The 917079-nt window shown below is 45.7% G+C and overlaps 1 protein-coding gene, 1 long non-coding RNA gene and 1 pseudogene across 7 annotated transcripts; 2 read left to right on the forward strand and 1 right to left on the reverse strand.

The window, feature by feature from the left end:
• Positions 1-118381: 118381 nt before the first annotated feature.
• EXOC3L2 (exocyst complex component 3 like 2) lies at positions 118382-738145 on the reverse strand. 5 transcript variants are annotated; one of them, XM_085625593.1, is made up of 12 exons: positions 737924-738145; positions 353744-354444; positions 322557-323199; positions 285727-285841; positions 284370-284480; positions 273367-273467; positions 225056-225166; positions 209666-209801; positions 207900-208022; positions 198638-198793; positions 168064-168185; positions 118382-120743 (listed from the first exon to the last, which is right to left on the reverse strand). In XM_085625593.1, exons 2-12 carry the CDS (start codon positions 354420-354422, stop codon positions 120443-120445), a joined length of 2598 nt encoding a protein of 865 aa, XP_085481719.1. In that variant the 5' UTR covers positions 354423-354444; positions 737924-738145; the 3' UTR covers positions 118382-120442. The 5 variants fall into 5 exon arrangements, with proteins under 5 accessions (XP_085481719.1, XP_085481715.1, XP_085481718.1 ...); XM_085625589.1 differs by lacking the exon at positions 737924-738145 and adding an exon at positions 599754-599922; XM_085625592.1 differs by lacking the exon at positions 737924-738145 and adding an exon at positions 599661-599874.
• Positions 552264-552886, forward strand: LOC146798331 (high mobility group protein B3 pseudogene; annotated as a pseudogene).
• On the forward strand, positions 599570-609925 carry LOC146798332 (uncharacterized). 2 transcript variants are annotated; one of them, XR_014968667.1, is made up of 4 exons: positions 599570-599963; positions 603993-604255; positions 609140-609402; positions 609737-609925. It is a non-coding gene; the product is annotated as an uncharacterized LOC146798332 (long non-coding RNA). The 2 variants fall into 2 exon arrangements; XR_014968666.1 differs by lacking the exon at positions 599570-599963 and adding an exon at positions 600072-600188 and having other exon boundaries at positions 609737-609924.
• Positions 738146-917079: the final 178934 nt, after the last annotated feature.

The raw sequence follows: 917079 nt of genomic DNA on the forward strand, positions 1-917079 counted from the left end.
CTTTGATGAGTAGTTTTTGGTCAACCGTGTTGGAGGCTGCTGATAGATCCAGGAGTATGCGTAGTCAGCATTGGCCTGTATCAAGAGATTTGTGCATCTCGTCCATTACATTTAGGATCAATGTCTCTGTACTGCAACCTTTTCTGAACCCCGATTGATGAGGGTCAAGAAGGTTGGTGCTGTCTAGGTTTTGAGTGAGTTGGAGAAGAACACCTCTTTCCAGCATTTTCGCTAGGAAAGGGACGTTAGAAACATGTCTGAAGTTATTGAGATCATTTGTGTCAGAGCCAGGTTTTTTCAGTAGAGGTGTGACATGGCCAATTTTGAGACAGCCAGGCATGACTCCAATACTCAAGAAGCTGTTTATAATCTTGGTCTAGTGTGGGGCTAGGGAGAGTTTGAGCTTTTTGGCTAGTTGGGCAGGTAAGGGATCTACAACGTGTGCTGAGGGTTTGGAGTTGGAGATCATTTTGATGACCTCTGCTTCGGAGATGGAGTTAAAAGTTTTCCATGAGATAGGACGGTGCTTGGTTGTAATATCTTCTGACTCAGTGGGTGTTTTACTGTCATGGGGACTGCTTTGTACGTCCAAGGAGAGTCCTATCTTGGAGATTTTGTCATTGAAGAAATTGGCAAAATTGTCACACAAGTCTTTGGAGGACACAACTTGTGTCAAAGGGGGCTTGGAGGTTTGTTGCCTGATGAGACTGAATAGTTCTTTAGGTCTGTTCTTTGCATTGTCAAGGGCATTGCAAAAGAAGGACGTTTTTCCATTTTTTATGTTTTTTTGTATCTCCCTCTTACTGCTTTGAGTCTAGCTCGTAGGATTGTGTACGGGTTGTTTTCCCACAGTCTTTCTGCAGCTCCTAGTTTTCTTCTTTCTCAGTTTAAATCTGTATTGAACCATGATCTAGAAGGTATATTCCTGCCTCTTTTTAGTTTCAGGGGGGCTATTTGGTCCATAATGGAGGTCATGGTATTGTAATGTGAGGTGAGTTCTGTTGCTGAGAGCTCACCCATGTGGCTGGGGAGGAGGGAGCTTACCCTTTCCTCCAGGGCTGCAAGGGGAATCTGACCTAGATTTCTCACACAGCGTGGGGGGTCCTGCGTGTGGGGTTGGTCTTGGATCTTTTGGTTCAGGTGGAACAGAATGATATGGTGATCTGACCAGTCCACAGGCAAGGTGTGGTCGATGGAGACTGTATCTACATGAGCGATAATGGCATTGAGAATTGAGCCTCTGTTGTGGGTTTTCTCTATGCAGTGTTGGGTGAGATTGTGGTTGCTGAGGAGATCGTTCAGGGTTTTGATTAGCACGTTGTTTTCCTCGTTCCAGTGTAAATTGAGGTCACCTAGAATTATGTTGTTTGAGTCATGGAGTGACCATTGAGTTAACAGGTCGGATAGGTATTCTCCGAAAGAGGAGGTGTTTCTTGGTGGATGGTAGAGGAGATGACAAAGTAGTGTTCTGTTGTCACTCAACTTAATGGTTGTAGTAAGACATTCAAAAGAGTTAAATTTGAGGGCGTCGGTTTCCGTCACGGAGATGTTGTTCTTATGTATGATTGCTATACCTCCCCCTCTCTGTTTTTTTCTGTCTTTGTGAATGATAGCGAAGCCCGGGGGCACAAGCATGTCCATAATTGGGGGAGAGAACTTGTTTATCCAAGTTTCGTTGATGAACGTGATGTCTATGTCATGTGTAAGGATGGTCTCTGTCAGTTCTGTTGCATGTTTGGAGGTCTCTGAGCCTGGTTTGGGAGGGGGCTTGTGTTCTATCTGAGCCATTGGGTCTTGTTAGGCCTTGAGTGATTAGTGTTGGCGAAGTGGGGTTTCGGATTTGGGTGTTTGTAGGGCTTTTTGGGTGTAGTGAGGTTCCGTAATATTTTGGTGAGGCCCAGTATTACCGTTTCTAGCTGGTTTTCCAGCAGGGCCACTCGCTGGTTTGTCTTTATGGAGGAAAGGGTAGGGGCATCCCGGGAGGGCATTGTGGCTCTTTTTCTTCTGGGTCTCTGTGGCTGAGTTGTGGTGGAGGTCGTGGTTGAGCTATGCCGTTGGATCTTGGATGGCCTTGCGTGAGTGGTACCGGTAAATGTGGGTATCAGGTATGTGTGTGGGCTGGGCTCTGGGAGTTGGCTTTTAGTGTTGCCCCTTCTATCACTCTGGGTAGTCCTGGGTATTGGGGGTGGGCGATCTCGGCGTGATTCCCGCTGCCATCTCTTGATTGTTGGTGGAGGGAGAGAGATAGGAACCATTGGTTGCAGCTTATGGTCGCAGGTTGTATGTTGGGAGTGGCGGATTAAGGAAGAAGAGATGGGTGTTGGTCGGTCGGGTTTTGAAGAGCCTCATCTGTGTCGGGGCTCTGATTAAATTTGGATATTTATTTGGATAAATATGGATTAAGTATTTTCAGAAGTACCAATTGTAAGGGAACTAAACAAAGTAGAAAGTGGTAAAAAGGCACGTTATATGGGTAAATATTTCCATATTACTAAACCTGTAGATCTAGAGCACACTTATAAAATAATTTGACTTGCGGATTGCATTTAGAAGAAAGACTATTTTCGGATATTGTAGAAAATAAAAGAGAGAGCTTCCTGAAGAAAGCTGTTGAATAAAAATCACAAGCACCACCTTGGGCATTTAGAGAGGGAAATTATGAGAATGGTGAAACTTATGCTGCGATATACCTGTATTGGTCACAGAAGGGGAAGTTATGTTTGTTAAGAGCAAAGACTAACTACAACGATTATTTTATTGGCACTAGTGAATGTGAGCACACTTTCCAGATTACTGGAGGTTGGGGATTAAAGGGTAGAGCTGATCCTGTTTTCCCAGGGATATACTATGTATGTGGTAAGAAAGTTCCAAAGGTCTATCACGTAGACCGAAAAGATCATAGTGTCAATTGGATAAAGCAAGGATTAACACGTAGCAAGAGAGCAAGTTTTTCTGAAATAGTAGATGATATTTTCAGTGCACCGATACCCTCAGTTTGAGTTTTTTTAAATAGACATAAACTTCAAAAATTGTCTACAGTGGTTGATCAATTATCAACAGATACTCCTGGTGGATTTTTGATGATTGATACCGAAATGGCGGCAATCAGTTCAATGGTTTTACAAAATCGACTTGCCCTTGATATTATCTTGGCAAAAGAGGGTGAAGTCTGTGGCATGTTGAAAATTCAACACTGCTGTACCTATAAAAGTAAAGGGATAGAAGGATATATTAGAAATATTACAAAGTTACATAAGGACCTAACCCAACTGGAGGTTGACGGTGTTTGGGAGAAAATTGGTAAGAGTATCTCCGCTGTGAGTAAATGTTTTTCAATTTTTAGAGAAAGTCTGGTAGGAAAATGAGTAATTCCAGTACTTTCAGTAGCAATAATCATTTTAGTTATATTAACAGTGTATAAGTGTTGTAAGTGCATGAAAGGGAGAAAAGATATATCAGATAAAAAGAATAGAAAGAAAGGATTAAAAAGAAATAGAGGTGAAAAAGAGTTGGAGGAAATAAATGAAGAATATTATGACAGGATGAAGAAGCTGGATGAGAGTGCCATAAAAGAAGAGAGGGATACTAAGCTTTAAATAAAATAAAGGGTGGCACTCTGTATGGTGAGGTATGGTGAGTATTTATGATGGCTTCAAAAGCCATCAGAGGGAGGAATTGATGGAGCAGGATTTCACGTAAAGACAACTGCTTGTAGTGAGTACCCCTGCAACATGTACTAACTAAGTAGTGAATATATACTAACGTGCACCCTCACATCACACATGGGAGATTTGCTTTGCAATATGCATGAATTAATCCTAACATGTATGTAAATAACCGGAAATGTGATAATATATGTGTATAGAATGAGATACAAAGGCTCGCATGGCAAGGCCGCATGAATAAGTAAAAAGCATGACGTGTGTTGCTTTATTCAAATAATTAATGCCGCTTTTCTGCTATGCTAGGTTAACTATTAATATGGAGCAGGAATAAGGTGGGTGGTTAACAGAGAAGATTACATTATCACTTAATTAATAAATGTCTGTTTTCCCATTTTTTAAGTAATGAGCGAATGCCCCATTTTGTATTAACTTGACACAACTATGGAGGGAGGAATGGAAAGTACGCATAAAGCATGTGACCAAGTGGCTGGACTGCTAAACAAGCGTAAAGAGCGTGACTCGGTGGACGACAATATGCTTGACATGAGGCCATCTCCAGTGTCTTCATGCGAAAATTCTGTAGTTGTTGAATGTATTAATTTTTGTTTCTTATTGTTACACATATACTCAACTCATGAGAGAGAAGGGATGGAAAATGAATATGTGGGAATGGAAGTTTAACAATGGGGTAGTCAAAGAATTGTGATCTAATGGTAGGGTGACCATCCACCCCTAGATTTCAGCCAATCCCGTAGCTGGGACAGGCGATTTTAGCACCTTTAGTTGGATGGACATGTGAATCAAAGGTATAAAGCATAGGTGATTTAGGGGTGGAGTCTGTGCGAGTTTCGGAAGGAACGGGAAGAGAGAGAGGGATGCACCGCTGATCATCAGGTTGGAGAGAGGTTTAGCTGTTCCTGTCCTATCACTGTCCTGATACTTGAGTCTTTGATCCCTGACTCTCTGTCGGGGTCCCCTACTACTACCTAGGCCTGGGTGGTGGTCTTCCTACTTTCAAATTATTTGGGTTGATATTTCTGATAACTCTAATTTCTTTGCACCTTTTGTCTCTTCATCTATCCCTCCGAATTGATGAATTTTGATTAATGCATATGTCTGATGTCTCTTTATCTATCCACTCTATGCAATGTATGTTTTAGAGATCGTTTATTTGCTGGATGATTTGATTAGATTGTACTCTCTCTCATGAGCTTGCCAAGATTAACGCATTTGAGTTAGATAAAATGTAATATTTTGCAAACCAAGAGTCTGTGGGTATTGTCTATGATTAGAAACTTCATATAGAATTTCCTTTGCCTTCAATTCTTTAACTAATTGGTCCCTCAACCAAGTAGATGGGAAATTGAATAACATGTTTATTGTGTAAACTGTGGACTGTCTAAATATACATAAACAAGGTAAAGATTTTGAAAGAAATTTGAAATCTTGACACCAGCGCAACAGGGATTTGGGTGTATGTGTATGGGCCAAAGTACGTGATTGTATTGAATGTTCATCGCTGATCAAAATACTGCGTTTGCGCTGGATAATAGGCTTGTTAGTCCCTCCTTATGATGGCCATGTCATCATTTGTGTCCTTCCATGGCTAATGGCCCCTTTACTGCACAGACTAAGCACGAGCTCCGTTCTTCACGCTTTCCGTGCAATGTGGCACACACATGAAGTATCCTATGTTGCTGGCGCTGGCTGACCATGTATGTACGCATATGTGTTGCAGTTACTGACAGGCACAGCTGAAGGGCAACTGCGGGTTCAGGAGCCACTTGGGGACCTGCCGCCGGGGCAAGCTAAGCAAGAGGATGAGAAGGAAGAAGTGGATGTCCCTGTCCCTGTCCGGAGTAAACACAAGAAGGGCAAGAAACCTCTGCAAGAGATAGGAGTCACCAACCTGTTTGAGCTGGTGAGAATGTCCAGCACATTCACGGGTTGAAATGGTGCTACTGAGTGGAAAAAGGCTCTGTCCCAGTCCACGTGGGGCTGATCATGACCGGGGATAATGGGGACGTATACTGTATGCTTGTAAGCGGAGTTAGCACATTACGTGAAGGGGCAACAAAGTAATACGTGCCTAAAGGTATCGATAGCACTCTGAGCAGGGAAACTGGTGGTAATCGGAGAACTAAAGTTGTCATTAAACTCCGACAATACTTCAGAAGGAGCACCAATATGACAAAAGTTGGGACACCCTTGAGTTACCTTATGTCAAGCCAGAGTAGCTTATCCAGGTCTTGTTCAAACTTTGCATTGTGATATTCACATTTTAAAAGGGAATGCCAAACTACAGGGACCAAAATGCAAAGTAAAACCCAGGACTGGATGACTTGATCATGCCATCATGGTGTTATGGGAGAGTTCTGTAGCAGCTTTTAGGCTGTGACAATACTGACTGGAGAAGGTGTACAGATGAGATGAAAAACACATTGTGATCACATAGAGATCTATTGTAGAATTATTGAGCTTCTCACCATTGACAAGGCCACAGAACAGTCCTATTCCATCTGCTTCTGAGGCACCTTTAAGTAATTGCTAGAGTGCTGCACAGTGAGGTGCAATATGGAAGGTGTTGGGTGAAGTGCCTCCAGTTTGTAAATATGCTCCGAGGGTCGTGCGTGAGGTGTTGACAGTTGAAGAAAAGTATGAGAAGAGTATACACTGTTGTTTATGCGGATACTGCCATTTTATTAGGTTTTAACTACATGCAACTTTAATTTTCTGATGTCGAAGATCTTTTGTGAACAATACCAATACTGAAAGTGGTCTTGTGGCTGGCCCATTGATTACTTTTTTTTGTTGCTTTCTTGTCAGTCTCATTTGTTGGCTTCCCGTTCAATGGCTTTCCTTCCACTTCTTACCTTTGTACCTCCCCGGGAGAATAGCTTCTTTACCATCCATTTTGATTGGATGACTTGTACCTTTCCACTACTCACATTGCGGGAACTACTTGTTTCTGTTTCTTTGATTACTTCATGGGAGTGGATGGGTTTTCTTGCTCTCTCATCATGTGTCGCCTCTTGGGTTTTCTTGCTCTCTCATCATGTGTTGCCTCTCCCCTCCAGTACCCATTCCTCTACATGCTCCAAGGTGCTCCTTTTCTCAGCAAACAATAAATATATAGCATGTCAGCTGCGTCATGCCATTAGTGTGTGCATGCGTGGTGACACAGGGGAGCAAATACATAATCATGCTGAGCCACCGTAGTGTTATGATGAATAAATGTACATGCGTAATGCCACAAATAGCTACATTTGCAGCATCTGGTTTGATAAATTCAGGTATGGCCATAATGAGCTATAGTTCATAAATCCAAATATAACCTTGATATGTGAAAGTAGTTTCCTTTCACTTGTAAACAAAAGAATACTATATTGAAATGAATAATGCGGAGGGGTATAGTAGCCGGCAAAGATGAGAGGAAATATGGGAGGTAGAGAGAGAGAAATGGCTTGAAGAACTGTTGGCCTATCCTGGTTTGTGTGGTGCAGATGACTGACAGTTAAGTCTGCACGTCACTTTAGAGTGACAGCTGCAATATATCAAGTAAGTTGTAAAGAATTCTTTTGCAAAGGGCTTGCTTTTGGCTGGTGAATGCTGAGGTTTGTCTTGGGGTTCAGAATTCCATTTTACGAGTTGCTTGGTTGCTGCTGTCTACACTATGCCTTTTATTTGCTCATGGGTAATACCATAGAAAACAAAGCTAGCCAGATTTGTGCCACTAGTTCCGTTTTTGACATTTCTGTACAAATGGCAGTTCTCTCAAAGTCTTCTGTCATCTAACATGACTTTTCTTTATTTGCTGTCACTTTGCCCATCATTAATTTATAAAGCTTGAACACATGCACCTCTGAGCAGATTTTGACACCATAATTGTTTATGCAGATCACAGATGTGGACGGAGACCCAGAAGAGCACCCCCCCCCCTTCCAATGCTGTGGTTGCAGATTCCAGACTGAAGGAATGTGATACAACTAAGACAATCCAGGACCCTCAATCAGGAGAGTTAACCAGTAACGGGTTCAGAGAAGGGGATAATGAAGCAGAGGAAGAGGGAACATCTGAAAGCCATCATCAGACACCAGCTAGTATGCAGGTACTTTATGACCTCTGTTGAATTCTGCAACTCATTGTATAGTAATAGATCTAATGGTAATGTTAGGCAAACGTCATAGAGCAATTTGTGGCATTGAAACTTTCCATTCTTTACCTCAATTCCAGGCATATGTTTTATTTTGTTCACCAATGTGGAGAGCTCAGGGTGCCATGTTACTGATTATAGTAATAGAATTTGACAGAATGTATGTATATTGTATTTTTTGTGTGCAAACTTAGTCAATAGGCTGGAGTGCTGTACATGGTCTAAGACAAGCAGAAAGTCAACGAATAAGAGAAAATGGTGCTGGGTTGAGGGTGCTTAATGCATTGCGATGTAGTTGATTTTAAAGAGGTGAGTCTTCAATTCTTTCTGAAATAGTAGCAGCATTGTGGCAGTCCCGACGGATACAGGAATGTAGTTCGAGATCCTGGGTGCATAAAAATAGGCCTGCTGTCTTGCTTTTTTCTTTTTTACGCTCCTTGGTCTGCTGTCTGATGGTGTCCTGGCTGTACGTGTGCCGAGATTCACTAGAGATGTTGAGCTTGTCTACAAGAGAAGCACGGGTGCTGGTCCTGATCACTTTGTAAATGATTCAGCTGGTTTTGAAGATGGTGCGATCCAGCCAGGGAAGCCAATGAAGTTCCTTCAGGATAGGGGTGATGTGTTCATATTTCTTCAAGCCATGGATGAGAAGTGCTGCGGTGTGTAGGATGTCCCTAAAGGGTGACAGTGTGGTGTCTGGGAGGCCATAAGGTAGGGCATTACCACCATCAAGAGGCATGAATAAAAGGACTTTTTCAGCAGTTCTGAAGTCGCCTTTTGGAAGAAATGGTTTGATTTTCATCAGAAGGCAGAGCTGGTAACAGGCTGTCTTTGTATTTTTTTGGCAATGTGTTTCTTGAGGGAGAGGTTGGTGTTCAGGATGAATGCTATTGATTTGGCACTCGGTGAGAGTTGGAGTTCGAAGAAGTCATGGTTCAGGTAATTGAGCTAGGTTTGTACTGTATCTTGTTTCTTGTTCTTGGCAAAAAATAGAAATTCTGTCTTGGTTGGGTTAAGCTTCAGGTAGGCACTAGGCATCCTGGTCTGGATTATGTGCAGGCAATGTTGAGGCGTTGAATGACTGAAGCAGAGGAGACTTTCAAGTGGAGTCGTGCATTGTTGGGATATTGGTGAATCTTGATGCTGTTATTTGTGAGTAGAGCACCAAACGGGTCCATGAATTGGTTGAAATTTGGAGACTTTGCAGGTGATAAGGATCGTTTGCAAGCTGGGTAGAATGGTTTGCCATATTAAGCAACTTTGTTCAGAGATAAAATAGATTGGTCACCGCAATCAATTCTTTTTTTATTAGTTTATTTTAAATGAAACTGAAGTACAAATGCCATTTGATGTGTATGCAGCAAAAGGAACAATCATTCTTCTGATTATATGATTCAAGATTGAATAATATTGCAGTAGTAATAGGCGGTTGTTACCATCTAAAGCAGTCTTTTTAATATAGGGGCACTCTTCCATAAACAAATGACTGTACTCCACCACATCACAACATAGTGCTCCACATCATAACAGGTACTCGCACCTAACTCCATAGTATCCAACACTTCGCACCATACACCACCACTCCGCAATACAAGACAACATTAATAAATACATACAACAATAGTTTACTAAGACATATTAATACATGAAACCATACTCAGTACATAATACTCTTTAAAACATCCCAAAGCTGGTGCATACTCTTTATTCCACATTTCTGTTATAAAATCCAAAGCTTCTGCCTGGGTCTTGCCACACAATTTATAATACAAAGGAACAGGTTATTGAGCTCTGAGATGAAGGACTTTTAAGCAAAGCAAAAAAAGAATAACCAAAAGGGTTGGAGATTCTTTGCGACATGTCCAACTTTTTAAGGTTGAGCTTAGCAGCAGCACATTCGCTGCTCGCTCTGTGAGGCACGCTGTATTTGGGTATGCACAAGAAGACCCGCCCAATCTTCGCCTACATTTGTCATTGGCTTGTGTCATTATCCTTGATAAATACAGGATTCTCATTGGTAAATAGGCTTGTTAGTCCCTCCTTGGTAACGCCTTATCTCCATTTGTTACCTCCCATAAGGACTGGACCTTTGACTTCATTGTTACACAGTGTGTGTTATATAGACTGGAACCACTAGTTTCTTTAATTAGTTTCTCTTACTGGAACCATGACATGCGCTGCTTCATCTGGTTTTTAATGATGTTCCACAACATTGCAGCGTGCCGCACGCTTTTAGTAATGTTTTTATGTATTTTAATTACAGCGCGGTCCGCTTTAACTATAGCGGCCGCACGTTTTCACAATGAAGCCGCACCAACACATGAACACAGAAAAGAGATAAACAAGTCGGAAGAAGAGGCGAGCATCACAGAAGTTGCGGGAGACGCGTGTCCGCTGTGATTTCATGTAAATCTTTTTTTTTTTAAACGCGTCTTGTCCTGCGTTTGAAAACAGATGGGTGAGGCGCTGGCTCCCGCCCCCCCCCCCCCGCCACTGCCGCCCAAGCCAAACATTCAGGGCACCGATTCCTGCCTCAAGAATTCACACATGTACTCTCCCCCGTGCCGCCTCCCACCCTCACTCATATGTACACGCCCGATCGATGCACAACCAACATATAGTTCAGACACTGATGATACGTGTTATTACCTAATTCAATAGTACCCATTTTAGACATTAGAAGAACGAACTGCTGACTTGCATGCTGGATGGGACCCTGTGATACCCAGCTTACGCAGCCGGCACCAGCCCCCTAAGCAGCACTTCATCTCTGTGATACTACAGACCCCCCTTGCACAGCCCATTCCCTTCGCCAGGAAACACAATGTTCTACTCCATCATCTGCCAAATCATGTTAGATCAAAATTCCCCTAACGTGAGCACACACCAGTTCTTGCTTCCCAACAATTCCACTGCCTCTGCACCGCTACAGGTGACCTCTGTACGGCATTTCCGCTCGGGGTGCCTAAAAGCGCATACATACTAAATCCATACATAAAAAACTAAATCTGTGCGTGCTGCCTATATGTGAGGGGAAGTGGTCCATTTTCTACATATAGGATTATTTGGTTTTGTTACTTTGTCAGAAGTCCTTCCTACAAAAACAGACAACAAAAAAGAAAAAAGAATTTGCAATGCAATAGGTATTGAGCTATTAGCATTGTAAATGACAACGCCTTTTATTTATGTTTTCGTTTTTAAAACATAAATAAAAGGCTTTGCCATTTACAATGCTAATAGCTTAAACTCTCACAAATGCGAGACCTATTGCATTGCAAATGCTTGTTTATGGAACTGAGCCCTAAAAATATCATGAACTAATGCTCCTATCAGACATATCGTAATTTGTCTGGTGGGCAACTAAGGGCTCAAGATGGGCAGTCCCCACAAATCAATCTCACCATATTCATATGTGCAAAAATATATAATTTTTTATAATTTATTCAACTTTTTCTCTTTTTAAAAAAAATTGATGTTCATTGTAGCGGATACATTGATGCAAATATCAGCACAAACATGTTAAACAGTTCATCCGTTATCATATTTAGTGAGCATCTACAGATAGTGGAATTAACACATAAATCTACTCCTCATAATACAATCTCACAGGGGAACAAAGAAACCCCCATCAGCTGTCCTCACATACCACACTCTCTCAACTGACAAACTGTCTCATCCATCTCAAGATTCACACCAACCAAAACAACAAAATGACAAATGGGAACCCAAATATTTTTCTAACATCCACCAATAACAAAGAGGTAACGGGCTGAATAAATCACAGTGTGCAACCGCTTTGGTGTTATCTTCTCAGATTTCCTGGCAGGTTGGTCAATGCACGTTTCGGTGGAATTAAATTGCTGCCACCTTCATCAGGACCACTCTTTTAAGCTAATTTGCAGGTGAGTGGAATAGGGAGAATCTTGTCAAAATCCCATAATATTCATGGCAAGAAACTCAGTTCTATCACGAGGTAAAGATTATTTGTGTCTTATGGTGCAGTAACAAAATTCCTTCACGCCTACTGGTAATAGTACGGTCCCTTTACAGGTTCATCAATGGCGCTCACTAATGGGTATCTGTGGACCGTCTCCTCGTATATCGGACCTGGGCTTGTTCTTTAAAGGGAATCTGCAATAGTGGTCTTCTATTTAATCATTAGATCCTCCATTGCAAAGTTGGGTGCAGGCTTCGCATGCCCACGTTTGTGTCCTCCGTCTCCAGCCGGTCGCAAGTGGCATGGAATTTAGCCCACCAGGAAAAGGGTGGTGGAAAGGCAACAAAGGATGCCCTAACAGGGCCTCCTGCTGCTCCTGGGCCTGGGGATGCATGCGGGGAGGCACATGTAGCACCACCCTGGTTTTGCACCCATAACATGTATGCCACACTGTGCAGGAAGGTACAAGAAGGTGCAGTCAGCACTCTGAGAACAGCGGTCTTCATGTCAGGCTCTTTAATGACCCTAACAGACTACTGCCTCCGACCACTGCAGCACCGCCTGCAAGATCAGGATTTAACTCCTAATCTGGTGGGCGTCAGCACCGCAACTTTGGGGATCCTAAGTATAGGAAAACATATGGTAAACAATATTCTTGATAGTTATTTGTTTCTTTCCATATTTTTCTTCAAGGAGGGTCTGGGGGCAGCCAACTACTGGTAGCTCTGCCCTCTTGGCAGATTTGGAGGGTGGTGCAGTCCTAGGGCTGCCATTTTGTATTGGGCTTAATATGTAGCTGGATATAGCCCAATAGTATATAGGGGCTGCATTGGGTGCCCTGCCACTATTTTAGGTTCAGGTGACCTGATGGCTGGTGGCAGGGAGATTTTGCCAGCAGTTTTCTGCTCTTAGGTGTTTTCACTTAAAGGGAGAGTTTGCATTCATATTGGTATCACCTTACTGATATAGAAGCAATGTCATCAAATGCCCGATTTAAAGAAGTGATGCAGCTTCTTCAGGAGGCCTGGCCTTGTGGCAGCGGGGAGGCAATAGTGTTGGTGGCCCACCCAGTACGGCAGGCGGCGTGGTTGTGGCTGCGGCGGTGGTGGTATATTGACTGCTGCGAAAGTGGCTGGCAGCAGTGTCAGTGGCTGGCAGCAGTGTCTGTGGAAGCAGGGGTAAGTGAGAGGTGCCGCTCTATGTCCAGGGAAGTGGATCCTTGAAGTTCAGCTAAGACAGGAACTGGCCGTCTAGCTTGAGCCAGGCCCCGGCTCCGGTGGGCACGCCTGTATCTGGCGCATTTGGTGGGCGCTGTAGTAGTAGGGCCGCTAAGGGCAAGAAAGGGCAGAAGCGGGCGGCGACAGCTGAACCATCCCCTGGCTCCAACATGGGAGTGGGCAACATAAGTCTAAGCAACCTGACCTGCTCATGTTTAGAATGGATTCAGCAGGCCTGAGGCAGTGGGATGAGGGGTTGGCATGGAGCCATGAGGGCACTATATCATCTGAAATAGACCCCTTCAGTAAATAGCAGGTTTGTGCCGCCTGCTGAAATACAACATTTTTCTGATGAGTGTGGCCAGGATGATAGTGAGGTGCCAACGAGCCCTGGTCCACACAGGGACAGAGCAGATTGGGGTGGCCTAGACATATTTAGTCACTAAGAGGAGAAAGTGTGGGGAGGGGGTAGGGACATGGTGCGCAGCTGGATGCATGTTTGGGGAAGGGTGGGTAACTACAGTGGAACAATGAGGGGTCTCTGGCCTGTGTGCTGCAGGGAGGGTTGGGAGGGTAGGGGAGACGGACCCAGCGAGAGGGGATACCTTAGGGTCAGGGAAGGACCTTGCTAGAATGGAGCGGGGAAGAGGATGATGGGGGCGACAAGCTCATGACAGGTGAGGATTTTGTGGATGCGGCCATACATCGGACCTGGAGGAGGGCGGGAGCGCAGACATCCTTGTGCGGGAGAGAGGTCACTATGACTGGTTGGAGGGTATGGGGAGTTAAACTGATATATCGGGACAGGCCAGAAAGGGACCTAGTAGATTGGGGTGGCCTAGACATATTTAGTCACTAGGAGGAGAAAGTGAGGGGAAGGGGTAGACTATGAGGAGGATAGCCTTGAAGAAGGCGAAGTGCGGGACAAGAAGCCTAGGAGTGTTGGGGGGGCTCAACTAATCAAATGCTGTTGCCTAGGGTGTCGGAAGTGGAGCGGGCCATGGCGACGAGGACTGCAACAGTACGGGCACTGATCTTTGTGCCAGGTAAGGCCAAAGGCGTAGCATAGCAGAGGTTACCAAAGATGATATCCACAGGCGTGGATATGAGTGGCATGCTGGGAGGGGGGAGAGAAAGTTTGCATAAGGGGAAGTACGTGATGGATATGGGTGTGGGCACCGACAAACAAGACAGAGCCGATGGTAAGCAAAGCAGAGCGATCAAGACAGAGGTTAGTACAGTCACAGGGGCAGGAGGAGAGGGGGCAGAAGAGAGAGGGGCAAAGAAAGAAGGGCCAGAAAGCAAAGTGCTCAAGATGAAGAGGTTACCCTACATGGGCGTGACTAAGCTGTTGGGGGCTCATCTCATGCTAACCATGAAAGAGCGAAAATATCCTGAGTGCTGCCTGGCCATTTGTAAGTACATAGATGTCATTTGGATGGCCCAAATCACAGGGGAGGCTATGTCTGAGCCAAATACGATGAAGAATTTAGTGTGCGCTTGGCCTGGGACCTTGAGGCTAAATGGGGGGAACTAGATTCCGATCTCTGGCAGAACACCTTGGGGGGGTTGCAAAACTGGGCAAGACCATTTTTACAGCAAGCGGCCTGCCAATAGTATATCGCCCCTTTCAGGCACAGCCAGGGACAGGGGGCACCTGTTGGGATTTTATCAAGGGAATGTGCACTCAGGAATACTTTTAATTCTGACACGAGTGCTCAACATCTGCAGGCCGACATCCCCTCTTCAACTGCTTCGGAGCAGGTAGTGGTTGCCAGGGGCAGGGCGGTTGCAACAGCATGGGGGTGGTCAATGGGTGCAAAAGTAGCAGCAATTTTCAGGTTTCAAAGGCAGGAGGGGAGCTCTGGGATCTGAGGCAAAAGGCTCGTATTCCGGTTAATTTCAACAGACTGGAATATTGGCTGGGGTTTTACGGGCGTTTGGAATAGGCAAAAATGTTACAGTAAGGGTTTTGTTGGGGCTTCCGTTTGGGGTACGAGGGTCCTCGGGTGTGGCACTGGGAAGATAATTTGCCAAATCAGCCAAAGAGTATACACAGGTGGTGCAGGAAAAAATTAGAAAAAGAGGTCTCTGAGGGCAGGATGGGTTGGACCCTTTCAAGATTGGCCGATAGAGGACCTGATCATTTCACCAATTTGAGTGGTGCCCAAAAAAGAGAAGTGCCAATTTTGTTTGACACAGCATTTGTCCTGGCCAGAAGGATGTTCGGTGAATGATTTCATTGGAGAGGAAGTGGCATTAGTGTCATATTCCTCGACTGACATGGCCATTTCACTAGTAATGATGGGAGGCCTTGGGCATCAATGGCAAAATGTGATATGAAGCCAGCTTTTCTGCTGCTTCCAGTGCACCATGATGATTTTTAGGTCTTGGGCATACAATTTGAAGGCAAGTGGTATGCGGACAAAGCATAACCAATGGGATGCTTCATATCATGCACCATGATTGAATGCTCGAGCTCGTTTTTGTAGGGGCTGTTTACATAGCAGACGGGCCATCAGCTGGTAACCCACTACTCAGATGACTTTTTTTTCGTGGGTACACCTGATTCGATGGACTGCCAGGCTCTCCTGGTAAAGTTCCAAGAGCTCATGGGTGACCGGAGGGTGCCTTTGGCATCCGAGAAAAAACAGAAGATGCTGACTGGCATGCTAGCAAGGAAGAAGGTGAGGGAGGTACAGGTACTGTTGGGTTACCTAAACTTTGCGTGCAGGTTGGTAAGTGCAGGAAGGGCTTTCCACAGGGGGCTGTGGTGTGCGCTTTCTGGCTTTTACGTACCTCATAACCATGTTCAGCTTTTTGGAATGGACCTTTGAATGCTGTGTGTTTTTCTTGCAGTCATTCAATGGCATTCCTTTGGCACAGAAGGATGACTTGGATTGGGAGGTCCACATTTTTTTGGATGCAGCTGGGAGGGGGGGGGGGGGTAGGTTTCAGTCTGTATTGGCTGTGAAGAAGGTGTGCAGAGCCCTGGCCTGCGCAATGGTACAATAGGGGCAGAAGTATAGCCTTCTTGGAATTGTTTCCTTTTGTGATAGCAGTGATGCTATGGGGCGAAGAGTTTGCACTCAGGAGAGTGCTCTTTTGGGTCGATAATATGTCTGTGGTGGAAGTCGTGAATCGACAGTCTGCCAGGGACATGCAGGTACAGAAGCTGCTGCAGGTTTTTATTTTGGGCTGCTTGTGTTATGAAATTTCTTTCAAATCACAGCATGTGCCCGTGTGAACAATGACATTGCGGATGCTTTGTCTCATTCACAGCGGGGGAGATTCTGTGGGTTGGCCAAGGACACTGAACGAGACCCGACGGCCATGCAGGAGAAGTTGTGGTCCGTACACAACGCCGGATGGTAAACTGATGGTAGGGTCCCTCACTGAGTCCAAACGGATAGCATATACGTTCAGACATGGAAGACGTTTCTAGGATCAGAGACGCAGCATCAGGAGGAGGCATGGTTGAGGGCAGAAGACATAATTCAGTATATTCTAGAACAAATAGAAAGGGGTCTCTTCTGGGTTACTAGTACAGGAAAACAGTCTGGAATTGCTTTTACTGAAAATTGTAATGGGTTTAGCACCGCATCTTGGGCCGCAGGATGCTGGAGCGCTAGTTGCAGGAGCAAGGGCAGCTGGTGCGGGCTCGCAAGCCGATATCTTGGAACTTACACCGCAGTGTTTTGTGCCAGTTGTCCGGAGGTGTATGGGGTTGTATCAGCGTCCTGCTTGTTTTCCACCCTTACGTTGTGGATGTTTTTTGGTGCTTTCCCAGTGTCAGAGTTGCTGGGGGGAGGGGTTCAAGTGGAGTCACATGGGAAGATGTTTCCAGGAGGGATGGTAGATTGGAGCTATGTCTTAGCTGCTCCAAAACGGACCAAGGAACGCAGGGGAAGCATGTCATATTGCACGCAGTAGGTTCGCCAGGAGCCCGCCCTGTGTTGGCTGAGCGCTGGGTGAGTTGTTGTGGGATGGACTCAGGGTTAGTTTTTAGCCACAGGTCTGGGGATAAAGCGACAGCCTCTCAGCTGCTATTGTTGCTATGGAAGTCTTTGGTTCGGCTGGGAGTTCCTGCTGCAGATTATGGCACACATTGTTTTCGCGTTGGCACATCATCGGAAGCAGGAAATAGAGGTTGGGTGCGCAAGGATACCATGCAGTTGGGGCAATGGTCATCTCAGTGTTACAGGCTCTACATGCCGGCATTGGGGGATGAGGGATGCGTGGTGGGTGAAACCCAGTGAAATTCTTACTGCTTGTTTGTTTCTTTCCAAGTTCTGTGGTGGGACCATGGGCAGAGGAGGTGGCCATTTGGGTGGAGGATTTAAATTTGTCAGTCCTGAAGAAGGTGGTTTTTATCACTATAAACTACCGAAACGCGTCGACGCATAGATTGTTGCGTGGAATTTGTTGCGGAACAGAACCCCAAGTTATTAGGGTGCATTGTCACCAGATTGTCTCTGTTTACTGTAATCACAAATCCACACATCCAAGACATAACTCTGATGTCTGTCAGTGTTCCTCCCATTACATAATTGTATGCATGTCCTATTGTCTTTTTTAATTTGTATTGAAAGTTATTCTTTATAACTGTGTGTGTCTTTTTATAACGTACATATATATTTTTACCTTATGGTCACGATTGAGGTTTAATCTTTAGTCACCTGTTTTTGACTATTTTATTTGTTGTAATATGATCATGTGAAACCTCTTCTTAATTTGTCAATAAATTTCAATCAATGCTTTTTATTAATGAAAGAGTTTCTCAACTGATAATTTTCCAACATTATACGCTAAGCAGTTACAACCTTGTCTGAAAGTGTGTAAGTGGGTGAATGACATTAGGTCTGTTGATGTAACATAAGTTTCTATTTTTAGCACAAAGAGAAAATTCTTCTTAACCTAATAGTATGTAAGTGTGCCAGGGGCGGATCACAGTGGGTGAATATAATCTTTGATGGTGCCCTTAAAATTATCCATGACGATGTACCAAGCCTGGGATCTGAAAATATTTTCTCAGGCCTGCCTGTTCCTCGCTATGTAAGTGTGTTTGCCATCTGTTGTCACCCAAAGTTGGGCTTGTGTTGATCTATAGTTATCCCTGAGGGATAGGTAAAAGAATGTTATGCAATCTGCTCTGACTTCAGCTCCTATGTCAAATTCTGTCAGTTGCCCTGGGCTTCAACCAGTGAGAAAATTATGATTCTGAAATCCTGGTGAGAAATCTGGCTTGCAAGATAATGGAATTGATGAAGAGGGGACAATTATTGCAGTTTTACTTTGTGTGAGGCATTTCCAGTGGTTCAACAGGGTTCTGTGGCATGAAGCATGTCTACAGCTAACCGTCTATGATGCATATGAAGACATAGCAAATGATGCAGAGGGAATTTGAAACAGCACTCCTCAACAAGCAGCCTTGGCTTAATTGTGCTCATGCCTAATGCCAGGAAGTCCCAAACTCTTATATTTTGTTGATTTTGCTATCCTTGAGTATTTGTTGGCTTATACAAAGCAGAGCAGAAATGTATGGCTATCTTTCAAAGTTTGTGTTGGAAATTTAAAGTGGTAAGGTCTCAGTACAGTATGAAATTCTAGGCAAGAATTGAATTTTGGGGGGGCGCTAGAGGGCGCGCACGCAGTATGGCCGCACTCATGTGAGGCTCCTGCTGCCTGGGCTAACTATCCTGCAATTATCCTGGGTATTTGATCGCCTGCCGGACCGCGACCAGGTGTACCTGTGGCTGCTGTTCCCCTGCGGCTCTGACTGAAGTTTGGGAGCTGGGAGACTCTCAGGGACGGAGTGCGAGGCGCCGCAAGTTGCGCCGGTCCGGTGGCTGCTGCGTGGTGGTGGCGGCGGCCGGGAGCTGGAGCTACGCGAACCCGGTGCTGGCCGCGAGGCGGGTAGGCCCCGGCCTGTCCATTGGTGCCGCGGAGACCTCCGGAGCGGGGATCGAGGAGGCTGCTCGAGAGAGTGAGGCGGCGGGCAACGGGAGGGCTCCTGACTCGTCCTGTGCCTGGCTTGCCCCCCCCCCGCCGCGCGACTTGCCTGTGATAAGCTGCAGAGCGGCGTGACCTGTGCTCCACTGTCGGATTGTGCTGGTGGCCTGAAGGGACTCTCTGCGCTGCACGGGGGGTGAGCCGCCGCCCCCCTCCCATCCTGGACTGATCACGCTGTTTGGGGTGGTATTGGATGGTTGCCCCCTCCCCCGGCACTCTACCTGTGCCTTTGTGCTCTGGCTGATTTCCCGCCGAATGTGCTCCGGACCCCCCCCGGCTGCCCGTGAGTCTATGCCCCCTGGCAGGTGGGTGGCCCTCCTGCTTCGCTCGCTGTGATGAGGCTTTGAGGCCTGTCGGAGGTGGCGCTGTGCCGCAGCTTCGGCGGGGCTCGGGTCGGAGATCTGGGATGAGGTGCGTCGAAGAGGCCGAGTGCTGCACTGACCTGGACTCTACCGCTGCTGGGGCCCCCGTGGGGCTTGCTCCTGACCTCCCCCCTTGCATCTCCTTGCTCTTGCCTGGGGGCCCCCCCCCTGATGTTTGTCTGCTGGTGTCCCTGCTGTGGGGGTGCCTCGTCGTGGGATTGCCTCCTTCCCGTGTATGGGCGGCCGAGGTTCGGAGCGGTGTGCTGGCTGATCTGCCCTGGTGGGGGTGTGGACTGCCGAGAGGTGCCCTTCCTGGATTTCTCCTGTGCTGCCGGGTGGGTCCGTCGTCTGCTCTGGCTCCGGCGTGGGCTGAACTGCCCTTTGTGAGCCCCTGTTCTTGACCTGCCTGTGGTGGGGGCGACCTTGGCTCCTCTGGGGTGGGAGGCGACCCCCTTCCACAAGCCCAAGATGGGCAAGCATGACAACAAGCAGTCGAAATTGTCATTTACTGCCCCAGTTGCGAAAGCCGGGCTGCGGAGTGCGCATGATGCCGGAGGCGCACAGGGCCCCCCGGCGCCCGACGCGGACGCGGCCTCACCACCAATGGATCTTCAACAGATGATGCGGGAGATGCGCCAGGGCTTTGCCACCGTTGTGGACAAGGTGGACCGACTTTCTTCACGTATGGATGCGTTCGCACAGAAAATCGATGCCCATGAGGAACGCCTCACTGAGGTCGAACGGCGGATCTCGGAGAATGATGACACGACTGCTTCCCACTCTACGCAGCTAACGAAAATGGACAGTGTTCTGCGGATCATAGCTGCTAAGAATGAGGAGTTAGAAGCCCGCAGCCGGCGTAATAATATTCGCGTGGTAGGTGTGCCGGAGTCCACTAATACAGGACGCATGGAGGAATATGTGGAGAGGATCCTCATTGCCTCTATTGGCTCGGAAACCTTCTCTAAACAGTTCATCGTGGAGAGAGCGCACCGCTCCCTCGGACCGCGACCGCGTCTGGGTGCTCCACCTAGGCCCATCATCGCGCGACTCCTAAACTACCGCGACCGAGATGCTGCGCTGCGGGCTGCGCGTATGAACCAGAACCTGTCATGCGAAGGTGTCAACTTCACCATTTTCCCAGACTTCACGCCTGTTGTTCAGGAACAGCGTCGCAAATTTGTTGATGTTAAGAAAAAGCTGCGAGCTCTCCAAATCGACTACGCGTTGCTCTACCCGGCGAGGCTGCGGGTCACCCATCAAGCGCAGCAACATTTCTTCACGAACCCGCAGCAGGTGGAGGACTTTTTGAAATCCCTGCGGAGGATGCGAAACGAACGGCCTGATGAGGAGGATGTGGCCCAGGGGAACGAACATTGACTGCTAGCCTGTGGGTCACCGGGATCATTCCCTTACACCAGTGTGCGGCTCCTCTGCATTTTCCTGGTGGCCGGCCCCTGCAGGCCCTCTTGATGGGCGGCGTCAAGACTGAGCAAGACTGTCCTGGTCGTGTGCTGGTCGGGGATCGGTAATGTATGCCAGGCACCACCCTTCTCCCTCCCTCTGTGACTTTGGTGGGAAATGGGCAGTAAGGGGTGGATCTGTGTGCCCTCTGGATGACCCCCGTAGGGTGTACCCCATTGACTCTAATGACTGAGTTGCTCCTGTTGAGCTTTCTGATGGCACTGATGGGTGGGGGGTGGGTAGATATTTCTGGCGAGTTGGGGTTGCTTCAGTGGGTGGGGGGTGGGGTGGTGGGACTCGGGGCTCTGTTGCATTCCTTATTTCTTTGGCGTTGCGGGACTGGTTCTGGGGCGGCAGGGTGGGGTCCCAGTTCAAGGCTCTGTGGGATTGGGTGCTTCACTTCTCCCCATGGATCGGCAATTGAGCTTGGTGCGGGGTGCATGCTGGTACAGACAGCTGGGTTGGGTGGGAGATCAGGGATGTTTTTTAATGTTGTTGCAATGTTTGATACAGCTGTGTTCAGGACGTTGCCGTCCGTGGAATTGTCTCAAGCTCTGGCTATGCGTTTGCGGAAAGGTCCCCAGGTGGGACTTGGAGTGTACGCACTTGTTGGAGGTGGATATGGCCTTGGCTTGACTGATGTTCTAGACTGCGGAACGATGGTGGTTTGGCGCGGGGTGTGTAGAGTAGATGGCGTGCACGGCAGATGGGGGATGACTGAGAGAGGCCCCTTTACCGATGCACTTCATGCCCGTTTTGTGTTGACCTGGCTATGGGGGACACTGACCTGAACATACTCACATGGAATGTCAGAGGACTGGGGGACCCTAGAAAGCGGAGACATATCCTGTCCTACCTAGATCGCCACGCCATACACATTGCGTTTCTTCAGGAGACCCACTTCCGGGCGCGGGCTACCCCTACCTTTGCTAATAGATGGGCGAAGTACTCTACCTTTTCTTCCTACTCATCATACTCTCGAGGCGTAGCCATATTGGTTAAACCGAACACCCACTTCGTTCTAGCGGGCACGAAAAGCGATGCTCAGGGCTGATACTGCCTGATGTGGGGTAGACTAGGACATAGAATGGTTACTCTGGCCTGCTGCTATGGTCCCAACGTGGACGACCCGGCCTCCTTTGTTGACCTCGGTGCGGATATAGTCGGTGTGGGTACACAACACCTCATATGGGGGGGAGATTTCAATGTCACGCTTGCCCCGACGTTGGACAGGTCCCACCCGGCCTCACATCATTATACGCGGTCCCGGGAGGCGGTTTTGGAGATCATAACGGAGCACAGACTGATTGACGCATGGAGACACCTCCGCGCGGATGGCCGTGAGGGCACTCACTTCACGGCACAGGCGCGCTCCTGGGCCAGGCTCGACTACGTCTTCCTGGCCCCACAATTTCATGTGGCGCTGGTTGGGGCACGACACCTTCCGAGAACCTTCTCGGACCATGCGCCAGTACGAGTCACACTGAGGGCGGCAGAGCTCGGCCCCCCTCTGGCGGCCTGGCGTCTGCAGCCCCTGATGCTCCTCGATGCCCCCTTTCGAGAGGAGCTACGGGAGGAATGCTTGGCTTTCTTTGAGCGCAACAAGGACTCCGTGCAGGACGTTGAGACTATTTGGGATGCATTCAAAGTGACCTTGCGGGGTCTGTGCATTGCCAAGGGGTCGGGTGTTCTGAAGAGTATTACGGCGCGCCTGAACACCTTGGAGACTGAACTTCGGACGCTGGAGACGTCGCTGGCGGACAGCCCAGATGATGCCACGTTGGCGAGTATTCGGGACAAAATTTCGGAATATACTGCTGAGGCCGTCCGTGAGGCAAACTTTAGAGGCAAATACTGGGTCGCCCAGAGTTACGGTGAGGGTGAGAGGCCGGGGAAGGCCCTGGCTGCGACGATTAGGCTAGCGCGACCGTCGAATACGATCATGGAGATTGGCGGGGCGGACGGCACACTGTACAGAGATACCGCACATATTCTTAACGCGTTTGTGGCCCACTATAGTGTGCTTTATGCGTCAACTAGGGTTGGGGAGCTCCAACGGCATGATTACCTTGAAGATGTGTCCCTGGGGTGGCTCGGTGATGCGCAAAGAGAGTTTCTGAGCTCCCCCTTTGAGCTCGACGAGGTGAGGGAGGCCATCATGCAGATGAGGTCGGGCAAGACCGCCGGACTAGACGGGATACCCATTGAATTTTACAAAACTTATATTGACTTTATGGCCCCGGTGTTGAGAGAAGTCTATGAGGATGCGTTGGAGGTGGGTCATCTCCCCCCCTCGATGCGCATGGCCCTCATCACGTCGCTCCTTAAACCGGGGAAGGAGGCTAGTGACTGCGACTCCTACCGGCCTCTCTCTCTACTGAAAATTTTAGCCAAACTCATCGCCAACCGTATTAATCTGTTACTCCCTAACCTGATACTGCCCGACCAGGCCGGATTTGTGCCAGGTAGGGCTACGTCCCATAATTTGCGCACTTTCTTCTCGATCCTTAACTCTGTACATGAGGATTTGCCCATGGCCGCCGTGTTCCTGGACGCCATGAAAGCTTTTGACTCCCTTGAATGGGACTATCTGTTCCAGGTTTTGGGGCGCATGGGATTCCCGACCGTATTTATCTCATGGATTAAGTTATTATATACTGCTCCCCAGGCCAAAGTATTGGTGAATGGTCGCCTATCCTCTGCCTTTCCTATTACCAGAAGCACCAGACAGGGTTGCCCCCTTTCGCCCCTGTTGTTTGCTTTGACCATGGAGCCTCTGGCGGCCAAATTGCGGCAACACCATCGTGACAAAGCGTTGCGGTGCTTCCAGAGGCAGATACTAATATCCATGTATGCCGACGATATCACCCTCTACGTGCGGGATCCGAAGGAAAATCTTAACCCGATCCTCCGGGAATTTATTCGGTTTGGCATGATTTCTGGTATCCAGATCAACTGGAGCAAGTCTTGCTTGTTTAACCTGACGGCCTCCACTGGGCGATTTGCGCCTGACTTCCCCCTTGCCTGGTATGAGGGGGACTTTAAATATCTGGGCATCCGTATTGAAAGAAACAGAGATGAACTCATGCGGGCAAACTATGGGACGGCGCTGTCCCGCATTACGGATTCCATTACACGATGGATCGCTTTGCCCCTTTCAATGGCTGACAGGTCCTCATTGATTAAGATGGTAATCTTGCCGCAGCTGTTATACCTCTTTTTGAATATTCCCTTTTACCCCGGTGCCTTTTTTTTTCGACAACTCCGCTCGGAACTTATCAGATTGGTTTGGGGCGGTAAGTCACCTCGGCTCCAGTGGGAGATCCTTATTAAGCCCTTTGATCAGGGAGGATTCGGCATTCCCAACTTCGAGCTCTATTATCAGGCAGCCCAGGCGCATTACGCTTACTTTTGGATTCGGCAGCCTCGATATATGCCGCAACTTGCGGCTGAACACTTGCTGGCGCACCCCATTCCCATAGAGGGCGCGTTGTACATCCCAGTGACAGGCGGAGATAAGACGCCCACGACATTGATTAGTACGGTGACTGCATGGAACCGGTTGGCTGCCACTCTAGGGCTTGACATGGTGTACGCACCACTCCTGCCTCTTGTTTACCACCCAAGCATGCCCCTGCTGCAGGAGGCGGGTTTCCGGAATCTACTTCACGCTATACACGTGAAGACGTGGGGTGATCTGTACCACAATGGCAGGTTCCGGTCCATGGAGCACATGTACGCCAACATTCAGCCTACTCCCCTCAATGTTTTTCTGTACCTCCGCCTCCGGCAGGGGTTGAGAGCCCTCATGCCCTGCTTCCCCCAGGAACCCCCACATTTGACTCCGCTGCATCGTATATTGAGTGATGACACTCCGGCTAAGCTTGTTTCCAAAATATACCGATCGGTACACTCCTCCACACAGGCGCCGCAGTTGGCAGCCAGGGAGAAATGGGACCGAGAACTGCAGGCCCCGTTGACGGATAAACAGTGGCAGTTCTGCCTAATGCAGACGGACCGCGTCTCCTCCAGCAGCCGACTCAGGAATATCCATTACAAATACCTTCATAGGCTTTACTACACGCCGGCCAGACTTCACAGATATCAGCTTCGTGAGGATGATAGATGCGACAGATGCCGGGCTCCAGGTGCGGACTTTCTTCACCTGGCGTGGACGTGTGATGCAGTTCATCGCTACTGGTGCCAGGTGTTTGAAGCGCTCTCAAAAATGATCAATACAGTATTGATGCCCTCCCCCCTCCTGGCCCTTCTGGGCTATGTAGAGCCTATACAGGTGACGCACCGCAAATTCATTGCGCTTGCCTTTCTGCTTGCTAAACGGAGAGTGGCGTGTCGCTGGGGCAGGGGCAGGGCCCCGAAATTCAAGGACTGGGTGCGAGATCTTGTGTACTGTCAAGACCAGATCCGTACGTACTCTGAGCTTATGCCGCCCACGTCGCGGCCCGCTGACATATGGGCCCCTCTGCAATGTTATCTCCTGGCTGGGACGGCGGCCCCGGATGGCAGTCAGGCTGCTGAGTGAGCTCGCACTGGGGAACTAGGGCGACTGAGGGTAGCTGCCCGAGGGTGCTGCCGGGATGGGCTGGTGCTGTTTGCGCTGAGGTTGTGGGTCTCCATCTGGACTGATGTGGGAATGTGTTGGTGTGTGGAGTGTGGAGTGGGAGCCCCCCCTACACCCCCCAGGGGTCGGTGCCCCATGCAATGGCCTCTTTGGTTTAGGTATATGGTTGCTATTTTACACTAGGTTTGCAGTGCTGTTCAAGCCACCCCTGCAAGTAATGTATTATTTATGCCTCCTTCAAGCCTTCTCCGTATCGCCCATGTTGATATGTATACGCAATGTCGCTCCTTGGAATACAGCTGTATGTTTTTTTTTTTTGTCTTAAAGTTTCAAAATAAAATTACAAAAAAAAAAAAGAATTGAATTTTGATAGAGTTGATCCTACTAGCCCAAATTAGCCCCAAGCACACCCTAATGTATAAATCTTAATAGAGAACAATAAGTAACATTGATTTTTGCATCTTAAGAGAATCTCATAGGTCTTGGAAATGTAAACTCCCAAAGAGTAAAGCGAATTGTGGGCCTCTTGAAACCTGTGATTGCGAATTTGTTGAGTAAGTGAATGTAGTGGGTGAACTACTGTTTTACAAAAAAACTTTGTGTAATTGATTTTAAATCCAGACACCTTAGAAAACTTCTCCAGCTCTTTTACAAGTGGTGGCATGATGGTAGATGAATCCATAAAAAAACATATAATATCATCTGCAGTTAAGGCCAAATTATACATCCCACTTTTGTGGCTAACCCCTTTATTGACTGATTGTTATTTATCTTTCCAATTAACAGCACGTTAATGAGAGCAAATATCAAGGGAGAAAGAGGGACACTAGCCTGGTGCATCTCTATAATCTAATTTGCTGGGAACTTTTGTTATTGAATGTTATGCTGGGAACTGGGTTTACATAATTCACCAAAAGGTATGGTAATGTCTGATAACACAAATTGTTCTCTCCATCCAATCCAATGTTGAGGAGGTTGCTAGGAGATTCAATAACTGTATGTCGCAATAGTCAACTGGATGGACAACCATTGCTTAGAGTTAAATTTTGACAAGACGGAAGTACTCCTTTTTGGCTCAAACCCATCTTTATGGAATCCCTCCTGGTGGACTTCTAAGCTAGCCCGTAGCCATTGCCGGTCCCCAAAGTTAAAAACCTTGGTGTGATCTTTGACACATATCTCACATTCAAAGATCAGATAAATCATCTGATCTCATCCTGTTTTTTCTTGTTAAAAACTTTAAGAAAATGTTTACCTTTCATCCTAAACGAACTGCAAGTTACGTGGTAGTCTCCATGGTGCAATCGAGTTTGGATTATTGCAATGCCATCTACTTAGCTGCCTAACAAGGTGTATTAAAAAAGCTCCAGAGTCTTCAATTTGCTGCTGCTCAGCTCTTGAGAAAACAGAAAAAACATAAATCTGCAAGACATGGGTTCAAAGAGCTTCATTGGCTGCCAGTTAAGTGCAGAATCATCTTGGAATCACTTTGTGTGGCACATAATGCCTTTCACAGGACCGGCCTGAGAACTTGCAAAACAAAACAAGATCGTATTCTCCCTATAGGTACCTACGTTCAGCTTCATCTAATACCATGGTATTGCCCAGGATTCATAAAGCTTCCTGTGGTGGCAGAAGCCTTTTACATGTCACAGCCAAGCTTTTGAACCAAATGCCACATCACCTAGGATTTCAGGAAAACTTGCCCACTTTTAGGAAACCGTTTAAAACCTGGCTTTTTTCTCATCTTTACTAGTTGTGGTTTCTTACTCTTTCCTCTTTTCTCTGTTTCTAACCACTGCAGTTCTTGCCATCAGTGCCAAGAGGACCTTCTGGGCAATCATTTGCGCTTTACAAATTTTATCTTATTTTATAATCTGAGGGACCAAGGGTTGTTTTGTTCAAAAGTGCCTTCAGAAAATTCCAGTCAATTCTGTCAAAAGCCTTCACTGCATCTAACAAAAGAAGGACCATCAATGTTTGTTTTCTAATGGCAATGCTTATGAAATTCATAGCCAATCTTATATTATTGTTTGTTTGTTCCCTTTGACATAACCCAACTGGCAAAGATAGATAATACCTGGCCAAAGTGGGTGTAGCTGGCCACAATCTTTTTGCATATCTTAGTATCTTGGTTGATGAGATCTATTGGCTAGTAAGATGTGCATTGATTAGGATCCTTACTGGGTTTGGGGAGTACAATTAAAATAGACTCTGTTGGAGTGTTTGTAACTGTTCCAGGAGCTCATATATAGTTATATAGTGTAGATAAGAGGTCACCTCAGAGGATGAGAACTCACCTAGACCAAGAGCTTTATTACAGGGCGGCTCTTGGATTACCGGCTGAACCTCTTGGGGTGCTATGGGAGCCTTGAGTTTCTCTTGGTACTTTTATGGCATCAGCAGAGGAAAATAGCTAGCAAGATATAAATCTTGAAGAATGTCAAACAGAGGTTATATAAAAGAATACAGCAAGAATGTTTTTAGTGGAGATATGTGAGCTCCTAACTCAACACAGGTTTCCCTTATGTGGTTATGTGTTTGTGTGGCTTGTAATTTATAAGTCAAAATACAATTTGCTTTGCACCCTTTCTCATAGTATTTTTGTTTTGCAAAAAGCATCCTCCTCACTGTCTCTCTGTTTAGGATGTGTTGGAGCTCACTTCTCACTTTGTGCAATGCACAATATTTAATCTAGAGTTGACTTTACTTTAGTACAGGAAGTCTAGTTTTTGAATTGTAAACTCAAGTTCTAGCTTCCTATCAGTAATCCTCCTCTTATAGGCAGAGGTACGCTATAGCAACTCCTCTCTCACCACAGGTTTTGCTACAGTCCAGTAATTCGCCAGTCTCATTCTCTCCAAAAAAGTGATTGATGCCCTCTACAATAGCTTCTCTTAGTGTTGTATCCCTAAATGCTATCTCCTTAAGGGCCCACTGTTTTTACAAGAGGTTTTTGGTTGCCTGCATGGCTAGCATGGTAGTGATTGGGGAGTGGTCTGAGAGGGCCGCCTCACTGATTTTGCTATCCTGGACAACTAAGAGAATTTCACAGGATGCCAGGAAAAAGTAGTCTGTCAAATGTGATCTATTAACCTTCACAAAGAATGTGTAACCCCTCTCGGAATGTTGTGCACACTAAACCTCACATAACCTCAGGTCTGCCATACCCGCATCAGTGAATCCGGAGAATATGGAGTACCAAAATTGCCAATTGATCTATCCAGGTTGTTATTTAAAGCTATAATGAAATCTCCTCCTACCATTACTGAGCCTCTTATAAAGTCTGCAATCTTGGAGAATAGAGGTGCATAGAATAAATGTATGTCTTTGTTAGGACAATAAATAGAAATATCATAATCATATGGTCCCTCAGTTGGCCTGCTGTTCCCATCCCCCTCTCTTTCATCTCTAAAAGTTGAATCGTGGTTAAATGCACTCTCCTTTCCAAAAGGAATGAAACCCCCTGTTTTTGGAGGCAGTGGGGAATTAAATTGTCTGGGGTACCAGTATGACAAAGTGGCAACCAATGTTTATTCAAATAAGGAAGATTCTTGCAAGAGGGCTACATCAATCTTTTTATAATGGAGAATTTTTAGTATCACTAGCCTCTTTACTGGGTGGTTCAAGCCTTGTACATTCAAAGAAACCATGATGAGGTTAGCCTTAGCCATTGTGAAAACTTTAAGAGTGCCTATTGGAAACTGTTTGTGAAACATACATGGTTCTCCACCATACCTCTACTAATATTGGGTTACTCCATACATTTAGGGATGGTCTGCCCCTCCCCTCTGATAATTCATAAAAAACAACACTCTGAGTAACTAACACAATGTTAACCAAGCGACCAACATGCTTTACAACATGACCAACATGAAATAACAAAGAACATATTTAATTAAAATGTGTAAATATCTCACTCATGTGCGGATCCATATACACACATTCTCCCACATGCCAAGTTTCAGTGGGGAACTACTGCCTAGTTCATTAAGCGCACCCCAGATAGAGCCTACAGTGAGATCAGACCATCCAGTAACAAGGGAGTTACATACAGGAAAATGTCTGTTGCGAGTCTCTTACAATAATATTTATGCATATTGTCCTACAGATCTCGTAAGGCAACAGGAGCACATCATCTGTTTGGCAAAATTAAACTACTAAGTTCTGTGGCAGTCTACCAAGAAAACCCAAGGGATACAGTAATAAATCAATCTTTAGCCAATGAGCCATAACGTAGTTCTATTTCCACTCTTCGGTGTCTTAGTCTCTCCTCCCTGTACTCTCTTTTGTCCAGGCACATCATTGCTCAATCCCAACTCCTTCAGTTTGAGTAACTTTCTGGCCTCATTAAAGTTGTGTATCATGTGGGCCGCCCTACGCCCCATCCCTCTCAGGGAAAGAAAGGCAAACTGATAACATTATTTGTTATGAATGTTCTTGTGGTGAAGTGTAGAGGTGGCATCTCAGAACTCTTTTCTTCGCAGTAGAATTGTTGCGGAAACATCTTGAAAAAGCATGACCTCATCTCTACTGAAAGGTATGGTTTCCATTAATAGTGCTTTAGCCATACGTTTATATTCGAACTTTAAAAAGTGGATGCTGGTATTGATGCCTAGAGGCAATTTTTGTCGAATAATACCCAGTGGGTCCAGTCAAGTTCAATTTGGAAGTACTCACCTTCTGACACACATGTTGGAAAGGCTTTGTACAGGTTCCTCGAGCTCAGCCTTAGGCATATCAAGTTCGATACCCCTTATGCAAATGTTATCCAGTCGTGAGCTGTTTTTGCTGTCCTCCTGTGTTTCCCCTAGGGTAGCATAGTATTTCTCACACTCCATCACTATCTTATCCAGTGTATCCTGATCATGTGTGTGTTCCACAATCAAAGTTTCTACTTGCTCCAATTGGGTCTAGGTCTTTTGAAGATTATGGCCAAAGCTGAGTTGGTTCTACTGAAACCCTCTCTCAGGGAGATCATTTCTGACTTATATTATTTCATTACTAAAAGGATGTCACCCATTATTGCAGGAATCTGGGCCTCAGCTGTCTCTCAGTCAGTTTATGAGAGCCACGTTTGCCTGTGTGGTCTCCCATCCCATTTTGTTTGAAGCTCAAGAGTTCCTTGATAACGGGAGCTTTTGGTTGTTTGACCATCATAGAGGCCATCTTGGGCAGAAGGGTTTACACTAGCTGTGTTGGATGCACTTCACCCTGAAAGAGCTGCGGAATACAGTCAAAGGGAAAGATTTAGCATGGAAGGCCAGTGCTCAAAGGTCTGCAGCATCTTACCATCCGTTCAAGGAGATTGATCCAGCGCAAAAACCCTAGCAACAGGAAAACAACCTGTACCGATATCCTCCCTGCGTCACAGACCTGACGTCACTCTAACTCATTCACACATGCAGTCATTGGTGGGGCCCATAACACCAACACTCACACGTTACTTCCACACCGGTCTGCACACACAGGAGGGATGAGTGATTCAAGCGCCGGACATGTGGGGGAAACACCTTTTAACCTATAGGGAACGAAAATTCATTTACAAAATATACATTAACACCCTTTCGCCTACAGATCCTTAATCCTAAAACATCAAGGCACTCCTCCCACTTCGGTCAATGGACCAAATTAGTTGGATTGGTTGATGGTGATTTAGAACCAGCTAAAACACATTTTAAGACTTCAGAATCTATCTCTTAAATAAACTCACAACTCATGAATTCTCGTTAATCCATAATTGTTTATCTAAAATTTCTAAATTCGCATTTGTCTTGTCAAAGTTTTAGAAAGTTTTATATCAAATTTTTAGTAAATCGCAGAACATCATATTTACCTAATCTGGCTATTTGGAGTCCTCTAATTCATTGGCTCTGCATAATTTTGTCATGAATCGTCCGAAAGCAAGCCAAAGCGCAAAGTACTTTGCTAAGCACGCTACAGTCCCAAAGATCGGCAAAGGACCAGAGACGTGCAAGCATCTATCATTACCCGTAGATTTAGGAAAAGTTCGCAGTCATCAGATAATCGGGCAGCATCCGGACCTTCAAGAATTCAGGAGAACGCACAAAACAAAGCAAGGCAACGTAAGCGACGTGACCCAAAGGTAAGAGCGACAAGAACGAACCCTCTCTATTCTACTACCCCTTTTATAATACAAAGAAGCAAAGATGATACAATTTAATAATTTAGGACAGTCGTGATTGGCTGGTTGAGATCGTCCGATGTCAGTTTTAAGTTTTCAGTTCAGTTCGAGGGGTGAGGTCATGAGTTATTCCAAAAGTCGGCTTGTTCCGGTTTATTGTAAGCTTGATTGTTCTCGGGTTTTGGCTGATGTCCCACTCTGTCCTTGTTCGGGTACATGGTGAACAAAGGTCGTGACAAGGTTTAGGAGAATTCTTGCGCATTTGCAGCTCACTCCGCGCCTTGTGGGACCTTGGCCACTTCGTTGTGTGGTGTCAGCAGCCATCTTAGATTTAGGCCCAAATGCTAATTTAAGCGAAACAAACACAAAAGTGTAATTAATACATAGACATAATTAATCTGATGTTAACCCCTTACTAATCCCTCTATGTGCTTGTATTTAACTAGCGTATAGCAACATTTAAAGCCAATATATTCACCTTTCGGTCCTCCTCTTGGGCAACATACACTTGCTCACGTTGCCACTGGATTCAAGATAGCCTGGCTGACGAGGGTTATGAACCCGAAACCGGTCCCAGGATGCTTGTTTCCGGTCCAGGGAAGACATGGCTGGGTAGTTCGGGCTGGACTGTTCCCATGAGGCACAGGGTCAGACTGATTTGCATATGGCCATGTCTGAACTGGGGTGGTGGAGTGAGCTAAAGAATGATGATGGATTAAACCCAGATCAGTTGACTGGGGGTGAGTGTTTGATTTGCTCAAACGGTCCGTCCATCATCCCCTTTGGTACAACATACAAAAGCAACATATATCATGCAGTATGCTATTTACCACATATAATACTGTTAATATGCGTACAGATTTTAGTTATACAGGTTATTTAGCCATGCAAATGCAAATCCCACGTGTAATTCAAATGTTAATAATGTTGGTTAATAAACATGCAAACTCGTTTAATAATATTATGGTTAATAGATTATTTAATTAATATTTTCATGCAGAATAGAGGAGGTATACACATTTTGCACTACCCGCTCCATCAATATCAATGCACATGATTCAGGGAGAATGAAGCAGAGTGTACTACCACCACCTTTGGAGGGACTGTCCCCTATGGACCATGTTTGAATTAGATCCATGTCATCATTTGTTGAAATAGGCGAAGAGACTTGGAGTGGGGAAGCCACAGCGAGACCAATGGGCCATGTAAGCCCTCCCACTTTTTACTGTTCATGAAATGTGCACAGTACCGCCCATCTGGCCCTGGCACTGCCACTTTGATGACAAGACCCCTTCCTTTGAAAAATAAGGAGGGGGACAGGCGGGAGACTGCTCCTCTTGCTGATGCTTTTCCATGTGTAAGCAACCCCCTGATATCCCAGTTAGCCGCCTTCCTCACAGTGTTCCTCTTTTCTGTCCCAATGCACTCTGGGCCTTGGCGATATCAGAGACTGTAACAATCCCCTCAAAATGTCCTCTAAGCCACTGCCTCCCCCCCCATCCTCAGCATTGCCTTCTCTGATCCTCAGCTCGCCTCACCGCACCAAGTCTGCTGTGGACCTCCGTTGAAAGTCTTAGTCTCCCGAAGACTCCTTGTATCAATTCAGTGAGCGACAGTGAGAGTCGCTATCCTGCCCTCACTGGAACAGCTCCTGTCACTGCAGCCAAAAAGAAATTGTTTTAATGCCCGCAGGTGCCATTCCTGGGGCCTCCCAGTGTCTTCGCCACCTTTTAAATCCCAGGCCAGCTTCTCTGGCCAGTTTTAAGCAGTCCCGCTTGCTCCCGGAAGGCCCGTCCACAACCCTAAGTGGAAGCTCAGCTGAGGCATGTCATGCTGGGTCCTTTTCCTGGCCACTCCCCAAACAATAGAAACTTGATTATCCTATTGGAATGCAAAAGATATGGTTGTGTCAGAGTCCGGACCCCGAAAACCCTAATCAGCCCCTACCTTATGCAGCCGCCCCTCTCTCTTCTCTTCAGCCACCGGGCTCAGACATCTCCCTTGGTGAACAATGGTATCCCTCTATCCCGCATAGTTGGCCCTTTAAGAGTGACGAACCAGAAGATCCCTGTTCCACCCTTTGGGGGTGGAGCCAACGTGCATCATCAGCGAATAAAGAACCACCAGCCGATAACGCGGTTGACGATGACTGGAAAGAGGAAGGCAGCTTCCGAAGAGAATCTGGAAGCCGGGAGCAGTCGGGAGAGTCGAAACTGCCCGAGCCCATCCCAGCCAGCGACGGAGAGAAGCCAGGAGGCCAACGTTTCCTCGAATCGCCCTGCCACGCTCCTGGAGGAACGTGGCTTGAACAGGTGCGTCAACGCTTGCGGGGAGTTGGGAAGAGGGCTGATTTAGTGTCCTTGGGAGGATCTGGGCAGCCTGATGGAAAGCCTAAATAGCGGTTGGTAACCTCAGTCCCGCGTGTCCCTGCGCTACTACTGGTGACGGATCCCTTTCCTGCACTGTCTGTTCCTAGGACAGGGTGCTAACTTCTCGCACACCCTTCCCCTTATACCATTTCATACTAAGCCCTAATTAGTGCTGTCTTTTTGTTTGTTTCCTCCTATCTGGTTCGGTTCCACCCGACCTCGATGTGAGCAAAACGCCGAGCGACGCCAAAGTGGAGAAGTGTATCCCCTGCAGAAGACATCGGAGAAACTGTTAATTCCCCCCTCAGTATATTGAATAAAGAATCTGCAACGTTACTGCCCGTTCACAGGTGGCCCTGAGACACCAAATCTAAACAGCAGTAATGACACAGGATACTGCCCAGTAACAAATGATAACAAAAGGGACCCCAAAAAGACATCACCGCATATCTAGTGATAGTGAGTATGCTTTGCAGCTGACATGAGCGTACATGAGGTAATGAGCACTGTATCAGGCATAGATGAGTGGCAAGCCATATCTGGGGAATATCAGTGTTATACAGAAGTTTTTCATATTTACAATCATTTTCCTTAGACAGAAGCATTGTCAGGGAATTCCTGTGTTGTTTTTATCATGGAAGTTATTAACCTTGGCAAGCTACCATAACTTGAGCCTATAGAGGTTCCATTAGTAAATATAGAGCCTTTTTAAAACTTAATTTCAGTGTGGGTCTATCACAGGCTTTGAAAAACCATATTTTTCTTCGCCACAAAGTGGCTCGATATAAAAGAAAGTACTTAGGGGTCAAATTACTTCCAAGCTTAAATGTATCTATAACCAAATTATCCTAGACTGAGTGTCTCCCTCACTAGCAATTTACACATATGGCAACATCTTTTCATATCTTGGTTGGGGAGGGGTGCAGGCGAGAAATTGAGTGGATTACCTATGCAACTATATCTCTTCCAGGATCTTCCAGTGACGTTGCTAGAAAAAGACATGGAAGCCCTCCGGATGGCAACTGACACTTTTCTTTGGGTGACAAAACATGCGCGAGTGGTAGGGAAAGTCTAAATGTGTAGGAGGAGATTTGGAAGGCTAGGATTACTGGATATTAAATGCTCCTGTTAAGCAGCCCAGTATCAAACTATTTTTCAATGATCCCTATATGAATCTGAAAGATATAGGGTCCCCGATTTTCAAAGATTTGGATCGTATTAGCATCACTTTTTACGCAGACCATGCTTTACAAAGCAAGACAAAATGTCAATTGCATTACTTTGTAAAAATAATAATGCAAGGCAGCACATTGCTCTGTGTTGCATTACTTTGCATCACAGAGGCATGCCATTGGTGGTGCATGGGCCTTCAAAAAGCATCCTCTCATGGATTTTTATGCAAATCCATATTTACAAATTGCTGTGACATCTGTTGGCCGTAAAATGGTGCACATGCCAGATGCTGGTGTAAAAAGTAAAAATAGCTTTATTTCTCTTCATTACTTTCTCTTTGCATGTGTACTGCATTCTTCAGTCCACCTACAAAGGTGAAAAAGCCTCCAAAGACAGTTATTGTTGAGGAAGGTACCATTTCCAGCACAAAAAAACGATATGGACCACAACACGGGCACCCCTGATAGAAGCGTAAGTGCGCCTGCAGACCAAAACTGCATAATTTCTTTGGAAAAAGGCTGTAGTCCTACTCGCTTCCTTTTCACTCAACGCAGTGCAGCAACTTCACTTGCTGCACTGCGTTGCGTGAAATGTTTGCAAATCCAGTCCTGTATACAGATACATATGAATGCAGTCATAATGAACTATTCCCTGTGGAATGTCCTGTTGCTCCCCAAATCCTCTAGGCACCTGATATGTTATTACTCAGAAATAGTACGCCCTACAATGGAGGTGTGGGACTCAGTGACCAACGGTCAGAGGCTTACTTCTCTCCCGTCTAACTATACTGCTCCCCTGTGCAACCCAGATTTTATGCCAGGGGCTGGTGAGGTTGGGTTTGGTTGGTGGTTTTGAAGGGAGCTGTAGAATGTTGTGGGATATGTTCCATGGTGGGGAGGTCTAAGCATTTAAAAATGTAAAAAGGAATTTCAGAGAAGGGAATCAGAGGGCATGTAATACTTTAATTTGAGACATTGGTTACAGCACTGGGGAATAAAACAGAAGCTCAGGGTCAAACTGGTCCTGGGTTGCTTGTGCTCTGGTTCAGGGAGGACCTGGCCTGGCAGTTGCGGTTAAGTGTTCCTATTGGAGCAGGGTCAAGACTGATTTGCATATGGCTGGGTCCAAACTGATGTGTAAGGGTGGACAAAAGAACGATGGGGTGTAATGCTACCCCAAGTGATTGTCAGTGGTTTGACTTATTGCCAGCATTCATCCCATCACATTTTGTGTGTTTGTTACATGAAAAGAAGACAACGTACTGGGTAAAGACATTTTGCTTCCTTGATGTCAGAAATTGTGTTCTGATATCCCCTCTTTATAAGAAGTGTTCAGAACAGTGAATCAATGTATAAAAATATGAGGCCACATGTATGACCGTTAAGATTTGCGACTCACAAATTGCAATTTTTAGAGACTTGCAATTTGCGAGTCGCAAAAGCTGATGTACAACAGTGTCTCAGACACTTTGTGATTCACAAAGGGGTCGCAAATGACCTGCCTCATCAATGTTTGTTTTCTTTTCATTTTTTTAGAGTGGGCAGTGGTCCCTGGGACCACTCACTGCTCTGAAAAAATGTTTGTGCCCCAATTCAGAAAGAGGAAGGTGTCCTGTGGGGACTCCTTCCCATTTGCGAATGGCTTACCACCAATTCAAAATTGTTGGTAATCTGCGTATGTTTTGAGACCATATTCCCGGTCGCAAAACATTCATACATACCAGTGTAACTCGCTATTAGGAAGGGACGCCCTTTACAAGTCCCTTCCTAAAATAGCGACTCGCAAACCCTATATTGTGAGTTAATAATTGGTTACTGACTCGCAAAATAGGTTTGGTAAAGAGGAAAATGCATTTAACAGGTTGCAAACGCCCCGACGTGCCATTTTTGACCTGCAACATGTGTCATACATCTGGCCCATAGTTTTGTGGCACATCACCCCTATGAAACTGAAGTATATGTATGGCATCCAGAACAGAAACTTTGGTAGGAATGCAGTCAGGACAGGGATGATTTGCATATATGGTGGTTGTGCTTCTTCCTACTTACCTGCTGGAGGGAGATATTGATCCATATCAGGAGTATGGTGGGATACCGATAGAGCCCTAATCCAGCAACAATTTTACTGGGTCGAAAGCAGCCTGAAATCACAGGCTTGACTGTTGAGGGCCGGAGACTGGTTATGAACATGATTTAACATCTAACCAATTGAGTGGTCAAAAGTGTAAAACTTGATAGATACCGAATATCCAGTAATGGTCTGAAAATTATGGTCATTTGTGTCAATGGAAAAGCTGACTTGTTATTTAAATGACATGGGGGGTAGAGTTGAAAGTACATAGGAGATTCTGCTTGATTTTGTTGGGAGAGGTCCAACGTTCACTTGTCCAAGATCATTGAGAATGTTGAGAATAGTATAATTGAAGACGCTATTAGACTTGGATTGGTGAAATTATATATGGAAACATATGATGACATCCTATTGAAATGGTATTCTCATTACATATGCACTCTGTGAATTTTAATACATGCAATCCTAGTTGCGGAGGATGGGAAAAAGTGAGGGAAGTCATGTAAAGTCGTAGAATGTGATACTCCTATTCCAATGATAAGTTGAGCTTTCTTTGGTGTTTGGTTGGTGAAATAACAAAACAACTAAACACTATTGAAAATATGTTACGATCCAAAACTAACATTATTGTGCGCAGAACCCCAGCACTGGTTTTCATTAGGGGGCATATTTATGAGAGACTTGCTCTGGCATTGTGTCACTTTTAGTGATGCAATGGTGGTGCAAACATTCCAACCAGATCTATGAGGCCACGACTGGCCTAATAGTTATGGATAAGGCAAGGCAGCACAAATCAATGCTTTGCCATACTCTGCATTAGGGTGAGGCGTTCCATGGGCATTGGGGCCAATGTTCCCACGCAACACCCCTGGATTTTGACACACCACCAGATTTACAAGGGCATGTAAACTTGGGGATACGCTAAAACCTTATGCCTACCCAGCGGGAGCGCAACAAGGAGAAATATTGTTATTTCTTTTTTCCTCTACAGCTCACATAAGAGGAAAAAGCCTCCCAGGATGGTTTTTGTGCAGGAAAGTGCTCCTTTCTTAACAAAAAAATACTGCCTACAACACAGATACCCCTGCATTGGTACTAGGCAGTCAAAACGGCGCCAGCACAGTGGGAAAGGACAGGAATGTGCTGTATTGCATAGATACAGCACATTCCTGCTCTTTCCTTTTGATACAGGGCAGCACATCAAGGTGGCTTGCTGCCCAGTGCCAAAAGCACATAAATCTGAGCCTTTGTGACTATGGGCCTTATGTAGGTAAATTACATTTACCGATTCTTAAATACCGAATTTTACCGATTCGTTATTTATGAATCGGTAAATGTAATGTAGGTAAAAATATACCGATTCGGTAAGTGTCGGTATTTTAGAATCGGTATTTACCGATTCGGTAATGGTAACCTGTATCTTATTGATTCCTATGGGCCAGGAGGCCCATAGGAATCAATGGGAAGCCAGTTACCATTACCGAATCGGTAAATACCAAATCGGTAATGGGGGGAGCTCAATCAAGGGTGGTAGGGTGTCACATTGACACCCTGTTGCACCCCTGATTCCTGCATGTGTGCACATGTGGCACACATACATGCCCTGAGGGCATGTGTGTCTGCCACATTGCACACATCTAAGGGCCAATAATGCATTAACAGAGACATTCGTCATTTACCACCAACTTTCAGTTGGTGGTAAATAACGAATCCCCACACCCACCACACACTCCCCCTACATCTCATTTCTGTATTCGGTATTTACCGAATCGGTAAAATTACCGATTCGGTAATTTTACCGATTCGGTAAATTACCGAATACAGAAATGATCCCCCTACATCTCAAAAGCCTAAATACCGGTCGGTAACGGTATATTTACCGAAAATCGGCCGTTACCGACCGATATTGGGCTGCCTACATATGGCCCTATATGTCATGCAGATGAAATGCTACTGCTGCTAGACTCTGATGCAATTGTATCTTCACAAGGTTTTGGGAAACAAGGGTACCCCAATATGTGAACCGGGGCCATATGGAATATTTAAAGAACAGAGTTTCAAGCGTGGCCGAAAAGGTCCAAAAAGCAAGAGGGGTGACCCAGAGAGGCACACTATTTGTTTTAAAAGATGAAATCAATTCAGTAGGGAGCAAAAGACAGCGTCTGAAGAGGGTCATGTAGGTAAAAAAATGACAGATATTTATTTAAACAAAATCAATTTTAGAGTGCTCACATAATAAAAAGTGTGGTGTGAAATAGTGATAATTCTTCTATCAGCAAACTGATGTCTATGATGTCATCGGTGGATTAAGATAGCATACTTGAGTGTGCTAAATGAAGTTCGAAACTTGATGAGGTAAATAATGGGCAGGGAAGAAATCCTACATCTGAAAGGAAAGTGCTCAAGGAGTGGGGATCCATTGCTGATCCCTTTACTCATATAATGAAATATTTACCTGCATTGTCAGTGAATAAGGAGACACAGTGGGGGGAGGCGGTAGATTTATACAAACTGTAAAATATCTCGGATTTAGACAGAGTAAAAATCAGAGACTCGAGTACAGAGGTGATTGCAATAACCTCCTCAGCAATAGTAGTTAATCACAATGATATATCTGTGAAGTATATTAGAAAAACTTCAACAGAAATATGTAAAACCACATTAGCTGGAATGTCAGAGACGTTCGACTTTGTGAACACGGATAATTATAATCTTGCTAGCTTCCTGGCATAAATACAGGATGGCCCCCTGGGAGGAAGTACTGACGCTGAACTCATCTCAAGTTCAGGTTATCTTGACATTCTGAGAACCCCATCCAACACAGCCAAAACTAAGTTGAACGAAAACTCATTCCATAAACTTGACACAACAGTGAGGCATTGCTGTCATAATCGACTAAACTTGAGACGCAGATCTACATTTTACAAAAAGTGGTTAAGCAAGTCTCCTCAAAAGATGGTAAATGGCCAATTTTGTTGGGCGTGGGCCTGCCACTCATTAGTAGAAACTGTGTATTTGAGTGCCCTCCAGGGACAAATTGAGAACTTTGCAGGAAATTCCCCTAGTAATGATTAGGACATGGAAAGAAAGGGACTTTCAATTTCAAAGGAGAAATGTTGGGCCAACGAACCCTCAAGAATGCTTCACCGAGCACTGAAGTTCAAAATGTTTTAGCTATGATTTCAAATTCCTAGTTAAATCTGGGCTATGTTAAATTTCAACTCAAATCTAAAATTCCACAGTGGGAATACAACGCACAGAGTCGCATGCATTTTTACCGGACTATTGCCTTCCTGTAAATTATAATATGTTTAGAAATAAATTTACATTACACAGGATGAACATGGAGGCTTCGATAGATCTCGCCCATGTCATAAATGACAAAAGTGCAACGAATATTACAGTTCAGATGCTGTCCTGGAAATATGTACTCTAAGATCTTGCAAATTGGGGGTACAGGAGGTGGCAGCAGAAAGCGGGAGTCAGGAGACGCCTAATCTGACAGTCAATTGGTACTTTTTTTTCCCAAGTCTATCACAGAGAAATTGTCAACAATGACAAATGTAATTTCATTTTCCCACCTCATGGCCACTCCCTATACGGGAATGGTTCAACCACTTAAATGCCCTCAATTGCAGACAGGTCATCATAGAATCAGCAAAGTCAATCCGGATAACCCTTGATAAGAACCTCAGCATGAGAGCACACATCAGCGTAGCCACACGCAGTGTGTCTCCACATCAATGTCCTCAAGAACGTGAAACCGTTCATCCTGCCTCCAGACTTCAATACTGTTGTACAGTCACTAGAATATTGTTTGGGAGATTATTCAGGACTGGATTATGGTAGTGCGACCCTAATGGGACTACCAAAATCTCAAACTACTCCACCCAGGGTGCCTCAAAGCAGCAGCTATACTGATAACTGAAACAAGATAGTTAAACCACATTACACCTACCCTCGATTTTCTCTAGTGGCTCCCAATAGAACCCATGATTGAGGTGAAAATAGTGTGTTTGACGCACAAAGTCATGCACCAGGATGAACCTAGGTACCTTGCAAAAAAACCTCAAGATTTCAGGAGACAACCACTCCCTACAGAGTATCAGCTACCTCTGGCTGGAACCTCTGAGATTCAAAAAATGAAAACCTTCTCAGGCGCTTTCACCGGATCTGCCTTAAGGATTTGAACTCTCTCAGCAGAGATTCTAACCCATCGACCACCACTTTCAGGTACACGGTCAAAAGAATTCTACTAAACAGATTCCTGACATGATCATGTGGATTGCAACACCCAAATCACACCAATAAATTCAGTAACACATTCACACACTCATTCATACACACCCTGACACATCCTAGGACTAAATGATACATGCCCTTCCACAATCATGCACACGCTAAAGCATTCACTCACTCACTGACGTTCATAGTTGCTCCTGATGTGCTTCCACGTCGATAATGTACCTTAACTGTACTTTTTATAGTACCTCTAGAAGCTTGCTTCCCACAACGCTTACATTCAACATACCTATGAGTGTTTATTTCTCTGCAGAAGGTAGACCAGACCAAAAACACTTCTGCAGATCACTGCATATATAAGTATATTCACTGAAAAACCATAGGTTTTAGGGAAAGTTATAGTTAGTTGGACATTTCACTCGTACAAAACCATTGAAATTCCTCCGTTATAGTTAGTTCAGCTAACTATAACTCGCGCCCCCGCAATGCACTGCTGATGACGTCACATATTACATCACTCATGAGATGGGCAGTGACATCACTGATGACATCACTGATGACATCATCCAGTGACAGTGTGTTTCTGTAAAGTTTAAATATGTTTAATATATATAGGGAAAGGCGTTTTGAAGAATGAGTGGGTGTATAAGTGTCTGAATGGATGATTTAGTAGATGCGTGACTGACTCTATAAGTGAGTGATTAAATGTATCTTACTGAATGCATGGGTTAGTGACTAAACTGTGTGAACGTCTGTATCCGTCTGTCTGTTGGTGTGTAAGCGGCTGCATGGATTTGCGAATAGCTACATGAGTGTCTATATGGGTTATTGATTTGTTGTCTGAGTATCTGTATGGGTGCCTGAGTGTTTGTGTGGGTGGGGTGTGTGTGACTCTGTGCATAGATGTGTGAGTGGGTGATTCACTGGGTGCATGTTTCAAGAGGGCATGTATATCTCAGTGGTTCATGTGTGAGTAACTACATATGTGAAAAGCAGTATATATGTGTTTTGGAGTACATAAATGGCTATAAGTGAGAGTGTGTGATTGTGAGAGTGGCTGTATGGATGAGTGTGTGCTTGTATCATTGATTGTATAAGAGCGTAAGAATGTGCTAGTATTTGTATGAGTAATTGACTGGTGTGTGCATAACTGTATAGGTGAGTAAATGGCAGTGTGATTAATTATTTGCATGACTGACTAGGTGTGTGAGTACCTCTATGGATGAGTGGCAGTGTGTGAGTGTCTATATAGGTGTATAAGTGCATAAGATAGTCCTGTACTGAGTGACCATAAGTATGAGTGACTGTACAGGTGAGTGAGTGGATGTGTGTGTGTAAACCTAAGAATCAGTGAGTGGGTATGGGCCCCTTCTTAATATGGATTCCCTTAATCTAATTCTAACAAAAATAAAATCAGGTTCACCCAACGACCCTTTAGCGCCCTCTATCCTTAAACAGTTAGAGTCCCCCCACATGCATATTGTCCTAAATGCTCTTAATGCATCTCTCAGCGAATCCGTAGTTCCTACTCTCTGGAAGCATGCTATGGTGACTCCTTTATTGAAAAAGTCATCTGCTGACCCACTCATTTTGTCCAACTACCGTCCGATTTCACTTTTACCTATTTTCTCCAAGATTTTAGAGAAACACATTCATTCTCACTTCACCCATTTCGTCGAACAGAATAACATCTTTCACTCTTCACAATCTGGCTTTAGGCCCAATTTCTCCACGGAAACCACTCTCCTAGGCGTCACAGAGAAGATCCGCCATCATCTTGACTGTGGAGAAACTGTGGCGCTTGTTTTGCTCGACCACAGCGCAGCGTTCGACACCATACTCCATTCTACTCTCATTAAAACCTTAAGATCCCTGGGCCTAGTGGGCTCTGCTCTTGATTGGATTGTCTCTTTTCTGAGTGGTCGCACTTTCCAAATTTTCTCAGCCACTCACAAGTCCAACATTCACTCCTCCCCTCATGGAGTGCCTCAAGGTTCAATACTCAGTCCCCTGCTTTTTAATCTGTATGTAAGACCTCTTGCTGGTATAGCCGATCAAGCTGGCCTCACTCTTTTTTCCTATGCTGACGACTCACAAATCATTTATTCCCTCTCTTCTTCTGATTCTCACTCAACATCTAACCTCCAACTTGGCCTGACAAATATCGCTGCATGGATGGCCAAGCATCACCTTAAACTTAATGGTGACAAAACAGAGGTTCTAATACTTGGTAAGGAGAAAGATCTTTGGGGTCCCTCTCATTGGCCTACTGAGATGGGCATCCCACCGATACCCTCTAGTCATGTGCGTAACCTAGGCGTCTATATTGATGACGCTCTGTCTTGGCACCAACAGGTCGTCAGGGTCGCAGCAACATGCTTTGCCATCTTGAAACGGCTGCGCAAAATCATCTGGATGCTACCCCCCACTACCCAAAAAAACGTGATCCATGCCCTCATAACCTCAAGGCTGGACTACGGCAACATCCTACTACTTGGTTCAAATAAGACTGTCATTCGCAGGTTGCAGCTTGTGCAGAATGCTGCAGTCAGACTTCTATGCAAAATTCCCAAAAATTCTCACATTTCTGGCTACATTCGTGATCTGCACTGGCTCAGAGTGACTAATCGCATAAAATTTAAAGCATTAAGTTTTATGTTTAAGATAAGACAGGGCTTGGCGCCTCCCTATCTGCGCTCTCTTGTCAGCCCTTACATTCCAACACGCCACCTTCGCTCCTCTACGCAAGAGAATTTCACGATCCCTCGCTTTCGTCTTGCCAGAATGGGTGGTAGATCCTTTTCCTACCTAGGTCCTTCCCTCTGGAACTCATTGCCACTCACTATTCGCTCAGAAACCAACTACTCCTGTTTTCGAAGATCTATAAAGACTTGGCTATTTAACCAATAATCTCCCCCTTATATCTCATCAGTCTGTTTCGCAGTTGTCCTGGTGCCGGGAAACCCTTGTTGTGTAGCTGTCGCACCTTATAAATTTAATTTAATAATAATAATAATATGTAGTTATTGGTATTGGAGTGTCTATGGTTTTGAGAATGGCAGTCTGTAATATAGAGTGGGTGTATGAAAGGTTATATTAGGTTGTGAGAAGATGCATCAAATTATCACATGGATGATGTCATCAGTGATGTCAGTTATGTCACTGACCATGTCATGAGTGATGTAATATGTGACGTCATCAGAAGTGCATTGCGGAGGCGCAAGTTACAGTTAGCTGAACTTAATATAACGGGGGAATTTCAATGGTTTTGTACGAGTGAAATGTCCAACTAACTATAACTTTCCCTAAAACCTATGTTTTTTTTCAGTGAATTTCTAAGGTTTTTTAAATGCTAATTTCTAACTATAATGTGCCTGAAACCTATGGTTTTTTCAGTGAATTTCAAAGGTTTTTAAATGCTAATTTCTAACAATAACGTGCAGAAACCTATGTTTTTTATGTGAATTTTAAAGGTTTTTTAAATGCTAGTTTCTAACTATACTAAAGAGGTAGGACATGTGAAGAAAGACAAAAGAAATGCAGAAAGAAGCAACAGAAGTCCACAAAGACGAAGAAAAGTGCAGGAAGAAGCAAGACATGTGCAGAAAGAACCGACAGAGGAGCAGAAAGAGGCCTTGCTGCAAAATCATCCTGTGCCCACAACTATTTCAGACGGGTACTGGTATTAACTGACTCTGACTAACCAGGCCTAGAGCCAGTGCTATGCTAAAAGACACTTAGAATACAGTGAAAACACCTACATACACTAGGGAACACTATGCGTTGGGTACCACTGTGATTAGCATGACTTCCTCTGTAAGGCCCTAGTACATAATAGGGCAGGGGGATTAAAACTACATCTTAAAATGCGCTACGGGGTGCGTTTGCACAGTGGTGAAGGGAAGGGGGGGCCTGAGGTGACGTGTGCAAACACGCCCTGTGGCCGTTTTAAGTTGGGAGATTAAGTCCCCTTGAATGCAGATGGTTCCTGGGGTCCAACTAGCCCACCAGGTACCTCCAGTAAGCGCCACAGAGCTGCGTTGCAGAGAAGTGTAAAAAGGGGCATGGTCCTGGCCCACCTCTCTGCAACGCAGCGCAGTGGCACTTACTGGAGGTACCTGGTGGGCTAGTTGGCCCCCAGGGACCCTCAGGATTGAAGAGGATTGAAAGACGTCACATATTACATCACTCATGACATGGTCAGTAACATCACTCATGACATCACTGATGACATCTCAAATGACATCACTGATGACATCACTGATGACATCATCCAGTGAATGTGTGCTTTTCTGAAAATTACATATGTTTTATATATGTATATCTCAAGGTCAATGGAAGAATAAATGGGTATATAAGTGTCTAAATGGATGATTTGTTTTTGAAAAATTGATTGTATAACTGACTGATTAAGTGTATCTTAGTGAATACATGGCTTAGTGAGTAATGTTTAAATATGAAAATATCTGTATCAGTCTCTCACTTTGTGTATAAGTGGCTGCATGGGTTGGTGAGTAGCTACACGAGTGTCTATATAGGTTATTAGTTTTTTTTTGAGTATCAGTATAAGTGTCTGATGTCTCTATGGTTCGGTGGGGGGTATTACGTAGTGCATAGGTGCATGAATGAGTGACTCACTGTTTGTATGTGTTGAAGACAGCATGTGTGCAGGACTGTATGGGTGGATGAGTGTGTGCATGGGTGTGTTAGTGAGTGAATGACTGTCTCAATAGTGTCTCTATGAGTAACTACATATGTTTTAAACTAGTATATGTGACTATTGGTGTATATAAGTGAGTATATGTGAGAGTGAGAGATTGAAAGAGTTCCTGTATGAATAAGTATGTGTTTCTAGAAGTGATTGTTAAAAAGACTAAGTATGTGTAAGTTTCTGTAGAAGTAAGTGTGGTGGTGTGTGTATAACTGTATATGCAGGTAAACGGATGTTTGATTCTTTATTAGCATGAGTGACTATGTGTGTGAGTAACTTTATGGATGAGTGGCGTTGTGTAACAGGATGTATAGGTGTATGAGTACATATGAATAGTGAGTACATGTATGAGTGACTGTATAGGACTGTTGGTGAATGAGTGGATGTGGATGTGGATCTTACAATTACTGAATAGGTTGTTGTAACTGGTATTGGTATGTCCATTGTTTTGAAAATTTTAATTTCTATTTTTGACTGTGTGTATCAAAGGTTATATTAAGGGGAGAGGAGGTCTGCCACTCTATCACAAGGATGATGTCATCTGTGATGTCATCAGTGATGTCATGAGTGAAGTCACTGACCATGTCATGAGTGATGTAATATGTGACGTCATCAGCAGTGCATTGCGGGCGCGCGAGTTATAGTTAGCTGAACTAACTATAACGGGCGAATTTCTATGGTTTTGTACGAGTGAAAAGTCCAGCTAACTATAACGCCCCTGAAACCTATGGTTTTTTCAGTGAATTTCTAAGGTTTTTTAAATGCTAATTCCTAGCTATAACGTGCCTGAAACCTATGTTTTTTTCAGTGAATTTCTAAGGTTTTTTAAATGCTAATTTCTAGCTATGCCTACAGAGATAGGACATGTGAAGAAAGAAGGAAAAACGCACAGAAAGAAAAAAAAGAAATGCAGAAAGAAGCAACAGAAGTCCTCAAAGACGAAGAAAAGTGCAGGAAGAAGTATAACGTGCAGAAAGAACAAACAGAGGAGTAGAAACAAGCCTTGTTGCAAAATCATCCTGTACCCTCAACTTTTTCAGACGGATACTGGTGGTAACTGAGTCTGACTAACCAGTCCTAGAGCCAGTGCTATGTTAAAAGACACTCAGAATACAGTGAAAACACCTACATATACTAGGGCACACTATGTGTTGGGGTCCCCCTGTGATTAGCATGACCTCCTCTGTAAGCCCCTAGTATATAATAGGGCAGGGGATTAGAACTACCTCTTAAAACGCACCACAGGGTGTGTTTGAACACGTCACCTCATGCCCCGTCCCCTCCCTTCCCCAGTGTGTAAACACGCCCAGTATCCGTTTTAAGTTGGGAGATTAAGTCTCCTTGAATCCTGAGGGTCCCTAGGGTCCAACTAGACCACTAGGTACCTCCAGTAAGCGCCACAGAGCTGCGTTGCAGAGAGGTGTAAAAAGTGCCACGGCCTGCACCACCTCTCTGCAACGCAGAGCAGTGGTGCTTGCTGGAAGCACCTGGTGAGCTGGTTGGACCCCAGGGTCCCTCAGGATTGAAAGGGAATTATTTCCCCAACTTAAAAACGCGCCAAAGGGCCTGTGGGCGTTCTGAGTTGAGAGATTAAGTCCCCTTGAATCCTAAGGGATCCTAGGGTCAAACTAGCCCACTAGGTACCTCCAGTAAGTGCCACAGAGCTGCGTTGCATGGAGGTGTAAAAAGGGGCGTGGCCTCAGAACACCTGTCTGCAACGCAGCTCCCTGGTGCATACTGGAGATACCTGTTGGGCTAGTTGGCCCTCAGGGACCCTCAGTATTGAAGGGGAATTAATTCCTCAACTTACAACTGGCCAGGGGGCGCGTTTGCAGAGTGCTGCAAGGAGGGGGCGTGGCCTCCGGCGCGATGCTGGTCTTTTATTTATTTATTTTTAAGAAGGAGGGCTGTGTGGCCCCCTTTCTTTTTCTAATTTATTAGCCCTGGGGACCCCATCCCCCAGGGCCTGCACCCTAATTTTTTTTGTTGAAAAAAATTAATTTGGCCCTCCCAAGGCCTTAATCGGCCCCGGGGACCCCAACCCCCAGGTCATGGCCTTTTTAAAAAAAAATTATTCTTTAGGAGGGGGGCTGTGTTGCCCCCCTCCTCAGGCCACTTATGGCCCGGGGACCCCATCCCCCGGGGCCGGCCTTTGTTTTGGTTTTTTTTTTAAATATATATTTATAGAAACACCTAGGACATGCTGGACAAACCGTATGTACCTATCACCATGACGATTTGCGTGATATTCATTAAACGGCGACTATGCATACAATGAATCCACGTAGAATGTATTCACACCGCTAGTGAAGCTCGGACATGTCTGACACCCTACCGTGCCTAATCCCGGCGCCCCCGCTGGTGGGTACTCTCCAAGTAGACACCCTTGTCGTTTATTTATACAAACATGGGTAGCTATTGACGGGCACATTTAATACACATGCACACCAAGCCATTCAAAGGGGATTCGACAAAAATTCGACCAAACTATGCATGAAACCCCCTCACGGTTAATCAAACACACATCCACCGCCGGATGTGTAATACTTTTTATTTTACTCTCTGGAAAGGAGACAGACCTCACTTGAGAGTCACAGCGTGCTCCTGGCTGAGCCCAATGCTGTGTTACACCCACCAGTGCCCGCCGAGTGCCACACACTCTGTGTTGTATTCCACCAGCTAGTGCGTATGCTATGACACTCTCTAGCCCATGTGCACTGTAACACCACCCCGTGAATATGTCATGCCACACTTGCCTTCGCACGGGTTATATTGCCCCATCTAACGTGCCTTCCTCGATGCCTATGTTATAAAGCACAGCGCTATGCCATACATATTACAATCTGGGATCCATATCTTTGTCACAGTGCATATGCAATGTTACACTACCCAGCACATATTTTATATTACAACTTTAGAGACTACTTAGGTTACACAACACTGCCCTGTGCATATTACACTCCAAGGCGCATATCACATAGCAAGCGCTAGTGCCTGTGCTATATCGCGCTCTCCAATGAATCTGTCATTGCGCACAATGTATTGCATATTATATTTCACGCCCCGGTTCATCTTATATCACACTTTTTGGTGCATAGTTTATACCATATACTATATCTAGTTTTCATTTTCAATCGTGCTCTCAGGACTATGTTCTATATAACACTGCGTCCACCTACCCTTTTCACGGGCATTACATTTTGCGATGGGGGGTGGAGGGTCAGGGGATGTTTCTGCCAAGTGAGCCCGGAGTCACAGTCCCAAACGTCCTCTTCTTCATGAATAAAAGTGAGATTATGCTGCATACTTGTTCATATTTTAAGTAGTTCGCACAGACACACATTTTAAAAACAATAAAGTTCCTAATACCTACCTTCTATGAACAGTTAGCTTGCTGCCCCATCCACCTCCTCCCTATCCTCTGTTGTCTGAATCCATGGACTAGCCTCCTCCCTCCTGCCATGCATGGTCTGATGTGCTGCCACTGCCCTGCATTTAGCATGATGTACCAGTCCACTCATCCTGCCCTCCATTGCCCAATTCTATGGCCCATCATTGACCTCCTGCTTAGCCTCTGTGCTTTGCTTGCTGCCCCTATTCTCCTTCCCCCTGCCCTCCGATGTCTTTGTGCATGCCCCTGCTCCATCCTTTTTGACCACCATGTTCTATGGACCTGCCACTCCTATCTACTCTGAGTGTTCTGTTGAGCTGCCACTCCCCTACCACCTGCCTAGCATTGTCAGATGACTGTAACCTGTCCCTGCCACCTCCACCCTGCCTGTCCACATGCCATGCCCCTATCCCCTTTCTCCTGTCCTCCATGGTCCATTTTACTGCCACACCCTTCTGCCCTCCCTGGCCTGTTGTGCTGCAACTGCTCCTCCTGCCTGCCCCGCGCGGTCTGTTGTGAGGCCCCTTCCCCTGAACTCTCGTCTGTGCCCAGGTCCTGACCCTCCCTTCTATCCTCCATGGTCCTTTGTGCATGCCCCCGCACCCTCCTTCTTGCCCATCATAGCCATTGTGCTGCCACTAACCCTCCCGCTTGCCATGCATGGTCTTCTGTGCTGCCATGGCCCCTCCCACCTTCCCTGTGTGGTCAGCTAGCTGCTCCTGACCCCCTCCCCCCTTCCCTCCATGGTCTGTGTGTATGCCATCATAGTCTCACTGTTGCTCTCCATGGTGTATCTTGTTTCTAGTGCCCATCTTGCCTGACCTCCATGGTCATCTTGCTGCTCCTGCCCTGCCCCCTTGCCCCCAGCCCTCTGTTTCCATGTGCAGATCCCTATTCCCTCCCTCCTGGCTTGTCGGTTCCATTGTAATGCCCCTGATCCGTCCCTCCTGCCCTTTATGGTCTGTTATGCTGCAGCTTTCTCTCCTGTCGGTCCATTATGGTCAGCTAGCTACCATTGCCTCTTCCCCTCTGTTGTCTGTTGTCCATGTGCATGGTCCTGTCCCCTCCCTATTGCTTTCTATGGATTGTTGTGCTGCACTCCCGTCCCGCATGCCCTGTGTGGTGTATTGTGCTGCTGCAAACCCTGATGCCTGCCCTGTAGGGTCAGTTTGGTGCACCTCTCAATGTCCCTCCTGTCCTCTGTTATCCGAGTCCATGTCCCTACCCCAATTCCTCCTGCCTACCATGATCCACTGTACCATACTTGTGAACATTTTGAACTTGGTAAGAGGGAGATTTTGAAATAAAACTGGGGTATTGATTTTCCCCTCTGAGTTACATTGAAAAAGAGAAGATTGTAGACAGGAAACAGATCAAGTAAAGCCCATTTGAGCTTAAAAACATTGGACGTTTCCAGGCTGAAACGGGTCTGTTGGCATGTATGGTTGTATGACCACTGCCTCTTCCTTCTGCCCACAATGGTCTATTATATTGCCACAGCCTCTCTTGCCAGTCCTGTATTGTTGGTTTGTTGTCCCTGCCCCCCTTTCCACTGCCCTCCATAGTCTGTTGTGCTGCCACTGCCCTTCCTGCCTGCCTAGTGTGGTCAAATTGTTGCCTCTGCACTCTCCTACCTGCCTTAAATTTTCAGAGTCCGTGCCCCTGGCCTCTGCCTCTCAACAGTATCCCAATGAACAACTAGATTGCTAACATTCTATATTTATTACAAAAGTGTGGAATGCCTGACGTCATCTTGATGTAATCAAAACTGTAATGCCTAGAGCATTTCCTTTAGAAATTACATATATGAGAGGGTCTTATTTGCATCAAAATTATGGTTAGTGCTCTAAAAAACTAAAATGAGGACATATTTTCTGAGTTTTCAAATAGCGACAAAGAACTTTTAAATTATTTGTAATCTTAGTTTTTTTATCCAGTTGACCACTTGATTAAATGTTGCATCCAAGGGGAGAGGGTGTGGTGTTACTTCCAGAGCTGCAGACTTTGCAACTGGGGAACCAGGTCGGAGTTTCTGCTTCAGCTCAACATTCTGTGATTCTGGTCAAATCACTTAATCTCCCCATGTCTACAACCAAAATGAATTTGATCTTGTGTGATGTAACCAATGTTCATGTAAAGCACTCCAATACCTGACAAGTCTGCACTATATAAAACTGCAAATACACAAAAAATAAGTGTTTTGCACACTTCTGTCATTGGGCTACATTTGGGCTACATCTGGGTGATATTTGGGCTACATTTGGGCTCTTTTGTCTCTGGTGGCCATTTTAGGAGATTTATTTGTTATGAAGTTTCCTAATTTCCTCATTTACTGCAGTCTCTCAGTAGGAAATGCTTTCAGTTTTTTACTTTGATTCCATCAAGAAGGTATTCAGATATGTCACACATTTGCCATAAATTCTGAATGTTAGCACTCTAGTTGCTCATTAGATCACTGTAGTAAAGCTACTGCTCACCACGGAAGTCTGCTGCTAGTATTAGAAGTGCATGTTTCAGTCTGCATATCAGAATTTTTTAATGAAATAGAAGAGGATTTGAGAAGTCACTCAAAATGTGCCCTAATTTTTCTTTCTTCAGCACTAATCATAATTTCTATGGCAAAATGAACCCCCTCATTGTGTTCCTTTTTAAATTAAATGTTTTAAGTGTTACCAGTTTATTCCAATCAAGATGGCTTCAGGTGTGCCATACTTTTGTCATAAGTAAGACAGTAAGCGCTCTAGTTGTTCTTAAGAACACTCTGGGACATTCTGTTATTGGGCTATACTTGGGCTACATCTGGGTGATATTTGGGCTACATTTGGGCTCTTTTGTCTCTGGTGGCCATCTTGGGAGATTTATTTGTTATGCAGTTTCCTAATTTCCTCATTTACTGCAGTCTCCTCAGTAGGAAATACTTTCAGTTTTTTACTTTGATTCCATCAAGAAGACATTCAGATGTGTCACGCATTTTCCATAAATTCTGAATGTTAGCACTCTAGTTGCTCATTAGATCACTGTAGTAAAGCTACTGCTCACCAGGCAAGTCAGCTGCTGGTATTCAAAGTGCATGTTTCAGTCTGCATGTCAGAATGTTTTTATGAAATAAAAGAGGATTTCAGAAGTCAAAATGTGCCCTAGTTTTTCTTTCTGCAGCACTAATCATAATTTATATGGCAAAATGAACCCCCTCATTTTGTTCCTTTGTAAATTAAATGTTTTAAGTGTTACCACTTTATTCCAATCAAGATGGCTTCAGGTGTGCCATACTTTTGTCATAAGTAAGACTGTTAGCGCTCTAGTTGTTCTTTAGAGCACTCTGGGAAGCTGCAGTAGAACACAAAGGAATCAACTGACAGTCTCTGCCCTTGTTGGATGTACATGTTTTACTGAGAATGTCAGACTTCATTCTTACATGACTGAGAAAGATAATGTGAATTTACAGAAAATATGCTCTCAGTTTAGCTTATAGATCACCTTCCAAACCTCTGCAGGGGTGTGGAATTTTCCAAATAATCTAGTTGTCAAAGGGACAAAATGCCACTGAGATCTACATGTCCTGTAAAATCCACTTGTCCCACCTACCCCCGTTCCACATCAAACCTAAGGGCTCCGGCTGACAGAGAAACATTAATATATTTTTGCTTTATTAAAATCAGTAAACCATTGAATGCTGTGCAATAATAATGCTAAAGGAAAACTTGTCAAGCGATATTATCGCGTCCCTGCGCCCCCTCCCCTTAACCCTGACGACAATTCTTTTATTTCTATTCCCCTTTTTTTCAATTTTTTTTGGCTGTGTATTTATTCCCACAAAATACGTACATTTCAAACCATACGTAATGTACTAATTTACCGTCACCCTTGGCTGTGTATTTATTCCCACAAAATACGTACATTTCAAACCATACGTAATGTACTAATTTACCGTCACCCTTGTAAAAACGTATGGGATATAAAAGGTGTCAGCCATTTCCCCCTCACTTTTGCAGCTGGCCAGACGTGAGCCCTACGTTCCTTGCGAATCGGTAAGTTGTATCGAAAAAGAAACAGCAAAGTTGGGAGCTTCCTTTAATAATAAGAATCGTTTTTTCGCCAAATGTACCCTCTTTGCAGCATTAATCAATTTTGTAATGTATATTTGTCGGTGTGTTTACGCAGTTCTGGGCTGAAAGTTAATAGCTCACTATTCTATATTAGGACTTTAAGTTATAAATTGCAAGTCACCAACGGATGTCTCTTTTGAAAGCATTAATCTGCAGATCTGTTTCCATCCTATGCACTCTGTAATCGACTTCGTACATGTTCTTTGCAGCAGGCATATTAACCCTCTGCACTAACTTCACAGAGGTCACAACCTCAACTATACAAAACACGGATCTCTTTCCAGGATGATAATTCATCACACGAGTTTTCTACACATTTCTGTGCGGCCTGGTAATTGCCGGCGGAAAGAAACGCTGCAGCAGGTGCTTCGAAAGCTTTTAGTGCTGGCTACGCCATGTGCGACAATGTTTTTTTGCCCATAAGCCAAAGGAGTGAAAGTGTATGAGTCACATGTCACCCATACTGGTAGGCAGTAGTTTAAGAGTGCTTGGTGTGGAGAAGCACCAACGCAGAGTCGAAAAAGAAACAGCAAAGTTGGGAGCTTCCTTTAATAATAAGAATCGTTTTTTTTCGCCAAATGTACCCTCTTTGCAACATTAATCAATTTTGTAATGTATATTTGTCGGTGTGTTTATGCAGTTCTGGGCTGAAAGTTAATAGTTCACTATTCTATATTAGGACTTTAAGTTATAAATTGCAAGTCACCAACGGATGTCTCTTTTGAAAGCATTAATCTGCAGATCTGTTTCCATCTGCGGTATGAAGGCTCCGGACCTGCGATGTTAAACCCGCGTTGCGATGGCAGCGCGTGAATCTGAATTCGTTGTAATGGGTGTTTCCCCCTTGAAGCGGTGGTAGCGCAGCGCGCCTGCTTGCGATACGCTTTTTTGACGTCCTCATCTGAGGCGCCGAGGCGGGCCAGGCCTAGGCTTTTGTACTAATTAATCTACCCACGCACGGTTGCTAAAAATATAAATAAAAGAAAATCGCAGCACCTCCGTCACAATATCACACAATTCAAGCGGGCAAAACTGCTTATTTTACCTGAATGCTTATTGCAAGCCTCGTGGCGGCCACGGACTACTGCTTGCAGAGGCTGAGTGACGTTTCACTCCCCCAGCCAATCACTGGCTAGAGCCCAGTCATGGGCTGCTAGCCAATCAGATGCCGTCAAAGGCTCTCTGCAAGCTTCGGATTGGCTGTGAGCCCCAGAGTGCCCACAGCCTGTTGTTTTATGTTTAAAACGTTTTTATTGAAACAAAACAAACCATGGGGGAGGGGGATAGGAGGTTAGGGTACATATAATACAATAAACGAAAAAGGTGCAACTCAAGAGGGTTGGCGAAGGATAGCTCGGTGGTCCAGAGGAAAAGCACAGTAAATGAAAGGCAAGAAATGCAATCTGTGGGATCCCTGCGTGCATATCCAACACCCCAAATCTGAGCAATGAAAGCCAGCAGCAACTCAACAAAGCACAATCCATCCCCCCCATCCCTCATCCCCCCAGTAAAAAAAGGAGGGAAAAAAAACAATACCACAACCCCCCCGTCCTATGGTCCCGCGCCAGATTTATCCGCCCCAAAAAGCCCCGCACCCCCCCCCCCGAGGACCCCGTCTCACATGTGATCTAGTCCGCCGGGATCACCGGCGGCGTCAGCCTAAGACGCCTAAGGTACCTCGGACAGGTGAGCTCCCGGAATTCGGTGGACAGCAGCGCTAGAAAGGGTTGCCACAGCTCTTCATATTGGTCTATCTCCCCCGCCACCGTAAGCGACAACTTCTCCATTCCCAGCACATGCCAGAGCCTATGCAACCAACCCGTAATGGAGGGGACAGTGGTGGTGCGCCAGTGGATAAGGATGTTCTGGACCGCAGACCCCAGCGCAATTGCGATCTGCCTACCCCTGCGGGACTTCAGTGGGTACATTAGGTCATTGGGGAGGCCCAGCAGGACATACGCCGGGAAGCGCGGCAGCTCTATCCCAAAGTGCTTATCCACCTCGTCCAAAACTTCCTTCCAGTAAGCGGTCAGCACGGGGCAATCCCAAAGAATGTGTGAGAGGGTACCCTCCTGCCCGCAGCCCCGCCAGCACCCCTTGTCAGTGTGTTTATGCATTTCATACAGTCTCTCCGGGGTGTAGTACCAATAAGTGGACACCTTAGTAAAGGTCTCCGTAAGGCCCGTATGATATGCAGAGTGCCGCGCCCGATACGCAATTTTGTCCCATTCCTTGTGGCTGAGCGTCCTACCCAGTTCTCTGTGCCAGCGCTCCCTCCCCGGGTTATAATAGTGAAACGGCGGGGGTTGTAGGTACTTGTACAGATCGGTGATTAGCTTAGCGTCGGAGGTCCGGGTAGCCAGCCACCTCTCATACGGTGTAATTTGACGAGCAGCGGTGTCACGCACCTGGGGCTGGAGGGCCCAATGCCGAACCTGCATGTAGCGCAATCTGTCCAGCTCCATCAGGTCGAATTCCTGGCGAAGTTGCTGAAAAGGAATCACGCCCTCCGGTCCATAGATCTGGAAGAGCGCCCTGCAGCCCGCATGCACCCAATGGGTAAAAGCTCCCGACTCCACCCCTGGGGAGAAGTCCGGGTTGCCCACTATGGGTGTGAACGGCGAAGGGAAGGTGGTGAGGCCCCGAGCCTCACAGACTGCATCCCATACCCTCAGGGGGACCCGCGTAACAAAAGAGGCGTAAAGGTTAGGGGGGCGATGCGCGCGGCGCAAGAATGGAACCTCTTGTAAGGTGCGGCCCGCCACTGCCTGGTCTTGAAAGAGCCAGTGTTTGTCGGACTCCCACCTGCTCCACTCCACCAAATATCGCAGCTGTGCCGCCTGAAAGTACTTACGGAGGTCCGGAATACCGAGACCCCCCGCCTCCGGAGCAAGCGTGGAGAGGACCCTCTTCATCCGTGGCTTGCGGCCCTGCCAGACAAAGTGGGAGATGTCCGCCTGCATTTGTCGTATCCAGCCCACCGGGGGCTGGAGAGGTAGGGCCCGAAAAAGATACAGTATCTGGGGCAACACCGTCATCTTAACCGCCGCGATGCGCCCCAGCCAGGACAGTAGGCCCTTGCTCCAGCGGCCAAGCTCCTCCTTGATCTTCCTGCTGAGGGAGGTATAATTGGCCGTAACCATCTCCGGCAATGTGGGCGCCAGCAGAATCCCCAGGTATGGCACCGTGGACGAGGACCACTGCATGGGGAAGAGTCGCTGAAGGTCCCTCCTGGTATCCGCAGCCAGGGACACGTCTAACGCCACCGACTTGCTCATATTCATTTTGAAGCCGGCCACACGTGCAAAGGCGTCCAGTTCCTGGAGGCAAGCCGGCAGTGACCTCCTAGGGTCGTCCAAGGTCAACAGGACATCGTCCGCATAGAGACTAACCGTGTGGACATACTGGCCCATCTGGATCCCAATAGCATCCGGGTTGTTGCGAATCCTCTGAGCAAACGGCTCCATGTAGAGGACAAACAAAAGCGGCGAGAGGGGGCAGCCCTGCCTCGTGCCGCGTTCGATAGCAAATCCACCTGAGCTACACCCGTTGACCCGCACTGACGCTGAAGGATGCTTGTAACAGTTGAATACCATGGTGCGGAACTTATCACCGATTCCCAATTTCTTGAGAACCAGCTCGAGATACGGCCAGTGAACTCTGTCGAAGGCCTTCTCCGCATCAACGGACAGCAACATCCGCTCCCCCGGGATCCGCGAGGCCTTCTCCAGAACATGCGTCACCCGCTTGGTATTGTCAACCGTCTGTCTGCCGGGTACAAAGCCAGCCTGGTCCGCCTCCACCAATCCGGGGAGGCGTGGACCCAGCCTGGACGCTAGAATCCCCGTATACAACTTGAGGTCGACATTTAAAAGCGAGATGGGTCGATACGAACCGCAGAAGGCCCGGTCCTTCCCAGGTTTCGGGATTACCGAGACCGTCGCCCTCAGGAGATCCGGTGGGATGGCTCCCGGTTCGGAGAAGGAATTAAATAGGCGAGTAAGGACAGGGGCCACAGCCGTGCAAAAAGTCTTGTAAAACAGAGACGTGTACCCTTCCGGGCCCGGGGCCTTACCATGTTTCAGCCGCGCGATAGCGGAAATCACTTCCTCAACATGGATATCTCGCTCCAGGTGGTCCGCCTGAGCAGGATCCAGCACCGGAAGGGTCACTGACTCCAAATAGCCTTCGGCATCCCGCGGCGAGGAGGGCTCCTCAGCATACAGCGCCTCGTAGAAGCCGCGGAAAGATTCCGCTACCTCTGCATCCCCGGAGACGACCACCCCGTCCGTACCCACCAGTTCCCTCACGACTCTACGCTGCTGCGTGACCCGGAGCCGGTGTGCTAGGAGCTTACCACATTTGTCCCCCCCAGTGTAGAAGGCATGCTTCAAGCGCAAGGCGGCATACTCCGCCCTATCAAGATCCAGTGCCGACAGGAGCTTCCTCGCAGCCTTCAACTGCCGCCACACCCTTGGCGCCCCCGTGCGGCGGTGGACCTGCTCAAGCTCCCGGACCTGAACGGTCAGCTCGTCCCTTTTCCGTTGCCGCTCCCTATTTTCGGCTGAGGAGATGGAAATAAATTCCCCCCGGAAGACTGCCTTCAATGCCGCCCACTGTGTCGCTTGTGAAGTGTCGGTGTTGCTATTGTGAGTTAGGTAATCCTGTATGACCTCCCCAATGCGCTTCACTACAGACTTTTTGTGTAAAAGGGTATCCCGAAGGCGCCACACCCCCCTAGAGGGGGAGGCCGCCGGCCACTTGAAAACGCCGGCGACTGGTGAATGGTCAGACAGGGTCAGGACTCCAATGTCCGCCGCCGTGGCGGCAGCGCGCATCGGTCCACTCACCAGAAGGTAGTCCAGCCATGAGTAGGTTCGGTGTGCGTGTGAAAAGTAAGAGTAGTCCCTATCAGTGGGGTGCATGGAGCGCCAAAGGTCGTGTAAGTCCATTTCCGCAATCCGGGCCTTCACAGCCTGGGACAGTTCCCCCGTCTGCGGGGAGCGTTGCGCCGATCTGTCCATCACAGAATCGAAGACAATATTAAGGTCTCCCCCCAAAATGACGTGGCGGTCGGGAGAAGCAGTGACATCCACTAACACGGAGTCCAGGAAACGCTCTTGGTGGTCATTTGGGCTATAAACGGAACCGACTGTAAACGCTATGCCTCCTAAGCGCATGCGATACGCAAGAAGCCTCCCCTTCTGTTCAGCACACTTGTACAAAACCACCCCCCTAAAGGAGCTCGCTAGAAGGATGGCTACCCCCGCCGTCTTGTTCGCTGCCGAGGAGAAGAACTGGGTAGGGAACCTAGCAGAGCGCAGCCTATGGCAATCCCGGGACAATAAGTGGGTCTCCTGCAAGAGGCAAATGTCCGCCTGCGTCCCCTCCAGCAAAGATAAGATCGCTCTGCGCTTCACAGGGTTATTCAGACCCTGAACATTAAGGGTCACTACCTTTAGGGCCGACATTCCTCCCGGGGATCAGGAACGCCGTGCAATGGGCAGGGGATCAGCGGGTGGGGCGCGCGGGGCAATCGCGCGGGACAAGCCAAAACAGACCAAGCGTGGGCACGGACAACATCGGACGGAACCTCCCTAACCCCAGAACAACCCCTACACCCACCCAAAACACAACCCTGGCAACTAGCCAAATGCAAACCTAAACACCCCATTGTCCCAGTCAAGCCCCAAAACGGGCAAGTCCGTAGAAAAGGAACGAAGTGGACGTCCAGCCACTCACCGCCATCCGCTCCCCCCCGACCCCCCCGCCCCATACCCAGCATTTAAAGAAGCTAGAGGCATCTCCCCCCGGAGTGAGTGTTAGGCCGTCAAGGCCACGCCGGTGGAGCCGGCCGAGTCCCTGGCCGCCGCCCTCAATGCGTCGGCCATGTCCGCCCTGATGATAGGGGAATCAGGACGCCCTGCGCTGGCCGCCGATCGTCGCCTCGCCGACCTCCGCCGGCTCCGTCTCTCCGAGGGCCTCCATGACGGTGTAGCCCCTTCCTCCTCTGCCGCCGTAAGCCCCAGGACCCCACAAATGTCCTGCAAGGAGCGTAGCTGATGTAGCACCCCATTCCACCGGAAGATCAGGCGGAAGGGATGTCCCCAAGAGTACGGCGTCTCGTGTTCGCGCAAAAAGTCAGTGGCAATCCTGAAGGACCTGCGTTTCTGCAGCGTGATGGCGGAGAGGTCCTGATAAAGCGCCACAGGCCGCTCCCGGAAAGTCAGGGGCTGTGTCCTGCGGGCCTCAGTCATGATGCGTTCCTTCAGCGGGAAGTCGGGCAGGAAAGCCAAAATATCCGGTGGAGGTGCCGATGACTGGCGCTGCCGGCCAACCCTATGTGCCCTATCAATGCGAATAGGGAAGTCCGCAGCTTCCCCCAGGATCTCTCGGAACAGGTCCTGCAGGTAGCCCCCCAGATCGGACCCCTCGTCCGCGGACGGCACACCACGCACTTGAATGTTGTTCCTCCGTGACCTGTTCTCAAGGTCCTCAGAGTGGGCCTGGAGCTCAACACACTGCTCCCGGAGGCGGAGAACGTCCTGTTGAAGATGGACTATCTCCTCATCCCGGCGTTGGGCCTCCGTCTCCACCGTTTCAACGCGCTCGCCAAGGCCCTCCACTTCCCTACGCACTTCCCGGACCTCGCTGGCCACTTCCCGCTTCAGTGTCTGGAAGTCCTCTTTGAGGGAGCTAAACAGTTCTTCCATAAAGGACCTTGTGACCGGTGGCTCCCCCCCAGTCACATCCGCCGAGGCCCGGGAAGACCCCAGCAAGGGCTGTGTTCTGTCCCGCAGTTGCTGGGCCCTGCCAAGCATGTCCGGCAGGGTGCGGTCCCCCTTCTTCGAGCCGCCTCTTCCAGTCATCGCAAACACTGCGGGTGGGCACAGGTCCAGCCGCCCCAGGGATGCCCAGCCGCTGGCAAGCGCCCGACGTGGGGGTCCCCCCGCAAGCAGAATCGCTGCGTCACAGGCGACAAGATGGCGGTTCAGTCCGGTCACCGCCAGCCGCGGGTGCCCATCCGAGACAGCAATGGAAGCTACAGTGGGGGGCTCCTCATCAGCACGTCCCTCAGAGAGTCAGCCCGGCAGCAGTGACGGTCACATACATGCACCAGCAAGGGCTCCGGTGAAGGCCAACACCACTGATCCCTCGGGGACAAAATGGCGGCAGGGCGGGGCAGGGCAGAACGACCAGGCCCGGCGACACCACTGGGGCCCCCTAAACGCACGGCAATCAGATAAGTTCCACCGCCGGTTTCAGTCTGTCACACGCAAGGGCCCAGATGGTCCGACCCCAACAGAGAGTCCGCCGTACTTCGGCCAAGGGACAGGGGCCCACACAGTGCGAAGTGTCGCCGACACAAGTCTGAGTGCCAAAGCACCCGTCCTAAGTCTTCCGCACCGCCGGTTCCCAGCCCGCAGAGCTTCTTCACCCTCCGTCGAGCGACGGGTCAGACTTCCTCCAGATCGCAGCTTTCAGCACCAGGCCCAGCCGAGGCGCCCGGACAGCACTCCGATGCGCTCCGCCTCCCAGGCCCTCCGTCGCTCCTCGAGCTCGATCGGACTTTTGGGGACTTCCCTCGAGGCGATCCGAACCAAAGCGACAACAACGTGCGCGCCAGGTGCTCCGCCGCACTCCTCTCACACGCTGAGCCTCAGCGGGGGGAGAAAAGCGTAAGAAAAGGGCTCAAGCTTGGCCGGGCCGGAGGAGCTACGGGAGGAAGCGTCCGCTCACCCCGCCATCTTGGCCACGCCCCCAGCCTGTTGTTTTAACGTGATTAAAACGTGATTAATGTCTACATGTCCTTCGGACATAAATAGACAATAAATCTTCTTGCCCGTCAATATAAACAACATGGTTCGGGCGTTGGGCGATATGATTCCCCCGACCCTGCCTCTGTGGGAAAAGTATGAGAAAATAGTTTTCTCTCAAACATGGTTCGTGATATCACAGCAGAAGGCTTTTTCACATGGTAAAATCACCTTAGAACACACCACAATTCCTAAAATGAGTATGGTACCATCAACAAATGATTTATAATGTAACTAAAGTCTTAAAACCTTCTATTAACTGCAATGCTTTTTAATGAGGTGCTATCATGTATATTGGTCCCAAGATGGCTGCCAACACTTCTTGGATGAAGTGCTGACAGCCAATCAGATCTCACGATGAGATGTGTGGTTAGGCTCCGCCCAGATATGTATATAATTTTACTTTTGATTTTCTCAGGAACTACTGAACGGATTTACAACATATATGCAAAAGGAACATGCCTGACCTGAGGACTACCTCTTTGCCAAATTTCAAGTAATTCTGTTCAGTCGTTCGGGCTGTACCTTGGACTAAAGGTCCCTATGGAAAATTGCATAGGGAAAACGCGTGTTGGGACCCCCCTTTTTTCTCAGCCCCCGCTTGACGAATCCCCCCGAGACTTTCAGGGTAGGAGCGGAGCGGAGCGCCCCACCTATTTTGAAAATTTCGCGAGGATTCGTCAATCGGCGCCAAAGTTATTCCAAATAGAATGTTGCGGATTTCCTATGGAAACACGGTCCTAACTATAACTATCTACTGGCGACCGCCAGTAGATAATATGTATATATATATGTATATATATGCCAGGAACTTCGTCTTCAAATTCCAATCCACAGGGAAAGACGACCACGGACCAAACGGGATAAAGTGCAAGGTGTAATTTTATTTCATTTGTGCACCTCGTACCACCATGACGCGTTTCGGCCTCAACACGGAGGCCTTGATCACATGACGCTTAGGGCGGAAGCCAGCAAATTTAAAGTGCAAGTGCAAACAACATGTGACAAACAGGCCAATAGACATAGAAAAAATATATGTGTTGTCACAAATGCAATTATACATATTGTTAAGCGTCAAGACAGTCAATACATTAACCTGAACTCAGGCTGTTATCAATCTAAGTATTCCAGATTAATAGTGTAGTTTGTTCAATTTATGCATAGAAACAAATCATGTCAAACATTGCAAAATGTTAAAAATTCAAAATGACTGTTGGTACCATGCCACCTATGTTAGAGTAGATGAAATAGCAAACTTGCCTTTAGCGCTTTGGATTTGATTATATCACCGCATCTATATAGATGAGGTGACTGTGCAAATAGCTGCACAATGCAATTTTATACAAGTGCAAAAGATACTGGGATTTTACAGAACATTAATGGAATAAATATCCATTATTAATGTATTGTCCGCATTCAAGTCTAAAATGTTAAATAATTTCAGTAAACAGTGCGCTGATCATATCATACTATCTGCATAGCTGAAAATTACTGTGCAAACCAAGGCAATGTGCAAAATATAGCATGTACAAAACTTGGGCATTTGCAAGAAGTATACTCCTCATAGTGAGGTGACGTCATTAGATGATTATCATATTAAAGTGCAAATGCAAACAAGAAATGTGCAACATATGCAATATTACACCATCTGCGACTATCACGCTTAAAAGGCCACATAGTATGGAAAATGCATTATATAGGTTCCCGAGCCCGGAAACCCTTCCATTATTAATGTCTAATCTGCCTGAAAGAGAGTCACGTGATGAGTAAATCGATTGTGCAAAAGAGGAGTGAAAAATCTATACAAAAGTAGCTAAACATATATATATTTATATCAACGAACAAATCCAGCACTCCTACTCCTGCACCGGAATGACAATACAGCTATCCCCAACTTAAGGTATAGAAACCTTTATTCTCTTTTGCTTGGGGCTATGACCGTTTCGGCAGGATCTCCTGCCTTGATCACATAAGGAGCTATTTTTACAAAAACGCTTTTAAAGTAAAAGTGCATAACATCACATGACCCAATGGACATAGACGACATACTCCACTGGTTCCCAAAATCGCACCATTCACAAGATACATTTTAAATTCCACAGAGTTTGTTACATATCATTTTATCTTTCTCTTTTCTATTATTCCATTTTTTTTATTCTGTTATTCTGTTTTTGTATTTCTTAGTGCAATGATGTCTTATTTTATCATTTCCTTTGAGCTAAACTTTATTGTACCGCTTACTGACACATCCACGAGCCCGTGAGTGCCAGCGATGTGTTTTTTGGTGCGTTATTTGCAGTGGTTGTTGTTAACTACGTTGTCTCATGTGTGGCATAGAGTTAGCAAAAAACTGAGGTATCGTTGCGGATTTGATTTGTATGTGTCAATTTTTTCAAGTCATTATTTCTCATCTTAGTTCTGCCGGTTTTTACAATGTATACAATGTATTGTAATTCAATTTCTTTGTACGGAAATGAACGTACAAATACATAATGGAAGTGTGCAAATATGCAATAGCAGCTTCTGAATTCGTGCAAAGTTTGCAATAGCAGCACATCTGTTATATTAGGAGATTAATGTTTCTTACGGCTTATAGGTATTTACTGGTGCAAGTGCTTTCCTATAAGTGTGCAAATGTGCAATAGCAGCCTATGTAGAAGTGCAAAGTTGCAGAAATAGTCAAAGTATGTGCAGAGTTGCGGTAGCGGCTATTATGGCCAACACAGTACAAGTGATTTCCTAAACTTGTGCAAATGTACAATAGCAGCCTATATAAAAAGTGCATAGTTGCAGAAACAGTCCAAATATGTGCAAAATTGCAATTGCAGCTCTTATCATCCTCGCAGGGCACGTGCAACAATTACTTCCATTAAAAACAATTTTTGAATTGATCTAAGACCGGCTAAAACATAATAGACATACATGATTAATACTTGGATTCTTCATCTAAGTGATCTTTTGCCACAATTAGTCTCTCCTTATGTCCCTTCCCCTGATGTGGGAGCAATGATGGAACATCACTCTGATAGGTTGACCACCTCAGCACAAATTCATATGCTTATTGGTACAAATAAATATCTAATTACACCACTTAAAAATTTATTCTAGTCATCAAAAGATATAACACATGCAAATCTCTCCAAATTGGCATCTACATTATGGTTTTAAATTTGACTCATAAGGTGTGCAGACCTTAGTTCGCTTTACGTTTCTCTTGTTCTCTCTGTCCTTTCTCTAATCTTGTCATTATTCTGCTCTTTTTCTATTGTTCCTCATCCCAAAAGTACAAATAAGTCCTCATCAGAATTTAAGCCATTGGGGGACTTGGAGTCAACAATTAAAATGTATCGGGACTCTAGTTGTCTTAATTTTCCTTCCCGGTTTCCTTCTCTCCTCGTCCTTGGAACCGAATCAATTCCAAAATAGGTTAGTTCCTCATTTCTGCCGCCATGTATTTCATTAATGTGGCGAGCAACCGGATAAGCTTGACCCTTGTTGCTGATTGCTCTGAGGTGTTGGAGGATCGTAACGTGAGCCATGTGTATAGAGCTGCCGACATATATAAACAGGCATGTGCATTGCAGCACATATACCACATGATCACTTCTGCAGTTGAAAAACCGAGGAATCCTCCCCAGTTTGTGCATTAGAGGCAACTGTGTTTATTTTGTGTTTATGCAATGCTTACAGGCCTTGCACTTGGGGCACTTGTTGAAACCTGGATTGTTTTTAAGCCAGTTTATGGACTCGATTATTTCAGGGCTGCTATTGACCAACTCTCTCATAGATTTTGCTCTCCTGAAAGAGATCAGGGGTTTTCTGGAGAGAATTCCCAAGTGTAGGATCTCCTTTAACCAGGTACCAATGTCTATTCATGCAGTCTCTCACACTAGCATGGTAGGTATTGTGCCCGGTTATCATCGTTACATCTTGTAGCAAGTCTTTGGCACTTTTCTTCTTTCTTCTAGTGCCCAATAGAATCTCCTCCCTAGACAATTTGTCAACCTTACTCATTGCTTGGTCTAGCACTGCCTGACTGTATCCCCTCTCTAACTGAATCTATCTTTTAGGTTCCTCTGAGCTACTTGTAGTGAGCCAGTATCATTGCAGTTTCTTTTCATACGTAATTGTTCGGCATAGGGAATACTGTACTTCAGTTTCTGTGGATGAAAGCTGTTCCAGTGCAAAATAGAATTCCCAGTTGTGGGTTTTCTGAAAGTACGCGTATGTACTTTACCATTTCTAACAAAATCTTCCAAATCTCAGAAATGTACATTTGACTCACTGATGGAACTTATAAATTTGAGGTAAAGGGTGTTGAATTTAGAAACTCAATGAAAATAGAGGCACTTCATGATGATCCGTTCTATATAATAAAAAGATCATCTATATATCTGACCCAGAACCTGATGTTTTCTTCCCATTCTCTTCCAAATAGTTCTCTGAGCACCTGCTCCTCCAACCAGCCCATGTGTAGATTTGCATAGCTGGGGGCAAAGCAGGTGCCCATTGCAGTCCCCCTGAGTTGCCTGTAGGTGTCATTCCCAAAAAGAAAGAGATTATTGTCCAAACATAGTTCAGCCATTTTCAGCAGCATCTCGGAATGTTGATACATCTGTAATGGTCTGCTCCTCAAATAATGCCTGAGAGCTTTTAGTCCATCTTTGTGGGCGATACTCCTGTACAACGAGGCTACGTCAAGGGTAATTAGCAAGTTGTGATTCTCCCATCGTATATTTTACAGCTTTTTTAGAAAATCCCCAGTGTCCTGGATATGTGATGGCAATTGTTTCACAAAGTCTTGTAAAAAATGGTCCAAATATCTTGATGATGTTTCAAATAAGCTGCCACTTGCAGAAATGACTGGCCTGCCAGGAGGGGACATTTTGTCTTTGTGAATTTTAGATATTAGATATAAGATGGGCATTACTGGTTTATCCACCTTCAGATATTGACATTAGGCATCCGATAACAGACCCATAGCTCTCCACCTTGCTAGCTCCTAGTGGTATTTATTTTTTTATCTCCAAAATGTTGCTGTGTGGCACTCTTTGGTAGCATTCTGTGTCTTTCAATTGGAGTTTTGCCTCTTCATTATATTTGCTTACACAAGACTACATTCCCGCCTTTGTCAGATTGCCTCACTACAATGTCAGTTCTTGCTTTGATCTTTTCCATGACTTATAGATAGTTTCATTCATCTTTGTTATCTTGCTGCTGAATATATATATATTTATATATATATACACATTATATATATATATATATTTACATGTTTCCTCCAATTGCCGTAGTTGCCGCTCTCATGCGTGCCATGTGCCGCTACTGTCGGGGGTGAACCGCATCTATTTCCCAAAAACACTCCTTCTAAGGAAGAATGTAGTGCACTTCAGGATGCAATTTAAAAGTACTTATTCCACCACCGTAAACTGACAAATACGTTTTGGCCTGAATTGGCCTTTTTCAATGTCAGTATTCCAACCAGTTAGTCCCCATCTTATCACACATCACTTCCAGCATTTCACAATCATCACAGAAGGACTATATTGTTCGAATGCAACCAATACATGATAAAAGTAGCATGGCCATCTTTGAATATGCAACTTAAACAACATTAGAAATGTCAAAACTCCTTTTAAAATCTCTTTAATAAAGGCTGATAATGTCCTGTATGGGTTTTTGTTAATTAGCATTTTGTTTTGGATTCAACATCTTTACATTAATACGTGCTGTTAAGAGGTATAATTACCAATGTGACTAACATCTAAAGAGCTCATGACATCAAACTTATATGCCCTGTAAGGACTCCTAATGATCTATGTACAATTTTACTTTATTTAGAGCCATGTTTTCACATATCTAAAATGTAATTGTCATAAATGATCTTATAAATACTAACCCCGAGCGGAGCTTGTGTAGTGGCACTACGCGGAGGTCCACGGAGTTGGGGAAAAACTCTGTGGAACTCTGCTCCTCTCCGCCACTGCCTCCACCTCCCCTCTAATAAAAAATACTTAAAAAGTCATTTAAAAAGAAATAAAGTCACTTACCTGTACTGCGGCATTCACGGGCTGTCCTCTTCCTCCTTGCCATACATCTTGAGCGAACTGCGCATGTGCAGTTCTCGCAAGATGTACACCGAGGAGGGCAGCCTGGGGATGCCGCAGTACAGGTAAGTGACTTAGTTTCTTTCTAAATTACTTTTAAAGTATTTTTTATTTGGGGGTTTGGAGGCTGGGAGCCAATTTAGCTGGGGGGGGGCTGACTAACTGCACTCTGCTGCGGAGTCAGAGTTTTGCCCTATACCCAGCGTTCTCAGTGGAGCAGGCAAATATCCGCACACTCCTCTGGCGGAGCGGGGTTCTCTACCCCCCCTTAATAAATACCTTCAACCACTTCCATGTAGGATTGCAAATGGAATAGTAAATCTCTAGTCATTATATTACTTATTCATCTACTAATTTTATTCCTTCTGAGAATCAGTCATATTATCACAATGATGTTGCTATGAATTACCTAATAAAGTGGCTACGTGTCTTTCATTATTTCCCCAAATTAAAGTAACTATGTGGTTAAGTGTTGTCTGATTTAAAGGCAGCAGTGCATTTCAAAAGGCGCCGCAACGGAAACGCCAAAAGGGTTGCAGCACAGCATGAACTCAAAAGTCCATGCCGTGCAGTAATACGGTTGAATGCACAGGGGGGGCACATGTTGTGCCCCCCTGTATGCATCCCCATGTAGGGAGGCACATGGGGGCCTTGTAGGGACAATAAGACCACTGCTGGTGAGGAAACACATAAAATGCTTTGCGGGAAACAGCGTTCCTGCCAAGAATATTGCGGCTTCCGGACAGCCGAGCTAACGCCAGGGAATGGCAGATCCATGGTGGCATTGGCGCTCCAATTACGATCTGACTGCCCATATTGTAATAGGGTGGTCGGACAGTCGGTGCAGTGGTGGCTGGACTGCCACAGCACCATGATTCTGGCGGTCAGAGGACCACCAGACTCCTAATCAGGCCCTAAGACACTCAAGCACACTGTTATGCATTCATTCACTCATATTGGAACTGACTCATATATACACTTAGGCACCCCACGAGACACCCCTGCACACACTTGTGCATGAACAGAGTCCCTCAGTCATTCAATCATGCATAAACTGAAACATACTGTGAGACTTTGATACATACACTTTCATACCCATTGACACACTGATGCATACACTGATACAGTCATGTACACAGTGATGCATACACTAACTTACATAGGCATACACTATGACATACACTGACACACCCATGGAGACATTAAGACATACACTGACACATCCAGGCATACACTCCTTGAGACAAGCAGGTACACACTTATGCAAACACTGATACAGCTAGGGACACGGTCATACATAGACTGAGTGACATCTATGAACACACTTATTGATAGACTGACATAGGCAGGCACACACATTTACACAGTCAATGACACACCCAGACAGACACTAATACATAAACTAACACACCCATACACACACTTATTCATTCAGAGAGACACCCAAGCACAAACTGAAACATACACTGTGACACTGATGAATACACTGACAAATAAACTAACACGCATATACACGTTTTTACTACTGCACTGACACATCCACACACAAAGTAAGACATACACGGACACATCTACACACACTTATTTAAACATTGACATGCCCATTCACACACACTGACACACCAGGGGACACACTTACTCATGCAGTGACACACCTATGCACACACTGATGTATGTACTTATACACATAGCGACACAGTGAGATATACACTGACACACCCATGCAGACATTTATTCATACACTAACATACTCAGACAGTAAAGCATACAGTTACACCCTCACAAGCAGTTATCAAAACAGTGATACAGCCATACAATAATGAGAACATTGACACAGCTCTTTTATGGAAAATGTGGTGTTTTATTATTTTTTTTGTGCAAATAAATGCACTATTTATTGTAGTAAATGTGCGATAAAGTCAAATTATATGGAAAGTGTTGCATATAATTTCTTTTACTGTTTGAAAACAGGAAAAAAAGGAAAAGAATAACAAAGAAGAGTCCCTTCTTTCTACAACATTAAAATAATGTCCTTATAGTTTGAAATGATGTCTTTCAACAACCACTAGTGAAAGTTTATAGACGGTTGACTGGTGGTATTTCTTTCTGGTTCTGCGTCACTTGAGGAACTTTTAATGTCTTCAGCAACTGTAACATTAGCACATGTCCTTGTCCTTTCAGAACTAAAGAGAATGAAGAAAAAAAGTCAACAATGGTGTGCCTTCACCTTTTCAAAGATGGTTATAATGTCATCATTTTCCTTCAGATCAAATTCTTGACATTTAGAACAATGCACAACCATATCCTTAAATTCTGTGCAAGTCGGTGGAATGCTATTTGCAGCAGGTTGGCTGCATGTTGATGGTCCTCCATCAGTTGAGTATGTTGCTCTCTCCTTCAGCTTCCTAAGATATGCACGTTAATGGTTGCTTTTGATATGCTTCCACATCGATGGTGTACCATAACTGTGCTTTTTCATAGTACCTCTTAAAAGCAGCTTCCCACACAACTTACATTTGACAAGCCTGGCAGTGGCCTTCTTTTCTACAGATAGCACAGTGAACCAGTACCAGACATCACTCTCCTTTCGGCTGGAAGTAACTTCTTCTTCCACTGCTTGTACATTCTCACATTCTCTTGTGCAGGTAAAACAGCTGATAGATTTCATTCCACCATAATGGAAGGATGACATTTCTTTGCAGCACTCTCACCAACTGCCAGGATCAAAGTGACTACTTTGGGTGTGGTTCAAGAGGAACCAATAGAAATAAAGCTTTAGTGTTCATTATAGAGCGACTCTGATGATTCTGAGATAAATCCTCGGATTTGCGTAGTAATAACAGCTTATTTACAAAAAGAAATTTAAAAGAAAACATTGAGGTATGTTTAAAATATGTTCACTATAATACGATAATGTAATTATAAAGGTCGTATGCCTGTAAAATAACTGTATAGTATTTCGCCGAGTCCGCGGATCGGATACACAAGTTCGGGAGCTATCACATGATCAGAACAAAAACCATACAGCTGAAACCGGACAAACCATGAGGTTCCATGGGAAATCCACCGATTCCAATTTTTTTCTTTTATATACAGTTATAATATACATATAAAAAAAATTAACACTGCTTATTTGTTTCTCGAAAATAAATTGCTATTATTCATTACATTTTACTATCATTGATAATCGTCTGACATGTAGTTTTGAACTTGATATACTATAATAATTCCTTCTTTTTTGCATCGTCACTGCTTCCTTGTTACTGTTTTTCAGTTAGTTACAGTAATTTCTCATTCTACTTTTCTACCAATTTAATGCTATCACTTTGTTTTCTCATATTTTGTATCTAATTATAGAATAATTTTTCACTGTTGTGGAAAGTAATCATAATCCAGGATACTGAGTAGTGACTCTCATTGTAGCAGACCTTGTATTATCAATCTACTATATAACTAAAAAAGACTTAAAAAAATTTGAGATGTTATACTTAGTAAACCTAATTTTAAAAAATATAGTAATTTAGTAAAAAAAAAATCAAAGCTTATAAAAATAATATGCTAATAAAATTCTAATTTTAAAAACCACAGAAATTCAATGAAAAAAACAAAGGTTACAGGGACATTATAGTTAGGAAATTGAATTAAAAAAAACCTTAGAAATTCATTGAAAAAGAACAAAAGTTACAGAGACTTATAGTTTGGCTGACATTTCACTCATACAAAACAATAGAAATTCAGCCGTTATAGTTAGTTGAGCTATCTATAACTTATGCCCCCACAATGCACTGCTTATGACCCCACATATTACATCACTCATGACAAGGTCACTGACATCATTCATGACATCACTGATGCCATCTCAAATGACATCACTGATGACATCACAGATGCCATCTCAAATGACAACACGGATGACCTCATCCACAGAACCACTCACACACCCACTTACACCCCAATACAACATGTATACCCACTCAACCCACTGACATACCCATTCACAGACCCATACAGTCACACACCTACTCACTGATCCATAAAGCCACTCACACATCAACTTACCCATACAGCCACTAACACAATCACTAACACATATGCAGCCACTCATGCACCTACTCACTCACCAATACAGCCATTCACACATCCAGTCATGCAAACATATAGACTTACACACTCACTCATGCACAAATACAGTCACTCACACACAATGTTTCACCCATATAGCTACTCACATACCTCCTCATTCACCCATACTCACACAGCAACTCACTCACACATACATAAACTAACACAAGTATTCACTCAACTCTACAGTCACTGACACAAGAACATACTCCCTCATACAATGTCTTTCACACTCACTTAGTCACCAATACAGGCATTCACACACTCATTCAGTCACCCATACAACCAGTACACAGTAACACACTCACCTATACACACACTTGTACACACATTCATGCAACCATACAGTCACTCATGTACCCTCTCACTTAGCCATACAGACACTGATGTACCTGCTCAGTCATCCATACAGCCATTCATTCTCCCTCTCATTCACCATTACACTCACTTACACAGGCACTTACTCACCTATACAAATACTCACACAGCCACTCCCTTACTCATACACACACTAACACACACCTACTCGCTCACCCATACAAAAGACACACACACCCACTCACTCATATATACAGCCTTTCGCATACCCAGTCAGTCTGTTATACACCACTTACACACCCATTCACTTAACCATACAAGTTCTCCCACAGCCACTTATCTTAGTATATATGTTTAACTTTCAGTAACTTTTAGAAAATACACTCAGTCACTGGATGGTGTCATCAGTAATGTCATGAGTGATGTCACTGAGCATGTCATTAGTGATGTAATATGTGAGGTCATAAGCAGTGCATTGCAGGGGTGTAAGTTATAGTTAGCTCTGCTAACTATAACTGCTGAATATCTATGGTTTTGTACAAAAGAAATGTCAGCCTAACTGTATTGTCTCTGTAAACTTTGTTTTCTTCAGTAAAAAAAATATATATATATATTATCTACTGGCGGTCGCCAGTAGATAGTTATAGTTAGGACCTATTTTCCATAGGAAATTCACAACATTCTATTCCCAATAACTTTGGCGCCGGTTGACGAATCTTCGCGAAATTGTCAAAACCTGTGCGGCGCTCCGGTCCGCTCTTATCTTGAAAATTTCGTGGTTATTCGTCAAGTGGGTGCAGAGAAAAAAGGGGGTCCCATGCAATTTCTCATAGGAAACTTTAGCCGGGGCTACAGCCCAAACTGCTGAACGGAATTACACCAAATTTGGCAAAGAGGTAGTTCTTGGTTCAGAAAGAACCCTTTTTTTTAAATGGTGTAAATCCGTTCAGTAGTTGCTGAGAAAATGAAAAGTAAAAACACATATATCTCTTGGACCGCAGATCCTCCCGAGCACGAGCTTTATGCTAATTGGCTGTCAACACTCCAAACCAGGATGTGTTGACAACAGAAAAAGTAATGCGCAAAACGCAAAAAGGGGGAAGGGTAGAAACACCCTGACCCACTAGGTCTGCTCAGGGGGTCACACAAGGACCCCCAGGGCACAAAAAAGCATTTTTTAGAGAAAAAAATCGCCGAGATTCGTGAACCCAGCTCGAATTTCGGCCGAAATTTTTAAAAAACGAAGCGCGGACTCCCGCGCTTCGCTAATATTTAGCCCTGGGTGGGCCAAGTTCCTGGGGCAATATCGTTATGTAATGGGGGGCCCAGAGGGGCCCCCCAGCCCCGGGGACCGCCAGCCCCCGGGGCTTTTTGCAAATATGTGGGGGGGCTCTTAGTCCCCCAGCCCCGGGAACCATCACCCCCCAGGGCTTTATAACAGTATATGCTGGGGGGCTCATGGCCCCCCGCAGCCCCGGGGACCGCCACCCCTGGGGCTTAAAAGTTTAATGTGGGGGGCATCCAAGCCCCCCCCCCAAGACCGCCTGCCCCCACCTGCCACCAGGGCTTAAAATAAATTATTGTGTAGCGGGGGGCACCCGGCCCCCCGCTGCCCCGGGGACTGCCACCCCCGGGGCTTTTTTTTAATTAAATAAACCTGTGTGGGGGGGCCGCCACCTTCCCGGGGCACTTTCTCTTTAAATTTGGCGGTCCCTGGGGGCCAACTAGCCCATCAGGTACCTCCAGTAAGCTCCACGGAGCTGCGTTGCTGAGTGTTGTAAAAAGGGGCGTGACCTCTGAACACCTCTTTGCAACGCAGCTCTCTGGCGCATACTGGAGGTACCTGGTGGGTTAGTTGGCACCCAGGGACCCTCAGGATTGAAGAGGAATTAAATCCCCAACTTAAAATGCGCCACAGGGCGTGTTTGCACACATGTCACCTCAGGCCCCGCCCCCTTCCTTCACCATTGTGCAAACGCACCCCCTGGCGAGTTGTAAGTTGGGGAATGAATTCCCCTTCAATACTGAGGGTCACAGAGGGCCAACTAGCCCACCAGGCATCTTCAGTATGCGCCAGGGAGCTGTGTTGCAGACAGGTGTTCAGAGACCACGCCCCTTTTTACACCTCTCTGCAACGCAGCTTTGTGGCACTTACTGGAGGTACCTAGTGGGCTAGTTTGACCCTAGGACCCTTAGGATTCAAGGGGACTTAATTTCCCAACTTAGAACGGACACAGGCGCGTTTACACAGCGGTGAAGGGAGGGGACGGGGCCTGAGGTGACGTGTTCAAACACGCCCTCTGGCGTGTTTTAAGTTAGGGAAATAATTCCCCTTCAATCCTGAGGGTCCCTGGGGGCTAACTAGCCCACCAGGTGCTTCCAGTAAGTGACACTGTGCTGTGTTGCAGAGAGGTGGTGCAGGCCGTGCCCCTTTTTACACCTCTCTGCAACGGCGTTTACTGGAGGTACCTAGTGGACTACTTGGACCCTAGGGACCCTCAGGATTCAAAGGGACTTAATCTCACAAATTAAAATGGCCACAGGGCGCGTTTACACAGTGGTGAAGGGAGGGGATGGGGCCTGAGGTGACGTGTTCAAACATGCCCTGTGGCGCGTTTTAAGATGGGGAAATAATTTACCTTCAATCCTGAGGGCCCCTGGGGGCCAACTAGTCCACCAGGTGCTTCCAGTAAGCACCACTGTGCTGCATTGCAGAGAGGTGGTCCAGGCCGTGCCACTTTTTACACCTCTCTGCAACGCAGCTCTGTGGCGCTAACTGGAGATACCTGGTGGGCTAGTTGGACCCAAGGGACACTCAAGATTCAAGGGGACTTTATCCCCCAAATTAAAACGGCCACAGGGCATGTTTGCACACGTCAGCTTAGCCCCCACCTCCCTTTACCAGTGTGCAAACACGCCCTGTGGTGTATTTTAAGAGTTAGTTTTAATCCCCCTGCCCAATTATGTACTAGGGGCTTACAGAGGAGGTCATTCTAATCACTGGGGTACCCCAACGCATAGTGTTCCCTAGTGTATGTAGGTGTTTTAACTGTATTCTAAGTGTCTTTTAGCATAGCACTGGCTCTAGGACTCACTCCCCTTGCACTCCTCTAGTGACCCATTCAGCATCATGTACTAATCCATTCCCTGCGCCAAAACCCAAACACTAATAAATTCACCCAGGCACTCTCCTTGCAGTACTCTAATCATTCAGTCAGTACACAAGTACTCATGCAGTGAGCCAGGCCTTAGCACATGGACAGCTTCAAACCCCTATCCACTATGCATGAAGTCTTCTAACCACCTACACACTTGTCTTTCACACCTTCAATTCTCCAGTCAGTATCCATACACTTCCAGCAAACACCCTGTCACTCCCCTTGCACTCCTCTTTTGACCCATTCAGCACCATGTACTAATCCCTTCACTACGCCAAAACCCAAACACTTATAAATTCACCCAGGCACTCTCCTTGCAGTACTCTAATCATTCAGTCAGTACACAAGTACTCATGCAGTGAGCCTGGCCTTAGCACATGGACAGCTTCAAACCCCTATCCACTATGCATGAAGTCTTCTAACCACCTACACACTTGTCTTTCACACCTTCAATTCTCCAGTCAGTATCCATACACTTCCAGCAAACACCCTGTCACTCCCCTTGCACTCCTCTTTTGACCCATTCAGCACCATGTACTAATCCCTTCACTACGCCAAAACCCAAACACTTATAAATTCACCCAGGCACTCTCCTTGCAGTACTCTAATCATTCAGTCAGTACACAAGTACTCATGCAGTGAGCCAGGCCTTAGCACATGGACAGCTTCAAACCCCTATCCACTATGCATGAAGTCTTCTAACCACCTACACACTTGTCTTTCACACCTTCAATTCTCCAGTCAGTATCCATACACTTCCAGCAAACACCCTGTCACTCCCCTTGCACTCCTCTTTTGACCCATTCAGCACCATGTACTAATCCCTTCACTGTGCCAAAACCCAAACACTTATAAATTCACCCAGGCACTCTCCTTGCAGTACTCTAATCATTCAGTCAGTACACAAGTACTCATGCAGTGAGCCAGGCCTTAGCACATGGACAGCTTCAAACCCCTATCCACTATGCATGAAGTCTTCTAACCACCTACACACTTGTCTTTCACACCTTCAATTCTCCAGTCCGTATCCATACACTTCCAGCAAACACCCTGTCACTCCCCTTGCACTCCTCTTTTGACCCATTCAGCACCATGTACTAATCCCTTCACTACGCCAAAACCCAAACACTTATAAATTCACCCAGGCACTCTCCTTGCAGTACTCTAATCATTCAGTCAGTACACAAGTACTCATGCAGTGAGCCAGGCCTTAGCACATGGACAGCTTCAAACCCCTATCCACTATGCATGAAGTCTTCTAACCACCTACACACTTGTCTTTCACACCTTCAATTCTCCAGTCAGTATCCATACACTTCCAGCAAACACCCTGTCACTCCCCTTGCACTCCTCTTTTGACCCATTCAGCACCATGTACTAATCCCTTCACTGTGCCAAAACCCAAACACTTATAAATTCACCCAGGCACTCTCCTTGCAGTACTCTAATCATTCAGTCAGTACACAAGTACTCATGCAGTGAGCCAGGCCTTAGCACATGGACTGCTTCAAACCCCTATCCACTATGCATGCAGTCCCCTAACTAACCAACACACTTCTGGTTCTGCACTTATACATTCACCATACACTACTAAAGCATTCTTTCAGTCAATTAAGCTATACACATACATTCAAACAAACTTTCACACATTAACATACAAATATAGTTCTTTCTTTAACCAGAGGTTAGTTCTGAGACGATTTTTTTTTTCTTTTTTTCTTTTATATTGTTTTGTATTTTTATGAACGATTTTTTTTTTTTGGAAAAAAAAATGAAAAAAAGAACAAAAAAAACAGGAAACTTCAGGAATTAATAGCCATTCCCAACAAAGAAAAAGCAAACAAAAGTCTAACAACGATGATTTCGTTGCGCCGCACACACTGCTTTAACAGACTGCTCTCCATAGGAAATTAGGGGCATATTATCAAGGACAGCGTTAACATTATCACCGGTTTAGCGGCAGAAAACTGCAGCTAAAGCGGCAATAATGGGCTTGATAATATGCCCTGGAGAATTCCAATAGAAGCCCATGTTCACACCAGAACATGGACTTCTATTGGAATTCTCAAGGTCATATTATCAAGCCCATTATCAACGCTTCAGCGGCATTTTTCTGCCGCTAAACCGGCGATAATTTTTAACACCGTCCTTGATAACATGCCCCTGGTTTGTTGCACTTTACGCAGTGCTGCTTCAGTAGAGCAAATTCAGGACGTATGTCCGGTGGTAATGGTGATGTAGAACTGCCAGAGGTACCAGGCACTGCAGGTGGAAGGTTCTGTTGTGCTCTCCTGCACTACTCCCCAGCCAGATTCACTGGATGCAGAGTGTTCAGGTTCCTTTACATCAAGGCAGTACCGCAAGAGTATTTTTTCTCAGCACTACCTCGGGACAAGACACGCTCACAGATCTTGCAGGTTACTTTGGTGGCGTTCACTTTCTTCTGCCCCTCCGGAAAGGTGAAAAACTTTCACACCACCGATACTGGCCTTTGTGGGGGTGGAGCTTCCGGTAAAAATTCTTCCTCTCAAGAATGTTCCTCCTGGTCCTGTGGCTGTTGTCCTGAAGCCATGATGTTGGTTTTATTCTCAAAAACACCCAAAAAAAAGTAATGGGAATAGGTTCTTCCAAGCTCAGAGATCACTCTCCAAAGAAGCTCAAGGAAGAATGATGGAAATGGGTGGGGTCCTCCAATAGTTAGAATGGGAAATGTTATGAACCAATCACATTTTTTTTTTCAGGACACATAGGGTCCGCGCACCCTGTGCATAGGCAGCACACACAACGCGACTTCGCGAAATTGCATTTAAAAGTAATATAAGCTTATTACAAGTAAAAAAACATTATTTTTATGAATAGCTTAAATAATGCCTTGCCCTAATATGTATATTAAAGACATATATATATCATTTTAGACAAAAAGTTTGCGGGAGTCGCGCACCCACCACGTCGAACAAGTATATGATGTCACGCGGAAGCGCGCGAGCGTCGCGTACAGTAATGCACATGTGTTGCGAATGCGCGGGAGCTGGTGTCGCATACCGATCGCATAGCGATTGTGCACATCTCAGAAAATACGCACCCGTCGCACACCCTACGCAGATCCTTCACAACATTTCTAAAATGGTGGCTAGGTTCCTCATAGTGATCAAGAAAGGAACGTTTTGGGGCGCGACTCAAAAAAAAATTGGAAAAAAAACCAATAAAGAAAATAATATAAATATATTAAAATAAAAATATAAAACAAAAAAACAATATTTCAGTTTCAATATTTAAAAAAACATTTTTATTTCCATTTATATTACAAATATATAATGTAAATTAAAAAATAAAATATGTAAAAAAATCAGTTAAAAAACTGTAGAAAATCAGTATCAAAACAAAACATATAACTATTATTACATTTAAAAATTATCATTTAAAAAACCTTTGAAATGCACTGAAAAAACCATAGGTTTTAGATATGTTATAGTTAGGAATTAGCATTTAAAAAACCTTAGAAATTCACTGAAAAAGCCATAGGTTTCAGAGCTGTTATAGTTAGCTGGAAATTTCACTCGTACAAAACCATTGAAATTCCACCCTTATAATTAGTTCTGCTAACTATAACTCACGCGCCCACAACCCACTGCTGATGATGTCACATATTACATCATCAAACAAAGGGAAACAAAGGAACAACATAAAAGAGCACATGTGAAACAAAGCACGTAGCTCAAGAAGCAAGAAATAATGGATCCGGACATGGTAAACAAAACGATTATTATTTTAAGTGAAAGACAGTTAACATTTTCTGAAAAAAGTACACGGTGCCTTGGCCTGACCTTTTGTCCAACAGAAATCTTTAATTACGCAGACACGCGTATCGATTTGTATAAATTCATTAGGAAAGCTAAACTTAAGAATAGGCATTTTTTGTACAAGAAATCAAGACAGTAAATTATTTGGAAATGAAAATATCGACCGTCCTTTCGCTAATTTGAACATTGCAGATGCAGAGACATTGCATGATTTGCATGACCTAGCTATGGGGTATGACCCTACAATGCTTAAACAGTGGGAGCTCGATATACCTACGGACTCCATAGCTTCTACTAAATTCAAACCCCGATCTGTATTCTATCCTAACCTTCCCCATGATAACATCGATACCTTTCAAGAGGTTGTCACGCAAGCTTTGTTGAAACTCAAACATAGAACAAACAACAATATCCAGTTTAATCTTTCTAACAAACAAAAAGAATTTTTAAAAGTATTGGCAAGTGACACCAATATTATTATTCGTCCGGCAGACAAAGGAGGTAACATCGTCCTTTGGGACAAACACAAGTACATTACGGAAGCACAAAGGCAATTAGATGACTCTAAATTCTATATGAAAGTCAACATAGACATATATAATGCCAGCATTTTTGACATTTGGGATAAACTCAAAGAATGGGAGCAAAAAGGTTTTCTAACATGGGAAGAATACTGTTATTTAAAATGCGATTGCCCCAAATTGTCGATTTTATATCTCTTACCTAAGATACATAAGAATCCCAGTATACCACCAGGTAGACCTCTTGTATCATCTATAGGCAGTGCCCTAGAAAATGTGTCTAAATACATAGACCATTTTCTCCGATAATATGTAACTAAACTTCCATCCCACGTGAAGGATAGTAAATATTTTCTAACCAAGTTAAAGGACATTAAATGGGGACCCAAAGATTTGATGATAACCCTTGATGTCAATTCCCTCTACACGATTATTGATCATGTACAGGGCATTGAAGCATGTCATTACTATTTAAAAACAAGACCTATAGAATATTTGGAACACACTAACATGCTCTTAGAAATGATGTCCTTGTGTCTTAGGAATAATATCTTTATGTTTAATGGTACCATCCATAAACAAATCCTCGGTACAGCTATGGGCACTTGTTTTGCCCCTAGTTTTGCCAACCTTTTCTTGGGCAAATGGGAGGAAGACATCAGAAGCAACAGATCACTATCTTCATCCTTTGGCAAAGTCAAACTTTGGCTTCGCTATATAGATGATCTGTTTTTGATCTGGACTGATACGGAAGAACATCAATACATGCAACATTACTCTTACAAGCAATATGAGTAGACATTCTATTGAATTTTTAGACCTACTTATTACACCTCAAGACGATATTCTCCAAACTAGTTTATTCCAGAAAACAACAGCTGGTAACATTCTCCTTCATGCTCTTAGCAGTCACCCAGATACCCTTCAATGGAGTATCCCCTACGGGGAGCTGCTGAGAGCTAGAAGGAATTGCAGCACCACCGCAGCATTCCAGCTGGAACAAGAAATCATGATCAAAAGGTTTCGAGAAAGAGGTTATCCTAAGTGGGTTCTCCAAAGAGCTATGAATAGAGTAAGCCAAATCGATCATGCCCAAACACTAATCACGAAAGATGAGGAAAGCATTGAGAATACTAATACTTCGGAAGAGGTCAACAGAGTCATTCTTACGTACAGTGGCAACTCTGGACAAATACAAAAAATACTTGCTGAAAAATGGGACATATTGACTAGTGATCCCATTATTGGCCAAAGTTTCCAGCATAGACCTAAAATAACATAGAAAAGGCCGCAGTATTCGAGACATCCTTATCCACAATGACATAACATCCAGAAAATCCACAAGTGAACATAATCTTAAAGGTTTTTATCCGTGCGGTCATTGTAAAGCTTGCCGCAATAGCTACATGACTAAATCAGTTGCTATTCCAGGTTATAATTCACCCAAAATTATCAATCAATGTCTAACATGTAGCACGACTTACTGTGTGTATGTTCTAGAATGTCCATGCAAAATGTGGTATGTAGGGAGTACAACATTAATGGCTAAGAAGAGAGTGCTTGAACACATGCGCGCCATAAACAAAAAAGATATTCACTACCCTATTGCCAGACATTTTGATCATTTTCATTTGTCTAATAGCTCTTTGTTGAGCTATTTTGCGTTGGAGCAAGTCCACATTGGCCCAAGAGGGGGCAACAGAACCCTACTTCTTCGGAAACGTGAATCCAGGTGGATAATTGAACTTGAAACCAAGTACCCGAAGGGTCATAATCTGGACGAAGAATTAAGCTCACATTTACGCTATGATTAACTGATGTTCTTATACAATGTCCTACCTGTTCTGACTTTAGTACTGTATACTTTGTTGACTATGTTTTAACCCATTTTGTATTTACTATAAGGTAATGAACTGTTTAGATTTTAATATAATTTTTTCTTTTTCTTTACACAGAAGGAAAGGAAGGGTCGCAACTGCTGCGGATTGTTCCATCCGTTTCGTACCCTACCCTTTTCTTCATCGTCTTGTGGGTTCATTCTCAGATAAGATTTATTATTCTATTTTTCATATTATGATTTTGGGCACTTTCTTTCTTTCTTTTTCTTCAGGAAGCCTTCATAGGAGGATTTCTTATTAGAGACGTAATTTTGTTTGTTGTAGAAATGATATCGTATCTCTGCATATGGTTAATTTATACATTGACACTATGTCGAGTTGTATGCTCATCGTTCACCTGAAAGATATTAGATTCCATGTATACACATAATTATTGGCACTATGCCATGTTTAGAATACTTTAAATATCGTCCACTTAGGGAATTATTAGACCCGATGTGTACATGGAATTAACGGCACTGTGCCGCATTCATATTATCTGAATACATTATGTGATAGTATTAATGTACTTATATTATGCACGTTTAAACTTACAAAATTCACTAAGGAAATATATGACATGTATAAATCTAATGTTCCTTTCCAGAGTGAATTACGTGCATATACACAGATGGTTTATCTATTTTTGTAGCAATTATTCCATTGCATATTCAAATGTAAAACACCGGGTTATGTACATATACCAGGCACCTCTGTATCCCGCTCTGACAGCCTTGCATTTTCTTGGCAGCTATATACTTACACAATGAGTTCCGCGTTGTCTCTATGGCCAATTCAGAGTGAAACCCGGGTTACATGACAGCGTATTGTTGCTGGCAGTATAATTGGGCAAAAAAAATTGAAAGTAAATCAAATAATGTAACGTATTGCTTAGAATCATAAGATCATGTATAGATTGAGCAGAATGTAACTATTTGTGTTATTTTGCACACTTAGTAATGGCCGCCGTGGTTTTTACCACTATATGTCAATTAAGAGTCTTTTCTCTCTTTTTTACCAGTACCTATGTATTGTCTTCCTGACTCTATGGTAATTTGTGTGATCAAGACAGTTTTCTGTCGAAACGCGTAACCATCCTTTGATAAAATGTTTAATATCTTCCGAACGCGAGTTCTTCTTTGAAGAAGCTTTTTGTGTGGATTATATATTGCCGGGAGACCTGCTCGGCGTAACTCGCCACCTGTTAATGGGCCACGAACTTCGGTAACCTGGGTCGCTGGGTCGTGTATAAAGAAATATATATATATATATATATATATATATATATATATATATATATATATATATATATATTATATATTATCTACTGGCGGTCGCCGGTAGATAGTTATAGTTAGGACCGTGTTTTCATAGGAAATCTGAAAATTCTATTTTGAATAACTTTGGCGCCGGTTGACGAATCCTCGCGAAATTTTCAAAACTAATGGGGCGCTCCGTTCAGCTCCTACCCTGAAAGTCTCGGGGTGATTCGTCAAGCGGGGGCCGAGAAAAAAGGGGGGTCCCAAAACACATTTTCCCCATGCATTTTCCCATAGGACCTTTAGTCGAAGGTACAGCCCGAACGGCTGAACAGAATTACTTGTAATTTGGCAGAGAGGTAGTCCTCAGGTCAGGGATGTGCCTTTTGCATATATGGAGTCAATCTGTTCAGTAGTTCCTGAGAAAATTGCAGTTAAAGCACATAAATATTTATAGCCGCGTAGCGTGCGCGCACGGTGCGCGCACCCTAACGTGCGCGAGCGTAATTCTGATTGGTGGTTACATGTCAGTCAACGTTCGAATCGGTCGAAATCAGGAAGTGTCGGCCGCCAGTTTTTTGTTGTGGGTGCGAGAGTGAAAAAGAGAGGTGGCGAACGTGAAAAGGGGGCAGGGTAGAGAGTTCCTGACCCCTTAGCCTTTGTCAGGGGTCCCTAAAGGATTTTTTAAATCACGGGATGCGCGCACGGTGAAAAGCCATAAAAAAAAAAAAATTAGCATTTTAAAAAACCGTACAAATTCACTTAAAAAACCATAGGTTTCACACACGTTATAGTTAGGAATTAGCATTTAAAAAACCTTGCAAATTCACTTAAAAAAACCATAGGTTTCACACATGTTATAGTTAAGTGGACATTTCACTCGTAAAAAACCAATGAAATTCCACCGTTATAGTTAGTTCAGATAACTATAACTCGCGCTACCACCACTCTATCACAAGGATGATGTCATCAGTGATGTCATGAGTGATGCCACAGACCATGTCATGAGTGTCATATGTGACGTCATGAGCACTGGATTGCGGGCGCGCGAGTTATAGTTATCTGAACTAACTATAACGGTGGAATTTCATTGGTTTTTTACGAGTGAAATGTCCACCTAACTATAACATGTGTGAAACCTATGGTTTTTTTAAGTGAGTGAATATATATATATATATATATATATATGTCGCTCCAAGTACACCAAAATACGAGTCACTCGTTGCGGGCGGGTGCCGAGTGCGGTGGTGTACCGCACACAATATAGGCTCCAAAGATTCCTCCGTTTTCTAGAAGGGAAGAACGGCACTCACGGGGCTTCGTTTCAGCAGGATTTAATGGTTTAAACCGAATGCAAACAGACGCGTTTCAGAATAGATCCTTCTTCAGTGTTTCACTGAAGAAGGATCTATTCTGAAACGCGTCTGTTTGCATTCGGTTTAAACCATTAAATCCTGCTGAAACGAAGCCCCGTGAGTGCCGTTCTTTCCTTCTAGAAAACGGAGGAATCTTTGGAGCCTATATATATATATATATATTTTTTTTTTTTTCACTGAAAAAACCTAAGGTTTCAGGGGCGTTATAGTTAGCTGGACATTTCCCTCGTACAAAACCCTAGAAATTCCCCTGTTATAGTTAGTTCAGCTAACTATATCTCGCGCCCCCGCAATGCAATGCTGATGACGTCACATATTACATCACTCATGACATGGTCAGTGACATCACTGATGAGATCACTTGATGACATCTCAAATTACATCACTGATGACATCACTGATGACATCATCCAGTGAATGTGTGCTTTTCTGAAAATTAAATATGTTTAATATATATAGGGAAAGGCCTGTTGAAGAATGAGTGGGAGTACAAGTGTGAGAATGGATGATTTTCTAGGTGCGTAACTGACTCTATAAGTGAGTCATTAAATGTATCTTACTGCAGACTAGTGATTAAACTGTGTGAATGTCTGTATGTGGCTGTGTGTTGGTGTATAAGTGGCTGCATGGTTTTGTGAATAGCTATATGAGTGTCTATATGGGTTATTGATTGGTTGTTTGAGTATCTCTATGGGTGCCTGAGTGTTTGTGTGGGTAGGGTGTGTGTGACTCTGTGCATAGATGTGTGAGTGGGTGATTCTATGGGTGCATGGTTTTAAGAGTGCAACTGTGTTGGACTGTATGGTTGGGTGAGTGTATGTATGGGTGTGTTAGTGATTGAATGTATATCTCAGTTGTACATGTGTCAATAACTACATATGTGAAACGCAGTGTATAGGTGTGTAAGAGTATATAACTATCTATATGGGAGAGTGTGTGATTGCGGGAGTGGCTGTATGGATGAGTGAGTGCTTGTATCAGTAACTGTATAAGAGCGTCAGAATTTGTTAGTATTTTTATGAGTAAGTGAACTTGAGTGTGTTTAACTGTATAGGTGAGTAAATTGGACTGTGATGAATTATTTGCATGACTGACTAGGTGTGTCAGTACCTCAATGGATGATTGGCGGTGCGTGAGTGTCTATATAGGTGTATAAATGCATATTATAGTCCTGTACGGAGTGCCTGTAAGTATGAGTGACTGTACAAGTGAGTGGAGATGTATGTAGACCTAAGAGTCAATGAGTGGGTATGTAGTTATTGGTATTGGAGTATCTACAGTTTTCAAAATGGCCGTCTGAAATTTTGAGCTGGTGTATCAAAGGTTATATTAGGGTGTGAGAAGATGCACTAATTTATCACATGGATGGCGTCATCAGTGATGTCATCAGTGATGTCATTTGAGATGTCATCAGTGATGTCACTGACCATGTCATGAGTGATGTAATATGTGACGTCATCAGCAGTGCATTGTGGGGGCACGAGTTATAGTTAGCTGAACTAACTATAACAGGGGAATTTCTAGGGTTTTGTACGAGGGAAATGTCCAGCTAACTATAACGCCCCTGAAACCTATGGTTTTTTCAGTGAATTTCAAAGGTTTTTTAAATGCTAATTCCTATCTATAACTTATCTCTAAAGATATCATGTTAATGATTTTCATTGGATTTCTATATTTTTCAAATTCAGTGTGTCAATTTCATTAATTATGTCTTTTAGAAATTCTTTTTTATCACCATTTTTTAAACTTATTTTTTCAATTAATTCTTTTAAAAATTAAAAAATATTTTTTTTATTTGGTTTTTCAAAAAAAAAATTATATTTTTAAAAATATTTTTTTAACTAGTTGTTCAAAACTTTATTTTATATATATTTTTTCCATGTTTTTGGATCCGCGCACCCTATGCGCACCATTCTCGTTCCCTACGCGTTAGCATCCGCGCATGGTATGCATTGGGTACGTGTTTACTGCGCGATCGCAATGCGACCGGTACGCGACTCCCAGCCTATACGCGACACGTTTGATGTACGTAACGCAACGTTTACGCGCTTCCGCGATGCGTCATCTGCGTCTATGACGCGGTAGGTGCGCGAATTACACAAAATATTTAACATTTAAAAAAACATATATGTATTTCATGTGAATATTAATTGAAGACAAACTCTAAACTAGTCTTAAAAGTAATATATTTTTACATCTAATCCTATATTTTTTTTTAATTCAATTTCGCGGATGCGCGCAGGGTGCACGGATCCCATGTGACCTGCAAAAAAAGAGATTTGATTGGTTCATTACACTTCCTGTTCTAACTATTGAAAGACCCCACCCAATTCAATCATTCTTCTTTCACCTTCTTTGGAGGAGCATCTCTTTACAGAGAAGAAGATTTTTTAGACTAAGTTAACACTTAGCTCTAACTTTTTTCAACTAAAAATGGCTTCAGGGCAGCAGGCATCACCTGCATCTCCTCATTCATCTGAGGATGAATTTTTGGAGGAGGCACCAAGCCCACAACGTTTTTCTTCAGTGGTGTCAAAAAATTTTACTTTTCCCGAGGGGCAAACAAAGACCAATGCCACCTTGGTCACGTGCAAGATTTGCAAAAGAGTGCTGTCGCGAGGGGATCCTAACAAGAAATACTCGTGCGGCATGGCAAGTATGATGAAGCACCTAAGGACCCTTCAGCTGAACAGTCTTGCATGAGAAGAGTGCAAATGGATGAGAAATACTCCTGCTCCTGCGCCTTCTACCTCATCGCAGCCGAGCACTTCAAGAGTGCATCGATCAGCCCAAAACTTGGACATCCGTCCTCAATTTCAATTTTTAAAAGTGCTCTGCACAAAGTGCAATGCGACTTTGTGCTACGGTGAGCAGTCGATCGATCTGATGCCGGCAGGAAAGTCACAATTGCTAGTTTTTTTTGTTTTCTGAAGTTCATTGTTTGGTTCCTCCTGTTTTTTTGGGTTTTTTTTACAGAAAAACCAAAAAAATCACAAAATTGGTAGAAAAACCAAAGAAAATATATAAAAGAAAGAAGAAAAAAAAAAAGTTCTTTTAAGAACTAACTTTCCTGGTTTCAAAAAAGAGCTAAATTTCTTTGTTAGTGTGTGAAAGTTTAGATGAATGTATGTGTAGTACGTAATTGACTGAATGAATGCATAAGTAGCGTATGGTGAATGTATAAGTGCAGAACTATGAGGAAGTGCTGCAGCATCACACAGTAACCTCTTTAACTGCAGTGTGCTGTAGTACTTCCGAAGCACAGGGATGCAACATATGTACATAAATATGTTGCACATCTATGCTTCTCTCTGCACGGCTGCTTAAACTGCAGCCATGTGGTGACACAGGCACCCTTGCACCATAGTGCAAGGATATCTGTGTCATGTGCTGTTTGTTTTTCTGCAAGTAGACACACCTTCCTGCACAAAAACAATGAGAAAATGCATTTTTCTCCTTCAATGTATGTTGAACATTTCAGCATGCATTGAAGATATAAAAATGTGGAGAAATGAAAACAATTCTCCTTGTTGTGCTTTCCTACACCAATTTTAGAATGGTGCAGCATTCACATACATATCGAGATTTCGGATTTCTGATAAATCTAGACATGTGTCTTTTTCTATGAGTATTCAGTGCAATCATGCACAACAACACTTATAGAACACCCTTTCAACGGAAAGTGGTGTGCATAATGAGGTTGTATTTACATGGAGTATAAAAAGTGCACAGAGTGCCTTTTCCTCTCTTTGTAAATATGAAAGAGTGTCTTGTGCAATAACTATGTTACAAAAAGTGACATATTTCCGGTTTTAAAATTCCTTGTGAATGATAGAAGGTAAGCACAGAGTTATGTCTGCAAAGATGTTCAAAGAAGAATGATTGAAATGATTGCGGTCCTTCAATAGGTACAATGGGAAATATTATGAACCCCTCAAATCTCTTTTTTTGCAGGTCACATGATATCTGATTATGGTCAGATTTCAAAACTACATAGGTATAAACAGAGTGTTTTTAGAAACATGTTTCAACTTCGTAGCTTCTTGCAGACCTCCTCATTCTGCATATTGAGACTTATTTAAACTTACCTTCACAGTAATAGGAATAAAAAATGGTATAAATTTTTTTCAGATTTTCATTGCAATCTAAATTCATATAAATTGTTTATTTTAAAATTTGTATCTGTGAAAGAAAAGAAAAAAAAATTATAACATGCAATAATACATTTTTTACAACACAGCATAATTTCCACAAAGTAATTTGTTTGCCTTTTTTGCTGTTCTCAGAATATATTGAATTTCACTAGAAATAGTGATTTCAATCTTACTCATCACTTAACAGCGGGCAAAAAAAAAACAATCAGAAAGATTGTTAAAAAAAAAACAACATACTATTCTCAGTAAAATACAAATCACACATATATGAAATGCTTACAGCTTACAAAATTTTATAACTTTAACTTAAAAAACTGTAATTATTGCCGCATTAAAATATTCACCGAATCAATGACCACCAAAAAGTCCATAATTCAAAAATATACCTTTGCTTGAGGCCAAATGGTATTTTTGCACTCCTTCTTTATGTAAATTGTCCAATGGTAGTCCTATTAAATTATAATAATAAATTCCTCAGAGAGTGAATTATCTTCCTAAAACTTTGACTTTAAAAATATTAGGTAGGAAGTTTGTAATTCCCTAGGCAAACGTTGTTTAAAAACCAACTGGGAATCATTACAAAGTGTCCAGCCTTTCTCACATTTTAGATAGGCAGTATAATGTCCAGATGAGGTGGAAGGACCATCATGGAAAATTATTGCAATTGCTACAAAAGTCCTTCCTGATATTGATAGTTGTGCTGCTACAAATTGCTTTATTAAAGTATCCAATGTTCTTCTGTCAGCTGTACAACGTTGCATCATTAAAATGATGTATTTTCCATATTTTGTTAAGAATTATGTGGATAACTTTTCTGATTTACATTGGCTACACTCCATGTTTTGAATTGCACCTTTAACTAATTTATTGAAAGACACTGATTTACAGTCTGGTAATGTTAAATACAGAAATCTCTCAGTGTCTACATTGGTGCTACATGTGTACATGCAATTTTCACAATGACGTTCCCATTTGTAAGAAAGGCCAAAAATAGTTTCTATTTCTACACCTTCATTTTCAAAAATGGTAAGCATATACATTAAAAATTCCTGAGCATCTTGTTAGATATTTTGTGTAAAATGTGTAGAACCAGAACACACATCCAAAAGACTATGAACATCTGAAACAGATTGTATTTTACTTCTATCTGTTATCAATTTTTCATAAACAGAATGCAACAGAGAACAAAATCTTTTTTCCCGATTCTGCATAATTTGTTCTTGCAAACCTTCCAGATAAAAAACATTGACCACTACATAAGCATAGCATGACACCAGAACTATTTTCAAACTGATAACCAACAATCTCTTCAACAGTGTCCAATTTCTTTTTACCTGCAATCACATTATCTTGTTCTTTTCCCTTCTTGACACCTTCAGAACAGACATTCTCTAACCTTCTTTATCGACCAACCACACGCTTTTCAAATACAGGATATTGACCTAAATTTGGAGCATACACCCTTCTTAACCTAGTATACTCTTTTACACAGTTTGCATCTGCAGTAACCTTTGTCTCATCAAAATCAATCAAAAACAAACCAGATAATGTTCTGACTCGCGACAAAGCAACATATGCCATACCCTCTTTAAATACAGTAGATCCAATGTTCACCAATGCACTGTCTACACTTAATCCTTGAGATTTATGAATAGTCACTGCATATGCCAGAGAAAATGGAAATTGTTTCCTACGGACATATAAATCTTTAACAAGCAAAAAACGAACTGAACGACGACCAATTTCTTTAACTTCATCAATCTGATCAAATGTAATGTTTAAAAATTAAATTCCTTCTTTTTTCTGATAATTCACAAAATCCACCACTTTACCCATTGCACCATTAACTAAACCTTTCTCTACATCCAAATTACGCCTTAAAATTACCCAACAGTTTACACACGCATATAGTGTCTTTTCTAAACCAGCAGTTTTAAATATTTTTTTTCTAAACAATCCAGTTTTGATCTCAACTTTCCTGTCAAAATAATAGTGATTCCTTCATGCAGTATTTTATCGATGGCTTCCATTTTTACAATTTCTTCATTTTCCAGTTTCAATAATTCTTTGTTGAATATGGAACACTCGTGCAGTGTTGGCATTAAGCAAACCACTGACTTATTTTTAGCAATTTCTACGTACACTTTTGCAGGAACTGCATTTTCATTTCGAAAGACATTGCAAAGTAATCGACTCTCCAAAGCTTGTTTGCCTTGTTTTGAAAGAATTCCAATTCTTATATCTTGAAGAATACTTCCATATTCAGCATCATTTGCCTGTCGCATATTTGTTGTCAGTTCTTTGTATTCACAATTACTCCAAATGTTCACATTACCAACACTGCCAAGAGACTTTCTGGTATCTTCATGGGCAAGTGTTTTAAATACAGGTTGTCCTTTTACCGGAGTCAGTTGCAGTAGATCTCCAAAAACTATGACGTGTTTTCCTCCAAATAACACGTCATACTCTGTTTTAAGAATTTGCTGCATTCTTAAATGCACAAAGGCAAGCATCAAGTTTGAGACCATACTCACCTCATCAATAATGAGAAGTTTCATTTTCTTCAGGACTCTTGAAACTTCACAACAAGCTTCTCCAGATAGCTTGTGGTATTCCAATGTGTTCTCATGCTCTACTGGAAGCATTAGTAAACGATGTAAAGTAATTCCTTTATTGTTATGTGCTGCCAACCCAGTTGGAGCAGTGACAACACAAGACAAATGCAAATCAGTTGTTTTCTGCAGATAACTTGTAATTACTTTAATTAAGAAATGTTTTCCTGTTCCAGCTTGACCACTTGCATACATTCAGATAGGTTGAAATGATGTACATGAGCACCCTCTCTTTTCATGAAGTAATCCATGGTCAATCTGCTCTTTCACTTGCTGATATATTTGTTTCTGTTCAACATTTAGTTGTTCTTCCAAGTTTCCTAACTGTATTGCATCTTCTTGAGCTTGATACATTGCTGTTTCCACCTCATTAATTGCAATCGCTGCTTCATTTTCAACAATTGGTTGTCCTAGTGGATCTTGACTCAGTGCAGCAGAACTTTGACTGTCTTGAGAAGTGTCTCTAGCAATCTCAGCTGCAATTGTAGCTTCTTGATCAATTTCATCACTCAACATTTTGACATATTTTGCAAAAGCACTGCATTGTATGCTATCTTTAGAAGCATTAAATGAATCTTCATAGCTGGAAAAATCTCCAAGTAATTCCAGTTCTGAACGCCATGGTTTGAACATTTGCAAAAGGGCTAAATTCCCTTTTGTCAGCAGTGTTGCAACTCAGTTTCTTGTGATTAATTAAATTTCCTTTCCTTTGTTTCACCAGACATCCTTCGGAACCAATCACTCCATATTTTCCATCGTTGATGTTCTCTGTAGTATACCGTTTAAAAGTGTAGTTTTGCAGCACTTCATAGAGACACATGTTCTCAAGATGATGACTTCTATTTGGGTAGTATGTGTCCAACATATTCGTTTTCAAAATATCTGTACTTTCTGGTTCATTTTCTGCTAAATATTCAATTTCTTGAACAGATTTCAGTACCCGATTTTGCATTCCTGCAAGACCTAGACTCACCAAAATGATTCTTCTACTTTTGGAATATAGACTTGCAGATGATAACCGATCTGAACATTCATATGCTCCAATTTCACGATGCGATAACATCTTCAAACTGAAACTGTATAATTTCTTACTTAGAGTCTTCTCGTGAGAAATCTCTTCCCACATTTCTTTCAATTCAGTCTTTTCTGATTTAGTAATGTAAGACGTTACATATCGAGCAACAGCAATGGAATTGTCCGCAACATACTGAATATCCATGTTAGCGTTCCACATGTATAAAATAACTGGATTGTAGTCATTTATGTATTTCGATTCTTTGCTTCTTCTTAAGTTGTAGGTGTTTTTCGGAGACTTTCTTGTGATGGTATGTCGCATAGCTGACATAAAACTGTTCACTCTTCCTTTGGACGTGGAAATCCAAAACGACATTTGGTATAGAACTTATCCTTTGACTTGTACTTTCGTCGACAGTATTTTCCACACCTGTGGCTTTGAAATTGTAAGACTTGTTGTTTTAAGTTTTTATATTCTCTGCTATTGGGAAGAGCACATGTAGCATAATCTTCAATGAAAGACAAAACAGTTTCATCTGAATCTGTTCCAAATTTGGGGGCGTCCTTGATCCATAACAACATATGTATGTGAGGAGCACCTCTTGCTTGATACTCTTTTCTTCAAAAGAAATCCACAACTTCTCCAAGAGGAGGATTCTTTTTATTGCAGATGAAAGACATCATAGCTTCAAATCTATGATTGAAATATCTGCATACATTGACAGGATCCAAAGAGCACAATTCTCTAGGTGTCTTGTATTCAATATTTTTTATATTGGAATTTGCCTCTCGAAGAAATTCAAGTAAATCATCCCAAGCATACTCAGCACAGCTTAGTGTAACAAACCATATAGGAGTTCCCAAGTTCCGTAGCATACATTTCAGTTCTCCATGTCGACTGTACCAATATTCATTAGTCCCACGCTGACATGCCATCAGATTAATCAACTGAGATTCTAAATGATCATCTCTCTGATGCACTTTATACATAAAATCCTTTGCAGTTACATTTTGAAGATGCATTCCAGTTTTTAAAATGTGATTTACTGCATATGAAAGTCCAGACAAGTCCCTTTCAAACAGAAGATGAAACATATAAGGGATACATTGTCGAAATCTTGGATCTTCTGCATATAATCTTGTTGTCCGATATTCAGATGCAGGAATCTGCACAGGACGTTCATCATATCGTCCACCTTTTCCTGTTGGAAACAACTGCGGGAAACAACGAGCTTCCAAGCTCTCTTCCCATACACTCATGGGACTTCCTGTTGCTTTTTTCATTTGAAACAACTCAATTGTATTCCCCATCACCTCTTTGGAATGAAGTGGATGTACACTGTAATGTTCATAGATTTCTTCACATCTGGACATGTCCACTTTTTCTATTTGTCCACTTAATGTTTCAGTATCTTCCGCTAAATCTATTTCTTCTTCTCCTAAAAACACATTTCTATAGTACTCATTATTTTTTAACAGATACAATGATGCCTTTTGAACTTTTCTAACATCCACTAACTCTTGCCAAATTTTCTTATTCTTAGTAGGAACCCCATTAACTAGAATGACTAGTGGCTAATTTTCTGCATGGTCTACACCAATAGTTTCAATATTTTTCCTTAAATCTAACGGTAAATACACAACTCTTCCTTTTAATCCTCTTTGCAACTCTGATGGAGGTAATTTACTTGTTTTTGGCTCCATACGAACAATAGCCTGAAACGGGTGAACACATTGTATAAGAATAGACTCATACGTATTTAAATCTATCAGCTCTGGAGGAATAGCAACCAAATCTAGATTATTATGAACAGTTCTAGCAGGCATTTTATTCTCATCTAATTTGTTATAACAATATTTGCAAATACGCTGCTCACATCCCTAATCAAAACAATCCTCTACCAGCAAATAAGTTGCAAATTCCATCCACTTATCATTATCTTCTATTTCACTTTTTAAATACAGATTGACACCCCTAGTCTGATTTTTATAGTGACTTCGCCGACAACAAATACAAGAAACATTTGGTCTTTCACCTGAAATTACCTTAAACTTTGTGATTTCATCCTCAAAGTTTTCTGTAATTACGAGTTGTACATTGTCTTCAACATTTTGTTCTACTAATGTGTCAGTTTCTTCACTCTCTTGCTGAGGACCAAAGTAACAAAACTCAGTATCATCACAGACCTGCTTCACATCTGATACTGACCCACGCAAAAGAGCACTGTTCAACTCACTTAACTTTAGTGCTGGACTTTTTGCATAATACAACCTTCTCACTAACTTCCGCATTTGAGTATGATGTACTGCCAGCATTCTGAAATGGTGAAAAACACTTTGACAAACTTTCCTAGAAAGACAAGCCAGAGAATGACCTTGCAAACCAGTATGTTTTCTCACTCTGCAAGGGTCTAGTCCTTGCAACAGCTTAATCTTTTGTTTTACACTTTTTTTAGTATAGGCTCGTAAAAAACTACATAATTTTTCAATAGATTCCTGTCGTACACTGCAAACACTACTGCAATCCCAAGTGTACACAGGGTTTTTAGCACGTCTCCCTAAAACTTCATCAGCTATCAATTCAATTCAATTCATGAAGCTTTATTCAGTACATGAAAAATGACCATTAAAGCACAATCAAAGAATAAAACATGCATTTAAAATCTTAAACGGCAATTAACAGTCCAAGCCTAAAAATACAGATAAAATGGGTTAGAAACACATACTTTTCCTAGCCTTAATAGAATGGATTAAAAACATGGCAGTAAAAAAACAGATATCGACGTGTTGTAAGTTAAAAATTAAGCACATGGCCTGATTAACTGTGTGTACACCATATTTAAGAAATATAGGTTTTAAATAGGCAATACGAAAATTCATATACAGTTTGCAAATAAAGACAAAGTGCTTAGTGCTCGGTTTGGAGACGCCATCACACATACAAGGCCCCTGCGGATATTTCTTAATTACTGGCAGTGCCACTGAATAATGAACTATACCAAACCTCAGTCTGGTCAGCACAAACTTGTGGGATGGCCTAGTCACCCATACCAGATAAATCGGTAAACCTTCAACATTGTTATATTTATTATAAAACCTAACTGTAAATAGAGAGCCATTAGCAATAGCCCGTTTCCTTGCAGCAAATGCGAGAAAATTAATTTTCAACTCTTGTTTCGATATTAAAGATGCTGCATTAGGGTCCACCAAAATGTTTAAATTAAAGATGTCTGAAAAACATTTAACCAGGGTATATGTGAGAATGTATCCAGCGTGAGACAATCCTCGATGACCAATCTATTAAAAGATTTATCTTCCTGAAGCCAAATAGAGCGCCAAATCATGAGTGGCCTCAAAGAAAGTAGGTCAGTAAGGAAGTTAACATCCAACTCGCGATGGGTAAGCTCAGTACAAGCAGTAGATGGTAGTGACAGGAGTTTTTAAAAAAGAGCATTTTCCTCGGTCTGCAAAGTATGAGCATGACAGTGACCCCAAACACCCGCCCCATACAGTGCAATACTAACACACCTAGCTTGATAGATCTTAAGCATATCCCTGGTGCGACGGTCCCCAATCTTTGCAGCAAATCTAAAAACACCATGGGCATTTTTTGCCATTTTAATACGAATATTTTTAAATTAATTGTGCCACTTTCTATCATTAGAGAAGGTTATACCAAGATAACAAAAAGTGTCTACTTGAAGCACCTTGTCTTTATCTATAAGAAAGGAATTTAAAACTTTACTTTTCTTTTTGCATCTAGCCCCACATGTCATGATATACGTTTTCTTCTTATTGATAGTCAATTTCCTATCCTTTATAAAGGAAGAAAATCTATCAATCAGACGCTGCAATCCTAATGGAGTTCTGGAGATCAAAACAGCGTCATCAGCATATAATAAAACAGGCACAGGAGAGCCTTTGATCTGAGGGGCATCAGCTTTAATTGTTTTTAAAGTTGCGTCGATTCCATTAATAAATAAAATAAAAAGGAGGGGGGCCAGTACGCAGCCCTAATACCTCTCTTAACGCTAAATTTCGGGGTGCATTCTCCTTTAGTCCCAAAACGCAGTTTTTAAATTCCCATACAATCTAGCGAGGAAATAAATAATACCTTCTGGGGCACCTAACTGTAACAGGGTTGGCCATAAAATCGAATGGTCTACCATGTCAAAAGCACTACTAAGGTCTGCAAAGCAGAGGTAAAGTGAGCCCGGTTTAGCTTCTGTGTATTTCCCGATCAATAAATCAAGATTTAGACACTGATCGAGTGTGCCCCTGCCCTTTCTGAAACCAAACTGACTATCTGCTAAAATACCCTCTTGGTCGGCCCATTCCTCTAACCTCACTAACAAAATTCTGCTCATAATTTTGACAGATGAGTCAAGAAGAGAATTCGGTCTATAGTTTTTAACATCCGACCTGCTGCCTTTCTTATGTATTGGAATAATAATAGATTCCCCCCAAGTTTCGGGGGAGTCTGTACATATAGTTTTTACTATAGCCAACAGCGGGCTCCACATCTCGGGGGCTTTTTTATACACATCTATGGGCACCCCGTCCAGGCCCTGGGCTTTCCCCCCCTTTCTGGCGCGGATGCCAGATTCAACCTCACTAACTGTGATGCTCAAGGGTAGAACAGGCCAACTATTCTGGCATGCGCCCATACAACTATTAGAGTAAAAAATGTTTGAAAAATGGGCGATCCAGCCCTCACTCGGGACGTTAGAAGTTATCATTGGAGTATTCTCAACTTTGAGAACGGGGGAGTTAACAGTGGCCCAGAACAAGGTACCATTAGATAATTCAGCTGCTTGGTTCAAAGAGTCCCATGCCAACTGCTGTAGCTCACTCTTCCTCCGCTTTAGAGCAAGCTTGTATTCTGTCCTTAATTTAATTACAGAATTAGTATCCCTAGGCCTTTTAGCAAGAGCAAGTTTTAATTCAGTTAGTGAACGGGTACACAGATTATCAAACCATATTGGTACATTACTACGCTGGCCACCCCTTAATTTAGTGAATCTAACCTCAATAATTTTGTTAATATCCTTAAAAACATTTAAAACCTGTAATTCATCAGTACTATTATCAAAAATAAAACTGATATTTGGCAAACAGTCCCTCACAATTAAGCCAATTAAATCACTAGCTTTGTCCCCTACCCATCTCAAACGGACCCCATTTGATCTACACAGTTCTATATTGGAAACCGAGGCGCCCGTTATAACACGGCTATCACCCCAGAGAGTTGTTTCCAGAATGATACAATTATGATCGCTTAAGGCGGTAACTTCTATCCTGGGAGGAGCACAGCAGGAAATAATATTAGAAGAGACAATCACATGATCAATAACTGAGCAAGAATGGTGGCCCTTAAAGGTAGGGATCATGTGACCAGATTCCTCTTTAGGGAGACCTAAAATCTCTAAGTCATAACAACCCATAAAATAATTTAATACATCTCCATAGTTGGTGTGACAGAAATGCAGGTCATCCACTCCCGTGTCGTTGGTAAATCCACAAACCTTTTCAGTTGACAGTTCACATAATGGGATGTTAAAGTCCCCAACCCAAACAAAATCAAAAGAAACATTGACTTCTAGATGTAGATTTCCAATGGCGATTGCCAGGTCACGGACGACTACATCCCTAGAACCGTCAAAAATATTATTATAATAGTTTAACAATAAAATGTTATGGGTTTGTTCCTCTACCAACCAGAGAATCAGGACAAATTCACCTACTGTTAAATACCTTTTTACTATAATTGGGCGATGGATTGAAACTAATGTCAACAAACCCCCTTTAGCTCTGCCCAACCCAGTTCCCTTTGCCACCAAATTATATGAGGCGAACCCCTCGTTATTAATTTCTTCCCTACACCACGTCTCCTGGAGACAAACAATATCATAGGAATTAATAAAAGTTTGCCATCCCGGGACCTTCCCCTTGGATTTCAATCCTGCAACGTTCCAGCTGGCTAAAGATATTCCTTTACCCCCTATGATAGTCCTAGCTGGAGTAGTAATTACGCCAAAATTATTTTCGTCCCTTTGATTTCCACTGGGTGGCCCCCTATAATCATTATTAAGAGGGCCCTCGACCCTAGTTAGCTCCGGAACCAAAGTAACAATAGTGATTTCAATAACCCGATTTTTAATAGCCTTATCCGAGGATTTGGGGCTCTCCGGGCTAAATCAGTCGTTAGAATCCAGACTGTTCAGGGCATGGAAACGATTGTACAGTGGGATAGCTAAACCCCGCCGCGGGATCGGCGGAGGTGGCTGTAAATGGTCATCATCATTAGGGGGCATATTAATAAGATGGCTATAAAAATAGCCAAGCGGGCGTGCACATACACCATTGTCAGTAGACGGTAGGGAAGCTGCTCTCAGTAGAACTGTGGCAACATGTTGAGGATGTCTAAAATTAATAATAATACAATCACCCCTACAGTTCTTTCTAGAATTACCAATCCAATTAACCCTTCTTGTAGTTAGTATATCATTGGAAAGGACCGATGGGAACCCACATTGCTTATGCAGCCAAAATATGGTTTTATTTTTCAAAGAATCATGTGATTCAAACTGGGGCTGAGCCATAAGTGAGTCAGCCCGTGGTACGTTAGTTAGAACCACCACATAGGGAGCACAATCTGGCGGCAGGTTAATAGAACCCTTTCTCCTCACCTCAGTCCATCCCGCATTACTATCAACTGCTATAGTAGCCTGGTTCTCTTTGCTCGCAGTATGCCGTTGTGCTGGTGTAACAATTTGGTTTACCTTAATCCCCTCATCTGGTCGGATTACAACATCTTTCCTTACAGTGTTACCTAAATCTGTAGCCAAAGGGGGACTAGGTTGAGTGGTGTGGGTATCCAAAAGGTGACCTAATCTAGTAACTTCTTTCGAAATCTCGTCTAATTTGGCCACCAACGGTAGGATAATCTTATCAAGTTTGGCGTCAATGATGCTAACCAACAAGTTGAATTGCTCAGTATTCAATTGGGCTGGGGTGTCCTTTGCTTGGCCCTCCTCCCCCCTGCCTGAACATTTGGGGGATATTTGAATTCGCTTGACCTTTTTAGCCCCCCCTCGTTCATAGGTATTTTCCGGCAGGCCCTAACAGCTCTACATACCGGGGTGTGCTCTCCAGGGTTATCAGGAATATTATTAGACACGACCTTATTAATAGTCAGAGGCGCTAAGTCATCACTGTTAGTTAGCACCTGTAAACCATAGTCAAAGCTGGCTTCCAGGTCTGGTACACCTGGAGCAGTAGACAAAATAGGTGAAGAAGCGGGAGGACTACCCCTACTTAGGGAGAGTCGACGTTCGCTATTAATTTTATTAACAACTTTGACTAAGTAATTGTCTAATGTGGCTGGAGCTACAGAGGATTTAGAGGCTTTTTGTTTGGACATAATTAAAACCACAAACACAACCTGCTACGCAAAATTTGAATAGACAGGCCCAAGCTATCATGAATTTCACAAACATATAATTTAAAAATATGATATCTTAAATACTAAGCAGGATACCTGAACTGCAAATGTCAAAGTCCGTGGCCCTGCCCTGCCAAGTCCTGCCCCGGACGGCCACAGACGGCCCGCCCTTTGCCCGGGCTTCGCACGACGCGCACCCGCGCGGTTCCCGCAAAGCGGGAGCTGCGGTTGATTTTATGCGCCTCCGTTTGCGGTTCTGGTGACGTGGGCCGCAACAGGGCCAAAGCGTTGTGGGAGATCGAGTCCCTCTGGCAGGTAATCAGCAGCAGAAGTCCCAACGATAGCGGTTCCCGCGAAGCGGGAGTCGCGGTTGATTTTATGCGCCTCCGTGCACGGTTCTGGTGACGTGGGCCGCAACAGGGCCAAAGCATTGTGGGAGATCGAGTCCCTCTGGCAGGTAATCAGCAGCTGAAGTCCCAACGATAGCGGTTCCCGCGAAGCGGTAGCCGCGGTTGATTTTATGCGCCTCCGTGCGCGGTTCTGGTGACGTGGGCCGCAACAGGGCCAAAGCGCTGTGGGAGATCGAGTCCCTCTGGCAGGTAATCAGCAGCAGAAGTCCCAACTTCTTCTGCATTTCTTTCAACCATTTTCTCTTTCTCAATTGGACAACCGTCGCTAACCTCATAACCTCTACCACTGGTGTCAACTGCATACAATAATTTTTCGATTAGTGAATAACTCTCTTTGTTAAAAAAAGGCTCTGAACTGGAACTGTGTTTCCATTCTCCCAAAAAAACATCACAATTTTTTTTTTTTATTAATAACTCTTTTCCTCCCAGTTTTAGCCTTCATTACATGGATTGGTTTATCTAGTGATCGAATTCTGTTTAATACTAAAATAAATAGTTTCCACAATGTTTTCAATATGCTTCTTCTTTTTATAAAATAAAGCTCTCTTTTTATATTTCTTCACATCTTTCAGCAAATTATGCACTACTCTCTTGTAAAATATTTGTTTGCGTAATTCCTTATACTGATTTTGCCTTCTTTTACCATACTTTATCTCCTTTGACTGACCATTTGCTTTTTTACTTTTCCTCTTATTTTGAATTTTTTTCTTACTTGAAGAATTCTCAGTAGTTCCAGCATTATCTACATTCTGTTTGCTCCTACAAACATTTTTAATAAATTGCTTCGTGATCTTACCAGAAGATGTTTTCCTTTTAGCCACATTATCTTGTACATTCAATACTTGTGGTTGATGTTTCTTCAAATAATCCTCCGGTCTCTGTTATTTTCTTTTTCTTTTTTGTTCTGGCATGATTTTTCTATTTTAACGTTGAAAAACAGTATCTGTAAAAAAGAATCACAAATAAATGTATATTAATAACTTTCAAATTTATACTATTCCATTACTGTACAAACACATTTTATATAAAAACTGACTAAGAAACAATAGCCCTGAACCACAAGTGTGACGATGGTGAAAACACTACATGCATAGTGCATACTACTTTGAAGCAGTTCATGCCCTAATGCCTACCTCACTAAAAGACTACATGCTAACTGACTGAATGATTATAGTACTATAAGGAGACACAATGGGTGAGTAACAGGGTGTTTGCTAGAAGTGTATGAATACTGACTGGGGAATTGAAGGTGTGAAAGACAACTGTGTAGGTGGTTAGAGGACTGCATGCATACTGGTTAGGCCTCTCTCTTACTGACACGGATAACATCGTGATTAAACTTGAGTCAGCTAATGACTCTTTGGTCTGTGTCCCATTATACAGACCACCTAAGCCGATGCCTTTCTTCCCACTGGCTCTTAGTGAACAGATAGCCACTTTAGTGACGGAACATGCTAGGGTTCTTCTGGCAGGAGACTTCAATTACTGGTATGACGATCCTAATGAAGGGCCTCCATCTGCAGAAATGCCTGACTTACTCAGAAACCTAAATCTATCTCAACTTGTCCCTTTCCCAACTCATTCTAAGGGTCGGATCCTGGACCAAATTTGGGTTACCGATCTGAATACTACTATCCCTACTGTGTCACCTGGTCCGATCACCACTTACTGAAATTTCAAATCACGAGATCTGTCCCTCCGAAAATTAAAGCACGGGAAGGAGGCCTGGCCAGGAAATGGAATCTTATCAACAAAGAAGACTTCTTTAACACACTAGCTGACACCACTCCAGCATTACATCATGATGTTAACATCCTGGAAAATAAGGTATCCAGGTGGCTTCTCGAGGCTAGTGATAAACACGCTCCTTCCAAAAGAATACAATTATTGCGTAGGACTGAGCCGAACAGATGGTTTTCAGATGATCTTAAGGCACAGAAATTGACTGTACGTCAACTGGAGAGACAATGGCGTCAACAATACTCTCCAGAAAAAAGATCTCAGTACATCACTGCGCACAAAGGTTATAAGAAAAACATTTTGACAGCTAAAACAGCTTTTTTCTCTGATCGTATCCTGAATTCCAACCACAGCTCCAAAGTAATATTTTCAGTAATAGATGAACTTTCCAACCCTGAACACACCCTACGAAAGGCCGCCCCTTCCCAGGAATTATGTGACTCCCTGAACGACTATTTCATTGACAAGATCTCTTTAATAAAAACCAGTATACCATCCCATCCCTCTCAGCAGGTTTCTCCGGTCCATCACTGTAACAACAGTACCCTTAGCAGTTTCCCTTCTATTAGTGAAGAGACCTTCCAGTCTCTTTTAGTGGAAATTAAATCAGGTGCACCCTCGGACTGTTGCCCCCCCATATTCTTAAAGAGTGCCTTGCTATCCACCCTGGCCCGGCCCTTGCCCTATTGAACAAATCTATTATATCTGGCATAGTTCCTCTAGCCTTTAAAAAAGCCACAGTTCTCCCCCTCCTGAAAAAGTTGGGAGCAGATCCGGCACTTCTCGCCAATTACCATCCCATATCCCTGCTACCTTTCCTGGCCAAAGTTTTGGAGGGCTATGTAGCTAAATACCTCTCCAATTTCTTGGAGTTGTGCAAACATCTGGACTCCCATCAGGCCGGTTTTCGTCACACGCATTCCACTGAAGCCGTGATTCTGTCAGCAATGGACAGCTTACGTGATTTTGCTGATAAAGGTTGTCCCCGAGTTCTGGTTTTATTGCATCTGTCTGCGGCCTTCGACACGGTCGACCATAACATCTTGGTCGACCGTGTTAGGGGGGCCGGAGTCTTAGGAACTGCGGCACGCTGGATCTCCTCTTTTTTGGAGGACCGCTCTCAAGCGGTGCGCCTTGGCCAATTTTCATCTAACCCTCACACTACCACTTGTGGGGTGCCCCAGGGCTCGGCCCTCTCCCCGCACCTATTTAACATCTATATGGCCCCTCTGAATAAATCACTCAAAAAGAGAAATGTATTGGTCCTCAACTATGCTGATGATCTGCAGCTCCTTCTCAGGGTGGATAGCTCCAACAACTCCATCATGGAATTCCAGGATACTATGCTATTTATCCAAACTTGGATGGATCTCAACCATCTCAAACTAAATCCTGGGAAAACGGAAATAGTTCTTACTGGGGACAGCCTTAAGCATTGGGGCCCCCAATATTGGCCTCCTGCACTCGGTCCACCTCCCATTCCCTCTAGCTCTGCTAAGACTTTGCGGGTACTTCTGGATAGTGGGCTATCCTAAAAAACTCAGGTTGGAGCTATGGTGTCCAAATGCTTTTACCAACTGCGAAAAATCAGGAAAATTCACCGTTTTCTTACTCACGAAGCTCTGGTCCAGGCCAGGATTTCTACAGTATTATCTCATCTAGACTACTCCAACTCGGTCTACTTGGGAATGCCCCATTATTTGTTTAAATGGGGAATTGAAGGTGTGAAAAACAACTGTGTAGGTGGTTAGAGGACTGCATGCATAGTGAATAGGCGTTTGAAGCAGTCTATGTGCTAAGGCCTGGCTCACTGCATGAGTACTTGGGTACTGACTGAATGATTAGAGTACAGCAAGGAGAGTGCCTGGGTGAATTTATAAGTGGTTGGCTTTTGGCACAGTGAATGGATTAGTACTTGGTACTGAATGGGTCACTAGAGGAGTGCAAAGGGAGTGACAGGATGTTTGCTGGACTGTATGGATACTGACTAGGGAATTGAAGGTGTGAAAGACAAGTGTATAATATGTTAGGAGACTGCATGCATACTGCATAGACATTTGAAGCAGTCTATGTGGTAATGTATGGTTCACAACATGAGTACTTGGAAACTGACTACTGCTAGGACAGTGCCTGGGTAAAACTTTTACATTTTCAGTTCTGGCGCAGTGAAGAGAATAGTACATGGTACTGCACTTTAGTGTCAAACCCTGACTCATGTTTTCAATGCATAAGCAAAGACTAGCTTCTATTGCTACTAAAACTTGACAACATGACCGGTTTTAAAACAGTTATCTGTCAGCAAATACACGATGTTACCAAATGCTTCTCTCACAATCCTTACCCAAATGCACACAGACTCACAGTGTGATTTTAGACAAGCAACACTATCCTAGGAGTTTACCAAAACTCATTCACTAGTCTAGAAGAGGTAAGGGTACTGCACACAATCTACATATTTAAGTACTGCACTTTAGTGTCAAAGCCTGACTCATTTTATCAATGCATAAGCAAAGACTGGCTTCTAATGCTACTAAAACTTGACAACATGACAGGTTTTAAAAGAGTATCTGTCAGAAAATACATGATGTTACCAAATGCTTCTCTCACAGTGGTTCCCAAAAGCACACACACTCACAGTGTGATTCTAGACAAGCAACACTATCCCTAGCAGCTTACCAAAACTCATTCACTACTGTGCCAGGGGTAAGGAGACTACACACAATTTACATTTTAAAGTACAGCATATTAGTGTCAAAGCATGACTCATTTTATCAATGCATAAGCAAAGACTGGCATCTAATGCTACTAAAACTAGACAACATGACAGGTTTTAAAACAGTTATCTGTCAACAAATACACAATGTTACCAAGTGATTCTCTCACAGTGGTTCCCAAATGCACACAGACTCACAGTGTGATTCTAGACAACAACCACTATCCCTAGGAGTTTAGAAAAACTCATTCACTACTGTGGAAGTGGTAAGGGAACTGCACACAATCTACATATTTCAGGACTGCACTTTTGTGTCAAAGCCTAACTCATTTAATCAAAGCATAAGCAAAAACTGCCTTCTAATGCTACTAAAACTTGACAACAAGAAAGGTTTTAAAACAGTTATCTGTCAGCAAATACACGATGTTACCAAATGCTTCTCTCTCAGTGGTTCCCAAATGTACACAGACTCACTGTGTGATTCTAGACAAACACTATCCCTTGCACTATACCAAAACACATTTCTTCATCTAGAAGGAGTACTACATTTTAGTGTAGAAACATAACTCAGTTCACAAATTCATAAACAATGACTGGTTTCTAATTCTACCAAAATATAAAAACAGCAGAGTTATCTGTCTGCAAACATATGAAAAATACAAATGCTTATCACAGAATGGTTTCTACATGCACACACACTGTCAATAAGATTGTAGAGAAAAAAAGTACTCCATACACTTTAGCAGGAGAAATACATTAGTCTGATTAAAATCAAAATAGTCTACATACATTCCCTCACAATTAAATAACTCACCTTTCAAGTTGTTTTGTAGATTAAGAAGTATATCAGTCACACACCAGATATCAGTCACACACCAGATTTTCTCATACAGAACCTCTGCACTGTGCACCTGTCAGCAGAACCAAAGAATGGCAAAGTGTCCCTCTCATTTTCCACACATATACATGTAAACATCAAATCACATTCCTTCCCACATAAATTCAAAAGCAAACACACATTTCTATTGGTTAAACATTTCAACCCTTTCCAAATGACATAAATTTGAACCCTTCCCCCAATCTGCCTTCTGCCCGTTACCATAGAAACAGGTCATGGAACACTGTACTGAGCACACAGGTCACAAGTTCAGCACACAATGTTGCTAATCAAGACAGCAAGTGTGCTTGACTTTTCAACATATCAGCTTATCATATATAATGTTCCTTACAATCAGTTTTTGTTAACCAATAAGAATCATGCGTTTAAAAAACAGAAATATACACCCTACCTTTCAGTGTAGAAGGTTATCAAACAACCAATGACTTCTTGTCTTTTTTCAAAACTGCATCTTAGCCACCATTTTAGAAACATCTTACTTTCCAAACTGCCATTTCATTTACAGAGACCATCTGAGTGCATCCAGACCTCCTTTCAAGATGCTTTGAGTGTGGATTGTGGGACACAGCTATATTTTCTGGAGCCAAAAGTATGCAGAAAACAAAGGCATTCACAAAGATCGAGGTTTGCCAAATGTATACATTAAATGGATTGGACAGAGAGGGTTAAAGTGGCACCAATTGATGCCATTGGTGAAGTCCTTCATGCATATCCAACGCCCTGACCTCATAATAATGCACTGTGGTGGCAATGACCTAGGCACTTTCACTGGGGTAGGTCTGGAAATCCTTATGAAGGACACCTTTGCAGAACTGATTTCACTTTCCCCAAAACAGCCTTTGTGTATTCTAACATATGCCAAAGGCAGAAATGGAACTGGTCCGATCATTTTTGTCCACAAAGTGAGAAAGCTAGGAAACATGTGAATAAATCTGTTTCTGCTTTTCTCCGAGACTATAGAATGGGGTCCATTTACAATAACAATCTGCGCTTTCATATGCAAGAGATGTATAGGAGAGATGGAGTACACTTTAAAGTTGTTGAGGAAGACTCTGTTTCCTTCATCAGTAGACTCTGTATAGGTACTTACTTATAAGTACCAAAAATTCTCAATGAACACAACGGCTCTTTTTAGAGCCACTCAAGAACAAAACACTTAAGCTTGATCTTTAGCTCCTAATAGATATCACTAACTTTTTACCCAAATTTTCTCAGGAACTACTGAACAGATTCTCACCATTTATGCAAAAGGCACCAGTCTGAACTGAGGACTACTTCTTTGACAAATTTGGTGTCATTCCGTTCAGCGGTTCAGGCTGTAGCTGCGAAAACAGATCCTATGGGAAATTGAATGGGGAAAACGCGTTTTGGGACCCCCCCTTTTTTCTTGGCCCCCGCTTGACGAATCACCACGAAACTTTCAGGGTCGGAGCGGAGTTGACCAAAAGTTTGGAAAATTTTGCTAAGATTCATCAACCGGCGCCAGACTTATTGGGAATAGAATGTTATTATGCAAGAAGGGTATACCGTTCCTCTTAGTGGGGAGTAGTGTGGAGAGTACACTTATCCCTAAGATTGAGACAAAGTGGGGGATAATGTCTAGATAGCCTGGGAGCTAATAGCATGTGATGGGTGGGGGAACCCACACTGGTGGAACTAAAACCCTCACACACCCAGCAAGCTAGGTGTCATGCTTCATCATCTGGGTTTTGCTCCTCGTCGGGTCGGCGCTGCAATTCCCAACGGGCACCCAAAGATGGGGCTCTTTAGCAGAGATCTTTTGTTCCTTGCCGAAGGTGAGTGCAAATGAGGGCCAGGTAGGTGTAGACGTTGGTGAGTGTGTTTTAAAACAGGGTTGGTTAGTCTGAATAATAAATTTTATTCGGTCAGTAAACCACCCTATTAAAAACGAGGTGAGTGGCGGTGGTCTGGACACAATGGGTCAAGGACTACCCTGCTCTACTCAGATGGTCAACATGTTTCTTGCCTCAAGGTCAGGGGGATCCAGCGGCAATTCATCAGGACCAGTGAAAGGTGAACTATCTACAAATTGTGAGGGTGTAAAAAAGAATATTAAGTTGTTGTGGTAGTGCCTGGATAAAACTACCCTAGGGAAGTGTATGGAAAACTTAACACTTCCGTATTGGAATGGCCTAACGTTATAGAAGGTGCCGCTCCAATCGGTACATGGCGAGCCTCTTGGGATGGCGTGTTAGCCTAAGTTCTGTCGCCCAAGGGTGGTCTGCAAACCTACCCTTGAAGTCACTTCCCGGTTTCGGCGGAGCGGGGTAGGTTTGCAGACCACCCTTGGGCGACAGAACTTAGGCTAACACGCCATCCCAAGAGGCTCGCCATGTACCGATTGGAGCGGCACCTTCTATAACGTTAGGCCATTCCAATACGGAAGTGTTAAGTTTTCCATACACTTCCCTAGGATAGTTTTATCCAGGCACTACCACAACAACTTAATATTCTTTTTTACACCCTCACAATTTGTAGAACGGTATACCCTTCTCGCATAACTACTTCAGGGCTTGTATACTGGACCTCGTTAAACATAGCCCACCCGGTTTTATTTTCCTTCGCTTGATTGTGAATAGAATGTTATTGTCAGCGTGTAACTCCCTTGCCCTGACTAGAGTGGTGGCTTAGGCGCATGCCCTGGCCAACCAGAAATCCCATTTCTAACAGTAGCATTAAACATGAGTAATTCAGCGCCAAGATACCCTTCTGGGTGAACGTGCACTTTACAAATACACGTTATGTTACCAAAAGAACAAAACTTTAAAGATGAACTGTCCATAACTCAGGAAGGATTTATACTACGGGGGTCGAGAATCCTGATGCCAGAAAGCCTGCAACAGAAAATAAGTGAAGTAGCTCACAAAGGACATAGTTGTTGCCACCTTAGGACCTCTCCGAGACTCAGTTTAGGTTCCATATTTTGGATGAGAGGGTTGAAAAGGAACTCAAGGCCTGTTATTTATGCAACTGCATTTCTTCAAATATTACTCAACATTCTCTTAACATGTCAGAACTCCCTAAACTTGCTCTGGAGAGAATAGCCATTAATTTCTTAGGTCCACTCGATAATCTACATCATCTGATGGTAAATGTGGACGAGTAGTCACGTTTTCCATTAATAGAAGATCTCTCATCCACAACTCACGAGCGTGTCATTAAGAGACTAGATGGCATCTTTGCAACATGGGGTATTTCAGCCATTTTGAAGTCTGCGAATGACCTGCCTTTTAACAGTTAAGAATACAAGGATTTCCCAGAGCATCTGAACATAAAGCATCAGAATTGTACACCTTTATGGCAACAGACAAACGGACTTGTAGATTGTTTTATTAGTACGCTAAAGAAAGCAATACAGCATGCACCCCTTAGGAGTCCCCCCTTAAAAACCTGTATTAAATTGCACCCTACAAGCCTATTGTTGAACACCTATCTCTACCACAGGCGAAAGTCCTGTGACTTTGATGTTCCTGCGAGGCTCCGTCTCCGTTGAACAGACACATGGGGCTCTCCTCCACCTTTCGGGGAGCCCCGCCCACAGCCAGGCAACTGCTGCCTGGCTTCCTCCTCTAGCGCTGCTTCCACCGCCCAGCCCCGCCCAAGGTCAGGTGCTCCTCGCCTGACTTCCAGTTTTCGGGCACAGGTACGGAGCAAAGTCTCCGTCGGCTTTGGGCTCTCCTCTGCACAACCATCAGCAGAAAAAACTGTAGAGTGCCACACACGCTTCTGGGGTGCAATCACCACACCTTGCAGCACACCAAGAAATCGGAGCGCTCCTAGCGCAGTGCTGACAGACACCTCCTCACGAGGAGGGGGAAACACAGCACTCAGCCAGTCTCCCACTTTCCAGATACAACCTGGGAGCAGGCCTCGCTCCTCCCCAGTAATTGGCAAAAGCAGAGGACAGGGCCCAGGCTGTCCAGCATGCAGGGTCCCCTAGCAGAGTGGCAGTCCTCTCAGCTACCCAGCAGGCAGCAGGCAGTCCCCGGCGACGGTACCTCCAGGCATCCAGCAGTCCTCTGGCAGTACTTCAGCTTCAGCCCACCGTGAGCACAAAAAGCACAACACCTTCATGGGATCACTGCCCCAATACCTATACCACATGTCTTGTTTGTTCTGGCCTGGTACAGGACTTGGGACCCAGTCCAATCCAGTTCTGGGGGGCACTTAACAAGTGCACAACAGTCCCCATTGATAGTGTAGGTCCTGGCCACAGACACACCACAGGGGGCGGAGCCAGCATTGTGTAAGGTAGGCACAGACCTATTCAGGGTCAGTGGCTACTCTTCCCCCTACTCCAAATGCAGATCAGGCCTATTCAGCCTAGCGCTGACTCACCCAGCCCCTCTGGAACCACTGCACCTCCCCAGTCTCTGTCACTCCAGAGCCAGACATGCAATACACTACAGGCAGGCACAAAGACACATAGCACACAGAAATGGCCACTTCTAAAAGTGACATTTCTAAAATAGTGATAATAAATCTGTGCACAACACCACACAGCAGTTATCACCAGTATTGCAAACATACCAAACTTGATCACACTACTCCTCTCAGATCAGGAATTACCACTGAAACACTCATCGGGGAATCCTCAATGCATTCCTATGAGAGGGCAGCCTCACAGTAGTGAGAAACTAAAATGGCTGTCTGTCACTACAAGGACATACCACACAGTCACGGCACTGCCTTTTAGCTACAGCGCACCCTGCCCATAGGGCTAGCTAGGGCCTACCTTAGGGGTGACTGATATGCAGTAAAAGGGGAGGCACAGGCGTGGCACCCACTTTATGTACCATGTCACAGCAGCAGTATACTGCGAGACAGGTTTGAAAGGCTACTTTGGTGAGTAGCGCAAGCACCGCTGCAGGCCTTCCAGTAGCATTTAATTTACTGGTCCTCGGTATAGGAGATACCACTTTACAAGGGACTGATAGGTAAATTAAATACGCCAAACCGGTGTAGACCAATCTTACCACATTTACCATAGAGAGCACATGCACTTTAACACTGAACAGCAGTGATCAAGTGCCCAGAGTCCTAAAACCCCCAACACCAGGTCAGAAACAATACCAAGACAAAGGCAAAAAGTTCAGGGATGACCCTGCAAAAAGGGCCAAGTCCAACAGTTACCCAACTCAATGGTACTCATTTTATCGACCTCCGGTGCATGAAAGGCTGAATGGACCTACTGGGATTTGAACCTGTGACCATTAGGTCAATCCCAGGCCCCTGTGGTGGACTCAGTCCACTGAGCCACCAGACTCGGCATTAAACATCACTGGTGAGAGGTCAAGTGTGTTGGTTCAATGACTCATGTCTAATTATATCTTTCAACTTCAACATGTCACTGTCATGGCTCATGGCAGTGGTGATCTGGGCTAAAGATATAGCAGTTGGCGTATTTGACTTCACAATTAAATTAATGTAGGCTTCAGTCATCTGGATGGAGTACCTTGACCTTGCAGAGGCATTCCGCTTGAACTACCAAGCCCCCACAGGATGGCCACCGTCCGGGAGGGAGGGTGGGGCGAGGACAACGGGACCCAGAGTAATGAAGATTACTGGCAAGTAATAGAGCATTACCCCCAGGTCCCTTATGTCCTCGTCCCTTTCATTAAAAAAGTGGAGAATACCAAAGCTGAAAACCCGGCCTTCCAAACCTACAAGTACACGCAGTAAACCACCCCAAAGGCAGCAACCCAAGGGAAGCCAAAGGGGAGAACCGCAGGAAACAACAGGCAGGGCACCCAGACAGGAAAGCACCCAACCAAAGCAGGAACGCACCCACCAAGCAAACGGGAGACGACCAAGCTAAAGAAGAAGACAACCCACAGAGGGCAGCCAGCACACACCAGAAGCTCCCCCCCCCCGAGCAAACAAGGAAGGGGGAGAAAACACCAAACAGAAACAACAAAAAAACAGGCCGCCCACAACAAAAGGACAGCAAGGAGGCCACAGAAGAAGAAGAACCCCAGTGGCCCAACAGGCCAGCAAGCCAGAACAGGCTAGCAGGGACACAACCAAGGACCAGAAACAAGGACCAAGGAAAACAGAAGGTGACAGCCACAACAAGGAGGCAGCCAACCAGAGAAACCGAAAATAGAGCACCCAGGCCAACCAAAGGGAAACCCCAACCCGCCAAATGGAGGAAAGCATGCCAAAAAGGTGACAAGGCCAAAAAAGGAAGCCGAAAAGGAGGCACCCCAAGGAGACCCCAGAGGAAAAGCCCCAGAAGGGAAACAGGAGCCAAAGCAACCGACAACCAGGACCGCAGCGGACCAGAGAAGATGAAGCCCCAACAGGACACCGCCAAGAGAACCCACCAGACAGAGGCTGACAACCCCAGCACCAACAGGGAGGCACAGAGGACCGGCGGCAGCACCGACACAGACCAAGCCCCAACCACACTTGAACAAGAAAAAGGAAAGAAACCAGGGCCTGCCCACAAGGCGCAGGCACAACCCAAAGGAATACACAAGGGCAGGACCACCCAGACCAAACCAGGAAGGAGGAAAGCACCACCAAGGCACCAGCACCCCCCTCAACCAGAACGAACCGGCCTCCAGAGAGCTCAGAGGACAAAACACCCAAAAAACCCTCAGCGGAGGACCAGGACCCAGAAAATAACAGCCAGCACCAACCACCAGAGCCGCCAGACGACAACCACAGGCACCCAGCCCTGGAGGAGGAGCCACACAGAGAGCCCAGGAGCAGGCCAACAGCCGGCATAGGCCAAGGCACACACCAGAAAGCCGGGGAAACAGGAATACAACCCCAGCAACGGTGCCCCACAAGGCCCACAGAGCCAGCAGGCGGAGGACAGGACAGCCAGACTGCAACCAAACAGAAAAGGACAGGGAAAGAGCTAGAGACCAGAACCCCAGGAGGCCAAACACCCCACAGGGAACCAGGCGGCAACCGAACTAGGGCCTGACAATGGCAGAAGAACAAGCCAACCAGAGACGCCCCCTGAGACACCAGGCAGACAGCCGACCAAAAAACAGAGGGGCCAGCAAAGATCAGGGATCAACACCTCGGAACCGCTCAGGCCCGGAAGGGGCAGGACAGTACCAATGGCCACAACCCAGAAACCCCCAGCCCCAAGGGGAGGGAAAACGAACCCCCAAAAAACAGCAAAGCCAGAGAGGCAACAGAAGCCAGGACAGAAACCAAACAGACCACACAGGCACACAAACACCACGGCCCAGCACGCACCAAGGGTGGGCAGCAGCAGGGGAAAAACACCAGGGCAGAGGACAATAAAACAGACCCAACCAGCGGCAACAGATGCAAAAAGGAACCAGGAAGCCAGGGCCGAAGCAAAGTGACTCCCCCAGGCAAGAGGACCCTGCGGCCCACCCTGCACCCGGGAGAATCCCACGCAGCGCACAGGCCAAAGCAAAGGGCAGGGAGGCCAACAGAGACCCACGGCACAGAACCACCAGGCCACGCAGCAGGCCGGACGAAAACAAAAGAGAGGCAAAAGCCAAAGAAAAACAGAGCCCTGGCAGAGAAACAACAGACCGGGAACCGGAGGAAGCAGAGAAGCCAGAGGCACAAGCAGCACCAGGCCCCGGACAACCAGCAGCAAGGAGGGTAGACCTGAAAAGTGACAAGAAAAACACCACAGGACCGCACCCCGACAGGGGAGGGCTGGGGGCATGCCGACCGACAGACTCACACCGGACAGGCCCAGACAGAACCACGAAGCTGAAACAGCAGGAACACCCCAAGCTCGCCAGCACCGGGACCCGATAGAAGAGGGACCAGCCAACCAACAGGCAGGGAGCACACAAGTCAGGACACCAGCACCAGGAAACGGGACCGGGAACGCCAGGCAAAACACACCGCAGAGCCAGCACAAAAGCCACAGCACAGTCAGCGAAACCAAGGAGGCACAGCCGAACCAGCTGCCAGCTGGCAGACCGGGAGCGACAGGAGACAACCCCGGACACGCCAACCCAAAAGCATAGAACACCAGGACCCCACACAGACACGAACAAGGCCAGACACAGCCCATGGGTAGACAGGGCGGAAAGACCGCCGGCCAGAAGAAGGGCCAATGAAGGAGGAGTGCCAGGGCAACCGGGGAAGACAACAAAAACCCGGAGCCCAACACCAGCCAAAGAAAATCCAGCAGAACCAAGCAGGAAAAGCGGGCACCCAACCAGGGGAGAACCAAGCCTGCGAATAGCAGGCAACAGCAGGCCTAGGAGTGCATGCAAGGGAGGATGAGACCACCCCAGGAGCAAGAACAGGCAAGCAACGACAAGCCGAGCAGGCCCAGCACAGAAAGGAACCAGCGGCCACCAGACACGAGCAAGCAAAGCAGCAGCCAAAAACCACCGGTGAGCCATGCCATGAAACCCAGAGAGCGCACAGGCAAGAACCCAGGGCCGAGGAAGGTGACCAACTGGTGTAGAGACACACAGGAGCAGGAAAGCCCAGGCAGACTCCCCCCCCCCACCCAGGCACCAACTAGGCCCAACCCCGCCAAATGACTGAGACCAGACGAGACCAGGAGCCTCCAGGAAGGAAAGGCCGGAAAACAGGCACGAGGCCAAGCAACCGTACCAGGCTCCCAGGCGGATCCCTGATAGGGAGAACCATGGAAAAGAGAGACCAGGCGCCAACAACCAGGACACAGCACCAGTAAAAAACAGCCTGGCCCATACAGAAGGGGCATGAACCCCAGACTCCCAGGGACTACCGGAAAGATGAAGCAAAACAGGCGAACCTCCACACGGAACACACCCGGGAGACATGAACAACTCCCCAGCCCAAGGCGCACCACCAGCCACCATGCCAGGGCAGGAGGAGCAACCAGCCCGGCCACCACACACACCGGGGGCAGCAAATACCAACCCTCAGGCAATAGCCAGGCGGTGAGGGGGCCGGGACACCATAGCCCCCAACAGACAATCAGAGGCAGAACCCCAGATGCCCCGCACACTAAAGAACACAGAAGAGCAGGAGCGCAATGTACATAAGCCACAAATACTGCACCAAATCACAGGAAAGACGTGCACAGGCCATAACAAGTACCTGAGACACAAACCTCCCAAGGGAAAAAGCGCAAACAGGACCTGAAGGGACCAGGGGCAGCACACCAGCACCAGCCACGTCACACCAGCCACATTTAACTGGCAGAAGCAGGCAACAGAAAGGTAGATGCAGCCGGAGTAACCCCGACCACGTAGCACTGCATACGGAACCAGAGTACAGGTGAAGCCAGCCCCAACGACAATGGCACAACCAGCACCCACCAGAGCAATCCAGGCCAAACACTCCGTCCTCTGAAACATGCACGCGCCAGCAAAGTCACGTCCAAAATAATAGCCAGGGCAGTCCCAGAGAAGCAAGGGGAGCGCACCCATGCATGGTAGAGAATGCAGTAGGGGCACACATGGACCCTGCCAATGAACCCACCGTAACTAGGAACAGGGAGACGCAGTGAACCGTGCGAAAGGCAAGGAGAACACAACACAACAGAGGCATACAGCATGGAAGAGGCAAGCTGCCCGACACTGCACCAGTCAGCCAACCTGTCTCTCAGCAGCCCAGAGGCCAGGACAAACACCAGCACCCCCAGGCGCCATAGCCAGATGGACTGCCTTGCACGCAACCCCACCGACTCGCAGCCAGTGCTCAAACACACTCCCCTGTACAGATGAGGCAATTCCCCCAGCAAAAGAAGGGGAAAAACAGCCACCACTGTGCGGTACTCACCCGGGAAGGGGGCCAGGTGACCGGGAGACAGGAACAAGGCCCCCCAACCCCAAGGCATACCACCAGGAACGACGCCAGGGCCGGGCGGACACATCCAGGGAAGCAACTCCAGCGTGTCTTCTACCCGGCCTGAACGCAGGAAGACGTGGCCCTTGACCCGGAAGAGAGCTGAGGCCGGCGCACCAGCCGCAAAAGGCCGGCTGGCATACAAGAGCTGGCAGTGAAGATCTCAGCCTCCCAGCAAGCCCATCAGGCCAGGAGGAAGGACAGCAGACACCCCGACCGAACAGCCAGGCAGCCAGACGGGGACTTCCAAGGAGAAAAGCCGCCCAAGCCCAGCAGGAGCATCACCAGCATCCACATCACACTTCTGTCGACAGACAGAAGAAAAGAATAGGCGGAATGCTGGGTAAGTGATGGTTATGTACTCCCAGTGGGAGGGGCGGGATTAGGGTCCCAGCATTCCTCTGGTCTTTTTTTCTGTCTGGAGATGGTTATCTCCACTTTGTTAATGAATGGGACGAGGATATAAGGGACCTGGGGGTAATGTTTCATAGAAACATCCTGGGATGAGCATTTGGCAGTGCTTGTACTGTTGCAGAATCAGGTGTCATACCCCCATCTGAAATGTTATGGCCAAAGAACTTGTCTACATTCAAAGTCATACCTGCATCAGTAACTAAACAACAGATTTGTGTGACAGATTCATCGTCCTCCCTCTGTGTAGCTCAGAAAATCAATGTCATCGCTATAATTGAATGCATTCACAACAGACTATATGACATGTTGAATGATGTCTTGGATACGTTCTGCAGGCAATAACACACCAAAACTGAGTCTCTTGTATCAAAAAAACAGATCAAAATGTGTAGAAATCATTGTAACGTACCTGCAATCTCGTATGAATTCCAACTGATGATAACCTTTATTTAAATCAAGGTGAGAGAAGACCTTTGCACCATCTTATTGCATTATCAAATCAGCAATGAGTTGACCTAGATGTCATTCTCATTCAATTGCCTTGTTTGCTTCATAGATGTCAACGCATATGTGAACAATTCCTTCACTGTCCTTTTTGGGCACTACTACTATGGGAAAAACCCATGGAGTCGGCCCAGCTGAATAATGTCATGCTTAAGTAATGATTCAAGTTCTTTTTCATCAGCTTCTTGGAATGAAAAGCAATTTGTCTATGTCTCTGAGCAACAAGGCTAACATCTTCATTAATTTGCAACTTTACCTTCATAGTCTTAAGCTTTCCTAAACCATGAAATAATGGAGATTGGCTTACTATTTTGTGGTGATCAATCATGTTGCAATTCAGAGGAATCGGTCCCATATTAGCAGCTGCACTGAAACTGAACAGAAAGGCACTTGACTGGACGCTGTACCGTGAAGCACATGGATGGGTGCTTACACCTTAGTTTTCTGGTCTTTCATTGTCACTGCAAATGAGCCTTGACTTTTTATCAACGTCGAGGCATCCCTTGTGTACGCCGTGGATTTCAATGGCATAAGTTGTGGCAATGGAAATAATTCATGGTATTTCTCTTCAGGCATTATGTTTATCGGTGCACTACTTTTGATGATGAAAGGTATCGAGCAAACATTTATTGTCAATGTAATCTTCAGACAATGTTTGTATGACTTTGGGGCTTTGGTATGTCGACTTTTCTTTGACTGACATTTTTCCTCACATGCAGCTAGTCTGACATGCACAAATTTCTCTGACATAAACATAGACATGGCACAACCATCATCCTCACTTTCACTTGATATTGAGGCAGAAGAGCTGTTTGACAATGATTTAGATGTTGATTTGCCTCTATTGATATGTTCACTTGGCCTTGTGGGTGTGCGTCGAAGGTTGCTTATGGAATGTTCTGGTGGCCATGTTGTCTTCATGCCATGACGTACTTGCTGGTTCCTTCACTTTACAAACCGTCACATAATGTTTCTCTTTCCCACAGCCTTTACATATCTGTCAAATGGCGGAACATTTACCTTCATGTGGAAACAAATCTCCACATCTAAAACATAACTTCTTTTTATGTGTAGACATCACTTTGTGTTCTTTAGTCTTTTGTTTTGGCTTACTTTTTACACTCATGACTGATTCCCTCTAGGCACTTCTGGCGGCCATGTCAGCAGTTTGTCTTTCAGCGTGCTCATCAGCTTTGGCATCCATCAACACTCACTGCAGACTAAGAGTTTCTCTCAGCAAACGTCGTCTGAATCAATCTGAAAAGCATCCATCAATAACTCTAAGATGCATGGCTTCTTCATCATTAAATTAATTGTACTTACATTGTCTGATGAGTGTATCGAGTCTCTCTACAAATTCATATATGGTTTCACCAATTTTTTGGCCTTCTTCACAGAAAATGCATCTTTCAACGTTTGGTACTGGATTGAATTTGAGATTCAGTGTTTCTTTAATCTGAGAGCATGTGATGTCTTCCTCAGTTTACAGCATTTTCTTTATGATTTCTTTCACACCATCACCAGCAACTTTTGTAAGACATTTGATAATCTTTTTGTCATCAGTCTCTTCAAGTGCATCAATGAAAACATCAAATGTCTCTATCCAAGCAGTCCATCTATTGCCAATATTTTGCATTTTGGTGGAATCAAAAGGTAGTGGTGGTTTCAGGAAGGCGGAGGCATGGTAACTAGTTATGGGAGTTGTTGACATTAAGGGTGTAGCTCTGTTGGCTGTCCATTTAAACCCAAGTCATTTTCTCTGTTTCTGAGGCTTTGCATTGGACCGGTTCAGAGTAGTCATGGACAATCAATGGAATGGTGACCTCCTTGGTCTCCATCGGAACCTCCTCACTTGTTGAAGATCTCTGGAGTTGTGATGAGCCGTCACCTGGCAGATTTGGTTGTGTTCCAGGCATCAGACAGCCCATTAAGCACAACCCTCGTGCTTCTTCTTGAGTCTCCTTCCCTGACGCTGAGGTTGTTTCTTCTTTCTTACTTATTGTGTCAGCCAGCGCTTCTACATATTTTGTTAGTATTTGACTACTGTAGATTTGTGTGCTGTTTCCTGTATCAATACGTAACTGCCTTTTGCAGCATAGCTCCGTATAATGTACAACTTTATCTTGCATGGCAGCACAATACCTTTATGTATGGCCTGACCAGCAGGTTCTCGACCATCGATATGTAGATTATTTGCAATGCTTCCATTATCTTCACCTGCGTTACGTCAGCTGGAGCTGCACCTTGACTTCACATGCATGAAGCGTCGATTCTGTATTTCGACAACACGTTGCATGAAGAGCAGTTTGCTTGAAAACATGGCATTCTTTCTGGGAGAGTACGGTTGTTCTTGGCAGGTTGTAATGTCCTCCCCAGAATGGGTACCTGCCAATGACTATGCCACACACAGGGCTTAATTTTACATGTCTTTACTCGTCTATGTGGAATTGCAAACTCAACATTCTAAAACAAACTTTCCTTGCATTCTGCTCTAAAACCTACCTTACAGTTCTATGGAGTCTGTTAGGAGCCAAAAGTGTTCCATCATAAAATTCGCAAGACACTACAGTGTTTAATTGCAGAATCAACCTAGGATTCTTAAAGTCTAGTGTGCTGTTATTCAGCAGCAAAACCACCCACAGGAGCATAATATGGAGAAAGAATAGAGGACAAAGGAGAACTAGAAATCAATGACGAGAACTTGCTTTAAATTAACATCTTTAATTATGGTGACATTGTTACTCACATAAAACATACACATGGGTTATGGTTACTGTGTCTAAAATTGCGTTCATAAAAACTTGTGGGAATTCAAAAGAGTTGAACCAAGCTGTTAAGAATTTACATCCCATGATTTTATTCTGTCTCTCAACACTGGTTCAGAGGTTTCAGGGTCCTGCCCTGGCTCTGCTTGCTGAAATGTTGATCTAAAAACAGACAAGTAGAAAGTGTGTCTAATCTAGGAGCAGGATATGTGACGATCTTGTAGTACATGTTCATGCCAGATGACCAAGTTCTATGTCAGCCAGCACAGTGAACATTGCTTTATTACTGAAATGTAAGCATAGAGAGAATTGGACATAGCTTCTGGAGAGCGGAAATAGGAGAACCGATCTGGTGGTGCGCAGGAACAATGTCACACTATGGTCATGTGGATAAGCGTGTTCGTTTGTGATAACCAGCTTTTTCATCCCATTCCTCTTGTCTTCATACATTTGTAAAGTAGGCATCCCAATAAGTAATACCATGAGCCAAATGTAACCTTTAAGGTGGGGTGGTAGGAGCCTAAACCAGATCTATAAACTCATTCAAAGTCCCTTCTTCTGGGAAAAGAAGTATAGACAACCCTTGTTTGAGACAGAGAGGATGGTGTTAATCAGAAAGATCAGATGCACAGGACTGAGGTTTTTGCTGAACAAATCATGAATACCTATGGTACAGTGATGGTGAGTGGATGGCATGTCGCTGTGGCCAGCAGCCTCTGGAGAATAGAAGCAGCTGGTTTGTGTCGTTGATATTGTAATCTTCAGGGTGTTCCACAAAAGACCTCGATTTGAAGAATACATGTAAGGGACTTTTGCATGAGGTGGGAAGATACTTCGGTAAAACATGGTTGTGTCCTAACACTCACGCAGAAAGAATAGCAGATGCTTCATTGTCTAGCCTAGCCATTAGCATGCTTCTCGAGGGGTGGGGAAAACCCCTCACTCAGATAGAGACATATTTGCCTTCAGAACAGAAGGGGGTATTCTTTCAATCAAATCATACCTATCCCCTCTGACTGACTGTCCGTTCGCTTTTCTATCTAGAACAGCATTCGCCCCTTGCTCCAATGAGGAGACCAGTCTCTGTCTCCAGAGGGAATACCCACATCATAATCCAGTTGGAACATCCTTCTTCTGCCTGGAGTCCAGCGACAACCACCTGTGGAGAGGCTGTCTCCTCCCAAAATAAGTTTCTACTCTTGCTGGTATATGCCTTCCTCCAGCAGTCTTTTGCCATCTTGCGGTAGGATGCAAGCTTCTTTCTACATGGACAACATACGTTTTGCAGGGAAACCCATTTCCTACATGAAATAGTCCTCTTTACCTTCAGAGTGAATCCTGTTGCTCTAGAGGTGAGGTGCCAGCATATACATAGCTCAAAATATTACGACTTCCTCCCTTTAATCATGCTGTCGAAATGCAACTCCAGAATATCCTTCCACCTCCAAATAAACCCTAACTATTCATTTCTGCTTACCAGTATCAGGAAGTGTTTGCTTTTACTACCCATACCTTCCACTGACAATTGCACAGGAAGATGCCTAAAATACACTAAATAATGTAGAAAATTAAAAGTCATTTATTCTGCTTCACAGGTGATTTGGTGAAAAGCTTTAAGCTGCCTTGGGAGCACTGCAGGCACTGCAACATTTTCAAAAGTCCGTTAAAAGATTGCCACATGTTCTCTGCTGCATGGCAGTGCTTCTGTACAAGTTCAAGCAGCATTCATTATGTTTAAAAAAAATTAAATTAACTTCCTATTGGGAAACATTTGCCGCTAGCTATTGTGAATGATAAAGTTAATGACAATAAAGTGTACTCTTCGGCCTTAACCTTGAGTCATTACTTTCTTGACTGGACACACCTTTTGCTTTAATTAGAGGGTATAGACCATTCAAAATTGAGGCAGTGGAAAGGCTAATTTTTGTCACTTTCTGCTATGGATTTTTGCTGCATGCTTGCCACAGGGTCTTCACTATCAAAGAGTCCTCCAGGCTTCCTTCACATCTGCGATTCTGCTTGGTCTTGGTATTGCACTTGCTGCCGCGTCCGTGGGGGGTGCTGTGGCCCACGGCGCAGACTGGAGAGGAAAGTCATGCTAACACGGGAGGCACGATTCAGGCTGACGTGGACGCATCGGGCCTCCTTTGTGACAACAATCTCTGAGAACAAGGCCTGGCCGCGGGGAAGCTGGATCATGCTGTCGCTGTTCTCAAAGTCCTTCACAATAGTCAGAATCTCCTGACGCACTGCTTGGTTCCAGGTGCCGCGTACATCCAAAATGGCGGACACATGTCGCTTCCTTTGAAATAAAAACAGAGTGTAAGACTGGATGAACAGAGCAGTTCATTCATTCATTTCTCTCTCTCCCTAGCTCAAACCCAAGTAGTCACTTAATTCATGTGCTCATATTCTTTAGAGATTAGTGTAACTCCCATGATTACAAGCCTCCTACTTGAGTTGGCTGTACACTACAATTCTTTATTTCATTGCCTCTCTGGTCCACAATATCCTCCTCATATGCATCCTACCTTCAATTTCCATCCATTGTGTACCTGTCAGTTAACCTCCTCTGTATACCACCTGCAGCAGTTCTTACTTTAAAGTACCTCACATACATACTAAAATACAAAGTTAAATGGTTGCCACTCTTCTTAAATGACAAACTAAACCTGCCCTGATACCTCTTAGAGTTCTTGAGCAATGTTGAGTCTTTCTGGAGAAACTCTAGGTGTGGGAAAGCTCGATGCCAAGCTTTCCTTGTGCTTTTGGAGTTTGGGGAAAGTGTTCCTCAAACCCTAGCACACATTTATTATCCTATCCCTGGACCAGTCTCTGATGTAAATATTGTGGTCAAATGAATATACTTCTACACAGTTTAGCTCCTATGGACAATCCAAACCTATGTATACATACTGTTCATAAATAATTTAATGGTGTTGCAATGCAAGTAATCACATTCTAAGTACAGGACCTCAGAAAGAAATATACATATATGGGACCATCTCTGAACATTCATACACATTTTAGAACATTTTCTAAGTGAAACACTTGGCATCTATGGGAATCATCCTCAGAGCACCTGCTTCTATACACTTAAATTTGTTAAATCAAATCACACTTTCGTTTGATTGTTAGATAGCATCATAAAAACACCTTTACATCTACAGAGCAAGTGCTCTAAATAAGCGACAAGACAAAATTCATACAACATTGCTGTTTCAAGTGATAAATTGACTGATGAAACCTGGACATCCTTAATCAACACACAGTTAATTGTCTACCTACAGGAGACTTGGTCATGGACAAATATACATGTCAATGGATTTTACTGAGTGTTCACCCCTGGGTTCCCATCTCCCTCTGGGCATAAAAGAGGTGGACTCTTAACTTTGATTAGTACTACAATGGGAGCCAAAATTATGAGATCTTTTGTGGAATCTGCCTACTTTCAGATTACCTGTCTGTCCATGGCAGGGGTACCTTTAGTAGGCCTTGACCTCGGTCACAGGCCTGCACTCTCTCCGGCAGCTCCCACGCTCCGACGTCGCCGCTGAGCCCCCTGTCTTGGTGTTTGAGGCTGCTGTCCTTGATTGGGTAAATTGTGTAGTTGTGCCCCGATTCTTGCTGTATAATTGTGCCCCGTTTTTTGCTGCTTAATTGTGCCCCTATTCTTGTTGTACATCTGTGGCCCGATTTTTGTTGTTTAACTTCTGTCCCGGTTCTTGTTGTTTAACAGTGCACGGTCTGTTTTCACTGTCCCTGCCCCTCTCTCTTCCCCTTGTCATTCTCACCGCTGCTGACCCACGGACCCTCCCCCCTGCCCTTGCCCGCTTCCCGCCTCCCAGCTGAGTGTCCCTCCCCTACATAATGATGATGCGCCAAAGGTAAGCCCGTCTGTGCCCATCCGTGACCCGACGAGGCCAGTGCCAGGAACCCTGGATTCCCAGGGCCCGCCGATATGACGCCGCCACCCTCCTCGCTATCAACCCCGGAAGACACCCTGACTGCCAGAGCTCCTCTCCAAACACCACTCACGGACCTTTTTCCTGCAGACACTGTCAACGCTCTTGCACCACCTACAGCGGCCCCCACGTTCGCTGCAGGCTCACGGGACGCCCACGCCACCGAATCCCTGACATGCATCCTCCTCAACATGCGCTCTCTCCACAGGCACGCCGTAGAGATTTGGGACCTGATCGACACCCTTGCGCCCGACGTGCCTTCTTCACGGAAACCTGGACTACCGCCTCCTCCGACCCTGTCATCGCCACCGCAATCCCCGAAGGCTACCAAATTCAGAGGAAGGACCGCCCAGGAGGAGGACTCACCATCGCACACAAGCCCTGCCTCTGACTCTCCACTCCAACAAAGAACACCTCCACTTCCAGATCCAGACCTCCCCCAGGACCACGCTATGCGGCACCCTCGTCTACAGACGCCCGGGACCCTGCTCCCCGACAACAACAGCTATCACGACCTCGTCGAACCCCATGCCATGACCTCCACTGACTACATACTACTCTGTGACCTGAATTTCCACCTCAACAACGTCAGCGACCCTGACTCCACTACCCTCCTCGACAATCTCTCCAAGCTCATCAACACCTCCACATACAGAGCAGGACATACCCTCGACCCCATCTTCGCAGGAGGATCAAACATCCACTTCAGCCACACCACGCAGCCTCCCTGGACCAACCACCACTGCGTGCATTTCACCTTCAACACCACCACCGCACCCAGACACCTGGTGCGGATCCTGCAGTGTTAAAGAACTACAGGCCTATTTCCCAGCTGCCTTTCCTCTCAAAAATACTGGAACAGCATGTATTAAAGTCCCTGTCCCTGTATCTGGAGTCTCACCATCTACTCCATGAGCGACAGGCAGGGTTCCGAGCTCATCACAGCACCGAGTTGGTGATGCTCTCGGTGCTGGATGAATTAAGAGGCATGGCTGACTGTAAGGAACCGAGCGCCCTGATTTTGTTAGATCTATCAGCGGCGTTCGATACGGTCAGTCATGCCTTACTCTTGGATAGACTGAATGACTTTGGGATCAAAGGCCTGGCCTTTAAATGGTTGCAATCCTTCCTTTTGGGAAGGACACAAAGGATACAACTGGGGGATTAAACATCTGAGGTGGGGACTTTGGAATGTGGGGTGCCACAGGGCTCTGCCTCATCCCCACTTCTATTCAATCTCTACCTACAACCTCTGATTGCATCATTGGCCAGCAGGGGCTGTAGAGTCTTTAATTATGCGGACGACACGCAGCTGTTGCTGAGTGTCGACAATACAAGGACCGCACAACTCAAAGCCCAGAACATCTTGAGGTACACTGTACAATGGATGACCGAAAATCTGTTGAAGATCAATCCAGATAAGACTGAGGTATTGGTAATTCCATCCACCGCCTCACCTTGGAGTGACCTCTATTGGCCGGCGGAGTTAGGCCTTGCTCCAAAACCAAGTCTGACTGTAAAGAGCTTGGGGATCAAGCTGGATTGTGACCTGTCAATGGCCAGTCAAATTTCTTCCGTGGTGGGAAGCTGTACAAATATCATCCGACAGCTGCGGAAGTTAGCCCCTGTCCTCTCTCAATCGATGATGCGCTCAATCGTAGCAGCAACTGTCATTTCAAGGATAGATTACGGAAACGCCCACTATCTCGGCCTACCTAAAACTCTGACTAACAGATTACAGGTCGTGATGAATGACGCTGCACGACTTATTTTTAGACTCCCAAGGAGAACTAAGGCCTTCCCCCTGCTACATAGCCTGCATTGGCTCCCCATTAAAGAGCGAGTGGAATTTAAGAACTTATGCACGGCTCATAAGGCAATTTACGGTCAGGCACCTGCCTACATTACAGATTGTTTGGAGGTGTACAGCCCAATGAGAACACTTAGATCTTCAGATTCTCAGCTATTGGTCTGTCCCCTTTACAAACTTGTAACTAAGGGAGGAAGAGCCTTCTCTGTGTTAGTTCCTCAGCTCTGGAACACGCTGCCTGAGGTGCTGCGCAGGGAGGGGAACCTCCTGCGGTTTAGAAAGATGTTAAAAACATTGTTGTTTAGAAGAATCCTGAGTGTAATCTAGACCAGGGAGTGTCTTTTACTCTGTGTTCCTTTGCCAAGTTTAGTGTTGTTACCATCGATTTCCGAGCGCCTAGAGACCTGCAGGTGATTGGGCGCGATATAAATCCAATATAACAATAACAATAACAATAACAAAGGAACTGGAGCAAAATCACAGAAGAACTCCTCATCGCCACCCTCCTCCTAGACCCCCCCATCACTGTGACCAACACTAACTCCGCAGCCACGGAACTCCACAGTTGGATCTCCAGATGTGCCGGCAAGATCGCCCCCCCTCTGCCATCTGGCCAAACCACGCCCCCCCAAAGGCCGCCTGGTTCACCACCGAACTCCAAGTCGCCAGGCGCACCTGTAGACGCCGCGAGAAAGCCTGGCGAAGCGGGAAAACCACAGAAGACCTTAACAACCACAGAAGCGCCCTGAAGAAGTACCACCAGTTCATAAAGGACACCAAACGGACCTTCATCAAGAGCAAAATCGATGCCAATGCAACCAACGCCAAGTAACTCTTAAACATCATACAGCAATTCACCAAACCCCCCTGCGAGGCCACAGACGTCACACCATCCCAGGAACTCTGCAACATACTCAGCTGCTACTTCCATCAAAAAATCAAGGCCATCTACAACCACTTCAGCGACCAGACCCCGTTCACCACCCCTACCCCCTCCGTAAGAGATATGCCGGTGACCATGCCGTTTTCGGAACTCTTCGCGTCGTATAGACCGTATAACATGAACCATTCATCATAAAGCTCTTGGAATAAGGAGCCACTTATGGACTCATGTGGTTTTTACGTATGCTTGAGATAATGAACCGTGTACTCCCTTAATTGTGAGATCATACTATATGTGCCTACTTCCGTTTTGATGCTTATCGCGATTTGGAATGACATATTTTACGTTATAACCTACATACTGAGTTTGAAGCCAGATATTTCAGATCCCTGACGAAGTTCTCTCTGGCAACCGGGAATGAAACACGTTGGCTGTGTGCCAGTTTTTAAGATTAACTTAAAAAAAGAAGCAATTTCGGATAAATTGGCCCGACTGATTGACTTCGCATTGTGTGCACCTTCCTTATTCCTGAACAGTTTGCCATTTTCTGCATCCTTGGATGCTGGAAGCGATTGCACCACCTTTAAATAGAATTTATATATGGATTTGATGTACTTAACCTTGGTCAGCCGTTTGTTCTTTTGTTATATTAGCATATGCTGATGACATTGCGATAGTCTTGCCGGATCCAGCTAAGGTCTTGGCAGAGATTGTGCAATTAACATCCCTATTCGGCAAAAGCTCGGAATACAAGCTAAGCATAGCTAAGACACAAGTAGTCTGTACAGATCAAGCATCCTTCAGTGATTCTTGGGTCACGGAAGAGGCATCATATTTAGGGGTACATATCAATGCATGCTTGGACAAAATGATATTGTCTAATTGGGATCCGATGGTGTATAAAATCAAAAGGGATCTACACAGAATGGAAGGCTTACATTTGTCAATGGTGGGAAGATGTAACATCTTAAAGATGAATATCCTACCAAAAGTCTGGTATTATTTCAGATCAGTCTCCCTGGAACTCACAGGGAAGCAACTCCAGAAACTTCAATCTATATGCAGCAGTTTCTTATGGGTTTAAGGCAAACCCCGTTGTGCAATGAAATATATGACCCTACGCCGATCTCAAGGGGCTGGGCCGTGCCTAATTTTCTGTTTCATTATTTGGCCTGCCTTCTGCAACATATGGGCATTTTGTTGGTTGGGGAAGGAGAGGTTAAGTTAGAGGAGTCCCGTATATTTTCCAAATGTTGTTAGGCTCTAAAGCAGAGAGGAGTTTTTTTCAAAATCTTGAGCCCAGCTATTATAATAAAAAACGTTTTAAAGTGGTTCAAGCTGCTTATAAGGCATGGCTCCAGGTACGGAGGCACCTACAGATTGGTAGGCTTAATTTTGATACGCCCACCTCTTCTTCAGCACTCTCTCTCTCTATTTTTTCTGATACTACGATGGCCAGATGGAGACGGAAGGGTGTCCTGACCGAGGGAGATTTGGTGGATAACAGCGGTGTTGGGGCCTACTCGTCACTGGTGTCTGAATATGATCTCCCTAAAACAGACTTTTTTAAATATCTCTAGGTCAGGGATTATTTGCTTAAAAAATCGAATGTAGCATGTTTGGCCCAAAACAGTAATCTATTAGAGATAGTTAGGAGGTGTGGAAGGATTGGGGTGTTATATCAAAGCCTTATCGAAACACAAAGTGATGACCTGGAGGTACAAAATCTAAAATGGAATATTAGGTTATCCCAGGGAGGGAATATTCTACAAGATTCCATTGCACTGGCTGACAAGCTTTTAACTTTGTCTAGCCTTAAAGCACAACAATATAAAACAATGTTTAACTTATATTATGCTCCTGCTGAAATTGCACAATGGGGTGGGTCAATTAAGGGCAAATGTACACATTGTGGGTTGGATTAGGCTGATAGTCTGCATATGTTCTACGCATGACCAGGGCTGAGACAGTTGATAATGGATGGAGGCTTTCTTGACAGAGGTTACAGGGGTACAGATTGCAATTACTCATATAGTCATGTTGTTGGGAGTTCTGGAGGATGCAATGACAACTCAGGAGATGTTTGCACTTAGGTATTTAATATTTATTGCTGTGGCCGTGGCTAGATTGTGTATAGCATCACTTTGGTGGCAAAAAGAACCCCCAACCTTCGAAATGTGGAGAGGAAGGCTATATGCTATGTGTAATCTGGAACATAGTTTATATGCCCCTAAAGGGCAACAGAATAAGAGATTGGGTATCACGATCTGGGGGTCCTAGTGGATCACTTAGCATCTACGACGGTCTAAAACATGTTTTTTTCCTCTCTTTGCTACCGTTGTACTTTCTTCTTTATGTTTTTGGCATATAAGAAGCAATTTATATGTAATCATGGTATGAAAAGACATGATAATGTAATTGATTACTACAGCAGTATAGTCATACAGAAGCATTATATGTATGTATTTTCTTTTTGTTGTTCTTGTTTCTTCTTGTTTTCTTTTTCTTTTCTCCCGTCTCTCCTTTTTGTTGGAACTTAAGGCTGACCAAATATTATGGTTGGTTTTTTTTTATCGCTTTGTCCTCGTCTCTGTTATTATAGATGATTGCCTATTGGCTTAACAAAAATAATTTTAAAAAATAATTTACAAAATAATATTCTTATACTTAATGTCCAGGCTATAGAATCATTAGCTCATGCTCTGGATACCTTGTTACTTGAACTCCCAGAAGACTTTGTTATACTGTAGGGGGTTGATTTTAATTGAAGACTGTGCCCTATTGCTGAAGAACGGGTCGGTGGCGAGGGAATAATGATTTTGGCGATCCCTCACACTTTGCTCATAACCCTAGTGGTGCTACACTGAATAGCTTGCTGAAGATCTATGATCTAATCCTTAGAATTGACTTTGCACTGAATGTCATGCTCAATCAGGCAACGTACACGGGTTGAGGGAATGGGTTCATGAGTTCCAGATTTTGAATCTACCCGTGCATTTTGGGCTCCAGTCATGAAAATTTGTGCTGTGTAGTGCGGGATGTCTAGGTCCCCTAAATCTTGGTCCAGGATAAATATTGTACCAATTTTTAGAACGGGAGACAGAAGTGACCCATTGCTCCCGGACAAAATCTTTTATTGACTCAAAGGCCAAATTGTTGGGTAGAGTGTTGTTGGACCAACTTGAAATCTGGGCTAATGAGAAGGGTATTCTAATACAGGCACAGTATGTCTTTAGACAGGATATATCGACAGTGACATGAGCAAATACGTCACTGTAAAAAAGGCTGTCTCTACCTTGCATTTATGGACCTCAGTGCAGCATTTGACCATGTAATATGGTCAAATATGTGGCACATGTTAACACAAAAAGGTGCTAACCCAAAAATTGTCCACTTACTCACTCAGCTGCACGCGGACGTGGAGGGTTGTATTATATTCAGGCCAGGAGGAGAATGCACTCCCTACATAAAGATCAGAAAAGGGGTAAGGCAGGGGTAAGTGTTGGCACCGTTTCTCTTTAGTCTTTAAATTAATTATCTTGATGAACACCTGCTAAATGTCACAGCTGATCTCCCTAATGTAGATTATCGTCTGCTGCATGTACTCACGTATGTGAACGAGTGTGTGTGGATGGCCAGAACGGGACAGGGATTGCAGAAACTTCTGGATACCTTTGTGACTAATATGTCCGATCTAGGCCTAGTAACAAATAAAACTAAACCTTTTGCTATGGTCTGTGGTTGCCCCCGGAGTCGCCTAACACCATTTCATATGAACGGGTATGTACTCACTTGTGTGCCCATGTTTACCTATTAAGGGCTCCAGACTGATAATAGAAACACCTGGAAGCATCTGAGGCACATTAGAATTAACCACTTTGATCAAGCCATAGCTTCCCTGTTTAAGTTTGTCGCCAAACTAGGGGCCATGCCCCTGGATATGGCACTGCAATATACAAAATCAAACTGATTCCTATTGTTTCTTATGGAGCAAGGGTATGGGGGCACATAGACTTTTCTGATCTTCAAACGAGTGAGAACACGTTCTTGCGTAGATCGCTGTCACTTCCCAATTGTGTTCCAGCTGGAATTGTTAATGAAGAATAAGGTCTCCGACATTTGGGAGATACATTGAAACTGGCTCTCACCATGCTATAGCTGTCGGTCTGGTCCAGACCAGAAGCAGCCCTGACCTAGGCAGTGATCTCTGATTGCCTTAGGCTCGCAGTGGCCAACAAAATTAAATGGCTCACATACGTTAGAGAGGACTTCCAAGCAATTATTAGAATGGACATTTTGAAAACCCATTGTGTACCAAGTGTTCGGACAAAGCCAAAGCAAAAGGCCAAGTAATAAAGCTTTTTGTTGAGAGATGGGCGGCTGACCTGAATAAGAGGTCACTCGAGGCATATCTTTACCTGAGCACTAAGCCAGGTACTGACCCTATCTGCTCAAGATACCACGAAAACAAATGTGTTACTTGGTGAGATTTAGGCTTGGTCTGGCATATTTCCTGGTGTCCTATCCCTCCAATGCGTTCATAAACAAGGATTTGTTGCTGTGTCCCTGCAATAATACAGTGTCTCAATCACAGCTCCGTCTGTTTTTCTTTTGTGAGTTGTATAAAGAGCCGCTTAATCGCTTATCAACACCGCTACTGCAACTTTTAAACATTCAGAAGTGCAAAGAAGCATTGGAGTTTTTGCAGTTACTCCAGAAAGATGAAGTATGCCGCACTATTTATAGATTCATAGATGCTGTAATTAAGAGTAGGATAATTATTGGGAAATAATGACATTATTTTATTCCGAGTACTTCTTTTAATAAACTAGACTAGGTTGCTTTTTCAATCATTAACACCCAACAATACTGTGTTTTTTATGTCATGTATTTTAAACAAACTTTTAAAATGCAATGTGTCACTTTAACCCTTGACTAAACAAAGGACTGGGACATACTGTATGACTGCTGCTATTTAAATGTTGTAAATGTCTGCTCTTTTGACCTTTCACTGTTTATATTTCAAAGTTGCTTATACGGTTTGTTTTAAACTGAATACAATCTTTTGACCTCATACAAGATTTTGAAAATCATAATAAGATTTGGTCAAACTCACCAATAAAAATCCATACATAATAAAGTATGTTCTTCAGAGCAATATACTCTTCTTGAATATGAAGGGACCTTATTCCTCCAGTCTACCGGGACTTCTATGGGCAGCACCTACCTTTGCCCCTAGCGTGGCTGGGTTGTAGGTCCATGATTTTGAACACAGGTTCATACAAGATGCCAGCAATCCTTTTATCTCCTCCATAGGCTTATGGAGGCGATACATTGACGATATCTTTATGATATCGAAAGGAACTGGAGAATGTCTGCAGGATTTCTTATCCTGGATTAATACCCTTGACCCTAATCTAAAGTTCACACATACAGTGGACAGACAGGAAGTTATCTTCTTGGATGTGGTGATTTTGAAACAAAATGGGCATTTCTCCACTAAAACACATTACAAAAATACGGCTAAGAATAACCTTTTGGAATTCACAAGCTTTCACCCTAGACCCTTACGGGAAAATCTTCCTTATGGTCAATACCTGAGGCTAAGGAGAAATTGTAGCCAATTGGAAGATTTCCGCATACAATCATCAGATTTGACCACCAAACTTAAGAATCGAGGTTACCCTACCTCTATTCTTAATAAAGGTTATAAAAGAGCAAGAAATCAGCCTAGAGAAGCTCTTCTTGAAGAACACCCTAAAGAGCCTAATGTCATTCCTTTGACATGTGTCACCACTTTCAGCTTAGCGTCTGACACATTCAAGAAGACCATTAACAAACATTGGCGCATTGTCAATAGCAACAATAGAGAATGGGCAAAAACCCTTTTCTCCTTCAAGAAAGGACGTAGTCTTCGTGACTCCTTGGTTAACACCCGCCCAATAGAGGCACCTACTATGGGGCCTCCATCCATTACTGATGCCTGGGGCCTACCCAAAATCGCAGGGCATTTTCCCTGTTTTAATTGTAGCATCTGTCATCATACGTCCCATACAAAAACCTTGACTCTTGAAATTGGCAAAGTATGGACACAGAGGGTCCATACTAACTGCAACTCTACTAATGTGGTGTATATGATAACCTGCCCCTGTGATCTACGATACGTGGGGATGACCACTCGTAAAGTCAAATTACGTATATGCGAACACCGAAGTAACATCAGGTGTGGTCGGGCCACCACTAAATTGAGTGAACACTTTTTACAATCCAATCACACGACCAACGACATGAGATGGACAGTAATTGAACAGGTTCCCACTCGCAAAAACACCCAGAAAATACTCTATGAAAAAGAACAGAGATGGGTGTACCGTCTCGGGACACATCACAATGGACTGAATGATAACATTCCCTGGGCCACCATTCTAAAGGCTGTCAATCCACCATTGCCATAACATGCATCAGTATGGTGACTGGCTTATTATAAATATAAACAAAAAGTTTTTGCTGCTAAAAAAATTGTTGCTGCTTAAAAAATGTGTTGCTGCTTAAACATGATTATTTGGCTATTTCTATTATTATCCAGTCTTTTCTCAGCTGTATTGTGGCGCTGTATTTGCCACACTGTTTTGAGCTTTATATTGTGGCTACCCCATCTTTTCCATGTAGTAATACTGACCATCCAGTCAATTTCTGTTAACCACTATTTATGTGTCCTGTGTCGCTCCTCCCTTTTTTTCCCTTTGTGTTGGATCTATCTTCTTTGGATCTGACTTAATCGTTGCAGGGATTTTTTTGGCACTCTAAATTAAATGAGATGCTACTCCTGAGTACGAGTTTGTGTTTTCTGTTATGCACGTACAGTTTCCGTGTTTCCTTATTATTCGGGAATCTAACCCGTTCATGTTTTGTTTGGGTATTTCCCCTTAGCAACTAGTTAGGCCGTTCTCGGCCAATGTTGAAACCCGCTATTGGCTCAGCCCTCCAGCGTCATTCTGACGTGTCTTCAAACACCACTTGTCTATTGGCTCAGCAAGAGTACTGGCCTGCGCTACCGGGTCAATAGGACGCTACGTGACGTTCAGCGTGACCGCGTCTTCGTCTTCTCCTGGCCTTATATTCCATCACCGGACAGCCGATTCACTATCGTCGGGGTCCGGTGTGACGAGGGCGTGCATAGGTCCAAAACGGGTGCCTGGCGCTGTAGGCGTGAGTCTTATTCTTCTATCAGCAGCTAAGTACTTATCTTTGCCACAATGAGCCTTGATACTCACTTTCTCTTTTCTCGTTATTTTTTTGCATCTTCCCTAGGGTGTGCCATTTCGCCACCACCCCTCACGTGACCCATGGTGCATTGAACCTTTGCACCTTTTGTAAGAATATTACGTTTCCTATTGTACATATGTTTTGCCCAGCAGCACTTTGACGTTTGGTCGCTTATTTGTTGGCCTAATTCACTTGCTAGTAAATAACGTTACTTGGGTATCTCGTTTTCCCTTGTTGTACAACTAGCTTATGAATGAGAGAGGAAACTTTTGCTCCTTGTTCTCTCACAAGGACTCCATTGGCAATCCTTTTTATTTGCACGAGTTCACGGATAGCAACACCTGAGATCCTATTACTGCTATCATAAGTGCACCTTGAAGAGCACGTTTGCATGTCTTTCAATTGTGAAATTTTTAAGAAGCATACTGACACAAATTGGTTTGACTTTTGTGTTTTTCTATGTTGTAGGTTTCTGTTTGTCACAACCAACTCCTTTTTGCTAGAATAAACTCTGCTCCTCTCTACACATGACGGAATCTATTCTGAGTGTTTTCTGAGATTTTTAACACTTGCAAACCCTTGGTCAGGGTGGTCCTTAGCGCGCCCATACCAACCGGGTCTTCACTATCATTCCTTTGGTCCTGATGAAAGCCTGATTAACACTCATTAAGGCAGAAACATGTTGACCGCACCTTCAGGGATAAAAAATGAACTTCTAATTCCAGTTCTTTATCCCACACGTTTTTTGACCCATGTCTGATTGGCAAAATTAATAAAGTGTTTTTTGACACAATTTGGACATTTTTAAATTTCACTAAATTCACCTTTCACTAAACACCTTTTTTACCAGCTCCGCAGTAAACCGGCGTCGCAGCACACTAGGGTGGCACTCGGCCACTCCTGGTGGGGCCCAATGATGAAGCATGTCACCAAACAGGTTGGTGAGTGAGGGCTTTTAAAAAAAAAAAAAGTTATTTTTTTCAACAGTGATAACTTACTGCGACTATCTACATGCTTGCTCTTCTCTCTTGCTACTATCTTGATACACTCCTCTGTTGATTGTTTGACTTATTTTGAGGGGAGTAGGAGTGTTCCTATTTTGTTCCCTTCCTCTCCTGATGAATCCCGTATACCCACTCTAAAACATAGAGGAATTGATAAATCATGAGGTGTTGGGGAGACTAAATTAATATTATTATGTCGGTGCCAGGGGCTTTGCAGTGATGGCTTTTATGTATTATCCACGCAGAGGTATTCCACTTTGACAACACATTTTTTTACATTATTTTTGGCAACAGAGCCTGATGCACTAAGGTGATTATTGCTGGTGATCTTGCATTTGGTGGCCACTAAAGTAACCTTGTGTGATTTGGTCACTAAAGCAACCCTAATAATGTTAGTAGCTTTTGATGATTGTTATTGGACATAAGTAGCTCTTATTACTGAAAAGGTTGGCGATTACTCTAAGCCTAAGGACTTGACTAGCAGGAATGGTTTCGGTCACCTGAATGGTCTCCACTCATATAAAGCTAGTTCTGACAGTCAGATGGCAACAAGAGGCACTAGTGTTGCAATATTTGAAGATGTCAGGGCATTTTAAGTGCTTCATCCAAGACAAATATAACACCAAAGATCTGGAAAAGACCTGGCAATTGGGGGCAGAATAGGGGCTTGGTCTGGGCCTCCTTAAGCCCTTGGTTATGCTTCTAGGATCGTGACTTGCCTTTCACTGCCCTGCAATACACACACCCCTCTCCAAACTCGGAGTTATTTCCGTAAAGCATCTATTTGTTCTGTGTCTGTCATTACATTCGGCACTCGAAGCTGTGAATTGTCTCTCGGATGTCTGTAAGGGACTGAAGTGCTGTTTTAGGGTACCTGTGAATCTTTTATGTGAGGTAGAACTGTCTTGACTTTTAGAACCCAGGCTGTGGTGTAGTCTGGTCTGCTGGCACTGCCAGACCTCGGGCCTTTACCATTATACTCAGTCTCTGGGTTCGTCAAGGGGTCCATCCGGAGTTTGGGAGGGACTGGGATCAGTCCACTTCATGTTCATGCACTGACGGATGCTCTGTTTTGAAACATAATGGCATGGTAGCAATTATTTTATCTTTTAAAATCAGTGTACCTAATATAACATGTTACTCATGTTACTCAATGTGCTTTTTCTTCTCCTGCAAGTTGACATGTTATAAACATCTGACCACAGCCTATATACGTGTGCCATGTTTATCGTTATGCCCATCATGGTGTCGTGTGACAGCTATGATTCTGATGTGACTGAACAGATTTCGCCTTCAAGTTATTCATTCAGATCTCAGCTGCAGCGTTATAGATACACCTCACTGCTCTCTTTCGGTCTTGTTGCTCTAACCTCATTTGTATATCAACGACTGCACACCCTCTCCACTGTTTTTTTGTACAGGAAATCCCATCGATAAAAAAGGTGTGCAATTTAGCCCAGAAAACCCGCAAACGAAATGAGTCAATAAAATCTTCAGTGAATGTAACACCTCCGCCCTTTCCTGCTGTCTCACACTGAGAACTCTTCCAAGTGTCACATCCTATTTCGTAAGTGGAGGGAGCGGGGTGGGGGCAGGCAGTTAAAAATACTCCTCGGTTCGTGCCCACGAGGAGATGTTTTGCCACTCATCGCCTGCGTCACTCGGAGAGGGCAGGCTGCGTCTTATCGAGAGGTTTGTTTGTTTTCCTCTTTTCCTCTTCCTGCTGGCCCTTGCGTCCCGATGCTGACCTGTTCACAGACAGATGATGGGAGCTTATGGCCAACTGGAGCTGACAGGGAGTTTCCTGCTTGACCTGAACCTCTGATTGATTGGATTTTTGTAGGAATGCCTGCAATGTTAGTAAGGAATAGGGTGGGATAATAAGAGCATGCACCAGCTCGGGGTCCCCCCGCACCTCGGCGGCTGCAGGGGCCTGTGTTACGCCCCTGGCATGCACGTTATGATCACATACAATAAGTCTATTAGGTTTCATATTCGTCTCTCCTGTAGGCCATTTTAAGAGAAGGTAAGAACATTGCACGCCATTCCCACGTTATTCTCAGTTTATGGTATGCACATTTTTGACCTTTATCTGGTGGGAAATATAAAATGTGCATCCGAATGCCTTTAATTCCGCCCATCAACACAACTTGCTTTCTGCAGCAATAGTAGTTGGGAGGGACTGTAACTGGCCTTTTGAAGCTATACGATCCGATCACACATTTCTGAGAGGGGGAGGGATCATTCGTTAGAAAGGAGTGACAGAACCTCCCAATGTCTACACGGTAGTGCTCGTTGTCAAAATCTGGAAAATGACTCCCTGCAATAGGGAGATTTTACTGGCATCTGGCTCTGCTGCAGTCACTTTTCAAATGTGTTCTCTATTGGTTCTGGCACACAAAAAAGCGTTTTACGGTTATAGTTAAAATAAGTGTGGTTTTTGTGTTGTAAATGAGGCAACCACCACATGTCTGCGTCTAGCAGCCTTTAATTCGAGTTCCAATGGCATTCCTACCTAATACATAGTTCTCCAACTCAGGAAGCGGATGTATGACGTTACAATGCAAACTATTACCACGCTCAGGTTTACAGCGCAGTTTTTACAACGCAACTTCCATTACAACGCATGCGATTACAACGCAAGCCATTACAACGTACACTACAATTCTATCACCGCTGAGTGCTTCCCTCAAGGAAGATGCAGGTCAGTGAGGCATATGCGTTTTGGTGGCATGCGTTGTAACAGCATGCGTTGTAATAAACGTGGTTTGTATTGGCTGCATTGTAAAGGCACTGCTTTGTAATGCCTGCATTGTAATGGATGTTTCCCGAGGAAGCTGACCTCCACCCATGTGTGTCTTTGCTTGTCCTGAATCCAACAGACCCCTTTGTCTTCCCCCACTTCCTGTCTTCTCCCATCCTGCAGGAAGTGGTGTCCACTGTCCATTTGTTCACTGCCTCTCCCCATGATCGTAATATCCCTGTCCCCGAATGGCACTGTTACTTGACATCACATCTTCCTCTGCTGGGAGGCTTCTAAAGATATCTCTGGTGTGTTATATTTCTTCTATGAGCTATACTGGTTTTTAGTAGGAGCGGGTGGAGCATCTGAGCTGCAGAGTGTCTGGTTGTATCTGCTTCTCCATGGCATGATCATCTTCTTCATTGCTTCATCTCGTTGTGTCACAGTCACTAGTGCTGGTCGGCAACTGTCAAATATGTAGTTTTTCCCAAAGTATAGTATACAAAAAGTGATGGAGGGAATGCTTGAATTGATCTCAGCTACTAGTAATTACTTGGGACTCAGACCGGTCCATCGTTATTTTGCACACCATGCTGCTTCAGTTTGGACCCAACCATATGCAAATCATAGGAAAAGTTCAGCCTGAATTGCCAAACCAGATCCTCCCTGAACCAGATCACAAGTAAGCCAGGGCAATTGCTCTTGTTATGGGCTCATCAGCTGGGCACAACTTTGTTCCAGTGGCACAGTTTTCACAGGACCCACATTTGAGCATACCTGTGCCACTTAGGACGACACACTAAAGTATACAAAAAGTGATGAATGAAATGCTTGAATTAAACTCAGCCTCTAGTAACTGAGGTGGCATGGTGTGTAAAATAATCATACACTAGGATGCGGCAGAGTAATTACCAGTGGCTGAGATTAATTTAAGCATTCCATCCATCACTTTTTATATACTTTGGTATTTTTCAGTGGAATAATATGTGAGTCAGTTGTTTGTCGGTTGCACTTGCAGCCGTCATTGTTAATCTTCAGATGGCCAATACAATACTGCAAATTCCACAAATTTACCAGTCCGGATGCAAATCACCTCCGAATCATCAAGGTATGTCAACTGGAGTTCCCTCGCAGACAGCTGCTACGCAAACTGTTACCCACTAAATCTATCACAAGGACATGATTACTTGGTGGCTTTTGTCAGCTCTTCATTGCTTCCCCTTAAAATACCAAAACCAGTTCAATTTGGGTTGCTTTATTGGTCTCTCTCTCTCTCACTCTTTCACTGCAAGCCTACACCAGTTTTTCTCTATGTAAGCCTTGATACTTTTCAGGGGTACTTCACCCTCATTTCTATTGCCTAACTCTACAGAAACCAACTTGATGGCTCTCAAGAACTCTCCTTATCACTATTGTCTGCATCTTGCCTCATCTTCTCCTATTTGCCTAAAGCTAGCGGCCTTGGCTATTATGCTCTTTTGCTCTGCCGGCTGGTATGCTACTTGTATCTTAGAAAGCTCTTTCTCTCTTCAAGATTCATTCTGCATGCCCTCTCCACTGACCACTCCCTTCCTCTTCTCCAACATGGTATGAGGTGGCCTTTCAACAGCAGTACATACTTTCCAAGCAATAAAACAACAGCATAATATCATGCTGCAGAACTAGTGTGAGACCACAACAAACTGAGTAAAAGACCTTTTATAGCTGGATGTATCCAAAGTTAGAAAAGTGATGTGTTTTTCTGGGTCATTTTTTGCTGTTGCTCCTAAATTATGCAACTTGTTAGAGCCTTATGGCTGGGACTTCCATGATTTTTCCCCCCAAAAATGAGTTACTAGAATTTCTGTTTCAATTATCCCTTGGAGTTACTTCTCATTTTCATTGCTGTTCAGACAGTGGGTGACGTGTTTCCTTGGGAATATTTTAGTTACACTACATGGTTTTAATGCATTGGGAACAGAATTTGCATAATCAGAAGTCATACTATTTTGGGTGTGCGAGTTCTTGTAATGTGTGTGTGGTATCTGTCAGTTCGTATCAAGAAGGATCCCTTGCTAGTGAAGAAGGGTTACGGGGGGACACGGAGCCTGATTATGAGGCCGAGAAGCCCGTGCTCCTACATATAATTCAAATTACAAAATGGGGTTAATGTTCCTTGTAAGGATAGAGTGGGAGGCACAGTCTCTCAGAGGGTGGAGAGTGCCTAGACCAGAGTACAGAATAAGGGCTGTCAGTGAGACTGTTTATGGGGCCCTAACACATCCCCTAGGGAATGTCATGCTTCATCATAGGGCAGCGCTCCTAGTTGGGCTGGCGCTGCAATGCCCTACAGGTCCCCCAAAGGATTCACTTTGGCTGAGATCTTTTAAGAGGCTGCTGTATGATGAGTGCAGGTGAAGTGGTATATAACGTGAAGTGGTGGGGTGTGAAATGAAGGATTAAAACTGATAAGGGAGATCCTGCACTATACTTTAATGAGGGGATTGCCCTTCCAGGGATAAAATCCTATGGCAGGTCGGTGCAACCTTAGGGTTTGAAAGGAACCCTGGTAGTCAGGGTGCTGAGACTGGACAGGGGAAGTATCCTACTGTCTCAGGGGAGGGACCGAACTGTGGTCACTCCTTCAAAAAAAGAGGCAACATGTTTCTAGCCCAAACTGGTGATAGGGATCTGTGGTGCTTCATCAGGACAAGAAACACACTGTGTTGGTGGCCCTGGGTGCTACCTACTGTGTGTGTGTCATTTTGGATCCGACCTAAGCTTGGACAAAAGTTTGTATCATCAGGTGACGCGGAGGAGCCGTGTTGAAGTGTGCTGCGGTTTCATAGTGCGGACTTCGTTTCAGCACCTACCCCTCTCCGCATCCCCGGGATAATGTACATTACTCATGTCGCTTGCACTGTATGTATGAACTACAAGAATATTGTAGGATAAACTAGAACAGTAGAACCTTGCGGTCACGAAGTTCTAGAATGTAGAGTGAGGAGCCTGCATACTCTAGAATTGGCAGCTGCTATTCTGTGGATGAGCTGTGTGGAATAAACCTGATGCTTCTCTTCACACTCTGGTCTGCTTATTGATAACCCTCTTATCTTGCATTGGGCACTGGTGACGAGGACTAGATACGTCCAGGTACACCTCAACACACAGTAGATACAGCAGGAAAATGGAATATGGCCACTCAGGAACTGAAGGGTATTCAGGGTACTGGTCACAAGACTGAGACTAAGATCGTTGAGTCAAACTGACTCTTGTGCAGAGTGAGTACATTTGCGGAAGGTCGCTGGCTGTAAGCCTGAGCAGTGAGAAAGTGGCTACTGTTGGTGGTCACTGTAGTGACTTGACAGTCGTATCGACGAGACCCCTGTTCACCGTTTGAGTTATTGACGTGGTAAAAAAATGTGTGCCAGAGGAAAGTGATGATTTTAACTTCCATAGAGCGTGTTGGACTTTTGAGAAAAAGATAACTGTCTGACGCCACTCTCCGCTCCTGAAGTCATCATGAAGTGGGTTGCAGCTTTCTGATGAGGGTGCACACTGTACATAAGGAATCCCTTCCCATTGTACCTCTGACCTTAAATGGCTATGAACTTTTGAGAGCATGTTTGATACAGCGTTCATGCAGCAACACTTTTGTGAGTGCAAGGGGTGCGCATAGAGCACGCAAATTCACCACTGTTGACATTCCTCACCCGCTGGAGATGCATGCTGAACATGAGAATCAGTCACATAAGAGGCTAGGAACTGATGGGGGCAGACTGATGCCAAGTACAAGCAGCTATGGACTGGAGTGAGTGAGACGGGTACACCTCCGTTAACTTGTTTCAATCGCTGCACAATGAGGAGAATTCGGTGCCCAAGAACCCAAAGTAGGGTCTCACTCCAGTAGGACCATTCACCTTCCTTAAATCTTCCTTCTTGGGTGCAAACGGCATCCTTGTTTCTGTGGGGTTCTGCAGGAGTCTGAATGGAGGAGCATCTGTGAGGAAGGTTTCTGTGGTACGCCACCTACAGCCCAGCAATTGCTACATTTTGTCCTAAGCCTGTAAGGAGCACTCGCCTCATTGATTCTGGGCTTCAGAGCCCTCTCCTGTCTAAACAGAGCCACCACTTCCTGGAAGCAATTGAGAAACACAACACTGATGTTGGGAGTGACAAAAAGAGAACAGTAACTCAGTGTGTGAAGTGCTTTGCCATAAACTGCGAGACCTTAGTCCCTACTTGGTTGTGAAGGTAGAGTGGTTGGGAAAAGTGGGGTGGGGTGGGGATATTTTATGTAACGCAAGAAATGAGTATACAGAGGGTTACTACCTCCCCATTCTTTTTAACAGCCCCTGGGGAACCACCAATGAAGTGAAACAAATTGAAAAAAAGTATTTCAAAGTTATTCCATTGTTTTGTGGCCCAATTTGGGTCTAGAGAGGAAGACTGCACTATTGCAACATTGTCTAGGAGCAGAGGGACAAGGAATCCTAGAGCAGCACCCTGATCGGACTGCTGATGAATCAATTGGTTAAATGAATACAAAATCAGCATTAGGAATTAGATAACCATCTACTTCCTAGGATCAGTACAATCATGAAGCGTTATCATTTTGGGAAGCGCTCACAAAAGGAAGGAGAAACAATAGAGAAATTTGTGTCTGTGTTGCATAAATGGACAGCCTCACGTAAGTTTGAAGCAACAAATGATGAACGCATCAGGGAACAATTTTTGTTGAATTACAAAATTGAAAGGATATAGGAGGAACTTTGGCTGAAAGTTGTGTTTATTGTGGCAAAACAAGTAAGGCACATGATGAGATGTGTGAAAGAAATTAAGCAAAACACGAATAGTAAGGAAAATGTACAAATGTTTGAGGATGAGAAAAATGAGGTACACATAAGTATGGGCACTCCTATGACAAAAGGCACTGTCTGCGCCTTCAAGGGGCATTGCTACAGATGTGGGAAGTTTGACCACATAGCGAACAGTAAAGAATGACCAGCATGAAAGCTGTGTGTAAAAAGTGTAGGAGGAAAGGACATTTTATGCCATGCTGTAGAAGTAGCTCTGTTAGCAGGAAATCTGAGAACCAAGGTGTGTCTGAGGTGTGCAAAGAAATTGTATAGCAGATGACTGATGGAGGGTCTAGCAACATCAAAGTTGTGGTAAGAATTTAAGACGTTGAGGTTGAGGTCATGTTTGATTCATGCTCTAGACTAACAATAATATTGGAGGAGGTATTTAATAGACTGTTCAAGAAATATATTGCAGCTACACAAAATGGATATACACCCGGGATGGTATGGTGGACAACCAATAAAGAGGATAGGATATTTTGTGGTAAAGATCAGGCACAAAAGCAGATATACAGTATACAAAGTTCAGGAGATAACATTTTTAGATGGCCAGCACAAAAAGACATGAGTTTATCTCAATCTCATTGCTGAACCTGAAATACTGATCCAAAATGTTAACAAGGATGTAGAGGTGGGATCTGATTTTGAGTACGAACATGCTGAAGTATTCACAGAAAAGTTAGGATGCCTCAAGCAATATGTGCACAAGATAAAATTGAAAGAGAAAGCAGTTCCGGTGTCAGCTAAAGTACACAGACTTTACTCAAACATACAGAACGCAGTGAGAGAAGAACTGGGAAAACTATGCAAGCTGGATGTAATTGAAGCTGTGGAAGCAACAGAAAGGTTGGCACCAATTGTAGTGGTGAGAAAAGCAGATGACAAGATTGATAAGATTCGCCTTTGTGTTGACTGGAGGGTCCTCTACAAAGAGGTAGTTGTTGACAAATTCCCTTGGCCAGACATAACAACGATGGTCCGAACTGTAGCTAGATCTAAACTCTTTTCAACATTAGATCTTACGTTCGCCTATTACCAGATCCACCTACATACCAACTCTCATGAACTCACTGCTTTCATCATGCTCATTGGGGCATATATATTTAAATGTATGCTATTCAGTCTGGTAACTGTGGTGGCGGTCTTTCAGAGAGCCATGTCTAATATACTGTCTGGAATCCCAGGGTGTTCTGTTATCAGGAGGATGTGCTGATATTTGGGAACTCTCAGGCACAACATAATGAAAGATTTTGGATGAATTTAAAGATTATGGTCTTATTGTAAGGAAAGACATTTTGAGCTTCAATGCACTGAAATAAACTATCTTGGTCATAAATTCACTTCTGAAGGTGTACAACCCATAGAAGATCTGGTGAACAGTGATAATGAGTGAACTTCTCCTTCCTGCTGACACCATGATACAGAGGCTGTGGCTGGATCAGGCTAGGAGGAATTCACAAAAACCAGGAGCAGCCTGAAATAGGCCGGAGAGTTGGACCACAGGAATCCACAAACTCTGTCTGTGAATTGGGTATGAATGTGGGGCTGAAACCACCAGTCAGAGTGCCAGGATTTCTCATCAACCAACCATAAGGGCCCAGCATCAGTGGAGACCAGAAAAAACCGCAGTGCACCAGGGCTGGAGTTACTGATTGCCAACTCTCTTTTCCAGGTTTGGGACCAGAAACTTGAGAAACCCTGCATCTTGCCAGGAACTTCTGCTTGCAACTATCTTGAAAAATGTGGCCACTGACTGCTGGAAAGGGATGCTGGAAGTGCCCCCGCACAAAAAAAAGGCTGCTAAACAACTGAATGAGGAATGTAGATTAGTTTGTTGTGAACCAGCACTTATGGCAGGCTCAGTGCTGTGCGAGGATCACATCTGCAACCGACGGATACTTCGACTTTTGCCTGGATCGCCACTGCAATCCTTGAGTGAGTTCCCTGCATTGTTGGGTGGTGGGTTGGGGACTGGGACTCACTTTCTCTAGTTACTGGGGGAGTGGCATGTCCAGGCAAGCCACCTAATCTCTCCTGCCCGAAGAGCACATACCTGCACACTAGCGAATAGAGCTGGAAGACAGCGAATAGAGGAAAATTCAGGATGAAGTAAACACAGCCTGCTCCTGCAGCCTGACGCTGGCAAGATGAAGCAGTGTAGCTCCTGCTTCAGCGGTGAGAGCAGTCCTTGCCACAGGAACATCAAAACACTTACTGAGCATGGATTGTGTACATGGAAAAGGTCAACTAGTGGATAACCGGGACACTGCACATTGGACATGGCATCGACCCTAAAAGGGAGGTAGAATCACCTGAAAGCAAATTGAGCATTATCTGCTTTTCTCATCTCCTAAGGGCAACTTACATTTTACAAACTGTCTAATACGAACAGAAAATGCTTGGGCAATACTGGTTGGTTCACCAATACAGTGATTATTTCCCATATATAACTGTGTACATTCCAATGGCCTTCTCAACTTTCATGTACTTTATTGAATTGTGAGTGTGTATAAATAAATTAGTTATTCTTTTTAAGTAAAAGCAGTGGTCGCACAATTATTTATTGGATAAGGCTATCCACTTTACTTGGGCCCTAATTACGATTCTGGCAGTCCTCAGACTGCCAGACTTGCTGGGGCACGGTGGTGGTAGTCTTCGGACCACCTGATTCCAACTCAGATGGTCGGACCGCCATGGGACTGCCGCCACCACCAAAGAACCGCAGTTCCCAAGAAGTGGTGCTGCGGTACAGAGGCCACAATATGCTTGGTGGGGCCGCCGTGGTCCCACCAAGCATATTACGAGTTTGCTGTCAGACAGGATTTTCATGACACTTCCTCCTCCATGAAAACCCTGGCTGAGAGGAAACAAAGGGGCCCTAGAGGGTCTCCTGTGCCAAAGCTCCCTATGGATGCATACAGCGGGGCACAACACGTGCCCCATGTGTGCATGCACACCAGTCCATGCCGTACAGGAACTGTTTTTAGGTCTCGCCTACGCAGCGCACATGCGCTGCGTAGGAAAGAGACCTTTAGTAATCGGCACAGCTTTCCCGGCAAAAACGTGCACGCGTTGCATTGCTTCCAATGGCAACGCGTGCACATCTGGCGATTCACTTGCAGGAGCAAGCAGCTGGCACCATATTTCATCAATTATCACGCCTTGCTGCTCGCTCCCGCAAGGGAATCACGCAGGCCCCCTCCTCTCTCCCCTCCCCCTGCAGCCACGTGAGGCACGCGCGCTTGTGCTTGTTTTTTTATGTCAACGTCAAACAGTGGAAAAATAATGTCTTCCTTTTTTGCTGTAAAATATATATCCCTTATGGGTTGCAACATAATACATTTGCTTCACTCTTTTACGAAAACAGTTAGAAAGGATGCTTAATGGGTTTGCTGGTTCTAGCAAACAAATATGAACCTACATCTTTGTCAGATTAGAAAGCTAAAGTTTGCTGCTGCTTCAGTTTACATGGAACCTGAGTGTTGCACTATAAACATTAAACTCGGGCTCATTTGCGGTTTCCTTTATTAAGCAGATCTGAGAATGTAGCACTGCTACTTCCAAATAAAGAACTTTTATTAACTCCCACACGTCTGGGTCCAGGGAGATGCAAGCCAGAGAGACAGCATGTATTAAAGCCAAACCAGCGGCATGCTGTTAGAGGACGGATGGGCGCCGTTGGTCGAAGGCTTCGCTGGACACAAACAGTGGGACAATGGAGGGATGCCCCCTATGCATTCAGTCACTCATAAGGGATTGGCGTATAGAGTATGCTGTGTGTTTATCTATGTCATAGCCTATTGAGTGAAGGTTTTAAAGGCATGAATGCCTTCTGCTGATGCAGAGCAAGCCAGGCTGGGATCAAAACAAAAGCAAAAAGTTGGCAAAATGGTACAGCCTTTGTGAACTCTTTCTTTGCCAAACACATGCACGCAGCCAGTAATGTGCTGTGTGCATTCATACATGGGCCTCACGCACATTGGGGTTACACCAGGCATTGTTGACCTAAAGTAGGCCTCATTAACCCTTGGGTGAGAGAATCCACTTCGTGTGAGCTGTCCACGGAGGTGAGAACACCGGCAGAGGCCTGGCTACAGGGGGGTCGGGCTTTTGGTCCCGGCCAGCTAGAACTGACCGGCGCCCAGTTTTCCGCGCCATGCCTTTCCCATCCTCTGGGTTCTTCTGCGACCGTGTGATCCAGGAGCGCGAGAGGAGAAACGGAGAGGGCTCGCTGGCCAAGCCGCAGAAGTTTGAGGGGCAGGACTTCGCCGCCCTCAGGAAGGAAGTTCTGGCAAAGAAGAAGTTGTATGAGGACGACGTCTTCCCCCCTGGGTGCAGTCTTTGGGCTTCAAGGAACTGGGCCAGAAATTAAGCAATGTGAAGCACATTGCTTGGAAGCGTCCCAAGGTAGTTTGTGTCTCTTTTCACCGTCACGTGCAATGCCGTGATGACGCACAGGCAGGGCTTTAAGTGGGCCGGGTCTCACCAGGTCAAGCACTGGCAGGTTTTTAAAGGGGGGCTCGAAACGGGGCGCTGTTTTGTTCCCTGGCACGGGCTGTCCGTCTTTTTTCCAGACTGCAGTGACAGCGGGCACATCGATGTGCGCATGTGCTCACAGTGCACACTTCTCTCTAGTGAGAAGTTACGGTATGACGTCATGCCAGGTGAGCGTTGTGAGTGGAAGGGAAATCCTTGAAACAGAGTCATTTTCTCTCTGGATTTCCCTTCTCTTTTATTTATTTATTTTATTTCACTTGTAAAGCGCACTATCACCTAGCAGGCATCCTGGCGCTGACAAACAGGAGTACACAGACCCAGGAGCAGGAACATTGTCGTGGTGTCACCAGGGCTTTAAGTGGAAGCTTTTTCAATATTATATACAAGCCATAGTTGCTGCTTATTTATCTTAAGCAACTAACAACCATTGACAAAACCAATAATCCTGGCTTGTACGTATGATGTTACTTATTGTATCAAATATCTGGATGCAATGACAGAAATAGCAAAATACAAGTCGGGGGTCACACTATGCTAATCACAGATTTTTGTCTTATGTGTTTCTAAGCCACGCCCTTATTTACATTGGCCACGTCCCTTGGAGAGGATCCCCAGGTTTTTTTATCCCACTTAAAGTCCTTCGCACAGGCCTGAACTCAAGCATCATAGCACGTGACGCTGTGTGATAATGCACGGCAACGTGCAACTCATGCACAGTATACACGACAGAGAGAACTGATAGCGGGGACTAGGTTTACTTTTCACATTAACTAGTACAAACTCTTACTAAGTAATACTTTGGACAAACCAGAATTAACTAGCCAAGCACAAATGGTCGAAAAAAAATCCCCAAAGTGCATGTTAAGAGCGCCCGGACTTAAGAAGCGCTACAGTGGCCCACGAGTGGTTAAAGTCAGAAAGTGCACTGTACAGCTGCTGACAACATGACACAGCGCCATGATATTGCACCAGGCATGTCCACTACAGAGTAGCACGGAGCGCCACTATAACATGAGTAGGCGTTTGATTGAAGAAATGCTTGGTTGCCTCCTTTAAGAAGGGTTTCTGGCGTTCTTATGAGGTTAGAGATCAGGCTCATGTGTACTAGAGGGCCCCTTTACTGCTGGACCTATGTGTACTAGAGGGCCCCTTCGCTACTGGACCTATGTGCACTAGAGGGCCCCTTCACTGCTGGACCTATGTGCTCTAGAGGGCCCCTTTGCTGCTGGACCTATGTGTACTAGAGGGCCCCTTTGCTGCGGGACCTATGTGCACTAGAGGGCCCCTTCGCTGCTGGACCTATGTGTACTAGAGGGCCTCTTCACTGCTGGACCTATGTGTACTAGAGGGCCCCTTCACTGCTGGACTTATGTGTACTAGAGGGCCCCTTCACTACTGGACATATGTGTACTAGAGAGCCCCTTCACTGCTGGACCTATGTGTACTAGAGGGCCCCTTCGCTGCTGGACCTATGTGTACTAGAGGGCCCTTTTGCTGCTGGACCTATGTGTACTAGAGGGCCCCTTCACTACTGGACGTATGTGTACTAGAGGGCCCCTTCTCTGCTGCACATATGTGTACTAGAGGGCCCCTTCATTGCTGGACCTATGTGTACTAGAGGGCCCCTTCACTGCTGGACCTATGTGTACTAGAGGGACCCTTTACTGCTGGACCTATGTGCATTAGAGGGCCCCTTCGCTACTAGAACTGATTTGAGTAGAGAAATTATAAGGTGTAACATACATACTTATGTGATATTCTAGTTTCTGACCACCTTTGCTTTCTACGACCACACATGCCGGGTGAATTACACACTTTTTCAATTGCAAAACTACAACATTTTCATCTGATCGTGTTTGTAGCAGGCAGATTCAAAAACATCCACTCCTCACAGCAGTAGGAGCTTATTTGCAAAAGCATGTTGGGGGACGCTTTTATATAGTCTTATCTATAGTACTCGTAAATGCTTTGTGAATTGGTTCCCTGACTCCAATATGTTTTTATGGAGGGGGTAGTTAAGATAACCATTTAAAATTGATTCCTTTACTCACTCGATTGTGATCTCAACACTATTCCTTTGTGACCGAGCATGTAGACCATGTGACCATAAACAGATTTTGCCTGCTGTTTGGAAACCGATGTTTCACTTGTCTACAGTGTTCCCAGCTTCCACTGAATTTTTGCATCTAAGTAAATAAATATGCAGGGTTTACACAGCTGTAAATATTGGCGTTTAACCTGTTCACAAGCCTTCACAGTTTAGTGAATACAATGACAGACGTTTGCCTATTTTATTTTTCTTATTTTTATATAGCACGAACCATGGCAAGTGGTGAGAGAGTGCTGATTTTTAGGTCTCGCCTGAGCCAGCGTATGCGCTGGTCTGGTGAGACATTTAGTGAGTGGGCTTTAGAAATCTGACCACAAGCTTTTGCTGGCCTAAAGCGTGCTGTTACGCGCACAGTAACACGTATTTCTCGCATCGCTCGATCAGGCACCATCTGGCTCTCCTCTGGCTTGCTTTCTCAAGAGCACGCTTCAACGCTCCCCCCTCCCCCACCACAGAGCGTGTCCCGCTCCTCCCGCTGCTCCCGGCACCATCTGTTGATCGCGATCACTTTCACGGCCGCATCACTTTCACCGCCACGCGGCCAATGCTTGTGATATATTTCATGCGCTGCAGCGTACCATCACCGTCTACCATATCGCGTGCTGCATAGACTTTTATCTATGTATGGAACGTCTAGTTTATACAGCAGCCCATTCCTCCTATGCTTGTGATATATTTCATGCACTGCAGTGTACCACCACTGTCTGCCATATCGCATGCCGCATAGACTTTTATCTATGTATGGAACGTCTAGTTTATACGGCAGCCCATTCCTCCTTATCAGGTTTCATCTAAATGTGGCAAACTAATTTTGCGTTTTATATAATGACGCGACATGCGGGCTGTAGCGCGCCTTCATTGTTTGCCATACACGCGCGCTGCATTTATTACTTTCTATGGACAGAACGTTCAGTATTGAAGGCGGCTCATTTCTCTTTATTAGGCTTTCACTTAAACACGGATAACTACTTATGGACTTAATAATGATGTGACATGTGCGTCAAGATAATTATTTGGCTTCTTCCACCAGGGCAATGGATTGCTATGCCCCGACCCTACGAGCAGTATAACAAGGGGGAACTGGTAGCAGTTAGTTTCCATTCCATTAGGAGTGTCTTGAGACAGAGAGTTGAAATGCCTTGGAGACTTCTGGGGACTGACATAATGTCTGGTATGCATCTTTTCCATAGCGGCTATAGTGAGACTACATGCTCACAATGTATTATCAAAACCAATTTTTCTTCCTTTCAGGACGCAATTTCGAGACCTACCTCTCTACCTCTCCCTCTACCTCTCTACTTCTCTACCTCTCTCTACCTCTCTCTCTCTACCTCTCTCTCTCCCTCTCTCTCTCTACCTCTCTACCTCTCTCTCTACCTCTCTCTCTCTACTGCTCTCTACCTCTCTACACCTCTCTCTCTACCCCTTTCTCTACCCACCTCTCTCTACCCACCTCTCTCTACCCACCTCTCTCTACCCACCTCTCTCTACCCACCTCTCTCTACCCACCTCTCTCTACCCACCTCTCTCTACCCACCTCTCTACACATCTCTCTCTACACATCTCTCTACACACCTCTCTCTCTCTACCTCTAAGTGGCAGCCGGAGCCTGATAGCACTGCTTGTCCTTTAAAAAAAAAAAAAAAAAACAATGGCATAGCCAATAGGTCTCGCCTTTGGGGCCTTATAAGTGTTTAACCATGCAACAGTTAATGTTGTTGCACCAAGGATACTGTGCTGCATAACTAAATACTTATAGGGTCCCAAAAGCGAGACCTATTGGCTATGCCAATGCTTGTTGGAGTTCCCATTGCGGTGCCTGCTTTTAAAGACACCACCGTGGGACCGCCAGACACAAGTTACACTAATAATCTGACGAGTGGCCTCACCTCGGGTTTGGTGGTGCAGCGGCGGGGTGGACCCGGTGCTGAAACGCCAAAATCGTAATTGGGCCTTAAGGGTCTACTCCATAGCACCGGGAAACAGCATTTACAACACTGTCAATACCACGCGTGTAGGTTTACAACACGGATGTTACATCGTCCGCGTTGTTACCACGCATGGCATTACATCGCAAGTCATTTCTACGACTTGCGCTAGATGGCGAGCAACACCAGGGAATGTGTTGGATTTTAAAACCAACACATTCCCTGCTGTTGCGCTAACTGGAGTAGGAATAGTAATTTATACAGCGCGCCATCTAGTGCAAGTCGTAGAAACGACTTGCGATGTAAAGCCATGGGTGGTAACGCGGATGATGTAACATCCGCGTTGTACCCTACTGCGTGGTAATGGATGGCGTAGTAACGACATACATTCCATAGCATCTCCCTGAATAAGCTTTGGACTGCTCTACTCAGAGTACCAAATACTAAATTGGAGTACTTGGTGCCCACTTTTGGGCTCTATAATAACCAAAGGCCCAAGCTTGCTGGTGGTAAAAGGCTCTGATTGGCGCCTAGTAACCACTGGCTGCCCAAGGACTCCAGAATATGTTCCCATTGACACAATCAAAGAAGGAGATCTGAACAGGAAAGAACAAGAAGCATGCATAATTCCAGCATCTTGCATTCCCCGACATTTTGTACCCAGACAGTAGAAAGTATTTATCAATTTCCTAAAGAATGGTAAACAAATTCCAAGCTTATTTCTTTCGAGGATTTCCGGAAATAAATGCAACCACCTAAAAAAGGAAGGCAAAAAGTATAACAATAGCATTGAAAAATAGAACCGGGAAATGGAGGCTAATTCAGGACCTCGAGTAAAACAGATATTTAATATGGCCATCTAACTGAATGTCATGCCAGTGTAGAAGGAGCTCTAGTTTCTTGGTGCTCTACATATATTTTCATATTCCAATGCGCAAGAAACAAAGGAGAATATCCCGATTTGCAGATGATGCCTGACAGAATTCCCAGTGCTCATTTTCAAGCTAAGGTGGTCCCCCATGATTTCACCGCGGGGCACATTCAAGAATTTTCTGAAAGCTAGAAAACTGCACACCCTGGTATTCCTCCTAAGAATAATGTAGAATCCAGATTTCAGCAAATGTACATATATCCCTGGAGTAAGAATGGAAATATATGCAAATTGTAGATGCTCTTTCAAACAGGACTAGGCTTATTCCTGAGGAGTGCCCGCAAGTCCTCTACTGTCTCATAAAGCATGGGGTTGTTATATATATAGTTTTCCAGCCTGGAAATACCTTCTTTCAACCTTTACCAGGAATAAAGCTATGTATGCTTCTAGGGTGGGAATTCCCTTGAAATTGTTGATTAATAGCTGCATTCTTCTTACCTTGGTGTTCCATATACCTTGCACAGCCACACTGAGCATTGACCCCCCCCCCCCCCTTAGACTCCCCTACCCTCTCTTTTATCACATCTCTAATCTCAGGTGTAGGACTGCAGAAAAATTACCATGCTTGGTAATTTTACAAGATTCAATGTGAAATTTGCAAATGAATACACTGCAAATCACTATTTTATGAATAAGAATTGTGTTTTCCGAAAATCGACTGTGGGGGGCATGAAACAGACGACTAGGTACACAAAACGGTTTGTAAATTGAGGCTGTTGACAAACACCTGGTGATGACACAATTGTAGATGGACGAGGTGCACACCGACCACCACCTAGACGACTGATTGGTACAAACCATCTTTTCTTTAGCTATGACCAGGTCTCCAAAAGTCTAAAGCCAGTAAGATGCGTTGGTGATTTCAATGCTTGCGGCTGATACCTGGTGAGATCTGCAGGTTATAAGTTGAATTCACAGCAAGACAAACTCAACTATCCCTTATTTTGTGGTTTGAAAATTGAATATCATTAAGTTGGCTAACAGAAACGCTTCTTATTTACTTCATTTAGAAATGGAAAAATTGAGATACCACGTACTATGTAAATAATGTAAATAATACCACTGGATATCACTGGACCTGTCAAATAATGCAGAAAAGCTCCATATCTGTGTTGAATTCAAAGCAGTAAGGCAAGGTCTCCAGGCCTTCCAGCACTACATACAGAGTAGAGTGGTGAATATCTTCAGTGATCATACAAGCAGCATGTTCTGTATTAGACAAGACCGGAGGGAAGTTATGTATACAGTCACCCCAATAGGACATGTACATCCCAGCTTAACATCTCTCAGAGGTAAACGTGGCCTTGCAGAATGACTCAGCCATAAAACACAATCTTGTGAGAAATAGAGGAAAAATATATGGACAAGCTGCACAGTTATTACAAGTGAAATCAGCTAAGTGAGCCTAAGAGACTTTCGAACTAAGTGTTTTTAATTTCCTAGTGAGGCAAATTTATTTGTGCTTCAACTAACACCCAACTATTAGTGCTGCAAGAGAATACTTCTGCCTAATTAGGTGTTTGACAACTATGGTATGCTCCGATATCATCTAATTGGTGGTTCAAGGTTCAATAAACTTGAGGAAATATCCTTATTTTCTCATGAGGCGAAACTACTGTTCCTCCACCCACAATCCAACCTTTTGGAACCAGGGAAGGACTGGGCCAGAAGTGTATCATATACGTATAAAAAGTGTACCACATTTGCAAATGCGGCAGTTTACAACTTGTAAAGGCAAGCTGTATAGGTTATTTTACAAGGTGTGGGAAACTTCATGCATTTGCGCTTGCTAAGTGCAAGGTTTATGGTAGTATTAGAGAAGTAAACACCGGCCCAGCCACCAGATCTTAAAACTGGCCCACATATAGCCAAAAAAAACACAGCCATATACTGATCTGTCAAACCAGCCCATCTAGCACTACCAGATTGCCCTATAGACCAGTCTGGCCATCCTTGTAACCTCACAATTTGGTTTCTGAAGACGTAAATTGGAACCACTTGAATATACCCCAGACACCTTTCAGATTTTTTGGAAACCCTGAGTTGTTTCTACAAGATGTTATTTAGAAAAGTAAAATGGTTTGGCATAATGTGCAGCGAAAAAGACCTTAATATAATCAGCAAATCTGGAATGCGACACTAATTTGGGTCTTCTCGCAAACTGCACTTTGTAGTACGTTTTATAGTACTGGCAACATACTACAAAATGCTATTCACAAACTAAGGAGATCATTACGATGGCGGTCGATCCGACCGCCATCGTTGCGGGGCTTGGGACCGGCCGCCTGCAAGGCGGTGGTCCCGCACATGAGATTACGATGCAATGCCCGCCACTTAGTGCTGGGACAGGTAGGGGGGTACTATGGTACCCCCAGTTCACCCCCACAGGCCCCCCCACCCCAGGAAGGCCCGCAACAGGCACCCAAACACAATCCTCGCCAGCCTGTGAATGGCGGTTTCACCACCATACACCGGCTAGCGGGGATGCAGCATTGTATCTTCCCAATTGGACTACGGCAATGTGCTATATTTATGTGCCACTATAAAAGGGCAATCAAAATTACAGACGGTGCAAAATGCGGCGGCTCGCTTACTAGTGGAGAAGAGAATCGTGTTCAAAGCAATGTGCCACTGTATTCTATCAAAAAAAGGCGCACGGTACCTACAACCACTTTTATCACAGTATACACCATGCCGAAACCTACGTTCCAAGGATAGGGCATTGGTGACTGTACCAAGAATATCTTAAGCCAGAATGGGGACACGCTCCGTCAGATACCTTGCGGCAAAAGCGTGGAACTCCCTACCTATGGCCCTAAGAATAGAACCATGCAAAACTAAATTTCGCCAACAACTGAAGACATGGTTATTCCTAACAGCATGCTAAATTTAGCATGCAGACCAGAGTGAATGACCAGCTATGATATGCAAATATTATTGTTCCGTACCCTTTCAGAGTGCCTATTCCAGCGTGGGGACACACCGGTGGTGTAACCATGCGCTCTATAAATGGCTAAACTAAAGTAAACTAATTTAGCGGACGGTGCCTGCTAGGCACCGCCACCATTTTACGGATGCTGACCGCTCTGCCAGGCAATCGGACCGATTGCCTGGGGGGGGGGGGGTCGGTGGTGGACGGTCTTGGCGCCCTCCACAGTCGAGGTCAGATTCCCTTCCCCCCATCCTAATTTGGCAGGGGACAATTGTAGTCCGATGGCGGAAGGACCGCCACCACACAGCTGGCGGTGGCGGACCTTCTGCCATCATAATGACCCCCTAAGTGCAGAGGTCTACACCTCCACCGATCCTATCTTCATCTGTGCGGAGATCTTCACCAGACTGCGGAGTAGCACTACTATAGTTACTACTGCCAACAAGCATTGGCAAAGCCTATAGATCTCACCTATGGAAAAGCTATGAATGTTTTCAATCTGGTTTAGTCATATTGTTTACCAGAATAGCTGCTGTTCAGCATGGCTAATAGTTAGTGGTGTAGAGGAGAGTGAAGTGACATACAGTAGAGTGGTGTAGAGTGGAGAGGCGTAGAGTGAAGTGTTGTGGAGTGTCATGGAGTGGTGTAGAGTGTCATGAAGGTTTGTAGAGTGTTGTTGAGTGACAAAGTGTTGTGGAGTTGTGTACAGCGGATTGGAGTGCCGTAGATTGTCATGGGGTGGTGTGGAGGGAGTAGAGTAGAGTCAAAGGGTGCAGAATGGAGGGTCACAGAGTAGAGTGGAGTGTTGTAAAGTAGAGTGAAGTCGAGTGGCGAAGTGAGGAATAGAGTGGAGTAGAGTGTCAAAGTGGAGTGTTGCAAAGTGGAGTGGCGTAGAGTGAAGTAAAGTGGCATGAAGTGGTATAGAGGGAGCTGCACACAGTGGAGTAGAGTGTTCTGGATCAGAGTGGAGTAGATTGTCATGGAGTGGCATAGAGTGGACTAGGGTGTCAAAGAATGGAGTGTCAAAGAATGGAGTGGCATAGAGTGTCGTGGAGGGAGAACAGTGTCGTAGAGTGGAAAGGTGTAGAGTGGAAGGGCATAATGTGGAGGGGCGTAGAGTGGAGAAGAGTGTTGTAAAGTGGAGTGGCATAGAGTGGAGTAGAATGTCGTAGAGTGGCATGCCATAAAGTGTTGAAGAGTGGAGTGGAATATGCCACGTTAGTCTGCATGCATTAACAAATTAACAACGCATGCCATTACAACACAGTTGTGTTGTTACATTGCATACCTTTACAACGCAGGTCGGAACAACGACTTGTTTTAGGGGGTGCTGGATGTTGGAATAGTATAATTTACTATTCCAACTCCAGTCTGTGCAACAGTAGAGAAGGTGTTGGATTTTAAATCCAACACCTTCTGCCCCCCCTAACCCAAGTCGTTGATCCGACTTGTGTTGTAGAGGTATGCGATGAAACAACGCGGTTGTTGTAATGACCGCGTTGTAATGGCATGCCTTGTCTCGCATGCGTGGGAAACGCTGTTTGCCAGTGGAGTGGTGTAGAGTGGAGTGTGGAGTAGTGTGTCAGAGTAGAGTGGAGTGGTGTACACGGAGTTGCTTAGAGTGTTGTGCAGTGTTGCAGAGTGACTTTGAGTAGAGTGTTGAACAGTGCAGTGGCATTGAGTGGAGTAGATTGTTCAAGAGTGGAGGGGCATGGAGTGTCATAGGATATCGTAGAGTGGGGTAAAGTGTTGTAGAGTGGAGTACAGTAGATTCAAATGGAGTGGCATAGAATATATTGACATGCCATAGAGTGAGGTTGAGTAGAGTGAAGTGTCGTAGAGTGAAGTGGTGCAGAGTGGAGTAGAGTGTTGTTGAGTTTTGAGTCATAGAGTGTTGTGGTTTAGATTGGAGAGGCATAGAGTGGAGTAGCACAGAGTGGAGTGGCACAGAGTGGAGCAGCGTGTCAGATTAGAGTGGAGTGGCATGTCGTAGAGACGAGTGGAGTGGTGTGTTGTAGAGTGGCATGTATTAGAGTGGAGGGGAGTAGAGTGGACTGGTTGCAGAGTGGAGTGGCATGTCGTTGAGTAGAGTGTAGTGGTCTGTCGAGTGGTGTTGAGTGCAGTAGTGTAGAGTAGAGTGGAGTGGCGCAGTGAGGAGTATGCATGGTGTAGTAGTGCACCGCCATTATGGACAACACGTTTTCAAAAGAAATGACATTACATTTGCACAGACATACAGGTTTACTGATGAAAGTATACAGAGCACAAACAATAGTGTGTGGAAATGGCATCAGCTAGTGTATTGATTTGTTATGTTTGTTAAAATACTTTAAAAAAAATATTTTTATTTATTTTAACATTACTTCAAATGCGGTTTTATGTTATGTCCATGCCTCTTATTTTTTATGGGATGGTGTTGCAGTATCAGTGGTTAGCCATGTGTGCTGCTTGACTTACTCCTGCTTCTTTCTGGTAGTAGTAACATTACACTTATAAATTTGGCTCCACACCAGTTTTCAGTGGGCGGAGATTTGTAAGTCTATACTTCTGTGTAACGTTACACTATGATTTTGTAAATAGACTAAAGTATTAAAGTTACACAGAAGTGTAACAGTAGAGTTACTACTGGTAAATGCACACATCTAGATTTACCATTGTGAATAGGCTCCAATATGTTGTGATCTTTTGCTGGCAACCTCTTGCAATATGGCACAATTAAGTCACTCTGTATGGCTGGCAAATAAAATCATTTGTAAGTGACCTGTTTATAAGCAAATCATTCGCCAAAAAGTTGCACCTGGTTTGGAGGCCGAATATAGAATTTGTAAAACGAATGGATCAATTCCAGTTCCAAAGTTGAAATACAGTTCCTTTACTGGAAGACAGATTTATATTGAGGCCCGGACATCAGCTAGACCTGTCAGTTATGTTCAATATATTTCCATCAAGAAACTGGTAACAAAATTGTTTATTGATGGCACACCTTAAAAATCCATTCATAACTCACAGAAAGCCTACTTTTGGCCTTTTATAGAAACCAGGGTTGGATTGGTATCAAAAATCAGCCCAAGAACACCAAAACAAGTGGCCCACATTTGTGTATTGCCTTTCTGCAAAACACTGCTTCAGCAAAGTTGAGAGAAAAGAAAGGGGGTGGGGGGCATGTTTTATTAACTTCACTTAAATAAAAGAAATGCACAGATTAGTTCACACTTCTTAGCCACAAATGAATGCAAGTGAGACCACTTCTGCTCAGGCCCCCTACCCCTGCTCAATCAGCATAAGTCAATGGGCCGGCCCAGCGAGAGAAAGGGAGTGTTACCTCTGCCCATCTGCCTCTAGAAAGGCCACTTACGCATCCACTGGGCCGCTGGCGGCATCCTAACAGCACAGACAGCCCCGGGGTTGCCCAAAAAAGCAGCCCACAGCTAGAACTCGGCTACCGGCCCTTCAGCCATTTCCTGAGTGCCTGTGTTACCAATCCGACCTTGATATAAACCAATCTGTATCCTTTGCAGTGATTTTCCAGAACCATTCTATGCATGCTGACAGAGCCTTAGAATCTTATTCTACTACGACATGGAAAAGACTAACGACTATTTTATGAAGACAGATGTAGTTTGTTGCATTCGGAGCATACAAAGTCCAGCCCTGTCAAAAGGTAGCTATCACAAGGGATCACAATCTGCATCTCATTTTGCTACACCGAAAGACACATAGGGCCTGATTACGAGTTTGGTGGGCGGGCACTCCATCACAAACATGACGTGCATCCTGTCCGCCATATTGCGAGTTCCATTATATTCCACTGAATATAATAGAACTCATAATATGGTGAACGGGATATCCTTCACGTTTGTGATGGAGCAACCCATCTGCCAAACTCATAATCAGGCCCAAATTTTGTTAAGGAAGAATTTAGACTCAGATTAGTTACAGTGATTTTGCATGCTGGAAATGACCACTTGCAAGATACAGCCTGGTGTACGCAACTGTAAATGCCAACGGCACTACTGCTTGGACTTTGATTCGAAGGTAGTAGCTTCAGTGCTTTGCTTGACAACTTGTTTCATTGAAGATAAATCTTTCATCCCACCTAGCCGTGTCGGCAAAAATAAGTAATAGCTTTAAAATATATTAGGAGCTTGTGAACCTATGAAGGATCCAAGTAAGATTTCCTCACATTTTCATACAGTGGAAGAGAGTTGGAACCTGTCTTAGGTGCAAAGGCAATACTCTTTTGTTGCCCCATGAGTCTCTTAAGTATATACACAACACTGTGCTGCAGAATGTTAAATAGGCTTCTGGCGTTGAAAGTTACAACTTATCTTCTTATTGGCTTCTACTGAAAGGCCAATATTATGTAGATTGGATAGTGCATTTAATAACTGAAAATACTGCTTGGCTAACTCAAAGCATATGAACCTCTGAAAGACAAAAAAACTGGACAAACTTAGTTAACAGTAACTTTCTTCCCTCATACTTATGAATGCCACACACCACAACTAGATGCCCAAATCATCCCTCATCCACTATTGCTCAGACCTTACCTTGCACACTGGTGATTATGGCAGCTACTTTGGTTGAGCAATATGGCGGACCCAATGTATTCCAATAGTCTGATAGTAAGTTAGATAGTGCCACTTCGGACCGAGGGCACCAACTCTACTAATACCAGGTCATGCATAAGTGTTGATATAAAACTGACTCACATCCAACTTGATTGGCTCAGTACAGAAAAGACTCTAAACCTGTGCAAGCTAGGTCATCCTCAAGTTACTCCAAAGAAAAGTCAAACTGGCTCGTAAGATTATTAGAAAGGCCACCATCAAGGCGCAAGGACAGATTCTCTGAAACAGCCGTCCATGGCTCCTCACAGGAATAACCAGCAAATAACTTCGTGCTCTTTTTCATTTTTATGTGCCAGTCATTATTGTCCTTTACTAAGCTTCGAGGGCTTAAAAGAAGACTCATGTCTCAATCACTGGCGCCGACAGGGGATGATGACATTGAGAAACTAGTAAACAAGTTACAGGATGTAAATGCTGCAAAGATTAAGAAAGGCAGACACTTTAAAGTGTTGCCATGGGCAGCTGGTGACCCCAGAGGCACATCCTGCCAACATCCTGGAGGTCTGTAAAATGTTCCTGCGGAACCACCCCCACTATGACCACTCTCCCCTGGGCCAGACGGTACGAGGCATTGAAGCACAAGGCATGCAGGAATAGAAAGAGAGGAATGGTAAGCATCTGTCTAGAAATCCAAGCTTTTCTGAACCGTGGGAACTTAGGTTAGGTTGTGTCAACGTGCTTGAGTCAAAGTTCACGCTGGCGAAAGCTCTGCAGAATGGAAATGCTGTGCTTAATCCACTCGGCTTGGACACATGTAACACATATGTATGATTGTTCAGGGGCAAAAATACATAAAGGTGGGTCTCTTCAGTGTTTCAATACGCAGAATGGAGGGTCTCTTCTGCCCCTACCAAGCCATGCCTTCCTAGTCACTTACGGAGGTGTCCTTGAATCTATTGGGGTCATAACATCGACTATAAGAATAAAACCCTACAAAATTTCAGATCCAGAGGATTAACTAACATAAAATCGTGAAGGTAAGTATATATAGATAGTACGTGTACATTTACTGTTATTAGCTCGACATTAAGGCTGGTAAGATTATTAGAAAGTTATAAATATCATCAAGGGTCATATATATGGAGTAAACTAAAGCATAGTAAATCTATATTAATTTATTTATTTCGCAGTTTTATGTAGTGCGACAACAGGTGTCAACTATTAGTATAAGAACAGTTAGGTACTGTCTAAAAGCATTTTACATAAGAACAGTTTGACAAAAGAACAGAGTACATAAACAATGCAAACACGTCTAAGCACTTGAAGCATATAAACACTTTAATTAACCTTTGAGATTGAGTGGTGCTTTGCATGCCCAGTAAACCTTTTATAATTTCGGGTTATGTTTTTTTAATGAAAGACCAGGCTTGATTGTTCATACTGTGTGTCCGTAGCGTGGATTACCTGGATTATTTTGAGAGACACTTTCAAAATGGGCACAGTGAAAATCATTCACAATGTATCAACAACCAGTAAATGGTAAATAGAGAAAAGAATATGACAACACCAAGACAATTTAAATCATACAATGAATGATTGGAGATTGAATTAGTGATTGTCAATAGATCAATAATTCACAGGATAAACTATATTATGCGTTCTACAGTTTTAAGAAGGCAGGTACAAATAAGGTGGGGTGACAAGTGGTGAAAATACGATCAGTGCAAGTAGTTGTGCAGTGGGAAGGTGGTGCATGTACATACATATACAATGGTACGGAACCTAACCAGCCAGATATCTTTGCATAAACAATAAATGCAAAATCATAGGTGGCTGATGCAGTTAACAATTCACTGTCATGAATTGTTAACTGCATCAGCCGCCTATGATTTTGCATGTATTGTTTATGCCAAGATAAGCTGATGTAACTGGACTGCACTCCGGTGGTGTAACCTAAAATGATGGAGCTTCCTGCAGACTATGGACATATCTGACAACCATTCATTGTCTTTGAAGTGGAGGTTGCCCCATTGAGGGATTTGGGGGCCACTGAAGGGCTGTAGGAACGCCTGCTCCGCAGCATTTCTTGAGTGGTGTAGCTATGAGCTCAGTACCTCCTCCTAATGTAGCGGATGCCAGTGAAGCAATGTGCTCACAGCCCCCAAAAAGGGCTCAGCCCTTGGACATTGTGGCCTCGCACATCCGGTCCTCCTGTGTCTCCATCTGCCACCTGATCATGGCTTTCTCGCCCATCTACCTTCCAGACCTCCGTCTGTCAGAAACGTATACTTACTTGTGTCTACTTACGCTAACTATATTGTGGTAGTCAATATTCTGGCTATGATATTTTGTAGGTCTTTATTTAAAACATGAAATTCTGGTACAATACCTCTAATTATTGATAAAGAAAGTCTCATCAGTAACCCAATATACTGAGAGAAGAGAAGCCAAGGACAGAAGAGCAGGTCCCTTAAGTCTCTTCAAGGGAGATGCATCTTGAGAAGGTCCCGCCAGGGAGACGACGGACTGAGAACTGATTCAGAAGTCTCATAAAGCGATCCTACCTGATAAGTGAGGGATTGACGGTGTTTTCTATAGATGATTATTATAGAAAGGTGAGAGATGGACTCATCCCTGGTTCATAGCTCACACCTAAAGGTGATCACTCTGGAGAGGAGAGAGTAGATCAGGCCCTGAATGATTTCGATCTCAGCCATAGTGAGTATTCTTTCTGAGAAGGGATTGACAAACTCAGCACAATTCTTAACTCTTCAGAGAGATCTCTCTACGATTACAGGACTATAGAAGCTTGCCTTCTTCCTCCACATTGAGGCTTCGCCGAGAGCGGGACTGCATACTCTGACACGCGTTCACTATTTGAAACCCTCTCCCCATCATACTTATTTTAAGTATCCTGATAATTGTGTGGTAGTAAACAGATGCAGTAATAATAAATATTCCTTTTATTATTTTCATATAGCAGAGATAACAAGCATTTAAAGGTATGTACAAATAAAGAGCCTCACTACATGGCCATTTAACATAAGTGATTCCCAATGGCAATGCATTAGAAGAACAAAAAAAAGGGGAAGCAAAAAATGGGTAGCATGTCAGTGGGGCTCAGGCAGTATGCACAGTAGAGTCATCTTGAGCAACAAAGGTCAAGACCACCAGCCATGGGCCTCTATCGAAGTAGGCTCATCAGTGATCCAGCAGTTGTCAAGGGACTCAACAGAAGATGGCCTTCAGTGAGTCTCAGATATCATGCGGGCATGACTGACGTGGTTGCAGCACTGCATACTTTTCTCCTGACAGAGGGCCACGTCTGTCAGTTAATCCTTGACCCTAGGTGGTGGGTCATGCACCCAGCAATGTACCAGTCATTTTTAGCCAGAAGAAACAAAACTCCAGTCAGCCTTCTCTGGTCGACTGCAGGAGGGGTTTTGTGTAACCCAAAAGTACAATTAAGGGTGTATTTTCCACAGGAGATTTAACTATGGTGCCATATTAGGATTTTTGGCAGTCCTGGCGAGCGGGCTGGTGGCGTGGCAGTCCCACGGCGGTGCTATTCAGAGGCTCATAGTGAGCCTTAAACAGCACTGTCGCGGGACCGCCAGTGCATGTTCCTGCATGAGAAGGGATGCACCATGTTGTGCATTGCTTCCCGTGCAGGAACTAGGGGGGCACAAAACGTGCCCGCCTACATGCATACCCGTACACAGATGCACAAGTGGGCGCTGTAGGGCCCCCTTTGTTGTCTCACCTGATAAGGGTGGCGATGAGGCACCTGAAAATATGCTCAGCAGTACAGCTGTGGCACTGCCAGCATATTTTGGCCTCGAACCACTGCCAGACCACCGCAGGATTCTTGATTGGTGGCGATAGACGCGATTCAGTGGTGGTCCGACTACCACACTTATAATACTGCAGGCGGTCCTTCAGTGTGGCAGTGGTCGGACCGCCACCACAACTAAGACAGTCCCATGGACCGCCGTAGTTGTAATAAGGCCCTATGTCTTCAATGATGCGAAAGACATCTTCCTAGTAAGTCCTAGGTGGAGGGCACTCCCTGGCCAGATGAAAACAAAACGGCACGGTCACATGGACATCTAGTGCATTTTGTGGATTTTCCTGGGTCTAACCTGTGTAAGTAGTGCAGGGCACAGTATAATCCATAGAGAAATTTGAAGTGGAGGATCTTGTGTTTATAATTGATGAATATCAGTTTACCTTGGCAACAGCAATATTTCCGGGTCCCCAGGGTAATATTGTAGACAATATCCAGCTGTCATTTTTCTAGGACTCTATGATCAGTGAACGTACATACAGATACAGTAATAATGTTCCCGTGCTCTGAGCATTTAGTGATAGTGCCGGATAAGCTGTTCAACGCATAAGTCTTCCACATTTATTTGTTTATAGTTATTGCAACAGTAAAGTTAGTGCAAAATGCACGCTTTTTTGTGTGTTTAGAGGCTGTACCCCCCAAAATCAGTAGATTGATTTAATTATGCTGTAATCTGATTCCCGAAATGTGGTCTCAAGGATGAAAACCTTGTAAAGGTTTACTAAATGAAGTAATATACCATTTGATTACTCCCAATCAGAAGTCTTAGATGAAGGGTATCTTTCAGATTAGAACATGTCAAGAGGAAGGTCAGTTACCATAGCAAATTTGCATGGCTGGGTATCGGCAATGTTTTCCAAAGAGAAATGTTGTACATATTTTTCAGAATGGCATAACTCGAGAGTGGCATATTCTGTAAGGGGTGCATACAAAAATGTTTAGTAGGCCACATAGAGGAACACTGATTCTGGCCTTTAAATGAAATTGAGGGATTCTCCCATAGGCCATTTTGCCTGAGGCAGGGTCTGGAACATGCTAGCTAGCTCGTATATCTAACCTACTCTAGCCTCAACCTATTCTGATTTCAAAATGCATAGGCCTTGTCAGACACCTCTAAATTTCCCACTTTTTGACTGATTCTGCCCCAGCCCCCACCACACACTGAGAGGCTTGTCTGAAAAACCTATTGATCTTACATGTGATAACCATCCTTGAGAGGTACTGGACTTGCAAACACGTCATGAGTATCCTAAATTCCTGTCAGCCACTAGCAGCTCATGGCATACTGTGAAAACTGGAGCACTTGCATAAGGTTTTGTACTTCCATAGCACTGAAGGCAAGTAGAATATTATATCTCAGTGGAATGCTGATGATCTTGTTGGGTCACAGAAACCTGCTATACTGTGATCTAACTCAGGAGTCCACTGTATGGTTCTTAAGTTTGCTTGTTCTCCCTACAAGCGGCCATCAAGCAGAGAGCACCTGAACAGCCTCAAATAGATAAAAGGTCCCATACACTGACACAACATCCAACAACATCATCCTTTACTTATTTTCCAACCAAGCGTCTTGACATCAGGTCAAGTTATGAGGTAGAGAAAGGTTTTTACATTACAAGTGCTGTTCATTGTTCCCATTGGAACACAGTTAATATGGTGCATTTGACATTAGCATAGCCTCACACCTACCAATTATTTGTATTGTGTCAGACACTGGGTCTCAAGGTTATTGGTCTATGGTTGAGGTAATTTGCAACTGGTATTCTGGAGTCTTATCTACTGTAGCTCTGCAAATCTGGAACTTGACTCAGAGTAGAGTGGGTGAGCTCTCAAAGGGTTCGTAGGGAGCTAGTGTTGGCAGACAAGTGCTCAGAAGTCAACAGTCAACCAACAGACACAGTAACGTATTGTCAAGCCCAGTGCTCATCTTATAAATTAAAAGGCAGTAATTTAACCACATAGCGTAATGCAATAGTAACAGCTCAGTTAGAGTACTTTATCACAGGGCTGTAATCCTGAGTGCAATCTTTCTTTAGGTGCTACACCCTGTAGAACCCCCACACCACTAAAAGAGTTCCCCAGTATCTATAATCCTTGGCAAGCAATTTGGGACATGACACTGATTAAGCATAGGTGCAGTTTACACAAATCATCCCCAAGGTGTAGATGCGTTTAACAGTTTTTTCTTTCTTCTACCTCTGTGCGATTACTCTGTAAAAGTCTTATAGCTAATACTGCACACCTTGGTCTTCTACTCAGTGTTTCATTCCACTCACAATATTTAGCCCCATGGTTACCAGCATTCTGTTGTTGCAGTTTTGGGTGGTCTAGGACAGATGCAGCCTGCGTTCCTGGTCCTCCTCCTGGACAAACACACTATGCTTGGTACTTGTAGAAGTCTTGATGCAGTTCACGATGAGTACCATTCAGGGACACCATATGGCCTCTTCCATATGGGTCGATCCTGGCTTCACCCTCTTGTAGTTGCCGCTTTTTCTGGTATTCCCACACCCTGGAAACACACTTGGCTCCTTCTCCTTGACAGTCTATCAACTACAAGGCCAACACACATCTTCACTCTCTCCTCAGACAGGTAGGCTTCTAGGCAATAGGAATACCCTTGTTGGACCGGACATCCTTGATTGGTTTTCTCCAAACGTTTTGCCTTTCAGTCTCTGGGTTTTGCTGACTTTGTTTTTGCTGGCCTCCGTACTCTGCGCACTTTACCACTGCTAATTAGTGCTAAAGTGCATGCGCTCTCTCGTTTGGCACTTACTTTTATGTCCCTAGTAAAGTGGCAATACATGTAGCCAGGGCATGCAAACTAAATGCTACTTGTGGCCCTGCATCCCTCATTGTGCCACCAACTACAATTGCCCTTTAAACATGTATTTGGCCTGCTACTGCAGACTGTGTGTGCTGTTTTAAACTGCCATTTCAACCTGGCAAGATAAACCTCTTACCAGGCCCAAACTTCCCTTTTTTAGAACATATAAGCTATCCTTAGGGTAGGCCCTAAATATCCTAGAGGGCAGTGTGCAGTGTATCTAAAACATTGGACATGTACTTTTAATGTTTGCATGTCCTGGTAGTGAAAACTCTTGCATTTGTTTTTTACTACTGTGAGGTCTACCTCTCCCATACGATAACATTGGGTTAACTTATTACCTTTAATAAGGGATAACGTTCAATTGGGAGCAGATAGGAATATCAAGTTTGATGTCTAAAGAATTGTAATTTAAAACCTTCTTTAACTGTAAATTTGGATTTTAAGTCACACTTCTGAAAATGCCACTGTCTAATGAGGGGCAATACCCTGAAATTAGTCCCTCGATGCTTGTTTCTGGTCCAGGGAGGACCTGGCTTGGAAGTTCGGGCTGGACTGTTCCCACGAGGAGCATGGTCAAAACTGATTTGCATATGGCTGGGTTAAAACTGGAGTGGCAACAATGAATTAAACCCAGATCTTTGTTACTGGGGGCGACTGTTTGCATTGTCCATCATTTGTTCTTTTAGAAAGTTGGCATTTTCTTGTCCTAACCATTTAGTGCCTGCAATTTGTGACTGGGTCACGTGACGAGGTGTATATGGCAGTGTGTATTGCTCCCAGACAGTGACACAAAGGGCCATAGATGTTAGCAGGATAGGCCATCTCTGACTTGAGGGTAGAAGCTGTCACCTACCACATTTGTACTTCACAGAGGCTCTGCCTGAGCACACTCACAAATGGTGTAACACTAATCTATTATGAGCCTAGACAATCTGGGACCAGGGCAAGGAGGCAGGCAATTCCAAGCACCTCTGGGGTGAACACCTCCAGAACCTTATCCTGCTTCAAAGTGGGCACCAGGTATAAACATTGGACTCTTAGATCCACCTCTTCAGTACACATCTGGACTTGTGGAAGACTCAGAAGAAGAACTGCTGTGTTGCTCTGCCAGAAGGACTGCTACCCTGCTACCTAAGTGGAAGGACTGGGCCTGCATCCTGAACCCAGGACCACCATAGTGATTCCCAGGGCTAGTTGGCTGGCCTTCTAACCACAGCTTCAGGGACAGAAGGCTTCAATGATCTTGGACCCAGCACCTGGAATCTGTCTGCTGTGAGGCACCACCTTTCCAAGTGATGCCACCCCAGTCCTGGACCCTTGGAAGTGGGCCTGAAGGTGCTCTGCCAACCAGGCTGTGTTTCCAGCGCAGAACCAATGCAGTGCAACGCATTGCCTCACAAAACTCTGCATTGGAACTGCTGCCTCAAGGGCAGGACTTCGTATCACAGCCTGCAGCCTCATCAGAACCGCCGCTATGTGATGCATCCTTGATGCAGACCTTTGCAATGCATGCCCCTCATTGGCAACATCCTCGACAATGACCCCGGATTCTGTATTGCAAGCCCTGCAACTTCTTCGGAAGTTCCTGCTTCGCAAATCCCTCGACAATGCTGGATCTCCCATCACAGCCTCTAATTTTGCCGAAACACTGCGGCTCTATTTTTCTACATTAGTGTGGGGATTTTCTTGTATTGTGTACTCCCTTTATTAATGTTTGAAGTGCTGCTTAAATAGTTTACACATAGCCTCTAAGTGACGACTGAATGCTATTGTGCTAAGCTACCAGAGGGTAAGCACAGGCTTGGGGTTTGCTTGTGTTTCACCCTGACAGAGATTGTGGTTCCTGCTTGAGTAGGGGTCCCCCCCCCCTTCAACCAGTAACACAATTTCCAGCAACCCTCAGGTACACTAGAAGAATTCCCAGACTTTAGTTGATATTTCCTCACCTCTGGGGGACTGAATATCATGCAAACACCAGCCCTGGTCGCAAAGTAGTCCTTTGAGTACTCTGTGGAACACTCCCGTCCTTGCTCATGAAGAACTTGGAATGGGAACATAGTGGGGTGATTTAGATCACACTTTTATATACTTTTTCCAGACTAGGGATGAGGATCCACTAATTAAGGTTCAGAACCGGTTAGGGGTAGGTCTCTTTCAAATGTCATTTGCAGGTAGTTTCTCAGGCACAGTATTTGTACTAGGCAATAGCTCTAACAGGAGGTAGCTGATTTCAAGAAAGAGTCAACCAAACAAAGGCACAGCAAAGTGTGAGATCTCTGTATCCAGCTATCTTTATGCTTCAGAAGCAGTAATCAGGGACAGTCAAATCAACAGGACCGGACTTGAAACATACTCACCTTGAGTAACAAAAACTGCAGTCCATCCTTCACCCCAACCATTCACCAGTGTTCAGGAAAAACTAATCTGCATCCTTTTTTTTTTGTAAAAAAGTCTTTATTGAATTTCTAAAGTGAGCCCCGCCTCCTTCCTCCTTCAGTGTTTGGGTCTCCACCCCCCGCTACAGGAAAACAGGCATTCACTCTCTGTGTGAGCTGCTTTTGTCTTTTCCCTTGCTAAACCAGGGAACATCAAAAATAGAAACCAATGGTCCCAATACTCAGATTTTCACCACACACAGAATCCTACCATACAAGTGTTACAACATATTGTACTTACACACAAACTTGACACGGAAAGGAATGTCAGCTCAAGGGTTCAGATTTCACATAAAGGCGGATCTTTACAAGAGAGGGTATAGTAAACTACCCTTTCCTGGACACACAGATAAAGATCTGGTCACAATATTGACCGGTATACTGCTACTGTCACTTAATATGAGTTACACAGGGCATGGACGGTAGTCCTATGATATCTATGAGAACATGATTGCTGCCATTGCATCCATGTCACATAACAGGTCTTGGACCTCGCAGTACTAGGGACAGGCCTATGCCTATGCGCACATGCTGGATTAGCATGATGCCAGGGCCACACAAAAAGTTAGGATCAAAAGCAGTTGAGCGTTCAGGAAAAGGGGTCAGGCCTATCCACTATGCAGGGGATACTTCCACCACGACATTCTGTTAATACATAAAGTATTCATTCAGCACCTCAAGGCTCTAAACTCCAGCACAGGAAGGAGACTGGTCTGAGATGACCTTTACAAAATGTTATCCGACAGGGGATATCTAAGCTGTGCTTTGACCATTAATAGAAAGCTAAAAAGTCACATCTTCAGGTTTTGAATGGGTATTTTAGGGAGACTACTTTTCATGATAAGATATATTGGAGAAGTGGGATTTCAAATGCCATTTCAAGTTATTTCTTGTCATAGACAGCATACAATACCAGCACCCTTAAAATACATTTCTTTATGTATTATAGCCCTTCATCAAAGAAAAAGATAAAAGAAACATCTCGCCACATATTAGCCTCATTGTGCAGGTTGTTTTGTGAATACTGACCGTATGTCAGGGAAGTCAGACATTAGCATTCCCACTTCCATCTGAATGGATGGGGTGTCCTCCAGCACAATGATCTCAGCAAGGTGAGGGACTGCCACATCTAGCCATGAGCAGGTAGAGTCCTAAAGCAGACAACAAAGGAAGGGGACAGATTATTAAAACCAGTTCTCAATCTCACCTAAAAACAAAAGAGCGGACTCAGATGATCTGGATTAAAAAAAAACTATAAGTAAATCTAAAGGCAAGCAATCACTCGAAAGAGGACACCGTGTGAACAGAATACAGTGACCAAACATTATGTACCTACAGCTGGTTTCCTGATAGAGACATCTCCCATTGTTACATGTGAACCTTATAGTACTAATTGAAAAGCACTAAAGAGTGACTGTAACGTGTGTGGATATTGACCAGGCATCAGGAGTTGCTTTGTTTGGTAGAATGCACTCACACTGTTTTGAACATGATGTTTGGAATTCATATTTTTCCTTTTTAGAACGAATTTTTTCATATTTTTCAGACAGATAAGTACTATATAGTTGTTCAAAGAGTGCAAAGCGGATCATTCACCAACTTATGCCTCTCTGATTCTCCAAAGTTCAATTTGAGCGAGTGTAAAAAGAGCATCATTTGCACAAGGTAGGCAACAAAGGAGACCGAATAGTCGACCAACCTCATTTGCACATTCAAAATGATAGTGGAAAGGAAGGAAATGCAGGTCATGTGAAGGGATCATACATCAAGGGAGCAAGACAGACAGAATGTTTATCCATGTATGTGCTGATTTCTACAAATCCATATATCACCACTGGTTACAGCAGGGCCTCAGGAGGAGCAACATAGTAGATGTTGAAGAAAGGTAATGTTTGTAGTAAATTAGAATACAGCTGTTCCAATACATTGCATATAACACCTCAATTTCTCTGTTTCCCTTGACAAGAGCTCAGTGACAGTACATCGGAATACCAATGGAGGTAAAGATTTACAATTATTTTCTCTAATGGTCATCTGTTTTATGATACCAAAGAGGAAAGAAATGTGTACTCTTTCTTTGTTAATTACAGTATTCAGATTAAATTAAACTAGTGCCATGCAGGAGGACAAGTGAGATGACTGAAAATACATTTACGCAAAATTAAAGCAAACAAGTATTGACCTACTTTTATATACATATAAGCAAGTATAGTGTCCATAGTACAACCGTATTCACCAGACTGAAAATCTCTTCCCCAGAAGGTATTAGGTCCCTCAATATAACTCTACTCAAAACTGGCTAACCCACAACCACCTCAAACTTAATGTCATGAAAACAGAATTCCTCCTAATCGTCGCACCTAATCACTTGCCCCAGATCCATCTATGGATGACTCATCTGTCTGCTCTTAACTGCTCGCCATGCATTATCAGCTGCACGAGATCTCTGGGAGTAACTCTGGACAAGAACCTAAACATGTAAGAGCACATCAGTACCACTGTCAAAAGGAGCGAACTACCAAATGAACATTTTAAGGAAACCAAAACCCTTCTTGAGTGAGGATGACTTCAAATCAGCGGTTCAGGCCTTATTTATTCCCAGGCTGGACTATGGAAGTGCTAACCGGTGTGGCCTTCCTAGATCCAAGCTGGCACCTCTAATGGCTTCCCTCAATGCTGCCGCCAGGCTCATCACAGGATCAAAAAGAACAATCACATCTCCCCGGATCTTAAAGTCCTTAACTGGCTCCCTTATGAGGCAAGGATACAGTTAAAATTTGCTTGCATGACCCATAAGGCTCTTCATTACAACACCCCAAGGTACTTGCAACAAAAACTAGAATTATCTGGTGGATGCAGATCCTTTAGAAGCACCAGCACCTTGGTACTGAAACCACAGAAATTCCATAAAAACAAAACTCCCTGCTGATTCTTCTCAGGTATTGCCCCGAGAATTTGAAACTCCGTATTACCTGAAATAAGACTGATTCTCTCAACTACTTAATTAAAGAAAGAAGGTAAATTACTACTTATGAACAAATTTCTGTCCTAGATCATACAATTCTTCTTAAGATCGGCACCCATGGTTATTGCTAGACTGTGGGTCCATCTCTATTGTTTCACTGACTTATCCTGCAGATACTGCAGCCTCTATTTGTGAACTTATTTTATCTTATTTACACAGTGTGTACCTCTCTTGATTATGTTTTTGTTTGCTTTCTTGTTTTCTTATTTCCAACCATTTGTAAAGTGCTCTGATACCCTCACAGGTCATGTTCGCGCTACATAAAACTTTATATGTTTGCAGATGATACCCTAATTGTTTCCAAGACCCCGAGTGGGTTACAGAGAGCACTAGTTATTTTTGAAGAATTCTGTACCACACGAGGCCTCGAGGTAAATGTGCTAAAATTAAAATGTATGTCTTTTAATCAGCACAAAACCTTCAAGGGCAAACTTTTATGAACAACTCACCGCTTGACCAAGTGAGGGCATTTAGCTATCTGGGTATAAATGTCCAACTTGCTTTACATTGGAAACAACAGACAGAGTTGGCAACGCTTAAACATCGCCAACTGACTGGAGCCCTATGTTCTGAGTTTGTTAAATCATTTACTAAGCCAATTGCTCCAGTCCTTCGAGTCTATGACGCGAAGGTGGTTAGTTCTGCCCTCTATGGTGCCGAGATCTGGGGTTTTGAGAACTTAACAAAAATGTCTGTATCCGAGAATAAGTTCCTACGTAATCTTATTAATTTACCTCAGAGTACTCCTATATGCCCTCTTTTTTATGATTTAGGAATGAAGCCAATTAATTATATCGCAAAACTGCGTCCGGTGTTATATTGGAGGCGCCTGTGGTCAACCCCTGAATTAAGAACATATGCCACAGGTATTATGGATATCATAAAACATGATACCTTTCACAAAATCAAATGGCTAGTTGGCATCAGGGGTATTCTTGGAGAACTGGGAATGGAAACATTATGGGAGGATCCTCTTAACGATAGTTTTCCATCTAAGAAATCCATTAAGGATAAATACTGGGAGATGGTAGCATCTAAGACTTTTAGGACAAGTGCTCCACTCTCGCTTACAGGGACTTTCCCAGATTTTAAAGATGAAATTGGCCTTGAAACATACTGGGATGATATAACTAAGCCACTTGACAGAAAGCTCCATTTCCAACTTAGAATTGGAAGTTTGCCAATTAGAGCATTTACATCAAGATGGTCCCAAGGCGGTATGGCTACCTGTCCTAGTTGCCTAGCATCTATGGAATCAGTTACTCACATTCTATTTGAGTGCCCGGCGTACTCTGCTCCGCGCAGGGTTTGGCTGAAACCCATGTGTAAGCTACTTGGCACTAGGAGTGGTGTGTTAGCAACTAGAATTATTTGCACTTGTACCATTCCTTTTGTATATATATCAGTGGCAAAGTTTCTTGAGTGGTCTTGGGCACTAAGGAGAAAAATTATTGGTGGTTGATCCTCCCAAATATTTTATACCGTATTATATTTATTATGAAAATATTCCATCTGCATTTTAAGATTATGAAGTTTTTTTACTGTGTGAAATCTCTTTTAAAGCTTTTTCTTTTAAAGCAAGGGTATGAATTTTTTATGATTAATGTATATATTGTGCTTTTATGACAATTGTCGAATAAAGCTTGTTTGAATTGAATTGAAATTAATTAATTAATAAACACAATTATTCAAAGGAGCATGTAAATTCAATCCTTGGATGCATTTCTTTCCTAAAACAATTAATGATCATATACGTATCTGAAATATACTGATATGTGAATGTTAATTTTTTACTCCATGCCGTGTTACAAAAACAAATTGAAGATGCACATCACCGAGTCAGTCAATGGGAAGGCTTGGCAATGTGCTTAATATCACACCACTGAAATAATATATAGAATTATGGTTTGGTAATAGTCAATACCATGATGTTTTTCACCTTTATTCACTTTTTTACAATTCTATAATATTATGTTATTTATGGTCTCAAAATCCACGGCTCCTGCTTTCAGTTTCTATGCAGGGGCAGAGGAATAAAAGGGAAGCTCCAGATAACATGGCCTCTCCTCACTGTCCCAAATGCTACAAAACATACCTGGCCGCCTCCCACCCACCCCTCTGTGCCTTCCCTCTCATGCTCCACCCTTTGTGAAGCTGTGCTGTCTAGCACTGTGCTAGCAGGCTGCCAGAGAGCTATTTCAGAGCAGGCTGGAATTCTTTTATTACATATCAACAGTGGAAATCAACATTTTTTATAGGTCTCAACTAGACAACTCATATGCTGCCTTGAAGAGACATGTTGCATTCAATACGTGGGCTTCAGCCCATCCATAGGCTTCCCATTTGCTTCCTCCATCAACACTCTTATATTCTTTCTCCCCGTTAGTATATGCCATGCATGCATCATGCCTCTTCCTGTGTTTAGCCTTCTCTGAGAGCATGGAGGAATTACTACTAACCATCCTCTGCTTCCATTTTAGGAACTACTTTTGTCTTTGCTTAAGAGCACTTCATACAAGCACTCGTGTTTTTTCTCATTCCAAGCTTCGTTTTTGTAAAAAGACCTGTAAATCTTGTCCTTATCTTGTCAAATTTAAGTCAATGCCTCGGTATACCTTGCCTGTTTCCCAAACCCCTCCCACTTCGCTACTTGACCTATCGCCCCACCCCCTTCCTCACTGCTGCTTTTTGACGCTTCCAAAGCACAGCACTCCTATTTTATACTCAGGAACACGGATGCTATCTGAGGAATGTTGCCTTTTGAACTACAGAGCCTGGGCCTTTCATTGCCCTCTGATGAAAATGTGCTGGCACCCAGAGAGTTTTCTGTACCTGCTTCTCGGCAGGCACTAACGAGGGCTTTCACTGCGATAAAGTAAAAGCAGCTCATATCGTAGAGTACCATTTCTTTTTCATTCAATAATTTAATGAACCTGAGACTGATCTGACACTGCCAAGGACTGTTGTTCAATCACAATTAGCTACAGTGCATGGATGTAATGAAAATACAATGTGCATGCATGTAGGGTGTGTTTTCAAGGGCTCCTATGGCCATTCCTGCCTGCATGTGAGCCGCTTGCTGGTTCTTAAGCAAACCTACCTTTCTGGATATCCGTTCATGATTATTCATGTATCCGCTGCCCCTTCTCTAACTGCCAGAGTCGAGACTCTGTACACAGTACAATAAAACAAGCATTGCCAAAGCCAATATGTCTGGGTTGACCCCTGCATAGTGTATTTATCAATATTTGTTTCATTGTGGGTTTTGTAAAATATTGTTGGAGTAGTTGATGGACCCTTGCCAATAATAAAAAATAAATTGGCGCAAAGAAAAAGGTTTTCGGTCTCAAAAGGCATCATTGCTGTAGTACTCCCTAGCACTGATGTAAACTATTTTGTGCGATGATGTGCAGCATATGAAAGGCTGGGATGCCATCACTCACAGTGATTTAAGCCATTGGTTGGAGCGGGCTGACCACCTGCCCCATGGTGTACACTGTAGTGTGTGGAAATAAAATATAAATAACACAACAGATCAATTAGTAACGTGAGATGGCTGAAAGCCCCTGTAAATAAGTATATGATATACATAATTTTAGTGAAAACAAAAGATCTTGGATAACACCAAGCCGAATAATAATAATATTGATCCTCCTGCTTCAACATTCTTCACACCGTCTTCTAAAATAATGATCACCTCAGACCTGCAAAAGGATTACATTCAAATGAGCATTCGAAAGAAACTATGGGCCCGATTTAGATCTCGGCTGACAGGTTACTCCATCACAACTTGGACTGATATCTCGTCCGCGGAAATGTAAATCCTATGGGATACATATTTCGGCAGACAGGATATCCGTCACTGTTGTGATGGAGTAACCCGTCCGCTGTGATCTAAATCAGGCCCTAGGTTCTTTGCACCTAAGCCAATCAAATGTCAGCCTGCACTTTACAATTCATGCACTCTCACTACAGAGGTGCAAAAAATATACTTTTCTGCAGCTTCAAAAAACCGAATTGTATGTGGTATTATATGAATCTTGTATGAACCACTGCATCTTCAATTTCAGTTGATTACCATGCCAGCCCTTCCTGTCATATGATTTTATATGCCTGACTTTAAAATGCTGGAAGAATGCAAAAGAGTGTGAGCATACACACTATCCCCATTGATCGCAAAATGCTTTTCTTGAAATGATGGCATCTTTAATTTTTTATAATTGAATTCTTTTGGGAATTTTACCTCTATAATTGCAATAAAAACAACGTTATCAGCTAGTCAGCGCATGCGCTGTCTCAAAGAGACTGTTGTATTCAATATGTGGTCTCAGCCCATCCATAGGCTTCCCATTTGCTGGCTCATTCATTGCTCTCCTATTCTTTCTCCCGATTTGTCCATAGCATGCATGCATCATGCCTCTTCTTGTGTTTAGCCCTCCCCGAGAGCACGGACCAATTACTACTATCCATCCACTGCTCCCATTTCAGGAACTGTTTTAGGAACAGCTTTTTTCTTTGTTTAAGAGCATTTCACATGAGCACACATGTTTTCACTCGCACTGAGCTCCGTTTCTGTAAACAGGCCTATAAATCTTGTTCTTATCTCGTCACATTTGCTGTGCATTCAAAGACTGAGGTCAAATTTCATCCACTGTTTCAGAGAGCGCCTGCTCTGTCTTCAAAGTGATGGGCTTTATTTAAATGAATGTTCTGGTGTCACTTGCCCGTCCTCCAACCCCCTCCCGCTTTGCTGCTCGACCTGTCCCCCCACCTACTCCCTTATACCTGTGCGTCGAGGCTGTATGCGTCTTGGCGCCTATTTTAACTAAGCACAATTTCCCAATCTACAATGGCCGCGATGTGTGCATCATAAGCAGGGTTGTAACGTTGAATACTCATTCAGTCTGTCTTCAGTTTCCATGGGCAAAGGAGCCTCCAGTCTGTGCCTCAACAAGGTGCATTCCAGCTCCCTGCTTCTATACAGCCCGGCTATGCCCCTCCAGTTGCTTCTTGCATCACTTCTTTGCCAGCAGCTCCCCTCCCCTCTTGTGTTGCACTCCAAGGCAGCGGCTGCCTACTGGTAAGTGACATGGCGTGTCAAGGGTATGTGTCCACGTGTTGTCATCTGCACTTGTGTGAGTATGCCTCCGACTTATGTAAGATCAGGAGGTGACGCAGAGGTGACCTAATGCAGACGTTTCTTATCAACTCCAAGGTTCTAACATAGCACTCAAGTCACATGTCAGCCTCGTTGTCTTTGTCTTTACCATCGCAAAAAGAAAAAAAATGCTCCCCAGAGTGTTGAATGGGATCATCTGCCCTGAAAACCATCATCACTCTCCAATTTTTGAAAAAATCTTTATCGATTTTATTGGGCACACTCTCCAAAACCAATCTCACACTCATTTGTATACTTCAAAGGTACAATTAGCCACTGTTTCCCTGCACTCCCCCATTAAGAGATATGACTGCGTTTCACTTCCTTCAATTGTACCTTTATTTTTCTTTGCTATGATACGGTGTCAAAGTTCTGGTAATTATCTTTTTGCCTTTTTTGCAATTATCTTTGGAGCTGGTTAAACATTTCACTTGATGACTTGAAAGTTATATAAACTATAATATATTTTTACACCTTCTGGCATCCTTTTTAGGCCCAGACAGGTTTTATGTACAAGAAAATCAATTTTGCACCATACTAAAGACTCACCTACACACTTAGATCGTGTGCTCTTGGCTAAAAGACATTAACATTGACAAAGCCTATATCTCTCGCATCACTGAGACCTATTGACTTTGCCAATGCTTGTTCCTACTGCTGCTACATCAGAGCAGTGAATAACCAGATGTAGAATATGGTATTCATGATAGTAGCAGTCAGTAAGTGCCATATATAACATATAGAATTATAGATGGGTACAGTGAATTAAGGGGATGTTTTCCACCGAGGAGTTCTAAGTAATATCAACAGACAACAAGAGCGAAGCTCGAGTTGGCTTTGATGTCACCCAGAACCCCGAGGGGAAAAGCCTCCCTGTAAATCACTTTTCACCCATCTATAATGTTGTGGTATGTTTGGTCCCCAAAATCATCTGCCCCTGTTTTCAACTGCTACACAGGGGCAGACGAGTAATGTGGGAGCCATATAGAACATGATGTCTCCTCCTTTTTCTCAAATAAAAAATACGTCTGTGCGTAGCCACCTGCGACCAGTGCTTAATTGTGAGCTAGTGATGTCCAGTGGGGGCCACTGGCAATCATTCACTATTGGGGACTGGCACTTATCTTTCCTCATTAGACATTTACTGAGAGCAAGTGCGGGAAAAACACACAAAGCAGAAAGACAAAGGAAGAGAAAGACATAAAAATCGTAGCAAAGGGAGAAGGCAAGCCCCCATCAAGACAGATTGGTTTGGGTGGTGGATTAAAGAGGTATGAGGTGTATTTAAGACTACTGGGTAGTGGATTAAAGAGGTATGAGGTGTATTTAAGACTACTGGGTAGTGGATTAAAGAGGTATGAGGTGTATTTAAGACTACAAAGCCTTGGCATTTGGCATGCTGGCATTTATTTGCTCCGGCCACGGGCCTTTGAGCAGAGCTTTGTGCACCGGCACTCATTCTTTTGCAAATTAAGGACTGCCTGCCGCCCATCCTCACCAATCTTTGTGCCTTGCCTCTACTCCAGAAGCCGCGCTCCCTGCTTTCCAGAACTTCTCTGACAGACTCTCCGAGAGCCCAGACAGAGAAGCCTGGAATCCCTTTATGACGTGGCAACAGTAGTTAACAAGTTCTGCTACGTACAGTTGCTACATATTGACTGGATTTAGAATCCAGTCATTCATGCTAATGCCGCTCTATGAGAGCCGTGCATAGAATTATAGCTGGGTTACAGTGAATAACACAAATGTTTTTCTCTGATGGGTTCTGAGTGACAACAAATAATTGTGGTTCATGCCTACTTTTCCTCCTTGATCTCTCAGTGACCTTAGACACTGTTAACTATGAAATTGTTAAAAAAAATGCTACATGACCACATGTGTCATGATTTGTCCTTCCTAAGCTAAAGCACACAAGTCATCAAAATAGATCATGAAGTCTCAAATCCTATCACTTTCCCCCAGGATGACCCTCAAGGCTCTATTCTAGCTCTGACCTTGTTCAATATTAAACTGAAACCTTATATGATGTCATTAAGGACTCCAGATTATTTTACCTTAATTCGTGGATGACACGCAGCTCTACCTTAAAGTCTCATTCCCAGCTAGCATCTGCTGACTGACTTCCATTCTTGGCACAATTCAAACATGGATGACATTCCACCATCTCATATTCCCAAAAGACTGAGTTCCCTTTCATCACACTTAAATCTTCCTCAATACCCGTCCACGAATAGTTTTGTTCCATAAAGATGCTCAACGGCAATCCTATTCTCTTGGAGAAGTCTAAATCCTTACTTTCATCCTTAACAGTAACTTCAACTTCCTCAACTACATCAACACCTCAGCCAGGAATGCAAACTACCAACTCAAACTTATGAGGGGTGTCAATTCCTACCCCCTCCCCATGACATCAGAAAGGTTATCCATGCACTGATCTTTTCCAGGCTGAATTACGACAACGCCATCTTGTTCGCTTTCCCAAGAGCCACCAGCGGCTCCCTTCATGCCACCAGTTTTATTACCACTTTGTTGGCTGCCGGTCGAAGCTGGCCTGCTCAGCATACAAAATCACCCAGATTGAACAGATGAAATATCTGACAATGAGGCTGAAACTCTGAGGTAGCTCTAGGCAACTGCCAAGCCCAGACAATTGACTACTTGAAATCCCTGCCCTTAAAAAGTGCATCTTAAACCAGTCTTTCTCAGGAAGTGCTCTAAGAATTAGCTCTGCTTCCTCCTTGGCCACAGAGACTGCAACGACAAATTGGCAAAGCCAATAGGTCTTGTCTATGTGAGATCTATAGGCTTTGTCAATGTGTGCTTTACCCATGTTGGACAGCAGCAAGACTGCTGCGCAACATGGCTGAAAGCAAAGAAAAAACCTGCTATGACATGGCCAGCACTAGCAGCATCATATCGCTTTTAAAAAATATATATATAATATATACGGTACAACTGGTGGGTTCAGGTAGGCAGAAATCGGGTGTTTGGGAGCAAAATACCTTCAGCATATTAATTATATTAAACAAAAATATAAACACAAAAATGTGTCAATTGACAATATGAAATTAAAACAAAAATGTAACAAAGTTGTTATGTCACTTCGGAGTACATTGATGAGTTTTTAAAATGTCCAGTCAGTTCGAAAAATATAATAATCATATGTAGGACGCAACTACAGAGGAAGCAGTCTGGAGTGGTTGTGAGATGTATTGTGGTTTCGGTGTCAATGCTATTTGGCCTTCTGTTTTCGTGGTTGGGAGGTCCGGCGCTGTACACTTGGAAACAAAAAAGCGGCACAATTCAGAAAATAAAAATACTGGTAACCGAAACACAAGTGATTAAAATGTGATTTTCCCAAGCGTCTTCCTTCTCTAGGTGTGAGGGTGTATACTGAGGGGGCTCGATGGGGGTGGGGAGAATAACCATTCCCTTGTGTTGGGTTCGGCACATTAGGGAGGGAGATGATGGTGGTGGAGGCATGGGAGTGCATAGATTTCTTCACCCATAAAGGAAAGTCCTGGGATAAAAGTTTTGTCAGACACGCAAAACACAAAAGGGTCGCACTCGGCAAATGTGTGGCTCCTTGGCAACCAAATGGGTTAATTGTTTGTGCTTATGATATGGAATGATAAGACAGAAGTGACTGCAACATTTTTGTTATTATTATTTGAGAATGTGGAATAGTGCTCGTTACTGGAGGGAAGCCAGACTGCTTAGCGCTGCGTGGTGTGTTATATTACAGTAATTCACTGACCTGCACATTCTGTGCACCCACAAGGGCGTTGGTGCCCATATCGGTGCGCGCTAGGAGATCAGATTACGTTGCGCAGATTCATGAATAATGTCAAACTTCACCGCTTTTTAACAGGTCACCAGAACTTCTAGAATTCATTCTTACTCAGAACCCTCAGAGAAACTCTGCTGTGTAGGTGTTACATTTCAATCTGCGCTGATGCCCAGTCTGGCGCATTGAGTATTTTGGGCAGTCGCTCTGTGGTTGTTCTGCAGATCACTGGTTCAAAACGTCTATTTTGCACACCTGTCAATAGAATAACTAGGTGGGTTTAAAGGCCCGTAGTAGAGATCTGTGTGGGAGCTGCATCGACTCTGCCTATTATCCGTCATCAAGGCAATATTGTCGAATGGCAATTAAAGTGCTGGACTGATTCCCAATTCCAAAATGCAGTTTCAAACAGCATTGTATATTTACACTCTGTTGGGGCGAAAAGTCCCTCTGAATGGTAAAGGACGTGTATCGTGCCCCAAGTGCCCAGTTGTACTGTTGTCCAGATCCCTAATGCTGATTTTTGTTGTCATGGGCAAGCGTGAGTGTGCGCCATGACATAGTCCTATCTCACAGATTGCAGTCTTGTTGGACCAGGATGGGTGCCCAAAGCGCTACCCTCATAGGAGTGGAAGACTAACACCAGGCTTCACCTGGAGCTAAGCAGCATGAGTGCGGGGTGGTGGCAGCATATCGTATACTGATCCGTAGGAGTGAACAAGCACTTTTTACCCTGTGTCACTGGAGTGAGGCCTACAGGCTCACTCACCTTTTAAAAACGTTCAGCTGCTGCGTGCTTATCTCACCCTTGGCTTAAATCAGTTAGATGTAAAGTGCTGCGCAGCACAGGAGTGTGACTCTAGTGCTGGTTGTACAGTACAGGGACAGAGCAGGCTGTGCATGACATGCATGGTGGGTGCCTGTACTGAGTGTATGTGTACCTGCGAGGAATAAATTACGTCAGAGATGTAGTTCTACGCAAGGAGTGCGCAGTGAAAGCAAGTGCTGGGTGTGTATGCTTGCAAAAAGAACAAAACATGAAAGGGTAAGTGTTGTGCAGGGTGCGCATGATGAATGTGTGCACTGGCAATATGTGTGTTTGCAAGTAGCACACCATGGCACAAAACAGAAAGGCTACAGTACTAAACAGTGTGCAGAGCAAATGTGTATGCCAGTGGCAGCTGGAATTTGAAGGCGGTAGGGGTAGCGAGTCACAGGCGGTGGGAGGAGGAAATGAAATTTAAAAAAAAAACAGATTTACCTGTCTGCCTCTGCCGCCCGCCATAGCAGCCGCCTCCTCTCGGTCCTCTTCACCGCTTCCAGGACAGGAAACAGGGAGCAGAATGTACCTGGCTCCCAGACTTCCGATAGCCAAACACAATGCTGCAAAGCAGCGTTGTGATTGGTCTGAGTGGTGTGGATCGTCACTCAGCCAGAGAATGGGAGGCTGGGCATGAGCTCCATGCAGGCTGTAATGCAGCCTGCATGGAGAACATGCAAAGTCGTATGAATGTCTGGCCGGCCCCAGAGGGTTGGCCGAACATTCATGCGCACTTTAGGAAATGCAAAGCACTCCTCCCCTCCCCTGCTTTGTTAGCAGAGCAACCCTACCCCGTCCTGCCCGCAAAGCTGCAGCAACAAGGAAAACATAAAATGATACTAACTTAAAGAGTTAATATCATTTTATCTTTCCTTTAGTGAAACTGCATAAAAGCAGTGGGGCGACGCTCCTCTGCATTAGCCGAAGAGCCGCCATTGGTGTGTGCTGAATGTATGTGTGTCTGTAAAGGCACAATTAATGAAGGTAACAGAACTGAATAGAGTGTGTGCTGTGTCCATTCACGTAGTGAAAGTATACCTGCAATGGAACTTTACATGGATGATGCTGGGTTCCGTTTTGGGAAGCCTAGGCCTGCATGGTGAAGACATGAGCTGTAGAGGAATATCCCCAACAGGTTTGTCTATTACTGCATTACTGTGAGCTGGGTGGGACAAAATGAAGAAGGGGAGAGTCTCCCTCTGCACACTTTAAGATGAGCTCTTTGATTCGGTGATAGATCACAAGGAAAGGGCCTGGATAGATCTCAGAAACGGAGATGGGGCTGATAAGGGAATCTAAAGAGTACGGCTGGGAGCCTGGGAACTTTTCGATGCACATATCACTGTGGCTGACATCCAGGTGTGAACTCTAGTTACTCCTATGGCCTGTGTTGTGGGACTTTCAGCTTCAGAGTCTTTCCTGCTGTGATTTCCAGCATTTCAAGAGGAACGAGAGAGAAAAGTGTACACTTCAAAAGACTGACACCTCAGTATGCCAGGAGGGGCTGCCAGTCCGAGTACTGCAAAGTTCGGACTGTGGCCCATGAAAACTAAAGCTGCGACCTCCGGGTCCTAAATAAGCGCCGATACGTGCCCGCTGACCCTGCCCCGTCGACTCCAGAGGAGGTCGAGAGGACTTCTTTCTTTCGCTGGGACTTGGTCGGAAGCATGATCGGAAGCTGGCCTTGTGTGGGGGAAAAGCTGAACGGAAGCCAGGAACACCTTTGATCGGCGTTGAAGCCAGCTGCGCCACTCAGAAGTCAGTCTGCGCCTGCCGGGTGCTGGCATGATTCCCGTTGAAGACCGACTCAACTGAGCAGAATTGGAGTACTGCAAGATGAGGCACCCACTGAAACGCTGAAATTTTCCTTGCTGCTGGAGCGGGGGTGATTTAATACAGGACTGTTGGCCCCCGGAAACTCACTGCTAAAGGTGCTGCAGCACCATAGAACCTTTTTACTGTTTCCTAAGTGTTAGAGTGGAATCAAGTAAGGTCTAATCGTAAGCATTCCCTGTATGTGGCCACACATGAATGGGGAATACCTCCAACCATATTACAAGGAAGAGGGTAGGACAAAGATTTGCCAGTTAAACACTATAGCCCCAACATCAAGAGGATTGTCTTATTGGTTCCGCATGTCACAAATATTTCTTTGAATGTGTAGAGTTGGAAACAAAATGTTTCAATTTATTATAAGAACAAGTGTTGGACTGGACATTGAATGAATGAATGAGGGCTTTGTGAAGCACAGGACTCCCCCTATAGGGGTATCGCCGCGCTAGCAGCGAAACATGAAAACAAGGAGGTGAATAGCTAACACGATTAAAAGAGATCGGTTTTCAGTAGTTTTCTGAATTCAAGCAGGTCAGGGCACACACGTAACGCATTGAGCAGTGAGCTCCAAAGGCGCAGGGCTACATAGGCAAAATATTTGCCTCCCGCACAAAGTTTTTTGACCCGGGGTACTACAAGCAGAGCCTTTCCACTAGAACGTAGAGATCTGTTGGGATGATAGGGGACAAGACAATCAGTCATATACCTGGGTCCACTATCATTAAGAGTTTTGTGAATCAAACAGCAAATTTTAAACTTGATTGGATTTCGAATAGGAAGCCAGTGTAGGCTTTTTAGTAATGGCCGGGAAGGAGTCCAGGGTGATTGATTTAAAGCCAATCAAGCTGCAGTGTTCTGCACTACCTGGAGCCTAATAATTTAGTTTTACTGACATTGGTGAGTGCACTTTGAGTCATGAGTCATGTTCACTAACCTGTATCTACACTTGAGGGAGCCTTTGACTTCTCGTCCACAGTTGCCACCGAGTCATTTGCAGAAGGGGTACTTGGCCCAAGTGCTTAGAATCCATAATAGAAATAACATACCTCAATCACCACGGTTTGGTCCAGAAGCCCCTGAGTGTCCCGTGGCCTGCTGAAAAGGGTTCTGACACACATCTTTTACAGAATTAGCATTTCTGCTTCTAAATGCTGCACACAAGAAGCAGACTCAACCTTTCATCTTCCAGAAGAACATGAAATAAGCCTAATGCAAAAAACAATTCCAGAATCTAGGTTTGCATAGTATGGAAAAGGACAGCACCTCAAGAAGTTTTATAATGAACAGTAAATCTCAGGCTTGAAGCTGCCATGTATGTGTCTGTGTGTGTTGAATCTTAATAGGTGAAACCAAAATCCTCCCAAAGCCATTTCGGCAGTCTAGAACGACCAGCAAAATTAAACCAGTTGCCGTTGCTGATGAAGGAAATCCAAAGAGGTGAGGCTGACAAGGAAACCAACCAATGGTGAGAAAATGGGTGGGTACTAAGCCCTTTTAGATGTTTTTTAAAGAGCAAAACACCTTGCAGTGACAGCGCATGCACAGTCACAGGCAAGACCTAAAAGTTACTTACTACTATGTGTTCTCTTACACTGTAGAAGGAAGTCTTACCACAGTAGCAATTGTAGTTTTTTTGTGCTTCCACAATGGCAACAGTGAAAAGACCGTGTAGAACTAGGGCGTTTACCCACAAGTACCTTTAAGATTATTCCTGTACATCAGTAATAAGAATAACCGGTATATAAATCATTTATGATGATAATGGTAACTTGCTACTCAGTTGAGAAGAAATCTTCTCCCTATGGTTTATAAGTTTGAAACACTGAAAGCTCCCCATGCATTCCTTTCCATCCCATATCATTATATAATATATTTATTTCAGGGACTCATTAGTATGCAAAGTAGACTTGTTTGAGACAATGTGGCTTTTGTGTAACCATTAGTGCCTTTTCCATTAGCACTTTGCAAGAGGGATACATGTATAGTGCATATATTATAACGAATAATGGGCCTCCTTGCATATTTACCCAGTTTCTGTATGCATTAATAGGTCTTATCTTCATTGTCAAGGTTACACTCAAAGTACAAAGTTGCTCTTGAGTTAATTGTTCATCTGAATTATCTTAGTGGCTCTGAAGAACAGATGTGTTCCAAACTTTATTGTTTGTGCTTTAGCCAATGGGACTTAATGAATATTCCATAAATAAATATGGGCTGAATGTATTAAGTACCTCGCTGTAGAAGCCAGTGAGCTGAGAAGTCTGTCTTATTAGAAGGGTGATTGGCATCTATTTTTAACCTACATCCAATTACAACAGTTTAATTCTTTGCAACAATGAGGATTGTTAAACTCTAATTTAGAAGAATATACTAAAAATAGATACCGTTGGTCTCACTTTTCAACATTTGAGAGCCTGCCATTCTCCCTAATCCTACCGCCTCGCGCCCTTATATCAAATAACTTCACATCAAAATCGAGGAGGTGCAAGCAGTAAGAACAGCTATGCAGCCTTCCAGTGAGGAAGCCGGTGAGGTCTGGTCTTCAGGTTGAGTGGCAGTAAATGGTTATTGTCAGGCATCTGATATTCGTAGTGGATTGTGCTGTTTACCAATGATGCCCCTGTGCCTAGATCACAGGTGCTCCAATTGGATAACCAATGTATCTTCTTTGGCCCCGATTTTGATTCCCTGCTCCGAAGTGAAGTTGAGGAGTCAAGGCTTACTCTGGGAGGTGGTAGGGAATATGTGTAACTTAGAACCACATGCAGGGTGAATGGCATCCTAGTGAGTATTTTCGTGTTTTTTTATTGCCTACTGCCAGGGGCGGCTGGTGACATTTGAAAGTGGCGGGGCGTAAAATGATTGCAAAGGAAGCAAATAAACAAAAGGACCGGTTTTTACTACATGAGCGGTCGCGGGGGGGAGGGGGGGGGTCACGTGCGGGGGGGGTCGCACGGGAGAATACATTTAAAATTAAGAGGAAAACTTACCTGACCGCCTCTGCTCCTGGTCCGCGTTGGCGCCTCTGCCCTCTTCAAACTGGAACAGCATGTCAGCACTGCAGTGGCAACCCCTCAGCCAATCCTGGCGCTGCTCCAGCGCCAGGATTGGCTGAGGGCACAGCCTACTCTTCGCCCGCCGCCTGCCCATTAGGAGACCGAGGGGCTCCTAATGGGCATGCGCAAGTCCGTGAAAACACAAGTGCACATGACTGGGCAGGGGCTAAAAATTAGCTCACCATGCTCACTCATGCGCACTTGTGCTGCAGTGCTGCCTGGTCTGACAATGCATGTCAGTCAACATGATGCCGGATCGCCCACTGTCCGACGTCATGCTGACTGACATGCATTGTCAGTTCTCCCCACCCTCAGCGTCTCTGAACTTAAGTAAACTAAGTTCAGAGACACCGAGGGAGCTGCGGGCGCGGGCGGGTGCAAGGGCGGGGGGGCAACGCCCCAACGCCCCAATGGACGCACCGCACCTGCCTACTGCATGTGTCAGGTTTGCTGACCTGAACACCAACCGGAATGCTGTTGTTCCAGGTGCTCTGCATTTCAGACCCTGTATGTGACTCTGCCAGTTGGGTGCTCCCCTTACCACACTACTCACAGCGTGTGTCTGACCACCTGTCACTAAGCTCACCCTTTTAGTGTGATGTCAGGTCGCTATGGCAACTAAATGTCTGCAAACTCCCAGGCTCTAATACACATTATTGGGCCATATGATTGCTGTATACCCTCCCCCTCCATCAGAGCCATCTTTTGCAGGGCACTTGGACTTGGGGCCCAGCAATATTTCAGCAAGGGCAAAACTTGTGAATCTCATGGCACCACACCTGCTTCACACTCATTTCATAAATGTGCCATAAGGTAGGCACTTGAAAACACTTCAAGCGCACCAAAGTCCTGTTAGTTAAACATACTAGTCAAACGGCCTACCCTACCCGGCACTATCGCTGGAAGTGAAAGGTGGAATTGGAATTTTAGAAGACTAATCACTTTAGGACAGAAGAGAAATGTGTCTCTATAGAGTGAAGTGAAGCAATGATGGTGAGGGCCTCTCTTCAGGGCTGGTGCACGGTATTGTCTGTGAAGAACTGTTCAATGAGGAAAGGTATGAAGTGGAGCAAAGGAAACCGAGGGAATAGAGTATTTACATAAGGGGCACAGAGCAGAAAGGGCAGTGACTATTCAGAGTGCATGGTTCCTCTTGCAATTATTTCTAACTTATATTCAAAATTGGGCCATACAACCTGGGTAAAAGCAACAGCTATGTGAACGTGGCTCCCATATCCCTCTCTCTCTTTCCCTCAGTCCTGCGAGACTAGAAGCGGGTGGATATATCTTTTTGACAATCGCTACGTCCTGGTTGCTTGGGACTTTCAGATTTCAAAGCAGGCATCAATTTGATTTGCCCTGCCTTTCCACAAGAGCTAATCAAGTTTTGATAAATATTGCCCAGCATTTCGCATTTTATCTGGACTTCTTTACCCTTTCGTTGCTAAGCCTTTCCCTCTCCTATGCTAAGCCTTTTTTTTGGCTATTTGGTGTAGCTCCCGCTTAGGCTCCCATAACTTTTTGTCCACATAAGGTATTTATGCCAAATTTGCGTCCTTTTCATCCAACATCCTGGGGATTATAGGAGCATCCAGGGTTTGTGGATTCCCCTGGATGGTACAAAGAAATTTGTTTTTTAGGGAAAAATGGGGGAAACAAGTGCTTCTGAAAAAAGCGTTTGGTATTTTTGCTGCAAATGATATCATCAAAGTGTTTATGGTGCTAAAATCACTATCTTCTTAGCTTTCAGGAACAAACAACATTTTGTCAGAAAACCAAAATTGTCTACACAGTTTTGGCATTTTACTGGGACACTGCCTATTTTTCCAATTTGTTGTGCTTTCAAAATCCTCCCAGTTAGTGGTAGAAGAAATAGGTGTGAAAGCAATAAGAGGTCCCAGAACGCTATTCATTTATGAAAAGTAGACAAAAGTCTGAATTCAGTCAGGGGTCATTTGTGCAGATCCTTTAACGTTTTTCTACAGAAACTAATAATTGAAATAAACAAATTCTGAACTTGAGTTGAAAAAACAGCCAATTGAGACAATATTTTCACCTGTAACTTCTTGTATGTATGGCAGATTTTTTAAACTAATATACGATTACATCTGCTAGACCCTTCTGATTGCAGGGATATATAGGACTTGTAAGTTCAACAAGAACTCGATTTACCCAGAGCAAATAACGGAGCTGTGCCTTACAATGATTTTTCATTGTTTACCGGGTATATAGCAGTTCATTTGGTAAAATATAAAGAGTGAAAAATAGGTATCAAGGAAACCTGTGTATTTCCTAATGGGCACAAAATATAGAGTATAAAAGCAGTGGTTACTTGCACATCTTTGAAATTGTGGGTACCCGTACTAGCATATGAATTAGAGGACATTTTTCCAAATGACTTCTTTTTCACACATTGTCTTACATTTGAAAGGCAGAAATGCATACAAAGTCAATGGGTATTAACCCACAGGTCTCCCAATAAAAATGGTACCTCGCGTGTGCGGTAGGCCTAGTGCTCTCTATGCCACTGGAGTCAAGCTAGCCTGGCTGATGAGAGGTCCCAGTGCAAAGCTTTCATGTGCAATTTGGCATAATTGGTGAGCAGAATGCGCAAACCTAATATTCCCAGAAGCTTGAGCTATCCTCTCGGCGACCCAGGACGGAATTTGAAACATTGGGTTCATAGCCTAAATGTCCTTGACTCACTGGTCCAGGGGAATAGCTCAAAAGCACACCGTATCCAGTTCTGAGAAAAGGGAACCGCTGTGAAGAAATCAGTTGTGACTTCACCAGGATGATCTAGATCTCTAATGATGTGAAGGGGTTCACTGTCATCTGGAGGTGTTGCGCGATCAACTGTGGTGGGCCCGTCTTCAAGAGCCATTTGTCAAGGTAAGGGGGAAAGACTGGTACCCTTGACCTCCTCAGAATGGCAGCAACCGCTGCCATCACTTTGCGAACACCTAAAGGGCACAGATTAGGCCGATAGAGAGAACAGCAAACTGAAAGTACTTGTGATCCACTGTGAAAAGAAGATAGCACATGTGGGCCTGCAGGGCAGGGATGTTTAAATAAGTATCCTGTAGGTCCAACATCACAGTTCAACCTCCAGGGGCTAGGGTAGAAAGATTTGGGCCAAAGTGAGCATCTTGAATTTGTCTTTGTGAAGGAATGTATGGAGAGGTCGAAGCCCTCGATTGGGATGGAAGACACCACCCTTCTTTGGCACCAGAAAGTAATAAGAACAACAACCAGTCCCTACTTCTGATGATGGAAACATCTCTACAGATTCTTTGGCCAAAAGAGTCTGCACTTAAGCTGGACAGATGATCCTCTGACAGGCTTTCCACCATAGGTGGCAGGTGTGGTGGGTTGAGAAGGAATGGCAGGGCTAACACAGATGGAAAATCTAAAGGACCAATTTGTCAGTTGTGATGCTTTGCCACCCCTGCTTGAAGGTGATGATCCTGCAGCCCACCTGGTGGCTGGGTGCAGCTAAGGGTGCACTAAAGAGGTTTTACAGTTGTTGTAAGAGTGGCAAAAAGGTGGGAGGAAAGTTGGGCATGTTGGCCAGACCGTTGTCAGCCGGACCTATGGCATGACCTACAAAGGGCTGGAAAATCTGTGGAGCAGGTGGTGGGGGCTGGTGGTGTCTATACACCAGGCCTCTGGTATATATCCCCTAAAAGGGCAAGATTGCTTTGGGGATTGTCAAACTGGATCAGAGAGACCCAGAGAATGTGCAGTCGCTCTGCATTTTTTAAAATTATTCTAGGGCCGAGTCAGCTTCCATCTATTTGGTGAAAAAGCGATCAAAAGGCATGCAGATTAAAGACACATGGATGTCCCCGGAGTAGCCTGTGGACCTCATTCATGGGTGGTGTTGAAGCACCACTCTAGTTCCCATAGCCCGGTCTAGACAATCTGCACTGTCCAGGCCTTAGCGGATGATGAATTTGACTGCATCCTAACCATATTGAATGGTTTGGTTTAAGCAAACCCAAAGGTCTTCTAGAACTGCATGTAAGACCTCTCCCACCATGAACCAAAGTGCATGGCTAGGCAAACAGCCTTAACAACGCGGTTGTTACATTGAGTTACCTTTACAACGCGGTCGTTACAACAACCTCGTTGTAATAGAACGTGATGTAATAGCATGCGTAGTGACATGCTATATTTGCATGGCTATAACGTTCAAGGATGCAGCTTGTCTTAACTGACTGCAAGGCAAGACAGGCTGAAGAGAACATAAGCTTTCCAAATGGATCCACTGGTTTTGACTCTCTATTGGGGGAGTGTTTGGAAAAGAGTTAAGGATCACTCTGCTGGTGGACGTCTGTACCACCAAACTTTCTGGGGTCAGATGTTGAGTCAAAAAATGTGGGTCACTTGAGGCAGGTCTATGGCAAGGGGTGACTTGTGGGTTGACTGGGGGGCCATAGCATGGTTTAGCTCAAGTGCCTCACTGTGTGTCAGTCATAGCATCATTGAAGAGCAAAAGAGGTTCAGTTGGAACCTGGCCAGGTTGTAGGATCTCAAAAACACAAAAGGTGATGGGAGGAATGCTTGCAATACGTCTAACCACTGGCAATTACTCAGGGTAGCTGTCAGGTACCTGGTTTCTCCACAGAAGCAAAACTGATGCAAACTCCCAATGCCCTCCTATTGGTAATATCTGCCTAAGAGTCCGGCCAGATTTCACCAACAAGGGAGAAAGGGAATTGGGATAGAGAAAAGACAACTCCTGGGCTGCTAGTATACTCTTGTGACTGGCTCTCCACAGACTACTCTTACTGTTTCTGCTCAGTGCTCTAGTGGTGCATGGTTTCAGGTGGAAGGGGAGTACCCAATGCACAAAAAGAATGAAACAACATTCAATGTAATCACTCTAACACAATAACTGCTCTATGGAGACTCTATGATGATTCCATTAAGTACTTTTCACATATGTAACAGCATGGAGTTATTTGCCCCTCTTCTATGTATATAAATCATTTATGTGGAAGAAAAATAAATTATACATATATACGCAGATATGTTACAGCTGCTTAACCAGTCAAATAGTCTCCATAGATTTAGCTTTTGAATAGTTCTGGTGAGGAGAGATAGTACAATATCTTTACTCGTTGCAATTAAGGCAAATTTAGTCAGAAGAGTAATTGATGCAATAGTTAAAATGTATCAAGTCCCAGTAAATCCATTCTGTAGCTTGCCGGCGAAAGCAAGGGGACAGGGGAGAAAGGAAAGGTGAGGGAAAGCATCCCAAAGACGACGAAACAATGGAATAGCAACTCAAATCTACAGAACCTTACCGACTTCCTCTGAGACAGTTTCTTGACTGGACTCGCTACTCCTTAGAGTTCTGACAGACGACAGCTGGAACATTGGAGCACACGCCTGATTCAGTCAGGAGGCGCCGCACTTGACTGGAACACTATGCGCTTTCAAAGTGTTGACGGAGACACTGCTCTAAGTAAGTCTCCTGTGAGCAGACTCATGCAGGAACAGCAGGTAGATGTCACACTTGCTCACAGCCAATAACAAAAAGCTTCTTGTTCTCACCAAGAACAGACTTTGAACGGAGACAAACTGAGAAACTAGTCTCTTCAGGATACAAAATGAAGTGCGCTGAGAGGTGCTCGCATACCCACGAACTCAGGGGAAATCTCACGAGGGTAGTTAAAGAGCACTGGACTGCATCCTAAAACAGTGACCATCTTAGAGTGCACCTCAACTCCTTTAAATCATACAGTTCCTAAATGATTAATCATTGGAAGTCTGGTGCACACTCTAATTCTTGCCCCATGACTAATTAGAGAGACGCTAGCCTGATTCCTGACAGTAGCATTCCAATGCATCATACTTTTGCACACCAAGCCACGTCAGTTTGGACCCAGACAAATCAGTCTTGACCCTACTATAATAGGAACAGTGCAACCAGAACTGTCAGACCAGGTTCTCCCTGAACCAGAATGCAAGCAACCCAAGACCAGTTTCGACCTGTTTGGGTCTCTTCAGTCAGGTCGACCTTGGTTCCAGTGGCACAATGAGCACGGGACCCATATCTGGGCATACCCTTGCCACTTAGGGCAGTACATCAAACAGGAAAGGTGAAGGGAGGATTGCTTGCAATAAGTCAACCCACTAGCAATCACTCAGAGTAGCATTTCAACCCATCATTCAGACTATAGTACCTCCATGCATTTGTTATTTTAGCCACCTTAGTAGGCAGGTGGAAATCAAGTACCTTCTGATAACAGTCACAAAACAAGCATTTTCTTATGTTGCTGGAAGAGGGGGGGAAACAAGCTCAGTGTCTCAGGAGGTGTCCATCCCACTGGCCTTCTGTAACTCCATGTACCAGTTGTCTCCATCATAAAGTGTGGCAAATCTGGCTCTGATCAGAGTCAGAACCAAAAAAAGTGAAGAAAAAAAAGAGGAGCAGGGTTTGAGATCTGCATCTTAGGTACTGAATGAAGGTACTCAAATCAGCGTGCATGGGGGGGGGGGGTATATGCGACTCTGTTCATCACTTCCAGAGCAAATCAAGCTTGATGCGGAGAACCAAGGTGTCACCTGCCAACGTGCAGCAGCACTGCTTTGAATTTTTGAGATCCAGTCAGGCTCCTGTAGATATTCACAAGTTGAGGAATTTGCGGTTAGATGTACCCATCAGAACTGGTATTATTTTGTGTGTGCTTTATTCATACACAATATATTAAAACAAAACGCTGTGGCTATCACCAGTTCTTCACAATATAACCTGAATAATACATTGTAACTCAAAGTATTTCACGATATAACATACATGAGAGGGATGCACTTAATATTTCAAATCATAAAATCACTTAGTTTTATAATAAACATTAGAATGTCATGATAATTGATAATTATAGTAGTAGTTTAGTTTTTGATCATGAAATTAAGCCATCACAGCTAGTCATGGCAGAAACAGTGGGTAAAAACCACTTGCAGATGCATTAACTATTGTTACCTGCCCACTCTGCAATTATGCTTATAAGCCAAAGGCAAGGGCTTATATTGAAGAGAAGGGCAATTGTTATCTGATAACACCACTGTATGTGGACAATAAGGCTATTAGTACCTGTTGTCGTCCTAATCACACCTAACATTAGCAACAGCCCAGCTGTCTATGCCTAGTCTATACCTCTGCTTCACCTTCTCACTAATCAGGAGGTCAAGCAACATTTGCTAGTACCAACATTCTAAGCATTTTAATGGCTGACAAATAGGTACTCCATTCAGTGTAGTCTGTTGTAGGCATCTTATGTGGTGTACCTTTAACCCCTTCAGCGCTGCGCGGATTTCCGCGCAGTGCTGAAGGTTCTGAGCGCGGGCGGGGCCATGACGGAACGGTTCCGTCATAAGCACAGCCCAACCGACGTGCATGACGGAACCGTTCCGTCATAAGCGTCGAAGGGGTTAAACCGGTCATGATGTCTTATGATGTCTTAGGCTCTAGAATGTAGGTCTCCTGACAACTGTATAAACTGATATACATTCCCCTTGGAGCTGTTGGCATAGCTGGTCCTTCTGGCTCTGCAACCCATGTAGCCAATAAATAACCAGCCTTCTACTTGCCGTGTCCGCCTGGTTACTACAACATTTTAGCGACGATTCCTGGCTACACGGAAGGACCCACACAGCTGACTACTTGACTCTTCACTGTATTGGCACACCGACTATCAACACATGCTGAATTTCACAAGGTTTCTTCACCACTGCACTCACACTAACAAGCAACTGCCCTGTTGCCTCGCGCAGGCTCCTCATGCTTTACTCCTGCTCACGCCATCAACCTCGCTCCAGTCTTCCGCCAGCGACTTTCTGCTGCTGTCCCACGCTTCCATTGTTCTAAGCCAGCATCCAGTTTGCTTCAGCGTTGCCTCCTCATCACGTCTGATCATGTTCTGGTCTCAACACGTCACACCACGCAACGTGAGGGTGGCCATTTTTAAAGGTTGGGAAGCGTAGTTTCGGGAAGCACGCAACGTCACGGCCATCTTTGTTAATTCATCAGTCCCTCTCCAGCCTTTCTGGAAGGTTGAAGGTGAGCTCTCCATTGAAGATGGTTTGCTGCTCAGGGATGACAAGTTTGTACCCCCTGAGGTTTCCCGCAAGATCATCATTGAAAGGGCTCACAAAGGTCATCTTGGTTCCAAACTCACCAAGCGGCACATCCGGGACACCTATTGGTGGCCAGGGATGGATGCTGAAATTGATCTTGTGATTACCAATTGTTGTGTCTGCGGTGTAGCTGATAAAAGTCTGAAAGTGTCTGTTCCTTCTTTGATCCCCATTGAGTGCCCCAAAGGTCCCTGTTTGAAACTAGGTATTGACGTCATGGGGCTCGTATGAAATTCTTCCAGGTGGTTCTCACTTCATTTTGGTCCTCATGGACTATGCCTCCAAATGGCCAGAGGTCAAAATGGTGAAAGAGGCCAACACGAAAACCATTGTGCAGTTTCTCAAAAATGTGTGGCTGAGAGAGGGCTTTCCTGAGACTTTGGTCTCGGACAATGGAAAGCAGTTCATCAGCACGGAATTCGAGTATTTTCTGGTTGAGTCTGGTGTTAAACACCACAAGAGCTCCCTCTATCACCCTCAAACTAATGGTTTAGTTGAGCAGATGAATCAGGTGGTGGGGGAGTGTATTAAGTGGGCCAGAGCTAGTGGTCATGACATTTACAAAGCATTGGATGCAATGGTGTGGTTTTATAGGACTACGCCCCACTCTACCACTAAGATTTCTCCCTTTGAACTCTTGCGGGGACGCAAGCCAAACACTAGTTTCAGGCCTGCATTGATGAGCAAGTGGGTCAGGTCTGACGTTGCCCAGCTAATGTCACTGGCGAGGGAAAATATGTCTCTCACACAAGATAAACAGAAGCAGTGGTTCGAATACCGCAGGTGTGCTAAAGTAGTTTCGCTTAATGTAGGAGACACGATCAAGATCAAAACTGCTGTTCATACTAAAAAGGGTGACAGCAAATTCAGTCAACCAGTCAAAGTTCTAAAGATTCTTTGAAATGCTGTAAAGGTTGTAGGTGGTAATTGGTGGAACCTTAACAGGGTAGCGAAGGTTCGGGTAAGAGATGCCAGCTAAGGTTCGGAGAAGTTTGTTTCTTCTTGTTGTGACCAAACCTGTTCCAGAAAAAGTTCTAGAAACATTGTTAAGCCTGCTAGGTACAGGTCATGATTTGTTTATCTATTTTTTTTTCTTGTTTTTTTGTTTGTTTTGTTTTTTGTTGTTGTTGTTTTTGGAGGAAGAGAAGACATGTTGTAGGCACCTTATGTGGTATACCTTTAAACCTGTCATGATGTCTTATGATGTCTTAGGCTCTAGAATGTATGTCTCCTGGCAACCGTATGAACTGATATACATTCCTCTTGGAGCTGCTGGCAGAGCTGGTCCTCCTAGCTCTGCTACCCATGTAGCCAATAAATAACCAGCCTTCTACTTGCTGTGTCTGCCTGGTTACTACATAGTCCTTAATCTTATATCACAATCAATCATCTCTTATGTGTTTATCTTTGAAGAAATAAACAATGCAACCAATATGAAAATAGTGAAAGCAGTTTTGATGACAAGCCATGTAAACCAGCAGACAAAATGGTGAAAAAGGGAAACATTATCATGGACACAGTAGTCAACCACTTGGTATTTGGCAAGAAGCTTACCCTTAATCAGAAAGAGGGAGTGAGAAGAATTCAAGGGGGTCACCCCGACTTCCTAAATTCATAATTGCAGTTCATCAACAAAGAGGGGGCTCACTGCCAACAAGTCATTTTTCTCCCACTCCCTAACCTACAGGGGCATCCTAGGTGATTTTAAAAGGACTCTTACTCACTAGAATTTCTAGTAGCGTGCTTCATCCAGACAGCTTCTGTATCTGGATGGGTTTGATCTTGAAACTCAACAGAGCTCTTTGTTATGTTTTTCTTTTTATTTCTTTTTTCTTTTTATTTAACTCTTTGTTATTCTTTAGGGATCCAGTGATAAAATTGTCCATGGTGACCTAATACTGATTTATTAGAAGGGCCCCCTGACATTATTCAAAACAAGCGGTAATGCTTTTCAAGACTGTTAGCATCTGCAGCATCTTTACCTTGCCTTTAAAAGTAAATTGGCTTTCTTCAGGATCACATATGGATCCCTAGGTTTATCTAATCAAATATCTCACTTCACTATTTGTGGGTATTTGGTATATTGCTCATGCAACTCCCTCATTCATCCATGCCATATATACAAACTCACTGGTCAAAATCGGCTTTCACTTCCTAAAGAGCTCACACCACGGTTCTTCTCACTGTATGTGTGGCCATGCATGTAGCAAAAGAGTAATTTGTTAGGGTCTACAGGAGTGGAAAGGACCATTGCTGACACATTTTGGCTCTTCATTCCCCCTCTCGGCAAATTGTAGAATGCTCACAGATGCGCCCAATTACACCACTTATAGTGCTTAGCTTAGAATTATTTTGTGTTTTGTGTCTTAGTCTGACCCAGTCTCTTTCCTTCCTGTGCTTCTCTCATCGACATTAATAAGACTCTTACAGCCTCGAACACCGTCCCTAGCTCTTTGTTGGTACATATGTTAGGGCTTGACCACACTCTGTTGCAATCTTTTGTAACTAGATATGGCTTTGTCTATTTGGGAGGCAAGCATGATAAATCAGCATCATCCCCCCCACCTCCAGATGAAAGACTAATGCTTGTTTGATACACAGAAGAAAGGATGAGCACTGATGAAATGACATACTTCACTAGGACTGATCTCACAAACATAATTTTTATGTGTCAGTTTGTTTCTTTTTATTTTACATGTGTGTTAACCAAAGATGGATATCTCTCAAAGATATTATACAATCACAGCGGGAAAATGAAGGAGGGTAACTAACAAATACATTTTCTTTATTAAGAAGCTGGTATGTGCTTGAGTCCTTTATTAAGTTGTGTACATAATCATTCTTTATGATACAAAATTGAAACCTAGTAATTGATCATAGTAACAAAAGATAAATAAAATCATTTAATATTGGATTTTAATGACTGTATCTTGAATTTTCTTTTAATGAAATCTTCGACAGAATAAATCAATGAAATGGGGAAACACCATAGAACAGCGATTGGCCCCATTATATTTATGACAGAAAGCCATTTAAATATATGCTTTGCAATAATGTGTACAGGGATACTTAACTTATACCGCTCACAGTATTTCATAATAGATTCATATATGTAAAAAATAGAAGAAAAAAAAAAGACTCCTTTTTTAGGTCTTTTTTGTTGTTCGTTCTATTTTTTAATTGTATCCAAATTAAGGTTTCTACTTTCGGTTTTAGGTATATTCACAACCAATCAATTGCCATTATTTGTCTTGTCTTACATTAGTATTTCATTAATCAATAAAATCATACCCAGATCCAATCAATTAGCCTAATACTTGCACACATGCACTTTGTGACTCGTTTTATCGAGACACTGTCAAGGAATCTTTTTATGAAAATAAATTAACTTATTATGAAATCTAGTAACTGATACAAATTAAGTAACAGAGGCGCTCCAAGGCACATCTTTATAGTTAATATTAACAGTCTGGCACTATTAGGGTAGATGGGCAATCAAAAGTGTACTAGCGCTTATCTCATACTAAGATTACCCATATCTTTAAGTCAATATATGTGGATGAATTGCACATATGGCGCACTTTCCGTCATTATGCAGGGCGCACCTTTAAAAAGGTGCGCCCGGCGCAATGAAGTAAAGTACGCCACATTATGGGTAATGCGCTTCCCCTAGGACAGCCACAAACTCGTGCTGCCCTGGGGGAAGCGCTTTCTCATGAAAAATGGGACAGCTACTTTACAGCTGCTCCCTGTTTCACTGTGCAGGCGGCAACCCACCTGCACCTTTAAAGGGAAATAGAGATCCCCTTGCAGGTGGGTGCAGTCAGTGACTGCAACCATCTGTAAGGGGATGCCTGGGGGGCCATGGAACCTCCTTTACCCTTGCAGAGGGCTGCCTCAGGAGGCGCACTGTGAGGTCGATTTCTGATGGCTTCTTTGCCTCTGAGCCTGTGTTTGTAATACGGCGTGGGCGCAGAGGCAAAGGGATTCCCTCATTTACATGAGGCATGCCCCATGCAAATTAGGGAATACCCCTTGAAGATAGCGCTGGTGCTTTATGTGCGTCAGTTGTATTGGTATTACAGAAGGGGCCGCACAAGCATCTGCGGCCCCTTCTGTAATACCAAAGTGCCCCGGGGAGCGCAAAGTGGGCACAAATGCCTATTGCGCCCCCCAGGGCACTTTATGTAATACAGCCCATGGTTTATAAACTATTAAAATATGTCATTTTACAGTCCACAGTGCCAAACAGTGCATGACTATTTTTAGTGTGAGGGTAGAATATAGGAATGCTGTAAATGTGCAGTTAAGAAGAGCATCTCAGAAACAATGTGGGGGTAAAACCACCCGGGAATCTGGGAACTCCCATTGAGTCATTACTGGAAGCTGGGACCCCAGACCAAGAATGTTCAAAGATTTGAACCACAAAACAATACACAAAAATATAGAAACAAGGATTCATCAAACAATATCTAAATGATGAAATAATGTACTTAATTTACAAACAATTATTAAAAAAAAAATCAAAATGTTAATTTTAATAGGAATATTGGAGATTTTCTTAAATTCTAATTTCAATTGTGACCACTCATCGTCTATACTATATTCTGTTTGATGCACTTACACCACTCCCAGCAATCAATATGAAGATACTAAGTTCATTTTTATCCTCCAATTTCCGATTACCTAAAGTTAACAAATGTTCAATTTTCAATTGTACTTATTTATTTATATACATTTGATTAATCTTGCAATAATATTTCATTTTCTAAGCAGTAGGCTGTGTGGCCCCCAAGGGGTCCTTGAATCACAGGTTTAAGACCCACTGTTCTACTCTAACCAGGACCTTCACACAAGTCAACAAAAGAGCTCTGAATATGGAGCATTTGCCCTAAAAGAGAAACACTCCGTTAACACCATGTATCACTGATTCTATGTCATAAAGTAACAAGAAAGAGTGCAATATTTAGAGAAGTTAAGGTAGTAATATCCAATTGGAATACAGCTAAGAAAAAAATATAGCTTTCCTAGAAACAAAGCAATTCAAGGTTTTACTTCATGGGAACTGGGATATAAGTAGCACCATTAACAATCAGAATCTTATTTGCTTTGAGTGTGGCTATTAATACAGGATGCACAAGCCCAAAAAGGCAGTGGAGACCGGTATGTAGCAAGAGAGAATATGTAGCCAACATGTGCACATATGGATATACTTACAATATAAACTCGGGGTAATAAAAAATATGCTCAAATCAAGGGAATCAGAAATATGCCATCACAGAGGTGTGAGGCGAAGGTGAGGCAATGGATATGGTCGAAGACAGAAGAATGATAGTGAAGATGTGGATATTGTAATCTTTCCTGAATTGCAGAAATAAAAGAGCAAGTCTAAGATGCAGAGGAAATTGGAATCGCAACACCTCACACTAGAGACTAAGCCTGTGAGCCATCTGAATCTCCACAACACTTAAAACCACACCATACATCTAAAATGGTATATTCTAAGGGTTCAAAGTGGATGAACCTACCTCTGGAAGACCAAAACAGATTACCTCGTGGGGAGGTTTAAAGTTGCTATTAGTAGCAATGTTAATAACCAAACAGGGGGCTTGCTCATCTGCAGAGCTTCTGGATCTCTATCCATTTGCTATTCTCCTCTCACCCCTAATGACCACATCCCACACTGTACCAGTTATACCACTGAAATAGAATAATATTTCACTATTATAAAGGCCCAACCAACACAAAAAACCTGGGCATTAAACACAACCCTCACCAGTTCCTGGAACAGATGCTTCAGCTGCTGGGCCTCTTCCTGTAGTTTGGCGGCCACCTTGTTCCGGGCTTTCGTAGAGTTGCAGACCATCTTCACCTGCATCAGGGGTTGAATGTACTCTATCAGCACCTTTCGGTGCATTTCATTGACCAGCATCTGCATCCAAAGAGAACAGAATCCCATTGTTAGCCGAGTGGCAAACATTAATTCAACAGTGTTGATAAGTAAAATATGTTGACCTACAGCTCACATCTCCCTACATATGGCTGATCGGGAAATACTTGAATGCACATGGGAGTATGGCTGTTTAAGTTCTGTGCATATGTTATAAAGATTATGAATTCAGGTGTAACCATCCACAAACCCCTTGCCTTGCCCAGGCTAGGATACCAAAAAATTACTTAGAGTGGGTGAGTGAAGAGGAAAATCAGGGGGTAAGTGAAGCATGTCTCTCTAGATATTCAAATTGGCTCCAGCTCACATTCTTTCTCAGGGCCATATGAAATGGTTAGAAATATAAAAAGTTTATTAGAGTTCACAAAGATCATTTAAGGAAGTAGTTTATGCATCGTTAGAATAGTGTTGATAATCCTGGTGCTATCCTATTTCAAATGGGCTTGCTTCCAGACATTTTCACCCAATCAAAGACACAAATTTGAAATTTAGAGTGAGACAAAGTTGAATATGCAGCCAATATAATTGGCAATTAGGGCAAAGATTAACAATGTGTTTTTCCAATATTAAATTTTGTTTTTACAGGTACCAGCCACGCTATAAAATACTCTCACCCAACACCTTAACCACTAATCTTAATCCTACCCCCATCATTTACCCAGTTCGATCATAGACGCTAAGCAATAACTCCTAAACGCATCTGTAATCCCATGACTTACTGCATCCTCGATCAGCTAAAGCCAGCACTAAACATTCCCAAATCCATTTGGCCTCACAGCATTTGTAATCTTAACACCGCTGATAACCCTATGCTATCTCCCACCCCTACTGTAAAATGAATACTAGGCTTATCATTAACACTCACCAAATTAAAAGAATGTAACTGAAATTGCATATGATAAGGCTTCACACAGGATGAGATGCAGAAGAGTGTTATAGGATGGTTATCATATTTTTTCAGAATTGCTGATTTTTTTCAAACTTCCCAATTGCAAACGTTGGCTTTTCTGTGTTTACTATTAGAAGATTTGGAATTTCAGACTATATAATTCGAAGTTTGTAACTAAAATTGTTAAACTTCTGTACACATGTATTTTTCTTCCTGACCTTGTGGTAGCCTACACCGTGGAACACTTGGGGTCAGATTTATCAATGAGTTGCGTCGCCCTTGCAACCCAACTACTAATTCCGATTTATCAAGTCATGCAATGCCACCTTGGATAGCCCTGCGTGGCTTGATAAATCTAGAGTAATGCAAAGCAGTGCAAATCTAATACAGAATGCTACAGTAGACGAATATGCCCATACCCCCATTGACCAGTAATACATTTATTTGTGTCAATGTGTGCCCCCCATTGCATCAACCATAGGCTCCCATTGTTGAAGGTTTGTGAGTTATGACAACCAGGGCTCAATGCTTTGCAGCCCACAGTGACAGACAGGGGCTACTTGTGTTAGTGTGTGGGCGTCAGTGGGGAGTGAGATAAATGTGCAGGATAGGAAGTAAATCTAAGACTACACTGGAAGAGTAAGCACCCTATAAGATCTGATTGTGTTAAAGTGAACAAATGCTTCATCTTAAACAAGTTATACACAGGGGCACCTCCTAAGCAATGGCGGAGGAGTGTCGCCCCCTCTGCCAGCAGCACAAAAAATAACAATACCACACATTTATTATCATTATATTTACAGGAGTCTTGGGGGTGAGGCAAGGGGGATAACAGGCACCCACGGGGAGTGGTATGCATGGCTGTTTGGCCTGCCGTCTCAGGCCAGCCAAACCGTCATGCCCATTGATGCTCTCTCCAACCCAGATGCATTGCTGCGTTTGAGACAACAATTCACACGCCCAGTCTCCCTGGTAGTGCAAATCATTGGAGCTCAAGCCAATCCTGAAGCTGCTCTCATGCATGAGAGCAGTTTCAGGATTGGCCGCAGGGGAGTCTGGGAGTTTCTGCCTGCAGTGGAACCACAAGAGGAATAGAAGACGGCGATGCGGCGGCTGCAGGTAAATTCTTTTTTTTAATCCTCGCCCCCGCCCTCCTCTCTCACCTGACACCGGCTGCTACTAGTTATACATTATATTGAACAAAGTGTCAGATCAAGATCTCTACCCACCTCAGACAGAACAGCAACTGGAAAAGGAGTACATACAAAAATTATTATTATTAATCGGACTTATAAAGCGCCTGGTTACACTAAACAGTGTGTCCCCGCGCTACGGTGCGAGCCGCTATGGCAATCTACAGGAACCTATCCAGGAGGAAGTAGATGAGTCTTCAGTTTCTTCCTAAACATGCCCTCTGAGGGCTCCAGACGAAGACTCACTGGAAGTTTGTTCCAGAGTTGGGCCGCCAAAAAGTGGAAGGAGCGTCCACCCATCCTGGCTCTCTTTACAGCCGGGACACAGACCAACCCCCTCCCCTCAGACCTCAAGCGACGAGTTGGGACATAAGGGGTAAGGAGGTTCAACAAGTAGACAGACGAGGTCCCATGAATAATGCGGTGGCACACACACAGAGCCTTGAACCGGACTCGTTCCCGAATTGGTAACCAGTGGAGGGAGGCAAGAGCCGGTTTGGAGGGAGCTCTCCTAGGACGCATCATAAATAAACATATTTGAAATAATCTCAGTCGTTGCTAGTCTATCCATGTGGGACACAAGGAACCAATTATTTTATGCAATATATTGGCAAAGTTGTGTGTGGAACATGTTCTTTAGGAGTTTGGTGCTGGCTCTCTCCAATTATAACTGGCAGGTACACCAACTGGAACTGGGGGCTGAGCTAAGAAATATCCTGCTGTCAAGTTCAGCTTAGATACTGCATAGCCTGGATTCTGTACAGATTACCCATTGCACTGGCTAGGCTCAGTGTGGCAGCGGGCATTGATGTATTTCTCAGGGATGCTTGAAGCTCCCCAATATGAGACACCTTCACTACTGTAATGAGTATCAGGTAGAGGGGCTTTAAACCAGGAAGAGCTGGGGTTGTCTGAAAATTACTATTGTCAGTAGCTATTCTTTAGTTATGCTCTTGGATTGGAATTACAGTGACATTCTGCTGGCAGCGGACGGCTGGCAATAATATTTTTGTCAAGTTCAAGGAAAGCTGGAACAACATATATTTACAAAAGAATATTAATGAACAGGGTTATAGGGACCTATTTACTGTTGGGTGATAATTTAAAACTGTCCTATCTCTAGAGGAAGCACAACATCTGGAGGAGAATCCAACGGAGGGCCAAGTTTAGGGTAGATTGGTGAAGGAAAATTCCATAGCTGGAATCTCCTCCAGATATGGCATGTCTTCTGGAAATCAAAGGATTTCCAGAAGCCATGTCAAAGCAGCCCTTATATCTTTAGGAAATTTGTCAAGTATTAGCATCAGTTTTATAGGTCCACATTATGAGTGGCCCAGAATAATCCCCGTTAGTTCTCTGCCTCCAAATTACCATTACCAGAGGTCCTGGCAATTCAAAGGTTGGAGAAAGAACATGGATTACAAGACTTTGGGGATTAACATATAGGAATCGATGTTTTCCCACCGATTCCCTGCCTGTTTTTCCATTTATTTCAAACTGGGATTTTGGCTGCTTTCAGTAGCTGAAATCTCCACGTTGAACACCACAATTCATTCATTCTTTATTCGATCAGTTTAAAAAGATCATAAAAGCACAGAATAAATACAAAGTAACAATTTCATGTCCATAAAATACTTCATGTCTCTTGTATAAGAACAAAAAAATAAGAGGATAATAATATAATATAGGTACCCGTTTAACCACGACCTTATGTGAGCCACTCTCTAAATGCAGTAGTGGATAACTTTTGCTTGGCCCTTAGATACAAGCCATCCCCCTCTTCCTTTTTCTCATACAGGCCCAAAGAAAAGACGTTAGTGAAAAACATGTTAAAAAGTCGGGTAATGATTTTAAAAAGAAGAGTGCAACTCGACACTGCCCAATGTTCTTCTTCTTTAAAAGGTGCTTATGAAAGTGATACCTCTCTTTCTTGTAGAGCCTACAAAATAAAACCAGATGCAGTTCAGTTTGTCTTAAGAGGGAGTCACATGGACATAAGTTGAGCTCCGCATGGTTATACTTTTTATCAGGGTATCCTTACATTAATGGAATCGCATTCATACGGAACCTCAACAGTATAAATCTGTGCTGAGGAATGGTGACATCTGCTAGATAGTAAAACCCTCTCTCTGACAATGACGGGTTCAGGTGGTAGGTGACGACTGCAGCTTTTCCTTTGTAGTGCTTCTTCCTCTTATGCCTGTGCAATAAAGATACGGGAGACCTTTCTCTTTGAGACCCTTCTGCACGTTAAGGGTTCCTTAAATAGACCATGGAGGCCAAGCTCCTTCAAGACTGATTCCACATAGCCGAGCTACTGCGAATTTCAGCTTTTTTCCATGCTCAGACAATCCCTTAGTATAAGTTGTGTGAGTGGCACTGTTTCCCTGTGCCAAATTGAGTGCCACAAAAGGATTGAGGCCAATTGGATTGCATCTTGTATATACGGGAGGCCCAATTCCTGATGTAAGGTATAGTTTGATGAAGAGGAGGGAAGGCCTACCAGGGACTTGAAATAATTATTTTCAGTAGTTTGGAGGATATTTGTTGTTACCCGGCCCCATACTCCCACCCCATAGGTTGCCGTCGCCTTAACCTTGGCTTGATAAATGTTTTTTAGGGGAATCAGTGGTCTTACACCCATTTTCTGTGCAAGGGTTTATATTGCTGAGAGGCTTCTCTCCATTGCCCTCTTCCTACCTTCCATCAGTTTTAGCCAGGATGAGTCTTTATCAAAAAGGACCCCCAAAACCACCTCCATTTTCTCTCCATCAACATGTAAGTAGGGGGTTTTATCGCTTTTCCTGGCCCCGGCTGTGATGGCAAAGGACTTGGTGTGGTTGACCCTTAAACACCACAATTCATAAATCCGACGAAGTAACTGGTTCATTCAAAATGAATGCGTTCCTCATATTGGTTATCATCTTTTTTATTTGACCGCAAACAACAGGTCCGGACCCACCCTTTGATTTCCCCTGTCAAACCCCTTAAGTGGGGCGTGCCTCAGGGCTCGGCCCTGAGCCCGCTTCTTTTCAATGTTTACTTGACCCCTCTGGCAGAACTCATCTCTAAAAGTGGGATCAAAATAATATCTCATGCAGATGATACCCAGTTATTGTTCACCTTTCGGGATGTGCCCGCCTCCACTTTTGAGCCGCTTAAAGAGTGCCTTAAGAATACAGCGGCCTGGATGGACCGTAACTTCTTAAAACTCAACGCGGATAAGACTGAGATCTTATTTTTTAACCAATCGTCCCCCCTTTCTTCGAATCTGTGGTGGCCTGCTGAATTAGGCACTGCACCCCTACCTAAGGACTGGATTAGGAATCTAGGCGTTAGATGGGACAAACATTTGTCCCTGTCTATGCAGGTCCAAACAGTTTTGGCCACCTGCTTTGGTAAAATTAAAACCATCAGAAAATTAATTAATTATCTGCCCAATGCAACCCGTAAAACCATGGTCCATGCGCTGATAACCTCCCATCTGGATTATGCAAATGGATTATATTTGGGTCTTTCATTAGGCCTGCTCCGTAGACTCCAGACTGTACAAAATGCTGCGGCACGCCTGATCTGCGGGGTCCCGCATCACCACATCTCTCCCTACTTAAGACAACTTCACTGATTGCCCATTGCTAAGCGAATAGAATTTAAGGCTTTGACCTTAGCCTTTCAGGCATATCATGGAAAAGGGCCCTTCTATCTAAGGAGGAGACTCCACCCCTATCATCAAGCCAGACTCTTACGGTCTAATAATAAACACCTTCTTGTCGCCCCTTGGTTCTTAAAAGCTAGAATGGGAGGCAAATCCTTTGAGGTGGGCGCCACTCAATGTTGGAATAAATTTACCTTTTCACCTACGCCTGATTCAGTCAGATCTTGAGTTCCGCAAGTCCCTTAAAACCTGGCTATTCAGCCGAATCGAATAATCTTGCATTTCATTTGCCCTGATCAGTCTGCTCCAGTGCCGGGACACCCCGTTGGGGGTAGCTGTGCGCTTAATAAAATTCTTTATTTATTTATTTTAGTGTGTAAACAACATGGGTAAACCAAGTAAGAATGAATATTTTAGGTTTTGGTTGTAAAAATATGGGCAAACACCCTAAACAGGTCCATCTTGGGAATTAAAATCTCACCATTGAGCTTCAGTTACTGTGTTTAGATGATGAACACAATTAACGTAGCATACCCACACCTAGGCATGTAACAAATGACTGCAGCATGGAACTATCACATCCAACATACAACAGCCCACATCAATGTTGCTCAGGCAAGTGAGGGACCTCAGTCATGTGGGACTAAGTGGAATTTTCCATAAGGAAGTCAGTATACATTCTCTCTGAGGAGTAGGTAAAATGGCTGGTGCAATACACTTCACAGTCAGCTGTCACCAACTATCATTCTCCCCGTTACCTAGAGATGGGGCAGTAGTCACCATCCCCACAGATGTAGGGACTGCAAAATGCAATCAGCTTGCTCTGTCTAGACAAATTTAGTTTGAATCAGCTGGGATTCTTGAATCCTTTTCAAGGAAAACCCTATTTTTGAGATTAAGCTGAGACTATCAGCCTACCCTGAAAATGAAATTGCTCTTTAGATAAACATTTTACTCAAGCACACCTCTTGGACTCAGTTCACAACTGATTGGAGGGTACGATATACAACCTTTACATTATTTGAGTTGGGACTAAAGTGGACAACCTAGTAGGCTCTTCTGATTACAATCTGTTTTTCTTTGGTTATTTCTTGAGGGATATACATCTTTAGAATATTAGATCACTGCACAAAAGATGAAATCTCTGACAAACCCAAATACTTCATTTATGCCGCACAGAGGAGGTTAAAATTGTATCTGCCGACAATAACTAGCCTGCGTTTATAGTTAGAAACATTATTGCCATTCTTTTGCAAGCAGTAAAAACAAGTGAATAGATTGAAAGGTAGGTGGAGCATAACATCCAGTCAAAAAATGTGTGTAGGTTCTTCATTTAGCAGAAGCTTTGAGAGAAGGACTTCCTATTTACACAAAATCCTGTCACTATCTGGTGTTCTTGTTACAACATAATGCTGCATTGACTTTGGTGTCTGCAAATTTGGCAAATTCAAGGGATCCACCAAAAAGCAGCAGATGCCCCTTCTACTCGATTTAGAGTACATACAGGCCCTGTTCACTCTAGAGTGGATGGAAAACCCACTCTTATCTGGCCATTGTCTTGCATCGGCCAAATGTTTTTAAAGTGGTTTTTTTTTTGCACAACTTATCACTTCATGTCTGAGCCCAAGAGGACTCCTCCCCTTTTCTGCCAATGTGAGCTGCCAGTATACATTCACCAGTGTATTAGAAATGTTCTCTTTCAGCGTTCTTCCCCATGCTTCTTTTCATACATTTGTTTGTCTGAAGAAATTTCCTTTCTTTCATTTGCCACCGCCTGTCTCTCTGTCTGGTGTGTGTCTCCTTGTTCTCCTTTCATTCTTTGCCATAATTCTTGACTTGTCTAAACAAGGCCCTTCTTCTGTCCTTCAAGACCTTTCTACCTAGACCAGCGCGTCTCAATTTGGCTACCCTAGTTTTCCATGCTTTTTCCTACCTAGAATATCGCACCACACTTTAGCATACTTATCCTTGCTTTCTCTGTGATAACTCCCCTCCTTTTATCCAACAAAACTCTCCTCTCTTTGATGAACTTATTCTACTCCCGTTGACTGCATCTTTTGGGCTCCTATTTTCTAATCTGTCTTTTTACTTATTTACAGCACCTCTCCAAATACTTCATGCTCGAATCTCTTTCTTTGTCCATTGCAAGTTTTTTTCCTTCCCCATAATGTCTCTTTTGCATGCCCTACCCCTTGTCTGTTTGTTTACACAAGCTCCACTCAATTAATTTTCCTTAACTCTACTGCCTTTTCCTGCTACAGTTTTCCTCTAGTGTGTCGGATTTGGTTCTTCTCCTTATTGGGTGTTCTTTGTCAGCATCCTCTGTGAGGCTCATCTTTCCTCCTGCTACCTGATACAGCTCTTCTCATATTGTAAGTCAGACCTTGAATTCCTTTTCAGGCCAACCGTAATAGCGCATGCTGTCGGTTGCGAAGTACTGTGGGCTCATCAAAAACAGAGGGGCTTGACTCTCGCCCATTGCTTATCATTGGTTGCCTTTCCTTGTCACTCTCATTTACTTACTTACTATTCATTCACCAGTTTATCCATCTTTTGTCCCTCCCATGGAACATTGCCTCTTTACCATTGCTTTGATTGGCTGGCATCTCTGCTTCTATTGCTTGCTTTTCAAGCACTACCCTTTCTTTTGTGTTGAGCACACCATGATAGTGCAAGTGTTTTCAAGCTCTCTCCCTCATGTTCTTCTATTCCCTTGTGCTGCTCGGTCGCCTTACCCTCTCTCGGTTGCATTTGCCTATGTGCTTCTCCCCACTGGCTACCTTCTCCTGCGTTCTCTGTGTTACTTCTCTGAACCGTGTTCCTTACCTGTACCTTCCACCACTCAGTGTTGCTTTTGTGCCCATTCCCCTACCCTCCCCATGTTGCTTTTGTAATTGTCCCTATATCTTCCACCACGTTGTTTCTCCGTAGCCCCGTATTGCTTCAGACCCCCCCCATTGCTTCAGTTCGCACCCAACCCTGTTGACATTTTCTTTTTAACTTTAGGCATACTGCATAGCTTTGGGGATACTGTAATGTGTGGTTAAAAAACATTGTCAAAGCCAATAGGGCACAATGATAAGACCTATTTCCTTTGCCTGTTCTGTATAAGTTATCAGTCTGCTAGCACCACTATCAATTTATACTAGTGGTGTCCACGACTGATGTGCATTTGAATTCATAAGTAATCCTCCACATAAGTTTAATATTTTGAGGTTAATTTCCATCTCCTCTGCTAAATAACACAGTGTCAGCTTTACCAGGCATTTTCTCCACCTTTCTGATATTAATCTGGATAAGACCTTTTTCAGCACTGTCTTATGTCACTTAACATACAAAAGTTAGCTTTACCTGGTATGGTTGTGCACTCATTCGGCGCAGTTTATTTGAGTACTCTGTGAGGATGGATAGGATGCTGTTGAATGCATCGGAGTTGCTGAGCCATTTCTTTCTCATCAGCTTCTGAAAGTACGGCTGAAAAAAGAAAAAGAGCAAGCTGAAGGAAGGAGCTAATGGTAGAGCAGAACTACTACAGCGAGCTGCCGAGTGAACAATAATATTAAGAGAAAATGTTGGGCAAATAACTCCCAAAAACATTTTAAATAAAGAATGGCTAGAAGGTAGGCTAACTGGTCAAATGAAGTCCCTCCCCTTCTGGGTGTAGGTGGTTATTTGAGAGTTCATTCATATGGTCCATGGAGGAGGACCACCCCAGTCTCACCAGCATCTCCACATTATGATTTGTGTCAGTGCTCTTCAAAGGATAAGTACTCTTTGAGCATGACATTTCTTTTCAGATCCATCAAGGTAGCGACATCAACATCATAAACGTTTAATCAAAGCTTGAATTTCACAAACATACATTAGATAACACAATCATTGCTAACAAAGAAAAACACATGCAGGACAACAATGCAAAGAACTTCATAAAATACCTTCCTTTAAAAATAGAAACTAACTACAGAGTGCTAAAAATTAAAATGCTAAAATAAGTCATGAGATTATCTGTTCCCTTGACATAAGCGAGGAGCCCTCTCCCAGAGTCACCACATCAGCTAAGACCTTTCCGTCACTGCTACTCTTCGCTAAGCTATTGTGGACTGCTGTGACTTTTAAACTGCTGTTATCTGGTACCCTCCCCCTGTTGCATTTCCCTCATCACCATCACCACCAGCACCCACCTTACTTTGTGGACCACAGTATATTCAGTCTACGGTAAGGAGGACAGAAACAGATGAAGTGAACCAGTGGGTTTACGAAAGGGTTTATTTGTACCCACCTGCACACCCTTACTTTACAGTAAGTACATTGTAACTTTGTATACCGTTTTCACACCTCAGCTGGGACAATTCAGGTAGACACATACTCGGAAAGACAATATGTGCAGCCATGTTTAGAAACAGATAACTAAACATGATCAAAATAGCCATTGTAGAGGGAATGCACACCACTAACCCGATGCTAACCATATAATTAGTGTCAATAAGTAAATTATAAAAACAGTGCTGTATGTTGTGAGCTCTGTGTCGTCGAGGACTGATGAAATTTAAGGCCATGCCCACTAATTAGAAAGTTCAGGTAGGGAACCTACAGAAGAAATAATATCAGAGTGAGGAAGATTCTAGGAAAGTCACAATTACTTCTCAGAAAGTAATGTTGCTGAGGAGAGGCGGGAGGTAGGGGGATTGAGGCTCCATGCCTAACTCAAGGGGAAAGTAAATAAGGACTACTTTACCTTTTTAAGACATAAAAATAGTTCCCAGTTAGAAGTATAGCCTAGGACTACCAGCTGAAAAAGTGTGCCTTTACTAGGCCACAATTGGTGAGGCTTCAGCTACTATCTGAAGACATTTATTGTCTTCCAGTTTGACAGAAATCCAAGTAGAACATTAGTGAACATATATAGAAGAGCAAACAATCCAAATTGCTACACTGCACATGTAGGTGCTAATGTAATCCTCATTTAAAAGCCCCCAATCAAACAATGAAGCTGATGAAGAGCACCTCAACACCCTAATTAACTATTTGGTGATTTGCATGAGAGCAAGTTGAGTCAGAAGCCACAAAGAGAAAGAAAGGCACACGTGCTGTTTACTGTGTCAACCCCCTCCTCCAACCTTGAGGTCCTCAAAGAGGAGATCTGCCAGGACTCTGTTGCACCCATTAGTCACTGCATCCAGGGTGGCGGCAGCCCGTTTACCGACCTCCTCGTTCTCTTCAGGGTCAAACTGCACCAGTCGTTCTACATACTCCCTGCATTCAAAAAGAGAGAAATGATCAGTCATGGAGTATTTTGATGGATAAATGCATTTTTAACAGGATATTCGTCCACAGCAGAGGCCATCATGATTCTAGAGAAACAGAGGTGTAGTCTACTCGCTCAATTAATCTTGGCTTCTCCACTTTCCCAAAAGTATGTCACCCAGAGCAAATCAGTGTGTGTGTGTGTGTGTGTGTGTGTGTGTGTGTGTGTGTGTGTACACACACACACACGCACGCACGCACACACACACACACACACTTTTGAGCATGTCTAGTAACCTAGATAACACAGTAGATATTGGAAAAGACCATAAGTCTCATCCCTTATACACCAGCCACCTATCTAAGAAAGGGACTATTAACAATACCTGCAGCCCGCCATCAGAAACAAAGCAGAATCTGGCTTGTGATATACAGTAGTGCTGGAACAATTTTCATAGCGGGGGTACTGCCATTAATGTTACGTCACTGATATCATAGGGATTGTGAAAAATCAGTGTAGCAAATGAGCCAAGCCCATGCACCAGGAGACTGGTAAGGGTGTGGTATATAGCCGCTGGTGCATTTTGGAGTACACTGTTGCACATATATTACTAAAGTTTGGTGTGGTAGCCCACTGCCATGTATAGACAGCACCCTTTTCATTGAAATGGCCACTGCATCCGCACAGACAGGCAGTTTTATGCATTAAACTATGAAGAACACAAGCAATAATGTGTGGAAATCGGGTTTCACAAATATTTAGCATTTGCACATCACCAGGTAAATGGCCTTGATTTGTTTTGCTAGTTTTAAAATCTTTGTTTCCATCATACTTCTGAACTACAAAAATGTGCTTCATTTGTGCTTTCATAACTGCTGATATATTTTGAAAACTATGTATATTTCATTTAAAGGTATTTATATTTTGTTACCTTATATATAACCAAGAAGACATTATGTACAACTGAACGACCTTATTAAAAAAAGAATTAACATAAAAAATATCTTCTAGTTTTTTTTATGTCCTTGCAATGCTGGCAGTTTCTTACTGTCTGTTCTAATGCTGGTTTGTTAAAGTTTTTGCTGTTTTTATGGGGGGGACATAAACAGCAGGAGGGTGGAGATTGGGAAATAGTACCTGAATTACAACACTAGCAGCAGACAGACACTGGGGAGAAGCAACAGATACCAGATTCTGAAGGCAGACCGAGGTGGTACTGAGGTGGTGTTATTGGGGTGCGAAGGTGATGCTTAGTGATACTGAGGTGATGCCGAGTTATACTGTGCTGCACAGTCAAGCTGAGGTGATGCTCAGGTGAGGCAGAGCTGGTACTCAGGTGGTGCTGAATGATACTCAGGTGGTGCTGAGTGATGCTGAGGTGGTAGTGGTGTGCTGGTGCAGAGGTGATGCTGAGTGATGCAGAGGTGATGCTGAGTGATACCGAGGTGATGCTGAGTTATACTGTGCTGCTCAGTCAAGCTGAGGTGGTGATCAGGTGATGCAGATTTGGGGCTCAGGAGGTGCAGAGTGATGCTGAGGTGGTGCTGCACTGATACTTAAGTGGTGCTGCATTGGTGCTGAACTTCTGCTGAGGTGGGGCTGCGCAGGTGCTGAGGTGGGGCTGCGCTGGTGATGGTGCACTAATGCGGCAGTTTTACTGTGCTGATGCTGAGATGGTGCTGTGTTCATGTTGAGGTGGTGCTAAAAGGGTGCACTAAAGAAGAGGTAGTGCTGTGCTGATGTTGACATGGTGCTGTGCTGAGGTGGTACTGTGCTGATGGTGAGGTGAGCTGAATAATGCTGTAGTGGTGCGGAGTCATGCTGAGTTTGTGCTGGTGACGTGGTGCCTAGGTGATGCTGAGCTGGTGCTCACATGGTGCTGTGCTGATGCTGCGCTGATGCTGAAGTGGTGCTGTGTTGAGGCTGAGTTGCTGATGAGGTGGAGCTGCGCTAATGTTGAGGTGGGGCTGAGCTAGTGGTGGTGCACCGATCTGGAGGTGGTGCTGCGCTGATTTTGAGGTGGTTCTGTGCTGATGTTGAGGTAGTGCTGCACTGGTGCTGAGGTGGTGCTCTGATCAAGGGATGGTGCTGTTCTTATGCTGAGGTGGTGCTGAGTCATGCTGTGGTGGTGCAGAGTCATCCTGTGGGGCTGCGCTGGTGCTCAGGTGGGGCTGAGTGATACTGAGTTGGGGATGTGCTGATGTGGAGGAGGTACTGTGCTGATGCTGAAGTGGTGTGGCATTGGTGCCGAGTTACTGGTGAGGTGGGGCTGTGCTGGTGCTGCGCTGGTGGCAGTGCACTTATGCGGAGGTGGTGCTGTCCTGATGGTAAGACGGTGCTTTGCTGATGTTGAGGTGGTGCTGCGCTGGTGCTGCACTGGTGTTGGTGCACTGATGAGGTGATGCTTTGCTGATGATGAGATGGTGCTATGCTGAGGTGGTGTTGTGCTGATGCTGAGTGCACTAAAAGAGATATAAAGTGCTCTGATCGTTTTGGCTTTGCAAGTGTATCCACATTTGCAGGTATTTACAAACATGTAAACGTAAGTGGGGAACAGCTATATTTGTCTAAATAGCAATACAATGTGTATTTGCACTTTATCCAATTTAAAACAAAATCCATTCTCTGACACCCGCAGTGATTTTGACAGTGTTGCCGCCCCATTTCCAGATTAAAAATCATGGTTACTGCCGAGTTACATCGCAGCCCATGACAACGCAAGTCATTACAACGACTTGCTCTAGGTGTGGGGGGGCGCTGAATGTTGAAATAGTATAATTTACTATTCCAACTCCAGTCTGTGCAGCAGTAGGAAGGTGTTGGATTTAAAATCCAACACCTTCTGCCTCCTACAGCAAGTCGTTGTAACGGCTTGAGATGTAATAGCATGCGATGTAACAACACCGTCGTTGTAATGACCGCGTTGTAATGGCATGCGAGGTGTAAACATCTTTGTAAATGATGTTTACCGTGGTTTTCACTCCCTAAGGGCACATGAATGTTTGGCCTGCCCCTCTCAAGCCAGCCAAACATTCATGCGCACTTAGCATGTTCTCCACCCAGGCTGCATTACAGCCTGCATGGGGAACATGCCCAGGCTCCCTGTCCCCATCTTAGCGCCGAGCCACGGTGCTCATACCAATCACAACATTGCATGGCAGCGTCGTGATTGGCTCAGGGGAGCCTCTGCCTGTGTGCTTTCTGTTCAGTGTTCCAGCCAGAGGAGAGACACGATGAGAACGCGGTGAGGGAGGGCACGTCAAGTAGGTACGTTTAATTATACTTTTTATTTACCCCTCGTCACGCCTCCCCGCCCTTCACCGCCACCACCGATTCATGCCGGCCACCACAGGCTTTCTTTGTACCCTAGAAATGCAAGTATGAAATTGCTTTTAGCTGAAAAGCCAAAACTAGGTAGAAGTGTCCCACATGCGTTATAGCGCTCAATGTGCTTACTAAATGACAATTTAGGAAGCTATATTCAATTTAGGCAGCTATTTTCAATGTTAGCCGAAAAGTGCCTTTTTAAGTTGCAGAATGCATAGTAATGCGTTTGCCTCATGTAGAACAGTAATGGGGTCGAAGCTTTATGAGAAGAACTGGAAGGCAATTGGCTGTACAGTCTTTAGTTTTCCAGCAGGTAGGGAATAGTTAGGGACAAGGATCTCATATGGAAAGCCCAGTAAAGCTATCTGTAAAAGTCCCCTCTGTCAGCTGTCGAGGCTCATTATGCAGCTTAATTTGTAAAAGAAATAAGTGCCAGGGCTCTCGTCAGGAGGCCCCTGCAACTTGTACCAGACACTGCCCCTGCTGCTATGCTGCCAATGATAGTAACAACACAACTACTAATCATCACACTCTTACAAGTGTGACAATTCACGCCCAAAAGCTTTGAGAATGCCTTGGGTGGCAGGAAATAGTCCGTTTTTTAATGGCCATTAAAGTAATTATTAACTGTTGTTGTGGTCATCTCTAAATTAGCTGAACAGGGCCACCTTATGGCAGACTGTCACAAGCTCCGGTGTTGACAATTAAGTGCTGGTGCCCAGCACCGGAAACCACCGGCTCAAATTAAGCACTGAATTAGCTGCAGGTTCCAGTGCAGCGACTATCAAAACTTTAGATGTGATGCCCTGATTACCACTAGCCATGGTTGCTGACCAGGAATCTGGGGAGGCCAACAACAGATGCACCTCCATCAAGTGACACCTCAGCTCTGGACCAAACTTGCTTTGTGATTGCAGCAGCCTCCATTGTGCACAAGCCCATTCTGGGCACTGGATCTACCAGCAGCACGTACAATGCATGCACACAGCAAACACTCCACGCCAGCCACTTCTAGGCCAGTGGCAGGAGGCACATTTATGCAAGCTGGGGAAAGAATAATACAAGGAAGCCGATGTTGCATTATTTGATAGCTGGACTTTAGCAGGCTGAAATGCCTCGTTTGTCTTTTTCCAGGATAGAGCAGACGCCTCAGTTTGAGAAAACAGCGACAAAGGAGTATCTCGGATGACTTGACTGGGGAATAAGTAAAAACATAAGGGCTGTACGGACATCTGTGTGACTTCTGTGTAAAAGCAGCTTGGGATTCTAAGTATCTGCCCCACCCATGCTCTAGCTGGTAAAGCAGGGTGTTTACGGCGGCAGTGTTGAAATATCAAAGAACTCAACAGAACTCGGCAGGAAAAACCGCCCAACCAAACCATAAAGAGGCCTACAAACAGCCAATAAAGCAAGCATTTGCAATGCAATACGTCTTGCATTTACGAGAGTTTGAGCCATTGGCATTCTAAATGCCAACGGCTTAAACTCTAACAAAAAGGGAAACCATGGCATGGGTGCTTTTACAAAAAACAAAGCATCTGTTTGTCAACGAAAAGCCTTTTTTTTGTAAAAGCCCCCATGCCGCAGTTTCACTGTAATAGCGGCCGCGCACCTTTCCTTAGACACAGCTCACTACAGAAAGGGGCACAGCCTTTATGCACGTGAACATGCGGCATGGGGGCTTTGACAACATAACATTTTTTGCAATGCAATAGTTCTTACATTTGCAAGAGTTTAAGCTATCATCATTTACAATGCCAATAGCTCAAACTCTCCTAAATGTGTGACCTATGGCATTGCAAAGAAGCCGCCACCAATGTCCTGGCTGCTTGGAAAGTGAAAGCGTGCATGCTGCGCTGAATGTAAGGAAAGCAGGTTGTGCTTGCAGTAGGACAAAACCCATTAAAGAAAATAGTGCTTACAGACAAAATAAAACATACCATGCAGCAACAGAAGTAAAAAGGCCAGTCTCATGGGAGGTTCCAACCGAAGACAAGGCCGTACTAAGGAAGGCTAACAAGGCAATTGAGGAATCAGAAGCCAGCATTAACAAAGGACAGCAACACAAGCCAATGAAACACATGGGTGGAGTGTGGGCGGATGTTCAATTCACTAACTCATTACATCATGCCTCGCAGAGCAGGGCATGACCTGCCCAGGCTCGACCTAAAAATCCCACACACTGACCTGTCAGACTAGCTTCGTGCACTACACAAATGCAAATAACAAAAGATAAATCAATGTCCTCCAAAAGGCACAAAACATTCAATGATAAAACTAGACACTAATTTTTTCAAGGATCAGCTTGTTTAAATTATGGGCTACGCTGTGATATAACCAGGGCCACTGGAATGATGTGGCAGGGGAAGGCTAAATTATGTTGCAGGGTTGATTAAATTATGAGTCAATCAAAGGCAAATAATGTGGCTCAATGCTGCCCTTTTTCTGACAGTATTGTTCCCATATTAGGTCATTTTCAGGTTGAGCATTCTAGACCACTTGTATATACTCTAGTATATACTTTTTATATACTTATATGTGTATGTACTTTGTGGGCTCTGGAGATCAGCCCTAGGACTTGTCTGCTTCCACTTAGGGACTTTTTTTCTCTTCAACTGCCTCTATTTAACTGTCTTGATAGAAAACGACCAGCAGAAGTCAGTAAGATACATACCAGAATCACTTTAGCATTCTCTAGATTCCAGTCCATAGAAATGGTCTTCCACTAGCACCCTTAGACAATAATATTTTTTTCCAAATCTTGTATTTCAGTGATATGACCACCGAAGGCCCTGATTTTATATTAAAAACAGAGCTTTGGTCCATACCATTTCCCACTGAAAGGCAATATTTCTCTCCATGTGTTCCCATACCTGGCGTCTCATGCAGTTTGGTGCTCTTACGTTCCTCCCATGTTTAAGAACAGTAGATGTTTTAGCACCCAGGCTAATGTGCTGCTTAGCTAAATACATATAAGGTCCCAAAGGCAAGACCGATTGCATTGCAAATGCTTGTTTCGCATGTGAACACTGGGCATAGTTTGCTTCTAATTAGTACCAGTTTAACAGCTAAACATAGCAATAAGCAACAGAAAGATGACCAGTCAACATCTGCAAAGGGATTTCCACTGTGCTGCAACGTGTTGCTGCGTTTTAGTAACGTTTGAAATGTTTACGTTTGTAACGAAAACTGTTTTGTTAAAATCTGCAGATTATGTAGCAGATGATGGATTACCGAAGCAGATCCTTAATTATGTGAAAAAAGCAGCGGCAACACTATCCCTTTATTCCAGTGGCCCTGGGTATTACTTCCAAGCACTATGTGCAGATTAGGGCCGTCATTTATAACTAGTTGAAGGGATAGATAGCAACTGCATCTTTAGCTATCTCTAAATGACATCCCTAGTCTTTGTAAGTAGTTAAAAATAGTAATACAAGGATATAACATTTCAATATTTCCGCTTTATGGGCAGAAAGAGGCAAATTTGCATCCTGGCATGTTATTCCTGAAGGTGCTCCAGGTTTAAGCCTGGATTCTGGCACTGGCTGGCCTGTGCTTGGAGTAAACCCCTTGGGAAGCAGAAACCAGAGTTGTCAGTTGACCAATTGTAATGTAGACACATTTTTTTTAAACTGTATTTTTATTGATTTCAGGCAAATTAGAAAGAACAAAAGACCATACAGTGCAAGAACTGCGGAGCCGTACATAGTCTCACAATGGATACATAGAAAAAGTGGCACAAACATAAGCATTATACAGTAATCATGTGCAGGGATACTTGTCAGTCCATATGGATCAATACAGTCTGTGTAGAAAGATGTTAAGGAAAATCATTGATATAATCCCGGAGCACCTACGGAAAATGGTGATACAATCCCTCCTCATTTCGCGTTTGGACTATGGAAATTTCCTCTATTTGGGTTCACCTAAGTATATTACTAGGAGGCTGCAAGTGGTACAGAATGCGGACACTAGGCTTCTGTTGAAGATCCCCATCCACATCTCCGCTAATGAAGCACTTAAACAGCTCTACTGGCAGGCTATCCAGGCTAGAGTAAAGTTTAACACTCTTTGCATAGCTTATAAAGCTATTAACAACTCTGGACCTGAAAAACTGAGGAATCTGATATCCAGGTATATCCCTGCCAGGCATCTTAGATCTGCCCACCAACAGCTCCTCAAGACTACTAGAGTTAAAAGAGCCAGATGGGGTGGCAGATCCTTCGCTCATCTGATACCTAGGCCGTGGAATGCCATTCCGCTGGAAATACGAGACACCCCTCACGAATTGACCTTTAGGAAAAATCTGAAAACTTGGATTTTTCCACACTACTTAGGTGTCAGCTCAGCTTGTCACTGTCGGTATTCCTGCAAGCGCTGGGAAGCCCTCTGGTAGCCATGCGCTCTACAAATCCATTAAATAGAAATAAATAGCAATAGAAAGCCAAGACCACGAGTCGGTCAGTATACACGAAAGCACAATTACACACTTGGTCATCATAAAATTAGCCAGAGTGACATTCATTAATACAATCAACCCTCTGTATCATAACTGCTCTCAGAGCTTGAATCTCTGTCATCCTGGAACATACCCAGCAATTGAACTCATAAGATTATCTCATCAGCTGCCCCATTATCAGTACCGGACAGTCTCACGAGGTGCTCTTCTGCCAACCCTTTTCCAGTAGGTCTCGAAGCCAATGATCCAGTAGCAGGACTCTAGTACCCACCCCCCCCCAATGGTCACTTGCCGCTTTGCCAATAACAGGACCAATTGGGAAAGCCTGTAAGGAATTTGACAGCTCTTGGGTCAAGCCACCACACCCAATAAGCAGATTAGATGCTACAAGGGGATCCTAATCCCCGTGGCCGTCTATATGCGTAGCACTACGTGTCCCTAATAATCCTGTACCTGTTCACATTACCACACCCAGCGGCGTCATATCTCCCCACAGTGCACACACTTAGCTCCTTTAGTGAGATCTATTTTATTCAGGCTATAGGGTGTAACTTAGGTGCAATGCAGAAAATGAAAGTGATGTGGCTTGAATCTGTTATACAGTACACAGTATGCACCAGGCCTGATGCCCTCACCCAATCCAGATCTGAGATGCGCCGTTCCAAATGTCTGTCCCAAGCCCCACATGCTGTAAATTATCGATGTAGCATGTCGTTCCTAAGGGCCTTGTAGACGGGAGTAATTAAGTGGCATCCCTTACCCCACCCAATAAGACCATCAAGCAGCCCTGAGGGCCTCGGTGCCGCAGGGAAATCCATCCAGAGTTAAATCACTACACTCTCCACCTTAGCATAATGAACAAAATAAGCAGGACCAATCTCAAGAGTCCTGACCTGCCTGGAAAGTATGAAAGGTATTGCCTGGGTATTTATCACCCGCTACCAGACACAGACCCTCTCTCCATTGTTCATAGACATGTTTATGTCTATGTTCCTAAAGGAAGCAAAATCCTACAACCGTAACTCCCTGCTGATGGGAGCTCTACGGAGAGCACTATGGACTGCCCATTCCCAGAGCTCCGCCGTGGTTTTAATCAGAAACGAAACTGAATGTTCTGCCCTGCCCCCCACATCAACAACTGTGGCAAGTTGTCGCCTCCTATCTCAGTTTCAGCTGCCGTTTCTCCCAATTATCAGACCACGTAGGCCATCTGGCGGCATGCTGCAGATGTGCAGCATAGTAGTAGAACAGTATATCTGGGACAGCTAATCCACTATCTTCGAAGTCCCTCTTGAGAGTTGCAAGCACCACATTGCTGCGCTTACCCACCCACCATGCTGCGCTTACCCACCCACAGGAGAGTAACTAGCAGGCTATACAGTTTGTGAAAGAACCGGTACCTCAGTGGGAAAAGAGAATTTCGAACACGGTACAAACAGTTTGCAAGGAAAACCATTTTTGCCATAACCGTTCTTCCCATCATGAAGAGAGGGAGCCTTTTCCAAAGTGTAATGGAGTTTGAGACCCGTCAGAACCCTATCCACATTTTTACATTGGTGCTGTGCCTCAGTGTGGGTGACCCAAATCCCCAAATACCAAAACCCCTCCAATTCCCACCGGAGACCCACGTCCGGCAACTGGCCAAATTGCTAATCAATCCGCCTAAGGGGAACAGAAGCGATTTGCGGGCAACATCCTATGGGTCAAAACCGCACCGAACGAACCCAGCAGTAGTAGCAAAACAGACTCCCAGGGTGACTGCACATACACCATTGGTCATCTGCATATAATGAGATAATGTGAGTGGCGTCTCCCACCCTTATCCCCCAAAGTTCCAGCTCCTTCGGTAACAGCAGCGTGAGGGGCTCGATTGCTAACGCAAACAGAAGGGGCAAAAGGGGGCACCCCTAGCAAGTACCCCTACCCACTGAACAGGCATCAGAGAGTTCACTACCCAATCTGATACACATAGAAGGCTCAATGTACCCGATTGGTATCCAGGCACAGAAACTATGGCTAAACCCTATATCCTGCAATACAGCCATCAAATAAGCTCATTTCATCATGTCAAACGCCTTTTCTAGATCAAGGGAAACTAAAGTCATCTCCCTCTCTCCATCCAAGGTTTCAAGCAGCACATGGGCCAATCTATGGAGGTTATGAGTAGCGCTACATGCTGGCAGAAAGCTGCATTGATCATCGTGGACCAGCTCAGAGACCACCTCCCATATCCTGGTAGCTAATATCTTGTACAATATTTTATGATCTCTATTGAGCATAGTGAGGGACCTGTAAGCAGAGAGTCAGCAGGGTCTTCTCTGTGCTTCAACATCAGACACACTATCCCCTCACCCATTGGTCTGCAGGAGGAGCAGTTTCTCCCTCACCTCCATATTGACCTCCAGTAGTTTCTCCTTGAGGATGGAAAAAAAGCATGATAGAATTCCATCGGGAACCCATCTCTGCCCGGGTTCTTGGATCTTTTAAGTGCCTTCATGGCGGTAACCACCTTCTCCAAGGGAAGATTCTCCTCCAACTCCTGCATGACCTCCCTACGCAACTGGTGGAGCCCCCCCCTGGCCAAGAACCTATCCATCCCTCTCTCAGAGTCCGGTGGGCCAGCCCTGTCCACCAACTTAAAGTGGTCCAGCAGGGCCAAAAGTATATCTTGTCTCTGAGTTTGTAACTGACAATGCATCCAGTATAGGTAAGATAGGGGGTATCTCCGTTTTTACACTTTTACAACAGGGATCCCAAATTATAAACAACATAGATTTCCTAAGGAAAAACGTTTACACACTCAACAGATGCTTTTGAAAATATTATTTACCAAGAATTCATGATTTGTCTTCCATGACAAAGGTCTAAGCTACTGCCATAGGTCGGGCTGAACTCCAGTCTATCTTTTTTAGTGCCTTATTCTACTCTAGACAGATACCTGTAATTTGCAAATTAGTGTTGGTCCTGGTCTAAAAAAAACAGTTGACCTTGAACTGCCAAGCCAGATCCTCTCCAGATGGAGACACAAGCACACCAAGACTGGTTTTGGCCTACTTAGGCCATGTCAGGGGGATAACCTAAAGCCTGTCGCACAGCTAGCAGATGATCTAGGTCTGGGCATAGCCGCAAAACTTAAGAGGGTCAACTGCACAAACAACTAAAGGATGAATAGAATACTTCAATAAATGTAAGCCATTGGCGATCCCTTGCCCTGCATTCCAGTCCGTCTCTTTCCACACAATATACCACTGTAGATAAAGAGCTACTATATGCAAATTAGTCCTGGTCCTGCTCCTTTAGGAAAAGTCCACACTGAACTGCCAGGTCAGTACCTCCCCAGACAGAAACACAGGCAACCCTAGTCCTACTTATGCCTTGTCAGTGAGGTATAGTACATGGAATGAAGGCGCACCTTTTATTCTGTGCCTCTCAAATATGTTTTGTGTTTATCCTATGCTCACATTATGGTGCTTGTGAGGGCCCTTCTTTACATTAAGAAACTGAACAACAAAATTGCAAATTATATATTTTTATGAACATGTCTAACCAGCACAAACGTTAAGATTCAATAGGTTACATTTTTGTCATACTTCTTAACCTTCCCCGCCTTTTTTAAATGGACACTATCTGTGAAATACCAGCACCTGTGAAATGGTGTTGTACTTAATTGGAAGAAAAAGATAGTATTCGAGGAAGGAAGAGGCAGACATCAGATGGTCATAAGGTTTAGGCACATATATGGCACAGCATGTTGCTAATGTACCGCCAACATTTACTTGCAATGGTAAGTTAAATAAACACTCTCTGTGTTTTTTGCAGTCAGTATTGGAAGCTTGGATAATTCAGGGCATGGGCCTACAACAGATTCTCTCAGGTGGTGGATCAGAAAATGAATGTCCTAGGCAGGAAGAATAGCCGAGTAGGCGGGGTGCCTCAGACATCCAAGAGGAAGCAGCCTAAAAGCACACCAGCCCTTGTAGAGTGCACTTCTAAGTAGAGAAAGAGAGAGCAGTAGGCCTAAACTGTTGTCTAGCAAGTTCAGCGTTGATGTCAAGTGAAGGTAGCTCACTCACAGCTGAGGGCAATCCCATCATGAAGTGACACCAGTCCCTGGTACTTCATCACCACAGGAAGCACTTATGGTCGATGGAAGGCTATAGAAAACCTCAGAATATTGCCTTATCCAGCATGGAAGGGAAGAAAACATCCAGGACCCAATGTCGTGAATAAGGGTGAAGGTAAGCCTTACCATGTATTTTGCTGACAATCAGATTTTTGTGAAGGGCCTTATCAACAGGTGGGGTTATATTGCCATGGGATACACAATTAAATAAACAATCTGTTAAGTCAAATACAATGTTCAAACCAATTGTTTACAAGTGCACCTAATAGACAAGTCTCAAAGTCTAAGACGTTGACAATACAAAATTATATTGCCAAGTCAATCCAACAAGTGTTCATGTGTTGTGGACGTGGGCACATGTAGCTTAACGTTTGTCAGCTCAGGAGGCCTGCATGTTAATCTTACTGAATTTTGAGAGTGAATGTACCACAGCCCACTTGTGCAAATATTGTGCATATGCTTTCATTTACCACATCAGTAATTGGCCACATCATCAATGGACATTTGGTGTTGGTTTTAGGAAGCATGCCCTGGCTGGCAATGGAGGTAAAGTAATAGAGAACGGTGCCTGTCTGTAATGTTTGAACCTTTAGGAGTGCACGGATTTGCATTTAAACCATAAATACAAATAAGCCAAATGAATTCACTAGCAAATTCCCTGGGATTGATGGTGACTGGCACACAATGTAAGAGCTGAACGATGTAAACCACCATCTTCCATGCTGAAAATCCTGATATCAACAGACAACATATGCAACCTAGGACAGGCAAAAACTAATTTCTGAGACCAGAACGTGCTTCGTTACAAGGATCCCATGATTTAGGCAGTCAGAAATGTAGGAATCTGATGGAGATAAATACTAAAGCACTGATACTTCAATAGTATCACCACTGGTAGATGAGGATTGCTGTTACTGGATTAAAAGGCCATGTTCATGCCTTTTTTGCTATTAAGTACTACCTAGAAGTGGCACACTAACGTTGATTCCTGGTTTGGTACCAGAATATTATTGTAAATATATTATCTAACATAAATATTGTGCCTTAAATATGGTTTACAAAAATATCGATCCAGTAGAGCAAATCTGCACATAAAGGAATATTTTCATAAATGATATTATGGACACATTATTTATGCCCAATGTTTTTTCCGTATATGATATTCTGACATACAACCCTGCTGCCTTACTCTGCCCCGTGAAAGGGCTGGGTAACCAATTGCTGTTACCAATCACCAGTCAGAACATATCATCTGCTTTAACAGTTCCCTAAAAATAGACAAGGGCTTCCACCTGCTATTATCTAACTTCTTCTGCCTGTTGACTTCCTACATTACACTGACTGTTGGCTGATTAGGGTTGATACACTTGTCAGATTTGTGACCTAAGAGCATTATGTTCTATGGGCGAAGTTCACCGATCGCCACTGATTTGCTCTCCTAACTGCAACTGGTCCCACACATAGACCCTAAGAGGGTCTGCAGCTCCAAGATCCTTCACCTGCCATTGTCTAAAGTTCCCTTAGTTGAAAGTTCACCACTTCCTCTTCCTCTCAGAACTGCTGTCCACCTCCAGGCTCAAACTGAACAGGCGTTCACATTCAACCTACTGGTATCTGAACATTCCTCATCCAAATGAAACTGCACTTTTGAATCCTGCTTTTGAGGATCTACAGATACATTTCATGTTTAACCTGAAGTGTAATCTCAGCTGGCCTCCAACGAAAGGCATTCGACAATAGTTAAACAACGATGATACAGAAGGCACACTTAGAAATACTTTGGTAACTACCTTCAAGTAACCATCATTTATTTATATCTCACTCACACTCTTCTCATCCCAGTTATATGTGATTTCATAGAACAATGATATAATGGAATACCATTACAGAGAAACCATTTCATCTAAACTGTATAATGGAAATTTGCAGTGAGAATGGCATTTACCATTTCATAGAAACTAATTGATAGAATGTCTTTTTAAAACAAAATTGTCTTCTGCATATATTTTTTGAACATTTAAACAAAATGATTGCAGGTCTTACTTTCAGAAACATATTTTTCGATATTTATTTCAATACTTTATGTAAAGGGATATTATTTCAGATTTACATACTTAACATTCTCAAACAATTACTTTGGTGGCTTTAAATTTGATTAACCCTCACCAGCCCTAAGCACCACCCATCTCGGACCCCTGAAAAGGCTTTCCCATGCATAAACTACACCCATCCCTGACACCTGCAGTCCACCAATCCCTGAACCTTAAAAGTCCTTTCTAACTCTAAACTACAAAAATCACCGAACCATACAAACCCCTCATTACAACTATGCTCCACCTGACTCTAACCTGCAAACTTAACTCATCTCTGAACACTTAAATCCCTTTGAACTCCTAAACTCTACCAATCGACTAACATTAAAATGCCACCACTACCCCTGAACTCCTGCATCCCTGAGCTCTAAAAACCCTTTCTATATATAAACTCTACCAGTCCCTGAACCCTTAAAACTCGACACCACCTCCTCTTGAACACTAAAAACCCTTCACCACCCCAAAACTCTACCCATGACTGAACCTTAATATCACTCATTGGCCCAAAACTCAACCCAACCCTAAAACCTAAACAACGTCAACATCCCTACATGCCACCCATCCCCGAACCCTAAAAACCTCTGACCACACATAATCTCCACTCATTTATGAGCCCTACAAACCCTCTAACAGTCCCTGAACCCTTAAAACTCGACACCACCCACCCCTGAACACTAAAAACCCTTCACCACCCCAAAACTCTACCCATGACTGAACCTTAATATCACTCATCAGCCCAAAACTCTACCTAACCATAAAACCTAAACAACGTCAACATCCCTACATGCCACCCATCCCCGAACCCTAAAAACCGCTGACCACACATAATCTGCACTCATTTATGAGCCCTACAAACCCTTCTCCACCCTAAACTACCCCATCCCTGACCCCAAAAACACTCATTGTGCCTAAGCATCACCCATCCCCGAGCCAAAACATCTGTCACTACTACTAATCTTCTCCAAAGTGTGTGATGTTTGATGCTTAGTTCTAATTAGCTTTCCTTCAAAATGTTTCAGATTTATTTGCATTTCCTTAAAATTGTCTTTTGCTAAAATTGGTTTTGCATAGTTTGGTTTCCTCCAATGTAATTTCTTAGTTTCGTTTTTCATGTGCAAAAATACTCTCCGCATGGATTGGGGTAATCAGTCTGGTAAAGTAAAAGCTTTGCGAAACCACATGGTGCATGAACTCTACAACACAGGAATAACTTTCATCAGGTTTTCAAAGCACTTCCAGCAAATGGTACTAAGTCCTCACCTGAATGGGGGGCAGCAGTTGCCTATGGCAATAGTTCTGGATATGTAGGTGTCCTTCGATATATTGTTCTCAATCCAACACTCGTGAAATCGTTCCACTTTCTTCTGGAAGCTGAGGAGTGAGTGAGACAGAGAACATAATTTAAGTACAGGGAGGTGAGCTTGAGTGCATACTTTTGGGATGATATATATAGCTGGAGTTCGCTTTAACATTGAGATCATCTCCTAGTGTATAACAAGCATTGGCATAACCAATAGGTCTAGCCTATAGTACCTTCTAAGTGTTTAGCCATGCAGCACATTATTCTGGGGGCTGTGCCGCCAGGGATTGGATAGCTATACAATTACTACACATTGGGACTTGCAGTCTGATTCAAGAATACACGCTTGACTCTCCCGCACGCTTCATCCTGGGCGGCATTTTGGAATTAAAAGCAACAACAGGAGGGTGGGAGAGAACTGAAAGCAACTACAGGAGAAGATTAGGAAATGAGAGCAGCGATATATTACTAAAACAATGATGGGAGGCTTGGAAGGTTTGAAAACATGGTTCCCAAAACCAATGGTTCCAGCCAGCAGCAGATAACACGCGCATGAGGGCAATTTAGTGATTCAGGGATTCTGTGTTACCAATTAGGGCGGGGTATATATTATCAAAGATGACACTCTCTTCTGTTCTACTGCCTCGGGCCACTGGGCTTGTGGTGTAATAGAAAACGTGTCTTAGCAACTTTAACCACGTACAACTGCCCTGTAGGGGAAACCTAACAAAGTGCTTTTTTTACGTGGATGTGCGTGGGAAAACTGCTGCCATTCACTGTGCAAGTGAGACAATACCTGAAGTGGGCTCATGTATTGCCTTATGTTATATGCAGTGAGCAGAACCAACATGTAAATGACAGATAAACAAACATAGATGAAGACGGCTGACACGAAGCCTATCAATGTATGAATATGTCAATTATTTACTTTAAAAAAAAGTTATTATTCTTAAATAAGGCTAGCAAAAATGAAACACTCTGAAGTGCCTCAACTGTTAAAGATGAAAATGTGATTGCTATGCTGGAATTAATCTTAAACAGTGGCGATGGCTCGGTGTTCATTCTGCTTTTCCTTGCTGCATCTTTACAGATGTTACCAAAAATAATCAGGCTCAAAACAACCAAAAGAAACCATCTTGCCAAAACCTCAGCCATATCCCTCCTAAAAATGAACAAAAGCATCTCAGACTCACAAGCAGCACTATTCGGCCCTAATTGAGATGCTTAGCAACTATGTACATCAAAACAAGCTTGGAAAGGCCATGCATGGCTAAGGAGTGGGGACTGAAAACCAGAGGGACCGAGAGCAAGACATCTGCCTCATGAGGTGTGAGTTCCTCAGGAATAAAGAAATCCACTTACCTGCACCCGAGGCTGCTGAGCACAAAATGTGAAATATATGACGCATACAGAGCACTGGCACTGATTCGGTAGAAAGAATGCGGCTGTCCGCAGCCCCCGCAGGGGGCCATACCAACCGGCGGCCCTTTAGTGCCATTTGGGCACAAACGCCACCCTACTGGCCAAGGGTTGGACTCAGGAAGGAGTCCTTTGCCTTGGCGCGTCACTTCCGGAGGACGCTAACCACTTAAAACTCAATCCAGATAAAACAGAACTAATCCTATTCTCTCCAAAAAGCAACCATCGTCCAATCAAAGAGTGGCTCAAGAATCTGGTCGCCCTAAACTGCCCCATTGTCCTATCCGACTCAGTTAAGTCTCTAGGCATCACACTTGACAAGAACTTATCTTTGGAGGCCCACATCAAAAACTCTGCAAAAAGTGCTCTTTTCTCTCTAAAACACCTCAAGAAATTGAAACCTTTTCTTCCCCATGATGACCTCAAGACAGTAGTCCAATCCCTAGTTCTCTCTAAAATCGACCACGGGAACGCCATCCTAACAGGGACTCCAAAAGCTCACCTAGCCCCTCTAAAGGCAGTGTTGAACATGGCCGCTCGACTCGTATCTGGAGTAAAAAGATTTGATCACATCACTCCAGCTCTCAACTCCCTCAACTGGATTCCCATGGAAGGGAGGTACATTTACAAACTGGTCTGCATCCCACACAAACCCTTCCCTCTCCGGCCCCTAACTACCTGAACAACAAACTGGTAAGAGCAGGTCAATCCAGATCGCTGAGAAGCTCCAACTCACTCCTTCTTATTCATCCGAAACTGAAAAAGAAAACCACACAATACCGATCGTTCTCTGGCAACGCTCCCAGGATGTGGAATGCGCTCCCTATAGTCCTCAGATGCAACCCCTCCTTCTCCTGTTTCAAAAGGGACCTGAAAATCCATCTCCTTAACAAATACTTTCCTGACCAACGTCAACTAACCTAGACTTTAATATCCGAGTTTACACCTCTCTCTTGACATTCAAGGATAGTTGGCTACCGGACTGTGTTAACTACCTTATCTTCCATGCTGTATTTTTTTATCCCTGGTTTTTGCTTCCTTACTACCTACTATGTAATGCAGTTTCCATCTGTTTTTCTGTACAGTATGTATGTAAAGCGCTCTGATACCTACGGGTCAAGCTAGCGCTATATAAAACTCTTAAAATAAATAAATGAAATAAATAAAAGAGGTTGGGGAAGAGTACTTATACCTCCCCTCCACCTCTCTGGCGTCCTCTTTGCGCCAGACACGCTGTCGAGTCCCTACTCGGGTCGAGTTATCGGTTGGAGCTGGAAGTGAGGTTAGTTGTGAACCAAATCCCAGTGCCTATTCGTAATCGTAATCAGGGTGAAGGATTGGGACAGGGGGCAGGCAAAGGGGTGGTTCCATTTTCTCCTCCCCTTTTCAGTCGCGCTGACCGGTTGTTCAGGCCAGCGATGTAGTGCTGTTAGCCGCTTAATAGCACAGAGGGTTTACCAAAGCGGGTGTATTCTTCCAACATCGTAGGTTCGAATCCTTTGTTTCCTTTCAGCTCAGCCACGACACCTGGGCTCCCCCCTCACACATGCGGTAGTCAAAGCGATGCAATGCTGGCCCGAGGGCGAGGCAGGGGCCTTTGAATTATGATTTGGCAGCCAACAATTGCCTCAGGGCACTAGTTCTCCCCCGCCCAAGCTCGTAATAGGGGCTGGAGTTTGCTGTGGCTGGTTTGGGTACGTGGGCCATAATTGCCGGTGAGTTGGCCCCCCCTTCTCCCCGTCTACAACACAGTTGTGGTGGAGAGCTCCCCCCCACGCATGCGGTAGTGAAAGCGACACAATGCCGGCCCGATGGCGAGGCAGGGGCCTTTGAATTATGATTTGGCAACCAACAATTGCCTCAGGGCACTAGCCCTCCCCCGCCCAAGCTTGTAATAGGGGCCGGAGTTTGCCAGGACTGGTTCGGGTACGTGGGCTATAATTACCGGTGAGTTGCCCCCCCCCCCCCCTTATCCCCATCTACAACACAGTTATGACGGAGAGGTAGCGAGGTAGAAGAGAGCATGCCTCGAGTCTTGACTCGTCATCTCTGCTGTGCGTGTTTGAGGACATGCCACCCCCGTGGTTACAAGTGGCACTGGTGCACGAGGCTGCCCTGGGGGCACGGGATCTGGTATGCCGGCCAGCTAGCTAGGTAGCTGCGGCCTGGCACCTGAGCTGGGGGGCTGTGGGCGTTTCCTATTCTTAGCCCTCGTCTCCGGCACTCCAGTCCCCGCAAGGGTCATTCTATGCACCACGCCGCGGCGCTGCTCCCCTGGTCCGGCACAGAGCGAAGGCTCCACAGGCTTCGGGCGTGCTGACGCCGGGGCTCGGTCAAGGGCCATAGTGCCAATATCGGCAACAGTTATCACAAAGCACATAAGACATAAGTGCATAAATAAAAACACACGACACTGTAATGTAAGTGGAGAAATATTGCTGCAGGTTTATTAGCATAACCAATATGCAAACAAGGTGGGTTATCTTACGGGCGATCCCAGGGCAGGCCAGCCCTATGCCGCCTGCCCGTCTGATAAGCCTAGAGTCACCATGGCAACGCCAACTGGTGTATACCAAATATTGGGAGGGTCCACCCCTCCCATCCGTGGACCACCAGTCCACATGCTTCACACGCCCCCCCGTGATGGGTGGGCGGAGCATAAATGGCAGCCCCCGGTTGCTCAGACCCACAACCGCCTTTCGGTTAACGGGGCACCGTCGTTCTTCCAGGGGACCCGCTAAACATCCCTGGGTATCCTGGCTTAGCACCCCATGGTGCTGCTGCATGCTGTACCCCTTGGTAAGTGCAGACCCTGGATCGCCCTGTAACTCCTCCTGCAACACAAAGTAACATTGTTAGAAAAAACCTGCCCCCCCCCTTTTGTCCCTCCGGACGCCGGGTAAGCGGAGGGGCGGGCAAGGCGAACGAGCGGACAAGAGGACGAGGAGGGGACGGAGACAGTATAAGTACCCCTGTCTCCTGCCCGCCCTCGCCGGAAACAGCTATCTGTTGGGGTCTCCCCCGGACTAGCCCAGGGACTCGACCTCCCACCCCTGTGCCTTCCTGTGGCACTAAGGCGGCCGCCCTCCAAGGGGCGGGCCGCTGCGCGACCCCCCCCCCGGGCAGCCTTACATAGTGCCAATATCGGCAACAGTTATCACAAAGCACATAAGACATAAGTGCATAAATAAAAACACACGACACTGTAATGTAAGTGGAGAAATATTGCTGCAGGTTTATTAGCATAACCAATATGCAAACAAGGTGGGTTATCTTACGGGCGATCCCAGGGCAGGCCAGCCCTATGCCGCCTGCCCGTCTGATAAGCCTAGAGTCACCATGGCAACGCCAACTGGTGTATACCAAATATTGGGAGGGTCCACCCCTCCCATCCGTGGACCACCAGTCCACATGCTTCACACGCCCCCCCGTGATGGGTGGGCGGAGCATAAATGGCAGCCCCCGGTTGCTCAGACCCACAACCGCCTTTCGGTTAATGGGGCGCCGTCGTTCTTCCAGGGGACCCGCTAAACATCCCTGGGTATCCTGGCTTAGCACCCCATGGTGCTGCTGCATGCTGTACCCCTTGGTAAGTGCAGACCCTGGATCGCCCTGTAACTCCTCCACAGCCTTGGGAGTGGCCACCGTCACTACCAGGGCCCCCCACCAAGGTAGACCTATTTCCCTACAACCAGCTGCAGCCAACGCTTCCCCTAGGTCCAGTAGGAAAAGATCCATGCCTAAACTAGGACTTCTCCCAGGTCCAGCCAAAACAAGTCTCCGCCCAACCGGGCCGACGGCCAGCATGTACCATCAGGACAGGTTCCCCCAACCATTCTAAAATCCCCCGTGGAATTGACTGAAATGACCTTAAACCTTGAATAGGCGATGGTCCAAAGTTGCCTTTGCCTGGCTAAAGAACAATCCCTTTGACAAGACACTCCTGCCTGGCAGTGCCAATGCAGGAGGAGGTAAGCGTTGCACGCGCCCTTACTTCCTCTTCCACTCAGCTGGAGTACGCCCATCATATTCCATCAGTCACCACCAACTGTAAACCCTTGCCCTCCCAAGATTCTGCTAGTATACCAGGGAGAGACAGGACAGGGTGCCCACAGAGGAGAACCAACGTGTAAAATTCTTCTCTATTTTGGATACTGGGAAAGCCAATTAGTCTCCTGCTAAATTGTGGCTATCAGAGTGTTACCCCGGTGATTCCCTTAATCATATGGACCATAAGCCCCTGTTGGAAGGCCAATCCACAACCTGCATAGCTGCCAGCCAGTGCTGGAGGGCGGGAGAAGTTACCCGGTACCGATGCTCGCATCAAAGGTACCTGTTTCGTCGAACTCACGGGCGGGCTACTAAGTGAGCGACCAGGCTCCGCCCTAGTATCCCGAGGTCAAACCCAAGCCCCTCCAAGTTCTGCTGCTTCACCTGCCTGTTAACACGAATCCCAGGGCAGACCACCGGCCTATAACCCATGCTTGGCCATGGCTGAGCTAAAATACCTCTGAACAGCCAACAGGCTAACCACCAGCATTGCGTCCTGTATGTTTCTGACACTGCCAAGAAACATGCGCATAACTAAAGCAACTGGTACCATGCCATAAGTAACAATATGGCCTTCTATGAAACAAAACGTGCCCTTGTGGCGATCCGAGTAGTGCTCCCTCCAAGCCAGCAGCCCTACCCAGGCAACCCGCACCCTCTTGGCACTGGCACACCCCCGCCCCAGCTGCCCTCGAGTGCCTGGCGTGTGTCGCCACAACCTATGTTTCATCACTGCGTCATAGCGGGGTATGATGACACATCTAACTCTACTCTGAGGGCCCGTTGCACCACCGCAAGTGTGCCTTTGCCTGCTCAGAGTCTGGCTGCAAAGTTGGATGACATGGACACCCCAGCCCAGGGCGAAAATGGCAGCATTACAGTATCTGGTGCTATAGACGGTCCCCGTACCCTGATGGAACAGAATGCAATACCCTTGCTCCTGTTGAGCACGAACCCAAAACCAATTGCTCACCATGCTTCAATACCTTCCTGCTGCTAATCATTTCCTTGCTGAATGTTGGCAAATCCATGTTCTGTAATGGCACTACTTCGCAGCCTGCACCATTTTGCCCGTGCCGAAAAGACCTTTGTCATGCTGCCTGGCCTGATCAATCTTGCCCTGTTCTAGAAGCGCCCGCTTCAGCCGTAGAGCAAACAACTCGCCAGTAGCCCCAAACTGGCCCTGATGCGAGACAAACCGAGCCAAGGCACAGTGAGTGTACTAACTAATAGCAGGTCTAACCGCGTCAACAGGCATCATCAGCTTGCGATAGGCGTGATGGAGTGAGGGTATCCAGTGAGAATCAAGATGACAGCTTCCCATCTGACCGACCGTGGTGGGACCACTCCTGTATATACTAGTACACATGGTCCCCGTTCACCTGTCACTGCCTGATGTACGTGACCTAGGTACATGGTCCCCTTGCATGGCGGCATGCCATTGAGACCAACATCCAGTCCCCGATAAGTACCACTATCTGCCTACGCTACAATCTTTCCTGGCGTTCCTTCATGGCCAGATATACCATGCGATTATTGCTCTCCGTCATTTGACGCGACCACATCTAGAAGAACAAACACAGCGAGAGGAAGCGGCCTGTGACCTGCCCCAAGACTCTATGAAATCCTCCTACCGAATGATGTGGGAGCTCGCCACCAACCTCTGTCCAAACCTGCCAGCCCCACAGTATTTGGACCCCTATTGCTCAAGAATTGGGGGGTGGGGGGGGGGGAGGGGCAGTCCTGACTGGAGATGTGTTTAAAGGAGGACATGCGTCCTATAGTACCCACTGTTTGTGTGCAAATAACAGTACTACACGTACCTGATGTGTTTAAACTAATACAGTAGTAACAACTCAATCAGCACAGGGCTAGTTGCCCCCCGTCTTATAACCATGTGCGACCAGCAGGGAGATTAAACGAAGGCTAACCTCAGTCTGACACAGAAAGAACCACCACGTGGCTGTGCCCAAAAACCACCATCCTGCATCAACCAACCCGATGAAAGACAACAAGAGCCGAACGCTCTACACCCGCGGATGACCCAGAAAATAACCAACCGTTTAACAATCCAGTAAAAAACAACGGACATCCTAAAGCATCTGAAGGCCTAGCCATTTCAGAAGTAACCTGGGAACCCAATGCCAGGCATCAGAACCGGCCTCGGCACCTGTGATGTGTGATCTTTGCCCACTGCCGTGTGAGCCAGGGCCCGCGATGCAACTTTCTCCCGATTGCTGGAGCACACGTGAACCACCCTAGCTGTTCCTTGCCGCTAGGTCCTCCTACCCTAAGGAGCCCCAATGAACGACCAGGTTACATTAACACTCACTCAACACTAGGCGTAACTCTTAGCTTAGCCTAGGTGCTGGGTGCAAAGTGACAGCTCCCCCTGCTCCCGACCATATTGGTGAAGCGTCCCAGGAGAGCCCTAGGTAGCTGCGGCCTGGCACCTGAGCTGGGGGGCTGTGGGCGTTTCCTATTCTTAGCCCTCGTCTCCGGCACTCCAGTCCCCGCAAGGGTCATTCTATGCACCACGCCGCGGCGCTGCTCCCCTGGTCCGGCACAGAGCGAAGGCTCCACAGGCTTCGGGCGTGCTGACGCCGGGGCTCGGTCAAGGGCCATTGCGCATAGACCTCTGCGCTCAGAGTTGCTGGGCAGCAGCTCAGTAGCCATCTGCGGCGGGATGGGCACAATTCGCATAGACAGCCAATTTTTTGTATGGTACATCAAGGAGCCCGTCATGGCTCGGGCAAATTGGGGGAGGGAGCGCTTCATCGGGCGTGCTTGTGCGGGATAAGAGGGCGGCAGCCTGTGCAGTCATGTCTTGTTTATTGCTCTGCCTAGGGCAGCGCGTGCGCTGGTGGGGGATGTCTGCATCCTCTGAGAGTGGGGCACTCATCGCTTTCTACTTCCTGGGTGCACATGAAATAGGGGACACGCACCACCTTTCATCATTCCCTCGACCCCCGGGCTGCAAAGCAGATAATTTCCCTAGATTTCCCATGCCAATGTTCTCCCCTGCAGGCCTTCTTTGTTTCTCTGACTCTCGTTTTGAAACAAGATTACCGATTGTATGAAATCAGAATGTAGGCATCGCAGGGGCGAGGCTAGCTTCACGGTTTGGGAGGACGACTTGGGAGCCAGGTAACCTGTGATTTTGTGCAAACCACTTAATTTCTAGCTTCGTTATGTGTAGCTAGTTCTTTGGAAAGACAAATTCCGTAGTATCATTTCATGGAAAGGAGATCCATTAGGTAACTTTTGAGCGAAAGTTATATGAACGTGTAGTTTCAGGGCGTGCCAAAATGCATTTCCCGTGTTCCCCCCCGCCCTGCCCATTGTTGCGTGCATGAGGGAGGGAATGCCGACCTGCTAGCGAGCTGCAGCTTGGCTGGGGGGGGGGGGGGGGGGGGGGTGGGCTTTTGCGATTTAAAACCCCGTCACCCCCCCCCCCCCCTTAGTTACCCCAAGTCCAGCATGGAGCGAAAGTTCACAGGCTCCTGACGCCAGGGCCCATGCAAGGACCATTGCTCATAGACATCTGCGAGCAGAGTTGCTGGACACCAGATTAGTAAACAATTTGTGGCCAAACTGGCATAACTCCCTGGAACTGCTTTTTGTCCGGGCGAGTTGCGCCGCTATGGGGGCGCTTAGTCGGGCCAGTCTACCGTTGATCAGTTGGTACATCGGAGGACAGCAGTCCAATAACAGGCGTTCTTGGGGAGCAGGTTAAAGTCCGTCTCTGTGTTTTTGCCTCGAGGTGCATGAGCAGGGAGCATTGGCAGGGAGGGAGGGGTCGACCGCTCTGCACTCTGACCCTTGGAGGGACACCTACCTCCCCTTGCCCTGCGCTTTTCCTGTGTGGGGGGGGATGTCCTCGGTGGACTCAGTTGGAATGCAGACATCGTGGTTCCCGTCCGTCCGTCCCTCCCCCCTCTCGCCTCTTCCCCATCGTGCCGTGCGGACTGCTGTGCGGTGCCCTCGGCTGCACGGGCATATGGCTTGGTGGGGGGGCCCCGGATCAGCCCGCTGTGTCTCCGGGCACGTCTTCTGGATAAGCGAGTTGGGGGGGCGTGCGCTCCTCCTGCCTTGCTTGCTCGGTGGGCAGAGTGCCGCGTCACTGGCCCAGGTATCCCCGGGCTCGGGGTTGCGGGGGGTGGCGAGGTCCTCAGGTGCTGCCCAAGGGGCTAGTTCCATTGGCGCTGCTGCCTCCGCTTGGCTCGGGCACACGGGCCTGGTGCAACAGGGGCTCTTGCAGGGAGGTGCCGCACTTCATCGCCCCCGCAACTTTCTGGTGTTTGCGCCATGCTGAGTGTCGTGCGGTGCTGGGGAAAGGGGTGCTGGGCTGGGGCAGGGCGGTTGACCCTCGAGGACCTGTAATACTATGGCATGGTTTGCTTCCACTCTGGAAGGGACTTAACTGGTGTTCACCAGGTGTCTGGCTCCTGCTGTGTACCTGGAGTGTGTGCTGAACCAGGCGCATGGAGTGGGTTGTATTTTTGTGACGAGGAGCAAACCTGCCGACAGTATTGATCTTGGGGGCACGCTGTGGAATACAGGGGGACTGTGTGGTCTTGCGTCAACGGGTTGACTATTGACCTTTGGATGTAGTTTTGTTGTTTCTCCCTTCTCGCTAGAGTATTGGTAAATTGACCAAATTAAAGGGGTTTCTCCTGCAATTCATTAAAAAGCGCAGCTCGGGCCTCGCTCTTAGTACCATGTATAGCAATCTGAAACCTTGGCAGCTATGGGTGGGGGTGACTAGCTTTCAGTTGGCTATGCAACCGAGCTATAATTGTGGCTTATTGATTTTATGCAAATAGAAGCATTGATTAAGCCAATAGACAGGCTTGTTGCAGGTGTAGTGCTCCTTTTGTAGTAAATATAGGGATGCTATGACATAGCAGCAAAAATACTAGGCAACGGTAAAGCATAACCACTCAAGCTTTCTTCACCCGTCCCTGTGGGGGCATGCTCCTGGGCATGGGCACCGTAGGAACTGTGCCTGCTGCCACAAAACAGCCTGGGCAGCGTGCTGCTTGCGTGTTCGCGAGGTGTCTGGCTCGAACAGGTTTCGTTTTGCTTTTCCCATCAGCCTGTTTCACGTTATGCTCTGGTGTCTGAGGCAGCTATGGTTTGCGAGGCGAGCTTGGGCTCGAGGCGGTTGGCACACACCTCCTGGTGTGTGCCACTGGTTTGGGCTTGAAATCTTCTTGGAAGCATTTCAATTTTTCCCCAACTAAACCATATTTCTTACTTACGCATGTAACCAACAACCATTGACAATGTCAATAGCTCCGGCTTGCTGTAGGGGTAATGTTACGGGTGCGAAAGTGTGGCTATGGGCTACTAATGCTAAATTGCAGCATCAAGTTTACCTGTGTAATTTGACCGGGCGGTTTCTTGTGCGCTGCACATCACTTAATTGTCACACCGGCGCTTGTGACAGTCTGCCACGAGTTGTCACTGTTTGTCTATTTTAGAGATGACCACAACAGGCATTGATTAATTCAATTTACATTAAAATCACTATTGCCTGCTGCCCAAGCCATTCTTATAACTTTGAGGGCTTGGAATAGGCGGAATTGTCATGCTTGCACGAGTGTCAGGGTTATTAGTTGTGGTGTTACTAGGATTGGCAGCACGCAGGAGCAAGGTGTGGTGCAAAAGGAAGTGTCCGCCTGACGTGAGTCCTGGCATATAGTGGCTCAAGTGTCAGGTTTTCTGTAGAACTGCTTTGCTGTAGTGTAGCGCGGGCGAATGCTGATTCTAGTTTTGCACAACATTGGGAATCTCTATGTATGTGTCGCCGTGAACAGCTCTAGGTCAGAACTTGTGTTACTCCGCCTTCAGTTGGCGTTGCGGGGCGCCTGCCTTGGCAGTAACCGGACAGGTGCCCTGAGTGGGGCAAAACAGTATATCAGTTTGGGGTTGATTATTGGTGCGTTAAACCAATTTGTACGGCCAGGGTGCCATAAAGTGGGAAGGCCACTTGGGGGCAGTGTTTCTCACTTTGGCTGCACATGAATGAATAATGTCTTCATTCACTAATACCAATAATGGGCATTGCTCCATCCTTCTCAGCAAGGTAGACCAAAGCGGTTTGATATATCCTTTGACTGTGATGAGCGATTCATTCAATGCTTATCTTTCAAAGAACTATTCTCGCCAAATTTTTTATTCAATAGTTTTTGATGGTGCCTATGTCTCAAATCCATCAATATTTCTTTCATGTTGATGTTTGGTAGCACCGGGTAATAGGGGCAGATGGTACTAAGTTTCTCTTGTATGGACGATAGGAAGGGTAGTTAAAATAAACTGGTATGGAGTCTCTTCTGTAGTGTGCCACTGTGGGAGTGCGGTTGGTACATTAAATTTACACTGCCTCTGGGATAAGCCAAAGTCTCTGCCTAGCCACCTCGGGGGTGGGCAGGTATCAGCCTAAGTGTGCATACCCTAGCCAACAAGAAACTCCATTTACAACATTGGTAGAGAATGCCTAGGAGTGGTTTGCAGTCCATTCGCAACCGCCCAACAGGGTGAATGTTTTAGGCCACAAGGTTTGTGGAGGGCTCTTGTGTGGGAGCCTGGTGAAGAGCTAAGGTCAGGCTAGGATGTCTCGCGCTTACACTGCACTGTTGAGTCCCAGTCACAAGCAGATTCTATCAGGGTGAGCTGGCTGTGGGTCAGGAAGCACCAAGGCATCAGTAGCACTGAGCGGCTTACAGTCAGAGGCGGTATCCGATGCAAGGGGCAGCTTTTAGATTAGAGCCCTACTCAGAGGTACCACCTTAAGTGCTTGGAGGTCTGTTGGCACCACCTTTCAATGGAAGCCATTGTCTAGTGGGCTGCTCTGAGCAGACCATTAGCAGGCGTAACAGTATCAGCTTCCAGTTCAAACGTGCAACTTTCACTAATATACTCAGAAAACTGGGACAGGAAGTAAGGCGGGCTGGATAACTGTTGCTTCTACCTGCATTGGCACATCTTGTCAGAGGGTGATTGTCAAACGGATTGCACTTGAGCCAGGTAATGTTAGCACCCATCCACACCAAGCCGATTGTTTAAGGTCACCCTGGGCCGCATTTACACAGCCCAGCAGTAGGCCCTTGTGGTTGTCAGTGCCATGAATTATTAAGTTGAACTGAACAGGAGGCGTGTCCATGGGCTACACCAGCAGAAGTTTGGGGAGAGCTAGACTCCACCCATGGTCAAGGTGTAGGTTTAAGTAGTTGGAGTGGCACTCTTAGTTGAACAGGGGTTCGATGCTACACGAGGGCATCGCCACGTGGCGGCCAGAGCACGGGCATTGGGTGTTTCCCAGGGGGCAGCAGGTGGAGGCAAGACTCTTTCCAAATCTGGCACCTGAACACAAGGTAGTCAGGGCCAACTTGTCTGTTGGGTGACTGACTTGTGTAGGCACCGTGTAGCTGTCACTCCACGAAGGGGTGAGTTGTCTCCAATAGTGGGCACATTACATATATGTGTGTCTCTGGCCTTACAGCTGTGTGGAGCCTGGCTCATTTAGAGGTACGCCCAGGTGAAATTGTGTATTTAAGGTTTGCATGACCAATGCGGTTTGTGGTATCTCCTAGCGGACCCACTGAAGGTGTACTGCAGCAAAACAGGGAACTGGGAATCTTGGTTTCCATCACTTTGGCTGGTTTAAAGCATCCAGGGTCGGAGATGGACAGTAGGTACTGTGCATCTGTGATCTGACGGCAGTTAGGCAAGCGGGGTGCGCTGCGTAAGTTGTAATTGCACAAAAGGTTGAGGTGTCTCCAATAGTGGGCACAAGACATATATTGTTTCAAACCAGCCTTGATACCATTAAGGTGTTCACCAGTGTTTAGCAATCAAAGGGGTTTGTGCAACCGCCTGGTCAACGGGGGGAGTAAGTGCACCCCAGAACCAAGGGTAGGTGACATGTTTCTGCAGTTGAACTCAAAGGCCCGCCCGGATAGCTATGGTAGCCTCGCTGGGTGGTGATGCTGTCAGCCAACATAGTGTGCTGCCGTCCCAAGAAATGGGGAAACAAGGTGTCAAGCACAAAAGGCTACTATGTAAAGAACATTTGGCACGTCCAGTGATCAACAATGATTACAATTTAACGGAGCAGGTAATTTTCACCCTGTGGTGTTGCCCAAGGGTGGGCAGTGTGAACGCCCCTGCCCCCCTTTTCGGGAATATTCTAGGATGGGGTTTAGGTAGGACTTAGTCAATCCTTAATGTTAGGCACCATATTGCTCAGTGCGCACTGTATTAAATCAGACAGATTCTCTTAGCTGATATGCCTAGGGGGTTTCACCACAGAGGGAGCTGAGCTGGCGGAATTCCCATGAGGAATAAAGGATGCAAGGCAAGGGCAGGAGGGCACCCTTGCTCGTTGTCACATACTTCTAGTTATGAACATTCCTGTGCGTCATGATTTAGGAAGCAAAGGGACTGTGCAAATGTTAAGTATAATCCTTCTCGCCCTAATAGCCAAAGTAGGCAGGCGGGGGTGGGAGCAGTTAGCTAACAAGTGGGCTGCTGTCCCATAGATGGGGGACACAGGGGTTCAGGCACACACAGTGCTAGTAGGACGGCAGCTAGGTGAGATCAGCAAATAGATGGGGCAATGTGAGCCTTGGTGTCTGAATTCGTCCCGCCCAGAGTCGACATGGGGCTAGGTCATGTGAGGCAGTGGAACTTTCCCGCAGGAGAGTGAATAGTTCTTGGCACAGGTTCACAGGCCAGAAGGTTCTTTGGTTTCACCAGATACTAGCTGATCCAGGCTAACGTCAAGGACTATTGTGATATAGATGGGGTTCATCTATCACCAGTTGGGAGGGATCTCTTCCCTTAGATTTGCAGGAGGCCTGGAAATGAGCGGTCGCATGTGTGAAATGTGCTGTTTTGGTGAGATCAGCAACTACATGGGTCAATGTGAGCTCTGGTGGTCTGAGATGATCCGCCCACAGAGGTGGCACAGAGCTAAGTCAGAGGAGGCTGTTGAACATCCCTGTAAGAGGGAACTGTTCATGGCGTAAGTTCGCAGACCAGAGGGGTCTGGGTTTCATCAGAAACGAGCTGATTCAGGCTAATGTTAAAAGCTACTTTGCTAAAGATGGGGTCCATTGTCACCATTGCCATCCAGGTGTATGCCTAGGTTAGGTTGACATAACATGGGTGCATTTGTCACAGGCAGGCATGGACACTTTCCACTGGACATGCATGAGGCCCTAGAAAGCAGGTTGCAGGTCAGAAATGAGCTGTTTTGGTGGGGGGGCTCTGGCGGCAACGGGGGCCACATCCAGAGCTGTGGCGGAGTTACAGGGCGATCTGGAAGCAGACGGGTACAGTAAGGGTACCTCTGCGGGAGACGGGTACAGTAAGGGTACCACTGCGCGGCACAGTAGGGGTGCCAGAGCCAAAGACCAGGAGCCTCAGGTCAGGTTCCTGGAAGTAATAAGAGACCAACGTGTCATGTGATCCGGAGGCAGGGCCGGACTAGGAACAGAAACCAGCCCTGGCAAACTGCTCAGCTGCCCCCCCTGGGGTGAAGGGGAGTGCAGCTGAGGAGTTTGCGAGGGCCGGTCACGGCCGATTTTTGTTACAGACGGCCGATATTGCCGACCCCCGGGAACAAAAACGGCCCCCCAGGGACCCAAAACCGGCCCCCCAGCCTAGCGACCTACCGGGGAAACGCTCGGTGCCCGCTATGGCCAGTCCAGCCCTGTCCGGAGGAGGAGGATCACAAAAAGGTGTAGCACTGATTGGGTGTCCCACAGTGCTGGCTCATCAGGCGGGCGGGGCAGCATAGGTTGGTGCCTGCGCTTGGATCGCCCGTAAGATAACCCACCATATTGCATACTTTTATGTGGAATAAACCTGCAGCAATATTTCCCATAACAAAAGTGGTCTTGTGTATTTATTTATTCATGCATGCTCAGACTGTGGGTGGATGCATGTTGCCCATAATGGCGCTATGCGGCTGTCCGCGGCCCTTGCAGGGGGCCATTCCAACGGGTGACCCTTGAGTGCCATTTGGGCACAAACACCACCCTACTGGCCAAGGGCTGGACTCAGGAAGGAGTCCTTCTCCTTGGTGCATCACTTCCCGCAGACAGAGGTCTGGGGAGGGTACTTATACCTCCCCCCACCTCTCTGGTGTCCTCTTTGCGCCAGACATGCCGTCTCCCACCCTATTGTTACCCGGCGTGGGCTTGGCAGGTAATGTATGTAGAACAATATAACGTTTTCTTTTTTAATTGCAGGCGGAGTTACAGGGCGATCTGGAAGCAGACGGGTACAGTAAGGGTACCTCTGTGGCAGACAGGTACAGTAAGGGTACCTCTGCACGGTACAGTAGGGGTGCCAGAGCCAAAGACCAGGAGCCTCAGGGCAGGTTCCTTGAAAACCGCGACAGCGTCCCGTTAGTCCTTCAGGCAGTTGGGGGCCCGACCAACCAGGGGTTTGCCCTGCTACGCTTTGCCCTGAGAAGGGCGTGAGTAATAAGAGACCAACGTGTCACTTGAGCCGGAGGAGGAGGATCACAAAAAGGTGTAGCACTGATTGGGTATCCCACAGTGCTGGCTCATCAGGCGGGCGGAGCAGCATAGGTTGGTACAGCTGCCTGCCCTTGGATCGCCCATAAGATAACCCACCAAATTGCATACTTTGTATGGAATAAACCTGCAGCAATATTTCTCATAACAAAAGTGGTCTTTTGTATTTATTTATTCATGCATGCTCAGACTGTGGGTGGGGGCAAGTTGCCGATAATGGCACTAAGTGGCTGAGTGATGCAGTCCTTTTAAGTTTGTATAGACAGTGGCAAAAGACGTAATAGACCATGTTTCCCACAGTGCACTTGGCACAAAATCACCACCAATGGCTGAAAATGACTTTCCGCTGCTATAAATGCTGTGGCTTTTGGGACTGTTAGTTTTGCAGCGTGTGTTGAGCTTTGTAATTCAACAGTGGATGAACTTTATTTCCCAGAAGGAAGTGACACACTATAACCATCTGTGGGAGTTCGTAACTCTTTAATGTTAAGGCAAAGTGGCAGCTGGGGTTTATACGTTATTGGTGTATGTGTAAAGCGCAAACAGCTTTTGGAGCCACAGTTATTCTGACCGAAGCAAGACAGCAGTTGGTGCGAAAATCTATGGACGCAGTAAACACAGCAAAAGAAAGATGGAAAGAAATGTAGCCCATTGGTCAGATAACATTTTTGGATAGTTGTAAGCAGGACTTTATGTGGGTGGGCCCATCCTAGTCTCATACCCGATAGAAATTAAAAAAAACAAGCAACAGCAAAAGAAACGAGGCAGCCTCATCATGACATTAATTACGTCATTACGCATGACGTGTGGCCACCATCTTAAATTGGGGCAATATACATTACAGATCGCAACGGTAGGGATTTTCTCTGTGGGTCGGCATCACATAACTGGATGTACATATAGCTGTGTGTTCATGATTCTCTTTGCATGGCATGGGGCATAAACAGGCTCCCTTGGAAAACAGCCTTTAACATGTGACCTCAGTCTTTGAATGCACAACAAAGAACATGATTCACAGCCCTGTTTACAGAAACAGACATGGAGTGAATGAAAACATTCAGCGCTCTGGTCAAATGCTCTTAGAGAAAGGGAAAAGTAGTCCCTAAACAGATGCTACAATGGGGCAAGTGGAAGGGTAATGCGGCACTGCTCTGTGGGAGTGAACAACTGATGAAAGAGAGGGACGAAGAGGAAGGATTGACCACTAGCAAGCAAGGATTTTGTAAGGACACTGCAATAAACAAATGAAAAGCAGAGAGCCCACAAAGAAGTGTATAGTAAAGTATGAGACTCGCCCTATTCTGCTCATGCCGGTCCGGATACGGTCGTGGGACGGGAAGGGTTAATCACAGTGCCTTCCTCCTCCCTGCAGGAAGAAGGAGCCAGTGGAGGAAAGGCCAGCGAATGGGTGATGAGGGCCGAACCGGAAGAGAAGGGGCAACCAGCCTTAAGGAGGACGACGCGGGAGGAAGAGGGTGCGTGGAGACGGAACCCGGAAGCAGCTGAGCCAAGTAGGGAAGCAATGGATCAACGCGTGGAGGAGGAACCGCCGGAGGACCGGGACATCGAGGAGACAGCTTCAGGAGCCAAAGACATTGAGGAGGACGTGGAGAGCTGGTCCAAAGACTGGTGGACACGCCCGGAGGACGCTGTGAAGCCGCCACAACTCAGGAGAGTTGCAGCAGACGTGGTGAGTGACACAGAAAGGAAAGGGGCTGTGTTCAAATTGGAGAGAGCACCTAACTGAAGCCTGCGCTACAAACCCTTTTTCTGCCAGTAACGCACCATGGGTCTTTGGTAGTTGTTATCTTATACTTCCCGGTATTTAAGAGGTGTTGACCTCGCGCTGCTGCTCCTGTAAAGACCGTGGAGCTATTTTCATGTCTCTTGAGAGAAAGTCCCTTCATCCCTCACACCTTTTGAACGTTTCCTTTTATTTTCCTTTCCTTTCAGTCTTCACTTACCCTGGGTTTTGGCTTCCAGGCGGCTGGTTTGAATAGGGGAGAAGATATCCCCTAACCCAGACCATTTCCAGACTATGTATAGAAAGCCCATGGTATCCTGGCGTTGACTCGGAGGAGTAGTCTAGAAGCCGGATTGCTATTCTTTTCCTTTTGTGTTCCTTTAAAGTGCTTCACTTTGGGTGTGGTGAAGTAGAGATAGGCCAGTCAACTGACCGCTCTTTTCTTCTTTTGGAGAGACTCCGGAGAGACGTCATCCAAGCCTTGACCTACAAAGATCCCCAGAAGAAGACGAGAAGCCAGAAGACTTAACAGGAGAACGTCAATTGAACCACCCATACCACCTATAATTGGAAGCCCATCATTACCACTTGGCTTATTCAATAAAAATCCGAACATTCAACCACCAATCAGGCCTGCTAGATTCTGTTTCCGCCCATCCCTCCGACAAAGAGGTCTTGAGGGCTCGACATAAAAAGAGGATAAAAAGATTGCTTTTGCCTGTGTGCATGGCAGAACACAGCACTGATGCTTTCTAAAGTTAAACCGTAATACCGTGGGTATTAGGGATGATGCTAGTAAAGAATCATCACCCAGCCCTGAAGATGGTTAATCAATAACTGCGCCAACAGTGGCATTTTCTGAATAATGCTGGGGCAGTGATGAAGCAACAGCATCAATCAACCGGTCTTACAAAAACACCTTAGGGCTGGAAATTGACTTGAAATTCAAGCATCTGAAGTGTATCTCAAAGCATATGAAGTATATTTATATTCTTTTATTTAATAACAAATACTGTTTAGCAGTCTACATGCCATATCAACTGAAACAATGCACCATTATATAAAATGTAGCGACAGATTTAAAGAATCCATTGGCCAGCTTGTGTATGTTTTGTAAATGTATATACAATAATCCATTGGTGGCTCCTCTGTAATGGCGGAGCGTCGCCCCACTGGTCAAAGTCATGCATGGAGAAATAAAATGATATTAAAACAATAATGGAAACAACAATATTTTATTTTTCTGTGACAGGCTCTGGCTGATGGTGCCTGCATGCGGGGCCAGGCCATGACAAGCAGAAGTGATGGGCACATAGATGTGCACATGTAAGTTTGGCCAGCCATCTTAGGCCAGCCAAACAGTCATGCAAATTTCTATTCTCCATCCCAGCTGCATTGGAGAAAACCCACAGGCTCCCAGGCAGTGCCTGAGCAGCAGACCAGGCGGCTCAGACCAATCCTGGTGCTGCTCTCATAGCATGGGGGCCTTCCCAGTGAAGCAACGAGACAGCCATCGGCATTTGGCAGCAAGGGGTATTTTTAAAAAAATATTAATTTTACCCTCAATTCCCCGTCCAGTTCTCCCAACCCGCTACTCCCCACTTTCATTGTGAAGCGTTCGCCACTGCAATAACAGATAAACAGTGTCAACAGCCTCTGCTCCCATTCAGCCCTATCCATTTGTCGTATATTAGCAAATTTGGCCAATGAAGTTGTTGTACAATATTTTGTGCATTAGCCCTTTCCTTGGCTTGAAAAAGGGCAGGTCAGCAACACCCGTATGGTAGATTTTTCAACCTCTTTTCCACAAAATCAAAACTTTCCTTCACATGAGTACACCCAAACATGATACCCTATTCACAGCTCCTATTTTTCTTTGTGTAAATCTCAGCTTTGAAAAAAAGGATCCATATTCCATATACAAAATATTGTTAACTGACAGAACACTGCGTAAAGTGCACCTGAGCAGTAGAGAGTTTGCATAGAGATAAAGGTTCCTGGCTCTTATCGCTCTTCCTAAATTGTAGCTTTACCATATCAAGCACTGAGAGAAGAATTTTAAAACTCGAATTCCCTACAACGCAGCTAAACATACTTACATCGTTGAAATCTTCACTTGAAGATGAGACCATTCTTCTTAAAATACAATATCATATTGTTTAAGATATTTCCATAATTCTAATGGGCATTCTATTAATATCTGGTAGATGAGCATTTATGCAACTGGTTTTCAGAATAAGGCTCCAAATTATTTATCCTGCCTCATTTTTTTAAAATTCTGTAACTAGAGGTCAGGAGGCGTGACCAATAATAAGCATGGAAATGAAGGTGATGTGGAAGCCAACCAATGGTGAGTATAAGTAAGTATTGGGCAAGCTCTACAACTTAACAACTCTAGGAGAAGCTCTAGCCCCTCAGGCCCTTCGCTGCTCAAATCTCACCATCCTGGGCGATTTAAACCTCCATCTTGAGAGTAGCAACAACTCGGAGGTAGCTAAATTTACGGATACTCTAAGTACCTTTATGCTTCATCAATTAGTGACACTACCCACAAACTCTGGAGGGCATACCCTAAATGGTATCTGCTGCAATCTCTTAAGTCTTGCAGTTGGATCTCCCACCCGACAGATGAGGTCCGACTACATTGTCTTCCCATTTAGTATTCTCATTTAGACAACCAGTTGTCCCCACCCGTCTTCAGTTCTGGCCTCTCAAAATGTACATAAATTGACTAAGCTGTTGGCTGATCCTGAGCTGGCTAGACTCGCATTTGCCTCTACCCACTCTTTGTTGGGAAACAAAACAGCTGATGCCATAGATTTTAAGACCTAGATTTTGCCGATCATCGATAAAATAGCTCCGGAAATCCTAGACTATTACTTTTCTTGTAAATCATGTTCCCTGTTTGACCCCTAGCCTCCTTCTGTCCTCCATAAAATTGTGGACATAGTGAGCCCATTAATAAATTAGATTGTAAATACCTCATTGACCACTGCAGAAGTCCCAATTGACTGGAAATCTACAGCTGTTAATCGTTACAGAACAAACATCTTTCGGATCCCTCAGCCCTTTCAAATCTGCGCCCTATCGCCTTACTTCCTGCTCTGGGGAAAATCATGGAAAAGCTGGTAAACAGTCAATGGATGACATTCTTAGAAGAGGTGAACATTTTCCATCCTCGACAGTCTGGCTTCCGTCCTGAACACTCAACGGAGTCAGCTCTGTTGGAAGTGGCAAACACTCTCAAGCTACCATTGGATATAGGTAAGAATGCAGTGCTGATTTTTTAGATCTATCAACCACATTTGATACCATTTCCCACAACATTTTACTGCAGTGTATCGGAAATTTTGGTATTTCCCATCTTGCCTTAGCCTTCAAATGTAAGGCACTTATGTTGGTTTTAGGAAGACGGAGCTAATAGAATTGTATAAAATTTTATAACAATATGTATGTGTAAGAGCCAACAATGTGCCTAATGATAAACAAATAAGGCAGCAAAGTGGCATTTGGGGGTAAAAATCATACCGTGCACATGTCGAGCACTCTCATAATGTTGCAATGAGGTTATGCTGAAACTCCTCTATTGACCGTCTGATTAATGATCTATAAATGCATACAGTCGAAGTGCTGGAAAGGAAACTAGTGGCAAATACGACAGCCAGAAAAGAGTGAAACTGAATAAAGATTTTTGGATTGCTTGCCTTCTACTCTTTCAATTGCGCTTTCTAAATCTGTGAAATACCTTTGGTATGGGGAAAACCGTATTTCATGAAAATGTTAAACAAAAAAATATTGTGATACCAGAATATAATGTACAACATATTGTCAACTCAAATTTATCGCTGGACAGAATATAAAAGATAAGAATATCGGTTTTGTTTACTAATATAATATTGTTTTAAAAGAAAAAAAATGTAACATAGTTGTTTTCAATATAATTTTTTTAATTCATTTAATACATAACGTACTTAGGGTGCTGGAAATTCACATTGATGCAATCGCCACACAGGTTTTTATTTGAGGAACACAACCAGCCAACCCTTCTGGTCATTAGATTCTGATTACAGCTGACTGTACTGAGCCCTCCATTCCGGAATACCCAGTGGTTTAAATTATTAAAAAGTTGATCCCAATTCCGTCTGGCTACACCTGAATGCAGGTCTCCTGCCAGGACCTAAACTATTGGATATGTGGGCGATTAGGGTGGGAAGTTATTTTGATTATAAATGAGTTTTTTTCATTTTAATACATTTTGTGTGTTATTTAAAAGATAAATTGATAATGAAAATTATACATTATTTAATTAATTCACTGTTGTTTTCATTATTTGTTGGTTTAAATCTAGCCCCTCCAAAGTCCAACGCTTACTCTGCTGTTGTTCAGATTGGAGTGGGAATAGTGCCTCTAAAGAACAATACTTTCCTAATTGCTTTTTATGTTGGAGTGGGAATAGTGAATTGAACCCTTCCAAAGTAAAACACTTCCTGTGTTGTTGCTTACATTGGAGTAGGAATAGCAAATCTAACCCCTCCAAAGTCCAAAACGTTCTATACCATTCCTCAGATTGGAGTGGGAATAGCAAGATTAACCCCTGTAAAGTCCAGCACTTTTCATGTTTTTGCTTATTCTAGAGGAGGGATTGTAAATGTAACCCCTTTAAAGTCCAACACTTTTTCTACTGTTCCGTAGATCATAGTGGGGATAGTATGACTAAATGTGAGAAATTTGTTTGTTGGTTGAGGGAGGTGAAATCCTACTCAAGCAACAGCCACACTCCTTGTCAGGGTGAACCACAAAATGTCACTAAATTAAGTTGTCCTTAACCCTCTGGTAGTGTGGCACAAAAGTAATCAGGCTTAATTTAGAGGCAATGTTTAAAGCAATTATGCAGCATTTAAACAGTAATAAAGTAAAAACAGAATCCTAGAAAAATCCCACAACAATTTAGGAAAATAGAGAAAGATTTAACACATTATTTGACATCAAAACAATAAAAATCCAATTAGTAGAACTGGAGATATGCAATTTTAAAGGTTTAGATAAAAAATAGTGTAAAAAAGGCGAAAAGAGCCAACTGCGAGTATCAGGGTTCCTGGACCGGGACAAAGTCACAAGTTCCCGCTGACCTCGAAGGAATGCAGGCCAGGCACAGGATCAAAATTGGGAAGCTGAGGATTCTACCTTATGTCCTTGGCAAGTGGTCTGTGTGCGTTGCTTTGCCAGGCTTTGCATTGTCCAGCGTAGTTCTGATGAAGCTATGCGGTGAGGCTTTGCAGTGCTTTGCATCACTCTGCGTTATTACCAATGAGCTGTGCAACGAGGCTTTGCATCACTCTTCATCAATTTCGATGAGGCTGGCAGCTGTGCAGTGCGGCTTTGCATCACTCAGGTTCCGTTCCAAAGAAGCTTGCAGCTGTGCGCCGAGGCTTTGTTAGCTACACCTTGCTTCACACCGGATTTGGTGGAACCTTTAGTTAGGGCAGGAGAAACTCTCTCTGACGCCAGCCAAGACTTCAGTACCAGGGGAGGTATCAGTTGATGATCAGGAATTCACTCGTACAGAGGCCAGCAGGGCTTAGGCTGGTCCAGTTGCAGGTCCAGGCAGGTCCAGTGCAGCAGGTCAGTTGCAGGAAGGCCTCTGGAGCTTTTTAGGTCCCTGTACCTCAGAACAGGAGGCTAGTTAGCGGATCTTTGGAGTCACTCAGGTAGAGCCAGGGAAGCATGTCCAGTCTTCCTTCTCAGACAGCAGGGCAGTACTGAGTCAACAGGGTAGCCCAACTTCTGTTGAATCCACAGTCCAGGAGTATATTGAACAGTTGGTCTAAGGGTCTGATTTTTATACCTGATGCCAGCTTTGAAGGAGAAGAAACTACTAAAGTTTTCCTCCCACAGAAGTGTCAGATATTTCCTGTCTCCCTGCCATGGTCTAGGTCTATCTGGTGGCACAATAGGCTAGTGTGAAGTTCTTTGTGTGTGAGCTAAGGCAAGGTCTTTCAATTGCCAGTAGGGCTGTGTACAGTTCTTCCCCCATCCTGCTTGGATGGCTCATCCAGTCAAATTCCAGTCCTTTTATTGTGTGGGTGATTGGGAGGAATACATAAAGGTCAGCTACCAACTACACTTGGGGCCTTATTACGACTATGGCCTTGCTACAGCCGATGCTGCGCAAAGCCGTTGTATGACCACCCGCCAGATTAGGAGTTAAATCCTGGTCTGGTGGGCAGTCCTGTGACTAGAGTCCAGAACAGTCTAAATATGAGTTAAGGGCTGTGCTTAATTTATGAATGAAAAAGCGCCGGTGCCCGAAGCTCATATTAGAAGCCCACGGCCGGTACAATTAAATGTAGGTGTGCCCAATACCACAGCAGCTTGTCTTAAATCCACCTCATGCCTCTTTAATCCACTACCAGATGCACCCTGCACCTTTATCTCACTCTGATCTCATAGGTTCCTGCTTGCTCTTTGTGAGATCCAGATCCAGACCAGCCCCTGAACCACTCTCTGCAGCACCCTCGCCTATAGACCCCCAAACCCCGCACCTCGTTCGCCACTACCATTGCTGACCTCATCGCACCCCACGCCATTGCCTCCTTGGACTACGTACTCATCTGAGACCTGAACTTCCACCTCGAAAAACTCAGCGACCCCAACTCCACCACCCTCCTGGACAACCTCGCCAACATTGGACGGAAACAGCTCATCAGCACCCCTACACACAAGGCAGGACACACCCTCGACCCCATCTTTGCAGGTGGGAACAACATCCGCTTCAGCCACACCACGCAGCCCCTCTAGACAGACCACCACTGCGTACACTTCTCTTTCAACATCGCCACCACTCTCAAACTAACTCCTCGCCCTCCGCAATGGAACTGGAGCAAGGTCACAGAAGAGCACCTCAACTCCACCCTCAGCCGCGACCCCCCGCCTTGACCGACGCCAACTCTGCAGCTAAGAAAGTACACCACTGGGTCACCAACTGCGCAGACTAGCTCACCCCCCTCCGCACCACTGACAGACAACGCCCCCTGTATGCCACCTGGGTTCACCAAGGACCTCCAAGAAGCCAGACACTCCTGCAAACGTCTCGAAAAACAATGGAGAAACAGCAAAACCACGGAAAACCTGACCACCTACAAGAACGCCTGACAGACCACCACCAACGCATAAGATCCACAAAGAAGACCTTCCTCCGGAACAAAATCCTCACCAACTCCAGCAACTCAAAGGAACTCTTCAACATCATCGAGCATTTCACCAAGCCCCGCAGCGAAGCCACAGACATCGCTCCCTCCCAAGACCCCTGCAACAAGCTCGGCTCCTACTTCCACCTGAAAATCAAAGCCCTCTACAACAACTTCAGCAAGTAGGCTCCAGAAACTACCCTTCCCTCCAACGACAACAGCCAGCCCACATTCACCACTTGTACCCTGATCACCACTGAAGATACCACCACGACCATGAAGAGCACCCACTCAGGAGCCCCCATGGAACCATGCCCTCACACATCTTCCACAGAGCCGCCATAGCACCCCAGCTACGACGCACTATCAATGCCACCTTCGAATCCAGCACCTTCCCAGATGACTGGAAACAGGCAGAGGTCAAGCCCCTCCTCAAGAATCCCTCTGCAGACCCGACGAACCTGAAGAACTATTAACCCATCTCGCTCCTTCCCTTCACAGTCAAAGTCACAGAGAAGATCGTCAATACCCAGCTGACAAACTTCATTTCAGAGAACTCCATTCTCATCCCCTCCAATTCGGGATTCAGCAGCAACCACAGCACCAAGACTGCACTCCTCACGGCCACAGACGACATCCGCACGCTTCTCGAACAAGGCTACACCGCAGCCCTCATCCTACTTGACCTTTCTGTAGCCTTTGACACCGTCTCCCACAGCACCCTTACAGCCAGATTCCACGACACAGGAATACAGGGAACCGCCCTCCACTGGCTCTGCTCCTTCCTCGCCATCAGAACCCAAAGGATTTGACTCCCGCCCTTCCTCTCCAAACCCACAGAGATCAACTATGGAGTACCACAAGGATCATAGCTCAGTCCCACGCTCTTCAACATCTACATAGCCCCCCTCGCCGCCATCGTCAGACAGCATGGATTCATCATTATATCCTACACTGACAACACCCAGCTCTCCCTCACGAAGGACACCGAAACCACCAAAATCAGCTTCCAAGAAGGAATGAAAGACGTCACAGCCTGGATGAGCAGCAACTGTCTGAAACTCAACTCGGAGAAGACAGAAGTCCTAGTGCTCGGATGCTTCCCCTCGGCGTGTGACAACTCCTGGTGGCCCCCTGCCCTCGGCACCCCTCCACCCCCCCCAGACCATGCCCGGAAGCTCTGCATCATACTCGACTACTCCCTCACCATGACCCAACAGATCAACACCGTCGCCTCCACCTGATTCAACACCCTCCGCAAGACCTTCAAGTGGATCCCACCCGAAGCCAGAAAGACCATCACCCACGCACTCATAACAAGCAGACTGGACTACGGAAATGCCCTCTACACTGGAATCAACACATCCCTGCTGCATAAACTCCAGACCATCCAGAACACTGTGGCCAGACTTGTCCTCGGCATCCCACAACATGAGCACATCACCCAACGCCTGCAAGACCTCCACTGGCTTCCCATCAAGAAGACCAACAACACTGGACCAAAATACCTCAACGAGAGAGTCTCTTTCCACATACCCAAAAGGAACCTTCGCTCCGCCAACCTGACCCTGGCAGAAACCCTGCGCATCCGCAGAACCAGAACAGGCTGAAGATCCTGCTCCTACATCGTGGCCGAAGCCTGGAAACGAGCTCCCAGTCAACATCAGATGCTCCCTTACTCTGCACACCTTTAGGAAGAGCCTCAAGACCTGGCTCTACAACTAATTGGAGCTGGACCCTACCCCGAGCCTTGAGACCCTCATGGGTGAGTAGCATGCTTTAAACCCCCTTATTGATTGATTGATTGTGATGGGTCTTCCGTCTTGCGCTTCCTCTGTCTTAGTTTTCCTTCTCTCGCTCTAGGGAGATGTCTAATGTGGAAAAATAGGTCTTGCCCCCAAAAATAAGCGCTGGTGGACGCCATCGGCTCAAATTAGCCATTGGTTAAGGGTCATTGGCTATGTTGCCCGTGTTCTGTGATGGTTAGGCAATAAGATCAAGGCCAGGTCAAGTGTCCCTCTGCAATGTGTGGCATCTTCCGGCAGTTCTGACTTTTGCACTGTATGCAAAGCTCTGATATCTAAAAAGTCAACACTGACTCAAGATGTCACTATGAAATGTTAGAAGTGTCTTCAACGTTTTTAATATTATAAATTTGTGCTTGGAAATTACAGCATGCAAAGTACTGTTTGCTAAAATGCCTCTCTGGGTCCACTTTCAAACTCAGGTGCAAAATTAGGCAATATTGTTTTGCTAAAAAGGTGGTAAATGTATGAAGATAGGCTTTAGAAAGGATGATTACAACAAACAAATTTAAATAAGGAGGTGGTGTCAAGTGGAGAGATTAGTATGGTATCTCGCCATATGAAATGAAATTAGTGGTTTATAGGTAGAGCTGTGCTACTTGAAAGACGGAAACACCACAGGAGTCAGGACACCCTACATTCCCTTAGCATGACAATATGCTATTGAGAAGATCGATAATAAGGGAATAATACCATTTACACATTTTAAAGAGGGGCCTGAAACCACACTGGTGATTCAACGAGAAGTACAGATGTATAATCTCTGTATCTCCACGTAAATGTTTTTTGAGAATTACATTTTTATTTCTTACAACAAATAAAACATACTGAAAATATCCGATTAGTGGGGGCAAATCCAAGTGTGATGATCACCAGTTTTCCCACTTTTTTCATCAACCAAATTGAACATTTTATTACAGATTTGATTTGAAGATCGGAATGTAAAAGTAGTGTCTGCCCTCGATACCTGTACGTTGCGCTAGTGATTCTTTGTTGTCGAATCTATTTTCTCTGAGTGGAGGACACCAGTATAAGATTCCCCTCGTGCCTTACTATATTGAATGCTTTCTAGGTGAGTGTACCATTAGTATACGGCTACAGACCAACTGATCGAAAGGTGTATACTCCATGTTAGTGATAGAAGTGTTACCATAATCACATTTTTGGCCTGTGATATAATTGGTCTGTGGAAACGATAAAGTGAACAAAAAAGACTACATCAAATGAGTTATTGTAGGGTTCAACATCCCTTTTGCAGTGGCCTTGTGATAGCCTACTCATCATTTTTTTTTATTTCGACTGATCCGGTATGTTTTTTTGTGCAGTTGACGGGTGTCAGTAATCATCTAGCTAGTATTCAAAATGATTTACTCTGTTGCTCACCAACATAGTACTAGACTCCTTTGGGTGACTGGGGTATGCCCACAATGGTACTCCGTTTAACATAGGTGACTACTGACCCTGTGATCAGTCTGTGACAAACTAATAATTGGTTGCAGCTCATTGATTGGAATGGGGTTCTGGTCTTGTGACCAGTAGAGAAGCATATTAAGACTAACGTCTAGCTCTCCCAGGGTAAATCAATGTAGAATGTTTTGATCGAGTTCCTGGCTCCCCAATTGCGTGTTGTGTACATGTGAGGGATAAGGTACATACAAGGTGGGGTAAACGTATTTCGGTCCTTGGTTGTTTGTAACCACCAGGACCTTAAGGTGTTTCATATGTTGGGGTGCCTGGCTATATATATCAAATAGGAATGCAGTGTTTTGGGATCCCTGATTGTATGGATCAACTACAACTGTACTATAGACTTTAGTGATAGTCAGTGCTGCTGTCTCCCATGTTCCCCGACTATTCCATTGCACTGCTCTCCTTTAATTCCCCCTGTAGAAACCATTGTAAAGCTATGTAGATACAGCTGGTGTGAATGCCCAACAAATGAATGGAGCAGAATGGATCTTGGTGCTTACCTGACTAGGAAATTGTCACAATTGATTTGCTTTCAAATTTTGAGCAACTTTGAACGTGCGTGATCAGTTGGCTGAAGTCCAAATGTTACTGTGTAGATTGAGACTGACCCATTCTCAAGGTTTACCTTTTACTTGAAGTAGATCTGCACTTGTGTGGAGGATGAGTAAGGTCAGAGGCACGGCCTTAGCCTGGCTCTCCTGGATAGGGCAGGGTCTATGCCCCAAGTCTGACGAAGATCACCTGAAGGAGCTGCCCCTCCAAAAAAGGAGGAACAAGATGGTCTGGTGTGGGGAGTCCCAAGCTCAGTTGACATTCTGCTGCAGTGAGGATCTTCAGTTCAAGAAAACTTCTGAGAATGGGGACGATTGTCGGCTGCCCAAACCGGCTCGAAGATTTCCCTGAGCACAGAGCCCTCTTTACAACAACCCTCTGCCAACTATAGACAAGAGAGGTAGGGTGGGGGATGAGCATCACTCAACCGTACACTCCTCACTTTACACTTCACTTGATACTGCAGAGCAGTGTTCTGAGATGAAGCCAAAAAAGCGACCGTGGTCCCCGTAATTCCAATACTGTTCATGACACTATGACTTCCTCTGTGCTGTGCACAGTTAATATTCATTAAGTGTCGTACGCTGCATTGCACCCACGTCGCAAGTCCTAAAAGAAAAAGTGGGGGCACTAACCAAATTAGGCAGTATGCAAGTGATATTAAGGTGCGTGCCATCACAGCGCATGATGTGACAGAGCGTGACATCGCATGTGGCAACACAGGAAGTGATCTCAGTGGAAATGACTTCACAAGAAGTGACATCAGATGTTAAGGCCTCATACATATGTTTATCAGGTATATCATGAGTACACTTAAGCACAATACATGATAAAAAAAAAAATGATTTGCGTCAGGGTTGTACCAAAACAGTGGCACAATCCCAACGTAAACTCTGGGTCTCAACTAATACATTTTTTTTTAACCCTGGTCACAAAGAAACTGGCAACAAGGAAAACCATGGTAGTAGATCTGTTCTGCTTAATTGGCTGTTAAGTCTGCATTTTAACATATCTTATGGGGTTAAGGCACCTGTTGCAGAGATATCAGAGAAAAGTAATAATGGTAAGATAACTCTGGAGGTTAATGCTTTTGGTAGAGAGATCTGTATTTTGTGTAGTCACAGATTTGAATCAAAGTAGTATAGAAGGTTAATGTGTCTCCTGCAAAGCGCATCATGTGATATGCAGATGACAGATTTTTATTTTATGTAGATAGGTTAGTGGGTTACTGCTTTCAACAGAGACTCTTTTGTTGCTTGCAGTTCATAAACTGTAAACTTTCTAAAATAGCACAGTGAGATATGAAGGACACGTGACTCCTACACATTGTAACCTCACAGTCTTATGTAACAGATCTTGTACATTGATTTACACACTTACATTCTTGTCAATGTTTAAAGTGTATGTCACGTAAAGTGCTCTGACACCCTCCATTGTGATGAGTAGCGCTATAAAAGACATAAAATAGTGCTTTTTAAGTTATTTGTGTAAATACTGTGACAGAATCACCACATCTGACATTTTTACAGTGCATGCACTTACATACAGGGACTCTTAAGTACCTGTGAAGTGATAACAAGCTGTGTGCTTTTATTTCCCCTCCATCGCATTTGGATTTAAGTGTGAGGCTCCAGACCACATCTAGTCAGGATGCTAGATCAAAAGGAAGCTTGACGGCCCCTTAACTTCGGCCTCTGTCTCTGACTGAAGCTAACCGAAGCTGGGGGTGACAACTATAAATCCCGTCTCGCTGCCTGCACTTTTCTGCGGGGAATGAAAAGTACAGGCGCAGCACGTGTCTGGTGTCTGAAAATTACACCGGGACAAGTTCAGCATATTTCTGTGGAGCCAAACTTCTTAGCAGGGTGGACGGCATCTACCCTGTGAAAATAGAGTGGGGATGCAGTCTACCCATGTGTACCCCTGACTTGTGCGACGATTGCACACTGCATGCAGAATAAAATAGTATATTGTGATCTAGATGAGGTGGAAACAAAAACATTGTCACAATCTGCAAATTATGCAGCAGATGAACTAAGCAGCGAGTGCAATAAGTTAATACTTAGTGGGGAAATGCAGTACCTGCACAGACGAGTTTTCTAATGCCCTAACCAGTACACTTTGGATTAAATATGCATACAGTGAAGCCTTTAGTGATTTTAACAGATGCTACTTCTGGATACCGCGAGAAGTCGTCCTCCACCACCGGCAGCATGTACTTTCCACCAGGCAGATTGCCGAAGTCAGCACTTGCTCTTTCCCACGGTGCACTCGGAGCAGCTTCTGTGATGACTGGAGCGGGCTTGCTTGGCAGACTGGTGGCCAGACAAACAGGGCAGCGCTGAACTACCGACTCAATCCATTGGTCCAGGCGGGGAAACCAGACTTTGCTCCTGAGGCGGTTTTTCAATTTGACTATCCCTTGGTGGGCTCCATGCTCTAGGAGGGCTGCTTGCCGAGTCAGACTCTTTGGTAGGACGAGGCATGGGCCTCTCAGGAGGCAGCCGTCGGCTGATACAGACAGTTTGTGATGAACTTGGTATAAGGCTTTCAGGATGGCTTGGGCTGTCGTGGTGTGGAGCGGTCTTGTGCTTTGCAGGGGCTTCCAGTCTCCTGAGGCAATCGTCGTCTCTTGTGGCTTCTACAACCTCTTGCAGAGATATTGGGAGAGGTCTGGACCGTTCTACCACCATCCTTATGTAGTCTTCTGTGGCCGCTGCTTCGGCGCCTTCTGGAAGGGTGAATGGGCGGGCGTGTCTTGACAGGAAATCCGCTGGGTTCCGGGTGCCTGGCTTGTACTCCTGTGAACTGGAACTCTTGCAGCTGCAGAACCCATTTTTCAATCCGTGGGGGATAGCGAGACGATGAGACCTGAAACAGCGGGATCAGAGGCTTGTGTTCAGTGACGACCGTAAAAGGGTGGCCATACAGATAGATGTGGAAATGGCGAAACCCCAACAGGATCGCAATGGCTTCTTTCTCGACTTGAGAATATCGTTGTTCTGTGGGCGTAAGTGTCCTGCTAGCGTAGGCAACTGGGGCCCATTCCCCGCATTCCTGTTGTTGCACTAGGACGGCGCCTAGGCCCATGGGGCTGGCATCAACCACCAGTTGGGATTCATGCCGGGGGTCGAAGTACACTAGCGTAGTATCAGCAGATAGTGCAGCTTTTGTGTGTAGAAACGCCTCCTCCTGTTCCTGTCCCCACGTCCAGTGGCTGTTGGATTTGGTGAGGTCTCTGAGGGGGGCGGTCAAGTCGGAGAGGTTTTTGTTTACACGTCCACAGTAGGTGACCATGCCCAAGAAGCTGCAGACCCCCGAAACCGATCTTGGGGTGGGCGCCTCCTGAATATCCTTCACCTTGTCTGGATCCGGTCTGATGCCTTTGTCAGAGAACCGATATCCCAAAAAACTGATGTCCTTTCATAGGAACTCGCACTTTTCTTTGTGTAGGGTCAGGCCACTGTCTCTGAGGCGAGCGAACACAGCTTGAAGGCGAAGAAGGTTTTCTTCCAATGTGGGAGCGTGCACCAATATGTCGTTGCTCACATTGAGCACTCCCTCCAGCCCCTGGAGGACGTTCTTGACGATGTTCTGGAACACTTCAGCTGCGCTTGAGATTCCAAAGTTGAGGTGGGTGTAGCGGCAGAGCCCTGCATGAGTGGAGAATGTAGTGATGGGGCGAGAGTCAGAGTGCAGAGGGACCTGGTGGTACCCGGAGCGAAGGTCCATTTTTGAGAACCACTTGGACCCAGCGAGTTCTCCGATAATGTCGTCCACCGTTGGCGTTAGGTGGCGTTCTCGTTTGATGGCAAGGTTTGGGACCGTCGTGTCCACGCAGATGCGGACTGCAACTGGCTGCTTCGGTTATTTCGCAATGACGATGGGGGACACCCACGGAGTGGGGCCTCGCACCCGTTCAATGATTCCAGCACTCTCCAAGAGACGGAGTATTGCCTCTACTTTCGGACGGAGGTGGAAGGCGATCCTCCTGTGCCTGAGGGCTATTGGGGCCACAGACTTATCTATGTGCAGCTGTACGGCCGGGCCTTTTAGGCATCCGATCCCCTCATGGAGGGGCGTGAAATCGTGCAGCAGGCGGTCCAGATCATGGGCGTGCACAGTGAAGGCGAATTGGATGAGGTTGAGGTCTTGCGCGGTGCGACAGCTGAGCAGGAAGCCCGACCCCTCTTGCGACACGTAGGCTTTGGCTCGCTGGCGCGTGTCGTCGTGGGAGAGCTCTGCCTGGAAGACACCGCACAGCTGGAGCAGAGAGTGGGTGCTGAACGCGTACACCTATACTGGCGGGCAAGACATGGAACTCCCTCCCCACCCACCTACGACTGACCCAGAACCATCTCTCCTTCAGGAAACAGCTCAAGACCTGGCTCTTCGAGCAGTAGCGGATCCCCCTACCCCCAGCACCTTGAGACCCTACGGGTGAGTAGCGCGCTTTACAAATTCATTGATTGATTGGTGTTGCGGAGCGCTGGTGGGTTGTGTAGGCTCCGATAGAAGCTGGCGGCCATGAGGTTGATGGTGGCACCGGTGTCGATGAGTGCAGCTGAACCCCTATCTTGCACATGGGTGCAGCATGCTGGGTGGCTGTAAGGTCATTCAGCGTTCATACCACATGGACAGTGTCAGCTTCGTCTTCGTCCATGTCACTGTTCGAGGAGCTGTCGGGGAGTGGCTCGAGGGCTCTAATTTGCCGTTGCTGGCCTTTCAGCCTTCTTCTTGGTGTTGAGCGGTATACCTTGGAGAAATGGTTTAATTTTCCGCAGGTGCTGCAGGACTTGCCATTGGCGGGGCAGATGCCTTCGAAGGGGTATGGGCCGCCGCACCACCCACATGGGCGACTCCTTGAACCTTGTTTGGAGGAGTGTGTGGGCTTGACTTGACAGTCTTGTGCTGAGCTTCCCGGGCATCGGTGCGAATGGCGCAGATGGGTTCTTCTTTGATCGCCACGGCGGGCTTGAGATCCATGTGGGCCACCCTGGCTTTGGACAGTTCTTTGAACCGCCCTAACGTCAAAATGTCTCTCATCGACATGTTATGCTCCTGCAGGATATGTTCGCGCAGTTTGGATGAGGCGCATCCTTGAATGAACTGGGCCCGGAATTCATCATCATCATCAGGGAGGGCGCAGGTGCTCGCTAGCTCCTTCAGTCTCTCAAAGAAAACATCCACCGACTCACCCAGCTCTTGGCGCACTTGCCAGCGAAGGAAGCGCTCGTAGTCTGGGTTGGCGTAGGTTTCGAAATGGGCCGCAATGGCGTCACACATCGTGGCGTAGTTCCTTGGGGGTCCAGCCTCGCGCACTGTTTTTGAAATTTTATGGATGTCCGCTCCACCCAGGTGGAGGAGCATGGGCCTCCTTCACTGGGCTGGGATGTCCGCTGCATCAAAGTAGGTTTCCAGGCGTTCCACTCACACTTTCCAGCGTGCTGCCTGGGAGGGCGGTGGGCCTGTGACGGTGAACGGCTCCAGTGGTGGAACAGACGCCATGTGGGAGAGGAGTTTGGTGCAGCTGTGATCTGGGCTTTACCCACGCAGGCTGAGGGTGGAAATGGGCTCGGACACCCGTGGGCAGCAGGCCAGGAGGTGTGCTGTGCAGATGGCGGTCACCTTCCAAGACAGTGCAGGCATGTTGGTGAGGGGCCCTGGAGGGCTGGTGGCTGGGGCACTGGTCACTAAGGAGGGCGGACAGTCGCATGCTGCGGAGGGTGGGAGCCACAGGCAGGGTGGGCTCCGGAAGCATCGGTCTGGCTTGGGCCTTTGGCGCAGGTACTGGCAGCAGGGGTGTGAGGCAGAGACACCACGTGGTCTGGGAAGGCGGCTGGTGGCTAGGCCTCGTAGGCGCATTAGCGTGGCCTGTTCTGCCCTCTCTGTGGGGCAAACATCTGCTGGTGGGCTTGTGGCGAGGTGGTGGGGGCAGCTCAATCTCCTTACCGGGTACACTACCGGTGGTGCGCGGTGCCTACGAGCGCACACAGCATACAAAACGCCACCGCGCCACGTGAGGTCGAGTGCGAGACCGCACGTGCGCGTTTGATGGTTGGAGTGTCGGGGACTGCCCCGGCCAGGGAGGAGGTGGGCTGATGTGTACGGCGGGCGGAGGCGGGCACTGTTCTCCAATGCAGGGGGATCACCAGACACGCGGCTGGGGCGCGCCGTGCAGAGATCACCAGACACGCAGCTGGGGCTCGCCTGGAAGGGAGGTGACTGCTGCAAACACGGTGGGTGTGAGGCAGTGCAGCTGGGTTATTTAACCACCTCCTCGCCAGTGTAGCATCCTGGCCCAAGGCCCAGAACTGCCAGTAATAATGACCGGGAGGCACGTGTGTGTTGGTAGCCAGAACGTAACTGAAAACCACACCCAGAGCCCTGGGCTATTTAATAGCTTACATTACGCTGGTGAGGCGTGCGCCGGGCCAGCCCATTATGTCGTACGCTTGAAGGGGTTCCGCCTGCGTCACCCCTTGCCTACAGGGAGGCGTGGTGCCTCCTAATAACTCACAACATTACAGACCTAAGAGAGCTAGATCGAGGCAGACACAAATCTAGTCATTTGTAATTACGTTTAAAAAAAATCTAGAGTTCCCAAGTACATAAATTAAACATTTCTGAAATCTTGGAGCAGTGGTCTTCAAACTGGGGGGAATGACCTTGGGGGGGGGGGGCAGAGGCCTTAGAAGGGGGGGGGGTGCAAGCCCACAGACCCCCAATGTCGTGCTAGTTCAACAATTAAACAGGCAGGTTTCCTCATGGATTTTGTGTACCATATTATTGTCATAGTGTGTTTTTTGGTTTATTTTTGAAGGGCTGTTGTGCTTCTATAGTAGTTTGCCCGTTCTTGATGTGTGCAGTACCCATTGGAACAATCATTGGCAAAGTCACTAGGTTTCGGTAACCCGAGAGCTATGGGTGTTGGCAATGTAAATGCATTTGTGTACGGCTCAGGGGCCGCTTATATTGATATACACAAGGGCATTATCATTTCCAACGTCTATAGTTGTTAGCCAATGCTTGTTTCATTACTGATGGCAACCCTGCCTGATGCATTAAGGTCATCACCGTTGGTAATCGTGCATATGGTGGCCTGGATTAAACTGCTATTGGCAAACGCTTTGCATAATTAAGGCATGCTTATTTGTATGCTTTCAGGTAGCCCTCCTTTTATAAATTGAAAAATCAAGGAAACATGTTGCCCGGCTGAAGTGTGCTTATGTAATAATTAACTGTATAGTAAGGAGAATATATAGACAGTGTTAGGGGAATTGCACGCACATTAAGGCTTATCCACAAATGTGCGTACTGCTGCTCAGATAAAAAAAAACGAATTGGCAAACATTTCTGAGAGATTTTAGATATTTAGGAATCCAGCACAATGAGAAATCACAGAGAGGAGGCAGTAGAGAGTTAAAACTGAAAAAAGCTGCCTCAAGGATGATCATGGTAATGGGCACAGAGGAACCTTGGGGCCACAGTAAGGATGCAGGATTATTCGTACACCTATGGAACATTCCAAAGGACTCAGAGGTTCCTTTATCCAAAGAATCGAAAAAGGCCCCTGGTTTTTAGTATAATATCACAAGCATACACATACATAAACAAGCACATATAACGTACTCAGTGACGAAAGCAATCGTTTGCACACACACTCTTATTCACTGAAACACTCTTTACAATCACAAAATAAGGAACAAAAATGCTGATTGACCAAACACTATCGACGTTTACACATCACTCCCAGTCGCATAAAAGAACATACACATTTACTGACGTACCAATAAAAACACTCTCTGACACGTGCACATTGACAAACACTGCCTGATACTCACACTCTCTAGTTGAAAAACACTTCCAGACAAGCACTTTTTTTACATTCCCAAAGACACAAACATTCGCCCACACAAACTCACTGAAACCAACAATTACACCAGAACTGACAAACGCACACAATTACGCACAAACACATGTCAAACACTTAATGAAACTCAGCGCCACAGACTGAAATAAACCCTCACTGAAGCGGAGGAAGGTCGTCCCACTGCCAGGAAACAGCAAAAGAAAGGAGAAAATAAAATGATAATAAGTAATGTAATTATCAATGTATTTGGTCCTCCTGCTGGAGTGGAAAAGCAAGCCTCCAACACTCGGCTGGAGACTGTGCAAGGAGCGCATGTCTGGGAAAGACGCAGTCATATATCATGCTGAAAACCCTGAAAAGAAGGCTGGCACTCACTGTGCGACAAACCAGCAGCACTGCGTTAGCACAGCATTGGCAATGTAGCACTTTATAAATCTCTGTTAACAAATGGCACCCTAAACTGCGGAGGCATAATGTTAGCATTTGTCAGAGTAGAGCTTGGAGGATGTAAAGATGAAATCCGGAAACAGGTATGGTAGAATAAATGAAGTTTAATCCGGTAAAGCCCTGACACCAAGAGGCGTCTAACTATCTACCTGGCAAGCTGTCAACTGTCCTTCCAACCGTCACCCTCGCCCAAGGTTCCAGAATAGAACGGGGAAACGTCATGGAACCTTGGGCGAAGGCTCGAGGCAGAAGGTAGCGCGAGGCAAGTCGCGAGGACAGATAGAAGTAAACACAACACATCTCCTCATTTACAGAAAATTAAAACAGGATGAGTGGAACTACAAAGTAGTGTGAGCAACTGTAAGGAAAATAAGATTACAGGAATACCAAAAGTGAAAGGATACAAAACAAAATATAATTAATCACATACAAAATCTTGTAACTTTTTAGGAGGAATTATCTCTCTCCCATGTCTACTAATGGTGGACTCTTTAACATTGGAAGCACCAACGTCAAGCTCATGAGGAGGGAAACCATCTTGTGGCGTGTCTGGAATTCCAACTTGGGGAGTATCGTCAGCACTACGAGTAGTGGAGTCAAATGACGTGCGAACAATGGTCTCCCCAGCGGAACTCTCAGGAATAGGTTGATCATTGAAAACAACACTAGAGTCACTAAGACTGGTGGAATTCTCCCTCAAGACAGGACAACCACTGGTGCCCTCCCCAGGATCGTTTAAGGGTGGAACCTCACTACCTACATGGGAATATCCCTGGTGGATGTCGTCGTCAAGAATCCAATCATATCTAGAAGAGGTGCAAACACTCCTCCACCCTGGATCAGAGTACTGTGGGGGCAAGGTACCATCTCCCCGGCACAATGACAGAGACGACAAATGCCACACCTTTCCATCACTCAAGAGTGCAGAATTGCAAAAGATTTCCTTGTGCTTTGCACGCGTGGGTTCGAATCCCATCCTCGTCGCCAATTTGTAAAGATGAAATCCGGAAACAGGTAAGGTAGAATAAATGAAGTTTAATCCGGTAAAGCCCTGACACCAAGAGGCGTCTAACAATCTACCTGGCAAGCTGTCAACTGTCCTTCCAACCGTCACCCTCGCCCAAGGTTCCAGAATAGAACGGGGAAACGTCATGGAACCTTGGGCGAAGGCTCGAGGCAGAAGGTAGCGCGAGGCAAGTCACGAGGACAGATAGAAGTAAACACAACAGAGGAGATGAGGTTGCGCTCGCAGAGTGAAGGGGGTGGTGGTTCAGTGTGTAGTAGACAGAATCTGCATTCGGATCTTCAGCGGTGACGTCCTTGTAGAGCAGAACAAGGAGAGAGTGTGTGTTTATTCGCATCGATGTCTACCCAAAACATTGCACCCATAAAAAATGGTGGCGTACCTGCAGCAGCACGGTACTTTTATAAATAAAATAGACCCTCTTCGCTAATTTAAAAACACAGCACTCCAAACACGTGGCGGGACCGGTCACCCATTTCCAAAAATAAACAAGCATTGGCATAGCCAATAGGTCTCGCCTTTGGTACCTTATAAGTGTTTAGCCATGCAACGGTTGATGTAGCACCAAGGTTATTGTGCTGCATAACTAAATAGTTATAAGGTCCCAAAAGCTAGACCTATTGGCTATGCCAATGCTTGTTAATCTATTCTTGGCAGGCCTCTCCTCATTCTTTGCATTGGTTAAGTCTCACGCCCCGAAACTATGCACTATTCCTCTTTCGAACTTGCTGTATGCTGATGACTGGTTAATGTTCAGCCATACCAAGGTGGAGATGCAACGCCTTCTGAACACCACTCACCACTACTTGTTATAAAAAAGGCCTATCAATTAACACCAAGAAAAACAAATTCATTAATCTCTGCAGAAGAACAGGTGGAAATTCAGCTGGTTCCTCGACTCGACAAAGGTCGAAGTAGTTACCGAATATAAATAGTTTGGTTTAAAATTTGACAATAAAGAAACTTCAAACCATACAGGGAGGAAATAAAGAGGAAAGGGCTTGCCCTGACGGCGGACTTAAGGGTACTTTTCAGGAACCTAAATGGGCTATTGTACAGCCCCATTTTGGAAGAAGCTAGGGTGAAGAAAGTTTCAACTCTGGCATACGGATGCAAAGCTGTTCTAGGGAGGGCCACAATTACCCTGGACAATAAAATCTACAAATGATAGCCAGAGGCGCAGCATTTGTCAACATGTGCTATAAGATCCAGTCGGCGAAATTGGAACACCATAAATCCACAACATCTAAGAGGAAATCAATAAACCCCACTCAGCAGCTGGAAAATATCTCAAAGATTCTACTGATCAGCTAAGGCTAGCTCAGCTATGGTCGGCAACGCCCACCACTGAGTTGTTTCGAAGGACAACCAGCAAAATGTCGAAACAAATTTCATCCCTAGAGGACAAGGTTTCTCTGGAGATCCGTGCCCATGCATGGAGGTTACTAAATAGTTACACGCCGCTCAAACCACAACCATATTTGGGCGAAGGCTTCAGTAGCAGGCTCAAGGGAACCATCCTAAAACATTGCCTTGGCGTCTACCCTACCAAAGCGCATGCAGCACTCTGGCCAGGGACAGCAGAAGAAGCTGCCTGTAGGCTGTGTGGCCTACCAAAGGAAGACACGATCCACACTTTCTGACTCTGCAAATCTATATTAAATTTGTGCTGCCGCTGGCTCAGGGCCACCTGGAAACAGGCTGGGGTCAACCCCTACAGACAAGCAATAATAGCATGTTTAAACTCTGGGGACCCTCAAACAATCTCCCCAACAGTAAAATACCTACAGAGAGTTGAACAGGCCTTAAAGAAAGTACTTTACTAGTCTGCACTGCTCACTCAGCAGTTACCTCTGGTCTCCAATAGGGAGAGGGCTAAAGCACCCAGCTCATTAAACTCTGCACTGGACTTGAATCTCCGGCTTACTCACAGCACTCGTACTCCAGTCACCATTTGAACAGGTCTCCCCCTTGAACTACTCGTTTTTCCACCTGGACAACATGAATCCTAATTGTCTTAGGTACAGCGAATTGTCAAATTTTTTCTTACGTGTTATGCCACCTCTTGTATACTTGCATAAAACAGGACTTAATTTTACAGGTGGGATGCTGATTTATGAGCTCTGAGACCCTACTGCCGCCATACCTCAAGAAGTTCTTAGCTTTTATTGTTGTAATTGACTCCATTTATCACTGTATTTCATATTGTAATGATTTTAATTAATCTAACAATAACATTTTTACTTAATTACTTACTGGTTCCTAGCGAAAGTTCAAAGTAAGTTCATAATGATGATCTCATGTTATCGCACTAGTTGCATCCTTCACAGGAGGTCTCTCCTGGAAACTGGTGTCCAGACCCAACCGTAAGCCACATTGGGCCAGGAGATTTTCCATGCTAGCTCCCACATTGTGGAACTCACACTCTCTTCATCTAGGAACAGTTTCTTTACTAATAGTCTGTTGGAAAAAACTGAAATGGTAACACCTACTTGGCAGTCAGAGTAAAGGGAACATAGGGGTGCAGGTAGGGAGAACATAAAACCTGCAGAACAGAATGGCTGTGTAACTACTCTCAATGTGTGCACATCACAAGTTAAGTTTGATCTGGAATAGTGGGTACCATTCTGTTGGATTTGTCTTGAATTGTGTGCCTCAATCTTAGGTGCTGTGCTGCAGTATTATTACTTCCTATGAAGCACACCTTAAGCATTTTATACATCTATCCTGGTGGCCTTCTTAGGGGTGTGAAGCCTAGATCTATAGGGTTCATCTGGGGTATAATATCCAGTTCTCAAAACCTCACCTATGGTATGGATCTTACAATCAAAGGTCTCTTTACCATTTTATTCTGTCCCAATATAGTGGCAACATTTATCTGCTGAATCTGGTACTGGATGTCTCACTAGGAGTGTGTTTTATATTGGCGAGACTGCCTTTGGCATAATTTGTCCTGTTCCGGAGCACTCTAAAGAGTTATGTGCACCATTCTAAAGTTCTCCCTTATCATATTGTGTTCAGTTCTGAATGGGTTATCAGAAGTATTTTGTCATGTTACTGAAGCCATGTTTGGGAGTAATGGATTGCTGGTCAATGATGAATGAATGCCGAATGGATGTATGGTCAACGGATGGTGAATTGGTTGATATAGAGAGTACATTTTGATGAATAGTGAGTGAATGCGGAATGTGTGGTGGACTGATTACAAAATAGGTGGTGGATCGTCAATGGTAGATGTTGAAACTATGGCAAATTAATAATAAATTCATGGTTAAAGAAAGATAAATAGTTTTGGTGGATGAAAGGTGAACAGATGGTGAATGACTGATCAATGGTGAATGACTGATCAATGGTGAATGACTGATCAATGGTGAATGACTGATCAATGATGAATGACTGATCAATGATGAATGACTGATCAATGATGAATGACTGGTTCTTTGTGTCTGGTACAGGAGGCTTTACCTAGAATGTTGTGCCACATTTATGAGGCCTCCAGGGATACATTTTGTGCAGCCCTGGTGACCACAGCTGGAATGTTGTGCCCATTTCAGTAGGGCACCTCATTTGTATTTTAAACAGCTCTGGAGTGTACGTCAAAGGGGATCACCTGGAGTACTGGATCACTTGACTGAAGCTGGGGTTGAATTGGTGATAGGACGGATGTTGAATATTGATGGTGGATCCACAAATAATGGTTTGTGAATGTCAGGTGGATGTTGACTGTAACAACGATTCAGCCTGCATTGTGGATTTGCTTTTTATTTTTAAATAGCAGCTACAATATATTAGTGATTTTGTACAACAAAAGCTCTTTGGGCACAAGTATGGGAGGTGATGTGCACAGAAGCAGAATATTTGTGTGCAAGGAGGCAGTGAACAGTAACACTGCCACTTTCAGCAGGCTCGGGAGTGTAGGGTGTCTGTAGGCACTGACAGTGCACCGTGCACACGAAGTGAGCATGGAGCCCAGTCATGTCATTTTACAGATGGGACTGCACTGTGACAGTGGATGGCGCTGGTAATAAATGCACTGACTCACTGGAGCAGCCCTGCAAGCTCTCTAAGAGGCTGTGCTGGGGTGCAACCTTCGATTCCAGGTTAGATGCTTGGAGTTGCCAGCTCTGTAAACAGGTCGTAAACCAAGCACTGAATACCACTTCTGTCTCTGCTGGGTCTGACTATCCTAGAGAGACCTTCATGCATACAGGCGTGTCCCTCCAAAAAAGGAAAGACTGAACTGGTCCACAGTCATTGGTTAGTAGACGCACGTGAACTGGGAGAGGGAACGGCTTATTCTTGAATGGAGGAACACAAATGAAATGCCATCTTTGTATATATGAAGTACCAGTGTCTGTGCTTCTGGGACATGGTTAGTGCTGTGGGGGCACTGCAGATTTGAAGCAAGCGCCGGTTACCAGGCAGCTGTGGGCTTTGATCGGGCTGTAATTAAAAGGCAGCTGAGCAGGGACTGGAGTGATAAAGAGCACACCCGTCTGTCTGAGTTGATTTTCTGTCACTCGATACAATAGATCTGAGACGCTAACACTGGCCAGTCAAGCAGACAATCCCAGGCGATCACACGCGCGTGCACACGTGCACATTGAGCTGCCATGTTGCCTCTGGCCGCGTGGCCGTGAAAGCGAATATAATGAGGAAGAGAGTTGTAGCAGGGGGAGGGGGCCTGCGCGATTCCCTTGCGGGAGCGAGCAGCAAGGCGCGATAATTGTGACCATATGGCACCACGATATGGCGCCACTCGCTCCTGCAAGTGAATCTCCAGACGTGCACGCGTTGCCATTGGAAGCAATGCAACGCGTGCACGTTTTTGCCCCCATAGCTGTGCTGATGGCTAAAGGTCTCTTTCCTATGCAACGCATGCACGCTGCGTAGGCGAGACCTAAAATGCAGTACTGAATAAATGCTTCAAAATGGCTGCTCTGCATGTTTACCAGTATTTGACCAGTGAGCTAGGGGAGAGCTCAACACTGGAAGAGGTATGAGATATGCATGCCATTGACAAATAGAATACAAAATGGAGCAACAATGGTGCCAGCAAATGGGAAGCCTATGTGCGAACTGCAAGCCCACAAAGTAGATAGTGTGCGTCTCTTTGAGACAGTGCATGTACGCCGTCTACAGCTGAAACCTAACGGCAAAGGCAAGGTAGGTAAATGCACTGTGCCAAGGTAAAATACCAGCCGTATGATCACATTTTAGGATTCTGGACATGATGCTTCAAAAGAATTATACATCAAATAACCTGTATTTATTTTCATTATGACTTTCCTTCCATACTTTATTTGTCAGGTATCATTAAGGGACCTCTAGGACACATTTTAAAGCACTTTCCTCTTATATTTACTAATTCAAGTGTGTACTGATAATGGGAAAACAATACCCACTTTTGACAATTTTGCTAATTTTTGTACTGGCCAGGACATTAAAATACTGTTCCCAACAGTAAAAAAAACATATCCAGGTGGCAACCCTGGATGTGGGTTGTTTTTACTGGGGCTCTGGGTAGCCTTGAAGAGAAGGGAATGGACTGGATAGGACTTTTGGGAGGGGGGAACTGCTGGGTCGGAATTTCAAGAATGGGATTTTAGTACTGGCAGTGATTGAATTGGAAATATAGCAGTGCAGGTATGCACTATCCCAGAGTAACTGTTCACTACTTAGCAGTCTTGGTACTCTCCTGTTAGAAGTTTTGCACTACTGTTGGGAAGAGTTTGCATTTTTCCCTTGAAATTAAAGTTGTTTATCTAGTCAATCTCGGATAGTCTGAAGATAGGAGCTGGTTATGACTCCAAAGAAGACACCTCAGTGGGGAGGTTTATTTTGAGCTTTTCAGGGAGATGTGGATCTGGGTTTTGAAGATGGGCCCTAAACTGTGTGTGGTAGAGTGGTGAATGAATGTGCTTTGTAGAATATGGCCTGGGAAGGGATTTGCAGGTGGAGTCTGGCTGGTGCTTAGGAAGTCGATATCTGTGTGGTGCTTTGAAAGCTGATACAGGGCTTTGTCTAAGTGAGAGCTTTGTAGATTGAGTGGCATATTTATGACCCAGTTTGAGTCGTGTTTGCACCACACAATGTGTTACATGTTCAACGCAAACCTTAAGTGAGGTTTATGAAGCCACGCAAGGCCACTTTGCATGGCCATTTTACAGCGCACATAGTAAGAGGAATATACCTTTCAGAAATGTTTTTTGCAGGAAGGTGCCCCTTCCGGCACAAAAACAATCCTGCATGCAAAAGAGGCACTCTTGCACCATGGTGCAAGGGTGCCTGCATGTTATGTTGTATTAAAAAATGTATAAAGCGCATGTCTACCCTGAGGTGTCTTGGCGCGAACACAGGTGAGCACAAGTGGAAGAACTATCAATAAGATTTAATTATTAAAAAGCCAAGATTTTAGGAGCTTTCTGAAGGCAAGCAGAGAGGGGGCATCCCTGATAGAAGAGTGAAGGAGATTCCAATGCTTAACCCTTTCGCTGCGGCGGGAATTCCGCCGCAGCGCTGGGGGGGTTTGGGGGCAGCGCGGTGCTCATGACGGAGCCACTCCGTCATGAGCCACGGTTGAGCTGTGCTCATGACGGAGTGGTTCCGTCATGACTCCGCTCACTGCGCTAATCGCCCGCACAGGCGGGGAATTAGCGCCGCGTGGGCGGCGGGGCCGCCAACGGCCGCAGCATGACGGAACCACTCTGTCATGAGCACACGGCGACCGTGGCTCATGACGGAGTGGTTCCGTCATGAGTGGGGAAGGGGTTAATAGCTCCTGTAACAAAGCTACTTCCTCCCCAGTTCACTTTATTAAATCTAGAAGGCAAAACTTTCTTCGCTCCTTTGGATCTCGGATTTCTGCAGGGCTCATACCATGCAAGTGCTTCTTTCAAGTAGTCAGGGCTAGTGTCATGCAAGGCCTTGAGGGTTAGGCACACCTCCTCAAATTTGATGCGGTTTCTGATAGTCAGCCTGTGAAGCCTTTAATTTATTTAGTGAGTGATTGAAATTTTGGAAAATCTAGGAGTAATCTGGCTGCTGAATTTTGCAAAGTCTGCTGTTTATTGAGGTATTGACCTTGTAGATTCAAGTACAGACCATTACAGTAATCAATTTGTGCTAATACAACTGATGTGATTACTATTTTCTTGGTGCTAAGTGGGATAAATTGGTGATTCTTGATTACGCTCAAGGTGTTGAAGGACGAAGAGGCTACAAACTGCATTGGTGCTAGGCTGCCAAAACGGCGCCAGCGCAGAGGAAAAGGCAGGAATGAGCCCTATTGATTTAAGTATGGTGCCTTCCTGCCCTTTCCCTGTCACGCAGTGCAGCGCAGCAAGGTGATCTGCCGTGCTGCACTGCGGGACAAGTTTGTAAATCTACCCCAGAGTTTGCATAGAAATTTACAGTGTGTTCAGGATACCACTTTGTAGAAAAAGGTCAGGCTAATGATTTTCAAAGGAATTCTAGATGTGGCTTAGTGGACCTAATTATGACTTTTGGCCCACTGGAATTCCCAATGTGATGATGATTTAGTAATTTTTGCCCCCTGGCTCCACCCTCTCCCTTCAAAAGTTTGAGGGGGGGGCCTGACTCCAAAACATTGTGCTCAGGGGGATCAGTATAAAAAAATGTTGGAAGACCAATATCTTAGAGGCCTACAGACGCCAGCTTTATTTGTAAATAAAGGCTTCTCCCACTCAAGATATATTCTCCTTGCCAATATATTCCCTAGAGTCATCTAAACAGATTAGCTAGCGCTTAGAGGTACTGCGCTAACATCCCGAAATCCTCAACCAGTCTGAGAAGGGGACCGTTTTATACCCAGCTACGTCAGCAATGAGAATATGTGATATCTCGCTGTCCGTTTAGCAGACATATGCGATATTATAAGACTGTTTTACTACACTAGACTGTGTCCCTTTACGGTCCACCCTTAACTGCAATCTTCCGGAAACCTCCCCAACCCTTCTCCAGGAAAACCCACGCTCTCCCCATATCGTACGTCAGAATACAAACGCTATTTCTAAAAATAGCGCCGTATCAAGAGCAGAGGCCGGCCCATCCGCCCTGCAGATCCTCTGAAGTATCGGTTCTGTGCTCTGGAGATGCGCAGGTATTCCTAGAGGTCTATTTTTGCAGCTCTATTGAAGGCCCCGCGCTGTCACGTTTCCAGCACTTCCCTACGCATCGAACATAATGGTCATTCCGCTTGTCCCTGGAGGCAGAGCGAAGGCCTCCGTGTTTTCCTCTGAAAGGAAACCCTTGTGTTTATTTGTGATTGTTCGGTCTCGGCACACGGCAGATAAAGCAGTGCCAAAAGAGATTATAGCGCCTCAGTCATCAGAGGCTGGGAGGGCGAGACCGGCACTGGGCGCAGCAGCCTCAGCTTAACTAAAGCTAAACCATGCGGGGAGCTGCACTGTGCTGTTGTCTTTACCGCACAGCAGTTAGAATGAAGTGCTTTTCTGCTGCCTCTGCCTCCATCTAGCGCTATCTGTGTATCTTAGAACAAGACCTGGCCTACAGCCCAATGCGCAGAACCCTGAGGTGGCGTTTTATAGTCAATTAACTGGAGGAGGACATCATCTGTCTTCCAATATATTCTACGTGGTCCACTCTGTAGGTCCACTTGACATCGAGGATAGATACAGACAAAGATCAGTGAAAGCTCAGCTGTTGCGTTATCCCAAAGTTAATATATTCACATTCTTACCTGTCTGCACTAGCCCTGCATGATCATCCACTCAGTGTTTTGCCACTTTTTGATGTGCTAGGGACTAGTGTAAGGAATGTGCAAGCCTTACCCAAGCTAGGTTTAGAGAGTATGAAGACCGCTGCAAGGATGGAACCCGCACAAAGGCTATTTTAAACTCTTCTCGCCAATCAGGATAAAAGTGATGCCTCCAGGAAAAAAAAGAAGCAACCTCCTGCCATGCAGATCCTATGGGGACTTCTGAAGTTCTGGCAGCACGGTCTCCCCACACAATCTCTGACAAGACCCCTATAATGAACTGAAATCCACCTCAACCAGGACTTTGAGCAGTCTTCTCAGCTATAGCTGCCATTTCAGCGGATACATAATGCATCTGATTCTGGCAACGTCCGCTCATCACAGGATATCGCTTCACTATCGGATCCAACTTTTCACTAATATCTGAATCCAGAAGCCTGGTGATGTATCTGATTCAGGGGAATGGGCATCTTTCGGCCAAGTTGGAAAACCCAACATCAACTACGAATCCCATCCACAGCTACAGCTCGCCTAATAGATTGACTGGCGATTCACACATCCCATTCTTGATATGGTATTTCAGACAACAAGCAATTATTTTCTTATTTTCTCGTCGTTATGGCCTTGGCCTACGTGAAAACAAATGGGATTCTCCCCTCCCATCCTTTATTGCTGCAGGGGATGAAATCTCGGTTTCCTGGCCCGGCCTTCTAGCCAACTAACATCAAAATCATGCATCTGAGCTCACTTCTGCTCCTCTTCCAAGCATAATATTTATGCTGTGAAGAGTGCAGTACAATAATACAGACGCTGATGGTCTATATACCTGCTCTGGCCAGGATCATGAACGTGAACAATCAATGCTTCCCAGCATGGACCTGTGAGTGGGGTCAGCCCATGCCCCTTGGGCGCTACCATAGCATTGGCCCAGGGTCTGCTTCTCCATAGGCACTTGCTTATCTTTAACAATCAAGCGATCGGTGGCCATTGGTTTCTGATCCTGGTGATCCATCCCACACCATGTTTCACCATCATGAAGAATAACAGGATGTCGCTTCTGGCTCCTCTTTTCCATTTCTCCGGCACCACTCAGCAGTCTGAGACGGCCTCAGGGTGGTATTGAGAACAATACAAATAATAAACAAACACCTTCTGAGATGCACCAACAAAGCTGTGGGCACTAAATGAACGAAGATTATCACCAAAGGATTAAACGTCCTTTCTTGTATTTTAACTTTCCCAATACAAAAGGACAATATTGAATAATTATGAATTACTCAGAAATCCCATTCTCTGACAGAGCTACCACAACCACACAAAGAAATAAGTGGAAAGCAGATAATAATATTTTCTTTGCGCATGTACCAGCCACAACTTACAAATTAAGGGCACAAGCATACACCTTACCTTTTTAAGAAGTCAGTCAAAATGTTCAGGCAGCAATCCGCTATCCGAGCCCCAAATTCTGATGTGATCGTGGGAGCTCGATCAACGTGAACTCTGAGTGCCTGCCAAGGAAGGGAAAGGAAGATACTTCAATGAGATGGGTTTTTTCTCCTCCAGTGCTCATGGGGACATGTTGCATCTTCGGTACACTTTTTTAAAATCCTCAGCCTCCAGATACTACCAGCAATTGTCGCCAAGCTGCTCTGCTATTAAGGCATTTACCTTGTCAGATCAGCAGGTTTCATTATAATGTCCCTACCCCAACCCTTCTAATGTCTTCTAAAAAATACCCATCATTCAAACAATATCGAACGGTTAGTAGGAGGTGAGCTAATGAAGGGAGTCTTGTGACTGTATTCATCCAAAGCATCTTTTAACGACAAACAGCAATGATAATGTAATTTTGGGAAATTGTGACCTTCGGAATAATGTGTTAGACTTTCGACCATTGGATTAATTCTCATTACGTATATGTAACGTGTACAGTTTAAGAGAGGTCTTAAGGGTCCTTGAGGGTGCTGTCATTTCTTAAGGGACATCCCTAGCCCACACATAGCTCCCTTAAACTGCACCTCTCCCTGCTGCTCATGGCTAGACTAGGAATCCCGCAGTATGCAGGCCATCCAGAGAGCGGTCTCAAGCCTCACCGTGGCAGAGGATGGAGCCTCAGTAGATATCTACTCCTCCTTTTCATGGGCACGGTCGAGAACCCCACCCGCTCCAATCTACCCCAGTATAATCTGCCTCAATCTACTCCTGTCTACCCTACTCCAATCTACCCCAATCCACCCCACTCCAATGTACCCCAATCCAACCCACTCTACTCCAATCTACCCGACTCCACTTCAATCTACCCCACTCCACTCAATCTACTCCAATCCAACCTATCCCACTCGATTCAATCTAACTCCATCAACCCCACCCCTGCTCCAATCTACCCAAGTTTACACCTCTCCACGCCACTCTACCCTAATTTGCCACACTCCAATGTACCCCAATCCAACTCACTTCACTCCAATCTACCCCCTCCACTCCTATCTATCAGAGTCCAATTTACCCCACTCCACTCCACACTACTCCACTCCACCACAATCTACCTCACTCCAATCTACCAGACTCCAATCTACTCAAATCTACCCTACTTCACTTCAATCTACCACACTCCAGTCCACCCTATCTACCCCACTGCACTCCAATCTACCCCACTTCACTCGACCGCACTGCACTCCATGCTACCCAAATCTACCCTATTCCACTTCACTCCAATCTACCCCACTCCACTCAAATCTACCTCACTCCACTCAAATCTAACCCACTCCACCCCAATCCACCCCACTCCAATCTACCCCACCCCAATCAACCTTACTATAATCTACCCCTCCCCAATTTTTCCCCACTCCAATCTACCCTAGTTCACCCCACTGTAACGTAACCCAATCCAACCCACTCCACTCCAATCTCCCAAGTCCAATTTACCCCATTCCAATTTACCCCACTTCAAACTCTAGTGCAATATATTCAACTCCCCTCCACTCTAATGTACCCAACTCCACCACAATCTACCCCACTCCAATCTAGAACAATCTAACTCACTCCAGTCTGCCGCAATCTGCCCGCTTCAATCTACCACAGACCAATCGACCATATCTACTCCACTCCAATCTACCCCATATTAATCTCCCACACTGCACTCCACTCTACTCTACCCAAATCTACCCCACCCCACTTCACTCCAATCTACCACACTGCACTCAAATCTACCCCACTCCAGTATAACCCAATTCACTCCACCCCACCCCATCCACTCCAATCTTTCATACTAAAATCATCTATCCCTCCCCAATCTACCCCACCCCAATATACCCCACTCCAATAGACCCCACTCCAATAGACCCCACTTCAAACCACTTCACTGCAATCTACCCCACTCCAAATCATCCTTCTTCATTTTTCTCTACTCCAATCTACCCCACTACATTCCAATCTGCCCTACTCTAATCCAAACAATCTGCACCACTTCACTCCAAACTAGACTCCACTCCAATCTACCCAACCTACTTCCACCCTACCCCAGCCCACTCTACCCCACCCCACTATACCCACTCTAATCAACCCAATCTACCCACTCTACCCCAATCTTCCACACTCCATTCTACTCTACCCAATCTACTCTACTACACTTCACTCCATACTAACACTCAAATCTACCCACTCCAATCCAATCTAACCCACTCCATCCCACTCCAATCTATCCTACATCACTCCGCCCCAAACGACCTTACTACAATCTACCCTATTGAATCCACCCACTCCAATCTAGCCCACTCTAATCTACCCCAATCTACTCCATATCAATCTACTCAACCCTAACCCAATTTACCCCTCTCCAATCAAACCCACCCAATCTACACCCCTACCACTCTATTCAACTCCACTCCACTCCAATCTACCCCACTCCACTTGAATCTACCCCAAAGTACCCCACTCCTCTCCAATCTACCCCACTACAAACCACCCCACTCCTATCTATCTCACTCCAATCTAGCCCCTTCACGCCAATCTACCCTACCATAATACACACAATCTATCCCACTCTACCCTAATCTAACTCGCTCTACTTTACCCCCTTTCCACTACAATCTACCCCGCTTCAATGTACCCGACTCAATCCAATAAAACTGCACCCCACTCTACCCCAATATATCCCACTCCACTCTACCCCACTCAAACCCATTCTACCCCACCCCCCACTCCAACCTACTCCACTCCAATCTATCCCAATCTACTCTACTCTGCTCCTGTCTACCCTACTCTGTCCCAGTCTACCTCAATCCAATCTACCCCATCCTATCTACCCCACGACACTCCAGTCTACCCCACTCCACACTAATCTACCCCAATTCACCCCAGTCTAGTCTTCCTCAATCTACCCCACTAAACTCCAATCTACCACAATATATCACACTCCAATCTACCCCACCCTACCCCAATTTACCCAAATTCAATCTACACAACTCCAATCTACCACGCTAATCTACCCATCTCTCCCCACTCCAATCTACCCCAATCCACTCTACTCCATTCTACCCCACTCTACCCCCACTCCACTCTACACCAATCTACCACACTCCACTCTAACCCAATCCAATCTGCCCCATCCCAACCCACTCCACACCACTTTTAGCCATGCTGAACAGCAGCTACACTGGTACACAACTTGGCTAATAAATGTAAAGAGAAGGGCCCCCTACTTTGAGGATATGGTTCCTAAATGTAGGGAATTCACAATAATTGTACAGAATTAAGGAAACCAAACAACAAGAGAACAATGCAAAAATGATAATACATACTGGCAATGAGAACTCAGACCCGATAATAATTATAGCAAAAGTACAAAACAGTTTTTAATATACATCAAAAATATATAAAAACAATATAATCATTCTTGCAAGGGCTAACGTATCAAACATGCACACTGTCAATCATACGCTCAAAAGTATACAGACATATAAAGGTTTGTGAACAATAATATATAAATAATAATTAATGTTACACAGATTACATAAAAATAGTGTGGCACAGATTTTTGGTTGACTGGAATGGATTCTACACGCGTTTCGGCACACACAGGTGCCTTCGTCAGGAAAAATATGCCACTGAGAAAGGGACAATGATAATTCTTGAATATTTTTCTAATCAAGTACCAGTTTCTTATAATAGGATATACACAATAGAGTTGCTTTCACAAAGGCGGATGAACTTAAAAATTGGAGACACAGGTGTTCCAATAATATTCCTAACTTTAGCCGCGGAAATGATTATAATATCTTGAAGTGCATTGATAAGAGTTGGCTGAAGACCTCTGATATGAAGATCAACCACATTCGTAAAGATGCAAGATAGCGCAAAATATATGAAAGTCACAATTTTAGTTTGTTCATAAGCTTCTAGGTCCGCAGTGATATGTTGGATCCATTAAAGTTTTTCATTTGATACTGTCCAAGCTTACGGGGCGGCGCTTCCGGGAATGCGCGTGTCTTTTCCTACCTCTTTGAGCCATGCTGAACAGCAGCTACACGGGTGCACAACTTGGCTAAAACACATTGCCAAAGCCAATAGCTTTCACATAGGCGAGACCTATTGGCTTTGGCAAGGCATGCTGAGGGCAGTGATCGAGACCTCCTTCAGTATGTTTTCCTTTCCATCAAACGCATAGTCTGCTATATGTTAAATAGTGGACATTTAAAATATTTGTGCTCTCAAACCCTAGTATGCAGAAATGCAAACAAGCACACGAAACAATAAATATTTATTTTGTATTATGGCTCTTCATTTTTTGTCATAAAGTGTACACAATCTCTCCCTGTGTCAGTGCTTCTCCCACAATGACTGTGGATGCCTTAAGAGCTTGACTTGACATTCTGAAAGGAATGTACAAGAAAATCAGCATAAATAAACTGTATATCTATTTCTAAAGGTTATGCACCACTACCATGATGTGGATCATGTCTGAATGTGTTACAAATCAGCACGAACGTCCACCAATCAGGCAAATGCATTCAATGTGAAAGGTAAGGAAAGCACAGGAGAATGAAGTCTTTCCCAAGAACGTGTACAAGAGAAATGCATGCGTTTTATAGAAACATAACATGTGAAGAAAAAACGTGGGTAAAAAGAACCAAGCCTGGTTAAGCCGTGCGGAACTAGCGAGAGGTGTGTGGATTGTTTTGTCAACTACTGAAGTGCTATAATTCAATGCACTGCAGTTTTAGTAACATAAGTAGATGGAAAGTGTGCGGCAAAAGTAGCATTTTGAAGCAGAGTTATTAAACTACAACTAGCAACGAAATGTAAGCAAGATTTTTTAACATGCAAGGCAACCTAGGACGTGGAGATTGTTAAATAATAGAGCTATAACATCACTGAGAATTCAATGTCAGTACAAAGTGGGAAAAAAATCTCATGCTTACATTAAAAAAAGTTAATATTACTAGACAACAATTTCTCAAATAGTGGATATTTCTGCAATTCTAAAACATATTTGTGAGGTTAATAGTCTGCAATCTTGTTGGCTGGATACGTTTTCATCAGGTATATTTCCTCATAAATGTTTAGATGTGCCTAAAAAAGTAAGCAGGAAAAAAAGTGATTCTCATCAACCTTGAGGAAATCTGAGAAAGGCAGAATGCGCACAGCCTGGCCTTTTTAGGTCTGCGAGACTGCTGCAGTAGAGTATGGGAGAGAAGCCATGCCCACTATGCCATATTTTTGATTGGCTTGTGTCATTGTCTTTCGTAGATGCTGCCTTCAGATTCGTTAATAGGCTTGTTAGTCCCTCCTTAGTACGGCCTTGTCTTCATGTGTAACCTCCCAATGCGACTGGCCCTTTTACTTCGGTTGTTACACGGGATCTGTTATTTAGTCTGTAAGCACTATTTACTTTATTGAGTTTCTCTTACTGCAGGCCAGAGATGCGCTGCTTCAGCTAAAACCGCTTGTGTGTTTTTTAAGCACCACGGCTGCCCCCATAACATGGTGCCGCTTTCAATCACTTTAACCCGGCATTATCTCATGTCTGTTTCAACCCCCCAAATAAAATGGGTTTAGAAACGATTAGCAAATTAAGTCATGTGAATTCTAGGTAGCACATAATCGTGTGCTTATGGGTTGAAGCTGACAACAGCACATCTGTGTTACATGTCATCTACACTAAAGCCACCTGATCAGTTGTTTTCAAAATGTCTCTTTTATTAACACCAACACCACCACCACCAATACCACCACCACCTCCAATACCACCTCCACCACCACCAACAATACCATCACCAATACCACCACTACCAATACAACCAATGCCACCAATACCACCACCAATACCATCACCACCACCAATACCACCACCAACAACAATACCACCACCACCACCAATGCCACCACCACCAATACCACCACCACCAATGCCACCACTACCACCAATACCACCACCATCAATACCACCACCTCTACCACCACCATGGCCACCATCACCACCACCAATACCACCACCAATACCACCAGTACCACCACCAATGCCACCATCACCACAAATACCACCACCATCAAGACCACCACCACCAATACCACCACAACCAAAAACACCACCACCAATAGCACCACCACCACCAATACCACCACCAATACCACCAACACCATTACTGCCACCACCAATACCACCCCCCAATCCAATACCACCACCACCAATACCACCACCAACAATACCATCACCGCCAATACCACCACCACCAATACCACCACCACCAATATCACTATCATAAATACCACCACCACCAATACCATAAATACCACCACCACCAATACCACTACCACCACCAATACCACTACCAATACCACCACTAATACCACCACCACCACCAATACCACTACCGATACCACCACCAATACCATCACCAATACCCCACCACCAATAGCACCACCACCACTATAATACCACCAATACCAGCAATACCACAATACCACCACCAATACCACAATACCAACACCAATACCAATACCACCACCAATACCACCAATACGCCACTAATACCACCACCAATACCAATACCACCAATACCACCACCATAACACCAATACCAACACCAATACCAATGCCACCACCACCACTACTACCACCAATACCACCACCACCAATACCAATACCACCACCACCAATAACAATACCACCACCTTAGCACCTCTCGCTCACTAGTAATAGCAGGGACACTGTACGGGTCTGGAGCTGCAGCCAAGACCATCCCTCCCTCCCTCCCTCCATGCCTGCCATAAAGCACAGACCGCCCTGCACCAGGAGGTGAAGCCAGAGCCCTACTACAGCTGGAGTGTTTTTATTAGGCCAAAGATAGCAATGACATAACGCAATGCCACACTGCACACTCCACCATCAATACGACCACCTCTACCACCACCAATACCACCACCACGGCCACCATCAACACCACCAATACCACCACCACCAATACCACCAATACCACCTCCAATGCCACCATCACCACAAATACCACCACCACCAATACCATCACCACCAATACCACCACCACCAATACCACAACCACCAATTCCACCACCATCAAGACTACCGCCTCCACCAATACCACCATCACGACACCAATACCACCACCAATACCACCACCACCAATACCACCACCAACACCAATACCATCACCACCAATACCACCACCATTACCACCACCACCAATACCACCAAAACCAAAACCACCACCAATACCATCACCACCACCAATGCCACCCCCATCACCACCACCAATACCACCACCACCAATACCACCAACACCATTACCGCCACCACCAATACCACCACCCACAATCCATTACAACCACCACCAATACCACCGCCAATATCACCACCACCAATACCACTGCCAATACCACCACCACCACCAATACCACCACCACCAATACCACCACCAATACCACTACCAACACCATAAATACCACCACCACCACCAATACCACTACCACCACCAATACCACATCACCACCAATACCACCACCAATAATACCACCACCAATACCACCATCAATACCACCACCAATACCACCACTAATACCATCACCAATAGCACCACCACCACTAATACCACCAATACCAACAATACCACCAATACCAACAATACCACAATACCACCAATACCACAATACCACCACCAATACCAATACCACCACCAATATGCCACTAATACCACCACCAATACCAATACCACCACCACCACCACACCAATACCACCACCACCACCACTACCACTACTACCACCAATACCACCACCACCAATACCAATAGCACCATCAATAACAATACCACCACCTTATCACCTCTCGCTCACTAGTAATAGCAGGGGTACTGTACGGGTCCGGAGCTGCAGCCGAGACCATCCCACCCTCCCTCCATGCCTGCCATAAAGCACAGACCGCCCTGCACCAGGAGGTGAAGCCAGAGCTTTACTACAGCTGGAGTGTTTTTATTAGGCCAAAGATAGCAATGACATTACGCAATGCCACACTGCACACTCCACCATCAATACCACCACCACCATCACCACCTCCAATGCCAACATAAACCACAAATACCACCACCAATACCATCACCACCAATTCCACCACCACCACCACCAATACCACCACCACCAATACCACCACCACCACTACCAATACCATAAATACCACCACCACCAATACCACCATTACCACCAATACCACCAATACCACCACCACCAATACCACTACCAATACCACCACCAATACCACCACTAATACCACCACCAATAGCACCACCACCAATAGCACCACCACCACTAATACCACCAATACCAACAATACCACAATACCACCACCAATACCAATAACACCACTGATACCACCACCACCACCAATACGCCACTAATACCACCACCAATACCAATACCACCAACACCAATACCACCACCAATACCAATACCACCAACACCAATACCACCACCAATACCACCACCACAACACCAATACCACCACCAATACAAATGCCACCACCACCACTACTACCACCACCAATACCAATACCACCACCACCAATAACAATACCAACACCTTAGCACCTCTCGCTCACTAGTAATCGAAGGGGCACTGTACAGGTCCGGAGTTGCAGCCGAGACCATCCCTCCCTCCCTCCATGCCTGTCATAAAGCACAGACCGCCCTGCACCAAGAGGTGAAGCCAGAGCCCTACTACAGCTGGAGTCTTTTTATTAGGCCAAAGATAGCAATGACATTACGCAATGCCACACTGCACACTCAAATCATGGAGAGGGAAGGAAATAGCCCCCCCGCTCCTCCTACTGAGCCACAACAGTATAATCACAGAGCGAAAGGTGTTGGAGCGCTTTGTTATTATTTATAGCTCAGATCATATTTAACTCTCACTTCACACTTTGGGCCTCATGTAGGTAGCCAAATACCGGTCGGTAACGGCCGATTTTCGGTAATTATACCGTTACCGACCGGTATTTTGGCTTTTGGTATGTAGGGGGAGAATTTCTGTATTCGGAATTTACCGATTCGGTAAAATTACCGATTCGGTAAAATTACCGATTCGGTAATTTTACCGCTTCGGTAAATTCCGAATACAGAAATCAGATGTAGGGGGACTGTGTGGTGTGTGTGGGGATTCGTTATTTACCACCAACTAATAGTTGGTGGTAAATGACGAATATGTGTGTAAATGCATTATTTTGCCCGTAGATGTGTGCAATGTGGCAGACACACATGCCCTCAGGGCATGTATGTGTGCCACATGTGCACACATGGCCGAATCAGGGGTGCAACAGGGTGTCAATGTGACACCCTGCCACCCTTGCATGTGCTCCCCCATTACCGAATCGGTATTTACCGATTCGGTAATGAGGCATACCTTCCCATCAATGGGAAGGTATGCCTCATTACCGATTCGGTAAATACCGATTCGGTAATTACCGAATTACTCCGAATCGGTAATATTTACCGACCAATTACCTACATAGCATTTACCACTTCATAAATACCGAATCGGTATGATTCGGTATTTATGAAGTGGTAAATGCAAGCCCACCTACATAAGGCCCTTTGTGTCTGTGTAATTTACAACACTTACACATTTTCTTCACTCCACTATTTATCACTACTTTGAAGACGTAGCATGCCCGTCTCTACCTCTGATATTTACAATCTAACAAGCGGTCGAGAAGGCCCTTTATTGCAATGCAATAGGTCTCGCATTTGCGAGAGTTTAAGCCATTAGTATTGTAAATGACAATGCCTTTTATTTATGTTTTAAAACCCAAAACATAAATAAAAGGCATTGTCATTTACAATGCCAATAGCTCAAACACACGTTTGCCAACCCTTAGCACCGCCAACAGGTCTGGTTTTAATGCACTAAACAACATTTCTGAATGCCTGTGTTTCCATGTCTTACATGCTAAAGCCAGACATGTGGGCCTTACCAGTGCGTGTTTACTATAAGATTCATGGCGACAAGTAATGTTGCCGAAGAATGCATTTCGGGAGGGGTGAAATGTGCATATTGCACTGCAGATTCTTAATTCAATAACAACGAACCATAGTGAACATATATGCAGGCATAGAGAAATGTTATTTTAAAGTCGATTGTAAGCTTGTTCTGCCTTGCCCAAAAAGAAAAACTTTTGCTCTTCAGTTCGTTTTTAGTTGTGAAAAAATGCTAATATTGAGGGTAAAGACAAAGGTGTTAGAAACCCAAAGTACTTCTAAAAAATACCACTTAATCCTAAAAGTGAATTTAAAAGACGAAAAACTACTTTGCAAAAACCTTAACAGAATAAAAATGTTTTTCCTTTTAGCTGCGTTTTTTTTTTTTTACTTTTATGACTTCAACATTTTGCTTGTGGTTTATCTGTGTTCCATCTACTACTTTTTGAGATGCCGTCATTTTTTTTTTTACAAAATGTATTATTTTATTTCTTCCTCACTGGACCCCGAAGTTTTTATTTAGTGGCTTTGGCACTGAGTGATTACAATCTGTTAATTTTTTTCATTTCTGCATTTTTTAAGTAAAAAAGTGAGATTCTATGGGGTCCCCTAGCCCAAATTCATTCACTTTTACTATGACGTTGGTTGTCAATGTATAAGAAGTCTCTTAAGGTAATTCTATTTTTCGCGTTTTTTTATTTGAATTCTTATTTTACCGTCATGATTTGAATAATCAATACGCACCATGGTATCATTACATTTGTCAGAATGAATTTGCAGGCAAATGTATCAAATTATTTTGCAGTAATAACATAAACCTGATTTCAAGGCATATTTTTTGTTTATTCATTGTGTTAGTAATATTCCAGGACTCCAATTTTTGAAATGGCTTGACATTCTTTGATCAGTGGCGTTCTTGTGCGTTTCACTCACCGAGATCACTTTGTGAGAAAGGCTGCTGTAGTATTCCTCAAGTTTTGTCTCTTGCCGCCACTTCTCCTCCTCAGCTTGGAGATCTTTAGTTACAGAGCTAGTGACCTTTGCCTGGAGCAAAAAAGCAGAGATAGATGAACTGCAAAGGATCAGTGAACACTGCATGGGTTTGTCCCACTATGAATGGAAATACTTTGATCAGGAATTGTCTAAATGAAAGAGGTGCTTGCGTCACTGCTACACTTTGTCCATGAAAGATTTTATTTGATTTGTTTGGCTAAAATATACATGTTTATGGACAGTAATTACAGAAACCAATAGAAAAAACAGCCATTTGTTTGTCACTCACTTTATATCACTTACCTGTTACACTCTTTACTTTAAAAGTTACTGCAGCGAATCCCCTATGCTCTTTAAACTAACTATTTTATGCACGTATGGTACTGGTATTACACAATGCTCACCTTGGATATAGCTCTTGTAATTGCTAGAGTTTGTAACAATTTGAAATCGTTGTGTTTAGAGGACAATCTGAGGATGTGAATTATCAGCTTTCTGGTAGCAAGGCATTTCAGCTTTGTAGTAATGTCTCTATCGCAACTACATTTATAAACATTACATTACTGAAGTCAATACTGGATAGAATATATACAATTACAGATGGGTATCTGTTAATAACAGGAATGTTTTTCAACAAGGGGTTCTGAGTTACAAGAAATGTACAACGAGAGAAAAATTTGAGTTGCCTTTGCTATCACTCAGAACCCTTCGATACAATTTTATGTTATGCATGGCCAGCCCAAACTATCTATCCCTGCCATTCAAAAGCTATGCAGGAGAAAACGAGTCAAGGGAAAGTCGTACATAACATGGCCTCACCTGCCTCAGTATATCGACAACACGTCTCCACCAGTTTCTGGACATCACTTTCCCTGCCTCTCATTAAAAGGAATACCCAGTACCCTATCACCCTCTCACACCAGCCACAGCAGTATCTCTCTCTCAAAACATTATAAAAATACTTAGTACCCTGCTACCCACCCTCACCACCTGCTCTATTTATCATTCACTCCCACCAATTTGCTTATAAAAAGGTGGTGTCCTGCCACCCACTTACACCACCCTCTTTTAAATCCACCCTCCAATAATTGTTTCCTACTGATAATATGTTGTAGCAGGGAATTACTAGATTTAGAATCTGGTATTTACGCTACAGGCTCTAATCAGATTCATAAATTGCATAAATTATCTTCCATCAAGAATTTGAGAGTAGTTTAATGCTGTTGTATAAGGTTGCAGAAAAACAATAGAAACAGTTCAGGACAGACACTCTCTGCTCATAGAAGAAGGCCCTTACCTGGACTGCACTGACACACTTATCCTCCAAGTCCATCCGGGTCTCTGGGGCCAGCAGAGGACCCATCTGATGAAGACTAGCCAAAGACGCAATCTCTGGACGTCCGAGCACTTCCCTGTGGAACAGAACAAAACATAAATCAGGAAGGACACACACAGACACCAACATAGCACCATTAGACCAGTGAACATACCATTGGCAATAATGTCTAGTGCATTGGTACTGCAAAATGAAATCACAGCATTTCACAGCAAATGAGAATAATCCACAGGTGTAACGAAACTTGAGGGGGCCCCCTGAAAGGCACGTGCAGGGCCCCCCTCTGGACTCCTTAAGGAGATTTCTGGAAAGAGTACTGTGCTGAGGGGGCCCCTGGAACTTGGGGGCCCCCCGCACTGTGTGGGCTGAGGGGGCCTGTGTTACGCAAACCAACCGGAACACATCCTCACTCCCTAATCCCTGTATTGGGGCTTAATTTCTAAAATAATAAGAGCTGGAGCTCAAAGGTTTTTCTGAAGCCAACAGCTGGCACAGCCAAACACCAGGGCTTCCGAATACCAAGGCTTCTTTGTCTTGAATCCACCTCTTGCCTTTTTCAACCACCACCATACACTCCTTGGCCTTTTATCTCACTCTTGCAGGTTCTGTTTCTTTCTTGCTTTCTTCCTTTGTCACTGTTTTTTTGTTTTTCACCTCCTTTTTTCTCCTTTTACTCTTCCCTGCTATGAGTGAAAGTCTTATGAGAAAAAATATGTCCTAGTCCCCAGTAAATAGCACATTCTCCCCACCTGCAACCAACAGCACACATTCAGCACTGGCCTGCCTACGAAAGACACTACTTAATCTTAAAGCTTCTCACTTCCTGTCCAATTTACTACTATTGCTGTCCAACGGCTGATCCAGGGCCATTAGAACTAATTTAAAGATTGTGTCTCCACTGCTTCTGATAGTAAGCTCTTCCATCATCTCCTGGTCACATAAGCAAAACAAATGCTTACTTATGTGACCGCGAGTTTCTTCATTCCTGTACCATATCATAGTCACGGTTTTTAGGATTACTATCCTGTTGAACAATGCAGCTCTGCCTATATTAATGGCGGACATGAGGTAAGAAAGCACAACATAAAAACAAGCTATTATCATTAGTTTTACACAAAATGAAGTCATCTCTGGGAAGTCAAACTTCCTGTTGAATTTGTTTCTGAAAATATTAAATATTCCAAACTTAATCTGGTAACTGGGAGCACTCTGGATGGGATATTGAGTTGCTTCTATTGGAGTAGTAGCGGAATTTTATCCTAGATCTGCAACCTGCCCATATAGGAGGCGGTACTTTACAAAATGGAAATTGTGGCGCTATGTCTGCAAGGTTAATTTCATCTATAGGAAGGGAGTTCCTTCATTTAGAAGGGGGGGGAACTTTGTTTACAGGAGGGGTGGTAGGTCTATGGGAGGGAAGGTTCGTTTGCTGGTGTTTCGTTAATGGGATGGGACCTTTGCACATTGGAGGGGATCTTCGTCTATAATAGCTATGCCTTGTGTGGGTCGCGCCTTTTGCTGTGGAAGCAGACTTTAGGTCAGTGGATCTTATGGGAAGGGAGCCAATGGGAGTGGAGCTTTGTCCATTGGAGGAAACCTTGGTACTTTGGGTTGTTGACAGAAGAGAAGCCTCCTCTACAGTGGGGAAGACTCCTCGCCTGGTGAAAGGCTTTATGAGTGAATGGGAAGCTTGATTAGTTTGAGGATAACTACGTCCATGGGAGAGTAGGAATCATTGTCAATGGGATCTAAGTCTGTGACAGGGGACCATGTATAATGGAAAGAAAGCTCTGTTTAGTGAAATGGAGCTTTGTCTTTTGAACTGGAATTTCAACATACTAATAGTTTCCTCAATGGGAGACAAGTTTGTCTATGGCGGGAGAGCCAAGAGTTTGGCAGGGGATCTTCAACCTGGGGAGTGAGCATCATCTACTCACTGACAGTTTGGTCCACTTCGGAAGATTATGTGTCTTCAAGAGAGAAACTAAGTTTAAAAGAGAAGACTTTCATTACAGGATGAGAGTATTTTTCTAGTAAGAATTTTGTCCACTAAACAGGAGTTTTATCTACAGGCACAAACTTTATTGGTGGTAAGAATCTTCATCTGGGTAGGTGCATAATCAATGCTGATATTTTATTCATTGGCAAGCTTTATGAGCGTTTTTTTTGTGTTGAGCGTTATTGACAGTTTGCATTTCTATTAGGCATGTTGGGCCAGATGTACGACCTGCAAAATAGGCCTCGCAAATTACGACTCATTTGCGACTCTCAATTTGCAAGGTGCTTTTTGGCATTTACGACAGTATGTTTAACACTGTTTGCGATTCCAAATGGGGTCACAAATTGCGAGGCTCATGAATATTAATGAACCTCTCGCAATTTGCGAGCCCATTGGGAATGACAGGCCCTCCCACGGATGGTGGCCTGCTGGGCTCAGCAGACCACCATGTCTGGGACTGCTTTTAAATAAAGCATTTATTTTTTTTAAATGCAGTCCGTTTTCCTTAACCCCTTCAGTGCCCATGACGAGCTGGACTCGTCATGGGCCGCGGTGGCGCTGTGCCCATGACGAGTCCAGCTCGTCATAGACCCCGCCCGCTAATGCAACGGCCGGCACTGGGCGGGGAAAGGGGCGGGCACTGAAGGGGTTAAAGGAAAATGGGATGCATTTAAAAAAAAAAAAATGAAACGTTTTGGTTTAATATTTTAAGGGCAGGTACTGGTCCCTGGGACCACTGCCTGCCCTTAAAAAATTTTTTGGGAGACAGTCACAAAGTGCAAGGGGTCCCCTGGAGACCCCTTCCAAATTGCGACTGCATTACCACTCTCTTGAAGACGGTGGTAATTTGCGAGTGTTTTGCGACCACAATTGCGGTCACAAAACATTCATACATTGCTTTGACTCCTTCCTAATAGCGATTAGCAATTCATGCAAAGCGAGTCGCAAATAAATTGTGACTCGCTATTTAGGAACTGTACATGGCCCTGGACCATTTTGCATGCGCAAACTGGTCGCAAACCCATTTGTGCATGCAATTTAAGGCGTCCATCTGGCCCTTGATCTATGTAATGCATTGTATAAAGAGACATTTAATCTATGCAGTTTTATCTATGGGATTTTAATGTAAACAAATAATCTTTTGGGGATATTTTTGAAAGGATTTATGATTATTTATAAAGCCTTATCTCTGAAACTGTCTCTGGCAATACAGTCTACGGTGAGGTTTAATCTATGATGACAACTTGTCTGTGATTTGTTTGAGGCACTTTATCTGTCATGTTCTTCATTTACGTTTGCTCTTCATTTATCAATTTATCAAGGTTCCTCAAAGACAACATGTACATTTCGGACAAACAGACTAATGGTGAATGACTGTATGTCAGAATGTTGGCTTCAGAAATATCCCACTACAAGAAAATTATAACAAAATCTTTAAAAACCCAAATATTGTGCAGGTAGATATAGATTGGTAAGTATAGATTTGAGGGCCTAATTAGGAGGTTTTTTGTGTTGCTCTTTCACCACAAAACATGGGGCAAGAAGGACGCAAACCGTAAGACACATTTTTGAAGCCATGCAAAGCCACTTTGCATTGCTCTGAGTGACTTTAAAAATCTGGAGTAACTCAATACAGTGCAAATTGTTGTGTTGCATTACTATGTCATGGGTAGGCATTTTGTGAGTGTTCCCACACAACTCCCATGAATTTTGACGCATCCCCAGATTGTAAACCTAAATGTACACCTTCCCAGGGGAGGCGGGTATGAGGCAAAATATCTCTATTTCTCCTGGTTTCTTTCTCTTTCCATGTTTCCTGCATTCTGCAGCTTACATAGAAAGAGGAATATGCCTCCTAGGATTGGTTTTGTGCAGGAAGGTGCCCCTTCCTGCATAAAAACACTCCTGCACGCAACAAGCACCCTTGCACCATGGTGCAAGCGTGCCGGCGTTAGCGCTAGGCTACCAAAAGGGCACCAGTGCAAGGGAAAGGACAGGGATGCACCGTATTGATTTAAGTATGGCACATTCCTGCCCTTCCCCTGCCCCACATTGTGGCAGTGCATGTTGACTTGCTGTGCTGCACTGTGTGACTTCCTCATAAATTAGGCCCTTGGTATTCTTAACTCTACATATGCGTAACTTACATCATATATATATATATATATATATATATATGGTTCCAAGTTTGCTTCTGCAACCCACCACCTCCTGAGCGAAAGGCGCGTCGGCGTTAACGGACCGCCGAAACCCGGTCCAACAATATGCTTCAAATTCCAAAAAACGGAATGTCGACGCCGCGTCGTTTGGAAAGTTACTTTAATGTCAGCTGAAAAGAGTCACAGCGTTTCGCCTGCCCAGCAGGCTTGCTCACTAACAACTCCAATAAAGTTTTACCACCATTTAAACTTGTGCATATGTTCCGTGTCACGTGATAAACTACAACCATAAAAAGCGAAGACATACTCGTAGTTCTTTGGTCATTACATGCATCGATTTCATATGAGGTTTTAAATTGTGTACCTATTATTGGACAATTGAATATATATAATTACCAGCGACATAGTGACCCATGTAATTGAAAAATAGCCCGATTTGCTGGACATACATATAATTGATAGTTCTTTGTTATCATCATTGGTATCTCTAGTGAGATTAATCGCTGTACTTATATCACAATCGAATTGGTCACTGATCTCGTTCCGATTATATCAACATTTCTGACGGAATAAGTCAGAAATGTTGATATAATCTGAACGAGATCGGTGACCAATTATATGTATGTCCAGCAAATCGGGCTATTTTTCAATTACATGGGTCACTATGTCGCTGGTAATTATATATATTCAATTGTCCAATAATGGGTACACAATTTAAAACCTCATATGAAATAGTGGAATGAGATCGATGCATGTAATGACCAAAGAACTACGAATATGTCTTCGCTTTTTATGGTTGTAGTTTATCACGTGACACGGAACATATGCACAAGTTTAAATGGTGGTAAAACTTTATTGGAGTTGTTAGTGAGCAAGCCTGCTGGGCAGGCGAAACGCGTCTGACTCTTTTCAGCTGACATTAAAGTAACTTTCCAAATGACGCGCGTCGACATTCAGTTTTTTCGGTATTGGAAGCATATTGTTGGACTGGGTTTCGGAGGTCCGTTAACGCCGACGCGCCTTGCGCTCAGGAGGTGGTGGGTTGCAGAAGCAAACTTGGAACCGATTTGGATTTTTACGGGATAAAATTGATTACGACAGGGGTCAAATGTATACCTTTGCCAGGAAATTCGACAACATGATACGACAAAGGATGAATGCAAGTGGTCCAAACATGCAAGTACAACAATCGGATTTGAGCAGTGTACCAAGTTCAGAGCCTGATACTGACCTGGAAGAAGGACCATCCAATGCCAGAATGACATCAGTCCCTTCGGTAATTGATGAGTTTGATTTTTTAAGGGAGGGAAGACGTTTCAATCTAAGACCGAGACCCCAAACAGATCTCAAACCACCAAGAGGAAGAGGCAGAGGAGGATGAGGCACAAAGGCGCCAAGCTATACACCAGGAAACGGGAAATCGAAGTCCAAAAACAACAAATGAATGATGACAATAATGATACAATTATCAACCTCCCTTCCACTAAACTCACAGATGCTGAAAGCAAAATCCTGAAACTGGGTCTTTCGTTTTGTCCAAGAATGGACATGGACTATACAGCCACCAGAGTAGACCTGTTTAAATTTGCTAGGACATTAAAGTTGAAGAAGTTCTTTGCAATGGCCCCCACTAAACCAGTCAAATCTGATGTTAATCAAGAAGTTCATAATGGGGGGGAGTTGGTGGTGAGTGACATTAATCTGATGGTCGACATACGGGAACTACAAACTGAAGACATTGTATTCAGTAATGAGTTGGCCGTGCAAGATCTGCCCAGTACATCAAACAAGGCAATTCAGTTGGCCCAGGAAGAGCAACTTGAAATTGGGGGAAGTGAGACAACAAATTTCAAATTGCCTTCGAAATGTATGCCAATAACATCAAGGGACTCTGTAGACGTTTTCAGTGACTTAGTTGTGAATGAGGTGAAAGAATTGTATACCCGAATAAATTCTAAGAAAAAACCCTCTACCCAGCAAACAAAAGAGTATTATGCACTAGTTGAGAAACTCGCCAATGATAAAGAATGTATTGTCTGCAATGCGGACAAAGGTGGAAATTTAGTGCTATGGGGTAAAGACAAATATCTGATGGAGGCCAATAAGCAATTGGGCAATAGAGGAAATTATGCTAAAACCCAAAATGCTTGTATGCAGGATAGTTTTAACACCTATAATACCCAGTTGCTTGAGTGGCACAGGCAGTGTTTAATTAGTAAGGATTAATGGGCGTATTTGAAAATATCCAATCCTACCATACCAGTGTTTTATCTAATCCCCAAAGTGCATAAAGATCTAACAAATCCTCCAGGCCGACCTATTATTTCAGCCATTAATAGTGCTTTTGAACACACATCCAAATTTGTTGATTCTTTTCTAAATCCTTTAGTCACTAGGCTCCCTTCTTTTATCCAAGATACAGGAGATTTTTTCCGAAGGATATATGATGTACCATGGGAACCTGACTTTCTTTTAATGACAATAGATGTGACGACTTTATATACCAGCATACGTCACAAGGATGGGTTAAATGCAGTTTGACATTTCCTAGGAGAGAGACCTGCCAAACTTTGGCACCACACACAGATGCTACTATCCATGATCGCTACATGCCTAGAAAACAACTTTTTTCTTTTTGGTGAAGATCTTTATCATCAAAAGTGTGGTACAGCGATGGGCACCGGCTTCGCCCCCAGTTATGCTAATTTGCATATGGGCTGGTGGGAGGAGCAGGTGGTCCAGCCGCAGTTCCCACGAGAATGGCAAGACAATGTGATTCAGTGGAGTCGCTATATTGATGATTTATTTATTTTATGGAAGGGAGATGTTACCAGTGCCCAAGAGTTGGTAAGGAAACTACAAATCAATCAATTAAATCTAAAATTCACTAGTACTATTAGTAGTGTAGAAGTAAATTTTCTAGACCTGACAGTTTACATCCATCAAGAGAGACTACACACTAAACTATTTCGTAAACCCACTGATGGAAACACGTTACTGCATGCAACGAGTTTCCACCCGGCTAATCTGGTGAGAAGCATTCCCTATGGAGAGTGTATTCGAGCATTAAGAAATTGTAGCACCAAGGAAGATCTGGAGGTAGAAATTAAGTGTCTCAAGAGTAGATTTACTGCAAGAGGATACTCAGAGGAATGTATTGCAGCATCTGTGCATAGAGCAACAAAACAGTCAAGAGAAGAAATACTCTTCAATTCCAGCAAGAAGGAGAGTAGCAGTAAAACAGGGAATTCCCAATGTAGAATGATTACTACGTTCAATAATCAACATAAAGATCTACGTTTCATTCTACAGAAACACTGGCACATCATTTGGAATGATCCAATTTTGAAACAATGTGTTCAGAGAAAACCTCTTATCACCTTTAGAAGGGCACGATCGTTAAAACAAGCATTAGTAAGTAACATGCTACCAATTGACAGAATATCCAAGGTTAATAGAACATGGTTAACCAGGAAAGATGGGTTCATTAAGTGCACGAAATGCAAGGCCTGTACTTTTAACAAAAATACCATCAGTTATTTACCTGGATTTACAAAGAAGGAACAGAAAATCAAAGCACAATTTTCGTGTAAAACAGAGTTTGCTGTCAATGTGCTTCAGTGCCCTTGTGGCCTGAGGTACGTAGGCAGCACAAATCTTCAAGTACATAAACGGGTGCTACAACATTTGCGAGCCATAAAGAATGCAGAACAATCATACTCGGTTGCCCGTCATTTTAATCAATTCCACAACAGAGATGTGAATGGTTTGACATACTTTGTTATAGATGCTGTGCCAGTCAACATTAGAGGGGTGATCGACAGAGAACCCTACGTAGGCTGGAATCGAGTTACATTATCAGACTCAATACAAAAACCCCTATGGGGTTAAATATGGAAGAAGATTTTTATACATATTTATGAATTATCCTTATGATCCTGTATTTTTCAATTATTTCTATTTTTGTGTCCTTTTCACTTGTATGTAAAACGGAGAAGACAACTCGGTGTGATGGAACATGCTATATAACATCGCATATCTAAGATAAAAAGTATATCAGAGAGGTTTGCGCACAGGCGCTGTATTATACAGTTTGTAATGAAATTGATAAAAATAGCGACGAATTTGGACAAACTATAAGGAGGCCCACTGGGGCGGAATATGTCAGAAATGTTGATATAATCGGAACGAGATCAGTGACCAGTTCGATTGTGATATAAGTACAGCGATTAATCTCACTAGAGATACCAATGATGATAACAAAGAACTATCAATTATATTTATGTCCAGCAAATCGGGCTATTTTTCAATTACATGGGTCACTATGTCGCTGGTAATTATATATATTCAATTGTCCAATAATGGGTACACAATTTAGAACCTCATATGAAATAATGGAATGAGATCGATGCATGTAATGACCAAAGAACTATGAGTATGTCTTCGCTTTTTATGGTTATAGTTTATCACGTGACACGGAACATATGCACAAGTTTAAATGGTGGTAAAACTTTATTGGAGTTGTTAGTGAGCAAGCCTGCTGGGCAGGCGAAACGCGTCTGACTCTTTTCAGCTGACATTAAAGTAACTTTCCAAACGACGCGGCGTCGACATTCCGTTTTTTGGAATTTGAAGCATATATTACCTACTGGCGGTCGCCAGTAGGTAGTTATAGTTAGGATCTATTTTCCATAGGAAATCCGCAACATTCTATTCCCAATCAGTCTGGTGCCGGTTGATGAATCCTCGCGAAATTTTCCAAACTTTTGGCCAGCTCCGCTCCGCTCCTACCCTGAAAGTTTCGTGGTCATTCATCAAGCGGGGGCTGACAAAAAAAGGGGGGTCCCAAAACGCGTTTTCCCCATGCAATTTCCCATAGGATTTGTTGTTGCAGCTACAGCCCGAACCGCTGAATGGAATGACACCAAATTTGGCAAAGAGGTAGTTCTCAGTTCGGACTCGTGCCTTTTGCATATATGGTGTGAATCCGTTCAGTAGTTCCTGAGAAAATTAGAGTTAAAAGTACATAAATATCTATGGCCGCGGAGGATCCGCGCACCCTACACACACCGTAAGCTCACCCTCCCCAAACCAAGCGCGCACCCTCCCGATCGCGCGCTGAATGCTAATTGGCTGTCGAGTGTCTCTCTACATTCGAAACCAGGAACTGTTGGCAGCCATTTTCTGCCTCGGTAGAAGCGAGGCTGAAGAAGCAAGGGGAATAAGTGTGTAAAACATATAAAGGGGGCAGAGTGGAAATACTCTGACCCTCTAGAGGTGCTTAGGGGGTCCCAGAAGGACCCCCTGGGGCCCCCTTTTTTAAAAAAAAAAACGGCAAAATGCGCGCACGGTGCGCGCATCCTATCGCGTTGGGTGCACGGATTCTCACGCGTTGGGTGCGTGGATCCACGGCAATGTTTTTTTTAAAAAGACAAGAAATCATTGGTTGTATGACTACTTTCTACACTGAAAGGTAGGGTGTATATTTCTGTTTTTTAAAGGTATGATTCTTATTGGTTAACAAAAACAGATTGTAAGGAACATTATATATGATAAGCTGATATGTTGAAAAGTCAAGCACACTTCCTGCCTTGTTTAGTAACATTGTGTGCTGAACTTGTGACCTGTGAGCTCAGTGCAGTGTTCCATGAGCTGTTTCTATGGTAACAGGCAGAAGGCAGATTGGGGGGAGGGTTAAAATGTATTTCAGTTGGAAAGGGTTGAAATGTTTAACCAATAGAAATGTGTGTTTGCTTTTGAGTTTATGTGTGAAGGATTGTGATTTGATGTTTGCATATATATGTGTGGAAAATGAAAGGGAAACTTTTCCATTCTTTGCTTTTGCTGAGAGGTGCACAGTGCAGAGATTCTGTAAAAGAAAATATGGTGAGTGACTGATATACTTCTTAATCTACAAAAGAACTTGAAAGATGAGTTATTTAATTGTGAGGGGATGTATGTAGACTATTTTGATTTTAATCAGACTAATGTATTTCTCCTGCTAAAGTGTAGCGAGTACTTTTTTTCTCTACAATCTTATTGACAGTGTGTGTGCATGTAGAAACCATTTTGTGATAAGCATTTGTGCTTTTCATGTGTTTGCAGACAGATAACTGTGTTGTTATTATATTTTGGTAGAATTAGAAACCAGTCATTGTTTATGAATTTGTGAAATTAGTTAGTTATGTTATGTTTCTATACTAAAATGTAGTACTACTTCTAGATGAAGAAATGTGTTTTGGTATAGTGCAAGGGATAGTGTTGTTTGTCTAGAATCACGCAGCGAGTCTGTGTGCATTTGGCAACCACTGTGAGAGAAGCATTTCATAACATTGTGTATTTGCTGACAGATAACTGTTTTAACTTGTCATGTTGTGAAGTTTTAGTAGCATTAGAAGACAGTTATGGCTTATGATTTGATTAAATGAGTCAGGCTTTGACAGAAAAGTGCAGTCCTGAAATATGTAGATTGTGTGCAGTTCCGTTACCAGTTGCACTGTAGTGAATGAGTTTTGGTAAACTCCTAGGGATAGTGGTGCTTGTCTAGAATCACACTGTGAGTCTGTGTGCATTTGGGTAAGGATTGTGAGAGAAGCATTTGGTAACATTGTGTATTTGCTGACAGATAACTGTTTTAAAACCGGTCATTTTGTCAAGTTTTAGTAGCATTAGAAGCCAGTCTTTGCTTATGCTTTGATTAAATGAGTCAGGCTTTGACATAAAAGTGCAGTCCTGAAATATGAAGATTGTGTGCAGTTCCCTTACCACTTCCACAGTAGTGAATGATTTTTGGTAAACTCCTAGGTATGGTGGTTGTTGTCTAGAATCACACTGTGAGTCTGTGTGCATTTGAGAACCACTGTGAGAGAAGGATTTGGTAACATTGTGTATTTTTGAGCAGATAACTCTTTTAAAACCTGTCATGTTGTCAAGTTTTAGTAGCATTAGAAGGTAGTCTTTGCTTATGCATTGATAAAATGAGTCAGGGTTTGACACTAAGGTGCAGTACCATGTACTACTCTGTTCACTGTGGCAGAACTGAAAATGTAAAAGTTTTACCTAAGCACTGTCCTAGAAGTAGTGTGATTATTTAGTCAGTTTCTAAGTACCAAATAGATTGCTTCACAAGTCTATGCAGTATGCATGTAGTGTTCTAACATACTATATACTTGTCTTTTACACCTTCTCCCTAGTCAGTATCCATACACTTCCAGGAAACACCCTGTCACTTCCTTTGCAGTCCTCTAGAGACCCATTCAACAGCATGTACTAATCCATTCACTGTACCAAAACCCAAACACTTATACATTCACAAAGACACTCTCTTTCCAGTACTCTAATGATTCAGTCACTGCCTAAGTATTCATGCACTGAGCCAGGTCTTAGCATATGGACTTCTTCAAACCCCTATCCACTATGCATGCAGTCCTCTAACCACCTACACACTTGTCTTTCACACCTTCAATTCCCCAGTCAGTATCCATTCACTTCCAGCAAACACCCTGTCACTCCTGTTGCACTCCTCTAGTGACCCATTCAGCATCATGTACTAATCCATTCACTGCGCCAAAACCCAACCACTTATAAATTCACCCAGGCACACTCCATGCAGTACTCTAATCATTCAGTCAGTACCCAAGTACTGATCCAGTGACCCAGGCCTTAGTATATGGACTGCTTCAAACCCCTATCCACTATGCATGCAGTCGTCTAACCACCTACACACTTGCCTTTCACACCTTCAATTCCCCAGTCAGTATCCATACACTTCCAGGAAACACCCTGTCACTCCCTTTGCAGTCCTCTAGTGACCCATTCAGCACCATGTACTAATCCATTCACTGTGCCAAAACCCAAACACTTATAAATTCACAAAGACACTCTCTTTCCAGTACTCTAATAATTCAGTCACTGCCTAAGTATTCATGCAGTGAGCCAGGCCTTAGCATATGGACTGCTTCAAACCCCTATGCACTATGCATGCAGTCTTCTAACCACCTAGACACTTGTCTTTCACATTTTCAATTTCCTTGTCAGTATCCATACAGTTCAGCACTTGTCACTGCCTTTGTACTCCTCTAGTGACCCATTCAGTACCAAGTACTAATCCATTCCCTGTGCGAAAAGCCTAGCACTTATAAATTCTCCTAGGCACTCTCCTTGTTGTACTCTAATCATTCAGTCAGTACCCAAGTAGTCATGCAGTGAGCCAGGCCTTAGCACATGGACTGCTTTAAATGCCTATGCAGTATGGATGCAGTCCTCTAATCACCTACACAGTTGTGTTTCACACCTTCAATTCCCTAGTTAGTATTCATACTCTTCTAGCAAACAACCTGTCACTCACCCAGTGTGTCTCCTAATAGTACTGTAATCATTTAGTCAGTTAGCATGTAGAGTTTTAGTGAGGTAGGCTTTAGGGCATGAACTGCTTCAAAGTAGTATGCACTATGCATGTAGTGTTTTAACCATCGTCACACTTGTGGTTCAGGGAAATAGTTTCTTAGTCAGTATTTATATAAAATGTGTTTGTACAGTAATGGAATAGTATAATTTTGAAAGTTATTAATATACATTTATTTGTGATTCTTTTTTACAGATACAGAATAGGAGTGTTTCTCGTCTGTTTGCACTCTTCTCGTGCAAGATTGTTCGGATGAAGGGTCCTTAGGTGTTTCATCATACTTGCCGTGCCGCATGAGTATTTTTTGTTAGGATACCCTCGTAACAGAACTCTTTTGAAAATCTTGTGCATGATCAAGGTGGCATTGGTCTTTGTTTGCCCCTTGGGAAAAGTAAAAAATGTCCTCACCACTGAAGAAAAACGTTGTGGGCGTGGTTCCTTCTGCAAAAATGTTTCCTCATTTTCGGTAAATATTTTAAAGCGGCAACATTTACAGTTGTGGTATTTTGTTGAGAATACCATGTTGGTTTTTTTTTAACAATCTTTCTGATTTTCCAAGTCGGTCGTCGACATCCATGGTGTCTACAGGAGTGTTCCGCCTTGTTTTTTTGTATAGTTGTTGTTACATTTTGTTTATTAGTTTATCGTTCATATATATGTTAATAAAAAAATAAAGTTTGAAAATAGTTTATTGTTTATTTATTTATGATTATAAAAAAGAAAGTTTGAAAAAAAGAAAAAAACGTTTTTGGTTGTTCTCTTAACTGCTGTGTGACTCTTTCTTGTTCTTATTACTGTTATTTGATGGGAGTCCACCATGGTGTTAATTTTTGGGGCACTTATCGCTGGAATACTGGTGATATCTGCAGTTTGCACCAACTTCTGAATAGTGTGTTAGATTTATCTCAACTTTACTTCCGTTAAAGTGCTGATAATGAAATGGAGACTAGCCGTTCTCGTGCAAAAAGACACGAGGTGCACCTTTCCAATTTATTCTAAATACTAAAATCCTGTATTGAATTGCACAGAGGTATTGGCTGTACTTACAGTGTACACACAAAATCTATTAAGAAATCTCATTGTATTTATATTGATTGGGAGTAGTGCGTCAGGTGCTGGATCTTGACGAGATACACTGCTCAGTTCGTATATTGTTCTGCACACAAAAAAAATCACATCACAACTTTCACACCAATTGCAATGTGAAACAAATTGCGGTGATAAGACACGTTAGCACCAGGTATTTTACACCTGTTTTCTGCTGGTGTTAAGCAAGACAACTACCTGAACCATGAAAGGGAACACAGCCAAGAGCCACACCAGAACACCCACAGGTGCCATAGAGTCAATGAGCATGATACAGGGATACTTATGAGGGCCAGATGACTCATCTCAACAACACCAGGACCGCCAATGCCCCCCAAACCCACATCTTAGTAAGTGTGTCCCTGTGGTCATTGTCTTAGCATGATAGGCACGAGCCCTGCAACATCACAGCGTGCTGTCACCTCAGCGTTGGCAGTGAGCCTGGACGTGTAGCTACGCACGCATTCTCCTGCATGCACAACTGGCGTGTGCTGGTCTGGGGTTCACAGGTCAGTGCAGGGGTGTGCCTATCCGGCAAGGGGAACGGGGTGTCTCGGACATGTCCGTGTACAGGAAGTGCGGTAAGTGTGTCTCTGTGTTCTGGTGTGGCCTGCTACAAGAGCCGCAGCAGTCGATGTTGTAAAGTGGCATGCACCACCTCCAAACGGCACTGAGATGGTGTAGTTGGAATGTAGCAGGACATGCGCAAATAGGCATTACAATGATGTGCTGTACGAGTGCATGAGATACAACAGCGCACTGCACAAAAGTGTGGGGGCTCGTGGGAGGGAGGAGCAGCCGTTTGGCAATATAACACACAGTGAGCTCGACCATGTGCCACATGCTGGGCATCTCATCCATGATTACCACGGTCGCAGACATCCAACAACACCAACGACTGGCCTTTCTACACATCCTGTATGAATGCAGCGTGGTTTTCACTTCTATGCTCGTTTAGTGGTGTGATGTTGGTGGGTTGTGTGACTTGTGCTCCTTGTTGGTGTGTTTCATTTTGGCCATTGTTAGTCTATATGTGTGTTGTACTTAATTGTGCATGTGTGTCATTCTGCCCATCTCCCCCTCCCCCCACTTCCTGCTTCTTCCTCTTCCTAGTGCTGTTGTGTCTATAATTTTGTTACTGCACACATAAATACATGTAAAGAATAAATTAGAATAGTTCCTTGATTCTTTTAGGTTTCAAAACTTCTCTATTGGTTTCTTTTTAATTTTCCATATGAACCGTTTTTTTAATATTCAACAACACATATAAGTCAGAAGTGCAACGTATTCTATCAACACACTTTCTAGAACATTCTACAACACGTGCAGGTTAAAAGTTCATCATTTTTTTAAAAATTAACGATTTTTTTTGCAACATTTTCTTGAACATTCAACGACATGTGCAGGTTAAAAGTTCACAATTGTTTTAAGTTCGAACAGTGCCTTCCAAAAGCAAGTAGCAGGTGTGGTCAAGCTGAGCAAATTTTATCCTATGATATGTACTCCACGTTGAAACTGCTTTTTTTTAACCAATCACAAAGATGCTTTTCCACAAAACTAATGTGCACCCTACTTTTAAAAAAGAATGCTTTTCATGATATCTTTAGAAATAAGTTATAGATAGGAATTAGCATTTAAAAAACCTTTGAAATTCACTGAAAAAACCATAGGTTTCAGGGGCGTTATAGTTAGCTGGACATTTCCCTCGTACAAACCACTAGAAATTCCCCTGTTATAGTTAGTTCAGCTAACTATAACTCGCGCCCCCGCAATGCACTGCTGATGACGTCACATATTACATCACTCATGACATGGTCAGTGACATCACTGATGACGACATCACTGATGACATCTCAAATGACATCACTGATGTACAGAAGGAGACTGGAGATTGAGTTTAATATAAATATACTTATATATACATATACACACACATATATACACACATATATATACACACACACACACACACATATACCTAACATCTGAACATCCGCATTTCAGGCTTTTTCAGGGTTGTGATCGCTTAACTGTAACATACGTTTAACTGTTTTTAACATTTTCTTACTGAATTTCTGGATATTCTTATGAGATACTGCATTTACCCTCTATTGACACATTACATATTGGATACACAGCAGTTGATCCTGCAGCCAAGTCCTCCATTCACCCTCTGTGATCTATTATATACAATATATATATATATATATATATACATATATATATATATATATATATATATATATATATATGAACACAAAGTTTGTAGCTGTTCCCAAGCCTCTGGTTCGGCGGGCTCATGGCTGGGGTAGCCACCCCCAAAATTCTCACACGTACAGTCCGGCGCAATCCTTCCCAAGTAGATCAAAGGAATCACACAGGAGCCGTGGCCTCTATTTCAGTGCAGATTTATTGCAGACACAAACGTCCTACGCGTTTCGGAGTGGAACACTCCTTCGTCACGGGCCTATATATATATATATATATATACACACATAATATATATATATATATATATATATATTTTTTTTTTTTATTTGAGGCAGCGGACTCGGTCTTTACAGTAGGAATCGATGAAGGAATCAAAGAAAAGAATAAACAAGGAGACAGCACGCCCCCAATTCCTTAAAGGGACTCTTTCAGCTACTTGAAAAAACGTACGAGAAAGAAGTACGTAAATGGTGGGAGTCAGCATCCCTGAAACGGTATTTTGAGGCTGATCGCATTCCTCGGGGGCTAAGGATATACACAGTGCCATCATACGAAAATCCGGACCCAAATTTGCTGTTGGAGTGGTCAGAACATACCACTAGATCAGCAAAGGGGATGGTGGAAATTTTGATAAAGTACGCCATCAGTGATAGAACAAAATGCTGGAGGAAATAAGAAAATTAGAGGAGTTGATCGCCAAGGACTCTGCAAAAGAAACAGCGGAAAATCTAAGACCGCAAATGAAACAACGGCTGATGAAATATGAAGAGAATATCAGGAGACGCAAACATGAAAAGTTTGCTAGAGACCAGTATGATTATGAATCAGGTAGGGTCCTGACATTCGCAAAGAAATTTGACCTCCCCAGAAAATCAATTCAGGAGGCAAAAAAGACCAAAGTTGTAATAACAAAAGACACATCAGAATCGGATGTTGAAAATGAGCAATTTGGACCAGAAAGGGCACCGAATGTGATGGAAATGAGAGGCGGAGGAGTAAATTTTCCACAGGAATACGAGATCATCCAACAGTCATGGTGCCAACTACCACAAAGAACGAGACCCCCAGAATCAGAGAAAGGAAAACAAGAAGGGACAAAAAAGGTAAATGTGCAATACACCCCCAGAGTGACATGGAGCAAAAGGGGTGCCAACAAGAAGTGAATCAAGAGGATTTAACCATAGTTAACCTGTCGAAACCAGAATTACCAACAGTGGAGGAGCAGGTACTCCGTAAAGGACTCTCCTTCTGTCCGACAAACAAGTGGGACTATGTCCAAGCACGAATAGATCTTTATCTTTTTATACATACATTGAAACTAAAAAAGATGTTTGAAGGAAAACCATCTAAATCCTCTATAGACCCAGACCGGACAATTGACCCGGCGGATCTATTAACTGGAAACAAGATACAAGCACTGAGAGCACTTCATGGCTTAAGGGAAGAATTGGAAGGGGAAAACACGGTGCAAACAATGAGTGACATTGAATTCCTAGAACAAAGTAACATAGCCCAAACTGGTATTGTCAGCCATCTTAAGCAGAAATCGAGATTTGTACCAAGAACTGCATTTGGTATGATTAATAGCTTCCATGAAATGGTGATAAAGGATCTGGATAAACTGAGATCTAATCCAAAAGAAACAAAGGGATATCATCAAAATATTTCTTTGGAAGAACGTAAAGCAATTAAAACTTTACAAGAAGATTTATCAATTGTCATAAAGCCTTCAGACAAAGGCGGGAACATTGTTATTCAGGACAGTGTTTCGTATGAAATGGAAGCTTTGCAACAGCTCAATGATCATGTATGCTATGAAAAAATCTCTAGTAAAGAATATTAACAAAGTATACTTGAATTTTATGGGATGATTGACTTTTGAAAATGTAAAGGAATTATGAGTCAGAATGAATATAGTTGTATTAAAACAGATCACCCAGTAACCCCAACCTTCTATCATATACCAAAATTGCATAAGAACAACAAAAGGACGCCTGGGAGACCAATAGTCTCCTCGATGGGTAGTCTTTTAGAGAACTCCTCAATCTTGGTAAATAATGCACTCTGTCCATTTGTCTTTGATTTAGTATCATACATCAAAGACAGTACCGATTTTATTAAACAGATTGCAAATATAGGCTGGGAACAAACGCATCTACTTGTCACTTTTGACATCACCAGCCTGTATACAAGCATTAATCATGTTTAGGGTGAGGCGGCTGTCAAATCCTTTTTAAAAACTAGACCACTTAGATACACAGAGCATAATCAAATGATTTTACAATTCCTATCATTCTGTTTGAATAACAAAATGTTTTTCTTTGGTGAACAATTGTATATCCAGAGGCAGGGTACCGCGATGGGCACGTGCTTCGCCCCCAGCTACACAAATTTATTCGTGGGCTGGTGGGAGAAGCACGTGGCCTGGGCGGGCACCAATGAGGCGTGGTTTCGAGAAATACCATATTTAGATTTGCTAGTATATGCTGATGGAGGCACTTTAAAGACAAGACTGTTCCGTAAACCAAAAGCGGGGAATGCAACTTTGCATTTCTCTAGTCAACATCCTCGCTGTCTAGTGAACAGTATCCCTTATGGTGAGTGTCTTTGCCTAAAGAGGAATAGTACCACCAATAAAGATTATGAAAAAGCCCCAAAAGAAGCTATGACCCGTTTCAAACAAAAAGGGTACCCAGAGCAAATTCTAAAAACAGCAATGACTAGGGCAGAACAATGTAAGAGCGAAGAACTTTTGAACAAATCTCCAAAAGAGGAAACAGAAGGTATAACCAGATTAGATCTAACCTTCTCCTCAGACTCAGGATATATATGAGAGATTTTAAATAACCACTGGAAAATACTCCAGACCGATGTAACCATAGGTAAGAAAATGACTAACCAACCAAGTATTACCTATAGGAAAAATGTCTCACTGAAAGATTTGCTAGTGCACAGTCATGTCATCAAACGGGATGCCAATCAACATGACATTTAAGGCTCCTATCCTTGTTTAAAATGCAAGGCATGTAAAAATAGTGCAACAGTAAAGACCTATGCAATTCCAGGCAGCGAATGCGTTAGAACTGTCACTAAGTTACTTAATTGTAATTCAGACTTCACAGTCTACTGTCTGGTGTGTCCGTGTAACCTATGATATAAAAAAGAGGATTGTAGAGCACATGCGTGCAATAACAAAGAAAGATAGCAATTATCCCGTAGCCAGGCACTTTGCCAAAATGCATAAAAGTAACAGCAACCTACTTAGATTCTTCTACCTGGATCGAGTTTCACCGCTGAGAAGAGGGGGGGGATCGGATAAGAACTCTCAGACAATTAGAATCTAAGTATATAATAGAACTCCGTACTTTGACTCCAAATGGCCTGAACTGTGAGGAAGAAATGTGGGTACATGTGGGCTAGAATCATCATAAATAAGAAATGAGAAGAAGGAATGAAATATTGATCAAGAGGACATTTGGTGTATAGGATGGGAATTCATGAAAAGGTGTGTCTTTTAGTGGTAAAGTTTAAATATAAATCTTAAATCTGCATTTTCTAAAATGATGAATTGAGAAAGAAGGCACTTGATTAGTAATTTCATAATCAATAGGCCGGTGGGTATATCTGTATTTTTGTATATCTGCATTTGTGTATATTATGAATTATGTTATAATGAAATCATTGTCATTGATTAGTATGAGAACTATCCATGTATCTAGGCTCATAACTGGATAGATGTCATTTACTCCTCAGGAATTGTTAGTTTTTATTGAGAAATTTTTGAGAAATACATAGATGGATTTTTTTTAAATAACATCGAAAAAATCCTCGGTAGAAGGAGAATTGAAAGTTGGGATGTTGTGACAGAATTTGCCCATTCAGGGCTGAATGCGATACAATGTCTAACAAAATTAATCAACATTGGGAGGTTTGATAAGCATCTAAATGTATATATAAAAATTGCCCATTTGGGGGCTGGATTTAAGAAGGCGAAATAAGGGAAGCCCTCTAATCAATATAGAATAATAACGTATATGGTTATCTTGACTAGCCCAAGATGGCTGCTAGAAAAACCTAGTGAACTAAGGGGGAAATCTTCAACGTAGTCCTCTTTCTGTCACAATGGAGAAACCATGCGGAGGAAATGATGTGTATAAAAAATTAAAAGAACATTGTTTGCTTTGACATTGATGAAGGCCAGTGTGCTGAAACTAGTTTTGTCTGCCAAGGGAGCGGAATAGAGCAACTTTGAAAATTTGGAGCAGTGTGCACCACGCTTTTTTGTAAAAAGTGCATTTGGAGGAATATATATATATATATATATATATATTCTCTCAACAATGGTAGCTCACTGCAAAACGCACTCGAGCCTTCACGGGGTTACCAGCCTTTATTAACAACCAGGTATGGACGTGTGACACCAGCAGGTGAGTTATGCAGCTTCCCCCAGTTCCGACGCGTTTCGAGTTTCCTCTTCTTCATGGGTTAGGGAGGAAGTATGTGCGTGCTGCGGGCCAACCCCCTAATGTCAAAAGTCCCGCCCTCAATAAGGCTTGACTGGGGCTTGTGGGAGTTGAAGTGCCAAAATGTCCGCAGACTCTGCCATATTTCCCGCACTTATTTCTGCAATTTTGAGTCCTGGGTGGACCCCCGCTTGTTTCCACGTCCTCAATCCTGCGTGTCGGCCCCACAATTGGAACGATGTATTCGTGCCTGTGGCTCCCTTCTGTATCTGGGATGGTGCAGTTTCTGGCGGATGAGCGTCCGCCTCGATATTCTCTCAACAATGGTAGCTCACTGCAAAACGCACTCGAGCCTTCACGGGGTTACCAGCCTTTATTAACAACCAGGTATGGACGTGTGACACCAGCAGGTGAGTTATGCAGCTTCCCCCAGTTCCGACGCGTTTCGAGTTTCCTCTTCTTCATGGGTTAGGGAGGAAGTATGTGCGTGCTGCGGGCCAACCCCCTAATGTCAAAAGTCCCGCCCTCAATAAGGCTTGACTGGGGCTTGTGGGAGTTGAAGTGCCAAAATGTCCGCAGACTCTGCCATATTTCCCGCACTTATTTCTGCAATTTTGAGTCCTGGGTGGACCCCCGCTTGTTTCCACGTCCTCAATCCTGCGTGTCGGCCCCACAATTGGAACGATGTATTCGTGCCTGTGGCTCCCTTCTGTATCTGGGATGGTGCAGTTTCTGGCGGATGAGCGTCCGCCTCGATATTCTCTCAACAATGGTAGCTCACTGCAAAACGCACTCGAGCCTTCACGGGGTTACCAGCCTTTATTAACAACCAGGTATGGACGTGTGACACCAGCAGGTGAGTTATGCAGCTTCCCCCAGTTCCGACGCGTTTCGAGTTTCCTCTTCTTCATGGGTTAGGGAGGAAGTATGTGCGTGCTGCGGGCCAACCCCCTAATGTCAAAAGTCCCGCCCTCAATAAGGCTTGACTGGGGCTTGTGGGAGTTGAAGTGCCAAAATGTCCGCAGACTCTGCCATATTTCCCGCACTTATTTCTGCAATTTTGAGTCCTGGGTGGACCCCCGCTTGTTTCCACGTCCTCAATCCTGCGTGTCGGCCCCACAATTGGAACGATGTATTCGTGCCTGTGGCTCCCTTCTGTATCTGGGATGGTGCAGTTTCTGGCGGATGAGCGTCCGCCTCGATATTCTCTCAACAATGGTAGCTCACTGCAAAACGCACTCGAGCCTTCACGGGGTTACCAGCCTTTATTAACAACCAGGTATGGACGTCTCACACCAGCAGGTGAGTTATGCAGCTTCCCCCAGTTCCGACGCGTTTCGAGTTTCCTCTTCTTCATGGGTTAGGGAGGAAGTATGTGCGTGCTGCGGGCCAACCCCCTAATGTCAAAAGTCCCGCCCTCAATAAGGCTTGACTGGGGCTTGTGGGAGTTGAAGTGCCAAAATGTCCGCAGACTCTGCCATATTTCCCGCACTTATTTCTGCAATTTTGAGTCCTGGGTGGACCCCCGCTTGTTTCCACGTCCTCAATCCTGCGTGTCGGCCCCACAATTGGAACGATGTATTCGTGCCTGTGGCTCCCTTCTGTATCTGGGATGGTGCAGTTTCTGGCGGATGAGCGTCCGCCTCGATATTCTCTCAACAATGGTAGCTCACTGCAAAACGCACTCGAGCCTTCACGGGGTTACCAGCCTTTATTAACAACCAGGTATGGACGTGTGACACCAGCAGGTGAGTTATGCAGCTTCCCCCAGTTCCGACGCGTTTCGAGTTTCCTCTTCTTCATGGGTTAGGGAGGAAGTATGTGCGTGCTGCGGGCCAACCCCCTAATGTCAAAAGTCCCGCCCTCAATAAGGCTTGACTGGGGCTAGTGGGAGTTGAAGTGCCAAAATGTCCGCAGACTCTGCCATATTTCCCGCACTTATTTCTGCAATTTTGAGTCCTGGGTGGACCCCCGCTTGTTTCCACGTCCTCAATCCTGCGTGTCGGCCCCACAATTGGAACGATGTATTCGTGCCTGTGGCTCCCTTCTGTATCTGGGATGGTGCAGTTTCTGGCGGATGAGCGTCCGCCTCGATATTCTCTCAACAATGGTAGCTCACTGCAAAACGCACTCGAGCCTTCACGGGGTTACCAGCCTTTATTAACAACCAGGTATGGACGTGTGACACCAGCAGGTGAGTTATGCAGCTTCCCCCAGTTCCGACGCGTTTCGAGTTTCCTCTTCTTCATGGGTTAGGGAGGAAGTATGTGCGTGCTGCGGGCCAACCCCCTAATGTCAAAAGTCCCGCCCTCAATAAGGCTTGACTGGGGCTTGTGGGAGTTGAAGTGCCAAAATGTCCGCAGACTCTGCCATATTTCCCGCACTTATTTCTGCAATTTTGAGTCCTGGGTGGACCCCCGCTTGTTTCCACGTCCTCAATCCTGCGTGTCGGCCCCACAATTGGAACGATGTATTCGTGCCTGTGGCTCCCTTCTGTATCTGGGATGGTGCAGTTTCTGGCGGATGAGCGTCCGCCTCGATATTCTCTCAACAATGGTAGCTCACTGCAAAACGCACTCGAGCCTTCACGGGGTTACCAGCCTTTATTAACAACCAGGTATGGACGTGTGACACCAGCAGGTGAGTTATGCAGCTTCCCCCAGTTCCGACGCGTTTCGAGTTTCCTCTTCTTCATGGGTTAGGGAGGAAGTATGTGCGTGCTGCGGGCCAACCCCCTAATGTCAAAAGTCCCGCCCTCAATAAGGCTTGACTGGGGCTTGTGGGAGTTGAAGTGCCAAAATGTCCGCAGACTCTGCCATATTTCCCGCACTTATTTCTGCAATTTTGAGTCCTGGGTGGACCCCCGCTTGTTTCCACGTCCTCAATCCTGCGTGTCGGCCCCACAATTGGAACGATGTATTCGTGCCTGTGGCTCCCTCCTGTATCTGGGATGGTGCAGTTTCTGGCGGATGAGCGTCCGCCTCGATATTCTCTCAACAATGGTAGCTCACTGCAAAACGCACTCGAGCCTTCACGGGGTTACCAGCCTTTATTAACAACCAGGTATGGACGTGTGACACCAGCAGGTGAGTTATGCAGCTTCCCCCAGTTCCGACGCGTTTCGAGTTTACTCCCTAACCCATGAAGAAGAGGAAACTCGAAACGCGTCGGAACTGGGGGAAGCTGCATAACTCACCTGCTGGTGTCACACGTCCATACCTGGTTGTTAATTAAGGCTGGTAACCCCGTGAAGGCTCGAGTGCGTTTTGCAGTGAGCTACCATTGTTGAGAGAATATCGAGGCGGACGCTCATCCGCCAGAAACTGCACCATCCCAGATACAGAAGGGAGCCACAGGCACGAATACATCGTTCCAATTGTGGGGCCGACACGCAGGATTGAGGACGTGGAAACAAGCGGGGGTCCACCCAGGACTCAAAATTGCAGAAATAAGTGCGGGAAATATGGCAGAGTCTGCGGACATTTTGGCACTTCAACTCCCACAAGCCCCAGTCAAGCCTTATTGAGGGCGGGACTTTTGACATTAGGGGGTTGGCCCGCAGCACGCACATACTTCCTCCCTAACCCATGAAGAAGAGGAAACTCGAAACGCGTCGGAACTGGGGGAAGCTGCATAACTCACCTGCTGGTGTCACACGTCCATACCTGGTTGTTAATAAAGGCTGGTAACCCCGTGAAGGCTCGAGTGCGTTTTGCAGTGAGCTACCATTGTTGAGAGAATATCGAGGCGGACGCTCATCCGCCAGAAACTGCACCATCCCAGATACAGAAGGGAGCCACAGGCACGAATACATCGTTCCAATTGTGGGGCCGACACGCAGGATTGAGGACGTGGAAACAAGCGGGGGTCCACCCAGGACTCAAAATTGCAGAAATAAGTGCGGGAAATATGGCAGAGTCTGCGGACATTTTGGCACTTCAACTCCCACAAGCCCCAGTCAAGCCTTATTGAGGGCGGGACTTTTGACATTAGGGGGTTGGCCCGCAGCACGCACATACTTCCTCCCTAACCCATGAAGAAGAGGAAACTCGAAACGCGTCGGAACTGGGGGAAGCTGCATAACTCACCTGCTGGTGTCACACGTCCATACCTGGTTGTTAATAAAGGCTGGTAACCCCGTGAAGGCTCGAGTGCGTTTTGCAGTGAGCTACCATTGTTGAGAGAATATCGAGGCGGACGCTCATCCGCCAGAAACTGCACCATCCCAGATACAGAAGGGAGCCACAGGCACGAATACATCGTTCCAATTGTGGGGCCGACACGCAGGATTGAGGACGTGGAAACAAGCGGGGGTCCACCCAGGACACAAAATTGCAGAAATAAGTGCGGGAAATATGGCAGAGTCTGCGGACATTTTGGCACTTCAACTCCCACAAGCCCCAGTCAAGCCTTATTGAGGGCGGGACTTTTGACATTAGGGGGTTGGCCCGCAGCACGCACATACTTCCTCCCTAACCCATGAAGAAGAGGAAACTCGAAACGCGTCGGAACTGGGGGAAGCTGCATAACTCACCTGCTGGTGTCACACGTCCATACCTGGTTGTTAATAAAGGCTGGTAACCCCGTGAAGGCTCGAGTGCGTTTTGCAGTGAGCTACCATTGTTGAGAGAATATCGAGGCGGACGCTCATCCGCCAGAAACTGCACCATCCCAGATACAGAAGGGAGCCACAGGCACGAATACATCGTTCCAATTGTGGGGCCGACACGCAGGATTGAGGACGTGGAAACAAGCGGGGGTCCACCCAGGACTCAAAATTGCAGAAATAAGTGCGGGAAATATGGCAGAGTCTGCGAACATTTTGGCACTTCAACTCCCACAAGCCCCAGTCAAGCCTTATTGAGGGCGGGACTTTTGACATTAGGGGGTTGGCCCGCAGCACGCACATACTTCCTCCCTAACCCATGAAGAAGAGGAAACTCGAAACGCGTCGGAACTGGGGGAAGCTGCATAACTCACCTGCTGGTATCACACGTCCATACCTGGTTGTTAATAAAGGCTGGTAACCCCGTGAAGGCTCGAGTGCGTTTTGCAGTGAGCTACCATTGTTGAGAGAATATATATATATATATATATATATATATATATATATATCTGCCTCCGTTTGGTATCAATTCTTGTATATATTCCATGTAATTGATATGCATTTTTTCACATGCCCCTCTTCATTATTTGCACTTTAACGGTATACATTGACCTACACAGCACTTTTGCACTTTTTCTTGGCACCTTAGATCTTCTATATCGCAAATACTTTGGGAGTGATTGGTTGTCTGGCTAACTGGTAGAAAAATGGAGATTATCTCATTTAATAAATTCCAGGCACACAACCAAATATCAAATTGGGACCACATTAATGTGCTAATTATTCCCTTAGCTATCGGCTATTATATTGCAGCTGATAAGATTTGATAAGGAATCTTTTTCCCGGAGACATTTTGTATATATTTTTTTAACTAGGTGCATTTATCAGGCATTTTATTTAGGTACATGGTAGCACACAAAAAGAATTTTTCTTTTTATATTTACACAAAAAAACTTTATTATAAAAAAACACGTTCTTTTATAACACATATCTATTGTTGCGCTCATGGTTTCATTGGTCAAACAGGTGCCTCAATTTTCCATGTATTATACAATTGAAATTGTTATTTCTAATGCTTTGAACTGTGGAATATTGAAATTACCAATGCCACATGATTAGCAAATATTAGGTATTATACCGAGATTTATTATGTTTTTGTTTAAATGTTTAAAACAACAAATGAAAGTTTTACCAATATTAGTACCAAACTAATTTAGGCTGTTTTCTATGTCCATGAACTCAAAATTGTGTGTTGTTTTCAAGCACTAGCACTTTAAATATCTGTAAAAAAATCTGAGCAGTGTCATGTGATCAAGGCCGCTTGGACGGCTGAAACGCATAATGGCAGGCGAGGAGGAATAAAAATATCCTAATTCCCCTAATGAGGTCTACGTTCGTTCTTTTTTCCTGGAGAAACTTGTGAGCGAAAAGTGGATATATATATATATATATATATATATATATATATTCTACTGGCGGTCGCCAGTAGATAGTTATAGTTAGGACCGTGTTTCCATAGGAAATCTCAAAATTCTATTTTGAATAACTTTGGCGCCGGTTGACGAATCCTCGCGAAATTTTCAAAACTAATGGCCCGCTCCGCTCAGCTCCTACCCTGAAAGTCTCGGTGGGATTCGTCAAGCGGGGGCGAGAAAAATGGGGGGGTCCCAAAACGCGTTTTCCCCATAGGACCTTTAGTCGAAGTTAAAGCCCGAACGGCTTAACAGAATTACTTGAAATTTGGCAGAGAGGTAGTCCTCAGGTCAGGGAAGTGCCTTTTGCATATCTGGAGTCAATCTGTTTAGTATTTCCTGAGCAAATTGCAGTTAAAAGCATATAAATATCTATAGCCGCGCACCGTGCGCGCACCGTGCGCGCACCCTGATGTGCGCGAGCGTAACTCTGATTGGTGGTTACATGTCAGTCAACGTTCGAATCCGTCGAAATCAGGAAGTGTCGGCCACCATTTTGTTTGTTTTCGATGCGAGAGAGAAAAAAGTGGTGGCGAACGTGAAAAGGGGCCAGGGTAGAGAGTCCCTGACCCCCTAGCCTTTGTCAGGGGGTCCCTGAAGGACCCCGAAGGGCAAAAAAACCTTTTTTTTTTTCGAAAAATTGCGGGGTGCGCGCACCGCGCACGGTGAAATAAAAAAAAAAAGGTTTTTAATACGTAGTTTATTGTAAAGTAAATATATTAAAAACATAATAATACATACATAACTTAGCATTTAAAAAACTGTACAAATTCACTTAAAAAAACCATAGGTTTCACACATGTTATAGTTAGCTGGACATTTCACTCGTAAAAAACCAATGAAATTCCCCCGTTATAGTTAGTTCAGATAACTATAACTCGCGCGACCGCCACTCTATCACAAGGATGATGTCATCAGTGATGTAATGAGTGATGCCACTGACCATGTCATAAGTGATGTAATATGTGACGTCATGAGCAGTGGATTGCGGGTGCGGCAGCCGAGTTATAGTTCTCTGAACTAACTATAACGGGGGAATTTCATTGCTTTTTTACGAGTGAAATGTCCACCTAACTATAACATGTGTGAAACCTATGGTTTTTTAAGTGAATATATATATATATATATCCAAAAGTAGATTCACTCCACCGCGGAAAGAACCAGGGGGACACAAACGGGGAGCCCGATGAAAATCTTTAATGCAGCACAAGAGGCATGACACTTTTCGGGTAAACTCCCTTTTTCAAATGCCAAACACTGATTGCTGACACCTGTGGCTTTTCAGTGATCCATCTCGCTGCCATTGGTGGCAGCCCAGCTACGCCGATTGGTCTCCTGAACGCATAGATGCAGCCTCATTCCCAAGACTTCATTTCGCAGCATGCACCATCTTGGCTGCCAGGTAAGCGTTTTACTGTCGCCTCATTTACACTTTGAATAGTGTGCTGGCGATCGCGACAAAGCTTGTGTAGGTACAGTTCACAATTAACAGTGTCTTTGTTGCACCAAGGTTTCTCCCGGGCCCCCTTGACGTCTCACCGCAAAATTTCAAAGTCCCATAGCGGTTAGGAGACTTCACTGCAATGAGTTCGTCCCTCCGTGAAGTCACGGGCTGCGCTGGCAGTAACAATTCTATGTCCTTTGATTTGCGGGGGCTTGAGCTTTCCAATACCTTGGACACGAAAAGAAAGCTGCAAAGCTGTTGCCCTAAAGCTCTGGCCACAAACGAGACGGGTCCCCCAATCACGCCCAGGGCTGGTGCGAAAATAACCAAAAGAAGATTCACTCCACCGCGGAAAGAACCAGGGGGACACAAACGGGGAGCCAGAGGAAAATCTTTAATGCAGCACAAGAGGCATGACGCATTTCGGGTAAACTCCCTTTTTCAAATGCCAAACACTGATTGCTGACACCTGTGGCTTTTCAGTGATCCATCTCGCTGCCATTGGTGGCAGCCCAGCTACGCCGATTGGTCTCCTGAACGCATAGATGCAGCCTCATTCCCAAGACTTCATTTCCTAGCATGCACCATCTTGGCTGCCAGGTAAGCGTTTTACTGTCGCCTCATTTACACTTTGAATAGTGTGCTGGCGATCGCGACAAAGCTTGTGTAGGTACAGTTCACAATTAACAGTGTCTTTGTTGCACCAAGGTTTCTCCCGGGTCCCCTTGACGTCTCACCGCAAAATTTCAAAGTCCCATAGCGGTTAGGAGACTTCACTGCAATGAGTTCGTCCCTCCGTGAAGTCACGGGCTGCGCTGGCAGTAACAATTCTATGTCCTTTGATTTACGGGGGCTTGAGCTTTCCAATACCTTGGACACGAAAAGAAAGCTGCGAAGCTGTTGCCCTAAAGCTCTGGCCACAAACGAGACGGGTCCCCCAAACACGCCCAGGGCTGGCGCGAAAATATATATAGTAAATCAAAGAAAAAAGGTTTCAAGCACGTTATAGTTAGGCTCAGACTTCACTTGTAGAAAACCAGTGAAATTTAGCAGTTATAATCACCTGAGCCAACTATAACTTCAGAACCCCTCAATGTACTGCTTATGACCTCACATATTACATCACTCATGACATGGTCAGTAATATCATTCATGACATCATAGATGACATCTCAAATCACCTCACTGATGATATCATCCAGTAAGTATTTTGTAAAAGTGTCTGAGTTAAAGATACATCCTAAGCTACTGCATAAGTTAAATGACTATTCATTTTGTACTGCTAATGAGAGATACTGTTTCTAATACATGTCATTTGAGTGGCACTGTGGCTGTATCAGTGTGAGAATGGGGTCTGAGTGTGTGAGTGAGTGTGTGAGTGGCTGTATGGGTAGGTGAATGTGTGTGAGTGAGTGGCTGTATTGTGATTGTGGTGGCTGTGTGAGTAGCTCTATGGGTGGATGAGTGTGTGTAAGTAGCTGTATGGGTGACAGGGAGGCTGTGTGAATTTCTCTAAGGGAGAGTGATTGGGTGTGTAAGTGGATGTATGGGTAAATGAGTAGCTGTCTGAGTGTATGGGTTAGTGAGTGGGTCTGTGAGTAGCTGTTTTTTACAGTAGGTATTTGTGTGAGTGGCTGCATGGATGAGTGAGTGGGCATGTGAGTGAGTGTATTGATATGTGCATGGGTATATAAATGGTTTAGTGGAGGTGTGAATGGATGTGAGAGAGTGACTGTATGGGTCTGTGAGTGGGTGTGTGAGTGGCTGTATGGGTCAGTGAGTGATTGTGTGAGTGGCTGTATGGGTGAGGAAGTGGTTGTGGGAGTGGCTGTATGACTGATTGTGTAAGTAGTTGTATGGGTCAGTGAAGAATTTGTGAGTGGTTGGATGGATATGTGAGTGGGTGTATGAGAAGTTACAAGAGGGTGTGAGTGGGTTTGTGAGTGCTTCTGTGGATGCTGTCCTCAGTGATATCATTTGAGATGTCATCGACCAGGTCATGAGGGATGTAATATATGAGGTCATAAGCAGTGCAATGTGGGGGCGTAAGTTATAGTTTGCTCAGGTAACTATAACTGCTGAATTTCACTGGTTGTGTAAGAGTAAAATCTGACCCCAACTATAATGTCCCTGTAACCTTAGTTTTTTTGAGTGAATCACAACATTTATTTTTATTCTTTTCCTAACTATTATTGTCCCTGTAACCTGTTTTTTTTTCAGTGATTTTCTATGTTTTAAATTTTATTTACTAATTGTAACCTTTTAGAGTAGATGAGTGAGTGGCTGTAATGGTAGTCAAGTGCGTGTGCGTGTGTGTGTGTGCGTGTGTGTGTGTGCGTGTGGGTGTGTGTGAATGACTGTATGCATCTCTGAGTGGCTGTGTGAGTGGGTTTGTGGGTGTGAGTGGCTCTATAGGTCTGTAAGTGGGCTTGTGAGTGACTATGGGTGGGTACATGGCTATGTAAGTATGTTTAGGAGTGCCTGTGTGGATCTGTGAGTGGGAGCATGAGTCCCTCAGTGGGTGTGTGAGTGCTTAAGCGAGTCTGTGAGTTGGTGAGTGAGTTGGTATTTGAGTCTCTGTGTGGATATGTGAGTGGATGCACAAGTCTATGAGTGGGTGCATTAGTTGATTGGGTTCAGGGGGTGTGAGCGGTTGTGTGAGTCTCTGAGTTGGTCTGTGAGTGGGCAAGTGAGTGTCTGAGTGAGTCAGTGGGTAAGTGGGTGTCTGTGTGGATCTGTGAGAGGGTGCATAAGTCTATGAGTGGGTCTGTGAGTGGGTGCATTAGTTTCTGTGTGGGTTTAAGAGTATCTGAGTGGGTGCATGAGTCTGAGTGGGTCTGTGAGTGGGTGCACGAGCCCCTGCGTGGGTCTGTGAGTGGGTGTATGACTGAGTGGGACTGTGACTGGGTATATGAGTGTCTGAGTGGAGTCAGTGAGTGGCTGCGTGAGTGTCTGAATGGGTCTGTAAGTGGAAGTGTGGCACTATGAGTGAGTGCATGAGCCTCCGAGTGGGTCTCACTCCCAACCTTTATTCCGCCTCTTACTGCTTGTTTCTGACCTCTATTTTGCCTCTTGCTGCTCATTTCTGACCTTTATTTTGCCTCTTTCTGCTCATTGCTGACCTTTATTCTGTCTCTTTCTGGCCTTTACTTTGCATCTTTCTGCTTGTTTGTCTCCTTTATATTGCCTCTTTCTGCTCGCTGCGGACCTTGAATTTGCCTTTCTGCTACTTGCTGACCTTTATTCTGCCTCTGTATGCTCGTTTCCCACCTTTATCTTTCTGGTTGTTTCTGACCTTAATTCTGTCTCTTTATGCTCCTTTCTGTCCATTCTCCCAGAACCACAGTGGGAGCCTTAATGTTCCCGTGGTCCCAGCTGGTTCCCCACCTCCTGCGGGAGCTGGCATTGCTGCACGCAGGGCGCGGTCGGATATACAGCTCCCTGTGTGAACGAGCAATACTTTCATCTCTTTCCCTGCCCACATGTGTGCGGGCAGGGAAAGAAATTAAACCCCCACTTCTAGAGGGTGGGAGCACTTTGACAGCTCCCGCTTGCTTGAACCGGAGTGTATGCTTTTTCTTAGCTGAAGTTGTCAGCTCTCGCCAAGCAAACACAAACGGCTATGTCCTGGGGTGGCCAGGACATAGCAGGGACTGGCCATGGGTGGATGGCAGTCCACAGGGCCATTAATGCAGGAGACCGCACTTGTTTTAAAAATAAATTGCCACAAATTTGCGGCAAATGTTTTCTAATAAAATGCTCTTTGCCATGCCAGGATTCCTCTACCCTGACAACTTTTTTTCTTTTTTTACAAATTTTGGTGGCAGTCTGCAGAAGCGGAGTCCCAAGATGGCTGCCACCACTTCCTAGTTGAAGTGTTGGCTGCCAATCGGAGCTCGACTGATGTCTGCATTAGCTTGTAGTTATTCGCAAATTAGCCATGATTTCAGATATACATTTCCTTAAATTTCTCAACAACTACTGAACGGATTTATACCAAATAACAATAATCACAATCAGCAGACCAAAAGCTAGCTTTCTGCCACATTTGGTGTAATTCTGTCTAGTGGTTCAGGCTGTAGTCGAGTTTAAAGCTCCTATAGGAATTAACATAGGCAACTCACTTGTTTTGACCCCCTTGTTTTTCTCGGCCCACACTTGACGTATCACCCCCAAAGTTTCAATGTGCAACAAGAATCACGGGTTCACTTTTGTTTTTGAAAATTTTGTGAAGATTCATAAAACGACGCCATTTAGAAAGGCAAGTCAAAAAATGCTTTTCCTATGGAAACACGGTCCTAACTATAAGATAGATAGATAGATAGATAGATAGATAGATAGATAGATAGATAGATAGATAGATAGATAGATAGATAGATAGATAGATAGATAGATAGATAGATAGATAGATAGATAGATAGATAGATAGATAGATAGATAGATAGATAGATAGATAGATAGATAGATAGATAGATAGATAGATGAATGAATGAATGAATGAAGATGTTCTTGTATAGCGCATGGCTACCCGGAAGCATCCCAGCGCTGCGGAGAGGGCCAAGGAGAAGATGGAATTTAAGGGAATAGCCAGGTCTTAAGTTGTTTCCTAAATGACAGATGGTTGGCTTCCTTACGGATGGCAAGAGGAAGGGTGTTCCAGAGTTTGGGGGCATTATAGGATAGCAGGCGACCTCCTGATCGAGCCTTTCTGATTCTGGGGACTGCTGCCAGATGAAGTTGATCTGAGCGGAGGATTCTTGTGGGTTTGTAAGGTTTGAGGAGGTTTTTGATAGCAGGGGGGCCTCTGTTGTGAAGTATTTTATGTGCAATACAAAGGGTCTTGAAATGGATTCTTTCCTGTATGGGTAGCCAATGGAGTGTGTGCAGGGCGGGCTTGGCTGAGCTACGGCTGTTAGTTTCAGTGAGAAGCCTGGCTGCAGAATTCTGGACAGTCTGTAGTTTGGCAATCACTGCTTTTGGTGCCCCCAGATAGAGGGCATTGCCATAGTCCAGCCTGGAGAGGACAAGTGCCTGGACCACAAGCCTTCTTGAGTGGGTGGGTAGAAGGGGGAGTACTTTCCGTAGCGTACGGAGTATACCATAGCAAGTGGCCGCCGTTTTCCTTGCTTGAGTTCTTAGGGTAAGCTCATGGTCTAACCATACGCCCAGACTTTTTATTTCTTGTTTGGGTGATGGTGCAGGTCCCATGCATAGTGGCCAGGATATGTTCGGATTGAAGGCAGCTTGATTACCCAGTAGCATAATCTCTGTTTTATCGCCGTTGAGCTTAAGATGGGAAAGGCTCATCCAGTTGTTGATTTCTTTGAGGCATAAACAGAGATTGCTATGGGATTGATCTTCCTGATTCAGAGCCACGATGAGCTGAGTATCATCTGCGTAGGTGACCAGCTGGATGCCAAACGGGGAGACTATCTGAGCTAGTGGGGACATGTATACGTTAAAAAGGGTAGGGCTCAGGGAGGAGCCCTGCGGTACTCCGCACTGTAGGGGAACAGGTTGGGACTGGGTGTTCTCGTCAAACACCTGGAAGGATCTATCTTCCAGAAATGATTCCAGCCAGGATAGCGCTTTGCTTGTCACTCCTACATTTCTGAGACGGTGAATAAGAATGTGGTGATTCACCGTATCAAACGCAGCGCTGAGGTCTAAAAGGATGATAGCTGCGGAGCCTCCCATATCCAGAATCTTTCGAGATTCTTCTACCACCGCAATAAGCGCCGTCTCGGTGCCCTGCCCGGGGCGAAAGCCTGTTTGCGAGGAGTGAAGCATGTTCGAAGTTTCCAGGTGGGTCGAGAGTATTCGATTGACATGTTTTTCTGCGACCTTGCTAATGCCAGGGAGCAGCGAGATGGGCCGGTAGTTGCCCAGATCCGAGGGATCCAGGTGAGGTTTTTTTAAAAGTGCCCTAACCATGGCCTTTTTCCAGTCCTGTGGGACTGAGCCTGTAGCTAAGGAGGCATTGATTAAGTTGGCAATGGGGGGGATGATGATGGGCGAGGCCTGTTTGAGTATTTTAAAGGGCGCTGGATCGTTGGGGGAGCCACTTTTTATTGTCTCAATGATGTGGCAGAGGTGTTCCTCAGCGATAGGGGGGAAGGAATCAAGCTGTCTCTTGTTTTCCAAGGGTTCTGGATTCAGAGCATGGTTCACCGTAGTGGGTGGTAGAAGATTAAGGATTTTTTTGATTTTAGTAGAGAAGAAGTCTGCCAGGTCCTCACAGTGATTGCCAGTGGGATCAATTGTCTGGGGGGGATCTGGGATAAGTGTAAGTTTTTTTATGATGCAAAAGATTTCTTTGGCAGAGTTGGAGGAGGCTTGAATTGTTTCCTCGAAGTAAGCCGCCTGTGTTGCTCTGATTTCTGCTTTATAGGAGGCAATCGATGATCTATAGGCAGCTTTTTTTTCACTTGAGTAGTCTTTCCTCCAAGCTCGTTCTAGTCTTTTACATTGTTGTTTTTGATTACGGAGGTTCGCAGTGAACCAGGGGCATTTATTAGGGCCGCTTTTTTGTAGACTGTTTTTATAGGGTAGTAAGGTATTGAGCGAGTTTTCAATCCATGAATGAAACTTTCTGTTTGCCACTATTGGGTTCGGGTCGGGACTAGGAATGGTCCGTTCCAGTTCATCGGTCCAGTTCTTGATATTGAGTCTGGACCAGTGTCGTGCCCAGGTTCGTGACGACCTCAGGGGAATATGTATATGGGGAGGGTGCCATTTAAAAGGGATCAGATAGTGATCTGACCAAGGAAGGGGGATGGGGTCTAGTCCCTCTAGTTCCTTGATATTGGAAAAGATGGGATCAAGGAGGTGGCCCTTCAAGTGTGTAGCTTGATGGTTTTTCAGATGGAGCTGATAGGCTGCGAGGTCGTGCATAAGGTCAGATGTCACTTTATTGGAGAGCTCATCCAGATGTAGGTTGAGGTCTCCAAGCACGGTGAAATTGGACGAAGTGCTGGCAAGATTTAATGTAGTTTCAAGTAGCGAGCTACAGAATTTTCCCGGGGTTCCTGGGGGCCGATATACAAGGATCCCGGAGAAGGTGACTAAGGGGGTCACTTGTATAGAGAATTGGACATTTTCGCAGTCCAGCATAGGGCTGTCTAAGAGACGGCAGACTAGGATAGATAGATAGATAGATAGATAGATAGATAGATAGATAGATAGATAGATAGATAGATAGATAGATAGATAGATAGATAGATAGATAGATAGATAGATAGATAGATAGATAGATAGATAGATAGATAGATAGATAGATAGATAGATAGATAGATAGATAGATAGATAGATAGATAGATAGATAGATAGATAGATAGATAGATAGATAGATAGATAGATAGATAGATAGATAGATAGATAGATAGATAGATAGATAGATAGATAGATAGATAGATAGATAGATTACCCAGTGGCAATGGTACTTTTAGTTAGGATCGTGTTTCCATAGGAAATTAATTTTTTTAAGTTGCTAATAACTCTGGCGCCCTTTGACGAATATCCATGAAACTTTCCCCACTCATTTTCACATAGGTAATTTAGACACAGCTACAATCTAAACCGCTGAACAGATTACACTAGATTTGGTGGAAAGCTAGAGCCTGTTCCAGAAAGAGTGCCTTTTGTTTTGTGTTTTGGTGTAAATCCGTTCAGTAGTGTTTGAGCAATTAATAATCACAAGCTTTGTATATATAGGGACACAGCCTCTGTGGATCCCGACAAATTTTAAGCTGCAATCAGATTGGCTGCCGCCACCTCAACCAGGAAGTGGTGGAACCCATCCTAGTCCCAAGTCCTAAAAAAAGTTTTAAAAATATATATAAGCGGGCAGGGTAGGGATACCCTGCCACTTAGGTGTGGTGGTGTGGTCCTAGAGCAACCCCGTCTGGGCCAAAGATGAAGAACACTGCCTGGGGAAAAAGGAATATTTGTAAGGTGAGGGGGTGACATGCCTCCACCATCTCTGAGCCTCTATAGGCTCCGGGGACCCCATCCCCAAGGCCTGCTAAACTTTTGAAAAGCAAAGGGTTCCTATTCCCCAGGGTCGGCTCACTAGCTGCATCCTGCAGAGCGCACCCCCGGGACATAGCAGTTTGCGCGCAGGGAAACGTATGTTTGCTTCCGTTTGGTGGGAATGTTTTCAAAACTTCTGCCATGCGGGAGCAAACACAAAGTCTGCTTCCAGCTGGCAGGAGCTTTGAAACTGCTACCGCGGGCTGGGAGCAGACTATTGATCTGTTTCCCTGTCAGCACTGTCGTGGGTAGGGAAACAGATCAAAATATAGCTCCCAACTGGAAGGAGCAGCATTAGTAGCTGCTTTCTCTGGGTGAGAACAATGCCAACTCCTGCAGCATGCCTTGGAGGGTCCCCGGCAGCCCCTAATGGTGGGTGCCCCCTCACCATGCACTGAATTACCCCACATATTACTTCACTCATGACATCTGTGTTTCATTAATAATATCACTGCAACATATGCAATAAAATTATTGAAAACTGTGCATGGCGGGGGCAAGAGGTATAGCTACCTTAGGGCACGAGTTATAGTTGCTTGAGATAACTATAACTGGTGAGTTTCAGAGGTTTTTAGAGTTCAAGATGTTACATTGTTACTGAACATTTCACCTAAATATAACGTTACTTTAATCTTTGTGTGTTTTTTAGTGACTATAGATAAAGATATATATACAGTGGGATGTGACTGGTGCTCCTGATGAATAATATGGTGTATTGACAGAATTGTATTGGTCCTCAGTTAGGGCTGATCAAGGTAGTGACATATTGACATTTCATATGAGTTTCTGAGTGCTTTCTCCTTAAAAACATACAACACTCAAAATGCCTCAACAGTGACAATAAGATTAGAAAGGGTCCTCTATTAGTTGTTGGTTTTAGATTCTTGCCACTCCCAAGTCATCCTTAGAGCCTTACCTGTTATAGATGTTACTGTTCCAGTCGAGAACAACATAGAGATCATTGATGTCCTCCAGGTTCCTCTGAACTACCTCAGCAAGCCAGCTGGCAATGCCATCATGGCAGCTCTTCAAGTAGACTTTGAAGACCTCATATTCCTTGGGATACATACAGATAAGGTGGTTTTTCACAGCATAAAGGTCCTCCACAGCACACTTCTTTAGTTTGTCCATCTGTGCTGAGATTGAAACCCCCTTACCCTCGGTGCACTGGCAGAGTCTCTTGGTCATGGACATCTTGACTGCTTCAGCCCATCTCCTTTTCATCTCTCTTGGCCTGGTACCTGTCACAGTGGAGTCACCCCTTGCTTCAAATATCTTCTTGTCCGTGGCCTCCTCTTGGTCGATTACTCGAATCACATCCTCCAGGGGCTCATAGATTCTCCTGACTGTCAGAGACTCATCCACCACACCCCACAGCTGCTCCATGAGGGCCTGGTACAATAGGGCAACGTCCTTGGCTTTCCGGTTACTGTCCTTGCTCACTTCTATGCTCTCAGAGCCCCTTTGGTTTTCCAAGTCACATTCAGCCTCCAGGTCAATGATATGCATGTCGGCTACCTGCAGATCCCGCTTTTGTATCAGTTGATGGATTTCCAAAACTAGAAAGACAGAAGAAACAATCAATTGTCACATAACACATCAATCAAAAGAATAACCGTATTGCTACACATTGGCCGAATTTGGAAGGGTACACACAACCAATGATGGGAGTTTACTCAAGTGCCTCATTGGCAGGCTGCACATAAGAGCACTCATCCCACCATCCACCCATGAGGTCACTTGCAACGAGCCACTGAAAGTCATACACAATGCCAATTTTGGAAGCTAACATACATGCAGCTTCTCAATCTAACAATGCTGCAACACTAGAATATGTCAGACAGGCAGTATTTAAAGGTCATACCACAGGTATTGAAAGAACACACCTGTTGCAATGAAAGCGCACAATTACAACTTGGGAGGTCAACACAAGGGTAGCATTGAAGAGTGAAATGCAAGCAGCACTGAAAAGTCACACACACTGTTTAGTCTCATGCAGGGGGCAACAGTAGAAGGTTATAGAAAGAAGGTATTGGATACGTTATTCACATGCTGTAATGGTGGAAGATCGTGCTCTCTCTCTCTCACACACACACGCACACACACATGCACACTCTTGGTTGGTCATATACAGAAATAATTCCAAAGTCACAAATGACAGCACTGAAAGATTAAAAATATACTTTCATGACTTCACAAGAACAAATTGCAGATGGGTTGCAATGGGTACCATCATTTGAACCATGCAGGAACACATACATGGTGAAGTCTCTGGCTGATCTCTAACACTCACATCTGAGCATCTAGAAAATGCCTCCAGGGAGCATTTTTAATCCCTGAGGTGTGGGTAACTCCTGCATGAGGGGCTAGAAGGGCCAGTGCATAGCTCCTAAAATGTTATTTTAATTTTGCAAATTATTGGGTCTATAAATGAGATGCTGAAGTGAAGAATTTGTTTAGAAATACCTACATTTGGTAGCAGAAGATTACCAAACAAAATAAAAGAAATCTCCAAAATCCCACAGGTTCCTAAACACCGGTACAGAGTTGGACATACCTTATTGATGGTTTACTCAGAGGACTGTGGATCATGCCACAGGTTTGTTAGGCCAGTCTTTTTCCCTGGCATAGTTCAGCTTTGCAAACATTTGAAAAGAGATTAATTAAAGCCCTCACTCTGCACACACAAATGGACTCTCCTGCTGATTGACAGAAATATTCAACTGGTTCATAATAATGTGCATTTCATTAATAAAGGCGTGGAGTAATGCCTGTGGTCTAATAGATGTGATAAAGCCAATGGTTGAGAAAAAGTCAATGAGAAGAAATGAGTAAACTCTTGGTATGTAAGAAAGGTGTGCGTGGAGTTCGAGGCCAGACGCCAGAAACGTATCGGTTGACATACAGCAACCGCACTAACATGTGTGGGTGGTGTGGACGTATACACATCCCCAAGGAAGGGGGTTGCCGGTATGCACGGTGGGGGCTACCACTTGGTATATTTCTGGTATATTTCTGACCTGACAGTGTGGCGAGGACTGACCCATAGTTCTGACTAAATTGCCGGAAAGTTTGAATGGCAAAGAAAAATGTTGGCTTTCCATAAAAATTGATGGAGTGTGACAGTAGGTCTTGGTTTTACATTGAGCAGACGCACAGCAGTGATTAAAATTGATAGTTGGCCAGTGGTCGTTTAGCTCGTTTTTAGTTTAGTTTGGTGAAGCGAAAAGCAGTGAACTTTTTTGCTTCTATTGAAGGGGTTCAGAATAGGGTTGCACACGGAAGTCTTTGCGAGTGCGTGTTTTACCTTTTTCACACATTTAAATTATGCACTTTTTCACACTATTCCTTTGTGGTTTTAGGATCTGCCAATGATTAGAACCGGGGCACACTGGTGAGAACCTACCAGCAGCTCCCATGGTGGTGTTTCCGTGAGGCACTTCCAAACTTTTGCACAATTTTTTGTTATGACATGGGCATTGCTTTTGTTGTGAAATGCAAATGTTTCGTTTTTTACTGGGGAATGACACTGAACAACTTTTAAATAATAGGGACAGGAGCACCTAGATTGGACAGCATTTTGAAAGCTGTTACTAAACATTAGAGCCAAGATATGGCGTGTGGTATGCTCACAAGGATTGTCCTATATTAGATCAGGTCCTTTTTTGATTGAATGTAAATATGGTGTCCCAATTAACAACCAAGTTCTTTCATAGGGTGGGGAACATGAACTTGTAGTGGTGGATAGGGTGGGCGAAGGTCGTGGGAATGACTGTTGGGTAAGATACAATAAATGTATGTAGAGTGTAAAATGTAATGCTAGAAAATAGAGTTGAATACATAATGAAATCTGAAGGAACTATCTACATCATCTCTCAAATCATCTCTGGACCAACCCACATACCGGTCTACACAATGAACATTTTTGTCTGCAAACTAGAGCTAGTGAACATCACTAGAATCGATCTAGTCCAATTCCCTCATCTTGATGAATTCCTACAACTAAAAAATAAAACTTTTAATAAAAACCAACTCTCTGTCTTGCTCAACAACCTACAGACAATGGAAAAAGTCTCTAGGAAGAACATTGAGGCAACCGTAAAAAAAACATATAGATGAACTAAAAAAATCAACATAGAAGTTATATGACTGGAGACAATTTGCCTACAACCAAGATTTCAAGACAAAAAGGGAAGCTGAAGAATCCTTGGATGAATGATGATTTTAAAAAAATGAAAGGACAAATATGTACCCTTGAAGAATCATGGTAAAAAATGAACTGTTTTCTGCACAAACCATGCAGATAAAGACACAAAAGGATATTGAATCATACATCAAAAAAGCAAAAATAGATCTATTACCACAGCCAAATGTATCTTAAAGGAAATACAGAAGATTCCATCACAATTTCACAATCCATATAGTACAACAACATCAACTGCTGAATTCAGAGCAGTTCTGCAACTGAATAGCTCATCACTGCTTCTCTAAAGCTGAAGCACTAGTTGCATATCTACTTAAAGGAAAAGGATGTGGGTTGAACAGCACACAAATAAAAATACACCCTCTCTGTCTTCCTTCCAACAACTATATCTTACACAATTCTATGACTTTGTGAGATCAAGTGGTCCAACAGGCACAACCTCAGGCCCATGCTTTCCAATAATATTTAAAAAACTCCTACTATAAACCTCAATAGCAATCTCAACACTGAACGTCATTGAGTCCCTAACCAGACTCACATTTACTTCAGATCTCATAAAATGATACAAGCAATGGCTAATTAAAAAGAATAACTCAAATCTAACTGACCCCAACACATAAAAACCCATTTCCAGTGGGCCCTTCTTCCAGATCTCAAAGCACCCGGTGAAAAGCTCCTTACTATCGGACGACCAAAAATACCTTCTGGGTGGGAAGAGCCCTTGATTCTGGCTGCCCTGCATTTGGGATGACCTGAAAACTACAGTGGATAAAGAGGAAGTGGCAGCACTCATTTTTTGGGGAAATTTGTTTGACTGAATTATCTCCTACCTTACAGACTATTTCATTTCTAACCCCTTGTTATCGTCAGACCTGCAGCATTGTTAAACGAGCTCTGCAAGGAACAATTATCTCACTACTTTTCGTCATTGTCTACATTAGACTACTCCTAGAATTATTTGTTCTTTCAACCATCCATGCTACACTAATGCAGACATTGCCCAGATAATCCTCAAACCAAAACACCTTGCGTTCTCAGAATTATATTATTACTTCCTTACATCTATAGTCAAATGGATGATAGAGAGTCACTTCTAACTCAACGTCTCAAATATAGAAATCCTGACCTGCAGGAAATGGAAAGGCTATATTCCATTTGCAAGGTGCCATATAGAACTATGAACATTACCACCAACCTCGTCCGAGCTATAAAATTATCATGGATGTATCACTCTACAAAATATCGCAAGCCAACCAATTGACCAAATTCAGATTATGCACCACAATGATATTCAGATGCATCATCCTTCATCTTGAGTTCCATCAAAAGGACCAGTCAACCACCTCACCCATTTTATCATGTCCATGCTATATCAATAAATTATACAACAGAGTATCAAAATCCACTATGAAACAGCTCCAAGTAATCCCAAACACAGCAGTATAACAATTTATGCACCCCTGAATTCTTGACTACTTCTTACTGGCTCTGGAGGATCTGCACTTGTTGCCTGTTGGCATAAGATCTACATTCAAACTGCTGTGCATAACGCACAAGGCAATAACAGAATTGGATCTTTTACACATGAAGCTTAAAATTACTGACAGAAAATGATGCTTTGGCCAGGATTGGCTCCACAACTAATTGTCCACCATAAAAGAAGAAAACTATGCGTGGCACATCCATCTTTGTCCAAATGGCTTAACTACTGAATTTACTCCCAGCAAAGATATGGGCTACAATAAATCACCTATAGTTTAGAAGGATGCTGAAAATGCGTTGCTTCCCTACTTGAATCTCAAGGTACAGACTTGAGTATGGCTCTTTCTAGCAATAAGAAGTGAGGACTAAGTGTAACACAGAAAAACTAACATTCCAACAGTACTCACATGATTTGGAGGATATAACTATGTGATTACAAATTTTGAAAAGACAGCAATAAAGATGTCTTCTTGTACCTTTTGGCATGACATTGCATGTGAACTGTCACCAAAATGTGCATGACTTGCATAACTGACTTATTCCATACCTTATAATAAAATCTATGTCAACCCATGACTACTTCTGTCTTATACTACTTGACCTTCCAATTAAACCCTACTGAGTTCTTTCTCCCCCAAACTCACTGACCGAGCCTCCATAAGCATGACTCAAAATACAAATAACTCTATATCTAACAACACTAGATCTGTCTGATAGTCGAGTGTACTCCGGCAATTCACACTGAATGTCCTCCATTCCCTTTCATCACAGATACACAATTAGCAAAGCAAATTGGTGCAAAACTAAAGAATCTGCATCGATAAAAACATTTAACAATTAACTGTCCTCTAGACTAGTGACACTGCCTGCAACTCATCAATATACTAACTTTAATATTGTGGAATAATATATAACTTACTGCAACTTACAACTAGCACTAGAAACTAACTGGACACCACAGAGTAGCGTGCTACCTTTCCGCAAAGTGCCTTTATACCTCGTCAGGGGTAGGAAGTGCTTTGTAATATATAATACAATACAGCTGCATCAGCAATCAGAGTGCCCGTGGCCATTCAATTCACAGCCTCTCTGCAGAGGGTTTACATTTGGACAAGAGATGGAAGTTACAGGCCCTTTCTATTCAATTGTTTGTCTTTACAAAGGGATAAAGTCATTGCTGAGAAAAGAGTTCAACTATCAATGACTGATCAGTCCTTTGAAGCTCTGTAAACCTGTAACCTCGAGGGGTAAAACTGCGTCCTAGCCTCCATTCCCAAACAATCAAGCTCCTGTCATGTTCTGTTCACATCTTGACTGGCCTCACCGTTGAAATCACAGAAAAAAGATTATGAAATTTGTATGTAGGATAGGCTGGTGGATCAGAGTGTTTTTCAGATTTTGATATTCAGCTTTATGAGACCTACCTTGTCAAGAATCCATCAGTGGTTGCTATCTGTACACAGATATTTTCATCTATTTGCAATGAAACACGTTTCATACCCACCTCATCTTTAGCATGCCATCTGCCCATCCATGAATGCAATCAGTAGGCTGCTGTTTCCTCTAATACCTGCTTGTAACATGGCTAGCTGTAGACTTGTAGGTTATTTATCAATGTAGTCACCTCAAGTGCATATTTTTGCAACCCAGTTCCCTTAGTCACTTCATTTAGGTGCTATACTGGTGCTACCTGTATGGATGCTAGTGAGCATACTAAGAACCTTTCTCTTTTTATTTATTAGAGCTGTATGCTTACATCATCATCATCAAGATTTGTAAGGCTCCAAAATCCGAAGGCAACAAACTTTTGTTTCAAAAAGAACAAGATACAATCATCTGAATACAGGGGTCTTTAGTGCTATTCAAAATGGTAATACTGGTTTATCTGTCTCAGTTCCTCAAATGTAAACAAGACATAGAGCTTCACTCTTCCAAAAATGTGTTTGAGGCTAAGCAGACCGGAAAGCTGATTGCTTTAACTAAATGCCTACTTCCCATTGACAAAGGAGGCCTTGAAGCACATGAATTATGTGCCTACTACTATGCTGCCCAACTATAAAGGCCTGCCTACTCACTGGCGGGATACCACCACATGGCAGATGCAGACCTCACAGCAGACCAATTTAAAGCTGGTATGCCACATGGCACTCTCTTTCGTCAAGCCAGATGACCCGCTCGATGTATCTTATTGCTTGAAGTGGAGCATATGTGCCTACACAACTCTTTAAAGTATACTAAGACCACACCTGTATAAGCTCTGGTGATTCCATTATTGGGCCTCTCAGCTCTTCTGGGCATGTTCTTCTCTAGGATCTGACTTACTGGGAGCACACTGAATTGATCTTTGTTGGACAACTGTTTGAAGAGGACTCTCACATAGATGTCTTGGCCTTGTCTCATCATTTTGGACTGCCAGCGGGTGAATTCCTCACCCATAGGAGGTTACAGCATGCAATCCATCGGATCTGGCAGGCTCCACAAACAGAACCACCTATGCATGCTGCATCACAAATGCTCCATACAATAGGGGAGGGTATGAAACTGATCAGTTGACTATATAATGGGCTCTGAGAACATGCAGGAGGATCACTACAGGCCCATAAACCTACCTGGGAGACGGAACACCACACCCTCTTTAATAACATTAATGGCAGGTCATGCTGCAATACCACTCACGGAATACTCGGTTTAAATTTTGTACAAACCTGCATTCTGCATAGGTCATAACTTACTGCCTGTCCAGCACACCTTTCAAGTCATTCATCTGAGAGGATATCCCTTGTAGCAGCCCCTCCCTCCCCCCCTTCCCCCCCCCAAGTCTGGAACACACAAATGACTACGCCACACACAGAGCTCCTTAACGCACATCTTTATTCTTTGGCATGCAGTTGTTAACTGAATGCACTGCGTCATAGACTTTATTGAAAAACACCCAGACACACCTAAATACCTCCCAACTGATTACGTAAATTTGTAAAGAGTCTGTCTAGGACCACAAGGGCCCTACTGCACATGTCCACACAACACTACATCTACCCTTTTGTTAAATAAAATATACGGAAGACATATCTAAATTAGAGTTCCTCAATGAGTCATTGAGGGGCTCGCACTAATCTTCCAGATTGAGTAGTATGAGGTGAAGGAGTTGCACTGTCATCTGGCATCACAGATGTAGGCTCAGATGCTTTACTTAGGCACTCAGTAGGACTTGTCTCACTCGTAAGGTCTGGAGCCAACACACGTTGAGGCAGATACTTGAAATGTAATGAGTCACTTGTAATGGACTTTCTGGGTTGTTGAGCGGTCACCATATATTCTTTACTTGTCATGGCTTTCAAAGATTCAGCATCAAATGGAGAGTCAGTCTTGTATTTCTGTTTTTGTTTGACTAAGACCCGGTCTCCATCCTCGACAACCTTGTCTCAAGTGCATCAGCGCTTATATGCATAGACCTTCATCTTACTTTTGTGAGAAGTGTCCGTGATACGAATCTAGTCATCGTCTATTACTTTGCTCATGGTACATTGTAATAGCTTGGTCTCAATGGTTCTCCCAAACAGCAAGGTGGCAGGGCGTTCACTTGTTGTAGAATGGAGAGTTGACCGAAAGGCATGAAGGGCTGGACATAAGACTGACTCGAGATCCATTTCTTCAAGCATAGCACGCTGAACCACTTTCTTCAGGGTGCCCATAAATCATTCAACAATGGCATTTGTCTGTGGCCAAAGAGACATGCTTTTCTGATGCCTAATGTTCAAACAATGAAGAAAGTAATGACATTCTCTGCTAATGAATGGTGGACCATTGTCAGATTTGAGGATGGAGGAAACACTCCACACTGCAAAAGTATCCAGCCTCTCGATGACTTTGTTATGGGTGGTCGATGATAAATCTTTCACTAAGGGAAATTGTGATCACTCATCAATAACTACCATGAGATGATGGCCATTGTTTAAACGTCAAAATCATCAAGTGCAATTTTCTCACAAGCTTGTTTAGAAAGGTCAGACATATTTAGTGGATGCTGTGTTGTCTTGGGAGACAAGCAGTTGCACAGGTGACATACTTTCAGTTCCTTCTTGACTCCTTCGTCAAGGCACACTGAGCCTTCAAGGCAGGCAAAGCCACCTTGTAATAATGTCCTGCTCTCACCACGAGATCATCAGTGGACCTACCTAACCGCTGCCAGTAGGGTTTCCTCTCACTACTCAGATTTGGACAAAGCAGCAGGGTTTCCTATAATGGAGCCTCAGCATTCTTTGCGTTTGGAAATTTTTTAACTAATGTCCTGTATGCCACAGCGGCATCAGGTCACAATGATGGTCGCCCTCACCCTATTTATGGAGGGGTTACTGTCATTTGTTCTGTCAATGAACACCATTAAAAACAAGGTAGTTCTGAGTAAAGGAATCACACAGTGGCCCACAAATCTAGGGAGAAAGTGCCTTGTATGCTAGATCACTCTTATTTTCTTGTGCAGAACAAAATGCAGTCCCAAATTGGTGCATCAAATAAGAACCCACATGGCAAATGATCCATACCTTTGGTGGAGCTGCTGTAACAATGGTTCCAACCAAGGCACTAGAGACCGCTGGGCAAATGGGGGTCTCCACGTCTGTCAGGGGGGCTCAGTCAGGGGAGCAGAGGTCCTAAGTATTTTGTCTAATATGAAGCATACCACCTTTGCTGATTCTATATTCTGAGGCTGAAAGCCAGCAGCCTGTATCTCATTATGCCAGTCCTCTTTCATTTGGAATGTATTGTTTGGTGAGGGAAGAAGGTATTTAGTCTGCTATGGCCATGCCGCGGTGAGTCTGGTAGTCCGTGGACCGCCAGACTCATAATCAGACCCTCTCTTACCACCGTCACCAAATTTCTATGAGGGCCCGACAGAGTAAGGGCCATCAGAGAATTGACTATATGTTCATGCACCCCATTAGGGTGGATGGAAGTACAGAGGTTATTTACTGTCCATCACCACCATACAAACGTGGGCGGTAAGGGAGAGTAAGAAAAAATGCCCCCTTTCCCATAGCGAGGGGGCATTATCTTTTGTTATTTTCAAAAGAAAATACTGGTTTGAGATCTTCTTTTTGAAATTAAATAGGAAATCTGTTTGTTGGACGACTCCATCATGTTGATGGAGCTCTGCACCAAACAGTGAAAAGCATTGACAGGAGTCACCGTGAGGTAGTTTCCTACCAATGCTTTTGAAAAGACCATCCCATTATGGCCATTTCTAAATTCAGTAGGCATCATCTTCGTTAAGAAGATAGAGTAATTCATTTTGTCACCCTGGCAGAGAAACTGGCCTCCTGCCAATACCTAAATCGACCCCACAATCCTAAAAAAGGATTTCATTTAAAAAAAGCAAAAACTAATGACCCCCCCCACACAAAAGGAGTTGTCTCGTGGTGTGGGGGTCCTTTTGCTTGTACTGTCTCTCCCTCCTATGTTTTACCTGCAGGTGACGAACAGCAAAAAAAACAACAGCATCTACTCTAAATCGGGCAGACAGTGTTATATGTGAACCTCTGATGGCTCGGACTCCGTCAGGCGTTGAGGGAGTATGCCAGCGATGGACCAGGAGTAGGCTCCATCAATGACATATTTAAGATCAACACCTTTGTAAATCAGGAGGGCGGGAGGAGGGTTTGCCAGAGAGTATACTCTTTTGCAGTTGCAATAGAGGACCCTCTCCACCAAACTCTAAATTAGGCCCCTATTGTGCATTGGTTAGGCAGCAGGATAAGATTTTTTGGTTGTAGTCTGATGAAGTCACTTTGATGTATAATTGGATATTATCTGCATGGAAATGATATTGAATTCCTAATTGAAGAAGAAGGGACTCAGGTGATTCAATAAAAATATTAAACCATACAAGTGCCAATATTGACCCTTGGAGTATATGGCAGGTTACAGGAATGGGTTTAGAGAGGGCTCTTACAATGCTTACAAGTTGTAAACCTCTTTGAGAGATAGGATTCGAGCTAGCATTGTAACTTTGTTAATTACGCGCCTTTGTTTAAAGGTTTCAAGGTTTACTGCCACTAAGGCAGAAGATAAGTCTAAATGAGTTATGAGGCAACTGTCATTATCATCACTACTTTTTAAGGTCACTGTGGATGCTTTAGTACTGTATCTGGAGCAGAAACAGAATGAAAGTCTGGATGAAGGTTGTTAACCTTTAAATAAACCTTGAGTTGTAAGGAAACACAGTTTTCCATGACTTCCATAACATATGGCAAATGAGGCAAATGGGTTTCGCCCATTTAGTCCACCAGGATTTTTTGCTTTTAATTATCTGTTGTTTGGATATTTACTCTGGGTGAGTCTCACTACCAAAGTCCCACTCACAGTAATTTCAAGGTAATTGTACTGAGTGTGTTTACTGCCTGCGTCTGTGTTTTAAAGATAAGGCTGCTGTGGAGCACCTATGGTAACGGGCACTGAGCTGGTTACATGTGTACATATATGTGAATGTGTGTGGGCTGCATATGTTAGACTATGGTCATGTGCAGCGCAGTAATTGCGCACAGGTAGCCCGGCGCAGATTAGACTCTGCAAGAATAGGTGCTGACCTAAGGTAGGCCTCATCATTTTATTTGGTATTCATAGATACGTCAGCAGAGTTTACTGGCAAATCTGTAGTGCTTTCACTGTATTATATATATATATATATATAGGTGAAATCTGCCCTAAAGTGCAGTATCGCTCCAATTAGGCCTTAATAGTACAGCAAGATCTCAAACTGGGGTAAAAAAAGCGCACAAAGTTTGAAATTGCAGTTCCCAACAACTTACAGCCACACCTTATGGGACTTAAAGAATGGTAATGTGTCTGTAGCCCAGCTGATTTAAAGCCTTTGTCCCACTAATGGTCCAGTTAATTACTCTGCAGCAAAGAAATAAGGCCTCCTCACACAAAAGTAGCAATTATCAGTGAATGATCCAGTTCCTGGGAGAGGAAGGGGAAGTGAGGAAAATGTGCATCTGATAATTAGGCTGTCACACTGCACCTGGGCTTGGACAACCCGCCCCACTGAACAAAGGAGGGAGCCTAGACATCTGGAGACGATACAGTGGGGCTCTTCTTTGATGTTTTGGTTGGAAGGGATCTGTCAATAGTGTCTGGAGGCTCTCAGAAGAGTTCTGTTTGGAGAAAACTTGACAGCTCCATCTGCATTGTCCCAAAATGCTGTGTAGGAGGTTTGGGACATGAGTGGAGTGTTGATGCGGCATCCTAGGATTGGCGAGCGTGCCCTGAATCTAGAACCTACCAACCCCACTTAAAAACCCCATCGCAAGGAAAAGACAGACAAGAAGGCCTCAGGATTTGAAAGGCGACGAAATTGGAAGAATGATGAGCTGAAAAGAGAAGCTATCTGATGCTCTGCCAAGATGGACTAAGGATGTAAAATCCAGCTGACCATTGGACTGGGATGGGTCCTTCCAGGACCAGGACCAGTGGTGCTGGCCACCTTATGCCCCTTGAGAACCTATTTGGGTAAATACCTGGAATCTATTACCATCCCAGGTGCTCTGCAAGACTGCCAGGAGGCTATGGGTATTGGGAGTGAATGCTGGAGGGTGCTCTTGTGATGAGCAGTGAAGGGCTTGCCATAAGCCCCCTCTAGCAGGAGAGGAGCACTTGGAGTTAGCTAAAGCAGAAGGCTGGCACAGGGAGCCAGTAACCCAGATCACTGCAAAGTGCGCCCTTTCGAGGTAAAGAGGCCTGTTGTAAATACTCCTGGTGGCCAGGGCTGGCCGCCAGCAGTAATACAAGCCATAAATGAAGAAACCTGATCCAGATATGCCGCCTTCAAGAACTGCCATAAAACCAAAGAAAAAGGGTGCTAAGTTCTCTGCTGTATTTTTTATAATTATGCTGGGCTGGTGGCTTAGTGGGCTAATGCATTTGCTGCAGGGGCCTGTGTTTGACCTCATGATCACAGGTTCAAATCCTGGCAGGTCCCCTCAACCTTTCATCTTTCTAAGGTTAATAAAATGAGTGACATTGAGTTGAGACACAATAAACCTCAGTTATTCATTACCAAGATACCCTTCTGGGTGAATGTGTGCTTTACAAATACATGTGTTATGTTATTCCTGGGGTGGAGCATGGTCTAGAAGATGGTGCAACCTGGATTTTATTATTAAACATCACCTACTGTTGAGGGGTGTCATACATAGGGCCCCCTTCCAGGGCAGGACTCGGGCCCTGGCATGAGTCCCAGAAGACCCCATCCCTCAGAGACAGAAGACCAGAAAAAAGAAGTGGGTGCTGCTGTGCCACCCCATATTGCGGTGTGCAGCCCCTGCCTCCCATACCCATGACTGGGGTGACTGGGGCCACACACCAACCTATCGCTGCCTGGTTCCCAAAGGGGTGTTGGCCAAGCAGGGAGCAAGCGTGGGATTGGGCTCCCGGCACTGCCACAACTACAGTGACTAGTGTGTGCCCCAAGTGGGACTGGAACACTCACAAGAAGATTGTGAAATGCAACACAAGGCTGCTAAACAAAAGAAAAGGATGCAGCAAGGTTGCACTGTCATTTATTATGCCTTCTTGCCACGGAGGACCCCGACGCAATGCCCCACAAGGGTCTTAATTTGCATATTTCTCTCTCCGTGTGGTGCCCCAAACTGGGCAAGTCCTCCACCAACATTATGTGCGAGTGTTTTCAGGGCTGCCTGAAGTGCAGCAGGCTCCCTCAAACGGTTTACAAAAATGTATCCAAAGTTTCAGGGTAGATTTTATTTATGACCTAAAGAGAGTTATTCATTCATTTCAAGCACTGCCAGAGCTGGACCCTTAGCTCTTGGCTTTGTGGAATGCAGGGACCCTGTAGTAGTTGGCAATAGGCCGGAAGAAGTAAAAGACTCCTACATGATTTAAGATGGTTTATTGATAACGATTATTAATGAACATTGCAATGCTTGTGCTAAAATTAATCATGAATGTATTAGGTTATGTTTATTGATTGTGTTGGTTTGAATAATAAATCAGGACTTGTGGCTGATTTACTAATGTGGTGAATCTGACAAAGCCAGTTGTCCTGTCTTTTGTACCGATGTGGGGATCCCTTTAGAAAGCAAATAGGGCTGCTTCATATATTAATTTAGTGACCCCTTGACAAAGCCAGTGGGCCTGCCTCATATATAATGACACATCTTTAAAGAGTGGTGTTCCTTCTTGTTCAGGTGGGGGGCAGTGTGATTATATGGTTCAACACATACTGTGAAATGAGTGTCAGAAAATGTACTTCTATCAACCTGATATACATATTTGAAATATAATGTGTAGTATTTAGTAGTGTTTGTGTGGGTAATAAAAATACTTTTTCATTTTTAAAAGTCAAAGCATTGATTGGACAATAATGTATTGAGTGTTGTTGTGTGCTAGCGAATCAGTTTTGCTATTCCTCACTACCTCCCCTGAGTAGGCCTTGGACTGCACTGCTCCGCTATCCTGAGAGGGTCAAGTGCTGCAATAGAGCACTGTGCTCCAAGTAGGGGGACAATTGTGGACCTATTACTTCTGAAGGAGCCACATCCGTCGCAATTAAAGACCCAATGTTGTATGGCACTCCTGTGATAAGATGCACATTCTCAAGGCCGTCATGGTAATCTAATTTCTTTAACCTGGTTTGCAGTATTGGATCTCTGTCATAGCTGGAGGGTTTCATGTGATCACACATTCTATAAGTTGGTCCTATGCAATTTGTTAGAAATGAGTCCATGATATGTTTCTTTTCTTACTTATTGTGATGTTGGAGGAATTATGTTGTAGGGAGACACAACATCTGGGTAGTTTTCGTGTCAGACTGAACTTAATTTCTTGTGAAAAATGTCAGCAATCTCATCCTGTTTGCTTGCTCTGGTTCTATGTTCCCTCACTTCAGTGCTAGATTCTTTCAGCATTTGAAAAAAACTTACTATGTCTGTTTTTGCCTCATTCAGTTGATCACTACAAAAAAAAAAAAAAAAACATAACTGAATGCGATGGATGAGGAGGCAGAACCTTGCAGCACACTCTGCTAAGCAATGTTCCTGGCGATTTGTTTTGACCCAAGGCCGAAGCGGGAGCCTCTAGTGCAGGGCCAGAATCATTTGGCCAGGCAGCATGACAAAGGTCTTTTAGGCACTGGTAGAATGGGGCATGCTAAGTAGTTCTGAAGGCCCATCCCCCCTGGCCAAGTTGGCAAGCAGGGGTCACACGGGGGACGGAGCTATCAGCTGCCAATCTGTTGAGCATATAACCAGCATGAAAGTCGGAGGGAGGCTGCTGAGTTGCCCTAGCATTGTTTGTCTCGCTTCAGGGCCAGTTGGGGTTACTGTTCATGGTATGGTTAGACTTTTTTTTGCGTTTGGATACTTTGACAGGTTGCCCTTGCTCAGGCAACACGGCGATAAGTGGTAATTTTGTGGGTGTGAACTAGGTGACCTTCAAGAAACTCATTAGATCTTGCAGTCCCGCCATTGCAGAACATAGATTTGTCAACATTCTTCAAGGAAACCATTATTAGCAGGAAGGTATTGAGCCATGGAGAGCCAATGGTTTTGGGTTCGGGTACAACAGTAGTTGCTTCAGTTATGCACATTTTCCCTGGCAGTTGTCAGCGAACATTCAGAATGCAATGTTGGTGGTTAGCCTGTTGTCATGCCTTTCAGAAGTGTTTTGCTCAGGCATGGCCAAGCATGGGTTAGATGCCTGTGGTCTGCCCTGGGATTCGTGTTCACAGGCAGGTGGAGCGGCAGAACTTAGAGGGGCTTGTGGGTGTGACCTCTGGTTACAGGTGCAGATCCTGGTAGGTTCACTTAGTATCCCGTCCTTGAAACGGGTACCATTGATTTGAGTAACGGTAGCGTGTAATTTCTCCCGCCCTTCAGCATTGGCTGGCAGCTATGCAGGTTGTGGAAGCTGTCATCCAACTAGGGCGATATGGTCCATATGATTGGGGGGAAACCCCTGGGTTAAACTCAATTGGGCTACAAAGTATTAGGAGAACACTTGGCATTCCCAGTATTCAAAATAGAGAGGTATTTATACTTTGGTTCCCCTCTGGGTCACTCTGTCCTGTCTGCTCCCTGGTATACTAGCAGAAGATTGGGAGGGCAAGGCTTCACACAGGGTGGTGACTGACGGAATGCGATGGACATACTCCGACCAGTGCTAGACTCAGATAACTGAGTGAAAGAGGAAGTAAGGCGGGCTTGTCTACTCTTACCTCCTCCCGCATTGGCACTTCCTGGTAGGAGTGGCTTGTCAAAGGTATTGCTCTTCAGCCAGGCTATGGTAACATTGGACCAACGCCTAATTATTGGTTTTAGGTCATATCAGTCAAAAATCCACGGGGAGTTTAGAAAGGATGGGGGCACCTGTCCTGAAAGGGCATGCTGGCCTCCGGTCCTGTATGGGCTTGTTTTGGCTGGACCTGGGAGAAGCCCAGTAATCACCATGTTGTAAGTAAAAAGGCCTACCTTGGTGGGGGAGCCCTGGTTGTGACGATGGCCACCCCCAGAGCTGTGGAGGAGTTACAGGGCGATCCAGAGTCTGCAAGTTACCAAGGGGTACTTCATGCAGCAGCACAGTATGGTGCTAAGCCAAGGATACCCAGGGATGTCTTAGCGTTGTCCCCTGGAAGAACTACGGCGCCCCGTTAGTCATACGGCCGGTTGTGGGTCTGAGCAACCGGGGCCTGCCTGGAACGCTCCGCCCACCTTTTTGGGGGGCGTGAGTAAGGGAGTGGACTGGTGGTCCACTGATGGGAGGAGTGGCCCCTCCCAAGTATTGGTAAACACCGATTGCCGACAGCCACGGTGTAATTTGGCTCATCAGACAGGCAGGCGGCATAAGGGTTGGCCTGCCCTGGGATCGCCCGTAAGATAACCCACCATGTTGGCATATTTGTTATGCAAATAAACCTGCAGCAATTTTCTCCACTAACAAGGTGTTGTGTGGTGTATTGATGTATTGTGCTGCATGTAAACTGACTACTGTTGCCGATATTGGCACTAAACGGTGTATACATAAGGGAGGGGACTGAAACAGCAGTTAGGGTACCTCATACCACCAATCAAATAAACAGACATAGATGGATCATTGGACTTGAGGGTTGCATGGTATGCCCATACACACCCTGCCATCTAGAAAGTAGCATCCTAAATCTGCGGTGGACTTTTAACACTCAGCGAAAGTAAAGCTTGTTTCGGACACGAACAGCACAAAGTGCTCTGCCCGAGAAGGGCAGTTTCTATCAGAGCCTGTCACACGGGTCGTTTACCTCCGAGGGGAGGGTGGGCTCTGCCTGGCATAGCTCATTTCTCCCTGAGATAGGAAGGCCTGTTCCTGAGAAGAACACAAGGGCCGTGTTAGTTTATCTCCCCAGGATCATTTGGATCCCACCTCCTGTGCGCCTTCCCCGTAAACAGGACATCTTCGGGCAGCGCGGCGCACTATTATTTCCATTTCTTAACATACACAAACAGAGCAGCTCGGGGAAGTAATAAGTTAAACAGAACAGTTGTTCCCTGCGTGTGACAAACTGTGTCTTGGCACTGGGTCCTGACTGCTTATTTTCTTTACCACCCAGAGGATAGTCGGCAGCCAGAGGGCGAGCGCCAGGAAGCCGGCGGAAAATAATTCAGAACATAAACTACATCCTGCCATCAGCAGCTTCGCCGAGCGGTGATGTAGAGCCGGACAAGGACAGAAAAGAATGTGAGACACTCGAGGACAAAAGCCTCTAAAGACACCCTCTGCAGCCTGGAAACTGCACCGGGAACCCTCGAATTCGGAAATCGGGTGTTCCAGCAGAAATGGGTCAGGCCGTGAGGCTCTGTTCAATGACAGTTCAGCCTATGGCTTAAGCAAACTTTACTTTAAAGACATTCTAAACATTGAGCAAAGTGAGGCCATTCAGCCTTACTTAATCGGTCACACACAATTAGACTGACTTTTAGGATAGCTTAGGGAGTTTGTGCCCCTGCAGCAGAGATCTATGTTGCCAAGTACAGAACCTCAGGCGGTTAATGCACTTGCTTGAGAGATCTCTCTGTAACCTCTGGACATAAATCTGAATCATTTACCAGCTCAAAGACTTGAAGTTGCTCTGACAGAGAATGACATGTAATGTTTAGGTTGACAGATCTGTATTTGATGTAAAATGATACGGTGCAGAGATGACCTTTAGCATGGAACAGCTGGGCCCAGGATCAAGGCACTGACATACAGAGAGGTGCATGGAGCTGTTCTTATTCATTTCATGCATGTCTCCCTCCGATCTGAATCCAAACAAAAGCGTCCCCAAACACGACTACTTTAGGCTATAAGGAGGCCTTCTATTGCGTCTACACATGCACTACCCCTATGGACTTAGCAAGAATCTCAAAGTTCTATACCATAATAAGAGAGAAACTGGGGGCATCACATACAGCCTCGAACAAGTCCATCCAGGAGGCCAGGCAACAGACGAAGCAGCCAACATCTCCTGAGCTACAAGACAACATGCTAAAAACGCTCACTAACATCTTCAGATACAAGTTGTTTAATCCTCCTTTAGAATATGTTAGCCCGTGTGGTTCCAATGAGTTAAATATTGCAAAATTGCATTAGCGATCCCAGGACACAGATGCTGCTGCTAAAAGTGCCACAAGCGCGATTGCACATATAGCCCCCTATCCCTTCGAATGCACTTTAGGCCGCATGCTTTTAATACGTTAAATAATGTTAAACTATACCAGTGATACCAGTCGTAAGACTGGCTGAAACCCCCCTCCTTATTAGAACTGCACACATAGCCTATTATCCTTCGGCTGCACTTTGAAATAGACCTGGGCGGTAAATTCCGTTCCGCTCGCGTAATTTGCATAATTTCTCGTTACGCGGAGAACGCGAAATTGCTCAAAAGTCGGCTTTCTGCGATTTCGCGAAATTTTTTCCTTGTTCGCGTTCTCAAAATGCGTGTTTGCGAGATATTTCTCCTCGAGCACACAAACAGCGATTGTGAACAGGAAAAAAGCATCACGAACAAGCAAATCCACGTGTTCGCGGAATTTCTGCGTGTTCGCGGAGATTTTTTACCGTTTCGCGGAGATTTGCGTAACACAATTACGCAAATTCCGCCCACCCCTACTTTGAAAGCACTTTAATCTGTATGAAGTTAATGAGTTGGAATAATGCTAAATAGCAGCTGCTGAGCCTGCCAGTGGCAGGGTCACATATATAGCTCAAACCCTTACGTCGAACGCTCCTTGTATTATTTGCATCAAATAGTACCTGCGAGGCCAATGCACAGGTGACGCAGCAAAGATAACCAGCAGCAGGAGGTTTAACTAAAAGATGCTGCTGCTAAAAGCTGCCTTCATCCTGCTTGCACACAGTTTTTTATGCCCTTGAATGCACGTCAGCCCACATGTTTTTTTTTTTTTAGTTTAGAAAGCTTTATTGAATATAATAGACAAAGTAGAACATCAATACAGATAATAAGTCCCAAAAAGGGATATAAAAGCTATACCAATTACAAAAAGCTTTTGCTGATTTTCTTTTTAAGAAGGAAAATGAAAAAGAGAAAGGAAGAAAGAGAAGAAAAAGGAAAAAAAAAAAAAAGAGAGAGAAGAGGAGAGGGAGAAGAAAAAGAGCAACAAATCATAAACATTCACTATATAGTAGTCAAGTAACATGTCTAGAAAGAAAATCAGTAAGTGGTAACCATAACCCATGGTTTTAATGTGCTAACAATGCTCACTTGCACTTATGACCCCGGGGTCAAAAGATAAAGCTGTTGATATCGCCTCCACCATGGGATTCGATTTCCTTGATATTAACTTGCACCTCTGAGGCCAGGACCAAGAAGATATAAAATGACGATGCTAAAAATACCATCAACATGTTTATTCACGTTTCTTAAAAATATTTTTAAATGCATTTTAGGCTGCATGATTTTAGTGTGCATAATAATGTTAATAGGGTCAAGACAAAGTTGCTTATATCGCCCGCACCTTATTTGCTCCTATGTTTTAATTCCTTTTGAACGCATTTTTGCCTGAACGGTCATAGGGAGTTTGTCAGGTCTGAACAAACAAAATCACCAGAATGTTATAATCATTTTAACAAGATGGTTCATGAGATATTTTTATCGACATTTGCTGTGAATATATTGTGTAGATTTTAATTCATCAGACAATAAACTTTTGATTGATTGATTCCTTTAGGCTGTCAGTGCCATATTCATCCTCCATCTCTGCACTAACGTCTCAGGAAATAAGAAAATTCCATGACATTTTAACCCTCAAAAAGGCAAAGGGTATGGGGAGTATTTTTCAATGAATGGCAGGTGGAAAAGGGGCATTACACTATCTGAGCAAAGGCAAGCCCTGCTCATGTGCATAATCCACTTGTTCCAGAGAGCCTCCTTAAGCCTACAGGACACGAGTTACTATCTGATAAAATGGCTCAGTGAGTTGTTCACCCTCTGCAGACATCTTCATGTAACCTACAAAGCATAATTTTGAGCCCTTGCAAATTTTAATTCAATATTTGGTTATTTAAGGTTGAGAGAAGGTGTATGGTTGGGTAGCAAAATATTATTATGTGTGGGAAATACTCATTTTTTATCGTGTGCTAAATAAATAACTGCACAAACATACCCGACATGCCTACAAATCACGCGTTCATACAAATAAAGACACCTCGAGTCAAAAATCACGTTTAAATCTTACTTGACATCCTTGTAAGTTGTGTCGTAACAACCCTGTGTACTATTGTTTGTTGTTGACTCTGGAGGCAATGTTTCAGCTGCGGTGCTCTATTTGACCTCACCCAGTCCAAGCAGGACGCTCAATTCAGACACAGAGGAAGTAGGAATTGTCACAAAAGAGCTACTTACTGGAGAGCCTGAGAAAGTTGCCTTGAATTATTCTGTGTGGGTTTTTAATCTCCACCTTATTTATTTATTTAGTAGTGCTAGTGCTGGCTTGACCCAGAGGTATCAGAGCGCTTTACATGAGTAAGAGGATGGTAAAGGTATAAAACAAACATACAACAACATGGAGTACCAACAAATCAACAAAACGAAACAGCTTGGATTTACGCATGTCAAATAAAATAGATAGCTAGAGCAAGAGCTATATACATGTATGACATGGAGAAGGGGGATCAGATTTAGTATAAGGGTATGTATGGGAAGGTGAAACGCATAAGGGCAGCAGGTAGTAGGAATTTGGACGTGAAAAAGGGGGAGAGTAGCAGATGAGGAGAATTTGGTAGGAGGGGGAGTGGGAGGGAATGGGAAGCACTAGGAACGGGAGCGGATGAGAGTAGTGGAGGGGGAGAGAGCAGAGCCAGTGTGATGTGGAGGGAGTCGGGGGGAGGGAGACAGTAAGAGTGGGGGGACCAGAAAAAATGGAAGGGGGAGGGTGAATTCAGGGTGCTGGTTAAGACCCCCAGTATTTATTGAGGAGGTGCTTTTTGAGGTCTTTTTTAAAGCTGATGTAGGGAGGGTTGCATCACAAGTCTTTGGGGAGGGCATTCCAGATATTTGGGACATTATGGGAGAAGGAGCGAGATTGTGTGGATTTCTTCTTTAGCAGGGTTGGGACTAGGAGGAGAGCGTTGGAGCTTCTCATAGGTCGTGTGCTGTCCACTTTGCAGAGTTTATTGGCGAGGTATGGCGGTGTATTTTGGTGGAGGACTTTGTGTGAAATGCAAGCAGTTTTGTAGGCAGATCTTCCTTCGATGGGGAGCCATTTAAGGGTTTTGAGGGCTGGGGAGATGTGGTTGTAGTGTTTGCAGTCGGTGATGAGCCTGGCTGCAAGGTTGCGCACCTTCGCACACAATCATGCATGTGTGCTGAGACCTCTTCCTGATGTGGAATGAGACCTCAAGCAGCCCTGCATGGTCCATAGGGTACATTAAGCACAACTCCCATTCTTAGGAGAGTGACTACTGTCCTCTTATCCGGCTGCAAATGACTCTCAGTGGTGGCAGCAAAGTGAATGTAGAGCAGGTTAGGCCTTTTTCTGCGTTGCCTGCTTTGGGAGAGCACCCTACCTCCATCTCTTGCATCTGAAATTATTCTGCGAGTGCCCTATAACCGGATCCATTGCCCACCCACTAGAGTAATGAATTTGCTTGTGCGTGTACTACAGACGTGTAGATGTTGCATGTGCATGCATTCCCCACGTATGAAGAATGGCATCATTTTGTACCAGGCTTTGACTGTATGGTACCTAAGATGGAGGGTTTAAGGGAGAGCCCCGACAGCAAATGTTTATTTCAGGACTTCCACACGAGAAACAACCGTTACAACGCATGCATTACAACGCATGCTTTTACCCCGCATGCCATTACAACAAAATGGCTTACTGTAGGAGGTATAAGGTGTTGGATTTAACTCCAACACCTTCCCTACTGTTGCACAGACTGGAGTTGGAATAGTAAATTATACTATACCAAACTCCAGCGCACCCCCGACAGCAAGTCGTGGTAAAAAATTGAGTTGTAGTGGCATGCGGGGTAAAAGCACGCGTTGTAATGTCATTCAACCCTTCCATACACCACACCCGCCCAGAACATTCCAGGGATCTCTATCAGTAGGTCAGATAGTAGAGTTCTGGTGAAATTAAGAAAGGAAACAAAGGCTCCCTTTCAAGCTAGGGAGTTCGCCCATGCCCCTTCCAGGCCCATAGCTCTACCACAGGTACACAGATAGTTAAGTGGGCAGCCTCCCTTGTCTTTGTGTTCTTGTTTTGGGTGGTTCCGTAGAGGAGACTCTCAGTTCTGTTCTCTCTTCCTTTCCTGCTCACATTTTACATAAAACTCATAGCTGGAACGGTATGCATTGAATGGTAAAAGTGAAAAATTGCCCAAATCATGCCACAGAATTGAACTGCTGGAATACACAAATACTGCCTACAACGTGGGTATAAAGATAAGATAGGAACATCCAGTCAGTATGTCAAGATTTCCTGGCAAGAAGCCTGGGGTCCCACAACAGTGGCGACCCAGGTATTTCTTTGAGCTCCAGGGTTGGGGTACTGTCTGTCTTCTCCCCTGTGAATTACATTGGGAGGATAGTGAGGAAAATAATGGGGCACCGTCCACCCATCTAATAAATATTCAATGTGAAACCCTATTCTTGTACAATTGATGTATGGTAATCAATGGTTGGAACCACCTCTCAGTCTTATGTGTAGGTGTAAACTCTAAACTATTATAAAGATTTCGACGCCAACCCAGGATTAGGAACGTTTTTTTTCCATAATCAAGTTCTTCTTATGTAAAATAAAAAAGGAGCCACCTCATGGAAGCAACCAAAGTGTATTACTGCTAGATGCATTCAGTGTCTTGGGCTTGTCAGGATAGGCATACTCCTGTTTGTCGTAGTGAGCAAGGGGGGAGAGAACCAGATAATACACCAGCTATGGGGGTTCCTATCTTAACCTCAGAGTCTGTTTGTAGAGTGACTGTAGAGTACTTTACTTTATGTTGCTGACTTCTACCTCATCACTCCTTTTTGTCTGATTTGTTCAATGATAGTCTCCTTGTCTAATCGGTCCTTTCACCTGAAAGGTAGTAACCTAAGTGCTATAGGAACGGTTTTAAAATGTGTTACATGTAGTCAGTGCTCCTTTATTACATATCCCTCCTGGCAGAGTTAAAAACACAGCATCATAAGTTTGACCTAGAGGTTATGGCTGGCCAACATGTTTCAATGCTGTGGTGGAAAGGCATCCTCATCAGGGCCTGAGGACAAATAGTGGAATTGTGTCTCCTCTCTCTGGTCTTCAGTTTGAACTATGCAGATTGAAGAGTATAGCCTGGCCAGGATTTGTGAAGTAGTGTATTCTGCAAGGAATATGTTACTTACCTTACAAGCAACTGTTTGTAGTTGAGGCTTTGCATACTCCTGCCACCGAGTGTTGGGATTAGAGGTTGCAAATTGTTTTTGTTCAAAGAGGTGTCTTCAAATCACAAGGTCTGCTGTGACTCCTCTCTTTTCAGAGAATGCTCATGATCACTGACGCCTTGTTAGATGTTTTCTGCACATCAGGTGAGTGTAAGTATGGCGTGGTTAACAGTGAGAATGTGGTGACCATGTAAATGGCATATGCAAGTAAAGTAAATATTTAATGTTATTGAGATGTGCAAACAAGACCTCCGGAGAGGAGCATGAATGCCTGTGACTCTACATTATGAACAGATGCTTACAGAGTAAGTAATAACATATTCAGTTTGTAGCATCTTTGGCTGTAGATCCACAAGATTGTAAAGCGGTAGTGGATAGTCAGTGGATTAAGCATAAGCATATGTCTAAAACAGAGTTCTCAATACTGTTTGGCCAACTCTAGCCTGTTAATGGGAATGGATATCCACATAGTTAGTAATGCTTGCTAAAAGTGTTTGGAGTTGTCCATGTGGCTCTTTTGCAAAAATTTGATAGAGAATACTTTAGAGAAGTGTAAAGGATGTCCCATTCTTCCTAGTTGAATACAGCCCAGGCAGAATGATGGAGAACCCTTTGGTGTAAGATAACATGTTTGGATTCCTTTAACAATCCATCTAGCTATGCCAGCTTTGGAAATTAAGTGTTCTTTACGAGGTTCAAGAAAGCAACAAAAAGCTGTTGAGTTTTCTGAAAAGGTTTGGTTCAGCCAATGTAGTACATTGAGCCTCTTTGGATGTCTCTGGACTGTGAAGAGCTCTTTCAGCTACAGAGTCTGGGTCAGTGAAAAAGACTGGTAGGTTTAATTGTTTGATTAAGGAAGAAATTAGAGACCACCTTGGGAAGGAACTGAGTGTCAATTCTGAGGACAATCCTTTAAACATGAAACTGGATAAAATGTTCTTTTAACTTATGTGCCCTAGTGCTGTAATGGCTTTAAGGATAACTAATTTCCAGGAAAGAAACTTCAAAGGCCAGGAATGCAATGGCTTGAATGTGGGTGTCATGAGTCATGTGAGAAGATGTGGATGGAACTTGCGAAATTTAACTCCCAGTGATTCCACAGAGATACATTAAAACTCTGCGAGATTCCACGGAGTTCCACCAACTTCTTGCTCATGCTGCAGGTTAGCACCAATAGCATGGTCCACACTAAATAATCAGTGTGAATGGCAACACCCATAAGAGCATGTGGCCCTTCAAGTTGATTTTACTGCCACTTGAGTAGAAAATCTACTTAAGAAGCAGCCCTCTGACCATGCCCGCTATTGTTACAAAATCACGCCAGAAAGTTTCGTAGATACCTGAAATCGCGCTTGGAGATGCCAAATATTGCTCGCAATCACTAGCCCGCTTGCTGAAGTATTGCGTTGTTCCCGTTGTCATCACGTTACTCAAACATGAAAAAAATTCCACTGTGCAGCAACAGGCGGAATTTGGCCAGAACTCCACATTAAAACAGTAACATGGAGTCAACAAATCCCTCAAATTCTGTGAGCAGAATTCACAATTCCACCCGGGCATAATTGTGAGCACTATATTGAGGTTTCACAGAGGAGCAGGTGGCATCCTAGGTGTAATTACTCTTTAAAGCCCTTATATAAAGGCTTTAATGACATGAGTTCTGAAGAGGGAAGAGTGCTCTCTATGTTGCATGTATGTAGCAATGGCTGCATGATATAGACGCATGAAAGTATTTGCTAACCCTGATTTTTGTAGGTGAAGCAAATAACAATGTCTTGTACTCCAAGTTTGCGAGTGTCTGACCTGCCTTGTGATAGGCCCATTCCTCCCTCCTCCATGTCTAGGTCTAAGCCATAATACTCTATCCATGGCGTCCAAATTTTTCGGAATTTCTGTGGGAGGGTCTACATTCTCACAAGAAATGTGCATGCACGGGCATCCGCGCATGCTCATTTGTGTGAAGAAGTTGCCGGCAAGCAGGAAGAGGGAGCCCCAGGACGCCGCACTGCAGGTAAGGTAATTTATTTACTTTTTACATTCTTTAAATTATTTTAAAATGAGGGCGGGCGGGAGGCGGGCGGCGCGTAGTGGCGCTACGCGGAGCGCAAAGTGTGCATAGATTTTGCCACACTACGCGCTGCTCCACGTAGCCCCACTACGCCCACTGCGCCCAGGGTTAGTGGGAATAGTACATTTTACATCTCTGAAATCAAATGCTTTCCCTATCAGTCATGGCCGACATTAATCACGGGTGGGGGGCGCGCGGGGAGGGGGGGGAAATACATTTTAAAAAGTACCTGTTGAGCGGCCATTTTCTCCATGTGGGCTGCATGCAGCCTACATAGTGAAAAGGCAGAGTGCGCATGACTGGGTTGGTCGGCCCCAGAGGGCCGACCAAACAGTCAGCACCCTCACCAGTGGGCAAGCCACTCCTCCCCTGCCCTAGAGAAGACCCGCCCACACACCTGCCCCCAACCAAACCCTTCTGCTTTCTTGCAGTGCGAGCAGCAGAAACATAAAATGGTAGTTTAACCATTTTATGTTTCTGCTTCTCGCACTGCGAGAAAGCAGTGGGGTGATGCTCCTCCGCCCTAATGGAGGAGCCGCCCCTGTTCCCTACTGTTGCACAGACTGAAAAAAATATTTGTATAACTTTTTTTGTTTTTTAAATCTAATTAATTTGGTAATTTAATGTTTTGCATTTTATTTGTTATTTATTTTAATGTTTTTTTATATATTTATATATAAACAAATATATAAATAAATATATATATATTAATACATTTATATAATGCATTTTATTGTAGCATTGTCTTTTAATGAAACAATATAGATATTTTAATAACATTATGTTATATATATGTATATATAAACAAAAAAAACAATCCTGCTCCAACAAAGAAGAGGCACGTACTCGAGGTATGTATGGATAAGGCTTCTTTATTGTTTGTCAGGTCTCTCACGGCCCCGCTTTGAAAGAGATGTGTTTCGCCTGCGCAGCAGGCTTTGTCAATCTAATTGGTGCCATAGAATTTTAAGACTATATAGCCCTCATCCCTCCTTCAGGCACAAATGGACATAGTTGATAGACTGTTTGGTCGACAATATAGCTGGTAAAACATACTAGTCTTTAACATATACATACATTGAAAAGTGCAAGAAATTAATTGAAGGTTATAAATAACCGCATACTGCACAATAAGCAATTAATGTCAATAATTGAACATGATCTAATTCATGATATGTACACAGAAAAAATATATAAAATAAAATATATACATGTGTCTGATCATCCTGAGATATAAACAAGTCGTGATGACATGCCGAGGTGCTTTCATGATACATATCATATAAACATATATATATTTATGTGTGTATGTAGTGTGAAACAATATATTTTTTAAATCTTTTGGTACCTACCTTTAAAGTATAGGAAAACAATTTTGTATTCAATATTTTTGACACAATATTTCTGTATCACAATATTGTTGCGCTTGATATTATGTTACTGATCCACCTCCCTTAGGACCATAGGTATATGTTGTGCTGTAAATGGTCATTTGTAGCATTCCGTATAATGTCTATGTCGTCTTAGTGTGGTGTCTTCAAATGGCTAATGCAGCAAATGGAAATGTGAAAGCCATCTATATTTCTATTTGGCAATGTATTTGGGTGGTCATTTATGGCTAGAGATGTTGGGCACAAAGCCGAATTCTGCAATATTCTTTGTATAAGTTCCTTTGCATGTTTGTGAGTTGCATTTCTTGGTATGGGTTGTGGCTGGGGGACAGTGATAACCATAAGGCATATTTGTACTGTATTTAATGAAAGGTGTTCTATTTCAAGCTGGGGTACAGCATGCCTTATGGCAATTACATAGAGGAAGCCAGTGAGCCAATTTGAAGGCAGATTTGTGCAGTGTGGGATATGAGGTGTTCTGTCTAATGAGTTCTGTTTTATGCTTGGTATAACATGTCTATGTTGCAAGTGCTTTTAGGGCGTATGTGATAGCCCACTATAGGGCATGGCTGTTCTGTGTGTGATTTGAATAAAAGTGAGTGTCTAATATTTTGTGGTATTGGATATATCTGTAAGACCAATGTAGGTATAATTGAAAGGTTGGAGTAGACTGCAGTTTCACCGAGTACAGAATTCGAGAGTTCACACAATTCGGTGGAACAACTTTTTACATAGAGATTCAAGCTGTAGTTAATGCAATCTCTAATCACTGTAAATAGTAACACGTACCTCTTACCTAATATAAAAGGACTCAATTTACCAACCTTGGATGAAAGGAAGGTGGGCAGGTTTGCAAAACGTTCAAACCCTGAAAAACGCAAAATGGTAGTCAGGATGTTCACTGGCTCCTAAAACAGCCTTTAGTTTTTCCTGTTTGTGGTAATAGTAAATGCATACTCTTATTTTCAATGTAAAGTCAAACATTATTTAAAACTCTAATAAACTCTCCAATGCTTGGTTAAAGCAAGGAGAAGCAATAAATGTAATCTTTATCTGGTGTTTTTGAAATTTTTAAATAGACTAAAGATGTAATCAGGCAAAGCGAAGGGACAAGGGCCGACTTCACTGCTTTGGGATTAGTGGCATTGAAGAAGTAAAAATCCCCTTATGGAGCTTTTTACGAGGCCAGATAATCTGGTAGAGAGTCCAACAAGGATGTGCCTGTATCGTTGTTGATTTTGTGATCTTGTGCATGTTCGGAAGGAAAAGGCTGGAAGTTTCACCTACTGAACAATGAGATTCTCGTGGCCTTAATCTCTTGGCGAATATAAGCGACTCATTGAAAAAAGTCAACATCTGGACTAAGGACACGACAACGCTTTATACTTTCTTGGTGCTGTGCCCCAAAACAACCATCATGTAAGTTCTCCTCTCTCTGTGGAATCCTGCAGTGCAGGGTGAAGCACAGGAGGAGGCTGCTGAGCTCCACCAATCACCCAGAAAGCAGATCCCTCACCCAGGCTCTCAATCCTGTTTATACAAGAGGCAGCAGAGCTCAACTGCCACAACATCTGAGCCACATGAGACCTTCATCTGGACCTTCACTGTAGACAAAGAAGAACCTTTGCTCATGAATTACCTTCCTGTCTCCAGGAATGGACAAACAGCAGGGCAGGCATGTTCTCAGATGCCAGGCTTTTTCCTGATTTATTGCAATGATGGCAATAACAATATCAAAGGTGAGATTGCATGTTTTCTTTCAATTATCATGGCATGAAGTGCTTTAATCTAAAGACAGTCTACTGGAAGTAACTTATAAGGTGTAAGACGGAACCTCTCAAAGGAAAATATTTGTGAATTAGGCCCCGAATGTCTGCTTTAAACGTCGGTCACTATCCAAAACTTAAATACTGTTATGGATCGTTGTGGGTACTGGAGAGGCAAAGGTAGTTGAACAATTTGGGGGTTTATAGAGAGCAAATGGTGCTTGTTTATTGACGAGGGGGGGGGGGGTCTTTATCAGGGTGCACTGCAGCTGGATGCTTATTGTTTTTCCCTTTTCTCATAGCATATAAGTAAAGAAGTGCCTTATATTTTTTTTAAGGTTGATGACCCGGTCATGTAGACGTTTGCTGATATCACAGACTGATTGGCTGTGCACAGGGCAACTTGGGGGGGTGCAGAAGACTGTTAAAGCGTGTGAAGAAAATCCTGCCGTGCCAAATTGTTTGTCTTCGAGGGTGTGATCGATGTGGCAAAATCTGAAGTTTCATTTAAATCGTGTTTAGTGTTCTCAGGACACCTATTAACAAGGTCAATTCGAATGTTTTATTTTTACCTTAGCCAGAGCAGCCACTAGTACTCATTTACAGAGGCGGCCCCACGAGAGAACTACTACCTTCCATACAACAGAAGAGCATACATGATCTTGCCAATTTCCCTTCAGCTGCAGGCAGAGGCATGACTAGCTCATTGGATTCAATAATAAATAAAACACGTAAGAACTTATTGCCAATACAAGTTGCTCAGGATTTACCCAATGGGGTGGGCCGCCCGTAGAGAGTTGGTTGCAGCGCTTGCAGCCAACACCCCCCTGCGCATGAAAGAAGGCCTGAGCAACAGGGGTTGTATACCTATGGTCGGATGTGTGGAATGGGCCAAGTCCTGCACCCAACTTCACCGTGCACTGCTGGAGGACTGCAGAGTGGAAGGAGCTGCTTGTGGACAGGTGGGTACAGGACCTTGCGCAATTCATGCTCCATTGTAATAATTCTGAATCCAAATACAGCAAATAAAACAAGATGATGGACCGAGTGTTGAAACTTTTCAGCCACTCACCCCCAGTCAAGTCATCTGGTTTGAATCCAATTTTCTTTTCCTCACTATGCCACCCCAGTTTGGACCCAGCCATATGCAAATCAGTCTACCCTGCTCCTCATGGGAACAGTCCAGCTCGAACTGCCAAGCCAGGTCCTCCCTGGACTGGAGACAAGCATCCTAGCGCTGGGATGCTTCCGGGTAGCCATGCACTCTACAAATGTCCTCCAATCCAATCCTGGGACCAATTTTGGGCTATCGCTCATCATCACCCAGGCTAGCTTGAATCCAGTGGAATAGTGAGTGAGGGACCCACATCCAGACATACCATTCGCCACTTAGGACGAACATATCAAACACGACAAGAAAATACAAATACAGCAGAAGGCCTTTTAAGAGAAGTCACTGGAGTGAGTACACATGGTACCCTTCATATATCCTTAGCATCTGACCACAGATTACCAAGAGAATAATGTCGTCCGACATCTTCATAGCAGCAAGCCAAACTGACAGCATCAATTGTCTCTGTTCCACTACCAATCCATGGACACTACCTACGAATCGCAGGCCCCAGAGGATCACATGCAATGCTGTCAAATCCTCCCTATAGATCACCAACATGTGCTCATGCCTACTAGCCTCACCTCCCAGCACTGACTCATTTCTTCTCTCATCCCACCCCAGTAACATTGCCTATCTGATGCATAATTTAGGACAAATAAGCAGTTTTTTAGCTTATCATGGTCTCCCTGGTGAGACAAGCCAATCATGAAACAAATTAGAGATTGTAGGGTTGTGAAAAGAAAAACCTAACAGAGAATAAACTGTTGCAGAGACAGGATCCAACGCAGATTTCTTTAAGAAATGTCAGCCTGATTGCCCAGGTGGCAGGACATAAGGGGAAGGAAGTAAATATATAAATGTAGTGGAAGGGGTAAAAGTCACAAGGAGGAAAGTACTTGGCCTTTGGTATGGTTTCAAGACATACCATGTGCCTCACCCTACTGAGGGTTGTTTCCATTGCAAGCTACCGGTTGTCTTATATATATTTTTTCGAAATAGGATCACGTAATCTCGAATAAACAGTATTATTCTCATGCCCCTTGGACAGCTACTTTGCATACTGCCAAGTATTCTCTTTGTTTGCTAAACAAATTTTCATTTTTTGCTCACTGTATTTTTTATACACCACGCAATAGATATGATTCAAAGAGCAAAATGGCACACTAACCTGAGAGGGGTTCTTTGGGTTTCTCAACATCCTCCACCTCTTCCATCAATTGTACATGCTCAATTGACCCTGGTTGGAGCAGCTTGTCAACCATTGATACCCTACGCGGTTTCCCTACACGTCCCAATTTAAGGAAGCTCAAGCGTTTCAGAGTGTCGCTGCCACCGTTTGGCCCTTCAGTGGGGCTCAAATCCAAGCTGGACAGGCTCTCCCTCCGCCTGCCATTGAGCATCTGAAGGATGTTGAAGTCCTCCGAGCTTCTTCGCATCTTTTTTTTCTCAGGTGTGGTCTTCAGGCTGTGATCCTCATTCAAAGAGTCCATTATCTTGCCCAGGAAGGACCGCCTGTCACCATTCACTTGCTTCTCTTTGTTGGGCACTTTCTTGGCCTTAACCATCTTAAAAGGTGACAGGCCAACTATCTTTTCAAGAGTTCCACGCCTCCTGGCAGTCCCTGGCAGGCTGCCATTGAGCAGCTCAGTGTTAAGCTCGATTTCATCTTCATCAAAGGGGTTGCTTCCTGCAGGGGAGACATTGCCCAAGGAGTCATGCTCATTCTCCTCCAAGCCTTCATCAAAGGGATTGTTACTTTCACTACTGTCTTCCAGGATTAGATCTCCATTAGAACTGCCACTGACTTGTGCCATTTTGATTTGGTAGGAGTTCTTAAAGACAGGCATCTTGACGGCCTAAAAAAAGAACCTGAAAGAATAGATTAAATGTTAAAATCAGGTGCATTGTGATGGAAAATGTACATGTTGTGGGTCTTGGATTCTCCAGTGACACTGGTATACCAGAATCTAACAAGATAGAAGAGGTAAATAATAACACAGGTGCTAACTGCCTAGGAGAGGCCAAACCTATTTAGTACCACTGTAACAGGAAGCAGAATACATCTCAACTGTTCTGGAAACAAAAGGTTATAGTATATGACTAAGGAAGGGACGCATAGAGGGACCAATGATCTAAACACAAGTACACATATATGGATAAGGTTAAAGGAAATATGTGTTGGTAATAAGATATCTAGGGACAGATGCAAAAGTATTTTTCCAGTCGCAAATGGCCCAATTCAAGAAATTGGGCCATGTGCAACCCGAAAAAATGCCTTTTCCAATGTAAGAAATGAGAAAAGCGATTCCATAACTTGTTAACGAATTGCAATTTGCTTTTGCGATTCAGTATTTGGAAGGACTGTTTTGGGCATCGTCCCTTCTAAATACTGGTATGGTATGTATTACTGTTTTTTTGACAGAATTCCTGTCGCAAAACAGTAATACTGTACAACATGTAAAAAGTGGTGGTAACCCATTCCCATATGGTATGGAATGCCTTTGGGACCTATTCCCCTTTGAGAATGTTGAGAAAATATTTTTAAGAGCAGGCAGTGGTCCAACGGACGACTGCCTGCTCTTAAAAATAGAAACTTAAATATTTCATTTTTTTCTTTGTATACGCTACCTGTTTTCCTTTAAAGAAAATGGGCTGCATTTAAAAAAATTTAAATAAGATTGCTTTATTTAAAAACAATCACAGAAATGGTAATCTGCTGACCCCAGCAGACCACCATCCTGTGATGGCTGCAAATCCAAGTGGGTCGCAAATTGCGGCCAACCTCATTAAAATGCATGAGGTAGGTGTGTTTGCGACCCAATAGGAATCACTAATGAAACTCAAAATGGTTTCATACATTAGAAATAGCGATTTCCTAATTGTGATTCACAGAAAATAGCGATTAGGAAATTACTATTCCTCATCTTCGTACATCTAGCCCCTAGTTCTTCCCCATTTTACAACATTGTGGAACACTATATACTCTACGGGAGTTAAAGTCCTATCCGTGTCCGTTCAGTTATTTCACTCCCCACTTTTGTTCTATAGCACTCTGAATTTTATATTTCTTTTTCAATCAGACTTGCAGCCATGGTGTTTCAACCCTCATGCCCAACAAATACTTCCAGTTCAATTTATGAGGTCTTCCAAATAACATGTTGAAACACAATTATCAACACAGACAGTCTCTTGTTTTAATAATGAAGAACATATGGAAACAGATCAGATAACTGAATATCCTCTTTCGCCAAGATGGCCTAGAAAGAGAGCCCCCAGTACCTTCTCCCCCAGAGGAAATCGTATCCCCATAAGATGGTGAAAATGTCATATCCTGTTATGTTGTACCATATTGCACTGAAGGACTGTCCAGGGGTCTGTGGCTGAACACTAACTCTAATGACTTGAAACTGTGAAGTGACCAAAATGTTGACTTCTGTTAATAAAAAGAGTTTACAAAAAAAAAAAAAAAAAAAAAAAAGGATGGCCTAGAAAATTATAGTCATCTTCAAACAAACTGCTACTTGGGATTGAAGAAGAAATCTCTGACCATGAACTTTATAATTTTGCATGAAAACGGATCTATGATCTGTTGCAATATGTTTGTGAATCAAATACTCCCAAGGTATGAAGAAGCTTCGGGTTGTGTAAAAAGGCATCCGAGAAATATGAGAAACAACATTTACATGTATTCAGTATTCCCTCACACTCCAACTCAGAAAAAACAATCAAAAAGAAACATTTTAGAATAAATGATATGTAAACAATGCCTCCCTGAATATGCAGCTGTCTCATAAAACTGTGAAAAGTTATTATAACTTTCATTCATATTGAACATCAAACAGGGAACATATTATGTCTCTGTCTCTCATATGGAAGTGTATTTTCATTGCAGTCCTGTGAATACTGACACTTTTCAGAGATTCCTTCTAGCAGAAAGTTAGCAGAAATATATTCCACATTCCAAATCAGAACAACGCTTTCGATTACAAGTGTATTTATTTTGGATTCCATTTAAATTTAAGAAGCATGTGGGGGTTACAAGAAAGAAGGTCATGCAATATTTCAGCACAAATAATATGAGTAATTTGTAAATCAATATTGAAAGTGGTAAAGGTAGGGTCGAGCTGCAGAGGATAACTCAAACAGTATTCATAAAAAGACGCCAGGAGCAACGCTTTATTCTTTTGAAGTGTCTGACGTAAACTTACTTCTACATTTAAGCCTTACTTCCTATTGAGATGCATGGTCACCCCTATAGAAGGCTGGTGGCATAGAGATGGACGAGATTCACTGGTGAGGAATCTTTCCTACATAACTTGAGAAATCACTTTCAAATGCGATTCCCTGCCCATTTCTTGTGGAAGGTACACCAATGTTTTAAAGACAATAATGTAACATACAACATCAAAGAAGGCAGATCATAATTGGATGAACATATAGTGAGATGAGCTGGTTTTCAGATTGTTGTTGAATTGTACTTCTTGCTATTAAATGTCTTCTTTCTATAGTTTAACTAAGGCATTTTGTATACATCAATAGATATAACTTAAAAGAGCGTCTACGATAATCACTTGTACATATTCATTTAGGAAACCAAAATAATCAATATCAATATTGAATATGTTCAAGGAACTCATAACTTGAATGCAATATCCAGCTGTGTGAATAGGAGTAGTTCCTTTCTGAATACTTTATCATTGAGTTACAAAAATTAAAACAGTGACCTTTCCATATTTGTTCAAAACGTTGTGTCACAGCTAGGCAACAATTGCGGTTGGTCGATAGCAAGACAATATTTTGTGCAGCACATGATAATAACTTAAACATAGAAAGGGGAAGATACATTTGGAAGAAGGTAAATTGAAAAAATGTAAACACACTGATTAACTTAAGCAGCAAATATAACATTGTATTCTAATGTAGTTACTTTTATACATAGTTGTATACGTCTGTTGAGGTGTGCAAGAGCATTTAGGAAGGTTGCATGCTACTCCATGGGAGTGCCTGGCTTGGAGAATATGTGTTGGTCTTGGGGACAATACGGGTAGGGTTTCAATGTCATACATGAGGACCATAGCTGTGTTCTTATTGTGTTTTTGTTACTAAGCCTTTACATGAATTGCAGAGAAAAAGAGTGTGAGGTAGGACATTTACCCATACAACAATATAGTATGGATAAATAGAAGGTGTGTGCATGCAGCGTGGTCTACCTGGGAACAGTCTAGTGTCATGCATGCACTGCAGAGACTGATCATACCATGTGTCAGTGAGCATATAACTCTGCATGAGCATGGATGTAGATGAAACAGAGTGAACAGTGTGCCAGTAATGCATTTGGATAGCTACTATATTTGCAGTGGTCAGTGTCATGCACGTTGTACTTTCCAAGAGAAGGACCCTTCCATTCTGGGAAATTTTCCTTTGCTAAGAGAATGTGGTATAATTTTCCATCAACCTTAGGTTAGAGTCCATGGAGCTCAACCACGAGAGGCAGAGGATTAACTCATAGGAATGGGCATTACACAACCAGCCATGGCATTAGCCAAAGTGGGCAACCAAGAATCTAGAGTGAAAAAAACAGAGGAATGGACAATGATGCAATTAGCCATGGTATATACTCTTGTGGCCCACCCAGGAGTAGAAGAGAGCTACCCATTGGAATGGACAGTATACGAGTGACAGAGAGCAACCTGCAGGAATGGGCACCATGAAACTAGTCATGGTATATGCAATGAGGAGTGCCCTTTGGAGCGGCAAAGGAGCTACTGTTAAGCAATCATCCAGAGTAAATCTTCAAAGGAGTCCCAGGAGAAGCAGGAATCAAGCAATGGGAATGGGCAGGATACTGCCTGCCATATTATATGCTATGAGGAGTCCATCCATGAGCACCCATAGCAATTGATATTATACAACCAGTCGCTGTGTATGCTCCGAGTCTACCCAGGAGCAAATAGAGGAGCATACAAAGGGGGCACAGCTTTGAAACTTGCAGAGTGTAATATTTGAGAAGTCCTGGATGACAGGGGTGTAATGCTGAATGAGTACCTGGTATACTGGTTTGGACCTAGTTTGGTAAGAAGGATGAGAAAAAGTGATAAAAGGAGAGGATCAAAGTGAGGCTAAGAAGAGAACAGAATAGGGATCCTGACCAAAATACCTACACAGCCCCAGCAGGCCCTGCAGGCAAAGCATCACGTAAAATACCTTTAACCTCTTTCTTCTTTCCCTATACACCCTAAGAGAAGAGGTTAAAAATGGGTAGAGTTGACATGGAGGAGACCGCAGATCACATGATGAGCCAGAGACCGAAGATCAAGCCTGAAGACAGGGAGAGGGATTAAAAGTCTCCTCTTAATCACAGCACATTTAGAGTGCAAACAAAAACCTCAAACCAAGCATATTGAAAGTGTGAGCTCACAAACTCAAGGACCCAGACAGAATACGATAACTGTCAACCTCAGATCCAGTTGCATAAGGCACAGGGAAGTAGTGATGATGTTGCCGGGAAGAATGAGGGCTTTAATGTGATTGGCTCTGCTGCAAATTTAAAAGGGTGATGCTAACCAATTGCTAATTGGGCCAACAGATAATATTGATATTGGCATAAAGAGATGCAATAGTAAGGGTTGTGGATTGATTTACAACAAAGCATAATTATTGGTCTGTTTTTAAGTTGCTATTAACTATTGTGACCAAGGTAGTATTATCAAAAAAGAAACACTTTCATGGACGTCAAGAATTAATTTTTACAGAGGTGTGCTGCGGGTAGGTATGAAGATGTCAAAACCTCCTAGAAATGGAATGGCATATGTGTATTACGAGGGCACAAGAGTTATGCCAACTTTTTAGGAGCAGTGTATCTTCTTTCATCTTCTGGATAGCCCAAATAAAGTGGCAGTTCATGTGGAACATATATTGTACAGACATTGCAGAGCAAACTGAAAACAAGGCAAGACGTCCAGACGGTTTTTGCAACAAATATCAAGATTTCTGCATCACCACTCAAAGTTGTTGGACTAAAAGGAGTACCAAAGGATAGATTTAGTTGAGTCAGGAGAAGAATCAATAGGTCCCTAGGTGATCTGTTCTGCAATTATCTAATTGAAGTGTCCATTCAAGAAATGTCATGTTTGATAATATTGTTACAATTTTTGATATATAAAAAAGATATAGTATAGCAACTCTGTTTTTGTAAACACTGCAATTTTACATATTTTTTTTAGGTTTGGTTCAGAGCCCATGTTAATGGAAGTTCTTCAAATGCGAGTAAACATTTTGGACTATAGTCACAAAAACTTGTATAAGTATGAGAGACGAATTGCATCTCTGCTTGAGTGTACTTTTCACAAACAGTCCCTCAACATGTCTGAAAAGCTTCCTCAGCCTCATGGTGTACTTCTGGCAGTGACTATTCCTAAAGGGTCAAATCCCTAAAAGTCTAGAATTCTTCATTGGGGAGAACTCCACACAGAATAACTGTTTCAGTGCAAATGCACTTTTTATCTCCTACCCCCTCGTAAAACTTGGAATGATCTATTCCCTTTCCATCCTGGAAGTGGATTTACTACAGTACTTGGAATGGATTAAAAACGCTGACCATTTCCAGTGTTTAAAGGGCTTAGAGGGGAGTTTAGCAATGCCCACAAATGTATAAGTTTGCTGGCATTCCAAAATTTCAATGGCACATCACGCTTTGGAAACGCCCCCTTCCCACTCGTTGACTCGGATTTACTACTTCAGATTTATTTGCAGAGGAATCGTGTGTTTTCTTGCAGTGCCACACTCCATATAATTGTTCTATGATTTGTATACACTGCTAGGTGTTGGTGTGCTTCCTCTGTTTTGAAACACTTCCAGTTTTGATAGAAAACTGCGTGAATACACAAGGTATTAAAATATCATCCTATTTTCAGTTACTGAAGGTGGTTTGATAATGACATGTGCAAGTTGAGAGTGGAACGAAGAAGCTGAAAAGGTGGCTTATGGGAGTTGTATTTTTTTGAATATCATGTAGATGTGAACGGTCACGTAAGGGCAATTATGTTGGTGTGGTTAAGGAGTTTAAAACCATGAGTTTAAGTGGGAGAATGAAAGGAACAACATTTTGGAAGGGAAGTTGAGAACGTTATGTTTGTAGTTGACCAGTGAATAAAGGTACGATAAAATATTTTATACGCGATAGTTAAGAACCATAGTTAAATGTATACAAAGCCCAGAGCTTTAGTTTAATGAAGATTATTAATGGAGAAATTGCAGATTGTTATTACAACCGTAATAAGTAAGAATGATATAATGGGTTAAACCCATTCGGTAGCATATTTTGATAGTGTTTTTGTACGCTTATAGAGGGAAAGCGTTGTTTACGGGAGGGCTAGCTTGGTGGACAATGGAGCGTTGTAAATAACTCAGTGATTTATATTGACGTGTGTAGAGAAGCACATTATGTTAATGGCAATTTTTTTGATATTAACTTCACAGAATAGAACCCCTGACGAAGGGCCGTAGTGGCTTGAAAAGCATTGGGTTAAACATTTGCATTTACTCTTGAAACACGGGATTTTAACATGCTGTATTAAAGGCGATTGGGCATTATACATGCACTTGAAAATTGAAATCACCTTGTTTCGGAAAATTCAACAAACGAACAATAAAATGAAAACATGAATTTAAAGTGGTGAACAGTGGATTAAATTTGGTTTACGATGATGTTATCATCTCATATGGCATGACGCATCCTGGGTCTGATATTATTTGCATATCAGAGTTTACAAACCCCCACCCTGCCCCTCAACCGCCCGCCCCACTCACCACCCTGCAGCACTCCCTCAGCGAGCCGCCACTGGATGCGTTATGCAGTGCCCACAGGTCATGTGAAAGCAGCGGCTCGATGACAGCATCAGGCGGTGGCGTGGGTGAGACCAGGGTTGCATTGGGAATCGGGGCTATGCTTCGTGATGTGATGTCAGGTCATTGGGGATGGCGTCGGTGTTACCTTTTTCTTCTGTTGCAGCACGAACATGCAGTTCCCAGTGCTGGTAAGCAGATGACGTTGACGTTTTTGATGTGCCTGAGATTTCCAACAGGAGGCAGGCTCTACCTCAAGCCCTTGCAGAAACTTAAACAGCAGGATCAAGAAAGTTCAGCCAAGTCCTTTCACAGCCCAAGACAGAAGCAGCATACAGCAGGACAACATAGCAAAGCACGAAGCGAAGAGGTAGTCTCTCCTGACAGTGTTTTCCGCTCTTCTTCTTGGCATAGTCCTTAAGCCAGAGTATTCTAAACGTCTATGGTTTTAGGTCCAATGCTTATACCCCTTTTGGCCTTTGAAGTATGCATTCTTCAAATGATTGTCTTTCTAGTGCAAAAGTTTGTGTTCTGCTGGTCCTGGCTCCAGACACACTCCAGGGGGTGGCGACAGCTTTGTGAGAGGCCAGGCACAGCCCTATCCAGGTGTATGTGACATCTCCTCCCACCAGTCTTGCTCAGGAAGGCCCATGAGTCTGGTGATGGGCCGTCAGGATATGCAGGGCACACCTCAATTCCCTTTGTGTGACTGTCTAGAGTGAATACACAAACAACCCAACTGTCAGTCTCAACAAGATGTTGATTCCACAGGCAGGCAGAGGTACAGGATGGGAAAGTAATAAAATGTCCACTTTCGAAAACTGACATTTTCAGTCACAATTTAAAACCCATCTTCGCTAAAAGATGTAGTTTAAAATTGTGAGTTCAGACAATCCAAACTCTAACTTCCTCTCATCTTCCAATGGGAATCTGCACTGGAAATGTGTTTTCAGGAAGACCCTATGTAAACCTATGGAAGAGATAGCCTTGTAATAGTGAAAATCGACATGCACAGTATTTCACTATTAGGACATGTAAAAACACACCACTACATGTACTACCTTCTAAGTAGACTGCACCCTGCCCATTGTGGCTAACTTGGGCCTATCTTATGGGTTCCTTTCATGAATTAAAAGGGAAGGTATAGGCCTGGCAAGTGGGTGAACTTGCCAAGTCGACATGGCATTTTAAAAGTACATGCACAGACACTGCAGTGGCAGGTCCTAAAGCCAACAAAAACAGGTCAAAAAAAATGAGAGGAAGGAAGCAAAATATTTGGGGATAACCCTGCAAAAATGACAGGTCTAACAAGAATCAACAGAGTTTAAGATTGGGTTAATGAATTAATGATATGGCTTTGGCAGATGATAGTCTAGGGTGTGCAATTACATCAGTCAAATGGTTGAGAAATAAATATACTGGGACTCACAATGTTTGATAGTAGAAGTAGGAATGTAAGCTGGTCATCGACAAATCAGCCGCTCCGGGAATACCTCTTAATTAAAGTTTAAATTACATTGGTGGTATAACAACGTTCTTACAAATGGCACAACTAAATCTATATGCTAACTGTTCCTTGCCTAATCCATGCTAAGCACTTTGCCCGCCTTGATCTATGTCTCTTCACCGTTGCTATTGAAACGTTTCTCACTGAAATGCAGTGTTTAATTTGAGACGGTGGTTTCTGGTGCTCAGCACTGGCACTTAATCAACACCGGTGCTTTTCATGACCACAAGTTAAGGACACATTAATTTGCGGGGACATTAAGTGATTTGCCCAGATTCACAGGATGTTAAGCCGACACCAAGACTTGAATCTTGGTCCCCAGCTCTGAAGTCTGACCAATACCGCACATCTTCTCCCCACTTTCATAGTGAGTAGGTGGCTTTGTTTTAGCAGGCGCTAACAGGAGAAATGGGCCTCCTGACGAAAGCCCCGGCACTTACGTTTTTTAGGTCGAGCATTCAAGACGTCTTGTATATACTTTAGTATATACTTATATATGTATGTACTTTGTGGGCTCTGGAGATCAGCCCTAGGACTTGTATGCTTCCACTTAGGGACTTTGTTTCTGTTTAACTGCCTCTATTTAACTGTCTTGATAGAAAACGACCAGCAGAAGTCAGTAAAGTACCAGAATCATTTTAGCATTCTCTAAGTTCCAGTCCATAGAAATTGTCTTCCACTAGCACCCGTAGACAATACTATTTTTTTCAAATCTTGTATTTTCAGTGCTATGAAGGTCCTGATTTTATATTAAAAACAGAGCTTTGGACCATACCGTTTCCCCCTGAAAGGCAACATTTCTCTACATGTGTTCCCATACCTGGTGTGTCACCCAGTTTGGAGCTTACTTTCCCTCCATGTTAAAGAACAGTAGATGTTTCAGCACCCATAGGCTAATGTGCTGCATAGCTAAATAAATATGAGGTCCCAAAGGCGAGACTGATTACATTGCAAATGCTTGTTTACAAATTAACCACTGCTGAAATGTTATTGCACCAAACATATGGCAAGCCACTGTTCAACCTTCATTGTAAGATCAGCTGGGCTGGAACTTGCAGGTGCATCAAGTAAAGCAGAAAAAAAAGTTTAACAATACATTTCCAGAACAGGAAGCCAGCTACATTGGTTGGCGCCATATTTAGAAATGTTATAATCCATGGGTAGATGAGTTCAGATAATCTTTTTCATCGCTCGATGCCGCATACTTCGATGCTCTCCAGCGCTGCAAGCCACCCATGACTGCCATTGCTTCAAATGTACCTTATAGAAACAGAGGTATCAACCTACTGTGGCTTTGGCACAAAACCCAAAAGATAAGAGGTTTGCTGTGCCCCTATCATCAATGCCACGAGCATGCTCCGGAGTGCCCTCCAAATTAAACCCAGCTCATTCATTTGTCAGACATGTTTGTTTCTCCCAGTCTGTGACCTGTTGATCCATTGCCGGAAAACACATCTGGCACACACCCTCATTGGAACAGAAGACACAGTTTGGTCAACAACTCTCAGGGAGTTAATCACACTACATTGTGTCTCTTAGCACTCCTGCAATCACACCTCTGAATCAAACAATTGACAGACATGGGATATGCCTGGCATGCTCTCTTTCTGCAACAAGCATTGGCAACGTCGTTTTTGGACCTATAGCATAATGATTTTTGTTGAGGCTGCACAGCATATGCAAAAAAATAAACCAAACAAAAAAAACAGCACGATGACGTGGCCTCTGCTGCCAGTGTCACATCATTCTGTAGGCACCGGTCCAGGATGGCGGATGGTACTTTAATTTGTAAAGAAATATATATTTTGCATGGAAAAGTTGATAATAAAATCAGACTAGGGGTACGGGGGAGCAATGGAGTGTGTGGATGAGTATTGGAAAAGCAGCACGAGTGATAGAGCAATGAATGTGTAGGGAGAAACACATGGTGCAGTGAACAACACAGAGTGTGGGCAGTGGGGACAAGCGCATGAGAAAGAGAGAAAAAGAGTGCGGGCAGGAGAGTTTGGGGAGAAGCACACAAAAGTGAGAGAGCAGCACACATGGCAGAGAGCAACATGAGGCAGAGGGAAAGAACATGAGGAAGACATCTGGAAAACACATGCATTCTCATTGAGTGCTTAACCAACATGCAAAAAAGTAGTTCGCGTAAAGAGAGCAGTGGGAGGATAGAATTCAGTCAGTGAAACGGATAGTAGAATTATCATGCTCTAGGTGATGGACAAACACAAGAAAAGCAAGGAAAGTAATTGAATGAGAAGCAAGCAAATGAGAGTGACAATAAAGCCAACAAACTGAGTTCTTCGTAAGCCCATAATAGGTATTTCGCAACCAGGTAGGCAAGATCTAAGAGTAAAGGACACCAGTCAGCCAATAAAAAAAATGTAAAGAGGATATGTTCAAGGGGAGAGACAAACACAAGAAGAGCAAGGCAAGTCATTAAATAAGAAGCAAGCAAATGAGAGTGACAATAAAGCCTACAAAAAAAATTCTTGGTAAATCCAAAATAGATCTTTCCCAACCACACAGCATGTCAATGCTTGATTAGTCAAAATCGCCAGGCCCTTCTAGACTGGCCCCTGCAGTTTGCACCACCCATTGCCCCTGCAGTGCTGCCAGTGTTAGTAACAACATAACTAACAACTATCTCACGTCTACAAGCGTGACAATTCTGAGTACTCCAGGCCACCCGAGGCTATAAGAATGGCATTGTTGGCAGATATTATTCAGTTTTAATGTCTATTTAATTATTAAACAGTCTTTCTGCTCATCTCAAAATTTAATAGACCGCGCCACCCTGAGGTAGACTGTCATTAGATCCGGTATTCAGAATGATGGGCCTGATTATGCCTACGGCAATCCACTAGACTGACGAAGTTGTGGCGTATATCCGTGGACGGCCAGACTGGCAGTCCACTCGCTGTTTTACAACTTTGTTGGTTGGACCGCCATTGGACCATTGCAACCGCCGGGTTTCCTTGATCCTGCTGCAGGGGCGCAGCAATCAGAGGCTGCAATATGCTGGAGGGGCCTCTCCAGCACCGGCAAGCATATTACCAGTTGCCTCATCGCCATCATTTCCATGGCGGTGAGCCCATAATGGAATGGATGGCAGTGAGGCCTCTGTGCATGGGGGTGCATACAGGGAGCCACATGATATTTCTGCACCCCCTGTTCCTGCAAGTGAAAAATGCACGGCATGAGGCGCTACTTGCCGTGCAGTAATGTGCTTCGGCACTACCACAGTGGTGCCTTTCTAAGGCTCTCCTTTGAATCTTGGAAAGGCACAGTCATGTGGCTGCCGCGGCATTGTCCCCCTGCCAAGATTAAACTCGTAATCCGGCGGGTGGTCTGACCACGGGTTTAGTTGTCTTCCTGTGGGGCGCTGGCTTGGAGGCCCACAGGAAGACAGCCAAACTCATAATCAAACCCTAAGTGCAGTGCCGAGCACTGGAACCTAGCGGCTCAAGTTAAGCACTACAGCTTGCACTATCTGGTAGGTGAGACGTAGAAAGCTCATTGAGTCTGGAGGACCAAGCCTTTCTTTAAGACTTATCATACAAGTTAACAAGAAACATCTTTCACAATTCATTTTGTTGAAAAAGGGTTGCTTACGTCTAGCTAACGGACTGGGGAAAAAAAACATTTTTTCCACACTCTTCAAAAGTACAATTTTGTATGAATCACCACAACTCAGACCCTATGTACGCAAAGTGTTACCATTAGAGAAGACATTGCTGTATGTCTTGACTATGGACCCTTTAGCCAATGAGGTGTAAAGCTCTTGTGGAGGTGTACATGTGACACCAGTTATTCCATATTCGACATGCTCGCTGGTGAACGGATTCAAGCTCGCCACAACCTCATTGCAGCCACCAAGCCCATCCTCTTTTGCAATACAAATAATTACATTTCTGTATCGTAAACGCGACAGAATTGGTCTTTTAACACTGTAGATAAATACAAGCTTAAATGTAAGTATTGCCGCATTCAGTACATCATTTTACCATAATAGGCGGAGTAGGCATGAAGGACTCAAGCTGTGCTTTGCACACCAGTTGCGCACTCACCTTAACAACAGGACAGTCTGTGCTAAATTTCTAGCTCCTGTAACAGTTCCCAACAGTGGCAGAGTAAGGGCTCCCTGGGCCCTAATAAAAGGAAGAAAACTGCCCCACCCCCTACTTTTATAGTACAAAGCCTCTAATTGTGGTGAAGTGGGAAAGAGCGTAGGAGACATTATATGTTGGGAGGGACACAAACTGTCTTGTGGAAACCCAAACCCGGCGCTTACCAGGGTCCACCAACACTCATTTTTGGTGATCTAGGCTTATTTTTCCTGAACAGACCTTGATCCAAAGAAAGAAAAACAAAAACACAACAAGTGGGAGAGAAGGAGAGAGACGGGAAAACAGTGCCAAAGGCAGAAAAAAGTCTTTAAAAAAATACCCAGCAAGAGCGAGATAAAAAGGTAGGCAATATCGAGATGTAGATTTAAGAGGCATCATGGCATCAAGGCTAGGCAGACATGGCTTTGGCATGTGGAGATTCAATTGCGATGGCTGCGGGCTTCCGGACTATCTTGTATGTTAATTTCACTGCTTGACAATAGAATGAGTTTCGTCCCCTCAATGACAAGGACAGCAATTCAATAAATAGCAAAACAAAGAAGTCATGGATTCCCCGGCCCTCCCCCCTAATCAAGAGTTTGCTCCTCAGGTTACAGTGTTTCAAGAAGAATTATGCCATGTGCAGCATGCCTTCGGATACATATGGTCGCCACTGTTTTATCCTCGGTTTTCCCTCCAAAATTTGACTGAGGGTATTGTTCCTTGCATCCCAACAGTCCAAAATCAGGGAGAGATAAATGTTCCCCACTCATCCAATTCCCACGCTTAGGAAAGTGGGCTTCTTGCTAACCTGGGGCCCCTGTGCCACTGCACCTGCTGCACTATAGCTCGCTAAGCCCCTGGCTCCCAAAGCAATTTACACAAAAATATAGAGAACAGCTCAGCAAAAATAGAACATGGGTCTGGAATAGACTTACTGGATTGGCTGAGCGCTGTCTTCGTGGAGGTAACAAAATAAACGGTTGGAGGGTTTCTATTGTATTGAACCATATTGTATCGTGTGTACAGCACGTACAGCGCCTATGGGGGCGCTAAGGAGCTTACCCACACTGATAGCAAGCTACACTTTGTATGGTGTGCGGTTACTGTTTGTCCCAAGCCCCCTATCCACTTCCCCGGATAAGTACCCATACCCTCACCAGTAAAAATGACAGCAAATGCTATCATTCAAGAACTAGCTAAAACACAAAAGCCCCCCCCCCCCCCCGCCCCCTCCCCTCAACTCATTGGTCTTACATCTCCTGTTCGCTTAACATCCTTGCCTACTAGGCCCTTCAACACCACCAATCTGGTGCCAATAGCCTTCGCCTTCCAACGCAGTGACACCGCTAATCACACCCCTCATTCCGCACCCAAACCCAGCAGCCAGAGCCCGAGTGCACGTGACCGTCGCGAAGACGATAATGATTGCTGAGTACCTCTTAACTACACTCCGTGGCAGAGTATACGCACCCCTCGCGCGCTCGTTGTTTCTACTGCAAACGTATGAATTCAAACATGACAGTGCCACATTGATAAAGGCCGTCAACTATATATACAATTCATACATACATATATACTATCACGTCTGAGACGTTCGCTTAAATTACCGCTGCACGCACGTTCATCAAACATGTTCCTTTCAAGGAGACTCGCATTGAATAACGCTGACTCTGTACCTCTTGAAAGGTTCAACCGTGTCAAAAACATACATTTTTTGCCCCTTCGACCCCCTCCCCCCCCCCCCCCCCCCTCCTCTTGAACGACTCTGCATAGTCTGGGCAGAGCTATGGGATTGGACATCTGTAATGTCGCGATACCAGGCCCTGACGTGACACGCGATGGTGTGCGCGTCAGGGCACGTTGTTGTACGTACTACAATAAATGTGACGTCACGCGGATGCGGCGGCAGTCAAGCCCCGTGCTGCGGAGACGGCAGCATAACCAGCACCAGTGTCCCAGAGTCTTTGTGCGCCACGCGCGTTGCAGGCCCCACGCGCATCGCCTGACACGAGCACAGGGACACTACAAATTGGCGACGAGGGTGCGATCGTGCCCCTGCGCAGCCTCGGCGCGTCCGGTTGGAGTGGCGGCCGCTAACGGTCCTCGTTGCGGTGCTCGTGCCCCGCCGGAGCGCGCTGGAGGCCCCCATACTGTGAACACACACAGAAAGCATCTCGGTGTGCCTGCCTGTTTGCGCTGGGGCCGGCTCTGCTATCGGCGCCCAGCGCGCTTCAACAACGTCACGTGCCCTGACCTCCTGACCCGGAGAGCACGCCGCGGCCTCGGTGCCCCGCCTCTTTGCCACGCGATCACCCAGGGAAGGCACACGGTGTCACCGGGACCATCGGAGGCCTGTGAAGGTAGGGTCAAGCATCCCCTGGACTCCCGTAGACTCTCCAAAATCAGACGGCATAAGGGAGGGGCTGGCCCACTCACACACACGGATCCCTGGGGACCCTGGGAACGAAGGACAGGCCAAGGGAGAAGAGGTCTCGCCTAAAGTTAGCCTAACACAGGCCAAAAGGTCTCGCCCAGGGGAGCCTGAACGGCCCAAGGGAAGCAAGGTCTCGCATCGCGCCGCACACACACGTGCGTCAGAAGGTCTCGCCCAGCGGGCCGGCGCCTGAAAGAAGGAGGTTCAAGCCCGCGCAAGCCACGTGCGCGCACCATGGCGACAATCCCGCCAATAGAGCCATTCTCCGTCGAGGGGGCCCCATCGACGGTAGCGGCCCGGTGGAGAGACTGGGAGGACCGGGTGCGCATTTTCTTCGAGGCCACGAAGGTCCACAGAGATCAAAAGCGCGCCATGATAATTCACCTAGGTGGGAAAGAAATTCACAACATAGTGAAGACTCTCACGGAGGTCACCCCCAAGACGCACACGACGCTCATAGCCGCTCTCAACGAGCACTTTGAACCGATGGCAAATCGGGACTATGAACGGTTCATATTTCGCCAGGCGCGCCAGGCGCCGGAGGAGTCGCTCGACAAGTTCCACGCTCGTCTCAAGAACTTAGCGGCCACCTGTGGGTTTCGAGACGAGGCGGAAGAGATACGAGGCCAGATAATTCAAGGATGTGCGTCCGCCAAGCTTAGGGAGAGGATCTTGGAGGAATCCGGGAAGTCTCTAGCGGACATCCTGACGATGGGCCGAACGAAAGAGCTATCCAAGGCGCGCGCCGCGCACATGGAGGCGGCACTGCAAGTGCCAGTGAAGGCCGAGCCGGTCAATGCCGTGGCGGTCAAGCCGAAACAGAGGTGGCCCCGACGAAAGCAAGCCCCGGCTGTTCCAGAACAACAGAAGTCCTGTGGGTACTGTGGTGGCTCACCCCACGCCCCGGCAGAGTGCCCAGCGAGAGGGACCAAATGCAGAGGGTGTGGACGCTTCAATCACTTTGAGAAAGTGTGCCGTTCGAAGGGTTTTCGTAAGCCCCGCCAGGCTGTGCACACGGTCGAGGAAGGAGGCCCAGGGGCCAGCGACATGGATGACGACGAAGAGGAGGAAAAGGTCATACACCGGGTGCACATGATAGGCACGGCAGCCCGCCGAACCAGGAGGCTACCGCAGTGCAGCATCCGGATAGGGTCAGAAGAAGTCACAACAGTGGTAGACACAGGAGCCAGCATCAACATCATGGCCGCTGCCATGCACAAGACCATGTGCCCTCAGCCCCCATTACAGCCCTCGACCATCACAGTATTCGCCTATGGACAGGAAGAACCGTTGAAGGTGCGGGGAAAGTTTAGAACGGTGATATCCCATGGGACCCGATCTATCACATCGAACGTCTATGTCACCGAAGACGGACAAGGCATGCTCCTGGGCTGTCGAGCGGCGGAAGACCTGGGAGTGGTGACCTTCGCGTTCGGGGTACACCAGGAGTCAGTACAGCGCACTCTGGAGGAATTTGAGGACATCTTTCAGGGAATAGGCAAGTTCCGGGGGAAAGAAGTCCACCTACACATCGATCCCACGGTCCAGCCGATAGCCCTCCGACATCGCCGCATAGCCTTCCACCTCAGGCCACTCGTGGAAGCGGAACTGAAGAAGCTGGAAGCGGCGGGGATCATCGAGAAGGTGTCCGGACCGACCCCGTGGGTGTCACCGATTGTGGTGGCGAAGAAACCCAAGCAGCCAGGCGCTGTCCGGATATGTGTGGACATGAGACTCCCGAACGTGGCCATCAAAAGGGAGCGACATATCACCCCCACGATCGATGATATCGTTGGTGAAATGGCCGGCGCCAAGTGGTTCTCAAAGTTGGACCTCCGCTCAGGGTATCATCAACTAGTCCTGGATGAGGCGTCACGGAACATAACGACATTCTCCACGCACGTAGGTCTGAGGCGGTACACGAGGCTGAGCTTCGGAGTCTCGAGCGCTGCGGAGGTGTTCCAGAATGTGATCCAGGAACTGATCGCGGGGATCCCCGGGGCGCTCAATGTCAGCGATGACATCATGATACACGCCACGACGATAGCGGAACACAACGAGAGACTGGTGCAAGTGCTACGACGCATACGAGACGCAGGCCTCACGCTGCACCGGGAGAAGTGTGAGTTCTTATGCCGAAAGATCCAGTTCTTCGGCTACACATTCTCAGCTGATGGGGTAAACCCCGATCCGGACAAGGTCAGAGACATCAAGGAAGCAGCTGCTCCCGCCAATGTCACAGAGGTGAGAAGTTTTCTAGGCATGGTGAATTACTGTGGCAGGTTCATCAAGGATCTAGCAAACCTCACAGCGCCGCTGAGAGAGCTCACGAAAGACTCAACCCCGTGGACGTGGAACATGGACCAGAGCAGAGCATTTGAGGAAGTCAAACATGCACTCTCAGAAGCTACGACGCTGGCCTTCTTCGACCCGGCCAAGCTGACACAAATTGCCGTGGATGCTGGTCCGGTTGGGCTAGGAGCAGTCCTGCTGCAGAGGAAGACGGACGCTGAGGAGTGGGCCCCGGTGGCCTTCGCAAGCCGATCACTCACTGAGACGGAGCAGAGGTATTCTCAAATAGAAAAGGAGGCGATCGCCATTCACTGGGGGTGTCGCCACTTCCACTTGTATGTCTATGGCAAACCATTCGTCGTGACCACCGACCATAAGCCACTGGTATCCCTGTTTGCAGGAACCTCGACGAAGCCGCCACCACGGATAGAAAAGTGGATGTTGCAACTGCAGGACTACAACTGCAAGATTGAGTATCAGCCGGGGGCGCGCAACCCGGCAGACTACCTCTCTCGTCACCCCCGAACAGCCACTCCAAGAGAAGCACAAGAGGCGGCAGAAACGGAGGAGTATGTCCGGTGCGTCACGGCGCGGTCGTGCCCCCGGCCAGTGTCCATGACAAGCCTGTCCCAGGCCACCCGCGAAGACGAGTGCCTGCAGAGGGCGAGAATGGCGGTCCGGGACAACAGCTGGACCCGCGCCCGAGAGGAGTGGAAGAGTCTGACGCCTCAGGCCAAGCAGATCATGGAAAGCCTATACCACGTGAGGACAGAATTAACGGAAGACGAGACTGGTTGCCTGCTGAGAGGCCACCGGCTGGTAATCCCGACGTCCCTCACTCAGAGAGTGGTGGATCTCGCCCACATCGGTCACCAAGGCATGGTCAAGACCAAGTCACGGCTCCGAACCAAAGTATGGTTCCCTCTCATGGACGACCTCGTGGAGGCGACAGTTCGCGAGTGCCAGGCGTGTCAACTGTCTGGTGAAGTGCCACGGCCTGCCCCGGTAGTGATGGAGCCTCGCCCCAGGAAGCCCTGGTCGAAGATAAGCGTTGACTTCGGCAGCCTGCCTGACGGAAGGCACACCTTGGTGGCCATAGACGATCACTCCAAGTATCCGGAGGTTGAGATACTGACCGCTCTGAGTGCCCAGGAAGTAATCCCGAAGCTCGAGAAGATCATGGCCACACATGGCATTGTCAAGGAAATCAGGACCGACAATGGGTCACCATTTCAGAGTCAAGACTTCGCGGCATACCTCCAAGCGCTCGGAATTCACCATCGGCGGATCACTCCACGATGGCCTCAAGCGAATGGAGAAGCAGAACGCTTCATGAGGACTCTCAACAAAGTCATTCGAATAGCCCACGAAAAGGGCCAGTCTGTAGAGCTTGCCATTTTCACGTTCCTCCGGAGCTATCGTCAGACGCCCCACTCCATCACGGGAGTGGCTCCCGCGCACTTGCTAATGGGGCGGGTGGTCACCGATTCCATACCGCATCACCCAGATTGGCAGCCCGAAACTCCCAATGACAGTGCCATTGATGCGCATCGACGCGGAGCGTTTGCCCAAACCGATGCCCGGAGGAGGGCTGTGTCCTCACCGATAGCCCCAGGTGACTATGTACTGATCCGGAACAGAGTGCCAGGGGGCAAGTTTCGTTTGAACTTTGAACGTCAGCCCTGGAGGGTGGAGAAAGTGAGAGGCACGTGTGTGACGGCCCGGAAGGGCGCTGAAAAGATAACGCGGAACGTCTCTTTCTTCAAGCGGATTCCTGTGCCCTCCGGAGGGGAGGAACAACGACAGGACAGGGAGATGCAACGACAAGGCAGAGATTTAAGAGACATGCCGCGAGAAGAAGGGTTTTCAGGACCCGAGAGCCCCGTGAGTGACAGGGTAGAGCTCACCAGTTCAGGGCATGTCACCATGCCGCCCCGGCCAGAGACCCTGCCGCCTGGAGTCGCAGGCGTACCTGAGGCCGGAGAGACCGGAGCTGAGAGTGACTTTGTGAGTGGAGATCAAGACGCTGCCGGTGAGCGTGGTGGAATGCGATATGACCTGAGGCCGCACCCAGCGCCTTCCTGCCGGCTGCGAGACTACGTAAAGTAAGACTGTTCATGTTTATATATGAGCCTGTTTGAACTGCCAAAAGGTGGACAATGCGTGACCTGCCGTCCGTGTTGAATAGTGTGATTACGGACTGTTCTGGGGAATATTGTAATTTTGTTTTGTGTGTTGGGGAGGAATGTAATGTCGCGATACCAGGCCCTGACGTGACACGCGATGGTGTGCGCGTCAGGGCACGTTGTTGTACGTACTACAATAAATGTGACGTCACGCGGATGCGGCGGCAGTCAAGCCCCGTGCTGCGGAGACGGCAGCATAACCAGCACCAGTGTCCCAGAGTCTTTGTGCGCCACGCGCGTTGCAGGCCCCACGCGCATCGCCTGACACGAGCACAGGGACACTACAGACATCTTGAGGACACCTCTTATCTGTTCTGGTAAATTCTGAAGGCGCTGAAATACAGAACGGCGCTCCTCTCTGCAAATGACAGCTCAGAAGATGGGTCCGTATATTCGGAGCACTACACGGCAAAGGAGCCAAGCACTGGGAAACAAGTGCCAGAAAACCACCCAACATAATATGAATACGTTTTATTTTACAAAGCGCTTGCTGCCAGTTTTGCAGTGCCCCAATAATGTAGGATACCTACAACGTCGGGATAAACTTCCCAGTGACAGTGCGCTTTACAAATATATCATTGCGTAACATAGCATAGTATAACTGTAGAGGTCATGTTGCTATCATTTTCCATCTCCATGGGCCTATTGTATCCGCCATTGAATGAGAATTATTGTCTATCCCGAATAAATTCCGCACGGTCTATGAAGCAGGAGCCATAACCCACTCGGCTATCTTACCCGCCTGCACGCAGCGCGTCCTCGCGTTGGCCGAACTGTTACTTCATCTATGGAGACGCCAGTGCCCGGCTACATGTCCGCAGCGCGTCCCTCCGCGGCGGCAGGCTGAAGGGGAGTGAGGAGGCAGCCGCGTTCTCCTCCTCTCCCCAGCGCCTGATAAACATCAGAAGTGAGTCTTTTTCCTCTGAATGCGAACACACGGCGTGACATGGGTTTCCTGAAAGTCTCGCTGCTCTCGGCTTGTCCGTCCATCCTGTTTGGCGGCTGGACAGGTTCCAGCAAGAAGGCGACAAATATATCTTCCTCGGAAGGGTGGGCCTCTGCGGTGCCCTTCCTGGCCCGATGGGTCAAGAGGAGAGCCCACTGACCCCGGACACAGGCCAGGTACCACCCAATGACTAGGATGGGCTGAACCCGTGCACGAACAAAAAACACAGACCGGTTATCTTCGGTTAACCTAGTACACAGTACACACGTGTCACTGACTGATACAACCCGACGGCCAGCAGCAGTGAACCGAAACATGATGCGAGTACCGAGCACCCAACAGCTGATTCAGGTACAGCACAGATAATGTTCACTGACCCAGGATACTGATTGAGGTACAGCACAACACAGATAATGTTCACTGACCCAGGATACTGATTCAGGTACAGTACAGCACAGATAATGTTCACTGACCCAGGATAGTGATTCAGGTACAGTACAACACAGATAATGTTCACTGACACAGGATACTGATTCAGGTACAGTACAGCACAGATAATGTTCGCTGACCCAGGATAGTGATTCAGGTACAGTACAACACAGATAATGTTCACTGACCCAGGATACTGATTCAGGTACAGCACAGCACAGATAATGTTCGCTGACCCAGGATAGTGATTCAGGTACAGTACAACACAGATAATGTTCACTGACCCAGGATAGTGATTCAGGTACAGTACAGCACAGATAATGTTCACTGACCCAAGATACTGATTCAGGTACAGTACAGCACAGATAATGTTCACTGACCCAGGATAGTGATTCAGGTACAGTACAGCACAGATAATGTTCACTGACCCAGGATAGTGATTCAGGTACAGTACAGCACAGATAATGTTCACTGACCCAAGATACTGATTCAGGTACAGCACAGCACAGATAATGTTCACTGACCCAGGATACTGATTCAGGTACAGCACAGCACAGATAATGTTCACTGACCCAGGATACTGATTCAGGTTCAGTACAACACAGATAATGTTCACTGACCTATGATAGTGATTCAGGTACAGTACAACACAGATAATGTTCACTGACCCAGGATACTGATTCAGGTACAGCACAGCACAGATAATGTTCACTGACCCAGGATATTGATTCAGGTACAGTACAACACAGATAATGTTCACTGACCCAGGATACTGATTCAGGTACAGTACAACACAGATAATGTTCACTGACCCAGCATAGTGATTCAGGTACAGTACAGCACAGATAATGTTCACTGACCCAGGATACTGATTCAGGTACAGTACAACACAGATAATGTTCACTGACACAGGATACTGATTCAGGTACAGTACAGCATAGATAATGTTCACTGACCCAGGATAGTGATTCAGGTACAGTACAGCACAGATAATGTTCACTGACTCAGGATACTGATTCAGGTACAGCACAGCACAGATAATGTTCACTGACGCCGGGTCTGGTGGCTCAGTGGACTAATGCATCCACTGTAGGGGCCTGTGTTCGACCTCATGGTCACAGGTTCAAATGCCGGCAGGTCCACTCAGCCTTTCATCCATTTGTGGTCGATAAAATGAGTACCATTGAGTTGGGTAACAATATACATCTGTTATTCGGCGCCAAGATGCCCCGTTGCTGGGGTGAACGTGCGCTTTACAAATACACATGTTATGTTATGTTATGTTATGTTATAGTGATTCAGGTACAGTACAACACAGATAATGTTCACTGACCCAGGATACTGATTCAGGTACAGCACAGATAATGTTCACTGACCCAGGATACTGATTCAGGTACAGTACAACATAGATAATGTTCACTGACCCAGGATAGCGATTCAGGTACAGCACAGCACAGATAATGTTCACTGACCCAGGATAGTGATTCAGGTACAGTACAGCACAGATAATGTTCACTGACCCAGGATACTGATTCAGGTACAGTACAGCACAGATAATGTTCACTGACCCAGGATACTGATTCAGGTACAGCACAGCACAGATATGTTCACTAACCCAGGATAGTGATTCAGGTACAGTACAGCACAGATAATGTTCACTGACCCAGGATACTGATTCAGGTACAGTACAGCACAGATAATGTTCACTGACCCAGGATACTGATTCAGGTACAGCACAGCAAAGATATGTTCACTAACCCAGGATACTGATTCAGGTAAAGTACAACACAGATAATGTTTACTGACCCAGGATAGTGATTCAGGTACAGTACAGCACAGATAATGTTCACTGACCCAGGATACTGATTCAGGTACAGTACAGCACAGATCATGTTCACTGACCCAGGATACTGATTCAGGTACAGCACAGCACAGATATGTTCACTAACCCAGGATACTGATTCAGGTAAAGTACAACACAGATAATGTTCACTGACCCAGGATACTGATTCAGGTACAGTACAGCACAGATAATGTTCACTGACCCAAGATACTGATTCAGGTACAGTACAGCACAGATAATGTTCACTGACTCAGGATACTGATTCAGGTACAGTACAGCACAGATAATGTTCACTGACTCAGGATACTGATTCAGGTACAGTACAGCACAGATAATGTTCACTGACCCAGGATACTGATTCAGGTACAGTACAGCACAGATAATGTTCACTGACTCAGGATACTGATTCAGGTACAGTACAACACAGATAATGTTCACTAACCCAGGATACTGGTACAGTACAGCACAGATAATGTTCGCTGACTCAGGATACTGATTCAGGTACAGTACAACACAGATAATGTTCACTGACCTAGGATGCTGGTCAAGTACCGCACAAGGACTCAGGATTGGGCACCGCCTGCGCAGGTTCTCGTGACCCATGACAAAACCCTACCACTAGTGAGTAAAGACAATTTTTATTTTTTGCAGAGTTTTATACAGCACGAACTTGACCCGAATCCAATCAGAGCGCTTTACATAGCATCAGTTACGTTACATGAGGACACACATTCATTCTTTGTTACGCACAGGAAGATTAAGTGATTTGCCCAGAATCACAGGAAGTTCAGCGTCATTACCAAGACTAGAACCCAGTTCCCCAGGTCTGAGGTCGAGCGCCCTAGCCGTTAGGCCAACTCCTCTCCTCTCCTCTCCCAAATGAACCAGGGTAGGGGCTGCAAAACAAGGACAAGGAAGACAAGGCACAAACTGGGCACCTCTCAGAGAACCAGAAGAACACAGGGGTAGATCACAACGGATGTATCGCAGATCAATCATCCAGGACGGAGGCCACAATTTGGGCATCAACTTGTGACTTACAACGGAATCTGGCGCCTTTAATGGTAATGTGGCACAAGCTGTGATACCGCCGCATGGCCTACAGCTCAGAAGGGTTGACAAAACTCGGCTCAGCCAAGCGACACGAGACTGAGTGAGCCGAAAGCAAGTATAATTCAGCAACCACAGAAAACAAGGTACTGCCTACGGACCAATGGTTAATATTATTATTATGAAAATAAACTCGGCACTGGCTAGACCAAAACAAAATGCCTGTAAATAGCGTTGTGTGCATTATTTAACCTGGGCTCATGGTGCATGGCAGAACACAGACACCAATCAGTGACCTCGGATACAACTCTGGAACCATCAGAGAGACAGCCAAACCACAGAGCGCAAAACTGTTAATGATGTGACCTGGAACCCATCTAAGCTTCAGAACCGCTCAGAGAAGAAGCAAAGAAAAGGCAGCACACTGCCTAGCGCCCCAGCTCATGGAGGGAACAACAAATCCCAGGATAGACCAATTGGTGGCCTAAAACACAATCCATGCACTTCTTAGAAAACCTGGAGACAGTAGGTACAACATACATACCCAAGTCAAGTCAAATATCTTTATTCGATCGTTGGATAAAAATCATGAAAGAGCAAAATACAATTAAAACATTAATACAAATAGAATAAAAACATAATTTCAGTGCAATATAAACAACTAAAACAAAGTGTGTTAGCTTAGCAATGTGCTACTTCTACGCCCGTTACCCCTCCATCAACTTCCTGCAGCATCTGAGGCAAAGTAAGAGATACAATTAATTGAAAATACACAATAACAGATCATAATAAGCATTTGCAATGCAATAGGTCTCGCATTTACGAGCGTTTGAGCTAGTGGCATTGTACATTACAATGCCTTTTATTTATGTGTTGTTTTTAAAACAGATAAACAAAAGGCATTGTCATTTACAATGTGCGAATAAAACAAGGACCCCCTGATAGGTCCAATTCCTAGGACAGGGTAAAATATATTTGAAAAATAACAACCTAGGCAATCATAAAAGATAAAGCTAAATGCGTGTCACAGGGTCAATAAGAGAAAACTAAAAACAACAATGACCATAAAAATATATATGTGTTTATTTTGTTAATTAAAATCATTCATAGAAAGTGGCATACAAACATCATAGTATTCTACAAATGTCTAAACTAAAATCATAACATTCATAGGAATGATAATATACATAAAAAAGTAAACAATGTTGTGACGTGACTATGTGCTATTCGACGCGCGTTTCGGCGTGAGGTATGCCTTCGTCAGGAGAAAGTCACAATTCCTGTGCTCCAGAGTAGAGCTACTGGAGATCAGAAGACTGTAGGTGTCCTCAAGGGATAAATGCCTAGACGGTGTTGTTTTGATCTTTATCTTGCCATCAAGGGCTATCCTGCCATGGAATTCATATGAGATTGCCATTGCACAAAGAGCATTTCTACTGAGGTTATATCGATTTTTGTAGAAACTCATAAATCGTATGAGACAAGTTCGCCATTCAAGCGACTGCAAATAGTTGTCTATTAGATAGGATCTCTCATCCCATGAGATTTGACAGTCTTCCAACTCATCAATAAGCCCCGTTTATGAAGCATTGTTACGTATCAACTCACATGTTGCAGTACTTACGGTTGGATCAACACAACACCGTCTAGGCATTTATCCCTTGAGGACACCTACAGTCTTCTGATTTCCAGTAGCTCTACTCTGGAGCACAGGAATTGTGAGTTTCTCCTGACGAAGGCGTACCTCACGCCGAAACGCGCGTCGAATAGCACATAGTCACGTCACAACATTGTTTACTTTTTTATGTATATTATCATTCCTATGAATGTTATGATTTTAGTTTATACAACATGTATTTTACCTCTGACACCATTGATCACACGATTTGTCTTGTCAGCTAGTCTATTTAATGACTGCGATTTAGAATCAATTTTTTCATTTACTTATCAATTTTTAACTGGACGAACACGACTCATTTTTGATACACTTATTGTATACATAAAACAGTGACATATATTTACATTTATACAGTGACTTCATAACATGTCAAAATAACACTGCAAAGAGTTTGAAAGCAATCAAAAAACTATTTTGGCATAACAGTAATCAATTGTCCGATACTATTTGATTTTAGGAACTTGAGCCAATCGGCTCCTGTAGTTCTAGCTGCTATTGCGGTCCTGGGCAGAGTCGGGTATTTGTAACTGAAAAGGGTTCAACCAAACAAAGACGATCAGAGAACCAACAATCCAAAAGGTACGAAATGGCAAGCCCACACGAGCCCCTAGAAAGAAATACGCGCTACGAAAAAATTGCCTTAGCGTATGGTCAGGAATCTTACCTTGCACGCGCCATTAAACTATGCTCAAGCAGTCAATCTAGGCATTTTCAGCCCAATTATTATCAATATTATTAAAGCCATCCAAGCGCAATTTTAGAAAACCGTTTCACGCATGAGCCCCAAACACTGACCAAGAGGTGAAGTCACTCTCGGAAAGCTCAAGCACAGCATTTACAGCCCCTCGAATCGACTTAAGCCACGAGTGACCGAAATGACGAAAGAAGCTTAATGAAAGTGCACCAGCTGTTATACCTTGTACCTGTTCACAAAAAACTATCACAAGCTAAAGTTTATGCAGTGATTCATGATGCCCATGATTCAATAGCACCAGCGCCAATAGTAGGGTGGAGATACCAACCTTGTTTCACTTTTTGTCCCCCAAAAAAGAAACCAGCCAGACTTACACAAGACAAGCCATCTCCTGAGAGCCGGCATACTACACAAAACGGCAAGACAAAGAAGACAAGCTACTTCTTCACAGAGCGAGCGTAAGTTGACACATGACTTGTTGCTTGCACAATCACCCAAATTTAGCACCAAAACTAAATAGATACTCTTGTAATTACAGGAATAGAAGTCCGATTTCAACCCCACATCAGCCCTGAAGACGACCTCACAAACACAACACAGGTCCCCAGTTACACAGGTCGAAATGCGTTGGCGAATAAGCAGAGATCGTGAACACCTTTGTGAGAGACTAACTAAGACACAAGTTTTTCCATACAAGCAAACATATAGAATGAATACAATCTGGTTGCTTGGTTGAACCCTTTTCAGTTACAAATACCCGACTCTGCCCAGGACCGCAATAGCAACTAGAACTACAGGAGCCGATTGGCTCAAGTTCCTAAAATCAAATAGTATCGGACAATTGATTACTGTTATGCCAAAATAGTTTTTTGATTGCTTTCAAACTCTTTGCAGTGTTATATTGACATGTTATGAAGTCACTGTATAAATGTAAATATATGTCACTGTTTTATGTATACAATAAGTGTATCAAAAATGAGTCGTGTTCGTCCAGTTAAAAATTGATAAGTAAATGAAAAAATTGATTCTAAATCGCAGTCATTAAATAGACTAGCTGACAAGACAAATCGTGTGATCAATGGTGTCAGAGGTAAAATACATGTTGTAAAAAGTTTGTCCAGATTCCAGCCTCTGCTACACCATATTGAATCTTCCCCCAATTTCATATCTATGATTTTAGTTTAGACATTTGTAGAATACTATGATGTTTGTATGCCACTTTCTATGAATGATTTTGATTAACAAAATAAATTAACTGCATGGTTCTTGAAGTCACTGACTGTATTCAAACGATTTCCAAATAATGTCTAAACGGGAACACTGCAGTGAAGTTCTGCCTGCTCTGAGCTCATTTGCATAATAAACATCAGGGCTTTCAGTTCTTTTTTTAAACGAGAGCATGCATATGTTAAACTCTAACCCTGTCAACAGCCTTACCCCCTTAGTATTGCTGTTTCGTGGCAGATAATGTCTAAAACACGAAATCGACAATTTCCAGTATAATTGCACCATGAACCAAAGGCTGTGACTGAAAGCCTGCTGACTGGTCTACATATCAATTTTTAATACCAACTTTATGGGGGGGGGAGACAGGCGATGCACAAAGAAAGAGGCGAGCATCTGAAGTGAGAGCGAGAGACGGAGACAGACAAGGGAGAGATATAGAACGAGAAAGATGGTCACAGAGGCAGAGAAAAAAGTCAAATAGCAGACAACAATAAAAACAAATGCGTGAAAGAGAATTGAAATTAGAGAATCGTGAGCCGACAGGTCAGAGAAACAGAGGCAAACAGAGGAGAAACGGGTAAAGGGGACGAGAAAACATCTTGCTGATGTACAAGGGAAGACCTATTAGCTATGCCAATGCTTGTTTTTTTTAAAAGGCCAAGCAGTGCTATCAGGCTACGGCTGCCACTTAGTCCACCGCATCGCATGTAGACGCTGCAGCCATCTTTGAGAGAGGTAGAGAGAGGTAGAGAGAGGTAGAGAGGTAGAGAGGTAGAGAGAGAGGTAGAGAGAGAGGTGTAGAGAGGTGTAGAAAGGTAGAGAGAGGTAGAGAGGCGTAGAGAGGTGTAGAAAGGTAGAGAGGTGTAGAAAGGTAGAGAGAGGTGTAGAAAGGTAGAGAGTTAGAGAGAGGTAGAGAGGTAGAGAGGTAGAGAGGTAGAGAGGTAGAGAGGTAGAGGTAGAGAGGTGTAGAAAGGTAGAGAGGTGTAGAAAGGTAGAGAGAGGTGTAGAAAGGTAGAGAGAGGTAGAGAGAGGTAGAGGTAGAGAGGTAGAGGTAGAGAGGAAGAGAGAGGTAGAGAGGCAGCAAGAGGTAGAGAGAGAGGTAGAGAGGTAGCGAGAGGTAGAGAGAGAGGTAGAGACAGGTGCAGAGAGGTGTAGAGGTAGAAAGGTGTAGAGAGAGAGGTAGGTAGAGGTAGAGAGAGTTAGAGAGATTTAGAGAGAGAGAGGTAGAGGTAGAGAGAGGTAGAGAGAGGTAGAGAGGTGTAGAGACGTAGAGAGAGAGAGAGAGAGAGAGGTAGAGAGAGAGAGAGAGAGAGGTAGAGAGAGAGGTAGAGAGAGAGAGAGAGGTAGAGAGAGGTAGAGAGAGGTAGAGAGAGGTAGAGAGAGGTAGAGAGGTAGAAAAAAGTAGAGAGGTAGAGGAGAGGTAGAGAGAGGTAGAGAGAGCGGTAGAGGTAGAGAGGTAGAGGTAGAGAGGTGGAGATGTGTAGAGAGGTGTACAGAGATGTAGAGAGGTGTACAGAGAGGTAGAGAGAGAGGTAGAGGTAGAGAGAGGTAGAGAGGTATAGAGATGTGTAGAGAGGTGTAGAGAGAGAGGTAGAGAGAGAGGTAGAGGTAGAGAGAGAGAGGTAGAGAGATCGAGGTAGAGAGAGGTAGAGAGATCGAGGTAGAGAGAGAGAGAGGTAGAGAGAGAGAGGTAGAGAGAGGTAGACAGGTAGAGAGAGAGGTAGAGAGAGGTAGAGAGATAGGTAGAGAGAGAGGTAGAGAGAGGTAGAGAGAGAGAGGTAGAGAGGTAGAGGTAGAGAGGTAGAGAGAGAGAGGTAGAGAGAGAGAGGGAGATAGAGAGAGAGGTAGAGAGAGAGAAAGGTAGAGAGAGGTAGAGAGGTGTAGAGAGGTGTAGAGAGGTGTAGAGAGGTAGAGAGAGGTAGAGAGAGGTAGAGCTAGAGAGGTAGAGGTAGAGAGGTAGAGGTAGAGAGGTGTTGAGAGGTAGAGAGAGGTAGAGGTAGAGAGGTGTTGAGAGGTAGAGGTAGAGGTAGAGAGAGGTAGAGAGAGGTAGAGGTAGAGAGAGGTAGAGAGAGAGTTAGAGAGAGAGTTAGAGAGAGAGTTAGAGAGAGAGGTAGAGAGAGAGGTAGAGAGAGAGGTAGAGAGAGAGGTAGAGAGAGAGGTAGAGAGAGAGGTAGAGAGAGAGAGAGAGAGAGAGAGAGAGGTAGAGAGAGAGGTAGAGAGAGGTAGAGAGAGAGAGAGAGGTAGAGAGGTAGAGAGAGAGAGGTAGAGAGAGAGAGAGGGAGAGAGAGGTAGAGAGAGAGAGGGAGAGAGGTAGAGAGGGAGAGAGGTAGAGAGAGAGAGAGAGGTGGAGAGAGAGGTGGAGAGAGAGAGAGAGAGGTAGAAAGAGAGAGAGAGAGGGAGATAAGTAGAGAGAGAGGTAGAGAAAGAGAGGTAGAGAGATAGGTAGAGAGAGAGGTAGAGAGAGAGAGGTGGAGAGAGCGGTAGAGAGAGAGAGGTAGAGAGAGCGGTAGAGAGAGCGAGAGAGAACAAGAGAGAGCGAGAGAGAGGTAGAGAGAGAGAGGTAGAGAGAGGTAGCGAGGTAGAGAGGGGTAGACAGGTAGAGAGGTAGACAAGTAGAGGGAGGTAGAGAGAGGTAGAAAAAGGTAGAGAGAGGTAGAGAGGTAGAGGTAGAGAGGTGTTGAGAGGTAGAGAGAGGTAGAGGTCGAGAGGTGTTGAGAGGTAGAGAGAGGTAGAGGTAGAGAGGTGTTGAGAGGTAGAGAGAGGTAGAGGTAGAGAGGTGTTGAGAGGTAGAGAGAGGTAGAGGTAGAGAGGTGTTGAGAGGTAGAGGTAGAGAGAGGTAGAGGTAGAGAGAGGTAGAGAGAGAGTTAGAGAGAGAGTTAGAGAGAGAGTTAGAGAGAGAGTTAGAGAGAGAGTTAGAGAGAAAGTTAGAGAGAAAGTTAGAGAGAGGTAGAGAGAGCGGTAGAGAGAGAGATTTAGAGGTAGAGAGAGGTAGAGAGAGAGGTAGAGAGAGCGGTAGAGAGAGAGATGTTGAGGTAGAGAGAGAGGTAGAGGTAGAGAGGTAGAGGTAGTGGGAGAGGTAGAGAGAGGTAGAGAGAGAGGTAGAGAAGTAGAGAGGTAGAGAGGTGTAGAGAGGTAGAGAGAGGTAGAAAGGTAGAGAGAGAGGTAGAGGTAGAGAGAGAGAGAGAGAGAGAGATAGAGAGAGGTAGAGGGAGAGGTAGAGAGGTAGAGAGAGAGGTAGAGAGGTAGAAAGGTAGAGAGAGAGGGAGAGAGGAGCGGGCCCGAGAGTCACAATTTCTGAGAACAGCACAGAAGGAGGCAATCTGTTTCTAAAAGCTTCAACCCTCCGGTAAAAAAAAAACAGACCTAAAGCTTAAAGAGGAATTTAAGAAGGATTGGACTGCTTGTTTTTCTTGGCAAAGACTTAAAAGGTGTGGTCAGAAAAATATAACAAATGAAAAACTTCACTGTTTAATCGGTTTCAAGTTTAAAGAACGCGGAAGATAATGTGAGGGAAACAGGGAGTCTGTGAAAGATTAAGAGGTGAAAAGAAAAAAGAAATTATTTATATTTAAATCATTTCGACATTAGAATGCGCTGGCTCAGGCGAGACCTAAAAAGGAGATTTAAAACATCAATGCAAAATCGGTCAGGTGTAATGTGAACTGCTACATAAAGTACATTTACTGAGCAATAAGCTACCTCCACTGCCATTACCCGTTAATCGATTTCCTACTTTGTATACACATTTTAAGGAAGCAACTAAAGCTGAAACAGATGTCAGGGGTGCCTAACATCTGAAGGTATGATACGCCTCCCTACATTCTTTAAAGCAAATAATTTCAGGTTGTTCTTAAGAAAGAGTCAACGGTAAAACTTACAAAAATCAAAATGCTACAAGGATTGCTCAGCTGTCCCACCCATTCACCCCATCAGAAAATCACAGCAGACGCCACATGGTGCCTGCCCAGAATCTAAAACTTAGGGACCTCTCTCACTGTGAGAGCTCCAAAGTTAGGTAGGATGCCATATCTCCAGTAGCTAGTGTAATCAAATAATTAAACCTCCACCATTCTTTGGGAGAGGCTGAACTTTGCATGGTGAGACTTTGCCTGCCTCTTATCATTTTGACTTAATGTATCAGGGGAATAAACATTTCGGGGTGACCAATCTCAGTGAAGCACTTACTAACGTACTTCAACCAAGGAATGGAGAGACCCTTGTCTAGACTAAGACAATCTAAATTAACTTCACTGTTAAAACTAGCTTTAGTATTTGCACACACACTCAGCCAGAGCAGGAGCGGGGCCAATTTAGTTCTGTCGGAGGCGTATTCTAAATTAAGTTCAGAGAGTAGGATAAAGTGGGGGCTGGTTGTCGGGAGATTCAGTAACCACCTTAGGATCCTATTTTCCTTCATCTGCATGGGAAAAACATTAAAGTATCCCCAAAACTCCAGCTCCATATGTAGCTGTAGGGACACAATGCAAGTTAAAAATCTTAATGTAGGGGAAAATCGTGTCCCTGCCATACCTCCGTACTAGATTAAATAAGTCCCGACCACCCTGCCCAATTCCATATGCGCTACATTCACTTGGGGTTGCCAGGTATTTGAAAAATCAAAGGTGACACCCAAATAGCAAAAGTTCTGTACAGAGTACAGGGAATGATATTGTAACTTTAGGGGCGACACAATTCTCCTACCTGGTCCACAGGCCATTAAGTGTGATTTTCCATAGTTGGTTAACATATCTAAATTTCCCATAAATGAGACAAAAGATTCTATCAAGGTGCTCAGGGTACGAGGTGTCCTGGTTGTTAAAACAGCTATGTCTGCATAGAATAATCCCGGGATGAATATATGATCAATTTTCAATACATCCCTGGCAGAAATGCACAAGTGGGTGCTTAATTCATACCTGTTTGATGATACATCAATGGTCATTCTTCATGACCAAAAAGAGGACAGTAGAATGACCCTACAACCCAAAACACGATGTGTGGCATGCATTTGGAATACAGTGTCACTGGATGGTATAGATCCTGAGCTCAACCTGGACACAATCCACGTACTACTTAGTGACCAAGATTACCACCACAGTACACCTTAGTGGCCAAACGTTAAACCTGGTCCATGAATTTTAATGCATACTACATCTTTTTTCTAATACAAAGTTAAGCAATTCCGGGGATACAATGCAGTAGTGTTCGTAGCCAATATATATAAAAGCGATTAATAACACATTTCTGATGATCGGTGTGGGCCACACTATAGACATGCTGGATGTACACACATTCATAGCTTTAATTAAAAGAGAGGAGGTGTAGGCAGTGATTTAGTGCTTCATACATGATGCAAACATATGCACATAACCAATTGAATGAGCAACATGCGCAAATTCTGAACAACGCTTGGCTGATCATTGTCTGCTGTGCATTGACAAGGATGGTTGCCCCGCGCCCTTCATCTGAAAATGGATTCCCTAGGCACGAATATACATCGGCACTCCATTCGGGGAATCTCTCTTTGGGTAAGTAGATCAAGCAGCAAAGGCTTACATCGAGAGATGGTAGGTCTGGTAGTCAGATACAGGTTGACACAGTAATACCGACAATAAACATGATGTCCAGGCACAGGTATAGCCCCTTCTGTGGCAAATCTGCGAAACCAAAAGTAATTTAGCACATACACAGTAAAGTTCTTCAACAATAAAACCATGAGCGTTCATGCACTATGGGCCTGAGCCACGGATAGCTATTCAGCTGTAACCTCTTTAAAAACTTTTGGTCTCATTTGGTCACTATGAGCAAAGTTTCTCAAGGACTATGGGTGTTATGGTATGGCTCTGTCAACTAGTTGTTTATGGTCCCTACGTGCAAGTCTTGGCATGCCAGTTGACTTTATCTCTCTGATGAGAGGTTGACTAACAGTCTCCAAAAATTCAACTCCTAAAGGGAACTGGGATTTTCAAAAGTTAAAATGATGATTTCTAGGTTGCAAAAGTAACTAGACCCAAAGTCACAGTGTCCTGTTTACGTTACTACTGGTGAAGTCTTTGGTAGCTGATGGGGCCACAGGTCAATAATTCTACTGGGCATTAGGCATCCATAAAGAGTACCCCACGAGTATTAAACTTTGCAGGTACACATTTAGAAAAATATCTAGTTTCAGCAGGAATTTTTCGGTGGATGGCGGGCCCCACTGTATCTGATGTTTTCGACAGATTAAACAGATTCAACTGGAATTTAGGGAAAAGGGTTTTTAGGGACAGTTTAATTCATTTTGAGAGTGGGATATTTCGATAGATGTGTAATACTAGAATCAAAGGGACATGCTACAACCAATCGGACAAAGCCCCAGGAAAAAATTGAAGCATCATTTTGTCTCACTTGTGGTGCAGACAGGGGATACTGGCTCAAGCAACGTTAGGGGTTTCAAGGGTAGTGCAAGCTTACCAATGGATACGATAGTTCAATGGTTTCACCATGTCCACCACCCTTAGCAAAAGCAAAGGCTTTGAGTTTGGGTCTGGCCACCTGGAAGCAAGTCCTAGAGGATTCAAGGCCAATGTAGAATCCAAAAACATCCACTAGGCAGATCCAGATATTTGGCCTCACTCCAGTCCTTAGGGTAAGGCATCAAGACTCTTCTTTAGGTCAGTAAAGATCCAGTCTTGCCCCAGGTACAGCTCTGCAGGGACTCACCAGTGGCTGAAAATGTTTGATAGATTTTTAGAAGAAACAGTCAATTCAAATTTCTCTAGAAGTCCAAACGAAGTTCTTATCCAGGCCAGAAGAGCACTAGTGGGAAGTAAGGCTAATCAAAGGTCGTACCATTTTCAAAATGCATAATTTTGTTTAGTTAATGCGAGGCACATGTTTCTTTGCATTTCCACAAAAGAGGGCAGGCAACAAATGATCAATGGAAAGTGGACTCCAATGGAGGCAGTTCAAATATCCTAAGTAGGGTCCCTCCAAATTCCAGTAAGTCTTTCTTCGGCTGAGGATAAAATACTGAGGCACATATGTACCCAATAATAAACATTCAGGAAGTTACTGGAGTGACTGTGCAGGGGTAGCTCGGTGATTGAAATATGTGGGGCAGGGCAGCCCCCACAGATACATTAATTCTCGTCAGCCCTATGTATTCTCTGCATTGTGGCATGTGAGGATGCCTATGTCAGTACCGTAATCGTTTCCAGTTGGACAACTGGTCATGAAAGGCAAACCTATACGAATGTTGTCACATCACAACTTCAGCATGGGAGACCTTCTTGTGTTCCACTCTCAGCACTAAGGTGGGGTGGAAACTCTGTCTATACCTACAAAGGAATAAGGTAACGACATGGGCCAGATGTAGCAAGCCAAATTGTGATCGCAAACGCTGAAATTCGCAACATTTCAGCGTTGGCGATCGCAATTCAGCTCTATGCAATGCAGGAAGGCAAATACCTACTCGCAAGCATAGAGAATCGCAGTTTGCAATTTCCTAAATGCTATGCTAGTAGGCATCACAAATTGCGATATTGCCTTAAGGAATCGCAAATTACCACCAACTTTAAGTTGGTGGTAATTTGTGATTTCCTTTAAAAAAGCACTGTTTTGCTTTTTTCAAAGTGCTATGTGGCACACATATATTCCCTTAGGGCATGTATGTGCACCACATGTGCACACATGCACATTTCAGGGGTGCAACCGGGTGTCCTTTTGGAACCCTTGCACCCTTAAAATTGCGCAAGCAATTTGCGAGTACCCATTAGGTACTCGCAAATTGCGTGCGCAATTCCCATTCATTCCTATGGGCCTCTAGCCCCCTATGAATGAATGGGAAGGTATTCCTTGATCGCGAATCACAATTTGCAATTCGTAGTTAAGGAATATTAAGGAATCGCAATTATTATTGCGATTCCTACACACATTCCATTTTGCGAGTCCTTAATAGCGATTCGCTAAGAATCGCTATTAAGGACTCGCAAAACTGATTTTACCTACATCTGGCTCATAGTCATTTACATAGTGAAATAACTGTTATGCAGGGCATTGTACAGTCCAGCGATAACTTGTGGAAAAGCATATCTTATCCTTAAGATATATGCCTGTCCTATTTATAGGGATGACACACTGTCCTAAATCCAGTCTGGACTGATAATTTCCCTAACCTCCTAACCCCCTAAAAAGCATCTGAGTAAAATATCCCAACCAGCTATATATAAAAGGAGAAGTTTGAGTAACTTTTATGTTAACACACAGTCAGCCCCCAAAACCAAAGAGACTGGTGGATCTTTGGATCTTTTAGGGGGGTGAAAGTGGAAACAGCCACACAAGCTTCTTTTAGGCCTGGAGGGACAACGCAGCTATCAAAAAACCTTATGTGATCCACAAAAAAACCATTCAGAGTACTACAGAGAGGGGCTTAGGCTCCTCCCACATATAGGTTTCCCTGAATACAGAATTTGTTTGGGCTAAAGTTGTGTGCTTCTTCTGAAAAGAGTACATGTTTTGCACTTTTTGGCTTGTGGCAAAGTTAATACTTAATACAGCAGGAATGAGTTGGTTATGGTGGTAAGCTAATGAATGTGGATATAGGTCTGATCTATTCTATTGTGAAATGGTATGATGAAGGTAGTAAGCCTGACATATTTATTATGAAAAGTGTATGTTAACACATCAATCATTTCTGTTATTACTCAGTATGAAATCCTGCAGAGAAAGATTTTGTTGAATAGAATCTCACAAGTTGCTAAAGTAGGCAAGAGTTTTGCTGTTGGGTACCAACTGTGACAAACCATGGATATAGATTTGCTCTGTGACAATCCTTGTTAGGCCCTCTTAAAAGGAATAGTATTTTGCTTAGCCTCCCATAATTTGACATACTTAATTTTATGATTGTGTGCCGGATGGTAGCCTTGTGGAACTGTGGAAACGTGTAATATTTTCATTAGCATAAGTAACAACCATTTTGGCTGTGGCATCCATTTTGTTTCCTTCGTAATTCTTTCGTCCTCTGCTGTTCGCCTTTTCACGCTGCTTGTGTCATCTATTTTAGTTGACCTCCTGACATGGATAAGCAATGTCCGTGCTGGGGGTTTGTAGCTGCCAGTGCACCTGGTCTTAGATGTTATCTGTTGACTGTTTACTGCTGCCATAAGCATTCCTGATCCCCCCTCCCTATTTGCGGACCACGTAGTCATCTATCTGCCCTTGTTTGCTGATAGCTATTTCTAAACTTGTCCTTTCCATTTCTGTCCACATGCCTACATTGCAACAAAACTGTATAAAAGGACGATGGTTTGTGAATCCAGTGTAATTCCTCCTACAACACTTGAGAGTGTTGTGTGGACGTGGTCCCGCTCAAGAGTAAATAATAAACTTGCTATTTTATTTCAACTCCAGTGCCAATCTCTTTTTGTTAGTCTTTGGAACCCGTGGACAAGAGGGTGCCCCTGCACCAGTGTGCTCACTTTTGGGTGCATTTCCACAGAACAGCATACGTCCATTACAGTAGGCCTGAGATGGTTATGATGGCAAGTTATATATACACCTGACTGGTGCACTGGGAAAAGTTATATTCAATACCATAGGTCTGATCTGCATATTATGAAAAGTTACAGGCTCTAGACAGTTATTTTGTTAAATGTAATCTCACAGATTACTGTAGTAGGCAAGGGTTTTGGTATTCACCACCTACTCTGAAAAGTCCTGACTGTTTTCAGTGCAATGATTCCTGTTTGGCCCTATTGAGATTAGTTGTATACTGTTTTCTAAACTGTATTTTCTACATGTTTGAATTGTATAATTGTATGCACGATGGTTGCCAGTTTATGTGCACTTGAATAGGCTTGTCTTGGTTATGGTGTTCAGTCTTATCAGTTCAATCTCATGCCAGATTCCATGGGTTTGATCCATTTACTTCGAAACATGATGAAAAAGCCAGTAGGCCTTGTGAAAAGCTTGTGTTAAAGACAATAGCGGATAGCGGTAAGACCGGAGTGTCGTGCCAGACGTTTTAAGCACATATTAGAGCTGAATTTTTAAAGATTGTAATTTTAACTCACTTTTATTCATTGGCTGCTAATCCGTTTCTTTTGTTGCACTGAGCCTGCTGTTTGCTTCGTTTGCACATTCTTGTGACATCTAAGATTGATTATGTCAACTGTCTGTACCTTCGTATCCCTAAATCTCTGACCCAGTGTCTGCAAGTGATCCAAAATGCGTCTACCAGAGCCATCACGCGATCTATTCTTAGAACATGTATGACCCCGGTTCTTAAATCATTGCACTGGCACCGCATTAGAGCGGATTGACTTCAAAGCCTTGACTATCTTTTTTAAAGCTTTTCACAAGGTTGGTGCAGTATATCTTAATAAATGTGTCAACCGGTATATAACGTCCAGACCCTTAAGGTCCTCCGATACTAATTTGGCTATTATGCCCAAAATATGTCTCACTCGTACAGGCGGCAGATCCTTTGGTTTCCTGTGTGAAAAGCTATGGAACAACCTGCCAGAATCCTTGAGGCTTGACCCTAACATACTTTCTTTTATAAAGAGCCTTAAGACATGGTTGTTTCAATAAAACAACTGGCCTTTCTACTCCTCTCTTATCGCTGCATAAGCGCCAGGACACTCTTGTTTGAGTAGCTCGGCGCGCTACTAAATACCCGTTTTCATTTAATTTCATTTCAATAGCCTTTGAAGGATAGATTGTTATTACACTGCACTAAAGTTTGTAGGCAGGTATTTTGTTACATGAAATCTCACAGATTACGGGGGGCGTGGCCAACGGGGCAGCATGGCGGACGCGTTCTGAGAACGCTCCGTCTTTGTCCCCGTAATCCGGTACATATATCCGATACAGCTGGCACCCACAACCACAGGACAGTGACTCGGCGCCGGGGGGGTCCCAGAGGGGAGAGTGGAGACAGTGAAATGCTCCCGGGAGCGTGAGACACAGCTTGCAATGGAGTTCGGGAGGGCCTTGCGGTGCCCGAGGCCATTTTCAGAGGGGCGGAGCATTGGTGGCTGGGCCTAGTTCTCGGCCTCGCGCAAAGACGGTGGGGTGCGGCGCGGACCGAAGATGGACAAAGCTGCCCATCGGGGCATGGGAGGAGCTCCGTAGCCAGCGTTGAGGAAGTCAAACTGTGAGGCACTTTCCACTGCGGCGCATCGGAAAGCTTGGTGGTGATTGCGGGCGTCTCCCTGAGGGGCGGAGCATTGGTGGCTGGGCCCGGTTCTCGGCCCGTGAAAGGATGGTGTGGCACCCCTGTCAGGGTGTTGCGTGAGCTGGAGAGGGACCGTACCGCCCATTGGGGCATGAGAGGAGCTTCACAGTGGGCGCAGAGGCAACCAGAGGTCTGAGAGCGGCCAGCCAGGGGGACACCGGTGAGCAGGAAGAAGGGACCGCATTACTCAGCTCGCATCCCGCGTCTAGGGGAATCCCACTCTGACCTGTGCTGCTGGTGTGTACTGAGACCCCATGAGTCTGGGGGTGCGACAACGCAGGTGCTAAGCCACTCGGTCCCTGACCATGGAATGCAGAGTAAGGGCCTGGCATGTTGAGACAGTGCTCGCTCTAGAGCTGTGGCTGCCGGAGGAAGGGCGTTGGCTTCCTTACAATAGCTGGTGTGGAGATGCCTGCAGCTGGATCACAGGCAGCACTGAAGGTGTGCAACCCCTGCAGTAGAGGAAGGGGGGACCTTCCAATTAGATGGTAAGGAGGCATTGGTGGTTGCCCTGAGGAGGCCTCCGCAGAGGGAGAACTGAGCTGCGGCAGCACAATATAGAGGGAGAGTGGACCTCTGACGAGCACTCGTGTGGGCCATCCTAGGGGATTGTACAGGAAGCAATTCAACTGGAAGCGGTGACGCCACCGAGGAAGGAGCTAATTGAGGTACCGTACGTACGACGCAGTGGGCTGTGGTCAATGTCTATAATCGCCGTAGCCTGGCACTGCTCTGGGAGACGCTGTGCGGTGCCTGGAGGGATAATCTTACGACATAGTGGACTGAGCCCGGACTATACACGCTGATGGGGTGCACCAGAGGAACTGGGTCGAGGGCCTCCTCGCAGGCACCAAGCGCTAGTGATGCTGACCTGCAGCAGGCGGGGAGTGAGCACACGGCTTCTGATGATCACTTTGACGCTATTTTACAGGCCATTGAATGTACCAGCGCACCCAAGGAAGCTAAGTTGGATAAGGTGGCGCTTGACCTTAATTTGCTACACGCAGATCATAGAAATCTGAAAGATCGGGTTATTACTGTGGAACAAGAGATCGCTGAATTGAAGCCAGCCACAGAGTTCCAGAAGCAGCAGAATGCCCACGAAGTTCGGCTTCGCTATCTAGAGGAATGAGTGGAGGATGCGGAAGGCTGCTTGCAATGGAACAATGTCCGCTTGATTGGGCTGCCGGAAGGTGCGGAGGGCCAGGATGCAGCTACATTTCTGGAAACATGGCTTCAGACTATTCTGCCACGCTCTGTACTCTCCCCATTCTTTACCATAAAGCAGGCCCACAGGGTCCCAGGCAGGAGGCCGGTTCCTGGTGACAGAGCGCATCCGCTCAACTTCAGACTTCTACATTTCAGGGATCGGGACCTGATCCTTCGGTGAGACCAGGAAACTAGATAATATTCAATATGAGAATGCTAAGGTGCTGTTCTTCCCAGACTGTACTATGAAGGTGCAACGCCAGTGGGGATCATTCTTGCCAGTCATGAGATAGCTCAGGCAGCTTGATCTATCTTATTCTCTGATATGTCCTGCCCGGCTTTGAGTGGTTTCGGATGGGAAATCTAGATTCTTCGATACGCCCCAGGATGTTTGGGACTGGTTGGAGACGTCGGGCCGGTATTCCGGTCCAAGACCTGCGGGCACTGCTGCGACATGGACTGGCAACGCTGATGGAAAGGGACCTCAACGACGGCAGACTGGTAGGCGGTTCTTGGGCTCAGTGACAATGCCAGAACCGGATCGGATCCATAAGGAGCGGCAGGAGGTGGTCCTCATCGTGGAACAAATGGTGGAGATAGCGACACCGGAGGATAAAGCGGACACTTCCTTTCATTCATCGGGAGAGGGGAATTCCTCTAAAGTAGACTCATCTGATAAGGCGTCTGTGAGAATGCCGGACGTTACACCGCAGACGGCGGATGGTATTGTATGAGCATGCTGGATATAGCAATAGTTCCTTGAATACTGTGTTCCTAATGCTGTATGGGTTTCTGGGAATTCCTATTGTAGATGTCCTATTATGTCTCTGGCTGGAGGGTGTAGCTCTGCCGCAGATGTCTTCACTTCCCGGGGGGGGGGGTCATTTCCTAGATTTTTTTAGCATTGGCAAGGCCTTGTTAGCAGCGTAAGGGGGACTAAGTGGGTATGCCCTGTATGGTTACACAACCCCCTGTTTTGCCCACACTTTCGGGGCTGGTAGGACGTGCTGCTGAGTTGCTGTATGGTATGTCTGGATGACACCCCTCTGTTTTGGGGGTTGTCCTTATATGGTTCTTTCTTTCCCTAGTTAGCTTTTCCCATCTCCCTTTGGCTGCAGGAGTGTGTGTGGAAGTATTTGAAACTGTTGAGATGCATATCTGACAACCTATTATTGAGGGTTTGTCTTCTTTTACTTGGTTATGGGCCAATGTATTACTTACCTGGAATGTTAATGGTCTCCGTACACCTTTCCGTAGATACGCAGTGTATTCTTATTTAAAGCATCATAAACTGCAAGTAGTGATGCTGCAGGAGACGCACCTTAATGCGTTAGAGGTTTCCGGGCTGCAGCATAGATGAAGAGGTAAAATATATGCAACGGATTATTCCCAGTATGCTAGGGTGCGGCCTGGGATGCCATTTGCTCTGGAGGAGGTTCTTACGGATCGAGAGGGCAGATATGTGTTGGCAAAAGGTACATTGGATGGACGTCATGTATTACTGGGTAATGTGTATGCACCGAATGTGGTAAATTCTTCGGACAGTCGTCGGACAGTTGTCTCTTGTTTTGGGAAGGTGGTGCAGGATCCCGTGGCTGCTGGGGGGTTATTTTAACAGTGTTTTAGATGTGGGGACCGATAGATCCTTTCCCCCACTTTGGGGTACGGCTGCCTCGGCCAATTCTGCGGTACTGAACGGATGGGCACAGGGCTGGGGATTGGTAGATGTTTGGAGACGACTTCACCCAGGGGAGAGAGTGTACTCGCTCTTCTCTGTACCTCATAATCTACATGTTAGGCTCGATAGGTCCACCAGCCTTCTTCCGTACCTCTCGAATTCGTATTATTGGGGATGTACACACTCCGACCATAATCCTCACTGTGTGATGTTGGGCTGGGAGGGTGGGATCCCGGGAATCCCCACTTGGAGACTGCAGCTGGCTTTGCTCGAAGACGAGGTGTCTCGGGAATCAATTGGAGAGGCTATAGGGGAATACTTTACACTTAATGGGGGCACTGCCTCCACCGCAATGGTGGAATGGGCAGCCATGAAAATCACTCTGCGAGGGAAGTGTTTGGGGCTGGGCTGCGGGCTGTGACACCAGGTGGCATCGGAACTGCTGGAAGTAGAGCGACGCCCGATGCCGTTGGAAAACAGGGCTGTGGTGGATACTGGGGGACTGGCTGAATTGGAGGAAGCGCACAAGAAACATATGGCGCTCCTGGACCGACAACGCTCTCTCAATTTTGCTGCACACGGCGCGTCGGCACATGCTAAAGTGGACCGCTCGGGACTCCTTCTTGCGTGGTTAATCAGACAGGAACAAACAGGGGGTTTAATCACTGCTCTGCGCTCCACGGATAGTGAGCTCTGGTACACACAGCGGGAAAAACATTGTGAACTGTTGGCAAACTATGCACAATTGTATAAAGCGGCCCCACAGGCCTCGTAGGGGTGATTAATCCATTCTTAGACGGTCTTTCATTTCCAGCTTTGTCGGGTGAACGGCGCATGACGCTAGAGGCTCCGCTCACATTAGAAGAGGTTCGAGGTACGATCAGAGCGCTGCCGTCAGGGAAGATACCTGGCCCCGACAGCTTTCCGCCTGAATTTTACAAGTCGTACGCAGACTCTCTCAGCCCACAGCTGCTTAAAGTTTATACAGAGGTCCTTGCCCTCCCGACTTAAATGACGGAAACTACGTTGATTACACTCCCTAAGATGGGCAGAGACCCCACCTCCATAAGGGCTTACAGGCCCTTGGCACTTCTGAATGAGGATTATAAGGTCTTAGCGGGCGTTCTGGCTAATAGATTAGCACCATTGATCCCTCCTTTAGTTCATCAAGACCAAAATGGGTTTGTTCCAGCCTGTAACACCTCCCTTAATATACGACGGCTGTTTAGGATAATGCGCTGTTCCACCAAGGATTGGCCAAGGGCCAGATGTGTTGTACTGGACCTGGAGAAGGCCTTCGACACGGTCGAGTGGTCTTTCGTGTTTGCTGTGTTCCGTCGTTTTGGGTTTGGTACCTACTTTCTGAGTCTTATCAAGTTGTTATACTGGGCTCCCACAGTTCGACTGCGATCTGGCACTCTCGTCTCTGATCCTATCCCGATGGAGCGGGTGACTCGTCAGGGATACTCCCTCTCCTCTCTAATTTTCATTCTGGTAATTGAGCCGCTAGCAATGGCGCTACGCGCCTCAGTGTCAGAATGGGGGATTGGTCTTGGAGACGGTATTCATGCAATCTCGCTTTATGCAGATGACATTCTGTTATATGTCAAAGACATTCTTGCAATCCCCAAAGTCATTCCCACATCTTTGCGGTCTTTTGCGTCATTATCTGGGCTGAGGGTGCATTGGGGTAAATCATGTTTGTGTCCTTTTCAGCCTTCTACAGGAGACCCGAACTGGGAGGCTGATGGGACGATAGTACAATGGCATCCTCTGGTGTTTAGATATCTGGGGATTTGTATCTACTATAGTGATCAAGCTCGTTTAGACAGCAACATCACGAGGGTGGTCACAGTGTTAAAATCCCAGATCGAATTCTGGAAAATGCTTAATCTTTCGGTCACCGGTAGAGTGGAGTTAATAAAAATAGTCATGTTGCCACGTCTCCTATATTATTTTGCTAATTTGCCACTCCACCTACCTGCTTCCTTTTTCCGCTCTTTGGAGAAGACTGTCTGGGATTTTGTTTGGAATAATTCCCGGTGCAGGGGGCATTGGTAAAGTTGCACCTACCTCACTCAGGGGAGGGGGGCTGGCTTTACCCAATTTTGAACATTATTTTCTGACGTCGCAAATCCTGTGGGTGGCGAAATGGGTGGGGGAATTACATCTATCGGACTCTGCGGAGCATGACCCTCCGTATTCTTTGGATCGGATTTTTCCCATATTTCATCCCTGTAATAGGTGGACAGCCTCTCTCGTTGCTGGTCTCAACGGCACTGAACTGCTTTCGGAAGGCACTGCGTTTTACTAGACGCGTTATACCGTATGCACCTGTAGGAATCTTTATATCCTTGAGATCAGACAGGAGGACTCTGCAAGATGGTACAGCAGCTTCTTTGGTGGCTAGGCACCATATTTCTAAGCTGTGTGGGGGATCTCCCTCTTTGACAATGTTGTACACTGGTGAATGCAGGCTTAACCCTCAGTCTATGAGGGGCAGGGTTGTCCCCGAAAGTGAGACTGGATATGGAGTGCCTGGTTGGAGTCTCGAGGGTGCTCTTGAGGGCCACATATATGGCTGGGACTTCTTAGATCTCCAGGGGAAGTCACTGTCTGAGTCTCCAGTTGGGGCTTGCAAGACCAGGTGATGTCTGGGCTCATTAAGCTACTGTTATGTGGGTTGGGTGGAGAGGGCAGGGGGTTTCGAATGCACACCGACTATAAGTATCTTCTGAATGCCTTACGTCAAGCACTGTCTCAGGTTTGTTATGAAAATATAAAAAGTTTTATTAAAAAAGTAGTAGGGCTGGGTTGATTATGATGACAAGCTAATGAAAACAGCTCTAGGCTTGACTGGTTCACTAGGAAAAGATATTTCAGACACCTTGGGTCTGAAAAGTTACAACAAAGTCAGTAGGTCCTGATTTATTTACTATGTAACACGTACATTAAAGCCCATAGGTCTTTAGGGTGAATTGCTTTTGCACTGTGCTAAAGCCTGTAGTAGTCTATGTTGTTACATGAAATCTTACAGATTACCTTTGGAAGGAAGGACTTTGGTGTTAGCTACTCCCTTTGACAAACCAGAGGGTAGAACATTTGCAATGGAATTTTATTAAAATCTCTTCGGAAGCCTGACAGGCTTAACTGTCTTCCAGAATCTTGCAATAAAAAAACATTAAATCGTCCATAGATCTATATATACACAAGTATATATCCAAATAGATGCATAGCGGGTCTTTGGGTCAACAAACACTCTTCTGCCATTGTTATGTCTTGAAGCCTGCACCTGGACTCAGCCTGCAGGGAGTCCTAACCCCCCCAAGCGGTGGCCCTCCAGGCCTGTACCGTTGCAATTGGGGTTAAATGTGCACTGGCAGCCCGACCTGGTCTCATCAGTACTGATGCAGCACGGCGCAAACCCCACACATCTCTTTGCAGCACCTCATCGGAACCAACACAGCACGATACAGCCTCGATGCAAGCCCACATCGTAGCCTGCACAGCTCATTAGAACCGACAAGGCGCAATGCATCCTCAATGTGGATCTCGCAGCCTTTCCTCAGAAGAGATGCAGCGCAACACAGCCTCAACACAAGCCTGCATTGCAGCCCATGCAACTCACCGGAACCGACGCTGTGCTATGCATCCTAGACACGGATTAGGCAACGCTTCTTGGGACAGTTGCTGCACAGCGCAAAGCTCCACAAGTAGGATTTAAGGCATTTGTCACCGGGACTAGCTGTGTCCCTGTATCCGGCTCACGTTCCATCACGGACGGCCTGGACTTGTGACTTTGTCTCGGTCTGATGCAACCATGACCACAGTTGGAGCTTTGTGCTTTTTAGTACTATTCTTACCTAAACCTTTAAAATTACATTTCTCCGGTTCTGCTGATTGAATTCTTGTCATTTTGGTGTCAAATAATATATTACATTTTACTTATTTTCCCAAAAAATTCTTGTGTTGTGTTTTAACTTTGTTACTGTTTGACTGCTGCATAAAACTCTACAAATTACCTCTAAGTTAAGCCTGGCTGCTTTTGTGCCAAGCTACCAGAGGGTTGAGCACAGGTTAATCTGGGGTTTGCTTGTGTTTCACCTTGACAAGAATTGCAGCTGCTGCTTGAGTATGGTTTCACCATCCGCAGCGAGTAAACCAATTTCTTACAGATGGGCTTTTGCTCTGCCGTGTTCAAGTGTAAATCACATTTTGCTTGTGCTCAGCGCAGCATCTAGAATGGAGCAATGGGTCAGCCATCTTCAGCCATTGAACTGTTAGTCATGACGTTTAGCCAAATTACACGTACGCATCCTTCTGAAAAGGACTGCACTTCAGAGCCAAGGCTAGTATAACTAGGCTGCTGGACCAGTCTTTTATTTTCATATTTTTTTATTACTATGTGTGCCAAGCTTTCTTTAGTCCATATGTTTGAAACAAATACATTTTTTTAAAGTGCATGCTTGCAAAGGCCAGACCTATTTGTTTTGCCAATGCTTGTTTACTACATTAGATTGGCAAACCAGCTAAAATCATCACTAGACCAGCCATCAAAAAGAGCCTGTGGGCGTAAGGAGCATGAGGGTTCAGCAATGATCAAAATGTGTGGGAACAGGGAGTTGATAGAAGAAGGATGGACAGTCCTTTAAGGAGCACCTTCAAAGTCACAGCTCTGCAATGAATAAAGGCTCAAATAACAGAGCTAGCATCACAGGAGGCAATCAACCATGTCCCTTTGATATGGAGGACGAAATACTGTACCCGAGCTGCCAGTGAATACGATTGTTTTGGTCTTTCGAGGGGAAGCCTGTGTGGATGTTGGCACCTGAAGTAAGGGCTGTGTATTCCCCTGAGCGCAGTTGCCCATCTAACAGTGTGCTGTCCAGGGTGGAAATGTACTAGCACACCCTGTGCTTGCGTGCCTGGAGCTGATTGCTGCTAAGTAGTGTGGAACTGAGCCTGACGTGAGTTTCCTCTTCTTGATCAGTGTCTAGTGTCTTGGACCACAGACACACGTGTGCAAGCATCAGAAGAGATTAATGTGGAGAAATGACCTCTTGAAGAGCAGGACACGCTGTAATTAATGAAGAGCTCGGCCTGGAGGGATCTTTAACCCTCCACGCGGCAGTCACTACGCCAAGATGAAAACGGACATCAATGGCTGAAGAGTTCCTCCTACAAAAGATCAAAACCCACGCCTCTTGTTTAGAACTAAAATCGACTTAGATTATATTTACTTACCGATGTATTTATATATTTAATAATGCCGTTTATTATGTGCAACTCTAATCCCGACACGCCTAGTTTCTAGATGCAAGGAAAGGGAAGCGAGACGGCCGAGGAGAAAGAGAGAAAACGAAATAATTATAGTGAAGAACAGACAATGTTCAACATTTTCATTTAACACAAATAATAAGCTAAAAGCAGAACTGGGGTCGCCTAGGATCAAATCTAACGAAGATATAAAAATTGGCTCCCGAGCAAAGTTATACATCAGGAGGGATTTCAACTGGTTTTAAAACATTTTTTTTTTATAGTTGGCTTGATGCATCTTTAGAGGAGAGGAGAGAGTTCCATAATTCAGTGCCTTGCTGTGGCAAGTTGATTTCTTCCTTAGTTCACCTGTAACATCCTCAGGAACACTATTTTGCTTTCCAAATAAATCAGCCTGGAACGAGATCACACTAGAGCCTATGAAAGAAATATAGCCATACTTTTCTAAGGCATCAGTCCTTTCAATGCCCTCCTCCCTGCTGATAACGCTTCCACAGCAGCACGTAACTACTGTGCACTGCATCCTTATCGACAACCCCGTGGGAGGAAACCCATCACCCAAGGAGCACATGTCAGAGAGATTTACTGCCTATGGCAAGTGGTGCCTGAGTGCCGCCTCCTAGAGCCAGCGGCAACATTCAACAGAACACAGGAAACCACAGAATACCCCACACCTATGAACACTCCAAAGCTGACCATCTCCCCAAGTCACAGCTCAGACACACAGTCTTGGTCGAGTATCCGGCCAGATCAGAGCATCGTCTGAAAGCGTGTGGTCATGCCTAGTCAGAACACCATTGGTTACTGTTCACATCGTTTTCCTGAAAATACTAGCCAAAGGCAACAAAAAGTTGCCAAACTTTCCACCCGGAGTTCACCCCAACAGATAGAGAAACGACTCCATACTTAACACAGGCTACAAATTCACAACAAATCTACCTGAAATATAACCAAATTCAACGTGATTGTAATCATCACAAGTACAAAATCAGCATAAGGATCACTTAAAAGCAGGAAACAAACCAAACAGCTATCTAGTACCCTGATGTGGTATATCCAGACAGATTAAAATAGAGTATTGTGATGGGTGAGAGGCTTGCAAAGAGCTCAGCCCAGTGCTTAATTTTAGCCAGTGTTTTTGCTGGTGAATGTTTTTGGGGACCGCCACTTATTTTTACACTTCATACATTTCTCGAGAGCAAGAGAGGAGACATAAAATCCGTCTGAAAGGGAGATAGCAGAAACCTACAAGAGTGAGATAAAGATGCATCGAGTGTCTGGCACAGCGATCAGATCAATCACAATGCAGTGCAGTGTTGTGATTGGCTATGGTGAGGCTGGGAGGGCGGGTGCTTCCTGCCGCTGGTCTGGAGTGCAGGAAGATGTCGGAGGGACGGAGGACGAAGGAGAGGCATCGGCCGTTTCAGGTAAGTGTTTTTTTTTTAAATTGTTTGTTTTCTTTTTTGTCCCCTGCCCCACCACCGGATCCAGTAGCAGCCGCTACTGGTTATCAGGTGCACTTGTCTATTTGCTTTAATGCAAACAAACCAAGGCTACAACACACAGAATGTGTTTGGTTGTCAAATGAAAGTCCAGGAAGGAAACCAACGACCCTATAGTAGGAAGCAAGGGTGAACCAATATTGAGTGTTTGAGCAGGGATATCTTAACACTTTTAGGGGCCCTGGGCCAACATATTTTGGCGCCTCCTGTCTGGAACAAATTTGACTTTATTATCCATTGTAGCTCATTCATGTCCACTTGTCAGATCACATGCAGCGAGCACCGTTTTAAGGATTATTGAGATCTTAGGCACAAGCATATTTTGGGGACCCTCCTACTTGTACAATGTACATCTGACTACACGTCTCCATGATGCAATTCCCTGGATCAATTCCTTTTTAAGCAAGAAGGGCTACAATGTGCAAAAGTCATCAACTTCTAAGAACTACAATCACAGTTCATCAAACATAAGAAAGAGACTTAATATTCAGTGAACTTAAAAAACAGTATGGTTATTAGGATTTCTTGAATGTAATTTGTTTTAAGATTTTAGGCTAACGGCACACATTTCTTAAGCATCCAAATATTCTACAACTTTTTGAGTTATCACCTGTTGAGATCAGCATGGATGTCGCAGATTCGGATTTTAGTAAACTGAGCCTTGCTCATAATAGACAAATCAATGCCTCCACTTACACGGGTCTTAATGCACACTCAGGCTGTAGTCAGCAAAGCTGCCCCAATGTTATATCTGTTTTAAAGGACCAGGTGGCAACTTCTAAGGTTGAAGTGATCTAAACTCAAGCCTTTAAGCCACCGGTCTTGGTTACACAGAATGTACAATCTCAGCCCCGAGACAGTAACACTATTGGACGTTGTGCTGATCCTACAGACTCTAGCTTGGGCAGCAGTTCTATCCCTTAGACCAAAACTATCTTTCAAGTTCAGCAATCTCACAGCATCAGCATTCCTCAAAATGAACAGATCCTACACACTCGGGCTTTTAATAGCAGGACTGTTCTCAGGTTATGAAGCTCATATATGTGATATCATTTGAAAGCAAAATTATCCCTCAGGTGACACCGAATTTGTAGGCTCAGTCCTGTAACTCTATGTTAGCCCTTTTGTTAGGAAAATGGTATAGGCTCAGACTTCAGGCACCTAATTGATCCCCCAGTTTACATACATGTTACCAAGGAAGGTCTCATCACAGAAGTACATTGTGCTACATAATCTCAGTCTCAGGCTTTGCACATCAACCTTAGGAACTCTAGATACTATACCTTTTTATAAAGGAGACAAACAATGTTAGCAACTTTGTAAACTTCCTTCCCAAACTGTGCAGGAAGCGTACAAGCAACAGCAAAGCAAACATCACTCGCCAGCTCACACAAGAGTGTAGCAGACATCACTCATACAAAACAGAACAGGCAGTAACAGTGAGTGCTTCCTTCTGACACAGAGGAGCCACCAGCAGTGAAGGCTTCTCACAGATACATACTTGGTGGAACACAGTAAAGATCATGTTTGCAATGTCCTGGAAGCATTCCTCACACTTATAAGATGTACCAAGAGTTTCAGCGTTCTCACACATTGTAGGCAGCCGCAGCAGCAAAAGCAGAATTTATGTCGTTACTACGCATTCCGTTGCAACGCATGCCTTTACCACGCATGCGTTACAACGGAATGTGTTTTCCACGCTTTGCCGTTACCTCGATTTTACCTTTACTCCGCTTTTTCTTTTTTGGGGGGGGGGGGGGAGACCCCCCCAAGCCCCCTTACTTCTTTTTTTTTCCTTTTTCCGCAGGTCTCCGCCGACACTGAAAACGGACTGATGCTTTTTTTCGGATTAGGATGATGTTGTTCCGTGATGACGTTGCTTGCGTGGTGAAGATGGTCGTTGAAGCATTACGCGTTGGGAAGACGTTTACGAGGTAAGTGTATCGTTGTAAACGTAATGCGTAGAAAATGCTTCATGGTAAAGGCTGTTTCCCGCAAAAGCAAACCTCACTCACACGGATGATATACATCACAGCATGAAGTATTCCAAGCTACCTTCATAGGCAGAGCTAGTTCTGTACATCGACAGACACCAAGCAAGATTTCTCCACATAATGTGACGACGTCAGAGCACATAGAGCATAACAGCTATGCATCCCGCTTGCAAGCCGAAGGGAGGCTGAAAATGTGTTTCTTTCCTTGAAGGACTATGCTATCCAAAAATGTAACTTATAGAGAAAGGTGCTTTCTGAAATAAATTTTGATACGAGGCTCTTCTGGCATTAGACACCTTGTGCCGCTTTATACATGTTTAAATACGCTGAAGCATGACGTACATAGTAAATAAGTAAACAAAAACAGCATGTAAAAATGTGCCACCCACTAGCTTGTGTGTCAAACATTTTTACGTCTAATATTCAGATTCCATGTACCAGAAGGCAACATTCATTTGCCCCCCACCCCCCCCCGCACTCGCCGTAGATGCCCCACAGTCGTGGCGGAGTCTCCAGTGCCGGAGCAAGGTCAGGTGTACCCGGTGCGGAAAATTTCTTGTCACCCCCGGCTTGACAAAATGGCAAAAATATGTGTTAAACACATATTTTTAACATTTTGTCACCCGCGGAGGCCCGCACCCCCATTCCTGCGCCACTGGGAGTTTTCGCACTCGGCGCGAAATCCGCGTAGGGATTCTCGGCTCCCTCACCACTTTTATTTGCTTTAATGCAAACAAACCAAGGCTACAACACACAGAATGTGTTTGGTTGTCAAATGAAAGTCCAGGAAGGAAACCAACGACCCTATAGTAGGAAGCAAGGGTGAACCAATATTGAGTGTTTGAGCAGGGATATCTTAACACTTTTAGGGGCCCTGGGCCAACATATTTTGGCGCCTCCTGTCTGGAACAAATTTGACTTTATTATCCATTGTAGCTCATTCATGTCCACTTAAGTCAGATCACATGCAGCGAGCACCGTTTTAAGGATTATTGAGATCTTAGGCACAAGCATATTTTGGGGACCCTCCTACTTGTACAATGTACATCTGACTACACGTCTCCATGATGCAATTCCCTGGATCAATTCCTTTTTAAGCAAGAAGGGCTACAATGTGCAAAAGTCATCAACTTCTAAGAACTACAATCACAGTTCATCAAACATAAGAAAGAGACTTAATATTCAGTGAACTTAAAAAACAGTATGGTTATTAGGATTTCTTGAATGTAATTTGTTTTAAGATTTTAGGCTAACGGCACACATTTCTTAAGCATCCAAATATTCTACAACTTTTTGAGTTATCACCTGTTGAGATCAGCATGGATGTCGCAGATTCGGATTTTAGTAAACTGAGCCTTGCTCATAATAGACAAATCAATGCCTCCACTTACACGGGTCTTAATGCACACTCAGGCTGTAGTCAGCAAAGCTGCCCCAATGTTATATCTGTTTTAAAGGACCAGGTGGCAACTTCTAAGGTTGAAGTGATCTAAACTCAAGCCTTTAAGCCACCGGTCTTGGTTACACAGAATGTACAATCTCAGCCCCGAGACAGTAACACTATTGGACGTTGTGCTGATCCTACAGACTCTAGCTTGGGCAGCAGTTCTATCCCTTAGACCAAAACTATCTTTCAAGTTCAGCAATCTCACAGCATCAGCATTCCTCAAAATGAACAGATCCTACACACTCGGGCTTTTAATAGCAGGACTGTTCTCAGGTTATGAAGCTCATATATGTGATATCATTTGAAAGCAAAATTATCCCTCAGGTGACACCGAATTTGTAGGCTCAGTCCTGTAACTCTATGTTAGCCCTTTTGTTAGGAAAATGGTATAGGCTCAGACTTCAGGCACCTAATTGATCCCCCAGTTTACATACATGTTACCAAGGAAGGTCTCATCACAGAAGTACATTGTGCTACATAATCTCAGTCTCAGGCTTTGCACATCAACCTTAGGAACTCTAGATACTATACCTTTTTATAAAGGAGACAAACAATGTTAGCAACTTTGTAAACTTCCTTCCCAAACTGTGCAGGAAGCGTACAAGCAACAGCAAAGCAAACATCACTCGCCAGCTCACACAAGAGTGTAGCAGACATCACTCATACAAAACAGAACAGGCAGTAACAGTGAGTGCTTCCTTCTGACACAGAGGAGCCACCAGCAGTGAAGGCTTCTCACAGATACATACTTGGTGGAACACAGTAAAGATCATGTTTGCAATGTCCTGGAAGCATTCCTCACACTTATAAGATGTACCAAGAGTTTCAGCGTTCTCACACATTGTAGGCAGCCGCAGCAGCAAAAGCAGAATATATGTCGTTACTACGCATTCCGTTGCAACGCATGCCTTTACCACGCATGCGTTACAACGGAATGTGTTTTCCACGCTTTGCCGTTACCTCGATTTTACCTTTACTCCGCTTTTTCTTTTTTTTGGGGGGGGGAGACCCCCCCAAGCCCCCTTACTTCTTTTTTTTTCCTTTTTCCGCAGGTCTCCGCCGACGCTGAAAACGGACTGATGCTTTTTTTCGGATTAGGATGATGTTGTTCCGTGATGACGTTGCTTGCGTGGTGAAGATGGTCGTTGAAGCATTACGCGTTGGGAAAACGTTTACGAGGTAAGTGTATCGTTGTAAACGTAATGCGTAGAAAATGCTTCATGGTAAAGGCTGTTTCCCGCAAAAGCAAACCTCACTCACACGGATGATATACATCACAGCATGAAGTATTCCAAGCTACCTTCATAGGCAGAGCTAGTTCTGTACATCGACAGACACCAAGCAAGATTTCTCCACATAATGTGACGACGTCAGAGCACATAGAGCATAACAGCTATGCATCCCGCTTGCAAGCCGAAGGGAGGCTGAAAATGTGTTTCTTTCCTTGAAGGACTATGCTATCCAAAAATGTAACTTATAGAGAAAGGTGCTTTCTGAAATAAATTTTGATACGAGGCTCTTCTGGCATTAGACACCTTGTGCCGCTTTATATATGTTTAAATACGCTGAAGCATGACGTACATAGTAAATAAGTAAACAAAAACAGCATGTAAAAATGTGCCACCCGCTAGCTTGTGTGTCAAACATTTTTACGTCTAATATTCAGATTCCATGTACCAGAAGGCAACATTCATTTGCCCCCCCCCCCCACCCCCCCCCCGCACTCGCCGTAGATGCCCCACAGTCGTGGCGGAGTCTCCAGTGCCGGAGCAAGGTCAGGTGTACCCGGTGCGGAAAATTTCTTGTCACCCCCGGCTTGACAAAATGGCAAAAATATGTGTTAAACACATATTTTTAACATTTTGTCACCCGCGGAGGCCCGCACCCCCATTCCTGCGCCACTGGGAGTTTTCGCACTCGGCGCGAAATCCGCGTAGGGATTCTCGGCTCCCTCACCACTTTGGCGGAGGTCTTTTGTGAATCAGGCCCCCAGTCTCCCCCTCAACTAAAAAATAAATTAAAAAAAAGAAATTGCACTGAAAGCAATCCATTTCAGGCAGCATTCTCGGTTAACAGGGCAGAACTGCTGGAATAAGACAGATGACTCTGGCCATTCAGGCAACTAGAGCCAAATTTCGGGGGGGGCTGAAAAAGATTTCGGGGGGGGGGCTAAGTCTTCCAGCCATAGGCAGAGCGGCTGTAAGAAGGGGTGAAAACACAACAAAAGCCTCATTAACGAGTAAATGGTCTTTTAAAGACCCGTGAAGTACTCTGGTGCGGCTGCAATTAGACGGACGCCAGCCCGGTGGGCACAATGGGTGTTGCGCGCCTGACTCTGGCCGACAATTGAGAAGTAAAGGGACGTCCTGGAAGGTGGGGGCCCTGGCCAGAGCCCACTTTGCCCATGCCATGTGTTCGAGTCTTCAAACAGAACATTTCGCTGGATAAAAGAGCAAGGTCATGGATTCGCCCTGAATCGTGTTCAGCTGGCCTGGTGTGCGAGATGGTTTCTGTTGATTTGATGGCCCTGAGATAGGGAGAACTGAGATGGTGGCTGCAGGCGGAGGTTTACATTCTCCAGTACAGGTAGCAAGCATCATCGTTGCAGCAGAGCGATCTTGTGTACTTTTGCCCGATAAGGTTTTCCGCAGCCCAAGCAGTTTTCTGGCAGCGGAAAAATAAAGTGCTGTGGCAATTTTCTCCTCATATCATCAGCACTTTCATACTTGATAACATTTTAAAAACAACACTCGATACCATGTTTTTTATGGTGATGAACTGGTAGTGTGCCTAGCGTAGCACAAAAGAAGAGAAGGAGAAAATAGAGAAAGGCAAAAAGAGGACAGGTAACAGTGCCTCTTTTTTTAGCTGAATCGAGAAATCTGCGTACAGTAACAAAGAGAGAAAGTGGGGATGAAAAAGACTCTGCAAGAGTGAGATAAAGAGACAGGGGGGCATATTTACAAGGGAAGTGGCGGAGTGAGGCGTTAGCCTTACCGGCCTAACACCTCACTCAGCTACTTCAGAAACGCAGGACTGCACCATATTTACAAGAATATGGTGCATTCCTGCGTTTCCCCCTGTGCTGGCGCTGCACATAACAGCCTAGTGCCAACGCAGGCGCCCTCGCACTACGTGCAGGGGAAGATTGTTTATGCACAGGAAGGTCCCCTTCCTGCATATAAACAATCTTGAAAAGCCGTTTTGTAACTTCTATGTGTTCTGCTTAATGCAGCACACATAGAAGTTGCAAAACGGCATTAAAAAAAATGATTGTTTATGGGCAGGAAGAGGGACCTTCCTGTACATAAACAATCATTGGCCTTTTGCTGTTTTCATGTGTGCTGTACAACGCAGCACACATGAAAACAGCAAAAACGAGGAGAAATTAAACATTTCTCCTTGTTGCGCATGGTTAAGACCAGGTTTTTCCCGGTCTTAGTTGTGGCACTGCCTCCTATTTACGCCTCCCTTGTAAATAGGAGGGAGCGTCAGAATCAATGGGTGCTGTGGTGGAACGCCCACTGCAACACCCATTGCTCTCCCCTTTCACGTTAAGCATAGCGTGAAAGGGGGCCTTATTTACAAGGCAGCGTTAAGCCGTTTAACGCTGTCTTGTAAATAAGGTGAAGCCCCTATCGCCACAGAAACGTCGTAAAAAGTGACGTACCCGTGGTGATAGAAGCTTGTAAATATATATGCCCCAGGGAGTGTTAGGTGGTGGAAGATAAGATATTGGATGGCAGAAATGGTTTTCGGAAGGCATGGCATTCTGCTGCACCCACAACAGACTTCTATTAAAGACTTTGGGCCACTGCATTTATTCTACAAACAAAACCCTGGATAGAAGGGTGCAAGCTCTAACTGTAACACAAATGCAAGTATAATGAAGTAAGATTATATAATTATTTAAAGAACATCTTCAATAAAGAGTTTGAATTGTGTATATCTTAGTGGGGTAAAGAATACACTGGAGCTGGAAACACTAATAAGGACGTACACAACCACAAGGAGTTAGACCGTTATGATTTGAGTCCACAGCTCTAGGACCCTCTCGCCCACTCGCTGCGATCAGACACTGCTTGCATAGATTAGTGAAAGATACTTTCAAATCGCCACTAATTCTACTTATCTCAACTTGCAGACAACAGATCATAGGAAAATGGAGCCCACAGGAATCGACGGCAAGAGGGCATGTGCACTAAGGCAGGATAAAACTCATGTGACACTTGGAATGCAACTACATGGTAATGGAGACAGAAGTACACTGTTAACTAGGACTGAAGTACTCAGAAACGATAGCCACAAACACAATGGACACACGTACATGGGTTGGTGCAAGAGGGAGAACAACCTTTACTATGCAACTTTTACAACGCTGTACTTTACAACATGGTTATTATAACAACTGCGTTGTTACCATGTGTGTTATTACAACGCAAGTTGTTTCAACGACTTGCTCTAGGGGGCGTGCAACACCTGGGAATATGTTGGATTTTAAATCCAACACCTTCCCTGCTGTTGCGCAAAGTGGAGTAGGAATAGTAATTAATTCTATTCCTAAGTCCAACGCGCCCCTAGAGCAAGTCGTTGAAACAACTTGCATTGTAATGACACGCGTGGTAACAACGTGGTCGTTGTAATGACCACGTTGTAAAGTACCGCGTTGTAAAAGCACGCATTGTAACGTGTTATATTTGCGCAAGAACACCAGGCAGTATCCCCCCCCCCTTTGGATTCCCTCTGTTGCAATAACCATCAACCAAAAGATTACAGCTCTTTCCCAAGTCAACTATCAATGCCAAGAGGCCACAGAAATTGCAACACTTGCATACTATGAAAAGTTTTTACACGAAATAGCCTGATGGTTTGAATTCTACAGTATACAGTATGGGCTGTCTCTAGTTTATTGTTTTGGGGTCTGCTCTGAAGAACAAGCATTTGCAATGCAATAGGTCTCGCATTTATGCGAGTTTGAGCTATTGACATTGCAAATAGCAATGCCTTTTATTTTTGTTTTTAAAACAAATAAAAGGCATTGCCATTTATAATGCCATTAGCTTAAACTCGGGTAACTGCGAGACCTATTGAATTGCAAAAGCTTGTTTTTGCTGGTGCTGCCATTGATGCGGCCTTGGGGGGCTGTGCGCTTGGTCTTCCGGATTTGCTGCTGGTCGCATCTTAGTGTGGATTTGAACATCTTTGTCTGCAGATTTTGGCTCACTCTCCGTGTGTGCTCCAGTTGCATCCAGTGTCGTTTCGTCAGCCTGAGTAGGCGACAGTCATATAAACTTTCACTGGAGCACAAGCTACAGAATGCAAATGTTGCTTTGAAAGGCTGTGCACTTCAGCTGGCACTCGGTGTGTTAGCATCAGTGATGGTGAAAAACAATTTAAATCTGTTCTTTCCCATGTTGTCCAAGTACCTCTCACTGTAAATCAGTGACTAAAGAAATACATGAGTCTGTAACGGACAGTGTTTTGTGAATGCGATTACTATAACTTTGTATGTGCGTGAGTACAGATGTGTGTACACATACACACACACACGTGCACAAACACCCTTCACGATTGCCCATTATAGATGGCTCCACCAATTATATTTGTGGCCAGTTGCATCTCCTTCCCCTGTCCTCAAGCCCATAGAAATCACTTCAAGAGATACCACTGTGGCTGTCAACATCTGCGCTGTTTCAGGTCCAAATCCCACTGAGGTCTACTCTGCCTTTCATCCTTCGGAGGTCCATAAAACGAGTGCTCTGTCTTTTATGCGAGCGTAGCTCTGCAGCACCGTTTGTAAAGCGCCTAGGCAATTTGGAAAGAGTGTTTCGTGGCCCGTGGGAGTTTCGAGTATTAATAAAATGCCCGTGGGTATTGAAAAGTAGTATGGTGACTCGCACGTGCAGGTTCCTAGATTCCTTCCCACTGGCCTTTATCTTAGCATGACATAAGTCGCCTAGGAGCTTCGTACAATACAGGGCACGGTTCCTAATGTTGGCAGGGCTGTTACAGCCTTTCATCCTTCCACTGTCATGTGGTTGCCATTTCGTTACGGAACAGCCTACCTATTGTCTAAGTGTGCAACCACATTCCGGTTTGGCGATTACTCCTCTGCTATCAGAGACGCACAGAGGAGCTGCCACATTCCGGACCCTAATGAGTCACTCAGGAAGAAGAGGGGGAGAAGTGAGAGCCCCCCGCGAGGAGACGCAAGCAGGGTTACTGTACACCCTGGCGGGGGCTGAAACCACTCACTTTTGTGACGGGCCGGTGCGTGTGTATTGTGGGGGGTAGGGAGGTGGGGGCATTGGGGGATTACACAGCAGGTGTTGACTCCCCAAAAGAAGATAATATGTAAAGAATAGGCTTTCTTTACTTTGAATAATATAACAACCCCCCCGCCACCAAACCCCCCGACACCCCCCCCCCCCGACTCCTTTCACCCCAAATCTTTTATGTAGCGCTTAGAGCAGGGCTGAGCGCTAGTTAGATGCCAGGGCCTTAGAGGAGGCCCAGCTGGGTTGGGAGGAGAGTGGCGGGGTTAGGGGGGCAGTGGACTGTACTCCAACCGTTGCTGCTAGATGAAAACCTTTGTTGTTTGATGGTCTGAAGTCAGTCAGGGACAGCAGAGCTTGTATAATCTTAAACCGAGGCGGTCTTTCCACTTTGTGTTCACCGCGGTTAAAAGCTCCCTGCTGACCCGGCTCATAACAGACTGTGGGACCCTGGCACGGAGGCTGCATGAGGGTCTCTTCCCATGTCACCGTCTGACAGCAGCTCCAGGCCTTGTAAATGTGCAAGGCCACTCCATCTCCCAGGTTACCCATCACAATTGACAACAAGCCCTTGTGACATAGCACGTAAGGATCAAGTGCGCCCGCCGTAAGGCGTGCCTTGCTCTGCGCATGGAGCATGTGTGGTATGGGTGTTTGTTACTCATCACAATTGACAACAAGCCCTTGTGATGTAGCACGTAAGGATCAAGTAAGGCGTGCCTTGCTCTGCGCATGGCGCATGTGTGGTATGGGTGTTTGAGTACACAGCTGACAGTTGGGGCAGGTTCAGAGACCCGACTATAGCGGACCTAACACTAGGAGCAGTGGAGAGGGCTTGAGAGCAGTACCGGGGCAAGTCAGATCACTGTATTGGATCGAAGGAGGTAACACCTGGGAAGCCTTCACAGCAACGAGAAAAAGACACTACTGCCGCCATGTACGGGCACTTGGACCCGCAGCGCTCCCCGTCCCGGGGTTTTAACTGCATCGTCCAGATCTGCAGCGCCAATGTACAGGAGCCGGTAAGTGGGGCATGCTGTACGTGTAAAGCGCGCCGAGCTTGGAGCGTGCGTGCGCATTAAAAAAAAAATTGCATGAGGCTTGCGAAGAAGGAAGGGGGACAGGAGATGTGCACATCACGTGTCTGAACATGCGCGTTCACAACCTCCAGTCAGCCCTGCACATGCCCATCTCCTGTCTCCCTTCCGAAGCAAGTCAGTACGAGGTATGTGTGCGCGCGTTAGGCAGCCGCGGATGCGGTCAGGGGGGGTCGGCAGCGGCGGGGTGTGTGCGCGCGTGTGTGTCTGTGTGTGTGCGTGTGCGTCTGCGCAAGCGCGTCTCAGAAGCGCATCCACAGACCCCGACCCCAATTGCTGCGCGTGCCCCGGTCTGTCTCCCTTGAGAGGCATCTCGGCGTGGCCTTTGGCCAAACAAACATCTAGGCTATGGACATAATTTAGAATTGAGTGGTAATGGAAAATTCTTGAATTTTTGTAGGATGTGCTAAATCCGTAGGATAATACACCTGTTGAATTTCCACGGTCTATGGGCAGAGTGACCAAGCAACTAAGCGAAAAAGGTCATTATCACAGCATGCCGACATGCGCCCCACGCTGCAGACCTATAATTAACTCAGCAGGTCTTCCGGAGAGGAGCACTCAACGCGCAAATGCTGTTCATGTGAAGCGCGTTCACAGACAGCAATCACAAATCACAACACTCTGCGCGTGCCAGCAGGTCTTCCGGAGAGGAGCACTCAACGCGCAAATGCTGTTCATGTGAAGCGCGTTCACAGACAGCAATCACCACAACCACAACACTGCGCTCGTGCCCCAGTCTGTCTCCCTTGAGAGGCATCTAGGCGACAATAGGTCTCGAGAGCGAGACCTAAAAAGGTATCCATAGAAGACATGAACACTAGCTACATACCCATAGTAGATTCTGGTTTAATAAAGGGTGATGCAACAGCTCAACTAAATGGGTCTCAAAGGAAGGATGAAAGATTGGCTGTAACCTGCAGATTACATGCAAGCGAGTCACCCACAGCATTTTCCGTCTCTTAATTATTTTGTGCAGAACAACAGATGGTGTCTGATGAAAATCACCCATCATAGGGCTATTATTAGCGCATTTCACAGATGAAAACACCTTCTCAATACAACCCTCCCTGTGAAATTACAACAGCATGACAACAGAGGTGTTTTATGCTGGATATAGCAGTCTTTAGGGGCTAGACCTCAGTCAAAGGTGCTCTTCCCTCTGTGATTCTGGGGTTTTGGTAGTGCAAGGGTATCCTAAATACTTCATATATTAGTCATTTCCAACCAAGGTTGCTTGGTGAATGAGCATGAATAACAAGCCTCAATGGTGCAAATCTTGCTGTGTAAGCAATTGTGACAAGTGACGGACATCCATCAAAATGCACATCTTCTCATACCTTATCTAAACCAGGGAGAACTTTGTGCTAGGTGACGGTGGCACACCAGAAAATATATATCTGATATTGTCTAGGGAAGGTTGCACCTCAGTATAACGGATGGGCACCAGGCATATAAGAGGTTATGAACGAAACAGATACCAGTCTGAAAAAAGTGCCTCATTCAATACTTTATAGATGAATAAGTCATTTTAGCGTGTGCATCACAATTGTAAATGTCATATTATGGAAATACCTTTCACCTAAAAAGTAACTATCACTGTAAAACCCCTCAGTCTTCGATTTAGTCTAATCATAAAATTGTAAATTGAACCATTTTCTCAATATCTAACCAACGATAAAGCCACTTATGAAGAATCCTTATGTACTCTTTCTAAAAATAAATATATATATATATATATCTCTAATGATAGGTGAGGTTTACTAAGTGCCCAGCTAGCTACGAAGAAAAGTGTCTAAAACCATCTCTGTGATGATATCCTGAACCATTTCACGGGTGGTGCTATCAGGAGCAGAAAAAGTCCTTTCCCAATTAAATTAAATTAAAAAAATGGAAGAAAACATCAGCCAGTTACTTCATGGAAACCTCGCATCAATTACAAGATTCTTTAAAAAGCTGGAAACCAGATGAAAAAAGATAAAACAAGTCAAATAGATCAGTCTTTAAATAACGCCACACCAACACAGTTTTAACACAAATAAACAATATTTCTCTCACGGAAAATACACTATTCAAAGACGTAAATAAATACTTCTGTTATCCTCAAAAGTCAACGAGTTTACCAATCTACGTTAAAAACCTTTGATCCCATGATAGATGTGAAATTATAGCACATTTCTAAAAAAAGGTTTAACCAGAAACTATTTTTAGCAACTAGAAAATCTGCAGCCCCTTCTGACTATAAGCAAAGACTCGGACTCGGGTATTGAGTGTCACCATCGAAAGACCACTCTCCCAGTTCACCGACAGTGAGCACCAAGTGGGTCTTTCTCATTCTAGCTTAACATTAATCTTCTCCAGTTACTCTATTTACCAAACATGCAACCAAATTCCCTTCAACGAGCTAATAATCCACCAGTAAATCAATTTACGATGAGCGAATTTGACTAGAGAAGCAACTGACAATGTAATGATTTTGTGCAACTGTCAGACACTAGGATTAAATCAACAAAGTTCAGAAACTGGAACTACGCGCTTGTTTGTCTATGCCGACCACCTTCAACCAATTGCCTGGAGAGATTAGCACCCTTTTGCTCCTTCAAATTGAATAAACTGAAACCATGTGAACTCCTTCTGCATCTTGAAAGTCAGTCTGTTGGATCCTGAATTAGATCCAATTGAACCTCAAGCACCTCTACATTACAGACAAGGGGTCAGATGTACGACCCTTTTACTGTGCGCGTCGCAAATTGCATCATTTTGTGACTCGGAAATTGGAATTTACAGCATTGTCTCAGACACTGTTTGCGATTCCTAATGGGGTCGCAAATTGCCTGCCTCAATAATATTCACGAGGCAGGTGCAATTTGCAACCCCATTAGGAATGGCTAGCACTCCCAGGGATGGTGGCCTGCTGAGGTCAGCAGACTACCATGTTTGTGACTGCTTATTAAATAAAGCAGTTAAAAAAAAAAATGCAGCCCGTTTTCCTTAAAGAAAAAGTGGATGCATTTAAAAAAAGAGAAATGAAACACTACTGTTTAATTTTTTAAGAGTATTCTGCTCTTAAATCTTTTTTTTGCTGCCATTCACAAAGGCGTAGGGGTCCCCTGGAGACTCCTTCCCATTTGCCAGTGGCTTACCACTTACTTGAAGTAGGTGATAAACTGCAAGTGTTTTGCGACCGCAATTGCGGCTGCAAAACAATCGTACATTGAAGTGCAACTCGCTATTAGGAAGGGACGCCCTAGGCATTCCCCTTCCTAATAGCAAGTCGCAAACCCAATTTTGTGAGTCGTTAATAGGTTACCGTCTCGCAATATAGGGTTTGTACATGGGGCAGACCAATTTTGCCATCACAAACCGTCCGATTTCCTGTTTGAGACCACAAAAAACCATGTACATCTGGCCAAAGTGTCTTTACCGCTTGACCAAAGCATACCTCTCACATACACAATAAAAATGAACAAAATACTTTCTGGGAGCTATGCATCTCCTCTAGGTTGCTAGGCTGTATTACCTGAATTCATCTTGCATTCAAATGAGGTTAGTGAAGCCCTGTAATTTTCTCTGTATTACAGAAATCACCTCCATCTCATGTTAAGCAAAGTCAAAACTATCACTACATGTTCAGCGAGATTTGTATTTTGATAATGCTTCTTATATATAGATGCAACTTCAAAGTACTTACAAGTTATTTATCAATGCTGAGAAATAAAAACACTAAATACTCAAAGAAAAGTAAGTTTTGGGATTTCTTTTTATCAGCAGGTGATGACCAAGGGTGGGCAGAACTCCGTGGATTTACATAAAAACTCAGTGAGACATGGGGAGTTCCGTGAGTGTGCAGAATCGGCACAATAGCGCTAATTTTTAGAACTGGTAGCTTATTCCACACCACAAAATCAGCGCAAATGTCACCAAGTGGTGCACCAGAGGATGCTGCTGCTTTGCTGTCGCGTGAAAAGATTTTCTACTCAAGCTGCAGCTTTCTCACCATGAACGGTTGCAACTGCCCGCATTGAGAACATTTCGCAGGGTGCTATCTTAGTACCCAAAAATCATGCTGGGGGTTGGCAATTCTCGATTGCCAACTTATCATTGGTGAGCTGAACGTGAGAAAATACTCTACCACGTGGTGATTAGGGAAGTTTTGCCCAAATGCTGCATTACAAGCGTAACATGGAGTGGGTAAAACTCCGCAAACTCTGTTTGCGGAGCAGAATTTATCTCCCACCTCTAGTTATGAAAAGGGATATATTTCTGCGATATTCATTTTGGAAAGTGTCAACATTTGAACAGATTCTCGTATGAATGCATGTAATAATAGAAGGATATTGCCACACCCAAGGTATTTTAAACATGGAACATAGGAACAATGCAGTGTAAAATTATTAATGAAAAATGCACACCTTAAATGAGAGAATGCACAACTAAAACTGAGAAACCACACAACTTGCGACAAAAATGCACATTTAAGATATACAAATAGAAGCAATAAAATAAATAATTAAAATGAAATAATTACAATTGATAAAATGCACAAAAATGAGCAGAATAAAAATGCAACATTAAACCTGAAATAGACTATTAGCTTTTAAAGAATAACATCAAAAATTAAAAAATGCACAATTCTGAAAGAAGCATATGCAGTGCAGTAAGCACGAAAATGCACAATATAATGTGTTCAATCTGAAAAGATAAGTTGCACTATTAAAAAATAAAAAAAAAGCACAATCTCAAATAAAAAATATCACAAATCCTAAAATGTGTATAAAAAACAAACAAATAAAAACAAAAAATAAGCATAGAAGTAAATAAAAAACTAGAAGTTATGAACACAGAAAAAGTAGTAAAACCCCGAAAGGAAAAATAAAATTCAAGATTATGTAACATAAAAGTGTGCTATAAAAATACGTAATTAGAAATTACACAAATCCATGAGCATATAGTCTACCCAATCAAAAAATCACTATGACATGGAAGCTAAATGTAATTTCAAGACCATGCAGCATAACATTTTCATACACCTCAATAACTTTAATTACCCAATTTAGGCTGTAATTACAAAGTGTCCTGGAGGTGTATGTGGTATTTTTTACACTAGATAAAATGTAATATCCCAGGGTTCGGAATTTATCCGGTGCCATAAATCTCACCTACCATTGGTTTCACCCTAAACACCCTGAAGAAAATGCTTTGCAGATATAGGCAATAATGAATAACCTGTTTCATAATGGAACTTTCCTGTTGCAGTTTCCGAGTAAACCGATCCAGCAATATTATCAACTGCAGCATCAGCATGCGGGCAGACATCGCACTCTGGCCTGATTGTTTATCACCTATACATGTACTGGGCTGTCGCTGCTTTTATAGGCCAAGCCGTTGTTCACTGTCGAGGAAGTAATAGACTGTGGGCACCTCTTCAGGCCACAGCTCGCTCCTTCACTGACAAGATAATTGTCTTTTTAATAGACCAGCACTGGGCTTTTAAGGAAAATATTTTTAATGAGATAATACCAAGACTTATCAGCATGACATCCTTGTTTTAATAGAGCTAGACAGGCACTTTTCCATATGACGGTTACATTTTTAGCAGACACTTCTCGATAGGACTCCTAGATTTTCATTAGAAGAGTGCCAATACTTCTAAGCCAGACTATTATATTTTATAGGGAATTAGAGCATTGGAATTTTGGGAGCTCCATTGAAAACAATGGAGCGCTCCGGGCTTATAATGGCTGGTATAAGCCCGGAGCACCAACATTCCAATGTGTCTTTGTTCACAGCTCTGGCTGTGAACAAAAACTTCAGGGAGCCTGAGGGGATTTGAATCCCCTCGCGCTCCCTGAAGGCTTTGTTTTGTTAGAACATTCTGCCCTCTAGTGGCAGAATGTTCTAATAGCCTTATAGCCCTTCGTAGCAGGGCTATACCGGCTTTTAAAGTCCCTCTGCTTTGTTAAAGTCCCTCTCCTTCGGCTCGGGCCTTTAACGCTGCAGCGGACCTTTAACAGCCGCTATAGCCCGCTACGGCGGGCTATAAGGCTATATTAAAATCACTTCTGAAAACCTCTGCTGTGAGGACAGTACCGGCACAGATTAAACTCCTGCATTTGTCCATAGTACCGTTCATGCAATTCTGAGGAGCACTGTTATATTTTTTAACCCCTTCAGCGCTGCGCGGATTCCCGCGCAGTGCTGAAGGATCTGAGCGCGGGCGGGGCCATGACGGAACGGTTCCGTCATAAGCACAGCCCAACCGACGTGCATGACGGAACCGTTCCGTCACAAGCGTCGAAGGGGTTAATAGGACTGTAGTGACACTTCTGAGCAGGATTGTCGTATTTTTACCAGGGTAGTGCTGCCAACACTTAGAAGGATTATTATATTACTAATAGGCACTTCTCAGCCAAACCTCTATTTTTTTTAAATAGAATTATACTGCTATTTGGTAGCAGAACTGCTATATATATATATATATATATATATATATATATATATATATATATATATATATTCACTGAAAAAAACATAGGTTTCAGGTGCGTTATAGTTAGTTGGACATTTCTCTCGTACAAAACCATTGAAATTCCCCCGTTATAGTTAGTTCAGCTAACTATAACTCGCGCGCCCGCAATGCACTGCTGATGACGTCACATATTACATCACTCATGACATGGTCAGCGATATCACTGATGACATCACTGATGACATCTCAATTGACATCACTGATGACATCACTGATGACATCTCAAATGACATCATTGATGACATCATCCACTGAATGTGCGTTTTTCTGAAAATCAAATATGTTTTATATATGTATATCTCAAGGTCGATGGAAGAATAAATGGGTATATAAGTGTCTAAATGGATGCATTTTTTGGGGGGAAATTGATTTAATAACTCACTGATTAAGTGTATCTTAGTGAATACATGGGTTAGTAAGTAATCTTTAAATATGTAAATATCTGTATCAGTCTCTCACTTTGTGCGTAAGTGGCTGCATGGGTTGTTGAGTAGCTACATGAGTGTCTATCTAGGTTATTAGTTGGTTTTTTGAGTATCAGTATGAGTGTCTGTATGGTTCGGTGGGGGGTATTACATAGTGCATAGATGCATGAATGAGTGACTCTCTGTTTGTATGTGTTGAAGACAGCATGTGTGCAGCACTGTATGGGTGGATGAGTGTGTGTATGGGTGTGTAGTGAGTGAATGACTGTCTCCATAGTGTCTTTATGAGTAACTACATATGTTTTAAACTAGTATCTGTGAGTATTGGTGTATATAAGTGAGTATATGTGAGAATGAGAGATTGGAAGAGTTCCTGTATAAATTAGTCTGTGTTTCTATAACTGATTGTTTAAGAGAGTAAGTATGTGTAAGTTTCTGAAGCAGTAAGTGTGGTGGTGTGTGGATAACTGTATATATGCAATTTAATGGATGTTGATATTTTGTTTGCATGTGTGACTATGTGTGAGTAACTATGGATGAGTGTCACTGTGTAACAGGATGTATAGGTGTATAAGTACATATGATGAGTGAGTACATGTATGAGTGACTGTATAGGACTGCTGGTGAATGAGTGTTACCCGTCACGCTTCCTGTCTCTGTTCTGTCTTCCCGCTCCCCACACTACATCTCCCATAAATCCCTGTGTCTGGGGGTGGAGTTGTGCACCTTCCCATGCTGCCCTGCGTTGCCTGTTTAAACGGAGCGTTTCCCTCGGTTCGATGCTTGGCTTTCCTCAGCTGTGCTGGACCACGCCCTGTGTTGATTTCCTGCTACCTGGGACTCGTCTTACGGACCTTGGGGAATACGCTTGTGACCGTTCGCCCCTCCACCGAGAATCCTGCCTGAACGGATCCGAGGATTCTACAACCTAGTACCGAAACCTGATACGGCTGTCTACCTCCCCCCTCCTTTCCTGAAACCTCGCAGCCTCGTTACCCAGCTGTTTCGTAACCTAACTACAGAAGAGGAAACCTTCGGAGAGCTCCGCACACATTTCCGAGAAAAGCCGTCTAGGATTCCCCGAATCGCATCTGACCCGTGAGTCAACGGGGTTTACCCTACCACGTCTTCCTCACCGTACTTCCCGGCTTGCTTCCTGGCCCCGAAACCTTCAAAACTGGACGGTAGGAAGAAATACCCATATCGTTTGTTTGGTGCTGTTTGTTTTTCTTTTACTGTACAAACACTGACTTTGGCTGGAACATTGATACAGTAGCGCTTGTTTGATTTATGACAGCTCCACGACTTCGTCTCTGTTGCAATTGCAGTAAGGTGAATATTGCTTTGAACATTGAGCTTTGGAGATCTTGAGTGGTTAACAACTCTGGGTCTGTGGAACGCTGTCCTTTGTTTTACGGTACACAATTAATAGGAGTCATAGCAGACTGGCGCTTGTCGCAAGTGCGACTATACCTGACTCTTACCTCTAAGGACTCCACATATTAATGTGGTGAGCACAACCCCGGATCGGAGTATCTCTTTCTATGACGGAGTTCTTCCAGGGATACTTTGAGAAGACTTGCATCCCTGTTTATATGCGCGCTATGTGAGTATGTGAATGTGCACAACTGTCCTGATCCTTTCATTTTCATAGTCCTGTCTCTCTACGACATTAACCAGTATCTCCTCTTTGTCTCTCCAGTTTGTTATTTTCTGTGCTACAGCATTGTCCCTCCAGCCCACTGCTGTCATCCTGGTTACGTGGTCCTATGCCATCTCCTCCCTCCCTAGAGGTATCTGTCTCTGGTCGCGGCTCTTACTAGTAACGACCAGACGATCTACCTTACGGGAGAGTTGAGAAATTATCCTCGCTTCTGTGGCCCTGGTTCTTCTCCGGATCTCATTCCAGACCCGACAATGAGTGTATGTGTATGTGGATCTTAGAATTACTGAATAGGTTGTTGTAACTGGTATTGCTATGTCCATTCATTTGAAAATGTTAGTTTCTATTTTTGAGTGTGTGTATCAAAGGTTCTATTATGGTGAGAGGAGGTCTGCCACTCTATGACAAGGATGATGTCATCAGTGATGCCATGAGTGATGTCACTGACCATGTCATGAGTGATGTAATAGGTGACGTCATCAGCAGTGCATTGGGGGCACGCGAGTTATAGTTAGCTGAACTAATTATAACGGGGGAATTTCAATGGTTTTGTACGAGAGAAATGTCCAACTAACTATAAAGTGCCTGAAACCTATGTTTTTTTTAGTGAATTTCAAAGGTTTTGTAAATGACAATTTTTAAATGTATTAATTGTTATATTGATTTTATTTATACTGATTTCCAACATTTTTTTAAACTGTTTATTTTTAGATATTTTATTTTTTAAATTACATTATAATTACATTATACATTACATTACAAAATATACTTTCTCAGAATGAATTAATTTAGTTTAAATACTTTGCAAATAGGCAATAGACTTTTAAGTACAGTAGTTACAGTTGTTGCAATGAGCAACACAATTTCAAACACAATGCACCATTGAGCTCAATGTGAATTTCTAGTTAAATGCAATTAGTTACTTTATAGATTACTTTTCTAACCACAGGACGGGATCCTAGATTCAGTCCTTGAGCTTCTCCTGTAAACAGTTGAGTAAAAGCGTTTTGGTTACAGTAGTGATTTTTAAGGAATATTACTGTATTTTAAAAGTTGACACTTAGAAATTTTTTCACATAGAATCACCAATGTTATCCTACGGCAGGAAATTGACTTAGCAGGTAAGTAGTGCTATCGTCACTTTTTCTTAACAGTGGTGGATCCTGGATCCAGCACTGGTGCATCGCCTGTAAACAGTTGAAAGAACGCGTTTAAGTCATACAGGCGATTTTTAAGTAATATTTTTAGCTTGTGAAAATAGACAGAAACTTTTCTGCTGAAAACCAGACAATGGATTCCTATAGAAGGAAATACAAGTTACTGGCAAGTACGGTTAGAATTACTTTTCAGGGTCAGTGCTGGGCTAAAAGATGCAGCACTGAGGTCTCTCCTGATAACAGGTGAGTAAATCGGAATTCGTAGTTCTGCTGATTTTATAGGAATATTTTAAAGTTCCAAAACTCCACACTTAGTGAAACCAGTCAATGTTACCCTATAAAAGGAAATTCACTTAGCAGGTAAGTAGTGTGATCGTCACTTTTTCTTACTCAGTGGTGGATCCTGGATCCAGCACTGGTGCATCTCCTGTAAACAGTTGAAAGAATGCGTTTAATTCATACATGCGATTTTTAAGGAATATTTTTAGTTTGTGAAAATAGACAGAAACTTTTCTGCTGAAAACCAGACAATGGATTCCTATGGAAGTAAATACAAGTTAATGGTAAGTACGGTTAGAATTACTTTTCAGGGTCAGTGCTGGGCTAAAAGATGCAGCACTGGGTTCTCTCCTGATAACAGGTGAGTAAATCGGAATTCGTTCTTCGGATGATATTAGGTGAATATTTTAAAGTTCCAAAACTCCACACTTAGAAGAATTTCCAAGTGAAACCAGTCAATGTTAGTCTATGGAAGGAAATTCAAGTTACTGGTAAGTACGGTTAGAATTACTTTCCAGGGTCAGTACTGGGCTCAAAGATGCAGCACTGAGGTCTCCTGATAACAGGTGAGTAAATCGGAATCCGTACTACATCCAGTAAGCGCCACAGAGCTGCGTAGCAGAGAGATGTCAAAAGGGGCACGTCCTGCACCACCTCTCTGCAACGCAGCACAGTGGCGCTTCCTGGAAGCACCTGGTGGGCTACTTGGCCCCCATGGTCCCTCAGGTTTAAAGTTGAATTTTTTCTCCAACTTAAAACGCGTCACAGGGCGTGTTTGCACACATGATGTCAGGCCCCGTCCCCTCCCTTCACCACTGTGTAAACGCGCCCTGTCACCGTTCTGAGTTGAGAGATTAAGTCCCCTTCAATCCTAAGGGTCCCTAGGGTCAAACTAGCCCACTAGGTACCTCCAGTAAGCGCCACAGAGCTGCGTTGCAGAGAGGTGTAAAAAGGGGCATGGCCTCTAAACACCTGTCTGCAACGCAGCTCCCTGGCGCATACTGGTGATACCTGTTGGGCTATTTGGCCATCAGGGACCCTCAGTATTGAAAGAGAATTAATTCCCAAACTTAAAACGTGCCACAGGGCGCGTTTGCACAGTGGTGAAGGAAGGGGGCGTGGCCTGAGGTGAAATGTCTGCAAACACACCCTTTGGCGCGTTTTAAGTTAGAGAATTAATTCCTCCTCAATCCTGTGGGTCCCTGGGGGCCAACTAGCCCACCAGGTACCTCCAGTATGCACCAGGAGGCTGCATTGCAGAGAGGTGCTTGGAGGCCGCGCCCCTTTTTACAACACTTTGCAACGCAGCTCCGTGGCGCTTACTGGAGGTACCTGGTGGGCTAGTTGGCCCCCAGGGACCCTCAGTATTGACAAGGAATTAATTCCCCAACTTAAACCGGGCCACAGGGCGTGTTTGCACACATGTGAACTCAGGCCACGCCCCCTCCCTTCACCACTGTGCAAATGTGCCCCGTGGTGCGTTTTAAGTTGGGGGATTAACTCCCCTTGAATACTGAGGGTCCCTGGGGTGCAACTAGCCCACCAGCTACCTCCAGTAAGCGCCACAGAGCTGCGTTGCAGAGAGGTGTAAAAAGGGGCGTGGCTTCAGAACACCTCTCTGCAACGCAGCTCCCTGGCGCATACTGGAGGGTACCTGGTGGGCTAGTTGGCCCCCAGGGAACCCCAGTATTCAAGGAGAGTTTCTTCCCCCTCTGCAAATGCGCCAGGAGGCGCGTTTGAAGAGTGGTGCAAGGAGGGGGCGTGGCCTCCAGCCTGACTTTTTTTTTTTTTTTTTTTTTTTTTTTTTTTAAGAAGGGGGGCTGTGTAGCCCCCCTTCTTTTTCAAATTTATTGGCCCTGGGGACCCCATCCCCCAGGGCATGCCCCCAATATGTTTTTTAATAAAAATATTAAAATCGGGAAGGGGACCGCGCGGCCCCCCTCCCGAGGCCATAATTTGCCCTGAGGACCCCATCCCCCCGGGCATGGCCCTTTTTAAAAAAAAAAATATTTTGGAGGGGGGCTACACTGCCCCCCTCCTGTGGTCACTTATGGCCCCGGGGCCGGCCCTTTTTTATTTAAAAAAAAACAAAAAAACATTTTGGGGAGGTGGGCCGCGTGGCCCTCCCTCCCGGGCCACTAATAGCCCCGGGAACCCCATCCCCCGGGCCTGGCCCACTCCATTGGGGACCGTGGGGGGTCCCCAATCCCCCCACGGTCCCAGCCGGCTCCCCGCATCCTGCGGGAGCCGGCATTGCTTTTCCACATGGGGAGCAGCTAACATGCTGCTCCCCATGTGGAAAAGCAATCTGCTTTGCTATTTGGAAGAGAGAGCAGGTTTCCTGCTCTCTCTTCCAAACAGCAAAGCAGTTTGCAATGACAGGGTGGGAGCCCAGAGGCTCCCGCCCATTCATTGCAAACGGCAGTATCCCGGGGGTGGGCACCCCAGGACACTGCAGGAGCTGGCCCTGGGGGGTGGCGGTCCCCAGGGCCATCCAGGGCTCCAGGACGGGGACCGCGCAGTCCCCCTCCCACCTGTTCCAAAGCCCCGGGGGGTGGTGGTCCCCACACAGGGTATATTTAAAAAAAATAAAGCCCGGGGGGTGGCGGTCCCCGGGGCCGCGGGGGGGCCATGAGACCCCCGCCATTCATTTTTTAAGCCCTGGGGTGGTGGTCCCCGGGGCTGGGGGGGGCCTGAGAGCCCCCACAACAAAGAACTTGAAGCCCCGAGGGGTGGCAGTCCCCGGGGCTGGGGGGGGCCTGAGAGCCCCCCAACGAATATAAATAAGCCCCGGGGGGTGGCGGTCCCCGGGACTGGGGGGGCCTGAGAGCCCCCAACGAATAGTAAGAAGCCCCAGGGGGTGACGGTCCCTGGGACTGGGGGGGCCTGGGAGCCCCCCAACGAATATTAAGAAGCCCCAGGGGGTGGCAGTCCCCAGGGCTGGGGGGGCCTGAGAGCCCCCCACACAATTGAAATAAGCCCCGGGGGTGGTGGTTCCCGGGGCTGGGGGGGCCTGAGATCCCCCGCACATAATTAAATGAAGCCCCGGGGGTGGCGGTCCCCTCTGGGCCCCCTTTACATAACTATTGCCCCCAGGATTTGGCCCCGGGGGGCAATTACCAAAGAAGCGCGGCAGCCCGCACTTCATTTTTAAAAAACAATTCAGCCGAAATTCGCGCTGGGTGCGCGAATCTCGCCGATTTTTGTTTTTTTTTTTAAAAAAAGGGGTTTTTTGGCCCTGTGGGTCCTTGTCGGACCCCCTGAGCAGGCCTAGGGGGTCAGGGTGTTTCTACCCTGCCCCCTTTTTGCGTTTTTCGCGTTTGTTTTTTAGGTTTTTTGTGCCTCGGTTCTACCGAGGCACAAGATGGCTGCCAACACTTCCTGATTTGGAGTGTTGACAGCCAATTAGAATACAGCTCGTGCACTTTTAAATGTCATTTTCTCAGGAACTACTGAATGAATTTACACCATTTAAGTAAAAGGCATGAGTCTTAACTAAGGACTACCTCTTTGCCAAATTTGGTGTAATTCCGTTCAGCAGTTCGGGCTGTAGCTGCAGCTAAAGGTCCTATGGGAAATTGCATGGGGAAAACGCGCTTTGGGACCCCGCCTTTTTTCTCAGCCCACGCTAGACGAATCACCGTGAAACTCTCAGGAAAGGAGCGGACCGGACCTGGCCAAACGTTGTTAAAATTTCGGGAAGATTCGTCAATCGGCGCCAAAGTTATTCCAAATAGAATGTTGCAGATTTCCTATGAAGAATAGGTCCTAACTATAACTATCTACTGGCGACCGCCAGTAGATAATATACACATATATATATATATTCACTGAAAAAACCATAGATTTCAGGGACGTTATAGTTAGTTGGACATTTGACTCGTATAAAACCAGAGAAATTTGCCTGTTATAGTTAGTTGAGCTAACTATAACTCGCGTGCCTGTAATGCACTGCTGATGACGTCACATATTACATCACTCATGACATGGTCAGTGACATCACTCATGACATCTCAAATGACATCACTGATGACATCATCCAGTGAATGTGTGTATCTGTAAAGTTTAAATATTTTTCATATATATCTATGCCAAGGTCTATTCAAGAATAAGTCGATGTAAAAGTGCCTGAATACATTATTTAGTAGATGCATGAATGACTCTATAAGTCACTGATTGAATGTATGTTACTGAATGCATAGATTAGTGACTAGACTGTGTGAATGTCTCTCTTAGTCTCTCACTTGGTGTGTAAGCAGGTGCATGGCTTGGTGAGTAGCTACATCAGTGTGTATATGTGTTTTTCATTGATTGTATGAGTATCTGTATGGGGGTCTGACTGTCTATGTGGGTGGTGTCTGACTCTGTGCATACATGTCTGAATGGCCGATTCACTAGTTCTATAGATTCAAAAGTGCATCTCAGAAGGGCTGTATAGATAGCGGACTGTGTGAACAGGTGTGTTGATTAGTGAATTGATGTCTCAGTTGTATATATGTGAGTAACTATATATGTTTTTACACACTATATGTGAGTGTTGGGGTGTATAATTGACTACGTGAAAGACAGTGATTACAAGAGTGTCTTCATACACAAATGTGTACATGTATTAGTGATTGTATAAGAGAGTAAGTATGTGATAGTATCTATATAAATAAGGAAAGTGATGTGTGTATAAATAAGGCAGGTGTTGTGTATATATCTGCATAGGTGAGTACATGGGTGTATGATTGATTTTTGTCATGACTGAATAGATGTGTGAGTAACTCTATGGATCAGTAGCACTGTGTAAATGTATATATACGTGTATGAGTGGATATTATACTGATGTAATGATGAGTGACACCATGTATGAGTGTCTGTATCAGTGTATATCTGGCTCACAATATGTAGATAGGAATCAGTGGATGGATATCTAGAATCTGGTATTGGTGTGTCTATGCTTTTCAAAACGGTAGTCTGTATTTTAGAGTGCGTCTATCAAGCAGCGCATTACGTCATGTACGTATAGGGTCGCGCCCGCTGCTTGTTGCGTATGCGACGAGTGCACACTGCCAAGCCCTGTGTTACGTCATAGACGTACGATGTCGCACCGCATACACCATACCCTAATTTTTTTTGTCTCAAAACTATATCTAAAAAACTTTAAAGTGTATATGAGAGCAAGTGATAATTAAAAATATTTTAAACAGTTATATATTTCTAACTCCAATAAACTTATAATAAATATATTTTCTCAAAATCACATTGGGTGCGGTCTCATTGCACACTGGCTGTGCGATTGCCATGTAACCATAAAAAAAAGCATTTCATTAGTTCATAACATTTCCCATTGTAACAGTTCAAAAAAGCCACCCATTTTAGTCAATATCTGTACTGCATTTCATGAGACACACCTCTTCTGCTTAGCGAGCTTTGTTCAAAACTTTTTGCAATATACACATCTTACACTACACACAACATGCAACCATCATTTTCATCAATATTCATGCTCTGTAAAGTAGCCTTCCACCTATCATACCCATACACCTAAAAGTTACATTACCGAAATTTTCTCCAATACCACAGGAAACATGGTTCAATACGCTGTCCACAACACAACGTAATATAGTACGGCCTAGAGACAGTATCATGCATAGATAATGAACACACTGACACAGATAGATAGTGGAAGTGGATACGGGCACGTACGCTCGACTCCTTTTTATTACCATGGTGACATATCCAGTGACGTCTGTGCTGGATGTGTGTGCGGTAAGTCTAAACTAGCCTTCAGACAATGGTTGCTGCTAGCATCAACTATAACAGTAATCATTGGATCATACACAGAGATTCAATATTAAAAGAATCAATAATTTATGCCACAGTAAGGTAGGGACATTAGATGTGAAATAATTCCATCGTAAAAGAACAACAACTTGTGGTATACTGACACACAATCAATAGATCTGAAGTAATACACAAAAAGATTATATCAGTTCTAGTGCACACACATAACCACATTAAAAGCATTCAGCATGTGCACAGCCACCAATAATGCGTGCTGTAGACAGCCCGTACTAGGAGCAATATCTGTTGCCATCAACACTGCATCATCTGCAATACCGACTCAATCTGAATTATGAACACTGCTGTCTGCAGTGTAGGCCATAGAGAGCAGTCACAAAGGACCCACAGATACGTAAAGTGACTTCACCTACCCAGTTTGTCGTCAGCGAAGCAACAAAAAAGTGTGTGCAAAGCCTGCAATGATAGATATGCATGGTGCGGACAGTACACACTGGAGCAATGTCTTTTCCTACAGGACTACCTCATCTACAATAGCGACTCAATCTCAATTGTGAACACTGCTGTCTGCAGTGTAGGCCAGAGTGAGCGGTCACAAGGGCCCACAGCAACATGGCATTCACTTGAGCTCTACAGTTTGCAATACACAAACTAAACAAAAAGTGTGCAGAGTCTGCAATGATGCATATGAGTGGTGCAGACAGAGCACACTGGAGCAATATCTTTTCCTACAAGACTGCATCATCTCAAATACTGACTCAATATCAAATGTGGACACAGAAGTCTGCAGTATAAGCCAGAGAGAGTGTTCAGCAAGGGCCCAAAGCCACCTGGCATTGACTTGACCTCTACAGTTTGCAATACACGAAGCAAAAAAAACATGTACAGAGCCTACAATGATGCGTATGAGTGCTGCAGACAGAGCGCACTGGAGCAATGTATTTTCCTACAGAACTACCTAATCTACAATAGCGACTCCATCTGAATTCTGAACACTGCTGTCTGCAGTGTAGGCCAGAGAGAGCAGTCAGCAAGAGCCCACAGCCACCTGGCATTCACTTGAGCTCTACAGTTTGCAATACACGAAGAATAAAAATGTGTGCAGATCCGGCAATGATGCATATCAGTGGTGCAGACAGAGCGCACTGGAGCAATGTCTTTTCCTACAGGACTGCATCATCTATAATACCGACTCAATGTCAAATGTGGACACTGAAGTCTGCATTATAGGCCAGAGAGAGAGTTCAGCAAGGGCCCACACCCACGTGGCATTGACTTGACCTCTACAGTTTACAATACACAAAGCAAAAAAACATGTGTGCGGAGCCTGCAATGATGCATATCAGTGGTGCAGACAGAGCGCACTGGAGCAATGTCTTTTCCTACTGGACTGCATCATCTATAATACCGACTCAATGTCAAATGTGGACACTGAAGTCTGCAGTATAGGCCAGAGAGAGCGTTCAGCAAGGGCCCACACCCACGTGGCATTGACTTGAGCTCTACGGTTTGCAATACACGAAGCTTAAAAAACGTGTGCAGAGCCCGCAATGATGCCTATGAGTACTGCAGACAGAGCACACTGGAGCAATGTCTTTATCTACAGGACTGCATCATCTATAATACCGACTCAATGTCAAATGTGGACACTGAAGTCTGCAGAATAGGCCAGAGAGAGAGTTCAGCAAGGGCCCACAGCCACGTGGCATTGACTTGACCACTACAGTTTACAATTCACGAAGCAACAAAAATGTGTGCAGAGCCCGCAATGATGCGTACGAGTAGTGCAGACAGAGCACACTGGAGCAATGTCTTTTCCTACAGGACTGCATCATCTACAATACAAACTCAATGTCAAATGTGAACACTGCAGTATAGGCTAGAGAGAGCGTTCAGCAAGGGCCCACAGTCACGTAGCATTGACTTGAGCTCTACATTTTGCAATACACGAAGCAAAGAAAACCAGGGGCGGCTGGTGGAATTTGAAACTGGTGAGGCGTATGCAGAGCGAATCAACGTATGCGAGCGAGCGCAGCGAGCGAGGCCTAAGGCAATAAGGGGGGTTCGGGGGGGCATATTTTTGGTGCGATTTTCAGCACTATATCTGTGATAAATGGACAAAAAAATTCAGTAGTTCTAGGCATTCATAAAGGAAAACTCAAACATTATTTCTGAGAATTTCTGGGTTGCCAAGCAAGTCTAACTTCTGAAGAGGGTTAGGCTACTAAGCAAGACTGCTTTAGCTCTACCCTTTCCAATAGAAAACACTAGTTAGCGATGTGAACAAGTTCAATGGACAAACCTGGGGTCTAGGGAGAGTCCCTCTCCTGAGAAAGAAATTTAAAAAAAGATTGGCAAATGGTGCATTTTAAAGCAAATGAATGCAGCGAAAAAGCAAGGCTTATTAAGCAGTGGGAACGTATAGTCATTGTTAGACGGCGACCTCAGAGGAGCCCGGAAGGGGGTCCTGACTTCCCTGAGTCCCACCCGTGTAGTATTGTAGCCGGGCACTGGCGAGAGATTCCCCAGGGGGAGGAATCTCGCAACTAGGATCGTACTTCTGGCACCACACGACACAGAGAGACCACACTGGGTATTCTCAGAAACAAGCTTTATCAAATAGGTATCACTGCAAATATGTACACGGCGAGCACGGGCTCAAGAGTCTCGGAAAGGTAGGGGGTAGCGGGACTGTCTCTGGTAACGGTTCAAAGCAGGGACGTATCCGGCGCACAGCTCACAATCCTCGAGCTGGGGGATACGTGGTCGGAGTCGGGGTCCGGCGGGACCGTGAGAGTCTGGGGGAGCCGCGAGTCACTCAGCGGGCGCAGGTACAGGTTCGGAGGTCTTACGATCTTCAAGGAGCCGCGAGTCACTCAGCAGGGCTCAGGTACAAGTTCGGAGGTCTTACGATCTTCAGGGAGCCGCGAGTCACTCAGCAGGGCTCAGGTACAAGTTCGGAGGTCTTACGATCTTCAGGGAGCCGCGAGTCACTCAGCAGGGCTCAGGTGGGTTCAAGTTCCAGGAGCCGCGACCACGTCAGCAGGCTCTCGTTGTTCCAGCGTCGAATCTCCGGACAGTCTCAGAGCACCCCTTGTTATAGGTCGACCCCGCTTTGATGTCCGGAGTCTGCGCAGGCAGGGGTCTTGTCACCTGGGGGCCGCTGGTCGGGGTTTCCTGCTATTGTCTTTTGATCCTTTCAGGGCCGGGTCGGGAGGAGTCCCAGACACCCAGCAGGCACGGAGCCAGCCCGCAGGGAGGCCGGAGGGCCGATCGAAACCCATCGTCCCAGGGGAGTTCAGAGGTGCGATAGAAACTGCTCCTCCCTCTCTCATCCCCTGGAAGCGTGATGTCCTCCAGCCGGAGTGGCGCCTCGAGGCCCGGGTCGCGCTGGAGCCGGGTGGCCATCTTGTTGCATGGAGTGGGCACGCGGGCCCGGGGTGGCCGAAAGGAGAGAGGCCATGGACGGGGATGTCCGGGGTTGGTGCAGGTGTCCTGGTGGGAAAGGTCGGCTGGGCCGCGTGCTTGGGCTGCAGGCACCAGGTTTCGGTGGTGCGGGGGCACGGAGGGCCATTCTACGAGGCCGGGTCCAACACGCGTCCCCCCCAGCTGAAAGCCGGAGAGAACTGCCCATCACCTTGGGGGGTTCTCTTCGCTGAGGCGGAAGAACCGGGAGAGGCCGTCAGCGTTGGCGTGGTCCGTACCAGGGCGGTGTTCTACGGTGAAGTCCATTCCCTGGAGGGAGATTGACCACCGCAGTAGCTTGGGGTTTTCTCCTCGCATCTGCATGAGCCATCGCAAGGGCCGATGGTCAGTTTGGACCCTGAAATGAGTGCCGAACAGGTAGGGTCGTAGTTTTTTGAGTGCCCAGACCACGGCAAAGGCTTTGCGCTCTATGGTGCTCCACTTCTGTTCTCGGGGTAGCAGCCGCCGACTGAGGAAGGCGACGGGCTGGTCTAGGCCTTGATCATTCACTTGGGACAGGACGGCCCCAATGCCATGCTCGGAGGCATCGGTCTGGACTATGAACTCCTTGGTGTAGTCGGGAGCCTGGAGGACGGGGGCAGTGCACATGGCCTTTTTTAGAGCATCGAAAGCTTCCTGGCAGGCAGCCGTCCATTGCACCTTCTTTGGCTGTTTTTTAGACGTGAGTTCAGTGAGAGGGCTGACCAGGCTGCCATACCCCCGAATGAATCGGCGGTAGTAGCCCGTGAGTCCCAGAAAGGCTCGGACTTCCGTTTGGGTGATGGGTGGGTCCCAGGCCAGGATGGCGTCGATCTTTGGCTGTAGAGGAGCGACCTGGCCACTCCCGACTTGGTGCCCCAGGTAGACTACGGATCCTTGCCCGATCTGGCACTTGCTGGCTTTTACGGTGAGGCCTGCCTGGCGCAGGGCGGTTAGCACTCTCCGGAGGTGCTGGAGGTGCTCACTCCACTCTGAACTGAAGACAGCGATGTCGTCCAGATAGGCCGCGCTGAACTGTTCTAGCCCGGCCAGGACCCTATTTACCAGTCTCTGGAAAGTGGCCGGGGCATTTTTCATCCCGAAGGGCATCACGCGGAAGCGGTAGTGCCCATCGGGGGTGGAGAAAGCAGACCGCTCCTTGGCCCCTTCGGTGAGCGCAATCTGCCAGTAGCCGCAGGTGAGGTCGAAAGTGCTGAGGAACCGGGCGGCCCCTAGTCGGTCAATGAGCTCGTCGGCTCGTGGAATGGGGTGGGCATCGGCTCGGGTAACGTCATTGAGCCCCCGGTAATCCACGCAGAACCGGAGCTCGGGGGCGACACCGGGGGCTGCTGCCTTCGGAACCAGGACCACGGGGCTGGCCCAGGGACTGTCAGAGGGCTCGATCACCCCCAGGGTCAACATCTTCGAGACTTCAGCTTGAATGCAGGACCGGACCCGGTCAGGAACCCGGTAGGCTCGGTGTCTCACCGGCGGGCTGTCCCCGGTGTCCACATCGTGAACACACCAGTTGGTGACCCGGGGGGTCAGGGAGAAGAGGTCGGAAAATTGTCTGAGGAGCTGGCGGCAGTCCGCTTGTTGCTGGGCAGTGAGGGCTGGGGAGAGGTTCACTCCCTCCACGGAGCCATCCTGCTCCTTGACACACAGGAGGTCCGGGAGGGGATCCGACTCATCTTCGGCCCCGTCATCGGTGGCCAGCAGGAGGCTCAGTTCTGTCCGCACGAAGTGAGGCTTGAGGCGGTTCACGTGCAGGACCCGGAGGGGATCCCGAGGCGACTGGACGTCCACCAAGTAGGTGACTTGACTCTTCCTCTCAACCACTTTGTAGGGCCCAGTCCATCGGTCCTGGAGAGCGCCAGGCTTCACGGGGGTCATGACCCACACCTGCTGGCCCGGCTGGAACTCGACCAGAGTAGCATTCTGGTCGTACCAGCGCTTCATTTCTTCTTGACTCGCCTCCAGGTTGGCCTCGGCCAGTTCTCGGAACCTCCTGGTCTGGTTCCGGAGGGCCAGGACATATTGGAACACATCTCGGGGGGTGGTCTGGGGTGCTGCCTCCCACCCTTCCTTAACCAAACTGAGGGGACCTCGGACGGGGTGCCCATAGAGTAATTCAAACGGGCTGAACCCTAAGGACTTCTGGGGGACCTCCCGGTAAGCGAACAAGAGGCAGGGGAGCAGGACGTCCCACTTACGCCGGAGGGGCTCTTCTAGGCCAGCGATCATCCCTTTCAAAGTCCTATTAAACCTCTCTACTAGGCCGTTCCCTTGGGGATGGTACGGGGTGGTGAACTTATAGGACACCCCACATTGTTGCCACAGGGACGTCATATACCTTGATATAAAATTAGTGCCGCGATCGCTCACGACCTCGCGGGGGAAACCCACCCTGGAAAAGATCCCCATCAGGGCCCGGCCCACCACGGGGGCCGTAATGGTGCGCAGGGGAATAGCCTCTGGATAGCGGGTGGCGTGGTCTACTAGGACCAAGATGAAACGGTGACCTTGGGAGGTGGGGGGGTCCAGTGGCCCCACAATGTCGATTCCGACTCGTTCGAAGGGGGTACTGACGACCGGGAAGGGTTGGAGGGGAGCCTTGCGCTTCCCCCCACTCTTCCCACTGGCTTGGCACGTGGGGCAGGACTTGCAGTGTGCCTCTACCGCTGCTTTCATCTTAGGCCAATAAAAATGGGTCACGAGACGGCTGTAGGTCTTGTCCTGACCCAGGTGACCGGCGAGGGGGACATCGTGGGCTAAGCCCAGGAGGAAATCCCGGAAGCGGAGGGGTACCACCAGTACCCGTCCGGATCCCAGCTCCACTGATTTCTGTTCACTATACAGGATGTTATTCTCCCAATAGATTCGGTGCGTTCCGGTCTGGTCACCTGCGGCTTGGCCCTCGGCCTGGCGCCACAGCCCGACCAGGGAAGGACAGGTGGCTTGCTCCCGGCAAAATTCTTCCCGGGTGGGCCCGCCCTCGTGGCGCCAATGGGCCAACTCGGGTAGATCCCCCAACTCGGGGACCGGGGCGGGGTCGGATGGTGCGGGTTCGTCGCTGGCGACGGACCCTTCCGATGGGGGAACGGGAGGACCCTCGGCGGGGACGGTACGGGCTTCTTCGACCGGGGTGCCCTCGACTTCTCTCCGGGGAGTGAGTCGGGCTGTCATAGATCGGGTGGTGGCACACACCCACTCGGGGAGTCCCATCATTCCTAGGTGGGCTTTGCGCTCTACGTGCTTCCAGGAAGAACTCTCCAGGTCGTTCCCTAAGAGGCAGTCGACCGGCTGGGAGGTTCTTACGGCCACCTTGAGTTTACCTATCACCCCTCCCCACTCAAATGGCACCAGGGCTACCTGACACATACTTTCCCTATTGTCTGCGGATATTACGGGGCAAAAGACATTGGGGAGGATCTGCTCCTCGGGAACTAGGTGCCTGAAGACACCGGTGATACTGGCCCCGGTGTCCCGCAGGGCCTCTACCTGGTGGCCATTGATCTTGACGAGCTGCCCATATTTCTGTGTGTTGGACGGTAGGAGGCTACCAGGGATCATTTCCCTATCTCCCAGGGATACTAGGGCCATAGCGGCGGGTTCCCACTCCTCGGCTTCCTCAACCTCCTCCCCCAGGGCTACGTTTGCTATCTGTCTTGCAGGGGTGACTTGGGTGGCCATGGGGCACTCTGGGTCATTGGCGTAGTGCCCGGGTTTCTGGCAACGAAAACATGTGACGGTCACCCGGTGTCCTCGCCTCCCAGGGGGCCCGGTTACTGGTGGGGGGGGCGCCGGGAAAGGTGGAGGTGGTGTCTTCGGGGGGCTAGGCTGGTACTCTCTCGGCCCTCCCTGGTTCCCTCCCCCTCTCTGGCGGGGTGGTCCCTGACTGGTTCGGGGGTACTCTCCTACCATGCCCCGGGAGACCCGGGTGTTGGTCCAGCGGTCGGCCTCCACAGCCAGCTTCCGGGGATCTGTGAGCTTGCTATCCAGCAGATGTTGACGTAGCTCTACGAAGCAGTTCGCAGCCAGATGTTCCCATAACATGAGATCAGTGAGTTCGGCAAGGGTGGTGACCTTGCTGCCCTTGACCCACCCATCGAAGGCCCGACTAAAAAAGTTTACATACTCCACCCAGGTGGTGCCCGGGATCTTCCTGCAGTCCGGGAACCGTTGGCGGTACATTTCTGGGGTGAGGCCGTATCTTGTGAGGAGAGCCTCTTTCATGTGGCTGTAGGAGGTCTGCAGGGAGAGGGGTAGGTCGAGCAGGGTGTCCCTTCCTTCGCTCAGAAACCGCCCCCACAACCCCGCCCCCCAGTCCTTCTGTGGAATCCGATGGGAGGTCATGGCGACCTCGTAGGCCCAAAACCATTGCTGAATGTCATCGTTTTTATAATATTCCTTGACCACATCCTTGGGGATGTGGACCTTCTGTTCCGCTGGGGGGGCCGTCTCTCGGTTCCCCGAGGGCCTCCCGTCCTCATTTCGGGCCTTGAGCTCGAGTTCTTTTAAGCTGCGTTCGTGCTCTAGTTGGAGCTTTCTTCCTTCGTGCTCCCGTTGGAGCTTCTTTTCTTCCAGTTCGCCTTGTACGCGCATTTGCTCTACCGCTAGCTTTTTCTCCGCTAACTTCAATTCGCCCTCGATTTTGAGTTTGGCTAACTCGAGTTCATGACTGCAGCTTCTCTCTCTGTCCGCGAGTTCTTCCGGGGATAGGCCCCCGTCTGGTACAATGCCTCGCACCTGATTGTCGCTGCTTTCACTTGGAGGAGGTTCGGCTTCGTCGGGGCGCTCCCCCGTGCCTTCCGGGCGGGATGCCCCGGTCTCCACCCAAGTTTTTAGTGCTTTTTGCAAGTCTTCCTTAGTGTTGAGGCCAGTGGTAGCGATTTTAAGTTCTTTGCAAAATTGTTTTAGCTCTTTGTGTGTGTATTCTTCCAGATGCTCCACCTGGAACACTCTGTTGGCGTTGGTTTCTGCGGAGCTCATGGCGCTTCCTTCTGCCATCTTTGTTGGTCGTGCGTCCGTTGTTCACTGTACGATCTCTAGGTGATGGGCCCGAATCCCGTCGCTTGCCACCAATGTTAGACGGCGACCTCAGAGGAGCCCGGAAGGGGGTCCTGACTTCCCTGAGTCCCACCCGTGTAGTATTGTAGCCGGGCACTGGCGAGAGATTCCCCAGGGGGAGGAATCTCGCAACTAGGATCGTACTTCTGGCACCACACGACACAGAGAGACCACACTGGGTATTCTCAGAAACAAGCTTTATCAAATAGGTATCACTGCAAATATGTACACGGCGAGCACGGGCTCAAGAGTCTCGGAAAGGTAGGGGGTAGCGGGACTATCTCTGGTAACGGTTCAAAGCAGGGACGTATCCGGCGCACAGCTCACAATCCTCGAGCTGGGGGATACGTGGTCGGAGTCGGGGTCCGGCGGGACCGTGAGAGTCTGGGGGAGCCGCGAGTCACTCAGCGGGCGCCGGTACAGGTTCGGAGGTCTTACGATCTTCAAGGAGCCGCGAGTCACTCAGCAGGGCTCAGGTACAAGTTCGGAGGTCTTACGATCTTCAGGGAGCCGCGAGTCACTCAGCAGGGCTCAGGTACAAGTTCGGAGGTCTTACGATCTTCAGGGAGCCGCGAGTCACTCAGCAGGGCTCAGGTGGGTTCAAGTTCCAGGAGCCGCGACCACGTCAGCAGGCTCTCGTTGTTCCAGCGTCGAATCTCCGGACAGTCTCAGAGCACCCCTTGTTATAGGTCGACCCCGCTTTGATGTCCGGAGTCTGCGCAGGCAGGGGTCTTGTCACCTGGGGGCCGCTTGTCGGGGTTTCCTGCTATTGTCTTTTGATCCTTTCAGGGCCGGGTCGGGAGGAGTCCCAGACACCCAGCAGGCACGGAGCCAGCCCGCAGGGAGGCCGGAGGGCCGATCGAAACCCATCGTCCCAGGGGAGTTCAGAGGTGCGATAGAAACTGCTCCTCCCTCTCTCATCCCCTGGAAGCGTGATGTCCTCCAGCCGGAGTGGCGCCTCGAGGCCCGGGTCGCGCTGGAGCCGGGCGGCCATCTTGTTGCATGGAGTGGGCATGCGGGCCCGGGGTGGCCGAAAGGAGAGAGGCCATGGACGGGGATGTCCGGGGTTGGTGCAGGTGTCCTGGTGGGAAAGGTCGGCTGGGCCGCGTGCTTGGGCTGCAGGCACCAGGTTTCGGTGGTGCGGGGGCACGGAGGGCCATTCTACGAGGCCGGGTCCAACAGTCATGAAATATTAAAACATTAAAAACTGCCCTGTATCTTCTTGCATTAATTTGTTCAACAGTTACTGTAATATGTAAATTGTACTGCATGACAACTTTAGCCCTTTAAAATGTATGCTTAGCTTGCCCAGTGTCTTGCTCTGCATGCAGCATTATATTTGGAAAGTGCTTGCTCAGATCCACCACTCCACAGAGCCAGAGCAAACGGCTGCAGCTTCTCCCACCTCACACACAGGACTGGAACAAGCTTCCAATGCACAGCACAGCCACCTCCTCAGTCACTGAATTCCACAAGAAACTGAAGACACGGTTCTTTACTAGACCTCAGACTCAATTAGCTCAGCTCCCTTCTTAGCTAGCACCTAGATACCCTTAAGGGTGAGGTGTGCGCTCTACAAATAGTCGTAACAACATAGCAAAGGAGTCTGAGAAGGACGCTTCCGGTGGAGCACCGCTAGTCATAGTGAGGGAAAAGTGTCTTCGTGCACAGGCTTTGCTACGGACAGTTTTTAGCTTAGCTGCTAATAGGCCTCAAGCGTTTCCCCATCGGACGTCCATAACACTGTCTGATATGAGGCTAGGTTTTTTTTGCTGCATTCTTGTAAAGTACTGCTCAATTTATAAAGGTATGAGCCCTTGGCGGTAGGCCCATATGTAACCTGTAATGTCACATTCAGCCATCTGTTGATCTGCTCGCGCATGATCAGCTTATTCAGCGTGAACTACCACTTTACAAGGCAGAACACAGGCATGCAGCTGAAATTACCTACTGAATCAGCCATACATGTGTGGGCTGCCTCACTGATAAAATGTTGTGCCTAAGGAGCCGGTAAAAACGTCAGCTGTGTCCACGCTCTGTGAGAACCTTTGAAGAGCTGCAAAAGCAGACACGTGCTGTATTCAGATTTGTGACCATCCTCTGTAGCTGCAAAAAGGTGATGTGTAGTACATTCCACCCCGGGTGTAAATTAGACAGCCATCTAACCTAGATTGCACAGACTGCACCGACTTTTATCTACAGCGCTTTCTCCTGTGATCCTTCATTCTTCCCGCAAAACAGTACACACGCCATTTCCGGAGTGGAGCACGCGCACAGTGTAATGGACCAGCACAATGTCCAATTGAAGATCCAGAATGCTGACAACGCTGAATGGGCCATCCTGTGTGGTGATATGCAGCTCTACAAAGCAGAAGTTCATTTTACCCGCAGTGGCACCGAGCCGCATGTGCTTCTGAAGCCTATCTGGCATGTTTTCACTCCTTAATTAGACATCGACAAAACAGGAAATGTTTCCAAGTCTCAGTTGAAGGTAACTTGCAGTGCTGTTTCTTGGTGACCTCTTAGACTTTCACTTTTTACTGTGTTCTCGTACACTTCACAAGTTGCCTGCTCACTCCCTCCTCTTCCCCGCACTCACCTTGCCTGCTCACTCACTCCTCTACCCCGCACGCACCTTGCCTGCTCACTCCCTCCTGTCCCCTCACCTTACCTGCTCAGTTCTCTGAACGATGACCACGCCCCTCCTGAAACACGCTCCAATACCTCGGGAAACAACACAATTCACTCCTTTTCTCCCGTCACTTTGGTAGTCTCATGGCCCAATAATTTCCTCACTCCGTCTACGAAGGGCCCTCCTGGGCACACAAGAAGTTGTCTGAGGGGCCTGCTTAGGGTGAGGGGGCTGGAGGGAATCCTGGACGTCCAGGATCACAGCAGTGTCACAAACCCATCACGAGTCACCCCAACCCAACAAGAACCTTCTTCAGCACATCGCTGTCGTACCCCAGCACTAAAATAAGCCCACACCAGCTGGCCACTGGTAATATCGGAGCCCATACACAGAATAGCAGGGCACCTCAGCAGTTACAAGATATCGCCATGCTGCAGCCCTCCATACTGCGCACTATACAGTACACTTATATAGGCTATAAAAGAGAAACATGGGGACCAATAAAATGTTTTTATATAGAACAAGTGTACTAAGGAACATAAAGTCCACAATGTACTGCTACAATACAAAGGTCACAATCTTTGTTACTGCCAGGGTACCATCCCGGTAATGTGAAAAACATTATTTATTAGACTGCACATTGCAACTATTATTTTACTATGTGGAGCTAACTGTGCTCCGGTGGTAGTTAGATATTACAAGGTACACGAAAAAAACTGTAGCATATAACCTTTATGCACATCGCTGAGACAGTGATATTTATTGCGGTTGGTGAGGGAAGGGGGGGGCCAACATGATGACCCAATCAAGGCACTGCCTTTTGTGAGGCACGGCGCCTCCACTCACTATATAATGGCAAAAAATAGCATATTACAAACATACAATCACGCACAGTGTAATTGTACTGCACATTAAGGTTTGTGTATACAACAAATGCATCTTACACATAGCACAATATGTAACACGAGCGGTACATGAGAACGTTACAATTCACGATACTCTGAACATTAGCTAGTCGCAGCTCGCGGGGGGGGGGGGTAGGGGGTCACGTGGGGTGTTAAATAAAATAAAAAACATCTTACCTGGTCTGCACCGCCTCGGGTCCGTTGACGCCACCTCGGGTCCGTTGGCGCCTTCAACAGCTGCATCACTGTGCAGTGCTGGCAAGTGAGTGGCAACCCCTCAGCCAATTCTGGCGCTGGAGCAGCGCCTGGATTGACTTAGGGCACGGTAACTCTCCACCCGCCAACCCATTAGGAGACCGAAGTTTAAGCCTTTACTCAACCCTCGCTCTCCTAATGGGCATGCGCCAGCCTGAGCAGGCACCAGTGCGCATGACTGGGCACGGGTGAAAAATTTGCAGTCCGGACCCACTCATGCGCTCTTGTGCTGCTGCCTGCCTGTCAGTCAACATGATGCCGGACCGCCCACCCCTTCAGACTCTGAAGGGGGTGGGCGGTCAACCGTCATGCTGACTGACATGCATTGTCAGTTCTCCCTCAGCGTCTCTGAACGTAAGTAAAGAGTTTACTTAAGTTCAGAGATGCCGAGGGAGCTGCGGGCGTGGGCGGGCGTGGGCGGCTGGTGGAGCAATGCCCCAGCGCCCTAATGGACGCACTGCCCCTGAAGAAAACGTGTTCGGAGCCTGCTATTATGCGTATGAGTGGTGCAGACAGAGCACACTACAGCAATCTCTTCTCTTACAGGACTGCATCATGTACAATAGCAACTCAATCTGAATTGTGAACACTACTGTCTGCATTGTTAATTTAAAGCAGTACTCACACACAGCCATCAATACTTTTTCTCACTCCCTCTTTACAAAATAAAACAACAAAAATTACAGAGAACTCTACAATGAATAACAAAAGAATTCGAATTGGGATTTCATCTCTCCACAGTCTACACTATTCACTGTTCCTTTGGACTTCCAAGATAAATTTGGTAATTTCACTAAACCTATAACTGATATAAAAAAAACTTCTAGAAGCAAGTATACTAAAACAATATTGTGTATGTTTCAATAGACATTCTAATTACTTAACTACAGGATTCTGTAATTAAACAATCACCACGCAATCTAAATTGTGAACCCTGCGAACTGCAGTCTATACCAAATCCAGTGGTCATTCACAACTCACAGCCACATACCGTTGAATTCGGACGCACGGAGTTGGTTGCACCTGATCAGAGGGGGTACCTTCAAATCATCACAGACTTATGACATCCTCAATCATAGAATCAAGACCCCATTTCACTGTTTGGACATGCTCTACCGCGGTGTATTCCAGCAATACCAGTCAACTAAGTCCAATAACCATGTGCAGCACTTAACTACAGAAGCACAGAATCTGATGCACCTCAACAGACGGAGTTGCGTGAAAAACCAGCAAGAGGTAATATTGGACATTGGTCATTGTGTGATCAAGAAACCATTCCACTGTTGGTACCTAGAGTTGGTTGCGCCTCATCAGAAGCTATACACAAAAATCATCACACACTTTAATTTCTGACATCCTCAATCATAGAATTCAGACCTTGTTTCACTGTTCAAACATACTGTACCGCTGTGTACTCCAGCAACTGCAATAAACCATGCCTAATAATCATGTGCAGCAGTTAACTACAGAAGCACAGAGTCTAATCCACCTCAACGGAGGAAGTTCTGTAAAAATTAGGCAAAATGTAATATCGGACATCTTCCATTGTGGAATCAAGACAACATTCCACTGTTGCAGTCTAGAGTTGGTTCCACCTGGTTAAAGGGAGTACCTTCATCTCCACTCTCAGATGCAGTTCTAACATAATCCATTATGGCATCAAGACACTGTTCCACTGTTGGGACCCAGAGTTGGTTGTAGCTGGTCAAAGGGAGTACCTCCATCTCCACTCGCAGATGCAGTTCTAACATCGTCCATTGTGGGATCAAGACACCGTTCCACTGTTCGGACCTAGAGTTGGTTGCACCTGATCAGAGGGGGTACCTTCATCTCCACCCTCAGATGCAGTTCTAACATCATCCATTGTGATATCTAGACACCATTCCATTGTTCGGACCTGCTGTACCACGTGTACTCCACCGACTGCAGTCAGCCAACCCCTATAATCATGTGCAGCAGTTAGCTACGGAAGCACAGAGTCTGATGCACCTCAACGGAGGTAGTTCACTGAAAACTCAGTAGCAGGTAATATCGGACATTGTCCATTCTGGGATCAAGACACGGTTCCACTGTTGGGACCCAGAGTTGATTGCACCTGATCGGAGGGGGTACACCGAAATCATCACAGATTTTAACTTCTGACATCCTCAATCATAGAATCAAGACCCCGTTTAATTGTTCGGACCTGCTGTACCGCGGTGTACTCCACCGACTGCAGTCAACAAAGCCCAATAATCCTGTACAGCAGTTAGCTACGGAAGCACAGAGTGTGATGCACCTCAACGGAGGGAGTTCTCTGAAAACTCAGCAGGAGGTAATATCAGACATCGTCCATTATGGGATCAAGACACCGTTCCACTGTTGGGACCTACAGTTGGTTGCAGCTGGTCGAAGGGAGTACCTTCATCTCCACTCTCAGATACAGTTATAACATCGTCCAATATGGTATCAAAACACCGTTCCACTGTTGGTACCTCTTCGACTACTGTGTTAGTAGTATACAGAGCACTCCACGCTCCTGGGCCTCAGGCTGGGCTCTGTGTGCCTGTGTCGCGGTAGCCAGCGTTAATCTCAGGAGCCTTCCGAGCTCGCAGACCTTGGCCCAGGACCTTCCGCTGGCACGTGTTCGGCCCTCTTTCACAAACAGCGGTGTCGAAAGGTGAATTGTGGGACATATATGCGTCACACCGGCCATGACGGTTTCTGAGTACCAGCAGGCTGACAGCATCATTCACGCACCCACCTTCGCACACAGCGTCATCCTCGTGGCGGTGTAAGCTGCGCAGACCTGGCAGACACACTTACCAATCCGGGAGAGAACCACACCCAAAGAAACGTGCCTTTTATTCATACCCCTACGCAAGCCTTGCGTACGGCGAGCCAGCCCGCTTCCCTAAACATTTGGGGGGGGAAGGAGGCACGTACGCGCTACCATTCCGTAATCTTCCCTACTGACTGTACTATCATGGTTGCGTCCACAGTCCATTTCACTCAATAGACCATCAATGTATGTTGACATGTACATGTCTGTGCTCTGCATACTCAAGTCTGTCCGGCACATCCTCTCAAGAGTTTGCATTGAATACTTTTATAATCGAGAATTACTTGCCACCTTCGCACATACTTTGCTCCCATCTCTCCCCGCATTCTGCATTGTGTGGCAGAGGTGCCATGCCATGTTTGCTTTGTGTACATGGATAGCCATGGTTCCCACAGTACGTAGTGTTGTTGTGTCTGCTAGGTGTACATGTTGTATCTGATAATATGAAGAAGCGCGTTTATTCACAAGCAGTGGTTTCTCCCATTTGCATATCGCTGTTTTAAAGAGCATACAGACGTTTTTCTCACAGGTGAAAAGTGCGACCACAATAGCAGTCATTTATTACTATTCAAGAATGTCCAACTACACGGCGCTTCTAAGCTTACAGCCCCCAATCTTGCGTCCTTTCTTAAAAGGACGCCAACTCCCACAATCAGACCAACATTCACACAGCTTTCTAACAGCAGGTATCTGCTTCTCAATAACATGCATTCCTACGGAATGTGAGCTGGCATACCATATGTCCTTACTGTTTCAAACCGAGTAACTTCCTGTGGCAATGTCTATTCCCACCCACACAAACTAACTCCCAAACTTCAACTTGGCCTTCAATCCCTACTTTGAAAACAGATTTCATTAAACAAACCAAATTGAAAGAGCTTTTGTTCACAACAGAAGTGTCCCTCACTTCTGCAAAAGATATTTATCGACTGCAGATACCACGAACTTCAAGTACAATACAGTCCCTTTTAAATACGAACCTCCCATTACACTTTGTGAATTGTTACACAATTTTCAACACGTTACACTCAAGGTCTGGCACACTTTTTTAACACGGTCTCCTACAGCCTTCTAACACGCTTTCAAACTGTTCTTCTTTTAATAAAAGACTAAATTCAGACATTCTTTCGATCATCTCTGGAATAACAGGAACAGTGCCCATAATTCTCACCCTCTTTGAGGCCATCCTACTACTAATTCTACTTCTAGAAATGGCTACGCTCTCTAGGGTAACAACTAAGTCCGACAGAATACGCCTCTACGCCAAGCTACATCAATACTGTAAAAAACGGAAAAACTTTTCGGCTGCCTGCCTCTATCTATTATCGGAGCTAGCTACAACATAACATTTATCTACACTTATGCAATATGCGTACAACCATCGTTTGATTGCAAAACATGCCCATTCAAATTACCGCTCCAACATTCAAGGAACATTACTGTCCCTTCGAGGATATGAATTGGATTGCTTCGCTTTTCTCACACGATGGCAACAATAGCCTCTTGGAACATTACGCATCTCAAACAGCAGAAGAACGTCTGGACTGGAATCTCCAAGACTTGTAAGAAACTCCCATTATTCTTGAATGGATTTTTTCCATCTTTTTTAACTTTTTCCTTTAAAGTTTTTATAATACACTTCAATCCTACTACTTTGATATATTAACTTTCTAAGTATACTCAGACATTTGAACTCTATCCTCATTATTCCCCCTTATGTCTCTAGTCTAACCAGGAATCGGTGATGTATGGCCTATGCAAATACGCTAATTACTTCCAAAATTAACCTAAACCCGACACCCATTTAGAAATCACGTCTATTCTTTGTGCACACACCTCTCTGCCTGCCTGTTATTCACAAAGTCCTTTCACACAATTTTACTCAAAGTCAGCCTCTGCTCAGAACCTCACGATAAAAATGTAAAAAGACGACTTTGTTTAGGAACTGGTTGGCACAATGTGGTAATCAAAAACGACCTTTATTTTCATCATACAATGTATTTAGTCATGTCTAACAGCTATTCTGTAGGTCACATAGAACTGTAACATATAATGTGCAATTCACCGATGCAGGAGCTTCGATTTGACTACAGCAGAAGCAATTGGAGTTTGTCTAAGCTCGATGCCTTAGCTCTCTACACAAGAATGTTTTTTTGAAACAACTGAAGACAATAATGTACGGTTTGACTACAAAGGTTCCGAATGTGCTTCTCAGAAGTGAAATGTTTGTATTCATCCTCAAAGTTACATTGTGGGTAGAACTAGTACCAATTCTGACCTGCACCACATTGAATCTACTGTACAACAGATTGCTAACTATTCTACTGTTGTTAATTTTCTGTTGCAAAAAAGCACTGCAAAGGTACATAAAAAGTTTGATGACTACATTTTTTTTTAAATTTATTTATTTCTTTTCTTAAATGATACATGTACTAATCGTATCCTACCTTTATTTTCTTCATAGAATGTGGAGTCATTCAAGTGTAATAGCTATTGTTTATTTCACATGCAACTGTAACATGTAATATACAATTCACCGATGTCGGAGCTTACGTTTGAATACAGCAGAAGTGGTTCAACTTTGCATCAGCTGGATACCCTAGCTCTTGCACCAGTGGATCCAATTATGGCACTGAAATAAAGACACTTTCTATATAATTTTCAAACTCTATCCCTTTATTACACAAAACCACTTTCTTAGACACAACTCATTTGACCATTTTCCTTCTCTGGCATTGCAACATTCTGAATTATATTCTTCGCGATTATTCCTTTATTCCTGCTTCCTAAAACACTACATTCCACTCTTCAGACCAATAGGGATGAGTAGTTCGTTTCACATTCCCTGTATAGAATAAATGCCCACAAACACTACTTACACAGGTATGCTACAGCGGCCAGTATCCTACAGCACCCACAGCACATCACTTTGCAGCAATAAACTCACGACTTACACTCACAGTTTCATCCCCGAGTCTTCATACCAATACCAATAAGTACTTTGCTTCCCACTCCCGCTATACTCTAAACGCATACAGCGCCCACAATGCTACAGCGCCCAGAGCACATCACTTTACAGCACTCAGCTCACAGTTTAGACGCACGGTTTCATCCCAGACTGTACCAGCACCTCACCTCAGCACCATCTCACAGTGGGCAAAACAGCACTTTCACACCAGTAGGGATAAATAATTTGCTTCACACTCCCTCTATAGCACACCATACCCACCCTACAAACCTCACAGTGCTCCTACCCTCCTCTTTCCCACTTTTTTCCCCTTACTCGCTTCAACGGAATCACAAAATGGCAGCCAACACTTCCTAGTTGCAACTGCTCACACCTCTCGCAGCCAATCACCAGCAAGCTCGTGCTCGTAACGCCTCAGCCAATCAGATAGCAGAATTCCCAAATATCGATATCTGTAAATTTTGATATTTCTCAAAAACTACTGAAGGGATTTATACCAAATAAACAAAAGCGTGCTTTCTAGACCAAGACCCTTCTCCCTTCAAAATTTGGGGTAATTCCGGTCACCGTTCGACCTGTAGCCTTGTCTAAAGTTTCCTATGGAAATTAACATAGAAAAAACAGGTTTTGGGACCCCCCTTTTTCTCGGCCCCCCCTTCACGAATCACCCCCAAACTTTAAACATAGGAGCTGATCTCAACAAAGAATTAGTTTTGACAATTTCGCAAAGATTCGTCAATCGGTGCCAAAGTTATTGCGAATAGAATGTTGCCATTTTCCAATAGTAACTATGTGTAACTATAACTACCTACTGGCAACCGCCAGTAGGTAATATATATATATATATATATATATATATATATATATATATATACACATATACACATACACATACATACATTTGTATCACCTACTGGCGGTTGCCAGTAAGTAGTTTTAGTGACAACCTATTTCCATTAAAAAAAAGTGTTTTTTTCTGACTGACTTGAAACTTTGGCGTCGTTTGTCAAATCTTCACAAACATTTACAAAAAAAGTGCTCACTTTGTCTAGTTCCACGTGGAAAGTTTCAGGGTGATCCATCAAGCGCGGGTCGAGAAAAAGAAGGGGGAGTGAGGGGTTAAAAAAAGTGTTATTTCCATATTAATTCCCAACGAGATTTTAGACACAACTATAGCCCGAACTCTTAAACGGAATTACACCAAATTTAGCAGAAAGCTAAATCTTGGTCAAGAAAGTGAACTTTTTGTGATTTGGTGCTAATCCATTCAGTAGTTTTTGAGATTAACGATGTAGGAAAGTACCCCTTTTTGCATGATTACCCCCCACATGTTGCCTGCCATCTGATGCAACTTGACTTGATGTGCCCTGGGTCCCTGCCAATCAGGTTTCTAGGGCCTGTGTTCTTTCCCAAAATTGTACCTTTGTACCCACAATTGGCACATCTCTGGCCACAGGAAAGCCTCTTGTAAAAGCTACAATGGATACCAAGGGTACTGTGACCAGGGAAGGCCTCTAAGGTCTGCAGCACCTATTGTGACACCCTTAGAGACCCTGTACCTTAACACCCACACACTGCCATTGCAGGCTTTGTGTTTTGGGCAGAGAAAATTGAAGATTCGATATAGCACATATCCCTGTGTGCTATCCCTGCAACCCACTGCATGAGGCCTAGGTAAGTCACCCCCCTCTAGCGGGGTGCACTAGCCCTCTGGTGAGGATACAGTGGCAATAGCATTGTGCCCCTACAGTGTCTAAGTCCATTCTTAGAAATTGTAAGTGTACGAAAGCCATAAAAACTATACGGGCAGGAGAATCAGCGGAAAAACCAAGCTAGGAGGAGAGGTGTGGCCACCTTTGCCAACGCCACCCCTCAGGTAGGGGAGGAGAGGTGAAGCACACATCTCGTCCCTTCACACATCTCCATCTTGAAGTTGAGGGGATCCAGCCAATTAGGGAGAGGCTCATGCCCCCTCCCACTGTGGGCTGGCATAATAGGGGGTGTACCCACACCAAGGAAGGGACCCATTGTTCCCGACCTGCACACCCGTTTAACTCCCCTAAATTTAGTATTTAGGGACATCCCTGAACCTTGACTCCTTGGATTTGAGGAAGAAATAAGAAGGACCGAAGAGCCGTGCTGACCCAGGAAGAAGAGGACACCACCTGCTTTGGCTCTAGCCATACTGGCCTGTCCCAACTCCAACCTGACTATAGCAAAATCCCAGGGTGTCCAGCAGTCAGCAGCCCCCCAGAGCCCGTAGGACCTGCACTGCAACCGTCTTTAAGACTCTGTCTCCCGTGAGCACTGGATTTGCTCAACCAAAGACTCAACCACAGAATCCAGATGGCTTTGAGATTTTGCACCACTCTGTACCCAATGCCCATGGCCTCAGTTCGAGTGGCCTAACATCAAGAGGAGGTCTCCCCCAGCAATCCCGGCCTGGGATCTGGTGATCTCTGACGTCCCTCAAGCTTCAAGCTGATGCCTTCAGCCTCACCCTGAAGGGTCCCCCCGACCGCGACTAAAGCTAGTAGGAAGAACCCGACGCTAAAGGACACGCCTGCACACAATGCCCCACTGCCTTTAGTAGTCCAAGCAGTGGTGTCCAAACAACACTGAAGAATCCAACTTACCTCTCCAGCCGGCGGTCTCCTTCAGGACGTCTCCCTGCCCCAAGCCTGCAGGATCTTTACAGAACTGGAGGTCTCCATTGGAATCCACAGGGTCCCCGAAGTCTCCATGGCACACTGCACCCAACCGCCCCTGTGCCACTGGTGGTGCAGCTCCTGTGCTGATTGTTGGAACCTGCAGTGCTGACCTTAACCACAGGAGCTATGCTCCCACACCCGAGTGGCTTGCTCTTAAGCAGCCCCTGACGGAAGGCTCCCTTAGCCCCATTGGCTAGCATTGGGCCCCTGCACTCTGCACCCAGCCGCCCCAGTGCCGCAGGTGGTGCAACTTGAGTGCCTACCTACACCTTGGGGAATCTTGGTCCTAAACCAGAAAATTCCCACTCGTAAGTCTTTTACTTACCTGAGAACCGTTAATACTTTTTCTCCTATAGGAACCAAAATTATGAATTCTATTCCTAAAAATGTTGTTGAGTTGAACGTTGTATGAAAGAAAAAGTAACTTAACTGCAAACCTTAAAAAGTCTTACTTACCTTGTTTTGGAAGATCCCTGGTGTGGTATCTAGGCACACCACCAGAGTAGTTGATGTAATCTAAAACAAATCTAGAAATATTCCAAAAGCAATTACTGTGTAATTTAACATGTTATAAAACCCAATACAAACCTGTAACAATTGCAATTTAATCCACAACTGCTTTCCTTGTAAAGTTTTGCATTTGAGAATATTTTTGACTTACCTATGCCAAGCCCTGCTTGGTTCTAGAAATTAAACATAAGTATATATTTTTTATGCTCACCTAATTAGTTAGGATTCTGTCTGAGTGTGTGTAATCAGTCCTTGATTGAGGGAATACAATACATTCTTAATGCACCCTCCTGATAGGCCTAACTGCTCACCCATACTACCACAAACAGAGCTGTTGGTACTTATCTAATTTAGCCTCTGCTATGCCTCTGGGGACTCCCTGGACTCTGTGCACACTATACCTTACTTTGGTATAGTATATACAAAGCCAGTGTCCTACAAAAGACAAAAGAAATATAGTTATCTAGGGATGCGGAGCAACCGCGGATCCCTAGCGGGGGATCTGCGAAGCCACGTGCCACCAGCAACACTATGATTGGCTGGTTGCAGCCTGTGTAGAAAGTTGGTGCTGCCATTTTAGATATCGGGGAACAGCCCCCAGTTGCAAAAATTCAGATGTAATGCAGTGCAAGGGGTCAGGTAAAGGTACCCTGACCCCAAACAAGTCCCAGAGATTACCAACTCACACCCGCAAGACCTCATAAGCCCTGGATTTTTGTATGACAGCCCACTGACGGAGATGATCCAGCACCACAATTTGGCAATCCACTCCTATATTAGGTTACTGTGCATATTATTATTAAGGAGTTTGTAGAGCACACAGGTGTGTCCGGGCGCTGAGGCAGACGGCAGATGACAGGCGCGGAGAAGAAAAACTAGATGCTGGTGAGGAACCAGGTTTTCAGGGCACGCCGAAAAGTTAGTTCTGACTCCGATGAGCGGACGGAGAGTGGTAGGGCATTCCAAAGTTTAGAGATTCTAACCCCGAAGGCTCTGACACCCGTCCTGGCCTTACGAAATCAGGGAATAGCAAGGAGACACTGGTGGTTAGATCTCAGGGTCCGATTGTAGGAAGGTGGATTCTGACTGCATGGTTACCCCCACTTTTTGCCAGGTGTTTTGCTGGTTTTCAACTTAGTTTGACTGGGATCCTGCTAATCAGGACCCCAGTCTATCTGTTTTCTCCCTAAATTGATTGCATGTACTTTAAGTACACTCCAGATTGGATTCTGGAGTACCCTTATAAGTCCCTAGTATATGGTATACTATGTACCCAGGGCATAGATACCCCTGAGGCCTCTCAGGGGCTGCAGCATGTATTATGCCACCCCTGGGAGACCATTCAAAATGACTACAGCAGGCTGTGCAAGGTGGTGCTTGCACCCCTTACTTAGATATTGGTTCACTATATCTATCCATATCACTGCACATATAAACCTATAAGTCACCCCTATGGCAGGCCTTATCAATCCTGAAGGCAGGGTGCTGGGTTTTATGTGAGAGGGTTGCCCATGCATGAGCAGAGCCCCTCTGCAGCTTTCGGAACCTTTATTCCGGGGTTTTTTGTGATGCAGCCAAACCATATACTCTTAAGTGCATTATAACCTCGCGTTAAATGCTAACTTTAAAACGGCTGCATGGAAACATGTCATGTTTGGTGTCAAACACCTTGGAATCATACCTCCACACCAGTAACTGGTGTGAGAGGTATGATTCCACCCTACTAGAGGGAGAATTATGACTTCACCGGTACACCCGGTACCAGCTTCACAGAACCCTAGCATCACAAAATGGATGATGCCAGCCAAAGACACGAGTCTGCCCTCCTGCTTCTGGACGAAACTCCGGCAGGGAAGGCTGTACAATACCACCTCCCAGACAGGCTTTAGTGTATTGGGGCTGGGTGGGTGCACTCTGAGAGTGCTTTGATGTCTGCACTGGTGGCACATTTGGTGTCCCTGTGCATAGTCCAGCTCAAACCGGTTGCAAGGGCTATCAGCCCCTGCTCTGGTGCGAAGCTGGACAAAGGACATGGGTGTAGCCACCCCTCTGACCTCACCCTCCCCTAGGTGGGTCCCCAGAGATTTTCCCACCCCTTCCTAGGGCATAAAGTAGGAACCCCTGGCTACAGGACTTTAGATTTACCTGGACGAAACTCTGCTACAGAATCCCAGAATTTTACCTATCTACACGACGTTGGATGACCGAAGAAACTCCCTTGGAGTAAAGGACTTACTCCCCTGCAAGGCAGGCACCAAAGACACATCTGTCCGGTTTGCAACTACACAGCTCCTGAAGGACTCCGAAGATTTTGCAACACAAGAGGTGGGTTTCCAAGCTCCCCCGATGCCGATCTGTGCTCTCCTGCGATCCAAAGCCCTCGCGGGGACCGTGCAACCTGATCCGCTGGACACCGTGCACATTTGCAGCAGCATATGCTTTTTGGCGATCCCTGAGGCTACTTGTAGTCCAGACTCCGAGCAGTGATTCCACCGAAGATTACTGGCCTTCACTCCACGAGTGTCCCGTGGGCTGGTATTTAGTGATTCCTCTCGAGGTCCCTTCGCGATCCCTTGTCCGTCGACTTGTGGGTCCCTGAGAAGGGTACTTTAACTTTCAGTGGGCGTACCTGGTTGCTCCACATGTGCCCTGACTCTCCATTGCTTGTGGAGTCCACAGGACATTGCTGGTCCACACCGAAGCCTTTTTACTCTCACCACGTGGGTTGCCATTGCCAAGGCTTGTTGGTCTCCAATCCGGAGACCGACCCCCAGCGCTTGACATCCTTCGTGGGATAGCTCGCCTCCAGACTTTGGTCATCATCGAGGTCTCCTGGTCCCCGTAGCAGCAGACTGAAACTTCACCTCTTCGCACCTGAAACACCCGACATTGGTCAACCGTGCCCTTGGCCACCCTGAAGTGACCCAGACTCTGTCTCCTCTGCTTTCAGGTTCTTCTCAGCTCCGATCCAGGCTTGGATCACACAGGACACTTTTCCTCTTCACGACAGCAGCACGTTGCAGCATCTCGCCATAGAAAATGACGAAGATTCCCGACACCATTTGACACCTATGCACCCGGCTTCCCTGGGTTAGGTAACACAAGTACTCCGGTGCTCACATGGGTGCTGGCCTTAGAACCTTCTAAGTTTGAAAGGGTTTGCTTAAAGTTCTCTCCTAAGTGTTCTTAATCTTTAAAATTTCAACCGCGACTTTCGCATAGGATTGTACGGAGCTCGCGGCTGTGTTCTCACACTGCACGCGTCCCCCGTTGGTCCCCTGTGTCACTACCTTGGGTGGTTCCTTGGGGTCCGAGCGATTCTACGTGCTCTAGGCACTGTGTCTAGTCAAATCATGGTTCTTATACCACTTTCTTAATATATGGTTTGGTCTCCCCCTGTATATTGTGCTATTTACTGTTGTTTTAGTGCTTTAATATTGTGTATCTTGTTCTCTAATTTCATAAAGAGATTAATAGAGAACGTTTAGAAATAAATACATATATTTTATATTTACCTTGTGTGGTTCTCCTTTCATTTGGTCATTCAAGAGGTTATAATCTGGTAAACCAAGCTGCTTTACACTCCTTCAAGACTTAGACTGAAGGCTGCTCTCCATAGCTACCACTAGGATAGCTTTCAATAAAGGTTGTCTTTAACCTAATCATCAATAAGGGTTGTTTGGACTGGTGCAAGGTGCCCACTATAACTGCGCAGGAGGCTCGGCCAAACTCCTGAAATGACTACAACGCATACAGAACACCTTGATCCTCGACATCCCTCGCCACAGCCACATCACACCCCACCTTAGAGACCTGCACTGGCTTCCCGTCAACAAGAGGATCACCTTCAAGCTCCTCACCCACGCACACAAGGCACTCCACAACACCGGACCGGCATACCTCAACAGACGACTCACCTTCTACACCCCGATCCGCCAGCTCCGCTCCGCCAACCTCGCCCTCGCCACCGTCCCCTGCATCTGAAGAGCGGCCCCCGGCGGCAGATCGTTCTCCCACCTCGCCGCCAAAACATGGAACACCATCCCCATCCTCCTACGGCAGACCCAGGACCTACTAACCTTCAGGAGGCTACTCAAGACCTGGCTATTCGAGCAGTAGCAGCACCCCTCCCCCCCCCCAGCGCCTTGAGACCTTCACGGGTGAGTAGTGCACTTTACAAATGTTCGGATTGATTGATTGATTGATACCTAGTGGAGAGCATATACCTGGTCAACTTCTCACACCAATCATGATGGTAGTGCTGGAGTCTAGCTCTCAGGTACGCCAGGCCTAGTCCCCGGAATGCTTCTAAATGCCAGGGTAAGGGCCTTCAATTCAATACATTTGATCACAGGTAACCAGTGAAGATTCCTCAGGTGGAGGGTAATTGAGTGGCAGAAAGGTATTTTACAGATCAATCTGGCAGCAGCGTTTTGTATTATCTGAAGACGCCGAGTCAGATAGGCGGGAACACCCGGAACCAGACCGTTGGCGTAGTACAGATGGGATTTGATTAGAGCCTGGATTACTGTTCGACGGCACTCCAGGGAAATGAAGTACAGGAATCTCCGCAACGTGCGAAGCTTCCCAAAGCATGAGGAGAAGACTTGCCTGATTTGGGTTTTACAGGAGAGTTCATTGTCGAGTCTGAAACCGAGATTTCTCACTGAGACAACAGGCTCAGGAGGAAGATTCATCTCCAGTTGCCACCTCAGCACAAGGGCGGGGGGGGGTGTTGGGGGGATTTTGGTTAAAAAAAGAGTACCTCATGACAGGCCTTCTGTCATTTTCTGACTTCCGTAGGGATCACGACCTCCGGGAGACGAAACACTACCATTATTTACAGATCCGACACTGTGTGATGCACCCAGAGGTGGAGAAAGGTGCAGAAAGATGCCTCACACCTTTCGAAAAATGGCTACTCACGAGGCATACAGATGCACACCTGACTTCAGACTTGTATAAATTCATCAAGTGTGTCCCTGATATTGGGAAATTTCCTGGTCAATTGCGTTGGGAAGTGGAACTTGGAGAACACTGATACAGAAAGAATGGTCAGATATATACTACAGAGCTCGGCTCACAGCGTGAAACAAGGCAAGCATTGAAACGGACACGAAAATTTACACCTATTGGTATCTAACTCCCCCCAGCTCCACAAGGGCAACTCATCACAAAGCCCTCAATGTTGGAGAGCATGTGGTTCTCTGACTCATCTGTTATGGGACTGCCCTCATTTGGTGGATTACTGGAGGCAGATAATAGATGACATTGATTCACATTTTGATACCCAACTCCCCCGTTTTCCTGCCTACACTCTTTCCGGTCTCCATAATCCGATCACCTTCCCACTTAGGGCACGAAGAGGCAGACAAATGGCATCAGTACTGGGGGCAGCCCTACATAACATCCCCTCCCACTGGGGCACTACAACAACCCCAACTCGTCTGGGATGGCTCCACAGGCTGTGGGGCATACTTTGGATGGAGAAAATCTCATTAATACTTACGAATCCAGGCGCCTCCTTCCACGACCTGTGGGAACCCTTCTTAAAACTGTTGACTCCTGAGTTTACAGAACTTACCTGCCCCAAATACTTGAGACTATTATGTTTGGCAGATCCACCTCTTGAGGCAAAGTTGGACCAACATGCACAACACTAAGCTCAACCCGCTCGGGATGTTTGACCATTGGAGAGTCTGGTAGAATATTGAACCGGCATAAGGCTCAGACAGGAGGAGGGGGAGGTGGTGACGGTGGGAGGGGGGTTATCTTTTTGTTCATTGTTTTTATCTCTCATTTATGGCAGTCCCTCTAGTTTGCTGTACAACGATATGTACAGCACAATTGTTCTTTGTTTGCCATTTCATTGACTTGAAATCAATAAAAGAAATGTAAACATAAACAAGAGTACCTCAGTTTTGTCTGAATTAAGATTGAGACAGTTCAATGACATCCGGGCTGAGATGTTACTCAGGCAATTTCTAAAATTGGCAAAGCAGCTTCCAAATGCTCCTCGAAGGAGAACACCAGTTGGGTGTCATCCGCGTAGGAGACCACCCTCACCCCCCAAGTTCTACCAATGCCGCAAGAGGTGAGAGGTAGGCATTAAAAAGGAGAGGACTCAAGGCACAATCCTGTGGAATCCCGCAGAGCAAGGGTTTCTCGTCAGAGATGAAAGGACGAAGAAAGACTTGTTGAGACCGGTTTCCCAAAAAGGACTGGATCCAGGACAGGGCCGTACCCTGAATACCCAAGTCTCTTAACCCATCCATAAGAATGGGGTGGGCAACCGCATCGAAAGCCACGGACAAATCGAGTGGCACAAGCATAGCTGCTTTGCCCAAATAGATACTCTCGCGGATATTCTCAAAAACTTTAAGGAGGCCAGTCTCTGTTTTGTAGCCTCCTCTGAAGCCGGATTGAGAGTCATGAAAGTGATTTCTAGATTCCAGATGATTGGAGAGTTGCTCTTGGACTATTTGTTCGAGAATGTTTGCTGGTGCTGGTGAAAGGGAAATAGGTCTAAAAACTTTTAAAGTGCCAGGGTCAGTATCCTTTTTTTAGAGGATCGGCAGAAGATAAGCCTGCTTCACACAGTGCAGGGAAAGTTCCAGCGCACAACGAGGAATTCCATATCTGATTCAGTAAGGCATTGATGCAAGGTGCCAGAAGTTAAAAAAACTGAGCCGGGCAGGGGTCGCCAGGTGACCCAGATTTGCAAGTTAAAAGTTTTTGCAGCGAAACATCAAGAGAGAGAGGACGGAATGTGCCCATTGCATCATTGCTGACCGACACAGCCGTAGGCTCTGAGGTGGACTGTGGGGGCAAAGGTGGTATATATAGCTTGGATTTTATCCTGCAAGAAATCTGACAGTTGTGTGCATAGGGAAGCGGTAGGGAGAACTGCACTGGCAGTGGCGGCTGGCTTGGTGAACACTTGCACAATTTTAAAAAGAGTTTTAGCGGAGTTCCCCGCTAAGCGGATCTTATTGGTGAAATAGTCTCTCATAGTGGTGCGCTTGAGTTTGTGAAAATCTTTTAGGGCTTTTTTATATGCCATTTTAGCAGCGGGCCATAGGATAATCTCCAGAAGTGCTCCAGTTTTTTGCAGTGGCTTTTCTCAACACAGCTCAGGGGAGAACCAGGGGGCTGATGGTCTCTGCCTAGAAGAGGAGACAGGTCTAAGGGGGGGCAACAATGTCTAAGGCTGAAGATAACCAGCTATTAAAGCTTACTGAGTCTATGTCAGGGTTTCCTGACAATTGGAGGGGTGTTGTGAAGAGTGCAGGTGTCATACTATTTCTGGTAACGTTATGCCAAATCCTTCTTTTTCTAAGATTTGATGAGGTCTGGAAATACAGGAGTTCAGTTCCAGGCTGAAAGGTAAAAAAAAATTATCAGACCAGGTGAGTGGTAAGGGATGCGCTACTTTCAGATTAGGGTTATTAGTAAAAATAAGGTCCAGCATATGGCCAGCAGAATGCGTAGGACCATTACCCAGCTGTGTCAAGTAAAGGCCATCAAATGTATTAGCCAATTGACTAGCTTTGGTGCAGTTATCATCATCCATATGGACGATAAAATCCCCTAGAATCGTAAATTTGCAAGCTTGAGCGAAAGGTCAGCTGCTGCATCATAAAGTTCTAACCGGTGACCGGCTGGGGAGTTAGGGGGTCTGTAGACTAAGATCGCGGCCATCGTAAGGTCTGGGGCAATCTTGACACAGAAGAAGATGGCTTCTAGGGGCCCCATATTCTCGATCTTCCTATGTGACATTTCCCAGCCCACACGGAAGATCACCGCCACACCGCCCCCGGTTTTGCTACCAACCCTGTTGACCCCTAGAAGCCGGTATCCAGCCAGGATGGCTAGTGTGAGGTCAGGGTTAGAGCGGTCTTTGATCCAGGTTTCGGTGAGGAACATTAAATCCCATGAGTGTGCCTCCAGAGAGAGCTAAATTTCATCCGTGTGTCTAGGGAGGGATCTGCAGCTAATCAAGCAGGCCCTCATTGGGGAGGGAGTGAGTCGGAGTCCGGTCAGTGGAGGCAGGGTTTAGAGATAGAACGGAGATGTGTTGCAGGGAATGTTACACAGGAGAGTATTGGCAGATGTGAAAGTCTGTTAGTGGGAGAGACCCCATGCAGTCAAGTTTGATGGTATGCTCACAGGCCCTGATTTTCATATTCAATAATTGTGCGCTGGACCAGTGGATGCATCCACTGGGAGAGCCATGGGCAGCATGGCTGGTGCTGACTGCGGTCCGGAAGCGGACGGGCGCAGACGGGCTTGCCTTAGGCACGACCACGCTGGGGCCCGGTTTAAATGTATCACCACGAGCAGGAAAAAGCTAGTGCGCTGCCCCACAATGCGCCTGCTTCTACCTACACAGTGATTTCCGGAATGGGAAGGTCAGGAGGGAGAACCTGCCCCCGATTGGGTGGAAAATGTCCCAGAGAAATGCCCAATACAGATTCAAATTCAATCACAGTGAGTAGCCATGTGCATAAAACAAATTTACATACAGTTTAAAATTCACAGTATTTAAAGAGTTTAAAAGGTTTAAAAGAATGTGCCTGCACCTACGGCAGTTAGCAGCCTCGAGCGTACAGCGCTGCGGCCCCGTTTAAATGTAACACCATGAGCGGGAAAAAGTTAGTGCACTGCCCCACAATGCGCCTGCTTCCGCCTACACAGTGATTTCCGGAATGGGCGGGTCAGGCGGGAGAACCTGCCCCCGATCGGGTGGAAAATGTCCCAGAGAAATGCCCAATACAGATTCACATTGAGTGGCGATGAGCATAAAACAAATTTACATACAGCTTAAAAGTCACTGTATAAGACACTATGTTACCTTAGAACTTTGTTCTGGAAAAAAAAGCTTTGCAGATATAAGCAATAATGAATAACCTGTTTCATAATGGAACTTTTCTATTGCAGTTTCCAACGAAACCAATCCAGCAATATTATCAACTGCAGCATCAGCATGCGGGCAGACATCGCACTCTGGCCTGAACACTTATCACCTGTAATTGTGCTGGGCTGTTGCTGCTTTTATCGGCCAAGCCTTGGTTCACTGACGAAGAAGTAATCGACTGTGGGCACCTCTTCAGGCCAGTGCTCGCTCCTTCACTGAGAAGATAATCTTTTTCTTAATTGAACAGCACTGGGCTTTTAAGGAACATTGCTATATTTTTAATGAGACAATACCAGGACTTCTCGGTATGAAATCCTTGTTTTACTAGGGCTATACAGGCACTTTTCCATATTACGGTTACATTTTTAGTAGGCACCTCTCAATAGGGCTCCCGATGAGTGCCAATACTTCTCAGCCAGACTGCTATATTTTAGGGAACTAAAAGCACTTCTGAAAACCTCTGCTGTGTTTTTAAGAGGACAGTGCCGGTACAGATTAAACACCTACATTTTTCCATAGCACAGTTCATGCAATTCTCAGAAGCACTGTTATATTTTTTGTATAGGACTGTAGTGCCACTTCTGAGCAGGACTATCGTATTTTTACAAAGGCAGTGCTGCCAACATTCAGAAGGATTAATATATTACTAATAGGCACCACTTCTCAGCAAGACCTCTGTTTTTATTAATACAGCAATATTGCTATTTCGCAGCAGAACTACTATACTTTTAGATGCTCAGTACTGAAACTTTTCACCAGGGTTGTAATTTATATATATATATAATTGTAGCCGAAATGCATCATGCCATACAAGCTGTAATAAAGGAACTCTCGTCATGCTCCCCGCTGTGTCTTCTAGCTTCTTTGAATGAGGGGCTTTCGGTGGATATTTTACGTGCTTGCCAGTGCGCGTTTAGAGGACCCGTTCTCAAGTTTCCTGCATTTTTTCTGGCATTGTGGCAAGTTTTTTCCGAGGTATCGGCTAAATGCAGGAACGCCCCAGGTCCAGGCCAGGCAAGTGGCCGCTGTGAGCAACAGTCCGTGACTTCATGGAGAAGAGGGATCATTGAATCACCGCTTCACGGCCCGGCTCGACTCTGCATATTGGGGTGGAACGTTAGGGACTAAAGGGAGTCCTGGACTTCATTTACGGGGTATCGCCACATCATTAAACCCTTACCCTTACCTGGTATTACAGCGTCCATTGAAGGACATTATTCAGGCTCCACACCGGAATATGGTATTCTGGGAACTGCAGTCTATGACACCAGACTGCAGCCACAATCACGCAAAGTGGAGCCAGCTGACCTTCCGGCATTGGGAGGACCATAGAAATTTAAGGGAGGAGTTTGGAGCTACCTCGGCGTACGGCGGCATCTGAGGAAGGCTAATTGTAGCCGAAATGCATCATGCCATACAAGCTGTAATAAAGGAACTCTCGTCATGCTCCCCGCTGTGTCTTCTAGCTTCTTTGAATGAGGGGCTTTCGGTGGATATTTTACGCGCTTGCCAGTGCGCGTTTAGAGGACCCGTTCTCAAGTTTCCTGCATTTTTTCTGGCATTGTGGCAAGTTTTTTCCGAGGTATCGGCTAAATGCAGGAACGCCCCAGGTCCAGGCCAGGCAAGTGGCCGCTGTGAGCAACAGTCCGTGACTTCATGGAGAAGAGGGATCATTGAATCACCGCTTCACGGCCCGGCTCGACTCTGCATATTGGGGTGGAACGTTGGGGACTAAAGGGAGTCCTGGACTTCATTTACGGGGTATCGCCACATCATTAAACCCTTACCCTTACCTGGTATTACAGCGTCCATTGAAGGACATTATTCAGGCTCCACACCGGAATATGGTATTCTGGGAACTGCAGTCTATGACACCAGACTGCAGCCACAATCACGCAAAGTGGAGCCAGCTGACCTTCCGGCATTGGGAGGACCATAGAAATTTAAGGGAGGAGTTTGGAGCTACCTCGGCGTACGGCGGCATCTGAGGAAGGCTAATTGTAGCCGAAATGCATCATGCCATACAAGCTGTAATAAAGGAACTCTCGTCATGCTCCCCGCTGTGCCTTCTAGCTTCTTTGAATGAGGGGCTTTCGGGGGATATATATATATATATATATTATATCAATCACCTGCTGGCGGTTGCCAGTAGGTAGTTGTAGTTACAACCTATTTTCCATAGTCTGACTGACTTGAAACTTTGGTGCCGTTTGTCAAATCTTCACAAAAGTTTTCCAGAAAAGTGCCCACTTTGTCTAGTTGCGCATGGAAAGTTTCAGCGTGATCCATCAAGTGTGAGTAGAGAGAAAGAATTCCCATAGCGATTTTAGACACAACTACAGTCCGAACTACTAAATGGAATTACACCAATTTTACCAGAAAGCTCAATCTTGGTCCAGAAAGTGAACTTTTTGTGATTTGGTGCAAATCCATTCAGTAGCTTTTTAGATTAAAGATGTAGGAAAGTACCCCTTTTTGCATGGTTACCCCCTACTTTTTGCCTGCCATCTGATGCAACTTGACTTGATGTGCCCTGGGTCCCTGCCAGTCAGGTTTCCAGGGCCTGTTTTCTTTCCCAAAATGTTATCTTTGTACCCACAATTGGCACATCTCTGGTCACAGGTAAGCCCCTTGTAAAAGGTACGATGGGTACCAAGGGTTCTGTGACCAGGGAAGGCCTCTAAGTTCTGCAGCACCTGTTGTGCCACCCTTAAAGACCCTGTACCTTAACACCCATACACTGCAATTGTAGGCTGTGTGTTTTGGGCAGGGAAAAGTGAAGAGTCAATATGGCACACATCCCTGAGTTATATCCCTGCAACCCACTGCATGAGGCTTAGGTAAGTCACCTCTCTAGCAGGTGCACTAGCTCTCAGGTGAGGGTACAGTGTCAATAGCCCTGTACCCCTACAGTGTCTACGTCCATTCTTTGACATTGTAAGTGTAGGAAAGTCATAAAGAGTATATGCTGATTACGAACTCCACAGCTCCATAATGGCTTTACTAAAACCTGGGAAGTTTGCTAGCAAATTTCTCAGCATGTTAAATCCACATTGATATCAGTGTGGGATTTAATGAAAAATGCACTTAGAGGGCATCTTAGAGATACCTTCTGAAAAACGACCAGCCCTGGTGTGGTTCCTGAATGGCTGCCCACCATTTGCCACCACCAGGCAGGTTTCTGGACCCTTGGGTAGAGAGCCTCTGCTCTCTGGGTCCATTAAGAAAGCCCATTCCGGGCAGAGGTGTCATGGCTCCTCATTCACGATGGACTGAGTCGAAGAAAAGGAAGCTTCAAAGGCCTGCCGCCTTTGTAAGCGGTCCCTGGTCTTGCTACCCGTAGCAACTGGCTTTCACCCATTCTGTCCCCACTTTGGGCAGGAGAATCAGCGGTAAAACCAAGCTAGGAGGAGAGGTGTGGCCACCTTTGCCAACCCCACCCCTCAGGAGGGGGAGGCGAGGTGAAGCACACATCTCGTCCCTTCACACATCTCCATCTTGAAGATGAGGGGATCCAGACAATTAGGGAGAGACTCATGCCCCCTCCCACTGTGTGCTGGCATAATAGGGGGTGTACCTACACCAAGGAAGGGACCCATTGGTACTGACCTACACACCCCTTTAACTCCCCTAAATTTGGTATTTAGGGTCATCCTTGAACCTTGCCTCCTCGGATTTGAGGAAGAACGAAGAAGGACCGAAGAGCCGTGCTGTCCCAGGAAGAAGAGGACACGAACTGCTTTGGCTTTAGCCATACTGTCCTGTCCCAACTCTGACCTGACTACAGCAAAACCCCGGAGTGTCCAGCAGTCAGCAGCCCCCCAGAGTCCGGAGGACCTGTCCTGCAGCCATCTTTAAGACTCTGTCCTCCGTGAGCACCGGAATTGCTCAACCAAAGACTCATCCACAGAATCCGGATCCAGGAGGCTCTGAGATTTTGCACCACTTTGCACCCAATGCCCACGGCCTGAGTTCGAGTGGCCCAACATCAAGAGGAGGTCTCCCCAGCACTCCTGACCTGGGATCTGGTGATCCCTGACCTCCCTCATGTTTCAAGCCGATGCCTGCAGCCTCACCCTGAAGGGTCCCCCAGACGGAGACTGGAGCTGGTAGGAAGAACCCGACACCAAAAGACCCTTGCACACGTTGCCAAACGACCTTCTGTTGCTCAACCCGCAGTGTCCAGGCATCCCTGAAGAATCCAACTTACCTCTCCAGCTGGTAGTTGCCTTCAGGAAGTCTCTCTGCCCAAGCCTGTAGCATCTTTGCCGAACTGAGGGTCTCCATTGGAATCCACAGGGTACCCGAAGTCTCAATGGCACACAATACCCAACCGCCCCTGTGCCGCTGGCGATGCAGCTCCTGTGCCGATTGTTGGAATCTGTAGTGCTGACCTTATGCCCAGGAGCTATGCTCCCACACCAGAGTGGCCTGCTCTTAAGCAGCCCCTGACTGAAGGCCCCCTTAGCCCCAATGGCTAACATTAGGCCCCTGCACTCTGCACCCAGCCACCCCAGTGCCGCGTCCTACAAAAGACATAAGAAATAGCAGGGGATCTGTGAAGCCACGTGCCACCAGCAACACAGTGATTGGCTGGTTGCAACCTAAGTAGAAAGTTTCAGCCGCCATTTTAGATATTGGGGATTGGCACCCAGTTGCAAAAATTCAGATGCAATGAAGTGCAAAGGTCAGGTAAAGGTACCCGACCCCATAGGTGCAATATAAGGGTGTGTGAGGGACCCCCTGATGGGTTATAAATACCCCAAAGTGTTTTTACCGCCCGTGAGGGTTCACAAATATGCTTACTGCTTCACTCAGACACTTACACACCCACTCAGAAACCCACTCACACACCCACTTTTACACTTTCACACCCACTCACAGACCCACTCAGACACTGTTACACACACTCACAGACCCACTCAAACACTGTCACACCCAGTCACCGACCCACTCAGACACTCACCCCACTCACAAACCCACTCAGACACTGTTATACCCCTGGTAGATTCACATAGACCGTCTTACACCCATTCACAGACCCACTCACACACTCTTACACCCACATACAGACCCACTCAGACACTGTCATACCCTCACGCACCCACTCACGGACCTACTCAGACACTCACACACCAACTCACAGACCCACACAGACTCTCATACATCCACTTAGAGACCTACTCACACACTCATTCCCAAACCCACTTAGACACTTTTAATCCCACTCACAGAGCCACTTAGAAATTCTTACACCCACTCACAGACCCACTCTGACACACAGCCACTCACACATTCACAGACCAACTCATAGACCCATACTGAGACTCACACACCGGCCAAACTCCTGGAACGGCTCCAACGCATCCAGAACGCCTCCGAGCCCCTGATCCTCAACATCCCTCGCCACAGCCACATCACACCCCACCTGAGAGACCTGCACTGTCTCCCCGTCAACAAGAGAATAACCTTCCAGCTCCTCACCCACGCACACAAGGCACTCCACAACACCGGACCAGCGTACCTCAACAACCGACTCAGCTTCTACACCCCCACCCGTCAGCTCCACTCCGTCGACCATTTCCTCGCCACTGTCCCCCGTATCCGACGAGTGACCGCCGGTGGTAGATCATTCTCCCAGCTCACCGCCAAGACATGGAACACCCTCCCCATCCGCCTACAGCAGACCCAAGACCTACTGACCTTCAGAAGACTCCTCAAGACCTGGCTTTTCGAACAATACCAGCACTCCCCCCCCCTCCTCAGTGCCTTGAGACCCTCACGGGTAAAAGTAGTGCGCTTTACAAATGATTTTTTTTTTTTTTTTTTTTTTTTTTAAAAACCTTTATTCGTGCATCTTGAAAGAACAAATACGGGCCTACAACCTTCAGGCCGGCCACGATACAATGAAGCACTGATACCCACATTAAATCCCCCGTGCGTCAACAGTCAGGATTAACAACAAGTTATGGATCACATACTGGAGATATCTTTGACACTCGGGGAAGGAGAAGTGAAGGTTAATTTTAAGTTTTTAGATAAGTTTATCAAGAAAAAAGTCAATGAAGGATAGGAACAAAGGAGATTCGAGTCCGCAAGATAGCCTCACCACACGGGAGAGCAGCAACAGCAGGAAGAACAACAATTGAAGCAAAAACTCAAACAGTGAGGCGGTGCAGAAATATAACAGGATAGTCACATGGGCAAGTACGCACCCCTCCGGAGCCGCCCCCACTCGATCCACCCCGCACCCGGACCCAGAATCGAAGAAAGCAGAACGCAGAGACATAAAGGAAAAAAGGCCCATAGAACTAATTAAGAACAGAGTATTACCCCCCCACCCTACACCAATGCGGAGGCTACGGCCTACCCCCCCCCAGCATAGTGCCTGTCGCCCAATGAACCCGAAATATAGAGGAGAAAGAAAGTAGGAATAGAGGAAAGAAAATAAGAAAACAGAAAAGAAGGCGGGGAGGAGCCCACGGGACACCAGAGCGCCCCAAACCATCAGCCAGTCATGGCCCCCACACACTGAGAGCCCACTACGCCAAAAAAAAAAAACGGCATGCGAAGATACCATGGCACCACAGTGTAAGCGAAGGGATACAAGTCGCAACGAGTGCGCGCATAACATGCATACAGTTCCAGTCCCAGGCCAGCCCGTCCATAAACCATGGCATTAGAAGTCAGTCTAGCCCTGGCCCGATCGCGGGCTTGGGATTAAACCAGCCCCTGCATGAAGGCCCCGTGTCCCAAACAAACAAAAACAAGATGGTCGCTTGTGAAAGGATGGTGAAGTAGGATCACGAAATGGCCGCCGCCCCTCGATTAAGGTCCCTCTTTGCACCACATAAAATCCAAACCTGGCAAGTAAGGTACAGGAGTTCCACAAAAAGTCAGCAGTGGGCCCCCGCGGACGGCTCCCCGAAGCCGTTAGGCATCTCTCAACAGGATAGTCCAGTGGACGCGGTGAGGCAGGCAACAATGAAGCAGGCAGCCATGACCAGGGGGACAGAGCATCCGCAGTTGAGGTGTAGAGCGGTGTACCCTGGGCGCCGGGAGCGCCAGGTGAAGGCACCAGAGTAACACAGTCACACACCGCCGTTGCGTCCCCGCAAGCGGACAAAAGCACCGGGAGACCCACGCCCTGTAGATGGCACACAGTGCGCTCACGACCCGCGGCCGACAGTATGGGGTCACACCGCTCACTCAGCGCCTGCAGGCCAGCGCACATCTGTAGTTGGAAGTCCCGCAGGGCAGCCAGAACGGAGCCGCATGTAAGCGGAGGCTGGGCCCCCACAGCGGCAGCAATCCGGGACGGCACAGTGGAGCTGGTGTCCGGAAGAGAGGGGGCGAAGTGGGCGGCGGGCGAGACCGGAGTATCGCCCCCCAACCGCAAGCAGGCACTAAACGCCATGTTTTGCCGCTATACGGTGCAATGGCCGGGGGGGGGGTCGTAGCAAGTAGTCAATTCCCCTCAGGTCTACGCCGCAACGGGAAAGGCCGACAATCGCTTCTCTTCTCGCAGGGTCCCTCCGCCGCTGGCTAGGCAATAGGTGAAGGGGGCAGCTGCCTCCCACAGCGCGGTACTCAGAGCGGGGCAGGGGACCCGCCGCACAGGGGCCCACCCCACAGCTCCAGCCCGTCCGGCACAGGGTGCAGAAGGTGTCCGGCCGTCCCTCTCCGGGCTCGTCCGGCAACGATCCGTGGTGCGAGGTGAAATCGGGACCGCGGGGCTCAGGTTAGCGCTAGCTGGTCCGGCAACTGCGGAGCTTCCAGGGGGCCAGCGAAGGCCGTAATGGCGCAGGGTTTCGGTGCAGAGGACAAAAGCACCCAGAACTCGGGCATCTGGGCGGGCTGAGACTCCGGGAAAGCGGCAACGCGGTCAGCGCATCTTCGCACACGGTGCACCTCGAAAATCGGCGAGGATGGGCATCAGGATAGTAGTCCGAGGCCACGGACCGACGGAGCCGGGCGCTCAAGCGTCTGCTCCGGTCGCCATCTTGGCTCCTCCTCTACAAATGATTGATTGATTGACTAACATACCTATTCAGACACTCACACACACAACCACCGACCAACTCAGACCCTCACACATCCACTCACAGGTTCACTCAGTCACACATTCATTTTGAGACCCATACAGCCACTCACATACCCACTCCCTGACCAATACAGCCACTCATACACCCACTCTCAAAGGTTACAGTTAGGAAATACAATTTAAAAAAACCTTCTAAATTCGCTAAAAAACAAAGGTTACAGGGACGTTAAGTCAGGAAATAACGTAAAAAAATAACATAGAAATTCACTGAAAAAAACAAAGGTTTCTGGGATGTTATAGTTAGGAAATAGAATTAAAAAAACCTTAGATATTCACTGAAAAAACCAAAGGTTACAAGGAAATTATAGTTAGGCTCAGATTTTACTCATACAAAACCATATAATTTCAGCAGTTATAGTTACCTGAGCTAACAATAACTTACGCCTCCATAATGCACTGCTTATGACCTCACATATTACATCACTCATGACATGGTCAGTGGCATCACATTTATTTAAAACACACCCAATCACACACCTGCAAAACCACTCACACACCCACTCACAAACCCATACAGCCACTCACATGCTCATTCCTTGACCAATACAGCCACTCATACACCCACTCTCCAAAGGTTACAGGTTAGTTATAAAATAAATTTTTTAAAACCTTCGAAATTCATGTAAAATTATAAAGGTTACAGGGATGTTACAGTTAGAAAATAGAATTATAAAAACCATATAAAGTCATTGAAAAAAACAAAGGTTTCACTTGTACAAAACCACTGAATTTCAGAAGTTATAGTTATCTGAGCTAACTATAACCTGCGCTTAACAACAAATACCTGGGGGTCTGGTTTACAGAAATGGCTCAACCAACTGCGCCCAAAAAGACCTGAACACGAAAGTGACGTCAATTACCTACGGACTAATCAGATTAAGCACCAAGTTAAACATTCCGTCAGCAGAGGGGATAATAAAAGTCACGCAAGCGTCCCTTCTACAAGCATTATCATATGGACACCATGTGTTTCCGGGAGGTTGCTAAGAAATCCTGGAACGAGCACAGTGGTTGTGTTACAAAAAGATCTTCCATCTCCCAAAATATCTCCTTAGAGCGAGACTTAGACTGGAGCTCTGACTGACCAAGCAGTCTTTAACTCTTGATGCAGACCTTTTTAAAATATTACATTTGGATCCTGAAAGCCACCACAGAAATAAACAAAACAGCACTTATATCACATACACCATCTGGAAAAAGTGGATAAACAAGCAAGTTCAAACTGTTTCATTCCAGCAAGACCAGGAAACAATAAAAGCATCTCTTTTCTTGGCCAAGCTCAACGCATCATATCTGGTATCCAAACCTCAGCCTTACCTCTCAGTGGCGCTGAACCCAAAAACCCATAGGGATTCTAAACATGGAATTGCTGACCCTGCCAATAGCGGAATTTAGCCCGGCGTGGATGCCCAAAAAAACAGGGGGGGGGGGGGGCATGCCGTCTATGTGCTCATAAACGTGAATCATGGCTGCATCTTCTGTGTTGTTGCCCAATCGTAGCCAACGTGAGAAGTACCATATTTAGGGAATTATGCCTGAGCAAAAAAGCAAGCACCTGCCTGGAGGCATTAGCCCTATGTCTTACTAAAAAAGAACCCAACATCCTGGCTCGCTGTGGGCGTTTTAAGAATGCTCTCCACCCTGGGCCCCGATCTAGCCTTTGGATTGTCAAAAAGGTGATCCCGGATTATTTTAAAGGGAAGCCAGAATGACCCTCAGATACGACCAGACCAAAGGAACACTCTTGGCTACCCTTTCAAATCGGAGCGCTCAGTATAAGGACAGGCTGCTGTCCTCACTTTGGAGGAATGATTAGAGACTGGAACTCTCCAATAAATCGCAAAACCACAGGCACTTTTCCCGGGACATCACCTCGTGGATGGAGCACCGAAAAGCAGGGGAGATTTGTAGGACAGCAACATAAGGACCTTAGAGGGGCAGCTGGGCGATTGGGCCCAGCCGCAGAGGACAAGTCTAAAGTAAATACGAAAATAAGCTCTGAGTGAAAGGAATGAACTTAGAAACTTGGACTCCACTAGAACTATCGATCCTTTCGCCAGGGGCTTATTTTGTACTATGGCTATTGCACTTTAAGATGAACTAATGTTTTATTTTCATTAATTTTACTACTGTATTGCAATGGTTTTAATTAACTTATGCAAGAAATAAATAAAATACCAAAATACCAAATATAACCTGTTCTTCCACAATGGACTGCTTATGACCTCACATAATACATCACTGATAAAATGGTCAGTGATACCACTGATGAAATGTCAAATGACGTCACTGATGGCATCTTCAACTTAGTGATACTATTTCTAACATGTGTGATCTGAGTGGGTGTGTGACTGTTTCTATCAGTGTGTAAGTGGATGTGTGAGTGGCTGTATGGGTGTGTGAGTGCATGCATGAGTGACTGTATGGGTGAATTAGTGGATTTCTGAATAGGTCTGTAGGTGTGCGAGTGGTTGTGTCAGTGATTGTATGGGTTTGTGAGTGGGTATCGGAGTGGTTGTATGGGTGTGGGAGTGGTTTTGTGGGTGTGCGAATGGCTGTATGGGGAATGTAAGTGGGTGTGTGAGTGGCTGTATTGGTGCATAAGAAGGTATGTGAGTAGCTGTGTGGGTAAGTTAGTGGATGTGTGAGCTACTATTTTGGGGAGTGAGTGAATGTGTGAGTGGCTATATGGGTGTGCGAGTGCATGCATGAGTGACTATCGGTGAATGAGTGGATTTCTGACCAGGTCTGTAAGTGTGTGAGTGGTTGTGTCAGTGGTTGTATGGGTGAGTGAGTGGATATCTGAGTGGTTGTATGGGTGTGTCAGTGGTTTTGTGGGTGTGTGAGTGGCTGCATACGTGTATAAGTAGGAATGTGTGTAGCTGTGTGGGTGAGTGAGTGGGTGTGTGAGTTACTATGTTGGTGAGTGAGTGGGTATGCCAGTGGCTGAATGAGTGAGTGAGTGGCTGTTTGAGAGGCTGTATGGGTGAGTGGGTGTCAGAATGGCTCATGAATGAGTGACAGGATGTGTAAGTGGGTGTATGGGTGAGTGAGTAGGTGTGTGAATACTTTTATAGGTCTGTGAGTGGGTACATTACTGGTTGTCTGAGTGGACGTATGAGAGGTTGTATGGAGGTATGAGTGGGTATGTGAGTGGTTCTGTGGATAATGTAATCAATGATGTTATTTTAGATATCACTCACCATGTCATCAGTGATGTAACGTGTGGGGTCATAAGCAGTGCATTGTGGGGGCGTAAGTAATATAGTTAGCTCAGGTAACTATAAGTGCTTAATTTCAGTGTTTTTTTAAATTCTATTTCCTCACTATGCCTTCCCTGTAAGATTTGTTTTTTCAGTAAATTTCCATGGTTTTTATAATTCTATTTCCTTACTTTAATGTGCCTGTAACCTTTGTTTTTTCAATGAATTCCTATGTTTTTTTAAATCTATTTACCAACTATACTGTCCCTGTAACCTTTGTTTTTTTCAGTGAATTTCTAAAAGGTTTTTAAAAATGTATAGCCTAACTATAACGTCCCTGTAACCTTTGGTTTTCAAAGTGAATTTCTATGGTCTTGTAACTACTAGGCCAGTTTGCAGAGTGGGGGTGAAAGTGAACGAGGCCTCTGACGATCTCTCAGCAATCCAGTGTGTGGGACTTACTGGAGGTAACAGGAGAGGTTGTTAGCCCCTAAGGATCCTCAGCACCATGAGGGACGTTTGCAGAATGGTGGAGAAAGGGGACAGGGGCTCGGATGAGCTCTCAGCAATCCTGCTGTGTGGGACTTACTGGAGGTAACAGGACGGGTTGTCGACCCAAGGACCCTCAGCAGCTATGGGGACCTCATCCCCCAACAAGTTCTGCGCCAGAAGGCCCCTTTGCAGAGTAGTTGAGAAAGGGGGGGGGGGGGTGGACCTTCGGCAACTTTCCCAGGGTCTGAACTTTTTCTTAAGATTTATTTTTAATTAGGTGAGGGGAGCTGTGCGCCCATCCAGGCCCATTTCGGCCCCGGGGAACACATCACCTGGGGCCTGGCCTTTTTAACAACATTTGTTTTTATTAAGGAAGGTGGGCCACGCCACCCCCCTCCCGGGGCCAAAATCGGCCCAGGGACCTTAACCCCGAGGCTCAGTCTTCTTTCAAAAATATATTTTTATTAGGGGAGGTGGGTCCACCGCTCCCTCCCGGGCTGATTTCGGCCCCGGGACCCAATCTCTCAGGGCCCACCCTTTTAAAAAAAATCCTTTTTATTAGGGGAGGGGGGCCGCGCTGCCCCCTTCCCTGGGCTGATTTTGGTCCCAGGGACCCCAGCCCTGGGGCCCTGCCTTTTAAAAAATATTTTTATTAGGGGAGGGGGCCACATCGCCCCCTTCACGGGCCGATTTCAGACCTGGGGACCTCAGCACCCGGGGACTGACCGCTTTATTCTGGGTGCCCTGTGTTAGGGACAACGGGGGAGCTTCATGGCCCCCGTGGTCCCCGCTGGCGCCCCACCTCCTGCTGAAAGGCAGCTGTCTGTTAGAGCAATGTTTTAATCTGTTTTTGTGAAACCCCTACTATTTGCATGCAAAGAAACAGATGAAAATGCTACTTTCTGCAAGTTGGAGCTGTTCAACAGGTCCGACCTGCAGAAAGCAAGCTACCTCCCAAAGGTGGACACCTCAGGAGGTAGCAGGAACTGGCCTTGGGGCGTGGAGTTCCCCAGGGCCATAAACGGATGTAGATGTGATATGGAAATGTTAGACCTGGCATCCATGGCGTGGTTGACCCCTAACATTTTGCTTTCAGACCCCCTCTTTTTGCTGACTTTTTGCTGGCCCTAGAACTCTGCACACTTTACCACTGCTAACCAAAGTGCTTGTGTTCTCTCCCTAAAACATGATACAATTGACTTATAGCCAATGGGCACATTTAATTTACTCATAAGTCCCTAGTAAAGTGCACTAGATGTGCCATTGTCTGTAAATGAAATGCTACTAGTCGGCCTGCAGCACTGATAGTGCAATCTACTTAAGTAGGCATTTCAACATGTCTCAGGCCTGCCATTGCCATTTTGACCAGACAAAAGAAACCTTTTGACAGGCCCAAACCTTCCTTTTTAGGTCTCGCCTATGCAGCACACATGCACTGCATAGGAGGGGACCTCTTGGGATGGATTCGCTTTTTAGCCCAAAAACGTGCAAGCGTTGCATTGCTTTTAATGGCAACACGTGCACGTTTGGCGATTCCCTTGCGGGAGCGTGCTTTGGTGACATTTGTTTGTAATTACCTGGGCCCCAGCTCGCTCCACGCGCGGGACGCTGCAGCTGCATCATGCATTCTCGGCCGCGCTTGTATTTCTTCTGCACGTTTCACTTTCTTTTCTTTGAAACAAAGGTGTGATTTGCCTTTGAAACACCGTCACTTTAATAGACAGCAAGCTGTGGGGTCAGGGCAGAGGCACAGCAAATGACGTTACAGGCACCCCTCTGCAGGGCTTGAAATCTTTTAATAGGGCAGTAACAGGACTTCTCAATTGTGCTGCTATACCTTTAATGAATCGACCCAAACATTCTCAGCAGTGCCGGTGTGCATTATGTGCACCCGTACTGATCTTTTCAGCAAGCCTGTGATCATTCGAAGGGACAGTACTTCGGCACGTGACGTTGTCCGGTGCCGCTCACTGTGACTGCCAGCCCCGGGGAGGGGGAGGGAAGCGCAGGGTCGGAAGCCGCCATTTGAGCTAGCACAACTGTATCCTAGTTCCGGCCATCACCTTAGCAACCGGCAGCATCAACCTTTGGTCCGCGTCGCAGTGAGACTGTTCGGAAACAGTGTCCTTAGACTTCTGGCACTTAAGGAGTTTTTTTTTCTTCCTTTACTTGCAGCACGCCATTGAATGCATGTCTTTGCAGCCACACCCCCCACTTTTCTGCCCATCATAACTGCCAAGATTTCTGATTGCTAAGCGTGACCAGATTCTCAAAACAACAAGCATTGGCATAGCCAATAGGTCTCGCCTTTGGGACCTTATAAGTGTTTAGCCAAAGGCGAGACCTATTGGCTATGCCAATGCTTTTTTTTTCTTCAAATCGATAAAGTAACAGATATATCAGGGTCAAGTTTACCAACTTTCAGGACTCAGAGTGGGGCTCTTGATTGACTTAGTGATGTTGGAGTATGCTTGAGAGAGCCATCTAGTTCCTTGATTAAACGGTGTAGCCCAACATTGCAGTGTGAATGTGTGCATGTGTCCTGAGTGCTTCAGAGGCGGTGTTCAAGGAGGAGAGGGGAGTCTCAGTGTGCCTTAGTAACTTTTCAGATGTGTCAAAGCTACTGTCAAATATACGGCAAATTAAAGACAGGTATGTATACCTCAAGTATTTTGTTAGCTGTAGACATTGATATACTTTAGGTAATCGATAAAATGAGTGTTCGGGTTGTGTAGTTTATGTCTTTAAGAACACAGAAATCCCTTTTGTTGATATAACCGTCATTTAATGTCAACTCTTTGAAAAATGCCACCAGTCTTGTGTGGAAGTTGCTCCTCGCCAACCTCCCTTACTTTTTTTAACTACAATTCCCCATGTAGCTGGTAACAACAGTTTCATGTGTCACTGGGACACATCCTCCAGGTCACACCCAAAAGATGTGTCCTCAGTAAAAGCAATGGAATAAGGATTTTGTATGCGGATATCAGTGTGTTTGCACGGATGCATGCTATTCGCCACTGTACAGAGGATCAGCGTGTAATCCTGCTGGTAATACGGGGAGCCTCTATTCCCGAGAGCCCTGGCATCTGTACTACTAAGTGAGGTACAATCAGGGCCACCAAAATTATGCAGTTCTGCGTCTCTGGCTTTTTTTTGTGCATAATTATGGATTTGCTACTTTTCCCACAATCAGTCATCTGCTGCATAATCTTTAGATGTTAACAAAACAAATGCTTCTAGCTCAGATGGATAAAAAGTGACTAACAAGCATTTGCACTGCCATAGGTCTCGCATTTGCCAGAGTTAGATCTATTGGCATTGTAAATGTTAATGCCCTTTATTTAGGTTTACACAAAACCTGTAAGCGGTGCTTAAACGCCGCTTGCAGGTTTTATAAACACATAAATAAAAGGCATTATCATTAGCAATGCCAATAGCTCAAACTCTCGCAAATGCGAGACCTATGGCCTTGTTAAAAGATGTAAGTCACCCTTAGGGTAGGTCCTTGATAGCCCAGAGGACAGGGTGCTATGAATTTGAAATTTAGGACATGTGAATTTAAATCGTACATGTACTGGTAGTGAAAACATCTTAAATTTGTTTTTACCTATTGTAAGGACTCTCTCTCCCTTTGGACAACATTGGAATTACCGCATTACATTTTATAAGTGTTATTTCCAAATTTGAGGAGATAAATTGTTTAGGTTTGGTGTTTCTGGAATCCTAATTTAAAATCCTAACTTGTACCCCCACCATCAGTGACAGGGGTGTGTTTCAGAGTAGTGGACAAAGGGGGCATGACCTCTGACCACCTCTCAGCAATCCCACTGCGTGGGGCATACTGGAGGTAACAGGGTTCCTTGTTGGCCCCTAAGAACCCTCATCAGCAAATGGGACTTCATCCCCTAAACAGCAGCACGCCAGAATGCGTGTTTGCAGAGTGGTGGAGAAAGGAGGTGGGGCCTCCGGCGAGTTGCCATTTATTTTTTTAAGGAAACGGGTCCTTGTGGTCCCCCTTCCCTGGGGCGATTTCGGCCATGGGGACCTAATCCCCAGAGCCTGGCCTTTCTTTTTTAACACACATGGCCCCCCTCCCCAGGCCAACTTCGGCCCCGGGTACCCTATCCCCCGGAGCCTGGCCTGAACATATATATTTTTTTAATAGGGAGTGGGGCCGTGTGCCCCCACCTCCCTGGGCCAACTTCAGCGCTGGGAACCCCAACCCCCAGGGCCTGAACACTTTATTTGGGACCACAGGCGGAGCCTCAATGCCCCGCAGTCCCTGCGGGCTCCCAGTCTCCTGTGGGAGCCAGCATTGCTTTGGGATCCAGGGAGCTGCTGACATGCAGCTCCCTGGATTCCAAAGCAAAGTAGATGTATCCCTGCTCGCTTCACAGCAAGCAGGAAAACAGTTGCTGCTCTGATTTCACAAGCAAGAGCATTTTTTGCTCTTGCTTGCTGAAAGCAGAGCTGAGTTTGTATTGGCATGCCATAGTAAACATTAATGTCCCGGGGTCGGCACCCCAGGACACAGCAGGAGCTGGCCCTGGGGGGAGGGCAGTACCCAGGGCCATGTAAGGCTCCATGAGGGGGGCACGTGGCCCCTCTCCCTTATAAGTATAAGCCCCAGGGAGGTGGTGGTCCTCGTGGCAGGGGGTCTGCAACAGATCCCCTTCATGTTTGCGTTTGTGCCCTGGGGAGGTGCTGGTCCATGGAGCTGCACAGGGGGGCAATTATTTATGTTAGCCGGAGAACGGGGAGGTCGCCGTCCCTAGGGTTGTGGGGAGGCCATAGGGCCTCCCCCCCACTTTTTTAATGAATGTATGAAGGTGGTGGTCCCTGGGCTTGTTGGGGGGTCTATGGCCCCCAGCGTTTGAGTGAACTAGCCCCAGAGCGGTGGTGTTCCCCGGGGCTGTGGGGGACCCACGTGGGCCCCCTATCATTATTTGAATAATGCCCCTGGGACCTGGCCCACCCGGGGACCTATTTAAATGAAGCACGGGAGCATGCGCTTCATTTAAAAAAAAAAAAGAATTAGTCTGGATTCACAGATCCACCGCGACTCCTGCCGAATTTCTTTTACAAAATGCTAATTTTGGACCTGTGAAACCCTTTGAACAAGCATAGGGGATCAAGGTGTTTCTACCCTGCCCCTTTTCCTTTTTTTTTTTAAACGTTTTTTCTTGTGATGCAGTTCTACAGAGTCACAAGATGGTTTCCAACACTTCCTGGTTTGAAGTGCTGGCAGCCAATCAGATCTCAGACACGAGATCGTAAGGGGTCGGGGATCCACCGCAGCCTCAGCTGTATATCTGAGAAATCTTTCAATTTTTCAGCAACCTCTGAATGAATTTACACCATTTAACAAAAGGGCGCTTTCTAGACCAAGAGCTAACGTTTTGCTAAATTTGGTGTAATTCCGTCAGCAGTTCGGGCTGTGGCCATGTCTAAAGTTTCCCATGGAAATTAACACTGGGAAGAAGCATTTTGGGACCCCCCTTTTTCTCGGCCCCCGCTTGATGGATCACCCCAAATTTCTCAAGACAGCAGCCCAAGTGAGCGTCGAACTAGTTTTGAGAAATTCGTGAAGGTTCATCAAATGACTCCAAAGATATAAGCAACTGAAAAACAGTTTTTGAATAGAAACCAGGTCCTAACTATAACTACCTGCTGGCGACCGTCAGTAGGTAATTTTTATATATATATATATATATATATTCACTGAAAAAACCATAGGTTTCACACATGTTATAGTTAGCTGGACATTTTACTGATAAAAAACCAATGAAATTCCCCCGTTATAGTTACTGTATGCAACTATAACTCACGCGACCGCAATCCTCTGCTGATGCTAATACTGTATTTAGACACTTATTTGCCCATGTCTTCTTCCATAAAATTTTAGCTATACATATATTACAAATATTTTTTTTTCATAAAGACACATATGTCATCAGCAGAGGATTACGGTCGCGTGAGTTATAGTTGCCTACAGTAACTATAACGGGGGAATTTCATTGGTTTTTTATCAGTAAAATGTCCAGCTAACTATAACATGTGTGAAACCTATGGTTTTTTCAGTGAATTTGCAAGGTTTTTTAAATGCTAATTCTTAACTATAACGTGTGTGAAACCTATGGTTTTTTCAGTGAATTTGTACGGTTTTTTAAATGCTAAGTTACTTTACGCCATTCGTGGCGTGCGCGCCCACTTAACGCAGTTCGTTCCGTGCGCGCACGTTGCGCTTCGCGCACCGTGCGCGCACAGTGAGCACGCGGTGCGCTTCGCACACCGCGCGCCCACTTTACGCAGTTAGTGCCGTGCACGCACGGTGGGCACGCGGTGCGCTACGCTAACCTTACCTGTTGTCCGAGTGCTTCCTGCTTGTGTGGCAAACCTCAAGAGCGTTGATCTATAGGCGGCAGCCCAGCCGCTAGGAATGCACCACCCTTTGATGACTAGGGGCCACAGGGGACCTGGCTTCACCCGTCCTCGTGTGGGGCAACAGGTTGTGGATTAAGACGAACCAGCAAGCGAGGGGCTCATCCAGAGCCTGAATAAACGACAGACAAGTAAGCACCGATTCACGGTGAAATAATTGAACTCTCTTTCCCATAAGGCAGCAAGCATGGAACTCATCTGGGCGGCCCATCGAGGGGCGTGTCATAGTGCCAATATATGGTGGGAGAGTGTTCGCAATTGCAACCATCAACGTCCAGCCTCTGAAGAAGAGATTATACTCGAAACGCGTAAGGCAAAGCGTTGGGACTGTTCGTTTCTTGCGTGCCGAGTTCGCCTGTACCGAAGATTAAAGGTTGTGAGGTTAACCTTACCTGTTGTCCGAGTGCTTCCTGCTTGTGTGGCAAACCTCAAGAGCGTTGATCTATAGGCGGCAGCCCAGCCGCTAGGAATGCACCACCCTTTGATGACTAGGGGCCACAGGGGACCTGGCTTCACCCGTCCTCGTGTGGGGCAACAGGTTGTGGATTAAGACGAAGCAGCAAGCGAGGGGCTCATCCAGAGCCTGAATAAACGACAGACAAGTAAGCACCGATTCACGGTGAAATAATTGAACTCTCTTTCCCATAAGGCAGCAAGCATGGAACTCATCTGGGCGGCCCATCGAGGGGCGTGTCATAGTGCCAATATATGGTGGGAGAGTGTTCGCAATTGCAACCATCAACGTCCAGCCTCTGAAGAAGAGATTATACTCGAAACGCGTAAGGCAAAGCGTTGGGACTGTTCGTTTCTTGCGTGCCGAGTTCGCCTGTACCGAAGATTAAAGGTTGTGAGGTTAACCTTACCTGTTGTCCGAGTGCTTCCTGCTTGTGTGGCAAACCTCAAGAGCGTTGATATATATATATATATATATATATATATATACTGAAAAAAACATAGGTTTCAGGGGTGTTATAGTTAGCTGGACTTTTCACTTGTACAAAACCATTGAAATTCCCCCGTTATAGTTAGTTCAGCTAACTATAACTCGCGCGCCCGCAATGCACTGCTGATGATGTCACATATTACATCACTCATGACATGGTCAGTGACATCACTCATGACATCACTCATGACATCTCAAATGACATCACTGATGACATCATCCAGTGAATGTCTGTTTTTCTGAAAATTAAATATGTTTTATATATGTATATCTCAAGGTCGATGGAAGAATAAATGGGTATATAAGTGTCTAAATGGATGATTTCTTTTTGAAAAATTGATTGTGTAACTGACTGATTAAGTGTATCATAGTGAATACATGGCTTAGTGAGTAATGTTTAAATATGTAAATATCTGTATCAGTCTCTCACTTTGTGTATAAGTGGCTGCATGGGTTGGTGAGTAGCTACATGGGTGTCTATATAGGTTATTAGTTGGTTTTTTGAGTATCAGTCTGAGTGTCTGCATGGTTCGGTGGGGGGTATTACGTAGTGCATAGGTGCATGAATGAGTGACTCACTGTTTGTATGTGTTGAAGACAGTATGTGTGCAGGACTGTATGGGTGGATAAGTGTGTGTATGGGTGTGTTAGTGAGTGAATGACTGTCTCAATAGTTTCTTTATGAGTAACTACATATGTTTTAAACTAGTATAAGTGACTATTGGTGTATATAAGTGAGTATATGTGAGAGTGAGAGATTGAAAGAGTTCCTGTATGAATAAGTATGTGTTTCTATAAGTGATTGTTTAAAAGACTAAGTATGTGTAAGTTTCCGTAGAAGTAAGTGTGGTGGTGTGTGTATAACTGTATATGCAAGTAAATGTATGTTTGATTCTTTATTAGCATGAGTGACTATGTGTGTGAGTAACTCTATGGATGAGTGGCATTGTGTAACAGGATGTATAGGTGTATGAGTACATATGATGAGTGAGTACATGTATGAGTGACTGTATAGGACTGTTGGTGAATGAGTGGATGTGTAAGTGGATCTTAGAATTACTGAAGAGGTTGTTGTAACTGGTATTTGTATGTCCATTGTTTTGAAAATTTTAGTCTCTATTTTTGAATGTGTGTATCAAAGGTTATATTAGGGTGAGAGGAGGTCTGCCACTCTATCACAAGGATGATGTCATCAGTGATGTCATCAGTGATGTCATTTGAGATGTCATCAGTGATGTCATGAGTGAGGTCACTGACCATGTCATGAGTGATGTAATATGTGACGTCATCAGCAGTGCATTGCGGGCGCGCGAGTTATAGTTAGCTGAACTAACTATAACGGGGGAATTTCAATGGTTTTGTACAAGTGAAAAGTCCAGCTAACTATAACACCCCTGAAATCTATGGTTTTTTCAGTGAATTTCTGAGGTTTTTTAAATGCTAATTCCTAACTATAACGTGCCTGAAACCTATGGTTTTTTCTGTGAATTTCAAAGGTTTTTTAAATGCTAATTTCTAACTATCCCTACAGAGATAGGACATGTGAAGAAAGAAGAAAAAATGCACAGAAAGAAAAAAAAGAACTGCAGAAAGAAGCAACAGAAGTCCTCAAAGACGAAGAAAAGTGCAGGAAGAAGGATAACGTGCAAAAAGAACAAAAAGAAGAGCAGAAAGAATCCTTGTTGCAAAATCATCCTGTACCCTCAACTTTTTCAGACGGATACTGGTGGTAACTGAGTCTGACTAACCAGTCCTAGAGCCAGTGCTATGTTAAAAGACACTTAGAATACAGTGAAAACACCTACATACACTAGGGAACATTATGTGTTGGGGTCCCCCTGTGATTAGCATGACCTCCTCTGTAAGCCCCTAGTATATAATAGGGCAGGGGGATTAAAACTACCTCTTAAAACAGGCCACAGGGCGTTTTTGCACACGTTAACTCAGGCCCCGTCCCCTCCCTTCACCACAGTGTAAACACGCCCTGTGTCCGTTTTTAGTTGGGAGATTAAGTTCATTTGAATCCTGAGGGTCCCTATGGTCCAACTCTCTGCAATGCAGCTCAGTGGCGCTTACTGGAAGCACTTGGTGGGCTAGTTAGCCCCCAGGGGCCCTCAGTATTGAAGGGAAATTATATCCCCAATTTAAAACGTGCCATAGTGCGTGTTTGCACACGCCACCTCAGGCCCCGTCCCCTCCCTTCACCGCTGTGTAAACGCGCCCTGTGGCTGTTCTAAGTTGAGAGATTAAGTCCCCTTGAATCCTAAGGGTCCCTAGGGTCAAACTAGACCACTAGGTACCTCCAGTAAGCGCCGCAGAGCTGCGTTGCAGAGAGGTGTAAAAAGGGGCTTGGCCTCAGAACACCTGTCTGCAGCTCAGCTCCCTGGCGCATACTGGAGATGCCTGTTGGGCTAGTTGGCCCTCAGGGACCCTCAGTATTGAAGAGGAATTAATTCCCCAACTTACAACTCGCCAGGGGGCGCGTTTGCCGAGCGTGCAAGAAGGGGGCGTGGCCTCCGGCACGATGCCAGTCTTTTATTTATTTTAATTTTTTAAGAAGGGGGGCTGTGTGGTTCTCCTTCTTATTCTAATTTATTGGCCCGGATGACCCCATCCCCCAGGGCCTGTCTCCTAATTATATTTTTTTGACCCCAATCCCCAGGGCCAGCCACTGTTTTTTATTATTTTTAAAAAATATATATTTATAGACACACCTAGGACATGCTGGACAAACCGTACGTACCTATCACCATGACGATTTGAGTGATATTCATTAAAAGGCGACTATGCATACAATGAATCCACTTGGAATGTATTTACACCACTAGTGAAGCTCTGACATGTCTGATGCCCTACCGTGCCTAATCCCGGTAGACACCCTTGTCCTTTATTCATACAAACATGGGTAGCTATTGACGGGCACATTTAATACACATGCACACCAAGCCATTCAAAGGGGATTCGACAAAAATTCGACCAAAACTATGTAAGAAACCCCCCTCACGGTTAATAAAACACACATCCACTGCCGGATGTGTAATACTTTTTATTTTACTCTCTGGAAAGGGGACGAACATCACTTGAGAGTCACAGCGCGCTCCTGGCAGAGCCCAATGCTGTGTTCCACCCACCATTGCCTGCCGAGTGCCACACACCTCTGTGTTGTAGTCCACCAGCTAGTGCATATACTATGACACTCTCTAGCCCATGTGCACTGTAACACCACCCCGTGAATATGTCATGCCACACTTGTCTTCGCACGGGTTATATTGCCCCATCTAACGTGCCTTCCTCGATGCCTATGTTATAACGCACAGTGCTATGCCATACAGATTACAATCTGGGATCCATATCTTTGTCACAGTGCATATGCAACGTTACACTCCCCAGCACATATTTTATATTACAACTTTAGAGACTAGTTAGGTTACACAACACTGCCCTGTGCATATTACACTCCAAGGCGCACATCGCATAGCACGCGCTAGTGCCTGTGCTATCTCGCACTCTCCAATGAATCTGCCATAGCGCACAACATATTGCATATTATATTTCACGCCCGGTTCATCACACTTTTTGGTGCATAGTTTATACCATACACTATATCTAGTTTTCATTTTCAATCGTGCTCTCAGGACTATGTTCTATATAACACTGTGTTCACCTACCCTTTTCACGGGCATTACATTTTGCGATAGGGGGTGGAGGGTCAGGGGTTGTTTCTGCCAAGTGAGCCCGGAGTCACAGTCACAAACGTCCTCTTCTTCCTGAATAAAGTGAGATTATGCTGCATACTTGTTCATATTTTAAGTAGTTCGCACAGACACACGTTTTAAAAACAATAAAGTTCCTAATACCCGCCTTCTCTGAACAGTTAGCTTGCTGCCCCATCCCCCTCCTCCCTATCCTCTGTTGTGTGAATCCATGGACTAGCCTCCTCCCTCCTGTCACGCATGGTCTGATGTGCTGCCACTGCCCTCAATTTAGTATGATGTACCAGTCCCCTCCTCCTGCCCTCCATTGCCCAGTTCTATGCCCCATCATTGACCTCCTGCTTAAACTCTGTGCTTAGCTTGCTGCCCCTATTCTCCTTCCCCCTGCCCTTCGATTTCTTTGTGCATGCCCCTGCTCCATCCTTTTTGCCCACCAAGTTCCATGGACCTGCCACTCCTATCTACTCTGAGTGTTCTGTTGAGCTGCCACTCCCCTCCCACCTGCCTAGCATTGTCAGATGACTGTAACCTGTCCCTGCCACCTCCACCCTGCCTGTCCACATGCCATGCCCCTATCCTCTTCCTAATGTCCTACATGGTCCATTGTACTGCCACACCCTTCTGCCCTCCCTGGTCTGTTGTGCTGCAACTGCTCCTCCTGCCTGCCACGTGCGGTCTGTTGTGAGGCCCCTTCCCTGAACTTTCTTGTCTGTGCACAGGTCCTGACCCTCCCTTCTATCCTCCATCGTCCTTTGTGCATGCCCCTGCACCCTCCTTCTTGCCCATCATAGCCATTGTGCTGCCACTAACCCTCCCACTTGCCATGCATGGTCTTCTGTGCTGCCATGGCCCCTCCCACCTTCCCTGTGTGGTCAGTTAGCTGCCCCTGACCCCCTCCCACCTTCCCTCCATGGTCTGTGTGTATGCCATCACAGTCTCACTGTTGCTCTTCATGGTGTGTCTTGCATCTAGTGCCCATCCTGCCTGACCTCCATGGCTATCTTGCTGCTCCTGCCCTGCCCCCTTGCCCCCAGCCCTCTGTTTACATGTGCAGACCCCTACTCCCTCCCTCCTGGCTTGTCTGTTCCATTGTAATGCCCCTGATCCGTCCCTCCTGCCCTATATGGTCTGTTATGCTGCAGCTTTCTCTCCTGTCTGTCCATTATGGTCAGCTAGCTACCATTGCCTCTTGCCCCTCTGTTCTCTGTTGTCCATGTGCATGGTCCTGTCCCCTCCCTCTTGCTTTCTATGGATTGTTGTGCTGCACTCCCGTCCCGCATGCCCTGTGTGGTATATTGTGCTGCTGCAAACCCTGATGCCTGCCCTGCAGGGTCAGTTTGGTGCACCTCTCCATGTCCCTCCTGTCCTCTGTTATCCAAGTCCATGTCCCTACCCCAATTCCTTCCATGATCCAATGTACCATACTTGCGAACGTTTTGAACTTGGTAAGAGGGAGATTTTGAAAATAAACTGGGGTATTGACTTTCCCCTTTGAGTTACATTGAAAAAGAGGAGATTGTAGACAGAAGACAGATCAAATAAAGCCCATTTGAGCTTAAAAACACTGGACGTTTCCTGGCTGAATCGGGTCTGTTGGCATGTATGGTTGTGCTACCATTGCCTCTTCCTTCTGCCCACAATGGTCTATTACATTGCCACAGCCTCTCTTGCAAGTCCTGTATTGTTGGTTTGTTGCCCCTGCCCCCCTTTCCACTGCCCTCCATAGTCTGTTGTGCTGCCACGGCCCTTCCTGCCTGCTCAGTGTGGTCAAATTGTTGCCTTTGCACCCTCCTACCTGCCTTCAATTTTCAGAGTCCGTGCCCCTGGCCTCTGCCTCTCAACAGTATCCTAATGAACAACTAGATTGCTAACATTCTATATTTATTACGAAAGTGTGGAACGCCTGACGTCATCTTGATGTAATCAAAACTGTAATACCTAGAGCATTTCCTTTAGAAATTACATATATGAGAGGGTCTTATTGGCATCAAAATTATGGTTAGTGCTCTAAAAGACTAAAATAAGGACATATTTTCTGAGTTTTCAAATAGCGACAAAGCACTTTTAAATTATTTGTTATCTTTATGTTTTTTTATCCAGTTGACCACTTGATTAAATGTTGCACTTAGGGGAGAGGATGTGGTGTTACTTCCAGAACTGCAGACTTTGCACCTGGGGAACCAGGTTGGAGTTTCTGCTTCAGCTCGACATTCTGTGATTCTGTTCAAATCACTTAGTCTCCCCATGTCTACAACCAAAATGAATTTGTTCTTGTGTGATGTAACCAATGCTTATGTAAAGCACTCCAATACCTGACAAGTCTGCACTATATAACACTGCAAAAACACAAAATAATAAGTGTTTTGCACACTTCTGTCATTGGGCTATATTTGGGCTACATGTGGGTGATTTTGGGCTACATTTGGGCTCTTTTGTCTCCGGTGGCCATCTTGGGAGATTTATTTGTTATGAAGTTTCCTAATTTCCTCATTTACTGCAGTCTCCTCAGTAGGAAATACTTTCAGTTTTTTACTTTGATTCCATCAAGAAGGCATTCAGATGTGTCACACATTTGCCATAAATTCAGAATGTTAGCACTCTTTTTGCTCATTATATCACTGTAGTAAAACTACTGCTCACCAGGGAAAACTGCTGCTGGTATTGAAAGTGCATGTTTCAGTCTGCATGTCAGAACTTTTTAATGAAATAAAAAATACCACTTTAATCCAAGCAAGATGGCTTCAGGTGTGCCATACGTTTATCATAAGTAGGACTGTTAGCGCTCTAGTTGTTCTTTGGAACACTCTGGGAAGCTGCAGTAGAACACAAAGGAATCAACTGACAGTCTCTGCCCTTGTTGGATGTACATGTTTTACTGAGAATGTCAGACTTCATTCTCACATGACTGAGAAAGATAATGTGAATTTACAGAAAATAAGCTCTCAGTTTAGCTTATAGATCACCTTCCAAACCTCTGTGGGAAAAGCATGAGAAAATATTTTTCTCTCAATCGTGATATCCCAGCAGAAGGCTTTTTCACATGGTGAAATCACCTTAGAACATACCACAATTCCTAAAATGAGTATGGTACCATCAACAAATGATTTATAATGTAACTAAAGTCTTAAAACCTTCTATTAACTGCAATGCTTTTTAATGAGGTGCTATCATGTATATTGGTCCCAAGATGGCTGCCAACACTTCTTGGATGAAGTGCTAACAGCCAATCAGATCTCAGGATGAGATGTGTGGTTAGGCTCCGCCCACATATATATATATGATTTTACTTTTGATTTTCTCAGGAACTACTGAACAGATTGACACCAGACCTGCAAAAGGCACTTCCCTCAGCTGAGGACTACCTCTCTGCCAAATTTCAAGTAAATCTGTTCAGCCGTTCGGGCTGTACCTTGGACTAAAGGTCCCTATGGAAAATTGCATGGGGAAAACGTGTTTTGGGACCCCCCTTTTTTCTCAGCCCCCGCTTGACGAATCCCCCCGAGACTTTCAGGGTAGGAGCGGAGCGGAGCGCCCCACCTATTTTGAAAATTTCGCGAGGATTCGTCAACCGGCGCCAAAGTTATTCCAAATAGAATGTTGCGAATTTCCTATGGAAACACGCTCCTAACTATAACTATCTACTGGCGACCGCCAGTAGATAATATATATATATACATATATATATATAGACCACCGTTTCAAAGTCAAAGAAAAGAAAATTACGTAAACGGAAAAACCGACGGAGCAGGCATGGAGTTACGATCAGGGAAAAAGAAGAAGGAGCAATCCCAATGCAAGGGGTGGAAGAAGTAGCACCAACAGTGATAAACTTAACAGACTTGACCCTGACAGATGAAGAAACGAAAATTCTGTCACTTGGATTTTCCTTTTGTAAACGTACTAACTTCAATTAGACCCAAACACGCATTGACTTTTTTAAGTTCGTGAGGAAATTGAAGCTTAAAAAATTCTTTGATATGAAGATCACCAATCCAAAGATGAACAAAAATGTGATTAGTGAACATCCAGGTAATTTAGAAGTTGGTGATATGCAAGTGTTATTTGACTGCCATCAGTTAATGAGGGAAGGGGAAGTGGGTGATGTGGTAGAACAGATTAGTCAGACAAACGAGCTATTTTGTTTGGATGTATTTGACAGCTCAGTCACTAATTTTAGACCAAAATCTACCTTCACGCCTAACACTCCCAAAGATGCTCTAGACTTGTTTTCTGATTTAGTGATCAAGGATCTAAAAGAAATATCAATAAGTTCTAGCAAAGACTTTTTGAAAACTGAAACAACTTTTGATAAAAAATATCAATCGGTGATGACCAAAATCCAAAAGAGACAGGATATAGTAGTAAGGCAGGCTGACAAAGGGGGTAACCTTGTACTATGGTCATTGGAGGCTTACAATCGTGAAACAAACATGCAACTGAGAGATAAGTCTTGTTATGCATTGGTGCCACAAAGCAATCTGGTTGAAGTTAAGATGAAGTACGAAAAGGACCTGGCCAGATGGCGAGGGATTGGTCTGATTAACCAATCAGAATACTCCTTTTTGAAGGTAGACAAACCAGTCGTACCGATTTTATACTTAATACCAAAGATCCATAAGCAGAAGGAAAGACCGCCAGGGAGACCGATAATCTCCGCTATAGGGAGTCTCTTTGAACCCACTTCAAGGTATTTGGACTCATTCCTACAAAAACATGTGAGAGCCTTACCGGCTTACATACAAGACTCTAGGGATTTTCTGATCAAATTGGAAGATGTGAAATGGCAGGATTCCTATATCCTCATCACATTAGATGTCGTGAGCCTCTACACGAGCATTGCCCATGAAGATGGGTTAAGGGCAATGAGACACTTCCTCAATTCGAGACCGATCAACCTCTACCAACATACTAATATGTTGTTGGAGATATGTAGATTGTGTCTCAACAACAATCTGTTTTTATTTGGAGGAGACACTTTCAAACAGTTGAAGGGCACGGCAATGGGCACCTGTTTCGCCCCCAGCTATGCTAATTTGCATATGGGCTGGTGGGTGGAACAGGTGCTCAGAGTTGAGTACAGTAGTGAATGGAGGGATCATGTCATCAAATGGATCCGATTCATTGATGATTTATTCATCATATGGAATGGATCCAGAGAATCAGCCCAACATTTCATTGACCGTATTAATGTAAACAACCTAAATTTGAAATTCACAGAACAAATGAGTACAGAGAGTGTGCCTTACCTCGATTTGGAAGTATATATCGCACAACAATCAATCCAAACATGCACATATAGGAAAACAACCGCCGGCAATTCAATTCTGCACGCGGCTAGTTTTCATCCTACCAAACTAAAGATGAGTATCCCTTATGCGGAGAACCTAAGAATGAAACGTAATTGTAGTGAAGCGAATGCCCTGAGTAAAGCTCAGGGGGCTCTCACACATAGGTTCTTACAAAGAGGATACAAATTGGAAACACTAAATCAAGCAAAAGAAAAAGTAGATGGTTTGGAAAGCTGTGCGTTATTAAAACCTGATAAAAAGAAAGTCGAGGAAAAAAAGAAACACACCCAGGGTGAAATCCGTATGATAACAGGTTTCAGTGCATACCAGACTCGGGTGAGAGACAGTCTGAGTAGACACTGGTACCTGGTCAAACAGGATCCGATTCTACAGGGGACAATATCCAGAAGGCCCTTAATGACATTTAATCGGGCCAGGTCAATGAGAGATGATCTATTCAAGACTAATCTGGAGGTTAAGAAAGGAGGTGGTTGGCTGAAAGTGAGTCCGGGCTTTCATAAATGTTTTAAATGTAAGGCCTGTAAATACGGAAAAAATACGCAACAGGTAGCCTCACCTCTCCTGAATAGCCCCTGGAAATTAAGAAAACCTTTGAACTGTAAAAGTGAATTTGTTGTCTACATTTTAAAATGTTCGTGCCCTAAGATGTATGTGGGAAGTACTATTCACATGGTTCATGTACGTATCCTACAACATCTTAGGGCAATTGGAAATAATGATAAAAACTATGTAGTAGCACGTCATATGAATGAATTCCATAAAAGTAACACTAGTGAACTAGTGTACTTTGCTATTGACCAGATCCCCATAGAACAAAGAGGAGGAGATAGAGAAAGAAAGTTACGGAAATTGGTCTAAATATATACTGAGTTTAATACGAAAAGTCCAAATGGTATGAATGTTGAAGAGGATCTCCATGTGCATTTGATATAGAAGTATCCATTAAGAGTGAGTGTAGCTCCTCTTTTTTGTTTAAATTTTATAAATTTTAAATTGTTATAGAGTCACAGACGAATAAGACAAATTCCTTTAAAACATCATTTATAACTAGTTGCTGGTATAAAGAGAATTTTATCATCTTTAGTAATGATAAGAAAGGACACACCTAATAAGTGAATTATAGACTGTTTTAAGGCCAAGTACTGTAATGCATTTGCACTTTATTGGAGTTGCACTTTACTGGAATTGCGGTTTTGCACACAGTAGGCACTAGCACTTTACTTGGAACTAATTTGCACTAGCACTTTATAATATTTATAATATTTATATTATTTATTGTAAAGAAGACAGTTTAATATAAATAAGGGTATGTACCATAAAATGATCATTCTACATTTTTCTTTTCTCTTTCCAGTTTTTGTTCACAATAAGGTCTGAACAGTGGATTGACAGAAAATAGTTACTACGTTGTACCTGATCAATACAATGACTGATGATTAACTGATGATAATGATGGGGCACTTGCCCAGGAAGCTTGCATCAATTTTTGAAAATTACCACTTTTTCTTTGAAATATATGAGTATGAATCATATTACTGTGTAATGCTGTATAAACATTTTTTAAGCTTTTATGCTTGAGAATTATTTGCTCCCGGTCTCCCCTGTGAGAATAATTGTTTTTTTAATATAATTGTAATACTTTAAGTATTATGGGTTTTGAAATCCTTAAATGAAAAAGAATTTAAGGATTTTAATATATTAAGAGAGGAGGGAGCATGGCACAATGTTATAATCAATAATATTGTGTTAAAAATTATTGTGTCAAATGTATCAGCATTACGAGAAAAGTAACGTTAGTCTGTTTTCAGTGGTTATTTATGAAGTGGTCATGTGACTCTGTGACTTGTATTTAAATGAAATTGATTTGTGATGTTAAATTGTGTGAGCAAGGCAGTTGTGCCGAAACGCGTTGCAAGAAGAAGAATAAACCCTAGCCGGATGGCTAACAGCATCTCCTGTGTCGGTGTCCGATTTTATGAAAGTCGGGTTTGGTTGTGATATATATATATATATACGCTATAAAGAGGCAGAGAACTCTGGGTAGTTCCCATGTTTAGGTGGATGGTAGCTCCTGTATAGAGCACCCTACAAAACCAGCGACACTCTGAATCTGCTTGCCTCAGAAGCCTACTTTTCAAGCAAAGTTTTTAAGCATAGGATTAGCACAGTCCCATCCACGCTGAGCTAGAAGGAGACTTAGGGCACGATTGTGACTTTGGCGGTGCTGCACCGGCTCTCCGGCGACAAAGCACCGCGAATGCGATGCAAGGACCACCTGCCTGAGTACAAGTACAACTCATTCAGGAAGATGGTCCTTTTGCCTTTCCCACGGTGGTGCCCTGAAAAAGGGCACCACAATTGGAACAGCAAAAATGTTCCAGCACAGCATGGACTGTGAAGTCCATGTTGTGCTGGAACTGGGGGTGCAAGCAGACAGGGCCACGGGGGGGAATCATAGGGGCCCTACTTTTCCCATCGCCAGCCTTTTCGTGGTGTGCTCACAGCCATGAAAAGGCTGGTGGTGAGAGGAACCGTATGCTTGGCAGGACTGCACCAGTCCCACTCAGCATATTGCTTTGCCCCTCCTCTGTGCCATCGCCAGGGAACAGCGGATCCTTGGCGCAGCATTTGGTCTACCGCCGGAATGACTCAGAGAATCGAAATTCGGCAGATAGAACACCGCAACCACGAGTCTGGCGGTCCATGGACCGTCACACTCATATTCAGGCCCAAAGTCTTTTGCCATTTCTACAGCAAAGTCTTTAAGTATAGGATAAGCACAGTGCCATCCACGCCGAGCTGTAAAATGACAAAAGTCTTTTACAACTCCAGGCACAGTATTACAGCTTTGGATTGGTAAAATATTCTCTGCTGCTTTTTTGCATACTTTAGTTGGCACTCTAAGCCTGAAAGGGTATTAAGTATTATTATTATTATATATATGCTTCTATATGTGAACAAGGCAGCGGTGACTGCCGAAATGCGTGATGCCGTTTGGATGAAAGAAAATAAAAAAACTACTGATTAAATAAATCCCCGGAGTTGTCAGTACCTGTGTTACTATATATGTATATATAGTGAGGTTACATACTGGCAACTACGCACAGGTGAGATGTGGAAAACATGGGGAACTCTCTACACGCTTCCCTGTCAAAAAGGGTGTGAGACAAGGATGCGTTCTAGCCCCCACCCTATTTTGTCTCTACATCAATGGGCTTATTGACTTTCTTAACAATATAAAAGACACTGATGCCCCAAAGTTAGCCACTGGGAAGATATCCGCACTGGTGTTCGCGGACGATACTCGGTTATTGTCCAAGTCAAACATTGGCATTCAACGTATCCTGGATGGGTTTGCACAGTTTTGTAACAAGAGAGGATTGGAGATCAACTTAGCCAAGACCAAATTTATGGTCTTTGATCCCCTGACGAGCACACGCCCAAACCCCTCTCTCAATGGTACCCTCCTTGAAAAAGTGAGGATATTCGATTATCTGGGTATCACACTAACCAAACAATTTGGGTGGGGCCCCCAGATGGCCAAAGCTAGATTTAGGCTAACTCAAACAGTGGGCGGGATTATGAAATTGTTTAGAACATCTGTACATAAGCCAGCAGCTCCTGTGGTGGAGATATTTAAGGCCCAAGCAAGGGGGGGGGCTAAACTATATGGGGCAGAGCTTTGGGGGCACTATTCTACCTCTGATCTCGTCAAGCTGGAAAATAATTTAATGAGACAGCTATAGGCCTTCCACGCAGCACACCATTAGTTCCCCTCTGTTTGGATTTGGGCATGAGGCCAATTGATGAAGATATTGCTCTTAGGCCTCTGACCTTTTGGCACCGGGTATGGGTAACCCCAGAGTTGTCCTCCTACAGAGCCGAGCTAAAGGAGCTTCTGCCAAGATTAAATCCCAGTAAATTACCGTGGCTGGCCCACATTAGGAACCTTTCCACTAGGCTTGGTAGGCCTGAGCTATGGTCATCCCCAGAGTTTTCATGTGCCTTGACATCTAGGTCGGACCTCGTAAAACAATATAGGCAATCCAACCTATCCTTCCTACAAGAAAGTGCCAAAGAGGGCAGGCTGACGATGGAGTTCTTACAAATCAAAGAGGTATATAAAAAAGAACTCTTTTTGGATGTAATCTACCCCCCATTGGCTAGGAAATTGTACTTACAGTTTAGATTGGGGAATTTACCACTGGCAGTGCACACCAGCCTATGGGCCCCTGAGAACTTGAGTGTGTGTCCTGTATGTAAATCAAAGGCTGAGACTGAAACACATGTACTGTTTTTCTGCCCTGCATATGTTTTGCCCCGCAAACGTTGGATTATCCAATTATGCAAAAACCTAGGGTTTGTCCGCTGTCAAGAGGCCCACAGAGTGCTAAAATATGATACTCATCCTTCAATTGTATTTGCCGTATCGTGTTTTTTAAATGCTATGTGGCACATTAGGAGAGGGCTTTTAAAGCATTCATAGGGGAGGATCAAATGGCCAAAATCATTATAAGTTATATTTTGTGTGTCTTCAAAATAACCATTAACAACTTTTGTAAAATTTGGTAAATGCATTTTAATGACTGCTTTTATGAATTTTAAATCCCTGTGTAATTGTCAGTCTTTTTATACAACGCATGGGATGTAAATATTGACTAGCCTGTGCAAATATTTGTGGTTTTGTATCTTTTAATGTACTTTTATGGCACGAGTGGCCGAAATAAAGTTTTTGGACTGACTGATATATATATATATATATATATATATTGTTTTTCTTTTCTTTTTTAAATATATCCGTTTACTCTTTACGCCAAAGCTGCCTCTCAGACTCACATACACATCCCAATCCTCCACACAGGAATGCCACACACTCACTGGCTAGATATTTGATAATCCTTTATTTTATTAAATTATAGCACCCAAGATACTGACAACGGGTTTTGGCCTCCTGGCCATTGTCAACATCAGTAAACATGATTACAAATTCACTTTTTATCATAATGTGATTTGATTGGGCATCGTTGTAAATAAGAAAACATCAAAAACAAACTGCATTACTACTTTCACTTGCAAGAAATAACATAGGTGTTGGCCATTTTAACATAACTTGTTCTCACAATTCATTCTTATTAGGAACCATGGCCTCTGTTTCCCGATCTTGCAAAAACATCTAAATTATCTGTAGAAATGTATGAGTTGTTAACATACACAATATGAACGGTTTACATTTTCTTTTGCAAGAGATTTTCTCTCTCAGGGACCTACTGCCAGAGTTTCAAAGTATGCCCTAAATGGGTTCACTCGCTCACACGTGTGCAAGCATTCCACCATAGTGCCACAAATAGCAAAGGCCAATAATACCGAAAAAGGAAAACAACTAATCATCATAAGATATAATATTACAGATTACTTAATCATATGGTTTTTCACATAATCTTTTTTTTTTTTTTACAGGAGACTGTTGTTCCCTGGGACTTGCTATCTGAGCTTAAAATTGTATTGTATTGTATTGTATGAAGATTTGTATAGCGCACAGTTGCAATCGCGACCCAACGGGTATCCAGGCGCTCTGACCGGATGGTTAAATTATTGCTGATACGGCAGATGAAAACATCAAACTACTGGAAAGAGCCAGGTCTTGATGGGACTTCTTAATTCCAAGTGTGCAGAAAACATTCATTTTTTCTTCAGATTACCTCATCATTATTTTATATTGTAAATTTGTGTTCTTATTATGACCTACTCTATGCAATTATTGCAATGCAGTCCTGAATTGTATTGTGACCCTACTGTACGTGCAACCTATCTAAGATCTCTACTCTAGAAACAAGTGATTGTACAAAATATATATATTTAAAAAATACTATAAACGAAAAAAAAGTGTCCTCTGTTCCATATTGAGTGGAAAAGACACCATTCCTCTCGCAGTAGCGAATCCCCCTATTATGGACTGTATCTTTGTCTCTCTCAAGTGTTGGAAAGTGGGTTATTAGTATTGGAAAATATGCATTTGCCACTGGCATTAAGGCAACTAACACAGTCTAGGGCTCAGAATAGGTCTCAGACAATTATGACCATGCTCAACCCTTTGTAGCTTGCCTGCGAGAAGGCAGGCTTAACTTCAGAGCCAGGTATGTAAAGCATTTTAAAACACCAATTCAGTAAATAATTAGGACACAACACACAATGAAAATACAACACCAACTTATGAAAAATAGGAAATACTTTTATCTTTAAAATGGCACCAAAACGAAAACAAATCCACTGTAGGGAACCAGAGATATGAATTTTCAAAGATTAAACACTTTCTAGCGCTTAGGAACCAATAGTGCCACTTATGGACATTTGGTAACCTCTGAGCGAGACAAAGTCAAAGTTAGAGGCCGACCGCGATGGAGCCCTGGTCGGATACACTAAGTGGGAGGCCCCGGTCAAGTTTTTACCTTTACATTTAGAAACTTTTCTGGAGAATTTCTCACCATATGTCATGCAGCCTCCTACAGCAGGCCGGATTCAGTGACGGTTTGCTAGATTGCCTCTCTGTGAGAGTCTGGTCACCCTCTGGAGCTTTTTCACAAAAGTTCACCAAACTTTTCCAAACTTCTTCCTGAAGTTCCTCTTGAGGGTCAAAGTGTCCAAAATACCATCGAAGGATCTAGAATCTCAAGATGGTCCTTAAAAAGTTGGGTCTGCAATTCCCAGAATGCATCTGTACAACACCCTTAAAAGTCCACTGGATAGACTCTAGGCAGGGGACTCTTGGTGGAGTTGATGCAGGTGGGCTCTGTTAACCTGTAGCTTACAGGGAGCCCACTCATTATTCCTCTTGCAACAAGGTACATCCAAAGGGCTGTATTTCCATATAATGCAGCAGGCGCAGCCAGTCAGAATGCAGAGCCTGATGGTGCAAATCAAGTTTCCAGCTTGGCGTCCACTCTTTATTCCTCTTGAAGCAAGTTACATCCAAAGGACTGAAGTTCCAGGTAACATAGCAGGCACAGTCAGTCAGAGTGCAGGGGCTGAGGGTGTAAATCAATTTTCCAGCTTGGCAATCCTTCTTCTCTTAGTTTCAAGCAGCTGAGCCAAGAGGTACTGCCCCTCTGAGATACTTATTCAGTGTTCTCTGGGGTCACACAGGAGGGCCAGGAGGGCATTCCTGTCCAATAGGGTGCAGGACGACACCCCAAAGCATGACCATTTCCTCCAAAGTGTGACACAATGAACTCTCAGAACGCACTGTTTCTCCAAAATTCAATATGGCTAAAGTCCTAGCAGAGAGCTAAGAGCTAACTAAACCGACCTCCAGGATGGCTAATCTCCATATCCCCCCCCCCCACCCCTTATGCACATTGCTTCTTTAGCCTGCCATCTTGCTGGGTCAAAGAGTAGGGTGGTAAATGAAACAGGTTTCTCCTGCCTGTCTCCTTCCATTGAAGATTATTGTTTACAACCCCTCCCTCTGGCATTCCACTATAGCGGAACTCCCTCCTCCCAGAATGGCTCCTAAACCCCAGGGGCTACTTATCACCTAAAGCAGCCTGCAATTCCACTTAACTCTGACCAATGAGGACAGGGCACTGGAAGGCTGAATTCTGGCTTACAGACAAGAACGTCGTATAACTTCTTGTCTGTACATTTTAGGATAAATTCAACAATAGCAAATTGTCATATTTATCAATACCATTTAAGTAAGTCCTTGAATTGGATTTTTATGATTCTCCTGGCACAAATTATTAGTTAATAACTTCTTGATATGGTAACCTTTGTGGCTGGGGATCTGCAATAGGGAAAATGAACTGGGCAATTTCATCAACACCAGGATTTATAAAATATCTTTTATAAGGGCCTTTCCTATATCTACAGGACCCCTCACCCCTGGAACACCTAGGGGAGACCTTACGGGTTCTGAATATGCAAAGATATTGCAGATTCTCACACCACATCGCTGCTAGCACAAAAGTCGATTTTGGGAAGCACTTTACTGCAATGTGGGAAGTGAAATGTGCCATTTCGCTAAACCCAAGATATACAAAACGTATTTTATAAAAGGTACTCATTATAAATACCCGGCCCTTCACCACTGGGACACCTAGAGGAGATCCTGGGGGTACCTAATATGCCAAAATGTTGTAGTTTATTATTTTTAAGTGCCCCAAACACCAAAGTCACATTTGGGCATAATTTGCATTTTAAAAGAAGTCATGCAACACAGGGCAGCTTTTAAACTGACCTCAGGCCTCACCAATGCACACATGCAAGCGCAGAAATGGCTACTGGCCTCTAAACTACCATGGTCTATTATATATTAGGACTTAAAGGAAGTTTCGATCCCCCTGCCCTATTATGTACTAGGCCTTATAGGGAAGGTCATGTTTATCATAGGTGTACCCTAACCCGTGGTGTACCCTAAAGTGTATGTAAGTGTTTTTATTGTTTTTTTACGTGTCTTTTCAGCATAGCACTGGCCCTGAGCCTACTTAGGTAGGGCCCAGGGGCAATCAGAGTCAGTTACCACCAGTACCATTCAGCACAAAATGGGTGGTGCCCAGGACCAAGGATAACTTTGCAACACTGAGTCAATATGTGTGCAGGCTGTCCTGGGTGCTACTGGTACTCTGATACCTGTGACTGGAGGGACACCTAATGTTTCACCTTTCTCCTATGTGTGTCCATAGCTCTTCCTCACTGTTGAGACCCCATGGAACACAGGTCCTCAGCTCTATAATGTATCTTGAGTCGAGGCACCTCAAGGATATGACTCTAACCCCTCCTCTTTCTTTATGGGCCACCTGATCAATACAGAAGAAGCTTAGTATATCTCTTCTACTTTCATGTACCTTGGCAAAGTATCCCACTACCGGACATGCTACATCTTGATTCAATATGTCCCGGGTGTGTTCCAACACCTGTTTCTTGGCAGGGTGAACTGTACTGCCTGTGTATTTCTTTGCACATGGCCACACCAAGCAATATATGAAGACATGTGGGGTACAATTAAGTAACTTGGTGATAGTTTTCTGTTCCCTTTTGCCTGGTATCTTGTAATCCCTGACCTTTATACTTCTCCTGCATGCTTTGCACCTAGTGCATGAATAGAACCTTGTCGCCTCAGGTTTTTCAATGGTTGATCAATATAATGGCTATGCACAAGCAGATCTTTCAGGGACACACTTTTCCTATTTGTGATATCCGGTCTATCTGACAATGCGGTTCCCAATATTGTGTTTGCCTGCAGGATACTCCGGTGTTTCTGGATACCCCCAGCAAATCTGGTTTGACTAGCCAGAAAATTTCAATATGAGCCTTGTAGTGCCCCCTCCCCTCTTTGCCTTTATTTAGGGGTGAGGAGTTCTTGTCAGTCCTTTTTCTTGACCATATTGGCTGCTTCCCTGAATACGTTGTCAGCATAACCCCTTTCTCTGAATCTGCTGAGTGACTCTCTTTCTGCCTCACTGTAGTCACTGGGTAGTGAACAATTCTGCTTAACCCTTAATAGCTCCCTGTAGGGTATACTGTTGACTAGGCTGCATGGATGCTCAATCATGTGGCAAGGCATTCCGTGCCGTGTCTTATCAGTATAGCCTAGTGCATAGCTTGTTGTTAACGGATACCTGTAGATCAAAGAACGGTACTTCCGTTCTACTTATGTGACTGGTGAATTTCAAATTTAACTCATTGTCATTCAAGATAGAAATATATGTTTCTGTTTCTGCTTGGGTGCCCCGCCAAACAATGAAAAGGTCGTCAATATATCTGACACATAGGGCAACCTTGTCCACCCATTGCTCATTTGGTCCCGCCCAGGCCACATGCTTCTCCCACCAGCCCACAAAAAGATTTGCGTTACTCTTAGGGAAGCATTTGCCCATGGTGGTCCCCTGTGTTTGTAAATATAGCTGCCCGGAGAATAAAAAAGCAAGTTGCAATAGCATGATATTATGTTCTTGATATTTCAATGATCTATTTTTTAGAAAGAACTTAAGTGCCAGCAATCCGTCTTTGTGTGCTATGCAGGTGTACAATCTAGTGATGTCCAGTGTGATGAGAATTAAATCATCCTCCCATTCAATGTTTTGTATCATTCAAATAAAGTTCCTGGTATTTTGCATATATGAGCTTAAGTCCTTGACCAGCGGAAACAGGAATGAGTCCACATATATGGACGCTTTTTCCAGTAGGCTTCCCTTTGACAAGACAATGGGACGTCCGGGGCAGCTTCTGATTCTTCTGTATTTTGGGTATATGATAGAACGTCGGTAGAACAGGATAGTCTACTTTAAGGAATTGGTGATCGGCTTCATCTAGCATATATTTGTCCCGCCCCTTGTTTAGCATTTCATTGAAGGCTTCAATGCTGATTTTATATTGTCCCTCTTTATTGGTGAGTAGCTTTGGGCATCGCTGAGCAACCATAGTGCCTCTTCATGGTATGCTTTTTTATTGACTATCACCACATTCCCGCCCTTGTCAGAGGACTTTATAACCAGCGAAGTATCATTCTTGAGGGATGTGAAAGCTTGCCAGTCTTCCTTTGTCTGGGTGTATCTTTTTGGGTGAATTTTGGGTTTCGCTGTTCTTTATTATCCAATTCCCTAACAACCATGTCATGAAAGCAGTTAATTTCATCAAAGGGGGTCTTGGGTATATACCTCGATTTAGCCTTAAATTTGCTTCTTCCACTTCTTTGCTGGATGCCCTCTTGTTCTAGCAGGTAACGCCCACTATCCTCATCTTGTTGCCCTGTTGGCATTGATAGTTCCTATAACTCATGCAGCGTTTGTAGAGTTTCCAGGTCCCTCCTAGTTAATACATCTTTTGGAACTCTCATAATTTCTTCCTCCACTCCCTTGTATTTGGGGTGTTGCAAATGGATCTTTCTTAAATTCAACTTTCTGATAAATTGATGAATATCAATGTGTGTTTGCGTATTATCCCATCGGGTAGTGAGACAAATAGTGAGACCCTTCCATAACCCAGCAGAGTCAGTGGCTGATAATGTACGGTGGGATAGATTGATAATTGTCAAACTGCTTTCTTTTACTCTCTGTAACTGCCTTTCTTGCTCCTGGTTACCTGTGGCTGTACCGTTTGATTTGCTCCCTTTTGCCCATTGTCGTATTTTACGCCTGTTTGTTCTGGTGGTCATGTCCTATAGGGTAATCTTCTCCAGGACTCTTTGATAAGCTGGTACTCATGGGTAAAATTTATACCACCACTTGTGCTTTGCCCCTCAGCTCCCCTTGCTATATCTGGCTCAGATAGATGTCTATCCACTTTTGATTCTGATGTTTCTCTGATATTGGTCACTCTCAAATTTCTAGTTTCCTGTAATATTTTCCATGGGGCATTGTACTTGTTGGGACAAGTAAGAACTCTGCCAGATTCGTAGTCTCTCTGACCTTGTGCAAAGTTATTTTGCTTACGTTGTTTGAAGTAGTGTGATAAAAGGGGAATTGTAATCATGTTTAATGACATTAACAAAGGCCAGGTCAAACGCGTTTGTCAGTTTCTCAGCTGCTATAATTTAATGAAATAAAGGATTATCGAATATGTAACCTGTGAGTGCGTGGCATTCCTGTGTGGAGAATATATATATATACATATGTTCCACCAAATACCACTCAGATTGCCGAACTCGATACAACGGGTGCCTCCGTAACGTGCAAGTGGCTTGCACTCTATTTAATTAGCCATCAACCTTCCATAGGAAAGCGGAGAACTCTGCGGGTGTTCTTAAAAAGGCACTTTTATTATCAATTTCCCCCGTAGATGCGTTTCGGCAAACTGCCTTCTTCAATGCTGGCTGTACGTGTCAGGTCACATGATTGATTTTTAAAAATACACTTGCTTGCACTCTCATTAGATCACCATTTGGTTTAACTGGCGATGCGTTGTCCTGTCTCCATTTTACTTTCTCAGCCGGCGTGTTGCCATCTTGGAGTATGTTTAAGATTTTTTTGAACGGCAAAGTCAGTCGGCTGTAAGTAGCTTTTGCATACATACTCCTGCAGCCAGTATTGGAGAAGGCAGTTCGCCAAAATGCGTCTACTGGGGGAATTGATACTAAAAGTGCGCTTTTAAGAAAACCCGCAGAATACTCAGCTTTCCTTTGGAAGTTTGATGGCTAATTAAGTAGCGTGCAAGCCACTCGCACGTTACGGAGGCACCCGTTGTACTGAGTTCGGCAAACTGGGAGGCATTTGGTGGAACATTGTTGTTTTATTGCCAGAACCGCTGCAGTCACAGTGAGCATGTGCACCGCATAGGGACGTTACAAAATGTCTAGGTGTATGGCTACGAAAACCGGCGCCTTCGCGCATGTTCATTGAAAGTGACATTTGCGGTAAAGAGGGATGCAAGCACTGATGCACATTGCATGAAGAACGTCACTCTTATCACCTCAACAAACGAAGATAAATGAACAGTCAGCGTGTAATATATTAAAATGAGCTGTGCAGCGAAATTCCACCATGGTATGCAGAAGCTACTTACGCTGTATAGAGCCAAATGACTTTGCAGTTGAAAAAATCTTAAACATACTTCAAGATGGCAACACGCTGGCTGAGAAAGTAAAATGGAGACAGGACAACGCGTCTCCAGGGAAACCAAATGGTGATCCAATGAGAGTGCAAGCAAGTGTATTTTTAAAAATCAATCATGTGACCTGACAAGTACAGCCAGTATTGAAGAAGGCAGTTCACCAAAACGCATCTACTGGGGAAATTGATAATAAAAGTGTGTTTTTAAGAAAACCCGCAGAGTGCTCTGCTTTCCTTTGGAAGTTTGATGGCTAAATATATATATACATACATATATATATATTCACTGAAAAAACCATAGGTTTCACACATGTTATAGTTAGCGGAAATTTTACTGATAAAAAACCAGTGAAATTGCCCCGTTATAGTTAGTGCTGGCAACTATAACTCACGCGACCGCAATCCTCTGCTGATGCTAATACTGTATTTAGACACTTATTTGCCCATGTCTTCTTCCATACATTTTTAGCTATACATATATTACAAATATTTTTTTTTCATAAAGACACATATGTCATCAGCAGAAGATTGCGGTCGCGTGAGTTATAGTTGCCAGCACTAACTATAACGGGGCAATTTCACTGGTTTTTTATCAGTAAAATTTCCGCTAACTATAACATGTGTGAAACCTATGGTTTTTTCAGTGAATTTGCAAGGTTTTTTAAATGCTAATTCCTAACTATAACGTGTGTGAAACCTATGGTTTTTTCAGTGAATTTGTACGGTTTTTTAAATGCTAAGTTACTTTACGCCATTCGAGGCGTGCGCGCCCACTTAACGCAGTTCGTTCCGTGCACGGTTTTTATCAACTTTAATAAGCCCTGTACATTTGGTGGCCTTCGGCCACCAAAAGCACAGGGGGTGGGGTCAATGTGGATAGTGTTTTTTTTATTTCGATTTTATAATTTCATGTTGCCAAAATTTAGTTTTTTTTACCTTATAATAAGCCCTGTACATTTGGTGGCCTACGGCCACCAAAAGCACAGGGGGTGGGGTAAGTGTGGATAGTGTTTTTTTTTTTTTTTTTTTTTTACCGTACGCTTACGGTAAGCGTACGGTAAGCGTACTCGGCGAAATTGCCGAAAAAAAAATAAAAACGTTTTTGCTCTTGGGGGATGTTTGGGGACTCCCTCAACATGACTATGTGGGAGGGAGTTGTCAAAACAGCCCCGTAACATGTTTTTGGCCATCATGTTTGATAAACAACACTCAGTGCGAGAGACAAAATGGCGGACGCCGCTTCCTGGTTTCGGCCGATTCGAATGTTTACTAAGATCTAAGAGCCAATCAGAATCGCGCTCGCGCACGCCACCGTACGCTTACGGTAAGCGTACCGTAAGCGTACCGTAAGCGGGCTCAGATATATATATTGAGTTAAAGGCTATTTTCTCAGAATCTACTGAACAGATTTACACCAAACCTACAAAAGGCACTTCCTTGACCTAGGGACTACCTCTCTGCCAAATTTCTAGTAATTCTGTTCAGCCGTTCGGGCTGTAGCTCGTTCTAAAGGTCCTATGGAAAAATGCATGGGAAAAACGCGTTTTGGGACCCCCCTTTTATCTCAGCCCCCGCTTGACGAATCCCCCCCGAGACTTTCAGGGTAGGAGCGGAGCGTAGCGCCCCACCTATTTTGAGAAATTCGCGAGGATTCATCGACCGGCGCCAAAGTTATTCAAAATAGAATGTTGAGGTTTTCCTATGGAAAAGGGGTCCTAACTATAACTACCTACTGGCGACCGCCAGTAGGTAATATCTCTGTAGCTATTGTTAGGGTGACAAGAGATAGGGATTTATTTTAATGTTTGTCACTTAATAACTTTGCATTTGTTTGACAAATGTCCATGAAACTTTGCAGACCTGCTGCCCCTGCTTCATTCTTGGAGTCCTGAAAGTTTTACGCCATTTCATCAAGGTGGTGCCTTGGAGCCCTGAAAGATTCACACTATTTCATCCAGGGGGTCAAAAAAATAGAGGGTCCCAAAACGGGCAAATAATCAAATCATTTTACATACACTTTTGCATTTTTGTGTAGAGTGAAAACTGTCAGTCAGCTTTTGATGATATTTGAAAGGATTATATAATATGGTGTGCAGCTGATTCTGTGGGGGTACTGCATGCAAGTAGGGTGAGTATTTGATATGTTTTAAGGTTTTTAATTTAGCTATATCTGTGGTCGCTGTAGTACCGCAGTACTCCCGAGGTATATAGCATTGACAAGTCATTAGCTGATTGGCTATTGACTGGCTTTAGAAAAGTGAAAGGCAGCCATCCTGTTTTCAGCTCGAGTTTCCCTGTGTTATGAGGTACGCCATTCAATGTAGTTAAGAAATAGGTTTGGTATTTTTCCCATACCTATTACCAGTTTAGTAAAGTGGTAATAGGTAGGGGAAAAAATGTATAAATTCATATATTTTTTTTTTTTAATCAGGAGTACCATGGAAGTTTCACGGTACTAAATTTCTTTCATATATAATTTTAACAATATAATGAGCTAAAGTGTTTTTTTTCAATATTTGAATACACACATAAAAGTGTACGGAGTAGCGCGGTATTTGCTAAAATTTATTGCACTACTTTTTAAAATTTGAACCTCACTATATTGTTGTAGAAAAATGTATCAATAAAAATGTTAACCTTGGAAAACAAAATGGGGTATCCAAGGTTAAAGATAAGCTATAGTTAGGAAATATTTCTTTGTGTTTGCTATAGAGCCCCAACTTAAACTACACAAACATTAGAAATTCTACAGTTATAGTTATATCTTTAATTTATCATTTAAACACAACTTTCAAAGTAATATACGTCATGCTTATAACTCACATTTATACTTATGCAGGACCTTAAAATTCTGATAACTCACGCACCTCCATCACCTCACATCACTCGCTACACTACTTAACTATAACTCGTCCTTTCTGCATGCACTACCTATGCCCTTGCATATTATAGAAGTTAGAGCATGTGAAAACACTGCATTAAGAACAATACTTATCACATCTCAAATTACATGATTTGCCCAAACACACTGCATGGTACAGTGGCGAGTTATAGTTAATGTAGTGTGTTGAGTGATAGCAATGGGGGGCTCTGGTTGACAATGGTTTGCACCTTTGGCCAATTAGGGACCCTTTCTTCTAGTCAGGATAAGGAGGACACACTTCTGAAATAACCCCTGCTCACCACTTTGATAGCTTGGCATGAGCAGTCAGGATTATCTCAGAGGCAGTGTGTAAAGCATTTGCACATAATCAACAGTAATACAGTGAAAACACTACAAAAGGACACCACACCAGTTTTAGAAAAATAACCAATTTTTATCTGTGCAAACAAGACCAAAACGATAAAAGACCAACATACAGTAATCAAAAATAGGTACTTTGCAAGTATGAGTTGAAATTGTACTATGAAGCCAGTAGCTCCTTCTAGGGCTACCTCGGTGCTAAAAACAACAGAATCCAACAGTTACAGCACACCGTGTCGGTGCTGGCCGGTTGTGGCAACTGTTGCGGTTGTGGTGTGAAGCGTAGCAGTGCGGTGTGCAGTGCCCTCAAGTCGCGGTGCAGACAGCGGTTCGGTGACGGTCATCCAGGTGAATCTGTGAGACCAGGGCTGTGGTGCGGAGTGAGGCAGTGCTCGATGCGGTGCTGACAGCTCATGTTGCAAGCGACAGTGCCGATTGATGGGAGCTGGCATCGGTCAGCCCAGACAGACAGCGGTGTGGGATGGGGCGGTGCATCGTGTGACTTACGAGCGGTACCCCCAAACTACGGTGCGGTCACAGGTGTTGAGGTCAGCATGCAGCGATGTCGTTGGTTAAACCAGGGCGGCGTAGTGAAGCGAGGTGGTGCTGAGTGCGATACTCACAGGTCGCGGTGCAAGCAGTGGCGGCAGCGGTCGTTGTCATCGATGAGACCAGGGTTACGGTGCGCAGCGCAGCCGTGCCCTCTGAGGTGCTTTCAGGACACAGAGCCCGCGGCGGTGTCAGCTGCTTTCCCTCCTGTGACAACTGAATCACGCAGTTTCTAAGGTGGTACCCAGAGGTAAGTGAAGTCTTTGCTGTGCCTGAGACTTTGTGAACAGTAGGCAAGCTCTATTTCAAGCCCTTGAAGATACTCAACAATAAGTGAAGAAAGTTCCATCCAGTCCTTGCATTGCCCAAGGCAGAAGTAGCAACTGCAGGCCAACCCAACAAAGCAACAACACAGCAAACGGACAGTAATCCTCCTGGCAGTTCTTCCAGCTCTTCTTCTTGGCAGATTCCTTGATCCAAGCAAGTTCTCTGAAGTCTTTTATCTGCCTGAGACTTCCAACAGGAGGCAAGCTCTACTTCAAGCCATTGGAGAAAACTCTAACAGCAGGATGATGAAAGTACAATCCAGTCCTTTCCCTGCCCAAGACAGAAGCAGCAAGCAGCAGGCCAACAGAGCAGAGCACGCAGCAAAGTGGCAGTTCCTCCTGACAGCTTTTCCAGCTCTTCTTCCTGGCAGGTTCCTTAGTTCAGCAGTAATCTGAAGTTCTGGGGTCTCGCCTCCAATATTTATACTCAGTTTCTCTTTGTTCTTTTGGGCAGAAAGTGTCTGTGCCCAGCCCAAACCAGTTCTGTTCTCTCTGGTCCAGCTTCCCGGCAGGAGGTGGAGACAGCATTGTGCAAGGGGGACAGGGCCTATTCAGGTGGAAGGGAAATCTTCTCCCACCACTCTAAATGCAAACCAGGCCTATTCAGGTGCTTGTGAAACTCGTCCCACTACTCTAAATTCAGCCTAGGTCCATTTATCCCAGCCCTGACTTATCCAGGAAAGGCAGGACACACCTTGACCCCACCAGTGGCAGGTCTGAGAGCCCTTGAAGGGCTACTTGTGTGGGTGGCACAACCAGTGCTGCAGGCCCACTAGCAACATTTGATTTACAGGCCCTGGGCACATACAGTGTACTGTACTAGGGACTTAAAGGTAAACCAAAGAAGCCAATCATGTAAACACCAATCCATAAATACAATTTACATGGAGAGCATATGCACTTTAGCACTGAAAAGCAGTGGTGCTGTGCCCAGAGTCCTAAAACCAACAAAAACAGGGTAAAAAACAGGAGGCCAAAAAGCAAATAGTCTGGGGGTAACTTGCTCAAAAAGCCAAGTCTAACAGTGAGCGAGGTGAGAACGCTGTGTAAGGAGGTGTACAAGTTGTTTGAATTTTAAGGTGGTGCGAAAGTAAAAATGTGAGCCATAATATGACTTCAGAGGCCGTTAAATGATAAATTAAATATATAATTATAACTGCATTTGTAATGTTTGTGTAGTTTAAGTTGGGCTTCTATAGCAACCATAAAAAAAGCTTTCCTCACTATAACTTATCTTTAGCCTTTGCTTTTTTGTGTGAATATATATATATATATATATATATATATATATATTCATATTATAACACACACACACACATATATAGATATTTTTAGTGGAGAATTCTCAGCAGAACTCACAATTCGTCTAGAGGACAGTATTGACACTTATCAGCAGAACAGTAATATTTTTAAAAGGACAGCATAGCACTTCCCAGCTGGATGCTATATTTTTTTACGAAAGAGTGACAGGAGTAAGGTGCCTGAATATCGCAACCAAAGTAATACCTAACAGATATTGTAACCTAATTTTTTTTTTTTTTTAATATATTACCTCACTGGAGTTAACAATCGAAAACCTACAGGTAATTAGGCAATAGTTTTGTAGATGATATTTAGGATGCAAATTCGATTTTTGCTATCGATAGCCTGTCATACAACTAGAACCAATGTATCACAACAGGAAGTTAACGCTGCACTACATGAGCATTAGACTTGGCTCTTTGCCATTTAGGCCCTTTATTTACTGTTTTTAATTAAACGCCTGTGGTGAACCCTTCCTCAGTTGCGCATTGCATGGCTCTGAAATAGCTGACACTGTCCTTTGTTGTGATTGACTTGCCAGTCATATTTGAATATCTTATGTGTCAGGGTTGTAGGCATTTTTTCACATTCCCTTGGGAGGCCCACAGCCCTAGTGTCCAGCAGTTAACGGCATTCGAGGTAAAGGGCAAGGCATTTTTAGCAACATCCTCTCTGCCGCTGCTAGGCCATGGGCTCCAATGACAAGCCATATCTCGACCACCAAGGAACCAAAGAGCTACAATCTTTAAAACTTACAGATGACAAAGGCGTGTCTTAACATGATAAGATGGGTGCCCAGATCGAAGCTCCTCGTGAAGACGGATAAGATCCAGAAATAATCTTTTGCAGGAGTGCCCATCAAATGTTGACAGCGGAGTCATAAATGACACAAGTGACACAAGTGTACCGGGACCAGGTAGATCTGCCTATAAATGTATTTACTGAAGAAAATGTCCGCGTTTGGAACTCGGTTGCGGAGGGTGCCCCTCTTCTCTCCACCTTTACCTCTCTGTCGGCTATGTGGATCGGGGCAAGAGGATATGCTGCACCTGATCTGCTCCTGTGAGAAACTACGTGACGAACGAAAACACTTGTTGAAACATCATTTCAACCAGCAAGGGATTCGTACACGTAGAAAGGCAATTCTGGTTTGCTTTTCTTCCCACGATCCTCGCATGAATTGCAGCTTTGTAAAATTTATGAAGGCAGTGGAAAAAAGATGCCAAAAATTATCTTATAATGGTCCTTGTATCACTGACTCAACACTGCTTGTCGACTGACATTATTGACCATACGAACTCATGAGGAAAACAAAGAAAGAAGAAATAACCCTACTAACATGAAGCGTGCAAATTTTATTCTGTTTTTACTTAGAATTGTCATTTTTGTATTTTTACCATACCTGTTCTTAATCAACTTTGTACAGCAATGGTTTTAAGTAACTATGCTAATAAAAATTACTTACTTACTTACTTAGTCGCTGGGAGAGCAGAGAAGCAAATTGGACTGCAGAGAAGAAAGCTCATGGGACTAGCGGTGTCTCGCTCCGTAATGGGTCTTCTTGAGTGTATGTACCAGACATAGCAGAACTACAGTGGCAGTGATTGGGTGGTTGTAGGGGGTGAAGAGGGCCTTGTCCTGAGATGGAGTCAAGCTGCTGGTAGAATATAAAAGGGCAAGATGCCACATAAGGCACAAGGGTGTGGAGCTCCCTGGCCAAACGGAAAAAGACAGATTCTCTGCAAGCCAGTATGTTACATCACATGCAGTGGGGCTGACACGATGAGACCACCTGGGTATCTCTCTGCTCTAGCAGCTCATGGAATGGAAAAAATGTCCAACAGTAGGGAAAGAGGGCCTGATCAGTACATCACTGGATCCCTCGTCACGTGGCAGCTAGTTTACGGAGCGCGTGAATACTCTCCCTGAATTTTTGGCAACAATTAGTCAGTCCCTGGATTGCGGTGGATAGATCTGTGTGAAGCTTGCAATGGCAGCGCAGGGGAGGGACTGGTGCACCCATGCAATCCTTCGAAGATAAGACTATTTACAATGTGCGGCCTCTGGAAGGGCTGTAGATAAACAGGAGAGGCAATAAGGAAGTCCAAGTAGATGTATAGATGTGACACGCATTGAGTTTAAATACATATACAAAGAAGTCCTGCTCGCTGGTGGAAAAAAGATGGGTAAAGGAGGGCCTTCCAGAAGGCGATGAGATTACAGATGAACCCCTCTGAGGTGACGTCAGCGCTGCTGTAAAACCGAGCCCACTGACTCAATTAGTGGAAGCGCAAACAAATGAGGCAGATAAAAAACAATGAACACCCTCAAGTGCTCTCCACGCACACGCTCTCTGCTGAGCCAACAATGGCGTCCGCTTGTCACAGAGGGTCAGTAAATACGATTATCAGATGACTTTTGACTTGTTAACCATTATATCTCCACCTCATCTCCTGCGGGTTCGGGAATATTCTAGACAGGGATAGTTCAACGAGTTATTTTTCACATAACTGCCAGACAACAAATGAGATTTATTATTTGACACTGTGCGGTAGTTTAAATAAAAACGACTGTTAGTGGTGTTCTCAACCTCATAAACAAGAACAAAACAGGTTCTACCATAAATGTACGTTATTGTAGCATTTATATAGTACTTAAACCGCAGGTGGGTTGCTGACGTGCTGGCACGCAGGTAGCATGCTGCTACACCATGCAGGATGTGTGGTGGGAGTGTTGCGTTAGTGTTGGGTATGACGCAGTGCTTAGCAGAGTGTGGTGAATGAAAGGAGCTCGACGGATAGAAGCGGGACCTAGGTTTAACAAATGCTGGCAGCATTGGCTAAGTCTACAGGCCCCTTTGTGGTTTTTGATCGACTCAAACGCTAAATAAAACAAACAAGGTAAGGGGGTTAAATAATAAAGAAGACCGATACAGTGATTAGCAAGAACACCTCAAGCTTGAACCAGACTGAAATTGACCCATTAATCTCAAATCAGATAACAAGAGACCCACGGACTACGGTCGATTTTAACGCATGTGAAACACACGAGGAGGCATCAGACGCTCCCTACCTGAAGGACTTGTTTAATGCGCCTGGACTCCCCCACCTCTCTTCATAGCACTGCTCCATGTCGAGACTCCTCTGGCAGGCAGCTAGCTAGCCGGCACCGAGATGCAGGCCGTCAGCTCTGGTGAGCTATGACTGCAGGGAGGCGAAGGCTGCGCTCTCAGAGGTAAACTCCTCCCAAGTCCCGCCTCCTCTCACCTGCTCCGTTGCAGACCACACATCTCCCCACCTTCACGGATGTAACAGGGATGAGTGCAACCTGCTTTTGTGCCAAACCCTCATGAGCAAATTCAACACGACGCTTCGTTATTGTAATGCGTTTATTTATTCGCCCCTGGCATGGTAGATGGGCTAACCTACGTGCAGCTTTGGGCCAATTACATTTGCAATCTAGCCCTACCACTTTCTTTCGTGTCTCGCTCGCACTCTTTCACTATTTTGCGTCTTACCGAGCGAGTAAAGAGAGGTGTTGGGCACATTATCTATCACTCCTTGGTTTCCAAAGAGAAACCTACCGCCACATTTTTTGGTGACAGATATATAGGATAAGTGATTTCAAACGTCACCAGCTGCCAATTAAAGAAAGTGTTAAGGGAATATATTCATGCAGGCATTTTTTAATATTGCTTTTAGTAATTTCATGCAACAACTGCAATTTGTAACAGACAGCACTCATCGATAGCAGTCTCTCTGACGCCTTTCGACAATTAATCTATTTATTTATGTATTTTTATAAAGCGCGGACTTTACCCGAAGGTGTCAGAGCGCTGTACAATGCCCGTAGGAGTTAATAAACGTCCATTTGTGCTATAATGAGCAATTGTAGTAGAGATCAGTAGCACTACCAGAGGACAAAAGAAAAACGCAAAGGTTTAATGCAAGAGAAAAAAATACCCGCAAAATACCCTAAACATATGAAACAGTTGGGAACGAGCTCTGGAAGTCCTGGGGTTAGGCAGCTATGGTCATTTGGTTTTTTCAATTACCACTGCAATCATATTCGGAGAACTTTAACGCCTGATATGGATGTTTGCAACTCTGCTCTATCTACCACTAAGGTATTTAAGAACAAAAATTCGGGGATTCGGTGGGGTGGTGGGGTGGGTGGGGGGGGGGGACTTGCCATTATCATTAGCCAGTAAAGGCAAGCCCCTCTGTGCCTGTCTGCGACCCGACCACGACCAGCGCCAGGAACCCTGGACCTCTGCTCTGCCAACGCTAGAGCAGAGGCCGCCGCCGAAGGGGGTCTAAAGTGCCGGCGCCATAACCGACACTGAGCCCCCCGGACGAAACCAGTTTTCCGCGCCACAGAGCAGGGAGCTCCGGCGCCACCCGACCCCCGCTGCGGCTGCCACATAGTCGCCAGCCCCCCTGGCCAATGGGGGCTGAGGCATAATACAAACCCCCCAATGGGGGTGGGACCAAGCCAAGGCGGCCCAGCACTTGGGGGGAATATGAGCACTGCTCCCCCAGGGATGCTCCTATCTGTTGGGGAGCGGGGAAGCAGCACCGAAAATTGTTGTGGGAGAATCGTGTCGAGGGGAAAACGGCAAAGCTCTGCTGGAGAGCAGGGTGAGCGGAGGTCCGGAGGACGACCCGGTGAGGCGGCGATACCAGCCCTCTCCCCTGACGGCGATCGGGTCAGCACCGCGATCGACCGGGAAGTCTACTCCAGGCCTTCTAGCAAGAAACGACCCTAGCGTCTTGGCGGCAGACGACCGGGAGCCCACCCCGGCCTCCTCAACGCTACCGATACCACCGCCACGGCTGAGGACGACCGGGAGCCCACCCCGGCCTCCTCGACGCTACCGACACCAGAGCCGCGGCCGAGGACAACCGGGAGCCCACCCCGGCCTCCTCGACGCTACCGACACCAGCGCCGCGGCCAAGGACGACCGGGAGCCCACCCCGGCCTCCTCGACGCTACCGATCCCAGTGCCGCCGCTGAGGACGACCGGGAGCCCACCCCAGTTTCCTCGACGCTACCGATCCCAGCGCCACGGTTGAGGACGACCGGGAGCCCACCCCGGCTTCCTCAACACCCCGATGACCAGCGTCGTGGCAGAGGACCAACGCAGAGGCTGCGGATGACCGGGAGCCCACCCCGGCACCAAGGACGCTGCTTGCAGCACAGGAGCGGGAGCCCAAATACGGCCGCGAGATAAGCTGCTCGAACTTACCGCAGAGGCAAAGCGGCTGGTGGCTGCACACCGCTCCCCCTGCTTGTGTGCAAAGCAGTTGGCGGTCCCCCGCTCTGAGTTGCAGTTAAGGGGAGAGACGGGAGCGCGCGACTGAAGCGGGCACCAGGGGAAACCCCTTAAAGGGGCAGGCACCAATTGTGGGAAAACCCACCGTCACTGTGGTAGAATGGTTAAGGGCTGAGACTCTTACACTCAAGGTTACGTGTTCAATCCCCGGTGTTTCTGTTTCTACAATTAAAGGAGTAAGCAGTGGTAACTTACTTGATTAAGGTTGGATTTGTTTTGGACACAAAACGAGGGGTATTGGCCACAGCTGGGATCAAATGCTGGGCTTGAACCCAGCATATACGGAGATACGAGGGAGCCAACGCTCGCAGGGCACACATCTCACGAGGGCTTGGAGCTCTTAAAACATTACGGTCTTTAATTACTCAAAGGCGATGTGCTTAGAGTAGCTACTGTGGAGGTGTCTTGGTGCATATGCGTGCGGCAGCACCCGGCAGCATAACCAGCAGCGTCCAACCCCACTCAAGGGGTTGGGCAACAGCGTTTTTGGTGCATTTAATTGCAGCAGCACCCCGCACACAGGCAGCAGCGGCCAGAAGGATGGCAAAAAGGGGCAAGAGGCAGCAGGAGGAACTAGACAACTTGATGCCGCAGATCCGGGCGGCTTCCGAGGTCCACGGACACGACTGGCTGCATACCCGCCTACAGGAAGACGGCGAGGAGGGGCCAAGTCACCAGCGCCAGACGGTGCCCGTCGCACCAGCGGCCAAACGACAGAGGAGGGCGCCGGCCAAGCTCGCGGAGGCAGGGGCACCTAAGAAGGCCCTCCAAAGGAAGACGGGGCCCAGCGTCATTAACAACCAGGGCCACAGGGCTAGCTAGCCTCATACCACCGGCGGTCAAGGAGAGGATTTGGAGGAAGGAGTTCATTGATATTTTTTCACTCCTGGAGATACAGTTAGATGGGCTCGACTTGACCACCTGTGATAAGAAAGATGAGGACAAAAGGGAACGGAGAAAAGAGCGTAAGGAGAGAAGCTTTGATAATTGGCTTGACGCATTCCGGATCATGGCCTGCATTATAGTGGAGAAATTCCCACGCGGCACAGCCGACCTTTGGCTATACGAGTCCAACATCCACAATGCGCAGAGACAGTTCCCAGGGGATGCATGGCTGGAATATGATAAAGGGTTCAGGCTAAAAATGCAGACACACCCAGAGATGGAGTGGAAAAAGGAGGATGTTTCAGGATTCATACACAAGATGATGGTGGCGCAGGAGGCCAAAGCATGGGTGGGTAGAAACGAGCAGTCCTTTCGAGGGCCCTCCCACAAGGGGGAAGGGGAGGCCATTTCATAAAACCAAACAATTCAGCTCGTGGAAGGTGCCCCACAGTAGCAGGACACCAGCTATCTGCTGGAAGTTCGAGACCAATGAATGTACCTACGGGGCGGCATGCAAGTTCCAACACATCTGCTCTTGCTGTGGGGGGGGCACCCAGCGGCGGAGTGCAAGCGCAAGAGAGACCACAAGGGGGATAAAAAGAGGAAGCAGAAGCAGTGACTTAGGCACGGGGGACACAGGGGGGTCAACGGGTGTACAAACTTATAGGCTAGCACGATCCCCCGTGAATACGCACCTATTGCGCAAGCTGGCCAACAGTTACCATAACAAGGCCGACGCCGAGACCATGGTTCGCGGTTTCGAAGAAGGTTTTCCCATCCCATTTATAGGCCCCCGCCCGCCGAGCAGCAGCAGGAACTTGAAATCAGCGTTGCTGCATCCAGGGGTGGTCACCAAGAAAATAGAGAAAGAGAGGGTAGGATCGAGGGCCCCCTGCCGGACCACATGGCCAAGGAGCTAGTGATCTCCCCATTGGGGGTAGTCCCCAAGAAGGAACAAGGCCAATACCGGCTAATCGATCACCTATCGTTCCCTGACGGAGCTTCAGTGAACAACGGGATTGATGCAGGGGTGTGTTCAGTGTCTTACTCCACAATAGATGATGCCATCAACTTAGTCAGAGCAACGGGTCCAGGGGCTCTCATGGCGAAGGCGGACGTCGAGAGCCGCCTTTTGCTTACTCCCAGTCCACCCCACAAGTTCTCATCTGTTAGGGTTCCAATGGGAGGGCGAACTATACTTCGACAAAACTATGCCCATGGGGTGCTCGGTGTCATATGCCTATTTTGAATTTTTCAGCACTTTCTTGGAATGGGCATTACACGTAAGACACCAGGTAGGGGGGAAACTCCACTACCTGGATGATTTTCTGTTCACGGATCCCGCAGCATCCCCAGAGTGTGGCGCACCCTGGCAGCATTCGTAAAGGTGGCTGGGGAACTAGGGGTACCACTATCAGCTGACAAAACGATAGGCCCAGCAACAACAATCACCTTTCTGGGAATAGAGCTCGATTCCGTCACTGGCACATCCAGGCTCCCCCCAGAGAAAGTGGAGGATTTCAGGGGGGAAATCAGGAACCTCTGCGGGCGGGACAAAGCGACACTGAGGGATCTCCAGCGGCTGATCGGCAAACTAAACTTTGCGGCCAGGGTAATCCCAACTGGCAAGGCGTTTGCCAGGCGGCTGACTCGACTGACAAGTGGGCTCACCCACAAGCACCACCACATCAGGCTAGGAGCAGAGGTCAAGAAGGACCTAGCAATGTGGGAAACGTTCCTGGCAGAGTTCGACGGGTTACTTATATGGAGGGAAGGCTAGGTGACCAGTAAACAGATGCGTCAGGTAGCACAGGCTTTGGGGCAATCCTGGGCAGGAGATGGTGTGCAGGGGAGTGGCCCGATAGCTGGCGCAAGGCAGGCGTGACCAAAAACATCACCTTCCTGGAGCTATTTCCCATCATAGTCGCCTCATGGTATGGAAGCGCGAACTGCAAAGCATGAAGCTGACACTATGGTCCGACAACAAGGGCTAGTGCAAGCGATTAATAGGGGCACGGCCAGATGCCCGGATACACTTCGACTAATGCGCAGATTGGTTAAGTTACAGCTGGAGGACAACATAGACCTGCGGGCGCGCCACGTGCCACGGGTGGACAATGAGGTCGCAGACGCCCTGTCCCGCGCAAGGATGGAGAAGTTCAGGGAACTGGCGCCCAGCGCAGAGCAGGAAATGACCCCTTTTCCGGGCCAGCTGTGAGACCTGGCGGGATAGATTTGTCAGAGCTGGTTAGCCAAGCCCTCGCCCCGGCAGTTGCTAGGAGATACAGAACATGCATCAATACTGTGATGCGAGAAGGGGGGATCCAGTCACTGGGCGAATAGGAGCCACACTCAGGGCAGCAGAACAGTTCATACGGTGGGCGTTTAACTCCCAGAAGTCTAGGTCATGGACACAAGCCCACCTGTCTGCCGTGGCATACTACTCTAGGTTAGAGACTGGGCTGGACCCCGTGGCCACACACTACATCAAGGCGGCGATGAAGGGTTGGAGCCGAACTGAGGGCGCAAGGAGGGATACCAGATGCCCGATAGACTTCGCAAAACTGAGGGCCTTGCTGGGGGTGCTGCAAGACATCACGAACAACAGTTTTGAGCACCAACTATTCAGACCAGCCTTCGCCACCGCATTCTTCAGGGCGTTCCGCGTAAGCGAGCTGGTAGCACCCGCGAAGGCAGGCCCGGAAGAAAGCTGCCTACAAGCAGGGGACGTCACACCAAGACCAGGGGAAATAGAGCAGCTACTAAGGCGTTCAAAGACAGACCGAGCTGGCAAAGGGGCGGTGGTGAGGTTGCGGTGCATCGAAGACAGGAAGTGTTGCGCAGTGTGCTGTTTGATTGCTTTCATGGCAATAGGCCCGGCCGGTGAAGGCACGCTGTTCAAACATAGGGACGGTACTTACCTCAGCAGATTCCAGTTCACCTCGATCATGCGCCTCTCACTTGGAACTGCCTCTATTGTTTCGGGTCCCATTCATTTAGGATAGAAGCCGATACGACAGCCGCGCAGCATGGGATGTCCAAAGCGGGGATACAGGCGGTAGGGAGATGGCGGTCAAAAGCCTACCGGACTTACATAAGACCCCAGCTCATGTAAGATAGTAACAACACCCACCCGCCCGAACACTTCAATGACTTGTTGTCATTCCTCCAGCAGGAAGGAGACCGCGCTTGGTTTGGGTAGTAGGCCACTCTTTCATAACTCGAATGCATTCCTGGTGGCAGCAGGAGGGGTGCAGGCAAGAACGACGGCCGACGAACACCTGCATAAGGTGGTTTGGCCAACCGGGAATGAAATGGGAAAAGCTGCCGGCGAGGCTCGCTGATCTGAGGGCAGAGGCCGGTGGGCACCCGGACATCTTGGTCATACACCTAGGGGGGAACGACTTGGCTAAACGAGGTAGGCGAGACCTGCTTCAAGATATACAAAGAGATCTGACGGAGGCGGGCAGAGCATTCCGAGACACCTCCATCATATGGTCAGAACTGATCAGCAGGAACGAATGGCGTGGGGTGCAATCACAGAGCGTAGTTGAGAACTCGAGGAAAAAACTGAACCTCACCGTGAGCAAATTCTGCAGAACCAATGGGTTGGAGTTAGTTAGGCACGGCCTCATCCACACAGGCCCGCCCGAGTTCTATGCAAAGGACAGGGTGCACCTGTCCAATAAGGGCATGGGGGTATTCTGGAGCAAACTTTGGGGCACAATGACATTGGCGGGTTGCAAATAAAGGAGCCAACGGAGGGAAGAGCCGCAGGAAGACGGAAGTCTCCTTAGCGGCGTGGCGAGAAACTACAGGGATAATGGTTGATACGGGGGCACAACGGAGGGCGGGGCGCTGGAATAGGACCACTTACCTTGGGATGCCTTACGGCTGGGTGAGTTGGCCTATGGGCGGTTGCTAGGACCACTCACTCTGGGATGCCTTACAGCTGGGTGAGTTGGCCTACCACAAGGGGGTAGCTATCGGAGACAGCGCTCGCTGCCCAGCCCCCGCCTGATGGCAGGGCCCAACAAGAATCGGCAAGGTACCGAGTTGTTGCCTAACTCAGGGGCAAAAGCTACACCCCTGCAAGGGCAAATCCAACCGAACGAAGCAACGACCCTGTAGGGCCAAGAGACAATACAAGCCTGCAAATGACCTGTGTAACGAAATGTCAGGCTAATATGCAATTTGTCCAATGTACATATGATTTTTGCAAACACAATGTATAACGAGATGCAGACAAAGCAAGACACAAGATGACCGCTCAGCAATAATAATTTATGGCAGGATGTACAACAGTAGGGAATATGTATATGCAGGTATGCATAATAAACTGCGGCCAAGTATGACCACCACAAGAACAAGTCTACGTTGGCTTATTTATAATAAGGAATACAAGTATGGAAAGCCGGGAGTGGGGCAAATGTGGGGGTTATGACCCAGCGACACTCCACGCACTCAACCCAGGCCACAACAACTGCAAGCTAGCATCACCAGTCGACACCCACGAACCCTTCAGCTGTCACCGATGCCGGCACATCAACACCACCACCAGGAACACAGGCCCAGCTAAACCCGCCTGAAAGAAAACACCCAAACCGAAGACCCTATAATGCATTTTCCTCAACATCAGATCACTCCACAAACACACCACTGAAATCTGGGACCTCCTCGACAGCACCTACCCAGAGGTAGCATTCTTCACAGAAACCTCGACCAACACCACCACCTCGGGATTCGGACACCGCCATCGTCATTCCTCAAGAATACAAGATCTCCAGGAAGGACCGTCCCACCCGCCCCGGAGGAGGAATAGCCATCGCCCACAAATCCACCCTCCGCTTGAACACACTCACAGACGAGCCCACAGACAAGATGGAACACCTGCACTTCAAGATAATGGCCAGTCCTACCACCACCCTCCGAGGAACCCTCATCTACCGACCCCCTGGACCCCGCGGACCATTCGCCAACTCCATCCCGGACATCAGCTCCCCGCATGCCATCGCATCCACCAACTACACCCTGCTGTGAGACCTCAACTTCCACCTCGACAACCAAGTAGACCCCAACACCACATCCCTCCTGGATAACCTCCACAACATTGTACTTCACCAGATCATGACTGAACCATGCACTCAGCGGAACACACCCTCGACCCCCTCTTCACAACAGAAAACTCCATCACTTTCAGCCACACCACCGAACTCACTTGGACAGACCATCGATGCACCCACTTCACCTTCAGAACACCCAACAGTGTCAACACCATAGCCCCCTCAAGAAGAAGAACAGCGCACGCACCAAGAAGGCCAGATGGTTTATCCCCGAACTCTGAGAGTCCAGGCGCACCTGCCGCCTCCTCGAGAAGACCTGTAGGAACTCTAAATCCACAGAAGCCCACAACAACTTCAAATCCGCCGCCACCACCCACCGCCAGCTCATCAGAAACACGAGGAAAACTGCGATTAAAGACAGAATCTCCACACATGCACACAACAGCAAAGAGCTCTTTAACATCATCAAGGAGTTCGCCCAGCCCACCAGCGAGTCGACTGACATTCCCCCCTCACAAGACCTCTGCAACAAACTCCGCATCTTCTTCCACCGTAAAATCAGGAACATCTACGACAACTTTGACGAAGACAACCAACACACGGAACCCCCGCCAGCCACCCGACACCCTGAAGCCAACGACTGACAACTGGACAGCCCTCACCACCGAAGACACACTGAAGACGATTAAGTCAATCCACTCCAGGGCCCCCACGGATCCCTGCCCCCACCACATCTTCAACAGAGCCGCCAACACCATCGCACCCATGCTCCGCCACAAAATCAGCTGCTCCATGGAGAACACCTCCTTCCCCGACAACTGGAAACACGCCGAGATCAACCCCCTCCTGAAGAAGCACTCGGCGGACCCCACAGTCCTCAAAAACTACAGACCCATCTCCCTGCTCCCGTTCCCAGCTAAAGTCATCGAGAAAGCCATCAACAGCCAACTCGCCACCTTCATCGAAGAGCACAACATACTCGACCCATCACAATCTGGCTTCAGAAAAAACCACAGCAGAGAAACCGCCCTCCTCGCCGCAACAGATGACTTCCGCTCCCTACTGGACAAAGGAAGAACAGTTGCCCTCATCCGCCTTGACCTCTCAGCGGCCTTCGACACGGTATCCCACTGCACCCTAATACGCAGACTCCAAGATGCAGGTATCCGGCACAAGGCCCTCGACTGGATCTACTCTTTCCTCTCTGGCAGAACGCAGTGGGACAGACTCCCCCCTTTCCTCTCGGACCCTACACCAACCACCTGCGGAGTCCCCCAGGGGTCCTCCCTCAGCCCACCGCTCTTCAACGTTTACATGACTCCTCTCGCCCCCATCGTCAGAACCTACGGACTCAACATTGTTTCATACGCAGACGACACCCAACTCATCCTCTCCCTATCCAACGAAGCCAACGCAGCCAAACACAACTTCCAAGAAGGCATGGAAGCTTTGGCCAAATGGATGAAAAGCAGTTGCCTACAACTCAACACTAACAAAACAGAAGTACTCATCATGGGCCCACACCCCGACGCCTGGAATGATGCCTGGTGGTCCTCTGCCACCGGTAGCCCACCCACCCCCACGGACCACACACGCAACCTTGGAATCATCCTAGACTCCGAGCTCAAAATGGACCGCCAGTTCAACTCCGCCACATCCTCCTGCTTCCACATCCTCCGCCTCCTACGTAAGACCTTCAAATGGATCCCCCTTGAGCACAGAAAAAACATCACCCATGCCCTCTTCACCAGCAGACTCGACTACGGCAACGCACTCTACACTGGAATAAACGAAAACCTCCAGAACGCCGCAGCAAGACTTGTCCTCAACCTACCACGACACTGCTACATCTCCCAACACCTGCCCACACTCAACTGGCTTCCCATCGAGGCTAGAATCACCTTCAAGATCCTCACCCATGCACACAAAGCCCTCCACAATACCGGACCAGCATACCTCAACAGCCGAATCAACTTCCACGCACTCCAAAGAACCCTACTATCAGCCCAGCTGTCTTACGCCGTGGTCTCCAGTGCCAAAAGACAAGATCAGGAGGCCGCTCCTTTTCCTTTCTCATGGCCAGAGCATGGAACACCCTCCCGCTCCACCTCAGGCAGACAACATCACTCCCCAACTTCACGAGAAACCTAAAAAACCTGGCTCTTTGTCAGACCCCCTCATTGATGGACTGGAACCTGCACCACCCCTCCTCCCAGCGCCTTGAGACCCTTACGGGTGAGTAGTCGCACTTTAACAAACCCATGATTGATTTAGTACTGACGCCAAATCTATACATCTTAAACTAACCATCACCTTTATCAGTATAGAAGTAGCAGAAGGCAAGCATGTTTCTGGATGGATGTTCGATCTCCACATAACATTTTCACACGCCCTGTGTCATGCCAATAATTCACTAGGTGCGAGCAATCTCACAATACATGATAAAACCATGCTTCCCCAACTCCACACTGAGGAGAGAAATTGGGTGCACTGGTGTAAATCTCCCTAATACTCTTAGGGCTTCTGTAAAAAATGGTATATTGCAAGTATGTAACTCGTGAGTTTGGGATGCATTGAGAGCATTATTTAATACCACCCTCCACTTCTATCTGACTAAGTCTCTTTCCACATCACTGAGCCAGGTCCCACGGGAACCAGTAGGCCAGTTTTTAATTTCCTTCAGTATTGCTTTGAATGATATTGTGATCCATGACGGCCTTCTGTCCATCGACCATTAGTAGTATGGTTTCTCTAATTTTCTTCTCAGCGTGTTCCATCATATCCATGCCTCAGAGGTCCTGCATTACATCAAATAATTTCCTGTGCAGACCCTATCAATCAATCAGGGTTAGTAAAGTGCAGCTACTCTCCCGCGAGGGTCTCAAAGCGCTAGGGGAGAGGGGAGGCGTGGCTCAGTTGAGTGCTGGGGTCATCCGAAGAGCCAGGTCTCGAGGTCCTTCCTGAACTAGAGCAGTGTAGGGACTTGCTGGAGGAGAAGGGGAGGTCGTTCCAGGCCTTGACTGCGAGGTAGGAGAAGATTTTTTTTCCCATTCTGGTCTTGTAGATGCGTTGGTTGGTGGCTAGAGATAGGTCAGCTGATTGGAGGTGTCTCTTTGGTGCGTGGAAGGAGAGGCAATTGTTTAGGTATGCAGGTCTGATGTTGTGGAGGGCCTTGTATGCGTGAGTGAGGAGCTTGAAAGTTATTCTTCTTTCGGTGGGGAGTCAGTGGAGGTCGCAGAGGTGTTGGGTGATTTGGTTGTGACGGGGTATGTCTAGGATCAGTCTGGCTGTGGCGTTTTGGATGGTCTGGAGTTTGCAAAGTCATTTCTTGTTGATTCCGGCATAGAGGGCATTGCAGTAGTCCAGTCTGCTACTGATGAGGGCGTGCATGACCTATTCAAATGGGATCCATCTGAAAGTTTTTTTAAGTATGCGGAGTGTGTTGAAGCAGGCCGAGGATACGATGTTGATCTGGTGGTTCATCATGAGTGATGAGTCAAGCATGATGCTGACGTTTAGTGCATGGTCCGTCGGGGTGAGGGGGTTTCTAGGGTGGGGGCCACCAGGTGTCGTCTCACGTGAAGTGGGTGGAGGACTTCTGTTTTCTTGAAGTCGAGTTTTAGGCAGCTCTATTTCATCCAGGTGGCAATGGCTTTCATGCCTTATTGCTAGTTGTGCCTGCTGATGTTGGGTTCTTTGGTGAGGGAAAGGATGAGCTGGGTGTCGTCGGTGTAGGAGACGATGTTGAGTGTTTTTTGACGATTGTTGCAAGGGGGCCATGTAGATGTTCAAGAGGTTGGGGCTGAGGGAGGATCTCTGGGGCACTCCACATCTGGCTTCTGGTGGGTCCGAGAGATAGGGCGGTAGTCTGACTCACTGGGTTCTGCCTGTGAGAAATGGGCATGTCCAGTCAAGGGCCTGTCCGCGGATGCCGGCGTCATGGAGTCTGTTAGCCACTGTGCGGTGGGAGACAGTGTCGAAGGCAGCTGAGAGGTCTAGGAGGATGAGGGCTACCATTTGGCCCTAGTCGAGGAGGGAGCGGATTTCCTCGGTGACAGCGGGTAGGGCGGTCTCGGTGGTTTGGTTGTTGCAGAATCCAGATTGGGAGATGTCTGGGACATTGTTGGCTTCAGTGAAGTTTGGTAGCTGGGTGTTGATGGCCTTCTGGATGACCTTGGCTGCAAATGGAAGCAGGGAGATGTGCCTAAAATTCTTGAGGTCCATCAGGTCTGCGGAGGGTTTCTTTAGGAGGGGTTGACTTCGGCGTGTTTCCAGTTGCCGGGGAATGTGGCGGTTTCGAGGGAGCAGTTGATCGTACGGCGTAGTTTGGGTGCCAAAGCCGTGGCGCCTCTGTGGATAATGTGGGGTTGGCAGGGGTCTGAGGGTGCTCCGGATTGGATGCTCTTCATGGTCTTTAGGGTGTCTTCTATTGTGAGCGGGGTCCAAGTGAGCAGGGTCTGTTGGGTGGTATCGCTGAGGGTGGGAGCTGGAGTGGTGCAGAGGTCTTGGTTATCAAAGTTGACCCTGTGGGTCTGGTCGTGGCACCTTGGAACTCAACGGAATGGGTAGCCTTGCCCAAGGGGGTCTGTGCTGAAGGGAGGGGAATCCTTAGTGGAACCCCAGACCCTAAGTGGTGATGTGGACAGTGAGACCTGGCTGGGAGGCACCCAAATAAGTGTGTGTTCCAGTTGGAGGGAGATAGTACAACCCTAACTCCCCCCCCCCCCCATCTCAACTGGACAATCCACCTGTCTGAATTGGGAGGCATTTGAGGGGAGAAAAGAAACCTATGCAGCCAAGCCAGCTCGCATATTCAGTCCCACAGGACGGAGTTTGGGGGAGCATGTGTATTCTTTCTACACCAAGTCATGACAGTGTAGTGGATAGGAAGAAGGTAAATCACCTGGAAGGAGGGTGAGTCTGTAGGAGGCTATGGGCGAATATGCAAGGGTAGTTTCTCCTTCTGACCAAGGGTTGCCCTCAGGGCACAAGTCCTAAAAAAAGTGGGGGGACAAAGCTAGTTAGGCAGTATGCAAGTGACATCACGGCGCATGACATCGCATGTGGCATCACAGAAATTGACACCACAGAAGTGTCCTCACTAGAAGTGACATCAGATCTTAAGCCCTCACATATATGTTTAACAGGTCTATCATGAGTACATTTGAGTGTATTTCGAGTATACATGCAAACCCTCCTGATTAAGGCATAAGATTCATACTTTTGTAAGCTACACATATAACAATGTTGCCTTTTGTCAGCGTAAAGCTTCCTTTACCCAAGGATGGACCAAACAAACTCTACCACCAGCCTACTCACCCAGGCAAAATATTCCATATATAGCATATTTCTATGTAGATGCTATTGCTTTAGCTGCCTGCACTGTCTGGAGGAGACCACTCTCCTATGTAAAGTATTCTTACTCAGCCTCACCTGCACTTATTTTAGGCGATTGGGGCTCATTTTACACCAACAGACTATGACCAAAGGCAAGAAAGAAAGACAGAAAGGAGAGAGATAAATAAACAATGATGAAGGAAGAAAAGGGGATGAAAACACAACCTGCAAGAATAAGCAATTTTAGGGTAGGAAAGAAAAGATTATGGCAAACCTGGCATTCAGCAACAGAACCCAAAGATAAAGTTTGGGGCTCTGCATTTATTTTTTTACAAATTACACACTGCCACCTAAAATGTCACCTCCACTTTTAGCAGCAGACATCTCTCATGTTCTTATTGTTGGCATGACTACATCTAAACCACCCTCATATTTACCAATGCAACCTGACAGCTCACCCTGGAATCAGTATCATCAGAATGTCCACACAAAGAATGGGCCATAAATTTCAAAGTAAGAGGTATCTGCTCCACATCAAAATAAGTGTAAGGTGCACAGTATCCAAGGATGAAATATAGATGGTGACAAAGGTAACTCACAATAAAAAGGCACATGCAATTCCAGTCCTTACTAGCACTTTCAAGAAAATATTGGCCTTCTGAAGGCAATATGACTAGTTAGCATAGAAAAACTACCCAAGTAGGGAGATATAGGAACAAGCGAGAGACACCACTAACTATGGGCAGTAATCAGACTCTACAGTAGACTTTGCTCTCTAATAAAACCTTTGCATATCTTTGACATGTTACACTGCCAACATGGTGCACCAGAGACGGCCTACTTGCCCTACCTGTTTAGAGTCACATTGACCTGTGGGCTTGCCCATTCACTGTAACCTCTACTGAAGGAGCCAGCCCTAGGTAAGCCCATATGATCTTTCATTTCCTAGATAGCATAACTCTGAATTACATCAGTCTTCCAGATCTAAGAGCATCATAACAACAACGCTAAGCTGTGTTTTTGTGTTTTAATACAGTACATTGCAAACTTAGCAACATCACTGCAGTAGGTAGGTGTGAGAAGGGCAAAAAACAAAACCACCCATACCTTGGCAGGGTAACAACTTGGCAAAATTTAACACAGTTATATCCAGCGCTCTCGAATTTTCAGAGTTACAAAAATGCAACTTGTCTTCCTTTCAAGGAAAACAGCTCTCCAACATTTAGTGATTGGAACTGGTAAATAGAGCACCCAATTTCAAATGTTTGGAAATAATGTTTTGTTGTGGTGTGACAGATTTAAATACTTTTGCACAAAACTGAAATGTTTGGGTCATGGAGGAGCAAGCAGGATTATGCAAGGCATTCTTTATTTGAAGTGAAAAGTGCTCAGTTGCGGCATTGGCCCGCCACCCACGCTCCAACCTCATGTGCCAAGAATTAAAGACAAAGCATTAACTTTTGATGTTAAACAGGAGAAATAAAGCTATGCCCATCTAATTGATGAAATGAACAATGTAAAAGCAGAAAACCTGGGATCAATCCCAGTTTCCTAGCTTGAACAAATTCTGTGATCCTAGGCAAATCTCTCTTCTGTTTGATTTAATAGGCTGTAATGATGTACCATGTATAATAGAATCTAAGATGTGGGGAAAGGAGGAACCAAATAGGTTCAGGGACGGCAAGATACATTTGATGAAAGTTTGACTACAAGATCCACCTGCCTCCTTACCTTCATGGAGCTCTAAATAGGACTCTACTAAAGTAATACTAACATAGCGAACAAATGGGTTGGTATGTTTGGCATGTATGAGTATGGTGAATGGAAGTTTCACAACTGACAGCAAACAAATAGGATACTAACGGGATTCTTGTGAGGTCCTGATGAAAGGCACTGCCTTGGTGAGGCATTGGTGTGATGGCTGAAACATGTTGACCCAGGGTTACAGAGGATATTAGTTTTCTTAGTGCATACCTATCTATTTTTAACTCCATTAGGGTGCCATTTCGAAATAAAATTAACCCTCAGAACGCCCTATACTATTTTAAACCTAGAATCCCACCCAATAATCAAAGAGCTTCCTTGGTGACCAAGGTTGAGAAAACCCAGATACATTAGGTATCTGGATGAGTGCTCTATGATGAACCATGCCACTTGGGTGAGAGCCCTTTTAATACTATAGGGTGATCCTCTTGGGCTGGTATGGAGAGACAGGCTAAGCACAGAATGGGTTTGCTCCTGTGGTTTTTCCATGGTTAGGTGTTTGTTTAGGTGAGCAAACCCTGTATCACTTCTCACTCATTCCTTCTTGGAATATAGTAATAAGAATCTAAGCCACATATATAATGCATTTGACACTTGACTTTCATGTGGTTTCTACCTGTCAGCCACACCCTAACCTCATGCACCAAGAATTAAAGACAAAACATTGAACTTTGATATGAAATAGGAGAAATAAAGAGATGTTTATATAGTGGCTGAATTGCACAAAGTGAATTAAAAAAACCTGTGTGCTGCCCATGACCTCCGTATGTCAGGTGTGTACGTGGTGATGATTGAGGGCTGTCGTCCTGGTGCATTTCTCTATCGAGAAGAGGGCCGTCACACTGTGCCATGCTGTGACCTGAAGGAGACATTTTCCTGGGTGTGCTGTCACAAACCCTGTATGCCAGGAGAGGGACCATTGTGAAGTGAGAGGACTGTTGCCCTGGAGCAGCAAAACTGGTCCTGGGATGCTTGTTTCCAGTCCGGGGAGGACCTGGCCTGGCAGTTCGGGCTGGACTGTTCCCATGGGGCACAGGGTCAAGACTGATTTGCATATGGCTGAGTCTAAACTGGAATGGCATGAGGAGCAAAAAAACGATGGATTTGGGCCCAGATCTCTGTATTGGGGTGAATGTATGACATTGTTCAGCATTATGGCCATCAACTGTTTTTATTGCATTTGTCACCCCGAGTGGAAAGGGTATGCCCAGACGTTGGTGCCGTGCTCTCCATGCCACTGGAGTCAAGCTAGCCTGGCTGATGGGGGGTTGGTGCCCCGAAACCGGTCCCAGGATGGTTGTTTCCAGTCCAGGGAGGACCTGGCTTGGAAGTTCGGGCTGGACTGTTCCCATGAGGAACAAGGTCAAGACTGATTTGCATATGGCTGGTTCCAAACTGGGGTGGTGTGGTGAGCAAAAGAACAATGGAATAAACCCAGATTTTTGTGACTGGGGGTGAATGTTTGCATGGCTCAGCATTCCGTCCATCATTTGTTCCTTTTGCATTTGTCGCCTTAAGTGGGAAGGTTATGCCCGGATGTGGGTCCTGTGCTCACTGCATCACTGGATTCAAGCTAGCCTGGCACATATGGGGTGATGCCCCGAAACTGGTTCCAGGATGCTTGTTTCCAGTACAGGGAGGACCTGGCTTGGCAGTTCGAGCTGGACTGTTCTCATGAGGAAAAGGGTCAAGTCTGATTTGCATAAGGCTGGGTCCAAATTGGGGTGGGGTGGGGTGGTGAGCAAAAGAACTATGGATTAATCCCAGATCTTTGTGACTGGGAGTCAATGTTTGCATTTTTCAGCATTCCGTCCATTATTCGTTCCTTTTGCATTTAAAGGAGAAGCAAGCCATTACTCATGGAGGAACAGCAAATATTCAACTACCCAACAATCCAGGAGGACCCAACACCTGCTGACGGATTCAGGGAGGCTTACTACACAGGCAGAGGAGCGAGTGGATGCCTGCCGCCTCTACCGTAGAATCCAGTCTTCTGCTCACCACTGGGCCACAGACGTGAGACAGGGCATTCCAACTCTCCACTCCCGCGAAAGCGGGTAAGACAGAATACTGGACCATCAATACTGGGCTTGCTCTGACTGACACACTACAGCGTGGAGGCTCTTTTACGTTCTCAAAGCCATCATGGAACTTCTAAGACTTGAACTCACTAGTGGGGCCGGGCTGAAATGCCGCCTCACATAAATAGGGAATAACCTCGAACCTTTTACAGGGAATTGGAACTCAAGAGCTGATCCAAGGAAAGCTAGTGTTCCTGCATTTAGAATATTGAGTACGTTTATTTGTATCCAATATACATGGGTGGATGTACAGGAATGCCAATGCACCACCGATGTAAAACCTACCTCACGCGGGGTATTGCAAGGCAGCGCAATATATTGTGTTTTTTTTTGCCCCAAAGCCATGCAAAAACTATCCTATGAGACTCTTTCCTATTTGTATGGGTGCAGCAGAATGTATCTTTGCAAAGAGGAAATAACAATGAGAAATTGATATATTTCTCCTTGTTACGCCAGCCTCAGGTAGACTCACTACTTTGGTGCAAACCTATGTTCACAAGCCTTTGTTAATATGGGTTTGCATCAAAATTCATGGTTGGATACACAGGAACGCCCTAGCATCACCTATGCAACGCATACCTGACGTAAGGTAATGCAAGGCAGGGCAATCTGTTCCTTGTGTCAGGTATTTTTTTTCTTTTTTTTTACAAACCCACACAAATGGGATCTGTGTGGTACTGTAAATCCCCAAATAGATTTTATGTCAGGGTTGTTCCAGAAAAGTGACTTAACCCTGATGCAAAATCTGGGCCTTACCTTATAACATTTTTTTTGTTTGTTAACTCTGCCATAAAGATAGTGGCAACAAGGAGAAAACAGACCGTAAATAGACAGTAAATATGTCTGCTTAGTTGGTGGCAAAGACTGTATTTTAAATATCTTATGGGGTTAAGACACCTGCGGCAGAGATCTGTGTGTTCATAGTAAATCTGAGTGAATAATAATGTTAAGATAACTCTGGAGGTTAATGCCTTTGCTGAAAAGATCTGTGTTTTGTCCATCTTCAGTTTTGAGTTAAAGTAGCATAGAGGGTTAATGTGTCTCCTGCAAAGCACATCACATCATAGCACATCAAGTAACATGCAAATGACAGATTTTATGTTATGTAGCTAGGTAAATGGGTTACTGCTTTGAACACAGAGATCCTTCTGTTACTTGCAGTTGCATTGTAATCCTTCTAAAATAGCACAGTGAGCTATGAAAGATATGTGGCTTCTGCCCCTTGTAACACTCACTGTTAAATGTAACACATCTTGTAAATTGATGTACAAACTCATATGATTTATTGTATATGTAATATGTACGTGTGATGTAAAGGGCTCTGACATCCTGCATTGGGATGAGTAGCACTATAAAAATAAAATAGTGGTATTTAAATTATTTCAACGCCTCCTCATGGGTAGTAAGCGCAATATAAATGCAATCAATCAATCAATCAATGACACTTATAAAGCGCGCTACATACCCGTAGGGTCTCAAGGCGCTGGGGGGGGGGGGGGGGGGTGCCGCTACTGCTCGAACAGCCAGGTCTTCAGCTTCTTCCTTTATTTATTTTGTGTACAGTCTGGAAAAGACCAACACATCTGACATTCTTACAGTGAATGCATATCTCGTAAACAGGGACTGAACAAAGTGAAAAGCTGCCTCTCTTACATTTGTGAAGTGCTAACAAGGTGTGAGCCTTGGTTTCCTCTCCACTGTATTTGCATCTACGTGTGAGGCTCCCCACTGCTGCCAGCCAGGAGACTGGCACGATAGAAGGCCTGATGAGCCTTTAAGTTTGGCCTTTGTTATTGCCCAGCTGGAGTCTGAAATAACAAAGCTCCCTTCCCACCCGCACATTGCTGCTGGGAACGAAAGCAGACACCTGCAGGCGCTGCTGAATGAGTACTGGTTTTTAAAAATTACACCGGGACGAGTTCAGCACACTTTTCAATGAGGCCCAACTACTTGGCAGGGTGGACGGTTCCACCCCGTGAAAATAGTGGGTGGACGCCTGTCTACCTGCGTGTACCCCCGACTTGTGCCCTGGTTGCCCTGGACAAATATGCAAAGATTTAATTAATTTAGCAGCCTTGGCAGTTAGACCCAAACACATGAGGTGATCAAGTCTGGTGCTGGCGCAGATGTTGAAGGGAATGTGAATATTTAATTCTTCTTGGCAGCGAAACCCATGTTAATAAGAGACAATCGCTTGAGGTGAAGAGTTAAGCTCTTTATGAGGTGCGCACAGTGTACGGCAGAGGGCGCCCTAGTGCTGAAATTGCACGTCTACAGCGTCATCAAACGTGATAATAAGTGACAATCGCAAGAGGTGAACAGTTAAGCTCTTTATGAATTAAACTCGGCGCGAGGCTGAGGGCGTCATAGTGCTGAAACTGCATCTACAGCATCGTCGAAGCTCTGTGCCGCCTTTAACGCTCAGCGGTGAATTTGCGTGTCTGCAATATCTTCTAAGCAACAACCTAGGCAGCGAGACCCATATTAATACTTCTGACAACCACAGGAGGCAATTAACAGTTAAGCTCCTTATAAGGTGAGCGCAGTTTAGAATGGTGGACATCATAGCGCTGAATCTGCGCGGCATCGTCTCAGCTGTGAGCCTCCTTAAAGCTTAGTGCTGGATCTGCATGTCAGCAACATCATCTAAGCAATGTGCCGCATAATACGCATCTTTAGCAAAACCAGTGCTTTAAATGGGCTGGTACTGTCCGGTACGGAGTATCGGCACTTTTTTAGTTTGAGAGGGAGAGTACCGGCACTTCTCAAGCGTGACGTAATACATTTAATTGGAGAGTACCGGCACTTCTTGGAAACAAGCAGGTACTCTGGTATAGAGTACCTACACTTCTATTTTCCCATTTCAAGCACTGAGCAAAACTCATAAGAAACATTTCAGGGCGACAACTATTAATGGGGAATCCAATGTGGCGTATACTGAGGGTGGCTGAGTGTAAATGGTGATGATATATGTATCCGCAGAATTTTTCTGCATTGTGAAACCAAGAAAGTGCACCAGTGCTGGCATAGAAGCGGACAGAAAGTGAACAAGGAGTAAACATAAGCAAAGTGCTATAGTTGAATATGGCGGATAGCTGCAGCTATGCTATAAGGCGGATAGCTACTGCAGTGCTACAGCAAGCCAGCTGTAGACCTACCGTTGGAACCAAAGAGTGCGTGTAATAAGAATGCACAAAGTCCTTCGGCATCTAAATATTTAACAGTAAGCCAGCTGTTTGAAGCACAAGACATCCACTGCGACATTTATATTAAAAGTTGATATCGCTGGTACAATTGCAAGGAGCATTTTACGAAGGGCCCAACAGCTAAAAACCAAACACCATGGGTAGAATTAAAGCACATAGAGGCCAGTCCTGGCCGACGACCCCAATGCTGCGCTCACCAGACTGTTGTAACCAAGGATCTGCGCAAGGCCAGCCAACGTAAGCTTACACTGATAAGTTAGATGTCATACTACAAGCTATGGAGACCTCACACACTTCAGAAGAGTCATGAATTGAAGAGATCTGTGTAGACTTTGGCCTCCTTCATGAAGATCAATGAAAATTATCCTACAGGGTCACAGAAACTGAACATAATATCTCAGACATAGTTCAGTGGCTTGCAGAACAAATTAAGATCACTCACGACCTGCAGGATAGAATGCAACAACTGGAGTACCGGGCGGAGGATGCCAAAGGAAGAGCCCGTAGAAATAACATCCAGGTGGTGGGCATGCTGGAGGGTTTGGAGAATTCCTGTAGTATGATTGACTTTCTGGAAGAATGGGTGAAGACTTTTACACCAGCACAAAACCCTTTCCCCTTACTTTTCAATGGAACTGCGCCCAGAGTACTTGCATGCAGGCCCTGACCAGGGGCCCGCCACGCCCAATAGTTGGGAAACTGCTTCATTATAAGGACAGGGATGCAATACTACAAGCAGCCAGACATGCTGCTCCCCTGAAGTACGAGGACATTCGTGTTTCTATTTTCTCTGATTACACTCTGTTGACCCAATGGCAGCACTCCACTTTTCTGCCAGTGAAACAACGTCTTCAAGACCTAAACGTTCAAAACTCTTTAATGTTCCTGGCGGAGTTGAAAGTTACACATTAGCAACATACTCACTTCTTTTTGGAAACAGAATCAGCCTGAGATTAGGTTGAAGCTCACTTTGAGGGGAGCTGCCATCCCCCAATGATTAGTAATCAAGCATTGCGGCGTGGTCAGCTAGGGGGCCCAGGAGATGGTAGGTCACAATAAACCCAGGGATACTACCAGGTTACCCTCCCCAAATGAGTTGCGGCAGAGCCAAAAATCTGCTATAGAAGCTGCTTATGGACTGCGTTGTCACTCGCCCTTACACCACACAGACTCAAGTTCGGTCACATGTGATGACAACATAACTTCTGCAGGATCGGGACACGGGGGGCTTCTGATTGGCCCTATTGTCATGCCGCAAATGGCAGAGGACTTTTTATAATACTCAATATCCAAAGATTCATGGGCCTACAAAATATATCCTGCTGTATATACTCTACTGTAATAACTCGTACACCTGTAGCATGATTTAGTTTGTAGATCTGCTGTCGCCACCCCCTTTTCGAGTTTTGTCACTACATGATAAATTGTCACTTTCTCCCATTTTGAGTGTAAGCTTTTAGTACACATTTGGGCATGCAGCTGTTGTCTGCAGGCTCTGATTTTTGTTAGAATGTTATTAGTTATAACCCACTTCCCTATAAGGCACAAGCAATACAGAATTACAAACATGAACATATACAAGGTGGTATATGGGAGGGAGGGTGGGGCGGGAGACTGTTTATCCTATAGACAATGGCAATGTGGATCATCACCGTAACACTAGAATTCTGACCCTGAATGTGCGGGGACTGCACTGGGCACACCATTGATATTCCATACACGCATACATTAAACAACAGCAGGCGAATATTTGTTTTTGGCAAGAGACTCATCTTGTTGACATTGAGCTTCAACTGCTCAGTAAGCACTGATGGGCCAGATTTATGATACAATATACTCCTCTCATGCATGGGGAGCCTTTTATGGATCTGTCCAGGAACACCCATTCAGTGTCTCCGAACGGAGATTGACAGGGAAGGTAGATATGTGTTTGCTGAAGGCCAACTGGACCGCCAACCAGTTCTTTTGGGTAGTATATAGGCACCAAACTCAGAGCAAGGGGGCTTCTGGACTACACTGTCCGGGGTCTTTGCACAATGAGTGGGTATCCCACGGATATTTGGGGGGGCACTATAATAATGTCTTAGATCTTTCCCTAGATCGCTCCCCCCTTCTTCACTTCTCTGTGCCGCAGCCCATCAGCATTTACAGCAATTCGCACAATGGACCCAGTAGTGGTCCTTTTTAGATGCATGGAGAACTCAAAATTCAGACTTGTGTCTGTATTCACATTACACAGCCCTACATGGCCTATACGTCCAACTAGACCTTTCTCTGCTCCACAGAGCTTATTCCACGGGTACTGCATTCTAACTATCTAGGGCGGGTGGATCTCTGAACACGCTGTCCGTTTTGCAGATATGAGATGGTGTGCGCCACATCCCCAAGTTCCTACCTGGCGACTCTCAAAAGATACATTAGATGATGCAATCTTCTGTGAGGCACAACGCACAAATATTACCATCTACTTTGCAGATAACCATAATACCTCAACTAGTAGGAGGAGGTTAGGAGAATAGACAATCTCCATCCCCCAGATGAGACATGCTGCCTAGCACTGACTGACACTAAAGCACATTATGCATTACTGTTAGAATGTATTTGAGGCTATAATTACTCACAATACACCGCTCAAATTCATGCAATGGGTGAAAAACTTGGACACATGCTTGCATGGCTGGATGGCCAAGAGGCACTATGTCCACCAATCACAGAGATCGTACAGGATGGGCGCTCAATCCTACACGCTCAGGGGGACATATTGCAGGCGTTTAGCATCTATTACAATGTTCTATATCGAGCACTAACTGTGCCTCCCTTAAGCTATCTAACAGTTTTTAGATCCCTTATCCTTACCTTTCGCCATTGCTATTGTATGTGAGGAGCTTGATGGCTTGATTACTATGGAGGAAGTGAAGAGTGCACTATATAATCTGGCCAGGTATAAGACCCCTGGCTTAGACGGATTACCGTTAGAGTACTAAAACCGATTCACCACCCTCCTAGCCCCCAAATTAGTAGAAAGTTATAATGAGACACTTACCACTGGCTCTCTTCCAACTTCTCTTCAATATTCCCTTTAGTACCCCTGCTCAAACCGGACAAAGACTCCACTCAAACTCTCTTCAGACAGGCCAGTAGCTATATTAGGTGCAGATTATAAAATCCTTAGGAAGGTACTAACAAAGTGTTATGTGAAATTGCTGCCCATGTTGATCCATTAAGATCAGAATGGATTTGTCCTGGGGTGTAATTCATCAAATATTAGCAGACAGTCTTTCCATGTTATGGATCAGGCCTCTCTCCTCTACCCAGAAGTGGCATGCCTTATATTAGACCTTGAAAGACCTTTGATTCCCTGTCATGGGACTACATGTTTGGTGTTCTGAGGTCCATAGGGTTGGGACAGCATCTCTTAGCCTATACAAAACTTCTGTATACAAACCATAATTCACGTGTGTGTGTAGAGAAGTTAATTTCAAACTCATTTTCTATAGGTTGAATAATGCAGCAGAGGTGTCCTCTTTCACTTATCATGTTTACTCTTGCGATGGAACCTACGATTAGGGGGACGAGGTTACGGCATCCCTCTGGATGATGTGGTACATGTAGTGTCCCTATATGCGGATGGTGTGTTACTGTATGTTTGTGATGCATCGTGTGACGTGGCCCTCATTTCTGCATCCTTCCGTGATTTTGGGCAGGTAGCAGGGTTACGAGTAAATTGAGGGAAATTGTGCGTTTTCCCACTTAATCGTGATGCCCCTCGGCAGCTTATCCAGGTAGGTGTAGAAGCGCTGACTTGGTCAAGTTCAGCGGTTAGATATCTTGGGGTCTGTCTATATCACTCCCAGCACGACCTATTTGAGGGCAACCTGCAACAGGCTGCGACGGCCATCAAAACTCAAATGCGGTTTTGGCAATGGGTACCACTAGATTTAGTGGGCAGAGTCACTCTTTCTAAAATGATTATCCTCCCTCGTCTACTATACTACTTTGTCAATGTTGCAGTATTTCTAAAATGTTGATTCTTCGTTGACCTGAATCGAGTTCTTAGGGGATTTGCTCTGGGATTCTGGGAGTCATAGGGTGGACTTAAACAAGCTCCGATTGCCTGTGAAAAGCGGAGGATTAGGGGTGCCCACTTTTGAGGCATATTATCTTGCAGCACAACTTCAATGGGTGGCCAGATAGTTATTGTGGAACAATCTTTATGGAACTAGCACAGGGGATGGTCTCCTCCCTTTATACGCAATACAACAATTTTTACACCCCACAGTGAAACTACACCGTTTGTGGATGCTCCATGTGTGGGTGGCTCGGAGATGCATGACAAGGGTGCTGCAGCTCACAAAACATTAAGGGTTTTCCTGGTGCTCTGGGGTACTTTCCTTCTGACCAGTTGGTAATCTGGCATGAACACTTTTGGCATGGTTGTAAATTTGTTTCAGGACACTCATTTACTGCAGTTTGACCAAATATGTCAGGGCTATAACATTCTGCTGAATCAGCTTCTTTTACATTCACAGTTGTTAAGAGTCCTCCAATTACTATGGGGTGTGATTGAGATAGAGCCACAAATTCATGCAGTAATGCATGCACTGCACCCTTGGGAGAAGGACGGCATCTTACATCTTGGTTTTGTAAGGTGATTAGGGAACATTCTGAGGTCCCACTAACTCATCTCCAGCACGAATGGGAGGAAGGTTTAGGGCGGCCCTTCTTACATGATACAGAATGGGTACAGGCACTTGAATCTCCTCAAATAATTTTCAGAAATGCAATATTTAAAAATGTACAATTTATGATACTTCACATGGCATATCTTACACCGTCACGGTTAAACTGCATGTACACAACAGCCAGCCTCACGTGCCCCAGATGTCAAGCGCATTCGGCAGATTTTCAGCACATGCTTTGGTTTTGTCCTAGAGTAACCGGGTGCTGGCATTCCATATATCCTGTACTGGCTACTGTTACAGAAGTCACAACACTCATATCATGGGAAGCTACATCATTGGGCCTATTTCCCAGGAAGAAGAGTCATAAGGTATGCTTTCTGAATCTAGGCCTTCTTTTAGGAAAATGCCTATTGACCATGCATTGGAGGACACAGCGGGTGCTGACCTTCGCCCAATAGTGTAGGACTCTGCACCACTGCGGTGACGCGGAGAATACTGCGCTACACAGGGAGAAGGCCGGTAAAATTTGGAAACGCCCCATTGCAGCAGCTTGGGACACCATGTTAATACAATTCAAGGAACTCACAGCAGTGGAGCTTCTGGTATCTAATACATCCTAGGAGCTTGATAAAGAATTTCTTCACCCCGTGGCTTCCTTCCATTGATTTTCAAGGGTGGTGTTATTTTAAGGTGATGAATGACACTTATGGCAGGTGACACTTTTGGTGTGCCAGGACTTTTCTGTCTCCTAACCATTTTCTTTCTGGTGGGCGTTGAGTAGCTCGGTATGCATTTGGACTCACCCTCTAACCAGAAAATCCCTCCCGAGCATTAACCTGCATATTCTTTATGGTCAATGTTTGGCACTCCTCTTTGTTTCCCCTTTCCAAGTTGTAATTCCCTATCATTATAAACCTGGTGTCTTATCCCCTTTCCAAGTTGTAATTCCCTATCATTATAAATCTGGTGTCTTATCAGCAAAATACTGAAGACTAAAAGCTTAATGATAATTGACGCTCGCATTTAGACATATATAATACGAACGATAAGGAGCGATTGTTACTATACATTATTAACATATTTGCCTTGTGGGAGCCGGCCTCGTGGCGTGGTCCTGTTCCCCCTCGCTAAGCCGCACGCGGTCCCATGCACCTCGGGGCTCCTCCATTTTGGATTATACGTCACTCCACGTGACCACCTGCGTGACCCCGCTTCACCCGGCCTCTGTCCCAGCGAGGCCCGACATCGAGGCGCCAACCCCTGGCCCGGGGGATACCACGTGAACCCCTCCCACTCCCGGTGGAGGGCAGTATCGATGGGACCCCCAACCGTCCTTCCACACCTAGGTGCGATCACCTCACAGCTCTCTGGGGCCTGGCGCCTCTCCTGCTGGGCGTCTGGCCGCTCCCTACCCGGCCTCTCCGCCCCCTCCGGGCGCAAGGGTCCGGACATCAAAGGGCTCCAGTCCTATATCTGGGGCAAACCGACAACAGGACAACAGTTGTATCCCGGAGTCAAGAGCCCTGCTGATCGGATCGCGGCTGACCCTACGGACGAAGACTCATCCTGAACCCACACTCTGAGCCCTGCTGACGACGTCGCGGCTCCCCCGTGCTTGAAGACCTTCACGAACCTTTGGGGCCCTGCTGACGCTGTCGCGGCCTGACCTTGTTGAACCTCATTATTAGAGCCCAGCTGACCTCGTCGCGGCTCGACCGAAGCGGACCTACCACCGGAGCCCTGCTGACTGTGTCGCGGCTCGACCCAAGCGGAACTACCACCCGAGCCTTGCAGACGCCGTCGCGGCTCCCCACGTCCGAGCCGCTCCGAGACCAGCACTCAAGGTCTGGCGCAGAGTCCTCCCGTACCTGGTTGGTACTAAGACTGTCCCGCTACCCTATCCCTCTAACAGACATTGAGACTCTTACTGGATCCCTCGATCCCATTGTAAATATTGAAACGTGCTACTTCTGATAAAGAACTAAATCAAGCAACTGATATTGAGTCCTGTGTGGTGGTGTTGCTGGGCCTAGTACGATTGTAGGAGAAAGACCTCCCCGAAGGGGGCTTCTCAGCGGCGCTCGGCTATAACTGTGCGGTAGGAAGGGGTGCCGGACTAGTCTCCCCGACTCCCCAGTGGTCCTCCCTCCAACATTTGGTGGCCAGCGACGGGATCCGAGCCAGACGCAATCGTACAGGCGAGTAACGCACCCACTACCTAACCAGACGGAAAGAAAAGGGAACCATGGAAGGCCAAGAGGCAACCGTGGCCGCAACCTTCCAGCCGGAAAGGTTGGAAGAATACACCCACAAAGAACTGAAACAATTCTGCAAGGACAAAGGGATCCCAACCACAGGGTTGGGCACCAAGGAAGAAATGCAGAAAGCCCTGAAAGCCTGGACAGAACCCGAGACCACTCCGCCCCGAGCCGAAGGGACCTCGGCCCGGGACGGAAACCTGCCGACCCCAACCCCGACAGACGGGGGCGAACCGTCCCAGAAACCAGCCTTTCCCACGAAGAAATACGAGAACGGGAGGGGGTCCGGACACACGAAATGGACCTCGCCCGACTCCGGCTGGACGGTGAGCTCCTACTGGCGGAGAAGAAAATAGCCTTGGAACAACTACGGCTGCAAGAGGAAATCGAGGAAAAGAAGCGGCATCGGGAACTAGAGGAGAGACGGCTAACCCTCGAGCACAAGAGGAGCCTCAAGGAACTTGAACTAAAATCTAAAACGGGGGAGACCAGCACTCCCGGAGCCCGGGACGCTCTGCCACTGACCGAGCCAAAGGTTCACATCCCCAAGGATGTCGTCAAGGAGTACTATAAAAATGACGACATCCAGCAATGGTTCTGAGCATACGAAGTAGCCATGACCTCCCATCGGGTACCCCGGAAGGATTGGGGTGCCGGCCTATGGGGGAGGTTCCTCAGCGAGGGCCGGGATACCCTGCTGCAACTCCCCGACGCAGTGATGACATCATACGACCACATGAAAGAAGCCCTACTCACACGCTACGGACTATCAGCCGAGATGTACCGGCAGCGCATCCGGGACTGCAAGAAGCTCCCCGGTACCACGTGGGTCAAATACGTGGACTTCTTCAGCCGAGCATTAGAAGGATGGATAAAAGAAAGCAAGGTCACCTCATACAATGAACTGTTCGACCTCATTGTCTGGGAGCACCTCGCCAACAACTGCTTTGTTGAACTAAGGCAACACCTCCTGGACAGTAAACTGACCGAGCCCCGGAAGCTCGCCGCCGAAGCAGACCGATGGGTCAACACCCGGGTCCCCCGGAACCCAGTGGGGGACTACCAACGGAGTACCACGGGACCCCCCCGCCAGCGAGGCGGAGGAGGGGGGTCCCACCGCAGTCGAGAATTCCCGTCCGGGCCGCCCAGAAGCCCGCCACGAGGCCCAGCCACCAACCACACGTCCCCGACCCTGGGCCGAAGGGGGGCCCCTATCGCACGGCCTGAACCACGACCAACAGTGACCTGCTTCGGCTGCCAGCAGACCGGCCACTATGCGAGCGACCCGGCCTGCCCCGTGAACCGACGGAACGGGACCGCTGGGCCCCCTCCCCGGCAAATAGCCGCCGCAGCCCTGGGGGAGGGAGAAGACGAGGAGGAGAACCACGACAACGGGTCCCCCGAGTGGGAACCAGCTGCCATGTCGCTTGTATGCCTGGGCTCCCGAGAAATGGTGCCCCGAGCTGCCATCCCAAGCAACACCCAGAAGTACCAACTGTGGGTAACCATCAACGGGCGACGGGCCGAGGCCCTCCGGGACACTGGGGCCAGTGTGACCGCTGTCCGCTGCCACCTAGTGACTCCCGAACAAATCCTGCCGCATGTCCTATGCCCTGTCCGGACCGCGGACAACACCGAGAGCATGTGCCGGATGGCCAGGATCCCCTTCGAGTGGGGAGGAGTGTCCGGCACCCTAAAAGTAACTGTCCGCGAAGATGCCCCAGTAGACTGCCTCCTGGGGAATGACCTAGAGAGCTCCCCCTGGGCCCAGGTGGAACGCCGAGAGCAACTGGGGATGCTAGGACTGCCCGAGTGGGCCTGCGCCACCACCCGGTCCATGACCGCCCAACCAGCCGCTGCCACGGCCCCTGACAAGCCGACGGGCCCCGAACTATCACCCTCCTCCGGCACGGAGGAACCTGACGAGGAGGCCGGGCCAGCCGAACCTTCTCCCGACGAGGCCGCCTCCCTCAGCGAGATCCCCGAGCTGGCCCAGTGGCGCCACGACGGGGGCCCCACCCGCGAACAATTCCAGCAAGAGCAGAAGGCCTGCCCATCCCTCGAGGGGGCCCGACAGCAAGCGGCCGCCCAGGCTGCGGGGGACCCCGCGGGAACCCACTGGGTCTATTGGGACAATGACTTATTGTACAGTGAGCAGAAAGTCGCCGAACTAGGGACCGGCCGGGTGTTGGTGGTCCCCCTCCGATTTCGAGAGTTCCTCCTGAACCTGGCACATGACGTGCCCCTCGCCGGACACCTCGGGCGGGACAAGACCTACAGCCGCCTAGTGACCCATTTCTATTGGCCCCGAATGAGAAGAGACGTGGACCATCACTGCCGGTCCTGCCCGACCTGCCAAGCTAGCGGGAAGACTGGGGGTCGAGTGAAAGCCCCCCTGCAACCATTCCCAACCGTCAACACCCCGTTCGAACGAGTGGGGATCGACATCGTGGGGCCCCTCGACCCCCGAACCGCCCTGGGACACCGCTTCATCCTGGTACTAGTCGACCACGCCACCCGATACCCCGAGGCCATCCCACTCCGCACTGTGACAGCTCCCGTGGTGGGCCGGGCCCTGATGGGCATCTTCTCCAGGGTGGGGTTCCTCCGAGAAGTGGTGAGCGACAGGGGTACGAACTTTATTTCAAAGTACATGAGATCCCTCTGGCAACAATGTGGGGTCACCTATAAATTCACCACCCCTTACCACCCCCAGGGGAACGGACTGGTCGAGCGGTTCAACAGGACCCTGAAGGGAATGATCAAGGGCCTGGAAGAGCCCCTGAGGAGGAGATGGGATGTCCTGCTGCCCTGCCTCCTGTTCGCCTATCGGGAGGTACCACAGAAATCCCTGGGCTTCAGCCCCTTCGAACTATTGTATGGGCACCCCGTCCGAGGGCCCTCAGCCTGGTCAAAGAGGGCTGGGAGGCGCAAGTCCAAGATGCCCCTCCCGACGTCTACCGGTACCTTCTGACCCTGCGGAACCAGACTCGGAAGTTCCGGGCCCTGGCAGAAGCCAACCTCGAAGCCAGCCAAGAAGACATGAAACGCTGGTATGACGAAAATGCCTCCGCCACCGAGTTCGAGCCGGGCCAGCAAGTCTGGGTCATGTCACCCGTGGACCCCTGCGCCCTGCAGGACAAGTGGACCGGGCCCTTCAAGGTAGTTGAGAGGAAGAGCCCCGTCACGTACCTGGTCGACATGGAGTCCCCGAGGAACCCCCTCCGGGTCCTGCACGCCAACCGGCTCAAGCCCCACTTTGCCCAAACTGAACTGAGCCTGCTGCTGGCTACCGACGATGGGGGCGAAAGTGACTCCGAGCCCCTACCAGACCTCCTGGGGTCCTCGGGCCAAGACGGCTCCTTGGAGGGCGTCCGCCTCTCCGCCACCCTGACACCAGAACAGCGCCATGACTGCCAGAAGCTGCTGCGACCCTTTGCTGCCCTCTTCTCCCTCACACCCGGGGTGACCCCCTGGTGCGTCCACGATGTGGACACTGGGGATAGCCCCCCTGTGCGACACCGCGCCTACAGAGTACCTGACCGAGTCCGAGCCTGCATACAGACCGAGGTCGCCAAGATGCTCGCTCTCGGAGTCATCGAGCCTTCCGACAGCCCGTGGGCCAGCCCGGTAGTCTTGGTGCCGAAGGCCGCCGCCCCCGGCACTGCCCCAGAACTCAGATTTTGTGTTGACTACCGGGGCCTGAACGCAGTCACTAAGACCGATGCCCACCCCTTGCCACAAGCAGACGAGCTGATCGACCGCTTGGGGGCCGCCCGCTACCTGAGCACCTTCGATCTCACCGCTGGGTACTGGCAGATCAAGCTCACCCCCGGCGCCCAGGAACGATCCGCCTTTTCCACCCCTGATGGGCACTACCACTTTCGGGTAATGCCCTTCGGGATGAAGAACGCCCCAGCGACCTTTCAGAGGCTAGTGAACAAGGTCTTGGCCGGACTAGGAGCCTTCAGCGCGGCCTACCTCGATGACATTGCCGTCTTCAGCGATCACTGGGCCGCGCACCTAGGACACCTCGGGGAAGTCCTGGCCGCTCTCCAAAGAGCCGGGCTCACTATTAAGGCCAGTAAATGCCAGATCGGTCAAGGATCTGTGACCTATCTGGGCCACCAGGTGGGGAGTGGCCAGGTGGCGCCAATCCAGTTAAAGGTCGACGCCATCCAGGCGTGGGAGCCCCCCGCAACCCAGACCGCTGTCCGGGCCTTCCTAGGCCTCACAGGCTACTACCGACGATTCATCAAGGATTATGGCAGCATTGTGGGGCCCCTTACGGAGCTCACTTCCAAAAAACAGCCCAAGACGGTGCACTGGACGCCCCGCTGTCAGACCGCTTTTGAGACCCTAAAGGCGGCCATGTGCGCTGTCCCTGTGCTCCAGGCCCCTGACTACAGCAAGGAATTTGTAGTCCAGACCAATGCCTCGGAGTACGGGGTCGGGGCAGTCCTCTCCCAGATGGACGCCAAGGGCTTCGACCGTCCTGTGGCCTTTATCAGCCGCCGACTGCTGTCGCGAGAACAGAGGTGGAGCACCATCGAGCGGGAGGCCTTCGCCGTGGTATGGGCTCTCAAGAAGCTCCGGCCCTACCTTTTCGGCACCCACTTCAGGGTCCAAACTGACCACCGGCCCTTGCGGTGGCTCATGCAAATGCGGGGCGAGAACCCCAAGCTGTTGCGTTGGTCCATCTCGCTGCAGGGGATGGACTTCACTGTGGAACACCGGCCCGGCAACGACCACGCCAATGCTGACGGCCTGTCCCGATTCTTCCGCCTCGGCGAGGAGAACCCCAAAGGAGATGGGTGACTCTCCCTGCCTTCAGCTGGGGGGGACGCATGTGGGAGCCGGCCTCGTGGCGTGGTCCTGTTCCCCCTCGCTAAGCCGCACGTGGTCCCATGCACCTCGGGGCTCCTCCATTTTGGATTATACGTCACTCCACGTGACCACCTGCGTGACCCCGCTTCACCCGGCCTCTGTCCCAGCGAGGCCCGACATCGAGGTGCCAACCCCTGGCCCGGGGGATACCACGTGAACCCCTCCCACTCCCAGTGGAGGGCAGTATCGATGGGACCCCCAACCGTCCTTCCACACCTAGGTGCGATCACCTCACAGCTCTCTGGGGCCTGGCGCCTCTCCTGCTGGGTGTCTGGCCGCTCCACCCCCTCCGGGCGCAAGGGTCCGGACATCAAAGGGCTCCAGTCCTATATCTGGGGCAAACCGACAACAGGACAACAGTTGTATCCCGGAGTCAAGAGCCCTGCTGATCGGATCGCGGCTGACCCTACGGACGAAGACTCATCCTGAACCCACACTCTGAGCCCTGCTGACGACGTCGCGGCTCCCCCGTGCTTGAAGACCTTCACGAACCTTTGGGGCCCTGCTGACGCTGTCGCGGCCTGACCTTGTTGAACCTCATTATTAGAGCCCAGCTGACCTCGGCGCGGCTCGACCAAAGCGGACCTACCACCGGAGCCCTGCTGACTGTGTCGCGGCTCGACCCAAGCGGAACTACCACCCGAGCCTTGCAGACGCCGTCGCGGCTCCCCACGTCCGAGCCGCCCCGAGACCAGCACTCAAGGTCTGGTGCAGAGCCCTCCCGTACTGCTACCCTATCCCTCTAACAGACATTGAGACTCTTACTGGATCCCTCGATCCCATTGTAAATATTGAAACGTGCTACTTCTGATAAAGAACTAAATCAAGCAACTGATATTGAGTCCTGTGTGGTGGTGTTGCTGGGCCTAGTACGATTGTAGGAGAAAGACCTCCCCGAAGGGGGCTTCTCAGCGGCGCTCGGCTATAACTGTGCGGTAGGAAGGGGTGCCGGACTAGTCTCCCCGACTCCCCAGTGGTCCTCCCTCCAACATTTGGTGGCCAGCGACGGGATCCGAGCCAGACGCAATCGTACAGGCGAGTAACGCACCCACTACCTAACCAGACGGAAAGAAAAGGGAACCATGGAAGGCCAAGAGGCAACCGTGGCCGCAACCTTCCAGCCGGAAAGGTTGGAAGAATACACCCACAAAGAACTGAAACAATTCTGCAAGGACAAAGGGATCCCAACCACAGGGTTGGGCACCAAGGAAGAAATGCAGAAAGCCCTGAAAGCCTGGACAGAACCCGAGACCACTCCGCCCCGAGCCGAAGGGACCTCGGCCCGGGACGGAAACCTGCCGACCCCAACCCCGACAGACGGGGGCGAACCGTCCCAGAAACCAGCCTTTCCCACGAAGAAATACGAGAACGGGAGGGGGTCCGGACACACGAAATGGACCTCGCCCGACTCCGGCTGGACGGTGAGCTCCTACTGGCGGAGAAGAAAATAGCCTTGGAACAACTACGGCTGCAAGAGGAAATCGAGGAAAAGAAGCGGCATCGGGAACTAGAGGAGAGACGGCTAACCCTCGAGCACAAGAGGAGCCTCAAGGAACTTGAACTAAAATCTAAAACGGGGGAGACCAGCACTCCCGGAGCCCGGGACGCTCTGCCACTGACCGAGCCAAAGGTTCACATCCCCAAGGATGTCGTCAAGGAGTACTATAAAAATGACGACATCCAGCAATGGTTCTGAGCATACGAAGTAGCCATGACCTCCCATCGGGTACCCCGGAAGGATTGGGGTGCCGGCCTATGGGGGAGGTTCCTCAGCGAGGGCCGGGATACCCTGCTGCAACTCCCCGACGCAGTGATGACATCATACGACCACATGAAAGAAGCCCTACTCACACGCTACGGACTATCAGCCGAGATGTACCGGCAGCGCATCCGGGACTGCAAGAAGCTCCCCGGTACCACGTGGGTCAAATACGTGGACTTCTTCAGCCGAGCATTAGAAGGATGGATAAAAGAAAGCAAGGTCACCTCATACAATGAACTGTTCGACCTCATTGTCTGGGAGCACCTCGCCAACAACTGCTTTGTTGAACTAAGGCAACACCTCCTGGACAGTAAACTGACCGAGCCCCGGAAGCTCGCCGCCGAAGCAGACCGATGGGTCAACACCCGGGTCCCCCGGAACCCAGTGGGGGACTACCAACGGAGTACCACGGGACCCCCCCGCCAGCGAGGCGGAGGAGGGGGGTCCCACCGCAGTCGAGAATTCCCGTCCGGGCCGCCCAGAAGCCCGCCACGAGGCCCAGCCACCAACCACACGTCCCCGACCCTGGGCCGAAGGGGGGCCCCTATCGCACGGCCTGAACCACGACCAACAGTGACCTGCTTCGGCTGCCAGCAGACCGGCCACTATGCGAGCGACCCGGCCTGCCCCGTGAACCGACGGAACGGGACCGCTGGGCCCCCTCCCCGGCAAATAGCCGCCGCAGCCCTGGGGGAGGGAGAAGACGAGGAGGAGAACCACGACAACGGGTCCCCCGAGTGGGAACCAGCTGCCATGTCGCTTGTATGCCTGGGCTCCCGAGAAATGGTGCCCCGAGCTGCCATCCCAAGCAACACCCAGAAGTACCAACTGTGGGTAACCATCAACGGGCGACGGGCCGAGGCCCTCCGGGACACTGGGGCCAGTGTGACCGCTGTCCGCTGCCACCTAGTGACTCCCGAACAAATCCTGCCGCATGTCCTATGCCCTGTCCGGACCGCGGACAACACCGAGAGCATGTGCCGGATGGCCAGGATCCCCTTCGAGTGGGGAGGAGTGTCCGGCACCCTAAAAGTAACTGTCCGCGAAGATGCCCCAGTAGACTGCCTCCTGGGGAATGACCTAGAGAGCTCCCCCTGGGCCCAGGTGGAACGCCGAGAGCAACTGGGGATGCTAGGACTGCCCGAGTGGGCCTGCGCCACCACCCGGTCCATGACCGCCCAACCAGCCGCTGCCACGGCCCCTGACAAGCCGACGGGCCCCGAACTATCACCCTCCTCCGGCACGGAGGAACCTGACGAGGAGGCCGGGCCAGCCGAACCTTCTCCCGACGAGGCCGCCTCCCTCAGCGAGATCCCCGAGCTGGCCCAGTGGCGCCACGACGGGGGCCCCACCCGCGAACAATTCCAGCAAGAGCAGAAGGCCTGCCCATCCCTCGAGGGGGCCCGACAGCAAGCGGCCGCCCAGGCTGCGGGGGACCCCGCGGGAACCCACTGGGTCTATTGGGACAATGACTTATTGTACAGTGAGCAGAAAGTCGCCGAACTAGGGACCGGCCGGGTGTTGGTGGTCCCCCTCCGATTTCGAGAGTTCCTCCTGAACCTGGCACATGACGTGCCCCTCGCCGGACACCTCGGGCGGGACAAGACCTACAGCCGCCTAGTGACCCATTTCTATTGGCCCCGAATGAGAAGAGACGTGGACCATCACTGCCGGTCCTGCCCGACCTGCCAAGCTAGCGGGAAGACTGGGGGTCGAGTGAAAGCCCCCCTGCAACCATTCCCAACCGTCAACACCCCGTTCGAACGAGTGGGGATCGACATCGTGGGGCCCCTCGACCCCCGAACCGCCCTGGGACACCGCTTCATCCTGGTACTAGTCGACCACGCCACCCGATACCCCGAGGCCATCCCACTCCGCACTGTGACAGCTCCCGTGGTGGGCCGGGCCCTGATGGGCATCTTCTCCAGGGTGGGGTTCCTCCGAGAAGTGGTGAGCGACAGGGGTACGAACTTTATTTCAAAGTACATGAGATCCCTCTGGCAACAATGTGGGGTCACCTATAAATTCACCACCCCTTACCACCCCCAGGGGAACGGACTGGTCGAGCGGTTCAACAGGACCCTGAAGGGAATGATCAAGGGCCTGGAAGAGCCCCTGAGGAGGAGATGGGATGTCCTGCTGCCCTGCCTCCTGTTCGCCTATCGGGAGGTACCACAGAAATCCCTGGGCTTCAGCCCCTTCGAACTATTGTATGGGCACCCCGTCCGAGGGCCCTCAGCCTGGTCAAAGAGGGCTGGGAGGCGCAAGTCCAAGATGCCCCTCCCGACGTCTACCGGTACCTTCTGACCCTGCGGAACCAGACTCGGAAGTTCCGGGCCCTGGCAGAAGCCAACCTCGAAGCCAGCCAAGAAGACATGAAACGCTGGTATGACGAAAATGCCTCCGCCACCGAGTTCGAGCCGGGCCAGCAAGTCTGGGTCATGTCACCCGTGGACCCCTGCGCCCTGCAGGACAAGTGGACCGGGCCCTTCAAGGTAGTTGAGAGGAAGAGCCCCGTCACGTACCTGGTCGACATGGAGTCCCCGAGGAACCCCCTCCGGGTCCTGCACGCCAACCGGCTCAAGCCCCACTTTGCCCAAACTGAACTGAGCCTGCTGCTGGCTACCGACGATGGGGGCGAAAGTGACTCCGAGCCCCTACCAGACCTCCTGGGGTCCTCGGGCCAAGACGGCTCCTTGGAGGGCGTCCGCCTCTCCGCCACCCTGACACCAGAACAGCGCCATGACTGCCAGAAGCTGCTGCGACCCTTTGCTGCCCTCTTCTCCCTCACACCCGGGGTGACCCCCTGGTGCGTCCACGATGTGGACACTGGGGATAGCCCTCCTGTGCGACACCGCGCCTACAGAGTACCTGACCGAGTCCGAGCCTGCATACAGACCGAGGTCGCCAAGATGCTCGCTCTCGGAGTCATCGAGCCTTCCGACAGCCCGTGGGCCAGCCCGGTAGTCTTGGTGCCGAAGGCCGCCGCCCCCGGCACTGCCCCAGAACTCAGATTTTGTGTTGACTACCGGGGCCTGAACGCAGTCACTAAGACCGATGCCCACCCCTTGCCACGAGCAGACGAGCTGATCGACCGCTTGGGGGCCGCCCGCTACCTGAGCACCTTCGATCTCACCGCTGGGTACTGGCAGATCAAGCTCACCCCCGGCGCCCAGGAACGATCCGCCTTTTCCACCCCTGATGGGCACTACCACTTTCGGGTAATGCCCTTCGGGATGAAGAACGCCCCAGCGACCTTTCAGAGGCTAGTGAACAAGGTCTTGGCCGGACTAGGAGCCTTCAGCGCGGCCTACCTCGATGACATTGCCGTCTTCAGCGATCACTGGGCCGCGCACCTAGGACACCTCGGGGAAGTCCTGGCCGCTCTCCAAAGAGCCGGGCTCACTATTAAGGCCAGTAAATGCCAGATCGGTCAAGGATCTGTGACCTATCTGGGCCACCAGGTGGGGAGTGGCCAGGTGGCGCCAATCCAGTTAAAGGTCGACGCCATCCAGGCGTGGGAGCCCCCCGCAACCCAGACCGCTGTCCGGGCCTTCCTAGGCCTCACAGGCTACTACCGACGATTCATCAAGGATTATGGCAGCATTGTGGGGCCCCTTACGGAGCTCACTTCCAAAAAACAGCCCAAGACGGTGCACTGGACGCCCCGCTGTCAGACCGCTTTTGAGACCCTAAAGGCGGCCATGTGCGCTGTCCCTGTGCTCCAGGCCCCTGACTACAGCAAGGAATTTGTAGTCCAGACCAATGCCTCGGAGTACGGGGTCGGGGCAGTCCTCTCCCAGATGGACGCCAAGGGCCTCGACCGTCCTGTGGCCTTTATCAGCCGCCGACTGCTGTCGCGAGAACAGAGGTGGAGCACCATCGAGCGGGAGGCCTTCGCCGTGGTATGGGCTCTCAAGAAGCTCCGGCCCTACCTTTTCGGCACCCACTTCAGGGTCCAAACTGACCACCGGCCCTTGCGGTGGCTCATGCAAATGCGGGGCGAGAACCCCAAGCTGTTGCGTTGGTCCATCTCGCTGCAGGGGATGGACTTCACTGTGGAACACCGGCCCGGCAACGACCACGCCAATGCTGACGGCCTGTCCCGATTCTTCCGCCTCGGCGAGGAGAACCCCAAAGGAGATGGGTGACTCTCCCTGCCTTCAGCTGGGGGGGACGCATGTGGGAGCCGGCCTCGTGGCGTGGTCCTGTTCCCCCTCGCTAAGCCGCACGTGGTCCCATGCACCTCGGGGCTCCTCCATTTTGGATTATACGTCACTCCACGTGACCACCTGCGTGACCCCGCTTCACCCGGCCTCTGTCCCAGCGAGGCCCGACATCGAGGCGCCAACCCCTGGCCCGGGGGATACCACGTGAACCCCTCCCACTCCCAGTGGAGGGCAGTATCGATGGGACCCCCAACCGTCCTTCCACACCTAGGTGCGATCACCTCACAGCTCTCTGGGGCCTGGCGCCTCTCCTGCTGGGTGTCTGGCCGCTCCACCCCCTCCGGGCGCAAGGGTCCGGACATCAAAGGGCTCCAGTCCTATATCTGGGGCAATCCGACAACAGGACAACAGTTGTATCCCGGAGTCAAGAGCCCTGCTGATCGGATCGCGGCTGACCCTACGGACGAAGACTCATCCTGAACCCACACTCTGAGCCCTGCTGACGACGTCGCGGCTCCCCCGTGCTTGAAGACCTTCACGAACCTTTGGGGCCCTGCTGACGCTGTCGCGGCCTGACCTTGTTGAACCTCATTATTAGAGCCCAGCTGACCTCGGCGCGGCTCGACCAAAGCGGACCTACCACCGGAGCCCTGCTGACTGTGTCGCGGCTCGACCCAAGCGGAACTACCACCCGAGCCTTTCAGACGCCGTCGCGGCTCCCCACGTCCGAGCCGCCCCGAGACCAGCACTCAAGGTCTGGCGCAGAGCCCTCCCGTACTGCTACCCTATCCCTCTAACAGACATTGAGACTCTTACTGGATCCCTCGATCCCATTGTAAATATTGAAACGTGCTACTTCTGATAAAGAACTAAATCAAGCAACTGATATTGAGTCCTGTGTGGTGGTGTTGCTGGGCCTAGTACGATTGTAGGAGAAAGACCTCCCCAAAGGGGGCTTCTCAGCGGCGCTCGGCTATAACTGTGCGGTAGGAAGGGGTGCCGGACTAGTCTCCCCGACTCCCCGGTGGTCCTCCCTCCAACATGCCTTTATATACTTATGTTGCATTTTATTAGTCTGAATATGTGTAAGAAATGTTCTAAATGTTCATTGTGGAGTGATGCTTATTGAACAGAGTTATAGTGCAAAACAGCATTGATTTATTGAAAAAACCCAATAAAAATAATTTGAAACACAGATGCCTGTCACATCACTGCTGGCAGACTGCATCTGCTTTGTGGAATTCAATGACAAGTGGAGAACCTTCTCCTGAATTGATCACTTCCAAGTTCCAACGTCAGACCTGATAGCAAAAAAGATTACGTGTTCAGGACCTGTCTGACTATGCACCATTAGAGGTACAGTAAATGGAGAGAAGATGTGGCATAATGGCCAGAGCTGACGACTTTGGTTGGAGTCTTGGCGTGGGCTCAACAGCCTGTGATTCTGGGCAAATCACTTAAAAAATGTTTTTTCTCAAATGAATATGTCCTTGTGTAATGTAACTGGTTGTCATGTAAGGTGCTCCAATACCTTTGGGTCGAGTTCATGCAATTTAAAACTGCAACAAAAAAATCCCATTCCACTCGAACACCATGTCGGCTTAGCCATTGGTGGCTACCGAAACCAGACTTTAAAGAGATTCTACAGGAAGAGTCAATATGTTAACTTGAAATAAACAAAGACACAGTAGAATCTCCTGTATCCTGTAGGAAACATGCAAAATGGCCATAAAAGGGGGGTGGGGGATTTATCAGCAAAGTGTCATAATAAAAACAGGAACAAGTGGAGAAATTGACGGTTAGCAGCAAAGGAGCTGCGGTCCGAGCAAATATATAGAATTGGCAAAACTGAAAATAATTCAAAACAAGTATTGGAAATGCAATAGTTCTTGCATTTCTTTGAGTTAAAGCTATTTGGTATTGTAAATGGCAATGTTTTTTCCCTATGTATTATGGAGTGTATGTATGTGGTGTATAGTGGTATTATGCGGGCTGTATCGTATTAGTTAGTTGTATCAGAGGCGCAACTAGAGCCAAATTTCGGGGGGGGGGGGCTAAGTAAATATTTCGGGGGGGGGGGGGCTGAATCTTTTAAGCCATAGGCAGAGTGGAGCTGCAGGGGCTCTTAGAAGGGGTGAAACAACAGCGAAGCCTCATTAACATGCAAATGGTCTTTTAAAGACCTGTGAAGTGCTCGGGTGCGGCTGTGTGTGCGCCGCGAGGCTGTCTCATCCCGGGCTGCCACATGCGACGGGGGGGGGCTGAAGCCCTGTGAGTCCAATGGGTGTTGCGCGCCTGAGTTGTAGTATTGTGTGGAATTATGTGGAGTGGATTTGTGTAGTGGAAATAAGTGGCATGTGAGCTGTGGAATTATGTGGATGGTATTTAAATGATAGTAAGTGTAATGGAGTTATGTCGAGTCAGACAATGTGTTATGGAGTTTATTATGTGGAATGGTATTGTGCATTGTGGGTTGGCATGTTGTGGATTTGAATTATGTGATGTGCTATTAAATTAACAGATTGACAGAAAGCGGCAGACAAGGCACCGCAAATCGCTGCCTTGCGTTACTCTGCATTGCAAAGGTGGGTGGAGTATGGGCATTCCCACGCATGCACTCATAGATTTTGGCGCATTCCCAGATTTTCCAAGACGAGTAAACCAGGGAATGCATCAAAATGCTACGCCATCCCAACTAAGGTGTAACAATAAGAAATATGTTCATTTCTCCTTGTTATTTCCTCTTTCTACATGTGCTCCATTCTGCAGGACATGTAGAAAGAGGAAAATGGCTTAGGGAATTGTGTTTTTTACAGAAAGGTGTCTCTTCCTGCACAAAAAACAATCCTGCATGTAACGCAGGCACCCTTGCACCATGGTGCAAGGGTGCCTGTGTTGGTGCTAGGCAGTACTCAGTGCGGAAGCGCAGAGAGAGAGAGAGAGAGAGAGAGAGCAGGAATGAGCAATATTACCGTAAATATGGCACAGTCCTGCTCTCCATTTGACGCAGTGCAGAAAGTGTTTTGCTGCGTTGCACTGCGTCAAATGTTAGTAAATATGGGCCTCATGTGGCACATTGAGCTTGGAAAGCAGTCTGTATGAATTTATTTCTTGGGGTACCTATTGTGATGGTAAGTGAACTTATCAGGGATTCTTCTGTAGTAGGCCATAGCAGGCCATCCTCCCATGCTGAGGAGTACATCTCCGAAATATTTGAAGCCAGTAAGTTCACATATGTGTCGTAAAACTCCACTGCTAGTCTATCTGACCTCCTGAACTCTCAGTGGATGTTTCAGTAGGTCAGCTTTTTCTGAGGTCAGATGAGTAATCCCCACCTCATCCACGAATCCCTGTATCTCAGACTCAGTATAGGTGCTGCCCTACCTACATATTGTTGAACAGTTGTCATAAAAAGCACATCTTAGCTCTTGCTTAAGACATGTGATGCCTTTTTCACCAATAATGATCAAACTAACTTATTTTGACTATCTGCTGTATTTACAGTGAGATGTCAGAAAATCCTTCAGAAAAGGAGTTGCAATTTTCCATCCATGAGTTAACTGTCCATTTGCAATATCTGATGTTGTAAGGGTAACAATAGGATGAGTTTTGTCGCCATCCATAGCTGAAAAAATTCTACATGCAACAATACTGATTTGAGGAAGACTCATCTTAGCATTAATAAATATGCCAAGGTTTTTTTTATTTGTGTCTCGGGGTAATTTTACAAAAGAAATATGCACAAGCATTGGCAATGCAAATAGGCCTAGTGTTAATAAAAGACAGACAGATAAGCGGGTAAGGGGAGATTCCAATTGTCTGGCTGGCTTACTCTAAATGGGCCAGAAGCACTTGGTGTAATTATGATACGCCTTGCTAGTAGTAGTGTCACAATGTAAGTGCCACTGCATAAAGCATGACACAAAAAGTCAAGTGTATGTGATGAGAAGTATTGAGGCTGTGTTACAAGAGGGTTATTTTTAAAAGTGTGTACGGTAAAGAGAGAGGGATAATACATTGGTGGATCGAATTGAGAAGACAAAATACCAAGACTACATGCAGCTTTTATGTTTCAGATGGGACAGTGTGATCTTGTGAGACTTCAGATGGCCATCATGGGCCAGGCCATTTCGATCAGCAAAAATTCAAGTCAGATGACCAACATATGGTCAGGCTTGCACTCGGGTCCTGAGAAATGCATTAAAAAATCCCTGTTGTGGTGAAGAAAATAAAAAAAAGGATTGCTTTCTCTTTAGAATGCACATATGAAACAAAGGATAGAATGTAACAAAAAGCAAGATGATTGACTGTACTTTTATGAAAATAGTTTCTGATACAATGTAATGAATGCACTTCATAGGAGGTGGAATGATACACCCAACACTATGAAGTAGAAGAAGTTTATTCCTGGGAAGCACACTGTACGTATATACTTTAGATACATAGTAACATAATCACTGACAGACATTTGCGCTGGGAAGCCAGACCTAGAAAGATCAGTAAATCAGACATTGATAAAGCTGTGCAAAAGAGAAGAATGTAAAGGGACATGCAGAAGCCAATCTTATCTGAGACAAAGGGAACACGTTTCACCTTTTAAACCTTTTTTATGATCTCTAAGTCTTCAAAATCTCTTTATCACTTTAATTCAGAACTCTCTTCCATGTCACTGATCTCCCTCAGTGGTCCTTTATTGCTCTGTTTCACATATATGGACGGATAAGGCGGGAGCAGCATGAAGAGCAGCGTCGGAATGGCTTTAGCCGGCATCAGGGGCTGGAAGGGTGGGTGCCAATTTTGGAGCAGTGCTGCAATATCGGCCCCAAGTAACAAAAGAAGCAGTGCTTCACACTAGCACCCTCGCCCACCCCTGACATTCCATGACCGCTCTTTCCCCACCCTCCAGGGCCGGTCCGATACAATAGCCAGGGTTGTTTTGTGTTCTCAGTCTGGCCCTGATGAGGAGACTGTTCTCGTACTTTGAAGCTAGCACGAGGCTGCTGGATGCCGGAGACCAGTGCTGTTGTGGAGCTCGAGCCGCCTTGTGTTTCCAATACGAAGTCAGCAGCACAGATCAGAAAGATGGCAAAAGGAGACCCCAAGAAGCTCAAAGGCAAGATGTCTGCTTGTACCTACTTTATTCAAACATGCCACAACGAGCACAAAAAGAAAAGCCTCCAAATTCCAGTTAACTTCACAGAGTTCTCCAAGAAGTCTTCGGTATGGTAGAAGCCCATGTCTAGCAAAGAGAAATCCAAGTTTGTTGATGTTGATTTTATGCAAAGGCTGCCAAAGTGCAATATGACAGAGAAATTAAAGACTTTGGACCAACCAAGGGAGGCAAGACATAGAAAGATCCTAATGCTCCCAACAGGCCCCCATCTAGTTTCTTCCTGTTCTGCTCCTATGTCCGTCCCAAGATTAAATCTACAAATCCTTGCATTCACATTGGTGATATAGCAAAAAAATGGGGTGAGATGTGGAATAATCTCAGCGATGGTGAGAAACAACCGTACAACATAAAGGCAGGAAAACTGAAGGAGAAATATGAAAAGGATGTTGTTGATTACAAGTTGAAAGGCAAATTTGATGGTGCCAAAGTAGCTGCAAAGGCTGTTGCCGGGAAGAAGGTTGAGAAGGATGAAGAAGAGGAGAACGAGAAAGAAAATGAGGACGAGAAAGAAGAGGAAGATGATGAATAAATGTCTGTGGATACCTTAGAGTAGTGAGGAACTGCGACAAAAAACTCGAAAAGGAGTTACTGCCCTTATTAAGTTTAATTACAAGATTGGATTATGTACTTTTTAGTTTCGAAACTGCTCTTTTAGTTGAAACTTGTTTACTAAGTGGCAATGGGTGTGACAACATCGTGCTATTTAGTCTAACCAAAGTAGGCCCCCAGAGATCACTGAACTTACTCGTTCACTATGCAAGAATCAACCACCTATAGATAAATGTGGCTAAAAAAACCAATATCTGTCTGCAATCAAGCTGGACGCGCCGCCTCAATGGTTTTAAACAATGTCCATCTGGAGTTAGTAACACATTATAAATATCTGGGGCTATACCTCATTTCCTAGTGGACTTGATATGGGGAAAGGACAGGAGAAGGGCTGAGCTGTCCAAACTAAGGCTTCAACCATGGGAGGGCGGCATGGGAGAACCAGATTTTTCTCAATACTACTAGGCTAGCATATTGTGTAACTTCAGTGGCTAGCATATTGGTTGGCTGGTCACCACCAGTGGAAGACAGTGCTCAAATGTACACAGTTATGAGAGGGACACCTCCATGGCCTCCTTTCCCTTGGTGTTGCCTGGGTTGCTTGAAATGGGGAATTTCGCATGCTATGAAACTGTGCCCCTAGTCCCAAGCTCTTGCACTCCTAGGGCTACTACTTACAGGCAACATACTCCCAACTAGCACATTACTGGCCTGTAAGGAGGCTGGGATTACTGCACATGGGGATCCATTCTTGAACAGAGCCCTCCTGAGCGTCTCAGAGCTACAAGAACAGCACAGCTTGCATGACGTGACGTTTCTGGCCAACTGTACGGTTAGGCAGGCACTAACCAAACACTGGCATATTAGAGGCCTGAAACCTGCCAACAATCCCCTTCTTTACCCACTACACACCATAGGGCATGATACACGTCTGGTTACCTGGCTCTACAGGGCATTTCAGCGAGACTCCCTAGTGGCCCTAGAACAGTTTAGAAACAAATAGGAGGATTCCTTGGGATGATACCCCTTAGATAGTTTTAAGGCATATGTTTTTTCACTTAAAACACTACTCTACGTTCACAGACCCTCACTCACTCATACGGTTTAAAGAGAAGCTCTCCGCCAAAGAGCCCTCTTGCGGTGCCTATTGGGCACTGCAGCGCCGGCCCCAAGAGTAGCTAAGCCGTATGATGAAGCATGGCAACCATTTGAGTGTGTGAGGTCCAAATCTTCCAATGAGGAAGCCCCTACCTCTAAACTGTTAGATTGTCCACCTACATCTCACTTCACATTTTGTCCTTGATAGGAACAGTTACCCTTTATTTGTATTCATTCTTCTATCGTAGCAATCACACATTCTTCCACCAATTCAGCAAAAGGCTTAATCGATGAATCAGGTAATATAGACAGACAATCCACCACACAATTGAACAATTCCTGAATATGGACAGCTTTAAAATGGTATTAATTTATTTTGGAGAAAAGCTTGACCAAACAGGAAGATGCCCTACCTGTTCTATTGCTATTAAGTAGGGATCAAAGAGCTCCGGACCTAGAGCAAATAATGAAGGAACGATGGGAGGCATTGCAGGTGGTGATTGACCTGCAGGCCTCTCCTCTCACGGAAGACATAGCCCGGCCCCCACACATATTCTCATCGGAGGGAGAAGACGACAGTGACGGAACATTATCAGGAGCGGACTCAATCAAGCCTCCTCTAGTCACCCCCCAGACAGCGGATGCCAGGCTGGACGGTCAATCGCCTATCCTCTCGTCATGAGATGGTCCTACGGAGAACACAGCACGGACTTGCTTCACCCAGGCTCGCCCGTCGAACCCATACCACATTGACATGTCCTGACACACCTCAGGCGATGCACAATAATCCTACTAAGGCCCGATCAGCGCCTAGCCCAGCACGTCTGCACGGCCACCCCCATTGCATTATATGATGTTGTACTCCCTCCCTTTTTCTGTTCGAGGGAGCCGGTTTGGACGCATCGTCACCAACGATGGGTCCTCTGTATTGGGACTGTTTCCCGACCCCACGGTTTATCACCCCTGTTCAGAAGCGCCCCATCCCCCCATGGAATTCTACATAACAGGGTACCTACACTGTACGCACAGGCCACATCATGCATCACAAAGGGGCTTCATGCTACTCGGGAGTCACTGGTCACTACGCTCTGGCAGACACTGGCCACGTAAGCGCGTGATACCGTCCATACATGACTATGACAATGCAGAACACCATCAATATCCTCACGCTCAATGCCAGGGGCCTTCACACGCCGAGCAAATGTTATGCTATATATTCCTATGCAAAGCGCCAGAATGTTCGGATCGTGTTTCTACAGGAGACGCACCTTACTACAGCTGAGATAGGCAAACTACAGACTAAATGGCGTGGCACCATATGCGCCACGTCATATTCGGCATACGCTCAACGGGCACTAATTTGGGTCCGCCCTGGGACTCCATTTCAGGAAATCCAGCGGGTGGTAGACAAGGAAGGTAGATACGCCCTGTTGGAGGGACTCCTGGATGGGCAGTCAGTATTACTGGGTAGCATATACGCCCCGAACATCGTGCAGGACAAATTCTGGGACCGCCTTACAAAGGTTCTGGCCCAATTCGCCCCCATCCTATGGATCCTGGGAGGGGATTACAACTGCATATTGGACCCCATTTTGGACCGGTCCCACCCCCCACCCACGAATTCCTCCTTATATAGGCAAACTGAACGGTATAAGGCTTCGGTCACACAATGGGCACTCACAGACGCTTGGAGACTGCAAAATCCATAGACACAAATGTACTCATTCCACTCTATCCCACATAATCTGTGGGTCCGTTTAGATAGATTCCTATGTTCGACGACAATATTATCCAAAATCTGCCACTCGGATTACCTAGGTAGGATTATTTCAGACCATGACGCCCATATCCTGCGACTCAATTGGAAACCCCCACACCCCCCAGTCCCTACCTGGTGCCTACCACAGGACTGCCTCACAGATCAAGCCTTCAAGCACGAACAGGGGCAAAGTATTCAGGACTACTTCGCCAATAACACAGGGATGGCATCCTCGACATTAGTGGAGTGGGACGCTTTCAAAGTAGTGGCCCGGGGAGAATGTATTAAACAACGGGCCGGGGCAAAACGGACGCTAGAACAGGCTCTCATAAAATCTGAACACCAGCTCGCTACTGCCACTAAACGGGACGATACCTCAGTTGAAACGGCGACGTTAGTGGCGAACGCCAAGACAGAATACCAAGCAGCCTGCGCTGACCTCCGGCGTTATCATTTTAGAACGTACGCGGCCCGGATGCATAAAGAACGGGATAAAGCCGGTACACTGCTGGCATGGTTAGCTAAACAGGACACCGAAGTGCGGCCCATAACGGAAATAATGGACCCCCTCGAAAATCTTGTGTAGTCCCAGGATGAGATCCTTGCGGTCTTTCGTCAATATTATTCGGCGGTTTATCATAATCCTGAACTGACTGAGCAGGGCATACTTGACCAGTTTCTTGACCCCCTGACAATCCCCAAAATCGCGGAGGCGGACAGGACAACACTAGATGCGACGATACACTCTACCGACATCGTTCAAGCCCTACGCGCCCTAGCCTGTAACAAGGCCCCGGGACTCGATGGATTCCCTCTAGAATATTATGCCACCTTCTCCCATTTATTGGTCCCCCGATTGTTGGCAATGTTCGCAGCTGAACTGGAGGTGGGAGAATTGCCAAGATCCCTTCGTGAGTCTGTTATTGTGACTTTCCTGAAACCACACCGCGACCCTCAGCAAATGGCCTCTTATCGTCCCATCACGCTTCTGTCCGCCGACTGTAAGATTCTGGGAAAGATACTGGCAGACAGGTACTCTGTACGTTCGCTGGTGCATCCGGACCAATGCGGTTTCGTCCCGGGCAGGAACACATCCCAAAATATGCGCTGGCTGTTCCATTTTCAGGATCAAGTCGGTGACGCATATCCTCGTGCGGCCTGCCTCATCCTTGACCTAGAGCAGTCCTTTGATACCCTTACGTGGCAGTTCCTGTTCTCGGTCCTACAACGAGCGGGACTGAGTCCCACCCTTCTGGCATACACACGACTCCTATACACCAAACTCACCTCGAGCATTTGCATCGGCCAGTACATCTCGCCGGAATTCGAGGCGCACAGGGGCACGAGGCAGGGCTGCCCACTTTCGCCTCTGCTCTTCGCCCTCGCGGTGGAACCTTTGGCTGTACGGCTGCACCAGGAGGGACAACACTGGGGCATTCCCATAGCGGACGCCATACACAGTGTATCTATGTACGCCAATGACATTCTTCTGTACATTTGTGACATCACTGCAGACCTCACACCCATTTGGGCAACGCTCACAGAATTTGCTGACGTCTCACGGCTGCGAGTGAATTGGGATAAATCTATGGTATACCCATTACATCCGAATCTCCCCCCCCCCCCCCCCGGTCATCTGGACAGGGGACCCCCGGTACCTCGGGGTCTGACTCTATCACTCCCCAGCCGACATCTTCGTGGGCAATCACCGTAGGGTGCTGGCTGGAATCAGGTCGGCGGTTGGATTTTGGCAGAATCTCCCGCTAGCCCCAATCGGCTGGGTGGCTCTCGCCAAAATGATAATAGTCCCGAGGCTCCTGTACCATTTCACGAATCTGCCGGTGATCCCACCCAGGACCTTTTTCAGAGACCTAGACATACTTCTAGGCTCACTCATATGGGGAAAGGGTAGGCGCAGGATAGCAATGGCAAAGCTAAAACTCCCCACTACGCAAGGAGGGTTAGGTGCCCCATCCTTCGAATCATATTTCCTGGCGGCACAACTGCAGTGGTTATCCTACTGGAAGGCAGGCAGACACTTAGGCGAGACGTACACTGTAACCGACCGGGTACCCATCCCGGAATTATGCCGCGTATTAGTGCCAGGCACCTCACCAAGACGGACCTACCCCCTACAAGTAGCGATGGCCCGCAAGTGCATGCAAAGAATACATCGCATATCACTGGGGAAGCCCCCATACTCACAGTTGCTACCACTGGTTGGGTGGCCCAAACACGAACACTATTACACACCCAACATGCTACACACATGGACGGCCTGCGGTATTACCGAAGCAGAGTCGCTGTTCGAGGATGGACAACTAAGGCCATTCCAAAGCCTCATAGACTATCACGTTCTCCCCCCTGGCCAGTTTTTACTTCATCACCAACTACTTGAGAGTTATCGTCGATATCATGATTTATCGACGGGGGAACCACCCACACATCGGGTCATCCACACAATCCTATATATGAGGGCGGGATGACACCTAACCACATGGCTCTATAAAGCCATAAGGGAGCTCACGTATAGACCCCTAGAGTCTCTACGGACCACTTGGGAGGAGGAAATAGGATGCCCCCTACATGAAAAAGAATGGGAGAGGGCTCTAGAATTCCCCAAGAAAGTATCCAGAAACGCACGCTTTAAAAACATACAATTCTATATCTTACACAGGGCATACCTGACGCCGGCCCGCTTCCATAGATTCTATCCTGACACTCAATTTCCATGCCACAGATGTCACTCACTGGAAGCAGACTTTTATCATATGTTCTGGAGCTGTCCTCTTATACGAGCATACTGGCACTATATTCACAAATCACTTGGAGAGCTCACCGGGCTCGCACATTTGACCACCTGGGAATCCTGTGCACTGGGTATTTTCCGAAAACAAAAGCAACACAAAGTGCCCACTAGATTTGCCTCATTGGCCATTTTACTAGCCAAACGCGGCATAGCTATGCACTGGCGATCCCCCACAGGCCCCCCAATTGCGGCATGGGTGGGAGCAGTACACAAATGGGCGGCAGCAGAGGAGGAAACACTGCGTGAGGAGGAAGTGAAAGGGTTACGCAAGCTTCCTAATTTCCATGGAGTGGGCCCTATTATTGCACCAATTTAAACAGTCCCTGCCCCCCAGTCTAGCTGTCTCCCACGCTCCCGAATAATGTACAACTGCTCTGATCAATCTCCATGCATCGCCCGAACCATTATCTGACAACAGTACCCAGAACTCCACACCCACCTTCCCAGTTTAGTACCCCAGTTTTAGATGGCAATCACTGATCTTGGCGCCCCACGGTTGCCTGAACAATGGACTACTCAGAGTACGACTAAAGTTGTATTATTTGGTAAACAGAGTGCAGTACAATCCAATTTTCTGTATTCACACATACTTTGTCACTGTAACCTTTAAATGCCAATAAAAATATGTTTAAAAAAAATAAATAAAAAAAGTAGGGATCAAAGAGGTTTGAGGTCTGTTTTAACCATGAATTCTCTGCACCAAAAATACGTCTTAAAATGTTCCACCACCCAAGTGCAGGCCAACTCCTCCCTATCAATAGTGAAATATTGGTTTTCTGCAGACGACAGAGGTCTTGACGCAACAGTTTGATCCTTCTGAGTAAGCATTGCACCTAACCCATCAGAACTAGCAACAACCTACACATAACAGCATAACCTTTGATTGAAAAACACAATGATTAAACTTTGACAATAGAATTTTTAAGCATGTCGTACACTTATGATGTTCCTTCAACCATGGGAACTTAACTCCCTATTCTTGATGAAAACGCAATTTTAGCATAGATCTGAATATGATCGTAATTGTTCTTTATCTGCAGGCATACTCATTCTTTCAATAGCCTGTATCAAACATGGTTTGGGGATACACTTTCTGAAGAAATGGTGTGCCCCAAATTCTGAGTTAAGAACTTGCATTTCTCCATTTATAAGGTCATACCCTTGTCTTGCAATACCTTCAACACACTTGGACAACCTTACATTATTAGATTCTATGGAATCAGCAAAAATGATAATGTCTATCAAGGAATGCCATAACGCCATCCATGTTCCTAAAGAGATTGAACATCAGTTTTTGGAACACAGATGCGGATGATGCGAAACCAAATGGCATACAGAAGGCACCTCCAGGAGTAATGAAAGTGGTCAGATGTCTGCACTTCTCTTCTATTACAATCTGGTGATATGCAGATTTGCGATCTAAAGAGGTAAAGTAGCTTTCACCACCCAACTGTATGTTTTGGGTAATGGGTGGCAATCAATGATTATTGGTTTATTTAGAGATCTCAAATCCGCACATGATCTCAATGAACAACTTTTTTTAAACTAAAACTATGGGAGAACCGCACTCAGAGGAATCTACTGGTTCAATAACACCTTCCCCTAACAACGGTTTAAGCAATAGGCTAAGATATTTTCTAACACTAAGCAGAACATCTCTTAGCTTGTGTCTAACAGGTGATGCTCCCACTTTCAATTGATCTCATGGCAAAACACTTTAATCATTCCCAACTCTTTTCTAAAAACATTTTTCTACTTTGAAATAGTCCCCTCAATACCTTGATGTATGGCTATGCAATCCACCGGAACTTCCGCAGATGGATCCAAAATAAGACCAAGATTACCCTGATGCCTCCATTATAAAACACGTTGACCCTTATTAACCACATAAACATTTCCTAAAATTGTGTGAGATTCAAATGAATTGTAAGCCACAAAAAAAACCTAAAATGTTAATGACTGCTTGACTATGACCATTAGCCCTAATCTCATTGTCCTCCAACTTTCTTCCAATCCAATGTTGTTTATAGAAGGACTCTGAAACTAAAGAAAATGGTGATCCAGAAATCATAAGCATCATGGTTTTAAATACCTCAATAGTGACCTCACGCTTTGGTGGTATGGACAAGTTGTCATCAACCTCGGTGGAAAAAACTTCGTAATGATTGGCATCTTCCTCACCAATCATCAAAATAAAATTTTCACTCTCTTGACTAACTTGCCCAACATCATTTTTGCGCTCCACAATCGAATTTACGATGCACTGGGATCTACAAACTGTTGAAAAGTGTTCTGACTTCCCACACTTAAACATTCTTTTGAGAAGAAAGTACAATTAGCTTTTTTGAAAGGCATTGCAGATCCAGGCCATAAGCATTTAGATCTATTGCCCACTGTCTTATTGATAACCCTATTAAATGTATTTTTGTTGACATTGAGAAAGACCGCAACCTCCATGTGATTCTCCTTATCATCATTCAACATCTTGCATGACCGTATGGATCTCTCAATGCATTTGGCCTCCTCAACCACTTCCTTTAAGGTGGGCTTTTTTATGTCTTAAAAGTTGTTCCTGAATAATTCTATTATGACATGGGCAAACCATATACTAAAATAGTGGAATGTGAGATAAGTACCAAAACGGGACTAGTACCCAAGGATGGAGGACCCCAGGGAAAACACGGAACCAACCAAGGTGAGTAGCCAGGGACCCCAAAGCGCCGAGGTGCATTGTGATTACACAGGGTCAAATGTCCATAGGATAACACAAGGTAAGTCGCGGTTGGAATTTTACAGTTCTAGGACCCTTCCCAAAAGACCCAAGTAAGCATTCGGATCAAGGAAGATTGGAGAGGCACCCTACCAGTGGTTAACCCAGGAACCAGGATATTTACAACAGGGTGCATAGGGATGAAGTGGTGTTGGAACTGCCGATAGATGCAAATGGAGGTTAGTGGAAGATCATCAGCTACAGAGTCTTGTGGACCAGGCCGGTGGAACCAGGACATGGAATCCAGGTGAAAAGAACCTGAAAGCAGAAGGGGCAGAGTCCAAATCACCCGGAGGTGACCAGAAGGCAGAGGAGCATAATACCAGCCCTGGTTGGAGGTTATTGCTGTAGCACGGTGAGGTTGTAGCAGCAGCTGTGTTGCCCAATGACAATGCAGGAGCACAGGAGCCGTCCACGAGCTGTCCCATGCTGGTTGACGAGTGCAGGAAGGTCAGTGGCCAGCAGGACCACCAAACAAGCCTTGGCAAACGCAAACAACAGTTCACGGGAGAAGATACTGTGTTGTAGAACAGCAAGGTCTGTGGGACTAACCCAGAAAGGGTAAGTCAGGGCTGGCTCTCTCAGCATGCAGTAGAGCCAGCCTGACTTGATGGAGCCCCCTTGAGTACCCTCTGGCAGCAGGCACAGGGAGTTGCAGGGAGGCAGATGAAGGCCCATGATGCAGAGGATGCAAGCAGGATGTCGTTCTTGGAGCTGTGCAGTGCTGGAGGCTGGGGCTTCTTACAGCATGAAGATCTTTTGTAAGGAGGGCCCACAAGCCTTAGTAACAGAAAACAGAAAACAGATGCGGTGCACAGCTCACATTGGCTGGAGAGGGATTACAGTCACCCAAGTTGCAGGGAAGATTAGTCAGGCCCACCTTTCTATAGGGGAACAGAAGGTAGGCTGTATTGCACCCATAAACCCCTGGTTTCTTCATAACCCAGAGACTAAAACAAAGATAACCCGCTCGATTGCCCAATATTTCCAAGAAAACTAAGGAACGTTGGAGTCCCCTATCTTCCTCTGGGAAGCGTTCAAAACTGTAGTAAGGGGTAATGCCCTCTCAGAAATCCCCGGGCAACATAAGGAAAGGGAAAAGCAAATGCTTACCATCGAGTGCGACCTTCTTGATTTCGAAAGAGCAGTGCAAGCGGCTGGAGATCCGGTGACTCTGCATCAAATGCAGATTAAGGTGGCCGAATACAAGGCACTGGCTACAGAAGCCGCTAAGAGCCTTGCGAGAGACAGGGACGGGCGACTATACAACCAAGGGGACAAAGCGGGCAAAATGATAGCCTGGCTTGACAAAAAACAGAAAGCGCAGAGAGTAGTGGCGGAGCTCAGAGACAGTTCGGGCACCCTACTAACTGAACCTCAGCACACTTCAAGCAAGTGTATCAAAAGGGGTCGGAGCTCTCGGTGGAGGTCTCCTCTGCGCTCTTGCCCGACATCAGACTGCCCACCCTCTGTGACATAGACTGAGAGGCCCTGGAGGGTGTACTCGCTGTAGAGGAGCTGACCAAGGCGATCAATGACCTTCGTCCTGGGAAAGCCCTTGGACCCAACGGTCTCCCGATTGAGCTGTACAAGCTCAAGCCCGACAGCCTGGGCCCGCACCTGAAGCGTATGTTTGAGGATAGTAAAGCTGTGGGGAAACTGCCGAGAGACCAACGCATCGCCACATTGGTGGTCATCCCGAAAGAGGGGAAACCCAAAGATATATGCACCTCCTATAGGCCGATCTCACTATTAAATGCTGAACCCAAAATCCTCGCAAAACTGCTCGCAAACAGGCTCAAGCCGATAATCACCAAACTGATCCACACAGATCAATCGGGCTTTATGCCGCACCGCAACACTGCACTTAATTTAAGACGACTCCACGGGGTGTTGGGACGCTGCCACATGATCCAAGAAGTTGCGGCGGTGGTCTCGTTAGATGCCACAATAGCATTCGACACGCTTGAATGGCCATATCTGATGGCGGTCCTCAAAAGGTTGGGCTTTGGCCCTAACTTTATTGGGTGGATACGACTCCTCTATATGGAACCACTGGCTCAAGTAGTCGTCAACAATAAAATATCCGAGGTGTTCACCCTGGAAAGAGGGACGCGACAGGACTGCCCCCTCTCCCCTCTCCCCCCTGCTCTTTGCTCTCTCCCTTGAGCCGCTCGCGGCGTAGATAAGGCAGGACCTCTCAATACGGGGACTCAAGTGGGCTGAGGGATGGGAGGACCGAATCTCGCTCAATGCAGACGATATCCTCTTGTAACTCGCTTCCCCCTATAAGTCACTGAGAGTAGCTTTGGACATATTCACCAGTTTCGGGAGAAACTCCGGCTACAGCATCAACTGGAGGAAATCATTGCTCTACGTCTTGCATGGCACCCCCCTCAATGACGCGCTGCGGCCCGATCCAAACAGTCACGGAGGGGTTCACGTATCTTGGTATATTCATCACCACTGATCTAACAGCCCGATATGAGAGGAACCTCCTACCACCTCTGCAAAGGTTTAAACGAGACACCGCCACCTGGAAGAAGCTTCCGTTGTCCCTGCTGGGACGGGCGGCGCTTCTCAAAATGATGGCACCGGCGTGTTTCCTATACGCTCTCCAGAACTACCTGGACCTAGTCCCACAGAAGTACTTTAAGGAAATTGAGGCTACCCAGAGGGACCTATTATGGGCCGGAACACCACGTATCTCACTTCATAAACTTACTCTTGGTTGGTACGACGGGGGTATAGCACTCCCAGACATTAGGAAATACTACTGGGCAGCACACCCCTCGGCCATCAACCAAGGTACCTACTGTAGTGGCGACGATCCCGGTTACGGGATAGATAGATGGCTTCTACCGGGGGGGAATTTTGAGGCGGCGCTCTACTCTAAGCCCAACAAGTGCCCCCTTACAGGGCCCACAAGACATTCGGTTCAGCTCTGGCATATTGTAAGCCGCAACCTGGGATGGGCTGATAAACTTACGCTGGCTACCCCACTTTGGGGTTCTGAACGGTTGGGCACACTGGGTCGAACTAAAGGATTCGATAAATGGGACCTGATAGGGATCTCCCGTATAAAAGACCTCTGGGGACCCAATGGCATGGTGTTGTTTGCCTCATTGCAGCAGACATATGAACTAGCACACACGGAATACTTTAGATATGCGCAGGTCAAGCACTCACTCCAGGCAAACATCCCAACTGGAATGTTCCCCCCTGAGTCCTCCCCTCTAGAGGACAGACTGCTTGACGGTCATTTGCCAGAAAAGGCCATCTCCCTCACATATAAAAAACTTATACACCACACCCCTGACCCCCTAATCGAACAAAAGAGAAAATGGGAAAGTGACGGTCTGGAGATAGATGAGGAGGAATGGAGGGAGGAGCTCGCTTCCCCCAAGGAGGTGGCGATATCGGCGAAACTGAGGCTGATTCAACTGAAAATACTGCATCGAGTGTACCTCTCTGGTAGCCGACTTGTATTGATGGGCAGGAGTGAGGGAGGGCTCTATAGGAGACAGTGTGGTCTGACAGGGACATTTATGCATATATTATGGGAGTGCCCCTTGATACAAACCTACTGGAAACAGGTGCATAGATGTATGCGTACAGTTTGGGGGTAGAAATGAGACTTGAAGCCAAAAGGTGCCTCTTAAACATCTGGGAGCCCACAGACCTGACAGCAAAGGGCAGTATATGGGCGACACTTGGTCACACCATAGCAAAGCGTAACATAGCATGCCTTTGGGGGGCAGTAACACCTCCAACCCTTAGCGCATGGAAGAAAGACATGGACTGGTGCATGTTGCAAGAGAAGACAGTTTACGTTGCCCGGGGTTGCCCCCAGAAATGGATAGCAATATGGACAAAATGGAACGTGTACCATGGCAATCTGTGTGAGCCTCCCCTGATCCCATATCTTGACGAACCATTAATGCCTTGAATTCATATGTAATGTAATCATCTTGTTCTATATAACATCGAAAGTTGTGATAGCTGTATGCAATCCTGACTGTTTAACACTGTAACAAGTAATGATTCCCTGCGTGTAGCGATCATCAAGCTTAATTGTACCAATAAACAAAGTTATAAAAAAAAAATTTAAAAAAAAGAAGACAATAGGCCTATAGTGTAAAGCTGTAGCATGGAAAGCACCTTATTCTTCATCAGTCCACAAACAGTGCAGGGGAATGGTACCATAATTAATGGTGTCTAGGCATTACTCATCCCACTCACTTTCCACTTACCCTTCATTACAAATGAGGACATACCCAAATCGCTCCCCCACCCATCCACGAGGATGAGAAACCATTAGGAATAAGAAACTAGGCATTTCAGCAAATTCGGGCAACACTCATGAAAGTTTAATGAGAAAACAGTATAGTGCAGGTAAAATCAAATATCAGCAGCTGCCAAAACAGATGTCATCACATGCAATGCAGATCCGTCAGGGACCAACAAGCAGTAATGTACCAAAAAAGGTAAAGGGAGAAGTCCAAGTAGCAGCCAAGCACATCCAAAAAAGGAACAGCAGCAGGTGACACTCGAGAAGCTGCCACATTCCTAAACCAGTAAAGGATGAGCCACACCAGCCACAGCATCGGCCCTACTGATATGTTATGTGTTGTTATGTTATGTGTTGGACAGGCCTCACAGACGGCTCGCGCCCTCCCCGCTCGACAAGGCCAGGACTCCGGGCCACCTGGCATAACCCCGCGACCAGCACCTGTACCCTGTCCCCCGACGGACCCTCTGCCCTCGGACCCCTACTCATCACGGGGTCCAGCCCCACCGGCTTTCCCGGCCGGGTCAAGCCGCCATCTTGGACCCTGTACCACGCGGCCGCCTGGCCTCCCCTCGACCCTAACCCCGGGCCTGGCCGGCCCCGACATCCCGGCACCACTATCCACCCAGGAGGTGAGCGGACCACTTGGCAGGTCAATGGGAGACCGAAGTGTCAAGGGCTCTCCCCCGCCAGGTGCCGATCGCTCCCAGCTCCCCCGGGCACTGGCTCCACCCCCTGCTGGGTGTCTGGACACCTTCATCCCGGACCCTCCGACCTCCAAGTGCGAGGGTCCGGACATCAAAGGGCACCAGCCCTATAACTGAGGCAGCTCCGGAGCAGGAAGGCAGTTGTATCCTGGAGTCGAGAGACACCGAGTGAACTCAACCCTGACGGTCTACTGGCGCTGCCGTAGCCCGCTCTTGTGAACCATCGTCCTGCCTGCTGGCGCTGCCGCGGCCTTCTGCAACCTTCATCTTCCTGGGACCTGCTGGCGCTGCCGCGGCCCGTTGTACCGACCATCCTCACCGGGACCTGCTGGCGCTGCCGCGGCCCTCTGCAACCTTCATCTTCCTGGGACCTGCTGGCGCTGCCGCGGCCCGTTGTAACGACCATCCTCACCGGGACCTGCTGGCGCTGCCGCGGACCGTTCATCTTCCAGGGACCTGCTGGCGCTGCCGCGGCCCGTTGTATCGACCATCCGCACCGGGACCTGCTGGCGCTGCCGCGGCCCATACCACCTAACCACCAAGCTCGAGGATTGTGAGCTCATCACCATCTCATCCGAATTACCTGATTGGTAAATAGACTGTCCCGCTACCCCCTTCCCTACCTTACGAGACTCTAATCGAGGGGACCCCTGAGTCCAGACCTCCTTGTACCATTTTACCGTACCTTAAATAAGTGCCTATAAAGATCACTGAACCTTATCCGTGTGTGATATCTGTCTGTGGGGGGGAAGTTACTTGTCTGTACGATCGCTGGAGACGGCTCTCCCCGGAGACCTCTCCTCCTGACCCCGGCCGACCCTCCCGGTCCATCTACCTTTTCTAACATTGGTGGCCAGCGGCGCGATCCGAATCAACGCGTAATCGTACAGAGAGTAGCTCACCCCACGACAAAGCACGATGTCGACCAAAGATAGCAGCTCCACCGAGAAGTTCCAAATGGAGAAACTAGAGGAGTACAACCACCGCGAACTGAGACAATTTTGCATAGAACTTGGCATTGCTACCACTGACCTGAGTACCAAGGATGACCTAAAGCACGCCCTTGAGTCGTGGACAGAAACGGGGGTCGCAAGACCCTCCGACCAAAGCAGCGTCACACCAGACCAAAACAGCGTTACACCAGAGGGGAACGCCACGACTCCCGAGGAACGGGGAACGGGCCTCTCACCGGAGGAGATACGAGAAAGAGACAGAGTCAGACTGCACGAATTAGAGATGGCACGACTCAAGATGGATGGGGAGCTCAAGTTAGCTGAACAGAAACTCAACCTCGAGCATATGCGGATTCGAGAGGAGCGAGAAGAAAAACAGAGACAGAGAGAGCTGGAAGAGAAAAAGATAACGCTCGAGCACGAGCGCCAATTGGCAGAGATAGAACTGCGCAAACAGCATAAGGACTTGGGGGTGCCTGAAAGACCACACACCCCGGGACCAACTGAGAAAAAAGTTCACATCCCCAAGGATGTGGTCCGCGAGTATGTCCGAGAAGACGACATACAACAATGGTTTAAGGCCTATGAGATCGCAATGACCTCCCACCGGATCGACCGGAGTGATTGGGGAGCCGGACTTTGGGGGAGATTTATCAACGAGGGTCGCGATGCCCTGCTGCAGCTCCCCGATCACCAAATGTCGTCCTACGACCACATGAAGGCTGCCCTCCTCACCCGCTACGGCCTCACGCCCGAGATGTACCGCCAGAGGTTCAGGGATTGCACCCGGATCCCAGGTACCACTTGGGTGGAATACGTGAACTATTTCAGCCGGGCCTTCGAGGGTTGGATCAAGGGAAGTCAGGTCACCACCTACGAACAGCTCTTCAACCTCATGGTATGGGAACACCTGTCAAACAACTGCTTCGTCGAGCTCCGGCAGCACCTACTCGACAGTAAGCTGACTGACCCCCGGCAGCTCGCCGCCGAAGCTGACCGGTGGGAGAGCACCCGAGTGGGCCGGAAAGGGCCACACGACCAGAACAGAAGCAACCAAGGCCAGCACCGTCCTCGGGGAGGAGGAGGAGGCCAGGGGCGGGGGAGAGACGCCTTACCAGCAACAACCGTGGCCAGCACCCCGCCGCCGGCCGGCCGGGGCAACCCCCCGTTGCGGCCTGGGTACCGAGCCAACGTCACGTGCCACAGGTGCCAGCGACTAGGCCACTACGCCAACGATCCGAACTGCCCGCTGAACCAAACGCCCAAACCCCGCCAGGTAGCTGCCGCTGCCCTGGGGGAGGAGCAGTCGTTGGAGGGTCCCGAGGAGTGTGAGCCGGACCAGCAAGGGTGGGAACCGGCCGCCATGGTCCTGGCATGCTTAGGGGGAAGAGACATGGTTCCGCGGGCTCCCCTACCCGCCAACACCAGGAAATACGGTCAGTGGGTGACCATTAATGGACAGAGAGCTGAGGCCTTGCGCGACACCGGCGCCAGCGTGACGGCCGTCCGCTGTCACCTGGTGAAGCCCGAGCAGATCTTGCCGAACATTCTCTGCCCCGTCCGCTCGGCAGATAACTCTGAAAGCATGTGCAAGATGGCCTGCGTCCCGTTTGAATGGGGAGGGGTCTCCGGCCTACTGAAAGTGACGGTCCGGGACGATGCCCCCGTGGACTGCCTCCTGGGGAATGACCTCGAGAGTTCCCCGTGGGCCACCGTCGAGAGAAGAGAGCACTTGGGGATGCTGGGCCTCCCGGACTGGGCCTGCATAACCACCCGATCCATGGCCGGCCGGGCCGCCCCCCGATCAGAAGAAACCGAATGGCCGGCACCTCCGCCCCCGGTTGCCCCCGTAGAGGACAACGGCGAGGCCGACCTCCCAGACCCGGCCCCCGAAGAAAACGCGCAACCCCAGGACCTTCCGGATCTGGCTCAGTGGCGGCAAGAAGGGGGGCCCACCCAAGAACAGTTCCGCCAGGAGCAAAAGACCTGTCCCTCCCTCGAGGGACTTCGCCAACAAGCCAGCACCCAAGCCGCCGGGGACACCACCGGAACCCACTGGGTCTACTGGGATAACGACCTGCTCTACAGCGAGCAAAGAATCGCCGAGCTGGGGGCCAGTCGAGTTCTGGTGGTACCGCTCCGCTTCCGAGACTTTCTACTCAACCTAGCCCACGATGTCCCCCTGGCTGGGCACCTGGGCCAAGATAAAACGTACAGTCGACTGGTGACCCACTTTTTCTGGCCAAAAATGAGGAATGACGTCCTGAACCACTGCCGATCGTGCCCCACATGCCAAGCAAGCGGGAAGAGTGGCCGGAAGCTTAAGGCTCCTCTACAACCCTTCCCGGTGGTCACCACCCCGTTCGAGAGGGTGGGGATAGACATTGTGGGGCCGCTGGACCCTCGCACGGCACAAGGACACAGGTTCATCTTGGTACTAGTGGACCATGCCACCCGCTATCCCGAGGCGGTGCCCCTACGGACCGTGACCGCTCCAGTGGTTGGCCGGGCCCTGATGGGGATCTTCTCCCGGGTAGGCTTCCCCCGAGAAGTCGTCAGCGACCGAGGTACGAACTTCATATCGAAGTACATGAAGTCCCTCTGGCAACAATGCGGGGTCACATACAGATTCACGACCCCCTATCACCCCCAAGGAAACGGACTAGTGGAGCGGTTCAACCGCACTCTCAAAGGGATGATTGGGGGATTGGAAGAGCCTCTCCGTCGCCAGTGGGATGTACTGCTCCCGTGCCTCCTCTTCGCCTACCGAGAAGTACCCCAGAAGTCCCTCGGCTTTAGCCCCTTTGAACTCCTATACGGACACCCTGTGCGAGGGCCCCTCAGCCTCGTGAAGGAGGGCTGGGAGTTGGCCCCCCTAACGACCCCTCCAGACGTCTTCAAATACCTCCTGGCCTTACGAAACCAGACCCGGCGCTTCAGGGAGATTGCCAAGGCGAACCTCGAGGCCAGCCAGGAAGACATGAAGAGGTGGTATGACCACAATGCCTCCTCCGTGGAATTCGAGCCGGGGCAGCAAGTATGGGTAATGTCCCCCACCGAACCGTGTGCCCTGCAAGATAAGTGGACGGGGCCCTTCAAAGTGGTCGAGCGCAAAAGCCCCGTCACTTATCTCATCGACCTGGGGACCTCCCGGAACCCCCTTCGGGTCCTCCACACCAACCGGCTCAAACCGCACTTTGTGCGCTCCGAACTAAGCCTCTTGATGGCTACGGACAGTGGCACAGAAGAAGACTCCGAGCCCCTCCCGGATCTCCTGAAGACTCAAGAGAAGGACGGGTCCGTGGATGGGGTCCGGCTCTCTGACGCCCTCACTACGGAGCAACGACAGGACTGCCGGGACCTCCTGCTGCAGTACGCTGCCCTGTTCTCCCTCACCCCCGGGGTCACCCCCTGGTGTTTGCACGACGTAGACACCGGGGACAGTCCCCCTGTCCGGCACCGGGCCTACCGCGTACCAGATCGGGTACGGGCCTGCATACAGGAGGAAGTGGCCAAGATGCTCACGATCGGGGTCATCGAGCCCTCGGACAGTCCCTGGGCCAGCCCGGTCGTACTAGTCCCCAAAGCCGCTGCCCCCGGCACCGCACCTGAACTGAGATTCTGCGTCGACTACCGGGGCTTGAACGCTGTCACCCGGACCGACGCTCATCCCATCCCCCGAGCAGACGAGCTGATCGACCGGCTGGGGGCCGCCCGCTACCTTAGTATCTTCGACCTAACGGCGGGCTACTGGCAAATCGGCCTCACACCCAGGGCTCAGGAACGGTCGGCCTTCTCCACCCCCGATGGCCACTATCAATTTAAGGTCATGCCCTTTGGCATGAAGAATGCCCCCGCCACGTTCCAACGCCTTGTGAACCAGGTCTTGGCGGGGCTTGAAGAATTCAGCGCTGCCTACCTGGACGATATCGCTGTGTACAGCCGCCACTGGTCCGACCACCTCCGTCACCTCCAAGAGGTCCTACAAGCCCTCCAGCGGGCCGGCCTCACCATTAAGGCCGGCAAGTGCCAGATTGGCCAAGGGTCTGTGACCTACCTTGGGCACCAAGTGGGGAGCGGGCTGGTGGCCCCCCTACAACTTAAGATTGCTGCCATCCAGTCCTGGCAGCCCCCCGTCACCCAGACCGAGGTCCGAGCCTTCTTGGGGCTCACCGGCTACTACCGGCGGTTCGTGAAGGAATACGGCAGCATCGTGGGGCCCCTCACGGGTCTCACATCCAAGAACCAGCCAAAGTGGGTCAATTGGACTCCTGACTGTCAAGCGGCCTTCGAGGAGCTGAAGGCCGCCCTGTGCACCGCCCCGGTGCTCCAGGCCCCCGATTACAGTCGGGAGTTTGTGGTGCAGACCGACGCCTCCGACCACGGCATCGGAGCCGTCCTCTCTCAGTTGAACCCCGAAGGTCAGGACCAGCCGGTGGCCTTCATCAGTCGACGTCTCCTGGCCCGAGAACAGCGTTGGAGCACCATCGAGAGGGAAGCCTTCGCAGTGGTGTGGGCCCTCAAAAAGCTCCGGCCCTATCTCTTCGGTACCCACTTCCGGGTACAGACCGACCATCGACCCCTGCAATGGCTGATGCAGATGCGGGGGGAGAACCCAAAACTCTTGCGCTGGTCCATTTCCCTGCAGGGAATGGACTTCACTGTGGAGCACCGACCGGGCCGAGACCACGCCAACGCGGATGGCCTGTCCCGCTTTTTCCGCCTCGACGAAGAGAGTCCCCAAGGGGATGGGTGACTCTCCCCGCCTTCAGCTGGGGGGGACGCATGTTGGACAGGCCTCACAGACGGCTCGCGCCCTCCCCGCTCGACAAGGCCAGGACTCCGGGCCACCTGGCATAACCCCGCGACCAGCACCTGTACCCTGTCCCCCGACGGACCCTCTGCCCTCGGACCCCTACTCATCACGGGGTCCAGCCCCACCGGCTTTCCCGGCCGGGTCAAGCCGCCATCTTGGACCCTGTACCACGCGGCCGCCTGGCCTCCCCTCGACCCTAACCCCGGGCCTGGCCGGCCCCGACATCCCGGCACCACTATCCACCCAGGAGGTGAGCGGACCACTTGGCAGGTCAATGGGAGACCGAAGTGTCAAGGGCTCTCCCCCGCCAGGTGCCGATCGCTCCCAGCTCCCCCGGGCACTGGCTCCACCCCCTGCTGGGTGTCTGGACACCTTCATCCCGGACCCTCCGACCTCCAAGTGCGAGGGTCCGGACATCAAAGGGCACCAGCCCTATAACTGAGGCAGCTCCGGAGCAGGAAGGCAGTTGTATCCTGGAGTCGAGAGACACCGAGTGAACTCAACCCTGACGGTCTACTGGCGCTGCCGTAGCCCGCTCTTGTGAACCATCGTCCTGCCTGCTGGCGCTGCCGCGGCCTTCTGCAACCTTCATCTTCCTGGGACCTGCTGGCGCTGCCGCGGCCCGTTGTACCGACCATCCTCACCGGGACCTGCTGGCGCTGCCGCGGCCCTCTGCAACCTTCATCTTCCTGGGACCTGCTGGCGCTGCCGCGGCCCGTTGTAACGACCATCCTCACCGGGACCTGCTGGCGCTGCCGCGGACCGTTCATCTTCCAGGGACCTGCTGGCGCTGCCGCGGCCCGTTGTATCGACCATCCGCACCGGGACCTGCTGGCGCTGCCGCGGCCCATACCACCTAACCACCAAGCTCGAGGATTGTGAGCTCATCACCATCTCATCCGAATTACCTGATTGGTAAATAGACTGTCCCGCTACCCCCTTCCCTACCTTACGAGACTCTAATCGAGGGGACCCCTGAGTCCAGACCTCCTTGTACCATTTTACCGTACCTTAAATAAGTGCCTATAAAGATCACTGAACCTTATCCGTGTGTGATATCTGTCTGTGGGGGGGAAGTTACTTGTCTGTACGATCGCTGGAGACGGCTCTCCCCGGAGACCTCTCCTCCTGACCCCGGCCGACCCTCCCGGTCCATCTACCTTTTCTAACATTATGTGTATTTGTAAAGCGCACTATCACCTGCAAAGGTATCCTGGCACTTAATAATCGCAGCCGATTGCATCAGGGACTTTCAATCTTGCAGCCTCAAACGTAATAGGATTAGATTTCAATCTTGAAATCTAGTTATCATGGCGAACACTACACCAGTGGTTTTGCCACCCAGAGTCTACCAAATGTGTGGCATGTTTACCGTTAAAATTTCGAAAAGTTGAGACTGAAGCATTTATTTCTGAGAGAGCACAACTAAAACAAGCATTTGCAATGCAATAGGCCTTGCCCTTGGGACCTTATATGCATTGGGGCATCTAATTGATTCTGTAAAGTTTTGCTTGATCCATCGTTGAAATATTAAACCTTCTACCCTTTAATGAGCGAATGTGTAGCTAGAGATGACTTGCAGTTCACACAAAAGACAAAGGGGCAGTAAGTGACAGAGGAATGGGAGTTTAAGAGCGAGGAGGAGAAAAGTAAGAAGCTAGTGATAAGAGGAAAGAAAGATGGGGCGAGTGCATTAAGAGTTTGCAGTGTCTCCAAAGAGGCCTGAACAGCCTAGCATGGAACTGGGGAACCAAGTTTGAGTCCCGACCTCAGCTCAACATCGTATGATTCTGGCGAAATCGCTTAATCACCCTGTGTCTAAAAAAACTGACCCAGTGTAATGTAATCTGGTGCTTATGAAAAGCGCTTTGATATCTTTGGGCCATGTTTGCACTAACTAAAACAGCACAGGAGAGCAAGAGAACACCATATAAAGGAGGAGAAGGTGAAGCACTATTAGCACGAGACAGTGACCCAAAAAGAAAGGAGAACACATTTAAGCAGTGCATACAGTAGAGTAAAAGTGTTCAACACAGAGCTTTAATGAAGGTATTGGGACTGAGAGGAAGAGGGAAGAGAGGAGAAAAAGGTCGGGGAACAGATGGAAAGAGGGAGACAGGAAAAAGCAGAGTGTAGGAAGGTGGAATCTGACTGCATGGTTACCCCCACTTTTTTCCTGGTTTTGCTGGTTTTCGACTAGTCTGACTGGGATCCTGCTAATCAAGACCCCAGTTCATCTGCTTGCCCCCTAAATTGGTTGTGCATGTACTTTAGATACACTCCAGATTGGATTATGGGGTACCCTTATAAGTCCCTAGTATATGTTATACTATGCACCCAGGGCAATAGGTACCCAAGAGGCCTCCCAAGGGCTGCAGCATGTATTATGCCACCCCTGAGAGACCATTAAAAATGACACCACAGGTCTGCTACAGCAGCCTGTGTTATGTGGTGCATGCACCCCTTACTTTGATATAGGTTCACTATATCTATTCTATATCACTGCACATATAAACCTATCAGTCACCCCTATGGCAGGCCTTATCAATCCTGAAGGCAGGGTGCTGGGTTTTATGTGAGAGGGTGCACCTGCAAGAGCAGAGCCCCTCTGCAGCCTTCGGAACCTATTCTCCGGGGTTGTTTGTGATGCAGCCAACCATATATACTTAAGTGCTTTATAACCTTGATAACTTTAAAACGGCTGCATGGAAACATCTCATGTTTGGTGTCAAACACCTTGGAATCATACCTCTCTGCCAGTAACTGGCAGGGGAGGTATGATTCCACCCTCCTAGAGGAACATACATGACATACCGGGCTACCCGGTACCAGCTTTCTCAACCTGGGCATCACAAAATGGATGCTGCCAGCCACAGACACGAGTCTGCCCTCCTGCTGCTTAGCCAAGCTCGAGCAGGGGAAGGCTTGACAATAGGTTTCCTGTCGCAGGGAGGTGTGACCACCTCCCAGACAGGATTTAGTGTATTGAGGCTGGGTGGGTGCACTCTGAGAGTGCTTTGATGTCTGCACTGTGGGCACATTTGTCATCCCTGTGCATAGTCCAGCTCAAACCGGTTGCAGGAGCCATTTGCTCCTGCTCTGGCACGAAACTGGACAAAGGACATGGGTGTAGCCACTCCTCTGTCCTGACTCTCCCATAGGTGGGTCCCCAGAGTTTGTCCCACCCCTTCCTTGGGAAATAAAGTAGGATCCCCTGACTACAGCACTTTAGATTTTACCCGGACTAAACTCTGCTAGAGAAACCAAGTACTTCTACGGTCTGCACGGCGCTGGATGACTGAAGAATCACCCTTGGAGTAAAGGAGTTACTCCCCAGCAAGGCAGGCACCTGAAACGCATCTGACCGGTTTGCATCTCCCGAGCTCCTGAGGACTCTGAAAATGTTTGCAACACAGGAGGTGGGTTTCCGTGGTCTCTGAGGTTGATCTGCGTGCTCAGCTATTCTGAGGCCCGTATCCCTCGTGGGGACCGTGCAACCTGAACCCCTGTGCACCGCATACATTTGCAGCAGCATATGCTTTTGGTGACCCCTGAGGCTGTGCTTTGGGCTACTTGTAGTCCTGACCCCGAGCAGTAATTGCACTGAAGATTTACGGTCTACACTCCACAAGTGTTGTGATTCAGGTCGAGGTCCATTTGCCATCAAAGGTCCATAGACCTGTGGGTCCCTGTGAAGGTAACTTTGACTTTCCATGGGCTTTCCTGGTTGCTCCAGACGTGCCCTGACTTTCCATAGCTTGGAGAGTCCCCAGGACCTTGCTGGTCCTCACCGAAGCATCTTTCCTCTGTCGGCATGGGTTGCAGTTGCCAAGGCTTGTTGGTGTTCAATCCGGACACTGACCCCCCCAGCACTCGACATCCTTCGTGGGACAGCTCACCTCTGGACTTTGGTCATTGTCGACATCTCCTGGTTCCCGTGGCTGCAGAGTCAAGCTTCACCTCTTCTCACCTGAAACACCAGACATTGGTGGGCATTCGTCTATTGTGCCCCTGGTCACTGTGAAGTGACCCAGACTCTGTCTCCTCTGCTTTCAGGTTCTTCTCATCTCCGAGCCAGGCTTGGATCACACCGGACACTTTTAATCTTGCCGGCAGCAGCACTTTTCCACATCACGCCATTGAAAACGACGAAGGTTCCTGACATCACTTGACCCCTATGCACCGGCTCCTCTGGGATAGGTAACACAGATATCTCTGTACTCTCAAGGGTGCTGGCCTTAGAACCTTCTATGTTTAATTAGGTTTGCTTAAAGTCCTCTCCGAAGTGTCCTTAATCTTTAAAATTCCAACTGCGACTTTCCCATAGAGTTGTACGGAGCTCGCCTCAGTGTTCTCATACTGCATCCGTCCTCCGTGGGTCCCCTGTGTCACTACTTTGGGTGGTTCCTTGGGGTCCCAGCGATTCTACGTGCTCTAGACACTGTGTCTCGTCAAGTCGTGGTTGTTATACCACTTTCTTAGTATATGGTTCAGTCTCCCCCGTGTATTGTGCTATTTATTGTCGTTCTAGTGATTTAACATTGTGTGCTTTGTTCTCCAATCTCATAAAGAGGTTAGTAGAGAGTGTTTAGTAATATATATATATATATATTTTATATATTCCTTATGTGGCTCTCCTTTTATTTGGTCATTCAGGAGGTTATAATCTGGTAAACCAAGCTACTTTACATTCCTTCGAGACTACCACTAGGATAGCTTTCAATAAAGGTTGTCTTTAACCTAATCATCAATTAGGGTTGTTTGGACTGGTACAAGGTGCCTACTTTAATTAGTGGTCAGCATATACCGGGCCAACTTCTCACACAGAGGAAGAAAGAAAGATGGTGAAAACCCTGGAGTAATAAAACTGGAAAGAGAAAGGAAAACGGATGGAGGCTAAGAAGTCAAGAACTTGGGACAAGTGAAGAAGAGGTCCAAAGGAGAGTGGAAATGGCTAAAAGGATGGAAGAAGTGACAAAAGCACAAGAGAAACATGAAAGAGTAATGACGGGGAAGAACGAACTGATTGAGAGGTTTAAAGTGAAAACTATGATTCAAAAGCGAAATATGTGTGTGGGACTTGAGGCTGCTTTGCAGAGACGAACATAAGGAAAGGGTAGAAGTGAAATGGCGAGGAGTAAGTGATTTAACAAGAGGGGTGGGTGTGTTTGAGGGTGCTGTTGTGATCGGCAGACCATGGTAATGGCAGAGGTGCGAGTCTTCATTTGTAAAAACTGATATACTTACTAAACACAGACTGTAGGATGTTCAGACAAATCTTTGCAAAATGCATGAGGAGCGTTATTCCCTCAGTAGTGTATGTAGACCAGCAAGGCTTTACTGTGGGCAGGCAGTTTACTGAGCTACTGATCTCAACGCCGCCCCCACTCCTGAATGTGCACCACTGAATGCTGTCGGTGCCTGTCCTGAGGAGCCGCGCCCGACTGCTGATGTCCCAAGTTGTTCGGCCTCATGGAAGCCATAATGTAAGCACCGCTTGCTGCAGCATATTAGAATAACTACGTTGCACGTCTCTCCTGGAATTAAACTAATGTGATTGTGTTATTGTGGCTGACAACTAGTGAGTGGTGGCTGGTTCACTTACAGTGTTCGTCTTTCCACTCTTCTCTGCCCCCAGGCTAAGGCAGGGTGACTCTGTACTGCTGAACAGCGTGACTCTGCACTGGTGACGACAGGCCCTCAGCCTCTCACCATGCTCTCTTGACTGCATCATGTTGCCTTGTGTTGGCCGGCCCGGGCTGCCGGTGGGCGTCGTGACCTAGATCCTGGGCCTCTCCCACAGAGCGGGCGGCCCGCCTGGGCAGGTCTGAGTGGCTGGTGCGAACAGCAGCGTGCTGCGGGGCCGAACAGCACCTTGATTCCCCAGCCGCCCGCAAACAAGTGAGTGAGACTAGGCAGATGGGTCAGTCCGCAGCAGAGGGAGTCATCCAACATTTGATTTAATAACTCCCGGCTGCACTGTGTGGAAGCAGGTCGTGACGTGACGTCCTCCTGCGGCGCTATAGCCAGTCTGAGAGACTGTGTCACTCACTGAACCTGGGCCGGGCTATGACGTCAATCAGGCTGACTAGTGATTTAGAGCCCTGCTGCGCGCCCTGCGGGAATCAAAAAAGATACATTGTAGCAGCACTGACAACCACTCTTGGAGGCTGAGCCCGAGTTGCTAGGAGGGCGCCCAAGCTACAAGAGCAGCCCGTGCAAGCACTGACGCGCGCCACCAGCTGCCATACACTGTTTACAGCGCGCTTTCTGTGACAGCTCTGAGACTGTGCATCATGCGTGACAATGCATTTCAGTGCGGTGATGCGGAGCACCACACTGAAAAGCGTTAGTCTAATGCCTGATGCGTGATACTTGACAGGACTGAATAGGCTGCATCGCTATTGCTGAAACATATTCAACAACTATAACAAACATGGTATTGTGCTGCGTATTATTTTTGCATGGAAGGTTTTGTGTGCCTCCTGCATTTTTTAAGTTTAATATTTGTGGTTGTTTGATCGCAAGTTGTTAACTAAGGAAAACAAATACTTTGATGTTTCTGTTGTCTTAACTTGTTACGGTTATTTAAATGTGAAGCAATGATCCTGTATCGAATAAGCAATTTGCATATTTTTTGTCTTGAAGCCTGTACATTGAAAAGAAGCGTACCCTTCTGAATAATGTTTTTTTAGCATTTCACAAAGATTGAAGCTGAATGCAAGTTAATGTGTAAACCAATTGCCGATGGCTTTCTTTTAAGTTCCCTGTCGCTAACTCCCAAACTTTGACACAAACATATGTCCGAGCTCAAACGACCACTGGTTGCGGTGGGAACCCAGCCCCGCAATTGAGCAATAGGTAAACCGAAGACCAGCCTGCTGAGCAGTGGCATCAAAAGGGTGTATGAAGCCTACCCCGCAGACCATCCTCTGATATAACTGTCGGAACGTGAGGGACTGTATAGTACATGGCGGCACAACAAGACTGCATGGACTTGCTTGAAGCACAGAGTTCTGTAGCAGAGTAGTTTCTGCATTCCCTTCAAGACAATAGGATTGAAAGTTAACCAAACGCGTTTTTTAAAATAAGTGTGACACATCTACTAAAATTTCAGAAACACATCATCAAAGAGCCCCTTCACCTGTTTTAACTACTGCTCGTTCAGAGACTACGCTTCAAAAAAATAACAGGGTACATGAAGGGAATAAATGGGGGAGAGAGGGGGAAATACGGCGGAAGCGTCTGCAGATTTCTTTAATTAACAGAGCGCCCACTTCACTCAGAGTCCGTGCAATGGCAGAGGGGGAAGGGGGAGTGTCGGAGCATATTTCCCATATGAAATGGCCTCAAAACATGAAATATTTTTTATCCAAAATGTTATTTTATTAAATATAAATAAAAAATACCTGATATGCACACAAGACTTCCATGTGTGTCATTTTTAGTTTGACCTGCTTCTGACCCACGCCTCAGGGAGGGTCGCAGATCCTTGCTCTTCCTCCTCCCCCTCGTTCATGTCTGGGCTATGAGCCTGAAAGTGGTAAAGGCGGGTGCTGGGCAGTTGCAGGAGCACAGACTACAACCAGGAGAGAGGCAGCCTGTGTGTTCTGCAGAGGCAGAGCAGACGGAGTAAGGGAAGGGGAGGGTTGGCCCAATATGGAAAGGAAAAACATCAAAACGCACCATGAAGCTGCTAAAAAAACAAGCATTATTAGCACTGTGCTGTTCAAAACATGAAGCACGGTTTTAGAGTTTACCAAGCTTCATGCTTTAGACAGCACATCGCTATCAATAATTGTTTTTATATATGCGGTTTTGCTCAAATAAACAAGCATTGTTAGCACCCTGGTGTCCAAAACATGAAGCGGGTGTCGTGGAACAAAACATGAAGCGCGGTGTTGGAGTTTACCAAGCTTCATGTTTTAGACCAGTATAGACAGTAGTGGTCCCAGTTATAATACATCAAACAAGGTGTATAGGCAAATGGAAAAAATATATATACAAAATCAAGAGAAATTGAATAAGTGTTGGAGTGTTATTTAATCACACTCTGCACCTAATGCAATTTTTAAGAACAATTTTTATAAAAACATCATAAAAGCCTAGTTGATGTGTCCAACTAAGTGCAAGGGGAGGGGGGGGGTGATTTGAGTGAGGTAGTGAAATAAGTAACAAATAAATCAATTTAGTAAAACAATCCAATCGTAGAGGCATATTATTCAATGCCACATATTCTCAAGCACAATCAAAGAGGAGTAAATGACAATCAATTGTATAACCATGTACAAAAGTGACAATGCAACATGCACTGTTGGCAATACTGGTAGCAGTAGTATGTCGACATTTCGACCCCTGAAGCTAAGTAGGTTTTTCAATCCTTACTGGCGGAGTCTTCCTCAGGACAAAGGTGAAAGTGAAAAGGGCTGGGGCACCGTGTGAGAAAAAAATGAACAAGCCTGGTAGGCGCAGGAGGTCGTCACAGGCGATAGGGTCTCCGAAGGCTCCAAATTGAGAGAGAGAGTGATGAACACTCAACAGCTGGGGAAAAGATCCCTAATATTACTTCAGTTCGGTGTAAATACTGCTGGAAACACCATGGTCAAAACCATTGGTCGCAGAGTGATGTTAATCAGAATTTTTTATAGCGGCTGAATTCAATAATTTCCTCCTTAGTTAGGAATGCTTCCTCACTCACTTCATGTTTTAGACAGCACATCGCTAACAAAGCTTGCTTATTTTAGTGCAGTTTGCTAAAATAAACATGCATTGTTAGCACCCTGCTGTCCAAAACATGAAGCGCAGTGTCGGAGAAGCGGGTGCCGAAGGAGTGAGACTGACTACTGCTGCAGGGGTGGTGTGCACTCTCAGGGAGGTGTAGCGCTTCAACAAACTGCAACAAAATAAAGAAGCATTGTTAACATGAAGCGAGATGTCAGAGAAGCAGGTGCGTGCTGATATATAAAGTGAAGAGAGGGAACGAAAACAAAGAGTGCGCAGCAAGGAACATGTACTAAACAAGTGTATGTACCCTATACTTTACCGGTGCACTGCTGCTTTGAAAGGATGTGAGCCAGAAAGGTTGTTAAACAATTATTTAGCAATGCCTAGCCATTAAATCCTAAGCATGCATGATTTATTTTATGTTGTTTTTCAGTTTTAAGTTATTATGCATAGAAACATTTCGTCATGTCTTAAAAAAGAAACACTAATTTTACACATTTAACAACAAAAATACAAATAAATGCAAATACAAAATACTTAATACACACATATACAAAACATAGACACCGGGGGCGTGGCTGGGCAAGATGGCCGATCGGACTTAATCCGTCTCGGCACCCGGTCCGCGCGCGCTATCAGTGCGGTACAGTGTGACCACAGGCACCGAGGGCAGCTGAATCCGACAGCCTCCGGCGTGGGGAAGTATGAGGCACCCGTGGAGATAATTTATATGGCCGGATCGCCGGGAGGGGCTTTGTTTGCAGCCACTGCTACTACGGAGGATGACCGCGCAGTACGCAACATGGCGGCGCGGCGTCCGTGATCGCCGGCATTTCTTCTGATCGTGCAGCTATGAGTGGCAGGGGACGCCCCGTGAGGACCGCTGCTCACCCCCAGGTAATGCTTGCTTGTGGGGCATCTTCGATGTGGGAGGCGCTTTTTCAGCAGCGGCCAAGAGCAGCGATCCCCGGCTTTGCCTGACCCTAACATGGCGGTTGTTTATCTTCAAATGGCGGCCCTCTGCGCTTCCAGTGGCTAATGGTTACTGCATCTGGAGGTTTCACGGTCGGAGGGCGGATCTGAGCTCCTGTATACCGCGCCTAGCCCCACATGTACTGAACCAGTGCTGGGAGCTTTCTGGGGTCTTGTCTGCCTAAGTACTTCCTCGCACTGCAGCTGTGTGGAGAATGATGCTCGCCCCCTTGGGCAGGAAAGGGCCTTTTTAGCACGCAGCCTGAGGTTGCGAATGGGCTGCTTGTTGCACCTACTGGATCCTCCCGTACTGCTTCAAATGGACTGCCGGACTCTCTGGGCTCCCTATAGGCACCCGCCTATTCGAGTGCACCTGGTTTTGTGACTCTTTTGACAAGCGGCTCCCCTCTCTTGCCACTGGATGATCGGTAATCTCGCCTCAAGTGGAGTATCCGGTATTGGCTCTGAAATTCCTCTCTTCTCCTCTGCTTAATCTACGGCTGCTGCTGTCACCTCATGGCGCTCCCTGGATATCAAATCTCCCACGCTCTTTTTGAGTTGTCTGCGCTGCATTGTGGGGCCGAGCCTTATGCCGCCTAAGAAAGCAAAGGGCCACCCACGGAACAAACTCTCGAATGTCTTACCTGTGGCAGAGAAACGTTCCACTCTTCGGGGGCGAAGCAGGTGCTTCAGCAATGGCCCTTACAAAAACTGATCTCTTGGCCATGTTTAGAGACTGTAAATCTGAATTACGCAGTGACATCAGTCAGGATATCAAGGCTTCCATTGAGCAACTGCACTTGGATCTGACGGATCACCTGTCCTCCCTCCAGCACGATGTTGACGCCGTGGGCTCCAGGATCCTGGACCTTGAAACGCAACACCAGGAGCAGGAACAACTCTCCACCGAGCTCCGGGAGGATGTTCGTACACTCCAGGAGCAACTACAACAGGCGCAACTTAGGGCTGAGGATCTTGAAAACAGGGCCCGGAGAGAGAATCTATGTGTCAGAGACCTGGAGGAGGGCGCGGAGGGACCGGACCTGGAGGCCTTCATGGTGGGCCTGTTCTCGGAGATCCTAGCCCCACAGACTCTTAAAATAAAACTGGACAGAGTACATCGTGTGGGAGCGCTGCAACGCGGCGAGAGGAAGCGGCCCCGTGAAATCATAGCAAAGTTCCATTCCTTCAAGGTTAAGGAGGCGGTTCTCCGGGCTGCGAGGACAAAAGACTCTGTCTCATTTCAGGGCCACTCTTGCGCCATCTTCCAAGATGTCTCGCCATCTACACTTGCCCGCCGGCAACTGCTCAGACCTGTCAATGCTAAACTGCGCGATGACAAAATCCGGTATCGATGGACCTACCCGTTTGGGCTCTCCTTTGACTACCAGAACAAACGACGTCATATTACCGACCTGCAGGAAGGCATGTTGTTGTTAGGTCTTCCCACTGATGCGGACTGCCCGGTAAGAAGGGAGAATCCTCCCGAAGCTCTACAAAGGCTTCTGCCTGGACAGCTGGATCACATAAGGGCCGGCGCTAACCACCAAAACTCTGCCCTACTACCCCTCTAGCCTCACGCTCACGCCCCTCTGCAGTACTCCTTCGCCTCCACCTTGGTCTATGCTCGTAGCGGAGGGGGTCATGGACTTTGTGGCTTTTATGCAGTAAGGTCCCTGTTGCTGCCTTTTTTCTTACAGTCTGTCCTCACGGCCAAGACAGGTTAGTAATGTCATAAGGCCTGTGATAGCTTTCACGGGGTTGTCTTTGACGTTTTTAATATCTACAGCGCTTTCAATGTGGCGTTTACTGTGACACTGCCTTTTAATGAGGTACTCGATTAGAACATTTCGGTTAATCGCACACATATGCTTTTGATACAGCTTTTTCGCACTGGGGCGGGCGTGGATGGGGTCCTTGGACCTGATGTTCCCCTTGGGCCCTGCAGGGCCTTTCCGCCCTGGCGGAGAGATCACCAGTAATGTATGTATGGTTTATCCAGTTACTTTTGTTCTCTTTTGTTTGGGGGTTGGGGGTTGAGGGGAGGGTGCGGGTGGGTAGTGGTGGCGGCTTTTTAACGCAGAGGTTTGTGCAGATGTATGACTATTGGGTCGTTGCCAGTGGAGGACAGGGATGTTCATGGCTTCACGGGGTGGCTGGGCGGACTGAGTTCCTAGGGGGCGGGTGGGTTTCTGGCTGAACGGTGGTGCTTACTTTCTGTCATGATGCCGATTGTTATTGGTACTTGGAATGTTAAGGGGCTCAATTCCCCCCAAAAACGCCACAGGCTGTGGAAATATATTGAGGATCATCATCTCGATATTGTAGCACTACAGGAAACCCACCTTGACAGAGCTGAGGATACGCGCCTTAAACACAAACACTTTCCACTAATATACAAGTCCTCAGCCCATACGAAACATAGAGGGGTGGCTATCCTATTTCGCTCCTCCGCCCAATTCCAACCGCTGGGGGTCCAGAGGGACACGGATGGATGTTGGCTTATGGTTAAAGGGCACTTGTGAGGGAAAATCTGCACCTTGGCCGTGGTATACGCTCCCAATACGGGGCAGACGCCCTTTTTACATTCATTTTTGGGGAAATTGACAGACTTTGCGGATGGGCCACTAATCCTCATGGGAGATTTTAATTTTATTTGGCGAAAGGATCTCGACAGCTCACACACACAGCGCTCGGGATTGGGCTCCTTTTCGGAAGCCACGCAACAACGCTTTCACGCTTCTGGACACCTGGCGCACTCTATTTCCGCAGATGCGAGACTGCACTTTTTATTCTCATGTTCACAACACTTACTCGCGCCTTGATTATATCTAAATCTTTACAGGGAACCTTACAGGATGCCAAGATTTTCCCCTTGGCTGTGTCTGACCACAGTCTGCTGTTCCTTAGCCTCAGTTGGTATGGGAACTCCCCGAATCATTCCAGGTGGTACTTTTCCCCATCGCTAGTTCGAGACAGGGTCTCCTGTACTAAATTACGGGAAACTATCATTCGTTTCTTTGAGACTAACCATCCAGAAGATACTTCAGAGCTTACTACCTGGGATACTTTTAAAGCGGTCATGGGGGGGGAATGTATTGCCCTTAATGCGGCATTGAATAGGCAAAGGGCTAAAGAGCGGGAACAGTTGGAAACTGAGTTGATTGCTATTGAGCGTTCTCACAAACACAATCCCACACGACAAACTCTACATAACCTCACGGCACTTCGGGGCAGACTCAGGGCTCTCTATAACAATAGGGCGGAATTTACACTCCTCAAGTTGCGGCATATGTGCTACTCTCAGGGTAATAAAATTGGTAAACATCTTGCCAGACAACTGCGGGGTAAACGGGAGAGAGAATATATAGGTGGCATCAAGGGACCAACAGGGGACGTCATGTATAATGACAGTGGGAAAGCTGACCTCTTTGGGACTTTCTATAAAAAAAATTATACGGGTGAACCTTTAGATCCAGTTGCTCAACGAGACTATTTACGGACCCTACCCATACCCCAGGTATCGGACGAGTGGAATGCCGCTCTCACGGCTCCTATCACAGTAGCTGAGGTTGTTGCGACTATTAAAGCCTTGAAGCTCCACAAGGCTCCCGGGCCTGATGGTTATACGGCACTCTTTTATAAAACATTTGCCCCGGATATTACTTCTCATCTTGTTCGCCTTTTTAACACTATGGCGGAAAACGGTACCACCACTGGCTCTATGGCCGAGGCCGTGATTTCGGTGATACCCAAGCTGGGGAAAGACCCCCAACGCTGTTCGTCTTATCGGCCGATTGCCCTATTAAACCTAGACGCAAAATTGTATTCTTCCATCGTAGCCAAACGCCTGAATGAGATTATGCCCAATCTTATACAACCGGACCAGTCAGGTTTTATCAAAGGTCGTCAAGCGCACGATAACACCCGTCGTATCATGCATTTAATTGTAGAGGCCAATAGGCGTCACATACCTGCGGTCCTTGTGGGGTTGGATGCAGAAAAGGCCTTTGACAGGGTTAACTGGCCGTACCTTTTCCACACCCTCGCAGCATTTGGGTTTTCGACTAAATTTATTACCATGATTAGAGCTAATTATCTACAACCCCGTTCTAAAGTATTAGTTAATGGGGTCCCATCATCTCCCTTTTACCACTCCAGAGGCACCCGGCAAGGGTGTTCCCTTTCACCATTACTTTTCGCCCTTAGTATTGAACCCTTGGCGCTAGCGATTAGGTCTAATCCCGGAATTTTGGGGCTACCCTTCACCCGGGAGTTCCACAAAATTTCGTTATTCGCAGATGACGTGCTTCTGTCCCTCTCCGAGCCCGCCACGTCATTACCTAATCTACATTCGGAACTTGCGCGATTTGAGGGGGTATCTGGATTTAAAATAAATGTCGATAAATCATATGTTCTTAACCTCACCCTTACAGCGGCGGACATCCCTAAAGTCCAAGCCCTTACTCCTCTACCCTGGGCTGCATCTTCTATCCAATATTTGGGGGTCCAACTGACACCCAGCCTTGCGGGTCTTTATGCTGCCACTTTCCCTCCCATCCTTGCACGCATACAAACGGAACTCACAAAGTGGAAGCCACTCTTTCTGTCATGGTTGGGTCGTATCCATGCGGTGAAGATGACCCTTCTGCCTAAGCTCCTCTATTTGTTTCAAGCCTTACCTATTGAGCTGGGGGGTGACTTTTTCCACAAAGTGAAGGCCATGATCTTGCGCTTTCTTTAGTAGGGGAGGCGCGCTCGCTTCTCTTACGCCTTACTGCGTCGACCTCGCGGGGATGGGGGGGGGTTGGGCTCCCTGATATCCAACTTTACTAAAAGGCTGCGCCATTAAGGGTGTTAGTTGAGTGGTCTAAACAAGAATCAGAAAAGCATTGGTTGCACATGGACCGTAGCGTGACGGGTAGGACAACCTGGGTTTGATCTGGCGCCCTAGATGTGAAAAGGCTAAAAACACCCACATCAGTACTCCCACGCGCACTACCTTTAGGGTTTGGGATTCTGTCTCTCATGACGGTAGATGGACCTCGTTTCCCTCCCCCTTCACGCCGATCCATTTTTATTCCGCTTTTTTGCCGGCTCTGTATGAGGGACCCTTTGATGCTTGGAGGAAGGGTGGGTGTTTAGCGCTGACACACCTATTCCATGGTTTTGAGCCTCTTAGTTTTGACTATTGTAATCGGGAGTATGAGGTAGGGCCCACGGAACGCTACCACTATGCTCAGTTGATGCACTGGGCCCTGACACCGTCTGTGTGAGACGCTGCCACCCGACCCCTTACAAAGTTTGAAGCCTTCCTCACCAGGACCTTCTCTATGAAAGGGTTCATTACCTTTTTATATAACTTTCTGCTTACAACGGCTCGGACCCCACACCCACGATATATGACCATGTGGGAACATATGTTACAGCGGCCCATTTCTGACGAAGAATGGATGCACTTATGGTCTGACATTACGCATTTTAATCACTCCACGGAACATAGGGAGGCGCACTTGAAAACCATGATGGATTGGTACCTACATCCAGCCAAGCTGCGTCAAATTTTTCCCACCTCTTCTGATAGGTGCTGGAGGGGCTGCGGGCTACTAGGGGACTTTCAGCACATATGGTGGATTGCCCATCCATCCAACCCTTTTGGGAGGAAATCTTGGCGCATATAAAAGATATGTTGGGCTATCCCATCCCTTCTACCATGGCACACACACTTCTGGGGCTTCGGGATCCCTCCCTAGAACATCAGACCCGAGCTGACAAAATGATTATGTGGCTCTGTGAGCAGCTAAGATTACCTTGGCGGTCGCATGGAAGAGGAAGGAGGCGCCACCTGCTTCCCTCTGGCACTCCCGCCTTTGGAAACTTCTTAGCTTGGAGCGTATGTCTGATATCTTTAGGGATAGCTACAAGAACTTTGAGTTTAAATGGGGTCCCTTGGTCGCCTTCCTTTCCCGAGGTCTTCCCTCTGCTGTCTGTCCCGAGACAGATGTATGACGTTACAACGCATACTTTTACAACGCATGCACTTACAACGCAATTTTTACAACACAACATCCACTACAACGCATTCCATTACATCGCATGACACTACAACGCATTTTTAAAAACTACCTTTACAACGCATTCCATTACATCGCATACTACCTTTACAACGCATTCCATTACATCGCATACTACCTTTACAACGCATACCATTACAACGCATAATATTACATTGCATTTAAGGTAAGTGTTGGATAGTATAGGGGTAAAAATTACTATTCTCACTCCAGGGGGTGCAACAGTAGGGTAAGTGTTGGATAGTATAGGGGTAAAAATTACTATTCTAACTCCAGGGGGTGCAACAGTAGGGTAAGTGTTGGATAGTATAGGGGTAAAAATTACTATTCTAACTCCAGGGGGTGCAACAGTAGGGTAAGTGCTGGATAGTATAGGGGTAAAAATTACTATTCTAACTCCAGGAGGTGCAACAGTAGGGTAAGTGTTGGATAGTGTAGGGGTAAAAATTACTATTCTAACTCCAGGGGGTGCAACAGTAGGGTAAGTGTTGGATAGTATAGGGGTAAAAATTACTATTCTAACTCCAGGGGGTGAACAGTAGGGTAAGTGTTGGATAGTATAGGGGTAAAAATTACTATTCTAACTCCAGGGGGTGCAACAGTAGGGTAAGTGTTGGATAGTGTAGGGGTAAAAATTACTATTCTAACTCCAGGGGGTGCAACAGTAGGGTAAGTGTTGGATAGTGTAGGGGTAAAAATTACTATTCTAACTCCAGGGGTTGCAATAGTAGGGTAAGTGTTGGATAGTATAGGGGTAAAAATTACTATTCTAACTCCAGGGGGTGCAACAGTAGGGTAAGTGTTGGATAGTGTAGGGGTACAAATTACTATTCTAACTCCAGGGGGTGCAACAGTAGGGTAAGTGTTGGATAGTGTAGGGGTTTTACCCCTATACTATCCAATACTTACCTTAAATGCCATGTAATATTATGCGTTGTAATGGTATGCGTTGTAAAGGTAGTATGCGATGTAATGGAATGCGTTGTAAAGGTAGTTTTTAAAAATGCGTTGTAGTGTCGTGCGATGTAATGGAATGCGTTGTAGTGGATGTTGCGTTGTAAAAATTGCGTTGTAAGTGTAGTGCGTTGTAAAAGTTGCGTTGTAAAGGTTGTTCCCCGTCCCGAGACAGACAGCAGAGGGATTCCCTTATGGTGTTATGACCCCTTGTACATAGATTAACCTTCATCTCAGCAAGCAGGCAGAACGTTTGAATTAAGATACGTCCGCCTGTTTCTTTTGTGTTATACATGGACTGGTGTCCTCTAAAGACTTGTAGGAGGCAATTGATATTTCATATGGTGTCTATGTTTTGTATATGTGTGTATTAAGTATTTTGTATTTGCATTTATATGTATTTTTGTTGTTAAATGTGTAAAATTAGTGTTTCTTTTTTAAGACATGACGAAATGTTTCTATGCATAACAATTTAAAACTGAAAAACAACATAAAATAAATCATGCATGCTTAGGATTTAATGGCTAGGCATTTCTAAATAATTGTTTAACAACCTTTCTGGCCCATTTTCTTGTTCTTTAAAACTATAGTGGTCTAGGCCAGTAAGTGATAGGACCCTAGCTTTTTCTGTTGTACATGTTGAAAGGAAATGAGGTATCGGCTGCGGGAACAAGACAGGAGGCAGCAAAGAAGAGCGATGCTGGAGTGCACTAATGGTAAGTAGGAGGCGGGAATACAGTGGTTTAATTGATAACCCCCGCACTGCGCCCATGTGGGACTAACCTTCCCCCCCACTCCGCCGTCTTTGTCCCCTACTAACATAGCCAACATGAAATGTAGTTGTAGTGGTCTTTGTTGGCGGCATTTTATTAGGATTATGTACATACTGGGAATTCGGTCATCATTAGCATGACCCATGGTCATATCGGTCATTTGCGAACTGCCATATCTTGGTCATAAATCATACATATCATTAGCATATTGTGCATATCATATTGCGGTACATTCTGTGCACTTTCCGAGTTTGTAAATGGCATCCAAACCAGTGCTTTTATTAGTTCTTGGTAGTCCTTCTTCTTGTGTTACTTCTGGAACCACCATTTGGTTGGTCACCCACACCCTCTGCGTGTAGGGAGGGGTAGCTTCTCCCCAGAGTTAGGCCCCAACTCGCTACCATTTTGTGCCCTGCTGTCCGGCCGGGTCTGGGCTGCGAGCGCTGTCTCTGTTTGCTACTCCCCTCCTTGGCCCGGCCAACTCACCCTGCCATGCGTCATCCCAAAGTGAGTGGCCCTCCACCTACACCTATCGTCCTATCGTTGTGTCTCCTTAGCCAACCATTGTACCATTTTCTCCGCCACACCGCAGGGAGGCTAACGTCTTCCTGCGGCTCCCCCCCAGTTTGTGTGTTTCTTCTTCTTCCTCCTCTTATCTACAGCCTGCCAGGGACATTGTACCCCACAGGTTATCCCAGAAGACTCTCAACCCTTCCTCTGATAGATGGACCCCGTCATGGTCATACAGTTCTGGGCACTCTGGGTGGATCAGCCCATGCCTGATGGATTCCAGACCGTTGGTCTTGCAGAACTTGTGGATCGCGATGTTCATTTTTCTTCTGGCGTTATCCACTGCTTTGTTTGATTCAGCACCCCTCCAATGCCTTCTACTGATCACCTCTGACCATATTATAGTCGTGCTGCCGAACCATGCGGCTGCCCCTATGAGGTCCGACTGTGTGGCCTGTCCCAGCGCCTTTCCGCCCACTTGGGCTAGGTCGTTGCCCCCGAGGTGAATGATCGGTATGTCTGGGTGCCATGCCAAATCTGCCAGCTGGTGTTTGAGTGTTTCCGGCAGCTGGCTCCCTCTCATCCCTGGTTGCCCCAACCAGCGAATGCACATGCCTTTGGGTTTCCCTGCCATCCTGTGGCCTGCCCGCTGCCACCATGTCTGCATCCTGGACACGAAGGAGTGTCCCACTACCCACACCAGACGGGGGCATTTACCTGCTGGAAAAAGAGATCAAAATGTCAGGCGGCTGTTGCAGCGGTGGTGGTGCCCTAGTCTTCCGCCATACCCCTTTGAAGTTGTCCACCCCCTGTCACCCTGCCGTGCGGCATCCCAAGGTGACAGGCTGGGCCACCCACCCTGCCTTGCAGCATCCCAAAGTGAGTGGCCACCCACCCTCGCCGGTGGGATCTAAAGCAGTTGTGGCCTAATGTAGGTTCGGTATGCCCGGGACCACCACCTGCCAACTGTCTGAATCCTTGCTTTCGACATGCCGTACTGCGATGCCGAGGTTGCCGCGCCGATCCTGAAAGAATGAGAGGCAAAGGCCTCCGGGGACAGCCCGGCTTTGGAGAGGGCTTGGCGCATCACTGCGGTAAATTGGAACTTGTTCAAGTTGCTCCCATCTTGGTATTTGAAAAGTGGCCCGTATCCTGCTGGGCCTGCTCCCATATACTTAAACAAGCAGCACACTGCACAATATTTGCTCCCTTGGACGCACTGCAGTTGTATTATAGCCCCCCCCCCCTTCCTGCCTGAACCGTTTTTGATCTTCTCAGTACTATCTCCACTGAAGCTGCCTTGGGCCTAATGTCTGTGGCTTGGAGGCACTACACTGCAGGCCCCCGCTTCCTAGGTACCACTAGTTCGCTGATGCAGAATGCACCAAAGAATGCCGTGGAAAAGGCTGCTTGAAACAGGTGGAGCTTAAATCTGTCCTTTGTACACACCGCCAGTGCTTCCATCAACTGGCCCAATTTTTTTTAAATCTATGGGATGCCTGCTGTCCGTCCTTACCCCTTCAGCCCGTTTTCACCCCTTCAGTGCTGCCTTGAGGTACAGGGCTGCCGTGGGATCTTCAACTGTGTGTATTTTCGTGAAATGAGCTATGGCCGCCAAGTGGGCCTGTGCCCACGACCTTGCTTTTTTGTTGGTAAATGCCCATTGTATAAATAGTTCCACTGCTCTTTGAGACTTGCCCCTGTCAGTCAGTGTCCGTATGCCCCATATCTGCATCACTGTTGCTGTGTATTTCTTGTATCGTCTGGCTGCCTCTGGGGTAAGGGCCTGATTTACCAATTTGGATAGGTCTACCCCCCCAGGTCCCACAGGTGTACTGGAAAAGGGTCATCGCTTTGTCCGCCCGAGGTACCAATTCCTTGAATCGCCTCATCTGTGACCTGGATAGGGCGTCCGCTACTGCATTGTCCACCCCGGGTACGTGGCGGGCCTTCAGATCCAAATTCCCCTCCAGCTGCAATTTAACCAACTGCCGCATTAGTCTTAAAGTGTCAGGACACCTTGCTGCACCTTTGTTAATGGCCTGAACCACCCACTTATTGTCTGACCACAGTGTCAGCTTCATGTCCTTTAATTCTTGTTTCCATACTGTCAATGCTACTATAATAGGAAAAAGCTCCAGGAACGTTTTGTTACTGGTGATGCCCTGCCTGTGCCACTTATCTGACCACCGGCCTGCGCACCATTTCGTACCCAGAATTGCCCCAAAGCCCGTGCTCCCGGAGGCGCCAGTAAATAGGGCTATCTGCCTGGCTGGTACTCAACCATCTCTCCAGATCAGGACAACATTAAATTCTGTTAAGAATTTGTCCCACATCAGCAAGTCCTGCTTGACCCTTGCCCCCAGGCAGACGTGGTGGTGCTTGTGGGTGAGGCCTGTGGTCAACTGAGTGAGGCGCCTGGCAAACACTCTTCCTGCGGGGATTACCCTAGCTGCAAAGTTGAGCTTGCTGATCAACCTCTGTACCTTGCGGAGAGTTGCATTGTTGCGGCCACATAGGCCCCTTACTTCCGCTCTGAAATCCTTCACTTTGTCCTCAGGTAGCCTGGCCGTCCCTGTGACTGAGTCCATTTCTATGCCCAGAAATGTGATTTTTGTGGTGGAACCCACTGTTTTTTCGGCTGCCAGAGGGATCCCCAAGTCCCTGGCCAGCTCCTCAAAGGCTGCCAGTATGTTACTGCATTCTGGTGACCTGGTGGAGTCTGTAAACAGAAAATCATCCAGGTATTGAAGTTTCCCCATGCTGGGTGCCTATTATGCAGGGCCCACACCAAGAAGGTGGCGAACTGCTCGAAATATGCGCAGGATATTGTGCACCCCATAGGCATGGCTTTATCAATAAACAGGTCCCCATCCCACTGGAAACCTAACAGGTGGAAACTTGAGGGATGTACTGGCAAGAGTTGGAACGCAGACTCAATGTCGGCCTTGGCCATGAGTGCCCCATGCCCTGACGACTTCACTAGGTCAATTGCATCGTCCACCGTCGCATAACCCACTGAGCAAGACTCTGCACTTATCCCGTCATTTACTGACAACCCCTCGGGGAAAGAGAGATGGTGGATCAATCTGAATTGCCCTGGTTCCTTTTTGGGGACCACCCCAAGAGGAGAGATAACCAGGACTTTATTAAAATGTGGAGGGAGGGGGCCCTCTATTCGGCCCAAGGACTTCTCTTTCTCAAGTTTCTTGTGTACCACTCCTGGGTGTTCCATTGCAGATTTCAGGTTGTTTGCCCTGTCCAGTGGTAGTTGACCTGTGAACGGTATCAAGAAACCTTCCTCAAAACCTATCACTAATATTGCCGCATCTGCTTTGTTAGGGTATTTGTTGGCCAGCCTGCGAAGTTGTTGTGTGTTAATTGGGGATCTGGCTAGCTGGCAGTTGTGTAACCCTCGTGGCTCCCCCCCTACCGTGCCTGCGTTAGTGTTTCCTCTTCTTATCCTTTTTGTCCCACTTTTGATCTTGTTTGCGCGGGGCACCCAGCTGCCGGGTGTCCACCCCCACAATTGGAACATGCATGTTGGAATTTGCATGATAAACCCCACGTGCATTCCCCAGCGTCATATTTCCAGCAAACTGCTGTGGCCCCGCTGGAGGTGGGCGGTTTCCCTGTGCTGTGCTTGGACCTGTGAAAGGACCTGCCCTTCCCACTGTAGAAGGAACTCCGAAAGGACTGGTGGCTTATGCCTGCCCAAGACTTCTCCTCCTTGGCTACCAACATTTTGTGTATAAGACGTCCTCCTCATTCCATTCCATCTCTGGATGTCTTTGCATTTTTAGCCTAAAACCTTTTTCATATTCCAGCCACACGTCCCCGGCAAACTGCCTCTGTGCCCAATGAATATTGGCCTCATATAGCCAGAGGTCTGCTGCGCAGCGCGGGAATTTTTCAACTATTATACATGCCATTATTCTAAAAGCGTCCAGCCAATTATCAAAGTTTCTCTCCTTTCTCTCCCTGCGCCTCTCCCTTCTATCTTCATCCTTCTTGTCGCAGGTTGTGAGATCCAACCCATCTAATTGGATTTATAGCAGGGAAAAAATGTCCACAAATTCCTTCCTCCAAATTCTTTCCTTGACTGCCAGAGGGATGAGGCTCGCTAGGCCTGAGGCTCTCGTGGTCAGGGAGGCTGGCCCTGGGGATAGTCTAGTGTATGTCTCTGTGTCTGACGCTGCTCGCGCTGGGTCGTTTGCTGAGTCCGTGTAACCCCAAGCTGCCAGTGGGGACCCCAGCACTCCCCGTGAGCCCTGCGCTCCCTGCTCCCGCAGCCTTTCCTGCCGTGGGCAGCCTGGATCTAATAAATGCCATGGCAGCCCTGAGGCCTCCTCTGCACCTTGCACCCCCCTGTGACCCCATCCCCTTGAGCAATAGGGGTGCCATCGTTTTCAAACACTCTTGCACAATTTCAGTAATATGCTCACCACTTGTAGCTCTGCTGTGGGTCTCGCCGTGGTCACTGACATCGCCGGGGTGGCTTCGGGCGGCCGGTCTCTCTTCTGCGGCTTCTGTCGTGGCGCTGACTTCTGGGGCTGTTTGGACACAGCCTTCCTAATTCATTTGGGCGCCGGTGCACCGTGTCTCCAGTCGCTTGGCCCCCTGAGCCCTCGCCTCCTCCCTGTCCTAACTGCGTTTGTAGACAGTCTTCGCTATGCACTGCCGACACTGCCCGGATCTTCCTTAGCAGCTCCTCGATATCCTCTGGCTGACCCCCTTGACCTGCCATTCCTCCTGGTGGGGTGCTGCCGCCCTTTTGGATGCACCAAAAAACTTCCCCTGGCTCCTTTCAAACTGGTCGACAAAATTGTGGCTGGTCTCTTTAAAAGGTCCTCTTTGGCGTCGCTGGGCGGGGCTTGTAGTTGCTGCTGAAAAAACTGCCGTCTTTGGAAGCAGCAGCTGACTGTGCCGGTGGTGCTGCCTGGATCGCGCTACAATACCGCTACTGCCGCCAAGCCCAATGAATCCTGAAATTAGAGCAGCCACTGCTCCGATGAATATACGCTGAGACTGCACATACCTTGAAGCACGGCTGGGCGTGTCTCCACGTAGGGACCGTTGCCACTGGGCCAGTCCCCGCCCGCAGTTTGTTGGGGAGCAGGAACGAGAGTCCTGTTGAACGTAGCTCCAGCCGCGGCACATTCTCAGGGGAGCAGCCCAATAAGTGATTTGTCTAGAATCACAGGAAGCTGAGCCGACACTCAAACCGGCCCCCCCAGCACCACAGTCAGCAGGTCTGGCAGTAAGGCCACAAAGGAGACACTGCGGATTGATGGCGCTGCCGATCACTGCTCCGCATCGGGGGTTGACCACAGGGAAAGATTAATGCTGGGCAGGCGCTCCCAGGACCCGGCCACACAGTGCTTAGGGGCAGCGGCGAGGAGAGTTGGTGGCGGTATCAAGCAAGCTCTTCCGCGAGCCTCAGTCAGCGGGGAGGGCGCACCTTCACAAACCTCGCTCGTCTATGGGTCCCAGTCGAGCTTTCAGCAAGTTGTCCCGATGCCTCCTCCAGCAGCGCTTCGCCTCCCGGCAGGTTCGGAGAATAAAGGACGTCCGAAAAATCAGTGCGCCGCTCCACGAAGTTAGGAGCTACCTGGGGGAGCGGTGGCTTATATCCCCCCATGCTTTTCCCATCGCTCGGGAGATGCGCCCCCCCCCATTGGGGGGTTTGTACCTCGCCAGGCCCCCGTTGGAAGGGGGCCTGGCGCCACTGTGGCGCTCATGAGAGGGGGCAGTGTGCCCTTCACGCTGCTTCTGGGCACTTTTGGCCACCCAGAACCAGTTCTCCCCCCAGGGCTCTGTGTGGGTTATGGCGCCGGCCCCTGAGCCTCCCCCCCCCCCCCCCCCCCCCCCTTTGGGGGGAGCGGCAGCCTCTGCGATTACAGCAGGTCTTGCAGACAGTGCATGCACGCTGTAGCTCGACCTAAAAAAATGGATGTTACTCTCTGAAAACATCCAATTTATGAATAGACAGCATATGACAGGCAGTGGCACTCAAATATGCAGAAGGGGGCTTGTTCTTTGTTCATCTTCTCTCCAAAGAGGAGGTGCAGCCCAGTTGTCAAACTGAATCTTGTGTAGCAAAGGGATTTTAGTTTGAATCCTAGCTTCCTCTTGAGAAAAGAATATGGCCCTTTGCTTTTGAAATTAGGTGCAACAAGAAGCAAACTGACTACACGTAAAATGTGATATTTATTTTTTATAAAAAGAGAGCAGGGTAGGGATTGTGCCGTAATTCAATAACAGTGTTAGGGCTAGAAGGAGAATAAAGGCTGGCTTTAAGGGCATTTTCAGGACTGGCGTTAGCTAAGACATTTTGATTTTACTAAAATTATATGTATACTCACTTATAGTGGTTTTCAGCTGGCCCTCTTCATCTATCGATCTGTTAGTGTCATTCACAATTTTTCTTCCAACCATTACAGCATACTGGTGGCCAGGATCGTATTGAGATCACAATTAGGCCCGGCACTCCCAAAAAAGGTGGCCCACATTCCCGGATCGTCCCTTTCATGACTCATCATCTGCTGAGCTTCAGTCGAATATTTTTTTTGAGAAATGTTTGGTAACTCAAATATTTTGAAACTTCTAGAGCCAGTAACATTGGTATAACTAGAAGCGCTGCATTTTGGGCAGGCGGATAGGGAGAAATAAAGCAGCCTAGAATTAGAGGCCTCAACACTTTATCTGGCTAGGGTTGCCACCTGGATGGAGTTTTAATGTCCTGGTATGAAACTAGTGGCCTAGCTAGACCTTTGGCTGCCCGTGGCAGTCCCTGCGTTTGCTGGACCGCGGTGGCCACATGTAAGAGTGGCCCCAAAACTCATGCCACCTGGGGCAGACTGCCCCCCCCTTGCTATGCCGCTGTACAAAACAGACGAAAATCACCCAAATTCGGTATGTTTTACCCAGACCAGTATGTATTTAAATAGTAAACATAAGGCGAATGCACTTTAAAATGTGTTCCAAAGCAGAATTAATGATCCATGGCTGATTGAGAGTGGGTAAACGTCAGCGGAAGGGGCTACGGTCCTTAGCAGGAGATACTATTTATTATGTTGCTAAATACAGGGATGGGCAGTTATTAATACAGGTTTCAGGAGAGTGGTAGCAGATGTGTATTACTGATTTGGCATGTTATTCTGGATCACCTTTGCTGAAATGTTTACCTTCCATTATCCAAACAGCTGTGCTGTTGATTGTTTTGAAAATATAAAAAAAAGCAAACAAAAAAAATCAATGGCTAATAGTTAACCTAAACAAGCACAGAAAAAAAACATGTAAAAAGGAATAGGAACATTTTTTGTACAAAGAGTCCACTTTAACTATCCTTGTACAGCCTTTGCAGAATCTGGTTGGTTATTTTGTAATCTGTTTTGTAGTTTTATATAGTGTGAGCTCATCCCAGAGGCACTGGAGCAATTTACATGAGGCCCTGTTACATTACACAAGATTAAATTCCTTTTTATTTAAGTAAGGGAGATTCAGTGATTTGCACATAATCACAGAATGTTGGATAGACGCCAGGACACGAACCTGCCAGCTCTGACCATAATGCCAAATCCAATTAATTAAGCTAACCACCCCCAACAAGGCCTAAAAGACACTGGGGCCGAGATGACAACACTACATAGGGAGGCCGCTTCTCTTACCCTCTCCCCAGCCTACCATAGACTCAGGGAGATGAGCTGGTAGTAGCAGGGTCTAGAAAGGCACACTGCTGATGCTACTATAGGGGGCTTAGGTGAGAACAACTCAACAACCATAAAATCACCTGCCCTCCATGCGGGACCCCTGCATAATCCCATGGGACAGGGCCTTTACAACACGGGCTGAGCAATGGATGCTGTTTCCCCGCAAGCAGAACCATGCTTGCCTTAACCACGCATATTCGTGGTTATGGCAGTGCATGGTCTAGATGCTGGGATGGGCCGGCACAGGAAGAGGAAGGATCGGGAGAGGATGTGGTCTGGTAAATGGGGTTAGGGTTGGATTTTGGGGGGTAGTTTTTAAGGGTTGGGGTAGTTCTTAGGGCTCAGGGTTGGGACTCGTTTTTAGGCTCGGAGGGTCGGGTTGTTTTCAGGGCTCGGGCGTCGGGTTGTTTTTAGGGTACAGGTGGGGATCGTTTTTAGGGCTCAGGGGGTTGGGGTCGTTTTTAGGGATCGGGTTGGGTCGAGTTTAGGGATCAGGGGGGTTGGGTAGTTTTGAGGGCTCGGGTGGGTCGGGTAGTGTTTAAGGCTTGGGGTTTGGGGTCGTTTTTATGGCTCCTGTGAGGGGTCAGGTAGTTTTTAGGGCTCAGGGCGGGGGCTGGAGTGTGATCTTTACAACACATTCCTTTGCTAGTCATGCCTTTACACCAAAATTGTGTGGTAAAGGCAAGCATGGTAAAGGCATGCGTGGTAAAGGACTGCGTTTTCAGACGCATTCATTTTTCGGGCAGTGTTGTAGAGGCACGAGTGGTTTAGCCTTGCGTGCCTCTGTCATGCAACCTATTCCCATCCTCCCTACGGCCTCCATAACCTGAACATGATGGCCGGGCAAAGGGCAACACTGTTTCTGGCCGGTCAGGTCACATGAGATAGGGGGCCTGAGGTGAGAATGTCCTAAACGCCAGAGCAACACCAGGCCCCCATCCTCAATTTACAGCATGTCAGGGGATTGCCCCCAGCAATGAAAGGCGAATTTGTGAAAATCCCTGCACCGTGTGGCAGACACCGTGACACAGTGCAGGGATTTTCAGGGGGGCATCATGGGTGCCCCCTAGGGCCACATACGGAAGGCCAGGGGGAAGGCCCCCCCAAAATCGCTTTCGGACAGCCTTTCCATGTCAGAAAGGCTGATGTGGAAAGGCTGTCAGACACCAACATCAAAATCCCAACGGCGGAAGCGCCGTCCTTAAGGGATTATGAGGCCATTCCAACTGGCCAATGGGCTCCTTGAGCCTGTCGGAACCCAGTCAGATTCCCTGGCTCGTTTAAACTCCGACCACCGTTATTGTAATACAGCGGTCAGACTTTAAACCTACAACTTTTGATTCGTTTGAACTGGAAACAATTTTTTTTTTAATCTGCAAATTATACTGCAGATGATTGTGGATTATGCGGAAAATGTGGCAAATCCATTATTATGCGAAAAACGCCCACTTTGGCCATTGGCTAACTTCACTGTGAGTGATGTCATTCAATCTTTTCACAAGGAGCACGTCTACTTACAAAGGAGTTCCTTTGTATGCCAGGGACTACTATGGTAATGTGAGATGGCCCTTTAACCCAAAGTCAGTGGAATCCCAGGCCCAGCATTGTGCCCAGCCCCAGCAAAATGTGTGAACATATCCAAGACAGACACGCTTCCCTATGACTTTCGAATACACGAAACCATTTCATACGCTGTCGCCCCAATTTGGCACCTGTTCAAATTATTGTGCGTCGAGTTGACATTAATCAAGGGATTGTTTGGAACGAGCGAGCCGTCCTATTTAAGGGCAGATTTCACAAAATTCCACGCCAGCGTTGCGGTTTCTACGTACTTCGACTTCCGGAACAGGGTACCGCAGCTGCTGTCTCAAAGTTCAGACAACAGAAGGAAAACAAAAGTGTCCTCCCGCAGGCGCTCAGAATACCTGTGGAGTCGTCGTTTCTATGATGCTTTCCTGCGTTTTCCTGAGAGAGACCCTGGAACCTCACTGAAGAGAACCATCGAGCAGGGTTGATACGCCACGCCAGGCAAGACAGGTGGACTCTGCCCTCGCAGCCTGCCTGCCCCTGAGACTGGCACACGGTGCGGGTAATGCGCTCCTGATCTTCCGTTCACAGGGACACAGGTGACGTAGGTTGGCAACTGCTGCTTTGTTTTACTTTCACATTACCTAAGGGAAAATACGTTTTTAAAGTGGGGCGGGGAGCAGGGATTTCTGGGTTAGTAGCAGCGTGCGAAATTCGATCTATCGCGTTATGAACATTCGAGCATTAGAGAGCGGAAGCTTGACGAGTCTTGGACAAGCAGAGAGACATTGTGTGACACAAGGAAACACAAAGCAAAGGACAATTACGTCCAGGTCGGTATTGGGAAATTAGACATGAAATGGAGGAGGGCACAGTAGGAGAATAAAAGCGAAAGGAGAGAGCAAGCTTCTAACAAGCTGAGACCTGTTGAAATAGGAGAACAGAGTGACATCAGTTTTAGCTGAGGGAAGAATAGACTGGAAGCGTAGAACAGCGTAAAGCACTGTAGAATAGGGACAACGGACGTCTGAGGCACGCGTTTTATAGAAGGAAGTTTTAAGGGAACGTTTGACCTTGCATTATGTAGCATACGTCTAAAATAATGATGAAGCCGAAAGGTGAATTAAGGTGAATAGAGACTGAGAGTTTTTGAAGGGTGATGCAGATTTAAAAAGAGGATGGCCCTTTGAAGTCTATGGGGGCATTTTGTTTAGGGGTCAATGAGTGAAAATTAGGTAACACCTGACAAAAGAGGGTTAGTGGTCAGGTATGGTTGAAGTGACAATGGCAGACGTGGAACATAGTGGAATTAAGCTAGGTTTTGAGGCTTTGGGTTGCTAAGGAGAGAACCATATAGATAGAGCAAAAATTACAGGGTTTGGCATCAAAGGGCCTGATTTTGACTTTGGCAGACAGGGTTTTTCTCCATCAGGGCTGTGGAGTAAAGTCTTCAGTTGCCCCCACGGAGTCCCTGCCTGCTAAATTTTTAGATGTCCCTGGCCCCGCGGACATCTCTTGCATTGGCAGGAACCACTATTGCAGCAGTTCCTGTCAGTGCAATTTAAGTTTGATGGACAGCTCCAACATCGATGGTGCCGCACAGCAAACTTACAATTTTTTTTAATTTTCCAAAGCCAAAACCCAAAGTGGGATTTTGTTTTTGGAAAACAAAAAAAACAATGCTTCTAAAATGAAGTGCTCATTAGAACAAGGTTGAGTGGTAGTCTTTTATTCTTCTTTTAAAATATCTCGGAACATCAGGCGGGAGCTGCCAGCAAGCTCCTCAATGGTCCTCATCGCTCCTCCACATTCCAAATTCGACACTTTGCGTCACTCAGGACTCAGACAAGTCTAAATACAACACAACTCTCCCCTTATACAAAAGTAACAAAAACAAAATAAAAAATAGAATAACATGAAAAGGAAACAGTGTACATTTAGTATCAAATACATTTCTTGACTATTACCATTTATTATCACAAAAGGAGCATCAATTATAAATATTGTTAACTGAACACTTAAAAATTCTAAACCATATGCTTGCATCAGCCCATAACATAATCTCTATAACAGGAAGGTTTTTGGCTGACCCTGTCATGGATGCCGTCACCCTTGCTTTCACTTGCCTGACAAGACGTGTCACAATCACCTTGAATTTACTCTTTTTGCCCTCTTTGCATTGTTTCTCATTGTTCCCTTAGCCTCTTATTTTTTTCTCCTCCTCCCTATTCTCAACTCCTTCCTTAAACAAGCAGTCAGCAATCTTCACCACTTTTTTGTAATTCCACACATTGCCATCACTTAATAACACTGTATGATGATATACTCTTTTAACCTGTAAGGGTTCAGAACATTTTGCCAAACATTTACCTCCCTATGTCCTTTCCTCCGACGCATCCACTCTCCAGCTCCAAACTCGTTTCTAAGCCCAGCACATCTTCCACCCACCTTTATTTTCTCCACTCCTTTAGAAATCAGACCTCTTGCTTTCTTTTCTGGCATAACTTTGAATAGCACCTTCCCTGTAACACTGTTAGGGGTAGTGTGATATGCCCACACCGGCTCGTTACCGCATCCCTCCATTGGTTACCTTGACTCAATGCCAATTGTAAACCTTCCTTCAAAGTCCTATTCCACCTCTCAACAAGACCATTGCTCAATAGACTGATGATCTAATGTGCTCAACACTATACATTTCCAAGTACTCCTTCATCTCTTGGGAGACAAACTATATTCCATTGTCGGTTACCATCTGCTCTGGTATTCCCTCTCCATGCCATATTTCCTCCAAAGAATGTTTTACATCCTGAGTGGTTACATGATCAGTAAACTTAATTTCTGGCCAGCTTGAAAAATAATCTATGGCTACCAAAGCAAATTTAGGACATGAACCTAGCCCCCTGTAAGGACCAGAAATGTCCAACCCAAGCTTCTTCCAGGGAGCAGCTCTTTTGTCCACTTCAACTGGTGGAAACTCCACGGTCTTCTGCGTTTTGCCAATCTGAGCACAAGGCACACACTCCCTTATTGCTCTCTCAATATCTTTATCTAATCCTGGCCACCAATACTCACACCATGCGCTTGGTTGTGCTCATACCAGCATGCCCTTCACGTGCCAACCTCACTATCTGACTTCTCAGCCTTTCTGGCATTACCAATAGTTCACCTCAATAGTTCACACTTCACAGCAAACCGATAACTCAGAGCTTACATTCCTCAACAACTCTGCCCCATCAAATGCTTTACCTTTTTGTGGCCAACCTTTTTTCAAATACCCTTTCCCTTCCTGCACTGTGATATCTTCCTTTATTGCCTAGACCCTCTCCTCATGAGATATACGACCCTTGGTGAGGATAAATACATTCGCTACTAGCCACTGTTCATCACTTTCAATCACTCCAACCTCATTCTTTATAGGTAACCGCGACAAACAATCGGCCACAACATTTTTCTTCCCCTGGTACATATTGCATTCTGGAAGTGAGCTCCATCAACACCCGCTTGGTAATTCTCGATGAAACCTAACCTGAATTTTTCCTTATGAACACATCTACCAAAGGTCGATGATGCTGTAAGAATCAAAAACTCCACTCCCCACAACAATTTCTGGAAGTGACACACAATCCACCAACATGCCAATCCTTCCCTTTCAATAGTGCAATAAGACAATTCTACTACCCTCAAAGGTCTTGACCACAACTGGTCTTTATTCTGCAGAGATGGGGCTTCTTCTGTGGCCCTCACTAGCTTCAGCTTGAGTGCAACCCCTGTTTGTCCAACCAATGACCCAAGTCCTCCACACCTCTCACACCAATCCTACATTTGTCACGCTTGATGGTTAATCCATAATCCTGTTATGTGCCTAACACCCTCTGCAACACTCCATAATGCTTTTCCTTATTCTTTCCCAATTACCAAGATGTTGTCCCGGAAATATGTCAGATTGCCTTCCTTCTTAAATAGTTGGTGCATGGCCCCCTAAAATACTGCTGCCGTGGATGCCAAACCAAAAGGCATGTGCTTAAAATGGTATGCCCCCTCAGTCCTGATAAACAAAGGAACTGGTCTCGACTCCGGAAGCTGCAAATTCTGGTGATATGCTGACGATAGATACAATGTAGAGAAAACCTTAGCTCCCTTGATTGTAATCAGCATATCACCAATTTTGGGAAGAGGGTGATGATCTACCCAGATACACTTGTTGAGATCACATAGATCCATACACATCTGCAAGTCCCCACTTTTCTTCCTTGACAAAACAGCAGGGGCCAACTATTTCGAGGCTTCAATATCCTCAATAATACTTCCTTGACACAATCTCTGCAACTCCTTCCACAAAGGTTCTCTCAACACCAAAGGCACACCACAAGGTTTATGTGCTTTGGGACACGCCTCATCCAGTGATATGATTTTGTGTTTAAACACCTTCAACAGACCCAATTTTTCCTGGAAGACACCTGGAAAATAATAATAACACTTTGTCTCCCTGTGATAGAGCCCTCCCCCAGGTCACAAGCCCTTTACTCACCCCGCCCGGAGTATCACCCCTCCGCTGTTCTCCCTTCCAGGGCGCGCAAACCGGAATGAACACTAAAGCGTCCGTGACAACGGGGACCCCGCCCCTCTCTCTGTTGCAGGATCCAATCCGGAGAGACGACGGACCGGAAGGACTACCCCTTAACCCCGGAAGTCTCGCCTCCATGCTGACGGCCGGACACAGAAAAGACGGAAGACGAGAGGCAGAGGGCGTCGGAGTATCGTGGCAGGAGATTTCGACTGGAGGTACGACGGGAAAAGAGGACGTGAGTGGAGAACCCGAGGAGTGGTCCGAAGACTGGTGGAATCCCCCGGAGGTGGCTGAAGAGCGGCCGTAACTCAGAGGAGAGTTACGGCGGAGCGCGTGAGTACCAGCTACCTTCTTTAAAGCACGCTAGGTGCTCTGTGTAAAGAATACGATCCCTGTGTAAATACTCCCTCTATTTTAGACACGTCATTTCAACCAGATAGCCACCTTGTAAATAATATATAGCACCTTGCACTGTGTAATTACGGTCCCCACACGACCCCCTTCGAACACCCCTCTCCTTTGCCAATTCTTGTCCTTCCCCCTTCTCTTTCCTTTTCCCTCACGGTCTTTTTCCACTTTATCACCCCTGGTTACGGTTACGGTACCTGGCATCGAACCCCAGCAGGACTAACGGCTCCTTTTCTTTCTCTTACTGCCCTCCGAGGAGCACCCGCCCCGGCCTACTACCCACGTCTGCCATCAAGACCTGGAAATCCCTGGAGCCCCAACCCAGACGGCAGCGGCGGAAGAACACTGCACCGTTCCTTATTCTTTTGTCTTTCTGGAGTCATATCTGGATATCCCCTCTTACTGTACGAACCGCCTTGTGTGCAATAAAAAGACAATATTGCCCACTATATCCGGCCTCCTTGCCTGCTTTTCCAGCCCGCCGACCGCCCACGATCACAGGTGGTGTCAGAAGTGGGATTTCCTGGAAGCATGGAGGCCGTGATGCAGAGGATGGCCGCCTCCCAAGAGCAATTAGGGAAACTTATGGAGCGTTTCCTGAAGACCGCTGAAGACGACCGAGGTCAGCTCCATGACATACTAAAGGGACAGGGGGACACCCACGAGCAAGCCATGGGGAAACTGACCACCGTTCTGGAACATCAGAGACCAACGGCCTCCCTGCCTTCCGTGGTTCTCCAAAAGTTCGTGCCAGGGGAGGACCCGGACTATTTCTTTACAAATTTCGAAAGGTTAGCACAAGCTGCCTCATGGCCTAGCGACCGATGGGGCCACTACCTGGGACCCTTGTTGACTGGCGACTTGCAGGCCGCGTATCAACAGGCAAACATACAGGGCAACACTCCTTATGCGGATATCAAGAAATGCATCCTCGAACAGCTGGGCATCGATGATGAAACATACCGGGTAAAGCTACGTCAAGCCAAAGAAGGGCCACAAGAAACCCCCAGAGCCCTTTCGTTCAGAATCAAAGACTTGACCAATCGATGGTTGAGACCAAATACCTCCACCAAGGAGGAAATCCTCGAGAAAATACACCTGGAACAATTTCTGCTGTCTTTACATCCCGGCACGCAAAGGTGGGTGCGACAGCATGCCCGTCTTTCCTCGGAGGCCGTAGTGGAAATAGCGAGCGCCTACAGTCGTGCGCAGGAGACGCAACGAGGCAAGGAAGAACATCCACCGAAACCACATCCCTCCACAGGCCTCCGACCTCACCGTCCCCCTCTCCCCAGAAGACCAGAGCCTATCCCTCTGTTTCCTGCCCCTATGCTCCCATGACCTATCAACCCCGGACCCCAATGCTACAGTTGTGGGGGTTTTGGACACATCGCTCGGGTGTGCCCCCACAAGGAAGAGCCGATGGAGGTTGGCCTTGCCCGAAACTATATATGCTCGGTTCCAGGAACTGCCCCACCCCCGTTCCGTTGTCCGGTGAACATTGACGGACAACCGCTCATGGCTCTGGCAGACACCGGGTGTCGACAGAGCGTTCTCAGGCCTCAGGTTTTGCCTAACCCCGTTGCCCCCCGTCTGGTATGGTCGCCATTCAATGTATTCACGGCGACACGAAAAGTTACCCAACCACCCAAGTACAAGTCCAACATCCCAAGGATCCAGGAACCACCCTAACGGTAGGTCTTGTACCAGCCCTTCCGGAACAGGCCATATTGGGGAGCGATTATTCCGGCCTACCAGGACTTCTACAGGACACAACCGATTCCCTGACCCGTTGGTGGGAAGAAGCCCCTTTCCCTCAGGGGCCATCCTCCCTTGCGATCGAACCCAAAACCCCGAAAACCAAAACACAAAAGAAGAAAGAGAAGAGAGAGCACGCCGGTGTTTTCCCGGTGGTCTCGGACGAACACCCCTGGCAGACCGACAGGGAATTCCAGGCAGCACAGCAAGAAGATCCTATTCTGCAGGAAGCGTGGGCCAAGGCGTTAGACCACGAGGATCCCCTTACCGTAGGTCCTTACTTCTACAAGAAGCATGGGTTGATATACCGTAAGGGAGAGACCCAACAAAAGCCCCAACTTCTGATCCCTGGGCCCTTCCGAGATAAAGTCCTGTTTCTTGCCCACAGCCACCTCCTGGGCGGTCATTTTGGCGATGAAAAAACCAGCCAAACAATCTTAGAAAGATTCTACTGGCCCGGGGTACACCAACACATCAAAACGTATTGCAGAGAGTGCCCTGTGTGTCAAAAACATAGCAAGTATCGACCCCCTAGGGTACCCCTACAGCCCCTTCCTGTTATTGACGTCCCGTTCAGCAGAGTAGGGATGGACATTATAGGGCCCCTGTTACCCTCTCGAAGCGGCTGTCGATACGCCCTAGTTATCGTGGACTACGCCACGCGCTTCCCAGAAGCCCTACCTCTGCGCCAACCTACTACCCAGAACATCGCCAAAGCCCTCATCTCCGTGTTCTCTAGGGTGGGATTTCCCCGGGAGATCCTAACCGATCAGGGCACCCCTTTTGTCTCGACTCCGATGAGACAAGTCTGCTCCCAACTGGTGATCAAACAGATCCGGACCTCGGCGTACCATCCACAAACCGATGGGCTAGTGGAGAGATATAACGCCACGCTGAAACAAACACTAAAACAATTGCTGGGATTAGAAGCAAAAAGGTGGGAAGATATGCTACCCCTTGCCTTGTTGGCAATTCGTTGCAAGACACAGAGCAGCACCGGTTATTCACCCTATGAACTACTGTATGGCCGACCCCCTCGTACCCTATTGGACATGGCCCAAGAAGCCTGGGAAGCAGAACCCGACCGTACTCGTCCCCTCCCAGAATACATGGACAACCTAAAGACACACCTATCTATGATAAGGGACATTGTACACCAAAATTTAGAGAACGCACAAAACAAACAGAAAGAGCAATACGACAGGGGTACAAAAAACCGGGTCTTCTCCGTGGGAGATCTGGTTCTGTTAATGATGCTGTCCTCCGATCAAAAACTCCTAGGGCAGTGGCAGGGCCCTTATGCCATCCTTCGACGGGTGACTCCTGTCACCTACGAGTTAGACCTGGACCCCACACGTGGTACCACACAGATATTTCATGTGAACCTTTTGAAGAAATGGGAAGGCCCTCGTCCCATCCTATCCAGCTCTGTTGATCATGCAGCCCTCTCCTTTTCCCCCTGCATAGACACAGGATTAACCCCACAGCAGTGTCTTGAACTCACAAATAGCCTATATCCCTTACGCCAGGTGTTTTCATCTTCCCCCGGACATACCACCATCACAGAACACGCCATACAAACGGTACCTGGGAAGGTGGTCCGACAAAGACCGTATAGAGTCCCTGAAACCCGTCGGGCGGTTATAAAAAGGGAAACAGAACAAATGTTAAAGATGGGTATTATAGAACCCTCGGTGAGCGACTGGAACTCTCCCATAGTCCTTGTACCCAAACCTGACGGGTCTGTTAGGTTCTGCATTGACTTCCGGGAAGTCAACAAAATATCCTCCTTCGACACCTATCCGTTACCTCGCGTCGACGAGATAGTCGAACGCATAGGGAAGGCTCAGTATATCTCCACGTTGGACCTCTGTAAGGGATATTGGCAGATTCCCCTGAGAAAAGAGGACAGAAAGAAAACAGCGTTCTCTACCCCTGAGGGGTTGTACCAATTCCTCGTTCTCCCGTTCGGCCTTCATGGCGCACCCGCCACGTTCCAACGAGCAATGAACCACATATTACAGCCCCACACCCTGTATGCGGGCGCCTATCTGGACGATATAGTCATTTATAGTGACAACTGGACACAACACCTGGAACACCTTCACAAGGTCATCACCTCCCTGGGGTCTTATGGGTTCACCATCAACCCCGCCAAAACCACCCTAGCAGCCCAAACGGTTAAATATTTAGGATACCTCCTGGGTGAGGGCCTCATACGACCCCAGAAAAGCAAAACCGAAGCCATCCATTCCCTCCCGTTCCCCCAGACTAGAAAGGACCTTCGTGCGTTCCTGGGCCTCCTAGGCTATTATCGGAGGTTTGTACCTAACTTTTCTCAACTGGCCGCAACGCTCACTGACCTGTTAAAGAAATCCACAAAAACCGAAACGATACTTCAAAATCCAACGCCATCGTTGTGGCGTGCTTTTTCTGATCTGAAAGGTGCCCTAACCTCCAGTCCCGTGTTAGTGAGTCCTGATTACTCTCGACCGTTCCTACTCCAGACAGACGCGTCAGAACAGGGGCTAGGGGCGGTGCTATCACAAAAAGACCCCTTTGGGAATGAGAAACCCATCCTCTACCTCAGCAGGAAATTATTCCCAAGAGAAAAAAACTATGCCGTTGTGGAAAAAGAAGCCCTGGCAATCAAATGGGTTGTGGAAAGCCTCCGCTACTACTTGGAAGGGCGGGACTTTACCATTTTCACCGACCACGCCCCCCTGGAGTGGATGGCTCGGAACAAAGGACACAACGACCGGGTCCTCCGCTGGTTCCTGGTGCTCCAACCCTACCACTTCACCACGGTACATCGGAAAGGAGCGGACCAGGGTAATGCGGACTACCTCTCCCGCTACCCCGTGTCCTCACCCTGTACACGAAGGACAGCTAGGGGAAGGGGATGTGATAGAGCCCTCCCCCAGGTCACAAGCCCCTTACTCACCCCGCCCGGAGTATCACCCCTCCGCTGTTCTCCCTTCCAGGGCGCGCAAACTGGAATGAACACTAAAGCGTCTGTGACAATGGGGACCCCGCCTCTCTCTGTTGCAGGATCCAATCCGGAGAGACGATGGACCGGAAGGACTACCCCTTAACCCTGGAAGTCCCGCCTCCATGCTGACGGCCGGACACAGAAAAGACGGAAGACGAGAGGCAGAGGGCGTCGGAGTATCGTGGCAGGAGATTTCGACTGGAGGTATGATGGGAAAAGAGGACGTGGGTGGAGAACCCGAGGAGTGGTCCGAAGACTGGTGGAATCCCCCGGAGGTGGCTGAAGAGCGGCCGTAACTCGGAGGAGAGTTACGGCGGAGCGCGTGAGTACCAGCTACCTTCTTTAAAGCACGCTAGGTGCTCTGTGTAAAGAATACGATCCCTGTGTAAATACTCCCTCTATTTTAGACACGTCATTTCAACCAGATAGCCACCTTGTAAATAATATATAGCACCTTGCACTGTGTAATTACGGTCCCCACACGACCCCCTTCAAACACCCCTCTCCTTTGCCAATTCTTGTCCTTCCTCCTTCTCTTTCCTTTTCCCTCACGGTCTTTTTCCACTTTATCACCCCTGGTTACGGTTACGGTACCTGGCATCGAACCCCAACAGGACTAACGGCTCCTTTTCTTTCTCTTACTTCCCTCCGAGAAGCAGCCGCCCCGGCCTACTACCGACGTCTGCCATCAAGACCTGGAAATCCCTGGAGCCCCAACCCAGACGGCAGCGGCAGAAGAACACTGCACCGTTCCTTATTCTTTTGTCTTTCTGGAGTCATATCTGGATATCCCCTCTTACTGTACGAACCGCCTTGTGTGCAATAAAAAGACAATGTTGCCCACTATATCCGGCCTCCTTGCCTGCTTTTCCAGCCCGCCGACCGTCCACGATCACACTCCCCTATCACATTCACACTAGTTTGTGCTCCCAAAACTGGATCAGGGTGATTAGGATCTAGCCTCATCTTCAACTCTCTCTGCCGCGGCCAACCTAACAAGCTTGAAACATACTTGGAAATAAAAACTTTGGACTGTGTTTTTACACCTTTAAATTCTAGTGAGCTCTCCCAGTATCACACCAACTCAATAGGCATACTTCCATATGCCACCGATTTGATGTCCGGAGCATACAACTCCATATCCGGAAACTTCCCTAGATATTCCTCCGCCACCGATCTGTAGCATGCTCCTGAGTCAGCCATCTTTCACACCTCCACTCTGTCAATAAGGATATCAGAAAAAGGATTGTCTCTCTCCCCAGAGCATCCCACTTCACTAACTTCCAGTAAAAATTAATCATGCAATTCTCTCTCATCTTCCAACACATTAGCAATCTTCTTTTTCTGTGATGCATTGCCCTGCGGTGTACCCTTCCCTTTACAAACTCTTGCAAAATGCCCTTTAATCTTGCATCTTCTACAGGTTTGACCTACAGCTGGACAATTATGGTCTGTCACTACATGCCCTTCAATCAGAATCTGAAGCACACCACAGTCTTTCCAGATATCTTAGTGTTCTTCCTTGTAGGGTCCACCACTTTTTTCTTCTCTCCCGAAGTGTTAGACACTATTCCTTGAGCATCCTCTGTTTTTTGCACATCTCCTGCAGCCATTTCCTTACATTCTCTCTTCTGGGCTCGCTGCCTTTTTTGCTATGTCAATAGCCTTTTGTAAAGTGAATCCTTCTATGTTGAACAATTTTTCCTGAACTCTTTTGTCCCTTACCTTTTGCACTAACTGGTCTGAGAGCATATCATCCAGAAATCCTATAGTTGCAAGTGGATACCAACATTCTAAGCGCTGCTGCAAACTTTTCTTTGGAAAAATTTATACTGGTCAACAAATTCATTTTTCCCCCCATAGTTTTGGTCTAATTTAAACAACGCTGTCTCATAGGCATCCCATTCAGACTCGTCATCGTCTTTTTCTGGTAACGATAAGTGATTTAAAATACTTCTCCCTTCTGCTCCCAAACAGTGCTTGAGCAGTCAACTTAATTAAAACAGTGAACATGTCACCCCCACGGTCTCAACATGGGCTTTGAAACCTTCCTTCCAATCATTCCGTGGAACAATAGGCTCTCCTACTAAGTTCAGGAATGATGCTGGTGCCATTAACTCCTCCATAATGACACAGGGATGTTAAAATCGTTACCGTTATGGTACTTTGTACAATGTTACCACAAAATATGCAATGCACCAATTGTACTTCAATAACCCATGCCTGGACTTTTTGTTGGACAAACCTGGTAATCCAAGATGGCAGCCAAAATGAAATATCAAATGCCTGACCTTGTAGTGGGACACATAAGGCAATCTAAAATGGCAGCCGACCTTTCATCCTCAAATATATTTTCAATACTTTAAAATTCCTTGATAATGGATGTGCTTTTCCTTTAAAGGTTGGTGATGTTGCACCACTTTCTTGCTGACTTCATGAAAGTAAGGTGCCTCATGAACTGTTGCAGCCTTGTCATGGAGTGCTCTAGTGTCTTGCAGTGTTGCCAGGGGCATTGCTAGGAAGGGCAGTACCTGCGCACTCTACCACTCGCATCAGCAGCGTGTGAGGTTCACAACCAAAAGGCAATCAGGTTGTGTATGGGGCCTCACCGTAAATCTTTTTATAAAGTACTTGCTATCAAACAATCTCCTCTAGAAACCTAAATTCCTTTTCCTCTGCCAAAATATGCCATCGGGCGACCGCTGCCAAAGGAATTAATAGAAAACCAGTGTCACACTGACCAATCCGTTACTGCAATTCCGCCAGCCCCAAGCTGGGTGCTCCCCTCCTGAAACGCGTTCACCATTCAACGCTAGTAAAATGAAGTGCTCGTTTGAGCAAGGGTGAGTGCTCTTGATTTTTTTATTTTTATATCTTATAACATAATGAGGGAGCTGCCAGCCAGATCCTCAACAGTCCTCGTCTCTCCTCCACATTCTCAATGTAAATTCATTCACTACACACGTGGCGTGACTCAGGACTCAGATGAATTTAAATACCCAGAGTGGGATTTTGTTTTGGAAAATAAAAAAAAGTAATGCCCTCCGCGCCTTGGGACTTTTCACCCATGGTGAGGGGGGCATTTAGCAGTTTTCAATACCCCTTACCGCCAGGTTTTACGTGGCAAATTTCACCCACTCTAACTTCCACTGGTCATTACTCAGTAGGCCCGTAGGAGATTTAAGTATCTGGTGTCGAAATAATGAAGGTCTGCCCAACTCTAAATTAGGCGGGTGGACCTTCAGTTTGTCACAGAGGGTACTACATCGCCGTTGCAATGGAGTACCCTCTCCACCAAACTCTAAAATTGAGCCCAAATGCATCTGTCCTATTAAGCATAAGTATGCACAGTGTGTCCTCATGCAGGACTTCTGATAGCCAAGATGATGTGCTCAGGGAAGGAGGGGGCATTAAGGTGCTCACATGTTAGCTGGCTCATGCATCAGGTTTACCTTGAACCGATGTGAGGAGTTGACACAATGGAGACAACCTTAAGTGTGCTGGCCTGCTTGCAGGCTTTTCACTTCATCCCAGTAGATCTGGATCCTTCAACACCATTGCTTATTAAAAAAGCTGCTAAGGCCATGCAAATTATATTATCTGCCTCTCACCATACTTTCCTTTGTTTTTATTTTTGCTCTTGTAGCTTTGTGCCGCAACCGTTTTTTAGGAACCAGGTGCCCGTGCCCACTAGGGAACCTGGTTGCAGCATTTGTTTGGGGCTAAAATGGGAGCCTCAATGCCTCTGTGGTCCCTCCTGGCTTCCAATATGTGCATGGCATTCTCTTGGTGCTCCAGGTGAGATTCTGCTTAATCTTCTTCCCCCGCACATGGTTTTGGGTAGGTTCTTGCTGCGCTGGTCTTCCCTGCTGCCCCCAGACACGGGCACAGGGAGCAGGAGGTGGTTCGGGACTATGCCACTCGGGTGGTCTCACCAGGGGCAATTCTGCCTTCAGTGTGCAGCCCTCAGTTCTCTTCTACCCTAGGAGATGGGTGCCACAGCACATTCTAGCTTTGCATCGGTCCCGGGGGGGTCCTCAGGGACAAATGTTTCTGTGGAGAGATGGGTCCCTCGCACGTCCACTTTCCTAAAAAAAGGGAATTGCAGCGACACCCTCGGTTTTTTCAGAATTAGAGGTGGAATGATACATGCTCCATTTTCCATCTGTTTCCCCTGGGATCTAGGCGTATTGCTCTCTTTTCTAGCGCTCCATCGGACAGATTTTGATGATCTTTGTTTCCTTTTTCTCCTGGTGGTGAGCTCTAGCCACTAGGAGGGGATTATTTAGGCCTGCTGGTCTCTACATTTATTTCTCTTTCTCGAGCTTAATTGTGCACTTCTCTGATGTTGGACCTGTCCTCTGTGTGGTTACCTGGCAAATGCATTCTCCTGTATGCTTCTTCAGCAGCACCTCTGCAGCTTGCAGAGTCTCCTCCATGCTGCACTCCCCAGGCTCCATGGCTTTGGCTATCTTTCAGGGTCCTAGCATACCTGCCATCTTATAAATACATTTCACTGTGTGAGGTGAGGGTAGACCCTTGGAGGGGGTGTGGCCTTGTGCCAAAAGCTACTTAAGAGGCACTCTGCCCCTGCCAATTCCATGTCTGTCTCTACTCCCAAAAAAACAAAGGGTCGCTTAGACTGTCCTGTGGTGTTTTCTTTAATGGACATCAGCTGCTTACAGTCTCCAAAGACAAAGTGGGTAAGGTGTCCAGCACCCCTTGCCTTGGAGAAACACTCCTGGTTCCTGGGTGCCAGCTGGAGGCGAAAAGTTTGAAAGTCTATCCTTGCAGTGGAGTAAGGTGGCTTTTTCTTCCAGCTGGGCATTCCTCTGTTGTTGTCGCTCCCAGATCCAAACATTTCTCAACAGTTTCTCCTTTGCACATGAAGATTTAAGTAGGGATGGAAAGTTCCAGCTAAAAGGCACCTCTGCTCAATCTGAGTTTTGTATATCATCACTCCACCCCCACCCCAATCCTACACAACACTCTGGGATATTTAAGCATGGTGGCTTGAAGTGGTCTTCTGAAAGCTGTTCTCTGAGAGTCTCAACCCTGCCCCAAACTGCCACAGTTGGATGATCCCTTCTATCCAAGACAAAGTGGAGCCCCCCCCCCCTCCACCCATTTGATTGGCTTCAGTTGTCTGGCTGTCCTCCTTTGTTCCTTTGGTTCTGTAGGAGTGCTTCTTCTCAGGCCAGGTGAGTTTGAAAGATAATTAGCACATGCAGATTCACTCCTCTACCCAGGAACAAGGCCGAGCACTCTATTATGTGGATAGGCCGTTGAGCCTCCTGGCGGCAAGCAGAGCAATTAACGTAGCCCTGAAAGAGGGCAAAGGCCTAGAATCGAATTCTAAGCCAAGCCGAGAATTATGACAAATCATCAAGTGCCAGAAGTTATATAGATATCAAAAAAGTGACTTTGGGTCTACACTCGTGGTACATTTGTACTCACCTGACCTGTATCTCTAGGTATCAGACCGAGCTACATGTAGATCTAAACACTAAACCCACACACTTGTACACATCCTAAAAGGCGGACATAGACAGGTACCACTCACAGTCCATTTTCACTGAATTTACAATGAGTGGGAATCAGTTGGGGAATCTCCCTCACAGTAAAAGTCCAAAATTGTATATTCCGAAATATAAAAAAACAGGGGGATTAAATGGCCAGATCCCAACTGAACACCATATTTGCATAGTCATCTGATGCTCAGGGCACCCAGCATCTCACCAGTCGGCGCTTGCTCAGTCTAGGGGGTGGGGGCAGCTTGTGGCCATACACTTCCACCTCAGCCATGAAGAAGGCCCAGCCCAGGCTCAGTAGGGACACACAGCTTCAGAGGGCTCCTTTAGCAGATTATAGTAGGCACAGTCTTGGTATAACACAAGACAGTAGATGCTCTCCTATCCAGGGGCAGTGTTGGGAACATTAGGTGGGTGGTGTGATGGCAGGATTCTGGCTGATACACATTTGGGTCAGTGAAGCTGTCATCTCAGGTGGCTATCTTGATGCATGGCTCTTTGACACCCACTTATACACAGAACCTTGACTAAGCTTTCTGGGAGGTTCCCATCAAGGTTTCAGTGTGTGTGGTCCTGAAGGATCTAAGTTGTTCCAACTGAACAATGGTTCACAGAAGTCATTAGGCTGTTAAACAAATCTTCAGACGTGCAGCACCTTGTCCTTTTTGACATGAAGCCAACTAGTAATATTAGCTAAACTGTATGACAATTCTGACCACTCATAGACCAATACAATAAAAAGAGAAACCTGTGTGAGTGTTAAAAATGAAGAAGGTGAAATGTGAAGGGAAAATGAAATACAAAATTAATCTGTTTTGGAAATTTGACAAATCAGGTTATGATATAAATTGGAAGACTTGCAGACTTAACCACAAGTAATAGGGTAATCACCTTTCTCCAGGTCATTACGGGAACACTTACAGTCCTCGACATTTGTGTGACAATCTAATGCATTCTGGGTAGGAGTTCTCCCCCCAACCCCCACCTGTGTTTGATTGAGACTTCGCTGGAAAGACAAGACTCTCCCCTTTCCAGTGATGCATTTCTTCAAACCGATCCCTGGATCCCGTATGCACTCCAGTCAATGATCAGGAATCCATTAGACACCTGGGACTGCATTTTTGAAGTGGGTGAGTTGGCCTCTGGGCATGGTCGAGCCCCGGGGGTATGTATATATTTATACTTTCTCTTTCCTGTGGGAAGTGGGTAATCAGCTTTTTCACAAGGAGCACGTCTCACATCGGGCATCAGAGACAAATGTAGCATAACATACTTTTGTGTTATTGTGTGTGTTGCAACATGTTTTTGCCTATCATTTTCTCTTACTTTTGTTGGAGAAGGTTTCAGCGACATTGGATGTTTGGAGAAGTTCTTTGAGTCAGATAAGTGTAAGTTTGAGACTGGTGTTGTGATCACACCTTACTACAGTCTCACAGCATTATATGAAATTGTTTTCATTTCCTAGCATACCCCTCATCACCCACACAAAGATGCACAACATTCATTTCTACAAGTATCCCTGCATTCTACCTAGGCCTGAAGGTTTTAATTGGAAAACAGATGCAATCTCGTTGGATGAGTGCTTCAGAGGCTTTAATTTGAATAATGAAGCAGAGCTCTGAGGCAGGGTCTGATACTGAGACAGCATCAGTGGGAGAGGGTCATGGAGAAGTATATAGGAGTAATTTGTTAGCTGGAATACCTTTCAATGATGACTCATCCTAGAGTGATTCAGAGGAACATTTCCCTGGTAGTCACATGCACTAATGGTGCAGCTAATGAGCTAATAATAGGGTAGCTCAATGTAGAGTGCAGGCAGAGTTTTCACTTGGTAGACTCCTAATGTATTTCAGCTAGTATATTGAATTCCCCCTTGCAGGAGATGTGTGAGAACTCTATGTGGTAGGACATTTGTGGATCTCGCAGATTCCAGAATGTTTCCACACAGAAATGTGAGGAAATATGTGTTTTTAGCCAAAGTTTGCTAATAGCAAGGGTTTCTGGTTAAGAAAACCTCACGAGATCCACTCAAGCCACACTACCCTGGACTCACCTGGGTGTCTAGTTTTCAGAAATATGTGGGTTTGGTTGTTTTCCATGGGTGGCAGCTGAGACAAGCCCCAAAACCCACAGTCACCCACACTGCGACAACTGGGTCAGTTTCTGTGGAAAATATAGATGTGTGCATTTTGTGTTTTATGCCGTTAGGGCCACCCACAAAAGTGAGTTATCATTTTTATTGAGAAACTTGTGGGGTACCCTGCGGGTAGGAAATTTGTGACTCCACACAGATTCTAGAACGTTCCCTCACAGAAATGTATGTTTTGATTACAAAAAATTAAGGTTTGCATGGCAATGTGGGTAATGAAACGTTATAAGACCCATGCAGGGCACACCACCCTGGATGCCCACTGTTTTCTTGTTTTTAGTGCAATGGTGCAACAACACAGGTTGGCACTTCCTGAAAAATTGGACAGTAGCCCCTACAATTTCATTGAGGCTCTCCTCCTCATAGAAACTCATGTCCTGGGCTAGTCGTGGATGCCCTGAGAGTGCCAACCTCATGTTGTCCACGTAAAGACTTACAACAGTCAGGAAGAAGATTTTAAGGAAAGAGGAAGCAGCGATGATATCTTGATAGGACGTTTGTTTTAGAGGTTTTACGATGCTGATTATGGGCCTACTTATGAGTATAGGGGTACATAGGACTGCCGTACTCGCTGTGACGGTACGACCACTGCCACACTGTGGGCCCATCCACAGTATTACAAGTGTTCAGTCGGATCGCCAAGAGACCACTGGCTCCGCCGGGATTAAGTATCCTGCTGGGTGAAGCGGTCTGCAACTGGCATGGATGTGCTAGCAGTGCCGCTGCCGGTATCGCCAAGCATATTCAGAGTTGCCTTTTCACTGCCCTTTCCATGGTGGTGAGCCCACCATGAAAATGGTGGTGGAAAGGCAATTAAGAGGGCCCCCTGCCGGATTTGTGCCTGGGTGTACATGTTGTGCCCCCTTGTAATTGCACCCAAGTTCCTGCACGATGTGGCATGCATACCACACTGTGCAGGAACGTGCTTCAGGCACTGTCACAGCGGAGGGCTGCATGATAGGCTCTCCAGTGAGCCTAATAGCCCACCGCCGTAAAACCGCAGCAGCACCCCCCTCCCCCACCCCCCACATCCGACTAAGATTACACTTGTAATCCAGCGGGCGGGTGCTCTGTGACTTTGACTTTCCTCCACCGGACAGCGCGGTGGTCATCGTTAGGAAGAGCTGGAAGTTGTGCCTTGGTGTCCGTAACATGGATTGATGCTGACGATAATGTCGTTTACCTTAGAGAGGCAATGTTTTGGCATATGGTGTTACGTTTGACAAAGGAGTGGTTTACATTGGTGGATCTTTCTAAAGAGTTGGATGACCAGATTTTGCACAGGTTTTAAACAGTCTGTAATGGCACTGAACAGCACTTATATCGCACTGTTATTGTCAGACAAGGTCCTGAGATAGTGCTCAAGCTGGGCTTTGAAGATGGAGAGTTGGTGGATAGTGAATGCAACTTTTAGAGCATAGAGTTTTTTGGGAGAGTGCATGGAGCATCCAGTCTTTTGCAGAATTATATTTAACTAATGACTGGTGTTTAGATTTTGTGCTTTCTTGGATGCATCGGGTTCTGTCTTAACTATTATGGTATCACTAGCTGTTGACAAGAGCCTGAAAAGTGGATTTGGGGTTATCAAGAAGAGCTCCACCTGCACTGATGTCAGTCTGACATGGAAATTTCTTTCTACCTCCATATTCTGACTGACTGGCGCAGTTTGTGCGACCTATCATACAACCACTTCATGCAATAAAGGACCCACCACAATGTATTGAGGATCTGCAAATGCAGTCACCAACACATTAGGTGTGTCTTTCGCAAATTTTGTCTCTATAAAACCTGTGTCAAGAATTGTATTGCTCTCTGAGGAGAAGCATTTTATGATTTAAAATTACTTTTTTACTCTTTACTTCTAGAAATGAAAATAGATGTATAATATTTTTGTATAAAACATGGAGTTAATATGAGTAAAATATATCTACCTAAATATGCGTACACGTGAAATTGTAAATCAGATTACACTGTGTGTATTTTTAAAATGTACATTTGTATTTATCACATGTATTTGATTTTAAAAATGTTATTATCTGTTGTGTATTCAAATCATGCTAGAGGATTTAATGAAAATGTTTACTGTGCACTGATATTAAATCCCATAGAATGCACTACATAGAATGACTACAGGACTTAATGCCATAATAGACTTTTGAAAAAACAGAATGCTTTCTACAAAGCGCCCGACCAATGAGAGGACTTCACAGTAAATAAGGGTATTATAAGTTGATAAACTATATAGAAAAGCACATAAAAACTGATAACTCTGCCTTGCTTGAGGAAGTCACAAATCGTTTCTAACAGTGTCCAAAGCCATAAAGAAATTCCAAGACAAACTGTACCCAATAGTTGCCATAGAATAAAAGCATTCCTTCAACAGTTTAGCAAAGATGAATGATATGGTCCTTGTATAGTACAGAAGGGATCACAAAACAAAGTAAAGGTGAACAAGGCAAAAGTGAATGCTCTAAACACTTGCATTCTGAGACATTATTATCCTAACCCATGCGCCCACTGACCTCGAACCGCATTAGGGCATTGGTGCACAATCTTGATGGTATCCTCATGAAACAAACTACCATGTCATTTGATTAAAATTCTCTATAAAAACTACTTCCTACATTCTCTTCTGCAATTGGTATTACCAAATCTTACCCAGACGTCAGTTGTTTCTTGGACATCTGGAAGGATGAGAGAATGAGTTAGCCAATTCTTGATCAGAATAGGTGATCAAGAGATCACACACATTGCTCAGCAGAGAACGCTTTATCCTTTAAGCTTTGTGAATACGTTTGGCCGGTACTAATGCTGGTATTAAGCACAAAGCACAATCATATATGTATGTCATATATAGGTGGTAGTACAGAATTGGGAGATAGGGGCGCAGTACAAACCTCTGACCATCTTGTAAATGTTGAAAAGGCCATTTTATTAAAACAGCTGCACATTAACAGCTTATTCCTGGCAAACTACCTCACAAAACTACCACCTCGCTATACAGCCAATTAACTATCCAATGTCCTACCCCCACCTCTGCTGTCTCACCCACAATACCTCACCCCACAGGTATCTCATTGCCATTGAAGTGCATTTTAACATTTTCATCCATAACATTTTCCTTCCGCCTATGTGTAAGTATTAAACTTTAAGAAACAGAACTTCCTCACCTTGAACTTCCTGCCTTCCCTCGCTTTCCCCAATGGCAAAGCCACTACAACCTCTGTAACCTCCTGGAAACCTATCTAGGCCACTGGCACGCAGAAAAATCTGTTTTCTGACTTGTTTCTGCCCCCCACACCCCTAGTAGCTTACCTTCCCATTGTTACCCACTTATCTACGGATGTTCAGGGACCACATCACTACCTCCTTCAACTCAAAAAGTTACAACTACATTCCAACCTGAGAAAGATTAACCATGGCTGTGAAAAAACGCTACATGATCATACTGAATATCAGAGAAGTAAATGTGGCCAAAACTATGGTCCCTGCAAAAGCGGTTAATCTACTTATTAATCATCCTGTGCACCCTGTCCCCTGCTGTTGGCTTCTCAGCACCCCTCCACTTCCTGCGGGGCGTAAACTCTGGCCAGATCATGAAGTACCAGGCCCACTGTGCCTTCCACTGCCTCAAGTCACACTTCATAGCCTTCATCAAAATCACCTCTTTGTCTAGCACCAGATAATTCTGCCCCAAATAGATGGCCAATACGTCTGGCCATCTCCCTCCCACCAGCATACCGTTTAAGCACCTTATCAGATCACGCCATCTCATGCCCCCTTTCCCCTTCCAAGTAACAGGAAATAAGTGCTGGTCAAATCCCATACCCTCACTAAGCTGCCTGATGCTCCGTCCATTTGATGAAAGAATGTCCTACTACCCATATGGACACATCTTCCACCGCTGGACCCGCGACTGAACCTGTAACAAAAACAGCAGTAAATATTCACAAAGAAATCCCTGCCGTGCTCCCCTCCCCCACAGTGCTACACACTTATCTTCGAAAGTAATAGGAAGACCAGCAGCCCAGCCTCATTAAGTCTTCCCATGCCCAGTAGTAATTGCCAGATTTGGTGGGGGGGCAGCATCAATTTAGAAAGCGTGCATCCCATATTCAGACAGAGAGGCACCCAAACCATCAAGAGCCTTTCAAAACACAGCGGGGAGCTGGAAGTTTGGCGCCTTCGCCCCAGACTGGCTCTTGAAAAGTGCCCCCAAGACAGCTGATAGGGCATAGACCCCCTACAACTTTCCCATAAAGGCAATAACTGCAAGTTTCCCTGTAATTGTCACACTCTAAAGGCCCTTGTCCATCGAATCCAGTATAACCACATCTTCCATTCTGCGCCATCCTGCCTTCCTGACCCCTTTGGCACTGCACCTCTGATGCCAAAAGCTCTGTCCATGTCTGACCATAAGCTTTCCATGTCATTTCGGCTAGAGACTCTACCATCAATGGTACCATCCTGTGTTGCCTACTGACCATAATTCCACTGGTATGGGCGTCTTGCATCTGACTGTGTCCTTGGCCAGCCATGGAATCTCTTCCACTGAAAATGAGACAAAGCTTCCATAATGCCATTGTCTACCCAGGCACATGCTGCACCTTGAAAGATATATCATGCTGCAGGCAACTCAGCACAAAAACAGACAATTTCAGCACATGCCCATCTCTTGCTGACAGTCTGTTCACCACCTGTACGACAGCCATGTTGTCTATCCGAAACAGCACCCTCTGGTGCGCCAACTCTGCTCCCCACAACATAATCACAACCACTAATGGGTAGAGTTCCCGGAACGCAATGCTTCTTCTTCCTGCCTTCCACTGTATGGGCCACTCTTCCATGCACCAGTGACCCTGGCAGAACAAACCGAAGCCCAGACCTCTGGCTGCATCTTCAAATATCTGTACGTCCCAATCCATGCTGTTCTGATGGGCAAACGGAATATCACTGAAGGAATTCAAGGTGAATCCCCACATAATAAAATTCTCTTTGACCTCGGCCGATTTGCCCACATGATGATGCAGCATTGACCCCCCTGCAAGGGCCAAGCCTAGCCATCTACAGAACATTTTTCCTGCCGTAATCACACTATAGGCAAAATTCAGGTGACCCAACAGGGCCTGCACTTCCCTCACCTTCACCTTTTCTCTGGGCAGCATGTTCACCAACCATCTCTGCATAGTTTCTTTTTTGTCCTGAGGTAACCGCACTTCCATTTCATCCACATCAAGATCAATCCCCAGAAAGGACAATACCGTACTGGGGCCCACTATTTTTTCAGGTGCCAGTGGAACGCCCAGGTCACTCATGAGTTCCTGGAATCTAGCCAAAGCATGTTGGCAGTCCGCTGTGCCAGGTGCCCCCATGAAGAAGTCATCCAGGTAATGAGTCACCAACCTAGGGCCAGTATGCCATGTGAAGAGCCACTGCAAAAAGGACCTGAAGCACTCGAACAATACACAAGAGATAGAGCATCCTATTGGTAAATACCATTTTCCCTTCGAAGTGCATGCCCAACAGTTGAACGTCATCTGAGTGAACCGAAAGCAGCCGAAAAGCTGACTTCACATCTCATTTTGCCATCTGTGACACTTGCCCTGCCGACACCACTAGTGACATGGCCACGTCTACCGAAGAGTAGGACACCAAGATCGTTTCATCGGGAATTAAATAATTTACTGGGATGCCTTCGAGCCATGACAAATGCTGTATTAGGAGAAACTGCCCTTGTTCTTTCTTAGGAACCACATCAATAGATGACACAGTTAGGTTCACCACTGGCCAATCCTCAAAGGGGCCCGCTGTCCTCCCCTCCCAAACTTCCTTGTCAAGTTTCTCTTGCACTTCACTTTTGTGTTGCTTCTTGGCGTGCCGTAAATTATCTGACCACCTCTTAACTCGGGGGGTCCCACATACCCCAATCGAAAACCTCATCTGAAACCATTCTTCAAGATCCTTGCCTTCTCTGGCTGATAATAAAACCCCAGCCAGTATTCCAGTCTGTCAAATTTAACCTGAGTACAAGCAGTTCACCCCAGTTCCTTGTGCTCCTCTTTCCCCTCTGTTGCCTAAATGCTACTGCTGCTGGTGTGTCCCTTGACCACCTGCATAAGGCTGCCACTCTCCTGTATCTGTTCCTGGTACCCCCTTGCGTTCCCAAAACATTGGATAAGGGCGTGATGGTCTGCACACTTGGATTACTCATGCTGAAATTTGCAGTAGTTGCGAGTACACATTCCCTTGTTATAGTCCTAACACCCCCCCCTGATCCTCCCTGACCTTTGGGTGCCGTTTCCACTGCTTCCTGGATCGGGCACCCCTGAAAGGGATTGTAAACTATAGGCAGAACACTGGCCAAGAAAACAGTCTTCTTGAATTTAGCGGGCCTATAGTATGCTGCCACAGATCTGCATCCATTTCCCCCCACTTTGCCTCGGCATCCCAAGCCAAACACGGCCTGAATTCCTCATCATATTGAGCATAGGCATATCTCCCAAAGGTCAGTCGGGCCTTGCGTATTGCATCCACATATTTGAACAGGGCAAAGCAACATTCAGAAAATGTCTCGCAGTATACACAGGAGTAAAATAAAAATGCAGCTGTCCAATTCTCTATGGTCAGGGGATCCAACAGCCTCTTGGCCAATTCGTAATCTTTTTCCTTAGACCCCTCTTTGGAGCGCAGTTCAATATGAAAGAGCTTAATCATCTCCAAATATTCCCCCTTCCAAGTTTTTTCCTTCATTGCTAACATTAGATGTGCCCCAAAGGTCTTTGTCATCCCATATATGGAAGCTCTTGCTGTCTGGTAAGTCCTTCTTTCCATCCCCATCTCTCATGCCTGTCGCCCCAGAATCCCCAGCACTCTCCTGGTCCTTTGCTCCGCTGTCCTCCTGTCCTTTACCTCCCGCACTCAACCCTTTTGCAGAACTGCCAGCTGTTTCGTCTGTCCCCATACCGATATCAGCAATATACTTACTTCTAATCAGCCGCTCTCCCTCCCCTCCCCCATTGCCACACCCCACATCTATGCCCGTAGATACCAGCACTGGGCCCAAAACACCCTCATTGCTCTTACCTAACTCCAAGATTGGTACCCGTACAGGTGCTTGCAGCCTCGCCAGTGGCCTCCGTGTTCCTGATGCCGCACTGTGCCGTGCCTCTCCCATCTGTAACATACTAGACAGAAATGCGATAGCCGTACCTCCTGCCCGTGCCCGACCCATGTCTCCACAAGTTTCTCCCCATCTTGCACCTCGCCTTCTTTCAAGCTATCCTCCCCGTAGTCCAACACTGACACTCCCATACTGTCCTCTGCCCTGGCACAACTCTGGTCTACCCCCTCAGACAGTCTTGTTACCGTACCTTTAGCTTGCACCATGGGAAGGCATCCGAGGGCCAGGGGGCCCATCAGAACCCCACCATACCGTTCTGCCGACACCACCCATTCTTCCCCTGCACCATAGAGGCCGGAGGTCACCCAAGATCTACCCGCTTTTGGAGCCAATGAGGTTGTACTGGACCCACTTCTGCTGGCTGCGACTGGATCATACATAGATGTCCGGTGAACCTTTCTGCGTCCAACCATCTCTTTTGTGTCTATGAGCCGTACCAAGCTCACCCGAGTCTGGAAATCTGCTACGCTCTGCCACCTGTAAAAGAGAGGACGAACTGGTGGGTTGGCACACCTCCCCCTCCATGTCTTCCCCTAGTCCCCAGGACCACTGATCCTGCACAACGCTGACGTCCCCACCAAACAGAACATACCCCCTCAGTCCTCACCTCTCTGCTCTGGCCCCCCTCTGGGGACTTTGACTGTCCCCTCCCCTTGACTCTGTCCCCTCTTCCTCCTTGTGAGAAGTTGGCCTGGCATATGCTGTCTCCTAGTGTTAGACCTGGCACCTTGGCGTGAGTCTCCCTTCCTCTTTTTGTCGCTGTGCCTCATGTGTTTTTATGGTGTTGGCCGCTCAGCGCGCTGTGCCACTGCCAACCAGTGTCACGGTGCGAGTGCTCCCTATGTAAATTGTATATGTTGGTTGGATTCCATGATTGGATTGTTTGATTTACTGTCAGACCCCAGTAAAGTGCGCCGGGGGCGCCAGGGCATGTAAATGCGAACCCCGCTGGTGGGCTTGCAGCACTGGTTGTGCCACCCACAGAAGCGGCCGGTAAAATATATCTAAGGTCTGCCATCGCAGAACCTGCGTGCAGTCTGGTACTGACACGCCGACCGACAAGTGCCCACACTTGCCGGTCCCTGAAACCTTCCCTTAGCTGCATATTAGTCACCCCTCTGGTAGGCCCACGGGCAGGGTGCATTGTACGCCTAAGGTAGGACACGCCTGGATGCGTGGCATGTCCTAGTAGTGAATTACCGCCATCTTGTTGTTCACTACTGCAAGGCTACCCTGTTCTCATAGGCCAGTATGGGCGGCCTGGATTATTACACCTTATGATCCTAACCGACCCAGGGAACATGGTAGGAGATCGAGTTTAGTATGCCTGAACTCGGAATAATAAGGTACATCTTTTCGCAAGGTTTATTTTAATATTCCGGGTTTGCAAATGCCGCTTTTAGAAAGTTGGCCTTTGCTTGCCTAAACCTTTCAGCCGCCTCCGCGTGTTGTGTATCTGATGTCTGGCTGGTGTGAGTGACAGGGCTGGGGGAACCCAGATGGGCAGGGCTAGGCAGCCTGGTATGAATAGGACGATCGACAGGTAGATGGGTGGGAGGAGTGCTCCTAGGTTCTGAATAGGACAGTGCTCCGCTACCTCGATGCCGGCTCCACCCCCTGTGGAGCGTCTGATGACTCTGCCCTGCACTCTGAAAGGAGAAGCCTGCATCACGTCAACAAAGTGCTCAGAAACCGGACTGAACTAGGCAAGGGCCCCCCTGGCCTGGGAGAACAAAAGATTTGTGGTATAAATGGAGGAGCCCTGCTCCTAAGAAACTAGATCCGCTTTTGACCAAGAATAATCTCTGCCTGAGGGGGAGGCACCGGGAAAGCTGTAGGAGGAAGACTGTCCCTATCCTGGGGGATTGGCCTGCAGTGGTGACCTTGCTGCCAAAGGAGAGAAGAGAAGCTGTTGCTGAAGACTTTTACTTTACTTTTACTTTCAAGACTTGTGCTTTTCCAAAAACGATCTCCAAGGGCTTGGAACTGAGCTTGCCCCCTGAACTGAGCCCCAGGACCATTGGGCTCTACCTGATCTTCACTCGCCTGCTGCTGGACTGTGGTGTCCTTTCCCTCGCCGGAGCTGTGACCCTCGTGCCCAGTCCCTCCCTGAGCCGTGACCAGGACTGCTTAGCCGCCCCCGCCTTGGGAAGAGCCTCGCTCGATCGGAGCCACTCCCCCTACGCTGTGCTGGGCTGCCCCGTCACCTCGCTCGTGGAGGCTCGCTGTGCACCTTCACCCTCCCGCCGGAATCGGCGTTTGTGAGCATCTCCAAGCCTCGGACGGCCCGGACGCATCGGCGTGCCCGGCTGCCCAGCTTTGTTCACCCGCCACCTGCAAACACCCCGCTCCTGTCGTGAGCCTGAAGATCAGACCCCCCCATCGTGAAGTGTGGGAGCCCCGGACGCCGCCTCGCTCCTCTGTCGAAGAGCCGCTGAAATCCCGCACCCGCCTTTGCGTCAAGAAACAAGGTACTGTACTTACGAACTCGACCGCGAGCTCGCATCGGATCCAGGGTCCGCAACGTTCTTATTTCCCTGTCATCTGCTGTGTGCTCCCCGGGCGCTGCCTCAGCACGAAGTGCGCTGAGGCCTACAGTTACCTTGTGCCCGCCTAAAGAACTTTCCGTAAGACCAAGAGAACTTGACCGTATTTCCAAGAATTGTGGCCCCATCAGTTCAACGTTACTGGGCCTTGTATTTGAATCTGCTGAAACTACATAAAAGCTTATTTTTATATACCTCCTGATTGGTGTCCGTTTGTGGTGCATGCAAGGGGTTTACTGTATGTATTATTGCACTTGCTTAACCGTGTACGCCTGAGACTTAGCCTAGACTGCTCGCGCCACGCACCTAGAGGGTGAGCAGGGGTTATTCTGGGGAGTCATCCTTCGCCCTGACAAGAAGTAAAGGGTCCCTGCTTGTTGTGGGTTCACACCTGCGTCAACCAGAGCCCCCTCATTTCTAACATTGGTGGCAGCGGTGGGATTTACGGATTTGCATTTGTGGTTTGCGTATAGTGAATCACTGATCACCACGTAGTGAGAGCAGACCAGTAACACAGCCACAAGGCTAGCATTTGTTTTTGTTTTGCCAAGAGTCTCCGTTGCTAGAGCCATGCCTGGTTCACTGTCAGCCGGAAGGGCGGCTTCCATAATCTCTGGATTTGAAGACGTAGATTGGGAGGAAGACGCACTTCAGAATCGTACCAATGAAGACTTGAAAGGTCTTTGCTCCAAGTTCAGGATTGCCCAAACTGGATTGAAAAACAAGACCCAATTTGTGAAGGCGCTGAGGGCCTGGTATGAGTCAAAGGCACCAGAGAATCAGGTGGAAGTGGTTCCCCCAGAAAGTGTCCATGAGTTTGGCAGGTGCCTGTCGCCAGAAGAGTTGGCAGACAGGGCCGCAACCCGGGCACACGAGGTGGAAATGGCAAAACTTCATGGGCAGATGGATATGGAAAAACAAAGATTAGCCATGGAAGAAAAGAAACTACAATTAGAGCATGACATGAAGCTGAGGGAGCTGGAGCTGAAAGCAAAAAGTTTGGAGCTTAATCCCTCTGGTGGCAGCACACCGCCAGTACCGGCGGAACCAAGAGTTTATATTCCCAAGGATGTAGTGAAGGAGTTCTTCAGGAATGACGACATCGGGCAGTGGTTCAGAGCCTACGAGGTAGCCATGTCTTCCCACCGGGTCCCTGAGAAAGATTGGGGAGCGGGGTTGTGGGGAAGGTTCCTGAGTGAAGGGCGGGACACACTGTTAGATTTACCTGTTGATGTTCGTAATTCTTATGCCCATATGAAGGAAGCATTGATGGCTAGGTATGGGTTGACCCCTGAGTTATACAGACAGAGGTTCAGGGGTTGCACTAAGATTCCCAATAGTACGTATGTGGAGTATGTGACTTTCTTTTGCAGAGCGCTGGATGGTTGGGTAAAGGGTAGTAAGGTGAATGATTATCAAGGGCTTCTTGATTTAATGGCATGGGAGCACTTGTCCAGTAATTGTTTTCCTGAGCTACGCCAGCACCTGATCGATAGTAAGCTGACTAACCCGAGGAAGCTTGCTGAGGAGGCGGACCGCTGGGTCAGTACCAGGGTCCACAAGGGTACCGTGGGAGATTCCGCCAAAGGTGGGCAGGGTCCCCAGCAGAAGAGTGGGGGGGACAGGGGTAAACAGAAGCAGTTCCAAAAAGGGCCCCAAAATAGTCCCCAAGGGAACCAAGGGAAGGGTTCTCAGCCTCCCCCACCCCAGAAACCGACCGGGGCCCCGACAGGTCCTCCTGTTCCAAAGGGGCCCGTAAGATGTTACAGGTGTAACAATTTGGGGCATTTTGCCTCTGATGTAAAGTGTCCATTGTTTGGTAAACCAGCACCCACTGGTGCTCCACCCCGGCAGGTGACTAGTGTAGCCTTGGGGGAGGAAAGGGATGTCCAAGGTGGGTGGGGTCCCGCAGAGATGTCCCTGGTCTCGCTAGGAGACCGTGAAGTGGTCCCTCTAACCCAGCTGCCTGAGAACACTAAGAAGTACAGGCAGTGGGTGACCATAAATGGCCATAGAGTGGAAGCTCTTAGAGATACAGGAGCCAGTGTGACAGCTGTCAGGTGTCACCTGGTGTCTCAGGAGCAGGTGGTCCCCAATGCATTCTATCCCGTTGTTGCCGCTGACAACACAGAGAGACACTGCAAGGTGGCTCAGGTTCCCTTTGAGTGGGGGGGGGTCTCTGGTACTCTTCAGGTAGCTGTGAGGCCCGCCATGCCTGTAGACTGTTTGTTGGGGAACGATTTGGAGAGCTCACCTTGGGCTAAGGTGGAGCGGAGTGCTCACCTGGAGATGTTGGGTATGCCGGATTGGGCGTGTGTCACCACACGGTCCATGGCAGCCAGTAGAGGTACTCAAGAGGTCCTGGAGCCTGAGAGGGAGGCCCAGGAACCGGCCTCAGAGAGAAGGAGCAAGGGGCGCGGGAAGCCGGCCCCTGAAGTTCCCACGGTCCAGGAGGAAGCAGACCTTGAGGGGGATGCCCTGGAGCCTACAGGGGAGCAGATAGCTGAACTGGGAGACCTGCCGGAGCTGACCCATTGGCAGCAGGAAGGGGGTCCCACCAGGGAGGACTTTTGCAAGGCACAGAAGGAGTGCCCTTCTCTCGTGGGTATGCGGCAGCAGGCTGCAGACCAGGCCGCAGGTGATCAGTCAGGATCGCATTTCGTTTACTGGGAGAACGACCTCCTATATACAGAGCCTAAGGTTGCTGAGCCTGGGTCAGCCCGTGCGCTGGTGGTACCCCAGGACTTCAGAGCCTTCCTACTGGGGCTGGCTCACGATGTGCCATTGGCAGGGCATTTGGGGCAGGACAAGACCTTTGAAAGGCTTGTCACCCACTTTTATTGGCCTCAAATGCGCAGGAGTTCCGATACTCACTGCAGGACATGCCAGACTTGCCAGGCAAGTGGAAAGAGTGGAAGGAAGCAGAAGGCTCCACTCCAGCCATTCCCTGTGGTCGGTACCCCATTCCAGCGAGTGGGGATTGACATTGTAGGGCCACTGGACCCCAAGACAGCGATGGGCAATAGGTTCATCCTGGTCCTGGTGGACCATGCCACCCGGTACCCGGAAGCCATTCCTCTGAGGACAGTGACGGCCCCCGTGGTGGGACGTGCACTGATGGGAATTTTCTCCCGAGTGGGATTCCCTCTAGAGGTGGTGTCTGACCGAGGTACCAATTTCATGTCCAAGTACATGAAATCTCTTTGGCAAGAGTGTGGTGTAACCTACAAGTTCACCACCCCTTACCACCCCCAAGGAAACGGGTTGGTTGAGAGATTCAACCGAACCCTCAAAGGCATGATAATGGGCCTAGAAGGAGCCATGAGGCGTAAGTGGGACGTCCTCTTACCATGCCTTCTCTTCGCTTACCGTGAGGTGCCACAGAAATCTCTGGGGTTCAGTCCCTTTGAGCTTCTGTATGGTCACCCAGTCAGAGGACCTCTAAGTCTGGTCAAAGAAGGCTGGGAGCAATCTCCCAGGAAACCTCCCCAGAATGTATATAGTTACATGCTGGCCTTCAGGAATCAGACTAGGCGATTCAGGCAACTTGCTGAGGCAAATCTGGAAGCCAGCCAGGAGGAGATGAAGCGGTGGTACGACCAGAATGCCACTCTGGTAGAGCTTCAGCCTGGACAGAAAGTATGGGTCTTGGCCCCCGTGGAGCCGTGTGCGCTCCAGGATAAGTGGACCGGTCCCTTTGAGGTGGTGGAGCGCAAGAGTCCTGTTACCTACGTGGTGGACCTGAAGTCTCCTAGGAACCCCTTAAGGGTCCTACATGTCAACCGCCTCAAGCCCCACTTGGAGAGGTCCCAAGTGGGCATGCTCTTGGCAACAGATGCTGGAATGGAAGAGGAGACAGAACCTCTTCCTGACCTCCTGTCCGCCAAGGAGCAAGATGGGTCAGTGGATGGTGTCATCCTCTCTTCCACCCTGACCCCTGAGCAACAGAATGATTGTCGCCAGTTGCTGGGACAGTTTTCTGACCTGTTTTCCCTGGTTCCTGGTGTCACTGATTGGTGCGTCCATGATGTGGACACTGGGGATAGTCCACCTGTGCGGCACAAGGCCTACAGGGTGACTGACAGGGTGAGGGCCTGCATCAAGGAGGAGGTCTCCAAGATGTTTGCCCTCGGGGTAATTGAGTCTTCTAGCAGTCCTTGGGCCAGCCCCGTGGTCTTGGTCCCAAAGGCTGCAGCGCCAGGAGCCACACCCGAACTCCGGTTCTGTGTGGACTACAGAGGACTCAATTCGGTCACTAGGACCGACGCACACCCCATCCCCCGAGCTGATGAGCTCATCGATCGGCTAGGGGCTGCCAACTACCTCAGCACGTTTGATTTAACGTCTGGGTATTGGCAGATCGCCTTGACCGAGGGGGCCAAAGAGAGGTCAGCATTTTCCACCCCAGATGGGCACTACCAGTTCCGGGTCATGCCATTTGGGATGAAGAATGCCCCGGCCACCTTCCAGAGATTGGTCAACCAGGTGTTGGCTGGGCTGGATTCGTTCAGTGCAGCCTACCTGGATGACATCGCCGTGTTCAGCTCCACTTGGGAGGAACACTTGCGTCACCTCTGGGAAGTGTTGATGGCGCTGCGCAAGGCAGGCCTCACGATCAAGGCGAGTAAGTGCCAGATCGGGCAGGGTTCCGTGGTGTACTTGGGACACCAAGTTGGGAGTGGCCAGGTGGCACCCCTTCAGCCCAAGATAGAAACCATCCTGAATTGGGAGGCGCCCAAAACCCAGACGGAGGTGAGAGCCTTCCTAGGTCTCACCGGGTACTACAGGAGGTTTGTCAAGGGGTATGGCAACATGGTTGCCCCCTTGACCGCGCTGACTTCGAAGAAGCAGCCCAGGAAAGTGATCTGGACTGACACCTGTCAGAAAGCTTTTGAGGCCTTGAAAACTGCTATGTGCACGGCGCCCGTGCTCTTGGCTCCCAACTTCTCCAAAGAGTTTATCGTTCAGACAGACGCTTCAGAGCATGGTGTGGGGGCTGTTCTTTCACAGATTAATGAAGAGGGCCTAGATCAACCCGTAGCCTTTCTTAGCAGGAGGTTACTTCCACGGGAACAAAGGTGGAGTGCTATTGAGCGTGAGGCATTTGCTGTGGTCTGGGCGCTGAAGAAGCTAAGACCCTACTTGTTTGGGTCTCACTTCCGGGTTCAGACGGACCACAGGCCCCTCAGATGGTTGATGCATATGAGGGGTGAGAATCCAAAGCTGTTGAGGTGGTCCATTTCCCTACAGGGTATGGATTTCACGGTGGAACATCGCCCTGGTACAGATCACGCCAATGCTGACGGTCTGTCCAGATTTTTCCGCCTTAGTGATGAGGAACTCCCTGGGGTAGGGTAGTTCTCCCCACTTTTCAGCTGGAGGGGACACGTGTTAGACCTGGCACCTTGGCGTGAGTCTCCCTTCCTCTTTTTGTCGCTGTGCCTCATGTGTTTTTATGGTGTTGGCCGCTCAGCGCGCTGTGCCACTGCCAACCAGTGTCACGGTGCGAGTGCTCCCTATGTAAATTGTATATGTTGGTTGGATTCCATGATTGGATTGTTTGATTTACTGTCAGACCCCAGTAAAGTGCGCCGGGGGCGCCAGGGCATGTAAATGCGAACCCCGCTGGTGGGCTTGCAGCACTGGTTGTGCCACCCACAGAAGCGGCCGGTAAAATATATCTAAGGTCTGCCATCGCAGAACCTGCGTGCAGTCTGGTACTGACACGCCGACCGACAAGTGCCCACACTTGCCGGTCCCTGAAACCTTCCCTTAGCTGCATATTAGTCACCCCTCTGGTAGGCCCACGGGCAGGGTGCATTGTACGCCTAAGGTAGGACACGCCTGGATGCGTGGCATGTCCTAGTAGTGAATTACCGCCATCTTGTTGTTCACTACTGCAAGGCTACCCTGTTCTCATAGGCCAGTATGGGCGGCCTGGATTATTACACCTTATGATCCTAACCGACCCAGGGAACATGGTAGGAGATCGAGTTTAGTATGCCTGAACTCGGAATAATAAGGTACATCTTTTCGCAAGGTTTATTTTAATATTCCGGGTTTGCAAATGCCGCTTTTAGAAAGTTGGCCTTTGCTTGCCTAAACCTTTCAGCCGCCTCCGCGTGTTGTGTATCTGATGTCTGGCTGGTGTGAGTGACAGGGCTGGGGGAACCCAGATGGGCAGGGCTAGGCAGCCTGGTATGAATAGGACGATCGACAGGTAGATGGGTGGGAGGAGTGCTCCTAGGTTCTGAATAGGACAGTGCTCCGCTACCTCGATGCCGGCTCCACCCCCTGTGGAGCGTCTGATGACTCTGCCCTGCACTCTGAAAGGAGAAGCCTGCATCACGTCAACAAAGTGCTCAGAAACCGGACTGAACTAGGCAAGGGCCCCCCTGGCCTGGGAGAACAAAAGATTTGTGGTATAAATGGAGGAGCCCTGCTCCTAAGAAACTAGATCCGCTTTTGACCAAGAATAATCTCTGCCTGAGGGGGAGGCACCGGGAAAGCTGTAGGAGGAAGACTGTCCCTATCCTGGGGGATTGGCCTGCAGTGGTGACCTTGCTGCCAAAGGAGAGAAGAGAAGCTGTTGCTGAAGACTTTTACTTTACTTTTACTTTCAAGACTTGTGCTTTTCCAAAAACGATCTCCAAGGGCTTGGAACTGAGCTTGCCCCCTGAACTGAGCCCCAGGACCATTGGGCTCTACCTGATCTTCACTCGCCTGCTGCTGGACTGTGGTGTCCTTTCCCTCGCCGGAGCTGTGACCCTCGTGCCCAGTCCCTCCCTGAGCCGTGACCAGGACTGCTTAGCCGCCCCCGCCTTGGGAAGAGCCTCGCTCGATCGGAGCCGCTCCCCCTACGCTGTGCTGGGCTGCCCCGTCACCTCGCTCGTGGAGGCTCGCTGTGCACCTTCACCCTCCCGCCGGAATCGGCGTTTGTGAGCATCTCCAAGCCTCGGACGGCCCGGACGCATCGGCGTGCCCGGCTGCCCCGCTTTGTTCACCCGCCACCTGCAAACACCCCGCTCCTGTCGTGAGCCTGAAGATCAGACCCCCCCATCGTGAAGTGTGGGAGCCCCGGACGCCGCCTCGCTCCTCTGTCGAAGAGCCGCTGAAATCCCGCACCCGCCTTTGCGTCAAGAAACAAGGTACTGTACTTACGAACTCGACCGCGAGCTCGCATCGGATCCAGGGTCCGCAACGTTCTTATTTCCCTGTCATCTGCTGTGTGCTCCCCGGGCGCTGCCTCAGCACGAAGTGCGCTGAGGCCTACAGTTACCTTGTGCCCGCCTAAAGAACTTTCCGTAAGACCAAGAGAACTTGACCGTATTTCCAAGAATTGTGGCCCCATCAGTTCAACGTTACTGGGCCTTGTATTTGAATCTGCTGAAACTACATAAAAGCTTATTTTTATATACCTCCTGATTGGTGTCCGTTTGTGGTGCATGCAAGGGGTTTACTGTATGTATTATTGCACTTGCTTAACCGTGTACGCCTGAGACTTAGCCTAGACTGCTCGCGCCACGCACCTAGAGGGTGAGCAGGGGTTATTCTGGGGAGTCATCCTTCGCCCTGACAAGAAGTAAAGGGTCCCTGCTTGTTGTGGGTTCACACCTGCGTCAACCAGAGCCCCCTCATTTCTAACACCTAGTTATAGGGGACACCTTGCACCAGTCCAATTTGACTCTTATTGATGATAGGTTTAAGACAACCTTTAAAGAAAGCTATCCTAGTGGTAGCTGTGGAGAGCAGCCTTCAGGCTAAGTCTTGAAGGAGTGTTAAGCTTATTGTTTTACCATAGATAACCTCTTGAATGACCAAATGAAAGAGTAGCCCACACAGGTATATGTATAAAATATATGTATTTATTCTAGACAGAATCCCACAGTCTCTTTATGAGGCTAGTGGCAAAGTTACAATTCAAACTAGCATTTATAAACACAATAAATATCACTGGAATCAAAGGGCCCCAGGGGGGGATCAAACCATATATTAAAAAAGTGGTATACGAACCACGACAATTCTACAGACAATGCCTAGGGCATTTAGGATCGCTGGCCCCTTAAGAATCCACCCCAGGTTATGAGGAAGGGGACCCACGGGAGGCGCGTGCAGTGGAAATAGCTGCTATCGGGATCTCCATTAAAGCCTATGGAGAATGTCGCGGTTTGATTTAAACAGATTAAAGACACTTCTAGCAGGAGTTCAAAGTTAAAACTTTAGAGTTAAGCTTTTGAGGAGCCCACTACCACGAGAGTACCGAGGTACCACAGTTACCTGCCCCAGGGAAGCCGGGTGCATAGGTCGTTTTCGATGTCGGGTCGCGGGCTGATTTTCAATGGGAAAATGTACAAAACTGCTGCTAGCCAAAAGCGTCGATGATGCCGTGAAGATTGAAGTTGTAGAAGTTGTAGAGAAGAACCTGAAAGCAGAGGGGATAGAGTCTGGGTCACGGCACAGTGACCAGGGAGCTCAAAGGAAAGAGCCCTTCAATGTCGGGTGCTTCAAGTGGAAAGAGGTGTAGCTTGGATCTGCAGCCACGGGCTCCGGGAGGCTTCAAGGAAGGCCAGCTTCTGGAGGGCGACTGTCCCATGTCGGATGAGGGTCGCTGCGGTATTAGTGTCCAGATTGGATCCACTAAGCCTTGGCAACCGCAACCCATGCAAGATAAACAAATCAGCTACTGGTGCAGACCCACGAGGTCTGTGAGAGGTCTCCTTTGGAGAGACTGAGTGTAGAGCAGGCCTGGAGCAATCAGGGGAACTCTTAAATGTCGAGATTGTCCTCCGCTCAGGCCCACAAGTCGAGAGACAAGGGACCGCAGAAGGCAGCAAAATGGAGTGCGTAAAAGGGAGCCCACGGGCCACCGGAGGAGGCTAGGGCGCTGATCTTTGGCACAAATGCTGCTTGGTGGTTGGCTCGATAATGGGCCAAAGCACAACTTCCCCACTGGTCAGGGTCGTGTGCTATGCAAGAGGTGGCCGGTGTCCTGGGGTATTGGGAATCTCGGCACCCACGCGGTCCACGGTGCTCAGGTTTGCTGTGCACACTCACTGGTCTCTGGGATGCTTAGGAAACCCACTTCGAGGGTGCTGGAAGTCGACGAAGTCTATGGGAGCAGCGAAGTTCCAACCAGGTCACTTGCAGTGTTTCAGGTGCCTGCCAAGCAGGGGGGAACTCCTTTACCCCAAGGGAGATTTCTTCAGTCAGCTGGGCAGCAGCTCGTCGAAGGTCAAGTCTGTAAAGTCCAAGATTAATCTGAGGCTCTGGGGCCACGTTATTCACCTTTATCCCCAAGATTAGGGGAGTGTCCAGAGTAGTGTTCACCAATGAGTGGTGAGGCGGGAAAGGGTGGCTACACCCTCTCCCCTTTGTGTGTTTCCCACCTGGGCGAGGGGCAGGATGCCCCTGAACCGGTTCCAAGCAGTGTATGCAGAATGTAGGCGCTGTAGCTGCCTACGTGCAACTCTGAAAGGACATTTGTTGCACCCACCCTATTCCAATCCACTTATCCTGTCTGGGGAGATGCTAGCGCCTCCCTGCAACAGGAGCCCTATTGTCCAGCTGGCGAGGCTGGGATTTTCCCCAGCAACAGCCAGCCAGAGTCGTGTGGGTGGCGGGTAGTAGCCATTTTGTACTACATGTGCACTTTTAAATTGGTGTATAAATTCTGCCGCTTTTCCCATATCGCCCCTCTAGCAGGGGGGAATCGTGCCCTCATGCCCATGGCTGGACTGGGGGTAGGATTCCTACATGTTTGACATCAAACACGATATGGTTCTGTGTAGCCATTCTCAAGTTATCACGCTATCGCGATAGACTTATAATGCGGTTAAGAGTATATGGTATGGCTACACTACAAACAACCCAGCAATGATTTTACGAAGGTTGCAGAGAGGCCCTACTCATGTGGGGGTCCCCCCTCACACATACCTCAGCACCCTGCCTTGTAGGATTAGCAAGGCCTGCTATAGGGGTGACCTATGAGAGTATATGTGTTGTAATGGGGTGGGATATAGGGTACCTATATCCCTGTAAGGGGTGCTAGTACCACCTTACCCAGACTACAGTAGTGGTCTGGTGGTGTCAGTTTGTATGGCTGTCCCAGGGTGGCACAATAAGTGCTGCAGCCCTGGTAGGCCTACTGAGGGACCCATGCCCTTGGTACCTAGGGTACCATCTACAAGGGACTGTCAGGGCATCCTCAGTATCCAATTGGTTTGTACCTAGGGTACTCACATCAGTTTTGAGGAGAAAGCAGATAGGCTGGGGTCCTGGATAGCAGGATCCCAGCCAGACTAGTCAAAAACCACTCAAATACCAGGCAAAAAGTTGTGGGCAACCATTAGTCAGATTCCACCTTCCTACACTCCTCCATTCAAGCATGACCACCACAAGTGCAGAGGTCGAGCCTTGGGTCCCCAAGGGGCCCTCAACCCCCTCCAGGCTCTATCCCCACGCCCCACCCCACCCCAGTCCAGCTGTCCCACTCCAGTCCCTCTGCCAACCAGGGCCCACCCTCCACCCAACGATCTTGTAGGCTCTGCGAGCCCTTTGAAGCCAGTCCGAGCATCCCAGCCAGGGGTCCTCCCTAGTCCCCGGTGACCCCCTGCCTCGCTCTGTGCTGCTCTGTGAGAGTCCCAACCTGGCTGGGGCCCTGGAATACAGCCCAGCTCTCTCCCCCACACCTCCCTTACTCCCACTGTCTGAAATTACCCCCGCAGGAGGTGCAGAGGTGTCCTCCTGCTCCCTCTATTCAATTTTATGAGCGGGAGGCTCATCACTCTCCTCCCACTCTAAACCCGCCATGCAGCACCCTCACGCCGGCCCGATTCATTTTTTTTGGGTGGGCCCATACACATGTTCAAGACACTGTTCGGAAGCCACCGTATCGTCAGTCGGAGGCGCCGCTCTGTCCAATGCGGACACCTCCCGATTGCTTGCTTCCTTCCCTGGTCGCACCTGGCCTTACGTACTCAGAGGTATGCCCCTGGGGTGCCCGGATTGTGTCATCCCTGTCAGTCCTCATCTCCCTCCGTCTAAGAGGCCGCATGTAACCAGAGGCTGCCCACACTGGGATGGAGCAGCCTCCATTACCCACCTTAGGCGATGCCGCCTGCATTTTGCGAGCTGGCGAACAAGCCACTATGGCTGCAGCCATACCGTCAGAGGCCCGCCGCATAGGTCTGGATGTGCCTGCTGTAGTGTCCTGCTGGACATGTTCTAGTGTTCCACCCACACTGTACACCCACCCATCACAGGTGTCACCGGTCAGGTGACCCTGTTAATAAAAGGGTCCGGGCACATGTGCCCTGGCCAGTTGTAGTAGCATACCCACTGTGTTTGCGTGATCACTTCCCTAGCATGTGGGCCCCCGGGTCACAACACCACATTGGCGATGAGCCGGTGTAACCCCGTGATGCCTGCTGCTGAAATGATCCTCGTAAAACAGGGGGAAAGAATCATCAGAATATGAGGACCCCCCCGCACCTGTTGTGAGCACGATGGCGACTGTATGCCCCTTCAGCAGCCTGCCATACTGACCGGCCTTAGTATGGCTGGTCGTCCCCCTCAGGCCGGTGCTTCCGTTGCCGCCCGCCCGTCGAGTCGAAGCATGAACAAAACAGTGTAATAATGAGGCGTCCATGCCAACGAGTTGGCGAGGCTCGACTGCCCCCCAGGTACGGCAAGGCCCCATGTACTGAGGCACCCGCAAGTTGTCCCTGCCTGCCCCCATTCTGTTCAGTGGAGGAGGGGAGAGAATTGCATTACTAATGAGGCACGTGTCAGGTGAGCCCAGCATGCAATGAGTGGTGCAGCGGCACTTGATTGGCAGCACCCCGCCAGTAAGGTGTATGTACAACACTGTGCCCGTATCGCCCAGCATCAGCGTTTCCTGGCCTGCTCTCCCATTGCACCCCAAAGAAGAAAGAGGAGCTGCAGACGGAGAGGGGTGTGCCCCTGATGCCTACCTGCTGCCACCGTGGCCGGTACATTGAGACCACTCTCCCTCTGACAGTGTCCCAATGAGATGCGCTGAGAGTGCTGTGCTCCCAACCAACACTGCAACACTTACCCCTGCTGCACCCGATGATGCAGCACCAGCGAGGGGAGGCATACTGCAGTATGAGCACTGACTACCTTGCATAAAAAGGCCCCGGCCGGGGCTAGCTCTGAAGTGAATGTGACTAGTATACCAGCCTGCACCCCTGTCACCTCTTAGCAAGGCCATTTGCCTGGCAGATGAGCCGACACCCACAAGCAAGCAGACCAGTATTTTCAAAGGTTTATGGAAGCCTCAATGAGTTCATGCTGCTGGCCTCAGCTACCCTACTCTGTCCATCTTGCGAGCTCTGCAGTGGCCACCCAGAGGTGCCAGGACTGCTGGCATTACTGGACAAAGAACAGAGCGTTCGTGACCACAGCACCACCTGGTGGTGCTTTCTTGCATTGCATCTAGCCCGGGGGACTTGAGGGTTAAGTCAAAACATCCCCGGTGCGTTGAGTACACTGCCTGCAGTGGCAGAAAACCGAGAACAAATTTCCCCAGAGCCTCTCTGCACAGTGCCCACACAAGAGGTCATCCTGCATAATTACGAGAAGGATCGCCCTGGAAGCTCTCAACTCATGCCTCTGCCCGGCTAACACAGAAGAGTGTGACCTGAAAAAAAAAACGAAAGCATACAACAACCTGACCCAGGCAGGAAGGGCTCAGGCCTGTTTTTTTTGTAGCATCTCTAAAGCAGGAGGAACACTATGCATCCCTAGTGGCCACTACTGCCCCACCGGCAAAATAGGGAGACACTGCTAATCTCATGGTGGCAAAGAGCTCCAAGTGAACACAAGCAGCATAAGCACTGCACAGAACCCTGAACCAGAATTGCTGCATGGCTGAGATTTATCAGCTTCATAAAGTAGCGCCACCTAGAGTTTGCTGTGTCGCTCTGCACCCAGCCACAATAACGGACTCCTTGAGAGCAACCTCGTCCAGTGGTGGCTGAATTAAGTGAAGAGTGACCTGTGAGTGAAGCCTTGGGCTCATGCCAGTAATACCCCAACCACAACACACAGACACAATGTGGAGGGGCCCTCTGAGCATTTGCACTGCCTGCAGCAGCACCAAGCATGACCCAAGTTGATACCACGTCCCCTGACGTGACCTGCGAAGCCCCAATGGCAGGGAATTGGCCAGCGATGAGCACCAGCCACCCCATCAGGGAAACAGGAAGGGTGTGAGAGGCCTCCAAGGATTTGGTTCCAAACAGTAGGAGCTTGGCCAAGAGGTGGTACATGTACACTGTTTTGGCGGTCTGTTTTAAAAGGGGAGAGACTGTGAACCCCTGCACAGAGACTGTTGACCCAAAGCTGCCAAGAATCCAGTGGTGCAGAGAGCAGCCAGACAGCAAAGCCTCCAGGCAGCTATCCACCCTGGTAAGCACAAGAAAGACGTGCGCAAAGCGTGCAACCCCCAGTGGCTTTCTGACGCCACCACAGTCAAGGAAGTTGCGCCACACGCCCATGCTGAATGGATGGCTCCCAAGAGAGAAAATTAGGCATGCGGATCACCAGAAGAGGGCGCCCATGAAGAAGAACCAAGAGCGCGAAAGTCGTAGGTGCGCTGAAGCCTGCACCCAGAAACCTGACAACACGGGCAGGAGCGTGGGAGAGAGAGAGACCTCTCCGAAGAGAAGAAGTAATGCTGAATGTAGCAGAGAGAGCCTCTACATCTCCACTGAACCAGCAAAGCCCTGCAGCAGACCAAAGACAGCAGAGTGTCCTCCCTCACACTGCCTCAAGACAGAGTCGCCAGTGACCCAAGACAGACAAGAGGAGAGTTGCACACTCCATGTAGCAAGCCACCACCGCAAAGTGTGCTCCAACGACAGGCGACACGTGGCCGTATGCCACATCGCACCGCAAGCAAGGATCACGTCACTTGACATGACCAACCCCGCCAAGCATGCCTGAACGGAGGCAGGATCAAACGCCACGACGGCACAGCCTTGAGGCGCAAGCACGACGCCCTCGAGTGAAGAGAAGAGGAGCATCGTGAAATCCCTGAGGAGGGGATGGTGCCCGTGAAAGGTCCTCAGGAGGAAGAAGCAAGTCCTACCGACAGGACAGACCTACGACAGGTCCGCAGAAGAAGCAAGTCCTACCGACAGGACAGACCTACGACAGGTCCGCAGAAAAGAAAAGATCGTCCCAAGAACCGGACACGACCAGCGAGATGTCCATGTGGTGCAAACATGAGACAGGTGGCAGGACGCCACATCCATGTGAGGAACCTGGTTCGGAAGGAGAAGAGTGTGGCTGAACACCACTTAGCGAAGGAGAAGAGAGTGGCAGGACGCCACTCCGTGAAGGAAGAAAGGACAGATGCTCGACACCACAAGGTAAACAACCACCACAGGCATGCAAGAAGGAAAGGAGAAGAGTGACAGAACAGAGGACTCGGGCCAACACTGGAGAAGGTGTTCATCAGCACAAGCCAGCCACCGGGGTGCAGAGACGTCACTGGAGACAGCTTCGTGGGAGGACCAACAGTAAGCCGCTAATCAGCGTCAGCCGCTAACTAGCGCAATCTGTGTCTAGGCCCCACGCTTCACAGTTCGACCGTCCTCTCACCTGTCACCAGCTGCTTGGCATCAATAGCAACACGCCTAGCAAGTGCACCTGCTGGAAGACAACTGCAAGTGGCCACGAAGTCCCTCCAGTGCTCCTTAATCCACAAGATCACCTCCAGCTAGAGATCACCGCCTGTTGCCCAACTGAAACAAACATCAACATGTACATCACCCAGGTGCATCATCACCAAGAATACCATAGGAGCATCGTACCACCAGAGGGGATCCTAACACTCCAGACAACCGGAGTTCAATGAGGCTAGCCACCGAGGAACCTTCAGTGTACCCCCGTCAACCTGAAGCCTGCCGAAGTAGAGCATACCTGACCATTGGAATATCCACCCTTGGGGTTACGCGAGGCTTGGCCGTGGCCCTGTTTTGTTGGAAGTTCTGCAGCGACCCCTCAGCGTGGCCTACGAAAGGCCTGCACAGCCCACACGGTCACGTGTCAATCCAGGGCCAAGGGCCTTGATGGAGTTCCTGTAAGAGAAAAATCTGAGTAGGAGAGATGTGTCGGCAGCAGCTCCACGACAGGCATGGGAAGCATGGGGGTCACAGTCGAAGACTGGTCGCCCAATGACCATCAGAGGATGGCAAGAACTTGAGTCCTGATGGCGAGAACATCTAGACTGAGACACCACCCTCTGCGACTGAGTGACTTGGCTGTGGTCCTCTTGGCAGTTCCTCAGCGACGCCTTCGAGCGGCCTCCACAAAGCCCACACAGTCCACATGGTCCCATGGCAGCCTGGCAGGAAGGGCCTCTAGGAGGCTCCAGTGAGAGAGGAGTCCAGGCAAGAGAGGCAAGTCTGAAGTTGCTCGGCTGTCAGGAGCTAGAAAGACCATCAAGCACGTCGCCTACAAGGAAAGGCCTCATACACCGAGATCATCCCCAACAGCTGTAGGTTTGTCATCCACCGGAACCTGAGCGCCTGCGAGATCTTCAGAGTGGACTCCACCACCGCTCCAGATGCACCGATACCTGAACTTTGTAAAAAGACTCCCAACACCGCGAGACCAGGCCGGTCTGAAGTACCTCGCCAAGGCAGACTAACGCATCATGACCATAGGGTCCAAAGCTCCAGCGCTGCCTGGCTGACAGGCTGAATAGATTCATTTGGTGCTGTGTATTGTGTATTTGTTTTCTTACAGGTTCGACTTTTGTTTGTTTCTCTTGCATTAAAGTTTGAGAGGGATGTAGTGTCCTGCTGGACATGTTCTAGTGTTCCACCCACACTGTACACCCACCCATCACAGGCGTCACCGGTCAGGTGACCCTGCTAATAAATGGGGCCGGGCGCACGTGCCCTGGCCAGTTCTAGTAGCATACCCACTTTGTTTGCGTGATCACTTCCCTAGCATGTGGGCCCCGGGCCCACAACACCAAACCTGCCTCAGTTCCCCCATCAACAACCAGGTTCATGCGCCTTGTTTCACGGAGCAGGCACATGACATTAACCACTTTTTTGCCATTGAATGCCATTCCCTCCAGAAATTTTCCACACAACACTGCCTTTGCAAAGGGAAAATGCGGACTGGGCTAAAATGGTGGCAGGGAGGCCAAAAGGAGCCCCCATATAGCCCTATTGGACTACTTTGGGCACAAATGGAGCCCAAATCTGAAGGAAGGAAAGGGCAGTCACTTTCACTGCACCTTCTCCCCAAAACCCCGTGGGACAGACCTCCCTGCGGTCGGCTGCCCCTCAAAACCCCATGTTGCATTCGTGAAAGCAGGGCATATTATATTGTTAAAGATTGAGAAATGGAGACATTCCCAGTAAACTAAGACATATAGTCAGTTTGAAATGTTGTTTCCTATGACATAATTTATTGTGAATGCTATGAACATTGCGTATCCTTAAATAATGTGCACCAGTCATTTTCTGGACGAAGCTTGCTGTCTGTTTTTTGCCGTACAAATAACTATGCTGAGATACTAGTCCGCTATCATTATTAATTGCATGTAACAACAGCTTCCTCTTCTGGATAAGTGACAGCACTGCATGCAAAGCTCCTGTTCACGGACAGACCGCATATCACATTGCCAGGCCCGGACTGGTGCTTTCGGGCACCGGGCAATCCCCCGGTAGGCTGGATGGGGTGGGGGCTGGTTTTCCAATAGGGGGCCGGTTTTGTGGCTGGGGGGCCGATTTTCAGTCCGACCGTCGTGGGACCGTGAGACTGTCTGACTCTCAGTCCGACAGACTGAAGTCAGTCAGACTTCCAAGTTCCCAGCAAAAGCAAGACTACTACTCCGACCGAGTCCGCTCTTGAGTGCAGCTGCAGGGAAAACAGCAGCAAGCCTGATTGACCCGTGCAGTGTGCAAGTGGAACCGAACTTTCAGGAGGAGGAGGAGCCTCTGCGCAGCGCGCAGAACGATGCACTGACTCCTCCTCCGCCGCGTCTGTGCGCCTCTCTAGGGTGCGGCTGATGTCATCCCCGCATGCGCATTGGGCCTCGCGCTATTTAAACTGCGCGCCTGCCTGCAGCATCGGGAGTGACGACGAGCAGAGGTGCGCACTTCTTGATCTTGGGCGGCCATAATTTAATTATTTTATCCTAGGCTAGCCCGCCGACGTAGCCCCCCTGTGTCTACAGACTGCCACCAACAGCAGGTGAGTACGTAACGTTTTTCTGGCACCAAATTAATTAATATGACATTGATTCATCATGGTGGGTGGCACAAACAGTTGGCGGGCGTCGCGCCTCGTGCAGTGGTGGTGACGGGTGGTGGTCTCGAGATTCCATTACCGTGTATGCACAGCTCTGTCCTCTGTGTACATGCTGAGGCCTCTCGCCTGCTAGCGCCTTGTTTAACCTTCACTGAGCTACCCATTCCTGAGCTGAGCGCACAACTCAGGCTCAGCCTGAGTTGTGCGCTCAGCTTCTCACGGGACCTTCGCGGGTGCAGGCAATAAATCAAAATGTGTAATTATGATGATGAATCAATCATCATCATGATTACAATTTTTGATTTGGTGGCGCGCATGGTGCGGGCGGGCAGGCCGCGATTAAAGTAGGAGAATTTAACTAAGCTAATGCAACAGGCTGGCTGGCTGCTTTTTTCGTTCTCCTACTTTAATCACGGCCTAGGCATGGGTTTGATTAATATTAGTGATCAGCAGTTGCTGTAACTTTGAGGGATTGGGCATGAAATCTGTAGGCTGCACCGAGCTATTTTTGCTCTTAGTTTGAGAAACTATTCAGTGAGATGCAGACACACTTTAATGTGGTAAATCACTGGCAGAGCTACGCATGAAACCTTTTTCATGGGCATTTAATCTCACTGCTTTCCTTCGATCCATACCCCATGTCTAACCTTCCCATGTCAACTCCTCCTTTCTGTCCCTCAAAACTTACACCTGTTTGTATCTCTTCATATTTTCGTCTCCCTTTCTCTCCTTTGCCAAGTCTGTCTTACTCTCCCCTATTCAGTCTCTTCCTTTTTCTCTCTCTACCTACGCTCAGTTGCGTTTCTTAATTCTCTTCCTCTTGAATTTACCGGGGGTTCTTTCGTCTCTTTTCCCCATCTTTACCTCTCACTGCCTCCTGCTTCTGCATCACTCTACCTTCCTTCCATCTCATTGGCGACTGGTGGCTCGGAATTTCGTAGCTATTTGTTTCTGTTTTTACACGAATTCAATGAATAAAATCGTGTTTCTGTGCCATCACAATACTTTTGCAATGTCTTCTCTCCCTCTTTTGAGCGGTATGTCAAGTCATACATTTCCCTATCTCGTTTACAATTGAACAGGGAACTCGCTGGCCGCACACAATAAATTAACTGATTGGTAAGGTTGGCAGCGTGTGATCGCGCACCAGAGCTTGCTCTCTGTTTGCCAAACAGGTGACCTACTGTATAATCAAGGCCCAGGAGGAGCGCGTGCACTGCTGCTGGAACCCTGTGAGCACCGGTATTCTCCCTGTCTAAGGAGAAGCTCCAGTCCTCCAGGAGAGAAAACTGATAAATGCTGGAATTCCATAACGACGAGTACCGGCCCATTTAAAACACAGGTCATGATGACCAGTCGGCATGGTTTCTTGACCCTAGGCCATCATTGTAGTACAACTGTACCCAGCGGTGCATCCTGTAAACCTGACCCCATGGTGTCCATTGAAATTGCCATATCAATCATGGGCCTTAGTGATAACTCCTAACAGTGAAATCTACTTATTTTTGACTAAAAACCGGAGGTAATCGTATGATCACACATTTGTTTTGCACTTTGAGGAGCAAAGGAAAGTGAGGCTGACAAATGTGATGTAAAAAAAGTTGTCTGTTACTTTGGATCTGCTGCAGTTTACAACAAGTTTTGAAATGCTGACTCGGAGGGGTCCAAGTTTGGTCCAGGAAGGCTGGATCCTTGGCTGGTGTTGGGATAAGCACAGACTGTGTAATGCATTTCATTTCAGACTCGGTGGATGTGCATTTATCTCATGTCCATAACCTTAAAACGTCTCTATGACTATGGACCTTTTCGGTTAAGTGTTGCCTGCTGTCAATATTGGGACGTGCTCTGTCTAGCATGCATGTTGCCCCATAGGTGGCTGAAGTGGAGCCAGTCGGGGTGGAGAGCCTACTTGAGTGTGGGTAGCAGTGACTTCGTTTGGAGAGCCGATCATGCAGAGAATGAGAAGGCTACTGTGATTGCTGCCTCAGCCTCTCGGGACTGCAGGGGGATGGGGGGGGGGGCACCGAAAGTAAATCACAGGCCCAATTAAAAAATGTTTAGATGTTTAGATTACTCCTCTCAAATCGGAATGGTTGTATTAAAAATGCAGAAATGGCTGCTGTGTTGTGGTCGCAAATTAAACTCAGAAGCCACATAAACATGATTTGCCTCAGTAGTTCAGCTAGTGGGGAAGAAAGATGCTTGTGCGACCAGATACCGTACGGTGGCTGTAATAATGGCAGGCCAGGCTTAGACATACAGGTGTTTCACTGCGTAGAAGGGGTGGGGAATGAGAGATTGGGAGGTAATGTGTTTTTGTTAGTGTGTGAGAGCGAGACAGAGGTGCTAATCTGTGTTTGTGTGTGACAGCGAGACAAAGTATGTATGTATTTACATGTGTGTAAAAGCCATATTGTTTCTGTTCGTATGTTTGAGTGGGAAGCAGAAACACGCATACACAATGGGGGTGTGTGCGTGCAAGCGAGAGTGTGGGTGTGAGAGAGAAGATTAAGGGGAGACTGTGTGTGAGAGGGAGAAACAGAGAGAAATACGAATTGATTTTTTTTCGTTCTTTGGCTAGGGGGTTAGTTTACCTCTGTAAATACCCTTATATGTCACCTTCCACATTCTGCCTAAAGTGGTATTGAAAAGTGTGGCCATACCCTTAAAATAGTGCAGCACATGAACCTACAAGCAGTGTTTTTATAGTTACACACGGTTACATGAAACGCTTCGACAGCCACAGTCCCCAAATGTGAAGTGTATGTGTGTGGGTCTTCCTGGGAGGTCGTGCCACTAGACAATGCACACACTGCAGGAGTGAAAGCGACCAGAGAATGTTTACTAACATGATGCACTCCATGAGACTGCATACAGTGTTCACTATTTTGATATGAAAACGTTTAGCAGACAGACATGCCCCCAAACATGCAGTCATGAGTTGTCACTTCAAAGCAGCTGAACATATGTACTTATCCTTCCTTCTAGAACAACTATGCCATAACAGAGTGGCCATGCATGTGATTGCCCATGTATAGTCTTTGTGACATGTCTTGTTTGCTGTGGGTACCCGTTTCTATCAGAGAAACCACAAAATGTTACTGACTGGCAGGCATATGGGAGAGAGAACTGCCTTCCCAGCAATTCTAGCGCCTACACATTCTAACTTCTACCTGCTGCAAGTGCTTTTTTTGCTGAGAACGCCGCCCAACCAAACTCCTGGTGAAAGAGCACACTGGGGGAGTGGGTGGAGGGGGAGCTCATTCGCACTGCCTTCTACATCTATAGAAACGCAGGGGCCATGCCCTGCTGCAGGCTGGAAGGTCTGCTGTCACGCGCATCGGTTGGGCACACGGTACTGCGGACGCATTCAAAGGTGTAAACTGTACACAAGCACTCTCGCGCCTGCCAGTACAAATCCCCGTGCCAGGGACTCTGCTCACTACAGAAGATGGCTTGAAATACCGCACCTCCAGCCTGCGCAAGATCTGACTGACCCATCCACCTTTCGATGTCTGTAATTGTGGCATGGGAGGAGGGGGGGGGGCACTCTCTCCCCGCCGCATATCTGATGGAACCTCGTGCATATAACGAACACCCCAGCGTGCCCTGTCCTTACTGCAGGGGTGAGCCCGTTTTTGCCAATTCACTCTGATCCCACGAGGCACACAAGTCAAACTGTGATCGCTTTGGCAATTCCGACAAACTAAAATAAATGGCTTGTATTTTTTTTTCTTGCATTGTGAGCAGCCCTCCTTTTAAATGTACCTTTTTAGAGAGTGGCCGCCTGACTGTAAACCCAGCAGGTATAAGCAAATCTCCTTAAAAAGGAGGGGGGTTCCAGTTATTACCACATTGCCACTAATTAATCTCCAAAACGCCTCTCGCAAGAGTAGTAACGCAAGATCTGGGCTTGGTGCGTGTGCTCGCCGTTGTGTTCAACCAGGACTTCTCTGTGACGCAGACGTGACCTCAATTTCCTATTATCACAGGTGCATTACATATCTTATAAAAGGTGGCTCCAAGCTTATGGGAGGCCCCACCGGATACACCCATCGCACAATAACGCACTAGCTGGAGTTTGTGAGCCCACGGATGTGCCGATTCCAGTGTATAAAACATCTGTATGGTCTAGAGCGCCTTATTCGTTTTTATAGTAGCTTTATATTTCCTTTTCATATGAATGCATTTTTAATGCCGGCGTTCCTGAAATATTGAAAACCTAACACACAAAAAAGAACTATGTTTTGGAAGGCCCACCTCTTATATTTCGTAGCACTGTCCCTGGACAGCATGAAAAGATCTCATCATCGGTTTATTTTGATTGCAAGTTTCATCTACATTCAGGGGAAGAAACCACAAAAAGGCAAGTACAAAAGGGTCAGAGACAAAGAGAAGGGACCGAGAGTGAAACAAAAAGCGAAAATCAAGGTGGAAGAGAGATGAAAGTAAGAAGAAAAGACAAATGCGGACAGATAAGGGAACAGTGTGATCGCTCTCGCGCCCTCTCTCTCTCGCGCTCTCTCTGGCTCCATCACGCGCTCTCTATTTATCCCTCTCAATCTCTCTCTCTATACCTGTCCCCCTATCGCTCTGTCACTCTCGCCCCCTCTCTCTCCCTCCCTTGTCCTGATGTTCTTTAAGGTCATCATCTACTATTTACAGTGCTTTGAAAGTTGATACAATTTGAATATGTAATGAAAAATGTGCTGTAAAATTCACCATTTTGGTCTGTCGTTTTCCCAAATTTTCTTGGAGACCATGCCCCCCCCCCCCCCCTAGTGGCGGTCGGGCGCGCTCACGACGCGCCGGATGGGGGCTGGTCTGGCAAAATTTGCCAGGGCTGCTTTCAGTTCCCAGTCCGGCCCTGCACATTGCTCAAACATTTTTCACGAAAAAAAACATACTTTAAGAATATCAGAGTTTAGAAATACGAGTTTTTATGGCGTACAAAGAATAGTTTGTGCTGAACGGAAAGTGAGAGACATTGTGATGTATCCTACCCTACTCTTGTTCCTCTCAAGTGCCTATTTTTAATTAAACAAATGGAGAATTTATCACACCACACTCTCCTTATTCAAGTACACGAATCAATACTTCTTGCCCTTCCTTTCCCTCTTAGTGTTGCATTCCAGAAAAATGATCTGATGAACCTCAAGCAGTAATGATGCACATATACAGCTTTGTTAAGTTGTTTTCAGGTTTTGAGATGTTTGTTATTTCGTAAGTGACACAAACCTCTACATTTGTTGGTGTTCTAACCAACCTTCTTGGTCCAATTAGCACTCTCGGCTCACTACAATTGAAACATCTTATAATTGTTTTTTTCCCCCCTGGGTATCTCCCTATGCCACACTCATTCATCCTTACAACCCCACTCCGATTCAAGTTACCCACTGTTAATAAATACCATATCCCTAAAAACGTCCCGTTAACATAACACCCTCATTCTCCGAAGCCTCTTCTTGACCTTTCCCTTCTGCTTAGTTAATCCGTGCCACATCCACAGCTCTGACAGCATTGAAGGATACAACACAACCGGCTGCGCATCTGAAACCGTGGGATTGCCATTCTTGCCTCAGCCCGGCTTCCTACACTGGGTGGTGCAATGAGGTACTCCTAAAAGGTCATTCTGCAACAGCATCATGTGCTCCCCACAAGCACTGCGTTTTAAACAAACTCCTTCACAATGCAATTTTCTCTTCCAGGCGGATGGCTGTTCTTTTATTCTCAGTTCCACTGCCCTCTAAAAACGTCCTCCTCGCTGCTAACATGAATTGTGCCATTGCGGCAACCATTGTCAAAGTCAGTCCCTCAAACACAAACACTTTCTGAAGAAACCTTTCACACAGTTGTTTCTGGACTTACAAATTCAAGCTCCACCCTCTTTGAGAAATATCATACAATTACCAATTTCTACTGCATCCAGGAGCCACCCGTGCAGGCAGGAGCGGTAGGGCCGGGGGGAGGGGAATTCGACAGACGACCACAAGGGTAAATGAAATAAATTATTTATTTTCCCCTCGTCGTCGTATGTCGAAATCCCCCCCACCCGACCCCACCGCTCTTACCTGCACGGGCCATGGCTGACTGCATCGCTTGTGCTAGGATCTCAAACAGGCTAACACAATCCACTGCTTGTAGTGTCCTGAGAGATGGGGCACGAGGGCACTAGGACCTCGGAGGAGGTCAGAGTGCCGGACAGGTCACCGGACACCAGTTCCGGTCAGGGGGGAAACAGTAGTACACAGGAAGCAGGGGACGAGGCAGGACGTGCAGCATGCTGGCTGCAGAGCACATACAATAAAGAATCAACAACTTACTTGGTGTCGCTGTGATTACTGCGACGCGACGCGACGCGACAACTGGCGACGAGGCGGGATCGAAATCCACGCGTCGCGGCGACTGTCGGAGCCCACCCGGTCGCGGAAAGAAGATCGGAGCCAGGAGCCCACCCTGGTCCGAAGTGCCCAGCAAGAACAGAACATCGTTGCGGGAGCCCACCCCGGCGCTGCTAAGAGAAGTAAGAGCAGCGCGAGACTGAAACTGATCAAGCAACTGAACGAAAGATTAAAATCCCTCTCGCGCGTGAGTTTCAACGAACTCTCGCGAGAGGTGGCAGCCATTTTGAAGTCAGGCGAATTGAGCCAATCAGCGTCCAAGATAGACGGCGGCCATTTTGAAGGGTCAGGCAAAGTCCCGAACAGCGCGAAATCGCGCGAGAGTGCGGCGGCCATTTTGAAGTCAGGCAATTTGGGCCAATAGCAGCACAGGAAGGCCGGGAGGCCATTTTAAGGTCAGGCAAAAAGGAAAATTGACAAAAAAAGGTCTAAATAAAAGAGAAAAGACAAGAAAAAGGTGCCAAAGAAGGAAAATAGCACCAGAGGGACAAGAAGGAAGTAAAAAGGAACAAATAAATAAATTAGCAAATAACAGAAAGGAAGGATATGGGTGACGAAGAGACAAGGAGCACACAAGCTGTGTTCCGCAGGCCACTGCCATTCAACATATCGGAACCGCAAGCAGGCATCAGGTGGGAGAGATGGCTACGACAATTTGAACGATACATGCGCGCAACGGACGTCGTAGAGAGCAAACAACTAGATTTGCTGGTCAACCTTGCGGGAGACGAAATAGAAGACCTAATGATGACACTACCGAGTGAAAAAACGGCAGATTATAAAGGCGCGAAAGCGTGCCTCACGGAGAAATTCGACCCACAACGCAACATTGATTTCGAAAGATACACGTTCCACACAGCATGCCAGCAACCAGAAGAGAGCATGGACGACTTCGCGACAAGGTTGCGGAAGTTGGTGACGTACTGCGAATTTGATAAGTTTGACAATGAAGAAGCAATAAGAACGCGCCTCATCGTAGGGTGTTTGTCAGTAGAGTTCAGAGCACGCATCCTAAAAGAACCAACGACACTTGAAAAAATACTGACGATGGCCCGCACAGAAGCACGGGCCACGGACAATGCCAAACAGATACAAATTGGCAAAGAAAAAGGAACAGCGATGGCGCATCGGATGACGGAATATTTCAAAAGGAACGACAACAGGGAGCAACAACATCCCAGGAAACAAGCGGTCACATGTTACAGATGCGGCCTTGACTTCCCACACGTTGGCACCTGCCCAGCAATGGGCCAGAAATGCAGAAAATGCAACGGGAACAACCACTTCGCAAGCACCTGCATGAGCCGGCAATTTAGGAATGAGAGGGGACGAACAGCTAGACCAAGGACAACAGGCACCAGGCATGCCAGACACATGGAGACAGAAGAGAGAGGATCGTCGGATGAGTCGGACGGACAGACGACGGCTGGGAGAGAAGCACGGCTATACCTCATGTCCGACACACCAAAGGAAGGAAGACAGCAGGAACACATCCAGCTGGTGGAGAAACAGCAAATAAAAAAGACGGCCACAGTAGACATCGACGTCGGGCGCCACAGAACAAAATTTGTGCTAGACAGTGGTGCCACATGCAACATAATGTGCATGTCAGAATACATGAAGATGAGAACAAAGCCAAAGTTATCGCCATCAAAAGTAGATGTGTTCACGTGGGGTTCAAAGACACCCGTAGAAAACATGGGCAAGTTCACTGAAACATTAACATATCAGGACATGACATATCAAGAAGAAATACACGTCCTGAAAGGGGACATCCCTGCACCCTGCCTGCTGAGCAACGTCACGGCACAAGTCATGGGGCTGTTGGCTATGACATATCACATGACAGAAAAAGAGAACATACTGCAAGAATATCCAGAAATACTGCAAGGACTGGGGAAGCTAAAAGACAAACAGGTTACCCTACACATAAACGAAGCAGTGAGACCAGTGGCACAGCATCACAGGAGAGTGCCAATTCACCTACAACCGCAAGTGGAAGAAGAAATAAACAACTTACTGCAGCAAGACATAATTGAGCCTGCAGATGGGCCGACACCATGGGTATCACCGATTGTGGCAGTCCCGAAGAAAAATACGTCCAAAATACGGATCTGTGTGGACATGAGAATACCGAACACTGCAATATCGAGGGAACGTCATCCAGGACTTCATCTGAACGACATGATCAGCCGGTTGACAGGGGCGTGCCGATTCTCAAAGCTAGATCTGTGCAAAGGGTATCACCAACTAGAGCTGGACCAACAATCAAGGTACATAACGACATTCTCCACCCACCTAGGACTATTCAGGTACAAACGGCTCAGTTTTGGTATCTCGTCAGCGGCCGAAATATTTCAGGAGACAATAAGACAGGTGATACGACCAGTACATAACAGTTTCAACTACAGCGACGACATCCTAGTGTTTGGGAAATCGGACGGAGAACATGATAGTGCCCTAAGGCAAGTGTGCAAACAACTAAAGCAGGCTGGATTAACACTGAATGGAGAAAAGTGCGAGCTAGGGAGGAGAGAACTGATCTTCTTCGGACACATATTCTCGGAAAAAGGGATGAGGCCTGATCCCAGCAAAGTGGAGACGCTGAAGAATACAAAGCCACCGTCAGATGTGGCAGAAATAAGATCATTCCTAGGCCTGGCAAGCTACTGTGCCAGATACATACAAGACTTTGCCACAGTGAGCACGCCGCTGAGAGAACTAACGAAACAAGGCCAGACATTTGTCTGGTCTCAACAATGCAATGAATCGTTCAAAGAGATCAGGAAGGCCGTGATGACTGTGGAGCACCTCGCATACTTCGACCCGCTGCTTTGCACCGAGCTGACGGTCGATGCCAGCCCAGTGGGTTTAGGTGCAATATTAGCACAACACCTGCCGGGAAAGGAGTCACCAAGGAAGATTGTCTCATACGCCAGCAAAAGCCTGACAGACATTGAGAAGGCGTACTCTCAGCCGGAAAAAGAAAGCTTGGCGGTGGTATGGGCATGCGAGCATTACCACATGTTTGTGTACGGGAAGCCGTTCACCATCATCACAGACCACCAAGCACTAGTAACAATTTACGGCAACCCAGCAGCAAAGATGCCGCCCCGCATCGAGCGCTGGGGCATCCGATTAATGGATTACGATTTCAAAATTGTCCACAAACCAGGGAAAGAACATAATCCAGCAGACTACATGTCGCGACATCCCCTGCCGCACGCTGAAAACAAGGCCTCAATGGCAGAAGAATACTTGAACTTCGTGTTAAAGCAAAGCACGCCGGCACCGGTAACTCTAACAGAAATAGAGAGAGAAACGGGAAAAGATGACACTCTTCGAGCGGCCAGAGAAACGATGAGACAGCAAAGGTGGAGGCACGTAAACAACAACTGCACTTGGAAGGCAGGAGTAAAGAAGGAGGAGATGCTGGCTCTACAGAAAATCAGCGGGGAACTGTCGGAGACCAACAGTGGAATTGTAATGCGGGGCACCAGGATAGTCATTCCAAGCTCACTACGACGACAAGTGGTCAACATTGCACACGAGTCACACAGAGGCATAGTAGCGACAAAGAAGTTGCTGAGAGAAAAAGTGTGGTTCCCTGGATTAGATCGTCTAGTAGAAGATACTATTGCGGCCTGTCACCTCTGTCAAACGACAGGTCCACCTGCAAGACAAGAACCACTACAGATGTCGGAACTGCCAAGGGCTGTATGGACAACAATGGCGGCCGATTTCTATGGACCTCTAGACGCGGGAACGTACCTACTGGTCATCATAGACGAATACTCCAGATTCCCCATTGTGAGATCGGTCTCCTCAACGTCAGCAGCCGCAACATTACCGGTTCTGGACGACATATTTGCAGCATGGGGCTCGCCAGAGACACTGAAAACGGATAATGGTCCTCCGTTCTCAGGAGAGGAATTTCGAAGGTTCATGGCCTACCTTGGAATACAGCACAGAAAGATAACACCACTATGGCCGCAAGCAAATGGCATGGTCGAAAGGTTCATGGGAAATATCAAGAAGGCAGTTCAGAGGGCGAAGTTGTCACAGATTTCCCTGGGCCAAGCACTATGCCAAATACTGAGAGACTACAGAAACACGCCTCATGGGTCTACAGGGAAATGCCCGGCGGAGCTAGTACTAGGGAGGACAAGCAGAACGAGGCTGCCGCAGGTAGAAGGACTGACAGCACCAGGGCACGACAGCGTGGCAGCAAAAGATGAGGCGGCCAAGAAAAAAATGAAGGAATATGCTGACGGAAGGCGACATGCCATCAAATTACACCTCCATGAAGGAGATACTGTTGTGGTACGACAGAGACAACAACGGAAGTCGGACAGTACATTCGCCCAAGACCCGCTGACGATAACAAAGGTAAAAGGAACAATGGTAACAGCAGAGTCAGACAGCCGATGAATAACAAGGAACAGCTCCCATTTCAAAGGCCTAAAAGAAGAAAAGGACGAAGAGCAAGTGACAGGCATCGAAGAGACAACAAAAAGGGAGAGCCAAGAAGCAGGTACAGAAGAAGCCGCCAGGCCAAAGGAGGGCCAAGGACTTGTGACGAGGCCGAGGAGAGACATTGTGAGACCAAAGAGACTAATAGAAGAAATGTGAGCTGCCACCCTAGGCAGCATCTCGCGAATAACATCTATCGACAGTTCACATTTGCAACAGACTATGCGAAAGAAAGTGTCCCATTTCTGATTACCAACGAATGCTACTGTTGTAACTTTTTGTGACAAAAGGGGGAGATGTAGTGTCCTGAGAGATGGGGCACGAGGGCACTAGGACCTCGGAGGAGGTCAGAGTGCCGGACAGGTCACCGGACACCAGTTCCGGTCAGGGGGGAAACAGTAGTACACAGGAAGCAGGGGACGAGGCAGGACGTGCAGCATGCTGGCTGCAGAGCACATACAATAAAGAATCAACAACTTACTTGGTGTCGCAGTGATTACTGCGACGCGACACGACACGACACTGCTAACGTCTACCATCTGTCAACTACAATGTGCCCAAGAACCTATAGTATCCTCCTATGGTTACTAAACATACAACATTCACTACAGTCAGTGACATAATCCTCCACACCTTAAGCAATTCCAGTTACCACCAATACATTTCACATAATTCTACTTAGCTCTACTCACCCCCAAATGATTCACATAATGTATGCTCAACAACCTCTGCTCTACTCACCCCAGTGCTATGAACTTTCTGCAGCAGGAATTCTCATTCAAGGGTACTTCAGCCACAGTCTTCTAAAAGGGCAGCATCAACTACTGAACTGAAACTCTTACAGTTGAATTGAACCACAAGTCTTACTTTTGCATTCAAAGCAAACTTTCTCTGTATAGCCCCAGTTCATGTTTCATGAGACGCTACCTCTTTGCATTTGTCAAGTCCATCAACTAACACTACAAGACACTCCTGATCATCTCACCTAACTGTACATCTATAGTCTATTGTGTACACATAAGACATAAAAATCAGCTCATAAATTCTTACCACTCACAGTATGTTCAATATAAAAGCAAAATGATTAAAGTTTGGATAACAGTCTTAAATGTGCTGCCCTCACCATCAACAATCCTACTTCTCTCTAAAAAAATACAATCTACATACTAGTGATTAGTCCTTACCAAAATGTTGCTATGCCACTAAAATTAAAAGAATCCATTACCTGATCTCAAAGTGCATGAAGTAAATGCTAGTGTTTTTATTTTCTGTATTTCCTACGGATTTGGACAATGCTGAAGCCAGCTTCACTGAACTGGCATCGATTCTGACCGCCCATTCCAAAAATGCCACAAACGATTCAAAGCTAGTGCTTCAAAACTCATTTCTTTCATGTCATAGGTTCTTCGTTACCTCACACAAATGTTGCTCCAATCCGCAGCAACTTCTTTGAAGATTTTATTTACCACTGAAGACCATAGTACTATCCAGAGTCCTACTTAGACAAATCCAAAAATAACATGAAGCGTATCACAGATGCACCATATCTCATTGACAAGGATCAATTATTAAGACAATCCTTGGGTTTTACCCCCTTTAGCAAATGACCAAAATACTTAAGCAGAGTGGCTATCTATGTACTTTAGTTCATGTAGAAAGATACAGTTCTTCTCCCTGATCTTCACACACCTTTCTGGAAGCATACCAAAACATCTATGTGCTCCATTACAGTTTCTGCATAAATTAAAATATCATCTTGAAATGCGACTACCCTACGAAACTTATGGAACAAGTTATGCACCAACTTCTGGAAAATCGAGGCATTAGAAGCCGATCCATATATTAGCCTCCAATATCTGTATTTTGCATCCAGCATTGCAAAGGTGGTGAAGAAAGACAAAGTAGGTAATTCAATCTAATGATAAGCAACCTTTAAATCTAAGGAGGTCAAAAAAATCTTTGTAGAGTCTGTTGTTTGCCGTCAACACCTGTATTTTTGTCAAAGGGGGGAAACAATCACTTCCGGTATTTTGGTTAAGCCATAAATCCACTTGTTTTGTTTTGGGAGCTTCAATTAGGCCGACTGACCATGATACCCACCTGGATCTATCATATTGTGCAAATTGTTTTGCATTTTTTTCTTTCTCTTTATGAAACCTAGCAGTACATTCCACATTGTGTTTCATAGTAATTTTATCCGCAATTTATTTTACTGATCCCAGTCTTTCTACACCACACAGGATAATTTAGTTGCATTTTTCCAGCATAATGCATCGAACCCCAACTGTAGCAAACAGATGTGCGCTTAGTTACTACTCATTTGTGGTGTGTACTTCTTATTGCCATTCCGCTTTCTCTGTTCAGCTGCCCTTGGTTCTTCTAAAAATGTTTCTCAGTTCGATTTCCAACTTCATATTCATTCCAGTTACTTGATTTTGAATTTAGTGTCTTCCTCTGGCAGATTATTAAATATGTTTTGCTCCCAAAGAATGAAAACATTACCCAATGATATAAGAGGAGCTCCAAGGTAACCATAGTACACAACCCCCTTTCTGTTGTCATTCTTTCCCAGTTTCCCATAATTTATCCATGTTGCCTCTTCCCAGCTCCCAGCCCCTCATTTAATGACAGAGCACCCTGCCTCTCACTACTGTATGCATCAGTGTGCACTGTTTACGCTTGAATTTTACTCTGAACTATATAGTCGGCAGAGTTAATAGTTCACTGATTTTCAATGTGTCACCTTCTTTGGTTCGATCCCGTTTTACTTAATATATGAGAGACACTCTAGGATTTGGCAATTAAAACACAAAGGGCCATATGTAGGAAGCCAAATTGCAATCGCAAATGATGAAATTCACAGAATTTCAGCGTTTGCAATCGCAATTTGAGCAGTGTGCTATGTAGCAATCAACAACCCACACGCAAAATAAGGAATAGCAAAATTTGAGATTCCTTATTTTGCAAATGCATTTAAGGAATCCCAAATTGCGATTCCTTAAATGCAATGTAGGAAGCACCCAAGTTGTGCGATTTTTGCTTAAGGAATCGCAAATTACCACCAACGTCAGGTTGGTGGTAATTTGCGATTTCTGTGAAAAATGCACTTTTTTGCATTTTTCAAAGTGCCATGTGGCACACATACATGCCCTTAGCGCATGTAGGTGCGCCACATGTGCACACATGTTTATTTCAGGGGTGCAAAAGGGTGTCCTATTGACACCCTTGCAACCTTGAAATTGCATTTTCAATTTGCGATTCTCTAATTGAGAATCGCAAATTGAGAATGTCTTCCCATTCATTCCTATAGGCATTCTAGCCCATAGGAATGGATGGCAAGGTATTCCTTATTTGCGAATCTCAATTTGCGAATCGCAAATAAGGAATATGTGGGATTCGCAAAATATTTTGCTAATCCTACCTACATTGCATTTTGCGATTCTCTAATTGCGATTCCCTAAAAATCGCAATTTGAGAATCGCAAAACACGTTACCTGCCTATGGCCCAAAGATTGCAAAAAAAGAGGGAGGGAGGCAATCGACTGAAGTTCCCGGTCTGACGTTATCATGCATCAGCATGATGAGGTCATTGATATTACCACACGTACATCATGATATTATAGTTGACGCCGTGAAAACGTCACACAAAAGGTCTTGCTTCCATCGTACCACCCAGACAGATGAAAGGGCAAGCAGGAACATAAAAAACTTTGACAAATGTGTAGCACCTTGCCAACACAGATACTCACCAATAACCACATCACACATGAAGAGTAGTTTTACATGTCTTTATTCCACTGAGTGTAAGTCAGAGCTCATCATTCTAACTCTGCCTTCAACTCATCTCTTCAACCCTTATGTCACAGACCTACAGGGTACAGTGGGAACCAAAAGAATTCAAGCGTTCTTTTATTTACAAGACACTACGTCTCCGCTTTGTTAAATAAAAAGTTACAACTTTCAGTTAATCAATAAATACATTTATTAATAAATACATGAATCAATACATAGATATACAGGCAATTATAAGTCTTCAATTATTTGTTGTGGCGCCTGAATCCCATGAAACTGGTAGTCGACAGGTGAGGTTAAATCATCAGCAGACAGTCATCAACAGTCTGCCTGGACCCAGTCTCTACGTTGACATCGATGTTTGGTAAGTGATGAGGCATACATCGAAAATTAGAGGAATTCTCGTAAGGGACTCCCCAGGACGCTGAGCAGTCACTATGTGTCCCTTGATGGTAATGATGGCAAAAGGCTCAGCCTCAAAAGGAGAATCAGACTTTCTTTTCCTGTATTGTCTGAAAAGCACTCAATCTCCTCTTGTAAAGGCGACATCTTTTACATGACGTAGTCTGTCAGCATATATTTTCATCTTCTGATTGTGACCAAAGTCCGCAGTATGAATGCCTTCCTTATTCTAGGATCTGATGTTGGCCCATTGGTACAGCTTGGTCATTATGGCTCTTGCAAACATGAGAGTCGTTGAGTGAGGTGTCAAATGGTATGTGTCCTTGTTTAATGTAACTGGTTCTCATGTAAAGCGCTCTATTACCTTTGGGTCGAGTCTGCGCTATATAAATCTGCAAAAAAGATAAGAAAATGACTAAAAGATGATGTCCATTCTCAAGTGGACCAAAGAGATCAATAACAATGCCCTCCCATGCATGATGTGGCAATTCTGACATGTTCAAAGGCTGCTGAATAACTTGAGATGAAAGACAGCTGCATATATGAAAAGTATTTAATTCTTCTTCGACCCTTTCATCTAGGTAAGGAAGACTGACTCGGTCATGGACGGTTTTTTGATAGCAACTATTCCTCGCTGTCCCTCATGGCGACGTCGATCACTTATTGTCGTAGACTTTCGGGAATAACAATTTGTGCACCTCGCAGAATGAGGCCTTCTTGAGTTATTGATGGTTCATCTGTTACGTTCTTGAACTTTAAATACTCACTGTCATTAGTGAAAGGTCTAGAGTGCTGGTTCCACGATTGATGAGCAATAATGTCTTTTAACTTTAACATGTCACAATCATGGCTTGTGACGGAGGGAATTTGCTCTAAAGACATGGCAGTTGGTGTGCTCAATTTCACAATAAAATTGATGTAGTCCTCCGCTGTCTTCGATGGGGTAAAGGAAACTGGAATGGCACTCTTGAAAAATAATCAGCAGGATTCTAATCTTTCCCTAGATGATGAAGTATTGTATAGTTGTATTCTTGTAACCTCACACCCCAATGTTCAATTCGAGGAGGCATTGTGGGTTTGGGAGTGCCAAATATTGTCAACAGTGCTGGATGATCAGTCACTACTGTGAAAGGCTTTCTGTACAAGAATACATATAAATATTCACTAGCCCAAACCACTGCCAAACGTTTACTTTCAGGTTGCAAGTAAGAATGTTCTGTTCATGACAGGCTTTTACTGGTGTATGCCATGTAATCTCTCCTGGCATTTGGCTGTCTGTTATGCTGTACAAGAAATTCGCCTAACCCAACAGAGCTAACGTCAACTGTATCCTTTGTAGTTTGTGATCAAAGTAGGCCATTTTAGTGGCACTCTCAATAGCCTGCTTGATTTTTAGGAAACTCTTGTCACATTCACGTAACCAGTGAAAAGACACAGTCTTTCTCGTTAGCTCGCGTAACAGTGCACTGGCTGTAGCAAAGTCTTGCATGTATCTCGAACATTAACTGGCCATTCCAAGGAATCCAAGAAAAGCTGAATCTGGTGGCTTATTGGACTAATGCGTGCACTGTAAGGGCCTGTGTTTGACCTCATGGTTACAGGTTCAAACCATGGCGGGTCCACTCAGCCTTTTATCCTTCTGAGGTCGATTAAATCAGTACATTGGGTAACAATAAACATCTGTTATTCAGCACCAAGATACCCTTGGGTGAATGTGTGCTTTACAAATATACGTTATGGTATGTAACATAGAAATGTCTTGTGGGTGATTTGCAGTAGACACTGCTTACACTTTAGCTGGATAAGGTTTCGTGCCCCCATCCTTTTCATTGTTTAGAGTTAAAACCTGCATCGGTCAGCAAACAACATATTTCATGAGAGCTTTGTCATGCTCTTTCTGTGTGGCTCCAAAATCAGTATGTCATTACTATAGTTACATGAATTTACTACAGGCAGTATGATACATCGAATGACGTCTTGGAAAAGTTCTGCAGCAGAGGATACACCACAACTCTATCCCTTATAGGGAAACAGACTAATATGCATAGAAAAGGTTGTAATTTCCTCTGATTTTTCTTCAAGTTCCAATTGGTGATATCCATTATTTAAGTTGAGTCAAGAGAAGAACTGTACACCATTCAATTGAGTTGTCATATCAGCAATATGTGAACCGGGATGTCTTTCTTGCTCAATTGCCTTGTTGGCCTAACACATGTCAATGCATATGTATACAGCTCCGTCACTGTCTCTTTTAAGCACTACTACAAAATGAGAAACCCATGGTGTTGGACCAGTGGAACGTTCAATGATGTCATGTTTAAGCAATGAATTAAGTTCCTTTTCAACAGCTTCTTGCAAGTGAAACGCAATTCGCCTGTGTCTTTGAGCAACTGTGTGAACATCCTCATTTATATGTAACTCTACTTTCATTATTTAGAATTTTCCTAACCCATGAAATAGCCATCCAATTCATGATGAGCATTCATATTGTAGTTCACTGATACTAGTCCCATATCAGCAGCAGTGTTGAAACTCCCCAAACAGGCACTTGAAGCTGGTCCTTGAAGTACATGAATAGGTGCTTGTCCCACAGTTTTCATATGTTTAATCATGTCTACAAAGGAACCTTGACTCTTTAAGCACATCGAAGCAGCCCATGTGTATACTTTAGTTTCTGACTTCGGAAGTTATGGTAACTGAGCCAATTCTTGAAACTTCTCTTCAGGCATGATATTTATCGACACACCACTGTCAATTATGAATGGTATCGAACATCCACCATTTACCTTTAGAATGATGTTTGGTCAATGTTTGAATGTTTTTGGTGCTTTTTCTACACTATGGATCTTTCCTCACATTTGACTAGTGGCACATCTTCATGCCTTTTTGAAGTGAACATCGACATTGCACAATTGTCATTGTCACTTTTATTGGAACATGTTGCTGAGAAACTCTTTGTCGATGATTAGAACTTTGCTGAGGTAGCATTTGGTCGGCCGTTTTGTCTTCACGCTGTGAACCACTTACTTTTCTCTTCACTTTGCACGTCGTCGCAAAATGGTTCTCTTTACCACAGCTGATGCATATATGTCCAATGGCGGGACATTTACCTTTGTGTGGAAATGACAGTCCACACGCTTTCTTTTTCTGTGGGGACATCACCTTGTGTCCTTTGGCCTTGTACCTTGGAATAATTTTCATGCTCATGACTGACACATTTTGGGCGCCTCCGGCATCCATTCTAGTTGCTTGATGATCAGCCTTCTCTACAGCGTCGGCAGCCTTGAGGACTTAGTCCAAGCTCAGAGTTTCTTCACATTCGTCATCAAAAGGAATCTGACAGACACCCATCAATTAATCTGAGGTGGCTAGCTTCCTCATCATTATATTCATTGAATTTACAGATCTTCGCCAGAACATGCAGTCTTTCAACAAACTCATTGATGGTTTCACCTGGTCTCTAGCATTCTTGACTGAATATGTATCTTTCATAATCCACATTTGGCACTGGATTAAACGTGACATTCAAAGATGTTTTGATTTGATCGCACCTCACTTCCCCTTCCTGTGGTATCTTTTTCATGGATTCTTTCACTCCTTCACAGCCATTTTCTTCAGATTCTTTATAATCTTTTATCATCTTTTTCATCCATTGCATCTAAAAAATCTTCAAAAGTCTCTATCCATGCTCTCCCTCTGTTGCCAATATTGTGTTTTATGGCAGTATCAAATGCAGTTGGCAGTTTTCAGAATGCAGCAGCTCTATATACATTTGTGGGCAGTAGTGGTCTTTCAGGTGCGTTGTGCGGAACTTGATCAGACAGAGCTTTTCTAGCGCCTTCTGACGTGCTGGCTTCGGGTTCAGCCCTAATAACTTTTGCAGCTTGGATCTCGCCTTGGCTCTCCATCGGAGCTCTTCACTTGATGGTGGTCTAGGTAGCTGTTCTGTGCCCCTACACATCAGCTTTGGTGGTTGTTTGCACATGTTTCAAACATAACCCCTTCTGGGACTGCTGGCACTTTGACTCATCAATGGTTTCAGTAAGTAAATAAACCTTGTATGCTACTAGTCCATGAAAGCAGATAACGTTATGATATTTGGCAGGCTTTGTGCCTAAATGTTTCTTCATAAACACCTGGTTAATCTCTGTTTCATAGCTCCCGAATTTCAGTTTATCAGTTTATTCTGTACTGAAATATTCCTGTACGCTGCTTTTGTAACCTGGTTGCATCCACCTTTAGTGTTTGTACTCTGTATAGCATGTGGCATTAATTTGTGTAACTGTGCAGTACCTTTTATTTGCAGCTGTTTCATTTAGTTGCTAGCCACTAACACATAGACTTTCAATGTCGCTCTCTTTATCTTCAAGTGTTTTACACACGTCAGTGTTGTGCTGAGACTCCACTGGCGCCGGCGTCAATTCTGCACTTCGACTGGGGCACTCGTGGCATGCAGAAACAGTTTTCTGGACCACAGCAAACTCTCTGGAACAGAGCTTTCAGTGTACGAGCTTCATATCCCCTATTTCATCGCCTGTTGTAGTATCCTGCCAGCCAATGTACTAGCCAATAACCACGCCACACACAGGGAGTAGTTTTACACGTCCTTGCGAGTAAGTGAGAACTCAACATTCTAAGCTTGCCTTCAACTCATCTCTCCAAAGCTTACATCACAGGCCTATGGTGTACAATGCGAACCAAAAGAGTTCTAGCATTATTTTCTTTACAAGACACTACAAAATGAAAAAGGCATTGGAAATATTAAAGGCAAAAAGGAGATCGCATAAGAAAGACCATGGACATCATTTAGAGGTTGCCAAGGTTTGCAGCTGCGGCCCCTGGCTTTCCCCATGCAACTCTTGGTACTGCCTTTGCAAATCCTGGCCTCAGAGGTGGCAAAATCAGTGCCAGGAACACAGTGGCAGCTCGTCCTGATGAACATTGGTTGGGGCTCTACTCTTTATATTCTCACACTTTGTTTTACTAAACTAATAGTGAACATTATTTCATAATTCACTTTTAGTCTAATAAAACAAGCAGTATAATTAGCTGAAATATGAATTTCCCTGGCAGCTGAAGTAAGTACAAAAAATGCTTTTAAATGTATATTGTGTGCTTGTTCGCAGATGTGTGTTTGCGTGAGTGAGAGAGTGTTCGTAAGTGTGAATCTGTTTGTATGAGTATGCATGTGTGTGCGTGTGAGACTGAAAATCAAAAGGGCGTGTGATGTCCCTTCGGCAACCCCAGGCATTTTAATGAATTGACCGTTCTTGAGAAAGCCAGAATGCATAAAATGTAAGTATACATATGAAAGCGAGAAAATATGAGAAAGCGAGATCGCATAAATATGAAAAATGCAACAGTCTTTATAATCTCAGGTAAGGAATACTAAAATAACCAAATTAGAGCTTAAACACACAAAATAGCAAGTATGCAAGAAGAGCAAGAAGGCCATTGATTGAGAAAACAAAAGTTAAAGCGCAAAATAAAGTGAAAGCACAGAAAAGTGCTAGCACAACAGACAGCGAGAATGTGAAAGATAGTGAAAACACAAAAAGAGAGGGTGAATACAAAAATAACACTGACAAGAGCAATAATTCAATTGAGAGGGCCTGCTCAAAGGTCTTCCCTGCATGGAAATGCAGAAAAGTGAATTCATAGTAGACAGCAAAAACTAAGTAAAAGCGACAATTCAAAAGGTAGCAAACATTAAAAGACGGTAAAAGTTAAAAAGAAAGGTAAACAGATGATAAAAGGGTGAGAATGAAAAATATAACAAGAACACAAAAGATGCAAAGGCAAGAGAGAGCAACAGCACAATAGAAAGAAAGCACGTAAAAGAATAAAAGGCAAAAGAAAACAAGAAAAGAAGACAAATATATAGCAAGCAAGAATACAGGAGTGTCAAAGTGCAAAATACAAGAGAACACAAAGCGACACACAACACAATATACAACACAAGTGCTGAATGTATTGGAAAATGGGAATGACATTTATCAAGTATGCTACAAAAATGAACACTGCTTCTAAGGAAGGGACAATAAATACAGATAATAGGAGCGAAACAGAGATAAAAACAGTAATTTGTGAACAAGCAATTCAAAGTGCCTGAAAGCTATTTAGAAAAAGCAAAAGAGAATGCAAGAGAAAGTGTGTGACAAAGTAAAAAAATTGCATATTTACAAGTTTACAGAAATCATTAATTCTACAGCTATGATCAATGCTACTAAGCAAGAGGTAGTGGCCCCCAATATAAGAACATTCTGGAGCAAGAGTGTAGCACAATTCATTTGTACGTGGGAAAGCCAGAAAAAGAAAGGAAAGCTGAAAACAAGAAATTAAGTGTAAAAGTAAGAGAACACACAAGCCATTTAGACACTAACGGAGGTGTTTACAGGTGGATTTAATGATGCATCTACAATAAAATAGCGGATGCTCCATTCCACTTAACTCTCAGTTCCCAAGCTCCATTTAGATATGTGGGTGGACTGGACTTGGAAGTTTTACCATAATTTAACTTTTTCCGTTTCCTTGTGGGCTCCATTTGTGGAACGGATCTAAGGGCCTGATCAAGGTCTTGGCGGACGGGTTACAACAGTGATGTTTATCCCCTCTGCCAAAATATAAATCCCTTTATATCCTATGGGATTTATATTTCGGCGACGGGATATTTTTCACTGTTGTGACAGAGCAACCCGTCTGCTGAGATCTAAATTAGGCCCTTTGTCTTCTGGATAGCACTGATAGGCCCAGATATCGTTCCAGGCTAATCAAGGTATATTCTGGTGTGACCAATATGCAACTGCCAAAATTGCCTTGAGGATTATTAAATTGCAGTCAAAGCGCTTAGAATTTGGATGAGGTGACAGTGTCATGTGGTTTATCTCTCAAGTGATAGTTTCATTTCCAGACGCGTAAGTGTGCTGATGCGAGAGGCTGCTTGTGGCCAGGTTTACCCCAGATACGTTCCAGATATCTTTATGCTCCAGACTGAACAACCCCTTGGGGTTGATGACCAACAATAGTTTTTTCTGCAGACACAAAGCACAAGCTCCTCCTCAGTTAGGACTAGTACATTTTGTGAGCTGTTCGGAATTGTTCTAATTGACCTAATAATACCCATAGGTACAATGGGATGTTGGCCTGGCTGACTTGGCTCCAACCTTACTGGATAGTTGAGTGAGCCAGAACCGGTACAAAATATTAATAAGGTGGACTAGAAGCGCACCAGTACCCCTTTATTATGCGTTCACCTTCGTAGTTGTTACTGTGTGAGGACAAATATGATTGGTCCCCAATGGTAACAATGGTGGAAATTGCAGTTCTTATAATCCTTATAATCCAAACAGCGATCAATATCTTTACAGTCCTTGCAATCCATACAGGTCTAAAGAGAAACTCCAAGGTAAGGCAATTCAGATGAGATAGGTGAGGGTTGTGTGGGGGGGGGGGCAAACTGAGTGCAAGCCGCACCCACTACTAAGGGAGCCGCTCACACACTCCACCACGCTCTCCCTCGACTGCAGGCCTAGTTGGCCCGAATCACACAGCACCACAACACTGCCTCCTCTAGCTCCCCGGCCTCCAACTCTTGATTGACTGCCTGCTAGCAGCCATCCAAACAGGAAAGAACTGGACAGGGCAAGAAGCCTAAGACTCCAGGCCGGACTTCAAAGATGATGTGCCGGGGATACGCTGGGACGGTCTGCTGGAAGACACTCTGGGCACACAGAAAGTACCCAGCTAGCTAGAAACCCCTGCCAAACCCAGCAAGACTAGTGGGGGGGGGGAACCGGAGTCACAAGAGTTATGTCCGGTTGGGGTTGAGTCCGGTCCAATCCAGGCCTGATAGGTTTCTGCTTAATTTTAATAATTTTTTCGAAATTGCTACTTTGCACTATTTCGTTGCCCTGATCTGCTTTACTGTTAATGTATTAACTGCCATGTAATTTTTTTAATGGTGAATCTGTTTTTACTCTGAGTGTGTTAAACTCAGTTTCAGTCGGCACTTGGTTGGTGCTTGACTTCCGGGGCTGCCATTTTTGTGCCTCGCGCTCTCTTCAGTTGGCATTCTAGTGGCTGCACGCGGTCCTGCCTCATTCATTATTTAATAGGCAGTGAACGGTCGTGCAGCGGAAGCGTGCAGCAGGCGCGCCAATGGCGCGCCGAAGGCAAGCCCGCCTGCGCCCGTCCGCGTCTGTACGGGACCAGGGGCCACGAACTCTGGGCAAAATATTTTGAAGTCAATAAGCTATTCCTCCAAGCAGTTGAAGGAATATTGGATGATGCCGCTCCTTCAGTGTTCTCCACCTTGAAGATGGTGTTATTAGCTGTCGGTGCTGCAATTGCAAAAGGAACTTGTAATGAGCAGAGTTCCCCAACCTTGACTACCCTTACCAGTACCCAGGATACTTTTTGCAATAACTTACGTAATAAGGAATATACTTTTTTTAGTATTAATTGCCGCTCGCTCCCTAAGCATAGGGCAGATATTTTTGACCTTCTTGTCAGTGAAATCCCTGACGCTATTTTTCTCACCAAAACGTGGCTTCATGAGAGCTCGGGCCCTGATGTAGCTTCAGCTTTGTCATCTAACTATGCAATAGTTAGAATGGATAGAGCTCTTAAAACAGGTGGAGGCATCGCCATAATTTATAATAAATCCTATTCGTGCAAATTTGATGACTTGCCTTTTTTGGGCTGTGAGGCGAACTCCTTTAAGCTTGCCTTGACCCCCCAGATTACCTTTTTAGGTATATTAATGTATCGCCCCCAGGGGCATCTGGCCTATGGGTTTCATCTTTTCCTGATCTAATCACGCCCTCATCTTCTCAATGTAGCCAACTTTACCATCTTGGGTGATCTTAATCTTCATTTTGATGACCCAGCATGTATTAATAGTACTACCTTTATTTTTGATATGGCAGCAATGAACATCAGGCTTTGCAATTCTGGCTCCACTCATGTTGCTGGCCACCTACTGGACTCTATGTTTACAAGTTTATCCAATATCCAAAGCCCCTCAGCTCTCCCCTTGAGCTCCTCTGATCACTTTGCTGTATGTTTTCAGTTCAAGACATCTGTGAACCTGCCAATAGTCGCACTTGATATCAAGGAAAACCCCAGAAACTGGGGAAAATTGGATATTGAAGTTTTCTACAACTTTTTATCTACTAGTGCACCTTCCTTTAAACAAATATCTATCACTTCCTTGGGGGCGATAACAGTTGGATTCTTAGAGCCTGTGACGCTTGTCTTCCACCCTCTATTAAGAGGATTAATAACCACCGTCCCCCTGCCCCATGGTTCACTGAAACATTAAAAACCGAGAAAGCAAAATGTAAAGCGTTGGAGAGACAGAGGAGGAACTACTCACCTGACATTAAACTTGTGTATATAAAAGCCTTAAGAGACTATCACTCTCTATGTAGGACAGCTTGTGCTGGTTATGTTTCCTCTACTATTTCTAGTGCACAGAATTGTTCAAGGACCTTGTTCAAGATGGTTAAAGAACTAGCTGGGTCAGATACTCAGGCTAGCCCTTATCCTTAATGGATCACAATGCGAGGACCTTGCTAACTTTTTTCTTAGTAAAGTTGAGAAAATCCACTCCACACTGAAGGCGATCAGCCTGTCAACATCTCTCAGCAATTATCCTCCCTCTTTCAGACAGCTAGCACTGTCAGTCATGGAGGAAGTACAATTTCTGAATCTACAAACAAATTGGAATTTTGGTTGCTCTTTGATATAAACTCTTTTAAGCCGCTATTAGGGAGTACAAAATCAAGTTCACCTTGTGACCTCCTCCCCATCTCTGTGTTACAGCAGCTTGAGCTGCCTTCACTCACCATAATTATGGAGCTTTTGAATGCCTCCCTTCAGGAGGCTATTGTTCCTCCTGAGTGGAAACACGCTATGGTACTTCCACTTCTAAAGAAGGCTAATGCTAATCCTGACCAACTTTCTAATTTTTGGCCTATTTCACTGCTCCAAGCTTTTTCTAAAATCCTGGAAAAACACATCTACAGCTATCTCATTTTGTTGAAACCGTAAATCTCTCACACCCCTCTCAGTCAGGCTTTAGAGCCGGCTTCTCAACAGAGACTACCCTTCTTGGAGTTACAGAAATGTTGTGCAACCGCTTGGATTTTGGGGACACAATAGCTCTCATACTACTCGATCTGAGTGCCGCCTTTGACACGCTGTCTCACACCGTGTTCTTACAAGCTCTTCAATCTATGGGCGTTGTTGGATCGGCATTAAACTGGCTTACCTTCTTCCTTACTGACCACACGTTCCAGGTCTTTTCTTCTATGTTTACCTCCAAAATCATCCCTCTCCTTATGGGGTGCCGCAGGGGTCTATTTTTAGCCCCCTATTGTTTAATATCTATGTTAAACCTCTGGCAGAGATAGCAGAGGAATCTGGGTTGTCCCTATTCTCCTACGCGGACGATACCCAGATTATTTTCTCTCTCTCTGCCGGGAAGGAGTCCCAACCATCTGCCCTCCAAGTTGGGTTGAGGAACATTGCATCTTGGATGCACGCCAACCTACTTAAACTCAATGCTGACAAGACTGAGGTCCTAATTTTTGGGAAAAATAAAGATCTCTGGGGTCCACATCACTGGCCTGCGGAAATGGGCACTTTGCCCCAGTCCGCACACCAAGTCCGCAATTTAGGATTCATCATGGACGATAAGCTATCTGTGCGTCAACAAGCCGTGAAGGTGGCCGCAACCTGTTTTACCATCCTTAAATGGCTTAAAAAAATCAAATTTAATGATGATGACTTCCCCTTCTTGTGGTATCTTTCTCATGGATTCTTTCACTCCTTCACAGCCATTTTCTTCAGATTCTTTATAATCTTTTATCATCTTTTTCATCCATTGCATCTAAAAAATCTTCAAAAGTGTCTATCCATGCTCTCCCTCTGTTGCCAATATTGTATTTTATGGCAGTATCAAATGCAGTTGGCAGTTTTCAGAATGCAGCAGCTCTATATACATTTGTGGGCAGTAGTGGTCTTTCAGGTGCGGTGTGTGGAACTTGATCAGACAGAGCTTTTCTAGCGCCTTCTGACGTGCTGGCTTCGGGTTCAGCCCTAATAACTTTTGCAGCTTGGATCTCGCCTTGGCTCTCCATCGGAGCTCTTCACTTGATGGTGGTCTAGGTAGCTGTTCTGTGCCCCTACACATCAGCTTTGGTGGTTGTTGCACATGTTTCAAACATAACCCCTTCTGAGACTGTGGGCACTTTGACTCATCAATGGTTTCAGTAAGTAAATAAACCTTGTATGCTACTAGTCCATGAAAGCAGATAACGTTATGATATTTGGCCAGCTTTGTGCCTAAATGTTTCTTCATAAACACCTGGTTAATCTCTGTTTCATAGCTCATGAATTTCAGTTTATTCTGTACTGAAATATTCCTGTACGCTGCTTTTGTAACCTGGTTGCATCCACCTTTAGTGTTTGTACTCTGTATAGCATATTGCATTAATTTGTGTAACTGTGCAGTACCTTTTATTTGCAGCTGTTTCATTTAGATGCTAGCCACTAACACATAGACTTTCAATGTCGCTCTCTTTATCTTCAAGTGTTTTACACACGCCAGTGTTGTGCTGAGACTCCACTGGCACCAGCGTCAATTCTACACTTCGACTGGGGCACTCGTGGCATGCAGAAACAGTTTGCTGGAGCACAGCAAACTCTCTGGAACAGATGTTTCAGTGTACGAGCTTCATATCCCCTATTTCATCGCCTGTTGTAGTATCCTGCCAGCCAATGTACTAGCCAATAACCACGCCACACACAGAGAGTAGTTTTACACGTCCTTGCGAGTAAGTGAGAACTCAACATTCTAAGCTTGCCTTCAACTCATCTCTCCAAAGCTTACATCACAGGCCTATGGTGTACAATGCGAACCAAAAGAGTTCTAGCATTATTTTCTTTACAAGACACTACAAAATGAAAATTGGAAATATTAAAGGCAAAAAGGAGATCGCATAAGAAAGCCCATGGACATCATTTAGAGGTTGCCAAGGTTTGCAGCTGCGGCCCCTGGCTTTCCCCATGCAACTCTTGGTACTGCCTTTGCAAATCCTGGCCTCAGAGGTGGCAAAATCAGTGCCAGGAACACAGTGGCAGCTCGTCCTGATGAACATTGGTTGGGGCTCTACTCTTTATATTCTCACACTTTGTTTTACTAAACTAATAGTGAACATTATTTCATTATTCACTTTTAGTCTAATAAAACAAGCAGTATAATTAGCTGAAATATGAATTTCCCTGGCAGCTGAAGTAAGTACAAAAAATGCTTTTAAATGTATATTGTGTGCTTGCTCGCAGATGTGTGTTTGCGTGAGTGAGAGAGTGTTCGTAAGTGTGAATCTGTTTGTATGAGTATGCATGTGTGTGCGTGTGAGACTGAAAATCAAAAGCGCGTGTGATGTCCCTTCGGCAACCCCAGGCATTTTAATGAATTGACCGTTCTTGAGAAATCCAGAATGCATAAAATGTAAGTATACATATGAAAGCGAGAAAATATGAGAAAGCGAGATCGCATAAATATGAAAAATGCAATAGTCTTTATAATCTAAGGTAAGGAATACTAAAATAACCAAATTAGAGCTTAAACACACAAAATAGCAAGGATGCAAGAAGAGCAAGAAGGCCATTGATTGAGAAAACAAAAGTTAAAGCGCAAAATAAAGTGAAAGCACAGAAAAGTGCTAGCACAACATACAGCGAGAATGTGAAAGATAGTGAAAACACAAAAGAGAGGGTGAATACAAAAATAACACTGACAAGAGCAATAATTCAATTGAGAGGGCCAGCTCAAAGGTCTTCCCTGCAGAAATGGATGGAAATGCAGAAAAGTGAATTCATAGTAGACAGCAAAAACTAAGTAAAAGCGACAATTCAAAAGGTAGCAAACATTAAAAGACGGTAAAAGTTAAAAAGAAAGGTAAACAGATGATAAAAGGGTGAGAATGAAAAATATAACAAGAACACAAAAGATGCAAAGGCAAGAGAGAGCAACAGCACAATAGAAAGAAAGCACGTAAAAGAATAAAAGGCAAAAGAAAACAAGAAAAGAAGACAAATATATAGCAAGCAAGAATACAGGAGTGTCAAAGTGCAAAATACAGGAGAACACAAAGCGACACACAACACAATATACAACACAAGTGCTGAATGTATTGGAAAATGGGAATGACATTCATCAAGTATGCTACAAAAATGAACACTGCTTCTAAGGAAGGGACAATAAATACAGATAATAGGAGCGAAACAGAGATAAAAACAGTAATTTGTGAACAAGCAATGCAAAGTGCCTGAAAGCTATTTAGAAAAAGCAAAAGAGAATGCAAGAGAAAGTGTGTGACAAAGTAAAAAAATTGCATATTTACAAGTTTACAGAAATCATTAATTCTACAGATATGATCAATGCTACTAAGCAAGAGGTAGTGGCCCCCAATATAAGAACATTTTGGAGCAAGAGTGTAGCACAATTCATTTGTACGTGGGAAAGCGAGAAAAAGAAAGGAAAGCTGAAAACAAGAAATTAAGTGTAAAAGTAAGAGAACACACAAGCCATTTAGACACTAACGGAGGTGGTTTACAGGTGGATTTAATGATGCATCTACAATAAAATAGCGGATGCTCCATTCCACTTAACTCTCGGTTCCCAAGCTCCATTTAGATATGTGGGTGGACTGGACTTGGAAGTTTTACCATAATTTAACTTTTTCCGTTTCCTTGTGGGCTCCATTTGTGGCACGGATCTAAGGGCCTGATCAAGGTCTTGGCGGACGGGTTACTCCGTTACAACAGTGATGTTTATCCCCTCTGCCAAAATATAAATCCCTTTATATCCTATGGGATTTATATTTCGGCGACGGGTTATCTATCACTGTTGTGACAGAGCAACCCGTCTGCTGAGATCTAAATTAGGCCCTTTGTCTTCTGGATAGCACTAATAGGCCCAGATATCGTTCCAGGCTAATCAAGGTATATTCTGGTGTGACCAATATGCAACTGCCAAAATTGCCTTGAGGATTATTAAATTGCAGTCAAAGCGCTTAGAATTTGGATGAGGTGACAGTGTCATGTGGTTCATCTCTCAAGTGATAGTTTCATTTCCAGACGCGTAAGTGTGCTGATGCGAGAGGCTGCTTGTGGCCAGGTTTACCCCAGATACGTTCCAGATATCTTTATGCTCCAGACTGAACAACCCCTTGGGGTTGATGACCAACAATAGTTTTTTCTGCAGACACAAAGCACAAGCTCCTCCTCAGTTAGGACTAGTAAATTTTGTGAGCTGTTCGGAATTGTTCTAATTGACCTAATAATACCCATAGGTACAATGGGATGTTGGCCTGGCTGACTTGGCTCCAACCTTACTGGATAGTTGAGTGAGCCAGAACCGGTACAAAATATTAATAAGGTGGACTAGAAGCGCACCAGTACCCCTTTATTATGCGTTCACCTTCGTAGTTGTTACTGTGTGAGGACAAATATGATTGGTCCCCAATGGTAACAATGGTGGAAATTGCAGTTCTTATGATCCTTATAATCCAAACAGCGATCAATATCTTTACAGTCCTTGCAATCCATACAGGTATAAAGAGAAACTCCAAGGTAAGGCAATTCAGATGAGATAGGTGAGGGTTGTGTGGGGGGGGGCAAACTGAGTGCAAGCCGCACCCGCTACTAAGGGAGCCGCTCACACACTCCACCACGCTCTCCCTCGACTGCAGGCCTAGTGGGCCCGAATCACACAGCACCACAACACTGCCTCCTCTAGCTCCCCGGCCTCCGACTCTTGATTGACCGCCTGCTAGCAGCCATCCAAACAGGAAATAACTGGACAGGGCAAGAAGCCTAAGACTCCAGGCCGGACTTCAAAGATGCTGTGCCGGGGATACGCTGGGACGGTCTGCTGGAAGACACTCTGGGCACACAGAAAGTACCCAGCTAGCTAGACACCCCTGCCAAACCCAGCAAGACTAGTGGGGGGGGGGACCGGAGTCACAAGAGTTATGTCCGGTTGGGGTTGAATCCGATCCAATCCAGGCCTGATAGGTTTCTGCTTAATTTTAATAATTTTTTCGAAATTGCTACTTTGCACTATTTCGTTGCCCTGATCTGCTTTACTGTTACTGTATTAACTTGCATGCAATTTTTTTAATGGTGAATCTGTTTTTACTCTGAGTGTGTTAAACTCAGTTTCAGTCGGCACTTGGTTAGTGCTTGACTTCCGGGGCTGCCATTTTTGTGCCTCGCGCTCTCTTCAGTTGGCATTCTAGTGGCTGCACGCCGTCCTGCCTCATTCATTATTTAATAGGCAGTGAACGGTCGTGCAGCGGAAGCGTGCAGCAGGCGCGCCAATGGCGCGCCGAAGGCAAGCCCGCCTGCGCCCGTCCGCGTCTGTACGGGACCAGGGGCCACGAACTCTGGGTAAAATATTTTGAAGTCAATAAGCTATTCCTCCAAGCAGTTGAAGGAATATCGGATGATGCCGCTCCTTCAGTGTTCTCCACCTTGAAGATGGTGTTATTAGCTGTCGGTGCTGCAATTTTAATTTTTTAAAAGGAACTTGTAATGAGCAGAGTTCCCCAACCTTGACTACCCTTACCAGTACCCAGGATACTTTTTGCAATAACTTACGTAATAAGGAATATACTTTTTTTTTTTTTAAACCTTTATTTACACATCGAATATTCACAGTCATGGGCCTACAACCGCTTGGGCCGGCCGCTAACGTAGAGATAAGGGAGGAAAACAATAATACAACATCACAGGAGCCGGAGCGAGCCGCACGCATAACGGCTGCAGCCGCCCACAACTGAACACAGCACTACAGAGAGGTTTCTTATTAACTCTTTTAGAAATAAAAACAACAAAAAGAAACTTATACCAGGCAAAAGAACTCCATTAACAGAGACTTGCTCTCTCATGAGCGGGGGACAACAGCGACAACGCAGCCAATTACACAGTTATTCGCGTGAAAAAAGGGGCAGGGGGGGCAGGGAGAGGATCGGCCATCAATCCTGCAAAGCGACCAGGAACATCAAAGTCAAGGGGACATCGTGACGTCTGGTGCGACCACCAAGGGGGGGGGGGGCGCAGATATCCCCCCGATAGGAATTCCAGGGACCCCACATCTTACTCCATGCCCTAGGCTTGCCTCTGGCCACGTAAACCGTCTTCTCTCGGAACATGCACCAATCCATGTTTTCTTTCCATTTCGTAACTGTGGGGGGCCTACCGGACCCCCAGAGCTGCGCAATGTCCCGCTTAGCGACCATGTTGCCCAAAGTCACCCAGCGTTCTTGTGCCACATCGCAGTCAGTCGGTTCCCACACATTCAACACGCATCGCCGAGCCTCAGGGAGCAGCGCCACACCCGTAACCTCCTCCATCACTGCGAATATACTTTTTTTTAGTATTAATTGCTGCTCGCTCCCTAAGCATAGGGCAGATATTTTTGACCTTCTTGTCAGTGAAATCCCTGACGCTATTTTTCTCACCAACACGTGGCTTCATGAGAGCTCGGGCCCTGATGTAGCTTCAGCTTTGTCACCTAACTATGCAAAAGTTAGAATGGATAGAGCTCTTAAAACAGGTGGAGGCATCGCCATAATTTAAAATAAATCCTATTCGTGCAAATTTGATGACTTGCCTTTTTTGGGCTGTGAGGCGAACTCCTTTAAGCTTGCCTTGACCCCCCAGTTTACCTTTTCAGGTATATTAATGTATCGCCCCCAGGGGCATCTGGCCTATGGGTTTCATCTTTTCCTGATCTAATCACGCCCTCATCTTCTCAATGTAGCCAACTTTACCATCTTGGGTGATCTTAATCTTCATTTTGATGACCCAGCATGTATTAATAGTACTACCTTTATTTTTGATATGGCAGCAATGAACATCAGGCTTTGCAATTCTGGCTCCACTCATGTTGCTGGCCACCTACTGGACTCTATGTTTACAAGTTTATCCAATATCCAAAGCCCCTCAGCTCTCCCCTTGAGCTCCTCTGATCACTTTGCTGTATGTTTTCAGTTCAAGACATCTGTGAACCTGCCAATAGTCGCACTTGATATCAAGGAAAACCCCAGAAACTGGGGAAAATTGGATATTGAAGTTTTCTACAACTTTTTATCTACTAGTGCACCTTCCTTTAAACAAATATCTATCACTTCCTTGGGGGCGATCCACAGTTGGATTCTTAGAGCCTGTGACGCTTGTCTTCCACCCTCTATTAAGAGGATTAATAACCACCGTCCCCCTGCCCCATGGTTCACTGAAACATTAAAAACCGAGAAAGCAAAATGTAAAGCGTTGGAGAGACAGAGGAGGAACTACTCACCTGACATTAAACTTGTGTATATAAAAGCCTTAAGAGACTATCACTCTCTATGTAGGACAGCTTGTGCTGGTTATGTTTCCTCTACTATTTCTAGTGCACAGAATTGTTCAAGGACCTTGTTCAAGATGGTTAAAGAACTAGCTGGGTCAGATACTCAGGCTAGCCCTTATCCTTAATGGATCACAATGCGAGGACCTTGCTAACTTTTTTCTTAGTAAAGTTGAGAAAATCCACTCCACACTGAAGGCGATCAGCCTGTCAACATCTCTCAGCAATTATCCTCCCTCTTTCAGACAGCTAGCACTGTCAGTCATGGAGGAAGTACAATTTCTGAATCTACAAACAAATTGGAATTTTGGTTGCTCTTTGATATAAACTCTTTTAAGCCGCTATTAGGGAGTACAAAATCAAGTTCACCTTGTGACCTCCTCCCCATCTCTGTGTTACAGCAGCTTGAGCTGCCTTCACTCACCATAATTATGGAGCTTTTGAATGCCTCCCTTCAGGAGGCTATTGTTCCTCCTGAGTGGAAACACGCTATGGTACTTCCACTTCTAAAGAAGGCTAATGCTAATCCTGACCAACTTTCTAATTTTTGGCCTATTTCACTGCTCCAAGCTTTTTCTAAAATCCTGGAAAAACACATCTACAGCTATCTCATTTTGTTGAAACCGTAAATCTCTCACACCCCTCTCAGTCAGGCTTTAGAGCCGGCTTCTCAACAGAGACTACCCTTCTTGGAGTTACAGAAATGTTGTGCAACCGCTTGGATTTTGGGGACACAATAGCTCTCATACTACTCGATCTGAGTGCCGCCTTTGACACGCTGTCTCACACCGTGTTCTTACAAGCTCTTCAATCTATGGGCGTTGTTGGATCGGCATTAAACTGGCTTACCTTCTTCCTTACTGACCACACGTTCCAGGTCTTTTCTTCTATGTTTACCTCCAAAATCATCCCTCTCCTTATGGGGTGCCGCAGGGGTCTATTTTTAGCCCCCTATTGTTTAATATCTATGTTAAACCTCTGGCAGAGATAGCAGAGGAATCTGGGTTGTCCCTATTCTCCTACGCGGACGATACCCAGATTATTTTCTCTCTCTCTGCCGGGAAGGAGTCCCAACCATCTGCCCTCCAAGTTGGGTTGAGGAACATTGCATCTTGGATGCACGCCAACCTACTTAAACTCAATGCTGACAAGACTGAGGTCCTAATTTTTGGGAAAAATAAAGATCTCTGGGGTCCACATCACTGGCCTGCGGAAATGGGCACTTTGCCCCAGTCCGCACACCAAGTCCGCAATTTAGGATTCATCATGGACGATAAGCTATCTGTGCGTCAACAAGCCGTGAAGGTGGCCGCAACCTGTTTTACCATCCTTAAATGGCTTAAAAAAATCAAATTTAATGATGATGACTTCCCCTTCTTGTGGTATCTTTCTCATGGATTCTTTCACTCCTTCACAGCCATTTTCTTCAGATTCTTTATAATCTTTTATCATCTTTTTCATCCATTGCATCTAAAAAATCTTCAAAAGTGTCTATCCATGCTCTCCCTCTGTTGCCAATATTGTATTTTATGGCAGTATCAAATGCAGTTGGCAGTTTTCAGAATGCAGCAGCTCTATATACATTTGTGGGCAGTAGTGGTCTTTCAGGTGCGGTGTGTGGAACTTGATCAGACAGAGCTTTTCTAGCGCCTTCTGACGTGCTGGCTTCGGGTTCAGCCCTAATAACTTTTGCAGCTTGGATCTCGCCTTGGCTCTCCATCGGAGCTCTTCACTTGATGGTGGTCTAGGTAGCTGTTCTGTGCCCCTACACATCAGCTTTGGTGGTTGTTGCACATGTTTCAAACATAACCCCTTCTGAGACTGTGGGCACTTTGACTCATCAATGGTTTCAGTAAGTAAATAAACCTTGTATGCTACTAGTCCATGAAAGCAGATAACGTTATGATATTTGGCCAGCTTTGTGCCTAAATGTTTCTTCATAAACACCTGGTTAATCTCTGTTTCATAGCTCATGAATTTCAGTTTATTCTGTACTGAAATATTCCTGTACGCTGCTTTTGTAACCTGGTTGCATCCACCTTTAGTGTTTGTACTCTGTATAGCATATTGCATTAATTTGTGTAACTGTGCAGTACCTTTTATTTGCAGCTGTTTCATTTAGATGCTAGCCACTAACACATAGACTTTCAATGTCGCTCTCTTTATCTTCAAGTGTTTTACACACGCCAGTGTTGTGCTGAGACTCCACTGGCACCAGCGTCAATTCTACACTTCGACTGGGGCACTCGTGGCATGCAGAAACAGTTTGCTGGAGCACAGCAAACTCTCTGGAACAGATGTTTCAGTGTACGAGCTTCATATCCCCTATTTCATCGCCTGTTGTAGTATCCTGCCAGCCAATGTACTAGCCAATAACCACGCCACACACAGAGAGTAGTTTTACACGTCCTTGCGAGTAAGTGAGAACTCAACATTCTAAGCTTGCCTTCAACTCATCTCTCCAAAGCTTACATCACAGGCCTATGGTGTACAATGCGAACCAAAAGAGTTCTAGCATTATTTTCTTTACAAGACACTACAAAATGAAAATTGGAAATATTAAAGGCAAAAAGGAGATCGCATAAGAAAGCCCATGGACATCATTTAGAGGTTGCCAAGGTTTGCAGCTGCGGCCCCTGGCTTTCCCCATGCAACTCTTGGTACTGCCTTTGCAAATCCTGGCCTCAGAGGTGGCAAAATCAGTGCCAGGAACACAGTGGCAGCTCGTCCTGATGAACATTGGTTGGGGCTCTACTCTTTATATTCTCACACTTTGTTTTACTAAACTAATAGTGAACATTATTTCATTATTCACTTTTAGTCTAATAAAACAAGCAGTATAATTAGCTGAAATATGAATTTCCCTGGCAGCTGAAGTAAGTACAAAAAATGCTTTTAAATGTATATTGTGTGCTTGCTCGCAGATGTGTGTTTGCGTGAGTGAGAGAGTATTCGTAAGTGTGAATCTGTTTGTATGAGTATGCATGTGTGTGCGTGTGAGACTGAAAATCAAAAGCGCGTGTGATGTCCCTTCGGCAACCCCAGGCATTTTAATGAATTGACCGTTCTTGAGAAATCCAGAATGCATAAAATGTAAGTATACATATGAAAGCGAGAAAATATGAGAAAGCGAGATCGCATAAATATGAAAAATGCAATAGTCTTTATAATCTAAGGTAAGGAATACTAAAATAACCAAATTAGAGCTTAAACACACAAAATAGCAAGGATGCAAGAAGAGCAAGAAGGCCATTGATTGAGAAAACAAAAGTTAAAGCGCAAAATAAAGTGAAAGCACAGAAAAGTGCTAGCACAACATACAGCGAGAATGTGAAAGATAGTGAAAACACAAAAGAGAGGGTGAATACAAAAATAACACTGACAAGAGCAATAATTCAATTGAGAGGGCCAGCTCAAAGGTCTTCCCTGCAGAAATGGATGGAAATGCAGAAAAGTGAATTCATAGTAGACAGCAAAAACTAAGTAAAAGCGACAATTCAAAAGGTAGCAAACATTAAAAGACGGTAAAAGTTAAAAAGAAAGGTAAACAGATGATAAAAGGGTGAGAATGAAAAATATAACAAGAACACAAAAGATGCAAAGGCAAGAGAGAGCAACAGCACAATAGAAAGAAAGCACGTAAAAGAATAAAAGGCAAAAGAAAACAAGAAAAGAAGACAAATATATAGCAAGCAAGAATACAGGAGTGTCAAAGTGCAAAATACAGGAGAACACAAAGCGACACACAACACAATATACAACACAAGTGCTGAATGTATTGGAAAATGGGAATGACATTCATCAAGTATGCTACAAAAATGAACACTGCTTCTAAGGAAGGGACAATAAATACAGATAATAGGAGCGAAACAGAGATAAAAACAGTAATTTGTGAACAAGCAATGCAAAGTGCCTGAAAGCTATTTAGAAAAAGCAAAAGAGAATGCAAGAGAAAGTGTGTGACAAAGTAAAAAAATTGCATATTTACAAGTTTACAGAAATCATTAATTCTACAGATATGATCAATGCTACTAAGCAAGAGGTAGTGGCCCCCAATATAAGAACATTTTGGAGCAAGAGTGTAGCACAATTCATTTGTACGTGGGAAAGCGAGAAAAAGAAAGGAAAGCTGAAAACAAGAAATTAAGTGTAAAAGTAAGAGAACACACAAGCCATTTAGACACTAACGGAGGTGGTTTACAGGTGGATTTAATGATGCATCTACAATAAAATAGCGGATGCTCCATTCCACTTAACTCTCGGTTCCCAAGCTCCATTTAGATATGTGGGTGGACTGGACTTGGAAGTTTTACCATAATTTAACTTTTTCCGTTTCCTTGTGGGCTCCATTTGTGGCACGGATCTAAGGGCCTGATCAAGGTCTTGGCGGACGGGTTACTCCGTTACAACAGTGATGTTTATCCCCTCTGCCAAAATATAAATCCCTTTATATCCTATGGGATTTATATTTCGGCGACGGGTTATCTATCACTGTTGTGACAGAGCAACCCATCTGCTGAGATCTAAATTAGGCCCTTTGTCTTCTGGATAGCACTAATAGGCCCAGATATCGTTCCAGGCTAATCAAGGTATATTCTGGTGTGACCAATATGCAACTGCCAAAATTGCCTTGAGGATTATTAAATTGCAGTCAAAGCGCTTAGAATTTGGATGAGGTGACAGTGTCATGTGGTTCATCTCTCAAGTGATAGTTTCATTTCCAGACGCGTAAGTGTGCTGATGCGAGAGGCTGCTTGTGGCCAGGTTTACCCCAGATACGTTCCAGATATCTTTATGCTCCAGACTGAACAACCCCTTGGGGTTGATGACCAACAATAGTTTTTTCTGCAGACACAAAGCACAAGCTCCTCCTCAGTTAGGACTAGTAAATTTTGTGAGCTGTTCGGAATTGTTCTAATTGACCTAATAATACCCATAGGTACAATGGGATGTTGGCCTGGCTGACTTGGCTCCAACCTTACTGGATAGTTGAGTGAGCCAGAACCGGTACAAAATATTAATAAGGTGGACTAGAAGCGCACCAGTACCCCTTTATTATGCGTTCACCTTCGTAGTTGTTACTGTGTGAGGACAAATATGATTGGTCCCCAATGGTAACAATGGTGGAAATTGCAGTTCTTATGATCCTTATAATCCAAACAGCGATCAATATCTTTACAGTCCTTGCAATCCATACAGGTCTAAAGAGAAACTCCAAGGTAAGGCAATTCAGATGAGATAGGTGAGGGTTGTGTGGGGGGGGCAAACTGAGTGCAAGCCGCACCCGCTACTAAGGGAGCCGCTCACACACTCCACCATGCTCTCCCTCGACTGCAGGCCTAGTGGGCCCGAATCACACAGCACCACAACACTGCCTCCTCTAGCTCCCCGGCCTCCGACTCTTGATTGACCGCCTGCTAGCAGCCATCCAAACAGGAAATAACTGGACAGGGCAAGAAGCCTAAGACTCCAGGCCGGACTTCAAAGATGCTGTGCCGGGGATACGCTGGGACGGTCTGCTGGAAGACACTCTGGGCACACAGAAAGTACCCAGCTAGCTAGACACCCCTGCCAAACCCAGCAAGACTAGTGGGGGGGGGGGACCGGAGTCACAAGAGTTATGTCCGGTTGGGGTTGAATCCGATCCAATCCAGGCCTGATAGGTTTCTGCTTAATTTTAATAATTTTTTCGAAATTGCTACTTTGCACTATTTCGTTGCCCTGATCTGCTTTACTGTTACTGTATTAACTTGCATGCAATTTTTTTAATGGTGAATCTGTTTTTACTCTGAGTGTGTTAAACTCAGTTTCAGTCGGCACTTGGTTAGTGCTTGACTTCCGGGGCTGCCATTTTTGTGCCTCGCGCTCTCTTCAGTTGGCATTCTAGTGGCTGCACGCCGTCCTGCCTCATTCATTATTTAATAGGCAGTGAACGGTCGTGCAGCGGAAGCGTGCAGCAGGCGCGCCAATGGCGCGCCGAAGGCAAGCCCGCCTGCGCCCGTCCGCGTCTGTACGGGACCAGGGGCCACGAACTCTGGGTAAAATATTTTGAAGTCAATAAGCTATTCCTCCAAGCAGTTGAAGGAATATCGGATGATGCCGCTCCTTCAGTGTTCTCCACCTTGAAGATGGTGTTATTAGCTGTCGGTGCTGCAATTTTAATTTTTTAAAAGGAACTTGTAATGAGCAGAGTTCCCCAACCTTGACTACCCTTACCAGTACCCAGGATACTTTTTGCAATAACTTTTTTTTTTTTTTTAAACCTTTATTTACACATCGAATATTCACAGTCATGGGCCTACAACCGCTTCGGCCGGCCGCTAACGTAGAGATAAGGGAGGAAAACAATAATACAACATCACAGGAGCCGGAGCGAGCCGCACGCATAACGGCTGCAGCCGCCCACAACTGAACACAGCACTACAGAGAGGTTTCTTATTAACTCTTTTAGAAATAAAAACAACAAAAAGAAACTTATACCAGGCAAAAGAACTCCATTAACAGAGACTTGCTCTCTCATGAGCGGGGGACAACAGCGACAACGCAGCCAATTACACAGTTATTCGCGTGAAAAAAGGGGCAGGGGGGGCAGGGAGAGGATCGGCCATCAATCCTGCAAAGCGACCAGGAACATCAAAGTCAAGGGGACATCGTGACGTCTGGTGCGACCACCAAGGGGGGGGGGGCGCAGATATCCCCCCGATAGGAATTCCAGGGACCCCACATCTTACTCCATGCCCTAGGCTTGCCTCTGGCCACGTAAACCGTCTTCTCTCGGAACATGCACCAATCCATGTTTTCTTTCCATTTCGTAACTGTGGGGTGCCTACCGGACCCCCAGAGCTGCGCAATGTCCCGCTTAGCGACCATGTTGCCCAAAGTCACCCAGCGTTCTTGTGCCACATCGCAGTCAGTCGGTTCCCACACATTCAACACGCATCGCCGAGCCTCAGGGAGCAGCGCCACACCCGTAACCTCCTCCATCACTGCGAATATACTTTTTTTTAGTATTAATTGCCGCTCGCTCCCTAAGCATAGGGCAGATATTTTTGACCTTCTTGTCAGTGAAATCCCTGACGCTATTTTTCTCACCAACACGTGGCTTCATGAGAGCTCGGGCCCTGATGTAGCTTCAGCTTTGTCACCTAACTATGCAAAAGTTAGAATGGATAGAGCTCTTAAAACAGGTGGAGGCATCGCCATAATTTAAAATAAATCCTATTCGTGCAAATTTGATGACTTGCCTTTTTTGGGCTGTGAGGCGAACTCCTTTAAGCTTGCCTTGACCCCCCAGTTTACCTTTTCAGGTATATTAATGTATCGCCCCCAGGGGCATCTGGCCTATGGGTTTCATCTTTTCCTGATCTAATCACGCCCTCATCTTCTCAATGTAGCCAACTTTACCATCTTGGGTGATCTTAATCTTCATTTTGATGACCCAGCATGTATTAATAGTACTACCTTTATTTTTGATATGGCAGCAATGAACATCAGGCTTTGCAATTCTGGCTCCACTCATGTTGCTGGCCACCTACTGGACTCTATGTTTACAAGTTTATCCAATATCCAAAGCCCCTCAGCTCTCCCCTTGAGCTCCTCTGATCACTTTGCTGTATGTTTTCAGTTCAAGACATCTGTGAACCTGCCAATAGTCGCACTTGATATCAAGGAAAACCCCAGAAACTGGGGAAAATTGGATATTGAAGTTTTCTACAACTTTTTATCTACTAGTGCACCTTCCTTTAAACAAATATCTATCACTTCCTTGGGGGCGATCCACAGTTGGATTCTTAGAGCCTGTGACGCTTGTCTTCCACCCTCTATTAAGAGGATTAATAACCACCGTCCCCCTGCCCCATGGTTCACTGAAACATTAAAAACCGAGAAAGCAAAATGTAAAGCGTTGGAGAGACAGAGGAGGAACTACTCACCTGACATTAAACTTGTGTATATAAAAGCCTTAAGAGACTATCACTCTCTATGTAGGACAGCTTGTGCTGGTTATGTTTCCTCTACTATTTCTAGTGCACAGAATTGTTCAAGGACCTTGTTCAAGATGGTTAAAGAACTAGCTGGGTCAGATACTCAGGCTAGCCCTTATCCTTAATGGATCACAATGCGAGGACCTTGCTAACTTTTTTCTTAGTAAAGTTGAGAAAATCCACTCCACACTGAAGGCGATCAGCCTGTCAACATCTCTCAGCAATTATCCTCCCTCTTTCAGACAGCTAGCACTGTCAGTCATGGAGGAAGTACAATTTCTGAATCTACAAACAAATTGGAATTTTGGTTGCTCTTTGATATAAACTCGTTTAAGCCGCTATTAGGGAGTACAAAATCAAGTTCACCTTGTGACCTCCTCCCCATCTCTGTGTTACAGCAGCTTGAGCTGCCTTCACTCACCATAATTATGGAGCTTTTGAATGCCTCCCTTCAGGAGGCTATTGTTCCTCCTGAGTGGAAACACGCTATGGTACTTCCACTTCTAAAGAAGGCTAATGCTAATCCTGACCAACTTTCTAATTTTTGGCCTATTTCACTGCTCCAAGCTTTTTCTAAAATCCTGGAAAAACACATCTACAGCTATCTCATTTTGTTGAAACCGTAAATCTCTCACACCCCTCTCAGTCAGGCTTTAGAGCCGGCTTCTCAACAGAGACTACCCTTCTTGGAGTTACAGAAATGTTGTGCAACCGCTTGGATTTTGGGGACACAGTAGCTCTCATACTACTCGATCTGAGTGCCGCCTTTGACACGCTGTCTCACACCGTGTTCTTACAAGCTCTTCAATCTATGGGCGTTGTTGGATCGGCATTAAACTGGCTTACCTTCTTCCTTACTGACCACACGTTCCAGGTCTTTTCTTCTATGTTTACCTCCAAAATCATCCCTCTCCTTATGGGGTGCCGCAGGGGTCTATTTTTAGCCCCCTATTGTTTAATATCTATGTTAAACCTCTGGCAGAGATAGCAGAGGAATCTGGGTTGTCCCTATTCTCCTACGCGGACGATACCCAGATTATTTTCTCTCTCTCTGCCGGGAAGGAGTCCCAACCATCTGCCCTCCAAGTTGGGTTGAGGAACATTGCATCTTGGATGCACGCCAACCTACTTAAACTCAATGCTGACAAGACTGAGGTCCTAATTTTTGGGAAAAATAAAGATCTCTGGGGTCCACATCACTGGCCTGCGGAAATGGGCACTTTGCCCCAGTCCGCACACCAAGTCCGCAATTTAGGATTCATCATGGACGATAAGCTATCTGTGCGTCAACAAGCCGTGAAGGTGGCCGCAACCTGTTTTACCATCCTTAAATGGCTTAAAAAAATCATCTGGATGCTCCCTCGCTCCACCCAGAGAACCGTAGTCCAGGCTCTTCTCACTTCGAGACTGGACTACGGTAACATTCTTTACCTAGGCTCTAACAGGGATGTGATACGTAAGCTCCAAGTGGTGCAGAATTCAGCTGCCAGGCTGCATTGCCAAGTTCCCAGAGCGGCCTCCATTTCCGGCTCTCTGCGCGATCTTCATTGGCTTAGGCTAGAGAGTCGGATTAAATTCAAAGCCTTGAGTTACATGTTTAAGATCAAATCTGGCTCGGCTCCTCAATACCTGAAAGCATTGGTTTGCCCTTACCTACCCTCCCGCTCTCTTTGCTCCACCACTCAAGCTAAATTGTCAGTCCCTAGGATCAGACTGTCGCGGATGGTTGGCCTATCCTTCGCTTGGTTGGGTCCTTCTTTGTGGAACTCCCTTCCTATTTCACTCCGCAACGAAACTGTGTAGGGAAACTTTAGAAAAAGTTTAAAAACCTGGTTGTTTAACCAATAATTCAACTCTTTCTTGATTCCTCTCAGGCTGGCACTGGGAAACCCTTGTTGGGTGGCTGTGCGCCTTATAAAACCAAATTAACATAACATAACATAACAAAACAGGCTGCTCCTGGATGCATCTGCAGGGTCCCGCTGCTGACTTCCGCTATGCTCTGTTCTGCTCCATCTAGCATCTGCATCTGGATGTTACATTTAGATTTGAAGGAACCACAGGGTTTTCAATGGACCGATTTGAAACCTTAGACTTTTGCCAATCACGCCTTTCCTAAAACTGGAGGGTCATTTTTTGAGGCACAAACTATCACTATCCAGTTTTGCCCAAGGGCGGGGGCTGGGGGAAGGCGGGGGAAGGGTGGGGGAGGGCATTTCTCTTTGTAATTTTACGTTTGGTTACTAGACACCTGGCAGTTGTCTGGGTACCCTCAGTGGCATATCACAGAATATTGTGGTCCCACTACAGAATATGATGAGGGGTCCCTGGCTCTCCCATTTGTCATAAATACTCATTTTACTGTTGATTGGGGTCTGTCTGGAGGGTTGGGGCATCCAGAAGAGCTGGGGTGACCCCTGGGATGCAAGGGCCTGCGTTTCACCCCTAGGGATCCTGTCTCTATAGTTAGCACAGAGCAGCTCTTAACAATTCTGGGCCTCACTTAAGCTCATCTCTGTAGTGGTAATTCTCTATGAATGTATTCTTTAAAATCGTGAAGATTTTGATCTCTGTCTTAACAAACACGGGACTGAAGGTGAGGTGGTTGAAATTTCCAGGTCTTTAGCCCCTAGGACTGGAGCTAGAAATACTGTAACCGTAGATCACTAGCTCCACAGCAGTAGATGTAGACTTGAATACAGTCGGAGTTAAAAGTGTACAGTAGTTAATAAACTGCATCAGGGAACAGTAGACATCTCCTCTGGCATGGGTCGCGCAGATGGGTGGCCCTTGCAAAACTCCAGTTCAGCCCTGAGCTGGGATGCCTAGGCGGAACCAACTTTGAACATTATTACCTGTCGGCTCAGGTACAGTGGCTCTCCTACTGGTTGGTGGGCTGGTACTTGAATGACACCGGGACGATCGGTCCACCCCTTTCGAGGGCATTAGTTCTTCACCTGCTCCACTCCCAAGTACGAGCCTCGCGGTGTTTGCCTATTCTCCCAAAGGAGTGCTCCCGTGCCATACTTCACCTCGCTAGATGTGTTCCCCCATATGCTCCAGCGATTCCGCTGCTTGGATTCCCCGCTCCGGGGGCCACCTCACTCTAAACATGGATGGGAACTTGCTGCCATTCGAGGCGCTGGTTCAGCATTATGTGCTCCCAGAGGGCCAATTTTTCTAATATGCTTCCCTGAGGGGGGTGTTAGAGGGCACCTGGGGGACTCGGGGTCCTGAACCAGTCATACACCAACTCCTGCAAACACTCCACAGTATGGGTGCTGGTTGTAGATTAATCACTTGGCCCACTAAGCCCATGCTTGCACACACACAGATATCACTCCAAACCTTACAGGGAGTTTGGGAGGAGGACTTTGGCAGATCACTTCACAAAAAGGTATAGGATAAGGCGCTGGTGTACTCACGGAGAGTGTCTCGCAATGCCCACCTCAAACGTATCCAGTTTTACATCCTTTACCGAGCATATTTATTCCTGAATCAAATCAAACATGCCTTTTCTGGCACCTCTTACATCTGTCCCAGATATAACACCTAAGGGACTGAACTGAAACATATTCTATGGGACTGCACATGTACTGGCCCACTGTTCTCATGCAACTGGAGTGACTCTTGGGCATTCCGAATATTTCTACCTGGGAGATGGGCACCCTGGGCATATACTCTAGTCTGCGTAAATGCAGGGCCACTGCCCTTTACCTTGACTTGACCCTCATTCTGGTTAAGAAGACGATCACATCTTGCTGAAAGTCACCCATCCCCTCGACCCCTGCTCAGTGGTTTGCATGGTTTACCCAATGGGCTAAGGCAGAGGCAGTGACATTTCATGGGGAGGACACCAGAGGTCCCCACCAACACCTGTTGGCCTCTAGCTGGGAGACACTACTCTCTAAATTGATCATCCCACAGCCGGAGTCTTCCTAAGACCCCGCTATTCCGTCCTCTTGAGGACTGTTACATGTCTTTGGTGGCCTTCCTCCACCCATTGGCCCTCCTGCCTCCCACAGGACCCGCTCGTCTTTAGGATGCTGAAGGCAAACCTGCTGACCTGCCTACCCGTTCCTTCTCCCCCCTCCAACCTACTTTCCCAGCGTCTTTCCCGTGGCTAGTACTGGGAGCCTTGCCACTTCTGACCGTTGACTTCTGACCCTTCATACACCAGAGTGTGTGAGACACCAGACACCATTCTCAATTATAGGCTTCACCATCACAAATGTATGCTTTACTTGTTTTTACATTTCTTGTTATATACCTGTTGAAAAATCCTAAATAAGAAGACGTGTTTTAAAAAATAGTCAGGGCACAGTACTTGGATTAGTAAAACACAATGAGTGAGAGTAAGAGAATGCGAAAGGCAGAGAAACAGTGGGTGAGGATAAGGTGAGAAATGAGATAGAAAGAGATGCAGTGCAAATATTTGTTTGTTGATAAAAGCTGAGAAAAATCATTATTAAGTGACCAAGTTTTTACATAACTGAAAATTCATCATCAAAATTACAACAGTGAATATGCAATAAATTCAGAATGAAGCATCCAGCAGAGAATTGGTAAGGCAAGGAAGAGTAGAGACCTGGCAGCACAGAGGCTATTGGCAATTCCTCATTTTTCCCTTACCAAGCTGAAAGCAAAAGCTTTGCTGTCTTGCTGCAGATCACATAATTCCGATGAGGATGGTAACGGTTGCTACCAGTCCCATTAGAATTAAAATGTTACTCGTAATGAGAGCCTTACTGCCATCCTGAATAATTCACTTTGTTGATCTGTGTTGAGTAAAAGCAGTAGTGTAATAAGAGCGCTATAACTTGACACATAGTTCTACTGTTCCTGCTGTCCAACGCCTTGGGGCTGACAAGTCTTTGTAAACTAAAGGATTCCACTGCTGTATAAGCCTATGCCCAGCTTGTCAGACCAGTTTAATCTTACCACTAGATCTATGGTCAGTGGCCTGATCGTGTGAGATAAATCTGCAGTCTCAGGTCTGAGCTTGTATGTTCCATGGGAAGATCCTGCCTTGAGAAGCCTGAAGCTGGATAGATTGAGCTATAGCTCGACTGTCCTGGTGGCCATTGGTCACCTTTTTACTGCCACGTTTGCATGCTTGTTGTGCTTGATGCTAGTTTCTCTTTTTCTATCATTTAACATAGTAAAAATGAATAGAAGATGGGCCCGCTTTCACCTGCTGCCTGCTGCTCCTCGATTTCCTGGTTCAGGGGGACCACCAGAACCAGCATTCCTTGTTCCCTTGCGGCGCGTGGCCGCCAACGTCAGCGTGTAGCGTCAGGAGGTGCTACAAAAACGGCCGCGGGCTCTTGCAGAGCAGGACCTGCTTTCACCTGTTGCCTACTGCTCCTCGATTGCCCGGTCTAGGGGGACCACCAGAACCAACATTCCTTGTTCCCTTGCGGCGCGTGGCCGCCAACGTCAGCGTGTAGCTCCAGGAGGCGCTACAAAAACAGCCGCGGGCTTCCACAGCACGGGACGTGCACGTGCGGGTCCGTCCTTGCCTGTCATTGCCAGGAAGAAGCAGGGCAGGGCCACCCTCCTTTCTCTATGCATATGGACTGAGGACTGATGACATTGTGACTGGCAAACTTATTCTTTCTAAGGTACCGTGAATGTTCCTAGCCTAGGCTTCTTTTACCTCGTGTAACCTGCGTGCGTGTAATGCCTAAATAGTATTTAGCTTTATTTTGTATTTAGAGCAAGCACGCTACGTTCTGTCCTATCTTATCTGATATCAACTGGGCTTTGTGTAATCTAGAACCAGACGATTGAGCCATAGGGGGAGGGCTTGTTTTCTCGATTTGTCTTTAGTCTTTAGTGAAACGCATAGGCCGATGGTGAAAAGGAAAAGTATGGAGGGTAGTGGGAGCAGTGGGTGAACCCTTAATGGTCGGTCTAGTAAAGGTAAAAAGGCCAGGAAGGCCCAGCAACATCCAGTTAGTAACTGTGTTTTGGACTGCATAAATACCCTGATTAGTGAATGTGAAAATATCCTTGAGGCAAAACCACCTACGCATCCCAGTCCTGGTAATATTGCCCACCAGTCCTCCCTCTCTATCAAGCCGAACGCTAGAAGCTGCCCTATTATCCCTGTAATATTCCAGAAACCACTTAGAAAAGGGGTACCTGCATCTAGCACTAAGACCACTCCTGAAGAAGAGGGAGCTCGTCACCCCCCCACCACATCCCCAGGTACTGACCTCCTACAGTTGGTACCCGCACCCTCACCTACTACCAAGACCACCCCTGAAGAAGAGGGGTCTTTTCACCCCACCACCACCTCCCCAGGTACTGACCCCCAGCAGTTGGGTCCCGTCATTCCATGCACTAATAGGTTCTTACCTTTATCGGACCTACAGGATACGGACAGGGAAGACACGATTCAGCAACCTTTGAAGTCGACGCCTGGTAGAGGGTCAGGCCCTGGGCCTAGCTTAGAATCTGAGGAGACTTACCACCTCATCAATTCCCTTTGACACGAAATAGGGGCTATGAAATTGATGATTGTGAATCTTACCTCTTTGGTTAATTGCCTGGTCCTAAAGGGCTACCCAGGGTCCAGGGTATCAAGTACTAACTTCACAACATGCACCACACAACAGCCCCGCCAAACCAACCACACCGGACACGAGGCACCCTCACAGGGCATAAACACCCGCCCCAATAGTCTTAACCCACAATTTACTATGGCTTCACTTTCCAAAGCAACCCCTCCTCCTATGTTGGGTAAGGGCTCAATCACCCACAATTCTACTCACACAATACCCGTCTTAAAATGCCAATGACTCAGAGTCAATCTTCATGCCCTGGGCCTACTTTCACACCCCACGTACAACATCCTCCTTTTATTGTACAACATTGGCCCTCCAAGTTAATTACCCCTAGCCTGGCTGAAGCACCTAAAATCTATATGGTAAACGTGCCCAAGCTGGACCCTTGGGATGGTTTTGAAAACGCAGATTCCCTGATTAACAAAGTCACCCATTGGATCAGGAAAGTCCAGGGTTGTTGTTCGGTTATACGAGACGACATAATCAGGGCTCGGAGGTTCTTTTTGCCAGCAGAATCGTTAGATCATATTAAGCTTTCCCTAACCGGTAAAGACTTGGCAGAAAACCTTCTTGCCCTTGAATTCTGTACCTGTCCGCCCAGTAACTAGTCCATTCAGTTCAGGAAATTCCCACAGGTTATCCAGGGTAATAGTGCTGATAGGCAATCGCATACTCTTTTGGAGGGCAGCACCTCAATGGATGCTAATGACTGAATACTGAATGAGCCCCATACTGCTTTGGAGCCTGTTATCACTCCTAGAACTAATGTGCCCCAAGTTACCTTGGAACCGGTCACCACTCTTGTAACTTATACAGCCCCCATTCCCAGTCACCGGGTTCCTTCTAGCGGCATTGACCAGTCGCTTAGAATTTCTCTAGACAGACTAATCCCTGATGACGAGAAGCAGAATTACAGTGGCATGGGACATAACACCTTAGTCAGGGAATCAGCAGTTGGCCTCGCACCACACAAATTAGCCGTAATATCCTGGAATATCGCAAGGTTGAGGTTGAAGATCACCTCCCCCGACTGGCCTACATTCATTGATGATCATGGCATCGGCCTATTCCAGGAAACATGGCTAATGGAGCCTCTTTATCTGCTAGGTTATCAAAATTACCATATTCCAACTACTAGTGGGGGAAGGGCCGTCCATCCAGGGGACTGACTATATGGGTTCGCCAAGAGATAGGCTATAAAATCCAGGTGCTTCCAACACAGAGCAGGGATATTCTTGCGATCAGGGTGAAAATGGGCGCAAAGGGACATATTGACATTTATAATGTCTATGCAAGAGGCAAGAGAGAAGGGAAAAAGTCGGAAGTCTTAGCGACTCTCGACGATCTCATAGATTTCTATGCTAGAGATTTCCCAATTTTAATAGCAGGAGACCTTAACTCGACATTTTGAGCCCCTTGCTTTAGGTGAACATGATCCTGCTTGAGAGAAAGACGCCCAGTGGAGAATCCCAAAATTGGAACTCACTCCTATTAAAAAGTGGACGGGTGTAGCAATTCAAATCAACACTGTGTGTTTGGAAAAAGGCCTACGGACTGCAAATGGAGATCTGCCTCAGATAGGTATGGTGCATACACATTCAACAATGGTCGCAGCTCTAGCCGCATTGACTACCTCCTAATTAATTTACGGCTCTGGGACGCATTTGGGGACATGTCAGTGAAGGACCGGATGGATAGTGACCACAATCCTTTATGCGTGACCCTCGACTTGCTACCAGAAAGGGTACTCACCCGGCCGCGCAGTACGGTGATTACCCTTGAGGTGGTCCCCACTAATGACATGCGGAGATTGAAGTGGGCACAAATAATAACAAAGCCCAAAACCTTAGCAACCATTAACCCCTTGCATGCCCGCCCCTTTCCCCGCCCAGTGCCGCGCTTTTTATTAGCGGGCGGAGTTCATGACGAGCTGGACTCGTCATGGGCACAGCGCCACCGCAGCCCATGACGAGTCCAGCTCGTCATGGGCACTGAAGGGGTTAAAGCAGGCATGGATGAGACATTAGCCGAGCTAGAGGCCTGTGCAGCTAACCTCGAGACCCCGGGAAACATAATTGATATTCAAATGTTTTGCCCAACTACGTTCGTACTTTGTCAGGCACCACAGCGGTATGGGCCCACGTCAAAACAAAGGAACACCCTGGTTTAATGAGGAATGCAGTATGACTCGCTGGTTTTTATGTGATATGATCAAGGCAGGTGATCCTGCCATAGTACGGCCTGCTAGACTGTAATATAGGAGGACCCAGGAAAAGGCAAAGAAAGCTTGGGATGAAAGTAGGTAACAGGACCTCAGACTAGCTTGTGTTAGTAACAATCCCAAGCAGTTTTGGTATATAGTAAAATGGGGCAGGGGAAGCCACCCGCCTACACCACAAAAACACGTAGCCCACGGGGAATGGGTCAACCACTTTAAACCTCAATAAGCTAGTAGTTTAGACAAGGGTAAGCAGGTTGATCTTCCGCATTTGTTTTATCATGGCACACTGTTTGAAGAGTCCGACGTAATTACCGCCTAAGGAGCAGTAACTGGTGGTAGAGCCCCGGGCCTAGATGTTATCCCGGCAGATATATTCCTTTATGATAAGGAAAAATGGTGCTGGTATATTGTTCTAGTAGCAAATGCAATTGCCCAAGATGCAACAGTGCCCGACTCTTGGAAGGGTGCGGAGATTATCCCCGTTTTAAAAAAAGGGGATAAATCTCTTCCAGGTAACTATTGGCCCATCAGCCTGAAAGACTCCTTGCAAAAAATAATGGGGCGGTTAGTCATAAACAAGGTCCAAGACTGGATTGAGGAGCAGGGCATTTTGTCCCCCCTGCAGGTTGGTTTCCGATTGCATATTAGCACCATTGATCAGGTGTTCAGGTTTCTATTAGTGTACTGGAGGTGGGTGGTCCTAGGCAAGGGCAGCCTGTACGCTGCCTTCGTCGACCTCAAATCAGCTTTTGACCTTGTGTCCCGTAGGAAATTATGGATAGTGCTCCAGGAGATGCGGATGCTCCCTGAACTGCTTTCCCTTATTGCTAGACTCCATGAGGACAATTTTGTCCAAATTCGCTGGGGCACTCGGGGCAATGTAACCAACTGCTTTCCCATAGAGAAAGGCATGCTCCAAGGCTGCATCATGGCCCCCACATTATTCTCTCTGTTCATTAATGGGATTGCAAAGTTCTTAGAGTCCACTCCTACTGATGCCCCAGTCCTAGCTGGTGTAAAAATCCCGATTTTAATGTTCGCAGACGATACATTAATTACCTCAAAAACTGCGAATGGTCTTCAGCGAGCATTGAAACTTTTTGAGGAGTTTTGCTTAACGCGGGGACTGGAAATTAACGTCTCCAAGACAAAATTCATGTTGTTTAACCCACAAAAAGTATTTAGAGGAGGCATACTCATGAATGGCGGACCCCTAGAACAAGTTAGCGCCTTCACCTACCTGGGGATAATGCTACAGAACGATATGAGGTAGGACCGACAACTTGATATGGCCACATTGAAGCACCGGTCGGTATCGGGAGTTCTACAAACTGAATATAACACCTCTTTAACAAAACCAGCTAGCCCCGTGCTCCAAATATATAATATGAAAGAGGTTAGTTCCGCCCTCTATGGAGCGGAACTCTGGGGGTTTGAGAAGATGTCAAAGCTAAAACTGCTGAAAATAGGTTCTGACGTAAGATCACGAGCCTCCCGCAAAGTACCACAGTACGTCCATTGCTATATGACCTAGGCAGGAAAGCACTGGCAGACACAGCAAGACTGCGCCCTATTCTATACTGGTGAAGAATCTGGTGCACTCCTGAATTGACAACCTACGCTGCTGGCCTAAAGGATCTAATCAGTGCTGACCTCTTTCATAAAATCAAATGGCTCAGGGAGGTTAGAGCTACCTTAGTAAGCATGGGCATGGAAATGCTCTGGGAGAATGCCTCAAGTGTACCCTTTCCACCCAAGATATAGAGTGCTCCACAGTGCAGGAGTGGTGACTCTGTGCTGGATGTATGTGTGCCTGTGAAGGGCACAGTACAGGAATAGAGCAATGATGTGCAGTGCTGGCATGGTGAGTGCATTTACTGGGTGAATGAGGACCAGGGAGGATTACGTTACATGAGAGATGTAGTGCTGTGCACTGCATGTGCGATGAAATAATGTGCTGGGTGTCTGTGTGGTTGTGAAAAGTACAATACATGAAGGGCGAAGTGTTGTACAGTGTGCACATGGGGAATGTGTGTACTAGCAGTGTGTGTGTGTGTGTTTTTGTGTGTGTGCATGTAGCACATGGCACAATACAGAAAGGCTACAGTACTGAGTAGTGCACGCAGAGTAATTGTGTGTTCTGAATGTATGTGTGCCTGAGGTGGCACAATACATGGAGGTAATAGTGCTGGTCAGTGTGTGGGCTGTGTACATACACTGAGTGCAAGTGTGCCTGTAATGGTGCATTACATAGAGGACCCTGGGTTCCATTTTGGGAAGCCCAGGCTTGCCTGATGAAGACACGAGGAGTATAGGAACCTCCTCAGACAGCTTTGTGCATTGCTACATTCCTGTGAACTGGGAGGGACACACTGGAGAAGGGAGGGAGAGACTGCCCAGTACACGTCAAATCTTGGTCTTTGATTCAGTGAGAGATCACAAGGAAGTGGTTTGGACACATCTCAAGAAGAAGAAGATAGGGCTGATAAAGGAATCATAAAGAGTGGAGTTGGGAGCCAGGGATTAACCTTTAAATGCACATATCACTATGGCTGACCTCTAAGTATCAATTCTAGTCACTCCCACGGCCTGTGTTGTGGGACTATCAGCTTCGGAGTTTCTCCTGCTGTGATAGACAGCCTTTCAAGAGGAAGAAGAGAGAAGAAACGTGTGCACTTCAAAAGAAGCAGGACCCCAACATAAAACTTAAAAGACCCAGGCACTAAATCACATTTGGTGTGTGGAAATGGACTATAAGAAGAGGAGGCTGAGATCCCAAAAATATGTCATCTGCCAAGCAGCCAGACATGCTGTGTGAGGAGGAGAAGCTCTACAAGACTTCGTCTTCATCTTTGAATGTGTGTGGAATTTTCCTTTTATTTGTGCACAATGTGTGTTGTGTTGCCTTGTGTGTAATTTTCTTTTGTTTTGTTTTCTAATGGGATATTATTGGTGCTTGCTGTGTCTGTGCAGAGTAGGTGCTGGTGACTTTAGTGGTCTCTAGCAACTGAGTGGTATTGTTTTACAGTATATAGGTCTTTGTGTGCTTTGATTTGATTGAATTACCTTGCAACTGCTATATGCTAGTAGTTTTTCTTTTTGTCTTATAAATCTGCACATTGTTTATTACGTTTTTACACAGTGTTGGGTACTGTTATCTTGTTTGTCAAGTTACTTGTATAACTAAGGATTATGGCTAGCCGCAGGATTACCGCTCAGCAATTGTTGGTGTACTTTTCGAGTCTTCTTCTGACCATGATTATGAGACTGAGGCAGAGGAGGAAGGTCAGGATTCTAGCAGTGGATTTTCTGTAGAAAAGGAATCATCTGATGATGAAACCACTCTCAGTGCGGATGAAGTGACGCTTTTAAAGAAAGACACTGGTGTGCCAATAGTGCAGCAAGAGGCATCTAGATTGCAGCCTAAGGCTGCAAGGCTTCCCATTGGAAGTGCTGGCCTCTGAGTTGACCCTAACATGGTGCTGCTGGTGTTGCCTGCCTTTAGTGGTGTTGCAGGGTGTATAGTGAATTGTGAAAACCTTTTGCCTATAATTTTTTTCAGTTATTTATGGACGATGTATTTTTGGATAAGATTGGTGAGCAGACTACTTTGTATGCTGACCATTATTGGAGTGACAACAGTGCCACTCTTCTTACTCTAGAGCTACTCAGTGAACTCCCACAAATCTGGATGTGTGGAAAGAGTTCTTGGGTTTAATTTTTTTGATGGGCCTGATAAGGGGCCTGCCACTATCTTCATATTGGTCTACTAATCCCTTGATGGCAATGGCTTTATTTCCTGCAACCATGAGTCGAAATCAGTATTTGCTTCTTCTTCGGATGTTGCATTTTGTTGATAATGATTTAGCAGTGCTACAAGATCACCCTGATTGTGACTGTCCTTTTAAGGTTCGGCCTGTCCTTGATCACTTGGTAGATCGATTTTCAGAGTTCTATGTGCCAGGGAAAGAAATAGCTGTGGTTGAGTCTTTGGTCCTGTACATGGGCTGATTGGTTTTTGAGGCAGTACATTCCTAGCAAGAGGGCACGTTATGGAATTAAGATGGTTATGCTGTCTGAGAGTGTGAGGAGTCCCCTCTACATATCGCGGCACCCGAGTGGTGTATGGCGGCGGGCGCGATACGACAAACAGGAAGTCGGGTTAGCGGTCTAGTAGACCAACCTGACTTTCCCAACGAGACACCAATCAGAGGCAACCCAGGCGGAGCCATGAGGGATATGAAGGAGGAGTCTGGAAAACCAGGAAGGGCAGAGAGAGAAGGAGACGCGACGAGAGAGACGAGCACCGAAGGAATAGAAGAAGAGGCGACGAAGGAGACAGAGACCGGGGACGAACAGCGCCCAGACATGGAGGAGCAGTACATCCGCGGCCACTCCAGGAGCAACACGCTTGAGTCCAGCCCTCCAACGCTTGGAGAAGAAGCTGTGACTCCCTCCCCCACGGCCCAGGAGGGTCGTGGGTTAAGGCAAGTACCCGAGACTGGGTTCTTTTCTCTGCGGGGCTGGTGGGCAGGGGTTAAAGCTCCTAACCCTTTCTTCCACTAAGCCACCCCCTTGCACTTAGTCACCTCATGACAGGAACAACGGTGAAGGGTGCACTTCCCCCCCCCTTGTTTACTAGTTTTTTGTAAGCCCCAGATCAGAGATCTGATTCTTGTTTTTTTTTCTTTTCTCTTCTTTCTTTTATGCATCAACCCTGTGATGTCCAATGACACGCGTTGTCTCCCGTCACCCCCCCAAGGAAGCCCAGTGAAACCAGACCACAGCCCTGTAACCAGAGAAGGAAAAGAACCCCAAACAGGACTTGAACAGTACTTTCCCCTATGCCCCGATTCAGCCCTGTACCAGGACCAGGAGGACACTAAGCAGGAAGCTATCATTGTTTTTGTTTTTTTATATCTCCTTAAGATAAAATAAAACCTCCTCATAATAGTCCACAAGAAAGAAACTCCCCAGTGTGTTTTTTTCCCTAAATAATACTGAGTGGTCTGCCCCTACCAGTAACGGTCTTACAGAGAGTAGTACTGGATTTGTCTATAATTTCAGGTTACACACTGGAAGGGATTCCAGTATTGGCACCCTGGTTCTCTGTCTACTTTTGGAGCTACAGAGAAAATTGTATGGGAACTTGGTAGAGGACTATTTAACAAAGGTCACCATTTATACGTAGATAACTTTTACACTGGTGTGCCATTGTTCAGTGAATTGTTCAAAGTGGACACTGTTGCTTGTGGCACAATCCGCTCTAACCGTAAAGGTTACCCAAAAGAGCTTGTTTGTAAAAAACTTTTGAAGGGACAGTGCAGTGCCTTGCTTAGCAATAAACTTCTGGCTCTGACATTTTCTGACAGGAGATATATCTATATGCTGACTACCATCCATGATGAAAGTACTTCACCTGTGACTGTTAGGGGTCAGGTTGCTGAAGTGCGCAAACCTGTGTATTTATTTATTTATTTATTTTGCGATTTGTAAAGCGCCTGGTGACCCGAAGGCATCCCCGCGCTGTGAATCTGTGGAGACCGAGAGAGGGGGAGAGGGGAAAAACTATTTGGGGAAAAGGAAGGATTCAAGACTACAATAAGCAGATGGCTGGTGTAGATAGTGTAGATCAGAGGGTGGACCCTTACACTGCTGTTCGTGAGGCGTACGTTCGGTATAAGAAGTTGGCTATCCATTTATTCCATTTAGCAACCTTGAATGCTTTTGTTGTATTTAAGGATTATTCTCCAGAGTTAAAGATGACATTTGTTCAGTTTCAGCAGTCTCTGATAGGCAGCCTTGAAGCAGCAGTGAAGGATGTGGCTAGATTGAAAGATTGACACTTTCATGATCACATTCCTCCCACTGTCAAAAAAAACTTTCCCACTACGAAATTTAGAGTTTGTGCCTGAAGAGGTATCCGGGCGGAGATTTGTATGTACCGCCCCGATTGTCCTTCTAATCTTGGGCTGTGTGTTCCCACCTGCTTTAAATTGTACCATATGAAACTGAGTTTTTGGTTGCAACTGTGAGCGTAAAAGTAAACTGACTGGTCTGCATTGTTTTATATTTTGTGTTCAGAGTTCATGGTTGACATTAGGGTGGTGTATTTAGTTAGAGCTGTAGTATTTGTAGTTATAGTTTAGTATCTATTGCCAATTGGTTTGTATTTTTTTTATTTGTATAAAAAAATGTGATGGCGGTGTGCATGGACTGGCACTTGGCTGGTGGTGTGTGTGGACTGGCATTTGGCTGGCAGTGTGCAGGACTGGGGCTTGGCTAGTGGTGTGCATGAACTGGTGTTTTGACGGTGGTGTTCGTGGACTTGTGTTTGGCTGGGTGTGTGTGTGGACTCCTGCTTGGCTGGCGGTATGCATGGACTGCCGCTTGGCTGGTGGTGTGTGTGGTGACTTGCTGCTGGTCCCTACACGCCCTGCTAGCCAAACGCCAGTGGGCACACTCAGTCAACTGCCAGCTAGTGTGACTGCTACGTCAGTCATGTGAAGGTATGAAAGTGACGGGCCCTTGAATGGCGCTATCTGTTGATGTGAGTATTGTAATGTGCTGGGCCCGTGGCTGGCAGTGTGAATGGACTTGCATGTGTCAAGTATGAAAGGTGTGTGAATGGCTTGTAAAGAGGTTGGTGCCGTGCTGTAGCTTTACAGTTTACGAGCTTGTGAGTCATTGGCTTGACAGGGGGTAGGAAGGCCTGGCAGCGATGGGGTTACATTTTTGTTGGTATGTCAAGTCAAGCTCAGTCAGGGATCCCAAATTTGATACAGATCTGACAAGAAGGACTGTAAAGTTACAGGGGAATGAGGTCAAAAAAGCTTTGATTTACTAATTACTTTGTCACCATTTTCTGACTTTGCACAAACAGTGAGGTGCCGGAACTGGGTTTACCTTGCATACTGTATGTGCAACTGGTGGTTTCTGCATAGGAGGTTCGTCGACTTCAGCAACCCGCTCTTGAACATCATTGAAGGCTTTTTGTGGTGGTGGTTACCTACAAGCTGGGTTTGCCATTCAACCTCTGCTGCCTTCAGCAGAAGACCACAGGGAACGGGGGTAGGCTCCTACATGATACAGAGGCATCATCATTTATCACTCCACCTAGCACACACTCACGACATATATCTACACAACCACCAGTAAAACATTTTTACATTTCCATATAAAAAATATAGCTAATATGAAGTCATAACAGGCTTGGGTTACAACATTTTAATGCATGTTTAAAAGCACCTCTGAAATCACTTAAAAACCACTATTAAAATGTAGTTGTGGTTACCAGATAAACCAAAGCAATCCTGAAATTCACCATCAGTTATGGTTAGCTGGTTAGTTCTGCAAACAATAGCTTGTACACCTGATTATAAAAACAATAATTCACATACCAAATGCAATGCTTATGACCTCAAATTATTTATAATGATAAATTAGAGAACTTCACACAATATCCTTAAATTTCAAAAATACACAAAGAGATCATACTGTATCCATAGATGTGTAATTCATATTGGTAAAGATATGATAATAGGTCATGTTAAGTGAAAACTTCTTTATTCGATCTTTATTTATTTTATTTTATTTATAAAGATTTATAAAGCGCGCAGATGCCCAACAGGGTTTCCTGGGGCTGAGCGGACAAAGCACAAGCCAAGGTTGCAGATAAAGTACAGGGAGGGATTAGACTTGGTTGTAAAGGAAGGTCTTTAGTTTCTTATGAGAAGCTAAAAGCGACTGACACGTCCTAAGTTCCAGAGGGAGAGTTTGGGGACAAAGTAGGAGAACGAGCGGCCTCTCATACGAGAGAACCCAACTCTGGGAACAGAAAATAAGGAAAGGCTGGCTGATTACAGCTGCCAGTGGGTACATAGGGATTGACCAGGTTTTGTATGTAGGGGGGTGCCAGATCGTGTTTAGCTCAAAACAGGTAGCATAAAGCGTTCAACTTGACACATTTGTTCACCTTGAGCCAGTGGAGTTGATGGAGCAAAGGTGAAACTGAGGCATGTCGAGGCAGCCGAAAAAGAATTCGGGCAGACGCATTTTGTATGAGCTGTAAACGGTAAATGGAGGCTTTATCCATGCCCAGGTACAATACATTGCCATAGTCAAGTCTGGAAATCACCAATGCCTGCATTATGGTTCTCTGGGCAGCATGAGAAATTAGGCAGAGGACTTTTTTTAGCCACTTGAGAACCGCAAAGCAGGTTGCGGTGACTGCAAATACCTGAGCTCTGAGGGAAAGGTTGTTGCCAATGGTAAAACACAGGTTCTTAATCTTAGGGACCGGAGCAGGTAAAGGTCCCAAAATATCAGGCCAATGGGAGCTTCCCCGGAGTTCAGGATTATTTCCCAGAATAAGGACCTCTGTTTTAGAACCGTTTAGCTTCAAGGCGTTTCTGGACATCCACAAGGACATATTACGCAGTCCAAGCTGGAGCAGGGAAGGGTCCTGATGCTGAGCGGCTGAAAGAGAGAAGATGATATGGGATCATCAGCGTAGGAAAAAATAGTCAGTCCTGACATTTCTGCAATGTCCACTAGAATGCGAACGTACAGATTAAAAAGCATGGGGCTTAAAATCAAGCCCTGCGTACTCCTGACGTTAAAGCAACTGGATTAGATTTAGTGGTATGTGAGAAGACTTGGAACGAGCGATCTTTTAGGAAGGAGATCAGCCCCCTCAGGGCAACACCTACAAAGGCAGAGGCTTCGAAGCGGTCAGCCAGGATGGAATGAGAGACCGTGTCAAAAGCCACACTCAGGTCCAGCAAAACGAGTGCTGCCGTACCACCACACTCAAGCTGCTGCCTAAAATATTCAGTGACACTAATCGGAGCCGATTCAGTGCTGTGCCCAGATCGAAAGCCAGACTGTGATGGATGAAAAAAATTGTGAGATGCCACATGATAGGAGAGTTGGGAGTTGATGTGTTTTTCCAAAACATTAGAGAAGGCAGAGAGGAGGGATATAGGGTGGTAATTTGTCCAGTAGAGAGGATCGAGACTGGTCTTTTTCAGTAGAGGAAGCACAAGAGCGTGTTTTCAATTCATAGGCACATGACCTGAGCTTAAAGAAGTATTGAGCAGATTAAGAATCACACTAAGAGCCGACTCGTCCAAAAGTCTGAGCTTGGAAGGGGGAAGAGGGTCAAGTGGGGAGCCGGACAAAGATTTCAGAGTGACCAAGTCCAGAGGGTGCCAGGCTTTGATTTGACGAGACACATCAAATATGGAGGCCAGAGAAAGTGGGTTGGCCTGATCAGAAGAAGGAGTGGTAGGGAAGATAAAGCTGTCATGAAGGGAAGGGTCATAATCAAGCTGACGATGAATAGACTCTACTTTATTTATTTATTTATTTTATGTTAAGTTTTTAATTACAACTTTACTAACCATTTTTATAATTATCACTATTATTAAACACTGCATTGTGTTGATTACTGAAAAAATACATTTAATAAAACATAATGGTGATTTTTTAACAAACAAGATAGATATTCCTTATATATATTGGTATGCTCACACATTGATGAAGCCAGTAGGCCCACTTTTTATACTTGAGTGGTGTAAATTGTTGATGCAAGATTTCAAAAATCATAACACACAACACATTTTCTTTGTTTTTTTAAAAATTCCTTTAATTAACCATCAACAAAGTGGACAATACAGGGCATAGAGAAGTACAGACATATATGCTTCGAGTTCTAGGGTATTCATGGGTACAAACTTACAATATCCTTTTAACTGCGACATGGGTTAAGGCGTAAGTTGGTCATTTCAAATAGGGTCCAGGGGGGAGCACAGATACATCCTCGATAGTTATTCCATTTCTCCCAGGTGGAGGACCACTTCCTTGGACACCCACTGGAGACGTACACAGTTTTTTTGCTGAGCATGCACCAGTCCATGTATTTTTTCCGGGAGTTTAACCCAGGTAGCCTCTTTTTGACTACCAAGAAGGATCTCCTCTGCTTCTGCACTGCCAGGGTGAAATCCAGAAAGAAGGAGATCTATGAGTTTTCATAGTGAAGTGGCGGGGCATTTCGGGAAGACTAGAGGATGACATCCCGATCCCGGTAGTTGAGCAGTCGGGCCAGGATCTGCCTGGGCGGCGCTCCAGGCTTCAGTCGTCCGTCGGGGACTCTGTGTGCCCTTTCGATGACAAAGAATTTTGATAGTCCCTTGGGCTGGAGCTGGGTTAGGATAAGGTCTTCAACTAACAGGTCCGTAGCCTGCCCTTCCACTTTTTCGGGGACCCCAATTATGCGCACATTATTGCAATGGGTACGACCTTCATAATCGTCCAGCTTCTCCTCCGCGTGCTTCCGAAAGGCCTGAAGGTCTTCAACATTGTGCTGTAGCTGGGACGTGTCATTGATCAAGCTGGATGTGGTTATCTCCAGTTGCTTGACCTTCTCACCAATTTTCATAAGGTCTGCCCTGAGGAGTGTTACCTCTGTTGCGACGGTGTCCATCCTCTGTTTCAGGGACACCCGTACACCGGAAATGGCATCCATGACATCTTGTAGCGTTAGCTCTGCGGCTGCCCCCTCCGCACCCATCACCGCGGCCGCCCGGCGGTGCTGATCCAGAGAAGTCGTCTTTGAATAAGCGTATTTGTCGAGCTTGTTCGTTTGCACCGTCTTTGGGCCTCTGGTCCCCGACATTTTCACTCTGGCACCCCGGGCCCTCGGCGACTCCAACACCACCATTGATCTCAGCGCGTCCTCAGCTCAAGCAACACGTAGCGGGGAAGAGGCCACCCCGCAGCAATCCAAGTCACTGGGGCACCGCCCTAGGCGGAACCAATCGTCAGGCACCGGAGACAGTCAGGCCAAGCGCAGAGGACCTCGGGGCCCTGGTAATGTGGACCCCGCCAGTCCCGGTTGATGAGGACCCAGTTGTGACAGGCGACACCGGGATCGCTCCCCCCGCTCCCATTCAACACAGCGACAATCAGGTGGAAGGGGAGGCGAAGTTTAAGCCTCAGCAGGCGCCACCACCCAGGGAGGTATTGGCGGGCCTCTCCTGGCTCTAGGTTGTTACACTGTCACCATGCATTAGGGCAAGAAAGGGCCGATCCCCTCCCACACGTTGGAAGGTGCGCCGTGTCTCCACCACAGCGGATGGGGGCCAATTAAGAAGAGGGCGTCAATGCACTGCCCCAGGGGGTCCACTCCAGGAACAAGCGAGCTGGCCCACACCAGCAGCTGAGCCCCAGCGTCACAGCCTCCGCCTCTGCCTGAAGCTCTCACCCCCCTCTTCTCCACCTGCGGTCGCTGTCACGGGGTGTCTCCGCCACCCGGGGCAACAAAAAAGAGGCGCGACCAGCACCCCGCCGGCTGCAGGCTTCCTAAGGAACGAAGTGGGCAGTAGGCCTCGACCACAGCCTCGTGTAGGCGGTGGCCCGCCGGTGCAGGCAGCCACGACCAGCGCTCTACGTCTCAATCTCCTGTCGCCAGGGAGGACGGGCAGGCCGCAATCGACTGACCGCAATGTGTCGGCCGACACCTCTCCCAAGCCCTCCCTCCGTTCCGGGGCCACGTCGGCGGGTCTTCGTGGTTGCTTTGGAGCGCTTCAGGAGCCGGATGCGTGTAGCGGATCTTCGGGTAGGGTCCACGGGTGCCGGAGCTCTACGGAGTGGTGGCCAAGCCACGCCCCCAGACTCTACTTTATTCAGGAAAAACAACGCAAGCTCGTTGCACTGATGTGGCGAAAGAAAACGAGAAGGCAGGAAGGTGCTAGCTGCAGAAATTTCTTTTACAACTTTGAACAGAGGTTTCTGGCAATGTTGGGCGTTTGCAATCCTATCTGTGTAGAAAGAGGCACGCCCTGATCTACACAGAGCATAGTATTTTTTCAATGCAGTCAGGTAGACTGACTTGGCCTCTGGAGCATAGTGCTTCCTCCCTTGTCTCTCTAAGAGTTTACAATGTTTTTCATCGAGTTTGAGGGAGTCGGTGAACCACGGGGGGGATGCACTCTCAGCTGAGGCTTGGCTAACAGAGGAAGGATAGTCGATAGCCTCCGATAGCTAAAGATGCACAGAAATTTGGTCTGGGTCAGGTAGAGATGTAATAATAGGGATTGTATTTAAGAGCCGCTCATTAAACGTGAGCGGATCACTGACGAAATATCGAGAAGAAGAATATCGAATTGCCAAAATATCGAAGGAAAAATATAGAATGCCAAAATATCGAAGCCCTATCTTCAAACAGGTAAGTACAAAAATATAGAATCCTAAATATCGTTGTAAAAAATATAGTTAGTCACAATATCGATTTTTTTTAAATGTCTTAAAATTAATGTAAAATTAATTAAATAAAACATAGAATTAACTGAAACATACTTAAAAATACTTAAATTAGTTTAAAAATAATAAGTAATTAATGTAAGTAAAAAAATAATAATAATACATATATATTAACGTAATATTTATTACAAAAATGTTATATTTTTTGCGTAGGATAGCGTGCGGGTAAAATTTACTATTACCACTCCAGTAAGTGCAATAGTAGGGAAAATGTTGGATAGCGGTAGGGTAAAAATTACTATTCCCACTCCAGAGAGTGCAACAGTAGGGAAAGCGTTGGATAGCGGGAGGGTAAAAATTAGTATTCCCACTCCAGACAGTGTAATAATAGGGAAAGCATTGGATAGCGTAGGGGTAAAAATTAATATTCACACTCGAGAGAGTGCAACAATAGGGAAAGCATTGGATAGCAGGAGGGTAAAATTTACTATTCCCACTCCAGTGAGTTCAACAGTAGGGAAAGCATTGGATAGCGTAGGGGTAAAAATTACTATTCCCACTCCAAAGAGTGCAACAGTAGGGAAAACGTTGGATAGAGTAGGGCTAAAAATTACTATTCCCACTCCAGAGAGTGCAACAGTAGGGAAAGCGTTGTATAGCGTAGGGGTAAAAATTACTATTCCCACTCCAGAGAGTGCAACAGTAGGGAAAGCGTTGTACAGCGTAGGGGTAAAAATTACTATTCCCAATCCAGTGAGTGCAACAGTAGGGAAAACGTCAGATGGCGTAGGGGTAAAAATTACTATTCCCACTCCAAAGAGTGCAACAGTATAGAAAGCGTTGGATAGCGTAGGGGTAAAAATTACTATTCCCACTCCAGAGAGTGCAACAGTAGGGAAAGCGTTGGATAGCGTAGGGGTACAAATTACTATTCCCACTCCAAAGAGTGCAACAGTAGGGAAAGCGTTGGATAGCGTAGGGGTAAAAATTACTATTCCCACTGCAGTGAGTGCAACTGTAGGGTAAGCGTTGGATAGCGTAAGAGTAAAAATTACTATTCCCACTCCAGAGAGTGCAACAGTAGGGAAAGCGTTGGATAGAGGGAGGGTAAACATTACTATTCCCACTCCAAAGAGTGCAACAGTAGGGAAAGCGTTGGATAGCGTAGGGGTAAAAATTACTATTCCCACTCCAAAGAGTGCAACAGTAGGGAAAGTGTTGGATAGCGTAGGGGTAAAAATTACTATTCCCACTCCAGAGAGTGCAACAGTAGGGAAAGCGTTGGATAGCGGGAGGGTAAAATTTACTGTTCCCACTCCAGTGAGTGCAACTCTAGGGTAAGCGTTGGATAGCGTAGGGGTAAAAATTACTATTCCCACTCCAGTGAGTGCAACAGTAGGGAAAACGTCAGATGGCGTAGGTGTAAAAATTACTATTCCCACTCCAAAGAGTGCCACAGTAGAGAAAGCGTTGGATTGCGTAGGGGTAAAAATTACTATTCCCACTCCAGAGAGTGCAACAGTAGGGAAAGCGTAGGATAGCGTAGGGGTAAAAATTACTATTCCCACTCCAAAGAGTGCAACAGTAGGGAAAGCGTTGGATAGCGTAGGGGTAAAAATTACTATTCCCACTCCAGTGAGTGCAACTGTAGGGTGAGCGTTGGATAGCGTAGAGGTCAAAAATTACTATTCCCACTCCAGAGAGTGCAACAGTAGGGAAAGCGTTGGATAGCGGGAGGGGAAAAATTACTATTCCCACTCCAAAGAGTGCAATAGTAGGGAAAGCGTTGGATACCGTAGGGGTAGAAATTAATATTCCCACTCCAGTGAGTGCAATAGTAGGGAAAAGAATAATTTAAGATTTTATTAAAAATACATAAATTATTAATACCAAATAAAAATATTAAAATTAATTACCAATCACACAATATGTAAAAATTAATTTATTATAAATACCAATGTTTTTTTAATTAATAACCTATTAATAATTAATTAACTACCAATTATTTTTCAGTACCAGAAATTAATAAATAAAATTAATACCAATTAATAATTAATTAAGAATAAATTAATTAGCAATATACAAAAATTATTTCAATAATTAATTATTTACAATTAAATTAATTCCCACCATATTCCCCTATAAACCCACAACCCGCTACAAATAATCAATTAATACAATTAACATAATTATCAATGAAACAATTAATACTAATTAATTACCAATTAATACAAATTATTTACCAATTAATAATTAATTAACAACCAATTAATTTTCAATACCAAAAATTAATAAACAAAATTAATACCAATTAATAATTAATTAAGAATAAATTAATTAGCAATATACAAACATTATTTCAATAATTAATTATTTACAATTAAATTAATTCCCACCATATTCCCCCATAAACCCACAACCCGCTACAAACAATCAATTAATACAATTAACATAATTATCAATTACACAATTAATACTAATTAATTACCGATTAATACAAATTATTTACCAATTAATAATTAAACAACCAATTAATTTTCAATACCAATTAATAATTACCTAATAACAATTAAATTACTTCCCACCCTATTCCCCTATAAACCCACAACCAGCTACAGAAGTAAAACGCAAAATGAAATTAAAAATAATTAATAAATCCTAAAAATTATTATTTAATGTACCATAATTAAATTACTTCCCACCCTAATCCCCTATAAACCCACAACCCGCTACGGAATTAAATTACACAAAAATTAAATAACATAAAATTCATTACTTTAAAAATATTCAAACATACGTTCAAACATTTATACATACTTTTAACACATATACTAACACTTAAAACACTATAAAAAAAATGGATATTTTTAACAACTATATTATGACTGTCGATATTACTTACTTCTATATTATTTAAATCGATATTTTATTTCTTACCTGATTTTCGATATTCTTCACCACTATATTTTGGCAATTCGATATTCTGTCCATTCTATATTAAAAACTCGATATTCTGTCCTCTCGATATTTTGAATTCGATATTATGTCTGTTTACCACGTGAGCATATCAAGTTTGGACCAGTTCCTAGATTTTTGCATCAAGGTCGGTCGAGAAAAATGTGCCAGGTAAGATTTGATAGTGAAAGGAACGGCAAAGTGGTCAGACCAGCCGAGCTGAATAGGAGGTGCAGCAGACAAGATTGATAAGTTTGAAAAGATGGGGTCCAAAAGGTGCCCCGCTGAGCGAGTAGGTAAGGAGTTAGTAAGCAGGAGGTTAAGAGTCTTCATGTTGTCAATGAGAGCTAATGTTGCTTTGTTATTGGAGTCATCAAGATGAAAGTTGAGGTCACCAAGTACAGAAAAATGTGCCACCCACAGAATATGGGGCACCATTGATTCAGCAAGGGCTAAGCCTCAATTGATAGAAGGCCCAGGGGGACGATAGATAAGAGTGCCCGAAAAGGTATATTTAGTAGAGAAAGGAATAGAGAAAAGGAAGGTTTCACAGTTAGGAATCTGGAGTTCCTGAATATTACAGTTATCAAGTTCGATGTCACCGCCTGTTTTATGAGGTCTATTAATGCCTAACAGTGCAAAGTTGTCATGGAGTACAGCAATCACATCAGGCAAGGACCCATCATGAAGCCAGGTTGCGGTCAAGAAAACCACATCAGGATCAGTATCAACAAGAATGTGGAATAGATGAAGATGATGAACAAAGATCATAAAATAGCAAAGCACAGGCAGCATCAATACGCAGAATAACATCATATAAAATTAGTGCTAAAGTAAGTAAAATATCATGTGAACATTGCATAAAAGGTTGCTAATAAATAAGAATAAAAATCAGCCTGGAATTTCTCAGCAAAAAGATTGGCAGGAGATGATAAAAAACAGATACAACGTAACAACAGTGCATGGATTGTTGCAGAATAAGTGCATATAGTAAAGAGTGATATCTGTCAACCCTACCCTTCCATCGTTCTCCTACATCGTAACGACATCTTAAGGAAACTACACACTCTAAAGCAAATAATAACATATCCTATGCACACGCTTCAGTGTTCAAATTAAAGTTCATCATAGAAATGGAGCACACAACAAAAGATGAGTACTGTCTCTTGTGGTCTTTTCTTTGTCTTTTATTCAAACAAAGGTCCAGCCAACACGTGTTTCGTCGCATGGGGATTACCCCTCAACTTCTTCAGGGCTGGAAATGACATGATAGGGATCATATCATCATGGATGTACAAAAATAAAAAAACAATAGTGGTGAGCACATATCACCTAATTGCTGAAAGGTGAACATGTATCACCTTAAAGTGGAAACCCTCTAAGCAAAATTCGATACAAAAGGAAACTAACTGAGGAAAACACAGTATTGACAACCTTATAAATATAGTGGTGAGGCGTGAAGTGTGTACTGTTTTTAGAAAATTATAAAGGCGTGCAACACACATGGACGTTCTTTCCATATGTCATAGAGTCATGCACGAGCGTACATATATACAGTGCAGTGAAACAACAACCTCGGTAACAGAAACCCTCCCCCCCAAAGGCCCAAAACCGGCCCCCACAATGGCTTCCCACCAGGGAAACGCCCCGGTACCCGGTACGGCCCAGATATGAATTACGGTAATGCCGTAGTACATGGCCTACCAGTCTATACAATGGCACACCTTAAGGGCATCATACATGCTGAAACATTTCTCATTCAGAGACTAAAGAAATATGATCACATCACCCCCATATTGAGGGAACTCCATTGCCTCTCCTTGCCAAAAAACAGCTGCGTCATTTTCAAAGTCATCATGAGCATCACCCCCACTTTTCGTGCACACAGGCTCACCATCTATAGTGGTTGTCCACACAGCTGCAGCCAGGATAAGATCAGACTGCAGACTACGGAGTGTGAAAAGAAAAAAAACAAGACAGCATGGCTTTTCCATCTATGCACCCAAGTTCAATTTTATTTTATTTGAATAGTTACTAAAAACCATTGCAAAGATAAAACAGTCAACAAAAACCGTAAATACAATCAATAAATATGATGCACACATAAAAATGTAAGACATATATTTTGGGTATAAAGCCCGCTAAAATCAAAGTTTGGCTTCATACAAATTTGTTAAAAATCTAAGTATAGTTAGGTAGCAACAATGTCTGAACCTCCACCCGTCATGTCCTTTAGGATAGTCCCATCATGTACATACCAATTACATACATTTTGGTGCCGATTCCAATCCGTTAAAAATATTCCCCGTACGAATCGTATCCGATTTTTTTACGTACGAATCGTACAAGTCCCGTACAAACTGGCAAGTACGATCCGTATGTAAAAAAATCCATACGAATCGCATTGGGAAAATTCCCCAACATGTCCTCGGGTCGGAAAAAGTGTCCGACACGTCCCCGGACATTTTTACGTACAAATCGGGAAACTGAAGTCCGAGCGCGCAAGTACGATCCGTCCCGTCCGTCCGAATGCACAACCGTATGTAAAAAACACCGTCCGGAGCGAACTCCCATGGCAAGCATGGAGACGTCCAAACATGTGCCTGCTTACGCGCCGAACAACCCCCCAGCCCACCCCCCCAAGTATGCGCCGTACCCCCAGCCCCCCCATGTCCGCACCGTACCCCTAGCCCCCCCATGTACGCGTCGTACCCCCACCCCCCCATAGGGTAGGTACGGAGCGTACCCTCACCCCCGTAGGTACGGGGCGTACCACCTCCCCCCGTATGTACGGGGCGTACCACCACCCCCCGTATGTACGGTGCGTACCACCACCCCCCGTATGTACGGGGCGTACCACCACCCCCCCTTATGTATGGAGCGTACCCCCACCCCCGTAGGTACGGGGCGTACCACCACCCCCGTATATACGGAGCGTACCACCACCCTCCGTATGTACGGTGCGTACCACCACCCCCCGTATGTACGGGGCGTACCACCACCCCCCGTATGTACAGTGCGTACCACCACCCCCGTATGTACGGGGCGTACCACCACCCCCCATATGTACGGTGCGTACCACCACCCCCCCGTATGTACGGAGCGTACCCTCACCCCTGTATGTACGGGGCGTACCACCACCCCCCGTATGTACGGTGCGTACCCCCAGCACGTACATACGGGGGGTACACACCGTACATACGGGGGGTGGTGGTAGTATGCCCCGTACATACGGGGGTGGTGGTACGCCCCATACATCGGACAAAGTGTCCGACACGTCCCCGGACATTTTTACGTACGAATCGGGAAACTGAAGTCCGAGCGTGCAAGTATGATCCGTCCTGTCCGTCCGAATGCACAACCGTATGTAAAAAACACCGTCCGGAGCGAACTCCCATGGCAAGCATGGAGATGTCCAAACATGTGCCTGCATACGCGCCGAACACCCCCCCAGCCCACCCCCCCAAGTACGCACCATACCCCCAGCCCCCCCATGTCCGCGCCGTACCCCCAGCCCCCCCATGTACGCATCGTGCCCCCACCCCCGTAGGTACGGGGCGTACCACCACCCCCCGTATGTACGGGGCGTTCCACCACCCCCTGTATGTATGCTGCGTACCACCACCCCCTGTATGTATGGGGTGTACCACCACCCCCCCGTATGTACGGAGCGTACCCCCACCCCCGTAGGTACGGAGCGTACCACCACCCCCCGTATGTACGGGGCATACCACCACCCCCCCATATGTACGGTGCGTACCACCACCCCCGTATGTACGGTGCGTACCACCACCCCCCGTATGTACGGAGCGTACCCCCACCCCCATATGTACGGGGCATACCACCACCCCCCCGTATGTACGGTGCGTACCCCCAGCACGTAGCACTGGGGGTATGCACCGTACATACGGGGGGTACGCACCGTACATACGAGGGGTGGTGGTTGTATGCCCCGTACATACGGGGGTGGTGGTATGCCCCATACATACGGGGCGGTGGTGGTACGCACCATACCTACCCTACGGGGGTGGGGGTACGGCGCATACATGGGGGGCTGGGGGTATGGCGCATACATGGGGGGCTGGGGGTACGGCGTGTACATGGGGGGCTGGGGGTATGGTACGGACATGGGGGGTTGGGGGTACGGTACGACATGGGGGGGTTGGGGGTACGGTGCGGACATGGGGGGGATGCTGGGGTACGGTGCGGACGTGTTGGGATGGGGGTACGGTGCGTACCGGTCCCCTTTTCGTCGTGCTTCGCGGCGTACTTAGCTTTTCCGGCACTTTTTGGGTCCCGTAAAAATTTTGCCGTCCGAAGTGCTGTGGGTACGAATCGTACTTGCTGATCCATAAAACGCTGCCTGACTCCGTGCGAATGTCGCATATGCGGTGTCCCGGATCAGATTTGTATGTGTTTTTTTGCCGGTCGGTGTTTTTTACGATTCGTACGGAAATGGTGTTTCTGTACGAATCGTACTTGCGGGTTTGTAAGGTGTTTTTCCCGGGTACGAGTCGGACGGAGAAAACGCTGCGTCCGACGGTTCGTACCCGGTTTTTCCAGGATCGGAATCGGCACCACAGTTCCATCCACTTGACATAACGGTCCTACACAAGTGACCTTTTACCTAGTAGCTTACTTCTGTCTCTCCGACATCAGGCTCTTAGTACCCTATCTTAATCAGTGAACCTGACATCCATAAACATGTCCCCAGGCACAGCAGATTTATTCCTTATAAGGGTCACCACTTTTTCATCCATGGCCAACAGCCAGCTGTGCATGATCATGTTTTGTTTAGAAAAGGATTAGCAGAGGATTAGCGAAGGTTTTCAAAACATATTGATACTACAAGTAACCCTGGAGTGACCACTTTAGTATAAACAACCCTCAATCCCCTTTACAAAGAAGAGGAGAATTCCTTCCAGGCTGGACCAAGACTTTGCAGGCTGATCCTTCGACAGGCAGAGACCTGACATTCCTTGTGGGGTGCCGTCCTCGACGCAGAGACGGGGTCCTTCATTCAGAACCATCAGGTGAGGGGTTAGCACTTCCCCAGGCGATTCTTGGCTCCATTAGGATCTATCCTGGCATTTACATACACATGCTTCACCTACATATCTAGGCTAGGTACATTTAGGTAGGCTACGCATCGTGGGAGTACGCCAATGCTATTCTTTTATATAATCTGCTTTCATTCATCGTATTAGCACTATGGTAGAAATGTATCTGCTATTTACGATATTGGTGCTAGCAATTACATTTGTCTGCTCCTGTCTTCTGATTGTCGCAGTGAATATGTTTCACACACTAGACTGACGCTAGACCAATAAATAATTATTGAAACCATTCCAATCGTCATTTTATGTGTATTCTGAGAAAAGTAAGCATGAGTGACTGAGCGAAAGATACCATATTGTTTTCCACAATACCTGAGGAATCGGGGTTGTCATGTTCAGTGGTTGCCAGAAACTACATACACCACGGTAGAATACAGGGGGGTGGTAGTGGCACCGTAGAGCTAGCTAGTCTGACGGCTGACTCATCCTTTGGGGGTGTTCAAACCCTCAGTTTAGGTTATCCAAAACACGCAGGTCCTGGGGGGTCCTAGGAACTACACGACAAGCCCTCTACCTGATCTCAGTGCAATTAATAAAACGGCATTTGTAGAGCACACGCCTATTCTGTAGAGTGTCCCGGCGCTGGAAAAAGTTATTTGCACACTAGAAGCTGGATGAATTACCTCACTTTCTAAACAGCCAAGTTTTCAGTTTCGTCCTGAAAATTGAAAGTTCCGGAATGGCACGAAGTGCCAGCGGAAGTTGATTCCAGGCTTTAGCACCGAGATACGAAAATGATCTTCCACCAATTCTGGTCCGGTGGATTTTTGGGATGGTGGCTAGGTGGCCTAAAGTTGACCATAGTGTCCTAGGAGGGGCATAAGTGGAAAGCCTCCTCCTAAGGTATACTGCGCCATTTCCGTGCAGAGCTTTATGCACCAGAACCAGCGTCTTGAAGCGAATCCTCTTTTCCACGGGAAGCCAGTGAAGTAAATAGAAATGTGGGGACAAATGGGTTCTCAGGTCAAAATTGAGAACTAATCTGGCCGCCAAGTTCTGAACAATTTGCAACCGGCTCAAGAGGTATCCAGGTAGACCTAGATACAAAACATTTTCATAATCGAGTCTGGATGTAATCAGGGCCTGGATTACTGTTTTCCTAGTATCAACTGAAAGAAGTGGTAGACATTTTTTCAGGTACGTAGTAACCCAAAGCAGGTGCCCACAAGAGACTAAATTTGGAGTTGCAGTGACAGAGCAGTGTTAATTTTGATCGCCAGAATTTTATCGAGCTCTGTAGCTCTGTAGGAGAGACATCCTGAGGCCACCACGATCCATAGATTTCTGATAGAGTTGTGCCAAAAAAAGCAATCTCTGATTTGTGTGGATTGCATTTTAGTTGATTGATGGACAGCCAGTTGAACATCTTAGACAGGCATGTTTTAATGATTTCTAACTCAAATTCTACCCCCTTATCACAAGTAAAAAGAAGCTGAGTATCAGCAGCATACAATATCAGTTTGGCTCCACATGTTTCAGCAAGAACGGCAAGAGAAGACAGATAAGCATTGGATAGAGTGGGGCTCAGTGCCAAACCTTGAGGAACACCCAGATTCAAGGTCTGTATAGGGGATGCAAACAGGGGGATCCATACTTCTTGGCTTCTATTGTCCAAGAAGGAAGTCAGCCACTTCAGAGCCAGGCTGCTAATCCTGACCTTATGTAGCCGATCAAGTAGGCTTTCATGAGGGACAGTATCGAAAGCCGCCAGAAGATCCAACATAATCAAGACTGCTTGTCTTTAATGTAACCTGTTTACTCTAGCATACTACAGCTTGCTCAAAAACCTGATTGGCTGGGATGTAGCAGATTGTTACTTTCAAGGTAACCTGAGATGAGTGAATGTACATGTTTTTCTAGCACTTTTAATAGAGCAGTGAGAAGAGAGATATGTCTATAGTTGGCCAGGAACTTGTGGTCAGCAGACGGCTTTTTTAAGCAGTGGGTGGATTTTAGTGTGTTTCCATTTAAGAGGCACCTTTCCAGATGCTAGTGATGCATTTAAGACTTTGTTGGGCATTAGATTAGTAGCCTGAGCCACTTTTGCCAAAGGCCAGTGTGGGCAAGGATTGGTGGGAGAGCCAGCCTTCAGACACTTAATACTGATAGAGACTCATCCATGCAAATGGGAGGAAAGTAGAGGAGAAAGGGTGCCTCGCCGAGGGATGTACTCTGGGCTAGCACCTCAAGTAACACAGTTATCAGCCTGTGATACATTTGCCAGACTGGCTTCGATAGTGACTATTTTCTCATGAAAAAACTCTGCCAGTTGGTTGACCCATTCGGCAGTGGGTTGTTGGTGTTTCGTAATAGCGTCTGGGTTCAAAAACGTTTTAACCATTTAGAAAATGTCTTCAGTTGTTTGTCTGATTCTTACAGAGTTTTTTTTTGTACTTATCTTAAGGTTATTAATAAACCAATGGGCTGACTGTTTAGATCTGAGAGAGCGTTGTTCCGAGAGTAGAGCTAAGTCATTTATGTTGTAAATAACCACTCATCTATCTGAATGGTGCCTCAGGATCTCCAGAAAGTGTAGGGGGACAGTTTCAAGGGCAGCGCTGAGGTCGGAAGGAAGAATTCTGTGAAAAGCTCTGGCCATAATTTTAGTTTATACAGGGAGGGTCATTTACTTTAGAAAGTTTAGACCAGTTGAAACTGACTAATAATGGTCTGACCAAATTAATGGTAGAGGGTCGTCTGCCTTGATCATTATATTAGAGAAAAGTTGGTCTAATATATGGCCGGCCCAATGAGTAGGTTCGAACACATATGGGGCCAAGCCAAGAGCAGACAGGTTATCCATGAAAGATGCCATCTCCACCTCCACTGGCTTGTCCATGTGGAGTTTGAGGTCACCGAGCACTAGAAAATGTGTATATTTGTAGGGCACAGGGTGCCAAAATATAATTTAGTGATCTCAGGAGGCATTACAATTTTGATTGCATTTCACATCAGTCTGGCCTGAAGACTGATGGAGCCATGATATTGGCAAGGACCCCAAGCTCCATTTGTGGGATCAGGTGCAACATTAAGTGCTGAGAATGCTCCACAGGATGCATCATGTCTAATGACAACCAGGGGTCCCACACCGGCAGCCCAACTCCGGGACCAAGTGCAAAAAAAGAAAAAATACAGAGATTTATAAAATTAAAATGCGAAAATTACAGGGCAATACATGGAGCCAATCCATTTACTGAAAACCAGAAACCCTCCCACCCACCTCCTGAGGGCCTAGACATAAAAAAAAGTGGTAAGTGCAAAAGTCTGTACAGGGATTCCAGCCACATTTCCATTACTTCTGTTTTGGTGGTAAAGACAAATGCAGCTACAGCTGGTTTCCTGGAGAGACCTGGTCAGGCACCTCCAGCTATGCACCCTGGTTCTGGAACAATATCCCTGTATCCATCAGGATCACCTCAACTCTGCTCCAATGTAGGAAAGAGTTGAAGACTCCCCGTTTTAAAGAACACTACACCACAGTGCATTAACTGTCTACAACACAGCTTCCTCTCTTAAAACTCATTGAATTTATGCTTGCCTTTGACATGTACAGCACTTGTTTCCTTTGACAAGATTTGTGCTGTAGAAATATCATAAACACATACACAAGGGCATAACTATCACTGGTGCAGGTGGTGCAGCAGGTGAAGCTGGTGCAGTGGTCCCAGGAAAGGCCCTGCACCAGCTGTTAACAGCACTCAATACACTTCACATTTAGACTCTTTCATTCTGGCAATGGACTTCCATGTCCTCTCCACGAACAGGGCCTAGCTTCAGTGTGTTTGTTTTACCATGCGGTCTGAGTTGAGGCTGAATTACCTTCACTGACAAGCTCAGCTTGTCACCATGACTAACTTTCTTTGAGCCTTTGGTTCCTCCCTGGAAGGAAGGAAACACCCAGCAACAGACATAAGGGGACATAGGTCAGGAGTGCGTACTCCTGGTGGAGCTGCCCACCCGTATAGTGCTGAAAAGTGAACACGTGTTTTATGGCACTCTTTGGGCCAAATTTAAAACATCAAATGGTTATTGCGTCAGAGCACAGTGGGGCACATGGGATAGCGAGGAGGAGCCTCTGATCCTCTCTGTCTATGTCACGTGCAGTCATGCTAAAGCCAAGGGGTCTGCATCGTAACGCTGACCATTCGTCTTACACTTTGAGCTTATTGAGTCCGAACTTCTCGTCTTTCAACTCTGCACAACAGTTGCCAGCATATAACCCCCACACGTGGCCCACTCCAACCAGTACACATATTCATTTGTAAATAACCAGTCGTGTGTTCGTGTTATTCCATGGGATTTCTTGCCCACAGTTTTAATAACATGTATGTTCAATACTTTGCATCATTGCATTCATAAATCACAGTGACCAGCCATAAATCAAGAGAGGACAGGGCCATAAATCAATCTTACAGGGTCATAAATCAATGATTCTGACAGGGTCACAAATCAAACTGGGTGCCAGGTCATAAATCATATCTGCCATAAATCAGTCACATCCTGTCATTTGTTTGTCATAATTCTGATTCCTTTTAGTTGTTGTGGTAATCATACATTCTGTTTTCTTGGGGTCATTAAGTTTCCTGTTTGCTTTTTCTCTGATCGTGAAGGGCGGGTAGCCTCTCACTGCTGTTAGGCTCAACTTGCTATCTTGTCAGTCCATTTTGTGTCCTGTTATCTGGAGGTTCTGGGCTGTTAGTGCAGTGCTTAGCTTACTTCCCCCGTCGACCTACTCACCCTGTCATAAGGGATCCTCAGATAAGTAGCCTCACCCCGGCACACCGTCCGACCAGTGTGCTTCATTTACCAACAAATGTACCCCTTTGTCCACTTCACCGACTTCCAGCACTGTGACAATGCTGATGTTCCGGGTGTGGGTGAGTGGGTTTTGCAAATACTGGCGTACTTCCACTGCTCCACCAATACAGCCTTTCCTTGGGCAGCATCGCCCTTATAACCCTCGTTCCCCCCAGCTAAGTTCCGGCGGAGCTCCCCCATGGAGGGATTGATAAAATTACTGTGGCCCCCATTGGCCCAGAGTTTTTTGCTCCAAGCTTGGTTTGCTTTGCTGATCCTGAGGAGGAGGGGGGCGGGTTTCCTCGCTTTGATATTTAGCGTGCTATACAGCAGCCAGAACTGGTTCCTACGGGCCACCGTCAGATGTTAATGCACTCGCCCCTGATGCCCCCTTTGGGTGCGGCCTCTGCCATAGCCTTGCACTTGCCCCACTCCAACCAGTAAACATCTCACACATACGTTTGTGAATAATATTACACCAGTCATGTGTTTGTGTTATTCCGTAGGAATTCTAGGCCGCAGTTATTAACATGTATGATCAATACTTTGAATCATTGTATACATAAATCACAGTGGGCAGTCATGAATCAAGATGACAAGGCAATAAATCATTCTTACAGTGTCTTAAACCATTCTGAGTGTCATAAATCAATCATTCTGACATGATCATAAATCAGAACGAGTGACGGGCCATACATTATATCTGCCATAAATCAATCAAGTCCTGTCATTTGTTTGTCATAGTTCTAACACATTTTAGTTGTTGAGGCAATCATACATTCTGTTTTCTTGAGGTCATAAAGTTTCCTGTGGGCTTTTTTCTGATCACAAGGAGAGGTAGCCTCTCACTGATGGTAGGCTCAACTTGCGATCTTGTCTGTCCATTTTGTGCTCTGCAGTCCGGTGGGTCAGGGCTGTGAGTGCCATGCTCTGCTTACTCCCCCCGTCGGCCTACTCACCCTACCGTAAGGCAACCCCAGGTAAGTGACCTTCCTCTGGCACACCGTCCTGCTGTACTGCCCCTGCTCCACAAATAGAGCCTTTCCCGGGCAGAGTCATCCATATAACACTTATTCCTCAGCTAAGGTATGAAGGAGTCCCTCCATAGGGGGCTCAAATAATTACCGTGGCCCCCATTGGCCTGGTCTTTTTTGCATCAAGCTTGGTGCCCTTTGCTGAACCTTGGGGGAGGAGGTGCATTTGGAATGCTACAGCAGCAAAAACTGGTTCCTACAGGCCTCTGGTGGGTGTTAATGCACCCTGATTCCTCCTTCCGGGGTAGCCTCTGCCGAAACTAATTGAAAATGCATGCCCTTACTTACTGTTTCGAAATAAAGTCCTCAAAGCTGAACCTCATGTTTGCCTCTTCTTTCATTATTCCTGTATGGTGAATATGAATTTAGTTTGAATAAATGTTGAAGAAAGCAAGCACACAAAAATAAGAATTCTTATTCGCAAGTTCATTGTTTTGATCATTGTTGGAAATTGGGTTTCTGGTTAGCTAGAGTATGCAACTAAGCCAGGGAGAACCCACCACCTGAGTTAGGGCAATACTTTACACGCCAAAGATAACTTGTGCTCACCCCCTTGGTGGCTTGGCAAGAGCAGTCAAGCTTATCCCAGGGACAATGGGTAACGTATTTCTACACACACAGACACAAACACACATACACAGTAACACAGTGAAAACACAGTAAAAGTACTGACACCAGTTTAGAAAAATAGTTAATACTTATCTGAATAAAACAAGGCCAAAACATCAAAAATCCAACATACACAGATCAAGATAGCAATTTTTAGAGATTAAATCAAGTATAGCTTTTACAAATCAAAAAGAGTTCCAACTGGGACTATTTGATTGCGCTTAACGTTGACGACTCCACAAAGTCAGTCTGACCTCAATGGAGAGAGAGATGATTATGGAGTCAGGCAGACCCCAGGACAGCAATTTGGAGGTGTTGTGAAAAACCAATTCCATGCAAAACACAGGGGCTGTGAGGCATCACGGAGGCTGGTGTGGCATCGGTTCTTTACTGCTATGCAGGGGAGGTGATGCTGCGGTTGCTGGTGCCGTACCTCAGTTCCTTACTGTACGGCAGCGTCAATGAGGCATCTAAGGTCAAGCCGCGAGGCTTTGGTCCCGTGGCATCGATGTCGAACCAGGCCACAGACGTCTGAGACAGAGAGGTGCACCATGGACTTGGGTGGTGTGGTGCTTGGGACTCGTGTAGTGGCGGAGCTTCACAGGAGCTGCTGCATCGTAAGAGCCTGTGGTGCAAGTTGTAGTTGGTGGGTCTGAGCAGAACCACAGCTCCGGTGCAGATAGCGGTGCGTTGGCGGTGGCGACTGCGGTGCAAGTCGCAGTTGGTGCGTTGAGCGGCATCGCATCAGAGTAGTAGACAGGCACCAGTTCTGAAGTTGGTTGGTGTTGATTCCCTGGTTTCTTCTTGTTGCGCCAGAACTCAATTCCAAGGGCCGGGGGACTGGATTTGGCACCACTTGGCAAGTCAGGACTCTCAGCAGAAGAGTCTTGGTATACTGGTAGGTGAAGTCTTTGGTGGCCCAGAGACTTCTTAACAAGGAGGCAAGCTCAACTCAAGCATTTGTAACACCTTGAAAGCAGGATGTAGAAAGAAAAGTGCCGTTCGTTCACTCCCATGACAGAAGCAGCAAGCAGCAGGCCAATGCAGCAAAGCAAACATCAAAGTGGCGGCCAGTCCTGACATCTTTCAATCACTTCTTTCGGGCAGAATGTCCTCAACCCAGAAGTGTTCTGAGTATATGGTGTCAGAAGTCCAGTACTTATACCCATTTCAGCCTTTGAAGTAGGCAACCTTCAAAGGACAGTCTTTGTAATGCACAAGACCCTGCCTTTTCCACCCTTGGCTCCAGACACACTACAGGGGGTGGAGACTTCTTTGTGTAAGGACAGGCACAACCCTGTGCAGGTGTAAATGTCAACTCCTCCCACCACTCTACGTCAGGAAGACCCATCAGCCTGGTAAATAAGTTCATTGTATATAGTTAATTAAAACTGATACAAAATGTACAATAAAAAAGAGCGTGAAAATGATGCTTGTGTGTGACTAAGAAAATGAATTAAAACCAGATTTAAAAAACTTTGGGCTGAAAAGGAGGGGGTATATTAATTCTCACAGGCGTTTCACAACGGCGCTAAACCAAATAGAGTGATCAGTATAAGTTTTCACAAAGTAGATGCGGTGCTACAGGTGGGGGAAAAGAACCCCTTAAACCCCCAAAACGGGACCAGGAAGTCCGAAGCAATAAATAACAACAAATCCTATGCACACGCAATAGAGTATAAGAAGTGGTGAGACACTGTTCTTGAAATTCACAAATGAAGACGAAGTCCTGGACCGTTGTGGTTCATTTTTAATGTAGTGTTCTTGCGCAAAACCAGCCAACACGTGTTTTGTCAGTGGGTAGTGACACCCTTGACTTCTTCAGGGCTTTCAGCAATAATGACGGTGTTTTGTACCTCTCCACCGGTGATATTTCTGACCCGGTGGAGAGGTAGAGATAGGAGAGATAGTCCTTGCAATAGTGAAAAAAGGAAATTAGCAGTATTTCACTATTGGGACATGTAAAACACACCAATACATGTCCTACATTTTAAACACTCTGCACATACATATAATAAAAAGGGATGGTTTGGTGCTTGCATGTGGGTGCAGTTACTAGGTAGAAATGGCAGTTTAAAACTGCACAGACAGACACTGCAGTGGCAGGTCTGAGACATGTTTTCAAGGCTACTTGTGTGGGTGGCACAATCAGTACTGCAGGCCCACTAGTAGCATTTGATTTACAGGCCCTTGGCACACATGATGCACCATACTAGGGACTTACTAGTAAATAAAATATGCCACTCATAGAGAAAACAAACATGATTACATTAGAGCAGAAGCACGTGCACATTAGCACGGGTCAGCAGTGGTAAAGTGCCCAGAGTCCTAACCCCAGCAAAAACAAAATGCACCACACAGTCAAAATCCGGAGGTCAGAGGCAAAAGGACATGGAAAACCACGCAAAAGATGCCAGATCTAACAATCATCTTCTGATCTTCATCATGCGTTCAGCATGCCCTATTATTCATTACATTTTTTCACTCACAAATGTCATATTCCTCGACTCTCTCGTTAATAGCTCAATAATGAGGCATGTACAGCATACCGATGCATGGCGACCCGTGTTTGAGGCACACTATATCGGAGCTCAAAATGTACCCTTTGGCAAAATGAGCTGCAATATTGTGGGCATCAAGAAATTGTTAGAAGTTACTAATTTAAGTTAAAGTCCTGCTTTGGAGCTCTATTTGTAAAATATTTGTATTAGAGCATTCAATCAATCAATCAATCAATACAAACTTTATTCGGCATTTACAAACGCCATAAAAAGTACAGAATAAAAACATCATATATTTACAATCTTCACTCTCATATGTTAGGCCAATTAATCTTTTTACATCCTAAATTACTTAAGCACACTCCCCTATTTTTGCCCACTTATATCTTAGGGCAGCCTTACTCTTGCCTGGTAAATCTCTAATAAGGGCATCCATATGATAAACAATGATATGTAGGTCTTCCTTAATCCTAACTAATTATTCCCTCAGCCAATCTCTCTCGTGTCTCTTAACTTAAAAGCACATCTTAAAAAGCTTATTATACAGAATAGAACCCTGGGGTCTTTAGCCATTTGTAAATAAAGAAGGGCCACCTTTGCATGTTTAAATTTGTTCTCCATCAACAGGTCAGTTAAAAAATGGCGCCTTGGCAATGAATAAAAGGGACACAGAAATACAAAATGAAGGGCATCCTGCGGAGATCGTTGATCGCAGCCGCAGGGGCCCTTTGGCTCAGAAACTTTATTAAAACCCGCCGGTACGGCTAATAAATAATGTAAAAAATTGAGCCTAAAACGTGTTAATAAAAATCTGTCATGAGGGTTATATATGAGGGACAAATATGGTTCTATTCCCTCAATGGTCCTCACCAGCCCATATGCTTTCACTGACTTTTTCCTCCAATCCATATCTTCTCTTCCGGTGACTTTGTGCATAAAACATCCCTTTTTTACTATCTCCTTATCTTTCCCTGTTATTCTGTCTGGGTTGGAGAAAAGATCTTCGAGGCCTATTGCTTTAAAGGTGGCTCTCAAATATTTTAGCCAAGGGATATTCATCCCCCTATCCCTTTCCAGGCAGTCTTTAATTATCTTTCTGGAGAGTTCCGCTTCCGGATTAGAGCATTCAACCCGGAGAAATTGCGAGGAAGCTATGTTTTCCTTACAGATTTAACACAAACTGAAAAAGTTGAACTTTGAAGTTATGAATGTTTTTGGGAGTATAATGGTACAAAGTCTTGCAGAGTGTCACTGGTTTGGAAACTACAATTTATAAAGTGTGAATATTTTGCATATTGTACACTATAGCGATAATATATAGTAAACGCCTGTGATCTTGTGAGCTGTTGTAATAAGGTGCTCAGTGGTCCAAAAATGTAATGTAACCCTTGTTGCTATCATTTTGAAAACTGGGCTCATCTTTCAACTCTGCCCCTGAAATATCTCATGGCAAAATAAAGCTGTTAATCCATACAAGGGTGTCGCTACATATGGTGCAGCAAGTGCAGTGGTATCAGGGCCTACAGAACTCTGTTTATTGCTGCATTTCACTAGCCAAGCAAGAGTAAGGGACCCATTTGCCGTGCTTGCACCCTGGCTCATTAAACGCTTACTACGTCACTGTACATACTTATATAATCAAGATGACAAGACAGAGTGAGATTAAGATCATTTTTTTTAAAGAATCTCACACAGTAGCGGAGAGCAATCAAGAGAGGAAGATGCAGGAAAATCATAGATTAAGAATGTTACAAAGTGCAAGAATGAGGTGAATTCCATGCATCAAAATATCCTCTTTGGAAAGACTTCCATCAACCCCACACCCCTAAACTTCAGTTGGGACTACGCACAACACATGGATTTATGGACCAATCAACAGGTCACCTATGAAGCCCACTCACTGATGTGCATATGTTCAGTGGAAAGTTGCAAACCCTACCTCCCACCCCTAAGCACCCTCCAGTGGGACACCCTACAGAACACTAAGGGCCTCATTTACAAGCCCACTGTGAAGGCAGCGCGTCACATTTTTAGACGCACAGACGGCGCAATGTGCCTGACCATATTTACAAGGCCATGTACAGTCACCCTGCGTGACTTTTCATGGCCTTGTAAATATGTTTCTATTTCACACATTACTCTGCATGAAAGGGGCATTACATGGGTGCTGCTGTGGATGTTCCCACACACCACCCATGGACCCTGATACATTCCCAGATTTGCAAAGTGTTGTTAACCTGGGAATACGTCAGTATCCTACGCCTCGAGTGGAGCAACGAGGAGAAATGCTTTTATTTCTCCTCGGTTTTTGCTTTTTCTATGTGTGCTGCATTCTGCAGCACACATAGAAGGGTCTATGAGCAAAACACCCTTAATGATTGTTTTTGTGCAGGAAAATGTCCCTTCCTGCACAACAGCAATCATCCCTGCAACGGAGGGACCCTTGCACCATGGCACAAAGTTGTCTGCATGGGCGCACGACTGCTGTCTGTGCGCGGACGTAGGGGACAAGGACAGGAAGGTGCCCTATTTTCCAGCTACGGCGCATTTCTGCCCTTTTAGTTTGACGCATGCAGCGCAGCAGGAAGGCTTGCTCCGCTGCCATGCGGCAAAATATAGTAAAAGAGACCCTATGTGACCAAACACACCAACACTGGCTGCAAAATACCGCCTATGAAGCCTGCACCAAAGTACACACCCACTAGTTCTAGAAAAGAGCTTCAGAGACACCTTAACAGCCCCAAGAGGACAAAAAGGGAGCATGCTGGTCTAGGCATACATTTTGTAGATTAATGTTCAGAAAGTCCAATATGAGGGAGCCCACACTTCTAGTGCTCCTCCGCTGTGGATCTGTACATGGATGCCCTATACATATCATCTAACTTCAGTAACTCTTGACGTGGGAGCTAAGTAGGTAATCAGCGCCCTAAGTTTCTGCGTCTGACAAATTCCCACTGCAGAAATCTATGTGCAACCTACAGACGGACAGGCGCTTTGAATATATGGTGGGTGAACATAGCTGATCTGGAAACCAAAATCGCGCATCGCAAAACATGTTCAACCAGCCACTCACTGAAGGAGGCCATGATTGAAAGGGGGTCATTGTGCATGGCTGAGTCATGGCACCTTCTGCCTGCAGCCTTTCTTTGCAATGCAAGCGCGCCAGAATGGGCAGTCGCTCTGTACAGTAAGAACGATGCCGCTGAACTGATGAATTGAACGCTGTGAGGTGTCGCTTTGCGGTAGGGTTGGCACCTGGCCGGTTTAACATCGGCATTACCGGTATTTTTATGTTCCTGCCTTACATAAATTCGAAAACTCACCTAAAGCAGGTATATTCTCTCTTAATCATTATTAGAAGAAAACTGTTTGAAATGTGTTCTCGGCTGCCTTATGACCCCTAACTGAAAAATGAAGGTGAGCAAAGACAGAAACGCCATGGTAAAAATGAATACAAACTACTTCATATTAAGTTCTACTTAAGGATTTTGTCTGGGACTCTGCAGTATGTTAAAAACGAACAGATAGACGGAGTTTCGCTTTGGCAAAGGTAACAATCCTACTTTGAGGAAAAACTATTAGAGTAACATTGGAGTTTAAATTATTAACAATCACTGAGGCATTTGTTGTCTCACTTAACGGGTTAACAACGTTTGGGTGCTTTTATTCTATAAATTCCAAACATTTTTATTCCATGTGCTTCTAATCACAGAGAAGTAGTTTAAATTGAATCTTTGTAGCCCTGGCGCTGAGGAGATCCCTTTCCAGTGTTCCCACTGTTTACCTACCAGGCTGGGGCGGCTCAGCTAAAAAACCTGACTCAGCACTTGGCTTTTAAAGGGAGCCTTTTCACACAGATTATTCTGTAAAGCAGCCACCGGCCCGATTTAATGAAATTCAGCAGAACCCTGTAGACTGCTGAGCATGGCGTGTGAACGAAGCAAAAACCAAAGGAAACGATGGAAGGAGTGATGAGTGCAAGCACTCACCCCCAGTCAACTGATCTGGGTTTAATCCATCACCGTTCTTTAGCCCACTCTGCCACCCCAGTTCAGACATGGCCATATGCAAATCAGTCTGACCCTGTGCCTCATGGGAACAGTCCAGCCCGAACTGCCAAGCCATGTCTTCCCTGGACCGGAAACAACCTTCCTAGGACCAGTTTCTGGCATTTCAGCCGTCTTCAGCCAGGCTTGCTTGAATCCAGTGGCAAAGTGAGCAAGGGACTCACGTCTGAGCATACCCTGCCAACTTATGGCGAACAAGGCAAAAACCAAAGGAAATGATGGACGGAGTGTTGAACATTGCAAGCACTCACCCCCAGTCAACTGATCTGGGTTTAATCCATCACCGTTCTTTAGCCCACTCTGCCACCCCAGTTCAGACGTGGCCATATGCAAATCAGTCTGACCCTGTGCCTCATGGGAACAGTCCAGCCCGAACTGCCAAGCCATGTCTTCCCTGGACCGGAAACAAGCTTCCTAGGACCGGTTTCTGGCATTTCAGCCGTCTTCAGCCAGGCTTGCTTGAATCCAGTGGAAAAGTGAGCAAGGGACTCACGTCTGAGCATACCCTGCCAACTTATGGCAAACAAAGCACTAACCAAAGGAAATGATGGACGGAGTGTTGAACATTGCAAGCACTCACCCCCAGTCAACTGATCTGGGTTTAATCCATCACCGTTCTTAAGCCCACTCTGCCACCCCAGTTTAGACATGGCCATATGCAAATCAGTCTGACCCTGTGCCTCATGGGAACAGTCCAGCCCGAACTGCCAAGCCATGTCTTCCCTGGACCGGAAACAAGCTTCCTAGGACCGGTTTCTGGCATTTCAGCCGTCTTCAGCCAGGCTTGCTTGAATCCAGTGGCAAAGTGAGCAAGGGACTCACGTCTGAGCATACCCTGCCAAATTATGGCGAACAAGGCAAAAACCAAAGGAAATGATGGACGGAGTGTTGTACATTGCAAGCACTCACCCCCCGTCAACTGATCTGGGTTTAATCCATCACCGTTCTTTAGCCCACTCTAACACCCCAGTTCAGACATGGCCATATGCACATCAGTCTGACCCTGTGCCTCATGGGAACAGTCCAGCCCGAACTGCCAAGCCATGTCTTCCCTGGACCGGAAACAAGCTTCCTAGGACCGGTTTCTGGCATTTCAGCCGTCTTCAGCCAGGCTTGCTTGAATCCAGTGGCAAAGTGAGCAAGGGACTCACGTCTGAGCATACCCTGCCAACTTATGGCGAACAAAGCAAAAACCAAAGGAAATGATGGACGGAGTGTTGAACATTGCAAGCACTCACCCCCAGTCAACTGATCTGGGTTTAATCCATCACCGTTCTTTAGCCCACTCTGCCACCCCAGTTCAGACATGGCCATATGCAAATCAGTCTGACCCTGTGCCTCATGGGAACAGTCCAGCCCGAACTGCCAAGCCATGTCTTCCCTGGACCGGAAACAACCTTCCTAGGACCAGTTTCTGGCATTTCAGCCGTCTTCAGCCAGGCTTGCTTGAATCCAGTGGCAAAGTGAGCAAGGGACTCACGTCTGAGCATACCCTGCCAACTTATGGCGAACAAGGCAAAAACCAAAGGAAATGATGGACGGAGTGTTGAACATTGCAAGCACTCACCCCCAGTCAACTGATCTGGGTTTAATCCATCACCGTTCTTTAGCCCACTCTGCCACCCCAGTTCAGACGTGGCCATATGCAAATCAGTCTGACCCTGTGCCTCATGGGAACAGTCCAGCCCGAACTGCCAAGCCATGTCTTCCCTGGACCGGAAACAAGCTTCCTAGGACCGGTTTCTGGCATTTCAGCCGTCTTCAGCCAGGCTTGCTTGAATCCAGTGGAAAAGTGAGCAAGGGACTCACGTCTGAGCATACCCTGCCAACTTATGGCAAACAAAGCACTAACCAAAGGAAATGATGGACGGAGTGTTGAACATTGCAAGCACTCACCCCCAGTCAACTGATCTGGGTTTAATCCATCACCGTTCTTTAGCCCACTCTGCCACCCCAGTTCAGACATGGCCATATGCAAATCAGTCTGACCCTGTGCCTCATGGGAACAGTCCAGCCAGAACTGCCAAGCCATGTCTTCCCTGGACCGGAAACAAGCTTCCTAGGACCGGTTTCTGGCATTTCAGCCGTCTTCAGCCAGGCTTGCTTGAATCCAGTGGCAAAGTGAGCAAGGGACTCACGTCTGAGCATACCCTGCCAAATTATGGCGAACAAGGCAAAAACCAAAGGAAATGATGGACGGAGTGTTGAACATTGCAAGCACTCACCCCCCGTCAACTGATCTGGGTTTAATCCATCACCGTTCTTTAGCCCACTCTGCCACCCCAGTTCAGACATGACCATATGCACATCAGTCTGACCCTGTGCCTCATGGGAACAGTCCAGCCCGAACTGCCAAGCCATGTCTTCCCTGGACCGGAAACAAGCTTCCTAGGACCGGTTTCTGGCATTTCAGCCGTCTTCAGCCAGGCTTGCTTGAATCCAGTGGCAAAGTGAGCAAGGGACTCACGTCTGAGCATACCCTGCCAACTTATGGCGAACAAAGCAAAAACCAAAGGAAATGATGGACGGAGTGTTGAACATTGCAAGCACTCACCCCCAGTCAACTGATCTGGGTTTAATCCATCACCGTTCTTTAGCCCACTCTGCCACCCCAGTTCAGACATGGCCATATGCAAATCAGTCTGACGCTGTGCCTCATGGGAACAGTCCAGCCCGAACTGCCAAGCCATGTCTTCCCTGGACCGGAAACAACCTTCCTAGGACCAGTTTCTGGCATTTCAGCCGTCTTCAGCCAGGCTTGCTTGAATCCAGTGGCAAAGTGAGCAAGGGACTCACGTCTGAGCTCGTGTCCGTTGTGAAGGTCTTAAAAATGTTGTGTTACATGTACCCCTAAGCCCCTAACAATCTGCTCTTCTCTCACTTTCCACTGCGCTTTAAGCCCTCCTCATGGATTGCTTCTCATACAATGAAAACATGACATGCCAGCATAACTGTTGAAAAATATGAAGATCACACACCCCAATCTTACTGACCAAGCTAGGTCCCAGCCCAATTATACGGAATTCTTTGTGTTGCTGGGCACAATTGAGGGACCAGGCCGTCTGTAGGGAGTTGTATGCGCTACTGGGCGCAAAATGTGGGCAGGACATCGCCAGAGAGCTCTGCGCAGGCTACTAGGCAGAGTGTGTTGCCAGGGCATCTCTAATAGGCTATGTAAACAGTGGACCACTGTATTTAACCACGGAGTCTCTAGGGACCTACACAGACTGCTAAATGCTGTGGTGAGGACATCTCTACAGAGCTCTCCTGATCTATGAGCACAGTAAGTGACCCCATTATCTCTTGAGCATTTAACACAACAATAAGTGCTGTCTGTGACTGGGAATATGCATATAGCTCTGCAGAGTGCTAATAGTAATCTGTGAACAGACATACCTAAGGAGATAGAGCGCTATCTGGGACCAGGCCAACTCGAACACTATCACCCACAGCCTCTCTAGGACGTTTCATGGATTGATGAGCACAGTCTGTGACCAGGGTATCTGTAGGAAGCTTGAGAACTCCAAGCCCAGTCTGTGCTCAGGCTCCTTTATGGAGCTCCACTGCAGCTACCACCCTGTGAAGGTCCTTCGGAGCCTGAGGACAGCAGCCTGTGGCCAGGGTATTTCTAGGGAGCTCTAGGGACAGCTAAGTACAGTATTTGATCAGACTCTTACATGCCTCCTTGAGCTCCTTAGACCAATGAAATGGTCAGTGACAATGGCATCTCTAGGGAGCACGCTTACATCTGAGCACTCTGTGGGACCAAGGCATGTCAAGAGAGCTCCATAGGCTGATGGGTGCAGCCTGTGATCAAAGTATCTCTAGGGAGCGCTCTGGACAGCAAAGCACTGTGTGTAACGAACGCACCACTAGCGGGCTTCATAGACCGATGAGCAGAGTGTGTGACCAGGGAATCTGCACAGAGCATTTAGAGTCATGCACACTGTCTGTGATGGAGCAGCTACTGGGAGCTGATAGATGGCTGAGCACTCTGTGGGGCCAGGAGATCAGCAGGGAGCTCCTAGACTGATGAGCACAGTCTGTGGCCAGGGTATCTCTAGGATGCTTTGTGGACAAAAATCAAACATCACAACGCAGGGCTTTACCCCGCATGCCTTTATCCCACAAGCATTTCAATGCATTCACCTTAATAAAGTGCTGTAATACTACGCAGAACTTTACAGAGCTTGCCATTACCAGTCAGTGCAGTGGTACTGTCTGATATTCAAATATATAAATATATACTATATTTTGGGGGTAACCCCCGAATCCCCATTTTTTCATGTTGTTTTCCTTTTTGAATTCCCTACCTCCATTTTTCACTGCTCAACCCTGAATTGTAAAAAATGCTTATTTCCCTTTATTTCTACCTGTCTTTGAAAACCTAAACACCGCCTACGTCCCTTTTCCTCTACCCACTCCTAAATACTAAAAACCCATATCTTCCTTTAACTCTACCTGACCCTGAACCTTAAAGAAAAAACGAATCTTCCTCTACCATAACTGTGATATGTTTGCTGTGCTGTTAGAATATCAATCTTTTTACATATGTTCTTAATGAATATACCTAAATGTTCTAAAGTAAGAGAGGAGAAGGGTGATATCTGGTTCAGCTAAATGCTGAGGTAATTTAGTTCCATGGAATGTGGAACATGAAATGTGGAGGTTTGATTGAAGGGAAACTTCAGCAGTTGCTGTGAAGGAATTGATAGATGAGGTGTTCCATTAAACTCAGCCTAAAACATATCTTGGTGTGTGGAGTATTTACTTGAAAATGTTACAATAACCTACCCTCGAACCCAATTTTTTTTTTACCTCCCTTTACTCTCCCCTAAAACCTAAAAAACGCGTACCACCCGTCCCTAAACCTAAAACCCTTTAGCTCTATTTACCACTAGCCATTCCTGAACCCTTAAAATCCCTTACCTTCTTTTACCACTAGCCTCTGAACCCACACTGAACCCCTACCCGCCCGTTGACCCTTAAATCCATTTATTTAAATAACATAATAATAATGACATATTAAAACAAGCATTGACATAGCCAATAGGTCTCGCTTTTGGGACCTTATAAGTATTTAGTTAGGCAGCACAATATCCTTGGTGCAACAACATCAACTGTTGCATGACTAAACCCTTATAAGGTCCCAAAGGCGAGACCTATTGGCTATGCCAATGCTTGTTTTCCCAGGAGACGGGTAAAATAAGAATTCAACACTCTCTTCAATCAATATAAATGAGCTCATAGGTTACGGAAGCAGGTGATTTCTAAGAGCATGCACGTAGAAACTGTAACTTCCCTCGCAGTTTAAGGTGGAGGTAATTTTACACTTTTTGCGGTGGAATGGCCGAAGGGCAAAAAATACATAATACTTCTAAAATCAGCATTGCCAAGCATTCCTGTATAACGCCGATGTGGAGAAATCAAATTATGTAACGTAAACAGTTTTATTCTCATTCTGTGTTTTACAGGCTCAGAACTGAATGAATATATAAAAAAAATAACTGTGAAATCGGATTAGCTTGTCAGCACTTGCATTAGGATTTTATGGCAATGCGCAGAGGCATTTAGCAATAAATCCTTTGCTGCTTACTAGAGCCACCATAAAAGAGCAGAGAACCTCATAGCTTTAGGTGGGATGAAAAACTGGGGGGGTCTCTCAAAGGGTAATGGCTGATGTAATTAAGGGTGTGGCTTAAAACACATAAACTAAAAATCTGTGCTTGGCATAGTGTGCCGCCCGACTGGTATTTTGCTATTTTTGTCATTGCAACCAGATATATAATACAACAAGTAACATTATTCAGAATAGCCAGGACTATTGGCTTTGTCAACGGTTGTTAGTTGCATAAGATAAATAAGCAATAACAGCTTTGTTGATTATATTATTGAAAATGCTTCCGTTTTGAAATGAAACTGTAAAATAACTATAACGAGTATCTCTGAAGTTACTCAAAAGCAGTGAAGAGTGGTACTGTTGCAAAATTAAGATTTCATTTCCACCCTGAGGGTGAAGTCAGGGAAAAAATGGAGCGCCCGATAGGGACCCGTCTCAGCATCTGCAGGTACCAAGCACGGGCAGGACCTGGCCCACTTAAAAATATGGAGAACCTTAAAACGTTCTTTAACACCATAAACAGCTAGAACTCACAGCTATCTTCCTTCTTTTACAGCTCACCAACAGATAAGCAGTCATGTGTTTCATAGTTCTATGTTGTGGTGAATGTACAGCCTGTTGTGGTGAAAGTATTTGCCTGCTGGGGGAATGCTTGCACTGAGTATGTAAGGTCAAAAACTATAAGCCGTTCAACTAAAAATGAGCAAGTTAGTTTAGTTTAATTTATATATGCTCGTTATATACGGTTGTTTTGGTCAAGAGTACTTTAGGTTACTCTTTAAATTTTCTTTTTTTAAAGAGCGTCGCGCATTGTTTTTACTTAGGGTTTAAAAAAAACCATTTCCCTCAATAATTTGTTATTTTCTAGGTTGTGCTTGAGCTTCAGACCGTTGCAGGGGCAGCGTGTGACGGGACCTGCCACGTCAGTGAAAGGAACGGTGGACTTGTGTACCTGAGCTCTCATGGAGAGAGCATTTTCCTTCTGAGTGACACAATGCAAGTCTGATCTCTCGGCGCACAATCATGCACATAAGTGAAACACCACTGGTGAAAAAAGGGACAGCGCACTGGAAGGTCAGCAGAACTGCTACGTACCTGCTGTGGAATGATCCACAAGCTGATCGCTGCCACAGAATTAAAGAAAAGCAGGGTAGGCATGTTCACCGAGGAAACAAGCGCGCGCGCCTCACGCTGAAATAGGAGGAGGCAGCAGGGGGAGGGGAGAGAGGAGGGGGCCTGTGCCTGTTTCCCTTGCGGGAGCAAGCAGGAACCATCTGTTAATTACAAACAGATGGTTTCAAAGCTCGCTCCCGCAAGGGAATCGCCAAACGTGCACGCGTTGCCATTGAAAGCAATGCAAAGCCTGCATGTTTTTGGCAGAAAAAGGGAATTGATTACTAAAGGTCTTCTCCTATGCAGCGCATGCGCACTGCGTAGGCGAGACCTAAAAACCTGTGTTGTAGAGTAGCACTGGGGAAAGTACCAAAAAAGGGCCTGCCAGGTACTTACCTGTGTGCAAGGGAAAGATTGCATACTCTGGACAGCGGAGAATAATGTGTGATCAGGGCTTTTCTAGGGGACTCTAGAAACTTCTGAGCACAAAATTTGATCAGGCTACTTCTTGGAAACCCTATACAAACGAGAGAGTAGATGATGACCCTGCATCTTTAGGGTGTCTGCAGAAACAAAAGCACAATGTTTGACCGGGGTATTCATATGAAACTCTGTGGACGCTCATCATAAGATAACCAGGTCATCTCACTGGAGCTCCTTAGTGGGATCATTACACGCTGTATCCTCTGTATCTCAATACATTCTGTGGTGCAAATCTGGGTATACTGTGTCATCAGGCCATCCTTAAAGCGTTATAATTTGAGTAGGTGATTGCAGGTGGGTGTGACACAATGGCACATATTTTTGGGCACTGGAACTTCTTGTTCCTCATCAGACTTTGCCCCACAACAAGAGAGAGAAACACATAAAAGGGGGAAAGATGAAGTATGAGAAAGATGGAAAAGAGTGACAAAATGGAGAAAGTGGATACGAAAAGAATGTGCAGGAGCGCGGTTAAGGGGTAAGGAGTGTCTGGTGAGAGATTAAAGATACATGAGAAGTAATTAAGACTACAAAGCTTGGGTATTCATTGCGTCAACCTTGTTCAGTGCCGGTGAAAGCTTCTGAGCAAAAGTGTGTGCTCCAGCGCCTATTATTTCACAACTTATAGACTGTCTTTAAAAAACGACACTGAGACCTTAGCACAGTTTGAGAGCAAATCATTGCCATGGTGCACTTAGCACAGTCTGGTTTATGAACATTTCTAGGAAGATGAGCGGAGTGAGGTGAATACTTGGGTAGGAAAGAGAGGTAGGTAAAGAAAAAGAAAGGGTGCTTCCCATTAGGACATGTGATAAGAAAGGAAAGCTGTAAAAGTTAAGGGAAGGGAATCAGAAGGGAGAAGTAGAGAGAGCATTAACGATTGATTGGAAACACAGGCAAAAAGGAAGCAGAGAGAAGAGAAATGGAAACGCTACCTGGGGTGCCAGAGGAGACGAGACAGAAAGGAATGAGGATCCACAAAATCAATAGATTTGACACTTGATTGCTCACAAAAGCAGTTTAAATGGCTGCTAAAGTCAAAACTGTTTTAACAAGCATTTGCAATGCAATAGGTCTTGCATTTACGCGAGTTTGAGCAATTGGCATTGTAAATGACAATGCCTTTTAGTTATGTTTTAAAAACAAAAACAAAAATAAAAGGCATTGTCATTTGCAATGTCAATAGCTCAAACTCGTGTAAATGCGAGACCTATTGCATTGCAAATGCTTGTTAATGTAGGGTGGGGTTGAGGTGGTTAGTCTTCCTCCTCGCTTTCGAGTCCTTGAGAAAACTTTTAAAAGACTGTGGAAAGGAGCAGCTCAACCCTTACTGCACTCCTGCTGTTCGCAATCAAACTCTCCTTTTCTCCTCTCACGGCCTGAGGCCCACCTCGGGGGGAGGGGGTGGGGGTAGCTCTAACACCACTCACCTCCAGATACAAGCTGCAAGAGAACAGACTCAAACCGGCCAGAGCAGCTCCGGCCCCAGTAACACCTTCCCCCTCCCTTGAGTTCGCACTTCAGCACTGCTCACACTAGAACCTGCACACACAGTGACCACTGCTGAGTGCCGAATTCTCTTCCATCTGGGAGAGGAAACGTAATTAAACAAGCGCTGAAAGAACAACGCCTTCGGGTCGGTTTTTCGCTATATAAAGCGGCAAAAATAACAAGCACTGAAAGAACAAAAGTAGCAGCCGCAACAGCAAACTCTGGGCTTTAATGCGATTTATTCAACCACTGCCAACACAACTAACACCTCTGATGAAATCTATGCGCCCCTGACAGACTGTGTGAGCGCCAAAGGCAAACAGGAACAAACAAGAACACAAACAGCTCGCAATAGTAAAAGAAAAAGTGCGGCCAGTCATTATAAAACCCACCGTCTTACGCCGCCAGTAAAAGGTCCAATCCCGGTGTGCGTGGTATAAAGCAGACAGGGTGGCAACCAGGAGGGACTAAAAAAAACCCCAGTGCAATCAACGAAGCATATTCAGCATAATTAGTGACAAAAACCGATGCACGTCAATGACAAGTGCAGGCGGAGTGGACACATGACTTCTGGAACCGTATTGATTCCAAGAAGCCCTCGCATGGCGAGGGCAGCACATGCGCGCTGCTAACGCCAGGCGAGACCTAAAAAGGAATGTTTTGGGTAGACAAAGCATGGATGAGATAAAGAATTAAATGAGTAACAAGAGACATTGCAGATGTAAAATAGACTGACATGCATTTCAGTGGAGGTGGAAGGATACAACCAAAAACAGCCTGTGTCTAAAGAATCCCGAGCCAAAGACTAGTGGGTGAAGAAGGATGAACCAAATCCCCAAGGAGTATGTACATAATTCAGAATGTTCTCTTGAAATAGTGTAAACATCATTACACGTCAAACCTAAACATGCAACGGAATGAAGACCTGCTAAAAAAATGGGGGAATGGACATAAATTCCCCAAAAAAGGCAGCAGAATAATGCACACTTTTGCACGGTTTGCACATGGTTCCACCATTAGCCTCTCAACAATCTTATATTTGCTGTTGGGAAGCTAAGGGAATGGCAAGGTATAGAAATATTGTCCTTCCACTGCATCATCGCGACCTCTGTGAAAGGGGGTAGCAGAGCCATTGCCAGGAGTACCAAATAGGCTTGGGTGTAATTCTAATTATGCTGGAGTAATCAGAGTAATTTCAGTAATTCTGCATTATCCTTTGACATGGAATTTCCAACAATAATGTGATTACGTCTGCTCACGTAACTAAGAGTAATGTGGGGGAAAATAATCCTACTGCAAGAGTACATTTAGCGACCACAGGTGTAGATTGAAGAATTGCATAATTCTAGTGGCCATGGGTGTAGGTAAAATGGTAACCTAGAGATATAGGACTAATTTGAAGTTAGTGTTAAGGTTAAGGTAAAATAAATGTAATCAATAGGACCAGGTTATGGGTAAGAGATAGGATTAGGATTAGGAGATCTGAAAGAGTTAAAGACAATAACGAGTTAATGCTGTTAGGGTAATTATATTTTTAGTGAAATGTATATACTGACGGAGGGGAGGCAAATAAGGCAAAGTGATGTGATAGCGGTCAGTGTGGCCAGCGATGGCAGAAGAGGGATCGGTTCAGCCTCCACACAACAATGATAGGGCGCTAGTAGTCTGATGCCCTGCAGCACAAAATATTATCCTAGCATACCCAGGAAATAGTTTACTTCGCACTCTCACATGTAATCAAATAATGCTGAATGTGTTAAAGGTATTGATGAATTATTACTGATTGTCTTGTTTTATTGTAATTTAATGTATATTTTGCATAAACTAAACAGTAAAAAAATCAATAGAAAAAATAGCAAGTCTGGCAACAATGACCCTAATATATCGGGTAGATTTGTGCAAAGTGCGGTAGAAAGCAAAGGCACACCTTAACCCCTCGTCTTTAAATACTATAAAGTTATAGACTTATTTTACAGCATCCTGTACCATAGCCACTCTTTAAAGTATGCTCGCTCTGCTAAGGTTACCAGATACCTCAATGACACCAGGGCATCATGTTCCTAGAATACTTCCTCTCTTTTAAACCACTACTATTAGTCTAATTGTTTCATTTGTTGTCACCAAGCTCACAAATCCCAGAATGCATCAGCTTGTAAAATGAAAGTCCACTATTAGAACCTGGTATGCCTGGTGACAGCATCCTATCCTTGGATATCAGCCCAGAATCCATGCAAAAGTACAATTAGTGAGTATAATCATTTTGAGAGGGAAGCACATACATCCAGTTTGTATATTCCAGGGAAAACGTTTTATGCCGCATTGTAATCTGGGCCACTTGAACTACACTACACGATTCTATTGCCACGACATTGTCCATCTAATTATAGAGTTACCGCAATTGCCCTATATCCTCCATCTTCTACATATTTTGCAAATTACAAAAAAAATGCTTCTAGTTCAATGGGATGAAAATGTGTTTTTTACACGCAGCTGGTGATAGAGCGCAGTAGCGGACCTGTTGGAAAGATTAAATTGCCACCTTGTTGTATTCAGGTATTAAACGATTATAAAGAGATTAAACTTGGGCCCTGTGGTAATAATATGTGATAAAACTACATTATGGAAGCATAGTGCATCAGAATGTATCTCATTTTGCCACATAATTTGTATTCTAATGCCTCAGAGAAAAACAGTATGATGCTTCATTGCCGCACAATTCCACAGGTCCTTGCTACAGTAAACTCTTAAGGCAACGCAACTTCGTGAGTTGATACAAGACACACATCACCCAAATCGTTTTACCATCACGACAATCTTTTTCACCTGTAAAGACTCATCGGAGAGCTGTAGAGGCTGCTTAGTTTATATTCATTATGGGACAGCCTTCTGCCACGAAGGGATGATGTCAGGCAGGTGCGCTGCCTCCCACTGTCCTGTTCGCGTGCACGGAAGCATCTCTTACCGTCCTAGTATGTCAGCACGCACTGACGCCTCACTGCGCGCGTTCGCTGCCGCCGCTCGGGTCTGTGTAGTGCCAGCTGCACTGCTGGCCTCGCGCTCGACTTATGAGAGACGAGAGAGCAAGAAAGGACGGAATTAAGTTTCCGCCAAGGAAACTCCTCCCTTATCCAGAGTGGGTGCAGGCTGCTCCGTCTGAGAGCGGAGTGCTGCAGTAATGTTCGGTTTATTTAGACTGGCAAAGACGTGGTCTTCCTGCAGATCCCTTCCTTCATTCTGTCTGCGGTGTTGGCGGCTGGAGCGTACGGGGTGTTTTTGAAGGCACTGGTTTGCTTGTGAGTAGCGAGCGCGACTCCGCGGACACACTGTGTGCTTGTTGGCGTGTCATCATCTCCTCATGTTCCAATAAATACTTGGCGTCAAGCGGAGATCTTTCTCATGCATTCAATCAAGGGGTTCTCATTGTTTTAACAACTATTATTCGCAACCTTTCTGAGTGAACCCTACCCTATGTACATTTACCGTGATGTTATTTATGTACATTGATTCACCAAACAGTCTGCGTGGCGGGGATGGCATCATGCATCTTTTGACGCCTAAATGACATTAATGTGACAGACACCCCTAAGCCTACATTGGTTCACTCAACACCTTCTTGTCTGACGCTGAAAGGTTAAAGTGAGAGCAAGTAGCGGAGACTATATATATATATATATAAAAGGGCTATCAGAACGTTGTTGACTTTGTGAACCCTGGGACCAGGGGCAGTATGAGAGAACCAATAGTATTAAAAGGACAAGCAACGGGTACCGTTTGAAATCCTATTTCACTTTGGAATTCCATGTTGATTTGCCATCTCACATCATGTTTTAGAGTGCAAAGTATACAGATTCCATTCCACATGGTCTCAAATTGGAACACCAAGCACTTTGCTCGCAGCTTCTAACACTGCCCCAGTGTGAATATTTGGGAACTCGTTTCCTGTGTTGATATAGCCAGAGAAAGCAAACATTAATTTTCTTGGTTTCAATAAATACCCTAAGAGTGTGTCCCCCCCCAACTGTAAAAAGTAAAAAAGGCATTCAATGTCATGTGCTCTATATCAGGCCCAAAGGGAATGCGCTTTTCTTTACCCTGTGACCCGTTTTGGTTTTGTGGTACTGTCAAAATCTCAGAAAGATGAGTCAACTTCAGTGATGTAATAGTTTATGTCACCCATGTCTAGAATGATGTCAGAGTTTATAATATTCATGATGCCATATTTAACGTCAGGAGCAGTAGTGACAATGGGTGGGACCTAAGTTGCGTCTGATTTTTAGTGAATGTCGTGCTTTTACATTTTGTGTCCTAGAGAATGCCACTCTAAATACATCGATCGACACCCCCACATTCCCCCCAACCTCATCTTATGTTGACGTTGTTCATAGTAAGTTTTGAGGGTTTAATGTATGTGCTACTATCAAAGAAACACTTATCCTAAGTGCTGTCTTCAGTTTTGTTTTGTTTTTAAACAGCTTGCTACTCCAAAAATAAAATAAATCCACGAACCTTCTAAAGGTCGTAGGTTCAAATACCAGCAGGGTTGGCTCAGCCATTCATCCTTTTAAAGTTGATACCGTGGGGTCCATTCATTGCTTTCACCCAGTCAATGGGCCAGTTCCTGAACGTTTTGTTGCATGCTGTGTCTATTTTTTGTGTGGCTATGGCTGCCTGTGCTGCACGCTGTTGTGCCTACTTTTTGGCAATGTTCACCTGTGTAGCGCAGCTGTGTGTTCTAAATGTGTACATATAATTCCGGCAGCCCCGGAGTCTGTGGCGGTAATGAGCACTGCGTTTTCCTGTGGTGGCTTTTCCCCTTTGATTGGCCCAAGTTTGTGTGGCAGAAAGATTAAATACACTTTTAACCATACACTTAAAACGTGGTATATTTTGTAGATGGAAAATGTAGTTGTGCTGCTTGGATTGAGAACAATCATGTAGTAAGGCTGCAATACCGTGCACGTCGACATCAGTATTTACCAGCTGGAGTATTACCACTTCAATCGGGGCTCCCATAACATGACCCATAGAAGGAAAAAAAACATAAACGAACACTTCAAATATTTTTTGTAAATCTATCCCATCTCAAGGGCTTTTTTTTATGCATCTTTGTCTCCGTATTCTGAAGAGAAAGGCAGGTGCCGGTATCGGCCCCGCCGCAGATATGGCGGGGCACCGACCCCCTCCCCCCCCTCGCCTGTTCGCCCGACCCGGCGCGTCTACCGCGTCAGTGTGACGCGGTGGGCGCATCGCGGCCAGGATTGGGTGGCGGCAGGGAACCCTTGGCCCGGAAGCAATTAAGGTGCTTTCGGGTCAAGGGGACGGCAGGGGACAGACCAGTTAGAACTGGCCTGCCCCCAGTAGTAGGATAAAAGGCCTGGGAGCGCGGGACGCGGTCTCTTGGTCCCGCGCTCTCAGGCATCCGGACGCAGCCCCTGGGAGGCTGCTAACTATTTGTTTGCCCACCCACCATCCCCTGTTGCAATATGGTCATTGGGTTAGGAATGTGACGGTGCGGTTTTGTTTTTTGTTCCTTAGGTTTTCCCGTTTACAGGTCATCTATTGTCGTATTTATTGCTATTCCTTGGTCAGGCGGTAAGGTCATGACTGGTGAGCAGTAAATTTAAGGTCCTTAGGGGGCGGCGCCATTCACGGATGGTGTCGCCCAGGAGGAGGGACAAGGGGTCTCTCCTAGAACTCAGGGGCGGTACATCCGGTTGGATGGATGGGTGCGGGGAAAGAGGGGAGTCACGCTTTCTTTAGGCTGGTTGGCCACCCCGCACTGGTATGGACTTCATTAAATGGCGCAGAGTGCAACACCCCCCAAATTGGAATGGAGTTTAGGGAACGTATGGGGGTAACCAGGGGGGGGGGAAGTACCCTCTCGGTAAGCGGGCCCTCTGCGCATGCGCAACTCCTACGGGAGGGCGTGGCTAATTGATAAGGATCTGACACCGGTTAGCGACCTTGCCGTAGGCCCAAATAGGATACGCAGAAAGTAATTAATGTATGATTATGTCCAGATGTTAGATTCGGATAGAATAACTATGTATTAGAGATAGTTTAAGGTTAGCCATCTGATATCTGTGAATATGAATTGTAATCAAAATGTTGTGTTGTGTTTCTGCGTATAATTGTGTAAATATTGTTTATTTCAAAATTTTTAATTTTGTTTTCATATTTTAATAAATACGGCCGGGGGTTGTACGACCCCCGCCTCCAAAAAGTAATTACCTTCTCATGTCCCTCATTAGAAATGTGGTTTACGCGCAGGGGGAGGGGGGAAATTCGGTAGTCCCAGACCATAAGCGCAGCACAACTGTATCTCTCCAATAGTTCAGCTCAGTCATGGCGCTGCAGCCTGTGTGTTTAAAGCTGAGATGAGCTTTGGAATCTGTTTGTTTGCAGCAGATGAGCTGACTAAACTTTGATGTGCAGTCACTCTGACATTTGTGTATTTCAGCAGTGAGCGATGTAAACTCATTTTCCGAGCGCTTTGATTACTTGCACAGAGCGGTGTCACTGTCACGCGGCATCTGTCACCTGTAAGCTTCCGTATCCAGCAGCGCGTTGTAATTGCTTGCGATGTAAATGTAAATGCGCAGTTGTACCATGCGTTCTAAAAGCATGCGATGTAAAGACTCACGCGATGTGAAAGTTGCGTTGCGAAGGCACCGCGTGAAATTACCGTTGTTGTAATGGGTGTCTCCCCACTAGGATACAGTGCTGTACTGTTTCATCTTTAAAAACAAATATGGTAAACAAATGCCAGTAACTGAGACAAAGAATATAGGGACAAGGTTGGGTTCCAGAGTCATTAAGTGCGAATAAATAGCAGATGGGTTAGGTTTCGGGCAATAGGAGCTAATAACAAAAAATTGTTTCTCGCTAACATCCTCAACTCCATCAAAGCCACCTCCTCTGAAGATAATGTCTTACACTCAGCCTTCATCAGCTCCCTCCCAGTAGATGCTTGGCCATCCCACCACACCATTGCAGTGCCCTGCCGCAGTCAAGGCATCTTCCCAGAATCCCTTCAGATAAGCCAGATGCTCTATTACTGAAGAAAACCACATGGACCCTGATGACATCACCAACTCCCAGCCCATCACTCACATCTGTTTCATTAGGAAGTTCATCAAAAAAGCAGTCCAAGCTTAAAGCCAAATCAGTGCCAATCATCTTCTGCCAGACCACCAATCCGGCTTCAGATCATGCTGCAATACAGACACATCCACCTTAAAAATCACATATGACACCTTCCTGATTACATCTAGCAGGATCTTGCTCTAACATGCGGAATACCCCAGGATTCTCTCTTGTCCCCCATCATCTTCAACATCTACATGAAGCTCCTTGTGCCTGTATGCACTAAAAACCCCACCAAAATGTATCAATATGCACATAAGACACATTGATATTTGAAAGTCATCATTGCTCCAGATGTCAATTGCCTCAACCACTGCCTGCACCTCATCCAGACCTAGATGGTGAGCATCCACCTGAAGCTGTACACCCGAAACTGAACTTCTGCTATTCACAAAGAACAGAAAGCAACAACTAATCTAGAATTAGTTCAACAGTGTGAACCTGGATGGATTCTGTTGTGTCCTATGAAGGTAGACACCAGGAGCCGGGATGTATATTTAAGTCTTCTTTATTCAGTTTCAGTCCAAGTTACATCAGTCTTGACTCCAGCCAGCCTAGTGTGGTACCAGCTCCTACACCAGTCCCACCAGGAGCAGCCAGCCTAGCTGCTCAGCCCATCTCCAACTGTCACCACTCATCCACACAGGCATCCAGCATTCCATTCATCACAGTCACACCAACATTCTGTTACCATCTCTCACTCTGGCTGAGCAGCTAGGAGGCCCTAGGCTGATTACATGTAAATTTAAAACTTAGGATATAACATTATCCCTTTCCTTTTAAAATGAAAATAAAAATTACAAATCTAAAGAAGAAAACTATACACAGAGGTAATGTTCATAACTCAGGGATGAAAATAAATTCAAAACATCACCAGAGAGTGAACAATGCAAACAAGAAAAGATGGGCAAAATACGACATATTAAAAACATGCATCAAAATCTCCCATTCTCCCTCATGAAAATTATTAAGTATAAATTATTAACGCAAACAATGTTAAAACGCAGAGAGGCCGCGTACTTTTAGGAAGGAATGAAAATTGTCAAGCAATACTAAATATAACCCCATCCTTCACAAAAAAAACATTAGAATAATGTAGTAGGGGTGGACACACCCCACGACTAACACCCAAGGCCAGAAACAGACAAGGGTGAACCTACACTACAGATACACGTGTACCACAATATGGACCACATAGAGGGTACCCACAGTGAGGCGCAGGGCGACTTACACACGACAACATCTGAAGCGCGGAGCGACTTACACAGGACAACATGTGACGCGCAGGGCGACTTACACACATACAAACAGACAAAACTTGCAGCGCAAGGCGACTTGCCAACACATCAGACCAAACGTGCAGACCAAACATGCAACGCAAGACAACTTACACACATTGATCACGACACAAAAGAATCACCCTCATGTAAGGGATAACCTGTGATGTCCACCTGCCATGAGACTACGACATCCCAACCATAAACAGCGTAAAACTGTGGCATCACGACATAAAATTGCTATAAACGTTACATTTCTAACATAAACTTTAAAGAACGTGACCTACGCCGGTGAGCGATATCTCACCCGAGTTGTGAAAGGTCTGGACCTCCCCTCCAGTGAAACAACTCCGACATACATGAAACGGAGGATTCCACTCAGAGGATGTCCAAACGACGTTATATTGTCATGTCCAAACACCAAAAGTACCGCGAAACCCACGGACAACATGAGGCCACCCAAAAACAGTTGTACCTAGTGTGGTACCAGCTCCTACACCAGCCCCACCAGGAGCAGCCAGCCTAGCTGCTCAGCCTATCTCCAACTGTCACCACTCATACACGCAGGCATCCAGGCATTCCATTCATCACAGTCACACCAACATTCCGTTACCATCTCTCAGTCTGGCTGAGCAGCTAGGAGGACCTAGGCTGATTACATGTAAATGTAAAACTTAGGATATAACAGATTCAAATCCATATTTGACCCTACACTAAGTCTTTGGAATACTCTTTGTTCACCCTCAAAGAATACATCACCAAGAACACTGAAATGGGCAGGATTGACAAGATGTTCTAAACAAGCTGCGTCATCTACAGACCAATTACTACCAAATCCCGCACCTATTAGGCTGACAAGCTCACCATCTTTGGTCACTCCCTGCACACACACATTCAGGATACAGTTATACTGGAGATAAAGAAGTGAAGAAAATAAAATAAAACAACACAACATAGTCCTTACATATAGTCCTAGGATCTGTAACAACATCCTTGTTTTAGTGGTAATGCAAACATAAAACATTGCTTTTATTAGAAACTTGTGTGAGGAATTGATAACCTCATTCCAAAATGTGATGATTTTCTCAACAGGGAACTTAAATACAACAATAATAGAAACCCCTCATAAAGTGGAAAGTTTGCACAGGTCCTGTTTACCGGTAGTCTGTTGCTTGTAGGAGAGGTGTGACTAATGGGTAGGCCTAGAGGAGGCTAATGCACTTGCAGGAGAACACTACATGAAACCTGAAGTTCACAAGTTTGCACCCTAATAGGACAGCTTAGAGTATTAGTGTGTTGTTGTGTATTAAAGACAAATATGCATTGATATGTGCTAGTACCAAACATGTACTGTTAATGATAGAAAAGAAACAAAAGGGAGGAATGAGGACACAAGATGACTAAAAATCAAAGAAAAGAGTAAGATTGAGAGAGACAAAAATGAAAACTGCAAGCATTGAGGAGGGAGAGAGACGCAAGAGACATGCAGAGGATAAAACTATGTGTGAGGAACGGTGTGTGCCGGGGAAAAGTAGAGAGCAAGAGAAAGTGTGTACAAGAGGCAGAGAGAGCAAGGAGAGAGAAATTAGACAGAAATTTGAAAGATGAAATACAAAAGTATGAAAAGATTGATAGAGAACACTTATATGTGTGTGTGTGATAGAGAGAGTGTTTAAAATAACACGAAAGAGTGGCTCAATTCTAATATGTCTCCATTGGCAGGGATGCCTAGAGAAGTTTATCCCCAAGCTTTGAAGGACTTGCAGGTCTTCAGATGCAACAGCACTTCCTTTCAACTTTGATCTGGGCAGTGTCAGCCAATCCTACATCACAGTGACACGTGCTGAGGTAGCATTTCATCGGCTACATTTGCATTTCATGGTCAATGAAATGCAATCATTAGTGTACAAGAATAAATAACAAAAGCAGTAAAGTCATGCATAATGTTGCAGAAAGGCACATTAGATACATTAGAGCTATCCACCCAAGTGGGGTCCAGAACTTGAGGACGCGGGAAATGATTCGGGTATGATGGCAGGCAGGTCTGTGGGTCAGGGCATCATCAGGAAGTGTCTAGGCAGAAGTCAGCCGCGGAGATGACAGCACTGCAAGGGTCTTGAGTGCCGGGCCTTTTAGTTGAAGGTGTGAGGCAGTAGAGCAGCAGAACGTGGGGTTAAAGTGGAGGGTAGCTGGAAGAGTTGTGGGGAGTCTCGTGTAAATGCACACGGCTGCCTCAGAGGGCCTAACTGAGAAAGATCATCGTCTTTCCCCCATTTTCGCATCACCCCATGCCATCCCACCACCGGTGGTGCACATGATGACCTCCACTGAAGGGTTAGTGCCCTCTTAGCTAGTAGAAGCACCATGCCTGCAAAGAGCTCCCTCACCCTGCAGCGTTTCCTATGTTTAAATAGGCCTAAGGTGCGTGCCTCCCATGTCTGAATGTCAGTAAGAGCCATGACCTCCCGTAGCATGTCGTGGATCGACTGCCAGTACTCTAGAAGAGCCGTTTAGACCACAGCATATGGTGTAAATCAGCATCTGCTGACCTGCAACAGGAGCAACACAGGCATGGTGTGGAAACATAGTAGATGAGTTGTGCAGGGGTCAGATAGGCTCGATGGAGAATGGAGAATGGAGAATTGTATGTTTTTAAAGTGGGCATTACTATAGACCCGATGGGGGAACTTCAAGGCGTGCTCCCATTTAGTGTCATGTAGTGCCTTCCCAATGTTATCCTCTCAGTCAGGAGAGCACTGGTAATTTCCCATATTACTTTATAAATCCATGTAATCAAGAGTCGGCCCTCCCCCATGCTGAGCAAGGTTTATATCACGGGGTGGGTGTTAGGTTTTTCGTCATGTGTGAACCGAAAGAACTGACAGGTGTTGCGTAATTGTCTGTAGGTACGAAATTTTCCCGGTGGAATGTTGTAGTCAAGTTGATGCAGTGAACTCGGGCCATGCATCTAAAAGCTACTAACACTTGTAAGGGACCAAGGGGACGGGGGCTTGACCCTGGGGAGAAGGAATCACCTCATTGTGGTCAGAGTTAAAGGGCTGGTCCACAACATATTTCTCCCAAGTGTGCTCCACTATCCAGCACACCACCGATTGTAACTGCGCCGCCAGGAAGTAGGCCTTCAAGTACAGGGCACTTAGACCGCCCCTGCTGACTGGTAACGGTAGTTTTTCAGGGCTATTCGGCAATGTTTGCTTCCCCAGATGAGGTCACATAACATGTCCAGGTCGCAGAAAAAGCTCTGGGGTGGGACTATGCGAAGGTTTGCAAAGTAATAGAGCAGCCAGGAAAGAATTACCATCTTTGACAGTGCTATATTTCCAGTACTGGCAAGTTCTACCTGAATTGTACTTCCGATTTTATAACATCAGGGTATCCTGTAGATTGCCATCATATTCAGTGGCGTAACATCGCCCCCCGCAACCCTACAGTGCGGGGGGCCCCAGAGCTCCGTTGGGGGGGCCCTCACCACAGTACCTTGGCCTGAAAGCTCCTGAGTCCGGAAGGTGGGACCCCCCCATGTAGTTTACAGGAAAGTCCCCTCAAGTTTCATTACGCTAGTGATCATATTGGTTAGCCAGGAAGTGGTAGAGGCGTATACCAAGATACCGGACCAAGGTCTCCTGCCAGCTAAGTGGGGTTTCTCCGAGGCATATTTCCCATGGGGTCAAGGCGGGGAGGAGTGGTTATACAGACGATTTAGCCCACTTGACCATGAGTACTGCTGCTTGGTCAAAATCGCTTAGTGTGGTGTGTACTGGGGAAAGGTTGGCTCGGTTGTCTTGAAGGTGTAGGAGCAAGACATTGGTGTAGATGGATACCCCACGTGTCCTGTCGTTCAGGGGAATCCTCCAGGTCTGTCCCTCCCTCCGAAGTCTGGTGGCTAGGGGTTCCATCACGAACAGCAAAGGGGATAAGGGGCATCCTTCCTCCCAGAGGAAAGGAGGGGGCGAAATGAGTCAGCCTAAGCAGATCCAGGAGATGGGGTATGTGTATAGTAGCTTCGTATATGCTAGCATGCGCTTGCCCACTCTCATTTGGTCTAGGACTCAAACGAGTTAGTCCCAGGCAAGTGATTCAACTGCCTTCTCTAGGTATAACATGAGACAGGCTGCAGGCGGGAAGCACCTCTGTGCTTGATCCTGTATATGAAAGAGGAGCAAAATGTTTTAGGATGTACTGTGCCCAGGGACTAAGCCATTTTTATCTGGAGGAACACACTCTGGTATGTCCTGGGCGTACCTGTTGGAGAGGATTTTCCCTAGGATTTTGTGATCTACTCCAAGAATGGCAGTCAGTCGGTAATAAGACAGGTTGGCGGGGTCTCTGCCAGGTTTGAGGATGGAGACCAAGAGGGACTCCCGGAGAGAGAGTGGTAGTTCTCTAGCTTTCAGGGCATCATTTAACATATCTGCTAGCCGAGGATGTTGGCAAAAGTGCTATAATACTCTATTGGCAACCCATCAAGGCTTGGGATTTTATTTTTTGCGAGATCACGGCTGGCCTGTTTGACATGTGCAGCAGAGTTCGCAGCAATCAGGTTATCCCTGGCAGCATCAGGAATCCGGTGGAGGGGCAGGCCGGAATGGAAGGCATCCAACACCATGTCTGCAGATGCGGGGGAAGTGGGGGGTGCCACCTTTTTGGCTGAGTAGTACCTGAGAAATGCCTGGAGAATTTTGTTTTGTGCATAGAGGGTGGCACCAGAAGGTGAGCTGATTTCCAGAATGGGACTCGAGCGGATTTCCTGTCGGATCAGCTAAGCAAGGAGGTGACCAGACTTGTTGCCTTTTCTATGTGTCTTGCTCAGATATGCAGCAAAATTGAAGAATAGCAGGTGCTATAGAAGGGCTGTGTGGTCGGTCTTGGCTTTTGCTAGTATGGAGGCCTTTGTGGTGTTCTAGTCCACGGCCCTCTCCAGAAGCAGAAGGAGCCATTAGGTCCCCTAATCTCTGTCTAGTGTCCTGTGTACTCCCATTATCTTCTGCAGGCAAACCCCTCTCGTTACCACCTTTAAAGAGTCACATTTGATTATCCTGGTAGATGTTGACTTATTGTTGTCAGTGAAGTATTGCTGTATGTGGTACTCCTGTGTTTCACGGAAGACTGGATCTTCCAGACAGTCCTGTGGGAGCCGCCACATTGGCGTTGGGGGATGTGGAGCATTCAATTGTAAGTCTACAGGATGTGCATCATGGTCTGAGATGATGCAACTGAGATAGTCAGCTTTGTGGGCTGTGGCTACCAGGGTAAGGGAGCATAAAATGCTTTCCAAGGGAATATATAGGTTGTGAGGTGTAGAGTAGAAGGAGTGGAGGCGTGACTTCGGGTGTGTGGCCCTCCATACATTTCTAAGTGCCTATTGACTAACCCACCCTGTGAAGCACTCCAATTGTGTGTGTGGGAGAGTGCAGAAGTGGAGTGTTGGATCTATCTAGTTGAGATAGAGTACACAGCTAGAGAACCCGCCAAGCACTCATGGCATTAGAGTCTTGTGAGCCAGTGCTCCAGAGAGCAAGGGTACTTTCCTCTAGCATAATATTTATCGATGCACTACTGTCTATGATAAAAGGTACGGAACATCCATTCACTTTCAGTGTGATTTTGAGAAAATGTCCAAATGAATTTGTACTTTTACTTGTCGACTTAGCTTTGACCGGCATTCTTCCTTAGAGGAAGCTAATTCTTCATGTGCACGTCATCCAGCAGTCAACATTGACATTGCACACCCATCTTCCTCACTTTTGCTTGATAATGACGGCAAACTTTTATACGAGGAATTTGACGGCAATCAACCTCGTCTAGTTTCTAATTGCCTCAAATGATTATGCAGCTAGGACTTGTGGGCGTGGTTGAGAGTCTCTGAAACTTTCTGGCATCCATTTTTTTTTCTTGATGTGACACACTTGATCTTTCCTCCATTTTCTTTTCTCGTCATGACTCGCTTGATCTTTCTCTCACTTTGCAAACTGTTACAACATGGTTTTTTTTTCTACATCCTTTGCAAATCTGTCCAATAGCGGGACATTTACCTTCATGTGGAAAGGAAGATCCACATTGAAAACACAACTTCTTTTTCTTTGGAGACATTACTTTATGTCCTTCTACCTTGCATTTCGACTTATATTCCCACACTTAGGGCTGAGTCATCTTGGTCTGTTCCGGCCTCCATGTTAGTTGCTTGTCTGTCAGGTCTTTCTTCCACTCTGGCAGCCACGAGCACTCACTCCAAGCTGAGTGTCTCTTTCAGCATTTGTCATCTGAAGGAATCAGAGAGGCAACCATCTATCACTCTGAGATGCATGGCCTCTTCATCGTTTAACTCATTGAACTTGCAATGCTTTAGGAGCGAATCAAGTCTTTCTACAAACTCATCCATCATTTCACCAGCTCTCTTCCTTTCCTGACTGAAGATGTACCTTTCAAAGTCGACATATAGCATTGGATTGAGCTTGGTGCTTAACGCCTCTTTAATTTGATTGTACGTCACTTCATCACTGGGTGTTTTTTTCTTTATCACTTCTTTTACTCCTTCACCTGTTAAACTCATCAAATATTTAATGACCTTTTTATGATTTACTTCTTCCAGCGCATCAATGAAGTCATTGAAGGTTTTGTGCCAGGAAATCTGTCTGCCACCAATATTTTGCTTTTTGGTGGTATCAAAGGAAGGCAGTGGTTTCAAGAAGGCAGTGGCATCATATTTTGCACTCTTTTCAGCAGCCATTGAAAAATGTCACTCTTCTGACCACTGCTCATGGTCTTTCAGTCAGTCCAACATGATTCGCAAGCCTCGTAAGCCAACCCTGTGCTTCTGCTTGTGTTGTGGTGCCTGGTGCTGAGCTCGGATGGTCTACTGAGGTTCTGGTGAGCGTGATCTTCTGCTGTATATTTGGTTATCTCCACCTCTAATGTTTCTCTGCGTTTACCTGCTTCTGCTCACATCATTCTCTTGAACCTGGCTATCGCCGCTCGTGACACTTTCCATGCCTGGTTGTCACTGTCTTTAGCGTTTCTTGGTGTCAGAAATGTTTCTGCTTTTAGCGCTTCCTTGCACTCGGCTATCACTGCTTTTAGCACTTCTCTGTAGCTGGTTGTCACTGCCTTTAGCATTGTCGTACTGTATAAATGACTACTCTGTGTCGCTTTGTGACGCAGTACCTCTTGTATCGACGTTATCAGCAAATTTCTAGCTGACGACAAACTGACTTTATAGAATGCCTTCACTTTCTTCAGAAGCCTTGCACTAGTTGGAGTGGCACTTTGACTCCACATATGGTAACTATTGATTTTCACTTTGGTTGAGGCACATGTGGCATGCACAAGCAGTTTGCTGGGCCATGGCAAACTCGCCGGGAGGGCACTCCTGGTTCTTCGGGTCACAGGATTTACGTAATCCCCTATATCATCACCAGTTACAGCGTTCTCCCCAGCCTGGGTACTTGAAAATGATCATGCCGCACACAGAGCCTGATATTACATGTCTTAATTCCTCAGCGTGTAGCCGTTAACTGTTCATTACACATCATGAATTCTATCACTCACACACTTATGTCACTGTTCTACGGAATCCGTTAGGAACCAAAAGGGTCACGTCATCCCTAACTCACAAGACACTACATCATCCTCCTTGTCCTGATCTTCCCTGTAGTTTTTGTCCTACTTGAAATTGTGGTCCCTGTGCTGGTGTTTCTCCTTGCCATCCTCTTCCTCCCAATTCTTGCGATGATCCTCCTGGTCCTCTTATTGCTGCTGATTCTCCTGGTTCTAGTTGTCTGAGTCCTGCTGGAGGTCATGATGTTCCTAATCTTCCTGGTGGTTCTACACTGCTCTTCCTGATCCTCATGCTCTTCCTGGTGGTGCTGGTCCTCCTGGAGTTCCGGGTCCAAGCTGCCCTGGTTATCATCATGGTCCTCAAGCCTTTCCTTGCACTCTCAGTGTTTCTGGTCTTCCTCCTTTTCTTAATGGTACTACTCCTCTACCTAGTATTCCTTCTCTTGGTTTTTATCCTCCTCAAGGTCCAACACTTCAGAAATTCATCCTCTTTTTCACATTCCTATCCCCTTCCAACTGAAGTCAGTCAGGTCTGAACTCTAAGGAGTGGAAGTCTGGGATCTCTCAATGTCCCGCTCATATGCCCTGTGCACTTTGAACAGAGCTATGGCGAGATGTCAGTGTGAAGCCTGCCTTAGAAACACATTTTCACTTTTAGAAAAGATGAACTATGGACAACTGCAGTCAAGAGGTCCAGAGTCTGCAGGGGAATGGCCATAAATTAAAGGGGGGACCCAAAACAAAATTAGACCCATAATGTTGCTGGTTAGCCTGCCCTGCATCTAAGCCTGCCACTCTAGATTTTGTAACTGATTTTAGTTTCGAGGGAATTCATCAAAAGTGAGCCCAGTCGGGACCAGTGTTAAAATCTGTGTTTTTTCTTTTGGCAGGGCTTAGTCACTGTCCCTTAAAAGCATTGACTTAGGGCACTTTAGCCAGTCCTCTACTGAATATTACCTCTTCTACCCTAAGTCTTAAGAGTCCAGCCAAACCAGGGTGCCAGTCCTGCTATCCCACTGATCCTTGGGCCTCCTTTAATACCCTCTGTCCAACTCTTCAGGCTCTTGCAGACCCTAAGTAGTTCTTTGAGCCCAGTGCTTGCCTTCTCAAGTTCAACCCTGGCTCACCACATACTAGGCAGATAGGCACATAATTACTGTATGCAGCACCACCTATCTAAAACCAGTCCTATCACGTGCTCATTCAGAGCTGGAGGTTTATGGGCAATCTGTAAAGTAGATGGACCTACAGGGCATCAGCTCTTCTGCTTTTGTTGCACATGGTTGATACTGTGCACACAAGATCCCATTTTACTCCTAAGACACCCTCAAAACACATCTGCAGTCCTCAACAGCACGTCTGTCCTACCAGAGCCTCACTGCCAGCTATTTAAATTTGTCAATTCACCTTCAAAACTCTTTTATTAACTTCCAGGGCCCTGTAGGCAGTCCACCTCTCCTCTGCCTGTCCACTTCCCTGCAGTGTGCATGTTCTCGCCCAAGCCTGTCTGCTTTCCCTCAGCGTGCCCATTTTCTCTTAGTCTCGACATTCTTCCCCAAGTCCGTCCATTTTCTTCGGAGCATGCCTGCTTCTCCCCACCCTCACCACTTTCTCTCAGTCTGCCCATTTGTTCTCAAGTCTGCTTACATTCCATTCATCCTGCCCACTGCCTCAAGTCTCTCTGATCTCACCCTGATTCTGGATGCTTTCCTCTCAGCCTACTCACTATCCACGGCAGTGCTAGTTTGAGCTAGTGGTTGTTGGTGGGAGCCACCGGCACTTATTTTTGGGGACCAGCACCTATTTTTCGTCTTCCGACATTTCCTGAAAACAACAGAGAGAAAACATACAAATGAGAAAGAATGAGGAAGAGAAAGACGGCAAACTGTCACAGAGGGAGAAAGCAGGAACCTGCATGAATGTAATAAAGGGGCAGGTAGTGTCTGGCAGTGCATTAAAGAGTACTGGGCTGGATTCAAGGCTACGTAGCTACGGTATTAGGTGTGTTGACATATAACACTACCAGCTTTTGGCTCCTGAGCAGGGCTTTAAGCACCAGCACTCAATCTTTTGCAAATTAAGCAATGGTCGATGCATTCTGCTGTTCTTTCTCTGAGCCTACCTACTTTCCCCAGTCTGTCAATTACTATGGGTTCTGTCTACTTGGGCCTGTTACTTTTCCCAAGTCTTTCAGTTTACCCCCTGAGTCTGCCCACTTTCTATCAGCAGAACTGTTTTCCCCTAATCTGCCGGTTAACCTCTTACTTTTGTCTAGTCTGAATAAACTCTCTGTCTCTCCTCTTTCCCTTGCAGTCTGCTTTCTCTCCCACTCTCTCTGTTGTATCCCTGCCTCTAATCACGCCCAGTCTGTGTGGCTCTCCTCTGATTCCCTCTACTATCCTCACTGTTGCATATGTACATGACAGTCACGAGCGTGTTCTTCTATCTGCTCGTGGCTGTCACGCTATTGTCTAGTTGTTTATGTTCAAGCGGGGTTCTTGGCGGGTGGTTAACGGGTTGTGGGGAGAGATCAGTTTTACGTTGACTTGATTACAATCTTTCAGTTTCCGGATTGAGTATGTCCAAGGTAAGGCAAATATGCACGCCCATTGCATGTCCAGGTTACCTATTGTTTGTGATGAATTATGTCAGTAGGATGATTGTGAAGTGGCTTTCTTCTCTCTTGATGTAAATTTAATTCATGATGAAAGACCCAATTTCTGCGAGTTTGTGTGAGAAGTTGGCCTGGCATATGCTGGTCACTAGTTATAGTGGCCACCTTGCACCAGTCCAATTCGACTCTTGGTAGATAGGTTTAAAGACAACCTTTTAAAGAAAGCTATCCTAGTGGTAGCTGTGGAGAGCAGCCTTCAGGCTAAGTCTCTGAGGAATGTAAAGCAGCTTGTTTTACCTTATAATCTCTTGAATTACCAAATGAAAAGACACCATACAGGTATATATATCAAATATATATGTATTTATTTCTAAATATACTCTACTAATCTGTTTATGAGATTAGAGCCAGGTAAACATTCAAAAGATCAACAGTTCTCAATAAATTAAGCACAAATATGGCTGTAGCCCTAGGGGTGTACCAGACCATATACTAAAATAGTGGTATAACAAATTCGACTTGCAAAAGTAAGAGGCCTAGGGCCTTGGGAATCGCTGGGGCTTCACTGCTGCAGTGTTTACAGGTAAGTAATCAGCCCACAGGAGGCGCGTGCAGTGTCTAAACACACACGCGGGTTTCTCATAGGTTTCAATGCAAAATGTCGCGGTTTGTATTTTACAGTTCTAGGGCACTTCTGAATGGACAACAAGCAAACAACTTACAGGGTAAGTACTTCGATAGCCAATGCACACTTGGGCACTGTGATGCCAGAGTTACCTCACCCAGGGAAGCCGGGTGCACAGGTGTCCTTTGGTGTCGGGTCGCGATGCTGTTTTCAATGGGAATCGTTGAAGTCTTGCTGCTTGTGTCGTCGGGTGAAGTGTCCGTGGAAATCCAACGATGGATTGGAGTTGCAGGCGACCCAGAAATTGAGGGGACAGAGTTCAGAGTCACTTGCCAGTGACCGGTGGCCTTCAGGATAGATGACCACAACTGTCGAGTCTCTTCACGTCGCTGATGGTGGTTTGTCTCTTCACCCACGTGGTCCAGGAGAGATCGATGAAGACCAGCAGCTGGAGTTGGAGGGTACCACGACGTCTGCAGCTGATGGCGGTGTCAGCACTCGGATCGGAGCCAACAAACCTTGGCAACTGCAAGTCTTGTGTAGAATGAAGATCTTGGATGGTCAGACCAGCAAGGTCCGATGGACTTACCCAGCGAGGGTAAGTGAGGGCAGGCCCAGAGCAACCAGGCGAACCCTTGGAGCAGTTCAGAAAGTCTTCGGGAGGGCTACTAGCCAACGGGCAAGTAACCGCAAAGACGCCTTTGCAGGGAAACTTCAGGAGCAGCCCACGGTCACTCGGGACGAGGTAGGCCGCTGATCTTGGGTTCCAGACCTGCTAGGGACTTGGACATTAAGTGGTCCAAAGCACAAGTTTGTAGTTTGTCGTTCAGGGCTTGCACTCGAAATCAGTGCACGGTTCCCTGGTATTGCCGTTCCTCGTCACTCGTGGGGTCCAGATGCCACAGCTTCACTGGGGACTCAAAATGGCCAACGAGAGGTCAGGAAATCAGCTGCAGGGGACGCAGGGACTTCGGGCTCCAGCGGGAGCGGTAAAGTTTGCAACCGTTGATCAGTCCTTTTGGTGCCTGCCAAGCAGGGGAGTCACTCCTTGACTCCAAGGGAGATCCTTCGGTCTTCTAAAGGTAGTAGAAAGTTGAAGGACCAGGATTCTTCTTCGTAGAGCGTCGTCCAGGTGTAATCTAAGTTGCATTGGCAAGCTTTGGTATCTTATAGTGAAAAAATGGGAGGGACTAGCTCTATGGCCACTCCTCTAGGAGGGCCAGGGTAGTGGGTGGTTACACCCACTTCCCTTTGTCCAGTTTCGCGCCAGGACAGGGGCAGAGGCCCCTGAATCGGTTTGAGCTGGCATATGCACAGAGGAGCCTACTGCTCCCCCAGTGCAGGACTTCAAAGCACTCTAAGAGTGCACCCACCCAGCTCCAATACACTAAATCCTGTCTGGGAGGTTGTGACACCTCTCTGTGACAGGAAACCCTTTGTTGAGCTCCCTCCACTGCGAGTTTCGGTCAGCAGCAGGAGGGCAGGCCAGTGTCTGTGCTGGTGGCATCCATTTTGTGATGCCAGGGCTTTAGAAGATTTCTACCGGGTAGTACAGTGTGTACATGTCGTCCCCTCTAGAAGGGTGGGATCCTACTCCCACACCAGTTACTGGTGTGGGGGTAGGATTCCAAGTTGTTTGACACCAAACACGACATGTTTTGATGCAGTCATTCCAAAGTTAGCATTTACCGCGAGGTTATAATGCACTTAAGAGTATATGGTTTAACCGCATCCACAAACAGCAGCAGAGAATGGACTCTGCCAGCTGCAGAGGGGTCCTGCTCAGGCAGAAGCACCCCCTCACATAGTAAACCAAGCACCCTGCCCTCAGGATTGTTAGGGCCTGCTAGAGGGGTGACGGATAGGTTTATATGTGTGTGTATGGTGAGGTATAGGAACCTATACCTCAGTGAGGGGTGCTAACACTACCTCACACAGGCTGCAGTAGCAGGCCTGTGGTGTCAGATTGTAAATGCTTCCCAGGGGTGGCACAATACATGCTGCAGCCCCTGGTAGGCCTGTGAAGTACCAATGCCCTATGTACCTAAGGTACCATATACTAGGGGCTCATAAGGTACCACAGTATCCAATCACTAGTGCATCTAATATGCACACCAATCATTTTAGGGAGTAAGCAGATAGGCTGGGGTCCTGGATAGCAGGATCCCAGCCAGACTAGTCAAAAACCATTCAAACACCAGGAAAAAAGTGGGGGCAACCATATAGTCAGATTCCACCTTCCTACAGCGAGGAAGTGTGGTTGTCGGAAAAGGAAAAGGATGTTGAGTTAAATACCATAAAAAAGTACATTCTGCAAGGTTGGCCTGAACAAAGGAAGTTGTCAGGAGACATGATGAGTTTCTCAAAGATTCAGAATGAATTAGCTATTGAAAATGGGTTAGTCATGAGAGATGATAAAATTATCCTACTGTTTGCCTTAAGGGACGCTATTATGGAAATTGCTCACGAGGGACACTTGGGTATTTCTTTCACTAGAAGACGGATCAGAGAATCGTTTTGGTGGCCTGGAATAGATGTTACCATTGAGCATTTTGTACGTTTATGATCCAAATGTTCAAACAGTGACAAGTCAGCTGTTGTTTTGCGTGCTGAATCGCATCCTGTGGAATTTCCTGTGGGTCCATGGAGGAAATTAGTGTTGGACATCATTGGTCCATTTCATGTCTTACCGAAAAGAGAACGTTTTGGTATTGTCCTCATAGACTATTATTCAAAGTGGTCAGAGGTCAAAATGGTTAACGAGGTTACCTCACAGAGTGTAATTGAATTTCTTGATAATATTTTTTGTAGAGAAGGAATTCCACAAGAAATTGTCACAGACAACGGCCCTCAATTTAACCGCAGGGAAATGGAATCCTTTATGTAGAAATGTGGAATAACTCATAGAAGAATAGCTGTGTTCCATCCCGAGGCTAATGGCCAAGTTGAGCGTTTTAATCGCGTGGTGAAGGAAGCTATCCAATTATCTACTAAGGGAGGTCTTAATTGGCGCAATGCTTTGCAGTCTATGTTGTTAGCATATAGGACCTCTCCCAATTCAGTCACCCTGGTTAGTCCAGTTGAACTTTTAAGGGGACGTAAGCCAAGTACTAGGTTGGTTCCGTTGGTGGTTAAAAAAAATTTGAGAGGATAAAAACACAACAGTAATTGACTATGAATTAGTTAGACACAGAGTTAAAGAGTATAAAGAGAAGAAGAAACAAGTCATGGATAGGAAAAGAGGTACTGCGAGCAAACAAAGAATTGTAGTTGATGATTTGGTCCGCTTAAAAAAAAGAAGGAATGTGCCTCTAAGGGTTCTCAATGCTGGTCAGATCCCAGGAAAGTCATAGAAGTTTTAAAGAATGCTGTGAGAATTGAGGGTGGAAGCGTTTGGAACTTCAACAGGATTTCTGTTTTCAAGGGAAGTGTCCAATCATTTAAAGGTACAAGCAGGAATGTATCCTCAGATGCTGAGTATGGTGGTGATTCTAGCAAGCACAACCTTTGTCATTTTGGCAATAGGAGTAATTCCACCAGGAGGATGCGTGAACATGATTTACCAGAGAAGTTGAAGGATTATGTTATGGGTTGAGAATTGGAAAAAAGAATAAAAATAAAGGGGGAAGATGTGTTGCATATGGACATGACAGTCATGAGCGTGTTCTTCTATCTGCTCGTGGCTGTCACGCTATTGTCTAGTTGTTTATGTTCAAGCGGGGTTCTTGGCGGGTGGTTAACGGGTTGTGGGGAGAGATCAGTTTTACGTTGACTTTGTACTTAGAGGATGAATTAAACATCTCTCTTCACACACTCCTTTGTCATGGTGATTATTAAGCGATTAGAGGAATGGACTTTCTCTACACTCACCTCTCTGGTCACCTTCCCGTATGTCCACACCCCTATTCCACAGTCTAACTTCTCTCCAAGCCAGCTTCTCTCCTCTCCCCCTACTTTCTCTTCTCTCCCTGCCAACTGTGCGTCTGCTCCCCCTCCTAGTCTGTCCACTGTATCTCCCAGTCAGTTCGCTCTCCCCATTAGTATCTTTCCCAGTCTCACCGCTGTCCAAGTAAGCCTCTTTGCCCTCCTTCTAATGTCTCTGCTCTCCTCCCAGACTCTCTGCTCCCCTTTCAAATCTCATAGCTCTCCTTGAGTCCCTATGCTGTCATTACCAGTCTGTCTGCTCTCTCCATGACTGTGTGATCTCTCTTTGAGTTGCTTCCCTCTTATCTCTTCTCTCCCCAAGACTGCCCATGTCCTTCCTGTCTTGCCACCATCAAAATCTCCCTGGTCTACCTGGGAAACTGTCTTCTCTTCCTTCCAGTCTCTCTACACTCCATATGGCTTCACTGTCTCCCCTACTCAGTTCATGTATCCTCCTAGACTCAGCACTCCTTCCCTTCAAGACTGTACACGCATCTGTCTGCTCTCCCCATTAATCTCTTTACTTTCTTCAAGTCTCTTCAATCTCAACCGAGACTGTCAGCACTCATTTTCAGTCTATCTGCTCTCCCAGTCTTTCTGCTGTCCCCCAGTCTGTTCATTCTCCCTCCGTATCTCTCCCCTCTCCCTTTGTCTCCCCGCTCTCCCCTAGAGTGCCTGATCTCTTACTGACTTACCACTCATCATATCTCTTCTCTCCATTTCATTCTGCCTGGTATTCCCATCAGCTATTCTGCCCTCTTAGAGTCTGTCTGCTGTCCTTTCAAGTCTCTCTACTCTCCAAGCTAGTCTATTTGCTCCCTTCATTGACTCCTTCCTTCCTCTAAATGTCCTATTTTTTAAACAGGTTTCTCCACCCTCACTATCTCCCCACTTTCCGTAAGCCTCTCTGTTCTCTTTCCAGCCTCACCACTCTCTGGCTGTCTGATCTTTACCCTGCCTGCATGCATTCATCTCCAGTCTGTCTCCTCTGTTCCTATCTCTGCCCGCTTCTCCGCTTGCCCACTCTTCCCCAGCCTCTCCATTCCATCCTCCAATCTGACCACACTCCTAGAGTCTCTCCGCTTCCACTTCCATACTCCAGTGGCGGCTGGCATCTGTCGGGAGTGGTGAGCAGGCAAGTAGGTGGTGGGTAAAAATAAAAAATAAAAAACACTTGCCTGCAACACATTCGACTCTGACTCCATCCTCGCTGCACGTCCTCTTCCTGTAGTGCGAGCCCTTGAGAAGTGCATTAGCCAATCCTGACACTGCTCTCATGCTGTGAGAGCAGTGCCCAGATTGGAGGGATCAGCCTCACTTGTTGCTCCCAAGGACACTGGAGCCCTGCCCTTACTTTAACCCATCTGTCAGAAGACAGCTGGGTTAGAGGTTTTAAAGTGTGCATGTCTGGCTAGCCGTAGCAAGATGGGCGGCCAAAAAGACATGTGCACTTTGTAAAGTGCCAAGGCAGCCCACCCTCCTCCATACTGTCACTCAGCAGCGGCCCTGCCCCTGTCCTGACGCTTGCATCAGGATAGGGTTATATTGAAAAATAAAATGGTAATAAACCACCCTTATTACCATTTTATTTTTCAATTTTAGGCCATGGAGGGGCATTTTAACCAGTGGGGTCACGCTCCTCCGCTCAAGCGGAGTAGCTGCCCCTGCTTTCTCAGCTCCTCCAATACGCTCCTTTCTCCCTAACAGCCTCTCCGCTATTCTCAGTCATCCCAATCTTCCTACTAATCTACGCACTCTGCCCAAACGTCTCCACTCTCTTTGACAGACTGTCATCTCACCCTTCCAAGACTCCTTTTCCATGTCTCTCTAATCTCCCCCACAATTGTCTGCTCTCTGTTTCAGCCCTTCATTATCACCAGTCTGTCTGCTATCTCTTACCCTGTCCACTCTCCTTCTCAGTCTGTCTGCTCTTCCTTCTAGTGCCTCTCCTGTCCCCATCTCTCTGTTCTTCTTTCCAGGTTATCCACTTACCCTCCTAGTCTGTTATCTCTTCCTGCCAGTCTCTCCAGTCTCTCCACTCTTCCCATCTATCCCATAGGCAATCTGGTCTGTCTCTATGCTCTTTCTGTTCTGCCTTCCCTGTCTATCTAGTCTCTGCCTCAGTTTCTCAGCTCTTCTTATTCCTCTATGCTTCCTGTCTGCAGATACCTTCATATTGTCTGCTCTGCCACACAGCTTTTCCTTCCTGCCTCAGTTTACCTGTTCTCCCTCTACTCTCCCCACTCTGTCCTGTAATCTCATCACTCACCCTAGGTCTCCCAGCCTAACCCAGAATGTCCACTCCCTTCCAGTTATTCTGCTATCTCCATATTCCACTCTCTTGGACAGTCTGTCTGCTATACACACCACTCTCTTCTTTCCCTCCTAATCTCTCAGCTCTCCTCCATTTCTAACTCTACCTCCTATTTTGTCTGCTTTCACTCTGCCTGTTTGCTTTCCCCATTCTGCCGCCACTTGGTCAATTTTTCAAGATTCCATTTGCTCTCTCCTTCAGTCTGTTAACTCTCCTTCAGTCTATCCACTCTCCCGCCACTACACCCTCTCTCCCCATCAATCTCATGAACGCGCTAGTCTCTCCACTCTCCCACCTATCCCTCCGCTCTCCTTTCAAACTCTCTGCTGTCCTCATCTCTCTGCTCTCCCCCAGACTATTTGCTGTCCCTCCCAGTCCCTTCACTCTGCAGTCTCTCTGCCTTCTAGCCAAGAGGTCTTCAACGGGGGAGCGTGCCCCCCCCCAGGAGGCTCAAGTGATGGATGGAGCAGGCTCTAGCCAAAAGAAGCATCGGCTGATAACAATGCTTAGTTTTCAACAGAAAAAAATGAGCGACAGTAAACCGCTCTGTAATGGTCCATCACTAATATCTTTTGTCATTTATATCCTGGCTGGGTGAAGGTGTCAAAAGGGCAGGGACTCAAATATTAATCAAACACCTACCCTATTTCTAATAATCACACTGTGGATACTTTTACACGTTAGTAAGGCCTGCCTGACCAGAATAGCATGTTTGGCAATCGTGTATTTGACTGCATTTTAAAAATGGTAGCAGAACTTAACTGCAATGTTTAAATAAGTCTAGACATATTTAAACATTGGCAGTTTAATAGAATAACTGTGATTTTTTTTTTTGAGGGGGAGCCCCTGTGATTTTTGATTTCCACAAGGAGGGGGTGCATCAAAGCAGTATCTGCTTCTTATGGTTACCTCCACTTTTTGCTGATGACACTCTGTTTTTGGACTAGTCTGACTGGGATCCTGCTATTCAGGAGCCCAGTCTATCTGCATTTCCCCTTAAATTACTAAGTATGTATTTTAGGTACACCCCAGATTGGATTCTGGGGTACCCTTATCAGTCCCTAGTATATGGTACACCATGTATCCAGGGCATAGGTACCCCAGAGGCCTCCCTTGGGCTGAAGCATGTATTATGCCACCCATGAGACGCCATTCAAATTGATACGACAAGCCTGCTAAGGCAGACTGTGTAAGCCGGTGCTTGCACCACTTACTTAAGATATAGGTTCACTATATCTATCTAAGTCACTACACTTAAATACTGACCCCTATGGCAGGCCTTATCAATCCTGAAGGCAGGGTGCTGGGTTTTACGTGAGAGGGTGCCCCTGCATGAGCAGAGCCCCTCTGCAGCCTTCAGAGACCATTCTCCACGGTTGTCTGTGATGCAGCCAGACATAGATGTTTAAGTGCATTATAACCTCGCGGTAAATGGTAACTTTAAAATGGCTGCTTAGAAACATGTCATGTTTGGTGTCAAACACCTTGAAATCATACTTCCACACCAGTAACTGGTGTGGGAGGTATGATTCCACCCTTCCAAAGGGAAATATGTGGGTCACCGGTCTACCCGGTACCAGCTTTCTCGACCTGGGCAGCACAAAGTGGACACTGCCAGCCACAGACACGATTCTGCTCTCCTGCTGCTGAGCTAAGCTCGAGCAGAGGAAGGTATGACAATAGGTATCCTGTCACAGGGAGGTGTGACCACCTCCTAGACAGGGTTTAGTGTATTGGGGCTGGGTGGGTGTACTCTGAGAGTGCCAGAAAGTCTGCACTGGGGGCATATTTGGTGTCCCTGTGCATAGTCCAGCTCAAACCAGTTCTGGGAGCCATTGGCTCCTGCTCTGGCGCGAAACTGGACAAAGGACATGGGTGTATCCACCCCTCTGTCCTGCCCCTCCCTTAGGAGGGTCCACAGAATCTTTCCACCCCTTCCCATGGGTATAAAGTGGGTTACCTGACTACAGGACTTTACATTTTACCTGGAAAAAATTCTGCTAAGAAGAAACCAAGTACCTCGACTGCCTGCACGATGCTGGACAACTGAAGAATCTCCCTTAGAGTAAAGGAGTTACTCCCCTGCAAAAGCAGGCACCTAAACGCGACTGACCGGTTTCCTTCTCCCAAGCTCCTGAGGACTCCGAAGATTTCAGCAACACAGGAGATGAGTTCCCGAAGGTCCCGGAGGTTGGTCCGCTCTCTCAGCGATTCTGAGACCAGTATCCCTCGTGGGGACCGTGCAACCCGAACCCCTGTGCACCGCGTACATTTGCAATTGCATATGCTTGTTGAAAATTCCAGAGCTTGTGCATTGGACTCCTTGTATTCCTGACCCCGAGCAGTATTTGCACCGAAGATTTCCGGCCTCCACTCACCGAGTGTCCTGTGGGCTGGTACTTTGCAAACTTGCTTGAGTTCTCCTCGCGATTCCCGGTCCGTAGGCCTGTGGGTCCTGGCGAGGGTCACCTTGTTTGTTCTTGGGCTTCCCTGGTTGCTCCAGACGTTTCCTGACTCCACATTGCTTGGAGAGTCCCCTGGATCTTGCTGGTCCACACCGTAACCTGTTTCCTCTGACCGTGTGGGTTGCAGTTGCCAAGGCTTGTTGGTGTTCAGCCGGACATCGCCCCCTCAGCACTCGACATCCTTCATGGGACAGCTCACCTCTGAATCCTGGTTGTCCTCGATGACTCCTGGTCCTCGTGGCTGCAGAGTCAAGCAACCCTTCTTTACTCCTGAAGCACTCGACATTGGTGGACATGCTACTGAGCCCCTGGTCACCTGAAGTGACCCAGACTCTGTCCCCTCTGCTTTCTAGTTCTTCTCACCTAGAATCTAGGCTTGGATTCCACCGGACACTCCTTGCCCTCCTGGCAGCAGTACTTCTTTGCAACTCTCCACTGAAAACGGCAAAGGTTTCCAACACCACTTGACCCCTATGCACCGGGCTCCTCTGGGATAGGTAACACAAGCACTTCAGTACTCACTGGTGGGTTGGCCTTAGAACCTCCTATGTTTCAAAGTGTTCGCTCGAAGTCCTCTTAGAAGTGTCCTTAACTTGTAACTTTGAACCGCGACTTTCCCATAGAGTTGTACGTAGCACACGTTCGTGTTTCCTCACTGCACCTGTCCTCCGTGGGCTCCCTGTGTCACTGCTCTGGGTGGTTCCTTGGGGTCCCAGCGATTCTATGTGCTCTAGGCACTGTGTCTAGTCAAGTCGTTGATGTTATACAATTTTTTTTAGTATATGGTCCGGTCTCCCCCTGGAGCCCACTGTGTAATTTGCTATTTACGAATGTTCTATTGATTCAGTATTGTATATTTTGTGTCCTAGTATCATATAGAGACTAGTAGAGAGTGTTATATTAATCAATACATATTTTTATACAACACTGTGTGGTTCTCCTTTCATTTAGTCATTGTTCTGCTTGGGTTTTCGGATCAGATAGAACCCGCTCATCAGAGCCTCACTAACCCAGCCAGAACGTTACCCCCTCCCTAGGGCCTATTTACAATAGTGCAACCACATATATCTACCACCTAAGGACAGGGAATTCCTACTATACATACCAAGACCTCTTATAATCGGCGGCCTCGCGATCCCATACGAATCCAGACCTCTCTGCCCATATGACAGTATCACAAGTGGCGGCCTCGCGATCCCATACGAATCCAGACCTCTCTACCCAGACGGCAGTCTCAGCACAATCGGCGGCCTCGCGATCCCATACGAATCCAGACCTCTCTGCCCATACGACAGTATCACAAGTGGCGGCCTCGCGATCCCATACGAATCCAGACCTCTCTGCCCATACGACAGTATCACAAGTGGCGGCCTCGCGATCCCATACGAATCCAGACCTCTCTGCCCATACGACAGTATCACAAGTGGCGGCCTCGCGATCCCATACGAATCCAGACCTCTCTACCCAGACGGCGGTCTCAGCACAATCGGCGGCCTCGCGATCCCATACGAATCCAGACCTCTCTGCCCATACGACAGTATCACAAGTGGCGGCCTCGCGATCCCATACGAATCCAGACCTCTCTACCCAGACGGCAGTCTCAGCACAATCGGCGGCCTCGCGATCCCATACGAATCCAGACCTCTCTGCCCATACGACAGTATCACAAGTGGCGGCCTCGCGATCCCATACGAATCCAGACCTCTCTGCCCATACGACAGTATCACAAGTGGCGGCCTCGCGATCCCATACGAATCCAGACCTCTCTACCCCGACGGCAGTCTCATACGACAGTTCATCCTATGATCACCATAACATACAAAAAGGGAATCAGTCTCACTATTCATCCGATCACACAAGGACTGCCAGTTCGAGCATAGCCTGTTCTCCGGTTCGAGGGGCTCCTCTTTCCCTTATTCAGTTACCACTTACCTGATCAGGGTTAACATCTGTTCATGTAGCCGCAGCTGACTAGAAGAATAGGCTACCCTCTCATACAAGAACACGTCACATGTTGGTTCACTACAAACTGGATACTTTATTACTCATTACATACGCAATCACATAACATTACAATATAACACATAACCTGCAAAGAAAAGTGAAAGATTAAGTTGTACACTCTAATAAGAAAGGGTCGACATCACCTTAGTAGTGTGTAGCCTGCACTCAGTGGTCATCTAGGTTCCCTTCTCGTCTGTGCCTCGGCTCGCCTGGAAGTCACACCTCCGCAGTCACGGATACATGTCTGCACCACTATGCGCTGTTCTCTTCACCCTTCTCCGAGTCACTGGGACCTCTTCCTTATCGGCTACTCTCTCCTCTCTGGCTATTCTGCTAGGAGAGTATCTGTCTCTCGGTTCTTCTCCGCCTTCAAGATGGCGTCTGTCTTCCCTGGAATAAGTAATAGCTTTACTGCTAACGGCTAGATGCCGCCTACGGACTGAACATGTAACTGCCTCAGACTTTCACTAATATAGAGGTGCGTTTCCTCATGGAAAATTCCGGCCCGTAACCTGCCGCCCACCAAATTCTTGTACCTCCCCGTACCAAGGACACGTTCAAAGCCGGCCGGCCTGATGTAGTGTCTTCGGCATGAAGAAAAATACAATCCTTCGATAAGGGCCGGCCTGAACCGGTTCTCTCCAAGCGAATAACACCTCATAACTAAAACATTACATTTGACCTAGAAGCATCCCAAGCTGCCGGAGCAGAAAGAAAGATGGAGTCTCTCCCGTTTGAGGCCTACCAGGCCTGAATTCAGCCCGGCTCCATGAAATACCCTCACTACAGGACAGGTTATCCCTAATACTAACGAATCTATCCCCTAGGCTATGTGTGCAAGCCCTGATCTATGGGGAAGAGCACAGGATCATGTCGAAGTGCCTAGTAAATAGGCTCCATTCACTACTCTAACCCTTAGACTTGAATGGTAAGAGACTGAAGTCACATTCAATTACTTTACAACACAAGAAGGCCGGGAAAATCGAGCAGAACATTTCACCCTTGACTTCAGTCTATTATACATTCATTAAACAGAACTAATATCTGTGGAAGAATAATATGAAACAAGACTAACTGATCTATGTCTAGTACCAGGTGTGCAGAATTGAAATAGTGAAGGAATACACTGAATAAAGCAACAGATAGAAATCAAAATGCCGATAGTAATCAGAATACCTCCTAATATCTGACGTAACATATGCAAATCAGGTAACCAATTAAAGAGCCAGTCAAACCAGCCCTGGTCAATGTGTTTTCTAACTTCTTCTGTCAAGTCATGTAGTTTATCAATGTGAGCTTGAATGGATTTTGTATGATCCGACAAGTTAAAACAACAAAGACCCTCAAAATCAGAACAATCGTGTCCATGTTTAAGCAAAAGATAATCAATGGCCGCTCGATTTTGCAAGATAGCTCTACGTTCACCCTGGGCGTCTAATAGCATGTCAGACAGGACTGTAGAAGTATGATTAATGGATTTTACCATCCAGCAGGCCATTTTCCCAATAGATTTGGCATTATAAACTGCCAAAGCAGGAACACCAACAATTGAAATAGCCAGGCTAAGGTATTCAGACTTGGAATATAAATGCAAAGATGAGTCACAATCCTCCTGTAACCTCACTGTATCTCGAATCACACGAGAGTTGGCATTCGGATGTGATGAAAACATCAACAAGCTCAGTCTAGTAATGGCACAAGGGCCTCCAGAAATATTTGCGGGGATATATGGCCAGGAAGTATTACCACATGAGAAAAGCCATCCGGCAGGTAGTAACATCGTGCGATAATGACTGGCGGTAACTACCAAACTCTTGCAAGTCATGTTATTCTGAACAGAAGTACATGTTTTCGGTGTCCTTTGAAGGCACAAAGTACGTTCATGAGCGGTGAATGAAGTGGCACCTTTCAATCTTAAACGCATACATTCAGAAATCGCACTAGGATCACAAGTAAGGATGTCGTACTTTAATATTCGGGACCGCGTAGGGGACAGGGCCCTACCCCTGTCTATCTTGGTATTAGCGAACCGCAAATGGTAAATGCGGCATGTACGAGTGCTTTATATATCGTTCTAGCTATGAATGCACTGTGTACACGTTATTCAGCTTCACTACGCGGGTTCCATTTTGGAAACAGTGGCCATCTTGTCATTGCCCTCACATAGGCTATGATGGAATTAATACGGGCTTCACAGTACATGGGCTTTCCCTCTGACTTCTCTGTGACCTGGGCAGCTGGCTCTGCTGCCCCGGGTCAAACCGGTCTCACGAGCTCCCCTTCCTCCGTCCACCTGTGATTAGCATCAGGGTTTGACCCGTCATAAAGCCCTTTCATTCTATACAATCCCCCGGCTAATCTCTTCCACACCTGCTTGTTCCTGCTTTATGACTTGTTTCCCAAAACAGGAGATGCTCATGTTTATTGGGGGGTCTCTTTACATCAAACGTGGGATCTGAATCTTACTGTGTAAATCATTGTGGGCTGGCCGAACTGGAATGTGGGATGGTCATCATGACTCTGCCTTTTCTTTGTAATGTACACTTGCATATTGCCGTATCATAAAACCTAGGAATGTATGCTTGAGGCAGGGAAAAGCGTATTTAAGATGAAGTCCGTTCCTATGATTTTCAGCAGTCTCCTGAGAACATACACGCTGTTGTACTTCTAGGATACCTGTCATTGGTCTGCAGCCAATAAACGACTCTTTGACTTCACCCAGAAGACTCTGTGTTTCTGTAGGTCCGGAACAGGGTGAACCCAGAAGTCATAGGGTGTGTGCCCCTGCACCGCTGGGTCTAAAATACCCAGTACTTCAGTTTGGCGCCCAACTCGGGACGATTTCAGCGGTACCAGTCCAAGCCAGAGGTTCGTGAGGAGCTTCGTGTGGAAATTCCGGAGGAAGGCCGCCACTTCATCGACCCCTGCATGTCGACGTGGTCCGAAAGTCTTTTCTGCGAGGTTCTCCGCGTCCCGACGGCTACGAAGGACTGCTGCCCTGATTAATCGACCTGTTTTGGACCCTTGACGAGTTTGAGAGAGCGAAACAATCGAGAGAGTCTTCTGGTGACGCCATCGATCAGCAATATTCAGTTAAGTATAAGTGGAGCGTCTCCCATTTGTTTTGGTATCCTTCGGGATCATTTGAATTGGTACTTTGGAGTTTGCAAACGCCAAAACCAGAGGACTCGTGTATTCACGAGGCTATCGTAATCGATAATCCTTTGACGTTTGGATCTAGACTAGTGAGCGAAGATGCCTGGTTCTGGACTATTTGGTAGATTATTCTGTTTGGGTTGTGGAAAAGATTTCCAGCTAGAGGAATCATGTCCGGTTCCTCCGGTTGGAACTCCAACTTATGAGCTCTATGTGAAACATGGCGTAGGCCCCATTGCATATAACGAAGTGTGGATCCACTACACCAGGAAAGATGGTGTTTTAAAATGGCCCCAAAATGGTAGTTTAGATACTGATATTTTAGATAATCTGGAAATTAAATTGTTTAAGAAGAAAGCCCGGCCGGCGATGTTTGACTCTTTCCGCTTATGGCGAAAGGAAGCCAAACAGAAGGAAATTAAGTTAGCGAAAAAGAATAAGAGAGAGAGAGGTATGTCAGTAATGCAAGCAGCTGTACAATTTAAAGACAATGAAGAGGAGCAAATGAATGAGCAATTGCACAGGCAGCGTAAGTTAGGGATTGACAAATGTTACCCAGCTTTGCCACATTCTAAGCAGGATGAGTCAGAAGAAAAGGAGAAAGATCCCCTGATGTCACATTTGTTGAGTTCGCCACCCCCGTATGCTCAAACTGCCACGGCGCCTCCCCAGCTTGTAAATATGCCGCCTCCAGTGCATGTACTGCAAGCCTTGCCGCAACCGCCAGTTGCTTTGCAGCCAGTACCTATTCCTGTAGCGCAGTCCTCTCAAGCGCCTCCAGTTGTGCTTCCAACTGCCCCCGCACTTCCTGCGACTTTGCCTAATCCAGTAACTGCCTCCCCTAACACTCTTCCTTCCACCACTCCAGTACCTGTCTCTACATCCTCTTTTCTTCCCTCTGTTTTTCCCCCTGTTCTCGCCTCAGCTTCTCCTTCAGCGCGACAGCGCTTAGCTAATGTGGTTACTACATTAATGTCTCCTCTCTTTGGGTCATCTGGTGCAACTCCTGGTGTACAGCGTAAGCAGTTGCGCAGCCAATTGCCTAACCCCGATGAGAAAAAGGTAATAGATCACATGGCGCGTAGATGGATCGTTTTTCCTTCACTGTATGATGTGGAATCAGTTGTCAACACTTTCCATCAATGGGATGCCCCGAAACAGAGATATGTGTTTGAGAAAATGTGCGAAATTCTCTGTGAAGAATTGGAGGATAGTGGTAGAAATCCGAACCCGCAGGAATTGTGTAGAGTGAGGTTCGATTTTGGAACTGGTATAATTGTGGACCGCGAAGTAGATAAAGCAGTTGCGGTTGTTTTGTCCTTAAGGAATGACGATTGCCAACAGTCATTGTTTGAACAAGAGGTCCTTGTGGGGGAAAAAGGCAAAAGCGCGACAATACCCTATGAGAGAAGTTCCCCCGGTATGGAAAGAAGCGGTTGCAGCTGCCGGTGGTAACCCCGCTGTGGCAGCGCATTTCCAGCGTGTTTGGGTGCATGTTCCATGGAAGCGCTCTGAGGTGTTAGCGCTTAAGCAGTCTTTGCCTGATCCCCGTAAAAACCCAGCAGGTTATTATAAAGAGTTGTCACAGATGGCAGGGTCGTGCATTATGAATCTGGCCGACATAGACATGTTGTTTGGTAATGTTGTTCCACAGCCTCTATGGGGATCAATTCGTAATGTAGATCACAATGCAGAACTAGGGGATACATGGACTAACATTGTTGCTGCTGATGCTAGACAAACGGGTGGTGCGAAACCGGAACCTTTAGTAGCTGAATTGCCTGGTAGAATCATCACGTATATGAAGACAATAATGCCTGCGATGCGCGTAAATTGGGACAAGTTATCCGCATGCAAGCAGAAGAAAGATGAGACAGTGTCAGATTTCTTTACTAGGTTTGAAGAAACGTTTATTGACCACAGTGGGCAGGATATGAGTACTGAGGGTGGACAACGGTTGTTTGTGGATAAGTTTGTGCAGAATTTACTTCCTGACCTGTGTAAAAAGTTAAAAGATTCAGAAAGTTCTTGGGCTGTTTCTTCTTCAGCGCAAATACTGGCTACTGCACAGTATTATGAAAATAGAGATAAAGACGAGAAAGATAGAACGGAGAAGAAAACGAAGGAACTAAAGACAAAGGTCCTTTTACAGCAGGCCTATCCGCCACGTGGAGGTCAGAATAATTATAGGCAACCCCAAGGTGTCTATCACCAACCCCAACAGTTTCAAAACAATCAGCAAATGAACGGGTATTACCAACCACGTGTCCCTGTAGGTCCCAACCAATGTTCATACTGTAAAGAGGAAGGTCATTTTAAATACAGTTGCCCTAAATTAATGCAGCGGAACGGTAATGCGTATGGCGCAAGAGGAAGGGGTGGTCAGCAAGCTCCTAGAGGCCGAGGGCGTGGAAGTGTTCCCCAGAACGCGCGTCCTCTGCCGCCTCAAAATACCATCAATAGCTTTGATCAGCAAGCTAACGCGATTAGCAATACGGCTCAGTATTATAATAATGATTATTATGCAGAAGACGGTGATGCAGAGAATAATGATTACTAGGACAGCCATAGACAGAGAGAGGGAGTTGTTTCAGTGCCAGTGGATCAGAGTGGACCGTATGTTGAGGTGACTACAGCAAATGTAACAGAGCCTTTTCTGCTAGACACTGGTGCTGCAAAGAGTTCAATCATGCATTCAAAACTCCCTGGCGCACCTTTGTCTGGCGATATAAATGTTTCAGTAGGTTTTTCTGGCGCCCCAGTTAGGAACCCGATTTCCAGTCCCATGTCACTTTCTGTTGGACCTTGCGAGCTGAAAGCACCCCTGATCCTGACAACAGGTTGTGGTGAGAATTTGCTGGGATTAGATTTGTTGAAAAGATTGCACGCTACACTGTATTGTTCTCCTTCAGGAGTACAACTTACATTAGGCAAGAAAGTGGTTTCCCCAATGTATTTGTCTAAAAACACGATGCCACCTGAATTGTCATCCCTTCCGGATGCCCTTTGGGCTACTGGTCCCAATGATGTGGGCCTCTTGGAAATACCGCCATATGTGGTGACTCTAAAGGCTAATGTCAGACTGCCACGTATTCCCCAGTACAAGATCTCTAATGAAGGGCAGAAAGCATTGTTAGACATTGTCAGCGACTTGATTAATAAGGGTGTGATCGAAGAGACAAGAGGCAACGTTTGCAATAGTCCGATTTTACCTGTCTTAAAACGAACGGACCCTTCACAGCCACCTGTTTACAGATTTGTGATTGATCTTAGAGAGGTTAATAAGATTGTTGTGCCACAGTTTCCGGTTGTCCCTGATATAGCTGCCTTGTTAACGATGATTCCAGCCTCTGCTGCATGGTTTTCAGTGATCGATTTAAAGAATGCTTTCTTTAGTATCCCAATTGCAGAAGAGAGCAGAGATATTTTTGGTTTTAGTCTGGGAGGCCGAAGCTTCCGCTTCAAACGCGCTCCCCAGGGCTACTGTGAGAGTCCATCCATATATAGTCAGGCTCTGAAAGCGCAGCTTGATGCACTTGTTTTACCTAGTGGCGCTATCCTGATTCAATACGTGGACAATTTACTGATCGCCGCGGATACTGAAAAGATTTGTAAAGAAGCCACATTATCACTGTTGCGCCATTTATCCGCTTTCCATCACAAAGTGTCTCTCTCTAAGCTGCAATATTGTCGACAAGAAGTGACCTACTTAGGTCATCTCTTATCGAAGGAGGGAAGGAAACTGACCCCAGAAAGAATTCAAGCTATTGCACAGTTAAGTGTGCCGAAAACACAGAGAGAAGTACGTGCTTTCTTGGGCATCACTTCATACTGTAGGCATTGGATCCCTAGTTTTTCCTTATTGGCAAAACCTTTGTTAGCCTTAACATGCAAAGACACACCGAATCCTATCCCATGGTCTGAAGAGTGCCAGAAAAGTTTCGTGGAATTGCGTAATGCATTATGTTCAGCACCTGTGTTGGGTACTCCCGACTACAGTAAGCCTTTTACATTGTATGTTCACGAGAAAGACGGATGTGCGTTGTCAGTGTTAACACAGCCTTTTGGCGACAGACCGCGCCCATGCGCATATTTTTCATCTACCTTGGACCCTGTAGCGAGGGCATTGCCAAGCTGTCTGAGAGCGACAGCTGCTGCAGCGATGTCTATCCGACAATCGGCTGGTTTGGTAATGGACAACACATTGATTGTCATGGTTCCACACGCTGTAGACACATTATTAAATAGAACCAAGACACAACACTTGACCAGTGCACGATTATCGGGCTACGAACTTACACTGTTAGCTAATCACATACACATAAAGAGATGCAATACGCTGAATCCAGCTACATTGTTGCCAATTCCAGCAGACTCAGATGAGATTGAGCAACATGACTGTCTGTTCAGAACAGAAGAAGAGACGAAAGGGAGAGTAGATCTCAAAGATACTCCCCTGACTGAGTGTGATGGCACTTTATGGGTAGATGGGTCATGTTTCAAGCTCCCTAATGGTGACACGACTGCTGCATATGCTATCACGACTTTGCACACGGTCGTGGAAACTGCACGAGTGCCACATAATTCGGCCCAAGCAGCAGAATTAATCGCCCTCACGAGAGCATGTGTGTTGTCTGAAGGAATGAGAGTGAACATATACACAGATAGCCAGTACGCCTTTGGCGTGGCTCATAATTTTGGGCATTTGTGGAAGGAGCGTGGGTTCCTGACGTCACATGGAGCTAAAATTCAGAATGGCAAGTTAGTGAATGATCTCCTTGAGTCACTGACCCTACCGTTGCAAGTTGCGATCATGAAATGCAGTGCGCACAGGAAAGTCACAGATGATGTTGGACGTGGGAATGCGTTTGCTGATGAGACCGCGAGAGAAACTGCACAGAATGTGAAGACTAGAATGTATGTTGCAGGTTCCGCAAGATGGGTTAATGATGTGGGAATGTGTGAGAACACAATAGAGAGTGTGAAGTCGCTTCAAGCTGAAGCCACAGAGGAAGAGTTAAGCAAGTGGAGAGAAAGTATGGGTACGTTGGATGAGAATGGTTGTTGGATTGATCTGACAGAACATAGGCGATGGTTGTTGCCTGATGCATATGTGCTTCCAGTGGTTACTATGGCACATGGAATGGCACATATCAGTACGAAAGGTATATGCAAGTTGTTGGCTCCAGTATGGCAGAATGCTGGGATTCCCAAGTGTGCAGAGAACGTGGTCAAGAATTGCATAGTATGCTTGAAGTACAACCCTGGTAGGGGAACCCCAACTCCGGCTGGTCACTTTGCACCCCCATCATGTCCATTTGAAGTTTTGCAGCTGGACTTTATTCACATGGAAAGATGCAACAACCTGAAATATGTATTGGTGGTTGTTTGTGCTTTCTCAAAATGGATTGAGGCTTATCCTCTGAAAGATAACACTGCCCTATCCACAGCCAAAGCCCTTGTGAAGGAGTTTTTCCCTAGGTTTGGGATGCCAAGAATGGTGTGGTGTGATAACGGAAGTGAGTTTGTGGGTAAAGTGATGAAGAATGTATGTGAAGGGCTAGGAATAAAGCAGAAGTTCCACGCTGCAAATCACCCCCAATCAGCTGGATTAGTAGAACGCTACAATGGAGCCTTAAAGCTCAAGCTGGCCAAAATCCAGGCGAGCACTGGTCTTAAATGGCCTGACGCTCTGCCTTTAGCACTCCTGTCCACCAGAATGACCATACACTCACGAGTGGGGCTTAGCCCTTATGAGGTCGTCTTTGGCCGCCCGGCTAATGTATGGGGCGTGCCAAGACCGGCGAAATTTAGCGAAATAGAACATCCAGTACTGCTCGATTACCTGTATGATTTGACTGTTAAACTGCGTGTTTTGCACCAACAGGTACATGATACCCTTCCCCAAGCCTCTGAACCTCCTGGACACCCTATCAACCCTGGTACGTGGGTCCTGGTCCGAAATTTCCAGCGCAAGAGCAACGACGAGCCTCGCTGGATCGGCCCTCATCTTGTTCTTCTTTCAACAAGATCAGCAGTGCGAGTGAAAGGGAAGAAGCACTGGATTCATGGTACTCACTGCAAGGTAGTCCCCTTGCCTCTGCCATATGACCAGTGGGTCAAGGAGGGTATCGCCGACTCAGAGACAGACATTGTACCTCGCTTTGTACCATTCAGTGACGCACGCTTAAGAGGCACAGTTTCAGACCAAGAGAGTGACAATATTCTGCAGGAAGCTGTGCCACCATCGAATCGACTGGACACCACTGAGCCTGAACTCTTGTTTCAAGACCAAACAGCACCTGGCCGTCTCCGCTATAATTTGAGACCTAGGCCCATGGACAAATAAAGATTTCCTCATTATTTCCCTTTTGACATTTTTGCTCTCCCATCTGAAGGACTTTCTTGATTTTTGTTTTTCGAACCACCATCCGGGTTCTGCCGCAGGGTCGCGGTGCCAAGACTTTGGGGTACAGGCCGAAGACGCTAGGTCGACGGTTCTGGTTGGTCTAGGGCGTTTCCCTGGACTGACAGGCGTACTCCTTAGCAGAAGAAACTCATCCACCGCGAGCGGCCCGAGTAGAGGATGGAGTTTTTTAAGATGGAGAGACCGATTGAGGAAATGAACTTTAACGCAAGGATGTGTAGAATTGTAAAAAGTAAATGTTTTGTCTTTTTGTGCCTTTTTACACTGTGTAGCACAATAATGTTTATTGTAGGATTTGTGTTTTTCTCCGCTCAAAAACCCATTGAACCCACTCAACAGCCTATATCTCTTTCTACTGCCTCCTCTCACTCTTTTCACCCTTTGCCTGAGCACGAACAGACCAGACGATCAGAGTTCGTAAATAACTCGTTTATCCAGCTCTTGCACCAGCACCAACTAGTAATGAATACGACCAATTGCTGGGTGTGTGGGTTAATGCCCCATACCATTAACAAAGGTATTCCCTACCTGGTGCTGCCGTACAGTTACAATGGATCGTCATGGGCATTCCAAACCATGTTTCTCTATGCTCTAGATACATACTCCCCTCGCCAACCGCGTTCCATCAGACCTATCACCAATAATAAGGCTTTGATGAAAGGAGTTGCCGATATGAGTAGGGATATCAATGCATACTCATCTATTCCCAAAGAAGAGTTGAGACCTTATGTAGGATGGAACGCGACGGGGTATAGTATTAGTCTGGGTGAAAGACAGCGAAAAATCTCATCTCCAATCTGGGTCGTACCCCACATGGGTCGGTTCTGCTTACAGGGTAATGGTCAGAATCCTAGAGCTCAACTGGGAAGGAGTGACTGTACTGAAACGTACACCTTCCCGTCGCAGTTTTCCCCTGCGTTTCTAGCTGCTAAGGGCACATATTTCATCTGTCATGACCGAGCATATACATGGCTGCCCCCTGATTTCTCGGGCACATGTTATATTGCGAACTTGCTACCGCCGACATTTACTGCTGCCTCTGACTATCACAAGACCAGAGTTGTGAGAGGTGTGATTAGTAAGGAGGACACTGCCGGTCAGGAAGCAGGAGACTTCTTCTTGGGTTTCCTGCCGTTTTGGGGACCTATGGTCAATAGTAGGAACCTGAGACAGCTGACTCGGGTGGTTGAATCCACTGTCAATGTAACGGCTGGTGCCCTTAGTAATCTGACAGCTGAGCTCCAAGCGGATCGCCTTATGACTCTGCAGAACCGCATGGTTCTAGACGTTATTCTTGCAGACCGCGGTGGGGTATGCAAGGTCATCCAGTCCAGTTGCTGCATTTTCATACCAGATAATGCTCCAACAGTGTATCAAGCCATCTCCAAGCTCCATAAAATATCTGAAGCCATACACGTGGATAAGGGAGATTGGTCACTGGTGGGATGGTTCTGGGAATTGATATCTGCCTGGGGTTGGAAAGTTCTGATGGTCATTGGAATGATCTTAGCCATTCTTTTCCTGTTCTGTCTGTGTATACAGTGTGCTCCCGCGATATGTGGTCTCTGTACTACCTTATGTGTAAGGAAACCTGTATCGAGGGACGAGCTAAGTAGTAGGATGATGCTACAGCAACATCTCCATGACTTCGTGAACATTGACCTAGACTCGGATTAAGATGAGTATAGTGATTGCCTATGTAAGGGCAAAAGGAGGGTCTGTCGTACTTTAATATTCGGGACCGCGTAGGGGACAGGGCCCTACCCCTGTCTATCTTGGTATTAGCGAACCGCAAATGGTAAATGCGGCATGTACGAGTGCTTTATATATCGTTCTAGCTATGAATGCACTGTGTACACGTTATTCAGCTTCACTACGCGGGTTCCATTTTGGAAACAGTGGCCATCTTGTCATTGCCCTCACATAGGCTATGATGGAGTTAATACGGGCTTCACAGTACATGGGCTTTCCCTCTGACTTCTCTGTGACCTGGGCAGCTGGCTCTGCTGCCCCGGGTCAAACCGGTCTCACGAGCTCCCCTTCCTCCGTCCACCTGTGATTAGCATCAGGGTTTGACCCGTCATAAAGCCCTTTCATTCTATACAATCCCCCGGCTAATCTCTTCCACACCTGCTTGTTCCTGCTTTATGACTTGTTTCCCAAAACAGGAGATGCTCATGTTTATTGGGGGGTCTCTTTACATCAAACGTGGGATCTGAATCTTACTGTGTAAATCATTGTGGGCTGGCCGAACTGGAATGTGGGATGGTCATCATGACTCTGCCTTTTCTTTGTAATGTACACTTGCATATTGCCGTATCATAAAACCTAGGAATGTATGCTTGAGGCAGGGAAAAGCGTATTTAAGATGAAGTCCGTTCCTATGATTTTCAGCAGTCTCCTGAGAACATACACGCTGTTGTACTTCTAGGATACCTGTCATTGGTCTGCAGCCAATAAACGACTCTTTGACTTCACCCAGAAGACTCTGTGTTTCTGTAGGTCCGGAACAGGGTGAACCCAGAAGTCATAGGGTGTGTGCCCCTGCACCGCTGGGTCTAAAATACCCAGTACTTCAAGGAAAAAACACAAATCACCCTGTGTGATATTATAGGTAACTATTTGGGACTGGATGGGGGGTATCGGGTCTGACAGTACAGTACACAAGGGGCAATACTCATGGGTAGCAAAATCGCCCAGGAGAACATTGGGGCGAGCATCCGATATATTGAAAATATGAGTCAAAGTCTCCAATGAAGCAGGGACAGCAACTAAACAAGTCGCTAGAATGTCAGTCACCGATCTCATCGGTGTCAAGCAGAAATGAGGGGCTTTAGTTACTCGTTTGGCTAACGTAGTCCAAAAGTTCGACGACGAATCCCACGCAGCGAAGGAACGCGACACTCGGGTTCTCAACTCAGCCCGGGTTGATGGGATCCCTCCTCTCTCGTCGTACCAGCCCAAAAGGAGTCCAACGCCGACACATCCTGCAGCAACAGTCCACAGAATGATCTGAAAGAAAATCAAAGACAGGCATTATTCATTCTCGTAAGTAACATTTGTCAGCCGGGACTGCGTCCCAGCTATCTTTCCCTGGTCTCATAACTAAAATGGTGTTGTCTTGACCGGTTGCAATGACTTCTGCTTGTTCAGGGGGATTCTTAGGCGACTGCACCCAAACTCTGGCCCCAGGATTATCTGTGGAGCCAAAACCTTTCTGGCCTCGTACAGTTAGCAACGTTGGGGCAGTGCCTTTTGTGATCTCACCACTGAAAACAGGCATTATTAGCAATTGAGCCACTCGGTCAGTTTGATGTATCAGTAAGTCAACCTCACTGCTATTCAGCAGGAGCACCTTAATCTCTCCCTGATAATCACTATCAATGATTCCTCCAAGCACCTGAATGCCTTTTACAGCCAGCCCCGATCTAGGGGCGATTAATCCGAAATTCCCAGTTGGTATATGAACACCAACACCAGTTTCAATGATGACTCGATCCTTACTTTTTATAACGGTGTCATCCATGGCATGCAGGTCTAAACCTGCCGACCCTGGGGTCGCTCTACATGGAGCCAAAGCTCCGGGAGTAATCTCCCAGTACATCACAGTCTCTCTGATTTCATTGGGCTTAGCATCAACATTCGGAGGAAACAAACGCATAAGTGGGGATTCAGCATTTAGAAAAGGTCGGTTATTCAAAATCAATAGCGCTTGAGGCAAAAAGTCTCGCCAATTCTTATACTTGTCATCTGTTAATTTACGTAACTGATCTTTCAGCAGTCCATTCAACCTCTCCACAAGACCCGAGGCCTGTGGATAATATGGTATATGAAACACCCATTCAATATTGTTTTCCACACAGAATTCCTGTACCAATCTTCCACGAAAATGGGATGCATTATCAGATTGAATTTGGAATGGCACACCATAATACATCATAATCAATTCCAATGTTTTAATAGTATTCAATTGGGTAGCTTGCTTACAGGGAAGGGCCACCAACAGGCCACTGTAGGTATCAACAATGGTGCAAACATATTGACAATTCCTACTCATAGGAAGTGGACCAATGTAATTAATCTGCCAAATTTGAGCGGGCAGTTTCCCGCGATGTAAATGACCTTTAACAATTTGGGGCACTTTGCGCTGCCTGATATGCTGACAAATGGGACAATGTAGAATAACATTTTTGATTAAATCTAGGGGAATATAAATTCCTCGATCAGCAGCCCACCTGCTAGTGGCTTTCTCTCCAAAGTGTCCTGCTTTCTGGTGGGCCCATTTCGCCAATCCCGCAATATCAGAAGATTGCCTGTCCACAACTGCCTCAGCAATTTTAGATTTCTCATCTGCAATGTTATGAAAGAATTTGTCAAGAGAGTCTATCGGGGTATGAGCATCCACATGGAAGATTGTAACAGTACTCTGTGGGAGCATTTCCCAAATCTCCTGCCATAATTCTTTTCCCCACAGTTCTTTTGAATGGATTTTCCAACTATGGGAATGCCAAGTCGGTAACCAAACTGCCAGTCCATTGGCAGTAGACCAAGAATCGGTGAAAATATGACATGTGCCAGGTAACTCTTGTTTCAGAACTTGATAAACAGCATAGAGTTCAGCAAATTGACTGCTCTTACCCTCACCAGTTGTGCTCAGCAATTTTTGTGTGATCGGATTATAGGACACCGCCTTCCAATGCCGTTTCGTCCCTATGAACCTTGCTGAACCATCCGTAAACCAGACATGGTTTCTGTCCTCCGCCGACAAATCATCAAAAGGTCTACCCCACTTAACAGGAGACTCCTGTACTAAAGGTACGGAACATTCACTCTCAGTCTCAGTCGATGGCGCCCGCGCCACCTGCTCATGCAAAGATGCAACTCCTTTTTGTCCCACACGTGCCCTGTCTTGTATATACCATTTCCATTTAATCACACTCGCCCCTTGAGCGTGTCCAATTCGGTGAGTTTTCGGCGAACTCATAACCCACTGCATGATAGGAATTTCAGGTCGCAAAACTATATCATGTCCCAAAGTCAATTGCTCGGTATCCACCAGAGCCCAATAACACGCAAGTAACTGTTTCTCAAAAGGTGTATAACGCTCACCAGCATCAGGTAACTTTTTGGTCCAGAAACCTAACGGTACTCTACTCTTACCTTGTTTCTGCCACAAACTCCAATTCGCATAAAGGCCTTGTACAGACACATTCAAATCCACATCACCATCACATACAGGCCATAAATCCAGAGCATGCTGAATTGCTTCTTTTGCCAGACTGAACGCATCTTGCTGTGGTTTATCCCATTCAAATGCATTCTTTTTACGAGTGACATGGTACAAAGGGGCCAATATTTGACTCAAATGAGGAATATGCTGGCGCCAAAAACCAAACAAACCAATGAAGCTTTGGGCTTCTTTCCTATTCCTCGGAACTGCAAAATCAAGAATTTTCTGTTTAACCTGAGGGATCACTTCTCGGTGCCCCTCATGCCAATTAATACCCAAAAATTTCACAGCCTGGGACGGACCTTGTAATTTATCCGGGTTGATTTCCCAACCTTTCTCACGCAGGCACTCAATGACTCTGTCCAATTGGGTCTGAACTTCCTCTTGTGTTTCGCCTTGGATCAAAATATCATCAATATAGTGACATATCTGAATTTGCGGATGAACCGGTACCTCAGTCAAATGCTCTGCCACCAGCCGGTGACATATCGTAGGACTATGCACATAGCCCTGAGGAAGACTTCTAAACGTCATCTGACGCCCGTTCCACGTAAAACTGAATTGTTCCTGACACTCAGGGGCAATCGGAATTGAAAAGAAAGCATTAGCAATATCAATGGACGCATACCATGTACCTGGATGTTTTTGGATTCTTTCAATTAGGGTAATAATATCCGGTACTGCAACAGTCAAAGAGGGTGTGTGTCTATTCAATTCTCGATAATCAACAGTCATGCGCCAAGAATTATCACTCTTACGTACAGGCCAAACAGGATTATTCCAAGCAGAAGTAACTGGGGTTATAACTCCTGCATCCACCAACTCCTGAATAGTGGTACTAATCTCTTCATGACCACCTGGAATACGATACTGCTTCTGACGAACCACTTTTGTCGCCTGGGGAACTTTTATGGGGGGCATTCTTAAACGACCAACCCGTACAGGCCTGGACGATATATAATGTTTAGTTCCAAATTGGTAACATCCATCATCTAAGTGCAAAGTCATTCCTTTCAAAATATCAATTCCAATTATGAATTCTAAGAGTGGTACCACTAATACAGAGTATTCTTTTCTAGGATTTCTACCTATTCTCATTTCAAGTAAAGTTTGAACTGCGGGAGTTTCTTTTCCACCTAATCCGGTAATTGTAAAAGGCTGACCTTTAAACTTCTTTGATTTTCCATGAATAAGAGTGGCCTCCGCTCCTGTATCTACCAATGCTCGGGCCCTTTGGATATTACGATGTCTCCAATAAATATCAATATCTACATAGGGTCTATTATCTCTGTGAGCCCATCTGTGTACTGGAGCTTGACCTATTTCCTAGTCATTTTTACTGCGTTCTGTGTACCAGGATAAATCAGGATAAAGACTCTCACGTTTCTCAGGTATCGATACCTCCTGTTCATATCCATCTCCATTACGAAATGGATTCCTGTCCTCTGCATTGTACTGCAGGTTTCGATCGGCCAATCTGTGTCGATCCTCTCTCCTTCTCAACTCAGGGGATTGATCCCTATCATTTCTACGTCTGCTGTTAACATAATCATCTCTCCCCCTTTCTCTTTCCCCCTCTCTCTCTCTGTCTCTCTCACGACGGGGGGACAAATCACGTACAGAACGTCGATCATCACGACGATCAGAGCGCCCACGGCGGTCGTCATCACCGCTACCATCAGAAAAACCACGATCACACTCAGTCGTCCGAACACGCCGGGCACCCTCCTTTCGATCCAAGCCACGTTTGCGAAACATTTCCCACAAACGAGAAGTAGTCTCACCGTCAATGTCCTCCTTCCGCACACCATCGGCCATAAGACCAAAAAACATATCACGTCTAGTAAGTTTATTGTCACCAGGAGTACGAGTGTCAGGCCGGGATTGCCGTTCAGGTTTAAACCACTCACCCAACTCACCGAGTTGGCGTACCGATTCCAGCACCATAGATAATATGTTACCAGTCTGATTAATCAATAAAGTCATCATGACCTGCTTATAAGCAACAGGGGAAGAACGAATAATACGATTCCGCACAGAAGATGTCAACAAACCATCAAGCAACCTGTCAGCAGTATTCAGAAAAATTGCCGTTTTCATCACCTCCTCTTTTAGACGTTGTGCAGCATCGCGCAAAGTATACCACGGTTTGTCATTCACAGGCCAGTCAGACTCAGTAGGATTTTTTTGATTACAACCCTCAGTCGCCAATTGAAGCAAAGAAATTTGACCACCACCATTAAAGTTACGAAAATGATCCTGTACAGTAGAGTCCGAACTCAAGGAACAAAACTTCAAACAATCGCCAACATCCAACATAATGCCAGCAGCGCCCAGTTCATAAAGGCGCACCATCCATGTGAGTAAGGTCTCACCAGCTCGCTGCCGAAATCGCTGCAAAATATCACTAATTTCTTGTTGAGTAAAATCCTCCAAAGAGTCTAAAGCAATACCATTCGGAGCACCGGGAGCCTGCTGCAACTTCCGCCGAAAAACTGGATGCACCGAGACCGCGGGACGAGCATCACAAGGAGCTCGACCAGTACACGTAGAGGAACAATCAGTGTAAGAAGCATCGACCCCGCTCGAAGGACGAGCGCAATTACGGGGTGCACCATCAGAGGTGCAAGAAGCAGACTTACAATCACGGCCGGAGCGAGAGGACTCGCGCTTGGCAGATTCCTCACCCGAGGAAGGAGAATCACTCGAGTTCCAGATATTACCATCCCATTCATCAGGATTCCAATCCAGTCCGGCTTTCGCCACGACCAGACGCACCTTTCGCGGCGAAACCCGACCACGCCTATTCTTGTATTTATAACGAGCAATTCGCACAGCCGCCCTCTCGGCAATAGTTTGGTACGTCTCAAGTTTGTCAGCAAGCAACTTATTTTGACACCGCAACAAGGTATGAGCATTCTGAATCTCAACAAAGTTCGCTTCCACATCCTTATGCAATTTCTGTAACTTCAACAACCTCTCATGCAAAATCCTGTACGCAGACAGAACAATCCAACCTCTGCGCCCCAAAACGGGAAGCTCATCACCCTTAGATACCGGCGCCTTCTGTAAACAAGTAATCACATTAGCCGGCTCCGCCAGCTCCAAAAAAGAATTCCAATTCTCACTCAAACCAGTAGAATCAGCCCACTCACGGGCTAAGGCTTCATAAGGCGTCGAATCCCAGCCGGGAATATCAACGGGCAACTTAAAAGTAGATTTCGACTTTCTAGAAAACATCTCGGAAAAGAAAGAAAAAAGAGGAAAAAAAAAAAAAGAAAAGAGAGAAAGAGAAAAAACTACACACACAATTATAGACAAATAATATGCAAACGAAACTACGCACGCGCCGAAAGCAAACACGATACAACCACAACGCACACAGGTTTCGTAAACGATTCGTGACGCCAAATGTTCTGCTTGGGTTTTCGGATCAGATAGAACCCGCTCATCAGAGCCTCACTAACCCAGCCAGAACGTTACCCCCTCCCTAGGGCCTATTTACAATAGTGCAACCACATATATCTACCACCTAAGGACAGGGAATTCCTACTATACATACCAAGACCTCTTATAATCGGCGGCCTCGCGATCCCATACGAATCCAGACCTCTCTGCCCATACGACAGTATCACAAGTGGCGGCCTCGCGATCCCATACGAATCCAGACCTCTCTACCCAGACAGCAGTCTCAGCACAATCGGCGGCCTCGCGATCCCATACGAATCCAGACCTCTCTGCCCATACGACAGTATCACAAGTGGCGGCCTCGCGATCCCATACGAATCCAGACCTCTCTGCCCATACGACAGTATCACAAGTGGCGGCCTCGCGATCCCATACGAATCCAGACCTCTCTGCCCATACGACAGTATCACAAGTGGCGGCCTCGCGATCCCATACGAATCCAGACCTCTCTACCCAGACGGCGGTCTCAGCACAATCGGCGGCCTCGCGATCCCATACGAATCCAGACCTCTCTACCCAGACGGCAGTCTCAGCACAATCGGCGGCCTCGCGATCCCATACGAATCCAGACCTCTCTGCCCATACGACAGTATCACAAGTGGCGGCCTCGCGATCCCATACGAATCCAGACCTCTCTACCCAGACGGCAGTCTCAGCACAATCGGCGGCCTCGCGATCCCATACGAATCCAGACCTCTCTGCCCATACGACAGTATCACAAGTGGCGGCCTCGCGATCCCATACGAATCCAGACCTCTCTGCCCATACGACAGTATCACAAGTGGCGGCCTCGCGATCCCATACGAATCCAGACCTCTCTACCCCAACGGCAGTCTCATACGACAGTTCATCCTATGATCACCATAACATACAAAAAGGGAATCAGTCTCACTATTCATCCGATCACACAAGGACTGCCAGTTCGAGCATAGCCTGTTCTCCGGTTCGAGGGGCTCCTCTTTCCCTTATTCAGTTACCACTTACCTGATCAGGGTTAACATCTGTTCATGTAGCCGCAGCTGACTAGAAGAATAGGCTACCCTCTCATACAAGAACACGTCACATGTTGGTTCACTACAAACTGGATACTTTATTACTCATTACATACGCAATCACATAACATTACAATATAACACATAACCTGCAAAGAAAAGTGAAAGATTAAGTTGTACACTCTAATAAGAAAGGGTCGACATCACCTTAGTAGTGTGTAGCCTGCACTCAGTGGTCATCTAGGTTCCCTTCTCGTCTGTGCCTCGGCTCGCCTGGAAGTCACACCTCCGCAGTCACGGATACATGTCTGCACCACTATGCGCTGTTCTCTTCACCCTTCTCCGAGTCACTGGGACCTCTTCCTTATCGGCTACTCTCTCCTCTCTGGCTATTCTGCTAGGAGAGTATCTGTCTCTCGGTTCTTCTCCGCCTTCAAGATGGCGCCTGTCTTCCCTGGAATAAGTAATAGCTTTACTGCTAACGTCTAGATGCCGCCTACGGACTGAACATGTAACTGCCTCAGACTTTCACTAATATAGAGGTGCGTTTCCTCATGGAAAATTCCGGCCCGTAACCTGCCGCCCACCAAATTCTTGTACCTCCCCGTACCAAGGACACGTTCCCAGCCAGCCGGCCTGATGTAGTGTCTTCGGCATGAAGAAAAATACAATCCTTCGATAAGGGCCGGCCTGAACCGGTTCTCTCCAAGCGAATAACACCTCATAACTAAAACATTACATTTGACCTAGAAGCATCCCAAGCTGCCGGAGCAGAAAGAAAGATGGAGTCTCTCCCGTTTGAGGCCTACCAGGCCTGAATTCAGCACGGCTCCATGAAATACCCTCACTACAGGACAGGTTATCCCTAATACTAACGAATCTATCCCCTAGGCTATGTGTGCAAGCCCTGATCTATGGGGAAGAGCACAGGATCATGTCGAAGTGCCTAGTAAATAGGCTCCATTCACTACTCTAACCCTTAGACTTGAATGGTAAGAGACTGAAGTCACATTCAATTACTTTTCAACACAAGAAGGCCGGGAAAATCGAGCAGAACAGTCATTTAGGAGGTGATATTCTGGTAAAACAAGCTGCTTTACATTCCTTCAGGATTAAGCCTGGAGGCTGCTCTCCACAGCTACCACCAGGATAGCTTTCTAAAGGTTATCTTTGACCTCATACATCATAAGGGTCATGTGGACTGGTACAGGGTGCCCACTTTCAATTTCAGCTTTATTTCGACTTATTTTGTCATAAAAGCAACATACATAAATTAAAACATGTATAATACACAGTCCAAAATTTCCAGGCAATATAAATGGAGGTCAGTCACATTCAATTCTATCACAGCTATGCTAAAAACATATAAATTAGTTAAGAAGCCAGATAATATATAAAATATTATTATAATACATTTTTAAAAAGGGGGGAAGAGTAAAATTCATAATGTCGAACCAAGCAAGAGCGTTATCTAACCCGCCTTTAAGTACTATAGCTTGCATCCTTTCTTATTCCTTATGAGATATACATTGAATAGGAATCTACTTAGACCAAAAACTATTAATTGAGAAGTATTTGCTTTGAATGTACGTTCTGCCTCTTTAAAAAACCTAAACCCCAAATTTATACACAGGGGTTTAATCCATCGAACTCTTGGCTTTTTATAAGCTGGGCAGAAAAACAGTACATGAGCATCATTTTCTTTTGCTTTTTGTACGCAAAGGGTACACAATCCACTATCATCTTCATTGCCCCTCCAACTACTGGTATTTGCAGCAATCTGTAAAACTCCATACCTGTATTGTAGATACAGTGTTTTAGCTAATGGTGGTCTTATCTCGTCCATGAATTGTTCGAATATAGGAGTATCCTTAACAGATAAAAATTTCTGTGACAATATACCCAGTGTAGTACTAGTGGATACTTCATTATTTACGTATACCCAAAAAGCAGATTTCAAAAGATTTTTTGAGATTGGTAACATATTCTGAGGGTTTTCCCAAAAATGGGAAAACCCAAGCTTTTTGAACCACTGGGAGATATGTTTTAACCAGGGGATACTTTTATAGTGGACAGCATATACCAGGCCACCATCTCACAGGGTGTAGCATTAAAAGGTTTGATGACCACTGTCCTAGCCTGTCCCATCGGCACCTCAGTTGCCCTATACCACTTTAGCTTGCCCACTTTTCCCTCAATTTCCAAGCTCTCTCCTGCTTTCTACTGCTTTCCCCCTTAGTCTCTCTGTTGTCTCCAGGGTTGTCTGCTTTTGTCACTTTACTCACTGCTTCCCATCTCTCCCCCAGACTGCCCTCTCTATCTCCCATACTCTCCCTTTCCCTCACCCAGACTGCCCCCGCTCCTCCCCAGTGTGTTGGCCTTCACTCCAGTGTCTCTGCTCACCTCACCAGTTACTCTGCTGCCCTATCAGCATCTCTGCTGTTTGGTTTGTCTCCTCTTCCTCCCAAACGCTCCACTCCCTCCCAGTCTGTTCTGTTTCACTTCCTGCTCTACATAGCCTCCAATTTTCTTTCTCCTGATCTCCTCACTCTCTCTGTCTACCTGATCTCTCCCCAGTCTCTCATCCTTCAAGGACTCTTATCTCCCTCTCTCAATTTCCTCTCCAGCGTCTCCCCATTTCTACCCCCTTTCTTTTCCCCGCTCCTGACACTCTCTCCCAGTATCTCACCCTCACTTTGCCATCAGCGGTCTCTTCCCTCTCCTTCTCACGGCTCCTGAGCTAGAAAGCTTTGAAATCTTTGAGCATCCGGACAGTTATGATGACAAATCTAAATTTCTATACAAGAAAGCCTGTAGATCCGATTGAGCTGCCTAAATAACAGAGACTATTTATTTACTATGAAACCGGGGACCAGGATGGATAGACACTTTGATTACGACAACCATATTTTTGGCAGATGTGCATTGAATGTAACTTAGGGGTGAGATGGGAGACAGATCTCTCCCTCTCAGCTCAAATCCAGCAAGTCTCAGCAACTTGTTTTAGCAAATTAAAAAACCTAAGGAAAATTCTGCACTGCTTACCTGAAGACTGACGTAAAACGGTAGTTCATGCAACAGTCACCTCGAGGCTGGACTATGCAAATGCCCTGTACCTTGGCCTTCCCAAATATGCGATTCATCGACTCCAGATAGTACAGAATGCGGCTGCGAGACTGGTCTGCCGCTTGCCTTTTCGAGACCATGTCTCTCCGCATCTTCTGAAACTCCACTGGCTGCCAGTAGAGAAGAGAATCATTTTTAAGGCTATGACCTTGACCTACAGGGCTCTAAGTGGCAAGTGTCCGAGCTATCTGGAAGACAGACTACGCCCCTACAAACAGTCCCGCGCACTGCGTTCTAACGCCCAAAACCTGCTCCACTCTTTCCACTTTAGGAAAGCCCGTCTGGGTGGTAGAACCTTCTCGGTTAGAGCAGCCACATTGTGGAACTCCCTGCCAGGCCACCTTCGCCTGGCTAACACAGAACTTGGTTTCCGGAAAGCCCTGAAGACCTGGCTGTTCAAGTCAGACTAATATACCAGGGGTGGCTCTCGACCTTTCTCTGCCTGTGCTATTGCCTGATGTTTTCAGCGCCGGGACGCCCCTGCTCGGGGTAGCTGTTGCGCTTTATAAGCTTCTGTATTATTATTTATTATTATTAATATAGGCATGCTTCATTACTTTCAATGGAGTACAGAACAGAGGAAACTTTACCTTTAAATTGTGTCTGCTTCAAGTTCCATTAGCTTCACATTTTAGTTGACTGCTTGTGTATTCCATCCATGTGGAATCTGAGGGCTTTTGAATAAATTATTTTCAGAGGAGGGAGATGAGTTTGTTTTATAAGTGGCTGTCTCTTGGAGCAACTTAATTTTGGCTCCATCCTTTTATGGTTTGACCCTGCCATATATATGTTCACATGGTCTTATGTATCTGTGCGATTTAATATCATTAACGTAATGGAGTGCACTTGAACAGATACAGAAAGTGCATTTCTGTATAATCTCGGCATTTATATGAGTGTGCATACTAATGTTTTCCTTACAGTGTCATCAGATTGCAGTACTCATATATATCTGCATTTGTGTGGTTGGAATAATATTGTTAACTTTTGCATAATCGTTTACTCATTTGAATAGTATTCTGCATTTACTTTATACCTGTATATGTATCTATAACCATGGATTTAATCATGTATTGAGATGCTTGCTATAATAATTTGACTAAAGGCCATAGCATTTGAGTTTTAATGTTATCTTTCAACATTAAAGTTTGTTCGGGTTGCAATGTTTTTCTCTCCTCTGCAGGTGCATTCATATGAATTCATAGTTAGAGAAAGGCACAATGTGTATGAGAGATAGTGAGGTTCGGGAGCAGTACTTTTGGCGAGCAGGAGAGGCGCTAACGAACAAAGAGAGCACCACTGTCCACGCTGTATCTGGAGACGGAAGTAATCCAAGGACGATTTAATGTGCGGATCAGACTAAGAAAGTTTCAAGTGTAGTTGCCAAAGCTTTATTGTGGGAAGGTGGATGAGCCATGAGACACATGATATGAGATTCTCGAATGTTCTTTGTGGGTTCAATTGAAGATCACACCTTAGCTTCAGTCAGATTCCCTTTAGACTCAGAGGTGTACAGATCTCTTTGCTTTCTCTCTGTTGTGTGGCTTTATACTATGCAATACTACCGATTTTGGAGAACTTCTACAGAAGTGTCTGCAATGCTGACACCTTCCTGATTCAACTGGATATACTTAGGGTTTTCCTAATTAGTCCTACTTAGTGTAGGCTTAGTTTAGGAAATTTAGATTTAATCATGCCTAGGCAAGAGCGCAAATCATATTCTGATCATCAAATCCTGTCTCTCATTTTCTGCATTGCCATTACTGAATTTCTTGTAAGCTTCACATTATTAGTACTTAACTTTGTTAGACGATTTGGCTTGCCAGTAGTGATTCTGCACTTTTACAATGTATTTTTGATACCATTGCAGTGGTGGCTCCTCTGCTAAGGTGGAGGAGCGTTGCCCCCCTGATTTTCAACAGTGTTGTTCTATTTTACTATTTGGAAGCAAGTTTTGGGATGGGGTTTAGTTGTTGTCACAGCCAGCAGGGGGAGGAGGAAATATGTGCACTTAATTGCTCATGAAGGTTTGGTAGGCCGTGTTGGCCCGGCCAAAATTCATGCGTAATTAGCATGTTCTCCACTGGGCGGTAATGCACAGCCTAGGTGGAGAATATGCCCAGGCTTCTACTGCCTGTCTGAGTCTCGAACCACGGCGCTCAGACCAATCAAAATGCTGCTGTCATGGTGACAGAAGCATCGTGATTGGCTTAGGGAGCCTGTGTGCTTCTTGACTCCAGAAGAGAAGCGGGTGAGAGACGGCGACGGAGAGTTTGCGGCCTTACAAAGGTAAGTGTTCTTTATTTCTTTAAGCCCCTCTACCCCACCCGCCAACCCCATTCAGTACCAGTCACCACCTGACCAGTGTATATCAGTTTAGCTTTGAATTTGTAATAAATCTATGCTTAATCCCATTTACTGACTTTTGGGTCTTCACTGTGTAACCAAATTGGTTACACTGTAAATTGAGTTTATAGATGATGTTAACTCCCTTTTTTCCCTAGGATCCTAAAAAGGTCAGTTGCAGGGAAATTCAGACAAGTGGCTCAGTGCTCTGGCACTCTTTAACGTTAAAATATAAGAGTAGCACGTTTTTGTCACCTTCGATACAATGAGTGTGGAACGTTCAACGACTATGAATGCTTGTAAATCAGTACAGATGTCATTCCAAGGCAGAGTTGCCTGTAATTGGGAAAAATGTTGTCAATTATAGTGAGGTGAGCTGATGGCTCAAGTAGACTGACCCCATTGCCTTTAAATGTATAATGAGATGGGCAGTAGGAAAATGTGAATAACATTACATCACACCAATTGAATGAAGATGACTTACTGAAAGCTGTTCTGTGTATGTATATATGCATATGTAAGCATTTATTTTTATTTGGGGGGGGGGGCAAAACAAAAACAAAATGTATTTGCTAAAGGGAGAAGTTAGAATACAGATTGATCTAACTGACTGATATTTCTTTTTTCAAATTATTCTCAAATATTGTATTGGGAGAGCTGGAAGAATTGGCCTAACTAAGAGCAACAGATTATATGGAGGGAGTTACTGGGTTTCTAGGTAGACCAGTCAATGTGTAATCAGATTTTTACATTGAACTATATTTTGCACAAGGATATGATCCAAAGGTAGATTATGGTCGTTTTGTGGATTTTAACTTTGCATTCTATAGTGTGAATCGCAATCTGCGGTGGATAAAATTGGTTAAGGAGTGTATCCCTGAAGGACTGTAGTCAGTTTTAATGACTCCTTCTATGGAAATATGTGCTGTTCGTATGGTATAGTTGTAACCTAGCAACATGGCAGCATAAAGATGCACATGCAAGCGGCAATGATACAGTCAACCTCCTCTATGAAGGAGTTGTTGGTTCTGAGAGCTGAAGTGGTCAGTTACTGCATTGTGAAGTAGTGTTCTTTAAAGAGGTGTACCTTCAGCTCTTTCCTAAGCCGGAGAAGGTGCTGTGGCAGTCCTAAATAATAGTTTTTTTTATTTTTTTATTCACATAGTTAAAGTCTCTATAAATGAAAAACGCAAAACACCAAAGAACCACAAAGGTAAAATAAATGTACATTTAAAAACCTAATTCATTATATTGTCCCCATATAGAACATATCTTAGAAATAATGCAACCTCTGTTGATATATTGCAGATATTTAAAAGCACCATAAACCCTCTGCATTGCTAGTTATTTTATCAGGGATTTCAAATATATTTTCCTTTTGCTTACAAATTTAGACATAGGCAGCAATTATGTACCAAGCCATTTAGTAACTTTGGCATACAACTACAGGGTAGCTGTAGGAAGCCCTTAACATACCTCCTCCATAAATACAATTGAAATAGAAAAAGTAGCCACCACAAAGAGCGCCTCAAATGACTGCGTTTGCTGCACTATCAATCTCCCTAATGGGGCCAGTGACCTTTTGCCTGAATATAGTGTAAATCAGCTTGTATTGTTAGATTATTTGCCTTTTCCACCACTTGTCTTTTTAAAAGACGTATTACATTTCCTTCCACTCCATTTAAATACAAGCACTGGCAAAGCCAATAGGTCTCTGTGCAAATGCTTTTTTACTTTCTTTACTTTGCAGTTGTGTGGTTGTACAGTAAGTGTAGATTGTATGTGTTTGATGATAAAATAGCCTTTAATGTTTTGTCAATTAATTGATGCATGATGGGATACTTGTGTCATGGAGTGTAATTATGTGAAGTGATATTGTGTGTCACGGAGTGTCATCTAGTGGAATGAAATTATGTGGTGTGGTGTTGGATTTTGTGGTGTGATGTGGAATTCTGTGGTGAGGACCCGACATATGTGGGGTGTAGTGGAATTATGTATTGTGGTGTGGAATTATGTGTTGTGAAATGGAATTGTGCGGTTTTGCATTGTGTGGCATGCATCTGTGTGCCGTTGAGTAAAATTATGTTGAGTGTTATTATGTGGCATGGTGTTGAGTGTATTTATTTTGAGTGTTGTTATGTGGCATAGAGTGTGGTGTGGAATTGTGTGGCGTTATGTGAAATTATGTGGTATGGTGTAAAGTGGAAATATGTGGCATATTGTGGAGTTGGATTTTGTGGAGTGTATTCATGTGTTTTCGAGTTGAGTGTAAATATGTGGCATGAAGTATAATTATGTAGGATGAAGTGGAATTAAGTGTAGTGGAATTATCTGGAGGTGAATTGTGCTGTGTTGAATAATCCTGTTTGGAGTGGTGTTTAAAGGTGCACTGTAAGTATTTTTATTGGAAGACCATAAATGTCCAATGCACTGCAGATGTACATCTTGCAGGGATCCATATTTATGAAAGTTTGACCCTGAATCACAAAATGATGTGAAAAAAGAGGGTCTCTGACGGCTCTTTCAATTACAAATGCTCCCCTCAGTTGCGCTTTTTTCAACTCAAAGTATGGTAACCAACTTATATGGTAAAACAGAAAAACACAAAAAAAAAACAACTCAAGGAAACTTGCACATAATAACATCACTCAAAGATAAATATACAAAATCGAATAACAGAAAACAAAGCACTACATTTATTTGTTCGCATTCATTCCTAAAAGCCATGCCACCCTCGGGTCTGCCTCTGCACTAAAGAAGGCTAGATTGAGAATGTGCTACAGAAATGCCAATGGCTTAAAACAAACATAACATGCCACTTAGATGCAATTATGTAGCGAGTAAAGGAAAAATATCATGACGCACACACAATCCACGCACGTCTACGATCTCTAACCGCTCTGCTCCATTATACACATATTTTACATTTCAAAATGCAGCAAAATTGTTGTATACAATTACACTAATTCCGTGAAAGCAAAGTGGCATTTAGTCTACACGTGAAATTTGGAGGCATTCTGTTAAACTATGATTTGTCAGAATGTAGTTAAAAAAATATATATTTATTTGGGAATTTTGTATACACTCCTTTGTTTTTGACCTCCTCCATCAATCCGCATGAAACGTTATGAAATTGAACAGAATGCAATTATATTTGTGTGACGTTTTCTGCATATTTGAAAGAGATGCAAAAGTTGTGAGCCAAACAAAAAGCCTTTGACTTGGAAATAGGATCAAACCATAATTACAGAGACTCTAGTGCTGGTCTGTAATAGAAAGCGAGAAAGAGATGTAAGGATAAGTAGAGTGCAGCAGAGATCGGATTACCTCAGAGAGGAACAGGAGAGAAGGCCATTACGAGATAGAGGGATTAATTTGAGCCCGGGGTTCAAAAGCATAAGATATTTCAGCATATAAAAAAAGTATTTTGCAGAAATAAAAGACTTCATAACAATAATTATGAAAAATGTGTCCCACTTAGAAGCACTCGCCCACTAATATGCCCGTACTGGAGTTAAAATAATGAATTAACTTGGTTTAATCGGTTGGGTAATGATTTTACCTTGAATAATTAAATAAACACCGGTAAGGATCTTTATAGGGAGTCATTTTATAAGGTTGTGATTTTGGCAAACTAAGTTTGCTTTTGGAAAAGATGTTTTCGCAGTCCATCTTCATATGGAACAAGGATGTCAGGATAGAGAAGTAGCCAGGATAGATGGCAAATAATGCAGATAGAGGGATGGATTTCAGAATGAGGAGAGCAACGTAGGAGAGAGACAAGGGTGGAAGGGAAGCTGGGCTTTCTGCAGAAAGAGAGGGTGCTATTGAAAGAGAGAGCAAGCGGATGAGCAAACAAAGGGAGTGATCCTGATGTGGGATTTGTTCCCCCAAGGAAAGTTTGAAAAATATTGCAAAACACTGCATGACTTTAAAAGAAAGTCTCTGTATTTCATGCCAATAAACACATGAAAAGAGAAATTGTCCATACAGCCAACACATGTTTCCTCCCACTCAACTTTCTCAAGGCTTTAAAAGAATATATTGAAAGCCACAATTGCAATAATAAGCACTTGTTACAGTGTATTAAAAGATGAACTGTAAAAAAGAAAGTAAAATACCCCATGGGCAACATCCAAAACTCGAAATGAAAGTCTGTGGCTAGTAGTGAAATAACCATGGTCCAGAAATCCAGTGTCCCCGTATACAAAAGTCACAGTGCTGGGCATTCAAGTCAATTATCAACCCAGCTTGTTTTGGCGAAATGAAAGATTAGAGTCTCATGCTCTCTCCCCTGGTGAGACACTCAAACAAAAAGAGTATTGCAAGCTAATGTGCATGCTAGAAAATAGTCCCTTGAAAGTATAGTGTCCACAATGGTGATGTGAACACATAAGGTGAAATAAGTAGACAGCACCACATACAACAGCAAGTCTCTTTTAAAAGTGACCACAGAGAGAAAAACATGCCTCTGGCTCAAAAAGTGCTTGTGGTGATCCCAACGGCTTAGTTAAAATGAAAGACACTGGGAAACAAAGAGGGAGGACATTTACGGGCTGCTCGAAGAATGTAAACTAAGCAGCCATGCTCCACCAAGCGCCAGTGAGGAAAGATGGACGACCTGCAGATGGAGTGCTAGCTAGCTAGTAAAAATAAAAGCACAATTAGAACAAGATTTACAGGCTTGTTTTAAACTATTTGCATGCTCAAAGTCAAAAGGCAGGGGGCAGCTGTGTGAACGTAGAGCCTTTCCATGCAGCCGGAGATACCTCGCAACAACACAACAGAGGAAGAAAACGGTACCTTCCTGAAACACATGCAGAAACAAAAGAAAAAAGCAGTGCACAGAAACAAGCCTTAATGCTTACAGGTGAAAGGCTACAAGTAATGGGGCCATGCTCCATGGGAGGGAGCAACGCACGAGAAGGAGGGACATAAAAAGAAGATTAAGCACTATCAAGCAAGCCCTTTGAAGGGACACTTGAAGAAACAAATGAAAAGTAATGGGTGGACTGTAAGCCCACAAAGTAAATACAACTTGACTCGAAGAGACAGTGCAAGAACTGTCCATGCTCGACCTAATGATGTAATTCACTAGTCTTAATGCAATACATAAGCCACAGAGATGCTGTTTCTCAATAATTTCAAATTTGATTGCCTTAACAACAGCTCCTTCGACTTTTTCCTGTCATTGGTTGAAAATTTGTTTTCAAAATACCGATAAAAAATTTTATACGTTGAGTTTCTGCTTTATTTTTCAGTTACCACACTTTCCACTCTAACTACCTCAATTCTAGTAGTATTTGGAATGTTAAAAGCTTCCTGAATTTCTTTGATTTTAAAGCAATTGAAATGTAAAAGGATCGCTGCCCAGTCATATAAGTGCGGTAAGACTATATGTCATAATCGGGACATTTTGCTTTAATAAACTTTCAAGAGAAGTTCAACTAAATAACTCCATACTTACAATTAAAATGGCCAAGGCCCAACATAGCACAAATTGCTTTGTTTAAAAAAGTGGACCTCATCATACTTCCATAATATGTTAAAGTAGTTCCTAAAGGCTTATGTAGCTACAAATTCTGAAGCATAAATGATCAAATATCAATGTAAAATTAATTTTATTCTTACACAAATTCATTACCTGCATTTCACTTGAATTCACAACCCATATATTTTCCATACAATAAGTTCAACCCATTTAACTTCCTTTTCATCTGTTTAGGTGCTCTAACCAGAATGTCCAAGCTACCTATGATGGAGCAGGGTTTTTACTTTAAAACCGATTACCTGTTTCATTTTCGCATGTTATAACTAAAAGTACTACTGATTAATTATTAATGATTAAAAGTTTGTCGAATGTTGTCTAATCAACCTTATTAACAAGAGAATTACACGTGGGAATGCTATTGCATGGCTAAATAACAAGTGAACTAAGTTGGTGAGCAAACTGACAGTAAACGATGTTGCTTATGTGATGTTATGGTGTTTTGCGCTTATAATTAATATGCATTAATGGCTTTTGATGTCGCAAATGGCTAGATAAATACACACACATAAGGGTATTAGCAGGGGAATAACACTGTATAATCATTTATATGCAATAATTCTGTTTTATGTCTATTTTGCTTAAAGTTGTCCATTGTGGCCTGCTACAAAATGGCCACCACCCGCAGCCTGCATTGTAGTTGCTGGAAATTTACAGAAAGGCTTCGCTCTGCCTGTGACCTTGCACCTCCGATGAACTGAAAAGCCATAAGCATGATGACAAGTCTGGGACATCTGCCAAAAGCCCCTGAAAGATGGAAAAGTTGATACGAACTTAGTGTGAACCCATTTTTGAAACAAATTCACCTAGTAGAGACATCCGTAGATGTAGCGAATTAGCCTTGGACGTTCAATTCTGCTATTCATTATTTGGGACAATCTATGTGTGAGAACCTCCCGTATAATATCGAAAAAGTACCAAGATGACATTATTTCCGCTATTCATCCGTTTTGAATAAAGAAATGTTACTTTTTAGAATGTAAATTTCAGTATAAATAATAGTAGACTAGAGAGGTCTAGCGCCACTTCTTCCCGAGCTGATGATGCGAGGTCCCTATGCTGACAGAGAGGACGATGACTCTACATGACGACAGAAGACTCTAATACTTCTACAGAGGACCGATTCTGACTTAGGATCTGACATTTAGACAGAATAGGTAAATATGAGAGAAATGAAATTGCATTTATTTGGCTTTTCTTGAGATTTTAGATAAATGAACAATCTGTTTGAATTCCTATCTCGGGTGGTTATTTCTGGTCATGTTTATTGATTATATTGTGTATTCTTTGAAATGTATTTTACTAGATCCACAGCAACTAGCTGGTCGCATTGACCTCAAAGTACAGGCAGATTAGATAGAGCATATGTGAAAGGTGTTTTCTCCTTTACAGAAACACGGATAGTGTGATTTAGGGTGAATGTTGGTGTAATGGGCCCCACCAGCGTATGATGTGTGAATGCGTGTGTGACTGTATAATCATTCCGTCCGTGGAAGTAGAGGGGATTCGGAAGCTCTGATCTGCACCAGTTTCTTGGTAGCAGAATGATGGTTGGCTATTGTCTTGATCTAGTGAAATTGCGTGTATATAGGCTTATTGATTATTGATTGATATTTGTACTAACACTATATGTTGAAGTCGTGTTGAGTTCTATGTATTGTGAACGGCTTCTGGGATGTAGGAAGTCGGTGACAGTTCCGTAGTAGAGCAGAGGGAGTGTTGCTCTCGGAAAAAGGCTGGATTGTTGGCCCTGTATGCATACAGGGGAAAAAGTGTGACAATTGAAGTTGCGCGTCGCATTGTCTGGGTTCGACAAGGTAGCATCGCCGTGTGTTGCCATTAGAAACGTATTTCTGTGTGAAAGAAATGTATATGATAGCGAAGGTTATCTGTGAAACTCTGGTCTTAAGTCCCAGGGATCCGTAAGGTATTCCGTTAAAGCTTACCGCTGGAGAAGTAATAGGTATTATCGGAGCTTGTTAGAAGGACAGGGCAGAGGTAAGTGCTGCTTTGTTAACGTATGATATAATTCTGTAGTAGGACAGACTGTTCGCTGTCCTCGGGAAAGACGGAATTCTGTGTGAATGTACTACATTTTCTGGTGTGTAAGTGCGTGAATGAGAAGGCATTCTGGTTAATTGTGAAACTCTTAGGAGCATTCCGGAGGGAAAACAGTTAATTGATGCTTGTTAGAAGGGTAAAGTAGAGGGATGTGCTACTTTATCAATGGAAGTAACGATTCTGTAGTAGGACAGAGGTAAGCGCTGTTCTCGGGAAAGGCAGAATTCTCGTGGGAAAGGTCTTTTGCTGGTCTGTGGCTAGCGAAGCAGACAATGGAGATGTTTGTATGTTGTAACTAACAGACTCGTAGAAGTTGAAACAAAGTCTACCAAGTAGTCTTGTAAAGGAGGGGTAGACGGAAGAGACTCCTGTCTCTTCCGTCTACCCCTCCTTTACAGGTGCAGAAGCGACTGCAGCGACTGCTGACGTCAGGAGGACCGCGCTGTGATTGGACAGTAGGTTAGAACGGAGGAAGCGCAGAGATTGGTGTGTTGGTGTACGCCGCGCTAGGTTTGGGAGACATACAGGGTGACGTAGACGCTCCAGGATTGGTGCGTTAGTGTGAGTCGCGCTGCAATTGGACAAAAGATCGTACAGCTAGAGTAAGAGTAAACAGCTAGTGGAAAATAAGAAGATGTATTACCATGCTGAGGAAAAGAAGAAAAAGTCCTTGTTTAGTAAGGGTAAAACCTGGTTTGACAAGGATAAAGACATAGTGACAAGGGAAGGACAGTTATTGCCCCCGATAAGAACCCCGGCATCCTTCATGGTTGCGAAGTATGGGTATCATACCTGTATTTGGTTAGATAACTGGGTGAAATACACTAAAGACGATGGAGTGTTAGCGTTCCCAGAACATGGTTCATTTAATCTGGCCATACTGAGGAATTTACGAGAGCAGATGATGAACCTAGAGCCTCTGCCTAGGCCGACGCAGTTTGAGGCATTAACGGAATGGGAAGATGAAATGCATGAACGAGAAAAGCAGAGGGGTGGGGGTAGCTACAGATACATGTTTGGGCGAAAGTATGATCGCGAAACCCATCATGACAGAATGAGAAGGTGGCGAGATGCCAGTATGACTGAGGGATTATATCCTGTAAGAACAGCAGAGGAATCAGGAGGGAGAAAATGTACAGAGAAAGCACATAATGTAGAGACCAGAAGATATGGGGCAAATGAGTCTGATGATGATATCTTAGAGGACATGCTCTACAAAAGACCACCCCCGTATAGAAGAGAACCAGAGGTAGGAACAGCAGTTACCCCAACGAGAAACACCCTGCGGATCATAAAGACAGAGGCTACAGCCCCTGAGCTGAAAAGCGGTTGTTCTCTGGCGGAAAGAGAAAGAGAGAAAGATAGAGAAAGAGAGATAGAGAAAGAGAGAGAGAGAGAGAGAGAGATAGGAAAAGAGAGAGAAAGAGAATTAGAGAGAGAGAGAGAGAGAGTGAAAGAGAGATAGAGAGAGAGAATGAACTTGAAAATGAAAAGACCAGAGAACTAGCAAGAACTACATCTGAACTAACAGAGAAAATCAGGGAGCTGACTAAGAATCTTGAGGCTGTTACAGTGCCTGTGACAATAGGCCCGGTTATGCCGATTTTTGACAAGCAGAGGACGGGTGAAAATGGTTTGACGGTGCCATATGTGGGAAATAGGTTGATTATACCTCCGGAACAGGCAGAAATGAGAGCGGGAGAAACACAATGGAGAACAGGAGAAAATCAGTGGAGACATACCGTATGTGGAGGGGAAATGAGTGTGCAGACTAACTCAAGTTTGAATTCTGGATGTATGGAAGGGAACAGAGGATCAATTTTGGAACCGCAAAGGGTGACAGAACCAGGGGGTGCGGAAAAATCTGTGATAACTGCTGAAGATTTGAACGACTGGCTAAAAACATTACAGAAAAAGGAGAAAGAGTCACAGGGAATGGATGTAGCTAGGCTACGTATGGAAATGGAAGAGTTGATAGTAGGAACCATACCTACAGAAACACTGAAGAATTATCAGGAAGGGGAGATCCTCTTTTTATGTAAGAGTATCACATGGAGAGCAAAGAACATACACGACAGGTTGAAAGGAATAGCCAGTGAAGTGGGAATTGACATGGATAAGGTGAAAGCTTTACAGAAAACATACCGAGTGGATTTTTCAGACAAGGATATTGAGAATCTGAACAATGCAGGCAGAACAGGACAGATTAAGGAAATGATGGCCTTGTTAAAGAAATGGGGAGATGTAGAAAGATGGAAAGACAGATGGTATCGAAAGCGAGAGGATGGAGTGGATCGAACCTACTCAGCATTTCCCCTAGCAGAAAAAGAGAAGGCAGTGACAGCTTACCCCATGAGAGAAATTCCAGGAGGAGGGTATGTACATGTCCCATGGACCAGACAGGATATTTTATCATTTACGAATGATTTCCCTCGATTAAGGGAAAAGCCTGTGGAGTGGTACAGACAAGTCGACAGATTTGTAAAGCTGTCAAAAGTACTGTGGATTGACCTGAATAGTCTGTTTGATATAATTGTACCAGCAGACCTGTGGGCAGAATGTAAAATAGTCATAGACTGGCCCACTAAGGAATACCCGAGAGATCAAAAAACAGGAGCCCCAGACCCGGAGATAATGAAAAAGTACGAGCAGGTTATGGCCTTCTTGAAAAATAAAGTACCCCCCAAGGAGACAGACTGGGTTAAAATAGACCGAACACATCAGGAATTGAAAGAATCAGTCCATGCTTACTATGAAAGACTGATACTAGCTTTTAAGCAGTTCAGTGGAGATGAACATCTGGGTGACAAGGATCTGAGTCATTTTGTGTATAGATTTGTGTACGGTTTGTGGCCTGAGATCAGTGAAATGATACGGCAGCATACCGTGGACTGGCAGAGTAAGAAGATTGATGAGATTTTGAGACATGCAAAATACTTTAGTGATGAGATTGAGGCAAAGCAGAGAAAACTAAAAGAAAAGGCAATGTGGGCACAGGTGAAAGTTGCAGAAAGACAGGAAGCTCAGCTGGTTGAACAGGCAAATAACCCAGGAAATAAACCCAGGTTTGGTCCAGGAAAAGGAAAAGGGAATATGGAGGAAGCAAAGAAAAAGTTCCCCTGCCACAACTGTGGAAAATTGGGGCACTGGAAATCCGACTGTAAGAATCCGCCGTCCACTAACGATGATAATTCATCATTGAATTCGCAGGTGCAGAGTGAGGGGTGTGGTCAGCATCGGCAACAGCAGAAGGCTGATAAGCAGCAGAATCAGGTGCCAAAACCACCCTTGCCACAGAGAAAAGGATCCCAGAAGTACAGCCAAGAATCGGGGTTCTACGATGAAGAACAGGTAATCAAACCAAAACGCGCAAGCGCTGTATCTCAGTACTGGCTGAAAAATGAGGGAAGTGACTCTGAGGGAGACTTCTGACGGTGCCGAAGAGAGGAGGAGGAGTGCGTACTTGGCGCAACTCTGGAAATAGACCAGGCAGGACCTTTTGTAGACGGGAAAATTAATGGTGAAAGCATCACCTTCCTAGTTGATACTGGGGCCACGAGATCAACTGTCAGGTCAGCTGATATAAACAATCTTCCTCTCTCGGACGAAGCGATCCAAGTGGTTGGTGTGTCCAACACACAGATCAAAACACTACTTACTGAACCAGTAAAGGTTAGAATAGGGACATTTTCAGACATGCACCGATTCGTGGTGTGTGACACTAGTCCAGTGAACCTGTTAGGCAGGGATCTGCTGTGCAAAATGAATTGCACTATTTTCTGTACTCCAGATGGAATAACCTTTGAGACACCTGATGAGGATGTGCTATACAGAATGACCATGGATAACAGAGAATGTGAGGCTTTGGGGACATATGCAATATTTAATCCTGATGCATTACCCCCAGAGTTGAAACAGACAGTGAAAGCAGCAGTTTGGGATTTTACTGGAGAAGATGTGGGCCTGATGAGAAATGTAGATCCAGTAAAGATTACTGTAAAAGAGGGAGTGGTTTACCCAAATATACCGCAATACAGATTGACACCTGAAATAATTGAAGGAATAACACCCTTAATTGAAAAGATGATCCAGCAAGGGGTGTTAAGAGAGATATTGAACAGCCCATGTAATTCACCGATAATGGGACTGAAGAAACCTAATGGAAAGTTCAGAATAGTACAAGATTTGAGAAAGATTAACAAGATTGTTGTGCCATGTTGTCCGATTGTGCCAAATCCATCAGTGATTTTGTATCAGATTCCTCATGATGCAGAATGGTACACGGTAATTGATTTGTGTCATGCTTTCTTTTCAATCCCATTGCATCATGACAGCCAGCCGATATTTTCATTTAGATTTGGAGAGCGGATTTTGGCATGGTGCCGAATCCCACAGGGGTATACAGAGAGCCCCTCAATATTTAATCAATTGCTAAAGAAATCTCTGGAAAGTCTGACAATGCCTGAAAATTCAGTCTTGGTTCAATATATTGATGACCTACTTGTGGCATCAAAAACACGTGAAGCTTGTGAAGTAGATACCATTGCATTACTGAATTACTTGGCAGATGGAGGATTAAAGGTATCTCCAGCCCAATTGCAGTTCTGTAAGAAAGAAGTCCAGTATCTGGGACACAATATTGAGAAACGCCTGAGAAAAGTGACTATTGATAGAATCAAAATCATTAGGGGAATGAGAGCCCCAATGACACAAAGAGAAGTAAGAATGTTCCTGGGAATGGTGGGTTACTGTCGTCAGTGGATAAGTAATTTTTCCCTGATTGCCAAACCATTGATTAAATTGACCAAAAGTGAGGTGAAAGACCCATTATAACTAAACCCAGAAGAAATGGCTGCATTCAGAGAGCTGAAAGACAGACTTTGTGAAGCTCCTGCCCTAGGGATGCCTGATTATGAAAAGGAATTTGAATTGTACTGTAGTGAGAGAAATGGATGTGCACTTTCAGTGTTAATCCAGAAACACGGACGTCTGGGAAGGCCAATTGCCTATTTCTCAGCAACTCTTGACCCAGTAGCTGTGGGTTTGCCAGGTTGTCTGAAAGCAGTAGCTGCTACCTGCAAAAGTCTGGAACAAAGTGAGGGAATCATAATGGGATACCCTGTACAGGTATTTGTACCTCATGATGTGGCAATCCTTTTAACAAGGAGCCGGACACAGTTCATGTCTCATAGTCGGCTGACTAAATATGAGAAAGTCATTCTTGGTGCAACAAATGTAAGTCTGGAGAGATGTGTGACTGTGAATCCAGCAACATTGTTACCTGATGCTGAATGTGTGGGAGTGAGAAATGATGTTGATCATGATTGCCTGGATGTACTTGATTACTGCACAAAACCAAGGCCTGACATAAGAGATCTGCCATTGCCTGAAAGTGATCATGTGTTGTTTCTGGATGGATCTTGTCTGAGAACAGAGGAATGAGCATTGAGTGCTGCATATGCTGTGTGCAAAGTCTCGGAAGTTGTGGAAGTATCACCCTTGAAAGGAGTTAAATCCGCTCAGGTGGCAGAATTGGTGGACCTGACAAAAGCATGGAAGATTGGGAGAAGTGTGAGAGTGACTGTGATGACTGACAGCCAGTATGGCTTCGGAGTTTTCCGTGATTTTGGCCAGCTATGGCTACAAAGAGGTTTCCTGACCTCAAGTGGAACTCCCATAAAGAATGCTGAAGTGGTTGGAAAACTGCTAGAGGCGATACAGCTGCCTAAAGAACTAGCAGTTGTAAAATGTGCTGCTCATGGTCATGGTGACGATTTTGTAACAGTTGGTAACAAGTTTGCCAATGACATAGCCCAATATTGTGCAAGGAACAATCACTCAATTAACAGGAGCAAAGAAAGGGAAATGTCTTCTTGTTCATTAATGTTTACTAATGAAGTGGGGACATGGGAGGAAGTAAAACAGCTGCAGGATGAGGCAGAAGATGATGAAATGAGAGATTGGGTGAAGGCAGATTGTGCATCTAGAGAAAAGGATCATGTGTGGGTCTACAGGGATGGAAGACCAGTCATGCCTAACAGCATGCTATCAACAATGGCAAGGATGTATCATGGCCAAGGACACCTGGGGAGGGATGCTATGATAAGAGCCTTGAAGCAAACCTGGTACAGTCCAAAGTTCAGACTGATAGCAGAAAGTCTCTGCCAGAGATGTCTGATATGTCAGCAATTCAATCCTGGAAAGAAAACAGTGGTGAGCCTAGAAACAATAGGCAGGGAGGGAGGACCCTTCACAAGAATGCAGATAGATTTCATTGAAATGCCCCCAGTCAACAGGTTGAGGTATGTCCTGGTGGTGGTCTGTTTGTTCTCAAGGTGGGTGGAGGCGTACCCAACAAGAAGAAATAATGGGATAACAGTGGCCAAATTACTGTTAAGAGAGTTCATCCCAAGGTACGGGTTCCCAGTAACCATTGAATCAGACAGAGGAGGACATTTTTATAATGAAGTCATGGGTCTAATTTGTGAAGCATTGAGTGTACAGCAGAAGTTGCATTGCGCCTACCGACCAGAGGCTTCTGGGGTTGTTGAGCAGATGAACGGTACTATCAAAAACAGAATTGGCAAACTGTGCTTAGCCACAGGAATGAAATGGCCCGATGTCTTGCCTCTAGTCCTGATGACCATTAGGTCTACTCTAGACAGAACAACAGGTTTGAGTCCACATGAAATTATCATGGGACGTGCTATGAGGCATGCATATGTACCAGTGAACAAGCTGATGACTATAACTGATGACATGATTTTGGATTACTGCAAAGGCCTGGCCGACGCAGTTCATTCTGTGTTTCACCAGGTTGGAGAAGACGCCACCACACTTGAAAAGAAACCAGCCCATGATCTGAGCCCAGGGGACTGGGTAAGGATAAAAGTCCACAGAAGAAGGAATTGCCTGGTTCCAAGGTGGAGAAGGCCAAGACAAGTCATCTTGACCACAACGACTGCTGTGAAGTGCGCTGGTGTGAAAAATTGGATACATGCAAGCCACACACTGAGAGTTCCAAATCCAGGAGATGGTACTGGAAAAGAATACTTTGAAGAATCAGATTCCAGTGATGATGCAGACAGTGAGGCAGTAAGAAGAAAAAAGAATCCAGAAAGTGGGGAAAGTGAGTCAAGAGAAGCTTTCATCCCACCAGAAGAGGTTCTGAAGAGAACAGTGCAAACTGCAGAAGCGAGCTCAGACTCAGAAGAATTGCCTGAGGTTCCAATTGACAGTGACCAACACAAAAAGAAAGAAAGAAAAGAAAAGAACATTCCAACAGAAGAGACACCTGAATTACATGAGGAAATTGGACAAGTTCCACCTGAGATAAATATTGAAGAAAAAAGGACAGACAAAGACAGAGAGGGACAGATTGCGGAAAACCCCCGAGGAGGTGTAGGGAATATCTACAACAAGCTAGGTGAAGGGACAAGTAGACAGCAAGAAGATTGTGTGTCGGAGACCCGAGGAGGGACAGAAGCAGGGAAATCTCAATTGGTGGAAAAAGAGACTGTTGGAGAAAAAGAAGTTGTTAAAGAAAAGAAAGCTGTTAATGAACCAGTAGCAACTGAAACAGAGTCTGATGAAAGTGACAATGAGATTCATGGAGGACGAGTTCTGAGAAAGAGAACTTGGCTTGGAGAAAGAAACAATAAAGAAGGAAAGCAAAAGAGAAATGCTAAAGGAGATCTTTGGCCAAATAAGATAAAGAGACTAAGGTACAGACTGACACGAGTTAACTCTTCGAAAGCTGAACAAGTGAACGAAGTGTCAAGTCAGAATCCTACCAAGGAAGAAGAAGCAAAGATACCTGAGAGAACTAAAAGAGTAAGAAAACCAAACCAGAGGTACAAGTCACTGGAATGGACGTATGTGGCACTGCCTGAAGAAGGAGAAGAGGCGGACAGCCAAGGAAGTCCAGAGGAGGCTTTACTGAAGGAGGTTGCTGAAGAAGAAGCTGTGGGAATCCTGAGAGTTCTCTTGTCCGACATTGGAGAAGAGACGGATGTTCAGGACCTAATACAGTTTGATGATGATGAAGAGACAGTGAAAAGTGATGAAAATCCAAATTGAGTAAATACAGGGAAAGTCACTTGGAGAAGAGAAGAAGAAGTAGTACTAAAATTAGTAGAGTTTAATAATCTGGTGGGTACTTGCTGCCCTTAAAAGTTCAGTAGAGGAGTAGAAGAGGCTAAGTCAAAAGACACGGTCAAATTTACAAAATGGCTATCACTGAGAATAAAAGTAGATGTACCTTTCTGAAAAGATGGTGCAAAATGTGCTGCTGCTGTACAGGTTTATTAATGCTGCTTTGGAGCGTGCTTGCTCTACTGATTTCATTTATAGTCACAATAGACACTTTAGAAGGTCATACTGAGAACAAGACTAATATAGGGAAGAGTCCATTAAAAGTAGTTCCGACTAGAACTAGTAATGTATATATTCATAAAGATAGGTCAATTAACGATTTTTCTAGCAATGTTTTTTCTAAATTGTTGTATGAGTACATAAAGACAATGGAAGTAAGGGATTGCTACGTGTGCATGCAATTACCTGCCTTTGTTTCGGAAGGAGTGACTTATCATCATCTTCCGGCTACGTATGGAATTTCCTGTAGTGTGTTGATTAGTATATTTTATCAGTTAGGGAAATTAGATTACAATATGTCTAATATAGATGATATTCTTGGGCAGTTGCCTATGAATAAAGCACTGAATCCTGCAAAGGATGCTAACACTTTAGGTGAGATTTTTCTAGAAACCAAAGAATTAACCTTAGACTATGCTTTTAGAAACAATTTAACGTGCAGATTGAAAGGAGAAAAGAATAATTTTCTAGACATGGTTGAGAGAAGAAGGTTGAACATGCACAAGAAAGCAGAAGGGCATAAAATGAGTGACACAATGTGGGATATTGAGAAAGAAAAGGAGTTGAAAAATGGAGCCAGTCCAACAATGGCTATAGATGCCCCACAGAAAGGGAAACTGTGCATTACCAGGAAGAGATCCCAATATGATTATTATTTCATAGGGACTAGTGAGGGCCATGATACATACTTTATTGCAACCGGATGGGGATTTAGAGGAGGAGAAGATCCAGTTTTTCTGGGAGTGTATTATATTTGTGGGAACAAGGCTTATTACCGTTTGCCTGACCATTGGTTTGGTACATGTTATGTTGGCCTGATCTTTCCAAAGATTTTTGACATGGATAGAGTAGATGATGATGAACATTCTAACACATTAACACGTTATAGAAGAGAAACATGGACAGAAATTGTAGGAGATATTTTTGGAGCTTTAATTCCAGCAGTGGGAATTTCTTTGAATGCATTTGGCATTCGGAAGCTGTCAACAGTGGTGGATCGCTTGTCAACAAGCACCGCTGTCGGCTTTCTTTTGGTTAATACAGAAATGGTTGCTTTGCGTGCTATGGCAATGCAAAATCGACTTGCCCTCGACATTCTTTTGGCAAAAGAGGGTGGAGTCTGTGGAATGCTGAATGTTCAACATTGTTGCACTTACATTCCTGACGAAAGTAAAGATCTAAAAGTTTACATCAAAAATATTACTGATTTGCATGAAGAATTAGTACCGCTGGAAGCTGAAAGTATCTGGACTAAAATGGCTAACAAGATGATCGCTATTAAGAATTTTGTAGCTAAGATAGGTAGTACTATATTTGGTAAGATATTATTTCAATTAACTTGTGTAATAGTTGCATTATTGATCCTTAGATTAGGATGCATGTGGTGTAGATATAGAAGAAATAGAAAGAAAATCACAAAAGAAAATGTTAAAAAGAGACAAAAGAAATCAGAAAGAGATCCACAAGAAATAGAACTAGAAGAGCTAAGAGAAAGCATGTATATAGAAACTAAAAAGGAAGATGAGATGGAAACCAGGGTCTAAAAACAAGAACAAGAAGATATTTTCAAATTCTTCCAAAAAGGGGAAACAAAATTGATTTTTGGGGTTTTGATTTTTGTGGTGATTATATATCACCAAAGGGGGGATTGATGGAGCAGGGTTTTTACTTTAAAACCGATTACCTGTTTCATTTTCACATGTTATAACTAAAAGTACTACTGATTAATTAGTAATGATTAAAAGTTTGTCGAATGTTGTCTAATCAACCTTATTAACAAGAGAATTACACGTGGGAATGCTATTGCATGGCTAAATAACAAGTGAACTAAGTTGGTGAGCAAACTGACAGTAAACGATGTTGCTTATGTGATGTTATGGTGTTTTGCGCTTATAATTAATATGCATTAATGGCTTTTGATGTCGCAAATGGCTAGATAAATACACACACATAAGGGTATTAGCAGGGGAATAACACTGTATAATCATTTATATGCAGTAATTCTGTTTTATGTCTATTTTGCTTAAAGTTGTCCATTGTGGCCTGCCACAAAATGGCCACCACCCGCAGCCTGCATTGGAGTTGCTGGAAATTTACAGAAAGGCTTCGCTCTGCCTGTGACCTTGCACCTCCGATGAACTGAAAAGCCATAAGCATGATGACAAGTCTGGGACATCTGCCAAAAGCCCCTGAAAGACGGAAAAGTTGATACGAACTTAGTGTGAACCCATTTTTGAAACAAATTCACCTAGTAGAGACATCCGTAGATGTAGCGAATTAGCCATGGACGTTCAATTCTGCTATTCATTATTTGGGACAATCTATGTGTGAGAACCTCCCATATAATATCGAAAAAGTACCAAGATGACATTATTTCCGCTATTCATCCGTTTTGAGTAAAGAAATGTTACTTTTTAGAATGTAAATTTCAGTATAAATAATAGTAGACTAGAGAGGTCTAGCGCCACTTCTTCCCGAGCTGATGATGCAAGGTCCCTATGCTGACGGAGAGGACGATGACTCTACATGACGACAGAAGACTCTAATACTTCTACAGAGGACCGATTCTGACTTAGGATCTGACATTTAGACAGAATAGGTAAATATGAGAGAAATGAAATTGCATTTATTTGGCTTTTCTTGAGATTTTAGATAAATGAACAATCTGTTTGAATTCCTGTCTCGGGTGGTTATTTCTGGTCATGTTTATTGATTTTATTGTGTATTCTTTGAAATGTATTTTACTAGATCCACAGCAACTAGCTGGTCGCATTGACCTCAAAGTACAGGCAGATTAGATAGAGCATATGTGAAAGGTGTTTTCTCCTTTACAGTAACACGGATAGTGTGATTTAGGGTGAATGTTGGTGTAATGGGCCCCACCAGCGTATGATGTGTGAATGCGTGTGTGACTGTGAAATCATTCCGTCCGTGGAAGTAGAGGGGATTCGGAAGCTCTGATCTGCACCACCTACGCATAATGTAAAAATGCATGTGCTCTTTATTTACTTTGGGAGGCCTCCACACCTTCTTAGCCAGTCTGGCACATCACCTAAAAAAGGGGAAAAGCAGAGTTGCTAAACGCATTCCTGATGCTCCCCATTCTCCATAATTATTATTTGCTATGATTTTCCTCTACATAGGGTGAGAATGATTAATGGGGTGGCCATAGAAGGTTAGCCAAGAAACAACAATTTGGGTGGGAACGATACTGCAAGAAGTAGCAGAATTAGAAGGTTTTGGGAAGGACAATTTCTCTGCTATGTAAAGATGTGTGCCCCTGCCCTGAGTGCCCAACTGTACTGTTTTCTAGATCCCTAATGCTGGTTTCTTGTCATAAATAAACATGGATCACATGTGTGTGCCATGGCATAAGCCTGTCTCACGGATTGTGGTCTTGTTAGAACAGGAGGGGCACCCAAAACACTACCCTCATAGTGGCGAAGCGCTACTTCCTTCACTAAGAGCTAAGCAGCACAAGCACGCTGGTGACAGCATACCATGTAGTGATGAGTAGTAGTGATCAGATCCTTTTTACCTTGTGTCACGAGAGCAGTGTTCTTCAATCTGTGGGGCGCGCCCCCCCGAGGGGGGCGCGCCACCATCCCGGGGGGTGCACACTCCACCTGAAAATCTTAGCTTTGTCTTGTTTTTCGTCTGTCCCACGTCGCAAGTTATCCCCATTTTCAAATGGGAATTTTTAATTGGCTGCTGCTCCCGCTTTCTCCAATCAGCACACAGGAACGTCACCTGAGACGTTCCACCAATGAGGGGGACAGCTGAGATTGCAGGAAGTGGCGCGAAATTTGCGGGCATAAAGCTCCTGCATTCCACTTTTGCGGCCTTTTCTTCCTGGTTTCCTTTGAAGGCTTTACTACGTTTTCCCTTCGCCTCGCAGGTGAAGGACTGCTGAAATCTGCACAGCTAAGAGGGCTTTCTCGAAGTCGGGGGGAGAGGGGGATGTTGGGCTGATGTTCGGCCGTAACTGAGGTTTTGATCACAATGCGCGCCTAAAAGCATCCTTGCGCACAGCGCTTTATCTGTGCATTGCTGCACTACCTGTAAGCAATCTAGCCTGTCTGCAGGCAACCTCGTTGGTATTTATACCACACGATACATATAGCAATCACACCAAACGCAAACAAACCACCCGCACACGCACCTGTGTAAGCTTTTCAACATGCTTTTATTCTGGCTGGCACGGCTTCATTACTGGCGCTTCCTGTTGCATTGCCATGAGAAGTTTCACTTTCTCTTTCCGGACAAGCAAGAGAGCGACTCGTAAGTACTTGACGAGTTCTCGCTCACAGAAGACTGGAATGCTTGGTAGAGAAAATTGGGAGGTTATTTAGGATATTTTACATGGCAAAACGGATCGGGAATAGTTCGCCCTCAAAATGTAGGTTCCTCAAGACGTGGCTCCACAGGGCAGGTGGAGGTGGACGGGGGCCGGCACTTATGTCCTGGATGCTACAGGGCCGTCCTGCAACGTGGTGATCATTCACCCACTCTGGAACCCTTCTGGGCTGTCGGATTTCAGTGCTGGGCTGCACTTTTTCAGTCGTATATCAATCACTATTGCACGGTTTGCAAAGGGATGGTGTGGAGCTGGCAATGATGTTGGTTTTGGCTTTCTATTAGCAGTAGCAACCACTGGGAATTATCAGCTGTTGCACACAAATTTCAGTTTTACGTGCCCATTTGAGCGGAGGTGAAAACTTTTGTTTTGAATAGCTTCCAAGTAGCCTCCATGTCATTCATAACATTTCGGCCATTCCTGCCATTTTAGTCAAGACAGATTTGCATTCTTGGACTCGTAATTTTGATTTCAATTAAAAGTATATCCCGTAGCTCCAATGCTTGCTGAAAAATCAGAGCTTGTTGAGAGTTTCATTTTAATAGTAAATTAATGTCAGTCTCACAGTGGAAATGCTAACTAGAGACAGAAAAACCATGAAAATTTGTGAAAAGTGTGAATCCTCATTCGTGCAGAGTAGCCTTCATATTCAGTGTAATACAATCATAATATTTATTGTAGGGTGACAGTAATAATTCTAAAGGAAAATCGGAGCAAACTGGGCTTCATGATCAGAGCCTCGTGGCTATTAAAATCAGTGCAGAGTGGGAAGCATGTGCAATCTTATTAGGAGTACGTTCACAGTTCTCTGCCTCTCCCAGACTCAAACTTAAAAGTTGTTGTCCTTGTTGAAAGTCAATGCTGTGGGTTTCAACCCTGATTGTTCAAGATTGTGGTTCTTCATTAGGCCTGGTACCCAAACGGGTCTAGGGGAAAAATAAAGAACTTTTTGCAGCATATGCTTCACAAAGGAGCTTGTAAAAATATATGGTGGGAAAGCACACACAGCTGTTAAACTCATTAAGTGTAGGCTGTTCAAGATTCAAACAAAAATTTGAAGTGTTTTTTATTGTTTTATTTGGTAAGATTTTAGGACCACATCTAAGTCTCAATGAAACATGTACCAAGTGTTATGCCTAGTCATGAAGTATTGAGTCCTGTCGCACACTTTAGTTCAGTGACTTCTTAAGTTTGTCGTTGCTCAACTGGGTGTGATTTCTGATATTTATGTTTCCATCATCTTCTTTGCTTGATTTTGCTTGCGAGAAAGTGTCACTCAGAGTCGTTGAAATGTCATTCATAAGACACTAACACTATGAAAATGTCACACGTAGCAGTTTGAAAACTTGGCAGCTCTGCACTTCTCAGGAGACCCGTTGACTGTAAGACTCCCACACATGGAAATACCAAAAGATTTGGGGGCAATGGTGTGACGTTTACAATGTGGAATGAGGTGTTAGGGTACACTTAAGTCAGAGTTCTTCAATCAAGGGGGGGCACGCCACCATCCCAGGGGGATGTCTTCAGAGGTACCTTTAGGGCAGCAGCCCCTGAGTCTGCACAGAGAAGCTAAATTACACCACTTCAAACCTGTTTGTAAATATTTGGGGAATGTTTAACTTTCTCTCAAATATTCCTGTACCGGAGTTCAACAATTGCATAGGCCTCCCAGGCAAGTGTGTGGAATGTTGCAATTGGGCTGCATTTAGAAGAGCACAGCAGCCAAGCTGGAAAATTCACAGTTTCTTTTAGAATTATACAGGCAGGCAGCAACACCCACAGGGCTAGAAGGGCTTCAAATTCAAGTCTCACTGGGAGAGTTTTGGCTGAAAATGTCTGCAGAATATTCAGCTTTGAGAGAAACTGCTATCAAAACTCTCTTGCCTTTCAGCTCGTCCTATTTATGTGAGATTTGGTTCTCAGCACTTGCGGTATTAAAGTCTTAAGTACTGTTCAAGACTGGATGTGGAGCACAACCTGAGGATGGCAGTAGCAAAAATCCATCCAGAGATTGACCGTCTCTGTGGCGAAAAACAGGCACACCTGTCACATTAATGTTGATGGTGTTATTATCAATCTGTCATGTGTAAAACAAAGCATCCTAGTAAAAACAATTTGCGCACATTTTATCTTGGAAAATTTTGTTTTGGGCTGTGTAATAAGCCTCTGTCATTTATCCACACCCACTCACAAACCTACAGTTAACTAAACTCTTATTGCTTTGAACATTATTTGCCGGATATGGCCCGGGATATGCAGGTGGCGGTCAATTATGTAGTGTACCAGATTCCAGAAATTTCTGTCAGGTGGCGGGGGGGCCCGACATTTAAAAAAAATTCACCTGGGGGTGCTCAACATACAGAAGTTTGAAGACCTCTGCACTAAAGTGAGACATATAGGCTCACTCATCATTTCCAATGCTATGTGCTTAACTCACAAATGGCCTACATCAGGTAGTTGTTGAATGCTGCCCAGTGCAGGTGTAGTGACTCTGAGCTGGATGTATGTGGGAAGGGTACAGTACAGTGATGGAGCAATGCTGTGCATTATATGTGTGGTTAGTGCATGTACTGAATATAAGTATCCCTGATGGGAATACATTTCATGAGAGATGTAGTGTTGTCTAGTCCAAGCACAATGGAGGCATGTGCTGGGATGTATGTGGGCTTGCATAAAGTAAAACACATGAAGGGTGTACATAGTGAGTGTGTGTGCTGGCAGTTTGTATATTTGTAAGTAGCACACCCTGGTATAATGCAGACAAGAGAGAGCACTGAACAGTGCACACAGACTAAATGTGTGTGCTGAATCTATGTGTGCAAATAATTGTATAAGACACGGAGGTAACAGTGCTGGACAATGTCAGGTATGCCAAGCACTCTTACCTGAGCTCTCCAACTCTTACCTGTAAGGTGCTTGGTGATGTTTCGCAGAGACGCTATGGGCCAAACTCCCCTTAACTCTACTAAACAACCCGAGATCCTAATGCACTCTTCAGGTTGATTATAGGATTGAGGGAGAAGGGCCGGATTCGACGCTAATGACGTTCCTGTAGTCGACCTGCGAGGCAACAAGAAAAAGTCCTTAACGCTCTTAATCTTCTTTGATTGGCTAACTAATCCTAGTGTTTTGGTGTTCAACTTTTGTTAGAACATTTAGTACTACAAAGGTCCTACCTGCGATGCTACAGAAATGGGCTTCGCGTCCAGGAAGTTGTTGCGAGGGTTCCGATGTTCTTTCCCTGTTCTACTAGATGCGTCTTGTTGAGTAGTTTTTTGATGTGGAATCTATGAGCAAACAATACATCACTATTAGTTATTTAGCACATTTAGAAAACACAGTGTCTACTTTTCCGTTTTCCCTAAAGCTTATACACTTACTGCGCAACCTTCCTGTTTCGTTTTCTTAATAAGCTTGCTTCTATAATGAGATAGGATAAAACACAACATAGCATATACACATTGCACACTTCCTAAAGTTAGCGTTTCTCTGCTTTACTAACAAGTTCTACTCCCTTTGTTCTTGAATCACAAAGGTGAGTCCAAAAATTAGAATTTCTTTAACTGTCCTTCTTTCTTGCGATGGGCGCCAAAGAAATGTAAGAAATGTCACTTAGCTTTCATTCCTTGCTTTCAGGTCACTATTCGCTCTGATAACGTGGAGAATAAAGATCCCAGTAGCTGGAGCCTTGCTGGAGCGTAGACATGAAGAGTTCAGGGAGCTGGAGCGCTGAAAGAAGGAAAACGTAGCTCTTTGGAGGAGCGAGGTCAGCAGCGAGGTCAGCGCGATGTTTCCCGTAGTAAGGCTGGAAGGCTAAGCGCCTTCTAGAGTCTGGGTGTGGCTTAAATACTCCAGCCACACCCAGAGACGTTTGAAACAGGAGCGTGACTACGTGACCTCGCATCGCGTCCCATTTCTGCTTGGACGCGAGCGCGAGGTAAACAAAGACGAGCAACAAAGACGAGCGATGCGCTCTTACCCGGTTGACTGAAACATCCGTATCACGAGCGTTCTGAGCTCAAAGTACAACACGAACCAAAGCTCTTGAAGTTCTTAGAAAGCGTTCCAAGCGATGAACAGTATCCCATGAATAAACAAACATTGGCAATTTCACCGCATGGCATAATATTCCTACTGTGGCAAAAACATCACATCCTCTCAACTAAATCCATAACAGTTATCACCTAACAGCACATATCAGCACATATACATTATGGAGTGCAGGATGCACGGGATAGGGGTGTTTTTTTTTATGGCGAACAGATCTTGAGGTACATGGGTTCCTGACAGTACCCCCCTCGTAGAATCCCCCCTAAAACTCTAGGAACTGGTTTTGGTTTCTCAGGATAACGCGCATGAAACTTTCTCAATGCCTTAGGAGCATTTTGTAAATTGGCCAAAGGTTCCCAAGAACGTTCCTCTGGGCCATAACCTTTCCAATCTACAAGATAGAACAATTTCTTTTTGATGCGTTTAGAGTCCAGGACTGCTTTTACTTCAAACTCTGGAACTCCATCTACCTCAATAGCCGATGGACCAGCTGTGAGTCTAGTCTTGGAATTAAATGGTTTCACTAAAGAAACATGAAAGACCGGATGGAAGTGGAAGTTGGATGGAAGTGACAATTTCACACTGACTGGATTAACAATTCTTTCTATGACAAAAGGACCAATAAATCGGGGACGAAACGCCTTGTGACTTTTAATCCGTAGATTTTTTGTAGATAACCAAACCTTGTCACCTACTACATAAGACGGAGTTATCGACCTATGTTTATCAGCAAACCTTTTTTGACTTTCTTTGGCTTGTGCTAAGGATTCTTGTGCTTGTTGCTGAAGTGTTACCAACCTAGTGACAAATTCTGTGACTGATGGGATATCCCCTGTTATTTTCTGCAACTCCATAGTATCTTTGGGATGAAAGCCATGATTACAAAAAAAAGGAGACATCCCAATAGCTGAATGCTCTGAATTGTTGTAAGCAAATTCCATAGCCCACAAAATATCAGACCATTCTTGCTCACAGGTACTTAACATACATCTTAGAAATTGTTCTATGGTTTGGTTCGTGCGCTCAGTTAACCCATCAGTCTGAGGGTGGTAACTGGACGAAGTACGCACTTCCATGTTCAAAGATTTTCCTACTTGCTGCCAAAAATGAGAAATGAATTGAGGGCCTCTGTCCGAAATTACGACAGATGGTATTCCGTGTAATTTCACTATTTCTCTGACAAAGATATGAGCTAGCTCTAGTGCAGAAGGGAGTTTCTTTAGTGGAATAAAATGAGCTTCTCGTGAAAACTGATCTACAACAGTTAAAATAGTAGTGAAGCCAGCTTTTGTACGAGGTAACTCTACAATAAAATCTAAAGAAACAGTGTGCCAAGGTTGAGGTGGTATTGGTAAAGGTAACAACAAACCACTAGGGGCCTGATGAGTTGTCTTATTTTGAATACAAACCGAGCATGTATTAACATACTCTTGAATATCTTTGAACATGGTAGGCCACCAAAAATGTCTCTTAAGTAACAAATACATCTTAGTAATTCCTGGGTGAACAGACAACATAGAATCATGATATATTTCAAGAATACGTCTTTGAAGAGATGCAGTAGGCACATACACTTGATTGTTCATGTACAATAAGTCATTTTTCCATTGCAACAAGGGATATTTAGAACTCCACTCTTCTTTAGATTGTGTCTTCAGAGCCGCTGAAACCTCTGATAACACCTCAGTGTTTATTACTCCTATTTGAAAACATTCCATCGGCAGAATTGGTTGTATTTTGTCTTTTTGTATATTCAAATCATCACTTACACCAATGCGAGATAGAGCATCCGCCTTGTTATTCTCTTTTCCTGGGCGGTAAGTGATGATAAAGTCATAATCATTAAAAAACTGTGTCCAGCGCAACTGACGAGCAGACAAAGCTTTGACAGATTTTAACGACTGTAAATTTCGATGATCTGTGTATATAGTTACAGGATGTCTAGCCCCTAACAGGTAATGACGCCATTCTTCAAACACAGCTTTTATAGCTAGTAATTCCCTGTCAGCTATGGCATAGTTTTGTTCTGTGGGAGACAGTTTCCTAGAATAATATGCAATCGGATGCATTTGACCTGTGCTTTTGTCTCTCTGAGATAAAATACCTCCTATAGCGTATTGTGAGGCATCCGCTTCAACTATGAAAGGTTGTGCTGGATCTGGATGTTTTAAAACAGGAGCTGTTGTAAATTGATCCTTTAAAGCTTGAAAAGCTGTTTCAGCCTCTTTTGTCCATTCAAACTGCACATGTTTTCTTAACAACCTTGTGATAGGAGTAATTATTTTAGAAAAATTGTCAATAAAACGCCTGTAAAAATTAGCGAATCCCAAGAAACTTTGTACCTGTTTAACGGTAGAGGGACTCGGCCATTCTGTGATAGCCTGGACCTTTTTTGGATCCATCTCTATTCCTGAAGGACTGAGAATATAGCCTAAAAAGTCCACGGTTGTTACATGAAACATGCTTTTTTCCAATTTTACAAATAGGGAATTCTGTAAAAGCTGTTGAAGAATGGCTCTTACCTGTTTTACATGCTCAGACTTGTTCTTTGAATAAATGAGTATGTCGTCTATATACACAACACAACAGATGTCCAGAAAATCACGTAAGACCTCATTTATAAAAAACTGAAACGCTGCAGGGGCGTTACAGAGTCCGAAGGGCATGACCTGATATTCATATAAACCAAATTTGGTCCGGAAGGCCGTCTTCCATTCATCGCCCTCTCGAACTCTTACTAGGTGATAAGCCCCCCGCAAGTCCAGTTTCGTATAAATGGTAGCGTCTTTGATTTGGTCTAGCAATGTTGGTATTAAAGGTAATGGATACCTATTTTTCACAGTTACATTGTTGATGGCGCGGTAGTCAATGCACGTGCGTAACTCCCCCCCTTTCTTAGGGATGAAAAAGAGAGGAGATGAGACTGGAGACTTTGAGTGTCTTATAAAGCCATTTTTTAGATATTCATCTAGGTATTCACGTAGATGCTCGTTCTCTTTTTCTGTTAACGCATAAATGCGACTACACGGTAAGGTTGCTCCTGGGACTAGGTCTATTTGGCAATCATAATCCCTATGAGGTGGCAAGGTATTGGCCTTTTTTTTGTCAAACACATCAATCAGATCGCTGTATACTTCTGGAACACCTTCGATGATTAGAACACTTTTTGATTCTTTCGGGAAATCGTAACCCTGTATGAGAAGCTCAGTGCCTGGATGATGTTGTAAACAAGTAGAATGACAAAAGTCAGATTTAAACAGTATCGTTCTCTGAATCCAATCTATATAAGGATTATGGAGCACCAACCATGGTATACCTAAAATTAAGCGAAACTGAGGAGCGTCGATTATATCAAAGCTTATATCCTCAACATGCTTAGAAGCACAAGTCATGGTCAACATTTCTGTATGGTATTGTATAGGACCAGAAGTTAATTCTTTTCCATCAACCGCTCGTACTATCTCAGGTGTTTCCTTTATGATTTTCTGTAAGCTTAACTCGCAGAATAATTGAGTGTCCACAAAATTACCTGTAGCCCCTGAATCTATCAGTGCGTCAATGGACCAAGTTTTAGTTTTGTCAACTTTAGACTGCAGAAAAACTCTGATACTAAGATGACAGTGTGACACAGCAGGGTTAGTGGAGGCCAAACTGGTTTGAACACTCGATAAAGTGACCTCTCTATCTATCGAGTTTTTTAGTTTTCCGACTGTTGCGTAGCAACAACCTCTGTAGATTTTGTTTTAGGTCTATTTGGTCGAGTTGGACATTCTTTTACAAAATGACCTTTTTTTCCACAGTAAAGGCATTGATTTAATTTGCGACGTTTTTCTTTCTCCTCAACGGTTAAGGGCCCTCTAATGGTTCCTATTTGCATAGGCTCAAACAAGTCTAATTTGGACACTGATTCATTTCTAATGATAGGTTTCTCTTTAAATGAAAACATCTTATGTTCGGTTTTCCCTTTCTCGCCTTTTCTCTCAGAAATGCGATGATTTAGTTTTACCACTAAATCTATAAAGTCTTCACAATCAGTGGGAGGATCCAGGATTTGTGTAACCATATCTTTGAGATCGTCTCTCAACCCACGATAAAACAATGATACTCTCTTTTCCTCTGGCCACTCTGCTTCAATTACCAACCTATTGAACGTTGATATATAGTGTAGAAGATCGGAAGTTCCTTGTTTCAAATTCAGTAATTCATGATCTGCCGATTGCACAAACACATGTTTTGCAAATAATTTTTTCATAGTATTCTTAAACAAACGCAGATCATACAAAATTGGGTCATTTCTTTCTACGTAAGGTACCGACCATAAAGCTGCATCTCCTCCTAGATAAGATAAAATGAACGCAACTTTAGATGAGTCATCAGGGAAAGCTGTGGGTTTTGCTACGAAATGTAAATGACACTGATTTAAAAATACAGTAAATTTATTACAATCTCCATGAAACCTTTCTGGCGGCGCCAAAGGTACTGAAACGGGTGTTACTACTTGAATTTGAGTAGGAAGTGCAGAAGTTGAAGTAGATGCTCCACTAAAACTGTCTTGCACATTAGGTTGGAAAGTTGGAGGTTTTAACACTGGTTTTTTAATTGAAGGAAAAGACCATTGAGTTGAAGTAGCTTGTACCTGAGATTGTAACGCCGAAATATCCCTACGTAATGCTGCGTTTTCAGATTTTATATCCACCAACATAGTCGCTATGTCCTGTAAGGACACCTGAGAAGCTTGATCCATAGCGTCTGGGCGAAACTGGTCACGTGGGCTTAGCCTTCTGTCAGGTATGCCAAGCACTCTTACCTGAGCTCTCCAACTCTTACCTGTAAGGTGCTTGGTGATGTTTCGCAGAGACGCTATGGGCCAAACTCCCCTTAACTCTACTAAACAACCCGAGATCCTAATGCACTCTTCAGGTTGATTATAGGATTGAGGGAGAAGGGCCGGATTCGACGCTAATGACGTTCCTGTAGTCGACCTGCGAGGCAACAAGAAAAAGTCCTTAACGCTCTTAATCTTCTTTGATTGGCTAACTAATCCTAGTGTTTTGGTGTTCAACTTTTGTTAGAACATTTAGTACTACAAAGGTCCTACCTGCGATGCTACAGAAATGGGCTTCGCGTCCAGGAAGTTGTTGCGAGGGTTCCGATGTTCTTTCCCTGTTCTACTAGATGCGTCTTGTTGAGTAGTTTTTTGATGTGGAATCTATGAGCAAACAATACATCACTATTAGTTATTTAGCACATTTAGAAAACACAGTGTCTACTTTTCCGTTTTCCCTAAAGCTTATACACTTACTGCGCAACCTTCCTGTTTCGTTTTCTTAATAAGCTTGCTTCTATAATGAGATAGGATAAAACACAACATAGCATATACACATTGCACACTTCCTAAAGTTAGCGTTTCTCTGCTTTACTAACAAGTTCTACTCCCTTTGTTCTTGAATCACAAAGGTGAGTCCAAAAATTAGAATTTCTTTAACTGTCCTTCTTTCTTGCGATGGGCGCCAAAGAAATGTAAGAAATGTCACTTAGCTTTCATTCCTTGCTTTCAGGTCACTATTCGCTCTGATAACGTGGAGAATAAAGATCCCAGTAGCTGGAGCCTTGCTGGAGCGTAGACATGAAGAGTTCAGGGAGCTGGAGCGCTGAAAGAAGGAAAACGTAGCTCTTTGGAGGAGCGAGGTCAGCAGCGAGGTCAGCGCGATGTTTCCCGTAGTAAGGCTGGAAGGCTAAGCGCCTTCTAGAGTCTGGGTGTGGCTTAAATACTCCAGCCACACCCAGAGACGTTTGAAACAGGAGCGTGACTACGTGACCTCGCATCGCGTCCCATTTCTGCTTGGACGCGAGCGCGAGGTAAACAAAGACGAGCAACAAAGACGAGCGATGCGCTCTTACCCGGTTGACTGAAACATCCGTATCACGAGCGTTCTGAGCTCAAAGTACAACACGAACCAAAGCTCTTGAAGTTCTTAGAAAGCGTTCCAAGCGATGAACAGTATCCCATGAATAAACAAACATTGGCAATTTCACCGCATGGCATAATATTCCTACTGTGGCAAAAACATCACATCCTCTCAACTAAATCCATAACAGTTATCACCTAACAGCACATATCAGCACATATACATTATGGAGTGCAGGATGCACGGGATAGGGGTGTTTTTTTTTATGGCGAACAGATCTTGAGGTACATGGGTTCCTGACAGACAATATATGTGCTGTGAATGTACACTGATTGCAAATGTGCCTGCATTGGTACATCACATGGAGTACCATGGGATCTGGAAATGGACAATAATAAGGGGAAGCTAAGATCCCAAAATGTGTCGTCTGCCAAGCAGCCAGATGGGCTGTGTGAGAAGGGGAAGAGAGCTTTCCCATCTGCCTTTGTTGGACCTGGCATCCCTAGCATGGGTTCCCCCTAACTTTTTGCCTTCAGACCACCTGTTTTTGCTGATTTTGTATTTGCTGGCCTTTTGACTTTACACACTTTACCACTGCTAACCAGTGCTAAAGTGCTAGTGCTCTCAGCTCAAAACATGATAACACTGGCATATTTAATTTACTTATAGGTCCCTAGGCAAGTGTACTACATATGCCAAGGGCCAGTAAATTAAATGCCACTAGTGGGTCTGCAGCACTGATTGTGCCACCCACTTAAGTAGCCCTTTAAACCTGTCTCAGGCCTTGAATTGCAGAGCCTGTGTGGCAGATTTAAACTGCCATTTCGACCTGGCAAAATAAACCTTTTTAAAGAAACCCTAATCTTCCTTTTTAATACATCTAAGTCACCCCTGAGGTAGGCCCTGGACAGCCCCTAGGGCAGGGTGACATGTATATAAAAAGTTGGACATGTACTTTTAAGTTTTACATGTCCTTGTAGTGAAAAACTCTTAAATTCGTTTTTCACTACTGCAAGGCCTATCTCTCCCATAGGATACCACTGGAATTGCCTTATTACATTTTTTAAGTGTCATTTCCAAATGGGAAGAGATGACTGGTTCATGTTTTGAGTCTCTAGAATCCAACTATTTATGGTAAAGTTGGATTTTAGATTACAATTCTTGCAATTTCACGTTTAGAATGTTGGCATTTTCTTGCCCTACAACTGTATCAAAGAAAAATGCTCCTTTGGACTTAATGTCAAGACTCGTAATCTGAAAGACTGATTATGTCAAACAACAACAGGTACTCACTCATTCATGCCTTCCTCATTCACAAAATTAGGGGATACTGGACCACTGACGTAACGATCCTGCACGCTGTCAAACCCCAATTGGGGTATAATCAACCTACGAGCAGAAACCATACATCACAGCTCCTATAAGGAAAAACAGTTGTATTCATCAGGTTTATAACCAGTATACCAACCACTTAGGTCAGCTCCAATATTACTATTCAGACTTGGGGCCGCTAAAGGGAACTTATAAGATACATCCCGCAACATAATCTCAACCCGGACACTAGTGAGGAGAACGGAGGTATCTGTCCCAATCTTCCACTTTCAATATATGATCCACCTACTATTAAGAGGTGTTTTCAATGGTTCCAGCTGGAATCAGTCTGGTTAGAAGAGTCAAAATTTCAGCCTTGACAAAGATGGTACTATAAATTTTCCATCAAAACGCGTCGACGCCATTTAAGAGAAACCCAATCCGTGAAGAGACTGGGGCCATTGATTACTCGACAGTACCAAGCGTTAGCCAGTAACATTAAATAACCATAGATGTGTATAGTTCCAATGACATATCTTTCAGTCTGTTGTATGCACTCTCGCTTTTTTAACTTGTGATTATTTTTAAAATGTATTTCTCTTGAATATGTCCATTATATGCATTTTATTTTAATCCAATTTTAATGTTGTTTGATAAAACTGTACAATTGTTGGTCGACACACTTTAAGACCAGTGTATTTTTATTAATAAAGTGATGTATATTTTTCCATAAACATGTTGTCTGTAGTGCTAGCCTTGGGCATATGGTTATATCCCCTAGTTTTGTGAATGAGGAAGGCATGAATGAGTGAGTACCTGTTGTTGTTTGACATAATCAGTCTTTCAGATTAAGAGTCTTGACATTAAGTCCAAAGGAGCATTTTTCTTTGATACAGTTGTATAGCACCCTACTCCTTTGGTGTAAAGGGGTCCCTCTCACTTTTTGGATAATATTTTCTTTCCCTAGCCATTTGGTTCCAGCAGCCTGTCTACGGTCACATGACTGGGTGTAGTTGGCATTTGGGCTTTATGCATTCCTCATAGACAGCCATACACAATGGGACCTTAGGTTTGGCTGGATGGGGAATCACTGTCTGGATGGGAGGGAGGAGCTGGACCCAGCCTTACCTACACCTGAATAGGCTGTGTTCTGTCCTCACACAAAGGGCTGCATACCCCCTGTAATTAGTATGGAGCCATGGCAATGAAGGCAGGGCAACAATTACCTTCAAATGCATGCCTCTAGAAGTTTTTCTCCACTCCAAAGGCATGAATGTGTATAAAAGAATGACCCAGACACCACCACATCAGTACTCTTCTAGACCTGTGGATACTCTGCCAGGAAGAAGAACTGGTTGCTGCTGAAGGAATGCTACTTTGCGGGACTGCTCTCGGTTGGACTCCCACTTTGGTGTGGTGATCTGCTGCCCTCTTGTCTGGGCGAGAAGGACTGGACCTGCATCACTTGAAACCAAAACCCAGAGTGACTCCAAGGGCAGTTGGCTGGTCACCTGAAATGAAGCCTCAGGGATATACAAGACTTCCAACAACCTTGTATCTGCACTTGGGCTCTACTCTCTGTGAGTCTTCCCTGCCAAGTGGTGCTGCCCCAGTTCTAAACCCGTGGAAGTGGGCTTAAGGTGCTTTGCCAGGCTGTGTGGATCCAGAGAAACCAATGCATCTCCTCTGCTACACATCGCAAATCCGAGCAGAACAGCCGCATCGCCACACTGTTTGGATTGAAACTTCTGTAGAAGACTGCATCACATTGCTGCCTGTTGCTGCATTGGAACTGCCACTGCACAACCCCTTCCCGGTGCAGGCCCTCCCATCTCTTGTCAACGGCATCCTCAATGACGGACTGCACATTGCAGCCTCACAGAACCAACCCATCACTCCAACTGCGCGACCCATTCTGGATGCCGGACTTTGCATCACTAGCCCGTTTGACAGGCCCCTCAATGTTGATTGCAATAAGACCTTGCACTGCAGCCTCGCCGCATCTCGAAACCGACGCATCGCCTCAGCGGCGTGAGGCATCTTCGACGCAGAACCACGCAATGTTCCACAACCCAGGATTTAAGGTACTGTTCAAAAGGGCCTAACAGGGCCTGTGTAACCTGCCTGCACGCCATTGTGGTCGGCCTGAACTTGTGACTTTGTCCAAGTCTGGGGAGACCAGATATCCACAGTTGGTGCTTTACACCTTTTGGCACTATTCTCTCTAAAACCTTTACAATTCAATATTATTGTGGTCTTGTTTTATTTATTAAATTAAGCTATGTTTTTCTAATCTGGTGTGAGATCTTTTTGTGTGGTGTTGTCACTGTTTTACTGTTTGAAGTGTTGTTCAAATACTTTACACAATGCCTCTAATAAGTTAACTCTGTCCGCTCTATGCCAAACTACCAGGGGGTTGAGCATGGGTTAATTTGAGGTTTGCTGGTGCCTTACTCTGACCAGGATTGTGGATGCTGCTTGCCAGGACTCACATCCCAAGCAACCAGTAACCCAGTTTCTAAGATTGGTGATCAGCGGTGAGGATCAGGACTTGTATGTTTGCAGTACCATACAGTGATTTGGTGTAAACTACCATCCCATATCTAAGACTAATTTGAATATTAAACTCTCCTTAATTGGCTCCATTTAGTTTTTTCCCCAAATTCTTCCCCTGACTGTTGTAAGGGACCCACACCTGCAAGAATGGAATTAAAACTGGCCAACATGAATACCTACACTGTGGACCAGCTCAAGGCGTTCTGCAAGGAGATGGGACTGCCTGCAAAAATCCACACCAAGAGGAGGGAGCTACAAAGGTACTAAGGACCTGGGCATAAGCCCATCAGCCTGTGGATTAAACCACAGAAGGGAATTTGTGGTGAATTGAACAAGGAGAGGGCCTCCCTGTATCCAACCTGCAGTTGAGGAGGATGACTTGGCCTCTGGAGTGGAGTCCCCTGCCAGGGCAGGGAGTAGTATCTCTTCCTGTAAACTGTCCCCAGAGGAGCTGGCAGAGAGGAGGGAGGAGAAGAAATGTAGGTTGGATAAGCCCAAACTCCAACTGGAAGAAAATAAACTGGCCATGGAGGCAGCATAGGAGAAGGATGAGAGGGTGTTGGCAAAGGAGAAGGCTGAGGGAGCCTTAGAGGAGAGGAGACTAGCCATTAAGGACAGGAGAAAGGCCCATGAGCTACGTCTCACAGACCTTGACCTCAGAGCTAAGGAGTTGGAGTCCAACGGTAATGGTGACAGAGTACCTACAGTGCCCTCTGAAGATCCGTATTCCTAATGGTCTGGTGCCTGACTTTGTTGTGGGAGACGACATTGACAAGTGGTTTCAGGCCTATGAAACTGCCTTACAGATGCACAAGATCACTGAAGAGGATTGGGGGGCTAGTATGTGGAGGCATATCCCTAGTGAAGGGAACGGCATCCTACTGAATCTAGCGAAAGAAGACAGGATGAGGTCTTCCCCCATGTAGGAAGCCCTTGTCAGAAAGTACGGTCTGACCCCAGAGAAGTGCAGACAAAGTTTAGGGACAGTCAGATGCTGGCCCAACAGACCTGGGTGGATTGTGTGGATTCCTTTTGCAAGGCAATGGATGGTTGGGTGAAGGGCAGGGAATTAAAGGATTATAGGGGCAGTACAAGTTGATTGCAAAGGATCACATGTACAGTCTTTGTTTTGCAGATCTGCACCTGATTAACAGTAAGCTCTCTGACCCCAGGGAGCTTGCTAAGGAGGCTGACTGCTGGGTCAGCTCTAGGGTCCATAAGAAGATATCTGGGGGGATCACCACAAGGGCAGGCAGGGTCCCCCTCAGAAGAAGGAGGGTGGGGACAAACGTAAAAACAAGGAGTTCTCTAAAGGGCCACAAACTACTTCCTCAGGCCAAGACTCCCATCACCCAACTGAGAGAAAGAAGAGATGGTTCCCTGACAGTATGACTTCAGGAAAGGCACCCCCCCCCCCCCACCCCAAGTGCTATACGTGCCAACAGGAAGGGCAGTTCAAGAGAGATGCCAAGTTTCCCAAAAGCAAAATGAACAAATGATGGATGCAATGCTAAGCAATGCAAACATTCAACCCCAGTCACAAAGATCTCGGTTTAATCCATGGTTCTTTTGCTCACCACTCCACCTCTGTTTGGACCCAGTTATATGTAAATGAGTCTTGACCCTGCTCCACATGGGAACAGTCCAGCATGAGCTGCCAATCTAGATCCTCCCTGGACTGGAAACAAGCATCTTGGGAGCGGTTTCAGGGCGTCACCCCTCATCAGCCAAGCAAGTTTGAATCCAGTGGCACAGTCAGCACAACATCTCGGCATACCCTTCCCACTAAGAACAACAAATGCAAAAGGAACAAATTATGGGCATAAACAGGCACAGCCCCCCACGGGTGGGCAGTCACTGAGGCTGGCTAGTATAGAGCTTGAGGAGGAGGTAGTCCCTGATATTGTGGGAGACAGAGTGGAGGTTGCCCTAGTGTCCCCAAGTGACAGAGAGATGGTGCAGAGAACACACATGCCTAGTACTACTAGGAAGTACAAGCAGTGGGTAACTATCAATGGGCAGAGGGTGGAGGCTCTGAGAGACACTGGAGTCAGGATGACAACTATCAGATGTCATCTGGTGACCTCAGAGTAGATAGTCCCTAATGCTTTCCACCAAGTTGTTGCAGCTGACAACTATGAGAGTCACTATCCGGTGGCTCTGGTTCCCTTTGAATGGGGGGTCTCAGGTTCCTTTAGACTCCTGTGTGTCAGTCCATGCCTGTAGATTGTCTGCTTGGTGATGACCTGGAGCACACCAGAAGGATGTGGAGCTCAGGTCCCACTTGGAGATGTTAGGATTGCCTGAGTAGGTGTGTCTGACCACATGGTTTATGGAGGCCCGAGAGGTTAGGCAGGAGGAACTGGAGTCTGGAAGAATGGCCCAGGTACCTGCTGAAAAGAGGAAGGGAAAGGACGAGGGAAACCCGCTCCTGAAACTTCCACATTCCGGGAGGAGGCGACACTGCTGAGAATGTCCCAGAGCCTCTTAAGGATGATACTGCTGCGGTAGGGAACCTACCTGAGCTGGCCAACTGGCAGAGGGAATGGGGTCCCAGCTGAGAGGATTTCTGTAAGACACAGAGGGAATGTCTTACTCTTGTGGGCCTATAGCAGCAGGCTGAGGCCCACAAGAGTAAGACATTCCCTCTGTGTCTTACAGAAATCCTCTCAGCTGGGACCCCATTCCCTCTGCCAGTTGGCCAGCTCACCTGAGTTACTGGGATAATGGTCTTCTGTCTAATGAACCTAAGGTTTCTGAGCCTGGTGCAACCCATGTGTTGGTGGTCCCCCGGTGCTACAGTACCTTCCAATTGGAGCTGGCTCATGATGTACCACTTGGCATCTCATTTGGGGCAGACAAGACCTTTGACACGCTTGTCACCCACATTTACGGGCCTCAAATGAGGAGGGTCTCAGATGCGTTCTTCAGGTCCTATTCTACCTGCCAAGCCAGTGGCAAGTCAGGGGGAAGTGGAAGGCTCCCCTGCAACCTTTTCCTGTCATCGGCACCCTCTTTGAAAGGGTGGGCATTGACATTATTAGGTCTTTGGACCCCAAGCCAGCTGTGGGCAACAGGTTCATCCTGGTCTTGGTGGGACATGCCACTTGTTCCCTGGAGGCTATCCCTCTGAGAACAGTGACTGCTCCCGGAGTGGTTATGACACTTATGGGGATCTTTACCCGTGTGGGATTCCCAAGGAAATAGTGTCAGAATGGGTTACCAACTTCATGTCAGGGTACATAAATGCAAGGTGGAAGGTGTGTGGGGTAACCTACAAGTTCTTCACTCCTTACCACCCTCAGACCAATGGACTTGTTGAAAGGTTCAACAGGACCTTAAAAGGTATGATAATAGGACTGTCGGATACCATTATTTGCCTACAGGGAGATACTGCAGAAGGGGGTTGGCTTCAGCCTCTTTGAACTTCTGTACGGGCACCCTGTGAGAGGATCTCTCAGTCTGGTGAAGGAAGGCTGGAAGCAAATTCCTGTGAAGGTGGTCAGCTACATGGTGGCACTCTATAGCCAGATGAAGCGCTTCTGGAAGCAAGCTCAGGAAAATCTAGAAACCCGCCAAGAGGACATGAAACTGCAGTATGACCAGAATGCCACTCTGACCGAGTTTCACCCTGACACAAAAGTATGGGTTATGGAGCACTTGGAGCCCAGGGCCCTACAAGACAGCTGGATGGGCCTTATGAGGCGAAAGAGTGATATCAACTACTTGGTGGACCTCTAGACTCCCAGGAACAATTTAAGGGTCCCACATGACCCCCACTTTGTATTACCCATGCTGCTAGTAACAGATGATGGAGTGGAAGAGGAGAGTAAACCTCTCCTGGACTTCCTTTCTTCCAAGGAGCAGGATGGGTCAGTAGAAGGTGGCACCCTCTCCCTACAAAGACCATAGAGCAACAGTTCTGGGGCAGTTTGCTTTACTTTTCTTCCTTACCCCAGGACTCATTACACGGTGCATCCATGATATTCACAGTAGGGACAACATCTCTATGAAAAGTAAAATCTACAGGCTATCTGATAAGTAGGGGTGGGGGAATTATTCTGCTCCACCAACAGAATTGGCATTATTCTGGCCATTCCACGTTATAATGCAGAGTTCTGCCCAAATTGGTGAGCGAGATTTGGCATCCCCTATCATGATTTTCGATCGCTAGGAGGTCACCCAGCAACAGTTCTCCAACGCGGGCGCGGTCAGAAAGTTGCTGCTTGAGAAGAAAATCTACTCGCGCGGCAGAAAATCAACTTGAGAAGCTGTGCCCTCTGGCACACCACTGCTTGCCATTTGAGCTGACTTTCCAGCCTGGAATAAACTCCCTGTGCTAAATCGCAGTGGGAATAGCGCAACGTTCCTATCCCCACCCATTCACGGAATCTCACTGAGTTTTTTTGTAACTCCATGGAATTCCACAGAGTGAAATTCCAAAGTTCCACGCAGGCCTACTGATAATGGGAGAGCCAGCATTAAGGAGGAGGTATCCAAGATACTGAAACATGGGGTTATTGAGCCCTCAAACCGTCCTTGATCGATCCCAGTGGTGTTGGTCCCCAAAACTGTCCCTCCAGGTGTCACTGCAGAACTTAGCTTTTGTGTGGACTACTGTGGACTCGGTGAAGGTACTAAGACTCACGCACATTCCATCCCTAGAGCTGATGAGCTCAGAGATCAGTTAGGAGCTACCAAGTTCATCAGCATGTTTGATTTAACTCTGGTTACTGATAGATTGACTTGACCGAGGGGGCCAAAGAGAGGTCTGCGTTCTCTACTCTAGAAGGGCATTTCCAGTTCCAGGTAGGGCCACCCGGGTTGAGGAATGCCCCTGCCACCTTCTAGAGGTAGTCAACCAGGTCCTGATTGGGTTGGAGAACTTCAGTGCTGCCAATCAGGACGACATTGCGGTCTTCAGTTCTAGCTGGGAGGACCACCTGTGCCACCTCAGAGAAGTGCTTCAGGCTCTGCAGAGGGCTGGCCTGACTACCAAGCTCAGTAACTGCCAGATAGGGCAGGGGTCAGTGGTCTTTTTGGGTCACCTAGTGGGAAGAGGCAAGATGCAGTCATTCAGGGCCAATAATTAAATCATTTTTGCTTGGGAATCCCTCAAGACCCAGACAGGGGTAGGTCCTTCTTAGGCCTCACCGGCTACTACAGGAGATTTTTCAAGGGGTATGGCGCCATTGTTGCACCTTTGACAGAGTGTACTTCCAAGAAGTAGCTATATAGGGCGACCTGGACAAAGGCATGCCTGAAAGCTTTTGACACCCTGAAGGAGGCCATATGCACGGCACCCATGCTCGAGGCCCCCTGACTTCTCTCAAAAATTCATTGTGCATACAGACACCTCAGAGCATGACATAGAGACCCTGCTCTCACAACTAAACGAAGAGGGCGGGGATCAACTTGTAGCCTTCATCATTAGGAGGTTACTTACCTGGGTACAGAGGTGGAGTGCAACAGTGAGGGAAGCATTTGAAGTGGTCTGGGTGCTGAAGAAACTAAGACCCTACCTGTTTTGTGCTCACTTCCGGGTTCAGACAGATCACAGACACCTCAGATGGTTAATGAAGATGATGGGTGTGAATCCCAAACTGTTGAGGTGGTTTTTCTCCCTACAGGGAATGGACTTTACGATGGAACACATTCCTGGAATGGACCTCGCCAATGCTGATGGTCTCTCCGGGTTCTTCGGCCTCAGTTTAGAGGAATACCAAGGGGTTGGGTAGTTCTCCCCTGTAGGAAGGTGGAGTATTATGTGGAGATTTTAGTCAGGCTTCACAATGCAATACTGTCACAAACCCCAAAGATGGTCCTTGGATTCACACTAATAAATCCTTAGCTCAGTCCTGTTAGTGTGGCAAAGACCAGTCAGGCTTTACTGGTGGAACATGGTGTTAAGAATTTCAGAGTACCTACATGGACGATAAGTAATTGACATGCCTCGAGAGAACTCCAACACCAATTTATAAAAATAGAGTGTTTATTTTACATAATTTTTACACCCAAACGAACGGAATAACATACATATAAACGGAGTTATAGATTTTGGAAGCAATATAAAATCAATGTAAAATAATACAATGAAAATGTAACACTGATGTCAATGGGAATAACCACTAGTAACAATTGGTCATTTGCAGGTCGAGTTGCATGGCACCCTTGAAGGGTAAGGGTGATTTGGGTCGCAGGATAAAGCTATGACAGTCCGTTCAATTTTACCTGTCCCGTGAAGCCCAGGTACAGACTTGTCCTTTCTGTCCCTGCAGCAGAACAGGAGCTGAAGGAGAGCTTCTTTTACCGCTTACACAGTGCTGCGGGGGAACAAGATGCAAAAACACAACATCGGGATGTTTGCCGACGTTGGTCGAAGGTCGGATGAAGTTCCCTCTAGGTGCAGTGTCGAGGGAAGGGGTCAGTTGCCAGACTAGCGACCAACACGTCTTGGCAGCTGTAATGCTTGGAAAAAGGTACTCTGACATCCGGTGGTCCTGGGAAACACAGTAGCTGCCTGTAACTTCGTGGAGGGCAGAACTAGAGTTCCCACAATGCACTAGACCATCTGGATATGGTTGATACAACGGAGGGCCCGATGGCCAGCAATTCTTTAGATTCTAAGCATTATTTTACCTGCAGTTTGCATGGGACTAGGCTTCCACAGTGGTCCCTCTGTCTGGGGGAACCAAGAGCTAGCCTAGGATACGTCTCGATCAGGCAGTTACAGGAAAGTTGCCACAGGTACATAATATTCCCCTTCTGCTTTGTACAAGTCCTGTTGTCGCAGATACGGATCTCTTCTTTTGTCCACTTTGATGCAGGTTGTTCAGATCTGAGGTTCTGATGTCAGGGGTAGCTCTTAAACACTAGATTTAGGGGTGCTAGGGGTATGGGTGCAAGGGGCCAATGGTCTTTTCGTCCCAGCTGCTAATCTGCCCCTGAGGTGACCACATCCTCGGGTGTAGGTCACCTTTTATATCCAGAACTCTTTATTCTGCCACTTCAAAAAATGTCAGAGCCCTTCCTTCAGTGTAATTATAAAGGTCACTATAAGGACATATAACCTTGCACTTACATTCCCATGCCTTTAATATAAGGCACCTTGCCTCTTGGGCCTTCATCAGGGGTGGCTGACGTATATTAAAAGCAGTGCATTAACTTTGCCATACATGGTGAGGACAAAGTCGAGATGGAGCAGTTTACACTGTTCCTGCAGTCTGCAATGGCAGACCTGCTGTCAGTAGTTTACTTAGGTCACTCAGGGTGGCACAACCAGTGCTGAGGGCCCTGCAGACCCCTTTACCACCCATGCCCTGCGTACCCCTGGTACCATATGGTAGGGACTTATAAGGGGGTAAAGTCTTTGTCAATTAGGAGGATGGCAATTTACACATAACAATTTTAGCACAAGAGCACTGGCACTGGGGTCTGAGCAGCAGACTCCACTGCACCATCACAGTCATAAACATCAGACCAGGAGCAAATGGTGTGGTGGGGGAGAGAGCATACAAAAAGAGCACTTTGTGACAACCTCCTTTTCAGCTTTGGTGGGGTGGACATGTGTTAAACCTGCCATCATTTTGCGTGGTTTCACCATATACCCAGGTAAGGAACTGCACTGGCTATTTTGGCTCGCAGCACTGATTGTGCCACCCACCAGAATAGCCTTTAAACATGTATCAAGCCTGCCATTGCAGGCCTGTGTGGGTGCTCAGGTTGGCAATTCTAAACCATAAGCCAACGATGAGTGGGCCACTAAGTACCACTAAGACCCCCATAGGGTAATCCCTGAGGGGTGGGGCAAGTAATAGGGTAGAGAAGAACCCCATGTGGGTCTTCTCTACCTAGGAGGTCTACTCTTCTCATGCGTCAACACAGGGGGATTGCTGAATGACTTTTAAAACTTCAGTTTTACTTTATAGCAGAGACTAGCCTCATGGTGGTTTTGGCTTATTCTCTTTTCATGGACATAGGACTCTGGGTACGTCCCCTCTGTAATGAAGTGTGAAAGTGTTTGCACCCTTTCTGCCCATGCTACGAAGTGGTGCTTCCCTGATTAGTTTAGGTACTGTACCTGTGAGTGTCCTGTAAAGAGGTATACCACATACCCAGGACAGGTACTGCACTAGCTACTAGTGGGCCGCGGCACTGATTGTGCAACCCACAAGAATAGCCTTTCAAACATGCCTCAAGCCTGCCATTTCAGGCATGGGTGTGCATATTTGCACTTCTGCTCAGGTTGGCCTTTCTAAATCATTGGCCAATGCTGAGGGTGGCATTCACTAACATTAGAGCACAGTAGGATGTGTCCTGGGGGGTGGAGCAAGTGGTACATGAAAGGCAGGGCAGGTACACATGTGTGTTCCATGCCCAGGTAGTGAAGAACCCCATGTGTGTTTTCACTACCTAAGAGGTTAACATGGGGGAATGGCTGAGAGTACTTTAGGCTGCAGTGGTGGCTTAAAGTGGCGCAGCCTCATGGTGTTTAATGTCATTGGAATTCACAATGACAAATCCTCAATTTTGGGAAAAGTGGATTTGTCATTGATAGCTTAGAAATGCCACTTCTAGAAAGTGGGCATTTCTCTGCTCTAAGCCCATTTGTGTGCCTTATAGTTTGACTCCAGTCCACACTGGAGGCTGGTGGAGCACATCTGTGCATTCGCCAGAGATAGCTAAAAAACATTGGGCATGCGACTGGAATGACAGACCTCTGCCATTTGAGGACTTGGCTGGATAGATTGAGGGAAGAGGTTTTGACATTTGGCCTCTGGGAAGTCAGATCATGGCCCCACTAAAAATTAAGAACTGCATTCCAAGGACTCATGGCAGACATGGCTGTAATTTAAGGGATACATCTGTGGTTCAAAGAGAACCCTCTGAGCCACCCCTACTTCAAAGGCATACTACAGTATATATGCTGGTGCCATAATTCAGCTGGGCACAAATACACTAGTGGGGACATGGGACCAAACATCTTGGACTGCGTGGTGCACACTTCCGGAGGAATTTCTTTGTGCACAAGGAGGAGACTGCCATTGGAAGGGACCGTGCACCCTGCCTGAATAGTGGCTGGCCAGGGCTGACTACCTGCTGATGTGTGGCACACTGGAGTGTGCTCACCAATGGTTTGTTGGCTTGCTTCCTGTCATTTGTGGAGGTCTGAAGGACATCAAAGACCTCCCATGAGGGACCGACACCATCTACGTGTTTCATCTGGAGAGTGGTGCTCCCTTAAGGGAAAAAACCTTTACAACGCAGTCATTATAACGCCCTACCTTTACAACGCAGTCATTACAATGCAACATCCTTTACATCGCATGCCATTACAATGCAGCCATTACATCGCATGTCACTACAACGCATGTCATTACAACGCATGTCACTACAGTGCATGCCATTACAATGCATTATAAGGTAAGTAATAGGTAATAGTAATTTTTACCCCTACACTATCCAACACTTATCCTACTGCTGCACTCACTGGAGTGAGAATAGTAATTTATACCCCTACACTATCCAACACTTACCCAACTGTTGCACTCACTGGAGTGGGAATAGTAATGTTTACCCCTACACTTTCCAACACTTACCCTACTCTTGCACTCACTGGAGTGGGATTTGTAATTTTTACCCCTACACTATCCAACACTTACCCTACTGTTTCCCTAAAAGTAAAATGCGTTGTAATGGTATGTGTTGTAATGGAATGTGTTGTTAATGTAGTTTCTAAAAATGTGTTGTGATGGCATGCGTTGTAAAACAATGCGTTGTAAAGGATGTTGCGATGTAAAAACTGCGTTGTAAAGGCATGCGTTGTAAATGTTAGCATTGTAACGTCATACATTCTCTCTGAAGCGCCAACTTCATCTCTGGATCCTGACTGCAGCAGGGTGTGAGCGTTGAACTAAGTATTTTGTCTGGGGAACGGATTGCCTTGTGCAGAGTCCCCAAACTGTGCCTGCATCTAAGGAGTGTGCCCCCTGTATAGTGGGCCCTCAGGACTTGTCTTTGTGGTGAGTGGATCCAGCAGTTGCGGGACTCAGCATGGCCAGCTTGGCCGTCCATGCTGCATCTCTCTCGTGCGACACACTGACTGCATGCTCATTGTGTGCGGTGTCCGATTCACAGGTTGCGCGACTCGGAGGGCGCGCGCATCCGTAGTAGTGCCTCATTCTACCTCATGCGGTACTATTGAACTTGCGACTGTGTTTGTGGGACCGGATTGTCTGGTGTGACTCGCATCATCACGCACTAGATGTTCTGCCTCATTCCAGGGAGGTTCAGCGAACACGACTGTGGGTTGATTGTAACCGGATTGTCTGGTACGACTCATGTCATCACGCACCAGACGTTGTGCCTCTTTTCTTGGAAGGTACAGCGAACCTGACTCTGGGTCGATTGGGACTGGATTGTCTGGTGCGACTCGGATCTTCGCAAAATAGACGTTGTGCCTCATTTCCAGGGAGGTATGGTGAACCCAACTTTTGGTTCACTGTGACCGGATTGTCTGGTGCGACTCTTGTCATTGCATACCAGATTTTGAGCTTCATTTCCAGGGAGGTACAGAGAACCTGACTTGTGGTTCCTAGTGACCAGAGTGACTGTGCTACTCAAATCAATGTGCACAAGACACTGTGTATCACTTCCCGTGGGGTGCGAGGACAGCTGCACCCACCATGTGGGGAATCAACTGCCCTCTCTTCACCCAGCCCGATGATTTTGTGTTGCCAGTAGTATTGCCCAGGTCGGGCCCGGATGGTGAAAGTAAATAACTGGGCTGAGGAATACTTCAAAGAGCTATTGGAAGCGGGTCGAGCCCCCGCCCCCTCCCCCCCGTGCTGCACAGAAGTGAGCTGGTGCCGAAAGGCAAATTGAGGGACCTCTTGATTGAACTTGGACAGCTTCAAGCCTGTTTCTGTATAAAGTGGGTGAACTTCCCAGTGATGGCCAACCCCCTATTTGTCGACTGTTGTCTGGTTGCCCTGACAGCTACTCCAGCCTTCTCCCTGTGGCCCTGACTAAGTGTGACTACGTACTTAAACCGGTATATTATGAGGTGGGGGGTTTTGACTCTAACCTGTGGGGGGTTAACTGAATGGTATGGGAAGGATTGTGCCACGGAGTCTGCATTCATATTGTCAACTGACCTGCGAGGTATCATTTGCACTGCGTTACTGTGCCGAATGTGTGTGTGTGTGTGTGTGTATGCTCCATATGGACTTGCCGATATCCTTGGCACCGAGTTCAGTGCTATGTAAATGTGGAAGAGTGTGCTGCGTGAGACTAGCCTGCTAATACTTGCACTGCATAACCATGTTGTTTTACTTGTTTTTTTCATTATCTAACAAACACTTCGTTGTCACATTGGTTTTACCCGTGCGGCCTTGGCCCATGGTGCTGCTGAAAAGTGTTATAAAATTCCTGTGTGTATACATTACTGATATCGTTGTGACCTGTGGTGCATTCTAAAAATGTGTGGATTTAACCCCTTGAACGCGTCTGGAATTTCCCCGCGGAAAAATTCCACGCATGCGCAGATCGGACGGCTCCCGGCCGGCCGACGCACACGCCCACCATGACGACGCATGGAAGGGGTTAAATTGTGTTGTTTGCCGGGGGGGGCCCAGTTCTGACAACGTATCACATCGCATAAGGGTGCTGGGGTAAGATATGATTATCCCAAGTGTGCATATTACTGGTGTCATTTTAACAATGTTGGGCCTAGTACTGCTAGTAATATTTCCAAGTGTGATTTATCCCCAGGAATACATGATTTTCATGTTGTGTTAATTAATGTGCATGTTGAATACAATCTTTAGCTACATACACCTCACGTGAAGTTTCCTCTGTAATGCTCTGTGTATTTATTGTGTGAGAGCACTGTGCCAATGCCTTAGATTTCACCTCTGTAATAAGCCTGACTGCTCAGTGACAAGCTACCCAAGGGTGAGCGCAAGTTATACAGTGAGTGTAATCACCTAACCCTTACAGGAGCGGTAGATTCTGCCTGGCTTGGGCACCGCCTCAGCCGACCAGAAAGTATCAGTTCCAACAATAACCATAAAGTGGGGATGGTTACACTTATTAACAGAGTAAAGTAAAGGGAGTAACTGATTCTATTGCAAACCTCTTTCACCAATCCATGTTATTACAACTCCTTTCAAACCTAAATCATTTTCAGTACCTACTTTCTTCTCATGCTTTCTGACCCAAAAAATGAAACTGTGCCCAACAACCAAATCCTAACCATCTTGCACATACACTGATATACAAGAATAAGGAGCAAAGTGGCAGACAAATATATAAAGAGTTATGAATGAATGAAAGCACTTTTAAAGAGCAAGAGTGTCCTGGCCCTAAGGCAAAAGAGAGGAAGCCCCCAAGTTATAGACTGAGCAGATGGATTTTTAGCTGTTTACAGAAAGTGATCTCATTCGAAATGCATCTGAGTTGGAATGGGAATTCATCCTAGCACTTAGCAGCAATACAGAACAGGCGGAACCACCCAATCTCTTTCTCTCAATGCGGAGGTATGTAAATGGCTATCAGGAAACTATATGATACCAACAACTTCATTTTGAAAGGAGGACAATTATTGGTTTAAAAACAATTTGGGCTACTAATGTAGCACACAACTACCAAAACCCCAAATCAGGTAAGAAGGTAAACTAGTCTGCAACAATGACATTTAAAAATGATTGCACCAGTATTTTAAACACACATTTCTGGTCTCACGACAAGGAAAACGAATAGAAAAGTAGATAAGAAATTTTGAAGTAAATCATTACATTATTGATTAATAACACGAAGTGGACTATAAACACTGCTCAATGCTACTAAATAGCACTAACAGCCATAGAAACTGTGCAGACTTGAATGCAAAGCAGGTCCATTTCTTCTTCAAAGACATTACAGAGAAATTGAACATTATACCTCATCATCTCTATCTATATATTTCAACATAAAACAGGTACATTTCTTTATGAAATACTTTTAGTAAAGTAATATATTTAAAAAACTAACACTTATATTAGGACAAATACTAGTGTGACCATTACGTCTTTATGTCTTTTCTAAAAACAGATTTTGCCACATTGAACACATTGCCTAAAACAATACCTGGAGAAACAAAAAAGAAAATTGTACTACAGAGAGAGGAGAACACATTATTGAACAGAGAGAAGGAGGACACCTACCTAAAAACAATAGTAATTCAAAGGCTACAATACATTGTTCTAATGCTTTTACACACTCTTACTTTAGTAGTAACACGCATTTGCAATGCAATAGGACTCCCATTTACGCGAGACCTATTGCATTGCAAACGGGAGTGAGGGCGGGGGGCGAGAAGGGACGGACAGTGGAAGTGTTCGGTGCGAAAAGGCATGGACAACAGGAGTGCGGGGGAGGGGGAAGAAGGCACGGGCAACAGGAGTGCAGGCGGAAGGGGGGGCAAGAAGGCACGGACAACGGGAGTGCGGGCGGGGGAGGGGGTGAGAAGGCACAGAAATATAGTGCTCTAAATAACACGTACCGTACAGTGTAACACTTGAAATAAAGGTGTCAATAGCCATTGGAGGGTACAAATGACGACATGGCCATAATAAGGCATGACTAACAAGCCTCATATTCAATCAGAAGACAGAATTTACGAAGGACAAAGACAGAAGCCAATGAAAAATATGGGCGGAGAGTGAGGGCAGCTTGTATCCCATACTCTACTACTGCATGCTTCGCAGAGCGAGCAGCGCATGCGCGCTGCCGCTAAAGGTCGACCTAAAAAAGGTAACTCGAAAGCAATTGACAGAGAGAGCACCATTAACATTTAGCTGTTCAAACAAAGAAAATACTGTGTAGTCAAGAAAAATATACACTTTTCAAAAGAAGAGACAATATTAGGAGTATAACTGCAAAGGATTAATAAATCATGTTCTCAAAATTCTGCTTAAAACACTTCCATTCATCAGGAAAAAGACAGAGAGACTCATGTTCAACATATTGTTGAACAAACCTTTCATGTAAAAAAAAACTTCATTTTCATAATGTATTGATTCAAAACTCTTGACCATTTAATTGCAACCTATAAAATAAATATACTACGGAAGAAACAATTTACAAGATTAAACTTCTGTGACATTTTTCAGAGAACTTGGATGCATACGTCAATCAATGAACAATACTTTCAAGAGGAGAGTTACCATCATCAGATTAAATGTATGCTTTCTGTCGCACATGAAGGCCAGTGTTATGAAGTCTTACATGGAAATGTAGTAGGTGAAAAAAACCAAGTCAAACAAAAAACAATATCTAGTGAAGATTTGCAGGAAAAGACCAGAAACCTGTATATGAATCAAAATGACCATCTATTTGTAATATCAGCGACACATCCATTCTAAAAGCTAAACTACATATAAAAATCAAACTTCTATAAAACTTAGATGCCTTTTCATTTCAGACCTTTACTAACCTCCAAGGATGTTCTTTAGTATGTTTGCAAATTCACATGTGACACAATATTCCATCATATCAAAATGTTCTTCACATATCATTCAAGTTAACAATATTACAGACTACATCCAATCGAAGTACTTTGATCCACCCTCTGTGAACAATATTTGTTCAGATATTGCCGTTATTCAGAATGAATCAGAAAATCCATTAATGGACTTAGTCAATTACAAAAAGGATATTCTTGAACCTGCAGAAACAATTTCAAAAATCCCGAATCAGATTTGCATTTGTTGCCGAAGAACACATTATAAGAGTGATATAAAATGATTCTTTCCTTGTAAAAAACAAAAACGAGGTTAAATTGGCATGGAGAACTCTAACTCTCTTTCGATTTGCTGAAGAAAGATACAATCTCTGTGAATATCATGCACACACAGAAAATGTTCAGAAAAGCACTACATTACATTCAGAAAAAACAACATATACTATAAAGATTTGGACATTGCAAACTACATCTCCTCTATATACTTATCATTTGGAAAAGCAAATCAAATGGGAAAATTTGAACAGATTATTGAAGAACAAGTTGAACAAATATGTGAACATTAGTTTATACATCCACTACACTCAAAAGACATGATGTGTGATGTTATAGAACTGTATCAGATAAAGGAAGCAAAAGGGCAGCCTATTGTCTGGGAAACAACATAATAAGCAACAATGTCATCCACATTTAATTCCCGCTGGAAATGGTAGACAAACTTGAATGGGCTTTAGTAATATAACAATTCAAAATGTTGTTGAAAAGGTGCATGAAAAAGATGGAAATATAAAATATATATTAATCAACATTTTGGCATGTCAACGAGGGCAAATGAATATTGGTTTTAAAGACACAGAGAATTGAAATGTATACTTAGAAATTTAGGACCACCTAATTGGTTTATAACTTTTATCTATGCTGAGTATGAATGGAACAATTTCAATCAATTTCTTCTCAAATCTAATGCTAATATTCCAGACATTAACTACAAAACACCAGCAGAAATATGTTTTTCGGATCTTGCCAATGTTTGCTGATATTTCAACCACAAATTTCAAACTATGGCTCGCTACTAACAAACAAAAAGAAAAATCCTGTCGGATAAGTACTTAATTACTATTGTTGAAAATATTATCAAGCAAGAGGTGCATGATACATTCGTATAGTTCTATAGATCATAGATGCACATAAGTTTGGATACGAATCTTATAACCCAGTTCTAAATTTTATTGAACGTTATCTGACTTGTGTCATCCCAAAAAGAGAGAACAACAAGAAACTATCTGAGCAAGCTGTTCCCTTTCAATCACATAAGTGCAGTAAATGCTGGTTGAGAAAATATTAGAGCAAATCTAAATATTTCTCTAACTATCACTTTGGATTCCCAAGACCAATTCTAAAGAAAGGAAGTCACCAATTTAATGTCATTTGAAAACACTGAAAAACACAACATCACTGAAAAACACTAATTCATAGAAGGCCATATGCATCACAGTAGATCAATGACTACAACCCTTTAATTCTACATGTGTGGGATGATAGCATGAATATACATTTTGTTGCAGATATCTATCTATAGTGGTTGCACTTTATGTTACTTCTTATATTACAAGGGTAGAATAAACAGATATGAAGGAAGTATGAGAAGAAATATCTGTTGAGCAATGCCTAAGTAAAATATTATACAAATTTAGCCTACAAATACTATCTCACCATGAGGTTAGTAACTATGAAGCCTGCGACCACTTCAGTTCAAGTTTATATGGTAAATCAAGCGCAAGCATGTGGCTTAGTTTAGGCTTGTCATCATCACGTCAAATACTTCTGAAAAGCTTTCCAGAAGTTGAATACCTTGCACATTTTGATCTCACAAACACAGATATTTTAAAAAACAAATATTTTGAACAGATACTGCCCAAAGAGAAGTCATTTGTTAGAAAAACTATGCCTCTATGACGTTGCTCAGTTCTACACATTTATAAACAATGTGATAGAAGATATAAACACTTTAATACTTTGAGTAGAAGGTACCAATTGTTGTTTAATATGTCATAGCAAACCTACTCTCATTAATCATCACAGTAGAAAAGAAATAATTTTACTATTTAGAACTTCTTCAACTATTTAAACCATGGCGCAAAGAAGAAGTACTTATAGGTCCCTTTCAATCCTATGAAGATGCATTTAAAGTTTATGAAAATGGCATTCAATTTCCTGAAGTTCAGATATACTAACAAATGCTTAATCAAGAAATAGAAGAGAGCAATATTAACACAGAAATTCAGTAAAACTGAAGCTGTGGTTGCCATGGATGAGGTTCAAAATGCAATGAACCATGTCAAAAAGGGCGTACATAATTTAGAGCAAGATGTGCATCGCTATTTTCTTGTAAAAAAACACCCAATTCACAGAATCGGTCTACTTGCGACGGGAAAAATTACATTTCAAATGTGCAAAACAGAGTTCTATAACTTGTTACCGAAGCACGATTTGTATTTGTGATTCAGTATTTGGAAGTGGCATGTTTTGGGCGTCCCTTCCAAATACTGAATGGGTAAAGTGGTGGTAACCCATTTGCAAACAGGAAGGGGTGCCATGTCGAAAAAATATCTTTTGAGAGCAGGCAGTGCTCCCACAGACCACTGCTTACTCTTAAAAATGAAACTTCAAAGTTTAATTTGTTTTCTTTTTAAACACATCCTGTTTTCCTTAAAGGAAAACGTGCTGCATTTAAAAAAAAAAAATTACATCATCATAGTAGTCTTTATTCGAATTAGAATAATTCATACAAGACACAAACACAAAAAACGAATACAAGTAAAACAAGTCAGTTAATGATTAAAAATGTAAAAACTTTACAATAAATAGATAAAAGTTTTATGTAAAAGGGATATTAAACATAGAAATAGACGCGATGATATAGATTAAACATTGATGATCAAGTAGTGCTAAAAAAGTTAATACACGAGTAATAATCATATTTGAGGGCCTGCCTATGCACCTTTTCACTAGACCGGAGGGTTTTTAATCTAAGGGACCATGCCCACCCCATGTATTTGGCTAAAACTACTGAGTGGAATGGTAAAGTGCTTGTGAGTAGAATTCTAATGGCAACGGCAGATCTCCTTGTGCCCAAAAGTTTACATAAAGGAGAGAGCCAATGACGTCTGGGGGTAACATATACCGGGCAGACAAACAAGAAGTGAGCAATTGTTTCTTCTTTCGCACCACAAGCAGGACAAGTGCATATAGTTGTACCAAACCACCCACAAGTTAGAGCCCTTAGTGGAAGGGAACCTGCTCTGAGTTGGAAGTAAAGTTTCCTGTCAGTCGGTGAAGTAATCAGATCCCAGTAAGGTTCCAGGGTAGGTGAGGCCTTTGCCTCTAGAAAGCGGCTGGTCATTGTGGGGGCAGAAAAAGAACCCCATACCCTGCGATTTACCTGTTCCCAATATAATGTTTTCAATAGCTTTTTGGCTGGGAACAGGGCACCAACTGGATCATTCCATAGATCTTCCAACCCCAGGGCTTTTAAGGATTCACGAAGGTTCCTTAACCATCCAATCTTGTGAAACTTGTCAACCCGGATTATATCCAAGATACCCCTTGCGTAGGGTTGTAGCTCCGGAGTGGTCCATAGTCTCCTCCAGTATAAAACCGGACGGAGACTGGCCAGATCATTAATACCCTTTCTACCCAGGTCATAGCGCAATGGGACCATTGGCGTACTTTGTGGCAGGCCGACGATGTAACGGAGAAATTTATTTTCTGCGGCTATTAGGGGTGTTAATGGGTCAAAACCCCAGAGCTCTGCCCCATACAGGACAGAGTTTAGGGCCTTTGCCTCATATACTTCTAGCACTGGTTTGATAGGTTTTATGAGCGATTTTTTATGCTCTTTGACCAGCGCCCCCGTAATCTGGGTAAATTTCAACGTGGACAATTCCAAATGTCTATTCCACCGATTATTATTGGAGACATGGATGCCCAGGTAAGGAAAATTTGTTACCTCCTACAGGATTTGGCCGTTCATTAGAAGCTTGCCAACTCTGTAGCTTGGGTGTGGATTGAAGGTCATAAGCTTGGTCTTTGCCACATTGACCTCCAATCCATGATCTTCGCAGAAATTTTCGAAGATTGACAGAGCCCTTTGCATGCCGCACGGTGTTTTGGACACTATAAGGGTGTCGTCGGCAAACATTAATATTGGTATAGGGACTCCTGCCAATTTAGGGGCGTCAGTGTTTGCTTTGAGCATGTAATCAACTACTCCGTTGATATACAAGGAGAAAAGTGTAGGAGCCATGGCGCATCCCTGGCGCACACCTCTCTCCACAGGAAACTCTTGAGTTGTTTCCTCCCGACCACCCCATTGTATTTTCGCAAAGTTAGGCTCATGGAGTCTCCTGATTAGAGTCAAGAGCTCCAGAGGTAGACCAAGCTTTTCTAGAACCCTCCAGAGATGCTCTCGAGGGACAAGGTCGAAGGCTGCTCTTAAATCCACAAAGGTGACATAAAGACTGCCTTTGCCTAGTTCAACTACCTTCCAAAGTAATTGTTTAAAGCGAAACACCTGGTCCACAGTGCTGGTAAATTTGCGGAAGCCCGCTTGGAGATTGGAAAGGATCTTATTAGCTTCTATCCAACTGAGCACCTCATTCAGTACCATCCTCCCAATGACTTTTTGAATAGTGTCAATTAGGCTGATGGGCCTGTAGTTCCCTGGGAGGGTTTTGTCGCCCTTTTTATATATTGGGATTATAATAGCGCCCCCCCAGGATTTGGGTACTGGGGCACCTACAGCCAAGGCGTTCGCGATTAGGGCAATATACTTGCTCCAAGAAGCTTTATTACTAAGGAAGAGGTCGGATGGGACACCATCCAAACCGGGGGCCCGCCCTGTAGCTACACAAGACAAGGCAACTAATACGTCGTTAGCGCCAAAAGGGCCCGACGAATAGAAAACATATGGAGTAGAGCCCAAATTACTACAGTGGGGTACTCGTGCATATTGGGGTTTAAAATACCTCAACCAGTCGTCTTGGGTGACATGATTCGCGGGGTTGTCAGGGGAACCCCCTCTGCCCCACTTTAGCACGTTCCAGAATAATCTCGTGTCACGGGCATAGCAAGCATCCTTCAATTCAAGCCAAAATGAAGCATCCCATTTTCGTTTAGCTTGAGTAATGCTTTTCCTATAAGAATGTCTAGCAGATTGGATGAGAGGTAGACTCCCCGTGGAAAGGGCATTGGCCAGAGTAACTCTTGCTCTTTTACATTGCTTATCATACCACCTAGGTCGCTTGGACGGTGGTATAGTGACCTTTCTTGATTTTTTAAAAAAGAAAGCACGTAAATCCTCAAAAAATGACTCGTGTATTCTAGTTGCTTGTACATTTTGGTCCTGAGATTTCAGAGTTGCTTCGAGGTTCGCATTGATTGCAGAAAGAGTGGCATCAATGTGAGCCATTACTGAGGTGTTGGTCTTGACCATAGACCATTTTAGCCTCCGCATATCGTTTGATGGGACGCACGCCAAGGGATCCACAGTTGTTTCCTTGGTCAATGGGCAGGGTGAACCCCACCAACAATGGGAGACGCTGATAGGGTTGTGGTCGCTCTCTAGTCTTTTCTCCACCACCATGTCTATGGGGTGACGCCACAGCCTCAAACAACAAAGGACGTAGTCAATCCTACTGGCCGAACGGCCATTATCAAAGGTATATGCTCCCATCAAGTCACCCTTTGTTCTGCCGTTCAATGCCCGTAAGCCTTTTCCAAGGCAAAATGCATTTATCTGGACTGCTGCCGTAGACCACCTTTTGATGGGGGGTAACGAAAGACCTGGAATTCCCCATTGACCGTCCTCGTCGGGGTCAGTGCCCCCTTCCAGATCGGAATCTAAAAGGGGCTCAAAGGTGACATTAAAATCCCCAGCTACGATCAGATCCCTCTGGCACGAGTTGGATTCAATAAGTGAGGTTAAAATATCCAGCTCCCTTGACTTTTTCCCTTTGGTACCCCGAAGGTAGATGTTATAAATATCAAGGGAGCACTTGTGATTAAAAGTTAATCTCACTAATTGGATGTCTGGGGACCCGGTGTCAATTGCCACAGCATGTGGAAATAGATCCTGGCGAGCCCAAATAATAAGGCCGCCAGAAGGACGGCCTTTCGGGCCTTTCGTCGCTGGGACATGAAAGCTCAGGTAACCCGGCAAAAACCGAGCCTCGAGGGACCATGTTTCCTGCAATAAGCAGAGATCGTAATTATTTACAAAGCTAACCCATTCGGGGGAGTCAAGTTTAGTGTTAATGCCAGCCAGGTTCCATGACAAAAGGGTGCCAGTATAGTTACCGGGCCGTATAGTGTGGCGCACAGTAGATTGACTATATGAGCTTTCCCTCTCACACGAGCCGGCTGGAGGTGGTGTTGGGGCTCTAAAAAATTACTTTATAAAGCAGTCACAGACCATACCTGTGATTGCTGCTATTCCGGATGGGTCGTAAATTACGACCTTCCTCATTAATATTCATGAGGTAGGTCAATTTGTGACCCACATGGACTCACAAATTAAGAAAAAAAACATTTCATACATTTAAAATACCAATTACCAAATGTGATTTGGAAACATTGAGATTTTTGAATCGGTATTCTAAAGCTACATACACCTGACCCTTAGTATCTCAATTACATAGTGAACAACTATACATTTACAAATACATAAAAGAATAAGTAGATCGTGGACTTATAATATGTGAGTGGGCAAGTAGGAACAGGGAAAAGCTTTCTTGCTAACGTAATTACTGCCAATATGCATAAAGTTACTAGCTCTAATTTATTCTGTGTACTTACTGCTGGCTTAGCAGCAAATGACATAAAGCAAGTTACCTTCCATTGTCTACTCTTTCTAACTGTGGAGCATGATAACCTGGAATACTTAGAATTAAACACTGATACATGTCAAGAACTTGGTAGAGTCCTTAAAAAATTAAACATTTTTATTAGAGATAAAATTAGGATGGTTTCTAACTTAATGTTGGTGTTTATTCATCTTCGTATGCAGAAGGTACGCTAAACATCTTATAATGTGCTGTTTGAAGGCAAAGACGTGATTGTGTTTATTACAGCTAACACTTGTAAAACGTCAACCGGTTTTCAGCAAACTTTTGCAAACAGTTATAGCCCTTTTAGTCTGGCTAGCGAGTTCACAACAGTTTGTATGGAGGTGTGCAAGTTATAGTACGTTTTGGCTGTGGCCCAAATTATAACTTACATTTATAGCTATAAAAATGTTTTATTCCTAAGGTTTGTGTAGTTTAAGTTTGTATAAGTTTGTATAGACATAATAAATTAGTTTTTCCAAACTATAACAATCTAAACCTTTTGTTTTTTTGGAGATGTAGATGTATATATAAAGGCAACAAAGAAGCAGAGAACTCTGGGTAGTTCTCAAGTTTAGGTGGAAAGCAGCTCCTGTAAAGAGCACCCTCAACACCAGCAACACTCTAGATCTGCTCACCTCAAAATTCTGCTTTTGTATCACAGTCTTTCAACATAGGATCAGCACAGTGCCATCCATGACGAGATAGAAACGGACAAAGTCTTTTGCCATTTCTATAGCAAAGTCTTTAAGCATAGGACTAGAACAGTGCTGTCAATGCCGAGCTGTAAGATGACAAAAGCCTTTTACCACTCCTGGCACAGTATTACAGCTTTGAATTGGTAAAATACCAGCCAAGCCAACCTGAAATGAATCAAAGCAACCCCTGACACGTGTTTCGCTCTCATTAGAGCTCATGTATATATATATATATATATACATGGCACCACCACTTTGATTCACGTCGGACAGCGGCCGTCATGGATCAAGAACGGCATGCGGTACGGGGTAGCCTCATGTGCATCCCAGAGACTCACGTAAAATTCCCCTATTGAATTGTTTATTATAATTTTTCAAATGGACTGTATGCAAGAACCCCACATGGGGTTTTGATTGAAGACAACTACTAGCCCCAGAATTCATTGTGATTGTGATTTACCATTGGGATTTTATTGAAATAAAAGAGGGTATCTAATGGTTGCCGCTGGCATCTCATTTGAATTATAGACCGCCCATGAAGAAGGGTGAATGGCCTGACACGCGTTGGCGGTGAGATTGTTTGGAGGTCATGAGGGAGAGATGCAGGCTGCCCTGGGCTGTGCCTCCACCCAAGGGGTAACTCTTATGCAGCAACATATATATAGATATATATAGATATATTCACTGAAAAAACCATAGGTTTCACACACGTTATAGTTACGAATTAGCATTTAAAAAACCTTGCAAATTCACTTAAAAAACCATAGGTTTCACACATGTTATAGTTAGCTGGACATTTCACTCGTAAAAAACCAATGAAATTCCCCCATTATAGTTACTGCAGGCAACTATAACTCACGCGACCGCAATCCTCTGCTGATGACGTCAGATATTACATCACTGTATTTAGACACTTATTTACCCATGTCTTCTTCCATTAATCTTTAGCTATACATATATTACAAATATTTATTTTTCATAAAGACACATATGTCATCAGTGATGTAATATCTGACGTCATCAGCAGAGGATTGCTGCGCACCGAGCACCCACGGTTCGCAGTGCGTGCCGTGCGCGCGCAGTGCGCGCTCTTCGCGATTCTTAAAAAAAAAAAAGGCTAGGGGGTCAGGAACTGTCCACTCTGCCCCCTTTTCACGTTCTCCACCTTTTTTTTTCACCCCCTCAGACTGCGAGAGACAAAATGGCGGCCGACACTTCCTGGTTTCGACCAATTCGAATGTTTACCGACATCTAACACCCAATCAGAATTGCGCTCGCGCACGGCAGGGTGCGCACACAGTGCGCGCACGGTGCGCGCGTATAGATATTGATATGCTTTTAAATGCTATTTTCTCAGGAAATACTGAACAGTTTTACACCAGAAGGCACTTCCTTGACCTTATGGCTACCTCTCTGCCAAATTTCACGTAATTCTGTTCAGCCGTTCGGGCTGTAGCTGCGACTAAAGGTCCTATGGAAAAATGCATGGGGAAAACGCGTTTTAGGACCCCCCCTTTTTCTCGGCCCCCGCTTGACGAATCACCCCGAGACTTTCAGGATAGGAGCTGAGCGGAGCGCCCCATTGGTTTTGAAAATTCGCGAGGATTCGTCAACCGGCGCCAAAGTTATTCAAAATAGAATTTTGAGATTTCCTATGGAAACTAGGTTGTAACTATAACTATTTACTGGCGACCGCCAGTAGATAATATAGATATATATATATATATTTTTTTTGTTTTGTTTCCAAAGTTCCACCAAAAAGCTCAAGGAGCTCAACAATAAGTAGGGAACTTTGACTGCCAGTCCCATCCTGTGTGTTCACCATAACTTGACCAGTGAAAGCGAGGCGGGACAATTTAAATTAAGCCACCTTATGACTATCTCTGTTTACAGTGAGCATTGAGAAAGGTGAATGCCAAAATGCAATTGCATGCTGGATTAGTAAATTGCCATATCGGCCCTGAGAGTGCCTGTACGGCCTCCTTGAAGTGCTTTTGGTAATATATATGTGATTCGTATGCATGCATATATATATATATATATATATAAAATCCAACAAGGTTGCCCAAAATGAGAGCGGCCCCACTGGAGGCAAGCTTCCAATTCTGGGGGATGGTGCACAAGCAGGTAAGTTGCCCAGCCGTTGACTCATTCGGCTCGACGCGTTTCAAACATTACGTTCTTTTTCAAGAGCCTGACGAAAGACATCACACACGGCATGTAAAGCACCATTCAATTTATTGCAAGTCCGCCTACAATGAGCGTATCTTCCCGCCCGGTTGGGCAGAGAGAACTCTGGTACTTGTAGTGCTTCATCCGAATTTTAATGGAAAATGCTCCTGGAATGCCCCCAATAATGTCTCATACATCCACAGTGGGTTCTATATCTATATTACCTACTGGCGGTACAGTGTCCCGGGGTGCCCACCCCCAGGACACTGTAGTTTGCAATGACACCCTGTCACTCCAAACTGCTTTGCTTCATTGAAGTGAGAGCCGGCTGGGACCGTGGGGGGATTGGGGACCCCCCACGGTCACCAACGAGAGCCAGGCCCCGGGGGATGGGGTCCCCGGGGGCCATAAGTGGCCCGGGAGGGGGACCACGTGGCCCCCCTCCCCATTAAGAAGAAAAAAAGGAAAGAAAAAAGGAAAAGGAAAGAAATCAATGGCCTGCCCCGGGGGATGGGCTCCCCGGGGCCTTAAGTGGCCAGAGGAGGGAGCTACGCAGCCCCCTCCATAAAAAGATTTTAAAAGTTGGCCATGCCCCGGGGATGGGGTCCCCGGGGCCCGGAATCGGCCACGGGAGGGGGGCCACGAGGACCCCTTCCCATAATTTTTGAATTTTTTTTTTATTTGTGGGTGAGGCCCTGGGGGATGGGGTCCCCAGGGCCACAAAAAAGTAAAAGGAAGGGGGGCCACACAGCCCCCCTTTCAAAAAAATTAATTTAAAAAAAAGACGCGATCGTCCCTAGGCCCGCCCCCTCACAAGCACACTCTGCAAACGCGCCCTGTGGCGCGTTTTAAATTGGGGAATGAATTCCCCTACAATACTGGAGGTCCCTGGGGGCCAACTAGCCCACCAGGTACCTCCAGTAAGCGCAACAGGGCTGCGTTGCAGGGAGGTGCTCCAGGCCACGCCCCTTTTTACACCGCTCTGCAACGCAGCCTTGTGGCGCTTACTGGAGGTACCTGGTGGGCCAGTTGGACCCCAGGGACCCTCAGGATTCAAAGGGACTTAATCCCCCAACTTAAAACGTGCCACGGGCGTGTTTGCACAATGGTGAAGGTAGTGGGTGGTGCCTGAGGTGATATGTGTTCAAACACATTTTAAGTTGGGGAATTAATTCCTCTTCAATCCTGAGGTCCCCTGGGGGCCAACTAGCCCACCAGGTACCTCCAGTAAGCGCCAAGGAGCTGCGTTGCAGAGTGTTGTAAAAAGGGGCGTGGCCTCTGAACACCTCTCTGCAACCCAGCTCCCTGGCGCATACTTGAGGTACCTGGTGGACTAGTTGGCCCCTAGGGGACCTCAGGATTGAAGAGGAATTATTTCATCAACTTAAAACGCGCCACAGGGCGTGTTTGCACACATGTCACCTCAGGCTCCGCCCCCTTCCTTCACCATTGTGCAAATATTCCTCTAAAATCAGCCGAACTACAAATTCCGATTTGCTCACCTGTTATCAGGAGAGAACACAGTGCTGCATCTTTTAGCCCAGCACTGACCCTGAAAAGTAATTCTAAGCGTACTTACCAGTAACTTGTACTTCCTTCCACAGGAATCCATTGTGTGGTTTTCAGCAGAAAAGTTTCTAAGTGTCAATTTTTGAAACGTACAAATATTTCTCTGAAATCAGCCGAACTACGAATTCGCTTACTGGAGGTACCGGGCAAGTTGGCCCCCAGGGACCCCCAGTATTGAAGGGGAATTAATTCCCCAATTTAAAACGCGCCACAGGGCACGTTTGCAGAGTGTGCTTGTGAGGGGGCGGGGCCTAGGGACGATTGCGTCTTTTTTTTATTTTTGGAAAAGGGCGCTGTGTGGCCCCCCTTCCTTTTACTTTTTTGTGGCCCTGGAGACCCCATCCCCCAGGGCCTCGCCCCCAAATTCATATTTTCCCAAAACTTTTAAGGGAAGGGGGGCGCGAGGCCCCCCTCCCGTGGCCAATTCCGGGCCCCGGGGACCCCATCCCCCGGGGCATGGCCACATTTTTAAATATTTTTATGGAGGGGGGCTGCGTAGTCCCCCTCCTCAGGCCACTTAAGATTCCCGGGGACCCCATCCTCCGGGGCCGGCCATTGTTTTATTTTATTTTTTTAATTGGGTAGGAGGGCCGCGTGACCCCCCTCCCGGGCCACTGGTAGCCCCGGGGACCCCATCCCTGGGGGCTGACCCACACCGTTGGGGACCGTGGGGGGGTCCCTAATCCCCCCACGGTCCCGCCGGCTCCCCGCGTCCTGCGGGAGCCGGCATTGCTTTTCCACATGGGGAGCAGCTAACATGCTGCTCCTCATATGGACAAGCAATCTGCGTTGCTTCATTGAAGCGAGAGCAGGTTTCCCTGCTCTCGCTTCAATGAAGTAAAGCAGTTTGCGATGGCAGGGTGGGAGCCGCGAGGCTCCCGCCCTGCCATTGCAAACAGCAGTGTCCTGGGGGTGGCACCCCGGGACACTGCAGGAGCTGGCCCTGGGGGGTGGCGGTCCCCAGAGCCTGTCCAGGGTGTGGCTGTCCCCGGGGCTGGGGGGGCCTGCGTGCCACCCCACCTATTTTAAAGTTGCCCCGAGGGTGGCGGTCCCTGGGCCTGCGGGGGGGCCATGAGCCCCCCACCTATTTTATGTTAGTGCCCCGGGGGTGGCGGTCCCCGGGGCAGTGTCGGGAGGATTGGGAACACCCCCACACCTAATTTGTCAATATGCCCCCGGGATTTGCCCCCCCCCGGGGGCAAATTAGCATATCTTGCGCGGGAGCCCACACTGAATTTTTTTTTCTATCGGGAGGATGCGCGCACCCAGCGTGCATCCTCCCGTTTAAAAACGTATTTTTCTACCTTGCCCCCTTTTCGCTTTTTGCGCCTTTTTTGGGGGGGTTTCTTGTGCCTCGGTTCTACCGAGGCACAAGATGGCTGCCAACACTTCCCGATTCAGAGTGTTGGCAGCCAATTAAAATTCAGCTTGTGATCGGGAGGGTGCGCGGATCCTCCGAGGCCATAGATATATATGTACTTTTAACTCTAGTTTTCTCAGGAACTATTGAACGGATTTACACCATTTAAGCAAACGGCATGAGTCTGAACTGAGGACTACCTCTTTGCCAAATATGGTGTCATTCCGTTCAGCAGTTCGGGCTGTAGCTGCGGCTAAAGGTCCTATGGGAAAATGCATGGGGAAAACGCGTTTTGGGACCCCTCTTTTTTCTCGGCCCCCTGCTTGATGAATCACCATGAAACTTTCAGGCTAGGAGCGGACCGGAGCTGGCCAAATGTATGGAAAATTTCGCGAAGATTCGTCAATCGGCGCCAAAGTTATTCCAAATAGAATGTTGCGGATTTCCTATGGAAAATAGGTCCTAACTATATCTACCTACTGGCGACCGCCAGTAGGTAGTATATATATATATATATATATATATATATTCAGAAAATCACCAAACTACCCGTCCGGCAGCAGCAGGCATCCACAGCACCCCAATCAGGACTCGAGGCAGATTCAATTCTTTTACAATTTATTCCATCACCAAGGTAGGGATACAACGGTCTACGCGTTTCGGCGATGTGCCTTCTACTGGACACGCGTTCCGGCACCCTGGCCTTCGTCAGTGACGAAGGCCAGGGTGCCGGAACGCGTGTGTTAGCTTTCACGGAAAACAATGAATAAAGCGATTTCTGATTGAGCCTGGAGTGCGCTGAACGTTGTCTTTGTTGAAGACGTGATGTTCTTTGAATATATATATATATATATATATATATATATATATATATATATATATATATATATATATATATATATATATATCACTGAAAAAACCATAGGTTTCACACATGTTATAGTTAGCGGAAATTTTACTGATAAAAAACCAATGAAATTCCCCCGTTATAGTTAGTGCAGGCAACTATAACTCACGCGACCGCAATCCTCTGCTGATGCTAATACTGTATTTAGACACTTATTTGCCCATGTCTTCTTCCATACATTTTTAGCTATACATATATTACAAATATTTTTTTTTCATAAAGACACATATGTCATCAGCAGAAGATTGCGGTCGCGTGAGTTATAGTTGCCTGCACTAACTATAACGGGGGAATTTCATTGGTTTTTTATCAGTAAAATTTCCGCTAACTATAACATGTGTGAAACCTATGGTTTTTTCAGTGAATTTGCAAGGTTTTTTAAATGCTAATTCCTAACTATAACGTGTGTGAACCCTATGGTTTTTTCAGTGAATTTGTACGTTTTTTTAAATGCTAAGTTACTTTACGCCATTCGTGGCGTGCGCGCCCACTTAACGCAGTTCGTTCCGTGCACGCACGGTGCGCTTCGCGCACCGTGCGCACACAGTGAGCACGCGGTGCTCTTCGCGCACCGCGCGCCCACTTTACGCAGTTAGTGCCGTGCACGCACGGTGGGCACGCGGTGCGATGACAAAGCAAGAAAGCACGTCAACAAATCTGTTTCTGCTTTCCTCCGTGACTATGGTATGGGTGCCATTTACCACAACAACTTGCGTTATGACATGCAAGACATTTATAGAGGAGATGGTGTGCACTTCAATGATGAAGGGAACAGAGTCTTCCTCTTGAACCTTAGACTCTGCATCGGTACTTACTTGTAGGTACCACTAAAAAATCATTTCATAAACACAACGGCTCTTTTTAGAGCCCCCTAATATCTAAACACTTAAATCTGATTTTCATTTTTTTTTTTCTTTTTTCTACCGTACGCTTACCGTAAGCTTACCGTACGCGTACCCCGTGATTTTTTTTAAAATCAATAAATGTTTTCTTTGTACTTTACAGTCCTTCTTTGACCCCCTCACAAATGTAAGGGGGTCTGTAACTCTCCTCATTGCCCCCTTTTCTTGTTTTCACTCTTTTTTTTCTGAGTGAAATACACAAAATGGCGGCCGCCGCTTCCTGGTTTCGGCCGATTCGAATGTTTACTAAGATCTAAGAGCCAATCAGAATCGCGCTCGCGCACGCCACCGTACGCTTACGGTAAGCGTACGGTAAGCGTACCGTAAGCGGGCTCAGATATATATATTGATTTAAAGGCTATTTTCTCAGAATCTACTGAACAGATTTACACCAAACCTACAAAAGGCACTTCCTTGACCTAGGGACTACCTCTCTGCCAAATTTCGAGTAATTCTGTTCAGCCGTTCGGGCTGTAGCTCGTTCTAAAGGTCCTATGGAAAAATGCATGGGGAAAACGCGTTTTGGGACCCCCCTTTTATCTCAGCCCCCGCTTGACGGATCCCCCCGAGACTTTCAGGGTAGGAGCGTAGCGTAGCGCCCCACCTATTTTGAGAAATTCGCGAGGATTCATCGACCGGCGCCAAAGTTATTCAAAATAGAATGTTGAGGTTTTCCTATGGAAAAGGGGTCCTAACTATAACTACCTACTGGCGACCGCCAGTAGGTAATATATATATATATATATATATATATATATATTTATATATATAAACATCCTCCTGCCATTTCTCCACAAAAGGCACAGACACCACGAGTTGTGTAAGACTCCTTTATTCTCTCAACAGAGTCTGACGTGACGCATATTCACAGCCTTGTTCACACAATTGAGCGCCTTTTTGAAATCAGTATTTAAAACGGGCATGTACAAAACTATTTATAGAGATAGACGACATTCTAATCACGGTGTAAATTCTACTGGTTCCAACACTAAGAAAAACATTGAACTATTACAATTAATAATAATCATCATATATTATTCATTGTTATGATATCTCCAAATTAATTTTGATTTGTAAAAACTTTCTCCCACTTTCCTACCACACATTCATATCTGTGCAAAATGTGTTTATAAATGTAGATACATTATTCACATGTTGCTATAAATTCATTAGCCATCAATATCTTTAGGGCACATCGAAAATTTTTATTTTCAATAGTCTTTCTTCAGACATGTTCAAGTTGATAGACCTAGAAGACATGTTTAGTTTAAAAGAAATTACCTTTCTAAAATATCAAAATTTGGGTTTGTGTTTGGAGACTTATTACAACTAACACCTGTAAAAGGTCAACTGATTTTCATGAAACTTTTGCAAACAGTTATAGTTAATTTAGTCTAGCTAGTGAGTTCACAACACTGTGTATGTAGAGGAGTGAGTTATAGTTAGCTTTGGGTGAGGTGCAAATTATAACTTTAAGTTATAACTTTAACTTTTAACTTTCTAAGGTTTGTGTAGTTTAAGTTGCCTTCGTTTAGAAATAATAAATTAGGCTTTCCAAATAATTTTGGTTGCCGAACACAAAACTGAAAAAAGTTCTGAAATTCACCAGTTATGATGTTCAATACAGAGTGGCGTCCCAGTACCAGCCTGGCCTTGCCTTGCACTGAGGTGAATTTGCTAGCTGCCAAATGTTATGTAGATTTATCGAACAGCACCAAAGTTATTAGTGGATGCAACTTTTATTACCATCATTTACCTTTGCCACATCCCCCCGACAGATCTGTGTAAACCTTGGCATAACCAATAGAAAGGTAAATCTACTTAACGTTTATGCAGATTCATCGAGTGATGCCAAATTTGTTAGTAGATGAACACTTTCATTCTCTGCCCCCCCCCTCCTTTTGAAATCTGTACCCCTTGGAAATACCTGCATGAAATTGCGAAAAATAGAGTAAGTAACACGCTAAGTCTTTACATAATTACATGTAAAATCCTTCAAACAATGCCGAAGCGATTAGTAAAGGGAAAATGTTCTGACCCCACTCCTAAAATTGTTACCCCCATTGTTATGGTATGTATATTTGTATAACGCACAGCTCACCCAGGAGGGTAACCTGGCACTGACCCATTGTATCAGCATGAAACCGCAAATAACTCCAATGGGTGTAACTTGCTAACTGCTTTCACATTTGATTCAAAGTTATCAAGTAGCATTAAAGTTATAAGGAATTAAAACTTGTATTGTCCGCCCTTTAAATTTATACCAATGGAAAATCTATTCTTCAATCCTTCTGTCAAATTTTGTGCAAACTTGTGACAAAGTGCCAATGTTCTTAGGAAATAAACATTTTTTGGCTCCGTATTTAACTCTACTCCCCTCATGGATTGACACAGATTTAAAAATACCACAAGAAGGCTATATGTCGAGGCCTCTACCTAATTTCGTGCAGATCCACCAAATGGTACCAAAGTTATTAGTGCATCAGAAATATGTTTGCTCTCCCCAATTCTATTTTATCTCTAGCCCTAGAGGTAGGCAGAATAATATATGTTCTCCAGGTTATTGTTCACCCTGCTTCCTCCTGGGCCATTTTCAATGTACTCTACTAATCTGTATGTCATACACACTTTCATTCATCAGAGGGAGCAGGCTGACACTGCTGCTGGAACCTCTGCTGTCACCCACACCATCTGCACACTGGCTGGCTAAAGCATCATGTAGTATGTCAAGATCATGACATACTCTTTTAATCTCTCAAGTTTCTATTGGTTGATAGGTTAAGAGTGTTAGCTGTGTCATCTGTGATGTCACAGAACTCACAGAACTCTATGTGAAATGTTCATATGTAAACTGGTTCAGAGATCGTTTGTCCCAGCTTCTGGATGGATGGGATCCTTTTCTATGGATTAAACTTACTACTATTTACCTGCCTGTTTCCTGCTATCTTTCTTAAGAGAGGATTTCACACTGGCGTAGTCGGCAGAGCGCATCCATGAGGGATCCTAACACGGACAATTCTTTGTGAATTTTTAAAGCTGGACATATCTTTGCTGCAACGGAGGAGCGGATGCATGCATTCTCATATTTTATCAGGAAAGACTGGGAGCTTCGCCGCATTTCAATCGATGTACGTGGATGATCGTTGCGGGCTCGTCTGTTTTCTGGTAATCTTTTGTGTTTTCAATTAACGTTATCTACGTTTTACCGTGGAGCTTTGAAAACCCTCTCTTAGAGCTGTCTCTACGAAATGCCTAGCTTGATTTGTGACTTTGTTTTTTTTTAAACGTACACGTTGGATGAGACACTCTGCACTCGACGTCTTGTTTGAATTTTAACGTTTTGGAACTTTACCTGTTTGTGTTCCGAGAGTGGCTTCACAGGAACTGGATCTCGAGCAAGCTGTTCTGAGCTTCTGTCATCTGCTGGAACTCTTCCTATTGCGAGGAATCTGTTCTGTGCTTCCGTCATCTCGCGAGAACCTGGGGCTTTCACCGTTGTCATCACGTCTGCACGCTCCAGACTCGATATCCATCTCAGCGATAGAGCGTCAGGTTCCTAAGCAACGCAACAAACGAGTCGTCATTGCTTTGCGTGTGCATTGCGTATCTAGGCAACGGGAAAGCACACACCGATACACGGATTTCAGCTTACAGGTTCTGCTGTTCTTATTTTGCTGGCGTTTTCTCTGGGAAAATTAGGAGACTTGTAAACGCGTGAAATACTTTATTTAAAATGAAGTTACTTGTACCTTCCTTTTGATGTACTAATAACTGCTGGATTATTCGATCACTTTTCTGTGATTCTGCGTGCAGCTGCCTTCTTCTCGCTGATACGCACAGCATTTATTATTTTTTGACATTTAACATGATTTATTGTTTGTAAGGTTTAACCTTATTATCTTTCTCTATATTCAGGTAAAACATTAGTGTTGTGAGAATGCAAAATGTTACCGCTGCCCCTTTCTTTTTGTCCGAACCTGGCAGCCCTCAAATAAAATGGAAAAAGTGGAAGGTGGTATTTGAGAGGTATGCTAGGGTGTGCGGTCCTTCACTAAGCGCTGAGAGAATATCTGCTCTTTTGCTACACTGTTTAGGATCTGAGGGGCAAGATGTGTTTGACCATCTTCCTGAGTTAACTCAGGAGGAGGCAAATGGTCTTAATGATTATGAAATTTGTATAAAAAAATTGGACAAACACTATTTACCGAAGGTGAGCACTATCTTGGAGAGGTATACATTTGCGAAGAGAATGCAGGCTGAGGAAGAAACAGTAGAAAGTTACATTACTGTTTTAAGAAAATTAGCATCTTCATGCAAATTTGAGGGATTAACCGATGAACGCATTCGTGATCAATTCATGTTTGGATGTAATATGGAGAAAGTTAGAGAAGAGTTATGGTTACGCGATGAACCTACCTTGGATGAGGTTCTCGTGGTTGCAAAAAGGATTGAACACTCTATAAAGTGTGTTGCTGTGATAAAGAAGGATTTTAATAATGACTGTAAGGTTCAAGAGGTGAAAGGAGATAGCAAAGTAACTCATAAAAGTAGTGATAAGGCACAAAAGGAATCCATGTCTGTTAAGAATAAAATGCAGGAGAAATGGAGTAATAGCAAGTGTTTCAGGTGTGGAAAAGTGGGACATTTGGCTAATTATCCTAAGTGTCCTGCCTTAGGGTTATTATGTCCTAAATGCAAAAAGAAAGGTCATTTCGCTTCTATGTGCAATAGTAAGGGTACACCGAAAGTAAAAGAAGTAGAGGTACATGATTACAGTTACAATCAATATGATCCCGAAGACTATGAGTGTGGTCAAATTGTAGTACAGGTGGTAACTGGTGAAAAGAAGAAAAACTCGCCATTTGATGAGATTTTGGTAGAAGGAGCAAGTACTAGAGTTCTATTTGATTCAGGGGCTAAGATCACCATAGTCTCAAGTGAATTCTTTATGAACATGTTGAAAGGCAAAGTTAAGCTTCTTAAGCCTGACATTCGACCATTGGCTTATGGGGGAGAGCCCATCAAGTTGCATGGGTATTTCATAGGCCTTATTGAATATAAAGGGAGGTTAATTTCGGGAAAAGTTTATGTATCTAAAAAGGGTGATAGTATCATCAGTTGGTTTCACCAAGGTGATCTGGGGGTCTTTCTTGACCCCAATGGAGATCCTCCTATCCAATTTAAGAGTGACATTAATTCCATTGAGAAGGTAGTGGGGGATAACTTTGTGGAGGATCTCAGGAGAGATTATTCTAGGGTGTTTGAAAAGAAATTAGGATGTCTCAAAGGCTACAAGCACAAGATTGTACTTAAGAAGGACGCTACTCCTGTATGTTGTAAAGTAAGAAATGTTCCGATTTCTGTAAAGGATGACATGCAGAAGGAAATTGTAAAACTGAAAGAGGGAGGCATTATAGAGGAGGTTGAAGGGACTGAATGGTTGGCTCCGGTGGTGGCAGCTCGCAAGCCCAATGGGGACCTGAGGCTCTGCATTGACTTAAGACAATTAAATAAGTCTGTGGTGATTGATAAGTATCCCCTTCCTAATATAAATGAGTTGTTGTCTCTTTTGGGTGGTGCCAAAGTCTTCAGTTCAATTGATTTGACTTCGGCATATCACCAAATAGAGTTGGAGGAGTCATGTAGGGATTACACCTCTTTTATAACTCCTTTTGGTACGTTTAGATTCAAACGTATGCCCTTTGGGCTAGTATCGGCCTCTTCAGTTTTTCAAAGGGTAATGGAAAAGATTTTGCATGGCTTGCCTGGTACGCATGTTTATCAAGATGATATCTTGGTTTTCGGGCAAGACAATTGCCAACATGATGTACGCTTGAGGTCGGTCTTGGGAAGGCTTTCAGACTTCAATTTAACAATCAAAGCTGAAAAGTGTAAGTTCAGAACGAACTCGATTGACTATCTAGGGCACAATATAACCTGTGATGGTGTAAAACCCAAAGTTGAATTGATTAATACAATTCAGGAAATGAGTTCGCCGTCGAACAAGAGTGAACTAATGAAGTTTTTAGGACTTGTGGAGTATTACGCAAAGTTTGTGAAGAATTTTGCAAATGGTACAGTGAATATGAGACATCTGTTAAAGAAGGGTGTTGACTTTACTTGGTCTGAAAGTTGTGAGCAGGAATTTAAGGATATTAAAGATAAACTTAAGGCGGCTCCTTCACTTGCTAGCTTTAATCCTGAGATTAAGCCTATACTTATTACTGATGCTAGTGAAAAAGGACTGGGGGCTGTTCTACAACAGCAAGGTGTAGAAGGCATGCAGACAATAATGTGTTTATCACGCAGCCTCAAGGATCCTGAAACTAGATATTCTGTGGTGGAACGGGAGTCTCTCGCGGTTTATTGGGCAATTAAGAAATTGAAAAAGTTCCTTTGGGGAGTTAATTTTGAGGTGAGGACAGATCACAAGCCTTTGGTGGAGATATTTACAAAAAAGGGTCTGGATTCAATTTCTAGCAGGATTACCAAATGGATAATAGGGTTACAGGAGTACAATTTTGCAATCAAGTACATACCAGGAGTTGAAAACAATGTGGCGGATGTTCTGTCACGGCTCACTCCCATATCTATTTCCTCAGATGAGGTTTGTGAGGATTCTGATGAACTTGTATGTGCCATTGAGCAAAAGATTATTTGTGAGAAGAGGTGGTGTGATGAAATGGCCTTAGATTCCGGGTTAAAGGAAATTATTGATCTTGTAAAGAAAGGTTGGAACAGTAACAAGCAAGGATCGGTTGACTCAAAAAGGTTTTGGGGTGTGCGTAATGAATTGTCGATAGAGAATGACCTCTTATTTCGGGGCACAAGACTAGTTCCTCCTGTGAGTCTCATGAAGGAACTCATTGATCTGGTGCACTCCTCTCATGCAGGTATTACAAAATGCAAGGAACGGCTGAGAATGTCTTATTGGTGGCCAGGGATGGACATTGAAGTGGAACGTGTAATTCGTGATTGTATTCCATGTACGTTAAGTGATAAATCCAAAAACACACGTGTCCAGCCTATGGTCTTAAGGAGACGTCCTGCTAATCCTTGGCAGGACATTGCTTTAGACATTTTAGGTCCAATTCATTCAAGTGGGTCTCAAACTTTTTTGTTAGTGGTAATGGATATGTTTTCAAGGTGGCCTGAGGTGTTCTTTCTTTCAACCATTGATTCATCTCACATTATTAATTGTTTGAGGAATTTATTCTCTAAAGAGGGGATACCTGAATCTATATTGACAGACAATGGAGTGCAATTAGTTTCAGAAGAGATGAAGAGTTTTCTGGCATCTAAAGGCGTAACACATAAAACATGCTCTCTTTATCATCCAGAGGCAAATGGGATGGTGGAGAGATTTAATAGGGTGATTAAAGAAACAATTGCACTAGCTAAATCTTCGTCTTTAAATTGGAGAGATGAGGTGATCAAAAAAATTGAAGAGTATAGGCTAACTCCTCATTCCACCACCGGTAAAACACCTTTTCTGTTATTTAGAGGAAGAATCCCTAACACCAGTGTAGAACCTACTTGGGTTAATAGGTATGAGTTGGGGAAAGGTAAAGAAAGAAAGTGTGACAATGAGTTGGTAAAAAGGCGTGATGAAGAAAAAGGTAAATTAAGGAAGTCTTACTTTGATTAAAAAAAAACTGTTAAAACAACTAATGTTGTGGTGGGTGATTTGATAATGATCAAACGTCCTGGTTTGGTGGGGAATTCGGTTTCCAAGTTTATGAAACCCATGAAGGTGATTAAGGTATTTAGGAATGCTGTTAAAACTCAGGATCACAGAATCTGGAATTTAAACAGAGTAGTAGTAGTAAAGGGTAGAGTGGAATGTTGTCGTAGTGAAGGTGATGGTAATGCACATCCGAAATCAACTATAGGTGCTAGGAATCGTGTTTCATCTAGGTGTTGTAAGAAACCATCTTATTTATCAGACTATGTTTAATAAGTTTATCCTGTTGTTTGGCATGCATGGATATGTTTTGCATTGTCAAGTGTTTCAATTGTAATTTAATTTTGTGTAACGAAGGGAGGTGTGTAGTATGTCAAGATCATGACATACTCTTTTAATCTCTCAAGTTTCTATTGGTTGATAGGTTAAGAGTGTTAGCTGTGTCATCTGTGATGTCACAGAACTCACAGAACTCTATGTGAAATGTTCATATGTAAACTGGTTCAGAGATCGTTTGTCCCAGCTTCTGGATGGATGGGATCCTTTTCTATGGATTAAACTTACTACTATTTACCTGCCTGTTTCCTGCTATCTTTCTTAAGAGAGGATTTCACACATCACCTTTGTGATCTACTCATCTGATGACCACTCCGACATAATGGACACACTGTGGCTTTATACCTAGCACGGTTGATCATTATCGTACTGTTGGAGCGGCCACATCATGATAATACGTCTTTTCCATTTGATGGCCTGCAAAACTTCTGTTCTGCGTCTGTTCTTCCTGTGCCCAAGGGCCCTCGGAAGAGAGCCGCTGCCTCCCTCCCTACTGAGACCCATTAATACTTAGCAGCACATTACTCGTCAGCTAAGTTCGCACTACAAACAAATATCAACTTATGCAATTTTAATGTATATTCCAAGGAACAGAAACCTATACCGAGGTCTTTACTTTCATCACAATGGTGCCAAGGTGCTGGGGGGACGGAGCTAACCATCATGGAGTGAGGAGTGGCTGTTGCTGGCTCTCCCACCGCCCCAGGATTTTTGCAGTAATCCTGCTGCCTGGGGGCCAAAACTGCGAGTGGGGATATACACTAAGACCTTCCCCATGCTGGAGGAGGGAGGAGAGGTCCCCAGCACTGCATTATCTACAGCTGTGCCACTGTTTGATGTTGCGGGCTGCGGCGTCTGGGTTGGTGGGTTCGGTGGGTGGGTTCTGGGCGAGGGTGGTGATCAGCCATCTTCGGTGACTTTGCTCCAGCAGTGGCGAGGCAACTGTTGGGTGCGGTGGTGCCTGGTTGGTGTCTTGAAGTTGAAATGGATGCAGCGGTGGTCGGTCCAGTGGAGTTCGGTGGTGTGGTCGAAGGCGACATGGGTGCTTGTGGAGAAGACGGGGTCCAGTGTGTTATCGGCGGCGTGTGTGGGTGCAGTGACGAGTTGTCTGAGGCCGAGGTTGGCGTGGTTGTCTATCAAGGTGACAGAGTTGGCGTCGTTGTTGTTCTCGAGGTGGAAGTTCAGGTCCCGAGGAGGATGTAGTCTGTGGAGGTGAGGGCATGGGTGCTGGTGAGGTCGGCGATGGAGTCGCTGAACTGAGCCCAGGGTCCAGGGGGTCTGTAGACGAGTGTTCCTCTGAGGGTGGTGTTGGGGTCGGTGTGGATCCGGAAGTGCAGGTGTTCGGCGGTGTTGAGGGTGTCGTCTGCGTGGGTGGCGACCTTGAGGGTGGACTTGTGGACGATGGCTATTCCTCCTCAGATTCCATTGGCACGATCCCTGCGGGTGATCTTGTAGCCATCTGGGATGGCTATGGCGATGTCGGGCGCCGAGGAGTCGTTCCACCATGTCTCGGTCAGGAAGGCTACGTCTGGGGCGGAGGTGTCGAGCAGATCTCAGAGCTCGATGGCATGTTTGCGTGCGGAGCGGGTGTTGAGGAGTATGCAGTATAGGTGGTTGGGTCCTGTCCTTGGAGGTTTGGTGGCTCTGTTGCAGCTGAAGCTGCAGGTGCGGCAGGAGAAAGTCTGTGGGTCCGTATTGGGGCGGCCTGGAAGCAGGTGTGGTTTTGGCCGGCATGGAGGGTGCTGGCGTCGTAGCGGAGTCTGGTGTCCTGGCGTACGCGGGGTCCAGGGGTTCTGGCGCTGGGGGCGGTCCAGGCGCGGACGGGTGCAGACGGGCTTGCCTTAGGCGCGCCAGGGGCGCGGCCACGCAGCGTCTGGCATATAAGGGGAGGTGGGAGAGAGGAGCAGCTAGGAGGCGGGAGCAGCGATTGGACAGGGGGCGGGCTGCAGGGGGCACAGCGGCGGGGATCGGTGGAAACAGAAAGCAAAATTGGGGCGCAAGAGGGGAAAAAGTGGTACAGAAGGCAAAAAGGGGTGCACGGGGGAGAAAACGTGTGGCACAGAGCACAAAAAACGGGGCACACAGGCAGAGGGGCACAGAAGGAGGAATAAAAACGAGTGGCACAGAGCATAAGTGGTTTACAGAGAGGGGGAGCAGTGGCACAGAAGCCAAGGACACTAACCAGCGGGTCGGCGGCGGCAGCAGGGGCACACTTATCAGCGAGTCGGCTGCGGCAACAGGGGCACACAGTCGGCGCTGCGTGGAGGGGGAGCGACCTACCACGAGGGTCAGGGGTCGCTCACCTCACCGTGCAGCGTCCGGCATATATGGGGAGCTGGGAAGGAGGAGCAGGCGGGAGGCGGGAGCAGCGATTGGGCAGGGGGTGGGGTCCCAGGGGGCACAGCGACGGGGATCAGTGGAAACAGAAAGCAAAATGGGGGCGCAAGAGGGGAAAAAGTGGTACAGAAGGCAAAAGGGGCGCACGGGGGGAGAACACGAGTGGCACAGAGCACAAAAAACGGGGCATACAGGCAGAGGGGCACAGAAGGGGGAATAAAAATGAGTGGCACAGAGCACAAGTGGGTTACAGAGAGGGGGAGCAGTGGCACAGAAGTCAAGGACACTAACCAGCGGGTCGGCTGCGGCAGCAGGGCACACTTATCAACGAGTCGGCAGCAGGGGCACACAGTCGATGCTGCGTGGAGGGAGAGCGACCTACCACGAGGGTGTTTCCATTCTTACTGCCTGTATCATAGATGATCTAGGTAGGGATAATATTTTTTAAACATTTTCCCTCTTCAATATCCCATCTTCTTTTACCACTCATGTACAATACTTGAGCTCCATATTGAAACTGAGGCAGTATCTTGGCCATATAATCATTTAGGACAGGATAGCATGCTACAGCTGGCTTTCCATCTGGAGATGGGCATCTGGATCCTTGGCAAATGTATGGGGGAAGACTGCACTAAAAGATGGCCAGGGGCAACGAGGCAGTGACTCTGCTTGTTGTCTAAAACAGATGGAACAAAATGGGGCCTATTATATATAGTCTACAAAGCAGGGTAAAGAGTGTGCTGGAGTGTAATTGATGACTGTACGCCAGCCAGTCTGCCAATATATATTTTGGGCAATACAGGCCCATATGGAAGCTACCCCTGTGGGAATGCTCGAGAAAGTGCACATCTGGATTGTCTGCTTGTGGTTCTCCTACCTCCTCTGTACCTCATAGTTGGTGGCCACTAGAGGTTGAGGTTCTGCTGCTGGCTATTGACAAGTACTTCAGCTGGGGCCAGTGGCAAGATCACCCTCTTCATAATTGAAGGAACACAAATACACAGTTACGAAGTACCTGTGGAGATGACATCGGAGGGGAGTAACAACGTGCACGGTGTATCAGCCTAGAACGTGGTTGAGAGCCAGGTGGAAGGGGACAAACTTGATGCAATATTGTTGCCTTTCAGTTCCACCAGACTCGGTGGAAATCAAAATGGACTCCTTGGTAGTAGACCTTGGGTTGTTGCGGCATGGCCTCAAGAAAATGTCAGCGCGCGTTCACATGGTAGATGCAGTTATATGGGAACTGAAACCTGTGAAGCTATTCTTAAAAATAGCTCACAGCTATCCTCTACCACGTCCACGTGTTGCAGGATAGGATAGCAGACCAGGAAGTCAGGGCCACGTGGAATAATATAATGGTAGCTGCCTTGCCCGAGAACATAGAAGACTTTACTGTGGTCTTCTTTCTGGAAGATTGCCAACCAGCAAGTGCATCCGCCCAAGCGACTGTCCAAATTCTTTCGCTTGAAAAGACGGGTCCCATTAGTCTCAAAAGTGCAAAAGACAGCAATTGACATAGACGGGGAATGTGTGCCCTCCGAGACAGATGTTTGAAACTGAAAGATTACAGGCAATGATTGCAGCTTTATTGCTGGTAGTCTTGGGTGAGCCTCAGGTGGTATGCCGACCTCTGAGAGGTGAAAAAAAAAAGACACACAATTGATGGACGGAATGCAGAACACATCAAAACATTCACCCCCAGTCAAGAGATTTGGGTTAAATCCATCATTCTTTTGCTCACCATGCCACCCCAGTTTGGATCTGGTCATATGGAAATCAGTCTTGACCCTGTGCCTCATGGGAACAGTCCAGCCCAAATTGCCAAGCCATGTCTTCTCTGGACCAGAAACAAGCATCCTAGGCCCGGTTTGGGGGTTTCACCTCTCATCAGCCAGGATAGCTTGAGTGGCACAGTGAGCCCGGGACCCACGTCTGGGCGTACCCAGCGCACTTAGGGCGAGGAAGCAAACAACACACAATTGATGGACGGAATGCAGAAATCAAAACATTCACTCCCAGTCAAGAGATCAGGGTTACATCCATCATTCTTTTGCTCACCATGCCACCCCAGTTTGGACCTGGCCATTTGCAAACCAGTCTTGCCCTGTGCCTCATGGGAACAGTCCAGCCCGAACTGCCAAGCCAGGTTTTCCCTGGACCGGAAACAAGTATCCTATGACCGATTTCAGGGTTTAGGCCCAGATCTCTGTACTGGGGTGAACGTATGACATTGTTCTGCATTCGGTCCATCCATTGTTCTTTTTGCATTTGTCACCCCAAGTGGGGTGGGTATGCCCAGACGTAGGTCCTGTGCTCTCCATGCCACTGGAGTCAAGCTATCCTGGCTGATGAGGGGTGAAACCCCTGAACCGGTCCTAGGATGCTTGTTTCCAGTCCAGGGAGGACCTGGTCTGGCAGTTCGGGCTGGACTGTTCCCATTGGGTGCAGGGTCAAGACTGATTTGCATATGGCTGGGTTCAAACTGGAATGGCATGGGGGCAAAAAACGATAGATTTAGGCCCAAATCTCTGTACTGGGGTGAATGTATGATATTGTTCTACATTCTGTCCATCCATTGTTTCTTTTGACCTCTGAGAGGTGGACTGTGGATCTGGGGCAGAAAGTGTGGCAGAATAAGACAATTATGCCATACCCTAAATTACTTCTGGCACAGAGGACAACATTATTTAAACAATATCACTTACTTCTTGCATCGGCGTAGGTTTTGTTTATGTACCTACCAGGCTCATACCACTTTCTCTCACTCATAGCACTCACTAACACGGTCCCCTTCAGGACTGTGTTAGAGTTAGGGCTAACATATGCTCTCTCTTAGTTTGGACAGCGTGCATCGATGTTTATGTTCTGGATGGGAAACGTTTGGGGTTATTTTTCTTCTTCTCATGTTATGTTTCTGGTCAATTGTTTTCTTTGGAATGGACAAGAGAACACTGCTGAGAAATGGGCACTGGTTGTGGGGAGACGGGCTTCACTCTTCCTGGTGTATTATTTGACACATGATTACAATGTCTCAGCATGTGGGGCAGATTAAGATATTGACATGGAATGTGCGTGTCCTTAACGTCCCAAGCAAGCGTCATAACAACAGGCATATACACATCAAGAGGTGGGACTGCAGATCGCGTTCTTCCAAGTACCCCATCCTACAAAGACAGATGATGGGCAGGCGCTGTTAAAAGAAGGAGGGGGCTTTTGTACTACCAAAATACTCTGCATTTGCTCAAGCAGGCTTTGATTCGGATTAGGCCGAGTACACGTTTTGAGCCCCTCGTGGATATTATTGTACCAGGTTGGAGATATATCGTAGTGAGTGGTAGGCTGTAAGAGAAGAACATAGCACTGATAAATATCTGTGGATCGCAGAACTTTTTGGATGGTCTGGCCCCTCAATAAACCTCTGTGCTTCATTACCGATATATAATCCAAGGAATTTCACCTGCTAACACAGAGCTGGATCAATCACACACCCTCTTCCCACGTTAGGAATATATAGATTGGCTAAAACATTTGAGAACTGGAAGCGGAAGTGGGAGTTAGTAGACACTTGAAGGGTGAATTAGCCATTGCAAAGGGGACAGTCTTACTATTTTGGTATGCATGATCTATAGGTAAGGTTGGATAGTTTTCTGTGCCAACTCCACTCCAAGCAGCACACAACTACTTTATTGAAAAAGTGGGCGTGACATCGTTGGTGCTGGTGGACTGGAGTGAGGGCACCAATCAGGAGCAGCTCCTAAAGACCCTTTAGAGAGATACTTTGAGGGAGTCAGACAACATGGGCGTCTGAGGAAGGAGGAAGAGATCCCTTTAGTACTAGTGAAACGTTTGAAAGCTAATGATTACAAGAGTTATCGCTCAAGGGTGCATGACGAAAGGGATGAAGCCTGGAAGTTCCTGCTGTGGCTGGTCAATCAAGAGAGGGGAACTGCCCGATTCTCTGTATTTGCAATGAGGAAGATCAAATGGTATATCCCTAGCTTCTAATGAATATGACATTGAAGGCTTACTATGATAGACCTTACACATCAAGAGGCGTTGTGGTGGAGCCAATGGTAGACCCCTTAGCCCTCTCAAGAGAATGCACTCCTTTTTGGTTCAGATATTACAGTAAAGAAGGTGGGGAAACCACAAAGGAGCTGGGTAGGGGTGAGGTAGCTGGGTCGGATGGCGTACCTGTATAATCCTATGCAGCTTAAATGCAGGTTGCTTGCCCTTAAATTCACCAAGGAATTTAGCAAGGCCAAACGTTAGCCTTCCTACCACCAAGAATGAGGGAAGTAATTACAGTGTATTTTCCTAAAAAGGACAGAGATACAATACATGTGTCCTCTTACAGACCGCTTTCAATGCTGAACGTCGACTATAATATTCTGAGTAAGATATTGGCAAACAGACCTCTCACCTAAAATAGGTGATTTAATCTATCCTGATCAAAATGGTAACACAGTATGATGCCTAATGTCAGGAGGCTAATGCAAGTGCAGGCACACCGGACTATCCTAAGGCTATGGTGCTGTCCATCGATATTGAAAAGGCTCTTGATTTCCTTCAGTGAGAATTTTTATATACTGTCATGACCAACATGGGTTTGGGCCTTGGATTTCTGGGGTGGACTAAATTATGATGTACCAGCCCAACGGCTCAGATTAAAATGAGTGTTTTATCCCTGAACCCCGTATTATAGTAGTGGGACGAGACTGGGCTGTTCACTGTTGCCAGTCTTGTTTGCTACAGCAGTCATGCCATTAGCCTTGACAATCCGAAAGGGTCACAGCTTCCAGACACTTCATATCACGCTTTAGGCTGATGATGAGTTACTACATATATGTGGAGAACAGTAGGATGGGTGTGGGGCGATCCAGGCACTGGAGGCCTTCGGTAACCAATTGTGCTGAAAATAACTGGGGCAGGTCATCTGTATATTCCTTCCAAGCAATAGGAGGGTAGGAATGAACCCCTATATTCTGGCACACATTACCCATATCAGTGATGGGGAAAATAAATCTGTCAAAAATGGTCGTCCTCCTTCACAGACTGCTGTATTTCTAATCCTCTTTGTCTATACAAATCTCCAAGGGGATCTTTCGAGAAATGGACAGGATGTTGTTAATTAGCCTGTTTTGGCATACAAATAGGCTTATGGTGTCACTGTGCAAGTTATGATTGCCAGCGGATGGGGGGGTCACTTCTTCAGATTTTGAGTCTATTGTTTGGCCGCTCGACTGCAGTGGGCAGCTAGATGGAGGGCTACCTGCTGGAATGGCCTGGGTGCTGGAGAAATAGGTGCACCTCCACAGTTGACATTGACACAGTTGCTTTTAACCCTTTCTAGAAAAGTTACTTCTGAAAAAAGGCATCCTGGTTTGGACTCTTTGCTACACATGGGTCAGAGCACTCCACGGTATGCATACAAGACATCCTTATACCTGGAAGATCACTATATCTTCCCTAACTGCACTACCTCATCAAGGGAACTGGAGCCGAACGAGAATTTCTACAGAGAGAGGTATTACAATATTGGGTGACTTATGTAGGGGAGAAAACTGTGTGGATTCTGTGAACTCCCAAGAGGAATATGAACTCCCAGGAAGACACTGCTTGATGCATGGGGCACTATTGGCGACAATCTGCAGTTGGTGGAAAACAGTCATGACTGATCCTACTGTACCTGCTTATATGAAAGATACTTATACGTTGGGCAGCAAGTTCAGGGCAGTATCTCTCTTGTATTGTTCTCTCTAGCGCTTTCAAACAGTGACTTGAATGGGTTGCATGCAAATCGGTCCATTGATTTAGATGCACCCTTGGGAGATGGGATTGGAAAATTATACTGAATTGTTCTCCAAAGGAATCCAGGAACGCAAGCTTTAAGATTATGAAATAATATTATCTTCAAGGTGTTTATATAACCTCCACCCCCAAATAATGAATCCCATGTTCCCTAGTGCGCAGGTTGTGTGCCCTCGATGTGGAGAGGCCATCCAGTCTCGAGTTGCACTCAGTTGAATTGGCAGTAGGACATAGTGTCTGAGAGAAGTTGGCCTTGTATATGCTGTCCACTAATTAAAGTGGGCACCTTGCACTAGTCCAAACGACCCTTATGATGTATGAGGTCAAAGATAACCTTTAGAAAGCTATCCTAGTGGTAGCTGTGGAGAGCAGCCTTCAGGTTTAATCTTGAAGGAATGTAAAGCAGCCTGTTTTACCAGAATATCACCTCCTATATTGATCAAATGAAAGGGGAACCACACAGTAGTTATATAAAAATATGTATTTATTAATATAACACTCGCTAGTATCCTCTGCACGAGGATAGAACACAAAGCACACAATACGAGATCAATAGAACAGTTGTAAGTAGCACAATACACAGTGGGCTCCAGGGGGAGACCAAACCATATACTAAAATAGTGGTATAACAATCACGACTTGAGTCAAGACAAGGTCTAGAGCATCTAGCCTTTGTTCACCTCTACCTTGACATCGGATATGGAGGGTGATGCTGGCTCAGCACGCCTTAATTGTTTCCCGGTACCATCCTTTGAGGAATTTAGTGCTCTGGCCGCCAGCGTCTCTTCTGGCTCTCCTCTCGATCCACTTCCTCATAAATTTTGGAAGCTATTCCGGACAGAACTCTTCTTGCCATTATTCGCGACATGCTGCCAATCCCTCAGGTCTGCGCGAGTACCGGACTGCTGGAAGTTGGCAGTGGTGTCTCCTCTCCTCAAAAAGGAAACCTTGGATCCTTCCTGCCCTGCCAATTATAGGCCCATTTCCCTTCTCCCCTTTCCAATCAAAATCTTGGAGAAATGGGCCAAAAAACATCTTTCCTGCTATCTGGAGAGTAACGCCTGTCTGGATGTGGCTCAATTTGGATTTAGACCAGCCCATGGGACAGAGTCAGCATTAGTGACCGTGCTCGATGACCTCAGGACGCGTACCGACCAAGGTCGGGCAGCCTTTTTAGTGCTGCTAGATATGTCGGCCGCGTTCGATACGGTCAGCCATGTGATCTTACTCAGGAGGCTGGAGGAAGTGGGGGTGACTGGCTTGGCCCTGGATTGGCTGACGTCTTATCTGGATAATAGACACCAGGTAGTGGCCCTTCCTCCGTTCAAATCAACCATCAGAAGCGTTGGTCAGGGTGTGCCTCAAGGGTCAGCCATCAGCCCTATCCTTTTTAATCTTTACCTCCGCCCCCTGATTAAGCTGATAAAATCTTTCGGCATTGCAGTTACTAACTATGCGGACGACACCCAACTTATCTTCTCGTTTGAGGGTAAGGAGGCGGTGTCACAAGAGACTTTCCATCGCTGCATGACCTCTACGGCAGACTGGCTGTGCCACAACTCTCTGCAATTTAATAGTTCAAAAACTGAGGTCCTATACTGCCCATCTGGCAGCACCCCGAGGCCTTTTCCATCGAACTTCTGGCCTTCATCCTTCCAGGGCACCAGTTTACCAACAAATTGTGTGCGGAACTTGGGAGTCTATTTTGGCTCCAACCTTCAACTGGATGTTTCTGTTAATAAAACAGTGGCCACGTGCATGGCTTTGCTTCGCACGTTAAGGAAAATCTTGCCTTTTCTCCCAGCGCAGGCAAGACCAGAGGTAGTGCGGAGTACCATCCTAAGTAGACTTGACTACTGTAACGCACTACTTCTGGGAGCCCCGGTGACCCTGGTGGGTAAACTTCAACGCGTGCAGAATCTGGCGGCTAAACTGGCTCTGTCACGCCGGCGCGTGGACTCCTCCACTACTGCGCTCAGGGACCTCCACTGGTTACCTGTCCCTCAGCGGATTGAATTTAAAGCCCTCTGCTTGGTGTTTAAAGCTCTTCATGAACAAGGCCCTTTTCCCTTACAGAATATGTTCTCGTGGTATGTCCCGCGTAGGTCTCTCCGCTCCGCCACGGCATGTTTGGTTGTAGTTCCAAAAATCTTAAGGACTCGTTTGGGAGGCAGGTCCTTTCGATTCACAGCAGCAACGCTGTGGAACTCTCAGCCGTTTGCACTGAGGAGTACGGGAGATTTCCCCTCCTTCAAAAAGCCCTGAAAACTCACCTTTTTCCAAGAGCGGCGTAATTTTTTCCTATACAGTGGATCGTTTCTTTTCATGCAGGCTTCTTTCACCATCAGTCTAAGCGCCAGGATGCCCTTTGGGTGACAGTCATTGCGCTATACAAGTATATCTATACATACATACATACATACATACATCTAGAATCTACGGGACCCCAAGGAACCACCCAAGGTGAGTAGATAGGAGCTATACAAATACATCACATTTACATTTACAGATAGGGACACCATGGAGGACAGGTGCAGTGTGCTAACACGACCGTGGGCTCCGTAAAATTCTATGGGAAAGTCGCAGTTACAGTTTTAAAGTATAAGGACCCTTTTAGGAGGACTTCAAGCAAACCCTTTGGAACTTAAGAGGTTGCAGAGCCACCCCACCCGTGGATACCGTAGTACCCGAGTTACCTATCCTAGAGGAGCCGGGTGCAGAGGTCTGGAGTGGTGTTGGAAACCGCCGTTGTTCTCAATGGAGGGCTGTGAAGAAGTACTGCTGCTGTGAGGGTGAAAAGGGTCCGGAGGAATCCAAGCCTGGATTCTTGAAGGAAGGAACCTGAAAGCAGAGGGGACAGAGTATGGGTCACTTCAAGGTGACCAGGGGCTCGGTAGATGGATGCCCACCAACGTAGGGTGCTTCAGGTGCGAAGAAGGGATGCTTTACTCTGCAGTCACAAGGACCAGGAGAAATCGATGATGACCAGGAGCCGGAGGTGAGCTGTCCCACGAAGGATGTCGAGTGCTGAGGGGTCGGGGTCCGGCTGGAGCACCAACAAGCCTTGGCGAAAGCAACCCACGCAGGAAGGTCAAGCCGGTTACAGTGAGGACCAGCAAGGTCCAGGAGACTCACCAAGCAATGGGGAGTCAGTGCACGTCTAGAGCAACCAGGATAGCCCAACAGAAATCAAGATGGCCCTCAGGGGGACCAACAGGCCAAAGGACCAGGAGTCGCGAGGGGGCCTCGAGCAAGATTGCAAGTATCAGCCCACGGTGCCCTCGGTGTAAGGAGGCCGGAGTTCTTTGGTGCAAATACTGCTCTGGGTCAGAACTACTCGGGGTCCAACGCACAAGCTCGGGAATCACCAACAAGCATATGCAACTGCAAATGGATGATGTGCACAGGGGTTAGGGTTATGCAGTCTCAGACTTGCTGAGAGGGCAGATCGACCTCAGGGACCTTTGAAAACCCACCTCCTGTGTTGCTGAAATCTTCAGAGTCCGCAGGAGCTCAGGAGCAGCAGACCGGTCAGTTGCGTTAAGGTGCCTGCAATTGCAGGGGAGTGACTCCTTCATTCCAAGGGAGATTCTTCAGTTTTTCTTAGTGCACCACAGGTCCTGCAAGGAGCCTGTATGGAGCAAGGGCACAGACAAAGCTTTGGACGGAGAGGGAGTTGAAGTAGGGCCCAGTCGAAGTCCAGCAAAGTCCAGTGTGTCCAGACGGTCGAAGGTCAGTGGTTTCTTCTTGTAGAATATTGTCCATGTAAAATCTAAAGTCTTACAGCCAGGTAAGCCCTTTTGTACCCACGGGAGAGGGTTGAACATATTCGGGGGACCCTCCTAGGGGAGGGTCAGGACAGAGGGGTGGTTACCCCCATGTCCTTTGTCCAGTTTCACGCCAGAGCAGGAGCCAATGGCTCCCAGAACTGGTTTGAGATAGACTATGCACTGGGACACCAAATGTGCCCCCAGGGCAGACTTTCAGGCACTCTCAGAGTGCACCCGCCCAGCCCCAATACACTAAAGCCTGTCTCGGAGGTGGTCACACCTCCCTGTGACAGGATGCCTATTGTGCTGCCTTCCTATGCTCGAGCTTCGCTCAGCAGCAGGAGGGAAGAAATGTGTCTCTGGTCGTCTCCTTGTTGAGAAGGCTGGTACCGGATAGACCAGTGACCCCACGAAGCTTGCTTCTGAAGGGTGGAATCATACCTCCCACACCGGTTAACGGTGTGGAGGTATGATTCCAAGGTGTTTGATACCAAACACAATATATGTTTCTATGCAGCCGTTTTCAAGATAGCATTTACCACAATCAATCAATCAATCATTTACCACAAGGTTATAATGCACCTCTACCTATATGTCCGCCTGAGTCACCGACAACCCGGGAGAATAGTCTCCGAAGGCTGCAGAGTGGTCTGCTCATGCAGGGGCACCCTCTCACTAAAAACCCTGCACCCTGCCTTCAGGATTGGTAAGGCCTGCTATAGGGTTGACTTATAAGTTTTAAGTGTAGTGACCTATAGATATAGTGAACCTATATCTAATGTAAGTGGTGCAAGCACCATCTTACACTGGTTGCAGTAGCAGACCTGTAGTTCCATTGTGCACGGCCTCTCATTGGTGGCGTAATACATGCTTCAGCCCATGAGAGGCCTCTGGGGTACCTATGCCCTGGGTGCATGGGTACCATTTACTAGGGATTTATAAGGGTACTCCAGTGTCCTATCTGGAGTGTACCAAAGTACATGTGTAACAATTTAAAGGAGAAAGCAAATAGATTGGTGTCCTTATTAGCAGGATCCCAGTCAGACTAGTCAAAAACAGTGAAACATCAAGCAAAAAGTGGGGGAAACCATAAGAAGCAGATCCTACTTTCCTACAGTGTCATGTTTTATTTGTTGTTTTTATCGATGGGGGTGATGCCTAGTGGTTTGTTTATTGGGCCTGTATCCGAGGTCCAAGTCAATTAAAATAAGTACTAAAGTAAAGTACTAAAGTAATGACTAGATTCATATCTCCGGCATTCATATTGGCTAGACGGTAGATACCCATGAGTTGGAAAAGCTCTGGTGGCCCTGACATATAGAACTGGGAGAAGGAACTTAATAAATGGGCTGAGTGTGAAGGCCCAGCCTTAAAAAGCGAAGTGAAGAGCCGACTTTATGCAAGCCTGGAATGCCATCATTATGGCTTGTCCGTCCTTGATCCATGCTGCCCAAGTGATACCTGTACAAGACAATGCTGAATTAATACTGCAGTCTTTATAATGCTCCCATCATACCAGGGACATCTTAAAGATTTTGGGGGCCCAGGGCCGAATGTATTTTGGGGGCCCACGGTTGTAACAGCTTTGAATTTATGATCCAATTTCAGCTCTTTCTTTCTTTGGCCAGGATACTGACAGTGCACAGACACACATCCAAATTCTAAAGTTGTTGTATCTGATATTCAGGGATAGTGATGTGTGTTTTCAATATTGTAACACAGCAGCAGCTCACAGATATCATTGGAAATAATGTCCGTGACACCCTCCCGTTTCCCATGCGTTTCGATCTAAAAGAAACATTTTTATGATTGTTGCATGAAACATAAACATAACATTTCTCTGCAAAATGTGTGTAATAGACTCTTACATATCACACATTAGAAATAAATTGAAAGGAAACAGAATTTAAAACAATCTGGTTAAGAGTCATTCAAGGTCATCAGGACAGGAAAGTCTACAGAACAGAGCTGGCTCTATTAGGGGGCACCCTGCAGGCTGGGGCCCTGGGCCACACCCCACTTTGCCCATGCCTTAAAACGTCTCTGCATCGTACTGCCCTTTGGAAGGCTGTAGAATGGAACTCCCCTCCTTGCCCCCTACACAAACACGGTGTACAGTAATATGGTGATGCCCGTCTGCCTCAATACATAGAAATGGTCATTAGTTATTTATAAGATGTCTCCATATTTCAACGCTTATGTTATAGTGGGATTATAACAGCATTAATTGACACCGCCACTGTAGAATAACGTGTTGATTTAGCACATAAATATTGCATATGGAACAGATATTTTCTTGTCTGACACGTTGCTTTAAAAGCAGACAGTAGCATGATGCACGCCACTGCACCTCTGTGGTGCAGGTGGGCCTCCAACCCCACAAGGGAGCCCATTTAGCTTAAATTCAATGAATATCTGTGAGATATGGGGGACCCAGTAGCCCTTCTTCACATATTGCAGGGTGGTATCAGTTTGCGTTATGCCACTGAGTGCAGAAATGACACTAATTGTATAGTGATAAAATGATACTCTACTGCCAGGCTAAAATGCATAGTATGTTTGTTAAACTAATAAAGCAATAAAAAAAGTAAAAAAATAGTGACAAGGAGCTAAAAAGAGGATATGGAGAGAAAAAATGAAGGGATGGGATTTCGTATCAGGGGAAGCCCTCACCCACCATTTATAAACAACCCTATCTCTAAATGAACCACCTCAAAAGAAACTGGGTAATGAGACTTTAGGTCCTGAGGCACAGGGCTAATTATCTTTAGAATGACCAATACCGAGTTGGTACCTGCAAGCTTTAGGGGCATCGGGACAAAGAGGTGCCCAGAACAGCTGGGTCTGCTCCCAACAACGTGATTCACTTTAAATCATTATCTGCCCTTGTGAAAATTTGACACAATGGTAGTGTAACACTTTAGCACTGAAACGGCGTTTGTAACAAATCAATATAAGCGGCTACGCCCATCGACAGCACTACTTGTATGGGCATTTTGTTTCAAAATAACACGTTGTTGTTCGTGAGTTTCCCCTTAAATGCTCAAATGACAAATACTGCACTGTTTTTGATAGAACTGTATGTGAAAGGACACAATAGAATGTGACATTGTGGTTAAATTTAGGAATATGATGCAGCTCTTAGTACAGTGACTGTTCACATCCATTGTTATGCAGCGGATGTAAGGAGAAGGCACTCTGGGGAAAGAAGCAGGTGGTTTGGGGCATGCATCTGGCAGGTATGTGGTGGAAAGCTCCAAGCATGCGCCGAGAAAGCAACAGACACATCTGCAACATAGTATACAAGATGGAAGGCAACTTCTACCAGCCTTGTGGTTCCAAATCTAGCCAACACAAAATGTATTGCTTTATAGCTCCTACTTTAAGTGCCCTAGACATTGACTAACGTATGATGTATGTATGATATACTGTTTCTAGTTTGGCCAAATCCTAATGTCTTCTGTGCCACTAGAAGTCTCTATTACACTTACTCAGGTGGCAATTTTTCTCCCTCACAGAAATTATAAAAATAATAAATGTTATTTTAATTAGCAATTGTGTAGCATGCTTTAATATCTTCATATGATCAGCAACGACTGTAGTGCAGATTAAAGCGCTACATTAAAAACAACTATTATTCTGATAATCATTATTACGGTTATTATTTTAGCATTTTTATTATTATTATGGCAGTGACCCAATGAGGCATATAATGACACAAATAAATATACTACATTGACGTAGGCTTGTTTTCGACCAGGAAGGGTTAATGCTTGACTCAATGCCTTTCGGAGAATCTAGGATCGCAACATGCTTTTTTAAATGTACCGACACCAAATTGGGATTCAGTGACTTGTTACCGAATAGAACAGTGGCGGCCGGTGAAGTCTGACTGTGGTATACTGGGCAGCGCGCAGGGAGGGAGGGGAGGGGTAACGCATTCCCTTTAAGGAGACACAGGATTTTTTTGGAGGCTGGTCACCATTTCCAGTGCAAATTGTTTAACAAGCAATGGGATAAAATGATGGATTTTCTAGCAAAAATGTATAAAATTAAAAGAACAAAAAGCAATAACTTTAATAGGCTTTTGTACAAGAACTCTTAAAGTACCTTGGACCAGAGGCGCAACTAGAGCCAAATTTCATGGGGGGGGGGCTAAGAAAAAATTTCGGGGGGGGGGGCTGAATCTTTTAAGCCATAGGCAGAGTGGAGCTGCAGGGGCTCTTAGAAGGGGTGAAACAACAGCGAGGCCTCATTGACATGCAAATGGTCTTTTAAAGACCTGTGAAGTGCTCGGGTGCGGCTGTGTGTGCGCCGCGAGGCTGTCTCATCCCGGGCTGCCACACACGACGGGGGGCTGAAGCCCTGAGAGTCCAATGGGTGTTGCGCGCCTGCCTTGGACATTTCCTGGATTAGTAGGCAAGCCAGACTTCCTTCTTCAGGAATATGCGCACTGGGTGAGGCGTTTTGTAATCGGTATTTACCTCACAAAGGGCCTCATGTAGGTGGGCTTGCATTTACCACTTCATAAATACCGAATCATACCGATTCGGTATTTATGAAGTGGTAAATGCAATGTAGGTAATGAGTTGGTAAATTTTACCGAATCGGAAAAATTCGGTAATTACTGAATCGGTATTTACCGATTCGGTAATGAGGCATACCTTCCCATTGATGGGAAGGTATGCCTCATTACCGAATCGGTAAATACCGATTCGGTAATGGGGGAGCACATGCAAGGGTGGCAGGGTGTCACATTGACACCCTGTTGCACCCCTGATTCGGCCATGTGTGCACATGTGGCACACATACATGCTTATGTCTGCCACATTGCACACTTCTAAGCGCTATAAAATGCTTTTACACATCCATTCTTTATTTACCACCAACTATTAGTTGGTGGTAAATACCGACTCCAAACAACACCCACACACTCCCCCTACATCTCATTTCTGTATTCGGAATTTACCGAATCGGTAAAATTACCGATTCGGTAATTTTACCGATTCGGTAAATTACCGAATACAGAAATGAGCCCCCTACATGTCACAAGCCTAAATACCGGTCGGTAACGGTATAATTACCGAAAATCGGCCGTTACCGACCGGTATTCGGCTACGTACATGAGGCCCTATAATGTTTGGAAAATGAGTTCACTTAACGGTGTTAAGAATTAGTTTTACATAATCTAATCGACTACTGCTGTGGTAGGGACTGCAGACTGGCACACGTGATCACTACTACTGATTTATGGACAGTTATATATTCATACCTTCTTCCTGCCTGAAACCCCTCCTCTCCCCAAGCAGAGAAGTGTGCACTATACAAGCAGGAGCTCAGAACTGTAAAGAAATGTGCAGCAAGCGAAGTAACTCGCTGCTGATGCACAGTCCAGGATCCGGTTTATGTGCATAGCTACCTGCTTCCAGTGACACCAAACCCTCCACACAAAGGCCACGTTGCAATCGTGCACTTCTGTCTGTTCCTGCCACTAAATGACTGACAGCGACAGAGTCCAAACACATAAATAGACGAAAATCGATGTTGCCAAGATTTGACGAACACCTTACACTCCTCACAACATAGTCATCCATAGAATTTGATGATTTCACCAAAAAAGCTGCTGTTTTACTAGTTTTCCAAAACAAAGACTCAATACCGAATAAGATGTCAAGACAATTATGTCAAATCACACAAAGTTGAAACATCTCTCAAAGATGTTCAATCACTTGATGCACAAGGAGAATTTAAAACAAAACAAACTGTTTGCAGTGCATAGTTGACAGATTTTTTTTAATACAGCATGCACACTACAACTGAGCTTGAAGAAGGTCAGAAAAGTGCAACCAAAAATGCAAGTTCAGGAACGCAGTAAAACTAGATCTATCTCACTGCTGGATGGTGCTGGCAGAATCTATGGACGTGTTCTACTTGACCATTTGGCTGACACAAAAGAAATCCTTTCCAAGGTACAGGCAGAGGCTGAGGGGCTTGGTAAAACTGACCAGGCCTTCAAGCTTCAGTTTATTGGCTCCAATTATGTCCAATATCCAAAAGAAAGCATGTCACCCAGTTCACTGCACCTTAGAAATGTGCAACCATAGAGAATCCACTGGCTCAGAATACACACAGATCTATGAAGTTATATCTAAAGTAACAACTTTAGAAGTGATGGATTGCCTTTCATTTCTGTTTTGCATTCTCAATAAACGGAGAAAGTCTCATATGTTTTGACAAACCATTTTTTGGAAGAAAAGTTTCAAATGGTTGGAAATGTGTACCTGCAAATATTGACTGTCAGGAGGCCATCAGACTCTCATTGGTTGAGCACTTAAAAATAAAACACAGAGGAATACAGCATTTACTACATCAATGAATGCCACTGTTTATGCCCTTTATAGATTTAAAATAAATGCCCCTTTGATTTGGTCGACAGAGAAGAATTATGGTTTGCCTTATATTCGCAGGGGCTAGATGGAACATTCATGTGTGCAGTAAAGCAACTTAATAGCAACACAACGGCCAGAGTACAGTAAGGGCAATATGGAGGATGAACAGATGATTTAGTAATTTGAATTTCATCAATGGTACCTATTTCACTTAATCTACTCCTGAATGATGTGAGTTCCCACGTAAAGGGAATGATAAATCTAAGATTTGTAACTACAAATATCTATTTTATTATTTGCTGATGATGCTTTACTCTCGTTAATGGAGACGTCATTTTTCGATTTTGAACTAGATCAAAAAGATGTTTGGTATTAATGATCCGAACTAGAAAAAGTGATGAATTGTGATTATTTCGGGATCCAGTTTGATTCTAAAACATCATGGAAGGACCAAAAGGAAATTCACCTACCGGACTATGGCAATCTACTGCTGCTGTTCTTAGATAAAAAGCTAGATTGGGGTGCCAACATATTTGCAGTATAATTCAAGTTTATAAAAGAAAGGCGGTGCAACAGAAATCTATAGAACTCAACCATGGAGTCACTCGTGAGAAAGCTGACAATTAGCATTATTTATTCTAATCAACTAGTACTGCTGTTGGGGGGACTGCAGACTGGCACATGCCAAACACTGCTGCTGATTTATGGCCTGTGATAAACTGTGATATCTTCCCTCCTGAGACCTCCGGCCACCCCTCATCCCCCGAGCAGATGAGTTTGCATTTCTGAGCACGAGCTAATTTCCTCCAACCGAGCTGAAATTAAATACTTCATTCTCGTGCAGCAGGCAATCCCTAGCCATTACCAAGTAAACTTGCTGCTGCTGGCACTGCTGGGGTAGAGTCCAGACTTTTGTTTAACTATACAGAGTTTCTATCAGAGCAACATGCTTTTTTCCTGACGGTCATTCTGTATTGCTTTGCAGATACATCAAGCATTGAATTCAGCAGACAATTGCTTGGAGTCTGAACCAATACTTCATTTTTGCTGGGCCAACTTTCTGTTACTTACCTATCATCTAGTCAGCCTGGGCAGACACCAACAGTGGAGCCACTGTCCCCACTACAATACCTCCCACCACCTCTGCAACATCACAGCCAACCACTGCCCCCCAACCTGTGCACCTAGCACAGTCAATACCATCCTGTGCCTCCCAGTCCTGAATTCCTTGATGGCTATCACCACCCCAGTCGTAGAGGAACCAGGACCCAGTGGCAGGGTGTAGTCTGTGTCAAGGGCACGGGACCATGGGGGTAGGCATAGTGGGAGAGTAGCTGTGGGCCTGGATAGTGAGTCCACTGAGACCACGGACATCCAGGCTGCCATCTCCCAAAGTGTTGTGGACCAGGTGTTGCTTGAAATCTGGAAAATGAAGGAGCTGTGTAGGTACACATACCGGGAGGTTGCTGACATCCACATTGAGGTGGCCAATGTCCACACCAAGGTGACTGGCATCCACACCGAGGTGGCCGGCTTCTGCACCAAAGTGGCCTCCCTTGCTAGGGTGCTGCGGGACATTAACACATCCTCTGCAGGGCTTTTCTACCTGCATCTACCCCTTTCTGTGGTCCAAGTACATCCACACCATCAACTTATTCTGCGGTCACAGGAAGGGAAGCCCTGCCAGACGACAACACGCCTGTACGCGCCCCTGTCTCAGCAGCTTCAGATTTCCCCTCTGTCACATCCCATCCATGCAAAAATCAAGGCATTCAGGATGGCAAGACACCCACCACCACCTGTAAGAGAAGTCGACCCTAATGTCCTCCTGTGCATGCTACACATTAGCTTTGTTGGACTATTCCAGCCCACATTTCCATATATAATGGGAGGAGTATGTTGGACTTTGGAATCATGACCATTTGAACTCTACTATAATGGTTTCATCCACCATGACTGAAGGCTTCACTTTTTGTTTTCACTGTTTCATTTTAAGTTGATTTCTTTATCATATCCTTGTTCACTTCATGAAAAACACACTTCACCAAAGCATTGTCTCCGTTGTAATTCTCCCATATAACAATGTGAATGTACTACCAGGTGAAGTTTGCAATGTGGAAACTAGGGACTCCTGGAAGCATGGAAATGTTGTATGAAAACAATGTTCAACTCAGGATCACTACCATGTTACAATAACACATACATACAAGTGTCAGGGATGAGAACATCTTTATTCCATTGTTCAAATCATAGGCTAACATGAAGTCAGAAACATAGCAAGTAAGAGATGACTCGGTTATTCTGGGTCAGTGATCACATAATCACTTGCAGACTTTCACCACATGGAAGGAGGGGATACATCTGACAATATCGCACACAATGTGCAACAATCAATTATGTCTACATCATCAATTGGAGCAATATTGTCTACCTCACAAAAGGACTCCTAGATCAAATAAACTGATACATGTCATTACAGCAGTTTTTGACCGCAGGGTAATTTCAATCCAGTGGTGATTGCATCTGGTGGAATGTCACAAACAAATGTCAGTGATGTGCTTCAAGAATTTTGACCTAGAAAGAGGAAACACATAAACAGCTACATCCAGTTAATAGACAATGAGGAATTAGCCAATGTGAATGCAGGAGAGCATGAATTGGGCACAACATAACATTGTGTTAGATCACATAATGACACTCATACTGCATTAGGTCCAACACACCACAAGGGGCAAGTCCAAGGCAAGCCACGTAACTTCCATTTTATTGCTGTCCAAGCTGTCATGGTACCGGCTTTGTACACCCAAACTCTGTGACAGACATTACCAGGACGAATCCATGCCAACTTTGTACATCTGAACAGGATCATATACCTGCTAATATAATAACTCTGAAATGTCCAAATGAAGGTGACATAGTGAAGGAACTTAAAAAGACCAACACAGAGAGATTAGCTAAGAGAACATACATAAGACATACATCACATTGTCACCCTCTAGAGAACACAGTCAAAGAAAACATTTACAGCTGAACGAAGTTACACGGACAGTACAAACATCATTCCCAGATATTTCCAGACCCATATGTTCCTAGTACGTAGCATTATTATCCTCCTCACAACATCACTACAAGAGTTGCAAGACTAGTCAAGGTCATCACATCTCACACCATATTTACACTCAGGAGAAGTAGTTCTGGATGACATTCTGACGCAAGTCAGCTCCTTCCTCTTCACAACTACCATCACCTTAATTTGGCATTTCAGAGTCCCCACCCGGTGGGTCTTCATGGCCTGCATCCTCTGCGATGTAAGGTATGTTCCGTCGCAGGGCAATGTTGTGGAGTATGCAGCAGGCCATGGTGATCTTACACAACTTCCCGGGTGAGTAGGCGAGGGCTCCCTTAATCCAGTCCCGATATCTGAGTCTGGCTTTCAGGAGCCCAAAAGCCCACTCCACTGGCCGCCATGTTCTTACAAGGGCCTCGTTGAAGCAGACTTTAGCTAGCGTTGTAGGATTTCTCAGCGGTGCCAACACCATGGTCAGTTTGGATGCGCAGGGTCTCCTAGATGGAAGATAGACAGAAGGGCAACATTTAGTTACACCCTTTTAGATCCTACTACCTGACATTTCCCACATGAAGCTAGGACAGCTCACACTTACATACAAATCAGGCCCTCTCTGGTAGAAGTTGTGACATCGGGGCGTGGCTTGGACGCCGGTGCAAGATGGCGGATTTCGAGTGAGCTCCGCTCGGAAGCGAGTTACCTTCACCTCATTTGTGCCTCGTACTGCGGATTTTCTGAGCGCAGATGGTGGCCTTTGTTTAATGAAGCGGCGGTGAGTCCAGCAACCGTTCTTTCTATTCAATATCGGCATTTTTAAGCCTGGAGCCTGCGGCGGTAAAACTCTCCTCACTGAATCACGAGCGCCCGCCATTTTGTATCGCGGCGCTCGCGTTCCGTTTTTTTATTCATGTAGAGCCTTTTTTTTGGATACGGTTTGTGTTTAAATGCTGCCGGTTCGCTGCTAATGTCTGCCAGTGAAATATTATTGTGCAGCTCTTCTTTTTTCCCGTTTTTCTTCATTGCCTTCACGTTTATGTGGAAACAGACTTTGATGTAGAGACATCGAGGATTTCTACAGTATCTTTGGATATACTTATGTCAGCTGCAAGTTATGAAGTTCCTCATGAGCCTGCATTTACTGTCAGCCTGTTACATGCTTTTAAATTTGTGGCAGTCATGTCTATCATATATGAGGAGGAGCACTCTGTTGCCATCGTTACCTGCTAAATGCTGTTCCCCCCATTTTTGTTTTTGAGTCTCAGGGGTGAATGAATTTTTCTCTCATGTCACCACATATCATATGCCATATTTTTGTGGATGCTGTTAATTCTTTATACTGAGACAGTATTGTCAGTTTCTCTACTTTAGCTTCATTATATACAGAAGTTTTCTACAGTGCTTTTATTCAGCCCAATACGTTCGCCTTATTTTTAATGGTCTTCATTCCTGCCTACTCTTTCTTTAGTGTATGGCTCGTATTCGTCCGTTTTTATCACCTACTCATCGATATCTTCCACATTTCAAAATGGCGAATGACCCTCACACCTCTTCTAGATCATCCTCATCAGGTGCCAAACCAAAGAGACAAAATAATGGCCCACCTCCCCCATTCAATCCTCCCAAAATCCCGTTCTGGACTCTATTTTAGGGGAGGTCCTCAGTCTTCAACCTTTTACGGTCACTACTAATGAAAAGTTAAAACAAACTGAGGACGGCTGGATAGTCATGGAGGGCAAGGTATTGGAGCTTGAACAACGTGTTGGGGATCTTCATGATATCGCTACTAGAAGAAATAGAATCTTTATTGCTCAGTTAATTAAAACCATTGCAATTATTGACATATAAAAACCATGAGTTAAATACAATTGAGGATTAAAAAAGAAAATAACAAATATATATTTGCAACAAGATTAGCTTCAAATAAACACAAAAAGGGTAATTATGATGATTTCTGTGAAAAGGAAAGTCAGTTTGTTTTGCGCCTGAGTATTGTCCAAGCTATGGTATTTATTGCTGGGCCTGTTGGATCATGGGGCTCCCCTGCAGTGTTATGGTGTCCTGTTTTTACTATTCGGATATCGGCCATTACCCATATCAAGCAAATGTTTCTTTATCAATTTTGGGTTTCACTTCGTTAGTATGCGTCGGCCTGTTATCGCCCTCTGTCATTCTTGTTTCTTAACTGCTTTGTCCAAGAATTTGACGACGTGGCTTGCTAATTGAATGTTCGCTCCGTCCAAGCAGGCCTTTACTGCCTGCCGGCGTGTTCTTATGCCCAGCCTGTTGAAATGCTTTTTTAGGAGGGATCTACGCTCTGCGTCCAGACCTTTACAAGTGCATAGTAGGTGGAGGATGTCTTCCTTTGAGTTCCCACAAACTCGACAGTTGATAGTTTCTTTAGGTCTTAACCATGGGGGAAGATGGTTTTGCACTGGAAGTTGGCCCAGCCGTAGACGTAGGAACTTCTCCTTTGTGCGCCTAGTAAACCCGACTCCTAGGTAGCTTTGGCAGTGGCTGGTTGTGTAGCTTTGAATAACTGTCCAGCCATGGGCCCGGGTTGCTAGGCTTGCTTTGTCCTCGATTAATGACAAGGATCTAACTGATTTGTTGACCAATTGTTTAAAGATGTTATGAGATACGCTGCTCATCCAGGCTTCTTGAAGACACAAGGAATTTAAGGAGTGGTTAAGATGTAGCGCGGCCGCGCTCTTGCTCTTGCTTTCCATCTCTTTCCATAGGTGGTGATTTAGGGTTGTAGGTTCCCCTCTCTTTATTTTGTGCCAACTTTTGGCATAGGCACCCATTCGCTCTAGAGTTTGGTTTCTCAGGCCAAATTCCAGCCTAATTTGTGCCTGGGAGGTGTAGTTGGGCAGACTGAAGATTATTCTCATTGCCTTCGCTATTGTGCTATTCAATTGCTGGGCGTCCCTTCCTCGGAGGCATTCGCTACCGTAGGTCAGGGCCGATGTTAGTTTTGCCTGTAGCACTTGAAGCAGAGGTGTAAAGCTTCGGCCAACTGCTTTTGTTTTGAGGTTCCTTAGTGCAATCCCTACGCTAGTGCCCCTCCGTTTTATTGTTTCCTTTTGCTGGTTGAATGAGCCCTTTCTATCAAAGATTACCCCCAGGTACCTATACTCCTCTACAGTCTCCAGTATGGATCCTCCCATGTGCCAGTGAAATCCTGCTGATGACCTTATTGCGTTAATCCTCATTGTTTTGGTTTTTGAAAGATTAATGGTGAGGTTATTGTCTATCGAGTACTCAAACGTGGTGCTGATCAGATGTTGTAGCCCTATTGGTGTTCTGCTTATTAGGGCAATGTCGTCAGCATACATTAAGTTGGAGATAGGGAGGCCTCCTAGGCTAGGGGCATGAGAGATAGTTTCGTCCAGCAGTTGTGCCAGGTCGGACATAAAAATGTTGAAGAGTGTTGGAGCTAGGACACAGCCTTGTTTTAAACCTTTCGTGGTCGTTATTTTTCTTGAAAGGAAATCTCCTGGCCCTAGCTTGACTTGGACCCATGTGTCCGTGTGAAGTAGGATCAGCTGTGTAAGAAGGCCTGATGGGATGTTCTTTTTTTTAAGTTTTTCCCATAATAGGTTTCTGTTGACTGTGTCGAATGCTGAGGTGAAGTCAATGAAGCATACATACAGGGGGAGGTTAGCTGCCTTTGTAGCGTCAATGAGGAGCGAGAGAGCTAACATGTTTGATGTTGTACCCATTTGTTTACGGAATCCTGTCTGGGTTATAGGAATAACTGCATTTTCTTCTGTCCAATCCTGAAGCTCCTCTAATATGAGACCGGCGTAATATTTGGCTTCGTTGTCAATTAGGGCTATTAATCTATAGTTTTTTGGATCCTTTACATTGCCCTTCTTATGTATTGGTGCTATTATCGAGCCTTTCCATGACGCTGGGATAGTTGCAGTGTCTGTTATCTGCTTGAAGAGGGGCACTAGGGCTGCTGCCCAATAGGCCGGATTTTGTTTGTACAATATTGGGGGAATCCCATTAGGGCCTGGCGCCCCCTCCGCTTTCCCCATCGCAATCCTGCTTATTATTTGTTTTTCCGTAGGGTCAAATGCATTCCTACCCAGTTGTAACGTCCATGTTGGGCTATTTTTGATCTTATCCATTCGCCTGATGGTTGGGGCCTGTGACGCTGTGTTGAAATGTGCCTGGAGATGATTGGCCCAGGCTTCCTCGGATACATAGGAGTCAATGGTCGGAGTCCTGGGGTTCTGGAGTGAGTTAACTGTTTTCCAGAATCTTCCGCTTGTGTTGGTTCCTTTAGCATCGTGTAGAAGTCTTGCCCACATTTCTTCCTCTTCTTCCCTTCTACCTTGCCAAATAATTCTCTTTTTTTCCTGTTTTAAGTTTTGCATCTCCAATTGGATTAATGGGTCCGGTCCGTCGCGATGTAGTTTACGCAGCAATTTATTGATGTTACTTTTCAGGAGCTTTATCTTGATGTTTTGGTTTGAGGCCTTGTCGCGGTTGCCAGTTAAGTCAGTTCTCTCTCCTTGACTTTTATAGCTTTGATGCCGTGTCTTAGATTTCCTTGTGTGGGCCTGTCCCAGGCTACTCGTGAAATGTTCCCAAGCGTTTATGTACTCAGTGTTATTTGTGATGCACTTTTCCCACCGGCTTTTTGCGTCAGTTGTAAGGCCTGCCAGGTTTGACGTGTTGCATTTAATTCTTTTTTTTTGTACCAACTGCAGTGAACAATCCATGTTTATCACTGGTCTGGCTTGCACCACACCCAGGAAGTTGAGACCAAATTCTTGGGGCTGATGGTCGCTAGCAGACATTGTGCCAATTCGGAAATCCGTGATTTTTGCGAAGAGGTGCAAGGATACAAATGTGAAGTCTATAGAGGAGCTGACTGTTGAGTTATGAAAGGTAGCTGACGGGGGGTTATCATTTGCGAAGCGGCCATTTAGTGCTGCCAGATTAAGGTGTTCTAAGTCCTTGGTGCTTGAGCTTGACAACCGGTTTTGGTTAGCCCATTTGCTTGTTGCTTGTTGTGGGATTTCCCATGCAATGAACAGTTCTTCTAACGATGGGTCCCTTGTTTGAGGCCCTCCTAGAAACATATTGAAGTCCCCTGTAACTATGAGGCTTGTGTTCGCTGTCTCTATCAATGTTTTTGAGATCTCTTCTACCAGGATGGACATTCCTGTTTTTTTTCCCCGGGGATGTAGATATACATTCGTCAACCTTAGATTTTGTTTTGAACCTTTTCCCCTCACTTCTAGTTCTATTGTGAGGATGCAGTTGTTGCCTGTCTGTTTCGCATTTATGTACTTTGATTCGTTAAAGGTCTTTATTGCGGTGTATATTGTAAGACCACCCTTTGGATGGCCGTATTTCGTGATTCTAATCGCTGGGAGGTGATATGTGTTAAAGTCTTGGATATGAAATGGTTGTTCTAGCCAGGTCTCCTGTAAGGCTATTACATCAAATGTTTGAAGATAGGAAAGTAACTGGAGGTCGTCTCTTTTGTTGCCTAAGCCATTAATATTCCAAGGATACTAAAATTCCATTGTTAGAACAAGAAATCCATAAACTCAAACTTCACACCGAAGATTTGGAAAATCGCAATTGAAGGAACAATCTTCGCCTTTATGGTCTGCCACAAAATATTGAAGGTCCAGATATGTTGTCATTTCTGAAAAAGTTCTTGCAGGACCTTTTAGATCTTCAATCTTTATCTCCTCTCAACATACATCGTTTGGGTCATCTTCAACCTAACTCTAACAAACCTCGTGGTATCATCATGCTTTTCTTAGAATTTACTGAATTGATGCATGTCCTGAAAGCGGTTAAATCCAAACGACGCCTTACATGGTCAGGTCATAATATTTTTATCTCACAAGATGTTTCAAATGCAACAAATGCACGCCGTAAGGAATTCTTGGCTCTTCGTCCTCAGATGAGACACGTGAACATTCAATATGGCATACTTCATCCTTGTCTCTGCAAAGTTACTTATGAAGGAAGGTCACATTCTTTTGATGATCCTGCTAAACTGAAACTTTTCCTCAATAATATTTCTCCTCAAAATATGGAAAACTAATGTTCTAGTATCCGCTTAGATTTTACTTGATAGTTGATTGTTGTTGTTTCTATAATTGTATTTCTACCTTTATTTTCTTACTTGTTCTTCCTCTATATTATTTTTAATTTCCTCAAATATTACTTCTTATTTCCTCAAACCGTTTCTTCTGCTTTTTCTTCCCTTTATTCTGTATTTCCTACTACGGCTAGCCTTTTACTTTCACTGAGGCTTATCTTTATTTATTCACTCATACCACTATCCTTGTTTCTGTCGTCACCTTGTCCCTCTCATCTTTGTTGCTCGTTTACCCTCATATCTGGATTTCTTTCCTTGATCTGCTTTTCTTCTCATTTTCTGTTTTTCTCCTTTTATTCTCTTCTTTCTTTCTCCTTTCTTCCTAGTATCTCTCTATTTTTTCTCATGGTGCATTTTCAATAGCAATTAAGTGTCTTTCATTATACTCTTTTTGGTGCTTATTTTTCTTTAGTTTGTTCTTTGATACTTGTGCCCATTGCCGTTAATTGTTGTTGTACATTTCGCTTTCTATATTCATCTAATATATGTTGTTTTTTTCACTTTCAGTCGTTTTCCTGAAGTTTATCATCTACATTCATGTTTTACCCACACTTCCCTACATTATGTGTAATGTTGTCACGTGGAATGTTCGTGGTCTTGGAAACCCCGTCAAAAGACAAAAGGTACTTTCTCATTTGTCTAAATTGAATTCTCATGTCTCCTTTATTCAAGAAACGCATTGCAATGATGTAGAATCACTTAAATTGAAAAGACAGTGGGTTGATCAAGTTGTTTATTCTCCAGCTTCTAATCGGAAAGGTGGTGTAGCTATTTTATTTCATAAATCGATTCATGCACAAATTTTATCTACGCAATGTGATAGTGATGGACGGTGGGTAATGTCTAAGGTTGTTATACATAATAAAGAACTTGTCTTGCTGAATATCTACGGCCCTGTTAAACCAGACCCAGTCTTCTAGAATAATATTAAGATCTTACTATCTTCTATTGATGGTCCAAATATTATTGGTGCTGGGGATTTTATTCAATGGTTAGATCCATTTTCGGATAGACAATCCAAATGCAAATTTAAAACCGATAAGACTCATAAATCATTTCAATCTGCCATTGCCTCCCGTTCATTATATGATGTTTGGAAGACCTGTAATCCTGATACCCTTGAGTTTACTTTTTTTTCTAACGTCCACCATACCCGTTCTAGAATTGATTATATTTTAGTTAGTAAACCCTTACTCCCATCCATTCAATCCTCTGAGATTGAATACATTTTCATTTCTGACCATGCCCCTGTTTTTTCCTCCCTAGATCTCTCTTTGAGTTCTCCGAAATGTGGTCACTGGAAACTTAAATTTTTTTTGTTGTCAGTCAATACTTTTGTTACTGAAGCTACTACCTTTATTAATTAATTTTTTACTATTAACAACCCTTTGCACACCTCCTTTTCTAATAACTGGGATGCCTTTAAGGCTTCCTTCTGTGCTTTTGCTATTTCATACACAGCACAAAAGAAAACTGCTAAAGCGAAGTATGCCATTTTATTACAACAACTCAAACTGTTGAAACATAATTACTTTTCCTCTAAATCTCTCTCTGCTCTTCATGAATTGATTAAAGCCAAATCTGCTCTCAGCAAACTAGCCACGATTGATGCTTGTAATGTTCTTCTTAAAATTAAGTCTAAATACCATGGCGGTCAAAATAAAGCTGGTAAAATGTTCGCTAATTATTTAAAAACTTAAATCTGAACGTAAAAATATGGGTCGTATTCTCAATGAATCCACTAATAATTTGGCATCTTCTGATGAAGATATTGCTTCTGCATTTCATGATTATTATCAATCATTATATACTGATGATACGAATCCCTCTGCTCAAAATTTCCATACCTTTTTTTCTGGCCTCCCCAATCCTCCCTTGCTTCCAGATAAATTTGACTCATTAGAGAGTGAGATCACTCTTCAAGAGATAACAGAAGCCATCAAATCCTTAAAAAAAATCGAAAGCACCATGTCCTGATGGTATTTCTGTTGAATTATTTTCTCCTTTTTCTTCTATGTTTGTGCCCAAACTTCTGGGCCTTTTTAATTCATTCATTGTTGACTCTAAAGCCTCTGGTTCGTTTATGGAGGCCTTGATTGTCCTTATTCCCAAACCTGATAAGGATCATTCCCTCTGTAAAAACTATCGCCCCATTTCATAAATCAATTATGATTGTAAGACATTTGCTAAAATCCTCGCCACTCACCATGAACATATAATCCCTCTACTGGTTAAAACAGATCAAACTGGTTTTGTTGGTGGCAGATTGGCTTTGGCTAATGCTCGTATGTTTGCTAATGTTATCTCCTGTGGAAAAAAGTACAAATCCCCACTTGCTGCATTGTCTTTAGATGCTGAAAAGTCCTTTGATCGCATAAACTGGCAATTAATGTTCAATGCTCTCAAATGGTTTGGTTGTGGTCAACATTTTATATCTTATGTCAAATTGTTATATTCTTGTCCTCGTGCTAGTATTTTTGTTGATAAACTTTTTTCTAAATCTTTCCCATTATATAGAGGCACTCTCCAAGGTTGTCCCCTATCGCCATTGTTATTTGTATTATGTCTCGAACCTTTCCTTGAGCGTATTCGAATTAATTCAGGTATTTCTGGCTTTTCACATAATTCTGTAGAAACCAAACTTTCAGCCTACGCTGATGATATCCTAGTTTATATGTCTGATCCTAATTCCTCCCTCCCACCCTTTTTGGATGAAGTTTGGCTATATACTAGTGTGTCTGGATATAAGTTGAATTTTTCAAAAACAGAAGTTTTACCCTTAAACTCTCTTTGCTATCAGTATATGTTTAATAATACTAATTTTACTTGGTGTCCCCAAAAAATTAAATACCTTGGTATTTGGTTTCCCTCTACATTATCTACGACCATTATTTATATGTTTAATGTTTTAATTACCAAAATACAATCACTACTTCTTTCCTGGTCCCCCCTTTACTTGTCCTGGTGGGGTAGATTAGACACCATTAAAATGATGATTGTACCCCATGTCCTTTTTACATTATCCATGCTACCCTTTCGAATTCCTGCTTCGTATTTCTCACAGATTAATTCTATTTGTACAAAGATTTTATGGAATAATAAACACCCCCGCATTGCTCTAATGAATCTTAAATGTCCCAAAACTGAAGGCGGTGTACGTTTTCCTGATTTTAAATCTTATCATTCTGCATTTTTAATTCGTCAATTTTTTTCTTTAACTCATAATTTTGCTGATATCCCTATCCCTCGTTGGATTGTTTTTGAGCGTTCCCTATTAAAAGACTTTTCTTTTTGTGATATAATACATATATCCAATTGCTCTTTTATATCAGATAATCCTATCTTAAAATATTCCCGACAATTATTATATAATATTTTTTCTCATGGTTTAGATACATATCAATGTTTTTTGTCTTCCACTATTTGGTATAACAAATTTATCAAATACAAACATAAATCATTTTATTACAAACACTGGAAGGAGAAGGAAATTCTTTTTATTCATCAATTTATCCAACATAATTTGGTTATTCCCTTCCATGAATTACAGTCACAATATAATTTACCCGATTAATTTATTAATGACTACCTTTTAATATCAACAGCTTTGCAATCTTATTTATCTTCCAATAATTTCCCTTTAGCCTCTCCATCACTCACTTCACCCTCGCCATTATATAATGTTTCTCAAGAGCATAGGCCTAAGGCTGCTTTTATTTATAAGTTGTTGTTATCTCATGTTACTGAACGACCTAAATCCCATTTCGAACTACTCTGGGAAATTGACTTATCTATAACACTTCGCTCTGTCGAGTGGTGATACTAAGCCAATATGGGTGCCATCAATAGATACAATTACATGTGGGATGTGACCAAATCCATAGAAATCCACCTTCGCAGTGGCTAAATTCTCACATCTAGGGAATGTGCTGTAGCTGCCCACGTGTCTCAAAAGTGCTGTTAGCACCTCTGTGAGGACCCGACTCAACATAGGTTGTGACATTCCACCAGAAATAGCAACAGTGAATTAAAATGAGCTTGTGGCCAAAAAATGCAAAAGTGACATGAGTTTAATAGTGGTGGTATTGATGTAGGATTATTGAGGTAAGGTAGGAGGACAGGCTCCAACTGATGACATAGATCCAGGATTGTTTGCCTATTTAAACAGAACTTCATGACCATATGTCGTTCTTCCATGGTGTGTACGTTTGGAAATGTGTGGTAGACTGGAGGCTGGCATCTCCTCCCTCTCCCAGGGTAACTATGTGAGTAGTTACACAAAAATGTATCTTGCTGACAGTGTGCAGAGAAACATATGTGAAGAGTAAGGCTAAAGTCATGTATCTGAACATCAATGCTTCATGAAGCAGTACACATTTTACAGTGATCCTGAACATCCACCTGTCATCCCTAAGCTGGCCTTCACAGGTCTGTAACAGAACTGTGCACATCTTCAAATCAAAGAATTTATATTTCCACTATAGTTAGGGTAGCATAACATGTATTACTGCCAGCTGTGGTGTACAGCACATCACGCACATTTTGCCTATGTACAGTTTTCCCAACGGCTAACATGGTTGTTGCCCGACCTTGCTAATAGGGCATGTCTGGGAGCAATCATGGGAAGTACTACAGGTGAGAGGGTCTGTGCCTTCACTCTAGAGGAGCTGGAGACCCTAGTAGATGAGGTCCTTCCCCTGTATTCCCAGCTCAACGACACACCAGCGGAACAGGTAACTATCTCAAAAACAGTTATTTACTCGGTTCAGCTTCTTCCTTTCTGTTCCCCGAGGCTACAATGTGGCTTTGAGTTCCTGACTGTAACCGTATTGTGTTGTTTGGTGCAATGGAGTAGTCCCCACATAGGTACTGTACTTTGCAGAAGGCCATTATTGTAACGTGTTATATGGGTGATTTATACTTGTGTTACATGCATATCTCTATGCAGGGCTCAAGTTCATAGTAGCAACAATGAGTTCCAAAGTAATATCACGGTATATGTGCATTGTTATGTATGTGTTCACACCATGAGCCATGCCTGTATACAGTTAGAAGCATTTGAAGATGATGTTAGCCAAGTGTACCATCCCACTTATCACTCAGCCCATATCAGACTTTGTAAAACAGTTGTCTGCGAGGTAGCTATATCTCACAGACTTCTTCTGAGCACCAAACAACTGCATGTTCACATAAAGAATGGCCAGAAGTTTGAATTTTCAGTATTGAATTGGTGGAAATGTGAGGTTCATGTGGGATAAGTTGCCTCAGCCTGCAGAGAGCAAGGCCTGACATCGACATGTGGGCAGTCAGGGCCATGGCCCAGCCTGGGCCAGAGTTACTGTGGCAGAAGAACTGATGCCCTTAGTAATTTCCCTGTAGACCTGTTGATCCATGGATGTTCCCAGAAAGAGTAATGTGTCCCACAAGTAGCCCTGATAGCTGTTGTATGGATAATATCAGGTATAGTGACTGAGGTTGCCCCCTGACCTGATACTTCTTTCCATTGACCCACAGCATCAATTGTGTCTGTCACCAATGACTGTCCCTTTACTAACACAGGTCTGCTGACACTTTTCTATTGGTATTGCTTCCACTGTACAGGCCAACTGCACATCTGATACATGAACAGTGTAGGTAGTAGGTTACTTTTGAAGAGATTTGGAACTGTGAATCATCTGCTTGGCCATAATATTCCCTATCACACAACACATACAATGGTGTGTTGATTGTTATCACTGGTACAGTGCCTCATGTAGCAAAAGAGGTGTCCTGTGATGGCAGTACAAATAACACAAACGTATTATGACTTACTAGGATACTCAAATAAGTAGTCCCCATTACCACACAACCCCCAGAGAGGTAGCTCTCAGTGTGACACATACCAGCCCTTACCTTTTGACCTTAGTCTTAGGATGCTGTGTATACTATGGTACTTGCCTCTAAGGACCATATGCATGAAAGCAATGGGCCTGGCAGGAAAGGTTTCTCGACAGTCGTGCACAGGTAGTTTAGCCTTCAGAGCGTACAAATGGTGTGTTGTGTGTTATGGTACCTCACATCACATTCCATGTAGGATGACCTTGGCCTACATGATGTCAGTGGGCTGCCTCAGTCAGTGTAGGTAATGACCAGGTTTGAGGTTAGTCATCAAATGACCACAAAAGTGTGTATACATGCTTCAGTTGAGTGTAGCATGTGACATGGACATATGTAATTTGTTGTCTCTTGATGGAGGATTCTGCTAGATCTCAATGTAATGTGTACCAAGTTGGCAGTTCTCAAACATCCAGTTACAATCTGTTTTTATATCTATTGCATCCATACAGGTCAATTCTCATCAGAAGAAGGCCATTTGGAGAGCCATTGCCTGGAAGGTGTGGACCCTGGGGTCTACAGCTGGTGTAGTGCCCCTTGCAGGAACAGGTGGGAGGACCTCCAGCGCTGGACCAGGGAAATCAAGGAGGTCCATCTGGGGGAAGTCCTCCCAGCTTGGAAGGAGTGCGCGCCAGACCCTCACCCCCCTGAAGGCCCACATACTGGTGGTGGCCTACCCGGACCTTGACAGGCAGTTGAAGGCCCAACATCAGTGACAAGGCGGTGAAGCCTGGCCAGAGTCATATGTTATATCGCCAACTTTGAGTGTTACAGACGAGCATTTCGCCAACCATATTGACAACATGAGTCATTGTTAGTGTAAGTGTGGTAATAGGTGCATGGTACTGTGCTGTGCCTATTGTCCTTCTGACCTGGAAGACAGCAGATCCTGTCCTCATCCAATTCTCTCCTTTTGAGCAGACACCTGGCTGAATGAACTGAGTAATCATCTCATGTTCCCAGTAAATTTGGGGGACAATTGTACCACACTGGCAACTGGTCTTGCTTGTGTGAGGAGTGATGTACCCTCACTACTGTCTCTCGTGTGATGGTGGCCCTATTTCATGTGACATGACATAGAGTTCACAGTACAGGCAGTGACTGTACAACAGTTCTCATTGGTAAGTACTGGTCATGGGGAACTACCTTTACAACGCAACTTTTACAACGCTATGCTATTACAACGCATTTTTTACAACGCAAAAACTTTTACAACGCATGCTTTTACAACGCATGCTATTATATGGTAAGTACTTTTACAACGCATATACCTTTACAACGCATTCTTTGAAAATGCCTTTACAACGCATGCATTTACAACGCATGCATTTACAACGCATGATGTTATATGGTAAGTACTTTTACAACGCATATACTATTACAACGCATTTTTTAATGTTGGTATTTTAATTTAAATAAATATATATATCGTATAATTAATTTTTTTTAAATAAAATATAATTTTTATAAAGGGAGTTGTTTTTCAAAATATTAATACTTGAGTATTTTGTCTATTAGAAATGTTTTTTTGGATAGTTAAATTAATACTTGAGTATTTCTCTAAATAGAAAGAGTATTTTTAAATTTAATTTTAAACATATTAGAGTGAATAGTGAGTTTTTTTAAAGTTAAATTAATACTTGAGAATTATTCTAAATAGAAAGAGTATTTAATATTTAAATTAAAAAAAATAAGAGTGAGTAACTAAATATTAATACTTGAGTATTTTTAAAATTTAAAAGTGTATTTTTTACATTAATTTAGTACTTGAGTATTTTTAAAAAAACAAACTGTATATTTTAAATTTAATGAAATAAAAAAATTTGAGTACTTACTAAAAATATTAATACTTGAGTATTGAAAAAAAATATATGTAATAAGAAAGATTAATACTAGAGTATTTTTAAGTTTCTAAAATAAAGTATAATTATTTTCCAAAAAAAGGAAGAGTACTTTTTGACTATTTTAAAAAAAAATAACAGAATTTTTTTAAAAAATGTATAAATATAAAAATAATTTAAATATTAAAAGAGTAATAAGAAATGCATTTTAAAAATAATAATAGTTAAAACAAAAGAGAAGGAAAAAAAGTACTTACTTTTAAAAAAAAATTCCCACGCTTTTGCATTGAAGTCTATGAGCTTATTTGTCCTTCATTTATTTTGCCAGCTTCAGAATATACAACCCGCGGAACAAGAAAAGAAGGATCAGAAAGAGAAGAAAGATGAAGTTTTGAAGGGAAAAGACAATAGAGTCGAGGTAAGGCACATATTTAGTTAATTTACATTTAAATAGTTACAATTTTGAAGTTTAAATGACTTTTTAAAAAATAAAAACAGCAAACAATTAATGTTTTCAAAATATTTATTTATAGAAAAATCATGAAAAAATAAACCATATTTTTATTTAATTTTGCAATGTAAGTAACATTTTTAAAAAAACATATAAATATTTTAATTACATTTATAAACATTTATTTACAGATTAGTTAAATAAAGTAGTCCGTTGTAAATTTTGATGCACGCGATGACGTAATGACGTGAGCGTCGACGTAATGCGCCATTTTGCAGAGCATCGGTGGAGGAAGCAGCAGGAAGCTGATCTGCGGTCAGGTAGGAAATATTTTCATTTGAAATTATAGATTAAACCTTTAAAAGGGATACATATATAGTGAGGAAAGAATAAGGAGAGGTTGCGGGAAAACTAATTGATGTCTTAAATGTTTTTAAACATGTCCACATTAATGTCATTAATGTATGCCTATGTCGGGTCGCGAAAAGTTATTTTTTTATTTAAAAAAAATATGTAACTGTTAAAAAATTTAAAGTTACTGTTCAGAAAGTTGATTTCTTTACTTAGGAAGTAACAAAAGTAATGTCGATCTTCATTTCTAATTGAAAAAAAGTAGCGCACTTGTAAAATTTGGAAATTAAAGATTGAATAAAAAATGGTGATTAAGCAGCAAAGTGCATTTTGGATTATGGTTTGACTTGTAGAATTTAGATATGTTTGAGTTTTGGTGATTTCTTAGGACGGAAATTAAAATGGAAGTTATCGGTAATTATATTAATGGAGTTCCGATGTTGAAAAATTGTTCAAATACTATGGGACAGTAAATTTGTAGACATTGGTAGTTTTTGCTAGAAATGAAGATTTGTTAAAAAAAAAAAAGGACCCGACTTGTTTGTTTGGAAAAGTTTTTAGAAAAAAACATTGTATGCCAATTGTAATTTGAAAAATATTAAATTTTGAAGCAAAGCAGGAAAGTAAGTTAATACATTATTTTAGAAAGAAAGAATGTTAGAAAGATTTTCAAGGTAGTCTATAGCCACACACAACGAAAATTGTTGTAGAATTGCCAATAGTCTCTCAGACATTTCCCTTGTTTTGACTGTTACTCGTGGGTTTAGACTACCTGCGAGTGTTTGTGCTATTCTCATTTCTTGGAAACTTTGCTCCTTCTTCAAAGTTTCCAAAAAAGAGTAGAAGTTTGGATGTGGTTTGCCAATTGTGTGGTTGAAGGAGTTATGCCATCCCTCAATGGCATTGTTTGTTTTTGCTTCTCCCTCTAAACAACTCGTGTAGCAGTTCCACCACTCCACATGGAATCGTGGCTTCCTCCTGCGACCCGATCTGCTTAGGTGTTCAATCCATGTGTCCTCAAAATAATTTAGAATGGGTGCCAATTTTTCTTCGTTACTCGTATAATAAACAGATTCTATAATTGCAGTGTAGTACTCGTCCACACTATCGGGAGGAACAAAACAAAGTGCAGTTAATTTTTTTAGTTCAAATTGTAGTTTGCTATCCCGAGAATATTCTGCAACTAGGGAGGTTTTCTGTAATTTACGCCAAAATGCCTGCGAAAAATGAAAAAAACATCCCTGAATTTGGGTATCCGTGTACGTTTTAGTGATCACATTGATCATGCTCAATTCAAAATCAATAATTATTTTTCGAGGACTTGAAGATGTTTTACTTTTAATCACTGATAAAAGTTCAGTGTATGTTGCAGAAGTCTTATCAGGTAGCAAACTATAAACTAAGGGAATAACACTATTGTTAATTTTAGCATGTATAGTGTAAATTTGAGTGAAAGGATGGGGTGTACTTTTAAACGTCCCATCCATCATCCAAATTTCACTACTTTCTAACTTAGCAAGGTTACGTGGGGTACTAAAAATGAGAATTCGTTTCTGAGGGTTTTCGTTGTCATGCAGAAGGAAAGGTTCATCAGAAAAAGAAATAGAAAGATCATGAGGAATTCTAATGTCAGAGAAAGAATGTGGTGTAGATAATTGAATGTTACTTGCCTGCTTCTGTCTCTGAATAATTCTTCTCAAATTAGGAATTATAGGCATGTTACTAGCAACATGACTGGGGACATGCTGTGCAACCTCTCTTAAAATGGATCCTGTAGAATCATTGGAGGTGCTTGCAATAGCTTTCATTTCGTTTATTGTTTCTCTAATTTCTACCTCCATTGCAGAGGCAGAGTGGTTATGTTCTGTGGTTTTCACAACTAAATTATCAACAGTAACCGCTCTGCCACTGCAATGGGTAGTGTAGTATTGCACACACCTCCAATGATTTCTAGTTAAACTTATTCTTTCCTTACTATATATGTATCCACCATGGTTTAATACATTTTTGCCCTTCCTGGATTTAATAAACTTTGCAGCTTCCAGACTAGACATTATCTGAAAAGAGAAGAGAAGAAAAAAAAATTAGCCTGACAAAATAAATGAAATACCAAATACATAACATTTACACTATCCAAATCTTTCCCTACTGCTGCACCTTCCAGGAGTTAGAATAGTAAATTGCACCCCTACACCATCCATCACTTTCCCTACTGCTGCACCTTCCTGGAGTTAGAATAGTAAATTGCACCCCTACACCATCCAACACTTTCCCTACTGCTGCACCTTCCTGGAGTTAGAGTAGTAAATTGCACCCCTACACCATCCATCACTTTCCCTACTGCTGCACCTTCCTGGAGTTAGAATAGTAAATTGCACCCCAACACCATCCAACACTTTCCCTACTGTTGCACCTTCCTGGAGTTAGAATAGTAAATTGCACCCCAACACCATCCATCACTTTCCCTACTGCTGCACCGTCCTGGAGTTAGAATAGTAAATTGCACCCCTACACCATCCAACACTTTCCCTACTGTTGCACCTTCCTGGAGTTAGAATACTAAATTGCACCCCAACACCATCCATCACTTACCCTACTGCTGCACCTTCCTGGAGTTAGAATAGTAAATTGCACCCCTACACCATCCAACACTTTCCCTACTGTTGCACCTTCCTGGAGTTAGAATAGTAAATTGCACCCCAACACCATCCATCACTTACCCTACTGCTGCACCTTCCTGGAGTTAGAATAGTAATTTGCACCCCTACACCATCCATAACTTTCCCTACTGCTGCACCTTCCTGGAGTTAGAATAGTAAATTGCACCCCTACACCATCCAACACTTTCCCTACTGCTGCACCTTCCTGGAGTTAGAATAGTAAATTGCACCCCTACACCATCCAACACTTTCCCTACTGTTGCACCTTCCTGGAGTTAGAATACTAAATTGCACCCCAACACCATCCATCACTTTCCCTACTGCTGCACCTTCCTGGAGTTAGAATAGTAAATTGCACCCCTACACCATCCAACACTTTCCCTACTGTTGCACCTTCCTGGAGTTAGAATACTAAATTGCACCCCAACACCATCCATCACTTTCCCTACTGCTGCATCTTCCTGGAGTTAGAATAGTAAATTGCACCCCTACACCATCCAACACTTTCCCTACTGTTGCACCTTCCTGGAGTTAGAATAGTAAATTGCACCCCAACACCATCCATCACTTACCCTACTGCTGCACCTTCCTGGAGTTAGAATAGTAATTTGCACCCCTACACCATCCATCACTTTCCCTACTGCTGCACCTTCCTGGAGTTAGAATAGTAAATTGCACCCCAACACCATCCATCACTTTCCCTACTGCTGCACCTTCCTGGAGTTAGAATAGTAATTTGCAACCCTACACCATCCATCACTTTCCCTACTGCTGCACCTTCCTGGAGTTAGAATAGTAAATTGCACCCCTACACCATCCAACACTTTCCCTACTGCTGCACCTTCATGGAGTTACAATAGTAAATTGCACCCCAACACCATCCATCACTTTCCCTACTGCTGCACCTTCCTGGAGTAAGAATAGTAAATTGCACCCCTACACCATCCAACACTTTCCCTACTGCTGCACCTTCCTGGAGTAGGAATAGTAAATTGCACCCCTACACCATCCAACAGTTTCCCTGCTGCTGCACCTTCCTGGAGTTGGAATAGTAAATTGCACCCCTACACCATCCATCACTTTCCCTACTGCAGCACCTTCTTGGAGTAGGAATAGTAAATTGCACCCCTACACCATTTAACACTTTCCCTACTGCTGCACCTTCCTGGACTTGGAAGAGTAAATTGCACCCCTACACCATGCTACATTTTTACTACTGCTGCACCTTATAATGTTGGATAAAAATACCTTGTTTTTTCGAAGTTGCTTTTCTTGGTGACTCTTCTTAAGTGGGAAAGGCGTGTAGGCTGGAGTACACACTTATGTGTTGATTGGATTTGAAATGGAAAAATAAATGTCTGGAAAAGTGAAAAAAGGAAAAAAAGAGAAAACTGAACGATGTAGAGAAATGCGAATTTACAATTATTTTTTGAAAAATTTATAATCATTTTAACTTTTATTACATAACACTTCCCCTAATGCTGCACCAACCTTTAGTCATGAAATAAAATTCTTAATTCTGCAACTCTTTCTATAATTATATTGGGTTTTTCTTTTACATTAACAATGAAATGGTTAGTCTAATATATTGAAGGTTAAGAAACCATGCTGAATATCAATACCTTGTTTTTTTGAAATTGCTTTTATTGGTGAGGCTTCTGAAGTTGATTTGGCCTGTTGGCTCAAGATTTAACGTATGTGATGGAAAGAATCTTTCAGTAACGAAACAAACTGTTGTCTTTTGAAAAAAAAGAGGAAAAAAAAAAACTTAACGTTGGTTTGAAATGTAAAATCTGATTAACTTTTAAAAAATAATGACATACAATATAACTAATACTACAAAACACTTTACTAACCACTGCACCTTCCTGGAGTTGAAATAGAGAAATGTACCCCTACACCATACAAAACTCTCCCTACTGCTGCACCTTCCTGGAGTAGGAATAGTAAATTGTAACTCTAAACTATCCATCACTTTTCCAAATTAGGCACTTTAGAGGAGTAATAATTGGAAAAGGAATGATTAAAAATTTGAAGAAAAAATAACACTGATAATGAAAAATACCTTTTTTAGTTGTTGTTTGTTCTCGTGCCTTTAAGGTAATGCTTGCAGCAGGATAAAGTTTTATTTTGTTACAGATGTACTCTGGAAATAAATAAATGTTTAATAAATTAATGTTCCTTAGCCAACGTTGGTTAAAAAAAAAACCAATTTTTAAACAATATGATATATGACAAATGAGTATGTGTAACAATTGGTGAAAGAAAACATAATACACATTGAATGCATTTTTACAAAAAAAAAATATTGGTTACACCGATACTATCACTCAATTACTGTAATGCTGAACATTCTAGGACTTAGAATAGTAATAATTACCCCAGTAACATGAATCGCTTTTTCAGATATAGTACCCAACTGAAGTCTTATTAGTAATTGTTACTCCTGCATCATGGTATATTTTCGTTTATGATGTAGTGAGAATGAGGTAAAAAAAAAAACACCTTTGCCATACATCACTTTAGCTAATTTAAAAAATATATTTTTAAAGTAAAACAATTAAAAATAAATTGCATTTACCTTCACAATAGTAAAGGTGAGTCGATTACGTGGTGGTGATGCTAAATTAGGTACACCAATTGTTGATTCTCAATATATTGCAAGTTTCTGTTTTTGGAAAAGAAAATACTTGTTTTAAGTTGGTGTATATTTTTAGTGATAAGAAATTAGAAACAGTACATTTTAAAAGGTATTATTATGAATTTTAACAAAATTTTTTTTTCGTTAAGTAAACATATTTTACGCAAAACCAAGGTTTAAAAATATTGTAATGACTTACTAGTAGTTGCTGTCTTATAATGCTTTTCCGAACGAATTCCGTGCTCTCTCTGAGGAGGTCGCAGTGGAGGTGACAGAGGGTCAGGTTTTGACGTCTGGTCTCTCTGGTAGTTGATAATTAGGGCTCCCGGTTTTCCGTTTAAACGGATTTTTACATATAAATACAGACGGGAAACAAGTTTTCCTTTGTCTGTATTTATATTTAGAAACGGAAAAATACGGGTAAATTTTGCAGCGCTGCCGTGATTCAGAGTTGCCGTGCCACGCCCCTGTTCTGATACTGGGAATTCCTTTCAGTGACGTGCTGTGGTGTGGACCTATTGGCTCAGGGTCTTCTAGTGACGGCCGTGACCCTGAGCCAATCCTGGTCGTATGAAGCATCTATTTTAAACTTTTTTTTGTTGTTGTTGCTTGGGCGAGAGTAAATGAGCAGATAGTATGGGAAATAGTAAACACAAAGCAGCGTATTGCTTGGTAATGCAACCGGCTTCCAACCTAGCCCGCTAAAGAAGAGACTCGTGGCAGGGAAATTTCACGCTATTATACGGAATTTTCACCTAAAGACCGTATTTTTCGCGACAAAGTGATACTTTTAGAGCTAATATTTTTCCGAAGACAAGTAATTGTATTTATGTGGCGCTTAGTAGTAAGGTGTAGAACTATGAGCACAATTTCAAGAGCTAAACGAGAAGACACTTTATTACTACGAGTGTATATTTATTGTCTACACAAGTGCTCCTGGCAGGCTGTGGCGCAACTAGAGCCAAATTTCGGGGGGGGGGCTGAGCAAAAATTTCGGGGGGGCTGAACTTTAAGCAATAGGCAGAGTGGAGCTGCAGGGGCTCTTAGAAGGGGTGAAACAGCAGCGAGGCCTCATTTACATGCAAATGGTCTTTCAAAGACCTGTGAAGTGCTCGGGTGCGGCTGCGTTTTTGCCCGGGAAGGTGTCTCATCCCGGGCTGTCGCACACGACAGGGGGGGTGGGCTGAAGCCCTTTGAGTCCAATGGGTGTTGCGCGCCTGGTGGAGAGGGTCGTAGACTTGCACAGTTTTGCCAAATGACGCGGGCGGCTGCCTCCTGAGGCTAGGAAGGGCCACAGATCACCGCTCCCCCCGTTTTGATTTATATTTTTATTTTTTAGCTGACACCAGCATGTATATATTACCGAATCGAAATACCAAAATTAAATGTTTTGGGAACACATGCGTCCAATAAATCAAGCAAAAGGAAAAATGGGTTTTCCCTTTTAGTAGGTGAAGACGTGAATTTAAACAGTGTCAGCTGTGTCGTCATGGATGTTGCGGCCACTGTAACCACCATGAAAACGTCTGCAGCTGGTCCCCAATTGGAGCGTGCACACGCACATATTAAATTACGTGACTGTTTGCCTGGTGAATTTTATTGGCCAATGGTCTTAACATAAGCACAAAGCCGTCCGGTGGTAGGTGAATCTCAGTTGAGGCACGCACACACACTCTACTGTCACTCTCCTCTCCCCTTCCTTTAAACTGGAAGGCAGGTCATCTAAACGTATGCTTTCCACTGTGAATCAACTCAATTTAAAATGCAAAATAGTTAGAATTGTGAAAATGTTTTCAAATGTAGAGTTTAGGTAAAGAAAAACACGTAAAACCAAACATTACATAAAGGAAAACGGAAGAAAAGAAAAAAACGGGAGAATTGTTTTTCATCCTAGACATTTTTTAGGTCTCGCCTGACCCAGCGCATGCGCTGGTCTGGCGAGATTTATTGAGAGGGCTCCAAAAAGTGATACCAGGCCAGACTGGAGCTACAGTGCATGTGCGCGGGCGCGCGCGCCTCGCTTTACCGCGATTACTTTCACTCTAACGGCCGCTCTGATGTTTGATCGTGATCGCAATCACTTTTACTTTCGCGGCCGCACGGCCGCTTTGCATAGCCAATAGGTCTCGCTTTTGGGACCTTATAGTATTTAGTTATGCAACTGTTGCATGGCCTCAGGCTCCTGCCCTCCCTCCCCCACCCCATGGGGTTCTGGCTTCATGTGGTAGTGTCCAGGTTATGTTGCACATATAGGTGTTCAAGATATTTACGGGGTGACCTTGGGCACTAAAAAGCAGCGCTAGTGGCAATTTTGAAAGAAATCGAGCAGAAATGATGGGTTGTGGCTCCGTCCTTTTGGTGATAGAGCATTGTGGATTACTGTGAGGTTCTAGAAAGGTCAAATGAGATCCAAGGTATTTTCAATATGGGATAGCAGACTAGAAGAGTGGCTGGAGGAGATGGTATTTGGAGCAAGATGTTGGGCTTGAAAGGTATTGTGTACTACAATGGCAAAGTTTTCAGATTAATGTATTGTGTTGACCAATAACAACCGAGCGCATGTGTGCATTGTTGATTTAAATAACTGCGGAAAAATACTAGCTGTAACGTCGTCTTTTGCTTGTGGCAAAAATAAATGTGGATAAATACAGATAAACTGGCCCAAAAATAAATATGGATAAATACAGACGGAAATGGCCGAAAAATAAATACCATAAAACCGGGAGCCCTATTGATAATCAACTGATTGCAAAATGGTGTCTTCCTGGTATTTATAAGTTTTACTCTGTGTCACTATTAATTTTTTTTAAAACTGCGTTCGTTGTGTTTTTTTAAATACTTTGTTTTACTGTGGAAAATGATAATTTAAAAATGCTTTAAAAAAAGTATTGTTTTCATTCATTTGTTCCGTTTTGGCATCCATTTTGGAACATGTCTTTTGGTTTTGTTTTCATAGAAACTGTTGTAGGACAAGTTTTACAAGTGAGATGGTTAAAATGGCGCCTATGTGTATGTGTCTTATTTTTTACTTTGTTTACTTACTTTCCGATGTAATCATGATAAAAATGTGTATGTACTGTTTTTAAAATTTTCGTTTTTTTTGTAAAACTTTGAAATGTGTGAAAACGGAATTTTATGGGGGATTTTGAGTATTAATTTTAATACTCGAGTATTAATTTGGTAATGCATTTCAGTAGATTTACGCTCAGTTTTTCTCCACATTTTAATACACTTCCCCACCCTAAAACCCCTAATTTCCCTGCATCCCGTGCCAGTTTTTATTGTACTTTTAATTAAAAAAAAAAAAAAATCGCGTTGTAATGGTATGCGTTGTAATAGATTTCGTTGTAACAGCACTTTTCAGTATTTTAATAGGTTTTGCGTTGTACAAGTCTTCGTTGTAAAGTAATGCGTTGTAGTAGTACTTGCGTTGTAAAAAATGCGTTGTAAAGGTATGCGTTGTAATAGCATGCGTTGTAACGTCATACATCCCTCGGTCATATAGCGAAATCACTGGTGCCATTAGCATTAGTGCCTACATGTTGGCCAGTGTGCATTTGCTAGTTGATGGCTCAACTGCAATAGTGTTTCAAAACAATCATTCACTGACTGGTGACATGCATAAGGGAGTGAGATGTAGAACTGTGGGGATCCTACATGAGTGTCTACACTGATCCTTCCAAGGCAATCTGAGTATGTAATACCAACGAGTGGTGTGATATGCCTGCTCATTTGGACTTTAGTGATCCACATCTTCATGTCATAGATTTTCAGCAACACACAAAACCTTCAAATGTGTATTGGCCTGTGGATGTCCATCTATAACTGGGGTCATCACCTGTACCAAGCAGGATTGGGGATGTTTATATGGCTATATGGAGTTTTGTGCTGTGTGAATTTAGAGTATCTATCTACCAAATGTTAGGACTTCAATGTAATCCGGGAACTTTATCAGCTAAATGTGATACATAGCTAAACTGTATGTGTCCTAATTTCAATTGACTTTTTAGTTAGTGGTCATATGATGTAATTTGGAGTGCAAAGTGTCATCAGTGTCCAATGAGAAATTTGCATGTGACATGATTTCTGCCACAACACTAATTCATGGCACATTGGTGTTCAACTTGACATCATAATGTGTTATGAGTAAAAGTTAGATTTCTTTGACTCTTGGCCTTGACTGAGCATTGTGTTTTATCTTTTACAATGGTAGAGAAAAAGTTCCAAAGAATGCAAGGTCCTAGTATGGACATAAGGATGGAGTGAAGACAGTTTGTTACATGTATTTGGGCCTGTCTGGTGTTATGAGATTAGTGGGCCCAACTGTTTGCAAGTTATGTAGCATGCATGAACATGCTCTTGCTAACTTGGAAGACTATGGAGTGAACCATTAAGCTGTTGTGATATGTGGACTTCTTCAATGTATTCTGTGGATTTGTGATGGTCAGGTGTGGAAATGCAATTGCAATAAACCCATTCAGGCAAGTGGAGGGGAAGGCGCCTAGGTCAGTGGGGACACAGCTGGTCACGACATTTCTGGACGTGAGATGTCAGGCATGGAGGGACCAAGTGACCAGGAGGATGCAGGGAGTGCCCGGCAGGACATCAGCCAAATTTCATCATCATCAGAGTCATCCTCGTCTGCCACACTCCCTGTTGTCCCCCCACAAGTTGGCCGTTCCACTCCCCTAAGAAGAGAGCAGTCTCCTGCGCTCCAATTACCTCAGCCCCTGCACCTCTTAGCCCCATTGCCCTGAGTGAGGAAGCTCTTGACCTCCTGAGGAGCATCTCTGTGGATCAGACTGTAGTGCTGAGTGCCATCCAGGGGCAAAGCACCCGGCTAACCCAGATGGTTGCCTATCTCGAAGGCATTCACACTGCCATGTCTGACCTACGGAGATCTTTTCAGGCTCTGACCTCCATCATCATGGCAGCCCTCTACCCATCCGAACCTTCCACCCCCTACCCCTTCCCCATTCATATTCCCTCTTGCAAATCCTATCCCAAGCACACACACAACTACGTATGCACACACTACAACAGACACAAGCACCACACAGAAACACAAGACATCCAAGTAACTTAAACATACATGCACACAGTAGATACTCACCTTCCTCACCACCCCCAGCCAGCATACCCCATGCACCACAGCAACACATACCCACCCATACTAGCAGACATCACACCAACACACACAGACCCCCCTATGGACACAACCATACCCACAGACACCACACCAACACACTGCCCCCCACAGACACAACCATACTCACAGACATCACAGCAACACACACTGACCCTCCACAGACACAACCATACCTGCAGACATCACAGCAACACACACTGACACCCCTATGGACACAGCCGTACCCACAGACACCACACCAACACACACTGACCCCCCCACAGACACAACCATACTTGCAGACATCACAGCAACACACACTGACCCTCCACAGACCCAACCATACCCACAGACATCACAGCAACACAAGCTGACCCCTCCACAGACCCAACCATACCGATAGACATCATAGCAACAGCCACAGACCCCTCCACATCACCCAGCATATGCATATTACTCCCACCAAAAAAATAAAAACTCTCACAGTCAGCCACACAACAGACACCAACAACACACACAATGCAGACAGCAGCAGCAGCTATCATTTTCAGTTACTCTTCCTCCTAATCCAAACTCCATCCCGAACACCCTACCCATTTTTCCGGTGAATCTCTCACTTGCCCTTGCCCTTATCCCTCTGAAACCTGCCCCTTCTCCTAAAGTCCCAGAAAACCCTTCCACACCCAAACACACCCCTTCCACTTCCCCCTCCACCCCTGAAAAGCAGCCTCCTCACTCCCCTGAACCCAGACCAAAAAAAAGGAAAAACCTCCAAAAACTAAACCCACCACAAAACCCCCCAAACCCAAGAAGCCCCCTCCCATTGAAAAATCCACCCTCCCCTAAACCTCTACCCCCCCTTCCCAAATAACATCTTCGAGATGCCTGCTATGCCCAATTGATGCCCTTTTGTGAGGAGGTTCCCTGGAAGTCTCAGTAAGGGCAGGTTTGGTGTCACAGCCGTGTGCTGGCTGTGGCATGAATTACAAAATGGACTTGCCATTGGCCTTTGTTTTTTATCCATGGTATACAACTTTTCCTAGTTTTGGAGAAATTGGTCCTACCACTACTTTTCTAACTATGTGATGTTATTGTATAGTTAGCGATGTGTGAGTACAGTTGTGTTTTTTTTATCCCTGATTGCTGATCCAGTTGAAGTGGTTAATATGATGTGCCCTTACAGCCAGAGCTGGAGTTACACAGGTCAAGTGGAACTGTTAGATAGATGTCTATGTGAGATGACATCTAAATGGATCAGACATAGCATTGGGTGACATTTTATGTGGTAAGTATTTCAGCTTGGCCTGGCCACCGTCAATATTATTTAGGTTGCACTTCTCCCTATGATGTAGGTTGGATATATGTGTTTGATGTGTGGAAGTTAGATATTTGTGTATCCACACATGGAGGGTGTCAACTTCTTTTTGGAGTTCTGATTGTCATGTGTCCATTTTGCAGTGTTTACTTTACAGCTACTTCATCTAGATGTGTGCCACATTCTGTTAGTGCTGTGTTTGCTTACATAAGTTGCACTTACCATTGCCTACACATGCATGGCACTTAGTTATGCTATTGGTTGTCCCTGATATGCTACAGTTCCCAGGTCCAGTGCACATGGAGTTTGTCAGACATGTGCAAAATGTACTTAGCCCCAGGGCCCCAGCCTTTCACGGTTCCCCCCTGTTAGAGACATGGCTAACCTTCAGAGAATGTTTCCTTTGTGCCCTTAGAATGGTTCTCACACTGATTCTATGTAATCCTATTGATTGACATGGCTTTTTCATATAGGTGATGTGTGAGAGTCCAATACAGAGTTGTAGGTAGCAGAGAAGGTGTGTTTCAGTATAATGACACATTCATACAGATGTTTTTCAACCTCACAACAGGACCTGGGAAGTTTGCAATGTGAGTGTGTCACATACACTGTAGCATCTTGGTCAGAGTTACAATCACAAGGCCTCATGGTAGTTGTTGTCACGTCAATGTCACTTTAGCAAACCATGACAAATGGTAAGCTGCCTGACTAGTGAAGATCAGTAGTGACATGGCAGACAAAGGAGAAAGAGTAAAAGTTATGTGTGTTATATTGTTATATTGTTGAGGAGGTGCTATTGTAGAACCCAAATTAATGCACACATCATTATCACCGTATATAATTTGCAAAAACATGTCCCTTTGTGTACATTGTGCCAGTGCAGTTCTAATGTTTTGGCCAAGGAGGGCATCGTACAGATGTATTTTTGATTTTTGTAATACTTACTGCAGATTTTGTCTGCGACGGACAGGGTTTTGAATGTGATCGAAAGGTAGAGAAGTGGCAGGATGTGTCCGATGGGCTCCATGATGCTAGACGATGAGTAGAGGTGAGTTTCAGCAGAATATCCCTTCCTTTACGCTGTTTCATGTGTTGGTTGAACTGCCATGGTTACATCGGTTTAAAGACAACTCGTAATTGGGCAGGCAATTTCACTGGCGGTCCGAGCCTCCTACAGCCTCATATGCCCACTCCGCGGCCACCGCGCTCAGAGTTGGCTGGTGGCATCAGCAGTTCGCAACTGTCTATGGAATGCCAATCCGCCCAACTCATAATACGGAAACAAGCTCACCGCGGTTGAACTACCACCGCTGGTATGGCAGTCCATGGACTGCCATACTCGTAATAAGCCCCTATGCTTTTTGTCCTGATCCTTTAGCTTTATTTTAAAGAGAGGCCCATCTTAGCTTCCAAGTATAAGTGAAGCCACTGGCAAGACTTGTCAGGAAACATGGTTTCACATTTGTGTCATACGCTGACGACACACAACTGGTGATATCCCTGTCGTAGAGGCCAGAGATAACAGCTGCCAGGTTTCACACCTGTCTAAAGGACATTATGAACTGGATGAGCCTAAGTTTCTTGAAGATCAACACAGAAAAAACTGAAGTGATAGAGTTCAGCAATGAGATATCACTATGGAACAATTCTTGGCGGCCGCCGGAGGCTGGGGAATGTCCTCACCCCGTCAGGAAGGTCAGGAACTTTGGAGTCATTTTTGACGACAAACTCAATCTGTCGGCACAGGTCAACAGTCTAACGTCTGCCAGTTTCTTTCTGTTAAAGACCCTCAGCAAGATTTTTCCTTTTATCCCCGTCAAACTACAGAAGACGGTAATGGCTGCCCTCTTTCTGTCCAAATTGGACTATTGTAACGCGCTGTTCCTGGGTATCGATAAAAACCAGATAAGAAATTTGAAATCACTACAGAATGCCGTGGCACGGTTCATTTTAAACCTCCCTAAGGGCCATTCTACATCACAGGGAGTAAGGGCACTACACTGGCTCCCCGTCTAGCAGCGAATTGAATTTAAGGCGCTCTGCTTGGTGCACAAGGCACGATATGGAGGGGTTCAGACGATAGCCAGGAAATGTTCAGGCTTTACACCCCCTCGTGAAACCTTTGATCGGCCAGTGTTGGCCTGATCTGTACTCCCAAGTTTCGAAGGGCCAGATGGGGGGGAAGATCCCTGTCCAGTTGTGCAGCAAAATTGTGGAATGAATTGCCAGTAGCTCTGAGACTGCAACCTAATCTATTACTTTTCAGGAAAGCTCTGAAAACTCGGTTGTTCACACCCAAGTAGATGTAGCTTAGTTCTCTGCCCTTGTGTACACACACCAGCGCCAAGACGCCTCGGCATTCGAGCGCTTAATAAGCCCCATATCATCATCATCATAATACACAGCATGCATACTACAATGTTAGGATTTCTAAGGTAAAATTGTGTTACTGTTAATTGATGTAGTGGTACTTAATGTATCAACCTCAGAAAGATGAAGAACGGAGCTGATACCACCGGGGTTGAAACTCACAACCTGCAGATCTCACATAGATGTCACCAGTGAAGGGTTAACTCCATGAACCATCTTGCTAGCTTTACAAGTTCAGTTAATTTCTGCTTTCATTCAACAACTCTTGCAGCTAGATAGCATGCTCTGTTCCATCTCAGTGTGTGCGAAGAAGAAAAGGAGCGGTGAGAGCCTCAAGGAATGCTTTCACGTATAGACCCAAATATCTTGAGGTGGCCCAACTTTGTAGAATTAACTGCAAACATTGCTGCATTGTTCTAAACTCTCCCATGTTCTCCTAAATCAATATCACAAAGGTGGGACAGGAACTGCTTATGAGGTTTCCTAAATGAAGTAACTGCCTGCTTCTCTCCTCAGAGGCACCCATCTTTTATCTCTATCTCACAACATTTGGCCCATCTAATCAAAAAAAAGGCCCACTACTACTCTAGAGTTACTCTTAGGGGCTTATTTATGAGAGTCTTGTGCTGACGGAATGTCACTTTTTTTAAAACTCCGTCTGCACAAACCTCTCAATCATATGTATAAAGCGATGCAAAGCCACTCAGCTTCGTAGGTATGGAGCAAGACAAAACAGTGCAAATTGCTGCCTTGCCTTACTGTGCGTCAAGGAGGCGTTCCTTGGGCGTTGTGGTGGGTTTTTCCACGCAACACCCATGGATTTTGACGCTGCCCCAGATTTACTTAATTACGTAAACCTGGGGCAGTGCCAAATCTTTACGCCTCCTTAGAGCATGTGTAACAAGAAGAAATGTTTTTATTTCTCCTCTTTGTTTCTGCAGCACACATAGAAAGAGTAAAACGCCTCTCAGGATTGTTTCTTTGAAATATGGTGCCCCATTGCAATCCTGCCTGCAATGGAGACACTCTTGCACCATGGTGCAAGGGTGCCTATATTCGGGCTAGGCAGCAAATTGTGCACCAGCAGAGGGAGAAAGGACAGGAATGCACTGTATTTCATAAATATGGTGCATTTCTGCTCTTTTACATTGGCGCAGGGCAGCGCAGCAAGAAGACATGCAGCGCTGCCGTATGCCAATTCCTCATAAATGAGGTCCAAAGTTCTTCTACAGATAAAGAACATACTGGCACATGCATCAACAATGCCATTTGCACTGTAGTCACCCGGCCGCCAGACACCGCTTTCTTCCTCGCACCTTTGGCCATGGACCGGCAGCTTATGTTGGGAGCGCTGTCACCCCCCCACACCTTCAGGGGCCCGCAGTGTTGTCCTCGGAGTACAGCCCCTCAGAATTCTCTGTCGCCTGCTCTGGCCAATACCTGTGGCTGAAGGGGAGGGCTCTTTGCCCCCTCATCTTTGGGCTCCCACTCTACTCAGGGACACCCTTGATCTCCCTTACGAGTGGTCCTCTCTGTCTGTGCAGGGGTCCGCTGACCCCAGTGCTCGGTTCGTTCACCCAGCCAGTGCCATGTTGTGTTTCCCTCCTCTCGTCCACGGCTTCACTTTCTGCTGCCTCTGGGAACGGCGTCAGGGCTGGCCGCACCAATCCATGGCACTCAGCCTCACCCAGGAACCGTCGGCCGTGTGGAGCCCTCACAACATCACCTCGGAAGCCAGTATTATCGCTGCCATGGGAGCCACTGCTGTGGAGCTTCAGCAGCTCGTGCCCAGCGCCATGTTTCGCTGGCCATTACACTTTAACATTTTCATTGAAGGTCCATGGTATCAACTGATTTTAGGTGTTCCTTAGTTACAAAACCATTACCTTGAATTATTTTTGGGAAGATGCAGGATCATTTACTTAACCCTTTTGCCAATTGCATTGTATTGGAGAGGCTGACAAGAAAGATGGAAACATAGCACATACTAGTACTTCCCCTTTGTTGCCCTACTTCAAATTATGGTGAGCTCGAGTCAATAATTCCTCCTTATTACCATGAATATTTACATGTTTTCAGTAAAAAAGCTGCAGAGGCACTTCCTCCACACCAATCTAATGAATGTCGCATAGATTTAATTCCATAATTCCACAATCCCTAATCAGTTATTTTAGGTTACACCCTTTTTTAGAGTGGAGCCACATAACAGTATCTGCCCAAAATGTCTCCCAGCGCCAATCCCGCGCCCCTTTTTCTCACTTTTTGTGGACATTGTCAGATGTCGTGTCTGAAACTGTTCCCATTGTCAGCACACCAAGAGGACTCCACTCCTCCTACTTCAGCACTGTTGTCTCTCTGCATTGTGTCCCTGCTCCTCCATGTTTGCAGCCCACAAATAAGTTCCACTGCACCAAGGCTGCCATCTTGACACCTTTAAACAGTGCAATTGGAAGCTTCAGTCTCAGGCTCCAGGCTTGTTACAGTATCAAGGCCAACAAACCCTGCAAAGAGGCACTGCCAAGTTCAGCCTCCATTTCTGCCACACTCAGGGCTTGCCACAGTATTTAGCCAGTTCCACCAGGTATCTAGAAGGGATCCGCACCAAAGCTCAGACAAAAGGCATCCATTTTGGAGATTAGTGAGTCCCACTCCCTGGATTGAGACTGAGCAATTCTTCTGAACAATGTGGTGGTGACATCTGAGAAGTTACTACAGAACTGTACAGAGAGGGCCAAGAAAGGTGGGGAATGAGAGACTGTGCAAATGCACTCCTAGAAACTTAAGTGAAGTTTCTTGAAAATGAAGCAAGAGCCTCAAAAATCCATTTGTTGAGATTGCCCACAGTCCCAAATGTCAAGATTTTCAGACAGACCGCTTGTAATTAATCGATCAATCAATCCATCAGTATTTGCAAAGCGTGGCTAATCACCCCGGGGGGTATCCAGGTGCTTTGTTATGTTATGTTATATATCATTTATAAAGCGCACGTACACCAGGTTGGTTTCATGGCGCTGCTCTAGAGATGCCGTTATCCTGAACATTACTCGTATGCCTGTCTAAACAGCCATGTCTTTAAGAGTTTCCTAAATCTCATGAAATCCATACAGGATCTAATTTCCAAGAGCAGGGAATTCCAATACCTGGGGCCTAACACGGCAAACCTGGTTCCACTGGTACGCTTCAGCCTGTATGTTGGAGAGGCCAGGAATTGTAGATGGGCCGATCGCAAATTGTGAGTAGGGATGTATCTTTTGATAATCCTGTCAACAAATTTGGGGCTTCTACCATTCAGAGATTAAAAGATGATACATCCCACCTTGAAGGCGCATCTCTGAATTATAGGGAGCCAGTGTAACTTCCTCAGAAGAGGGGTGATGTGTTGGTGCCTATTTTCCTGTAAAATCAATCTAGCTGCCTGATTCTGTACTAGTTGCAGTCGGTGGGTGAGCTTAGCTGGAATGCCGAAATATGGAGAGTTGGCATAACCTATGTGCGAAATCACCATAGCTAAAACCACCTGTATCTTGGCTTCCTGTGTGAGGAACCTGCTGATTTTCCGTATTTTCCTCATCTGGAAAAAACATGTAGAGACCACAGCGCCAATTTGGGTCTTCATTGCAAGGTCGCTGTTATTAATGACCCCCAATGTTTTGCCAGAGGCCAAGGGCATAGGGGGCTGTCCAAGCTCCTGAGGCCAGAAAAGGGTACTCCAGGGATTCATAGAGCCCCCTGTTAGAATCACCTTCGTCTTATCTGGATTTAACTTCAGGTGATTGCTGTTCATCCAATCACGGATGAACAGCATCGTAGCCTGAAATTCAAGGATGGATTCTTGGGTGTTACTGATAGGAAACACGAGTTGGAAATCATCAGCATAATTAAAAGTGCGAACTTTCTTTTCTTTAAGAGCATGAATCAAAGGAAAAAGATAAAGGTTAAACAAATGAGGGGAAAGTGAAGACCCCTGTGGCACACCGCAAGTAGTATTCGCCATGGGGGTTGTGAACTGGCCTAGACGGACTGCTTGAGATCGGTTTCCCAAGAAGGAGCGAATCCATTTAAGAGCTGAGCCCTGGATTCCTGCTCCCTCGACACGGTCGACCAATATATTATGGTCGACCGTGTCGAACGCTGCGGAGAGATCCAGAAGTACCTGGGCCTGTGAAAGACCCCTGTCCGCCTCCCCCCCCCAGGGTATCCAGTACCGTCAGAACAACTGACTCTGTGGAATGAGCTGGCCGGAAGCCTGCTTGTTGGGGGTTCAGCCATTCGGACTGTTCCAAAAAGGAGGATAAACATCTAGCCACATGGGCTTCAAGTACCTAGGCCAAGTAAGGCAGCAAAGATATCGGACGGTAGTTAGACAGTACTTCGGGATCTGCCCCAGGCTTTTTCAAAAGGGGGATGATAATAGCCTCCTTAAAGGTGTCAGGGACACAGCCCTGGGACAGTGATTCATTCAGGAGAGATAAAGCTGGAGCAGGGAGGGTGGAAAAGACCTCTCTCAGGATCCAAGGGGGACAACAGTCTCTAGGGGAGCCTGATTTGACTTTTGTCAACAAGTCCAGGAAGGCAATATCACTAATTGCTGGGAGCTGGTTCAAGGACTATGGATTCATAGGTACCATTACACGTTCTGGACTCTGACATGTGGGAATGCTGGCCTTGATGACTTTTATTTTATCAATAAAAAAATTATTTAGGGCGTCACAGTGGCTGAGAGGGCGTAGGTTTTAATGTCACTCTGTCGGGGTTGGATAATTCGTTCACTATTGAAAGAATATCTTTAGTTCGATTTGTGGAAGTTGTAATTGTATCTGTGCAAACAAGACCAAAATGATTCAAGACCAACATACAGTAATCAAAAATAGGCACTTTGCAAGTACGACTTAAAAATGCTGTTCCTTGAAGTCGGTAGCTCCGTCTGGTGTTACCGCGGTACTAAAAACAACAGACTACAACAGTTCCGGCTGACCGCATTGGTGCGGACCGGCGTTAGTGTTAACAGACTCATAAACAGTACCTTTGGTACCGGCCGACGTGTCGGTGTGAGCCTGTCGGGGCAACCATTGTGGTTGTGTTGTGAAGCATAGCGATGCGGCATGCGGTGCCTTCAAGTCGCGGTGCAGGCAGAGCCTCGGTGACGTTTGTCCAAATGTCCAGTGGTGTTGGTGAGACCAGGGCTGCGGTGTGGAGTGAGGCGGTGCTCGAGGCGATGCTGTCAGGTCATGGTGCAAGCAACAGTGCCGGTTGGTGGTCGGCACAGACTGCGATGTGGGACAGGGCGGTGCATCGTGTAACTTACGAGTGGTGCCCGCAAACCATGGTGTGGTTACGGGTGTCGCGGTCAGCTGGCAGCAACATCGTCGGTGAGATCAGGGCGGCAGAATGAAGCAAGGCAGGGCGGAGTGCAGTGCCTGCAGGTCGTTGTGCTAGCACCAGCCCGGTAGCGGCGGCGGTCATCAGTGAGAATAGGATTGCGGTGTGAAATGCGGCGGTGCCCTCTGCGGTGCCTTCAAGACACGGAGTCTGCAGCGATATCAGGGATGGTGTTTGCTGCTTTCCCCCCTCTGTGGCAACTGAAACCATAGTTCCAGAGGCGGTACCCAGAGGTAGGTGAAGTCTTTGCTGTCCCTGAGACTTCATGAATAGGAGGCAAGCTCTATTTCAAGCCCTTGGAGATACTCAGCACAAGTAAAGAAAGTTAAGTCCAGTCCTTTCACTGTCCAAGGCAAAAGCAGCAACTGCAGGCCAACCCAAAAAAGCAACAACACATCAACGGGTAGTACTCCACCTAGCAGTTCTTCCAGCTCTTCTTCTTGGCAGGTTCCTTGATCATAGCGAGCTGTAAAGTTCTGGGGTCTGGGCCCCCATATTTATACTGCATTTCTCTTTGTTCTCTTGGCAGATTGTCTGTGCTTAGTCCAAACCAAGTTTGTCCTCTCTGGCCCAGCTGCTCAGCAGGA

Source organism: Triturus cristatus, chromosome 9 (assembly GCF_964204655.1).
Source record: "Triturus cristatus chromosome 9, aTriCri1.1, whole genome shotgun sequence".
In the NCBI taxonomy this organism is placed as follows: domain Eukaryota; kingdom Metazoa; phylum Chordata; class Amphibia; order Caudata; family Salamandridae; genus Triturus; species Triturus cristatus.

What these genes read in the sequence shown, in the direction of transcription:
- EXOC3L2 (XM_085625593.1), bottom strand. Translation starts at nt 354,422, where the DNA reads ATGCCTGTCTTTAAGAACTCCTACCAAATCAAAATGGCACAAGTCAGT. An exon ending in AACAGTAACATCTATAACAG is followed by an intron (nt 285,842 to 322,556) that starts GTAAGGCTCTAA and finishes TCTGTTCCACAG; the next exon opens with GGAAGTGCTCGGACGTCCAG. An exon ending in AGCATCTGTTCCAGGAACTG is followed by an intron (nt 168,186 to 198,637) that starts GTGAGGGTTGTG and finishes TGTCTGCTTTAG; the next exon opens with GACTCTACCTGCTCATGGCT.